Genomic DNA, 1,153,433 nt, shown 5'->3' with positions numbered 1-1,153,433 from the left:
ATCATAGTTAATGTAATAGTGTAGAGATTAGTAGTAGATGAGTGTAGATTATATGCTAATTATCAACTGTGTATTATTTAGGAGTCAGTGTCTAATCCAAATTAGAAATGTTAATGAATGTATAGCTTTGTTCAAGTTAAAGCTATTTTGTGATGTTTGTGAACCAATGCCAACCATGCTGAATTTAGCAATGCAAAGAACACCACAGAGAAGAGAGAACATATTGTACAGTATTTTCCCATAGCTTGTCAGAGTCTGACTGAAAATTGATGTGTTTCTCCCCAGATGCACAGCTGAGCTTTTAGACCCGTTCTTCAGCCACTCTGACATAGGAAAATCTGGGGGCTTGGTTTATGCTGTCAGGTGGGGTGGCTCCACAGAGATTGGGACGCTATATGTAACGGGTGTCCCCCACCCAACTTGCCCCATGGATACAGTGGACATCTCCCCACACCACAAACATTGAGGTGACCTCCCCACCAACCACAAAGGTATCGGGAATTCTCCCCTCTCCCCACCTCAGAATTATTTTCCCCAGTCCCCCCACCATGGCAGTATTGTGGTCACTCTTCCCCTCACAGGCAAGTCCCCACCCCTTCACTGGCAGGTCCTCCCACTCCCCTTCACTGACAAGTCTGACACCTCCCCACCCCACCATCACCATACATAGCAAGAATTCCCCCAATGCGAGTCCCCAGAAGGCCCACCCCGGTATTGTCCCCAGCACAGGAGGGAACTGAAGTGCCACCCTGAGCCAGGGTCAAGGCGCCAGTGCCATGACATGTCCCGCTCCCTTCAGGGGCTGTACTTACCTTGTTGCCCCCAGCGGAAACCCCTCGACTGAATCCTTTTTTCTGAAGCTGTTGTAAACCTTGCCGATGTGACGATGTGTCGGTGAGGTTTGAACATTTATTTTCCAATTAAGGGGCAATTTAGTGTGGCCAATCTACCTAGCCTGCACATTTTTTGGGTTGTGGGGGCGAAACCCATGCAAACTCGGGGAGAATGTGCAAACTCCACATGGACAGTGACCCAGAGCCGGGATCGAACCTAGGACCTCGGCTGCTGGGCTAACCCACTGCGCCACCGTGCTGCCTGAGGTTTGAACATTTAGTGAGGGGGGAATCATGTGGCAGGAAACCCATTAATAATATTCAAGATAATTTATTTCTTTTTTGTAAATTTAGAGTACCCAATTCATTTTTTCCCAATTAAGGGGCACTTTAGCATGGCCAATCCACCTACCCTGCACATCTTTGGATTGTGGGGGCAAAACCCACGCAAACACGGGGAGAATGTTAGGTGGATTGACCATGATAAATTGCCCTTAGTGTTCAAAATTGCCCTTAGTGTTGGGTGGCATTGCTGGGTTATGGGGATGGGGTGGAGGTGTTGACCTTGGGTAGGGTGCTCTTTCCATGAGCCAGTGCAGACTCAATGGACCGAATGGCCTCCTTCTGCACTGTAAAAAAAATTCTATGAAATGTGCAAACTCCACATGGACAGTGACCCAGAGCCGGAATCAAACCTGGGATCTCGGCGCCGTGAGGCAGCAGTGCTAACTCATTGCGCCACCCTGCTGCCCCATATTCAAGATTATTAAAATGCATTTAAATGAGGTCTCCACCATTTGAGGATGGGCATCTTGTTACATCACAGGCGAGGGGCGGGGAAAATTCGTAAATGGGATCTGTCCGGCGAGAATCTCTCTTCCCCCATCTCTCGGGATTTTGCGCCTGAGTTGCGGCTAATACTCAAAATTGACCCCATTGTGACCCTATTCACTGAATAAGGGGTTACAAGTTTTATTTGGAAAACTAGCAAATTCCAAAATCTGGCTTGGACTTGCTCCGGAGGTTGCTGGATTCGAGGCAGTCTCTGAGGGATCCTCAGGTCTCCGACGCCGAAATCACATTTGGCGATTGGCCGGAGAATCCACGACGGCGCCAAAATCGAGGGTGGCGCCGCTTTTACGATGCTCTACCCCTCTAAAACATCGTACTCTAGGAGTACACGGCGTATGGATTATCTCAGGACTTGAGGCCTCCCCCCGATGCTCCCAACCGATGTGCCGAGTTCCTGATGGCGTGGGTCACTCATGCTATATTTTGTCAAGGAGTTTGGCGTAGTGGCTGCAGACTGAGTCGAGCGCCGCTACAGTCAGAGGAGAGCCGTGCGTGGGCAGGGGGGGGGTCTTTGCCAGGGGATGGGGCCACTGGTAATGGGTGGTCCGGGGGTGGTGAGCCTGGCCAAAAGAGGGCACTATTTGGCAGGCTGGGTCCACGCAGACCCGGCAATTCTCCGGCCGTATCGGCAGCTGCAGCCAGGTACTCTACACTGCATGCCTGCTAGCCCCCCACCAGACGGGGATCAAATGGCCGTTTTGTGCCTTTTGTTTGGTTGTAAAAGGCCACCGGTCCCATGCCGGCTTCAGCACTTAGTCTCACAATCGGAGAATCCAGCCCTCTATCTGTAATGCCTCCATGGCTTGCGCAGACTCACTTCAGCCTAGGTCCAAACTCCAACTGACAGCCAACTCACTGATCTCTGCTCTCCAAATGGCTCCAGCCTGAGGTAAATCCACCTTGTGGGCAGTTTCCCTGCATGAGCCCAGATGGAGGCAGTCCAATAAACACATTTAGTCAGATTTGCTGCTGTATCTGGACCAGCGTGCTTGGCCTGTCTGTTCTCTCCATTATGTTGACAACTGCACACAAACAAGCCAAAGAAAAGACTCAATGTTGCAGGAGCAGAAAAATGATCCACGTCAGCAATGGATCACCTTGTAGTCAACCTGCTGTGTAAACAATCCCATGCCACTCAATCCATCAGTGAAGATTCGCATGCTGAGCACTGATTAAGAATTGCTAATGTACAAAAGTCTCAGTGAAAGATGGAATGATTGCTTTCAATTGAAAGCAAGGTATGTTGATGATCATATTTGAAACTGATGAATAGTGATTGAACAAGATAAATATTTCTCGGGATGGGGATGTCAAAGGTTACACAAAGCCAGGAGAAAGGGTTAGACTGTCTTCTTAATAAATTTGACTTTAATCATTGACAAGAGTCACAAGAAAAAGCAAACTCAAAAAAGGCTTTGCTTAATCCATCAAAGTTGCAGAATAACTCACAAACTACAAAAGTTAATAGTAAAGTTTTAAGCAGTAAATAAACTTTGACCATTCCTTTTTTGTTGTTGTGTGCTGCAGGCAAGACCCGCATACGTTGCCCATCCGTAATTGGCCTTGAGAAGGTGGTGGTGGTGAGCTGCCTTCTTGAACTGCTGGAGTCCATGTGGTGTAGGTCCACCCACAGTGCTATGAGGGAGAGAATGGAGAGAATGGAGAGAGGGAGAGAATCTCAGATGGCCACCTGCAAAGGACCATGGGAATTATGGCCAACCCTGGACTCAGACAGAATCAGAGCTTGTGTGTGTATTTGCAACCCAGACGCGATCGAAACCCCCGCTCGTTTGTATTCTAATGGCCCATTTCCCCAGAACAAAAGGACTGTGCTCAGGTAATCGATACAGATACAGACTAATCGGTGCCACTCCCTTTACTCAGGGAGCCCAAACAGCCAAGGTCAATGACTGCTAAGGACACGCCCAGCCATCAAGGCACCCGCCCCTTTATTGGCCAAAATCGAAGGCAGTGATTGAAGCCTGTCAAATTATTGGGTCCAAGTTAAGGACCGTCCCAAAGAGCGCGAAATCCCAGAGCGATAAGAAGAGACACAGCCATGTGCTCGGTCTCTCTTGGATCCGGTCTATGCCAACCCAAGTGCAACATAACGACCAGTTCAAGGCCAACGATCGCTACCAGACGGATGAACCCAGCAGAAACAGAGCCACTTCTTCCACCCAGCAACGCAAGATCCGGACAAAGGCCTTGTCCATCTGCATAAAGCCGGTTGCCCTGAAGTTAAGTATAGGTTATTGTAGTTGTTAGGTGTAGTTTAACTTGTAGTGTTTTGTGTTGCATGTCGAAGTAATCCTTGTGCGTAAATAAACCATCTTTGAACTTGAACTGACTAACTGGTTGTGTTGTCCTTTGATGGATATCCGGTAAAGCCTTGTGGTGCTACTATTTGATATCTGGCGACTCTAAAGAGCATCATTATTAAAAAGAGCAACACTATACAGCAGCAAAGGAATCCATTATAGTTACAAGTTGGGATGGTGTTGCTTGCAGGAGAACTTGCAGGTGGCGACATTCCTATGAGTATGTTGCCCTTGTCCGTCTAGGTGGTAGTGGTGGAGGGTTTGGAAGGTGCTGTTGAAGGAGCCTTGGTGTGATGCATCTTGTAGAGGGTACACACTGCTGCCACTGTGCATTGGTAGTTGAGGGAGTGAATGTTTAAAGTGGTAGATGGGCTGCCAATCAAGCGTGCTGCTCTGTCCTGGATGGTGTAGAGCTTCTTGAGTGTTGTTAGAGCTGCACTCGTCCAGGCAAGTGGAGAGTATTCCATTACACTCCTGACTTGTAGATGGTGGAGAGGCTTTAGGTGGTCAGGAGGTGAGTTACTTGTGCAGGATTCCCAGCCTTTGACCTGCTCTTGTAGCCACAGTATTCATATGGCAAGTCCAGTTCAGTTTCTGGTCAGTGGTAACCACCAGGGTGTTGATGTTGAGAGATTCAGGGAGGGTAATGCCGGAGGGTAGGACAAAGTAAAATAAAGGGTGAAATGCTCGACTGGTAAAAGAGGAGCTACAAAAACACCAGTTTGTTCAGTCTGATCTTTAAATGCTCCACACATCCTGAAGGACCCATTGTCTGAAGTTGGGGCTTATTATTGAGGTACTTCTGAAAAAAATAAAAGTATGTTGATGGGTGGGCTTGTGTTTAGAGCATACAGACAAAATCTAGTAAAACCATCTTGCACAATGGGGCCTTAACCTTAGAGGAAAAATGAAAAGGAAAAGACTCTGAGATGAAAGACAGACTTGGGAGAGGGCTAAGTTTGAGAGGGGGTGGTGGGCGAAGGGTGGGGGAGGGGGGGTGTTATTGTAATTAAAGCCAATTTAAAGCTCACACTTTAAATTCATGCTATATGGTTCTCTACTATTAGATTCCAGCCTAATTGGTTCTGTGCTATTACGTTATGCGACTGGGTTTTTTCTTCATTATGGGGGCTGATCTTTGTCTGTAGAGCTGGTGAGGTGACTTTCACACCCACCCATCCAGTGATGTTCACGAGGGGCCTGGTTCGGTTTGGGTGTCTGGCCTCATTGAACCTTAATTGACTGCTGGAATTGCACTTTGAACGGCCATTATGTGTGTGTTTGGGGACAGGTTAAGCAGGACATCTGGCTGCTCTATCACTTTGTAGAAGGGAACTTGCTCTGCTTCATAGGGAGGTGGGTTTTCCTTGGTGGTTTATGGAAAGCACATTTATGAAGCAGCAGGCGCATTGTCAACACCCCTGATTTTCAGAAACTGCAGCCGGGGTTACTTACTGAAGAAATTGGGGCCAGAATGGGGAGGATCATGTTACTTTCAGATTGCAATTGGGGGCTAACATCAAAAATGTCAACGGACTTGGAGGGCTGTATCATTCCTGGAATTGGCCTGAATTTCCACGCCAAAAGATTAATTACCTTACCAGAACTATTTAGGTCAAATGAAAACAAAGCATGGAGGCATTGTGGATAGCACAATTGCTTCACAGCTCCAGGGTCCCAGGTTCGATTCCAGCTTGGGTCACTGTCTGTGCGGTGTCTGCACATCCTCCCCCTGTGTGCGTGGGTTTCCTCCGGGTGCTCCGGTTTTCTCCCACAGTCCAACGATGTGCAAGTTAGGTGGATTGGCCATGATAAATTGCCCTTAGTGTCCAAAATTGCCCTTAGTGTTGGGTTATGGGGATAGGGTGGAGCTGTTGACTTTAGGTAGGGTGCACTTTCCAAGAGCCGGTGCAGACTCGATGGGCCGAATGGCCTCCTTCTGCACTGTAAATTCTATGAAAACCTCAGAAGGCCTGGCAGTATCTGTGGAGAGAGAAACAGAGTTAATGTTCCAAGTCCAATGTGACCGTTCTCCAGAACTCTGTCCCGGTAAAACATATCTTCATGTCTCCTCTTGAATACAACTCCACATTTTTCTTCCAGGTCTATTAAACTTTCCCCTTCCCCGCTCCTGCACGAGCTTCTCCTCCAATTACAATGGGACACTTCACAACATCTCCTTCTGCTCTACTTAATACTTTCCACTGCCCTCAGAGCTGACACAAGCAACATTCTGCTTTTCATTTGGCTGGGCATAGACTAAGTCTCACGTTTCTGTCAAGTTATTTGATAAAATACACTGTCAACACTTCCATCTTTTCAATAACTACTTCTTCCACTCAACTATGCTAAGCTGCCTTGCAGATCTTGTTACTCACTCACAGAGCAGAAGCTCACCCACTCCCACTTTCAGTCCAGGACTTAATGGCTATTTAGTGCAAAGGGAACTGAATATAAAAGTAGGGATGTTTTGCTACAGTTATACGGGGCACTGGTGAAACCACACAGGGACATAGGAATAGGAATAAAGGAACAGGAGGAGGCCATTTAGCCCATCGAGCCTGCTCCACCATTCAATAAGATCATGGCTGAGCATCCACTGTTATCCAAACTGTTCCCATATCCCTTTATAGAACATAGAACAGTACAGCACAGAACAGGCCCTTCGGCCCTAGATGTTGTGCCGAGCAATGATCACCCTACTGAAACCCACATATCCACCCTATACCCGTAACCCAACAACCCCCCCCCCCCCCCCCTTAACCTTACCTTTTAGGACACTACGGGCAATTTAGCCTGGCCAATCCACCTAACCCGCACATCTTTGGACTGTGGGAGGAAACCGGAGCACCCGGAGGAAACCCACGCACACACGGGGAGGACGTGCAGACTCCGCACAGACAGTGACCCAGCCGGGAATCGAACCTGGGACCCTGGAGCTGTGAAGCATTTATGCTAACCACCATGCTACCGTGCTGCCCTATCCTTATGTCATTGGCATTTAGAAATAAGAAAACACGTGCACAGTTTTGATGTCCTTATCTAAGGAATGGATTAACTGCACTAGGCGCTGTATAGAGGTTCACCTGACTGATTCTTAGGATGAGGAAAATGAGGAAAGGTTGCGCAAGTTAGGTCTGTATCCATTGGAGTTTAGAGCAATGAGAGGCGATCTTATTGAAACATATAATATCCTGAGGGACCTTGACAGAATGGATGTTGAAAGGATGTTTCCCTTGTAGGAGAGACCCGAACTGCGTGGGGTGGGGGTGGGGATGTGTATGATTATCTGCCCCATGACCCTCACGGGGAACTCTGTTAACTTTGTCTAAAAATAGTGCACCAGAGTAGGAACCTGGTAGGGATCTACTGGGAAGTGTATGTACACCGTTATTATAAATAAATCAAATGTCTTTATTTCACTCGGTCTGGACTCCCTGTGTCCTGATTAAAAGATTCTTGACTAACAGGGGAGTCAAAGGGTACTGGGGGTAGGCAGGAACATGGCATTGAGGGCTCAGTCAATTGAATGACGGAACAGGTTCGAGGGGCCGAACGGCCTACTCATGTTCTTAATTCGTGTATATGTTCATTCATCCAGGTTAAGACGAAACCGAGGGAATGCTGCAAGAATTAGCAAGAGGCAGTCATGTTGCAAAATCGCACACCAGTGAAGGATGCCATCACCTATACGATTAGCAAATGCAGCAATGACAATAGAAAAATGGATGGTCATGTGTAGCAGGGTCTTCCCCTATCCACTTTCTTAATTACTTCCATTTAACTCGCTAATTCTCTCTCACCCACTCACCATAATGGTGAGCATTATGGTGCCATTTGTCTGCCGTTGTCTCTACATCTTTATCCAGGCCCAGTTGCCCTTTATCTTGATCTCTCTGGACCTGCCGCAAGCAGATAGAAAGTTGCTAACACTCTCCTGAAGAAGCATTGTTCAATACTTGTACCATCTCAAGCGCCGGCACAGAAGTCAACACTCCAGTTGGTATAGAGAATAAATCAAAGGAGTCTATCCAGGGCGATTCACTCAGCAGAACTAGGCAGGGGTTAAGTACAAATGAATTTCACAAGGCCCGGAAACAGAGGGTAGGTTTGTGTCCTAGCTCTGTTGAAGAGGGCAGAGATGCAGACAGTAAGGGTTCAGCCTCGAAAAGAATAATGTTTCATACGCACCAGCAATTATTGAAAGGAATAAACAGGCTTGCAAGGGGCTATCTCACCTTGTAGGGAATGGTGGGGAAGTTCATTATAAACGTGGGTTGGGTTTTGGTGCATAAGGTACCATTATCGTGGAGGATAAGGATCTCTGAGCTCTCCTCCTGCCCTATCGTCTCATTCCAACTGCCGCTTCCTGTTGTCCTTCAGACTGTTGATGCCGCTCCTTGTTTTCCTATTCTTCCAGCCAAAACTTCCAAAAGTACATATCCAAACTTACCAAAAGCTTTCCAGCAACTACGAGTAAAAGCATCGTGACTCCAAAGATGTGCAGGTTAGGTGAATTGGCCATGCTCAATTGCCCCTTAGTGTACAAAAGTTTAGGTGGGGTTACTGGGTTATGGGTATAGGGTGGAGGCATGGGCTTTAGTAGGGTGCTCTTTCCAAGGGCTGGTGCAGACTCAATGGGCTGAATGACCTACTTCTGCACTGTAGATGCTTTTTGATTCTATGACTCAGACCCCCCAAAGAAAAGAAAGTTTTGTGTTTCTCGTGCTCTATTCACACCCACTGGACATCTCATAGTGCTTTACAGCTGATGAATACTTTTTGAAGTGCAGTCGCTGTTGTAATGTCGGAACAGACCAGCCAATCTACATACAGCAACTCCAACATGGCATGGCAAATCCACCTACCTGCACATCTTTGGACTGTGGGAGGAAACCGGAGCACCCAGAGGAAACCCACGCACACACGGGGAGAATGTACAAACTCCACACAGTCACCCAAGGCTGCAATTGAACCCGGGTCACTGGAGCTGTGAGGCAGCAGTGCAAACTACTGTGCCACCATGCACAGTATTTTGGAAAATATTTCAACTTTCGACTGACTGGAACTTACGCACTTTGAACTGAGATAGAGAAACTACTTAAAAATGCAAAGCCACCTTCCAAAGTGAAGGTGAGAAACAAACAATCATCGCCAATGAGACGCGAGAGACATTTACTATCATCGAGGCAACCATCGAAATGTGGAACCATTTAAGGAAGAGACATTAATACTGTAACGAACTGGATATTGAAACAATGGGCAGGTTTCTCCGTATTTCCTCGCCGAAATCGCATTTGGCGCGGGGCAGAGAATCAACTTTTACGCTGGAATCGGGCCCGGCGCCGCTCCAGTCCCCGGAGAATCGCTCGCCCGTCAATCACGCCGCGCGGCTGGGGAGCCATTGCCAGAGGCTTCCCAGCGATATTCCGATCCTGACCGGCCGAGTTCCTGACGGCGTGGTTCTAGCCACGTATGGCCGCTCGGGACTCACGCGTGGCGGCTATCAGACTCAGTCCATGGCTGCCCTGGTGGGGGACTGGCGGATCCATCGCCGGGAGGGCCTTATGGGCGGCCGGGACAGCGATTGGGCGGATAAGATGAAGCGGCGTGGGGCCGATCGGGGGACCTTCTTTCTGAGTGCTGGTCCGGGTCCGCCATGGCGCTCAGCACAGCCGCTGGAGGCCGCCGCCGTGTACATACGCGGACTCGGAACTGGAAGTGCGGGGGCCCGTATCCACAGCCAAAGCTGCGTGAAGCTCCCCGGGTCCCTGCTCACCCCTTGCAGGTGAGTGAATTGTTCTATTTTTTTTCAGGAAAGTCTGGAGTAAAATATCAGCGGTTTAAGGCCAGCGTGGGGACATAGCCCCATTTTTGGAGAATCCAGCCCAATGGCTTTCACACACAGACACATCTAAAACCTCTTGGGAATACACAATGGGTGAAGTATTTCAAGGCAAGGCTGCAACCACTGCAGAGCGATTGCGAGTGGTATAAATGGTGTCAAGAAATTCTTCAGAGAGGAAACAGGCTGAAGGCAACTCTCCCTCTCCTTTGAAACAATTATGTCACCCAGTTCAAGAAGCTAATTCTACCTGAAACCTACCAGTGAACTGAGATCCTGTAATAGTTACAAAATTTTCTGCACCTGACTGAATCCAAGTAATCAGTTTGCCCAAATCAGCCATGGCATTTAAAATCTACATCGCAAGGACAATTAATAGACACGGAACCATATATTATTTTCATTGTGCTTTACCTCCCCTTATTTCTGATGTGTATGTGCGTGTGTGCATGCATGCGTGCATGTGCAAGCTTGGCCATGAGCATCTCCCTCTAACACAAACTCTTGGCCTGGGTGACGAATGGGAGGAGGAGACAAGGCCAAACTGAGCTGCACCACTTGCTCCAGAAGAGAGAAACAAGAGGACAAGATGGCCTGTGCATCCTTTCAACCAGTCCCTGACTTCTCCTTTAATGTGTCATTGTGTGCCAGATGGAGAACTTCACACCTTCAGTGGAATGGGGATCATGGGGTGAATGGGGATCATCCATACTGTTCGGTCAAAAATGATGGTGAATTAGCACTTGAGCACTAAACTTGCAGATGTCTGGCTGTGGAAATTAGCAGTTGGGACCAAAGTTGTGTGCTAAATACAGACTTTCGAACAGGATTGTCTTACTGGCACTGCAACTATTTCATTCCTGATTTCACCTTTTGGCTAAATTACCATCCTTTATTGCTTACGACAATGATAAGTGGTAGCGGTGAAGGAGTGGCAATGTTATTGTGCATCAGACCTTGATACAGTTCAGTTTCTATTTTCAGGTACCACATCAGAGCTGCACATTTCTGACCAGGATTCCCAATCCCGGTTTCTCAGAATTTAAAAAAAAGAAATATTTTTATTAAAGCTTTTACATTTCATACACTGTACACTCATTCAGGATAGATGCCACGGTTACAATTTACAAGTTGTTCTTCAGTGGTGTCCTCCCTCCCCCCATTCTCCATTTTCCCCATATTTCGTCCATTGGGGAACGTGTCCTTTTTAAACGTCGTTCATATAGGGCCCCGCAGTTCCCCTTCCCCAGTCTGTCCACATCCAGTAACTCCTCTAACATTGTGTGTCTCGGGGCCCTTGGGTATGTTATTGTCTCCCTGCAGAGAAAGTTTTTGGCTTGCAGATGTCGGAACTCGTTCCCGTTCAGTAGTTCCAGTCTCTCTGTTGTAGCCATCTAAGATGGACACTGGGCTACAAAATGGAGAACTGCTAAGGCTGCAGGGAAAAACAGTCTTAGTGAGGACAACCAGCTTGCAGAAGACTAATTTGCATTCTGCACGTACAGAAACCAGTTTCTGGCCAGGTGCAGAGTTTCAGCCAAAGGTGCAAATGGGAAACAGATCTGCATAGTAATGAGGTGATCCAGATCCAGACCCCGCACAATAGAAACATTTAAGTATCAATGGATACTTTTCCGTAGACGCCCAGACAGAATGGCGCCACAGCAACCAACACAAAGAGCCGTAGGGACCGCCCCACCCATCGAGGAACGACCCTCAGATTGGGGGGTTTGGAAGATATCGATTGGGAGAGGCCCAATCGATACCTGGCAGGTGAAAGAACCGCCCCAAGGGGGCACGGACTTCTAGGACCTATAAGAGTAGGTCCCGCACATGGTTCGGTCTGCTTGATTGCTCCGGCCCAAAGCTGTTGTTTTGCTCCGGCCCAGACTTGTTACATCGCATCCTGACTCCAGTTTCATCACCGGCCGTTGAGCCTCAGCCATCGAACTGTAAGTGCCAATACAACGATCGCTACGTGATCCAGACCTTGCTAGATCTTGACAACTTTGCGAATCAGAAAGTTGCAGACCAAGAACGGGACGAAGGCTTTGTTCCCTGACCTTGCCTGTTCCTGTCTAGATAAGTATTTAGTTGTTTAGTATTAGAAGTAAGTTAGTCTCTTTAGCGTATGCATGTGTATTTATTATATTTGTTATAATAAACACCAATCGTTTGGACTTACTAATCGGTGTACGGATTTATTACTTTGAACCTGACCTTGATATATTTGTGACGGTGTCTAAATACGGCACCTGGCGACTCCGAGCATAATTACACATACAGAGCCATAGTAGTGTTAAGCACACGGCCTTTAAACGGAGGCGTGTTAATCACACTCCAGTAAAACGAGTAACACCGTCAGCTCCAATAAGGTTGCTAATCGGTCTTCCGTGTAAAAGTCCCCCCGTGTTGTCTCCACCTCTTAAAGGTGGCATCGAGTATGGCCGATGGGAACCTGTGGTGGCTGCAGAGGGGGGCCATGGTGGATACCTCGGTCAGACTGAAGTGCTGCCTCACCTGGTTCCAGGTTCTTCGTGTTCCTCCTGCCACTGGGCTGGTTGAGGGTTTTGCTGGAGGGGATGGGAGTGCTGGAATGGCGAGGCCCCGGTGGGTCGCTCCTGCACAGGGGACTACTCCATCTTCACCCATTCTGCATTTGGGTCCTTCACCTATCCCCTTACTCTCTCGGCCGTGGCTGCCCAATGGTAATATTGCAAGTTTGGGAAGGCCAGGCCTCCTCCCATGCTTCTTCTCCTTTGTAGTACTGTTCTGGGATTCGTGCACTTTTCCACCCCCACACAAATAGCATAATAATTTTGCCTATTGGCTGGAAAATGGCCTTGGGGATGTAGATCGGTGCGGATCGAAACAGGAAGAGGAACCTGGGCAGCATGTTCATCTTGATCGTCTCCCCACCAGGGAGAGCAGGAGTGTATCCCATCTTGTTAGGTCCTTTTTTACTTCCCCCACCAGACTGGTCAGGTTCCACTCATAGATCCGTGTCCAGTCGTGGGCTATCTGGATCCCCAGGTAGTGAAATTTGCTTCGGGCTATTTTAAACAGTAGACCCTCCAGCTCTGCTCCTCTCCCTCTCGGGTTCACCGGGAATACTTCACAAAGGAACTTTGTGATTTCTTTCATGCCATTTTGTGGGCCTTAGAAGTAGAGGAGCAGGTCATCTACATAGAGCGACACTCTGTGCCCTCTGCCTCCTCTTCGGATTCCTTCCCATCCTCTCGCGTCTCACAGGGCGATCGCCAGGGGTTCAATTGCCTGGGCGAACAAGAATGGGGACAGAGGGCATCCCTGCCTTGTGCCTCTGTGCAGCTGGAAGTATTCAGGGCTGTGGTGTTGGTCCGAATCAGAAATGCCTAAAATGGAATTGCTTCTTTGTAGCTCTGGATCATAAGGTTAAAAATGTTTAAACCCCATCCCACCCACCTTTTTTTTTACAATACTCGCTGTCTCATTCTTGCAAGAAAAGAGTTTAAATTCCCAGAACCTCTTTGGAAACATGAAGGTAAACGTGTATGGGGATAGGGTTGGGAAGATGAATGAGTAAGGGGGCAGGTGGGTAAGGGGTAGGGTGGGTGGAGTAAAGGGATAAGGGGGTAGGGTGATTAAGGGGATAGGGTGGGTGAGTTAATGGGGTAGGGCAGCAAGTGGGTAGGGTGAGAGTGTGGAAAGTGGGCAAGGGGCAGGTGGGTAAGGTAGGTAGCAGGTAGATGGGGTGGTAGGGTAAATAGGGTGGCAGATAGCTAAGGTGGGCAGGGCAGCAGGTGTGTTAGGTGGCAGGTGGGTAGGGTGCCAGGTGCGTGTGAGTAATTGGTCAGGTGGTGGGCTGGTCAGGATGGGTTGGGCGGGAGGGAACGGTAGGTGGGTGATGGGGCCCAGTCAGGTCACACCAGGAAGGTAAGGAAGTCAGTGTGAATGATTGGGTTGGGGGCTGGGGCCAATTGTGTCAGAGTTCAACCTGTTTTTTGTCTGTCTAACATTTCTTGGGTAACTATGAGTAAGTCACAGAACCATCCTGAATCCCTGTCTCAAACGCAGAGTTGGAGACTTTTTCAGAGGGTCCTGGGTATCAGGAGAATTGCCCATCCGAAGTTTAAGCCTCCTAGTCAATTCCCATGGACTCAGTACATCGGAACTTCCTCGGGGGTCCTGAGAGATTTCTTCTGGGGTCACGATGGGTTTCCAGTGATTCGGAGACTGGTAGATCTGGGCCTAATATATGACATACTCCGTACATTCCCAAAAACATAACAACGTCACTTTATGAAAACAAATCAGTTACTTTTGGATACCACATGAATAAAGTTATTGTGGCTTTCAGCCCATTTGTATGCCTTTCTATCTTTCACATTTCCCGACAATGTGCCCTCTTTGTACTAGCCGGGATTACTATAGCATGGCACTGCCAATTGTCCCTTTTTCCAATGCTGCAGTTCTAACAGCAAGACTTCAAAGCTGGTGCCAATTTCTCTGTTCTGCTCTTGACCAATTTCACTTGTGATAGTTAATGGCCATTTCAAAGGGAAAGAGAGGAAAAACAAAGTTGTTGAAGACGCAGAATGACCTTGATCCTTTTGAAGGAGGTTAGACGCATGCTTAGTTTTGAAGCCGTGAAGTATAACCACAGTTAAACCATCACAGAAACAAACTGGCTGGAGTTTATTTGATGCATGAACCATGCTATCATTACAATCCTTCTGAAGTACTTGCGGAACAATATTCCATCTGTAAATGCGAAGAGTAAATTGGTTTCATTTTTTTTGTGTCTGTATTTGGCACCCCAACTGTTCTGCTACTGTTACTGGCGCCATTACTTTTCAATTCTGTTTGATGACTCCCTGCATGCAATCTAGTTTGGCAAATTCTACTACACCTAACTGGCAAACAAACTGTATAGTATTTGACAATAAAAAGGCACATCTGTTGAACATTATAAAGTACTAATTCACAACAGCAGAACCCATAACTTTTAACAGACAGAAGGCTCTGTAAATAATAAATTTTTTTAATTATGTAAGGTATGAAATATTGTATTTTGAAGCGTATTTAGATTCTGGAAGAAAGAATTGATTATTAATGCTATTGATATTTTGTTTAATGTGGGCCATGGGCTTTTAAAGTAAGGACTTAGCCGACTACCTCTGGATCTTTATTATTAACATGGAGGTCCAGGAAAAACAACAGAAGGTAGCGCCACGGCAGTTTACTTCTAAACTCCCAAAATTGCTTCAAAGAAACCAGTTCACTGCTGTTCATCTCTTGTCGACATGAGCAGTGAGCATAGCCAAGGCGTACACGACAGCTAGGCTCTGTGCTTACTCAGCTGATCGAAGGCAGATAGATGTTTGGTTCATTGCCCATTCTGTACTGATCTCAGGTTGCTCTAAGGCTCCTACATCTAGTGTAAGTACCCTGGAGTAGGGAGTGGAAGATCCATCAGGATTCCTGTGCCTGCTTAATCTCTAGTGTGCAACAAATGAGGGGCTGGATATGAACTGGTCCCCAGTGGTATCCAAGTACCCACAACGGTGGAGAAAATGATAGAGGTGGAAAGAAGCTTTAAGCATTTCCAATGTGAGCTTGGAAATGACTGTGGCTGCGTGACTCTTGGATTAATGACATGTTGCTGCTGGTTTTCTGGAGAACACACATCTGCTCATTGTGTGGAGCATACGTCCCAGCATAATGTAATTAAACAGCGTTTTCCAAACTCACAACTGCTGCCATCTAGAAGGACAAGGGCAGCAGATCCATGGGAACACTACCACTCGGAAGTACCCCTCCAAGCTGCTGACCATCCGGACTTGGAAGTTGATCACCGTTTCTTCGCTGTTGCTGGGTCAATATCCTGGAACTCCCTTCCTAACAATACGTGGATGTATCTACACTACATGAACTCAAGAGTCAGTTCACAAATACATTCTCAAGGGGCAATTAGGGATGGGCAACAAATGCTGGCCTAGCTAGTGATACCCATATCTCACAACTGAATTATAAAGAAAGCAATTCCCCATCCTACCAGCAAGCCAACCAATACAAGCTCTAAACAGCCAAACAATCACTCCAACTGAAGCTAAGAGAGTAGGGAAGCGGGTAGTACCGTGAGATTTTCAATTTCTTGAGTGCAATATTTCTTCTGAGGGAAGCAGGGTGACGTGTTACCATTCCAGCCCAATGGGTTCTGAAATTGATGAGTGGAAGATGTCGCTGTGCGATTTTATTTTTTATACATGGAGGTGATCATTGGACGCTGACCACCACGCAGTCTCGACAGAACCTGGGACCCTGGAGCTCTGAAGCAACTGTGCTAACCACTGGACTACCATGCTGCCCTATGTTCCCTATGTTCCACGCCATGTTCCTGGCACTTTCCTGCCTCAAGCACTAAGCAGGCCAAAGCCTAATTCCTATGGGAAAATTGCAATCCAATCATGTCATCGGCACTTCAGTGTAATTTAGTTCCAGTGATCGGGAAACATGAACATCGCCAAACCAGAGATAAGACGAGGGTCAGTTCAGTTGTCAAAAATATTTTCTTCAGGCTCCTGAGGCCCCCAAGAAGATCAGGGGTGTTCCTACTGGCTTAAGAAGGAAAATTTGGACCTCCTGTGCCTAATGACATTCCCTCCCTATCCCACCCACTGCAACTTCAACCATGATCACTCTGGGCCCCAAGGCCTTCTCAGTGACCTCGTTAGTACCAATCCCTTGGTATATTCACCACATGAGTTGCAGTGGATCAAGAAGGCACCTCACCACCACCTTCTCAAGGGCAATTAGGAATGGGCAATAAATGCTGGCCTAACTAGTGACACTCATATTCCAGGAATGCAGAAAAAAATTATTAATGATAATTGTGAAAGAACAGAAGACAGTGTTGCTCATTGCTCTTTGAGTCTCTTTGGGCTACCACGGTTTTAAAGCAGGCACTTTGCCAAATGTACTTGGCTGAGGCCCCCAACATGGTCATTTTCCAATTTCTGTTTGTGTGAGCTTGCTGTGCGCAAATTGGCTGCTGTGTTGGAGTTGCTGTGTGCAAATTGGCTGCCATGTTGGAGTTGCTGTGTGCAAATTGGCTGCCATGTTGGAGTTGCTGTGTGCAAATTGGCTGCCATGTTGGAGTTGCTGTGTGCAAATTGGCTGCCGTGTTGGAGTTGCTGTGCGGAGATTGGCTGCCATGTTGGAGTTGCTGTGTGCAAATTGGCTGCCATGTTGGAGTTGCTGTGTGCAAATTGGCTGCTATGTTGGAGTTGCTGTGCGGAGATTGGCTGCCATGTTGGAGTTGCTGTGTGCAAATTGGCTGCCATGTTGGAGTTGCTGTGTGCAAATTGGCTGCCATGTTGGAGTTGCTGTGTGCATATTGGCTGCTATGTTGGAGTTGCTGTGTGCAAATTGGCTGCCATGTTGGAGTTGCTGTGTGCATATTGGCTGCTATGTTGGAGTTGCTGTGTGCAAATTGGCTGCCTTGTTGGAGTTGCTGTGTGCAAATTGGCTCCCGTGTTGGAATTGCTGTGTGCAAATTGGCTGCTATGTTGGAGCTTGTGTGCAAATTGGCTGCCGTGTTGGAGTTGCTGTGTGTAAATTGGCTGCCATGTTGGAGTTGCTGTGTGTAAATTGGCGACTGTGTTTCCTACATTGTAACAGTGACTATGTTTCAAACTACGTTTCCCTGGCTGGAAAGTGCTTTGGGATGTCTGGAGTGGGGACGATGCTGTACACATACAAACCATTTTTGTTCCAGGCAACTCAACTTAGCGCTTTACTATTTAATACTTAGATGATGTTATTAACATTAGAAAACATTCAAAGATGTTTGACAGAGACAGTGGATTTTAAAACGGAATAGATAACAATCCATGCAGGGAAGTTTGGTGAGACAGAAAAGATTGAAGGAAGCATTTGGCATTTGCCTGTCTGCAGCAAGCAAATATTCTCATTTATGAAAGTCACATGTTTGGATAGGGCTGTATTGGAGTGACAAAGGATTTATACATCTTGGTCATGATTCCATTCCTTTTGTACCTTGAGCTGTGTGTAACACCACACAACCTTCCCACCGCACCCCCTCCCCCGTGCCTCCATTACCATCATCCTGCATGTATTTGAAGCCAACATACTGTCAGCTTATGAAACTTGCTTGCAACATGTTCCCCAATGGTCTCGATGGGAAACAGAGCATTTCAAATTGAATTATAGGTACAGTGGGCTGCGAAACATTTCACTTGGGCTTTTGCTGTGTAGACTCTCTGGAGTCTGCAAAAACAGGGAAAAACAAGACAGATTCTGAAAACAACTGTCACTGTGTATGACCCTCATTTTGCTGATGAAATTGTGAAGAAAGCATGTGTTTAAAACTGTCACCATACCGGCTGCATTGGTTACATCATTCAGGAGGCAAGGTGATATTTTCTGTGAGTTTATATACATTGAGGAGATGGTGCGCTGGATTCTCCGGTCCCCCAGCCACATGTTTCTCGTTGGTGTGCCGTTCGCTGGTGGAGGGATTCTATCTTCCCCACTTGTCATTGGGATTTTCCATTGAAACCACCTCACACCGTGGCAAAATCCACAGGCAGGGGTACGCTGCCAACGGGAAAAGTGAATCCACCTAACCCGCACTTTGGACAGTGGGAGGAAACTGGAGCACCCGGAGGAAACCCACGCAGACGCGGGGAGAAAGTGCAGAAACCGCACATACAGTCACCTGAGGCCGGAATTGAACCCGGATCCCTGGCGCTGTAAAGCAACAGGGCTAACCACTGTGCCACTGTGCCGCCCCAAATTGTTAGGACTGATTGGCCAGCAGCTCCTGGAGGCGGAACATTTGCCTCCAATGGTACAGGTTGGGATTTAATCCTGTTGGGGGTGTCTAAAAATGGCCACCATGTTGTTACCAGCAGATTTCCAGCCAGTGGATGAGGCCATTATATTGGTCTTTAAATTCAGGTCGATATGTGTGAAAATCACGGAGAAATGTTCTTATTTGTTCTTGCAGGCAATATATATCAGTGCTAAGATTGGCCTAAATGCTTACATCATCCCATATAGCTGTGAAATATTTGCCTAATAGCTGATGTGAATTCAGAAAGAGCAGAGGTAGAATCATAGAATAGTTTTGCACAGGAAGTTGTTATTCAGCCCATCAAGTCTGTGCTAGCTCTTTGGAAGAATATCCAATTAGTCCCATTCCCCGGCTCCTTCCCCACATCTCTGCAATTTTTTTCTTTTGACTATTTATTCAATTCCTGTTTGAAAGCTATTAGGTACTGCATCTGAACACTAAATTCACTGTGTGAAAAGTTTCCCCTCATACTTGCCGGAATTCTCTGGTCGTTGTGATTCAGTATTCCTGTTGGCAGCACACCCTCGCCCGTGGGTTTCCCAAAGGTGTGTGGTGGTTACAATAGTAAATCCTATTGACAAGCAGCAAGAAGATAGAATCCCACCACCAGTGAACATGCACCGCTGAGAAACACGGAGATGGGAAACTGGAGAATCTAGCCCATTTGTCTCTGGTCTTTTTGACAATCACTTTAAATCTGTGCCCTCAGCTTAACCACCTTCCAGCCATGCCCAAACCCATGATTTTGAAGAGGGAAAAGGACCCGGAGCAGTGTGGGTCATAGCGGCAGATATAATTATTGAATGTGGACGGCAAGTTTTGGCAAAGGCGTTGATATCGCGAATTGAGTCCCGGGGGGTGATAGGCGAGGTTCAGATGGGTTTTGTGAAGAGAAGGCAGTTGTTGGTGAATGTGAAGAGGCTACTCAATGTAATTATGATGCCTTCGGAGGGGCAGCAGGTGGAGGTAGGGGTAGTAGATGGACGCGGAGAAAGCTTTTGATCGGGTGGAGTGGGCGTATTTGTTGGAGGTGTTGGGGCGGTTTGGGTTCGGGCAGGGGTGTGTGGATTGGGTCCAATTGTTATATTGGGTGCGGTTGCGAGCGTGCAGACGCACCGAGTGAGTTTGGGATACTTTGGGTTACATTGTGGGACGAGGCCTGCTCTCCCCATTGTTTTTCGCCTTGGCAATAGAGCCGCTGGCAATGGTGCTTCGGGCCTCGAGGGTGTGGTAGTCACCACTGTTGTATTATATACTGCATACGAGGGTATTACGGTAAGGCCCCTGTACTACAGGTACGGGGATAGATCTCTGCCTGCTGGCTCCACCCAGTAGGCGGAGTATAAATGTGTAGGCTCTCCGAGCTGCAGCCATTTCGGCAGCAGCTGTGGGAGGCTCCACATCTCTGCTTAATAAAGCCTCGATTACTCTCCACTCTCATCTCGTCGTAATTGATAGTGCATCAATTTATTATGCAGAGATGTTACAACGATGGATCTCCATATCAAGCCTGATCGCCTGCAGCTGCACCCTCAAGCAGACAACCACAAGTCGGCCTTCGCACACTGGCTAGCTTGCTTCGAGGCATACATCGGATCTGCGACTGAACCACCCTCAGAGGCACAGAAGCTCCAGAACCTCTGCACGCGGCTGAGCTCGGACATCTTCCCCCTCATCCGGGACGCGCCGACATACGCTGAGGCCATGGCGCTACTGAAGGAGAGCTACACTCAGCAGACCAACAAGATCTACGCCTGGCACCTCCTGTCTTCGTGGCATCAAACCCCTGGTGAGTCTGTGGAGGATTTCTGGCGTGCCTTGCAACTCCTAGTGAGAGACAGTGATTGCCAGGCTGTTTCGGCCGCTGAACATTCGGCCTTCTACTTAGAGACGTGTTCCTCACAGGCATAGAGTCGGCCTACATCCGCCAGCGACTCTCCGACCCTTAACCTCGCGGTCACCTCATGCAATATTCAAGTGTGTGCCCCGACCGCGTGGCCCACCCCTCTGGACATCATGGACCCCACCAGTGAACACCCTACCATGCACCCCGTCAGCGGCCTCCCCCAGCCAACCCCAGGCCTGCGCCGCGCGGCAACCACACAACCCCGGGGGACCCAAGTGCTACTTCTGCGGACAGTCAAAACACCCCTGACAATGCTACCCGGCACGGAGCGCGCTCTGCAAGGCCTGTGGCAAGAAAGGACATTTTGCTGCTGTGTGCCAGGCCCGCTCGGTCGCCTCTGTTGTCCCGGCGCCCCCCCCCATGTGTGACTCGCAGGCGCCGCCATCTTCCTCACTGCAGACCTCGTGCGACCCGTGGGCGCCGCCATCTTCCTCGCCTCAGACTATGTGCAGCCCGCGGGCGCTGCCATCTTGCTCCCCTCACAACACGTGCGGCCCATGGGCGCCTCCATCTTACTCGCCATCTTGCTCGCCTCACACTTGCGGCCCGTGGGCTCCGCCATCTTGCCCACCTCAGGACACGTGCTCGCGGACACCTCATCGGGCTGCTCATCGCTTGCATCCGCCACCGACCAGTCACATCTGGCCTCACCAGACACGACCGCACAACCTCGCGACTACATCGACGATGGTGAAAATCGACGGGCACAAGGTTTCCTGCCTTCAGGACTCCAGCAGCACTGAGAGCTTCATCCATCCCGATACAGTAAGGTGCTGCTCCCTCACGGTCCACCCCACCAACCAGAGAATCTCCCTGGCTTCCGGATCCCATTCCGTGGCGATCCGGGGGTAATGCACCGCCACCCTCACCATCCAGGGCGTAGAGTTCAGCGACTTCCGCCTCTACATCCTCCCCAACCTCTGCGCTGCCTTGCTACTCGGCCTGGACATCCAGTGCAACCTCCAGAGTTTAACCTTGAAATTTGGCGGGCCCCTTCCCCCCCTTACTGTATGCGGCCTCATGACCCTTAAGGTTGACCCACCTTCCCTGTTTGCGAACCTCACCCCAGATTGCAAACCCGTCGCCACCAGAAGCAGATGGTACAGTGCCCAGGACAGGACCTTCATCAGGTCTGAGGTCCAGCAGCTGCTGTGGAAGGTATTATCGAGGCCAGCAACAGCCTCTGGAGAGCCCAAGTCGTAGTGGTGAAAACTGGGGAGAAAGGTAGGATGGTTGTTGACTACCGCCAGACCATCAATCGGTACACGCAGCTCGACGGGTACCCCCTCCCTCGCATATCTGATATGGTGAATCAGATTGCACAGTACCGGGTCTTCTCAACAGTGGACCTGACATCTGCCTACCATTCGCAAGGCGGACCGCCAGTACACCGCATTTGAAGCGGATGGCCACCTCTACGATTTCCTTAGGGTTTCCTTCGGCGTCACTAATGGGGTCTCGGTCTTCCAATGGGAGATGGACCAAATGGTTGACCGGTATGGACTGCCGGCCACTTTCCCGTACCTGGACAACGTCACCATCTGCGGCCATGACCAGCAGGACCATGACGCTAACCTTTCCAAATTCCTCCACACCGCCAAACTCCTTAACCTCACTTACAACAAGGTGAAGTGTGTTCAGCATGGACCAATTAGCCATCCTCGGCTATGTGGTCCAGAATGGAGGTCTAGGGCCCGACCCCGATTGCATGCACCCCCTCATGGACCTCCCCCTCCCCCACTGCCCCAAGGCCCTCAAACGATGTCTGGGGTTCTTTTCGTACTGCGCTCAGTGGGTCCCAAACTATGCGGACAAGCCCCTCATTCACTCCACTGTTTTCCCACTGATGGCCGAGGCTCACCAGGCTTTCAACCGCATCAAGGACGACATCACCAAGGCCGCGATGCACACGGTCGACGAGACATTACCCTTCCAAGTCGAGAGCGATGCATCAGATGTCGCTCTGGCCGCCACCCTCAACGAGGCAGGCAGGCCCTTGGCATTCTTTTCCAGCAACCTCCATGCCTCCGAAATTCGGCAATCCTCTGTAGAAAAGGAGGCCCAAGCCATCGTAGAAGCTGTGCGACATTGGAGGCATTACCTGGCCGGCAGGAGATTCACTCTCCTCACTGGCCAACGGTTGCCTTCATGTTCAACAACACACAGCGGGGCAAGATCAAAAATGATAAGATCTTGAGGTGGAGGATCGAGCTCTCCACCAACAATTATTGAGATTTTGTATCAACTCGGAAAGCTCAATGAGCCCCCCCGATGCCCTATCCTGAGGTACATTTGCCAGTGTACAAGTGGACCGACTCTGGACCCTGCACAACGATCTCTGTCACCCAGGGGTCACCCGCTTTTATCACTTCATAAAGGTCCGCAATCTGCCCTACTCCAACGAGGAGGTCAGGGCTATCACCAGAGACTGCCAGGTCTGCGTGGAGTGTAAACTGCACTCCTACCGGCCAGACCATGCGTGCCAGGTGAAGGCCTCACGCCCCTTTGAACACCTCAGCGTGGACTTCAAAGTGCCCCTCCCCTCCACCAACCGCAACACGTACTTTGTCAAAGTGATTGACGAGTACTCAAGATTCCCCTTCGCCATCTCATGCCCCGACATGACGTCTGCCACCACCATCAAAGCCCTTAACACCATCTTCGCTCTGTTCGGTTTCCCCGCCTACGTCCACAGCGACCGGGGATCCTCATTTATGAGCGATGAGCTGTGCCAGTACCTGCTCACCAGGGGCATTGCCTCAAGCAAGACGACCAGCTACAACCCCCGGGGAAATAGGCAGGTGGAGCGGGAGAATGGGACGGTCTGGAAGGCCGTCCCGCTGACCCTACGGTCCAGAAATCTCCCGGCCTCCTGCTGGCAGGATGTCCTCCCTGACGCCCTTCACTCCATTCGGCCGCTCCTGTGTACTGCGACTAACGAAACTCCCCATGAACGTCTTTTTGCCTTCTCCAGGAAGTCCACCTCCGGGGTTTCGCTCCCAACATGGCTGGCAGCTCCAGGACCTATTCTCCTCCGTAAGCACGTGCGGCTACAAAAGGCGGACCCATTGGTTGAGACGGTACAGCTACTCCACGCGAACCCGCAGTAAGCCTACGTAGCGTTCCCCAACGGCCGCCAAGACACTGTCTCCCTCCGGGACCTGGCACCAGCTTGGTCCCCGCACACCCCCCCCCTTTTCCCCGGCATCACCCTCCCTTCTGCCAGCGCACCCTGCTACAGCCCCTGCTCCAGGACGATCCACCCTCCCCTTGGTACCATTCGTGGATGAAGACAAGGCCGACACGCTCCCGGAGTCACCAACGACCAAACCGACGCCTGCATCAACACCACACCTGCGGCGCTTGCAACGATGGATCAAGGCGCCCGACGGTCTAAATTTGTAGACTCTTTCTATATTTGTTTTAATAACCTGCATGTAAATAGTGTCCACCACCCCCGCTGGACTCTTTTTTAACAGCGGGTGAATGTGGTAGTCACCACTGTTGTATTATATACTGCATACGAGGGTATTACGCTAATGCCCCTGTACTACAGGTACGGGGGTAGATCCCTGTCTGCTGGCTCCACCCAGTAGGCGGAGTATAAATGTGTGGGCTCTCCGAGCTGCAGCCATTTTGGCAGCAGCTGCGGGAGGCTCCACATCTCTGCGTAATAAAGCCTCGATTACTCTCTACTCTTGTCTCGTCGTAATTGATAGTGCATCGGAGGGACTGGAGAAGGATTGAGCGGGGGTGCGCCGAGCAGGGTCTCGTTGTATGCAGACGACATGTTATTATATATTTCGGATCCAGCATTGGAGTTATTATGGAGATCCTGGGGGAATTCGGACAGTTTCCGGGATACAAATTGAACATGGAAAAGATTGAAGGGTTACCAATTGACACCAGAGGGCAGGAAAGCAGACTAGGAGAGTTGCCGTTTAGCGTGGTGGGGGTGAGTTTCAGGTATGTTGGTATTCAGGTGGCACGTAGTTGGGCGCAGTTTCACAAACTGAACTTGGGTCGGTTGGTGGAACAGGTAAAGGTGGACTTTAGGAGGTGGGATGTGATGGTGTGGGCCTTAAGGATGTGGGGACAGTGGAGGTAGTGTGTGGGGCTGGAGGTTCCTCGGTGTGGGCACCTGCCTGCGATAACCAGAGGGATGGCTGCGGGGTTTAGGGGGTGGCGGCAGAAGGGGATTGAGCACTTTGGGGACTTGTTTATAGGGGACATGTTTGCGGGGTTGGAGGACTTGTATGAGTTGCTCAGGGGATTGGCTTTCGATGCCTGCAGGTTCGGGATTCGTGAGGAAGGAGGTACCGTCCTTTCCTGAGCTGCAAACCCTGGGGTTTCAGGACAAAGTGTCATCGAAGGAAGGAAGGTGTCAGATGTCCAAAAGGAGTTGATGGAGTGGGAGGGAGCCCTGGTGGGGGATATAAAGCGGTAGTGGGAGGAGGAGCTGGGAGAGGAGTTGGGGGCCGAGATGTGAGCGGAGGCCTTGCGGAGGGTGAATGCGTCCTCGTCATGTGCAAGGTAAAGCCTCAGCCAGTTTAAGGTGGTGTATAGGCTCATATGATGGTGGCGAGGATGAGTAGGTTTTTAGGGTAGAGGATAAGTATGGGTTGTGCGTGAAGTGGGGGGGGGGGGGCCCGCGAACCATGTCCATATGTTCTGGGCATGTCCAAGACTGAGGGGGTTCTGGCAGGGGTTCTTGGACATGATGTCCGAGGTGCTGGGTGTGGAGGTGGTTCCGAGTCCAGAGGTGGCAATATTCGGGGTGTCTGAAGACCTGGGAGTGCAGGGGGTGAAAGAGGCCAATGTTTTGGTCTTTGCCTCCCTGATAGCCCAGAGATGGATTTTGCTCGGGTGGCGGTACTCGGAGCCGCCGAAAGTGGGGGTGTGGGTGAGTGACCTGGCCGGAGAAGGTCAAGTTTTCTCCGAAGGAGCCGGCAGAACAGTTCACCCGCAGGTGGAAGACACTTGTCAATTTCTTTAAGGAGGTTTGAGGGGTCAGCAAGGGGCGGAAGGGGGGAGGAGGTTTGGTGGGGAGGGGAGGGGGGGGGGTAAGGGGGTTAAATTGGGGAAGGCGAGATGTGGTGGGGGGATGGTGTCAGTGGGGTAGGCAGAGTATGGTTGTTTATTGAGTTATTGTGTTGTTCTTCTGATTGATTGTGTGCATCTGAGAAAATGCCTTGAATAAAATATTTTTTTAAAAAGGTGATACTATTGGCTGGTGAAATGTCACATATGTAGTGATGCAGCAAAGCATTTTGCGGGTTTTGGAGGAGTTCACCATCTTACCCTGTAAGAAGCAACATCTCTTAATAAACCCTGTATTATATTTTTACGAACGTGAAGTGTGGTATCTCCACATCTTTTTCTCTTCGTGTTGACAACAAAAATGGTGGCACAGTGGTTAGCACTGCTGCCTCACGGCGCCAGGGACCCGGGTTGAAATCTGACTGTGGGTGACTGTCTGTGTGGAGTTTGTACTTTCTCCCCATTCCTGCGTGGGTTTCCTCCGGGTGCTCCAGTTTCCTCCCACAGTCCAAAGATATGCAGGTTAGGTGGATTGGCCATGCTAAATTGTCCCTTATTGTGCAAAAAGGTTAGGTGAGTTTACAGGGATAGGGCAGGGGTGTGGACCTGGGTAGGGTTATCCTTCGGAGAGCTGGTGCAGACTCGATGGGCCAAACGGCCTCCTTCTGCATTGTAGGGATTCCATGATAACAGAAACATTCAGCAATAAAAGCAATGAACAAAAACCTTCACAAAATGCCTTTATCTAGCAACACATCTTGAGACACAAACACCAATGAACTATTTACGCAGTGCGTTCCCTTAGTGCCTTTCATACAGGTGCCTTTGCCTGTCTGAGTGTTCCTGCTCAGTGCTACCCCAGTCGCTGCACATGGTTCATGTATAAGGCAGCAGAGCTCCTTCAGTGCCTCTCAGTGAGAGGTTTCATTGAACTGGTCTTAAAATATCTGCCTCCAGAGGCAACCTCGTGGCATAGTCACATGAGCGTGTCAATCCAGATGTGTCAATCAGACTGGTTACATTTGAAAAACTCAAATAGCATGGCTGGTGGAAAGCTGCTGACCTTCGATGGAGGGAAACTGCATGATGGCCTTGCAGGATGTCCTCAAGAAACCCTGGGCTAGAGGGCCTAATTTCAGACTGGGCCATCTTGACGTGGGTGGCTGCACTCTGGGTTGGCTGACAGAGAGGCAACAACAAGGGCATTGCCGGATTGACAATGATAGGAGCATAAATGTTGTCATTCTGAGAGAGGACATAGAACATAGAACATACAGTGCATAAGGAGGCTATTCGGCCCATCGAGTCTGACCCACTTAAGCCCTCAATTTCACCCTATCCCCCGAAGCTATTAAACCTCCTAACCTTTTCTGGCCAATAGGGGCAATTTCGCATGCCCAAGCCACCGAACCTGCACGTCTTTGGACTGTGGGAGGAAACTGGAGCACCCGGAGGAAACCCACACAGACACGGGGAGAACGTGCAGACCGCACAGAGGACAGCGGATTTGCACTGCTCAGCAATCCTAGTAATCTATTGAAGCATGGTTAATGTTAAACAGATGGGACAGCCTGAAAATCCTGTTGAGCACTGGGTCCACATCCATGATGTCATCTATCTCTTGTTCCTAACATTGCTACATCTTGTTGCAATCTCTCCCAGTGTACGGTGTAAAGTCCAACACATTTCTCCCTCTCTTAAGTTCTGATGAAGAGCTGCCAGATCTGCTGAGTTTTTCCAGGATTCTCTGTTCTTCTTGTGTCATAGATTGATCTGGCCAGGGTGTCATGAAGTTGGCCAACCAGCTCCACTCTGGAAAAGGTCTGCGGGATTACCGCTGAAAACCAGGTAAACAATTGCAAAACAAGGAGATGGTGTCCTGCCACCACCTGGTTGTTAGCAACTGTCATCTTCTTGAAAGATATTGTAAAGAATGCAAATTACCTTAGATTCCTAAAAGGAATGGTGGGGAGTGGTGGTGATGGGGGCCGGGGGGGGGGGGGGGGGGGGGGGGGCGGATACAGTGTTGTCATGGTAATGTCACTGGACTAGTAAACCAGAGGCCCAGGCTGATGCTCTGGGACCTGGGGCCGAACCGCAGCTAGTGTAACTTAAATTCAATGCGTAATCTGAATTGAAAAGTTAATCTCAGCAATGATGATCATGAAACCATTGCTGCAAAGACCCATCCAGTTTACAAAGTACCCTTGAGGGAAGGAAATCTGCCCTCCTTACCTGGCCTGGCCTACATGTGACTCCAGACCCACAGCTGTGGAGTTGACTCTTAACTGCCTTCCAAAATGGTGGTGTGGCAAGCCACTCTGTCACTCAGTTCAAGGGCAATTAGGGATTTGCAACAAATACTGGTCTTGCCAACGACACCCACATCCCATGAAAGAATAAAGGAAAAAAAAACCCTGGGCCTCAGGGAATGCTGTCATTCTGAGAGAGGACATAGAACATACAGTGCAGAAGGAGGCCATTCGGCCCATCGAGTCTGCACTGCACTACACCCGCCCCTCTTCCAACGGGCGAGAGTGAAGTCTGGATCTCACCAAGTTATTCCAACCAAGCTAACCCCACAATCTCTGTCAGTGACATTCCAGTCTAGCCTTGCCACACTTCTGGCAGGAATCACGCCATGGAAAATGCAGGCCGAGCTTTATTATCCCATCAGCCTACCTGTCAGAAAGAAATATTGAGGCAGTCGCTCATGTGGATCAAGTTTGTATTTCAGTAGAAACCCCAAGGTGCCATCAGTCATCTCTTTCTTTCCTGTGGAAATTCGCAGAGGTGAGGCTGAATGATCTTTCCTCTAAATTCCTCCATCCCCAGTGGAACAGGAGCTGCTTGTCAGGTAAATTGGAAATCAAGTTCCATTTCGCCCGATTGTCGCCTAATATCAGCAACGTCACTTTATATATCCAGCTCTTTGGACACATTCAACCTGTGTCCAGGATCGACCAGGTATTAATGGAGTGTGATATGAAAATCAAAATACTGGGCACGCTGGAAATCTGCATGAAATGCTGGAAAAAGCCCAGCCGGTCTGGCAGCGTCTGCGGAGAGAGAGACAGAGTTAATGGTTCAAGTCCATATGACGCTTCCACAGAATCAGGTGGATTTGAAGGGTTAATCTCTTCATATGTGGGCAGCACGGTAGCACAGTGGTTAGCACAGTTGATTCACAGCTCCAGGGTCCCAGGTTCGATTCCTGGCTTGGGTCACTGTCTGTGAGGAGTCTGCACGTTCTCCCCGTGTCTGCGTGGGTTTCTCCCGGGTGCTCCGGTTTCCTCCCACAGTCCAAAGATGTGCAGGTTAGATGGATTGGTCATGCTAAATTGCCCTTCGTGTCCAAAAAGGTTGGTGGGGTTACTGGGTTTTGGGGTTATGGGGATAGGGTGGAGGCACAGGCTTAGGTGGGGTGCTCTTTCTAAGGGCCGGTGCAGACTCGATGGGCTGAATGGCCTCCTTCTGCACTGTAAATTCTTTGGGCGTGATTCTCCGCTGCCCACGACGGGTCGGAGAATAGCGGGAGGGCCTTCCCAACATTTTTCCCGACCTCCCGCTATTCTCCCCCCCGCCACGGCCGCCCCACGACACGAATTGCTGCTCGCCGTTTTTTGCGGCGAACAGCGATTCTCCCCTAGCCGATGGGCCGAGTTCCCAGGCCTTTACGGCCGTTTTCACGAACGCAAACACACCTGCTCTCACCGTTCATGAAAACGGCCGCAAAGTGCCGTTCTGGAGAACCATGGCATCGATTGGCACGGCCGCACCACGGCCGTGCCAAGGGTGACATGGGCCCGCGATCGGTGGGCACCGATCACGGGCAGCGGGTCCGAAACCCGCGGGTCCGAAACTCTTTGTTCCTCCGCCGCCCCGCAGGATCAGTCCGCGGAGCGGCTGAGGGGAATGACGGCCCGTGCCTGCGCGGGTTTGACGCATATGCATGATGACGTCATCTGCGCATGCGTGGGTTGGAGCCGTCCAATCCGCGCATGCATGGCTGACGTCATCGTGCGCGTCAGCCGCCGTGACCCTTGGCGCGCGGGCTTAGCGACGGTCGCTAAGCCTGCGATGCCGTGCTTCGCGATGCCGCGCTGCTAGCCCCGACCGGGGGGAGAATCGGGTCCCGGGAGGGGGCGAGGAGGCTGCCGTGAAACACGGCCAGTTTCACGGCAGCCTTTACGACTCTCCGCATTTGTGGAGAATCGCGCCCTATAATTCCTTGATGTCGGGGGGAGGGGAAGCTCACAGGCCTTACCTTCTTTTCATGTCAGGGGCACCCCAATCTTTTAAAGGACTGGCATGCAAGTTGGGCTTCCCGTATCCTCCATATGTCAATATCTCTGCTGAGGGAGTGCCCGCCCGTAGTGGGAGCTGAAAAGTGGGTGTGAGGAAGTAAATACAGAGGGTCAGCACTGGGGAAACTCTGAGATCCTTGGGTTGGCTTCCATGAAAGGCAAGGCTGCAAGGGCTGAATGGGGGACTCAGGAAAAGGATGCTGCCCTGCCTCATAAGGCTTGAGAACCCTCTCACTGGGGGGGGGAAGGAAGACTGCAGTGTGGTGAGGACCCCCCACGCAGGCAGCAGTATGAGGACAAGCTGCATGGAAAGTCAATCCCACTAGTTATGGAGGTTTGACTGTCAGTTATCAGTGTCAGGGTAGATGCCTGTTACAGATGAATGGATCATTTAATCTTCACCGTGTGTCGTGAGGAAATTAGGCTGCTTTGAAGGCAGAGCCTGACCTGAGCTGTCTTCACACAAACCAGGTGTGCTTTGCCTGCCATACAAGGAAGCCAGTTGCACGGTCAGCTTCCTGACTCTTCCTTAACAAGTCAATTGTGCCAGTTGAGTCAGCACAGCAACCATGAGAGTGCTATTGATTGGAACCCTTTTCTGAACGCTTTGGAAGCGTTGGCCCCAGACACTGAACTCCAATGCTCATACTAAAGTGTGCATTAGACAGATTACACTAATGTAAACCGCAATGCAAGGCATAATGGTGAAGTTTCATCAGACAACCCTTTCAAGGTCATGATGGGGTGGGGGGGCATCATAGGGGGGGGGGGCATCATTGACGTCCCCCATGAGGAGCAAACGTTGGTCAAGCATTCACTGAACTGACCTTTGACATGACGCTTGGGTTGGGAGGGTGGGTGAGGGAGAAGGTTGGGTTTTGGTTCCCACATCATTGTGATCTGCTGCACTCTGCACAACTTGGCTCTGCAGCAGGGAGACCAACTGGACCTGGAGGAGATGAGGGGAGCGCCATGCCTCCTCAGATGAGGAGGAGGTCAAGGAGGGAAACGAGGAGCAACTCGTGGAGGAGTAGAAAGGATCTTGCATGATGGCCAGGGCCGAGCGATGGTCCTCACATCCTCAGTGACACGTCTGACCCCTGCCTGATAGAGAATTGAAGGCATCCGACCAATGAACGGGCACATCATGGGGCTCAGAAAGACTGGACGAATTACCTCAGCTATGACAACCCCTCCAAGGTCTAGGGTCCTTGTCTTTCCATCCAACATACATCTGAGGTGGGTAGTCTCTCAACATTTTGTCAGCCCATGGCCTCCTCATCACTGGGGAAGAGTGGTGGACATGAGAGACCTGAGCGTTGATGCTGTGTGGGGATGGGGCTGGGGATCTGTCACCTTCCATGGAGGGGGCATTGGGGAGTGTGTTGGGGGGGGGGGGGGGGGGGGGAGAAATGCAGGGGGGGGGGGGGGGAGGTGGTGGCCTGCCAGCAGTGGTCCTTCCTTCCTGAGCCATCAATGTAGGAGGGGGCAGAGACATAGATGAGGTGCCGAGTGTGTGGGGTTTGAGGAGCATGGTGCCGTGATGTGACAGGGTGGCGATTCACTGGTGAACAAAGTGATGTTTGATACGAGAGCTCTCTTTCCATGATGACCCTTATTTATTAGTGCCTAGGTTCATCCATGCCCACCGGGGGCCAATAGTTTCTTACTCTTCCTCACCCTCCTGCAACGTTTGATGTATCCACACCATCCACAGCTGAGGCTAAGGTGACCTGCTGCCTTCCATTCCCTCGTGCCTGAGATTACCTTAACGGGCATCCCTGGGCGGGCCTGGACCTTGGGGATTAGGGCCTATTTTCAGGCTGCACAGTTGTTGCAGTATTCTGTGTGCAGGGCTGGAGGTATGTCACTCACAGGGAGGGGGGTTTCAGATGAGCTGGATACCCCAGAGTCTCCTGGGTGGAAGGCCCCAGGCTGTGCTCCTGCCTATCCTCTTCCCTTCAGGTGCCAGGGGGCTCCTGGCTCCTCCATTGGATGGTGGGGCAGCTGAAGTGAGATCCAGAAGTCCCGTGGTCCTCGGGCGGACACTCATGGATTCCCACTATTCCCTGCACAAGGCAGTTTGGGGCCTTGCACTATGGAGCTCATTCCCTCAGCCATGAATGCCATAAGCTGAACCATGAGTGGACATCCCACGCCATGGAGTACACATCCTGCACCAATGTCTCCACTGCGGATGCCATCCACACAGTGTTGGCCTCGTTATGTTGGAGTGACGGCACCATCTCTTGGAACAGAAGTTGAAGGGTCTCCTCCAGGTGACCTTGCAGTCCGAGGAGGGATGATGCCATCATCTCTTTCTGATGCTCACTTTGCAGCTCCAGCAGCTCTGGGACAACTGTCATTGGGAAGGGCTCAACACAGTCCTGCCTCCAGAATCCCTACTGGATTCCTGGGATGTCCACCTGCTGTTGATCATCAGTTGTGAGATGCTCACCAGTGAATGACCCAGAACCCTGTGTTGACACCTGCGTCAAAACCAGCGCGAGCGACGCCGGTGTCAACGGGTCTCCAGACCCAGTCAATCTCCCCTTCCTCGGGGGCTAACATAGAACATAGAACATAGAACAGTACAGCACAGAACAGGCCCTTCGGCCCTCGATGTTGTGCCGAGCAATGATCACCCCACTTAAACCCACGTAACCCGTATACCCGTAACCCAACAATCCCCCCATTAACCTTACACTACGGGCAATTTAGCATGGCCAATCCACCTAACCCGCACATCTTTGGACTGTGGGAGGAAACCGGAGCACCCGGAGGAAACCCACGCACACACAGGGAGGACGTGCAGACTCCACACAGACAGTGACCCAGCCGGGAATTGAACCTGGGACCCTGGAGCTGTGAAGCATTGATGCTAACCACCATGCTACCGTGAGGCCCCTATGGTGCCAAAGTGCTGTGCGCTGCTCCGCCGCTGAGAGCTGGGCCCCTGTAGGTCTCCGCCATGTTGCCCGAAAGCCGGCGTGGGTCCGCGCATGCGTGCCAAGCCGTCTCCGCGCCGGCTTTCGGGTAACATGGCAGAGGCCTACAGGGTCCCAGCGCGGAGGAACATAGGCCACCCCCCGGAATGAGCCCGCCCGTAGATCGGTTGCCCCCGATTGCGGGCCTGGCCACCGTGGAGGTCCAGAATGGCGAGGTCCCGCTGGGTAGGACCATACGTGAACGATGCCGGCGGAACTCGGTGGACACTTGGCCCGTTGAGCACGGAGAATCGCTGTGGGACCAGCGCCGCAGCGACAGCGCTGGCCCGATTGCCGCCAATTCCCAGGTCGCCGGGGAATAGGTTGTCCGGCATCAGAGCGTCATGGTGGGATTCGCGCGTCCCCCCCCCATGGCAATTCTGTTACCCGGCGCGGGCTGGGAGAATCCCGCCCCCTGTCTACTAGTTAATTCCATCAAATTGTGAGTATCTGCGCTGGTGGAAGGAGCAGGTGACAGATGTGATGTCTCTTCAATGCTGGTCTCCGATAAGCCTCCCTCGAAGCTGTTCGGATCTGTGGTGTACGGAGGGCACAAGGATTGACCGGCAAGGGAAGGGAGATGGCATCAGTGCATCACAGGAGATAAATGATGGGAGAAATTTAAGTCACGTGAGGCTTGAACTATGACTGCATGTCTTGAGTGTTCTCACTTTTGTCTACTGCCAGCACTTCACCCTCTGCACATGTGCAGTCCTGCTCCTCGCTGGCCAACTCAAGGGCTCATTCCTCAAAAGGTGTCTGAGCTTGGACATGACTCCATCTGTCTGTGCCCGCTCATGGCAGTTATGCTCGAGTTAATCCTGCAAAGAGGCAGGTGGGGATAATGTAGGCGGGAGTTCTGCCAGTTTAGATGGTGATAAAGTCCGGCATGGGTGTGAGCGGGGATTTGAGGAGCAAATTAGCTACTGGGGGCAACATGGGGAGTTCAGGTTGGGGGTGGGGGAGAGAGGGCCTGATGATAGATGTTGGGAATCCGTGAGGTGGTTGGGTGAGAGATCATTGTGGAGGTGAGAAGGGCGTGTGAACATGCAGCGTAGACATGAGGAAGCAGAATTACGCTGGTGTATGAAGTAGGTCATTCACCTCCTTGTGGCCCTGTTGCCCTGTCCTCTTCTACAATGAGCTGGCATTTACTCAGGTTGCCACTGCCTCTATCCTCAAATATTCAAAAGAATTCATTGCACCAATGTGTTACTCCTCAGTGCGTGTTGAGTATGTACCATTCACATCCTGCTCCTCTACTCTTGCTAAGTATAATCTAAGTCAAAAGAGCAAGTATTAGTTCCATAGAGCTGTCCTTCGGGCTGAGGTATGGCGATGGCCCTGTTTCTGCAGGGTCAGTAGATGGCCCTGTTGTGATTGTCAGCATCCCAGCTTCTGTACTGAAGGATTATTCCCGGCCTGTCTCCCTGATCAACCTTTAGAACATAGAACATAGAACAGTACAGCACAGAACAGGCCCTTCGGCCCTCAATGTTGTGCCGAGCCATGATCACCCTACTCAAACCCACGTATCCACCCTATACCCGTAAACCAACAACCCCCCCTTAACCTTACTTTTATTAGGACACTACGGGCAATTTATCATGGCCAATCCACCTAACCCGCACATCTTTGGACTGTGGGAGGAAACCGGAGCACCCGGAGGAAACCCACGCACACAGGGGGAGGACGTGCAGACTCCACACAGACAGTGACCCAGCCGGGAATCGAACCTGGGACCCTGGAGCTGTGAAGCATTTATGCTAACCACCATGCTACCCTGCTGCCCCCAGGGCACCAGATAGGAGGACTAGATTTGGCATTACCCAGAGGGACTGCGTTCTCGCCTAACTTTGCTTTTGCTGTATCACAAGAGCTGGCCGACGTTTACCAGCCATTCCCACTGGATTGCCTATCGTTGGGGAACTGCAGACAACGGGAAACCCCGATGATCCGATGCCCCCAGGGGGTCGGCCTCCGGCCAGAGTGGCACCCTGGCACCGCCAACCTGCCATTCTGGAAGTGCCACCTGGATGCCAGCCTGGCATTTTCAGGGTGCCCAGGTGTACAGGCACTGCCAAAGTGCCAGGCTGACATTTTTCCCACGCTGCGATCGGGCTCAGGGGTGCCCTGTCCATGTGAGTTGGGAGGGAGGGCTCAATGACCCCCTTATAGGTGAGTTGGGGCATTGTGTGGGGGGGGGGGGGGGGGGGGAGGATTGCATTGCATTGGGTGGGGGGGCGGTTCGAGAGATTTGTAGGAAATGACACTGAATGTGGCCTTGTGGCGTGTTCCCCGCCGGGGCACTTAAAACAAAGTGCCAATAGATAGCAGGGCCATTCCTGGCGCTATAAGCAGAAAAATAGACTCTAAGAAATGACAGCCAGAAACGAAAACAACAATTGTTTGTTAATTTGTTCAGTGCTGACAGGCTACAGAGATCTCTTCTGGAGGGTAAAGTGGAGGGCCGCAGAACGAGAGGTCAACCGAAGCGTAGTTGGACAAAGAGCGGCTACAGACAAGCTACAATGGATGTGTGCGGATGGTGCAGAACAGACAGGTGTGACCAATCATCAGAGCAGATTTCCCGGCACGAGTAGCTACAAGCTGGCCAGGAGTGTTCTAGTCTAACGTCACCAGCTGCAGTTATCACCATTGGCATCCCGATTGGCCATTACGCAGCACACAATAAAGTTGGAAGCTAAGTGTTTCCTGTAAGGCTAGACAATAGGGATCACTGGGCCATCCATTTAATTGTACTTCAATTAAGTTGTCTCACTTCAAAGGAACACAATAATGGCAGTTATAGGGAAGGCAATTATCAGTCAAGACATGTCAAAGGAAGTCCTCTGCTGAGATTGGGTAAAAGTAAATTGCTGCAATCAAGAAGAGATCAATCAGGCAGAATAACCGCATTGTCAGCAATCAATACTGTCACTGGGTGCAAAATTGTCACCTTTCCCAATACTTTTAACCTCCATTTTGACATTCTCATTTACTTCTGTGTCCTCACGTCCGCACTATGACCTCGTAAAATCTCAGCAAAAGTTTGTACTGTTTTATATCTTGATCGAGCGAGCTGAGACTTTCTAAACTCTTTTCATGGAGGATCTTGGGACTTGTGTCAAGATACTTGAGCTGTATGTGACGATTTGAAAGATTTTAGAATGCTGTCCAATTTTTAGTTAAGGCTGCAGTCAATTTGAAGCACAGAAATGAGAACTGACTTGTCAGCCTTAACTCAACAGTGGCATTCAAACCCTTGAGGCACAAAGTTAACACCAACTCCAGCACATAATCTTGGCTGAAGTTCCATGTGCAGTCCTGTAGGAGTGCTGCCCTGTTGGAGCTGCCATTTTAACTGTAGAATCCTTTTTTAAAAAAAAATTTTTTTATTGGAATTTTTTACAGAAAATATAAAAATATAACAAACAATAATATGCAGCAAACTACCCCATAACAACGGTAACACCCCCCAAACCGTATCAACACATGTATCCCATCCCCCCCACCCCCCCAACCCCAACAAGAGAACTTAACCATAAATTAAAAATAAATAATTCAAATTTAAATAAAATAAACAAACATAGTCATCGTTCCCCCCCCCCCCCCCCCCCCCCCACCCACCCCCCCGGGTTGCTGCTGCTACTATCCCCGTACCCTATCGTTGAGCCAGAAAGTCGAGGAAAGGTTGCCACCACCTGAAGAACCCTTGTACCGATCCTCTTAGGGCGAATTTAACCTTCTCAAGCTTAATAAAACCCGCCATGTCATTGATCCAGGTCTCCACACTCGGGGGCCTCACATCCTTCCATTGTAGCAAAATCCTTCGCCGGGCTACTAGGGACGCAAAGGCCAGCACACCGGCCTCTTTTGCCTCCTGCACTCCCGGCTCCACCCCAACCCCAAAGATCGCGAGTCCCCATCCTGGCTTGACCCTGGATCCCACCACCCTTGACACCGTCCTCGCCACCCCCTTCCAGAACTCCTCCAGTGCCGGGCGTGCCCAGAACATATGGGCATGGTTCGCTGGACTCCCCGAGCACCTGACACACCTATCCTCACCCCCAAATAATCTACTCATCCTCGTCCTCATCATGTGGGCCCGGTGCAGCACCTTGAATTGGATGAGGCTAAGCCGCGCACACGAGGAGGAAGAATTAACCCTCTCCAGGGCATCAGCCCATGTCCCGTCTTCGATCTGTTCCCCCAGTTCCCCCTCCCACTTAGTTTTCAGCTCCTCTACTGATGCCTCTTCCACCTCCTGCATAACCTTGTAGATATCGGATATCTTCCCCTCTCCGACCCAGACCCCTGAAAGCACCCTGTCCCTCACCCCCCTCGCGGGAAGCGCAGGGAATCCCTCCACCTGCCGTCTAGCAAATGCCTTTACCTGCAGATACCTGAACATGTTTCCCGGGGGGAACCCAAATTTCTCCTCCAACTCCTCCAGGCTCGCAAACCTCCCGTCGATAAATAGGTCCCTCAGCTGTCTGATGCCCACTCTGTACCAACCCTGAAATCCCCCATCCATGTTCCCCGGGACGAACCTATGGTTCCCCCTTAACGGAGCCTCCATCGAGCCCCCCACTTCTCCCCTATGTCGCCTCCACTGCCCCCAAATCTTGAGGGTAGCCGCCACCACCGGACTCGTGGTATACATCGTGGGAGGGAGCGGCCACGGCGCCGTTACCAGGGCCCCCAGGCTCGTATCCCCACAGGACGCTCTCTCCATCCGTTTCCATGCTGCCTCCTCCCCCTCCATCACCCACTTGCGCACCATCGACACATTGGCCGCCCAGTAGTACCCCGAGAGATTGGGCAACGCCAGCCCCCCCCTATCTCTACCCCGTTCCAAAAAGACCTTCTTCAGCCTCGGGGTGCCATGCGCCCAAACAAAGCCCATGATGCTGCTGGTCACCCTTTTAAAAAAGGCCCTAGGGATAAAGATGGGCAAGGACTGGAAGAGGAACAAGAACCTCGGGAGAACCGTCATTTTGATGGACTGTACTCTACCCGCCAACGACAGAGGCACCATGTCCCACCTTTTAAATTCCTCCTCCATCTGCTCCACTAGTCTGGTGAAGTTAAGCTTATGGAGAGTCCCCCAACTCCTGGCCACCTGCACCCCCAAGTACCTGAAACTCTTCACTGCCCTCCTAAAAGGGAGCCTCCCAATTCCCTCCTCTTGATCTCCCGGGTGCACTACAAATACCTCGCTCTTTCCTAAATTTAGCTTATACCCCGAGAAGCCCCCAAATTCCGGTAACAGCTCCATCACCCCCGGCATTGCCCCCTCTGGGTCCGCCACATACAACAGCAGGTCGTCCGCATACAGCGATACCCGATGTTCCTCCCCACCCCACACCAAACCCCTCCATCTCCCTGACTCCCTCAACGCCATAGCCAGAGATTCAATCGCCAGTGCAAAGAGCAAGGGGGACAGGGGGCACCCCTGCCTGGTCCCACGATAGAGCCTAAAGTACTCCGATATCCTTCCATTTGTAACTACACTCGCCATCGGAGCCGCGTAGAGCAGCCTCACACATTTGATGAATCCCTCCCCAAATCCAAACCGCTCCAGCACCTCCCACAGGTACCCCCACTCAACTCTATCAAACGCTTTCTCTGCGTCCAGCGCCACCACTATCACCGCCTCCCCCTCCACTGCTGGCATCATGATAACATTTAGCAGTCTCCGCACATTCGTGTTGAGCTGCCGCCCCTTGACAAATCCTGTCTGATCCTCGTGTATCACCCCTGGCACACAGTCCTCTATCCTGGTGGCCAGGATCTTCGCCAGCAACTTAGCGTCTACATTGAGGAGCGAGATAGGCCTCTATGATCCACTCTGCAAGGGGTCCTTATCCCACTTTAGGATCAAAGAGATCAGTGCCCGTGACATCGTCGGGGGCAAACCCCCCCCCCCCCCCATGCCTCGTTGAAGGCTTGTACCAGCAGGGGACCCACCAGGTCCGCATACGTTTTGTAAAATTCCACTGGGAACCTGTCCGGCCCCGGGGCCTTACCTAACTGCATTTGTCCGATCCCCCTGACTAGCTCCTCCAGCTCTATCGGCGCTCCCAGCCCCTCTACCAGCCCCTCTTGAACCCTTGGGAAACATAACCTGTTCATGAAGCTCCCCATCCCCTCTCTCCCCATCGGAGGTTCCGACCGGTACAATCCCTCGTAAAAGTCCCTAAAGACCCCATTTACTTCTGTCCCCTTCTGCACTACATTTCCACCCCCATCCTTCACTCCACCAATTTCCCTAGCCGCATCTCGCCTACGGAGCTGATGCGCCAACATCCTGCTCGCCTTCTCTCCATACTCACATACCGCGCCCTGCGCCCTCCTCCACTGTGTCTCCGCCTTTCTGGTGGTCAGCAAGTCAAATTTGGCCTGCAAACTGCGCCGTTCCCCCAGCAACCCTTCCTCCGGTGCCTCCGCATATCTCCTGTCCACATCCAGGAGCTCCCCCACCAGTCTCTCCCTCTCCTTCCTCTCCCTCCTTTCCATGTGGGCCCGGATGGAGATCAGCTCCCCAGGGATCACTGCTTTCAGAGCCTCCCAGACCATCCCCACCCGGACCTCCCCCATATCATTGGTATCAAGATACCCCTCAATGCTTCCCCGAACCTTCTTACACACCTCCTCATCAGCCAGCATCCCCACATCCAGGCGCCAGAGCGGGCGCTGGTCCCAAGCCTCTCCCATCTCCAGATCAACCCAGTGCGTAGCATGGTCTGAAATCGCTATGGCCAAATACTCGGCATCCTGCACCCTCGGAATCAATCCCCTGCTCAGGACAAAAAAGTCTATCCGGGAATAAACCCTATGGACATGAGAGAAAAAGGAATACTCCCGCGCTCTCGGTCTCCCAAACCCCCAGGGATCCACCCCTTCCATCTGGTCCATGTATCCCCACTTTGGCCGCCGCCAGTCTCCTACCCGTCCTTGAACTGGACCGGTCCAGTGGGGGATCCAGCACTGTGTTAAAATCTCCCCCCATGATCAGGCCCCCTGCCTCCAGGTCCGGGATGCGGCCCAACAAGCGCCTCATGAAGCCAGCATCATCCCAATTCGGGGCATATACATTAACCAGCACCACCTTCTCTACCTGCAGCCTACCCTTCACCATGATATATCTGCCCTCCTTGTCCGACACCACCTCAGCCGCCTCAAACGCCACCCTCTTCCCCACCAGAATCGCCACCCCCGGTTCTTCGCGTCCAATCCTGAGTGATAAACCTGCCCCACCCACCCCTTCCTCAGACGAACCTGGTCCGCCACCTTCAGGTGGGTCTCCTGGAGCATAGCCACGTCCGCCTTCAACCCCCTCAGATGAGAAAGTACCCTGGTTCTCTTAACCGGCCCATTCAGCCCCCTCACGTTCCAGGTAATCAGCCGGATCAGAGGGCAACCGGCCTCCCTCCCCCGCCGGCTAGCCATAGCTTATCAAATGTTCGCCCCAGGCCAGCACACCCCACCCGACCCGTTCCCCATGGCGATAATGCCTCTCCTTTTCCTCCCCGGCCCTCACCAGCTCCTTCCTGGTCATTCCAGCAGCAACCCGGTATGATTGTCAATTCCCTATTAGCGATAGCCTTCAGCCGCATGGCCAGAGGCTTTGGTGGGGTTATGGGTGATCAGTGGGGAAAACGGGCAGGGACAAGGGTTGCCCCCGGAATGGGAACACATGATCCAGGGGTTGGCATGGGGGTGCCACGAGCGGTTGCATCCCAGTTGCCTCCCCAGCAATCCCCCGCTCCCAATTAGGAGGCCGCTTCTGTATATTCCAGTTCTGCCGTGTCTATGATGTTTTACGTGGCTTGCCCGCCCTGCCGCCCAGGAATCTGCCATGGGGTAGATCACCTTCGGACATCCACAAAGATCCCGCCAATGGGGCGGGATGGAAAATCCCACCCATGGTCTCCTTGGAAGATACAGTAGCTTCTTGGTGTCTGTGTGATGTGTTTTATTTTGATTCATAAATGGGAAGATTGATTGGGCCAAAAGGATCAGAAGTGGTGGGTTCTGAGCAGCCAAACCCTCTTCAGCTAACTGAATGGCATAGTGGCACAGTGAACTGAACTGGGCGGCACGGTGGCACAGTGGTTAGCAACGCTGCCTCACCACGCCTGGGAGCCGGGCTCAATTCCGGCCTTGGGCGACTGTCTATGTGGAGTCTGCACTTTCTCCCCGAGTCTGTGTGGGTTTCCTTCGGGTGCTCTGATTTCCTCCCACTATCCAAAGAGGTGCAGGTTAGCTGGCTTTACCGGGTTGCAGGGATAAGGCAGGGGAGATGGTCTTGGTGGGGTGCTCTTTCAGTGGGCTGACGCAGACATCATGGCCCAAATGGCCTCCTTCTGCACTGTGGATTCTATGATTGTTCCGTTGGACATGAAAAGATTGGACTTCACCCACTTCAGGGTTGAGCCCAGGCTTTGATTTGACAGAGTCTTCCAGACTGGAAACGTTAACTCCCTTCTCTCTCCACAGATGCTGTCAGAGCTGCTGAGATCATCCAGCATTCTCTGTTTTTGTTTCAGATTCCAGAATCCGCAGTTTTGCTTTTATCTTTGCATATCGGTGCACATTCTGCTTTGTCGTTCTTGCATCCCGGGCTCCAGATTGAATTCAACTGTTTTTAACTTTCGTTGCACATTTCAAAACAAGTAGAAACTGTCCAGAATAGAATTAGCATTTTACAATGCCCAGGTTAACACTTGTTTCTTCCTGGAAGCACATGAAGTCGAGCTATCCATTCCCCACTTCCGACCTCTGTGCTTTTTCACCCCATTTTTGCTTGTCAGTCGTGGATCTCAGTTCTGGTTGGGGCCGCTCTCGATTGGGGCAAGGTCATCTTTCTGGAGTTACTCTCAGATCCCAAGCGATCTGGAACTGTCCTGGCCTATTTGATACCTGTCCAAAACCTGCACCCGAGAGCACACTGCCGGACTGGACGTCTGTTTGTTAGTTTATTCATGTCCTTGCAATGGTAATAAACCTGAGCGAAAGAAAAGAGTCCATTTCTTTTCCAAAACACTGTTAAGTTCATATTAACCGATTATTTACGATTAACATTATATATCGCCGACATGGTGCTGCCAAATGCTGCTGTTGCACCATCAGTGAGGGAATTTTGTGTACCACCTATTGACATTAGTTCCCATATTCACCAGACCACATTGACATTCCACAGATTTACAACGATTTAGAAGATACATACTAAAAAAATATGTGAGTTGTCAAGTTTACTGCTTTGAACATGTGCAAGTAGTAATAATAAGTGATGTATATAATGTCTTTAACATGTTATGCAGCTGTAGCAGTTGGTCTGATCCTTTAAAAAAAAAAATTTCCAATTAAGGGCAATCTAGTGTGGCCAATCCACCTAACCTGCACATCTTTGGGTTGTGGGGGTGAGACCCACGCAGACATGGGGAGAATGTGCAAACTCCACACGGACAGTGACCCAGGGCCGGGATTCGAACCCGGCTCCTTGGCGCCGTGAAATTGGTTCGATTCTGTGCAAACCAGAAAACAAAAAGATTCAAAATCTGAATGAACTGATGTGAATCACACTCTTATTTTTACAGACCGTTTTCGCTCTCATTTTTTAGGTTAATCCACACTTTTAAACCCCTCTTTGACCAGCAGCTTATCCGCTTGCTTGCCTCTTTTCTTCAGTATTGCCTGCAAGTTGGAGGTCTGCAGTACTGTCATGTGAGGGTACCTTTAAGAAATGAATGTTTAAGCAATGTACCTTTACGAAATTGAGCAGCCCATATTACTGAAGTGATGTCAGAGGGAGGAGCTGAGCTGAGATCACTTTGCTTTTTGTGAGTTTTAGTTTCAGTTTGAGAGAGAGCAGCTGAAAAGTGCCTGGCTGGTTTGATGTGAGCTGTTTTGAAAGGAGAAAGCCACTTTTTGAGGGAAAGAGCTTGGGTGTGTCTGTGTTTTGCAGTAAGCTGAATCTGTTGTGATCTCTGCCATGAAAGACTATCTCTGAGTCATTTGGGTGATTTAAACTCATAATAGTAATGTATTTAACCTGATATGTTTCTGTTTAAAGGTGTTAAGTCTTTTGGGGGTTTGAAGGAACATTTTGAGGGATTATTTAATGTTGTATTATTTTCGGGGTTATTTTTGAAGTAAGGGATGTTAAAAGGTTAAGTTGAATTCATGGAATAAACATTGTTTTGTTTTTAAAACCCACGTGTCCATAATTGTAGTACCACACCTGGAGACCAAGCTGTGTGCTTCAAAAGCAACAATATATTAAAGGGAGAGGTTGGTTGCACTCCATGATACATTTTGGGGTTCTGAAAACACCGCTCCCACAACAGTACTTTTCTGAGGCTTCTGATCTTTCTCTGGTGTTAACTCACCCCTGTTGCACCATTGAAACGCTTGCATTCTTTGCGCTGGTTTGCTGGAAATTCCAGGCACACTCCTGTGCATTTTCCCAATATACACGCAGGGCATGGGTAGGATTTACTTGAGGGGAGTTGGTTGAGATCTGTGGTAAAGTCAGCTTGACCACTTCTGGCTGGGGATGTGCACACTCAAATCCAGCCCAACACAGTGCTGGTGCAAGCAGAAATTCTATCTGGTGGCACCGCACCGGAGATCAACCATGTGCACCGGCTGCTGAAATCATTTGAAGATCATCTAAAGATCACACCGCGTGCCAACCTGAAATTTGCTGCCCCTTTGTGGAAGCAGAAAGTGCTGATTAACGTTCCCAGATTCTTCATTTTTCTCACATATGTGTATTGTCTCTGTATCATACCTGCATGTATACAAAGAATAAAGTTGAAAAATTCCAAGGAATTCAATAGTAAGGCTCAGAATGCTCAAAAAACAAAGGCAGAGTAGCAATCGACAATGTTGAACAATATAGAGAATAAAAGTAAGTTCAGATCAAACTGTTTGCCATATTACCGTCAGTATTTTGGCACCTTCAGTGTTAAACTTATATCTGGTCACCAAGAAACTTGGGAGATCTACAAGCAATTGGGGCGAGGCAGTGCAGAAAAGAACCTTGAGGCTGATTCCTATTGTTTTTTTTTATATATGTTTTTATTCAGTTTTCATATTTTATATTGAACAAATTACAAATTGTTAGGAGAAAGAAAAAAGAAAAAAAACAAACACGCAAAAATTAACATACATATTTACAGGTAAGCATCTTCGTAGTAGTAACTGCGCCCCCCCCCCCCCCCCCCCTCAACATGTTTATTTAGTTTGGTTTTGGGCCTTAGCTAGCCATCGAACCCCCGTAACGAACCTGTAGCCCCCCCCCCCTCCCGCTACCTTCCCCCGACTATTCTTCCTCTTGTACATTGGCCACAAATAGGTCCCGGAACAGTTGCATGAATGGCTCCCACGTTCTGTGGAAGCCGTCGTCCGACCCTCGGATGGCAAATTTGATTTTCTCCATTTGGAGAGATTCCGAGAGGTCGGACAGCCAGTCCGCAGCTCTGGGCGGTGCTGCTGACCGCCAGCCAAACAGGATTCTACGGCGGGCGATCAGGGAGGCAAAGGCAAGGGCGTCTGCCCTCCTCCCCAGGAATAGATCTGGCTGTTCTGAAACCCCGAAGACCGCCACTATCGGGCATGGCTCCACCCTCACTCCCACCACTTTGGACATTACCTCGAAGAAGGCTGTCCAGTACTCCACGAGTCTGGGGCAAGACCAGAACATGTGGGCGTGGTTGGCCGGGCCTCTTTGGCACCGTTCACATCTGTCTTCCACCTCCGGGAAGAACCTACTCATACGGGTTCTTGTTAAGTGGGCTCTATGTACCACTTTTAGTTGCGTCAGGCTGAGCCTTGCGCACGTGGAGGTGGAGTTGACCCTATGCAGTGCTTCGCTCCAGAGTCCCCACCCGATCTCCATCCCCAGGTCGTCCTCCCATTTCCTCCTTGTTGCGTCCAGTACGGTGTCGTCCCTATCTACCAGTCGGTCATACATGTCACTACAGTTCCCTTTCTCTAGGATACTTGCGTCCAGTAGGTCTTCCAGTAGTGTCTGTCGTGGCGGTTGTGGGTACGTCCTTGTCTCCTTTCGTAGGAAGTTTTTGAGCTGCAGGTACCGTAGCTCGTTCCCCCCAGCTAGCTGAAATTTCTCTGTCAGTTCGTCCAGTGTTGCGATCCTGTCGTCCGTGTATAGGTCCCTGACTGTCAGTGTCCCCCCGTCCTGCCTCCACCTTTTGAAGGTGGCGTCGGTCAGTGCTGGTTTGAACCTATGGTTGTTGCAGATGGGAGCCCTGTTCGACATTTTGGTCAGGCCAAGTTGCTGCCGCAGTTGGTTCCAGGATTGGAGGGTGGCTGTCACCACTGGGCTGCTGGAGTGTTTTTTGGGTGGGGATGGGAGTGCTGCCGTGGCGAGGGCCCGGAGGGAGGTTCCCATGCAGGAGGCCTCCTCCGCACGCACCCACTCAGCTTCTGGCTCCTGGATCCATCCCCTTACTCGCTCGGCTGTTGCTGCCCAGTGGTAGAATTGTAGATTCGGGAGGGCTAACCCTCCCCTGGTTTTTGTTTTTTGTAAGACCTTCTTTGGGATCCTAGCATTTTTACCCCCCCATACGAACGCCATGATGAGTTTGTCCAGCGCTTTGAAAAAGGCCTTGGGGATGTAGATCGGAATGGATCTAAACAGGAAGAGGAACCTGGGCAGTACGTTCATTTTGATCGTCTGAACTCTCCCCGCGAGGGAGAGCGGGAGTGTGTTCCATCTTTGCAGGTCCTTTTTAACTTCCTCCGTCAGGCTGGTGAGGTTCCATTTGTGGATCCCTTTCCAGTCATGGGCTTTTTGGATCCCCAGGTAGCGGAATTTATGTCGGGCTTGTTTGAACGGCAGCCCCTTTAGTGCTGCCCCCCCCCCCCCCCCTTGCGGGTGTACTGGGAAGATCTCACTTTTGCTCATGTTGAGTTTGTAGCCCGAGAAGGCTCCAAACTCTTTCAGGAGCGCGATGATTCCGTCCATGCTGCTTTGTGGGTCCGAGATATAGAGGAGCAGATCATCCGCATAGAGTGAGACTCTGTGCTCTCTACCTCCCCTTCGGATCCCCCTCCAATTTTTTGCTGCCCTGAGCGCGATTGCTAGCGGTTCAATTGCTAGTGCGAACAGCAGCGGGGACAGTGGGCATCCTTGTCTGGTGCCCTGTGCAGCTGGAAGTATTGGGAGTTGGTATTGTTGGTCTGTACACTCGCCATGGGAGCGTTGTACAGGAGCTTTACCCAAGTGGTGAACCCTGTTCCAAGCCCGAACCGCTCCAGTACCTCTATGAGGTATTTCCACTCGACTCTGTCGAAGGCCTTTTCTGCGTCCAGGGAGACGATCACCTCTTGTGTTCTCTCCCCGGAGGGGGTCATTATCACGTTCAGCAGGCGCCTGATGTTCGCGGTCAGCTGTCTACCTTTGACAAAGCCCGTCTGGTCCTCTGTGACCACCTCAGGTACACAGTCTTCTAGCCTTTTGGCTAGGATTTTGGCCAGTATTTTGGCGTCTGCATTCAGCAGAGATATGGGTCTGTATGACCCACATTCCGTTGGGTCTTTGTCTTTCTTAGGTATCAGCGAGATTGAGGCCTGTGCTAACGTGGGTGGCAACGTGCCCCTAGCTAGCGAGTCTGTGAACATCTCCCGCAGGTGCGGGGCCAGCGCTGCCGCAAATTTTTTGTAGAAGTCCGCCGGGAATCCGTCCGGTCCCGGCGCCTTCCCCGCCTGCATGGAGCTAATGCTCTCCATGATCTCTCCCAGTGCTAGTGGTGCTTCCAGATCCCGTTTTCTGCCCTCTCCCACAACTGGTATGTTCAGTCCGTCAAGAAACCGGTTCATCCCAGCCTTCCCCGTTGGGGGCTCTGAGGTGTACAGCTCTTGGTAGAAGGCCTTGAAGGTTTTGTTAATCCTCTCTGGTTCTGTTTCCAACGTGCCTCTGGTATCTCTGATTTGCGCAATTTCTCTGCTGGCTGCCTGCTTTCTCAGCTGGTGGGCCAACAGGCGGCTGGCTTTGTCTCCGTGTTCGTATAGGGCCCCGCGTGCCTGGCGGAGTTGGTGTACTGCTTTCCTGGTGGAGAGCAGGTCAAAGTTCCTTTGTAATTCTTTTCTCTCCGCCAGGAGTTCTACAGTCGGGGCCTCGGAGTATTTATGGTCTACCTCCAGTATGGAGTCGACCAGCTTCTGCCTAGCCACCCTTTCCTCCCTATCTCTTTGCGCTTTGTAGGCTATGATTTCCCCTCTTAGTACGGCCTTAAGCGCTTCCCAGAACGTGGAGGGTGAGACCTCCCCGTTTTGGTTGATCTCAGTGTACTCCGCTATGGCCTGCGCTATCCTTTCGCTGAAGGCCTTGTCAGCTAGTAAGGCACCGTCCAACCTCCATTTGGGGCGCTGGGCCCTTCCCGTCTCTAGCCGCACATCCATGTAGTGTGGAGCGTGGTCTGATATCACAATTGCGGAGTATTCCACCTTGTCTATCTCTGGAAGCACCATTTTCCCCACCACAAAGAAGTCAATTCTGGTGTACACGTTGTGTACTGGGGAGAAGAAAGAGAATTCTTTCTCCCCCGGGTGGGCGAATCTCCAGGGGTCTACTGCTCCCATCTGCTCCATATAGTGGCTGAGTTCCCTTGCCATGTTTGAGGTTCTCCCCGTTCTGGGGTTTGATCTGTCCGTCGTTGGGTCCTGTACACAGTTGAAGTCCCCCCCCCATGATTAGTCGGTGCGTCGCTATGTCCGGGATTTCTGCCATGGTCTTTTGGATGAAGCTCGTGTCGTCCCAGTTGGGCGCGTACACGTTAACTAGAACTACCGGCGCCCCATCCAGGGCCCCGCTGACCATGACATACCGTCCCCCTGGGTCCGTAACCGTCTTTGTCGCCCTAAACATTGTCCTCTTGCCAATCAGGATCGCCACCCCCCCTGGCCCTTGCCCCATAACAGGAATGATAGGTTTGTCCCACCCAGCCCTTTCTTACCCGCAGTTGATCCTGCTCCCTCAAGTGCGTCTCTTGGAGGAAGACTATGTCGGCCCTCATGTTTCTAAGGTGGGTGAGGACTCTAGATCTCTTCACTGGGCCGTTAAGTCCCCTTACGTTCCAGGTGACTATTCTGGTGGGGGGCTTCTGCCCCCTTGCTCCTGTGGGGTTAACCATATTTGTCCGGTGGACGCGCCCCTGCCCTCTGGGGTTTCCCTTTGTTAGGGGGCCGTCCAGGATGTCCACTATCACTGCTCTCCCCATGCGGTCGGGTCCCTGCGCTCCGGGGTTCCCCCTTGTCCCGGGGACACCCGCCATGGCCGTCCACTGTGTGTCCGCCACGCGGGTAGTCCCCTGCACTCCGGGGGGCCCCTTCACCCACAGACCGTACTGGGTGGGTGCTTGCAGCAGTTCCCTGTTTCGAGCCCTTGTCTGTGGCACTTTGTGGCCCTATTCCCTTACTGGCCTCCTTTGTCCCTTCGTCCCTGCATTTCCCCTCCCTGGTCTCTCGCCCCCCGAGTGCCCCCCCCCCCCGCTCTATCCCTTTCGGGGATACCCCTGTATACCCCTCCATTGCCCCTCTCTCCCCCATTCCTGTCCCCATTTGCTCTCCCACCTTTGATGGGGATTCCTATTGTTAATGAGGTGGAGATGCCGGTGTTGGACTGGGGTGAACACAGTAAGAAGTCTTACAACACCAGGTTAAAGTACATCATGTTTGTTTCAAACACTAGCTTTCGGAGCACTGCTCCTTCCTCACATGAATTCACCTGAGGAGGGAGCAGTGCTCTGAAAGTTAGTGTTTGAAACAAACATGTTGGACTTTAACCTGGTGTTGTAAGACTTCTTATTGTTAATGAGGAAAGATGTGACATTTTCCCGATGTGTCATATTAGTTAAAGTTCGGCAGAAACCCAGTTCACTCTTATGAATGGGATTTTTGCCCAAGTTACAACTGTCAAGCAGAAAGAGACCCCAAGGAAATTGGGCTGGAGGTTGGGCTCCTCGGCATGTAACAGACACATCTGAGAGGTGATCATTGAGAGGAATATGAGATAATTACTGGTACGGAAGAGGTAAAGCTCAGATAATTTTTGAATTGAACAATGAGTAGTAAAAGCCAGGGTCCCAGGTTTGATTCACAGCTAGGGTCATTGTCTGTGCAGAGTCTGCACGTTCTCCCCGTGTCTGCGTGGGGTTTTCTCTGGGTGCTCTGGTTTCCTCCCACAAGTCCTGAAAGATGTGCTGTTAGGTAATTTGGACATTCTGAATTCTCCCTTCGTGTACCCGAACAGGTGCCGGAATGTGGCGACTAGGGGCTTTTAACAGTAACTTCATTGCAGTGTTAATGTAATCATGTGTCATTAATAAAAATTATTATTATAAAAGGTAACTTTAGGGCTCAGCAAAAATTCTTCTTCACACAGAATTATATTCACAGAAACAAAGGTCTAGAGTGTGCAGCGCAGGTATAAATCCTGGAATAATTTCAGAGACACTTAGATGGAGAGGTGTGTGGGGTTGGTGGTGGAGGAGTGTAGATTTATCCCTGATATTTTGCATGCCTAGGGGGGAGTGCAGGGTTCTTATCTGCAAGCAATTTGCATGTGAAATATATGGAAAATATTTTGGCACAAACAGTGAAGATAGAATGGAAAAGTTCTGGAAAGCCGAAATGGAAACAGAAAATGCTGGAAACGAGCAGCGGGTCAGTCAGCATTCTGCTTCCTGAATTCATACCAGGGATGTGGGCATCGCTGGCAGGGCCAACATTTACCCGTCCTTGGTTGCCCGCGAGTGGTTGCGATGAACTGCATTCTTGAATCACAGATTCACATAATTGTTACGGTGCAGAAGGAGGCCATTCGGCCCATTAGGTCTGCACCAGCTCTCCAAACGAGCATCATGACTTTGTGCCGTTTCCCCGGTCTTTTCCCCGTCACCCTGCACTTTGTTTCTATTGAAGTAATCATCTAATGGCCTCTTGAATTCCTCGACTGAACCTGCCCCCAACCCACTTCCAAGCCGTGAGTTCCAGACCCGAACCACAAGATGTGTGAAAAAGTTTTTTCTTAGATCACACTTGCTTCTTTTGCAAATCACTTTAAATCTGCGTTCTTGATCCTTTTTGAGCAGGAACAGTTTAGCTCAATCTACTCTGTCCAGTCCCCTGATGATTTTGAACATCTCTATCAAATCTCCTCTTCGCTTTCTTCTCTCCAAGGAGAACAGTCCCAACCTCTCTAATCAGCGCCGGCCCTAGAGTTGCTGGCACCCCGGGCAAGCTGAACTTCGGCACCCTTCGGGGGGGGGGGGGGGGGGGCGAGCCCGAGGCGGAGGCGGGGGGGGGGCGGGCCCGAGGCGCGGGGGGGGCCCGAGAGCGGCGGACGGAGGGGGGCGGACGGAGGGGGGGCGGACGGAGGGGGGCGGGAGGGGGGGCGGAGGGGGCTGCCCTAGGGGAGGGCGGCCACCGCGCATGCGCTAGTTGGCACCGGCCCAACTGCGCATGCGCGGGACCCGAGTCTCTGGCGCCCCCTAGCACATGGCGCCCCGGGCGACTGCCCGAGTTGCCGGTGCCTTGGGCCGGCCCTGTCTCTAATCTATCCTCATAACTGAAGTTTCTCATCCCTGGCACCATTTTGTAAACCTCTTCTGCACTCTCTTCAATGTGCTCACATCCTTCCTATAGTGTGGTACCCAGATCTGTACGCAGTGTTCCAGCTGAGGTCTAAATAGTGTCTTGTATAAGTTCAGCACAACCTTCGTGTTGTTGTACTCTATGTCCCTTTGATAAAGCAATACTTTAATATTTTATTCATAATATTTTTTGAACTGGTCTCTCCACCTGTCATGCCACCTACAATGATCTATGCACATATACAGCCAGGCCCCTCTGTTCCTGCACCCGTTTTACAATTGTAACCCTTATTGTCCCCCCATGTTCTTCTACCAAAATGCATCACCTCACACTTCTCTGCATTGAACTTCATCTGCCGCCTATCTGCCCACTCCACCAACGTTTTGAAGTTCTACATTGTCCTCCCCACAATTTACTTCCAAGTGTTGTATCACTGCAGTTGAAGCACTGCAGTCCTTGTGGTATAGGTGCACCGACAATGCCAGGAGGTAGGGAGATTCAGGATTATGACCGAGTGACAATGAAGAAACAGTGATATATATCTTCAAGTTATCTGAAAGATTTCATTCATCAAGTCAATTCTAGGAATATATCAGCCCTGTATTACATATTCAATCCTGGCTGTGAGACGAAAGGTTTTTATAGGCAAGCAGTTAGAGGAACCATTTTTTTGATGCCCGTACAATTTCCTCTGTCTCATGCACAGTAGTACAGTGGCTGCTGTGCTTCACAGCGCCAGGGTCCCAGGTTCGATTCCCGGTTCTGGTCACTGTCTATGCAGAGCCTGCACGTTCTCCCCGTTTCTACATGGGTTTCCTCCGGGTGCTCCGGTTTCCTCCCACGGTCCAAAGATGTGCAGGTTACGTGGATTGGCCATGTTAATTTGCCCTCAGTGTCCAAAGGGGTTAAGCAGGGTTACTGAGTTGCGGGGATAGGGTGGAGGTATGCGGCTTAAGTGGGGTGCTGTTTCCAAGGGCCGGTGCTGACTCGATGGGCCGAATGGCCTCCTTGTGCACTTTAAATTCTATGTAATCTTTGTAAGGAAAAATGCAACTGTGGAGCACTGCAACAGTAATAAAGGAGCAATTCAGATAACTTGGCTGAAAGTGCATGTTTCTGTCTCTGCTGTGTCTGCAAAAAAAAAACCATGACCGTTTCATATTGTTATAAGATAATTTTTCTTTTTATTACCTCTCCCTGAACTGAATTCAAACTCTATTATGTAATATAACTCAGTGGGTCTTAAATTATATTGTATTGCTTGCTTTCTGTGTTATGCTGAGCTTGCTTGTTCCATAGAAAAAGGAATTAATTACAGAGAATTGATCTTTCCACATTAGCAGTGGCTCAATGGTTTCTGCTGTGTTTAGAGCCAATAGCCGGCAATATAGAGCATGCCATTTGTTGCTTTTCGTGCTGTTTAAAATGTATTTCAATAGAAGTACCCATGATTTGGGGCTGATGGTGAATTTTTTAAGAATTAATTTATGGGCCATGGGTTTCATTGTGATGAGGCCAGCATGTGTTGCCCATCCCTAATTACCCTTGAACTGAAACATTTCAGGGAGCAGTCAACCATACCGCTGTATGTCATCGAGTCAGAGTTTTACAGATGATGTGACCATCAATTCACGCGAAACAGAGAGTTGAAGTGAACAGTGGCTTTAATCGACTGGAACAGTGCCTGCCTGCGACTGCTCTGCTAGTGAGAGCCGCCTACAGGGCAGGGGCAGGAGCCCACAAGGGCACCAACATGATACATTCTATGTAATATCTTTCCACATTAGCAGTGGCTCAATGGTTTCTGCTGTGTTTAGAGCCAATAGCCGGCAATATAGAGCGGCTGAAGGCCTGGCGGCTGAAGGCCTGGCGGGCCTGAGCCACCAGTGGGAAGATGGTGGCCTTGATAAGTAGGCGGGCTTTGTCCGCATAGTTGGGGACCCACTAGGCATAATAGGAAAAGAACCCGAGGCACCTTTTCAGGGCCTTGGGGCAGTGGGGGAGGGGGAGTTGCAGAAGTGGGCGCATACGGTCGGGGTCGGGTCCTTGTACCCCGTTTTTCACGACGTAGCCAAGGATGGCTAGTCTGGTTGTGCGGAAAACGCATTTCTCCTTGTTGTAAGTGAGGTTGAGGGCTTGGGCGCTTTGGAGAAATTTTTGGAGGTTGGCATCGTGGTCCTACTGGTCGTGGCAGCAGATGGTAACGTTGTCCAAGTACGGAAATGTGGCCCGCAGCCTGTACTGCTCCACTATTCGGTCCATCATTCTTTGGAAGACCGAGACCCCGTTTGTGACGCCGAAGGGGACCCGGAGGAAGTGGAAGAGGCGGCCGTCTGCCTCAAAGGCTGTGTAGTGGCAGTCCACCGGGCGGATTGGGAGCTGATGGTACGCAGACGTCAGATCCACCGTGGAGAACACCCGGTAGTGTGCGATCTGGTTAACCATGTCCGCTATCCGGGGAAGGGGGTACGCATCGAGGTGTGTGTACCAGTTTATGGTCTGGCTGTAGTCTACAACCATCCGGTTCTTTTCCCCGGCCCTGACGACCACCACCTGAGCTCTCCAGGGGCTATTGCTGGCCTCGATGATCCCCTCCCGCAAGAGTTGCTGGACCTCGGACCGGATAAAAGTCCTGTCCTGGATGCTGTACCGCCTGCTTCTGGTGGCGACTGGCTTACAGTCGGCGGTGAGATTTGCGAAGAGCAGGGGAAGGTCGATCTTCTGGGTTGCGAGGCTACATACGGTGAGTGGGGGTAGGGGCCCGCCGAACTTCAGGGTTAGGCTCCTGAGGTTTCAGTGGAAGTCCAGTCCCAACAGGAGAGGAGCGCAGAGGTCAGGGAGTACATATAGTTTAAAATCGGCATACTCGGCGCCCTGTATTGCAAGGTTTACGGAAGTGTACCACCGGATCTGCACTGAGTGCGACCCAGAAGTGAGGGAGATGGTTTGACGTGGAGGGAAGATTGGGAGCGAGCAGCGCCTTACCATGTCTGGGTGAATGAAGCTCTCCGTGCTCCCGGAGTCGAACAGGCAAGGCGTTTCGTGTCCATTGACCCGGATGGTCATCATGAAGCTCCGGAGGTGTTTTGGTCACGACTGGTCGAGGGTGACCATGCCGCGTTGCAGGTAGCCAACATGGTCGGAGGTGAAGGAGTGGTCCCAAGATGACTACCCCCGTCGGTCGCATGTGTCGGGCGGCGTTGCAGATGGCGGCCAAGACGGCGGCCCCCGTTGGTCGCACGTGTCGGGCGGCCAGGAAGATGGAGTTCAAAATGGCGGCCCCCATGAGTCACACGTGGCAGGCCACGTGGGAGATGGTGGCCAAGATGGTGAGTTGCACATGTTGTGCGGGCTTGAAGATGGCTGCCCCCACGGACAACATGAGGCAGATGACGGGTCCGAAGGGGGCGGAGCCGGCAGGCACGCAGCCACACTGTGGATCTGTGGGCCTGTGAGTCTGAGTGTCGGGCCTGTGATTTTGAGGATTTGGACCTGGTCAGGCAAACCTTAGCGAAATGTCCCTTTTTGCCGAAGTCGCTGCAGTTCACGTTCCGGGCTGGGCATCGCTGTCTGGGGTACTGGTGCTGGCCGGAGAAATAGCAGGGTAGCCCCCCCGGGTTGGGCGGGCAGTCGTGCGGCACAGGCCTGGGGTACTCTCTGGTCGGGGGTCCATGGGAGGGTCGCGTGATCAGACGGGAACGCGTTGAGGCTTTGGAACGCTACTTCTAGGGAGGTGGCTAGCTTTACCGTCTCTGCGTAAGTGGAGGCTTCCTCAAGTTGTACAGAGAATCGATGGCTCACCAGGGCGTGGAGGAGGCTCAGCTTCTGATCGTCGAAGACGGAAGGCGAGAAGGAGGCGGCGAAGTAGGCCTCGAAGCAGCGGAGCCAGTGCGAAAAAATCCCTTTGGCCTCCGCGGCCTGTGGGTTGAGTTCCAGTCAGTCTGGTTTGAGGGCCGATTCCATTGTGGTGCTGTAGTAGATTAAATAGTTGCGACCATCAATTCATGCGAAACAGAGAGTAGATGTAAACTGTGGCTGTAATCGACTAGAACAGTGCCTGCCTGCGACTGCTCTGCACTGAGAGCCGCCTACAGGGCTGCTGCTCTTTATACCGCCCCTCAAGGGGCGGAGCCCACAAAGGCACCAACATGATACATCTATGTAATATCGTACAATGGCCCATAGGTGGAGCCCACATGGGTAACAGCGTGATACAATGAAATACATGGTGAATGGTTAATACAATACGTTCACCACACAGCACAAAAAGAAGCCCTTTGGTCCATCATGTCTCCGCCGGCCATCAAGCAGCTATCTATTCTAATCCCATTTTCCAGCATTTGGCCCGTAGCCTTGTATGCTATGGTGTTTCAAGTGGTCATTCAAATGCTTCTTAAATGTCGTGAAGGTTCGCGCTTCTACCACCCTTTCAGGCAGTGAGTTCCAGATTCCAAGATTCTGGATGAAAAGGGTTTTTAAAATTAATTTAAGGAATGTGGACGTCGATGATCAGGCCAGTATTTATTGCCCATCCCCAGTTGCCCTTTAGAAGGTGGTGGTGAGTTGCCTTCTTGAACCGCTGCAGTCCTTGCAGTATAAGTACATTCACTGTGTTGTTAGGGAGGGCGCTCCAGGATATTGCTCCAGGAACAGTGAAGAAACGGCGATGTATTTCCAAGTAAAGGTGGTGAGTGACTTGGATTGGATTGGATTGGATTTGTTTATTCTCACGTGTACCGAGGTACAGTGAAAAGTATTTTGCTGCGAGCAGCTCAACAGATCATTAATGGGAAGAAAAGGGAATAAAAGAAAATATATAATAGGGCAACACAAGGTATATAATGTAACTACATAAGCACTGGCATCAGATGAAGCATACAGGATGTAGTGTTAATGAGGTCAGTCCATAAGAGGGTCACTTAGGAGTCTGGTAACAGCGGGGAAGAAGCTGTTTTTGAGTCTGTTCGTACGTGTTCTTAGACTTCTGTATCTCCTGCCCGATGCAAGAAGTTGGAAGAGTAAGTAAGCCAGGTGGGAGGGGTCTTTGATTATGCTGCCCGCTTTCCCCAGGCGAGGTGTAGATGGAGTCAATGGATGGGAGGCTGGTTTGTGTGATGGACTGGACGGTGTTCACGACTCTCTGAAGTTCCTTGCGGTCCTGGGCCAAGCAGTTGCCATACCAGGCTGTGATGCAGCCAGACAGGATGCTTTCTATGGTGCATCTGTAAAAGTTGGTAAGGGTTAATGTGGACATGCCAAATTTCCTTAGTTTCCTGAGGAAGTATAGGCACTGATGTGCTTTCTTGGTGGTAGCGTCAACGTGGATGGACCAGGGCAGATTTTTGGAGATGTGCACCCCTAGGAATTAGAAACTGCTAACCATCTCCACCTCGGCCCCATTGATGCTGACAGGGGTGTGTACAGATTTCTGATGTCAATGACCAGCTCTTTAGATTTGCTGGCATTGAGGGAGAGATTGTTGTCGTTGCACCACTCCACTAGGTTCTCAAACTCCCTCCTGTATTCTGACTTGTTGTTATTCGAGATCTGGCCCACTATGGTTTTATCATCAGCAAACTTGGAGATGGAGTTGCAACCAAATTTTGCCACGCAGTCGTGTGCATACAGGGAGTAGAGTAGGGGGCTAAGTATGCAGCCTTGCGGGGCACCGGTATTGAGGACTATTGTGGAGGAGGTGTTGTTGTTCATTCTTACTGATTGTGGTCTGTTGGTCAGAAAATCGAGGATCCAGTTGCAGAGTGGAGAGCCAAGTCCTAGGTTTTGGAGCTTTGAAATTAGCTTGCCTGGGATTATGGTGTTGAAGGCGTAGCTGTAGTCAATATATAGGAGTCTGATGTAGGAGTCCTTGTTGTCGAGATGCTCTATGGATGAGTGTAGGGCCAGGGAAATGGCGTCTGCTGTGGACCGGTTGCGACGGTATGCGAATTGCAGTGGATCAAAGCATTCTGGGAGTATGGAGGTGATGCGCTTCATGATCAACCTCTCGAAGCTCTTCATTATGACTGAAGTCAAGACCACTGGACGGTAGTCATTGAGGCACGTTGCCTGTTTCTTCTTTGGCACCAGTATGATGGTGGTCTTCTTGAAGCAGATGGGGACCTCGGAGTGGAGTAAGGGCATGTTAAAGATGTCCGCGAACACCTCTGCCAGGTGATCCGCGCAGGCTCTGAGTTCACGACCAGGGATCCCGTCCGGGCCCGTCGCCTTCCGAGGGTTCACTTTCAGGAAGGCCGATCTGACTTTGGAAGCTGTGATGGTGGGTATGGGTGAGTTATGGGCTGCTGGGGCACTCGACAGCGGATTGTTGGTTACCTGCTCGAACCGAGCAGAGAATGCATTGGAAGGGAACCCTCCAGGTGGTGGGGTTCCTAGGTAACTGCTGCTCTTGTCCTTCTAGATAGTAAGGGTTGTGGGTTTGGAAGGTGCTGTCTAAGGAACCTTGGTCAGTTACTGCAGTTACTGTAGATGGTACACACGGCTGCCACTGTTCATTGGTACTGGAAGGTTTGAATATTTGTGGAAGGAGGAGCAAGCAAATGGGCTGCTTTCTCCCGGATGGTGTCGAGCTTCTTGAGTGTTGTTGGAGCTGCATTCATCCAGGCATGTGGAGAGTATTCCACTTCACTCCTTACTTATACCTTGTAGATGGTGAACAGGCTTTGAGGGGGGGGGGGGGGGGGGGGGGGGGAGGGGGGGGGGGGGGCATCAGGAGACGAGTTACTCACCGTAGGATTCCTAAAATTTTGCCTGCCCTGGTAGCCACAGCATTATTATGGTGAGTCCAGTTAAGTTTCTGATCAATGGTAATCCCCAGGATATTAATTGTGGGGGATTCAGAGATGGCAAAGCCATTAATTGTCAAGGAGCGGTGGTTAGCTCCTCTCATGTAGGAGATGGTCATTTCCTGGCATTTGTGTGGCACGAATGTAACTTGACACTTGTCAGCCCAAGCCTGGATATTGTCTGGGTCTTGCTGCCTTTGGACATGGACTGCTTCATTATCTGAGGAGTTGCGAATGGTGCTGAAAATTGTGCAGTCATCCGCAAACATCCCCACGTCTGGCCTTATGATGGATGGGAGGTCATTGATGAAGCAGCTGAAGATGGTTGGGCCTTAGGCACTACCATGATGAACTCCTGCAGTGATGTCCTGAGCTGAGATGAATGACCTCCAACCACCACAACCATCTTCCTTTGTGCCAGGTATGACTTCAACCAGCAGAGCGTTTCCCCCCGATTGACTCCACTTTAGCTCGGGCTCCTTGATGCCATACCCGCACAAATACTGCCTTGATGTCAAGGGCAGTCAATTTCACCTCACTTCCAGCATTCAGCTCTTTTGTCCATGTTTGAATCAAGGCTATATTGAGGTCAGGAACTGAGTGACCCTGGCGGAACCCACACTGAGCATCTGTGAGCAGGTTATTGCTGAGTAAGTGCCATTTAATAGCACTGTAAGAAGTCTTACAACACCAGGTTAAAGTCCAACAGGTTTGTTTCAAACACGAGCTTTCGGAGCACGGGAGCCGTGCTCCGAAAGCTCGTGTTTGAAACAAACCTGTTGGACTTTAACCTGGTGTTGTAAGACTTCTTACTGTGCTCACCCCAGTCCAACGCCGGCATCTCCACATCATTTAATAGCACTGACTGGGTTGGATTTGTCCTGTTTCTTGTGCACAGGACACACCTGGGCAATTTTCCACATTGCCGGGTAAATGCGAGTGTTGTAGCTGTTCTGGAACAGCTTGGCTAGGGATGTGGCAAATCCTGGAACACAAGTCTTCAGCACTATTACTGGAATATTATCAGGGCCCATAGCCTTTGCAGTATCCAGTGCCTTCGCCGTTTCTTGATATCACGTGGAGCAAATCGTATTGGCTGAAGGTTAACCTCTGTGATGCTGGGGACCCCTGGAGGATACCGAGAAGGATCATCTACTCAGCACTTCTGGCTGAAGATTGTTGCGAATCCATCTAAATCTCCTGCCCATTACTTTAAATCTATGGCCCCTGGCTATTGATCCCTCAACTCAGGGGGAAGGTTCCTTCCCATCCACCCTATCAGGTCCTTCAGAACTTAGTACCCCTAAAACATGTCCCCCTCAGCTTTCTCTGCTCCAAGGAGAACAACCCCAGCCAATCCTTGATTGTCTCTCTTGATAGCTGAAACGCTACATCCCAGGCAACATCCAGGTGAATCTCCTCTGCACCCTCTCTAATGCAATCACATCCTTCCTATAATATGGCAACCAAGACTGCACACAGTACTCCAGCTCTCTGCCCCCTCAGGCGTTCCTACCCGCACCTGATGTACTGGAGCAGCTGTGTGGTGTACCCAGATATTTCCCCAGGAGCCTCTTCACTATTGTGCCCAACTGAGTGTGTCTCTGGGATGGTGGAGGGCATTGGAGACAGCTGTGACGGGAAGTCAGTGTCTTCCCGGATTAGTGCTCCGGGGTGTCTTGGACTGTCCATTGCCTCGTCTGCGTGGGTATCTGCTTGGATTTGGGGTTGGGGGTGGAGGACACCGGAAGGGTCCGCCTCATCGCCAGGTGATCCTGCAAGACACAAGATATAACGCATGATTGGATCGTGCGGTAGGGTGGTGGTGGTGTGGAGGTGGTGAGGGGGTGATGAGGGGGCGGTGAGGGGATGGTATGTGAGTGGTGAGGGGGTGGTGTGGGGTGGTGAAGGGGTGGTGAGGGGGCGGTGAGGGGATGGTATGTGAGTGGTGAGGGGGTGGTGTGGGGTGGTGAAGGGGTGGTGAGTGGGTGGTGTGGGGAGGTGAGGAGGTTGTCTGGGGTGGTGAGGGGGTGGTGTGGTGTGGTGAGGGGGTGGTGAGGTGATGCTGTGGGGTGGTGAGAGGGTGGTGTGGGGGGGTGAGGGGGTGGTGAGGGGGCTGGTGAGGGGTTGGTATGTGTGTGGTGAGGGGGTGGTGAGCTGGTGGTGTGGGGTGGTGAAGGGGTGGTGTGTGAGTGGCGAGAGGGTGGTGTAGGGATCTGAGGTGGTGGTGAGGGGGTAGTGAGGGGCTGGTGAGGGGGTGGTGAGGGGGTGGTGTGGGGTGGTGAGTGGATTGTGTGGGGTGGTGAGTGGATTGTGTGGAGTGGTGAGGGGGTTGTGTGGGGTGGTGAGGGGGTTGTGTGGAGTGGTGAGGGGCTTGTGTGGGGTGGTGAGGGGGTGGTGTGGAGTGGTGAGGGGGTTGTGTGGGGTGGTGAGGGGGTGGTGTGGAGTGGTGTAGGGGTGGTGTGGGGGGTCATGCCACATTTGCCATGGGAAACCCCAAGTCAGCAGGGGATCATTTGCTCACCCGATGCTGACCTCCACCTCAGCAACTGCCCCCTCTCCGTCCCACCAAGCAGGTCCGCTCTGCTGCGGTGAGGTGCCCCAAATCCTGAATCCTCCTCTGGTCTTCTCTCTCTCCCGGCAGTTATACACTGCCTACTACTGGCTGGGGGAGACAGAATGGACAAAGTCTTAGGTAGTTGGACGCGCTAGTGGCCTCCGTGGCCAGGGCACTCGGTCATAGCGGCCTATATGGGAGCTGGCATTTGGTGCAGGGTGCGGTGTGCACACTGCTGGCGGGTGAAGTCTGGTCACCCTCCTGATGGTGGTGGTGGGGGTTATGGGTGTGTGGGCCAGGGGATAGTGCCAGGGGCATGGTGCTGCCTACTTACTCTGGCTGTCCTGAGGATGTTGTGCATTTTTTTGCGGCACTGCTATATGGTCCTTGCAGTGGGACCTACGGTGCTCACTGCCTCTGCTACCTGCGCCCAGGTCCGATGTACGTTGGCGGGAGGCAGTCTCCTTCCTGGGCCAGGATACAGGGTCACCTGCCTCTGCTCCATGCCATCCAACAGGATCTCTATCTCGGTGCCTGCAAACCGGGGTGCTGCTCTCTATGCTGCCATCTTGTTGGCTGGGATGAGTGTGTGGGGTGTGGAGTGCTGCTATGCGGCTGCAACGTGTCAGCCTCTCAAGTAGCAATCCTGACCCCAGCGAATCAGACACCATTTTTTTTTAAATAAATGTTTTTTTATTCAGTTTTCATGTTTTATATTGAACAGATTACAAATTGTTAGAGAGAGAGAAAAAAGAACACGCAAAAATTAACATATATATTTACAGGTAAGCATCTTCGTAATAATAACTGTGGCCTCCCCCCTTTAGCCGGCATACATATTTTACATTCCCCAATATGGCCGAGGCACATGTTTATTGGCATTTATTTACAATTTGGTTTTGGGCCTTAGCTAGCCGTCAAACCCCCATAATGAACCCGTAGCCCCCCCTCCCCTCCCCCCCCCCCCCCCCCCGGCAACCTTCCCCCGATTCCCATCCATTTTCCCCCGATTCCCATCCATTTTCCCCCGATTCTTGGCCACCCGACGATTCTTCCTCTTGTTCGTTGGCCACAAACAGGTCCCGGAACAATTGCATGAATGGCTCCCACGTTCTGTGGAAGCCGCCGTCCGACCCTCGGATGGTGAATTTAATTTTCTCCATTTGGAGAGATTCCGAGAGGTCGGACAGCCAGTCTGCAGCTCTGGGCGGTGCTGCTGACCGCCGGCCAAACAGGATTCTACGGCGGGCGATCAGGGAGGCAAAGGCAAGGCGTCCGCCCTCCTCCCCAGGAATAGATCTGGCTGGTCTGAAACCCCGAAGACTGCCACTATCGGGCATGGCTCCACCCTCACCCCCACCACTTTGGACATAGCCTCGAAGAAGGCTGTCCAGTACTCCACAAGTCTGGGGCAAGACCAGAACATGTGGGCGTGGTTGGCCGGGCCTCTTTGGCACCGTTCGCATCTGTCCTCCACCTCCGGGAAGAACCTGCTCATACGGTTTCTTGTTAAGTGGGCTCTATGTACCACTTTTAGTTGCGTCAGGCTGAGCCTTGCGCACGTGGAGGTGGAGTTGACCCTATGTAGTGCTTCGCTCCAGAGTCCCCACCCTATCTCCATCCCCAGGTCGTCCTCCCATTTCCTTCTTGTTGCGTCCAGTACGGTGTCGTCCCTTTCTACCAGTCGGTCATACAGGTCGCTACAGTTCCCTTTCTCTAGGATACTTGCGTCCAGTAGGTCTTCCAGTAGTGTCTGTCGTGGCGGTTGTGGGTACGTCCTTGTCTCCTTTCGTAGGAAGTTTTTGAGCTGCAGGTACCGTAGCTCGTTCCCCCCAGCTAGCTGAAATTTCTCTGTCAGTTCGTCCAGTGTTGCGATCCTGTCGTCCGTGTATAGGTCCCTGACTGTCAGTGTCCCCCCGTCCTGTCTCCACCTTTTGAAGGTGGCGTCAGTCAGTGCTGGTGTGAACCTATGGTTGTTGCAGATGGGAGCCTTGTCCGACATTTTGCTCAGGCCAAATTGCTGCCGCAGTTGGTTCCAGGATTGGAGGGTGGCTCTCACCACTGGGCTACTGGAGTGTTTTTTGGGTGGGGATGGGAGTGCTGCCGTGGCGAGGGCCCGGAGGGAGGTCCCCATGCAGGAGGCCTCCTCCGCCCGCACCCACTCGGCTTCTGGCTCCTGGATCCATCCCCTTACTCGCTCGGCTGTTGCCGCCCAGTGGTAGAATTGTAGATTCGGGAGAACTAGCCCCCCCCTGGATTTTGTTTTTTGTAGGACCTTCTTTGGGATCCTAGCATTTTTACCCCCCCATACGAACGCCATGATAAGTTTGTCCAGCACTTTGAAGAAGGCCTTGGGGATGTAGATCGGAATGGATCTAAACAGGAAGAGGAACCTGGGCAATACGTTCATTTTGATCGTCTGGACTCTCCCCGCGAGGGAGAGTGGGAGTGTGTTCCATCTTTGCAGGTCCTTTTTTACTTCCTCCGCCAGGCTGGTGAGGTTCCATTTGTGGATCCCTTTCCAGTCATGGGCTATTTGGATCCCCAGGTAGCGGAATTTATGTCGGGCTTGTTTGAACGGCAGCCCTTTTAGTGCTGCCCCCCCCCCCCCCCGCCCCCCCCCCCCCCCCCCCCCCCCCCCCCCCCCCCTTGCGGGTGTACTGGGAAGGTCTCGCTTTTGCTCATGTTGAGTTTGTAGCCCGAGAAGGCTCCAAACTCTTTCAGGAGCACGATGATTCCGTCCATGCTGCTTTGTGGGTCCGAGATGTAGAGGAGCAGATCATCTGCATAGAGTGAGACTCTGTGCTCTCTGCCTCCCCTTCGGATCCCCCTCCAATTTTTTGCTGCCCTGAGCGCGATTGCTAGCGGTTCGATTGCTAGTGCGAACAGCAGCGGGGACAGTGGGCATCCTTGTCTGGTGCCCCTGTGCAGCTGGAAGTATTGGGAGTTTGTATTGTTGGTCCGTACACTCGCCATGGGAGCGTTGTATAGGAGCTTTACCCAAGCAGTGAACCCTGTTCCAAGCCTGAACCGCTCCAGTACCTCTATGAGGTATTTCCATTCGACTCTGTCGAAGGCCTTTTCTGTGTCCAGGGAGACGATCACCTCTTGTGTTCTCTCCCCGGAGGGGGTCATTATCATGTTCAGCAGGCGCCTGATGTTCGAGGTGAGCTGTCTACCTTTGACGAAGCCTGTCTGGTCCTCTGTGACCACCTCAGGTACACAGTCTTCTAGCCTTTTGGCTAGATTTTGGCCAGTATTTTGGCGTCTGCGTTCAGCAGAGATATGGGTCTGTATGACCCACATTCCGTTGGGTCTTTGTCTTTCTTAGGTATCAGCGAGATTGAGGCCTGTGCTAACGTGGGTGGCAGTGTGCCCCGAGCTAGCGAGTCAGACACCATTTTTCACTGGAATCGCCCGAGTTCCACATGACACTGGTGCTAGCCCATTACCATGAATTGCTCCGGGACTGGCACCAATTTAGTTGTCATGGAAGTCCACCGATTCAGTCCCGGCGTCAGCACTGAGTCTCTGAAACGGAGATACCCGCCCACTATTTGTGGATGGTGACTGTGAGGCACGATGGGGAGAGGGCAGTACAATGAGTACGGGTATTGGTATGTCGAATGAAGATGTGAGATTCGTGGAGAGATACATGGAGCTGTTATCCCGAGGAGTGCTGTGTGGGAGAATGTTGCAACGTGGCAGGGCTTGAAAACTGAGAGTGTGATGCCATTCATTCTTTCCCCCTCCTGAGGTCCTGAACCTTCATGGTACATGGTCCCCATGTTGGAAGGTCCACACTGCCGCTGCTGACTTCCTTGGTTACTTCCATCCATACCTCCTTGATTGGAGAGGCTAGGCTGGGCAGGACCGGAAGATTCATAAGACCATAAGACATAGGAGTAGAATTTGGCCACTCGGCCCATTGAGTCTGCTCTGCCATTCAATCCTGGCTGATATTTGATATATTTAGGTTAACATCTTCAAACGTGCTGTGGCTATGATTCTACTAATTGGTAGTACAGTCCCATTTATCATTACAGTCATTGAATTCGCTGCAACATTAATGTGCTCAGTAATTCATTCTGTCAAAAGATGAGGAAGAATTGATGACCTAATGGTTCAGTGGCAAATCGCTGGACTGAACAGAAGCACCCCAATTTGATCTTCTGTCTAACATTAGGGAGGCAATAAGAAAGCTATCGCAGGCCACTGCTCTCCAGATTATGGAGAAGAAAATTAACTGGGCTTCCTCAATCCAGAGATCCCGACCGGATATGTACAGATATGAACTTAGCTGTGATTCTTACCACAATCTGCTCGCCCTTATCACTCATTTTCAGAGATTTTACACACAGAATGGCCACTCTGGTGTGGTACAAGATGGAAGATAATGCCCATAGGAAGGAGTGAAGGCCTTGAGGCTGGCGAGAAACATGAAGAAAGACATTTGCAAACAAAATACACCACACAACAGTCTGCTCCAGCTCAGGGTGTTGAATTGATTGCTTTTGCTTTTCTGTATCCCGCATCATGCTGATTAATGTAGTATTTTACACAAAATTCTTATCAAATGTGAGATCAATACAAATATCAGCAAGAACTGCAAGCACAGTGTGCAGAATAGTCCAAATATACAAATTGAGTCAATCTGGCTTTCTTCTCAAAGTTTGACCTTGCTGCTCAGAACTTGGAGATTCAATGTTCTCCATGACATTCTCATGCTCAGGAATTGCTGAACTATCTGGCAATGTAGCTTGTGTTGATTCTGACATGGATTCTTCATCCATCACGTTGTTGTGAAAGTCTTCTCTGGTTTTCAAGAGTGCGTGACGATTTCTTCTTAAAACCAACCCATCCTCTGTTTGTACATTGTAGGAACAAGGTGCTACTTCTTCAAGTACAATGGCTTTCCTTGATCAATTGCCTGAATCTTCTATTCTCACAATGTCATCACTACTCAGAGGTAATGAAGTTCTAGACACTCTATCATAGAACTGCTTTTGTTTTGCTTTAATGTTTTGCATTTCCTGCAGTACCACTGCATTCTCCTTCTTCTTTGCCAAGTATGGAAGTGTGGTACGCAATCTTATATAAATGCATAACTGCCGATCCACCATGTGACAATGGTGATGCTCTGTAACTCAATAGTGTGAGATATAGATCAGCTTTCTTTAACAATTGCTTAGCAATATGTAAACCTTTTTCGGCTTTTCCATTGGCTTGAGGGTACAACGGACTTGACATGACGTGATTGAAATCATACATGACTGTGAACTGTTGCCACTCTTAACAGCTAAAACAAGGACCGTTGTCACTCACGATAACTTGCGGAATTCCATGTCGAGCAAAAATTGACTTGGTATGCAGTATTGGTATGCTTACCGGTATGCTTGACAGGAGAGCCACTTCGGGGCAGTTTGAAAAATAGTCTGATAATTAAATAATCTTTCCCTTGGAGGTGAAAGAGATCCATAGTTACTTTCTGCCATGGTGCCGGAGGTAAATCAGATATCTGCATAGGTTCTCTTGTTTGCTGCAACAATGCACCCGGCATGTGTCACAACCACTGACCATCCTGTCAATATCCTGGTTCATACCTGCCGGTAAACAAAGTCACGAGCTCTCCGTTTACACTTCTCAATCCCAAGATGTCCTTCATGTACCCTCTGAAGTACATCCTTGTGAAGAAATTAAGGTTTGACTATAGTGTTCAAACAAAGCACCACTCCATTAGTGATAGATAATTCAGATCTTCTATTCTAGAACTCCAGACATTGACCTCTGAGCCAATGTGTGTTGATGTTCTTCATCACCTCTTGAAGAGTTTGACTATTCCTGGTCTCTTCTTGAATCTCACATAGTTTTGTATCTGATACTGGTAGTAGTGTGGAAATAAGATTGACATGCAGGTCGACATCTTTAGCAATTTCACGACTAATACTTTTTATCGGTACTCTCGATAATGCATCTGCTAAGGACAAATATTTGCCTAGTGCGGAGATGAGATTGAAGTCATAGCATTGTAACTTCATCATCAACCTCTGAATATGCGGACATGTGGTTGAGATTTGTTTTGATGATGTTAGCCAAAGGACAATGATCTGTCTCAACTGTGAAAGTCGGAAACCCATAGATGTAGTCGTGAAATTTTTCCAGGCCTACAACTAAATCCAAGCATTCTGTTTTGATTTGAGCGTACCTCTGCTCTTTTGTCATCATAGATGATGATGATCTATAACATCTTTGGACGCATCTGTTGACACTTTAATCTGCTTAGATGGGTCAAAAAATGTGACAACTGGCGTGGTGGTTGGTGAAGTCTTGAGCTTCTTCCCCTCTTGTTCATGTTGCTCAGCCCAAGTGAAATCCATAGTCTTGTGCAGGAGATCATGTAGATGTGTTGTTTTTGCAGACAGGTTGGAAACGAATTGGAAACGAATTTCCCCATAAAAGTATTCAAACCCATCACCCAAGATGGCTTTCTTGTTGTGTGGTTTTGGCACGTTGAGAATTGCATGGATTTTGTCCTTGTCAGGTTCAATGCTATGCGATGAGAGCTTGTCACCTAGGAATGTGACCTCAGTTACTCCAAACTGGCACTTTTGCTTGTTGAGCTTCAGCCTATTTCTTCTGATGCTCGTTCAAACTTTAAGCAACCTCGTAATGTGCTCTTCTATGGTTGAGCCCCAAATGATGATATCATCCACATACACATGTATACGTTCAATGCCTTTGATTATATGCTCCACGGCAAGGTGAAACATTTCTGATGCTGAAATTATGCCAAACGGCATTCTCAGAAAGCAGTACTGTCCAAAAGACGCAGTAAAAGTTCAGTACTTTGTACTTTATTCTTCTAGCTTTAGTTGCCAGAAACCCCGAGATGCGTCAAGTTTGGTAAAGAAAGGGCAGCACGGTGGCCTAGTGGTTAGCACAACCGCCTCACGGCGCTGAGGTCCCAGGTTCGATCCCGGCTCTGGGTCACTGTCCGTGTGGAGTTTGCACATTCCCCCCGTGTCTGCGTGGGTTTCGCCCCCACAACCCAAAAATGTGCAGAGTAGGTGGATTGGCCATGCCAAATTGCCCCTTAATTGGAAAAAATAATTGGGTACTCTAAATTTATAAAAAAAAAAAAAGTTTGGTAAAGAATTGTGCACCGGCCATCTCAGATGTGATTTCCTCACGCTTTGGTATTTGGTCATGTTCTCTTTTGATATTCGCATTGAGATCTTTAGAATCCATGTGTATGCAAATATTGCCATTCTTTTTCTTTGCACAAACCATAGAGTTTACCCAATTGGTAGATTGTTCTATCTTTCTGCTTAGTTTTAATTTTGTCATTCTGTCTAGCTCCATTTTGAGGCGATCTCGAAGAGGTCCAGGTACTCTTCTTGGTGCCTGTATCACAGGTTTTGCATCCTCTTTGAGTTGTATCTTGTAGATGAATGGTAGTATACCAAAATCTGTAAACACATTGCTGAATTTGCTGATCCAACCCGTTGTTGATGCTATGCACCAAGTGCACTAGACGTAATGCTTCACAGGACTGATCACCAAACAATGAAAACAAGCCCTCAGATATAATACAGAATGGGATGGAATTAACTGTGTTCTTCACAACCACACTCAGGTTACAAGCACCATAACATTTAATGCTTGAAGCATTATAATCTCTCAGAGATGTTTTGTGATTTTGTTTTAATCAGCTGAATTTTTAGATTTTTAAAATCAGTCATGCTGATTAAATTGGCTTTGGCACCAGTGTCTAACTTTAATTGGACCACTGTATTGTTCACTTCAAGTGGTAGCAGCCATTTGTCCTCATCAACCAAATTTATTTTAAATGGAGTATCAGTTTGCATTTTTTGAAGTGCTGGAGAATTTTTTGATGTCTCCAAAAATGTATTCTTCTGTTATTACTCCAACCAACAATGATATTTCATTAGTGGAGACTACTCTTCCACTGTGTCTTCCCACGTGATGACTGATCTGGGGTTGAGCTCAGAGAAACAATTCTGAGCACAGTGATTGTTTTTCTTTTGCATCTGGAACAAAACTTGCCAAATGCTGGACACTGCCTTACTTTGTGCCTTTGACCACATATTTTACACAGAAATACTTTGTCCTGATCTTTAACCTGTTTGTTGGTGTGCGAAGAGCTGCAGGACCTTTCCCGCCTCTTTTTGGAGGTTTCCCGTCTTTTTGGAAAAAGGGCGGCAACCGGAGTTCTTTCCTCCAAGAAGATGCGGCCATTATTGAGAAACATTTTAGAATGCTGTGCTGCTAGCTCGTGAGGCTATATTAACTGTTTGTTCCAATGACAGCAACAATTCCCTCAGTAACCGTTCCCTCAGCTTATTTTCATTCATACCATCACACCATGATTCTGGTCCCGAATCATAGAAGATACAGAAAAATTACAGGTTTTAGCTTTTAACTTTAAATCAGTGGTGAAATGTTCGATGGACTCTTCTGTCTTCTGTAAACGTGATCCATACATATCGGGCGGGATTCTCCGTTGCTCGATGCCGCAATCTGGAATGGGCATTGGGCTGAGAATGGCTCCCGACTACGAAACCGCGGCAGGCGCCGATTTGACACTGGGTCACGATGTTCCGCCTCATCCAAATCGGCATCATGGAGACGCGCGCTGCCCACAGTTGCAACCCCGTTTTAATATAATTAGCGGGCACATCCACGATGCTCTGCCTCTGATGGGCTGAGTTCCCGACGGTGCAGGCCATGTGTTGTCTCAGAGGTCGTGACCCTGGCGTAGTGGCTGAGGAGAGAGCGAGAGGGCCTGCGGTCAGTGTCCAGCACCGCTATACTCCGCTGAGAGCCGTGATGCTGGCCGGGGGAGGGGGGGGGCTAGTGCCAGGGCTGGGGGTGTGGTGTGGGATGGTCAGGAGGTGGGCTGTGGATTGGGGTGGACGGGTACATGGTCCAGCACAACCAGCGCCATCTTTTCAGTCGCGATCGGTGCGCGTGTAAGGGGTGTAGGGTATGCGTGGCTGCAGCTTGTCAGCCCTGTGCATGTCCTGCACAGTCCTGACGATTCTCCCACCATTTTGTTCCTGTTAGGTGGGTGTTTCACACGCCGCTGCTGCTATCCCTTCACCGCTACCGAAATCAGTGGCGGGTGCGTTGCCGATTTTCCTGTCGTGAAACACCATCCTCCATTAGCGTTAGCACCTCGATGCAGGAACGGAGAATCCAGTCCTGAGTGTTCTGAAATTTCATTCTTTCTGGGGCTGCAATGTGCATCAAATCTTCAAATTATTTTGTTGAAATTTTTACCATCTTCACCGTTTGCAAATTTTAACATATTAATCACAGCAATTGCTTCAGGCCCTACCGCTGTTAGGATCATTGCAACCATACTCAAATCTGATTGATTATCTACATTTACTGCAGTAGGATTAAATTGTTGCTGTCCACATTACCATGAAATCTGAGACTCGTTGGTGGCTTCAAGGACTCCACTCAACATCTTCAAATCTCTGCGGACCTCGTGACAGGCTTGTTTTTTTCTATGTGTTTAATACCATCCAGCCCTGGTGCCATGTAATGCTGTTGTCAGATGGCCTGATTTATCCTACAAGAACACTTGCAGCTAAAGCTATAAATGATTTATTGACATTAACTGTGGGTAAACTATATACAAAACAACAGATGACTAACAGTAAGATCGAGCACGTGCAACCTCTCTCCAGCTTCCCCCAGCCAGTCTGAGAGTGTCACCTCAATCTAACATTCACTTATATACTAATGAGACCCCTAGTGGTCAGTTGGTGAATTACAACACAATAATGATATCACGACAGGGCAGACGGTAGGAGGGCAGGTCGACCTCACTATTAGCTGCCGTCCGAATGGGTTTCGAGATTCTGGAACAGACAGTCCCAATGATCGAAGAGATGGAGGCGCAGAGCCAGGGACTATATGAGGGGTTGTCGCCGAGCATCCAGCACTTGCAGGTGCAGGTGGAGGAGTCCAACCTCATGCAGGAGCAGGAGGTGATGCCAACCATGCGTGCCACTCAGGCCAACACTGCACTTGTGGCATCCATGGTGGAGGCATTGGGGCGATGGTTGTGACTGTGGATCAGCATGCCCAGGACAGGGTTTCCGCCTCACAGACAGCCATGTGATCGTGCCACCTTTCAAATTTCAGTGGTACATCTGAGCATGGCCCAACCACAGCGGGCTGTGGCTGAGAATGTCGGCGGCATTGTCCAGGTGCTAGTGGCGTGGCGCGGACTCAGAGGGAGATGGTGTCGTCACTGGCTGATGTGACACAAACCCAGAAGATGGTGGCACAGTCCCAGACGGCAATGGTTCACTCCCTGGTTCACTCCAAGCTGTGGCCTTGGCCTCAGCTCCTCCCTCTGCGACTGGATCCTGAACTTTCTAACCCACCCGCCACAATCAGTAAAGATAGGCAACAACACCTCCTCCACGATCATCCTTCACACCGGTGCCCTACAAGGCTGTGTCCTCAGCCCCCTACTATACTCCTTGTACACCTATGACTGTGACCAAATTCTCCTCCAACTCGATTTTCAAATTTGCTGATGACACCACCGTAGTGGGTCGGATCCCAAACAATGACGAGACAGAGTACAGGAATGTAATAGAGAATCTGGTGAACTGGTGCGACGACAATAATCTCTCCCTCAAAGTCAACAAAACAAAGGAGATTGTCATCGACTTCAGGAAGCGTAGTGGAGAACATGCCCCTGTCTACATCAATGGGAACAAAGTGGAAAGGGTCGCGAGCTTCAAGTTTTTAGGTGTACAGATTACGAACAACCTGTCCTGGTCCCCCCATGCCGGCACTATAGTTAAGAATGCCCACCAACAGCTCGACTTTCTCAGAAGACTAAGGAAATTTGGCATGTCAGCTATGACTCTCACCAACTTCTACAGATGCACCATAGAAAGCATTCTTTCTGCTTGTATCACAGCTTGGTATGGAGCCTGCTCTGCCCAAGACTGCAGGAAATTAAAAAAGGTTGTGAATGTAGCCCAGTCCATCACGCAAACCAGCCTCCTATCCATTGACTTTATCTATAATTCCCGCTGCCTCGGAAAGGCATCCAGCATAATTAAGGACCCCACGCACCCCGGACATACTCTCTTCCACCTTCTTCCGTCAGGAAAAAGATACCAAAATTTGAGGTCACCTACCAACTGACTCAAGAACAGCATCGTCTCTACTGCCATCAGACTTTTGAATGGACCTACCTCGTGTTAAGTTGATCTTTTCTCTACACCTTGCTATAACTGTGACATATTCTGCAGTCTGTCCTTCCTTCCCTATGTACGGTATGCATTGTTTGTACATCATGCAAGAAACAATATTTTTCACTGTATACTAATACATGTGACAATAATAAATCAAATCAAATCAAATTCCGTACCTTTAGAGCCTGTAATGCCAGAAGGTTAGACACCAGTTAAGTTGGCACGGGTGCAGGACACAGTTTAGTTACAGGGGTGTCACGTATCTGCAAATAGTTAGCGAAGTTTAGATTCTGTCTTGTTGGAGATGGTTATTGCCTGGCACTCGTGTGGCATGAATGTAACTTGTCACTTGTCAGCCCAAGCCTGGATATTGTTCACGTCTTGTTGCATTTGGACATGGAGTTAGCAAGGGGCGGAAGTCTCACCTACAGCCACTTAATACTCATTTAAATGTGAAATGGCTGTGGTGCACTCTGAGTCGGTGGGGATGTGTTCTCTGCTGTCCTTTTCGATAGCGGGAAGGGAAAGCCTGCCATCCAATGTGGGTATGGGTGCATTATGGGCTGCTGGGGCACTCGACAGCGGATTGTTGGTTTCCTGCTCGAACCGAGCATAGAATGCATTGAGTTCATCGGGGACGGGAGCGCTGCTGCCCGAGATACTGCTCAGCTTCCCTTTGTAGCCCGTCATGTTGTTTCGGGCTTGCCACAACCGCCGAGAGTCTATCTGTGACTCTAGCTTAGTTTGATATTCTCTCTTGGCATCTTGGGTGGCTTTGCGGAGGTCGCACCTGGATTTCTTGTATAGGTCAGGGTCGTCTGACTTGAACGCCTCAGACCTGTCCTTGAGTAGGGAGTCAATCTCGCGATTGAGCCATGATTTCTGGTTGGGGAACGTACATACTGCTTTCTTTGGCATGCAGTTGTCCACACATTTGCTGATGAAGTCTGTGACGGTGGTGGCATTCTCATTTAAGTTGGTCGCTAAGTTCTTAAATATGGACCAGTCCACTGTCTCTAAGCAGTCACATAGGAGCTCTTCTGTTTCCTCGGACCAGCACTGCACAAAATTCTTAGCTGGATTCTCCCACTTGGGTTTCTGCTTATGTGCCGGTAGAAGGAGCACAGTCTTATGGTCTGATTTCCCAAAGTGCGGTCGGGGGATGGAACGGTAGGCGCCCTTGATTTCTGAGTAGCAGTGGTCAAGAGTGTTGTCGCCCCTGGTGGGACAGGAGATGTGCTGGTGGAATTTTGTCAGCACAGTCTTGAGCTTGGCCTTGTTGAAGTCCCCGGCCATGATGAACAAGGCCTCCAGGTGTTCTGTTTTGTAATTGTTCATAACTGTGTACATTTCGTCCAGCGCCTTCCTCACTTCTGCCTGGGGTGGGATGTAGACCGGTGTGATAATGGCTGAAATTAACCCACGTGGAAGGTAGTATGGGCGGCACTTTACAATCAGGCATTCCAGGTCTGGGGAGCAGTAGATCGCAAGGGTCGCCACATCCAAGCACCAGGAGGAGTTGATGAGGAGGCAAACCCCTCCACCCTTTGCTTTGCCTGGTGACGCAGTGCAGTCCGCCCTGTGAATTGAGAAGCCTTCAGGTTGTATGGCACAGTCCGATGAGGCGGGAGTGAGCCATGTCTCTGTGAAACAGAGCACACAGAAGACTCTTACTTCCCTCTGAGAGGTAGGTCTAGCGTTAAGTTCTGCCTACGGCGCTGAGGACCCGGGTTCGAATCCCGGCCCTGGGTCACTGTCTGTGTGGAGTTTGCACATTCTCCCCGTGCCTGCGTGGGTTTCACCCCCACAACCCAAAATATGTGCAGGTTAGGTGGATTGGCCACCCTAAATTGCCCCTTAATTGGAAAAAATAATTGGGTACTCTAAATTTAAAAAAAAGTCTAGCGTTAAGTTCATCCAGCTTGTTTTCGATCGCTTGGGCGTTTGCCAGGAGTATACTGGGGAGAGGGGTCTTGAAACTGCGTTGCTTCAGTCTCACCTGCAAATGCGTTCCACTCCGCATGTACAGTAAACAACGTTTGCATAGCATTAGCGGCTCGGACCCAGTATTCGCTGGGGCCTCCCCGATTCTTCGCTTCCACCGGCATGAATTCCCGACGGCGAGGGTCTCTTGGGCTTTCAATAATCATGAAACATGCGCCATTGCTGCTGAGGGGGGGGGGGGGGGGGGGGGGGGGGGCTATGGAAAGTCTCCAGCATCGCCATAGTGTGCTGCCAGTTGTGCAGCGGCCCTGGGCGATTCTCCCAGGGCTAGGGCTGGAGGGAGTAGCGGGGTGTGACCAGGAGGAGGGTGGACGGGCACAGAACACTATTGCCGCAGCCTGCAAGGCAGCCATGCAGCTGTGCACGCCACTGACTGCCCACTGTGAACTTTGTGCCACGGGTCATATGGGTGCCCCATAGGCCATCCTACCAGGTGCCCTCTGGTCCCAGTAGACCCAATGCCATCTTGTTGGCTGGGATTGTTTGTGTGGGGAGTGAAGTGTGTATGTGCTGCTGCAGCTTGTCAGCCTCCTGAGTGTCAATCACGGACCCGGCAAATCATACATCAGTTTTAATTGGAATTGGTCATGTTCCATGTAGCACCGGTGATAGCCCCTCAATGGTCGCTGAATCGGTCCAGGTGTGGCGCCAGCTTTCCTGTCGTGAAACTCCACAACTCCTGCCTGAGGAACTGAGAATCCGGTCGCATGTGTTCTCTTACAACTTGTTGTGTGTTATAACTTACTCAGTCCCACCTTAATCCTATATGGACCAGACCCTTATACCATCCCACCATCTCCCCACACTAAACCTTAGTGCTAACCAAAGGCATGGTGAGCAAACAAAAGCTGTCTTGCTCATTTTAAACAATGGACAGAAACAGAACGCTCTTGAAACCTACTCCAAAAAAAAACCTGATTATTCCTGAATCATTTGGTACCAACCTTCTAGTGGATAGAACTGCGCAGCATAAAATTGCCAACTATTCAAGCTCATACAAATCTAAGAATATCAGCTGGAACAGTGGAGATGTTTGAATGTCAACAGGCCCTCGTAGGAGCTGGTGGAGTGCAAGAAAAATGCTTGACCATGAAGGAAAATATCAAACATATGTGAAACGCCAGCAGTGGATTAACCAAGTCCGTATTGTTTCTACATTCAGTATTTCATTCAACTAAAGTTCTCTAACTATCTGCTTCTTTCGAACAAAATATATCCTTTATGGCTTGTTTACTTTGGGTACAATTGCAGGCAGTAAAATACAAATCTCAGGACGCACATTTACAACATCAACACGCTTAACAAAAGTTTTATATTTCTTTACTAATTCAGTGGAACGGCCGGTTGATGCAGTATTTTGTTACAGACTCTTTAGAAAAGGGAGAGGACACTTGGCAACTGTTTCCTGAATTGCTCCGTTCTCAACAAAATTTATGTAAAGTTGGTTAACCTTGGTGCACTGGGATATGTTAGGTGCTGCTTTGCTATAGTTAATTTGGCTTGCAATACCCTCAGAGATCTGACAGTTAGTAACATTAATTCCATGTTGAGGGAGGGGGAGGGGTTTAACTGATCAAGTGCTTCTGCTACCATAAAACTGTCTTGTTTCGCAATAGTTTTAGCTTTTAATAAAGAAATAAATGTCCTTCTGAACTCAGTTCCTTATTTTAAAATGTCTTCATTCCAAAATGCCTTTCTTTATTAGTTTCCTATGTTCTAGTTTTCCTGGTGTTTTGGCGTCGCAGCAGGAAAGGGAGTGTTAAAACCCCCATGAGGACCATGAGACAACAATTACTGATCTTCCAATGGACTCTTTTGAGGCCAGTCAACTTCTGACCTTCCAATGGGGCGTATTGAATATGAGCTCCCCAAGTTCGAAGGCGGAGACTCACCACCTGGGCTTGTCAGGCTAGAAGATAAAAGTAGGCCCCAGTCATGGCCTGGTCAGATCTATACTCCCAGTAGGGTCTAAACTGGGAGTGAGGTACAAGAATAGCTTGCATATTACACACATATATATGTCAATAAATCCAATTATATTGATGAAAGTTTCCTTTGGAGTTATTACAGTGAGATATGATTGTAACTGATGCACAGTTCTGTAGGTGTGTACAACAAGCCTGCACAACTCAGGTTTAACAGTTTTTCTCAGGCGAGATGAACTTCTGATTTTGACTTGTCTTTGCAGAAGAGTGCTTAAATGCAGGTGAACTACTTTGCAATATGGTGGTCGGGGGCATGGAATGACGGAAGAGCCAATCTGTAGACCAGGAAAAGTGATTTGCTATCACTCGGATATGCACAGAAACCTTTTATTGCTCCCAGCGTATGCAGTATTCATGCATCAAATTGGCCCTTGTGCACAAAATAAATGAGCTTGTGGAATTGGTTGGAAGATCTCACTCTGCCAGACCCTTACTCATACCTCCAGGAAGCCACCTACGGCGTGATATGGGTCAGGGACCTTGGTGCCGATCCCTTCCCACTCTCTCGAGATTAGAACCTAAAAATACATTTAAAACAAGAAAAAGTTATGTGTAAATTTGCTTCTTTAAAATGTCTTCTTTATTTTCTTCTTCCTGTCGGCTACAAGATGCACAAGCCATAGGAAACAATAAAATGCTATACTTTTGTCAACAACTAGGAACTTGAAAAATAAACAAGATTGTTTATGTTTATTTCAATTATTCAGTTTCGAGTGCATTTTGATGGTTGGGATGAAGAATTTCAGTCTTGGGAAATGAAACATTTTCTCACGCTTCGCCCATCATATTTGCAATTCCTTCCTTCTCCCCACGCATAACCCAACAGGGACCTGAGACATCGGCACCCCTTGACAACTCTGCTATACTTAGGGCAGGGGAGCATCAGACTGTGCGTTTTTCCTCCCTTCCCAGCCCCTGGTAAAACTGAAGTGAGGCTGTTAATATAAAAGCAAAATACTGCAGATGCTGGAATTCTGAAATACAAACAGGAAAATGCTGGATAAACTCAGCAGGCCAGGCAGCATCTGTGGCGAGAGAAACTGGTAGAGGAGGAAGACTCCAGCCACCTCTACCTCTCCGATGCGATCTACGTGGGCTACTACGATGTGGGCTCTTGCAAAGCCATCCTAGGAAAATGTTCCTTCAGGACATGCATGCCCCTCTCAACAGGAAAGAGAGATGTGATTGTAACTGATGCAGTGTGTTAGTGGAGATGTGCAACGTGTTACATGCGCAATTTGCTGAGGCACAAATGAGTTCCTGATTTCAACTTGCCTTTGCAGAAGAGATCGTAAGTGCAAGTGAAGTACCTTGCTGCAGGACATTTATTTTCCTCTTGGGCATGTACATCACCTGTATCACTATTTCTTTACTGTCACTGGGTCATAACCCTGCAACTACCTCACAAACTGATGTACCTGCACCACATTGGCAGCAATGGCTCAAGAAGGTGACCCAAGAGCAATTTAGGGATGGCCAATAAATACTGGGTTTAGCCAGCGATGCCCACATGCTGCGAAAAAATAAAAAAATAAAGTACTGCCTTCATATTACAGAGAATGGAGTCACCTCATCTACTCTAATGTTGAGAATTCCAAAAAAGACGCATTGTTTCATAAAACTTAATGCGCAAGCATTATTTTCCCTTGCAATCATTTTTGGAGCAGAGAAAATTTACAATTGCAAAGTAAGATTGGTGAGCGAAACCTTGCACGTTTAAAAAAAAATAATACTTTGAAGCTCACATAAAAGACCTTAATAGACCTTTTCAAGTTTAATGGATGAGCCAAATAAATCAAAGAACTGGAGCTATTCCTGATCGGTAAATCAAAAGCAAACATGTTATCAACACTTGACCACGTAAATGCGAGCAAGCAACCAGCAGGTTAAAGGTTAAGTGGCAACTGGAGCATTCTCCCATGTGAGTAACATTCATTTTATCCTCTTTGGGATTTTATATGAGTAACAAACAGTTATAAATCATCATGGAGATTGCAGCATACAGCACATAGCAAGCAACATTGTCGGTAGAATCGCTTCAAAATTAAACTCGTAAATTCTCTCCATGAGAGAAAGACATTATAGTGGATTAGGAGACACCCATTGTGGGCACGGTGCAAACTGATTCATCCAAAGCCCACAGGGCAATGGTCTTACGATATAAGAACATAAGAAAATATACCTTAGTGCAGGTTCTCATCAAGTATTTTTGCTCAGCTCCGAGATTCATGTCACACACTGGGGTTGCCAACCCTCCAGGATAGGCCTGGAGTCTCCAGGAATTGAAACTCAATTTCCAGGACACTGCTGTGTGCATCCCTGGAGAAAAAATATAGGGTAATGCGTCTTTTTGCTTTCCAATTGGTGTAGGAAGGCAGTGAGTTGCAAAGATGGATGTGTCGGCCGACTAATGGCAGGAGTGTGGGGGCAAATCATGTGATGAAAGTCAGATGGTGGCTTAGTGGTAACATCACTGGATTAGTAATCCAGAGCCCGAGCTAATCCTCTGGGGTTATGGTTTCAAATCCCACTTGTTGACTTGCGGAATTTAAATATAACTAATAAAGCTAGAATATAACATTATTCCCAGTAAAGTCAGCATGATAACTGTCATTGATTGTTGGAAAAACTCATCTGGTTCACAAATATCCTTTAGGGAAGGAAATCTGCTGTCCTGATGTGGTATGGAATGCATGTGTCTCCAGACAGACAGCCACACCGTTGACTCTTAACTGCCCTCTGATATGGGCCGGGATTCTCTAAAATCGCGAGTAAATGTTGTCGCCAGCATAAACGCTGGAGTGTTTCACGCTGACGTCAATGGGCCTCCTGGTCCAGCGATTCCGTGGCTCACAGGGGGCCAGCACGGAGTCGGAGTGCTGCACGCAGCGCCGGCGCCAATACGCAGCCCTGCACTGCCGGCTGTGGGTCCGCACATTCGTGCAGCGGCCAGCGGCGGGCCCGCGCATGAGCGCAGCGGCCGCTTCCGCGCCGGGCCCGCGCAACATGGCGGAGCCACACCGGGCTGGTGTGGAAGAAGGTAGGCCCACCCCAGATCGTGCACAGCCGCCGATTGGTGGCCCCCGATCGCATGCCTGGCCGTCATGGAGGCCCCCCATGAAGTCTGATCTCCCCGCCACCCCACCAGGATGGCCACTGCGGCCGCGAGTCCGGGCTCGCGCTGGGTGGGACCATGTTAGAACCACGCCGGTGGGAACTCGGCCGGTCGACCGTGGAGAATCGCCATGGGGGCTCTTTCAACAGCCCCCGACCGGCACCGTAGAATTGCGTCCTGACGTCGGATCGGCACCACGGGCCGTCTCGTCGTCAACTCCGATTCTCCGAGCCCGTGCAGGCCTAGTAAGCCAGTGAGTTCAAGGGCAATTAGGAATGGGCAACAAATGCTGGCTTTGCCAGCGACACCCACATCTGATGAAAGAATGAAGATGAAACCTTCAGGAATATAACAAGCCAGATTAAACCCTATTCACTAAAATAGACTGTGCCCGTTTTCCACCATCTTGACCCTTTTTAATGTTTTGTTTGTTTGCCACAGTGCAAACCCACCTCCCCCACAGGGCCATCTGTCACTTGTTTTGTTTTCATTGAGCATTGACCTTTGTTCTCCTGTTAACACATTCTGCTAATATCCATTTGTGCCGCCATCAGCATCTTCTTTAGTCCTTAAAGCTACCATTAACACTCCGTTTGACTTGTGTCCATGACATCTTTGTCAATCTCTACTTAGCTCTGAAACATCCCTGACCCTCTATTCTGCTCTGCTATCTCCACGCCCCCTCTCCCACTACATAATCCATCATACCTCAACCCCTCTTCAGCTCTGTAGGAGAGTCATACGAAATCGAAATATCAACTCTGTTTTCTCTTGCTACGGATGCTGCCAGACCTGCTGGGTGTATCCAGCACTTTTTGTTTTTATATTAAACCTTATTCACGCCCTGCAATCACACCCACATGTTTTACCTACCCCACTCGCCTGGGAAGCTGTCTGAGGGCATGCAGAGCACTTTCATTTGAAAAGGCGGACCAGTGCAAATGTCAATTCCGGCTAGATTCTGTGTGTGTAACTAACTGTATTAATATTGAACCAAACATTCCTGCACTGCCTCTCTGCCAGACCGCCAATTGAGGCACTTAAATGGGCAATTAATGTTGGCTGGCCCTTGCTGTCATCATTACATCCAGCCTTTCATTTCTCTCTCTGATTGACTCGAATTCACCTCCTATCTTTGTAAGTTCTTTGTTTCTTTCCTAAAATATCAATGCCGATGGCTGAGGAAATAAACTGATGGTCCCATTGTTGACCTGAAGCCCCGTTGTTCATTATCAGGTTAAACTCCAGGAAGTAATGACCAAAATGATATTCAAGCTAAAGTGCGCATGACATAGTCGAGCTAAAGGCACATACTAAGAGATGTCCTATTCCAACAATAATTGGCCCATTGACAAAACTGTTTACTTGCTGTGTGTCGGCAGTTGCCCAATCTAAGAAGTCAGCCTTGCACAGCTTCACGTGGTACATCGCTGGACAATCTCGGCACAGTGCAACAGTCAAGCAGCTCTGATAAATTCAACATCCACTTCTGCAACTCAGTGATTTGAAAATCCTGCATTCCGTGAAAAGCATCCCCTAATTTGGCCCCTCTGGCTGTGCAAGGCTGCATTGTAGGCTCTTGTAACTGAGAGCTTAGGTCACCCTGTCCTACCTACCAACCACCCCTCCAAAAAAAAACCCTTGTTGCGTCCCCAGTTTGAGAACCTCTGCTCTAGACCTTGAGACAGAATATTAGCTGCTGTGCCCTCTGCTGCCTGGGCATTAAACTCTGGAATGCCCTCCCAAAGCCTCTCCACCTCTCTATCCTCCTCAAAGATGTTTGTTAAAACCTTTGGAGTTTGTTAAAACATCAGGAGATCATCAGCTCACGGGAGGCAGAATTCTAGCAGGGAGTCTCCGTTACCTGCGATGGACAGGTATTCAGGTCAACAATGGGGCAAAATGTTAGGCGTTGTCACCAAGATTTTGTGTTACCATTGAGCGAAGTTTCACAGCTCCGTCATGGTGTGTTCGGGGTTGGAAAATGCGGCGAGCACTTCAAATCTCCATTGGCTCTGGCAGATTCCTTCCCCCCCCCCCTCCACCCCAGCCATGTGTTTCTCAGCCGCACACCATGCACTGGCAGCAGGATTCTCTCTTCCTGCCACTTGTCAATGGGATTTCCCATTGAAGCCACCAGGAAACACACGGGCAGGGGTGCACTGCCAGCGGGAAAATAGACTCCCAATGGCCGGAGAATTCCGGCCCATAGTCTGATGTGTTATCTGTGTTGGTCTAACATCGACTGCAACTGGATGCAGTGAAACGAGAAACAGGCTTCCGACACAGGAGATGGTCCAACACTGTTTTATTGAACCTGTTGATTGCTTTACATAATCTCTGTGGGTTGACACTCTATTAACCTAACTGATAACCTCCTACTGGCTTGACCAGACTAGCTCTCTATCACATGGTGATTATGTTCACTGGCTTCTGCACTGTGACTATCTGCCTGGCCGTGTCATAGAACATAGAACAGTACAGCACAGAACAGGCCCCTCGGCCCTCGATGTCGTGCCGAGCAATGATCACCCTACTCAAACCCACGTATCCACCCCATACTCGTAACCCAACCCCCCTTAACCTTACTTTTTAGGACACTACGGGCAATTTAGCATGGCCAATCTACCTAACCCGCACATCTTTGGACTGTGGGAGGAAACCGGAGCACCCGGAGGAAACCCACGCACACACGGGGAGGACGTGCAGACTCCGCACAGGCAGTGACCCAGCCGGGAACTGAACCTGGGACCCTGGAGCTGTGAAGCATTTATGCTAACCACCATGCTACCGTGCTGCCCCTGTGAGAGAGGGAGAGTCTTAATGCCCTGTGGGCTTTATAGTGGCGGCGTCCTGTCTGGTGATTGGTTGTTCTGTATCGTGTGTGTTCATTGGTTATCCTGTGTGTCAATCACTGCCTGTCTGCATCTCATGATATACATGAGTGGATATTATGACATCTCCCCTTTTTAATATAAATTTTGGAACGTGGCTGTACAAGTGCGGAATGAATGAACATATGTACATGGGAAGGTGTCTATCGTGCAGACACAGAGCAAACTGAACAAAATTTACAAGATTTAAGTCTATAGATTCAGTCTTTGTGGTGGGTGACAAATTCTTGTTGATTGCCTCAGAGGTGGAGGGGGGGGGGGATGCCGGCACCTGGACAGGCGGGATGGCTGCCATCTCGGTGGCCTTGTGGACAGGCGGGATCGCTGCCAGATCAGTGGCCTCGTGGTGCAAGACGTCCGGAGGAGGCATGGTGACATTTGGAGAAGTGTGGTCGGGTGATGGGCAGAGAACTTAATGCGGCGCCCTCCTGTTGCGCCGTAAAATGGAGCCATCAGCCATTTGGACAACGAAAGACCTGGGAGCAGCCTGACTGATGACAACAGCTGAGGCTGACCAACTTCCCTCAGGCAGGTGAACGTGAACAACATCATCTGGAGCCAGCACACACAGATCCGTGGCATGAGCATCATACGTGATCTTTTGCTGGTCCCTGGATCGCTGCACCTTCTGCAGCACCGTGAGGTGGTCAAGGTCTGGAACATGGATGGCTGGAACAGTCGTCCTCAGGTTGCGGTTCATGAGCAACTGCGCTCGAGACAAACAATTCGACAGAAGGGTTGCCCTGTATGCCAATAGCACCAGGTTGAAATACGAGGCAGAGTCTGCAGCCTTGCACAGCAACGGCTTGACAATATGGACCCCTGTCTCGGCCTTCCCGTTTGATTGCGGGTAATGGGGACTGGATGTGATATGACTAAAGTGGTAGGATCGTGCAAAGTCGGACCACACTTGGCTGTAGAAACATGTCACCATTGTCACTCATTACTGTGTGGTATCCCATGTCTGGGAAACGTCTCTCTGCAGGCTTTGATGACGAACTTGGACGTGAGGTCTGACAGTTTTACCACTTCCGGGTAGCTGGAGAAGTAGTCAACCAGGAGCACGTAATCACGCCCATTTGCGTGAAAGAGGTCTAACCCCACTTTGGACCAGGGAGCGGTCACGATCGCGTGCTGTAGCAGTGTTTCCTTGGGCTGAGCTGGTGGAAACTTCTGGCATGTTGTGTTGTTGAGGACTGTGTTGGCAATGTCCTGGCTGATGCCAGGCCAGTAAACTGCCTGCCGAGCTCTGCATCGACATTTCTCGACCCCCAGGTGACCCTCATGGGTCTGTCTGAGCACCATGTTTTGCATGCTTCGGGGAATGACGATTCTATCTACATATAACATAGAACAGTACAGCACAGAACAGGCCCTTCGGCCCTCGATGTTGTGCCGAGCAATGATCACCCTACTTAAACCCACGTAACCCGTATACCCGTAATCCAACAATCCCCCCCCCATTAACCTTACACTACGGGCAATTTAGCATGGCCAATCCACCTAACCCGCACATCTTTGGACTGTGGGAGGAAACCGGAGCACCCGGAGGAAACCCACGCACACACGGGGAGAACGTGCAGACTCCACACAGACAGTGACCCAGCCGGGAACTGAACCTGGGACCCTGGAGCTGTGAAGCATTGATGCTAACCACTATGCTACCGTGAGGCCCCTACTAGTTTAAGAAGGATCCCCTCAACAACCGTCAGTTCGTCCTCAACGTTGAAGAACTGGGGGCACTGCCCCTTTTGCCAGCCATGGACGGGGTGCTTCTTTACACGCTGCAGTAGGGGATCTTTGGCAGTTTCTTCGCGTATTTGGACAACTGGTTCATCAGTGGCTGGAAGGTTGCTGGCACACAACTGCACCTATGCTTCAATGTCACCCTGTTCACACAGTGTGGTGACGCAGCGGGATAGGGCATCCGCGACAATCAGCTCCTTACTCGGTGTGGAGATGAGTTCAAAGTCATATCGGTGGAGATGAAGAAGAATTTGCTGAAGCCAAAGTGTCATGTCATTTAAATCCTTCTGGATTATGTGGATTAAAGGCCTGTGGTCTGTTTCCATTGTGAACTTTGGCAGGCCGTATACGTAGCCATGAAACTTGACTATTCCTGTCAGGAGACCCAGGAGACTCCTTTTCGATCTGGGCATACCGTTGTTCGGTCGGAGTCATGGCCCTGGAGGCGTATGCCACTGGAGCCCAGGACGAGGAGTCGTCTCGCTGGAGGTGCACCGCCCCAATGCCGTCCTGGCTTGCGTTTCTGCATATCTTGGTATCCTTGGTTGGGTCAAAGAATGCCAGTACTGGGGCTATGGTGAGCTGGTGGTAGAATGCTAAGTTGGTCTCGGATGCTGTTGAGGTCCAACTGTGATATGAGGTTTGCAGGTGCGTCAATGTCCAATTTAAGTAGGATGCGAGACTGGTTGCGATGCGATGACAGCACACCACTCGTTGTTGAAAGGCGGTTTGCAGGCATGGTGGAAGCCAGCTCGCGCGTGGTAATTATGCTCACCCGATATGGAGACTCGAGGCAGTCAGCATCGGGGTCCGTTGGACTTTCGGGATCAGAATCCTGCATGCCTTGTACGCAGCGGACATGTCTGCGCTGCAGCTGGGATCGCTGGTTGTTGGTCGATGGAGCGGACCTGCATAAGGCCGCGTAATGCCCAGGCTTTCCACACTGTAGACATCGCCTTCCTTTGGCTGGACATTGCCGCTTTAAATGGGCGGAGCCACAATTTGGACACGTCATGACGCTGACGTCAGCGCGTTCTGTGCGCCATCGCGCATGCGCAGTGCGGTCGGCCAACGTTCGCACATGCGCACCGGGGTCTTCGGCCTCATCGTCCATGCATAGGGACCCGGGAAAAGTGCGCAAAACAGCCACTCTCCTCGATGCTAGGGCCTTGCATTTTTGCGATGGCCTGCATCCTTTCTGCCTCGTGGGAGGCTAGTTTTGCATTTTCTGCTGCCCTGATGTGGGAATGACGATTCCTGGCATGCTCATGGACAACACACGTTTCGATGGCGACAGAGAGGGTCAACGGTTTGATTTTGTAGTAGCTGCTCCCGCAGTAAGTCTGACTGGACCCCGAAAATGATCTGATCGCGGATCATGGAATCAGCCGTCGAGTGCGCTAGGGTGCGGAGATGGGTCAAGAAGAACTGAAAAGGTTCATCCTTACCCTGAAGTCTCTGTTGGAAGATGTACCGTTCAAAGCTCTCAATCACCTCAATGCCGCAGTGGTTATCGAGTTTCAGCAGAACTGTCTTGAACTTCATCTTGTCTTCGCCATCGGCAAACGTGAGCGAGTTATAGATGTGGATTTCATAGAATTTACAGTGCAGATGGAGGCCATTTGGCCCATCGAGTCTGCACCAGCTCTTGGAAAGAGCACCCTACCCAACCCCGCACCTCCACCCTATCCCCAAAACCCAGCAACCCCACCCAACACTGAGTGAATTTTGGATAATAAGGGCAATTTAGCATGGCCAATCTACCTAACCTGCACATCTTTGGACTGTGGGAGGAAACCGGAGCACCCGAAGGAAACCCACGCACACACGGGGAGAATGTGCAGACTCTGCACAGACAGTGACCCAAGCCGGGAATCAAACCTAGGACCCTGGAGCTGTGAAGCAATTGTGCTAACCACAATGCTACCGTAATCCCCCGCAGTCAACAGGAACAGTGATCTTGCAGGCATCCGATGCTGCCTCGAGGTCGGAGGCCTCGATGTACAGGAGGAACGTCTGTTTGAAGACTTTCCAGTTGGCGCCGAGGTTGCCGGAGATCCGGAGTTGCGGAGGAGGTTGGATCTTTGCCATGCTGCTGGATGGCTGCGTGCTGGTCATTGCAGATTCACTCGAGGTAGGTTCGTTAGAGTTAATAGCTCTCTGGTACCATGATGTGTTATCTGTGTTGGTCTAACACCGACTGCAACTGGATGCAGTGAAAAAAGAAACAGACTTCCAACACAGGAGATGGTCCAACACTGTTTTATTGAACCTGTGGATTGCTGTACATAATCTGCTATGGGTTGACACTCTATTAACCTAACTGATAACCTCCTACTGACTTGACCAGACTAGCTCTCTGTCACATGGTGATGTTCACTGGCTTGTGCACTGTGACTAACTCCTTAGCCGTGTCCTGTGAGAGAGGGAGAGCCCTAATGCCCTGTGGGCTTTATAATGGTGGTGTCCTGTCTGGTGATTGGTTGTTCTGTGTTGTGTGTGTTCATTGGTTATCCTGTGTGTCAATCACTGCCTGTCTGCATCTCATGATATATATGAGTGGATATTATGACAATGTCATAATGCCTTACCAAATCTTATTGAATTTTTACTTCTCCTGTGTCAGACTTGAGAGTTGGTAAAGTTTTACTGAAAACAATTTGTGAAGAGCTGTTCACAAATAACTCAGGGCAAGCACGTGGTTTTCAGGACACACTTTGTTCTGTACCTTTCTCCCTTGGAGCCTTTTGGTCACCTGACTCCTGCAGCGGGATTCTCCGACACACCGCCGGGTCGGAGAATCTCCGGGGGTTGGCATGAATCCCGCCCCCGCCGGCTGCCGAATTCTCCGGTGCTGGGGGTTTGGCGGGGGCGGGAATCACGCTGCCCTGGACGGCGGCCGCTAGCAGTGGCCCCCTGGTCGATTCTCCGGCCTGCGATGGGCTGAATGGCCGCCCGTTCTTTACGGTCCCGCCGGCGTAAATTAGAGTAGGTCCTTACCGGCGGGATCTGGTGGCGCGGGCAGCCTCTGGGGTTCTCGGGGGGGCGTGGGGAAATCTGTCCCACGATCGGGGCCCACTGATCCATGGGCGGGCCGATGCCGTGGGGGCACTCTATTCCCGCATCGGCCACTGTGGTCCTCTGCGATGGCTGATGCGGAGCCAAACCCTCCCACGCATGCGCGGGGTTGACGCCAGCACACGCTGGCGCTCCCGTGCATGCGCCAACTCGCGCCGGCTGGCGGAGGCTCTTCGGCGCCGGTTGGCATGGTGCCAAGCCCCTTCCCCGCCGGCCAGCAGGGCGCAAACCACTCCGGGGCCGGCCTAGCCCCTGAAGGTGTGGAGAATTCCGTACCTTTGGGGCAGCCCGACGCAGGAGTGGTTTACGCCACTCCTTCCTGCCGGAATTGCCCGCCCAACCAATTATGGGGGAATCCCGCCCCACATGTCACAGTTACATCATTAGTAGCATCATGGTCTCCTAAACATAACCACAAACACATTCATAGAATCATAGGGCACGATTCTCCGGTCTCGTTGCGCTCTCGCTCAAGCTGGTGAATAGCGGGAGAGGCCAAAAACGAGATCTGCGTCAGGCGCCAAGCAGTTTGCAATTTAATTAGCCCGCTCCCGTAGGCAAAATCGGGATCTTGCTGTAGCGTGGCAAGAAACCAATTATTACCACTTAAACCCCGTTTCCATACAGTTAACGGGAGCCACCCCATATCCAATGGCCTCCTGTCATTCAGCGGCCTCCCCAGCAGTGCAGGTTAGGTTAAGGGGTGCACCATTGGAGGGACAGGAAGGAAGGTCCTGCTGGTGTTAACGCCCGGAAAATTCTGGCCATAAACCAAGGTGATCCTCAAAAGGTTCTTACAATAAATGATTCTTTTCTAATGAATACGAAGAGAAAATAATGAGCACCATGTTTCCATCAGTAATGATTCTCCAAGTGGAATTAACTTCGGCATAGGTCAGCTGAGGGCCATGACAGGCTAAATGGCCTCCAAACAAATGATTATAATGAACAAAGAAGAACAAAGAACAATATAGGATAAAAGCAAATTACTGCCGATGCTGGAATCTGAAGCCAAAGAGATTTTCCAGCATTTTCTCTTTGGTCAAAGAATAATACAGCACAGGAAAAGGCCCTTTGGCCCTCCAAGCCTATACCAGTCATGATACCACCCTTTGTCAAAACCCTCAGCACTTCCTAATGTCGTATCCCTCTATACCCATCCTATCCATGCATTTGTCAAGATGCCTTTTGAACGCCATTAATGTATCTGATTCCACACCCTCCCTGACAGCGCGTTCCAGGCACTTACTACCCTCTGTGTAAAAAACCTGCCCTGCACATCTCCTCTGACCTTTGCCCCACGGACCTTAAACCTAAGCCCCCTGGTGACTGACCCCACCACCCTGGGGAAGAGTGCCTGCCCATCCACTCTATCCATGCCCCTCATAATCTTGTAGACCTCTATCAGGTCACCCCTCAACCTCCGTCGTAATGAAAACAATCCAAGTCTATTCAGCCTCTCCGTACAGCTAACACCATCCAGATTATGCAACATCCTGGTAAACCTCCACATCACCCTCTCCAAAACCTTCACATCCTTCTAGTGGTGAGCATAACACAGCCGGAGAATCCAGGGAGAACCCTCCAGCGGCCTCCCGACAGCCTCCACGCCGCGCGGGATTCACCCAAGTCCTGCGAGGTATCAGAGTCGGAACTCTGTCCAAAAGAGGCGGGACCAAATGATGGTCGTGAAAGTAGGTCTTAAACATTCTTAAATCCTCCCTGCCCAGTATCCACTGGCCTCCCTCGATTCTCTGGCTTCCTCAGGGAGGATGCAACCGGGCGCCATTCAGCACTGCTCCACACAAACGTGGACCAGGCGGAACGGCAGCTGAGGGATCTCCCGGGCCATCGGAGACCCCTGGGTGCTTACAGTCAATGCAGGGTGGCTCCCTGACCCTCCCCCTGGAGCATTGGCACCTTGGCAGTTCCCAGCTGGGACCTTGGCACTGCCACCCTGGTGAGGTGCAGAGGTTGCCCGGAGGCCCACGAGAGAGCTCTCCCGGGATTCTCCAGCCATGTTATTCTCTCGCTTGAGCGCAAAGCAGCAAGAGAATCGTGCCCAAGCTGTTCCACAGGCCTTGGGTTGGGTAAGCTTGGCTACATTTCCCACCATGCTTTGCAGAAGTTCAGTTGTTGGCCATATAGCTACAAGGAGAAAGCCAATGTACTTTTGGATGGGCTGCCGAATATCGTGCGGTGGTCTCACCACAACAGGGCCAAAAAAAATCCCAATCAATGTCCCATTAAATACAACAATCTCAATCATGCTTCCGACCTGGTCTCCTGCCCATCGACCTTCTGTGGACAGCGGAGGGGGTCTATTAATTATCTGGTTCACTTTACATCATACCGAAGGATTCACAATCTACGGAGAATTCCCTCAGAACATTCCCTGACGAGATAGATAAAAGGAGCAGGTTTATTGGGCAGAATAAGCTGGGGTTGGATTTTCCAGCTGCATGTTTCTCAGTTGCATGCCGTTCGCTGGTGGCCGCATGGAGCATGGCTGGGAAATGGAAATGATCCCGATACCCAAGAAATTTTGAATTCCAGAAGATTCTAACCAACATTCCCTCACGTAAAGTGTGTAAAGTTGCCATAGTCCCAGACGACCAAAGGCTGCTTTCCCCTTTGAGAGGGAGAGCTGACTGGTGGTGATTTAACCTGAGGGTCACCACGCCTCAGGCAAGGGGCAAGATTGAGAAGGCAGGGCGTTCAGGAATAACCTCATGTAGGAATATTGCAGCTGCAGTGAAAATTAAAACATTGCAAGGAACGGATTTAAAGATGCCCAAGATTGATCTTGCTTTGCACAGGAGTCATGAAATCATCCACATCACAGAGGCCATTTGGCCCATTAAGTCAATTTTTGACCTTGAGAAAACATATCAGGGCTAGCATTCTCCGGGCGTTGCGATTCACTTTTCCCACAATCAGCGCACCCCTGCCCACGGGTTTCCCAGCAGCGTGGGGTGATTTCAGTGGGAAATCCCACTGACAAGAGGCTGGAAGATAGAATCCCGGCACTAACAAACGGCATGCAACCAAGAAACACGCGGCTGGGGGACCGGAGAATCCAGCCCCTGATTCTGCCCAATAAACCTGCTCCTTTTATCTATCCTGTCAGGGAATCTTCTGAGGGAAAGCTCTGTGTAACTACACTGTGCGTCCCAGAGGCTATTAAGGGAACTATGCAGAACCTCAATCCATCACCATAATTAGATCTTGGCTGGCTGTCCTTTGCACGTGACACTCCCTGAGTTAGAAATCACTGTTTTCTAAATTTATCACAATGACCTGAAAACCTGCTCTCAGATATTTTTCCAGGTCTTCTTTTTTTAATCAAGCTACTTTTGATTTGAATCTAATCCAGGAATCCCTCAACCTGCAGCGAAGACATCCTCTTTGTTTCACTCAATTCTAGCTCCATGCTGAGACTTCATTCTTCACTGACTACAGATTTAACACAGGACCTTCCTCGGACGTAGGGCTGGGATTCTAACAGCTCTGAAACAGATGGCATTGAAGACAATTGGGGGGGGGAGGGGGATTTCCAGTATCTTCACCCAAGCAACAGTGAAGGAATGGCAATATATTTCCAAGTCAGGATGGTGGGTGTCTTGGAGGGGAACTTACAGGTGCAGTATTCCCAGGTGTCTGCTGCTCTTGTCCCGCCTCTTGATGGTAGAGGTCGCGGATTTGGAAGGTGCTGTCGAAGGTACCTTGCTGAGTTGCTGCAGTGCATCTTGTAAATGATACAGACTACTGCTACTGTACGTTGGTGGTGGAGGGAGTGAATGTTTCAGTGGTGAATGTGCTGCCAATCAAGTGGGCTGCTTTGTCCAGGATGGTGTCGAGCTTCTTGAGTAATGTTGGAGCTGAACTCATCGAGGTAAGTGGAGAGTACCTTCTGACTTTCTTGTGAGTTACTTGCTGCAGAATTCTCAGCCTCTGACCTGGTCTTGTGGCCACAGTGTTTATATGACCAGTCCAGTTGAGTTTCAAGTCAATGGTAACCTCCAGGATGCTGATAATGGAGGATTTAACAATGGTAATGCCATTGAATGTCAAGGAGATTAGATTCTTGCTGGAGATGGTCATTGCCTGGCACTTGTGTGCCGTAATATTACTTGCCACAGATCAGCCCCAGCCCGATATTGTCCAGGTCTTGTTGCATTTGGGTACTGATTGCTTCAGTATCTAAGGAATCACAAATGGTGCCGAACATTGTGTAATCACCAGCAAACATCCCCACATCTGTCTTTATGATGGAGGGAAGCTGCTAAAGATAATTATTACATGGGCAGCACGGTGGCGCTGTGGTTATCACCCCTGCCTCACAGCACCGAGATCCCAGGTTCGATCCCGGCTCTGGGTCACTGTCCGTGTGCAGTTTGCACATTCTCCCTGTGTCTGCATGGGTTTCCCCCCCCCACATCCCAAAGATGTGCAGGGTAGGTGGATTGGCCACGCTAAATTGCCCCTTAATTGGTAAAAATTAATTGGGTACAATAAATTTATATTTAAAAAAAAGATGATTATTACATGAGCCACGAACAAATTGATGTTGGGTAAATAAGATCAGAGCGTTGAATATATAGCTCAAAAACTGGTATGGGAGAAATTACAGGCTGTTCTCCTTGGAGAGAAGAAAGCTGAGAGGAGATTTGATAGAGATGTACAAAGCCATGAGGGGGCTGGACAAAGTAGATAGAGAGAAACAGCTGCCCCTTGCAAAAGGACCAAGAACAAGAGAGCGCCAGGATCCCAAGGTTCGATTCGCAGCTTGGATCACTGTCTGTGCGGAGTCTGCACATTCTCCCCGTGTCTATGTGGGCTTCCTCCGGGTGCTCAGGTTTCCTCACACAAGTCCCGAAAGACTTGCTGTTAGGTGAATTGGACATTCTGAATTATTCCTCCGTGTACCTCAACAGGCACATGGCGACTAAGGATTTTTCGCAGTTACTTCATTGCAGTGTTAATGCAAGCCTATTTGTGACAATAATAAAGATTATTCTGAGAATTGTTCTACATTCACGTGGACAGACATGCCAGTTAGCATATCCTGAATTGCTCTGGAAATAGCATTCCCAACGAAAACGTGAACCGCACGCAATTCAGTCCCGCCGTGAATGCTTAGTCTAATCAAATGGAGAATTTTGCCCTTATTTTGTACATTTAATTACAGTTGCTGCGAGAAATTGGCAGATAATGGGCTGGGTTCTCCAGTCTCGGCAGTGCGCCGTTTGCTGGCGGCGGGATTCTCTACTCCCATCGCTTGTCAATGGGATTTCACATTGAAGCCACCCCACACCACCGGGAAACTCACGGGTGGGGTTGCTGCGGCGGGAAAGAGAGTCCCAATGGCTGGAGATTTCCAGAAAATTTGTTTCGCAAAATTATTTTATGGGGAATGGATATGTGCTCCTGCCGAGCGCCAATGAATTGCAGACAATGTCCCTTCTTGCCTCGGCATTCACTGAAACCCCTGTCACATTACTCCCCTAGTGGAAGCTATAGGTAAGAGCAATTTGAATATTTTAATAGAGGTCTAATGTCCTCTATCTGTCAACCCAGAAACGGAACACACCCAAAAACTGTACTCTTTTTGACCCTCATCGAACTTTTGTGGGGGAGGTCTGTGGCGGCATGGTAGCACAGTGGGTAGCACAGTTGCTGTACAGCTCCAGGATCCCAGGCTTGATTCCTGGGTTGGGTCAATGTCTGTGTGAAGTCTCCACGTTCTCTCAATGTCTGTGTGGGTTTCCTTCGGGTGCTCCGATTTCCCCCCACAGTCCAATGATGTGCAGGTTATGTGGATTGGCCATGAAAAATTTGTCTTTGTGTCCAAAAAGGTTATGTGGGGTTATAGGGTTACGGGGATAGAATGGAGGTGTAGGGTGCTCTTTCCAAGGGCCGATGCAGACTTGATGGGCCAAATGACCTCCTTCTGCACTGTAATGTCCTCCTTTCATGCAGAAAGTATGTGACTCGGGTCGAGACAACCTGAGACAATCTTGCTGACTGCACATGACTTTCATTATTCACTGGTACATCTTACTTTTTTTAAGCCATTTTATTTACTTTAGCCTATAGTTGGCTAAGGTGGTCCTGTGGTGCAGTGGGTGGCGTCTCTGCCTCGGAGCCAAAAGTTCCGGGTTCGAGTCCCACCAGGACATGATGGCCAAGGAAGGTGTGATCTAAATGCAGCCAAACAAGTTGAGTACCAACCTGCAAATCCTTCCAAAACACCAATGGTTAGTGGTAAGAATGGGAGAGACTCCTGGTCAGCCATGCTTGGTGTGGAGTGGCGCCCCTCAAGCTATAAACCTTTTGGACAGACTCACGACCTGCTCCAGGAATAACTAATTATGGAAACAGACAAAAGTTCTGCCTTAGTGCACCACTAGATAGAGTCATAGATGTTTACAGCATGGAATCAGGCCCTTCGGCCCAGCTTCTCCATGCCGCCCAGTTTCTATCACTAAGGTAGTCCAACTTGCCCGCATTTGGCCCATATCGCTCGATGCCCACATTGCCCATGTAACTGTCTGACTGTTTTTTAAAGGAAAAAATTGTACCCGCCTTTACCACCGCCTCTGGCAGCTCGTTCCAGATGCTGACCACCATCTGTGTGAAAAGGTTTCCTCTCTGCGGGAAGAGAATTGGAATGGAATAACTGGCCTCGGATTCAGCTATTGTAATGTAGGTGGGCCTGAGCCGATGTGCAGTATCCGAAAACCTACATAATCTGAAACACAATCTGCCCCAAATGCTCTGGATAAAATAAATTTTCATTCGGAAATTCTGTCGCGGGACTTGCGAATTAAATAGATCAAGCTGAATATAATTGCAGATTGGTATGAAAATGTTTTTGCTATTTTTTATAACATCAGTGACCAAATGGGTTGGATGGAACTGCATGATGGAATCCAGTGCAGGGAACTTGTGATGTGTGCAGCCTTACCTGAGGTAGACTTGTTATCTCCGGCACATGTGAATTATACTCAACAGCTATATGCAGTATGTTCGGTTACCTCCAAGTGAGGCGCCCAAAATTCAAACGGTGGGGTATTGATATTCTGGCTGTTCCCGCTGGAGGAATCTTCTGGCCCCACGGCTGTCAATGAGTTTCTCATTGTTCTCGCCCTCTGTCGCTCCATCGGCGGAACTGGAAGATCCAACTGCCAGCCAAAGACCGCCACTGTGGGAGGTTGGGGTGGGGGAGCACAGAAATCCTGGCCGAAGTTTTCTCAGATTGCAGCTTTAATTTTTGAAAGACTAAATCAAGGAAAGGCGTTTTCGTGGAAAGTGAAAGTCATGAAACAGAGGAAAGCCACAGCGAGCCTTCAGGGTGTGCTGAAGACTTGAGAGGTGGTGGATGCCAGTGAATATATATTTGACTTTATCAACGCTGTTTTTAGACGAATAAATACGCCTTCTTGAAACATTTGGCTTCGCTTTTCTTTTCATTAGAATATACTTTATAAATTAGGGAGACTTCAAAAAGCCTGCAATGCCATCACCAATGGCAGATATACACGTCCACAATACAGCTGTTCTTTCTCAGTCTTCCAGTTTCGGTCTCAGATAAGACTATGATTCATCCAAGCCGTATATTAGACCCGCGATACAGAACTTACTTTTCAACTTTCAATGCGAATCAGATTAAGCTATAATTCATCCGTGGAAGATAATGATCAGTACGTTGGAAAAAAAATAATAAACAGTGCTTCGGAGAGGAAAATCAATCTAAGCCAGTGAGTAAACTGCATCAACATCATCTGTGGCAGATTAAGTCTGTGCTAGAACCCCACCTGCAAGTTCCCCTCCAGGCTACACACCATCTTGAAGTGGAAATACATCGACGTTCCTTTACTGTGACTGAGTCAAACTCCTGGATCTTCCTCCCTAACAGCACTGTGGGTGTGCCTACACCACATGGATTGCAGCAGTTCAAGAAGGCATCTCACCACCACCTTATTGGGGTCAATTAGGGATGGGCACTAAACGCTGGCCTTGCCAGCGCTGCCCACATATCACAAACAAATATATTTTTAAAAATCTGGTAGGGGTTGTACTACTAACCCCGACCAGAACCCAGCAGTGTCCAGGACACTGGACAGAAACGCCAATATTTGATTTTAATTTTGTAAGACTGTGAGGAAAAGATACCTCATTCAGGAGTGGTTACATGCAAAATAGGGATATGGTATATTAAATAGACCTTATTACTAACGCAGTTTTAAAATATCTTTAACATCACACCAAAAATTAGCTTACAATTACCCCATAAACAATACTTACTCAATAGTGAACACAATATCCTTAACTGCTATCTATATTCCTATTTAAACAAGAAAAAAACTAATTTCAGCTCTCAATCCACTATAACTACCAATGGAATATAGGATTGTTGTTTTACAGATATGTTCTATGAGAAAGAGAGATCGCTTGACACTGCTTTAAAGGAAAGATCTGACTCCTGTCAGACCCATTCAGAAACTCTGGCCTAATGTCTTCAGAATCTGTTTCTTAGCTTGTTTCAGCTCCCCCTTGTTCTCAGACAGGTTTGCACTGCTTAGGAAGACTGTTAATCTCTTTTAATTGAACTGCAGGGAGCAAACAGTTTGACTTCTGGACTCAGCTCCATCCAGAACTACAGTGGCCTGCCTTTTCAAAATGCCTGCTGCCTTAGCTCTACCCAGCAATGATATCACTTTACCAAGTTGAAATCAAATTAACTCCACAGGGAATCCCCTTAATCAAAACAAAATCCTATTAGCCCAAGCTTTTTACGATGGCTAATTGCACCCCGGATTCTTTTAAAACATGATTGTAGCAGTCAAACACACTCTAACCCAGGGTTCTAACCCTTATTGCATCAAATTCCTATAATATAATGCACAGTAGGTACAGACGGCAGTCAAGAAGGCAAATGGTATATTGGCCTTCATAGCGCGAGGATTTGAGCATAAGAATAGGGCTGTTTTACTGCAATTATATAGGGCATTGGTGAGGCCACACATTGAGTATTGTATGCAGTTTTGGTGTCCTTATCTGAGGAAGGATGTTCTTGTTATGGAGGGAGTGCAGCAAAGGTTTATCAGGCTGATTCCTGGGATGGCGGGACTGTCATATGAGGAAAGACTAAGTCAATTACGATTATACTCATTGGAGTTTAGAAGAGTGAGAGGGGATCTCATAGAAACTTTTAAAATTCTAACAGGATTAGACAGGGTAGATTTAGAAAGAATGATCCCAATGGTGGGGGAGTCCAGAACTAGGGTCATAGTTTGAGGATAAGGGGTAAACCTTTTAGGCCTGAGGTGGGGAGAAATGTCTTCACCCAGAGCAGTGGTGAATCTGTGGAATTCACTACCACAAAAAGTAGGTGAGGCCAAAATATTGTGTAATTTCAAGAAGGAATTAGATATAGCTCTTGGGTCTAAAGAAATCAAGGGATATGGGGAAGGCTGGATCAGGTTATTGAACTTGATGATCAGCCATAATTATAATGAATGACGGAGCAGGCTCAAAGGGCCGAATGGCCTGCTCCTGCTTCTATTTTCTATGCATATTTCTAGGTAGGAGTTGGAACTTTTCTACATTAAGCTGCAGTGTTGTTCATGAACTGGAGTGGATCAGAAATAAAATCATCTACTCATTGCTATTTGGAATGTGTGGGTTTGCAGACATATCAGGGCAAAGTTGTCTTAATTTCATTGGGTAGAAAAGTCTTCTGACTGTGGGGTTCTTGCGGAACTATGCCCATTAGCACCCTTTTGGAAGAGAAGGGGAGAAGATTGGGAGCGAAAATCAATCGTGGGAGCTTAATGCTCGGCATGAACAGCCAGTGACCACATACATCCAACTCTTCTCGTAGCTGTTCTGTGGGCTTGTGCCCAGAACATCTTTGTCAAATCTCTCCTAGCTCCCAGCAACCCTTGACCTTCTACTCTGCTCCACCCCATCTCAAAAAGTATAAAATTCATCACTTTTTATCCTCTTTCCAGCTCTGAAGAAGAGACATACGGACTCAAAACATTTAATCTGCGCATGATTTTCCAGCCCTTCCTGCCTGTGGGAAGTCCAGTCTCCTACGGTGGGATGGGAGAGCCACGCAAAACACTGTAGACTTTGATCCACCTCCACCCCTGGAAAACATGCTTGGTGGAGGAGAGGGGGAGGGGGGGGGGGGGGGGGGGGGGGGGAGTGGTGGTGGGGGGGGGGGGGGGGGGGGGGGAGTTGCTGGACATCCCGCCCTCTGTTTCCCTTTTCATAGATGCTGTCACACTTGCTCAGGTTTACCAGAATTTTATGCTTTATTTCAGATTTCCAACATCTGCAGTGTTTTGTTGACAATGTTTAATGACAATGAGGAATTCAGAGATAGACCTCTAGCAAGGATTTTAACACTATGGCCATTGTTTTAGCAGTCAATTTCATAGATACATTTCATAGAATTTGCAGTGCAGAAGGAGACCATTCGGCCCATCGAGTCTGCACCGGCCCTTGGAAAGAACACCCCATTTAACCCCACATCTCCACCCTATCCCCAGTAACCCCACCTAACCTTTTTGGACACCAAGGGCAATTTATCATGGCCAATCCGCCTAACCTGCACATATTTGGACTTGTGGGAGGAAACCGGAGCACCCGGAGGAAACCTACGCAGACACGGGGAGAACGTGCAGACTCCGAACAGACAGTCACCTACGCCAGGAATTGAACCTGGGACCCTGGAGCTGTGAAGCAACTGTGCTAACCACTGTGCTGCCGTGCTGCTATCACAGGTATGGTGAAAATCCCAATGTGTGTAAACCTCAGTGGCGTGCAGAGGGGGGGGGGGGCCGACGGTGCATTGGCCCCGGGCATCCATTGGATGGGGGCATCCAATCAGAGAAGGGAAAAAAAAAAATAAAATTTTTTTTTTAAAAAATTTTTTAAAAAAAAATTTAGATTACCCAATTATTTTTTTCAATTAAGGGGCAATTTAGCATGGCCAATTCACCTACTCTGCACATTTTTTGGGCTGTGGGGGCGAAACCAACGCAGACACGGGGAGAATGTGCAAACTCCACACGGACAGTGACCCAGAGCCGGGATCGAACCTGGGACCTCAGTTCCGTGAGGCGGTTGTGCTAACCACTAGGCCACCGTGCTGCCCCAGAGAAGGAAATAAGATAGTAATTTTAAAATTTCAGCGGTGATAAATCAATTTTTGGAGGCTCACCACACTGCAGAGGCAGTTGTTAGCCCTTTATTCCTTTAACATGGTGTACCCTTTCTGTCTAGAGAAAATGGTCCTTCTCCCCATCCCCCCCACACGCATGCGCATGATGTACGTGGTGCAACCATCAAAAGCAACAAGCAGACGTGGCTGTTCGTTCCTGCGTTTCCTCGAGTCATAACTCGTCTTTTCTTCAGCTTTTTGTGCATCTAGATTAGTTCTTTTACCTAGAACAGGTGCAACTACGGTTTTTATAGGTTTTCTGGCGATATTTAATGAAATATTTACGTGGGATGTAGTAAGAGTGAAGCCTGGATGATCAGAGGACTGCTATGGCATTTAATCTCGGAATAGGAGACATTTATTCCTTAACATGCTAATATTCGAATACAGATACCACTAATTTGCAAGTCTATGATATAAATTGCACAAAATTATCAGTGGAGAATCAGTGTGAAATAATTTGATACGAAGGAACAAAGAAATGAAATATGGTTTATCCGTCTGCAACTGACCGATTGTTTACCATTTTCTTCCCATTTTCTCATGCGTCTTACGGTTTTGAGATAGAAAATGAAATGTTACGAGTATTTCGTGTACAACCGAGTGGAGCACAGAACAGGAAAAAAAAGAGGGCCAGAGTCGAAGAAGAGTCCCATCAAAGAGGGGCATTAGATGCATGGATAAAAAGAAGTAAAGAAGTAGGAGAACCTGGAGAAATAAAAGATGATGTGGGTGCAGAGAAGGATTTTTCTGATACGGATTCAGCTCAGTCAGAACATAATACTCTCTCTCCTCAGTCTCGTTGTCAGGATGATGATCCATGTGAAGAAAATAAAGAAGATATTTGCATATTTTTGCAAAGAAGCGATTTTGGCTGTTTGAAGAAACCGATTCCAGATCATTTGAAGATGACAATATTACAACATGGCCCTGAAAGATATCAGAATAAAAGTGGTCCATTTGTTGAGAAGGATGGGAGATCATTTTCCAAACAGTGGTTTGATAAAGTTTCCACAAACGGAGAAATTGTGGAGAGAAATGGTTGTTATACTCTCCATATCGGAAAGCATGCTAGTTTTGTTTGCTTTTTGTTTTCAAAGGAGCATTTGTTGTCTGTGTCAAACTTTGGAAAGGAAGACGGTTTCTCCACTTGGAGAAAATTAAATCCAACAATACTTGACCATGAGAAAAGCCCTTCTCATAGAGCTCACATGAGGGAATACCTGAACCTTGTAGTTCGACTCCATCATTCAACTACGATAGATGCTGAACTTCAACAGCAAATGTCTGCTGAAAAGAAAAGATGGAAAGCTATAACTGAACGGATTGTCGAGGTTATATCCTGTCTGGCAAAACAGAATCTGGCCTATCGTGGACATCGAGGAGAAGGAATATCTGGGTTATCAGAGCCAGGGGAGACAGTCAGTGAAAATACAGGAAACGTTCTAGCAACAATCAGACTTTTGGCCAAATATGATGACATCTTAGCAAAACACTTGCAGAGAGGGAAAGAGAAACCAAAAAGTGTCACCTACTTGTCCAACAGAATTCAAAACGAAATAATCAATCTTCTTGGTGAAACTGTCAAGAAAAATATAATTTCCAAATTAAGGACGCAAAATATTTTAGCATAATGCTGGATTCAACTCCAGATATTGCCCATGAAGATCAGGTTTCTGAAATTCTGCGTTACGTTCATATTGATGAAAACAGAAAAGTAGAAATAAAGGAGACATTTCTGGGATTTTTTCAAGTCAACAAGAAAGATGCAGTCAGCCTGGTAAATAAAATTCAGGAAAAATTGGAAGAAGACAAAATTTCCATGAATGACTGTCGTGGTCAGGCATATGATAACGCAGCAGTTATGGCTGGAGTGAGAGGAGGTGTTCAACAAAAAATTCTTGAAGTTAACCCAAAAGCTGTGTTTGTGAACTGCGAGAACCACAGCCTCAATTTGTCCTGTGTCCATGCAAGTGAGGTGCAACCTGTTGTTGTTACATTTTTTGGCATTCTAGAAAAACTACTTTTTTTTCTTCATCTACTTCTCGTTGGGAAGTGTTAAAATCATTTGTCACTCGGACTGTGAAAAGACAGTGTGACACAAGATGGAGTTCCAGCCATGATGCTGTGCAAGTAATCCACGAAGAGTGTGACAACGTTATTGCAAGCCTTCAACACCTGCTGGAAGGAGAATTTTCAAGGGAAACTAAATCTGATGCAGGATCGCTACTGAACTCTATTCAACAGTTCCCGTTTATAGCTTTATTAAATTTTTGGTACTCAGTTTTATCAGTGGATAAAGTCTCAAAACGTTTGCAGGATCCGAAAATGGGGTTCCATGAAGCTTCTTGTGATCTGAGAGGACTTATTCATATCTTGAATTTGAAGAATGACGAAATTATCCACAATGCAATAGATTTAGCCAATGAATATTGTCAAAATTGGGCAATACCAATTGTACGAACAAGGAGAAGAAGAATAGTGCCTGGAGAGTTAGCAAGAGATAGTGGACTGACGGCACAAGAAGAAATGAATAGAGTAATGGTAGAGATTGTGAACAGATTAAAAACTGAATTGAAGACCGCAGTGTCCGTCTTCAAAGACTCAGTGACCGATTTTCTTTTCTTCTGAACTTGAATTCAGGAGTGATTGAAGATGAACAAGAAAGAGAGAAATTAAAAAAGGAATGTTCAGACTTTGCAAATTATAATGACAATGATGTGGTTGCAATTCAGTTATATGACAAAATTATTGATTTTGTGATGCTCCTTCGAGCTGGAGGGAATAGAGTTCCCCTGACCCTAAAGATGCTCTGGAGTCTTTACTGCAGTATGGGAGGGATGTCTTTCCGACGCTGTGTGTTTCATACAGATTACTGCTTACAATCGCATTTTCAGTCGCAAGCTGTGAAAGGTCATTTTCAAAACTGAAATTAATAAAACATATCTGAGGTCTTCTATGTCACAGGAGCGACTGACCAACCTGGCTTTAATAAGCATTGAAAAATAATTTCTCACAGCTGATGTAAAAAGTGAAGTAGTTCAGGTGTTTTGTGACAGGAGGTATCATTTGGGGAAAAGAACTTAATAAATTTGATTGATTTATATTAAAATCGAATAAAGCGTTTATTTCATGTTTCAATCTGTGTTTATATATTCAAAATGTTTTCCTTTCTCATAATATTTCTCAGTATATTAGGCCTTATACTTGAGTCTTTGGGGCATACAATCAAGATTTGCCCCGGGCATCACCAGACCTCTGCATGCCACTGGTAAACCTTTCACTGTTTCAATACCTAATGATATTCCAAATTGGCACCTACGCTTCTTGAAGTTTGTTTAATTACAGGGAAAACACAATGGGCAGAACTTTGCGGTCCCCAACACCCCCCCCCCCCCCCCCCCCCCCCCCCCCCCCCCCCCCCCCGCACCGTCCGGTGGCAATTCCCCCATTGGTATGGCCGGCGAACAATGCAAAAGACCATTGACTTCGGCGGTCTCTTCCGATCCTGCCAGCGGCCAATGGCAAGCTGCCTCCATCGCTGGAAAACCCGCCAGGTGGGAACTGGAAATTCTGGGACAATGAAATAAATCAGTACTACTCCAAGTAGAAATAGTACTATTAATTCTACCACTTGCTGCTAGGTTTGGCATTTTAAATGAGATCTTTTAAGACTGCTTTCAAAAGCCCAAGACTCACCATTTTGAAATTATTTCCGGGGCAAAGTTTGTGACGTCACCTACATTGTTAACAAAATGCCCACCTCACACTTCCATGACAATACTCAGCTTTTTAAAATGCAAACGTGAATTTTATCTGAGTCATCTTATCATTTGCTCATGAGTTTGGATGCCTTCTGGCCTCCTGTTTGCAAGATTGGTGATGTGTTGGGCAGGCTGGGTCTATGTGGACTGTGTTTGATGCAGTGTAGAGACAGACAGGCTTCCAACAGTTGATGAGATACAACACGATTTTATTGAACATCTAACGATATTACATGCTTAATTGTGGGTTGACACTATGCTGACTTGACTGGAGACCTGATGCTAACCTGACCAGACTAACTGACTACCACATGGTGTTTGTACTAACTGCTGCTCACGGGCTCTGACTGTCTCAGAGGCTGGATCCCAAGAGAGCGGGAAAACTGGTGCCCTCTGGCTTTATAGTGGTCGTGTCCTGTCTGATGATTGGCTGCTGTGTTCTGTGTGCTCACTGGTCATCCTGTGTGTCAATCACAGCCTGTCTGCACTCCATCATATACATGGATGTATATTATGACAATTGTCAGTGCCCTGCCTTGGTCCTTCACCATGGTTCTCAGTTAAAGAAACACACTTCCTTAGGTCTCACTCTCGAGGACATGCACACAGCCTGAGGTCCGAGTGCAAAGAGGTCTCTTTAGGTTAGTGTAGACACTCTGAAAGGGTCTTCATTAATCTTGTAACAAAGGCTGGTGTTGGTGCAAGTGCGGCAACTGCCAGTCTTGCAGTCTCATCCCATTTTTATGTCAGTGGGAAATATTCCTGCAGCTTAGGAAAGATGAATTTTTTGACTTCTGGTAGTTAGTTTTTAAATAACAATCACTGGGCTGGAGCATAGTGGAGTGGGTTGGAGTGTGGGGGTCGGAGCGGAGGGGAGCGGTTGGCCTTTTCAATTTTAACACCCAAAAAGTGACAGTCAGGAAAATAATCAACTTCAAGCCTGACCCACACTCACAATGCCTGGAGAAACACACAATTGTTATGGCGCAGAAGAAGACCGTTCGGCCCATTGTGTCTGCCCTGGCTGTCAATACCATGAATTGATGCCATTTTCCTGCATTTTCCCCGTAGCCCTGCACATTGTTTCTTTAAATGCCCTCTTTAATGCCTCAACTGAACCTGCCTTTACCTCATTCCAGACCCGAACCACTCACTGTGTGAATATGGTTTTTCTCACAACGCATTTGCTTCTTTTGCAAATCACTTTAAATCTGTGCCCACTCATTCTTGATCCATTTGTGGGCAGGAACAGTTTCTCCCTATCTACCCTGTCCAGTCCCATCGTGATTTTGAACATCTGTGTCTAATCTCCTCTTAGCCTTTTTCTCTCCAAAGAGAACAATCGCAACCTCTCCCATCTATCCCTTAGCCCAACTAGCTGTATTGACTGGGAAAGGCAATGAGCGGACAGGAAAAATGGAAAAGCTTTCCATTAGCACTGCTCAACTAAAATAAGCGGACTGACTCCACAAAGCAGTAGGTGGGGCTCAATGTAGCTGTCTGAATTTAAACAATCAGAGCTCTCTACGTGGCCCCCTGTGATATGCATGTGTAGTGTAATTGAAGATACTCACTGACACTAATTTGCAACACTCTTAGATGCAGTGCATGCAGTGGGAAGACAACGGGCAAACTTTTCTGCCTCCCCAAGGTATGTTTCTTGGCGGTGGGATTTTGTGGTCCCGTCGATCTCAATGGGATTTGCCACCGAAACCGTCCCATACCGCCGGGTAATCCATGGCGGGGGTGTGATAAAGAGTTGCTTTGGGGTGCTCAAAATGATGACAATGGCGTGCCCGTACCCACTGCATGACAATGATGCAGGCCAGCGCCGGCCCTAGGGTTGCTGGCGCCCCGGGCAAGCTGAACGTCGGTGCCCTTGGGGGGCGGGGCCGGGGGGGGGGCGGGGCGGGGGGGGGGCGGGGGGGCCCGGGGGGGGGGGGGGCGGGGTGGGGGGGCGGAGGGGGGGCGGACCCGAGGGGGGGCTGGTGGGGGGGACCCGCAGGGGGGACGGACCCGGGGGGGGGCGGACCCGGGGGGGCGGACCCGGGGAGGGGGCGGACCCGGGGGGGGGGCGGGCGGGGAGGACCGAGGGGGGGAGCGGACCGAGCGGGGGGACGGACCGAGCGGGGGGGCGGCCACCGCGCATGCGCTGGTTGGCACCGGCCCAACTGCGCATGCGCGGGACCCGAGTCTCTGGCGCCCCCCAGCACATGGCGCCCCGGGCGACTGCCCGAGTTGCCGGTGCCTTGAGCCGGCCCTGATGCAGGCTGTCGTGTTTCTGGTCAGCCAGCGATGTTGGCCACCGTGGCGGCAGCCGCTATTCCACATGTTTCCCTGGAGGAGGAGAGGGCCAGAGAGGTGGCACAGGCTGCCCGCAGCGGCGCAGGCTGCCGCAGAGGAGCATGCCGCAGAGGGGCAGGCGGCAGCCGCCCAGGCTGGAGGGCCACCCGCCCGACAGGACGAGGAGGAGGAGGAGGAGCAGGGGGAGCACGAAGAGGAGGAGGAGCACGAGGAGAGGGAGGAGGACGTCGTGGTGCCACGGCGACGGAGACACCGGACGAGGCCCCGTGTGTACCAGCCCCGTTCGTCGTACCAGGACGGGGAATGCAGGAGGAGATTCCGGATGAGCCAGGAAACCGTGGCATACATCTGCCACCTGCTGGAACACCTGGCACCCCGTGGCACTGGGGGAGGACACCCTCTCCCCGTGTCCGTCAAGGTTACAGTGGTCCTGAACTTTTATGCCACGGGGTCATTCTAGGCGCCGTGTGGGGACCTGTTCGGCATCTCGCAGACATTGGTGCACTGGTGCATCCGGGCAGTGACAGTCTCCCTTTATGCCAGTGCGGACCGCTACATCCGGTTCCCTGTGGACCGAGCGAGCCAGGATGCCCAGGCCATGGGCTTCTCTGCTGTGGCTGGTTTTCCCATGGTCCAGGGTGCGATCGATGGGATGCACCTCATCGTGCGGCCACCTGCAGATAACAGGGCCGTGTTCACCAATAGGAAGGGGACGTATTCCACCGCATGATTATCCCGCACGTCGGCGCCCGGTACCCGGGAAATGTTCATGACTCATATGTGTTGTCGCGGTCTTACATCCCCGGCATGTTCGAGGGACGCCACCCCCGGCTGAGGGGCTGGTTGTTGGGCGACAGGGGTTACCCGTTACGGTCGTGGCTGATGACGCCTATACGGAGGCCACAGAGTGACGTGGAGAACAGCTACAATAGTGCCCATGCGGCGACAAGGGGTGTGATAGAGAGGTGCTTTGGCGTGCTCAAAATGCGTTTCAGGTGCCTGGACCTCTCTGGGGGGGGCCCTCCAGTACCCACAAGATAGGGTCGGCCACATCGTTGTGGTGTGCTGCGTCCTGCACAACATAGCCCAGCAGAGGGGCAATGTGCCGCAGGCAGAGGAGGGGGGAGTGGAGGACCAGCAGAAAGAGGTGCAGATGAGGGGGATGGGGTCAATGGTCAGGGCAGATGGGCTGGACATGGGCGGGTAGCTGCCCACCGTTACCGGCTGGGCCAGCGAGCACGGGACAGGCTGATAGCCGCCCGGTTCACTGACTAGGGGGCGTGGGAATCGGCGAGTATGGGCACAGACCGCACACCATGGCAACATCCGACCACCTTCACCCCCCATTCACCCACCCAGCACCAACACCCTCAACCCCCTTCACCCACCCAGCACCAACACCCTCACCCCCCCCCCCACCCACCCACCAACCACTCCCACCCCACCCGCATGTAAACCACCCCTCCATTGCAGATGCACCTGTGACACGATGGGCCAGGCTCACACGGTCGCCAGTAGAAGTGTGTCTATTGCAGGCCATGGAGGATGAAGACGACCCGCTCTGCGATGAGCTCCTGGCTCCACATCGTTGGACAATGTCTGACCCATGGCCACAGTACCACCCTCCACCCGGACCATCCCTGCATGTGGCCGTGACACTGCAGCGCACAGTCCTGTCCTCTGTCCGGGGGGATGGAGAGGGTGGAACCAGGGGGAGGGAGGGCACACTCACTTTGGGCCGGCGTAAGACCACCCCTCACACACACACTGACGCTCAACATACATGACACCCCCCGCACGCTTCGAACAGAACACAAAGGCAGCTTCTGTAGGTGTGAAAGTGATTTTAATAACAAACAGTCCATACACGTGCCCTAGCCCCTAAAACTCATCTATGCCCTGCACCCATGTCAACTTACTCAGTGTCTAATTGTTTGGCCTTACGGGCCCTTTGACTACATCTAGGTGGTTCCCCAGACGGTGCAGCAGAACTGGAGGTGGACTCCTGTGATTCCTGCCCTCTGACTTGGGATCCCTTTGGTGGCCGTTTCCTGGGGCGGCCCGGGCTAGATGGGCCAGGCTGCGGCTCGGGCGACTGGGATGGCAAGCTACCAGCCTGTCCTGCCCGTTGCCCTTCAGATGCGCCTGGGACGGAAGGGGGGGAGTCCAAGGTGCTGCAGTGTTCCGGGACCTCCCCTACAGGGGGACCTGGGACGGGCCCCAGCACCTCCTTCTCCCTTGGGGTGCCCGATGGCCCCATGGCCTCTACATAGGTCGGGGGTGCGAACGGACCGGCCATCCGACGTCCCTCCTGACACCTGGTGCTGCCAGTCCTGGAGGCCCATGCTGGTATCGACAAGGGTCTGTGGGTGTGCAGCCATGGAGTTCAGGGAGTTGCCCATCCCTGTCTGTGACCGTGCGACGCTGGCTAGCACATGGGCAATGGCCTGCTGAGACTGGGACATGGCCTGCAGAGACTCGGCCATTGCCTGCTGAGACTGGGTCATGGCCTGCAGAGACTGGGCCATTGCCTGCTGGGACTGGCCCATGGCCTGCTGAGACTGGGCCACGGCGTTGAGCGCCTCTGCCATCTGCCGCTGGCTCTGGCTCATGGCTTCCTGTGAGAGGGAAGCCATGTCCTGGGGCACACACGTCGCCTTCACGGAACGCCCCAGGCCTTGCATCCTGCTCCCCATGTCTGACACCGTCGCACCCATTGCCTCCACTGCGGACGCCACCCGTGTGGTTTCGGCCTGGGTGGCACGCATGACCGGCACCACTCCCAGCTCCTGGACGCTGGTGGACTCCTCCACCTGTGTCTGCAGCCGCTGCAAGCCAGCCGTCATCCTCTTCCTTCGTCCCAGGTTTGGTGGCTGCATCGGGTCTATGGGTGGGTGTCATAACTCCAGGAACCCGGGACCCGTCTGTGCGGCAGATGTTCGCTTGCGCCAGGATGCCCTCCGACCTCCCGGCCCCTCAGCTGCTCCTACCTCCACCTGCTGTACCTGTGCGGCTGTGTTGTGCGCACCAGTGAGTGTACCAGACGCCTCATCACTAAAGTGCCCAACCGACGTGAGTGTCTCTGCGATGGTGGAGGGTGTTGGAGAAAGCAGTGGTCTTGTGTCGTGAGCATCGTCCGACCCACAGTCCATGGTCCCCTGGGGTGGAGGTTCGTCTCCACCTGTCCGATGTGTGTCAGTGTCCTGCTTTCGGTGTCGTGTCTCAGTGTCCTGTATTTCGGTGTCAGGTGTGTCGGTGTTCTGGGTAGGGCTGTCCTGGGTAGTGGCTGTCCTGGGTAGGGGTGTCTGGGTAGGGCTGTCCTGGGTAGGGGAGTCCTGGGTAGGGCTGTCCTGGGTAGGGCTGTCCTGGGTAGTGGCTGTCCTGGGTAGGGGTGTCTGGGTAGGGCTGTCCTGGGTAGGGGTGTCCTGGGTAGGGGTGTCCTGGGCAGGGGTGTCTGGGTAGGGCTGTCCTGGGTAGGGCTGTCCTGGGTAGGGGTGTCCTGGGTAGGGCTGTCCTGGGTAGGGGTGTCCTGGGTAGGGATGTCCTGGGTAGGGGTGTCCTGGGTAGTGGTGTCCTGGGTAGGGGTGTCCTGGGTAGGGCTGTCCTGGGTAGGTCTGTCCTGGGTAGTGGTGTCCTGGGTAGGGCTGTCCTGGGTAGGGGTGTCCTGGGTAGGGGTGTCCTGGGTAGGAGTGTCCTGGGTAGGGGTGTCCTGGGTAGGGCTGTCCTGGGTAGGTCTGTCCTGGGTAGTGGTGTCCTGGGTAGGGCTGTCCTGGGTAGGGGTGTCCTGGGTAGGGGTGTCCTGGGTAGGAGCGTCCTGGGTAGGGGTGTCCTGGGAACGGGTGTCCCGGGTAGGGCTGTCCTGGGTAGGGCTGTCCTGGGTAGGGCTGTCCTGGGTAGGGCTGTCCTGGGTAGGAATGTCCTGGGTAGGGCTGTCCTGGGTAGGGCTGTCCTGGGTAGGGGAGTCCTGGGTAGGGGTGTCCTGGATAGGGGAGTCCTGGGTAGGGGTGTCCTGGGTAGGGCTGTCCTGGGTAGGGGTGTCCTGGGTAGGGCTGTCCTGGGTAGGGGTGTCTGGGTAGGGCTGTCCTGGGTAGGGGTGTCCTGGGTAGGGATGTCCTGGGTAGGGGAGTCCTGGGTAGTGGTGTCCTGGGTAGGGGTGTCCTGGGTAGGGCTGTCCTGGGTAGGTCTGTCCTGGGTAGTGGTGTCCTGGGTAGGGCTGTCCTGGGTAGGGGTGTCCTGGGTAGGGGTGTCTGGGTAGGGCTGTCCTGAGTAGGGGTGTCCTGGGTAGGGGTGTCCTGGGTAGGGGTGTCTGGGTAGGGGTGTCTGGGTAGGGCTGTCCTGGGTAGGGGTGTCCTGGGTAGGGGTGTCCTGGGTAGGGGTGTCTGGGTAGGGCTGTCCTGGGTAGGGCTGTCCTGGGTAGGGGTGTCCTGGGTAGGGCTGTCCTGGGTAGGGGTGTCCTGGGTAGGGGTGTCTGGGTAGGGCTGTCCTGGGTAGGGCTGTCCTGGGTAGGGGTGTCCTGGGTAGGTCTGTCCTGGGTAGTGGTGTCCTGGGTAGGGCTGTCCTGGGTAGGGGTGTCCTGGGTAGGGGTGTCCTGGGTAGGAGTGTCCTGGGTAGGGGTGTCCTGGGTACGGGTGTCCTGGGTAGGGCTGTCCTGGGTAGGGCTGTCCTGGGTAGGGCTGTCCTGGGTAGGGCTGTCCTGGGTAGGGGTGTCCTGGGTAGGGCTGTCCTGGGTAGGGCTGTCCTGGGTAGGGGAGTCCTGGGTAGGGGTGTCCTGAATAGGGGAGTCCTGGGTAGGGCTGTCCTGGATAGGGGAGTCCTGGGTAGGGGTGTCCTGGGTAGGGCTGTCCTGGGTAGGGGTGTCCTGGGTAGGGGAGTCCTGGGTAGGGCTGTCCTGGGTAGGGCTGTCCTGGGTAGGGCTGTCCTGGGTAGGGCTGTCCTGGGTAGGTCTGTCCTGGGTAATGGTATCCTGGGTAGGGGTGTCCTAGGTAGGGGTGTCCTGGGTAGGTTTGTCCTGGGTAGGGGTGTCCTGGGTAGGGTTGTCCTGGGTAGGGGTGTCCTGGGTAGGGGTGTCCTGGGTAGGGCTGTCCTGTGTAGGGCTGTCCTGGGTAGGGCTGTCCTGGGTAGGGGTGTCCTGGGTAGGGGTGTCCTGGGTAGGGCTGTCCTGGGTAGGGGTGTCCTGGGTAGGGGTGTCCTGGGTAGGACTGTCCTGGGTAGGGGTATCCTGGGTAGGGCTGTCCTGGGTAGGGCTTTCCTGGGTAGGGCAGTCCTGGGTAAGGATGTCCTGGGTAGGGGTGTCCTGGGTAGGAGTGTCCTGGGTAGGGCTGTCCTCGGTAGGGGTGTCCTGGGTAGGTCTGTCCTGGGTAATGGTATCCTGGGTAGGGGTGTCCTGGGTAGGGGTGTCCTGGGTAGGGCTGTCCTGGGTAGGTCTGACCTGGGTAGGGGTGTCCTGGGTAGGGCTGTCCTGGGTAGGGGTGTCCTGGGTAGGGCTGCCCTGGGTAGGAGTGTCCTGGGTAGGGGTGTCCTGGGTAGGGGTGTCCTGGGTACGGTGTCCCGGGTAGGGCTGTCCTGGGTAGGGGTGTCCTGGGTAGGGCTGTCCTGGGTAGGGCTGTCCTGGGTAGGGATGTCCTGGGTAGGGGTGTCCTGGGTAGGGCTGTCCTGGGTAGGGGTGTCCTGGGTAGTGGTGTCCTGGGTAGGGCTGTCCTGGGTAGGGCTGTCCTGGGTAGTGGTGTCCTGGGTAGGGGTGTCCTGGGTAGGGCTGTCCTGGGTAGGGGTGTCCTGGGTAGGGGTGTCTGGGTAGGGCTGTCCTGGGTAGGGGTGTCCTGGGTAGGGGTGTCCTGGGTAGGGGTGTCTGGGTAGGGGTGTCTGGGTAGGGCTGTCCTGGGTAGGGGTGTCCTGGGTAGGGGTGTCCTGGGTAGGGGTGTCTGGGTAGGGCTGTCCTGGGTAGGGCTGTCCTGGGTAGGGGTGTCCTGGGTAGGGCTGTCCTGGGTAGGGGTGTCCTGGGTAGGGGTGTCTGGGTAGGGCTGTCCTGGGTAGGGCTGTCCTGGGTAGGGGTGTCCTGGGTAGGTCTGTCCTGGGTAGTGGTGTCCTGGGTAGGGCTGTCCTGGGTAGGGGTGTCCTGGGTAGGGGTGTCCTGGGTAGGAGTGTCCTGGGTAGGGGTGTCCTGGGTACGGGTGTCCCGGGTAGGGCTGTCCTGGGTAGGGCTGTCCTGGGTAGGGCTGTCCTGGGTAGGGCTGTCCTGGGTAGGAATGTCCTGGGTAGGGCTGTCCTGGGTAGGGCTGTCCTGGGTAGGGGAGTCCTGGGTAGGGGTGTCCTGAATAGGGGAGTCCTGGGTAGGGCTGTCCTGGATAGGGGAGTCCTGGGTAGGGGTGTCCTGGGTAGGGCTGTCCTGGGTAGGGGTGTCCTGGGTAGGGGAGTCCTGGGTAGGGCTGTCCTGGGTAGGGCTGTCCTGGGTAGGGCTGTCCTGGGTAGGGCTGTCCTGGGTAGGTCTGTCCTGGGTAATGGTATCCTGGGTAGGGGTGTCCTAGGTAGGGGTGTCCTGGGTAGGGCTGTCCTGGGTAGGGGTGTCCTGGGTAGGGCTGTCCTGGGTAGGGGTGTCCTGGGTAGGGGTGTCCTGGGTAGGGCTGTCCTGTGTAGGGCTGTCCTGGGTAGGGCTGTCCTGGGTAGGGGTGTCCTGGGTAGGGGTGTCCTGGGTAGGGCTGTCCTGGGTAGGGGTGTCCTGGGTAGGGGTGTCCTGGGTAGGGCTGTCCTGGGTAGGGGTATCCTGGGTAGGGCTGTCCTGGGTAGGGCTTTCCTGGGTAGGGCAGTCCTGGGTAAGGATGTCCTGGGTAGGGGTGTCCTGGGTAGGAGTGTCCTGGGTAGGGCTGTCCTCGGTAGGGGTGTCCTGGGTAGGTCTGTCCTGGGTAATGGTATCCTGGGTAGGGGTGTCCTGGGTAGGGGTGTCCTGGGTAGGGCTGTCCTGGGTAGGTCTGTCCTGGGTAGGGGTGTCCTGGGTAGGGCTGTCCTGGGTAGGGGTGTCCTGGGTAGGGGTGTCTGGGTAGGGCTGTCCTGGGTAGGGGTGTCCTGGGTAGGGGTGTCCTGGGTAGGGGTGTCTGGGTAGGGGTGTCTGGGTAGGGCTGTCCTGGGTAGGGGTGTCCTGGGTAGGGGTGTCCTGGGTAGGGGTGTCTGGGTAGGGCTGTCCTGGGTAGGGCTGTCCTGGGTAGGGGTGTCCTGGGTAGGGCTGTCCTGGGTAGGGGTGTCCTGGGTAGGGGTGTCTGGGTAGGGCTGTCCTGGGTAGGGCTGTCCTGGGTAGGGATGTCCTGGGTAGGTCTGTCCTGGGTAGTGGTGTCCTGGGTAGGGCTGTCCTGGGTAGGGGTGTCCTGGGTAGGGGTGTCCTGGGTAGGAGTGTCCTGGGTAGGGGTGTCCTGGGTACGGGTGTCCCGGGTAGGGCTGTCCTGGGTAGGGCTGTCCTGGGTAGGGCTGTCCTGGGTAGGGCTGTCCTGGGTAGGGATGTCCTGGGTAGGGCTGTCCTGGGTAGGGCTGTCCTGGGTAGGGGAGTCCTGGGTAGGGGTGTCCTGAATAGGGGAGTCCTGGGTAGGGCTGTCCTGGATAGGGGAGTCCTGGGTAGGGCTGTCCTGGGTAGGGCTGTCCTGGGTAGGGCTGTCCTGGGTAGGGCTGTCCTGGGTAGGTCTGTCCTGGGTAATGGTATCCTGGGTAGGGGTGTCCTAGGTAGGGGTGTCCTGGGTAGGTCTGTCCTGGGTAGGGGTGTCCTGGGTAGGGCTGTCCTGGGTAGGGGTGTCCTGGGTAGGGGTGTCCTGGGTAGGGCTGTCCTGTGTAGGGCTGTCCTGGGTAGGGCTGTCCTGGGTAGGGGTGTCCTGGGTAGGGGTGTCCTGGGTAGGGCTGTCCTGGGTAGGGGTGTCCTGGGTAGGGGTGTCCTGGGTAGGGCTGTCCTGGGTAGGGGTATCCTGGGTAGGGCTGTCCTGGGTAGGGCTTTCCTGGGTAGGGCAGTCCTGGGTAAGGATGTCCTGGGTAGGGGTGTCCTGGGTAGGAGTGTCCTGGGTAGGTCTGTCCTCGGTAGGGGTGTCCTGGGTAGGTCTGTCCTGGGTAATGGTATCCTGGGTAGGGGTGTCCTGGGTAGGGGTGTCCTGGGTAGGGCTGTCCTGGGTAGGTCTGTCCTGGGTAGGGGTGTCCTGGGTAGGGCTGTCCTGGGTAGGGGTGTCCTGGGTAGGGCTGCCCTGGGTAGGAGTGTCCTGGGTAGGGGTGTCCTGGGTAGGGGTGTCCTGGGTACGGTGTCCCGGGTAGGGCTGTCCTGGGTAGGGGTGTCCTGGGTAGGGCTGTCCTGGGTAGGGCTGTCCTGGGTAGGGATGTCCTGGGTAGGGGTGTCCTGGGTAGGGCTGTCCTGGGTAGGGGTGTCCTGGGTAGTGGTGTCCTGGGTAGGGCTGTCCTGGGTAGGGCTGTCCTGGGTAGTGGTGTCCTGGGTAGTGGTGTCCTGGGTAGTAGTGTCCTGGGTAGGGCTGTCCTGGGTAGTGGTGTCCTGGGTAGTAGTGTCCTGGGTAGGGCTGTCCTGGGTAGGGGCGTCCTGGGTAGGGGTGTCCTGGGTAATGGTATCCTGGGTAGGGGTGTCCTGGGTAGGGGTGTCCTGGGTAGGGTTGTCCTGGGTAGTGGTGTACTGGGTAGGGCTGTCCTGGGTAGGGCTGTCCTGAGTAGGGCTGTCCTGGGTAGGGCTGTCCTGGCTAGGGCTGTCCTGGGTAGTGGTGTCCTGGGTAGGGCTGTCCTGGGTAGGGCTGTCCTGGGTAGTGGTGTCCTGGGTAGTGGTTGTGGTGAATCACAGTAGCGTAATTCGCACTGTATTACTATGTCTCTGTAAGCTCGGCACACGAGCAGTTGCGCTGCTCTGCCACTAGGGGGAGATGCACTGAGAGTGTACGGGAGTTTGTACTGGGCTCCACCCTTGCCTCCACCCACGGCTCCTCCCCCTAACCGGAAGTATAAAGGTAGATGCTGAGAACCTGCCTGCAGTTCATCTGGAGTTCATCGTGTCACAGGCAGGCTCTGTTGTAAGACGATTAAAACCACTGTTCACTTCTAGCCACAAGTCGCGTGAATTGATGGTCTCATCAGTGGTGTCCTGGGTAGTGGTGTCCTGGGTAGGGGTGTCCTGGGTAGGGCTGTCCTGGGTAGTGGTGTCCTGGCTCGGCTGCGACGGGGGCCTGTGGCTGCTCCCCTCGCCGCTGGGTGTCACACGCCTGCGTCGCCGCACCCGCACGAGACGGGGGCGTCGTCTCCCTGTTGCTCCGGGTCTCTCCCTCTCCCATGGCCGCCCTGGGGCATCCTGCGGGTGTCGCATGCCAGAGGGGCCGGGTGCCTCGACGTTTGGATCTGCAATACACAATACAGCATACATGGTTAGACACTCAGGCGGTGATCGGGGGATATGGGGAGGGGGGATATGGGGGATATGGGGGAGGGGGATATGGGGGAGGGGGATATGGGGAGGGGGGATATGGGGAGGGGGGATGGGGGGGATATGGGTAGGGGGATATGGGGAGGGGGGGATGGGGGGATATGGGGAGGGGGATATGGGGAGGGGCTATATGGGGGAATAGGGAAGGGTCGTGGGTGGCCCACTTGCTGGTGGGCCCCCGACCTCTGCATCGGAAACCTCCCGGTCCTCAGGTCCGCCTACCAGTTCCAGGGCGCTTTCCTCATGAACGGTGAGTGGTCTCTCATAAGCTGGGCCCTCTCCAGTCCTCTCACACTCCCTGTTGTTGTATGCGTGCTTCTGCTGTGGGGGGCTGGCAGGTGGGTGGCAGGGGTAAAGGGTAACAGTGTTAGACAGGTATATGAATGCTCGCCAGCGGTTGCGCGTATATTGGCAGAGGTGCGCAGCACAGTAGGGTTAGGGTTGGGTTAGCGTTAGGGTTAGTTGCACCTGGGGGTGTGCTGCACATCGGGGGGGGGGGGGGGGCTACTCACCCTGACTGACCTGATGAGGTCGTTCACCTTCTTGTGGCACCGGGTGCCTGCCCTCGGTGTCACAGCCACAGCGCTAACGGCCTCTGCCATCTCCCTCCACAGGCGCCGGCTGAGGCGTGGGGCGACCCTGCGGCCATGTCCGGGGTACAGGGCCTCCCTCCTCTCGTGTACTGCGTCCAGGAGCGCCTTGATGTCGCGCTCCTGGAACCTCGGGGCTGCACGGCGGGCATCCATCTTAATGGGTCTTCCGGGGGGGGGGGGGGCACATCTTATGTGCTGTGACGACGCGCGTAGTTGATTATGCCGCGCGGTTTCAGTGACCCGGCGCGTCCACGGCGGGTAACGGCGTCACAAATGGCGTCACGCCACTGCTAGCCCATTCGGGCCTTGAGACTTAGCGACGTTTGGGGGGGCCCGATGCTGGAGTGATCCACGCCATTTTTGGGCTGGATTGTCCGAAAACCGGCCATCGCGCCGGTTTTCGGACAATCCAGCCCAAGGACTCCAATTATACCTCAGATTTCCGGTGAGTTGGAAGCTTGAAATGAGTGCACAGGCATTATTTGGAGTTGGAATGTAGGGGGAGACCCAATTCCAATACATTTCCACCTGTAATAATAGCACTGCAGCCTTGGTCCTTCAATGCGCGCACTTCATTGCAATCTGGGCTGCTCCACATGTGCACTCGCTGATACTGCTGGGACTCATTTTCAGCCTCATTATACTTAATTGGTGCATGAACAAAAGTCTGCTTAATAATCCCATTTAGGAAAGAAAGAAAATTCCTCAGCAGTTCTCCCGACTTCAAATTATCCGTGACAGTCTGCAACACTTTAGAAGCCATTTTGTAAACATAACTATCTGAACTTTGATCTTTCTATTTCCCGTCATGGATGGAATGTCATTTAAATCTAATTATATTAATAGCTGAATATTGATATTCTAAAGCAGGAACCACTGCTAGGCTTGTCGTGCGATAGAGGAGCTATTGGAAAGGAAAGCTTCAGCAGATTAGTGATGAGACACCATCCCACCATTAACCTTCCACGCAGAGAGGAAGATTCTGTCTGTGATGTGGTACTTTACAGGGGAAATGGTGCTGCAGTGGCAATATCACTGGACTAATAATGCAAAGGCCCAGGTTAATGCTCTGGGGCCAGGGGTTCAAATCACGACGGCTGGTGGACTTCAAATTCAATTAATTAATCTGGAACTGAAAGCTCGGCTCGGTAATAGTGACCGCAACTGCTATCATTGATTGTGATAAAAACTCTCTGGGTTGATTACTGTCCTTTAGGCAGACCTTACCTGGTGTGGCCTACATGTGACCCAGGCCCACAGCAATGTGATTGACGTTTGCCCTCTAAAATAGCCAAGCAAATCAATCAGTTCAAGAGCAATTCGGGATGGGCAACAAATGGTGATCCTGCCAGCAGTGCCCACATCCCATGAAAGAATAAAGAAAAAAAATCCTTGCGTGTGTGATATCTTTGAAAGGTGGAACACAAGATTTGCAATTCACATACGTACAGGAGTCAAACACCCAGGCACAACTCCCAAAAGTGCAGTGTTTAGGTGAGAAGAGATGAGGTTCCGCCCTATTCAATCTCTTCAGTTGGCCACAGCAATGATTTAAGTTCCTTTTTTGCGAAGCTGTACCCTTTTCCCCAAATCAGAATGTATTAACCATTAATGACGTGAGCAATGAGGAGCCAAACAAACAACGTTTTCTTGAGTTAAAGGAAGAGCAAGTTATTTTGTTATTTTGAACTTATTCACCAAGTTACAAAGGAGTTTGATACGATAGATGTAGATAATGGGTGAGATCTTCTGTCTATTCTCGCTGGCAGGACCTTCTAGTCCTGCTGACAGAGCAGGGTTTCCTGGATTTAATAAGAAATCGGACAGCGGCAGGACCAAGACACACGCTGTGACGAAGCCAAAGAATGTCGCCTAATATGTATCAACTTGTGGATGAAAAAATAGAGGCCTTGGTTATAAGTTAGCCAATAAGGAGAGTGGTGATAATGTGGAACTTACTACTTCAAGGTGTGTTTGAAGCAATTTGCATTAATGCATTTAACGGGAATCATAGAGTGAAACAGCACAGAAAAAGGCCATTCAGCCCATCATCCTTGTACACAATCTTTTGTAGAGCTGTTCAATTAACTCCACTCCCCTACTCTGTCTCCAAAACACAGTAATTCCTTTTCCTTCAAGTATTTATCCCTTTTGAATGTTCCTGTTGAACCTGCTTTCCAAAAAAAAATTTAGTGTACCCAATTCATTTTTTCCAATTAAGGGGCAATTTAGTGTGGCCAATTCACCTAGCCTGCACATCTTTGGGTTGTGGGAGCGAAACCCATGCAAACACGGGGAGAATGTGCAAACTCCACACGGACAGTGACCCAGAGCCGGGATCGAACCTGGGACTCGGCGCCGTGAGGCTGCAGGGCTAACCCACTGTGCTACCGTGCTGCCCCTGTTTTCCTCTTTGACAATGCATTCCAAAGCAAAGAAAGTAAATGAGGAAGAAGGGAATGGAAGGGCATGCTGATAGCATGAGATGGGAAGAGATTTGTGTGGAACACTGCCACTGGCACAGATCTGTTGACCTCTAAAAGTTTCTGTAATTCTATAGGCCGATGCTTTATCAACCTTATTGCATTCTTAGTGATAGAAAAGTTAGACAGGGGTAATGTAGTAGACAAAATATATTTAGATTTCCAAAAGCTTTTGATACAATACATTATTGGAGATGACTGGGGTCAAACCATCTGGAGTCAGTAGAACGGATAGCAAACTGAATACATAACAGAGACTTGGAGTGGATTCTTGTGCCCTCCCCATGGGAAATATAGCAGTATGGAGGCATTTAATGGGACAGGAGAGTAGTGGTTGTGGACTCCACTACCTTCCCACCTCCACCCCAAATTAGTTCGGGGCAAAGAGGCCCATGGACAGCCTTCTCATCCTGATGCGAATTGAGGCCTATGGTGGGCAATTAATATCGATTTAAGGGCCTCATTCCTGCAGCCACTGGTATTAACCCAGCTGTGGATTAGAGGGGTAGGGGTGGGGGGTTACCATTTGGAGTGCAAGTTAAGCATGCTTGCTTCCCGGCTCCCAGGCAGGTCTCTTGTACAAAGGCACTCAATGCCTGATCAAGGGAAGGGGAAGGGGAAGGGGAAGGGGAAATTTCCAAGAGTCACCACTTTCCCTTGCTGCGCTGAACCCAACTACCCACACTTCCCTGTTCCCCTTCCCCATGATCCCTCAGCCTGTGAAACCCCTCTTGCCATCGCTAACCTCTGGCATGGGCCACCTCTCGATCCTGGGCACCTTGTTGGTGTCATTCAGACAGCAGCCACTGCCTCTGATTCGCCAGCAGCTCTCAGTAGATGGAACCTCTGCCTATGTGGCACTGATCCTGGGGAAGGCCCGCAGCTGGCTTGTCAAGTGCCTGATTGGCAGGAAATACAGACAGGAAGAGGCGACTCAGGGCTCTCACTGGCTCTCAATTGGCAGCTGAGACCTCTGTTGCCGATACAAGATTCTACTCTTAGAGGTAGAGGTAGTTATTTAGATTGGCAAATGGTGAGAAGGGGTATTCTACAAGCACTGGTGCTGAGACAACTGATGTTCACTATTTACACATCAGATTTGGAAGCAGGAATGGGAAGCATAGTTTCAAAAATTGGTTTAGACACGAGCTTGGTGGGTATAATTAACTCTGAGGAGTACTGTCATAAATTCAGGAAGGTATTAATAAATCTGCAGAATGAACATTTTTTTTCAAAATTAGAGTACTCAATTTTTTTTTTTCCAATTAAGGGGCAACTTAGCGTGGCCAATCCACCTACCCTGCACATCTTTGGGTTGTGGGGATGAGACCCACGCAGATAAGGATATGCAAACTCTACACGGACAGTTACCCGGGGCCAGGATCGAACGGAGGTCCTCTGCGCCGTGAGGCAGCCGTGCTAACCATTGTGCCCTGCAGAAGGGACATGTTATAGACACATGAACTTTAATATTGATTAGTGAGAGATAATCTATTTCGGATGGAAGAATAAGATCACATAATTATCCAAATGAGGGAGAGGAACGGGCAGGGGTGCAGATACGCAAACCATTAAAAATAACAACATGGTTAATAAGGCCATAAGAAAAGCAAACATTGTGTAGTATCATAGAATTTACAGTGCAGAAGGAAGCCATTCGGCTCATCGAGTCTGCACCAGCTCTTGGAAAGAGTACCCTACCCAAGGTCAACACCTCCACTCTATCCCCATAACCCAATAATCCCACCCAACACTAAGGGTAATTTTGGACACTAAGGGCAATTTATCATGGCCAATCCACCAAACATCTTTGGACTGTGGGAGGAAACCGGAGCACCCGGAGGAAACTCACGCACACACGGGGGAGGATGTGCAGACTCCACACAGACAGTGACCCAAGCTGGAATCGAACCTGGGACCCTGGAGCTGTGAAGTAATTGCGCTATCCACAATGCTACCATGCTGCCCAGTGGGTTTGTTTCTAGAGGGATAGAATGGCTAAGCAGATATTTATGTTCAACTTGTATAGACCTGTTGTCAGGTTACACTTGGAATATTGTCAATAGTTCTGGTCTCCATGTTCTATAAAAAATAGAGAGGCACCAGAGAAAACAAATTACTAGAATTATCCCAGACCTGGGATGTGGACCAAGGCGATGGATCAAGTGCTGGCAAATGGGATTAGGCAGGTAGGTCAGATGTATTTCCCATGTCGGTGCAGACCTGATTGTCTGAATCACTGTGTGATTCTGTGATTCTGTGAACTGAAAGGTTATTAGGCTGAGGCACATTTCTCGAGAACAAAACTGACGGAGGGCTGACACAATAAAAAATCTTCAAGATTGGGAAAGGGTTTGGTAGATTAAACTTGAGAAGATGGTGGTTGGAATGTGGAACCTTTACCAAGCCAGATCAGTGTGGCTCAGTTGATTGCTCTCTCACCTCTTCATCAGTAGGTTGTAAACTCCAGGACTTGTACACAAATATCGAGGCAGATGCTCCAATGTGGTATTGAGGGAGTTCCAGAATTTCCTTTAGGATGAGGTCCTACCTGCCTTCCCAAATGGACATAGAAGATTGCACAATACTACTTCAAAGAAGAACAGGGGACTTAACATCTATGTCCTAGCCAATATTTATCCTTCAATCAATATCACAAAAAGAGGTTATCAGATCATTGTTCTTGTTTGTAGAGGGTTCTCTGGATGCAAATACTGCGTTTCTTAGAACAGTGACTGCACTGCAAAATTATGCCATTGGTTCTTCCAGAATGTCCTGTGTGCTGGAATACATTACAATAACCAACCAATGGAGAAACATGTTCTCTGCGCATTCGATGTGGCCAAATGATTAATTCCTTCTTTTCCAACTGGCTCGCAATCTCACTGCGGTCAGCGCTCATGAGAATTCTGTCCCCAGCCTGTTTTCATTTTACTTTTTGGATGCCACAGAACGAGACGACAGACCTTATTAGAAGCAAGTCAACTTATTAAATGTCATCTCCACATATGTGCAATAACCTCTGACAGAACATGTGGAACGGCATTTATCTTCAAGTGCTTTTTCTGCACTTCCTCAATCATCCAAGTAGTCTGTTGAATAGAGAAAAAAAACCCCTCAAATTCCTTAAATGGGTAACCTTTAGGAGTTGGCCCCAGTCACGTTTTCCTCTTGTCATAACAGAAGATTCAGAAAGAAGGGAGCGCAATAAACAGATTCTATTTAATCGGCGTGGTTGGAATGCATTGTGTATGGTACAAGGAGAGAAAGTAAGTTCATTGCTCCCGTTTAGGAAATAACAAACAAAATCTCCAGACAGTGCTCCTACCTCTCGGGAGATTATTTGCAAGGGCTGGAACATTCAAGAAGCCATTCTGTAAACACATGAAATTGGATGATGATCTCCTTTCTCTCACCAGTGGAAAGGATTTATTAGCATAAACCTTAAAATGAATTTAATTTATAGCTGAGCATTGAAAATATTTACTTTAACAGATTAAAGAATAATTTACATCCTCTCACTACACTCTGGCCCAACTTGTGGGATTTTCTGATTGCCTAGCTTTCATGTTCTTTATATTTTGCTTCAATGTGCCTGAGCAGATAATGAAAATATACGATCGGAAAAGATGGAAATTTCCTGTGTATGTTTAAAAAAAAACCACACACAGTGCGCTGAAGTATGGCCTCAGTTTGTTTGAAAATTCAATCCAAAGCAGTGGTTTCAAAAGACATCCAGCAGCAGGGTCCAATTTCACATGTAATAATCTCTTCTTATTCCTGATATTTGGCAGGCGTTTCCTCTCCTGGTGGTGCTGAGACATCCCAAAATTCTCTGACAGCCCCTCAGTACCGTTCCAAGATGCTATTCGCAACTTTCCCATACTAACCCCACATCTCTCAATATCTTTGCCAACTCAAAATCCATCGATCTCTGTCTTATACGGCCTCAATGGCTGAGCCTCCACAACACTCTGAGGCGGAGAATTCCAAAGATTCACCACCCCCTGGGTGACGAAATTCCTTCTCGCCTCAGTCCTAAATGGCCTTCCCCTTATTCCAGTGATGGCCAATCTAGGTTAGTGACTGGGCCGCATGAGTGACCCTCCTTCATCTCAGTGGGCCGCAAGATTGAAATCAGGCCTGTTCACTAACCATGACCCTGGAATAAGATTAAATATATTTAATACATGCCAAATATTTTATAACGAGTTATAGACAATGCTTAATCGTTTGTATATTAATAGAACTATCATCAATTTCAAATAGTAAAAGTAAAAGAAATATTTACACCTTGGGCACAGGGAGTGCACAGCTCCCTCAGTCAACGTTGTGAGCAATCCACACACGTCTCACTTCACGTGCCCTTGGTTTACGTGTGGATCACTTCAGTCATAACGATGGGGAAAAAACTACGTGGATGGAATGTGGCAAACGCTGTGCATGGGTAATGGTCAACAGAATGTCTCGTGGGCCGTGCTCAGAACCCAGATGGGCCCCATGTGAACCCTGGCCACAGATTGCCCACCACTGCCTAATTCTGAGACTGTTTCCTCTGGTACTGGACCCCACCCCTCACCAACACCCTTCCTGCATCTTCTTTTCAGGTCCTGAAAGAATAGTCTATGTTTCAATGAGATTGTTTGTTCCTCACCTAAACTCTAGAGAATGCAGGCTCAGTCTCCTCAATCTTTTCCTTGTAGGACAATATCGCCATCGCAGCAATGGGTCTGGTGAACCTCACTGCACTCCCTCTCTGGTAAGTGATGAACCATCAATTGAACGCGAGACGAGTTGCTGTACAAAAGTAAGGCTTTAATAAGCTAGATATTAGCCCTGCGGTCGACTACAGTAAAGACGTTCGAAGGGGCGGGATGCTTTGATCAGATGTGCGCACTCGGGGCGGTAGAAGTGCAGTTTGCACTCGGCGCAGATGTGGCAGTCACGGGTTACTGTCCTGACTTCCTCGATGGAGAAAGGCAGGTTGCGGGCCTTTATGAAATGGTAGAAACGGGTCACCCCTGGATGGCAGAGGTCCATGTGGAGGGAGCGGAGGCGGTCTATCTGCACGCTGGCGCAGGTACCGCGGGACAGGGCATCAGGAGGCTCATTGAGCTTCCCAGGACGATACAAGATCTCATAGTTGTACGTGGACAACTCGATCCGCCACCGTAAGATCTTGTCATTCTTAATCTTGCCTCTCTGTGCATTATCGAACATGAAGGCCACTGACCGTTGGTCTGTGAGGAGGGTAATCTTCCTGCCGGCCAAATAGTGCCTCCAATGTCGCACAGCTTCAACTATGGCCTGGGCTTCCTTTTCCACTGAGGAGTGGCGGAGTTCGGAAGCCTGGAGGGTTCTGGAGAAGAAGGCAACGGGTCTGTCCGCTTGGTTCAGGGTGGCCGCCAGAGCTACTTCTGATGCGTCACTCTCGACCTGGAAGGGGAGGGACTCGTCGATGGCGCGCATCGTGGCCTTTGCGATGTCCGCTTTGATGCGGCTAAAGGCCAGGCAGGCCTCTGTCGACGGCGGGAAGGTCGTGGTTTGAATGAGGGGACGGGCCTTGACGGCGTAATTGGGAACCCATTGGGCGTAGTAAGCAAAGAAACCCAGGCAGTTTTTGAGGGATTTGAGGGTATTGGGGAGAGGGAGTTCCATCAGGGGGCGCATGCGTTCAGGGTCGGGGCTTATCATTCCGTTACACACTACGTAGCCGAGGATGGCTAGACGGTCGGTGCTAAACACGCACTTATCCTTATTGTAAGTGAGGTTAAGGAGTTTTGCGGTTTGGAGAAATTTCCGGAGGTTGGTGTCATGGTCCTGCTGGTCGTGGCCGCAGATGGTGACATTATCGAGGTACGGGAAGGTAGCCCGTCATCCGTACTTGTCGACCATTCGGTCCATCTCCCGTTGGAAGACCGAGACCCCGGGCGCGATTCTCCGCAAATGCGGAGAGTCGTGAAGGCTGCCGTGAAACTGGCCGTGTTTCACGGCAGCCTCCGCGCCCCCTCCCGGGACCCGATTCTCCCCCCCCAGTCGGGGCTAGCAGAGGGGCCCTGTGAACCTCGGCATCGCAGGCTTAGCGAACTTCGCTAAGCCCGCGCGCCAAGGTTAACGGCGGCTGACGCAAAAGATGACGTCAGCTGCGCATGCGCGGATTGGACGGCTCCAATCCGCGCATGCGCGGATGATGTCATCACGCATATGCGTCAAACCCGCGCATGCGCGGGCCATTATGCCCCTCAGCCGCCCCGCGGACTGATCCAGCGGGGCGTCGGAGGAACAAAGAGTGCACGGGTTTCGGACCCGCTGCCCGTGATCGGTGCCCACTGATTGCGGGCCCATGCCACCCTTGGCATGGCCGTGGTGTGGCCGTGCCAATCGGTGGCATGGTTCTCCAGAACGGCACTTTGTGGCCGTTTTCACGATCTGTGAGAGCAGGTGTGTTAGAGTTCGTGAAAACGGCCGTAAAGGCCTGGGAAATCGGCCCATCGGCTAGGGGAGAATCGCTGCTTGCCGTAATAAACGGCGAGCAGCGATTCGTGTCGTGGGGCGACCGTGGGGGGGGGGGGGGGGGAGAATAGCGGGAGGTCGGGAAAAATGTCGGGAAGGCACTCCCGCTATTCTCCGACCCGTCGTGGGGGGTGGAGAATTGCGCCCCCCATTTGTGACACCGAATGGAACCCTAAGGAAGTGATAGAGGCGCCCATCAGCCTCGAACGCGGTGTACTTGCGGTCACTCGCGCAGATGGGGAGCTGGTGATAGGTGGACTTGAGGTCCACAGTGGAGAAGACTTTGTATTTCCCGAACTCGTTTACCATGGCGGAAATACGGGGGAGAGGATACGCGTCCAGTTGCGTAAACCGGTTGATGGTCTGGCTATAGTCGATGACCATCCGGTTTTTCTCCCCAGTCCGGACCACCAGCACTTGGGCCCGCCAGGGACTGTTGCTGGCCTCGATGACCCCTTCCTTCAGCAACCTCTGGACCTCAGACCTAATGAAGGTCCAGTCCTGGGCGCTGTACCGTCTGCTCCGGGTCGCGACGGGTTTGCAATCGGGGGTAAGATTAGCAAACAAGGAGGGGGGGTCCACTTTGAGGGACGCAAGGCTGCAGACAGTGAGGGGGGATATAGGGCCGCCGAATTGGAAGGTCAAGCTCTGCAGGTTGCACTGGAAGTCCAATCTTAGGAGTGCCGGTGCGCAAAGGTCAGGGAGGACAAGGAGTTTATAATTTTAAAAAACCTTCCCTTGGACCATGAGGTCCGCGATGCAGCAGCCGATGAGGCGGACGGAGTGCGAACTTGAGGCTAACCCGATTTTGTGTTTTACAGGATGGACAGGGAGCGCGCAGCGTCTTACCGTGGCAGGGTGAACAAAGCTTTCCGTGCTCCTCCCGGAGTTCAGCAGGCAGCCCGTCTCGTGGCCGTTGAGGTGGATCAGCGTCGTTGGTTTGGCGAGCGTGCGTGGCCGTGACTGGTTGAGTTGAATGGCCGCGAGCCGTGGAGAAGAACCATCGTCGTAGTCGTCGTCGGCCGAGTAGGTGCTGGCAGAACCTTGTGTGCCAGTCCAGGATGGTGGTGCCCAGGATCCGCACGTGGAGTCGGGGCCCCAAGATGGCGGCGCTTAGGACCTGCACGTGAAGTCGGGGCCCCAAGATGGCGGCGCCCAGGACCCGCACGTGGAGTCGGCGCCCCAAGATGGCGGCACCCAGGACCCGCAAGTGGAGTCGGCGCCCCAAGATGGCGGCACCCAGGACCCGCACGTGGCGTCCGGGGCCCAAGATGGTGGCGCCCGCGGGGCCCTCGTGGCTGCCGGGGGCAGGACTAGCGGTGACGACGGGTCGATCGGAGCGGCTGAGAGCGGGGGCAGAGAGGCGCGCAGGCCAGGCGCAGGGGCCCGGGGGTGGGGGGGGGGAGAAATTGGCGTGGTGTGCTGGAAGGGCCCGAAAAGGCCAGGAGGGGGGGATCCCCGGTCGCTGCGCGGTACAGCAGCGACTGATTTGGCCTGGCAGACCGTCGAAAAGTGGCCCTTCTTCCCGCAGCTCTTACAGAGGATGGAGCGGGCCGGGCAGCGCGGGCGAGGTTGTTTAGCGAACCCACAGAAATAGCAGCAGGGCCCCGCGGATTTGTCGGGGCGTCCCATGGCGCAGGCCTGTGGGGGGTCGGGAGCGGCGGTGGGGAAGCGTGCCAGGAGGCCCAAGGTGCAGCAGCGCGGCTGGGGACATAGGCGCGGGCGTTTAAATCGGTGACCTCGAGGGAGGTGGAGAGAGTCCGTGTCTCCGTTAGGCTGATGTCGTCTTTCTCCAGCATCCGCTGGCGGATAGCGGCAGACTACATCCCAGCCACGTAAGCATCTCTGATCAGCAGTTCCATGTGCTCCGTGTCTGAAACTTGGAGGCAGGTGCAATTCCTCCCCAGGACAGCGGGGGCCTGGGAAAAATCGTCTAATGACTCACCGGGGAGCTGTTGTCTGGTAGCCAGCAGATGTCGGGCGAATACTCTGTTTACCGGTTTAAGAAACTGTCCTTTCAGCTTATCCATGGCCGCGTCGTAATCTTTTTCCTCCACTATCATCGCGTAGGCCGCCATGCCCACGCTGGAGTGGAGGATATGAAGCTTCTGTGCCGTGGTGGGGGGGCTGTTTGCGGACGCCAGGTAACCATCGAAACATGCCAGCCAATGTTTGAAGATTTCTGATGCGTTCTGAGTTTGCGGGCTGATGTGGAGGCATTCGGGCTTGATCCGGAGCTCCATCTTCAAAATTCTAGTTTATTAAATTGATGAACCATCAATTGAACGCGAGACGAGTTGCTGTACAAAAGTAAGGCTTTAATAAGCTAGATGTTAGCCCTGCGTTCGACTACAGTAAATGGACGACCGCTGGGTGTACTGGGTATTTATACCTCGCCCTGGAGGCGGGGTTAACTCAGCCTCTCGGCCAATCGGGGAGCCGTCACATGACTGGTCTCAACTAATCGGTCGAGAGGCACATGACCGACCAGGGCCAATGGTAAGCCGGTGTTCTGCACCAATGGCAGGCAGCTATGTTAATCATACCACCACAGTAAGTATATCCTTCCTCCCCGAAGGAGACCAAAACTCCAAAACTGTAAGCAATATTCCTGGTGCAGTCTGATTAAGGGGCCATATAATTGCAGCAAGACATCTTGACCCTTGTACACAAACCCTCTTACATTAAACAGTTGACTGTATTAAGCTTTTGACAGTGTTGAAAAACATTTTAATAGACTGGAGAGATCGAAGGCTCATAAGGAATCTATACATTGGACAAACTGCAGCAGTGAAAGTAACCAACGGAGAGTCAAACCTACGTGTAATTGGAAGAGGAGATCAACAAGGGTGTTGTTTATAAACAGTCCTTTTCAATCATAGAATCATAAAAAGATTACAGCACAGAAGGAGGCCATATAGCTCAGCCTGTCCGTGCTGGCTCTCCTCCCACTCCCCTGCCTTTCCCTCCACAACTCTTTTCATGTAATTATCAATTCTCTTTTGAGCACCTTGGTTGAACAGGCCTCAGGGATTGAACTCATTGCTTAAAAATGCTTTTCTCCCCACCTCCATTGCTTCACCTGAAGCTGGTGTCTTCTGGTTCTGGAACAGATTCTCCTTATCTACACTGTCCGGGCCCCTTATGATCTTGAACACCACTCTACCCAACCTGCTCTTCTCCTTCTCTTCTCCAGCCCCTCAGCTTCACCAATATATCCACATAACTAATATTTTTTAAAAATAAATTTAGAGTACCCAATTCATTTTTTCCAATTAAGGGGCAATTTAACGTGTTCAATCCACCTACCCTGCACATATTTGGGTTGTGGAGGCGAAACCCACGCAAATATGGGGAGAATGAGCAAAGTCCACACGGACAGTGACCCAGAGCCGGGATCGAACCTGGGACCTCGACGCCATGAGACTGCAGTGCTACCACTGCGCCACCGTGCTGCCCTACACATAACTAATGTTGACGCAGAAACAATAGTCAATGATTGAAGACACAAAATTTGGTGTTCAGATTAATGGGGTCGTGCGGGAGGTGGTGACAAAGCATTTGTAACAAGCACAGAAGGATTACGAAGATGAATAGCTGGACTATAGAATCACAGGGCAGAAGGAGGCCATTTGGCCCATTGAGTCTACACCAACCATCCAAAAAAGCACCCTGCCTAAGCCCACACCCCCATTCTATACCCGAAACCGAGTACCCCTCATAACCTTTTTGAACACGAAAGGGTAGTTTAGCATGGCCAATCTACCTGACCTGCGCATCTTTAGACTGTGGGAGGAAATCAGAGGAAACCCACGCAGACACGGGGAGAACATGCAAACTCCACACAGTCACTCAATGTCAAAATCAAACCCAAGTCTCTGGCGCTATGAGGCAGCAGTGCTAACCACCGTGCCACCATGCCGCCCAAAACTGGAAAGACTAAAGAACAGGCATGAATCATTGAATTCCTACAGTGCAGAAGGAGGCCATTTGGACCATCAAATCTGCACCGACCCTCTGAAACAACACCCTGCCCAGGCCCACTCCCACGTCCGATCCCCTTAACCCCACCTAACCTGCACATCCCTGGACACCAAAGGGCAATTTAGCATGGCCAATCAGCTGACCAACACATCGTTGGAGTTTGGAATGAAAGTGAACACAATGGAAGCAATGCATATCTCAAAATCAGCAAAAAACATTCATACAGTCATTGGAGGAGGAGAATGAGAGCAGGTTCACACATTCAAGTATTGAGGAAGCTTAATATCTGCAGATGGACAATGCAGCAAAGAAATAGGAATGAGGATAACGATGGGAAAGGCTATATTGGGAAGAAGAGAGGGTCTCAAACTGAAAAGCTGAATAAACAATTCAATGAGCGAATGTCTGTGCGGAGTCTACACGTTCTCCCGCGTGGGTTTCCTCCAGGCGTTCCGGTTTCCCACACAAGTCCCGAAAGACGTGCTTATTCGGTGAATTGGACATTCTGAATTCTCCCTCAGTGTACCCGAACAGGCACCGGAATGTGGTGACTCGGGGATTTTCACAGTAACTTCATTGCAGTGTTAATGTAAGCCTACTTGTGACACTAATAAAGATTATTAAAACTTGAAAAGATTGGGGCAGCAAGTGGCACAATCGTTAGCCCCGCTGCCTATAGCGCCGAGGACTTGGGTTCGAATCCCAGCTCTGGGTCACTGTCTGTGGGGGTGATCAGATGGTGAGCATTAACTGGGGAATTCATTTGTCTTCATCAATATAAACAGTTGAAACTGGCATTATTGGATTGGAGGTGTATGATACATAGATACATATAGAACATACAGTGGGGAAGGAGGCCATTCGGCCCATCGAGTCTGCACCGACCCATTTAAGCCCTCACTTCCACCCTATCCCAATAACCCCTCCTAACATTTTTTGGACACGAAGGCCAATTTAGCATGGCCAATCCACCTAATCTGCACGTCTTCGGACCGTGGGAGGAAACCATAGCACCAGGAGGAAACCCACGCAGACACAGGGAGAACATGCAGATTCCGCACAGATAGTTACCCAGCGGGGAATCGAACCTGGGATCCCGATGCTGTGAAGCCACATTGCTAGCCATGTGTGCTCACGCGTTTCCCAAATGGAGTGATCTGTAGTGTGTTTCTGAAAATGGAAAGTTGTAAGTATTTGAAGAATAGTTAGCTAGTATTTCTCTTTGTCCCAGATGGGACATAAGACTGCCACAATGTTCCTCCATTGGGCCCTGTCTTGTGCTATATTTTTCTCTCACCCCCATCTCTTCCAGTTCTGTCACCACAGTCCTATGCTGTGTTGTTTATGGCTGCCTCATTCAAGTTTCCTGCCTGGTATCCATCTCAGAGAAACCTTCAGTTTTCGCTCTTGGCACATCCTTGGCACGTTTCTCATCTGCCGCCCCTTGATCTTGGGGACAATGCTGCATCTACTAGTCTGCTTGAACAGGTCCTCATTTTATTCCCTCAGTAGATGTTACAGATCTTACATAGGCCACTGTTATGACCAGCATTCAGATTCATAGAGCAGGACTGACATCGCAATACTATTATAGAAAAGGCTCCAGTTTTATCTGTCTGGCTATCTGAGTGCCAAAGCCTCCGCTCTACTCGATTGAATGCACCAACTCACTCAAAAAACCCTCAAAACAAGCCACAACAGCGCCATAAACTGTGTACAGAAACAAGCAAGTCAAAAACACCTCAGCCACAACTTGGATACCTGTGCTTTTAAATAAACACTAGTCAATAAGGTCCCTCCTGTGGCATGCCAGCTGAGATTGAGGAGTACATGTTCATACTGAATCCATGCTGTCAAAGTTCCCACAATGTCCATCAGATTTGCAGGAATGATTGTTTGACATGATGATCTTGCAGTCATCTCAGATGGCCACCTGCAAAGGACCATGGGAATTATGGCCAACCCAGGACTCAGACAGACTCAGAGCTTGTGTGTGTATTTGCAACCCAGATAGCTAGACGGGATCGAAACCCCCGCTCATTTGCATTCTAATGGCCCATTTCCCCAGAACAAAAGGACTGTACTCAGGTAACCAATACAGATACAGACTAATCGGCGCCACACCCTTTACTCAGGGAGCCCAAACAGCCAAGGTCAATGACCGCTAAGGACACGCCCAGCCATCAAGGCACTCGCCCCTTTATTGGCCAAAATCGAAGGCTGTGATCAAAGCCCGTCGAATTATTGGGTCCAAGTTAAGGACAGCCCCAAAGAGCGTGAAATGCCAGAGGGATAAGAAGAGACACAGCCATGTGCTCTGTCTTTCTTGGATCCGGCCTATGCCAACCCAAATGCAGCATAACGACCAGACAGACAAGTTGAAGACCAACGATCACTACCAGATGGATGAGCCCAGCAGAAACAGAGCCACTTCTTCCACCCAGCAATGCAAGATCCGGACAAAGGCCTTGTCCATCTGCATAGAGCCAGTTGCCCTGACGTTAAGTGTAGGTTATTGTAGTTGTTAGGTGTAGTTTCACTTGTAGTGTTTTGTGTTGCGTGTCGAAGTAATCCTTGTGCGTAAATAAACCATCTTTGAACTGAATAACTGGTTGTGTTGTCCTTTGATCAATATCCGGTCATGGTATAATTTGATACCTGGCGACTCTAAAGAGCATCATTATTGATTGGCAACATTATTGGTGACTCCTCTGCCGATTGGAACATTATTGGCGACATCTGACTGGACTTGAATTAGAAGCAATTTTGTCACTCCGAGAGAACCCACAAAACTTTGAAATCCAATTGCGAGAGAAAGAAAGAACCACAAGTGCAAGCCCATATCAACCAAATGACCGAATTTCGGAAGTGTGTACTAACCTGCATGTGTACTAACGGATATAAGGTACACTTTTTAGATTGTGTCAAAACTATCGAGGGAATTGTGAACCGGAAAGTAGCTTAGGCCATACCCGCAGTTCAAATCGCCGCCTCATCCCCCTGTCCCAAATTAAAGGTAGGGAAAGAGAAATCAAAGTCGTGCAATAGAAATTAACGATAGGAAACAGAGATTAAAAGTAGAGAAGAGAGATTAGAAGCAATGGCCACAAAAGCGATGGAACGTTTAATGAACCCACAGGAACCCAAGGTCGCAGCGACCAACAGAGCAGAGCAGTGCCCCATATGGGAAGAAGAGTTGAAGAATTATTTAAAGGGGAAAGGATGGCCCCTTTTGTCTGATTTTTGTTCAAATGAAGAGTCAGGTCCAGGAAGCATAGGACAAACTTGGTGGGACAACCTAACCGAGGTGCATAAGAAAATTGCAGCGAGAGTGCAAAAGCCGATGGCAATAGTGTCCTGTTTGGCACAGTTGCGAGGCACAGAGGAGGTCGCGAGGACGCTCCATAGGCAGCTAGTTAAGAAAGAAGAGAAGAATGAGGGAAACAATAGTGAAAGCGAAAAGATTATTGAGCAACTCCGGGATCAGTTGACAGCTAAAGATAAAGAGATGGCTGATGTCAAACGGGCACACCAATCTTGTTTAGTTCACCTCAGCAGCTTCCAGACCCAGTACGATAAAGCCCACCAAGATACACAGCGTGCAGTCTTGGTATGAGAAAAGACAGAACAGTAGGTAGCACAGTTAACGAGTCAATGTGCGGATTTAAAGGCAGCTTTACGGGCACTCCACAGCTCCACTACAGAACAAAGACAGAGCACAGTAGACCACGCGAAATGTAGACAACAAATAGGGAAGTTGCAGTCACTGCTTTCAGTGCAAAACGGATTTAGATACCTTCGGAAAAAATTTAGATGAGGAAGGTGCTCCCAATTGGCAAGAACTAAATGAAACCGCCCAGAGATATGTGGAAGACACAGAAAATCACAATAGAGCCCCCCCATGCCCCGAAAAGGAAAGCACCCATACCACCGACTGCACAGGCAGCACACACCCCCATGAATCCGGTCACTACACAGCGCAAGTCATCGGATCGGGAGGAGCCTGATTGCGTTTACACCACCCCATTATCCATTACCCAATTGAGAGATGCCTGCGCTAAAATTGATCCATTCGAACCCACCGCAGACCTGCATAATTTCTTTGACAGAGTTCGCCAGTAAAAAGGTTATATGCGGTCTAGACGAACCAGACAAAGTTAAGCTTACAGTAATGAGCCTTGTCCAGGCCATCAGCTCAACTTTGCCTGAACCCCAGAATGTAGGGGGAGGAACTCTACAGGAAATGAAAACGGCCATTTTAAATGCGATCGGGTACAACAAGGGAGACCCAGTAGAAGGTTTAAACCGCTGTAGGCAAAAGGGAGAGCATCCGATCACATTTGCAGGTCGCCTTTGGATCAATTTTAAAGCAATATTTGGGGATTTGAACCACACACACTTAGATAACAACGACACAACTAAATGGCCCGCACTTTAGTCTCCCACGCCACAGAAGCAGGTCAAAAGGCTTGTGTGAATTACGACTCTGCAGACTGCACACATAATGAAGTTTGGGTATTAAAGAGACTCTCCAGAGCTTGGGAACAATCCCTACACAGGAATGCAGATCAGGAACAGGTAGAAGCAAATATGCACCCAGTCAGGACTAACCAGGACCCCGCATGGATAAATGAAGGTAGACATGCAGGACAGCACCCCAGAACACAGGCACTACGAGGTTGCTATAATTGTGGACACATGGGACATTATGCCCGCCAATGCCGACAAAACCCCCCGAACCTGCAACGCCACCAAAAACCAGGCCCCCACCTCGGAACAATGTTAGGCTCATATATAGTGTTAGCGCTCGTTCAGATAATTCAGCAATCAACACCACAGATTGACGGTGTTTGGACCCCCCAACTTGGGTCTGCGACACACTCTGGAACAAATCAGGCAGACCAGTAGTCACAGGCACAGTCCGGTGCCATCCAGTAGAATTTCTTTGGGACACAGGAGGGTCCCGCACCACTTTAAACTCCTCCACAGACACCATCACCCTAAGTGGATTTACCAGACACGTACAGCAGGAATACATCACAGCCCCGCTAGATATTCAGATAGGAACCATAAGCACCAGAAACCCTGTTGTTTTAGTCGACGTGCCCCAAACAGCCGAGCATATTCTAGGAATCGATTTTATGAGCTTCCACAAGATTTCCTTTGATCCCGTGAATAGATGTGTATGGAAAATGGCCAAAACAGCGGGAGCCCTCGCTAAGCTCACAGAAGGGTACTATGAACGCAGGGTTTGCTCAGTAGGAGACTATTGGTTTGATCCACAAACAATTAGTACAGACCAGACAATTAGAGAGGTCCTCAGAAAACATAAAGCTTCCTTCGCCCAACACAAACAGGATTGTGGGAAGATCGCAGGAATGGTCACAATTTCAGGTCCCGATCCGAAGCCACAGAATCAATACGGTTTCCCACAGCAAGCAGAGGGTGAGATTTCAAAAGTCATCAATAGCTTATTAGATCAAGGAGTAATTCGGCCGGTAGCCTCAACAAATAATGCCCCAATTTGGCCCGTGAAAAAACCAGATGGTTCATGGCGATTAACGATCGACTACCGAGAACTTAACAAGGTCACTCTTTTAGCAGCCCCCATCATTGCCATGAGTCCCGAGACCATGCTCAAGCAGGGAGTACAGGCAAAGTATTTCACAGTGTAGGACATTAGCAATGGCTTTTGGTCCATCCCTCTAGACAAGACCTGTCAATTAAAGTTTGCGTTCACATTTCAAGGGCAGCAGCACACGTGGACATGCCTCCCGCTAGGATTCCACAACTCCCCCTCCATTTTCCACTGACAATTGGCCAACGGGCTTTCCAGATTTTCCCGCCCCGAATGCCTTATACAGTATGTGGACGACTTACTCCTACAGACGGACAAAAAGGAAGAGCATGTAAAGCTTCTTTCATAATTACTAGGCCTTTTGCAATCCATTGGATGCAAGCTCAACCCTAAGAAAGCCCAGATCTTAAAAGCTCCTGCCCCACAATATCACTGCACTCCAGTCATTCTTAGGATTAGTTGGATATTGTAGGAACCATATAGATGGTTTTGCCACAAAGGCAGCCCCACTCTCAGAGCTCCTTAAAAAAAACACCCCATGGGAATGGCTTCCTCAGCACACAGACAGCATCGATGAATTAAAACGTGCCCTAGGCACAGGCCCCGCTTTGCAAGTTCCAGACCCACACTCTCCCTATGCCATAGAAGTAGCTGCCACCGAGCGAACCCTATCTTTCCTACAGGAAAGACATGACCGCTTAGGACCCGTAGCCTCTGCCTCACGAATTGTGGATCCCGTAGAGCAGGGATTTACAGCCTGCGAACGGGGCTTGCTTGCAGTTTTTTGGGCAGTGCAGTGTTTTGCGTACATCACAGGCCTTAACCCAGGAACGATTTTAACGCTGTTACTGTTAGATGGTAAGTTAAAGGACAGTTCGGTCAGCCAGATCAGAGCAGCTCGCTGGACACTGCTGTTACAAGGAAGGGACATTACAGTCAAACGTACAAAGACCCACATATTTCTAGCAGATAACCTTCAGTATGCAGGGACCCTACATGAGTGCCAGATCATAGCAGCCCAACACCACACAGGACCCTTTATTCCAAAGTCACTGACACACAAGCAGGCAGTAAAACGCAGAATCCACACACCATATACAACGCTTTAAAGATTTATGTACACGGTTACTCCACGATAGAAAATGGGAAGAGAATAACTGGTTGTGGAATTTATGTGGAAGACGCACAGGGACACACATTAGAAGAAATATCTTTAAAATTGCCCGGCCACCTAGGATCACAAGCAGCAGAACTAGCAGCCATAGCATATGTAGTGCAGCACCCCGATTCTTTTCCAATCCCCACAGGCATACATTCGGACAGTTTATGGGCGGGATTCTCCCCTACCCGGCAGGACGGGGGGTCCCGGCATAGGGGAGTTTCGCCAACCACTCCGGGGTCGGGCCTCCCCAAAGGTGCGGTATTCTCCGCACCTTTGGGGGCTAGCCCCGCGCCGGAGCGGTTGGCACCACGCAAACTGGCGCAAAAACCGGCGGCAGCGGCCTTTCAGGCCCGCCGCCCGGCAGCGGGGCTGGCCGGAAGGCCTTCGCCGGTTCGCGCATGTGCTGGCCGCTGACGTCACCACCGGCGCATACGCGCTGTAGGTTTCTCTTCCGCTTCCGCCATGGCGGAGGCCGTGGCGGCGGCAGAGGAGAAAGAGTGCCCCCAGGGCACTGGCTCGTTCCCTGATCGGGGGGCCCTGATCGCGGGCCTGGCCACATGGGGGCACCCCCCAGGGTCCGATCGCCCCGCGCCCCCCCCAGGACCCCGGGGGCCCGGTCGCGCCGCCGATCCCGCCGCCACCAGAGGTGGTTCAAACCTCGGCGGCAGGAGACGCCTCCCAGCGGCGGGACTTCGGCCCATCGCGGGCCGGAGAATCGCCGCAGGGGCCTCGCCGATTGGAGTGGCATGATTTTTGGCGGCCCCTGCGTGGGGTCGGAGAATTTCGCCCCATATGTGTGCAATAGCTTGACAGAATTCCTGCCCCTGTGGGAATCTAGAAGATTCGTATTCGCTGATGGTAAACCCCTACCCTCAGCCCCATTGTTGAACCACATTGTTAGGACAGCTAAAGACTGGACATACGGTATTATTAAAGTGAGAAGCCATCATCGTTCCTCCCCACCCAGTAATTTTAAGGCGATGCCTTAGCTAAGTCAGGATCACGCCACAGTCACTTTTGGCAACCCCTCCGAAAGTGAACCGATACACGCCGTCCAGGTTTCTCAGACCAATATCGAGGATCTATCCCAGGCCCAAAAGGCAGCCGACACTCTCAAACAAGTTTTAGACGGTAACTTTCCAGCCCCCTACGACAAATGCAAGGACTCACTGACGGTACAGGACGGTATAGTTTTGAAAAATTGAATTTATGTGGTCCCCACCCAGGACAGAAACCGGATAATTTACCAGTTTAATGGAGGACACGGACATCAGAGGATAGACAATACCATTGCCCATTTAAGACCTTTGTGATGGTAGCCCGATTTAAAATCCGATGTAACACATTGTGTTGAGAATTGTTTAATCTGTGCACAGAACAATCCTGAAAGACACTCCAAGAAGGGACAATTGAGACACACCCGACCTGATAATGGCCCTTGGACAAATTTGTAACTCGACTACATTGGCCCCCTCCCCCCTTGCAGAAATGGTTTCAAATACGTATTAGTGGTAATCAACATCTTTACAAAATGGGTACAAACATTTCCCTCACGGACAAGCACTGCAAAGGCAACAGCTAAGATTTTGACCCAACAGACATTTACATGCTGGGGACTCCCCCGCAGCATTGAGTCAGACCAAGGTTCCCATTTCACAAGCAGAGTCATGCAAAATGTCCTAACGATTTTTGGAATTTAAAAAAATCATATCGCATATCACCCCCAATCCAGCGGCATTGTTGAGAGAATGAATCGCACTTTGAAAGCGACCATTAGAAAACTAGTGCAACAGAATAATACCACATGGGACACAGTTCTCCCATTTGCCCTATGTTTATTTGGAACACCGTTTCCAGTTCCACAGGTTTCACCCCACCCCCCCACCCACCTCCCCACCCCCCCACCCCCCCTCCCCCCCCACCCCCCCTACCCCCCCTCCCCCCCACCCCCCCACCCCCACCCCCCTCCCCCCCCCACCCCCCCCCCACCCCTCCCCCCCCCCCATCTCCCCCCCCCCCCCCCCACATTCTCATGACCGGACGGCCCATGGAAGGAACTGAATATTTATTAGGTCTCGATTTGGCAAGCCCCACAGTTACTGCCCTCACCCATGAAAAAGCGGTCCAACAAGTCACAGACAATATTAAAGCAGCACAGCTCGTTGCAGCTGTCCGACTAGGCGCTAGAAGGAAGCAGAGTAAAGCCTGCTTTGGCAAAACCATCCACCCCGTAGAGTACACAGTCGGTCAGCAAGTTATGGTTTCCCTTTACAATCCCAGTTCTTTCCTCTCCCCCAAATGTGCAGGGCCCTACTCCATTTCGGACAAAGTAAGCCCCTCTGTGCACAAGATAACGCACCCTAATGGTAAAACTGGTTGGTTCCACGTCAACCAGCTCAAAGTCTATGGAACCCAATGTAGCCACTCCCACCACATCTCCCTAGCAATAGCTGGTAATTCTGCCCCGCCCATCAACAACCTAGTCCAACCCTCCCCCAGCGCTGACAGCACGTTCCATGCCCACAGACCGGACCTTGTCTCCGCCCACAGGTACAACCTTCCACTTTGAGCTTGACTCCGACATTTGGAGGCATTTGTCAGGGCTAGAAGGCTGGGAACAGACAAAGCCTGCGTGGAATACAAAGAAAGTAGGAAGGAACTTAAGCAAGGAGTCAGGAGGGCTAGAAGGGGTCACGAAAAGTCATTGGCAAATAGGGTTAAGGAAAATCCCAAGGCTTTTTACACATACATAAAAAGGAAGAGGGTAGGCAGGGAAAGGGTTGGCCCACTGAAGGATGGGCATGGGAATCTATGTGTGGAGCCAGAGGAAATGGGCGAAGTACTAAATGAATACTTTGCATCAGTATTCACCAAAGAGAAGGGATTGGTGGGTGTTGAGTCTGGAGAAGGGTGTGTAGATAGCCTGAATCACATTGAGATACAAAAAGACGAGGTGTTGGGCATCTTGAAAAATATTAAGGTAGATAAGTACCCAGGGCCTGATGGGATCTACCCCAGAATACTGAAGGAGAGGAATTTGCTGAGGCCTTGACAGAAATCTTTGGATCCTCACTATCTTCTGGTGATGTCCCGGAGGACTGGACAATTGCTAATGTTGTTCCTTTGTTTAAGAAGGGTAGCAAGGATAATCCAGGGAACTACAGGCCGGTGAGCCTTATGTCAGTGGTAGGGAAATTACTGGAGAAAATTCTTCGAGACAGGATCTACTCCCATTTGGAAGCAAATGGATGTATTAGTGAGAGGCAGCATGGTTTTGTGAAGGGGAGGTCGTCTACCACTAACTTGATAGAGTTTTTCGAAGAGGTCACAAAGATGATTGATGCAGGTAGGGCAGTGGATGCTGTCTATATGGGCTTCAATAAGGCCTTTGACAAGGTCCCTCATGGTAGACTGGTACAAAAGGTGAATTCACACGGGATCAAGGGTGAGCTGGCAAGTTGAATACTGAGCTGGCTAGGTCATAGAAGGCAGAGAGTAGCAATGGAAGGGTGCTTTTCTAATTGGAGGGCTGTGACTAGTGGTGTTCCCCAGGGACCAGTGCTGGGAACTTTGCTGTTTGTAGTGTATATATAAATGATTTGGAGGAAAATGTAACTGGTCTGATTAGTAAGTTTGCAGACAACACAAAGGTTGGTGGAATTGCGGATAACGATGAGGACTGTCAGAGGATATAGCAGGATCTAGATCGCTCGGAGACTTGGGCGGCAAAATGGCAGATGCATTTTAATCCGGACAAATGTGAGGTAATACATTTTGGAAGGTCTAATACAGGTAGGGAATATACAGTGAATGGTAGAACTCTCAAGAGTATTGAAAGTCAGAGAGATCTAGGTGTACAGATCCACAGGTCACTGAAAGGGGCAACACAGGTGGAGAAGGTAGTCAAGAAGGCATACGGCATGCTTGCCTTCATTGGCCGGGGCATTGAGTATAAGAATTGGCAAGTCATGTTGCAGCTATATAGAACCTTAGTTAGGCCACACTTGTAGTGTTCAATTCTGGTCGCCACACCACCAGAAGGATGTGGAGGCTTTAGAGAGGGTGCAGAAGAGATTTACCAGGATGTTGCCTGGTATGGAGGGCATTAGCTATGAGGAGCGGTTGAATAAACTCAGTTTGTTTTCACTGGAACCACGGAGGTTGAGGGGCGACCTGATAGAGGTCTATAAAATTATGAGGGGCATAGACAGAGTGGATACTCAGAGCCTTTTCCCCAGGGTAGAGGGGTCAATTACTGAGGGACATAGGTTTAAGGTGCGAGGGGCAAGATTTAGAGGAGATGTACGAGACAAGGTTTTACACAGAGGGTAGTGGGTGCCTGGAACTCACTGCCGGAGGAGGTGGTGGAAGCAGGGACGATAGTGACATTTAAGGGGCATCTTGACAAATACATGAATAGGATGGGAATAGAGGGATACGGACCCAGGAAGTGTAGAAGATTTTAGTTTAGTTGGGCAGCATGGTCGGCACGGGTTTGGAGTGACGAAGGTCCTGTTCCTGTGCTGTACTTTTCTTTGTTCTTTGTTTGTTCTTTGACAGTGCCAGCCTCCCCGAATTGACCACGATCATTGACCACTGGTACAACCTCCCCAGCCCCAGTCACTCCAGTCCCTGGTACCACAATCAAGAAATGTTTGGCCCCTATACCCCCTTCCACAGCCACAGCCGGAGCCACCGCCACCGCCCGACAACAGTAACCTGCCCTTCACTGCCACTGCCCTTACTCCTCATGACAAACAAACCCCTTTTTGGCACCGCAACAACTCTTGTAGACTGGTTAGACATGGCGATTCAGAATCCACGACGGCCCACACGGCCACGACACAAAAACGGCAGACACGAGTCTGGCAACCGGGAGATGGTGATGATTCAGACTCTGACTCTGGTTATGGTAATCCTTTTGCAACGCTTTTTGATACAGAACCCTGAGGTGTCTAGATGATGAGAAAAAGACACCGCACAAGAATTACGGTGTCCTACTTTCTGATGGAGCCTGCCCGCCTTTTTATTTTCCTTCTTTCTTTCTTCTTGTTACATGGTTTTAATTAATGTCGGCCTGGCACCCAATTTCTTGATACAGTCATAGTTACTCTTCCGACGCCATTTACTGACCAATGGCCATTAAAGGAACAATTGTTGGATCTCAAGTGTGTTACAAATTCTTTCCGCTCGTTTAGGTCACACAGGTAGGGAATAACGGCACTAATCCCCGTCCTGCCTGAGGACCCCAAATGCATCCGGTCAGTTAAGCTCGGGGAGTGGAGCAACAGCACTGATCACTGTCCTATCCCGGGGATTCCACCCATTCTTGCCCTGCCGTGGCCCACACGCACCTCATATTCTCGTCCCTTTGAGTACTCTGGAATGGTTCTTTACACTTTTCACTGTCTTTGGCAGGTCTTAGTTATCCCGCCTCTTCTCTTTTATTGTGGTTTAAAGAATGCCTTTTGCCACAGTCTGTACACTCATCCCTTTACCTTCCGTGACCCTCCGGTCAGTGGCGGACTGGCCAGGGTGTCAGCTTGCCCGATGGCAAGTGGGCCCCTGATGAAATGGGCCCCCTATATCAAATAAAAATGCAATAAAGAAACAAACACAGACAACTGTTTTAGTAATAAAAAGGAATAAGAAAAAAAGAGAACAGGACACAAATAAGCAGTGCATGAAAAGGAACAAAGCAGGGGAGGTAGTGGAAGGATGTGGAATAGGGGGGGGGGCCCGGGTCAGGCATAATTAAGGAAATTCCATGTTTTCATCAAGAGTGTGTGAATTTAAAGATAAAGTTACAATTCATGATTTGAGATGGTCAGCAACTTCAAAGGATATCAAGCAGTAGTCTTGGTTCAGCCGGTACATCGGTCCGGGGCCCGGAGAGCCAAGAAGGGGCCCGTGAATCTCTGAAGGGCCCTAAAAAATTATAATTAATTAGATAAATAAATCTCCAACTTCTTTCCTGAGATTTGTATTCTAAATTAATAAAATATAATTGTTTTTAAAAAGAGCAATACCAAATAAAAATGCAATAAAGAAACAAACAAATAATCACTCAGTGTATGAAGGAACAAAGCAGTGTTAAACGGATGTGAAAAGGAGTGGAGGTGGGGGGGGGGGGGGGGGGGGGGGGGGGGCTGGTTCACCCGGGTCGGACATAGTTAGAAATCCACGTTTTCAGCAAGAGTGTGTGAATTTAAAGATAAAGTTACAGTTCGTGATTTGAGATGGTCGGCAACTTCAAAGGATATCAAGCAGTACATAGGGTCGTGAGGTCACCGAAAAGGAGAAGCGGTACCTTTGACCGTGAATCATGAGGTCAAAGATATTGAAGTGATAAGCCATGATCGGTAAACTCAAAGGGTTGCGACTTGTAACACTACACTGGTATCAAACTGGACATGTTAACTTTGGTCGTGGGACCATTCTTAATGTCTTACTATAGTCGGACCAAACTTCTAAGTTTCAACAGTTGTCTCAGTTGCTTGCTGGTGTGAACACTGGACAGTGGATTGTCTCCTCTTCTGAAGCTGCATAGGCCACAGTAGTATTGACTAATGAACATAGCCTATTGAAGTGTAAGTAAGTTATTTTATATTTTTTATCAAGTAGGGGTTTATCTGGCGTTCCTTCAAGTTATTCTTGCAATCATCAATATTCATTTTTCTCAATGTGGGCTATTTTTAATTAAATGTTTATTTCAGGAATATTACCCCTACCAGCATGGAAAAGAAAAAGCATAAATCTGGGTCACTAAAACGCAAAGAACAAAAAGAAGCAGAAAGGAAGGAATCAGCCAAGCGATGCAGGCCTATTACAGAGTTTATAATACCACAAGCACAATCCACATCAAAATCCAGTTCTGCAACAAATAATCAAGAAGCAAGAAACAATGCTCATGGTGATGATGCAATGACATGCGAGTTACAAGAACAGAGAAGAGCTACTTTGAATGTAGACACAAATACAAGTGCATCCATTACTAATCAACCCAGGCCCAATATTTCTTCTGGCTTCCTTGTTCCGGTATCTGCACTGCCTGTAGTTGCAACATCTGAACACATAGCTTCAACTAGTGACAGGAAATCAGATATTCCTTCAAGCATAAATGACTTGGTTTCTGAAGCACATCCTGTAAATTAACCTACGGAAGAAAATGAAAGATCAATTACTGGAATCTTCCAATATCCACCACGAGCAAAGCTAAAACAGTTTTCTGCTGAACATCCACTTCAGCCACTTGATGATCTGCCATTTGATGCTCGTTCGTATGAGAGGAAAATTATGAATGACTCAGTCCCAAGAAAATGGTTAACATATAACAAAGAAAATAGATGCTTATATTGTTCATACTGCTTAGCCTTTGAGTTTCCCAACACTTGTAATCCATCACCCTTTGTACGTGGCTTTAGTGACTACAGGTGTATTAGCCAGAGCTTGACTTTACATGAATCGACAACAACACATGTCAGAAATGCTCAGCAATATATCAGTGTGGTTAATGATGGCACCTTAGATAAATTTTTTTGCAGCATCACTAATTAAAAGGAAAGAAGAAGTATTGAAGCAGAGAAGTATTGTCATGAGGATTATAGACATCATAAAGATGTTAGGCAAGCAAGCACTTCCTTTTTGAGGTGACAGAAATGAATCGGCCTATACTCTAGATAAGGAGGTTCTGAATCATGGCAATTTTTTAGCTACAGTGCAGTTGAGTGCAAAATATGACCCCATTATGGCAGCTCACGTTTCTGCAGTGCAAAACAAGTCTAAACAAAGAATCAAACGATTAGAGCAACAAGGAAAGGCTCAAAGTAAAGGCCGTGGTGGACTTGTTACATACCTGAGTAAAAAAACTATAAACATGTTAATCAAAATTATGAAGAATATGATACAAGAAAGAATTAGTCATGAAGTTTCTCAAGCAAAATATTATTCTATTCAGGTTGATTCAACACAAGATAATTCATCCATCGATCAGTTTAGCATTATTATTCGGTATGTGCTTAAAGGTATTATCTGTGAGCGACTACTTTCAGTTGTGCCAAGTAATGATGGTACAGGACAGGGACTTTTTGATCTATTGATTGAAACATTACAGCATCTTAAAATTGACACCCAAAAACGTTTATCTGATAGCACAGATGCCGCTGCAAGCTACCATGGCCAGTATAATGGTTTACAAAGTAAAATTGCTGATGTGGCTGATCAACATGTTCATATATGGTGCTATGTCCATGTCTTGAATTTGGTGATAACTGAAACAACAAAATGTTGTGTGCCTGCAGTTTCTTTTTTCAATTTGCTCCAGAATATAGCAACTTTTGTGAAAGCATCATACAAGAGAATGGCTGTATGGATAGAAGTTGTTGGAAAACATCTAGGACAAGAAAAAATGAAACGATTAAAGCTAATTGGTGAGACCAGATGGTCAGGAAAAACCAATGCAGTAACAACTATATTTGGACGTTTTGATGATGCCGCTGCCAGTACTTTCATAAATCTATTGACATGCTTATCGATGATACAAGATTCAGAAAAGTTTGATGCAAAAACAAAACATGAAGCAAATATCTTACTTCAAAGTCTTCTAAAGTTTGAAACCATATTGACAGCATTTACTTACTTGTATATATTTGAAACTACAACCCCGTTATCAAGTTATCTACAGACAAGTGGTTTAGATATGTTTACTGCATGGAGTTTGGTAGATTCAGCAAAAACAAAGTTGAAGGAACAGACAAGAACATTTGATAACGTTCACAGCAAGTCTTTGGAATTTGTAAATAAATGTAATGACAGGATTTCAGATGAATATGGATGAAAATCAAACATTAGAAATTGATGCGTTGGAAACAGCATTGCCAGTTAAGAGGCAGAGGAAGAAGAAAAGAATGGCAGATGGGCTTATTGATGATGAAAGAAATTCCTCAGATTCTCTAGCTGATTTTTGAGTAAATGTGTTTAACCTAATAATGGATCGCATTGTCCAGTCACTAGAATCACGCTTTGTACAACACAAACAGTTGTATAAAGATTTGTCCTGCTTGGACCCAGCAAAGTTTAAAACTATTGCAGAGAAGGGCCTTGAAGATGAAGCATTGGAAGGTATTATTAAGCTGTTTCCACAAATCAGCAAAGATCAAGTAATATTGGAATTGTTTTCTTTTGCTTCAAACTTTGATGTATTAAAGCTATTGCTTAATGATGGTGAGAATATGGATTCCAGTTGCAACAATTGTAAAATTTGCAGCACTTGCCCATCGTGTATACTAAAAATTCTGGCATCCAACAGACTTCATGACAAGGCATATGATAACCTTTATGAACTTTATAAAGTCATCTACACACTATAAGTTACTCAAGTCCAATGTGAGAGGACATTTTCAAAGCTAAAGATCATAAAGACAAGGTTAAGAAATTCGCTGTCTGAGGAGAATTTGGAATCATACATGTTGCTATCCATTGAAAAGGAATTGTTAGATGAATTGGATGCAGAAGCGATTATTGGCAGATTCGCACAATCATCTAGCGAACACAAACGATTGTTCTTAATATAGTGGACTGCATGCAATGCTCTATTGTGCTTTTGAACTGTCTGTTAATGTGTAAATTGTGCAGTAAACTATTAAAAAATATCAACCAATTACTTAAAATTTAAAAAAATAAATAAATAATTCAATTATAACATTCTGTATTTACATTTGGTATCTACTGCCAGTAATATGTACAGTACATGTACACTGTAATTACTAAGAAATACACATTTTTTCCACAAAAATTTTAATTGTACCCTTTTTTCCATATGTATTTTTTGAAAATTTTATTTATTCGTTATGAAAATTAAATGATAGCATTGTAGTTGTGGGTGGGCCCCCTTTGTCTCCTGGCAGCCAATATTTTTAGACCCAGTCCGACACTGCCCCACCTGCTATTTACACATATGACACACTTGGTTGCCACATATGCTGCTACATGCGCACTACCTCTGGAGGACGAAACTCTGTAAAACTCGCCGCATTAAAATTTGGCTACTAAGGTAAGCCTCAGCCTTCACTGGTTGCAGTAAAGGAAAGACTGGACGGAGAAATTGTCCGCCCACTCCCCGCATCGACCACAAGCTGCGCGAATCTCTGTACTTTAGAAAACGGTCTTTCTTGTCTCTCAAAACGTTATTTCAAAAAAAAAAATGAGAGAGTTACACATGGTAACGATCATAATGGGAAATTGGATTGAGGAGAGAAAGGCAAGTATAAACGAGATATTAACCAAAGATAATAACAGATATTATGCTTGCACCCCCAGGAATATACGGCAAACGGAAGACAGAAGTCAAGATGAAGAGAGGACTGATGACTTACATTGTGATCATCGCTGGACTCCTACAACTGCTCGCGTTACAAGCCTCTGTACCACACACCACCCCAGCCCAGAACACCACCACACAACATGATACCCCTAGCCCAAACACCACACCACACAGAGAGATAGACACTGAAACCACCCACTTGGTGCGAAAACATTGCCAAATGGTTCCCCCTTTCATACACAGTAGGGCCCTTCTGGTCATTGCAATAATCTACAGTGTCATCCAGCCACTTAGACTCCGCAAATGACGAAAAGGAGCCTCCCGCTCCCCGATATATACACTCCCAAGCCCCCTTCTTTGGAATTCACCCAACTCAACAAACACTGTAATCGCTGATAAAAATAATGACCATATACCTCTCTGACTTTGATAGATTAAGTAGGAATGTGATGCTGCTGTTTTGAAATCTTGTATTGTACATAAGTTCTTTTTGATATTTGCCAGCAGCATGAGAGTAGCTTAGAAAGTGTTAATTAGATATTCCATTGTGTGGAACAATGACATGTTTTATAGTGACCCGTTAGAAATTATGAATGTATGATGTGTTAATAAAAATGTTAGGTAAATGCTCCAAAAACTATACCTAAGGACAGAGTAGTGTAGAACCTGTCCTTGACCAAGGGTAACTGACACACCAGGGTGGATAAGGGATCAGCAGTGTGATCCACCACACTTCGCATTCAGGATCAAGAGGATGGGATGCAGCCATCTCAGATGGCCACCTGCAAAGGACCATGGGAATTATGGCTAACCCAGGACTCAGACAGACTCAGAGCTTGTGTGTATATTTGCAACCCAGACGCAATTGAAACAACCGCTCGTTTGCATTCTAATGGCCCATTTCCCCAGAACAAAAGGACTGTACTCAGGTAATCGATACAGATACAGACTAATCGGTGCCACTCCCTTTACTCAGGGAGCCCAAATTGCCAAGGTCAATAACTGCTTAGGACACGCCCAGCCATCAAGGCACCCGCCTCTTTATTGGCCAAAATCGAAGGCAGTGATCGAAGCCTGTTGAATTATTGGGTCCAAGTTAAGGATTGCCCCAAAGAGCGCGAAATCCCAGAGGGATAAGAAGAGACACAGCCATGTGCTCGGTCTCTCTTGGAACCGGCCTATGCCAAATCAAGTGCAGCATAGCGACCAGACAGACAAGACCAACGATCGCTACCAGATGGATGAGCCCAGCAGAAATAGAGCCACTTCTTCCACCCAGACATGCAAGATCCGTACAAAGGCCTTGTCCATCTGCATAGAGCCAGTTGCCTTGAAGTTAAGTGTAGGTTATTGTAGTTCTTAGGTATAGTTTAACTTGTAGTGTTTTGTGTTGCATGTTGAAGTAATCCTTGTGTGTAAATAAACCATCTTTGAACTTGAACTGACTAACTGGTTGTGTTGTCCTTTGATCGATATCCGGTAAAGCCTTGTGGTGGTATCATTTGATACCTGGCGACTCTAAAGAGCATCATTATTAATTGGCAACATTATTGGTGACTCCGGTGCTGATTGGCAACCATCTGACCATTCCAGTGCCTGCACAGCATGCCTACACTAGTGTCCTTCTCATCATGGAGTGCTTCATGCGCAATGTCAGAAGGGCATCGTGTACCATTTCCTTACCTCAGGGCTTCTACAGTGCTGGCATCAAGAATGCTACACAGCCCAATTTTATGCCCTAATCCATTTAAAATACAAATGTATCCTGTTGAGGCCAAGACAATATAATAGTATGCTTCACCATTTGCGTTTTTCAAAGATTTTCCTGCATAACGTGTGGCATTAGTTCATGTCGCTAGTGATTAGGAAGATGGTGGTACTGTAATACCTTCTCTTTGGCCAAATAAACCACCTTGTGCACATTTATAAAGCCATTGTTACAACAATTGTGATTCATACCTATACTTAGGCTGAAGTGACATTTTAAGTATATGCTCCAATTGAGTGATCAAATTCCATGCAGTAATTATTCATTTAGTGAATTAATTACAGATTAGAATTAAATTTCACTCATATTGCCAACTAATTCATTTAAGCTTTGGATTTATTTTAGGATGATGCAGAGATTAATCACTTTCAGTCAGTGAGTAATGCAAGTAGTTGTACATGATTATTTAATTTGTCACATTAGAGATTTAATGGAAGTGCATTTCTTCAGTTTTGATGAAAAGAGGGCTGAGATAGTCACAGTTGATTTCTGTAATTTAGTGCCCAGGTGACAACAATGCATGATTAAAGTGCCTTTAAAGCCCAAGTTTGCCATTGTATTAACCTAACAAATTAATAGGCTTCAATAAATAGTCGTTCAGCAGCATAGAACTTGTGAATTGCTGAAAAAATACATTTTGTCAAAACCTTTCATCTTGCACTCACTCGGACACTTGGCAAGAACACCAATATAAGGGGGAAACAATTTATACTGTATGAGAAGAGAGTGTTGATTGGTTGGCAAGTGGACTCTGATTGGTCAGGATATTGCCATGAATAATGCACCAGCTGATGTTGACTGATAGTTAACTGCCAGACTTTGTTTCAGATTTAAACCAGGCAGCTTGACCATGATTCATCAAGGCATTGCCCTGGGGAATGAATCAGTGAATCACTATCAATTATAAGCTGCCTGGTTTAAATTCAAACAATGCCTGGCAGTTAACTGTCAGTTAATATCAACTTGTACATTCTCCATGGCAACGCTTCTCCCAATCAGAGTCCACTTGCCCACCAATTAATACTCTCTTCTCATACAGTAAAAATTGTTGTTTTCCCCTTATATTCATATTCTTGCATAATATCCTGATCAGTGCAAGGTTAGGATTTTTAAAAATGGTTTTTTTAAGCAATGTTCAAGGTTTCAAGAAGATGACATTTATTGAAGTCAGACCATGGCCAACAGCATGAAAAGAATTAAGGCCCAACATGAAAATATTGTGTGAATGCGATATGGTATGGCATGCTCTGCTGATGAACTGGTTGGTTGAACTCCAGTAAAACTCTTTAATATGTATAAGCTGTGGCTCTGACAAGCTGTAGATTAAGTTTTCTGAATTTAGGAAAGTGAGGTGCGATTATATTGGCTAACACACATGGGTTTGGTTTGTCAGCTCTTGGGTAGTTCACAGGCTTGTATTTTAGTCATTAACCATATTCAAGAATTTCCACATTTAATCCAGGTTTACGGAGCAGTACTTCACTTTATTCTTTTATGGGATATGGGCCGGGATTCTCCAACCCGGTGCCGGGTCGGAGAATGCTACTGAACGACTATATATTGAAACCTATTAATTTGTTAATCCAGTATTAATCTCCGAGAATCACGCCCCGCCACCCCGACGTCGGCTTCCCCATTCTCCGGTGCCGTTTTTCAAGCGCTCGCGGGATCGCTGCCACGCTGGCCGGGGGCCATTGACAGCGGACCCCCCCGGCGATTCTCTGGGCCCCGATGGGCCGAGTGGCCGACATGTTTAGCCGAGTCCCGCCGGCGTGGATTACTCTCCTCCCACACAGCGGGACCTGGAAGAGGGGGGAATCTGACCCTGGGTGGGGGGGGGGGGGGGGCACGATGGCCTGGCCCGCGATCAGGGCCTACCGATTGGGGGGGGCAGGCTAGTTCCGTGGGGGCCTACTTTACTCTGCGCTGAGCCCCTGTAGGGCTCCACCATATTGCCGTCTGCAAGGACCACTCCGGCACCAACCTATCCCCCTAGGAAGGTGAGAATTCCTCACTTTCGGGGGCCGTTGACGCATGAGTCGTTGGCGCCGGTTTTCATGCTGGCGTGGGGACATAGCCCCATTATTAGACAATCCTACCCATGGTGTCACTGACAAGGCCAACATTTGTTGCCCGTCCCTAATTACCCTTGATCTGGGAGGCTTGCTGGGCCATTTCAGGGGGCAGTGAGGAATCAACCACATTGCTGTGGGTCTGGAGCCACGTGTAGGCCAGACCAGGTAAGGACGGCAGCATTCCTCCCCTAAAGGACATTAGTGAAACAGATGGGTTTTCCCGACAATCAACAATGGTTTCATGGCCACTATTTCTGAGACCATGGCCAGAATTCTCCAGCTGTTGGGATTGACATTTCCCATTGGCGGTGCCCCCACATGGGGTGGCTTCAATGGGAAATCACATTGTCAAGCGGCGCGAAGAGAGAATCCCGTCAACAGCGAATGGCGCGCCGCCGAGAAACGTGTGGTTGGGGGACCGGAGAATCCAGGCCTAGTTTTCAATTTCAGTTTTAGCAGTTGAATTTTTAATTCCACCAACTGCTATGATGAGATTTGAACCCTTGCCTGGCCCTCTGGATTAGTAGTCCAGTAACATTACCACTACACTGGCATTGACAAGATGGACCGAATGGCCTCCTTCTGTGCTGTAACTTTTCTATGATTCTATGACTACACCCCCTCCCTCAGAGAGTGAGGCTTTATAAAGGTGCTGCCCCTCAGATGTCCAGTGTGTATTTTCACAAATCACGAAGGATCTCACTAATAAATCTGAGGGATAACGAGTTCTCTTGATATTCTAACATTGTTCTCTCAGCCCAGGCACCCAAAAACAAAGTAACTGGCCATTCACCTCATTGTCATTTGTGGGTCTTTGTTGAAAGGGCTGGATGGATAACAACAGTTCACTGTACATCAGGGTAAATTTTTTGTGCTTGAAATATTCTTGAAGTGTTTCTAAGAGATATGACATGGCACAATACAAGTGCAAGTTCCTGCTAAAAAATGCACGAGAACAGCTCAACCTCCACAGCCTCATCCCTTCAGATTAAACCATCGAAAGCATTTCCAACCACCAAGCAAATATTTAAGAGGCACAGGCTGGCCTCACACACCTCCTAGTGGTCAGTTGCAGAACAACAACTTGCAGTTCGACAAAGCCACTAATAAAGTAAAATGTCCCAAAGCACCTCACAGGCAAATGATCAGACAATGATGGGCCCCTGAGTCGCACAGGGAGACATTGAGGACAATTAATCAATGGATTAGTAAGAGAAGTAGATTTAAAGGGGATTTAAAGGGATTTAAAGAGAGATGATGAGGCACGGTTCCAGAACTTTATAATAATAATCTTTATTGTCACAAGTAGGCTTACATTAACACTGCAATTAAGTTACTGTGAAAAGCCCCCAGTTGCCACATTCTGGCTACTGTTCGGGTACACAGAGGGAGAATTCAGAATGTCCAAATTACCTAACAGCACGTCTTTCGGGACTTGTGGGAGGAAACCGGAGCACCCAGAGGAAACCCACGCAGATACAGGGAGAACGTGCAGACTCTGCACAGACAGTGACCCAAGCCGGGAATCGAACCTGGAACCCTGGCGCTGTGAAGCTACAGTGCTACCGACTGTTCTACTGTGCTCAGGCAACAGAAGGCATGGCCACCAATGGTGGAGGGAATAAAATTGTAATGTTCATGAGACCATACGATGAATGCAGATCTCTTGGCGGGTTCTGGTGTGGTGTGGATGGGGAGATGGGGAGCAGGGGGTGTGGTTGGGGGGAGAATACCTAGTTAGGGAGGAGCAAGGCTGTGGAGATTTGAAAACAAGGATGAGAGTTTTAAAATAGAGGCGTTGCACAGCCCAGGAGACAACCTCAGTCAGTGAGCAGCCGGCTGATGGGTGAAATGTCCTTGGCGTGAGTTTGGACACGGGCAGCAGAGTTTTGGATGATTTCAAGGATTAGACATGACAGAGCGTGAAAAGGATTACAACGGAACAGCCAGGTCGTTAGGCAACAAGGACATGAGCAAAGGTTTTAGCAGCAGTTCAGATGGAACAGGACAGAGTGTGATGATGAGAGGGAAGTGGATATAACTGGCTCTAATGTATGAAAGTATGACCACTGAGGTCGCAAAACAATTCTGACAGATCCTCACAAACAGGTGACCTAAAGGCGATTTGTGAAGTGCGTGGATAGCAGTTATATTATCAACAGAATCAAGGAAATGATGGATACCTGGGGAATTACTTCATGTCTGTATTTACAGTAGATGATGGTGTTAGCATGCTAAACATCTCAAGAAAACTAATATTGAATCAGGGACAGAAACGCACTAAATCTAACGTGGAGTTTAGTGAAGGAAATAATGCCACTAAAAAGCGGCACATCCCCAGGACAAGACGGTTTCCATCCCAATCTTTGACTAAGATTTGCAGATGCTGTAATGAAAATGTTCCCACAGAACCGCTCCCTGGGAGTGAAAAGTTGTAAATGTCACTCCATTAATTAATAAAAATGAGAGTGATAATCCAGGGAATTGCAGACTAGTTAACTTAACGCTTGTTGTTGGGAAATTGCTTAGTCTATAACTAAGGATAGAGTGACAGAACTTCTTGAAAATATGCAACTTCTCAAAGAAAACCAGCATCATAGAATCCCAACAGAGCAGAAGGAGACCATTTGGTCTAACGGGTCCGCACCGATCCTTTGAAAGAGCACCCTACCCAACCATACTCGCTCTGCCCTATCCTCGTAACCCCAACTAACCTGCATATCTTTGCAAATGAAGGGGTAATTTTAGCATGGCCAATCCACCTAACCTGCACATTTTTGGACTATGGGAGGAAAGCGGAGCACCTGGAGGAAACCCAGTGAGAACATGTAAGCCCCACACAGACTGTCACCCAAGGCCAGACTTGAACCTGGATCCCTGGTGCTGTGAAGCAACAGTGCTAACTATTGTGCCACATTGCAACAATTTGTAAAGAGTAGGTTATGCCTGTTAAACCTGTTAACATTTTTTTGAAAGGTTGACTAGAGTACCGTGCAGGTGAATGCCTATAGATGTTACTTATATGGACTTCCAGAAGATATTTGATGAAGTCTCTCATAAGGAAATTAAAATGCAAGGAATTGAAGGCCAAGAAATTGGCTGAGTGACATGAACATGATATGGAGAACAGATTGGCAGGGTGTGTCGAGTGCAAGGATTTATGTTGGGAGTTCAGTTATTCACCATAGTTAGTACCAACATAGCCGATTGAATAGAACACCACATATCTAAGGTTGTCAATGATTGGCAGCACTGTAAGCAGTATAGGTGGGAGCATTAAATAACAGAGATGACAGAGGTAAAGCTGCAGCAAATGGATTTCAGCGTAGGTAAATGTGGCAACTTCCGGCTCTACATCCTCCCCAACCTCTGCGCTGCCCTGTTACTCGGCCTGGACTTTCAGTGCAACCTCCAAAGTCTATCTCTAAAATTCAGCAGTCCCCTACCACCCTCACTGTATGCGGCCTCATGACCCTTAAGGTTGACCCACCTTCCCTGTTTGCAAACCTCACCCCGGATTGCAAACCCGTCGCCACCAGGAGCAGGCGGTACAGTGCCCAGGACCGGCCCTTCATCAGGTCTGAGGTCCAGAGGCTGCTGTGGGAAGGCATCATTGAGGCCAGCAACATCCCCTGGAGAGCCCAAGTGGTAGTGGTAAAGACTGGGGAGAAACAGAGGATGGTCATTGACTACAGTCAGACCATCAATCGGTACACGCAGCTCGATGCGTACCCCCTCCCACGCATATCTGATGTGGTCAATCAGATTGCACAGTACGGGGTCTTCTCGACAGTGGACCTGAAATCTGCCTCCCACCAGCTCCCTATCCACAAGGCGGACCGCCAATACACTGCGTTCGAAGCAGACGGCCGCCTTTACCACTTCCTTAGGGTCCCCTTCGGCGTCACTAACGGGGTCTCGGTCTTCCAATGTGAGATGGACCGAATGGTTGACCGGTACGGGCTGCGGGCCACCTTCCCGTACCTAGATAATGTCACCATCTGCGGCCACGACCAGCAGGACCACAACGCTAACCTTTCCAAATTCCTCCACACCGCCAAACTCCTGAACTTCACATACAACAAGGAGAAGTGCACGCGGTCGACTAGACCCTCCCCTTTCAGGTCAAGAGCGATGCATCGGACGTCGTTCTGGCCGCCACCCTCAACCAGGCAGGCAGACCCATGGCATTTTTTTCCCGCACCCTCCATGCCTCCGAAATTCGGCACTCCTCTGTTGAAAAGGAGGCCCAAGCCATCGTAGAAGCTGTACGGCATTGGAGGCATTATCTGGCCAGCAGGCGATTCACTCTCCTCACTGACCAAGGGTCGGTTGCCTTCATGTTTAATAATACACAGTGGGGCAAGATCAAAAATGATAAAATCTTAAGGTGGATGATCGAGCTCTCCGCCTATGAGATTTTGTATCGCCCCGGTAAGCTTAACGAGCCAACCAATGTCCTGTCCCGACATACATGTGCCAGCGCACATGTGGACCAACTCCAGGCCCTACATGATGGTCTCTGTCACCCAGGGGTCACCCGGTTCTTTCACTTCATAAAGGCCCACAACCTGCCCTACTCCATTGCGGAGATCAGGGCTGTCACCAGAGACTGCCAGGTCTGCGTGGAGTGCAAACCGCACTTCTACCGGCCAGACCGAGCGCGCCTAGTGAAGGCCTCCCGCCCCTTTGAACACCTCAGCATGGACTTCAAAGGGCCCCTCTCCTCCACCAACCGAAACATGTACTTCCTTAACGTGGTCGATGAATACTCCAGATTCCGCTTCACCATCCCATGCCCCGATATGAAGTCTGCCACAGTCATTACAGCACTCAACAGAATCTTCACTCTGTTCGGTTTCCCGCTTACGTCCACAGCGATCGGGGATCCTCCTTTATGAGTGATCAGCTGCGTCAGTTCCTGCTCAGCAAGGGCATTCCTTTGAGCAGGACGACCAGCTACAACCCCCTGGTAAACGGGCAGGTGGAGCGGGAGAATGGGCCGGTCTCGAAGGCCGTCCTGCTGGCCCTGCGGTCTAAAATTCTCCCAGTCTCCCGCTGGCAGGAGGTCCTCCCCGACGTGTTCCACTCCATCCGATCGCGACTCTGCACTGCGACTAATGAAAGCCCCCATTAATGTCTCCTTGCCTTCCCCAGGAATTCCACCTGCAGGGTTTCGCTCCCAATGTAGCTGGCAGCTCCAGGCCCGTCCTCCTCCTCAAACACGTGCGGCCCACAAGTTGGACCCGTTGGTCGTACAGCTGCTGCATGCAAACCCGCAGAACGCCTACATGGCGTACCCCGACGGCTGCCAGGACACAGTCTCCCACAGGGACCTGGCACCAGCTGGATCCCCACAGACAGCCCCACATCACCCGACACCCCCCCTCTCTCCAATTGCCCAGGCGCCACTCACCCTCCCCCAGCGCACCTCACTACAGACACGCCCCAGGACAATCCGTCCGCCCACTGGTTCCACCCGGGGATGAAGATGAGGACAACACGCTCCCGGAGTCACAGGTGACCAAGTTGGCGCCTGCACCGGGACTGAGGCACGCACAGCAGAGGATCAAGGCACCCGACTGGCTACATTTGTAAATTTTCACCAGGCTGTAAACTTTAAATTCTCACATACCTGTAAATAGCTTTCCACCACTCCCGCTGGACTCTTTTTTAACAGGCGGTGAATGTGGTAGTCACCACTGTTTGTATAATACTTGTATTAGAGGTAATACGGTAAGGCCCCTGTACTACAGGTACGGGGTAGATCCCTGTCTGCTGCCTCCGCCCAGTAGGTGGAGTATAAATGTGTGTGCTCACCGAGCTGCTACCATTTCAGCAGCAGCTGCAGGAGGCAACACATCTCTGCTTAATAAAGCCTCGATTGCTCTCTACTCTCGTCTCAGCGTAATTGATAGTGCATCAGGCGGCACCCACTCTGGATAGAACTTTGTAAGTTGTGAGAAACTCGAAACAGCGGTGGTCCAAAGAAAGTTGAGTGTCTCGGCTGAAATCTTCCATCCATGTTTGTGGCTGGGATTTTCCAGTGCTGCTGAAAGTGAATGGAGTTTTGGCTGGAGTGCCAATTTTTCCATTCTCACTCACAAAGTGTCCCATCATGGACAAGACCGGAGAATCCCTTCTATAGATATTGAAAATGTCATGAACAGGTGCAGAAAATAAACAGAAAGGCTAACGGAATGCTGGCATCTTACAGTGCACTCAGGAGTCGGATTGCTGTGGCAACATGGGCATTATAGCCTAGAGCTATGGATAATGATGTTGAAGACTCCAACATTCTTTCCATCACATGTATGATCAGGAATCGCTTCCCCACTTACTGCCTGCCATTGGATTATTGGATTTACCAGTTGATACACAACCTCCGTGGCCACATTATGAACACACATTCCTTGAGCGGGATTTAGCCCCTGAGCTCCTGGCTTAGAGGTAGGGGCACTATCCAACTGCACCACATGACCTCTCCCCTACACATAGAGGACTAGTATGCAAGGCAGGGGGTAAAGGTCATACAAAGGTCATACTCCCACTATCTTATCCCCCTTTACTTACCATTTCTCCCCTTTGCTTCCCCCCCCCCCCCCCCCCCCCCCCCCCCATCTACATCTGTCACAGTTTACTCTCTGATGTTAGGTTCTCTTCTCTTTGGCCTTTCACACCTTTTGTTCTCTCTGGGGACTGCCATTCGCACTCTTTCCCTTGGTTTCTGTGGCTATTAGCATCTTGTCCCCTTGATTTCTGTGGCTATGACATCTTTCATTCTCTCACTCCACAGTATAAATATTTCCCACTTTCTCTGTCTTTGAGCTTTGACAAAGGGTCATGTCAGCTCTTTTCTCTCCTTACGGATGCTGCCAGACATGCTGAGATTTTCCCGCATTTTCTCTTTGGTTTCAGATTCCAGCATCCACAGGAGCTTGCTTTTATAATGTTATACAAAGCCCTGATTATAGAATCAAACCATTGAATAGCTACAGCACAGTAGAGGCATTATACCTTTAGGGGGGATATATATATATTCTTGGACAGAGAACAGCAGAGATTTAGCTGAATGATACACAGATACTAACAATTGAATTAGGAGGAAAGGTTACACAAACTAGGCTCGTATTCAGTGGAAACTAGAAGTCAAGGACTGATGTGATCAAAGTTTTTGAGATATTAAGGGAACCGATTGGGTAGATACAGAGAATCTATTTCCAGTGGTTGGGGAATCCAAGATTAGGAGGCAGAATCTAAAATTTAGAGCCAAACCTTTCAGAAATTACCTCAGGAAACATGTTTATACACAAAGGGTGCAGATATTTGAAACTCCCTTCCACAAAGAGCAATTGCTCCCAGATCTTGTGATAATTTAAATCTGAGATTGATCGAGGATTCTTAAGGGGTTTGACAGGGTAAATACTCAGAGGATGTTTCTCCTCAAAGGAGAGTCTAGGACCAGAGGGCGTAGTCTCGGAATAAAAGGGTGCCCATTTCAGACAAGATGAGGAGGAATTTCAACTCTTAGAGAGTTGAGAGTCTTTGGAGTTCCTTGCCTCAGAGTTGTGGGGACAAAGGCCTCATGTATAGTTAAGGCTGAGATAGATAGATTCTTGATCAGTGAGGGAATCAAGGGTTGTGGGTAAAGATGAGAAAAGTGGACGTGAGGAATGTCAGATCAGTCATGATCCTATAGAATGGAAGAGTGGTCTTGAGGGGCCGAATTGCCTGCACCTGTTCCTATTCTTGCAGTCTTATAATCTAATGGTATTAAGTGCCATATGGGGCAAAAGTGGGTATCTGGAATTATGTTGCAGATTAACCATGAGCTGAATTAATGGAACAACTGGATTGACCATTCAAGTGGTGTATTCAAGTGGTTACTATATTCCTTTGTTCCTAGTGCCTATAGATAGTTTGTGGGAGGCCCCAGAAGAAGAAATCCCATTTTAAGAAAGTAATAAATATGATGTAGTGTTGCATCAAATATATATTTAAAACAAATCAAATACTTGAGATCTGCACCTCAGATGTCATTGTACTGTACAAGGATGAGAAATGACATGTGCAATGTTCCCATACCACTGCCAATAGCTGTTTGGACATTCAAGGAATGGTAACGTCCCCGGAGACTTACCCAGCCTGGACGATCCTATCTTCCCTATTAAGGAGAATAGCATGTCGGCCAACTGGGGAAATAAATTACACACAGAACTATTACAGCTATCCCAATGTGGAGAAATGGCCAGAGATGGGGGCCACGCTGTGAATCTGCCTCAAGGCAGCCATGTTCCGTCCGCCATAACATTCCATCCATTCCATCCATTGACAACACTCCCATTAAAGAATGTTGGTGCCTACATAAAATAGACGCCTCTCACTCTGATGCCATCATTGGCAAGATGTCATAATATTATGGTCAAGGCAGGGGGAATCCCACACTCTCTGCTGCCTGGCAGCAGAACCACACCGCCAGGTATGTATTGACAAGAAAAGGCCTAGCTGGGTTTACTTTGTAATAATGTGTTCTCTTTGAGCTCTTTTTGGGCCAAGAGCTGCAGGTTTCCATGCAACCCAGTCATACCCAAAAGCCAGACCACTCCAAGAGTGTTTGGGCATCCCCAGGCTCAACTCCTCCCATCCAAATACAAAGGATGCACCAGCTCTGGCTTCTTACCAAATGTTAACAGTGCAGGAAGCCTCTCCAACATTAATTGCTGATCCTCAATTATCCCCCAATCACACAATTGAATGTGTAGCCATGGAAGTCCCCACAGGTCCCTGGCTTTGGCCTCCTGCAGCCAAATTCCCTCTACCTGGACTGATCAGTGACTGAATGTAGTTGGGAAATCTAGGGAAAACTTTAATTTAAATTAAGGTATGTGTGTATAAGTATATGTCTGTAGGTGTGTGTGAGCACATGTGTAGGTGTGTTTGTGTGTAGGTGTGTGTATATGTGTGTGTAAGTATGTGCGTGTAAGTATATGTCTGTAGGCGTGTGTGTGTCTGTAGGTATGTGTGTCAGTAGGTATATGTGTCTGTAGGTGTGTATGAATATGTGTGTCTGTAGGCATGTAGGTGTGTATTGTTGTGTGTGTTGTAGCCATGCTGGCCACGCAAAATGGACACTGAGCCAAAGTAAAATGGAAGACAGAAGGAAAAGCCTGTTTAGTGAGAACAGACAGCCTGCTCTCAACTAATTAGCATTTTGCAAGCAGCAAACCAGTTTCTGGCCAGGTGCAAGATCTCCAAGCCAAAGGTGTTAATGGCAAAGCGCTTAGCATTCTGATGAGGCAGCCCAGATCCAGGCACAAACAATGGCAACATTTCCATCTCAATGTAACACTTAATTGGTTGTGCAGACAGGATGGCACCAGAGTAACGAATATCGAAACCACCCCCCAACATCGAGGAAAGCCCCCGCATTGGAGGATTTCGAAGGTAACCGTTTGGAAACGCTCCAATCGGTACCGAAAGGTAGAGCCCGCCTAGAAGGGGGCAAGGACATTAGAGAGGGGTATAAAGGCAAATTCCCCACATAGCCCGGTCTGTTAAACCCGTGCTCCGGCCCTGACTGACATCTTGCATCCTGACTCCAGCCGTTGAGCACCAGCCGCCGAAACCGTAAGTTCAACGCTCGCTACGCGATTCAAGCCCACTAGACCCCCAGTACCAGAACGCTTGCTGAAGGCTGCAGTACAAGACCAGGATGAAGGCCTCGTTCTCTGACCTTGCCTGTTCCTGTTAGATAAGTATTCTGTTCACTTAAGTTTAGTTATAGCTTAGTCTCTTAGTGTGTGCATGAGTATTTATTATAACTGTATAATAAATATTGATCGTTTGAACTTTACTAATCGGTGTATCGTCTTTATTACTTTGAACTTGACCTTGGAATACTTGTGACGTTGTCTATACGGCAACTGGCGACTCCCAGAGCTGAATAATTACATAGAACAGAGCCTAGTAGTGTTAAGCACACGTCGAATACGGAGGCGTGTTAATACACTCCAATAAACGCGTTTTACGCCCACAGTAAAACGTGCAACAGTGTTTACGTGTATGTGCCTGTCTAGGTATGTATCCATATGTGTGTGGTTGTGTGCGTGTGCATACCTGCATGTGCACATATGTGTGTGTAGGTATATATGTCTGGAGGTGTGTAGCTGGATATGTGTGTGCGTGTGTGGTATTTTTCTGTTTAGTCTGGTCCGAGAGTTGTCTAATCCAGCCCTTCACCCTTCTTCCCATTCATACAAATTTCATACGATGAAGCCACATACCTGCCAATAGTGGACCTGCTTCCCATTGTAAATTGAACAAATTCCCAACATCTTGTGTGGTTAAAACCATTCCACTTCCCCAGGCATTATGCTGCAGTTTAGCTCTGCCATTGATTTATATTTGTGTTCCCTACATTTTGAATACATCAAATGAATAGGTGGATATTTGGGATACATTATTACCCACAGAAGTGAACCATCTTTTGATCAGGGAACAAAGTCTAAAACCGCAGCATAAAATCATTAATAGCAATACGATTTGAGACAGTTCTCAACTATAATCATTCAAATATGTATGCCTGTAGTTTTGAAGGCTGCCTCTGTGTCCTACTATATTAATAACATCACTTTTGTCAAAGGTTTTCTCCTGAAGACTGCATCCCTGCATTGGCCTGTGCAAATCATCTTGAAGTGAAATCTCTTGCAAAACATAGCAATTAAAGTGTTCAGCAAATTCCACAGGCAACCGCATCAATCTGTTATGGTCAGGGTCAGGATCCTTGTCTAAAGCCACTGGTGACAATGATTAAAGTTCTAACAATGGTTGTGAGGTCGGGATTTTGTTTCTGACGTCAGCTAGTATGGAAGTGCTTTTGTTGTCAGCTAATTCACAGAGCAGTGTTAGCACTGACAGTCAAAGTAGAATCTGGAAGCCTGTCTGTCTAGGCTCAAATATGCAATTATGGAAAGGAAGATGATAGAGAATGGGGGTGGGTGAGGGGCACATATGTTGTTACAGATGCAGGATTTGGAAAGATGGCTATGTTTTAAAACATCACCGTGAGTTTGTGAAAATGATTGTCCTGGATAGAGGTGGGATGGTGATCATGCTAAATCTGCCTGGAGACAGACCCATGTGATCTGGAACTGGAAATTATTGAACATCAAGTGACAAGTTTCGCACCTAGAATACAAAGACACAGTAAAAGAGAGAGAAAGGAAATGCTGCTGTGAAGGATAGCAGAAAAGACAGTTTCTGTGTTATCAACCATGCAGTATGGTCTGACAACTGATTCTGTGTTTGAAAAGCCAAGATTTGTAAAGATATAAGGAATAAGAAATTGTCAATGTAGCTTTGCTGATGGATGTTGATTGTGGGTACTCAGAAGACTGAATGGAATGATTTTCAAAGGACACCAGAAGACTCACCTTGCCATGATAAGGAGAAGGGAGCCTGCTGAAAAGCCAGGAGGAACTTGGAATTTAATCTTTAGGGCTACAAATCTGCTCGAAGTATGGTGCAAAGTAAAACCGTGTCATTTTGGTCATGAGAATTAGTCAATGGGGTTGTACCATGTCTTTATTTTGGTGTCTTTTGCCTGTTTAAGAATGTTTTTTGTTTGCTACAGTAAAAGTCTTAAGTGTGAAATCTTGTCCTTTAGTCATTTGGCAATTGGGAGTTTAATTCAATGAAGAAAGGCAAGGAAATTGGCCGGGATTTTCTGACTATTCACACCAGCGGAATCTTTTGGTCCTTGCGGGTTTCCCAGCGGCAAGGGGTGCATTTGGAGAAATCCCATTGATAAAAGTGGGTCCAGAAGATCCCACTGCCGGCTAAAGGTGGGCCACCACTGCAGCGCTGAATATCCCGTCCATTTAGGGAGAAAATTCCAGAGCTTAGGCCCTTGGTAGCTGAAAGCACAGATGTCAATTCTGCAGAATTTAAAATACATGAGGCAGAAGAGGCCAGAATCTCAGTCAGTTGTCAGGCTGGAAGATGTTACAGAGGGGCAAGGCAATAGAGGAATTTGAAAACAAGGATGATAATTGAGTTGTTTCCAAAAGGGGAGCCAATGTAGGTCAGGAGAGTTTGATTGAACTTAAGTTAATGGAGGATGGAAAAAGGGAGGTTAACCAGGAGAGACTTGAATGAGTGTTCCAGAGCGGAGGAGCTGAGGCAGGGCAGAGTTGGGCAATGTTACGGAGGTAGAAGTAGGCAGATTGAAAAGGAGGAGGGAAGGGAGAGAAAGGTTTGGAAAGGTAACTAGTAGCGGAGAAGAGAAGCAGGGGTTATCCTTGCATTCCAGGCTGATCCCAGAATAGGGATCAGCTTTGGAAGATGAGAGCAGGATCCAAAAGCGATTTATGAGGTCTGACCAAATCTGGTAATGCACGGGAAGCATGTGCTTAAGTAGGGTGCTCTTTCCGAGGGCTGGTGCAGACTCGATGGGCCGAATGGCCTCCTTCTGCAATATAGGGATTCTATGATTCTATGAGTGGAAATGAGGGTCATACCAGGGAAAAACTATCATGGTGAAAGATAGTTTTAATAGGGGTCATGCGTCAAAAGTGGAGGTGAGGATGTGATTGAGCAGACTGGTGGCTACAGAAATATCATGTTGATATAGAAGACCAAAGATAGAAGTGTAGGAAATTTGAAGTTAGAAGTGACTTGGTGGAGACTATTTGTTTGGGGTTGGAAGGAAGTAATTTGGGAAAGGAGATAATATTGTCACAAGTAGGCTTACATTAACACTGTAATGAAGTTACTGTGAAAATCCTCCAGTCACCACATTCCGGCGCCTGTTCGGGTACACAGAGGGAGAATTCAGAATGTCCAAATTACCTAACAGCACGTCTTTCGGGACTTGTGGGAGGAAACCGGAGCATCCGGGGGAAACTCATGCAGATACAGGGAGAACGTGCAGACTCCACACAGACAGTGACCCAAGCCGGGAATCGAATCTGGAACCCTGGAGCTATGAAGTGACAGTGCTACCCACTGTGCTACCGTGTGGGTGAAGTGCAATAAAATAAGTTATCAGAGACAGCCTTATATGTGAATGACATGATGGAAGTAACATGGCTACATGTGATGCCAAGGCCAAGACGTGACTGTGAATATGGATAGGTGAGTTTACATGGAGTGAGATATTAGACACCATACCGGAAGATAGAGTGACAATTTTACATTGGTACGGATGGATGTTCAACTGAAGAACATCCTTCTGATAATAGTCACTGAGCAGAGACAATAAGGTGGGTAGGTAAGAGGAGATTGTAATCTTCAATAGCCGTGGTCATCAATATTTAGCAACAATTTCAGTGTGCTTCCGCACAGCACTCCCCACCAGGTGGATGGATAACTAATCTATCCAATGGCCTTTCACAGTTGCTGCAACAAGTGTATATGTCAACCTTTCAACTGTCTCTTTGGGAAAATTCTAATGTCCAATCTGCCCCATTCTTGATTTCAGGAACCTATGGCCTTGGGATTTATCAGCACTTTATCTATTTTTCAAATACTTCCCTGTCTGTTTTGTTGCCTCAAGCTGGACACTAGTTCCCAGTAGGACACTGGAGCCAAGCAGCCATTGCGCATCTCTTTCCGCCGCAAACATGTACATGTTTCTAATCATGGGTACGGTGCAGCCAATGACTCCGCAGTGTATTGACCCAGATCCCCCACCCTGTCATCATCTCCAACTACTGCAAGCTCCTTTATCAATTTTGTCATTTGTCACTTTAAATGCAAAATCTGCTCAACTAACTGAAAACCAAATTCAGACAACTCAAAAGATGCGGTAAATAACTCTTCCCCAGTGAGAGGGCAAATGGTCTGTTCGGAGAGATGAACTGATTTCTGATTGTCTGTCCTTGTCCATCAGTCCTCATCTTTGCTCTGCATGAAGATCAATGCAAGGGGGATTGAAAGCATCAAACTTTGTGACTTTGTGGTACATCTGCAAATTTAGAGTTTTGGAATAATGCAACTCATTTTGCGAGTCATTTGCAAGCGTTCATGTTATATTACATTGTGTAATATCTTGTTACTCATTTGCTTTCTGCCAGAATGGTCATGTGCGTAATGTTCAGTAACACTCAAAGTCTTCAAATAAAGCAAATACTGTTCATTGAGTAATGATAACAATTTAACTATGAGTTTGTTCTCTCTTCAATAACTAAACTGTAGATTAAATTAACAAGACTAAATGCATGTAATAATGATTAACTGCGCCTGCACACTAAGCAATCTCTCTCTACCTCTGTTCACTAGTCACTCCTAACACAAATGCTGAATACAGGGTGAAAGGCAGGATTCTTGGAAGTGTGGAGGAACAGAGGGATCTTGGGGTCCACGTACAAAGGTCCCTCAAAGATGCCACCCAGGTTGATAGGGTTGTTAAGAAGGTGTATGGTGCGTTGGCTTTCATTAATAGGGGGACTGAGATTAAGAGACGCGAGGTTTTGTTGCAGCTTTATAAAACCCTGGTTAGACCACACTTAGAATATTGTGTCCAGTTTTGGTCGCCTCAGTATAGGAAGGATGTGGATGCTTTGGAGAGGGTGCAGAGGAGATTTACCAGGATGGTGCCTGGACTGGAGGACATGTCTTAAGAAGATAGGTTGAGGAAGCTAGGGCTTTCCTCACTGGAGTGAAGAAGGAAGAGAGGGGACTTGATAGAGGTGTACAAGGTGATGAGAGGCATGGATAGAGTGGATAGACAAAGACTTTTCCCCAGGGCGGAAATGGCTGTCACAAGGAGACATAATTTTAAGGTGATTGGAGGAAGGTATCGGGGATATGACAGAGGTAGGTTCTTTACACAGAGAGTGGTGGGTGTGTGGAATGGACTGCCAGCGGAGGTGGTGAGTCAGAGTCATTAGGGACATTTAAGTGACTCTTGGACAGGCACATGGACAGCAGTAAATTGAAGGGGTGTAGGTTAGATTAATCTTAGATTAGGATAAGTGGTCGGCAACATCGTGGGCTGAAGGACCTGTACCGTGCTGTATTGTTCTATGTTCTATGAAGAGGCGGGAACTCTCCTTGAGTTTATCTTTTATATCCATATCTGGTGCTGCCGTCTAGTGGTTATCTAGCTGTTACCTCTGTATGTTAACCCTTTACATACATATGCAGATCACTACAGTGTAATTTTTTCTGATCTGAAATAAGGGGTCGATTCAGCGACCCTGTTGCACCCGGCATGGATTGGGGCACAATGGTCCAATCGTGTGACAGGCCCAAATCGGCACCATGCTGGATGCCAAGCCGATTATGAGTCACCCCACTGGCTCATTTAAATACCCAGATGCCAGATTCACCTGGGATTCAACGGTTGTGCCAGTGAGACCTTGCCATGCTGCCATTTAGCACTTGTCTACACAAAAGTGGACCAGGTGTGATGACACTTCGGGATGCATCGCAAGATGGTGGTCGGGACAGGGCAGGGTGGTATTCTGGCACTCCCCTGGCACCTTTAACTGCCAGTCTGGCACCCTGGCAGTGCCACCAGGGACCATAGCTGTATCAAGATGTACATGTGGCACTGCCTGTGTGCCAGTGGAACTGCCAGGCTGGCAGTGCCTGGGTGCCCGGGTGCCAGGCAGGCACTTCCAGGGTTGGGCCTGGGGGCTGGGGGCCTTGCTAATTTGAGGTGGTTGAGGGGTGTGTTCCCAGGGGCCTCAACAAGGTTGTAGGGGTGAGGGGGAGGCTGGTAAAGCGAGGAGAGCCTGAAAGAGGCGGGAGAAGATTGAGGCTGCTGATCAAAATGCCATCCTGATCTGGGAACAGCCATTCCTGTTGGCGAGATCAGCTCATCAGCAGGAAATCTCTCTGCGTGCAGCCTCGGCGGGGAGAAACTCCCCGAGGCCAAAAGAAATGGCAAGTGCCGTTGGATAGCGGGATGATTCTCGGCACTGCAGCCCAAAAGGCAACTTTAAAATTTGTCCACTGAATCACGCCCCCAGAAAGTAGCTATGAGTCGGGAAACCCTTTAAGGCTTCATGCTTGATGTATGAATTCAGGATTCTTTTTTCTTAAAGTCACATGTTCAATTGTTGTTAACCCATTCATCCTTGCATTCTTATTGTTGGTTCGAAACAAATTGCAACCAATTCCAAAGTCTTAAATAACGTCCAGAGAAATTTAAAAAGGAGATAGAGGAAACCTGAGCCACACCGAGAGTAGCAATCAGTGAAAGAGAATCTTAGAATCCACGGTGCACGTCATTGCCTACTATTTATGCAAATAGTATGAATAGGATAGGATGCAGAGCTGGGCCTAAAAATGGCAGATGGAGTTTAACCCTGATAAGTGCGAGGTGATTCATTTTGGTAGAAAAAATTTGAATGCGGATTACAGGGTCAATGGCAGGGTTCTGAGGAATGTGGAGGAACAGAGAGATTTTGGGGATCATGTCCACAGATCTCTGAAGGTTGCCACTCAAGTGTATAGAGCCGTGAAGAAGGCCTATGGTGTGTAAGCGTTTATTAACAGGGGGCTTGAGTTTAAGAGCCGCGGGGCTATGCTGCAACTGTACATGACCCTGGTGAGACCACATTTGGAGTATTGTGTGCAGTTCTGGTCACCTCACTATAAGAAGGATGTGGAAGCATTGGAAAGGGTGTAAAGGAGATTTACCAGGATGCTGCCTGGTTTGCAGGATAGGTCTGATGAGGAAAGGTTGAGGGAGCTAGGGCTTTTCTCTTTGGAGTGGAGGAGGATGAGAGGCGACTCAATAGAGATTTATAAGATGCTGAGGGGGATAGATAGAGTGGACGGTCAGAGACTATTTCCTCGGGTGGCTGTAGCTGTTACAAGGAGGCATAACTATAAGATTCAGGGTGGGAGATATAGGAGGAATATCCGAGGTAGGTTCTTTACTCCGAGAGTGGCTAGGGTGTGGAATGGACTGCCTGCTGTGATAGTGGAGGCGGACACTTGAGGAACTTTCAAGCGGTTATTGGATAGGCACATGGAGCACACAAGAATGACAGGGAGTGGGATAGCTTGATCTTGGTTTCGGACAATGCTAGGCACAACATCGAAGGCCGAAGGGCCAGTTCTGTGCTGTACTGTTCTCTGTTCTATATGGAAACAATACAGAATGCTCGTACATCTTAGCATATAGGGAACAAGATAGCATAAGTTTATCTTACATTTTGATCAAGGTAGAACGAATGTGTGTTACTGATAGGACAGCACAATGCTAATATTTTTACATCAAAAGATTTGCATTTATTTAGTGCCTTTTGCAATGACTAGATGTCTCAAAGTGCTGTAAAGCAGGAAACAGGGCAGCCAAATTATGCACAGTTAGCTCTCAAAAACAACAATCTGATAATGGACCAGATCATCGGTTTTGGTGAGATTGATGGATAAGCATTCACCAGGACACGAGGATAACCCCTCTGCCCAGCCCTGCTTTTCTTCAAAATAATGTCATGGTTCATTTAATCCTCCCTGAAAGGCAGATCAGGCTTTGGTTTAATATTTCCTCTGATGAACAGAATAAGGTAAATAAAATTAAAAAATGTGAAAATGTTAACTTATAGTGGCAGATAATGTGAATATTTGCTTACTTACATTCTGAAATAAGATGAATATGTGTTACTGTTACATTTTTGGGACTTTTCCAACCTTCTTATCCAGAGGAACTTTTCTCTCCTACCTTAGAGCACGCTTCTGGACAAGTTATAGCTTCTCAAGTTTATTTGAGCCTTGAATTCAAGGTAAACTTTTGGTAAACTGTTGGAATAATAATTCAGAAAGCTCTGATCATTGAGTATTTTTGGATATAGGTCTTATAGAATTTCTCTCATCACTGACAAATGAGTAGACCATTACACCTTCAAATCTTGTATATAAGCTTCAAACCAAAAGTGAGTTCATTTCACAAAAAAACGAGAGACGCCCTTTGCAGATTATTATCATTTACTTTCGGCATCCTTTGAGCTAGCTCTTTGAATGAAAAAATGATAAAGGTATTCCAATCCAATGAATTAAACTAACCCACGCATTTAATTTGTCCATATCTCTTTGCAGCCTCTTTATCTCCTCCTTGCAGCTTACATTCCCAGCTAGCTTTGTACCATCAGCAATCTTCGATACATTACTCTTGATCTCTTCTTCAAAGCCATTAATGTAGATGACAAATAATTGAGGGACCAGCACTAATATTTGTGACACTCCATTAGTTACAGCCTGCCAACTTGTAAATGCTCCGTCAATCCATGCTCACCTGTCTGCTAACCAAATCTCCATCCACACTAATATATTACCCCCAATGTCATGAGCCCTTCTCTTGACCATTCACCTTTTATGTGGCATCTTATCAAATACCACCTGGGAATCTAAGTATATTATATCTTATGACCTCCTTTATCTACCCTATGAGTTACATTCCCAAAAGGAAATTCTTCAACTTGTCAAACGCAATTTCCCTTTTGTAAAATTATGTTGGCTTTGTCTGGTCACACTCTAATTTTCTAAGTGTAGTGTAAACCTGCGTAATAATGCATTATAATATTCTCCTGACTGATGCCAAGCTAACTGTTCTGCAGTTCCCTAATTACTCTCTTGAATGGTGGTGTGATATTTGTTAACTTCTGATGTGCTTGGACCATTCAGGAATCTAGGGATTTTTAGAAAATCGTAACTAAAACATTCACTGTCTCTGTACCTACCTTGTTTAGAACCCTAGGGTTGAGGTCATCAGCTCCTCAGGATTTGTCACCTTTTACTCTCCTAAATTTCTTTAATAGTTTTTCTGTGTTGTGATTAATTACTTATATTTCTCACTCTTCACAACCCCTTGGTTATCCTCTATTTCTAATTTTTGTCTTCTACTGTGAAGAGAAATGAAAAGAATTATTCACCCATTTCCTGATTTCCCCATAATAATTTTTACTGTCACTGCCTCTCAGGCACCGACATCTACTTTAGCTTGTCTACTCCATTCAGATACTTGTAAAAGCGCTTACAATCTGTTATTATATTCCTGTCAGTCTAGTTTACTCTCACATACCTTTTTCTCAATTTTACTCAACATTTTTAGTTTCTAAAACTCTCCCAAACCTCAGGCTTACTCTTATTCCTTGTAACATTACAAGCCCCTTTGTTAATCTGTTTCTACCTTAACGTCCTTAGAAAGCCTTATTTGCAGAGTTTTTATATTTCAATAAAATGTATTTCTGTTGAACACTTTTAATTGTTTCTTTAAATGCATCCCATAGTTTATTTATTATACCTTTTAGTCCATGTATTCAATCAAACTTAAGCAGCTCCTTATCATGCCTGTATAATTGGCCTCGTTTACGTTTAAGATTCATGTTTTGGACTTGGGTTTGTCATTCTCATGCTTAATATGGAATTCAATTGTATTATGATCACTTTTTCCCAGAGGATCTTTTACAATGAGATTATTAATTAACCCTGCCTCATTACATATTACAAGGTCTAAACTAGCTGGTGCCCCTTGATGGTTCCACAACATATTGTTCTGGGAAAACATCATGAAATCATTATACAAACTCTTCCAGACTCCCTTTGCAAATTTGTTTTGGCCAATCTATATGTAAACTGAACTCCCTCAAGATTACCACTTACCTTTCTTACGAGTTACAGTTATTTATCACTTCATGCTCTTCCCAACAATGTAGGTTAGGTAGTCTATATGGAGGTCTTGTGGGACAGTGGATAGTATCTTTGCCTTTGAGCTAGAAGGTGGCTATTTGGAGCCCAGGACTTGATGGCCAAGGGAGTTGTGTTCATAATGTGGCTGTTCCCAGCCTGAATATCTTTCCACACGTATCAATGACAAGTGCTGGTCAGCCATGTGATGGACTGAACCATCACTATCCATAGCTCCAAGTCACAATGTGCATGTCACTACAGCCACTCAGACCACCTGGGTGAACTATAATATACCCCAGCACCTGAGGGCCGATAAACTACTTGCATCAATGTTTTCTAATCCTCTTATATCCAATCTTCACCAGTACTGATCCTACTTCCTGATCTTCTGAGAAGACATCATTTCTCACTGCTGTCCTGACATTATTTTTTATTATTGAGGATACTCATCCTCCTTTTCCATTCTCCCATCTTTTTAAAATGTCGTGTACTCTGAGATATTTATTTCCTGACCTTGGTCAAATTGTAACCATGTCTCTGTAATGGTGATTATACCAAACCTCTTTGCACGTACCTCTATTTATGCCACTTGTTTATCTATCTAGTTACCAATGCTTTATACACTCAGCTAAAAAGCCTCTAAATTTATTTTAATCACTGTTCCTTGCATCAATCTTAGTCGCTGATGGACAATAAACTCTTTGCCCCTTTCTGTCAACTTTTCTTGCCTTCATTCAAATTTCTGTACTGCTCTATTGCCAAGCCCTTTGACCTATCAATTCCAAATCTCTCCTCATCTTACCCATAAAACCCTCGTTACAGAATTCACCAGGACACTGCAATTTTAAGTGAAGCCCATCCCAATAAAATAACCGTCTGTATCCTGAGTACTACTGTAGGGCGGGATTCTCCGACCCACCGCTTGGCCGGAGAATTGGCGGTGGGGGGGGTGAATCCTGCCCCGCCGCCCCAATGCCGGCTGCCGAATTCCCCGTCGCCGGTTATTTGGCAGGGTGGGAATCACGCCGCGCCGGTCAGGGGCTGTTGTCAGCCCCCCCCCCCCCCCCCCCCACCGGCGATGGGCCAAGCGGCCGCCTGTTTTCGGCCGGTCCCACTGGTGTAAATTACACACGGTTTGTATCGGCGGGACCTGGCTCTGCGGGCGGACTGCTGAGTCCTCGGGGGGGGGGGGGGGGGGGGGGGGGGGGTCCGGCCCCGGGGGGGGGGGGGGCCCACGGTGGCCTGGCCCGCAATCGGGGCACACCGATCTGCGGGCGGGCCTGTGCTGTGGGGGCACTCTTTCCCACCGCGCCGGCCGCTGTATAGCTCCGCCATGGCCTGTGCGGAGAAGAAACCCACTGCGCATGCGTAGGAATCACTCCAGCGGTTCTGGGAACACGGTGGCACTCCTGCGCATGCGCTAACTTGCGCCGGCCGCCCTTTGGCGCGGTTCACGTGGTGCCAATCACTCCAGCGCCGGCCTGGCCCCGGAAGGTGCGGAGGATTCCGCACCTTCTGGGCGGCCCAACGCCGGAGTGGTTCACGCCAGTAGGGACCGCCCGCCGGATACCGGAGAATCCTTCCCGATAGTGTTCCATGAATGAAACCCCTTCTTCCTCCACCACTTGTCACTTTACCTGTGACAATTGGTACGTGGATCAGGTAACAATCCAGTTCTTCACTGTATGTATGCTATTAATCAGACATAATAGCATACATACAGTGTGCTACGTATGCACACATACATAGCACACTGTATGTCATCACTTACTCTTGTGGGTTTCATGGGCAATTAATGCCCAAAGTTCAGCAACTTTATGAAACGCATTGTGTTTTTAAGGATAAGAAACCTTTCTCGTGCAGCCAATGATGGAATGGAGCACCCAGCAACTTTTGATGATTCATAGTTCCTGGGGTATAATTTCCACACCACTAATTGAATATCGATTTACATATTAATAACAGTGAACGTTGTTCCCACATCATGAATTTTATAGCCAATTCTGGACTGGTGGCTCAAACATAAATTTGAGTGATGTTGGTTGAGGGATTCGCCAGAACACTGGGGAGAACTCCCCTGCTATTTTGTTAATAGTGCCGTGGGATCTTTAGCATCCAGCTGGGAGGACAGACAGTGCCTCAGTTTAATGCCGTTGTTATGACCACAGCAGATGTTATTTCCTCAGAAAGCCAAATTCCAGAGGGAAACTTGTCGCACTAATCATAATCTTTTTTTTTGATGAGGAGAAAAAAAACTACTGATCCCAGAAACATGGAATTTCAGTAATACTTTTAGGCAGGGTGGCACAGTGGTTAGTACTGTTGCCTCACACGCCAGGGATCCAGGTTCGATTCTGGCCTTGGGTGACTGTTTGTGTTGAGTTTTGTCATAATATTCACATCAGTATATAATTGTGCAGACAAACACTGACTGACACACTGCAAGACCAATCAACACACACAACATAGCAGCCAATCACCAGTTAGGGCACGCTCACTATAAAGCCAGAGGGCACTAGTTTTCCCGCTCATTCGGGATGCAGCCTCTGAGAAGGACAGAGCTCCCAGCTTGTAGCACAGATCTTCACCATGTGCTAACAGTTTAGACTGGTCAGGATAGGCATAAGTCTTCAGTTTAATCTAACATAGTGTCGACCCACAGTGAAAGTATGTTCAACAGTTCCTACCTTAATAAAATAGTGTTGTACTATTTCAAGTGTTGGTAGCCTGTCTATGTTACTGCTAAGGTAAACGCAGTCTCCACAGATCCAGAGTGCCCAACACATCAAGTGGCTGCGTGTGTTTAACCCGAGTGCTCGGGTTTCCTCCCACAGTCCAAAGATGTGCAGGTTGCATGGATTGGCCTTGATCAATGCACAGGGTTGCTTGGAGGCAAAAGTGCCGATGTTGGCAGAAGGGCAAAAAACAGTGAAGGCCAACTTGAGAATCGTTCCAGACGACATAATTTGAGGATTGTCGGTCTGCCAGAGGCCATTGAAGGTGCAATGCCCACAGTGTATGTAGCAAAGATGTTTGAGCAGCTGGTGTAGGAGGGCATCTTTGCACACCCTCCCAAAGTGGATCTGCCCACCGGTCATTGAGAAAGAAGCCCAGAACTGGGCAGACACCGCAGGTGATCACTGTCCGAATCCACAGGTTCTTTGACAAAGAAAAGGTCTTGAGGTGGACGAAGGAAACACAAGAGTGCAGATGGGAAGGCAACGCCATTAGAATTTACCAAGACTTGGGAGCAGAACTGGCGAAACAGTGAGTGGGATTTAATAAGGCCAAGTCGACTCTTTATAAGAGCTAAGTGAAATATGGAGTGGTGTACCTAGCTCACTTGTGGGTCACCTATGGGGACAGAGACCATTATTTTGAAACGCTGGAGGAAGTGAACAATTCATTAAGGAGTATAGATTGGTGGGCATTGGAATGTAATGGGTGGTTTGACCTGCATGGTGACGTTTGTTTGTTTGGTTTTTTCTTCTTCTCTTGGTTTTCCCATTGTATTTTCCATTTTTCTGTTATATCTGCAAGTACAGTTGGGGTACGAGCCTTTCTGATGTTTTAAAGCATTGTTGGGAGTGGTTGGAAATGTTGGGGGATGGGGGAGTGGGTTTGAGGGGATCCCCAACCAGACTAGTCACACAATGTAAATGTTCGGCCATTTAAAAAGTTTGAAGGCGGATGTGGTTTTCTTGCAGGAGACATAGCTAAGAGTTTGGGATCAAATGAGGTTGAGGAAAGGGTGGGTGGCACAGATGTTCCATTCAAACTTTGACGCAAAGACAAGGGGAACCGCAGTGCTCATTAATAAGAGGGCGGCCTTCTCGGTGGGTAATATGGTGGATTCGGCGGGGGGATGGCGGGGAGATATATGATGGAGATATTTAATTGTGTGCTTGATCACAGACTTGACAGGTCGTGCCCAAATCCCTGAAGACATCGGGGTGGTGAAGGAGCTCCAGTGGTTATGGAGCAAATGGGGGGAGCGGACTAATTCAGATACCCGAGGGAGAAGGAGTTCTTATTTATTATGAGTTCTCCTTCTTTTCATATATGCATCAGGTCTGTTCCCATATTGACTTCTTTGTAACAGAAAAGACGCTGCTCCCTGGGGCAGAGTATTTGACGATTGTTATTTCTGCTCACGCTCCGCGCGCTATGTGGATTTGTGATTAGAGAAGAGCTGTGCTCGGCGACTCCTGTGGAGGTTGCATACGGTATTGCTTGCAGATAAGGGGGCATGTGAGAGGATAGCCTCTGCTATTGGGATATACGTGCAGTTTAATAAAATGAGGAGGTCTCACCTTCCGCGTTCTGGGAGGCGTTAAAAGTGATTATTAGGGGGGAGCAGATCTCGACTAAAGCTCACAGGGATAAGTCGGGAACGGCGGAGAGGCAAAGGTTGGTAGCGGCCATTCTGCGGTGGACTGGCAATACTCTGTTACCCCAAAGAATGAAGTGTTGACGGAGAGGGAGCAACTCCAAATGGAGTTCGAGTTTGTATCAACGGGGCAAGCAGTTGGCCAACTTCATCATGCATGGGGAGAAGGCCAGCTGGTTATTGGCTCACCAGTTGAGATGGCAGGCCGCCTCTCGGGAGTAAGTTCAGGTGACGGATCCAGGGGAAGGAGTGGTCCAGAAAGGGTGAATGGGGCATTTGAGACCTTTTACCGGGGGTTGTACAGGCCAGAGCCTCTGGAGGGAGGTTCGGCTATGGTGCAGTTCTTGGATGGATTGGACTTCTCGATGGTGGAGAGGGAAAGTGTGCAGGGTCTGGGGACACTGCTCGTGATGGAGGAACTTATGAAGTTCATTTGTTCCATGCATTCTGGGAAGGCATTTTACAAAACATTTGTGATGGAACTGCAGCCGCAGCTGCTGAATATGTTCAACGGTTCACTGTCCCAGCAGGTACTGCTGGCAACACTGGCACAGGCTTCCATCTCCTTCATCCTGAATAAGGATAAAAATCCAGAGGAGTGTGGATCATATCGGCCCATATCTCTGTTGAATGCCAATGCGAAGTTGTTGGCAAAGATTCTGGCAACTCGCTTGGAGGGGTGGCTGCCAGGGGAAATTCTTGAGAATCAGATGGAGTTTGTTAAGGGCCGACAATTGTCGGCCAACATAAGGAAACTTCTGAATGTTGTGATGTCGCTCTCACTGGGGTGCCAAGCCAGAGGTAAGAATCTCCATGGAAGCGGAGAAAGCGTTTGAATGGGTGGAATGGGAATATAATTTTGAGATACTGGGGTGGTTTGGGTTTGGGCCTAGATTCATTTCATGGATTAAACTGTTTTATAGGACCCCCACAGTGAGTGTAGGCACCAACGTATCAAGCTCAGGGCACTTTCGGCTGTATAGGGGTACAAGACAAGGATGTCCACTTTCCCTGTTACTCATTGCATTTACAATTGAGCTGTTGGCTATTGCACTGAAGTTGTTGACTGGGCGGTAGGGTATTGAGAGGGTAGGTATGGAGCATTACGCGTCCCTTTATGCGGATGACTTACTGTTGTATGTCACAATCCTCTTTCTAATGTGGGAAAGATTACTGAGGTATTAAATAAGTTCAGTTCCTTTTCAGGTTAGAAACTCAATGTGGGTACGAGCGAGGTGTTTCCCTTGAAGCTCCTGGGGAGGTGTGTGGATATAGAGAAATTGCCGCTTTGCCTGGCCGGGAATAGTTTTAGATCCTCAGGAATATGGGAGGCTCAGGATTGGGCTTTGCTGAATCTGGTCAGTTTGGTAGGAGGGGTGAAGGTGGGTTTGAAAACATAAGAAGATAAGAACTAGGAGCAGGAGTAGGCCATCTGGCCCCTCGAGCCTGCTCCACCATTCAATGAGACCATGGCTGATCTTTTGTGGATTCAGCTCCACTTTCCGGCCCGAACACCACAACCCTTAATCCCTTTATTCTTCAAAAAACTATCTATCTTTATCTTAAAAACATTTAATGAAGGAACCTCAACTGCTTCACTGGGCAAGGAATTCCATAGATTCACCACCCTTTGGGTGAAGAAGTTCCTCCTAAGCTCAGTCCTAAAACTACTTCTCCTTATTTTGAGGCTATGCCCCCTAGTTCTGCTTTCACCCGCCAGTGGAAACAACTTGCCCACATCTATCCTATCTATTCCCTTCATAATTTTATATGTTTCTATAAGGTCCCCCCTGCATCCTTCTAAATTCCCAGTCTACTCAACCTCTCCTCGTCATCCACCCCCTCAACTCTGGGATTAACCTAGTGAATCTCCTCTGTGCACCCTCCAGCACCAGTATGTCCTTTCTCAGGTAAGGAGACCAAAACTGAACACAAGACTCCAGGTGTGGCCTCACTAACACCTTATACAATTGCAGCATTACCTCCCTCGTCTTAAACTCCATCCCTCTAGCAATGAAGGACAAAACTCCATTTGCCTTCTTAATCAACTGTTGCACTTGTAAACTAATGTTTTGCGACTCATGCACTAGCACAACCAGGTCTCTCTGCACAGAAGCATGTTTTAATATTTTATCATGTAAATAATAAACCCTTTTGCTGTTATTCCTACCAAAATGGATAACCTCACATTTGTCAACATTGTATTCCATCTGCCAGAGCCTAGCCCATTCACTTAACCTATCCAAATCCCTCTGCAGACTTCCGGTATCCTCTGCACTTTTTGCTTTACCTCTCATCTTAGTGTCGTCTGCAAACTTGGACACATTGCTCTTGGTCCCCAACTCCAAATCATCTATGTAAATTGTGAACAATTGTGGGCCCAACACAGATCCCTGAGGGACTCCACTAGCTACTGATTGCCAACCAGAGAAACACCCATTAATCCCCACTCTTTGCTTTCTATTAAGTAACCAATCCTCTATCCATGATACTACCTTACCCTTAATGCCATGCAGCGTTATCTTATGCAGCAACCTTTTGTGTGGCACCTTGTCAAAAGCTTTCTGGAAGTCCAGATATACCACATCCATTGGCTCCCCGTTATTGGTAATGTCCTAAAAAAATTTCACTAAATTAGTTAGGCATGACCTGCCCTTTATGAACCCATGCTGCGTCTGCCCAATGGGACAATTTCCATCCCGATGCCTCGCTATTTCTTCCTTGATGATAGATTCCAGCATCTTCCCGACTACCGAAGTTAAGCTAACTGGCCTATAATTACCCGCTTTCTGCCTACCTCCTTTTTCAAACAGTGGTGTCACATTTGCTAATTTCCAATCTGCCGGGACCACCCCAGAGTCTAGTGAATTTTGGTAATTTATCACTAGTGCATTTGCAATTTCCCTAGCCATCCCTTTTAGCATTCCATCAGGGCCAGGAGACTTGTCTACCTTTAGCCCCATTAGCTTGCCCATCACTACCTCCTTAGTGATAACAATCCTCTCAAGGTCCTCATCTGTCACAGCCTCATTTCCATCAGCCACTGGCATGTTATTTGTGTCTTCCACTGTGAAGACCGACCCAAAAAACCTGTTCAGTTCCTCAGCCATTTCCTCATCTCCCATTATTAAAACTCCCTTCTCATCCTCTAAAGGACCAATATTTACTATTATAAACTCCCCGTCGGGGAATTGAACCCCGGTCTCCCGCGTGACAGGCGGGGATACTGACCACTATACTAACGAGGAAGTGACCAGGACCAATATTTACCTTAGCCACTCTCTTTTGTTTTATATATTTGTAGAAACTTTTACTAGCTGTTTTTATATTCTGAACAAGTTTACTCTCATAATCCATCTTACTCTTCTTTATAGATTTTTTTAGTAGCTTTCTGTTGCCCCTAAAGATTTCCCAGTCCTCTAGTCTCCCACTAATCTTTGCCACTTTGTGTGCTTTTTCCTTCAATTTGATACTCTCCCTCATTCCCTTAGATATCCACGGTCGATTTTCCCTCCTTCGGCCATCCTTCCTTTTTGTTGATATAAAACGGGGGACACCCTCCCGTTATCATTGGTGTGAAGGGTCCTGATAGTGAAAATGACCGTCCTTCCAAAGGTCGTTGGAGGAATTCTCCGTTCCTGAGACTAAGTGTTGACGCTGGGGCAGGATTTGTGGAGACCTACGGCAGCAAAACTGGACCAATTCACTGACCGTTAAGGGATTAGCACCGGCTCCACATGGAAACAATCGACTCTAATGAGAAACGGTGCCGGATTCGCCGGATTCACAATTGACACTCAGGAGGCTGACAAGCTGCAGCTGCATATACACACTACACTCCCCCCATACACACCATCCCAGCCAACAAGGTGGCAGTGAGGAGAGTGGCACCCCGTTTTATGAATGCTGAGTTTGTGACTCTTCTGGATGCCATGGAGGAGAGGCGGGCGACCCTGTACCCCCGCCTGGGAAGGAGGCTGCTACCCGCTGCCATTCGCCATGCGTGGGTGCAGGTAGCAGAGGAAGTAAGTGTCCTGAGCAACACTGTCCAGACCGGCCTGCAGTGCAGAAAAAAACTGCACCACCACCTCAGGTCGGCCAGGATGAGTAGGCAGCACTGTGCCCCTGGCAGTAACTCCATCCCACACACAAGTTCTCCCCCCCCCCCCCCCCCGCCACACAGAGGGCAGCCAAAAACCCCCACCCTGCACCACATGCCGGCACCCATACTGGACGCCACAGCTGGGCGCCCTGGCTACGGAACCCCACCAGTTACCCATCCCCTGGGCTGCAGGTGTTGGACTGTCTAACACTGTGCATTTACTCTTCCCCCACACACCCAGCAGAAGGGAGCCCATAACCGCCGGAAGCAGGAGAAGACTGAAAAGGGACAACCGGACCTGTGGCCCCTCATCGCGGCCGAGCAGCATGCATCTTGTCTTGTGTCTTGCAGGACCTGCTGGTGATGTCTGGTAACAGCGGAGAAGAAGCTGTTTTTGAATCTGTTAGTGCATATTCTCAGACTTTTGTATCTCCTGCCCGGGTCGGGTTGCTGGGTGGGCCTCTCCAGATCAGGCCGGGTGTCATGGTCGGGGTATGGGTCGGGTGCTCAGGCAGCTGGATCAGGCGGTTCGGGAGCCGGCGTCTGGTCTCAGGGCGGGTTGGGTGCTCCGAGGGCCAGGTAGGGTCCTACTCAAGTTCGAGGTCGGACTTCCGGTTTGCGCCTCTTCAACCTCCAGGTCGGGTAGTTGGAGGAGTCCTGCTAGGTCGGGTCATCTGATCTAGTCCACAGGCCTCTGAAGATCTTCAAACATGCAAGAGAACATAAAAGAGAAAGTTTAGTGATAGTGTTAGTGTTAGAATTAAGTTTTAAGAGATTAGTACGGTTACAGGAGTTATAGGAAGAGGATCTGTGTGAGAGAGCTCACAGTGTCGCCACGCACCGGCGCCATCTTGCTAATGGCATCATTTTAAGGTGGAATCTATGTCATTAAGAGGGCCGCTATGTAGGAACCATAGATTTATTCAGGCTGGAATGGGCTCATCTTACAGGGTCTGGGAACTGGAGTAGGTAGAAAAGTTTAGGGATTTGTTTGTCAAGCATAGGTTTGAAGGAATTGGTGGAGACGTTGCAGCTTCCAGGAGGAATGGGTTCAGGTAAGTACAGGTGTGGAACGAGCTTTCTACATTTCCTCAGTTGTCGCCCCTTTCTCTCTTGGATAAGGTAGTGTCTTTGGATGAGATAAGGGAAAGAAAGATTTCTACCTATGGGCAGTTGATGGAGAGGGAGAGGGCTTCACTGGAGGAGATAAAGATGGGAGGAAGAGTTGGGTTGCGCATTTGAGTGAGGGGGTTGTGGAGTGAGGCCTTACACAGGGTAAACTATACCTTCTCATGTTCGAGACTGAACCTGATTCAATTTAAATTGGTGCATAGAGCGCACATGGCTAAGGCATGCATGAGTGGGTTCTCTCTGGGGGTGGAGGATAGATGTGAACATTGTTCAAGGGAGCTGGCGAACCATTGACACATGTTTTTCTCCTGCCCTAAATTACGGACGTTCTGGAGTTCCTTTTTTGAGATTATGTTGGAGATTTTGGGGGTAGGGTGCCAACCATGCCCGTTGGTGGCGATCTTTGGGGTTTTGGATGGGCCAGAGATGCAGGAGGGGAAGAAGACTGAAGTCTTGGCCTTCTCTTCTCTGATAGGTTCTGATTGGGTGATGGGTAATGGAGGCGCCTGAGGCAATGACTTGATTGGGGGAATCTGTCTGAGTTTTTTGCACCTGGAAAAAAAAATCAAGTATGCCATTAGGAAGTCGTAGGGAGGGTTTTATTTGAGGTGGAGGCTGGTTATTTCCATCTTTAAGAATTGGTAGTTGTTGGCAAGTTGCGGGGTGGATAGGGAGTGGAGGGGAGTCTAATAAAAGAGGGACATATGGGATTGGGCTGTGGGGGTACTTATTATAAAATTTATATGAAATTGAGTGTTCTGTATGTTGTAAAATGGGAAATTTCTTGAATAAAAATATTTTCCCCCAAAAAAGTTACAGTTAATCATTCTCACAAAACATTCCCCAGAAGTAACCCCACTTGGTTACAACACACAACTAAACTGCTTGGCAACAACTCCCATATAAATTTCTAACTATAAAAATCCAGCAGTATTACCAAAGGTGAAAATCTATGTCACTTCTGTATACCGAACGGCTCTTCAAAACTTCCATTCTGCTGTGGAAATCCAAGAAAATTGAGAAACAAAAGTGGTTTCTGAAACAGATTTTTCTGGTCTGACTGGACGATTGCTTCAGATTTGTTACCTTCCTTCAGCACAGAGCTATGCTGCGGAAGGTTTAATTTTTCTCAGCACCTCATTAAACTCAAATTTTCCAAAATATAAACCTCTTTTATGCTTTCCTATTGCCTCCCTTTTGGGACAAATAAAATTTAATAACCTTCCCCTGTTTACTTATGAAACCTTTGAAAGTTAAAAGTCCCTTAGGGGCTGGTTTAGCACAGGGCTAAATCACTAGCTTTGAAAGCAGACCAAGGCAGGCCAGCAGCACAGTTCAATTCCCGTACCATCCTCCCCGAACAAGCGCCGGAATGTGGCGACTAGGGGCTTTTCACAGTAACTTCATTTGAAGCCTACTTGTGACAATAAGCGATTTTCATCTTTCATCTTCATCTTAACGCCACTTTGAAATGTAACAGCGGAGAAGACAAGTCCTTACATATACACTAATGCAAATTTTAAAATCCCATCTATTTATTTGTAAATCCAACTGCCCAGTAGCTTCTCATTACAAATGCATGCATCTATCACCTTGACCCTTTTATCTTGCAAGTCTCACAGACAAGCTGTCTTTATTAATCTTCCTCCACTTCAATCAATCATGGACACACACACACAGCCTTCTTCACAGTACATCACCATATTCCCAAAAAGTTTTGAAAAAACAGCATCCACCCTCACATTCACATACAAAAAGGCAGCATCTCCAACCAAATTGGGGTGCCAGACTAGGTTTTACGCTTTGCAGTGGGACCTGAATCCATGACCTCTGACTCTGAGATGAGATCACTCCCCACTAAGGCATCTAAAGAGGGGAATGTCTCTTTAAAAGGAAATTATGATTGAAATGAGACCTCGATTTGTGGCCGTACCAAGAGCAACATCTGCAGACGGCTGGAAGGAGATCAGTATTCCATTGTGTGCAAGGCATGTGTGGGTCTGGAGGGGACGAGGGAGACAAATAAAATACTATCAAAATGATGAAATAATGGCCTAATGCCCCATGACTTCTCCTCAAAGGAGAAAGTTTTTATTTAATGCACATTTACATTCCTCTCATGAAATGAAAGAAAAAGACTTGATCAGTCTGTACAGCATGAACAACCTGTGAGAGCAATCTAGCCAATTCCACTTGCGCACAAGACTATACAGAGTAGCCAAATCCCCGGATCCTCTTACTGCCGTTAAATGGAAGCAGCTGACTTACTGTCTGAAGGGCAACACTGCCAACTTGTAATGATGAAATGACTGAATTGGCGCATCATTATGGAATCAAATATCTTTTGTAAGCCCTCCGACTTTGTGTCCTGCAAATTTAGTGCTCTTTTAAAACCAGACTGTTTGGCGCTTCTTAATCTGGCATTTTTAAAAACTGGTTCCAGCCAGATTTTTCCCCCCTCCTCTTTGTTTCAGTGAAATGGCTTTGAAATACCAAAAGGAAAGGGGCTTTCCTCCCTGCGCAGCCTGATACGTTAATTTGAGGAAAAGATAAATTGCTTCTCTGACCTGGAGAAAAGTAAACTGCTAGCAGACAAACTGTTTCCATCTGAAAGACAAAACCCGATTTTAATGCCTGCCCACACAGCGAGTGCTTCAATGTGGTGGAAGGACAATTCTTGCTCACTTTCCACCCATCACCATCTTACCCATGTTGGCTTCAGTCATGAGGAAGTTGGCTGCCACAGTCAGATGAGGGCATGATTAGCACATTGAAAATTAAGGGTCTCATGATGTAAATAGGAACACAACTCTCACTAGCCAATTAAACCTGACTGGAATATTGTATCAGGACATTGAAGCTGGATATAAAGGGGCACAGATGTGCTTGTGTCAGAGGATCACATGCTGTTCACTTTGCCAAGAGAGTTTCTAGTATCCTGCTGACTTCTTTGTTACTGTTTTTGCCTCATCGCCCTCAGTAAATGTTCTGTGCTTACCATAGGCGTTACTATTTCTCATTTATTTTGGATGGAAAGACTTGTTGCAGCAGCTAGTTCCAGAAGCAGCTACCCTGCTTAGAAGTAAACTCATCAGCCCCTCCCTTGCTGACCTACAACAGGTCTTGGTCTGACAGCACCACAATTTAAAAATTAATATTTTCAAATCCTTCCATGGCCTAAATTACCTCTGCCCATTTTCATAACCTCTTCCAACCCCACAACACTCCAAAATATCAGCACTCAATTGCTGCATCTGGTGCATTTTAAGTGCTCCGTCACTGTTGGCCGTGCCTTCAGCTGCCAAGGCTCTCAAGCCTAGAATTCCCTCCTTATACTTCAAACTCCCCCCCCCTATTTAAGATGTGCCTTGGAACCTGAGTTAACCTTTGGTTGTTTGGTACCAAATTTATCATAATGGTCTTCTAAAGTATCTAGGGTTGTTTTACTATGTTAAAGGTGCTATTGTTGATATAGGGGAGAGGCACTACTTATAAGAGGACATCCCAACACTCAAGGTGTACAGGTTCTATCTTGGACATGTTTCAGAAGGCTGCACTTCTCCAGGTAAGCTTTTGTAGGCAGAGTGTTAAAGCAGGTCAGGGTCAAGCGGCAGCACACCACCCTCACCAATCACTTCAGTAGTCAGCAGGAAAGAGCTTTAGGATTTCATAGTGTAGTGATCTTTGTATGTGCTGGTCCATAAGGGGTTAATGTGTAATCAGAAGATCACTAGAGGGCAGCACTAAGGGCTATTAAGCTAGATGCAGGCTGTTCCTCTCGCTTCCTTTTGTTTGGCCTATGACAAGAGCAGGCGCACATAGACTTAGCTCAGAGTGATTAGTGTAGTCAAACATAGATACTGTATTTAGATCTTGTAACCTTTCGACTAGCATTGATCTTAAAGTAAAGAACGCACGCAATTGTTAATTTTGTTACTCAATAAACCTTTCACTACATCTGGACGACTTTGAGTCTTTTTCATCAAGATACAGAAAACCTCATCAGCAACTGGATTGAGTAACACATGTTACGTTCAGTAGTGTAAGCAAACACACTACGGTAAAGTAACAAAAGATGGTCCCAGGATAGTTGGCTTTAAACGAACAATACTAGTTAGATTAGGTTAGACAAAAATACAGAAACAAAAGTACCAACTGTTCGACTGTGGAAGATTTCGCAGCATTTGGATCCTCGATGACCAACTGATTCGATGGAACATGTTCGACCTCCTTGGCAGCTGAAAACAACTGGTAACTTAAGTGATAACTGGAAAATTTTTAAACAAATGTTCCAAATATATATGGTAGCTAATGATTTGAACAAGGCCTCTGAAGAAACCAAATAGCACTGCTACTAGCAATAGCAGGACATCAAGCTAGAGAGATCTATAACTCCTTTAATTACTTGGAAGGTGAAGACAAAACTAAATTGAAAGTGATACTTTAAAAATTTGAAGATCACTGTAACACCTACAATTATGCTGCTTTAAGAGACTTAATGATAATGGACCAATCAATTTATGGACTGGCTGATGAAAGTTTAAGGCAAGCACTTTTAAAAGAAAAGGATTTAACATTTGAAATCGCTATACAAAAATGCCTTGCTCATGAACAGAAACAAAATCAGTACCTTGAGTCTTCACAGAGAAAGATCGGTAAAAAAAAATACTCGATGTGGCTGAGGCAGTATAAATGGAGTCTCAGCATCACACACAGTTTCTTTCCAGTGCCAGCTCCTGTTCAAACCAGTGCGCACATGCGCACATCCAGGAAAGACACGAATCAACAAAATTCCGTTCTGCGCATGCGCAGGAAGCCAAAGCTGCGCATGCACATTTGAGAAAAACTACGCTGGTCGAAGATCACTTTTTGAATCTCTCCCATGCAGTAGGAGGCCATTTGGCAACATCTGGCCTGCACCAACCCTCCGAAACAGCCCCCTATCTAGGCCTGCTCCCTGCTCCCCCACCCTATCCCCGTAACCACACCTAACCTGCACATCTTTGGACACTAAGGGACAATTTATCATGGCTAATCCACCTAACCTGCACATCTTTGGGACTGTGGGAGGAAACTGGAACACCTGGAAGAAACTCACGCATACACGGGCAGAAAGTGCAAACTCCCACACAAGCAGTTTGTTAGACGTTTAGCTGCTGTTGTATAAAGAGTCAAAGGTTCTGCTCCTTTTCACAAACACCTTTATTTTACTATAACAGACTCTGCACAAATCTCTATCATCACATCACCTGACACAAAGGCCACCTGAAGCCTCTTTACATATCAGTGTCAATTATTGGATACTTAGCATAAATGAGACAACTAATTGGAATGTCTCTTAACCCATTTCTTAACATAGTCATCACCCAAAGATGGAGTTAACCCGGCCCCTGGTACTGTGAGGCAGCCATGGTTGGCTTCCCCCATGTGCAAGGTGTCATTGACTATATATGTGTTGCCATCAGGGTGAAGCTCCTGACTGATCACACAAACAAGATTGTGTAAAGATTCCCAATTCTACACGTTTATTTTGGATTCTGCAATCAAAGAATTGTCACAACCAGAAGGAGGTCATTCAGCGCATCGTGTCCACACCAGCCCTCCAAATGAGCAAATGTACCTCGTGCCATTTCCCTTCCTTCTCACTGTAACCCCTGCACATTTTTTTCTCTTCGGTCTAATTCCCTTTTGAATGCTTCAATTCTACCTGCCTCCACCACGCTCTCAGACAGTGCATTTCTAAACCTTAACAATTCACTCCGTGGAAAAGTTTTTCTTCGCATCACTTTGGCTTCTTTTGCCAATCACTTTAAACCTGTGCCCTCTCGTTCTGGATCTTTTCCCGAATGGGAAGTTTCTCCCTATCTACTCTGCCCGGACACCTCTTGATTTTGAGCACCTCTATCAAATCTCCGCTCAGCCTTCTTTTCTCCAAGGAAAACAGTCCTCCAATTTATCTTCCTAACTGAAGTTCCTCATCCCTGGGACTGTTTTTGGGAATCTTCTCTGCACTCTCTCCAATTCCCTCAAACTGTCACTAAAGTGTCGTGCCCAGAACTGAATTCAATACTCCAGTCGAGACTAAACTAATGTCTGATACAAATCCATCGACTACCCCATGGCAAGATGGTTACAGGTGGCATCCCTGACATAGATGATTCATGACACCCTTCCACAGCCTCGCCATTTAACAATGAATCTACATTTCAACGTTACTGGACCTGTAGAAAGTACATAATTATTATATCATGTTTACTGAGTTCAACTTAATACTCCTTGGATCTCAGATGTTCCAAAAGGCAGCAGTGAAGTGACAACCTCTGTTCTTATGCTCAGCTCTTCTAGATATTGTGATGCCATTGTGAGTATGATATTTAAATCTCTCAAAGGTACTCTTACCTACACAGTCTAACTAAGGTGCCATCCCAATGAGAGGTGCAAGTTTACACAAATATCAATGATTCATTCTTATTACACAGACAGTGCCACTGATGGAGCCTGCTGACGATGGAGGGCGTGAATGTTTAAGGTATTAGATGGGGTCAGATCAAGCAGGCCGCTTTGTCTTGGGTGGTGTCAAACGTCTTGTGTGCTGTTTGAGCTGCATTCACCCAGGCAAGAGCGTTCCATCACACTCCTGTCTTGTGCTTGCTTGTAGATGGTGGACAGGCTTTGGGAAGTCAGGAAATAAATTACCTGTGACAAAAATCCCAGCGTTCCATCCTCTTGTACCTATATGGCTGGTGAAACTACATTTCTGAGCAATGATCACTCATAGGGTGTTGATGGTTTGGGATTTAGTGATGGTAATGTCAGTGAATATCAAAGGGGAGACTCGTTTTTGTCGGAGATGGTCATTGCCTGACCCTTGTTTGACATGAATGCTGCTTCTCAGCCTAAGCCTGGATGTTGTCCAGATCTTGCTGCATGCAGGCACAGTCTGCTTCAGTATCTGAGGAGTCATGAATAGCACTGAACATAGGATAATAAGACATGGGCCTTTAGGCCCCACCAGGCTATGCCAGTCTTAATGCATTGCTTGAGCCTCCTCCTACCTTTCTTCACCTAAATCTATCATTATAACCATGCAAACCCTTCTCTCTACATGAAGAGATAAACATTATAAGTAGGAGCAGGAGTGGGCCATATGACCTGGTGAGCATTCAACACAACCATGGCTGATTTTTGGCTTCAACACTTTGCCACCCACTCTTCCTGATTCAACCTTAAATTCAATGATGGATTATCCACAGCCGTCTGATGTAGAGAATTCCAAAGATTCACAACTCTTTGAGTGACTAGATTTCTTCTCATCTCAGTCCCAAACAATCAGCCCCTTAGACTGACACCATGCCCCCATGTTCGATTCCTCAGCCAGAGGAAACAACCACTCATTGTCTACTCCATCAAGCCTCATCAGAATCTTATATATTTAAAAGAAAAAGTCTCTCATTCTTCTGAACTCCAGAGAATATTGGCCCAACTGTATTTGTCCAGCTGCCCTTTAAATGCATCTGAACTCTTGATTCCAACCACTCGCTGTGGTGGCGAATTCCATGCTATGCAATTATCAGCACACAAACTCACTCCTAACCATTCAATGGAGGGATAGTCATTGATGAAGCATGTGAAGACAGTTGGGCGATGTCTTTACCCTGAGGAACTCATGCAGTGATGTCCTGGGATTGAAATAATTGGCCGTCAACAACCACAACCATTTTCCTTTGTGCTGGGAATGACTCCAACCAATGGAGAGTTTTCCCCCTGATTCCCATTGACTCCAGTTTAGCTGAGATTCCTTAATGCCACACTCGGTCAAATGCTGCCGTGATGTCAAGAGCGGTCACTCTCACCTTATGTTTGGAGCTGAGCTCTTTTGTCCATGTTTGGTTCAAGGCTGGAATGAGGTCTGAGTGGTCCTGACAGATCCCAAACTGAACATTGATGAACAGATTGTTGCTGAGCAAGTGTTGCTTGTTGGCATTGTCATCCACACTTTCCATCACATTGTTGATGATGGAGAGATGGAACTGTGCCATAATTGGCCAGATTGGATTCTTCCTGCTTTTTGTGGACAGTACTTACCTGGAAAATCTTCCAAATTATCAAGTAAATGTTAGCGTTGTAGAACAGCTTGAGTAGGTGCTTAGCTAGTTCTGGAGCGGTATTACTGCCTTTGTCAGGGCCTATAACCTTTGCAGCATACAGTGACTTCAGCCATCCGTTGCCATCATGTAAAGCGAATCAAATTGACTACAGGCTGGCGCCTGTGATACTGGGTAGGCTGAGATGCATCATCCAATATAAACCTCTCAACAACTCTCCAAAATCAGATTATCTAGTCGTTATCATGGTGCTGTTTCTGAGACTTTGCTGTGTGCAAATTGGCTGCCATGTTTCCATTTTAGGATAGCACATAATTAACATTAAAACACTTTGGGATATCCTGAGGATGTAAAGGGCACCAAATGAATGCAAGTCTTTCTTTTGGGACTCGCTTACAAAAAATGCATTTTTAAGTGTTTTCATCATGTTGAGAACTATCACCTTCTCTTTAGGTTTTTAGAATCACACAAACTATCTTGAAATCCCTACAGTGCAGAAGGAGGCCAATCAGCCCATGAGTCTGCACTGCTCCTCCGAGAGAGCACCCCACCTAGGCCCACACGCCAGCCCATTCCCCCGTAACCCCACCCAACCTGCTCGATACTAAGGTGCAAATTAGCGTGGCCAATCCAACTCACCTGTGCATCTTGGACTGTGGGAGGAAACCGGAGCACCCGGAGGAAACCCACACAGATACAGGGAGAATGTGCCAACTCCACACAGTCACCCAAGGTCAGAATCTAACCCGGGTCCTTGTTGCTATGAGGCAGCAGTGCTAACCACTGTGCCGCCGTGCTGCCCTCGCCCTGATGGGAGAACAGCTTGCTGATAAACTCGAAAGTCTGTAATATCAGCTAGCTGGTTTGAGAAACCATAAGAGGTCTTCTGGTTTTAAATGGCATTTTGGAAGGCAGAGATTCCAGAATTTTCCCAAGATTTGCTGTGTGTAAGCTGTGGTACTTAGCGTACTAATCCATTTTATCCTTGTACTGTGCTGAATTCATCTATTGTTAAATGTAATTGATAGCGTAAATATATATATCTACAAGGAGGTTGCGTCGATGTGGAATAATAAAATAATCACCATGCAGTTCAAATTGTTGCAGTTTGTCATGGAAGCAATGCGTTACAGAACAAAATGAATAACAGCATTTTTACATCACCTTTGTTTTACCCTAAAACACTTCAGATTCAATGAATTACTTTTGAAGCATGGTTACTATTTTAAGTAGACAAATGGAGACTGTTTGCGCACTGCACAAGGTCCCAGGCACGGCAGATAAGATGTCTGATTTTTTGAAAGTTACTGTTTCTCCAGGAGATTTGTCCATCTCGCAGTGAAGTCATAGCCAACGACTGGGAATATCCCCTAAGGTATCGCATGAATTACACCACTGTAAAATAATGTGCCATTTTAAAGGATCGGCCCATCTCTGTCAGCAGTTTTGGTTTACATACATTGGTGAAGATGCATATCATCATAAGCTGTTTGGCTAAGGGATTTGTTTTGCAGGCATTGGGGTCAGTTTATTTGAGGAGCAAATGATCAGTAGATTGACCCACCAGAGATTGCATAGGTAGCAAACAGATTTCCTGATTCTTAGGTCAATGCTCAAGGCCATTGACGGTTGGTTTTAGCGACCTGCTCCCAGCGACTGATAACCATTGACCCCCATTTTAAATCACACCTGATTATGAGCTGGGGTGCACTCATCACTCCTTACAGAAGCAACATGTTAGTGGTCAGCATTAGTCAGTCCAATTCCACTTCAGTTCAGCAATACTGTTGTGGCCCTATGTCAGTTTATCACCTAATCAATTTAACGGATCCATCGAGAGCACACACCTCCGACCACCATCTGCAATTCACTCCAATCTGGAACTGGTTTCTGATTTTTGCACGTGTCATTTACTGTTGGATGGACAGAATGACAAATGAGTGGGTTAGATCAAGAGTGGGAGTTCAGGAATCGAAGGGTTGCTAAGCACAGTTAGCAGGAGGAAGATACGCAAGCACAGACATTGGAAACAAAGACTAGATAGTGCCCTGGAATCGACTGAAAGAGACATTGAGGGTAAAAATGCAAGAAGTAGAGAAAAAATCGAATGGGTGGATAACATTGAGTCATGGGCTGAGGGAAGCTGGAAGAAAAGCAGAGAACGATGCCAATGGCCCCACTGGCGGCAAACAACAAGAACATCATTTAGCGCTATGCTCAATAATGATAAGACCCATTGTGCAGCACTGCACCAAAGTTGGAATGAAGAACATTCCACTTAATAAATTAAGAATTAGCATTTAAACAGCGCTCAACCTGGATTCCAAAGGCCCGTAGGTGGTGGAAGGAAACATGAATGGAGATCAAGAGTTGCACTGTTTAGAGATCCGGGAGGTGGGGTGAGGGGGGGGGGAGGGGGGGAGGGGGGGGGGGGGGGAAGGGGGGGGGGGGGGAGAGGGGGGAACCAAGTTGGAAGAAATCAACGTATTTTAATTTTTAAAATTTTAAAAAATTGATTTTCATATTTTATGGTGCATAATTCCGTCAACACTGACAAAGTTAAAGTTTGCATATTTGCATAGATCCTTCTGGGAGGGGGGGTCACGACCCCGCTGAACAGAGTGAGGCGAGTGTACATACATACGTGCATAGGTGTTTTGACCTGGATCTTTCTGGCTGTCTACTTGTTTCTTTCCCCCCCTCCTCTATGGCTGCGGGCCTTACGGGCCATTCCGCCCTGTTTGGGCACTTTGTGTTGGCCTTGTCGTGTGTCGCCCAGCTTGCTGCATTTGACTCTGTTCCCTCCCTCTTGTTTTCGTGCCCCTCCTTTGAGGCTCTGCCACCTGTGCTCTGTGGTCTGCCCCCGCAGGTTTTTGCACCCCCGCCCCCCGGTCCTCCCCCCCCCCTCCCCCCCCCCCCCCCCCCCCCCACCCCCAGGCCTCCTTGCTCCCCCTTCCCTTCCTCCTTTCGTTGACATTTTTGTGGGGAACATGTACCTCCCCCTACCCCCGCCCCACTCTGTTGGCTATGAACAGGTCTTGGAACAAGTTGGTGAACAGCTTCCATGTCTTGTGGAAACCCTCTTCTGACCCACGGATGGTGAATTTTATTTTCTTCAGTTGGAGGAATTTTGACAGGTCGTGCAGTCAGGCAACAGCTTTGGATGGCTGATGAGGTTGCTGATGATGGGTGATGAGGGAGGCAAAGTAAAGACTGTTGGCCCCTCTCCCTATGAAGAGTTCTGCCCAGTCCGATACCCCAAAGACCGCCACTTTTGGGCATGGCTCCGACCTCAGCCTCTCAACCGTGCACATTGCCTCAAAGAAGGTTGACCAGAACCAGACAAGTCTGGGGCAGGCCCAAATCATGTGGGTGTGGTTGGCCGGGCCTCCCTGGAATAGATCACATTTGCTCTCCACCTCCGGGAAGAACCTGTTCATTCGGGTTATTGTCAGGTGCGCTCTGTGTACCACCTTTAGTTGCAATATGCTAAGCCCTGCACGTGTGGAGGTGAAGTTGCCCTGTTCAGTGCTTCAACCTAGAGTCCCCATCCTATTACTATCCCGAGTTCTTCCTCCCATTTTTCTCTTGTCTCGTCTGGGGAGCATGCCTCCTCCAACAGTCCCCATACAGGTCCCCACAGTTCCCTTTCCCTAAGTCGTCCGTGTCCAACAGTTCCTCTACCAGTGGCTGTCTCGGCATCCATGGGTATGTCGTCATTTCCCTACGGAGGCAGTTGTTAAGCTGTACATTTCTTAACTCATTTCCTTTGGGAAGTTGAAACCTGTCCGTAAGTTGTTCCAGCATCACTAACCCGTAATCTGTGTATAAGTCGTTACCTGTCAACATTCCCCCGACCTGTCTCCATCTTTTAAAGGTGGCATCCATTGTTGCTAGCATGAAGCTGTGGTTGTTGCAGGTGGGGGCCAGGGTGGACATTTTGGTCAGGCTGAAGTGTTGCCTCAATTGGTATCATGTCCGGAGCATGGCGACCATCACTGGGCTTTTTGAGTGTTTGGTTGTGGGGGGATGGAACTGCTGTCATAACTTGGGCCGGGAGGGACGTCCCCGTGCAGGAACTCTCCTCCATCTTTGCCCACTCTGCTCCCAGCTCCTTTATCTATCCCCTCACTCTCTGTGCTGTGGCCGCCCAGTGGTAGAATTGTCGGTTTGGGAGGGCCAGGTTCCCATGCTTCTTTTCTTCCCCCACATCCCCTCCCCCCAAACAAGTGCCATGATCAGTTTGTCTACCGTGTTGAAGGAGGCCTTCGTGATGTATATCAGTAGGGATCTGAACAGGAAGAGGTACCTGGACAGCATATTAATCTTGATCATCTGCACCCTCCCCACCAGGTCCTTTTTACTTCCTCCACTAGACTCGTCAGGTTCCATTTGTGAATCCATGTCCAGTTGTGGTCATGTTGGATCCCCAGGTAGCAGAATTTGTTTTGGGCTTATTTGAATGACATTCCTCCCAGCTCTGCCCCTCTCCCCTGTGGGTACAGTGGGAAAACTTCACTCTTGCTCAGGTTGGGTTTGTAATCCGAGGAGACTCCAAACTCTTTCAAGAGCTTCAGGAACCAAGCCTGAACTGCTCCAGTACCTCAATGAGGTACCTCTGCTCGACTCTGTTGAAGACCTTTTCTGCGTCCAGGGAGATGATCACATCTGGTGTTCTCCTCTCGGGTGGGGTCATTATAACATTCAGCAGGTGTCTGATGTTCTATGTTAGCTATCGACCCTTGGCAAAGCCCATCTGGTCCTCTGCGACCACCTCTGGTTTGCAGTTTCCAGTCACCGAGCCAGGATTTTGGTCAGGATTTCCGCGTCTATGTTGAGCAGCGAGATGGGTCTGTAGGACCTGCACTGGTCTTTGTTTTTCATGGGTATCAGTGAGATTGAGGTTTGTGCTAGTGTTGGTGGCAGAGTGCCCCTTACCAGCGGGTCTCTGAACATCCACCGCTCGTGCGGGGCCAGTGCTGCCACAAATGCTTTGCAGAAGTCCGCCGGGAATCCATCTGGCCCCGATGCCTTCCCCGGCTGCATGGAGCTAATCCTCTCCATGACTTTCCCCAGTTCTAGAGGTGCTCCCAGCCCCCTATTCCTATCCTCCCCTACGACTGGCATGTCCAGTCCATCAAGGAACTGTTTCATCCTTGAGGCCCCCTCGCGGGGGCTCAGAGGTGTACAGACCCCGATAGAATTTCTTGAATGCTTTGTGGACTTTTTCCGGTTCGGTTACTATCCGGCTGTTATTGTCCCTGAACTGCGCTATTTCCCTTGTGGTTGCTTGCTTTTTCAGCTGGTGAGCCAGCAGGTGGCTGGCTTTGTTTCCTTGTTCATAAAAGGTCTCCCATGTCTGGGCGGAGTTGGTGCACTGCCTTCTGGTGGATAGCAGATCAAAGTCCATTTGTAGCTTTTTGCTCTCGGCCAGCAGCTCTACGGTCGGAGCCTCAGATTATCGCCGGTCCACCACCAGTATGGAGTCGACCAGTTGTTGCCTAACTGCCCTCTATTCCCTGTCTCTGCATGCTCTGTAAGCGATAACCTCTTCCCTGATCACAGCGTTCAGCGTCTGCCAGAATGTGGAGGGTGAGATCTCCCCGTTCTGGTTATTAGTAATGTACTCGCCTATGGCCTGTGATATTGTTTCATAAAAGGTCTTATTGGCCAGGAGTGTCGTGTCCAGTCTCCATGGGGGGAGCTGGGTACGGCCCGTCTCCAACCTCACATCCATGTAGTGTGGAGCGTGGTCGGAGATTACAGTTGTGGAGTATTTTGCTCTTACTACCCCTGGAAGCACCAGTTTCCCCACGACAAAGAAGTCGATCGGGGTATATACTTTGTGTACCGAGAAGAAGGAGACTCCTTCTCCCCTTGGTATGTGACCCTCCAAGGGTCCACCGCCCCAATTTGTTTCACCAGCTCCTTCGCCTTGTTTGATATTTTCCTTGATTTGGGGTTTGATCTTCTGTCCCCCCTTTTCCTTCAGGTGTCTCTGGAGGAAGACTATGTCGGCTTTCAAACTTTCCAGGTGGGCGAAGACTCTTGGTCTTTTGACAGGGGCCACCCAACATGGCCGCCAACTATGTGTATGCCATGTGGGTGAGGCCCCTACACTCTGGGGTTTCCTTCATTTGCAGACCTTCCAAAGTGGCTGTATGCGGTGCCTTGGTGTTCCTTGCTGCCATGTGCAATCTTGTCCCTTTCTTCTCCTTTTGGATAAGTTTCTTCCCACCTCCGCTCCCCCCTTATCCCTATTATTGTCCCCCCCTTGTTCTCCCCTCCAGTTTACCCGTACCTAACCCCCCATTGGTGGTGTTCATTCCCCCTGTTGTCAGGCACTCTCTCCCCGGCAGGAGATGCGCCACGGTCTCCTTCTCACTCATACCTCCCGCGGCAAGTTTTCCCACTCGTGTGGTGGCCCCCTTCCCGGGGTCAGCCTAAACATACCCTTCACTTGCTACCCGTCTTCTCCCTCTTCCTCCTCCTTATCCCCTTCTGTGCCCTGCTCTCTTGCCCCCACCTATCTGAACCTTAGCTTCCACATTCATATTAAAGCGGTGCAGTCACTCGCAAATCGTCTTTACAAATCTCAGTTTGCCAGGGTGTCTGCTTCATCTCTGACTTTGCTGCTGCCTTCCCAGCCCATGTTCATGGCCGAATTCAACCGCACCTGCAGACGCAGTGAAATAGTGTTCCCTGCCCTGTTGCTAGTTCTACTGTTGTTGGAAGAAGGCAAGGGCATGTTTTGTTTCTGAATTTGGCGGGATATTTTCAGGAGGAGAGCCACATTTTGTGTGTCTGCTCAGCATATCCCTGTCATCGGAACATGAATTTCAGTCTTTACACTGTGGAAATGCAGGGGGGAGTAAAGCATGTTCAGAGCTGAGCAAAAAACAAAATTGAATCATCCAGAGCAGTATTGGCAGTGTGTGGTCCCTCTGCACAATCCCTCTAGTGGAGAGATGGTGTCAGCACTGTTGCAGAAAACTACATTGTTGAATGAAAAAATATGCACTTGCATTTGGTAGGGTCAGTGAAGTGAAGATGGGCCGAATAGCCTCCTCTGCACTGTAGGGATTCTATGAATCAGCAACAGTTGTGGTGGCTCAGTTAATGCTCTTGCCTTTGAGTCGTATGGTTGTGGGTCCAAGTCCCTCTCCAGGGCTTGAGTGCAAAACCTAGGCTGACACCAATGAGGGAATGTTCAGAATTCACCAATATATTCATTAATATTCATTACAAACCCACTGACTCCCATAGCTACCTCGACTATAGCTCCTTACACCCCATATCCTGTAAGGACGCCATCCTATTTGTAATGCACTTGTCGGATGGCCTGATTTGTATTACAAGAAGAATGTAGCTAAAGCCAGAAACAATTTATTAACATTAACTTTGGGTCAACTATATACAAAACAACAGATGAATAACAATATTAACATGCACAAGCAACCTCTCTCTTCCAGCTCTCCAGTCACTCCCCGGTCACCTGCCTCTAACATTCACTTATATATTAATCAGACTCCTAGTGGTCAGTCGGTGAATTAGAACACAACCATGATATTGACACATCCCCTTTCCTTTGAAGGAATAAATTAATACATTATCATCAGTAGATTTACATATGATATCATTAGCCTGTGAGTAACAGTATTAATTTTTTACTTTAAAATTTTTGAAAGCTGCTTCAACAAATATATATATCCAAGAACAGCAAGCATAGTAGTACAAATAGATCAAATCTACAATTTTCTTCTCAAAGTTTGGCCTTGCTGCTTAGAACTTGTAGATTGAATGTTCTCCACAACATTCTCATGCTCAGGAACTACTGAACAATCTGACACTGCAGCTGACGTTGATTCTGACGTGGATTTGTCATCCATCACATTGTTGTGAAAGTCTTCTCCGGTTTTCAAGATTGTGCGTCAATTTCTTCTTAAAACCAACCCATCCTCTGTCTGTACATTGTAGGAACAAGGTGCTACTTCTTCAAGTACAGTGGCTTTTCTCAACCAATTTCCCGAATCTTCTATTCTCATTGTGTCATCACTACTCAGAGCTGATAATATTCTGGACACTCTATCATAGAACTGCTTTAGTTTTACTTTAGTGTTTTGCATTTCCTGCAGTACCACTGCATTCTCCTCCTTCTTTTCCAAGTATGGTAGTGTGGCACGCAACCTTCTATTCATGAGTAACTCTGCTGGTGATCTACCATGTGACAATGGTGACGCTCTGTAACTCAATGGTGCAAGTTATGGATCAGATTGGCTGTCCATTGCTTTCTTCAACAATTGCTTAAAAATATGTACATCTTTTTCGGCTTTTCCATTGGCTTGAGGGTACAACAGACTTGACGTGATTCAAATCATATGTGATTGCGAAGTGTTGCCACTCTTTGCAGCTAAAACAAGGACCTTTGTCATTCACGACAACTTGAGGAATTCCGTGTCTAGCAACAATTGACTTGGGATGCAGTATTACACTGCTTGCCGTTTTCCTTGCCAGTAGAGCCATTTCGGGATAGTTTGAAAAATAATCTATGATAATTAAATAATCTTTCCCTCGGAGGTGAAAGAGATCCATAGTTACTTCCTGCCACGGTGCCACAGGTATATCAGATATCTGCATAGGTTCTCTTGTTTGCTGCAACAATGCATCCGGCATGTGTCACAACCACTGACCATCCTGTCAATATCCTGGTTTATATCTGGCCAGTGTCACAAGTTCTCTGTTTACATTTCTCAATCCCGAGATGTCCTTCATGTATCCTCTTTGCAAAGTGATTAAGGTATAACAATAGCGGTCAAATGAAGTACCACTCAGTGGGGCATCCCACCCCGATGAACTGAACAAGTTCTATGTCCGCTTTGAGCAGTCAGCCAATGCATCATTGGTCGCGTGCACCAATGCACCAAGGTCGTGTGCCTCAAGGCCTACCAACCGGTGGCCCTGAAGTCTGTCGTCATGAAATCCTTCGAGCGGCTAGTCATGAGACAGATCAACACAGCCTCCCAGACGGTCTCGATCCATTGCAGTTCGCCTATCACCGCAACTGGTCCACAGTGATGTGTTGGGTATGCTGTGAATGCCGTCGACCACTGCCAGATCGTCTTTTATGTTGTAGAATTGTGGGCACTGGCCCTTTTGCCACCCGTCTGTGAGATGGCGCATGACCCGTTGGAGTAGAGGATCCTTGGCCGTTTCATGACGAATCTGCACGACCCTTTTGTCAGTGGCCGGAAAGTTGGATGCGCAGAACTCAACATGGGCATCGATCTGGCAGACGAAGTCCGACTGCTCGCACGGCGTGGTGATGGAGCGAGAGAGTGCATCGGCCACAATGAGCTCCTTGCCCGGGGTGTAGACCAGTTCGAAATCATAGCGTCTGAGTTTGAGGAGGATGCGTTGTTGGCGTGGCGTCATATCGTTGAGGTCCTTATGTATGATGCGAACCAGTGGCCTGTGGTCCGTTTTGACCATAAATTTGGGGAGTCCATACACGTAGTCATGGAATTTGTCAATCCCCATGAGGTGGCCCAGGCACTCTTTCTCGATTTGAGCATAGCGCTGCTCAGTAGGTGTCATGGCTCGAGATGCATATGCGACTTCAAAGCATTGATCGCCGACACCTTTTCTGCATCTGGCTGCACACCGAACTGCGAAATATGGTCACCGAGGAACTTTATTTCTGCTTGACTGAACAAGCATTTGGCTCTGTTGAGTCGGAAGCCATGCTCGTGAACCCTCTGGAACACTCGCTTGAGTCGATCAATGTGTTCCTGTGGAGTCGTGGACCAGACAATGATATTATCGACGTACACCCGCACCCCCTCAATGCCCTCATAATTTGCTCCATTATTCGGCGGAACACCTCCAAGGCGGGGATGATACCAAAGGGCATCCGGTTGTAACAATACCGGCCAAACGGGGTGTTAAAAGTGCAGAGCTTCCGACTGGATGCGTCAAGTTGTATCTGCCAAAACCCCTTGGAGGCATTTTTCACTTTGTGAAAAATTTGGCGCGAGCCATTTCGCAGGTGAGCTCTTCGCGCTTTGGGATAGGGTAGTGTTCCCTCATGATGTTACGGTTCAAATCTTTGGGGTCTATACAAATGCGCAGTTCCCCTGACGGTTTTCTGACACAAACCATGGAGCTAACCCAGTCCGTGGGTTCCGTGACCTTAGAAATGACGCCCTGGTCCTGGAGGTCCTGTAGCTGCTGCTTGAGGTGGTCCTTAAGGGGCGCCGGCACCCGACGGGGTGCATGAACCACAGGCGTGGCATTCGGTTTCAAAAGAATTTTGTACGTGTAGGGGAGTGTGCCCATACCCTTGAAGACTCCGTGGTATCATGCAATGATGTCATTCAATTGTGTTTGGAAGTCGGCATCCAGCGAGGCTGATGCCTCAGCGGGAGACATGGAGTGAACCCGCTGCACAAGATTCAGGATCTTGCAGGCCTGAGCACCGAGCAAGGAAGCTTTGTTGGACCCTACAATTTCGAAACGCAGGGTGGCTCTTAAGGAACGGTGCAATACCACAATCTGGCATGAGCCACTGGCAGCAATGGCATTGCCATTGTAGTCGAGAAGCTGGCAGGCCGATGGAAGGATGTTCGGCTTGACGTGGATGTTATCCAGGTCAGATTGCGAACTGAGGTTGGCTGAAGCGCCGGTGTCCAGCCTGAAGCGTATGCGAAATTTGTTGACCGTAAGGGTGGCACACCACTCGTCATCCAGATCAATGCTCAGCACTGGGAGGGGCTTGGCCTTTCTGGAGGAAAGCATCGTATGCTTGGTGATGATGCCCACTCGGAATGGGGATGTGAGATCCTTGGTGTCGGGATTTGGAACCATGTCGGAGTCGGAATCTGCAACTGGTTGCTGCGCGGACTGGACGTTCCTGCGCTGCTGCTGGGACTGATGTGAGGTGGCTAGTTGAGCAGATCTGCAAAGGGCTGCGTAGTGTCCAAGCTTGCCACACTGGAGACAGCGTTGAGATTTCGCGGGACATTGCCGCTTTAAGTGTGAGGAGCCACAGTTGTTGCACGTCATGACGCCGACGTCAGGACGCTCCGTGCGCCACCGCACATGCGCGGTGCAGTCGAACGATGTGCGCACCTGTGCAGTTCGGTCCTCGGCCTCGCCGTCCCCTCAATCGTTGCGCGCATGCGCAGGAGCCCGGGAAAAGCGCGTGAAATGGCAGCCCTCATCCAGATTCAGGTCCTGGAGCTGTTTTACGGCCTGCACCCGCTCCGCATCGTGGGGTCCTTGCCGCGCCATCTCTGCCGCCTTGATGTGGCAGTACCGGTTAGTAGCGTGCTCATGTAGGACGCAGGTCTCGATGGCGATGGTGAGGGTGAGCTGCTTCACTTTAAGGAGCTGCTGGCGAAGAGGGTCGGAGTGGACCCCGAAAACTATCTGGTAGCGGATCATGGAGTCGGAGGTGGAGCCGTAGTTACAGGATTGCGCGAGGATACGGAGATGGGTTAAGAAGGATTGGAAAGATTCATCCTTACTCTGAAGCCTCTGTTGGAACACGTAGCTTTCAAAGCTCTCATTGACTTCGATGTCACAGTGGCTGTTGAAATTCAGCAGGACTGTTTTGAACTTGGACTTGTCCTCACCTTCAGCAAAGCGGAGGGAGTTAAAATTGTGCATAGCGTGGTCTCCGGCTGTAGAGAGGAAGAGAGCAATCTTTCTGGCATCCGATGCGCCTCGAGGTCGGTGGCTTCGAGATACAACTGAAACTTCTGCTTAAACATCTTCCAGTTGGCACCGAGGTTGCCGCGATGCGGAGCGGTGGGGGAGGGCAGACGCTGTCCATATTACTGGATGGCTGATCGCTGGTCAAAGGCAGACTATCTCAAGGTACGTCCGTCAAACTCTAACATCACGCATTGGTACCATGATGTGTTGGGTATGCTGGGTCTGTGAGGACTGTGTTTACTAGAGCAGTGAGAGAGACAGGCTTCCAACACTTGGAGAAATGCAACTCTATTTTATTGAACTACCAACTGTTAAACATACTTAGACTGTGGGTTGACACTATGCTGAGTTGACTGGAGACCTGAGGCTAACCTGACCAGATTATCTTACCACCACATGGTGGATGTTCGTGTGGTTGCTCACGGGCTCTGGCTGTCTCAGAGGCTGCATCTCAAGACAGCGGGAAAACTAGTGCCCTCCGGCTTTATAGTGGCCGTGTCCTGTCTGGTGATTGGCTGCTGTGTTCTGTGTGTTCATTGGTCATCCTGTGTGTCAATCAATGTCTGTCTGTGCACCATCATATCCTTGTGTGGATATTATGACACACAGCAGATGCTATCTTCCTGGCTCTACAATCAACACTCGAACGCTTCGACAACAAGGGCACCTACGTGAGACTGCTGTTCATAGACTACAGCTCCGCCTTCAACACTATTATCCCGACAAGACTAATAACCAAACTCCACAATCTTGGACTTGACTCCTCCCTATGCAGCTGGATCCTTGACTTCCTCACCAACAGACCGCAATCTGTGAGGATAGGCAACAGCACCTCCTCCACAATAGTCCTCAAGACCGGAGCCCTACAAGGATGTGTGCTCAGTCCTCTACTGTACTCCCTATGCAAACATGACTGTGTGGCAACATTTAACTCCAACTCAATTTATCAGTTTGCGGATTATATGACTGTGGTGGGCAGTATCTCAAACAACAACGAATCAGACCACGGAAGGGCGATAACCTCTCCCTAAATGTCGGAAAGACCAAGGAACAGATCATCGACCCCCCCCCACCTCGCTCTCGCTGTCTGCATCAATGACTCTGAAGTGGAAATGGTCGATAGTTTAAGTTCCTGGGGGTCACCATCATCAACAGTCTGCCCTGGTCTACGCACCAATCACCTGGTCCACACACATTGATGCAACAATCAAGAAAGGCCAACAACGTCTCTATTTCCTATGGAAGCTGAAGAAATTTGGCATGACTTGTTGCACATTTTACTTGAGTGTATTACGCGTTTATTGGAGTGTATTAACACGCCTCCTTTTAAAGGCCGTGTGCTTAACACTGCTACAGCTCTGTGTGTGTATTTTCAGCTCGGAGTCGCCAGGTGCCGTATCTAGACACCTCACAAGTATTTCAAGGTCAGGTTCAAAGTAATAAAACTATACACCGATCAGTAAGTTCAAACGATCAATATTTATTATACAAATATAATAAATACGCATGCACACGCTAAAGACTAATACTTATTTCTACTATTAAACGACTAAATACTTATCTAAGTAGGAACCAGCAAGGTCAGGGGACAAGGCCTTTGTTCCTTTCTGGGCTGCACCTTCTGTTCACTAATAGTCGAATACTGTATAAGTAATGCCGGGTTCACGTAGCGAGCATCGTTTTGGCACTTACTGATCGATGGCTGGTGCTCAACGGCTGGTGATGGGAGACAGGATCAACGGCTGGAGTCGGAGTCAGGATACAACAGCAGATCTGGGCCGGAGTCAAAACAGCAGTCCAAACCGGAGCACAAAAACAGCGAGGCCGGAGCAAAACAGACAGAACCATGTGCGGGGTCTACCTTTATAGGTCCCCCAATGTCCGTGCCTTTTCGGGGTGGGCCTTTACCTGCCATGTATCGATTGGGTCATTTCCCAATCGATGTCTTACAAATCCCCCAATCTGAGGGTCTCTTCTCGATGGGTGGGGCGGTCTCTAGGGTCTTTTGTGATGGATACTTCTGGTGCCGTTTCGTCTGGGCGTCCACTCAAAGTATCCATTCAAACCCAAATGTTGCTATTGTGTGTGCCCAGATCTGGATCGCCTCATTACTATGCAAAGCGTTTTGCTATTTACACCTTTGGTTGAGATCTTTCACCTGGCCATAAACTAGTTTCGATACGTGCAGAATGCTAATTAGCCTTTGCAGACTGCTTGTCCTGGCTAAGACTGTTTTCTCCCTACAGTCTTAGCAGTTCTCCATTTTGTTAGCCCAGGGTCCATCTTAGGTGGCTACAGACTGCATCAACTTTCACAAATTTCTACAGATGTGCCATAGAGAGCATCCTATCCAGCTTGATCACAGCCTGGTATGGCAACTACTCGGCCCAAGATCGCAAGAAACTGCACAGTGTGGTGAACTCTGCCCAATGCATCACATAAGCCTGCCACCCTCCTATTGATTCTGCCCACAGCTCCCGCTGCCTCAGGAAAGCAGACAGCATTATCAGAGACCCCTCCTACCCAGGCATTGCCTTCTTCCAGACCCTCCCATCAAGCAGAAGGTACAGAAGCCTGCACTTAACCAATCACTGTTTGTCGATATACCATTTGTCAATATACTCTGTTGATTATTCTTTTTGTCTATGTGTACATTCCCTTGGCCGCAGAAAAATGCTTTTCACTTTACTTCAGCATATGTGACAATAAATAAATCAAATCAAAAATCAAATCCATTGATGATACTGAGTTCAGATCTTATATTGTAGAACTCCATACATTAACCTCTGGGCCAGTGTGAGTTGATGTTCCTCATCACCTCTTGAAGAGTTTGATCCTTCCTGGTCTGTTCTTGGATCTCACAGTATCTGATACTGGTAGAAGTGTGGAAATAAGATTGACATGAAGTTTAACATTTGCAGCAATTTCACTACTAATATTTTGCATCGGCACTCTCAAAAATGCATCCGCTAAGAACAAATATTTGCCTGCCGTGTAGATGAGATTGAAGTCATAGCGCTGTAACTTCATCATCAACCTCTGAATGCGCAGAGACACGTGGCTGAGATTTTTCTCGATAATGTTAAAGAAAGGATAATGATCTGTCTCAACTGTGAAAGTTGGAAGCCCATACGTTGAATTTCTCCAAGCCTACAATGAAACCCGGGCATTTTTTTGCGTTTTGAGCGTACCTCTGCCCTGTTGGCATCATGGATCGTGATGCATACGCGAATGGTTTCCAATTATCATGCTCGAGTTGCAGAAGAACTGCTCCTGGACCATCTTTGGACGTGTCTGCGGACACTATAATCTGCTTAGCTGGGTCACAAAATGTGAGAACTGGCATGGTGGTTGGTGAAGTCTTGAGCTTCTTCCCCTCTTGTCCATACTGCTCAGCCCAAGTGAAATCCATAGTCTTGGGCAGGAGATCACATAGATGTGTTGTTTTTGCTGACATGTTTGGGATGAAGTTCCCGATATCTTAAGATAGCATTCTTGTTGTGTGGTTTTGGCATGTTGAGAATTGCTTGGATTTTGTCCTTGTCAGGTTCAATGCTATGCGGTAAGAGCTTGTCACCTAGGAAAGTGACCTCAGCTACTCCAAATTGGCATTTTTGCTTGTTGAGCTTCAGCCCATTTCTCCTGATGCTCGATAGAAGTTTATGCAACCCTCTCATATTGTCTCTTCTATGCATGAGCCCCAAATGATGATATCATCCAGGTACACACGTACACCTTCGTGCCTTCGATTATGTGCTCCATGGCACAGTGAAACATTTCTGATGCTGAAATTATGCCAAACTGCATTCTCAGAAAGCAGTATGTCTGAATGGCATATTAAAAGCGCAGTACTTTGTACTTTGTTCCTCTAGTTTTAGTTGCCAGAAACCTTGAGATGCGTCAGGTTTGGTAAAGAATAGTGCATCAGACATCTCAGATGTGATTTTCGCACACTTTGATATTTGGTAATGTTCTCTTTTGATATTCTCAATAAGACCTTCAGGATCCATGCATATGCGAATATCGCCATTCTTTTTCTTTACACAAACCATGGCGTTTACCCAATCAGTAGGTTCCTCGATCTTTCTGATTATTTTTAATTTTGTCATTCTGTCTAGCTCCATTTTGAGGCGATCCCGAAGAGGTGAAGGTACTCTTCTTGGTGCCTGTATCACAGGTTTTGCATCCTCTTTGAGTTGTATCTTGTAGGTGAATGGTAGCGTACCAAAACCTATGTACACATCACTGAATTTGCTGATACTGTTCTCAGAATCGTCAGGAGTGTTGATTCAATCCTTTGTGGATGTTATATACCAACTGCACTAGACCTAATTCTTCACAGGACTGATTACCTAATAATGAATCGAAGCCCTCGGATACCATAAGACCAGAAGACATAGGAGTGGAAGTAAGGCTATTCGGCCCATCGAGTCCACTCCGCCATTGAATCATGGCTGATGGGCATTTCAACTCCACCTACCAGCATTCTCCCCGTAGCCCTTAATTCCTCGCGACATCAAGAATTTTTCTATCTCTGCCTTGAAGCCATTTAGCGTCCCGGCCTCCACTGCACTCCGCGGCAATGAATTCCATAGGCCCACCACTCTCTGGCTGAAGAAATGTCTCCGCATTTCTGTTCTGAATTTACCCCCTCTAATTCTAAGGCCGTGCCCACGGGTCCTCGTCTCCTCACCTAACGGAAACAGTTTCTTTGCGTCCACCCTTTCTAAGCCATGTATTATCTTGTAAGTTTCTATTAGATCTCCCCTTAACCTTCTAAACTCCAATGAATACAATCCCAGGATCCTCAGCCGTTCCTCATATGTTAGACCCGCCATTCCAGGGATCATCCGTGTGAATCTCCGCTGGACACTCTCCAGTGCCAGTATGTCCTTCCTGAGATGTGGGGCCTAAAACTGGACACAGTACTCCAAATGGGGCCTAACCAGAGCCTTATAAAGGCTCAGTAGCACATCGCTGCTTTTATATTCCAACCCTCTTGAGATAAATGACATTGCATTCGCTTTCTTAATCACGGATTCAACCTGCATGTTTACCTTTAGGGAATCCTCGACTTGCACTCCCAGATCCCTTTGTACTTTGGCATTATGAATTTTCTCACCGTTTAGAAAGTAGTCTATGCTTGGATTCTTTTTTCCAAAGTGCAAGACCTCACATTTTCTCACGTTGAATTGCATCAGCCATTTCCTGCACCACTCTCCCAAACTGGCTAGATCCTTCTGCAGCCTCCCCACTTCCTCAGCACTACCTGCCTGACCACCTAACTTCGTATCATCGGCAAACTTCGCTAGAATGTCCCCAGTCCCTTCATCCAGATCATTAATATATATGGTGAACAGGGAACAGTGGATACAACGCTCGAAAAGCCCAACGCCATCCAGGACGAAGTAGATTGAAAGGCACACGGTCCACCATCATAAGCAACCACTCTCTCAACCACCAGAAAACAGTGGCAGCAGTCTGTACCATCTCCACATCAACTTTCCAAGGCTTCTTTAACAGCTCCTCTTAAATGCATAATCTTTATAACGTGGAAGGGCGACGCCAGCAGATACCTGGGAACACCACCACCTGCGAGTCCCTCCCAAGTCACACACCATTCTGACTTGGAACAATATCGACATTCCTTCACGGTTGCTGTCAAAATCTTGGAAACCCTTCCTAAAAGCACAATGAGTGTATCTATACTACACAGACTGTAATGTTACACAGTATCTCACCACCTTTTTAAAAATAATTTTAGAGTATCCAATTTTTTTTTTCTCCAATTAAGGGCAATTTAGCATGGTCAAACCACCTATCTTGCACATCTTTGTGTTGTGGGGGCGAGGCCCATGCATACACGGGAAGAATGTGCAAACTCCACACGGACAGTGATCCAGCGCCGGGATTGATCCTGGGACCTCGGAGCCGTGAGACAGCTGTGCTAATGTCTGCGCCAACATGCTGCCCAGCTCACCACCTTCTTGAGGGAAAATAATGGGCACTGACCTTGTTAGCAATTCCCATATCTTACTAACAAATAGTTAACAAAAAATCCAAAAGTAGATCCAGTATTTGGGCAGCACGGTTGCACAAGTGATTAGCACGGTGGCTTCACAGCGCCAGGGTTCCAGGTTCGATTCCCAGCTGGGTCACTGTCTGTGCGGAGTCTGCACGTTCTACCCATGTCTGCGTGGGTTCTTCCGGGTGCTCCGGTTTCCTCCCACAGTCCAAAGATGTGCAGGTTAGGTGGATTGACCATGCTAAATTGCCCTTAGTGACCAAAAAGGTTAAGTCGGGTGGAAGTGAGGGCTTAAGTGGGTCAGTGCAGACACGATGAATCCTTCTGCACTGTATGTTCTATGTTCTCTGTATCTCTCCCCAAAGTCTTGCATGCTCCTTGGTTTCAAATGTTTACAGACATCAAATAAACATGCAACAGTTTCTGCCTCAAATATTCACTGTGGACATTATCTGACGACCCTCTGTGAAAATAAATTCCTCCTACTCTCCTTTTTTGCTCTTATGTCCACAATTTTAAGTTGATGACCATGCATCACCGACTTCTCATTCAAATATAAGTGAAAATGAGGCAGCTGGCACATCTGCCTTGAGCAAAGATTAGAAGCATAAAGGTTCCAGAATTTTCTTTATATTTCATTGTCAACTGTTTGCCAAAATAACTACAATTTGAAAACTAACGTCACCGAGATGCATCATGACGGCGATGGTGTTTATTTTTAAGAGTTGTTGATTAACTATGTTGTGTGACTAAAATGCGAGGCTCCAGTCAGGCTGGAGCCTTCAGTCCTGAACCCTGCACCAGACGAACCTGGCAGCAATGTGTAGCAACTTCAGGGACTTTGTTTGTTGGCCTTGTCCAATGTTTTTCTGCTTCTCAATCAGGATTTGCCGGTTTACTCTCACTTAACAATTAGCCCAGCGCTCAAATTTGGCAGCTACGATGTTGCACTCTTTCCATTCAAAGTTAACCATCTTTTGGAAGGACATAATAATCAGATTGGGTAGAGCAAGGGGTCAGTGCTTAGATTGTAAACTGTTCCTTGCTACTGATGAAAATCATTGGAAAGAGTTACCGCTAATCAGTGACGCCACATTGTGAAGTGCAGAAATAAGTGGGTCATTTTGGCTGGGTCATTTTAACTGAACTGACTTGTGGGAAACCTAGAGGATCAGGTGGGAATACCAGACATCCAACCTGCTCATTGACTTCAGGGGATGCAAGGCCAGTGTTGCACCCAATTCTGTCAGTTAATTAACAAAGTGAAAACAAAATACTGAGGGATGCTGGCAATCTGAAATTAAAACAGAAAGTGCTGGGAAAACTCAGCAGGTCTGGTAGCATCTGTGGAGAGAGAAACAGAGTTAACATCCGGGATTTCCCAGTCTGAAAATTTCAAGTTAGGCAGCCAAACATCCATTGACTTTGGCGGGGCTCCCCACGGAAAATCCCGGCCTGCGTTTTGAGTCCGATATGACTCTTCTTCGGAACTAGTGCCGCAGATCCTAGAAAAGTCACACTGGACTCGAAACGTTAACTCGGTTTCTCGCTCCACAGATGCTGTCACCCCTGCTGAGTGTATCTAGCATTTTCTGTTTTAATTTCTGTCAAATGGGTTGAGTTAACATTGCCCCACAGCTTATGAAGCACTTTAATGCTAAGAATGACTGCTGTGAAATTACCCCTCGTTGATAATGTCCTTCGGATGTACTGCTGCAATGTTAAAAAAAGATAGCGCAAAGATTTGCATTTATGTGGCGCTTTCAATGGCCACCAGATGTCTCAAAGTGCTTCACAGTCAATTGAATACCTTTGAGGTGTAGCCACTGTTGTAATGTAGGAAGCTGAAGAAGACTTTAACCCACCATTTTAAACAAATTTTAGAAATCTCTATTGAGCTTAATCAAAAAGCTCAATGGTTGGCCAGACATGTACAGGTGAAGAACACCAACACCATTTAAAGCATGTGACAAGGGTCTCGCCCACTGGCTGAAGAGCCAGTGAGAGACCCCGTCGCCACATTTCAGGAAGGCGCACCGCAACAATTGTCAGTCAGGCACTTGTCAGGACACCAGTGGGCCTCCCCCCAGGATCAAAGATCCCAGGAGCAGAAGTGCCACCCACTGAAAACTGCCGCTCAATTAGTGGCTGTCAGCTCTATTGAATGGTAGTACCACCAGGAAGGCAGTGACCACGGCTGGTACGACATCCACCTGAGGCCACAGATCATGGAGGGGCCCAAGCCTCAGCTGAGTGATGGTGGGAGGGAGGGGCAAGTCACAGAATGGGGGTCATGTGGGATCGGCAGCAAGAGCAAGGGGGTGGCTCTCAGCTGGGTCCAATGTCCACTTGATCCTTTGATCTGGCACTGACTACCTTTGAATGACCACACACACATGCACATGCAAGCGGACACCTGATGGAGTGCTCTTTTGGAGGCTCGGTGCAGACTCAATGGGCTGGATGACCTCCTCATACACTGTTGAGATTCTGTCAGGATTCTATGGATACATAATTCACATTGTCTCCCTATGGAGATTCATTACCCTTACCTAAATGCTCAGGGCCTAGGAGCTGGTTGGCAGGGCCAAGGCTTAGGGTGTGTTGTCAATGTGGTGGTGCATAAGTTTCACCAGCTAAAACAGCACTGCTCACATTGAATGTGTACAGTGAATGTTACATGTATCACAATTATATTGAAGCATCTCAGAGTGCCTCTCTATAGAAAATGGAAATGTAATTGCATTCTCTGTAATGACCATTTTGAAATGTCTGCAATGTTCTTTAGATTGCACTGAAGCACCTCAGAGTGCAACATGATCTATGTGGAGAACCTGAATATTATTGCACTTGTGTGATGGCCATTTTCAAATGTTTTGTAATGTTCTTTCAGATATTTCATGAATAACATATATTTTTGAAAATAAAACAGTGCTGCTTTCCGGCAAACCACATTTGTAAACTACTTACAAGGACCATTGAATCTTATTCAGATGCTGATTTAGAGGATTATCTGGATTATAGTTCCAATGATGGGTCCACTCCTCCAGTGAGCTAGTCTCCCCGAGCTCTCTCACCACATGAGTCAGAGATTGTGCTGGTCTAGCCCCACCCCAGCTACAGTGTGTGTAATCTATAAACTGCCTCAGAGCCTATGGGAGGAGATCCTGTTTCTGGATGAAACATTGAACTGAGGTCCTTGTTGCCTAATCAAGCAAGTGTTGAAGCAGAGAGCAAGAAAGTTCCATTGCTGCCCTGGCAAACATATATACATCAGCCCACAAGTGCCCTAAAATAAAGGTTTACTGATCATTATTTAATTGATGCCTGTGTGTTTTTAATTTCGAAACATTGACTGATATGCTTCACGGAATCACAAATCTTTTACAATGTGGAAGAAGGCCATTTGGCCCATCATGTCTGCACCAGCTCTTTGAAAGTACAATTTACCTAATGCCACTCCCCGCCTTCTCCTCATAACCCGGCACATTGTTCCTTTCCAAATAACAGTCTCGGTCCCTTTTGAATGTCTCAATTGAAGCTGCCCCCACCACGCTCTCAGACAGTGCATACCAGACCTCCACCATTCGCTGCGTGAAAATGTTTTTTATGACATCATTTTAGCTCGTTTTGCAAATTACCTCAGTATCTCTGTGATCTGATTCTCATGAGTGGGAACGGTTTCTGGCTGTCTGCTCCGTCCAGTCTCATGATTTTATGCATCTCCATCAAATCCCCTCTCAGCCTTCAGGAAACAACTTCTCAGGTCTATCTTCATAACTGAAGTTCCTCATTCCTGAAATAGTTCTTGGGAATCTTTTCTTCCTCTCTCCAATGTGTCCCAAAGTGCGGCACCCAGAACTGGATGCAATACTCCAGCTGAGGCTAAATTAGTGCCTGGCAGTGGGATTCAATCTTCCCGCTGCTTGTCAATGATTTCCCATTGAAACCACCCCACAACGCTGGGAAACCCGGGTGCGGGGGTGCGCTGCCAGCGGGAAAGGTGAATTGCAATGGCCGGAGAATTCTGGCCATTTACTCAGTTTTTCTCTCCGCAGAGGCTACCGGACCTGTTGAGTTTTCCCAGCATTCTTTGCTTTTAATTCAGCATAGCCTCCTTGCTCTTGTTCTTTCTGCCGCTATTAATAAAGCCCAGGACACTGCATTTTTGTTAACAGGGCTCTCAACCAGTCCTGCCACCTTAATTGACTTCCCAACCAGGATACTGGTGTGCCATGAAGACCCCTCCCCCGCAAATGTGCCGCAGAAAGTGATTCAAAATGATTCAAAATTCATGGAATTAAACTAAAACAAACCTTCGTCTTCAGCTCTGTGGTTGGCATCTCCAAGACCCGACGAATCCATGGCCTCCAGCACTTGGTGCTGGCTGAGAAAGAGCCGCACACGTGCGGTTTAGTTTTGTTATGTTGGTCAAGCCCATGCGCAAATCTAACGGGACTTGGAGCTGAAGACAAAGGTCCCCATGTGTCTGGACAAAAAGCAAAAACTCAAAAAGGAAGCAATAACCTTGGGGGATGCGAGAGAGACCGGGAGAGGTGAAAAAAAGGATAGAGGACAGGGAGAAGTTAAAAACGAAGCTCCCAATATTTTTAGCGTACGGAGGTGGGCCACGACATATGAAAGGTTGGGAACCACTGACTTATGCACATAGACACCCAGGTATCTGATCATGCACTCAATAGAGGCTATAATAAGTGTAATACAAGTAATTATACTTCAAACTAATGTGTTGGCATTGAAGGACTTTGGAATCATCTGAAAATGTGAAAGGCACTGCATAAATGCAAGTTATTTTGCAATTTCTTCTTTTCTACTTAGTCTGCGACAGAGGGTTGCTGGGCTTCCAAGCCACTATCAATAGGCATGTAGCTTGATGCTGCCTTGACTAACCAAACCCTGTTTACTTTGCACTAAAGAGGTGGTCATTATTTGGTCTGCTACTTGTGGACAACAAGTGTCCACAGACCAATAAAGCCAACGTTTCGAGTCTGGATCACTCTATGACAAAGAGTCATCCAGACTCGAAACGTTAGCTCCAGTCTCTCTCCACAGTTGGGGTCAGACCTGCTGAGATTGAGCAGTATTTTCTGTTTTAGTTTCCGGTTCCAGCATCCACAGCAATTTACTTTTGTTGTAGTCTAATAAAGCCAATCAACCGGCAAGAAGTCAACAGCTTCAGGAGAGTTTAGAAGAGGAGAAAAAAGGGCAGCACGGTGGCGCAATGGTAGCACTGCTGCCTCACGGCACCGAGGTCCCAGGTTCAATCCCGGCTCTGGGTCACTGTCCGTGTGGAGTTTGCACATTCTCCCCGTGTTTGCGTGGGTTTTGCCCCCACAACCCAAAGATGTGCAAGGTAGGTGGAGTGAACACGCTAAATTGCCCCTTAATTGGAAAAAAATTAATTGGGTATCTAAAAATTAAAGAAAAAAAAAAAGAAGAGGAGAAAAATAGGGAAGACCAAGCAATTCCTGAGAGGTTTCAGCCAGAACGGAGCATGGAAGCGGAATTGCAACATTTATTTTCCTGACAAAATTCACGTGAAATTGAGTTACTGCAGTTTTACATTGAAACATTAGGAGGCATGAAACATGTGTTCTGTGCCCATGTCAGATATACCCACAGCCCAATGAGCACAACTCTGTCCCCCCAAATAGAAGAAATTTCCTGTCTTTATACAAATTCTCAGATGTACAACAAATCGATTCGTTTGTGCAACATTTCAATATTTCTGAAAAAGCTTTCATGTCTCTTTTTACAACAATCTACAAATTCTAAACCCCGATATTTTTGATACAGCAGGACCCAGCGTCACTCTTTCTGATAGTTTATAGCAATTTGATTAGCGATCTAATTTATTTACCCTTACTAGGGCCCAACCTGTATTTTCTAAATCATCGAATGCTTTTTATCTGATGGCTTACAAATGTAGTTCTTACTGTACCAATGAGATAGAGAATGACATCGCATGTTCAGTGGTTTCCTCAAGCCTTGATTATTTCTAATTGTCTTCATTTGTTTTATGCTGTTCCTAACATTCCGGCACATGCTAATATGATTGAAAGTTTTTGTAGGTAAGTTTAGCGGAATTACAGCAAAATTACAACCCATGAAAGTGCTGTACTCAGTTGTGGATGGGGGCCATATCACAGGGAAGCCCGATACTATTCTCACATCCTCTAATGTCCACCACAAGCATACAGTGTTAATAGGGATCATTCAAGCAGTGCAGAGCAATAACTCTCACTGATTTCTCTTGCTATCTTGGCAGCAATGAGGGGCCAGTTACAGGAACACCATTGCTCGATATCAACTAACTCCCAACTGACCACTGATCAAATCTGATATGTTCCTGGCCTATGAGATTTGACAACTCATTGCCTAACTCAACGAGCCATCATGAGAATGCAATTTACTAACTGAGAGGAACTGAACTTCCTGGAAGGCATTACTGTGGAAAAACATTAATTGGAAAAACATTACTGTGGAAGGATTCTAAGCAGGATACCAATCTTTGTTAAACATTGAGCCAGTCACTTCTGAGTGAGCAGTACCCACTTTTGCCTCTTCGTTCAGAGATCATGGGTTTTGAACATAAAGTCCAGGCTTACAGTGAGTGTTGCCCTGTCAGAGAGGTTGGGTGGATTCTCCGGTCCCACCTGCTACTCTTAGTCAATGGACCCTTGTCTGGCTCATCAACGTTTCTGTCTCACCCAGGATGATTCCCAGGGCGAGCGGATCTGGAAAATCCCACCCTCATGGTCTTTTAGATGAGGTGGTAAATTCAGGCCCCTGCAAGTGGATGGAAGAGATCCCATGGTATTATTTTAAAATAGAGAAGGGTTGTTCTCTCTGGTGTCCTGATTGATACTTACCCCTCAATGAACATCACTTAAAAAGTCTAATTACTTTGGATACGGTAGCTTAATTGTAATATTACTGAACTAGCAATCAAAAGGTTTCCCAAATTCTCCCATTTTGGACTAAGTCCCCTGGCAGGGTAGGGCCAGGGAGTGTTTCTCACTGCAGGGGCCAATGGGAAACCATGCCGTATCTTCTGGCCCCGACCTAATTAATTATGCATATGGGGGCTTAGCGCCCTATTCCGTGGCAGGGCAGACATGATGGCATATTTAAATGACACCCAACATCATTGACCGACCGACTGAAGAAAGAAGATGGACGTCCAGGAACATGCTGAAGATAGACTGCCTCGGAAACACAGAAACTCTTGTACTAATTAAGTGGACAGCTAAGGGCTTTTTCCCGTCCTGCCTCAGATTTTGGGCTGGTGGGCAGATGATAGATTTGGACAGGGAGGGATCCCCAAGTTGAACAAAGTTCAATTTTGGGCGGGGAGCATGGGAACATCTCCATCAGTATCCCCTTTCTGACTGAGGGCACCCTCCTCTTAGGGCACAGTGATCTCCAGACCTGCCTTCTCCTCCAACCTATCTCCCGAGACCCCGATCTGCCCTCTGGTGACCCCCAGGCCATCCCTATCCCCCTTCTTGCCCTCCCCCTTTGATCCCTGTCAGTTAACATTCCTCTGGTTCTCGGCATTTAGATTCAGGCATCTACCTACAGTGCCTCTTTTGGCCATAGCAGCGCTGTTCCTGGAATGACTGGAGAACTGCCAGTCAATCAGATTGGGCACCAGCTCTCCAAAGCGGGACTTCCTCTTGCTGGCTAGCTCATTGGAGCATGAAATAACTTTGGGCATGCTGGAAAATTCTGGCCAAGGTTTTAGGAAGAAATTCCCAACATTTTAACTCTGCATTGAACTATATATTGACCTGGAAGAGCTTGGATCTGACACATGATGCATGAAATGGGAACTGTGGTATTTTAAAATTTATGTTCGCAGACCACAAATGTACAAACAAACAAGAGCTTTATTGGAAAGGAGTTTACAGGCTGGAGACTTCCGGTGGCGGCGATGAGCGAGTGAGCTGCACATTCGGTGGCTCTCACTCCGGCGGGATTTGAGGGCCTGGTTCCCCGGCTTTGCAGGACTGCGGAGCGCTGGAAAGATGGCCACGGAGGTGCTGAGGCACGGGCAGAGCTGTATGGAACCGCGGGAGAGCAGAAAGCAGCGAAAACGGGAAAGGAAAGGACAAAAGCAAGGTGCAGGGGAAGCTGACCCGGGAGCAAAGATGGCGGACCTACGGACCTCGGACCTGGCGATCCAGCAAGCGCTGGAAAACATGCTGCAGGTGATAAAAAGCAGTTTTGAATCACTGAAGCGGGATAACTTGGACCCACTCAGAAGGCAGTGAATCAATTGTACTCTACAGGCTGTTAGGATAGTCTGCTCATTTGCCCGTGCAAACGGCCGATGGCATCATCAATACATTGCGTGATTGAACTATTAATGTGACCTTTTCCAATTCGGAACAAACGTGAATACACAACACCTTCCTCACCCTTCACATCAGAGGTTCCTGCAATGAAACACTATGGGTACGATTTAATACTATACAAGAGCAGGGATGTACTGTTGAGGCTGTATAAGGCTCTGGTGAGGCCCCATTTGGAGTATTATGAGCAGTTTTGGGCCCTGTATCTGAGGAAAGATGTGCTGGCCTTGGAAAGGGTCCAGAGGAGTGAATGATCCACGGAATGAAGGACTTGTCATATGAAGAGTGGTTAAGGACTCTGGGTCTGTACTCAATGGAGTTTAGAAGAATAAGGGGGATCTCAAGGAAACTTACAGAATACTGAGAGGCCTTGATAGAATGGACGTGAAGAGGATGTTTCCACGAGTATGAGTAACTAGAAATGAGGGCACTGCCTCAGGCTGAAGGAATGATCCTTTAAAACAGAGATGAGGAGGAATTTCTTCAACCAGAGGGTGGTGAATCTGTGGAACACTTTGCCGCAGAAGGCTGTGGAGGCCAATTCACTGAGTGTCTTTCAGACAGAGATAGATAGGTTCTTGATTAATAAGGGAATCAGGGGTTATGGGGACAGGGGATCAAGGCAGGGGATGAGAAACACATTAGCCATGATTGAATGGCGGAGCAGACTCAATAGGCCAAATGGCCCAATTCTGCTCCTTTGTCTTCTGGTCTTACGGGCTTAGGTAAATGGTCCCATAACAAATTTTAGCCGTGTGTTTCCCTCCGTTCGCAACATCGAGAAACACAACACTATTAAACGTCACCTGGGTTAGATAGAGGGCCTCAGCAGGAAATGGGCAGCTGAGGCCAAACATAGACCCAGTGTAGCAAGAGATCGGGCCGCCATTTTTAAATGCTGTCCCAATCTCTGGAGCTTCCAACACAACCTCCAACCCCCTCCCAAGCCCGAACTCAGTATGAGGGGTCCCTCCGCACCCCCTCCAACACCCATGCAGAGCATGCCTAGCCGAATCACTGCTACATGTAAAATGCCAGCTTGGCATCTTAGCAGTGCCAACTGGTACCCTGGCAGTGCCCCTGCCAGCTGGAAGTGTCACCTGGGCAATGCCAGGCTTGCACCCAGATGGCACTGCCAGGGTGCCAGGCTGGCAGTGCAAAGGTGCCCAGGTGGCACCAGCAGTTCCAGGGTACCACTCTGCCTGAAGGACATGCGCCTGGGGGCCTCCGATCCCCTGGGAGACCCTCACGATGCCTTTCCATTTGGTCACCCTTTGTGGAGACCAGTACTGAATGGCACTTGCCTGAGGTCTCCGAGGTGAAGGGGATAGATCCCAACTGATATTTCGGAACCTGCATATTAGAGTGAGTCTAGATGTCTCACTCTAATATGCAGATTTGTCAAAAAGTGATCCCACCCACAATGATCGTTAGATCTTGCGAGCCATTGCGAGCCGGGTAGATGGCGTGAGTGGGATCTCCCTGCTTCTATCGGCCATGTTACGCCGCAACGTGCTGCTTTTCTGGTGCAGCATGGTTATTTGATCATGACCAATCCAAATTTACAACATGAACACTAAATAAACACAGCAGTGAATAAGTTTGACGTTTTAGAGGATGCTGATTTCTATGGTTCTTGGCAAACCTGCTTTTTCATGTTGACTGCAACCTCTGGTGTTTTTGGTTTAGTTCGGGCATTGCCCATAGTTGTCTCAACTGGAGTTGACAGTGTTTGGAGGTTGACTGGGTGTTGAAAGGGCCTCAATTGAGGTACTGTCTTCCACAGTTGTTTCTGGTATTGTCAGGATTCCAGGGATGTCTACATCATTCCAAGATTGAATGGTATAGGAGACCCATCCTGTCTTTGCTAAGACGATGGAAGGTATCCACTTCTCGCTGGTGTATAGTACCTGCCCAATACATCCTCACCTTTCTGAAAAACACAGTATTTAGCACTGTTCTCATGTTGCAAAAACTTACCTTTCTGTTTCCTTTCAACATTTTCCCTTGTCTTTGGCGGCTCCAGCAAATAAAACTCTGTACGTAACTGACGTTTTACCATGAGTAATGCTGGAGAACTTTGGGTTATCAAATGTGTTGTATTGCTGTATGTCACCAGGATTTGGCTTAGTAGTTTAGACAATGATCCTTGCTCACGCGTTACCTTTAGTGAATGCTTCATTGACTGAACAAATCATTCAGCCAGCCCATTTGTGGCAGGTTGATAAGGAGGGGTTTGGATGTGTTGCATTCTGTTCCCTTAGATAATTTGTGAATTCTTGCGAAATGAATTGTGGGCCATTGTCACTAACAAGTTGTTCAGGGTAACCGGATCTTACGAAAATCTCACTCAGTCTTTCTACTGTTCTTTCCGAGGAAGTAGTCCTCATAATGGCGATTTCTGACCATTTTGATTGCGCGTCGACCCCAATGAAAAACAATTGTCCTTCGAACAGTCCGGCATTGTCTATTTAAGCTCTTTGCCATGACCCTTCTGCCCATTCCCATGGGTGTAATGCTGTCAGTGGCAACAGGTTTCGAATCTTTGCATAAGCTGCACACATGCCCGCCTTCTCCTCGATTTCGCTATCGAGACCTGGCCACCAAAAATAGCTTCTGACTATCTCCTTCACCCTTACTCTCCCACAATGACCTTCACGAAGTTGGTTTCGGACACATTTCCTGAACAATGGAGGAATGATGACCCTCATTCCCCAGAGGGGACAACCATCCTGGATGGATAGTTCGAGTCTTTGCGTAACACATGACTTCAACTCTGGGTTTGCTCCCATGGTCTTGCCACGAAGTACTGTGTCCATAACTTCTGACATTAGTGGATTGTTTCTGGTATACTTCTTAACTTGTCCTGCAGTTACAGGAGTGTTAACGGCTTCTTTGAAATAGAAAATATTACCACTCAAACTTTTCATTGAGAACTTGTTAGGTAAAGATGATCTATAGGGTCCAAAAGTATTCCCATGGAGATGTGATTCACAATATTTTATCGTGTATGTATGTGCTGACAACAACAATGCCAATCTCTGCATTTGGCTCGCTGCTCGAGATGGAATACCAGTGTGTGGCCCAAGTATCATTGCCAGTGGTCAATGATCTGTGAGTAAAGTAAATCTCCTTCCATATGTGGAGATGCCGGCGTTGGACTGGGGTGAGCACAGTAAGAAGTCTTACAACACCAGGTTCAAGTCCAACAGGTTTTTGTGTTGGACCTGTTGGACTTGAACCTGGTGTTGTAAGACTTCTTACTGTGCTCCTTCCATATAGGTATTGGAAAAAAGGTTTGATTCTGAAAATGGTGCCTTGGTCTTCATTCTCTGTCGTGCATAGTTCATTTCTGCTTTGTTCAAGGATCTTGATGTGTTATTGGCTTCTCTTCACCATTGGGCATTATATGAGAAGCCCATAAGGTGATATGTCCCACCCCATAAGGTGAAGCATCGCATGCCAGTTGCAAGGGAAACTTTGGATCAACTTTGTGTGTCAGGACGTCTGATTTTAGCAGTGCCTCTTTAGCCGGTACAACGGGCTTCTCTCACTGATCCATCTATTTCCATTTCTTGTTTTGTCACAATAAATTGTGTAAAGGTTTGAGAATAGTTGCTAGATTAGGGGCAAACCTTCCATAATAGTTCAATTAACCCAGAAACGATTGAAGTTGGTTTATGTTTGGAGGTGCAGGTGCCTCAGTTGTGGTTTTTACTTTTGCAGGCAATTTATGCATCTAACATGTGCCCCAGGTATTCAATAGAAGATTCAAAGAATTTACATTTATCCTTCCGTATTCATAATCCATGATTTTCTAGTCTCTGCTTGTCGCATCTAAATTTTGAAGATGCTCTTCTTCATTCTTTCCACTAACTAAAATATTATCCACATAGAACTGGACTCCTTCTAGTTCCCTTCAAATTTGATCCATGGCATGCTGGAACAATGCAGATACAGACGTGATGCCAAATGGGAGCCTTTTATATCCGAATATCCCTTTAATAATTTTTAATAATCTTTATTGACACAAGTAGGCTTACATTAACACTGCAATGAAGTTACTGTGAAAAGCCCCTAGTCGCCACATTCCGGCGCCTGTTCGGGTACACAGAGGGAGAATTCAGAAAGTCCAAATTACCTAAGAACACGTCTTTTGGGAATTGTGGGAGGAAACCGGAGTACCCGGAGGAAACCCACGCAGACTCAGGCAGAACGTGCAGACTCCTCTCTCTTGAGAATGTCGCTTTAAGAAATGTTTGGCTGCTCATATTACTGCAGTGATGTCAGAATGTGGGTGGAGCTGGGCTGTCTGTCAGCTTTATACTTTCGTGTGAGGCTGTTTGCTGCAGGGTGTGTTTTAGTTTTGTTTTCTGTGTTGGAGCTGAAGCCAGACAGAGCAACTGTACTGTTGATCTCTCTGCCATGAAAAGACTATCTCTTGATCATTTGGTGAATTTAGAATTATAAATGTTCTCAGTAGTGAATGTAAACCTAATGTGCTTCTGTTAAAAGGTGTTTCTTTTGTCTTCTGGATGTTGTTTGGGAAGTTATTAAGCATTACTTAGTGTTGTATTCCTTGGGGGTTGTATTTGAATTGATGGTTGCTAAGATGTTCACTGTATGTTTTTAAAAGTTTAACTTGAGTTTATAGAATAAACATTGTTTTTTTTAAAAAATACTTTTCCATTTCTGCTGTACCACACCTGTAGCATGGGCCGTATGCACCCATACCACAATCTATTAAAAGTTGTGGGTCAGGTGAACTCCATGATATACTTTGGGGTTCTCTAAACCCTGGCCCATAACACCTCACAGACAGTGATCCAAGCCGGGGACCTGGGACCCTGGCGCTGTGAAGCCATAGTGCTAACCACTATACCGTGCTGCCCTGTTGTAAAATATTGTTATGAATCTAGATCTGCATTTATCTGGAGATAAGCTTGACTAAGGTCAACTTTACTAAAATGTAGCCTCCAGCTAACCCAGCAAATAAACCTTCAATTAAAGGCAGAGGGTTTAACGGGCAGCACGGTAGCATAGTGGTTAGCATAAATGCTTCACAGCTCCAGGGTCCCAGGTTCGATTCCCGGCTGGGTCACTGTCTGTGCGGAGTCTGCACGTCCTCCCCGTGTGTGCGTGGGTTTTCTCCGGGTGCTCCGGTTTCCTCCCACAGTCCAAAGATGTGCGGGTTAGGTGGATTGGCCATGCTAAATTGCCCGTAGTGTCCTAAAAAGTAAGGTTAAGGGGGGGGTTGTTGGGTTACGGGTATAGGGTGGATACGTGGATTTGAGTAGGGTGATCATTGCTCAGCACAACATCGAGGGCCGAAGGGCCTGTTCTGTGCTGTACTGTTCTATCTATGTTCTAGGGTACTGCTCAGCACAGTGTACCGATTGAGAGTGACTTTAAAATTGCCCCTTATGTGGACCAGACAATTTTTATTCATCATGGGTACTATTGACGTTGGCCAATAACTTATATTAATGGATTTGAGGAGCCCCATCTTGGTTTGGTAAAATCTTGGGTAGATCTGCTTCGGGCTCTGACATGAGATTCGCCTCAGTCCAGTTTAGCTTGATTCATTACAGCCAGGTTCTTCCCATTAGGACGGGATAGTTACCTTTAATGATCTGCAGGGGTAAGTCTTTCTGGTTAACTGCACATTTACATCGAAAAGGCCCCTCAATGGAACCACTATCCCGGTTTTTAGTGTTATCTATGAGGGGTTTAAAACAATGTGTCGTAGCTTCTCTTGATAAACAATTTCTGGTACCAATGAAACAGCAACTTCAATGTCCATCTCCATTTTCACCAGTTGTCCGCCCAGTAAAGGAGTGACCCGTTAATGGTTTGTTGCGCCCGCAATGGCCAGTATGTTCAATAACTGTTCGTCATCTGACTGTGACCCTAGTCCTTTCTCATGCCCTTTTTGTATCATGTGGTTCCTTTTCCCTCTATTCGGTTTTCCATTTGATACACTTGGTTCTTGCTTTTTATAATTCTTGTTCGGAACTTGTTGTTCCTTTTCCCAACACACACATTCAATGTGCCCCTTTTTACCACAATTCCTGCATTTTGCATCATTGCATCAGAAGTCTGTGTGCCCAATTGTTGCACATTGGTGGCAATTTCAAACCTGTATCTGTTCGGGTCTCAGCCGACATTCTAGTGCTCGAACCTAATTGCTGGGCTTCCTTAATTGCTAATTCCATAGAGATCACAACTTCTAAAGCCTTCTTTAGGTTTAAGTTGCTTTCTGTCAACAGCCTTTTTTGGAAAGTTTTGCTTCTTAACCCACATACCAGTTTGTCTCTAATGATGTCTTAAAGTCATCTCTAAATTCACAGTATTCAGCTATTTCTTCGAAGTAGCTATAGAACATATAGTGCAGAAGGAGGCCATTTGGCCCATCGAGTCTGCACCGACCCACTTAAGCCCTCACTTCCACCTTATCCCCGTAACCCTATAACCCCTCCTATCTTTTTGGTCACTCAGGGCGATTTATCATGGCCAATCCCCCTAACCTGCATGTCTTTGGACTGTGGGAGGAAACCGGAGCACCCGGAGGAAACCCACGCAGACACGGGGAGAACGTGCAGACTCCGCACAGACAGTGACGCAGCGGGGAATCGAACCAGGGACCCTGGCCCTGTGAAGCTACAGTGCTATCCACTTGTGCTACCGTGCTGCCCATGTGAACTGTGTGATTGATTCACCTTCTTGTTGGTTACATTTATGGAATTTGAACCTTTCGGCAAAGGTTTAGGTGAGAATTGGCCCCTGCAATATCTCCACAATCTCATCATAGGTTTCTGAACCTGGTTTATCTGGCTGCACCAGACTTAGCAGGAGATTGAATGTTTTCCCACCCACTGTACTGAGGAAAGTTGGGACTACCGCTATCTGCCATAATTTTATTCGCTTGGACAAAATAATCTAATCTTCCAGTAAATGAGCTTCAACGTTCAGTGTTTTCATCATACAGTCCTATGGCACCAGAATTTCCTGCCATATGGAAGGTATTGCGTCAACACGATGCGCCACAAAGGTTTTAGAACTACCTCATTTACTTTTTCAAACAAGGTACTCCTGAGCGCAGCCTGTTTCTTTCCGAATTTTGGAACTATTGTTGCAGGGTAATTGCTTCTCACAGTGCTCCCTGTACTGTTCCAGATCTTTCCAGGCAGAGCACGTGGTGAGCTTCTTTTTGATGCTGTTCCCTCCAAAGCCTATGTTTAAATGTTGGTTCCTTCGATGGCTGCTACTGATATTTCTCACTCCCCCATCACCAGCTTTGGTGTAGCAAAGTTTTTAGCTTCTTAATCTTTTTCAGATGTCTGTGCACAGATCGATGTTATTTCTATATTTTATTTTACTTCTCCAGGAATCTGTTAGCTTGGTTCCAACCTCCACGTCACCAATTTTCTTCGTGGTATTATTAAAGGATAGGCTTGCAGGCCACAAAGGTACAAACAAACAAGAGCTTTATTGGAAAGGTGTTTACTTTACAGGCTGTTAGGGTAGACTGCCTGTCTGCCCGTGCAAACGCCTGATGACATCATCAATACGTCACGTAATAGAACTCTTAAAGTGACCTTGTTCCAACTAAAAACAAACAGAAGCATGCTGCCATTCCTCAGAAATAACAAGAGAACGTTTAACTCACTCAAATCCCAGCCACTTACACAGTGTTAAAATGTGCTGTGTAGTTTTTTAAAAAATATTTTTATTCTCCTTTTCACATTTTCTCCCACATTTACACCCACAAACAATAAACAAAAATCAGCAACAAATATGTCAATCCTCATAACAATAACAATGATCCCATCCTCCCACCAACCCCCAAACATCAGCCCGCATGTTTACATAAACAAATGACAAAAAGGAATCAGGAATCACCCATAGTCACCCTTAATACACACAGCCCCCCTCCCCCCCAACCCTTTCCCCCCCCCAACTAATGTTCGATGTTATCCACTTCTTGAACATGCACAATGAATAATGCCCATGAATTGTAGAATGTGCGGTGTAGTTTGCACTCAGAGAAGCAGCAAACGGCTCAGAAATAACAAACTTGGCCCGTCCCTTTGAAATGGAATGAAATTGGAATTTAAGAAACAATTACCAAATAAACATGATTGGTCTTGAAACTGTACTGCACCAAGGTTAGTGTCTGAATTTCCCAGGCGTGCTGCGTTAATGGTTTGGGATTTTCTGGCTCTTGCACTCCCACCCCTGAGTCAGAGAAGGCTGAGAGTTTCAATCCCAATGCAGAGACTGAAGCACAAAATCTGAAAAATAAGTCATCTTCTACTTTTAGCAGGATTGCAAATTCGGAGTAAAAGGGGTCTCCAGCATTGAGTGATATATCGGGAAACATAGAACCAAATTAACAGGATTTTCCCGCAAAGAACCCTTGAAAGCAGACTGTCAGTGTTTACGCCGCAATAGCTCGGTTCCTTGCCAACTGTGATTTACTTTATAAAATCCTATACTTTTTTTCCAATTAACTCTGACCTCATTATTTTTTTTAATGCTTGAATTCCTTTAATAGGCCCTCCACCTTTTTGCTCAGCACAAAATTGGACTCTGCCAGATATTCTGGCTGCAATCTATACTTCAGCATTTCAAAGTAGCCACCAGGGACTTGTGCTAAAATGCAATACAAGCCTGCAAAAAATGTCCTAACTGCGGGAGCTATTTGTAGACTGCAATACCAAGAGATGTTAAGAAAGAACTGGAGCAGTTTTAATTTGTCTTCCAGTCAATGATATAGTGGCAAACTGCTGCCAAGGTCACAGATGCAAGAACCTCATGAAAACAATTGCGGGTGCAAAATGGGTATCATGTTCATATTTTAGATGATTTTTGGATAGTGTACACAAAACACCGACTGTCTGATTCAAACCAGGTTGGCTAGCAACTCTGCTTAATAATAACATAAGTGCTGCAGTCAGACACAGAGGAAGGCCAACACATCATGATCAATCGAGCCTTTCAATTGATTGGGTCCATAATCATTCCCAAGTACCGTGCTCATGCGAAAGTCTTAATGATGTTGGATTCCTTTTGAAAGGAATGCCCAAAAGCAAAAGGGCCAATCTTTCACTTCGTGTGATAACGTAAAATAGCTGATGTTGAGTCGGTTAAATATTTCCCAGTTTTTATTTCCATGAACTCTAAGAACTATTGACAGGGTGGATGTGGAGAGGATGTTTCCCCTTGTGAGAGAATCTAAAACTAAGGGGTCACTGTTTAAAAATAAGGGGTCATCCATTTAAGACAAAAATGAGAAGAAATTGTTTCTCTCAGAGGATTGAGAGTCTCTGAAACTCTCTTCCTGAAAAGGCAGAGGTAGATAGATTCTTGATGAACAACATGGGATGGTGGGGGGCACTGAAAGATTATTGGGCAGAGGCAGAAATGTGGAGTTGAAATTACAAGCAGATTACCCGTGATCTTATTGAATGGCGGAGCAGACTCGAGGGCCAAGTGGCCTATTCCTGTTCATAATTTGTATGCAGGTATGTATGATTGTTACTTCATATAACGTGGGCTGCTAATTTGCAATCATTCATTTTGCCCTGAGGTAAAGTTTGACCCCAGCGATTGGAGTCTTTGTGTTTTACAATATAGGCATGGCTAGCCTGACGTCATGAAAGGACACAACTAATTTCACAGGGATACTTCAGCCATTGCATTTACATCCTCAGTCTGACATCTTAAAAAAATCTTCCAATTAAGGGACAATTTTAGCATGGCCAATCCATGTACCCTGCACGGTAGCGCAGTGGGGGCAGCACGGTAGCACTGTGGGGGCAGCAAGGTAGCACATGTGGGCGGCACAGTAGCACAGTGGTTAGCACAGTTGCTTCACAGCTCCAGGGTTCCAGGTTTGATTCCCGGCTTGGTCACTGTCTATGCGGAGTCTGCACGTTCTCCCCGTGTCTGCGTGAGTTTCCTCCGGGTGCTCCAGTTTCCTCCCACAGTCCAAAAATACCAAATAATAGTTATGATGACGTTGAAGATTATACAATACCAAATAATAGTTATGAGTCCAAAGGTCATGAATTTACACGGTCGAGTGGCTTTCTTGTGCTATTATGGAAGTGTCGATGTTAATGTTGTCATTCCCTTGTGAATGTTGTCAGTGTCCTGGTGTTTGCATAACCAAGAAGTCATCAGGAGGTGTGCAAATGGTCAAATCACTTCATTGTCTGAGGCGGACTCTTTTTTTTATACTTGTGGTGGAAAATCTTGATGACATCTTTCCTAAAAGCTGGTTTGCTTGTCCGTAGTGTAGCAAACATGAATTGGTAAGATGCGTTGACATGCCATGGTATGTTTGCACTCTCGCCATTGTTCAGAGCTGAGCAGTAACATTGTCCTTCATGGGCAGAGTTGTACCATGTCATACCAGTTGTTGTTCTATTGTTGTTGTCATTATTGTTATTGATGTGCTTGTTGTTGTGATTGTTGCCTCTGGTACACTTCTTGTTGCTGTCTTTGCTGTTGTTTTTGTAGGTTGTGTTGTTGTGTTTGTTGTGCTCAATGACCACACCGAGTGGAGAATTCGAGTCCTTCACAAAGTTACTTGTGTCAGTGTCCTTTGTAGCATCTGCTGTTTCATTGAGCGTGCAGTCTCTGATTCCTCGGCGCTCCCCGTCTGGAATCATGTCCGGTTCACTTGAATCATCTTCGGCTTGTCGATGCTCCCCGTCTGGACCCCTTTCTGGTTCACCTGAATCACCTTTGGTTTCTTGATGCTCCCCGTCTGGAGTCATTTCAGGTTCTTGTGGAGAGGTTCGAGTAGATGAGGTTTGAATTAACGTGGTGTCACTGGAGTCACTCGTAGCCTCACTTTGATTGTCGGTGCTTCTGTACATACTAGCTGAGATCTATCAGTCTCGCTGAGATGTCGCACATCTTGTATAGGAATTGTGAAGCCTTTGTCATTTGTCGCACATACAGTGGGTAGACCTTCAGTGTCTTCTTTTTGGTTAAGTCAGCTGGGTAGACTGTCAGAGTCTTCTTCTGGTGGCTCAAATAATCTGGGTAGACTGTCATAGTCTTTTTGTTGTTCACGTGAGCGTGGTAGACTGTCATGGTTATCTTGCTGTGCACTTGAGCATGGCAGACTTGCATCGCCTGCTGCTGGTTGCTCAGATAAGGTTGCTAGACCTTCATGGTTTTATTCATGTAAGGACTGCGCTCTGGAGTCTTGCGTTGCTTCCATTGTGGAGTCTGTCAATGAGCTCGCTGTGGAGGCTTGTACCGCTCTCTCTGTGGAGTCTGGCATCGTTCCCTGTGTGGAGTCATGCAGTGGTCTCGCTGTGGAGTCGATCTGTGTGCCCTCAACGGAGTTGTGCAGTGGTCTCGCTGTGGAGGCTGTCATTGCTTTCTGTGCAGAGTCGGGGACTCTTCATGGTGCGTGGACCACCCTCTGTGTGGAGTCGGGGACTCTTCGTGGTGCGTGGACCACTCTCATGGCGTTAGGCCGCTCTCTGTGAGCTTGTATCGCTCTCTGTCTCTTGGTGTCAGGCTGCAGCAGAACGTCTATGCTGGGCTGAAGATTCTCAAATCCGAAGAACTCGTCCACAACTGTGTCGGATGCTTCAACGTACAAATCACCTTGTTGCAGTTCGGATTTGGTACTGATGTCGCCACATCCAATGATGAAATCATCGTCTGAGTCGTAGTCTTCAAGGACTCTTAGGGCGGTGCCAACTGCTTGTTGCAGGGTTCTGTGGAAGTTACTTTCAGCTACTGGTCGAAGTTCAGGCATTGTGCTGTCATTCCAGGTGAAAGAATTGTGTTTTCTGGCTTTAAATTTTTTTTTCACTATTTTCGGACATTTACCCTTTAAGTGGGCGTGGTCCGGGGCCTCTGACGTTATGCTGCTTGTGACATAGAGCGTAGGAATGGATTGTGCATGCGCAGATCACTTTTCCATCACTGTGCGCTCTTTTTGCAACTGTCCAAAACATTGTTTCGCAGGTTCGCATCTTCTCGGGAACTGCGCATGTGCGGCTCCTTGCACAAGATGGCCGCCAATCAAAATTGCCGTTTGCTTCTGTTGCAAGCCTACCTTTGCCTCGTGGTGAGTCTAGGCACCAGTTTTACCAATTTCTGTTGTGTTCACCTCGCATTGTTTTCAAACTTGTCCAGGACTGTCTGGAAGTCTCTCTTGTCCTGCCCTTTGGTGTACTTGAAGGAGTTGAAGATTCCTGTTGCACTTTCACCCGCAATGGTGAGTAGAAGATTTATCTTCTCAGCATCAGCCACGCCATCTAGGTTGGATGCTGCCATGTAAATCTCAAATCACTGCTTGAATGCATGCCAGTTGGCACTGAGATTGCCGTGGTACCTGAGCTGCTGAGGAACCGGAATCTCGATCATCTTGCCTGGGTGCTGTTGCTGGTAGTCACGGATCTTGCTGAGTTGAACTATATAGATTCAAAATGCATGACTGGTACCATGTTGTGTTATGTACTCTGGGATAACATAGTCTGCAGCTCGATGCAGCTTTGACCAAAAGTTACTCCAGACTTTGAAGTAAGTTCAATTTGATTTATTGAACCATTAGCACAGTTCTCTATGAGTTCGACTCTCCTGCTAATCTTGCTATAGTAACTTAGTCTAACTAACCAGTCTGCTCTAAGCCACGTGGTGGGTGTGATGCTTCTGATCTGCCCCTGTCCTACTCTCTAAGTGTCACCTATGTAAAGATGCAGAGCATGTGTGCCCTGTCCTTATATATGGGTTGTATAATGCCCCGTTGTGGTAGTGTCACCTCTGGGTGTCTTGACTCCCATTGGTCATGTCCTATTCTATGTGTCCATTAGCTGTATGTCTGCATGTAATGACATTTCTGGTGCTCCCTCTAGTGTTTACTTAGTCATAGTGTATTTACATTAGCCCCATGTGTATTTACAGTGATGCATATCACCACACCACTCCAAGTCACTCCTCATCCTGACTTGAAATTATATCACTCTTCCTTCACTGTCGCTGGGTCAAAATCCTGAAATTCCTTCCCTAACAGCACCTTTGGTGTACCTACACCTCAGGGGCTGCAGCGGTTCAAGAAGGCAGCTCACCACCACGTTCTGGAGGGCAACAAGGGAAGGGCAATAAATGCCTAACCAGCAACGCCTACATGCCGGAAATGAATAAAAGAAAAGGTTCTGGCTGAATCTATCCGAACTCATTTCATTTAAGACATTTTCAACCCTTCAATCTTCAAGACCTCCAATTTCCAAATCGCACAGGATGAAAACTGGCCTGATGTTTCCATTCCTGGTAGAACATCCTAATTTTCCTGCTCTGCATTCACACCTTTGCTAATGACTGAACTTCCTCAGCTCTCTGGGATAGAAAATTCCAAAGATCAGAATGTTTGGGCACCAGCCAGCAATGTTGGCCGCTGTGGCAGGGGCCAATGCCCTGCATGCAGCCCTGTGGTATCGTTGGCGCAGGGGGCTCAGTGAGGCAGCGGCGGCTGCCGCAGAGGGGCGGCTGCAGAGGGCCAGGTGGCACCCTCTCAGGCTGCAGGGCCGCCCGCCCAACAGGCGCAGGAGGAGGAGGAGGAGGGCAACGACGAGGGTGAGGTACAGGATGAGGATACCAATGTGGATGAGGAGGAGGAGGAGGAAGAGGAAGAGGAGGTGGAGGTGGTGGTGCCACGGCACCAGAGGTACCCGATGAGGCCTCGTGTCTACCGGCGCCGCATGTCCTTCGAGGACCTGCCAGACAGGGCATGCAGGAGGAGAATCCGGAAGAGCCGGGAGACCGTCGCCCTTATCTGCCACCTGATGGCACACCTGGCACTGCGTGGAACTGGGTGAGGACATGCTTGTCATGATATGTACTCATGCACATAATGAGATACAGACAGGCAGTGACGGCCACCCGGTGCATCCAATCAACACACAGGAGAGAACACAACCAATCACCAGACAGAACACTAGAGGGGAGTTTCCCACTATAAAACACACAAAGCATCAGCACTCCATCTCTTTCCACTGGTGACAACTGTAGTGACAGTCAAGGTGTATATATCAGTCAGCACCTTCTACACGTGGCTCAGAGCTAGTCTGGTCTAGTTAGTTATAATTAGCACACTTGGAGGAGTAGAGTGTCAACCCAGAGCAAGCTATGTGCATTGTTACAGAAGTTCAATAAATCGTACTGAACCAACGTCTAAGTTGACAAAGAGTCATCGGACTCGAAACGTTAGCTCTTTTCTCTCCCTACAGATGCTGCCAGACTTGCTGAGATTTTCCAGCATTTTCTCTTTTGTTTCAGATTCCAGCATCCGCAATAATTTGATTTTCTCCCGTCTAAGTTTGGTGTCTGCTTTCCAGTACAACTGCATCCAGTTGCAGTCCGTGTTACCCCAGGGTGAATAACACAAAATGGTACCAGGAGTCTACTTTATCTAAGTAATTTACCTTGAGTGATTCAGTGATGACCAGCAAGTGCCTTCCAGGGGCATGGAGAAGATCTAGGCCCCTCCACAGCTACAGATCTCCGGCAATCTCGGCGCCAACTATCGGGTCTTCAAGCAGAGGTTCCTTCTCTACATTGAGGCCTCGGGCCTCGAGGATGCATCCAATGCCAGAATAATCGTGCTGCTCCTATCAACTGCGGTGGACCGAGCCATCCAAATCTTCAGCTCGCTCACTTTTGCCGACAGCGAGGACAAGACCAAATTCAAAACCGTTTTAGTTAAATTCGACAGTCACTGTGAAGTTGAAACAAACGAGAACTTTGAGCGCTATGTCTTCCCGCAACGCCTTCAGCATAAGGATGAACCTTTCCAATCATTTATAACTCATCTCCGTATATTAGCGCAGTCCTGCAACTGTGGTGACATCGCTGATTCCATCATCAGGGATCAGATCGTGTTTGGGGTCCACTCCGACGCTTTGCGGGAGCAGCTCCTTAAAATAGAAAACATGACCCTGCCAGTTGCAATCGAGACGTGTAAAGTGCAAGAACAGGCGAGAAGTTCATACTCCCGTCTTAAATCGGCAGATTAGGAACAACTTACCTCCCACGAGGCAGAGAGTGTACAGGCCATCGCCCAGATGCGGCTCCTCAGTATCGACGAAGGCGACCATTTTGCACGCTTTTCTCGGGGTCCCACGCATGCGCACCACGAACGAGAGAACGAAGCGGCCGAAGACCAAACTGCGCAGGTGCGAACATCAGCTGACCGCACTGCGCATGTGCCACGACGCGCGGAGTGTAACAACGTCAACGTCATGACATGCCTGAAATGCGGCACCACCCACTTAAAGCGGCAATGCCCTGCAAGAGGCAGGCTGTCTATTGGCCTGAAATCAACCAGGACATATCCAACATGGTCCTCAATTGTGCGACCTACCAGCATTTCCAGCCTGCTCAGGTCAAAGAAACACTCCAGCAACAAGAGATCATGACCTCTCCGTGGTCTCAGGTGGGAATCGACCTTTTTCGCGCCAATGAGCATGACTATGTGCTCATCATAGATTACTTCTCAAGTTACCCAGAAGTTGTGAAGCTGTCAGACCTCACATCAAGGACAGTCATCAAGGCCTGCAAGGAGGCATTTGCCAGGCATGGTATTCCGCTCACTGTCATGAGTGACAATGGTCCCTGTTTCTACAGCCAAGAGTGGTCCAATTTCGCCAAGCTGTACCAATTCAAACACATTACCTCAAGCCCGCACTACCCGCAGTCTAAGGGGAAGGTCGAGAAAGGGGTCCATATCGTCAAGCAACTGCTCTGAAAGACTGCGGACTCAGCCTCTGACTTCAACCTTGCGCTGTTGGCGTACAGGGCAACCCCTTGTCCACCGGTATGTCTCCGGCACAACTCCTTATGAATAGAGACCTGTAGACGACTGTTTCGGCCATTCACTTACCAGACCTGGATCACCTCCCAGTGCTGCAAAAGGTGCAGCAACTCAGGAACCGGCAAAAGCTGACATATGATGCTCATGCTACTGACTTGCCTGTGCTATCTCCGGAAGATGCTGTTCGCACCAAGTTACCTGGTGGAGGCTGGTCAGCTCCAGCTGTTGTTCTTCGACAGGCTGCTCCCAGGTCGTTTGTGGTTCGTATGGCTGATGGCTCCATTGTCAGGCGCAACTGAAGGGCACTCCGCAAACTTGCCTGCCCAGCACCGAATCTCACCTTTGCAGCTGTTGTTATGCCTCCTCCAGACACATCGCTCCACAAGGCCACCAACCTGGCTGCAATCCCGCCTGTCAAGGCGCCGTCGTCCCCACCTCCACCTCTCAGGCGGTCAACAAGGATCCGACACCAGCCCCAAAGATTGAACTTCTAGACATTTGTCTTGTACATATTGTTTTGTATGCACGCTAGTCACCTTTCATGTACATATTCATTCACTCGCCATTTACGGTAAATAGTTATATCTGTACATAATGTCGTATGTGCTCTAAGCAACCGACAACATTTTTTTTTAAAAAGGGGGATGTCATGATATGCACTCATGCACATAATGAGATACAGACAGGCAGTGACAGGCGCCCAGTGCAGCCAATCAACACACAGGACAGAACACAACCAATCACCAGACAAAACACTAGAGGGGGGTTTCCCACAATAAAACACACAAAGCATCAGCACTCCGTCTCTTTCCACTGGTAACAACTGTAGTGACAGTCAGGGTGTATATATCAGTCAGCACCTTCTACACGTGGCTCAGAGCTAGTCTGGTCTAGTTAGTTATAATTAGCACACTTGGAGTAGTAGAGTGTCAACCCACAGCAAGCTGTGTGCACTGCTACAGAAGTTCAATAAATCGTTTTGAACCAACGTCTAAGTTTGGTGTCTGCTTTCCAGTACAACTGCATCTATTTGCAGTCCGTGTTACCCCAGGGTGAATAACACGACAATGCTCTCCCAGTAGCTGTCAACGTTACGGTGGCCCTGAACTTTTACGCCACGGGATCGTTACAGTTGCCTAGTGGGGACCGGCATCTCCCAGGCATCAGTACACCAGTGCATCCGTGCAGTAACGGACGCCCTGTACAACATCGCGGAGTGTTACATCCAGTTCCTGGCTAATCAGAATGCCCGGGCAGCGAGATTCCCATGGTACAAGGGGCGATCGATGGGGTTCATGCTGCCATGCGGTCACCGGCGGATAACACGGACGTGTTCATGAACAGGAAGGGTTCCTACTCCATGATCATTCAGGTGGCCAGCAGAAGTAACAGGAATGTGCCCCAGTACCTCCTCCTCCCTCGGGGTGCCCGATGGCCCCAGAGCCTCTCTATGGGACGGGGGTGCGAGCAGAGACAAGCCCCTAGCACGTCTGCGCCCGGTACCCGGGCAGTGTACATGACGCGTTTATCCTGGCACAATTGTTCATCCCCGCCATGTTCGAGGGAAATCCCTCCGGCTGAGGGGCTGGTTGCTGGGCGACAGGGGTTACCCGTTGCGGTCGTGGCTGATGACGTCTATACGGAGGCCACAGACTGGTGCGGAGACCTGATACAATGAGGCCCATGCAGCAACCAGGGGTGCGGTCGAGAGTTGCTTTGGGGTGCTGAAGATGCGCTTCAGGTGCCTCGATCATTCTGAAGAGGCCCTCCAGTTCCATTCGGAGAGGGTCGGCCGTATCATTGTGGTCTGCTGCGTCCTGCACAATATAGCCCAGCAGAGGGGCGATGTGCTGGAGGAGGAGGAGGCAGAGGGGGAGCCTGAGGAAGGGCACGCCTCCCCAGATGCCAGATGAGGAGGATGGGGGGGGGGGGGGGGGGGAACAATTGACAGGACATGGGGGCTGGATATGGGCAGGACGTTGGACGACGCCACCGGCTTGGCCAGTGAGCACGGGACACGTTGATCGCCGCACGTTTCACCAATTAGGTGGTCAGGGTTCGCTGAGAACGGGCAATGACCCCACTGTACCGCACCACCTCACCACCTCACACCCCCACCTCTCACAACACCCATAATACTCACCTTCCCCACCACCCACCATCCTTAGCTCCCACACGACCGCATGCACAACACCCCTCCATTACATATCCACCTGCGGCACAATGGGCTGGGCTCACACGGTTGCTTGTCAAAGCGGGTGTGGTCGATGCCATGGAGGATGATGACAACCCGCTGTGCGATGAGCTGTCTGCTCCAAATCGTTAGACAATGTCTGACTCATGGCCACATTTACACCCTCCACCTGGGTGGTCCCTGTATGCGGGCTGGACACTCCATCACATGGCCCTGTTGAATCGCTGGAGGTGGGGTCACGTGGACGGCCGGGGGGATGGGGGGTGGGGGTGCACATTACACCGATAGGGGGTTAAAGTTCCATCACCCCTCAACCACAGTGGACCTCAGTCCCATACCCAACCCTGCTGGCATCGGACATAGCACAGAGGCAGCTTGCATTGGTGTAACAGTGAGTTTAATTAGGAAGGTATGTACACATTCCCGAACCTCTATAACGAAACTGTGCCCTGCACCCCTACCAACTTACTAGGTGTCTAACTTCCTGGCCTTACAGGCCCTACCACTATGTCTCTGTGCTTTCCCAGACGGTACAGCAGGAGTGGAGGCGGACTGCTGGGACTCCTGCCCTGCGACCTGGCTCCCTGTTGGCACTCGTTTCCAGCTTGGATGGGCCAGGCTGCTCCTTGGGGGTCCTGGATGGCATGGTGCCACCCAGTTCTGCCCGCTGTCCACCAGATGCACCAGGGATGGAATGGGGGGAGTCCGAGGTGCCGTGGTGTTTTGGGGTCTCCCCTGCAGGAGTAACCGGAACGTGCTCAGTACCTCCTCATCCCTCGGGGTGCCCGATGGCCTCCAGGCCTCTCTATGGGACGGGGGTGTAAGTGGAGACAAACCCCGAGGCACCACTGACACCTGGCGCTGCCAATCCTGGAGGCCCAATGTGGTATAGACCAGGGTCCGTACGTCATCAGCGATGGAGCTCAGGGAGTGGGCCATCCCTGGCTAGGACTGGGTCACCTCCCTCTGGGCCTGTGTGAAACCACCCAGCATCTGGGCCAGGTCGTCGATGCTCTCAACGATGGCCTGCTGATACTGGGCAAACCGCGGAGTGTGGCTGAAATGTCCAGCTGGCTCTGGCACATGGCTGCCTGTGAAAGGGCAGCCCTGTCCTGGCCCATGGATGACGCGTGCACATGAAGCTCCATGCCTTGCATGACCTGACCCATGGCCGACACCATCGACCCCAATGCCTCCACCGCAGATGCCACCCATGCGGTGTTGGCCTGAGTGGCAGCCATGGTTGGCACCACTCCCTGCTCCTGGACGCGGATGGACTCCTCCACCTGCATCTGCAGCTGCTGGAAGCTGGCCGTCATCCCATCGTCTAGTCCCTGGGTTTCTAACTGCATCGGGTCTATGGGTGGGACTGGAAAGTCCAGGAACCCGGGAACCGTCTGGGCGGCAGCTGGTTGCTAGGGCTGGCCTGCCCTCCGGCCGTCCAGCCCCTTGGCTGCTCCTACCTCTACCTGCTGTACCGGTACGGCTGTGTGGTGTCCCAAATGCCTCATCACTAAAGGTGATGAGGGGGATGGGGTGAGGGGCTGAGGAGCTGGTGTGGGGGGCTGGGGTGAGGGGGAGGAGTCAGGCGGGGGAGTCTCACTTGTTGGAGCGCCTCCGACCTGGCAACCGGCAACCTCCCGGTCCTCAGCTCCGCCTGCGAGGTCCAGTGCCAGCTGCTCATGGATGGTGAGCGGGTGCAGTAAAGGTGGACGCCCTGCGGTTCTTTCACGCTCCCTGTGGTTGTGGCCGGTCTTATCGTGGGGGAGTGAGGGGAAACATCAGTGTTAGGCGGTCCGATGCATACAGCGCAGATGTTGGTTAAATGATGGCATGGCAGCACGGAGCACCTGGCCAAAGCGGTTGGCATGGTTGGGTGCAGCCCATGTGGATCAGGTGGGGGGTTGTGCCGCCCTCCTGGGGGGGGGGGGGGTGTGTGCTTTCACATGTGTGGGTGGTGCCGGGGCACGTCACTGTGTACTCACCCTCGTAAGGTCGTGCGTCTTCTGGTGGCATTGTTTCCGGTACGTGGGGTGTGCCCCAAGGCGCTGGCAGCATTGACTACCTCCCTCCACAAATGCCGGACGGTACTGCACAGGTGGTGGTGTCCCCATCTGGGGCACAGGACTGCCGTTCTCTCCTCTACCACGCCCAGCAGCGTATCGAGATCATGGTCACTGAACCACCGAGCGGCACGGCGGGCGGCGGCCATCTTGCGGGTCTCTGGATTGTGCGGCGCTCACGCACCTTAAGCGACGCAGGCCAACATCATTGACGCGTCCCTTGTATCCGACGCCGGACTGGAGCTGCTCCCCCCACGTTTCTCGCGGCACCCGTGCTGGCCCCTTTTGTGGGTCAGAATTGCTACTCATGGCGGCCCGTTCACACCGTCGTAAAACGCTCCGGATTTTACGACGGCGTCAACACTTAGCCGCTGGATCGGAGAATCCTGTCCATAGTCTTCTTTTGGTAAGGAGGCCCAAACTACATACAATACTCCAGGTGTGGCTCACTGAGAGAGAAACAATTGCAACAAGACCTTGTTACTCCTGTATTCAAATCCTTTTGCGGTAAAGAATAACCTTCCTTTTGACTTCCTAATTGCTTGCTGTACCTGCATGTTAGCTTTCTGTCACTTCTGAAGAAGGATACAAAGATCCCTTTGGACATCAATGTCATGATATGCAGACATGTACAGAATGAGATACAGACAGGCAGCTAATGAACACAATGAACAGGACATAACCAATCAGCAGGCAGAACACTTGGGGGTGGTTTCCTACTATAAAAAGGCACAAGGCACTTACACGCCACCTCTTTCCACTGGGGACATCTAGAGAGTGAGTCAGGGTGCATATATCACATAACAACTCCAGCACGTGGCTAAGAGCTAGTCTGGTTCAGTCAGACAGAGTAACCACACTTAGGTTAGCAGAGAGTCAAACTCATAGAGAACTGTGCTAACTGTGCTACTTGTTCAATAAATCAGATTGATCTAACTTCAAGGTCTGGAGTATCTTTCAGTTAAAGCTGCATCCAGTTGCAGCCCGTGTTATCTCAGTGTGCTTAACACGACAATCAACACTTCCCAATCATCGATTACATTTAAGTCCCTAGTTTCGGATTGAACTACATAACTTTCAAATTTAGTCTAAATTTCTGTCATATTATCGTCACTCTTCCTCCGAGGTTCCTTTACAATGAGATTGTTATTTAGCTTTTTCTCATTGCGCAATACTAGATCTAAAATAGCCTGTTCTCTAGTTCGCTTCTCAACATACTGGGTAGAATCTTCCCCTTATTGCACAGAGTGCTGGCTGAGGTGAAACACCTATGGTGTGTAGCTCTCCAGCTGTACTGCTGTGGTCGCTCACCAGGTTTTAGTGCACTCTGCACAAAGGAATCGAGGGCCCGGTTACACTGTCACTCTGGTGTGGCCTGATAGAGCTGGCAATGCCGCTCCACAGAGATCGGAGTGCCCTCTTTCAAGGTCACCCTGATCTGCGATAAAAGTAAACTCACCACCACCCCCCACCATGGACATGGGGGACCCCCTTCAAGCATTGGGTGACCCACGCACCACACAGGTATTGGGGTGACACTCCCCCTCAACAAGCATCAGGGTGTGCCCCCCACCCCCCAACACAAGCAAAGGGGCCCCCCACCGCACAATCATCGGGGAGGACCCCTCCATCCCACAGGCATCAAGGCATGTTCCCCCACACCACATATAAGGGGAGCCCCCTATAATGTGCCTCTCCAGCTAACCCACCCCTGGTAGTGAATAGACTTGTTTACATTTGATTTTGTGTTTGCCCCTATTTTGTGACAGAAAAGGGTCATCGACATTATGAGAACGTTTGACGTTTCCCGATGTTCTTGGGAGGTCACAAGGGGTTCCAAGGCCAGAAAAGCTTGGGAGGCCCTGTCCTATGGAATATGATCTCCATCTGGAAAAAAACATCCAGGTAAAGTTCCCCCCTTCTCAATGTGTTAGTGTCTGCAGCTCAGTCTCCATCTGAATGGCCCAGCCGATGTTCCTCCAGCCGTAAACACTTACTGTAGACACTCTCCAGCCAATCTAATAAGCTTTACTACGATTAGTAAACCTTACTACTCGTAATATAATCTTCCAATTATTAAAATTACTGGAGTTCTAAAAGATAAGTGGGAAACATACTCAACAATCAATCAACTGCCCTTTTTCCTGTCTGTCTCCAGATCCTCCTCTCTGGCTTGTTTAGTTTCTGCTGTCTGTCACTGGATCCTTCTCTCTACCACTCTTCTAGGTGCTCTTGTCTGTCTATGAGTTCTCCTCTCTCCTGCTGTCTTAGATGCTGCTATCTGTCTCTGAGTCCTCCTCTCTCCACTTCTTCTAGATTCCGCTGTCTGTCTCTGCGTCCTCCTCTCTCCCCTTCTCTTAGATGCTGCTATCTGTCTCTGAGTCCTCCTCTCTCCCCTTCTTCTAGATGCTGCTATCTGTCTCTGAGTCCTCTTCTCTCCTGCTCTTTTAGATGCTGCTATCTTCTCCCGGTCCTGCTTTTCCCCCAACTTTTACATGTGTTTGTCTGTCTCTGGGTCCTTCGCTCTCCCACTCTTTTTGATGCTGCTGTCTGTATCTGGCTCCTCACTCCTGTTCTTTTAGATGATGCTGTCTGTCCCCAGGTTCTCCTCTCTCCCATTCTTAGATCTGCTGTTTGTCTCTGGGTCCTCCTTTCTGTCACCAGTTAAGGTGCTGCTGCCTGTCTCCGGTCCTCTTCTCTTCTATTATTTTAGGTGCTTCTGTTTGTCCCGGGGCCTTTCCCTCTCTCACCTCTGCTGGTGTCTGTCACTGGATCTTCTTTACTCCCACCAGTTTAGATGTTGCTATCTCCCTCTGCTCCCTCTTTCCCCTGCTCCTTTTGAGGAGTCCAAGTAATTCTTAACCTGGCTCTTGTAAGAGTCCTTCCTGTTTATTTCCTTTGTTCTCATTTTTTAAATGTTATTTTAATATTTTGGTCAAATGGACCAGTAATCAGAATGTGCATTTAAGCGGAAGACTCATAGTTGAACAAGCCTGGGACACAGTGTTCCTAGGTTTCGTTTTTGGAAAGGAGAAGCCAGACTCCTCGGTACCGCGTGGATCTGAGGGACCAGGTTAGAGGGATTTGGATCGATTGGTTAATTGGCAATCGGTGGGTTTGCCAGGGGCAGTGTTCTGCCTGATAACAGTCAGTGATTGGTTCCTGCATGATGCTTTCTAAGAGAACTTAGCAGAAACATTTAGATCTTTGAAGTGAAAGGAACTCTCTCTCTCTCTCTCTCTCTGTCCTGCTTACTGAATTGAAAGAACTGCTCTATTGTTCTGTAAGCAGTGAGTGCTGTGAACCTGAAATGATACTGGATCTGCAGAGAAGATAGACCACTGTTGCAGAGAAAACCATCACAAACCTAGAAGGAAGAAGTACCAAAATGAGTGCTGAACTTTGAGAGAGGCACAAACTGAAAATCACCCCAGTGCATAAAATATCTTTATACTTTTATTGTGTTAAAATTACAAACCTGGTGACTGCAGTTTATTGGGCTCAACCAGGGAAATCGGGTATTTTAAATAAAACCCTGTTTCACCTCATGCACAGTGAATCTGGTATTGACCGCGCACTAGCCCAGGGTGTTGGGCCTAACCCATTGTACAGATGCCTCTGTTTTCACAAGCTTTAGAAGAACTCTGCAGAGGTTGGCAATGGCGTGCAGTTCTGAGACTTGCCTGCTGAGCTGAGGAAAAAATGAGAAAGACTGAATATGGCAGGGAGAGAAAGGAGGAGAGCCATAATAAATAGGGTGCCACAAAGAAGGGGAGAAATGAAATTGCTCTAACCCACTACATTCACCTCCTTGCTGTTTCTCTTTCTATTATAGTTATAATACCCAGAGTACTCAGTTAACATTGGAAAGGCAAAAATGAGTTTCTTACATAGTCATAACTTTTATAATTCCCCACCATGTAGCATTTGTGTTGTAACGTGGACCAGTTTGATCTGCAAAGCAGTATGAGATGTTGACGCAAGAACTTTGCTACAGTAATATCAATTGTAGACTTTCTTTCTCTCAGTCCATTGCAGTTGCATCATTGAGTTTATTTGTTTAGTCTTCAACCTTCCATCCTTTCTCAGTTCAAACGGTACATTTGCAAATATTTACCAGTTTCATCAGGGCAGGAGGCTTTGGGGTTAAAGTGTATCACTTAAATGCAAAGACACGCTTTACTGCCCTCAGTAGGAGGTCACCCATCAAAGAGCTGGTTAGGCTTCAGAATTTTGCACATTAGGAAAAAGATGGAGGATTACACTTTTATATAACCTGCCTTGTTTGGTCATTTACAAGCACAACTGAAATATAACCGTATCACAAGCAATGGAGTGTGCTGGATCTAAAAGTCTGACTGAACAATGGAGAAGGAGTGGAATGCCCTGTCAGGGTAAAGTAAAGCCGCAATAGTCCCAGATGACCAGAGGCTGCTTTCCCCTATGAGGGGGAGAGCTGACTGGTGGTGATTTACGCTGAAGATCACCACAGGCGAGGGGCAAGGTTGAGAAGGTGGAGCCTTCATGGCAGGGGACAGGAGAACACAATAAGAGGATTGTGCACTTATTGTTCTGTTGGCCTATACACATTTCATTATTTCATTTCATGAGTGTGAAGAAACTGATATTTTTTTCCTGCACACAAATGACAGGTAATAAAACAATGACTTTTGTTATGCTGGCACTCTCATCTCTAGGTCAGTAGACTGGGGGTTTGAGTCACAGACTGACACCTGTGAACATTACGCAAGGTGTGTTTCCTGCATAAGGACAACAGTCTTCACCAGTGTCTTGTCTCAGTGAGAGCTTTTATTGAACTGGCAGCCTTCAGTAATTGCCTCATGGCAGAGTCACATGACTATGGCAAATCAGTTAGTCAAGTAGTACAAGATTGCATTTTTAAAATTCAAATGTTCCCCCCTTTCCTACATGAAAAAGATACACATATCCCCTGTGGTTTCGAGCTGGCGAGATCGCCGAGTTTTATATGGGCCAGGATAGCCCCGAGGGTGAAGAAGGTCCTTCTTGAGCGGGGGGCTTGGCCCTTCCGAACTTCATTAATTACTACTGGCCAGCTAATATAGCGATGGTTAGGAAATGGGTAGTGGGGGAGAGGTCAGTGTAGGACCGAGTGGAGGTGGTTTCTTGCAAGGGCACGAGTCTGAAGGCTTTGTTAACAGTACTTCTGTCATTCTCATGGCTTGGTACTTCACAAGCTGATGCACTATCAATTACCACAAAGACGAGAGTAGTGGAATAATCAAGGCTTTATTGAGCAAAGATGTTGGGCGCGATTCTCCGCACTCAAGACGGGGCGGAGAATAGCGGGTGGCGCAAATTTTTACGGCGACGCTGGTCCGACGCCCTCCCGCTATTCTCCCCCCCCCCCCCCACGCCCGCCCCCCGACACGAATCGCTGCTCGCCGTTTTTTTTACGGCGAGCAGCGATTCTCCCCTGGCCGATGGGCCCATTTCCAAGGCCTTTACGGCCGTTTTCACAAATTTGAATACACCTGCTATACAAGTTCGTGAAAACGGCGCCAAAGTGCCGTTCTGCACAACCATGACACCGATTGGCACGGCCGCACCACGGCCATGCTAAGGGTGGCATGGGCCCGCGATCGGTGCCCACCGATCGCGGGCAGCGGGTACTTACCCCGCGCACTCTTTGTTACTCCGCCGCCCCGCTGGATCAGTCCGCGGGGCGGCTGAAGGGCATTACGGACGGCGCGTGCGCGGGTCTGATGCATATGCGCGGATTACATGTATTACGGCCCTGCCCGTATATTAGAGATACAAGGGTAAATCCCTGCCTGCTGGCTCCGCCCAGTAGGCGGCGTATAAATATGTGTGCTCTTCTGTGCTGCAGCCATTCTGGTTCCAGCTACAGGAGGCACAATGTATCATCATATGCGTCAGCCGTCGCTAACTTTGGCGCGCGGGCTTAGCGAAATTCGTTAAGCCCGCGATGCCGTAGTTCACGGGGCCGCGATGCTAGCCCCGACCGGGGAGCAGAATCGGGTTCCGGGAGGGGGCGTGGAGGCTGCCGTGAAACACGGCTGGTTTCGTGGCAGCCTTCACGACTCTCCACCTTTGCGGAGAATCGCGCCCGTTGTGCCTCCTGTAGCTGGAACCAGAATGGCTGCAGCACAGAAGAGCACACATATTTATACGCCGCCTACTGGGCGGAGCCAGCAGGCAGGGATTTACCCTTGTATCTCTAATATACGGGCAGGGCCGTAATACATGTAATATACTACTAATGGTGACTACCACACAAGCCCAGTGGTAGTGGCAGCCCTGAGGGTGTGGGGGTAATGGAGGCAGCACATGAGACTGGAGGGGGGGTCAGTGTGGTCACCAATCTGTGATAATCACTGGTTTGCTCCAGGGGGGCTGGATGTGTGCCTCAAGCTTGTCTGCAGATATCTCTCCAGTGGCCATCATGATTCCCTTCGTTCCTATTTCTTTTCTTTTGTCGTTATTGTCTTTGGTCCATGGATCGTTAATTGAGATGTACCTTTAAGTCGAGCAGAGGAAATCAAAAGTTACAATATAGCACAATGTGTTCTGAGGTTTTGTAGTTAAAGTCAGTGATTGGGTCCTCCCAGACGGGGTTTTATGGAGAGAACGTGGCAGAAGGTGGAAGCGGCTCTCTCTCTCTTTGCTCTGCTGCCTATTGTCTGAAGGCTGAAGCCGCCAGACTCTGAAAGCCGATGACAGGGTGTTGGCACTGACTAAGGCTGCCACTGTCTCCCAGGCAGGGGTGGTGACCTTGTTGGAAGGATGTCTGCACAACCATGGATAGAGGACGTCCCACCTCTGGCCCACACCGTCCAAGAGTTTGGTCAGGGCTCCCTCTGCAAATTATGATACTAGATTCCTGGCAGCCATCCCCTCAATGGATCTGGAAGAAGTGCTGGGGAACTTTTCTATGGATCTCGCCACTGATTGCAGACATAAATTAGCCCCGGGGTGAGAGAATCAGTGGGAGGCCACCATAAGCGCGGCGTGATTCACGTGGTAAAATATATTTTTAAAAGAAGTTTAATATTCCGTGATATTTCCCATTACCGGCACCAGCGGGATTCACACAGGTTTTCACGCCGGAAAGGACACTTTGCCAAATTCTGGTAAGATTCTGCTGTATTTGTTTAACTATGATCGTTTTTCATTCTTCTAAATTCTAATGGGTATAGGCCCAACTTGCTCAACCTTTCCGAATTTGGCCATTCCTTCTTTCCAGGACTCAGTCGAGTGTGCTTTCTCAGAACTACCTCCAACAGAGCTATATTCCACTTTAAGTATGGAGACAAAACTGTATGGCACCACTCTCGGTGTGGTCTCACCAATGCCTTTTACAGTTGGAGCAAATCTTTCCTACTTTTATAGTCCATCCCTTTCCGTTAAAGAATATCATATTTCGGATGTTAAACCTGTGGTGAATGTGATTCACACTATATATTGTTGCCAATATCACTCCATGTATATATGTTCGTTATCTGGGGATGGGACGTTTCGGCGTGGCCAGTTCGGCATGGCCGATTCGGCGGGGCCAGTTCGGCGTAGCCGATTGGAATGGGACGTTTCGGCGTGGCCGATTCGGCGGAGGAGTTTTTCGGCGGAGGGACAGAAATTTATTTAAAAATCTATGCTAGCGCTTCCCATTGAGAGTCTACTGGGGGCGGGGGGAGAGGTCAGACCCCCGTAGACTCTCAATGGGAAGCGCTAGCATAGATTTTTAAATAAATTTAAAACCTAAATTTCAGCGGCCGGAGAGGGAAGCTGCTCTCTCACTGAAGCAATCAGCCGGCCGCTGAAATTGACACTGCCCGCTGCTCTCTCCCTCCAATCCAACTTTTAAGTTTTAATGTTTCTGATTGGAGGGAGAGAGCAGCCGGCAGTGTCAATTTCAGCGGCCGCTGATTGTTTCAGTGAGAGAGCAGCTTCCCTCTCCGGATCAAAGTGAGCCGGCCGCTGAAATTGACACAACTGACAGTTGGGGTCCATAAGCTCCCCCGCGGAGCACCAAACCGGGTCTGACTTTATACAGCCGGTGTTACTGAAGATATTGTGACTTTACACAATGTGTAAAGTCAGACAGCAGTGTAGATCACTGGGCAGCTGCTTCAATACTTTCAGTAACACCGGCTTTCTTTAAGAGTTTAATGTTGGTGCCTTTCTTTAAGAGACCCGGTTTGGTGCACAAACACGATATCTGAAGCGGCTGGAAGGAAAAGATACAAGAAATGGGCTGCACAAACATTTTGCGACTATAACTAATTTGACGCCGAAACGTCCCTCCGCCGAAAAATTCCTCCGTCGAATCGGCTACGCCGAACTGGCCACGCCGAACTGGCCACGCCGAAACGTACCAAACCCTCGTTATCTACCCATTGCAAGTGCAGTTGCACTATCCGACCACCAGGGGGAGTCGCTCTGGGAGTACGCGAGAGTTGTACTGGGCTCCTCCCTTGGCTCCGCCCAGGACTCCTCCCCCTGGGACCGATGTATAAAGATCAGTACCTTAGAGCCAGCCTGCCATTTCACCTGAAGTTCAACGACGAATAGGCTGGCTCTATTGTAAGTGTATTAAAGCCTCTGTTCAGATCCAACTACACGTGTTCGCTGAATTGATGGTTCCATCAAAACCAATATTTTTCAGCCTATCACAGTCATTCGACCCCAATGGGGTCTTAGCAACAGGTCAGGCTTGGAGGAGCAAAGAGATCTCATCAGTTTGGAAGAGGCGACGGAAATCGGGAGGGGCAAGGCCACGATGGAGTGATTTGAAAACAGAATGAGAAACTTAATTGGAGGAATTCAGAGATCGGATTCCAGGATTTGGGAGCTGACAGCACATTTAAGGAAAGTGCAGTTGGAGTTGGGGTGCATTTTGTAAGGACAGAGGGCTAAGTGCGTTTTGTCTTTTGAGGAAAGGGAAAAGATGGGAAGTGGGACTGGCTACATTGCTCCTGCAGAACGTTTGCACAGTCCCAATAAAATAGTCTCACTGATCTCACCCTTTTTTTGTCCTGTAAGCATTCTATGATGGCAGATTTGAAGGAGAGGGAGACAGGAACTGAGGAGATCATTAACAATGTCAGTTAGAGCAGCACGGTAACAGAGCGGTTAGAACTGTTGCTTCACAGCGCCAGGGTCCCAGGTTTGATTCCCGGCTTGGGTCACTGTCTGCGCGGAGTCAGCACATTCTCCCCGTGTCTGTGTGGGTTTCCTCCGGGTGCTCCGGTTTCCTCCCGCAAGCTCCGAAAGACGTGCTGTTAGGTGAATTGGACATTCTTAATTCTCCCTCTGTGTACACAAACAGGTGCGACTAGGGGCTTTTCACAGTAACTTCATTTGCAGTGTTAATGTAAGCTTACTTGTGACAATGAAGATTATTATTATCTAACATTGGATCCAGGAAGGGAAATTGAGGACAGCTCCTTAGGGAGACTCAGGTCAAGAGAACAGATGGATATCACAAATTTAATTAATAATTAATAATCGATATTGTCACAAGTAGGCTTGTTTAGCACAGTGGGCTAAACAGCTGGCTTGTAATGCAGAACATGGCCAGCAGCGTAGGTTCAATTCCCATACCAGCCTCCCTGAACCGGCGCCGGAATGTGACGACTAGGGGCTTTTCAGAGTACTTGCGACAACAAGCGATTATTATTATTATTAATAAGTAGGCTTACATACACACTGCAATGAAGTTACTATGAAAAGCCCCTAGTCGCCACATTCCGGCACCTGTTCAGGTACACAAAGGGAGAATTTTGAATGTCCAAATTACCTAACAGCACGGGCTGGATAATCTGCTCCCCGACATCGAAATCGCATTCGGCGATGGGGCGGAGAATCCGTTTTGGAGCCAAAATCGGGAGCAGCTGCAGTTTTTGAATTCTCCAACCTGAAAAGCGGTGTACTCTAGGCCGAGTTCCCGACGGCGTGGGGTACATGTGCTCACACTGTTCATGAACTCGGCGTGGTGGCTGCGGACTCAGTCTGGGGCAGCCACATTCGGGGGAGGGCCTAACCGTGGGCAGGGGGGGGCTTCATTCGGAGCTGGGGGCACTCTGGGCAGGCTGTCCAGGGCGTGCGAGTGGCTGAAGTGGGGCGCTACTTTGGCGGTCCAGGTCCAGGGGCTGAATCTGCCATGAAGCACGGCACGGCAGCTGCAGGCCGCTACCATGTGCACGTCTGGCCTCGGAATCGGAAGCACTGGCGGCCGTATTGGCAGCGAGAGCTGCAGACTCAATGGAGAATCCAGCCCCATGTCTTTCGGGACTTGTGGGAGGAAACCGGAGCACCCGGAGGAAACCCACGCAGACACAGGGGACGGGATACTGTGACCGGCTACTGAATTCTCCGGCGCCGTTTTTTTGGCGGGGGCGGGAATCACGTCGTGCCGGTCGGGGCCGTTGGCAGCGCCCCCCCCCCCCCAGCGATTCTCCACTCTGCGATGGGCCGAGCGGCCGCCCGTTCTTGGCCAGTCCCGCCAGCGTAAATTACACAAAGTTCTTACCGGCGGGACCTGGCTCTGCGGGCGGCCTGAGGAGTCCTTGGAGGGACGCGGGGGGATCTTGCCCCGAGGGGGGCCCACACGGTGGCCTGGACCGCGATCGGGGCCCACTGTAGCCATCTCAGATTGCCACCTGCAAAGAACCATGGGAATTATGGCCAACCCAGGACTCAGACAGACTCAGAGTTTGTGTGTGTATTTGCAACCCAGATAGTTAGACGCGATCGAAACCCCCGCTCGTTTGCATTCTAATGGCCCATTTCCCCAGAACAAAAGAACTGTACTCAGGTAACCGATACAGACACAGACTAATCGGCGCCACTCCCTTTACTCAGGGAGCCCAAACAGCCAAGGTCAATGATCGCTAAGGACATGCCCAGCAATGAAGGCACCCGCCCCCTTAATTGCTAAAATCGAAGGCAGTGATCGAAGCCCATAGAATTATTGGGTCCAAGTTAAGGACAGCCCCAAAGAGCGCAGGTTAGAAATCATGTGACGTTATCAGGTCTACATTAAGTTACACACCAACAACAAACTGCAGGAAGTAGCAGCTGCCTCCTTCTGAAGTACCCTGTGAATTGCTGTGGATCATCACCAATTTCACATCAATATACTCACCGTATGCTGGTGACAAAATCCAGATGAAATCATTCATTGTTAACGTTTCCATTTGAGATGACCTTTCATTGGAACTGATGAAAAGTCATCCCGACTTGAAACGTGGGGCTGGATTCTCCGGTCCCCCAGCCGGGTGTGTCTTGGCATTACGTCATTTTCCGGGAGCGGGATTCTATACTCCCATTGCTGGTCAGTGGATTTCCCATTGAAGCCACCCCGCACTGCCAGAAAACCCACAGGCTGGGACAGAGAATCCCTACAACTGGGGAATTCTGGCCGTTAATTCTGTTTCTATCAGGGATCCTACCTGGCCTGCTGGATATCTCCAGCACTTTTTGCTTTTCTTTCAGATTTCCAGCATCGGATATAGATTGCTCTCAGATCATTCATTTCTTTTTTCTGAACTGAGAAGGGAAGGTGAAGCACTGCTAGATATCACCAAGTTTGGAACGAGCAAATGAAAAAGAATGGCATACATTTCGATATTATATATATGTATATATATATATATATATATATACATACACACATATATAATATATATATATATATGTGAAGGTCGGAGAATCTCCGGGGTGAGGCGTGAATCCCGCCCAGCTGCTCCCCACCGGCTGCCGTATTCTCCGCCGCCGGTTTTCGGGCGGGGTCGGGGATCACGCCGCGCCGTTCGTGGGCTGTTGGAAGCGGCACCCCCGGCAATGCTTGGGGCCACAATGGGCCGCCCGTTTTTGGCCAGTCCCGTTGGCGTGGATTGGACATGGTCCCACACGGCGGGACCTGGCAGATAAGTTGGCTGATGCGGTCCTCGGTGGGGGGGAGGGGGGGGGGGTGCCGTAGGGGCACATCTTCCTTCCGCGCCGGCCCCTGTAGGGCTCTGCCATGGCTGGCGCAGAGAAGACACCCCCCTGTGCATGCGCCAGAATACGCCGGCCGGTCTGCGCATGCACTGAACCGCACCGGCAGTTCTGCGCATGCGCTCACTCGCACAGTCCCTTTGGCACCGGTTGGCGCAGCGCCAACCCCTCCGGCGCCGACCTGGCCCCCGGAAGTGCGGAGAATTCTGCAACTTCTGGTCGGCCCGACACCGGAGTGGTTCACACCGTTTTTTACGCCGGCGTCGGGCCATCGCGCGGATTAGGGTGAATCCCGCCGATGATGTTCCATTCCATTTTTACATCCCATTAGGACCTTTGACATTTATAATAATACAGTTCAATGGTTGCTTCCTGTTAAAAATTTGAGAACAAGTTATTCTCATTATCATATGACAAGTACTGACTGTTACATTTGTGTGTTGTCACATTGCTTGATTCCATCTACGGCTATTGCATTAAACTGATACCATACAAGTCAGAGTGTGAATTTACTGTTGTCATATTGTAGGCCTGTCAATGAAGTGTGCCTTTAAGAAACTGCACAGAGATATCGCTATGACATCAGTGTGCGTAAGAATCATAGAATCCTCTGAAAGATTACCCAACCTTGCTGCCACCACCCCCCCCCCCCCCCCTCCCCCCTATCCCCGCAACCCCATCTAACCTGCACCTCCTTGAACACGAAGAGGCAATTACGCACAGCCAATTCCCCTAACCTGCACATCTTTGGACTGTGGGAGGAAAGTGGAACACCCGGAGGAAACCCACACAGACACGGGGAGAATGTGCAGACTCTACATAAACAGTCACCCAAGGCCGGAATCTAACCTTCGTCTCTGGCTCTGTGAGGCAGCAGTGCTGACCACTGTGACATCGTGCCAAGGCTGTTGGATAAAATGTGCAGCCTCCATGTTAGATATTCACCATTGCCTGTGATCCCCACTGCAGACATTCACTACTGCCTTTGACACTGTATCAGGAAGACTCCATGCATACCTTATTACTCAGGCGTATAGCCAAGTAATCAAATTATGTAACAGTTCGGATCCAGGCTAGATCAAGGCCTTTGCAGAACTGTATATAGTTATTTTCAGAAATAAATTTCATGTAATTGTGCTCAACCAGAACCCTAGTCATTCACAATATCTTATTTAGCATGGATGGCATAGAAATGAACCCCTTGAGGCCTATATCGAGACCCTCAACATATATGGTGCAGAGAACCATGAGACACCATGGCATTTACCAAACTCATTGTTTTAATCACATTGCACATTAACCACATATCCATTGGGTGCGTTAGGTTCTGTCGGAAACATGAGTTATTGATGTACTGTCCTAAACAATGTCTTGCACTTTGTCACATCTGTGTAAAATATTCCAAAGAATCTTTCATAAGAACATAATAACTAGGAGCAGGAGTAGGCCATCTGGTCCCTCGGGCCTGCTCCACCATTCAATGAGATCATGGCTGATCTTTCGTGGACTCAGTTCTACTTTCCGGCCCGAACACCATAACCCTTAATCACTTTATTCTTCAAAAAACTATCTATCTTTACCTTAAAAACATGTAATGAAGGAGCCTCAACTACTTCACTGGGCAAGGAATTCCATAGATTCACAACACTTTGGGTGAAGAAGTTCCTCCTCAACTCAGTCCTAAATCTACTTCCCCTTATTTTGAGGCTTTGCCCCCTAGTTCTGCATTCACCCGCCAGTGGAAACAACCTGCCCGCATCTATCCTATCTATTCCCTTCATAATTTAAAATGTTTCTATAAGATCCCTCCTCATCCTTCTAAATTCCAACGAGTACAGTCCCAGTCTACTCAACCTCTCCTCATAATCCAATCCCTTCATCTCTGGGATTAACCTAGTGAATCTCCTCTGCACACCCTTCAGTACCATTATGTCCTTTCTCAAGTAAGGAGACCAAAACTGAACATAATACTCCAGGTGTGGCCTCACTAACACCTTATACAATTGCAGCATAACCTCCCTAGTCTTAAAAGCCATCCCTCTAGCAATGAAGGACAAAATTCCATTTGCCTTCTTAATCACCTGTTGCACCTGTAAACCAACATTTTGTGACTCGTGCACTAGCACACCCAGGTCTCTCTGCACAGCAGCATGTTTTAATATTTTATCATTTAAATAATAATTCCTTTTGCTGTTATTCCTACCAAAATGGATAACCTCACATTTGTCAACATTGTATTCCATCTGCCAGACCCTAGCCCATTCACTTAACCTATCCAAATCCCTCTGCAGGCTTCCAGTATCCTCTGCACTTTTCGCTTTACCACTCATCTTAGTGTCATCTGCAAACTTGGACACATTGCACTTGGTCCCCAACTCCAAATCATCTATATAAATTGTGAACAATTGTGGGCCCAACACTGATCCCTGAGGGATACCACTAGCTACTGATTGCCAACCAGAGAAACACCCATTAATCCCCACTCTTTGCTTTTTATTAATTAACCAATCCTCTATCTATGCCACTACTTTATCCTTAATGCCATGCATCTTTATCTTATGCAACAACCTTTTGTGTGGCACCTTGTCAAAGGCTTTCTGGAAATCCAGATATACCACATCATTGGGTCCCCATTATGTACCGCACTGGTAATGTCCTCAAAAAATTCCACTAAATTAGTTAGGCACGATCTGCCCTTTATGAACCCATGCTGCGTCTGCCCAATGGGACAATTGCCATCCAGGTGCCTTGCTATTTCTTCTTTGATGATAGATTCCAGCATCTTCCCTACTACCGAAGTTAGGCTAATTGGCCTATAATTACCCGCTCTCTTTTTTAAACAGTGGTGTCACGTTTGCCAATTTCCAATCCACCGGGACCACCCCAGAGTCTAGTGAATTTTGGTAAATCATCACTAGTCCATCTGCAATTTCCCTAGCAAGACACATTCCCAAAGCAGATTCAGGGATGGGGAATGGGACACCGTCCTGGATGCCGTGGAGGAGAGGAGTCTGGTTCTGTACCCCGGGCCAGGCCACAGGACAGCAGACGCCATCGTTTGGCGTGCGTGGGTGGAGGTGGCTGAGCCCATCAGCGCCGTCAGGCCGGTGGCCAGGACTGCTGACCAGTGCAGGAAGAAGCTGCACGACCTACTCAGGACAGCCAGGGTGAGTACCCAGCACTGTGCCCCTGGCACCAACCACCCTACTCCCCCCACACACGTGACCTGCCCCCATCCTGATTCACATGGCTGCACCCACCCACACCAGCTGCAATGGACAGATGCCCTGTGCACCGATGCCATCATAGACCCAACCGCTGGGCTGCCTGCGTCGGACCGTCTAACACTGTTGCTGTTTGTGTTACCCCCCCCTTCTCCCCCAGGAGAAGTCCACCCATAACCGCCGGGGGAGGGAGAAGACTGGACCACCAGAACTGCGTCCCCTCAACGTGCCCGAGCAGAGGGCACTGGACATCGTTGGCGGACCCAAGGAGCGGGAGGTTGCCGATGCCGAGGTCGGAAGCATACCACCAAGTGAGACCCCCCCCTGACTGATTGTGGCACCTCACAACACATGTGTGCCAAACCCCACCCCTCACCCCTCACCCCCACCCCCACCCTCTCACCCCCACCCCCCATCCCCTCATCTCCACCCGCTCACCCCCACTCCCTCACCCCAGCCCCTTACCTCCACCCCCTCACCCCAACCCCTCACCTCAACCCCTCACCCCACCCTCTCACCTCAACCCCTGACCACATCATGCCTCACCCCCGTCCATCTGTCTAACCATACATGCTGTCTTGTGTCTTGCAGGACCAGCTGGTGATGGTCTCGGCCCATCTGGTGACCCTCGCCCTCCCAACCAGGGCCGGTGCCCCCCAGGGCCGCAAGCACCGATGGGGAGGGCTGCCGTCAGAACAGCCCTCCGCCCGAGACGAGCCAGGACACAGCGACCCAGGGGACGGAAACACGGGGGACGGAAACACGGGGGACGGACACACAAGGGTCGGACACACAGGGGGCGGACACACAGGGGGCGGACACACAGGGGGCGGACACACAGGGGGCGGACACACAGTGGGCGGACACACAGGGGGCGGACACACAGGGGGCGGACACACAGGGGGCGGACACACAGGGGGCGGACACACAGATACCGGACACACAGGGGGCGGACGCACAGGGGACAGACGCACAGAGGACGGACACACAGCACACAATGACACAAGGGACCATGCACAGGATACCAACTGATGGAACCATCAATTCACCAGACACGTGTTTCCGATATGAATCTAGGCTTTAATCGAATTACTTCAGAGCCAGCCTGTAACACGTTGATGAACTCTTAGTGAACTCAGGCTGATTCCGGACAAGGGTACTTATACAGCTGCACTAGGGGGAGGATTCATGGGTGGAGCCACAGGTGGAGCCCAGTACAAGATCCTGAGTATTCCCAGAGCTACTCCCCTTAGTGGTAGGATAGCGCTACTGCGCTTACAAAGACAGTGTGAATTATCATAGAATCATAGAATTTACAGTGCAGAAGGAGGCCATTCGGCCCATCGAGTCTGCACCGGCTCTTGGAAAGAGCACCCTACCCAAGGTCAACACCTCCACCCTATCCCCATAACCCAGTAACCCCACCCAACACCAAGGGCAATTTTGGACACTAAGGGTAATTTTATCATGGCCAATCCACCTAACCTGCACATCTTTGGACTTTGGACTGTGGGAGGAAACCGGAGCACCCGGAGGAAACCCACGCACACATGGGGAGGATGTGCAGACTCCGCACAGACAGTGACCCAAGCCGGAATCGAACCTGGGACCCTGGAGCTGTGAAGCGATTGCTACCGTAAAGAATGTTACCGTGCTGCCATATATCATATATATTACATTCACCACATTCACCCCCTGCAAAAAAAATCACGTCTGGCGGGAGGGGGGGGGGGGGGGGGGGGGGGGGTTGGTGGTCTACAACGTCAGTCTGTCCGGTTGTCGAATTGTCTGTTTTGATCTGCGGAGCACCGGGGTTGCAGCCTCTTGCGGTGGCTGGATGGGTGTTGTGTGCTGGGGTACGATGGCGGACTCCAGGGTGGATTGTATCCGAGCTTCATACTCTCCTGGTTCGACCGGGGACTGGGGGCCCTGGGGGCTGGCCGGCGGGGGGGCGCGGAACTGGTGGAGCGAGCTCGTGGGCTCGGGAGCGCAAGGGGGCGGCAGCATGGGGTGCAGGGTGAGAGGTCCTTCTGTGGGGGTAGAGGGGGCGCTGGATCCGGCGGGTGCCAGATCCCGGAGGGATACTGTGTCCTGACGGCCGTCAGGGAACTCGACGAATGCGTACTAGGGGTTGGAGTGGAGCAGGCGCACCTTTTCAACAAGGTGGTCGGTTTTGTATGCCCTGACGTGTTTCCTCAGAAGTACGGGGCCTGGCGTCCTCAGCCATGCCGGAAGTGAGACCCCCGTGGTAGTGCCCCTGGAAAATATGAAGAGCCTCTCGTGAGGGGGTCTGGTTGGTCGCTGTGCACAAAAGGGACCTAATAGCGTGGAGCGCGTCTGGTAGGACTTCCTGCCACTGGGAGACTTGGAGCTTTCTAGACCGGAGGGTCAGTAGGACGGTCTTCCAGACCGTGCCATTCTCCCTCTCCACCTGCCCGTTCCCCTTGGGGTTGTAGCTGGTAGTCCTGCTCAAGGCAATGCCCTTGTTGAGCAGGTACTGACGCAGCTCGTCGCTCATGAAGGACGAACCCCGGTCGCTGTGTACGTAGCTGGGGAAACCAAACAGAGTGAAGATGCTATGCAGGGCCCTAATGACTGTGTGGGAGGTCATGTCGGGGCACGGGATAGCGAATGGGAAACAGGAGAACTCGTCTACGACCTTTAAAAAGTAAACGTTCTTGTTAGTTGAGGTGAGTGGCCCTTTGAAATCAATCGCGAGGCGTTCAAAGGGCCTAGAAGCCTTGACCAGGTGGGCCCTGTCTGGTCTACAGAAGTGCGGTTTGCACTCCGCACAGATCGGGCAGTCCCTGGTGACCGCTTTTACCTCCTCGTTGGAGAAAGGCAGGTTTCAGGCCCTGATGTAGTGGGCGAGCTGTGTGACCCCCGGGTGGCAGAGGTCATTGTGGATGACTTTTAATCGGTCGATCTGCACGCTGGCGCATGTCCATGGAATAGGGCATCCGGAGGCTCGTTGAGCTTCCCGGGTCGATATTTGATATCGTAATTGTAGGTGGAGAGTCCGATCCTCCACCTCAGAATTTTGTCGTTTTTAATTTTGCCCCTTTGCGAGTTGTCGAACATGAAGGCAACCGATCTTTGGTCGGTGATGAGGGTGAACCTCCTACCTGCGAGGTAGTGCCTCCAGTGACGGATAGCCTCCACAATGGCTTGTGCTTCTTTCTCGACTGAAGAGTGTCGGAGTTCGGAAGCGGAGAGGGTACGGGAGAAAAATGCAACTGGTCTCCCTGCCTGATTTAACGTGGCTGCAAGAGCTACCACTGAGGCGTCGCTCTCTACCTGAAATGGAGTGGATTCATCCACTGCCTGCATGGCCACTTTGGCGATGTCCTCCTTGATGCCATCGAAGGCCTGGCGTGCCTCGGCTGACAGGGGAAATCGTGTGGCCTTAAAGAGTGGGCTGGCTTTGTCCGCATATTGAGGGACCCACTGGGCGTTGTAGGAAAAGAAGCCCAAGCACCGTTTGAGGGCCTTGGGGCAATAGAGGAGGGGGAGATCTGAGAGGGGGCGTATACGGTCCGGGTCTGGGCCCAGGACTCCGTTTTCCACGACATAGCTGAGGATGGCTAGTCTGGTTGTGCGGAAAACGCATTTCTCCTTGTTGTGCGTGAGATTCAGTTTCTGTGCCGTCTGGAGAAAATGGTGGAGGTTGGCGTCGTGGTCCTGCTTGTCATAGCCGTAGATGGTGACATTGTCCAAGTACGGAAACGTGGCCCGCATCCCATACTGGTCCACCATTCGGTCCATTGCTCGTTCGAACACCGAGACCCCATTAGTGACGCCGAAAGGGACCCGGAGGAAATGAAAGAGGCGGCCATCGGCCTCGAATGCCGTGTAGTGGCGGACCTCCGGGCGGATTGGGAGCTGGTGGTATGCAGACTTCAGATCCACCATGGAAAAGAGCCGGTACTGGACGATCTGGTTTACCATGTCTGCAATCCTGGGGAGGGGATACGCGTCGAGGAGCGTAAATCTATTTATGGTCTGACTGTAGTCGACCACCATACGGAATTTTTCCCCGGTCTTAACGACCACCACCTGAGCTCTCCAGGGTACTATTGCTGGCCTCTATAACCCCCTCACTGAGTAGCCTTCGGACCCCTGCTCTGATAAATACCCTATCCTGCAGGCTATACTGCCTGCTAAGAGTTGCGACGGGTTTACAGTCCTTTGTGAGATTGGCGAAGAGAGGAGGGGGGGGAATTCGCAGCGTAGCGAGGCCGCAGATAGTGAGTGGGGGGCAGGGGCCCTCCGAAGCTGAGGGTGAGGCTCTTGAGGTTGCATTGGAAGTCTAGGCTTAATAAGAGTGGCGCGCAGAGTTCGGGCAAAAGGTAGAGTTTGAATTTCGAGTAGCTAGCGCCTCGGATTGTGAGTGTCGCGGCGGTGCGCCCCTGGATCTGGACCGAGTGGGAGCCTGAAGCGAGAAAGATAGTTTGCTGCAAGGGGAAAACGGGGAGCGAACAGCGTCTTACCAGGTCTGGATGTATGAAGCTCTCTGTGCTCCCGGAGTCGAAGAGGCATGGCATTCTGTACCCGTTGATATGGACCTCTGCCATCGATTTTCGTTGATTCTTTGGTCGTGATTGGTCCAGGGTGACCGCGTTGAGTTGCGGGTAGTCGGCGGCGCGATCATCTGTGCTGGAGTGGCCCCGTGATGACTGCCCTCTGAGTTCATAGTCGAATTCGAATTCTTCCGCAGCACCTCAGACACCCCCCCCCCCCCCCTCCTGTCCCTGGTGTATCTGGTGGGCAGCGGGCAAAACAGGGTGGTACCACACCAGCCGGGACGCCCGAGGAGCAGCCTGGCCTATCCAGGCTGGGCCGCCCCAGGGAACGAGCACCAACAGGGACCCTAGTCGCAGGGCAGGTGTCGCAGCAGTTAACCTCCACTCCTGCTGTGCCGTCTGGGAACCACCTAGGAGTAGTGATCGGGCCCGTAAGGTCAGAAGGATAGACACTAATAAAGTTGGCATGGGTGCAGGGCACAGTTTAGTTATAGGGGCCAGGGCACATGTATATACTCTTTACTGTTTGATGACACAGCCCTCACTGGGTGTGGCCAGTTGGGTGGGGTGGCCAGCAAGGGGGCTGGCACCCACCCATACAGCCGTGAAGCCTGCACTCACCCAGTGCCCGGGGTAGGTGCCCAACAACATGGCCACCGTAATGTATACACTGCCCTGTCCTGTGAGGGGGCTCCCCGGCCGCTCATCCTGACCCCCCTTCTCCAACCGTCCCCCGACCCTGGCAGGCATCCCCCCCCCACCCTGCACCCCCCCCACCCTGCACCCCCCCCTCCCCCCACCCTGCACCCCCCCTCCCCCCCACCCTGCACCCCCCCTCCCCCCCACCCTGCACCCCCCCTCCCCCCCACCCCTGCACCCCCCCTCCCCCCCTCCCCCACCACCACCACCACCACCACCACCCCCACCCCCCTGCTTTATGGTATATAAATTTTGCCGGCCATTTCAGGCAGTTCAATACATTCCCTTATTTTGCTGAACTGATTTTCAAGCTTTTGTTTTCAAATCTTGCAGACAGGCCAGCTTTGGGGAAAGAGCCCACTTGTGAAATTAGTCCCTTTGCCGCAGTGATCAGATTGCAGCTGACTGGGTCTTTATGTGATTGAACATTACCTCTCTTATCCTTAACTGCTGTGTGAACACTTTTGTCTCAACGAGGTAGCAGCACTCTGACAATGATGTGGCAAAGTCCTTCAACGGTGACATAGATGTTCACAGGAATGAGGAGGCTTCACAAGCATTGGAAATTATACTACGATTATCAACCTGTCCAGTTATTATAGTGGGCAGAATTGCTTGAGCGCCAACTGTGATTGATGAGGACTGTATTTATGTCTTATTTATTTTCAGCTGCCACCCCAGCCACAAAAATATAACATTTTAATTGTCTAAAAGCTTGTAAACTCCATCTGCTGAATTCAATACTGCATAGTCATTTGAAAAAAAAATCCTTTGCCTTCAAAAGCAGCTGAGGGAAAGAGTTTTTTGCTTTAATTCTCAAAGCTTGGATATAAAACTCTGGAGGTGTTTACCTGTGTAACGACACACAGTGCACTTTGAGGCCTTGCTGAGAGAGCTTGTCAGGTGCTATATAAATGCAGGTTTCTGAGCTGCCCCCTGCTATTGTTCTTATTTTACCATACTGCCATCTACAGTTTGGATACAATAGTACATGTTATTAAAACTTCAGGGCGCAACATTCGATCAGGCCTGAAAAGAGGCACAGGGATTGCAAGGTGCATAGGGTGACCACTGCTGGAGGCCAGAAATAGTGGACAGAGACCCCAGCTGCACACCACCCCCCCCAATCCCTCACACCTGTGTACACATAAATGGCTACAAACTGAATGTCTTCCTGTAGTAAATGAGCATGGGAGGAATGCAATTGCTTTCATCACTTTATGGATTAAGTTTACTAATTAAATCACTAATACTAACGTTACTAATAATCTATAAATATAGTATAATAACTAATATATAGTGTAATACAGACCTGGAAATGATTTCAAATGACTGACATTGGTATGAGCCGATGAGGCTGGAAAGGCAATATTGCATAATGTTGAGGGCAATATCATAAGGATGCAGGACAAATCCGATGGGACCTTTTCTCACCGAGCTTGATACGATCATGGCCGACATTTAACCAATGGGGTTGTGTGATCTTTTGGAACTCCCAGCCTCTAATTGGTTGATTTTGATATGATTCATTTTTGAATCGTCTGCAGATTGGTTGGCGAGTGTCCGCGAATGAACGGACCTGGCTGTGGCATCACAGCCAAAATACTGCAAGTCCAGAACTTAGAAATATTGAAACAAGGTGCATGAGTAGGCCATTCGCTCCCTGGAGCCTGCTCCGCCATTCAATATGCTCATGGCAGATCCTCGATCTCAATGCCATATTCCCGCTTTCTCCCTATACCCCTTGATGCCATAAAAATCTAAGAGTCATCCATCGCTGTCTTGGATACATTCAGTGAATTGGCCTTCACAGCCTTCTGTGGTCAAGAATTCCAAAGGTCCACTGCCCGTTGAGTGAAGAGCTTTTTCCTCATTTCAATCCTGAATGGTCTACCCCCTATCCTGAGACTGTGTCCCCTGGTTCTCGATTCCACAATCAGGGATAACATCCTCTCTGCATCTAATCTGCTCATCCCTATTAGAATATTATACCTTTTAATTAGATCTCCTTTCATCCTTCTAAATTCCACTGAAAAACAGGGGCTGGTTTAGCTCACTGGGCTAAATCGCTGACTTTTAAAGCAGGCCAGCAGCACGGTTCGATTCCCGTACCAGCCTCCCCGGACAGGCGCCGGAATGTGGCGACTAGGGGCTTTTCACAGTAACTTCATTGAAGCCTACTCGTGACATTAAGCGATTTTCATTTTTCATTCAAAAACATGCACAGTTGGACCAATCTCTCCTTATAGGACAGTCCCACCAATCCCGGTATCGGCCTAGTGAACCTCCGCTGCCCCATGGGCCAGGTACACTGAAATCAAGTCTATCCATGAACAAGCCACTCGTCTGCATTGTGCAGCCCAGATGCATAATGAACACACATTGATTGCTTCAGATGCAGGCACAGCGCACAAACTTTGTGTTGCCTGATGAAATTAATGATTTCTGAATGCATCCAGCGCAGCATAACATTGAGTGGTTGCAAGTCTGAGCAGGGGCAGAGACTTGAGGGGTTAGCACCAGTTAAAGCTGTGGTGATCGTAGATTGACTAGATACAATACAATTGAGCAAACACTAGAGGGAGAGCTATAAATACACCGGGACAGGATGTACAATTTTCTTTAACGATGTACAGAAAATATGTAAAGAGAAAAAGGGGGATGTGGTGATCACAAGTTAACTAGATGCAATACAACTGAGCAAACACTAGAGGGAGCACGGGAGAGCTATATATAAATACACCGGGACAGGAAGTGAGGACACACTTCACGGAAGGCAGAACTTGTAGCAGGACACAGACACACAAGCAGGCAGGCAGGCAGGCAGGCAGCACTTGAGGTAGCCGTATGTTAAGCTCTGAAGAGAGAACAAATTCACAATAAAGCATCTTCTCCACATTTGAGACTACGAGTTTTATTAAGACACGAGGAACAACACATGGTACCAGCAGTGGCTTCAGACGCTTACTACAGGACAACTCAGCTGCAGACACAGAAAGAACAAAATGGCATGGAAATCTCCTACTGGACATTCGACTTGGGAAGACATCGCTGATGGGAGGATGTGCCTTGGATACCCACTTCAGCTGGACACGACTGGAAATGTAAGAAATGTCTGGAAAATGTTTAAACAATGGTTCGATTTAGGTATCATAGCAAATGATGCAGCAGCAGCCTCAGACGAAATTAAAATAGCAATGCTCATCGAAGGACATGAAGCTAGGAAAGTTTATAATGGATTTAAATACTCAAAAGGTGAAGACAGAAACAGCTTACAAACGATACTAAACAAATTCGAAGAGTACTGTAAGGAATTTGAACAGCAAGGCATGCTCAGAGGCCAAACTGCAGAGAGGCTGAGGGATGCAAAACTTAAAAAATCACGAAAAGAACAAGAAATCGCGAATGAAAAGTACAGATCAAAAAGAAGAAATAACATGAATTTTTCACAAAGCCAAAACGCTGAAATCCAGTCCAGATCGGAAAGAAAAGGTAACTTACAACTTTTAGAAGAAAAAAACGCTGAAATCCGCGATAAAATGGCGTCGGAGCACATTTTGCAGTCTCGGGCAAGCAAAGAACTACAAATTGTGTCTGCGCATGCGCCGGAACCGAAAGCCACGCATGCGCAGTTAAAAAAAGGTTGCGTTGCCGATCGTTATGCGCATGCGCAAGCCGCGCATGTGCAGTCTAAAAAAGTTTTGGTCGCGGATCGTTATGCGCATGCGCAAGCCGCGCAGGCGCAATGGACACAAAACCACACAATGAAGGAGGAAGGCCGATTTGCGCATGCGCAATTCATTCCTACGCGTGACGTCATGACGTCTGAGCATCCCGACCACGCCTACTTAAAAGGGCAATGCCCGAAAATTGAAAACAAGACACTTAAAGTGGTAAAACCAAATTTTCTTGCCTCAGAACACAGAAAAACGCCTGAACTTAAACCAACAGTTAAAAACAACTTGCACAACACCCTGAAAAAAGCAGTCTGGACCACCCAAAGTGAAGAGAACAAAAAGAATTCTGAATCCAACCAAGATGATTTGGTTTTCGAAGAATACTACTCAGACATAGCTGAGTTAGTTGGATATGCTAATCACAGCATCAGCGACACGGTCGCAAAGTTCAACACAAATCAACTCGTGGTAGAAGAATCCAACCAAGATGATTTGGTTTTCAAAGAATACTACTCAGACATGGCTGAGTTATTCGGATATGCTGATCACAGCATCAGCGACACGGTCGCAAAGCTCAACACGAATCTACTCATGGTAGATGAATCCAACACCATGATGCCATGGCAGCTCGTCGATACATTGGAAGACAGCAATACCCAAGACGAAGATGACGCCACACAGAGAGCACAGAAAGACTCCACAGAGCGAGCGATGACAGTCTCCACAGTGCGAGTGATGCAAGACTCCAAAAGGGACGCAAGCAAACACTCCCTGGCGAACACCATGCATGAACAAGACCATGAAGGTAAACCCGCTGTATCTGAGCAACCGCAAGCAGACTATGAAAGTCTACCAAGCTCACATGAACAAGAAGAAGACAACGTACATCTAACCACTGACACCATGCATGAACAAGACCATGAAGGTCAACCCGCCGTATCTGAGCAACCACAAGCAGACTATGAAAGTCTACCAAGCTCACATGAACAAGAAGAAGACAATGTACCTCTACCCACTGCATGCGAAAACAGTGACAAGGTGATCACACTCGACGTACAGGATCACAGCGAGACTGACAGTTCTCAGCTTGTCTGCACAGAAGCACAGAGTCGGGCCACCCAACAGTCCAGAGAGACAACGCCGAAAGAAAACATGCAGATTTTGACTCCAGAAGAGGAGCACCTGGAGTCCAGAGAGACCACGCCAACAGAAACCATGCAGATTTTGACTCCAGAAGAGGAGCGCCAAGAGTCCACAGACACCACGTCAATTGTAATCATGAAGTTTTTGACTCCAGACGAGGAGCGCCAAGAATCCAGAGAGACCGCGTCAAATGAAATCGAGAAGAAGTTGACTCCAGAAGAGGAGCACCATGAAAGCAAAGATGAGGAATCAAATCCTCCACAAATGATTGATGTCACCAGCACCGATGCAACATCAGATCATTCTCACCATTCTCGAGACGAAAAGTTCAATGACTCAAATTATCCACACGGGACACTCATAGAGCATAACAAGAAAAACAAAAGCCAAAAGAAGCACAGCAGAAACGAGCACAACAACAGCAAGAACAAAAGCAACATGAAGCGCGACAAGAACAACAACAATAGCAAGAAGCGCAGCAGAAACGAGAACAACAACAGCAAGAACAAAAGCAACATGAAGCATGACAAGAAGAACGGCAACGAAAACAACAAAGTCAGGAACAAAGATAGCGACAACACCAAAGACAGAAACGACAAAAACAGGAACAAGAACGGCAACGAAAACAACAAAGACAGGAACGACAGAAACAACAGCAATGAAACAACGACTTGTACACAATGGTACTACTCGGCACATGAAGGACAATGCCACAGCACACTGCAAAACAATGACAAGACTACAAACATGCCATGGGATGACAACGAATCGCACAAACTCACATCTGCTCTAGAACAAGCAAGCACACCAGCTTTCAAGGCAGATGAACACCTGCTTGGGGGCAGCAGGGTAGCATGGTGGTTAGCATAAATGCTTCACAGCTCCAGGGTCCCAGGTTCGATTCCCGGCTGGGTCACTGTCTGTGTGGAGTCTGCACGTCCTCCCCCTGTGTGCGTGGGTTTCCTCCGGGTGCTCCGGTTTCCTCCCAAAGTCCAAAGATGTGCGGGTTAGGTGGATTGGCCATGCTAAATTGCCCGTAGTGTCCTAATGAAAGTAAGGTTAAGGGGGGGGTTGTTGGGTTACGGGTATAGGGTGGATACGTGGGTTTGAGTAGGGTGATCATGGCTCGGCACAACATTGAGGGCCGAAGGGCCTGTTCTGTGCCGTACTGTTCTATGTTCTATAATACATCGATACCACAAGCACAGAAAAAAGTCCATGTCAGTCAATATCAGTGGTTCGACCATGCAAACACCTCGGGATGACGCATTGGTTACTTAAAATAACAAGGAACACCAACAACATTCACAACTGAGTTGCAATATCAATATCGCCACGTCATCAACAACAAAAAAAAGAAAAAAAGCTCTGAACAAATTCATCAAGTTTGGACTCATAAATGTTTTTATTAAGATTGAACACATAAATACATTGGCTTTGTAAAATGTGCAATAGCACCATCACTTGTATAGATACGCATATCATAAGTAACTGTTTTGTACAATTTCTTTAACGATGTACAGAAAATATGTAAAGAGAAAAAGGGGGATGTGGTGATCGTAGATTGACTAGATACAATACAATTGAGCAAACACTAGAGGGAGAGCTATAAATACACCGGGACAGGATGTACAATTTTCTTTAACAATGTACAGAAAATATGTAAAGAGAAAAAGGGGGATGTGGTGATCACAAGTTAACTAGATGCAATACAACTGAGCAAACACTAGAGGGAGCACGGGAGAGCCATATATAAATACACCGGGACAGGAAGTGAGGACACACTTCACGGAAGGCAGAACTTGTAGCAGGACACAGACACACAAGCAGGCAGGCAGGCAGGCAGCACTTGAGGTAGCCGTATGTTAAGCTCTGAAGAGAGAACAAATTCACAATAAAGCATCTTCTCCACATTTGAGACTACAAGTTTTATTAAGACATGAGGAACAACACAAAAGCCAACCTGGACTACTTAAAGCCAGCCTGTGCCTCTGAAAAGAGGTGCATTCTGGTTGCAGCAGGTACTGCAACCCATTGGAGAAGAGTGTGTAAGCAATAAGAGCACTGAATGATGGGAAGGGGTGGCAGAGAGCAACCTCCAAAATGATTTGAATGAGGACAGGAAGCCTGGAGAAGGAAGTCCAGAGGAAGAGGGCTGCCATCTATCCACGTAGGCCTTCCAAATATGCCTTGAGATAGCGGTGGACCAGGTAGCCACGGTGGTCGGGCTCGGGGTCCAGCCCGAAGGCTCTGGATACACTGAGGCAAAATGTTCAATGACCTCAGAAAAATGATCAAGATCAGACTTCCGGTAGCGGCATGCATGAGGAAGTCGCACGTCGGGTGGCTCCTGCTCGAGGCTTGATTTTTTGGAATTTAAAGCCCGGTCCCAGGTGCAACCTTTTAACGAAGAGGTGCAGGAGGACATGAGGAAGGAGGGGGATGTCTGAAACCCGGAAGAATGCCGCCGTGAAGAAGGGGGCGAGCAAAGGTTCGCCGTCGAGCGAAAGGGTCAGCCCTGCAACTGGAAAGATGGCGGAAGCTGGGTCGCTGAATTTGAAAAGCAGTTTGCTAAGCACATGGAGGTGATGAGGAAGGAGATGATGGCTACAATGAAGGTACTGGTGTAGGAGGCGATTGTCCCGATGAAGGCAGCGGTGTGGAAAACATCGCCGATATGCGGGAGTAGGGAGACAAGCTGAAGTGGGTGGAGGAGGCCTTGTCGCAACACAGTGACCAGCTCACCTCAATGGTTGAGGTATTGGAGAGGGTAATGGAGGCCAACAAAGATGTAAGAGAGGAGCTGGAAGACCTGGAAAACAGATCTAGGTGGCAAGATCTGAGAATTGTGGGTTTGGCCGAAGGGGTGGAGGGCTCGTGGCCAACTGAGTACTTTGCCAAGATGTTGGCGGAGCTGCTGGGGGAGGGGTAAGATCCCTCCTCGTACGAACTGGATCAGGCTCACCGTCTGTTGAGGCCTAAACGGAAGACGAATGAGCAGTCAAGAGCAGTAACAATCTGCTTTCACAGGTACCATGCAAGGGGCTGGTTTAGCACACTGGGCTAAATCGCTGGCTTTTAAAGCAGACCCAGGCAGGCCAGCAGCACGGTTCAATTCCTGTACCAGCCTCCCCGAACAGGCGCTGGAATGTGGTGACTAGGGGCTTTTCACAGTAACTTCACTGACGCCTACTTGTGACAATAAGCGATTTTCATTTCATTTTTCATTTCAAAGGAGAAGGTCCTGAGATGGCAAAGCAGAAGCAGGAGGTGCGGCGGGCTGGAGTTGGTATATGTACATACCAGGACTTAACTGTGGAGTTGGCGAGGAGGCGGGCAGTGTTCAACCGAGTGAAGGCGGCACTGTACAATAGTGGCATGCGGTTTGGCGTGGTGTACCCAGCTAAGCTGAGGGTGACCGCCACCTTAAAAGACTTTTATTTCAAAACGGTCGAATCGGTGGAGGCGTTTTTGAAGGCAGAAGGGCTGGGACAGAAATGAGAAATGGGACTGAGGGTTGGTTTTGGACTGAGGGTAGGAGGGGTGGGAGATTGTATATAGTTCTATTTCTATTTCATGCTGTTATATGTGTTTGAAGGGGTGAAGTTGCCTGTTTGGGTCAGGTCGAAGTTGGGATTTTTTGCGATGGTGGTTTTCTGGGGTTTGTGTGTTTGCATTGCGTTTGTTTGTTTGTTTTATCCTGGAGCCGGGTAAGGGGGAGGGGACAGGAGGGGGGCGGGGCCTGGGCAGGGGCCTCCAGACTAGTAAACTCAAACTGGCTAGTGAACAAGAGTGTGGTGGGGGGAGGGGTCACGGACATTGGAGCCTGGTCGAACAGGTTTGAAAAGTGGGGGGAGGGGACCGATACTGGGTGAAGTGTTTTCGAGTGGAAGTGGGTGGCAGGATTCTGGGAGGGGGAGGGGTTCTATGGCAACAAAGGGATGGGGTGGGCCAAGCCCTGTGGCCAGGGCCCAGAGTTATGATGATGGTGGATAGAAGGGTGAGGGGGGGGGGGGGGGGGGGGGGGGGGGGGGACTCCCGGTCAGAATAATTACGTGTAACATGAGGCGTTTGGGGGATAAGTGAAGAAGTTGAGGATGTTTGCGCAATTAAAAAGCTTAAAGGCCTATGTCATGCTACAAGAGACCCACCTGAAGGTGAAAAACCAGGGGCGGGATTCTCCAATAATGGGGCTATGTCCCCACCCCAGCATCAAAACGTGGGCGTTTCATTCTGGACTTTCCTTAAGAAAGTCCAGAGTGATTCTCTAATCTGAAGAGAGCTAGCAGGGCCCCGGAATGCTCCTCACAGCTCTGGCTGCGGATACGGGGCTCTGCACTTCTGGTTAGGAGTCCGCGCGTGCACACGGCAGCGGCGTACGGCGGCTTCCCCTTGCAACATGGCGGACTCACACCACGGACCATGATGAACGAAGTAGGTTCCCCCCCCCCCCCCACCGACACCGCGCGCGCCCGCAGATCGGTGCCACCCAATCACTCACGTGGCTGTCTGTGAGGTCCCTCCCGGTGAAGGATACCCCCGCCCCCCACCAGGGCGCCGTGAACTGAGTCCGCAGCTGCCACCGGCCGTTCCCAACAGGCAAAACATGGTTAGACCCTCGCCGTCGGGAACTTGGCCAGTTTTCCTAGGAGCATCGCCGCGAGGGCCTCTGTCAATGGACCCCTCCCCGTGCCGCGTAGACCGCACCCGCGTGAATCCAGGTGAATCTCTGAGGCACGGGAGCGGCGTTAGGCCGGATTTTGGCGTAAACACCCATTCAGCGCCCCCGCGTCGATGACGATTTTGGTGCGGAGGCTCAGAGAATCCATCACCAGGTGAGGCTTAGGAAGGGCTGGATAAGCCAAGATTTCATTCGCGGTTCGACTGTAGGGGGTGGCGGGTAAAGATTTTGGTGGGTAAGAGAGTGAGGTTCCAGATGGAGACGGTGGTTGCAGATCAGGTGGGCAGATATGCACTAGAAACATGGACGTTGGAGGGGAGATTGGTGGTGTTGGCAAGTGTGTATGTTCTAGAAGGGTGGGAACAGTCAAAACCCTTGAGGGTTTCCACCCTTGAAACCTTGAGAAATTAGGAAGGTACTGAAGCGGTAAATTAGGAGGGCTAGGAGGGGTCATGAAAAGTCCTTGGCAAGTAGGATTAAGGTGAATCCCAAAGCTTTTTATTCATATGTAAATAGCAAGAGGGTGGCCAGAGAAAGGACTGGACCATTTAAGGACAATGGGGGGAATCTATGTGGTGAGCGAGATGAAATGGATGAGGTACTAAATGAGTACTTTGCATCAGGGTTCACTAAAGAAAGGGACTTTGTGGAAGTTGATTCTTGGGTAGGTTGTGTGGACAGTCTGGATCATGTTAGCATTGAAACGGATAAGTAATTGGGTCTTTTAAAAGATATTAAGGTAGATAAGTCTCGTGGGTGAGATGGGATTTATCCCAGAATACTGAGGGAAGCAAGGTAAGAAATTGCTGGGGTCTTGACTGACATCTTTGTATCCTCATTGGCTACAGGTGAGATCCCAGAGGACTGTACAATAGCTAATGTACCGCTGTTTAAGAAAGGTAGCAGGGATAATCCTGGAAACTATAGGACGGTGAGCCTCACATCGATAGTTGGTAAATTACTGGTGTGAATTCTCAGGGACAGGATTTATACCCATTTGGAATTCATAAGCGATGGACAGCATGGTTTTATGAAGGGGAGGTCATGCCTCACTAACTTGATCGGGTTTTTTGGTAGATGACAAAGATGATTGATAAGGGGAGGGCGATGGATGTTGTTTACATGGACTTCAGTAAATCCTTTGACAAGGTGCCTCATGGCAGACAAAAAGATGAAGTCACTTGGGATCAGAGGTGAGGTGGTAAGATGGATACAGAACTGGCTCAGTCACAAAAGGCAAAGGGTAGCAGCAGAATGGAAGGTTGTGACTCGTGGGCCGGGATTCTCCAAAAACACGGCTAAGTGCTGACGCCACGGTAAACACCGGAATGTTTTACACCGGCACCAAGGGGCCTCTTGGCCCAGCGATTCCGTGGCCCACAGGTGTCCAGCATGGTGCTGGAGTGCTCTGCGCTGCTCCAGCTGCCATACACGGCCCTGCAATGCTGGCCGTGGGTCCGTGCAAGCGCGCGGCGGCCACTTCCGTGCAACATGTCGGATCCACACAGCGGGCCGCGCAGAAAAAGGTAGGTCCCCCCCGATTGCGCGCACCCGCCAATCGGTGACCCCCGATCGCGGGCCTCGCCGTCATGGAGGCCCATCCTGGAGACTGATCCCCCCGCCACCCCCCCCCCCAACACCAGGATGGCCACCACAGCTGAGATGCTGCGCTCCCGCCGGGAGGAACCATACGTGAACCACGTCGGCAGGAACTCGGCCGGTCGACCGTGGGGAATCGCCACAGGGGCATCTTTCAACGGCCCCCGAATCGGCACCGCGTCGACCTTCGCACGCGACTGGCGCCCGACTGGAGAATTGCGTCCTGGCATTGGACCCGATTGCGGGTCTGAGGCTCCATTCTCCACCCCCGCGCCGAGTGCCATTTCGGCTCGGAGAAACCCGGCCCTGGTGTTCCACAGGATTCGGTGCTTGGACCTCTGATGGTCGTGGTGTACATAAATGATTTGGAGGAAAATGTAGCCGGTCTGATTAATAAGTTTGCAGATGACACCAAGGTTGGTGGAAGTGGCAGATAGTGTTGAGGATTGTCAGAAGATACAGCAGGATGTAGGTAGCTTGGAGACTTGGGCAGAGAAATGGCAAATGGAGTTTAATCCAGACAAATGTGAGGTCATGCATTTTGGTAGATCTGACATAGAGGGAAATATACCGTAAGTGGTAAAACTCTTCAATACAGAAAGTCAGAGAGATCTGGGTGTGCAGGTCCACAGATCTTTGAAGGTGGCAACACAAGTGGACAAGGTAGTCAAAGAAAGCATATGGAATGCTTGCCTTCATTGGACGGGGCATCAAGTCTAAAAACTGGCCAGTCATGCTACAGTTGTATAGAACCTTGGTAAGGCTGCATTTGGAATATTGTGCACAATTCTGGTCGCTACACTACCAGAAGAATGTGGAGGTTTTGGAGAAGGTGCAGAGGAGGTTCACCAGGGTGTTGCCTAGTCTGGAGGGTGTTAGCAATGTAGGAGAGGCTGACTAGACTCAGACTGTTTTCATTAGAAAGACGGAGGTTGAGGGGTTACTTGATAGAGGCCTACAGGATTATGAGTGGCATGGATAGAGTGGATGGGCAGGCACTCTTTCCCAGGGTGGAGGGGTCAGTCACCAGGGGAAATAGGTTTAAGGTCCATGGGGCAAAGTTTAGAGGATATGTGCGAGGCAGTTTTTTTATGCAGAGGGTAGTGAGTGCCTGGAAGGGGTTGCCAGGGGAGGTTGTGGAAGCAGATACAGTAATGGCATTCAAAGGCATCTTGACAAACACATGGATAGGAAGGGTGTAGAGTGATATGGCACAAGGAAGTGCTGAGGGTTTTGGCAAAGGTTGGTATCATGACCAGTACAGGCTTGGAGGGCCGAAGGGCCTGTTCCTGTGCTGTATTGTTCTTTGCTCTTTGTTCTAACTGTGATGATATCGGGTTTATGAGGAAGGTGTTTGGGGCCATTCCAGACCTGGATTTGCATGAGCTAATAGTGGGAAGGGATTGGAATCTGGTACAAGAGCAAAGGACGGATAGGTCACAGCCACGCTCGCTTGCCCAGTCATGGGGGGAAAGGAGTTCACTGGGCTTCCAAGAGAAATGGGAGGGGTGGACCCTTGGAGGTTCTTGCACCTGTTGCGACTTCTTGGGTGAGTGTGCTTAACACTCAATTTGGCTCTGTTTCTTATCTAAGCTCTGGAGTCGCCAGGTGTCGTTAAGACACCGCCACAAGGTCAAGGTGAAGTTCAAAGCAATAAAACCATACACCAATTAGTAAGTCCAAACAACTGAGTTTATTATAATACAATTATAATAACTACCCATGCACACGCTAAAAGGATTAAACTTATTCCTACCGCTAAATAAACTAATACTTATCTCGAAGGAACTGCTGGGTCAGGGAACAAGGCCTCTTGCTCTGCTCTGGTCTGCAGACTTCAGGTTGGTATGAGTAAAAATGGGTCAGGAGTGCCTATCCCTGGTAGCGATCGTTGTGAGGCACTTACTTGTTGGCGGCTGCTGTTTGAACGCTCTCCTCTCTCTCGTTCAAGATCTTCTTGGCAAAAGCTGGTCCACGGAGGAGTGTTGGTCAAAGAGAGAGAAGGGCTGGAGGGCTGGATCAGAAGACTGAACCATGTGTGGGACCTGTCTTTTATAGGTCCCAGGGGATCTGCGCCCCTTTGGGCGGACTCCCTTACCTGCTTGGAATCGATTGGGTCTCTTCCCAATCGATATGTTTGAATCCCCCAATAATGGGGCAGTTCCTCGGTCACTGGGGCGGTTCTTGGGACTTATTGTTTTGGGCTTCTTTGGCTCCGAAAGGTCTGGCCTTCCATTCAATGTATCGATCTGTGTTTAACTTGTTTCCATTGTATCTGGGGATCGCCCGGTATCGCCACATTTGTATGTTAACTGGTTTCTTTTCACAGTGCTGTCTGGTTTCTGCAGCAGTAAAAACTGGTTTCTGCAGCTGTCCCAATATACAAGCGCTTTGCAAGCTGCTTGCTTGACAACATGTCCATTTTCCCTGCATTCCTTGCAATCTTCCATTTTGTGTTGGGCAGTGGCCACCCCAGGTGGCTACACACCCGAGGGAGTGGGAGTATTCATTTTTCTCCTCGGTTCACAAGGTTTATTTGAAGATAGACTTTTTTGAGGTAGGGAAGGCACTGCTGGCTGGAATTAGGGGATCAGAGTATTCGGCGATAGTGATCTCAGATCATGTGGCGCATTGTGTGGACATAGTCCTGGAGAATAGGGTACCGCAGACACCGGGGGTGGTGACTGAATGTGGGATTTCTGGAGGACCGAAGTTTCTGTGAGAAGATCGGGAAGGTGACTGAGGAGCATGTGGGCTTTCACTGTACAGGGGAAGTTTCACAGGCAGTGGTATGGGAGGCCCTGAAGGTGGTAGTGAGGGGGGAGGTGATAACATTTAAGGCCAAGGTGGATAAAGAGGCGAGGGAGGAGCATCAAAGCCTGATAGAGGAGATGTTGGAGGTGGACAGGAGGTACGCGGGGGATGCAGATCCAATCCATTTGGACAAAAGGAGGGAGCTTCAGGCTAGTTTTGCCTAGTTATCTACAGGGAAGACGGTACGCCAACTGAGACGGACGAGTGAGTGATTTATGAATATGGGTGAAGGTGGATGCGGGCACATGCTGGCAGGAAACTTCTGAGGGAGGCAGCAGCAAGGGAAATAGTCCAGGTGCAGAATAGGACGGGAAATTGGCGGTGCGTCCGGACCAGATTAATAAGGTGTTTGAGGAGTCCTATGAAAGCTCTCTAGGTTGGAACCACCAGGGGAGGATTAGGGATGAGGGAGTTCCGGGACGGATTGGAGTATCCGTAGCTGGAGGAGGAAGATAGGGCCAGATTGGAGGGGTCGGTGGGGGAACAAGAGGTAAAGGAGGCAATTGGGAGGATGCAATCTCTTGCAGAGCAAGGTATGCATAACCGCAGGCAGCAGCAGCTAACCGGTGGAGCACAGGCATGGTTTCATCATTACACCTATACGGTGGCACCACATACCAACATTGTAGAGGCCTTTACTGAAGCTATGGTGTAACAGTGGCACTAAAAGCACTGAAGATGATGGTACAATCATACTTAATCCCCTTTCTGATGTTCCATAAGAGATTAACCCTTGTTCAATGAAGAATGAGGCGTGTGTTTTATGTACCTGCATGCAATTTTAATGTAAAAGTGCTTGGCACAGCAAGGGTCAATATGGGACTTGAGAATATCACTGTATGATTTATAGAGTCACATGACAATAGATTACAAAGAATCACCATGCATGAAGCAGCATCATGCATGACAGCAGTAACTGGGAACTGTACATAGTTAAAGATGAACGATAAATGGCTCATGTTTAAGCATTCAAGTCTGAAGATCTCATCATTGAGACATTAAACAAAGCAAGATGGTGCTCAGCGGTGGCACCATAACACAACAGATAGCATTCCAGGAGCAACATCAGGCATACCAAAAAATGAGGGCCTGGATTCTCCGGTGGCCGACGCTGAAATTGTATTCGGCGATCGACCGGAGAATCACAATTCCCGACAAAATCGGGGACGGCGCTGCTTTCATGATGCTCCGCCCCCTCCAAAATGCCATACTTGAAGAGTACGCCGTGTCATGTATCGACAGCCTCAGGACATTGCTTGAGGCCTGCCCCCCGAATCGCCTTCCCCAACCGGCCGAGTTCCCGATGGCGTTGATTGCTTGTGGTCTCATCCACTCGACGTGGCGGTTGCGGACTGAGTCCAGCGCCAACACAGCCGGGGGAGGGCCGGTCCGCGGGCAGGGGGGGGACTTTATTAGGGGCTGGGGTCACTGTGAGCTGTTGGCTGTGGTGCGTGAGCTGGCTAAAGGGGAGACATAATTTCGGGGGCCGGGTCCACGAGCGGCTTCCACCAGGTAGCACAGCACGGCTGCTACAGGCACTTGCGCGGCCACCAACCTGGCAGTTCTCCAGACAGTATTAGGTGCTAGAGCCGGGTGCTCTACGCTGCCGGCATGCTAGCCCCCAGCAAAATGGGGAATCGGTGGCCGTTTTACCCCATTTTTTCTGGCGTAAAACGCCACCGTTCCCACGCCGGCATGGGGACATAGCTCCAGAATTGGAGAATCCAGCCCGAGGTGTCAACCGAGTGAAGCTATAACACAGGACTACAATGTGTCAAACAGCATAAACAGCATGTGATAGTCAGAACTAATAATGATCCAACAAACAACAGATCAGATCAAAGCTCTGCAGTAAATGATGTTCGACGTTTAGCTGCTGTTGTATAAAAGGAGTCAAAGGTACTGCTCCTTTTACAAACACCTTTATTTAACTTTAACAGACTCTGCTCAAAACTCAATCTTCACACCACCAGCACAAAGGCCACCTGAAGCCCCTTTACATATCAGTGTCAATTATTGGATACTTACCATAAATGGGACAACTAATTGGAATGTCTCTTAACCCATTACTTAACAAATGATAGAGGAGCCCAGCACATCAACACCAGTGCAAAAGACAAGGCTAAAACATTTGCAACCACCTTTGTCAGAAGTGTGGAATGGATGATCCATCTTGGCCCTCTCCTGAAGTCGTCAGTGTCACAGATGTCAGTCTGTATCCAGTTCGAATCATTCCACTTGATATCAAGAAACAGCTGAATGCACTGGATACACAAAGGCCACAGGCCCTAACAACATTTAGGCAATAGTACTGAAGACTTGTGCTCAAGATCTCGCCGCGTATCTAGCCAAACTGTTCCAGTGTAGCTACAACTTTGGCATCTAACCAACAATATGGAAAATTGTCCAGGTCCTGTGCACAAAAACCTGGACAAATCCAGCCGGGCACAAACCTGGACACTAATCCACCCTTGATCACAAGCAAAGTGATGAAAAGGATCATCAACAATGCTGTCAGGTGGGACTTTCACCTGGACATTATTCAGGCTTGGGATGATAAGTGGCACAATTTGTGCCACACAAGTGCCAGGCAATGACCATTTCCAAAAAGATAGAATCCAACCTCCTTCTCTTGACATTCAGTTGTTTTATCATCGTTGACTCCTCCAGTATCAACATTCTGAACAGAAACTGATCTGGGCTCGCCAAATAAATAAATAAATACTGTGGCTGGGGCAGCATGGTGGCACAGTGGTTAGCATTGTGGCTGTCAGAACAGGTCAGAATCCTGTGGTGAGGGTCTCACCTCCTGACTTCCCAAAACCTCTCCACTATCTAGAAGCCACAAGGCAGGGGTGTGATGGAATACTCTCCACTTGCCTGGATGAGTACAGGTCCAACAATACTCAAGAGGATCAGCACCATCTGGGCTAAATCAGCCAGCTTGTTTGGTACCCCATCCATCACCTTCAATAGGCACTCTCTGCACCACCAAAGCAAAGTGGGACCAGTGTGTATCATTTCTACGAGATGCACTATAGCAACTCACCGAGGCTCCTTCAACAGCACCTTCCAAACTCGCAACCTCTACCATCTGGAAGGACAAGGGCAGAAGAGGCAGGGGACCATCAACACGTTCACATATCCTCCAAGCCACACACCATGCTGACTTGGAACTCAATTGCCATTCCTTCATGGTCACTGGGTCAAAATCCTGGCACTCCCTAACAGCACTGTGGGTGTCCCTACAACCCATGGACTGCAGTGGTGCTTTCTAGCCCTTCCGTCATCACAACCTTTCCCTTGTGCCTCTCACATTTGTACAATGTGAGGAGAGGTTTTGAAATCCAGAAATGATGTCCCCCGACTACTTGTGATGATTTTATAATAAAGTAAATGTTTATTAAGAAATAGGACAATAAGATAAGGGCTTACACAGTATCAACACTATAAAACAGTTCGAAACAATGTTGATTTAACTACCATAGAGATAATCTTCCCCATCTGTTCAGCAACACCTTGTAGTTTTTAAGACCTATAGAAGTCCAGTAAGTTTTACCACACAATGCCTTCAATTTTCTCTTGGGGCACCCTCTGAGGTTACCGGCTTTTCAGATCTGGCTTTGTTCACACTGCTTGCCGGGATTTTGACCTGTGATTCCTGCTGTGTCCTGAAATTTAAGACAGCTCCTTTCATAGGTTTCAGTATCTCCTTAAGTACATTATTTGTGGTGTATATGGATTTCAGTAAAGCGTTTGATAAGGTTCCCCACGGTCGGCTATTGCAGAAAATACGGAGGCTGGGGATTGAGGGTGATTTAGAGATGTGGATCAGAAATTGGCTAGTTGAAAGAAGACAGAGAGTGGTAGTTGATGGGAAATGTTCAGAATGGAGTTCAGTTACTAGTGGTGTACCACAAGGATCTGTTCTGGGGCCGTTGCTGTTTGTCATTTTTATAAATGACCTAGAGGAGGGCGCAGAAGGATGGGTGAGTAAATTTGCAGACGACACTAAAGTCGGTGGAGTTGTAGACAGTGCGGGAGGATGTTGCAGGTTACAGAGGGACATAGATAAGCTGCAGAGCTGGGCTGAGAGGTGGCAAATGGAGTTTAATGTGGAGAAGTGTGAGGTGATTCACTTTGGAAAGAATAACAGGAATGCGGAATATTTGGCTAATGGTAAAATTCTTGGTAGTGTGGATGAGCAGAGGGATCTCGGTGTCCATGTACATAGATCCCTGAAAGTTGCCACCCAGGTTGATAGGGTTGTGAAGAAGGCCTATGGTGTGTTGGCCTTTATTGGTAGAGGGATTGAGTTCCGGAGCCATGAGGTCATGTTGCAGTTGTACAAAACTCTGGTACGGCCGCATTTGGAGTATTGCGTACAGTTCTGGTCGCCTCATTATAGGAAGGACGTGGAAGCTTTGGAACGGGTGCAGAGGAGATTTACCAGGATGTTGCCTGGTATGGAGGGAAAATCTTATGAGGAAAGGCTGATGGACTTGAGGTTGTTTTCGTTAGAGAGAAGAAGGTTAAGAGGTGACTTAATAGAGGCATACAAATGATCAGAGGGTTAGATAGGGTGGACAGCGAGAGCCTTCTCCCGCGGATGGAGGTGGCTAGCACGAGGGGACATAGCCTTAAATTGAGGGGTAATTGATATAGGACAGAGGTCAGAGGTGGGTTTTTTACGCAAAGAGTGGTGAGGCCGTGGAATGCCCTACCTGCAACAGTAGTGAACTCGCCAACATTGAGGGCATTTAAAAATTTATTGGATAAGCATATGGATGATAAGGGCATAGTATAGGTTAGATGGCCTTTAGATTTTTTCCATGTCGGTGCAACATCGAGGGCCGAAGGGCCTGTACTGCGCTGTATCGTTCTATGTTCTATGTTCTAATTTCCCTTTACTCTCTCCATTGTCTTACCCAGTCTCTATAGAACTGCTCTCTCCAATAATTGATGAATTTAATCTCATTACTGAAGCTTTTGAAGCTTAAAAGAAAAGTAAACTCACTCTCTCCATACTTTACCTGTGATACCCTTCTCCTACATCTTAGAGATCTTGGGCGGGTTTCCCCGGTCACCCAGCTGCGCATTCCGGTGTGGTGCTTTCCATTGTGCTCACCTCATGGCATCAGGAAACACATGGGAGCACTGCTGGAGGATCTCGCCGACAGAGAATTCCGCAGCTTATCCTTTGAATTGCAACAACCCATTCAAATCTATTCTTGTTATGTAACCATCCTTACTGAATCACCCCATGTAAACATCTGTTCGAAATCCTGATAGGCCCATTACCATATCAAACCAACAGTTTAGATTCACACAGTCACTCTGTTCCTTGCTTTAATTACCACTCACATACCCCAGCAGTTTAAACATAAGGCAAGATTACAAACAACCGAAAAATATTACAATATCTTGAGTTTCCTGACAGGTATCCTTGACAACTGCTGCTAGTTCAGATCCTGATACTGTACGCTCTTCGGAGGGTAGCTCAGAGGTGATTCTGTATGTGGTGTGTCATGGGCACAAATAACCTGCAGTCAGGGAAAGGGGCAAGGATAGTGCTGGTGCCAACGTTTCAGAGGACAAGGTCTCACAGGAACTCAGATTAGGACTTCAAAGGGTCAGCTGACAGGAAAAGGCTGATTGGCATACATGCTGAGAGTATGGGTGCTGCGCAAAATTTTGTGGCCTCAATGTTCCAAATGAGGAATATTAAAAATAAAGGATCCAATATGTTTCCCTTTCCCATTGTATCTGCCAATTTTAACTCCATGGCGGGGAATGGGGCCTTGACTCCATTGAGTCCCTCCTAGACCACTGTTCAAATCTGTATCTGGAGAGTAGAGGTCAGATGTTTGCTTTACTGTTATTAAACAAAAAGTCAGTTAAAACAAAACAGTCAGAGCTAAAAATTCACCCGATTGTGCCCGATTCATGTAGAAATATATCCTTGGATTTCCAAAAGGAATTTGATAAGGTGCCACCACACAAGAGCACATAGTGTAAGGGGTAAATTATTAGCCTGTATAAATGATTGATTAGCTAACAACAAGCAGATAGTAGGGATAAATGGGTCTTTTTCAGGTTGGAAGCTGTAACAAGTGGAGTGCCACAGGAGTCAGTGCTGGAGCCTCAACTATTTACAATCCACATCAATGATTTTGATCAAGAGACCAAACGCAAGGGAGCTAAATTTGATGACACCAAAGTAGATATATAGGAAAGTAAGTTGTCAAGAGGAAGTAGAGAATCTGCAAAGGGACATAGACAGGCTAAATAAGTGGGCAAAGTGTGAGCAATGTGAACTTAGCCACTTTGGCAGGAATAATGGAAAAGCGGCAAACTATTAAAATGAAGACAGATTGTAGAGCTTGATGGTACAGAGGGATCTGGGGTTCCTGCTACATGAATCATAAAAAGTTAATCTACAGGTACAGCAAGTGAAGTCAAATGGAAGATTGGAATTTATTGCAAGAAGAATGAAATATAAAATTAGGGAGATTTTACTGCAGCTGTACAGAACATTGGGGAGACCACCTCCAGAATATAGTGTTCGGTTTAGGTTTCCATATTTGAAGTAAAAAAAAAATGGAATTACTTTCGAAGCAGTTCAGAGGTTGACTAGACTCATCCTGGGATGGAGGGCTTATTCTATGAAGAAAGGTTGAACAGGTCCGGCCTGTACCCATTGGAGTTTAGAAGAATGGGAGGTGATCTTATTGAAACAAAGATCCTGAGGGAACCTGATAGGTTGGATACCGGGAGGATGTTTCCACTTGTGGGAGACTTGGACTTAGGGTCATAAGAAAAATGTGGTATATTGGGTTAATAGTTATGATTATGAGTTAGTGATGGATATCATGGTGTAATAGTGACATCAGCAGGCATGTGCTTGAAACTCTGTAAAGCAGGTGGAATTTCTGTACTCAAGAGAGATGTGCCTACCTAGTAGCTGCTCTGCTCTGCGGGCTCCGCCCAGTAGGCAGAGTATAAATGTGTGTGCACACCGAGCTGCTCCCATTCTGGTAGCAACTGCAGGAGGCCACACATCTCTGCTGAATAAAGCCTCGATTACTGAGATACCCTCAATTACAACTCGAGAGAGATGATTGGTAATACAAAGGCTTTAATTAGCAGAGAACCAGACAGCAACCGGGAAGTGTGCTCACTGCACACTGCCCACTGAACATTACCTTATATATGGCTCCCTGGGGGGATGGAGCCGGAGCCGGAGTCCCCCAGGGTTCCAAACCCGGTCTTAAAGAGATCATTACATTAAAGGTGCAGTAATCATTCATCACATTCACCCCCTGTTTGAAAAGAAAACATAGAGTCCATCGGGAGTGAAGTAGAATTACATGTCTAGTCTTTTGGGTGGTCTGATTGTCCTTGTTGACCTTCTCAGTTCCGGCGGTGGTGCGGCGGACACGGGCGTCTTCAGTGGGGGTATATCAGGGAGCACAGTGGTCTGAGCCTTTGCCCGTGTTGGAGCAAGGGGGTCTCCAGCGACCGAGCATCCAAATTGAGCTTCTCCGGCTTTAGACCGCTGTCTATCTTGAAGTAATCTTCTAATTAAATTGAGATACCCTCAATAACAACTCGAGAGAGAGAGAGAGAGAGAGAGAGAGAGAGAGAGAGATGATTGGTAATACAAAGGCTTTAATTAGCAGAGACCCAGACAGCTACCGAGAAGTGTGCTCACTGCACACGGCCCACTGAACATTACCTTATATATGGCTCCCTGGGGGGTGGAGCCGGAGGCGGAGTCCCCCAGGGTTCCAAACCCGGTCTTAAAGGGATCATTCCATTAAAGGTGCAGTAATCATTCATCACAATTACCGTCTACTCTCATCTCGTCGTAATTGATAGTGCATCAATTTATTAAGCAGAGATGTTACAGGATGGAACTACGCATCAAGCCTGATCGCCTGCAGCTGCACCCTCAAGCAGCCAACGCCACGTTGGCCTTCGACCGCTGGCTAGCTTGGTTCGAAAGCTACCTCGGATCACTGACTGAACAGCCCTCGGATGCACAGAAGCTTCAGATCCTGTACTAACGGGTGAGCTCCAAGATTTTTCCCCTTATCCGGGATGCGCCTACTTACCCTGAAGCTATGGAGGTTCTGAAAGGACACTATATTCGGCCGATCAACAAACTCAACGCCAGGCACCTCCCATCCACGAGTCAGCAACTCCCCGGTGAGTCATTAGATGATTTCTGGCGTGCCCGGCACATCCTGGTGAGGAAGTGCAATTGCCAGGCAGTTTCGTCCGTGGAACATACAGAACTCTTAATCAGGGATGCTTTCATTACGGGCATGGAGTCGGCGTACATCCGGCAGCGCCTATTTGAAGCGGGTACGGTCGACCTCGCGGTGACCAGGCAACTCACGAACTCACTAACGGTAGCCTCCCGTAACGTACAGTCGTACGCCCCTAACCGCACGGCATACACCCCCGAGGGCATGGCGCCCTCATTGACGTCGTGGGCCCCACCAGCGACCACCCCCAGCCAACTCCAAGCTTGCACCCAGCCAACCCCGGGGGGTCCAAGTGCTATTTATGCGGGCAGACAAAGCACCCCCGACAGCGCTGCCCGGCGTGGAGTGCAACCTGCAAGGCCTGCGGAAAGAAGGGACATTTCGCTGCTGTGTTCCAGGCCCGGTCAATCGCTGCTGTACATAGGCCCAGTGTTCCTGCACCCCACGTGCGACCCGTGGGCACCGCCATCTTCGTCCCCGCAGACCACATGCGGCCAGTGGGCAACGCCATCTTCCTCCCACCAGAACACGTGCGGCCTGTGGGCGCCACCATCTTCCGCCCAGCAGACCACGAGCGGCCCATGAGCACCGTCATCTTTAATGTCGCCCGCCATGTGCGCCCCATGGGCACCGCCGACTTCGGCGCCATTTTGGACGGCGCCTCAGGACCCCTGCTCGTCGGGGACTTCATCTGGCCGTTCATCGCCTGCCACCGCTGCCGACCAGCACGGGGCCCACCAACACCAATAGCAACTCGCCCCCATCACGCTCGACCAGTCCCGGCCACACAACCTCGCAACTGCGACGACGACGGTTAAAGTCGATGGGCACAAGACATCCTGCCTTCTTGACTCAGGGAGCACGGAAAGCTTCATCCACCCCTCTACGGTAAGGCGCTGCTCCCTCCCGGTACACCCCGTTACCCAGAGAATCTCCCTGGCCTCCGGATCCCATTCCGTGGAAATCCGGGAGTACTGCATCGTCACTCTCACCATCCAGGGCGTAGAGTTCAATAACTTCCAACTCTACATCCTCCCCAAACTCTGCGCTGCCCTGTTACTCGGCCTGGACTTCCAATGCAACCTCCAAAGCCTAACTCTAAAATTCGGCGGACCCCTACCACCCCTCAAAGTATGCGGCCTCACGACCCTTAAGGTCGACCCAGCTTCCCTGTTTGCAAAACTCACCCCGGATTGCAAACCCGTCGCCACCAGGAGCAGACAGTACAGTGCCCAGGACCGGCCCTTCATCAGGTCCGAGGTCCAGCGGCTGCTTCGGGAAGGCATCATGGAAGCCAGCAACAGCGCCTGGAGAGCCCAAGTGGTAGTAGTAAAGACTGGGGAGAAACAGAGGATGGTCATTGACTGCAGTCAGACCATCAATCGGTACACGCATCTCGACGCGTACCCCCTCCCACACATATCTGATGTGGTCAATCAGATTGCACAGTTTTGGGTCTTCTCTACAGTGGACCTGAAATCCGCCTCCCACCAGCTCCCCATCCACAAGGCAGACCGCAAATACACTGCATTCGAAGCAGATGGCCGCCTCTACCATTTCCTTAGAGATCCCTTCGGCGTCACTAACGGGGTCTCGGTCTTCCAATGTGAGATGGACCGAATGGTTGACCGGTATAGGCTGTGGGTCACCTTCCCGTACCTAGATAGCGTCACCATCTGCGGCCACGACCAGCAGGACCACAACACTAACCTCAAATTTCTCCAAACTGCCAAACTCCTTAATCTAACGTACAATAAGGAGAAGTGCGTGTTCCGCACCAACCGCTTAGCCATCCTCGGCTATGTTATGGAAAATGGAGTTCTAGGGCCCGCCCCGAACACATGCGCCCCCTCATGGAACTCCCCCTTCCCCACTTCCCCAAGGTACTGAAACGATGCCTGGGGTTTTTCTCCTATTATGCCCAGTGGGTCCCTAACTATGCGGACAAGGCCCGCCCACTAATCCACTCCACAATTTTCTCCCTGACGGCTGAGGCCCGCCAGGTCTTCAACCGTATCAAGGCAGACACCGCCAAGGCCACGATGCACGCAGTCGACGAGACCCTCCCATTTCAGGTCGAGAACGATGCATCGGACGTCGCCCTGGCTGCCACCCTCAAACAGGCAGGCAGACCTGTGGCATTCTTTTCCCGCACCCTCCATGCCTCTGAACTTCGGCACTCCTCTGTCGAAAAGAAGGCCCAAGCCATCGTGGAAGCTGTGTGACATTGAAGGCATTACCTGGCAGGCAGGAGATTCACTCTCCTCACTGACCAACGGTCGGTTGCCTCCATGTTTAATAATACGCAGCGGGGCAAGATCAAAAATGATAAAATCTTAAGGTGGAGGATCAAGCTCTCCACCTACAACTACGAGATTTTGTATCACCCAGGGAAGCTCAACGAGCCCCCCGACGCCCAGCGCACAAGTGGACCGACTCCGGGCCCTACACGATGGTCTCTGTCACCCAGGGGTCACCTGGTTCTTTCACTTCATAAAGGCCCGCAACCTGCCCTACTCCATTGACGAGGTCAGGACCGTCACCAGAGACTGCCAGGTCTGCGCGGAGTACAAACCGCACTTCTACCGGCCGGACCGAATGCACCTGTTGAAGGCCTCCCACCCTTTTGAACGCGTCAGCATGGACTTCAAAGGGCCCCTCCCCTCCACCAACCGAAACATATACTTCCTTAACGTGGTCGATGAATACTCCCGATTCCCCTTCACCATCCCATGCCCTGATATGACGTCTGCCACAGTCATGAAAGCACTCAACAGCATCTTCACACTGTTCGGTTTCCCCGCTTACGTCCACAGCAACTGGGGATCCTCCTTTATGAGTGATGAGCTGCGTCAGTTCCTGCTCAGCAAGGCATTGCCTCGAGCTGGACGACCAGCTCGAACCCCCGGGGAAACGGGCAGGTGGAGAGGGAGAATGGGACGGTCTGGAAGGCTGTCCTGCTGGCCCTGCGTTCCAAGAATATCCCGGTCTCCCGCTGGCAGGAAGTCCTCCCCGACGCCCTCCACTCCATCCGATCGCTGCTTTGCACTGCGACTAATGAAACCCCCCATGAACGTCTCCTTGCCTTCCCTAGGAAGTCCACCTCTGGGATTTCACTCCCAACGTTGCTGGCAGCTCCTGGACCCGTCCTCCTCCGCAAACACGTGCGGATCCATAAGGCGGACCCGTTGGTCGAAAGGGTACAACTACTGCACGCAAACCCGCAGTACACCTACGTGGCGTACCCCGACGGGCGCCAGGACACAGTCTCCCTCAGGGACTTGGCACCAGCTGGATCCCCACACCACCCTACACCCTCCCCTCCGATTGCCCTGGCGCCACCCACCCTCCCCAGCACACCTCATTACAACGCCCGCCCCAGGACGATCCGTCCTCCCACTGGTTCCACCGGGGAATGAAGATGAGGACAGCACGCTCCAAGAGCCACAGGTGACCAAGTTGAATTTGTAAATTTTCACCAGACTGTAAACTTTAAATTTTCGCAAATCTGTAAAAAAATTTTCCACTACCCCATCTGGACTCTTTTTAAACAAGGGGTCAATGTGGTAGTCACCAGATTGTATAATAGAGGTAATACGGTAAGGCTCCTGTACTACAGGTATGGGGGTAAATCTCTGCCTGCTGGCTCCGCCCAGTAGGCAGAGTATAAATGTGTGTGCACACCGAGCTGCTCCCATTCTGGTAGCAGCTGCAGGAGGCCACACATCTCTGCTTAATAAAGCCTCGATTACCCTCTATTCTCATCTCGTCGTAATTGATAGTGCATCATGGCTCTATCCACTTGGGTGGCAACCTTCAGAGATCTGTGGACATGAACCCCAAGATCTCTCTGTTCCTCCACATTCCTCAGAACCCTGCGGTTGAACCTGTAATCCGCATTCAAATTTTTCCGACCAAAATGAATCACCTCGCACTTATCAGGGTTAAACACCATCTGCCATTTTTCGGCCCAGCTCTGCATCCTATCAATGTGTCTTTGCAGCCTACAACAGCCCTCCACCTCATCCACCAATCTTGGTGTCATCAGCAAATTTACTGACCCACCCTTCAGCCCCCTCCTCCAAGTCATTGATAAAGGTCACAAATAGCAGAGGACCCAGCACTGATCCCTGTGGTACACCACTGGTAACTGGTCTCCAGTCTGAACATTTTCCATCCACCACCACCCTGTGTCTTCTATGTGATAGCGAGTTACTTATCCAATTGGCCAAATTTCCCTCTATCTCACACCTCCTTTTCAAATGGTCATAAATCCTATCCTTCAGGACCTTTTCCATAAACTTACCGACCACCGAAGTAAGACTAACCAGCCTATAATTACCAGGGTCATTCCTATTCCCTTTCTTGAACAGAGGAACAACATTCGTCACTCTCCAGTCCTCTGGCACTATCCCCGTGGACAGCGAGGACCCAAAGATCAAAGCCAAAGGCTCTGCAATCTCATCCCTTGCCTCCCAAAGAATCCTAGGATATATCCTATCTGGCCCAGGGGACTTGTCGACCCTAAGGTTTTTCAAAATTGCGAATACATCCTTCCTCAGAACATCTTCCTCCTCCAGCCTACCCGCCTGTATCACGTTCTCATCCTCAAAAACATGGCCCCTCTTCTTGCTGAACACTGAAGAAAAGTATTCATTCAACGCCTCTCCTGTCTCTTCTGACTCGATGCAAAAGTTCCCACTACTGTCCTTGACCGGCCCTATCCTCACCCTGGTCATTCTATTATTTCTCACATAAGAAAGAGTAAAAAGTCTTGGGGTTTTCCTTGATCTGACCTGCCAAGGACTTCTCATGCCCCCTCGTAGCTCTCTTAAACCCTTTTTTTAAGCTCATTTCTTGCTACCTTGTAACCCTCAAGCGACCCAACTGAACCTTGTTTTCTCATCCTTACATATGCTTCCTTTTTCCTCTTGACAAGACATTCAACCTCCTTTGTGAACCATGGTTCCCTCACACGGCCATTTCCTCCATGCCTGACAGGGACATACCTTTCAAGGACACACAGTATTTGTTCCTTGAACAAGCTCCACTTTTCATTTGTGTCTTTCCCTGACAGTTTCTGTTCCCATCTTATGCTCCATAATTCTTGCCTAATCGCATCATAATTACCCCTCCCCCAATTATAAACCTTGCCCTGTGGTATGGCCCTATCCCTCTCCATTGCAATAGTGAAAGACACCAAATTGTGGTCACTATCTCCAAAGTGCTCTCACACAAACAAATCTAACACTTGGCCCAGTTCATTACCCAGTACCAAACCAATGTGGCCCCACCTCTTGTTGGCCTATCCACATATTGTGTCAGAAAACCATCCTGCACACACTACAAAAACTGCCCCATCCAAACTTTTCAACGTATAGAGGTTCCAAGCAATATTTGGAAAGTTAAAGTCACCCATGACAACTACCCTGAGACCTCCACACCTATCCATAACCTAATTTGCAATTTCTTCCTCCACATCTCTATTACTATTTGGGGGCCTATAGAAAATTCCTAACAATGTGACCGCTCCTTTCCTATTTCTAACTTCAGCCGATATTACCTCAGTGGGCAGATCCCCTCGAACTGCCTTTCTGCAGCAGTTAAACAGCAGTTAGCTACTCCTCCACCTCTTTTACCACCTTCTCTACTCTTACTGAAACATCGATACCCCAGAACATCCAACAACCATTCCTGTCCCTGTTCTAACCATGTCTCCGTAATGGCCACAACATCGTAGTCCCAGGTACCAATCCACGCTCCAAGTTCACCTACCTTATTCCGGATGCTCCTTGCATTGAAGTAGACACACTTCAACCCACCTTCCTGTCTGTCAGTACACTCTTGCGACCTTGATACCCTCCTCAGTACCTCACTACTCTCAACACTGGCTTCTGGACTACAGCTCGTTTTCCCAGCCCCCAGACAAATTAGTTTAAACCCCCCCCCTGAAGAGCCGGAGCAAATTTCCCTCCCAGGATATTGGTGCCCCTCTGGTTCAGGTACAAACCGTCCTGTCTGTACAGGTCCCATCTTCCCCAGAATGTGCTCCAATTATCCCCGTAACTGAAATCCTCCCTCCTACACCATCCCTGCAGCCACTTATTTATCTGCACTCTCTCCCTGTTCCTCAACTCGCTCGCACATGGCACCGGCAACAAACCAGATATGATAACATGGTTTGTCCTGGCTCTCAGCTTCTACCCTAGATTGGTACCGATGTGTACCACGACTTGTGACTGTTTCCCGACTTGGTTTCTTGGTGATTCTCTCTTTTTGTTTAAATTTAGAGTCCCCAATTAATTTTTTCCAATTAAGTGGCAATTTAGCCTGGCTAATTCACCTACCCTGCACATCTTTGGGTCGTGTACCTGTGGTGAAACCCTAACCCACACAAACACGGGGAGAATGTGCAATCTCCACATGGACAGTGACCCAGAGCTGGAATCGAACTGGGACCTCGGCGCCATGAGGCAGCAAAACTAACCACCGTGCCATGTGTTGCCCCTTGGTGCTTCTCTCTGACGGTTCATTTAGCATGCAGATACCAATAGCGGATTCTGGCATGAGGTCTTTTACTCAGAACATGGCTGTGTATTCCACACACCATGTGGTTTCTGACGAGTTCATCGCCGTTCATAGCGAACGTGCAATTTTTGTCCGAATTTTCAACTTGAGGCACATAATTGTACCGACTCATGGAGTTTACGGTTAGTGGCGCTAAAGATGTGTCTGTGCACCGTTATATTTTTTGCCAGTATGCATACTGTTTTTAATTTTTTTAACAGTGATGTACCATCAATTGAACGCGAGACGAGTTGCTGAACAATAGTATGGCTTTAATCTACTAGATGTTAACCCTGCGGTCGATTACAGTAGAAGGACGACCGCCGGGGGTACTGGGTATTTATACCCCGCCCCCAGGGCGGGGTTAACTCAGCATCTCGACCAATCGGGGAGCCGTCACATGACTGGTCTCAACCAACCGGTCGAGAGGCACATGACCGACCAGGGCCAATGGTAAGCCGGTGTTCTGCACCAATGGCAGGCAGCTATGCTAATCATACCACCACAAACAGTGCCTCAGGATCCTCTTATTCTTCTACCCCCTGCAAGAAGTCTTACAACACCAGGTTAAAGTCCAACTGGTTTGTTTCAAACACGAGCTTTCGGAGCACTGCTCCTTCCTCAGCTGAATGAATGGCAGGAGGAAGCAGTGCTCCGAAAGCTCGTGTTTGAAACAAACCTGTTGAACTTTAACCTGGTGTTGTAAGACTTCTTACTGTGCTCACCCTAGTCCAACGCCAGCATCTCCACATCATCCTTCCCCCTGGACGACAAAGGGTTCAGATTTTTCAACTGCCTATGGGCCTGTTAGATTCAACAGCGCAACAGTTTACATTCTCCAATGTATCTGAGAGCCTGGCATGGCAGTAGATGCGCCATTCCTTTTCAGACTTTTTCCAGGTATCGCCGATGTTTTCAACAAAGAGCAGCGGGTTGATGGGGCGAAGTACTCGTGCCATCTCCTGACACCCTGTAGAGTTGCTAGGTTGTACGGAAACAATGATAAAGGGCTAACAGGTTGAACCCGTTTACTGAGAGACTTTAGCAGCTCTTACATGTTGTGTGTCTATATGTGGGAGGAAGAACTCCCACGCTACCAACATGTCATTTACTGTGTACACGGCATTGCCATGTGCACAGGAGCACCCAGTCTACACAGTGAAAAAGATGTTGGATTGGAGCAAACTTTCTCACTGACTGAGTAAAGGGCATTGAGCTGTGTGTGGTTTGGTTTCTCACTTTGGAAATGGATGAGTGTGTCCAGGCTGCAGCTCGGGCCGAATGTCCCCGGCTCCCGCTGCCGACCGGAGCCAGATCCCCGCTGCACCCACGGAACCGGAAGCAAGCTTGCACCAGTTAAAATCATCCCCCGAGCTCAAACCTCAGGTTTGACTTTCTGCCTCAGCGGGAGGAAAGTGTGTCTCGAGGGGCTTCTGCTGACGGAGCCGTTTCCCTCCCCCCGCCATTCTTCACCCGGTCCGGTGTCATGGGCCCCCTGAGCAGGAGCAGGACCCTGAAATTCGGGCTCCCCATGTTGGTGAGTAGGGGAGGAAGGAGAGGGAGCTCAGTGATGGACGAGAGGATGGAGAGAAGGTGGACGAGAGGATGGAGGGGGGTGGTCAAGGGAATGGGGGGGATGGATAAGAAAATGGACGAGAGGAATGGTGCAGGATGGACGAAATGCTGGAGGAAGCTTGGATGAGAGGATGCAGGGGGATGGACGAGAGGATGGAGAGAATGTGGACGAGAGGATGGAGGAGGGATGGACGAGAGGATGGAGGGGGGATGAACAAGAGGATAGAGGGGTGGAAGAGGGGATGGACGAGAGAATGGAGAGGTGGACGAGAGGATGGGGGGGGGGGTGGACGAGAGGATGGGGGGGGGTGGACGAGAGGATGGGGGGGGGGGTGGACGAGAGGATGGGGGGGGGTGGACGAGAGGATGGAGGGGGTGGACAAGAGGATGGAGGGGGGTGGACAAGAGGATGGAGGGGGGGGTGGACAAGAGGATGGAGGGGGGGGGGTGGACAAGAGGATGGAGGGGGGGTGGACAAGAGGATGGAGGGGGGGTGGACAAGAGGATGGAGTGGGGGTGGACAAGAGGATGGAGGGGGGTGGACAAGAGGATGGAGGGCGATGGACACGGGGCGTGGGGAGTAGAGGTGAGAATGGGGTGGGCGTTGAGATGGCGTGGAGGATGGAATGCAGTAGATAGGAGAGGGGCAAGAACAAAGTGAAACAGGATTAAAAAGTCTATGAGGGAAATTGAGAGTTGAAGAAAGTGGGGGTCGGTAAGACAATGAGGAACTTTCCCCAGTAAATTAAAATTGCTTTAACGTTTGGTTCTGCAGCTTTTGCACTGCTTCCTGCTTTAGCCCCTACTGCAAGTTATCTTCAGTCCATATTAGACCAGGGCTTGTACCCCTCTCTCATTCTGAATCTGACTGCCTCCTGCTCATGTTACAGTGCTGAATCCCACTCAGCATTGCAGAGCTTTGGGCAGACCCCATCTGGAGAACTGCATTTCGTTCAGAGCACCAAACTTCAAAAAACACGTTGGCCTTGTTGGGAATATGATGACGAGTCATGAGAACAATAACAGGGCTTAAGGTGTTAAATTGATCAGACAGGTTGCATAAACTTGGCTTGAGCACTATTCTGTTGAGAATTAGGGGTGACCTAATTGAGGGGTTCAAAAATGATGAAGGGACTTGATTGGGTAAACACGAAGGAGCTGTTTTTCCCAATGAGTGAATCCAGAACAAGGTGTTTGCCCTGAGGAATGCCCTTGTTCCTGGCTTCACCACTTTGAGGTATATGGAAAATAACATTTTGTTTGCAAACCTTCCCCCAGTGTTGGTCAGCGAGCAGAAGGGCTGAAATTGACTTGGTTCAAGTTAAGGCGGAGGCAGTGGCCTAGTGGTATTGCCACTGGACTAGTGATCCAGACCCTGAGGTAATGCTCTGGGGATCTGCGTTCAGATCCCACCACAGCAAATGGTGACATTTGAATTGAATAAAAATCTGGAATTAAAAGTTGGTTGTTGTAAAAAGCCATCTTTACCTGGTCTGGTTTACATGCAGGTCCAGATGGACAGCAATGTGCTTGTCTCTTAAATGCCCTCTGAAATGGCCCAGCAAACCACTCAATTCAAAGGCAATTAGGGGTGGGTAATAAATGCTGGCCCAGCCAGCGACATCCAGCGAAATCCAATGAATTTTTAAAAAAGTGAGGGTAGCAGAATTTTGGATGTTTATGGAGGGTGAAATGTGAGGCCAGTCAGGAATGTATTAAAATAGTCAGTGTAGTAAAGGTATGGACATGCATGGAGTTGGAATCACAACAATTTTCAATTTGTAAGACTGAGGGAAGACTAGTAAACTACAGTAGTCCCCCGTTATACCGTGCCCCGCAATACGCGGTTCGCGATATATGGCAGGGGTGCTTATGGACCCCAACTTTTTTCACTCTTTTTGAAACGACACCTTTATAAGCCGGTGAACTTGTTTGTCATTCCGATTAGCCGCGATGATTAGCCCGATTAGCCGCGATAAATAGCCGCGATGATTTGTAATTAAAGCGTATAAATACAAAATGCCTAAGCGCAAGTCTTACACAGTAAAGGAAAAGATAAATTTGATAGACCGTATTAGAAGCGGCGAAACAAAGGCAAAATTATCCAGAGAGACTGGTGTGTCAGAGTCAACCCTCCGTGGGTGGGAGAAAGATGAGGACAGTTTGAGAACTTATGTTGAGACAGTTTCTGAGAGTGAAGGGCTTGCCAGGAAAAAGGCAAGGACCGCTAGTGACATTAACTTGGAGAAGGCTGTGTTCGCCTGGTTTGTCCAGGAACAGTCTTGTAAGTGCTATTTTATGTATTATTGTATATATTTTTGAGTGGTATTTTTTAATAAATTTAAAACTTGAAAGAACTTTGATGTTTTTTATTTAAAACGCCCTTCCATTCTTACATTGTAAGGCTATTACATCCACAATACCTGAAACTACCCTGATAGGTTCACTTGTAATTATTCTTTCCCGCAGCAGAACATTATCTGGCCATGTGTTGCTCTTTCAAAATTTTCGTAGGCTATCCGCGGCTCGGATGCAACGCGGGTGGCTGTCTTGGACCCCAACACTCTCGGTATAACGGGGGACTACTGTACTGACCAATCGGTTATATGTTATGTCAAAGCAATCTTTAATTTAAACACAGAATCAATCACATTAGCAACACAGTAATAGTTTTCCAATTAAGTTAAAATAATTCTTAAATAAAATGAAGAAAAACATTAACTCACTATCTACATCTATCACTGTATATTCCAACTAAGCAGCCCAATACAGTTCAAATGCTTGTAAATAAAGTTAACAATCAGGGTTACTTGCTTAACTTTGGAGAAAGAGAAACCCTTTCAGGAACAACTGAAAATCCTTCTTGTCAGACTCAAATCCTATGGCAAACTGCTTTTCAACTTAAGATCTTATAGTAGACTGCAAAATTACAGACAGATCTGGTTCCTCCCATTAATAACCTCATCCGTATTCAAAAGCAGAAAGCATTCTTCTGTCTCCTTCCACTAAGATGTCTCATGACCTGCTTGGCCAGGACTAAACACAATTCCTCAAATTATCTACAGCCCTGAGAGTCTCCAAAAACATAAACAATATTCCATTAGCGATCGCCATGTTAGCAAGTAAATGGTTAAAATCAATGATTATCTCACCTTTATGACTCCTTAATCACAGCTTTAGCAAACATACTGTCTGTATGTATTTGAACCTAGGGTTTTTAATATCACTACAATAAAACATAATATATAATAATTTCCTACATTCATGGCAGACCAATCACTTTAAGTTCAGCAAATGAGGAGGCTATCTCTTGACTTTGGGTACTTGCATTCGCTAAATAAAGAAAGTAAACTCCACGGCTGCACTTCCTTTTCCTGCTTCCCAATTTACTCTGTTCCTAAACGATCATATAAAATTAAATCCCTTTAAAATGTAAGAAAAATGGAGCACTCTAAACAAACTTCATCTGCAATGCTCTGCGAGATAAACCAGCACCTAGTAAATATTTTACACCTGAAGCTTTTCTTTCTCTCCGATCCACCATTATGGCAGTCGCACAAAAGTGGGGAGCTGAGAAATGGAGCAAAACTGTTGAAAAGGGTGAGATGAAGTGTGGCAGCACAGCTTGTGGGGTAGAGTATCTGAGAGGAATGATGCCGGCTTGGGTTAGGTGAAGCTGAGTGAACGGCGAGGTTAAAAGGATGAAAAATGGGGTGGCACAGTGGTTAGCCCTACTGCCTTGGCACCGAGGACCCAGGTTCAATCCCGGCCCTGGGTCACTATCCGCGTAGAGTGTGCATATTCTTTCCGTGTCTGCGTGGGTCTCACCCCCACAACCCAAAGATGTGTAGCATAGGTAGATTGCCCATGGTAAATTGCCCCTTAATTGGGGAAAAAAGAATTGATTACTCTAAATTTATTTCAAAAAGATAAAAGGATGAGAAAGGCAAATGAGCAGATGTGACACTGGTGTGGGCAGTAGGAATAGGTGACCGTGAATGTAGAGGCATAGGCTCAATCCAACATGCAACAAAGGGGGAAACCAAAGTTAATGAAACACCTTCCAGTCGGCATGTTCACTCAGTACGGTACCCTGGTAGGGAAAAACAAACTCATTTAAACCATTTAACTGTTGAATTTTCTTTCATTGGGGAAACCAGCATTTTTGGCTTCTCTCCTTTATTCCAGTCATCTCACTGGCGAGGAGAAGCCAAATGAATGCTGATGTGGCTTGGTGTTAATAATGTTTGCAACTTTGTTGTGGGCTTGGGAGCTAATCCAGAGATTCATAATCCCAGGAATGAGAGGAAGAGCTTTTTTAAATAGAACCTTTCATGACCTCAAAACATCCCAAAATACTTTGCAGCCGCTGAAGTCCTATTAAACTGCAGCCACCTTCTTAATATAGCAAATGTAGCAACCAATTTGTGCAGAGGAAGATCTCACTGACAGTCCAAAGATGGGCAGGTTAGGTTGATTGGCCATGCTAAATTGTCCCTTCGTGTCCAAAAGATTAGGCTGGGTTAATAGGTTACGGGTTTATGTTTGGTGCATGGACCTAGGTAGAGTGCTCTCTCAGAGAGTCGGTGCAGACTTGATGGGCCGAATGGCCCCTGCCCTGTTGGAATTCTATGAATGCGATGTTGACCAGAGCATCTCTTTTATTCATCCTGTGAAGGAAGTTATGAAGAACCTTCATAAAACACTGGTTCATCCTCAACGGAAGTGCTCTGTCCAATTCTGGGCAATGCACTTCAGGAAGGTTGTGCCGGCTTTCGAGAAGGTGCTGAAAAGATGCATGAGAATGGCTCCATACATGAGGAACTTTAGTTAGATGGATAAATCCAAGAACCTGGGACTGTTTTCCTGAAATAAGATATGGTTGAGAGGAAATTTGATCGAGCTGCTCTAAATCCTGGGGAGTCTAGTCAGGGTATATAGGGAGAAATTGTTCCAATTGGTGTAAGGGTCAAGAACCAAAGGACACTGATTTAAAGTGTTTTGATAGCAGAACATGAGAGAAAGTGTTTTTTATGCCGCAATGTTTAGGTTCTGAATGCAGTGGCTGAGGAAGATTCAGTTGTGACTTTGAAAGGGGAATTGGTTAATTATCTGAATAGAGAGGATTGGCAGGGCTACGGGGAAAGGACCGGAGAGTGGAACATCCTGGAGAGTGGTAGCACGGATACACCACGTTGAATAGCCTCCTCCTGTCTCGTAACTCTTCTGTTGGATTGTAGCTCAATATTGCTGCCATTGTTAACTTCTCATCCTTGTTTAAAATTATTTCATGGTCTTGTCCTGTGAATATCTGCACCATCCTCCAGGCCCCAAACGCGGCATTTCAGCTCGTGCAGGATATGGGGGAGAGGCGAGGCTGTGGAGGGATTTGTAAACGGGCAAAAGAATTTTAAAACTGAGGTCTTGCTGTCCTAGAATACAATGAATCATAGATCAAGGAGCCTTCCCAAACTTGTAGTCAGTTAAATCTGGCACTTTTGACCTTGGGGTCTCGGCCATTGTGCAGGATTTTATCTGGCAAATTGAATCATTGTAAAAGATTTCAGAAAGTACAAGTCTGACTGGTTTTGGAGATAACTCTGGCTGATTAATAGTAGAAATAGTTTCTGAGAAGAGAGACATGTTGCAGAAGCTTTTCACCTTGCACTTATCAGGGCAAACACAAGAATCCCAAATTTCAAATTGTCAACAGGAATTTACACCACAGAAGAGAAAGGCACTGATTGTAAGTCAACCTTGATTGGCCGAGGTGTTGTCATGGAGAAAGCAATGGGTTCTCCAACTCTCAGGTACTTGGGAAAAGGTGCAAGGCTCTGTGCCAACGCCTCAGTCAATCAAAGTCGATTTGCCAACCAATCAGCATCTTTTTTTCTGCAGTATAAATTGTTGCCATTATTTGAAATTTGACATTCTTGCGTTTGTCCTGAGTGCATGATGAAAAGCTTTGACAACGCGTCTCTTTGCAGCTAACTCCTCCTCATCCAGGTGCCTTGCCCATAGGGACGTTGGCAACCATGGATGTCCATTGGGATAGTCCATGATCATGCTTGGCAAGGTACTGCAGCGACTTGCCATTGTCAACTACAGTGCTGGCTGACCAGGAAACTCTCCCACTCCAGCAAAACAACAGAGGGGGGCCATAACCTGCAGACATAAAAGAAAATATTTTTAAATTAATGGAGTAAAATGAATTTAAATAGAGAAAATTAAGCATCAGCTTGAATAAATCCCACAAGGTGGCACAGGGAGAGACAGAACAGAAAGTTGCTCTTTGTTACCACTTGGTGGCCGGAACTGGCAACTGCGCACAGATCTATATATACACACACACACTCTCACATGCTCGCATGCACACACATATATACATACTCTCGCACACACGTATAGACTCACACACCCTCCCACCCGCACATATATGCACGCACACGCATATGTACACGCACACATGCACACCCTCACACATGTTTTCTCACACACGCACACACACACGGATGGACACACGAGCAGTTCCTGAAGTTTTCTATTATCATAGATTGTTACATTAATTAGAAAATTCTCCAAAATCATGATGGGACAGGTGGCATAATGCTTAACATAGGTGGGGATGCAGTTAGAATTGACAAACAAATCTGAATTGTTGACACAGATTTTAAATGGAAGGATGAGAAAGGCATGCATTTTTTAAAGTGTTGCTATCTTAACAAAATATACTTCATTTTTAAACTTTTCCATAACAGCTCCACTAATTGAATGGTATGATATCAGCATCCAGTTAGTTGTTTTACCTCTGCATTGAAGCATAACACGGTAAGTCCATATGCGCCAATGATTCAATTTTCAGCTGGGATCCTAATACAAAAATAAATTGTGGGGAGAAAAGTTCCTGCATTAATAATTCCCTTGAGCATAGGACTTGTAATCATTTAGCAGTTTGCTGGCTGTTTACCAGGATGGTTGGAAAGAGCAGAGGTCATGAGTGAAAAGACGGGCTCTAGTCCTTTTGGGCTTGCACGCTGTTTGGAACTGGGCCTGTGAAAGAGACATGGCCATGGCTCATATTTAGTTGAAACGGTTATGGTTCTGGTGCTGCCTAAATTTCCTTTTCACCTTCGTTCCCACTCACTGGCCTCTCCCATAGCTTTTCGACTAATGAGGGTGGCCGGGTATCAGGAATTTCTGCCACTTCTGTCAAGCATAGCAAACCTCGTCACTGCGCTGGGCCATTAACATTTAAGCACTACATTTCTGGGTATAAAAATTGATTTTGCGTACACATAGAGGGAAGAGCTCCTTTGTTTATTTTTTAGCAAAATTGTAAAGTTGAATATAACAGAACATGCTTCCAATTTTGCTTCACTAAGAAACTTGCTACTCTGAGCTTCGACCTTTTCTGGCAGAGAATTAATTCCAAGCAGGCGGGCTTGCCATTTCCTACAAGCACAAGCAGGAGTAGGCCATGTCACCTCACGAGGCTGCTCTGCCATCATTTATACATTTCATTTAACGATGTCGACTAAAGTCCAACAGTCACTTCATATTAGAGGCCATTGAGAGTGTCGAACTGAATAACAAGAACATTCTTCCAAGTGTTAAAATATGTTACGCCCCAGGTTGACTTAATGCACAAAAGAAGTCACGAGTCTGGTGATAAAATGATGGTATCTGGTCTGGAATCTAATTGTAGTATCTTAATCTGTAATAACTGTTTCAGTGGTGTGAATAAAATATCCTTGGACAACTGAAAGCAACCTGGTTTCCACACACAGTTGCACTCTGCAATTGCAAGAAGTTTCAAAGCTCCTTTTAAATTTAAAATCCAAAAAATTATTAAATTGGCATTAAAATTCACAGCACAGAAATTAACTGCCGATTGTTTGATAAACGTACAGTAATGGCATCCGTCACTAACGTTCTTGTGTGTATGTTATTGCTTATCAACGTCATGATGCGCAATCCAATGTTGGATACTGTGCTGGCAGATCCTGTTGGCTACAAATAAAATAATTGTGCTTCCATCCATGAAATAGAAAAAAGTTTGCTGTCATGAGAAATCTACCGTATAACTTGCATGATGGGTGAGATGGAAGAAGTGTGAAGAGGTCAACAGAGCACCTGGGACCTTGCTCAATGTGAGGGCCAACACCCACTGTTTCCTTAACCAGTGTGATTTTAGGATAGAAATGGGAGCTATGGAACTGTTTAGAATGTGATAGGCTGAATTGGAGTCAGAATGGGAAAGACTGTAGTTTGAAAGAAGGATAGAATAAGAACAATTAAAAAAAAAATGAAACCTCCTTAGCAACAATTTTCTAAGTGTAGGAATGCGAATCCATACTTTAAATTTATGGAAAGTTTTGACACAGGAGAAAGCCATTCAACCCATTGTGTCCTTGCCAGTCACTAATCCCACCATCCTGCTAAAGACTCGTAGGCCCTGCAGGTCATGGCTCTTCAAGTAGTTATCCAAGTACTCCTTAAATGTGGTAAGGGTTCCATCGCTTACAACACTTTCAAACAGTGAGTTCTGGGTCCCTACCATTTTATGCATGGAAAAAATGCTTCTTCATTTCCCTCTAATCCATCAACCGGTTACTTTAATTCTGTGTCCCCTGGTCAGCGAAGGTAAATAAGTCGTCCCTATTTACTCTAGGATCCTCATCATTTTTATACACTTCAGTTAAGTTATTCCCTCAGCCTTCCCTGTTTCAAGGGAAACAAGCCCAGCCTATCCAATCTTTCCTCATAGCTAAAATATTCCAGTGCTGCCAACATCTTGCTAAATTCCCTCTGTACACTCTCTATTGCGACCATGCCTTTTCTGTAATGTGATCAGAACTATGCTCCATGGTCAAGCTGTGATGTAACAAGTTCTATGTACAGTGCGAACATAACCTCCCTGTTCTGATATTCTCTGCCTTGGCTAATATAAGAAAACATACCCTATGCTGCCTTAAACAAACCTTGTTGGGCTTTATCAAAGTCTTTCCAAGGCCCATGTAGACACACTGTCCACATACTGCCCATAAAATGTCTCCTGAATGCAGTTCAGGAATCCTATGCCCTCTGTATCTTTTACACTAACTGTATCTCAGTTATTAGGATAATTGGAATTCCCCCATTTGTCCGTCCTTATTGTTCTTGCATGTGTCGGAAACCTGCTCACAAATTTACACTTCTATCTTCCACGGGAGATTGGAGGTCGATAGTGTGCTCACAGCAATGCCATTTTCCTCTTTTTTTTTTGTTCCTTTCAAACATAGATCCCTGTAATATACGATCATTTGATGATCCCTGTAATATACAGTCACTTGCCATGTAATTGTTTCATTAATCGATATTGTCACTCCACCTCAATTTTTATCCCCTTCTCTAGATCATCTTAAAACCATGTAACAGGAATCTTAAGTTGCCGTTCCTGCCTCCCTCTAAACCATGTTTCCGTAATTACTAAAAAAAATTATACTTCCATTTATCAGCACATTCAATCCTCAGCTCAACTGCTTTATTCACTATATTCATCGCATTTAAGAATATACCGTTAGACACAAACTCAATTTTTACCTATTTTTCTATCTTTGTTTGCTCTGCTTTCCAAAGTCTTGCTAATTTTCTGCTTACCAGTTCCAGCTCTGTTATTCTCCCTCATTAATCTATGCTCAGCCTCCCATTCTCCCTGCTGAGATTGTTTTAACCGTCCCTAATAGCAAAGCTGCCCATGAGAATATTAGTCCTGGCTATGTTGTGACGCAACCCGCCCAGCCGGCGCAGTACCCACCTTCATCAAAAAGGCTCGCAATGCCCCAAGAATCTAAAGCCATTCCTTTTGCATCATCTTTGCAGCTGCATGTTCAACGCTCTCCTATCCTCACTCATGCATGGCACCGGGAGCATGGTTCTCCCTATCTGACAGTCACCCGGACCCCTTTTCCCCTGAAACATGCTGTCCACAAATAACTGCTCCTTGCTGATGGACCACAATGATGTCAGCTGTTGCTCAAGCTCCAAAACATAGAGCTTGAGCTCTTTCAGCTGGCAACACTTCCAGCCCATGTGGGTGGCTGGGACATGGAAGGTGTCCTGGAGTTCCCACATGGGACAGGATGGGCACTCCATTGGTCTAAGGTCTCTTACCTTACTCTTATTTATTTGATTAACTCATTTAACAGATGTAATCAAAATACTTGTATACTTATGTTTTACTTACAAATTAGCCACCTGTGTTCCTCAAGTAAAACTGCATTGCTCAGTTGTCTAATTATAGTTTTCAATCTATTGATAACCTTCAAGCTATTTATTTTGGTATACATTTTATTGCTGGTGGGTAATTTAGATCAAATGCCTAACTCCACCACCTAAAGCAGAGGGACTGAGGCGAACTGTACTGTCCTTTTCCTTCTCTTATTAAGGTCAGCTAGTTCACACTACATCAGGAATTAAACCTGGGGTTATCAGGTCTGTATGTAGCTTAGTGCAACGGATAGGCCTATGCTAACTAGACTTATAAAGCAGCATTATAATGAACATTTATTTGAAGGGACAAACTTCAAACTTGGTCTTACTTGAAGATCATTTCAGAAATGCCCCAACCTGTTCCCCAGTGGGTAGATGGGGCTCAGAGGTGCTTTGCTGAATGCAGTGAGCGCCTGATTTCATTCATGTTCACTTACCTCTGAATATTTTCAGTGGCTTGCTTTCTCCCTTTAGATAGCAAATGGGAAAGGGAAACAAAATCCATGTAATGGAAGCGTGGAACAGCTGAAAGAACTAGAAACAATTCAAGAGAAGCAAAGGGCAGCATTGTGGATAGCGCAATTGCTTCACAGCTCCAGGGTCCCAGGTTCGATTCCGGCTTGGGTCTCTGTCTGTGCGGAGTCTGCACATCCTCTCCGTGTGTGCGTGGGTTTCCTCCGGGTGCTCCGGTTTCCTCCCACAGTCCAAAGATGTGCAGGTTAGGTGGATTGGCCATGATAAATTGCCCTTAGTGTCCAAAAATTGCCCTTGGTGTTAGGTGGGGTTGCTGGGTTATGGGGATAGGGTGGAGGTGCTGACCTTGGGTAGGGTGCTCTTTCCAAGAGCCGGTGCAGACTCGATGGGCCGAATGGCCTCCTTCTGCACTGTAGATTCTATGATTCTATGTTTTCTAAGGGAGATGGGTATGCAAAAAGTGAATCTTTGGTGGCCACACGTTGCAAGCACCAGCCAACCTGCGGGAGTGGTTTGACAATTGTTAATGTTGATAATCTTGTAGTTTGATGTCTTCCTAACATTCAATCTGGGCTCCTGTCTTGTAATTATCCCCAGGTATTGATTGTTCTATATATTACAGCTCAGTGATTTTCAAGTGTTAAACTTTGTACTGTGCTGAATCTCCAGAATATTTTCATTTAATCACGGAGATGAACACTGTTGAGAAACTGGATGCACATTGATAGAGCTGGTAGCTATTGCAAAAGACAGTTTGTGTTCAGAAGCAGTTTTGAATTTTTTACTTTTCACTGTAAGCCACAATGTGAACGTTTTAAGGGATATAAATTCTATTCTACCTTTGACATTGGCTTTACCTTGCAGTCAGTAAAGTTGGGAGTCGTCAGGTCAGCCCAATTGTACATTGTAAATCTTATACCACAGTATTTCCTCTCCTGAGCCACTGCAAATTGTATTGGTGATAAAAATGAAAGCAGCAGTCAGCACTTCTACTTATCGCCCTTCCGTATTTTGATAATTGCTTTGTTACTTTTATCGGCTTTTTTCTTCCCTGTTCCCTGAGCCCCACACATCTTATAACTGATTTTCAATCAGACTCCTGACAATGCTGTTCAGCATTTGTGAACAACTTTTCTCATGATTTTTCCATTGAAGTTTCCTGAATGTGTGTCCAAGATTGACAATTTGGTGGTGAGGACCCCCTTTTGGTTCTTTTTCCTACCTGGAGTGGTTGCCTCATCTACAAAAAAAAAAATCTTTCAACCCTCTTTGTCAAATTGAGTAATTATTGTCGAAAGGGAAAATGCTGGAAAATCTCAGCAAGTCTGGCAGCATCTGTAGGGAGAGAAAAAAGCTAACGTTTCGAGTCTGATGACTCTTTGTCAAAGCTTGAGTAATTATTGTCATGGTAACTTCGTAAAGGCGGTCGACTGAAAGACCTGCTTTAAAAATAACATGGTTGATATGAGTAAGGGCTTTTCAGCATTTTCCTGCTGTATAACATAGAAGGATTCGCTCTGACTATTCCCAACCTTTCCTTCTTTGATACTAAGCTTTCACCCTCACTGCTCCTTGAATCCGGAATCTGACCATTCCTTTCGGCGAATGGTTCACTGGCCTGGTGGGAATTTACTCTGGAGGTTAAATCTAAATGTGAAACAGTTAATGCTTTGCACAAAATAAGAGTGCTCCACTTTCAGGAATCGTGCATTCTCTTAACAATGATAGATTCCGATCCTATCTCTGCTCCTGATGACTGCCATCTTGGACACTATCCCCACTTCATGAAGATAAGTAGGGAAGTTCTCCTGGGTGTCCTGATCTTAACTTAGCCCTTAAATAACATCACTAAGAAAAACAGGCTATCAGCCCTCCTCATATTGCTGCTTGCAAGAGTCCATTGCAGGTATATCCTTCATTGCAGCAGTGAATACAGCATTTTTTAAAATGTCATTTATCAGTAAAATGCAATGGCACATCCTGAAGTTATGCAAGGTACTATATAAATTCATTTTTTCAATCTTGTTATCTTTTCATTTTGTTCCAATATTTCCATTTTTTTGTGACTACAGTTGCAGGGGTTTGGATTAGGTGAAATAATGTCATCTTTTGAAAAAGGCTGCGATTGACAGTGATGGCTGTCACGTACATAGGTACATTACCCGGACTTTGTTGCCAACCCATTCTTCATGTATTTTACATGCCCAGTGACAGCTGTCCTGTTGCTCTGCTTTCATTTTTGGTAGATTGCAAGTTCAGGCCTGATACGGAGAAGGATTTCTTCACACACCTGGAATGGCCTTCTGGAAGGATAAGGAAGTCAGAAAGGAAATAGATACCACGACGGAGGTGATCATAGGTTTTTCAGGAAGGATGGGCTGAATGGTCTGCCTGAATTGGACTTCTTTGTTACCTGTCATTTTTTAATTCTCTAGGCCTGATGAGGTTCTTTTAGTTTTTCACAAGTATCAGGGAGCTTATTAATTGTAGCAACAACTTGGATTGAATTAAGAATGTTGCGTAAAGAAGTATATTGGCATGGAATTGAGGCTTTAATTTAATGTTTTACTTTTTTAAGTTTACTGCATAAGCACGTCTGTTTTAATCACATTGTCCCCAATATGTTAAATCAGTGTCGACACAATCACAATACATGATGCTGGGCAGTGTTTATTATATAATTTAAATGGTGAAAGCTGAGCAAAAAACCCCATTATGAAACGATGGATGAACTAGTAAATGCTTGCTCAGCTTCCCCTCCCTGCCTTTCACAGGAATTTTCCTATCCTATTATCATGGAACGTCCCCGCACATCATGTAATCCTGAGAGACTATGCCGCTGAGTTCCCTTTTTACTTTGAGATAAACTGTTTTGGATGCACAATATTCTGCACAGCTGTGTCTTGCTTTGCAGAGTTCAGCCATGTAGATTGAATATTTTTCTTCCCTTTCTCTGCAGCATACCTAATATTAAAATGCCTGGGATAACCCGACTGTGTATCAAAAGTAGATAAATGTACTTGTGTTTAACACACCAATTGTAGCAGGAGTTAAAACGTCAAAGAGGGTGTTTTGTGCATTTGCTTGCTATCTGAGATAGTGCGGACTGGGCAGAAGTTGAGATCCGTCAGATTGAGGCTGATGAATTTGCTTCAAGCAGCATTCTTTTAATTATTTCATGGGATGTGAGCGTCACTGGCTAGGCCAGCATTTGTTGGCCGTACCTAATTGCCCTCGAGAGGTGGTGGTGAGCCACTGCCTTGAACCGCTACAGTCCATCTGGTGTGGGTACGCCCATGGTGTTGTAAGGAAGGGAGTTCCAGGAGTTTGACCCTGTGACAGTGACGGAATAGGGATATAGTTCCATGTCAGGATGGTGTGTGGCCTGGAGGGGAACTTGCAGATGATGATGATCCCATGTATCTGCTGCCCTTGTTCTCTAGCTGGTAGAGGGTGGGGGATTGACAGGTGCTTTTTGAAGGAGCCTTGATGAGCTGCAGTACATCTTATATATGGTACATGCTGCTGCCACTGTGGGGGATGGGGTACTGATCAAATAGCCGACCTTGTCCTGGATTATGTTGAGCTTCTTGAATTTTGTTGGAGCCTCATTCATCCAGGCAAGTGATGAGTAATTCTATTACACTTCTGACTTGTAGATGCTGAACAGGCTTTGAGGAATCATAAGGTGAGCTACTTACAGCAGAATTCCCAGTCTCTGACCTGCTCTTGCCATCACAGTATTCATATAGTCAGTCCAGTTAAGTTTCTGGTTACTCCCAGGATGTTGAGGGTGGATAGGTTAGTGATGGTAATGCTGTGAATTATCCAGGGGAGGTAGTTGGATTCTCTCTTGTTGGACCTGGTCGTTGCCTGCCACATGTGTGGCATGAATGTTACTTTCCGCTTATCGTTCCAATTCGAAACATTGTCCAGGTATTGCTGAATATAGACATTGATTGAATAAGTGTCTGAGGAGTTGCAAATGGTCCTCAACACTGTGCAATCATCAGCAAAAAACTCCACCTCTGACCTTCTGGTGGAGGCAAGGTAATGTTGTGCAAAGAGTCTCATGGAAGTGTTGTGTGAAATGCTTGGGAGCATTTTCGATCTGTGCGCATTCAGGACCCTGACCTTCCTGTTGCTTGCCATTTTAACAAAAGACCCTGCTCCCATGCCCACATGTCTGTTCTTGGCCTGCTGCAATGTTCCAGTGAAGCTCAACGCAAACAGGAGGAACAACATCTCATCTTCCGGTTAGGCACGCTACAGCCTTCGGTCTCAACATCAAATTCAACAACTTCAGATGATTAACTCTACCCCACCTCGACCCATTTGTTTCCATCCCACTTAATTTTAACTGTCTTTTACCATTTCTTTCTTTCTTGTCTTTCTTAATATATATTAATACCCCCTCCCCCCCATCTTATCCACCTTTCCTTAACCTTTCTCCTCTTTGCTTCCCCCTTCCCCATCTCCCCCCCCCCCCAATCTACAGTTCACCCTCTAATGTTAGTTTCTCTGATGTTAGTTTCCCTGCTGTTTGACCTTTCACATCTTTTGTTCTCTCTGGGGACTGTCAATAGCACTCTTTCCCCTTGGTTTCTGTGGCCATTAGCATCCAGTTTCCCTGGGTTTCTGTGACTTTGACTCATCTTTCATTCTCACTCCACAGTATAAATATTTCCCACTTTCTCTCATCGGACTTGAAACGTTAGCTCTTTTCTCTCCCTACAGATGCTGCCAGACCTGTTGAGATTTTCCAGCATTTTCTCTTTTGTCACAGATATAGGTTGAGAGGCGGTAGGTTTAGAACTGAGAGGAAGAGGAACTACTTCTCACAGAGGGTGGTGAATTTGTGGAACTGGCTGCCCCATAGTGCGGTGGAATCTGAGTCATTAAACAGTTTCAAGAAGGAGATAGATATATTTAAAAAACGGATTAAAGGATATGGGCAACAGGTGGGGCGATGGGTTTGACACCAGGAAGAGATCAGCCATGATCTGATTCAATTCAGCTCGAAGGGCTGAATTTGCCTACTTCTCCTAATTCCTATGTTCTACCATTTAAGATGCAGGTAGAATTTACCTTCAGCATGCAAAGAGTGGCACATTATACACCAGTGTACTGACCTTTAGTCCTTTCATGGCCACATCAACCTGTTACAGATGTGCAAAACCACCAGCAATTTCCCCACATCTGTACAAGATTCTTGCCTTTATGCTTGTGGGAGAACAGGCATGCATACGTTTATCAGCAATGATAGTGTTACTTGACCCGGTGACTAGTTGTGATCCATTTTGTCCATGTTTTTGCAAAACTTGTTAAGGGGTTTATTCTACAAAATGTACTTGGAACATCTCCATCTTGTTCCAATTTTCATTTTTCCCCTCCACTTTCTTCCTCGTGAACTACGTTGTTTTAAAACCCAGTACTAATCACCGGAGTTTGAAATCTGTAAATGTCACTATAAAGAAATGAGCATTGTATCGCACAGAAGAGGGCCACTCAGCCTATTGTACCCATGCTAGTCCTTTGAATGTTGTTCAATCAGTCGGGTGCCCCTGCTCTTGCCCATAGCAATGCAATTTTTAATCTAAATTTGTGTTCTCTGGCTAATGACTTTTCTGCCAATAGGAAGAGTGCCGTCCTATCTACTCTATGAAGTCACCTTTCAATTTTGAACAGGCCTAATAAATTTCCCCCAAACTATCTCTCTCTTCTCTAAGGATGACAACCACATCACTAAACTCCCTACTTCCAAACATTTTTAAGATGAACTGACTTGAATTATTTGCGCCTGATGCCAGATTTATCTTGCTAATCTAAAAAATTTTGGTTTTCTTTTACAGCTGCTTATTGCTGGTGGATCCTTTGGCCTCCGTGAATTTGCGCAAGTTCGCTACGATGTCCAGAAGGTGAAGAGAAAGGTGAGCAATAAAAGAATTTACAGGGAATTCATAGCCTCTGTCCACTGCAAGGCACGTGAATCTGAAACCTGCCATGCATAATGATCAGTGTTAGCAGCTGGAACCTATTCTCCAGCTAACACAGTCTCAACGCTGCAATTTCCATTATTAAATTGATAACATTGTTAATCTTGGAGATGGAAGTAATTTTTGAAGCAGTATTGTACAGTGCTTTTTTAAATGAGTTATAACATTCCTCTTCCCCCTAATTCTGAGCTTCTTAAGCTCGCCACTTTAGTAATTATCTAATGAAATGGAACTGTAGATATAAAACATGTTACCAAATCTACTTTCTTTGCCCTTCCTTCTGACCTCTCCTAAAACTGCCAACTTTTTCTGGTGTTTTATTTAGGTGGCCCTTTATCATGTGTGATCCAGCCAGGGGACTCACTGAGTGTCACAGGCTATTCAGCTATGGAGAGAATCGCGGCTATACATGATGCTCACCTCACCTCTTGTCCCATGCACGTGCATTGTGCGTGATTGCAAGCTGAATTTTCCTATCAAATGCCAATGACTCCTCTCAAGTGGGATTAAGGCTGTCTGTGATTAATTTTTGAGCTTCTTTGCCTTGCAAAGAGGAGAGTAAATTAAACAGGGGGGGAAATACCTTTACTAATCTGAATTTGATTTAGGTAATGGCTTATTGTGAGCGATTGCTGATAGATTGGACAGGTTTGTGTGCATCGCAGCCACCTGATGACGAACAGAGTAGGCTGTTTCTCTCATAGTAGTACATTCTCTAATCCTTAGTTTCATCTTGTCATTGCATTTACAGCAATGACATTGCACGATTTTAGAGGCTGGAGTGAGGGAAACTATTTAATATGGTCTCCTGGTCGAGGCAAGGGCTAGGGGCTATCTTATAAATTCAAGTGGTGCTGATTTCGCTGAGCAGGCTTTAGATTTAATTCTACTTCATCAAGTTTCCAGCAACATGTATACCCTGACTCCAGTGAGGAAGTGTGCAGTCTCTGCACATTGCACATTGTGCTGGTGCATGTCTTTTAGGCAGCAAACCATTTGTGTTCACTGATCTGAAACAAGTTCCAAAGGATGTCTTTGGAAATTAGGTAATCCACTTTCTTGAACCCCACGTTGATAATGTACATCGGCAGTCGTTGGAGGAGCAGACACCAACTGGAAGGCATAGATGACATGGAACACCTCGAACGATGTGAGTTTAAAATAGACCAATGGAAATGCACAATGGTGAACGCTTTTTGGATGTGTTTAAATAATTGCCCTCTTTTCGCTTGGACATCTTAAATAAGTGATGCGCATCAAGACATTTTGAAGTAAGGGGTGCCAGTTGTGTATCATTCTTATATGATTGATGTTTTGTTCTGCATTTGATTTCTGTGAACAGTGCAAAGCAGCAGTCCACTGTGTCATTTGGGTCTTATAATTTGTGTCACTACCTCGATTTTTATTTGCCATCAGTATGAAATGTATGGTTGGTTCAATCAGTGAGCTGTGTTCAGCTCCATTCCTGTATTCACTTCTAAATTTCATTTGCTATGTAATCCACTCTGATATCTTCTGGGGTTTATGGTCTATTAGTATACTTTTCATTGTAGCTGCCCTGACAATTGCAACACTTGAAATTAATTTTGTGGATGCCTTCTAATGCTGTATAAAATGCAAACCATTGAATCACGATCAGTGGATGAATGCTGTCATGGGTGAATTGACAGTTCCAATGACTACCGAATACATAGGAAAAGCTGTATTGGAAAATCTCATGCACCTAATAATACGGAAAGAGTGGGCAGAATTTTCTTCTCCTGCCAACAGCGGAAACCGGGCGGATGGGAGAGCAAAATATGGCGTAATGACAAACGTCAGTTTCGCGCAGGCGAGAACGTTTGAAATTTTGTTAACCTGCCATGAAAGTCAGGAGAAGGTGGGCTGACCTTTCCACTGATCTATGTCGGGAGCCACATGCATCTCGTAAATGCTCATTAAAAGGCCAACTCGCTGGGATTGCATTTTCCATCCAAAATCAAGCACCCTGCCAGCAGATGATAATGAAGGTCTGTTTCCCGAACGTATGTATAGACGAGGTGTGCACCCGGTGAGCTTCATCTCATCAACAACTTTGAGATGTGTCAGGGCCTCTCTCGCCCACCTTTAACAGTTTAGTTGCGTGATTTTGGGTGCTTCTTTCACAGGCCGTGACAAGGCTGGGAACGGGGTACAAGACCAGTGGAAGATAGAGGCAGAATCTGGTGGGTGTGGTGGGAGGTGGCAATGAACAGAGTGGAGTAGTGAAAGACTGTCCAGAGGCACGAGTTATAAAGTTGGCCAAGGAAGAGTCAGACTGTCCTGGAGCTGAGGCCATGCTGCTCAAGGCATATTGAGCAGACTCTCCTGGGGTTGTGCTGGCCTTGTTGGAAGACAATGCATGGTACACATGTCTTTGTCCTGGTCTTGGGTAAGAAGATTCCTCTTGGGGCAGTGAGGGTCATGCCCAGAGTGTAAAGGGTGTGGTCAGTCACCAAAGGAATTTGGTCCTGGGGGTTAGAGGCAGGTGGCTCAGTTACAAAGAGGGAAGGCATCTGTATCCTATAAATCAGAAGCTGAAAGGTCATGGGGGGGGGGGGGGGGGGGGGTGGGAAGTATTTGGTGGTCTCATAATTGGGGGGTGGGGTTCCTGGAAAATCAGTTCATGTGGCCTTGAGAAGGGAAGGGGTCAGGTCAACAAAGAGCATGAGGGCACCAACAGTAAAGTGTTCGGGGGAGAATATGAATATCAACATGTAATATGATGGACTCGAGGCTAACGAGGAGACTGGATATCGATAAGAGTGGATGCCACAAGAATCGATGGCCATATCTGTTGCACAGTGGCATCATGGGCCCTACAAGCCTCCACATTCCCAGTACTTTGGTCTTTGCATTCAAGGTACCAAGCTTATAGTCACAACACAAGTGCAAGGACTGGGTATCCATAGTTGTTGTAAAGGCCACAGAAGGAGACTTGCAGACTTTTAAAAATATGTATTAATAGACAATGTGATTACCCTTGCCTAATTTGTCATTCTCACAATCTTAGTTCAGCAAGTGTTGTTATGTTTTAGAACTTATGCGTTTAGATTCCAAGTGACACATGCTTTCTAATTCCATTTCCTAATTCAGAGATATCTAGTCAGACAGACCGGTAGAAGACAGTTTGGGTAGAGTCATCTACTATATATTGGAACCCTACCCATTCTCTAGTGTGGTGCGGCATGGTAGCACAGTGGTTAGCACATTTGCTTCACAGCGCCAGGGTCCCAGGTTCAAATCCAGCTTCGGTCACTGTGTGGAGTCTGCACATTCTCCCCGTTGTTGCCGTTTTTACTTGAGTGTTACGCGTTTTATTGGAGTGTATTAACACGCCTCCGTTTAAAGGCCGTGTGCTTAACACTACTACGGCTCTGTGTATGTAATTCTGCTCAGGAGTCGCCAGGTGCCGTATTTAGACACCTCACAAGTACATCAAGGTCAGGTTCAAAGTAATAAATCTGTACACCGATTAGTAAGTTCAAACGATTGATATTTATTATAACAAATATAATAAATACACATGCATACGCTAAAGAGACTAAGTTACTTCTAAACTAAACGACTAAAATACTTATCTAGACAGGAACAGGCAAGGTCAGGGAGCGAGGCCTTCGTCCCGTTCTTGGTCTGCAACTCTCAGGGTCTTAAAATCGTCAGGGTCTAGCAAAGTCTGGATCACGTAGCGATCGTTGTGGTGACACTTACAGTTCGATGGCTGGTGGCTCAACGGCTGGTGATGGAACTGGAGTCAGGATGTGATGTATCAGCAAAGCGATGAAAACAGCAGAGAGCCGGAGCCAAAAACAGACCACCTACTTTTATAGGTCCCCCAAAGTCCGTGCCTCTTCGGGGCGGTTCTCTACCTGCCGTGTATCGATTGGGCCTTCTCCCAATCGATATTTTCCAAATCCCCCAATCTGAGGGTCGCTTCTCGATGGGTGGGGAGGTCTCTATGGTTCTTTGTGATGGATACTATGGTGCCATTCCGTCTGGGCGTCAACTCAAAAGGATCCATTCATACCTAAATGTTTCTATTGTGTGGGCCTGGATCTGGATCACCCCATTACTATGTAAATCGTTGTTGCCATTTACACCGTTGGCTGAGATTCTGCACCTGGCCACAAACTGGTTTCTGTACATGCAGAATGCTAATTAGCCTTCTGCAAACTGCTTGTCCTTGCTAAGACTGTTTTCTCCCTGCAGCCTTAGCAGTTCTCCATTTTGTAGCCCAGTGTCCATCTTAGGTGGCTACACCGTGTCTGTGTGGGTTTCCTCCGGGTGCTCCGGTTTCCTCCCGCAAGTCCCGAAAGACGTGCTGTTAGGTGAATTAGACATTTTGAATTCTCCCTCCATATATCCGAACAGGCGCCAGAGTGTGACTGCGAGAGGATTTTCATTAACTTCATTGCAGTGTTAATGTAAGTCTACTTGTGACAATAATAAAGATTATTATTATTATGCCTTGCAAGACCCGAATCCAGAAAGTCTTATGAGACCAGAATCAATATCCCGTGCAATGCTCTGGGCTTCCTGCTGCCACGATAAAGCTGCTAGGGCCTCAAGTCAATTAATAAGAAGTCAGAGTTTAATTGGTCCTTAGTTTCAATAACTCTGGCTCTAATCTCTTTGTCTACGGTGAGCTAAATCAGGTTAGACATGGTGGTCTAAAATGTTATTGATAGTTTTGGTGCACAGCTGCCAGCTCTGCTTGCTCCAGGAGTGAGCAGGTGCCAGCGTGGGCTGCGCTGCGAGTGCGCAGGCGCCGTGCCAGCGTGGGCTGCGCTGGGAGTACGTGGGCGCCGATGAAGCTTGTGGGTGCCACCTCTGGCTGCACCCTGTTGCATTGGATGCCACAAATAGCACATTTTTACCTTTTCGGCAGTTCAGTCGTGGGAGAAAATATGCCACATAGTCAGACCCAGAGCGCATTTTAAAATTAAAGTAAAACGATGTGTAACTGTCCATAAAAAGTCAATAGAAATATAGTTCAAGTGCCGATATGTGACAGCCATAGGTTTGCACTGGTGGGGCTGGACACAAAATTCCGGGGCTGGCGGCAGGTGGGGATAAAGTACTTCAGGGATTTGTTTCTGGGTGAAAGGTTTGCAGTCCTGGAGGTTCTTGAGGAGACATATCAGTTGCCTAATGGAGACAGGTTCAGTTACCTGTAGGTGAGAGACTTTGTTTGAAAAGAGGTGCCACCCTTTCCGGAGCTGCCACTCGGTGCTGCAAGGCAGGTTGTCTGAGGATGACACTGGGGAGGGGAGTGTGGTGGATATATATGGAGAGCTGATGGATAGGGAGGGCGGTCCTGCGGAGGAGGTCAGACACAAGTGGGAGGAAGAGTTGGGGGCGGAGTTAATGTGGAGGGAAGCCCTGCGGAAAGTGAATGCGCCCTTGTTGAGAGCGAGGTTAAGCCACATCAATTTAATGTGGTGCTCAGCCACGTGACAGTCTTGAGGATGACCTGGTTCTTTTTAGTGGTGGAGTATAGGGTTGGAGGGCTGGCGAACCATGCGCATATGTTTAGGCCTGAGGTTGAGGGGATTTTAAAAAAATATTTTAATTCTCTTTTTTAACATTTTCTCCCAAATTTACACCCACCAACAATAAACAATTAGCAGTAACTAATATAATGTCAATCCCCATATCAACAACAACGATCCCATCCTCCCACCAACCCCCAAAGAACTGCCCGCATGTTAACATAAACAAGTAACAAAAAGGAATTGGGAATCATCTATAGTCACCATTAACACATACAATCCCCCTCCCAAGCCCTCCCCTCACCTAATGTTCGATGTTATCCAGTTCTTGAAAGTGCATAATGAATAACGCCCATGAATTGTAGAACCCCTCCATCCTTCCCCTCAGTTCAAACTTAACCTTCTCGAGAATCAAGAATTCCAACAAGTCCCCTCCACCACGCCAGGGAACAGGGTGGAGAGGTTGCTCTCCATCCCAACAGGATCTGTCTTCGGGCGATCAACGAGGCGAAGGCTACAACATCTGCCACCACACCAGTTTCCAACCCTGGCTGGTCCGACACTCCGAATATCGCCTTCCGAGGGCCCGGGTCCAGTTTCATGTGCTCCACTTTAGAGATTACTCTAAAACCCTCCTTCCAGTAATCCTCCAGCTTTGGACAGGACCAAACATATGAACATGATTAGCGGGGCCCCCCAGCCGCAATGTTCACATACATCTTCTATCATCTCAAAGAGCCGTCTCATCCTCGCCCTTGTGAGGTGTGCTCTATATACAACCTTCAGCTGTATGAGTCCCAACCTCGCGTACAAGGTGGAGGTGTCAGAACCCTCCTCCATACCCCCTCCCAACTCTTCCTCCCACTTTGCTTTATCCTTTCTAGTGGTGCCTTCTCCTCTTCCAAAATATTCCTGTAAACCGCCGATACTACCACCTTCTCCAGTCCCCCTGTCGTCAGCACCTCCCCCAGCAATGTGGAGGCCGGCTCCACTGGGAAGCTCTGTATCTCCTTCCTGGCAAAATCTTGAACCTGCATGCATCTAAATGTTCCCCCTGCTCCAGCCCATACTTCGCTCCTAGCTCCTTCAATCCTGCAAACCGTCCCCAAGAAACAAATCTTTTGGTGTCTTAATCCCCCTCTCCTCCCATTTCCGAAAATTTCCATCCCACTTCTCTGGCTCCAGTCTGTGGTTCCCCCGAATCGGCATTTCCTTTGACCCTGTCCCGGACCCGAAGTGTTGGCGAAGCTGCCTCCAAATTCTCAATGAAGCCATTATTACCAGACTCCTTGAGTATTTCCCTGGGTCTATTGGGAGTGGCGCGGTTGCTAGCGCCTTCAATCCCGACCCCCTACACAAACTCTCCTCCATTCTGACCCACTGGGAAGAGGTTGAGGGGATTTTGAAGGGGTTTTCGGATGTAATTTCCGAAATTCTGGGGGTAGGGGTGACTCCGAGTCTGAAGGTGGCAATATTCGGAGAGTCAGAAGATCCTGGAGTTCAGATGGAGGGGGGCAGGCTGATGTCTTGGCCTTTGCCTCCTTGATGGCGTGGAGATGGATTTTGTTGAGTTGGCGGGACCAGAGCCGCCTGTTCAAAGCCTGTTGCATTTCTAACTTGTCCCTGTTCGGATGAAAGGTGACCGGCCTGAAATGTTGTCTCTGTTTCTCTCCACAGATGCTGCCATAATCCACTGAGTATTTACAGCAGTTCCTGTTTTTGTTTCTTGATTTGCCCTTTTCCAGTGCTCACCCCCATACACCTCCTGGCTGGGGGTTGGTGGACAGCGATTAGGAGCGTGAGCTGTGACTTTTTTTTTAACCTGGAATGAACCTAGAATTGAGCTCAAATCTGAAAACCCACTGACCTGCAGGGGGAGGCAGTGGTGCTGTGGTATTGTCGCTGGACTAGTAATTTAGAGACCCACGCGCTGGAGAACTGGGTTCAAACCCCAGAAAGGCAGTTGGTGAAATTTGAATTCAATAAAAATCTGGAATTTAAAGTCTCAAGCTGACCATGAAACCATTGTCGATTGTCGGAAAAACCCATCTGGTTCACTAATGTCCTGTAGGAAATCTGTCGTCCTTGCCTGGTTTGGCCTACATGTGACTCCAGACCCACAGCAATGGGGTTGACTCTTCAATGCCCTCAGGGATAGGCAATAAATGCTGGCCCAGCCAGTGATGACCACATCCCATGAACGAATAAGGAAAAACAAAATCAATACTGCCACATGCAGCGATCATGAAGGGGAGTCAGCCATAAAACCAGCATCTTTTGTGTCCAGTTTACTTTGAATAACACCAATCTCTGATCAACAACACACACTCGGTGCAATAAATATAATCAGTACTACACTGCCTATCCCAGCACAATTTTTCCATGTGTCAGCGCAATCCTTTTATTCCATCTGTACATCAGCACTGCTTCTCCAGCTGTGTCTTTGTGTACCAGTTCTGCCTCTCTTACGCCAACCACATGTATCAGCGCTGCTCCCCTTCCTACCCCCTTTGCTTCAGCTGTCTCTCAGTATGTGAACGCCACGCTCCTTGCTGCAGCAGATGCAGCCCTGTAATTAATAGAGGATGCTCAGTGCTTTATATACCTATAGAGAGACAGCTGGAGCAGGAGTGGCGTTGCTGATAAGATTGCCATTGTGATTACATTGAAAACAAAATATTGAAAGGTCTGCGTAGCTGCAGCAGTGTAAATCTGCTAACTGATAGGGATGTGATGATCCCGGTCAGCTGCAATGCCGCAAAGAGTTACATTTATATAACGCTTCATGGCACCTTTCAAAATGTTTCATGATTCTCGCGTTATGAATTATTATGTGGGCAAATGCACAGCAAGATACCACAAGTTGCAATTCAGGTGAATGGCCAGTCTGTCTCTTGGGAATTGAGGGGGGAATATTGACCGACACGGGGAGTGTTCCCTGCTGTTGTTTGATTTGTCCCAGAGTTCTCCGACCACCACTTGAACGGGCAGACAGGCAGGGGTTTCTGCATTCAGAAGCTGTCTCCCCTGCCAGTGTTGTACTTCTTTTTATGCCCTGAAGTTTTAGCTTTGAGCCCATCTTGAAGTTGGGATTTAAACCCTTCCGACACGAGGGCGGGTTTTCTGCCAACCGAACCAAGTTGCCACCTGACACCCAGACGTCAACGTGTCCTTTGTTTCTTGCAATGAGAGCTAAGGTGGCAGATATGGTTTTGTTTCTTCTTGGATAAGTATGGGACAGTTGACATCCAACAGTGACTGTTCAACTATCTTGTGTGTTTAAGACTGAGATTGGTAGATTTCTACGTATTAAAATCGTCAAGGGAGACAGGGATAGTGCAGGAAAATGTTGAGGTAGAAGGTCAGACTTGGTCCCATTGAATGGCGGAGCAGGCTCGAAGGGCTGAATGGCCTACTCTTATTTCTTAAAGTTTGAGGACACTTTATTCAGAAATAGCTTCTTCCCCACTGTTATCAGACTCCTGAATGGCCCTCTTATATATTGAACTGATCTGTCTACGCATCTTCTCTACTTCCGCTGTTTCTTTATTCTCCACACTTCAAGGCAATAATGCGTTCCAGAACCTCTTAGGTGTCTATAAAACCTCCTTTCCAATGACTAATAACACTCAGTTTCATCCAGATGATAATTCAAATCAACAAACCTGTTTTGAATCTCAATTTAGAAGTTGTAGTACTATACACCATATGCTTCACCTGATGTCTATATGTCTACATTATGTATTTATCGTATGTGCTATGTTTTTCATGTATGGAACGATCTGCCTGGACTGCACGCAGAACAATACTTTTCACCTCGGTAAAAGTAACAATAATCTAAATCTAAGTCCTTATCTTCACAAGATCTCCCATTAAAATGCAGTTGCTTTCTTTCACTGCTTTGTTGAGTCTTAATCTGAACTGACACTGAGGTATGTTCGTGGAAGCTTGATTTAAAACTCACTTTTGAGGTCTCCTGCGACTATCACACCAGGAAGTGTAGATTTATGGCTGTGACATGCCTTTTGTTTTAAGTGTGCAATATTGAGACATTATTGTATACTTCTAAATTGAGATTCAAAACAGGTTTGTTGATTTGAATTATCATCTGGATGAAACTGAGTGTTATTAGTCATTGGAACGGAGGTTTTATGGACACCTATAAGACTCTGGAACGCATTATTGCCTTGAAGTGTGGAGAATAAAGCAACAGCTGAAGTGAGATGAGTAAAGTTATGCCGCGAGATTCTCCATTGGCGGAATCCTCCGCTTCGCCGGCAGCACACCCATGCCCGTGGGTTTTCCGACGGTATGGAGTGGCCACAATTGGAAACCCCATTGGCCGGCTGCAGGTGGGGGCATGCGCACCGGAAAATGGAGCTGGCGGGACGGACAGTCCTGCCCATGAAGTTTGCATATCCTTGTTTTAAATTGAGAACTGATCGAATTGAAGTGTTTGAAATGATAAAGGGGGTCTGGTTGAGTAGACCGGGAGAAGCCATTTCCCCTGCCGTGGAATCCAGAATAGGGCAGGGGTTTAAATCTTAGACAAATGAGGAGTAAAATTAGGGATCATTTTCTTCCCATGGTGCCGTAAAATTCTTGAGCCCACATTCCCACAAAAGCCAGCAGTTGTTGGGTTAATTGAAAGTTCCAATATTGAGGTTGTTTGATTTTTTTGGGGCAAAGTCAGCGAGAGATATGGAATGACAAGTGCAGCAAATGGGGTTGAGGTACAGATCAGCCATGATCTGATAAACAGCTTAACAGGCTTGAGGGCCTGAATGCCCGACTCTTGATCTTATGTTCCTAAGCTTTATTCATGAAGAGTAGCTTGTATGGCGTGTGCGTCATTAGGATATGAGGTCACTGGGACTAATTGGACTTGTATCTAAAAATACCAGACAAGCACAAGCAGTACCCGTTTAAAAAAAAAATGAGGATCCACAAAACCAGCTTCTTGAATATACAGTTTCAATTAATTCCTTTCTAAAGATAAGTAATGTTGTTCTTATGTTTGTGTGGACACTATCATAGTCATGGATTAAGATAAAAATATTGTTCATTCCAATTAGCACGTTGACCTGCATATCTTCAGTCAGGATTTCTATAAATTGTCGAGAAATCCTATCTTGGTCAGCTCAAGTGCTCATTCAATGTAGTGAAAAGATTTTAACAGATTGCATTATGTAGCAGCTTTCATATGCAGTAAAAAATTAGTGAGGAAAATTTGATGCCAAAACACATGGGGCTGGATTTTACAGAGGTCCCTACCCACACTCATCCGAGTCTAAAACATTGGCGGGGTGGGGTCCAGTCGGGGAACACTTCAGCAGTCAAGGGCATTCAGCCTCTGATCTTCGGGTAAGTGTTCTCCAAGTGTTCAGGACGTGCGACAAGGCAGAATCGCCGAGCAGAAACCTATAGCCAAGTTCCTCACACATGAGTACGGCCTCAAGCGGGACCTTGGATTCATGTCACACTACATTCACCCCCCCCCCCCCCCCCCCCACCATCTGGCCTGGGCTTGCAAAGTCCTACCAACTGTCCTGACATTAGACAATTTACACCTCTTTAACCTGTGATTATCCCTCTCTCCAGTTGCTGTGTTTGGACCTGTAAAGACTTAATTACTTGCACAGACTCGTATTCAAAGTATCGTCTTGTATCATTGACTTTGTCTATATATGTGTTTCTGGAACTCACCTCTTCATTCACCTGCGGAAAGGAGCTGTGCTCCAAAACCAATGATTCGAAACAAACCTGTTGGACTTTAACCTGGTGTTGTAAGACTTCTTACTGTGCTCACCCCAGTCCAACACCAGCATCTCCATATCATGGCTACCATTCAATGTGATCATGGCTGATCATACAAATTCAATATCCCACTCCCGCTTTCTCTCCATACCCCTTGATACCTTTAGCTGCAAGGGCCACATCCAGCTCCCTCTTGGAATATACCCAACGAGCTGGCCCAGAGATTTCTGTGGCAGAGTATTCCACGAGTTCACAATTCCCTGAGCGAAGAAGTTCTTCCTCATCTCAGTTCTGAATAGCTTACCACTTATTCTTAGGCTGTGACACTTAGTTCTGGATATCCCCAATATCGGGAACATTCTTCCCGCATCTAGCCTGCCGAGTCCCATCAGGATTTTATGTTTCTATGAGATCTCCTCTCATTCTTCTGCACTCCAGTAAATATAAGCCCAGTTGATCCAGTTTTTCTTCATACCTCAGTCTTGCCATCCTGTGAATTAGTCTGGTGAACCTTCGCTGGACACTCTCAATAGCAAGAATGTCTTCCTAAAATTAGGAGACCAAACTGCACACAATACTCAAGGTGTGGGCCCACCAAGGCTCAGTAAAACTGCAGCAAGACATAGCTACTCCTATACTCAAATCTTCTCGCTATGAAGGCCAGCATGCCATTCGCTTTCCTCACCGCCTGCTGTACCTGCATGCCAACCTTCAGCGACTGTTCCACCATGACACCGAGGCCTTGTTACACTTCCCCTTTTCCTAAACTGCCACCATTCAGATAATAATCTGCCTTCCTGTTTTTTTCACCAAAGTGGATAACCTCACATTTAGCCACATTATATTGCATTTGCCAAGTATTTTCCCACTCAGCCAACCTGCCCAAGCCACCCTGCAGCTTCTTTGCATCCTCCTCTCAGCACACACTGCCACCCAGTTTCTGAAAATTTGGAGATATTGCATGCAATTCCTTTGTCCAAATCATAATGTATATTGTGAACAGCTGTGGTCCCAGCACTGAACCCTGCGGTACCCCACTAGTCACTGCCTGCCACTCTGAAAAGGACCCGTTTATTCCCACTCTCTGCTCCTGTCTGCCAACCAGTTCTCTATCCACATCAATACACCACCCCCAATACCATGAGCTTTAATTTTGCTCACTAATCTCTTGTGTGGGACCTTATCAAAAGCCTTTTGAAAGTCCAGATACACAACATCCATTGGTTCACCCTTGTCCACTCCACTGGTCACATCCTCAAAAAATCCAGAATATTTGTCAAGCATGATTTCCCTTTAGTGAATCCATGCGGACTTTGACTTCCCATTCCCACTTTCCAAATTCTCAGTTATTTCCTCCTTAATGATTGACTCCAGCATTTTTCCCATCACTGATGTCAGGCTAACTGATCTATAGTTTCCCGTTTTCTCTCCTTTTTTGAAAAGTAGGCTTACATTATCTACCCTCCAATCCATTGGAACTCTTCCAGAGTTTATAGAATGCTGGAAAATGATCACCGACGTGTCCACTATTTCTGGGGCCTATTCCTTAAGTACTCTGGGATGCAGAGCATTGGGCCTTTTGGACTTATCGGATTTTAATCCCATCAATTGCCCTAATACAATTTCCTGACTAATCCTACAGTTCCTCCTTCATGCTAGACCCTCCGTCCTCTCGTATTTCTGGAAGGTTATTTGTGTCCTCCTTAGTGAAGACAGATCCAAAGTATTTGTTCAACTGGTCTGCCATCTCTTTGTTGCCCATTATGAATTCACCTGATTCTAACTGTAAGGCACCAACATTTGTCTTAGCCAATCTTTTTCTCTTCACCTGTCTATAGAAGTTTCGCAGTCAGTTTTTATGTTTTCTGTAAGCTTACTCTCGTATTATATTTTCCACTTCCGAATTAAACTCTTTGTCCTCCTCTGCTGAATTTAAAATTTCTCCCAGTCTTCAGGCTCGCTGCTTTTTATATGCCTCCTCGTTGGCTTTAACACTATCCCTGATTTCCCTTGATAGCCATGGTTGAGCCACCTTCCCCATCTTACTCTTGCGCCAGACAGGGATGTCCAATTGTTGAAGTTCATCCAGGCGCCTGAATGTGGCAACTTGGGGCTTTTCACAGTAACTTCATACTTGTGACAATAAAAGGTGATTATTATTATTTAAATGACTGCTATTGTTTATCTACATCCAGCATCTTAAGTATCCTTTGCCAGCTTATCTTAGCCAATGCCCATCGCATACCTTCAAAGTTAGCTTTCTTTAAGTTCCAGAGCCTAGTCTCAGACTTTTTAAAAATTAATAAAGAGTACCAAATTCATTTTTTCCAATTAAGGGGCAATTTAGCATGGCCAATCCACCTACCTTGCACATCTCTGGGCTGTGGGGGCGAAACCCATGCAAACACAGGGAGAATGTGCAAACTCCACCCAGACAGTGACCCAGAGCCGGGATCGAACCTGGGACCTCGGCGCTGCAAGGCAGCAATGCTAGCCACTGCACCATGCAGCCCCCTAGTCTCGGACTTAACTGTGTCACTCTCCACCTTAATGTAGAATTCTACCATATTATGGTTTTCACAGTGCTCAGCAAAGGTTTATACCAACAAAAAGGAAGGACGGTAGAAAGAGGGAAAATCGACCGTGGATATCTAAGGAAATAAGGGAGAGTATCAAATTGAAGGAAAAAGCATATCAAGTGGCAAAGATTGCTGGGAGATTAGAGGACTGGGAAATCTTTAGGGGGCAACAGAAAGCTACTAAAAAAGCTATAAAGAAGAGTAAGATAGAGTATGAGAGTAAACTTGCTCAGAATATAAAAACAGACAGTAAAAGTTTTTACAAATATATAAAACAAAAAAGAGTGGCTAAGGTAAATATTGGTCCTTTAGAGGATGAGAAGGGAGTTTTAATAATGGGAAATGAGGAAATGGCTGAGGAACTGAACAGGTTTTTTGGGTCGGTCTTCACAGTGGAAGACACAAATAACAGGCCAGCGACTGATAGAAATGAGGCTATGACAGGTGAGGACCTTGAGAGGATTGTTATCACTAAGGAGGTAGTGATGGGCAAGCTAATGGGGCTAAAGGTAGACAAGTCTCCTGGCCCTGATGGAATGCATCCCAGAGTGCTAAAAGAGATGGCTAGGGAAATTGCAGATGCACTAGTGATAATTTACCGAAATTCACTAGACTCTGGGGTGGTCCCGGTGGATTGGAAATTAGCAAACGTGACACCACTGTTTAAAAAAGGAGGTAGGCAGAAAGCAGGAAATTATAGGCCAGTGAGCTTAACTTCGGTAGTAGGGAAGATGCTGGAATCTATCAGCAAGGAGGAAATAGCGAGGCATCTGGATAGAAATTGTCCCATTGGGCAGACGCAGCATGGGTTCATAAAGGGCAGGTCATGCCTAACTAATTTAGTGGAATTTTTTGAGGACATTACCAGTGCAGTAGATAACGGGGAGCCGATGGATGTGGTATATCTGGATTTCCAGAAAGCCTTTGACAAGGTGCCACACAAAAGGTTGCTGCATAAGATAAAGATGCATGGCATTAAGGGTAAAGTAGTAGCATGGATAGAGGATTGGTTAATTAATAGAAAGCAAAGAGTGGGGATTAATGGGTGTTTCTCTGGTTGGAAATCAGTAGCTAGTGGTGTCCCTCAGGGATCCGTGTTGGGCCCACAATTGTTCACAATTTACATAGATGATTTGGAGTTGGGGACCAAGGGCAATGTGTCCAAGTTTGCAGATGACACTAAGATGAGTGGTAAAGCGAAAAGTGCAGAGGATACTGGAAGTCTGCAGAGGGATTTGGATAGGTCAAGTGAATGGGCTAGGCTAGGGTCTCGCAGATGGAATACAATGTTGACAAATGTGAGGTTATCCATTTTGGTAGGAATAACAGCAAACGGGATTATTATTTAAACGATAAAATATTAAAGCATGCCGCTGTGCAGAGAGACTTGGGTGTGCTAGTGCATGAGTCACAGAAGGTTGGTTTACAGGTGCAACAGGTGATTAAGAAGGCAAATGGAATTTTGTCCTCCATTGCTAGAGGGATGGAGTTTAAGACTAGGGAGGTTATGTTGCAATTGTATAAGGTGTTCGTGAGGCCACACCTGGAGTATTGTGTTCAGTTTTGGTCTCCTTACTTGAGAAAGGATGTACTGGCACTGGAGGGTGTGCAGAGGAGATTCACTAGGTTAATCCCAGAGCTGAAGGGGTTGGATTATGAGGAGAGGTTGAGTAGACTGGGACTGTACTCGTTGGAATTTAGAAGGATGAGGGGGGATCTTATAGAAACATTTAAAATTATGAATGGAATAGATAGGATAGATGCGAGCAGGTTGTTTCCACTGGCGGGTGAAAGCAGAACTAGGGGACATAGTCTCAAAATAAGAGGAAGTAGATTTAGGACTGAGTTTAGGAGGAACTTCTTCACCCAAAGGGTTGGGAATCTATGGAATTCCTTGCCCAGTGGAGCAGTTGAGGCTCCTTCATTACATGTTTTTAAGGTAAAGATAGATAGTTTTTTGAAGAATAAAGGGATTAAGAGTTATGGTGTTCGGGCCGGAAAGTGGAGCTGAGTACACAAAAGATCAGCCATGATCTCATTGAATGGCGGAGCAGGCGCAAGGGGCCAGATGGCCTACTCCTGCTCCTAGTTCTTATGTTCTTCCCTAAAGGATCTCTCACCACAATGTTCCGAATTAATCCTCTCTCATTGCACAATACCCAGTCTAAATGGCCTGCTCTCTAGTTGGTTCCTCGACATATTGGTCGAGAAAACCATCCCTTATACATTCTCGGAAATCCTCCTCAATTGCATTACTACCAGTTTGATTAGCCCAATCAATATGCAGATTGAAGTCCCCCATAATAACTCCTGTACCCTTACTGCACGCATCTCTTAATTTCCTGTTTGGTGATCTGTACACAACTCCCACTAACGTTTTTTGCCCTTTGTGTTCCGCAGCTCCACCCATACAGATTCCACATAATCCAGGTTAATATCCTTCCTTACTATTGCGTTAATCTCCTCTTTTGCCAGCAATGCTACCCACCTCCCTTTCCTTATCTTCTATCTTTCCTCAATATTGAATACCCCTGGATGTTGAGTCCCATCCTTGGTCACCCTGGAGCCAGGTCTCTGTGATCCCAATTACATCATATCCGTTAATAATTGTCAGCACAGTTAATTCATCAACCTTATTGCAAATGCTCCTCTCATTGAGTCTCAGAGCCTCCAGGCTTGTTTATTGACATTAATTGCCCTTTTAGAATTATGATGTAATTTGGCCCTTTTTGATTTTTCTCTTTCCTTTCTCTGCCTTCCACGTTTCTCTTTACTGCATTTTTCTTCTGTTCCTACCTTGCTTCCCTCCGATTTCCTGCATTGGTTCCCACCCCCCTGCCATATTAATTTAAACCCTCCCCAACAGCACTAGCAAACACTACCCCTAGGACAATGGTTCCGGTCCTGCCCAGGTGCAGACTATCCGGTTTGTACTGGTCCCACCTCCCCCAGAACCGGTTCCAATGACCCAGGAATTTGAAACCCTCCCTCTTGCACCATCCCTCAAGCCACGTATTCACCTTAGCTATCCTGCCATTCCTACTCTGACTAGCACGTGGCACTGGTAGCAATCCTGAGATTACTGGCTTTGAGATCCTGCTTTTTAGTTTAATTCCAATTCCCTAAATTCAGCTTGTAGGACCTCATCCCGTTTTTTACCTATGTTGTTGGTGCCTCTCTGCACCGCGATAGCTGGCTGTTCACACTTCCCCTCCGGAATGCCCTGCAGCAGCTCTGAGCCATCCTTGACTCTTGCACCAGGGAGGCAACACACCGTCTTGGAGGCTTGTTTGCGGCCACAGAAAGGCCTATCTATTCCACTTAAAGTTCAATCGCCTATCACTCAAGCTCTGCCATTCTTTTTCCTGCCCGCCTGTGCAGCAGAGCCAACCACGGTGCCACAAACCTGGTTGCTGCCCCCTTCCCCTGGTGAGCCAGTATCCAAAACGGTATATCTGTTTTGGAGGGAGATGAACCTAGGGGACTCCTGCACTGTCTTCCTACTTTTCCTCTATCTGGTGGTCACCCATTCCCTGTCTTCCTCAGTAGAAGTCAGAATTGGAGGAAAGCAGTGATTTTGGAAGATTGTAGGACTGGAAGCGGTTACAAAGATAAGTAAGGGTGCAGCCATGGAGATGGTTTGCAAATAAAAACCTAATGGGTGCTCTGAAAGTAAAGGAAATAAATTTGAAGATCACAGTGCTGTGATATAAAACAAACATTTATGGAGCACCATCCCTTCCTGCAGACAGATACATTTGGATTGCTGTGTGAGCTCTTGGAGACTATGTGGATGCTATGTGGAATCTGAGTCTTGGAAAATCTGTCAATGGGAAGTTTTGCCTCCTCCAGTTGCTGGATGCTTTCCACGGGGAGGTAATAAAACCAGTTTTCCTTCGCAAATTTGGGAGCAGTAACTTGTTTTACACAGTGGCTCACCTAGAACCCTGTTGCATAGCAGTTCAGTATTGTAATGACCTTTATAGTTTTCGAAGAGCCATCTCAATTATGCCTTTTACAGTAACATGGTATAATAGAGCTCATTGAGGATGTTCAGCCCATCGCCCCTGTGCTAACTGCTTGGTGGAGCTATCCAGCTAGCTTCATTCCCCCACTCTTCTCCACAGCCTGTATTATTTTTCTCTTCAAGTATTTATTTTAAATTTACGATTACATTTTCTTTCACACCTCCATAATTCCAGATCATTTGTTGTGTTCACAAAAAATGCATGCCTCCTGTGGTTCCTTACCTCACGACTTTAAATCTGTGTTCTTAGATCACTGGTCATTCTGTCACTGGAAATTGATTTTCGTTATTTACTCCATCAGATCTCCTTTGTGATTTTGGACCTTTCTGCTGAATCTCCCCTTAACCTACTTTATTCTGAACAGAACAGCTCCCCTTTCTCCAGTCTCTCCACATAACTGAAGTCCCTCACATCTGGTACTACTCTCTCTTGCACACTTTCTAAAGCTTTGGCATCCTTTCTAAAGCGTGTAGAGCAAAGCTGAATGCACACTCTGGACTGAATGCAGACTGAGGAGTCTGCCCACTGTTTTATAAAGGCTTTCCCATAACCTCTGTGCTGCTGTACATGTTGCCGCTATTCATAAATCCAGGGATTCCATGGGCTTTTTAAGCAGCCTCTTCGACTTCTCCTGCCATCTTCACAGATTTGCATTCGCACACTCCCAGCTAGGTGTCTCCATAAAACCAAGTTTCTCAGAAAGACTTTGTTTATTGCCTGAAACTTGGCACTGGGTCAACTCTCGGCAGCTATGTAGTGCATTCAAGTCGGAGCATTAGGGAATACATTGGAGAGCTCTCTGTGTTAGGAATTGCTTTAATTCTTAGCAATCCCGTCCTTGGAGCTGTGATCTTTAAATTTCCACATTCAGTGCTATGTATAATAGATGCATTTTGCTAATAATACCAGCAGTTTATGAACCCAAGCTCCTCACTAATAGGGTTTTGTTTATGTCTCATTTAGTAAAGTACTACATAATGGTCCTGTCATAAATCCATAGAGTTGCAATCTTGTACGATAATCATGTAGAAACCTGGTAATGATGTGTTTATAGGTCAAATTTTAGACTTACTTTAGCAAATGTGTTACAATAATGCACATATGGGTGGTTAGTGTATTAAGCAGAGTTTTGACACCACAAGGACACAATGACCCATATTTTTCTGGTAAATTAACAGTGAGACTAACTGTATATTTATGTGCAGCTTGTACAGCAAGGCGATGGGTAAGCCGTTAAACCCAGATACCCTAAAGTGCTCTCCTAATTGCACTGATCCACTATTAGCTTCACAAAACTGTCGACCTCAATATTGCATTGGTGTGAAGTTGCTGTTTTTGTGCAGTAGATCCCATAGAATTACATGGAATGCACAAGCCAGAAATATGGCCCAACTAACCTGTGCTGGTTCAATAAGCAAAATGCTGCAGGTGCTGGAATCTGAAAGAAGAACAGAGGATGCTGGGGGGCAAATGCAGCAGGCCTGCCAGCAGCTGTAGGGAGAGAAAGCAGAGTTAACATTTGGAGTCCGTTCTGGCAGAGAGACACACAAACAGGAACACTGTCAAGACCTTGAGGAGGGTGCAGAGAAGGTACACTGGGACGGTAGTGGGGATCTGGGACTCCATTCACGTGGTAACATGGGTGAAGCTGGGCTTCCTCTTAGAGCAGAGAAGGTGAAGACCAGAAGACATAGGAGCAGAATTAGGCTTCTCCGCCCATCAAGTCCGCTCTGCGATTCAATCATGGCTGATATTTTTCTCATCCCCATTCTCCTCCCTTCTCCCCATAACCCTTGATTCCCTTATTAATCAAGAACCTACCTATCTCTGTCTTAAAGATACTCAGTGAGTTGGCCTCCAGGACAGTGGCTTGAGACAATTCACACGTCTTTAACCTGCGATTGTCCCTCTCTCTAGTCGCTCCATCTGGATCTGTGAAGACTTAATTACCTGCAAAGACTCGTATTCAAAGTATCGTCTTGCATCATTGACTTTGTCTATATATGTGTTTCTAGAACCCACCTCTTCATTCACCTGAGGAAGGAGCCATGCTCCGAAAGCTAATGATTCGAAACAAACTTGTTGGCCTTTAACTTGGTGTTGTAAGACATCTTACTGCGCCCACCCCAGTCCAATGCCAGCATCTCCACATCACATATTGTGAAAAGTCGAGTCTAGATGTTAAAAAGCTTTGAAGAATTTTATTCTGAGTTAATAGGAAGATGGTCAATAACCAGAGGACACAAGCTTTAGATAAGTGAATAAAAAACGGCGGAGATGAGAATGTTTTATTTGCAGTCAGTTATGAGGTGGAATGCACTGCCGAAAGGTTTCATGGACTGATCGGCCTTCTTCTGTGCTGTGTGACTATGATTTGATTTAGATGTTGGCAATAGTGTACTATAAAACTGAGTTGAGATTACCCAAGGTTTAACAGCCACATTGTAGCAACAATGGACATTTGACGGTAAATTAAAACATTTTCTATCAATTCTGGATGTCCCTTCATTTGAATGATTCTACAGTCACTGGAAACACTTCCCAGAAGGAAGAAACAGCTGGGGCCAGTATTCATATTTCCCCATTTTACTGTTCTTTCCTTCTGGTTTGGTTTCTCTTTCGTTATTATTTGATGAAAAGATTAATTTATAAATTTAGTACTTTTTATTACCCAGGGTCACCAAGCATTTGAAAAGATATACTTGCTTTGAAATAACGTCTTTTTGTTATACTCCAGAGTCTCGTGTAGAATTAATCACTTTGCTAAATAGGTGAACGAGGCAGCCTCTCAGTGAGCTAAGTGATCAGTTAATCTGATTTTGGTGGTGCTAATTGAAGAATGAGATTTTTGCCGACATACTGGCAGAACTTCCTGTTCTTTGTACAGTGCAGTGGGATCAGGAACATCACTGCCATGGGCATGATGCAAAATACTGCCAATGCTAGTGAAACAATAAGTGCTGGAAAAGCTCCACCCGTCTAGCAGCATCTGTAGAGAGAGAAACAGAGTTAGCCTTTTGCTTCCAATCTGTCTCTTCAGAACAAGTTCTAAGTGACACCGTTTTAAATGAAATGCCTATTTCCTATTGTTGCTCGTCACCCCAGATGTAATTGAGTAAGCTTAGCCCTTGGTTTATTTAGCTTTACATCACAAAATGCCATAGACCTCGGCAGGACCAGAAGATCCTGCCGGAAACCAATGGCAGGCCACCTCCACCGCCGGAAATCCTGTCGCAGGTGGGGGGGGGGGGGGGGGGGGGGGGGGGGGGGGGGGGGGGGTTGGGTGGGAAATCTCGGCCTTGATCTCTGACCCTTCACTGGGTGCCACGTATGTCATGGCACTGCCAGTAGAAATTGCCTCAGATCATACCTGTTCCTTTGGCACAGCAGCCATGGCAACATATTTGCCAGCTAGGACTTCTTCTGTGCGCAATAAATGTAAGTCAATCAAGCGTTGAATCAAATTCTCTCTGGGTTCTGCTACCAAGCATATTGGCTCAAACTGATCAGCTCAACAGTTTTTAAAGCCGAACCCTTTGGGCAAGTTCATCAGAATTCTTGGCCTGCCTTTGCTTTAGCTGCTTGCAAGATATTTTTTTTTTTATTGCTCTCAGATCAGAAGGTTTGCTGAACCTTCTGAGAATTCATCATTATAGTCTTGAACCTGACCTTATATCAGAGACATTTTAAGTTGAATCAAAAAATATTTTCCAGACCAACTGGGGGGAAAAAACAAGTTGAAACATGACAGACATCCTCTGCAGCACCACATTGAAATATCAATCTAGCTTATTTTGCTCAAGCCTCCTAACCTTTGCCAAGATTATTTTGACTCTCATGTCTTATCCCACTCTAATGGATGAGCCTTGGCTCTCCATACTTTAATGTCTATCCTTGCCAGAAGATATAGGTAAACTTTCAGTGATGTGTCTAGGAAACCACGCCCACATGTTCTGGTCTTGCCCCAGACTTGTGGAGTACTGGACAGCCTTCTTCGAGGCTATATCCAAAGTGGTGGGGGTGAGGGTGGAGCCATGCCCGATAGTGGCGGTCTTCGGGGTTTCAGACCAGCCAGATCTATTCCTGGGGAGGAGGGCGGACGCCCTTGCCTTTGCCTCCCTGATCGCCCACCGTAGAATCCTGTTTGGCTGGCGGTCAGCAGCACCGCCCAGAGCTGCAGACTGGCTGTCCGACCTCTCGGAATCTCTCCAAATGGAGAAAATCAAATTCGCCATCCGAGTGTCGGACGATGGCTTCCACAGAACGTGGGAGCCATTCATGCAACTGTTCCGGGACCTGTTTGTGGCCAACGAATAAGAGGAAGAATAGCCGGGTGGCCAAGAATCAGGGGAAAATATACGGGAATCGGGGGAAGGTAGCCGGGGGGGGGGGGGGGGGGGGGGGGGGGGGGGGGGGTGCTACGGGTTCTTTACGGGGGTTTGATGGCTAGCTGAGGCCCAAAACCAAACTGTAAATAAATGCCAATAAACATGTGCCTCGGCCATATTGGGGAATGTAAAATATGTAGTATGCCGGCTAAAGGGGGGAGGCCACAGTTATCATTACGAAGATGCTTACCTGTAAATATATATGTTAATTTTTGCGTGTTCTTTTTTTTTCCTCCCTCTCTAACAAGTTGTAATTTGTTCAATATAAAACATGAAAACTGAATAAAAAACATTTATAAAAAAAAAGTGATGTGTCCAGGAGAATAAATGGGCAAACCCTGTCTGATCATTACCTTGAGGTACTGGACGCAACTAGTATTTCAATGAGCTTCTTCCTTGTAAGACGTAGGAGCAGCAATCAGCCATTCGGCCCCTCAAATCTGCTGTGCCATTCAATAAAATCATATCTGATATGATAATCCTCAACTCCATTCTCCCGCTTTATCCCCATAACCTTTGATTCCCTGACTGATTAAATATCTGTATATCTCAGCCTTGGACATACTTATGACCCAGCCTCTACAGCTCTCTGCGCTAAAGAATTCCACAGATTCACCACCCTCTGAAAGAAGAAATGACTCCTCATCTCAGTCTTGAATGGGCGACCCCTTAATCTAAGATTGTGCCCTTGCACCTAGATTCTCCCACAAGGGCTAACAACCTCTCAGCATCTACCCTGTCAAGCCCCCTGAGAATCCTATCTGTCTCATCTAAACTCCAAAGAAAATAAGCCCAACCTACTCATCCCTCCTCACAAGAAAATCCCTCCATACCCAGGAACGTAGTGAACCGTATAATCTTCATCATGGTGGACCTTATTTTAAGTTTGAAATATCAACTTATTTCCCAAAAGATGAACCAGCTAAATACGTTAGGAATTTATAACTGAAAAGGCTATCTACACATTAAAAATTAAATCTGTGTCCATGGCCCTGGACGCGGAAAGGTATTTGACCGGGTAGAGTGGAGGTATTTTCGAGATTTAGGGTAGATTTATCTTCGGAACAAGGTTTGTGACGTGGGTCCAATTGCTGTATGCATCCCCCATGGCACAAGTTTAAAGAAATGAGACGAGCTCAGGGTATTTCAGGTTGGATAGGGGGACGAGGCAGGGGTGCCCACTGGTGACATTATTCATTGGCAATAGAGCCCGTCGCGATGACCCTCTGGGCCTTAGCTAAGTGGCAGGGGCTTGTAAGGGGGGGAAGAGGAAACACCGGGTATCGCTGTACGCGGACGACCTGCTACTATTTGTGTCGGAGCTGCTGGAAAGTATGGGTAGAATCATGGGTTTGTTGGAGAGTTTGGGGGCTTTTTCAGGCTACAAATTAAGTTTGGGGAAAAGCAAGGTGTTTTGGGTGAATGCTGCGGGGCAAGAGGAGAACCTGGGGGCTCTGCCATTTGAGGTGGCAAGCATGCGGTTTCTGTATCTGGGGATCCAGGTAACGCATGAGTGGGCAACAATGCATAGATGGAACCTGATAGAGGGGGTCAAGGGGGATCTTAAGAGGTGGGATACGCTACACTTGACATTGGTAGGGAGGGTGCAGGTGGTGAAGATGAATGTGCTGCCAAGCTTTCTGTCTGTGTCCTTCCCGATTTTTCTCCCCAATGCACTTAATTCCTAATTGAACCAGATTCTTTTTCCAGAAGGTGGATGGGCTCATCTCGGAATTTGTGTGGGTGTGGAAGGTGCCGAGGGTGAAGAGGGCTCTGTTGCAGAGGCAGGGAGGGGGGTTAGCGGTCCAATGGTGATGCATTGCTACTGGGCAGCGACAAGGATGTATGTTGGGAGTCCGGTGATATCAAGATCTGGAATCAATTGAGGAGGCACTTTAAATTGGGCCGCATGTCGGTGCTGACGCCACTGTGAGGACATCATATGTTTAAGCCGGGGGTGATGGATGGGATATTTCGGCGGTGGAGGGAGGAAGGGTTGGTGCGGGTCAGGGATATGTTCTCGGTGGGGAAGTTTGCAGGGCTGGAGGAACTGCGGGAGAGGTTTGAGGTACCAAGGGGGAGTGAGTTCAAGTAGTGGAAGGTACAACCTTTGTTCCCCCAATTACTGGAATATACTTTCTTTTGATTGGATGTAGAATTGATGTTATTGATTGTGTTTGTGGTAAAGTATATTTTTTTTAAAAGAAAATGAAATCTGTAAACATGTTGCAACAAAGAACATTACAGCACAGGAACAGGCTCTTCAGCCCAACAAGTCTGTGCTCATCCAGATTCCTTATTTAGACCTACTACTTATTACCCAAACGATCTGCATCCCTCTGTTCCCTGCCCGTTCATTTGTCTCTCGAGGTACATCTTAAACGTTGCTATCGTGCCTGCCTCCAACACCTCCACTGGCAACGCGTTCCAGGCACCCACCACTCTGTGTGAAAAACTTTCCCCGCACGCTTCCACTAAACCCCCCCCCCCCCGAACCTGTGCCCCCTTGTAATTGAGTCTTCCACCCTGGGAAAATGCTTCTGACTATTCCCCTGGTCTATACCTATCGTAATTTTGTAGATCTCAAACAGGTCTCCCCTCAGCCTCCATCTTTCAAATTAAAACAATCCGGGTTTATTCAACCTCTCCTCATAGCTAACACCCTCCAGACCAGGCAACATCCTGGTGAACCTTCTTTGCACTCTCTCCAAAGCATCCATGTCCTTCTGGTAGTTTGGAGACCAGAACTGCACGCAATATTCCAAATGTGGCCCAACTGAAGTTTTATACAACTGCACTATAATAGATGGCGCTGGTCGGAAGTCATATGGTAATCTCAGATTTTTACATCTCGTAGCTCAGCTGATACTGCAAAGCAACTCCATGTTCCAAACAACAACACTCACGATTTCACTTCCTATTGATATGTATAAAAATGACTGTGCAACTGTGACTCAATTGCACTGACACATCCTGGTCCCATTAGCCCTTGCCATTCGACTCTGCTTCATCAAAATACCTAATTTAGTCTCGATATCCTGTGCACAATGCTATCAGAAGTTGATTAGTAGTTTTATAGTGACAAGAAGCAACCTTCCATCTAACCTAGCACTGCTGCCTCACAGCACCAGGGACCCTGGTTCGATTCCGACCTTGGGTGACTGCGGAATCTGCACCTTCTCCCTGTGTCTGTGTGGATTTCCTCCGGATGCTCCGGTTTCCTCCCACAGTCCAAAGATGTGCAAGTTAGGTGGATTGGCCATGATAAATTGCCCTTTTGTGTTCAAAGATGTGCAGATTAAGTTACAGAGCTGCAGGGATGGGAAGGGGAAGTGGGCCAAGGTGTTGCACTCTTTTGGAGAGCCGGTGCAAACCTGATTGTCTGAATGGCCTCTTCTGCACTGTTGGGATTCTATGATTCTAACTTGTCAAATAAACAAAATATTAAAGAAGAATCACAATTCGAAGAACAAAGCTAAACCTTTTGGCGGAAATCTTTCAGTGATGTTTTTCCTTTGAGGAGTGCCAAATTTAGTTGATTGCTGACTTCTTTTATGAATCTTCAAATTACTTCTTGTGCAATTTTTTTGGACGTCCCTTGATTTAAGGAAAATAGCTTATATAAAAGCAGTCAGCAATTACCGAACTTTGATATTGTTTAAACAGGAATTGGCATTTAAATACAAGTTAAAGCAATCACATGGCACTTATTTAAATTTGAATAGCTTCCCTCTGAAACCTTCAACATTGTACCAAACTATGCTTTGTAATGCATTTTTTTAACTGCTATGTACACCGACTAGGTCAACTGCTAACCACAAGGGTATTTGATTCTTGTCACATGTCTCAACATTCTGGCTCAGGGTGAGAGAGCTTCCCCACTTGGTCAAACTGAAAATGTGATCATTCTCAGTGCCTCCCCCTGAGGTGGGGGCAAAGATTGGGAACTTGCTATAGAAGGGGATGACTTTTCCGATCTAACGCTGATAGAAAAGGGTCTCCAGTGAGACCAGACCAACAAGATTCCCAAATCATCATTCCGTTCGAGTACTTTTAAAAAAACATGTCACGAAAATTGCTTCAGACTTCCGTGACGGCCATAGTGAGTGGTCGCACATTTGGCAGCTCCCGCTCGAGGCTGTTTTTACGGACCTTTACCCGTTTGTAGGGTGGATGTTTTGTGGAAAAAAGGTACAGGGGTGACTGGAGAAAAGTTTATCTCCACTGGTGGGGCTGGATCGAAGGACCAGAAGTGGGTCGAGAAGAAGGGAGCAGTTGGAGCAAGAGAATCTTCATGTGCTCTAGGTGAAGATGGCGGAGGGTAAAGGGTCGGCCTTTTGTGCCCAGTAGTCGACGGAGCAACTGGTGGAGGAGGGAGGCCGAAGAGGGCCAAGCCAAGGAGGTGAAACCGTTAAAAGCGGGAATTGACCGTGTGCAGCAGAGGCTGGAGCCCAGGGCCAGACTATTCGGAAAGTGAAGGAGCCGATGGGGAAGCATGAGCAGCAGCTCAGCTGAAGAGGGTCTGATGCGAGAGACCCAGTAGCGATTAAAGGAGAAGCTGGAGGACTTGGAGAATTGCTCCCGGAGACAGAATCTAAGAACCGTGGGGATGCCTGAAGGCATCGAGGGAGCGGGAGAAGGCACGCATGTAGCCAAGATGCTGGAGAAGTTGATGGGAGACGGGCCTTTGACCGACCCCTGGAGATTGACCGAGCGCACAGCGTGCTGATGAGGAAGCCGCTGACGAATGAGCCGCCGAGGGCGATGGCGGTAGGTCTTCACCGGTTCCTGGACAAGGAGAAGATATTGAAATGGGCGAGACAGGCGAGGAGATGCACCAGGGAGAGGAGCGAGCTTCGGATGTACCAGGACCTGGGCGCGGACCTGACGAAGAGGAGAGCTTGGTTTAATCGGGAGAAGGCTGCGCTCTTTAAAAAGGGGATGAAGTTTATGATGTTGTACTGAGCCCACCTCTGGGTGACTTTTAAGAGCCAAGAACATTATTTTGGAACACCAGAGGAGGCAATGGAGTTTTTTTTAGAAAATATTTTATTGAGGCAATTATAATTTTAACAATTTTAAACATCAGGTTTCAACAAGTAAAGAGCAATATAACCAACCCCCCCCCCCCCCCCCCCCCCCAATCAGTGACAAACCCCAGCACAATATGGCTTACACAAACAGTACCACCTTCCCCAGCCCCCCTTCCATTGGTTCTCCTGCCCTTACTCGCCCCACCCATGCCTCCCTTTCTCTCTCTTCCCCTCTCCCAGCTGTCAGCCTAATTTTTCTCGAACAAGTCGATGAACGGCTGCCACCTCCAGGCAAACACTGCAGCAATCCCCTTATGCCGAATTTAATTTTCTCAAGTTTGAGAAACCCCGCCATGTCACTAATCCATACCCCGACTTCAGGGGTTCCGAGTCCCTCCGTCCTAGTAAGATCCATCTCCGAACCACCAGGGAGGCATTGGCCTCTCTCACGCCCTGGGCACCCGGATCGTCCGATACACCAAAGATCACCACCTTTGGACTCGGCACCACCCTCAGCTTTAATACTTCTGACATGACGCCAGCAAATCCCTGCCAGAAACCCCTCGGCCTCGGATTGCCCAAAACATATGGACATGGTATGCAGGACCGCACCCCCTCCCCCCGCACAGCGCCCACACTGATTCTCCATCCCCTCAAAGAACCTACTCATCAGAGCCACCTTCATGTGTGCCCTGTGGACTACCTTAAATTGTATCAAGCTGAGCCTGGCACATGACGAGGATGCATTGACTCGCCTCTGGGTCTCCATCCATAATCTAGCCTCCAACTCCCCACCCAGCTCTTCCCACTTTCTCTTCACCTCCCTCATTGGGGCTCCCTCCCACTCCATCAGCTCCTTATAGATCTCTGAAACCTTTCCCTCTCCTACTCCTGTTCTCGGCACCACCTTATCCTGCGGCCCCTGGTGCAGCAGGTGTGGGAAGGTTGAAACCTGCCTACGCAAAAAAATCCTCACTTGCAGCTACCAGAGCCCATTCCCACCTGGCAACTCAAAACTTCTCCAGCTCCTCTTAAATTCAGGACTCCCTTGTCAATAAAAAGATCTCCAAATCTCTCAATCCCAGCCCGCTACCACCGCCGGAACCCCCCATCCAGAACCCCCCCCCCTTCATCCCACACCCCCCACACCCGGAACGAACGTCTGGTGGTTACCACATATCGGTGTCCACACCTACTCCGTCTTCTAACCCCGTATACTGCCTCCACTATCCCCACACCCTCAGGGCTGCCACTACTACTGGGCTTGTGGAGTACCTGGCTGGCAAGAACGGCAGAGGTGCCCAATAATAATTCATAAAAATTTGGATGAGCCAGCCCCATGCCCTGCTCCAGCAGCACCATCTTCACCCGCGGGGTTTTACCAATCCAAATAAATCACGAGGTCACTGCGTTTAGTTTTTTAAAGAACGCTGTGAGGATAAAGATTGGAAGGCTCAGGAAGACAAACAAAAACCATGGGAGGACCGTCATTTTCACTGTCTATACCCGCCTCGCCAGTGACAACGGGAGCACATCAAACCTCCGAACGTCCCCCCATATCTGTTCTACCCACCGACCCAGATTCAGTTAATGCAGCTGCTCCCACTCCCGTGCCGCCCAGATATACAAATATCAAAAGCTCCCTCCCACCACCTTGAACGGCACCTCACCCAAACTCTTCTCCTGTCCCCTCGCCTGAATCGCAAAGACTTCACTCTTACCCATATTCAGTTTACAGCCCGTAAACCGAATTACTCTAATATTCCCATAATCCCTCCAATCCTCCCCCAGCGGGTCTGAAATATAAAGAAGTAAAACATCTGTGTAAAGCGAGACGCAATTCTCCCCCTCTACCAACTCCTCATCCACCTTCGGGAACTCCAACCTTTCCAGAAACTGCCTCATCCCCTCCTCCCCGGCTGGGGGATCCGACTCGTATAACTTACTGCAGAAGTCCCTAAACACCCGTTCACCCCTGCCAGAACGAAGACTGTATTCCTACCTGTGTCGTTCACTTTCCCAATCTCCCACACCGCCGCCAGCTTCCTCAACTAGCGTGCTCGCACCCTGCTCGCCTTCTCCCCATACTCATATACTGCCCCTCTTGCCCTTCTCAGCTGCCCCACTGCCTTACCCGTAGATAATAGTCCAAACTCCATCTGCAGCCTCTGCTGTTCGTTTAGCAGCTCTGGGGCTTCTGCATATCTCCTGTCCGCCTGCAGGATTTCCTCCACTAGCCTTTCTTTCTCCACCGGCTCCACTTGTGCCCGAATTAATATAAACTCCCCCTGTCCGTGAACGTCCTCCCAGCTAGTCTGGCAGCCCCCGCCCCTGGCGCTCAGCATCCTAGCCCCCACTGATTCCCCTCACCCCCCCTCCCTCCCGCTAATCATCCTTCTGGTGCAAACAAACAAAAACAACCTCTCCCCAGTCCAATCGAAGAGATCAATCTCCTATCTTCCAACAAAGAACAAAAACAAACCAGAAGCTGACCAATGGCCCCAAACACAAGTAAAACACAGCGCCAAAGCACCTCCACCAAAGTTCAAAGTCCACTTTCTCCTGTCAGTCTATTGTCCCTGATAACTTCTATCGCCTCCTCCGGCATCCCAAAGTACCGCTCCCGGCCTTCGTAAGACACCCACAGACACAACCAGGTACAACATCCCAAAATTCACTCTCTTCTTGCAGAAGGCTGCATTGGACTTATTGAAGCTCGCTCGCCCCTTAGCCAGCTCTACTCCCAGGTCCCGATATATTCGAGGTTCACTGCCCTCCCAGGTGCAGCGCCTAGTTTGCCTGGCCCACCTCATGATCCACTCCTTGTCCAGGAAACGGTGCAATCGCACCACCATAACCCCCTGTGCTCGTTCCCTTGGGGTTTCCTCATTAGCGCCCTATACTTTGATCCACCTCCAGAGGCTGTGCGAATGCTCCCTGTCCCAGCAGCTTCTCCAGCATCAACCCCACGTGTGTCAGCGTCAGCTCCTTCACTCCCCTCTGGCAGGCCCACAATCCTAATATTCTGCCTGCGTGACCGGCTCTCCAGGTCTTCCTCTGCTGATCCCGAATGGAGGGACTCGGGGCAGCCGAAACTGGAGGTGTGGTTGAGTGGCCTCGCGGAATTCCTTCAAGGACAGTTAAGTCAGCAGGAGTAGAGAGGAGGGCGGGGAGGGGGGGGGGGGGGGGGGGGGGGAGAGAGACTTTGCGGTTAAAAAAGGAGGCAGAGTGGGTGGAGGGTATCGGCAGGTAAGGTAAGGCCCAGGGGTTTGGTTATTTATTTGTTATGTGATTTCCTGTTGGTTCTCTTTTTGATTTCTGGTGTGTGATGTATATGTGTCTTAATAGAAACATTTATTAATAAACAGAAAATTGGCTCAATCTGTTTTGTTGCATATCTTTCAAAAACCATATAATCAGCAATTGCAAGGAGTTTTTTTTTCATACATTCAGTGTCCCAATTCATTTTTCCAATTAAGGGGAAATTTAGTGAAAATGAAATGAAATGAAAATCACTTATTGTCACGAGTAGGCTTCAAATGAAGTTAATGTGAAAAGCCCCTAGTCGCCACATTCCGGCGCCTGTTCGGGGAGGCTGTTACGGGAATCGAACTGTGCTGCTGGCTTGCCTTGGTCTGCTTTCAAAGCCAGCGATTTAGCCCTGTGAGCTAAACAGCCCCTAGTGTGGCCAATCCACCTACCCTGCACATCTTTGGCTTGTGGGGGCAAAACCCACGCAAACACTGGGAGAATGTGCATACTCCACACGAACCTGGAACCTCGGCGTCGTGAGGCAGCAATGCGTCACCGTGTTGCCCTGAATTGCAAGGAGCTTTGCACTCAGATCTAAAGTCAAATGTAAAGAAGCTGCCCAAATTTGCTGTCCTAACCAGTGCCCTTGTAGACATAGCGAGTTGGCCCCTCCAGTCCCCTGGCTGGACAAGGTAATTATTGGTGTCATGCTAGAATGGATTATCCCAGCCCACTGCTAATTAATCCCAAGGACAGTTTTGCGATAGTACGAATCCCTGCACATTCTTACATTAAGGAAAAATCAAAGCTCGTGAATTCCTGCTCCCTGTTGCTATCCATTGATGTTCTGGATTATTGCACAGTTTAAATGTAGTATGCTAATTATTTTGAGAAATGCCATGAAAGTTTTAAGTGGTTCTAAATTTGACCAAAATAAAAATTGTAGCCTGATTAAGTTTCAACAGATTATGATTGTAGTTCTTTTTAGCTTCCTTGTGAGTTTATTATTTGAAGTTAAATCATTTGTCTTTCCCCACTTTTCAGATTGATCCGGCCCTTCAAGCTCAATTGAACAAGAATAAAAATAAGACTACAATAGACTCAGAGTATCAGGTAGAGTATAAAACTTGTGCAGCATTGAACAACAGATGGCAAAATGATTAATATTCATAATCATAGCTTGAGGCTGTTTCACCGTGATCCTAAATTTTTTATTCCCTTTCGTTCAACATTTCTGGATGCATCACAATGCACAATGTTCGTTAGGTCGGATCATTTGATGGCACCTCAGATCTTTCCCTGCCCTCCATGATGCCACAAGTAGGCTTACATTAACACTGCAATGAAGTTATTGTGAAAAGTCCTAGTCGCCACATTCCGACACCTGTTCGGGTGCACAGAGGGAAAATTCAGAATATCCAGTTCACCTAACAGCACCTCTTTCGGGACTTGTGGGAGGAAACCGGAGCACCCGAACGAAACGCACGCAGACACAGGGAGAACGTGCAGACTCCACAGACAGTGACCCAAGCCGGGAATCGAACCTTGGACCCTGGAGCTGTGAAGCAACAATGCTATCCACTGTGCTACTGTGCCGCCCACTAAAGATTATGGTCCTCATTATATCCGTCCAGCAAATGTTGCTCCATCCACCTTCACTTTTCTTTTCTGTCTAATTCACTTAGCTTGGGTAGCTAAGATTGCTGTGTCATAATAGAAATTAACAAAGTTTCTTCAAAGAAAGTGGGGGGATGGTGGCATAATGGCAATGAAAAGGAGTCAGAGTTTTACAACACAAAGAGGCCCTTTGGTCCATCATGTTTGTGCCAGCCATCGAACACCGATCTATTCTAATCCCATTTTCCAGCACTTGGCCCATAGCCATGTATGCTATAGCGTTTCAAGTGCTCCTTAAATGTTGAGAGTGTTCCCGCCTCCGCCACACTTTCGGAAAGTGAGTTCCAGATTTCCACCATCCTCCGGGTAAAAAGGGTTTCCCTCTAAATCTCTTGCCCCTTACTTCAAATCTATGCCCTTGGTTAGTGACACCCTCTACTTAGGGAAAATGTTCCTCCTTAACTGCCCTATCTAGCCCCCTCATAATTTTGTACACCTCACCTCTTCAGCCTTCTCTGCTCGAAGGAAAACAACCCGAGCCTAGCCAGCCTCTCTTCGTAGCTGAAACGCTGTTGCCCAGGCACTATCCTGGTGAATCTCCTCTGCATCCTTTCTAGTGCAATCACATCCTCCCTTGAGTGGTGACCAGAACCGCACACAGTACTGTGATCTAATGAGCATTTTATACAGCTCCATCATAACCTCCCTTCTCTTGTATTATTCAGTTAGTGGGCTAGTAATCCAGAGGCCCAGGCTAATGCTTTGGGACACAGGTTCAAATCTCACCATGGCAGCTGGTGGAATTTAAATTCAATTCCTAAAATCTGGAATTCAAAAGCTAGAAACGGTGAATAATAATAATAATCGCTTATCCGTGAACCTTTATCGATTGTTGTAAAAACCAATCTGGTTAACTAACGTCCTCCAGGGAAGAAAATTTGCCATCCAGGCCTCATCTGGCTTACATGTGACTCCAGACCCACAGCAATGTGGTTGACTCTTAATTGCCCTCTGAAATGGCCTGGCAAACCAATCGGTTCAAGGGCAATTAGGGATGGGCAACTAATATGGGCCTTGTCATTAACGCCCACATCCCATGAGCAAATAAAGAAACTGTTATCCAGAGAGCTGATGAACAATATAGGTTAGAAGTTTCTACGTTCAGCCTTTAGCTGGTCAATGAATTTTCTGGAGCAAGGCACCGTGCAGCATACCTTGCTGATCAATTCATTAACAGGGTCCTTATGCTGTTAAGTACCAGCTGTATCTTTCTGCTATTAATTAAATTCATAATTAGTGTTCAAGCTGAGCAACTCCCTGAAACTTCTGGGAAGCTTAAGGGCAAGTAACCTGTTTGCAAAGCCATTGGAGTGATGGAAATTGCGAATGCTTTGTGGCAATTCACAACCTACTGGACAAATCTTCCTCACCAGACATTGTAGGTATATTTGCATGCTCACCATTGTTTTTCCACCAATAGCTTTAGTGCCCTTGTGTTGGTGAGTAAAAAAAATCTTGACCATTATTTGGGGAGTCCTATCGAGGACCATAAACTGCTCTAACCTTTTGAGAGAGAGCTGGCTGGTGGTGATTTAACCTGAGGGTCACCACACTTCAGGTGAGGGTCAAGGTTGAGAAGGTGGTCCTTCATGGATAACCTCAGCCGGTACTGGAACTGAACGGGAATGCTGTTGGCATTGCTCTGCATCACAAACCAGCCACCGAGCCAGCTGAGCCAACCAACCCCCATACATATACCTGAACAACGGATATTGAGCGGATGCCATAGGGCATGATGATGTCTCCTATACTCTGCTAGCATAAGTTAAGCTTTACAAATAAATAGCAACTTGCTGAGCTGGATAAAAGGAGAATGTACAGAAGAATAAGTCTAAATGTTAGATACAGAGGGATAAGAAGAGACTCATGGGGAGCATAATGGCCGGAATAGACTATTGACTGAATGGCCTTTTGCTTTGCGATAAATTCTGTGTATTTAAGTTAGGTGCTGGAGGACGAATGAACCGGTGAGAAGGCTTGCCATTATTCAAACTGAATATGAGACCCGGCAGGCTTAAGCAGCAGAGTTTCCCTTATTGGGAAATGATTTGAACTCCATATGGGGTAAAGAGAAACTACTTGTTTGGATTTATTTGCTGTTTAGTTTGGTGAGCTTTAAGCTTTAAGATGACTGAGGAAAACATTCAAGGAGCTGCTGCCCTAGAATGAGCAAAGCCCTCGAGTGAGTATATTATAAACGAGATCTGGTCTTGCCTATCTGTGGAATCATAAAATGGTGAAGCAAAGATTAGAATACCACAGCATTATGATGGACCTTTTTATTTCCCGACTTAGTGCTGTCACTGTTGGTCATTCACATAAGATGGTGGATATTCTTATCACACAAGGGCAATGCTGATGCCACTCTACACCCACACATTTGCACTTTCCAGCAGGAATTGCTGAATCTCAGTCAGGAACAAGAACCTTATCCAATTCCTCAGCTTTGAGCTGGTTAATTCAGCACACATCAGGAATCACCCTGCGATCTTCCTCGTTTGGATGGCTCAGATTCCTAACTAGCTGGCACACTTAACCAGTGAATCACCTAGGAACCATTCATTGGCTTTAATCATAATTGTTTTCCTTCCTTTTCCTGTTTTGCAGTATCCCATGTCTCCATGTTAAATTTTATTCCTCCCTTTCTATCAGTGTCATTGTTCAGAGCAGTTTGCTCCATCAAGTCTTATTACTTTCCCCAAACTGTTATAATAGTCTTTGCGGAGACAGGCTGGCAGGAAAGAGAAATACTCACCGAAGGACTTAGGCTGTTATGATTGACTGAAGTTAGCACAATGATTAATGCTGGACCACCACGAGCTATTGGATCGATTACAGTGACCTTTCTATCAGCATTGTCCCATGAGAAGGATTTGTGCCATCCGTTGGAAATTCTCATTCTGCTGAATTATTTCTGAGCTGTGACACGGGAGTAAACTCTTGTAGTAATTTCAATATTTACTTTTGCAGGTAAAACAAAAATTCTCTGACTTGCAACTGGATTAATTTTTAAATACGACATCAAATTATAAAATGTATCGATCTTGGCGTGGATCTTGTGCTAAAGATATATACCTGGATTAGTATAAAATGAAGTCCCTATGATAGTCTTCACGTCTTTAAAATAAGTTCCAAGTTGAGGATAATGAAACAGCTGCTGCTGAGTTATTTATGATCTAGGCTTCACTGGCAAGGTGCATCATAATTTCTTTGCTTTATTAAAACTTAATTACAAATATTTATTCAGCAGAGAAACAAATGTACAACATGCACGAGGGAAGTGCTGCCGAAGTGGATGTTTTGAATAAGTGACGTCCCACTTTTAAACAACCTAGCTCTTTGCTGAGGGCTACGCTCGCAGGCAAGTGCCTTCCTCAAGGGCTCTTTCACAAGCTCCATATATTGCTCCACTGGAGCAAGCTAACCTCAGGGATTTCCCAAGCAGTGTGTCTGGAACTAAGTTTGCCCTGAACTACAGCTGTGTGATTGTGGCCTTGTGCAAAGGAAGGGAGGAGGGAGAGAGGATAGAAACTCCTATTTGCTCTTTAACAGCCTGTTATAGGGTGAGAAGAGCAAATCCTATCTTAAATTAATATCTGAAATATTTTCCATTTGAAGGAATAGGTGCAAATCAGAAAAAGAGAAAAGGGATGACGTGGGGAGGGAGGAGAAAGTTTATTTATTTGTGTAAAGTGATTAATTCTCCTCAGAAATCTTCCTTTCTTCTTGTTCGTGGTGACAGGAGCACTGTTTTTTCCCCTCTTTTCTCTTGCATTCCAGTGCAGGAAAACAAGGGGATGCTATTGCATCAGGTATCCATTGCATTTATATTAAGCATTGATTGCACGTATGAGAGCTCAGGAGGAAAGGCACATAACTCCTGATAGACTTCCCTTATTTTCTCTCAATGAAGAGCAAGGAAAAAGAGAAGTGTTGAATCCTAGCACAGCCACATCTTGTATTATGAGCTGGAGAAAAACATGGGAGAGCAGGGTTTGCAGGGCAGAGGAAGCATTGTTATCAAGGATACCATTGGAACTAGAAAGGGGACAATCGGCGTTGTGCTGTCTTTGGAGGGGATGTGACATCTTTCACATTTGAAAAAATGCTTTATGTTGTCCTTCAATCCATTGGCAATTCAATCTATTGCCATTTCTGCTGTCCCCATAGATATTCCAGTCTATATGCTTTCCCTTCACTTTGGGCTGGAAGGTGATACATTGGACCAGTTTGTATGCAACACTGAAAATGTACAATTCTTTTCTTTTTAAAAACAGAAACTACAGAAACAGAATTTAGATGAGTGGGTCAACATCCGAGGACCACGTCCCTGGGAAGATTCTAGAGCTCACCAAGAGGAGCAGCGGAAGAATCTAAATGCAGGCAATACCTAGTATTCATGTGAAGCAGTGATATTTATATAGTTACATCTGGCAGTGGATATGTGGCTGAGGCGAACTGAAGGTGCGAGCTGTTGGGTTTTTCTGATATTTGTAATAAAATAATCTGTGCGTATTGTTGCAATGATTGAATGACTATTGAATTTTTATTGAAATGTAATTTAAAAAGCAGATTGGAGGCGACGTGAGGATCTGTAGATTATATTGTAAATCTGTTCCAAAATTATCAGTTTGATTTTTGTTTTGTTAATAAAATCGTCCTGGAAGCTTCCATCGAATGTCCAATGCAAAGTAAATTTTGAATTATTGCTGTGGGAAATTGCAACCAAACGCATTGTCTCTATTTATTTATCTGGTTAGTATTAGCACACTGCTCTCAAGCAGGAGCCTTCCTCTGTTTCCTGGCAACCAGTTGCAGTATCTCTACATTAACATGGACCTGGATCTGTGCAAGATGCAGCTTGTCAAGAACCTGTTGGTGTCGACTTTCATTATCGAGACCCGGAACTAAGCACCATGTCTGTTTCCTGCATTCCTATAATTGCCTCTTTAATAGCACACTCCTAAATATTTTCCCCGAGTACAATTGTGGCAAATTTTCTCTGTGTGAATAGAACCCTAACTGGAACAGTTTGATAAAACTGGAGAAAATCTGTCTTTTTGTTTTTTTTGAGGTGTCCTGCTTCAGTTTATCGCCAGGAGAAGAAAAGACTGTAACCTTGACTCTCAATTAAAGATTGGACAGATTTCCCATCTCATTTTGCCTTTCACTTTCAATATTCAAATTAGCCTTGGCTGAAGCATGTGAACATAGACTTTGCATTGTTTCAAGAAGAAATTATAACTTTGAGCACATTTAATGCCTCTAATCTTCTTCTAGCCAAATAATTGCAGGTACGTGAGTCATTTGCTTCATGTATATCGTCATCCAGCACATTAGAATTTCTTAAAATGCAAAAGCACAGTTTAAATTATTTTTGTTAAAAAGTAGCTGGATGCAGTTAACTCCTGATTAGCGTTCAGTTTGTGCAGTAGCACTGTTTAGCACCTTGCTGTGCCGAGAGTGATGACACTGGCACAATGGTTAGCACTGCTGCCTCACGGCACCAGGGACCCGGGTTCGATTCCGACCTTGGGTGACTATGTGGCGTCTGCATGTTCTTGCTGTGTCTGCGTGGGTTTCCTCTGGTTGCTCCGGTTTCCTCCCACAGTCCAAAGATGTGCGGGTTAGCTGGCCATGCCAAATTGCCCCTTTATGTCACTGGAATATTAATCTGGAGCCCAACCTATTGCCCTCAGGGCATCGGTTCAAATCTCACCAAATTTGGAATTGAAAACTAGCCTTAGTAATGGTTCTACTATCAATAAAACCTATATCTAGTTCATCAATGTCTTTTTAGAGAATGAAATTTGCTATCCTTAGCTGATCTGGCTTACATGTACATCTAGACCCACAGCAATGTCATTGACTCTTAACTGGCCTCTCAAAATGGCCTAGCAAGCCAGTCACACGTCTCAACAGTAAAGGAATAAATCCGGATAGACAGCTGAGTCTGAAGCACCAGAATTGATAAAAGCGCACTTGTGGACCCTGCAACGTCATCCTGACTAGCATCTTGTGCTAAAACTAGGAGAGCTTGCCCATAGGGGAGGAAGTCGGCTAGTGGTATTGTCGCTGGACTAATAACCTTGAGACCCAGGTTCGAATCCCACCACGGCAGATGGTGAAATTTGAATTCAATAAAAATCTGGAATTAAAAGTCTAATGATGACGATTAAATCATGATCGATCGTTGTAAAAACCCTTCTAGTTCATTAATGGCCTTATCCGGTCTGGACTACATGTGACGCCAGACCCACATAAATGTGGCTGACACTTAAATGCCCTCAGGGATGTGCAATAAATGCTGGCGCAATGACGCCCACATCCCATTGTCAAATTTTTTTTAAAGCTCAGGTTTAAATAATTTTGAAGATTGTAATTCTAGGTCTGTTGAAAAGGTGAATGTCCTCTGTGATATGTTCTTGGATTCCGCATCGCCATTAGCAAGCTTTGTGCCTCCTTCAACCCCGTGTGTACCTTGCCTGACATCCTGATGATGGACGGCTGGACCCTGTGCTTGAAATGGAGAAATTTTATTTAAGACTGAGATTAGGCAAAATCTTATTTTTGAGGATCGTGAGTCTGTGGAACACTTTTCCCCAGAGAGTGGTAGAGGCAAGGTCATTTAATATTTTTAAGGCAAGAGATAGATAAATTCTTGACTAACAAGGAAATCAAAGGCTATCAGGTCATACGCCAAATAGTGGCACTGAGGCCACGTCAGCCATGATCTTATTGAATGGTGCAGCAGGCTCAATAGGCCGAATGGGCTACTCCTAATTTCTACGTTTGTATGTAATCAGTATTACAGCGACAGGAAAGTTCCATGTGTCCTTTGTGTCTTGTCTCTTTAGAAAACAGGTTGAATACACACTGTCCCATAGAATCCTTACAGTGCAGAATGCAATGTCAATGGCCAAAGCTCAGCCTTATATCTAATGGACTGTTTATTTGCATAAAACAGGAAAATGTATTAGATATGAAAGTGAATCAGATACTTTACTGAAATATATTAGATATGACAGTAAATCAGATACTTTGCTCCTCTGTGCATGCAATAATGTGCCACTCACTTTCTATACTTTAGCTTTAAACAGAAACTGACTTTAAACACTGAATTCACACAGGCTAACTTCTCTGCTGGGTTGACACAAGAACAATTATTTTGCAACTGAAACATTACAGAATAACTGTAATCTGAGTTTAATCAGAGTTGTTAAGCAAATGCTTTCGAATTCTATTCAACAAAAAATTGTATTTCCCTTATCAACATTACACATGTAGTCAATCCTTTGTGATGCACTATGTTTGTCATGCATTGAGACAATGTATGACTTGGGTTTAAGGTGCAATTCAAATTTAGCAAATAACACAAATGTGGATGCATAGTGAACTGAGAGGATAGTGAAAGACTTCAACAACAGCAATTTTTATTTATGTAGCACCTTTTAACATAAAGCATCCAAAGCACTTCATAAGTGTATTCTTAAACAACATATGACAGTGAGCCGCATGAGCGAACGTAGGCAGGTTGATGGAATGAGTAGACATCTGGCAGATAAAATTTAATTCTGAGTAAAGTGATATGTTTTGGTAGGATGAATGAGGCAAGACAATATACAATAATGTACACAATTTGACAGGTACAGGACAAGAGAGGACGGGGAGGGTGTATGTGCACAAACCGTTGAATGTGGTAGGGTTAGCTGAAAAAGTGGTTAAAAAGTCATATGGGGTTATGGGTTTTATAAATTGAGCCATGAAGCAAAGATGTCATGTTAAACCTTTATAAAACACTGCATTAAAAAAGTGCTTCAGTCTCTGATGGAGTATTGTGTCCAATTCTGGGCAACGCACTTGGAAAAGATGTGAAGGCTGTAAAGAGGATGCAGAAAAGATTGGCGAGAATGGTTCCAGGAATGATGGACTTCAGTTCCGTGGCTAGATGGGAAAAGCTGCGGCTGTTCTTGGAGAAGAGAAAATTGAGAGGAAATTTGATAAAGCTAATCAAAATCATGAGGGGTCTGGATGGAATATATGAGGAGAAATAATTTCCTTGGGGGAAGGATCATGAACCAGAAGGGACAGATTTAAAGTGATTGGCAAACTGCAATAAGAGGAAAGACGTTTCAATGTGGAATGCAATGACTGCAGTTGGTTCAGGCCGATTCCGTCCTGGCTTTTCAAAGGAAAATAAAATATTGGGCTATGGGGAAAGGCTGAGGGTGTGAGACTGGTGAAATTGCTCTCACAGAGAACTGGCACAGTTCAACCAGCTCAATGGCCTCCTGTGCTGTAACCATTCTTTGATTCTGTGTGAAATGTCTGGTCCTGCATCCGTATTAACAGCTTTAACTCCTTATTGTATTTCCGTGACACTGCATACATGGTGGGGTCCACTTGACTGTGACTGCAGGGTTTAACCTTGTCATTTCAGCCATAATAAATCCCAATCAATACAAACAATACATTTATTTTTATTTGACACAGTCGAATGTCACCTCTGTTGAATAATTGTACTTTCAGATTGGTATCCTGGAATTTTTTATCTGCATTTACTGGCAAATTGGGAAAAAAATCCAGAGTTCTCTTTTGGACTCTATTATGAAATGAAGTAATCATGAGAGATTTTATACTCTAATGGGAGAAATAGACTTGATGGGACAACTGGCTTTTTCTTATAATGCAGTTTTCTTCACCATGTATCTTCTTTTTGGCCAAGTGTGTTCGAAGAGTTAAGGGGCTCCGTATTTTAATGTGGTTTCTGCGAATGAGTCAGTGTATAATTTTTCTTGAAACTATTTATGTGGAACTGCAGGTACTGGACCCTTTATCCACCATCCCAAAATCTATTAGGACCCAAAAGTCAGCAATTTGACATTGGTGCACAAGCCCTTTCATCCTTTGGCTCTCTTCATTCTGTGACATTTTGTAATCTTGGTTTCAGGCAAGGCTGTACTGTATCTCTTCCTTCAGCTGCCCACTTCTTAAGAAGCATAACTGAAAGCTGATCTTATGAAAGAGGTTTTGGGGTGTTATTTCTGTTGCAATTGGTGATGCTGCAAAAATACTGGGAGAATGCAACCTGACTTCTTCCCATCGCTAGTCAAATTTCCCAACGACTGCTGGGGAGCCGGAACAGGAGCCTTCAGGTTAGTGGCAGGTATCCAAGTCAGGCCGTTATGGGGCTAATTAATTGTGCAGTGATTTGAATGCCGTAAGACATGCATGGGTGGCAGAGTGGTTAGCACTGTTGCCTCACAGCACCAGGGACCTGGATTCGATTCCAGCCTTGGGTGACTGGAGTTTGCACGTTCTCCCCTTATCTGCGTGGATTTCCTCTGGGTGCTCTGGTTTCCTCCCACAGTCTAAATATCTGCAGGATAGATGGATTGACCATGATCAATGTGGCGGGGATTTGGCAGAGGAATGGACCTAGGTAGAGTGCTCTTTTGGAGAACTGGTGCATATTTGATGAGCCAAATGGCCTCCTGCACTGTAAATTCTATTATTCTATGATGTATGCAAAAGGTTAATGGTTACATTAATAACACAATGATGTCACTGATGGTGTAAGCATGACATCAGGGTCAGATGGCCAAGAGATCAGGACACAGCACTATCTGTGTCCAGAGATCAATGCTGCCCTTATTACGATGTCCTGGATGTGAATATTGGTACCAGATTCAAAATCCCGTATCCGGGAAGCTCGGGACTGGACGAATGCTGGATTTGGGAATTTTATGGATTTTGGGTACTTACAATAATTAAGATACTTATAAGATGTAAAATAAAGTAGCAAATGACAGCGTCTTCTCACCTATTACAATGATGCATCGCTGAAGTTCCACGTTTCCCATAGCATCCCTACAGTGCAGAAGGAGGCCATTCGGCTCATCGAGTCTGCACTGGCCGTTGGAAAGAGCACCCTACCCAAGCCCACATGATCACTCAATCCCAGTAACCCCACCTAACCTTTTTGGGCACTAAGGGCAATTTAGCATAGCCAATCCACCTAACCTGCACATCTTTGGACTGTGGGAGGAAACCGGAGCAACTGATGGAAATCCATGCAGACACGGGGAGAACGTGCAGACTCCGCACAGACAGTGACCCAAGCCGGGAATCAAACCCGGGACCCTGGAGCTGTGAAGCAACTGTGCTAACCACCGTGCTACTCATGTGAGTAAAGCCTGGCAGAACTGGAGAATAAAGTGTGGGACTCGCAAAATAGTTTTAAAATTATGAACTGGAGAACGGAAATAAACATTCATAGTATCTCCAAAAAATAAATTCTCAGACTATTTGCCGACTTCCTTATTAAAATCCTGGGTTAGATCCTTACATCTACACATTTAATCCCGTCTACTGAGTACTTAACTTTTTTTTATACGGTTTGTTCAGAAACAATGCATGATGCAAGGATAATTATGATTCATTACTCTCGCTGGTCACAGGTAGTCTTGATTCAATCTTTATTGTGAGGTTGGCCACAGGGGCCACAATTGTGTCCAAAAGAAATGTAGAATGATGTCATGCACATTCTAATGCAACACCAATTCTTGGGAGCTGTTCATATCGAAATTGTGTCATGGTTCTAAATATAGAAATGCAATATAAAATCCTGAGTTGACAAGTCAGTTAGTTACCCTTCACGCTGCTTTTCTTTGCTACAAATATTCCTGCAGTGGTTTTACAGTCCATTGGCATGCTCGGTTTCGATATAAGTGCTCTTTACGACAATGTGATGTGGAAATGTGGTCATTTGAAATGCAATTAATTTATGAATCCAGCATTCTGATTGGACAGATTTGATTGAGAACTCCTTGGTAGGACTGAGGGTAATCAAAACAGCAACACACTGACTCCTTTGTACATACAAACATTCGACATAGGAGCAGAAATAGGCCGTGCAGCCCCTCAAGCCTGCTCCGCCATTCAACAAGATCATTGCTAATCTGTTTGCATTGAGCTCCACATTCCCCATTTACCCCCATAACCTTTGATTCCCTTTCCATCAAGATACTACCTATGGAAATCTGAAATAGAAACAGAAAATGCTGGACAAACTCAATAGGTCTGGCAGCATCTGTGGAGAGAAACAGAGTTAACGTTTCAAGTCTAAATGTTAACCAAGAAACTATCTGTCTCTGCCTTAAAAATATTCAGTGTATCATAGAATCCCTACAGTTCAGAAGGATGCCATTCGGCCAATCGAATCTGCACCGAAGCTCCAAAAGAGTACTCTACCTAGTAGCACTCCCCCACCCTTTTCCCATAACCCCACCTAACCTTTGGACACGAAGGGGCAATTTAGCGTGGCTAATCCACTTCACCTGTATACCGCAGGACAAAAATGGAGCGACGACCATCTACACCCAGTAAGGTTAAACAGTATCTACATTATTTCAAAAATGGCTGATGCTATTATTCACAACATTATTGAAATGTTCACATGAAGTAGGAAGTCTCGCTGATGTCAGGCCATCTCGTTGGTGGACTACAACACGGAGCAGTAGACCTCAGGAATTCTGCAAACCTCGTGACAGCACTGGATGAGTTTATCCCAGCAATGACTGCTTCCCTTATACAAGGGAGCAAATAAGGAGTAAGCAAATTACATTGCCTCCATGTATCTCTTAGCCTGGCTCAGTGTGAACAGTGCTTCTATCTGAACTGGGCCTGTTTTAATCCGCGTGAAGGATATTGTTCATTTCTCATATGGCAAATAGTTGACTCAATTCTGGTAATGTGGCTTTTCTTTCATAATTCCAAAGAGTGAGAGTTCATAGTACAACAGAAATTTGATCCGGAATGTGTAAAAATATTCTGCGGAATTACACAATAACCTATTGCCTGCAAGTACAAAGTCCTATTTAAATAAAAATAGAAAGTGTTGGAAAAACTCAGCAGGTCAGGCAGAAAAGCCCCGAAGAACGGTCATATTGGACTGAAATGTTAATTTTATTTCTCTCTCCACAGACACCACCAGACCAGCTGAGTTTATCTTGTACTTTCTGTTTTTATTTCAGGTTTCCAGCATCCACAGTGTTTTGTTTTTTTCTACTATAATATCTTGTACATCTTTGATAAGTGGAAGCAAAATCTATGTTTACGTCAGGATATTTAGCCAACTTTAAGATCAATTGCAAAGAACTGTGGTGACTTCTAAAGGTTCAGTATGATGGGCAGCACAATGGCACAGTGGTTACCACTGCTGCTCACAGTGCCAGGGATCCAGGTTCAATTCCGGCCTTGGGTGACTGCGGAGTTTGCACGTTCTCCCTGATGTCTGTGTGAGTTTCCTCCGGGTGTTCCGCTTTCCTCCCACAGACCAAAGAGGTTGGGTGTGCTGGATGTGCCAAAATTGTTCGTTCGTGTCCAAAGGTTAGATAGAGTTATGGGAATGGAGTGGGGGTGTGGGCTTAGGTAGAGTGCTCTTTCAGAGGGTTGGTGCAGACTTGATGGACCGAATGGCCTCCTCCTGCACTGTAGGGATTGTATGAGTGATAATGAATCCCATAGTACAAGTGCTTACCAAAGCCTTTTCTGAAACAACATGCAACTCCACATTGCCATTTATTAAAAAACTCAGTTATGAGTGGAGCTGATTGTTGCTTTTTCCTGGGCCAGTAATACGGATTCTGCAAATTACTTTGGTGATCCAGTTTAAGGGAGGAAGTAAGCAGGGAATGGGCAGCACAGTAGCATAGTGAGTAGCACTGTTGCTTCACAGCTCCAGTGTCCCAGGACCGATTCCCGGCTTGGGTCACTGGCTGTGTGGAGTCTGTACGTTCTCCGTGTCTGCATGGGTTTCCTCCGGGTGCTCCGGTTTCCTCCCACAATTCCCAAAAGACGTGCTATCAGATTAATTGATATTCTGAATTTTCCCTCTGTGTACCAAAACAGGTGCCTGAATGTGGCGACTAGGGGCTTTTCACAGTAACTTCATTGCCGTGTTGATGTAAGCCTACTTGTGATAATAAAGATTATTATTATTAAAAATCAACTGGGATTCTGAATCTTCATTGCTAGGTAGTGATCACATGCTTAAATGTACACATAAAAGTCTCGTGCGAAGAGACTTCCGGTTGCGGCTATGACCAGCTAAGTCGCACGTTTGGCTGCTCCTGCTACAAAGGTGTTTTCGGGCCGATTGGAGGGCCCCAACGGCGCTGTAAGGACAAATCCCGGTGGGGGAAGGCTCCCTGAAGAGAACTAGACCAACTTTATGGTCGGTACCCGGAGTGGGGTGGTAAAGAAAGCAACAGCAGCTCCCAAAAAAAAGCGGGGGAAGAAGACCAAAATGGCGGCCGGTGGCGCACCCGAGGAATGGAGGAAATGGGCGGAGGAGCAGCAGGCCGCTCTCCTGCGCTTCTTTACGGAGCTGAAAATGGAGCTCTTGGAGTCAATGAATGCGACGACCACCAGGCTGATGGGAGCCCAGGCGACCCAAGAGGCGTCGATTCGGGAGCTGCAGCAGGAGATGACTGCGAGGGAGGAGGAGGCCACGGTCCTCGTGGGAAAGGTAGAGGTGCACGAGGCACTCCACCTGAAATGGCAGAGCCGTTTTGAGGAGCTGGATACCCGAATGAGGCGGAAGAACCTGAGGATCTTGGGCCTGGCAGAAGGCCTGGAGGGGTCAGACCTCCCGGGATATGTAGCAGAAATGCTGAGCTCCCTGATGGGGGCAGGGGCCGTCCCTTCGCCCCTGGAGCTGGAAGAGGCCTACAGGGTCATGGCTAGGAAGCCAAGAGCAAATGAGCCCCCGAGGGCGGTGCTGGTGCGGTTCCAGCGACTCAGCAACCGTGAGAGAGTGCTGGAGTGGGCCAAGAGGGAAAGGAGCAGCAAGTGGGAGAATTCGACGGTGAGGGTCTACCAGGACTGGAGTGCGGAGGTGGCAAAGCGGCGGGCCCGGTACAACCGGACGAAGGCGGTGCTACATGTAAAACGGATCAGGTTCGGAATGCTGCAGCCAGCGCGCTTGTGGGTCACCTACAGGAACCAACACCACTATTTTGAGTCCCCAGAGGAGGCGTGGGCCTTTGTACAGGAAGAGAAACTGGACTCGAATTAGACCCAGGGGATACTTGGCGGCCGTAGCCGCTCGGGTACTTTCAGCTGAATTCTTTGTTTGGATTTTGAACTCTTGCTGCTGTGGTTTTTCTTCTGATGTTTTTTCCCCCCTTTGCCAACTTCCCTTAGTTATTGTTATTGTGGTTATTCATGGTTATTTATGGTTATTTATGGTGTTTGGTAGAGGGCGACTGTTAAGTACATTGTTATTTGTTATCTATCTGTTATTTATAATGTTAAGTTGGGGAGGCGGGACGGGGGGGAGAGCAGATCGGGGATATGGGCTCCTAGGGGGGGTTCTTTACAGGCATGGACGGGGACGGGGGTGGAACTGAAGATGGCGGGGTGGGGTGTGGCAGGGCGAAAGCGCGGGCTTTCCTCTGTTTTCCCGTGTGCGGGGCAGAAGAGGGGTTAGGGGAGGAGTGCGGGGCGTGGCTAGCAATGGCGACCTTTCCCGCGCTGGAGCGGGGCCAGGGAGGAGTGGCAAGGGGGGGGAGGCCCCCCCCCCGAGCCGGGGGGAGTCGGAGTGTGGCAGGAGCAGCCGGGTCAGCGTGAACCAGCTGACTTACGGGAGTACGATGGAGGGTACATCGCGGCTAGGAGGGGTCCTAGCCTGGGGGGGGGGGGGGGGGGGGGGGGAGGGGGGTTAGGGAGGGACACCGGGTTGCTGCTGAAAAGACCAGAAACGGGAAGTGGAGGACTGGAGAGGTGGGGGGAGGGGGACATCGCCATGGGGAGCGGGTCAGAAGGGGAGGGTCGACCCGGGGCGAGCAGGGAACAGGACATGGCTAATCGGCAGGGGAAGGGGGCGGGTCGTCCCGCGACCCGGCTGATCACTTGGAACGTGAGGGGGCTGAATGGGCCGGTCAAGAGATCAAGGGTATTCTCACACCTGAAGGGACTGAAGGCTGATGTAGCAATGTTACAGGAGACCCATTTGAAGGTAGTGGACCAGGTTCGCCTGAGAAGGGGGTGGGTGGGACAGGTGTTCCACTCTGGATTGGACGCAAAGAACCGGGGGGTGGCGATTCTGGTGGGAAAGAGGGTGTCGTTCGTGGCGGAGGAGGTGGTGGCGGATAAGGAGGGTAGGTATGTGATGGTGAAGGGTAAGCTGCAGGGGGAGAAAGTGGTGATGGTCAACGTATATGCCCCGAACTGGGATGACGCGGGTTTTATGAGGCGCCTATTGGGCCTCATTCCGGGACTGGAGGCAGGGGGCTTGATCATGGGGGGGGACTTTAACACAGTGCTGGACCCCGGGCTAGACAGATCGGGCTCAAGGACCAATAGGAGGCCGGCAGCGGCAGAAGTGCTGAGGGGGTACATGGAGCAGATGGGAGGAGTAGACCCATGGAGGTTTGGTAGGCCGAGGGCGAGGGAGTATTCCTTTTTCTCCCACGTCCATAGAGTGTACTCCAGAATCGATTTCTTCGTGTTGAGCAGGGGGCTGATCCCGAGGGTACGGGAAGCTGAGTACTCGGCCATTGCGATCTCTGATCATGCACCACATTGGGTGGATGTGGAAATGGGGGAGGCGCGGGACCAGCGCCCGCTGTGGCGGCTGGATGTGGGGCTGTTAGCGGACGACGAGGTGTGTAAAAGGGTCCGGAAGAGCATTGAGAGCTATCTGGACTTGAATGACACGGGTGAGGTGCAGGTGGGGATGGTCTGGGAGGCCCTGAAGGCAGTGATCAGGGGAGAGCTGATCTCCATAAGGGCGCACAGAGAAAGAAAGGAGAGGCAGGAGAGGGAGAGGCTGGTGGGGGAGCTATTGGAAGTGGATAGGAGATATGCGGAGGCACCAGAGGAGGGGCTGCTGGGAGAACGGCGCAGCCTGCAGGTCAAGTTCGACCTGCTGACCACCAGGAAGGCAGAGACGCAGTGGAGAAGGGCACAGGGCGCGGTCTATGAGTATGGGGAAAAGGCGAGCAGGATGCTGGCACACCAGCTTCGCAAACGAGATGCGGCTAGGGAGATTGGGGGAGTGAAGGAGAGGGGCGGGAAGGTAGTGCAGAAGGGGCAAGAAGTGAATGGGGTCTTCAGGGATTTTTACAAGGAGTTGTATCGGTCTGAGCCGCCGACAAGGAGAGGGGGAATGGAGGACTTCCTAAACAAATTGAGGTTCCCAAGGGTCCAGGAGGGGCTGGTAGAAGGGCTGGGGGCGCCAATAGGCTAGAGGAGCTAGTCAAGGGAATAGGTCAGATGCAAGCGGGGAAGGCGCCGGGGCCAGATGGGTTCCCGGTGGAATTCTACAAGAAAAATGTGGACTTGGTGGGACCGGTACTGGTACGAGCCTTTAATGAGGCGCGAGAGGGGGGGGTTCTGCCCCCGACAATGTCGCAGGCTCTGATCTCCCTGATATTGAAGCGGGATAAAGACCCCGTGCAGTGCGGGTCCTACAGGCCTATCTCGCTTCTGAACGTGGATGCCAAGTTGCTGGCAAAGATCCTGGCAGCTAGAATAGAGGATTGTGTGCCAGGGGTAATCCATGAGGACCAGACAGGGTTCGTGAAGGGGCGGCAGCTCAACACGAACGTGCGGAGATTGCTGAATGTAATTATGATGCCGGCAGTGGAGGGGGAGGCTGAGATAGTGGTAGCGCTGGACGCGGAGAAGGCATTCGATAGGGTGGAGTGGGAATACCTGTGGGAGACGTTGGATCGGTTTGGGTTTGGGGAAGGGTTTATTAAGTGGGTGAAGTTGCTCTACTCGGCCCCGACGGCGAGTGTAGTGACAAACGGGAGGAGGTCGGAGTATTTCGGGCTCCACCGAGGGACCAGGCAGGGATGTCCCCTATCCCCCCTACTTTTCGCACTGGCGATTGAACCGTTGGCGATGGCACTGAGGGGTTCAGGGGGGTGGAGAGGACTGACTAGGGGAGGGGAGGAACATCGAGTATCGCTGTATGCGGATGATCTACTGCTGTACGTGGCAGACCCAGAAGGGGGAATGCCGGAGATAATGGAACTATTAGCAGAGTTTGGGGACTTTTCGGGGTACAAACTAAATTTGGGCAAAAGCGAGGTTTTTGTGATACACCCGGGGGATCAGGGAGAGGGTATTGGGAGACTCCCCTTCAAGCGAACAGGAAAGAGCTTTAGGTACTTAGGGGTGCAGGTGGCAAGGAACTGGGGGACCCTCCACAAGTTGAACTTTTCCAGGCTGGTGGAACAGATGGAGGAGGAATTTAAGAGGTGGGACATGGTACCATTGTCGCTGGCGGGGAGGGTGCAGTCAATCAAAATGACGGTCCTCCCAAGGTTCTTGTTTTTATTTCAGTGCTTGCCCATCTTCCTCCCTAGGGCCTTCTTCAAAAAGGTGACGAGTAGCATCATGAGCTACGTGTGGGCGCATGGCACCCCAAGGGTGAGAAGGGTCTTTTTGGAGCGGAGTAGGGACAGTGGAGGGCTGGCACTACCCAATCTCTCGGGGTATTACTGGGCGGCAAATGTGTCAATGGTGCGCAAGTGGATGATGGAAGGGGAGGGGGCAGCTTGGAAACGAATGGAGAGGGCGTCCTGTGGCAACACAAGCCTGGGGGCCCTAGTAACGGCACCATGGCCGCTCCCCCCCACGAGGTACACCACGAGCCCGGTGGTGGCGGCCACCCTCAAGATATGGGGGCAGTGGAGGCGACACAGGGGGGAAATGGGAGGTCTGTTGGCGGCGCCAATAAGAGGGAACCATAGATTCATCCCGGGGAACATCGACGGGGGATTTCAGAGCTGGTACAGGGTGGGCATACGGCAGCTGAAGGACCTGTTTATAGAGGGGAGGTTTGCGAGCCTGGGAGGGCTGGAGGAGAAGTTTGAGCTCCCCCCGGGAAACATGTTCAGATATTTACAAGTGAAGGCATTTGCTAGGCGGCAGGTGGAGGGGTTCCCCCTGCTCCCCAGTAAGGGGGCGAGTGATAGGGTGCTCTCGGGGGTCTGGGTCGGAGGGGGGAAGATATCAGACATCTACAAGATAATGCAGGAGGCGGAAGAAGCATCAGGGGAGGAGCTGAAAGCCAAGTGGGAAGGGGAGCTGGGAGAGCAGATAGAAGACGGGACGTGGGCGGATGCACTGGAGAAGGTCAATTCTTCCTCCTCGTGTGCGAGGCTGAGCCTCATTCAATTTAAGGTGCTGCATAGAGCCCACATGACGGGGACAAGGATGAGCCGGTTCTTTGGGGGTGAGGACAGGTGTGTCAGATGTCTGGGAAGCCCAGCGAACCATGTGCATATGTTCTGGGCATGTCCGGTGCTGGAAGGGTTCTGGAAGGGGGTGGCAAGGACGGTGTCGAAGGTGGTGGGGTCCAGGGTCAAACCAGGATGGGGGCTTGCGATCTTTGGGGTCGGGGTAGAACCGGGGGTTCAGGAGGCCAGGGAGGCCGGAATACTGGCCTTTGCGTCCCTAGTGGCTCGACGAAGGATATTAATTCAATGGAAGGACGCGAGGCCTCCAAGCGTTGAAACTTGGATTAACGATATGGCTAGCTATATTCAGCTAGAAAGGATCAAATTTGCCCTGAGAGGGTCGGTACAGGGATTCTCCAGGCGGTGGCAACCTTTCCTTAACTTTTTAGATCAGAGATAGGCGTACGGGGTTGTGGCAGCAGCAACCCGGGGGGGGGGGGGGGGAGGGGAAGGGGGGGCAGCAATGGTCGTGGGGGGACATGCACGACTGTAACGCGGGCAAGTCTGCTCGCTGCTCATGTCTGAAACGGTAGGCTGCCTTGTTTGTTAAGTTGTTGCTTGGGGGGGGGGGGGGGAGGACTGGTGCGCGCGAGAGGGCGGGCGAGGGAGGGATATTTGCCTAGAGGGATTGTGTTGTAAATAATTTAAAAATTAGTAGGGGTAAATGTCTGTATGGAAAAACTCTTTCAATAAAAATTATTTAAAAAAAAAAAAAGTCTCGTGCGAAAGGAATCGATCTGGCGATACACTCAGTGATTAAATAGTTTGATGCTCCTTGCTGTGAAAGCACCTGGGTGGGGTACCAGAGAACTGCTGTACCCTAGCACATCAGTAGCTTCATAGGCTAGAAAATAATCAAATGCGCTGTCTACTTTGGCCCACAGTTGGCTTCCAAGAATTATCACTTGCGGTGATAACACGGCAATCGCTAACCCTTCAATTGTTTTGACTAAACATTTATGAATGTTTTTGAATTGATACATACTCCCAGTACATATACTATAACCCAAAAACGACATTAAGGTACTCCATGCAATATTAAAAATAATATAATCCTTTATCCTATTAAACGTGAAATCTAATTTCACGATTTTAATTTAAGTACTGCATTAAAACTGAGGTGGAAGTTGAAAGCAAGAACGGGTTTTTTAACTCAAGCCGATAGATTATGCTTCATGGTGTTGTTCCTATTGTTGTTCCATATTAGAGTATACATCATTGTATGTTAGTGTGTGTGCTCTCGCATTAAAATGTAATTTCCTTTAACCATCTTTTGCAGATAGTCAGTTAGAGACCCAGAAAAGAGCATGACTGAGTGGCTGCCTATTTTAAGTAAATCAAGAGAGATGGCGCTAACAACAGCAACTGCACCAGTACTCCCTTAAACTGAGATATTCTACTGGAAGTAAACTTAAAATCTGATTAAACTAACATCCACAAACGGTAAATCATATTGAGCCATAACGTCTGAGTCCACAGCGTAGCATTAAGGATGCGCCAGGGAACCTACGTAAAGCTTTACCCAGCCAGAAGCACTAACTTCCTTTGGGCAACAGCACTGGGCTGGGAACTATCTGACAAAGGCAGTTTGAATCGCTAACTTCGGATGGTTCTCCCAGTTTTATCCTGATAGTTACTCAGAGGGAAAAAAAGCACTTCTAACTCTAGAGTAACTATTCAAAAAAACACAGACCCAGCATCGCACAGGACACCCTCTACATACATGACCCCCCCAGAGGACCCACCGTACCACCTCCCTCATACGCCCACCACCCTCCCTACCCAGCCTGACTCCCCATGCCCCCTTCACCTGGTCCGTCCCAACCCCCACACCCCCCTCCAGTCCAACCCGATCCCTTCCACTCTTTTCCAGTCCGACTCTCCCCTCCTCTGGTCTAGCTCAATCTACCCCACTCCCCTTTGGTCTAAGCCAACCTCCCCCACCCCCAGTCCAATCTGGACACCCACTCCCCCCCTGGTCTAACCCAACCTCCCCTCCCCCAGTCCAATCCAATCACCCACTCCCCTCCAGTCCAAACCAACCTCCCCCTCCCCCAGTCCGATCCGATCACCCACTCTTCTCTGGTCCAACCCGTTTCCCCCCCACTCCCTTCTGGTCCGACCTGATTCCCCAATCTGGTCTGACCTGAACCACCCCCACTTCCGGTCCAACTTACCTTTGAAACCTACTATCTTGCTTTTAATTGTCCCTTTAAACACCTCCTTTACAGCAGCTACTGCCATAAAAGGGAGAAATTCCTTTCTTCCCTGCGCCCCAATTATTCCACGGTGCTGCTGCTAGGGGCACGCTTCACGTCTCGTGTCTCACCCAGCTTCAGTAAGGAAGGTTGAGTGAGACAATGGTCTGGATGCTCCGATTTGGAGGCTATGTCCCCACGATCCTCCATTTAGTCGGGGCCAGCATGCCGGCGGCGTAAAGCACCCAGCTCTAGCTGCCGATACGGCCCGGAGAATTGCCGGGTCCGTGGCCTGCGTGCCGCTTTGAGGAAGGTCCTGGCATTATGTATCAAATGGTATGGTGCGGTTTAACAAATATTTCTAAGTGTGATTTTTGGGAACCTTTGGCGTGGTGTTCCTCGACAGCTGCATGGCAAGATCATGGTCCGTATTTAACAGCACATTGTGCCGGAAATGAGTCCTCACGAGATTCTTGCCATTACTGGCCATCTCGCTGCTAACAGAAGGGAGCTGCTTTTAAATACTAGATTAAAGCAAATTACTGCGGATGCTGGAATCTGAAACCAAAGAGAAAATGCTGGAAAACCTCAGCAGGGCTGGCAGCATCTGTAGGGAGAGACAAGAGCTAATGTTTCGAGTCCAGGTGACCCTTTGAGCTTTTGACAAAGGGTCATCTGGACTCGAAACATTAGCTCTTTTCTCACTCTGCAGAGGCTGACAGACCTGCTGAGATTTTCCAGCATTTTCTCTCCAGCTGCTTTTAAACACTCGTTCACAACTAACTCCCAGTCGAAACACAAGCATGGCAGATTACAGACTTGCTCCATGCTTTGGGGATGCCAACCTAGCCAGGCTTCTGGATGCCCTTAATGTGAGACAGGAATCCGTTAATCTGAGCATTCAGGGAGTGGAACCCCTTCTTGTTAATGAAGGCCACTCCCTGATACCCTGGTGCGTGCAAGCAATAAGCATGCCATCTATCGCTTCCTGGACCTGGGTCAAACCAGCGATGGCAGAGAATCCTGAAGCCCGTGCATCTTGGTGGGCCTGGTCCAACATACAGTTGATAATGTGATGCCTGGGTGTACAGGGCATCCGCGACTTCATGGATGCATTTATGTAATAATAATCTTTATTATGACAAGTCAGCTTACATTAATACTGAAATTAAGTTACTGTGGAAAGCCCCTAGTCGCCACATTCCGGTGCCTGTTCGGGTACATAGGGAGAATTAAGAATGTCCAAATCACCTAACAGCACGTCTTTCAGGACTTGTGGGAGGAATGCAGAGCACCCTGAGGAAACGCAGACACGGGAGAACGTGCAGTGACCCAAGCAGGGCATCAAACCTGGGACCCTGGAGCTGTGAAGCAACAGTGCTACCCACTGTGCTACCGCACTGCCCTGGGCTGTGGCTTAGAAAATGCTGCACATGGCCCTGCTTGAGCCCTGGAATGAACTGGTTGCATAGAAGTTCAGGGCAGCAATGACTTTCATGGCCACTGGTAGCAGGTGCCCTCCTCCTCCATGGGGTGTCAAGGTCGTGACACAGGTGCCGCACTTGTTGAGACGGAATCTTCTGCGGCACATGCTGTCCATCATCTCGTTGAAAGACTAACAAATCCTGTACACCTTGGACCATTGCTGGCGTCTCCCTCTGGGTTGATTTTGAGAATAGAACCGACAACAGGGCTCTGCCCTGAAAGTGTTTGGAAGGAGAGACAGGTTGCAGCTGTAGTTGCCCCTGTTATGAGTCTCCACAATATTTAGAGATGGCCTGGAGACCACACAGATGAAAAACCCCTCACCCTGCCTCCACAAGCCAGGGACGACCAGGAATGCTTCAGACCCCCCGACCAAGCCCAACCCCCCTGGGGAGTCCCTGTCCCCCCCCCCCCCCTTTGAGCCGTATGCCCAAGAATAGAAATGGCTATTCACCTCCTCAGTTCCCATCAGCAGCCATTGTGCCAGCTTCACGTTTTTAAAAAGGAGTACTAAACGAAGCCCGCGTGATTTCTCCCTGGTAAACATGCATTCGACTTCAATCTTGCTGATGAGATGGAAATGAATGTAAATGAGGGTAAAATGAAATGCTTGCCATATTTGGGCGTGATACAGAAGTCTCCAGCGGGAGCCGGCCGGTTTGACAGCAAATTGATTCCTGCCTGGCACGAATCTCGATTTTTGCCTTTCCCACTATTTAATCTGTTCCGGGTGCAACGCGGCGGTTGAAACGCGCCCATTGTGACAATGCAGAGCAAGTATCTCTAGGAGCTGTTTACAACTGGCTCTGGGATATCTAGTTCAATGGATGCTAACAGAGGCTCTTGTGGCACAATGGTAGTGTTTCTGTCTCTCAGTCAGAAGCTCTGGTTTTAAGTCTCACTTCAGGACTTGATGCAAAGTGCACTCATGTAGCCAAACAGGTTGAATATCAACCTGCAAATCCTTCCAATCTCCTTGATGGCAGGTGGTTAAGAGTAGGAGAGTTTCCTGGTCAGCCATACTGCAGGAAGTTTAGAGGGGATACGAGGAAATTCTTTTTCACCCAATGGATGGTGGGAGTCTGGAACTCACTGCCTGAAAGGATGGTGGAGGCAGAGACAATCATAACATTTAAGAAGTAATTAGGTATGCACTTGCAATATCAAGACATACAAATGCTGGAAAACTGGATTAAAATACTTAAATGGTTGATTTTGACTTGCGCAGGTGTGATGGGCAGAAGAGCCTTTTCTGTGCTTTAGATCTCTGTGACTATAAATTTGAAAAGGCAACAGCAAATTACTGCAGTACTTTGCCCATCAAGTCTGCAGTGCCATTCAGTGAGATCATGACCGATCTGGGGCGGCATTCTCCCCTATCCGGCGTGACGGAGGGTCCCGGAGTAGGAGAGTGGCGCCAACCACTCTGGGGTCGGGTCTCCCCAAAGGTGGGGAATTCTCCCCACCTTTGGGGGCCAGCCCCGCGCCGGAGCGGTTGGCACCAGAAGACTGGCGCAAAAGGCTTTCGCCGGTTGGCGCATGCGCCGGCAGTGACGTCAGCGGCAGCTGGCCACCATGGCGAAGGCCGTGGCGGCCGCAGAGGAGAAATAGTGTACCCAGAGCACTGGCCCGGAGTCTGAGCGGGGGGCCCCGAAGGCGGGCCAGGCCACCGTGGGGGCACCCCCCCGGGGTTCGATCGCCCCCCCGCCCCCCCCCCAGGACCCCGGGGCCCGCTCGCGTCGCTGATCCCGCTGTTCCAGAGGTGGTTCAAACCTCGGCGGCGGAGAGGCCTCCCAGCGGCGGGACTTCGGCCCATCCGGGCCGGAGAATCACCGTAGGGGCCTCGCCGATCGGAGTGGTGAGATTCCCGCCACCGCCACTTCCCGGGTGGCGGAGAATCTCTGCCACGGCGGGGGCGGGATTTTCGGCGGCCCCAGGCGATTCTCCGACCCTGCTGGGCGTCGGAGAATTTCGCCCCTCATATGATAACCCTCAACTCCACTTTCCCACTTATCCCATCACCCTTCATTACATTACTGATTAAAAACTTGCCCATCTCAGCCTTGGACATACTTAACAACCGAGCCTCTGCAGCCCTTTGCAGTAAAGATTCACTACCCTCTGAGAGAAGAAATTACTCCTCATCGCTGTCTAAATGGGTGACCCCTTACTCTGTGATTATGCCCTCTGGTCCTAGATTCTCCCACAAGAGGAAACATCCTCTCAGCATCTACCCTGCCAAGCTCCATGAAATACAATATGTCTCAATCATGTTGCATCTCATTCTTGTAAACTCCAATGATTACAGGCCCAATCTCCTCAACCACTCCTCACAAGAAAATCCCTCCATACTCAGGATCAACTTAGTGAACCTTCTCCGACTGCCTCCAATGTCCTTTCCTAAGATCAGGGGACCAAAACCGTTCACAGGATTACAGATGTGGTTGAACCTTGTATTGTTTTAGCAGAACTTCCCTATTTTTATACCGCATTGCCTTTGAAATTAAGATCAGCATTCTATTTGCTTCCCCTCTTACTTGCTGAACTTGCATTCCAGTTTTTTGTGATGCATGCATGAGGACCCTTTGAACTGCAGCTTTCTGCAGTCATTCTCCATTTAAATAACATTCAGCTCCTTTATTGTTCGTACCAAAATGCATAACTTCACATTTTCCTACATTACAGTCCACTTGCCGCTTTTTTGCCCACTCACTTAACCTGTCCGGATCCCTCTGTAGACTTTTTGTGTCATCCTCACCACTTGCCTTCCCACCTTGGTTTATGTCATCTGGAAACTTGGCAATAATACAGTCAGTTCTCTCGTCAGTGTAGACTCGACCTTCTGCACAGCAGGGAATTCTATGAACTGTTAATCCACTGGAACTCCATGGTTACCACCATGTTCTGAGGGCATGGTAACTGAAGGAGGAAGTGAATGAGTACTAAAAGAGCCTTTTCACAAGAGTAAGATGTCTTAGCAAGTTAACTACAGAACTGGGGATCTCTCATTTAAGATTAAGAAGAGGAATTTCTCTCAGAGAGTTGTTAATCTTTAGAATTCCCTAATTCAGAGAGAGCAGTGGAGGCTGTTTCGATGAATATATTGACTTAGGCAGATTTGATTGACAAGGCAGTGGAGGGTTATGGGAGCCAGGCAGGAAAGTTGAGTTAAGCCCACAATCAAGTCAGTGATGGTCCTGTTGAATAGTGGAACAAGCTCAAGGATACAAATGGTCTACTCTTGCTTCTATTTCTTTGTTCTTATGCATTTGTGTAGCACTTGTATATATTTACTGTGAAAGTGCAATATTCATTTACACTTTATTTACCTTTCCCCCAGAATAGAAAATGAAAATAGAAATATTAATGGGAAGTTTAAAACTCAGAACTCCATGGTATACACCATGTTATCCATGTTTGGAGGCTTGAGGTTGGGAATTTGCTGCTTTAGCAACAAACAGCCTAAAGCTAGAGTATTTTAGGCTTTTTTTAAATTGTAAGAGCAATTTACTATCAAAGAAGTAATATATTGTGTTGGTATCAAGACTCTGGCATTAAGTCACTGGATGCGAATAAGATCTCTTGGTTGATTTTCATAAATTTCCAAACTTGGCTTGAAAAGCTAAGAAAAAGTGAGTCACTCCATCTTCTGCAACGAACATCCAAGTGTATCAATCTAATTTCTTCCATCTCCTCCAAATACCAGCATTGGTCTGACGAGTTCTGTTGACTCACATCTAGGCTGGCAAAAAACACAAGTAAATCTAATGGGGGCAGGTGTCACAAAATAATGTAAAATTGGAGTTCTATACGTTTGATGTAGTGCCTCACACATCAGCAGTAGATCCAAAGCACTTTGCAGCCATTGAATTACTGCTGAATTGTTGCCACTGTTGTTGTGTAGGCAAATTAGCTGATATGTGCATAGCCAATAAACAACAACTTGTATTTACACAGTGCTTTTAACATAGTAAAATATTCCAAAGGACTTCACAGGAATGTTACCAAACAGCGGTGGCCCAGTGCTGCCTCACAGAGCTAGGGACCCGGCTTCTGTTCCGGCCTCGGGTGACTGTCTGTGTGAAGTTTGCACTTTCTCCCCATGTCTGCGTGGGTTTCCTCTGGGTGCTCCGGTTTCCTCCCATAGTCCAAAGATGTGCAGGTTAGGTTGATTGACCATGATAAAAAATTGCCCCTTAGTGCCCAGGGATGTGCCGGATTAGGTGGGGTTACAGTGTTACAGAGGAAGGGCGGGAGGAGTGAGGTAAGGTTCTCTTTCACAGGCTCGATAGGCCAAATGATCTCCTTCTGCATTGTAGCGATTGTATGATTCTATCAAAGTTTGGCACTAAGCCATATAAAGAAGTATTAGGTCAGATGGCCAAAGGTTTGGAAAGGGATAGGCTTCAAGGGTGTAGAAGAGAAGCCAAGAGATTTAGGTTGGGAATTCTTGAGCTCAGGACCTAGGCAGCTAATGGCATGACCACTAGTGGTGCATCAATTAAACTAGAATGCACAAGAGATCAGAATTGGAGGAGATCAGAGATTTGGAGCAGGCTGCAGGGAGAGGGTTTGATGAGGCCATGGACGGATTTGAAAATGCATGATTTAAAATTGAGGTGTTGCCAAATCCAGGGTGAACAGGGCTTGGTGCAAGTTAAGATGCAGGCAACAGAGTTCTGGGTGAGCTCAAGTTTAAGGAGGAGGGGAGCTAGGAAGTTGGCTATGAGAAGAATGGAATAGTGGAGTATAGAGGTTAAAAAAAACATGGGCGATGGTTTCAGAAGCAGATGGACTTGAAGATGGGTAGAATCGGGTGAGGTTTTGAAGTGGATTTCTGTGGTCTTGGTCACTCGAATTTACTACTTGATGAATTGGGGAATGGAAGTCCATTGGAAGCTGGGAGCAACTATGGACTGTTTGCTAGCCCCTGAACAGCATCTGAATCGGTCCAGGTACGGCGCCAAATTTGTTGTCGTGGAACTCCACGAATTCTGCGCCAGCATCAACACTTAGTCTCAGAAATAGAGAATCCAGTCCATGATACTTCTTTTTCATGCTCCACAGGTTTCTGTCAGGAAATATTCCAACTCCATGGAGTGTGATTTATTTCATTCAAAGACCATCAGGAACAACGCAAAGCAAGTAATGGATCTTGGTGCTGTGCGTAATATACAATGGGTAGAATCTGGTGCAACAAAGCATGATCTGTCCAGAAATTATCTTAATTTTCTAACTCACATTCAATCAGAACAGACCAACCAAGTACTTATACACCGCCCTGGATACTCCGCCCTGCCGCGCCACATTTTTGCCTCAACCCGCCGGCGGGATTCTTTGTTACGCTGGCCAGTCAATGGGGTTTCCCAGTGTGGACAGCCCCACGCTGTCGGGAAACCCCCAGGCACCGGCAAAACGGAGAATCCCGCCCTTGAACATGCTCAATGTGCAATTTTGGTGCTTTCTAAAACCTCACGCATAGTCTGGGCAACTGTGTAATGTCACCAGCATAGCATTCTGCCTCTATCTACTATGTTCCCTGTATGCTAACCTGCATCATATTATTTCAAGGCGGTTTATCTTCTGGACAAGTGCATGATTCTCAGCTGTGAAATGGTTTTGGAAAAGAGAGTAACGGGAGTCAAGGGATGGATGAAGAGGGAATGATCAGCAAATGTAGCAAGAGAAGCAAGGGTTGCCTAAACATTATTTTGACAGATGCAGTTCAAAGACATGAAAGTAGGATGTTGATGAGTGTGAATGGCTGATGTTGTAATGAAAGAGTACAGAGGAGCTAACTAGCTACTAAGCAGTGGATTGCTCTAGGGTACAGAAATAGTATCATAGCCTGGTTCCGCTGATTGGTTGAACTTCCCTGTTGAACTATAAACTTTCAATGACCTACATCTGGTCACTCCACTGATTAACCATGAAAAACCATAATTATGACTGATGTAACTGGGCCACCCAAGAAAGTGAGGAGCAAAAATAAAAATTGGGTGTATAGAAAGAATGCGCAAAAGTATTGGAGCAGAAAATGCACATATTTATTCAATGTTTTCAAAATAGTTTATTTACTTTTTCTCTTGCTGATCTAGGTCACTTAGCAAACTGAGCTAATCTCCCTCCTGATGATCATTTAACTACTAGATTGTTGCTTAAAATCCATCTGGTTCACTAATGTGCTTTAGGGTAGGAAATCTGCCATTTATCCAGTCTGGCCCATGACCCTGGAGACACAGCAATGGAGTTGACTCTTTAACTGCCCTGTGAAATGGCCCAGCAAACCACTCAGTTGTATCAAATCACAACAGAAAGATTGATTGGGTAAGAATAATATTTAACAAACCACTTTCGGCACCAGGGACAGCGAAGACTGCCTAATTGACTCTAAAAAGTCCTATTCATTGTGGACTTGTGGCAACATTGGGAGGGCTGTCCCACAAATTAGTCAGCCAACCGCCTGAGATAGTCATTCTGAGCCAATCATACCTTACAGTCAATGTCCCAAACGACTCTATCACCATACCTGGATACGTCATCACCCACCGGTGAGGAGAGCTACCAGAGGTTGCAGAACATTGGTGTAAAATTGAGGGAGTGTCCCTGAGAGATCTCAGCACTGACTCCGAACTCCATCATATTCAATATCAGGGGCTGGTTTAGCACAGGGCTAAAGAGCTGGCTTTTAAAGCAGACCAAGGTCGGCCAGCAACATGGTTCAATTCCTGTACCAGCCTCCCCGAACAGGCCTACTGTGACAATAAGTGAAGCCTACTTGTGAATAAGTGATTTTCATTTCATTTTCATCAGGTCAAACATGTCCATGACAGTATTGATAGGAGTGACCTGCTCATAGACCTTGTGAAAATAAGGCCCTGTCCTCATACTTAGGATCATCGTCTAATGTGTTGTATGAGACTACCATGGTGCTAAATGGGATAGATTCACAAAGGATCTAGCAGCCAAGCTGATCCAGCTACAAAGTTGATAATTTTCCAGGTATGTCCTGTGCACAAAAGGCAGAACAAATTAAATTCAATTAAATTTATGCCTCCTCAATCTCCTTTCCATTGTCAGCAAAGTGATGGGAGGTGTCATCCACAGTACTGTGACATGGCACTTATTCAGCAACAACCTACGCGACAAAACTCAGTTTGGGTTCTGCCAGGCCCACTCCACAATCTCAATATAACTTTGGTCCAAATATGGATGAAAGAACTGAACACAAGAGGTGAACTGAGTGCCCTCGACATGAAGTCAATGGGTATCAGGGACAAAACCCTCTATGAGTTGAAGTCATACCTAGCACTAAGATTCCAGATTCAGGTAAGTTGAACTTCAATGGGGAGAGGCAAAATCTCAGCCCTGTAACTGGACAAATTTATGAAAGGGTAAAATGATAGAAGATCAGCGCAAAGTGTTCAAACAATAATTTAACGTGATACAGAGCTTATGCCACAAGGGGAAGTGCTCTATCTGCCAAAAAGAATACAACCGTGGTCATTAATTAAAATAAAAAGCGTACCAAAATACAAAACTGACCACAGATTTCAGGAAAGATATAAGGAACAACAAAAAATGACATAATCTAGCAAGAGTCACCAAATGGAGCATCAATAGCAACTTTGAGAGCAACACTAAATGAGTAAATGTGTTTGATTACATTAGGGAAAGGAAGGTTGCCAGGAGCTTGGGTGCCTCTATTTGAAGATAGATGTGGGGTGGAATTTTCAACTTTTAAACTAAGTATCAACTCGGTTGGGAAAAGTGGCGTGCTGCCCGCTGACTTCACTGCCGGCTTTTCCCACTTTTGGTCAAACGAATTACTTGATACGGGTCACTGGACATCATGCTGGCGGGGCGGGAACTGAATGAGCTCACCCTGCCAGCAATGCTGGCATTGCTGAAAGCAATGCCCGGACATGACCCTCTTCCCCCGGGGGAACCTAACATTAACCTAACATTCCTGTTGTCAAAAATTCCTTGGGCGTGAGTTTCCAGTCCTTCCTGCCAGTGGGATCTTCCAGCCTCGCTGAAGGTTCCCTGGCAGTGGGATAGGCGAGCCATACAAAACGTTGTAGACCAATGGCGAGGTGCCTCCACCATTAGAAAACTCGCTGTGGTGGAGGCTGAAAAATCTGCGCCTAAGTGTTCACGATTAAGGATAGCATGTGTCAATTTGTAAATTTTCAGCTGATCAGAGAGAGCCAGCATAAATTTAGAAGGGGTAGGTATGCCTGATGAATCTGATTGATTTTTTTTGGAAGAGGTGACTAAATCAGTGGGCAGCAGACTGTTTCTGAAAGTTATTTATTCAAAGTCCTACATAAGAGACTCTTAGCTATCATTGAAGCTTGTGGAATTGACGACAAATTATTGACCCGGTTAAGACATCGGCTGAGTGGCAGGAGACAGAGTGCAGGGATAATGGACGGATACTCTAATTGGCAAGATGTGATAAGTAGTGTCCTACAAGTATCTGTGTTCAGGCTTCGACTATTCACCGTATTTATGAACGACTTAGACAGTGGGATGGAAATTCACATATCTACGTTTGCCAATGTCACAAAGATGTAAACACTGTAAATAGAAGCATGAATTTGCAAAGAGCTATTAATGGTCACCTGGCAGTACAAAACTTGATGATTGCATAAAAATAAACAAGCTCTCGAAGCTTTTCAACTTGCACTCATCAGGTCAAGGATGTCATATTTCAGAGGGAGCAACAGTTTATACTGCATGAGAAATTGATGCTGACTGTTGGCAAATCAATTCTGGGTGAAGCGTTGCAATGGAGATTGCACTAGGGATCTATTGTTTAGTTTGAATACCCTCCAATTCTCCAAGCCCAAGCAAGATTCAAGTTTCTTTGTCACCAGTTTCTATTCTTGCAACTACAGGTATACCCATACAAGATGGGGTATGAGCTTCTTTTTTTAAAAAAAATTAACATATATATTTACAGGTAAGCATCTTCGTAATAATAACTGTGGCCGCCCCCCTTTAGCCGGCATACATATTTTACATTCCCCAATATGGCCGAGGCACATGTTTATAGGCATTTATTTACAGTTTGGTTTTGGGCCTTAGCTAGCCATCAAACCCCAATAACGGACCCGTAGCCCCCCCCCCCCCCCCCCCCCCGCCCCGGCAATCTTCCCCCGATTCCCATCCATTTTACCCCTGATTCTTGGCCACCCGACTATTCTTCCTCTTGGTCGTTGGCCACAAACAGGTCCCGGAACAATTGCATGAATGGCTCCCACATTCTGTGGAAGCCATCGTCCGACCCTCGGATGGCGAATTTGATTTTCTCCATTTGGTGAGATTCCGAGAGGTCGGACAGCCAGTCTGCAGCTCTGGGCGGTGCTGCTGACCGCCAGCCAAACAGGATTCTACGGCGGGCGATCAGGGAGGCAAAGGCAAGGGCGTCCGCCCTCCTCCCCAGGAATAGATCTGGCTGGTCTGAAACCCCGAAGACCGCCACTATCGGGCATGGCTCCACCCTCACCCCCACCACTTTGGACATAGCCTCGAAGAAGGCTGTCCAGTACTCCACAAGTCTGGGGCAAGACCAGAACATATGGGCATGGTTGGCCGGGCCTCTTTGGCACCGTTCGCATCTGTCCTCCACCTCCGGGAAGAACCTGCTCATACGGTTTCTTGTTAAGTGGGCTCTATGTACCACTTTTAGTTGCGTCAGGCTGAGCCTTGCGCACGTGGAGGTGGAGTTGACCCTATGTAGTGCTTCGCTCCAGAGTCCCCACCCTATCTCCATCCCCAGGTCGTCCTCCCATTTACTTCTTGTTGCGTCCAGTACGGTGTCGTCCCTTTCTACCAGTCGGTCATACAAGTCGCTACAGTTCCCTTTCTCTAGGATACTTGCGTCCAGTAGGTCTTCCAGTAGTGTCTGTCGTGGCGGTTGTGGGTACGTCCTTGTCTCCTTTCGTAGGAAGTTTTTGAGCTGGAGGTACCGCAGCTCGTTCCCCCCAGCTAGCCAAGATTTCTCTGTCAGTTCGTCCAGTGTTGCGATCCTGTCGTCCGTGTATAGGTCCCTGACTGTCAGTGTCCCCCCGTCCTGCCTCCACCTTTTGAAGGTGGTGTCAGTCAGTGCTGGTGTGAACCTATGGTTGTTGCAGATGGGAGCCTTGTCCGACTTTTTGGTCAGGCCAAATTGCTGCCGCAGTTGGTTCCAGGATTGGAGGGTGGCTGTCACCACTGGGCTGCTGGAGTGTCTTTTGGGTGGGGATGGGAGTGCTGCCGTGGCGAGGGCCCGGAGGGAGGTCCCCATGCAGGAGGCCTCCTCCGCACGCACCCACTCGGCTTCTGGCTCCTGGATCCATCCCCTTATTCGCTCGGCTGTTGCCGCCCAGTGGTAGAATTGTAGATTCGAGAGAGCTAGCCTCCCCCTGGATTTTGTTTTTTGTAGGACCTTCTTTGGGATCCTAGCATTTTTACCCCTCCATATGAACGCCATGATAAGTTTGTCCAGCACTTTGAAGAAGGCCTTGGGGATGTAGATCGGAATGGATTTAAACAGGAAGAGGAACCTGGGCAATGCGTTCATTTTGATCCATCTTTGCAGGTCCTTTTTTACTTCCTCCGTCAGGCTGGTGAGGTTCCATTTGTGGATCCCTTTCCAGTCATGGGCTATTTGGATCCCCAGGTAGCGGAATTTATGTCGGGCTTGTTTGAACGGCAGCCCCTTTAGTGCTGCCCCCCCCCCCCCCCCCCCCCCCCCCCCCCGCCCTTGCTGGTGTACTGGGAAGATCTCGCTTTTGCTCATGTTGAGTTTGTAGCCCGAGAAGGCTCCAAACTCTTTCAGGAACGCGATGATTCCGTCCATGCTGCTTTGTGGGTCCGAGATGTAGAGGAGCAGATCATCTGCATAGAGTGAGACTCTGTGCTCTCTGCCTCCCCTTCGGATCCCCCTCCAATTTTTTGCTGCCCTGAGCGCGATTGCTAGCGGTTCGATTGCTAGTGCGAACAGCAGCGGGGACAGTGGGCATCCTTGTCTGGTGCCCCTGTGCAGCTGGAAGTATTGGGAGTTGGTATTGTTGCCCGTACACTCGCCATGGGAGCGTTGTATAGGAGCTTTGGGTATGAGCTTCTTGATCAACTACAATGCATCATTCTTCTACTATTTTACAAATAATAGTTCCTTTTGCATTTACCAATCCCAAATTAACATTATTTGATATTTTAAAACAGTTACCCAACCAATATTGAAACATGTACTGTGAGGAATGTGGGGATTTCAGATGTATTATATTGTAGGTATTTGGTGCAGTAAGGGTTTAAAAACTTGGGTTGGTGTGTATGTGTGACTGCTGCAATCATGTTTTGAAAGAAATCCTGTTTGGAAAGGTTAGGAGCCCTGGTGCAATTGAAGCATCTTAAAAAGCTTAGGCTAATGGAATTTTGTTTTCAGGTGATTCCCTGTGGAGTTAATTAGATTTCAGCTTGCTACGGTGATGTTGTTGCTGGGTAGAGCTAAGGTATCAGGCATTTTGAGAAAGCAGTTCAGTTCTGCTCTGAATGAAGCTGAGTCCAGACATCAAGCAGTTTTTCTCTCACTGCAGTTCAGTTAAATGAGATTCACAGTCTTTAAAGCAGTACTGACTTGTCTGAGAATAAGGGAGTTTGAAACAAACTGAGAAGCATCTTCTGGAGACACGCAGTCAGAGATTCTGCATGGGTCTGACAGGAGGAAAATCTTTTCTTCAAAGCAGTATCAAGAGATCCCTCTTTCTCGAAGAACATCTCTGTGAAGCAAGTACTCCTATATGTCATCGGTAGTTAAGTGGATTGAGAGCTGAGATGTTTTTTTCTTTTTGTTAAATTGGGAATAAAGATAGAAATGAAGGGTGCCCCACAGCACCAGTGACTTGGGTTTGAAATCCGGCCTTGGGTGACTGTCTGTGTGGTGTTTGCACAATCTCTTGTGTCTGCATGGGTTTCCTCCAAGTTCTCCGGTTTCCTCCCATAGTCCAAAGATTTGCAGATTAGATGAGTTGGCCATGCTAGATTGCCCCTTAGTGTCCAAAAATGTGCAGGCTGGGTGGGGATACGGGGATAGGTGGGGGCATGGGGCTAGGCAGGGTGCTCTCTCAGAGGTCAGTGCTTGATGGGCCAAATGACCTTCTGCACTGTAGGGATTCCATGCATGCTATAAATAGTTAGGTGCTTGATGGTCAGTGTGGACATGATAGGCCGAAGGGCTGGTTTCCATGCTGTAAAACTCTATGACTCTATTGTATTCACTGTATTGAGTAGTATTGTTTAAGGGGCAATTGTAAGCTATTTTATATGATGTTAAAGATTTTAATACTGTGTTAGTAATTTAGTATATCATGTCCTTATTTCTTCATGCAATCACTCTGGGATCGAGTTATCCTTTCCTCACAGTCTTACAAAATTAAAATTAAATATTGGGCTATCTGTCCAGTATCCTACTCACTATTGTGGTCTGGTCTGGGATCGCAATAAAATGCAGTGATTGTACCATCATGTTTACACTGTAGCTACGACCTTCAACACTGAGCTACAATGGACAAAGTAGCATCTTATATCTTTGCCAGAAAACTCCCACCCTGTTCCCACATAATCTTGCAGCGGGATGGGAAAGCTGCATCAGCTGGCGGAAAACACGCTGTCACTGGGGCTGGAAAATCCCAGCCCTAGAGTTTATGATTCAGGATACAATTTTACTTCTACATTGTTATTAGAACTTACTTTCCCCTTTCAAGTAAAAAAAAATGCAAAATCTCAACATGTTTCTTTTTCCTGCAGAGGACCGGCCTGTGTATAAATAAATACAGGTTACAGCAAGGGTAAGTAAACACCTTGCAATATTAGAAGAGATATGAATAGGTTAAGCGAAACGGCAAAACTATGTTAAATGTGCGGTTAATCACTTTGGACCCAAAATGTGTAGAACCAGGTACTTTCTAAATGCTTAAAAGTTAGAAACAGTGACGGTTCAATGAGACTTGGGATCCATAGATGATGAATAGTTAGAGAAAATAATCAAGAAGGTGAATGGAATGCTGTGTTTGTATCTAGAGAACTCAAGTACGAGAGGGTACAGGTTATGTCGCAGCAACGCAACAGCCACATCTGAAGAACCGTGAGCAGCTCTGGGCATCACCACTTTGAGTAGGATTTTTTGGCCTTGCAGGGAGTGTGTTATGATAGGGAGATATTAGGAACTTGGGTCAAGAATGGGGTTCAAGATGTGACAGGCAATTTTGGAGTTAAACAGTCTGAGAGAAAAGACTGCTAGCAGCAGAGTTAGAGGGATACGCATACAGCCTGAGTTACCTTGTCCCGTTCAGACTTAACCTCATTAGTGGAAATACACAGGATGCCCTGGTTCAGCCAGGATGATCCGTTCAAGATCCATTGTCTTTCAGAACAACCTTGTTTGATAAGCAATTAGCTCATCACAGAGTCTGATGACCCATTTGTCCATGAATGGAATGTTAGTTGCATATGAATGGCATAGCTCTGTTCTTTTGTAGGAACAGAAGTTGGAAACCGGACAGCCAAGATAACAATAATGGATTCATGTCTGGCCACCTCAGAGGAGAACCTTTGTTTGAGGGCTGGATGGAGCTAAGAGCGAGAGTGAAAGGGAAGAGATGCTGTTTTGGACAGTTACAGGGAGAAGGCTGTGGAAGTGAACAAGAGAGGTCATGAAAGTTGCCACTGAGGCAGGGGTCTGAACAGAAGAAAAATTGCTTCGTAAATGCAAGTATTACCTTGGCCTGTCTGTGCAAGCAGCATGACAGCGGTATGGTTATTTAAAGTGAGGTTTAATGGGAACTAGTATGTTAAGGTTAAGAAACTGCATGTAATCTGTTAGTGTTGGAGCTGAAGTAAAAATTTAAATATTGTTCTCTTTTCTTTCATTGTAATAAAGTTTTTTTTTAGAAAATAATGAAGCCCTATTTCTTAGATTATCACTCCTGGAATGAATTGATCTTTCTGCACTGTATTAAACTTTAAAAAGTTATGAGCCCTGGTCCAGTCTCTTAGCCACTGTTGAGAGCTGACCAGGCATCCAGTAATAAAGTGCATGGTAGATTGGAAAGAAGTTACAATATGAGGAGAGATTATACAAACTGGTGTTGTACTCCTTTGAATTAAAAAGGTTAAGGGGTGATTTGATCAAAGATTTGATAGTAAGGGAACCAGATAGGATAGAGGGTAGAGGGAAGAAACTATTTTCACTGGGGAAATACTATTGCTCCTATAATCCTGTAATTTCTTACGATGCCTTGGAATCATATTCCAGGATCCATATATTTATTAAGAGATCCCTAGGTTCATGGTGGCTGAATAGTTCATGGAGTCATACAATCATTATGGCAGAGATGAAGACCACGCACTCCATCAAGTCTATCCTGGCTCTCTACAGAGAACTACCAAAGATCCCATTCCCACACTCTACCATTGTAACCCCTGCAAGTTAATTTCCTTCGAATGGCCTTCTAATTTTCTGTTGAAATCCTAGACCATATCTGCTTCCACATCTGCAAGTTTCAAGTCATTACCATTCGCTGCGTGAAAATGTCATCCTCACATGAACACATCTCTTTCTGTCTAAAACCTTAAATCTGTGTCTCCTAGACCTGTACCTCCACTATTTGGTGTCATAATCTTGTACATCTCTATCAAATCACAGATTGATGATTTAGGGAGAGATTTGACAGAGATGTACCAGGTTATGATTGCCTTTACTCCAAGGAAAACATTCCCACCTTCTTCAACTTAACCTTGTAGCTCAAATCCCTCATTCTTGGAACCATTCCGATGAATCTCCTCTGCACCCTCTCAAGGACCCTCACTCGCATCCTTCCTAACGTTTGGTGGCCAGTACTGGATGCAATAGTCTAGTTGTGGCCCAACCAGAGCTTTATAATGGCCAATGTTATGCTATCTTGGTTCCTTTAGCAACCTGGATTGTAAGCCATCTGGACTAGGCGACTTATCCACCCGAAGCATAAGCAACCTTTCCAATATATACAGTCTATCAATTTTCACCCCACCTAATACAATCTCAGCTTCTATCGATATTTTGTTAATATCCCTAGTAAACCTCAATACAAAGTACCCATTAAGCATTCTAACCTTACCAAGCACCTCTGACCATAGATAACGTTCTTTGTGCCTAATAAGACCCATCCCACCTCTCACTATCCAACAAATTGACAATTAAATTCCACTAGAAAATTTTGGGATTTGCTTGTATGTTAACCACCATTCTAGTGAGATTACTTTCTTGTCAGGCTTTGGGTGATGGATTTCACTGAAAAATAGGATACAAGTATGCGTGCCTGGTGTATTAACAATTTCTCATAGAGCTATCGATGCATGAGGCCAGGGAAAGGAGTGATTGAATGTTAGTGCTGCCAGGTGATTCACATCAGCTGCTCAACTAAGCAGTCGATAACCTGAAAGAGACCGTGGAAAGAGAAAAGAGTCGGCAAAGGAAATCAGTTTTCAGGTCAGTACAGAAGAAAATGTTCCTTGCAAATCTGAAATTATAATCGTCCACTGCCAAGTTTGTTCTGTCTCTTTAAGGTTATCCTGTGAGACATTCCTGGGCGACAGTTGCCTCCACGAAACACACCCAGGAAGCAAAGGTAACCCCTGGTGGAATTCTCTGTTTCTAAGACTAAGGGCTGGATTCCCTTACGACCAAAACGTCAGCGCAGCCCCGCACCGATGCTCCACCCAGTTGGGGGCTAGCAGCCGAACTGCATAAAGCCCCTGGCTTTACCTACGTATACGACCGCAGAATGGCCGGGTTCGTGGCTTCGCATGCGCACGGTGGTGGCACCGGCTGCGCTCGGACCCGGCCTGCTAAAAACTGCCTCCCGTAACCCACCCAGCCACCCCTGGACCACCCTCCACCAGTCCCCCAGGCCCCAGCGAAGGCCCCACCTGCCAGCAGAACGGCTCCCCCCCCCCGACTGTGGTGGCGCTGGACACAGTCCGCAGCCGTCACACAAGGAGACACAGATTTAAGGTTTTAGACAGGAAGAGATGTGTTCGTGTGAGGATGAAATTTTCACGCAGCGAATGTCCAAAAGTTGTGAGGACACATGCCCCACGCCGTCGAGGACTCGGCCCATTGGGGGCGGAGCATCAGGGAGGGGCTCAGTTGACGTCCTGAGGCCATCCCGACGGCGTGCAGCCTACTCCTCAAGTGCGCCATTTTGAGGGGTGGAGCATTGGAAGAACAGCGCGCCCCAGTGTAAAATGGATTGTCCGGCCGATCGGCGAACGCAATTTTGCCATCGGGGAACAGATAATCCAACCCTAAGTGTTGATGCCGGGGCAAATTTGTGGAGTTCTACAACGGCAAAACTGGCACCACACGTGGACCGATTCAGCGACCGTTCAGGGGCTAGCACCAGCGCCACATGGAACACAATCGATTCCAGTGAGAAATGGTGCTCTATTCACCGGATCTGTGATTGACACTCAGGAGGATGACAAGCTGCAGCCACATATACACACTTCACTCCCCACACACATTATCCCAGACAACAAGATGGCACTGGTTGCACTGGAGCGTGCCCATCCCACTGATGGATCGGCTAGGGGCCAGAGGGCACCTGGGGAGGAGGCCTGGCGTAATACATTAAGACCTATGGTACTAAGTTCACAGTGGGCAGTCAGTGACGTGTGCAGCTGAATGGCTGCCTTGCAGGCTGCAGCACTGGTGTTCCTAGCCCGTCCACAGCCCACCTACTGGCCACCCCAGCTACTCCCTCCCGACTCTCGGCTCTGGCAGAAGCCCCCCAGCCAGCTGCAGAACTATCAGCACACTATGGCGATGTTGGACACTTTCAGTACCCCCACTCTCCCCCCTCAGCAGCAACGGCGCCTGTTTCATGATTTTTAAGAGCAAAAGTGAACCTCGCTATCAGGAATTCGCCCCAGTGGAGGTGGAGAATTGCGGAGGCCCCAGAGAATACCACGTCAAACCCGTTAATGATATGCCAAGGGTGTTTACTGTATGTGCATTGTGGAGCGCATTGATGCCACTGTCGAGGTACCGGAGAATTGCGATTTGGCGTGAAACTGGTGCCCGCCACAATTTCGCCGTCAAAAATTATTTTCCCAGCCCAACTCACTTTTTGCGATTGTGGCGTCGGCCGAGGGAGAATCCTATCTGTCATCTTTTTTACCAGTAGCAATTTTGTGCCCTGATAAAGCCAAGGATGACCACTGTGTCTCCAGTAAACTACCCACTTGGACTCGTGGAATGGACTTTTGTGACATGAATGACTGACCTCAAGGCTTCCCATCATCAGACCATATGCATATGGTAATGCAACTAATGTAAAATATTTTCATCCCAATTTAATCCTTTGAATATTTAATGACACAAACAGAAACACCTGGCCCTAAACAGATACTCCCAATTCTGGAAATTCCACCCGAAACCAGGCCGATTGATTCAAACCGTACGCGATTTGTTTTTACAAATAACAACAAATATTGCCTGCAAAATGTTAAACATTACTTCGACATTGCAACAAATTCCTACAGAAAATCCAAAGAAAATCTGACCCCCCAAAAATGTTTTACACCCATTTTAAACTCTGTTCAGGAACGTGAACAGCTTGTGCAGCGATTAATTTAAGCAAATGTTGCAACTTTGGCAAATATTGGCTGATTTAATTAAGTATTTAACCTTATTCAGCTTTTTTGTTAAACTTTGCAGCCACAGCAATTCTAAAAAATGGTAGTCATTGAAAAAACGGGCCACGGCAGTGATATTCGCAATGTTCCAGCCGGGAAACTATGCCCTCTTCCCAATAAAGAATGGGAAAGAGGAAGTGATGCACACACACAAAGTCCGTCAAGGCACCGCCCGGCACTGATGCCTCGACCAGCCAGTCAGTTAACATTCTTCTTGGAAGCGGAAAGGTGGATTGCTATGGAAGTCTGTTGAGTTGGGAGCCTGTGGTTGATCAATGTGGATGTCCATGTGCTCCTGGACCAGGGCTATTGCTGCCAGCACTGAGACAGTTCCTGCTTGCCATGTTCAGGTGACACTGTGCCTGCTGTTGGAAGGCTAAGACACGGGCTGGTGCTGCCACCCACTTGGCTCGACCAAACCCACCTTACCAGTGCAGTCTTAATTTTCCACCCTAATCATCTCCCTCATATCTGGCAGGTTGTCAACCATCAGCTCCTCAGTGATCATGGGTGCACAGTGGCAGCAGTGCATATCATCTGGAAGATACACCGCAGCAATTTGCCAATACTTCTTCTCCAAGCACTTCTTCTCCAAGCAACCTCTGCCCCCGATTAACGCATTTGGTGTATGGGAGCATCATCATTTTGCAGGTTCCCTTTCAAGTTGAAACCCTTTCTGACTTGGAAGTGTACCACTGTCACTGGGTCGAAGTCCCGGAACTCACTCCCTAACTGTGGGTGAACATGCATCACGTGGACTGCAGCGGTTCAAGTGACTCACCATCACCTTCTCGAGGACAACTAGAGATGGTCAATAAATGCAGGCTCACATCCCATGAATTAAGAAAAAGACTGAAAGCCATGATTCACCATCCTTCCAGCCTGTCATCTAAAATCGCAAGAAGCATAACCAGAATTGCTCCCTTTCCACGCCCCCCCCCCCCCCCCTGTCAAATGACATGCCCCCAGGTAGCAGCTCCATTTGCACTGTTACTTGCAGCATTAACTTTGCCTGTGACTGCATTATTGGTGCAGCGTTGAGGTTTTGATTTGCATCTATTCCTTATCTGGCAGCTCAATCTGGACAGCATGCACAGCAAAACCAGACTCTGTTTTTTCCAATTCTGTTGGTAACTGCTTTCTCTGCCTCACCCCACCCCCCTATCCTTAAACACTTCTCTACTTGCCTTCATAGAACATTGAAAGATTTGTTGGGATAAAAAGCAGAGAGTTCAACCATTTGTTTTGCCAGTGCTGAAATGTTTCATTGGAAGGATGGGGAAGGTGGGAATGGGCTCCTGTATTGAGAGATACAAGCAGACTGGTACTCATCTTGCTCCGGACTCTTTCCCTGCCAGAATGCCAACTCCACCTCCATAAAGTCCACAATGCTGGAGCAACCCAGAAGCTGCACTACATTATCATGGGAGGAGTCAGAGGTCAGAGATTCTTCTGTTCTCCCATCCTTTTTTCACCCTCCCCTGGATGATGTATCAACCTTTCCCGCCAAGAGAAAGAGTGAAACATTTGGCCTGCTGTTGTTTGACTGTGCGAAACAACTGAAGATTTTACTGATGTATATATTTCCTTGGGTTTTCCTGCAAAGTGACTGATCAACCATTTCTGCCTCAGAACAGCTGCATTGCTGATAATGGGTAATGGGCATCATGTTGAGTGTTCCTGTCTCTGGTCAGGTTGTTGAAATTCTTGCATTGCTTCTCCACCATCTTGAGCATGATTAGTGCATCTTTCAGTACCTCTGCCACCTCCATCCATGCCTGCCTCCTAACCACATATGAAGACTGGGATGTGGGAAAACCGAGGAACCTGACCTAACTTCTGGTTATTGTCGAAGTTGACCTCTGTCGAAAAGAAAGCTGGAGCGTCGCCTTGTATGTTGGCTGTATGTCACAACGATTGGCTGATCGAATCAAGCAGTATGTTCCTTCGTTCATTTGTAATAGACAGAGTACAGATCATACTCAACCTGCCTGCTCTTGCAAAACACTATTGTTTGATGTAATTTGCCGTTTGGACAGCACCTGCTGAACTATCCTGAGTGCGCTAATAGCTACACTAACAACCAATTAAAAATAATCAGTCGAGCTCATAACATGGCTCATTTACACTTGATAGAAATGACATATATTCATACACAGGGACCCATTCTCTGCAAACAAAAGAAATATGTCCAAGCCTTGCACCATTATTGAATTACCCAGGAGTGTGGGTAGCCTATAGTTTCCCCCATTGCTTTCTCTTTGGCAACACTTTGCCCAATCAGAGTTGACTTACCAACCAATCAGCACTTTTTCTTCTGTAATATAAATTGTTGTGTTGGTTTGAAATTTTGCATTCTTGCGTTTGTCCTGGTGCAAGATGACAGGTTTCAACAACTTGCCTCTCTCGTTCGGACAATATTCATAACCTTACTTTTGGCAGCTCACTCCTATGATTCAGACATTTGTGAGAAGGGAAAGGTTGGAGATATCAAAAAGAACTCCATTTATAAGTTTTCAATGACTTCTTCAAGACCTTTATGTCAGAGAGACACAATACTTGTTTTGCATTCTCTTGCCTTAAGGAAGGGCATTTTCCTGATCCCCACACTCTCACTTTTATAGAATCTCAACTAAAAACTTGATGCCACAATAGTTATGTTTCAATTACGTTTGACTGATGCTGTTTGTGTTTTACTAATTTGTGACCATCCTGTTTTTGGCTTAGGCAGGAAATTTGAGTCCGGCAGACATGGGTGGGGGCAGCATGGGGGCACAGCGGTTAGCACTGTTGTCTCACAGTGCCAGGGACCCAGGTTCAATTCTGTCCTTGAGTGACTGTGTGGAGTTTGCCCTTTCTCTCCGTGTCTGTGTGGGTTTCCTCCCGGTGCTCTGGTTTCTTCCCACAGTCCAAAGATGTACAGGTTAGATGCATTGGCCATACTAAAATTATTACCTCTTATTATCCAAAGGTTAGGTGGGCATAGGGCGGAGGGTTATGGGGATAGGGCAGGGGGTGGGCATGGTCGGGTGCTCATTCAGAGGGTCGGTGCAGACTCGATGGGCCGAAAGTCCTGCTTCTGCACTGTGGGGATTCTATGATGGTGTCATTTGGGGCAAATTTCCAGATAGTGTCCCTTAGCGTCAAGGCTCTGAATCTGATCATTTACAACCTAAAAACAATTCTGGATAAATTACACTGGAAATCGACCTCCCCCCCCCCCCCCCCTCGAAAAATAACCTACTTCAACACCCTGATGCAAGTACATTCCCTATTCCAAACTACAATTCTGAAGCAGGGCGACCCTTTCTGGGAGAGCTCAGAGCCAGGAAATGAAGGCAGGAGTGAATCAGCTAGCCATCTTGATTGGGGTTTGGGGGGTCGGGGGCGGTGTAAAACTCTGAGGCAGTGTTTGTGAAGCATCTTGTACATTAGAAGCTGGTGAGAGCTGGCCAGGAGACTGCAGACGGTCGGAAATTCCTCACCGAATTTTTAAATGCGAGTTGCGCTTATTTCTTTTCAATATAGCTGTGGTCAGTCTCCTGCTTTTTTGTCAGGGGGTTCTGGACTGCAGCATTTGGCTGGGAATCACAATCAGAATCTGTCTGAATTGGAAACAAAAAGTGAAGAGGTTTTCAGATCGTCTGTTTAAACCGCGACTGAATTTGGATCTTTTTAGACGGTGCAAGTTGTCATCTTGGCTTTCATTCGCTTTGGTCTTTTTTTTAATGTGTGACTATTTCTCATATCTCCCTCTCGGCAGACGAGGTGCTTTTAGATCCAGGGACCACGCTATATTCGGGGTTTCCCTGCAATTCGCTCAGATTACCACCTTCTCCACCATCATTTGCAGGAGGATGGAGGACGTGAACAGCGGCAGGTGCCCAAGCCGGCACCTTAACCCAGGGAACGAGTGCAGCGTCTAGTTAAGAACCGAAACGCCAGCAAACGTGCAGGTAAGCATTGAAACCGAGTGTTGCACAACGCCAGCAGATGTCACCGTGTTATATAACCAGAGACTCGATAACACGGCACTAATATGATCAGCAATGGCAGTTTCTAGTAGCCCGGGAGCAGCCTCAAGCTGAACCACACGGATTTCCTGTCATCTTCAAGGGAATGTGAGATTCACCAGCATCATTGTCAAGCTCGATGAGGAACCAGCACCGGATGAATGAATGAATAATGAATGTAGTCCCCGATAACGCGGGTTTGCCTGATCTAATCTGTCCCAGATAGAGTCAGTCAGCACTCTGGGGTGCCAAATTGTCTTGACCGGGTGCGGTGCAGTTTGGCAGTGCCACCCCCACGGGTGGCTGGCTTCGCCATTGGAAATTAAGTGCATTGCTGTCCAGCTGATATATAGACTGATGTTGAAAGCAGGCAGCAAGTGCTTAGTTTGGCGTATCAGCTATGCTGATCTCTCCATCCCCCGCCCCCTCTCAATGCTGCTCCCTGAGCAATGTTGGATGATATGGGGAAGTCCCTCTCGGAGGGTGGGTTCCTGCATCCCCTCCTCTCCCTGCCACGATCACACACACACGCTCTATCTCACTCTCTTTCCCACAGACTCTCACACTCTCACAGACACACTCTCTCACAGACACTCTCACACTCTCTCACAGACACACTCAGACATACTCTCTCACAGACACACTCATAGACACTCAGACATTCTCACAGACACACTCTCTCACAGACACACTCTCTCACAGACACTCTCACATTTTCTCAGACACACTCTTTCACAGACACACTCAGACACTCTCACAGGCACACTCACAGATACACTCTCACAGACACACACTCTCACAGACACACTCAGACACTCTCACAGGCACACTCACAGATACACTCTCACAGACACACACTCTCACAGACACACTCAGACATACTCTCTCACAAACACTCAGATATACTCTCTCACAGACACACTCATAGACATTCTCACAGACACACTCTCTCACAGACACACTCTCTCACAGACACTCTCACATTTTCTCACAGACACACTCTTTCACAGACACACTCGGACACTCTCACAGGCACACTCACAGATACACTCTCACAGACACACACTCTCACAGACACACTCTCTCACAGACACTCTCACAGACACACTCAGACATACTCTCTCACAAACACACTCATACTCTCTCACAGACACACTCAGACATACTCTCTCACAAACACACTCAGACATACTCTCTCACAAACACACTCAGACATACTCTCTCACAGACACACTCATAGACACTCACAGACATTCTCACAGACACACTCTCTCACAGACACTCTCACAGACACTCTCACATTTTCTCACAGACACACTCAGACACTCTCACAGGCACACTCACAGATACACTCTCACAGACACACACTCTCACAGACACACTCAGACATATTCTCTCACAGACATTCTCACAGACACACTCTCACAGACATACTCACAGACACACTCAGACACAATCTCTCACAGGCACACTCACAGATACACTCTCACAGACACACACTCTCACAGACACACTCAGACATATTCTCTCACAGACATTCTCACAGACACACTCTCACAGACACACTCCCTCACAGGCACTCTCACAGACATTCACAGACATACTCTATCACAGGCACTCTCACTCTCTCACAGGCAGTCTCACAGATACACTCTCACAGACACACTCATAGGCACTCTCACAGCCACTCACTGACTACACACTCACAGGCAGTCACAGATATACACTTACAGACACTCTCACAAACACATTCTCACAGTCTCGCACAGATACATACTCACAGACACACACTCACACTCTCACAGACATTCTCTCTCACAGACACACTCTCTCACAGACACACTCTCACAGACATACTCACACTCTCACAGGCACACTCACACACAATCTCTCACAGACACACTCATAGACACACTCCCACAAGCACACTCACAGACATTCTCTCACAGGCACTCTCACAGATACACACTCACAGACACTCTCAGAGACACTCTCACAGGCACTCTCACAGATACACTCTCACAGCCACTCACAGACTCACACTCACAGAGGCACATTTATAGACTGTCTCACAAACACACTCTCACAGGCACACTCTCACAGATACACTCCCACAGACACACTCTTACAGACACACACTCACAGACACACTCTCACAAACACTCTCTCACAGGCATGCTCACAGGCACTCTCTCACAGGCACACCCACAGACACACTCTCTCACAGACACTCTCACAGGCACAGACACACTCTCTCACAGACACACTCACAGACACACTCTCTCACAGACACACTCACAGACACACTCTCTCACAGGCACACTCACAGACACAATCTCTCACAGGCAGTCTCACAGATACACTCTCTCACAGACACACTCATAGACACACTCTCACAAGCACATTAACAGACACACAGACATTCTCTCAGGCACTCTCACAGATACACACTCACAGACACTCTCACAAACACACTCTCACAGGCACTCTCAGAGACACTCTCACAGACACTCTCACATATACTCCCACAGACACACTCTGTAAGACGCACTCAGACACACTCTCAGACATTCTCACATCACTTTCCCAGGCACACTCACAGATACACACTCTCACAGACACAGATTCTCACAGACACACACACACACTCAGACACATTCTTTCAGACATCTCAGACTCTCAAAGACACAAAGATGCTCTCACAGCCATAGACACACTTTCAGACACACTCAGGCACATTCTCATACACTCAGACTCACTCTCACACGCACCCTCACACTCTCTCAGAGGCACTCTCTCTCTCAGAGACACTGTCTCTCTCACGCACTCTCTTTCTCTGAGTCTCACACACACACCCTCGCTCTCTCTCAGAGGCACTCTGCCTCTCTCACACACACTCTCTTTCTCTGAGTCACTCTCTCACACACACACCCTCTCTCTCAGGGGCACTCTGTCACTCTCTCACACACTCTCTCACACACATTCTTTCCCTCAGAGGCACTCTCTCTCACACACACACACTGTCACCGCAGTGGGGTGGGTTTGTTTTTGGACAAGTCAGCCGACACCATCATCACCATCCGCCAACAGACGAGCCCCCTAACCAAGCAGGAGCCTTAAGCAGCACCTGAATGGAGCTCTCGCGCCAGCACATCTCGAGCAGCACATCTACATCGCCAGCTGCAAAATCTTCCCATTGCTGAGGAGCCAGGCAAGTTGGTACCAAAACACAGGAATCTCTGTACTTACTTTATTCCCAAGGAAACCAGCAGGATACAATGTGGAGCGTTTAGCATTCAGTATGGTTTTGTTTAGTTCTGCATGTATATGTGTGTGGAGAAAGGAAACAGCAGGTGATACTTTTTTATAAAATAGACATTGAATTGTATTTAAAGGCACGCTGCGGATTATATAACACGGCCAGCACAGCTCGATGTGCTTGTGCACCATAAGAATCAGTCGCCTCGCTTTAAATGGACAGGATCTCTGCTAACCTGCTACTTTGGGATGCATTTGCAAAGAACCTATTCTGACAGAATGAACATTTTTTTTTGTCCACAAAAATCCCCCCCTCCCCCCACACATTTATTTTCTTCATGTCACTATGCTCTTTTCTGGCTCGTTTGCTTTTCCGATCGGTTAGTGTGTCAAAGAAGCACCCCTCCCCCATCCACACTCCCCTAAATGTAGACCGGTCGAATTCGCGGGGGGTGAGGGGGAGGAGAGGATCGCTTCGCTTGCAATCATCGAATAAAAAATAACAGTTGTACTTTGCAACATTCCTGGGTTCTGCACAATATTTCCCATGTTTTAAACAAAAAATGTAATCTGCAGTGTTGTAAGGAGTGGTGGTGGTGGTGGGGAATGAGCAAGCAGTTAATGAAAATACATCTTGCATTTCGGGACCACATCGTGACAGCTGTCGTCTTCGTTCACTTCAGCAGAGCTCTTGTTTACCTCAGTCAAATTTAGCGACTGCGCCACCGTCTTCCCTAAATAGGGCAAGCTCTATCTCTCTCTCTGTCTGTCCTCCAGAGCTGGGGCTTCGGGGACTGTGGTCTTACACTCCACCAGCCACAATTGCAAAACGTCCTGGACACATGTTCAGAGCTCACCCAACAGCACCCACCTCCCTCCCCTTCCTCATTGCCCACCCATCCCCTCAAACTGTAGGTAGCTACCTGGCAGACCCCACACTCCTTTTTACTTGACTGTTCCTCACAGTGGAGAGGAATCCTCAAGGAAGCCCCCCTCACCCACCCACACACACAAAGTGGCACACTTTGCCCTGGTGCGGTACGTGGCCGTCTGAATCCAAAGTTGCCCACAGGCCATGTGTGTCTCTTTACTTTCTGTCATTGGAACTGCTCTCCAGGGCTGTGTTTACAGTCACACAGTGTGGAGCTGATTTTACACATTGTAAACTTAATTTTAATCTGCATTCTGGCTTTTCATCAGCCTCACCGTTAAACATTATTTTACCTTGGGATCTGCTGGGGCTTGGTTTCTGGTCTTTCCTTAATTTTCAATGTATTTTATCTTTAGCTATAAATTACTCACAGTTAATTGGAGTGATTAATTTTCTTAGAGATGACATTCAGCTCTGATTAATCTGTAGGCTGGGTGCTGTTTAACACTTGCCTCTCTTATAACCCATTCCTACAGACAGTTAAAATACTGATGCTGTAAGTTTCCATTATTAGACTCTCATGCCTGGTAGGTGCATGAGTTTCGAACAGTGTTTGGGGCTAGACCTGTGTGCTGGGAGTTAGTGCTATTGCCTGCACCTTCTGTCACTGGTGTACCTTAGCAAATAAAATTATTCTATTTACTTCTGATGTCTTTTATAAATTTCATGCAACTCCCCAGTGAGAATTATATTCCTAAACTTAACAACTAATAGAACGTTATCACTGTGTGTGGCTTCGACTGTGCAAGTATCTCCACAGTGTTTTTTTAAAAAATGTTCTTGAGATGTGGGTATCACTGGCTAGGCCAGCATTTATTGCCTATCCCTAATTTCTTTTGAGAAGGTGGCGGGGAGCTGCCTTCTTGAACCTGTGGGGGACTTCCACAATGCTGTTAAACTGGGAATTCCAAGCCTCTGACCCAGTGGCATTGAAGTGAGGAGGAACTTGTGGTGCTGTGGGAGTGTCCCTCCCTCTGTGCCAAAAGCTCTGGGTTTGAGTCCTGCTCCAGAACGCGTTGAAGCGATTCAGAGAATGTTTACTAAACTAATGCCAGGAATGGATGTGTTGTCTTCTGAGGAAAGGCTGGACAGGCAGGGCTTGTATCCGCTGGAGTATAGAAGAGTGAGGGATGACTTGATTGTCAATCCCGAGGGGCCTTGACAGGGTGGGTGTGTAGAGGATGATTTATCTTGTGGAAGAATCTCGAACTAGGGACCATGGTTTAAAATAAAGGGTCATCCATTTAGACAGAGACGAGGAGAAATTATTTTGCTGATGATACTGATTCTTTGTAACTCTGTTCCTCAAAAGGCAGTGGAAGCAGAATATTTTTAAGGGTAAAGTTACATAGATTCTTGAGAAATGTTATCGGACGGTTACAATCAGATCAGCGATGATCTTACTGAATGGTGGAGCAGACCTGAGGGGCTGAATGGCCTTCTCCTGCTCCTAATTCATATGTTCATTTGTTCGTATGGCCATGGAAGGTGTGTTCATAATGTGGCCAAACAGGTTGATAATCGGCCTGTAAATCCTTCTGAAATGCCCATGGCAGGTGGTAAAAGCAGGAGAGTTTCATGCTTAACCAAACTGCAGAAGGCAATGGCAAAGTACAGCTGTACTTTGCCAAGTGTAATCATGGACCAATCCAATGGAAATCCATGGTCACTAACACCCTCTTCGGGCATGGTACCTGAAAGAGGAAGAGGAGGCAGAATTGAAGGAACAGCGATTATCTGTCCCAAGTTGAGATGATGTGTGACTTGGAGGCATGTTGAGAGACAATGGTTTTTCCATGCACCCGGTGTCCTTGTTCTTGTCTACACAGAATCACTTTGAACGGAGGTTCTGGCCCTGGCACTATAGAATCCAGCCCATTTATGCAGGGCATATAAACAAATTGTCGTGCAGTTAGAAGTTGTCATTGCAATCCTGTGGCGAGGTCTGTACCGGCCACCTGGTGCAAAATGATTTGACTTTCCCATCTACCGATGGCTAGGGAAAGGGACTGAAGAGCTCAAGTGGTTTTAGGGGCACTTATTCCGGGCATCACTTGAAATGGTCCTGTGTGTTGCCTCATGCAGTAGTCCCCCTTCATTCATACCACAGCATTGCCAGTGAAACCTGGGCTGTCACCAGCAGCATTGTAATATAAGTGAGTCATTCAACAAAAAAATCATTAGTAAAGGAGCAAGCACACTGTGTGAAGATGTAAATTGAATTGAGAAGGAACAAACTTTCTAAACAAATGGATGTGATAAACATCTTCGATGAAGTTCATGGCCTTTCAAACATGATGAGTGGGAACAATGTTAATGCGTCTCCTGTTGTTAACACAAGAGTGTTGACAAATTTAGAGTTTCCCTCCTGAATAAACAACTCCTGAATTATATCCACTTCCAGCTAACAGGTTCAGAAATGCAGGATACATGCAGAAAGAAAATATTACTCGATTTGATTGTTGTGAATAATGACTAAATGTTGAACATTGCCTCATGATAGTTATTCACTCTCTAGCTTCCTGATCTATATTTTATTCCAGAGCTGAGATTGCATCAGCAATCTGCTCCCAGGCCTCTGCTAATGTTACTTCTAAGGGTTGACTTTTAAGCCTGAGGTGACTCAATCCCTAATTTTAACCTTTTCTCTCCTCTGCCTGTGAGGGGTGCCATGACCTCTGCTTGGTTCAATGGGTGAAACCACACACTCACACTGTTAGGAAACCACGTCTTACAACTTCATGCTAGAGCATACGCCATCCTTCACATTACTCATTGACTTCTGTTTAAAGAGCTGGCAAAGGGCTGGTTTAGGTCAATGGGCTAGACAGTTGGTTTGTGATGCAGAACAAGGCCAGCAGCGTGGGTTCAATTCCCATACCAGCTGAGAATTCTGAAATCTCCCTCGAACAGGTGCCAGAATGTGGCGACGAGGGACTTTTCACAGTAATTTCATTGCAGTGTTAATGTAAGACTACTTGTGATTATAAAGATTATTTATTGGGCAGCACGATAGCATGGTGGTTAGCATAAATGCTTCACAGCTCCAGGGTCCCAGGTTCGGTTCCCGGCTGGATCACTGTCTGTGCGGAGTCTGCACGTCCTCCCCGTGTGTGCGTGGGTTTCCTCCGGGTGCTCCGGTTTCCTCCCACAGTCCAAAGATGTGCGGGTTAGGTGGATTGGCCATGCTAAATTGCCCGTAGTGTCCTAAAAAGTAAGGGGGGAGGCGGGGGGTTGTTGGGTTACGGGTATAGGGTGGATACGTGGGTTTGAGTAGGGTGATCATTGCTCGGCACAACATCGAGGGCCGAAGGGCCTGTTCTGTGCTGTACTGTTCTATGTTCTATGTTCTAACTTGCATTGTAGATTGCTTACTGCTGCTGATTGCTGCCATCTCTTTGCGATGCTTTGTGAGTTTTCTTAATTTGGGCAGTGGAGGAAGAGTTGTTGCAGGGGTGCACCTCATTGCCCAAAGATTTTATCTGAGCTATTTGACTCGAGCCAAAAATTTATGCTTTTCATTTTCAAATTTATTTCAGATCCTGCAGCGGAAGCTCTTTGACTCGGAAGGTTGACTTGATTCATAGAGGACATTGGGACTGAACGTGTTTGCATGGCGTGGTTTAAGTTGCAGACGTTCATGTCATTTTGCCTGCATTTGGGCCTTGTAGCAGTCATGCTGCTAATGCATCCCACTCACGTGGATGCTGATACACCTGGACCTACAAATTCTCCAAAGCAAAATACTTCCTGTATGGGCACGTATGAATGCAAACAAGGGGTTGTTTTGCCAATCTGGTACCCAGAAGATCCATCCCTGGGGGATAAAATTGCCAGGGTTATAGTTTATTTTGTGGCGCTTATCTACATGTTCCTGGGGGTCTCCATTGTCGCGGATCGCTTTATGGCCTCAATAGAAGTGATTACATCGCAAGAGAAAGAGATAACTATCAACAAGCCCAATGGAGAGACAAGCACCACCGTGGTTCGGGTCTGGAATGACACAGTGTCCAACCTGACCCTCATGGCTCTGGGCTCATCCGCTCCAGAAATTATGCTTTCCCTGATTGAAGTCTGCGGCCACGGGTTTAAAGCCGGTGAACTGGGCCCCAGTACAATTGTCGGCAGTGCTGCTTTTAATATGTTTGTCATTATTGCCATCTGTGTCTATTCCATTCCCGATGGCGAAACCAGGAAAATTAAGCACCTGCGTGTATTTTTTGTCACAGCCGCTTGGAGCATCTTTGCCTATATCTGGCTGTACATGATTCTCGCTGTCTTTTCACCAGGCGTTGTGGAGGTGTGGGAAGGACTGGTCACCTTTTTGTTTTTCCCAGTTTGTGTCCTGCTGGCCTGGATTGCCGACCGGAGGCTCCTCTTTTATAAGTACATGCACAAGAAGTATCGCACCACCAAGAACCGAGGTCTGGTCATTGAGACTGAAGGTGAGCCTCCCAAAGGAATCGAGATGGATGGCAAGCTAGTGAACTCGCACTTTGTTGATGGGGTGATGGTGGGTTTGGAAGGGAAAGAGGTGGACGAGTCTCGCAAGGAGATGATCCGCATCCTCAAGGACCTGAAGCAGAAGCATCCTGAAAAAGAGTTGGATCAACTGGTGGAGATGGCGAATTATTATGCTCTTTCTCACCAGCAGAAAAGCCGGGCCTTCTACCGTATCCAGGCGACGCGGATGATGACTGGAGCGGGCAACATCCTGAAAAAGCATGCATCTGAGCAGGCCAAACGGAGCACGAGCATGCACGAAGTGAGGGCGGAAACACCCGAAGATCTCTGCTCCCGCGTCTACTTTGACCCCTGCACTTACCAGTGCCTGGAGAATTGTGGCGCCGTTTCACTGATGGTCGTCCGCAAAGGCGGCGACATTTCCAAAACAGTGGTGGTGGATTACAAGACAGAGGACGGCTCAGCCAATGCCGGTGCAGATTATGAGTTCAGCGAAGGGACCCTGGTGTTCAAGTCGGGGGAAACGCAAAAGGAAATCATACTTGGCATCATCGATGATGACATCTTTGAGGAAGATGAGCATTTCTTTGTGCGTCTCAATAACATCAGAGTGCTGGAACTGGAAGATGCGCTCGAGCCAAATAACGTGCCCTATCCAAAAGCTTTAATCGTTTCCCCACTAGTGGCAACAGTGACTATTTTAGATGATGACCATGCGGGTATCTTTACCTTTGAGAGTGATGTCGTCCATGTGAGCGAGAGCATTGGTGTGATGGAGGTGAAAGTGCTAAGAACATCTGGGGCACGCGGGACAGTCATTGTCCCCTTTAGAACAATAGAAGGGACAGCCAAAGGGGGCGGAGAAGACTTTGAGGACACGTACGGAGAGCTGGAATTTAAAAACGACGAGACTCTGTAAGTAGTGCTGTCATCTCTTTTCCTTGAATGTCTGTGTTGATGCGTGGTTGGAAAATCAACTGTTAAATACTTATTTCATTCAAATGCAGGAATGGTCAGTCAGGAGAAAGTTGCTGTTGAACAGAAACAAATGATGTAATTTGGGAAAAACTTGAAATGTGTTTTTCATTAAACCTCATTTTGACCTGGTGATTTAATATGGTCACAGAGCGGACAGCAAAGTTTACTCTTGTCCTTGAATGTGTTAGCTTCATCCCCAGAGAGTTACTGATACCACAATACATTGCCTTTGTAGCTCTTTTGTACATCACCTGAAAGTATACGCAATTTGCAACAAATGTTAATATAATTGGGTATTAACTGACTCAACATTGTTTCATGGCTGTTGGCTTGCTAGAAATCAAGGTTTGCAATGAAACTAGGGGCACTGATTTAGATAAACTGCTGCTTAAATATTTGGATGTTGATAAGCTGGTAAAGTTGAGGGCAGCGTTTCCAATCAGACGGCGCACCAGTCTGCAGCCCCCATTACATTTCTTCCTGTGAACACTGCATGTCGCCACATCTCGCCATCGGATCAAGTGCTGCAATCTGCTGGTGACTGAGTAACAGCCAAGTTGCCCTTTTAAGACCTGGATCGAGTCTCTAGTAAATAATCACATTTCTACTGTAATTGTTTGTGTTTTAAGCAGCTCCTTCTGTGCTTTTTCTGTGACTTTGATATTAAAGTAGGAGGTTAAAAGGCAAAGAAGCATTATTTGAAGTGCAACGTAGTTGTGTGCAATGGTGACATCAGTTGGAAAAGATCTGTCCATATTATTACAAAGGGCCTTGTGTTCCTACATGATTTCGGCCCCTAAATCCTTGCAATGCATTCAAAATTTGAATTGTCTGTGCACGTTAGTTACAGTCGTGATCACTGTACATCTGGGTTTCTGTGATCTTTTATGCTGATTTGAAACTTAATTTGCCTGAAGCAGTCTCCACCCACAAAGCTGACCTTGCCCCAGGTTGGCATGCAGGTTTCCATTGGGTGCGCCTGCTTGGGGATGCTTACCACTCTGAAAGTGCCCTTATCCGTTCTCCTTGAATGTCCGTGTTGATGTGCCATCGGAGGGCCGACTATTAAACACATATTTTGTTCAAAATATAGAATATACAGTCCTAGCCAGTCAGGATAAAGGATATTGCTATTGGACAGAACCAACCAGTTTATTACATACTCAGGCACCCGTGGTCACATTAATCCAGTATTAATCACCTGTAGCTGCAGTGACCAAAAGCCCATTTGCAGCGTGACCCTGTTGTGTTCCTCCTGCTGCTACTATAATTGCTATAAATTACTTGAAATTCTGTTTAAATTAGTCAAAATTCAGTTAATTACAACCAAGCTGGACGTACCTATGTCGCTTCAATCAATGGTTGATTTTACATACCGAAAGCAGATCAAAGCAGTAGAGACACCGATTTCAAAAGTAAGACCAAAAACATTAAATCAGTCAGTTGAAGAAAGTTTAATTTTCTGACAATTCTACCTCTCTTCATGATGCTCGAGAACTCCCAGTTCCAGCCACAGATCAATTATAATTGATGATGCTGGTGTGGCTGCGCTGATTCATGGAAGATTTTACGTTCATGGGCTTATACTTGATGAGTTTGCACGGAAACCTGAACGTAACTTTGAACTGGCAAAGGAAGCACAATGTCCAGCACATTTTCGCTGACTGCACCTCTGAGCTGTGCCTCCGTGCCAAGCTACGGCTTAAGTACCTTCGAAAGGACCAACAACTCTGGATCCCCAGCATCTGAATAAGGATAAGATGTTTCGATCAAGTAATCAGATGTCTGAATGTAAATAATTTTGTATTTCTCAGAAGCTAAGTATTAAACACAGAGGTTTGTAATTCTTGGCAATATTGCTTCATGATAGACCTTCCGTACTGACCTTACCTGATCAGCTAAAATGGTTCCCAAAGTGACAGGTATCTCTGGGGGGTACTTTCCTCTTTGTGATGTAATGGCGCAATTTCAGGAATGTGAATTTTTTTCAAACCTTCACCTCCCCCTTCCAAACACAAGTGTCTCTAGTTAATATGCTGCCAAGCCTCAGATACTGAATCTGTCCATATCCAAATGCAGCAAGGCTTGGGCTGACAAGTCGCAAGTAACATTCACCCCACACAAGTGCCAGGCAATTGCCATCTCCAGCAAGAGCCAATCTAACCATTGCCCTTGATATTGAATGGCATTATCATCACTGAATCCCCCATTTTCAACATCCTGGGGGTTAGTGTTGACCAGAAACTGAACTGGACTAATCACTGTGGCTACAGGAGCAGGTCAGAGGCTAGGAATCCTGCGGTGAGTAACTCACCTCTTGACTGCTCAAAGCCTGTGCACCACCTAGAAGGCACAAGTCTGGAGTGCAATGGAATAATCCCCACTTGCCTAGATCAGTGCAGCTCCACCAACACTCAAGAAGCTCAACATCTTCCAGGAAAAGCAGCCCACTTGATTGGCATGCTATCCACAAATATTCACTTCCCCCATCATTGGCAAACAGTGGCAGGCATATCTACCATCTGCAAAATGAACTACAGGAACTCCCCAACGCATCTTAGAGAGCACCTTCCAAACCCACGACCACTATCATCTAGAAGGACAAGGGCAGTGGACACATCGGAACATCACCACTTTGAAGATCCCCTCCAAATCACTCACCATCCTGACTTAGAAGGATATCACCATTCACTGTCACTGGGTCAGAATTGTGGAACTCCCTCGCTCACAGCACTGCAGGTGTACCTACAGCCCAGAGACAGCTGCAGTTCAAGAAGGCAGCTCACCACCATCTTCTCAAGGGCAATTAGAGATGGGCAGTAAATGCTGGAATAGCTAGCGATGCCAACATTCCCCCCAAAAGTCTGATCTTCCCATTGATCCTCCAATCACCGGTTGATTCTCTCCCACGCATGTTGCTAACAAGCATTCCAGTGAGATGCAGTTGTGCCTATCAGCAGCTGGCAGAGGAGGGAACAGCCAATGATTGGAGGTGTGGCAGGAAGATGGCACTGGCACATAGGATGTGGGTGTTGTTGGCATGGCCAGTATTTGATGCCCATTCCTAATTGTCCTTGAACTGAGCAGCTTGCTTGGCCATTTCATAGGGCAGTTAAGAGTCAACCATATTGCTATATGGGTCTGGAGTCACAGGTAGGCCAGACTAGGTAAGGATGGCAGATATCCTTCCCTGAAAGACATTAGTAAACTATCAATTATAGGTCCATGGTCATCATTACTGAGACTAGTTTTATTATTCCATATTTTTCAATTTGAATTTGCATTTCACCATTTGCCAGAGTATTAGCCTGGACCTCTGGATTACTAGTACAGTAACATTAGCTCGACATCATCTTTTTACCCTAGTAGAGCTGCCTCAGAAAAGTACAAAGGAACAGCTCATGGGGCGGGGATTGGACAGAGGAGCTGCTGAGGGTGTAGGGAAAGCGCAGTTGGGAAGAGGGGCTGTTGAGTGATGAGGTGGGCAGGGGATTGGGGAGAAAGGTTGCTGAATGTGTGATTGGGGGGGAGGAGATTGGTGGAGGGGCTGCTGAGCTAGTGAATGGTGGTTGAGAAGAGGGGCTGCTGAGTGAATGGGGACGAGGGGCTGTTATGTGGGGGGGGGAACAGTGGATTGGGAAAGAGGTTGCTGAATGTGTGAGTGGAGGGAGGGAGGTTGGGAAGAGAGATTGCTGAATATGTGAATGGGGTGAGGAGAGGCATTTGGAGAATGGGGACACTAGTGAGTTAGAGGGGGTTTGGGAAGAGGGACAGCTGAGTGATAAGTTAAAAAATATAATTAAGGGTAAATGCTTATTTGTAATGTGTGTTGAAGTGCTTTACAAAACGTGTTGCCATGAGAGAGGCAAGTTAAAAAAAACAAGCTGCAAGTAGGGGCATGTAAAAAGATGGTAAGTCTGCGTAGGTGGGTTCATGATCAAAAAGGTTTGGGAACCACAGCTCTAGCACATGCTGTGGTGATACTTTGCTGCTGTTGTCAATTATGCAAGGTTATAGAGCGAGACACAGCAGCACTAGTTTAAAGATGTGTAATTAGAGGTGGACTCAGCGGGCATGTTTCTCTTATCCTTGTGGCTTCTATCCTTTGAAAGGTGGAAGTCCATCTGGAAAACACACCTTGTAATCCACCCCGCGCGCAGGTGACTCGTGAAGAAAATTGCATATCATTAGAATTTGCCCCAGAGAAATCGAACAGGGGAGCGATTCTGCTCTCCATTGCTTGCATTGACAAATGACTTTAGTGTTTTCAGGAAATGTTCTTACAGGGACTGTGTCTGGAAATAGCTTCATATTGGAATAAAATGCTGTCAGTAATGAATTAATTCAAAGATTATCCAAACATGCTAAATGATAGGTATCGCAAATATTTAATTGCAATTATTCTTCATTGACGAGACAAAGTCACATTCTTATGCATTGTCATGTAGTTAGTGTACGTGTTGGAAAGCAAGATGCACACACTGGCTTACAAGCTGCTCAGTGGACCGGCTCTGATGAATCAATTGAGATGTTGAACGGTTCTATTGCAGCAATATTGGATATTGTTCGCTGTGTCATCATAGCCTCATGAGCATCCAAATATCTGTGTTCTGGATCAGTGTTGATATAAGCATTTCTGTGCATTGCAACAAATATATTGACTTATTTTGCTGTTTTAAAAAAAAATTCCTTGGAAATAGTCATTTTTTTTTCATCGAACTGAACTACACTTGGTCAATATTAGGGCAGCACAGTAGCACAGTGGTTAGCACAGTTGCTTCACAGCTCCAGGGTCCCAGGTTCGATTCCCAGCTTGGGTCACTGTCTGTGTGGAGTCTACACATTATCCCCATGTCTGTGTGAGTTTACTCCCACAGTCCAAAGATGTGCAGGTTAGGTGGATTGGCCATGATAAATTGCCTTTGGCGTCCAAAAAAGGTTAGCTGGGGTTACTGGGTTACGGGGATAGGGTGGAGGTGTGGGCTTAAGTAGGTGCTCTTTCCAAGAGCTGGTGCAGACTCCATGGGCCGAATGGCCTTCTTCTGCACTATAAATTCTATGATAATATAGACTCGCATTTTAAAGTGATGGTTATCGTAAGCTTAACCATTCTGGGTATTCTGAGTATCAGAATAACTTGAAGAGGTTTATTCCAGGAAGACGTCAGGCTTAAAGATGAATTGAACTATTTGTTGCATCTAGCAGTGCAGTGTGAGACCTAATTAGCAGCTTTGAGGGGATTTAAGGAAAATATCTGTGTGTGAATGAAACGATGTTCAGTTTTAATTCGCTGTACAGTTAATGTCTAACCATCCTGTGCTGACTCGCCCCTCCGTCAGTGGATACTCACAAGGTTTGTTCAAAGGATGTAAAAGCTGAACATTGTGAATGGGCAGTGGAAGCAATGGGCAGAATGTAATGGGAGGGTGTGCGGCTTGTCCCCCCACTTCATACCCGCCCTGTTTGACTGAACATCACCAGTTCATCAATGTCCACTGCACGATTCTTGAGTACAGAAATTACCTTTTTAGTTAGTCTTAGTAATGTTACTGGCATATTCTTCATTCCAAATAGCATAACTTCAAACTGCTACAGACAATTTGGCATTATTAAAGCCAAAACCTCCTCCCCCTTTCTGATAAAGGTACTTGCATCCTTTTAGTAAGTCAATTTTTCAAATTAAATTTGCTTGTCCCACCCTTTCAATAGTCTTCAAAATGAGGAATAGGATACAAATCTAACTTTGTTGACTTTCCTATAACCTATACACAATCTTTGTGTTCCATCAGGTTTTGATACCATCACAATAGGTGAGCTCCAATCACTGCAACTCACTTTGATTTTATCATTCTTAAGCATGCTTTCAATCTCCTTTTGAACCTGTGCCAACTCTAGTGGATTCAGTCCATATGGTAGTTACTTAATTTGAACAGAGCTTCCTATATCTACATCTGCATCATGTACTTTCTAGTTTGTTCCAACATATAGCTCTATGTGACTCTAATAACTCTTTCAGATCTCTCTGATTTTCCTCCAAAAGTAACTCAGGAATTTATCCAATGGTCTTATTACTTCCTCATTGTTCAATCTAATTTGAGGAAAGCCACATTGAGAATCATCTGGATTTATCCCTTCTTCCTGAGTTATAACTACTAACACATCCTTCTGCTTTCCTTCCCTATCAAAATCATTTTAGCATATAAACATGACCCACTCTGTGAGTTTTCCTTCTATCTGGTGTTCTTATCAAACAATTCACCTCAACTCAATTTCCTTTCAATTTGATAAGGCCCCCCAAATCTTACATTTAATGGTTCACTACTGCTGGTAATAACACTGATACTTTCTCCCCACTAACAAAACTATGAGTTTTTGATTTCTTACCTGCCTCTTTTTTCATCACATGCTGTGACAATTTTAAATGCTTTCTCACCAATTCACCAGCCCGATTAATTCTCTCCTCAAGTTTAACACATAGTCCAACAATGTGGGGATGGATTCTCCATCAGCCAATACAGGTATCGGGGTCCATAATATGGCGGAAATTGAAAAATCAGGATTGATCCAAATGTGTTGCTCCTACGCCCCCTCCTGCCCCACACACCCCCACTGCTGCTGCCAGAATTGACCGCATGCCAGCAGGAGCAAGGAAATGAATGCAAACGGGTGCAGGTTGAGACCCATTTCTATCCATTTAGAGGGCTTGGCACCCTATGCTCTGGCCCTCCAGAATTTTCCGGGGCCGGGAAACACGTGGATGAAGATCACTTGTATCTGCCAGCATGGCCCTGGCATGGTGAACCTTGCAGTGGGCCAAGGGGATAATGCCTCAGGGTAGTTGTCCCCAGATTCCATCCGAGGACCACCACCCCACCAACGATGCACGATCTGCCCACCCCTCCTCGACCAGACAAATGCCCCCCCTTACCCCCAGGATCCCCTTAGAAAGGAGACCCTCCCAGGAACCCCTTATTAGGGAGATTCCCACAGGGACCCTACGAATAGGGACCCCCTAACTGAAAGAATCTCCCACCCCCATGACTCCCTAATTGAAGTAACTCCCTACAGAGACTCACTGACGAGAGGGAACCCTCCCCAGACCACTCCTGCGCACCCCCCCAGAAAAGAGACCACTGTCTAGAAGTTGGAGAGCAGTCCAAAGAGGGGCAGTGAAAAAAAAGTTCAACTGTAACCCTTACCTAGAGATGACATGTGTCCATTTCTCGAAGGAGAACAGCCATTTCTACCCCAGCCATTAGCTGCAAACCATTCGTAACTTTCTAGTAGTGGGCTGTGACTGACACCTTCCACAAACCAGCTGCAGCCTTGATTCATTTATCTCCCTTCATGGATTAGCGACCCTAAGTGCTGAAACACAATGTTTACAAACATTGACCACATCAAAGAGAGGTAAGTGCATTGCACTCGCGTGCTTGAGTGATTGAAATGCACTTAGTACTTGGAATGAAGACCATAAGATATATGAGCAGAATTAGGCTATTTGGCCCATTGAGTCAGCTCCGTCATTCGATCATGGCTGATATGTTCCTCATCGCCATTCTCCTGCCTTCGTCCCGTAACCCTTGATCCCCTTATTAATTAAAAAATCCCCATATTAATCAAGACCACCAGATTTGTGCTTGAGTTGTGGTTACCCACAGGGCTATAGACCAAGAGCTGGAAGGTGGAATGAGACAGAATAGTTATTTCTTAAAACATCAGAAGTAAGGGCAGGAGGAGGCAATTTAGCCTCTTGAGCCTGCTCCACCTTTCAATACAATCACGGCTGATCTCATCATGGCCTCATCTCCATTGTCCTGCCTGTTCTCCGTAATCCTTCACCCCATTACTAATTAGAAATCTGTCTAACTTCTCAAATTTACTCACTGTCTATTACTAGACATAGAAACATAGAAAATAGAAGCAGGAGGAGGCCATTCGACTCTTCGAGCCTGCCGCTCCATTCATTATGATCATGGCTGATCATCAAGTTCATGCCTTCCCCCGAAATCCCTTGATCCCTTTAGTCCTAAGAGCTATATCTAATTACTGCCTGCACACTTACGTTCAGACAGTGGACAAATGTCCATTTCAATTCCCAGTTGATTTGACATAATGTAAATAAATTACAATATTCTGATCTAAATTAAGGAAATGGTTAATTCGCACTTTTTTTTACCATATCATCTTCTCTTGATGGCTGGGATGCCTCCCCATATGGTGAGTCCCCCTGTTGGAATCTTGACAAGTGGTCATAGCCGATGAGGAGCATTACAATGTAGCACGATACAGCAGAGGCCATTTGACTGCAATCGAGCATTGCAGTCCTCATTCTTTCAGCTGTGCTGGAAATTGGGATTAGAATACCTATGTGGTTGTTTTTGATTGGTGCAGACACGATGGGCCGAAGAGCCTTTTTTTGTGCTGTAGACCTCTATGCCTCTATGAAATGTTACTGCATCACAGGAGTGATAACACTGATCAATTTTAAAAGATTTACAAAGAGCGGGGCTGAGAGTCAGTGAAGGGATTTAAAAAGAGCAGGAGCTGAGAGTCAGAGCGGAGATTTAAAAAGAGCAGGAGCTGAGAGTCAGAGCGGAGATTTGAAAAGAGCGGGACCTGAGAGTCAGAGCGGAGATTTAAAAAGAGCGGGAGCTGAGTAGCGCATCTGCGTAGCGGCCTGAGTTTGAAAAACAATACAGTAGTGACGTCACAGAAAAATGGTAAGTTCATTGGCTGAAATGTAACTGCTAACTTGCATGACCTAGTCTAAGTTGCTTTCAGATTAAAGGTAAAAAGATAACTATTTTACAGATTAGAAAGACTAAAACTAGCTGGAAATTTAAAAAAATGTAAATTAAATCTAATTAAATAAAGTAGAGATGCAGGGTCAGGTGATATGTTGTTCCTGCATGATATGGGAGTCATGGTTCCCAGTGACTACATTGGATTTGTTTATTGTCACGTGTAGCTCAAACAGATCATTCAGTACATGCAAAGAAAATACGTAATAGGGCAACACAAGGCACACAACGTAAATACATAGACACCGGCATCGGGTGAAGCATACGGGAGTGTAGTATTAATCAGGTCAGTCCATAAGAGGGTCGTTTAGGAGTCTGGTAACAGCGGGGAAGAAGCTGTTCTCAGACTTTTGTATCTCCTGCCCGATGGAAGAAGTTGGAAGAATGAGCAAGCCGGGTGGTAGGGGTCTTTCATTATGCTGCCTGTTTTCCGAAGGCAGCGGGAGGTATAGATAGAGTCAATGGACAGGAGGTGGGTTTGCGTGATGGTCTGGGCGGTGTTCATGACTCTCTTAAGTTTCTTGCGGTTTTGGGTCAAGCAGTTCCCATACCAGGCTGGGATGCAGCCAGATAGGATGCTTTCTATGGTGCAATGTGGGCATACCCAATTTCCTTAGTTTCCTGAGGAAGTATAGGCGCTGTTGTGCTTTCTTGGTCATAGCGTTAGCACGGGTGGACCAGGACATCTGTAGTGTTGGTTGCTTGAGGAATTCTGGCTCAGAGTAGATGAGCTGGATTCTGAGCTTCGAACGCTGCGACACATCAGAGAGGGGCAGAGATACCTGGACACTGTGTTTCAGGAGGCAGTCACACCCCTTAGACTAACTAACTTGAATTTGGGTAATGGTCAGGGACAGGAGGGTGCGGCAGCGAATGAGGCAGGTTGAGGGATCCAGGAGGTAGAGTTACAGGAGCCTAAGCCCTTAACCTTGTCCAACAGGTCTGAGATTCTTACTCCCTGTGTGGACGGGAACTGGGACTGCAGGGAGGATGAGCAAACTGAGCACAGCACCATGGTACAGGGAGCCGTTCAAGTGGGGAAAGAGAAACTAAATGTAATCATAATTGGGGATAGTATAGTTAACGGCATAGACTGTTCTCTGTGACCAGGATCAAGAATGCCGAAGGTTGAGTTGCCTGCTTGCTGTTTGGGTTCGGGATATCTCATCTGGGCTGCAGAGGAATTTGGAGTGGGAGGGTACAGATCCAGCTGCCATGGTCCATGTAGGTAGCAATGACATCGGTAGAATGAGAATAGAGGTTCTTCTGAAGGAATATGAGCAACTAGCTGCTAAATTATAAAGCAGAACCAAAAAGGTAATAATAGAAATGGCATATAAAAAAGGCAATATTACAATAATCATGGGGGACTTCCATATGCAGGTGGACTGGGAAAATCAGGTTAGTAGCGGATCCCAAGAAAAGGAATTTGTGAAATGTCTACAAGATGTTTTTGTTTGAGCAGCTTGTGGTAGAGCCCACGAGGGAACAAGCAATTCTGGATTTGCTGATGTGTAATGAGGCAGACATGATTAGGGAACTTAAGGTGAAGGAACCCTTCGGGGACAGTGACCGCAATATGATAGAATTTACCCTGCAGTTTGAGAGGGAGAAGCTGTAATCAGATGTAACGGTATCACAATGAAATAATGGTAATTACAAAGACATGAGGGGGGAGCTGGCCAGAGTTGATTGGAAGGGGGACCTAACAGGGAAGACAGTGGAACAGCGATGGCAGGAGTTTTTGGGTGTTATTAGGGAGGCACAACAGAAGTTTGTCCCAAGAAGTAGGAAACATGCTAAGGGGAGGACAAGGCAACCATGGCTGGTGAGGGATGTCAAGGACCACGTAAAACCACAGGAAAACACATTCTGTGGTGATGATTAGTGGGAAGCCAGAGGATTGGGAACTCTCTGAAAGCAAGCAGAGGATAACTAAAAAAGCAAAAAGGTTGGGGGGGGGAGGGGGGGGGGGAGAAGATGCCAATATAAAACAAGATTACAAACATTTTTTTCGATATATAAAAGGTAAGAGCCTCAAGAATGTACATTGGACCGCTGGAAATGAGGCTTACTCACTCTTCCAACTTCTTCCATCGGGCAGGAGATACAAAAGTCTGAGAACACGCACAAACAGATTCAAAATCAGCTTCTTCCCGCTGTAAGGGAACAAAGAAATAGCAGAGGATCTGAGGAGGTACTTTGCACCAGTTTTCACAGTGGAAGACGCCAGTGGCATACCAGAACTTCAAGAGAGTCAGGGGACAGAGTTGAGTTAAGTGACCTATCTGGATGCATCACAGCCTGGTATGGCAACTGCTCGGCCCAAGACCGCAAGAAACTTCAGAAAGTCGTGAACGCAGACCATCTATCACACGAACCCACCTCCCATCCATTGACTTTCTCTACACTTCCCGCTGCCTTGGAAAAGCAGGCAGTATAATGAAGGGCCCCCTCCCACCCGGCTTACTCACTCTTCCAACTTCTTCCATCGGGCAGGAGATACAAAAGTCTGAGAACACGCACAAACAGATTCAAAATCAGCTTCTTCCCGCTGTAACCAGACTCCTAAACAACCCTCTTATGGATTGACCTGATTAATACTACACTCCCGCATGCTTCACCCAATGCTGGTATCTATGTATTTACATTGTGTGCCTTATGTTGCCCTATTATGTATTTTCTTTTCTTTTCATGTACTAAATGATTTGTTTGAGCTGCTCGCAGAAAAATACTTTTCAATGTACCTCGGTACATGTAGTAATAAACAAATCCAATCCAATCCATCACTAAGGAGAAGGTTCTGGGGAAACTGAATGGTCTGAAGGTGGATAAATCACCCAGACCGGATGGACTACACCCCAGGTTTTCAGGGAGATAGCTGAGGAGATTGTGGAGGCATTGCTGGTGACCTTTCCGGAATGACTGGAGGCAGGGAGGGTCCCAGAAGATTGGAAAATGGCAAATGTAACACCCCTGTTTAAGAAGGGAGGGAGGTAGAAGACAGGATAATGTAGGCCGGCGAGCCTAACTTCGGTTGTTGGTAAGATTTTAGTCTATTATTAAGGATGAGATTAGAAGGGCATGATAAAATAGAACTGAGCCTACACAAATTCGTCGGGGGGGGGGGGGGTTATGCCTGACAAATCTGTTAGAATTCTTCGAGGAGATTATGCAAAGGAGAACCAGTGGACGTGATCTGTTTGGATTTGGCCGTTGACAGGGTGCAATACAGGAGGCTGCTAAATAAGAGAAGAGCCCATGGTGTTAGGGTCAAGGCAGTGGCATGGATAGAGGATTAGCCGACTGGCAGAAGGCAGAGAGTAGGGATAAAGGGGTATTCCTTTTCAGAATGACAACCGATGACTAGTGGTGTTCCGCAGGGGTCAGTGTTGGGACCACAGCTATTCACAATATAGATTAATGATCTGGAAGAAGGAATTGAGGCATTGTTGCTCGGTTTGCAGATGGGACAAAGATATGTAGAGGGACATGTTGTGTTGAGGAAGCAGAGAGGCTGCAGAAGGACCTGGACAGGGTAGGAGAGCGGGCAAAGCAGTGGCAAATGGAATACAATATAGAAAGTGTGAGGTTGTGCACTTCAGTAGGAAAAATAGAGGCATGGACTATTTTTTAAATGGGAAGAGGCTTCAGAAATCAGAAGCACAAAGGAACTTAGGAGTCCTAGTTCAGGATTCTCTTAAGGTTAACATGCATGTTCCATTGACAGTTAGAAAGGCAAATTCAATCTTAGCATTCATGTCAAAATGGCTAGAATACAAGAGCAGGGATGTACTTCTGAGGCTGTATAAGGTGCTGGACAGACCCATTTTGGAATATTGTGAGCAGTTTTGGGTCCTGTATCTAAGGAAGGATGTGCTGGCCTTGGAGAGGGTCCAGAGAAGGTTCATATGAATGATCCCCGGAGTGAAGGATGTGTCATATGAGGAACGGTTGAGGACTCTGGGGTCTGTACTCAGTGGAGTTTAGAAGGATGAGGGGGAATCTCATTGAAACTTACAGAACACTGAGAGGCCTAGATAGAGTGAACGTGGACGCGATGTTTCCAGTGGCAGGAGAAACTAGAACCTGAGGACACGGCCTCAAACTGAATGGATGATCCTTTAAAACTGAGATGAGGAAGAATTTCTTCAGCCAGAGTGGTGAATCTGTGGAACGCATTGCTGCAAAAGGCTGTGGAAGCCAAATTAGTGCGTGTCTTTAAGACAGTGACTGATGTTTGATCAATAAGGGGATCAGGGATTATGGGGGGATGGCAGGAGAATGGGGATGAGAAACATCAGTCATGATTGAATGATGGAGTAAACTCGATGTGTTGAATGGCCTAATTCTGCTCCTATGTCTTATGGTTTTAATAGGTATCTTCTTTGTTAAAACAAACTTTAATTTAATCACGTAATTAATCACATTGGTTAAAAAAAGGAGCTTCACAGTTAACAGTTATAATAGTTCTGAAGTAAAAGAAGAAACCATAACTGACTTCCTAAACCTGCCACTATATTCTACTTAAGCAAACATATAAAGTACCATTCATGAATAAAACTAACAACCAGGATTTTACTTGCTTTTCTCTGTACAGATTCTTTGGAGCGGGAACCTTTTCGGACCAAACTGAAACACTGTTCATATCAAAGTTCTGGAATCTACTGACTTTTCAGGCAGATCTGGCTCCTCCCATTAACTACATAATCTGTACCCAACACATAAGGCATTTTTTGTGTCTTCTCACAAGATGTCCTTTAACTTGTTTAGCCAGAACCAAAAACAATATCCCTCATAAATGATTTACCCCCAGAGGTTCTTCAAACTGAAACAGTATTCCATTTTCTGGTTATCTGTAAACAAGTAATTACTTCTCAAGATCTATTAACAGAACACTTCAATGACAAATCAAGGATCCCCTCACTTTTAGGGCACCTTAATCACCCGCTCTAGCAGTCATATTGTCTGTATGCACCTTAACTCAGGTTTTAGTAACATTCCTGGAAAAAAATCTATATTATGACTATTTCTTACATATATTAGTTCCACGATCTTTTACCGGCACTTTAGTTTTGAGCATAGTTTCTGACATTCAATTCTGGTGGAATCAATTAGATTATTAAGATTGATGAAAAATCTGTTAAATTCAATATCCATCAACATAGGCAACATCCCCTGACCATGCCCCTTGACAAGGCACCACTAAGAGTAATGAAGGAAATAGCATTTCTTTTACAGGACAAACTGTGATTTATTTTGTTATTGTGCAAAGTCAATATTGATAATTGATCACGTGTCTGTGCGAAACTGACCCTGTTCGAACATTTGGAGTGTGAAGGGGAATGAAAAATATCAGTTGACTTGTCAGACCTTGCAGCACCCATGAATGGATCACTTTGTGATCCAACAGTACTAATGACAATTTTATAATCCTGCATACTTAAATGGTGATATTCGGGATTTAACCAACTGGCGGAAAGGCAGGCTGGAAAAGGGGGACACTGGTAAAATCATGGAAAGGCTCATGTGGTCGGGCTCCACTGCTAGATCAGTGGCAAGATCGGAGGCAGGAAGGATGTCTACTCTGATGAGATGGGCGGTCGACTGGTCCAATTAGGGACCGTTTTGCTGAGGGCTGGGTAACTCTCCCGCCCTATGGGAAGGCTGCTGGCTAAACGGAGCTGACCTTCCTTTGGTTGCTGGCGGTGTGGGACAATTGGAGTTGACGGCTTGATGGCCAAAAGAGGAGGATGCAATTGGGGTAAGTAACCCCCAACTGTGGCCCCATTGATCTCGCCAAAGGATTCTGGCCCTCGGCTGCCTGTTTTTCATTTTTTCATTAAATGTGGCTCATCTCCCAAGGTGCCCCCCCCCCCCCCCCCCACCTCAACAGTGATCACCTCTCCTGATAATACTGCTGAAGTATCAGAGCCACCCTCTGATTAGCATCAAGAACCTGCCCAATGTCTTTAAAGAGATCCACAAACAACCATGTAAATTTTACATCCAACAACGCAGAGGCAACATCCTCTGGCAAAGCCCTTTTGCACTGTGCTTATCCGGAGCAGGGTTTTATTTTAAATAGTTAATTGTAATTTATTTTAGTATTGTGTAAAATAAATAGAAAATATGATAATTGGTTAAGTACTTTCAGGCAACTTATTAGACCCTGTGTCCATGGTAAAATTCAGGCTGCACATTTAAAACTGTTTGTGAATCTGCTATTATAACATTTACTGAATGGTTTGCGTAATGGTTCAAGTAATCAATCGTGGATGGCATCTTTCGGTGTGCCACTGACACTCGCAATCCCAACATTGACTATTGGCCTCTGCTCGATTTGTTGATTGCAATGCAGTAGTTTAAGCATGTTCAAATCTGCCTCTGGGTGAAGAAGGGGAAAATTTAGCCAGCATTCCCACACCTGCAGGGACCGACATGTGTCTGGTTACGCAGCGAGGCCGGATTGAGTTTGGTTAAAATGGATTCTGCGGCTGAATGGCTTGCCCACTATCAGTAACATGTGAAGAATATCCACTTGGTTGAGCCATCGGTTGCCACATGTGAAACTGTGGGCACAATAAACGGCCTTGTCGTTCCCGACTCGGTGACACGATGAAGCCCTCTCGCGAGATTGGCGACGCTCGGAATGCCTTGCGAGATCCAACGAGATCTCGGAGGACGGCATCCAGATTTACATATCTAAGTGAGCAGTTTGGCTCACTTAAATATGTCTGAGCCTAATGCTTCCGAGGTCTGGGAACAAATGCCTACGCCTGGGAGCCCTCACCATGGCGCCATTTAGCACAGTCCACACAAATATGGAATAGGCGTAACGGCACCTGGGGTGGTCTCCCTCGCCACCGGAGGCCCCCGGGTGATGGGCTCCGGACAGGGTGATAACCTGGCACTGAAGTACTTTTTGAAGTGTATTCACTGTTGTAAAATAGGAAACTTAGCAGCCAATTTACACACAGCAAACCCCCAGAAACAGTAGTGTGTAATGACCAGTTTTCCGCAATGTTGATTGTGGGGTAAACATTGATCAGGACACTGGGGATAACCTCTCAGTTCCTCCTCAGACTAGTACTATGGCATCATTTACATCTACCTGAGCAGGCAGGTGAGATTTCTGTTCAATCACATTTCTGTGATCTGGAGTCACATATAGATCAGATCAAGCAACGATGGCAGATTTCCACCCCGAAAGTTTAAGTTTAAGTAAAGTTTAAGTAAAACATTAATAAATTCAACTAAATCAAATGTGCTGAGGGACAAACCAGATGGGTTTTTACAGCAATTGATGATAGTTTTATGATCACCGTTTCTGAGACTACCTTCCAATTTGAGAGCTTTTATTAATTGAATTGAAATTCCACCAGCTGCTCTGGTGGGATTTGAACCCATTTCCCAAAAACATTAGTCCGGGCCTTTCGATTACCAGTATTATATTACGAGTACGCCACCATCTCCCCCATTAATGACAAGGAGGAGCTTTCTACCAACCATTCAAAATGGCGACAATATGTCCGTCAAGCAGCCACACTTTGAATCCAAATGTCTTAATGAGGATGCAATGCGGCGGGAGAGGAGGAAAGGAAGAAAATCATACACTCTGGATCCCACTGCTCGTGGGATGTCATGCTCCATGTAGCCAAAGACCTATGGATCGAAAATCAACCAGTTTAGCCACAGATACTCGATCTGAATATACCTCATCCTCAAATCATAGGACATTGGACAACAGCGTCCAAAAGTCCAATGCACGGTTTACGTTACAATTTTGACACCGCAGAAAGGGGTCGGTGATGTTCAAAGTGGACAGTTTGTAAATTATATTGAAAGTAAATATTTATGCAGGACTGACGTTGGATGCTGTTACCAAGCTCAGGAAGCACCAAATCTAATCTGTGCATAGCAGTGCTAAAGATATCTAGAAGCAGGAAGTCATCAGTGCATCAGGGCTTTCTTCATTTGGATTTTTCAAGCTCTGAAGTGTGTGAGGAGGTCTTGGGGAATTGATTTGGTTGCCTTTTTTTTAAGAACTTAGGTAAAGGTAAGGTAAAGTTGCTATAGCCCCAGATGACCATAGGCTGCTTTCCCCTTTGAGGGGAAGAGCTGACTGGTGGTGACCTCAGGTGAGGGGCACAGTTGAGAGGGCGGGCCTTGATGAATAACTTTAGATAGAGAACTTAGATAGGCAGTTGGTGAAGGATAAACCTGAAGCCTTGGGCCGGATTTTCACAACCTAGGTGGATAGTTTGAGTTGGGAAATTTCCCAATTCGTCAGACCCATCTTGCTAAACGGTGTCCCCATACATGCAATTTTCAGTCTGGGGGTGGTATCGTCAGGTACAAAGTCCTGAATCAGATCCTAAGTGGCCACAGCGACGGGAAATGCCGAGGTGAACTGAATAGAAGGCCTGGTTCAGTTCTTTGGGACTTCATCCCAGTTATTTTACAAGATATTAGGCCTTCCCAATACCCCAGCCCACCTTTATAGCCATTCACCGTGCATCCACCATGGGAAAATCTCAGGAGCCATGTGGAGAAGAGATAAAAATTCTAACAATCTACTTTAGTTCTCTCTCATAAGAACTCCCATGCATGAAATACTTTCAAAACATTTAAATCTACTCAAGTTGTGAATCTCTTATAAAAACAAACTTTTGTTCAGACCTCAGATCAAAGACAGCTAATCCTTTACTATCATATTTAACCTATCAATCAAACTACAATGGTACACCTTTACTCAATTGCATTCTTCCACCATCAATTTATTGGGATGGAAATTATGTAATGTTTGGGGAAAGTAGTATGGAGGTTTGGGGGGGGAGGTGATGGGTGGTTAGAAATTAAATGTTACTGCTGAGAGGAACAAAGAAAGAAATTTGTTCCGGGGCCTTGTAATCTAGTTTTCTCCAGAATAATAGTGTCATCAGCAGTTGTGGAGGAGCTTCTGAGGCTGACAGAGGATATGGTTAAAATGGGCAAGGAAAGGGAGGGGCAACATCTGAGGTAAAACATACATAAAACAACAGGGCTGGTTTAGCACAGTGGGCTAAACAGCTGGCATGTAATGCAGAACCAGGCCAGCAGCGCAGGTTCAATTTCCGTACCGGCCTCCCGAACAGGCGCCAGAATGTGGTGACTAGGGACTTTTCACAGTAACTTCATTGAAGCCTACTTGTGACAATAAGCGATTATTATTAAGAACTTCATGCAGCGCGCAAAGCTCCTGACTGGCTCCTTCTCAAAATGGCCCCTTATAGCTTTAAACATTGTTCTGCATTGTCAAAAGTAAACACATCCTGAAAGTGTACAGTGGATTGGAAGTAAATAATAAACGCTTGCCACAGTTTGGCGGCTTACCAGTGTTCGTTTCCCGGCGGTGACAAATGGTTTATTCCTGAAACATTAATCTGATCATTTCTTTATCCCACAAGTTGACAGGCCGGTTGTGTGCACCCAACACTGTTTTACTTTCTTTTATTTCACATTTGCAGCATTCACATTTTGCCTTGTCATAGTTTGGTGGCTAGTTAGTTGACTGGAGGGAGTGCACCTTCCCAAACTGTCCATTGCTCTTGATGGTGTACTGCCATCCACTGAGTGAACATTGGGCCAGTAGTTTTGGTGAGGGAATGGGTGAGGGAGTTAATGAGTGAGGGTGATGATGGGGGGGGGGGGGGGGGGGGGGGGGGGGGGGATGGTGAAGGGGGGGGATCTGTGCCTGTGTGTAGCTATGGCTCTTCAGTGAGTAAGGGATTCCGAGTGGAATCTGCTTGTCCTGGTCTTTGTGTCAATCTTTGTTGAGTTTCGAGCATTTCTTCATGAAACTAAGACTGTAAGCTCCTTGGCCCCTCACTCTACTAAGGACATTCCTGTGCTCAGAGAACAGATTGGAAGCAGCTCAAAAATGCAGGATAACGATTCTACATAATTCCATTAACCTTTTAGATTTTGTTTCCCTTTCATGTTGTATAATCAGGTGATCAAACAACAAAGTACACCTAGAGGCCATCATTAAAAAAAAAATCACCATGCCCAAATCAGACTCTGTTGAAATGGCAGAATCCACTTGGGGAAGTATACTGATGTAATAATGGAAAAAGCAGGGTTTCTTTTCATTGCTGATAGCTCACTGTAAGAGATGAACAAGCTGGCCCATGGGTCACTGCTGATTTGATTTTGATTCATCATTTCACAGGAAAGCGACCAGTAATTACTGTGACTAGACTCCAGGTTCCCTTCACAGCTACGCTGCTCTCACAGACTCCGCTATCGCGTCATGCGTTACTAAAGTAGACCATTCGGCCCATTCTGCCTGTACCGGCTTTTTGAAAGTGCTGCCCGTAATCCCATGTTCCTGCTTTTTAAAGAAAATGTAAAGTTTAAAGTACCCAATTATTTTTTTTTCCAATTAAGGGGCAATTTAGCGTGACCAATCCACCTACCCTGTACATCTTTGGGTTGTGGGGGTGAGACCCATGCAGCCACGGGGAGAATGTGCAAACTCCACACAGACAGTGACCCGGAGCTGGGTCTTCAGTGTCGTGAGGCAGCAGTGCTAACCACTACTCCACAGTGTCGCCCTACATGCCCGCTTTTTGTCTGTAACTCTCGTCAGTGCCTCATTCTGAAGGACCCGCCTAGCTCCCTTTTCAAATTATTTTTGGAATCATCTTTCACCATGCTTTCAGATGGAGGATTCCAGATCCCAACAACTCTCATGCATGCTAAATTCCTCCTCACCTCTACACTGGATCTTTTGCTAATTGATTTTGTATCTCTGGCTACTCACCAGAGGGAATAATTTTTATCTGTCTACTCTTATCAAAGCCTGCCATCACCATGAAAACTCTATCAGGTCAGTTCTTAACCTGCCAAATTCAAGGCGAACAGTCCTAACCTCACCTCATAACTGAATCCACCATCCCTGGTAACATACTGAGAAACTTCCTTTGGGCTCTCTCTCTCAAACTCTCTGCACCCTGACGGAGCATAGGTCAGACTGTCGTCTATTTCTGTAACTCATTATTCCTGATGTGGAGATGCCGGCGTTGGACTGGGATGAGCACAGTATGAAGTCTTACAACACCAGTTTAAAGTCCAACATGTTTGTTTCAAACACTAGCTTCCGGAGCGCTGCTCCTTCCTCAGGTGAATTCAGGTGCCTGTTCCGGGACCCTATTCTCCGGCCCACAGGGGGCCAGCACGGCGCTGGAGCGGCTGCCAATCCCAGTGTGAACCCGGCGCCACAGGATCTGGGCATGTGCAGTTGGACCTGGGCCAACTAGCGCGTGCGCAGTGGCCTTCTTCACCGCGCCAACGCCAAATGGCGCAGGGCGACAGGGGCCGGCGCGGAGGAAAGGAGGCCCCCAGCCAGAGAGGCCGGCCCGCCGTTGGTGGGCCCTGATTGCGGGCCAGGCCACTACGGAGACCCTCCCCCCCCATGGTCGGACACCCCCCCCCCACCACAGGCCGCCCCTGGAACCTTCAACGCCAAGGTCCCGCCGGCACCATTCTAACATCCTCTGAGCCGGCGGGACCTTGGCGTTGAAGGTATTTTCTGTGACACCCGATCGGCCCATCCGAGCCGGAGAATCGGCGTGCCAGCCCGTGCCGTAGAGTCGCCGCATACCCCGACCGGCGCCACGCCGACCACGCCGGCCCCGATGGTGCCGATTCTCCGAGGTCGGAGAATTCAGCCCCACATTCCCATCTACTCTTGATAATTTTTGATTCCCTTGCCTAATAAAAATCTATCTACCTCTGTCTTAACAATATTCAGTAACCCCACTTCCACCAACTTCTGAGTTCCAAAGTCACACAACCCGCAGAGAAAATAGTTCTACTCCTCCCTGTCCTGTAAGGGCAACAGCTTATTTTAAAACTGCCCTCCTAATTCTGGACTCACCCACAAGAGGAAGCATCCTTTCCCCGTTCACCTTGTCAATGCCATTCAGGATCTTATACACTTCAATCAAGTCACCTCTCACTCTTCTAATCTCAAGTGAAATCAACCCCAGCCTATCCATCCTATTCTCAGAAGGCAACCTACTCATTCCATATATCAATCTAGTGAACCTCCTCCGAACCATCTCCAATGCATTTACATCCTTCCTTAAATAAGGAGATCAAAACTGCACACAGTATTTGAGATGTAATGTACTACAGACTCCTCAATCCATATGTTCTAACTGTCATATGGAGCTTCCTGCAGTTATTTAATTTCAAATTTAGTATGTACAACAAAGATGCGAAGTCCTGTAGCGCTCGACTGTTAGACAAAATAATCTGAGGAGACTCGGGAATGATCGTTTGTTAGCCAACCCATTGGGCGAGCCCAAACTCAGAGAAGGGTCTCCAGAACTGACTCTGCCCAGCTGAGAAATCAAGTAATATTTATACATTGTAGCTCACATAGGCAAAGGCATTATTTACATTTGAGCATTGTCTGTTTCAAACTTTACATTAAGCATGTTACAGTTGTTCACCCATGCAGAGTTTCAATGGCTCTTTCCCTAATAACACTGTTGGTTATGGCTGCAACTTTAGGTCTTCGAAAACCAAGTTAGACTGCAGTAATAATAATAATAATCATATTTTATTGTCACAAGTAGGCTTACATTAATACTGCAATGAGGTTACTGTGAAAAGTCCCTAGTAGCCACATTCCTACGTCTTACGGGTACACAGAGGGAGAATTCAGAATTCTCAGCTGGTACAGGAATTGAACCATTGCTGCTGGCCTTGTTCTACATCACAAACCAGCTGTCTAGCCCACTGAGCTAAATAAGTGTTATTGAGGGTCTCACAGGTGATGTTTGGGAAAACAAGTTGACTAAGGTCATTAAAGAACCAACTAGACTGGAAAACATGTTGTTGAGGTTCTTAGATATGTCTTGTATCACTACATAAGCATTTAGTTAGCATCATTTGCGTCTTTTGCTGTATCGTCACTTTGCTGGTTGGTGTCTTGATCCTGACTGTGAAATTTTCCTCCACTATGCTATACCATATAATCACTATAAACGTTCAAAAAAATCCGTAAGACCCCTTAATAGACAATAATTATTGTCTGCCTAATAATTCGTTGTAATTACACCCTGGGCGGGATTCTCTGTGCGTCCGCGCTGGGAGGAGAATGGGGTGTCAGACCCGCGATCAGATCCGACGCCTTCCCGCGTTTCTCCGCGGATCGAAGAATTGCCACCATTCGCGCGTGCGGGGTCGACACGGCGCAGGTCGGGAGCCATTGAAAGAGGTCCCCACGGCGATTCTCAGCCAGCAGCTGTCCGAGTTCCTGTCGGCGTGGTTCCCTAATGGTTCCAACCGGCAGGAGCTCGGAGTGGCAGCCGCGGACACAGTCCGTGGCTGCCCTGGTGGGGGGATCCGTCATCGGGGGGGGAGGCCTCCAAGATGGCCAGGGTTCCGATCGGGGGGCACCGATCGGCAGGCGGGTGCGTTCTGGGAGGGGCCTATATTATTGGGGCCGGCTTGCCGTGTGGGTCCACCATATTGCGCGGGGCCGCCGCCACAGGCAGCCGCATGCGCAGACCCACGGCCGGAAGTGTAGGGCCCCTTATCGGCAGCCGGAGCTGCATGGACTACTCCAGGGCCCTACAAGCCCCTTCAAAATGGAGAATCACTCTGGACTTTCTCCACGAATTTATTAGTTCTGATATTACAGAAGAAAGCTGAAAATAAAGTTTTCTTCCATTGGCAAAACCTTTCCACATTTAATGCATTGCAATTTCTTAGGTACAAGACCAACTGATCAAATAAATCATAAATAAATATTTTCAGACTGGTTTGGTCTTAGCATCATTTCATTTGCCCTCTGACCATAAGACCATAAGACATAGGAGCAGAATTAGACCATGTGACCCATCGAGTCTGCTCTGCCATTCAATCATGGCTGATATTTTTCTTATCCCAGTTCTCCTGCCTTCTCCCCATGACCTCTGATCCCCTTATTAATCAAGAACCTATCTATCTCTTTCTTAAAGACACTCAGTGACTTGGCCTCCACCACTTTCTGTGGCAATGAATTCTACAGATTCACTACCCTCTGGCTGAAGAAATTCTGCCTCATCAAAGTTTGAAAGTATCGTCCCTTCAGTCTGAGGTTGTGCCCTCGGGTTCTAGTTTCTCCTACTAGTAGAAACATTCGCTCTATGTTCACTCTGTCTAGGCCTCTCAGTATTTGATCCCCACATCCTTCAAAATTTCATTAAAGACAGACCCAGAGTCCTCAACCGCTCCTCAACTGCCCGAGAAAATGAGCTCAGTGCTGTGAAGGACCACCCGTAGATATGTCTTTGTTGTATAAAGTGGCGCAGTATAGCCTGTTGCTACATCTGGTGATGAAAATTGGTAGTTTATCAACATTTTCATGTTGCAGTGACTATTACATCCCAATGCTGGCTCATCTTAATATTCCAACTCTGCTGTTTCCCTAGGCTCCCATCCAATAAACAGTTGCTGTATTTGAATTAGTTTAATAAAGAGTGAAGCTTTTACATTTTTAGATATTGTGTGTTATGCCCAGCTGACTTTGAGATTTCAAGAGATTATGTGCTGTGATGGTATCTATTCCCTTAGTATTGTTAATGCAATAGCATGCAGTTACTGCCTGATAGTTGCACATGGGTAGAGCATTGGTCAGCACCCAGGTCACACATTACTGTATATGGAAGGGTGCAAAGGAATGGGTGGCCCACCTGCCCTTGGGCCTATTAAGGCCCGTAAGTGATCAAGTAATGCCAACGTAAGTACCTCCTCTAGTCCCTGCAAATATATTACCCACACCACGTGGGTAACCCACACACCACGTGGGTAACCCAGCAGCTTTTACTGAGCAAACAGGTGTCAGGCAAGAGCGGGAGGGGAGACTTCCTTTGTGGGTCCTCCCTGCTGATGGAGTCAATCCCTACAAGGCTGTGCACCTGTTTTAACTCTACCCTCCTGGCCTCTCAAAGACACCTACCAACTCCCTCACCTCCTTTCAGGCCTGCCAACCCGGCCTCACCTGATGCCCGACATCGGCAAACTCCTCTGCTTAGGTGACTGGCTGCAGTTCCAGCTGTGACCACTGCTCAAACCGGGCACTGCTGGGATTACAGAGTTGGACGGCAGCTCTCTCAGGTGATACCTCCTCCCCAGAGCCAAATCAATGCTCTGTTAAGCGTAAAATAACTGTGGGGAAGCTGAGATTGTCCAGGATGCATTCCCATCCACTCTTCGGGTGGCGGGGCAGGATATCCCACCATCCGAAAACTCCTGCCCCATATCTCTGATATCCAACAATCCAGATGACCAAGTTTAAAATTGGCACTGAAGGGAGTTTGTGAATGCAAAATAGTGTGTATCATGTGAGTTTTATCAACTTCACAATGACGTAATGGCGGTTACGAAAAGTGTAGATAGAGAAGGTACAGTCTGGAATTTAGCAGTTTCACTGATTGATCACCAACCTGATGCACATGTTGAGTGGGATATTCTGGTTCTCCACCCGCCGCGAGAACTGACAAACCATCAAAAAGTCTACTGACTTCAGGTGGAAAGTTCCCCCCTTGGATCCCCCCCTTCCCCTTGATCACCCCCGCCCCCCCGGATCCACAACCCCCGGATCCCCTCTCTCCCCCTGGATCTCCCCTCTCCCCCCTAGATCTCCCCCCCCCGGATCTCCCCTACCCCCTGGATCCCCCTTCCCCCCCAGGATCCCCCCCCCCGGATCTCCCCTACCCCCTGGATCCCCCTCCCCCCCCCAGGATCCCCCTTCCCCCCCCCAGGATCCCCCCCCCCCCCAGGATCCCCCTCCCCCCCCAGGATCCCGCTCTCCCCCCCCCCCCCCCAGGATCCCCCTCCCCCCCCCAGGATCCCCCTCTCCCCCCCGGATCCCTCTCCCCCCCCCGGATCCCCCCCCCCCGGATCCCCCTCCCCCCTCCCGGATTCCCCCCCCCCCGGATCTCCCCCCCCCCCGGATCTCCCCCCCCCCGGATCTCCCCCGCCCCCGGATCCTCCCCCCCATCCCCGGATCCTCCCCCCATCCCCGGAACCCCCCCCCCATCCGCGGACCCCCCCCCCCAATCCGCGGATCCCCCCCCCCCCAATCCGCGGATCCCCCCATCCCCGGACACCCCCCCCCCCCATCCCCAGATCCCCCATCCCCGGATCCCCATCCCCAATCCCCGGATCCCCATCCCCGGATCCCCCCCATCCCCGGATTCCCCCCCCCCGGATCCCCCCCCCCGGATCCCCCCCCATCCCCGGATCCCCCGCCCCATCCCCGGATCCCCCCCCCCCATCCCCGGATCCTTCCCCCCCCATCCCCTGATCCCCCCCCCATCCCCGGATCCCCCCTCCCCCCGGATCCCCCCCCCATCCCCGGATCCCCCCCCCCCCCATCCCCGGATCCCCCCCCCCCCATCCCCGGATCCCCCCCCCATCCCCGGATTCCCCCCCCCCATCCCCGGATTCCCCCATCCCCGGATCCCCCCCCCCCCATCCCCGGATCCCCCCCCCCCCATCCCCGGATCCCCCGCCCCCACCCCACCCCCGGATCTCCCCCCCCCATCCCCGGATCCCCCCCCCACCCCCGGAATCCCCCCCTCCCACCCCCGGAATTCCCCCCCCTCCCTCCGGATCCCCCCCCCCCCCCCCCTCCTCCCTCCGGATCCCCCTCCCTCCCTACTTTAATATTGAACCTATTAAGCGACTTGCAATAAAAGTGCAGATTACACTTCAGACCTGGAGACTGGGGGTGCATCATCAACCCCCCCCCCCCCCCAACCCGGAAATTACATTTTAATTTCAGCAGTTAAGTTTCCTTTGACATTTTATTTTAATTACAGTTCCCCACAAAGGGCTGTTACCCATGTCAATTTTGTTTAGTGGTTATTGTTTATTATTAAAATAGTATAAAAGTGCAGATTGTCAAAAAAGTGCAAGTCTGCCTGGAACCAGCAGAAAGTTCATTGCGGGGGAGAAACGACGATGGGAAATATTGTGATTCTTCAGTAGATTTCCCAACGGCCAATATTGAAATGAATCTGACCTATTAATGCTTCGCAGGAGGAGCAGGTTGGCTGAGAAGCTGACTGTGCTATGCTGCAAAGTGACTGCATTGCTGGACTCTTAGCTTAGGCAATGTGGACGGAGCCATAAATAAACGCGGCATAGTTTGCCAGTGAAGTAATTTTGTCCGGGACTGTGATGCGGTCCGAGTGCTGCTGTTGCATATCTGTGCAATACTGTTCAGAATATCTAACGTCAGAGATTAAATCCTTTGCACATACTCTTCATCGGTTTAACTGACAGAGCACCTGGCTGGTCTGATCCCATTTCTGCTGACGGGTAGATATTCTCCAGACCATCAGCATGGGACTGGAATAGAATGAAATTCCTGTGTCTGTCTCTCACTGATAAAAGAAACGGAAGATTGACCATTGAAACCCTGTCTGAGTAAACCCCGCCCCCTCTACTTTTTTTGTGCAGCTTCCATGAAAACATTTTTACTAGGTTGTCGAACATGGAGTGGCGAGAAATTGACACTTGAGCAATGGTGGCCCATCTCCGCCACTGGGAAATACATCTCGGGATGGGATGGGGCGGGGAGGGGTTACAAGATCCCTCTCAACATCTGTGGAAGTAAATGGTTGAACAATATTAAGCTTTGACCAGACAACAGAAAGTAATAGTTGCCGAGTTATTTCGGACTTCCAGCAACCCGCAGTATGTTTTCTTTGGGGCTGTTTGTCGGGCTGGATTCTAAGGCAAAACTGCATAGCACTGTCTCCACAAATTGCCCTTTCACCTTTCTGATTTGTGCTTTGCACCCAGAGTAGACAGATGGGGAGGAAACTTCCTTTTATAGTGCATGAACTAGGTTGGGGATGCCATGTCCCCTTTGGAAACAATCCAGAACAAGTGGCACTGAGGAATGACTGAGGCAGACAATTGACACTGGCAGTCTGCATGGCTATATGAGGTGGATGTTATTCAGGCAGAGTACAGGAAACCCTCACTGTCTCTCTGGACACAATGTTGTTCCTGTGGTGGGATTGTTAATCTTGCCATCCACAGAGTGAAAACATATTTAATTCCTTGGCACTGACCGCTCAACCTGTAAGGAAGAACTTGCATAGAGTTCGAGGTGCTCAGAAAGCACTCCACAGCAGCGGCGTGCAGAGGTCTGGTGATGCCCGGGGCAAATCTTGATTGTATGCCCCAAAGACTCAAGTATAAGGCCTAATATACTGAGAAATATTATGAGAAAGGAAAACATTTTGAATATATAAACATAGATGAAACATGAAATAAACGCTTTATTCGATTTTAATATTAATCAATCAAATTTATTAAGTTATTTTCCCCAAATGATACCTCCTGTCACAAAACACCTGAACTACTTCACTTTTTACATCAGCTGTGAGAAATTTTTTTTCAATGCTTATTAAAGCCAGGTTGGTCAGTCGCTCCTGTGACATAGAAGACCTCAGATATGTTTTTATTAATTTCAGTTTTGAAAATGACCTTTCACAGCTTGCGACTGAAAATGCAATTGTAAGCAGTAATCTGTATGAAACACACAGCGTCGGAAAGACATCCCTCCCATACTGCAGTAAAGACTCCAGAGCATCTTTAGGATCAGGGGGAACTCTATTCCCTCCAGCTCGAAGGAGCATCACAAAATCAATAATTTCGTCATATAACTGAATTGCAACCACATCATTGTCATAATAATTTGCAAAGTCTGAACATTCCTTTTTTAATTTCTCTCTTTCTTGTTCATCTTCAATCACTACTGAATTCAAGTTCAGAAGAAAAGAAAATCGGTCACTGAGTCTTTGAAGACGGACACTGCGGTCTTCAATTTCAGTTTTTAACCTGTTCACAATCTCTACCATTACTCTATTCATTTCTTCTTGTGCCGTCAGTCCACTATCTCTTGCTGACTCTCCAGGCATTCTTGTTCTTCTCCTTGTTCGTGCAATTGGTATTCCCCAATTTTCACAATATTCATTGGCTAAATCTATTGCATTGTGGATAATTTCGTCATTCTTCAAATTCAAGATATGAATAAGTCCTCTCAGATCACAAGAAGCTTCATGGAACCCCATTTTCGGATCCTACAAACGTTTTGAGACTTTCTCCACTGATGATAAAACTGAGTACCAAAAATTTAATAAAGCTATAAACGGGAACTGTTGAATAGAGTTAAGTAGCGATCCTGCATCAGATTTAGTTTCCCTTGAAAATTCTCCTTCCAGCAGGTGTTGAAGGCTTGCAATAACGTTGTCACACTCTTCGTGGATTACTTGCACAGCATCATGGCTGGAACTCCATCTTGTGTCACACTGTCTTTTCACAGTCCGAGTGACAAATGATTTTAACACTTCCCAACGAGAAGTAGATGAAGAAAAAAAAGTAAAGAGTTTTTCTAGAATGCCAAAAAATGTAACAACAACAGGTTGCACCTCACTTGCATGGACACAGGCCAAATTGAGGCTGTGGTTCTCGCAGTTCACAAACACAGCTTTTGGGTTAACTTCAAGAATTTTTTGTTGAACACCTCCTCTCACTCCAACCATAACTGCTGCGTTATCATATGCTTGACCACGACAGTCATTCATGGAAATTTTGTCTTCTTACAATTTTTCCTGAATTTTATTTACCAGGCTGACTGCATCTTTCTTGTTGACTTGAAAAAATCCCAGAAATGTCTCCTTTATTTCTACTTTTCTGTTTTCATCAATATGAACGTAACGCAGAATTTCAGAAACCTGATCTTCATGGGCAATATCTGGAGTTGAATCCAGCATTATGCTAAAATATTTTGCGTCCTTAATTTCGGAAATTATATTTTTCTTGACAGTTTCACCAAGAAGATTGATTATTTCGTTTTGAATTCTGTTGGACAAATAGGTGACACTTTTTGGTTTCTCTTTCCCTCTCTGCAAGTGTTTTGCTAAGATGTCATCATATTTGGCCAAAAGTCTGATTGTTGCTAGAAAGTTTCCTGTATTTTCACTGACTGTCTCCCCTGGCTCTGATAACCCAGATATTCCTTCTCCTCGATGTCCACGATAGGCCAGATTCTGTTTTGCCAGAAAGGATATAACCTCGACAATCCGTTCAGTTATAGCTTTCCATTTTTTCTTTTCAGCAGACATTTGCTGTTGAAGTTCAGCATCTATCGTAGTTGAATGATGGAGTCGAACTACAAGGTTCAGGTATTCCCTCATGTGAGCTCTATAAGAAGGGCTTTTCTCATGGTCAGGTATTGTTGGATTTAATTTTCTCCAAGTGGAGAAACCGTCTTCCTTTCCAAAGTTTGACACAGACGACAAATGCTCCTTTGAAAACAAAAAGCAAACAAAACAGTAGCATGCTTTCCGATATGGAGAGTATAACAACCATTTTCTCTCCACAATTTCTCCGTTTGTGGAAACTTTATCAAACCACTGTTTGGAAAATGATCTCCCATCCTTCTCAGCAAATGGACCACTTTTATTCTGATATCTTTCAGGGCCATGTTGTAATATTGTCATCTTCAAATGATCTGGAATCGGTTTCTTCAAACAGCCAAAATCGCTTCTTTGCAAAGATATGCAAATATCTTCTTTATTTTCTTCACATGGATCATCATCCTGACAACGAGACTGAGGAGAGAGAGTATTATGTTCTGACCGAGCTGAATCTGTATCAGAAAAATCCTTCTCTGCACCCACATCATCTTTTACTTCTCCAGGTTCTCCTACTTCTTCTTTACTTCTTTTTATCCATGCATCTAATGCCCCTCTTTGATGGGACTCTTCTTCGACTCTGGCCCTCTTTTTTTTCCTGTTCCGTGCTCCACTCGGTTGTACTCGAAATACTCGTAACATTTCATTTTCTATCTCAAAAACCGTAAGACGCATGAGAAAATGGGAAGAAAATGGTAAACAATCGGTCAGTTGCAGACGGATAAACCATATTTCATTTCTTTGTTCCTTCGTATCAAATTATTTCACACTGATTCTCCACTGATAATTTTGTGCAATTTATATCATAGATTTGCAAATTAGTGGTATCTGTATTCGAATATTAGCATGTTAAGGAATAAATGTCTCCTATTCCGAGATTAAATGCCATAGCAGTCCTCTGATCATCCGGGCTTCACTCTTACTACATCCCACATAAATATTTCATTAAATATCGCCAAAAAACTTATAACAACCGTAGTTGCACCTGTTCTAGAGCTATTCACTGACCTGAGTAGGTAAAAGAACTAATCTCGATGCACAAAAAGCTGAAGAAAAGACGAGTTATGACTCGAGGAAACGCAGGAACGAACAGCCACGTCTGCTTGTTGCTTTTGATGGTTGCACCACGTACATCATCCGCATGCGTGTGGGGGGATGGGGAGAAGGACCATTTTCTCTAGACAGAAAGGGTACACCATGTTAAAGGAATAAAGGGCTAACAACTGCCGCTGCAGTGTGGTGAGCCTCCAAAAATTGATTTATCACCGCTGAAATTTTAAAATTACTATCTTATTTCCTTCTCTGGGGCAGCACGGTGGCCTAGTGGTTAGCACAACCGCCTCACGTAACTTAGGTCCCAGGTTCGATCCCGGCTCTGGGTCAATGTCCGTGTGGAGTTTGCACATTCTCCCCGTGTCTGCGTTGGTTTCGCCCCTACAACCCAAAAAATGTGCAGAGTAGGTGGATTGGCCACGCTAAATTGCCCCTTAATTGAAAAAAATAATTGGGTAATCTAAATTTAAAAAAAAAAAAAATTTTTTTTTTTTCCTTCTCTGATTGGATGCCCCCATCCAATGGATGCCCGGGGCCAATGCACCGTCGCCCCCCCCCCCCCCCCCCCCCCCCTGCACGCCACTGCTCCACAGCCCTGTAGATGTAATGTAGGAAACGCAACAACCAATTCGCACATAGCAATATCCCACAAACGAACAATGCTATAAATGACCGAGGCAATCTATTTCAGTGGTGGAGGATGAGGGACAAATTTTGGATTGAATGTCAGGGGAAATGTTTTGTTCTCAATGGGTGAGGGTGAACTGATTACGTAGCCAATACCCAGTTTCCATGCAATCCTGCCCGCCTTTCTGATGACCGAGCAGGCTGGTTTCCTGCTCCTTGGCTGACCAGCCCAAAATACTCCTGCTTGTTGATGTGACAGTGGTGAAATCTGCCTGCCAGATGTTCGCAAGTGGAAATATCTGGCCAACATGCCTGGCAAACCCCCCCCCCCCCCCCCCCCACCCCCCCCGCCCTGCAGGATGGGAGGAGTCCAGTCCTGCCTGATCAGAAATGTTTGACTGATCCTGTGGTCAAAATGTAATAAAGGGCAAAGAAGATTATTTTACTCCATTTTGCTTATCCAGAAAACAATCCAGCCTCTTACACCCTGTCCTGTATGCTGCAGTGTCTGTAACAAATAATTTCAGTCGTTTTGGCGGGGGGATACTAGCATGGTGGTCATGTCTCTGGACTAGTAACCCAAGGCCTAGGCTGCTGGTTCAAACCCCACCACGGTAGCTGGTGGAATTTAAATTCAATTAATACATCTGGAATAAAAAGCTAGTCTTAGTCACGGTGACCATGAAACTATCATCAATTGTTGTAAAAACATGTCTGGTTCACTAATGTCCTTTAAGGAAGGAAATCTGCGTTCCTCACCTGGTCAGGCCTACATGTGACTCCGCATCCATACAATGTGGTTGACCCGTAACTGCCCTCTGTAATGGCTTAGCAAGCCACTCAGTTCAAAGGCAGTTGGGATAGGCCACAAGCGCTGACATTGCCATCAATGCATAAAAGAAAACGGTTTCCACCTCAGGAGACCGTTCCATGTCTTGGTTATTCTTTCTTATTAAGAGGAACCTCATCATATCAGATCTGATGCATAAATGCATCAATTGCATCCTTCCTCAGGTGAGGAACCTCAGCAGTGCTCCGAAAGCTAGTGATTTGAAACAAACATGTTGGACTTTAACCTGGTGTTGTAAGACTTCTTACTGTGCTCACCCCAGTCCGACGCCGGCATCTCCAAATCATCACCATCTGTGAGTGTCCCAGGTTTGCCTGTTGTGTACCTTTGATTATCTTTTATACGTGAATGCGTTCCCCTCACATTCCCTTACTTTAGATGCTGAAAAGGTCCAAAGTTATCAAGTCATTTTGCAATCATCAATCTTCTGACACTGGATCAGTTTGGTGGCTGCTCTGTGGGTGTCTGCAGACATACAGAGACATTAGTCGGAGATCATTTTTGCACCAATGTGCTATGCTGGAGATTACTATTTCTGTCAATCGAGTTTGGTACCTGTTACAGGTTGTGTTAACGTAATTCTGCATTATAAAGAGGAAAGGGTACCCTGCAGTGACTATTCAGGCAATAACATTACCAAGTAGTGACTCATATCTTGTTATTTTGTTCTTAAGACAGTGCAATTTGACTATATTGATGCACAGTTGGCTCCCTGTACCAATTCTGAGATGTACCATGTCTGCCTGTCCTGTTATCGTGCACAAGACACACACACACACTCATCAATCCTTTGCTGCAATTTGCAATATTTTGAATACTAAAGATCCCAATAATTGAATTAAAATTGGGAGTTATACTGTCATAGTTTGGTCACCACACAACAAATGAACCTGTTGTTCACCTCCTTGCTGTTTGCATTGCTGACATGTTTGCCTGCAAGGAAAGAAACACTTTGAAACTTTTGCAATTCGCTTGGAGATGTGTTTTCATTAGGTGCTTTTCAAAATGCATGTTTTTAAAAAAAATTCTGAATAATTGCCGCGGTTAAAGGATTGGGATCAGTGGAATTGCATAGGGTCGAGTTGAATTGAAGTTCAGCATTATGTAGTTAACCAAGTTTAGAATTCCTTTCTGCTGATACCTATCCAAGTGTTAATGTAAAATAATTAAACTGCTGTGGGGACATTTCGTATCGTAATGCGAATTGGACCCACACCAAAGTTGGTCGGTCTGAGTTTCTATAGGTATGTGTGAGCGTGTTGTCTGTGTATATCGAATAATAGGCTTTCACTGTTATTGATTGCCATTCTTGTGGTGCAGTGGGTTAGCATCCCTGTCTCTGAGTCAGAAGCTCCGGGTTTGAGACCCGCCCCAGGGCTTGATGGCCAAAGAAGATACGTTCATAACACAGCCAACAGGTTGGGTATCAACCTGCAAATTCCTTCCAACGTGCGGGACTGGCTGCTTGATACGGCGTGGGGCGTTCTTCTGGCAACTGGCTAACGACCTGTTCCAGGAATAACTAGCTATGGAAGCAGAGATATATATCTACTCTGCACACCACTAGGTGTGGGAAGGAAAACTACAACAATTGTTATTAATCAGTGTATGGAGGTGTGAAGTGCAGTATTGCCTGTATTGCGTGTATTGCCTGTGTTAAATGGTTATCGCTACTCTATGGAATCAAGTCAAGAGGTGAGGGGAGAAGGAAACGACTTCACATACTTGTCAGATCAAAGTTACACAACCCCACGGACTGGGCAGAATAAGTAACCCTTGTGAATATAAATCACATTGACCTACTTCAGATCAGTTTGCATTCCACGGCAACAGGGGCATTTCTGAGTTGGAGCCAGATGTCGCATAATCCCCACAGCCACCTCACCTGGCATCGTGTATATCTGCCCCTTGCCAGAATGTTGCAGCTATTTCACTAAAGGTCCTGCCTTTAGCTTCTGCCGTTGCCCTCAGCCTGATAACTCAGCTGTCTGGCTGAGCCGTACAGAGCAGTAGGGTTCCAAGCCTGATCAAAAACAAAACTGCAGACGCTAGAGCTCGGAAGATGCTGAAAGCCTATGACATTTGGGGCAGGAATAAGCTGCATGTCGACATCTTGGATATAGACCATGTAGTGTTCTTTTTTTTATTTTTTTTTAGAAAAGTTAGTTACTGTGCAGAGCCCATTTTATATTCAGTGGTTGACCCTTTTAAATGTATTTGCATGGCCTGCAGACGCACAATATTTATCCTAGAGCAAAGTCTGTGTGGCCTCTTTCAGGCTGAAGCACTGTTACACATGCATATAGCTTCAGGGGAACTTTGGTCTAGATCCTCAATGAGAACTGATGAAGAGTCAGCCTTTTGAAAGAAGAATCCACTCTCAAGACCGCAACTTGTCTGTTTATTCCATGGATGCTGCCTGTCTTCCAGTTTTTTAAAATTAATTTTTACAAGATGTGGGTGTCCCGTCGGCTAGGCCAGCATTTGTTGCCCATCCATAATTGGCCTTGAGAAGGTGGTGGTGAGCTGACTTCTTGAACCACTGCAGTCCATGTCATATAGGTGCACCCACTGTGCTATTGGGGAGGGAGTTCCAGGATTTTGACCCAGCGACAGAGAAGGAATGGCGATATATTTCCAAGTCAGGGTGGTGAGATGTCCAGCCAGGAGAGGATAAGATTTGAATTTTTAAAAATTTATTTGCGGGATGTGGGCGTCGCTGGTTAGTCCAGCATTTATTGCCCACCCCTAGTTGCCCTTCAGAAGGTGCTTGCGAATTGCTTTCTTGAATTACTGCAGTCCTTGAGGTGTAGATACACCCACTGTGCTATAATGCTCCAGGATTTTGCCTCAGTGACAGTGAAGGAACTGTAATATATTACCAAGTCACGAAGGTGAGTGACTCGGAGGGGAACCTCCAGGTGGTGGGATTGATAGAATCAAAGAATAGAAACATTACAGTGCAGGAAGAGGCCACTCGGCCCTTCGAGTCTGCACCAACCCTCCAAAGGAACAGCCTACCTAGGCCCACTCCCCATCCTATCCCTGTAAGTCAGTAACCCCACCTGAAATTTGTACACTAAGGGGCAATTTAGCATGGCCAATCCACCTAACTGCACACATTCAGTAGCTTGCCGACAGGGACTGTGTGTGGGTGCTCATGTAGAGCATGGTGAGATATTGGAGGGTGTGCAGGCCCCCTGTGGATCCAGCAAGGAGTCAACATCATCATGAAAGCAGTAGAAAATGGGAGGATGTCTCAAGAAATTAGTTCACCTTTAGCGGTTACAAAGTCAGTTTAGGAATATTTGCGTGACTCCAATGGTAGCTTTACGAGTTTTGCATATCAACTTTCACTTCTTAGTGACAAGATCCCATTGCCCAGCCCAGCTAATTGTGTTTATCAAAATAGAATAAAGGCTTCCAATTGAGGCATAAAATATTAAGCAATATATAACAATATTAACTGTCACTCCAAAAAAGTAATTCATTGCACAAAGAGCTTAAAGATGTTCCTGTTTGAAATATGCCATGTAAAAGCAATTATTTATATTATAACAATTTTTAATATTCTGAAGTGGTGAGCTAGCAGGATAATTTGCACAAACATCACTGGCAGTTTGACATGTACTCCTGACAGATGAATTTAATGACATGGATGTCTATTGAGTTAGCCTAAAGCTAGTGCTATTTTTAGTTGTGTTTATATTTCTGCAACAGAGCAGTTTCTTAATGACCAACTTCCCATTATTACCCTTTCTCTGGCACATCAGTCTCTGCTGAGAATCAAACCAAGACTGCCTTTGTATTGAAATACTTACTCAAAAACTCTTTCATCACTACTGGAGGCAAAACTGTGAGAATCTTCAAAAACACAATTCTCAAGTTGCCCTAACTATCCAGCAACTTCAGAACTTTTGAAATGACATATCAGTGTTATAAATTCTGCCTGTGGCTGTATTTTTTTAAAATTGCATTGTCGGTCTACAAAATGGCTAAACCTCAAAGGTTTGCAAAATGCTTCGAATGTTGAATTGGACGGTCCTCAATCTGTGATACCAAAATGGGACGTCAGTCTTCATAGACGTCATATCGCTTAGCTAAGCATGTTCTCCTCTAAGCTGCATGCCTTCATAACTTGGAACTATACTGTCGTTCTTTAACCATCGCAGGGTCTAAATCCTGGAGCTCCCTCCCTTAAAAGCATTGTGGCTGTACTTGCACCACATGGACTGCAGCAGTTCAAGAAGGTGCCTCACCACCATCTTCTCGAGGGCAATTAGGGAATGGCAATAGGCCTTGCATGCGATGCCCACATTCCATGAAATAATTTTTTTTAAAAGAACTAAGGCAATGAAGATCATTTAATGATGGACCTCCTAGGTTGTGCTGAGGTCATGTATCATTTGAGACTCTATAATTGATATCAGTGATGTGAAATGAAATGAAAACCGCTTATTGTCACAAGTAGGCTTCAAATAAAATTACTGTGAAAAGCCCCTCATCGCCGCATTCCGGTGCCTGTTCGGGGAGGCTGGTACGGGAATTGAACCGTGCTGCTGGCCTGCCTTGGTCTGCTTTCAAAGCCAACGATTTAGCCCAGTGTGCTAAACAAGCCCCTATTAAATGAAATGGAAATCGCTTATTGTCACGAGTAGGCTTCAATGAAGTTACTGTGAAAAGCCCCTAGTCGCCACATTCCGGCACCTGCTCTGGGAGGCTGGTACCGGAATTGAACCATGCTGCTGGCCTGCCTTGGTCTGCTTTAAAAGCCAGCGATTTGGCCCAGTGTGCTAAACCAGCCCCAGCCCCAGTGTATGCGTCCAGAATCCTGGCACTCAGTTCAGTGAAGTGCTGAAGGAGTGCAGCACTCTCATAGATGCCATTTTTCAGATTCAATGTCAAACTGAGGCCCCCCAAAAAACTCAAACAGTACTATTAGAGGAAGAACATGTCCTTGTGTCACGGCCAACGTTCATCCCTCAACCGATGCCACAGGAATAGATTCATTGGTCAGTTGTTCCAGCAGTGTACAGATTAGTTGTTGCATTTTTCAAAACACTTCAGTGGCGCTTTATGACATCAGATAACCTTTCCAGAGAAAAACAAAGATCATCCCACCGAACGTTCCATCAACGCTGGTTGTCAAAGACTGACAACTCAGCGAACCAATCAGCTATCACCCTGAATAAAAATCATGTTTGCATATGTGAAATGGACACAAAATGAATAGAAGCAAATTACTGCGGGTGCTGGAATCTGAAACCAAAGAGAAAATGCTGGAAAATCACAGAGGGTCTGGCAGCATCTGGAGGAAGAGAAATAGCTAACGTTTTGAGTCCACATGACCCTTGGTCAAAGCTAAAAAGCACAGAAAGTGAGAATTTTTTATAAATCCTGTTGGAGAGAAGAGCAGTAGTTCTTCAGGGTAGGCATTCCTGGAAGAGAAGTGGCAGTGAGCTTAACACTGGATAAAAGCAAATTACTGGATAAAAGCAAATTACTGGATAAAAGTAAAAATTAATAGAATTTTGTTTACAAATATATCATTTGAAGAGGCATATTAGCTTGGAGCTTTTGTTTTGTTCAGCCTTCTACCTGGCTGTTGAATGAAATTTATCACAGAATCTTTGCAGTGCAGAAAGAGGCCATTTGGCCCATTGAGTCTGCACTGGCTGTCTGAAAGAGCATTCTACTTAGTCTCAGTCCCCTGCCTTATCCCCGCAACCTCGCACATTCTTTCTTTTCAGGTAGCAATCCAATTCCCTTTTGAATATCGATCAAACCTGCCTTGACCACCCTCTTGACTATCCTCTGATATCACCATTACTCCTTTTGCCAATTATTTTGAATCTATGCCCTGTTGTGTTTGGTCTTCTATACCTTCCGCAGGAATCCACCAAACACCTCAACTTCTCCAAACCAGAATCTTCATTGAGTCTCGTGTGATAAGTTAGCAATCTGTTACAGAGCACATTATCATGGAGTCTGCTTAATACTCCTCTGGGATCAGCAGCTGGCACTGACCAGTCACTCGTATGTCTTATTATTATTACCCACTCAATCCTCTTCTGAAGATTGCTGTATGTCTCCCCTTATATGGGAGTCTCTGGTCACATAACCTTGGTCTTGAGACCCCATGGTGTGTCTGCACCGCCACCTGCTGGTTGGAGGTCGCACAGCATCCATCTATGATATAGCCCACAGGCATATCACCACATGCCCTGTAGTTCCTTTTGCTCGCTTGTGTGGGAACCGTTTCTCACTATTTACCCAATGCATGCCCTCAGGATACGGAAAACCTCCACCTTCTTTCCTCTAAGGAAAACATTCCCAACCTCTCTAATCTATCCTCATGGCTGCAGTTCGTTATTCCTGGCATCATTTTTGTGAATCACCTTTGCACTCTCTCCAATGCCTTCCTATCCTTCCTCAAGTATGGTGCCCAGAACTGGACACAGTACTCCAAGTGAGGCCTACATAGTGTCTTATCCAGGTTCAACATGACCTCCAGACTCAATGCCCCATTAATAAAGATATCACATGCTATATTATATATAATGATTATATGGGGTTACGGGAATAGGTGTAGGAGGAAACCAAGTATTGAATATGTATTATGATGGTGCACCAGAGGGTATGAAAACAATGTCTTCATGTTTCCACATAGATGGAAAAATGATTGTTCTACCATCCCCACCTAAAACATTTGTGGAATAGAGATGTCGCAAAAATAAAATGATCTGTATGAATATTTGCAAGATAGGGTTAAATGTTATTTAGTTGATCAAGTGGTTCGTAAAACACTGTTACTTCTTTGTAATTGTGGTCAAGCCACTTCCAGTAGGGATTGACGGAGTTGACGAGTTCCTGTATTTCTGGCACAATGTAGAGGGGCGCACAGCAGGCTTATTGGCCTTTCTTGCTCATACCTTTACACTGTGGAATAGATTATTCTGTTTGTGGCCAAGTATAGCACTTCCCAGTCTGATGGCTGATATATCCGGTTGAACCAGTGTACTGTTTATATTTATCCACAATGCCATTTTCCATGTGTTTGGGGAGTTGGCAAGGGGAATTTATTTGGTACGTCCGCGTTGATTGTGGTTTGTATAAAAAGCCCAAACTGTCCAGAGGTGGGATACTGTGCAATCAATTGAACATTTTCCCTGGATCTTTTAAGTTATGAAGTTATGTAGCAAAAGGGTGGGATTTACTGAGCAACCTGCTGTGTGCTTCATGGCGGCGGGAGGCAGCCGGAGAGTGGGTGGGGGATTTCAGGTCCCACTGTTGTCAAACCCAGTGTGACGTCAGCGGGATGGAAGATCGCAGCGTTGTGAACAGCAGGTCGGTTCCAACCAAAGTAACCAAAAATGTTGGAGAGTGTTTTTTTAAAACTTGATTTTGGTTTTAGTGGGCTGTCTGTGTGGTCTGGATTTCTCCCACTGGGGGGGGGGGGGGGGGGGGGGGGGAAGCATGGGCAACATTTGTTGGTAATCCTATCGAAGTATTGATGATAGCCACATGTGTTTGTGAGCGGTTCATGCTATGAATCATGCAGTTATCCTTATCCTAAGTGAGGCAAAAGGTCACAACACTTCCTCCATCGGACCATGCCTTGTGCTGTTGTTTCTGTCTCTCCCCATGTGAGCCACTCCTCTTACAGTTCAAGCCACCACAGTCCAGGTGATGTTGTTTTTGGCCTGACCTGTGTAGGTTTCCTGGCTGGTGCCCACCTTAGGCTAACCTTCGGTATTCACTCTTGCGACATCCTTAGCATGTATCTGGGCCACATTAGCCGGCATTTCTTGATCTCAAGGACAGTGCTGTGACAGCCAGTTTTCTTGCACAGGTTCTCATTGGAAATATTATTTGATATTACAAATCTTACGTAGGCCACTGTTGTGAAAGGTGTTGTGAGTATAGCTAAGGAAGTGTTTCATCCTGTGGGAAATAGGAAGCTCATTACATTCAGGGTTATCTCACTGAGCCAAAATGGTGTCTTGTGACAATCCATTGAACACAACACAATATTTTGTGCCTATTTATGAAAAATCAATGAATGAAATAAATATTTCATTTTCCTGCTTCTCAGCAGAAATGATGGAATATGGTTCGATTAACGCATGGCTTCTTCAAGAGCAAAGTCCTTGACTAACATCCCAGTTATTGCTTGTCGCTAATTTTTGAAAAAATATTCTTTCTCGGGGTGTGGGCATCACTGGCTTGGCCAATATTTATTGTTGATTCCTAATTGCCTTCAAAAAGGTGGTGAGGAGCTGTCTTCTTGAAAACCACTGCACATCCCCATAGTGCTCTTTGGAAGGGAGTTTCAGAATTCTGACCTATTGAGAGTGAAGTCAAATTATTTTTGTTTACCTATTACAGATGGCTTCTGAAAAAGAAAGTATTTAAACCGTTGCTTGGTAGGACAGAACTTGAATATTGATGAAAAGGGAAACATGTTCTGAGGTTTTTTCTGTCTCACACTCCACATCTCTGATAGTATAAATTGTTGAGGTCATTTGAAATTTAGTGTTCTTGCATTTGTCCTGATGAAAACCTTTGACAACATGTCTCTCTTCTCAGCAATATTCAAGATTTTATTTCTGTTTTCCAATACGAGTACTGATGAACTGTTTGGAAGAGTGCCTGGGAGAAGTTACTGAACTTGAGTGTGTGAAAGAAGTGAAGGGTATTAGGAGAGAGAGGGACAGCTATATATCCAGACATTTCAGCTTTGAATGTGTATGACAGCCAGTTCCACTAATGATACACTGACGGTGTTGCTCAACGTCCTGCAGTTTGGAATAGAGAATGCTGCGAAAAGCTTGTTGAGACAGAATTTGCTGAAAGAATAATGCCTTCCAATTGACAGGCACTATTATTAATGTGAAAGTTGCACAGAAACCTATAGTGAGGAAGAGATCTCTTGGTCTTTGTGAAAATGGTAAATCGTGCTTAACTTTCCTGTGATTTTTATGAATTTTCTGGATGTGCAGATTAATTGTCCATTAAGCTCACATAAAAAGTTACATCTAATAATTAATAGTGCCAATACATTTTTAACAATGTGACAATTGTTAATGGTTACCAATCAGCCCCTTTCCCAGAAAGTGAATAATTAAAAGCGAACAAACTCATTCCTTCAGAATTTTAATTGCTGGGAATTTTAAAAATTAAAGATTGTAAAATGTAATTTTGTTTTTTCTGTTCTTTCCTTTCTGTCTCTTTTTCCTTTTTCTTAATCCAAACTTTCATTCCATCTCTTTATTCCTCTTTCTGTACCTGATTTAACATTGACTTCACCCCTTTTACTTCTCTGCCCTTTTCAGTCCTTCCTCTGTTTATTCTTAATCCTTAATTGCCATTCATGGTAGCGAACGTTGGTCCCATTGTTCACCACCAGACCTCCTGTTGCTCTCATCATGCTGTTATCATGTGGAACTTCCAGCAACTTTGAGAGCGAGTTATGTTTGAGCTGAAGAGTGCTGGATGAAATGTGAACTGGGCCCATCATACAATGAGGAGACAGTGGTGTAATGGACTAGTAATGGATGAGATACACTGGACTAGCAATCCAGAGGCCCAGGGTAATGCTCTGGGGACTGGGTTCAAATCCCACTATGGCAGCTGTAGGAATTTAAATTCAACAAATAAAGCTGAGGTATAAAGCTAGTCTCTGCATGGTAGTTATTATCAATCATTGTAAAAACCTATCTGATTAACCACTGCCCTTTAGGAAAGGAAATCGGCCATCCTGGTCTGGTCTACAGCAATGTGGTTGACTCTCAAGTGCCCTAGTAAGCCACTCAATTCAAGGACAATTAGGGATGGGCAAGAAATGCTGCCCTTGTCAGTGATGCCCACATCCCATGAAAGAATAAAGTAAGATGCTCTGCTTCAGCAAGGTCTGGCTTATTGCCAGCTTATTGCATGTTCTTCCTCAAAGAAACAAACTTGTAACCGAATGAACCTTTTAATTTTATACACCCAGTGTGAGGAGTTTCACTATGAAGCAGGCATTTGACATTAGTACATGTTTGACATTAGTACAACTGTAGAAGTCTCAGATAACAAGAGTTGGCCTGTGATTGTGTGTGCTGTGTACAAATTGAAAGCCTGCTATTGATTCTGGCAATTCCCTACCACAACATTTTTCAAGTGAAGAGTGAAATTTAATTTATTTATAAAATATTATTGTATTAGCAATGGAGGCAATGAGTCCCTGATGTCATGTCGGCTGCACTGACTGAGGCACTCTTTGTACATCAGTGCTAGCAAGTATCCAATATACAGGAGAGACGTCAGCTGCCTTTTCAGTGCACTGACAGAGGATTGCGAGAAAAGAGAAAATGGAATTACTGAGGGTGTGATAACGAGAAACAGTAGATAGGACTTGTGGAAAGGGACCTCACTGCTGTCAATTATTGCCAGTCAGACTGGCATGGAAGACAGCGTGAAATTGAACTCAAGCATTTCAGGATGATTGAATCATGAGGAAAAGACTGGGGGAAAAATGGAGCTGTTAGCCTTGAAGGAGGGAACAGAATGAAGTCCTTAATAGAAGTGGAGGAGATATTAAGTGGTATAGGTAACCTAAACTTGAATACTGTGACCAGGAATGCCAGGAAATTAAAACAAGAGGCCAGGGATTGAAATTGACGAGAGGAACATTTAAAATACTGGGTCAGGCCTTTCTCATTCGAGCAAGGGATTATCAATACTTGTTATGGATTTATGTTGAGACATTGAAGGCAAACAAGCTTAACTCATTCAAGGCATAATTTACTGGTGTAATGAGATATATAATTTGCTCTGCATGGTCCCAGTGGCCTCCATTATCCCATCATGGTTTGTGTACCAGTTGGCTGCCACCATTCCTGCACTTACAGCAGTGACTTCACTTAGAACGTACTTCATTGGCTGCAGAGCACTTTGGACCAGTTCAAGGTCCATCCGGCAACAATTACTGCGTTTCTCCTTTAGATGCTGATGGGTTGGCTGTGCATTTTCAATGTTTTCGTGGTCTAATTTCAGAATTCAAATATTCACACTCATAGAATCATAGTATCATGCAGCAGTGAACGAGGCTATTCTGCCCATCGAATCTGGTCTGCCTTTTTCCAAGCGCAACATTCCAGTCCCACTCCCTTACCCTTTCTCAATATTCCTGTATTTTTTTCTCCTGCAGGTACTTATCCAATTCCCTTTTGAATGCGGCTATGGAATTGCATTCACCACCCTGTCAGGCATTGCATTGCATAAATATTGTCATGTGAGTGTCCCTTTCGTTTGGTCTTACCACATGACTTGTAACATGGCTTTAGTGATGTCATTTGTGGGTGGAGTTGGGCTGTGGCTGTCAGGTGAGAGGGGATTTAGTGTTTGGGTTTCAGTTTGTGTTTGTTGCTTTGGACTGCGGATGAAGAAAGCAGTGTTTCCCTGTTTCATTTTAAAGCTGTTCCAGGCAACTGAAATCACAATAGGTGTGGCAAACTGCCTTGGTAACTTTAAAGATAAAGTTGCTTTCTGGGGGAAGTTTTGAATCTGTTGGTCGAAGGCTGGATCTCAGGGAAAGAACCAGTCCCATTCAAGTGAGATTACAGTGTGGTGGACCATAGCCTTCAAAGGGGTCTTGGTTTATTGGATTTTGTATTGAATTGGAACAGCAATAAGGGGGGCTCATTAAGAGTTATATACATAGATTACTGTCAATGTGGTGTTTTCTTTATGTTTGCAATTGATAATAAATTATTGCTGTGCTTGAGATATGTTAACTACATTCTTATAATAAACTTTGTTTTGATAAAAGTGCCTAGGAACTCTGATGAATCACACCTGAAGTGAAGGCTCTTGTGCTCATCCTAGCCAAATTCAACATAAATGTTGCAGGCAAGGTGAACTTCATAATACATTTTGGAGTTTCTAAGCCCTGGCCATAACAATACTAACCATTTAACTTTGTCCTCAGGTGATCACTGACTCTTTTGCCAATGGCCGCAAAGCTGTTCTACCTGGTTACAGACCCTTCCATCTTTAAAAAACTTCCTTTCATTTATCTAAACCCTTTACAATGTTAAACATTTTAAAACGCTTGATGTCCAAAGATGTGCCGGTTAGGTGGATTGGACATGCTAAATTGCCCCTAGGTGGGGTTATGGGGATAGGGCAGGGGATTGGGCCTGGGTGGGTGCTCTTTCAACAGGCTGGTGCAGACTCAATGGGCCGAATGGCCTCCTTCTGCATTGTAAGGATTCTATGAAAAGGCTTCCTGGGCAGAACCAGTTTTGTTTGGTTACTCTTCTCACCGTTTTTAAGAAAATTAGTGTTGGGTTTAGTCACATGCAAAAGAAACGACCAAAAAGCGGATTCCTGCCTGTTGACATGATGGATTTAACAAATGACAGATTCTGTGCTTTGCTTTATAGGTAAGAAAATTTAACTGAAATTACTGTGGGGAAGGTCTCTCAGTTTAACTTGAAAATGAAGTCTGCAGCGATTTTCTTTTCTCCCGAAATTCTTGTCAAAGTGATAGGATTTTGTTGGTGACAGCTGTTCAATGCTGTTTAAAAACACCTATGTGTCAGTCACTTCACATTAATGTTCAGGGCTGGAAGCTCTCTTTCTTTTGGCTTTATGTTCAAGCCTTGTGGTTTTAAAAAATTACCCAGGAGCTTGAGGAGCCCTTAGCCCCCTTCCTTTCTCCATGCCAATGCCTCAACCAATCAGAGTCGACTTGCCAACCAATCGGCACCCTTTTATCCTGTAGTGTAAATTGCTGTGATTGTTTAAAATTTGGTATTCTTGGGTTTATCCGGATGAGTGCAAGATGAAAATCTTTGGCAACATGTCTCTCTCCTCAGCAATTTTGTTTTATTTTCCTTTAAAAAAAGACCTTCCTATATATTTATCTATTACTGACAGAATGTACCAGAAGGGGTTCAAATGCTTTACATACGGTGATGAGAGTGCAGTAAAGTGTGTCGCTTGGTGCTCGCTGACCTCTTAATTGGGACTATTCGGTGAAAGTGGGAGCTTGACTTATTTTGTGCTAGGCGTTGTTGTTTTTGTGCTGGTGATGGTTAAGTTGACAACCTGCTCAGTCTCCTAATGTTATTAGAACCCCCAAAAAACCTATAAAGGTATGAAGGCAGAGCTGCTGAAAGTGAACTGGGAAACTACGTTAAAAGGCAGGACAAGAGAGTTGGGGTGGCAGACTTTTAAGGAGACACTTAATAACATTCAGCAAAGATTTACCCCAGTGAGAAATAAAGACATTTTGAGAAGGAAGTTAAGGATTGTATCAAATTGAAACACTAGAAATCGGCAAAGATTAGCGGTAGGCTAGAATTTTTAAGCGGTACGCTTCAAAAGATTTTAAGAACCAGCAAAGAATGACTTAAGAAAGTGGTAACATGGGGAAAGTACAGTATGAGTGAAAGCTAGCCAGTGATACAAAAACAGATTGTAAGAGTTTCTACAAGAATTTGAATAGGAAAAGAATGCTTGGGGCTAGTGCTGGTCCTTTTCCGAGTGAGTCTGGGATTGATAATGGAAAACAAGGAAATGGCGGAGGCATTGAACACATATTTTATTTTGTGTCTGCCTTCACGAATGGAGACCTGGAAAACTTCCAAAAGATATTTGAAAGTAAAGAGGTAAAAGGGAGGGAGGAACTTAAAAGAACACATCAATTGACAGGGAAAAGGTGCTGATAAAAATATTAGACCTAAAGGCTAACAAGGTCCCAGGACCAAACGGCTTAAATCCTAGAGTCTTAAAAGAAGTCGCTGCAGATTAGTAGAGACATTGGTTATAATCTTCCAAAATTCCTTTGATTCTAGAAGAGTCCCAGTGGATTACACTAAAGCTAATGCAATACCTTTATTCAAGAAAGGAAGAAGGCAGAAAGCAGGAAACGATAGGGCAGTTAGTCTAACATATGTCTAGAAAAATTGCTAGAATCTATTATTGAGGTAAAGGGCTAAAGGCTAAAGGTAGACAAGTCTCCTGGCCCTGATGGAATGCATCCCAGAGTGCTAAAAGAGATGGCTAGGGAAATTGCAGATGCACTAATGATGATTTACCAAAATTCACTAGACTCTGGGGTGGTCCCGGTGGATTGGAAATTAGCAAATGTGACACCACTGTTTAAAAAAGGAGGTAGGCAGAGAGCAGGAAATTATAGGCCAGTGAGCTTAACTTCGGTAGTAGGGAAGATGCTGGAATCTATCATCAAGGAGGAAATAGCGAGGCATCTGGATAGAAATTGTCCCATTGGGCAGACGCAGCATGGGTTCATAAAGGGCAGGTCATGCCAACTAATTTAGTGGAATTGTTTGAGGACATTACCAGTGCAGTAGATAACGGGGAGCCAATGGATGTGGTATATCTGGATTTCCAGAAAGCTTTTGACAAGGTGCCACACAAAAGGTTGCTGCATAAGATAAAGATGCATGGCATTAAGAGTAAAGTAGTAGCATGGATAGAGGATTGGTTAATTAATAGAAAGCAAAGAGTGGGGATTAATGGGTGTTTCTCTGGTTGGCAATCAGTAGCTCGTGGTGTCCCTCAGGGATCCGTGTTGGGCCCACAATTGTTCACAATTTACATAGATGATTTGGAGTTGGGGACCAAGGGCAATGTGTCCAAGTTTGCAGATGACACTAAGATGAGTGGTAAAGCGAAAAGTGCAGAGGATACTGGAAGTCTGCGGAGGGATTTGGATAGGTTAAGTGAATGGGCTAGGGTCTGGCAGATGGAATACAATGTTGACAAATGTGAGGTTATCCATTTTGGTAGGAATAACAGCAAACGGGATTATTATTTAAACGCTAAAATATTAAAGCATGCCGCTGTGCAGAGAGACCTGGGTGTGCTAGTGCATGAGTCACAAAGTTGGTTTACAGGTGCAACAGGTGATTAAGAAGGGAAATGGAATTTTGTCCTTCATTGCTAGAGGGATGGAGTTTAAGACTAGGGAGGTTATGTTGCAATTGTATAAGGTGTTAGTGAGGCCACACCTGGAGTATTGTGTTCCGTTTTGGTCTCCTTACTTGAGAAAGGACATACTGGCACTGGAGGGTGTGCAGAGGAGATTCACTAGGTTAATCCCAGAGTTGAAGGGGTTGGATTATGAGGAGAGGTTGAGTAGACTGGGACTGTACTCGTTGGAATTTAGAAGGATGAGGGGGGATCTTATATAAACAAATAAAATTATGAAGGGAATAGGTATGATAGATGCGGGCAGGTTGTTTCCACTGGCGGGTGAAAGCAGAACTTGGGGGCACAGCCTCAAAATAAGGGGAAGTAGATTTAGGACTGGGTTTAGGAGGAACTTCTTCACCCAAAGGGTTATATATCTATGGAATTCCTGCCCAGTGAAGCAGTTGAGTCTCTTTCATTAAATGTTTTCAAGATAAAGATAGATAGTTTTTTGAAAAATAAAGGAATAAAGAGTTATGGTGTTCAGGCGGGAAAGTGGAGCTGAGTCCACAAAAGATCAGCCATAATCTCATTGAATGGCGGAGCAGGCTCGAGGGGCCAGATGGCCTACTCTTGTTCCTAGTTCTTATGTTCTTATGTGTAGTAGGATATGTAGAATATCAAAATGGGGTCAGGCAGAGTCAGCATGGTTTTGTGAAAGAGAAATTGTGTTTAAGTCATCTATTAGAGTTCTTTGAGGAAGCAGCAAGCAACATGGATAAGGAGTGTGATGAATGTTGTAATTTCAGAAGTATTGTGTTAGAAGTATTTAATGCAGTAAGGGTTAGTGTGTTTGTGACCACTGCAGACATGTTAAAGACACCCTAGTTTGAAAGACAACAAAGGTTTTGGGAGCCAGGGTGCAATTAAGCCATTGTAAAAAGCTTGGGGCAATGCAGTTTTGTTTGGATAAAGGGGGATTCCCTATGAAATTAGGAAGATTTCAACTTGGTAAGCTTATGTCAGTACTGGGTGGAGCTGATGTCAGTACTGGGTGGAGCTAAGGTATCAGGCATTGTGCAAGAAAAGAGGTGAGTGGAGCTCTAGATGAAGCTGTGAACAGAAGCCAAGCAGTTTACTCTGCAGCTCAGTTAAAGATATGTCTGTAGACATATTAGCAATCATTCAAAGCAGTTCAGACTTCTCTGTTTCGAAGGTGAGCAGAAACAGCTTTTGAAGACATGCAGCCAGAGTTTCTGCATGGGACTGACAGGGGTCAGATCTCTCTTTCTCAAAGAACATCTCTGTTAAGCAGGCATTCCTATATGCTAATGGTAGTTAAAGTGATTGAGAACTGAGATGGTATTTCTTGTTGCTTGAGAGTGAATAAAAATAGATTTAATGCTATTGTGTTCACTGAATTGAGTAGCATTGTTTAAGGGGTAATTTTAAGCTATTTTCTCATGTGATATTGAAAATATTTGAATACTTTGTGAGTAATAAAGTTTTTTTTAACTATACCATATCCCCATTTCTTCGTGAAATCATTCCTGGAATGAAATATCCTTTCCTCACAGTCTTACAAAATTGAAATAATAAGTAAAAAAAAAAATTTACAGGACGTGGGTGTCACTGGTTAGGTCAGTATTTGTTGCCCATCCCTAGTTGCTCTTCAGAAGGTGGTGATGAGTTGCCTTCTTGAACCGCTGTAGTCCTTCAGATGTAGGTACACCTGCTGTTGGGAAGGGAGTTTCGGGATTTTGCCCTAGCGATAGTGAAGAAGCGGCAATATTTTTCCAAGTCGGGGTGGTGATTGACTTGGAGGACAACTTCCAGGTGGTGGGGTTCTTGTCCTTCGAGACATGGGTTTGGAAGATGCTGTCTAAGGAACCTTACTGAGTTCCTGCAGTGCATCTTGTAGATGGTACACACGGCTGCCACTGTTCGTCGAAGGTGGAGGGTTTGAATGTTTGTGGAAGGATGACCAATCCTGCTTTGACCTGGATGGTGTCAAGCTTCGTGAGTGTTGTTGGAGCTGCACTCATCCAGGCAAGTGGAGAGTATTTTACACTCCTGACTTGTGCCTTATAGATGGCGGATAGGCTTTGAGAGGTCAGGAGCTAAGTTACTCGCTGTAGAATTCCTAGCTTTTGACCTGCACTGGGAGCTACAATAGTAATGTGGCCAGTCCAGTTCAGTTTCTGATCAATGGAAACTCCCAAGATGTTAATTGTGGAGGATTCAGTGATAATGCCATCGAATTTCAAGGGACGATGGTTAGATCTCTCTTGTAGGAGATGGTCATTGCCTGGCACTTGTGTGGCATGAATGCAACTTGCCCTTGTCAGCCCAAGCCTAGATATTGTCCAGGTCTTGCTGCATTTGGACATGGACTGCTTCATTATCTGAGGAGTCGTGAATGGTGCTGCAAATATTGGGGTTTCTGTCTAGAATCCTAGCCACTGTTGGGGTCTAGTCTGGGACCGTAATAAGGTGAATCTTTAGATGTGGTGTACTTGTATTTCCAAAAGTCATCTGATAAGGTGCCACATTGAAAGTTAATAGACAAGATAAGAACACAGGGTGTAGGGGTAACATATTAGTTATGGATAAAAGGTTGATTAGCCAAAGGGAAGCAGAGTGTCGGGATAAATGGGTCTTTTTTGAGTTGGCCAGCTGTAATGAGTGGAGTGCCAAAGGAATCAGTTCTGGGGCTTCAACTTTCAGTAATCTATATAATGACTTGGATGAAGGGACTGAATGATTGGTAGCAAAATCTGCCAATGACTCCAAAATATGCAGGAAAGTAAGTTGTCAGGAGAAGGTAGAGTGAAGTGTTGTCGACAGGGTAAGTGAGTGAGAAAAAATTTGAAAGATGGAAAATACCGCAGGAAAATGTGAACTTGCACACTTTAACTGAAAATGAGAATGTTATTTAAATGGAGATTGTACAGCGTAATGGTGCCAGACAATCTGTCTGTCCTGATCCAAAAAATTTGTATGCAGATACAGCAAGTGATTAGGATGGCAGTGGAATGTTGGCATTTATTGCCAGGGGAATGGAATGGAGTAGGAAAATTTTACTGCAGCTGTACAGGGCATGGATGAGACTACATCTGCAGTACTGACAGTTTTTGTCACCTTACTTAAGAAAGGAGATAATTGCATTCAAAGCAATTGTATAGAGAAGATTCACTCTACTCTTTCTTGGGACAAAGGGCTTATTTTTAAGGAAAGGTTGAACAGGTTGGGTTTATATCCAATGGAGTTTAGTAGAATGGAAAATTATCTTATTGAAAAATATAAGGGGGTGAATTCTCAGCCGGCGGGATTCTCCATTCCGCAGCCTGCGCACCTCCGCCCATGGGTTTTCCAGCAGTATGGGGTGGCTACAATGGGAAATCCCATTGACCAGCCGTGGGAACGGAGAATCCTGCCACTGACAATAGCATGCCATTGAGGAACAGGTGGCTGGGGAGACGGAGAATTCACCCCAAGTTCTTGTGGGGAATTAGGTGAATACCCGGAGGATGCTTCCTCTCAGAGGAAGTTAGAACTAGGGGACACAGTTTTAGAATAAGAGGTCTACCTTTCAAGACAGATGAGGAGAAATACTTTTTCTCAGTGGGTTGTCTGTCTGAGGAATTCTCTCCCCCTGTGAGCAGCGGAGGCTGGATCATTGAATTCAAGGCTGAGTTAGACAGATTTTTGACAGACAAGGGAGTCAAGGTTCATGGTGGGCTAACATGAAAGTAGAGTTAAGATCACAATCAGATCAGACATGATCTTATTGAATGGCAGAGGGGGCTCGAAGGGCTGAAAGGCCTACTCCTGCTCCTCTGACCCTGGGCTGGATTCTCCAGTTCCCCAGCCACGTGTTTCTTGGTGGCAGGTATCTCGCTGGTGATGGGATTCTATCTTCCCCCGGCTTGTCAATGGGATTTCCCGTTGAAACCACCCCGTGCCGCCGGGAAACCGGGAAAGTGAAGCATAAGGGCTGGAGAATTTCGGCCCCTATATAATTAGTTGTTTTGCTACGTCAACAGCGTGATATCCTTCTTTAAGACAAAACATTTTTTTGAAAGAAGGGTTTTTACTGCCATCCGACCACAGAAGAAAGCATTGTTGTCTGACTGACAGCTTAACAAAAACTGGCGCAAAGCTAGAAAAGGCAACAGTACAGAAATAACCTTGAATATAGATCTGATAGCATGTGAACTTCAGGGATCTGCACTGAAAATGTGGTGGGGCACAGACATTTGACCATTTTTAACATTTGACTATTTTTACAGCGGGGAGGTGAATGTGGAAATGACTGAAGTGGGAATGTGGGGCTGAGGGTGGGAAGAGGTGAGAAACGTGAGGACTGAAATTGTAAGAATGGTTTTTGCAAGAGATTTAGAGTTACATCTCACTTCTGCTGCTATGTTTGTGCATTTGTGCAACGTTTCGGACCCCCGCCCCTCCCCCACAGGCCCCCGCACCACTGTACTGCTGCAGAGGAGAGCTCAACAAATTGTTTAATATATTAGATTAAAATTGCTCTGCACCCAAAGTAAAATCAAAGTAAACAAGTTAACGGATAGAGGAACTTCAAAAGAATGTGATAGGTATTCATCTGTATTATTCCCAGCAGTAATTACAAGCTTGTTTTGCTCTGTCGAACCTGTCAAAAAGCTTTATTTTCTACCTCCGGAAATAAAAGTTATTACAGACAGCAATCATCTTTCTGAAATAGGTGGTTTCCTGGACCAGACATGACGCGGTGTATTTTTGCCCTCAGAAGCACTTGTTTGATGGTCTCCAGTCTGACGGTGACCATGTTAGCTATTGATTATTATAACTGCTCATATATCCAGGTGAACGTTGACTGCTCTGATATAAATGCTATTGGCCTTTTCCTGAGCCTTCCAGGGTTACCATGGGATCTTAGTGACATGCGCATAAGAAAACTGAATGCAGCTTAGTGATGGAGTATCCTTTGGCCCTGCGATTCCTGCACAAAATTAGCCAATGTTCAGTAACATCCTAAGTATGGAATTGTATTTAACTTAAGTGAAACTCTTCAGCATTTCTACCCTGCAACATTCCCAATCCCCGGTGACTCTATTTGTTCAATGACTTGGAATGTTCAATAAAGCCAAAGGTAATCCTACCGCAACCTGTTGCGAAAAAAATAAACCTTTGTATCAGATAATAATTGGGTATACCCCAGAAAAGCACCTTTGAAGGATAAATAAAGTGAGTGTCACTTTATGATTCATAAAGTGGTTCAGTCTCGCTTTGGCATCAGAAGGCTGTTGGTTCAAGTGCCAGTCTAGAGCTGAGAGAACAAAAATCTTGACTGAAGCTCCAGTGGAGCACAGAGGGAGTTTTTTTTTTGTGAATAATATTTCAAGGCATCTGGACATCGCTGCTGGGCCAGCATTTGCTGCTTCTTCCTAATTACCCTTGTGAAGGTAAAGCAACAACGGGACAGCAGCGATATAGTTCCATGTCAGGATGATAAGTGGTTTTCAGGAGTATTTACAATTTGGGCATCTATTGTACTTGTACTTCGGGGTGATGGAGATCATGGATTTGGTAAGGGCTGTTGAAGGAGCCTTACTAGTGCTGCAGTGCATCTTGTAGATGGTTTGCGTGACTACCATGATATGCTGCTGGTGGAGGGAGTACACGTTTAATGTGGTGGATGGGGTGTCAATCAAACAGCTGTGTTGTCCTGGATGGTGTTGAGCGTCATGAGTACTTTTGGTGCTGCACTCATCCAGGCAATTGGAGAGTATTCCATCACATTCCCTCTTTAGTTATAGAACATAGAACATACAGTGCAGAAGGAGGCCATTTGCACCGACCCACTTCCAACCTATCTTTCCAACCCAATAACCCCTCCAAACCTTTTTTGGACACTAAGGGCAATTTAGCGTTGCCAATCCACCTAACCTGCATGTCTTCGGACAGTGGGAGGAAACTGGAGCACCCGGAGAAAACCCACACATACACAGGGAGAATGTTCAGACTCTGCACAGACAGTGACCCAGCAGGGAATCGAACCTGGGACCCTGGCGCTGTGGAGCCACAGTGCTAACCACTATGCTGCTGTGTCTGATTAATGGTCGACAGGCTTTGGAGAGCCAAGAGATGAGTCCATCGCCACAGAATTCCAAGCATCTGACTTGCTCTTGTAGCCGCAGCATTTATGTTTCTGGTCAATGGTAACCCATCAGAATGTTGATAGTGGGAGATTCAGTGAAGGTAATGCCATTGCATGTCAAGGAAAATGATTAGATTCTCTCTTGTTGGAGATGATCATTGCCTGGCACTTGTATAGCATGAATGTTACTTGTGAATTATCATCCCAAACTTTGATATTGTCTGGGTCTTGCTGCATGTGGGCACGGATTGCTTCAGAATCTAAGTCATCACGAATGGTGCTGAACACTGAATTATTATTGAACATTCCACTTCTGAACTTATGATGGCACAGTGGTTAGCACTGCTGCCTCACAGCGCCAGGGACACGGGTTCAATTCTGGCCGTGGGTATATTTGTATAATCTTTATAATCTTTATTGTCACAAGTAGGCATACATTAACACTGCAATGAAGTTACTGTGAAAAACCTCTTGTGACTGTCTCTGCAGAGTTTGCATGTTCTCCCCATGTTTGAGTGGATTTCCTCCGGGTGCTCCGGTTTCTTCCCACAGTCTAAAGATGTGCAGGTTAGGTGAATTGGCCCTGATAAAATTGCCCTTTAGTGACCAGGGATTTGCAAGTTAAGTGGGGTTGCGGGGTTAGGGTGAGGGAGTGGGCCGAGGTAGGGTGCTCTTTCAGACTCGATAGGCTGAATAGCCTCCTTCTGCACTGTAGGGATTCAACGGTTCTATTCTATGTTTCTATTATCATTAATGAAACAGTTGAAGGGCAGCACGGTGGCACAGTGGGTTAGCCCTATTTCCTCACGGCGCCGAGGTCCCAGGTTCGATCCTGACTCTGGGTCACTGTCCATGTGGAGTTTGCACATTCTCCCCATGTTTGTGTGGGTTTCGCCCCCCACAACCTAAAGATGTGCAAGGTAGGTGGATTGAACATGTTAAATTGCCCCTTAATTGGAAAAAAATGAATTGGGTACACTAAATTTAAAAGAAAAAAAATGAAGCAATTGAAGATGGTTAAGCCTTGTCCTTGTATGCCGATGACTTGCTGTTATACGTGTTGGAACCGAGTGTGTCGGTAGGGGGAATACTGGAGCTGCTTCGGAGATTTGGGTCTTTCTCAGGGTATAAATTAAATCTAGACAAGAGTGAATATTTTGTGGTGTCTTGGCCAGGGGGAGGGCAGGGGTGGGGTGCTGCCATTCAGTAGGGCAGGGACTCACTTTAGATACCTGGGGGTGCAGGTTGCTCGGGATTGGGGGGGCTCCCTAGGTACAACATTTCTAGTTTGGTGGGGAGAGTGAAAGCTGATCTTGAAAGGTGGGATTGTCTCCCTCTGTCACTGGCGGGTCGGGTACAGGCGGTTAAAATGAACATGTTGCTGCGATTTCTGTTTATTTTCCAATGCCTGCCGATTTTCCTGTCAAAGGCATTTTTTAGGGAGATTGAAGGGATGATTACCTCGTTTATATGGGAAGGGAAGGTGGCCAGAATTAGAAAGGTGATACTACAGAGAGGATGGCAGGCAGGGGGTTTGGGTCTTCCGAACCTGATGTATTATTACTGGGCGGCGAATGTGGAGAAGGTACGGAGCTGGGTCAGAGGGGTTGACTCCCAATGGGTCAGAATGGAGGAGAGTTTGTGTAGGGGGTCGGGATTGAAGGCGCTAGCAACAGCGCCGCTCCCGACGGCCCCAGGGAGATACTCAGAGAATCCGGTAGTAATAGCTTTCTTGAGAATTTGGAGGCAGTTTCGACAGCACTTCACATTGGGGGCAGGGTTAAGGGAAATGCCGATTCGGGGGAAACATAGATTTGAGTCAGGAAAGTAGGATGAAAATTTTCAGAGATGGGAGGAGAAATGAATTAGGACACTCAAAGGTTTGTTTCTTGGGGGTCAGTTTGCAGGATTGAAGGAGCTGGGAGCGAAGTATGGGCTGGAGCAGGGGGAAATATTTAGATACATGCAGGTTCGAGCCTTTGCCAGAAAGGAAATACAGAGCTTCCCAGTAGAGCTGGCTTCCACATTGTTGGAGGAGGTGCTGACAACAGGGGGACTGGAGAAGAGGGTAGTATCGGCGGTTTATGGGACTATTTTGGAAGAGGAGAAGGCGTCGCTGGAAGGGATCAAAGTGTAAGGAAGAGTTGGGAGAGGGTATGGAGGAGGGGCTCTGGTGTGAGGTGCGCCAGAGAGTGAATGCCCCCACCTCGTATGCGAAATTGGGGCTGATACAGCTGAAGATGGTATACAGAGCACACCTTTCTAGGGCGAGGATGAGCCGGCTCTTTGAGATGATAGAAGATGTATGTGAACATAGCGGCTGGGGGGCCCTGCTAATCACGTTCATATGTTTGGTCCTGTCCAAAGCTGGAGGATTACTGGAAGGAGGGTTTTAGGGTAATCTCTAAACTGGTGCATGTAATACTGGACCTGGGCCCTCGGGAGGCCATATTCGGGGTGTTGGACCAGCCGGGGTTGGAAACGAGCGCGGAAGCAGATGTTGGAACCTTCGCCTCGTTGATCGCCCGAAGGCGGATCCTGTTAGGTTGGACTCAACCTCTCCACTTGTGCCCTGGCATGGCGGAAGGACCTGCTGGTAATCTTGACGCTTGAGAAGGTCAAGTTTGAACTGAGGGGAATGTTGGAGGGGTTCTACAATTCATGGGCGTTATTCATTATGCACTTACGAGAATTAGATTACATCGAACATTAGGGGGGTCTTGGAGGATTTGGGGGAGGGGGAACTGTATGTGTTAATGGTGACTATGGGTGATTCCTGATTCCTTTTTGTCATTTGTTTATGTTAACATGAGGGCTAATGTTTGGCGGTTTGGTGGGAAGATGGGATTGTTGTTATTGATATGGGGATTGACATTACATTCGTTACTGATTATTGTTTATTGTTGGGTGCAAATTTGGGAGAAAATGTGAAAAAGGAGGAGAATAAAAATATTTGAAAAAGAAGATGGTTGGGCCTCGGACACTAGCCTGAGGAACTCCTGTGGCAATGTTCTGGGGATGATATGACAGTCCTCCAACCTCAACCACCTTTCTTCATGCTCGGTATGACTAGCCAGTGGAAAGATCCCCCCTTGATTTGTATTGACTTTAACTTCAGGCTCTTGATGCCACACTTGGTCAATGATGGCTTGATGGTCAAGGGCCACTCTGGTACCTCACCCCTTAATTCAGCTCTTTTGTCCATTTTTGGAGGCAGGCTGTAATGAGGTCAGGAGCTGAGTGGCCCTGACAGACCTAAACCGAACGTCCGTGATCAGGTTATTGCTGTGTAAGTGCTACTTGATAGTGCTGTCAATGAAAACCTTTGCTGTTGATTGAGAGTAGAATGGGGTAATAATTGGCATATTTGTCCTGCTGTTTTGGTTAGGATGTATCTGTACAATTTTCCTCATTGCTGGATCGATGCCAGGGTTGGAGCTGCACTGGAACAGCTTGGCTAGGGGCTGTGGCTGGAGATAGTACTACAGCTGGATGTTGTCAGAGCCCACAGCCTTTGCTGTATCCAGTACCTTCAGCCATTTCTTGATATCACATGAAGGGAAATGAATTGGTCTACTGCACTGTTAGAGGTGTCACCTTTTGGATGATAAAACAAGTCCCCTTCTTCTCCCCCAACACCACATATACCACCATTTTGCAGATGAGCATATGTAGATTTCTCTGCCTGACCTGGTTAATGTTCACCGCACAACCAGCATCACTGAAAGAGATTGTTTGGTCATTTTCAAATTGTTATTTGTGAGATCGAATTGTCTGCCACGTATTCCACATTTTGACAGTGACTAGGCTTCCAAATGAATTTAATTGGCTGTAAGCAGCTTTGAGATGTGCTGAGGTCATGGAAGGGCTGGATAAATGTAATTCAATGGTTGTAAACTTTGGCTGTTTAACACCTGCAGTTTTGCTGCTACAGATGTGTTGTTTCCAAAATGGCGCCCATGCCATGTATGACATGGCCACACACTTGCGGTTCAGCCTGAACCAGAGGCTATTTTGAGAAATCTGTAGTACTTTTGTTAAGAGTGCGTGCCAAAGTTTGTAGAGTAGGCAGGTCATGTAACGGTAGACCGCCTTCGCTGCTAGAAAACAAGCCACCTGGAGTGGGGGTGGGGTTATCCACCAATAGTTCTTGACGGTCAGATCAAATGAGAAAAGAGATATCTGAAGGGTTAGGGCAGAAAATGGGCAGCCTCGGAGTAACTTCATGCCAAATGTATTTCTTGCAGGCTGGTGGTAGCTTTGATGCTCACAGTGAACAATTAAACTGCAGCATAAAAGTAAAGAGCATTGAAGTCTTTTTAAATGTCTTGCTAAAAGTTGCTTCATCTTATTACTTGAACTTGAGCAAGATAAAATAAATTCATGAGAAGAATAAAGCACGTGTGGTGGGAAGAACTACACTCTGTGCATGGGAGGCAAACCACTTTGGCCCACACAGAAAGAAACCAGACGTGGAAAAGGCCACAGGTTGTTGATGGCAAGATGAAAACCGGCATTTCCTTCCAGTTTAAGGAACATGTCACTTCTTGGTCCTTGGTGGTAAATATTGTTCACGTATGGCTAGTTGAGAATAACATTTTCGACTTCCGGTGGTGGCCATGGAGTGAGTGCCCCCGCTCGTGGTGGACCTTTGGGACCTTTTCCCCCGGGATGGGGGATTTGATCGGTAAAATAGGAGACTGGCGTGGTAAAGGAAAAGAATCCCCCACCAGTTTATGGATTTGTGGACCAGAAATGATCTGAAAAGGAGAGGTGTTGGACAAAGAAGGGAGTGGAGTCTGCAGCACAGAAAAACATGGCGGAGGCTCAGGCACTGGGATTGTTGGCCCAGTAGTCAACGGAGCAGCTGCTGGAATTTCTTCAGAAGAGCTTTGCTAAACAAAGACGAGAGTATCTGGACCTGATTAAGACAGGGATTGACTGGGTGGAGCAAAGATTGGCGATCCAGAAGGTGGAAGAGGCGGTTGCTGAGCATGATGGCCAGCTAACCACAATGTGGTGGTGATGGAGCTGATGAGGGACCACCAGAAAAGGCTGCAAGTGAAAGTGGAGGACCTGGAGAAGAGGTCACAGAGGCTGAACCTGAGGATCATTGGCCTCCCGGAGGGCAGCGAGGGATCGGACGCAGGAACATATGTGGCGCGTATGTTCGAGAAGCTGTTGGGGGAAGGGGCGTTTACTAGGCCTTTGGAGGTACGAATACACCGGTTTCTGGACAAGGAACAGATCTTGAGGTGGGCCAGGCAGATGAGGAACTGGGAATGGGAAGATAACGAGCTGCGCATTTACCAAGACTTGAGTGCGGAACTGGTCAAAAGAAGGGCAAGCCTCAATAAAGTTAAATCGGCCCTCTTCAAGAAGGGGGTGAAGTTCGGCATGTTGTACCGAGCTCATTTGTGGGTCACTTAGGAGGGTCAAGAATTTTATTTCAGATCGCTGGATGAGGCGATGAACTTTGTTAAGGACAGGGGACTGGCAGGTGATGGAGGACATTGAACTTGGGGGCGAGTAACTCTGTGTCTATGCTGCTAAATGTCTTTGCTCTTTGGGTTTTGTATGTATTGTTTTTGTACCAATTTTTATGCCGTTGCTCAGTTTTGTATGCGGGTTAACTTTGTTCTTAATGGGGGCCAATCTCCCTCCTGAATGTCAATGCCAAATTGCTGGCCAAAATTGTGGCCTCGAGGATAGAGGATTGTGTTCCGGGGGTGATAGGGCAAGACCAGACGGGGTTTGACAAAGGCAGGCAGCTAACGGCCAATGTTAGAAGACGCCTGAATGTGATCATGATGCGCTCCAAGGGGTGGGAGGTGGAGGTGGTGGTTGCGATGGACGCGAAGAAGGCCTTTGACCGGGTGGAGTGGAAGTATTTGTGGGAGGTCCTGGGACGGTTTGGGTTTGGGCAGGGCTTTATTGACTGGGTTCAGTTGCTGTACTAGGCACCGGTGGCGGACGAACCGGGTGAGTTTGGATTACTTTAGACTGCACCGGGGGACAAGGCAAGGACGTCCCCTCTCCCCACTGCTGTTTGCCTTGGCTATAGAGTCATTGATGATGGCACTGAGAGCGTCAAAGGACTGGAAGGGGCTAGTCCAGGGGGGATGTGGAACACAGGGTCTCGTTATATGCAGACGACCTACTCCTGTATATTTCTGACCCGTTATGGGGGGATGGGGGAGATGATGCAGATCTTAGGGAAATTTGGCCGGTTATCTGGGTACAAATTGAATATGGGTCGGATCTTTGTGATCCAGGCAAGAGGGAAAGAGAGGAGACTGGCGGAGTTGCCATTTAAAGTGGTGGGAGGGAGTTTACAAACCTTGGGTATTCAGGTGGCACAGAGATGGGAGCAGTCACGTAAATTAAATCTGGCCCGGTTAGTTGAACAAATGAAGGAGGACTTTCGGAGGTGGGACATGCTCCCGTTGTCACTGGCGGGGAGGGTACAGACCGTAAAAATGTCGGTCCTCCCGAGATTTGTGTTTGTTTTCCAGTGCCTCCCTATTTTTATACCAAAGGCCTTTTTTAAGCAGGTGAATAGGGTGATATCTGGGTTTGTGTGGGCGGGTAAATCCCCACGAGTAAAGAAAGTACTGTTGGAGTTGAGCCGAGGGTGGGTGGAGGGCTGGCACTGCTGAACTTCAGAAACTACTATTGGGTGGCAAATTAAACCATGATTAGGATTAGGAAGTGGGGAGTGGGGGAGGGGTTGGTGTGGGAGCGAGTGGAGGCGGCCTTTTGTAACGGCTCCACTGCCGTTCTCGCCGATCCGGTACTCCACAAACCCAGTGGTAGAGTCTGGGGGCAGTGGCGGAAGCATATGGGAGCGGAGGGTGCATCGGTGTGGGCTCCAATTTGTGGTAATCACTGGTTTGTCCTGGGGACGATGGATGGGGGTTTTTGGAGGTGGCAGAGAGGAGGGATTGAGAGGCTGGGGGACCTGTTTATTGATTGGAGCTTTTCCTGTTTGGAGGATCTCGAAGTGGAGTTTGAATTGCCAGGAGAGAATCGGTTTCGGTATCTGCATGTAATGGATTTAGTGCGAAGGCAGGTTTCAATCTTTCCGCTTCTACCGCCGCTGGGGATACAGGACAAAGTAGTTTCTAGACCGCGGGGGGCGAGAGGAAGGTATCAGAAATCTATAAAGAACTTATGAAGTGGGAGGAAACCCAGATAGGTGAGCTAAAGCATAAATGGGAAGATGAGTTGGGAAAGGAGTTAGAGGTGAGTCTGTGGGAGGATGCCCTGAGCAGAGTTGACATGACTTCATCATGTGCCAGGCTCAGTCTGATACAATTCAAGGGCTTCACCGGGCACAGGTTCGGTGGCCAGGATGAGCAGGTTTTTTGAAGGGGTGGAGGACAGGTGTATGAGGTGTGCGGGAGAGCCCGCAAATCATGTCCACATGTTTTGGGCGTGTCCGAAGCTTAAGGGATTTTGGAGGGACTTGCGGATGTCATGTCCAACGTGCTAAAATTAAGTGTGGCGCCGAGTCCAGAGATGGCGTTTTTTGGAGTGTCGGAAGATCCGGGATCCAAGGGGCAAGAGAGGCTGACGTTTTGGCCTTTGCCTCCTTGATAGCCTGGAGTGCTGGAGGGAGTCCCGGATCTTCCGACACTCCAAAAAACGCCATCTCTGGACTCGGCGCCACACTTAATTTTAGCACGTTGGCTGCTGAGCGCTCGGTGTGTGTGGCACTGCTACAGCTCAGGAAAAAGCTAAACTAGGGAAGGAGACTTTTAGGAAGCTGCAGACTGGGGCTACTGATCCGATACACTGTGGTATTTTGTCAGCAGTCGGTGAGCTTTTCTTCATCAGTGCTTAAAATTGCTTTTAAGGAAGGAGGGAATTCTTTAGCCTTATTTGCAGCACAGTTATCTACTTAAAGGCTTCATTTGAAGGAATGATAATGCTGATAGAAATGATCCAGATGCATTCAGGGGCCCACTTATGTGGTTTGTATTAATGTACTGAGAGGCTAATTATTTTAAGAATTGATAATTGGTGCTGCACCTGGCAATATTATAGTGTCAACAACATCTTTCTGCAAGTGTCTGAATCACATATCCCCAGGGTGAAATGGTGAAGTCCAGGGTTGGCCAGGGTGAAGTCCAACCCATATCCCTCTCTCCACATCTTACCCATATAACTGTCCCGGGTTCAAAACTCCCAGATGCTCAGAAGCCCCAAAAAGACATAGCAATAATTGACAGGGCGCACAAAAAAAAGTCCATCTTGTTGTATGTTGTATATTCAATAGGTCATGTGAAGAGATTCTGAGTCTTCTGTGGTTAAGCATTTATTGGCAACACATAACTCAGTGCATAAATACAGCCCAAGCTCTGAACTAACTCCATGCTTGCTTCGACACAGATCTCTGTTCAGTCCACAATGCTTTCTAGTCTCTGGTCATGTGTCTTTTACAGCTTGTTACCAACGCTTGCAATGCAGAAGTATCTACCCAGCGGATTCACATTACAATCATGTTAACTCCTCTCCATGCACAAAGCCACCCCAACCCTCCCCACCCAACCCGCCCAGCAAAATGGGCCAAATGGCAAACTGGAACCTCAGGCATGCTGGGAAAAGAAAAATAATCAGTTGTTGTTTCTCTTTTGCACCTAGTGGTGCATGAGGCACACATTTGTCTGTCCACGTAGCGGGTTTTCTCCTGGGACAGGTCGCTAGTCTGACACCAGAGGCTTATAGCTTGAGGGATGCCACTCTGCGTCAAGCAGGGCTGATCAGGAGTCTCTCCCACTCTTACCGACGGCCATTGACAGGTTGAAAGGATTTTGCAGGTTGATACTCAATCTGTTTAGCTGCATTTTGAACTCAACTTTCTTGGCCATCAAGTCCTGGGCTGGGAACCCGGAGCATCTAGCTAAGATGCAGGGGCACGCCACATTGTGCCAGAAGACCTCCGATCAGTGTTGGCAATATTAAAGTTAGATATTATGTTGGGGAAAGTTGCAAGAAGGATAGGGGATAGAAGAGAAAATAATTTCAGAAGCTTCCAGAGTTGAAAGAGGGAAACTAAAAAAAAGGCAAAGAATGCCCAAAACATTGGAATTCAGTGCAGCAATTAAATTTGTAATGTCACACTTTTTGATGCCAACATTTTGATCACTCTGTTAAACCTGAGATCCCCAAACTGTTTTTTTTTGTAGAAACCTGTCATTTGGTTTCTAAAAGTATTGTTTTGGTTGACAGGGTTGGCAATTTTCAACTTGCTTCCTTCACTTCCACATTCTCAGCAGTGCCCTGGGATGGAGTTTCAGGATGTCAAAGTAATACCAATGAACAATGTTTTGAGGGGTTGGGTGGGGGTGACCTGTTGCAAATCAGATCTTATTAATCTCCACAACATCATCACCATGGAATGTTGAGTGTTGAAACTGGCTGCCAGAAATAGCAAAACACCAACATCTGCCTGAATGAGCAGCAGAATTCATAGAATCCCTTCAGAAGGAAGGAGGCCATTTTGGTCAGTGAGTCAGCAATGACCCTTAGAACAGCTCCCTACCTGGGCCACCAGCACCCTAAACCTGTAGCCCCGCCTAACCTCCACATCCCTGGACACTAAGGGGCAATTTAGCATGGCCAGTCCACCTAACCTGCATATCTTTAGACTGTGGGAGGAAACCGGAGCACCCGGAGAAAACCCACACAGACACAGGGAGTGAAACCTCCACACAGACAGTCACCCAAGGCCGGAATCGAACCCGGATCCCGGGTGCTGTGAGGCAGCAGTGCTCACCACTATCATTCGTAATTGTTTTTTTGAATTCCAGGTTGGTACCCCACAAATCTGACGCTGGGGAGCGCAGAAAGCACGACCCATCTCTCTGGATAGAAAAGCTCTGAATTCCCCTTTGGTTCTTTTGCCAGTTACCTCAAATCTGTGTCTACTGACGATTAACTCTTCTACCAATGCAGACAGTTTCTCCCTATCTACTCTTTTACGACCCCGCCTGTAATTTTTTACTGCCCTGTTAAATCTTCCCTTAATCTTCTCGGCAAATAGCCTCAGTTTCTTTTTCCAGGTCTGACAAAAGGTGAACCTGAAATGTCTACTTCTCTCTTTGCACCTTCTACCTGAATGGCTGAGTGTTTCCAGGTTTTTCTGTTTTTCTTCCCCTCTCTCCAAATATCAGAAATCCCTTCTGCCCTGAACCCTCTCCAAGGCCTGTACATCCTTCCTAAAGTTGTGCTCGGCACTGGATGCTGTACATCAGCTGAGGTCTAACCAGCCAGTTGTAAAGGTTTCGCAAGACTTATGTAAACAGAAAAATATGTGGGGAGAGAAACATAATCCACATCTCAGGTTCGTTCATCAGGATTTAACATGGTGCTACCGAAACTCGTTTCTGCTCTGCTTCATACTTTGTGTGACCCCAGAGTGAAAATTGGAGGATAGGAGGACTGTTGAGTGTGGTGGGGGTGCAATAGCATGGATAAAAATCAGCTAAGACACCAACCATTTGCAGGCTCTGTTGGTGTCAGCGATTGGCCCTCAGAACATATTGGATTAGGCCCTCCACACAGGCCACAAAATTGAACTCGTTTAAAAGGGCCTCACAGTTGCCAATCTCAGGGGTGTCAAATCTGAGTCTCTTATCCACTGCTGCCATTCTTGCCTCAGAGCTCACGACTCCGGTTGCTTGTCCCATGGCCCCACTGGGGGCACAACCCTCAGTCAGGGTACCCAAGCTTGCTTTTGCACCCTATGACTTTAATTGTAAAGCCAGGGATGCCTTTATAACAGCCTTCTCAATTTGTCCTGCCATTATCAACACTAAGCATTGTGGTTTCTCCAAACTTCGCTTTACACCAGTGGTGGACAACCTGTGGCCCGGGATCCACATGCTCCCTCTGTGTCCAATCGAGCGTAAATATTTATTTTGTTTTTACCACTCGAAGCTAATGGCAGTTCTATTAATATATAAACGATTAAGCATTTTCTATAACTTGTTGTGAAATATTTGGCGCGTATTAAATGCATTCAATCTTATTCAAGGGTCATCGTTAGTGAACAGGCCCGATTTCAAATTTGCGGCCCACTGAGATGATGGAGGGTAATTTGTGCGGCCTACTCACCAGCCTAGGTTGCCCATCACTCCTTTGCACAAACAAACATCTAATTCTTATGGGGTAGGTTGACATTGTCTTCGGTCTCCCAGGAATATGCAGCACTGTCAATAGTACTGAGTCCAAAACTAGGTAGGGTGGGAACATAGCATAGGCTGGTTTCACAGCTTGATTCTGATGTTTGAAATGGCAGCTGTCGAAAATGATCCACAAATCTCACTGACATTTATTATTGGGGTTTTCCCTCAAAAGATTCAGGAGAACAGTTTGAAAGAAACAGACATTGGCTATTTAGTCTTTCTTTTCAGATATTTCCAAACAAATTGTTTGAGAACCAGATACATAACAACTCTGGCAATAGCTTGCTCAAAAACAGATTCACATGGAAGTCCAGCAATTAGGCTGCCCAATGCTGTTGCAGTGGCAGTTAATCATAGAATCATAGAATTTACAGTGCAGAAGGAGCCCATTTGGCCCATCGAGTCTGTACCGGCCCTTGGAAAGAGCACCCGACCCAAGCCCACACCATTACTCTATCCCCATAACCCAGTAACCCCACCCAGTCTATTTGGACAATAAGGGCAATTTAGCATGGCCAATTCACCTCACCGGCACATCTTTGGAGTGTGGGAGGAAACCGGAGCACCCAGAGGAAACCCATGCAGACACGGGGAGAACGTGCAGATTCCGCACAGAAGTGATCCAAGCCGGGAATCAAACCAGGGACCCTGGAGCTGTGAAGCAACTGTGCTAACCACTATGCTATCGCGCTGCCCAAAAGTTTATTGCAAATGCTTTTCTTGAAGCTGTGAGCCTGTTTTGGATTACCCAGGGGCTTCAGGAGCTGATTGGTCCCATTTGCTTTTTCCGTGACCATATCTCAGTCGACTTGCCTAACAATCAGCATCCTTTTCTCTTGTGGTATAAATTGTTGTGAACGTTTGAAATTTGGCATTCTTGTATTTGTCCCGATGAGTGCAACATAGCTCTCTTTTCTGTAATATCCTTTACATGCTAATTAAATATCCAATTGGCTATCACATTCAATTACAACAGTGAGCACTTTTCAAAAGTATTTCATTAGTTGTAATACAATTCCGGACCAGGACCCAGCAGTGGCTAGGATACTGGACAGAAATCTCAATATTTTATTTCAATTTTTGTAAGACTGTGAGGAAAGGACACCCCACTCCTGGAGTGATTTCACATAAAATAGGGATATGGTATATTTTTAAAAATGTTATTACGAACACAGTATTAAAATATCTTTAACATCACACAAGGAAATAGCTTACAATTACCCATAAACAATGGTAATCAATACAGTGATACAATTACCCTGAACTGCTATCATTACTTCTACTCAAACAACAGAACCATCTCAGCACTCAATCCACTTTTAAATGCAGTTAGCAGACCCATATTACTGAAGAGATATTCTTTGAGAATGTTTTAAGGGATAGATCTGAGTCTTGTTAGAACAATGCTGAAGTCTTTAGAAACTGTCTTCAAAGAACAAAGAACAAAGAAAAGTACAGCACAGGAACAGGCCTTTCAGCTCTCCAATCCTGCGCCGACCATGCTGCCCGTCTAAACTAAAATCTTCTATACTTCCTGGGTGCGTATCCCTCTCTTCCCATCCTATTCATGTATTTTTCAAGATGCCCCTTAAATGTCACTACCATTCTTGCTTCCACCACATCCTCAGGCAGCGAGTTCCAGGCACCCACTACCCTCTGTGTAAAAAAACTTGCCTTGTACATCTCCTCTAAACCTTGCCCCTCGCACCTTGAACCTATGCCTCCTACTAATTGACCCCTCTACCCTGGGAAAAGGTCTCTGACTCTCCACTGTCTATGTCCCTCATAATTTTGTAGACCTCTATCAGGTCACCCCTCAACTTCCTTCATTTCAGTGGGAACAAACCAAGTTTATTCAACCTCTCCTCATAGCTAATGCCCTCCATACCAGGCAACATCCTAGTAAATCTCTTCTGCACCTTCTCTAACACCTCCACATCCTTCTGGTAGTGTGGTGACCAGAATTGAACACTATATCCAACTGTGGCCAAACTAAGGTTCCATACAGCTGCAACATGACTTGCCAATTTTTATACTCAATGCCCTGGCCAATGAAGACAAGCATGCCGCATGCCTTCTTGACTACCTTCTCCAACTGTGTTGCCCCTTTCAGTAACCTGTGGACCTGTACACCTAGATATTTCTGACTGTCAATACTCTTGAGGGTTCTATCATTCATTGTATATTCCCTGCCTGCAGTAGACTTTCTGAAATGTATTACCTCACATTTGTCCAGATTAAACTCCATCTGCCATCTCTCCGCCCAAGTCTCCAAACGATCTAAATCCTGCTGTATCCACTGACAGTCCTCATCGCTATCCGCAATTCCACCAACCTTTGTCAGCCGCAAACTTATTAATCAGACCAGTTACATTTTCCTCCAAATCATTTATATATACTACGAACAGCAAAGGTCCCAGCACTGATCCCTGTGGAATACCACTAGTCATAGCCCTCCAATCAGAAAAGCACCCTTCCATTGCTACTCTCTGCCTTCTATGGCCTAGCCAATTCTGTATCCATCTTGCCAGCTCACCTCTGATCCCGTGTGACTTCATGTTTGGACTTCCAGAAACAAGCTGAACTATCTTGGCTTATCTGCTAAGTTGCCTGGTACTCAAGCTCCTCCCATTAGTTACATCAACTTAACTTATTAAAGGAACACAAAAGTCTTTAATTATATATCCCATGGGGAACTCCTAAATCCATCACAAATCCCTTAGCCCAAGCCTTTACGCTGCTTTAATTGCATCTCTGGCTCCCAATAAAAGCTTAGCTGTCTTGCAAACCAGGATTCTTTAAAAACACTACTGCAGCAGTCATGCACACACTAATGCAGGCTTTTAATCCCTTACTGCTCCAAATACCTATAATCCAATATATCTGACATTCTAACATTCATCACAGTTGTGAATCTCTTTGAGACGTCCTAAGATCGTGAGCAATATTCCCTCTAATTTCTCGGTGCTGCGTGTGACCTGTTTGCTGTCCCTTTAAAATGGTCTTGCAGTCATGCACATGGCGCATCTTAAAGAGAACATTGCTCATACATGACCTGTTTGTTCCCTCCGTGGTACACTCCGGATTATGAAGTAGTTGCGAACTCCCACAACATTGAGTGAATTTTGGTTGTGAAACCTGTGGGTTTTTCTTTCATTCTTGCTGGAAAAAGAAATTCCAGGGCAAGTCTAATGGTCAGATTGTTGCTAGTGACATCTCTTGTGTGCCCAGGTAAATTCTGTGAGGAAGCAAATGGAGGACAATATCCCTTTAAACATACAGTTGCTGGTGCCTCACTCGATTATAATTGGTTCCCACAGGAACAAAAAAATATAGCCTAATCCCATCTGTGCATACAGTGCAGCAGAGGACATGTTAAAATTATATACTGTACCGTGAGAGCAAAGAAACTTGACCTTTCATTGAATAAATCATTTGGAGCATGAGGTTGATCCCTGCTGTCCAGAATGTAACACATGCAGAACCATGTGGGCAGTCGAGTCAATCAGCTAAGGATGTTCAAGATATTTTCCACACTTGATTTATGATTCAATGCAGGTAATGCGCCCCTAAAGGGCCACAACACTGCTGCAGTTAGGGCTGTTAGCATCTCTACCTTTGCAATCAAGAATACACCTCCACATCCTGAAATTGGATACCTAGCCATGAGATGACTTGGCACGTGTGGGTCTTGCAATCTAGCCATGAAGAAATGTGCTACAGTCTTGTGATTGAATACTCTTCCATTGTCAAGAATAAGAACAGTTAGGTTGGGATTTTCCTGGCCCACAAACTCCCACGGCGCGTTTTCCAGCGGTGAAGGCGGCTCATCAGTGGCTGCCGGTGGGTCTTCTGGTCCCACTGAGGTCAATGGTATTTTGTATGGCTCGCCAACCCAGCCGCCGGGTTGGGGGGTGGGGGGGGGAGGGGGAGAACTCTTTTTGTGGGACCAGAAGATCTCACTAACAGGAAGGGCCGTAAAATCCTGTCCATGGTGTTAATGCCCATTTGAACTGTTCTAACTAATCAGATGGCCATATACATGGACACAAGAACAGAAAGATAAGAATTAGGAGCAGGAGTAGGCCATTCAGTCCCTCGAGCCTGCTCTGCCATTCTGTACGTCCATGGCTGATCTGCTTGAGGTCTCAACTCAACTTTCCTGTCTGCCCCTCTTTAAGCCGTGGGAATCTTGTTGATCAAAAATATATCTTAACTCAGCCTTGAATATATTCAATGACTCAGTCTCTACTGCTGTCTGTGGAAGAGAATTCCAAAGACCAATGACCCTCTCGAGAGAAAAGCTTTCTCTTCATGTCAGCCTTAAATGGAGGCATCTCGTTTATAAACTGTGTCCCCCCTCGTTCTAGGTTCCATCCCCGACAAGGGGGAACATCCTCTTAGCAGTCACCCTGTGAAGTCCCCTCATGTTTCAATATAAACTTGCCTCATTTTTGTAAACTCCCTCTGTACCATAAAGTTCTGTAGTCTCTATTCATTCAAATAAAGTACACATTTCTACCACCATGTCCGGATGTGGAACCATTTGAAATAAGAACAAAGAACAAAGAAAGGTACAGCACAGGAACAGGCCATTCAGCCCTCCAAGCCTGCGCCAACTATGCTGCCCATCAAAACTAAAATCTTCTACACTTCTGGGGTCCGTATCCCTCTATTCCCATCCTATTCATGTATTTGTCAAGATGCCCCTTAAACGCCACTATCGTCCCTGCTTCCACCACTTCCTCCAGCAGCGAGTTCCAGGCACCCACTACTGTGTAAAAAAACTTGCCTCGTACATCTCCTCTAAACCTTGCCCCTCGCACCTTAAAGCTATGCCCCCTAGTAATTGACCCTTCTACCCTGTGAAAAGAACAATTTCAACTGTGGGGTGTCGTAAATTTTCTAAACTGGAAGGAAAACAGCACAAAAAATTTTTTTTTAATGGAAACTTCTGTTCTTTCTGGGTTTTAAGGTGGGACGACATTAACTGTGAGGGAGAGCAAATTACATCTCTGTGCACGAGGGCTAATGAATTCATGAAGCCCTTTTCAGTAAACACCTCCAGTGCAACAGAGAAAAAACGTTCCCCTCAAGTTATTAAAGTTGCTGGTGGATTTCTATCACCAGCAACTTGAGCACAAGGTGGTTACCACACTGACACAAAACACAGCAAGCTGGAGTGACTGGAAATCCTTATTGCTCAGTAGTCATCAATCATATTGTCAAGGGGAGTTTGCTTGTGTCCTCTTATAGAAATTAATTACAGCGTTTGAGCTGCCCAGGTAGGACGCAAGCTTCCGAAAATCCACTGAGCCACAGATAGAAAAATGAACTGTGTTGACATGACAAAGAGCTATGAGCAATGGCAGCACTGTAGTCGGTGCTGAGGCCAGTACGGTTGACAGGGCATGTATAGCATGCATTGGTGCACTGTTTGACACAATCCAGTTTTGCAAGTAACCATTATTTGGGAGAAGCATTCAAACAATGTGAATGAATAAACAAACCATAAAAGGGTCTTGTTAGATTGGAAACGTGGAGCTTGCTGACTGGCAAATGCCTTTAATGTGGCAAAGTGTTTGATAACGAGACTGAGGAAAGGCAAAACATGATGAGAGCACAGACTAAACAACCCGAGGCTACAGAAGACAGGGGAGTGCGGTGGGGTATTGTGTGGCTCTCTGAGCGCCAACAGCTCAGTGTGAAGTAGCAGCCAGAAAAGCTTAACAGATCTAGATAAAGCCATACTGAAAGAAATGAAAATGAAATGAAATGAGTAGGCTTCAATGTCACGAGTAGGCTTCAATGAAGTTACTGTGAAAAGCCCCTAGTCGCCACAATCCGGCGCCTGTTCAGGGAGGCTGGTACGGGAATTGAACCGTGCTGCTGGCCTGCCTGGGTCTGCTTTAAAAGTTAGCGATTTAGCCCAGTGTGCTAAACCAGCCCCTAGATACCTGGATAACGTAACTCTCAGAAGGTTAAGAACTCTTTTCTGACATCTGTAAATATGCACATTCTGTGAATTCCAATAATTGTGTGTTGAGGAAGAATGTGTCCGAAGGCAGCCCGTATCTTAAAACATGGTTATTTCCAAGACAGCAAAGTCATAGGCAGCGCCTGGGCGCCATGGCCGCGGAGGGGAAGCGGGAGGCTAAGAAATCACTACAACACCCTCAAAACGTGTTGTGCTTTCTGGGGGTGGGAGGGGGGGGGGGGGGGGGGGGGGGGTTGCTGCCCAGGTCTGATTTCTGCAGTTTGTCTTTTAAACACACCCCTGTGATGCTACTTTCAGGGTCCTGCGGCATTTGCATGTTCAGGATGCATTCTGGTCATCTAGGATCTCCCCCTCCCCTCTGGATGCCCTCATACCCAAGTTGTTTCATTAAGGGGATGGGCATGCATGGCCAGACTTAACCAGAAACCCACCAGGTGTTGGCACTCTTCAGAAGCTCTGCCCGACTGCAAAAGAAACAGGGGATCAGCAGAGCTCACCCCAACCAGAGGACACCTGCACCGTGGCCTTTGAAACCCTTTCTGGTTCTCTGCCCTTCCCAGGCCAGAGAGCTCACCAGTGACCCCTACTCTTCCAGATCACCAGCTGTATTCTCCTGTTGAGGCTGGCAGCACTCATTGCCTCTGCCACCACCTCCCAGGTGCTGTTCAGGAGGGCAGGCTTGAGTCTGTTTCCCACCCTGGGGAGAGGGCGTCCCTCCTCTCTACACTGGCATTGAGCTGTGGGTCCACCTTGGACTCCCAAACTCGGGGGCCAGGTCTTCTGTGAGCCACCTTTGTGGCTACAGCGAGTGTGTGGTAAGTGAGTGCTTCAAAACAGCTCCAGCTGCCAGGCTCTTTAGTGCTAAATCCAACCCCAATGGTTACAATGTTCGCTGGGCCAGGAATTGCTGGCAAACCGCAACGGCAGAGGGCTGACTCGCTTACTGAATAGCGCCCCCACAGTGGTAGTGCAAATCGCACGCTATTGAGTCCCAGCGGCAAAGCTTAATCAATTTAATTCAATAATCTTTATTGTCACAAGTAGGCTTACATTAACACCGCAATGAAGTTAGTCTCCCAAACAGAGAATTCCGATGTCTAGGGAGGCAGAAAGTGTGGAAAATCCTGGGGGGAACAAAGAACAAAGAAAAGTACAGCACAGGAACAGGCCCTTCGGCCCTCCAAGCCCATGCCGACCATGCTGCCCTACTAAACTACAATCTTCCACACTTCCTGGGTCTGTATCCCTCTATTCCCATCCTATTCATATATTTGTCAAGATGCCCCTTAAATGTCACTATCATCCCTGTTTCCACCACCTCCTCCGGCAGCGAGTTCCAGGCACCCACGACCCACTGTGTAAAAAACATACCCCTTGCACCTTAAACCTAGTAATTGACCCCTCCACCCCGGGGAAAAGCTCTGACTATCCACTCTGTCTATGCCCCTCATAATTTTGTAGACCTCTATCAGGTCGCCCCTCAACTTCCTTCGTTCCAGTGAGAACAAACCGAGTTTATTCAACCGCTCCTCATAGCTAATGCCCTCCATACCAGGCAACATCCTGGTAAATCTCTTCTGCGCCCTCTCTAAAGCCTCCACATCCTTCTGGTAGTGTGGCGACCAGAATTGAATACGATACTCCAAGTGTGGCCTAACTAAGGTTATAGAACATAGAACAGTGCAGCACAGAACAGGCCCTTCGGCCCTCGATGTTGTGCCGAGCAATGATCACCCTACTCAAACCCACGTATCCACCCTATACCCGTAACCCAACAACCCCCCCCCCCCTTAACCTTACTTTTAAGGACACTACAGGCAATTTAGCATGGACAATCCACCTAACCCACACATCTTTGGACTGTGGGAGGAAACCGGAGCACCCGGAGGAAACCCACGCACACACGGGGACGACGTGCAGACTCCGCACAGACAGTGACCCAGCCGGGAACCGAACCTGGGACCCTGGAGCTGTGAAGCATTTATGCTAACCACCATGCTACCGTGCTGCCATATAGTTCTATATAGCTGCAACATGACTTGCCAATTCTTATACTCAATGCCCCGGCCAATGAAGGCAAGCATGCCGTATGCCCACTTGGCTACCTTCTCCACCCGTGTTGCCCCTTTCAGTGACCTATGGACCTGTACACCTAGATCTCTCTGACTTTCAATACTCTTTAGGGTTCTACCATTCACTGTGTATTCCCTACCTGCATTAGACCTTCCAAAATGCATTACCTCACATTTGTCCGGATTAAACTCCATCTGCCATCTCTCCGCCCAAGTCGCCAAACGATCTAAATCCTTCTGTATCCTCTGACAGTCCTCATTGCTATCCGCAATTCCACCAACCTTTGTGTCGTCTGCAAACTTACTAATCAGACCAGTTACATTTTCCTCCAAATCATTTATATAAACTACGAACAGCAAAGGTCCCAGCACTGATCCCTGCGGAACACCACTAGTCACAACCCTCCAATTAGAAAAGCACCCTTCCATTGCTACCCTTCTGTGACCTAGCCAGTTCTGTATCCACCTTGCCAGCTCACTCTTGATCCCGTGTGATTTCACCATTTGTACCAGTCTACCATGAGGGACCTTGTCAAAGGCCTTACTGAAGTCCATATAGACAACATCCACTGCCCTACCTGCATCAATCATCTTTGTGATGTCTTCGAAAAACTCTATCAAGTTAGTGAGACACGACCTCCCCTTCACAAAACCATGCTGCCTCTCACTGATACGTCCATTTGCTTCCAAATGGGAGTAGTTCCTGTCTCGAAGAATTCTCTCCAGTAATTTACCTAACACTGACATAAGGCTCACCGGCCTGTAGTTCCCTGGATTATCCTTGCTACCCTTCTTAAACAAAGGAATAACATTGGCTATTATCCACTCCTCAGGGACATCACCTGAAGACAGTGAGGATCCAAAGATTTTTGTCAAGGCCTCAGCAATTTCCTCTCTAGCCTCCTTCAGTATTCTGGGATAGATTCCATCAGGTCCTGGGGACTTATCTGCCTTAATATTTTTCAAGACGCCCAACACCTCGTCTTTTTGGATCTCAATGTGACCCAGGCTATCTACACACCCTTCTCCAGACTCAACATCCACCAATTCCTTCTCTTTGGTAAATACTGATGCAAAGTATTCATTTAGTAACCTCACCCATTTCCTCTGGCTCTACACATAGATTCCCTTGCGTATCCTTCAGTGGGCCAACCCTTTCCCTGGCTACCCTCTTGCTTTTTATGTACGTGTAAAAAGCCTTGGGATTTTCCTTAACCCTATTTGCCAATGACTTTTTGTGACCCCTTCTAGCCCTCCTGACTCCTTGCTTAAGTTCCTTCCTACTTTCCTTATATTCCACTCAAGCTTCGTCCGTTTCCAGCCTTCCAGCACTGACAAATGCCTCCTTTTTCTTTTTGACGAGGCCTACAATATCTTTCGTTATCCAACGTTCCTGAAATTTGCCACATTTATCCTTCTTCCTCACAGGAATATGCTGGTCCTGAATTCCTTTCAACTGACGCTTGAAAGCCCTCAACATGTCAGATGTTGATTTACCCTCAAACATCCGCCCCCAATCTAGGTTCTTCAGTTCCTGCCTAATGTTGTTATAATTAGCCTTCCCCCAATTTAGCACATTCACCCTAGAACCACTCTTATCCTTGTCCACCAGCACTTTAAAACATACTGAATTGTGGTCACTGTCCCCGAAATGCTCCCCTACTGAAACTTCTACCACCCGTCCAGGCTCATTCCCCAATACCAGGTCCAGTACAGCCCCTTCCCCAGTTGGACTGTCTACATATTGTTTTAAGAAGCCCTCCTGGATGCCTGTTGCAAACTCTGCCCCATCTAAGCCCCTCGTACTAAGTGAGTCCCAGTCAATATTGGGGAAGTTGAAGTCTCCCATCACAACAACCCTGTTGTTTTTACTCTTTTCCAAAATCTGTCTACCTATCTGCTCCTCTATTTCCCACTGGCTGTTGGGAGGCCTGTAGTAAACCCCCAAAATTGTGACGGCACCCTTCTTATTCCTGATCTCTACCCAAATAGCCTCACTGCCCTCTGAGGTGTCCTCCTATAGTACAGCAGTGATATTCTCCCTAACCAGTAACGCAACTCCGCCATACCTTTTACATCCCCCTCTAACCCGCCTGAAACATCTAAATCCTGGAACGTTTAGCTGCCAATCCTGTCCTTCCCTCAACCAGGTCTCTGTAATGGCAACAACATCATAGTTCCAAGTACTAATCCAAGCTCTAAGTTCATCTGCCTTACCCGTAATACTTCTTGCATTAAAACAAATGCATTTCAGGCCACCAGACCCGCTGTGTTCAGCAATATCTCCCTGTCTGCTCTGCCTCAGAGCCATACTGGCCCTATCCCCTAGTTCTCCCTCAATGCTTTCACCTTCTGACCTATTGCTCTGGTGCCCACCCCCCTGCCATACTAGTTTAAACCCTCCCGTGTGACACTAGCAAACCTCGCGGCCAGGATGTTTAAGCTGAAAGTTATTTAAGGGAATGAGCAATTTACAGCTATTAGTTTCCGTAAACACTCATTATAGGCCCTTTACTTTTCAATGCTCCTAACTGTTGTATTATTACAGAAATAGCGGGTTTCACTGTCCTATCAGAACAACTACAAGGAGTATTTAATTTGCATTTGCACATAATCCTGCTCTTTGCAGGATTTAGGCTTTGTTTGAGAACACTCTAAATGATAAGGAGGGAGGATGGAGCAGAGGAGATGTTCAGGAAAACGGCGAAGAGAGCTGAAAACCTCAGGTCCAAAGGTGGTTGGTGAGGGAGATCAAAAAGCACCTTAGGTCACAGTCAGTAAACTGGAGGATACAGATGGGGCTAAAACAGCTCCAGAGGTGGAGAGGGATGAGATTATAAAGGGATTTGTTGACGAGGATTTTAAATTCTCTAAGTGATTATCATTCCAATCAAAATATTCTAAAAATAGGGCAGAAGAAAAAGACAAAGTGGCTTCAATGTGCAGAGACCAGAAAATTCCAGAATAAAAGTGACAGCACCAAAATTGTCCAGTTTGAAGAGATTATTGGGTTTGTTGCCAATCAACTTGGCCTGAGCTCACAATTTATTCTGAACACAGGATTCTAAAACAATGTGAATCTTTCGTCACGCAACTGCTTGATGCTTTTTGTACTTACTGGCCTTCCAAGTGAAGAACTGTTTTGTGGCCTGCAGATTTTTTTTTTTAAATTTAGAGTACCCAATTCATTTTTTCCAATTAAGGGGCAATTTAGCGTATTCAATCCACCCAGCCTGCACATTTTTGGGTTGTGGGGGCGAAACCCACGCAAACACGGGGAGAATGTACAAACTCCTCATGGACAGTGACCCAGAGACAGGATTGAACCTGGGACCTCGGCGCTGTGAGACTGCAGTGCCACCACTGCGCCACCATGCTGCCCTCTGGCCTACAGATTTAAGAATCAATAACGTTTTGAATATTTTCAGCCGACTTGAAGAGCTGTTCTCAAACCAGTGTGCTTGCCAGATTTTTGGTAACGTCTCACAGTATTTTTCGTGCAAACCCACCAACAAAATAACTTTGACTCCAGGAGAAAGCTATTCTGACTTGGCTTCTGCCATCTCGAAAATAATTTCCCCTCAAGGCGCATTTGATTTTCTTGTGTCTGAGAAACCCTGCAATGTCGCTAACCCGTACCCCCGACTTCGGGAGTTCCGGGTCCCTCCACCCTAGTAAGATCCATCTCCGGGCCACCAGGGAGGCAAAGGCCAGGACATTGCCCTCTCTCACCCCCTGGCCTCTCGGGTCTTCCAACACAGCAAAGATCGCCACCTCTGGACTCGGAACCACCCTCACTTTTAATACTTCTGACATGACATCAGCAAACCCCTGCCAGAAACCCTTCAGCCTCGGACTAGCCCAAAACATATGAACATGATTCGCAGGCCCACCCACACAGTGCCCACACCTATCCTCCACCCTCTCAAAGAACCTGCTCATCCGGGCCACCATCATGTGCACCCTGTGGACTACCTTGAATTATATCAGGCTGAGCCTGGCACATGACAAGGATGCATTGATGCACCTCAGGGCCTCCTCCCATAATCCAGCCTCCAACTCCCCACCCAGCTCTTCCTCCCACTTTCTCTTCACCTCCCCAATTGGGACTCCCTCCCACTCCATCAGTTCCTTATAGATCTCTGAAACCTTCTCCTCCCCTACTCCTACTCTCGACACCACCTTGCCCTACAGCCCCTTTGGCGGCAGGTGCTGGAAGGTTGAAACTTGCCTTCGCACAAATGCCCTCATTTGCAGATGCTGGACCTCATTCCCACCTTGCTTATGGATTAATGGTTAGATAATTTTCTTCCGCCTCCAAGAATTTCTTATCATCTCCAAGGATTCCCTACTGTCATGAGACATTCATGGACAGCTTCCCTCCGTCTCATAGACTAGACGGCCCGGGGTCAGATAAAGGATGGAGAAATTAATAGCAATGATTTTCAATTTCAAAATGTGAATTTTGGTGAAATGTTTTTGGTAAAATATACCAAATCCAACAGATCCCTTTTCACTGTAGCTAAATAACGTCAAGTCCTAAATCCCTTCATTTGTGAGGTTTTAAAACATTGAACACCTAAAGATAGATAACATTCATCAACCGAGATAAAGAAGTCTTGCCATGTCTTCAAGGAAGTTTCAAAATTCTATCTCCAGAAGCAACTTTATCCTAAGGTAAAGTTTCAACCAAACTCTCAATGATGTCCTGGGTAAATACACTGCTTGGTCTGATACTGAATCACACCAAAGGTTTGGCCTCAGCTTATGCTGCATTATTCATTCCGTTATTCGGTAGTTAGCGGTCAACAGTTGGCCTCAGTTTTTCCGAGGGAGGGAACCAAGATCCCGCTTCCGCTTCTTGCCTGTTTACTCTTGCTCAAATGTATGAATGCCAGGTGAGGATCTGGCCAGCTTCACTCACACAGTGGAAGCAGTGTGCACCATCTACAAGGTGCTCTGGAGCAACTCGCCAAGCCTCCTCTCAAACCCGTGACCTCTGTCACTTGGAAGGACTAGGGAACACCACCACCACCTGAAAGTTCCCCTCCAAGCCACTCACCCATCCTGACTTGGAGCAATACCACCGTTCCTTCACTATAGGTGGCTCAAAATCCTGGAACTCCTTCCCAACAACACTTTGAGTCGACCTACTAGACTGAAGGGGCTTAGGAAAGCGACTCGCCACTATTATCGAGGGCAATTATGGCCAACAATACCCACACCTCTGTCACTTGGAAGGACTAGGGAACACCACCACCACCTGAAAGTTCCCCTCCAAGCCACTCACCCATCCTGACTTGGAGCAATACCACCGTTTCTTCACTATAGGTGGCTCAAAATCCTGGAACTCCTTCCCAACAACACTTTGGGTCGACCTAGACTGAAGGGGCTCAGAAGGCGACTCGCCACCATTATCGAGGGCAATTATGGCCAACAATACCCACACCTTGGGAATGAATACATCTTTAAAACATCATCTGTGATGCCCTGTACTGTTGCCTGGGCACCACTGGGATACATGTTGCATGTGGGAAAGTAAGGTCGATGATGATGAGTAATGAAATCTCCATGCTGTTGAGTAGATCAAGTCACACAGGCCGACTGATCTTTTAGAGGCCGGCTTATCAATAGAAGCTATCCTTGGCTGGAAGTAGTTAAGCAGTAGCTCATTACTGTGCTCAATAAAAGTTGTCATGATGTTCTCTTCCAATAAAATGAAAATTGCATTAACGCTCGCTGCCTCACAGTATGTCAGCAAGAAATTGCAAGGCAATTGCAAACTCACAGTGCTGCATCCAACAGCAACTTGTATTTCATTATCGCCTTTAATGCAGAAACTTGTTTCCTGATGATGCTTCACAGGGCTGGAGGCAGTTACACAGAGATAGGAAGGGTGTTTGAACACACACAGATGAGAGTTTTTATTTGGGCTTATGGTGGTCTGGGACCCAAAGTAGGTGAGCGGGATGATGGGTGAACAGAGCCTTGCGTGGATTAGGGGATACAGGCAGAGTTCAGGAGGAGCTTGTTTTGCAAGGGTGAAAGATGGCCGGTTAAGAGACAATTGAAGTTGTTCAATGTGGAGTTAATATAGGCACGGATGAGGGTTACAGCAGCAAATGAACTGAGGCAGTGCTGGATATGGGCAATACCAAGGAGGTGCAATTAGGTGACCTTTGTGACTAGGAGGATAAGCGGTCGGAGGTTCAGCCCTGGATCAGACAGGTTGCAAAAACTCTGACTGATTGCAAAGAGGCATGCGGTCATGCTGTACATGCTAAAATGGTTATCCAAATCCAATCAGTTTCTTCAGCCACCAGCAACTATTTCATGCTCATCAGTTTAGTTGTATTCCAATTGCCTAACCCCGTTGCCCGTTAGCCAAATTGCTTCTCCGCACAGCCTGTTTGAGGTGAGGTAAGTAGGCTGTTGAGAGCGAACAGTTACAAGCGATAAGTGGTTGCTGGGAATGTCAGCTCTTAATTGGGTTTGATATTCTTATTTTAAAAATGGAAGCATCATTTTGAAGGACATTACTTAGTGCCCTATTTTTATTGTTATCTCTCATCCATAATTTGTTTTGACAATGTCTTAATCATTGTAATGCCCGATTCTCTCTGGGGAACCCAGTGCTAATGACAGAGGTACATCACCAAGATAAATCGGTTCAGGAAGATTGGTTGTTAGGCAAAGTGCTACTCAAGTTTCAGAGTTTGTTTCTCTCGGCTGGTTTTCTTTCAAGGGGTAATGAGGTAGTGAGCTGCCTTCTACATCATAAAATTCTGTCTTTCCAAACTCCCCATTTTCACACCTCATCCCACCAACACAGGCCTTGCCATGCTGATTTTCAAATCGTCAAAAAGAAAAGCCATCAGGCTGGTAGCCCAAGGAGTTGAGCACTTGACTTTGACTCATAAGGTCATGTAATTGAGCCCCTGGCCCTTTCACATTCCAATTTGCCGGCACCAATTTTCAATTTTAAAAATGAATGTGCTACTTTAATGAGGCATTCAATTGGGAATGGGGTGGGGCGGGGGTGGGGGGAGGGGGGGGGGGGGGGGTTGGAAACAAAGGACAATCTGCCATCACATCAGTGGCAGGAGTATACGTTGCGAGTCCGCCTCACTATCGGTGCTAGCGAGGACAGAGAATTTGGCGTGTCGTTTGCTGGTGGCGGGATTCTCTGTTCCCGCTGTTTGTCAATGGGATTTCCCATTGAAACCACCCCATGCCTCTGGGAAACCCACGGGTGGGGGTGCGCTGCTGGTAGGACCAGAGAATCCCGGTGCCAGCAAATGGCTGGTGAATCACATCCCAGATGTTTGGTTAAGTTTTATATCCTGCCAGTTGATGATGAAGCATTGACACCAGTCACGACATGGCTAATGTGAGGCAGCACAGCCATGGAGAGCAGATTGGGGACCCACCGGCCTGCGGGTTGCAAATGGCTGACTAAACATGCCAGATATCCTGTACTTCATTATAGCTGTAAATATGCTCATAAACGATTCCTGGGATCGCAGGATTGCAGGAGGCGAGATTGGGTTTACTGAACCTGTATTCATTCGAATTTAGAAGAATGAGAGGGGATCTAGTTAAAATTCTGACAGGACTGGACAGACTGGATGCAGGGATGTTGTTTTCTCTGGCTGGAGGAGGAGGGGGTGCCTAGAAGCCGAGAACAAGGGGCCACAGTATCAGGATATGGAGTTGACAATTTACGATGAGGAAAAATCTCTTCACTAAGAGGGCGGTGAACCTGTGGAATTCTCTACCACACAAGGCTGTGGAGGCCGAATCAATGAATATATTTAAGAACTCTGAAGGTTGCAAGGGCTATGGGGAGAATGCTGGAGTGTGGCCTTGAGATAGAGGATCAGCCATGATCATGCTGAATGGTGGCGGGGGCTTGAGGAGCTGAATGGCCTAACTGTGCTCTTATTTTCTATGTTTCTATAACTACAAATCCACAACAGCTGATCAGTGAATGCCAGCAAATGTGATTATTTTTAATAGATATGAAGTAATATCTTGCAGCCTTCAAGAGTATGAGGGAATACAACTGAATCATTGAATCATCAGCCAATTGTGGAGGTGCATGCTCATGTTACCAGTCTGCACTCCCATGTTGGCAGCAGAACTGATTGCTAAAATGGGTCCTCCTATGCATTCTAGGGAGCCCACAAGAGAAGAGAAGATAATAATTAGCTTTACATAATTATTGTTAATTATTAAATATGATACAAGGCCAGTTTTAGCTTGGAAAAAGCACATTGCTTTTACAAAAATGTACCAAGGTGTCCAGTGTGAACCAGATTTCATAATTCAGTATTTCAATTATTCTGGAGTTTCTACATTTGGCTGGATTCTTCCACCTTGCCCACCGCAAGATCGCCACGGGTGAGATGTGGACAATGGAAAAGTCCATTGGCCTCGGGCAAGATTCTTCGGTAGCTGGTTGGGTGCGACCGGAGAATCACGGCCATTGTGTTTTAAGTATGGGCGCGATTTACCCAAAATATTTCTAAGTATCATTTTGGGTAAGTTTGATGGTTTGTTTCCCACTGGCTTTTTTGGGTGAGAATCAGACTCCCACTTAGTCATTTTTTGGGCTTTGTGGAGTTTGTCCACAGTCTAGTCCACACTTAGGGCATCATTCAGTGATTGCGATGTGCCTGGCGCAGAGCCGGACCCTCCGGCTGAACCCCGGGAGAACCCAAATTTGGGCTTCGCATCGGGCTGATCGCGAGTTACCCGACTCGCTCTGCCCAGCGCGATTTGGATCGCGCCTTTACTGGGTGAGATCCAGATCTGCATATTTAAATGAGCCATTCGGATCATAGTGGGGTGAATAGTAAGGTGAACCTTGGCACTGCAGCCGCTGAGAAACACCTCGTCAAATGCACCCAAAAGCGGACTTAAACGTTTGTCCACTGAATCATGCTGCAACGTTTCGCTATTAGTGTCCTTTTTGTTAAATAGCAACATATCTGATGACTTCATGTACACATGCAGTGGAACAACTGTTTGTATTCATCATGAAACATATAAGACACTGAGATGCATTGACATGGTGGATGTGAAGAGGATGCTTCCTTTTGTCGGAGAACCTAGAATGAGGGGTTACTGTTTAAAAATAAGGGGGTCGCCCATTTAAACAGAAATGATGCAGAATCTTTTTCACTAAGAGGGTCGTGAGTTTTTGAAACTCTCTTCCCAAGATGGCGATGGAAGCAGAGTCTTTGAATATTTTTAAGGTCGAGGTAGATCGATTCTTGATAAGCTAGAGTGTAAAAGGTTGTCAGGAGGTAAGCGGGATGGAGATTTGAGGTTACTATCAGATTAGTCATGATCTAATCAAATGGTGGAGCAGGCTCAAGGGGCTGAATGGCCTACTGCTCCTTGTTCATATGTTTATAACAAATGTGTCAAGCAATGTTCCAAAACAGCTATTCAAATGCAATGTTTTAGAATAATTGATTAACTTAAAGAGCAACAGCTGAGTTCAGAGAAACTCAAGTAAGTGCATGACTTGGAAGAGGGAAAGTGTTCATTTTAGTATTTTTTCTTCTAATTATTCACACGTATCTATGGCTGATTAAATGAAGATATCGACTTGAATTCTCTACAGTAAGAGAAAATTGTGTAGAACTAACCCATTACTCCCATTAGTTAATTATTCCCATTTTAGAGAAAGACGATGTTTGCATTAGCTAATAGGACAACTCTGCACACAAATCAGAGAGTTCAATAACTCACATTTACAAATGTATTCTTTTGAAAGGTTTGCATAGAAATTTCTTTGATTAAAAATAGAAAACTAAGAACATGGTAATGTAACTCCCAAACAATTGTTTGAATTGATTTTATTTTGACAGCGAATAGAAAGAAATTAATTTGTGTTTGGGTAAAATGAACATAAATACAATGGAAACTTAGCACAAACATTAATAATGAAAGAAGACTTCATTTGCAGAGCACCTTCTCTCATTCAAGCAACTCAAAGTATTATACATACAATGCATTGCTACTGAGGTGAGGTGACCATCACCTTAGAAAAACACGGGCAGCCTGTGTAGAAAGGCAGCTCCAGCAGATATCATGGTAACCTTCTATTTGTCCACTGCAAGGATTATAAATTAATTGAGTTTGGGTGGTTTTAATCCCATTCCTAGGGCACAGTACTATCCCATATTTTGATGCTAATTGACAGACTCAGTAAAGATGGGACAAAATGGGAGATTGCGCGATGACTCGGGAGGATGCTTTTCTGAGGTTGAAGATGTGTGAGGTTTGAGCAGAGTAAAGGGAGTTTTACCCTGCATCTGACTGGATTATATCTGAACTGATAGAGCTTGATTGTAACACTGGGTGCCTATAAAAGTAGACATTTCATTTTCCAGCACAACTCCTCTCTAGATTTATTGCTTCATGGGATGTGGGTGTTGTTGGCAAGGCCAGCATTTGTTGTCCATCCTTGATTGCCCCTGAACTGCGTGGGCTTGCTGAGTCCTTTCAGAGAGAAATTCTTCCTCATCGCCATTTTACGAGAGGAAAAGCTCTTAATAAGTATGGAACTGATTGAATTGTAATCTCTGGCAATTCATGTGGCACCTAATTTAAGATAACATGAAAAGTAGGAATGTTTTATATGTCACATTGCAAAGGCAGATATGTTGCATTGCAAAGTTTGGAAAATGGTTGTGGTGGAGGGGATCATATTGCTCCTGTAAATTTATTTTTTATTGTATCAATATATTGGATTAGAAGAACATTTTGGTCCTTTTAGCTGGTCCTCATGATTGCACATAGGTCCTGCTTTATATCCTGGACATAATCTCCATCTCCAATTCTCTGTATATGGATTCAATACTTTGGCTGTATTCCCATTTCTACCAAGTCCCATTCAGTAATGTACACTTGTCCCGAATGTTTCTGTTTTAAAATTCACAAAACATGTGTTCATGGCCTCGATCCTATCCATCTCCATAGCCTCTTCAAATCCGACCCTCTTCTGAGAACCCTTCATTAATCCGACTCTGGCTTCTTCTGCATCCTTGACTTTCTTCACCCACTATTGGTGACTATGGGTAAGCTCTCGATTTCCCTCCCTAAACTTCTCTGCCCTCCTCCTTTAGGCTGATTCTTTTTTTTTATAAATGTTTTTTATTGGGTTTTTGAACAAAGTATATTTGCCGTTATGTACACAGGATATGATATATATGTATATATATATATAGAGAGAGAGAGAAGAGAAGGGCACACACAAACATATCACAAAAACAATGTAATAATAAGAAAGAAATAAAAAAATCAAATAAAGTAACTGGTAAGGTATTATGCACCAGCTCAACAGCAGCAACTCTGTACACTTGGCAAAATTATTTACAACACATAAGTAGGCATCTGTTTGTGGGGGGGGGGGGGGGGGAGGGGGGTGGGTGGAGACTGGGGGGGTAGATATACATTTGGGTGCCAGAGGAACAATTACAGAGGGCAGTACTCGAATGGGTCTGGTGTTGGTGTTGTCACTTGCTTCTCCCGTTGTCATCTCGTGCTCACCTCTGCTTCAGCCGTTCCTCCCGTCTTCCTTTTCCTCTGTTCCTGTGGATGCCAAGTTTGTTATTGTTTCCCTGCCTCCCCCCCCCCCCCCCCCCCCTCCCCCCCCCCCAATCACCTTCCTGGCTCCTCTATTGTTCCCATGTCTCTTCCCTCTCCCCCCCCCCCCCCCGCTTCTGCCCCCCCCCCCCCCCCCCCCCCCCTCCTCCTGTGGTTCGTCTTTCCTTCCTCTTAGGTTTAGCTGCCCCCCCACTCCCGGTCTATCTCTCCCTCTCATGCTTTGGCTACTTTCCTCTGATTCTTGGCTGCCTCACAATTCTTCTGCTTGTTTGTTGGCCACAAACAGGTCCCGGAACAATTGGGTGAAGGGTGCCCACGTTCTGTGGAAGCCGTCGTCTGACCCTCGGATGGCAAATTTGATTTTCTCCATTTGGAGAGATTCCGAGAGGTCTGACAGCCAGTCTGCAGCTTTGGGTAGTGCTGCTAACCACCAGCCGAACAGGATTCTGCGGCGGGCGATCAGGGAGGCAAAGGCAAGAGCGTCCGCCCTCCTCCCCAGGAATAGATCAAACTGGCCTGAAACTCTGAAGACCGCAACTTTCGGGCATGGCTCCACCCTCACCCCTACCACTTTGGACATTGCCTCGAAGAAGGCTGTCCAGTACCCTGCAAGTCTGGGGCAAGACCAGAACATGTGGGCGTGGTTGGCTGGGCCTCCTTGGCACCGTTCACATCTATCCTCCACCTCCGGGAGGAACCTACTCATACGGGTTCTTGTTAAATTGGCTGTATGTACCACTTTTATCGGCTGGTTCTTAAACTTGTCAAGCATTTGATCAGTTTTACAAATTTTCTGCACACCTATGAAGTGCTTTGGGATGTTTTACTATGTTAAAGATACCACATAAATGCAAGTTGTTGTTGCTTTAGCCTCTCCAGCTTGAAGCCTTATCAGACTTCTTGATCATCAAGTATGCGTTCAGAATTAGATAATTTGGGGTGGACGATCCATGCAAGTATTTGATCTGCATGAGGGATTTAGCTCCATTGGATCACACTTGATAATCTGTTCAGGAGGAGCAAGCCTGCAGCAGTTGCGAAGCGGGGAGAGTGCCAGAATTAGCTGAGGCAGAGATTTGAACTTCATCGACTTAGTACTAATGTGCTGCGCCACCTACTCGGAGGCAAAAAGGCCTTGCCTGTTGTTTCCATAACAACACTTCCTTGTTGATTTTTCACAATTACCACAATTATCACCATTTACAATTATCCTGGTAGGGTAAAAATGCAAATTCTCATGTTTATCCGATGTTTACACCGTCAAGATGCATTGGTGTTTAGAAGCATGTTTGGAGATGCAGTGCTTGAATATATTTGCATAATTCAATACGTTTGCATAATCTTGTCAATTCTGCTGTTTTTTTTATCCGCCAGGAATCCACAGCAGAATTCCCCCATTCAAATCTCCATCACTGAAAAGCTATTTACGACTAAATTAAAGAACTCAGCTCAGTGATTCATTGCTGGTGTTAAAAAGATGCAATGAAATGAATTGATGCGTGTGCTGGTTATTGGAGCCAGCATTAAGCCCGATTATAATGCTGTTTAAACGTATATTTTTATTTGAATCTTATACTTGGTCCATTGTGTCTCTGCCGCTGCTATTTAGTCAGCTTATCCATCATAGCCAGATAATCGTCATTAATGGCTTCTCTAGCCCTCCCTGCACCGTTACCTTTGATGGTTCCTTCCTGTTTCTCATCAACATGCTGCCCCTCGGCGACATCAGCCAATAACCACAACATCAGTTACTGCATGTATGCTGATAACACCGAGGTATACCTCACCACTACCGCTCTCAACCTGTCCACGAACTCTAAATTATCAGACTGGCGGTTAGGTATCCATGACTGAATGAGCCAGAAATTCCCCCCAAAAGACCAAAATTGATGTTCTCAGCGACCCCCAATCCCTGTTCCCTGGCCAGACACCAATAAATATGAATTCATTTTTTAATTTTTTAATTTAAAAAAAAACTCATGACCGACCTCCCTCACTTTATTCTCTGTAAACTTGAGATCATCTCAATCTTCCGCCCACGTCCTAAACTACACCAGGTTCTGTTCACCCGACACCCCTGTGCTCCCTGACTGACAGTTAAGCAACACTTCCATTTTAAGGTTGTCATCCTCGCTTTTAAATCCCTCCAATTCCTCTCCCCTCCCTATCTCTGTAATCTCCTTCAGACCCACAACTCTCTGGGATATGTGCGCTCCTCTAATTCTGGCCTCTTGAGCTTTCCTGATTTAAATTGTTCCACCATCGATGGCCATTCTTCCAGCTGTCCAGACCCGAAGCTCTGAAATTCATTCCCTGAATACCTCTGCCATAGAATCCATAGAAACCCCATAGTGCAGAAAGAGGCCATTCATCCCATAGAGTCCACACCGACCTTCCGAAAGAGCACCCAATCTAGGCCCATTCCCCAACCCTATCCCCGTAACCCTAATTTAGCATGCCCAACCCCCTAACCCGCACATCTTTGGACTGTGGGAGGAAACTGGAGCACCTGAAGGAAACCCACGTTGACATAAAGAGAATGTGCAAACACCACATAGACAGCCACCCAAGGCCAGAATTGAACCCAGGTTCTTAGCATTGTGAGGCAGCAGTGCTAACCACTGTGCCACCGTGCAAGCCATTTTTCCTTTAAGATGCTCTTTAAAACTAACCTCTTTAGGCAGGCCTTTGGTCATCTGCCCTACTCACTTCTTACAAGTCTTGGTGGCATCTTTAGTTCAATAATGTTCTTACGAGGTACCATGGAGTGCTTTACTATGCCATTAGTGCTGTATAAATACAGGGTGTTATGTTAACTCCACTTACCTGCCCTTCTCCGTAAACCTGCAAAATGTTTATTTACATGAACTTACCTATTCCCTTTTGAAAGTGACTATAGAATCTGCTTCTATCACCTTGCTAGATGGATAGTGCATTCCAGGTCATGACAGTGTATTGCTTCTTTTCCACTTATCTTAAGTTTGGTTATTGACCCTCTTGCCAATGAAAAAAGTTAGTCCTTGTCTACTCACTGAGTCCTTCAATAATTTGAATACCTCTATTCAATCTTCCCTTAACCATCTCTGCTGTAAGGAGAACAATCTAAGCTGCTCTAGACTTCCAAGATAACTGACGTCCCTCATCCCAGGTATTATTCTGGTTGATCTCCTCTGAATTCTTGCCAGGATCTTTTTTTATTAATTTAGAGTACCCAATTCATTTTTCCAATTAAGGGGCAATTTAGCGTGGCCAATCCACCTAACCAGCACATCTTTGGGTTGTGGGGGTGACACCCAAGCAGACACGGGGAGAATGTGCAAACTCCACACGGACAGTGACCCAGGGTCGGGATTCGAACCTGGATCCTCAGCACCATAGGCAGCAATGCTAGCCACTGTGCCACCGTGCTGCCCTCTTGCCAGGATCTTGACATCCTTCCAAAAGCTGTCATTCTTATACTTGATGGTGTTATGATTGTCTTAATGATGGATTATGCTAAGGGTTAAGAATGTTTTAATTTCAGTTAAAGGTGAATTTGGGTTGTTTTGTGTAGGTTTAGTTTGCCTGCGTGTGTTTACAAACCATTCTTGAACATTTGACCCAACTGAGAGGCCTTTAGAAGCGGAAAAGCCCTGAAGTTGCCATGGAGAAATCTGATGAGGGTGGAGCTAGGCTCTGAAAGGAAGGCAGGTGATATTTGTTTTTGTTTTTGGAAGAAAATGTATCAAAAGCTGACCTGAAGGCTGCAGATATCCAATCTGTTGTGTTCAACCAGAGATTTCTGTTCTGCATGTTTAGAGATGACCAGAGGGGGCTCCCGAGAATTGGGCAGACCAGGTAGCTCTGTAAAGTGAGGAAGGGAAGCCTAGGGAGAAACGTTCCTGTTGAAAATATGTTCCCTGGCATCTGTACATTTTTTGAAAAGCTATTTTCAAAATATCCAGTACCTTTCAAAAAGGAATTGCAGAAGGACTGTCCAGGTGAAGGAACACTGCCTCGGAGTACTGCTCCTTCCTCAGGTGAATAAAGGAGCAGTGCTCCGAAAGCTAGTGTTTGAAACAAACCTGTTGGACTTTAACCTGGTGTTGTAAGACTTCTTACAGTTTATAATTCAACACACACCAAGTATTTGTGCGTTGAAATTAAGATAGGTTATTTGTTCTCACAAATTTAAACAAATTAACACATCACACACTCAGCTTCACGCACACAGCACATACTTACACACATCCACACACATCACACAAATTGAATATAGATAAAGATAGAGGGGGAAGACATCAAAATGGAGCTGAGGCCAGAACCATGATCAGCTATGACCTTATTGAATGGTGGAGCAAGATATGGACTCAATGGCCTACTCCCAAATCCAGTGCTCCTATGACTGGTTGATAATGGATAGTTCTGATGGATCATCTGTGTCATGGGGCAATAAGGGCGGAGTGCACGAAACAACTTACAATCACATTGAATTAACACTTCTGATAATCACTCTCACTCAGTCTAGATTGGATGGGAAGCTGATAGTGGCCAATGTGTTTCGATGGTCCCTATTTGTCCAGTATAAAACATGGAGACAGGAAGTCTGGAAACTTGATGGTCTTTAGTTGTTGGCCCATCCTTAAACAATGGGTTATGTGAATTCCACGAATGGCTGTGAACCCTCACCTTTGTTCATGTGTCCAATTAACAGAAAGTTGAACCTTTGACTTGCCTGTACTCAGCATGACATAGCATATTTGGTGCTGAGGAAGGCCTGGAGAAACAATAAAAGCCAAAAGTTGTGATAGGCAGAGAGTTCCCGTATTAGATGTTAATATTTTCTTGGATCATGTATAAACATGCAATATGGTTAATAGACTAGCCTTCTCGATGTGGGAGCAATATTAAAATTCTGGACAGATCTCTGCCTTTTGGCTTTTGTGTGATGGTTGAAAGGCAATCAGGAATGCATCAAAAAACAGACTGCATTCTCAAGCCTTCACCTCGTCACTTGTTTCATTGCACACATTGAACACAACCTCCTCCAATCAGTGGCCCAAGAATAGTCCTTTAAATGCACTACGAAGCACAAAAAAGTATAGTTCATATTTTTTCAAAATAATGGAACTGAGATCTATGCAGTTGTAAATTTATAATCTTTCAGTGTTGCATGTTTTCATTCAAATTTTAACAGGGTCAAAGTTGGCAAATTTAGACCTTGTGTTGTAAACCAGTTCCTCAACAAGATTTACCCTGCCTCTTTGTGGGCACATACACATGTGTATTTCTGTGTTTTTGGAGAAAATGCTTATAATTCTGGCTATGTGAGGGAACAGCTATTTCATATTGTGGGCTCTAGACTGCTAGATGTCAGCAAACACAAGCCTGCAGACGCATTCTGAACGGGGTCGGCAGGATTCAAGCCAGGTACATTGATTTACAAATCTGTCAGAATGTCGATTGTGCCTCGTCAAAGCACTAATTGGGAATGCAAGGCATGGATACGATAGGAACTGTCATTTCATCAAAAGGTGTCAGGCTGAAGATGTTCCACTTCATCTATGAAGCTGGATAATCGACAGCTTTGTGCTTGGAGGCCTCTTTAGGCTGTGATATGTATCAGAATCATCTGTTGAACAGTTTATTAGTTCTCGACAATATAACCACCTCCCAAATCAGGACTCCCGAAACTCCAATATGGGTTTCTGAAACAGCTCAATTCAGCGGACTCTGAAAGCAGCTGATAAGAATTTAAGAAGGGTTTGTCACATAGAGCAGTTTAAAGCACTGTTGAAAGTTCAATACTGTGGTATATTGCTATTTTCTATCTGCTGATTTCGCTTATTTTCCTTTGTATTTCTTTCAGGTAAGAAGTTGCAGTCATTGTTTAGCCTGATAGAAATGATAGGAAGATAGAGCATAAGACTTAGGAGTAAGAGTAAGCCATTCGGTGCTTTGAGCATGTTCCGCCATTCATGGCTGATCTGGTTGCTGCCTGTCCCCCGTAACCCTTGACTCCCTTGTCTATCAAAAGTGCGCTTACCCTGCCTTGAATAAATTCAATGACCCAGCCTTCACTGCTTTCTGGGTAAGAATATTCCACAACTAACGATGATCACCTTAAACGGGTGGACCTCTGATCTGGCAGCATTGTGTTTTTCCACCTGTTGGAGAGGTTGAAGTGCCTGGTGAGCATCCTGTATATTCCAGCAGTGAAACTGGATCATCAACAGCTTTGTGCTTGGAGGCCTCTTTAGGCTGTGATATGTATCAGAATCTGTTGAACAGTTTATTAGTTCTCTACAATATAACCACCTCCCAAATCAGGACTCCCGAAACTCCATGATATGGGTTTCTGCAACAGATGGTCTCAAATTCATTTGTTATACATGCACACTCTAGATTTAGTCCATGGTAACTATGACTTTTATTTAAGTAGCGCCTTTACCGCAGTAAAATTGGTCCAGGCACAGCGTGATCAGGTGGAAAAAAAATTGACCAGGAGCTGAGGAAAGAGGTTTGGGCAGGTGACCAGATACTTGGAAAAGTTAATGGTTTTCATTAGTCCAGCTGCGCTTTGTGGTGATTGCAAATCCAGTTTGGGAGGATTTGGTCAATGTATTCAAAACTTTGCAACATTCTGTTACACACTGGTTAAGTGATGGGCTGACTAGACAGTTCAATCCTCCTTGTGTATATGTGCTTTCCCATTATACAAAGTGAATAATAGTTAGGCTGATTTGCTGCTCTTTAATTTAACTCATGGCTTAAATTCCCCACCTCTCGTAGAAATGACACTTTCATAATAGAATCAAAGATTCTCAAGTAAACTCTGATTCTGTGACAGTATGGTGAATGTACGTATTTACGTATATATTAGGCCAAGAAATGTTCTCAGGATTCACATTCAAGCCATTTGCATCGAGACTCATGTTGGGAAATGCTTAAGTCTCTCAGAAATACAAGTGATGATGAGTTACTTTAAGTAGGGATTCTCATAAATTATATTTGTATGGGTGACATTTTCTTTCTCATAAGTTTAGAGTGCCCAATTCATTTTTTCCAATTAAGGGGCAATTTTAGCATGGCTAATCCACCTACCCTGCACATCTTTGTGTTGTGGAGGCTAAACCCACGCAAACAAGGGGAGAATGTGCAAATACAGATGGACAGTGACATAGAGCTGGGATCGAACCTGGGTCCTCGGTGCCGTGAGGCAGCAATGCTAACCACTGTGCCACTGTGCTGCCTTGGGTGGCATTTTTTAACCTTGCCTTAGATATTTTTACTCAAACATCAATTATCTCTACATAGGTGTGGCCCAAATTCCCAAATGTTCAGAATTAGTTAAGTTTTCTTTAACAGGCTGGGTAAACAAACAGTGAACATTGTTTGGGTGTCCTTTCTAAGTACTGAGCTAGATCTAATGCCTTTATAAAATCCCACTTAAGTCTTTGAAAGTGATTTAGCACACCAAAGCACAAAATATAAAGTTGATTTATTGATGATCAAGTGAATAATTGAACAATAAAATATAGTTGCATATGGCATAACGTTTCACGTCTCTTCCCCCGGGCAAGATCAAATAATTAAAGATTGCAGCTCCAAGAGTGAAATCTTTTACATAGATACATAGAAGATTGGAGCAGGAGAAGGCCTTTGGCCCTTTGAGCCTGCTCCGCCATTCATCACGATCATGGTTGATCATCCAACTCAATAGCCTTATCCTGCTTTCTCCCCATAGCCTTTGATCCCATTCTCCTCAAGTGCTATATCTAGCCGCCTCTTGAATATATTCAAATTTTTAGCATAAACTACTTCCTGTGGTAATGAATTCCACAGGCTCACCACTCTTTGGGTGAAGAAATGTCTCCTTATCTCTGTCCAAAATGGTTTACCCTAAATCCTCAGACTGTGACCCCTGGTTCTGGACACACCCACCATTGGCAACATCTTCCCTGCATCTACCCTGTCTCGTCCTGTTAGAATTTTATAAGTTTCTATGAGAACCCGCCTCATTCTTCTGAACTCCAGAGAGAATAATCCCAACCTAGTCAATCTCTCCCCATATGACAGTCCCGCTATCCCTGGAATCAATCTGGCAAACCTTCGCTGCACTCCCTCAAGAGCAAGAACATCCTTCCTCAGAGAAGGAAACCAAAACTGCACACAATACACCAAGTGTGGCCTCATCCCTGCTTCTATACTTGAAACCTCTTGTAATGAAGGCCAACAAACCATTAGCCTTCTTTACCTCCTGCCGCACCTGCATGCTTACCTTCAGAGAATGTTGCACAAGGACACCCAGGTCACGCTGCACACTTCCCTCTTCCAATTTACAACCATTCAGGTAGCAATCTGCCTTCCTGTTTTTGCTTCCAAAGTGAATAACCTCACACTTATCCAAATTATACTGCATTTGCCATTGATTTGCCCATTGATTTGCCCACTAGTTTAATTGTAGGTACACACTTAAATACCAGCCTTTTGCTATTTAGATTCCCAAACAGTCTCTTGGCTCCTCTTGTCTCTCTTCACAGTATACATCAATGACTTGGATGGGGGAACCAAATGTAATATTTCCAAGTTTGCAGTTGACGTGAAACTTGGTGGGAATGTGAATGGTGAGGAAGATGTTAAGAGGCTTCAAGGCGATTTAGACAAGTTGAGTGCGTGGGTAAATACATGGCAGATGCAGTATAATGTGGATAAATGTGAAGCTATCCACTTTAGAAGAAGAAACAGAATGGCAGCATATTATTCAAATGGAATTGGGTGGGAAATGTTGACTTACAAAGGGACCAGAGTGTGTCCTTATACACCAGTTACTGAAAGCAAGCATGCAGGCACATCAAGCAGTTAGGAAGATAAGGGTATGGTGGCCTTCATTTCAAGAAACCTTGATTACAGGGATAAGGATGGCTTACTGCAGCAGTACAGGCCTTGGTGAGACAACACCTGAAGTATTGTGAGCAATTTTGGTCTCTTTATCAATGAAAGGATATACTTGCCTTGAGGAAATGCAGCAAAAGTTACCAGACTGATTCCTACGATGGCAGGATTGTCATGTGAGGAAATATTGGGTCGATTGGGCCTAAAATTTAGAAGAATGAGAGGGGATCTCATTGAAACATATAAAATTCGGACAGACTGGATGCAGGGATGATGTTCGCCTTGGCTAGGGGGTGGGTCTAGAACCAGGGGTCACAGCTTCAGAATACTGGTAGGCCATTTAGGACTGAGGTGAGGAGAAACTTCTTCACTCAGAGGGTGGTGAACCTGTGGAATTCCCGACCACAGAAGACTGTGGAGACCAAGTCACTGAATATATTTAAGAAGGTAATAGATAGATTTCTAGACTTTAAGGATGTCAAGGGGTATGGGGAGAGTGTGGGAGTATGGAGTTGAGATACAGGATCAGCCATGATCATATTATAGCAGATTTGAGAAGCTGAATGGTAGCCCTCCTCCTATTTTCTATGTTTCTAACTATTCATTTTTATCTTTCTCTTCCCACACCTAGTGGTAAGTGAGGCAGGCCAAGCATGTGTTTCCATCTGTTTCCATTTTCCAATTTTCCCTAAAATGGTCCCTGGCCTATCCACAGAGGATTAAGGTGCGCCACTCTTCATCAAGCCTGGCTTGCTCCCCCTTCTGCCTGCTGAAGGCTTATTGGAAGGATTTAAAGTTTGACAATTGATTTGGTTGGCCATGTTATGAATGTACCTTGCTTGGCCATCAAGCCCTGGAATGGGCATTGAACTCGGAGCTTTTGACCCAGAGTGCACCTTAAAACCTCCCCAACTCTTCACAGTTGAACACAATTGGCACCTATTTACATCCAGAAAAAGTGCTGCTTGAACAACGAGGACTTTACATATTTCATCATTTCAATTTCAAAAGGGAACTGTTAATCAAATACAAGCTGAACCAATCAGGAATCTTGCAGATATTGGAAAATTGAGTGTTAGGTGGCCTCTTGTGCGCGTCAGCAGAGAGAAACCCTCAAGCATTGGATTGGGACAGGCCTTCTGCAATTTGGCTTCAAGTGTCTGTTAATCTCTCTGTACAATAACTTGACTTTTAAGGAGACAGACACTAAATCAAAATTGAGACAAATATGAACAGTTTTAGTTGCATGTGGTGAAGGGCACATTTTATTTCAGCACTGAAGTACTTTGACTAATGTTTGAACTATGCATTGTTTTACAATCTTCAAACAAGCTTCAAACTCGCCTCAGAATCTGCAGGTTTCCTTCCGATAATTTTGTATTCATTCATTCTCGGGATGTATGCATTGCCGGCAAGGCCAGCACTTAGTATCCATCTTAATTGCCCTTGTACTGAGTGACTTGCTGGACCATTTCAAAGGGCAGTTATTAATCAACCATAGTGCTATGGATCTGGAGTTCCATGTTTGCCAGATCAGGTAAGGATGGCAAATTTCTTTCCCTAAAGGACATTATCCATAAAAGAATCCATAGATTCCCTACAGTGCTGAAGGAAGCCATTTGGCTCATCAAGTCTGCACCAACCCTCCAAAAGAGCACTTTACCTCGGCCCATTCCCCCGCTCTATCCCCATAACCCGTGCATTGATCATGGCCAATCCACCTAACCTGCACTTCTTTGGACATTAGTGAACTTGTTGGCTTCTTACGGCAATCGATGATAGTTGTGATGATCACCATTCCTGAGACTAGGTATCAATTAATTGAATTCAAATTTTTCCAGGGTTATGAACCCCTGAGCATTAGCCTGGGTATCTGGATTACTAGTCCAGTGACATTACCATTGCACTGGCATCTCCCCCACATTTAGCTGAGGAGGCCAGTGGAGTGTATCTGAAGTTCAGAGTGCAAAAGATTGGGATCATAAATACCTGGTGATGTAGGCGAACTGGAGGGAAATGTAGTCATGGAATTGCTGTAACTATCTGGGCACTTCTTCCCCTGCCTTAGTTAAAATGAGCGGCTGAAATAGTTCAGTCTGAAATCGAACAATAGATAGCGGACAATATGTGGACACCTGACCCTGTAAACATTGCAAGTAAAAAATCCAGCAAGGCACAATCAGCATCACTGCATTTTAGAATAATTAGTGAGCAAAATTAGCATAAGAATGGCACTGATAGTTATTTTGTCTCAGACAAAGCCACAACATGAAGCCCTGCTGTTGGCTTTCAGCATATCCTTAAGTATTTTTTTATTTATTTATTCTTTTACGGGATATGGATGCCTCTGGCAAATCCAGCATTTGTTGCCCATCCCAATGGCCCGCGAACTGAGTAGCTTGCTAGGCGATTTCAAAATCAACCACATTGCTGTTGATCCAGAATCATGTGCAAAAACAATCGATATTAGTGTCACAAGTAGCCTTACATTAACACCGCAATGAAGTTACTGTGAAAACCCCCAGCTGCCACACTCCGCTGCCTGTTCGGGTACACTGAGGGAGAATTCAGAATGTCTAATTCACCTAACAGTACGTTTTTTGGGACTTGTGAGAGAAAACCGGAGCGCCCGGAGGAAACCCACGCAGACATGGGGAGAACGTGCAGACTCCACACAGACAGTGTTCCAAGCCGAGAATCGAACCCGGGTCCCTGGCACCGAGAAGCAACAGTGTTATTGCCGGCGTACAGCCCTGTAGGCCAGACCAAATAAGGATAGCAGATTTCCTTCGTTAAAGGACGTTAGTGAACCAAATGTGGTTTTTTATGACATCAATGATATTTTCAAAGTCACTATTACTGAGACTAGTTTTCCATTCCAGATTTATTAATAATGGCAGCTACCACAATGCCTCTAATGTTCCCTTCTTTTGTCCTCCTCTGGTGTGTCTGCCCTGACTGAGCTGGGAGAAGGAAACCTGCTTTGAGAGCCTGGTAACCATCCCAACAAAGCTTATGGGAGAAATGATCATAGCCTTGATGGTTTTGGTGCCTGCTGATGAGAGGACACTAATTTTGCTGTGCCTGTCCTCTCACTTAACATGAAAGATCTTCGAAGGATGGTATCACTCCAGTGCTTTGAGGAGCCTCCTACACATTGTCCATGTTTTAGCCCAGTAAAATAAGGAAGGGATCAGGACTGTTGTCGCGATCTTCAAACTCTCACTTCCTCAGGTGGCCAAAGGCCACACCAGAAGATTTCAGGTGATGCTGGACTCCTCCATCAATGTCAACCTTCTGTGACAGATAACCCCAAAGTAGCACATTTTACAGGCACCCATCATGAATTCTAATAAGTGGAGCTAGGATGCATTTGAAGTTTGCTGATGGAGGGCTTCAGTCTTCTGAATGTTGAGTATAGGTTCCATCTTCTCATATACTTCAGAAAAATATGCTGGCAATTCTCTGGAGATCCATTTCCAACACAGTATTTATTGCAGAATCATCAGTGTACTGGAGCTCAGTGACTGAGGTCAAGGTGGTCCTCATGTTTTATTGAGACTAAATAGTTTACCGTACATTAAGCTACACTCCAGCCGGGAGCTTGTCTCTATTCAGATGGAGCACGACAGCAAGGAAGATGAAAAAAAAGATTTGGAATAATGGCACACCCTTGATTGACTCCTGTCTTGACCTCAAAAGGGGCAAGAATGGATCCATTGTTAAGGTTCACCACTCGTTTATCACATCAAGACGCACGTGAAGAATGATAATGAATTTTAGAGGATATCCATACTTCAGCAGAATTTTCCAGAGTGTCTCATGATTTACAAAGTCAAAGGCCTTAAACAAGTCAAAGAATGCTATGTATAGAGGGTGAGGTTTAACACAACATTTTTCTTGTAGTTGGCAAAATGTACAAATCATGTTTGTGTTCCACTTGATGGCTGAAACCCATATTGAGATTTGAGAGTCGCTCTTCAGTATAGTAAGTTGATTCAGAAGGGTTCTTGCAATGCTCTTTTCTGCAATGGAAAACGGAGATACCTCAGTAGTTTCCAAGCTGAATTTGCCCTCTTTATTGAAGATTTTCCCAATCATGGCGTCCTTGAGGTCATTCACTACTTCATCTTTATTCCAGATCTCTATGATGAGAGCATGAAGTTCCAATGTTAGTTCCCCTCCTCTGTGCTTGAAGATTTCAGCAGTGATTCCATCATCTGCTGCTGCTTTCATTCATCATGTGTGTGTGCTGGTTTTCATCAACTTCATACACAATGGCGGAGTTTCCGAGCTCATCTCTCACTGGGTGTTGTGGGGTGGAATTGAAAACACTTTGGTCAGCAATTGATTCTTGTTTAAAAAGATCTTCAAAATGCTCCCTCCAATGAGTGTTGATAGCTCCCCCTTCCATCATCAAAGCACCCTCTGTCCTTTGGTCTCAAGGGAGCCTGTCCTTGAACACGAGGGCCAGAAATACTCTTTGTGGCAATGAAGAAGTTATAGATATCATTCATATCAGTGAGATGTTGAACTTCCTTTGCCTTGTCTGCCCACCACACGTTCTTTATGTCGCAGGTGCACTTTTCTACCTCAGCCTTCATATATTTGTAAGCCAGTTCCTTTCATATTGAGTTTGGGTCATTCTGCCAAGTGCAGAGAAACTTGCCTTTGCGATCAATTATTTTCATCAAACCCATCCTGATGTTTCCTGACAGAAAATCCAAATGATTCTCTGCAGGCATTGATGATATTAGCCTTAACAACGTTCCAAGCACTGTGGATACTTTCCCCTTAGGCATTGCTGAAATCGGTCTCTTTTGATTAGATCCTTCAGAGTTTCAGTGCTGATCTCGTGTGGACTTCTGTGCTGTTGCATCCATAGCTACGGAGTCAGTTTGATGGACATAATTGAATGAATAAGTCGAAGTTTCGTCCAGCAGTTATCAGCTCCTGCCATTGCTCTGGTGATGCGGACACCTCGGTGATCCGGGCATCGATTATGCTGTAATCGATCAGGTGCCAGTGTCTGAACCATGGATGTTGCCATGACATTTTTTACTTCTGATGGAATAGGGCTACTGGTGATGATAAGTTCATGTTTTGCACATTTTGTAAGGAGAAGAATGTTGGAGTTGACATTTCCTTCCTGAATAATAGTTCCATTCCAGAGATTGGAATCCTTCCAACTTGGGTATTGAAGTCACCGAGAGGAATAAGCCTGTCCTCCTTCAGAACCGCACAGTGAACTTAGTCAAGTTTGGTGTAGAAATCTTCCTTGGTTTTGTTGTCAGCTGTCCAGATTTGGGGCAAGGGCACTGGTCACATTGGTGAACTGGTTCCCTGACAGTTTGAGATGAAGAGTCATGAGGCACTCATTTCTTCCAGAGAGGAAACTCATGACTCTGGTTCACAAGTTAATTCTTGATGGCAAATCTAACTTTGTGACTTAGTCATTCTTTTTCTCACTTCTCTTTCCGGAAAGAAGTATGATCTCTGTTCACTGCCAACACTGTATTCTGTCATGCTTTTGAAAAAGTCTAACTTAATTTAAAAATTCTTGATTTCTCCCCTTCTCACCTGAAGCCGATCCTTCCTTATATTGGGTTACATAAGAGAACACCAGATAACATGAAGCACAATACACTTCTTGTTTGGCTTTGGTTGTAACAAACCCAGCAGTTTATATTATGATGTTGAGAGTTAGTGTGGCGATTATATCACAGGTGCCCATAGTTGCTGCATATTTTATCCAATTTATTTTATTGCTGAAAAAAGAAACATGTTGCTGGAGCTTTTTATCTTGCACTCATCAGGACAAATGTTCGAACACCAGATTTCAAACGATCACAACAATTTATACTAAAGGAGAAAAGGGTGCTGATTGATTGGTAAATTGACTCTGATTGGATGAGATGTTGCCATGCAGAAAGTAATGGGAGCCACCATGGGCTCCCCAAGCGAAAGAAAAGACATAAGGCTTGAACGTATTCCTTTTTCTTGCAGGGAATGGCTCTTGTGTATGTCACCTATAGCAAGCATAAATGAGCCACATTATGGGCTCATTATATTAAATTGGTTGTTAGTGTAGCTATTAGCCTACACAGGATTGATCAGATTGTTCAGCCCAATTGCAAAATCGCACAGAGCAATAAAGCACGGGCTAACTGAATACAATCCTGACTCTTCCTATGATGAAAAAATGAAACACATTGTTTGATTTGATCAGCCAGTCATGGGAATGTATAGCCCAAATGTTTTTACTATGATAGGAGAAAAAAATAAGATGGTGAAGAGCAATGTGGGTCCCTTGAAACTGCAGATGGTAATAGTGGAAATAAAAATTGGGAAATTGTGGACATGGTGAATAATTACTTTGAACCAGTTTTACAATGGAGGATGAGGTCAGTATACAAGATTTTCCAATGAATCAGGGATGGGGACTACCAAAATTAATGTAAGCCAAATAACAGTAGTGAAGAAAATAATAGCACTTAAACATTACAGATCCCGAGGAATAAACAATTTCCAGGCCAGGATTTTAAGTAAATAGTGAGAAATTGGATATACCGTAACTGTAAATCTACAAAGTTCTCTTGATTCAGGAACTATCATAGAACATAGAACAGTACAGCCCCTTCAGCCCTTGATGTTGTGCTGAGCAAATGATCACCCTACTCAAACCCACATATCCACCCTATACCCGTAACCCAACAACCTGGGACCCTGGAGCTGTGAAGCATTTATGCTAACCACCATGCTACCGTGCTGCCCGCCCTTTTAGATTAGAAAATTGGGTATGTCAGCCATTACTTAAGAAAAGTGAGAGAGGGAAGTTAGTGAATTATAGATCAATTAGCCTAACATCTGTGTTTTGGAAAAATTCTAGAATCTAAGGGCCGGATTTTTAAAGCAGGGTTGGAAATCTGACAGCCAGATGAATTCCTGCTCCCAACCACGGCTTGCGATGCTATTTTTAAATTCAAATACCCTAATTGGTTCTCTAAATGATGGTGCCAAATACCTCGAGGAGGCAAGAGCAGTCTGCTTGGTGTCAGAGACAAAGAGAAACAACAACCATTTTGGGGCCTGCCACTGCCTTGACGATGAGAGCAGGCAGTTCCTCAGAGGGCTAACTGGATAAATACTTGAGAACGACGGCAGGTGGACCAAAACAAGGTTTGCTTTGGTACAGATTACCCGAGGGCCCAATACCTTTCCTCCATCCCAAGATGGACTTTTCATTGGCCCAGCAATGAACCAAACAGCTGTATGCATCAGACTGCTGAAATAAATATAACAAATTTCATTTCAACTGCACCGACCCCTTTACAAAGAGTTTACTGGGCCACTCATCGGCACCGGATCTCAACCCTGCGGCCATTTGAAAGTCCGGCCCGATAATTAAGGGTAGAGTTTTTAAAATTCAGTCACAGGGTGTGGGCATCACTGTCTGTGCCAGCATTTAAGAGTCCGTCACATTGCTCTGGGTCTGGAGTCACATGCAGGCCAGACCGTGTAAAGATGGCAGATTTCCTACCCTCAAGGGCATTTGTGAACCAGATGGGCTTTTTACAACAATGGACTTGGTCACTATTAGAGTTTTAATGAATTCAATAGTTACCATATACTGTGGTGGGATTTGAACCCGGGACTCTAGGGTGCTGCCTTGGTTTCCCCCCGTGGCGGGGACTGCCACATGCTGCTTTGTGTTGGCTGTTCAGTGATACATGATTAACAAATGCATTGAATTCTTCCTGTGACAGTTTCCCATTCCCCACTGGCCATACATGCCTGGTTGAACCCGTCATCTTAGGCAGAAAAGACTCAGTGTCTCTTGGTATTTGAGGGAACAGGCTACTGTTTATTTTTAGTAATTCCGACTGGGAAGTCTGCATAAAAGACTGTCAATTGAGCATGTGGTCAGCTTAAATTTAATGCTTCTCCCACTGTTGACGTGTTGGTCATTGTCTACACACACACATGAGGGATGGGTTGCTTGGATAAGGTGCTGGAGGGCTGCTGGAGTATATGGAACCAAAACCCAGATCAAACAGTGTCCTTAGGACAGAGATACAGTAAAGATAACATTGTAGTGAAAATCTGAGCTGTGAAAATCAGAAACTATCACTTGTTATCATTGAATACTCATACGAAGTAATACGAAGTCCTGTAATTGAGGTTGCTCTGATTAGAAAGATGAATATAGACAAAGAATACCATTTGATCAAGTTGATTCATCCATTCATTGGAACTTATTGTCTCATCTTCACTTATATCACCTTGAGTGACTCCAGAGCTTTTTTTTATTTGTTCATGGGATGTGGACGTCGCTGGCTTGTCCGACATTTATTGTCCATCTCTGAGGGCATTTGAGCATCAATCACATTTCTGTGGGTCTGGAGTCACATGTAGGCAAGGCCTGGCCAGGTAAGGGAAACAGATTCCCTCCCTAAAGGACATTGGTGAACCAGATGTTTTTTTTCGACAATCGACAATGGTTTCATGGTCACCATTGGACTGTTAATTGTAGAGTTTTATTGAATTCAAATTTCACCATCTGCTGTGGTGGGATTTAAACTCGGATCCTGAGAGCATTACCCTGGGTCTCTGGATTAATAGTCCAGCAACAATATGCCACTGTCTCCCTGGGGGAGGGGGCTCCCTAACTCTACCCTACCCTACCTGGAATATTTGTGTGAGGATGTTTTGCATAGTATCAGTCCAGAAATTGATTTAACTTCAAATAATGCTTTGCTTTAACCCTTTCTAATCAGCTACCAGTCATGGCTCAGTGGTAGCAGTCTGTTCTGCATCAGAGGGCTGTGGATTCAAAAGTTTGCCGCAGAACTCCTCGAGTATCTAAAATCTAGATTGACGGGCCAGTGTGGTGCAGAAGGAGTGCTGCACTATTGGGAGTTCAAAATGTTGAACTCATCTATGCGTAAAAGGACCACTGACATTATTTGAAGAAGCATTGTGGAGTTCTCCCTTAGTGTCTGAGCTAACATACACCCTCAACCAATATCCCCAAAACAAACTATCTTCTCATCAGTTTGTGGGACTTTTTTGTGTGCAAATCAACAGCCGCTGTATGACATCAACAACTGCCCATCGAGAGTACTCCATTTTTTGTAAAATAATGGAGATAGGTGGCATAGTGGTGATGTCCAGGGACCCAATCTCTGGGGACAAGTCTTCAATCCCACTAAGGCAGCTGGGGGAATTTTAGTTCAATAAATAAATCTGGAATTGAAGACTAGTCTCAATAACGGTGACCATGATAACCATCATCGATTGTCGTAAAACCCCACCTGGTTCATTCATGCCCTTTGTCGAAGAAAATCTGCCATTCTTACCTGGTTATGTGACTCCAGGCCACAGAAATGTGATTAACTCTTAATTGCCCTCTGAAACGGTCGAGCGGGACATTCAGATCAAGGACAATTAGAGATGAGCAACAAATGCTGATCCTGCCGACGGTGACATAGAAGAAACAAAATACATAATTTGGGATGTACTGATATCTTTATCACCATCCAGCCTGCGTGTTTTCCAGCCTGAAGGATCTACACTATTCTAACCTTTCTTCAAAGTATAATCCTCTGACACTGTGCTGAACCCCTTCCAGAGATCAGATATGTCCCAGTACTTCTGGGTGTCAGTTCTGTATTCCAGCCACAACTATAATGGGGTTTCCCTAAGGCCAGAGAAAACTGAGAGGTGTGTAATAACCAGAGTTTCCACTGGATGCTGGGTCTCAGTGGAAACTCACCTAACTCCACTCTCAACTATACTGTCAACCGGTGTTGACTTTAAAACATTGGAAATCCCGTCTTCTTGTTGATTTAAGGATTGTCCTCAAGTTGAGCATTCCAGAAAACTTTCAAGAGCTGCTGCATTGCAGTGAAAATGCCTGCATTAAAAAATTCCCCTGTCTGCCTGGTAAATAAAATCATTGCAGTCTCTCTGATTTAGTATGTAGCCCAACCGACAATATGAAGATTCAATGTCTGCAAACAATTTGCTAATGTATTCTGTGCTTCAGAATATTTCTGTGTCACGTTATTCCAGCACTTTGTGAGAAAAAGGAAATAAGCTGCTCAAGTTCTGAGACCAAAGTCTGAGGTCCATGTTGCCAGCATCAAAGGCAGCAGCTGTCACACTGGGGGATATCTGTGCACAAAATGTTGGGTGATTGTTCACCAGGGCAAGTGTCTGGTGATTGTAGAGCTTATCGAACATGGTGTATTAAAAGTATATTTGTAACGCCCCCCCCCCCCCCCCCCCCCCCTCCCCCCCCCGGTCGGATCGGAGAATCGGCGGGGGGCGGCGTGAATCCCGCTCCGCCGCTCCGACGAAGGCTGCCGAATTCTCCGGCGGCAGTTTTTTGACAGGGGTATGGATCACGTTGCGCCGGACGGGGGCCGTTGGCAGTGCCCCCCCCCACCCCCCCCCCCCCCCGGCGATTCTCCGGGCCCGGTTTCGGCCGGTCCCGCTGCCGTGGATTAGACAAGATCCATACCGGCGGGACCTGGCTCTGAGGGTGGCCAGCGGAGTCCTCGGGGGGTGGGGGGGATCTGGCCTTTGGGGGGGGGGGGGGGGGGGGGGGCACCAGGGTGGCCTGGCCAGCGATCGGGGCCTGTGCCGTGGGGGCATTATTTCCCTATGCCCCAGCCTGTGTAAAGCTCCGTGATGACCGGTGCGGAGAAGAAACCCCCTGCGCATGCGCAGGGAATATGCCAGCAGTTTTGCGCATGCGCCAGAACACATTGGCGCTCCTGCGCACAGGCCAATGCCTGCCGGCCAGCGGAGCCCCTTTGGCGCTGGTTGGCATGGCTCCAACCACTCCAACGCCGGCCTAGTCCCCGGACGTGTGGAGGATTCCACACCTTCCGGGCGGCACGATGCCAGAGTGGAACACGCCACTCTTTGGCCCCGGAACGGGCCGCCCCGCTGGTTGGGGGAGAATCCCAGCCATTGGCTGGAATTCTCCCTCCATTCATGCCGGCGGGACTCTCTGGTCCTGCTACAGTGAATGGGAGTTTTGGCTGAGCACCAAATTCTACCTCCTCGCGAGCAGCCATAGCGGGGCACACTGGGACTGGAGAAGCATAGAATGTAGAACATAGAATTTACAGTGCAGAAGGGCAGCCATTCAGCCCATCGAGTCTGCACTGGCCCTTGGAAAGAGCACCTTTACCCTATCCCCGTAACCCAGGAACCCCACCTAACATTTTTGGACACGACAGGGCAATTAAGCGTGGCTAATCCACCTGACCTGCACATCTTTGGAAAATGGGAGTAAACCTGAGCGCCCGGAGGAAACCCATGCAGACACGGGTAGAACGTGCAGACTCTGCACAGACAGTGACCCAAGCCGGGAATCGAGCCTGGGACCCTGGCGCTGTGAAGCAACTGTGCTAACCACTGTGCTACCGTGCTGCCCAATCCTGGCTATCCTAGACTGGTACAAAAGGTGAAGTCACACGGGATCAGGGGTGAGCTAGCAAGGTGGATACAGAACTGGCCAGGTCATAGAAGGCAGAGATTAACAATGGAAGGGTGCTTTTCTAATTGGAGGGCTGTGACTAATGGTGTTCCACAGGGATCAGTGCTGGGACCTTTGCTGTTCGTAGTATATATAAATGATTTGGAGGAAAATGTAACTGGTCTGATTAGTAAGTTTGCAGACGACACAAAGGTTGGTGGAATTGCGGATCGCGATGAGGACTGTCAGAGGATACAGCAGGATTTAGATTGTTTGGAGACTTGGGCGGAGAGATGGCAGATGGAGTTTAATCCGGACAAATGTGAGGTAATGCATTTTGGAAGGTTTAATGCAGGTAGGGAATATACAGTGAATGGTAGAACCCTCAAGAGTATTGAAAGTCAGGTCCACATGTCACTGAAAGGGGCAACACAGGTGGAGAAGATAGTGAAGAAGGCTTGCCTTCATTGGCCGGGGCATTGAGTATAAGAATTGGCAAGTCATGTTGCAGATTTATAGAACCTTAGTTAGGCCACACTTGGAGTATCGTGTTCAATTCTGGTCGCCACACTACCAGAAGGATGTGAAGGCTTCAGAGAGGGTGCAGAAGAGATTTACCAGGATGTTGCCTGGTATGGAGGGCATTAGCTTTGAGGAGCGGTTGAATAAACTTGGTTTGTTCTCACTAGAACGACGGAGGTTGAGGGGCGACCTGATAGTGGTCTACAAAATTATGAGGGGCATAAACAGAGTGGATAGTCAGAGGCTTTTCCCCAGGGTAGAGGGGTCAATTAGTAGGAGGCATAGGTTTAAGGTACGAGGGGCAAGGTTTAGAGTAGATATACGAGGCAAGTTTTTTTACACAGAGGGTAGTGGGTGCCTGGCAGTGGGCGGAGGTGGTGGAAGCAGGGAAGATAGTGACATTTAAGGGGCATCTTGACATATACATGAATAGGATGGGAATAGAGGGATACGGACCCAGCAAGTGTGGAAGATTGTAGTTTAGTCGGGCAGCATGGTCAGCACGGGCTTGGAGGGCCGAAGTGCCTGTTCCTGTGCTGTACTTTTCTTTTTTCTTTGTTCATTTGTGAGATCACTCTGCCCTGCCTGAGTTAGATTGGAAATCCCTCCAGTACAATAGGGTCCCTCAAAGTCTTTGGGACAGTGGTGGGTAACCTGTGGAAACCAGGGTTCTGATTGCAGTCCAGGAAACATTTGTCGTTGACCGCTTCCCATGCACACGGTTACTGGATTCTGCTGGTTTCTGTCCTTGTAGATTTTATCCTACCAATTTGACTGAAGTGATACACATGTAAAGCAAGGGCACATAAAGTGAGGACATTGATTGTTAGAGCTGAGCACTCCACTCCAAGCACAGATATGTTGTTTGTTTTTACTATTTGTAGTTGATGACAGTTCTATTAATATATGTATGATTAATCATCTTCTATAACTTGTTATGAAATAAGTGTGTATTAAATGTATTTAATCCTGTTCATGAGGTCAGTCATCGAACAAGCCCGATTTCAATCTTGCGGCCCATTTTGATGAAAGGCCACTCCTGCAGCCCACACACCAGCCTAAATTGTCCATCACTTCTCTGGGACCATTCACTCCTGGTTTTTGTCACCCAAGTGTCAGCCTTAGCTCAGAGATAATACTTCTGCTCTACTGCAAGATGTGTATTAGTCTGACAAGGTTGCTTTTGCAGATAGCCTGCCAGTGCCAAGTGAACAGAATGACACACCTTTCTTGAAATGCTCCCTGCGATACTTCATTTATCTTCCTCAATATTTCATTAGGTGAGTTACAATGAATTACATAGAATTTGAATATTGCTGAAAAGAGAGACATGTTGCTGAAGTTTTTCATCTTGCATTCATCAAGACAAATGCAAGAGTGGCGAATTTCAATCAATCACAACAATTTATACTGCAGGATTGATTGGCAAGGTGTTTGGACAAGGCGTTGCCAAGCCAAGAGCAATGGGGAACTCTAGGTTCCCCAAGCTCACTAGTAATTTAAAAAATGTGCAAAGCTGGAATATGTTCCCTTTATTTGGAGAGAATGCCTCCTTGTCTATTAATATGTGTTGCTTCTAGCAAGCGTAAGTGAGCCATATTATGAACTAGACTGATTGGCTTATATTGAGGCCGGGGGAGCTGAGAGTTCCCTATTGCCTTCGCATGGCAGGGCCTCAACGAATCAGAGTAAACTTGCCAACCAATCCACACCCTTTCTCTCCTGTAGTATATAAATTGTTGTAACCCTTTCAAATTTGGCATACTTGTGTTTGGTCCTGACAAAAAGCTTCGGCAATATGTCTCTTTTCAGCAATACATTGAATTTATAGCACAGAGGCAAACCCTTTGGCCCTGCTGGGCCATGTCAGCATTTATGCTCCACATGGGCAACCTCCCACCTGACTTCATTTCTCCCTGCTACATATCCCTCTACTCATTTCTCCCTCAACTACTTCCGCTTAAAAGCGTTTATAGTATTCCTCTCATCTCCTATGAGTGGGATTCTCTGGTCTCATCCACGGTAGAACCTGTTGCAAGCGAGAACGGAAAAATTTGGCATTCCTGCCAAAACTCCCCATTCACTTTGAGCAGCACTGGAAAAACCCAGTTGGGAAAGAGGGCGGTAAAGTTCCAAATTCCCCTGAATTCTATGTTGGATTTATTGGTAGCTATTTAACATTTATGGTCAAAAGGAAAAATATTAACCTCTGTGTGGAGGTGGAAAATGTAGGCATGGTTCATGATTCATACTTTGGACTGGATTCTCTGGTCTCCCAGCTGCAAGTTCTTCGGCAGCTTGCCACCGCCAGCAGCGGACTTCTCCCTTCTTGCTGCTGGCCAATGGAATGTCCCATTGTGCCACCCCTCACCACTGGGAAACCCACAATTATTGGTGCGCTGCTGCCGGAAGGGAGAATCCCGCCGGGGGAGAATTCACCCCCTTGTCTCTGCCAAAGAGGGTTGATGATGCAGATCCTGGGCTGGATTCTCCGCCGTCGGGATGCTCCGTTTTGCCAGAAGCCTGGGGGTTTCCCGACAGTGTGGGGTTGCCTCACAAGGGAAACCCCATTGACCGGCCGGCATAACGGAGTATCCCGCTGGTGGGAAGAACAGAAATGTGGCGCGGCGGGGCGAAGAATCCAGCCCATTGTACTTAGAATCATAGAATCCCGACAGTCCAGAAGGAGGCCATTCGGCCCAATGTGTCTGCACCGATCCTCTGTAAGAACACCCTACCGAGGCCCACGCCCTCATCCTATCCTCGTAACCCCACCTAACCTTTGAACATCCCTAGACACTAAGGGGCAATTTTATTACCATGACCAAGCCACCTAACCTGCACATCTTTGGATTTTGGGAGGAAACTGCAGCTTCCAAAGGAAATCCACGCAAACATGGGGAGAACGTGCAAGCTCCACACAATCACCCAAGGCCGGAATTGAACCCAGGTCCCTGGCGCTGTGAGGCAGCAGTATTAACCACTGTACCATTTAAATGAAATGAAAATCGCTTATTGTCACAAGTAGGGTTCAACTGAAGTTATTGTGAAAAGCCCCTAGTTGCCACATTCCGCCACCTGTTCGGGGAGGCTGGTACGGGAATTGAACCGTGCTGCTGGCCTGCCTTGGTTGCTTTAAAAGCCAGCTATTTAGCCCTGTGCTAAACCAGCCCCTGTGCTCACTTTAAGAAGGAGAAATATTGAATGGAACAAACATATTGAGAAAGAACATATAATGATAATAATCTTTATTATAATAATAATCTTTATTATTGTCACAAGTAGGCTTATATTAACACTGCAATGACGTCATTGGGAAAACCCCCTAATCGGAGAATCCCGGCCAATAAATTACCTGGCCCAGGTGACATGTTTCCCAGACTTCACGGAGAAATAAACAAGGAAAAAGTGAAGGGTCTGTTTGCCCCTTTCCAATTCTCTACAGCTACAAGCTTGGGGCCAGAGGACTGGAGGATTGCTAATGTTTGTTTAAAAAGGGAAGAAAGGATATCCCGATACTTACAGATCAGTAAGCCGAAATACTTTTGGTGGTACAATTACTGGAAAAAAATTGAGCATATTGTCATGTGAGAGTACCTTTAAGAAATGGCTGTTTATCAGTGATGTCAGAGTGTGGGTGGAGCTGGGCTCTCTATCAGCTTTTTACTTTCGTTTTAGGCTGTTTACTGCAGGGTGTGTTTTAGTTTCGTTTTCATAGTTGGAGCTAAAGTCAGACAAAACAGCTGTACTGTGGTTCTCTCTGCCATGAAAAGACTATATCTTGATCATTTGGTGAATTCAGAATTATAAATGTTTTCAGTCGTGACTTTAACCTGTTGTGCTTCTGTTAAAGGTTATGTTTTTTGTAAGTCTTCTGGATGTTAAAAGGACAGCTTAAGCATTACTTAGTGTTGTACTCTTTGGGGTTGTATTTGAATTAATGGTTGCTAAGATGTTCACTGATTGTTTTAAAAAGGTTTACTTGAGTTCATAGAATAAACATTGTTTTGCTTCAAAAAATACTTTTCCATTTCTGCTGTACCACACCTGTAGAGTGGGCCGCGTGCTCCCCATATCATAATCTATTAAAAGTTGTGGGTCAGGTGAACTCCACGATACACTTTGGGGTTCTCTAAACCCTGGCCCATAACAAGATTATAAATCATTTTTCAGATAGGCACAGATTAATCAAGGACAATCAGTATGGATTTATTAAGTAATTTATTAAGCCTGCCTGACTTGATTAAATTGTTTGATGAGGCATGTAAGGCGGGTCAATGAGGGTAGCACATTTCATGCAGTCCACATGGTTTTAGAACCATAGAATCCTGACAGTGCAGAAAGAGGCCATTGACCCTCCGAAAGAGCACTCTACCCACTATACCCCATCCCTGTCATCCCATCTAATCATTGGACACTAAGGGGCAATTTAGAATGGCCAACCCACCTAACCTGCACATCTTTGGATTTCAGCAAGGCCTAAAAATGAGAATAAATGGAACATTTCCACAAAGAGCAGTGCTTGGGCTCCATTTACTATCTATATTAAGGACTTATGTGAGGGAATTGAATGTTATGCATCCAAGACTGTTGATGGTACAAAGTTAAATAACAAAGTGAGTGGTAAGGAGGAAACACAGAAGTTGCAGAGGGATTTAGGTGGGTTGGATGTGTTGGCAGAACGCAGCAGAGGGAGTGGGTATGTGATTATGTATGAAGCTATCCACTGTGGTTGGAAAAATATAAGAAGGATCATTTTTGAAGCGTGAGACACTGAGAAATGTTTGTATTGAGAGATCTCGGAGTTCCTGTGCAAGTACAGCAAGCAATGAGGAAGATGTATGGTACAAATTAGCTTTTGTTACAAAGGGATTGGAGGAAAGATGTCTTACCACAATTATATAGGGCATTGGTGAGGCCACAACTGGAGTACAGTGTGCACTTCTTGCTTTAGAGAGTGTGCATTGAAGGTTCGCTAGACTGTTTCCTGAGACGGAGGTATTGCCCACATGAAGAGAGATTGAGTAGACTATATTGCTTGCACTCATCAGGAATGAGTGCTGATTTAATTGAAACATATAAAATTCTTAAGGGTTTGACAGGGCTGAAGATGAGAATATCGATGCTGGCTGGGAATCTAGAGCATAGGGTCACAGTCTCAGAATAAGGCGGCAACTCTAATTTAGAACTCAGAGGAGGCGAAATGTCTTCACTCAAAGGGTTGCAAATCTTTGAAGTCCTTACACAAGAAAGCTGTGGATGCTCAATCATTGAGGATATTTAAGTCAGATCGATAGATTTTTAAATGGTAAGGGAATTTAGCAACATGCAAGTAGTGTGGGACGGTGATGTTGAGGTGGAGAACCGTTCATAATCTTCTTGAATGGCGGAGCTGGCTCCAAGGGCAAAATTGCCTCCACTTTTTCCTATTTCCTTTGTTCTTATGACTTGTTAGGTGGCAGAAAAGTGGGAAATGGAATTCAATCCTGAGAAACGTGCTGTGATACATTCGGAGAGGTGCAACAAAAAGCATGAGGCTAGAAAAAGCATGAGCTGGGATGAAAAAGAAAAAAGGGAACATCCTTAACAAAGTGAACAGAGGGAGTGATTAAATTACAGAAAAGGTGGAGGTGCCTGACAGACAGTCATGGAACAATAAAGACATCAAAGGTTGGTTGGCAGAGGTGTAAATGACAACAGCAGAACCATATAGAACATCTGCTGTCAGGTAAAAATAGGTATTCTGGTTGGGATCTGAAACTGTAAATCAATGACCAGCCTAAAACATTATAAAGTACTTGATTAAAAAACCATGTGCTGTTATTCACGTTTGTGGCCCATAGTTTCAGACTCTCGCACAATTGGAAATATCTTTCCATGTGTACTCTACTGAACCCCTTTAGAATTGCCACAACCTTTATCAGGTCATCTGTCAGTGTTCCACTGCCTATTACTCTCCCTTGACTGTTGTACCCACTTAGTTCTGGTCGCATCCCCGTGAACCTTTTTTTGTGCTTCAGTATCCTTGTTCGAACATGAGATCAGCAGAACCGTCCACTGTACACTCTAGTGTGAGTGAATCAAGGTTCTGTGTAAGCTTCATATAACTTACCTGCTTTTTATATCCTGACCCTCTAGAAATAAGTCTAGTGCTTTGCTTGCACTAATTGTGGCTTTGTTAACTTTTGTTACTCCATTTAGAAACATAGGAGCAGGAGTAGGCCATTCAGCCCATCAACCCCGCTTTGCCATTTAGGTAGATCATGGTTGATCATGTCCCTCAACGCCACCTACCCACGCTATCCCCATATCTCTTGATGTCATTAGTATCGTCAATTTGTTGCTTTCTGTCTTGAACGTGCTCAGTGATTAATGATCTACGAGTCTGAACCTCTGGATCACTTTATGCCTGTGCCCAATTTAGACTCTTATTTTCCCAAGGGATAGGCGACATCCATTCGTCATATCTAAATGCAGCACCTCGCAGTTGTCTAACTTGAAACTCTACATGCCCATTCTACAAGGTTATTAATGTCTACTTGTATTTTTCTTTGCACTCTCCCTCAGTATTAACGGCAATCCCAGTTGGTGCTTTTCATAGATTTTGAAATTATCCTTCTGGTTCCTGAGTCGGAAGCATTTATGGAAACAGCAGTCCCAGCTTTTATCCCTCTGGTACGCCACTTCGCAGTTGTGAGAACTACCTTTAAATCTTGCTCCCTGTCTTGTCGCCAGTGTTCAATCCATTCTACAGCTTATCCCCTGATTCTGCAAGCTCCAAGACTAGTCAAGTGGTACCTTTATCAAAGGCCTTTTGAAAGTCAGCATATAGTACATCCAATGTAGTACCCTTACTCACTCACTTAATTATGCAAGTCAAAGAATAATGAAACACTGACCTGTGACCTTAACTCAGGAGCTGGAAAAAGCAGAAATCAATTCAGAAAGTGGAACACAGCTGCAGTGGTTTGCTCCCTTAATTGTTATCCAAGGCTCAAAGTGTTTGCCTCTTCATCACCCTTATCCAGCACCGCCCTCTGCTCTTGTGGAGATGAAAGGGAATGTCAGTCGCTGATAAATTAGTTTATCATCCCGGCACTCCCCCAGGAATATTTACAGAACTCTCCCATGGGCCACTGGTTTTAAAGGAAAAGATTGCGAATGTATTATTGAATAAGCTGTTCATGGTACTCTAAGGATACGGCAAGTGCCATTGACATTCGTATTAGAGGGGCAGCATGGTGACACAGTGGTTAGCAGTGCTGCTTCACAGAGCCAGGGACCCGGGTTCAATTCCGGCCTTGGGTGATTGTCTATGTGGAGTTTGCACATTCTCCCCGTGTCTGCATGGGTTTCCTCGGGTGCTCCGCTTTCTTCCCACAGTCCAAAGATGAGCCGAATAGGTGGATTGGCCATGCAAAATTGCCCCTTAGTGTCCAAAGATGTGCAGGTTAGGTGGGGTTATGGATAGGGCGGGAAGTGAGGCTAGGTAGAGTGCAGATTTGATGGGCCGAATGACCTCCTTCTGCACTGTAGGGATTTCATGGATGCTATGAATAGTTAAGTGCTTGATGGTCGGCGTGGACACGATGGACCAAAGGGTCTCTTTCCATGCTGTAAAACTCATGACTCAATGAGAACAAGGACTGTCCTCAGTACCTCTTTCTCTCGGTTCCTTTATACGTCTCCAATAGACAACTCCAAGAGTGAATATTCAGAGATATTTTCAGCTAAAGTCTTTCTGATAGTTATTAACTTGAAATCTGTAGGCCCTGAATTCAAAAGACTCCAGTGATGATCGTTACACAATTGAGTCCATCTGTTAATGAATATCCAAAATAATTTAAAACACACAAGAGCTCATGTTATGATTCAGACCATAATAATTGTGCTGTTATTAATGATTTATACGAATTGGATGCAGTTTATGTATGCAAAAAAGCTTCACAATCATCCATCCTTTCCCCAACCTCAAAACAACAACGAACCCAGCTTCATCAGTTTATGAGACAGCACCATTTGCAGGTAGCATCTCAATGAATGATGCTTTCATGCTTAATTTTGGAGATTAGTACACTGGACGATCAACTGCATAGTGTCATGTGAGAGTGCCTTTAAGAAATGGGTGTTTATAAATGGGTGTGTATATAAATATCCGTAGTGAGCGTACTTTAAGAAATGGGTGTTTACTACTGCAGTGATGTCAGAACGTGGGTGGAGCTGGGCTGCCTGTCAGCTTTTTACTTTCGTTTTAGGTTGTTTGCTGCAGGGTGTGTTTTAGTTTAGTTTTCAGAGCTGGATAGCTGCAGTCACAGCCAGAAGGGGTATTAGTCTCTCTCTCTTTAATCTGAAAACTGTAAATCGATCCTTTGGTGATTTAAAACTAATAACTGCTCTCAGTAGTGACTTTAACCTGATATGCTTCAGTTAAAAGTTATTTTATATGTCTGATGGATGTTAAAAGGACACCGTAAGCATTACTTGGTGTTGTACTCTTTGGGGGTTGTATTTGAATTAATGGTTGCTAAGATGTTCACTGTTTGTTTTAAAAAGGTTAACTTGAGTTCATAGAATAAACATTGTTTTGCTTTAAAAAATACTTTCCCATTTCTGCTGTACCACACCTGTAGAGTGGGCCGTGTGCTCCCCATATCACAATCTATTAAAAGTTGTGGGTCAGGTGAACTCTATGATACACATTGGGGTTCTCTAAGCCCTGGCCCATAACAATAGAAAACTGGACCTTTAGTTAGCCAGACGGCGGCTTTGCCCAACATTTGGAGAATTTGGCAGTTCTCGAGGAGAGGCCAGATGGAATCAAGTGCCCTTCAATATCGTTGGGCCTTTCCGAGATTCAGTACTCTGGTGGCATGACGTCCTGCCCTCCGAGAGCTGCTTTTTAAAAAATGAATTTGCAAGATATGGGTGTTGCTGGCTTGGCCAGCATTTATTGACCATCCCTAGTTGCCCTTCAGAAGGTGATGGTGAGTTGTTTTCTTGAACTACTTCAGTCACTGAGGTGCAGATACACCCACAGTGTTGTTCGGGTAGGAACTCCAGGATATTGACCCAGTGATACTGAAGGAACGATGATATATTTCCAAGTCAGGATGGTGAGTGGCTTGGAAGGAAACCATCATGTGGTGGTCTTCCTATGTGTCTGCTGCCCTTATCCTTCTAGATGGTAGCGGTCAAAGGATTGGAATGTGCTGCCCAAGGAACCTTGGTGAGTTCTTGCAGTGCATCTTGTCGATGGTGCAGGCGGCTGCCGGTTCAGCTCACTTGGCTAGACAGCTGGTTTGTGATGCAGAGCAAGGCCAGCAGCACGGGTTCAATTCCTGTACCGGCTGAGGTTATTCCTGAACGCCCTGCCTTCTCAACCTTGCCCCTTGCCTGAGGTGTGGTGATCCTCAGGTTAAATCAGCACCAGTCAGCTCTCCTCCTCAAAGGGGAAAGCAGCCTAAGGTCATCTGGGACTATGGCGACTTTACCTTTACTGATGGCTGCCACTGTTCATCAGTCGTGGAGGGATTAAATGTTTGTGGACGAGGCATCAATCAAACGGATTGCTTTGTCCTGGATGGTGGCGCATTTCTTGAGTCTTGTTGCAGCTGCTTATCCAGGCAAATGGAGAGTATTCCATGACACTCCTGACTTGTGCCTTGTACATGGTGGACAGGTTTTGAGGGATCAAGAGGTAAGTTACTCACTGTCAGATTCCTAGCCTTTGACCTGCCTTGCTAGCCACAGTAATAATATGGCAAGTCAAACTCAGTTTCTGATCATGGTAACCCCCAGGATGTTGATTGTGGAGGGTTCAGCGATGATAATGCTATTGAATATCAAGGGCAATGGTTAGATCCTCTCTTGTAGTAGATGGTCATTGCCTGGCACTTGTGTGGCGCATGTCAGTCTAAGCCTTGATAATATCCACGTCTTGCTGCTTTTGGGCATGGACTTCTTCAGTATCTGAGGGGCCGTAAATGGTGCTGAAAATTGTGTAGTCATCTGCGAATATCGGCACTTTTTTTTTCTTTTATAAATTTAGATTACCCAATTAATATTTTTCCAATTAAGGGGCAATTTAGCGTGTTCAATCCAACTACCCTGCACACCTTTGGGTTCTGGGGGCAAAACCCACGCAAACACGGGGAGAATGTGCAAACTCCACCTGGACAGTGACCCAGAGCCAGGATCGAACCTGGGACCTCGGCGCCGTGAGACTGCAGTGCTGTCACTGCGCCACCGTGCTGCCCCTGAATATCCCCACTTCTAACCTTGTGAAAGAAGGGAGGTCGTTGATGAAGCAGCTGATGGTGGTTGGGCTGAGGACACTACCCTGAGGAACTTCTGCAGTGATGTCCTGAGGTTGAGATGATTGATCTCCAACCATCACAACCATCTTCCTTTGTGCCAGATATGATTCCACCCATAAGAGAGTTTCTCCCCTAATTCCCATTGACTCGAGTTTAGCTTGGGCTCTTTAATGCCACTCGGTCAAATTTTGCCTTTAGATCAAGGGCAGTCACTCTCACCTCACCTCTGGCATTCAGCTCTTTTGTCCATGTTTGAACCAAGGTTGTAATGAGGTCAGGAGCTGAGTGACCCTGGTGGAACCCAAACTGAGCGTCAGTGAGCAGGTTATTAATGAGTAAGTGCCGCTTGATAGCACTGTTGATGACCCCTTCCATTACTTTGCTGATGATGAAGAGTTGACTGAGAGGAGGGTCATTGGCTGGGTTGGATTTGTCCTGTTTCATGTGTGCAGGATACACCTGGGCAATATTTCAAATTAGCGGGTAGATGCCAGCGTTGTAAATGTACTGGAACATCTTGGCTCGCGATACTGCAAGTTCTGGAACCCAAGTCTCCAGTGCTATTGTTGGGATATTGTCAGGGCCGATAGCCTTTGCAGGATCCAGTACTTCAACCATTTCCTGATATTACGTGGAGTGAATCGTATTGGCTGAAGACTGACATCTGTGACCCTGGCGACCTCTGGAGGAGACCGAGATGGATCATCCACTCGGCACTTCTGGCTGAGGATTGTTACAAATGCTTCAGTCTTATCTTTTGCACTGATGTGCTGGGCTCCTCCATCATTGCTGATGGGAATATATGTGGAGCCTCCTCCTCCAGTGAGTTGTTTAATTGTCCACCACCACTCATGGCTGGATGTGGCGCGATTGCAGAGCTTAGATCAGACCCGTTGGTTGCTGTTCATTACTTGCTGCTTACGCTGTTTGGCACGCAAGTAGTGCTGTGTTGTAGCTTCAGGTTGACACCTCATTTTTCCGTATGACTAATATTGCTCCTGGCATGCTGTCCCGCACTCTTCATTGAACCAGGGTTGATTCTCTGGCTTGGTGGTAATGGTAGAGTGGGGATATGTCGGACTATGAGGTTACAGATTGTGATTGAATACAACTCTACTTCTCCCGATGGCCCACAGCGCTCTATGGATGCCCAGTCTTGCGTTGCTGCAACTGTTCAAAGTCTATCCCATTTAGCATGGTTGTAGCACCATACAACACAATGGAGGGTATCCTGAATGTGAACACAGGGCATTGTCTCCACAAGGACAGTACGGTGTCACTCCTACCGATACTGTCATATACTTCTGTGGCAGGCAGATTGGTGAGGATGAGGGCAAGTATGTTTTTTCCTCTCATTGTTTCCCTCGCCACCTGTCACAGTCCCAGTCTCGGAGTTATGTCCTTTAGAACCTGGTCAGCCCTGTCTGTGGTGGTACTACCAAGCCACTCTTGGTGATGAACATTGAGTCCCCCACCCAGAGCGCATTCTATGCCCTTACCACCCTCAGAACGTCCTCCATGTAGTGCTCAACGTGGAGGAGTACTGATTCATCAACTGATGGGGGATGGCACAGGGTAATCTGTAGGAGGTTTCCTTGCCCATGTTTCCCTGGTGCCATGAGACTTCACGGGGTCCACAGTTGAGGGTGAGGACTCCCTGGGCAACTCTCTCTGGACTGTATACCGCTTGGCGCCTCTACCTCTGCTGGGTCTGTCCTGCCGGTGAGACAGGATATACCTAGGAATGGTTATGGTGGTGTTGGGGCCAAACCTTTGCTGGTCAGCACCAGTGGGAGTGGTGGCAGCTGGTGACAGAGTTCCAGGATCACCAAAGAACCCCAGGCCAAAGGTGAGTGAGATGGGGACCATGTGATGGGGGTTGCAGGGAAGGGTAGAGATTGGGTGGTCAGTGGCAAGGGCAGGGGGTGACTTTCAGTGGCCTAACCCAACCTTTCTTATGCTGGGTGGCTCACACAGGCATAAAGTGGCCGATAACATGGGATACCTTAGGAGACTTCTCAAACCCGACATGTACTGCCAAAAAGCCATTTAATCGTTTAATCCCTGAGCCACCATTAAATGGTGCTGATCTCGGGGATAATGTTTGTTAATTGGCTTGTTAATGAGTTCAGTAGACATTTCAGTGCCAGTGGCCAGGAACCTTGTGTCAGTGCTTTCTGTCAATGCCCACTCCACCCCACTGAGAGACTGATGTGGAGATTGTGGTTGTCATGTAATCTGCATCCAGTTCCCTCGATCAGGCACTAAGTACGTTTGAAAGGGGGACCCTCCCCACAACCCCAGAAGGCTGCCTGGCGAGAAAGCCATTACACCCACACTTCATTCCTAAATTCTGACGCACCAGGGATAATTGATGCCAATTGGCTCATCAAGGAGCCTAACTGACGTCCACCACAAGCGGGGAAGTTTCCCACATTGGCTTGTTCCTGCTTCCGACTTGATCGCGGAAGGTTATCCCGCTGCTGGCAGGCCAGCATGCAGCTTCACCCGTGGTGAAGTGGACCCGCCCACCATGTTTCCCAATGCGATCGGCAGAATTAAATCTGGCCCGTTTTTGTGGGATGTTGTATTGGAAACCTAGGAATAACAAAAAAGGAAAATCCCTGGATGTGGTACGCGGTTGTTTCATCAATCTACTGAGTTTTGTCCCAGCAACACAAAATTTTGTTCTCACCTTCTGGATAAATTAATGAAGACAAAAGTTTCCATGGGGACTAAACTCCCCAGCTATCAGTTAAAACCAAGATGAAGGCAAGCAGAATTCCTGTAGGTTGGACATCCAAGATCTGGCTGTCTGAAAACCGGAATAGTCCAGAAACTGGATATTTTTGAAAATATTCCACTTGACATTCAGTTAAATGAAATCAAGACTTTTTTGAAATCCAAATACTGGGACAAATTGCCAAGGTGCTAATTTTCGATGGCACGTCTTTGTTTCCGGTGGTGCGCTGGTCTAGTACCTGTGCGCAGAGTCGACCCGAGTGACCCTCAGTCCCCACTTGACCTGGTCTGGCTGGAACTCCCAACCCAGCCCAAACTCCCTGACCTTTCCCCATGTACTGGTAATTCGGACCCACTGGTGGTGTTGATTGTGGCTACCAACGTTTCTTGCCAGTAATGTCAAAATAGGGATGGGCAATAAATACTGCCCGAGCCAGCGACACTGTGGATTGAAAAAAAGACAGAAGATACTTCAATGGGTAGCACTGCAAAAAGGAGCATAATTCATTGTCTATTGCTGAGAAAATGGAACTACCTCAGAAATTAGATCGCGGTTCATCAGTATGAAAACAAGATGAAGAAGGACAAAAAGATTTATAATTTTTTTCTTTTTCCCACTTTATTTCATGTATCTCTTATTCATTGTCTCAGTCTCAGTCCTGAGGGTGCTGCATTTTCAACATTTACCTGTGCTTTTAAAAAGCAGCATTTATTATTTTACTTGGGAGTGATGAGAAAGAGAGTACTTTCATTACTAAAATGGCTAGGCTTTGCTGTCTAAGTGTACCCCCACACAAGAAGGATACCATAATCCACTTCCCAATCATTGGTAAACAGTACAAACTAATCAAAATCACAACAGAAACCACTGGAAACCATTCAGCAAGCATTAATGGAGAAAGCAAGGTGCTTCGATTAACATCTTGGGCTTTTCTTTCATGGGATGTGGGCATCCATGTCAAGGCCAGCATTTGTTGGCTTTTCCAAATCACCTTTGAACTGAATGGCATGCAAGGTCATTTTAGAGGGCAGTTTCGAGTCAGCCAAATTGCAGTAGGTCTGGAGTCACATGTAGGCCAGACTAGGTAAGGATGGCAGATTTTGTGGTGGCACGGTGACACAGTGGTTAGCACTGCTGACCCACAGTGTCAGGGACCTGCGTCCGATTCCAACCTTGGGTGACTGTGTGGAGATTGTATGTTCTCCCAGTGTCTGCATGGGTTTCCTACCACAATCCAAAGATGTGCAGGTTTGGTGGGATTGCGGGGCAGGGGAGTGGGCCGAGATAGGGTGTTCTTTCGGAGGGTCAGTGCAGACTCAACGGGCCAAATGGCCTCCTCCTGCATTGTAGGGAATCTATGATTTCCTACTCTAAAGGAGATTAGTGAACCAGATGGGCTTTTATGACAATCAACCAGGTATCATGGTCACCATTACTGAGACTAGCTTCATATTTTGAATTTATTAATTGAAGTTAAATTCCACCGGCTGTCTTGGTGCGATTTGGACCAATATCCCCAGAGCGTTAGCTTGTGCCTCAGGTTCACTAGCTTTGTGACTCGTTGGAGTTTAGATGAATATAGTTCATATAAACCTATAAAATTCGAACAGGACTGGACAGGGTAAATGTAGGAATCATTAGCGGGATTCTCCGACCCCCGCCGGGTCGGAGAATCCCCGGGGGGCGGTGCGAATCCTGCCCAGCCGCCAGCAGCTGTCTTCTCCGGCACTGGTTTTTGGGCAGGGGCGGGACTCACGGCATGCTGGTCAGGGGCCGTTGGCAGCAGCACCCCCGGCAATTCTCCGGGCACCGATGGGCCGAGTGGCCGTCCATTTTTGGCCAGTTCTGCCGGCGTGAATCACTCAGCTCACATACCGGTGGGACCTGGCATGTAAGTCGGCTGGGGCGATCCTCGGGAGGGGGTTGGGGGGGGCACAGGGGGCTCCGACCCTGGCGGGGGGAGGGCCCTCACGATGGCCTGGCCCGCAATCGGGGCTCACCGATCTGCAGGCGGCCTGTGCTGTGGGGGCACTCCTTCCTTCCGCGCCAGCCCCTGTAGGGCTCTGTTATGGCCGGCACGGAGAAGAGAACCCCCCACTCATGCGCCAAAACACGCCGGCGGGTCCGCGCATGCACGAGATCACGCCGGCCCTTTGGCGCTGGCTGAAGTGGCGCCGACCCCTCCGGCGTCCACCTGGCCCCCAAGAAAGTGGAGGTAAGTGGAGAATTCCTCACCTTGGGGGCCAGTTGACGCTAGAGTGGCTCGCACCGGTTTTCTCGCCGGCGTGGGGACTTAGTCCCTGGAAAGGAGAATCCCGGCCCATGTTCTCGATGGTGGGACTGTAGAATCAGGGATTACAGCCTAAAAGCACAGAGTAAACCATTTAGGGGGTGAAATGAGGATAGATTTCTTCCCCCAGAGAGTGGTGGAGTTCTCTACCACAGAAAGAAGTTGAGGTAAAAACATTGTTTGCGGAATTCTCCGTCAGTGGGATCCTCTGGTCCAGCGGGAAGGCACCCACACCTGTGCATTTCCCAACGGTGTGGTGTGGCCCACAATGGGAAATCCAATTGGCCGGCTGCGGGAATGGAGAATCTTGCTGCCGACACCGGTGCGCTGCGCAGGGAACGCGGCTGGCAGACTGGAGAATCCCGCCCTGTATTTTTTCAGGAAGGCGTTAGGGGTAGCTCGGAGGAGGGGGGGGGGGGGGGAGGGGGGGGGGGCAGGCGGCGAAAGGGATAAAAGAATGTGGGGGGAAAGCAGGGACAGGTTATTGAGCTGGATAGTCATCCATGATCGTAATGAATGGCGGAGCAGGCTCGAAGGGCCGAACTGCCTCCTCCTACATTTCTATGAGATTACCACAACGGCACCACCGCTACGAAGAGAAAATATATACACTGTATCTGTTCAGATGAAAGGTCATCTCCAAGTGATCTTTCAGCTGATCAGATACTGGCTGAAATTTTCCGTTCCTTATCGCCAGTGGGATCTTGCAGTGGTGGAGGATGCGAGATACAAAAAAGACATTGACATCGGCGGGACCGAAAGTTCCCACTGCCTGCCAATTGGGGTGCTGCCTCCACCCCCACATAACACGCCCTGGGGGTAATGGAAATTCTTGCCCACAGTGTAGATATTTTCCTCCGCTTTCAAAGTGATTTTTAAAATTGCTACTAATATGTTTTAATCCACCGGCTTGCTTTAAAAGGAATGCCCAAGAATGCCCAAGAATTTAAAAGGCGAGTTACTCCACTCCTCGGGTTCCCTCAGAACCCTGTAGCTACCTGAGGAATGGGCATCTGTCAGTTTGGTTACGGGTGTTTTACTGCCAATTGGCAAGGAGTGCTGCTGGAGATGCTAGGTATTATTAGAATATTGAGGAGGTGGAATGATTAATGTGGTATTTATATTACAGCTATGCCTTCCGAGCGTGGTTGTGCTTCAGCTGTATAGTGCCCTCACGTAAATGAGGTGAAGGCTGTTGGCATTGAGATACCACTTGCTGCAATGCAGCCAAAGGCAAAGTGTAAATGTTTCTTTCAGTCCGCTCACAGAAAATACCAGTGTGCTTGTCACATCGCCAGCTTCTTGACACATGCCTATGTAGGGGAAGTTTAGCCTCGCGAGGCAAAGAAATTCCTGGTGCAGGTTGGGCAGTTTCCCGAGGTACGCGAGGCTTTGGGATCTATCCCCTTCACCTCGGAGATTTTGGGGGAGCGCTGTTCGTTTCTGGTCTTCACAAATGGGGACCAGATGAAACAGCACCAAGGGGGATCAGAGGCCCCAGGTGCATGCCTTTTGGGCAAGGTGGTATCCTGACAGTGCCAACCTGCCATCCTGGCAGTGACACCTGGCTATGCCAGACTGGCAGGGGCACTTCCTGCATATCAGGTTGGCACTGCCAAGGTGCCAATCTGGAATTTTACATGCGGCGGCGATTGGGCCAGGGGTGCCCTGCGCAGGTATTAGGGGGGCCCGGGGACCACTCATAGTAAGTTGGGGCTTGGTGTGGAAGGTCGGGGGTCAGGTCAGGTGCTCCAGAGATCAGGATGCCATTTAAAAATCGCAGCTCTCGGGCGAGCAGAGCTCCTCAGTGCAGAAAACGTGTCTATGTGCGGCCTTGGCCGTGCGTTCCCTGCTGAGGCCACTTATCTAACCCAAGTGATGTTTAATAGCATGTTTCTTGGAAACACGTAGCTAAACGCGCTTGCTGTGGGACTTCTTTCATTAAATTGCGTCCATTATTCATAAGTTAGGGTTAAGGTTAGTATTTCAGAGATGGCTTTAGGAAAGGCAGCTGCAAAATGGAAGGTTTATAATAAAGAGCAGATGATCTTCAGTTAGGATACCGGACCAGACTCCAGTTTATGTTAGAACACCGGACAGGAAACCCCAACAACTTTAAATCTGTAATACTGTGAGGAAAGGCTACTACACCCCAGGAGTGATGACTCTGTTTAACTTTTTACAAAAATGGATTAGTTTATTCAGACAAAAGCCCTTTCCTCAAACCTGATGCACTGCCTGTAATGGTATACACTGGCTGTTTCAGAATTTTGATTTCAGTACAGGTTGTTTTGCAGAATGAGTTTACAGCCAGGTAAAGATCATCTTCAGTGTGACTGGAAGTAGAGCACCAAAGACATCATTTAGTTGGCGTCCTGGATTTAATGGTAATGTTCTTGTACGGTCAGACAGGGAGGTGAATAGGAATGAGCTTGAAAATTAAACAGATAACTTGCAGAGATGCATGCAATACATTTGTGGTGTATTTGGTACTTTGGTTAACAAGTGTTACCTTTCAACGATAAAAGATGAATCGGCAGAACCAAGTATCTAACAGACAATAGCCTAAAACGGAAATACATAACATTGTCTCTGCATGCATTTTGATTTTAGACAGTCTAAAATGGAAAAGGTTACCCAGTTTAAAATGGACCTCCAGGTGCTTGTGTTGACGTTTCCTCTTCCCGCACAAGGCAGACTTCCATCTGCTTCCTCAGCGAGGTTTTTCCTGGAACAGGTCACTACTAGACTTGCAAAGAAGCTAATAGCTTGAAGGGGCATGTTGTAACCGCCACAAGACCCACGGGGATGACCCAATTGATCTTCTCATGGGGCTCGTGGAATACGAGCTCCCCACTGAGGGGCGGAGGCCCAACAGCGGGGACCATCAATTTCACCCAATGAAAGATGGCCCAGAAGGCAACTGGCATCTTCGGATGGTCCTGACTGGGACTAGTTGTGTTCTCCGCCGCTGTGCAGCTTTGCCTAGTGTTGGAACTAAAACTATTTGGACTAATCTTTTCAGGACTCCTTGTGACTACAATAGAGTGCCACTCCACATCAAGTGTGGTGGACCAGCAATCTCTCCCGCTCCTACTGCATGTTGGAATGAGTTTTCAGGTTGATACTCAACCTGGTCGCTGCTTTATGAATGCACCTTCCTTTGCACTCAATTTCTCGGTTGGGATTTGAAACCCAGAGGTTCTGCCTCAGAGGGTGGGATGCTACCCACTGCTCTACAAGACCTCCCTACCCAGGTGCTTATAATCGATCTAAAATGGAAATATGGGTACACTGGCTGGATAGGTTTCCCTTTGAGGTTGTGCAAGCAAATTGAGGTAACTCCAGCAGATGAGGGTGGAAACCCAAAGGGGATTTTTCGGTTGCCTCCCTACTGCCTGCTGGCAAAAAAATAAACAGTTACTGAAGTGATTCCAGGCAAATAAACATTGAACCTAAAAACTGACGGTCACATTAATTAATGACTGTATGCCATACTGCGAACTTCACCTCAAATCCATTCTAGGAATAACTCCATTGCATGTACCTAAGCTCTGCAATATTGATCTCCCTTCTTCCCATCAGGTAGAATGCCAGGTGGACTCAACTGCTGAGGAAAATGAGGTTGGAGAATCAGGGATGAATATATCCGTGGATGGAACTCATACTTCACTGAAGTTGTGTTACTGCAGGAGCTGGAAGCATAAACTATGCCAAAGAGTGCAAAATACAAATAGATATGTACGCACTCAGTTGGAAAAGGAAATACAGATACGCACCCAGTCTGAAATAAAAATAGATATACATGTCAACAGTATAATAGAAATATAGATACGCACACAGCTGATTTGGAAGACAGGCCATAGTTTTATTGTCATCAGACTCAAATAGGGGCAAAGATGCCTGCATTGTATGGGGAATAGTCATGCATCAGTGATTTTCCCTGAATTGGCCAACTAGTGCCAGAGGGTTGTCTCGCCATCCAGTTAAGGCGAGCGGGCAGGCTCTCAGATTTGGGAGGGCCCCTAGGAGATGTGCAACAGTGAAGTAGCAGCAGGATGCCCTTACAGGTAAGTGAGGGAGAGGATGCTCCAAAATGGAGGATGCTTCAAAATGGAGGCACCCTCTCTCACTTTCTAAAATCTAAAATTAAGATAAAAGATCTTGGCAGTCGAACCACCATTGTGGCGTGGTTTAACCCCTCCACAGGGTGGCTTGCAGCTGGTGCTGAAGACAGGCAGACAGCAGGGACAACTTGGAAATCTGTCTGGAGCATTGGACCCACCTCGTCTGCCGTTGCCTTCAGAAACAGGAAGCCTCAACTAGACCTTTACTACCTTAATTAGCTATTCATCACATACTGGCCAGCGCATGACATTCGGGTGCTGGATATTCAGCCCACAGATACACACATACTCAGTCCAATAGAAGTACAGACACATGCAGTCGGAAATAGAAATGCAGCTAACAAATTGAAATATAACACAGTCTAACAGAAATGTCCCACAGTCTTAAACAAAAAATTAAGGGAGATTTTATATTCCCCTTTGGAGGGTTTTAGGTGTATGTGTGAGTGGGGGGGGGGGGGGGGGGATGTTGGTAGCCAGCGAAATTTCTCAGATGGTCTTCCCACATTGCTTCCACCCACTCTGATCTGTCTACAGTATTGCATTGGGATGGTCCCAGACTCACCTAGTCCTTGCCCCAGTTGAGGCCCTTGGGTGGACGCTTCATGACCACTTAAGGACCATTTTCAACCCAGATTCAATTTTCAGACTGGCACGAAGAGTTTGGGGCAGTGGTAAGCCTGAAAAGTGAACCTGTTAAGGTCTTGATTAGGAAGGGAGGAGCGAGCGCCTATATCAATGGCCTCCTTTCAACATGAACAACCCTCCCCTTCCCCAAATATGTCTGGGTCCTGCAAATGCTTCATCCCGCACCCACAGGCCTCTCCAGCAATGCCCCAAAATCCCTCGGTCCACTCTCCTGGGCCTCACCTCCCCTCCCCACCTTGAGACCGTCAAAATCTACCCAGTTCTGGACACCTGGAACTTCAGCCTGAATATTATGCTCCATAACAGTGGGTTCCAAGGCTAGCCGGGATTCCCTCCAGAATCTACCTGCTCCGATCCAGATGCAATTTCACAGTGGGGCAGGCAGGAACTTGGATGGGAAGCCCTCCAATGCCCAGACTGAATCATCAAACTGGTGGGCAATGATAGATTGCGGGATGAATGGAAATCAAAATTGAACCGGCAGGAAGGCGTCGGGGGTGGGGGGCACCGCCATCAGAAGCTTCCTAATGACCTGGGTCACCCTCCGCTTTGGGTTCGGAATTCCCTCTGCCCTGACACATCCCCCGAGCCCCAATTGCTCCCCACTCTACCTCCAGACCTTCCCTACCCAGGCCCATCCACACCCCCTCCTTCACTTAAACCCTGCTACTTTCAGGCAGCTAGCTGCAGTGCCTCTTCTGCCCATTGCAGCACTATTCCTGGAATGGCTGGCAATTCTCCAAGGTAGATCGTCCTCCCATGATGGGTGCAAGTCCCACCTTGTGCCAATCAATACTTGTTAGAGCATGAAATTACATTGGACCTGCTAGAAGCAGCAAGATTGTGTTCCCCACAAATTCTTTGGATTGCAGAGGCTGAGCTTCTACCATCCTGATAATTCTGGCCATGGATACTCACAATTTAATAGAACTGCAGAGATATTCATACACATATACAGACACCTACACACATGGGGATGCACATGCTCACGCATGCAGATAGATGTGCACATACATGCGCATGCAGGCACACATGCACACACAATCAAACAATGACCACCAATGAACATATTTAGTTAATTGCTCATGGAATTGAATTTCTCCTTTGTCTCTGACTTTACGTATTACTGAATGTATATTTGAGTAATGTATAATAAGGCATGTAGTTTGCTCAAAAATACAACATAGAAAAACGTTGCTGAATATTTTTATGTAACAGGTACCCGGACTCTTTATCCAGTGTCCTAAAATCCAGAAGGACCTCAACACTGGGTCAGGCATTGCTTTAATCTTTATCTTTATCTTTAATTATGAAAGGGTCAATTTTCAGGATTCCATTGATGGCCCCAAATGTGATTATGTTTCTTCCCGTTAGTTAGTTATTTTACCGTTGTTAGTTATTTTAGCGTGGATGGTGGAGGGAACATCTGGTGATGCACGATCAATTGCACAAAGACGAGAGCCGGATACAACTGAGGCTTTATTGCTCTAAGATGTGTGGCCTCCCACAGCAGCTGGCGAAATGGCTGCAGCATGGAGGACACACATATTTATACTCAGGGACTGCCAACGTACCTGTAGTACAGGTCCGACCATACATCCTCTAATAGAGGTGCAACAGTGGTTTACCATATTCACCCCCTGTTAAAATTGAGTCCGGCGGGGGTGGTGGAGAACTATATACAACAAATGATTTTTACATTTACAATATTCGATAGAGAGAAAAAATAAGTGTCTTTAGAAGTCCAGTGGACCAGTTAGAGGTTTAACCGGTCCGGGGCCTTAATGCACCGCTGGGAGGGACATAGTGGTGGCGGCGATGCCGATGGTGGTCTGATGTCCGGTGACTCCGGGAGCGTGCCGGAATCTTCTTCATCCTCGAGCGTTGGCAGGGGGAGGATGGATAGTCCCGGGGGGGTTGCTGCTGGGAGCGCCGGGGGAAGGGAGGGTGTGTGTGTGTGGAACCTGCTGGTGCCAGGTCCCTGATGGAGACAGTATCCTGGTGGCCGTCAGGGTACGCCACATAGGCATACTGGGGGTTTGCAAGGAGCAATTGCACCCTCTCCACCAATGGGTCCACCTTGTGGAGTCGGACGTGCCTACGGAGCAGGACGGGCCCTGGAGCTGCGAGCGAAGTTGGGAGCGACACCCCGGATGTGGACTTCCTGGGGAAGGCAAAAAGATGTTCATGGGGTGCACAGTAGTGACCGAATGGAGTGTAGTGCATCAGGGAGGACCTCCTGCCAGCGGGAGGTCGGGAGGTTCCTGGACCGTAGGGCCAGTTGGACAGCCCTCCATACCGTCCCGTTCTCCCTCTCTACCTGTCCATTTCCCCGGGGGTTGTAGCTTGTCGTTCTGCTGGAGGCGATACCCCCGCTGAGCAGGAACTGACGCAGCTCATCACTCATGAAGGAGGATCCCCTGTCACTATGGATGTAGGCGGGGAAACCGAACAGAGCGAAGATCGTGTTGAGGGCTTTGATGACGGTGGCAGACTTCATATCGGTGCATGGGATGGCGAAGGGGAATCTGGAGTACTCATCGACCACACTGAGAAAATACATGTTATGTTCGGTGGAAGGGAGGGGCCCTTTGAAATCCACGCTGAGGCGCTCAAAGGGGCGGGAGGCCTTCATCAGGTGCACACGATCCGGCTGGTAGAAGTGCGGCTTGCACTCCGCACAGACCTGGCAGTCCCTGGTGATTGTCCGTACTTCCTCGATGGAGTAGGGCAGATTGCGGGCCTTTATGAAATGGTACAACCGTGTGACTCCCGGGTGACAAAGGCTGTCGTGCAGGGTCCAGAGTCGGTCTACTTGTGGGCTGGCACATGTACCTCGGGATAGGGCGTCTGGGGGCTCGTTGAGCTTACCGAGGCGATACAAAATCTCGTAATTGTAGGTGGAGAGCTCGATCCTCCACCTCAACATCTTATCATTCTTGATCTTGCCCCGCTGTGTGTTATTGAACATGAAGGCTACCGACCGTTGGTCAGTGAGGAGAGTGAATCTCCTGCCGACCAGGTAATGCCTCCAATGCCGCACAGCTTCAACGATAGCTTGGGCCTCTTTTTCGACGGATGAGTGCCGAATTTCTGAGGCATGAAGGGTGCGGGAAAAGAATGCCACGGGTCTGCCTGCCTGGTTGAGCGTGGTGGCTAGGGCGACGTCTGATGTGCTCTCTACTTGAAAGGGCAGTGTGTCTCATCTATTGCGTGCATCCTGGTCTTGGCGATATCAGCTCTGATACGGGAGAAGGCCTGTTGTGCCTCGGCTGTCAGGGGAAAATGGGTTGACTGTATGAGTGGGCGGTCCTTGTCCGCATAGTTTGGGACCCACTGAGCGTAGTACGAAAAGAACCCCAGGCAACGTTTGAGGACCTTGGGGCAGTGGGGGAGGGGGAGCTCAGTGAGGGGGCGCATGTGGTCGGAATTGGGCCCCAGAACTCCGTTCTGGACCACATAGCCGGGGATGGCTAAGCGGGTTGTGGTAAACACACACTTCTCCTTGTTCTAGGTGAGGTTCAGAAGAGTGGCGGTGGGGAGAAATTTGGCAAGGTTGGCATCATGGTCCTGCTGATCATGGCCACAGATGGTGACGTTGTCTTGGTATGGAAAGGTGGCCCGCAAACCGTACCGGTCGACCATTCGGTCCATCTCCCTTTGGAAGACCGAGACCCCATTGGTGACGCTGAAGGGAAGCCTGAGGAAGTGATAGAGGCGGCCGTCTGCCTCGAAGGCAGTGTATGGACGGTCCGAATTACGAATGGGGAGCTGGTGGTAGGCGAATTTGAGGTCTACCGTTGAGAAGACTCGGTACTGTGCAATCTGATTGACCATATCAGATATGCGTGGGAGGGGGTACGCGTCGAGCTCTGTGTACTGATTGATGGTTTGGCTGTAGTCCACGACCATTCTGTGTTTCTCCCCAGTTTTGACCACTACCACTTGGGCTCTCCAGGGGCTGTTACTGGCCTCGATGATGCCTTCCAGAAGCAGCCGCAGACCTCGGACCTGATGAAGGTCCTGTCTTGGGTGCTGTACCGTCTGCTCCTGGTGGTGACGGGTTTGCAATCCGAGGTTAGATTTGCAAAGAACGAAGGCAGATCGATGTTTAGGGTTGCGGGGCCACACACAGTGAGGGGTGGTAGGGGCCCGCCTAATTTCAGGGTTAGGGTCTGGAGGTAGCACTGGAAGTCCAGGCCGAGTAGTAGGGCAGCGCAGAGGTTAGGGAGGACGGAGAGGCGGAAACCGCTGAGTTCTACGCCCTGGACCGTGAGTGTGACTGTACAGTACCCCCGGATTGGGATGGAATGGGATCTGGAGGCCAGGGAGATTCTTTGGTTGGCTGGGTGTACCGCGAGGGAGTAGCGCCTTACCATATCCGGGTGGATGAAGCTTTCGATGCTCCTGGAGTCCATCAGGCAAGAAGTCATGTGTCCATTGACTTTAACGCTGGTCAATGCGGTGACAAGGTTGTGCGGGCGAGACTGGTCGATGGTCACTGAGGCGAGTCGTGGTCAGTTGTCACTGGTGTCGGATAATGGGGTGCCCGGGGGGCACAGGTCCTGGAACACTGGCCGTGCCCATGTGCCGTGGGGGAGTCAAGATGGCGGCGCCTGAAGATCTTGAGGAAGACAAAATGGCGATGCCCATGGGTGAATGTGCCGGGGGTTGAACAAGATGGCAGCACCCATGGGCCGCACGTGTTGCTCGGAGGGGAAGATGGCGGCGCCCATGGGCCGCATGTGTTGCTCGGAGGGGGAAAAGATGGCAGCGCCCACTGGCTGCGCGTGGTATGAGGAGGTGAAGATGGCGGTGCCCATTGTCCGTAAACGAGGGGGATGGGGCAATAGCGGTGACTGCATGGGCCTGGCACACCGCGGCGAAGTGCCCCTTCTTGCCGCTAGCCTTACAAAGGGCAGCGTGGGCCGTGCAGCTTTGGCGGGGGTGTTTCTGCTGGCCGCAAAAGTAACATCGGGGACTCCCGGGGTTCGCTGGTTGGCACGTGGCACAGGCGTATTAGCTGGGTAAGGTTCCCGCTGGGGAGGCCGTCTGAGGGGTCCACGATGCGTAGCAGGGTTGGGCCGCGCGGCTGGGGGTGTAGGCCTGAACGCTGCGCGAGGCGACCGTCATAGAGAGCGCTAGTTTCTTCGTCTCTGCTAGGTCGAGCGTGGCCCCTTCTAATAGTCGCTGGCGAATGAGGTCCGACCCAATCCCCATAATAAACGCGTCCGCATAAGGAGGGCTGAATGTTCAGTGGCCGTAACAGCCTGACAGTCACAGTCCCGGACGAGTGGGATTAGGGTCCGTCAGAAATCTTCTATGGACTCACCAGGGAGTTGCGAGCGAGTGGCGAGTACGTGCCTGGTGAAGAGCATGTTCGTCTTCTGAGCGTAATTCTCTTTGAGAAGCGTCATGGCTTCGGCGTAGTTTGGCGCATCCTGGATTAGCGGAACAACGCTGGAGCTCAACCTTGAGTACAGTATCTGTATCTTCTGAGCCTCCGAGACAGGGCTGGGCGCCGAGTTGATGTACGCGTCGAAACAAGCCAGCCAGTGTTGAAAGTCCTTCTTAGCGTCGCTTGAATGCGGATCCAGCTGCAGGTGATCCAGTTTGATACGGAGGTCCACCTTTTGAAAATCTTAGAGCAATATATTGATGCACGATCAATTGCACAAAGACGAGAGTTGGATACAACTGAGGCTTTATTGCTCTAAGATGTGTGGCCTCCCACAGCAGCTGGCAAAATGACTGCAGCATGGAGGACACACATATTTATACTCAGGGACTGCCAACGTACCTGTGGTACAGGTCCGACCATACATCCTCTAATAGAGGTGCAACAGTGGTTTACCACATCCAGTAAAATACGTTTCCCACCACCTCCGACTCCCACTGTGTAAAATCCAGGAAATCCCCATAACCGAGATGTGTCAACTCAAAGAACAAAGAACAAAGAAAAGTACAGCACAGGAACTGGTCCATCGGCCCTCCAAGCCTGCGCCGACTATGCTGCCGTCTAAGCTATAATCTTTTACACTTCCTGGGTCCATATCCCTCTATTCCCATCCTATTCATGTATTTGTCAAGATGCCCCTTAAATGTCACTTGCTTCCACCACCTCCTCCGGCAGCGAGTTCCAGGCATCCACTACCCTTTGTGTAAAAAATTTGCTTTGTGTATCTCCTCTAAACCTTGCCCCTCGCTCCTTAAACCTATGCCCCCTCGTAATTGACCCCTCTACCCTGGAAAAAGTCTCTGACTATTCACTCTGTCTCTGCCCTTCATAATTTTGTAAACCTCTATCAGGTCAACCATCCAGCAGAGGGCAGCAAAGCAAAGCTACTGATCAGGTGTTCTGGGGAAATTTGCATACTTCCAGTGCGGTCAGCCTCAGTTGAAGGTATACCTGCGAAGGAGACCCGAGGAGTTTGAGTGAAGGCAAGCATCCAGCAGAGGGCAGCAGAGCAGAGCAATTGATCAGCTGTTCTGGGGAAATTTGCATACACGCAGTGCGGTCAGCCTAAGTTGAAGGTGGTTTGTGGAGGGGCTGTTGTCAAGTGACAAGTGACAGGCCAACAAGAGGCGAGGCCACATTGGATTTGGTTTTGGGTAATGAACCAGGCTAGGTGTTAGATCTGGAGGTAGGTGAGCACTTTGGAGACAGTGACCACAATTCGGTGACCTTTACGTTAGTGATGGAAAGGGATAAGTATACCCCGCAGGGAAAGAGAAATAGCTGGGGGAAGGGCAATTATGATGCCATTAGACATGACTTAGGATGTGTAGGTTGGAGAAGTAGGCTGCAAGGGTTGGGCACACTGGATATGTGGAGCTTGTTCAAGGAACAGCTATTGCGTGTTCTTGATAAGTACGTACCAGTCAGGCAGGGAGGAAGGGGTAGAGCGAGGGAACCGTGGTTTACCAAAGAAGTGGAATCTCTTGTTAAGAGGAAGAAGGAGGCCTATGTGAAGATGAGGCATGAAGTTTCAGTTGAGGCGCTTGATAGTTACAAGGAAGCGAGGAAGGATCTAAAGAGAGAGCTAAGACGAGCAAGGAGGGGACATGAGAAGTCTTTGGCAGGTAGGATCAAGGAAAACCCAAAAGCTTTCTATAGGTATGTCAGGAATAAAAGAATGACTAGGGTAAGAGTAGGGCCAGTCAAGGACAGTGGTGGGAAGTTGTGTGTGGAGGCTGAGGAGATAAGCAAGATACTAAATGAATACTTTTTGTCAGTATTCACTCGGGAAAAAGATAATGTTGTGGAGGAGAATGCTGAGACCCAGGCTATTAGAATAGATGGCATTGAGGTGCGTAGGGAAGAAGTGTTGGCAATTCTGGACAAGGTGAAAATAGATAAGTCCCCGGGGCCTGATGGGATTTATCCTAGGATTCTCTGGGAAGCCAGGGAAGAGATTGCTGAGCCTTTGGCTTTGATTTTTATGTCATCATTGGCTACAGGAATAGTGCCAGAGGACTGGAGGATAGCAAATGTGGTCCCTTTTTTCAAGAAGGAGAGTAGAGATAACCCCGGTAACTATAGGCCGGTGAGCCTCACGTCTGTTGTGGGTAAAGTCTTGGAGAGGATTATAAGAGATACGATTTATAATCATCTAGATAGGAATAATATGATTAGGGATAGTCAGCATGGTTTTGTGAAGAGTAGGTCATGCCTCACAAACCTTATCGAGTTCTTTGAGAAGGTGACTGAACAGGTAGACGAGGGTAGAGCAGTTGATGTGGTGTATATGGATTTCAGTAAAGCGTTTGATAAGGTTCCACACGGTTGGCTATTGCAGAAAATACGGAGGCTGGGGATTGAGGGTGATTTAGAGATGTGGATCAGAAATTGGCTAGTTGAAAGAAGACAGAGGGTGGTGGTTGATGGCAAATGTTCAGAATGGAATTCAGTTACGAGTGGCGTACCACAAGGATCTGTTCTGGGGCCGTTGCTGTTTGTCATTTTTATAAATGACCTAGAGGAGGGCACAGAAGGTTGGGTGAGTAAATTTGCAGACAACACTAAAGTCGGTGGAGTTGTAGACAGTGTGGAAGGATGTTGCAGGTTACAGAGGGACATAAATAAGCTGCAGAGCTGGGCTGAGAGGTGGCAAATGGAGTTTAATGTAGAGAAGTGTGAGGTGATTCACTTTGGAAAGAATAACAGGAATGCGGAATATTTGGCTAATGGTAAAATTCTTGGCAGTGTGGATGAGCAGAGGGATCTCGGTGTCCATGTACATAGATCCCTGAAAGTTGCCACCCAGGTTGATAGGGTTGTGAGGAAGGCCTATGGTGTGTTGGCCTTTATTGGTAGAGGGATTGAGTTCCGGAGCCATGAGGTCATGTTGCAGCTGTACAAAACTCTGGTACAGCCGCATTTGGAGTATTGCGTACAGTTCTGGTCGCCTCATTATAGGAAGGACGTGGAAGCTTTGGAACGGGTGCAGAGGAGATTTACCAGGATGTTGCCTGGTATGGAGGGTAAATCTTATGAGGAAAGGCTGATGGACTTGAGGTTGTTTTCGTTAGAGAGAAGAAGGTTAAGAGGTGACTTAATAGAGGCATACAAAATGATCAGAGGGTTAGATAGGGTGGACAGTGAGAGCCTTCTCCCGAGGATGGAGGTGGTTAGCATTAAATTGAGGGGTAATAGATATAGGACAGAGGTCAGAGGTAGGTTTTTTACGCAAAGAGTGGTGAGGCCGTGGAATGCCCTACCTGCAACAGTAGTGAACTCGCCAACATTGAGGGCATTTAAAAGTTTATTGGATAAGTATATGGATGATAATGGCATAGTGTAGGTTAGATGGCCTTTAGTTTTTGACTTCCCATGTCGGTGCAACATCGTGGGCCGAAGGGCCTGTACTGCGCTGTATCTTTCTATGTTCTATGTTCTAGGTCACCCCTCATCCTCTCCTCATAACTAATGCCCTTCATACCAGGCAACATTCTGAGCTTCCCTGATACTGTGTCAGGTATCTGTAATTCAAAGTGTTTGCTCCTGACCTTTCAGAATTCCTGTACCTCTGGAAGGCCAAATTTGGTGCAGCTTAATAAATTGCTCCCAGTTTACTCCAGGTGGGAAAGGGTTAAACAGATGGGAGCTTAGAGCTGTATGGATTCCACATCACTGCTGTGTTCAGTCAGCCGCACATCATTTCCTGCACATCTGCCTTTCCAGCTCAGTGCCATTTCCGATGAGATGTGAATCTGTGGATTTTCCCTCAAAGCAAAGAAAATGGTGAAATTCGCATCAACCCAGCACAACGTGATTCAGAACTCTCACAGAGATTTCACTCGAATAAAACAAGTCGCTGATTCTATTTGCACAACCAGCGCCTTGCCAAGCAAATGAATGATGAGTTTCAATCAGTGAATTTGAAGGAAAACTGAGGGAGGGAATGCTGTGGGAAGGGGATGAGGGGTTGAGTGGTGTCGGAGCGAGGCCCAATGACTAAAGGGCCTGACTCTCATTAAATTGTCAAGCTCCGTGTGTATTGGCCGTTGCAGACACGGCTATTTGCCAAGCAGTTTGTATCTTTGCATCTCCCACCATGTGGCCGTGCGTTGAAAGAGTGTGAAATATTTTGTCATTGCTTTCATTATCACAAGCCAGTGCGGAAAATTCAATTATCTTTTGCCTACTTCCTACCTTTGACTGGAAAGCTGGCTGTGTCTGTGGCAGCAGGAATCCTTCTCTCCAGAAATCAATTGTCATTGTGTAAATACTGAAGGAAAGGTGAAGAAGTGGTTCTGCATCGATTTCATCATCAACTTTGATGCTGGGCTTCTGTACAGAATTGGAACAGCAAGATTAACTGGATGAGATGAGATGCAACAGAGAATTGCAATTATTTACATTGAAATGATTAAGAATGTTAAAAAAATGTTTCCCATTTATTTGTTTTAATGTTCTTCACTCACTTCTTGAAGGTGCTGACCTGATGGGGGTGAATCGCCATTTCAATTGGTCTTCACTTAGTGGGAGCACTGAGGGTAAAGTGGCTTACTCTGAAAAGAGAGACATGGTGCCAAAGCTTTTCACCTTGCACTCATCAGGCCAAATAGAAGAATGCCAAATTTCAAACCATTTTGGCAGTTTATTCGACAGGAGAAAAGGCTGCTAGTTGGTTGGCAAGTTCACTGTGATTTGCCCATGGAGAAAACAATGAGGAACTGATAAGTTCCCCAAGCTCCTGGGTAATTCAAGAGAGGCGCAATGCTTGAACAAAAGGTGAGTGGATAAGAGAAACTGTTTGTACAATACTCTTCAGCCTGATCTGAGATTTGGTTCCAAACTTGGCCGACCTTTATTTTGCAGGTTACTAATGTGCCTTAGCGGGGGTGGTCATACTCAGCGATGGTCACGGGGAGGCTAATTGCTTCTACCCCAGAGGTCTTGTGTGGGTTATAACTTCCCTCCACCCGTGCTGCTCATGGCAGTGGCATTCTTTCCCGCCAATATCTGGGAATGTAAAACTGAGAAGGGTCCGGACTCGCTGACCCTTCAGCAATTCCGCCGGTGCTGCCCAGTTGTGGCATGTGGTATGGTCCGATAAGAGAACAGGAATCTGGCCAGCTGAGTTCCCATTGATCCCGAAGTTTGTTTATTCCATTTCAATGTTTACCCTGCCCTTTCCGCGAGCCCATTCGAAGCCGGGTGGTACGGGGCTGTATGGATGTGCGTACCCAATTTGTCTTCATAAATCCCGTGAATTCCTGACTGGCAAACGGCATCCCATTGTCAGTAACCAACACCTCTGGGATACCGTGCATGCTGAAGGAGAGCCGTAATTTTTCAATGGTCACCCTCCAGGTAGTCAACATCATTTTGTGGACTTCAAGCCATTTCGAGTTGGCGACTATTATAATGCATTGGCTTGAATGGAAAAAAAAAACAACTGGTGATTTAAGCACATTTTATGGCATTGGCATGGAGTGGTCTCGGTTGCATTTTGACTGGCTTCTGGACGGGGCGATATTACAGCTCAGTCTGATTCCAACCTATCCTGATGTTCATACAAGCTTACTTTGCAGTAAGAGCCACTGTAGCGCAATTGGAAACAGGGGGCGGGATTCTCCGAGCTTCCGCACTGAAATTGCGCTTGGCGCGGGAGCGGAGAATGGGGAATCAGACCGCAATCGGGTCCGACGCCTTCCCGTGATTCTCCACGGACCAGAGAATCTCCGCCAGTTGCACGCGCGATCGACGCGACGCTGGTCAGGGGTCATTGAAAGAGGCCCCCGCGGCGATTCTCAGCCGGCAGCTGGCTGAGTTCCCGCCGTCGTGGTTCACTCATGGGTCCTCCTGGCAGGAGCTCGGAGTGGCAGCTGTGGACCCAGTCCGCGGCTGCCCTGGTGGGGGGTGGGGTATCCGTCCCTGTGGGGGGCCTCCAGGACGGCCAGGCTCGCTAGCGGGGGCCACAAATCAGCGAGCGCGCACGTTCTGGGGGGCCCTATATTGTTGGGGCTGGTTTGCTGTGTGGGTCCGCCATGTTGCGTGGTGGCCGCAGTGCGCATGCGCAGACCGGCGGCCACAAGTGCAGGGCCCCGTATCAGCAGTCGGAGCTGCATGGAGCCCTCCAAGACCCTCTGGCCTCCTTCAAAACAGAGAATCACTCTGGACTTTCTCCAGGAAAGTCCAGAGTGATTCACCACCGTTTTCTCGCAGGCGTGGGGGCATAGCCCCATATTCAGTGAATTCCGTTCAGGAACTCTGGCAGACTGCTCTCTCTTCCTGAGGCCAGTTGCACAGCTGTTCCAGTAGATAATAGGTGATGGAGCACAGACCATGAAACTGAAGCTGAGAGTTTCTCATCTGTTTCATAGTCAACGGGAACTTCACAAGCAAAATTAAACCAGTGACAGCCTTGGTTCAGTGGGACAGTGCTGTAACTCCCAGTCAGAAGATGATGGGTTCAGTCTTTGTTCCATGACTAGAGTACATAATCTAGACTGACACCTCAGTGCCATGCTGACAGAATGGCACATTAGTCGGGGGACATTTAACAGAAGTGATGCAATCACCTCTCAAGTGCAATCACTGTTACTGTATGGCAATCATTTCATGCAAAGCAAAAGACCAGGAATTTCAATTAAGTCGGTGACCATGCAGTCGCTAATTTTGAACATGTTGGTTAAAGGAGGAATGTTTCCCATGGCTCTCTGCCCCTGCTTAAATAACACCATGGGATTTTTCACTTTAATCTTGATCTTGTAGATGGGTCCTTTGCTTTAACACTTTATTTTAAAAAATAACATCTATGGCGAAACAGAAGACTCTCCATACTTCACTGAGTTGCCCATCTTGTTAGGAACACACAGCCTAACTGCGTCAATCTTGACAAAGATGTGGAGATGCCGGCGGTGGACTGGGGTGAGCACAGTAAGAAGTCTTACAACACCAGGTTAAAGTCCAACAGGTTTGTTTCAAATCACTAGTTTTCAGAGCGCTGCTCCTTCCTCAGCTTCCGAAAGCTAGTGATTTGAAACAAACCAGTTGGACTTTAACCTGATGTTGTAAGACTTCTTAATGTTGACTAAGTGTCTCAGTAAAGCCCACAGACCCAATATGTATTTGTGAGGGAGTTTGGGTGAGGGAATTGGGGTGGGGTGTACAGGGTGTGGGGGGGGGGGGGGGGGGGGGGGGGGGGGTGTGGAGGGGGAGGCACAGCTCTGATATCTGCTGGGGCAGGTTTTGTTGGCTGAGGCACAGAGTTTTGTTTGGAAGTTTGGGTTTCCCTACATTGCTGTGGAGATTCAATGTCACAGCGTATGTCTCTTCCCTTCAAGCAGGTGCCCGGGCTGGACGCCAATCTGATTGATAGGCTTGGCTCCTTCACAGGTGAGGAAAGGGAGGTTGCAGGCTTGTAGCATCGGGGAGCTTGCATCTGGGTAAGTGGAGGGGTGGCGGGGAGCATTGCGATGGTCTGAGTATTGAGGGGGGGGGTTGCTCGTGGAGGTTGCCTACATCATGTGGGGGTCTGAACTCTGATCCCAGGATTGGAAGGGCCCCGTAAGAAATGGCACTTTTCAGAATAGTATAGAATTCCTTTGGAGTTAGCAGGTATTGCATGAGGCTAGTCGATAGAACAGCGCCGGGATTCTCCCGGAATTGGCGAGGCGGCCCATACTGACGCCAAGAGCGGCGTGAACCACTCCGGCATCAGGCCGCCCGGAAGTTGCGGAATCCTCCGCACTTCCGGTGGCTAGGCTGGCACTGGAGGGGTTGGCGCCGCGCCAACCAGCGCTGAAGGACTGCCATTTGGCCAGCGCGAGTTGGTGCATGTGTAGAACCACTGCCATGTTCTGGCGCGTGTGCAGAACCGTTGGCGTGTTTCCTGCGCATGCGCAGGGGGTTTCTTCCCCGCGCCGGCCATCACGGAGCCTTACAGTGGCTGGCGCGGAGGGAAAGAGTGCCCCCACGGCACAGGCCCGCCCGCAGATCGGTGGGCCCCGATCGTGGGCCAGGCCACCGTGGAGGGCCTCCCTGGGGCGGGTTCCCCCCGCGCCCACCCGAGGACCCTGATAGACGGCCAACAAGCCAGGTCCCTCTGGGATAGACCATGTCCATTTCATGCCGGCAGGACTGGCCAGAACCCATTGGGGCCCGAAGAATTGCCGGGGTGCCGCTGCCAACAGTCCCTGACCGGCGCGACATGATCCCCGCCCCAGCCCGAAAACTGGCACCGGAGAATTTGGAGAACCTGGCGGGATTCGGAGAATCCCGCCCAGTTGTTTCTCTTCTCTCTTTGGTAAAACACTCCCTGGGAATATCACGGCCTTCTGATTCAGGCTTCCATTTTGATATTGCGAAGTTGATAGGATGGAATCTTGTCCCCTCGTACCTATAGACGTGTCTGACAGGAGTTAACAAATGGCACCCAGCATGAGATGAGCTGAATGATGACCTCCACTAAAGTGATTGAGGTGGGCCAGGTGACCCCTTGGATAACTTCTACTGTCATTGACCAGAGCTACTCAAATGCACTGAAAATGTTGGAAAAACCTTACAGAATCTGTGGAGAGAGAAATACAGTAAATGTTTCAGGATGTATGATTTTTCTTGAGAGAGTCATACAAACTTGAAACATCAACTCTGTTTCTCTCTCCACAGTTGTTGCCGGATCTGCAGTTTCCAGCATCTGCAGTATTTTGCTTCTTCTCAAGCAAATCATTGACATAGGGTAAACAACTGGCTCCTAGAAATAAAGGATAGTGTCGGCTGCTGAGAGGCAGGTGACAGTCCTTGTCAGATGGAGGAAGACTGGCAAAGGTGGATTAAGACTGGGAGAAGAACTTGTGAACACTTCAGTTGGCGAGCAGAATGCCACAAGCTACAGAGATTCACCCTCTCTGTGCCAGACATCCGTTTGTCCTCCAATAAACTGCTCTCATCTGTCATGAGTTAGAACCATAGAAAACCATAGAATACAGCGCCAAAGGAGGCCTTTCGGCCTATCGAGTCTGCACCAGCCCTCTGAAAGATCACCCGACTGAGGTCCACTCCCTCTTTTGTATGCCTTCCCTGTCAATTTAGTTTATGCATCTAAACTTGCTTTTTAATTAAGTAAGTAATTTTAAGGTTTGTTTATTATGAGTTCTTGACTGCCTATTTTGACTAAGCTGTGGATTCTAAACATTAAAACATGCCGATCTGGGCCAGTATTCTCAGACCCTGCGCCGGGTCGGAGAAACCCTGGGGGAAGCGTGAATTCTGCCCCGACGCCGGCTGCCCTATTCCCCGGCGCTGTTTTTAAGGGGCTGGCAGGATTCCCGCCACGTCTGTCGGGGGCCATTGACAGCAGCCCCTCCTGCGATTCTTCGTGCCCCGATGGGCCGAGTGGCTGTCAAGTTTTGACCAGCCCCGCCGGTGTGAATTACTCACCTCACACACGGTGGGACCTGGCAGATATGTGTGCGCGAGCAGTCCTGGGGGAGTCGCGGGGGTATCAGACGCTGGGGGGGGCACGGTGGCCTGGCCTGTGATCAGGGCCTAGCGATCTGCGGGCGGGCTGGTTCCGTGGGGGGCCTTCTTTCCTCCGTGGCGGGCCCCTGTAGAGCTCCGCCATATTGCCCGGGGGCCTCCCTTTCCCCCCCCTCCCGCATGCGCGGAAATACGCGGGCCGGTTTGCGCATGAGCGGAAATATGCCGGCCAGTCCGCACATGCGCGAGATCACGCCTGTCCTTCCACGCTGGTTGGAGCTGCGGGAACCACTCCTCCATCAACCTAGCCACTGAGGTCTGTCAAAATCGGAAACAGGTGGCTCAGTAAATTGGTTGGAGTTGAGCTTGAGAGTTTTTATATTTTCACCTCTCACCAGATCCAAGCCACCTGTTTTTCTGGGGGTTAAAAATCCCGCTGTGTCTGAGATATATATTTTGGTCAACTTCAAGGTCAGAGACGCCATCAGTGAAACAAAAGCCTCGTGGCGGCTCTGCTTGCTGAATCTGATATGTGTACATAGCACATGAGTCAATTCTACAGCCAAAATAACATGTTTAAATAGTGTATTTGTCGCCTCTGGGAAGTCACTTGTACGGTTACATAGTACACTAGCCGTATAAAGGGTTTGACCTTATCCCAAAGATTTATTTCCCTATTTAACAATCTCAGGTCCTGAACCACAGTGTTTATATTGAAAAAAAAGAGAAGGAAATGTTTCAAGCTCACTTTGACAACAAATGTGCCCATGTGGAATTGTTATGAAGAGCTCTCTGTCATTTTATTTTGATGTCAGGAAGCCGTCGCCATAGAAGAACTGATGAGATGACAGGTTTGTCCATTTAATTGAATAGCAGAGTAACTTAAAAACCATTTCACCAACCATCTTGTCATGTGTATACACCAGAACCAATCTATGATATGAGCCAGTTGCCAACTAATTGTGTCCCTCGGCGGTTGAACTGAAACGAATGGCCTTGCAGTTCTTACTGAATGTAATGAGAAGTGGAGACCGACAAGGAACACTGACGTTGCCAGTCAGGTCCAAGGCATGTCCTGAGGTAATCAAGGCAGGGGAAGTCTAGTTTGTGAGAATCGCAGAATCCCGACAGTGCAAAAGGAGGCCATTTGGCCCATCAGGTCAGAGCTGACCCTCCGACAAACCACTCACCTAGACCCACTCCCCTGCCATATCCACGTAGCTTCACACATTGATCCACCTAACTTGCACATCTCTGGACATGAAGGGGCAATTTATCGTGGCCAATCCATCTAACCTGCATATCTTTGGACTATGGGAGGAAACCGGAGCACCAGGAGGAAACGCCCGCAGACGTGGGGAGAAAGTGCAATGTCCACAGTCATCCAAGGCCAGAATCAAACCCAGATGCTGCAATGCAGCAGTGCTAACCACTGTGCTACCTTACTGTGATGGGAAGAATTATTGAAATTAGTTCCTTTTCAGGGCTGTAATTGATCTAGCAAATGTTCTCTCATTCAGCTAAGGGAGTGAAATGGAAATAGAATGATCATTATGACCACGCAATGTCATTCTCAAGCATTCCTGGACCATCAAAAAGAAGATGCACAATAGAAGTTCTGCTACTCTTAGAACTGAGGTGGGGAGGAACTACTTCTTGCAGACGGTGGTGAATTTGTGGAACTCGCTGCTCCATAGCGTTGTGTAATCTGAGTCATTAAATGGTTTCAAGAAAGAGATAGATATGTTTTTGATTTAAAAAACGGGTTGAAGGGCTATGGGCAACAGGTGGGGAGGTGGACTTGAGACCAGGAACAGATCAGTCATGATCTGATTGAATGGCAGAGTAGACTCGAAGGGCTGAATTGCCTACTTCTGCTCCTAATTACTGTGTTCCTATCTCCCAACAATATAATCCCGCTCCGTGGCGATCCGGGGATATTGCATCGCCACCCTCACTGTCCAAGGCGTGGAGTTCAGCGGCTTCCACTTCTACGTCCTTCCCAACCTCTGCGCTGCCCTGCTACTTGGCCTGGACTTACAGTGCAACCTGCAGGGCCTAACACTGAAATGCGGCGGGCCCCTACTACCCCTTACTGTGTGCAGCCTCGCGACCCTAAAAGTCTACCCACCTTCCCTATTTGCAAACCTAACCCCGGATTGCAAACCTGTTGCCACCAGGAGCAGACGGTACAGCGCCCAGGACAGGACCTTCATCAAGTCCGAAGTCCAGCGGCTGCTTCGGGAAGGCATCATCAAGGCCAGCAACAGCCCCTGGAGAACCCAAGTGGTAGTTGTGAAAACTGGGGAGAAACACAGGATGGTCATTGACTATAGTCAGACCATCAATTGGTACTCGCAGCTCGACGCGTACCCCCTCCCACGCATATCTGATATGATCACTCAGGTTGCACAGTACCGGGTTTTCTGAACTGTGGACCTGAAATCTGCTTACCACCAGCTCCCCATCCGCAAGGCGGACCGCCCATACACTGCCTTCGAGGCAGATGGCTGCCTTTATCACTTTCTTAGGGTTCCCTTTGGCATCATCAACGGGATCTCGGTCTTCCAATGGGAGATGGACCGAATGGTTGACCAGTACGGACTGCGGCCACTTTCTCGTATCTGGACAATGTCACCATCTGAGGCCACGGTCAGCAGGACCATGACGCCAACCTTGCCAAGTTTCCACACCGCCACTCTCCTCAACCTGACCGACAACAAGGACCGCTTAGCCATCCTTGGCTGTGTGGTCCAGAACAGAGTTCCGGGGCCTGATCCCAACTGCATGCAAAACCGCCCCCCCCCCCCCCCCCCCCCCCCCCCCCCCCGACCCGCACGCCGCCCCCTCCATCCCCACTGCTCCAAGGCGCTCAAATGATGCCTGGGGTTCTTTTCTTATTATGCCCATTAGGCCATTAGGTCCCAAACTACGGCGACAAGGCCCACCCACTCATTCAATCCACTGTTTTTCCCCTGACGGCCGAGGCTCTCCAAGCCTTCAACCGTATCAAGGCTGACATCGCCAAGGCCGCGATGCACGCAGTTGACGAGACGTTACCATTCCAAATGGAGAGTGATGCATCAGACGTCGCTCTGGCCGCCACCCTCAACCAGGCAGGCAGGCCCGTGGCATTCTTTTCCCGCACCCTACATGCCTCCGAAATTTGGCATTCCTCCATCAAAAAAGAGGCCCAAGCCATCGTTGATGCTGTGCGGCATTGGAAGCATTACCTGGCTGGCAGGAGATTCACTCTCCTCACTGACCAACGGTCGGTTGTCTTCATGTTCAATAATACGCAGCGGAGCAAGATCAAAAACGATAAAATCTTGAGATGGAGGATTGAGCTCTCCACCTACAACTACAAGATTTTGTATCTCCCCGGTAAGCTCAACGACCGCCCTGATGCCCTATCCCGAGGTACATGTGCCAGCGCACAAGTGGACTCCGCACCCTGCACGACAACCTCTGACACCCAGGAGTCACCCGTTTTTACCATTTCATCAAGGCCCGCAACCTGCCCTACTGTGGTAACATATATATGTTAATATATATGTTAATTCACACTGTTGTTGTAAGCGCAGTAGCGCTGTCCTACCACTAGGGGGAGTAGCACTGGGAGCACTTAGGAACTTGTACTGGGCTCCACCCTTGGTTTCACCCATGACTCCTCCCCCTAGTGCAGCTGTATAAGTACCCGTGTCCAGAGTCAGCCTGGGTCACTACGAGTTCATTGACAGGTAACAGGCTGGCTCTGAAGTAAGTCGATTAAAGCCTAGATTCACATCGGAAACACGTATCTGGTGAATTGATGGTTCCATCACCTACTCCATCGAGGACATCAGGGGTATCACCAGAGACTGCCAGGTCTGCACGGAGTGTGAACCGCACTTCTACCGGCCAGACCGTGCATGCCTGGTGAAGGGCTCCCGCCCCTTTGAACACCTCAGCGTGGACTTCAAAGGGCCCCTCCCCTCCACCGACCGCAACACGTACTTTGTCAGTGTGGTCGATGAATATTCCCGATTCCCCTTCGCCGTCCCATGCCCCGACATGACATCTGCCACCGTCATCAAAGCCCTCAACACCATCTTCGCTCTGTTCGGTTTCCCCGCCGACCTCCACAGCGACCGGGGATCCTCATTCATGAGCGATGAGCTGCGCCAGTACCTGCTCAAGCAGGACGACCAGCTACAACCCCAGGGGAAATGGGCAGGTAGAGAGGGAGAACAGGACGGTCTGGAGGGCCGTCCAGCTGGCCGTACGGTCCAGAAATCCTCCTGCCTCCCGCTGGCAGGAAGTTCTCCCCGGTGCACTCCATTCGGTCACTCCTGTGCACCACGACTAATGCAACCTCCCATGACCGTCTCTTTGCCTTCCCCAGAAAGTCCACCTCCGGGGTATCGCTACCAACCAGGCTGGCAGCTCCAGGACCCATTCTCCTCCGTAGACACATTCGACTCCACAAGGCGGACCCGTTGGTTGAGAGGGTACAGCTACTTCACGCCAACCCGCAGTACACTTACTTAGCGTACCCTGGCGGCCGCCAAGACACAGTCTCCCTCAGGGACCTAGCACCAGCTGGTTCCCCACACACCCCCCCTCCGACCCGGCGCCACCCTCCCTCCCCCAGCGCACCTCACCACAGCACCTGCTCCAGGACAATCTGTCCTCCCCTTGCTCACACCCGGGGATGAAGAGGATTTCAACATGCTCCCGGAGTGACCGAAGACCAAACCGACGCCGGAGTCGCCGCCAGCACTGCGGCGCTCTCGACAGATCAAGGCTTCAGACCGCCTGAATTTGTAATGCTATCTATACTTTTAAAACACATTTTTCTGTATATAGTTCTCCACCACCTCCGCCGGACTTAATTTTTTAACAGGGGGTGAATGTGGTAGTCATCACTGCTGTATATATTGTATTTAGAGGATGTCGATATAGGTGCTTTATGGTGAGGCCCTGTACTACAGGTACGGGGGTAGTTCCCTGCCTGCTGGCTCCGCCCAGTAGGCAGAGTGTAAATATGTGTGGTCTTCCTACAGCAGGCATTTCGCCAGCTGCTGTAGGAGGCCATACATCTTAGTGTAATAAAGCCTCAGTTGCATCCAACTCTCGTTTTGTGTAATTGATCGTGCAGCAGAGATCTGCCGGATCCCAGGACACAGCTGGGTCCCAGTCACATGTTGAACCTCTGGAATAGGTTTATTCGGAGCTGATGGAGACATTGGGGTGCGGCCGTGAGGTTCAGAGGGGCATGTCAGCGATACTCCAGCAGGTTCATAGCCGATTAAGGGAACTCCAGAGACTACTGGCCCAATAGATGGCATTGGCAATGCGCAACACCGGAGCCAACACTGCGAGGGTGGCCACTACAATGGAGAGTCTGGTGCATGGGCGGAATGGCTTGATCTCGGCCCGGGTCACTATCTGTGTGGAGTATGCACATTTTCCCTTCTCTGTCTGGGTCTCACTCCCACAACCCAAAGATGTGTAGCGCAGGTGGATTGACCACGCTAAATTGCCCATAATTGAACAAAATAAAAAAAAGTGAATTCCTGATTCACTGAGAGATGGTTTCTTGACTTTGTGGGTATGAAGAATGGAATGCGGCTTCTCAGATGACATGTGTCGGACTTCCATAACTGCTGACTTGAGTTTAGTTTATGTTGTAATCTGTGTGAGCCGGAAACGAGGTGCAGGAGGATAACTCTTGTCCAAGGGCAGCATGGCAGCATAGTGGTTAGCACTGTGGCTTCACAGCGCCAGGATCCCATGTTCAATTTCCTGATGGGTCACTGCCTCCCCGTGTCTGCGTGGGTTCCCTCCGGGTGCTCCGGTTTCCTCCCACAGTCCAAAGACACGCAGGTTAGGTGGATTGGCCATGATAAATTGCCCTTTGTGTCCAAAAAACTTTAGGAGGTGTTATTGGGTAAGGGAGATAGGGTGGAAGTGAGGGCTTAAGTGGGTTGGTGCAAACTCGATGGGCTGAATGGCCTCCTTCTGCACTGTATATTCTATGTTCCAAAAGTGGAAGTTATTTACATTGTCTTTAATGTAAAGAAATACCCCAAGGTGCTTCACAGTGGACACTGAGAATATTCACCATTGAAACGTTTAGTGTATCACGCCTTTGATGGTGTGCAGGAGAGGGGATGAGATAACGCTTGTGCACCAGTGGATGAAAACCAAATTTCACAACATGCACTATCAACAAAGGATTGCAGAAAACCTCGAATGTTGTCAATTATCAGGTGATGCCTATGAAAAATGAAGAACTTTCCACAAAAACACACCAACCATCCTTGTCATCTTGCTGAGTGAGATGATGAGACCAGAAATTATTTATTTAACAAATGCAAATCTCAAAAGCCAAGTGATAGCCTCCTCATTTTAGGGGAAGCGTTGGCGTAGTGGTATTGTCACTGGACTAGTAAACCAGAAACCCAGGGTAATGCTCCGGAGATCTGGGTTCAAATCCCACCACTGGAGATGGTGAAATTTTAATTCAATAAAAATCTGGAATTAAAAGTCTAATGATGACCATAAAACCCATTATTGATTATCGTAAAAAAAAACATCTGGTTCACTGATGTCCTTTAGGGAAGGAAATCTGCCATCCTTACTCCAGATGAAAAGCAATGTGGTTGACTCTTAAATGCCCCTCAAGTGCAATTAGGGATGGGCAATAAATGCTGGCCCAGCCAGCGACGCTCACAGCCCCTGAACGAATAAAAAACTAAAATAAAATAATTTGCTGAGTTTAAGATCGTTGAATCATAGAATCCCGACTTTGCAGAAGGCGACCAATCGGCCCATCGAGTCTGCGCCAACTCCACTTAGCCTGTAGAGGGAATATATCTGTGCATTGTTTGTGTCTTTCCAGAAGTCGATAAGGGTTTTGTACTGAGGGCCCAGTGGTGGACGATGACTGCGCAGGGCCCTGGGCCTGTCCAGAACCTGTCCTAAACCTGTTTAACAACAACCATTCTCGCCGCAATAGTTCAAAGTCTGTCATTCAACAGATAGGGTCTGTCCCAAGGAAATTGTTGGTGACTTCCAGTTTCCCCATTCCTTGATCCAAAGGATGTCTGCTGGTAGATGCTGCTCCATATGGAGCATCGAGATGGAAGGCGGGCAGTGAGTAGGTTGAATCCGATCAAGTGTTAAATGAAGTGCAACACTGGTAGTTTCAACCAGCTTGTGTGTTTTTGTCAGTCAGCGGATGTGTGGCAGAGTGATGTTTGCAAGGGAAGGAAGCCTGGGGCAGGATGTTGAGTGAAGAGTTCCAGTTTTGATGTGTATTGTTGCATTCAGTTCAGTGTCAACAAGATGTGTGGGATGACCTTTGCCAGGCAATTGCACAATACTCTGTTGCTGAGCATGATAGGAAAAGTGCTGAGGTCCAGAGAGAGCTGTGGCAGCAGTGCCACACTTGGATCCGCCAAATTTGGTTGGCAGGTTGTTTCTGGTTTTGACCTTTGCTTCTGTTTTCTTTAGGTGTTCCCAGAAGGACAGAGACCTGTTGTGTTCGGATCATGAGTTTGTCTCTGACTGTCCATCTAGATATGCAAAACCTTGTTTGGCACTAGCATTATGGGGTACATTGGATATGATTGTAGAGGGATTCACCATGAGACACCATGTCGAATGACTTGCTAATTTTTCTTAAGGATCTAGTCCAGAGTAAAGAAGGATGGAGCTGAGGGTGACACAGCAAATGCCCTCAGCACGGATGAGATTTCAGGATGTGGTTGCGGGAAGGTCATTTGTTCATATGTTGACCAGTGTTGGGACTCACACTGAATCCTGTGATTGTCCGTTTTTCTGTCTTATCCATGCACTTATAATAATAATAATCTTTATTATTTCCACAAGTAGACTTACATTAACACTGCAATGAAGTTACTGTGAAAATCCCCAAGTCGCCACATTCCAGCACCTGTTCGGGAACACAGAGGGAGAATTCAGAATGTCCAATTCACCCAACAACACGTCTTTCGGGACTTGTGGGAGGAAACCGGAGCACCCAGAGGAAACGCACGCAGACACAGGGAGAACATGCAGACTCCACACAGACAGTTACCCGAGCCGGGAATCGAACCTGAGACCCTGGCACTGTGAAGCAACGATGCTAACCACTGTGCTACCATGCTGCCCGTAAGGTAAAGTTACCATAGTCTGCTTTCCCCTGACTGGTGGTGATTTAACCTGAGAATCAACCAATGTTGAGAAGGCAGGACCTTCATGAATTACCTCAGCCGGTACGGGAATTGAGCGTGTACTGCTGGCCTTACTCTGCATCACAAACCAGCTGGTTAGCCAAATGGGTTAAACCGACCCAAGAAACACTTCTCCTTTGCCCACGCACTGGAACCAAGTTGTTTCAGGATTTCTGATGCAATGTTCCCATATCCCGCTGAGATGCCCCATTTCATTCCCCTAATCCTTTCTCCAGTTCTCCACCTTTGAAGGGATCAGGACTGCTCCCTACCCAAAAGCTTTGTCAGGACTCAGTGTGGAATAGTGTTAACTTGTACTCGGCTGCGAAACTCTTGTGTTCAAAAGCTGCGGCTGGTATTGTGTTTCTTTTCTGTTTGTTTTGGGTGATGCAATTTACATTTTTTTTGAATAGTGTCCGTGCTATGTGGAGCAGGTGACTGGCAACTTGGTTTGTGGTGAGCGATTTAGTGTGGGTGACTTTGGTCTGTTTCAAGACGACCAATCAGACTCCAGCACTTCCAACCGAATGAGTGAAATGAGCACTTCTGGCTGTTGTTTCCTAGGTATCGTTGGATGTGGTCCAAAGTCTCGCTGTATCTTGGCCATTTGGCTTTGTGGGAGTTCCATCGTTCCATCGCATCTCCTTTTCACAGTTGATGAATGGAAGGCAAAGGCCAGGGTGAATGAGTGATGGCCAGTGTCCGATGGCCAGGTTGACTACCTGAGAAATCATCCAGGACTAGACACTGTACTGGTTGAGGGTGACTATCAGGGGAACTGATCCAGCACAGGCCAGGTGAATAATTCTGACCCCACCTGGCTGAAGGGAATGTTCCTTGTAGCATGGGGTCGTTTATCAGTATGAGCCCGTTGCTGGACGTCCACACTCGAAGCAGCTCACCATCACTGCATGGTGCTGAGTAACCCCAGTCAGTATGGTGGCTGTTGAAGTCCCCCATGTAGGTGGCTAGATGAAGCAGTATTGGCAGCACTTGCTGTTCTCAGCGGACACTTTGAGGCTTGCGCATATTTTTCAGATGGCAACCACTGACGTGAATTGTGTCACAGAACAGGGCAGCTTCATCGGCAATGTTAGATGAGAGATAATGCCACATCCATGTTTAGCGTGAAGGGAGTAGCACAGAAGCTGAGAGCCTTTGATGTAATAGTGGCCTGCTTCTTCAATTCCAATATTGGTCTCTTGCAGGCAATTGAGATGAATGGAGTGTTGGGTGGCAAAGCCACCAATCAGGTTTCGATTGGTTGATATTTAGTTGCAAGATTTGGAGAGCACACCCTATTGCCATAAAGCCAATCAGTTGCTCAATATTGAGAGTGGTGATTATGGGGGACTAAGATTCTGTAGGAGAGCTCCTTCAGAATCCTTTAATAGTATCTCGGAATTTAGTCTGCTGGTAGGATTATTAGCTTCCCAAGAGTGCCTGTGTATGGATTGGGACATGACATGAATGTGCATCAAAAGATGTATGCCGATAAATATATAGCATCTATTTATAAATAGCATCTATTGATGTTGTCCTGTGTTTAATTTTGGGCATTTTATGTCCATTAGGAAATGGGTTGACAATGCCCCAAGCTCATTTCACTTCTAATTTATAAATAGCAACCCACCAGTTTGCCTGGATTCTAACTTAGATCTTATAGATAGAAAGGAAAAATGTTGACCCCCTGTGCACACAGAACTTTTGTGTTGAGGCTTTTTGACTGAAACAACGCCTATTGTTTTGAGGTGGATTTGCTCCACCACTGAAGGTGGATCGAAATAATGGGGAGGAGACCCCCCCCCCCTTGCAGTGTGTTCTTTTTGGCTGAAGCTGTCAACCCTCGGTCGCCAGCGGAATCCCCAGTCCTGCCGCCGTTGGCAAGGTTTCCTGTTGTTCTCACCATCCGCTGCCGGGGAACCCATGGCCGGTGGGGCGAGGAGTGGGGGAGGGGGGGGGGAGGGGTTGGTGATCACCCTCAGTGGGTCAGAACGTCCCACTCAAATCTTTTTCTCCTGTTTGTTATTGTCTGTCTGTAAACAATGTATCTCAAAAACTAACAGACAGATTTCAACAAAACCTGGTGGAATTTGTCACTGCCGTCAATATGAGTTTTCAGAGCAGGTTGTTGCTTGTGGAATGGTCTGAAGTCTCCTCGACAAGATGCAAGCCCTCAATAAAAATAGTTCTTTCATCGGCTTCGCAATTACAGCTCATCAACCAGGCAGGGAACAGCCTCAATGAAGAACGACATAATTGTAATAACACTGGGTGGGATTTTCTGGCCTGCCCACGGTGTGTTACCTGGTGGCTAACATGGCTCGCCATTGGCCACCGGCGGGATCTTTTGGGCCCTCTGATGTCTGTGACAATTCATGCAGCTCATCCGCCCCACCACTAGTGGGGAGGGAGGGGCGGGGGGGCGGGGGGGGGGGTTGCCCTCAGCGGGACTGGAAGATCCTGCCAGCGGGAAGAGGCAGAACATTCCACCCATTGAGTTAACTCAGCAACAGAGGCATTCACTCTACTGAGAGCCCACATCACTTGCTTATAGTTTACGGTGGAGATTTTAAAATTCCAGGGCCTGTTGAATAATTAATTTGCACAAAAAATTATTAAATATTTCACATAAAAGCAAGAACAACTGCATTATTTTGAAATAATATTCTTACTAATGCAACCGGTCGGTGAAGCACTCAACGTTCCAGATTAATTAAGGAAGCTCTGGGACATTACCAGACATTTATGGGGTTTAATCTGAAGCAACCAATGGTTGTTAATAGCCTGAAATGCTGTTTTACCATTCCCATGCTGTATATTTCTACTTTATGATTATTTCCCATCCACTACTACCTCACTTAACATACAGACTCATTATTTACATGACGGTGCATTTCATGGATCGTTTGAAGATTTTGACATTTGATTGAACAGAAGAGAAGCAGTGTTTGAAACAACGGTAATTAGTCTTCATATCCACAGTAATTCTGTCGTTAGAGGCACTCGAGTTTAAAACAAAAATTGCACTTCAATATTATGCTCATAAACAATCTCATCTGGCAAGCATCCTCATCGAGTCAAAGAATAACAGCACACAAGCAGGCCACCTGGCCCAGCAAGTTGGCTCTGGTGTTTATCGCCACGTGAGCTGTTAAATCTAGTCCCTGTCTCCTACTCACTGCTGCACCTTTAATGTTCCTTTTCAAGCAAATGTCTAATTCCCTCTCAGTTTAATTTGTGGTTTGTGGTGGAGATTTTCAAATCCTAACCGCCTTCTGTGTCAGCAAATATTTTTTCTGATCTTTCTCAGTTGGTGATTACCTTAAAGTTATGACCTGTTGCTATGGTCGCACCAATCTGCCATCATTTACTTCATTGTAACTGTTACAAGTTGTTGAGTCCACAATGGGTGGGAGGCAATGGCAAATCACCACTGACAGGACCAGTCGAGAAAACGGCTCAGGGTGAAGTATCAGCAGATAATGAGCCAACGATCTATCTTTGGGCAGAGCACACTGAATCACAGTGCAGGAGGCCATTCGGCCCATCGAGTCTGCACTGGCTTGCTTCAGGAGCATTCTACCTAGTCCCTCACCCATGCCTTATCTCCGATACCATCCACATTCTTTATTTTCAGAAAGCAATCCATTTTTAAAACCTCGATCGAACCTGCCTCCACCACCCTTACAGGAATTTCATTCCAGACTCCAACCACCCTCTGGGTGAAACTTTTTTCCCCCCTCACATTGCGTTTGCTCCTTTAGCCAGTTATTTTGACTGTGCCCTGTAGTTCTTGAGACTCTCTTGAGTGGGGGCAGTTTCTCACTATTACCCTGTCTATATCCCTCAGGATCTTGAATCCCCCTGTCAAGTCTCCTCCCCAAGAAAAACATTCCCAACCTCTCTATTCTATCCTCAAAGATACAGTGCATTATCCCTGGAATCATTCTTGTGAATCTTCTCTGTACTCTCTCCAATCCCTTCACATCCTTCCTCAAATATGGCACCCAGAACTGGACACAGTACTCCAAGTGAGGCCTAACTAATGTCTTATACAAGTTGAATTTGACCTCCTTACTCTTGTACTCAATGCTCCTATTAATAAAGCCTGAGGTACACACATGAATGAACGAATAAATATTCTTTGACATTCAGTCTCTTCTTTGCATCCCTTATGATTCAGGAGTTCATTGCCCAATATCTAATCATATGAGAGTGCGACTTCAAAGTTGTGCCAATGAAATCCTCTGTATTGTAAACTTGGATGCAATCATTCCAAATGCACTTTTATATGTTTCTCCTATCTTTCAAAAGACACCCTGATGAACATTCAAGTGAGATAAGGCCAATTATAAATCATCAAATTGATTTATTTTACATATGCAATGGAATAGAGTAACTATTTAATTCAATTTTAACCATTTTAAATGCTCATTGTTAACACAGAAAGTAACAAAGCCTGCCTCAGGACCTCATTAATTCCCTCAATATACCTTTCTGTCTTGCAGTCTCCCTGAGTATACTTGGCACTATGTTTAAGAACAAAGCTTTCAGACTCTGGGCAGGATTCTCTGGCCTCGTTGGGTTCTCACTCGAGTGAAACGAGGCTGGTGAACAACGGGAGAGGCCAAAAACAAGAATCGCCCGAGGCGCCAAACAGTTTGCGAAATCAGGATCCTGCCGTAACATGGCGAGAAACCAATTATCACCATCTGAACCCTATTTCCATACAATTAACGGGAGCCACCCCATATCCAACGGCCTCCTGTCAATCATCGGCCTCCCCAGCAAGTGTTCATGCTGGTGCTGATTAATACTCCTTTTGAAAAATGTGTACCTGGTGGAAGGGCTTGTGTGGGGAGCCGGGAGGTGAGTAGCCATCTTTGCTCACAGGAAAAGAGCCCGGGGGCACTGAGCTTGACACCCCAGTGCTCGGCGAGGGGTGGGGGACACTCTGCAGGGGTGGGCTGCCATGGAAGGGTGGGGGGAGGCACGGGAGGGCCAACAGGGCAGCAACCGCATGTGGAACCAGCATGCCAACCCTGGATCGTGTGTTCCCGTTCTGAGGGCAACCCTTGTCTCTGCTTCTCTGCCTCACTAACCACCCAGAACCCCCACCGACTGCTGAGGCCTCTGGCCGTGTGGCTGAAGGCTATTGCTAATAGGGTATTGGCAATCGTGATTAAGTGAGCACTTCACACAACCCAAGTTGATTCCCATGGTTGGGCATATCATGTAGCATGTGGAGTCATTGCTTAGCATCCCAATCACACCTTGATGCCTGGTCACTGTGCCTGAACACTGCAGGAGGAAACACCACACATGCAACAACCGACAGCCGAACACCCAGGGGATGGGACATAGCTCCACGGCTGTAGGATGGGTGGGTGTCATGGAGAGAGGGAGATGCCTGGAGAGATGGGCCAAGGGTTCAGAGGTCAGCCCGCATTGTGGACGAAAGTGACAGAGGAATCATACTGGTTATGCAGAAGGGTGTTTAATGTGAAATACAAGTCCCCACTCTCCTGGTTGGTGCCCATAGGGCCCTGGGCTTCACCTTGGGATGGAAGGGCAGCAGGTTCGAAACCCGGCTGCCCTGTATCATCTGCCAGCCTTGGCAGTTCCCCATGGTACGTACCATCGTGTTGACACACTTGACGATGCTCCTCACTGACTGGGACATGCACTGCAGCATCTCAGCCATTCCCACCTGATAACGGGACATGTCCCACAGAACCTCATCGAGGTCGGCCTGGTACTGGGTGACATCCCACAGTGAGGCAGACATTCTGCCGAGCCCCTCAGCCATGGCCGTCACCGACTGAGCAACACCTTCACTAATGGTGCTGGCATCGTACACTAGGCTCCCACTGCAGTCGCCATCCTAGCAATGCTGGCCTCGGTGCCATGCATTGCCGGCGACATTTCCTGCACCCATAGTTTCTGGAACTCCTCCAAGCGGCTATGGATCTTCTGGAGTGACACTGACACCTCGCTCTTAATGTCCCGGCTGCTCCCTATCATCTCCAATAGCTTTGGGTAGCTCTGTTCCACAGGCTCAGGAACAGGCTGGGACCCAGCTGGGTCCTGGGATCCAGAAGCCCTCTGACTGCTGTCTCACCTGGGGGTTCCCGCCTCTACCTGATGTACATCAGGTAGTTGTTTTGGAAGTTGTATTGATGGTAATGTCATTCTCAGATCCCTGTTCATCAACATTTGTGCTGGTGAAAGTCCAGTTGCTGGAGGAGTAGCTCTATCGGATAGAAGCGCAAGATAGATGTCTGACGCAGTATCCAAAGCTTTATTGATGAGTTGCTTTATTATGTGTACACCTTTCTCTACTTTCCCATTCGACTGTGGGTAATGTGGACTTGATGTAACATGTTTAAAATTGTCTTGTCATGAAAACACGGCACAGCCGTTGCTGTCAAAACACGGTCCATTGTCTGGCATGACAGTGGTAGGTATCCCATGTCTCGCGAAAGTTTCTTTGCTGGCTTTGATGACCAATTCTGATGTTAGATTTGGTAGCTTCATGACCTCTGGATAATTGGAGTAATAATCACTGATCAGTACATAATCACGACCATTTGAGTGAAATAGGTCTATACCAACTTTGGCCCACGGAAAGGTGACCAACTCATGTTGCTGTAGAGTCTCCTTGCACTGCGCAGGCTGATACTTCTGACACGTCTCACTCGCTAGAACCATGTCAATTATGTCCCGATTTATTCTTGGCCAGTATACTGCTTGTCTCGCCCTTCACTTGCACTTCTCAATTCCGAGGTGACCCTCATGAATTTGATCAAGTATCATTGGTCTGAGACACAGTGGCATGATTATCCGGTCGAGTCGAAGAAGTAGTCCATCCACGATCGGCAAATCTGCCTGAGCATTTCTAAATTGAGGACACTGCCCTTTCGGCCACCCATTATTGATATGGTGTATGACAGTTACTGCATTGCATCTTCTTGGACTCAGTTCGGATTAGGTTGATCTTTTCATCCGAGGCAGGTAGATTTTCTGCACACAGCTGTGCTTGAGCTTCATCATCTTGTATGAACTCAAAAGTTTCATTTGCAGACGATATGGAGCGTGATAGCGCACCAGCTATGATCAGATCTTTTCCTGGTGTGTATATGAGGTCGAAATCGTACCTTCTGGGCTTCATCAAAATTCTCTGAAGTCGTGGAGTCATGTCATTGGGATCCTTCTGAATTATACGCACCAACAGTCTGTGATCCATTTCTACAGTGAAAGTGGGGTGTCCATAGACATAGTCATGGAACGTCAATATGCCTGTTAGTAGTCCAAGACATTCTTTTTCAATTTGAGCATTTCGACAGTCTGTTGGTGTCATCGCTCCAGATGCATATGCAACAGGAACCCAAGATGAGCTGTCGTCTCTTTGCAACAGTACTGCTCCTATTCCGCCCTGGCTCGCATCAGTAGAAATGATCGTCTCCCTGTTGGGATCAAAAAATGTAATATAGCTGCAGTTGTTAATTGTGCTTTTAAATCAAGCCACTCTTTTTGATGATCACTTGTCCACTCGGAAGAGGTTAATTTCTGGATCAAGTTTCTAAGAGCTGTTGTTCTGGTTGACAGTTTAGGAATGAATTTGCCTGAGAAGTTGACAATGCCTAGAAATCATTGTACGGCTGTTTTGTCCTCGGGGACTTTCATGCTCTGAATGGCTGCAATCTTCTCAGTGTCGGGGCGCACACCATGTTCGGATATCTGGCCTCCCAGGAACTTGTGCGTTGAAGTGCCAAAACTACACTTGGATTGATTCAACTTAAGACCATAATTATGTATGCACTTAAAAACCTTTTTCAGTCATTCAATATGTTCTTCCTTTGTTGATGACCATATGATAATGTCATTGACATAGACACGAACACCCTCCATTCCCTCAATCATCTGTTCCATAATGCGGTGGAATATTTCAGACGCAGAGATTATTCCAAAAGGCATCCAATTAAAGCAAAATCTTCCAAAAGGTGTATTCAAGGTGCAGAGCTTTCTGCTTGAGTCATCCAGTCGCATTTGCCAGAAACCTTGCGATGCATCTAATTTGGTGAAGATGCGTGTATTTGCCATCTTGCTGGTGATCTCCTCTCGTTTTGGAATGGGATAATGTTCCCTCATGATGTTTTTGTTGAGATCCCTGGTGATCACCTGACGGTTTCTTCACGCAAACCATCAAAATGATTCAGTCAGTCGGTTTAGTGACTCTTGAAATTATTCCTTGGTTTTGTAGGCTTCCAGTTCTAGTTTTGATCATTCTCTTAGTGGTGCAGGAATTCTCCTAGGAGGATGTACCATAGGTTTGGCATCCATCCTCAGCAAGATCTTGTACTTGAATGGAAGTCACCTGTGCCTTTAAAGACATCTGGATATTGATTTAATATACTTTGGATATCATAATGCAGTATGGGTTGAGACAAAGTTGCAGTATAAATTTGCTGTATTAGGTGTAACTCCTTGCAGGCTTGTGCACCTAAGAATGATGCTTTATCTGACTTGACAATCTCGAATCTTAGTGAAGTCACAATATTCTTGTTGGAAACCTTTAAATAGCACAATCCAATTGATGAGATTGAATTGCCATTGTAGTCTTTTAATCTAAGGCTGCTGAAAGTATCTCAGGTGTTTGCTTAAACTTAGTGAGATCCAGCTTTGAGAGCAAGTTAGCTGAAGCACCTGAATCCAACTTGAACTGAATTGGACAGTTGTTAACTTTTAAAACAGTGTTCCATTCAGTGTCCGAATTTATGGAATTAATTAATTTAGGAGGTGTCGTTACTTCAGTGGAGTCTTCACATTTCTCTATTATACCTGCAAAGAACGTGTTTTCCAATGAGTAACTAACTCTGTTGAAAAATGTTCTACTAAATCTTCTTCCTTGGATTCAACACTACGTGCATTAATCTGTCTTGAAGCCTGTTTAGCAGATTTGAATGCGAGTGAGGATCTGCACTGTGCAGCAAAATGGTTTAATTTGCCACATTGTGGGCATTGTTTTCCTCTGGCAGAACATTTTTTTTGGAAGTGGGAGGTTCCACACCTTGAACACGTCATGACTTTGACGTCATTACGCACGCCACTTCTTCACGCATGCACAGATCGGCTTTCGTCCATCTCGCTTTTTGTCACAAAGCGCACATGTGCAGGGTTAGAGTGCGTGCGTGCAAGATGGCTGCCGCCCGAAATGTGCATCTTCTTCATCTGCGACACTGCCGTAACACTCTCAACCTGGTGGTGAATTTTCACGCCCTTTTCGCGGAGTTAATGCTTTTGGTACTGATTTTTGATTGTTGAACAACAAGACACTTTTTGATCACGATTTCTAGAGTTAGATCCTTTTGCTTAAGTAATCTTTCTCTGATCTGTTCATCATTAATACCAAATGCTATTTGGTCCCGAATCATAGAATCATGCAGTGCTGAAAAGTTACAGGATTGTGCTAGCAGCCTCAGATCAGTAACAAAGCTGTTAAACGATTCTCCCTTGTTTTGTAATCTCTTCTAAAATATGAAGCACTCAAACATTTCATTAGTCTGGATTTTACAATGGTCATCGAATTTGGCAAGAATTACATCAAACTTAGCTTTGTCTTGACCTGCAGTGTACTGAAAAGAATTGTAGATTTCAATTGCATGTGGACCAGCTATAGTTAATAGCAGAGCAATTTTGCAAGCATCGATTGCATTAGTCAAATCTTAGACTTCTATATAAATTTAAAATTACTATTTGAACAAACGGCAGTTTACATTTAAGTTACTGGTTATCCTGAGGTGTTGAGGAGCTTGAGCTTTATTCATTGATCCTTTAGTCTTCGAAGTTCTGTTGTTTGCTGATGATGCTTCTCAAGTCGAATAGCTTCTTAGTTTTTTTTTCTGATCTTACTAGATTGTGCTAGCTAGTTTCTGTAGCCAATGACCTGGTACCATGTTATATTACTCTTTCGTAATATATCGTTGCTCTTTGCTTTATATATCCAGAATGGTCTGATGGTGTGATTCTGGAGAAACCGTCAATCTTCAATTTAAAGGGGCAGCACGGTGGCCTAGTGGTTAGCACAACCGCCTCACGGCACTGAGGTCCCAGGTTCGATCCCGGCTCTGGGTCACTATCCGTGTGGAGTTTGCACATTCTCCCCGTGTCTGCGTGGGTTTCGCCCCCGCAACCCAAAAATGTGCGGAGTAGGTGGATTGGCCACGCTAAATTGCCCCTTAATTGGAAAAAATAATTGGGTAATCTAAATTTATTAAAAAAAAATCAAAAAATCTTCAATTCAAAGCAAAACAGATTTAAAGAATAACAAATTGATTAATATTGAGTTTGCACACTCTACAGAACGATAACTAGTAATCAAATAATCTATATTTAAGTATTAACTCATTTAAACTACATGTGCTAACTATGCTGTGATCTATCTCTCTAACACTCTGCTGTCTAGGCACTCCTGGTTGGAAGAGACCCAAGATTCTTTGAGTTCTCATATTTATAGTGGAATCTAGTCTTGCCCTCTAGTGGTTGTGTTACACTAAGATGTAATCATTAACCCTTTACATGTCTCTATATACACATATCACTACACCTACACCTATAGAAGGAGGCCATTCGGCCCATTGAGTCTGCACTGACCCTCTGAAATAGAACACTACCTAGGCCCACTCACCTGCCCTATTCCCATAACCCCACCTAACTTGCACATCTTTTGACACTAATGGGTGATTTTATTCTGGCCAGTCACCTAACCTGGATATCTTTGGACTGTGGGAGGAAACTGGAGCACTGGAGGAAACCCATGCAGACATGAGGAGAAACTCTACATGGACAGTCACCCAAGGCCAGAACTGATCCTAGGTCTCTGGCACTGTGAGGCAGCAGTACTAACTACTGGGCCGCCGTGCCGCTTCAAGATCTAGGAGCTTGGACAGACATGCAATCCTGAATGTGAACAAATCTCACCCTGGTAAACGACAGTGGCTCTTAGACATGCACAATCCAGAAAATTGGCTCTGTTATGAAGTACGGCAAAGGCTCCATTATCTGAAATAGTCATTGATGCTTCTGATTCTCTGGGGCTTTGTTTTATAGCTGAGATGGAATGGAGAATATTTTTCATGGTTTTATTTCAGCTCCTGAGTTCTTGATTCACCCAGGATAAAACATAAATTCCGCCACACACCCCGAGGACCATAGGCTTTGAGAGAGAGCTGACAGATGGTAATTTAACCTAAGGGCCACCACATCTCAGGTGCGGGGTAAGTTTGAGAAGGCGGGCCCTTCATGAATAATCTCAGTCAGTACAGGAATTTAATCTGTGTAGTTGGCCTCCCTCCGCATCATGAATCATCTGCCAAGCCAATTGAGCTAACCGTTCAGCTCTCATAAGAGAGTTGATGAATTTCCAATCCGTGACACTTTAGGTAGCTGTTTGATCAGGAACTCAATAGAGGTCAGGGCCTCCTGTTCATTTGGCCATCAAAAGTATGGCTGCCAGTAATGTTTTCAAGCACTATGGGCGGAAATCTCCAGCCCCAAGCCAGGTCAGAGAATCGGCGCGGCACTGCGCGATTCACGCCACGCCGCTCTGATGCAATTCTCCATAGTGCAGAGAATCGGCGCCATTGTGGTCGATGTGGCGCTGGTCGGGGTATGCGGCGACTCTCCGACCCGGGCCGGCGCACCGATTCTCCGGCCCAGATGGGCCAAGCAGCCGTCATCAAAAAGCTGAGTCCCTCCGGCGCCATTCTAACATCCTCTAAGCTGGCGGGACCTCGGCGTTGACGGGTCCGGGGGCGGTCTGAGTGGGGCATGTAATGGCCTGGCCCGCGATTGGGGCCCACTAATCGGCTGGCCGGCCTCTCTGCCCCCCGGCCTCCTTTCCTCCGCCAGCTCCTGTAGCCCTGCACCATTTGATGTCGGGGCCGGCATGGGGAAAAAGGTGATTTGGCGCCGGCCCAACTGCGCATGCGCGGACCCCGCTGCGCCAGGGTCAGACCGGGATTGGCATTTGGAGCAGCGTAGGCCGCTCCAGCGCCGTCCTAGCCCCCTGTGGGCCGCAGAATGGGGTCCTGGAACGGGCGCCGACGCCGGAACAAAACACTCCCGTTTTTACTCTGGCGTCGGCACTTAGCTGCCCGATGGGAGAATCCTGCCCTATGTGTCTCAGTGGTGGACAACCTAGGATGGCAAGTGAGCCGCATGAGTGGCCCTCCTTCATCTCAGTGTGTGCCGCAAGACTGAAATCGGGCCTGTTCACTAACTGTAACCCCAAGAATAAGATAGAATACATTTAATACATGCTGAATATTTCATAACGAGTTATAGGAAACGCTTAATCATTCACATGTTCATAGAACTGTCATCAAAATCAAATTGAAAAACAAAACAAAAGAAATATTTACACTTTGGACACAGAGTGAGTGCACGGCTCTCACAGTCAATGTTGTGAGCAATCAGCACGCCCCTCACTTCACTTGCCTTTCCTTTACATGTGAACTACTTTGGTCATACCGGTGGGGAAAAAAGCGATACGGATGGAAATCAGCAGAATGTGGCAACCCTGCACGTGGGCAACGGTCAGTAAAATATCTTGTGGAGGCTGCACTGAGAACCCAGATTAGCAGCATGTGGCCCAAGGGCCACAGTTTGCCACCACTGATATAGCTCATCCTCAACAGAGAATAAGATCGGCCTTAAATTACGCAATCAGGGAACTTGAGTAGATAATCTAAATAGACTAGCCAGATACTTAAAAGCTCCTTGGAGTCTCCTCACTCTCTTGATGTTACTTGGTTGGAAGTGTATTCTGAACCCTGTCTACTGCACAGCTGGCAAGGTAAAGTGATGGGAGCAGGGGAGCCCGTAGAAATTTCCCAGCCACTAAGGACCGGGAGGGACTCTGAACGATCCACCATTTCCATTAGCTGTCATGACATGCCTCAATTGCAGGAGATGCTCCCAATTCCAATAAGGAAGCTGCTTTGGAAAAAATGTATTTATTGAAAGAAATGGGGCCTATGATAAAAATATCACTTCAATTTTAATAAAAGTTAGTGATTTTCTGAATTTTTTGACAAATTGTGTTTCCTTTTCTGCCCTTCTGAAGATGTCGGAATATACATTGCTAACCCACTGAACCAGCCCCTCTCTAGGAGTTGGTGCTGGAGAAGCCTGGGCAGCCAGCCAGACAGACAGACAAATGTTTCCCATTCTGTCCTGGGGCAAAGTGCCTGGTCTCCACTTCCTTTTGCTGCTTGTGACAGCAAGCGGAGGACAGAAACAGCTTGTACATATTGTTCAGATTCATTATGTACTTAATCGGAGCTTCGGGGCAGAGGATGCAAATAGCAATGGAGTGGCGGTGGGGGCAGGAGGCGGGGGGTGGGGGGGGAGAGATGGGAGCAACAGAAAAGGAGGGAGATAGTACAAACAGCAATGTATGAGATTGTGGGTGTGATTTAATGTTTGCAACAGGGGTCTTCTCTGCTGGCTGGTGAATCATTAAGACTCCATGCCACCTCAGTTGGCTTTTTGCAGCTCCACCTCCATTTACAAAGCCGCTAAGTGCCTTTGAATGAGGGACCCCCTCCTCCTTGTATCATCCGCATCCCCCCGGCTCCCCCTGCTGAGAGCCCATTGGGTTTGTGTTTCAGGCTTTACCCTTGGTGACTCCCCTGCCCACCACCAGTGGCTATGCGATGAAATATATCAGAGCTCATTAATTACCCACTGAAGGATCTCGATGGGCATTGGGTAAAAAGATTATCCATGATCTTTCCCATCCCATGGTTAATTGGGCGGAGTGGGAATGGGTGGGATCATCTGGAATTAAATGCGCCCTTCCCTGCAATCCAGCCTTCAGGAGGGGCATAAGTTTTTTCCTTTGAATTTGCTATTTCTCCACTCTTCACATGACCCCAGCATTGCCCAACAACCCCACACAACATTGCATCTTTTAAATCCTCATACATGGTGGGGGGAGGGGCGGGGGGGGGGGGGGGGGGGTACCTGTTGGAGCTTTTGGCCCTGGAGAAAGTGAAATTTGCTCTAACGTGGGTGAGTGATGGATTCTACAGTAGTTAGGGTTTGTTCATTTTGTATTTTGGGGAGTTGGCTACCATTGACTGCTGAGGGACGGGTGGAGGGAAGGGAAGTGGTGGGGTGTGGGGCTAATGTGTTTGGGGGGGGTTTGTGTTTGTTGTAAATTGTAAAAATGTTGAAAATTTGGAATAAAAATACTTTTAAAAAATCCCCACTCGTGGCCCATCATTTGCAGGGTATATCATGCCTACCCTATTGCTTTCAACTCCCTTGGTAAATAAATTTATCTCAGCCACTTACGCACTCAAGCATTGGATTTGTCCAAACTATACTGTGCAGGGACTTGCCCACATTTTCTGTAGTGAATTCAGAGCTTTGAAGAAATATTCTGTGAGCCATCCTGATGGCTAAATATTCTGAGCTCCGCAGACCAGAATACATAACACTTTGTGAAGGGAGGAAGTTCAGATAAATACTCAAAGAAAACATTTTAAACAAGGCATTTCCTTGAGGAAAATTTAAAATGCGCTCACAGCTTCCATGATCATGTGGCAGAATCTGTGTTGGCTGTGCAGCTTTCGTTATTCACTTCTCAGTACATCTGATCACTCTGCCCAGTAAACATTCGCTGAAATAAATGTATTATTGAAAATACACTTGAAAAAATACATCATTAGTTTAAGCCCTAGGAGAGTTTGTGATGCAATGGGTAGTGTATCTGCCCCTGAGCCAGAATCTCTGGGTTCCCGGCCCACCCCACAACTTGATGGCCAAGGGAAGTGTGTTCATATCACGGCCTAACAGTTTGAGTGTGTCAACCTACAAAATCCTTCCAACCCACCAATGGCTGGTGGTAAAGACAGGAGAAACACCTGGTCAACCATGCTTGATGTGGAGCGGCACACCTCAAGCTGTAAGCAACTGGAGACAAACTAGTGACCTGTTCCAGGGATTACTAGCAATGGAAACAGACAAAAGTCTGCCTTAGTGGACCACTAGCTGCAGGAAGAGAATTGGAAAAAATTCCCATAAAAACCTTGGGGCTCAATTAGTGAGCATAAACTGACCCATGTTGTAAGGAATTAAGGGTAACCTCCTCAAGCATAAAGTATGTAGAGGAGAACAGTTACATTCTCAACAGGATTATAATAACATTTCTTGTGTCAGTTTTGACAGTCATCAAGTCTGCCAATGTTCCTTTTCCTTGTTTATTAAGTCTCTTTCTAATCAGACCTTCTTGAAACTCTGACAGGCACATGGAAAGTAAGGCACCGATGAGGGAGACAGAAATGAGTGACTTAAAGAAAGGAAAAGAGAATCATCAACAAACACAATGGGTGGAATTCCTGTTTTCCTGTGGCGGAGGTGGCTTGCCGGCGGCAGGATCTTCCAGTCCCGCCCATGTTGACATGATTTGTACTCCTCGCCCGTGTCGCTGTGGGGGAACCCCGTGATGGGGAGTGATCTGGCGGGAAGGGTTTGCGAATTCTGCCCAATGACTTTGAAGCAAGAAGCAAAATTTTCCATTCTGGGACTGGAAGATCGCGGTGACCTAAGTCCTGTGATGGGGGTGGGAATGGAGAGAATTTCCTCTCGCAGAGGCTGCTGTGAATTTACATTGTATTGCATGACACTAGCCTAATTAATTATGAAGTCGGAGGTTCCGCATGTTTAGCACAGTGGGGTGGGATAGGCTGAATGGCGTGCACCCCACTATTGTATCTGGCCTCCATATTTAAAAGGTACCCGGACATCAACTGAGCAACCGTTGAAATCCGAAGATCCACATTGTAGCCCCTCCACTCACCCACTGGTGTACATGGTGCTTGGGGGTCCAGTCCCTGGAGACCCCATGTTCCATTCTGATCTCTGTGAGCTGTCCCAGGCCTTCTTACAGGTAATTCTGACACACACACACTACGTTGGTCCAGACATTTGCTGGATGGACCAGCCTGAAAACCCACTGGCGGCGTGGGTGATTGGGCAGGGGACAAAGTTTCCAATCAGACCTTCACCTGTATGCCATTAACGGGATGCCAAGTGGTTTCACACCAGCTTCTGGCGGGAATGGTGACCTGCCATGACGGGTGGGAACGCACATTCTGGCCGTCATTTTACGCCAGTGGGAAACCACTGTCCCCCCGCCTGCCATTAAACCTGCTGTGGGTGGAATGGAAAAATTCTGCCTGACATAAAATGAGAAAGAGTAAGGAGGCAACTGAAAGATGGAAGCAGCTGTAGTATGTTAAAAATGCATTGTGCACTTGCATTTGTCTACTTGAAGTGACCATACCCACACATACCAACAGAGGGAGTCTGCTCAGAAGAGAAAATAAAAGATCCATGTTTAATTGCTCGTCTAGTTCTAATTCTAAATGTCTCTGGCTGAATGTTTAACTGTTACTTTCCCAACAATTTGAAAGTGAAAAATAAGAAACTTTACTTTCAGGTACATAGTGAGACAATAAAAAATAAGAGGTAAAAATTTAAAAGGAGCGTAGGAGCATAGGGACCTGGGTGTATATGGCATAGATCATTTAAGATGGCAAGACGGGTAGAGAGCGCAGTTAGATCTGGGATGCACTGCCTGGAAATGTAATGGAGACATGTTCAATTGAGGTATTCAAAAGGGCATTAGATGATTATTTGAATGGAAACAATGTGCAGGGATATAGGGAAAACGCAGGAGAATGGCATCAAGTTATAATGCTCATTCGCTGCTGCCGCACGGCGCCGAGGACCCGGGTTTCATCCCGGTCCCTGGGTCACTGTCCATGTGCAGTTTGCACATTCTCCCTGCATCTGCGTGGGTCTCACTCCCACAACCCAAAGATAGGCAGGGTAGGTGGATTGGCCACGCTAAATTTCCCATTAATTTGAAAAATTAAAAAAATATAATGCTCATTCGGAGAGCCGGTGCAGGTACGATGGGCCAAATGGCCTCCTTCTGCGCTGTAACGCTTCTGTGACTCTGTCAGTATGAAATATTTGGAGGCCTTTGTCTACTTTCTGAAGACAGCATTTTACATTTTAGGTCTGGGGACAGAGCACTGCATTGGAGGCACATTGGAACAGATTTTAGAATGTGGAACAAGCAAAGAGATGAAGGAAACCAAAGAGCATTAGGTCATGGCAAACAAGCAGAGATGGGACAATGGGAAGCATTAGAGATTGTGAGAGATATTTACAAGAACTGTATCAACACCAGTGGAGTCCAACAAATATTTGTTAACATTGAGAAACCCGTATGAAAGAGGAAAGGATCTCGTGGAGGACATCATCAAGATCAAAACAAATCAGAAAATAGATTAATTATATGGGGAAGAATCAGGTGATGAGTTTTAAAAAGTATTAATGGCCGGGATTCTCCATTGTGAGTTTGCCCCTATACCGCTGCTGAAGAGGATGGAGAATTTGGTGCTCAGTCAAATCTCCTAGCAGAACTGGAGAATCCTGCTGCCGTGAACGGACGGAGAATCCCAACCACCAGCGGAATCTTCCGGCCCCACCAAAATGAATAGACATTTAGATGGTTCACTGCATTTTCCAGCCCTGCCCCCTACCCTGGTTGCAATGGAGAGAGAGCGAGGGTGTTTGAAGGCTCCTTTTGAGAACAGATGCTGAGCTTAATGTTACTGAGGAGAGAGCAAGTTATTCGGGGAAACTCCCAGAGATTTGGAGCAGTTTGAAAATGTTCCCTTTTTAAAATAGCAGTGGTCGATAATCGGAAAATGTGGGTTTCTGTGTGCTTTGTGGCAGCTGAGATTCGCCACTCTCCTCTGCTGATCACCAGTGGCCAGAGACCAGGAAGTGAGCTGCAGCGATTCAGCGCACATGTCTGGGCTGGGATTCTCCGAAATCCTGGCCAAGTATTGACGCTGACATAAACACCGGAGTGGTGCATGCTGGCGTCAATGGGCCCCCTGGCCCAGCGATTCAGCGGCCCTCAGGGGGCCAGCCAGTCGCCGGAGTGCTCCATGCAGCTCCGGCACCAATACGTGGCCCTGCACTGCCGGCGCAGGTCCGCGCATGTGCGTGTTGGTCATCTCCGCACTGGCGCATGCACGTAGTGGCTGTCTCCGCACTGGCGCCATGCAACATGGCGGAGGCCTACAGCAGGCCCACGCAAAAATAGGTAGACCCCCTAGAGATTGCGGGACTGGACATCGTGGAGGCCCCCCCTGCCTCTGGTCCCCCCGCCCCACCACCAGGACGGTCACCGCGGCCGCGGGTCCGAGCTCCCGCCGGGTGGTACCAGGTTGGAACCACGCCGGCGGGAATTCAGCCGGTCGACTATGGAGAATCACCGCGGGGGCCTCTGTCAGCAGCCCCTGACCGGCGGCGCGTCAACTGCACGGGCGCGATTGCCGCCGATTCTCCAGTTGGTGGAGAATCGCGTCCCGCCGTCGGAGCAGCGTGGCGGGAATTTCCTGCATCACCGGCGATTCTCCGACCCGGCATGGGCTCAGAGAATCCAGGTGCTTGAAAGCTGCTACTGGGGTGGGGTGGCAGGGAAGTGGATGGAATCTTCACCATTCTACGATCTGCCATCGAGTGACAAGTGAAAATGGGGGAAAAAGATATTGCAAATTCTAGAAATCTGAAACAATCCATCAACACCGTAAAGACATAATAAAGATTTCTGTCATAGAGCCTTTGTTGGTAGTCAGGAAGGATTGCACCCAAAATATTAATCCATCCTTTCTTCTTACTGATGTTCATTACTCCATAAGCAGGTGATGTTGTACAGAGGTGAACAACGTTAATGCCAACTGATAATTCAGAGTAATGCAATTACATAAATGTACTGCATCAAAGAACAGTCTCTGAAAATACAGCTTGAAGTATTCAGATGAAGGGCAATGAGACAACATAGGAGAAATTCGATCTCAGCCTTGCTATAAAGCTGGAATCGCAACAAAAAAGTACTGAGATAATGCAAGTTTGAGAACCCTCGCCATTACAATAAGATGTGAATTCTGCTCCAATGTACTTAGAATGATCCTGCTGTTGCCTTATTCAGGTGACATTTCCCTAAAACCATGGTTTATTCATGATTACTCTGAAACAAATTAGCTTTGGTACCAAGAGGACCTGATGCGTAACACGTTGTATGTGGTCGGGCTATGCAGTAAGGATCACACAGTAACATTAAAAGAATTTTTTTCTCACAGTCCAGTACAAATCCCCCACTGTTTACAGGCTTCTTTCGGCTTTGAATTTTGCCGCCGGTTTTCTTGTCCTCTTCCTTGCCTGCTCCCCTGGAAGCAATGAATTCTTCACCCTCCAATACTGTTGTAGCACGAGGTAATATGATGAACCAGTTCAATCACAACAGTAATTTATTAACAAACTATGGGCGGAATTTAATGGTTAAAAAAAGAGGGAACTACCCAGCTATCAAACAGACTCTGTTTTAGCCTCGGCGAGGAACGCCCTGCCGAGACCACATGTACCTTCATTTCCCGAACTGGTGAGCTCAGCTCGTCAGTGCAGGAAGAGATCGGGGCGGTCCCAATCTTTCAACTCCCCAATGCAGTCTCTGCACCCCCGCCAACACCCCGACTTACTTGTTAAGGGGTCCTCGAACCCCCCTCACCTGGCCCTGGGCCCGATCCCTGGCACGGGCAACCTGGCACCCAGCACCTTGGCCCTGCTAGTCTGACTCCCTGGCAGTGCCAATCTCATGATTGCCATGAGGCTTGGTCTCTGCCCTTTTACTATAAAATTAATAATAAACATAACCTTTATTGTTACAAGTAGGCTTACACTGACACTGCAATGAAGTTACTGTGAAAATCCCCTCGTCGCCACATTCCGGCGTCTGTTGGGGTACGCAGAGGGAGAATTCAGAATGCCCAATTCACCTAACAGCACATCTTTCGGGACTTGTGGGAGGAAACCGGAGCACCCGGAGGAAACCCACGCAGACACGGGGAGAACGTGCAGACTCCACACAGACAGTGACTCAATCCGGGAATCGAACCTGGGACCCTGGATCTGTGAAGCCACAGTGCTAACCACTGTGCTACCGTGCTGCACGGGCAACAGGGCAGACCTCTGCTGACATGGCACTGATGCTGACGCCACGGTCATTATCTTCAGGGCCTCCACAGTATCGGTGATTTAAGTGACTGTTGCACTGCTGAGTCTCAAGGGTTGCAGCCCTCCCTGTAGATACTTACATGTCTGCTCTCTTACCACTGTGGCAGCAGCACCTGTATTAACCTCCATATTTAATAGATGGCCATTAACAATAAGGACAATTTCGATGGGGGTTGTCTTGATTATCTTCACCACGCTGAGCTTATAAATTTTGGACTTTTCTTCCGGGACTTCCACCACAAGCTTACTGACTGGAGTCGCCGATGTTTTTCAATTGGGAATTAGGTGTCATCTGTCCAACTCTGCATCTGGTTTGCTAATGGCCTTTTCTATTGCATAGGAAGCAAATTAACTTTTTACATTTGCAACTGTCTTGGGGGTGGCCTCACCTACAATGATACCAGGTCTCTAAACCTTGTGACTGATGGTCACTCTTCATTTTCTCAGGCTCCGCTGCACTCTCACTCTGGGTAATTGAGCGGCTGCCCTTTTCTGCCATAACTGATTTAGCTTGCTTTGCACACATGGGTCGGGATTCTCCCTTCTGGGGACAAAGTCCCCACGTTGGCGGGAGAACCGTCGCCAACCACTCCGGCATCATCAGCCCCCGAAAGTGCGGAATTCTCTGCACTTTCGGGGGCTAGGTGGACGATGGAGGGGTTGGCGCCGCTCCAGCTGGCAGCGAAGGGCCGGCGTGATCTTGCGCATGCGTGGAACGGCTGGCGTGGTTCCGCGCATACGCAGACCGGCCGGTGTATTTTGGCACATGCGCGGGGGGTTCTATTCTTCGCGCCGGCCATGGCGGAGCCCTAGAGAGGCCGGTGCGGAAGGAAGAAGTGCCCCCATGAAACAGGCGCAGATTGGTGTGCACCGAATCCTCCCACCACCACGGATCCTCCCACACCCACCCCTCTCAGTGTACCGCCCCCACTGACTTACCTGCCAGGTCCCGCCGGTATGTGTGGTGAGTAATTCACGCCAGTGGGACTGGCAAAAAACGGCAGCCGCTCGGTCCATCGGGGCCCGGAGAATTGCCGGGAGGGCTGTTGCCAATGTGTCCCGACCACCGTGGCGTGAGTCCCACCCGAAAAACGCCGCCGGAGAATACGGCAGCTGGCGATGGGCAGTGGGACGGGATTCGCACCGCCCTCTGGAGATTCTACAACCTGGTGGGGAGTCGGAGAATCCGCCCCTTGCTGTTGAAAAGTTATTTTCTCAGAGATCACACGGTGATGGACCGAATTTGCAATGTTCAGCCATCTGGCTACTTAAGCAGATACTGTTTCTCTAGGGGCCCTAGTTGAGGTATTGGGTGCGATCAAACAACCATGCTGTGAGCGAAATGCCCGAAAGGTATGCCCTGGTGCAATGTGGCTGATGGAAGACAGGAGACCCCGCTCCGGGGATCAACCCGGCTTCAAACGCCTCGTGAAATCTAACGTGATCTTGCGAGATGCTGCAATGTTAATCCCGCCCTGCGTGGGTGGTGGGTGGGGTGGGGGTGGCTGTGAGCGCCAAGAAACAGGCGGCTAAACGCGATACTTTGTTCCCATATAGTTAAATCGTGCCCTGTGCATTTATGGTTCGTAAATTATGAATAGTATAACTTTTTGCTTGTCTTCTGCAATAATTTCATCGGCAGCAAAAAAGTACCAGAACCCATTGGCCCCAACTTTCAACCTCCAGCTCAAATGGATCAATTTTCCCCGAATAGAGGCATCACTATTTAACTGTGGCTGATTCTTTACCTTTTTTTGCAAGTCCCCGAGAGACCACTCTTACCCCCTCCAAAGGTTAAAAACTTTTTTCTTTTTCAACTGGTCCAATTTATTCTCGTGTAGCCACCTAAAATGGGCTCCCGCAAAGAATGCTGGGAAAAATAGTCAAAGTCAGGTACAGACAGGCTGTACTTGCAGATAAGCAAAAGGCTGCAGCCCAGACATTGCAAAAGTAACACAGGATATAGGCCGTTGAAAGGCCATCCCGGAACAATGGGCTCGAGGTGGAAGTAGACAATAAGTAGCAGACTTGATGGCGTCTGTTTCCTTATTTGGAAAGGCCTATGTGCCTCGGACACTAATGGCCATGGCCGATCAGGACCCGCCCCATCATCAAGGTCGCCACTCTTAATTGGATAGGATCGATTAGGGTGATCAAGCTCTGATCGATGGATTGGATTCCTAACTGGAACCGCCAAAAGCACACAAAAACGCTCAAGGATAAAAGGTACTCCACTCACTCTCTAGACTGCAGATTTCGACAGCCAACAACAAAGTGACCCCTTCACCAGCCAAGAGGAAGAACATCCACACTATCGACAGAGAGGCCAGAGCCGAGGACACAGATGACCAGCAACATACTCTCAGCACTGCCAGACGACGGACCCCAGATAAGGCCATATCTACTCTCTACTTGCCAGTCACCTGGAATTTAAGTTAAGGTCTTTCTTATGTTTATTAGCTTAGAGGTCATCTTGCATGTGTGTGTTTGATCGATTAATATTAACTATTGTGTGTGTGAAATAAAATATATTGTTGTACCAAATAACTTGTGGTCATTTGTCCATCATATGCGGGTTAAAGACACATTGTAGGCACAATACTCATCACCAATGTTGTAGCACAAGGTCAGATAAGGCAGAGCTAAATCACAACAGTTATTTATTAACAAACTGGCAAACTATATTTATGTGTAAGCACAACGCTAACACAGGTCTAGTCCCCACAGAATCCAGGGCTTAGTCTGCTGGCTTCCCGAACCTGGGTCCCCATCCTGGCACCCGATATGCCTAGGTTCGCGTGCTGTGTTCCCATATGTTTTGGGCAGGGCACGTGGCCCGCGCTGGATTGTCTGTTAAAGAGGTTAAACTATTAAATATACCGCCATTGCGAGGCTTATTAGTGGGTGCTTGACTGCCAACAGAGTATCATGGGCAAGCTTATGCTTGCCCTCATCTGAGGTCCAGGGAATCATGATCTGGAGCAAGAACATTGGCCAGTTACTCTCTTTCCACACTAGAGGCACTTATCAAATAGGAGAAAACAGTTCAGACCAGTATTCTTATTTCCCAGTTTTACAGACCAGTTAGGACAGTGTTCTTATTTCCCAGTTTTTACTGTTGTTCCATTTTAAGGTACACCAGACCAATTCAGACCAGTATTCTTGTTTTTCCGTTTTTACTGTTTTTCCCTTCTGGGGTATAGGAAAATTATTGAATGGCTATCTCAGCACAAATAGGGCGATGAATTTGCAACCTTTCTAATCCAGCTCAGTTGTTCACTGTTAGGCATAAGCAAAGGGTAGGGGTGGGTAACGAGTTTGTGCTTTTAAAGGCGGGTGAGACATCTTGACCTGTTGGACAGCCAAATCTATCGAAATATTCAATAATAAATTTCAGAAGAGAATTTTCAGAAGGAGGAACTTGAAGGTCTGTGGGCAAAATGTAAGGGATTGGGGCTAATTTGACAACACTTTCTGAGAGCTAATAGAGACATTGGGCCAAATGGCCTCCTTCTGTGTTCTACGAGTATATTCTGTGTATATTTGAATCACATTGCTGGTTGTTGGCTGCTGTAAGCGAAACTGGGCTCTGAATAAAATTGTAGGTAGGTGTCATATAGCTATTTATTTTGCGATTGCTGACCCTCTTGCCCCTCCCCCTCCATCTTAACTTAGCTCACGGTTAATACAACAAATGACAGCACTAGCTCCATGCTGATCTTCCTCTCCAAGCCTAGTTCCCTCTCCTGGGTACAGATGGAATTCCATGCTGTAATCTGAAACTGTTCCAATGACAGGATAGTTTGCTTTTGCACTGCCGCTTTCTGCAGTTGAACCATGCAAAGTCCTTAATCTACAAGATTCCCTGCTGGAACGACAAATCATACCATGTGGTATTGAGCCAGGCAGATGGTGCAAACTCCCTGATCTGTGTATGATGGTATGGAGGTTTATGCATAACCTTATGCACGACTTCCAAACAGTAGGGGGCAGTGTGAACGCACCAAGTGACCCTATAGCTGGGAATTTGGGAGTAGGTCGTGTTGGAGGATAGACGTATTTTGCAATAGCTCCACAATAGTTAATTAGTGTCAGTAGTTTATTACTTTATTTATCCTAGTTACCTTATCACGCAATTATTCCATAATAAATGATTTAAACTAGATGTTCTGTAGTTGATCATTCACTTCGGCAAGTCTACAGAACATGACACTGTGCGAGTTTAATTGGCCTCAGTGACAATTAAGCTGCTACAATTGGACTCTAACTCCGTGAATTGGTTCCCAAAGTTGAGGAATTCGGCATGTAATTTCAGGCAGCATCCCAGGAAATCACTAAGCAGTTTGTAAACCCAATTTGACAACTGCATTGTAGTTGCGCTTGAGACACTGTGAAACCCAAATGGTGATCACTATCTCGCTAGACATGTTCGATTTGGTCAGTTCCTATTCTAGATTTGCAGGGTAACTTTAGCATTGGTAAAACCACTTAGCATCAACATTAAAGTTGTACTGAAAGTGGACATTATGGACAGAATTCCCCAGACCCGCCCACCCCCAGGTCCGTCTAGTCCCGCCCCAGGTCAGTAGACTTTTGGCGGTGGACGCTGAATCTCCTGCGATGGGTCCCACTGCGACAGGGCTGGAAAATTCTGTCCATTCCACCTATACTGGGCGGACTTGAGTATTCAGAACAAGCTCGAGGGCAACAGTTGATTGCATATAAAATCGAGACGTTCAAGATGATTACAATGATTTGCCAAGCTGACTTACTGACCTTTGAAGAGATTGTGTTATGATGTCATTAGGGACCTTTCAGTCTTGAGCTACAAATGACTGGAGCTTTGGCTGTTCATAAACGACATTCATGACTGAGACGGAGAGACCAAGAGAAATGTGTCTAAATTTGCTAGCAATACAAAGTTAGGTGAGAATGTAAACTGGGAGGAGGACACAAAGAAGCTGCAAAGAGTTATAGACAGGTTAAGTGAGTGGGCGACAAGATGGCAGATGGAGTAGGGTGTGGGGATGTTTGAGGATATTCACATGGGTCATAAGAATAGAAAGCAGAATATTTTAAAACTTTAAAATCCCCTTGTGCAAGGGAATCAGAAAGTTAGCATGAAAGAACAACAAGCAATTAGGAAGGCAAGTGGCATTTTGGCCTTTGCTGTAGGAAGGGGATTGGAGTGTAAGAACTGGGAAATCTAGCTACAATTGTGTAGGGCTTTGGTGAGACCACACCTGGAGTACTGTGTGCAGATCTGGTCTCCTTGGAGGCCGTGCAGGGACAAGTCACTAGGTTGTTTCCTGCGATGAGACGGTCATTGAATGATTAAAGGCTGAGTAAACTGGGCCTACACTCTCTGGAGTTGAGAACCATTAGAGATGGAACGGATTCTGAAGGGGATCGACAGGGTAGATACTGAGAGGTTGCTTCCCCTGGCTTGGGGAATCTTGTTTCTAAAGGTACAGCCTCAGGATAAGGTTATTCAGAACTGAAGTGAGGAGTAATTTCTTCGTTTAAGGGTGGTGAACCTTTGGAGTTGTCTACCGTAGAGAGTTATGGATGTTCCAGCATCGATGATATTCCAAACTGAAACTGATAGATTTTTGATCGCTCAGGGAATCAAGGGATCTGGGGAGTGGGCAGGAAAATTAAGTTGAGGGAAAAGATGAGTCATGATCATATTGAATGGCCGAGCAGGCTTGAAAGACCAAAGACTTATTTCTGCTCTTACATTCTAAAATTCCTTAATTACATTTTTAATCATACCCTTCACCGGAAATAGCACTTTATCTTTACGCGAAGTAATATCCACTCTTGCGTCATTCAGCTGTGGACCTTGGTCAAAATATTACGGATATTCTTTTGTGCTTAAGAAAAAAGTATTTTAAAATCTATTTCAGTTTCTAATAACCTACAGGGTTATATTATTTCTGTTCAAAGGGCTGGTAGAAAATGATAGTCTCATCTTGAATTCCTTCCCTTTCAAAAGCATATTAATATTCTTCCCTATATATGGGGCTGGATTCTCCAGTTCCCGCAGATGCATAATTCTCGGCAAACATGTCATTCGCTGGTGACGAGAATCTCTACTCCCACCACTTGTCAATTGGATTTCCCATTGAAGCCACTCCATGTCGCCGGGACACTGCGGATGGGTGTGCGCTTCCGGTGGGAAAAGAGAATTCTGCCCTTGATCTCTCCAGTAGGTGATGTCCCACTTAGTCTGACTCTTCTTGATCCCTGGAAATTGAACACTGGGCTGGGAATAACCCATTTTTGGCAGAAATTGGGGCAGCTGAGGAGGAAGGAGGTGGGGATTGCCAAGATGAGAGGTATAATAACTGCAAGTGTAACTGTTAAGAACAGAAGCATCTATTCAGCCTTTCAGCATCCTCCCCCATTCGATTAGATCAGAGCTGATCTCTACTTCAACTGCATTCAACCTGCTTAGCTCCAAGTTGCTTAATAACTCACCAAACAGAAATCTCTCAACCTCATTCTTTTTTTTAATGCATGTTCATTGAAGTTTAGAAGTTTTTTTTCCAATAATCCCATCAAAACAAAGGAAAAGGGGATAAAAAAGCCACAGGTATCAATGCAAATCAAGTACAGCACATAACAAAAGTCATTGTCAACAGAAGAAAAAATAAAGCTCAAAGTGTCTTTGTATCCATTGTATTTTGCAGAAAGAATTATTGTGGGAAAAAATGTAGTGAGATTATTGTCTAAGGTGAATCAAAGCCCAATACCCACCTGTCCTCCTCTGTAACCTCAAACTCAGTAATATATTCTACTGAGTTTGGCACTTTCTATGGGAAAATAGCTTATTTTATATCAATTATTAATGCCACAGAATTTACATGCCTAGGAGGGAAAGTATGCTTTGTTTTACCATCTTAATTTTGAGTGCAGAAGCCCCATGATGGCGCGAATAGATTAGTAAATATTTATGGCTGGTTGTCATGGGATGTTGTCAAGCCACTGCTGGTGGTCAACTTCATATGTGGTAGCAGACAAAGTAAGAAAGCATGCAGACCAGTTGTCCATTCATCTTGGTCGCAGAGTAATTTGCAGCACAGGATGAGGAGTGTGGAGAAGTTTTAATGAAAAAAAGGTAGGGATATAAAGCCCCTTTTCAAAAGTGACTGGACGTAACCAGGTGTTTGTGCTGCTACCTAATTGCTATTATAGAAACTGTTGAAGTGCACTTCCCAACAATTATGAGCCTCATGACAAAGTAGTGCTGGTAGAAAATAATGAAGTGCCGATTGGAATAAGCCTTGCTGATGTCTATGAAGTGTTTGTGAGCTCACCCACCAACGAAGCATTCTGACTTAATCACCGTGAACTTTCTACCACCTGTCACAATGAGAGGACATTGTGATACAATAAGCAATTGTGGGTTGACCATCATTTAATTTAGATTGCCCAAACTTAGTTGCTGGCATGGTTTGCCCCACACTGCAATCAGACTCTTCATGCCCCTTGTTCGAGGAATGTGCTACACGGGTCAAGTAGATGAATTGGGGGTGTTCAGCCTCAAATAGGGTCATCTTGGGGCAGACTATATAGATGTAAATGATATCTCATAGAATGGGGAAGATAAAGCCCAAGCAACACTTTCAGGCATGGTACTACAACATCAAAAGAATGTGCAGATTGAGACAATAAAGAGGAGGTTTAGGTTAACTGTCACTGAACTAGTAATCTAGAGACCTAGGGCACTGCTCTGGGCATCCAGGTTCGAATCCCACCATGGCAGATGCTGAAATTTGAATTCAATAAAACAAATCAGGAACAAAAAGTCTTAACAATTAGAATTAGAATTAGAATTAGAACAGTACAGCACAGAACAGGCCCTTCGGCCCTCGATGTTGTGCCGAGCAATGATCACCCTACTCAAGCCCACGTATCCACCCTATACCAGTAACCCAACAACCCCCATTAACCTTATTTTTTAAGACACTAAGGGCAATTTAGCCTGGCCAATCCATCTAACCCGCACATCTTTGGACTGTGGGAGGAAACCGGAGCACCCGGAGGAAACCCACGCACACACGGGGAGGACGTGCAGACTCCGCACAGACAGTGACCCAGCCGGGAATCGAACCTGGGACCCTGGAGCTGTGAAGCATTGATGCTAACCACCATGCTACCGTGCTGCCCTGAATGACCATGAAACCATTGTCGATTGTCATAAAAGTCCATCGGGTTCACTAATGTGCTTTAAGGAAGGAAACCTACCATCCATACCCGGTCTGGCCTACATGTGACACCAGGCCCACAGCAATGTGGTTGACTCTTAAGTGCCCTCTGAAATGGCCTCGGGGTGATTAGAGATAGGCAACAAAGGCACATCCCATGAATGCATTAAAAAAAGGGAAATACTTCTTCACACAGACAGTGATGAAAAGTTGGGATGGTTTTCCAAGAAGGGATGTTGAAGCCAGGGCATAAGGCACATTTAGCCTATCTTCTGCAATGAGAAGATCAAATGAGTCGAAGGGGTTTCTTCACCCAAACGTACTTGATATTGCCTGCTCAGATTATTTCTGCTACGCCTTTGTTGATTTTGATAAGATTAATCAGCAATATGAGGATGCAAGGAGAAATTACTTTGTCTAATTTCCAGACATCAGTGCCTACCTGACAGTACTAATTAGTGGAGGCCAAATCCAATTAGGGCACCTTTGGAAGCAAATGAGTTCTGATCATAACAGAGCTGTTGATCTGGATAGATGTTTTCATTTGCACGGGAACAGAAGACACAATTAATCTGCAGTGCTGTGTGACTATTTGTTTGTGTTCGTTCATGTATAAATGGAGCGTTCGGTGCTACAAGATTACTCGAGCATACCATTTTAATTTGCAAGCAAATGCGTCATCAAGATATTTCTATAATTCCATACAATATTGTCTACTGACCGTCACAGAGTATAGGCGAGAGAGGCTCAACCTTCCCTTAAGATTTAAGACCCTTCTCCGAGAGTCTTAGTTGCTCCTTGAGTGACTTGGGAGATTAGTCTCCACTACCCGACCCAGAATGAATTGAAACTGTGAGTGGGGAGCAGATAGAGGAAACTGTCATCCTGGGCTAGATTTTAGGGGCTGCCAGTTGTACGTTTCCTCCAGGGGGAGATGAAGAATGGGTGGGTGCCCATCCCACCACCTTCTCGCCCACCTCTGGGCTTACACCTATAATATGGGGATGGTAGGTGGATGCTGCAACTGCCGCCTGCCTGTTATATTAAAATGATGATTTAAGAGTCAATTAGACTTGTTATCAAACTTATTGACCCTGGTAATACGCTGCCCACGCTGTAATATGTTTGGCGTGGGCCCAATATTTAGCCTCCAATGTTTAAAGCTGGGGAGGAAGGAAGGAGGTATGGTAAGCGGTTATTCCTCTTTGGGGCTGCCCTTTGCTGATCACGGGGCACTTCCCTCCCTCTCCCACCCCAACTTGGAATGAACACCCTCTTGCTTCCTACCCACTTCCACTCTTGAATCCCAATTAATCAATTTTATTTGTTTTAGAATAGGTTTTGAAGGGCACCAGACAACATAAAGATATCCATGTGCCAATCACCGAGTTAACATAACGTCTATGTTCCTGACAACTCTGCGATATTTGTGTTCCACCAATTTTGCCCTCATGTTGCAGCCACTCCTTCAGTTGCCTTGCCCTATAGGCTCTGGGGTTCCCACCCTAAACCTCTCCGCCTCTCTACTTTGCTTTCTTCCTTTCAGACACTCCTTAAAACCTTGACCTCTTTGTCTGCGTTTTTTGTCATATAATCATAAAGTCCCTACAGAGCAGAAGAAGGCCATTCGGCCCATCGTGTCTGCACTGACTCTCTGAATGAATATTCTACCTGGGCCCACGTCCCCATCCTATCCCAGAACCTGGTAACCTCACCTGAACCTTTGGACACTAAGTGGCAATTTATCATGGCTAATCCACCTAACCTGCACATCTTTGGTCTGTGGGAGGAAACCGGAGCACCTGGAGGAGACCCACGCAGACACGGGGAGAACATGCAAGCTCCACACGGATAGTCACCCAAGGTCGGAATTGTACCTCGGTCCCTGGCACGGTGAGACAGCTGTGATAACCACTGTGCCATCGTGCCATATCTCCTTATCCATTTTGTTTGCTAACCTTTCTATGAAGTGCCTAGGGATGCTTTGCAAAAGTTGTTGTTATCCTATCGCTCAGGGCCTACTTCATTCAAGAGCTGCACAATTTTTACATTTGTAAAATAATTGATATTATTAGGGGGCAACAGGGTAGCATGGTGGTTAGCATAAATGCTTCACAGCTCCAGGGTCCCAGGTTCGATTCCCGGCTGGGTCACTGTCTGTGTGGAGTCTGCACGTCCTCCCCCTGTGTGCGTGGGTTTCCTCCGGGTGCTCCGGTTTCCTCCCACAGTCCAAAGATGTGCGAGTTAGGTGGATTGGCCATGCTAAATTGCCCGTAGTGTCCTAAAAAAGTAAGGTTGGGGTTTGGGGGGGGGGGGTTGTTGGGTTACGGGTATAGGGTGGATACGTGGGTTTGAGTAGGGTGATCATTGCTCGGCACAACATCGAGGGCTGAAGGGCCTGTTCTGTGCTGTACTGTTCTATGTTGCTGGTCAAGGATCTTCCATTTATTCAATATCTGGCCAGCTCATCGGACACAACAGTATCAACTAGAGTTGTCCAGGGAGAAATATGGAGGTGGTTTATTTAGACTTTCAGAATGCTTTCGGCAAGGTTTCACATGCCAGATTATTATGTAAAGTTAAAATGCATGGGATTGTCGGTCGTGTCTAGAAATGGATAGAAAGCTGGTTAGCAGACAGGAAGCAAAGTGTTGGAATAAATGGCTCTTTTTCTGATTGTCAGGCAGTGACTAGTGGGGCACCACAGGGATCTGTGCTAGGACCCCAACTGTTCACATTATATATTAATAACGAGGGAACTAAATGTATTATCTCCAGATTTTCTGATGATACAAAGTTGGGTGGGAGGGTGAGCTGTGAGGAGGATGCAGAGATGCTTCAGCGGGATTTGGACAGGCTGAGTGAGTGGACACATGCATGGCAGATCCAGTATAATGTGGATAAATCTGAGGTTATCAACTTTGGTCTCAAAAATAGGGAGACAGATTATTATTTGAATGGGTGTAAATTGAAAGAGGTGGATACTCAGCGAGATTTTGATATCCTCGTGCATCAGTCGCTGAAAGTAAGCGCACAGATACAGCAGGCAGTAAAGAAGCCGAATGGTATGTTGGCCTTCATAGCGAGATGATTAGAGTATAGGAGTAGGGACATTTTACTGCAATTGTATAGGCATTGGTGAGACCACACCTGGAGTATTGTGTGCAGTTTTGGTGTCCTAAACTCAGGGAGGATGTTCTTGCTGTGGAGGGAGTGCAGTGAAGGTTTACCAGGCTGATTCCTGGGATGGTGGGACTGTCATATGAGGAGAGATTAAGTCAATTAGAATTACATTCATTGGAGTTTTGAAGAGTGAGAGGGGATCTCATGGAAACTTTAAAAATTCTAACAGGATTAGACGGGTAGATTCAGAAAAAATGTTCCCGGTGGTGGGGGAGTACAGAACCAGGGTCATAGTTTGAGGATAAGAGGTAAACCTTTTAGGACGAGGGTGAGGATAAATTTCTTCACCCAGAGAGTTGTGAACCTGTGGAATTCACTACCACAGAAAGTAATTGAGACCAAAATTTTGTGTGATTTCAATAAAGAATTAGATATATCTCTTGGGACTAAAGGACAAGAGATATGGGGGGGAGGTGGGATAGGGTGTTGAACTTGATGATCAGCCATGATCATAATGAATGGCGGAGCAGGCTTGAAGGGCCAAATGACCTCCTCCTGCTTTTATTTTCCATGCATATTTCTATGTCATGTCCCCTGGTCAAAACCTGTACCGGGGAAGGACATGCTTTTCTATAAATGGTGGAAGTTTCTATTCATACATGTTTGCTTATAATGACTCATTTCGTGACTGCTTGCACTTGTTTGAAATGAAGTCTTAATTGGTACTTTTGCATGGTGGTTATGTTACTGGGCTAGTAATCCTGAGACATGAACAAGTTATCTGGGGACATGAACTCAAAGCCAACCACAGCAGCTGAGAAATTTAAATTCAGTTAATTACATTTTAAAAAGCCTGTCATTAAAAAGCTAGTTTAAGCTACGCTAACCATGAAACCGTTAGATTATCAGAAAAACCCAAGTTCACAAATGTCTTTTAAGGAAGAAAATCTGTCAACCTTATCCAATTGGGCCTACAGGTGATGCCAGGCCCACTGTGGTTAAACCTTTAACCACCCTCGAAAATCCGCTGGACTGCAGAGACAGTGGTGGTGCCAGAGGACTGGAGAATTGCAAATATTGTTCAAAAACCCTTGTTCAAAAAAGGGTATGAGGATAAACCCAATATCTACATGCCAGTCAATTTAACCTCAGTGGACTGGTTAAGGAAAGCCAGCACGGATTTAAATAACTTTTGTTTTTTAATTAGTTATTTTTCTTTACTTATACTTCTAATAAGTATGATGTGTTTGTCGATGCATCCACCTTCAGAGTTTGTGATCATTTAATTACTGCATTGTGCTTTAATTACATTTACTGTCCAACTTCACTGTTGCTCTTCACTAGTCTCTATATCAGAAACACATTTAACAGCTAAATCTATTTGTTAATATTGCTACACCGACTCCCATCCCGCCAAGACCTGCCGAATTGACCCCCTATTCTACACTACCCTAACCCCCCCCCTGCTGATGATTAATTCTCCGCGAAGAAGTCAATGAACGGTTGCCACCTCCGGCCGAACCCTAACAGTGACCCTCTCAAGGCGAACTTAATCTTCTCTAGGCCAAGAAAGCTAGCCATGTCAGTCAGCCAGGTCTCCAACTTTGGGGGCTTTGACTCCCTCCAAGCTAGCAGTATCCGTCTCTGGGCTACCAGGGAAGCAAAGGCCAGAACATCCGCATCTTTCTTCTCCTGGATTCCCGGGTCTTCCGACACCCCAAAAGTCGCCACCTCTGGACTCAGCCCCACCCTTGTTTTCAAAACTCTGGACATGACGTCCGCAAACCCCTGATAATATCCCCTAAGTTTTGGACATGCCCAGAACATGTGAACATGGCTCGCTGGTCCTTCCGCACATTTTGCACACCTGTCCACTACCCCAAAGAATCTACTCATCCGGGCCACTGTCATGTTCGCCCGGAGGACCACCTTGAATTGGATCAAGCTGAGCCTGGCGCATGTTGCAGTTGCGTTGACTCTGCTCAACGTGTCCGCCCATAAGTCATCCTCCATCTCACCACCAAGCTCCTCCTCCCACTTACACTTCAGCTCCTCGGTCTGCATCTCCTCCGCCCCCATGAGTTCTTTGTAGATGTCCGAGACATTCCCCTCTCCCACCTATCCCATAGACACTACCCTTTCCTGGATCCCCGTTAGTGGCAGGAGTGGGAAGGATGATACCTGCCTGCGCAGAAAGTCCCGCACCTGTAAATACCTAAATTCGTCCCCCCTTGCCAACCCAAACTTCTCCTCCAGCACCCTCAAGCTAGGGAAGCTCCCCTCTAAGGACAGGTCCGCCATCCTCTCAATCCCCGCCTTTGGCCATATTCGAAAGCCCCCATCCAAGCTACCCGGGGCAAACTGGCATATTGGGGACCAGACCGATGCTTCCACTGCTCCAACGTACCTCCTCCACTGACCCCAGATCCTCAAGGCCGCCACCACCGCGGGCCTGGTGGAGTACCTCGGCGGCGGACACGGCAGAGGTGCCGTATCAACGGCATCAGACTGGTGCCCCTACATGAAGCTGCCTCCATCCGCTCCCAAACCGACCCCGCCTCCACCACCCACTTCCTTATCATAGCAATGTTGGCAGCCCAGTAATAATTACTGAAATTCGGTAGGGCAAGCCCCCCCCCCCCCCCCCCCCCCCCCCGCCCCACCCCCGCCAATTCCACTCGAGCATCACCTTCTTCACTCGCGGAGAATTACCCGCCCAGACAAAGCCCAGGATGATTTTTTTAACCCTCTTAAAAAAGGACCACGGGATGAAAATTGGGAGACACTAAAATACGAACAGAAATCTCGGTCGGACCATCATTTTGACTGTCTGCACTCTCCCAGCCAAGGACAGCAGGAGCGCATCCCATCTCCGCAACTCACCCTTCATCTGTTCAACCAATCGGGACAAGTTCAACTTGTGTAACCGGCCCCAGTCGCGCACCACTTGTATCCCTAAGTACCTGAATCTGTCCCTTACTAACCTAAACGGCAGCTCCCTCAGTGACCCTCCTGACCCCTCGCCTGGACTACAAACATCTCATTCTTTGTCATATTCAGTTTATACCCCTAAAACCGGCCAAATTCTCCCAAAATCGCCATAATTTCACCCATCCCTGCCCCTGGATCTGATACATTTAAGAGCAGGTCGTCCGCGTACAGCGAGACCCTATGTTCCACCCACCCCCGAACCAGCTCCTTCCAGCCCCTTGAAGCTTTCAGAGCAATTGCCAGCGGCTCTATAGCTAACGCAAACAGTAGTGGGGAGAGGGGGCACCCCTTTCTTGTCCCCCAGTACAGTCTAAAATAGTCCGAGGTCATTCTATTCATCCTTACACTAGCCTCCGGGGCCTGGTACAACAGCCTGACCTACCGAACCCAAATCACCCCAGCACCTCCCATCAATAGTCCCACTCCACCCAGTTGAACGCCTTTTCCGCGTCCATTGCCACAACTACCTCAACCTCCCCATTCTCCGGCGGCATCATAATCACATTGAGCAGCCTTCTTCTATTGACCACCAACTGCCTGCCCTTGTCAAACCCGGTTTGATCCTCCATAATCACATCCGGCACACAATCTTCAATCCTGGAGGCCACATTTTGGCCAGCAACTTGGCGTCCACATTAAGCAATGAGATCAGCCGATATGACCCGCATAGCTCCGGGTTCTTGTCCCGCTTTAATGTCAGTGAAATAGTGGCCTGTGACATCGTTGGGGGCAGCACCCCTCTATCCCTTGCCTCATTGAAAACCTTGACCAGCAACGGCCCTAAAATCCCCGAGAACCTCTGATAGAATTCCACCGGATACCCGTCCGGCCCTGGAGCTTTACCCGACTGCATTGCCTTCAAGCCGTTAACTATTTCTTTGGCCCTAATCGGGGCCCCCAGCCCATCCACCAGCTCCCTGCCCACCCTTGGTAAGGTCAGTCCGTCCAAAAAGCGTCTCATCCCGTCGGGCCCCACGGAGGGGTTCCGAGCGATAGAGTCTACTGTAAAAATCCCCGAACGCCCTGTTTAGCCCAGCCGAGTCCCCTATCAAATTCCCATCCCCATCAACCACCTTATCTCTTTCCCTGGCCACCTCCCTCTTTATAAGCTGCTGTGCCAGCATTCTGCTGGCCTTCTGCCCTGTAAGATTTCCTTAACCAGCACCTTCATCTCTGCCCTATCCATCCTGTCACTATGAGCCCGGATCGAAATCAGCTCCCCTCTCACCACTGCCTTCAGCACCTCCCAGACCACCGCTGCTGAGACTTCCCCTGTGTCATTAACCTGCAGGTAGTTCTGCATACACTTCCTCAGCCTCTCGCACACCGCCTCGTCCACCAACAAGCCCATGTCCAACCTCCATTGCGGGCGCTGGAAGCTCCTGCAGTTCCACCCAGTGTGGGGCATGATCCTAAATAGTGATGGCCGAGTACCCCAAGTCCACCACTCCCGCTAGTAAATCCCTGCTCAAAATAAAAAAGTAAATCCGGGAATAAACCTTGTGAACATGCGCATAAAAAGAAAACTCCTTTCCCGTTAGCTGCCTAAACCTCCATGGGTTTACCCCCCGTCTGTTCCATGACCCTTTCAGTTCCTCTGCCGTTGCTGGCACCCTCCCAGTTTTCGAACATGACTGGTCCGGGCCGAGGTCGATGACTGTATTAAAAACCCCTCCCATAGTCAACTTGTGCGAACCCCCCCCCCCCCCCCCCGGTCCGAGACCACACTGCCCACCTGAAATTGCACCCGCTTGTTGATCAAAGTTGCCACTCCTCTAGTCTTGGTGTCCAGCCCCGAATGAAAGACCTGACTGACCCAGCCCTGCCTAAGCCTAACGTGATCTGCCACTTTCAGGTATGTCTCCTGTAACATTACCACATCCGCCTTCAGAGCCCTCAGATGTGCGAACATCCGTGACCTCTTGACCGGCCCATTCAACCCTCTGACATTCCAGGTGATCGACCTAGTTGGAGGCACTGTGCCCCTCCCTCCGCCGATCAGCCATCCCCTTCCCTGGGCCTGCCTCCAGCCCATGCGCCTCGCCTACATCGGCCCGCCCCCTGGCAGCCCCCATCCCTGACCTCCTCTCTGTCCCGAAACCCAAGTCCCTCCCTCGTCAGCAGAGTAACTCCGCGACCCCCCCCCCCCCCCAAGCAACACCACTTTGTAACCTAACCCCTGCCATATATTAGTCATTTGCACACACCCCACTGTGCTTCCATAGACTAGCTCACCCAGCTCGCCTGGTGGCCCTCGCCTCCGGCGCCAAGAAATCTCCCACCTATTGCTCCCCCACTCCCCTCCTCCCCACCCATCGAAACCACTTCACTTATCAAACCGACCTCAAATGGTCCCACCGCCCCCGGTTCTGGGGGCGGTGGGACCGTTACAAATCGGATGGTCTACACCTGGGCAGGACTGGAACGAATGTCCTCCGGGGTGCTTTTGCTAACACTGTTGGGGAGGTTTTAAACTAATGTGGCAGGAGGATGGGAACCAGATTAGGAAGTTAGAAGTCAGTAAAGAGGCAGCAACTAAAGCCAGTAAGGTACTGGATAATAAACTCAATGTGACTAAGGGGAAGAGTAGACAGGGAAGAGATGATGAACGCAAAGGGACAGGTGGTCTGAGGTGCATTTGTTTTAATGCGAGAAGTGTAGCAGGTAAGGCAGATGATCTTAGGGCTTGGATTAGTACCTGGGAATATGATGTTATTGGTATTACTGAGACTTGGTTGAGGGATGGGCAAGACTGGCAACTAAATATCCCAGGGTATAGATGCTTCAGGAGGGATAGAGAGCGAGGTAAAAGGGGTGGAGGAGTTGTATTACTGGTCAGAGATGATATCACAGCTGTGATTAAGGTGGGCACAATGGAGGATTTGAACACTGAGGCAATATGAATAGAGCTAAGAAATAGGAAGGGTGCAGTAACATTGTTGGGACTTTACTATAGGCCTCCCAAAAGCGAGCGTGAAGTAGAGGCACAAATATGTAGACAGATTATAGAACAATGTAGGAGCAATAGGGTGGTTGTGATGGGAGATTTTAACTTCCCCAACATTGAGTGGGACTCATGCAGTGTTGGAGGCGTAGATGGAGCAGAATTTGTAAGGAGCATCCAGGAGAGTTTTTTAGAACAGTATGTAAATAGTGCAACTTGGGAAGGGGCCATACTGGACCGAGTATTGGGGAATGATCCCGGCCAGGTGGTTGACATTTCAGTTGGCGATTACTTTGGGAATAGCGATCACAATTCCATAAGTTTTAGAATACTCATGGACAAAGGCGAGAGTGGTCCTAAAGGAAGAGTGCTAAATTGGGGAAAGGCCAACTATAACAAAATTCGGCAGGAGCTCGAGAATGTGGATTGGGAGCAGCTGTTTAAGGGTAAATCCACATTTCAAATGTGGGAGTCTTTTAAGGAAAGGTTGATTAGAGTGCAGGACAGACATGTTCCTGTGAAAATGAGAGATAGAAATGGCAAGATTAGGGAACCATGGATGAAGGGTGGAATTGTGAGACTAGCTAAGATGAAAAAGGAAACATACATGAGATCGAGGCGACTCAAAACTGATGAAGCTTTGGAGGAATATCGGGAAAATAGGACGAATCTCAAACGCGCAATAAAGAGGGCTAAAAGGGGTCATGAAATATCTTTGGCTAACAGGGTTAAGGAAAATTCAAAAGCCTTTTATTCGTATGTAAAGAGCAAGAGTGTAACTAGAGAAAGGATTGGCCCACTCAAAGACAAAAGAGGGAATTTATGCGTGGAGTGAGAGGAAATGAGTGAGCTTCTTAATGTGTACTTTGCATCGGTATTCACCAAGGAGAGGGACATGATGGATGTTGAGGCTAGGGATGGATGTTTAAATACTCTAGGTTATGTTGGCATAAGAAAGGGGGAGGTTTTGGGTATTCTAAAAGGCATTAAGGTGGACAAGTCCCCAGGACCGGATGGGATCTATCCCAGGTTACTGAGGGAAGCGAGGGACGAAATAGCTGGGGCCTTAACAGATATCTTTGCAGCATCCTTGAGCACGGGTGAGGTCCCGGAGAACTGGAGAATTGCTAATGTTGTCCCTTTGTTTAAGAAGGGTAGCAGGGATAATCCAGGGAATTATAGACCTGTGAGCTTGACGTCAGTGGTAGGCAAACTGTTGGAGAAGATACTGAGGGATAGGATCTATTCACATCTGGAAGAAAATAGACGTATCAGTGATAGGCAGCATGGTTTTGTGCAGGGAAGGTCATGTCTTACAAACCTAATAGAATTCTTTGAGGAAGTGACAAAGTTAATTGATGAGGGAAGGGCTGTAGATGTCATATACATGGACTTCAGTAAAGCATTTGATAAAGTTTCCCATGGCAGGTTGATGAAAAAGTGAAGTCGTATGGGATTCAGGGTGTATTAGCTAGATGGATAAAGAACTGGCTGGGCAACAGGAGACAGAGAGTAGTGGTGGAAGGGAGTGTCTCAAAATGGAGAAGGGTGACTAGTGGTGTTCCACAGGGATCCGTGCTCGGACCACTGTTTTTAGTGATATACATAAATGATCTGGACGAAGGTATAAGTGGTCTGATGAGCAAGTTTGCAGATGATACTAAGATTGGTGGAGTTGCAGATAGTGAGGCGGACTGTCAGAGAATACAGCAAAATATAGTTAGATTAGAGAGTTGGGCAGAGAAATGGCAGATGGAGTTCAATCCAGGCAAATGCGAGGTGATGCATTTTGGAAGATCTAACTCAAGAGCAGACTATAAGGTCAATGGAAGAGTCCTGGGGAAAATTGATGTACAGAGAGATCTGGGAGTTCAGGTCCATTGTACCCTGAAGGTGGCAACGCAGATCGATAGAGTGGTCAAGAAGGCATACAACATGCTTGCCTTCATCGGACGGGGTATTGAGTACAAGAGTCGGCAGGTCATGTTACAGTTGTATCGGACTTTGGTTAGGCCACATTTGGAATACTGCATGCAGTTCTGGTCGCCACATTACCAGAAGGATGTGGATGCTTTAGAGAGGGTGCAGAGGAGGTTCACCAGGATGTTGCCTGGTATGGAGGGTGCTAGCTATGAAGAAAGGTTGAGTAGATTAGGATTGTTTTCATTGGAAAGACGGAGGTTGAGGGGAGACCTGATTGAGGTCTACAAAATTATGAGAGGTATGGACAGGGTGGATAGCAACAAACTTTTTCCAAGTGGGGGTGTCAATTACAAGGTGTCATGATTTCGAGGTGAAAGGGGGAAAATTTAAGGGAGACGTGCGTGGAAAGTTTTTTACGCAGAGGGTGGTGGGTGCCTGGAATGCGTTGCCAGCGGAGGTGGTAGAGGCGGGCACGATAGCATCATTTAAGATGCATCTGGACAGATATATGAACAGGTGGGGAACAGAGAGAAGTAGACCTTGGAAAATAGACAACAGGTTTAGATAAAGGATCTGGATCGGCGCAGGCTGGGAGGGCCGAAGGGCCTGTACCTGTGCTGTAATTTTCTTTGTTCTTTGTTCAAACAATCGCCCAATTACCATAAGAGACAACCTAATACGAACAACCCACAAAGAACCCCCCCAATAGTGCAAATCAAAGTCATAAAAAGTAAAAAACCCCAACAGCCACCCCCACAAAATACCGAAAACCCATAGAAACCGAATAACTTTTACTGTCCCCATCTTCAACCAAACTCAAATTCAGAAGGGAAACGACAATCAAAACATAGAAACATCACTCAAAAAAAAGTTACAACTTAAAACAAAAAGTTCTCAGTTCAGCATCAGCCCTTTCTTCTTTGCAAGTCCATCGCATCTTCGGGCGACTCAAAATAATGGTGCTGGTACTCGTGCGTAACCCAAAGACGCGCCGGGTTTAGCAGCCCAAATTTCACCTTCTTCTTGAACAGGATCACCTTAACTTGGTTAAAGCCTGCCCTCCTTCTGGCCACCTCTCCCCTCAGATCCTGATAAACACGCAAAATGCTATTGTCCCATTTGCACCTCCTGTGGAACCAAACCACCATCACCCTTGGGGGGTCCCCCAGCCATGGCTTCCTCGCCATCGCTCTGTATGCCCTGTCCACCTCCAATGGTTGGGGAAAAACCCCCTCCCCCAGACACTTCTGAAACATACTCGCCACAAACGCGCCAGCATCAGCCCCTTAGCCCCCTCCGGGAGAACAACAATTCTTAAGTTCTGCCAGCGAGCTCTATTCTCCAGGTCTTCTACCTCCTTCAGCATCCCCACCTCCAGTTCAACCACGTTTGGTGCTCCTCCTGGTCCGCCAGCGCTTTCTCCAGCTTCTGAATCGTCCAATCCTGGGCATCCAGCCTGTGCTCCAGCCGATCGATCGATTCCTTCATCGGATCAAGACAGTCCCGTTTCTGCCTAGCGAAGCTCACTTGAATGACCGGTATCAAATCCTCCGTTGCTGGTTGGGCCATCACAGCAGGGGTCCGAACATCAGCCATATTGTCTTCAGCCGCAACCTCCACCCAGCCCTTGCTTATCTTCTTTTTTTTCCTTTTTGATCCCTTGGAGTTCTTCCTTCCATATACCAATGTGTGGATCCAGAGCCAAATGTGCGACTTACTCCCTCATAGCCGCCACCGGAAGTCGCGCTTATATTCATTAATTAGATTAATTAACCAGCTGGGATTTGAACCTGTGTCCCCAGAACATGACCCTGGGCCTCAGGACTTTTAATCCAGTGACATTACCACTACACCACCATCTCTGCGGAACACTTCTTGGAAAGTTGTAAAGAAAATGCGGTTCCTGTCTCATTCTCATTCTCTTTTCCACCAGACCGCATAAGGTTAGTGGAGGATTCCCGTGTAGCCATTAAACACTTATGTGAGGCCAATGTGCTAGACATGAAGAATTCCAGAGAGAGGGAGTATAATCACTGGGCAGTGAAAAAACAAGTGGGACCGTTACCCATTATTCATTGGCTGTTTAGCTAATTTATTTATTTCTGAGTATAACCAAGGTTGATGGATTACTGCTGGTGTTCTGAGTCAACAGTAAATTTGAACAGGATTCTGGCCCCTCCCCACTCCCGCTGATGTTTACAGCGGATGCAGAAGATTTGATGAATGTAGGATATTTTTATACTTATTGTATTATGTGTCTGTTACAGTAACGTTATTAAACAAATATAGGTTAAGGTGTCCAGATTATGGGCGGGATTCTCCGTCCAGGGACGCCGGACTTGTGAAATCCGATCGGGCGGAGAATGCGGCACCAAACGAAAACTAAGGCAGATGCCGGGTGCTAAACGGAATTCCATGCTCTGGTCCCTCGACAATGGCAGGAATGTAATCCATGCCTCACGCCAGCGTGGGCATGTAAATACTACAGTAAATGCCATTGGCCGATCATTAACGGGCCCGACCTGGCATTTTCCGGGCCTTCCGCGTTGCTCCGCCTCTGCCAGGAGGAATTACTGATGGCGAGGTTTACTTGTGGTATTTCAAATCAGGACCACAGGCACCCTGGTTGCTGAGGGAGAGAGGGGTTACCAAAAATTCCCAACATCTCTATAGTGTGCTGACAGTTGTGCCACTGGCTGGGGGGTGTCGGCCAGGGCCGGGGGGAGTGGTAGATTGTGGGCAGGAGGTGGCCGTGGAGTTGGGGTGGATGGACACGGGCCAACCGTTGCCAGAGCCTGCAAGACAGTCATCCGGCTGCGCATGCCACTGACTGCCATGTGAACTTAGTGCCACCCCCCTAGGTACCCTCTGGTCCCAGTCAACCCATCAACTGGATGGGCATGATCCAGCATAACCAATGCCATCATCTTGGCTGGGATGAAGGTTGGCATGCATTGGAATGTCGCAAGTTCTACATGATGCTGGTGCTAGCCCATGAATAGAACTTGAATCGCTCGGGACTGTCACCGCTTTTGTCCACGTGGACACTCGCAATTCAGTCTCAGCATCAGCACTTCCACTCCAAACTAGAGAATTCCACTGAATATATCTACTAAAGCTGTGATTAAGATGTTAACAGCCAGGCAAGCTGTGGTGTCACTCATCAAAGTGGTTTCATTTTCAGCCATGCCTTGCATCTGTTGTTTTTAGTTTCTTTTATTTAGAGCTCTGCTCGAGATTCTGAGGATAGGAGGTGTGTATCTCAGCTTCACTTCTGAAAGCTTCTCTCCAAGGACTTTGTGAATAAATCTGTAAGCCACTGAGTGTTAACTGTATTAAGTGGCAATTGACCTATGTGTGTGGATTTAAATTCCCCACCTATGTGTGTGGATTTTTCTTAAATGAAGCTTCAGAAATAGAGGGGAAAATAAGCTCAAAGACCTTTTGTTTAGAACTGTTTAGGGCTGATTTAGCACACAGGGCTAAATCGCTGTCTTTTAAAGCAGACCAAGGCAAGCCAGCAGCACGGTTCGATTCCTGTATCAGGTGCCGGAATGTGGCGACTAGGGGCTTTTCACAGTAACTTCATTTGAAGCCTACTTGTGACAATAAGCGATTTTCATTTCATTAATTGAAAAGCTATTTTATCTTCGGAAAACAATGGGGACAATTCTGAGTTAATAATAACTTTTTTTAGTATAAAAGATCTCGAGTAGTCAGTGGAATCACTCCTGGAGCGAAGTATCCTTTCCTCACAGTTTATAACTTGATCATTTGTCGGCGTCTTGTCCGGTTTCCCAATTTAAATTGGGGTCTGGTCCAGGATAGGTAACAGATGCTGCCGGAGGGCAAGGCTGGAAAATTCAGCCCTTCGTCCAACCCGACAGTGGGAAGGTATTCACAGTGGTTGGAATCATTTATTAAAAAGCTGCCTTTGTTTTGTCAGAGAGAATCCTCTCCTGAGTGCACAGAGTGCTGGCTGAGTTGAGAAAACCGGAGTACCTCTCCAGCTGCACAGCCATCTTTTCTCCCCAGATCTTGGTGCACTCTGTGCAAGAACAAACTGGGGGCGTGGTATTTGCTGTCACTGTGGCAAGGCGAGTCAGGATAGAGCTGGCAAGGCTGGCTCCACGGTGATGTGGTTGCCATCTTTAAATCAATCTGTGATAAAAATAAACTCTCCTCATCCAACATGGGGAACCCCCACACAATAATTGGTGTGACACCTTCCCCACTGCAAACGGATCATTCGCCCCCTCAGCCACAAGCATTGCAGGTCCCCCTGGGGAGAACCACCCCACCCCCCCACCCCACACAGGCATTGGGGGTGATCTCCCCCACACAAACATCGCCCCCACCCACCACATACAAGGGAGCCCCTCTGCCAATGGGCCTGCCCCTGGCATTGCCTCCTGGCTTTGGCACCTGGCACAGGTTGGCACTGTCAGGTTGACACTGCTAGGGTGCCAGCGGCAGTACAGGGCTCTGCCTAGGTTTATCGCTCTTCCCCCCAGTGGGTTCTCCCCAGCAGATTCCCATTTTATATACTTGTTGGAAACCTAACATGACGTCACATTAGCAAGGTCTGAATATTCAGTAGGGGCGGGAATCATATGGCTGGGAAGTCCTTTAATGATATTTAAATTTATTAAAATGCTTGAAATGAGGTTCCTGCCCTTTCTGGGTGGGAACCTTGTTTCATCACTGGCAAGTGGCAAGGAAAATTGGGAAGCAAGATCACACTAGCGGGAATCTCTTTCCGCAACTCTCATGAGAGTTGGGGCTATTTATGCTGATGGCTAACTCAGGCTTAAAATTCTTCCCATCCTATTTGATCCAAATCACTGCGAATTGAATCTCAATCTATCTTGCAGCTGAACTGAAAGGGGCAATATGTTTAGAGATTTCTGTTTCAAGCAGCTTAACCTTGGTTTGTGCTGCTCCCGTGACGAGAGGTAACACTGCGAAAAGATACATTGACTTTACAGCGGTTCTTTTTGACGTCTTGCCAAAGACCTTAAAAATGTGTCTCAGTCTTGGAACTATCTGTGGAGGGAGTCAGTCAGAAAGTGGCTTTGGCGACACAAAGGAATGTAGTATGGATCCGTTTTCCAGCATCTGCTTTTCCTGGCATCAACAAACCAACCAAAATAAATTACATTTTTGCACTTTGAAACTGCTAAAGTCAGCTACGGCTTGCATTGCCTATTATCTGCTCACTCAGAACAGCATACACAGTCCCCACCTTCTCAATTACTCAAGCATTTGAGATAAGCACTCATTGGGAGAAATAATTAACTTGCAAAATATATGCCGAGATACCCAAGACCAAAAGAGAAAATATAAGGCAAGAGTTGGATCTGAGAGCTTTGCAACATGAGACTGTGATATAACCCTATGGATATGGGATTAGCTTGCAGGCCACTGAAAGGCTCATACATCGATGAAACTATTTTGGTTTGTACAGAAAGTGCTTTTGAATCGAATGTTTAGCCCCTCAAATGATTGTATGTTTGATAAGCTTATTGGATGAAGTCCACACCAAGTCTCATTGTGAATATGGATTCTATGCCAGACTACTACCTGGAATGGGCGGGTTGCCTTATGAGGTAAGATTGGACAGGTATCTGCAGGGGATTAGAAGATTAAGGTGTGACTTGATTGAAACATATCGGGCAGGATTCCAATAATGGGACTATGACCCCACGCGTGCAAAGCGACGCAAACCACTGCGGCGCCAATGGTCACCGATAATGGAGAATGCTCCCCTTCCCAGGGCACTCGGTCTGCGCCGGTCTGCTGGCGCAAATTCGCGCACACGCGCTACGGACGGTGTATTTCCACGGATGCGCGGAATGGCCGGCGTGATTCCGCGCAATGCGCGGGGGTTCCCTTCTCTGTGCCGGCCCCCCGGGCAATATAGCAGAGCCCTACAGGGGCCCGGCGCGGAGGAACGTAGGCCCCCACGGAACCAGCCCGCCCGCCGATCGAAAGGCCCCGATTGCGGCCAGGCCACTGTGGGGGCCCCCGCTGGGGTCGTAACCCTCTCGCCTCCCCCCCTCCAGGATGGCCCCCGCAGACTCACCTTCCAGGTCCCGCCGTGTGAGACCTGAGTAACACACGTCGACGGGACTCGGCCGAACGTGTCGGCCACTCGGCCCGTCGGGGCCTGGGGAATCGCTGGGGGGGGCGCTGTCAATGGCCCCCGACCGGCATGGCGGGAATCCCGCAGGCACCCGAGAATCGGCGGGGGGAGAATTGGGAATCAGGCAGCGGGTCGCGATTCTCGTGTCCCCCCCGGGGATTGTCCGACCCGTGGCGGGGTCAGAGAATCCAGGCCGTGATCCCAAAGGGCCTTGGCAGAGTGGGTTGGAGAGGAGGCCAGGATTCTCCCTTCTAAGTCTCCACGCTGGAGGGAGAACCACATTTTGAGGGGGCTAGGTGGATGCCGGAACGGTTGGCGCCCCTCCAGTTGGCGCCGAAGGCATGGCGTGAATTTGCGCATGCGCCAAATAGCTGGCTTGATCACGCGAATGGGCGGAATGGCCGACGTATTTTGGGGCTTGTGCGGGGTGGTTCTACTCTCGGCGCCAGCCATGGTGGAGCCCTACTGGGGCCCAGCGCGGAATAAAGAAATGCCCCCATGGAACAAGCCCACCCGCAGATTGGTGGGCCCCGATCGCAGGCCACCGTGGGGGCCCCCCCCAGGGTCGGATCCCCCCGTTCCCCCCTCCCCCCGCGCCCCCCACCCGAGGACTGCCCACACATACTCACCTGCCAAGTCCGGCCATGTGGGACCCGAGTATCCCACGCCGGCGGAACTGGCCAAAAATGGACGGCAGCTCAGCCCATCGGGGCCCGGAGAATTGTCGGGTTGGCCGCTGTCAACGGCCCCCAACCGGCATGGTGGGAATCCCGCCCCCACCCAAAAAATGGCGCCAGACAATACGGCAGCTGGCGTCAGGCCGGGATTCACGCCGCCACCCGGGGATTTTCCGACCCAGCAGGGAGTCAGAGAATCCCGCCCGATGTTTCCTCTTGTGGGAGAATCTCGGTCTAGGGTTCTCCGTTTAAAAATACGAGGTTGCCCATTTAAAACGGAGATGAAGGAATTTTTTTCTCTCAGTGGGACGCAGGTCTCTCGAACTCTCTTCCTGAAAAGGTGTTGGAAGCAGGGTCTTTGAATATTATTAAGGTAGATTTGGATATATTCTTGGCAAGCAAGGGGGCTGAGGTGATAGGTTATTGGGAGTAGGCGGGATGCAGATTTGAGGTTACTACCAGATCAGCGTTGAACCTATTGAATGGCCTACTCTTTGTTCGTATATACGTGTTTACACAACAAACTGCACATGCGTGTGACAGACTCCAAGGTGCGTGTACTTGGCACTCCAGTATGAATCATGAAATTTATCACCTCAATCAGGATGTGATGACCAGTCATTCAGTCTGAAACCTCTGCCATTTCACACGAGGTAATGCTGATCCCCTCAGTAGTCAGCCTCAATAGATCCTCAGTTCATGATCAATAATACAATGCGGCAAATTCTCCTTTTGTCATAGTCACCAGAAGCTGAATGAGTATTCTGGCGAGGGTGCAAGGGCAATGAGCAATACGATACCCCTGTTCAGGAATATTGAACGTAATCATCTATTTTGCAGTAAATGAGAATTTTATGGGGTGGAAGGTAAGCAACAATAAAATCTTATAGCACAGGGCCAGAAAGGTACTGATAATAAGGTTCTCCTGTACAAATTTTCATCCTCTTCGTCTTTTATAATGATGGGCGCGATTCTCCGACCTCGTTGCGCTCTCGCTCAAGCGAAACTAGGCTGGTGAATAGTGGGAGAGGCACAAAACGAAAACCGTGCCAGGCACCAAAGAGTTTGCGAAGCAACCGGCCCACTCTAGTAGACAAAATCAGGATCTCGTTGTAGCGTGGCAAGAAACCAATTATCACCACTTAAGCCATATTTTCATACAATTAATGGAGCCACCCCTTAACCAACGGCTTCCTGCCATTCATCGGCCTCCTCAGCAAGTGGTCACGCTGGCGCCGATTAGTACACCTTTTTAATAACGTGAACCTGACGGAAGGGCTTCTGTGGGGAGCTGAATAGGTGAGTAGCCATCTTTGCTCCCAGGAAAAGAGCCCGGGGGCACATCCGGGGGTGCGGACCCTAAGCTGGGGGTGGGGGACTCTCCACAGGGGTGGCTGCCGTGGGAGAGCGGGAGCGAGGCACTGGGGGGGGTGGCAACTGGGGGGCAACCGCACGCGGTGCCAACATGTCAACCCCTAGATCGTGTGTACCCATTCCGGGAGAAACCCTTGTCCCTGACCGTCTGCCCCACCGACCACCCATAACACCCACCGATTGACGAGGCCTCTGGCCATGCGCCTGATAGGGAATTGGCAATCATGGTTAAGTGAGTACTTCACACAACCCAAGTGGATTCTGTGGGTGGGCGTGCCATGTAGCAGAGACCCGATACAATGAGGCCCATGTAGTCACCCGGGTTATGATTGAGCGGTGCATCGGACTCCTCAAGATGCAGTTCTGATGCCTCAACCTCTCCGGTGGTACACCCCCCAGAGGGTCGCCCGCTTTGTGGTGGTCTGCTGTGCCCTCCACAACCTCGCACAGCAGAGGGGGATGAGCTGGGTGGAATGATATGTAGAATATAATTTGTGTATAATTTAATAACCAAACTGTAGGTAAAGATATGTGCCGTATGCATAAAATGTGATTCTAGCGTTCGACCACTAGGTGGCGTGATGACAGGAGAACATTACTGGTACATAATGAGGTGTGCAGCAGAATCTGGATTTATTGTTCACATCATATAAACCTTTATAGTGTTTAGTTAGTTAATAAATAGTTTTGTTCTTTAACAAAGCCGTATGTTCTCCAATTGATTCAACCACAAAGACATTGGCATATGTGAACATAGAAAATATTGGTGGGGGCAAGGTAGCAGTGTGGTTAACACAGTTGCTTCACAGCTCCAGGGTCGCAGGTTTGATTCCCGGCTTGGGCCATTTCTGTGCGGAGTCTGCACTTTCTCTCCTTGTCTGCGTGGGTTACCTTCGGGTGCTCTGGTTTCCTCCCACAGTCCAAAGATGTGCAGGTTAGGTGGATTGGCCATGCTAAATTGTCCTTAGTGTTCAAAACAAAAAGGTTAGATTGGTTTACGGGGATACGGTGGAGGTGTGGGCTTAGGTAGGGTGCTCCTTCTAAGGGCCAGTGCAGACTAGATGGGCTGAATGGCCTCCTTCTGGACTGTAAATTCTATGATTCTTTGATTCTATAATTACACTGGGCGTTGGTGATGAGGAACAGATGGCCACCTCCGAGAAGGAGGGGAACGAGGATGATGAGGAGGTGTCGGACCAGCAGGGGCTGGAGGAAGATGGGATGGAGGATGATAGGAAGGGAGGAACCTGAGGCCCAGCTGGAGGCTGCAGGACAGGCAGCAATGGCGAGAGACCGTTAAGCCCAGTGGGCCAGGGAGGCCCTCGTACTTACCCGCTTCACATAAGACATGTCCTGGTCCGTCATCCCCCCACTCCTATTTCCCTCCCTCCCAGGGTATGTGTTACAGGGTGCTGGGACTGTATCAGCCCTGTCAGCACGGGTCACTATCGAGGGCAGGGTGCTGGTGATAACCCGCAGAGAGCTGAGCACCAGTGTTCCTCAATCAATGACCTAGTCTGACCCCTGCCTGTCTGCTGAGGGCTCGCTCACACCCATCACCTGCATGCAGTATGCCCGCGGAAGGGAGGGATGCTTGGAGTGATGGATCAAGGGTTCATAGGTCTGCCGCATTGTGGAAGAAAGTGACAGAGGCCTCATACTGATTGTACACAAGGTTGTTTATTGATTTTTACAGTTTCCCCGCTCTCCCAAAGGTGCCGCTAACTCCCCGCCCACCCTCTCACTCCCCCTCACCCCCTTCCCTGGTGTTCTCAGTGATCCTTGATGTGCTTGGCCTTCCTAGCTCTACCACTACGTCTAGGTGTATTCCCAGAATGCACATCAGAGGTGGAGACAGCCAGCAGCTCACCTTGTCTCGTGGGCTTCAATGTCCCTGGCGGGCGTCCTCTGGGGGCTCTGGGGCCAGAGAGTCACGGCTCACTTGTCGGCAGCACATGCACAGCCGTGTCATTCTATGGGATGGGTCCGAGTTGGCACCAAGTTCTACCTCCTCCCAATCCCCGTCCCTGGGGATCACCTTGGGATGGAGAGCCCCGGCTGCCCCTCCATCATCTGGATCTGCCAGCCCTGGCCGCTCCCCATTGCTTGCACCATTGTGTTGTCGCCCTCGGCGATGCTCCTCAGTGACTGGACCATGCTCTGCAGTACCTTGGCAATGTTTCACGTGCAACTGGGACAAGCTCCGCAGCGCCTTGGCCATTCCCATCTGGTCACCCTGGTACTGGATGTCATCCCCAGAGAGTCGGACATTCTGCACTCGGCTATGGCCGTCACTGACTGCGCGATGCCTTGGACACCTTCACTCATGGTGCCAAAGTCATGCACCAGGTTCTCCACTGTGGTTGCCACTCGAGCAGTGTTGGCCTCGGTGCCATGCATTGCGGGAAACATCTCCTGTGCCTGTAGCCTCTGGGACTCCTCCAAGCTGCTATGGATCTGTTGGAGTGATGCTGACATCTCCCTCTGAATGTCCTGGCTGCTCGCTATCATCTCCATCAACTCCGGAATGACCCCTTCCACAGGCTCAGAATCTGACTGGGACCCAGCTGGGTCCTGGGATCCAGCAGACCACCGGCTGTTGTCTCGCTTGGGGCTCCTGCCTCCACCCGATGTGCATCATCAGCGGTGTGGTGCTCACCAGATTGTGCCCCAGATGCCTGACCACTAACATTTTCCACAGAGGTGTGTGTATGTGCGCTGGTGGAGGGTGGGGATGACAGCTATGATGCGACTATTACGATGGCATCCTCGGAGCTCTCCTCCGAGGTGGTCTCATGGGAGGCAGGAGAGGGGGGGCCACCCTGGGTGGTTTGGCGCCATCGGCTGGAGGACCTGCAGGAGAATTGACGTGTGGTCAGTGGGTGGGATGGGTCAGTAGGGCAATAATAACTCACGTTTGACAGGTCCTTTGGCTGGGGCCGATTGGGTCCTCACCTCTGCGGTGTCGGCCAGCCTCTGTCTTGGTGATCTTTCTGCCCTCGGCCGCACCAGTCACCTCCAGGGCAGGCTCATCGAAGGAGGGGAGAATTATTTTGTCCAGCAGGCCTCTGGTAGTCTGTGCCCTCTCCTGGCTTTTGTGGGAGAGCTTTTCCTGAGGAGACACAGAGAGGGCATTGTTAGCCCATGCGTGGTTCACAGTGATGGGAGGGGGGGGTCTGGTGGGTACGATGGAAGGGTTGGGAGGGTTGAAGGGGGCGAGGGGTGGAGGGAGGGTTGGGGTTTGAATGGTGAGTTGGGAGGTGGATGCTCGCATGGGGGCCAAACGTTCTCGGTGATGGCGTCCCTCCTGGCTTCCACTGCGTCCAGGAACCTCTCCAGATCTACATCCCTCAATCTTAACGCCGATCCCCTGGGCGACATTGTTGCAAACATGTTGGGGTTGGCTGAGCAAGTGCAGCTTAAGTGCTGCTTGACCTTGTTACCGGAGGGCTGGCGAGCGCAGTGCCGGTGAATTGGCTGGCGAGCCTTCATTTGCGGTGAGAAGCCCGTGGGGCCTCTTTAAGTGGACCAATTAACGTTGAAAAGCATTGCAGATCTTGCTCGCTACCACACTTTGAAATTTGTCCAGAGAAACACGCCCAATGTTCCCCCTATCAACATTAAGGCAGCTGAAACTTCCCACTGTTGTTTCTGTTATTTTTGTATTTCTTTGACGTTTTTTTCCAGATTTTCTCCTGACGTCTTTTTTGGGATGGTGGGGAAGGCGAGGCAGGGTCTGTAATCAACATTCAGCAGTGTAACAGTTCCTTCCCTGTTTCTTAACTTTTAACCAAATGGGTTAAATCTTTGAACTGTCGTGTGTGCTGGTATATTGTAATGAGGGACGGTTCTGTTATTTCAAAAAAGCTTTGCATGTTCTCGGTCAGGAGCTGTTGAATAAGTGGGTGGGAGCTGCGTCTGAATCAGGAATCAGTGGCTCACTTCTGGAAGAATATTCACTGTCAAAGAATTGTCAGAAAGGTTATTTAAAAAATGCTTAAGAATCTCATGATACAGTGGGGTGAGTCATACCTGAAAGTGTCAGATCAGCCATGATCTTATTGAATAGCGAAGCAGACTCGAGGGGCCGAGTGGCCTACTCATGTTCTGATGTAAGTATTTTGACCAGCTTACATTTGGTGACAGGTTCAATTCCCATACCAGCTGAGGTTATTCATGAAGGCTTCGCCTTATCCATCTTGCCCCTTGCCTGAGGTGTGATGATTCTCAAGTTAAATCACCGCTAGTCAGCTTTCCCCCCTCAAAGGGGAAAGTAACCTTTCTGGGACTATGACACCTTTACTTTACTAACAGTATGGTCCCCTTATGACCAGAACCTGATATTCACATTGTTTGGTTGTACATTTCTTCAGATTCCCCAAAACAGGACTGAGAAGTCGCATGGTGAAGTGAGGACAAATATAAATCTCTTAGTACGTGTGAAGAGGGAGAGTAACAGTTATGAACAGACTCGTGAATTAAAGAAAAATAAATGTGTACTTCTTTGAAGAAGTACCAGAAAGAGGAGGTAAGGATTATGTAGTTGCTGTCATATACATGACTTTCCAAAGGTGCATGGTAAACTCATGACCAAGATCCCAGGAGCATATGGACTAGGGATAGGTTGCAGAATGGATAGCAAACCGGGAGAGTACGGGGTTAAAAGCAATTAGAGACTGCTGCAAGATGGAAAATAGTGCACCTAAGGATCAGTGCTATTCATCATTTGAATATAAGAATCAGAATTGGAAGTCCAATGTCAGGCAGAATTGAATTGGTGCAATGGGGATCCCTTATCCCAATAGTTGGGAGCCCTACGGTTGCATCTCTCTGAGAGGTCTGGTATGATTTAAGCAAACAGACATTTACCTGGCCAGCTTTGGTCTTCTCTTGTGATTAAGGCATCAGAAGGGTGGAAATGCCACCCCCCAGGAGCTGCTGACCAATCAGAGGCCGTGAGTTGACCATTGCTGGCGGTGCCACTGGCGGCCCTGGCGGTTGCTGGTAATGGACTGTGGCCTTCACCAGAGATAATTGCAGGACCCCTGGAGACAGATGTGGGGTGGGATGGGAATCGTGGAGAGGGGGTCGCCAGCAAGAGGTTTGGAAGAAAGGGCAGGGAGTTGGTTTTCCAGAATAATAATCTTTATTATTGTCACAAGTAGGCTTACATTAACACTACAATGAAATTACTGTGAAAATCTCCGAGTCGTCACACTCCGAAGCCCATTCGGGTCCACTGAGGGAGAATTCAGAATGTCCAATTCATCTAACAAGCACATATTTTGGGACTTCCAACAGCACACTTTCTTCCCTCGATCGGGCACTGAGTGCCTATGAACTATTATAAAATATTAAATGTGTATTTTACATCAGTGTTCACGATAGAAAAGGCCAATGTGGGTATAGAAAACAGGGAGGGGGAACTTTGATATAATAGAAGAGATTAGCATTGAGAGGGAGGAGGTGTTAACGGTTCTAATGAGCTTAAATATGGATAAATGCCCAGGTCCAGATGAGATATATCCTACAGTGCTGTGTGAGGCAAAGGAGGAGATTGCAGGGGCTCTGCCATTTATTTTCAATTCCTCCCTGGACACAAGCAAGGTGCCAGAGGCCTGGAGGACAGCAAATGTGGTACCATTATTCAAGATGGAAAGTAGGTAAAATCTAGGTTATTATCGGCCAGTGCTTCTAACATCAGTGGTAGGGAAATTAATGGAAAACTTTCTGAGGGACAAGACTTAATCTCCACTTGGAGAGGCAAGGATTAATCAAGGATGATCAGCATGGCTTTGTCGGGGGGCGACCATGTCCAACAAATTTGATTACATTTTCGTGGAGATAACTAGGTGTATAGATGAGGGGTGCATAGATGAGTGCTGTGCAGTTGATGTTGTCTACATGGACTTCAGTAAGGCTTTTGACAAGGTCTCGTATCGCAATTGATCAATAAGCTAAGAACCATGGGATCCAGGGCAATTTGGCAAATAGGATCCTAAATTGGTTAAGTGCAGAAGGCACAGGGTGATAACCAAAGGTTGTTTTTGTGACTGAAAGCCTGTGTCCAGTGGTGTTCCGTAGGGATCGGTGCTGGATCTCTTTCTATTTGTAGTGTACATTAATGATCTAGATGTGAATGTGTGGGTTATTATCTCTTAAAGGGGCCATGCTACCACAAGTAGATAAGAAGAAACTTTGTCCTTCAGTAGAGGGGTCAATAACGCTGCAGCATTGATTTAAAGTAAGGGGCAGGGGATTTGAGAAAACACAGGAATCTGGAACACGCTGCCTAAAATAATGGTAGAGTGGGAACCCTCACAACATTGAAGAAACATTTAAATTAGTACTTTAAATGCCGTAGCATACAAGGCTACAGATCAAGTGCTGGAAAATGGTTAAGAATAAATAGGTGCTTGATGGTTGATGCAGACACAATGGGCCGAAGGGCCTCTTTCTGTGCTGTAAAAACTCTATTGCCTCTGAACAGGGAACCATCCTGGTAGGCTGCTGGCACAGTCAGCAGGGTTTGCTGGGCAGCTTTCTGGAGGCACGGGAGACCCGTGCGAGTGCCGCTAAAATCCAGCATTCTGAGGGATAATTGATTTGAAGTGGCTTATTAATCCTCTGCCAGGGGACGAAAGTTCTGTGTCAGACCTTTTGTGCCCCCCCTCCACTGGTAATCAGAAATGGATACTCCCACCCATTTCTCTAACCGCCCCCCTCCCCCCCCAACACCACCACCACCACCAACATGCTAGCCCAGGCGGGAACCAATAAATTCCCCCCCATCAAGATGTTTGCATGACACCATTTTGGATTGTGCAGTCAGTGCTGAGGAATATTGTGACAAATACAAGTGGACATGAAGACACTTGCATGCAAATTGCCAACTGAATCTCATTGTAAGTCAGTGTAACGCGATGCATTTTGATAGAAGACCATCTGCTGCTTGCAAAATAAGCGTCTAAATGGAGTTAGAAATGCAAAGTAAGCTGGAGGTACAGATTCATAAATCATTAAAAATAGCAACACATGCTAACAGAGCCATAAAAAGTGCAAACAAAGCACAGGGGTTTATTTTTAGAGGAATGGAATTCAAATGCAGCAAAGTTATTTTAGGCTTACGTAGGTCCGTGGTTAGACCACAAAGAGGTTCCATCCACAATTCTGGTCTCCATGTTCCAAAAGAATACAAGAATACTGGAGAAGTGTACCAGTGACTTACAAAGGTGAACTATAGTGTAAAATCACAAGGTGGAATTTTGAATTGGGCAAAGTGTTCCAGAGGGTGAAGCAGGAAGTTGTCACCACTCCTGCTCTCTTGCATTTTGCCAGTTCCCACCCGATTCCAGTGAATGTTTAAAGCGCGGACGGCGAGCGCAGGAGACATGTATGGTCATGTGAAGGGAAGGCTTTTCATTGGTCAAACCCACCATCAGCTGATAGTGCAGCAGGTAGGGAGCAGGCGATAAAAGAAGCTTCCGGTCAAACAGGGAAGCTTTGCATTGCAGCCACAACTTCCCTGCTCCACTCCATTTCCATTAACGTCAGTCTGTGCAGAGTCTGCACGTTCTCCCCGTGTCTGTGTGAGTTTCCTCCGGGTGCTCCAGTCCAAAGATGCTCAGGTTAGATGGATTGGCCATGCTAAATTGCTCTTAGTGCCCAAAAAGGTTAGGCGGGGTTACCGGGATAGGTTGGATGTGTGGGCAAGAATCTCATTTCCCGACTCATGGAGTTTTGCACCTGCGTCACCATTCCCGTTGACAGCGTCACCATTCCCGTTGACAGTGTCACCATTCCTGTTGACAGCTAATGCAGGCGTAGCATCACTCTCAATCTCTTTATTGTTGAAGAAATAAGTGTGTATTGTTGCCTACTCCTTATTGAATGGTCATGTTACTGTCCAGGGTTACGGATGGGGAGCTGGTGGTAGGCGGATTTCAGGTCAATAGTAGAGAAGACCCGGTACTGTGCAATCTGATTGACCATCTCAGAAATGCGGGGGAGGGGGTACGCGTCGAGCTGCGTGTACCGGTTGATGGTCTGGCTGTAGTCCACGACCATCCTGTGCTTCTCCCCAGTCTTAACCACTACCACCTGGGCTCTCCAAGGGCTGTTGCTGGCCTCGATGATACCCTCCCGAAGCAGCCGCTGGACTTCGGACCTGATGAAGGCCTTGTCCTGGGTGCTGTACCGTCTGCTCCTGGTGGCGACGGGCTTGCAATCCTCAGTCAGATTGGCAAAGAGGGAGGGAGGCTCGACCTTGAGGGTCGCGAGGCCGCAAACGGTGAGGGGAGGTAGGGGTCCGCCGAATTTGAGGGTGAGGCTCTGGAGATTGCACTGGAAATCCAGGCCTAGTAAGAGGGAAGTGCAGAGGTCGGGGAGAATGTACAGGCGGAAACGGTCGAAATCCACGCCCTGTACAGTGAGTTTAACCAGGCAGAAACCCCGGATAGGGACAGAGTGGGAACCGGAGGCAAGGGAGATCTGCCGGTCAGCGGGATGGACCGCAAGGGAATAGCGCCTTACCGTGTCTGGGTGGACGAAGCTCTCGGTGCTCCCGGAGTCGATGAGGCAGGAGGTCACATGGCCGTTGACCAGCACCGATGTGGAAGAGGGTGCCAGGTTGCGAGGACGGGACTGGTCGAGCGTAACGGAGGCGAGCAGTGGTTGGTCGGCGATTGAGTCCGATGAGTCCGACGAGGAGCGGTAGCGACCCGTGTCCCGTGATGGCGGCCCCTGGAGTCTAGATGTCGGCATCCGCAGCACCTGTGGGTAAAATGGCGGCGTCCATGGAGCGCCCGTCATGGGGTCGGAACAAAATGGCGGCGCCCATGGAACGCACATGGCTGTGGTAGATGAAGATGGCGGCGCCCATGGGGCGCACGTGGCGGGGGCGGCAAAAGATGGCGGCGCCCACTGATCGCACGTGGGGTCGGGAGAAGCGGACGGCGGGGCCCATTGGGGGAGCGGCTGAGGCGAGGGGACCTGCGGCGCGATAGCGGCGACCGTCCGGGACTGACACACCGCTGCAAAGTGGCCTTTCTTGCCACAAGCTTTGCAGGTCGCTGTGCGGGCCGGGCAGCGTTGGCGAGGGTGCTTCTGCTGACCGCAGAAGTAACAGTGGGGACCCCCAGGGGGTGCGGTGCGGCGGGCAGCGCAGGCATGGTGCGCGGGGGCGGCTGCTGGGGGGGCCGTTTGCGGGTTCCACGCGGGGTAGGACGGATGGGCCTGGGGGGCCGTTTGTGGGGTCCACGAGGGGTAGGACGGGTGGGCCGAGTGGCTGGCGGAGTAGGTTTGCGCACTACGGGAGGCGGCCGTCATGGAGAGTGCCAGGGCCTTTACGGCCGCGAGGTCGGGAGCGACCCCTTCCAGCAGTCGTTGCCGGATGGGGTCCGATGCAATGCCTGTGACAAAGGCATCGCGCATGATTAGATTAGAGTGCTCCGTGGCTGTGAGGGCCCGGCAGTCGCAGTCTCGTACCAGAGGTATAAGGGCCCTCCAGAAGTCCTCAATCGACTCACCCGGCTGCTGGCTGCGAGTAGCAAGTTGATGCCTCGCAAACAGGGTGTTCGTCGATGGTGCATAATTCTCCTTGAGCAGTTCGATAGCAGCGGTGTAGTCGGTCGCATCTCGAATGAGCGGAAAGACGCTGGAGCTCAGTCTGGAGTACAGGAGTTGCTTTTTCTGACCCTCCGTCGGGGGAGGGTGTGCTGAAGAGATGTAGGCCTCGAAGACTGCCAGCCAGTGATCAAAGTCTTTTCTGGCGTGAGGCGAGTGTGGATCCAGCTGCAGACGGTCAGGCTTGACTCTGATGTCCATGGTGACTGGGAAATCGTACAGGAATAAATTGTGGCGCTAACAATTATACATAAAGCCGAGAGACAGGTACAATAGAGGCTTTATTCCTGTACGATGTTGTCCCTCCATCCGCAACTGTAGACTGAGGGACTGAGCAGCTCTCGTACATATTTATACATAAGCTCCCTGTGGGCGGAGCTAGCCGGCAGGGGCTGACCGGAGGAACCTGTATTACAGGTACAGGCAGACATCCCCCTACTGCAGTACACATGACTCACCTAACTACAGTGGTTATCTCACCACATTGAATGGTCATGTTACTGTCCAGGGTTGTACTCGCCACTCTGTGGGACGTTGCCTGAACTTGCAGGCTCAGCTGGCTCTCTCCTCTATACATTGACTGAGATCCCTCTCAGCAGGGAGGAAATGCTTGAAGTGAACTCAAATCCCTGTAAGGACTCTGCCAGCTACCACCCTGAGATGGACCCAAATGTAGACAGTACTGACACTGTCCTTCAAATCCCGGATTTTCATGCTGGCGGCCATTTACATGCTCCTCTCCCTGGCACTGCAGAGCTCCAAGAGGGTATTGGTGGCCTCAGACACAACTGCATAAAGCCAACTGCTGCACGCCACCTTTAACAGTGAACCAGGTGCCAGGAGATCCTCGTGTGCCACTGATTTCGTTTTCAATATCGGACAAAACTGCAAAAAGCTTTTAATACAATCGTATTCATAGCTTGCATATAAAGAAGGTTGATTCCGAACTTGGGTGACTGTGTTGAGTTTGTACAGTCTCCAAGGGTTTACTCTGGGTGGAGAATTGATTGAGATGTTCAAAATCATGAGCGGGCTGGACAGAGTAGGTAAGGAGAAACTTCCCACTCGTAAAAGGATCAAGAACGAGAGGGCACAGAATGAAAGTGATTTGCAAACACAGCAAATGTGATGCGAGAAAAAACTTTTTCACACAGCAAGTAGTTCAGGTCTGGAATGCATTGCCTGGAAATGTGATGGAGGCAGGTTCAATCGAGGCATTAAAGAGGGTATTAGATGATTATCTGAATAGCAACAATGTGCAGAGGTGCGGGGAAAAGGGAGAAGGTTATTAAGTCATGATGCTCGTTTGGAGAGGTGATGCATCTCTGTCCCATCAGCATCACGGAGTGATCAGTGATAAAGAGAGCCTCACTCTCTTTGTGCATGTGAATGCTCTACTCTTGCACCTACTCTGCTGCAACACCTGGCTCTCCTAGAGGATGGCCACTCATGCACTCATATTCCTCCTCATAATTGGTGTACACTCCAAAAGATTCCTCCATTGTCTTCCCATGACACGTGCATCAGCACAGCCACCCATAAACATCAGTGGTTTAAGAGCGACAGCACATTGGGCAGTAGCTTAATCCGTATTCTTCACCTGAAGTTTGTGAAATCAAATGATCCTGCTCTTCATAGCCTCCTGTATCGCCATCACCTACAGCCTGACATGATGGCACCATCACAATTTCCTGCGCTGCCTCCTCGATCGGCATCAGATTGTGCAGATGTGCCACACCACCAGCCACACAGGCTATCTCACAACCATTTGGAGCTCTCTTCTTCTGCAGGACAAGGAGAGAATGATGGGCAGAATCTTGTGCACTTCCCTGTTTCGAGTTTGTGGTGATATGCATCACTGTAAATACACAAGGGGTTAATGTAAATACACGTAGACTAGATGGACACTAGAGGGAGCACCAGAGACATCATAACACACAGACAGTCAACCAATAGGTCAATAAGATAGGACACGACCAATGGGCATTCACGACACACACAGAGGTGACACTACTACAGGGGGGCATTACACCAACCCATATATAAGGACACAGCACACATGATCTTCCTGTTTCCAGTGGAGACACTTAGTGAGTACACAGGGTTGATTGAACACATCACACCCACCACGTGGATTGTAGCAGACTGGTTTGTCAGTCTGAGTAGCTATAGCAGGATTAACAGGAGAGTCGAATCCAAGTAGGAGAATTGTTAATAGTTTAATAAATGTGTTAAAGCTATCTCCAAGTCTGAACCTTCCTTTGTCAGAGTGTATATCAAGGAAGCAACTTATGCTACGTCAAGAGCATAACAAAACAGAGTTTGGTGGCAGAAATGGGGCAGGTGTCATTTAATCAGGTGGGACGATGGTTGGTGGGGACCTTGGGGCTGCCCGTGCCAACGTTGACACTTTGCAAATCCACCTGTGTCATCTCCTCAGCGAACACCAATACCCGTCACAGTCCTTACCCACCCCCAGGCAGCTCCCTGTGCCGCTAACTAGGCGGCAAGCTCTTCCCACGGGCCAAAAAGCAAGGTTGCGTTTAAAACTGTGTTGTGTCACCGATGCTGACAAGATTGGAACCCGGAAGTGTTCCGGGTGGTAAACCTCCCAACCATGGATTGAAAATCCAGCCTGTAGTGCCGGAAAACACCAACAGCTAGATACGGACAGGCATGTCTGTCATTCAAAGGATTTTTCCTGTTATATTTATATCTGTCTCCTCACTGGTCATTTGCAATGCGGCATTGATTGCAATCACCTGGCTCTGTGCAGCATCAAAATCAAAGCCTTAGTAATCACAAAGTAACTCCCCTGATTATTGAAGCAAACTGATTTGCCACACTGGTTATAATTCAGTAATCTTTTGTGGCTATTTGTCAGAGGAAAATTGCAGAGTTGGGAAAAAAAAATCACACTTGATAAAACGTTATGCTAAGCTAAAAATGTAAAAGCACATTTATTACATCACGTAACCTTGCACCCTCAGCACCTGCATTCGTTTCTTAGTTGCTGAATTCACTGCCTGGAAGCTAAAAGTTTATGTTTACTTTGCATTTGCTGAATAATGCCAACACCCCTGGAATATGGCTGGTCATTGACTAAAAAGCCAGGTCCTACTATCTCCTTTGGATGCTCCTGCATTTAACTTCGACCCCAGACTATTGTATTCTTAGCTATGCGTTCTTCTTTTACATACAGCACAGAAACAGTTCTATTGGTCAAACCAAATGCCAATGTTTATGCTCATTCAAGCCTCGCACCCCCCCATCCCCACCATCTTCCTTCATCTCATCCGATCTGTACATCATAGAAACCCTGCAGTGCAGTCCATTCGGCCCTTTGAGTCTGCAGCGCCCTTTGGAAAGAGCTCATCTAAGCTTTTGGACATTAGGGGACAATTAAGCATGACCAATCCACCTCATCTGCACATCTATGGACTGTGGGAGGAAACCTGAGCACCCAGGGGAAACCCATGCAGACTTGGGGGGCCAACTCCACACAGGCAGTCACCAAAGCCGGAATTGAACACGGGTTTCTTGCGCTGTGAGGCAGCAGTGCTAACCATTGTGCCACCATGCCACTTCTACCCCTTGCTCCCTCATGTGCTTATCAAGCTTTCCCTTAAATGCACCTATGCTGATCACCTCAACTATTCCATACAGCAGTGAGTGCCACCTTATCACCACGCTCTGAGCAAGGAGATTTCTTCTGAATTCCCGACTGGATTTATTATGACTGTGGAAATTATCAGTGCAAAAGATATAAATATAACACAGGCCGGAAGGAAGGCTCCCTGGTAAATGGAAATGTCAGTTATTCAGTGGTCCCAAGGAATGTTGTGGGAGCAGACTCAAAGAAACCTCCCTTGGCACCCAGCTCATGGTATGTCTCATCTGGGAGCACATCTCGATGTTTCACACCATGGTCTCAAAGATGGGGTATGATGGATTCTTCGGTCATCATTTCAAGAATAAAAATATTAAACTCCGACTTTTTTAAAGGTTTTGCAAAATGTCACTCTTGCTGTAGAATCAGGTGTCACATTAATTTGGGCCAAACCTTTGTGAACAAAATGGCGACCTGTTTCCGCTGATTGAATGCTTGTGGTGTCTAGGCAACGGCTGGCTGTTTTTCAGTGTTTGAGAATGTGAGTTGACAGGTGCCTATTATCTTCACACATAATTAGTGAATAAATTATTTTGTAGTAGTGTATTTGTTTAAACCAGGAAAATAACAAGATTACCAGATTACAAGATTACCCGGGGGGATATGGGGGAAGGGGATATGGGGGTAGGGGGAAGGGGGTTATGGGGGAATGGGGTATATGGGGGAACGGGGGTATATAGGCGAAGGGGGGTATATGGGGAAAGGGAGGATATGGGGGAAGGGAGGATATGGGGGAAGGGGGACATGGGGGAAGGGGGGATATGGGGAAGGGGGATATGGGGAAGGGGGATATGGGGGAAGGGGGTAGGGGAAGGGGGATATGGGGGATGGGGAAGGGGATGTGGGGGAAGGAGGGGGTAGGGGAAGGGGGGTATGGGGGAAGGGGTGATATGGGGGATACGGGGGAAAGGGGTTATGTGGGGGATATGGGGAAAGGGGGATGTGGGGAAGGGGATATGGGGGAAGGGTGGATATGGGGGTGATATTGGGGATATGGGGAAAGGGGGATATGGGGGAGGGTGGGTATGGGGGAAGGGGGAATGGGGAAGGGGAAAGGGGAGCAGGCAGTGGGGGGGGTCTCACTTGGCGCTGCGCAGCGGGTGGCCATTTTTCCGGGGTGGGCGTCTTTTGTGCAATGACGTCACGCGGCGTCACTGATGGTGTGCGTGTCCGTCACGCCGCTACTAGCCCATTCTGGGCCGGAGAATTCACGATGTTTCGAGGGGCCCGACGTCGGAGTGATTTGCGCTGTTTTTGCCGCCGGGTTCGGGCCACCGTGCCGATTCATGGGGAATCCTGCCCTATCTTTTGATTATTCAAAATTATAAATGTTCTCAGTAGTGACTGTAAACCTAATGTGCGTCTGATAAATGGTGTTTCTTTTGCCTTCTGGATGTTGTTTGGGAAGTTATTAAGGATTACTTAGTGTTGTATTCTTTGGGAGTTGTATTTGAATTGATGGTTGCTGAGATGTTTATGTATGTTTCAAAAAGGTTAATGTGAGTTCATAGAATAAACACTGTTTTGCTTTAAAAAATACTTTTCCATTTCTGCTGTACCACAGTGGTAGAGTGGGCCGTATGCTCCCCATACCACAATCTATTAAAAGTTGTGGGTCAGGTGAACTCCATGATATACTTTGGGGTTCTCGAAACCCTGGCCCATAACACTTATTTTATGCAAAGTGAGTGTCGCTGGCTGGGCCAACATTTGTTGACCATCTCTTAAGTGCCCTTGAGATGGTGATGGTGAGCCACTTTGAACCGCTGCAGTCCAATTCAGTCTTCCTGTCACAGTTTGATGCAACTTACTGTATTGCTCGGCCATGTCTGAGAGCAGTTAAGAGCCAAATATAGAGTGGTGGGTCTGAAGCCACATGTAGGCCAGATTAGGCAAAGATTTAAAATCCTGCCCATTATCACCATTCCACTATTTCCTCATACTCACTTTAACTTTAAGCATTCTCTGGCAGCCATACCGTGCAGTAAAGCATTCTGAGGTGCGATAACCTCTTTGTGAGAAAGATGGAAAACCCCGCAGAGACCATACAGAGAAGCGGGCCATGTATGTTGTGTTCTGTGAGCAGAGCCAGAGCTCAGCTTTCTCATTTCTTAAAAAAAAATAGTTTGTCTTCAGACAAAATAATATTTGGTTTGTTCCGCTCCGTTTTTACTGAAGTAATCTATCAGTACTCCTGTCATGGTGACCGTGACTATCGAATGTGTTCCTGCATTTCATTTCCCATTTGATTGATAGTTAGACGTGATGCCCCAGCATAAATTTGGAACATGGGAGGTGGGGGGAGGGGGGAGGATTGCTGGAGATGAAAAGCATTGTGGCTATTAATTTGTACATCAGGAACCTGCTGGCAAAAGCTGCAGATTTATTGATACAATGTTCCTGTCTCTTTCCAATTTATATGTAAATGAAATTGAAATCGCTTGGATTGATCAGCTGGATGTACAAACCTCTGTTTCCTCCTCACTGCTCTTCAGCAGCATTCAGCGCACAGCTGCCATTAATTATAAGATTGTGGATAGACCCACATCTCGTACACTTGGAGAATGTCAACAGGCAGCCTGGCGAGAGTTGCAGGCTTGAATGAAAAAGCACAGCGCCAGGAAATATGATTATCCGGGTTTCACAAAGCTAATGTAATGGTTAAATCTCAGAGTTGGAACAGTTTTCACTCCCTTCACGTTACGAGCGCAAAGTCTTCAATGTCAATAGCTAGCCCCTTGGTGACCTCATTCTTTCAGTTTACCACTGACCTCTGAAAATTGCTGTGAACTTAAGTCCTTTCTTCTGCAAGGAGAGGTCACGACTGTTGCCTTTTGTTGACCATCTATTTGTTGACAATATCTTCTTTTCCCCCTCAAGTGAAACCTCTAACATGGAGTGAATAGCCATATGCTTGTGCACATGTCCAACATTAACATATTTCTTCTTCAAATGCTGTTCTGTCATTTGAAAAGCTTATGGCTTGATTACAATCGCCATGTTATACCCCTTAACAAACTTCTGGATGAGAAAAATAAGACTCAGCTGCTCCCTCGGTCAGGTGTTGCCTCATGAGGGTTTCTCACAGCTCTTTATAGTTCAGGGATGACAGACTTGTTCTTTGGGAGATTGCTGATGAATTAGCCATCTTACCCCATTGCGAAAAGGTGTTATGTCTGTCACAGCACTGAACTGTTAACTGATAACAACAGTGAGGAGCAGGCGTCTGCGCTAGAAACAGTAGGAAGGAAATAGTTGCAAATGTAAGATGGGTAAAGCTGAGCTGATTTTGAGGGGCTGGGAATAGAATCAGGGGAAATAAAATGGGCAACTATATTGACAAACAACAATGGAGAACAACCTTGGAAAATATTTGAAATGGTGTTCAACAGAGTGAAGAGAAGGTATAGTCTTCAAAAAGGAAAGGTCAAACTAGGCTAAGCCCTCTTTCTTCTCAGTGGGTCACAAGATTGAAATCGGGCCTGTTACCTAACCATGATCCCATGAATAAGATTAAATACTTTTAATACATGCTGAATATTTCATAGCGTTTTATAAAAAATGCTTAATCCTTCACATTCATCGAACCATCATCAAAATCAAATGGTAAAAACAAAATAAATATTTACACTTTGGATGCAAAGGGAGTGCACCACTCTCATAGTCAATGTAGTGATCAATCAGCATGTGCCTCAACTTCATGTTCCCTTGTTTTACGTTGTATCATTTCAGCCATAATGGTTAAACAAAAACTACGTGGACAGAAATAAGTGCAATGTGACAACTTGCGCCTGGGAAACAGTCAACAAAATGTCTCATGGGCCGCACTCCGCGCCCAGATGGACCGCATGTGGCCCCCGGGCCGATTGCCCTTCACTGCACTGGACTCCACTGGATGACTAAAGTCATATAAAACAATCAAAGGTTAAGAACGAGACAGACATTAAGTTTTTTATTCTTTCTTGGGATTTTGGTGTCACTGACAAGGCCAGCATTTGTTTCCCATCCCTAATCGCCTTGAACTGAGTGGCTAGCAAGACCTTTTCAGAGGGCAGTTAAGCATCAACCACATTGTACATAGGCAGCAGCGGAGCACAAGATAATTTGAGAGTGGGATGAGATTAGGAGAGAAGTAAAGAAAAAAAATTAAAGGGGAACAATGAAATTAAATCATAAAGAAATATAAAACAGGATTGTAGAATATTTTCCAGGCTCAATATGAAAAGAAAGCTGTGATAGGGATAGGGCCACGAAGGGTTAGACAGGATAATACCACAGGAAACAAAGATGGCAAAAATGTTAAATACCGTAATTACTCATGTAATAAATTGATTTTGTGCAAAAGTCAACCCTATGGCCTGAATTCTTAGGATGGCAGGGGCTCCTCCATGCCATCTGGAGTGTTGACAAGGAACTTATTCCCTCCAACTCCGACAGGCCCTCTGACATTTCACGCTCTAACGAGCGCTGATTGGTAGAAGGTGGGACTTCCATCCACACTTGGGCAGAAGCTATGTCTTGGACAGCTGAATCAGATTGGCCAGCAGCTGTCCAGGCCCCTCCAGGCACAATGCTACAGTGGCCAGAAAAGGTACTGCAGAAATGTGCCTGGGACAAAGTGCAGGGAGTCAGAGTGAAGATATCTGCAAGGGTCCAGGGAGGGTATGAACATCTGGGTGGGGTTGGGGGGGGGGGGGGGGAAGAGGATATGCAGGGAGTAGGGAGTGAGGCCAGGGGACCGGAGGGTGCCTCCAGTCAGAAAGTGGCTTCAGATGGAGGCCCCAATAATCACCCTTCCCACCCAAGATGTAGGTTTGGATATTTTCTGCCTGAAAAGCCTCTGGGTGAAGGGAGCATAAAATCCTGGCCTATGGTTTTTGGCCTAATAAAAGCAGCACTGTTTCATGAACTTCTTGTAAATGTTAACCCCAATTTTCCAGGAATCAAAGCCCCAACGTTTCAGGAGTGAAGTATAATCCCGAAGTTTAATCGTAAATGCTAATGAAAATGAATATCAGTGAGCAAATGACTACGTGTTTGATAATTCATAGAAATGAAGGGTGAGATCCACTGGATCTGCTAGCTAGCGGCGGGATTCTTGATAGCCTGTTGAATCAGGGGTCAGGCAAAAAATGGGATGCTCACCGGGCCTGAAACCCATTGCAAGTCTCTCGGTCCACCCTGCCAGCCATAATGTGTTTCTTTCATGCCTCAAAGCATTGGACTGCATTCTTTAATGCAATTTCACAGACCATTGTCTTTTAAAGCCTTTTGATTGACAGGTCCAGGCAGTTTCAAAGGAGGTCCATTAAATTCTGAGGAGCAGCTGTTTTTCGAACCACAATTTAAAAAAAAGAGGCTGTCCCTTTGTTCTGAAGAGCTTCTTAGAAAGACTGAGAGCACCTGTGGAGCATAAACACGAGCACTGGACTGGTTGCTGTTTCTGTGTTGTATATCCTGGGCAGGATTCTCTCAGCCAGGGGCCGGGCCAGAGAATCCCCGAGACCGGCACGAATCGTGCCACGCCGCCCTGACGCCGGCACGCGATTCTCTGCCCTGGCGCCATTGGCGGCGGCGTGGTAGGCATGGCACCGGTCAGGGACCAATCAATGCGGCCGGCCCGCCAATTCTCAGCCCGGAATGGGCCGAGTTGCTGTCGTAAAAACGGCAAGTCCTGCTGGCGCCGTCCACACCTGCTCTCAGCAGGCGGGAACTCGGCGATGAAGGGTCGGGGGGCGCCCTGTAGGGGGTGGGTGGGGGTGGTCTGAGGATGGGGCTTGGCCACTGTAGCCCTGCGCCATGTTGCGTCATGGCCGGCATGTTGAAGGAGGCCACTGTGCAGGCGCGCGTTGGCGCCAGTGCCACTGCGCATGCGTGGATCTCGCAGCGGACAGTTCACGCCAGGATCGGCAGCTGGAGCGGCATGAACCGCTCCCGTGCCGTGCTGGCCCCCTATAGGGGCCAGAATTAGTCCTCGGCTCGGCCCGTTCACGCTGTCATAAAACACAACGGCGTTTACGACGGCGTGGACACTCTGCCGCAGGATTGGAGAATCCCGCCACCTCTGTCATCTGATGTGAGAGTCAAGTAGGGTAAAAATGGAAGATGCCAACAATAAAGAACAGAACGGAATGAAAAATCAGGGCTTGGATAGTTCTTTAGCTTATCCCTCTAATATCCTAACTTATTCAACCTGGCCTCCAGTAATATCTCAACTCACACAGTGCAGCACCCCAGTGTTTCCTGGATATCCTTGACTTATTTGATTCCACTACCTTCACTCACACATCTCTTAGCCCATATGTAAGGATTTTAAAAACTGATTGTAACTACTTCTCATTAGTTTAAATTTAATTTCTATTGACCTTGCAGCAATATTCCGGAATAAGTTTTCGATTCCATTTAAACCTGAAAAGATTGGCCCTCAACTATCTTTACTTTAGATTTTCCCTATAGCCCAGCTCAGTTGATTCATGTTGCCCTTCTCTGCAGCTTAGATGTATGACATTCTTTTAATGTGATAATTAGAATTGCAGCCATCACTCTCGAGTAAGGTGTGACTGATAGATCAAAAAGCCTTAACATAGTTGCACTCTAGCATGCTGGAAATGTAACTCTTCTGAGCGTGATGGTGGCATAGTGCGGTAAGGTCGCTGGGCTTGTATTCCAGAGGCCCAGACAAATGCTCTAGGAACAGGGGTTCAATCCCACCACAGCTGCTGGTGGAATTTAAATTCAGGTAACAAATCTGGAATCAAAACAAGGCTCAGTCGCGGTGACCATGGCAACTATCATTGGTTTTTGTAAAAGCCCCTCTGGTTCGCCGATGCTCTCCCTTACCCAATTTGACCTATGTGTGACTCCAGATCAGCAGCAATGTTGCTGACTCCTAACTTCACTCTGAAATGGTCTAGTGAGTCACTCAGTTCAAGGGGCCATTAGGGATAGGCAACCATGCTAGCTCTGCCAGTGACACCCACATCCTATTAAAGAATAAAGAACAAATGTAATAGCATTTTAATTGCCATTTTTAAAAAACCTCCCTCAGAGGGTTGTGAATGCCCCGTTGTTGAATACATTTAAGGCTGAGATAGACTGATTTTTGGTCTCTGAGGGAATTAAGGGATATTGGGAGCAGACCTTGAAGCCCAAGATCAACAATGATCATATCGCATGGTGGAGCAGGTTCGACAGGCCATCTGGTCTACTTTTGTTCATATTTCCTGTGTCCACATTGTAAATGATAAGCTAAGCGCCAGCACTCTTTGGATTGTCCTCCCGTAATACTGCAAAACAGTAAAATACTGACCTGGATATTTATTAAACTAGTTTGAATAATAGTTCATGGAGCGGAACATCAATTCCTTAATTCACTAAAGCCAGCAAATTAAAAAAAAAAGAACTGAGTCTATTTTCTAACTGAGAACACATAGAACGTTTAAAGCTAATGAAAAATAATTAAGTGGCAAGCAGCCAGTGTTTAATACCATTTGGCATACTTTTCTTTGTTCGGAAATTTTCATTTTGAAAATCCAATTTTCCTCCTGAAACACATTTGCCTCATCAGTCTTTAGATTGGTGCAATGCTGCCATTCGCTTAATGGATAAATTATATTCAGAAAGGCATCAAGTTTACAGCCTCTAGTATTGTGATATACTAGACGAATGCAGCTGTTGCTTTTTAGTATATAAGTTCCCATGTTCTATTTTCTTCCTTTCCTCTGTTTTTTCTTCTTTCTTTCTCTCCTTCCCTAAAGGTTTATGGTGAGGTAGCATTGTGAGGGTACATGCTCTGCCTTACTCAGGTAGTCACTCCATAAATGTACTGCTACTGTGTTGGCAGGTGATCCTGGCTGTTATCTTGCCTGGCACCGACGTGCACATTTTTCAGTCGGAATACTTTGCTGAATACTTTTTATTCCTTTGTAGTTCAGCGTGACAAAGCCAGCGTTTAATACTCTTTCATTGTCTGGGCTGGAGATTACCAAAGGGGGACAGATCACAGTTCAAATTTAGAACATTCCTAGTCTAACCAGCTTTTGTCATTTTAAAAATTAAAATCATCCTCCTGATGTGGGTGCTGTGAGCAAGATCAACACTTAATGTCCATCTTGAGTTGCTCCTGAGAACCTGGTGGCGAACCTTCTTCTTGGCCTCCAGTATTTCATGTGTTGAAAGTAGTCCGACAGCGTTGTTAGAGGGAATTCCTCCATTTTGATCCAGAGATGGTGAAGGAATGGAGATACAGTTACAAGGCAGGGTAGTGGGTGATTTGAAGGTGGTGGTGGTGCACCTGCCCACTTGGTGCCCTGGTCTTTCCAGGTGGTAGAGGTCATCGGTTTGGGAGGTACTGGGTGGGATTCTCCACTTGCCGGCGGCAATTTTGTGATCGGCAATCGGGTGGACAATCCCTTTTTATGACCGATTCAGAGGTGCCGTCCGTTTTCAGATGCTCCGCCCCCTCCAATATGGCATCATCTGTGAGTACGCCGCAAGGCGTTGGGACAGCCTCAGGACGTTAGCTGAAGGTCCTCCCTCGATGCTCCACCCCCGATGGGCTGAGTTCACGATGGCATGATTCACTTGTGCTCTCAGTTTTCGTGAACGTGGCGGGTGCGGACTGTGTCCGGCAGTGCCACAGTTGGGGGGGGGGGAAGCCATCCCGCTGGCCGGGGGGGATTCGGCGAGGGCTGGGGGGACTGGTGAGGGGTGGTCCGGAGTGGCGAGGGCGTGTCCAGGATGGCACTATCTGGCAGGTTGGGTCTGCGCTTGGCCGGCGGCATGTTTTATAGCGCGACCGCTGCAGGTCGTCGCCGTGCCTATGCGCGGCCACGGACCCGCCAATTTTCCGCCTGTTTATTTCATGAGGGCCATCGTTTTACGTGGCACGGTTGCTAGTCCCTCACCAGTTGGAGGATCGGTGCTGGGGCCTTGTTGATCTTTTCATCGTAGAACGAGACACCCTCCGGACATAGCCTTAAAATTGAAGAATCCAGCCCACTGTCATAGAAGCCTTGGAGAGTTGCTACGGTGCATTTTACAATGGCGACACACCTTTGCCATGGTGATAAAGTGGATAGCTGTTTGAGGTGGTGATTGGGCTGTCAATCAAGTGGACTACATTGAGTTGGGATGTTAGGCTTCTTGAGTATGGTTGCAGTTGTATCCAAATAAGCAAATGGAGAGCACTGTACACAGACATAGTGAGTCGGATTCTCCACCCCGCCGCACTCGTATTCTGATGCGATGCACCCCAGCATGCAGCAGGATCTTCAGAAAATCCGCTGGCATGAGTGTGCTGCCGGCAAAACCTAGGATCCCGCCAACGGAGAATGCCACCCAGGATTTGTGTCTCCTAGGTAATGGAGAGACTCTGTGGGGAGTGGAGAGGTGAATTGGTCATGATCAATGTGTGGGTTTACGACGATAGGGAAGGGGAGTGGGCCTAGGTAGAGTGTTCTTTCAGAGGGTCAATGCAGACTCGATGGACCGAATGGCCTCCTACTGCACTGTAAGGAGTCTATGGATTCCATGAAGTCATTCACTGCAGAATCTTTTAACTCTGACCTGCTCCAGTACACAGAGCATTTTTCTGTCTGGTTTGCACTGAAAAGTTAGCCTAGATTATTAACTGAAACTGAGATTTTTCACTCAAATACTAGTGTGGAATTGAAATCCACAATGTTTTGACAAACCGACAAAAGCCAATCAGCTGGAATACTGACCAAACTGCCTATACTCAAGCCTGTGGGCAGGCAGCCCTGGTTTTAAGAACATAAGAACTAGGAGCAGGAGTAGGCCATCTGGCCCTTTGAGCCTGTTCTGCCATTCAATGAGATCATGGCCGATCTTTTGTGGAATCAGCTCCACTTTCTGCCCAAACACCACAACCTTTTATTCCTTTATTCTTCAAAAAACTATCTACCTTTAGCTTGAAAATCTACTTTTACTACTTTTAAATCCGGATTCTTGTGAACTTGAGTCTTTCCAGCTCCACCCAAGCAATGAATGCATACTTCTAACTCCTTGGCATGAAGAAGTCATTTAATCATAAAGTAAAAGTAATTTTGCTCCGTTACTGCAAAGTCTTCTCAATCAAAGCTTTGAAGGAGAGGCTACCTTTTCAAACGGGCCATCTTCACCTTGTTATCCCCCTGATGAGCTCGCTAGGGTCTCAAGTCTGGAAATTGTTTCTGCCTCCCTGACGATCGCTAATAATTACAGTTTTGCAAGTAGATTGAAATTCTGTATCCCTTGTGAATGAGCTGTACAAAATAGACTAAGATCTAAATTAAATCTGGCACTTTATTGGGCACATCAGTGTTCACGTTTGGCAGTTGAAGCACTTTTTGTATTTTGTATATGTTTTTTTAATTAAAATGTGCATTTCATGGGATTGGAAGTGGATTGTATGCGTCCTGATTGAATTTAGATTTTACATTAATTATTTCAAAATATAGATATCAATGTAAAACAGTTGAGGTGAATGCGAAGGAGAAACATTTTTGAAGTTTGATAGCATGATATTAATAAGCCAGGTAATGCATTTTAAAGATAAATACAATAAAAATAAAATCACCCACTCTTATGTTTTCTATCAAAACAGGAGTCTTCTGATGTTAATCGAATTGCAGTGTAGAGACAGATGCTGTGGCTCCGTTAAAATTTTCAAACGTTCCTTTGTTTACCAGAAGCAACTGAACATTATAGTATGGCATTGTACCTCCAGATACTGATCTGTGACACAAACTAGACTTGAATTTACGTGGATGTGGAGAGGGCCCCTGCCTTAGTGAAAATGGAGCCAGAGGGCTGAATCTGGAAGCTTTGCTGCTGAGCCTTGCCCCCACTGCTTGTAGTGGGGTGGGGTGGAGTGGAGGGGAAACGAGGGAGAGTTGCACTTCACACATCCGTGGTACACAGAAGCAACTGCATATATTAAAGTGCATTGCCTTCAGTAAGATCCAATTTTCACCAGTAGGATGTCCAAAGCACGACGTGTGCACTTTAGGCCAATCAGGAGAAGGTACAGAGTTGGCAGAGTTCTTTGGTGAGGTACGCCATAGTCCCAATGCTAACCATTGCGCCATGTGCCACCCTTAGTTGGCACTAAGTTGACATAGTGGCTACAAAGTGGGTGGGTGGAGAGGCTTACGTTAGCATGGAAAGTGTGAGGGGCCATGAGGTGTGAGTGGGGAACATAAGATAGCATGGAGAGTATGAGCGTCAGGGGAGGGTTGGGTGAGAGAAAGAAGTGGCATGGACAATGAATGGGGTATGGGAGTGTGGTATTAATGGACCATGGGGAGTGTGTAGTTGGGGTGAGAAATACCGGGTCAGTGAGGCCCACCACCCAACAGCTCTTATAATGCCAGCAAACTGTCCCTGGAGTTTGCAGGCCCAACACCACCTCCCTCCCTCGGATAGAAAATTGAAATTTCTGGGGCTGTTTTTCCGGAGTCAGTTTCGCGGAGTGGGTGCACTGCAATCCTCAAGTGGGGGTGAAAATTTAGGCCTAAATACCCTCAGCTGTAAATATAAATGTTTCCGTGCGCTTGTGTATCCCTGTGTGGCTATGTGTGGGATGGAGATACGGGGAGCAATTTTTCTGAGGTGTCGAGCGTCTCAGCTGCTCAAGAGCCAGCAAGGAACCTGCGCTGCCTGATTTTGTGAAGGCCTGCTGGACCCCAAGCCAGTCAGGCATTCACAAGATTCCACAGTTTTAAACAAAACAAAATAAACTTTACCATACAAAATCAGGAAAGTAAGAGAATTGACAATATCGACGTTATACTCCAACATTCACAATGAACATGATATAAATATAAATTAACAGGAAAACTGGTGAACACACCACACTGCACATCAAATGGAACATGAGATCAAAACAGATATGATAGATTTGTAACAACCCACCTAGGTGTCAGTGACAACTGTGAGTCACAAAATCTTGCTAAAACTCCTCAGGAGGGATTTCGGAAGTAGATCCAGCCTCTGAATTCTTTCAAAAGCCGCTCCAACTCAGACTGCCTCACCGACTGTTCACCTTCCATTGGTTCAATCCCTTCTTCTTTCCACAGGATTCACAATTCTACATTCTTGCCTCTAACTCTTTTGCAGATCGCTAGCTTCACTCAGCTGCCACAATCCTTGGTTATTGCACACTCCAGTCTCCTGGTTGTACTGAGGTATAAATGGTTCCCAGGGCTTTCTCCAGCACAGAATCAGCAATCTTCAGCCTTTTTCTTGGCTCCTCTGGACTTCTATTGAGCCCTAACTGCGCTAAACATCCTCCAGGGTTTTTCTGAGCCCTAACTGCCCAGAACTTGCTAATAGCAACAGCAGCTTGCTAACAGCAGCAGCACCAGGGGTTGGTTTAGCATAGTGGGCTAAACAGCTGACTTGTAATGCCGAACAATGCCAGTAGCGCGGGTTCAATTCCCGTACCAGCCTCCCCGGACAGGCGCCGGAATGTGGCGACTAGGCGCTTTTCACAGTAACTTCACTGAAGCCCACTTGTGACAATAAGCAATTATATTATTATTATGTTTAGTATGGCCTCTTTCCCTGCTGCAGGACACCTTCTTATGCTCCACCCATCTCCATTATGACAGCAACAGGGATTCTTTGGTCGTTATGATTCACCTTTCCCGCTGGCAACGCACCCCCGTCCGTAGGGTACACTGCAGCATGGGGTGGCTACAATGGGAAATCCCATTGACATAAAGATAGAATCCATCCACCAGCGAATGGCGTACAGCCAGAAAACACGTGGCTGGGGGACCTGAGAATCCAGCCCAGCCTTTCAGGGTTTGCTGAATGTCTTTCAGCTAATTTAGTCCTCTGGACTGCACTTCTTTGTAAGCAGAGTAGACAGGTGCCAGCTCTCCAATAGGTAAGCCGACCTGCTGTGTTATGGCTTTAATCTTTCCAGCTGTTAACCCATTAAGACAAAATGGTCCTTCTCCAAGCTGCTTTATATGCATTTATTTTATTCTCTACAATTAAACTTTAATCTTCCCAGAACTAAGCACTGCTTCTAAAATAAAAACAAGAACCATGAACAAGGGTGCGATTCAATGGGACAAAATTTTTTGCAGGGCGTTTCTCGGTGTCTGCAAGACCCCACTAGTCAACAGTACTTTGTGTAATGATAAGTATATATCAGTGAAGGGTTAATTATGACATCTCAGTGTAATTCAAACACTAGAGGGCACCATCAGTTCCCAGTATAAATATCAGACGTCAGGGAATGCTGGGTAGTTAGCAAAGGAGAAGTATTGATCACAGCATGAGGAGTAGTTTAGATTAGGGAGAGAGTTAACACGAGGTCATCATTAGTTAATGCTAGATTATAGATTACTGTTTAACAGATTCAACCTTACTTTATTAGTAGTTATGGCTCAGTAGTGTGTGAGAACTTTATTCAATTAATCGTTACTCATTAAATTAGTTTTGATTCAATCTAAAGTTTGGTGGTTTCTTTATCATCAACTCATCCGACCATTCGGGATCACAGTGCAAAGAATAACAACATATTACCACAATGTTAACACTTTGCTGTTTTTCATGGCCTCAGCGGGGAATGGCCCGCCAAGAATGCACTTACATCATTTCCTGCAATGACGAGCTCAGCTCGCCAGTGCAAGAAGACATCTCGTGGATCGGGGTGCCATTTTTAAAGTCAGTCCCGATTTTTGTGATGACAGAGGTCATCACAACTGATTTTATGTTTTTTGGGTTTTTTCCCATAAGTTTTGATCATGGACTGAAGATCTGTCTCTGAGATGACCACAAACAAAGAACAGACTGATTAGCAGACCACTCATACTGTGACGAGAATTGCCATCAACTCTGGAATCGGTCCAAAATTGATCTTTAGACTATGATTGGTTCCTTGTTGTGGTGTTAAACCAGAGGATAAATCTCTTGGTACTAGGTGTGAGATTAATCATAAAGAGAGTTTAAATTTGGAATTAAGTCCCATGGTGAACTGCAAAGAGCAAAAGAGTTCATATCATTCCAGCTTTTGCTTAGACTTCATGTTGGGACTGATTGGGAAGATAGTGCAATACAACCCTCTGTGGGATCCTCCATAAGATAATGGGTGAATCATAGAATTAACAGTGCAGAAGGAGGCCATTCGGCCCGTGGAGTCTGCAGTGGCCCTTGGAAAGAGCACCCTGCTGAAGCCCATGTCTCCACCCTATACCCATAACCCAGTAACCCACCCTACCCTTTTGGATACTAAGGGGCAATTTATCATGGCCAATCCACCTACCTGCACATTTTTGGACTGTGGGAGGAAACCGGAAACCCACACAGGCACGGGGAGAAAGTGCAAATTCCACATAGACAGTCGCCTGAGGCTGGAATGGTGTCACAGTGGTTAGCACTGCTGCTGCACAGCTCCAGGGTCCCAGGTTCAATTCCGCAGTTCAGCCATCGCATTGCGCTCGGTTGGCATTGCCAGTGTGCCCGGGTTCCAGGGGTTCTGCAAGGGTGCCAGGCTGGCAATTCCAAGGGTTGGGGCCTGACGGGGCCATGCCCATAAAAGGGGGATTGAGGAGGGTATGAAGGTGGGGGGGAGTGAAAAGGGGGTATGAAGGGCCTCATAAAAGTTGGGCGGGTGAAGAAGGTCCTGAAAGAGGCCTAAAAAGGAGGGTGGGGACCTGAAAAGGTGGTCCTCGGCGACTCCAATAATGGGGTGTCGTCATTAGGGGAGGGGCTTGGGCGGTACCGCACGATGCCCCGATCTCTGAGAGCCAATTGCGCTGGCAGGTTGAGCTCCCCACTGCTGAAAAATTTCTAAGTATGGGGTGGACCAGGAAGTAACTCCCCAAGGCCCAGAAAAATTACTAAGTGTTGATGAATAGCTGTGTGGATCTCACCCAAAAAGCCGGCGGTAAACATCCCACCAAACGCACCCAAAAGGGGCGCGATTCAACTCAATGGGACAAAGGCTCACAGCGTCGAGACACACCGCTTGCTTTAAATAAAGGGCCTCAGCAGGGAACTCGCAGCCAAGGCCGTACAGAGCCCCATTTGTTCACCAAGGAGCTCCGCTCACCGGAACACCTCAGTGTCCCAATCTCCCAGGCCCCCAACACGACCCCCGACCCTCCCAAGTTCCAATGCACTCTGGGAAGGTTCCTGACCCTCCCCGCATCGGGCACACCGGGCCGATTGTCAACGCATAATAAATGCCAGCTTGGCAGTGCCAACGTGGCACCTTGGCAGTGCCCCTGCAAGCTGGCAATGCCACCTGGGCAACTTGGAAGTGCCAGGATGGACTTGCCAGGGTGCCTAGCTGTCACCAGCAGTGCCAAGGTACCATCCTGTCCAATGTTAATGCACGTGGGGGCCCCCGATCCCCTGGGAGACCCCCATGAAGTGCCGTTCCATCTGGTCCCCACTTGTGGAGACCAGTCCTGAATCGCGATCACCCGAAGCCTCCAAGGCAAAGGGGATAGATCCCAATGCCTCAGGTAAATCGGGAAACTGCATATTAAAGTGAGGCTAGCTGCCTCGCTTTAATGTGCAGATTTGCTAAAAAGTGACCCCGCCCACAATGGTCAGGATTTACATCGCAACATCTCGTGAGATTGCTGAGATCTCGCTGTAGTGATCTCTATATGTGCATGTACACAAGGGGTTGATGTGTAATCAGTAGCACCACATGATCACTGGAGGGCCGGACCAACAGGGGTATGAAAGGCAACCGCATTGGGTCTCTCTGGCTCTCTTGGGTGCAGTGTGACTAGAGCAATAGCAGATTAGTTCAGATGGCTAGTGGAGTTACGTATAGTTACTACTGGACGAGTTTGAGTCTTCATTGAGATTCAGAAGACCTCATCACTAACCAAGGTTTGAGTAGCACATGTTACCTACCACACAGGTAACAAAACATGGTACCAGGCGTCTTGGCTTTAACAGTACTAGGTAGATTAGGTTAGACAAAAAGAGAAGAAAATTCAGACTGGATATTCGACTGTGGAAGATTTCGCAGCAAATGGATCTTCGAAGACTAACTATGGGACTCATTGGACCTCTAGGGCAGCTGGAAACAACCGGTAAGTTAAGTTATGACTGGAAAAGGTTTGAACAGATATTCCAAATATTTATCGCAGCTAATGATTTAAGCACGGTCTCTGACGTAACAAAATTAGCACTTCTACTCTCAATAGGAGGGCATGAAGCTAGAGAAATCTATAATTGCTTTAATTACTTAGAAGGTGAAGACAACACCAAAATAGAAGTAATGCTCAAAAAAATTGATGAAACTGTAAGAGTCAGTCTGGTGAGATGCTGGAAAGATTTAACTCTTGTCATAAATGCCAGAGAAACGGAGGGCCCATCATTGATTTTATTACAAATCTCAAGTCAATACCAGAAGGCTATGATTATTCTGATTTCAGAGACACTATGATAATGGATCAATTAATTTATGGACTATCTGGCAAAAATTTGAAGGAAGAACTTTTGCAAGTTAAGTATCTAACTCTAGAAACTGCTATACAATAATGCCGTGCTTATGAACAAATAAATACTTTGAGTCTTTACAAACACAGAATCATTATCTAGAAAACAAAATCAGTAGAAATGGCACGAAAACTCACCACGAGGCAGAGGCAGGGTTCAAGCAGAAGAAGAAGGAAGTTATGAGTGGCAACCATCTTGCGCATGTCCAGTCTGGCCAGGCCGCACATGCGCATTACCCTAAAAGACGCAAACTGCCGAAACAGTGTTCTGTGCATGCGAGAGAAGCCGCGCATACGCAGTTGCGAAAAGAGTGCACAGTAAAGGAAACTTGGATTGCTAATGCGCAATCGAGCCCTACGCATGATGTCACGAGTGACATGATGTCAGAGGACCCTTACCACGCCCACTTAAAAGGGAAATGCACAAAAATTAAAAAAATAAATTTAAAGCTGCAAATTCCAATTTTCTTACCTCAAAGACAGAAAAATGCCAGCAGTTGGAAATAACTTTCACAACACCCTGGAACAAGTAGTCTGCACCACCCAAAGTGAAGAGCACAATGACAAATCCAAAATCCAAGAAGATGATTTGTTCATTGAACATGAAGAGAATGATAACAACTCCGAAACAAAAAGAGATGATTTGTCTCCCGAACAATACACACAATACTACTCAGATATGGCTGAGTTATTCAGATATGCTGATCACAGCATCAGCAACACGGTTGCAAAGCTCAACATGTCTCTATTCATGGTAGATGATTCCAATACCATGATGCCATGGCAGATCATCGATACATTGGATGACTGCAACCTGTCAAATACCCAAAAAGAAGACGACGTCACACAGAGAGCACAGAACGACTCCGTTGAGTGAGCACGGACCGACTCTACAGCATGAACACTGCACGACTCCACAGAGAGAGCGATGACAGACTCCAAAGAGAGCAATGAAAGACTCCACAGATAGAGCGATGACAGACTCCACAGAGAGAGCGATGAAAGACAAAACAGAGAGCGATGAAAGACTCCACAGATAGAGCGATGACAGACTCCACAGAGAGAGCGATGAAAGACAAAACAGAGAGAGCGGTGAAAAACTCCACAGACAGCTCGGTGACAAAATCAAAAATGGAAGCAAGCAAACACTCCATAGCAAACGCCATGCATGAACAAGACTATGAAGGTCTATCCACCTTATCTGCGCAACCAACAGCAGACTATGAAAGTCTGCCCAGCTTATTTGAGCCACTAGAAGAAGACTATGAAAGTCTACCCAGTTCATTTAACCAACTAGAAGACACTGAATGTCTACCCGCTGTATGTGAGAATAGTGACAATATGATCAAAATCGACACACAGGCTGTGCAGGATCATAGCGAGACTGACAGACTCAGCACTCAACAATCAGAGGAGGCATACTCATGAGTCCAGAGAGACCACGTCAATTGAAATCTTGAAGATTTTGACTCCAAAAGAGGAGCACCAAGAGTCCAGAGAAACCTCATCAATGGAAATCCTGAAGATTGTGACTCCAGAAGAGGAGCACCAATAGTCCAGAGAGACAATGTCAATTGAAATTGAGAAGATTATGACTCCAGAAGAGGAGCACCAAGAGTCCAGAGAGACCATGTCAATAGAAATCTTGAAGACTTTGACTCCAGAAGAGGAGCACCAAGAAACCAAAGATGTTTCAAATGAACCTGAAATGACTCCAAAAGAGGAGCACCAAGAAATCAAGGATAGTTCAAGTGAACCAGAAATGACTCCAGAAGAGGAGAACCAGGGAAGCAAAGAAGAGGAATCAAATCCACCACAAAGACTGATGTCACCAACATCAATGCAACATCAGATCATTGTCACAATTCTCAAGGAGAAACGCTCAATGTAACAGATACCACAAAGGACACTGACACCAATAACTGTGACAATGACTCAAATCATCCACACGGAACACTCATTTAGCGCAACAAGAACAACAAAAACTGCAAGAAGCACAGCAGCAACAAGAACAACAATAGCAACAACAAAAACAACATGCAGCGCAACAATAACAACAAAAACAACACGAAGCATAACAGAAACAACATGCATGACAAGAAACACAACACGAACAACAGCGAAAACAACAAAAACAGAAAGAGCAAGCACGACAAAAAGAACGACAACAACAAGAACGACACCGAAAACGACCAAGACAGAAATGACAACAATGAAAGAACGACCTGTAAAACAAGGTACAACTCTGCACATGAAGGACAATGCCACAGCACACTGCAAAACAATGGCAAGAGTACAAACATGCCATGGCATGGCAACAAATCTCACAAATTCACATTTGCTCCATAACAAACAAGCAAACCAGCTTTCAAGAAAGATGACATGCTGAATCAATACCGCAAACACAAGAAAAAGTCCAGGTCAGACAACAAAGGTGACATAGAGAATCAATACCACAAACACAGGAAAAGTCCAGGTCAGACAACAAAGATGACATACAGAATCAATACCACAAACAGGAAAAAGTCCAGGTCAGACAATAAAGATGTAACACAGAATCGCTACCACAAGCATAGAGAGAAAAAAAGCATAAATCAGACAGCAAAGTGATTCAACCATTCAAATACCTCATTGATGACTTCTTGGTTACTTAAACATAGGAACACTGACAACGTTCACAAATAAATAACAACATCAACATCACCACTTTAACAACAGAAGAAGAAAGCAACTCAACCGAATAAACTCATAAAGTATGGACTCACAATTTTAAAAAAAATTAAGATTGGACTCATAAATATTAATTGGCTTTGTATAACCATCTTAATCATCACAACTTGTACATAACATCATTTGTCTACCTATTTCACGCAAGCGAAAAAACCTAATAGGTTAAACGTATTAACATTTGACGGAGTAACTCATTGATTTTATGTAATGCATTTGCAAACTGTATCCATTATGTTTGTTCAATTTTCTTTACAACATACAGAAAATATGTAACACGAAAAAAAGGGGGATGTAGTGATCTCTATGTGTGCATGTTCACAAGGGGTTAATGTGTAATCAGTAGCACCACATGATCACTAGAGGGCCGGACCAACAGGGGTATAAAAGGCAACCACATTGGGTCTCTCTGGCTCTCTTGGGTGCACTGTGACCATGGCAATAACAGACTAGTTCAGATGGCTAGTGGAGTTACATATAGTTACCGTAGTTAGATCTTGTTAACCTTATCACTAGTTTCAAAGTTAAAGTAAAGAACTCATACAATTATTGTTATAGTTACTTTATAAACCTTTTGTTACTACTGGACGAGTTTGATTCTTCTTCATCGAGATTCAGAAGACCTCATCACTAACCAAGGTTTGAGTAGCACACGGTACCTATCACACAGGTAACAAAACACTCGTGAGACGTTGTGAGCCGGGTAGATCCCGGGAGCAGGGTCTCCCGGCTTTCATCGGCCATGCTGCGCTGCGGCGAGCTGCTTTTCGGGGACAATGTGGCTGTTGGATCGTTCCCAGAGAAACATTGGGTTGAATGGAGTGCAATATCCACCACATCCATCCTGTACAAACCACCTTTTCTCATTAGCATTTTACATCATGTGCAGCTTCTAACTGTGTATGTGTGGAGCAAAAATTAGCTACTTAACAATTCGCACCGCACAACTTCCTTGTGAATAATCAAGACTAAATTCAAAGAGGCTGCCCTCCATCAGTAACTATGCTGTCATAGCCTTGTGATATAAACTGCGGACTTGTCTTCCATCTTAGGTGCACTATTCAAAGACGTAGCTGGGCCTACTAGCATATGACCATGCAAATTGGGGCAGGAGTAGGCCATTTGGCCCTTTGAGCCTGCTCCACCATTTAATAAGATAATTCCTGATATAATTGTGGTCAAAACTCCACAGTTCCCCGTATCCATGATAACCTTTGACTCCCTACTCAAGAATCTGTCTACCTGGGCAGCAAGGTGGCGCAGTGGTTAGCACTGCTGTCTCACGGCACTGAGGACCCAGGTTCGGTCCCAGTCCTGGGTCACTGTCCGTGTGGAGTTTGCACATTCTCCCCGTGTCTGCTTGGGTCTCATCCCCACAACCCAAATATGTGCAGGCTAGGTGGATTGGCCGCGCTAAATTGACACCAATTGGAAACTTTAAAAAAAGTAATCTACCTCTGCCACAAAAATATTCACTCACTATGGTTCCACCACTCTCTGGGGGAGAGAGTTCCAAAGATTCTCGACCCTCCGAGAGAAAAAACATTTCTTATCTTCGCCGACTTAAATGGGAGCCCCTTGGGTGGGATTTACTGCGCAACCAGCGCGGCGGCCCGCCATTGGCTGGAGGTGGGATCCTCTGGTTCCACTGTTGTCAACAGAGTTTCACATTGAATGGTCTCCTCACCGCAGGGAAACGTGTATGAACCGCTGGAATGTTCCGGCCCTTATTTTAAAACTGAGTCCCCTAATCTCTCCCACAAGGGAAAACATCCTTCAGCACCCACCCTGTCAATCTTACGTGTTTCAATAATATCACCTCTCATTCATCTAGGCTCCAATGGGCTGTTTAGCACACGGTTCGATTCCCGTAACAGCCTCCCCGAACAGGTGCTGGAATGTGGCGACTAGGGGCTTTTCACAGTAACTTCATTGAAGCCAACTCGTGACAATAAGCGATTTTCATTTTTTTTCATTTCAATGGATTCAGACCCAGTGTGTCCAACATTTAAGGATGTGATTGCACAATAAAAGGTGCAGAGGAGATTCACCAGCATGATGCCTGGGCTGGAGCGTTTCAGCTATGTAGAGTCGTTGGTTTGGTTCTCCTCAGAGAAGGCTGAGGGGGCACCTGATTGAGGTGTAAAAAATTATGAGGGTCATAGATAGGGTAGAGAGGAAGAAACATTTTGCCTTAGCTGGGAGGACAATAACCGGGGGGAGGGGGGGGGGGGGAGGGGGGGGGGGGCATAGATTTAAAGTAAGGAGCAGGAGATTTAGAGAGGATTTGAGGAAACACTTTGTCCCCGAGAAGGTTTGGGAATCTGGAACTCACTTCCTGAAAGGATAATAGAGACGGGAACCCTCACAACATTTAAGAATTATTTAGATGAGCACTTGAAACACCACAGCATACAAGGCTATGGACCAAGTATGGGATAATGGGTTTAGAATGGATAAGTGCTTGATGACCTCACAGACATGATAGGCTGAAGGGCCTCTTTCTATGCTATAATGCTCCATGGACTCTACAACAACCCTGCACCTCCCCCCCCCCCCCACCCCCCCCCCCCCCCCCCGCCCAGCCCAGTTATCAGTTCAGTCATCCTTCTCTGTCCAGCTTTTAATGCATTTATATCCTTTCTTAAAAAGGACCAAAAGTGTACATACACTGCTCTGGACGTGATCTCCCTGAAGCCCTGTACTGGCCAACATTAATCCCTCCAACACCATCAGTAAAACAAATTTTCCAGTCATTTATCTCATTGCTCAACACATGCACATTACTACCATGTTGTCTGATTGCATAACATTGTCTAAAATTCAAATTGTTCTGCATTGACTGTGAAATGCTTTGGGAAAGGCTGAGATTGGACAATATGTTCGATGAATGCAGGCTGATTTTTGGGGTTCAATTAATTTCAAACTTTATTGTATCTGTAGCAAATTTGGAAATTTGTTGCAAAGACAAAAATCCCATGGTGCCACGGCGCAGCGCTTTTTACGGTTTAATGTACCAAAATATAACAGTCAAAGTTTGTAGGAAAGTACCACTCACCAGTCTTGAGGGTGAAATTGAGCAGAAGGTAACCCACAGATCACCAATATTCTCAGTGGCTCGGGCACTTCTTCGGGAGATCACAGAACTTATAATCACAGAATTGTTACAGCGCAGAAGGAGGCTATTCAGCCATTGTTTCTGCACCAGCTCTCTGAATCAGCAATTCACTTAGTGTCATTCTCCCACCTTCTCCCCTAATCCTGCACATGTCGCTTTTCAAATTACTGTCTAATTGCATCTTGCATGCCTCAATTGAACCTGCCTCCTCTGCACTCTTGGACAATGTATTCCAGATCTTAACTACTTGCTGTGTGAAAAGATTTATTCGCACCTCTCTTTTGTGTCTTTTGCAAATCATCTTCAATCTGTCCTCTGTCGTTCTCAATCTTTTTATAAGTGGGAGCACTTTCTCTCGAACCACTGCGTTTACAATCCTCATGGTTTGGTACACCTCTATCAAATCCCTTCTTGACCTCCTTTTCTCCAACGAAAACAGTCCCGACTTCTCCAATGTATTTTCATAACAGGGAGTTCCTGCTCCTTAGAAACATTATGGAAGTGGCTCATTCCCTGAAATATTCTTGTGAATGACTTGCCCATTCCTTGGTTGATGGGTGGTTACAGTGCTCTGGTGGACTGAAGCTTTGGCAAGGTCCAGGCAGGTGATACAGCATTTACGGCCCCTCCCCAAGTTTATGCTCAATCCTGGCCTTGGCGCCGTCGCGGCTCCACCAGTTGCTGTCAAGCCTAGGCCAGAGCTGGCCACCGAATGAACCTCCAGATGGGCCCGCTCAGCCCTTCCTTCAGCTCCTGGCCGCCAGCTGGGTAGAAACCCAGAGAGACCCCCAGAATGGCCGCCCATAGTGCCCGGGACTGGGGAAGAAGAGATTCTGCGTCAGAAAGCTGCTGGCTAGTCAGAGTTGGGCAGCTCTCCAGCACCGTCAGCGCCACTGACAGTGGTGGTCACTGCCAGTACTGCAGCAAGGCCTGCAGGAAGGCATGCAGTGCCAGAGCTGGGACTGGACGTATGTCTGGGTTCTCACTGGCTTGGGTGAGGAGGGTGTTGTTATCGGTTTGGGAGGTGGGGGTGGGGGAAGGTGAGAAGAGGTAGAAAGGATCTTGGGAGATGCATCCTCCATTGAATCCAAGGGGCATGTTTGGGACGCACTCCCCCTTGTCTAGCCATGAGTTGTGCAGTGAAAGCTTGGTGTGGGTTTCACCTGCCACTGGTTAAATCTCAGTGGTGATGGGCTGAGGCCCAGTAATTAGCTACGCACGGGCCTCAATTGGTCCATGTTTGAGCGAGCCTTTCCACAGCTCCTCTGCTGCTGGAGAAAATATGGTAGGGATGGTTGGGCATGTGATGAGCCTGTGCCCATGATACTTTACAGCCATCCTGCCTGCCGACTCTTTGCCAGGGAACCGGTAAATTTAACCAACTGTATTTTTCAGCGATTTCATCCCTAAAGACATTACAAAAAGGTATCCGTTCAAAAAATGCTTGTTGCCTGGAACTTAAAGGCAACTCAGAGAACCTTTTATTCTGCTCCCTGAATGTATCTTCACTGAGCCTGTGATAAATGTTTCAGTGGAACCTAAGAGTGCAGGATATCTGCAAATACTCCAGTGGCTGGCTGCATGCCCATCCGTTCTACAACGAATGTGACAGCACAAACATCCATCATTTTGAACACGTTTGTTTAAATTTTGGTTTTGTTTTGCTTGGTGAAACCGGTTTGCAGCTTGTCACAGAAATACCTCAATTTGACTGTGAGCTGTATGACTGGTAAATACCAGTTAATTCAGGGCCCCAGCTCTGCAGCCAGCAGGGGCTGGTTTAGCACAGTGGGCTGAACAGTTGACTTGTGATGCAGAACAGGCAGCAGTGCGGGTTCAATTCCTGTACCGGCCTCCCTGAACAGGTGCCGGAATGTGGTGACTAGGGGCTTTTCACAGTAACTTCATTGAAGCCTACTTGTGACAATAAATGATCATTATATTTATTATTAGCCAAATAGAAATTTTGGGTTACCTGTGAAAATTTCACACAATTTGTTTCCTCAGAGAGAATTTCCAATTTATCTTTTTTTTAAAGAAAGAAACAAAGGTTTCATATTTTAATGGTGATCTGCCAATGGTGCTGGCACTTTCTTAGTTAAGGTCACTACAAATTTTGTGTGCTCTCATTTCCTTCCCTTCTCTACTGTCCGTCCTTTATGGTCAAGCTCCATAGCCTCGTGCTTAGCCAGCATTATCTCCCTGCACTTCTTCCCATTTGATGCAGTCACCTTGGGTCTGCTGTGCTGTTTCATCATTGGCCGGTTTCCTATCCCTTGTCCATGTGATTACATTTGGCGATGCCATTCAGTAAAGTAAAGTAAAGGGAGGCTGGTTTTACTGAGTTGGCCAGACAGCTGGTCCGTGATGTAGAGTGAGGTCAATAGCGTAGGTTCAATTCCCTAATCTGCTGAGGTTATTCATGAAGACCCCACCTTCTCAATCTTGCCCCTCGCCTGAGGTGTGGTGACCCTCCAGTTAAATCACAACCAGTCAGCTCTCCCCCCTCAAAGGGGAAAGCAGCCCATGGTCATCTGGGACTATGCTGACTGTACACCATTCATAGACATGTATATATGCTAATAACACTATGGCTTCGGCAGCACACCATCACTTTTTCATTCGCCACTGTATAACGACTGCTCACTTAACATTATTGTGGGTGAAGCATAAAGGGATCCAGTGAGATTCGGTCAAAAACTCTGCACCTCAACCAAGACCTTTCACTCATTGCTTACTTGGGCTGAATCTGACTGTGTAGATAAATTGTTGTCTTTGACCCTGAATTTAGTTTAAATCTCCATGTTGTTGTGATCCCAGCTATTAGAATATGGGACAAGCCACATACCAGTTAGGATTTGGCTTGATAGGCCATAATCATTTAAAGAATATACAGCGGAATTCTCTGTCAGCGGGCCCCTCCGGTCCACCGACAGTGCACCCACGCCCACTGGTTTCCCAACAGCGTGGGGTGGCCACAATGGGAAACCCTATTGGCCAGCTGCGGGAATGCAGAATTCCGCTTCCGGCAGGGCACGCCATGCCGCAAAACGTGGCTGGCGGACTGGAGAATCCAGCCCATAATGTGTGGAAGAACCAAGCGTAAGGAAAAAAGCAGCATGATTCCAAGATTAAATTGAAACACCAACAGAATCTTTACTATCCAAACTTAAACAAAACAGACACATAATATTAATACATATAGTGTACTTGCTTTTATTAGCTGAGACATAGGGCGCGATTGAACGGTCACGCTGTGTTCGAAAAGCAGCTCAACCGCAGCACAGCATGGCTGATTGAAGCCACGATACCCCGCTCCCAGGATCTACCCGGCTCATAACGCCTCGTGAGAGCTAACGCCGATCTGCATATTAGAGCGAGACAGCTAGGGCGGAATTCTCCGCAAGGCCCGACGCCGTCGTGAAACCCAGAGAGGTTCACGATGGCGTCGGAGGGCGCTCCTTGCCCCCTATTCTCCCCCCCCCGGGGGGCTAGGAGGGCCGTGTCGTGAATCTCGGCCGCGGGGCCTTGTCGCTGGCGTCAAGGCCCGGCGCGCCGAGAATGACGCGGCCGGCGCGCCTAATGACGTCAGCCGCGCATGCGCAGGTTTGCTGTCTCAAACCCGCGCATGCGCGGTTGCCGCTTTCCCCTCCGCTGCCCTGCAAGACTTGGCGGCTTGATCTTGCGGGGTGGAGGAGGGGAAAGAGTGCGTCCCTTGGAGATGCCGGCCCGACGATCGATGGGCACCGATCGCGGGCCAGTCCCCTCCCGAGCACGGTCGTGGTGCTCACTCCCCTCTGCGCCCCCCACAAGCCACAAAACAGCTGCTGGCGCCATGTTCACGCCGGCACCGACCAGGTGTGGTTGCCGCCGGTGTGAACCGGTCAGGAACGGCCGGCCGCTCGGCCCATCCGGGTCGGAGAAACGTGACACGCCATTTGGGGGGGGGGGGGGGGGGGTGGGAGAATCGTGGTGGGTGCCAGAGCGGCCCTCCCGCGATTCTCCCACCCGGCGTGGGAGCGGAGAATCGCGCCCCTAGTCTCTGAGGCGAGCGCCGTTCAGTACTGTTTTCCACAAATGGAGAGCAGACTAAACGGCACTCGTGGGGGCCTCCTAAGGTATTGGAGGCCCTCAGGTGCATTCCCTTTGGGCAGGGTGGTGCTGCAGAACTGCTGGTACCATGTGGGCACCCTGGCAGTGCCAGACTGGCACCATGGCATTTTGGCACCAGTGTGCCAAACATGCACTGCTAAGGTGCCGAGCTGGTACTGCCAACTGGCAAGGGCACTGCCAGGGTGCAAGGTTGGCACTGCCAAGGTGACATTTTGTGTGTGCTGACAATCAGGCCACCATTTAGTGGTGTTCCCAAGTACCTTCTCCCTTGTCCTTCTAGGTGGCAGCATGGTAGCATAGTGGTTCGCACTATGGCTTCACAGCGCCAGGGTCCCAGGTTCGATTCCCGGCTTGGGTCACTGTCTGTGCGGAATCTGCACGTTCTCCCTGTGTCTGCATGGGTTTCCTCCGGGTGCTCCGGTTTCCCCCCACAAGTCCCGAAAGAGTGCTGTTAGATGAATTCGACATTCTGAATTCGCCCTCGTGTCCCCGAACAAGCGCCAGAGTGTGGTGACTAGGGGCTTTTCACAGTAACTTCATTTGCAGTGTTGATGTAAGCCTACTTATGACAATAAAAATTATTTTTAAAAAGTTGCTGTCAAAAAAGCAAGTTAATGCGGTTTCTCCTGAAGGTAATATACGCTGCTGCCATTGTGCATCACTGATGGAGGAGTAATCAGTTAATGTGCTTGATGATGTGCCAGTGAGGTGGCTTGATTTGTCCTGGATGGTGTCAAGCTTCTTGGGTGTTGTTTGAGCTGTTCTCACTCAGACAAGTGGAGAGTATTCCATCACACTCCCGACCTGTGCCTTGTGGACAGGCTTTGGGGAGTCAGGGGGTGAGTTGCTCATCACAAGATTCTTAGCCTTGCACCTGCTCTTGTAGCCATAGTAATTAAATGGATGGCCCAGTTAATTTTCTGGTCAATGGACTGTTGATGGTGGGGAAGGCAATGGCAATATTGCGTGGCTTGCGGGGCCATTGTATAAGATAGTTAAGAGTCAACCATATTGCTGTGGTTCTGGAGCCATATGTAGGCCAGACCAGGTAAGGACGGCAGATTTCCTTCCCCAAAGGACATCAGTGAAACGGCTGGGTTTTTCTGACAATAAAATAGGTTAATGATCACCTTAACTGAGATTATTTTTAATTCCATATTTGTGAATTAAATGATTTTAAATTCCACTAGCTGGTGTGGTGGGATGTGTCTGGAGCATTAGTTCTGGCTTCTGACTGACTAGTGCAGTAGCATTGTCAATGGGGGCCAGTTCGCTCAGTTGGTTCGACAGCTGGTGTGGTTCAGAAAAATGCCAATTACATGGGTCCAGTTCCTGTTCTTGGTTGAAGTAAACTTGGGGCCAGCCTCCTTGCTTTACTTCTGAGACTGGAAGGCAATGGCAAACATCACTGACAAAAACTGCCAAGTAAACATGGATTTAGGATGATGCATCGGCAGACTATGAGCCAAGTTCCTGCCTTTGAGCAGAGCACAGATGGTGATAATAGGAACATAGGGGCAGGAGTAGGCCATTCAGCCCCTCGAGCCTAATGAATGCTACCCTTTTCAATGTTAAAAGGAGGAGATGAGGGTGAGAGCAAATGTGCTTTATTGATTGTATTGTTACCTCAGTTTTTCAAAAATCATTCCTGGCTTATTATCCGCATCCTCAGAGAGAGTAAGTAAGGGTGAGGGGAGAGGATGGACTGTTAACAGTGTTGTGACAGGGTAAGAGGAGGTTAACGGAACTGTGTAGAGAATTCGGGGAAGAAGTAGTGTTCCTAAAAGTGAGTGAGGGTTTAACGGCAAGGGGAATTGGTCGTGGGAAGATGAAGAGGTTGGTACATGGGCTGATTTAGCACAGCGGGCTAAATAGCTGGCTTGTAATGCAGAACAATGCCAGCAACGCGGGTTCAATTCCCGTACCAGCCTCCCCGAACAGGCGCCGGAACGTGGTGACTAGGGGCTTTTCACAGTAACTTCGCTAAAGCCTACTTGTGATTAAAAAGCTATTATTATTATCATATGGAACTCCGTCTGTTCATGGCAATGGGAATCTTTGGTCCCGCTGCAGTGAACGGGAGATTTGACCGAGCGCCAATTTCTCTGTCCTCGCAGGCAGCAGTAGTGGGCGCAGACTGGCAGTGGAGAATCCCGCCCATGATATAATTGAGGAAAGGTAGCCACTGATACCACAATTGGCTTGTAAACCCAACAGTCTCATTGCAGCCTGTAACTCCCTTCCCGTATCATGCCATGTCAAACAATCTTCCACGTAATCTCCCACCCAAAATGAAAGAAGTAAAAGAGAAAGGCCAAGGAATTGGCGGCGGGGGTGGGGAGGGGGGAGATAAGAGATGAGAGAAGAAGTAAGAAAGTGGGACAGGAACAGAGGACGAAAGACAGTGAGAAACAACAGTAGCTGTCAGATATCCATTGGCTTGACGTGTCCAAATTCAGAGGAGATCAACGCGAAATAAATATAAATATTTTTTAAATGAGGATTTTGAAATGGGGATTGAATTATATCTGTGGGTCCTGGTCCACTTACCCCCTACCCTGTCTGTAACCCTACCCTTGTGGCATTAATGAGTCAAGGATACACTAAATTGTGACATTTGAAGTGTGAAGACTAACGCAATAGGAAATAAGTGTGACAGTTATAGTCACAATATTCAAAATTTTGGATTTACTACATGTGATTTATATATAATACATGATGAACAACATTTTTCAGTGCACGAGTCGACAGTGTGCACTGTTTTATCTCCGTCTGTGTTATCCTGTATTACCGTGAAATACTTGAAAGAAGAATAATTTTTTAAAATTCGTGGACATCTGTGCAACATTATCATCACTGCTTAACATGCAATTAAACTTTGTTTAACTGCTGATTACCTCTGATTAAAGGCACCTCAATTGGGCTGTTCACTGAAGTTATACTCAAATATCTCGCAATTTGTCGACTCATTTATGAAAACGTAAGCCCCACAGAACCATTGATGCTGCTGTTTGTGTGAGTCCTCCTCTCCTGATCCTCCTCTGCCCCTGATGGTACTTCAGGGCATGTGTTTCTTTCACTGCTTTGGATCTTGAGTTGTTCCTGTAACATTATAGACAGGTCATTAACCTGACTTACACATGCCTGCTGATTTAGACATTAAAATGTTGTTTCCATTGAGGACTGTACCAAAACAAATACTCATTGAAATGCAAATCGACCTCTCCACAATATTGTAACTATGAGCAAACATAAGAACGTGTACAAAACGGTGATGGATTCTTTGCCTGTTCCTTAATGTTTCTCAATAAAGGTATAGGGCGAGATTCTCCAACCTCAAAGGGGAAATCAGCCTATGATCATCTGGGGCTATGGCAGTTTTACCTTTAGTATGGGGAAAGTGGTTATGCTTCTTGGCACTGCATTGTACACAGTCCACGTCTTGCATGTGTAAAGCCGAGTGGGCAGGAATATTACTCCATAGACTTTTAAGGGGCTGGTTTAGCACACTGGGCTAAATAGCTGGCTTGTAATGCAGAACAATGCCAGCAGCGAGGGTTCAATTCCCGTACCGGCCTCCCCGAACAGGCGCCGGAATGTGGTGATTAGGGGCTTTTCACAGTAACTTCATTGAAGCCTACTCGTGACAATAAGAGATTATTATTATGATTCAGTTCGATAGGCAGACTTATTCCTCTTCATTCCCAGACTGATGATCGAAGTTCGCCGAACCCTACGACCACTTTCGCAATTCTTGCCTGTGTCATGTTATCCATATATTCGTGGTGGCCCTAAGGCTGGAGTTGTGGCATGCACTGGAGAACAAGACCATGCTACATTGAACTGCTTATAGACGTTTCTGTACATCAGATCACAGGACAAACAAAACCAGACGCTGACGTATTCTGCTGAACTGTCATGCCCAACATCCACACCATACTGATACAGTTCCAGCTGAGCTGAGCTGAGCTGAGCTGGCCATAGAACCAGCATGCCTGACACTTGCTTACCAAAGCGGATCTTCTGTGGAGAGCTTGAGTCTGGGGTGATCTCTCGTGGCGGTCAAAGGAAATGTTACAGGGACATTCTGAAATAAAAGGACTATTTTGCACCCATGTTCGCAGTCAGCGAGAACAGCTATGCGGGCACATAATCTCGTGAGAGTCATCATTTTTCCTGACCCTCGCCAGGGATGTAACGAGGGAGGAACCTCATTTAAATACATTTGAATGAATTTACATATTATTAAAGCCCACATGCCACTGGGCATTACCCCCTGGCACTGCCGCGGCACAGGTTGGTACTGCCAGATCAGCACTTGCAGTGCTAACCTGACAGTGTCAGCCCAGGTCCTCGGCACCATGAGGCAGCAGTGGTAAACACTGTGCCACCGTACCACCCCTTAAGTCCATTTTTGTGTGTAAAGGGCCAACTTCTGTATAATCCTTCAAAAGTCAATTTTGGGGCAGTATACAACAGTGTCTTTCAAATTTTGTTGTGGGCCCTACAGATTTTGAGACTTTTTGAGGAACTGTCCCCATCCTCCCCAACTCCAAACTAATTCAGAGTCATTTTGGGTAGTGCTTTTAGGGAAGATGGTACAACGCTAAAGATCCCTCACAATTAACAGCTATCAGCCAAATCCACCGGTAACCTGTACCTTCGCCCACCGCAGCCCCCACCCCCCCCCCCCATGCCCAACCCCCACTTACTCCTCCAGTTCTAAATCCTGAGATACTACCCAAGCTAGCCAAAGCAAACTGACCTCACCTTTGCGTTAAATGAGTTTTTATTAATTGGGAGAGAACTGCTGAACTAAAGAGATAGGCAGTCAACAAATGAGGAAAATCCAGCTATCAATCTACAGGCAGACACAGAAACCTAGACTCACAGAGTCCTGGGACACCCTTGTGAATACACACTGATTCCTGTATTCTTCTATTCTTTATCTGAGAAACAAATCCTTTCTTTTTCCCTAACTCGTTCTTTGTTGAAATACTCTTTCGCAGCAAGCCTTTGAAGGCTTTTAAGCTATAGCCTCAGTGCAATGTTGTGCATCTGGTAATAGTTCTGCAGCAGATTGTACAAAGTGCTGATTGTTATTCCAACATCAATGGGAGCTTCTTCTTCTGCCTGATATGAAAGGTTAACTCCCAGAGCTGAGCATGCTTTCATTCCCGATATCTGTAAAATGGAAGGCACTTATCAAAAGGAGAATAGCCAAATAATCCCTTGCCTCTTACAGCAGGAGAGATTTCCCGGGCCTCAGAATGAGATCGTCTCCATCCTCTGCCGGCAACATAGTCAGGTTCACACCCAGTGAGGGAATAAACTCCATTACCACCCATTTGCATTCATTTAAATGTGCCTAAACGACATAACACCTCATCTTCTGGGGCTATCATATGCTCTCCAGCAGTCGAGATGATCACGCCAGGGACATGGAGGCCAGTGTAGCCCCCGGGTGGTCAGGGACATGCTGGCATCCTGACAGTGCCAATCTGCTGCCCAGACATTGCTGACTGGGTACCCTGGCAGTGCAAACCTGCTACTCTGACACTGCCAATCTGGCACTGCCAACATGGCACTGCCAATCTGGTACTCTGGTGCTGTCAGCATGGCACTGCCAACCTGGCACCCTGGCACTTCCAACCTGGCACCCTGGCACTGCCAACATGACACCCTGGCATTGCCAACCTGGCACCCTGGCACTGCCAACATGATACCCTGGCATTGCCAACCTGGCACCCTGGAATTGCCAACATGGTGTCCTGGCATTGCCAAACTGGCACCCCGGCATTGCCAACATGGCACCCTGGCATTGCTAACATGGCACCCTGGCATTGCCAACCTGGCACCCTGGCACTGCCAACCTGGAACCCTGGCATTGCCAACATGGCACTGTAGTTCCAGATTGGCACAGCCTGGTTGGCATTGCTGGGGGCAGGGCCAGTGAAATGGGCCAGGAGGAGGTGCCTCCAGAGAACCTATAGACGGCAGAGGGGGGTTTCCTATTAAGCCCCAATACCGACAATGGTGGAACATGGTTGTGAAGCCCTGATGCTGGCAATGGTGGTAAGGGAGCTACTGAATCTCTGATACGAGCGAAGGTGGTGGGAGGGGGGCTACTGAATCCTCGATCCTGGCGATGGTGGTTGTTTACAGGGGCACAGGAGCTCTAGTGCCAGCAATGGTGGTGGTGGGGCGCGGGGGGTTGGCCTTTACTTCCACTTTGAGATGGGGGCAGCCATTAAAAATGGCACCCGATTCTCTGCTGACCTGTACTTGCTGGCTGTATGTGACCTCGCCCCGCCAGAATGATGGTGCAGTACAAGTTCCCCTGCCGGTATGGGTGTTCAACGCACGCTGTTAGCCTCTACATCATGAACTGGACCGGTTTAGCTTAGTTATCTGGACAGCTGGTTATGCAGAGCAAGGCCAACAGCGTGGGTTCAATTTCTCTACTGGCTGAGGTTATTCATGAAGGCCCTGTCTTCTCAACCTTGCCCCTTGTCTGAGGTGTGGTGATCCTCAGGTTAAATCATCACCAGTCAGCTCTCCCCCTCAAAGGGGAAAGCAGCCTATAGTCATCTGGGACTCTGGCGATTCAACTTTTACTGACTGTGCAAATTTATCAACATTTTCTTGTCCTTGCAACAAACATTTCAGCCATTTGCTGGTGGTGGGATTCACAGGTCCCACCGGAAGCGTACCTCCACCCACAGGTTTTCCAGCGGCGTACGGTGGAAATTCTAAACAAATTCCCATTGACCACGACGGGACCAGAGAATTCCGCCTCCAGCGAACAGCGCGGCATCTTCCGCTGCCGAGAAACACGTGGGAGTGAGGCCGGAGAAACCCAGCCCTTCATTTATCTCACCTCAAAGTTGATGGCCCTTTTTATGCCTTTGTGTGCCGACACTTGGGTGGGTTGCCTTCGATACTCTTTCCACTAATGATAGATTTAGATCCCAGAAGATTGCAATATATCATTCAGCATACATCTTGGTTCAGGTGAGGCACAAACATACTTATTGAAGCTGCTTTTTACAGTGAGAATTAATAAAGTGAATTGGCAGACAATCCAAATTGTAACCATCGTGACTTACTGCATCTTCTCAGAAATGTCTCAAAACTCTTCACCTGCAGTGACCTTTCTTTTTTATTATTTTACAGGGTGTGTGCGTCGCCAGCTAATCCAGCACTTATTGCCCATCCCTCATTCTCTTTACAAGTATCAACCGTGTTTTAGTTTGTTTGCTCTCACCTCTGACTTAGGCATTTATGTGTCTCAGGTCTTACTGTAGAGCTTGAGTACAAAAAGATTTAGACTGACACTGAAGTGCGGTGCTGAGGGAGTGCTGCACTAACAGAGGCGCTGCCTTTCAGATCAGATGTTAAACCAAGTAGATGTCCTAGATCCCATGGCAATATTTTGAAGAAAAGCACAGGAATTATTCTTGGTGTCTTGGCCAATATTTATCCCTCAATCAATATCACAAAGACAGATTGTCTGGTCGTTATCACATAGTTGTTTGTGGGAGCTTAGCCATGTGCAGAATTGGCAGCTGTGTCTTCCTACATTACGTGACTATACTTCAACAGTACGTTGTGGCTGCAAAAAGCTTCAGGACATCCAGTGGTTGTGAAGGATGCTTTATAAATGCAAGTCTTTCTGCCTGTAATCTGTAACAAAGTTACATGATGCCACCACATACACAATTACATAATAAAAGCAAGATACTGCTGATGCTGGAAATCTTAAAATGCTGGAAAAGCTCAGAGGTCTGATGACATCTGTGAAGAGAAAAACAGAGTTAACGTTTTGAGTCTGTATGGCTCATCATCAGAGTTAAAGAGAGGGAGAAATGTGACCAACTTCCGTTTATGAGGTGGAGATGGTGGAGCAAAATTGAAGCTGTTTATTAAGGTGTGACTTAGGAGAAGTTACACAAAGATGTTTCGGATACAAGACAAAGTTGTTGCTGATGGTAGTGTTAAGGACCATAGAAGGTGCTGAGCACTGAACTTTGTTCTCCCATTAGCATATTCTGCTCTTACCTTTATGCCACTATCAGCCCCTTCTCTATTCCTTAACACTGCAATTAGTACTTCCCTTGTCTTGTGCCCTAAATACATCTGTCAAATCTCTCCTAGCTCACCTGTCACTGACCCTCTATTTTGCTCCACCTGCTCCATCCCCTCTTAACGAGTATAAAATCCATCTCCCTTTCTTTAGCTCTGATGAAGAGGCATACTGACTTGAAACATGAACACTGTTTCACTCTCTACAGTTATATTATTATTGGATTTTCCTGTGTCACCTGCTACATGATCTCGATCAATGCCATGTTTTCCAGAAGATATCACCTTTTAACGTTTTCTTCCGATTCCCATGGCTGACCCACAACTAGAACCATTCATTTTGTGGAAGATTTCTCATTTTCAGCCAGACCATTGGGAAACTCACTTCCAGATAAAATTGCATTTATTTTATCCTCTTTTGCTTTCTTTGTGTGCTGTTATTTGAATCGTGAGCATGGCAGGGGTTTCCTCTTCAAGCTCTGTGAAAGAAAACGCAGCACAAGATTTTGTTAGATTTTATTCAAAGGACTTCCAGTGGCAGCGATGAGAGAGTAGGTCGCACATTTGGTGGCTCCTGTTTCGGTCGGACTTTTGGACCTTTCCCCCTGACTTTTTTGCGCTTTTGAGCGCGGAACTGGAAAGCAACAGTACTCAGGCACAGGACCCATACAGAATTGTATGGACTTAAGAAGCCGGAAGGACCGTAAACAGCAGAAGAAGTGGTCGAGTAAGGGCACAATGGAGGCTGTGAGAGAGACCAGCATGGCTGGTGTTCAGAGCAAAGCGCCGACAGCCCAGCCCACAATGGAGCAGCTGCTGCAGAATATGCAGGAGGGCTTTTTGGCTTTGAAGCGTGACAACTTGGAGCCGCTTCAGAAGTCGATTGATCGGATGGAAGAAAGGCTGAGAAGCTTCAGCAGTTGGAGAAGTCAGTGGAGGAGCAGGCTGACTTTCGAACAGTGGCGGATGTGGAGATTCGGAGGCTGAGGCAACAGCAAAAAGTGCTTCTGGAAAGGCTGGAGGACCTGGACAACAGATCTCGTCGGCAGAACATGAGAATCGTGGACCTCCCAGAGGGAGCAGAGGGGCTAGACGCTGCCGCATATGTGGAGGATATGTTTCAGAAGTTGCTGGGGAACGAGGTGTTCCCGCGCCCGCCGGTGGTGGACAGGGCACACAGAGTGCAGGTGAGGCAGCCGCGACAAGGGGGTCCCCCATGAGCGATGGTGGTACGCTTTCACAGGTACCTGGACAAGGAACGGGTGCTGCAATGGGCAAAGAGCGCACAAATCTGTATTTGGGACAATACCACCCTGCGTGTGCACCAAGATTTGATCGCGGAGGTGGCCAGGAGGAGGGGAGGCTATAGGCAGGTGAAGGAGATACTGTGTAAAAACAAGGTGAAATTCGGGCTGCTTTTTGCGGTGCGACTGTGGGTTACGTATAAGGGTCAGCACCACTATTTTGAGGAACCCGAAGAGGCGATGGACCTCATTAAGAAGTATGGGCTGGCCCTGAGCTGAGGGCATTTGGACTCATGTTAGAGCTTTCAATATTTGTGGTGTCTCTCTCGTTTCGGGATGTATCTTTTTTTTTTGTTTGTTGCTTTTGCGTGGTTTACTTGAATGTTTCCTGTTTGGGCTGTTTGCTTAGTTGGAGTTTGGCTGGGGGGGAATTAATGAAGAAAACAGTTAAAAGGGTTGGGTTAAAATAGATGCTTCAGGGGAACTTTGTGCAATCTTTGTCTGTGTCTGTATGGGAAGGACTGAAGAATGCCTGTTATTTCTTTTCTCTTTTTCTTTTGTTTAACTTGAACTGTGCTATTGTGGGGGTTGTTTATGACTTGTATAGAGTGTTTGCTTAAGTAGGGCTGATCTGGGGAAGTGGTGTGGAGGGGTCTGGGGGGGGGGGGGTCGGGGTGACTGGAAACAATGGGTGGGAGACGGGCTGGTGCCGAGGCTGGGAGCCCCAGGCCAGCTGAGTGCAGCTAGTCAATGGGAGCTGAGGTGGGGGGGGTGTCCATATAGTTAGATTAGAGCAGGGGTTAGGTTATCGGATGGTGTTGCTGGGGTGGGGGGGGGGGGGGGGGGGGGGGGGGGGGGGTGGGAGTTGTTCTGCTGACGGGGATGAAAACTGGCCATGGTAACAGTGAGGAGGTCATGGGTGGAGCCGGCCAGGAGGCGGGCCAGAGGAAGCGCGACACATGGCTGGGGGGCTGGCCAAGGAAAGGGGATAGCTGATCGGCAATTTGAAACGGAGGGCACAGTCGTGGATGGGGTGGCAGGCTCGTTATGGTGAAGGGTAAGCTCGAAGGGGTGAGAGAAGTCCTGGTCAGTGTGTGTGCCCCTAATTGGGACGATGTGGATTTTATTAGGAAGATCCCCGACTTGGACTCGTGTAAGCTGATCATGGGCGGGGACTTTAATACAGTCCTGGACCCGAGCCTGGACCGGTCATGCTCAAGAACGGGCAGGTTGCCAGCGATGACAAAGGATCTGAGAGGGTTCATGGAGCAAATGGGGGGCGAAGATCCGTGGAGATTTAGCCGGCCGACGGCGAGAGAGTTTTCATACTACTCCCATGTCCACAAGGTGTATTCCCGAATTGACTACTTTGTTGTGAGTAGGGACCTGCTGGCCGGAATGGTGGGGGCAGAATATTCGGCAATTGCCATATCGGACCATGCTCCGCACTGGGTAGACCTGCAGTTTTGCAAGGACAGCTTTCAGCGCCCACCATGGAGGCTGGAAGTTGGACTACTCACGGACGAGACGGTGTGCGAGAGGCTGCGGAAATGCATGCAGAATTACCTGCAGGTGAACGATACTGGAGAAGTCTCAGCAGCGGTGCTCTGGGAGGCACTCAAGGCAGTAGTGAGGGGGGAGCTGATTTCAATCCGGGCATACAGGGACAGGACAGATAGGGCAGAGATGGACCAACTGATGAAGGAAATTCTACGAACGGACAGGAGTTACGCGGAATCCTCGAGGCCAAAGTTACTCAGGAAACGACAGAGGCTGTAGGCTGAATTTGGGGTGCTGACTACAGGCAAGGCTGTAAAGCAGCTTAGAAAGGTAAAAGGCTCGATTCATGAGCATGGGGAGAAGGCCAGTAGAATGCTTACGCAGCAACTGAGGAAGAGGGAAGCGGCTAGGGAAATAGGGAGGGTAGTGGATGGGGAAGGTAATCCAGCAGGGCTGAACAAGGTCTTTAGGGATTTTTATAGGAAGCTGTACACTTCGGAACCACCCGGGGGACCGGGGTGGGGGGGGGGAGATGAGGCGATTCCTGGACGGACTGATCTTCCCAAAAGTGGGGAGGGGGTTGGTGGATGGACTGGGGCCCTGGTCAGGATCGAAGAGGTATTGGGGGGCCTGAAGGTCATGCAGTCGGGTAAAGCCCTGGGGCCGGATGGGTAGCCGGTGGAGTTTTACAAAAAATTTGCCGGGATAGTGGGGCCGGTGTTGGTCAGGGTCTTTACCGAGGCATGAGACAGAGGAAGTTTACCCCCGACGATGTTGCAGGCCACCATCTCACTCATTCTGAAACAGGATAAGGACCCGGAGGCCTGTGGGTCACACAGGCCGATCTCTTTGATCAACATAGACGCCAAGTTACTGACCAAGATTTTGGCAACCAGAATTGAGGACTGTGTACCGGATGTAATTGTGGAGGACCAAACCGGGTTTGTAAAGGGGAGGCAGCTGGTGGCCAACATAAGAAGGCTACTCAACGTGATTATGATGCCCCCGGGGAGTAGGGAGGTGGAGATAGTGGTAGTCATGGATGCTGAAAAGACTTTTGACCGGGTTGAGTGGGATTATCTGTGGGAGGTACTAGGACGGTTCGAGTTCAGGGCTGGGTTCATCGACTGGGTTAGGCTATTGTATCAGGCCCTGGAGGCGAGTGTAAGGACGAACAGGACAACATCGGACCACATTAGACTGCACCGTGGGACAAGACAGGGCTGCCCTCTCTCCCCACTGCTGTTTGCGCTGGCCATAGAGCCGCTGGCAATTGCACTGAGAGCTTCTAGGGCAGGGGTGGGCAAACTTTTCCGTGCAAGGGCCACATTCAGAAATTCACAATTTTAAAGGGCCGCATAGTATATTAAGTAAAATAATTAATATTTTAAATAGCCAAAATAAAAGGTCTTTAAAGAAAAAAAAGCACATTTATTTGAAAAACAAAGTAACTCAGTAAGTAACAGGACAATGTCAATGAGAATGATGCATCTGACTACAGTCATTTACCAGTTTGTTGAAATCAGGTGTCAAGGTTGCTTGTGCTGATCCTTAACACTGACAGAAGCACAGCCTAGTCCGAGTCAACGATAAAAACGCGCGTAGTGGGGTGGATGAGTGGGGCTGCCTTATTGGTCGGTTTAGTTGGGTGTGCGACCAATAGGAGTCCAGGTTACAAACAATAATAAGGCTTATTGTTTGTAACCTGGACTCCTATTGGTCGCACACCCAACTAAACCGACCAATGAGACAGCCCCACTCATCCACCCCACTACGCGCGTTTTTATGCGGCCCGCCAATGAGGTGCCCGGAATCATAACCGGCATTTTTGAAAAGCCGCCGGGGAAAAGTCGCTGAAGTAAATGCGCTTATGCCGGTTATGATTCCGGGCACCTCATTGGCGGGCCGCATAAAAACCTTTGTCGGGCCGTAGTTTGCCCACCCCTGTTCTAGGGGCTGGAAAGGGCTGGTCCGGTGGGAGTGGAACATAGAGTCTCGTTATACGCAGATGATCTGCTGTTATATGTACCAGACCCAATGGTGGGGATGGAAGGTATTATGGCAACCCTGAGGGAATTTGGACGGTTCTCCGGATACAAACTGAACGTGGCTAAGAGCAAGTTGTTTTTAATTCAGGCGAGGGGGCAGGAGAGTAGGCTGAAGGGGTTGCCATTCAGGCTAGTGGGGGAGAGTTTCCGATATTTGGGGATTCAGGTGGCACGGGACTGGGGCAGGTTGCATAAGCTTAACCTGTCCCGACTGGTGGAATGAGTGAGGGAGGAGGTCCGGAGGTGGGATGCGCTCCCGCTGTCATTGGCGGGGAGGGTGCAGACTGTTAAGATGACGATTCTCCTGCAGTTCTTGTTTGTTTTTCAGTGTCTCCCCATCTTTATCCCGTGGTCCTTCTTTAAGAGGCTGAATAAAATTATTCTGGGATTTGTATGGGCAGGGAAGTCCCCACGGGTGAAGAGGGTGATGTTTGAAAGAAACAGAGGAGAAGGGGGCCTGGCGTTGCTGAACTTCAGCATCTATTACTGGGCGGCCAACATAGCGATGATGAGGAAATGGTTGGTGGGTGCGGGGTCGGTTTGGGAGCGGATGGAGGCTGCTTCGTGCAGGGGCACTAGGGTCACGGCGCCTCTGCTGCTTTCGCTGGAACGGTTCTCCACCAGCCCGATAGTCGTGGTGGCTCTTCGGATCTGGGGCCAGTGGAGGAGGCATGTAGGAGAGGTAAGAGCATCGGTGTGGGCCCCAATCTGCGGCAACCACCGATTTGCCTCGGGGAACATGGACGGGGGGTATCGACTGTGGAGGAGGGCGAGGATTGTGAGGATGGGGGATCTGTTCCTGGAATGGAGCTTTCCAAGAATGAGGTCGCTGGAGGAGAAGTTTGGGCTGGCGAGAGGGAATGACTTTAGATACTTGCAGGTGAGGGACTTTGTACGCAGGCTGGTGCCGTCTTTCCCACGTCTCCCGCCGAATGGGAGGCAGGACAGGGTAGTTTCTAGGGGAGAGGTGGGAGAGGGTAGCGTTTCAGACATCTACAAGTAGCTAATGAGAGCTGAGGATACGCAGACCGAGGACCTGAAGCTTAAGTGGAAGGAGGAGCTCGGGGGGGGGGGGGCTGGAGGACGGTATTTGGGCAGAAGCCCTGAGCAGAGTAAACACGACCGCAACATGCGCCAGGCTCAGCCTGATCCAGTTTAAGGTCGTGCACTGGGCCCACATGACGGTGGCCCGGATGAGCAGATTCTTCGGGCTGGAGGACAGGTGTGCTAGATGCGCCGGAGGGCCGGCTACCATGTACACATGTTCTGGTCGTGCCCTAAACTCAGAGGGTATTGTCAGGGAATCGCAGATGTCATGTCCCGGGTATTGAAAACTGGGGTGGTAATGAGCCCTGAAGTGGCAACCTTTGGAGTTTCGGAGGACTCGGGAGTCCAGGAAAGAGAGAGAGAGAGAGAGGCCGACATTCTGGCCTTTGCTTCCCTGGTAGCCTGGCGACGAATACTGTTAGCATGTAGGGACTCAAAGCCCCCGAGGGCTGAGGTATGGCTATCGGACATGGCGAGCTTTCTTGGCCTAGAGAAAGTCAAGTTCGCCTTGAGAGGTTCACTACTAGGGTTCGCCCGAAGGTGGCAGCCATTTATTGACTTCTTCACAGAGGAGTAAGCGTCAGCAAGGGGGAGGGGGGCAAGGGTAGAGTAGAGTAGAGTAGGGGGATATTGAGGCAGGTCTGTGCGTGAACAGAGCTGTGATTTGCACTATGTTTAATTTGTAATTTGTGTGTTGACTTTTTGTTTTTGTACTGTATAATGTCACTTTTTCTATACACCTAAAATACCTCAATAAAATTGTTTGTTAAAAAATAAGATTTTATTCAAAGGAAATTAAGCTCAGATGGTAATCCACTGGTGTCTCCTGCCTGCTGAAGAGTGATGTTTGAAGATAAACCGTTGTAGAATTTATTAGTTGCTTTCATGCAGATATTGCTGACTCAGAGTGGGATTTCACTCAGATGAACTTTGAATGCAGAATTCCACATACTGGCGAGATGTCATTACTGTCTACGTGAAGAAAGTGAGGACATATTGGCTAGATTGACATAAATAAGTCAAAGAACACAAGGTGTTTCCAGCAGCTGTACATTTAGTGATTTGCTTGTCATAGCCCTCATTTGCAGTCTGCACTCACCCTGAATCTCCAAAGCTATGTAATTTAGTTGCTTGATATTCACGATTGATGCTGCCTAATAGCAGCGGCAATAAAGTGCAGAAATCACACTGGCACATCAGCTTGACAGTGTTGTCCCTTGAAAATGTACAGCTTCAAATTTTTATACACTTCAGTGGAAAATAGATTCCAGGCAATGAAGATTAGTTACACTGATATTTCTGCACTTCACGCTTAAGGGGTTTTAGATTCCCTTGATCAAACGTGCTGGAATATTTCTTCGATTAAAAAAGACAGGGATGCCACACTGAGTTCCTAAAGTAGGATATTTTCTCCAGTTCTTCCAGTGCGTTTTCTAAGATTGCAAGAACGATACAGACGAGGAAGACCTATGTGGAGAATCTTAGCTGCTTCACTCAAGGGGAAAAAGAGAGCTCTTCCTGCCAGTTAAAAAAGCTGGCTCGTGAATTCACCTAAGGTTTGTTTGCATCACTGTAAAAACATTGATCACTCTTTATATTAAGTTCTTCTTAAATTCACCTTGCCTCCTTCCTTTTGCTGATGTCCCTTATAGTACGGCACTCCAGATTGATCTTTGCAAACAAGTTAATGGGGTAATTTTGACTTTAAACAATAACGCTAAAAAGCCTGATGTTGACTTGATTGCAGTTGCCATTGTTTCAAAAATGGAGGAAAATGTTTAATGGGCGGTTGAACCAGCATTGCCTGTTCAACACTATCGCCTAAAGTGAGAATTAACCACAATGTCTTTACAATATCTGTTCTCAGTCATCTTTTCATAAAATTTCATAGAATCCCTACAGTGCAGAAGGAGGCCATTCAGCCCATTGAGTCTGTACCAACCCTCCGAAAGAACACCCTCTTAGGCCCATGCCTCCACCCTATCACCGTAACGTCACCTAAGCTTTTGAACACTAAGGGACAATTTAGCATCGCAAATCCACCTAACATGCACATCTTTGGACTATGGGAGGAAGCCGGAGGACCCGGAGGACATCCAGGAAGACACAGAGAGAACATGCAAATTCCACACAGTCACCCAAGGCCAGAATGGAACCCAGGTCCCTGGCGCTGAGAGGCAGCAGTGCTAACCTTCTTTGTTTAAAAACAGATTTTGTGGACCTTCTTGTTTTCAGCTCGAGTGGGAACGGTTGTAATCTTTGTCTAGATGTTACATTGGCGCCCGCAATGGAAAATCTTCTATTTGGGATCAGGTACAGCATGGGCAGAAACGTTCTCCCACATCGTCGGATGCTATAGGCTTAACCACAGCTTCAGGAAAACAGCCAATTCTGTCAGTTCCACCCCCAAGCATTTTTCTGACCTTTCTAGCAACACTGCAAACTTCCGAAAAACTGATGCGCCGATTTGCAAGTTGCCAGGTTCTGTGAATTCAAGTGTTAAACGAATCAGGTCAGAGGTATTTCAGTTAGGGTCCTCACAGCTAGTTGAGAGTGATTTGAACTATGCAGGGTCAACGCAGCAGTGCAGTGCAAGTGAGAGCAATGCAACAGCTTGCTCATTGCATTTTATGTGAAGCTTTGTATGAAGTATGAATTTGTTTCTACCTTGACAAATCAGCTGAAGCGCCTTGGAGGAAAATATACCACAAGATATCCCTACCTTTAATCCAGAGAAATATGAGGTAATGCATTTTGGAAGGTCTAATACAGGTAGGGAATATACAGTGAACGGTAGAACCCCAAAGAGTATTGACAGTCAGAGAGATCTAGGTGTACAGGTCCACAGGTCACTGAAAGGGGCAACACAGGTGGAGAAGGTAGTCAAGAAGGCATTTGGCATGCTTGCCTTCATTGGCTGGAGCATCGAGTATAAAAATTGGCAAGTCATGTTGCAGCTGTATAGAACCTTAGTTAGGCCACACTTGGAGTACAGTGTTCAATTCTGGTCGCCACACCACCAGAATGATGTGGAGGCTTTAGAGAAGGTGCAGAAGAGATTTACCAGGATGTTGCTTGGTATGGAAGGCATTAGCTATGAGGAGAGGTTGAATAAACTCGGTTTGTTCTCACTGGAACAACGGAGGTTGCGGGGCAACCTGATAGAGGTCTACAAAATTATGAGGGGCATAGGCAGGGTGGATAATCAAAGACTTTTTCCCAGGGTAGAGGGGTCAATTACTAGGGGGCATAGGGTTAAGGTGCGAGGGGCAAGGTTTGGAGGAGATGTACGAGGCAAGTTTTTTACACAGAGGGTAGTTGCTGCCGGAGGAGGTGGAAGCAGGGACGATAGTGACATTTAAGGGGCATTTTGACAAATACATGAATAGGATGGGAATAGAGGAACACGGACCCCGGAAGTGTAGAAGATTTTAGTAAAGACGGGCAGCATGGTCGTCGCAGGCCTGGAGGGCCGAAGGGCCTGGTCCTGTGCTGGACATTTCTTTGATGTGGAGATGCCGGTGTTGGACTGGGGTGAGCACAGTAAGAAGTCTTACAACACCAGGTTAAAGTCCAACAGGTTTGTTTCAAACACTAGCTTTCGGAGCACTGCTCCTTCCTCAGGTGAAGGAGTAGTGCCCCGAAAGCTAGTGTTTGAAACAAACATGTTGGATTTTAACCTGGTGTTGTAAGACTTCTTACTGGACATTTCTTTGTTCTTGTTCTTTGTACCTGAAACTTATAACGTCATTTTTGCATTAAAATAGTCTCAAAAATAATCATTTTTTAAAGATTAATTTACTGGATGTGGGCGTTGCTGGCTAGGCCAGGTTTAGCGCCCATCCCTAGGTGCTCTTCAAAAGATTGTGGCACGCTGTCTTCTTGAACCGTTGTAGTCCCTGAGGTGAACGTCCACCCACAGTGCTGTTAGGGAGGGATTTCCAGGATTTTGACCCAACAATAGTGAAGGAACCACTGACATATTTCCAAGTCAGGATAGTGAGTGACTTTAAAGAGAACCTCCAAGTAGTGGTCTTCCCAGCTGTCTGCTGCTCCTGTCCTTCTGGATGGTAGATTGAATGTTGGATGTACTAATTTGGATGAGTTTCACATGCAGTCAATTAAGGCCACTTTTACAATCAAACCAAATGATGAAAGATGAAATAAAGCAAGATCTTAATATGTAAGAAAAATTAAATGCTACTGGCATGATTTTTCAGCCTTTCCTGCCAGCGGGAACTTATAATAATAATAATCATCATTATTGTCACCAGTAGGCTTACATTGACACTGTAATGAAGTTACTGTGAAAAGCCCCTAGTCTCCAAATTCTGGCGCCTGTTGGGTACACAGAGGGAGAATTCTGAATGTCCAAATTACTTTTTTTTTTAAATAAGTTTTATTAAGATTTTCAAAAACATATCAAAAACATAAAATAACAACAAGAAAACAATATTAACAACAACAAAAAGAAAAAACACAATAACCCCCAAAACCAAACCCCCCCCCCAGTGAATACAAAAAGAAGAAATAGATAAGCACCAGGCATATTCAATAACACATATACACATTTCTCCCTTCCCCCGCACAAACCCCCCCCCTCCCCCCTCCCCCCCCCCCCCCCCCCCCCACACCCACACCCCCTCCTCCCAAGTTTCAGATTGCTGAGATCCATTCAACTTCAAAGTCTCAGCGCTGCGTTTGGGTGGATTTCATCTACTTTTGTGCCAAGCTAGATTGCCAAAGGGAGGCAAGAGGAGCTACTCATGGATTACAATGAAAACAGCATTATCGGCTAATGAATATCGAGAGCATCATGCCCAGATTACCAAACGTTTGTACAGATGGAGGACAATGTGTGATAGATCAGTAGATCCAGTATTAGTTAGAATTGGCACAGTTAGAGAGGGCGTACCAATCTAATGGAGGAATAGTCCGGGCTGGAGGCTGCTTGGCTCTGTCTTCAACTGGTGAATGGAGTGTCACTCTCTACCAAACCCAGCACTGAACACGCAAATGCATAGACAAACCACTTGTTTAAATTACAATGGAATGGCTTATGCTTCCATGGAGTGGCGAACATTGTTAAGAGTGAGACTTGCAAGAACATTGCAAACTGGGATTATAAATTTGGCGACTTGTTTGTCGACTGGCCACCTAAGGTGCAAACAACCAGGTTGGAATGTAAGCGTAGAATGCTGTGCAATCTTTCATGCTATGAATCAAATGGATTTTAGGTTTAAGAAATTCAGATACAGAGGCTTTGACAGAGTGTAAAGCTGTTTGGCCTCAATGAGCAATTCCATCACTTAAATATAGAATTTTTAACAAAAAAGGCTGTTTTGCACTGCAAGTTGCCTAATTTGCTCAGTGGGAAGACAATTACATCAAAATAAGAGTATAAAGTATAATCCATTTTTAATTGCGGAGAAGCTACGTCAAAGGAAAGAGTTATTGTCCCATCTTTGATAAAAATAAATATCAAACATACTGTAATTTGTTACAAAGCTGCAAAGAGAGCAGTTATAATTTAGCAGCATGATAGTAATAGAGATTGTTACACCTGGTAATAAATAGATTTGTGGAATGCAATTGAATGTAAAGGTCAGGCAACAATGTTATTTTGTTTTAGTTCCACTTTAAAACAGTGAAGTGCTCTATGACTGCAATCCAAAAGTGGGAAGAGCAACAGTATTTGGCCAAACTCCATTGAATCAATGTATTGTGGAGGAGCCTGCACGGTCAAATCCAGATCCCTGCTCTTAATTACCATGCCACTTAAGACTTGACGCATCAACATTATGTCAGTTATTCAAGGAAAGTGGTGAACATTGCTGCAGCTATTGTCTTACTTTCTGCATACTGTATTTTTGCTTATGTTGGACGTTGAACCTTAACGGTGTTTCACTGGAAACAGCATGTAAGTGTAGGATTAACAGCTAACATAACCAGTGTACTCCGCAACAGAAAAGCAACAATTTGAATCCAGGAAAACTAGTTATGTGGCGTTTATAAGGTGTCAAGATATATAGGGAAAGCTGAACCGGGAGTCCCTGGATGTTAATTCTTTACTGAGTTATAAGAACATAAGAACATAAGAACTAGGAGCAGGAGTAGGCCATCTGGCCCCTCGAGCCTGCTCCGCCATTCAATTAGATCATGGCTGATCTTTTGTGGACTCAGCTCCACTTTACGGCCCGAACACCATAACCCTTAATCCCTTTATTCTTCAAAAAACTATCTATCTTTACCTTAAAAACATGTAATGAAAGATTAAAAACATGTAATGAAGGAAACTATTACAGTTGAAGCTATTACAGTCATAGATTTCATAGAATCATAGAATCCCGAAAGTGCAGAAGGAGGCCATTTGGCCCATCGTGTTTGCACCCACCCTCCGAAAGAACAGCCTACCTTGGTCCACTCCCCCGCCCTACCCCTGTAATCTCCCTAACCTTTGGGCATACCAAGGGACAAGTTATCATATCCCATCCACCTAACCTGCACATCTTTGGACTGTGGGAGGAAACCCACGCAGAATCGGGAAGAACATGCAAACTTTCTTTTGTTCAATATCGATAACCGCCAGATGATCTGATGCAATGATGGGACCCATTTTCCACAGCCTTTTGTTTCTCTATATCTTAAAAGCGTTTCAACTGTATTTCTTTGTCATGAAAAATTCAGTCAGCGAGTATTAATTTAGCAGCAGCAGCCAAATGTTGTTTGTTTTTGTTGCCAACCAGTGTAGAAGCTGGGCCAGATTGCAGTAAGCAGAGTCTATGTATAAATGCAGTTTGTACAAAAATATTTTGTAGTCCATGTCTTCAGAGAAAGTGAGAGGCACTTTTATGGATGTCCGTAAAGGAGGGTAGGTGGGATTCTTCAGTCCCCCAGCCATGTGTTCCTTGGCCACCCACTGTTTGCTGGCAGTGGAATTCTATCTTCCCGCTGCTTGTCAATGGGATTTCCCATTGTAACCACCCCATGCTGCTGGGAAACTTGGAGGCGGGGGTACGATGGCGGTGGGAAAAGTGAATCGACTGGACTGGAGAATTCTGGTCATGGATTTCTACATACATGTCTACCTATCTTACATAAATGGGAGCATTTGTTAATTCTGTGTTAGAGCTAAGCAGTATGCTATCTGGCTCTTTTCTCTCCCTACAGATGCTGCCAGACCTGCTGAGATTTTCCAGCATTTTCTCTTTGGTTTCAGATTCCAGCATCCGCAGCAATTTGCTTTTATCCAGTATGTTATCTGGTCTGTTATTCAGAGAGAGGACAACCATATGGAGTGTATTGTGTTCAGATACCACGAGGCCTGAATAGAGTGGACGTGGAGAGGATGGTTCCACTTAGGAAAAACTAGAACCAGACGACACAATCTCAGACTGAAGGGTTGATCCTTTAAAACAGAGATGAGGAGGAATTTCTTCAGCCAGATTGTGGTGAATCTGTGGAACTCTTTGCCGCAGAAGGCTGTGGAGGCCAAATCACTGAGTGTCTGTAAGACAGAGATAGATAGGTTCTTGATTAATAAGGGGATCAGGGGTTATGGGGAGAAAGGATGAGAAAAATATCAGCCATGATTGAATGGCGAAGCAGCGCCAAGAGGCCTAATTCTGCTTATGGTCTTATGGTGGCAGATGTATAAAGAGCTCTGTATTATAAAAGCAAATTACTGTGGATGCTGGAATCTGAAACCAAAGAGTAAATGCTGGAAAATCTCAGCAGGTCTGGCAGCATCTGTAGGGAGAGAAAAGAGCTAGCTTTGACAAAGGGTCATCTGGACTCGAAACGTTAGCTCTTTTCTCTCCCTATAGATGCTGCCAGACCTGCTGAGATTTTCCAGCATTTTCTCTTTGGTTTCAGATTCCAGCATCCGCAGTAATTTGCTTTTACCCAGTGTTTAACTCACTGCCACTTCTCTTCCAGGAATGCCGACCCTGAAAAACTACTGCTCTTCTCTCTGACAGGATTTCTGTAAGTCCCTCACCCACTATCCACCTTCACTGTTCTTCATTTCTCTCTTAGTGTTGGACAAGGTATTTACCAAGACTCGCTTCCACAGGCCATATTTCCTTCCACAGTGACTGTCTTCATCTCCGACTTACCCCACAGGGATTTCAACTTAAATTGCACCCATGTAACCTCCAGGAGTACAGGTACCTCCATGATATACAACAGTCTTCCAACTGCTGCTCTCGTCGCATCCTGAAAGCCACACTCAGTGCCATGCGCCACCACATGAAGACACTCGACATCTCTGTCCAGCAGCACCGTCTTATTCTCTCTCAAAGCTGTCCCTGTTCCCAGTTTCATTTCATCCTTCTCATCATTCGACGCCTAAACAAGAATCTCTTCCTGTTTCCTGCAGATGTTAAGGAACCCAAGCTTCAACAACTCATCAACATGCTAGGCCCTCCACCAGTCCCAATCCCTCATACTCCATTTCTCCCAGCCCCAGCCTTTGCCACATGTTCACCATATCCCTCTCTGAGGATGAGCGTGCTGTTCTCAGCAATGGACTCAGCTTTGTACCCTTACGTCTCCACCTCAATGGATTTCGGGCTTGACCTGATGATGAACTCTTCTTTCGTTGCCTTAGTCTCCGTGCCCACTTCTTTGGGCAAGAGTCCTCATCCCATTCCACTGATCCTTTCATGTGAGCTTTGACAAAGGGTAATCTGGACGCGAAACATTAGCTCTTTTCTCTCGCTACAGAGGCTGCCAGACTTGCTGAGACTTTCCAGCATTTTCTTTCTGGCTCTGTATTATAATCGCTGAATCTTGCAAAAATTTGAGTATAAATATTTAGGATAGGAATGTGGGGGGGCGATTCTCTAATCATGGGACTAAGTGTCCGCGCCGTCGTGAATGCCATCGCATTTAATGACGGCGTGAAACGGGCACGGGGACGATCAATTCTGTCCCCCACAGTTGGGCCGCGCCAGCCAGTGCATGCGCGGGGAACTTCAGCGCGCCAGCCCTACGCAACATGGCGTGGGGTTTCAGGGGCCGGCCGCGCAACAAAGTAGGCCCGGGGGGGGGGGGGGGGGGGGGGAGAGGCCGGCCCTGCTGATCGGTTGGCCCCGATCGCAGGCCAGACCCCATTGGAGGCCCCCCCCCCCCCCCCGCCCGGTGAAGGAGCGCTTTCCCCCGCCCCACAGGCCACCTCCCGACCCTACACGCAGAGTTCCCGCCGACAGCGACCAGGTGTGAACGGCGGCAGCAGGATTCTGCAGTTTCCACGTGGCCACTCGGCCCATGCAGACCTGAGAATCAGCGCCCCGCCGATTCCAGCGGCCCGCGTCCGGCGGCACGCCAAACGCACCAGCTCAAATGGCGGCGATTCTCCGCACCTTGGAGAATCGCGGGCCGGCGTTGGAGTGTCAGCGATTCTACGGCCCGTCGCGGGGCTCGGAGAATCGCGCCCGTGAACATTGCTTATGGGAGTTCTCAGTGACATTGAACCCAACGGACTACCAATCATAAACATCTATTAATATGATAGCTACCAGTTGTTATTTTGATAGGAATGTCGTTGAGTCGGAAATGCCAGCATCCTCTGATCTCATTCCTGGGTAGAACCGTGATTAGACATGGTTAGGGTAGATTCAGAAAGAACATTCCCGATGGTGGGAGAGTCCAGAACCAGGAGTCATAGTTTGCGGATAAGGGTTTAACCTTTTAGGACTGAGATGAGGAGAAACTTCTTCACCCAGAGAGTGGGGAATCTGTGGAATTCACTACCACAGAAGGTAGTTGAGGCCAAAACAATGGGCGCAATTCTCCGCAAATGCGGAGAGTTGTGAAGGCTGCCGTGAAACTGGCCGTGTTTCACGGCAGCCTCCGCGCCCCCTCCCGGGACCCGATTCTGCTCCCCGGTCGGGGCTAGCAGAGGGGCCCCGTGAACCTCGGCATCGCAGGCTTAGCGAACTTCGATAAGCCCGCGCGCCAAGGGTAACGGCGGCTGATGCGCACGATGACGTCAGCCGCGCATGTGCGGATTGGACGGCTCTAACCCGCGCATGCGCGGATGACGTCATCATGCATATGCGTGAAACCCGCGCATCCGCGGGCCGTTATGCCCCTCAGCCACCCCGCGGACTGATCCAGCGGGGCGGCGGAGGAATAAAGAGTGCGCGGGGTTCGGACCTGCTGCCCGCGATCGGTGCCCACCGATCGTGGGCCCATGCCACCCTTGGCACGGCCGTGGTGCGGCTGTGCCAATCGGTGCCATGGTTCTCGAGAATGGCACTTTGCGGCCGTTTTCACGAACTGTGAGAGCAGTGTGTTGGAGTTCGTGAAAACGGCCGTAAAGGCCTGGGAAATCGGCCCATCGGATAGGGGAGAATCGCTGCTCGCCGTAAAAAAACAGCGAGCAGCGATTCGTGTCGTGGGGCGGCCGTGGGGGGGACGGGGTGGGGCGGCGGGGGGGGGGGGAGAATAGCGGGAGGTCGGGAAAAATGTTGGGAAGGCTCCTCCCGCTATTCTCCGACCCGTCGTGGGGGGGGCGGAGAATCGCGCCCAATGTGTGATTTCAAGAAGGAAGTAGATATAGCTCTGGGAGCTTGAGGGATCTAGGGCTATTGGGGAAGGCAGATCAGGGTATTGAACGTGATGATCAGCCACGATCATAATGAATGGCAGCACAAGTTCAAAGGCCGAATGGCCGATTCCTGCTTCTATTGTTTGTGCATGAGGAAATTTGAATAGTAAAGTGCAATGGAACAAGATAAGCGAAAAGGCATTTTTCTTGACAGCTAATGGAGTATTCTGTGTCTTGGGGGAGGAGAGAAGCGAATCACTAGTCGTTCGAACTGTCCTGTCTGCTCAGAGGGCCAGAAAGACTAGAGACTGCGTCCAAAATGTCAGGGAAGTGGATCGTAGAGAGCAAAAACATGTCCTGTTGTTCCACTATTGTCGAATAGTGGAACGATAGGATATCCTATCGCTGAAAAAGATAAAAAGGAATCAGCACCAAAGTAAAATATATTAGAATACGGCGAATGATCCAATTGCATGTAGTCTGAGCTCAGTATTCCTAAGAAAGATAGTAGTCATGGGCAAGGCGAGAAATTAAAACATATACTAACTGCTTTAGTTGTATGGGCTGCAGGGACAGGGAGAGACTGGGGCAATGTACGAACATAGGGCGGGATTCTCCGATTGCCGATGTCGAAATTACATTCGACGATTAGGCGGACAATCCCTTTTGACGCCAAAATGGGGGGTGGCGCCTGTTTTTGGATGCTCCACCCCCTCCAAAACGGCCTAATCGGTGTGAACACCGCATGCAATTAGCACGGCCTCAGGACGTCACCTGACGGCCCTCCCCCAATGCTCCACCTCCGATGGGGCGACTTCCTGGGGATTGGATCACTTGTGTGTGGTAAACCACTGTTACACCTGTATTAGGTGATGTAAGGTAGGACCTGTACTACAGGTTCTCCGGTAGCCACTGCCTGCTGGCTCCGCCCAGAGGAGGAGTATAAATATGCATGTCCTCTATTCAGCAGCCATTTCACCAGCTGCTGTGGGAGGCCACACATCTTACAGTAATAAAGCCACAGTTGTATCCAACCTTATTCTTTGTACAATTGATCGTGCATCATTGTGGCCTGAGGTTTCGTCAATCTCATGTGACGGCTGTGGACTGTGTCCAGCGCCGCCACAGTCGGGGGGAGAGGGAGGCATTCCGCTGGTCGGGGGGTGGCTTCGGTGGGGGCTGGGGGGACTGGTGGGGATGTGGTCCAGGGGTGGCGAGGGGGGTTACAGGGGGACACTATCTGGCAGGCCGGGTCCGCACACAGCTGGCACTGTATTGTATGGCACGACCGCTGTAGGTCGCCGCCATGTGCATGCGTGGCTACGGACCTGGCAATTCTCCAGCCATTTATGTCGGGAACGCCGGGGGGTTTACATGGCGCGGCTGCTAGCCCCCCACCGGGCGGAGCATTGGTGTGGGGGCACCGCCGATTTTTTTCATCGTAAGACTAGATACATGCTCCAGACATTGCCTCAAAATTGGAGAATGCAGCCCATAGTTCTTTGAAGGTGACTAGGCAATTTGATAAGGCTGTTGAAAAGCATGTGGGATCATTGTCTTTATAATAGAGCATAGAGTACAAGAGCAAGAAAGATATGCTGTGCCATTATAAGTCACTGGTCAGGCCTCTTTTGAGTATTGTTCTGGTCACCTTACGTTAAGAAAGATGTGAAAACCTAGGAGTGGATGCAAAGGAGGGTGATCAAAATGACACCTCTTGGAATCCCAGTGTATTTCACAGCCAATGAAGAGCTTTTGAAGTGTAGTCAATGTTGTGACGTGGGCAGCACAGCAATCACATAATACATAGCAAGATAGATTATTCAGCATTTTTTTTATCGGTGACGTTGGTTATGGGTAAATATTATGGTGCCAGGACAACTCCCCTAGCCTTTGAAGAATTTCATCGCATCTTTCACTGCCACCAATGAGGGAAGACAGCATTATTGCCTGTGAAACACTCCTTGAGTAATATATTGGTGCCAATAATGATTATAATAGGCCCGTAAGTTCCTCAGAGTGGCGAGCTCCGGCAGATTGCCACACTTGACGCACTTATCTTCACTGGGATTCTGAAGCCCCTGTCTCAGCTAACCTTCCTCAATCAGGTTGAGTGACACAGGAGCAGCGAAGTGCATCCCTGGCAACGAGGAGTAACTGGGGCACAGAAATAGGGCAGCACGGTAGCACAGTGGTGTCAATGTTGCTTCACAGCTCCAGGGTCCCAGGTTCGATTCCCGGCTTGAGTCTGTGTGGAGTTTATACGTTCTCCCTGTGTCTGTGTGGGTTTCCTCCGGGTGCTCCAGTTTCCTTCCACAATTCCAGAAAGATGGGCTTGTTAGGTATTTTGGACATTCTGAATTCTCTCTCTGTGTACCCGAACAGGTACTGGAATGTGGCAATTAGGGGCTTTTCACAGTAACTTCATTGCAGTGTGAATATAAGCCTACTTGTGACAATAAAGATTATTAAAAAATTAAGTCATTCTCCTTTTTCATGGCAGCAGATATTTAAAGGAACAATTGAAAGGGAGCAGCTAATTATAAATGGTAAGTGGATAAGGCAATCGAGGGAAGACCTAGAAGGAAGAGGAGAGAGCAGATTGAGAGGGAGCTCCGGCGTGGACTGGTGGGGAGGGGATGACTGATGTTGTGGGGGTGGGGCAGGGTGGACCGGAGAGAGGGAGTGACCGAGGGGAGGGGATGATTCCCGGACCACAGGGCGGGGGCAGGGGGCTGGGGGACTGTCCCAGACCGGAGGAAGGGGTATCCTGGAGTGTGGGGAGGAGGGAGGGTTGTGTCAGGAGTGGGGGAGACGGGCTTGGAGGTGGGCAGTGGATTAGTTTGGGGCAGGGGGGTGTTGCGGGTTCTCCTCTTGAGGGGTCAATCGTTTGCGGGGTGCCCCGCGCGAGGCTCAGTCTGAGTGTTTAAATAGCTACTGTGGAGTTAGGAGTATTTCTTTCTCTTCTAACTCTTTCAGAATAACGATCATGGGAAAGCTGTCAGAACCATCCGAAGTTGACGATTTAAATCACGATGTCGGGCGGTTCTCACCCCAGCCCAGCCCAACTGTTAGAGGAAGTTAGCACTTCTTGGCAATTGCCAGGACACTTACTTGGGAACCTCTTAGAGGGATTCCCCAGCATATCATTGAGGTACTCCCCAAATACGACGCTGGTGAACTAGGAAGTATGTCTTGGAATGAAGTTTGAATCCTTTCGCATTCTGATCTAGAGGCAAACATTTTACCACTGGACCAAAACTGACACCTAAGTCCTGTTTCATTTCCCCCCTGTGAACGGCACTGAGCTGTTCCTTATTTAAATCTATTGTTGAGCCCTGAACCATCCTACCCGACAGCTGCCAAATCTGTGCAAGAAAAGATACTGATAAATGTCTGTTCTAATTTGCCCTTCACAACCCTTTGTCCTGTTTTCCAGAATATCTGTTGGTATTATTTTGGACTTTGTTTCTCTCCCTTGTTATGAATATATACATTTAGAAAGTTCTCCATAGATGCGCCAAGCCCTTTGATCCATGCAGAGATTCTCACATGTTGCTTGCTTATTTACAAACAGTTGCTAATAGTTATCAAAACAGAAAATGCTGGACAATCTCAGCAGATCTGACAGCATCTGTAGGGAGAGAAGGAAGCTCGCGTTTTGAGCCTGGATGACTCTTTATCCAGACTCAAAACGTTAGCTCCCTTTTCTCTCCACAGTCCTGCTGAGATTGTCCAGTATTTTCTGCTTTTGTTTCTATTCCAGCATCCGTAGTTATTTGCTTTTATGCCAATAGTTACTGTGAAGCACAAATAATGTTGATAATGTTCTTGTTGAGTGAAGTGAAAAACAGTTTTGCCAGTGTACTTTTATTATTGCCTTGACTTTCAGACACAAACATCAAACACAAGGCGGTTGAATTTCATAAGTTGTTGTGCGAGATGCCACTGGGACATGTTATACAGTTGCACATCTAAAAGAGTTAGCGTTCTTGTTCTTTCAGTGCTGCAAAAGAAAAGGCTTTGCAGAAGAGGTCCTTCAGGGAGATCTGTCAATTAGCCAACAAAGTTACTCAGAGGTGAGTTGGCAAGGTGGATACAGAACTGGCTAGGTCACAGAAGACAGAGAGTAGCAATGGAAGGGTGCTTTTCTGATTGGAGGGCTGTGACTAGTGGTGTTCCGCAGGGATCAGTGCTGGGACCTTTGCTGCTCGTAGTATATATAAATGATTTGGAGGAAAATGTAACTGGTCTGATTAGTAAGTTTGCATTGAGTATAAAAATTGGCAAGTCACGTTGCAGCTTTATAGAACCTTAGTTAGGCCACACTTGGAGTATAGTGTTCAATTCTGGTCGCCACACTACCAGAAGGATGTGGAGGCTTTAGAGAAGAGATTTACCAGGATGTTGCCTGGTATGGTGGGCATTAGCTATGAGGAGAGGTTGAATAAACTTGGTTTGTTCTCACTGGAACAATGGAGGTTGAGGGGGCGACCTGATAGAGGTCTACAAAATTATGAGGAGCATAGACAGAGTGGACAGTCAGATTTTTTCCCAGGGTAGAGGGGTCAATTACTAGGGGGCATAGTTTAAAGGTGCGAGGGGCAAGGTTTAGAGGAGATGTACGAGGCACGTTTTTTACACAGAGGGTAGTGGGTGCTTGGAATTCGCTGTGGAAGCAGGGAAGATAGTGACATTTAAGGGGCATCTTGACAAATACATGAATAGGATGGGAATAGAGGGATACGGACCCCAGAAGTGTAGAAGATTTTAGTTTAGACGGGCAGCATGGTCGGCGCAGGCTTGGAGGGCCAAAGTGCCTGTTCCTGTGCTGTAAAAAAAAAGGTTCTCATGCCTGAGTGGGAATGGCATCAGAGACTTATGGCAGCCATTTGCCATAAACAATGAGGACTGCCAGATAACTTGCCAAGAAGCTCCTGCCTTTTTAGGGCAATGAACAAAGATGCAGCAACAAGTTTACCTTAAGCGAAGGGAATTTTGCAATAAGAACTGAAGGAGATAGTCAGGATTTATTAAGTTCAGCAGGCAGTTAACAGGCCATGCTCTATATCAAAGTGTGTGCTTAGTTCTGTAAACACATATGGAAAATAAAAATTTGGGTACTGGTCGCTTTTTCATGTGTTTCTTTAAAAAACATTAGTCTCTTAAGCAGTTTGCAGGTGAGAAGGTTCCTCATTCAGATTCAAACTGCTCAGTCTGAAAATTAGATTCCCAGTCTGGTTACTGAATTGGTTACATAGGCCTAAATCATAGAATTAGATTTCCTGTTTTTCACCCGCACGTCAAGGTTGTTTTCTGGTAAATGATTGTGATACCACACCTCACCTCACCTCACATCTCCTCACATCACGCACTTTCTTCTTTTCTCTCATGTCCTTCCCCTCCTGCTGCTGACCCTCTCATCAGTCACTACTATTATGGTCATTACTCTGGCATTTGTTCCTCATAAGGTTAGATTAGATGAGATTTAGATTAAATATATTGTCACGTGAACTGAGGTACAGTGAAAAGTATTGGGCACAATTCTCCCATCGGGAGACTAGGTCCCGACACCGGAGTGAAAACCGGAGTGTTTCACTCCGGCGTCGGAGGCCACTCCCAGTCCTCTATTCTCCCACCCCCGGGGGGCTAGGAGCGGCGTCGCGTCATTCCCCCGGGGGCTAGGAGCGGTGCCGTCCTCCCCGCGGCCGCCCCGCAAGAAGATGTCGGATGGATCTTGCGGGGCGGCAGAGGAAATGAGGTCCTCCTTCAGAGACGCCGGCCCACCAATCGGTGGGCACCGATCGTGGGCCAGACCCCTTTTGACCCCCCCCCCCCCCGGTGCAAGAACCACCCCCCGCAAACAGGTTGCCCCCCCCGCGTTCCTGCGCTGTTCCCGCCTGGAGCGACCAGGTGTGGACGGCGCTGGCGGGAACCTGTCATGTTGGGCAGGCCGCTCGGCCCATCCGGGCCGGAGAATCGCCACTCGCCCGTTACAAACGGCGAGCGGCGATTCTCCCAGCGGCCAGCCGTGAATCCCGGCGCGCCGGTTTGGGGGGGTGGGAGAAATACGTGCGGGTGCCAGGGCGGAGTGGCGGGACTCGCTCGGCGCCCCGCCAATTCTCCCACCCGGCGTACGGGGGGAGAATTCCGCCCATTGTTCTACATACAGTCCAGGCAGATCACTCCATGCATGAAAACATAGAACATGTGATAAATACATGAAGATACTTAATTAAAATACATAAACATAGACAGTGGATGAAGTATACTCTTAGATTCATAGAATTTACAGTGCAGAAGGAGGCCATTTGGCCCATCGAGTCTGCACCAGCTCTTGGAAAGAGCACCCATCCCAACTGCACACCTCCACCCTTTCCCCATAACCCAGTAACCCCACCCAACACTAAGGGCAACTTTGGACACTAAGGGGCAATTTAGCATGGCCAATCCACCTAACCTGCACATCTTTGGACTGTGGGAAGAAACTGGGGCACCCGGAGGAAACCCACGCACACACGGGGAGAATGTGCAGACTCCGCACAGTGACCCAAGCCGGGAATCGAACCTGGAACCCTGGAGCTGTGAAGCAATTGTGCTAATCACTATGCTACTGTGCTGTCCAAAACATATACAGTATGCAGTGCTACCAACCATCGAGGAGATGCGTAGGAAGATTAGTTCAGTCCATACATCAGTTCAGGCCCTGAGGGTCATTCAGGAGTCTGGTAATAGCGGGGAAGAAGCTGTTTTTGAATCTTTTGCTGCGTGTTCTGAAACTTTTGCATCCTCTGCCCGATTGAAGAGGTTGGAAGAGAGATTAAGCCTGGTGGAAGGGGTCTTTAATTCTGCTGCCCACTTTCCCAAGGCAGCCAGAGGCATAGATAGAGTCACTGGATGAAAGGCGGGTTTGCGTGATGGACTGGGCTGTGTTCATGACTCTCTGTCGTTTCTTGCGGTCTAACATAAAACCCCCTGACAGCTTGTCGAAGCCACTATAAAGCAGTGGGGTGCTATATGTTAGGAAGTACAACTTACAGCTATATGGCTCCTTTAGGAAAGCTGGTACATCATTTCAGCAAGTTTTGTTTTAAAGGAACATTGTATTAGGTATCATTTTGAACCATTGCCCCTTTAAGTTTAATGGTATTGCCATCATAGAATTCCTCACTGTCAACATCTTGGGGGTTACCATTGATCAGAAACTGAACTGGACTAGCCATATTAATATTGTGGCTTCAACAACAGGTCAGAGGCTGGAAATTCTGTCGCAAGTAACTCACCGCCCGATTCCCCAAAGTCTGTCCATCATCTAGAATGCACATGTCAGGAGTGTAAAGAATACTCTCCACTTGCCTGGACGAGTGCAGCTCCAACAACACTCAAGAAACGTGACACCGTCCAAAACAAAGCAGCCTGCTTGATTGCTCCCCTTTCCACAAACATTCAATTCCCCCACCACCAATGCCCAGTGTTAGCCACGTGTGTCATCCACAAGATGCACTGCAGGAAATCACCAAGGTCCATTCGTTGGCACCTTCCAAACCCACAGCCACTGCCATATAGAAGGACATGAGCAGCAGATTCCTGGGAACCCCACCACCTGGAGATTCCCCTCCCAGTTACTTACCACCCTGATTTAGAAATACTTTGCCGTTCTTTTACTGTCACTTGGTCAATATCCTGGAGTTCCCTCCTTAAACGCACTATAGATGCACCTACAATTCAGGGACTGCTGCGCTTCAGAAAGGCAGCTCACCACCACCTTCTGAAGGGCATCTCGGGATGGGCAATGATTTCTGGCCTAGCCAGTAATGCCCACATCTTTTAAAATTAATTTTTAAAAATCCCCTGCACCAGAATCCGAATTGGTCACAAACATCCACTTTGGTGGGTGCCAGAGAAGGCTCACACTGTGGCAGATGCTCCATCCTCACCGTGTGACATTTCTGATGCATTTGTTTCTTCTCCTTTGCAATGGGATCATTTTTAGTCAGCGTTTACTGTAAAGACATCACCTTCGCTGCCAGACATAGCAACATCAATCATCACATCATTGTGCACTCGGCCGTATACAGACCTAATAAAGAATAGCGGAGGAAACTTTACCCTGGTGACAGCTGCCCTTTAAAGAAGCAAGGAAATCATTGTGCCGCTGAATAAATATGGTCTGATAGCTCTTTCAAGCAGTTGAATAAGGAGACTTCATATTATGCATAAATGTGACAAAGCAATTACAGCCTGACTGGACATTCATCAGTTAGAGTGTGTGAACAGATTAAGGGAGGACAAAGTATTATAATAATGAAACTGTTCTGTGATTAGCATTGAAGCAGCATTATTTGGTACTACTGCTATTCAAGTACCTGTTTTAATTTTTTTGACCCACTCAAGATTTGTTTCAACAAGACCAAAAGGTGTGAGGGAATCGATGTTTGTAAATATTTTTCATTTGTTTTTGAGGCGGACACTACCTCAAAACTGAATTTGAATTGGAAATGGCACTGAAAATCAAAACGCAGAAATGAAACTGAACTTCCCAATCTTCACGGAAATCGTGAGCAAGCTGTGGTTGGGAAATCAGAACTAAAATCTTGTTGAAAGATATGAAAGGACACAGATTAGCCCAAGCTGGGTAGTAGCTTTTATTGAGTTCACTGGAGCAGGTCAGGCTAGGTGAAGAAGTCTGAAGAATGAGAGGCTAGGTCTAAAAGTTGAGAATAAGCAAAGAGAATAAACTAAAGATAACAGTGGGGCATCTACACCATCCAGACAGAGTAGAGCAGGTTTTACTCATGTTTGCCAGTTATGGTGAACACTGTGCCTGTGGAACGTGAGTTGCTTGTGTACTGCTGTTGGCTGAGGATCAGACTAGTACCGAGAAGAACTTCTTCATGAGGAAGTCACAGTTTGAAGGACTTTGTAATTCACTGTGATCACTAAAGTCTGAGTGGACTGCTGAGCCAATTCATAAGATTGGCCTTAGTTGTACTATTTAATTTGCAGTTAATAGTTTTCCTTCAACTACAATTTGTCTGTTAATTTAAGTTACTCATGTTAATTCTGAGTTTTGTGTGTGTAGGATAAATAGTATTTGGTGTCTGCTTTGTTGACTCTTGTATAGTAAACATTATTCTGTTTCAATGGGATTTTATAGCTTCAATCACTTAGTAAATAGCAGGGATTTTGAATTTCAGTTACCTTGTAGAAAAAAAAATATTTACTGGTCTCTATCGAGATTGTAACAATGGCAACAGGAGATATTTTGATGTATTGCTGAAAAAAGAGACATATTGAAGTTTTTTTAGTGCCAGTGAGATGTTAGGTATGTAGGCTGTACATCCTACAGACTGACAAATGATATCAAACAGCATGTCATAGCTGTTGTCAGCAAGGTACAGACAGTACCCAACCAGCCCGTGCTTGCAATGCTTAAAACACAGTGTTCAACATTAGACATTATTCTGCGATTGGACACCATTTGCTAAAGAATCCTCAGTGTTCCAACAATTACGTTGACAACAAATTTAAGATTGTCAGTCGAGCTCGCAGTGTGGTGCATTTGCATGTACTGAAAGCTACATATATTTATACACAGGGCCCTGTTCTTTGCAAACAGAAAGAACAGGAACACACATTACGCCTGTTTCAGCTAAACAAAATAAATGACAATGATTCATTAATTCAGGGTCAAGCTGCTTAGTTTAAATTTCAAACATGATTGACAGTCAACTGTCAGTCACTATCAACTGGTGCATACTCCATGGCAATGCCTCATAATTCAAACAATAGAAATTGCTGTTTTCCCATTATACTGGCATTCTTGTGAAGTGTCCTGATGAGTGGAAGGCGAAAAGCTTTGACATGTCTCTTTTTCAGCAACTCAAGTTCCCTACTGCAAAACAAATATATTTTGATGCAGTAAATAAGGACAGTGAGAAACAAGAGTTACAGTTAACAAACCATGGTGGTAACTTGAACACACATTCTGCCTTTACTCTCTGTCTGAACGTCAGGTGCAGTTCAATGGGCTTGTTCCCTCTCAATTCTACTCTGATGGTTTCTTTGTTTTGCTACACCCTGTGTTGGAGTGTCCATGGTTTCCACCTGGGGGACTCGTGGTTTCTGTGCCTGTGAACCTTTTCCGATGGTCAGACCACCTCGTATCCACAGTCACTCCAGAATGCTGTTTGGCCTCAATACTGACTGAATGGTTTCTGCTCCACTCTAATTGGGACTGTAACATGATAAAAACACTTACAAAGAAGTCTGAGCAAGGCCCAGCTTGCTGGATGCCACCACAGTTGCAAAGGATAGGAACAAAATTAAATCAAACATCTCAGGAAATGGTAAATCCGGGGCGAGACTCCTTTAGAGTGCTGCAGAAAGCAAAGACCAAGGGAGGTTATGAAAAATGAAAAGAAATGAAAATTGCTTATTGTCACAAGTAGGCTTCAACTGAAGTTACTGTGAAAAGCCCCAAGTGCCACATTCTGGCGCCTCTTCGGGGTGGCTGGTATGGGAATTGAACCGTGCTGCTGGCCTCCCTTGGTCTGCTTTTAAAGCCAGCGATTTAACCCTGTGCTAAAAGTCTTGAGTCATGAGTTAAGTAGGGTGCATGAACAGTAGGGTATGAATTCAAAATACAGAAACTAACTCGCTGCAGTTTTGATTCTTCTGATTATGTAAAGAAGCCACCCTGTTGCCAATAGTCAGCTTGGAAGGACATGGAAATGATTTAAGGTTGATGTAATTTTCCTTAAGTAAAGGCAGCATGGCACAGTGGTTAGCATTACTACCTCACTGCGCTGAGGACCCGGGCTCGATCCCGGCCCTGGGTCACTGTCCAGGTGGAGTTTGCACATTCTCCCCATGTTTCACCTACACAACCTAAAGATGTGCGGGGAAGGTGGATTGGCCATGCTAAATTGCCCATTAATTGGAATTTAAAAAAAAAATTAATTTTCGTGAAGTAAAGCACTTCAACAGCAGTCAGTGGTGCCCTGAATTGGCCTAAGTCTAAGAACTCAGTTTGGGCAATCGCTGAGGGTTTGCTTTCCTTCTTTTTTTTGTGTCTGTTATCTAATTGTGACTTCAAAGCTGATGTAGAAAGGGATTAAAAGCAACAAATTTACTTCTGCCAAACAATAGTCAGCCCTCCACCCTGAGAACCACATTTTCGGGAGAATGTGGGGCAAGATTCCCTGGAAAATATGTGCACATTAAGAGCAATTTACATCATGCACTTTAAAAAAAAACATCAATTCATTGTTATTCATCTAAAACATATAGAGACACAATTAATTGGCAATTAGCACATTTTATATGGACACAGTTACACACACATCATCTGAAACCGATTGATGTTGAGTTAAAAGGAAAATAAACAATTTGCTCCAACTCCCCAGCTGCTAAAGCTGTTAATGTTTACAGTGTTGGTGCTCATTGCAGAGTCACCGACAGTAAAAATATTCTATGGGTGAGGAAGCTGAAGGGGTCTGAGCTAGTGACCACTGGATATCTGGAGTTCACAACTCAAGTCTCACTTCAACACTCAGACGTACAGAAGCTGCGTGAGGGAGCCCAACGTATCTCAAGCACTATGCAGAATGTAGATGTGAGAAAGTGTTTCTTGGAAATATTTTCACTGTACCGGCAGATGGCTGCAAGGGCACAATCAAGAGGGATCTCTGCAGTTGGTAAGGAATGACGTGTGACAGAATTGCATCATTTGTGCGTCAGTTGTGGCTTAGTTGTAACACTCTCACCCTGAGGAGGAAAGTGAGTTAAAGTTCAACTCCAGGGGCAGAATTCTCCCATCTGGGACTAAGTCACATGTTGAGGGCGGGGACCGGGAGTGTTTCCCGCTGTAAAGGCCAACGGGAAACCACACCTTTGGTGATCGGCCGGAGACTCCACTCTTACGCTGGAATCGGAGTTTTTTTCAGATGCTCCGCCCTCTCAAAAACGGTGTACTTGAGGAGTACGCCACACGCTGTCAGGACAGCCTCAGGACGCCACCAGCGGCCCTTCCCCAATGCTCTGCCCTCGATGGGCTGAGTCCCCAACGGCGTGGAGCGCGTGTCCTCACAACTTTCGGGGACCTCGCCTGGTGGCTGCGGACTGTGTCCAGCCCCGCCACAGTCGGGGGGGTGGGGGGGGAGGTGAGGGACGTTCTGCTGACAGGGGGGGCTTTGGTGGGGGATGGGAGTACTGGTGGGGGTGGTCCAGGAGTGGCAAGGGGGGTGACAGGGGGGCAGTTTGTGGTAGGCCAGGTCGCGCACTGCCGGCGCCATTCTGTATGGCGCGGTCGCCGCCCTGCGCATATGCGACCACGGACCCGGGCACTCTGCGGCCGTATCCGCAGGTAAAGCCGGGGGCTTTCTGCAGCGTGGCTGCTAGCCCCCCCACCGGGTGGAGGATCGGTGTGGGAGCGGCGCCAAATTCTGATCATATCCTGCGGACATAGCCACAGAATTGGAGAATCCAGCCCCATATCTTTGAGCCCCCGCTCATTAATTATGTATCCAGGGTCTTAGCGCTGTATTCCGTGGTGGAGCTAGTTGCTTTGTTTTAGTCATTCATGGCATGTGGTTGTCGCTGGCTGGGCCAGTATTTATTGCCCATCCTTGAGTCAACCAAATTGCTGTGGGTCTAGAGTCACATGTAGGCCTGACCAGGTAAGGACGACAGATTTCCTTTCCTAAAGGACATCAGTGAACCAGATGGGTTTTTACAACAACTGACAATAGTTTCATGGTCATCATTACACTTTTAATGCCAGGTTTGTTTTATTGAATTAAAATTTCACCATCTGCCATGGGCAAGATTCAAATCCAGGTGCCCAAAGCATGACTCTGGATCTCTGGATTACTAGTCCAGCAACAATTCTACTGTGCCACTGCCTCCCCTTCATTGCACATGTCCCGTCATCATATCTGAGCGCTGTTATATCTGGGTGCTATATTTAAATGGCGCACAACATCACTGACCCACAGCTGAAGAAAAAAGATGATTCCCCTGAAGAAAGAAGATGAACACGCTGAGGTTGGAAGATAGACCTCCCCAAAGAAACTGAAGACACCAAAGTTGGAAGATCCACCTGTAAATGCTCCCCCCCAGCGCCCCCCCCCCCCCCCCCCCCCCCCACCCCCCACCCCCAACCCTACCCACAGCAGTGGTGTTCCAAGGTCCAGGGTTGCTGGTTGCCTCCATCCCAAACTCCAGAGGCCCCAAGACATTCTCCAGAAGTCCTAAATTCTGCACACCATGCACTCTCGACCAATGTTTTTTCCAGCTGACATCGTGGAGAATTGGAAATTGAGGGATGACTTCAGTCGGGCTTTCATCTGCAACCACAGATCTGCAAATTATTTTCTGGCCACCAGTGGGACTCCTGATTCACCATGGCGGGCATCAGTGGAAGATCATGGAAATTCATGCTGGCGTAAAACCAATATTTGGACATCCCACCAAAGTTTACCCCCCGCCACCCACCATTAAACCTGCCAGCGGGGTCATGGTGGAATTCTGCCCCAGAACCTTGAGCAAAAAAGCTGCAGCTGACAATGCAGCACTGACGGACTGCTGCACTGTCAGCTGTATTGTCTTTCATGTGAGGCATTAAAACTGCAGCCCCATCTGTCCTTGAAGGAGGATGTAAAATATTCCATGGTACTAATTTGTAGAAGAGCAGAAGAGTCCTGATGCCCTCGCCAATATTTTCCTTAAATCATTGTAACATAGCAGATTATCTGATCATTATCACATTGCTGTTTGTGGGACCTTGCTGTGTGCAAATTGGTTGCCATGTTGCAGCTTGCTGTGCGGAGATTGGCTGCCATGTTGCAGCTTGCTGTGTGCAAATTGGCTACTATGTTGGAGTTGCTGTGTGCAAATTGGCTACTATGTTGGAGTTGCTGTGTGCAAATTGGCTGCCATGTTGGAGTTGCTGTGAGCAAATTGGTTGCCATGTTGCAGCTTGCTGTGCAGAGATTGGCTGCCATGTTGGAGTTGCTGTGCGCAAATTGGCTGCCATGTTGGAGCTTGCTGTGTGCAAATTGGCTGCCATGTTGGAGTTGCTGTGTGCAAATTGGTTGCCATTTTGGAGCTTGCCTTGTGCATATTGGCTGCCATGTTTCCTATGTTTAAAATTTAAATTGAGGAGATTAAAATGTACTCTTTGAAAAAAATATTTAATTGGCTGTTCAATGCTCTGGAAAATTATAAACAGCACTGTATAAATACAAATCATTTTTTGCCAGAATATGTCAAAAGTAATAATGAAGTCACCCATATTGGTCGGATATGGTATAATGCCAGAGGCATATCATTTGATATTTTGGCACTGATGTTCTATTTTAACCTAAATTAACAGCATAGCTCACGATGTCCTACAATTAATGCTGCCATATGTTACTGCAACAATCCCACTGGCAAACAATGACTGCTAAGTTTTATATAATTGAATAGCTATGTACATGACATAAGCTCCAATTTATAAGGAAGAAATTTATCTTGGAACTGAAACACGTCACTTGATTCTATTTAATTTTACAAGAGGCATATATGGACTATTTTTGGGTACGCATGATGTCTTGTGGACCAGGTCGATAGCACAATTATGACATTCAAGATGGTGCTATGGTTAATGTGACCTCTCCCTTTGAGACCATTTCTCCAGGATTCCTGTTGTCTAATGGGCGAAATGGATATAAGCCTCAATTTTCACAGAGTCCTGGGGACTCTACAGTGTATAGAAAATGGTGGAGAGTCCCCAGGTCTGTTACTTTCACCTCTATTTCTGGCAGAAACTCAGTAGTGAGTTCAAACAGACTCCAAATTTTCACTAGAGCATGGGTTGTATCCCACAGTGTGGGAGATACATAGCTATACCATTCACTGTGTGCATTTCCCACTGGCTGCCCATTAATTGGACAGCCAGCGTGAAATCGCATTCTGAGACTGATAACGGCCAGAAATGTGTTCCGCACCTGCTTTCAGGCATATCAAGTATACACACCAAATAGGCGAAAATTCAGGCCATGATTACTGCTTGACTGCTTTCCTCAATCTGTCATTATCACAGTGAGGGCTGTAAGTGCACACTTTGACAGTTTAAAGAGGTTATTAAATAATCAGCTGGTTTTGATGTGGGGTATGAATATAATGTTTGTTTTTATAAGAGATTAAGTACCTGAGGGGATTTAAATATATTGATAGGCCTTTCATAATTTTTATTACTAGTAAAGCCTGAAATTTAGATCATGGCATGGAGGATGTAAGAGCAAAGAATAGGGATTGGAGGGGGTCATAAGTTATAATGGGTGAGCACAAAGTTGCATAGCAGCTATAAAGGGCCATTGGGGGGGGGGGGGGGTGGTTGGCTTGAGTTTGCATGTATGGGCATGAGGAGTCGGTGAGGGCTTGAGGGTCAGAGGGCCTAATGTTTAAGGAAACAGCTGAGATGAAATCCTAGGTAACTAACATTGGCCTTTTAAATAGCCCAGCGCAGCAGTCGGCAGCAGTAGCTGTTTCTGATCCCACAGCAGTGGGGCTGACTGGAGAGCCCCACCCCTGCCACCGTGACGCCCGCGATCTAGGCCTGTTCATTTACAGGCTTGCTCCATGCCTAGTAAATCATCCCACCAGCCTAAAACTGAGGCTGGGAGGGAAACATCAATTGCCTATCCCAACATAAAATCGCTGCGTGGTCAAGGTGGGTAGGAACCCGGAGGGAATCCCCTTCCTTCAATTCTTAAAAGTCCACTGGTAGGGGAGCGTGAAATTCTGGCTTTCACTTCCTTTTTAAAAAAAATTTAGAATACCCAATTAATTTTTTCCAATTAAGGGGCAATTTAGTGTGGTCAATCCACCAACCCTGAACATCTTTGGGGGCGAAACCCACGCAAAAACGGGTAGAATATGCAAACTCCATATGGCCAGTGACCCAGGGTCGGGATCGAACCTGGGACCTCGGCGCCATGAGGCAGCAGGGCTAACCCACTGCGCCACCGTGCTGCCCCTGACTTTCACTTCCTCAGGAGTAGACTTGCAGGGCCTCATTGAAGGCTGAGCCTCCACATCAGGACCACTCAATGTTTGCCATCACTGGGAAGTCGTGTCTGGATCTCAGACTGGCAGATGATTAGATGTCCACCTCATCTCCGTGCAGCCATAAGTGAGGATGTTGGGTGGGTGGAATAAGCTGTGAGCCAAGCCCAATCAAGGTGTAAGAGAAACGGAGCCAAATCAGACCTGAGAATGGATGGACAGGCGCGGAGAGCGAGCTGTGTGACAAGATGTTCAGTTATACCCGAGCTTTTGCAAACTGTCAAAAATATCAAAGGCGAAGCTGTTTTCTCTGCCTTGCTATTTTCTTTACATCTTTTCAGTATCATCCAAGGTTATATCTGCCTGAAGAAATTATATGAAGCTTAATCAATGGAGCCAGCCTATTTCTATGCAGTGCTCAAATACAGCGATGCCTTTGAAGCTAAAAAGGACATTCTGCCAGTTTGTCAGTTCATCATTCACTTTTGTTCTTCACTACACCTCCTTCATAATTATAAGCTTGGATGCTGGGCCATGGACATCTTTGGGGGCGATGAATTAAGCAATTCATTTGAGTTCAAGGACTGAATGGCCTTTGCTCACGACAAAGAAAACAGCCAATTTACGAACCTTTGCACCGCCGCTTAAATAATCGCCCATCCCCTGATTCAGTCTGAATGAAAACAACTGAAAATAATGAACAAACGGCTGTAATTTGCTTAAAGGTGATTAAATATACTTCTGTCCCTAGATGCAATTTGTCAGTGGTTTAATCATATTTAATGCAGAAAGTATTCAGCAGGAACAAAAAATGATAATTGGGGTCTCTTTTCTGCTCCAACACAATAGGAGGGAAGGGACGGAAATGCACAGACTTCATTGAACTCTATCGCTCCAGCTCATTGTCTCCACTCAGCACTGAAGCTAATTTAGAGTTTAGGACTCCAGAGCTGCTGCGACAAAACAGACATTTTTCTTAAAATTGATAACTTGGTCGAGATAGAGGACCTCTCTGAGGTACTCACATATGCCTTTTCCTCTCAGCTCTCTATCTAGCTCTCCTTGTTTAAATCCTTTCAGTTTGACTTCTTCCCTGCTTCTGTCATTGTGGTCACCTCATTGAAAATTGCAAACCTCTGTGCCCCTGGGAATAGTGCTTTAGTCCTGCATGGTTGACCATGCGATTATTTTCCATTGTCTCTTTGCTGCTGTTTTCTGTAATTCCATTCCAAATCTGTTCAACCATAGCTAATGTGGATGCAGTAATGGCTTCTTTTCTTGCTTGGAACAGCCACTTTTCAGAGTTTTCTAAGGCCCCCACCCCTTCCCTTTTCAGCTGCAAAGAGAGGCTGGTTAAACTGGGGTTGTTTGCCTTAGAGCATAGGGGGGACCAGATTGAAGTGTACAAAGTTTGAGGGATATAGATAGGTGGACTAGAAACCTTTCTCCTTAGGGGGTGTAGATTTAAGGTAAGGGGCAGGAATAGAGGGGATTTGATAAAAACCATTTCACCCACAGGGTGGTGGGAATCTGGAACTTACTGCCTGAAAGGGTGGTAGAGGCAGGAACCCTCACAACACTTAAGAAGCATTTAGATGAGCGCTTGAAGAGCCAAAGCAAACAAGACTATGGACTAAGTGCTGGAAAATGGGATTAGAATAGATAAGTGCTCGATGGCCAGTGCAGACACGATGGGTCGAAGGGACTTTTTCTGTGCTGTGATACGATGAATCTTGCTCAATTGCATGCGCCACTTCAGTGATGTTGTCCATAGAATTTATCTAAATCATTTAAATGATGACCTATACCATCTTTCCATCCATTTCCTTATAACTTGAGCTTCAAATTCAATTTCCTATTCACTGCCTAGGCTATGTTGCTCCCACCTTTTTAACATTACCTGTGCTCTGACCTTCAGTACCTCACCTGAAACCCTTCTCCAAGCTCTAGTCATCCTTTAACTCAGTGGGGAGAAGGCTCCAAAACAAGTATAGGATCATGATGCACAATTAACCATCACTCAGGCATTAGGCAGTACATGGGCCTTGTGCCACATTCCCATTATAACAATAGTAGCAAGCTAGCCGGTGCTCAATGTGCTCCCGAATGGCAGACTGCCTCAGGAGGAGTTCTCAACTTCAGCACGGCTAGAACTACATAAAGCTAACCTACAACCCATACCTCTTAAAGGTGAGATGAATTCTGCCTACAGGAGAATCTCTGAGCAGAAGGAACAGGGCAGAGAGCATGCATCAGGGTTTTCTGATATAGTAATGGTGATCTCAGTGCCAAAGGTGGAGAGGAGGATGGAGGGGCAGGAGGCATTGTTGACAAACAAAGTAGGCAGAGCCAGCAGATGACCATCACTGTGGATGACAGGAGTCTAGGCTAATGGACCTTAACGAAACGCAGGAAGACATTTAATAACCTGCCATGAGTAATCAGAGTCAATGAATGTATTTTCAAAAGCCATATCCTTACAAATGAGCCACTAGTCTTACAAATTGCTTCATGTACCTGCCCAGCTCACTCACCTACCAGCAACTTTAATTGAGCATAAATTCACATTGAACTTTTATAGTCTCACCTCAGCCTCACCTCAGCCTCATGTATTGACTGCTATAAAATGTCTCACACATCTATTACCTTGTGCCCAGTCCAAACTATTCAACTATAACAGGTTCATCATCCAAACACATTGCCCACCCCCCCAACACATTTCGCTGACACATACTCTTGCAGGACCAGTTGGCACATAATTGGCGATAACAGCACCTAACTGGTGGAGACAGTTATGTTTACCTTGTCCTCATGTCCATGCAGGAGACAGAGATGGCTGCAACTTGAATTTGTTTTTCAAGTATTTTTATTGGGTTTTCACAATTCATAGGTTTCATATTGCAAAAACCATGCCAAAAAAGGAAAATAAAAAAGACATACATTTGGAACAATTGTCTTCCCTCCCACTGTGGCCACGAGGCAGATACTGGAATGACCATTGAAGTGATTGTGATCATCGCAGGTCTAAAATCACAGAAGGTAAAGATATGTCCCTACCTAATCTACCTTCTCATATCCCACATCACCCTCAACCTACAATGTCTTCCGATCTACAAGCTGCAGATGATGTAAGCATGCTCCTCTTGTGTTCCACCCTTCTCTCACTACAGACCTATCCTTATACCTTTCTCAATTTGGATACCCAAGAATCACCACCTGGTCTGGCAAAGCAGGGGCTTCTGTTATGCAAACGGAAGTGAATTGTTGACTTTGCTTGATTGACATCTTTAAGCAGTTATAATAAGTGCTAATTTTGGTTATCTCTGTTGTCAATCTCTCAATATTTATTTGGATAAGATTAAGAGGAGTGAAGTGTTTGAAGCTTCTGTATTGACAGTTTAATTGGCACTTTGGCAGGGTTGTAGGAATAGCAGCTTTTTTCAAAAGAAGATTTGTGAATGGATCTTGTCAGCAGTTAACGCTTGCCATTGTTACTGTATGGATCTTTTGTTGTGGTAAATGGATATGGAAAATATATGAGTTGGCATTGAGTTGGAATCAAAGGAGTGCGAGTCAACACACCTTTCAAAAGATTCCTGGATCCCGACTCCATTTTCACGACTCCTCAGAGAGGCTATGAATCATGAGCCATGAAGAAGCCGGTCCGACTCCCCGGAAATTGCTGTGGGGGAAGACTAAGGAAATGCCTCCCCTTGCAATGGAGCCAGCCAGTTCTGGAATTCAGGGTGCGGACTGGCTGCCCGCACCCTAATCCTGTGCCAGTGAAAATTAAAGAGACCAGGAAATGTGTATGAGAAGCCTGGAATTCAATCCTGACTACCATTTTTAAATGGCTCCAGAGTTGTCTCAACTCCACAAAAATTCAGGCTGTTAACTCTATTCCTCTCTTGACAGATGCTGTCACATCTGCTGAGTATTTTCAGCACTTTCTGTTTTCATTTCAGAATTCCAGCATCCACAGTATTTTACTCTTGTACTGGAGATTCATACATCATGGGCACAATCCAATGGTGACGCTGCACCAGAAAAGCAGCTCAATGAGGCACCGCATGGATTATAGACGCTGGGAGAACCCGCTGCAGGGATCTACCTGGCTCGGGCCACCTCGCAAGATCCAACGGGGTCTTACAAGACGTTGCGATGATGCACTTTTTGGAAAATCTGCATATTAGAGCGAGACAGTAAGTCTCACTCTAATGTGCAGATTCCCAAGGTACCTAAGGCTTTAGGATTCACCCCTTTCATCTCAGAGACCTTGGGCCAGTGCTGTTCAGCACTGGTCCCCACAAACGGTTCTCTGCATGTGGGGACCACAAACAAGTGCCGTTCTGTCTGGTCCCCGTTTGTGGGGACCACAAACTGGTCCCCACAAACGGGGACCAGACAGAACGGCACTTGTGGAAGTCTCCCAGCGGATCGGAGGATCCTCTGCTGCATGACTGCTGATGTCATCTGGGCACCCTGACACTGAGCTTAACACCCTGGCAGTGCCAGTCTGCCATACTGGCAGGGCCACCTGGATGCCAGGTTGGCCAAGGCACCAAACTGGGCCTTGGGTGCCCTGCATGGGTGTTGAGGAGGGTGGGGGAAGGGGACAGGGATAGGGACCCTCCCATAGTGTGTTTGAGCTTGGGGAGGGGGGGTGGGGGGGTGCAGGGATTTTAAATGGTCCTGATTTCTTGCTTCACTGGGGGGTTTTAGTATTCTCATTGTACAAAATGGGGTTATGTGCGACCTCAGCTGTGCATTCATCACTGAGGCTCCTCACACAACAGAGTTGCATTGAGCAACCATGTGTTTCTAGTAAGACGTCTTACAACACCTGGTTAAAGTCCAATATGTTCGTTTCAAACACTAACTTTCGGAGCACTGCTCCTTCCTCAGGTGAAAAACTCTTGGAGTTTTTCAGCACCCTTTCTGCCCCTTCATGTTGCCCCTTTCAGCAGTGCTCCGAAAGCTCGTGTTTGAAACAACCCTGTTGGACTTTAACCTGTTGTTGTAAGACTTCTTACTGTGCTCACCCCAATCCAATGCCGGCATCTCCACATCATGTGTTTCTATGCACTGCAAGCACTAGAAATACGCAGCTAAATGTGCTCGCTTTCGGAATTTGTTCCCATTTAGTTGAATCAAGACCAATGTTTAATGGTAATGCAGTACAGAGTATTGAAATGTACACCATGATTGTACCTTTTAATAGACATGCAAATACAATGCTTTATATATATATGGGCCTGATTTCTCCAGACGTTCGTTGGCGGTGGGATTCGTTGGACCCACCACCAGCACTATGTATTTCTGTGGGGTGTGGTAGCTTCAATGGGAATTCCCATTGACAGTGGCAGGGAGCAGAGAATGCCGCTATCAGTGAATGGTGCGCCATCTCCCTCTGCTGTGAAACATGTGGCTGGTAGTCCAGGCAATCCTGCCCATGATGTCACTTCAGGCAATTAATCTCTTCTGATAATACTGACCGAATTAGTTTTAATTGTTGACACTGCAATTAAACAACTGACAAACTAAGAGTTCACCAGAGCATTGGTAGCATAATTATTAAATGTATTAAAATTATCTCCATATTTAATCAGATGGAGACCAATCAGATGCTGCAATATGATCTTGCATGGGGCGAAACCTAGAGAGGAAAGTCACACGGCTAGTGTGCGAAGCTTTCCAGTTGGTTGCTATCGGGATCTTATCCATCAACGAAGAGCATTAAAAACATAAAACTATATAGGGGAAAAAAACTTCAGACTCTAACAAAGGACTTCCACAAAATTGTAATGCCACTCAAATTGTGACACTTGCTCAGTGGTTCGTACCTACCTATTACGGACAGGTCTGACTGAAATGCACATGGTGGGTGTGCCTCGCTATGGTTAGAATTTTTCGAACAGGATAGTGAGCTTAGGAAACATGGTCAGATATTTACATCATGAGGTAGCTGAGATACCTGGCACTGGGTGATTGTCAACTTCGGTTTTGCCCCTTCATTTGAATAGGAATGAAATTTCTTTCAGAATTATTCTGGTATTGTTAAGAAATTTGGCAGAGTAAATAAAGAAGGTAATAACATGAATATGTTGTCTCCAAAAATCAGCACCAAATAATTCTGACTTTCTGAAGTCTCACTTCAACCATTGGGCTCGATTCCCCCAAGTGTTCTCAGTGCTATTTTGGGCGGGTTGGCGGTGTTTATACCGCCAGCCTTTTGGGTGAGATCCAGACCGGGTGCCAACCCAATCTTCATCAAGGCGGGATTCTCTGGTCCCCCAATTGTATGTTTCTCAGCGGCTCGCCTTCTACCTTCCTGCAGCTTGTCAATGGGATTTCTCCCATTGATACCTCCTCACAATGCCGCAAATGTGCTGCCAGCAGGAAAAGTGAATCCCGACAACCGGAGTATTCTGGCCCAGTTTTTTGGACCTTGGGGTGTTTTTCCCCAGTCTAACCCGCACTGAGAATTTTTTTCAGCAGTAAGAAGCTGAACTCGCCGGTAAGACCGGCTCCTTAGAAATCAGCAGCCATTTTGAAAGGGAGCTCCAATCTCTTAGTGAGCTTCAGAGCCCCCCATACCCCTCAACCCATGGACAACGCCACCATCCGCATACATGGGCATTATCTGCCCCAAGTGAGCACATCTCGTTATGGCATTGCTGAGGAACCCCCTCTTTCAGGACCCCTCCTTTCAAGACCCCCCTTTACTCCCCCAACATGAAGATCCTTCATACTCCTTATTCAACCCTCCACCCTTCATTCCCACTTCACCCCACCCTTTCATGGGCAAGGCCCCCTTCAGTCCTTGACCATTGGCAGTGCCAGCCTGGCACCCAGCCAGTTCCCCTGGACACTGGCAGTATCAACCAGGCACATTGGCATTGCCAGGTTCGTACTGCCTAGTTGCTTGGCTGCCAAGTGGAATGCCAGGGTACTGCCTTGTCCGAGACCCCAGGAGTGGCCATCACACCTGGTGTCAGGTCTGGAGACCAGGACTAATTGGTGCCCGGTATTAACAGTCACATTGGTGTGGCCGGTGACTCCCCGGCACTGGGAGAATGTGGCTTTAAGTAGGCCATGCATATTTAAATGAGCCTAATGTCTCAATTAAATATAATATCTGCATCGTATCCAGCCTGGCACGAAGCCCGATTTGGGCCACTCCCGTGATGTACCCCGTGTTTGCGGGTCTGTGCCAGGTGCAATGCAAGGGAAATCATGCCTATTATCTTCCTTATGTGTGCTTACTATCCATATCTATTGCATATTATCCCAGATTGCAGCATATAAGTGGACTCAGTGTATAAGATGGCATCATTTGTTTGGTGCCAAAATGCTTGTTTAGGCTTATACATAGCAAAACGTTGACCCTGTCCATTTCTGTGAAGATATACTATGCTCGGGTTCATGGCCGGCCTCCATTCTCATGCATGTTTTATTTTTTAAAATTTTTTTTAAAAAAATGTTTTTATTGAAAAATTTTGTACTTATATAACAACAATGAACTGCAATAAAATACCAACAATAACAATAATGATAACAGTCATAAATATTCGCCCATCCTCAATGAACAATAAAACATATTAACAACAACTTAAATTAACACAATATTAAGTTAAATAACCATAGAAAAAAAATAGAAACAATAATAAAGAACACCCCCCTTCCCCCCCCCCCCCCCCCCCCCCCCGGGTTGCTGCTGCTATTGACCAAGATACCTATCTCATGCATGTTTTATTAACCTTATTAGTTGGCGTACAGAATCAAGCAAGCAATATGGGTGATGTTGCCAAGAAGATGGGCAGGCATTAAATCCACACGGAGCAGGCTGCACATGGTAAACAGGGATGAGTCCTCTGGCGAAAAGAATTAAGTAACAAGCTGGTTTCAAGTTAACATAGTATTTGCTAACTTGCTAAATAACTGTGCTGCAGTGAGGTGATTCAGTGCTGGTGAAAAACTGCTGTGAGAATGGAAGAAGGAGGAATCTTGTCTAAAAAGATGACCAGAGCCAAATCAGAACAGGGACCAGACATTGGCCTGAACTTGCAGGCATGTGTCGAATATCGTCAGAATGGTTACATCCTCATCAGAAATGTAATGCATATGTAGGCAGTTAAGTGCGTCACAGCAAGTCCTGAATCAAGCAAAGGTTTCCAAGCAACAGTTGGTTGGTGTAGCTGCTTTGTGGAACAAAACAGCCTCTTGTTGCAGCAGAAGGTCAAGGTTGCTCAGAAGATCAATTTACTCGATGTTGAAGTGACCAGTTTTGAGCGATTCATCATCAGAGAGCAGGCAAAAGCATACGTTCCTATAATGTCACATCGGCAACATGGATGAAATGCACATGGACTTTGATACACCCAGCAATCAAAACTGTGAAGTTGAAAGGTTCAAAATAATTCCTGTGAAAACGACAAGGTATAAGAAGACAAGCTTCACTCTGGTACCAGCCTGCATGTTCAACAGAGCAACATTAAAATCTATGGTAATTTTGGACCACAAACCATGCTCAAGTCAAGCCAAGTCAAGCTCTCCGCAGGAGATTCTGTACATATCCTTGACACCCATTGGATTAATGAGGGTGGAGTGAAGTGATGGATTGATAATGTGAATTGGCATCCCAGTGGCCTACATAAAGAAGGCAGCTCATTTGAGTGTGAAATGTCCATATAACCGATGAGATGAAGAGGATCCTGTGAGGAATAAACACGTACGTTGCAGTCGCACCAGGGGGGGTCTAATGTTTGTCATTTGAACTATGGATGAGTGCCTCAACAAGCCTTTGAAGGATCATGTTTATGCCGAATGGAATAGGCAGATGGTTGATGGAGAACGAACCTTCACAAAAAGTAGAAACATGCATGCTACCCCGCTTGATGTTTGTGAGGTTTAATTATCAAATCGTGGGATGTTTTTAGTGTATTACGTTTTCGTAGATGGTTTATAAAATATGGAATATCCAATTCACTGAATGGAGATGAAGATGATTCTGAAAGTGAAAGATCCAAATCAGATCCACAGTGTGGTCCGTCCTTATTATGGATTATGAAGCCGTAGCCAATAAGTGACTCAGACTGAATTTGATCAATGCTGTGTCAGATTCTGAAGACAGTAAATATGATAGTTGTGGTGAAAGGTATGCTTGTATTGTTGGTTCATTCAATAAAACATGTCACGTTAATTTAATTTCAATTGTTGGTGTTTTTTTTCACATTTCAAAATGGCGAGCGCCTACACCGGCCACTCACGTTTTATATTTGGTGGATAATACGTCCATTCCCATTTTCAGAAGGATTTGGAGCATTCAAAGATCGACTTACATGCCGAAAAAGAATCACATGGAACTTGAAACTTCATCTTGATTTTCTGCCCACAAATGCTGCCAGACCTGCTGAGTTCTTCCTGCACTTAGTTTTTATTTTGTTAGGAAAATAAAGGTAGTTTTAAGGGATTTATTTTATATTGGTAAACAGAGGAAAGGTATTTTTTTTTAGTGGGATTAATTTAATGCTTCGGTCCCTTGAAGGGTAAAACCTACAGTTAGATTCATGCTGGACAAAGGTGTCTGTATGTGTGGATGTTGCTTAAGTCTTTCTATTGTGCATAAAGAGGGTTACGGTGCGAAGAATAAATAAAAGGCATAAGCATGTGGCTGTTGCTCAGCAATTGGGGCCTTGTAAGGTGGAGACATTTCTACATTTTAGTTAGCTCATTTGTGGGTAGTTGAAGATGTGTAGTGAGAGAGAGCATCCCTCATAGCTCTGTTAGGATCAGTTGGCTTAGCAGGCTAGAGAGGGAACATCTCCCTCAGCTTTGCTGGATGAAAAGCCATACCATGGAATAATGATTAAGAAAACATTATTGGTCATTATTGGTCATTGCTCGGCACAACATCGAGGGCCGAAGGGCCTGTTCTGTGCTGTACTGTTCTATGTTCTATGTTCTAAAACAATTGCAGAGATCAGAAGAGCAGCTAGTTAAGGAAACCAAATAAATGAAAAGAAGTTTCCAAGAAGTATGAGGTAAAAGTACTGAAACCAGAGCACTGTTCAGTAATAAGACAGACAGAGCTAAGAAGAAAGCTGAGACACGAGAAAGATATTTGAAGTAATTTTCAGGTTTGTGAGAATTTATTACAGTGTGTGGAATGTGAGTTGGAACAACTATGGAAATCGATGTTTAGATCTCTGAATTTGTGTAAAAGCAGTCAAAACAAAGGAAACCTAAAAGATGTAAAATCCTAGGCTGGATTCGCTGTTAAAAGTGGAGCAGAAGCTTTCTTTAAAAGTGTCATTTGGAAAATCTGGTCAGGATTTCAGAACGCAAACCACTAAGGGAAAGCATAATTATGCGAGACAATTTTGAAGCATGTTTATGGGAATGTAGTTTGGAAACTCATACGTGACAATCATCTAGGGGGATTTTGAGGAGGAATCCACAAACATTCACTTGGGGTTCAGAGTGGAGAGTGTATTTGCCCACAGTCATCTCATGTGCTTAAAAGGGACTTTGCGTTAATGAGAACATTGTTAATCTTCACATCTTTGTGTATTTGTTAAGTTGAGGGGGAATAAAGGCATATTGCATCATAATATTTTTTTTTCACATTTAATAAATTTTTTTTCTTGTCTGTTAAAACTAGTTAACAATCCTATAACTCTGTTCCTCCATGTTTTATAAAAAAACAAGTAAGAGTTACGGTCTTTTGAGCCAGGGTTCAATTCTGGGATCTTCCCATCTGGTTATAACATCATCTTGGATCGCAACAATTTCTTGTCTTTTATTTGTTAAACCATCTGTGCTGAGCAGAAATCTCCAAACCTAAGTCTCAATGCTGTTAACAAAATATAATAGCACGTGGAGCTCGGTGAAACTTGGCAATTTGGCTGCATATGACACCATCCTTGCTGGTGCCTCAAGCCTGGTTGCAATTGACTACTTGGTACAGTACTACAATGATTTGAGGGTTGAGGCATTGACTGACCCTTTCCACTTGTATCAGGTGACTGCTTCAGTTAGCACTGTAGAGCATTTAACAAGGAACATAGAACATACAGTACAGAAGGAGGCCATTCGGCCCATCCAGTCTGCACTGGCCCACTTAAATCCTAACTTCCATCCTATCCCCGTCACCCAATAACCCCTCTTAAACGTTTTGGTCACTAAGGGCAATTTATCATGACTAATCCACCTAATCTGCACGTTTTTGGACTGTGGGAGGAAACCCACGCAGACAGAGGGAGAACGTACAGACTCCGCACAGTGACCCAGTGGGGAATCGAACCTGGGACTCTGGTGCTGTGAAGCCACAGTGCTATCCACTTGTGCTACCGTGCTGCCCCGCTACGGTTTTACTCCCAATTACCAGAATTTCAGGTTTTGCTCATGAATGCTCATTAGCAATGTTATGAATCTATAAGTATATCTTCATAAACACCTGCATTTCTGTGCTGCAGCCCAGAATTGTAGGCAAAATGCAAAATATAAAAAGCAGTCTGTGGAATGTAGAGTAGCATTATCATGGCAAAAAGAGGCTTTAGGACAGAGTTATCAAAGCAATTGTAAAAAGTGGAGTTATCAGGCCATCCACAGGCATGGATATCAATCCAGGAAATCTCTCTGTTGGCTGATAGCTTAATGGCAGTGACGAGAATGCAAACAGTCCCTCTCTTTGGGAATGCATCAGATTCATTCCCTATTTGTCAGGTTGGATCATAGCAGTGAATATTGAAGGACAAAGGATTTGGAATGATCTTGCTTTGTCGTAACAACTAAGACAGAAAATCTTGTTTGGATTCTGAATAGAGAATAATAGTTTCTCAGGAGTGAGTATGTTGCATTGAGGCGACTGTGGAGGGTAAGGGGCTGATATTTAGTTTATCATCTGAACCATGATCACAGCTTTGAGGTTGTATCTGTTATTTTGTTCTGAGATATCGGGATGTCTTTTGAGGCTTTGATACATTAATCCTGATGCATAAATGCACATTGTTTTTGTTGATGTTGTTAGAGATTTATTCAGATTTTACTGCTTTACATTTAAGGGGTGGGTATCATGGCAGAGATCAGTCAGGAGGCTCTCTGCGGTCAATGCTCTGTGACATCCTAACTGAGGATCTACCAATTGTTAGACAATCATAGAGTATAAGAGCATGAAGGTCATGCTAAATTCATATAAGTCATTGCTTTGGCTTCGACTAGTGCATTGCGTCCACTTCTGAGCACCACATTTCAGGGAAGATGAGATGGCTTAATGAGAGAATTCAGAAAAGATTTTTGAGAATGGCTCCAGGGATGAGGAACTTCAGTTACCGAGATAGATTGGAGAAGTTGGAACTGTGTTCTTGGGGAAGTGCACGTTGAGTGGAAATTTGGTAGAGACATCCCATGTCATGAGGAGTCTGGACAGAGTGGATAAGGAGGAATGTTTCCCACTAGTGGAAGGATCGAGATTGAGAGGGCACAGATTTAAGGTAGCTGGCAAAGGAAGGAATGGGGACATGAGGAGGAAGTGTGTCCTTAAGACCTGGAATACACTGCCTGAGAATGTTATGCAGGCAGGTTCAACTGAGGCAATCAAAAGGGGATTGGATTATAACCTGAAAAGATACAATACACAGGTACAGGTTACGGGGAATGGCACTCGGTAAATTACTCATTCAGAGAGCCAGTGCAGACATGATGGGCTAAATGGCCTCTTGCTGTGTTATAACGATTCTGTAATTCCATGAACCCAGCCAATTTACTGAGTGCTTATCCCAAGTGCCAGCTAGAGAAAAACAAAATCATTGAGTATTTGGGGGCTGGAAGGTTTGTTCATGGAACAGGCTGAGTTCAATCTTGCAGAATGGAAAATATGGCACTGATAGCCCAAAAACCCTAAGTGGAAGGAACCTCCAGTTGATCACCACCTCCACTTCCCTTTCGCCATCCACTGTCTTTAATTCCTCAGAAATAAATGTGAATGGCAATCAAGAGTACAATCAAGAGGGTTGAGAATCATAAAAGCTGCTAGCTTCTGCATCAGAGGTGAAACATGAGGAGTGAGTGTGTGTATTGCAGCACGGTAGCATTGTGGATAGAACAATCGCTTCCCAGCTCCAGGGTCCCAGGTTCGATTCCGGCTTGGGTCACTATCTGTGCGGAGTCTGCACATCCTCCCCGTGTGTGCGTGGGTTTCCTCCGGGTGCTCCGGTTTCCTCCCACAGTCTAAAGATGTGCAGGTTAGGTGGATTGGACATGATAAATTGCCCTTAGTGTCCAAAATTGCCCTTAGTGTTGGGTGGGGTTACTGGGTTATGGGGATAGGGTGGAGGTGTTAACCTTGGGTAGGGTGCTCTTTCCAGGAGCCGGTGCAGACTCGATGGGCCGAATGGCCTCCTTCTGCAATGTAAATTCTATGATTTCTATGAATCGAATCTGAGTTTGATTTCTTTTGGATAATTAATGACAGCTTTGTTTTGCGGATTGTTTTCCTAATTTGTCCTTCATGGTGGTCAGAGATACAGGCACGGAGACACCTGTTGTGGCGATGAGTTCCTGTCCTTTTACTTCTGGGACCTGTATTTGAATTCAGCTCAGATTGATGGTAAGGCAGTCTACACTTGCTCCCACCTTTAAAGTAAAATACATTTGAGCTAGTCTCTACCTCACTCATAGCAGACTGGGCTCAAAACCAAATTTTCTATCTGATTCAGAGAAGACATAAAATAGTTAACCCTTTGACCCAAGTTGAATATTGTGGCAAGACAACCTACTTCACAGGTTCATGGACCTAACACATGAGGCCGCTGGAGTTCTTCAACTTGTGTGGGATTTTATACTCCTACAAGTTGTAAAGAAGTATAATTGTTTTCCAGTAATACTGTGGGATTCTGTGAAGCAAGCTATGGGGACTGTGTGTGTATATTTGTGTGTTTGCGACTAAGTTAGTTTGGCTGAAGACAGTCAGATGGCAAGGTTTAAAGGTGTAAAAGCAAGAAATTTGGAAGTGGAGATGAACTCAGCTAAGATGGCGTAAATGACCAATATGGATGGAAATGTCATGAGGAGATAAAGACAGGTTGTTTGTCTTTACATGTTGAATTTCTAAAAGTTTAAAATGGGTAAAGATCATAAATGAACAAAGCAACTTTATTAAATGTATTCTTCCCCCAAAGTAGTGGTCATAAAGACAACATGAAAGGTTTTTATATTCTGGGAAAGATAACTTCCAAATTAAGGTTAAGAACAAGGGGTTTACATTTGAAAGAGAAATAACATAATTAAGGGAAGATTAAAAACTGTGTTAGTTTGTGTGACTGTGCAATACATTGAAGGGTACGCTGAAAACAGACCTATGAAATAGGTAGTCTCTAGCCAGCTCAGGGAAGTGTCTGTCTGTTCCAGAAAGCAAGGCTTTGTTACACAACTTGGATTCCCATTGTCGAGTGAGAGGGAGAGTGAAGTCATGTGAAATATCTCCTCTATAGTAACAATGAGCTCCTTCTTGTAAAATTAGTGGAATATTTATAGATTAAGAATCTGGAGGGACTGTTGCCTGGAAAACAATATTTATTTGTGAGTCTAGCTAAGTAGAAATGTTTTGGGAAATGTTGTAAGTCTACGTTTAACTGTCTAATTGTAAACTTGTGTGTTTAAGTTTTCTTTTCTATTGTTAATAAATGTTTAAATTTAATATTTTAAAACTCTGAAAGTAGTATTGGAATTCTTACTCCTGACTTCACTGCGTGTACATTCTCATAATTAAATACAAACTGCACAGTGTTGTGATAGCTTGTCCAAATTTCCCTTCTGGATTTGGTCAGCCTGACCATTATCACCTGCCATTTCATAACAAAGTAAAACTAAAGTTGAAAAACTATTTTAGCAATGAACTTACAATACAAAGAAATTGTTAAGTAGTGGTGATGTGAACCTCAAATAGAATCATAGAATCATTACAGTACAGAAGGAGGTGATTCGGCCTGTCATGTCTGTGCCAGCCTTCTGGAAGAGCAACACAGCTCGTCCCACTCCCTCACCTCTTCCTTGTAACCCAGTACACTTGTTCTCTTTGGGTAATTATACAAAACAAAGCCAAAACATTTGGAGACTCCTTTCATGAATGTCATAACAGGGAGCTAAACATTTTAGCAAGTGCTTGAGAAGCCTCAGGTTTTATTCAGTTTTCAGCCACTATCTTCAGTGGTGCGAACATACACACCCTCATGGTCTGATTACTAATTGTTGTCCTTTTCTGGAGAAAAGAGCGAGCGAGAGAGGAGCAAGTAAACATTAATTATAAACTGAGAATTCTGGATTGCTCATTTCAGTTCAATGGAAATTCCCAAGTGGGAAGAGTAATTCAGCAATAATTAAAATAAAACTTCCAATTTGAATGCAGTGTTTTAAATAGGTGCTCAGAGACTGATTTGGTGGAAAGAGCCTCACATGATCTTTCCAGCACTCCTGTGGGGTTCAGACACAGTGCAGACTCTAGCATTCTGGTAGATTTTTAACAGGTTTTATTGAGAGAATAAATGACCAGCCTCATAAAAAGGAAAAGCTATAAATATGAAACAAAGAAAACAAACAAAAAGTGCTGTAAGGCCAGTAAATCAGCAACGGTAAACACCGTTAATGTGCCTTTTCTCTAAATAAGCAGAAACAATCTTACAGACTGCTCGATCTTGATGAACACTTAGAATTTAAAACACACATAATAAGCATTTAGACAAACATTCGTCAATCATAACCAGTCATCACAGATTCTAAAAACTCCATCCCAGGTGAACTCGCCCGACTGGAAATCTAATTCAGGAAAATAAAATCATTCTTGAAGCAGCTCCATCACAACTCGACACTTCCCTGTCTCTGTAACATTAGGAGGATCTTCAAGGTCCCAGTGGATATACAATAAAATCTTTATTATCCAGCATGAGTGGGAATGGGTGGCGATGGAAAATCAAAAATGCAGATAAATGGAGAGTCCATTTGCTAATGTGATGCAGCGCAAATACTCAGGAAGTAAAGAACAGTATTCCTTTTTCTTCTAATCTTAAAGAATACATTAAAACATAAAGGATGCGATATTCCAGCCCCTTCCCCTGCGGTTTCTTCTGCTCTCACCGAACGCAAACCCCACTGTGATGGAACGGATGAGGCAGGCAAAATACCGTAGACACTGGCGGGACCGGAAGACACCAATGGCAGCTGATGGCGAGTCGCCTCAGCCACCGGAAAACACGCCGCGGGTGAGGTCGGGCCTGAAAATCCCGCTCAAAGGACAAAAAAATTACAGTGCACAGATAGGAACTCCGGATAATTTCACAATTGCCTCCGGTCATTAAATGGTTGATTTGTATTTCGGGAGCATCAGAAATTCCAATCAGTAATAATATAATAATTATTATCTTTATTGTCACAAGTAAGCTTATATGAACGCTGCAATGAAGTTACTGTGAAAAGCCCCTAGTCACCACATTCTGGCGCCTGTTCGGGTACATGGAGGGAGAATTCAGAATGTCCAAATGATCTAATAGCACGTCTTTCGGTGCTTTGGGAGGAAAGCGGAGCACCCGGAGGAAACCCACGCAGCCACGGGGAGAACGTACAGACAGTGACCCAAGCCAGGAATTGAACCTGGGACCCTGGTGCTGTGAAGCCATAGTGCTAACCACTGTGCTACCGTGCCGCCCTCTGGTTCAGGATAACACTGAATTCTACTGTAAGATTTTGATTTCTGTTTCTCCAGTACTCTGCTGAGTTCCAATTTTGCCTCCACATTAACATGCTCTCTTTAACAACTCTCTTAATCAACATGGTCCAATCTCCAGTCTCCCCTCTCCCTCCACATTGTATCGTGTCTGCAGCACAGAAACAGGTCATTCGGCCAAACTGGTACATGCTGACATTTCAGTTTCCCACAAGTTTCCTCCCGCCATTCTTCATCTATTCCTATCAATGTGGCCTTCTATTCCATTCTCCCTCATGTGGTTATCTAGCTTCCTCTGAAATGCATCCAGGCTGTTTAGCAAGTTGCAAGTTTCACATTCTTTCAGTGTTTCGGTAAAGGGATTTTTCAAGAACTTACCTCTGGACTTATAAGTAATAATAATAATCTTTATTAGTGTCACAAGTAGGCTTGCATTAACACTTGAAAATGAAAATGAAAATCGCTTATTGTCACGAGTAGGCTTCAATGAAGTTACTGTGAAAAACCCCTAGTCGTCACATTCCGGCGCCTGTCCGGGGAGGCTGGTACGGGAATCTAACCGTACTGCTGGCCTGCTTGGTCTGCTTTAAAAGCCAGTGGTTTAGCCGAGTGTGCTAAACCAGCCCCAGCCACTTCAATGCAGTTACTGTGAAAATCCCCGAGTCGCCACATTCCGGCGCCTGTTTGGGTACACAGAGGGAGAATATAGAATGTGCAGCTGGTACGGGAATTGAACCTGCGTTGCTGGCTTTGTTTCACAAACCAGCTGTCTAACCCACTGAGCTAAACCAGCCCCAAGGCGATCATCTTGTGTTCTTAGTCCCTCACTGGTGAAAAATATTTCTCCATGCTTATCTTTTAACACTGTCTGATGGGGTGGATTCTCCATTGCCCGACATCGTGATTGGGATTCCTGATTGGGCGAGAATGAAGTGTTCCCCCAAAAAACAGAATTGGTGCCAAACCCATTGTGGTGCTCCGATCCCCCGTTGGTGGCCTCAGCGCACTGCCCACCCTGCGCCCACTGGACGGTGCAAATTGGTGATTTGCATCCATTTCAATATAGTTAACAGGGAAGAAGCCCAATCCACCCTCCCCCCCCCCCCCTCCCCCACCCCCCGACCGGTTATGCACAGATCCCTCACGGCAGGAAATCCACCGGGCAGGCTTCGGTGCAAGCGTGGCCCTGATGCGCTAGAGGTGGGTCATGCAGGTCAGTGCTTTGGAGGTGCTCCCAAAGTCCATCGGAAGGCCCCCCTCCTTCCCACAATGCAAATCCTGCCCTCCCTCTGCTGAAAAGTAGGTGTATCCTACCCCCCCTCACCACAGGAATAAAGGTCACCCAATCCGCCAACAGCACGCACAAGGGTGACCCAAGCCAACTTGTTTGATGTTGAATCAGCCTTTTGCCCCAAGTTTAAATCTCTTGAAGTTGGGAAATTTCAATGCTGAATATTACTTCACGTTTGCAATGGGGACAGGAGATTTGGTAGCCACGGTTAAACTTCTATGTCTGATCCAGAGTGACATACAACCTAGAAAGAAGGAAACAACTTGCATTTCTATAGTACCTCTTATGACCTCGGGATATCCCGTAGTGCTTCAAAGCCAGTGATGTCCCTCAGAAATGAGGGAAGTGGGAACCGTGGCAGACAATTTCCGCAAAGCCGCGTTCCCCAAACAACAAGTGCCAGATCCATTGTTTGTTAAAGTGTTAGTTGTGGAATGAATGCAAACTAGCCAGAACATTGGGGGACATGAATCTGTTCCATAGAATCGCTACAGTGCAGAAGGAGGCAATTCGGCCCATCGAGTATGCACGACGCTCAAAAAGAGAGCCCACCCTCCTGCCCTATCACCATAACCCCATCTAACCTGTACATATTTGTACCATGGGAGGATACTGGAGCACCCGAAAGAAACCCACGCAGACACAGGGAGAACTTGCAAACCCTGCACAGACAGTCATTAAAGCTGGAATCGAACCCAGGCCCTGGCGTTGTGAGGCATCAGTGCTAACCATTGTGCTAATGTGTCATTCTTTGAATAGTGTCATGGCATCCTTCCGCAATGTCTTATCCAAAACATGGCAGCTCGGACAATGCAATACTTCTTCAGACCTGCCCTCGAGTGTCAGTATTATTTGTGCTCAGGTCTATTGAGTGGAACTTGAACCTACAACCTTCTAACTCAGAGGTAAGGTATCATTGAGCCAAGCCGCCAGCTTCTCCAAAGTCAATGCTCACAATATTAATGTATGGAAAAACAGATCAATAATATTTGCATTTAACTTGCACTTTGATGTAATCTCTGGCTTTTACAATTTATTTTACTGAAATAAAGAAAAACTCTATTTCAATTATTTTTTCATTTTGGATTCCTTGAATGATAAACTATTTTGAAAATAAAATGTGTAATAGTTCTGAATTCAACAAACAAAACAGTGCAACTTTGGATTTTGCAGAATAATAGTGCTAAGGGAATGATTTACAATTATAGAGGCTGATCTGCACTTGACATTACCTGATAGAATCAAGCAGAAAAATGCGGAATACCCAGAGGGGTGGCCACCCCAACTCTGATGGGGCCTTCAGATTGAGGCAGCCCACCCGCTTCGAGCCCAAGATGGAGAAAAGTTTTGTTCCCTGTTTCCCAGCCTACTTGCACTCATGCCCGCTCGCCTAAAAATTGAATTATAGGTCACCGTCAAGGTTGAATAGAACAGGAAAGGAGGTGCAAGCAATTGGGGATTACGGTATGTGATGCCAACCAATGCCTGTGGATCATGGACGGAAGAGACAGTTGATGTGGTGTGCTCCAGTCGTGAAAGTCTGGAATAAATCTGGAAGTCTGGGGCAGCACGGTAGCACAAGTGGCTAGCACTGTAACTTCACAGCGCCAGGGACCCAGGTTCGATTCCCCGCTGGGTCACTGTCTGTGCAGAGTCTGCACGTTCTCCCCATGTCTGCGTGGGTTTCTCCAGGTGCTCCGGTTTCCTCCCACAGTCCAAAGACGTGCAGGTTAGGTGGATTGGCCATGCTAAAATTACCCTTAGTGTCCAAAAGGTTAGGAGGAGTTATTGAGTTACGGAGATAAGGTGGAAGTGAGGGCTTAAGTTGGTCGGTGCAGACTCAATGAGCCGAATGGCCTCCTTCTGCACTGTATGTTCTTTGTTTCTATGTTTCAATGCATGACTTGGAGTAACAGTTTATTGAATGAATTTGAATGGAGATTGAGGGAAAGTGAATGTAGCTTGTACTCTGTTGATTGACTCTTCAAGAAAGGAGCAGGGTAAATATGCTGAAGGTTGCGACTGAAGATTCTAAGCTTAGATTGAGCTGACCATACTTTACAACCATTACAACGCATTATAATCAATCTTGCTTTGAATTGAAATACTGCCAAAGCTAGAAATCTGAAATAAGAACCGAAAACGCTGGAAAGGCGGGCAGCATCTGGGGATAGAGAAACAGAAGTTAATAGACTTGGCTTTAACTTTGTGCTGTTGAATGGGTTTTGTGTGATTTACAATCTCACCCTGTGTTTCAGCTCAATGATCTTTCATCATTGCTGCATCATTGTGTGCAGGGATAAATTACTTGTGTGGGTAAATGCTGTGAGTGTGAATTAGATAAATATTCTGAAATCCCTTTGGAGTCAGTGATGGAGGTGGGGGGGGGGGGGGGGGGGGGGGGGGGGGGGGCTTGCTTGGAGGTTTTGCCTGTAACTAGCTGCCTCCCTCAGGAGAAGAAGCCAGTTGAGTAGTACCTATTATAGTGTAAGTTGTGCATAGACTGAAGCAAGTTGGTTTAATGGTCTTTTTCTCTTTAATTGCTTTTGAAGTTGGTTCAAATTAGCATTAAATTAGCAGCCCTTGTGTAGGTAAGACTCACAATTCACTTTCAAGCCTCATAATCTGTGCAAGTAATTGGTTGTTGCATGTTTAGATATATGGGCAGCACAGTGGTTGGAACTGCTGCTTCACAGTGGGTTTCCTCCAGGTGCTCCGGTTTCCTCCCACAGTGTGCGGGTTAGGTGATAGACTATGCTAAATTGTCCTTAGTGTCCAAAGATGTGCAGGTTAGGTGGATTGCCCATGAGCAATGCGTGGGGCTAGTTTGGAGGAGTGGGCCTAAGTAGAGTGCTCTTTTGGAGGGTCAGTGCAGATTCGGAGGGCCGAATAGCCTCCTTCTGCACTGCAGAAATTCTATGTCCCACACTAAATCAGGAGCATTAAAATACAACTCCAACCCAGGAATGAATAGCACCGGGTCAGTGTCTGTGTGGAGTTTGTACATTCTCTCCGTATTTGCATGGGTTTCACCCCACACCCCAAAGCAGGAAAGGTGGATTGGCCACACTAAATTGCCCCTGAATTGGAAAAAAAATCGTGTACTCCAAATTTATTTTAAAAAAAGGAATGAATAGCAATCCTGTGTCCTCATGCTAGGAAACCACAAAAATGGAAATGTCACACTGAAGTAGGATGTGCTTGTCTTCTGAACCTAAAACTGCAGAGCGCAAGTGACAGTGTACAAGGCAACTTTATTCTGAGGCTACATCTAATCTGTGAGTGTTTGATGCTGGCACAACATGTTGAAATGCTCCATTACTCAGTCTGTGGATTCCTTCCTTTGATGTGCACTAACAGAAAATGTTGCTGTTGTTTAAGTAAATCATAGATGGTGCACTCCAGGTACCGGTTGTAAGAATCACGTCGCTATAAGTCACATGATTAGCCGCTTTCACGCGCAAGCTTCAGAAATATCACTCTGATCACGGGAATGTGTTCAGGATGTGTGTTCAAAGTGAATGATTTATTCATTTACTTTGATGCTGTGAGGGGTAGAATATTTTTCTAGGCTTGTCTCCAAGGTCAATCACAGTACAAGCCAGATGTGATATAAAATTCTCTCTGATCTAACTGACAAAGTGCCCCCGCGCCAACCTCTGCAGTACTCTTCACATTGCAGAAGCATGCAAGTTTCTGCGCCATTCCCCCCCCACAAACAGTGTTTGCCTCATCGCTATTAAAACCAAGTTATGCGTAGTTTTGATGTCCACAGGCGAATATGCTGAAGTTAAGACCCTCAATGGACAATTACAGTCATTATGCAGGGGAAAGATAGCTACCGTACCTGTAATGAATATGATTAGCAGGAATATGGCACGTTGATGTGTCTCTTTTCGGCACAATATTTGTGCTGTTACCAAATTATATATGTCAAAAGCACTAAATAAACTTCTTCCCTTCCTGGAGAGTTTAGAAGAATAAGAGGTGACTTGATCAAAACCTTTAAGATCCTGAGGGGTATTGACAGGATGGACATGGAGGGGATGTTTCTTCTTGGTGGGGAATCTAAAACTAAGGGGTGACTATTTAAAAATTAAGGGTCACTCATTGAAGACAGGAATGAGAAGATATTTTTACTCTGAGGGTCGTGGGTCTCTGGAATTCTGATCTTCAAAAGGAAGTGGAAGCAGCGTTTTTGAATATTTTTAAGGTTGAGCAAGATAGATTCTCGATTAACAAAGGGGTGAAAGGTTACCAAGGGTAGGTAGGAATGTGGGGTTGAGGTTTCAATCAGATCAGCCATGATCTTATTGAATGGTGGAGCAGGCTCAAGGGGCCGAGTGGCCTATTCCTGCTTCTAATTTGTATGTAATAATAATCTTTATTAGTGTCACATGTAGGCTTACATTAACACTGCAATGAAGTTACTGTGAAAATCCCCTAGTCGCCACACTCCGGTGTCTTTTCAGGTGCAAAGAGGGAGAATCCAGAATGTCCAATTCAACTGGCAGCATGTCTTTCGGGATTTGTGGGAGGAAACTGGAGCACCCGGAGGAAACACACGCAGACAAGGGAGGAGGGGCAGATTCCACACACACAGTGACCCAGCCAGGAATCGAACTGGGCTCCCTGACACTGTGAAGAAACAGTGCTAACCTCTGTGCAAGTGTGCTACCCCGCCCTTCCCAAATGTGGAACTGGAGAAAAGTACCACCAGTGGTGTGAAATAGAGAGACACATGAATATAGACAGGAGAAAGAGTTGTATGGAGAGACTCGAGTAAATGTCAACATCCTAGCTCCTAGTTTTATCTATACTTTGTACGTATGCATACAGTAATGTGTTATCATTAAAAAGTTACTAAAACTTGTTATATTACAGAGATGTGGGCAGCATGGTAGCATAGTTGTTACTTCACAGCTCCAGGGACCCAGGTTTGATTCCTAGCTTGGGTCACTGTGTGAAGTCTGCACATTCTCCCTGTGTGTGCGTGGGTTTCCTCCGGGTGCTCCGGTTTCATCCCATAGTCCAAAGATATGCAGGTTAGGTTGATTGGCCATGATAAATTGCCCTTAGCGTTCAAAATTGCCCTTAGTTTTGGGTGGGGTTACTGGGTTATGGGGATATGGTGGAGGTGTGGGCTTGGGTAGGGTGCTCTTTCAAAGAGCTGGTGCAGACTCAATGGGCTGAATGGCCTCCTTCTGCACTGTAAAAGCTATGAAATTCTATATTACTCATTTGTCTTGCTGAGTTGTATTTAACTTGATGATAAACAGTCAAAGTCTTCCAGTTGATGACAAATTATTTATTGAGTAACAAAATAATATTCTCGTGAGTTCTTTTACTTTAATACTTTTACTCGTGATAGAGTTAACTAAGATTAGATTAAATGCACATTTAATATAATACACTACACTCTGAGCTGGTCACGTCTATCCTCTAGCTGCAATATACACACACTAACATGAAGAAAGAGCGGGTACTCCTTATATAGTTCCTGGTAGTGTTGCCATCTAGTGATCATCTGACTGTACTGACTGCATATTAACTGATCATGTAATAACACATACAGAGATCACTGCATCCTCCTTTTTTCATGTTACATCATTTTTCTATATACACAATAAAGAAAATTGTATATAAGAAATGAAGTATTCCGTCATGCCTAGTACATCAGTTGTGAATCAATCAGTCAAATGTTCATAAGCTCAAATAATTCAGTTTACTTCTTCATCGAGTTGATCGTCTTAATTTGTTTGGAGAAGTCAACACTTGTTCTTCTGTTCGCTTCCAACAGGTTGTTGATATTCACATGCTGATTTAAAGTTTGGTTTAAATTCAAAGTTGGAAAGACAGGTTGACGAATTTGCACTTTCAAACGGTCATGCCTATTCCTTCTAATCTATCCACTTTCTGCAGTTTTGATTATGTAGTAGTGATATTTGCTTAATGACCATAGCAGTATGAGACCATCCTCCATCAGGGGGTCTGATTCTAACAATGTCATCTGCTGTTAGAGGTTTCAATGGTTTTGCGTGCATGTCATAATAACTTTGTTGTTTTTCACATTGCTGTTGAATTCTTTTCAGTTGACCTGGATCACCACCATGAGTTTTGGTAAAGTTGTTCTTATTTCACGATTGTACAACATTTAACCTGTAGATAAACCTGAATTCAACAGAGAGGGTCTGTATGATAGTAAAGCCAAGTAAAAATCTGATTGCAAACCACTTGCTTTGCTTCACAATGTGCGCACCTTTTCCATTTGAGGAAAACGGGGACTTGAGGTAATGTGGTTGAAGGTGTATGTTTAGCACACGGCTAAATAGCTGGCTTTTAAAGCAGACCATGGTAGGCCAGCAGTGCAGGTTCAATTCCCGTACCAGCCTTCCTGAACAGGTGCCGGAATGTGACGACGAGAGGCTTTTCACAGTAACTTCATTTGAAGCCTACTTGTGACAATAAGCGATTTTCATTTTATTTCATGTTTTTGAAAATTCCGTCCACTCCCAGCTAGCAAAGCACGGACTATCATCTGACATAACAGTTTGCGGAATGCCATGTCTCGCAAAAATTTCCTTACACACTTTGATTACTGCTGTAGAGGTGAGATCAGGTAGTCTCACCACTTTCGGAAAGTTGTAATGGTAATTAGAACATATGGCAGGGTCGGAGAATCGCCAGGGGGCAACGTGAATCCTGCCCCCGCCGGCCACCAACTTCTCCGGCACCAGAGATTCAGCAGCGGCGGGAATCGCGCCAGTCGGCGGGCCCCCCGGCGATTCTCCGGCCTGCAATGGGCCGAAGTTCCACTGGTTCTATGACAGTCCGACCGGCGTAAATTGGACTAGGCCCCTTACTGCCGGGACCTGGCGGCACGGGCGGGCTCCGGGGTCCTGGGGGGTGCGTGGGGCAATCTGGCCCCGGGGGGTGCCCCCACAGTGGCCTGGCCCGCGATCGGGGCCCACCGATCCGCGGGCGGGCCTGTGCTGTTGGGGCACTCCTTTCCAACGCACCGACCATGTCATCCTCCGCCATGGCCGACGCGTAGGTGAACCCCCCCAGTGCAAGCGCGGGGATGACGTCCGCACCGCTGACGCTCCCGTGAATGCGCGGACCAGCGCCAGCCGGCAGAGTCCATTCGGCCCTGGCTGGCATGGCACCAAAGGCCTTCCACGCCAGCCGGCGGGGCGCCAACCACTCCGGGGTGGGCCTAGCCCCTAAAGGTGCGGAGGATTCTGCACCTTTGGAGCGACGCGACACCGGAGTGGTTCGTGCCACTCCGCCCCGCCGGGACCCCCCGCCCTGCCCGGTACAGGAGAATCCCGCCCATAGTCTTTTCCACTTGTATGAAACAAGTCAATGCCTACTTTCAGCTATGGTGATGTAGCAATGTCATGTTATTGTAGTGTTTCTTTATATTGTGCCGGTTGATGCCATTGACATGTCGAACACAACATTATCATCTCTGCGATGTCTTTGTTTATTCCCAGCCAATACACAGCTTGCACTTTTGCACTTCTCGATGCCGAGATGTCCTTCATGAATTTTGCTGAGCATTTCTGACCTGACATTTGACGGAATGACAATCCTGTCATTCTTAATAGTATGCCATCTACCATAGTAAGTTCTGCTTGAATATTTTGATGCTGAGGACAGTGTCCTTTTGGCCGGCCATGCTGCAGATGATTGATAACTCAAAGCAAGGTTACATCTTTTTGTGTTTCATCACGTATCTGCTTCAACTTTTCATCTGATGCAGGAAGTGTTTCCTATGTAACTGCAGTTGAGCTTCTACATCATTGAAGGATTCAAACGGTAGATTCTCAGTATTTATAGATCTTGAAAGTGTGTCTGCAATTATGAGATCTTTGCCAGGAGTATAGATCAATGTAAAATCATACCTCCTCAACTTCATCACATTCTCTGTAATCTTGGTGTCATATCATTGAGGCTTTTCTCTATGATATTTACTCGAGGTCGATTCTCAGTCTCAACTATGAACTTAGGTCGACCATACACATAGTCGTGAATCTTAGTGATGCCTGTTATTAGTTTGAGATATTCTTTTTCTATTTGGGCATATCTGCACTCTGTGGCTATCATCGCTCTAGAAGCGTATGCTACAGGAATCTGTTGCCTTCTTTACTTTGGGGTGAACCAAAGCTGTTTCTTATATCAACCAAATGACCACACAACCAATATATCAGCTCAAAAACACAGTTTATTAATAACACAAGACGTATCTCTATGCAATAACACACACGGCTCCGTACTAAACTACACCTAACGACTAAGATGACCTTTACTTAACTTCGAGTGACCGGCACTGCACGAGATAAGGTCCTTGTGGTTACATTAGCACAACCGGAACAGAAGATTGGTGGGAACTTACTAATGAAGGGTGCCCCGAAATTGGATGTTTAAATAAAATTGCCGGGAATACAATAAGAATCAAACAAAATTGCCCTGGGACACCCACTAAAGGTAATTTGGCAATACACACAATTAGAGTAAGACCTAAGCCAGCCCCGAGCGACACTACCCCACAGACTACCTCCAATCAGGATCCAGTCCCTTATCTGGGTCCATGTGGTCGGTTGGAAGTGGTTGGGCTTGTCTCAGCTGGGCTCGTCCTTCAGGAATGGTCGCAGGTCCTTGAACTTGGTTGTTCCGCTGCAGTTGGTCGCACACAGGCCGGTCCCAAAAGAGGCAGATCTCTAGTGCGCAGGACTTTTCATCCTTCGTCTCTTTCGCGCCTTTTTGGGCGGTCCTTACTTTGGGTCCAATGGATCGATAGGGTTTTTGATCACCCTCATCGATCTCAGCCAATTAGGAGATGGATACCTCGATAGCTGGGCGGGTCCCAGCTATCATTGTCCCAGGCAATGATAAATAAGGGGGGGGGGGGTGATGCTGGTTAGTCTGCTCCTGTTGTAACTCCTTGATTCAAACTCTATTGTCCAGGGGGAAATGGTGATCGACTCTTAATGTATACAAGTTTCAGCCAAGTCTGGTTTATTTGCGCATTACACAGAGGCTGTGTACCTGTCTGTGTCCCAAATTGACCACAATTCCCATGGTCCTTTGCAGGTGGCCATTTTACATGGCTACATTCCGTCCTCTTGATCCTGAACACGAAGCGTGGTGGATCACAGTCTTGATCCCATATCAAGCCGGCACTGGTCAGTCAGTTCAGGCCCTACTCCACTCTGTCCTAAATTCATTGCACAATTTTACCTAATTCATTAATATTACATACATTCATTAAACAATTCACTACTAATAGCTATTTCATTCCTAAAATCGGATCCATATAAAACATTTTAACTTGAATTAACATATAAAACAGTTGGTTTCTATCTAAATTTTCTAAACTGCACTCATGCTGCTGGTTTTGCCTAAAGAACTTATCTCTAACACAAAATCTACATAACTTAAACAGCAGCACCACATTCTTTCGTCTTATCACATTTCATCGGTACAGAGGTATAAAGGGTCCATTTAGCAGCGGTTATCACAGATTTGTAAGTTGCAGATTCTTAGTAGAGCTCCATTGGATTCCAAAGGGGGGGCTTGAACTGTGTATATAGGGGGCCGGAAAGCATTTGCCTTCCATTTGCCGTGTTTGAATGTGAGGACTACACTATAGATTACTGCAATCAGGAGGAGGCTCTCTGTTATGTGTGAGAGTGGGTTCTATTTTGTAGTGCCTTCCCACCTGTTATCTCTAACAGTTGTTGTGTGGTATCCTGACTGGATCCTGATTGGAGGTAGTCTGTGGGGTGGTGTCGCTCGGGGCTGGCTTAGGTCTTACTCTAATTGTGTGTATTGCCAAATTACCTTTAGTGGGTGTCCCAGGGCAATTTTGTTTGATTCTTATTGTGTTCCCGGCAATTTTATTTAAACATCCAATTTCGGGGCACCCTTCATTAGTAAGTTCCCACCAATCTTCTGTTCCGGTTGTGCTAATGTAACATTCTGATGTGGACCCGTTGGGCTTTCTGTAAATTGTCCATTGGTTATTGTACCCAAATATGACGCTTCTGTTCTTACACACGCATAGGGTGCCACTCTCACAATTCCCTGTATCTGGGGGACAGTACCACAGATCACCGGGCTGTGGAAAGTCTTGGGTATCTTGTGCTCGGAGTCCGGTAGGTGCGGCAACTATCCAGATGAAGGTCATGGGTGCTGGGTTCATCCTGCGGTGTCTGGTTTCCATGTAATCCTAGGGAATCAAGCATAGTATCATGTCAGTATCGTTGGTTAATATCTGTGTGTGTTTGTCTCTCTTAGTTCCAATTTCCCTTTATGATTGTCACCATGTGTGACTCCCCCATTTTGTTTTTAAAATAAAAATTTGGAGAGGTACTAATCCAAGTGTCTCAATGCAAGTATTCAAGTGTCTCACAGCTTGTGTGGTCAATGCGAGGAGTGGGCGGATGCTTTCTTCGACCATTTTCCATCTTTACTAGCAACCAAGGAGACTGAGGCTTTGCTTAACCAGCCGAATTTCAGGGCGGCCAGTTTTATAGTTTCATCCCAGGGGATCAGAGGTAGCAACAGGGCCCAGGGGACTTATCCATTTTCACACTTTCCAGAATTGGTAACGCCTCCTCCTTATGAACCTCAAGCCCTACTAGTCTAGTAGCCTGTAACTCAGTATTCTCCTCGACAACATTGTCTTTTTCCTACGTGAATACTGACGAAAAATATTGATTTAGCACCTCTCCTATCTCCTTAGACTCCATGCACAACTTCTCACTACTGTCCTTGACTGGCCCTACTCTTACCCTAGTCATTCTTTTATTCCTGACATACCTATAGAAAGCTTTAGGGTTATCCTTGATTCTACCTGCCAAAGACTTCTCATGTCCCCTCCTGGCTTATCTTATCTCTCTCTTTATGTCCTTCCTAGCTAACTTGTAACTCTCGAGCGCCCTAACTGAACCTTCACGTCTCATCTTTACATAAGCCTCCTTCTTCCTCTTGACAAGTGATTCAACTACTTTAGTAAACCACGGTTCCCTTGCTCGACCACTTCCTTCCTCTGACAGGTACATACTTATCAAGGACACGCAGTAGCTGTTCCTTGAACGAGCTCCACATTTCAATTGTGCCCATCCCCTGCAGTTTCCTTCCCCAACCTATGCATCCTAAGTCTTGCCTCATTGCATCATACTTGTCTTTCCCCCAGCTATAACTCTTCCCCTGCGGTATATACCTATCCCTTTCCATCGCTAAAGTAAATGTAACTGAATTGCAGCACGGTAGCATTGTGGATAGCATAATTGCTTCCCAGCTCCAGGGTCCCAGGTTCGATTCCGGCTTGGGTCACTGTCTGTGTGGAGTCTGCACATCCTCCCCGTGTGTGCGTGGGTTTCCTCCGGGTGCTCCGGTTTCCTCCCACAGTCCAAAGATGTGCAGGTTAGGTGCATTGGCCATGATAAATTGCCCTTAGTGTCCAAAATTGCCCTTAGTGTTAGGTGGGGTTACTGGGTTATGGGGATAGGGTGGAGGTGTTGACCTTGGGTAGGGTGCTCTTTCCAAGAGCCGGTGCAGACTCGATGGGCCGAATGGCCTCCTTCTGCACTGTAAATTCTATGTAATTCTATCACCAAAGTGCTCACCTACCTCCAAATCTAACACCTGTCCTGGTTCATTACCCAGTACCAAATCCAATGTGGCCTTGCCTCTTGTTGGCCTATCAACATACTGTGTCAGGAAACCCTGCACACATTGGACAAAAATGGACCCATCTAAAGTACTCGATCTATAGCGTTTCCAGTCAATATTTGGAAAGTTAAAGCCCCCATAACAACTACACTGTTACTTTCGCTCCTATCCAGAATCATCTTTGCAATCCTTTCCTCTACATCTCTGGAACTTTTCGGAGGCCTATAGAAAACTCCCAACAGGGTAACCTCTCCTTTCCTGTTTCTAACCTCAGCCCATACTACCTCAGTAAACGAGTCCTCATCAAACGTCCTTTCTGCCACCTTAATACTGTCCTTGACTAACAATGCTACCCCTCCCCCTCTTTTACCACCTTCCCTGAGCTTACTGAAATATCTAAACCCCGGAACCTGCAACAACCATTCCTGTCCCTGCTCTCGCCATGTCTCTGAAATGGCCACAACATCAAAGTCCCAGGTACCAACCCATGCTGCAAGTTCACCCACCTTATTCCAAATGCTCCTGGTGTTGAAGTAGACACACTTTAAACCACCTTCCTGCCTGCTGGTACACTCCTGCAATCTTGAAACCTTACTCATGACCTCATTACTCTCAACCTCTTGTATACTGGAGCTAAAATTTGGGTTCCCAACCCCCTGCTGAATTAGTTTAAACCCTAATTCAACAGGAAGAATTTGTAATCATATTGTAGTGCCTTCTACTGCCATTGGCCAGTAGACCGCGTCTGATGGTTGAATCAGAGGAGTAATTACGACTGCATAACTGAGTGTCGGGCCGACATAGATTAAAACCATGTGTTGGAGAGATGAGAAGGTTAAAACATGAAGACGAGCAGGCTCCATCGGAAATTTGAACACCTTAATTATTAGACGGTGTCCGTTTCTCATCATCTGGACACCTCAAACATTTGCGTGCATCAGTTCCGTTAAATCATTCCCCAGAAGGGCTCATCGCTTAAATCATCACCGTCTCCTGGTTGCCAGTCTCGTCTCTGCAGATTCCGGGTGGTAGCCGCGTAGGCCTGTCGATGCTCTGTTTCGTCATGTCTTACCAACCTGGCGGAACTGTCATGGTGCCAAAAGGGAGTATCAGGGTTATCGTGTGGAGGTGGGTATTCGGGAACTGATGTACTAGAAGTGGAAGCAACATTGCTGGGAGTGGGCATCAGAAGAGTCGTTGGGCGGGGACGGTTGTACAAGGGGTCGAGAAAATCCAAGGAGTTGTTCCGGGGGCTAGGGTAGCTAATGGTCGGGCGGTCGCAAGGGATGGTAGTCGAATCCGGGAGGCTCTCATCAGAGTCAGGTTCGAGGTTGAAACCTGTGAGTATGGGCAGAGTCGAGGGGAGAGTGTCGTCCTGAGGGGGGGGGGGGGGGGGGGGGGGGGGGGGGGGGGGGGGGTGGAAGGGTTGGAGCGGGAATCGGGCTGAATCATCAGTGGGCCAAGCGTCATCCTCTCCCATTACCAAGGCTAAGTGGTGGGCGTGGCTACATTGTGATCCGTCGAGTTTGAGTTGGTTGATGTGAAACCAACCAGTCTTATCGTTGGGGTACACTATCTTGTACACAGAGGGGCTTACATTGTCAGAGATGGAGTAGGGGGCTGGGAGTTTCGGGGCTAGGAAGGAGTTGGGGTTGTACAACAAGATCATTACTTGCTGGCCGACTGTATACTCTATGGGGTGAACCATTTTGTCGAAACTGGCTTTACTCTGCTTTTTCCTAGCGCCTCGTCGGACAGCAGCAGCTAGTTGTGCCGCTTTAATGTTTTCTGTGACCTGTTGGACTGCTTTTTCGTGGGTGAGTGCAGTTACTGCGGGATTTGCCAAATCAAGCCCTAATAAATATTCAATGCCTTTCATGGGTCTCCCTGTCATAAGGGTGTGGAGGGTGAAACTGGAAACTGTGTTCCTGATAATCATGAGAGCAAAGTGTAGTACCGTGTCCCAAGTGGAATTGTTCTGCTGGACCGCCTTCCTGATGGTCATTTTTAAAGTGCGGTTCATGCGCTCTACTATGCTGCTGGACTGTGGGTGGTAAGCTATGTGGAATTTTTGTTTGATACCGAAAATGGTCATAACATTTTGCATTACTCTGCCTGTGAAGTGGGAACCTTGATCTGACTCAAGCGAAGACCCCAGCGCGTAAAGATCTGTTGGATCAAAAGTTTTGCGGTGGCCTTTGCTGTGTTTGAACATGTGGGGAATGCTTCGACCCATTTTGTAAATGTGTCTATGACGACTAGCACATACTTGAAACCATTTCTGCAGGGGAGGAGGGGACCAATGTAATCAATTTGCACATTTGTCCAGGGGCCTTCTACAGGTCGGGTGTGTCTTAATTGTCCATTCTTTGCATTATGTTCCGGATTGTTCTGGGCGCAAATGAGACAATTGTCTACATAATGTGTGACATCGCTTTTTAAATTGGGCCACCAACACAAGGGTCTTAAATGGCCAATGATTGTGTCTATTCCCTGATGTACGTGTCCATCATGGAATTTGGTAGATTAACTGGTTTCTGGCTTGAGTGAGGACCACATAAATTCCATCCTTTCACACTATTCCATCCTGCATTGTGAATGCGTCCTTCCATTTATCATAGGGGGCTGGGTAGGTGCTGTTCAGTACCTGTTTAAGGGAGTCGTCTGCTTTCTGTGCCTGAGATAAATCCCCAATATTGGTTTGGGAGACCTGGATTGAATGTATCTGTTCACACTCCGGGGAGGGGGGTTGCCAGAAGTGACCAGTGCGTGATCCAGCTTTAGCTAAGGCTTCGGCCTTGCGATTCCCGGCCGGAGTGGTTGTGGGGGGGGGGGGGGGGGGGGGGAAGGTGTGGTGAGGGCTCTTTACTTTAATGATGCCGTATGTGTGGCTGCTGGCTTTCTGAAGTATATGTTTCAGGAGAGAAGTGGATGGTAGGAGTTATCCGTCGGCGGATACAAAACCTCGAGATTCCCATAGGGGAAGGAATTCTATTAGACTATTGCAGACATACAAGCTGTCGGAGTGAATGTCCGCAGGCATTGGAAAGGAGTCTGGGTGGTCAGTTACGTAAGCTATGGCTGCCAGTTCAGCTGCCTGCGAACCCAAGTGACTGGGTAATTTTAAAGATACCTCTTCTAGTGGGGGTCCCTGTGAGTCCTCCATGTAAATCCCCCATAGTGTGATTTTTTACTCCATTCTCAACAGTGGAGGAGCCATTTACATAGATCTTTACTGTGTCCCCTGTGTCTTGGGAACTTTGCGTTTACAAGTGGTTATCATGATTTGGGAACAAATGGTTCTGTGGGGTGTGTGGCTGCAATTATCTGCCATTCATATGGGGTCCCTGCATATTGTTAATTGTCTGCTGAGAACATGTGGGCCTTGGTGCGTTTCACAGAAATATCCCTGCCTTGTAACAAGAGTGTCCAGCGAGATGCTCTGATCTGGCTAACTGAACCATCCTTTAGTTTGCTGTCTAACAACAGTTCAGTGGAGGTGTGCTCAGTTAATATTATGACTGAGTTTGAGGCCTGTAATGCAGGCAAAGTACTGAACTGCCAAAAATACTGCAAGCAAGTGTCATTCACAGGCAGAAAATCCTTGTTCTACGGGGTCTAAAACTCTAGAGGCATAGGCTACTGGGCCTCATCAGTCGTGGTGTTCCTGTAGGAGCACTGCTGAAAGGGTTCGGTCAGTGGTTGCTATTTCTATGGCGTAGGGCAAGGCAGGGTCAGGAACTTGTAAAGCGGGAGCTCTACCTAGGGCGAGTTTTAAATCGTCTATGGCTTCAGTGTGCTGGGAAGCCAATTCCATGGGGTGTTCCTTTTCAGAAGCTCTGAGAGTGGGGCGGCCTTGGTGGCAAAACCGTCTATGTAATTTCTGTGGTATCCCACTAAACCTAAAAATGAGTGGAGTGCACTTACATTATTGGGCAGGGTCTAGTTCACAATGGGATCAATGCGTTTTTGTTCAATTTCACGTTTGCCGTGTGTAATAGTGGTGCCTAGATAAAGTACCTTTTCCCTCAATATCTGTGCCTTTTTGGGGTTTACCTTACATCCGATGGACAGGAGCAGGGTGAGTAATTCAGCCAATAGAGCCACATGCTCTTCCCTGGTGTCGGTTTGCAGGAGCAGGTCATCTACATACTGAATTAGGCATTCGGGGCAGGAGAATTTGGAAAGATCAGCAGCTAGCTGTCTGTGGAAAATGGAGGAGGATTTATGGAAGCCTTGGGGAGACACATCCACGTGTACTGTTGTCCTTGAAAAGTGAATGCAAATTTGTACTGGCAAGCCCAATCTAGGGGAATGGACCAAAAACCATTGCTGATATCCAGCACGGTGAAATACTTTGCTTGCACTCCCTGCTTAAGCATGGTCGTGGGATTCGTGATAACGGTGGGTGCTGTTAAAGGGGTAACTTTGTTCAGTTACGGTAGTCAATGGTGAGTTGCCATGAAACGTCTGATTTCTTTACGGGCCAAATCGGAGCATTATTAGTGGAAGCTATGGGTCGAATCACTCCTTGTTTTAACAGACTGTTAATTACCTTTAAAATTTCTCCCTAGCCTGCTGTGGAAATCCATACTGTTTCTGTGGTTTGGGTCAGGACCTGAGATCATAATCGTACCTGGAATGTGCCCGCAGCCGTGCATGTTTTGGGCAAGTGCACCTTTGTGTGTGGCTAATACCTGTCTAATGGTGTCATCTGTGCTAATTGCCGAAGGGTAAAACTAATAGTCCCCTACTGAGCAAATCCTTTTTTCGTAATCTCCCACTGAGAGCGTGGCGGGGGCTTTAGCTGTCTTGGACATTTGGCAGACACACTAGTTCACGGGGGTTATTTGAGTTTATAAAGTCTATGCCTAGGATATGATCCGCAGTCAGGGGTAGGTCTACTAGAACAAAGGGGTGGATAGTGGCTATGTTTCCTATTTGGACAGATATAGGGGCTGTGATGTATCCCTCTTGCATGTGGCCTGTGAATCCACTGAGTGTGATGGTATCTGTGGTGGGCTAGGGTGTTTTTTAGAATAGGTTTGTGGAGTTTAGTGTGGATCCTCCTGTATCCCAAAGAAAATCAACTGCTTGTCCCTGGACAGTGCCTGTGACTACCAGTCTTCCTGTGTTATCCCAGCGCGTGTACAGACCCATGTTGGAGATTCTGGATACCGTAAGTCTAAGGAGTTATAAGCAAGATTGTCTAAACGGGCGTTTATGTTATGCATGGGGCGAGCGTTGCCTTCTAGCTGTTACAGCTGCCGATCGTGGTCTAGCCTATTGTTTCTGGATGGGGGGTTTTGTCTCCAATTGCGGGCAAAATGTCCTACTTGTCCACAAGTGTAACATGGACCTCGTGGTGCGTGGGCTGGGGCTTGTGCTCTGGGGTACTGTTCTCGGGGGAAATGTTCCTCTCTTCTGCTCTCATTTATCCATGTGGGTTCCTGGCTCGTTCTGATTGGGAACATTGTGGCTTCTACTGTGTTCTGGTCCATCTGATCCTGAAGTGACTGTTCCCATGTCCTGGTTAGGCGCCTAAGTACCCAAATCTCATTGTGTGTGGTATCTGCCGGGTCATAATTTGCGCCAGCCCTTTTACCTGCTTCAGTGGCATGTTAAACTAAGGTACGGGACCATTTAGTGGTACCTTCCTCATCGAGGTGAGCGCGTTCTAAGTTTCCATATACTGCCTTGAAATGTATCCAGAAGCATCGGCAAAGGCGGTCGGATGTTCCCCTTTGGCCTGCATTTGTTCAAACCCTCTACCGGATCCCCTTTGTTGTGTCCGATAGCATCTAATATTGCGGCCTTCATTTCCTCTGGGGTTCCTCCTCCTACGTTTGGGGGGTCTGGCAAAGCTGACCTTACCAACTGGCTGAGGCTGAGAACTATCAATTTAACTTCCTCCCTCTCATCTAATCCGTACATAACCTTTCACTGGCACACCTCTTCAAAGAATCTATGCGGGTCTGAGGTGGTCTGAAATAGAGTAATTTTATTGCAAGGGTCCCTCAACTGAGTTACCGAAAGTGGGGTGGTGTAGGTGATATCTGGACCTGCCTGATCCCTTATCCTTCTTTCTGTGGTGACCGGATTCATGTGTGTCGGGGCAACTGTGTGGGTTGGTGCGACCTGTGCAGCCGGTGCTGCCGGTGCCTTTCATTTTGGGATGCATGGCGGCTGCTTTTGACTTTCCGTTCCTTTAACATATATTTGCGTGCTTTCAGTTAACTCTTCCCAGTCTGCCATCTCTTCCTCATCTGTCTCATCTATCCCGAAGGTACACATAAAACCATTCTGAACTGAAAGTAATGACTGGAGCTTATCTATCTTCCGCTGTCATTTAACGTGGTCAACGGTGCTCTGCCTTTGTTCTTCAGTGGACTGGTGGAGCGCTCTTAAAGCTGCCTGGAAATCGGCGGATTTCTTTTGGGTGACCTGGTGTTGAGTCTCCTCTCTTATCAAGACTGCGCACTGTGTATCTTGATAGGCCTTGTTGTACTGGGTTTGGAAGCTGCTACGGTCTACTATCCAATACTGGTGGGCATGTTTAACATCGGCGATTTCCCTGTCTTTGGGGGCTAACCTCTCCCAGAGTCCCTAAATAATATTCTCACTTTCTTTACTGTTTCCCTCATTCTCTTATTCCTTCTCTGCTTGCTGTCTGCGGAGCATCTGAACGACCTCCTCGGTACCTCGCAACTGTGCCAAGCAGCACACTATTGCCATTGACTTTCTAAACTTTGCTGTGTTTTTCTTATATATCTCACAAAGATTCTCCCACCAAGTCTGTCTCATCTTTCCTGGACCTGTCTCGGTGTTTGCACAAAAATGCGACCAAAGGGGCCATCTTTTCTCCTTTAAATACTTTCTCAACACATCCTCCCATATGGGGCACTGCTCTGATTTATCAACTACGTATCCTCGGATTGCTGCTGTGCGTTCATCAACTTCTCTATCATCTGCCCTGGCATCTCTTCTCTACTTAAAATTTGGAACAGGGGGGGAATAAGGAGTCGATTGAACAACGGGTACTGTTATGGCTATATTCCGGTTCACAATCCCTCTAGATTTGCATGCACGTCTGACAAGTTTACCTTACCCTTCCCTGTTAGTTACACATGCGGTTAGTGCACACTTCCGAAGTTCAGTTATTTGGCCGATATGAAATTTACTCTTGTGGTTCGTTCTCTTTACGAATTTAATTAAAAGTTGTGGGATCCCCGGAGTAACAAAGTCACTTCTAATCGAGATCCTGTCAGAGTCGCCAATAAATGTTGCCTTCTTTACTTTGGGGTGAACCACAAGCTGTTTCTTATATCGACCAAATGGCCACACAACCAATATGTTAGCTTAAAAACACAGTTTAATAACATAAAACTTGTATCCCTATGCAATAACTCATGCAGCTCCATACTAAACTATGCCTAACGACTAAGATATTACTTAATTTCGAGTGACCGGCACTATGCGAGATAAGGCCTTTATCTGGGTCCACGTGGTCGGTTGGAAGTTGTTGGGTTCATCTCAGCTGGGCTTGTCCTTCAGGAATGGTTGCAGGCCCTTGAACTTGGTTGTTCTGCTGCAATTGGTCGCACACATGCCGGTCCCAAAAGAGGCAGGTCTCTAGTGCGCAGGGCTTTTTATCCTTCATCTCTTTTGCGCCCTTTTGGGTGATCTTTACACCGGTTCCAATGGATCGATAAGGTTATCGATCACCCTCATTGATCTCAGCCAATTAGGGGTTGGATAACTCGATAGCTGGGCGGGTCCTAGCTATCATTGTCCGAGGCACGTAGGCCTTTCCAAATAAGAGGGGGGGGGGGGGTTGTTTGGATCAAATAAATTTAAACTTGGAGCTTTTATTAATTGCTGTTTGATGTCCAGCCATTCTGCATGGTGACGTGGAATCCATTGAAACTCAATATTCTTTCTGATCAAGTTTCGTAGAGCAACAGTTCTTGAAGATAAGTTGGAGATGAATTTCCCGAGGAAATTTACGAATCCAAGAAATCTAAGTACGGCTTTCTTGTCTTTTGGTTGCTGCATTTTCTGTATGGCTGATATCTTTTCTTCATCCAGTCTGACACCTTTAGCTGACGATAACGAGGTGGCACCATATTGATATATTCGGTGAAATACTTTCCTTAGCCTTGCAATATGCTCTTCCTCAGTAGTTGACCATATAATGATGTCGTCCACATAGACTTGAGCACCATCTATGTTTTCTGTCACCTGCTCGATAATTCGGGGAAAAATCTCTGAGGAGATGATGATCCCAAACTGCATTCTATTGAAACAGTACCTTCCAAAAGGCGTGTTGAATATACAGAGTAGCTTGCTGGAGTTGTTGAGTTGCATCTGCCAAAAGCCTTGTGATGCATCTTACTTTGTAAAAATGCGAGCGTTTGACATTTCTGAAGTCATTTCTTCTCATTTGGGAATAGGGTAATGTTCCCTACGTATGTTTTTATTTAGATCTTTGGGATCCATACAAATTCTAAGATCCCCTGAAGGATTTTTGACACAAACCAATCAGCTGACCCAGTCACTCGGTTATGTGACTTTGGAAATTATGCCTTGAGATTGTAATCTCTGCAATTCATCTTTTAATCTCTCTCGTAGAGGTACTGGAACTCTTATTGGCGGATGTATGACAGGTTTCACATTCTTTTTGAGCAACATTTTGTACTGGTATGGCACTGTATCCATACCGTGAAATACTTCAGGGTAGTCACTGAGTAATTGTTAAATTTCTTCTTCCAGTCGTAATATCTCATTTGTGTTCATGAAGATTCTTTGAATTAACTGAAACTCCTTGCATGCTTGAACACCCAATAAAGAAGCTTTGTGATCATCCACAATTTCAAAACAAAGTGTTTTCTGCACTTCTTTGTTGACAACTTTTAAATGGCACGATCCATGTGACACAATTTTGTTACCATCATAATCTTTTAACATGCATGCCGTAGGTACAATCTCATAATCTCCTTGGATTGATGAGAGATCCTTGCAATTCATCAAATTGGCTGAAGCACCAGGTTCAAGCTTGAATAATATTGGGCTGTTATTCACATGTACTGTCGTTGTCCATTCATTGTTGTTGTCAATGAAATTATTTTGATGAGTTGCCTTTGTTGTTGATTGAAGATCCTTTGATATATTAATGATGCCAACAAAAAACGTATTTTCCAGCGAAAACATTTCATCACCTTCTGAGAAATTCTTTCGTGAATTTTTGTTTTCTGTTTTATCGATGGATCTAACATTGAAATGTGTTTTCTGTGTTGTATTGGGACAAATTCTGTTGATTTACAGTGAGAAGCAAAATAGTTAAGTTTCAAGCACTTTAAACACCGTTTTACCTGAGCAGGACAATTCCCTTTGAAGTGGCCATTACCACATCTGTAGCACGTTATGACGTCGTCTCTCTGACTCATGAGTGACATTCGTGCATGCGCAGACGTCTTCTGTTGAATCTCGCATTTCTGAACGAACTGCGCATGTCCCGAGTTGGAATGTGCGCGCAAGATAGCTGCTTTCTCAAAGGTACTTCTTTTCTGCCTGCGACACCATTTTAATTTTCTCAACCTCATGCTGGGCTTTCACACCCTTTTCTCAGAAATAAAATTCCAAATATTGATTTCTACTCTGCTCATGTGAAATGCATTTTTCTATTGCTATTTTGAGAGTTAAATCATTCTGTCTTAGTAATGCTTCTCTTAGGCTTTCATCATTTAGTCCATAAGCGATTTGATCTATTATTAAAGAGTCGTGTAAATCAGCAAAATTACAAGTCTGCACTAGTAGTTTTAAGTCGGCAACAAAGCTTGTCATTGGTTCGCCGTTTTTCTGTAACCTCTTATGAAACCTGAAACCCTTGAGTATTTCATTTGTCTGCATCTTGCAGTGGCCATCAAACTTTGCAACAATCACTCCAAATTTGCTTTTGTCTTCGCCTTCGGCATATATAAATGAATTATATATATCTATAGCTTGCTGACCTGCCATCGACAATAGCAAAGCTATCCATCTAACTTCAGAGGCTGTACTTAAGTCATGAGCTTCCAAATAGTGTTGGAGCTGCTGTTTAAATAATTTCCAATTTAAGTCACCGGAGCTTGAACATGGTCCATCGAATCGTTCTGTTGTGGAGGATCCATTTGCTGCGATGACTTCCCCAGTTGAACAGTCGGTATTGAAACTTTTTATTTTCTTTCCTAATCTTACTACTAGTTGTTCTTAAAGCTATTTACCACCTGGTACCATGTTATGTTACAGAGATATAATATATATATTACTCATTTGCCTTCCGAGTTGTATTTAACTTGATGATAAACAGTCAAAGTCTTCCAGTTGATGACAAATTATTTATTGAGTAACAAAATAATATCCTTGTGAGTTATTTTACTTTAATCCTTTGACTGGTAATAGAATTAACTAAGATTAGATTAAATTAACAATTAACATAATATACTATATTAGTGTATAGACTCTGAGCTGGTCACGCCTATCCTCCAGCTGCAATACACACACACTAACACTAAGAAAGAGCGGGAAACTCCTTATATAATTCCTGTTCGTGTTGCCTTCCAGTGACAATCTGACTGTACAGACTGCACATTAACTAATCAAGTATTCATATATACAAAGATCACTACAAACCCTACAAGCGTTTGAACCACTTTGTGAGACCTACTGAACAAACCCTTTCAACAACAACTTTCTCCTTTTCTCACTTGCTCTTTCCCTTCCTTTCTTTCTTCCATTCCTGCTCTCCCTCTGTCTTTCCCATTATTGAGGAGTTCTGAAAAGCTAGGTCAAAAGTAGTTTATTTCCTACTCACAGTGAGGAAATACAGCAACTAAGCAACACTCCAAGTCCCAGACAGGACCATCCTGAGATGCCGGTTCCCTTTTAGGCCGGCTTTTATTTCGGGGAATTAGCAAGCCCGCACTTGGGCCTCCGTCCTTTGGTGGGGGAGCTCGCATTCCACGAGCCCTATTGATAGATCGATAGGGTCGTCCCCATGGGGGTTACTTCACCCATCTTTCTTATTTTTCCATTCCTTCTCAAAAATTTCTTCTCGCCCTTATACTCTGAATGTTGGAAGTTGAGTGGAAGTTGAGTGGAAGGAGACATGATTAGCCTTTATTTATTGTCACTTGTGGTCCTCGGGGTTAGTGACCTAAACCCCAGCTTAAGCTGTCCCATTTGATTTTAGTGTTAATATTTATCAGGTTATATTCCAGGAACATTAAATGCAGTAATACAAAGAGCAAGATTTCCAATATGCAATTCGTGCATTCATTCTGAAGCTTTACTTTCCTTCACAGATTACCTTGAGCTCAGTGTCAGCTGAAATCAATCAAGGCTTTTCTTAAATTAGGAAATGCAACACAGGTTAGAGTCACAATGCAGCTTAATTCTGAGAGGCTGGAAATGTTCCAATTGATGCCAGACCAATAACCCAACACACACGTCAGCCTCTGACTAATGCAATGACTTGTCTGAGTAATTTATTACAAAAGCTCAATTTAAAATCTATTTCATACTTTTGTGCTTTCAAAGGGATACAAAAGTTGTTTCTTCACTTCAGATCATAAGCTCTTTTATTTCACGTTTGACTACAGGCCAGGCAGAAGGACATAAGATGTGTATTTGAGTTATAACCTTCTGAGATTCCTGCGCTTCTCCAGTTCCGGCCATCACTGCACGATTAGTGACCATGTCTTCAGTTCCCCAGATTGTTGAATCAGGCATTCCCCCCTAACCTCATCGCATCTCTACTTCTCTCTCCTCCCTGAAGTTGCTTCTTGCAGCCATCAGTTTTGTTTTGGTTGTCTGTCTTGCTTTTTCTTTTGGAAGAATTTAATGCCTGGGACGGCCTAAAGATGGGACAGTAAGGCAAAAGGCAGACAGCCTGTCATCTTCCTGATCGCCCCTCTCCCCCAATTAAGTCCACGTGGGCAGGGGGAAGTCCTCTACCAATTAACATCACCAGGTGCCCACTCAAGGGCTTCACTCTGCCACTGGTAGTTTTCTCGAGCAGAGAGGATGGTTGCGGGGCAAACTGTCAGGTATACCTTGTTGGGCCTTCCAAGAGCCGTCACTGTGGTAATATATCCTTACCCCTTTGAACTGAGCACTCACACCCCCCCATCTTGCCAACCAATCAGCACCCATTGCTCCTGTAGTACAAATTGATATGCGCATTTGAAATCTGATATTCTTGTGTTTGTCCTGATGAGTGCAAGATGGAAAACTTTGGCAACATGACTCTCTTTTCAGAAATATGCAAGCTCTGTGACTGCACATCCTCCCCGTGTGTGCGTGGGTTTCCTTCTGGTGCTCCGGTTTCCTCCCACAGTCCAATGATTTGCAGGTTAGGTGGATTGGCCATGATAAATTGCCCTTAGTGTCCAAAATTACCCTTAGTGTTGGGTGGGGTTGCTGGGTTGTGGGGATGGGGTGGAGGTGTTGACCTTGGGTAGGATGCTCTTTCCAAGAGCCGGTGCAGACTCGATGGGCTGAATGGCCTCCTTCTCCACTGTAAATGCTATGTATCTATGTATTTATGGTTTTTCTAGAATTTCCGGGAACAGGAAAGCTTACACCAACGCACACATATTCATACTGCACTTGGTTCAGTGGAACACTTAGGTTGTTTAAAGTGTGGCTGAATTTCTTTCCAGTGAAATGAAAATCGCTTATTGTCATGAGTAGGCTTCAATGAAGTTACTGTGAAAAGCCCCTAGTCGCCACATTCCGGCGCCTGGCCGGGGAGGCTGGTATGTGAATTGAACCGTGCTGCTGGCCTGCTTGGTCTGCTTTAAAAGCCAGCGATTTAGCCATTATATCTGTATCATTTATTAATTAATCTGGTCACTAACCAATCTTAACTTCCTATTAAACTGAAGTGAAACGACAAGGGAGTAATAAAGATATTCAGTAATCCTTTCCAACAAACACGGTGTGCAGATGCTGACGTCACTGAGCCGGCCTGTTAGCTTTATTAGATGTGGGGATGGGAGAGGAGGCGAAGGATTTATGGATTACAGTGGTCTGCTCAAAGGGACACGGGCTCATTTTTTTACCGAGCTCCGTGACCTGCTTCCTAAATAAAATAGCTGCTTCCAGCATAGGTAATTATAAGGGACAGAGACAAATCTATCATATATTGGGGAATGTCTCTTTTCAACATGGTTTGCTGTTCTGGTAATTTGGAGACATTGATTTCCAGGGATTGTGTTTCCTCAGATCTTTCCTTTAACTGACTGTGCTACTGAAAGCATTCCCACAGGGTGAGATCGGTATGGCACTTCCTGCAGCCTGTCAGCACAACAGTTGCCACTGGCAAATGAACTAAGCAGTACATTGATTGGTCTTTTTCCCCTTTCCTGTCAGACAGTAGCTGAATAATTATAGCACAGACATTGTTTATGGGCTGGAGTTCAAACAACAAGGATTTTACAGGGACACAGGTCTTTGGCTGTCCCCTGAAAACACTTTGGGAGAACAATCTGTCAGGAGCAAATCGTCACAAATCAAAATACATTGAGATTATTTATATCAAGTCCATGGAGTGCCTTTGAAAATTAGAGCTTGGTTTCGAGTGTTTTCTTTTTAGATACATTTTGAGGCTGGTTCTCGGACCACAGATTGTTGCTGTTGGTGCACGTTGCTCTGTCCATTCTTCCTGTATTGTGTTCTCTGTTTGTTTGCCACTGCCCTTTAATCCCTCACAGTCTCCCATGTCTTCGCCATGGAGTTTGCAAAAAGCAGATTTCTTTCAAGGCTTCCACTAACTTGCACATCTCTCAGTGTCTGCCTCAGCCTCCCTACCCTGCTCCATAGTCAAGTACAAGACAGGAAAGTTACATGAGGAGATTTTTTCCTTTCACTAACTGTGTGCATTCTCTCGCCCCCAGAGTGACTGTGAGTGCCTCTTGTGGCCTTATTGGGTTCCACAGCAACTTAGTTGACCACCTAGATTCCTGTGATAACATTGGTGGAGCAAACAAGTATATCGAGGTGATTCTGCTGAAAGGTCCCAAGGTTTTACCATGAAGGAAGGTTGGCTGCCTGCTCTGTGATAGTGTTGCTGTTCATAGGAGCTATCACATGGTTCAGCAGAGAGATGATTCATGTAAAGGACAAGACCATTTTGATTTGGTAGTAAGTGCTGGTGTGAGGAATGGTTTACAGCACAAAACGAGGCCTTTCATCCCATTTTGTCTGTGCTGACATTTGAAAAACGAGTCACACTGCATCCCACAATTGTGCTTTATGGAGTTTCTCATTCTTACTTAAGGAGCGCCATGCTTCCATTGGAAGCTTTCAGAAGGAGCTCAATTCCAACCTTGGCTGACTATCTGTGTGGAGTTTGCACATTCTCCCCGTGTGTGCATGGGTTTCCACCGGGTGCTCCGGTTTCCTTCCACAGTCCAATAGTCCAAAGATATACAGGTTAGGGAGATTGGCCATGGTAAAATTGCTCCGATGTGTCCAAAGGTCAGGTGGGGTTATGGAGATAGGCTGGGGAATTGGCCTTCGATAGGGTGCTCTTTTGGAGAGTCGGTGAAGACTTCCTTCTGCACTGTACAAATTCTATGATTCAAGATCAGGCCCAGACTCCTTGGAGTTTAGAAGAAGAATGAGCTGAATTTATTGAAGCATAAAGGCCTGAATTCTTCGGTCATTGGGATTCTCTTTTCTTGCTGGCAGCGCATCCCACCCATGGGTTACCTGGTGGCGCGGAGTGTCTTCAATGAGAAATCCCATTGACAAGCAGCGGGATTCGGCGGCGCGCAGCCTAGAAACACACAGTTGGCACACTGGAGAATCCCACCCAAAATGTCCTGCGAGAGATTAACAGGGTGGATGCTGAGAGGATGCTTCCCCTCCTGGGAAATCTAGAACTAGCAGGCACAGTTTCAAAATAAGAGTTCTCCCATTTAAGATGGAGATGAGGAGGAATTTCTTCTCTCAAATGATTATTAGTCTATGGAATGTCCCTCCCCAGAGAGCAGTGGAGGCTGGGTCATTGAATATTGTTAAAGCTGAGTTAAATAGATTTTTCATTGACAAGGGAAGCAAGATTTATGGGGGCAGGCAGGAATGTGGAGTTCAGGCCATACCAGATCACCATGATCTTATTGAACAATGGAGCAGGTCTACTCGTGTTCCTATTTCCGAAGTGCTTCAACAATTTGAGGTATGTCAAATTCATTGTCATCTGGATTTGGTTCGTCACTTTGAGTTAGAATCGTTAAAATCTCCTTTTTCTCTCCCTCCCTTTCAAAGTACCTTTTAAGCATATTCATATGACACACTCGGTGAGTCTTCCTTCTATCTGGTGTTTTTACCACATAATTCACCTCACTTAATTTCCTTTCAATCTGATACGGTCCACAAAACCTAACTTTTAAAGGCTCCCCTGCCACTGGTAACAACACTAAAACTTTATCCCCACTGACAAAATTACGAACTTTGGATTTCTTGTCCACTACCCATTTCATCACATTTTGTGCAACTTTCAAATGTTGTCTAGCCAATTCACCTGCTCTATTTAATCATTCCCTAAAATTTGATACATAATCCAATAGTGTAATTTCCGATTTCTCACCCACCAATTTTTCCTTCATCAATTTAAGTAGTCCTCTTACCTCATGACCAAAAATTAGTTCAAAAGGACTAAATTTGGTAGACTCATTAGGTGCATCCCTAATTGCAAACAATACGAATGGAATTCCTTTATCCCAATCCTCTGGATAATCTTGACAATACGCCCGCAACATTGTTTTTAATGTCTGATACCACCTTTCTAACGCTCCCTGCGATTCTGGATGGTATGCAGTTGATTTAAATTGTTTTATTCGGAAACTATCCATAACTTCTTTGAATAACTTTGAAGTAAAATTCGATCCTTGATCCGATTGAATTTCTGTGGGTAGTCCATATCTAGTAAAGAATTTAAGTAACTCCTCCATAATCCGTTTAGCTGTAATATTACGTACTGGAATGGCCTCTGGAAACCCAGTAGACAAATCCATTATAGTCAAAAGATAGTGATTCCCACTCTTCATTTTAGGAAGCGGTCCTACACAATCGATTAGGACCCTTGGAAAAGGTTCCTCAAATGCTGGAATGGGTATTAAGGGCGCTGGTTTTATCACTGCTTGACATGTGTGACATGATTGACAAAATTTAACTACATCTTTATGTAATCCAGGCCAATAAAAATGTTTCTGGATTTTAGCTTGAGTTTTCCTTATTCCCAAATGACCTCCCACTGGTACCTCATGTGCAACTCATAACACCTCCTTTCTGTACCCTACTGGCAATACTACTTGATGAACCTCTGCCCACTTTTCATTCGCCTGCATATATACAGGTCTCCATTTTCTCATCAAGACATCACTTTTACGGTAATAACACTCTGGTAGACTCTCATATTCCTCTTCCGTATATGCTTTCTGATATATCCGTTTTATTCCTACATCTTTCTGTTGTAACTCCACCAATTTTCCTGAACTAAAAATATCCGCCTCATCCTCCACCTGTTCTTCTTCTTTTTTAACCATCTGATCAAAAATCGTTTCTGATAATTGCACTTCAACTTCAACTTCACTCTTTGATTTCTCCTCTTGTCTTAACCTGTGACTTTGCGATCGGGTTACTACACAATCCGGAAAAATCCCAGGGTATTCGTCCTTCAACACTTCAGTTGTCTGATTTTCCACTGGCTTATCAACCACAGTAGGCATCACTCCCACCTGCAATCCAGCTATATCATTACCCAAGATATGTATTTCTGGACAAGATAGTTTATCTATTACTCCTACTACCACTTCACCACTCTTCACTGGACTTTCCAACCTTACCTTATATAATGGAACGCTACTCCTCTCACCCTGAATTCCACATATCACTACCTTTTCTGGCAACATTCTTCCCAAACTACATAATTCCTCATCTCTTACCAATAAAGATTGACTAGCCCCTGTATCTCTTAAAATTGTGACTTCTTCACCTGCTCCTCCTGATGCACATGAGTAAACTTTACCCACACAAGCAAATTCTTTAAAGACATCTGGCACCTTCTTAACAATTACTTCTTGAACAGGCTGCACAATCGTTTGCACCTGCTTCATTTCCCTTGGCCTTTCCTTTACCACTCTAACAAATCCCACTGTCTTCTCCTATTTTACCACATCAGCCTTCCCAGTGCTTTTCTTCAACCACCAACACTGTGACTTTACATGGCCTAGTTTATTACAGTGAAAACATTTGAAACTTTTCATTTATTTTCCACCCTCCTGGATTTCTTTTTAAATCTGAGGTACACTCTATTGTCTCCCGTCAGATCACCTTTACCACTTGAGTATTTCTCATGTCCCCAGTTTCTATCCCTCACCGGCTGAAACTGGTGTCGGAAACCAATCTTTGATTTATGAACAAATTCATAATCATCTGCCATTTCTGCTGCTAATCTCGCAGTTTTAACCCTCTGTTCTTCCACATGAGTTCTCACTACATCAGGAATTGAATTTTTAAACTCCTCCAAAAGTATAATTTCTCTGAGAGCTTCATACATTTGGTCTATTTTCAAAGCCCTTATCCACCTATCAAAATTACTCTGTTTGAGCCTTTCAAACTCCATGTATGTTTGACCAAATTCTTTCCTTAAATTTCTGAACCTTTGTCTGTAGGCTTCAGGCACTAGTTCATATGCACAAGACGATTTCTTCACCTCCTCATACGTTCCAGATACCTCCTCCGGTAGTGATGCAAACACTTCACTAGCTCTACCTACCAGCTTTGTTTGAATTAGTAACACCCACATGTCCTGTGGCCATTTCATTTGTTTAGCTACCTTCTCAAATGAAATGAAAAACGCTTCTACCTCCTTCTCGTCAAACCTTGGCAATGCTTGGACATATTTAAATAGATTCCCACCAAGACTATGACGCTCTTTCTCACTATCCTCATCACTATCATTCAACTGTACGTTTCCCTTTACGTCTGCCAATTTTAATTGACTGTCATGTTTCATGGCCATTTTCTGAAGTTTAACTGAACTAATTTGCAACTGAATTTTTGCCATTTGCAATGAGTCAGTCTCTATCTCATGCAACTTTAAATGCTTAACCACCGTCATAATTACCTCATCTTTTTGCATTTTGTCAGGTAATGTTAACTGCAATGTTTTTGCCAAACCCAACAGTCTGCTTTTCATCTCTGTCCGTAAGGTACTGCGTGTGACATTCTCCACCCCCAAAAACCTCTGAGCCTCTGAAACAGCCATTGTCCACAACACACTTAAACTCAAATACCACGCTGGAAAAGCAACAATCCTTCACTGTCTTTAAGTTCACAAAAGCTAATCCAATAGATAGACTTTTATCCCCCTCGAGCCCACAATTGTTATGGGAGAGGCATTTTCAGAACCCCGAAATGTATCATGGAGTTCAACCAACCTCCCCATTTAATGTATTGTTGCTTTTGAAGCGCACGGCTTGTTCTCCAGGTGTGGTATTACAATTATGGACACGTGCATTTTTAAACACAAAACAATGTTTATTCCATGAACTCAACCTAACTTTTTAAATAAACGTTGGATCACTTAACACCCCTTACTTCAAAGATAACCCCAAAAATAATACAACACTAAAAATGTTCCTTCAAACCTCCAAACTACTTCACCTTTAACAACAGACATGAGGTTACATTCAATATACTTATAGCCTTTGAGATTTTCAGACATCAACAGACCAGTTCTGTGTTTTCGTCTTGCAGCTTTTTGCAAAATACACAAACACTCTCAGCTTTCTCCTCAAACTGGCTTTCTCCTTTCAAACAGCTCACATCAAACCAGCCAGGCACTTTTCAGCTGCTCTCTCTCAAACTGAAAACAAAAGCAGAAGTGAGCTCAGCTCCCCCCACCCTCTGACATCACTTCAGTAATATGAGCTGCTCCATTTCTTAAAGGTACATTGCTTAAACATCAATTTCTTCGAGGTACTCACACATGACATCTGAGATAACATTAGCAACGGTTCAGAGAGACCAAAATGAGCTCATGTAAACAGTATTGCCTGGGGTCTCGAAGAATATTCTGTTGGCCTTATGAAATTTAATGGCTTTTCCCAGAGGAGAATTTTATCTTGTCCCACTGCTGGATTTGTAAGCAGCGGGTGAGCAGAACATTCCTCAGATTTGCTTCCTGTTGAGTTCCCGCCCATCCCCACCTCTCTGAAATTTTAGAATAGAGCGGATGAGGCCTCAGATAGCCTGCCCACCCTTTCCCCGGTTGAGGCCCTGAAGTGGCCAATTATTGACCACTAAAGGACCAATTACCACCCAATCTCAATTTTTAAGCAGGCGTTTAGCAGTTCCTGGGTATGGGCAAAGCCTGAGAATAATTGGGTTCAGGCCTCGCATTGGAAGGGGAGGGAATAGTCTCTATCAGCTTTCTCTTTTTAACTTTGGTCACATCTCATTAAGATCAGATAACCACAGGGCCTCCCTCTCCCAACCCTTGCCTCAATTCCGATACCCCATTCCCTACTTTCTACGCCCACACAACCACCTATCCCCAGGCCTCGCATACCATCCCACCCTCAGACCCTAAAAACCTCTTCCTGGAATCTTTTGACTTTGGCTCAAGGGACTGCACCCAGTCCTAGTCTTGTCCACTGCAGCTATTGGCACTGCAGGGACTAGAGAGCTGCTCACCAATCAGATTGGCCAGCAGTAGGTTTCAAAGGCATGACTTGCTCTGGAGCGAGGGGGCGGGGCATTGAACAGACATAAAGTGCAGAGGGATGGCCATTTGGCCCATTGAGTCTGCACCGACCCACTTAAGCCCTCACTTCCACCCGATCCCCATAACCCAATAACCCCTCCTAACCACCAAGGGGCAATTTAGCATGGCAAATCCACCTAACATGCACATCTTTGGACTGTGGGAGGGAACTGGAGCACCTGGAGGAAATCCACACAGACACGGGGAGAACGTGCAGACTCTGCACAGACAGTGACCCAGCGGGGAATCGAACCTGGGACCCTGGCGCTGTGAAGCCACGATGCTATCCATATGTGCTACCATGCTGCCCTAAGTTCCGTGTCCAGGCAATCAACACTCATCGGAGTGTGAAATCGTTCGGGGCAGACAATGTGTGACTCTTTGGATGGAGGGAAGGGAAACCTCACCATCCAAAATATCCTGGTCCATGTGTACAAATTGAGGCAGGTCTGGTCAGGTCTGTGACAGTCATTTTCTGACACATTAAGAATGGCCGCTTGGACAAGGTACAAGAGCCAACACTCACACTGAAGGGGGACAGCAATTTGGATCAAATAATACTGCTCTCTTGATACCGGGGGTAAAACAGTGCAATGGCTGGTTTCTATTTGTACACCTGATGTCCTGATCACTTTTCATTGTAGTATTCTGTGGCATCATCTCACTTACAAACATTGGAACAAGAGGGGGTCATGCATCACTCAGGCCTGTTTTCATCATCTGAGTCAGTTGTTGCAGACCTGGATCTTAACTCCACCCACCTGCCTCGATGTCATAGCCCTTCATACCCTTGCCAGAGAGAAATCCATCAAACTCAGTTTTGACATTCTCAATTGATCTCCAGCAGGAAGGCTGAAAAATCTCGCCCAATAGCGATTCTCAATCTACCCTATCAGCTTGTTAGATTATCTTCAGCACCTTAATTAGATTTTACCTTATTGCTCAGGTACCATCTTACGGTCTTGTGAACGACTCGGGATAGGATGAGGCTGGGAAATCTTGCAAGAGGCGTCTTACGGGATTTATGACCCTCATACACCTCACAAGATCAAATGAGATCTCATGAGGCATCACAAACTGGATCTCGCCCTCAGATTTCCACAGTCAACTGAGCAGTTAGGCTCATTTGAATATGTCTGTGCCGGAGTTAACTAAGGTGCAGCTCCTAATCCCGCTTTGGAGACCCTGAGCGAGCGCTGTTTGCCACTCAGGCAACCTGCGGTGCCACCCTGGCAGTGGTAGGGTGACAAGAGTTAATGCCCAGCACTGCCAATGTGCCTGGCTGGCAATGCCAAGGTGCCTGGGTGGCACCTTGCCCATGCCAGAGATCGAGCCTGGGGGTGCCCTGTCCTTATGAGGTGGGGTGCTGGGGGCTTGAGAACCCCCTAATTGGTAAATTAGGTTCGTGGGAGGTCCAGAGGCCGTGATGGGATGCCATTTGATAATGGTGCCCCGATCTCTTCCTGTACTGGTGAGCTGAGCTCGTTGGTGCAGAAAATGAGCGTAAGTGTGGCCTCGGCGGGCGTTCCTTGCTGAGGCCCCAAAATGAAGCAGAATCCCATTTAATTGCGGGGTCGTTCTCGGGGCGCACCCAAAACGGGACTCTATTTCATTTCCATTAAATTGCATTAAACTGTACTCCTGTCTGAACCATCTGTACAACCGCAGTTCCAACATCAACATCAGACGATAATAATTATGTCAGGTTTTATCCTAATGCAGTTCAGAATTGGTTTTTGGTCCTTCGGGTAGGTTATAAACACAAAAGCAGTGACGGAGAGATGAAGCCGGCCTTACACAATTATGCAATTTTTCCACCCTCCTCAAGAAAGCCATGTGTTCCTCTGAAGAGACAAGCAAAAATAGGGAAATAACGAGGTCCGTTCGAGAAAAGAATTCTGGGAAGTTCCTCACCCAAACCTCTTGGCTATCGTAACTCATCCATGAGATCACTTTGGCTGTGAATTCCGTACAGAACTCACCATTTTTAAACAATGACTTTCATCGCTACCAGAAAGGTACCCAGCTCTTCCCTGAAGGAATTCAGTGAATCATCACACAAGTCGGTAGCCTGTATCAGAGATCCACTATCCTCTGGGAAAAGGACCACCTCTGGACATTGAATCTAGATCTGACCTTACGGAACTTTAAATGGCAACCTTGGTCTCCGATAAATGATTTAATTGGAGCAAACTGTCGAGTTGATCACAAGCTATTAGAACATAGAACATACAGTGCAGAAGGAGGCCATTCGGCCCATTGAGTCTGCATCGACCCACTTAAGCCATCACTTCCACCCTATCCCCGTAACCCAATAACCACTCCTAACCTTTTTTGGTCACTAAGGGCAATTTATCATGGCCAATCCACCTAACCTACACGTCTTTGGACTGTAGGAGGAAACCAGAGCACCCAGAGGAAACCCACGCAGACACGGAGAGAATGTGCAGACTCCACACAGACAGTGACCCAGCAGGGCAATCGAACCTGGGACCCTGGCACTGTGAAGCCACAGTGCTATCCACTTGTGCTACCGTGCTGCCCCCTTCATTGTCTTGTAAACCTTGATCAGATCACCCTTAAATCTATGTATCTCGAATAATCTATCTCGAAAGTGGATTGTCACAGCTCTTTCACAATATGTCAAAACTACTAGGAATTAATCTACTTGCTCTTTCCAGCACTTTTTCCAAAGTCTCAATATCACCCACCACGTCTGAGAGCTCGGGTTTGTTGCGGAGTTCTGTGGGAGGAAAGATGGAAAGTGCAAGCTCACTGGGTGGGGCTGTACCCATTGTGGTAGACACGCTGGCTGAGGTGATGGTGGTGGAGTTTGAGCAGCAGTTTGCCAAGCATTTTGAGTGGCATGGAAAGGAGATGATAGGAACGCTCAAAGAGTTGGTGGACAATACTTTGGCCCCGATAAAGGAGGCACTGGGAAAGACGTCGACAGCGGTGCGGGAGCATGGAGAGGTGTTGAAGGGGGGGTGGAGGAGGCATTGTCACGGCACAAAGACCAGCTCATCTCAATGGGAGAGGAGCTGCTGAAGGTCGTGGAGAGTAATTAAAGGATGAGAGCCAAAGTGGAGGCCCTGGGGAACAGGTCACGGAGGTAGAATCTACAGATCAAGGGGCTGCCTCAGGTGTTGGAGGGCCAGAAGCCAATGGAGTACTTTTTGGATAGGTTTGCCAAGTTGTTGGGGAAGGAGGAGAATATCTGCCTCTTTGAGCTGGATAGGGCTCTTTGGTCGCTCCTGCTGAAGCCAAAGGTGAATGAGCCACTGAGAGCTGTGATAGTCTGTTTTCACAGCTATTAGATGAAGAAGAAGGTCTTAAAATGGGCCAAGCAGAATCGGGAAGTGAGATGGGAAGGGAGTGGTATTCGTAGGTACCAGGATGTCACAGTGGAGTTAGCAAAGTGGCGGGCGGCCTTTAACAGGGCGAAGATAACAGTAATGTTCAGTTTGGGGTTGTCCATCCGGCCAAGTTGAGAGTCACGCATAAGGGGTTATTACTTTGCGGAGCCGGAGAAGGAGTTCATGAGGGCTGAGTGATTAGGACTGAACTGAGTTTGGGCTTTGTTTTCTTATGCTGTGGTTGAGAAGGGTTGGTTTGGAGATGGTGGGATAATATGTAGGTTTTTTTTTCTTTCCCCTTATGTTTGGGGTTTATCATGTTTGGCTGGTTTACAAGGGCTGGGTTTGGCGGGGGGTGAATTTCTGTTGTTTTTTGTACTAGGTAGGTCGGGGGAGGGGAGGGGCTTCTGGCAGGGGCCACCTCGCTAGAAAACTTAATTTGGTTGGTGAACGGGAACGAGGCGAGGGGAAGGACCATGACCAGCCGAGCCTGTGTGGACAGGTTTCAGTGGGCCTGGGAGGTGTGAATGGCGAGGGGATAAGGGGTATGGCAGAGTGGAGCGGTTTCAAGAGGAAATGCCCGTGGGAACGTAGGATGGGGGAGGGGCAGCCAGCTGACAGTGACCAGGGGTAGAGCTTGGTCTCACCGCAGGATGGGGCTGGGGGCCATGGTCATGGCAGGTGGGAGGGCAGGTGAGAGACCCCCCCCCCCAGTCTGATTGGTAACAGTGAACGTGCGTGGGTTTGTGGACTGATGATGTGGGCGAGAGTCTCCTCACATTTGAAGACCTTGAGAACCGATGTGGTGCTGTTGAAGGAGGTGGGGGGGGGGGGGGGGGGATGGTGGGGAGGATGTTGGCAGTGTTTATGATGGAGATGGGGGGGATCGGACTCATGATGGTTCTTACCCCAGGGAGCAAGAACTATTCCTTTTTTTCCACTGGTGCATAAGGTATAGTCAAGGACTGACTTCTTTATTATGGGATGCTCATTGTTGTCGGGGATGAGAAAAGTGGAATACTTGGTGATTGTCATTTTGAGGCACGCTCTGCATTTGGTGGATGTGGTGTGGAGAGGAGACCTGCACAGAGGTTGGATGTGTGGCTGCCTCCGGATCTGAGTTTTTGTGTGAGGATGACAAATGTAATAGACGGCCATGTGGGGTTTAATTAGAATTGGGAGGTCTCACCGTTGGTGGTTTGGGAGGTGCTGGAGGTGGTGGTAAGTGGCGATTCCATCTTGTATCAGGTGCAGGTGGATTGGGAGGCAAGAGAGCCATGGCAGCGGCTAGTGGACAAAATCCTGGAAGTTGATAGGGATCAGTGCTGAACAGCACTCATCCGAGGCAAAGGGGATGAATCCCAAAGCCTCAGGTACTTCAGGAATCTTCACAGTAAAGTGAGACTAGCTCTCTCGCAGATTTGCCAAAAAAGTGATCCTGCCCACAATGGGAGGGATTTACATCACGTCTCGCAAGATCACGCTGGAACTTGCCAGGTGTTGCGAGCCGGGTAGATTCTGGGAACGGCGAACGGGGTCTCCAGCTTTCATTGGCCACGCTGTGTCGTGGCGAGCTGCTTTGCCTGCGCAGCATGGCCATTGGATTGTGCCCTGGTCTTATAATCTCTTACCTGATGAATGCACCCCCAGCATCTTATTCACTTTAAATGCTGCTTCGCAATAGCTGTACAAAACACCTCCATCTCTTTCTTTCTCCATCTTCACTAATAGTTTCCACTGAAGTTGTGTGCATGTGGAGTATTTGCTCTGCCACTTTTATAACCTTGTACTTTTCCAAATTAAACACTTGCCATTCATGAGCCCAAACTTCCAGCACATCAAGATTTGCCTGAAGCAGTAGAGCATTGCTTTGATTAAAAACAACCTTTATGCAGAGTCATATGAAATGTAAATGAGGGAAATATTTCACTACGTGTTATGTATTTTGCCACGCTTTGAGTGATACTTTAAAAAAAATATTTTTTACTTAGTTTTTAACATTTTAACATTTTAGACACAAACAAAACAATGCGAAACATCAAGAACAGCAACCCCCCAATTCCACCAACCAATACCAATAACTCAACGAAACCGACCCCCATCCTCTCAGCAGCACAGGGTAACCAATGCTTCAAAGTGTAGAATAAACAGATCCTGGGCTGGATTCTCTGATTCTGGGACGATGCCCCCACGTCGGTGTGGGAACGGTGGCGTTTTATAAATGGCGCAAAATGAGCATCGATTCACCATTTTACTGGGGGCTAGCATGCCGGCAGTATAGAGCACCTGGCTCTAACTGGCGATATGCCCGGAGAATTGCCAGGTTCGTGACCACGCATCCGTATGGCGGCGGCCTGCAGAGGCCATGACGTGCTACATGATGGAGGCTTCTCGCAGACCTGGCCCTCAAAATAGTGCCCAGTTTTGACCGGCTCACGCGCCCCATACCACCCCCCCCCCCACAATGCCCCAGCCTCTAATAAAGATCCCTCCCCCTTCCTGCGGATCAGCCCTCCCCCAACTGTGGCGGCACTGGACTGAGGCCGCTGCCATCATGCCAAGTTCCCACGGATGAGCCCACATTCGACCGACGCCATCGGGAACTCGGCTGGCTGGGGGTGGGGCATCGGGGGGCGGGCCTCAGGTGATGTCCTGAGGCTGTCGATATGCTTTGGAGGGGGTGGAGCATCGTGAAAGCGGCGCCGCCCCCGATTCGGTCAGGAATTCTGATTCTCTGGCCAATTGCCGAACCCAATTTTGGCGCAGGTGATCGGGAAAATCCAGCCCCCTATCTCTTGAGGAACCCTTCCAACGCCCCTCTCAAAGTAAACTTAATCTTCTCCAAATACAGGAACTCCATCAAGCCACGCCGAGGCACAGGGTGGCGAAGCTGACCTCCACCCCAACAGGACCCGCCTGTTGTGTTAATCACCCTGGGGTAACACGGATTGCAACTGGATGCAGTTGCACTTGAAAGTAGACTCCAAACTTTGATGTTAGGTCAATACGCTTTATTGAACTTGTGAAGCAGTGCACACAGTTCGCTGTGGGTTTGGGACTCTACTAATCTAAGCGTGCTTACTATAACTAACTAGACCAGACTAGCTCTGAGCCACGTGTAGAAGGTGCTGACTGATATATACACCCTGACTGTCACTACCGTTGACAGGAGTGTGTTGATGCCCAGTGTGTTTTATAGTGGGAGACCACCTTCTCGTGTTCTTCCTGGTGATTGGTTGTGTTCTGTCCTGTGTGTTGATTGGCTGTACTGGGTCTCTGTCGCTGCCTGTCTGTATCTCATTATGTGCATTAGTGCATATCATGACACTGCCTACGAGTAATTTGTGAGGTCAAGGCTAAAACATCTGTCCCCGCTCCCATCTGCAACTCTGGCAAGTCCAACACCCCAAACTCTTCCAAACCCAAAGTCTCCTACCAAAAATAAGTGTTTAATTTCCATTAACCCCCCCCCCCCCCCCCCCCCGGCTTGTGCCAACCTGAAATTTAGCATCCAGACTTGCCAGCACAAACACATGATTTTCTCGGATCGGCATCAACTTTGACCCCACCCCCAACTTAAAGTGCTGCCGGAATTGCCTCCATATCTGCAGTGTGGCCACTGTAGGGTATTTCGCTGCGGCAAATGGGAGCGGCCGCCAGCCTCCTAGCCAGCCCCCCGCACCTTCTCGGCTCTCGCTGCCCAATAGCAGTACATCAGATTTGGAAGAACCAAGTTCCCCCCGACTGTCACCCGTGCTGAAGCACCGTCTTCTGAATTCTCTCTACCTTATCTTCCAATGACAGGCGGAGGCTGTCCCATCTCGAGAGATCTGCCTTGACCCTACCCACCAGGCTCGTAAAATTCAATTTACTAAGCCGGGCCCATTCTCGAGCCACCTGTGTCACCAAGTATCTGAAGTGAGTTGTCATCACACGAAACAGCAATGCCCCCAAGCCAGCTCCCACCCCCAGAGAAGAAACCAAAAAGCACTTGTTCTTTTCCAAATTCAATTTATATCCTGAAAAAGCCCCAAACCTCTTGAGCAGCTCCATAACAACCCCCACCGTGGGACCCAGGTTTGGAATATACAACAATAGGTCAACAGCATAGAGGGACACCTTGGGTAGGATTCTCTGGTCGCTGAGGCCGAAAACAATGGGCGGGGTTCCCAACGGTGTGGAACACTTATGGTATTTGTTTTTCGTGGACCCTGTGTGCCAGTTGTGGACTGCGTCCAGGGCCGCCACAGTTGGGGGGGGGGGGGGGTTGGGGTGGGGCGGGGGGAGCCATGCTGCTGGCCAGGGGGGGGTTCCACGAGGGTTGGGGGAACTGGCAGGGGGTGATCCAGGGGTGGTGAGGCGGGTTACTGTGGGAAATTATTTGGCAGGCAGGGTCCGCACGCGGCTGGCGCCATGTTGCACGGCGTAGCCGCCGCAGGTCGCTGACGTGCGCATGCGCCATCACGGACTCAGCAATTGTCCAGCCGTATCCGCAGGTAAAGCAGGGGGCCTTATTCTGCACAGCTGCTAGCCCCCACCGGACGGAGGATCGGTGCATCTGTTCCTCCATTTTCTCTGCCGTCAAACGCCATTGTTCCCATGCCGCTCTCAGTACTCATTCTGCAAATCGGAGAATCCTGCCCCTTATGCTCCATGCCCCCTCATTTTCCTCCTCCACTTATCCAAGCACTTCAGTGCATGGCCAAAGCCTCTATCGCCAGTGCAAACAAAAGGAGAGATATGGGACTCCCTGAACGTTCCCCTGTGCAGCTGAAAATATCCTGAGTTCACCTCATTCATACGAATACTTGCCTTCGGTTCCTTCTACAACAATTTGACCCACGCCGCAAACTTAGGCACAATCCAAAATGCTCCAACACTGCAATGGGAAGAGCACCACGTTTAACAAGTGCTGCACATTCGAAGACAACTCCTTACCCTTTACAAACCCGTCTGATCCTCTACAATCAACTGCGGAAGGCGCTCTTCCAACCTAAGCGGCAACACCTTGAAAGTATCTTGGTATCCACATTTAACAGGGATATTGGCTGTTGCGATCCACATTCCACTAGGTCCATATTCTTTATTAACAAAAGCGAGAGAGATGCCTGTCCAATCATCTCCTGGAGCCCCCCACAAAAACCCTTATGGAATTCCACCCGGAACCCAACCGGCCCAGGTGCCTTACCCATCTGCGTCTTCCCCATCACTGTCCGAACCTCCTCCATCCCCACCGCTTTGAGTCATACTTAACTGGAAGTTTGATGTATTGAGGTTTCTAATCGGTGGTCAAGTGGATTAGCGAAATGGCCTCTGACGCCTGATATCAGGTTCAGTTATGTGCTGGAGCCTCTAGTCTAGAGCAGGTAACAAGAAGAACTAACTCCTCATTAGTTGTTTACCTATTTTTATTCTTTTCAATTTCCTTCATTGACTATTTGTCATCCTGCCAGAGTAGGCCCATTGTGTCATTTGTATTCAGGCGCATTTATAGCTGGTAACAGGCTAACTCATCAGTAAATCTGCCGCTTTGACAGTTTGATGAGGTGTTCAACTGCTTTTTATTACAGCAAATTCATCTCCTGATCCCCTGGATATTTTCTTTCTTGGCAGGTTAAGGAAGAAGGCTATCAGTTCGCCCATGATGCTCTTGCACCTTCCCCTCTCAGTCTCCGTTCTTGCATGGTATTTGGCAGAATACTCTGGAATACTCTGGCCTTCCTCCATCCTCATGTTTCTTCTCTCCTCACCCCACATTAAGGGCAGCAGAAAACTGCTGGTAGAATTACCAACTGGACTGAAACTACTTTCTCTCGACATCAATAGTGTTTTGTTAGATCAGATTATCGAGGAGACATGAAGCTAACATGAATAAATGATGTTAAGGTGCAGATGATCGAATTCATCATTGGAGTTTAGAAGATGAGGGGGTATCTCATTGAAATGTACAGAATACTGAGAGGCTAGGTTGAATGGACGTGGTGAAGATGTTTCCACTGGTAGGAGAGACTAAAACAGAGATGAGGAGGAATTTCTTCAGCCAGAGGGTGGGGAATCTATGAACTCTTTGCCACAGAAAGCTGTCGAGGCCAAGTCACTGAGTGTCTTTAAGACAGAGATATATAGGTTCTTGATTAATAAGGCAATCAGGGCAGACGGGGAGAAGGCAGGAGAACTGGGATGAGAAACGTAGCAGCCATTATGGAATAACGGAGCAGATACGATGGGCCTAATTCTGCTCCGATAGCCTATGGTCCTAAAGAATGGTGGTGTTGGCCTGAGGGCGCTGAGTAGCCTTCTTCTTTTACACCTTCCCTTGACCATTTCCCACTTCATTGAAAATCCAAGCAAAATAAAATCATACTTGTTGCTGAAGAGAGAGGCATTTTGCTGAAGCTTTTCATTCTGCACTCATCACGACAAATGCAAGAATGCCAAATTTCAAATGATCACAACAGTTTATACTGCAGGCGAAATGTTGACAAGTAACTCTGGCTGAGGTGTTGGTTTGGAGAAAATCGGAGCTCTCTGAGCTCCCAGGCCAAGGTGCAAGGCTTTAAACCGTGTAATTTTCTCCCCTTTCATCTTTTTTCTTTGTTTTCAAGTGGGTCATCCATGATTCTAGTCTGAAACAGGCCAAGGAGGAAGCTCTATGGAAGAACTTGGAAATTCTAGAGGCTGGGAACACAACCAGTGAGTGATTCAGAGATTGGGAATAGTAAATTTAGCTATGATTCTCATCCCCATTCTCTGCCTTCTCCCCGTATGCCCTGATTGCATTATTAATCAAGAACCTAAGAAGGGTAACCAGTTGATTTTAGGGGAGGGAATGATTTGTTTTCGAGCATAGGAAAGTCCTGTCAGCAGTTGTACTGAAGAAACCAGAGTGAAATTCAGTTTTGTGCTTGTGCCAAATTGTGTTATGATAGAATTATGAACATGAAGTATTGCACATCAACATCCTCTCTAAAGTGGTGGAGTGTATCAATTCTTGTAAATCTATAATTGTAAAGTGCTAATGAGCTCTTGGGGTGAGTAAGTTCGAGGACAGCCTGTTGGAAAATTGCCAAGTTGGTTGCTGTGGCAAGCTTGCACTCTGTTGATTGGCAGGAATGGAGTTAGCTCTTCCTCCTCCCTCATTCACACCCATTCATAGTCTAGGAGAAAGGATTTCACCTCAGTTTTGCTCTAAGGAATTATGGAATGGAATTGGGAGAGCATTTCTCGTCAGGGTCTGATGGTGAATTGGCCACTTGGTGGCCAGAGGGTTGGCTGAAAGCTTCTCAAAGCTGCAAGACTAATTGAAGGCCTTGCAATTCAGAAGAAGCAAGCAGCCTGTAGTTCAGGTAAGAGAGTGAGAGAGAGGATCCTCCATCTTGATGTACCCTCTATGCAACTTTAAAAATTTTCAATTAACAATGGCAACAGCAGCTGGGCAGCCGCAGCCTCAGCAATAACTGCGGAACTACTGCACAAGGCAATCTGTGACTGCAGCTGCAGCAGGCATGTAGCGAGGCCCTCAAAGCTCCTGGAGCTCTGGCCCCTCTCCCCTGCTGAATCTGCCATTGGGAGGCCACCTCCAAGGAAATGGCCTGTTGAGGCGGCCCACATGCTGGCTGGCAAATTGCAATCAGCCTCTCTTAATTGCCCTCGTGTGGTAGCTTGCCCTTTGTCACCAATCCTGTATCTGGGGAAATGGCCCGGGCAGGATGGTGCCTGCAAATCAGTCTGCGAGCCAGGGGCGTGAATGTTCACATGAAATGAAATGAAATGAAAACGGTTTATTGTCACGAGTAAGTTTCAATGAAGTTACTGTGAAAAGCCCGTAGTCGCCACATTCCGGCACCTGTTTGGGGAGGCTGGTACGGGAATTGAACCATGCTGCTGGCCTGCCTTGGACTGCTTTAAAAGCCAGCGATTTAGCCCAGTGTGCTAAACCAGCCCCTTCACGTGCATCTGCCTCCATATTTGGGGTCAGAATTCTGCCCTATATCGTTCTGTAACCTTTAACAATGTGACCACATTTCCAAACTCATTCACTAAGTGTGAAGCAATTGAAATATTGTGAGATGTGGTGAGATGTTGAATAAATAAATACTCTGGGCGCGATTCTCCCAGAGAGGGAGAAATCGTAAGGCTGGCGTCAAATCCGGGCGGGTTTGACGCCAGCCTCCCCCTCCCCGACCAGGAACCGATTCTGGTCCCCGGTCGGGGCTAGCATGCCGCCGCCGTAAACTCCGGCATCGCGGGCTTAACGAATTTCGTTAAGCCCGCTTGCCAGAGTTTGCGCCGGCTGACGCGTCACATGACGTCAGCCGCGCATGCGCGGATTGGAAGACTCCAACCTGCGCATGCGCGGATGACGTCATCGCGCATTTGCGCGAAACCCGCGCATGCGCGGGCCGGGATGCCCCTCAGCCGCCCCGCAAAGTGATACAGCGGGGCGGCGGAAGGACAAAGAGTGCGCGGGTATCGGACCCGCTGCCTGCGATCAGTGCCCACCGATCGCGGGCCCATGGCACCCTTGGCACGGCCGTGGTACGGCCGTGCCAATCGGTGCCATGGTTTTAAAAATCGGCACTTTACGGACGTTTTTACGAACGGCCAGACCAGGTGTGTTTGCCGTTCGTAAAAACAGCCGTAAAGGGCTTGGAACTCGGCCCATCGGCCAGCTGAGAATCGCTGCTGGCCGTAAAAAAACGGCGGCAGCGATTCGTATCGGGAGTCGGGCGTGGGGGGGGGGGGGGGGGGTAGAATAGCGGGAGGGCGTCAGACTAGCATGGCCGTAAAATTTTACGAACCCCGCTATTCTCCGCACCGTCGTGAGTGCGGAGAATTGCGCCCTCTATTCTTCCTGAGATAATCAGCAAACATGATCAGTGAAATCCGTGAGATGTAGAGAAGTCACCTCTGTTTACGAGCATCCATTTGAACTGCTCATTTTATTTGAGATGTGACATGGCGCCACAACAACAAATTGTACTGACATAGCACCATGAATATTTTCTTTCTACATTCACGGGATGTGGACATCGCTGGGAAGCTCAGACCTAATTGTCCTTGAGTTAGAGTACAGTGTCCCAATGGGCTTCATAGAGCACGATCACACAGATGGACATGTATAAAGATAATTTTTCTACACAAGGCTACACTAGTACCACAATTAGGCATCCAGATTTCACACCGCTCTGCACCTCAGATGTTTGGATTATATAAAATTGGCATTGGCACTGTTGCCCATTTGAAAGGAGACAACTCAGAGCTCACCAAGGTCAGCTTTACCAGTTTTATGATGTGCATGTTTCCTCCCCATAACCTCCTAATAGCTTGGTGTCATCCTCAGTCCAGAAGGTGGGAAAACAGTAAAAATGGGGAAATAGGAATACTGCTCCCAACTGGTCTTGGACGCCTTAAAATGGACACCAGTAAAACGGTCCATGTGCTAAATGTACACCCATGGTGCTGTTTGGAAGGGAGTTCCGGGTTTTGAACCAGCGACAGTGAAGGAAAGGTGATATAGTTCCAAGTCAGGATTGTGTGAGACTTGGAGGGCAAACAGCAGCTGGAAGCTCTGAGCCAATGTTTTAGAAATGAGGAAATAGAACCCTAAAGCAAAAGGTAAACTAGCTCTGCATTACTGCGGGTGTATTCAAGCTCGTGGGCCTGATTTTCAAATGTCAGTGGGTTTGGGACTCGGCATGGGTGTGATTTGATAATCACAGCCCTAGTGATTGTCTCAGAATTCCCATATCTCAGGGTCAGTCTGTGAGGGTGTGAGAAGGGAATGGGAATCCCGGTTGCTGCTAATTATTGGGCCTAGGGCCTTTGGGAGTGCAATTCTTAATGCTTATTTTGGCAAACCCGCACACTCTGGTCACATTTTAGTACACAGCTGACTGGATTGTCACCAGGTCAATGGAAAGATTTTATTCTAATGGTTAAAAATATTGGGCCCTTGGGTAATCTGTCCCAGAATGTGCATATTTACTTGTTTTAACACAGCTGTCATTATTCGCAAGTATTTAACCCCTGCTGGCCCACTGAGGAGTTGCCCGTTTCCTCGGCAAGACAGTGGCAGGACTCAACATGGCTGTCACCTCCTGTTGCCGCTGGCACCAGGCAGGCAGCTACCACCTCCTGGAGGTGCTCAGTACTACTAATTGGGCACTGAGCTAACTTCCTGACCAATTTGGGCATTTACATTCAAAATGAGTCTCATGAGAGAGATGTAGTTGAGATGGATTTGGGAGGTGGAATTAATCCAAGTGCTGGGTTCCTGACACCAACTTTGAAAATACGGCCCCTAGTCTTTTAAGAAGTTCCAGGAGCATGCTATATGGACCCCGAGGGCTGTATATAAAGATGGAATTCATAATCATTTTAATTTGCCTTCGCTGATGCTAATACATCTAGGTGTTGAAAAATTAAACAGGACACAGGAACATAGGAATTAGGAGCAGAAGTAGGCAATTAAGCCCTTCGAGCCTGTTCCGCCATTCAATCCGATCATGGCTGATCTCTTTCTGGTCTCAAAGCTACCTCCCTACCTGTGTCCCATATCCCTTTAACTCACTTTTTATCAGAAATATATCTATCTCCCCCTTGAAACTATTTAATGATTCGGACTCTACCACACTATAGGGCAGCTGGTTCCACAAACTCACCACCCTCTGCGAGAAGTAGTGCCTCCTCATCCCAGTTTTAAATCTACCGCCTCACAACCTATATCTGTGACCTCTTGTTCTATATTTCCCCACAAAGGAGAACATTTGGTCTACATTTACTCAATCAATCCCTTTTAGTATTTTATATACCTCGATCAGATCCCCTCTCATCCTTCTCTACTCCAGTGAGTATAAACCCAAACTGTTTAATCTCTCCTCATAATTCCTGGAATCAATCCGGTGAACCTCCTCTGAACTGCTTCCAATGCCATCACATCCTTCCTCAAATAAGGGGCCCCAAACTGGACACAATACTCCAGATGTGGTCTCACCTACACCCTGTACAATTGCAGCAATACTTCTCTACTTTTATACTCCAGTTCTTTTGCAATAAACACGAACATTCCATTTGCCTTTTTAATTACATAATGTATCTGCATACCGACTTTCTACGATTCATGAACAAAGGACACTCAAATCCCTTTGCCCAGACACATTCTAAATCCATTCCATTTACTCGATCATTTGCCTATTTTTTCAGCCAAAATGGATCACCTCACACCTATCCACATTAAACTCCATCTGCCAAATTATGGTCAAATCACCTAGCTTACTTATATCCATCTGGAAAATCTGTATCTCCTCTTCACTGCCTGCTTTCCACCTATTTTAGTATCATCCATGAATTTTGTGATGTTACAGTCTGTCCTTGCTTGCCCATCATTTGTATAAATTGCAAACATTTGAGGTCTGAGGACTGACCCCTGCAGCACCCCTCTAGTTACAGTTTGCCAGTCAGAGAAGGACCCATTTAACCCAACCCTCTGCTTTCTGTCATTCAGCCAAACCTCAGTCCAATCTAGTATTCTACCCCAAACCCCTGCGATCTCACCTTCTGGATCAATCTTTTATGCGGCACCTTGTCAAATGCCTTCTGGGCAAATCACCAAATAATGGAGGGTGATCGAACGGCCACGCAGCAACTGAAAAGCAGCTTGCAGCAGCGCAATGTGGCCAATAGAAGCCGGGTGACCACGCTCCCGGGATCTTCCCAGCTCGCAATGTCTAGCAAGATTGCATTAGATCGTTGTGATGTAAATCCTGCCATTGTGGGCGGGATCACATTTTGGTAAATCTGCATATTAAAGCGAGACAGCAAGTCTCACTTTACTATGCAGTTTCCCAAGGCACCCGAGGTGTTGGGATCAATTCCCTTCTCCTCAGAGGCCTCGGACAAGTGCCATTCAGTACTGCTTGCCACAAATGGGCACCAGGTCGAATGGCATACATGGGGGTCTCCCAGGGGATCAGAGGCCCAAAGGTGCCTGCCACACTGCCAGTGCCAGCTGGTACTGCCGAGTTGCCCAGGTGGTACTACAAACTGGCAGGGGCCCTGCCAGGGTGCCAGGTTAGGACTACCAAGGTGCAAGCTGGCATTTTGCGCATTGTGGCAATCGGGCCGGAGGTGTCTTGCGTGGGTGTTTGGGTGTGGGGGTGGTGGTGCGGGGTGACCTGGGGACCCCCTCATAGTGAGTTGTAGAAAATGGGGATATGTGCAACCTCGGCCACATGTTCTCTGCTGAGGCCCCCTATCTAACCCGACTGCCATTTGATAGCGCTACGAGTGCTGGGATACACGCTCACTGTGTGATTTTGTTCCCATTTAGTTACGCGTCCATGAGCTTCAATAAGGGAGTTCAGGATTGGATTGCAAAAGCCTCGTCTTTCAGCTTGGACATCCTGCTTGGAAGATCCTAAGTTTGTGTGCGTGTGTGTGTGACGCAAAGGGATGAACTGTTCCCGTACTTGCACTTTTCACAATGAGCTATTTGCATATTTAGACACATTTTTCAATGCTGCCCTGGGTGATTAATGGTTGAAGGCTACGATGCAACATGGAAGAAGGTCACCTCTAGATTGTTGGGCCAGGCTGCAGGTGGAAAAATGTGTTAATAAGCATAATGTCTTGCATGCACTTGGAATCCGCTCCCATGAGAGTAAATGGAAAAGCACTCAGATGTGGACCAGTTTGCAGTTAATGAGACGCTGAGTGTGTGTGAAAATACTGCCTGCACAGAGGGTACTCTGAGAGTAGATGGCACTTTCTTGTGACTCAGCAGTGCAGACAGGGATTACAAAGCTGAACATTCAGAACTTTAAGCTCATTTGTGTTTCTAAAGTGAATGCTGGACTCCAACCATGACCAGGAGAAAGTATCCCAATAGGAAAAAACAATTCGGACCAGTTTTCTCAGTTTTTTCTGGTGTTCCATTTTAAGGTATAAAAGACCAATTTGGATCTGTATTCTTATTTCCCTGTTTTTACTGATTACGCCTTCTCGGATTTCATTAAAAATAAAATGTCTGGACATGCAGGCATGTGTTAATTTCACGAGTGGCATTTTCCATCTACTCTCACCGCTGGAATCTTCTGGTGCCGCCGATGGAAGCCCCAGCACCGGTGGCGGAGAGAGCGAACAATGAGAATCAGCATTGACGGCACCGTGACCAGAAGGACCTCAGGGAGAATGGAAAATGTGTCCCATATCTCCCCCTACATTGCAATCTCTGTGAGAAAAGCTCCCAATGAAACTTGGTTTAATTTGTGTATGATCTTTCGAAACAGTCAATGGCATGACTGCTGTTGTTACCGTTATCAAATAATGACGCACGGATCTTTTTGGTTTTCTCCCTCCCAGAGTGAAGTACTGGTTCAGAGGCAGCACTTTCGTCTCTGAATCTGCAGGCTATGGATTGAAGCCCATCTCCATTGACTTGAGAACCTAATCAAGGTTAACACGCCAGAGCGGTACTGTGGGTGTGCTGCAATGTTAGAAGTGCCAGCTTTCAGGTGTGATGCTGAGACCCCTTATGTAGGCATTTGTGATATAATTTCAGAGAAAGGCAGGTTAATATTTCCTGGTGTTCTGGCCAACATTTATCCTCAACCAACATCACCAAGCAGATTAACTGTTCATTCTCAGCTTTCTGTTATTGTGACTTTGCTGTATGGAAATTAGTTGCCACATTTTTCTGTAACTGGAGCTAGGCTTCGAAAGTATTTAAATGGCTGTGTGACAAGTCTGTGACATTGGAGGGCTGTGAAAGGTTCCATAGCAATACAGGTTAAGTGGATTGACCATGCTAAAATTGCCTCTGAGTGTCCAAAGATCTGTAGGTTAGTTGGGATTACAGGGGAAGTGGCCTAGGTAGGGTGCTCTTTCAAAGAGTCAGTGCAGATTCGATGGGCTGAATGGTCTCCTTTTGCACTGTAGGAATTCTATGGTCCTAGGGTTCCAAGTTCTTTACCTGGGAATGCCTCAAATAAAAACCATTTGGTTGATTTTGTCTGGGGTACTTTGAATACTTATTTCTGTTGCCCAACAGTTTAGATTTTATGTGTGATAAGTTTGTCATGTCACCTGGCACCCACAGGGCCTGGGACAATGTCTTTACTATGTACCTTGTGTTGCCCTATTATGTGTTTTTGTTTCTTTTCATGTACTAAATGATCTGTTTGAGCTGCACGCAGAAAAATTATTTTCACTGTACCTCGGTACATGTGACAATAAACAAATCCAAATCCAACAATGCTGCACAAACTCATTTCATTTTGAATCCTTGCAATCACGAGAGAGTAGCTAGGTTTTATGCCGTCATTCTGACCTGAATCCACATCCGACTTAGGTAAAAGTTTAACTGCACTCTGTCTTCCCAGCTTTGAGAATTTACTAAAACTATTTGAGTAGACAGGAAAGGAGCTAAGTATTGCAGAAAGAATGCAAGGTTGATTTATGTATGTATAAATGCCAAATTGGTCTATTCATCTAGCATATCTATTAATGTTGTCAAACATGTTAGCAAAATAATATGTTCAATGATTGTTCAGTGTTGACTAATATTGTCATACTGTAGTTCTGAAAAATTCCACAATCACGTATTGGGAAAATGGATTTAGTACTGATTGTCTCCATGGAAACACTAGTCGTCATGACACTGTAATCCTGTGATGAATAGAATTCCATTTTGGTTTCCATGCATGTCAGCAGCACAAACCTGTGTGTGTGTCAAAATCTCCTCGCCGAATATTGCAACTAAGTCAGATTTATTCGCGGAGATTTGAAACATGGCAATAAAGGGCACAATTTTATGCCCCCCGCCCAGGGGGGTGGGAATGGAGCCCGGGGCACTGTGGTGGATCAACTCCCTGACCATGACCTGCCGTCTAGAGGTTTTATTGACAATGAGTTTGGAATTGGGCAGGCCACCTATAGCCAATGTAAGTATATAAAAGCCATTTTGCTGATGGCAGATTAATCCCCCACCATATGGGGAGGCTACCAGCGACAAGGAGGAAGCTTCTCAGTGCTGGCCCAGGACTTTTTTTTAAATATGAGGGAGTTACAGGCAGCCCAACAGTTCCCTCGAAGGGGTGCTATAAAGGAGATGGTGGCATAGTAGTAATATCACTGGACTAGTAATCTTGAAACCCTGGTTAATGCTCTAGGGACACGGTTTCAAATCCCACAAGGAGATTTAAGTCCAATTAATGAAATCTGGATTATTCATCTCAGTGCCAGCAACCACTGTTCACTAATGTCCTTTAGGAACGGAAATCTGTGGTCCTCACCCGGTCAGGGCTCCATGTAACTCCAGACCCATAACAATGTGGTTGACTTGCAACTGGCCTTTGAAATATCCGAGCAAGCCATTCGTTCAAGGGCAATTAGGGATGGGCAACAAATGTCACCTTGTCCGAGATGCTCACATCCCATGAAAGGATAAATTAATCAGCCTCCCTAATTGGTGGCCAATTAGGTGGCCAATGCTCATGGTAATATTCTTGAACAACTAGCCCACTGATTGGCCTGATAGTTCCCCGAGGCTTCTACCTGTAGAATTCAGGTGGAAGGCCTGTCGCTGCCCCGGCAACCCGCATTTGCTTCTGATGTTGGTCCATCTGCCTGATCGGTAACACTTTGCCCAAAGTATTGGTTGCAGGACCTGGGTAAATGGATCGATCCCTTCCTTTAAACCAAGTCTCTCAGTTTTCCTGCACATTTTGTTGGCCTTTTATCGCTGCCAGTTCTCCAGTCCTTGGACTGGATTTCAGGTTTCTCAGCAATGTGAGGGAGTCAGAATGGAAACTGAGGGGTCACTCCCACCCTCTTTGACGAATTAAACTTCGGATGGAAAATTAGGGGCTACTGGAGGAGCAAAGGGAGGGCCCTATGCCCAATCAGTACTGTAGGCCGGGCTGATAATGCTGTAAACAGGAGTTCAGTCATGGCTAGAATTGTAAAGGTCCCCTTCTCTCAGACTCACGCCATTCATTTTTCTTAAAGGTGCAAAATAATTTAATAATATATCATTAAAGAATCATATAGATGCTGACAACCTCCACAGAAGAATCTGATGGTACATTCAGCCCTGGTGCCAGTGGCAGGCCTTTTCCACCATCCTTGTTATAGCTCCCAGACATTGTCACATCCAAAACCCAAAGAATGAAGTAGGTAATGAAAAATTGACCATGATTGGGTTGTTAACAATAAGCATGTAAATGAGTGATTTAAAAATGGTGGGGGGACTGCCGATTTCTGCGCCTGCTCACTTTCCACAATTTGGGATACTGGCAGGGTGATGTGGTTTTACTGACACAACATCATTGCACCAAACTTTTTGTCAGGGCAAGGGGGGGAGGCAGGGTACTGGGGGGACATGGCATGAGGGGGTTGTCGGGCACGGGGGCAGGGCATGAGGGGGGGGGTCAGGGCACTGGGGTGGGGGTGGGGGTTGAGGCACTGGAGGGGGACAGTGGGCCTGATTTGCGAACATAAAATCCAGCCTCATCTCTCTCTTCTCCCTTCCTCTCTTTCTTTAGTCCAATGGTCTCTTTCTTTCTATGCATTTATTTTTTTATTCTTTTCCTTCACGTAGTTAATAACATGTTGTCTGCTGCTTGGAGTCACCATATGGGCCAGGGAAAGACAACAGTTGCATTTTCTCCGTGTAGGGTTTGCAACACAGCACTTGCAACATGCCCGCAAGAACCTCCGCCAATTTGTCAATTCTGCAGTCCCACCACCAATTTCCCAACATTTCTTCATGGTTCTATAATTTTAACGTGGCTAATAAATAGATGTATCGCAGCTAATTAAAGGTGAAATTTTGGAAATCCATTTTGCATTCCATAATCATATGAATCTCATGATATGTGGGAATCCTCACATGTATCCAACATGCTTGATAAACATGTTGGAAGTTCCTGGCATTTTGTTGTTCTATCCAGACTATCACATGAGAAGTTCAAATGATACCTTCGGGTTCAAGGTCAGTTTGTACTTTGAATTGCACAAATTGAAATGTCGAGACGTAGATAAGATTGAAAGAAGCCATTTGTCCATTTTCATTTTCCTTTTCAGAAAGAACCTACTCATAAAATACATCCATCTGCTTTCCAAATTATTTCAGGTTATCACCGATACTCCCATACCCAGAGCACATTCCAAGTATTGATCACTTTTAAGGAGAAGATTTCCCTGACATCAATCGCAAAAATTGGTTTAAAATTGTGCCGTCTGGTCCTTCTGTCCCAGTCTAATTGAGAGTGTGGTGGATCTGTGAGATTTATTCCATGAAGTCAGTTTTCAGTCATCTCTTTCCTATGGTAAAAGAAAAGCTCAGTTTCCTGATTAATGCCATCCTGTGTCACTGGATCGATTCTCTTCCTCTTAACTGAACTGCCTCAAGGTTCTTTTTTGTCTTTTAGTGATCAGAACTGGGCTTTAACTTCAGCGCTACCAAAGAAATATTTGGCAGACACTTATTTCAATCACAAACCCATGATGCACTCCTGTCAAACGGCAGCATCGTGTCACTTGTGCTAATTTCTTAATGATATCTCTTCTCTTGAATGATAAATCTTCTCTTGCCCTGAATAAAGCTTTACCAAGCCCTCATTACAACATACAAATAGGAGCAGGAGTAGGCCACAGAGCCTCTTAAACCTGTTTCACGGTTCAATTAGATCCTGTTTGAACTCCATGGGCGGGATTGTTAGTCGGTTCATGGCAGCGGGATACTCCGTCCCGCTGTGACGAATGGGAGATTTTGCTGAGTGCCGGATTCTCCGTCCTCGCGAGCAGCGTTACTGGAGCAGACTCGCAACGGAGAATCCCGGCCCACATTTCTGCTGTATTTACTTTCTTTTCTACCTGAGGGTATGATGATGAATACACTCAACAGCAGTCCTCTGGGGAAGAGAATTCTAAAGATTACAATCTTTTCGGTGAAGAAATTTTAGTCACCTCAGTGCTAACTGGCTGACCCCAGAGACTGGGACCCTTAGCTTTCGGCCGTCTAGCCTGTGGACTCAACTGTATTCATCTAGACCAGGCACCTTTGATTAAATATTCTAGCCATCATAACTGTACTTTGGAGAAAACCAACTACATTGTAGTGCAAGTTCTGGGCTGCATCAGTTGATATACTATGCAATCTGCTTAGTCTAACTCTACAGTTTGAATTCAGAAGCTACCAATCAATTTTTATTTTACATGTTTACTGGCAAGGATACCTATTACCAAAATAAACATGTTCAATGCATCTTTCTTGTGCAAGCAATTTGTTTGAAGACTCGATGGGCCAAATTACCTCCTTCTGCACCATAGGGATTCTATGAATTACTACGTTTTTCAGAAAAGGGGGTGGACATGCAAAAAAAAAGAGACAAAATACAGCTGCCCAGATGTTTTAGTGGATAAATACAGACTCACAAGGAAGTTCCTAGGTTCAAACCCCAGACCATGCTGACTTAGCTACTTTGAATCTCGTGTTACAGCTTAGCTATCTCCCAGTACTTTTAACGTGTGTTCACACCTATCTTTTGTAGACTGAGTTGCAGTACTGTGAATGTTTGTCAGTTTGAAGACAAGCAATTAGCTGCTCAGCTACACGACAGTGCATCACCAACCAGAAAGGATGCATACAACACTTCCCTGTGTATTTTGGGAAGCTTCAGGCTAAAATTAACAGTGAAATTTATTAAAGTAATATAATTACATGGAATTAATAATGCATAAAAAGTATTAATGAGAAGGGGATGGAGCAGGCAGTAGTTAAAATGGAGTGGGATCCCTCTCATACACCATACTGCAATTTTAGCTGCTGGGTGGAGAGCTAGGCCTCCCACTGGAGTCCAGTGAGACATCATTAATAAATGCAAATCAAGATACCATGATCACTAATGTTCCCGTGAGCCCCATAAGAAAAGTTTGGATCTTACTATCTCACGGACCTCCGTCCTTCCAGCGAGAAAGAGTTTCCCTTCCACCCTTCCTTTCCACTTGGAATTGTACCAGAACTAAAATCAGCCCTTTTGAAGTCAATTGATCAATCTACAAGAGACTAAAATATCCTCCTCTAAATGCACTTTGTATGTCGTGAGAACAAGCACTCTGGAAACACATTTCTGATTTTTAATCAGTAAGGGAAACTACAGTTATGGGGATAAGGCGCAAAATTGAAATTGAGGGTCATCATGATCTTATTGAATGATGGAGCAGAATCGATGGGCCTACTCTTCCATCTTATGGTTTATGGTTCTCTATAAGGAAAACTACAGAAATGTTCTCTGAGGCTATGTAGTCTGTTAAGTCAGCAAGACTTTGAAAGAAACTGTTTTGCTGATATGATACTGGCATGCACCTTAGTACTTCATACCAACTGCATAAAGTATAAAACCTGGATGTTCTGATTGGTATTATATTTTAACACTTGTGCAAAAGCTAGAAACTATGCAAAACTTGATTTTATAAAATTCTTTCATGGGATGTGACAAGGCCAGTATTTGTTGCCCTTGAACTAAGTGGTTTTCCGGACCATTTCGGAAGGCATTTAAAAGTCAACCACATTACACTGGGTCTGGAGTCACGCATTGGCCAGCCCAGGTAAGGATGGCAGATATTTTTTCCATGTCGGTGCAACATCGAGGGCCGAAGGGCCTGTACTGCGTTGTATCGTTCTATGTTCTATGTTCTATGTTCTATATCCTCCCCGAAAAGACATTAGTAACCCAGGTGGGGATTTTGCAACAAGCTTTCAATTCCAGATTCACTAATTGAATTGAAATTCCACCATGAGTGGGGTTTAGACCCATGCTCCCAGAGCATTAGCGTGGACCTTTGGATTACTAGTCCAGTGACATTATCACTATTCTACCAACTGGCCCTGTCACAACCCAACTAGGTCACTGTGACAATGCCGCTATGTGGAAAGAAGCCTGTCATAATACAAGTGTTATCCCAAGGCTTTACATCTCCCTGTCAAGTATGGTCTTCAATTGGTCAGCCATTAAAGAAAATGGAAGAGGGTTTTCTGCTTTCTGGCATGAAAACCCATAACGTTCCTTCCATTGGGATGAATGGACAAAGATCACGGGCATGAAAGTGGACAGGCTTGCTATTATAAATTAGTCTGCTGCCTCAACTGCAAAATCCCACAAGCACTTGTTGCCAGTAACTTTGTGGCCACCTGTTTTCGGCCAGTCAAACAAGGTCCTTACCAGAGGGACCTGGCTCTGCGGGCAGCCTGCGGAGTCCTCAGGGGACGCGGGGGGATCTGTCCCTGGGTGGGGGGGGCATGGCGGCCTGGCCCGTGATTGGGGCCCACCGATCTGCGGGCGGGCCTGTGCCATGGGTGGCTCTTTCCCTCCACGCCGGCCGCTGTAACGGTCCACATGGCCGGCGCGGAGAAGAACCCCCTGCGCATGCGCTGGGATCACGCCAGAACATGCTGGTGCTCCCGCACATGCACTAACTCGCGCTGACCGGCGGAGGTCATTCGGCACTGGTTGGCGTGGTGCCCACCCCACCGGAGCCGGCCTAGCCCCTGAAGGTGTGGAGGATTCCGCACCTTCCGGGCCGCGCAAAGCCGGAGTGGTTCACGCCACTCCTCGGCGCCAGTACGGCCCGCCTCGCCGTATAGCAGAGAATCCCACCCTGATCTCCGTTTTAAAAAGGGTCTTTTGTCTTATGGATGTTGCAAGGAAAGATTAAGGGGGGGTCGGAGAATCAGCGGGGGGGGGGGGGGAGGGGGGGGAATCCCGCCCTGCCGCCCCGACGCCGGTTGCCGGATTCTCCGGCTCTGGTTTTTCGGCAGGGGTGGGAATCGCTTCGCGCTGGTCGGGGGCCGTTGGCAGTGGCCTTTCTGGTGATTCTCCACTCCAGAATGGGCCGAGTGGCCGCCCGTTTTCGGCAGGGCTGATATGGAGGTGAGATTTTACCAGAAACTTTCCTTGTTCAGCTCATCAGCAAAGCTTCCAAAGTAAGCGTGGACAAACCAATAGAGCAGACGAGTGGTGGGAGAGGAAAATTGAGCAGAGTTAAATTCATAGGAGAGGGGTCAGTTAAAGGGGAATGTCTCCAAAGGTGGGAGGATAGTGTTTCTCTGAATTTCTCTATGCCGTTCACCAGGACTAACCCTGCATGGCAACATTACATTATGACTGCAGGGTGGATTGGAGGCAGGCTTGATCTTTTTTCAAATTCATTTACGGGATGTGGACATTGCTGGCTGGGCCAGAATTTATTGCCCACCCTAGTTGCCCTTGAGAAGATGGTAGTCAGCTGCCTTCTTGAACCACTGTAGTCCCTGAGGTATAGGTACACTCATAGTGTTGTTGGGAAGGGAGTTCCATGATTTTGATCCAGCAATGTGAATGAACAGTGATATATTTCCAAGTCAGGTTGGTGAGTGATTTGGAGGGAAATGTCCAGGTATTGGGGTTCTCAGGTATCTGCAGCCGTTGTCCTTCTGGATGGTAGTGTTCGTGGGTGTGGAAGGTGCTGCCTAAGCGCCTTGGTGAGTTCCTGCAGTGCATCTTGTAGATGGTGCACACGGCTGCTACTGTTCGTCGGTGGTGGAGGGTTTGAATGTTTTGCGGTAGGGGGAGCAATCAAGAGGGTTGCTTTGTCCTGGATGCTGTCGAGCTTCTTGAGTGTTGTTGGAGCTCCACTCATGCAGGCAAGTGCAGAATATTCCATTGCACTCCTGACTTGTGCCTTGTCAGTGGTGGACAGGTTGTGGGAAGTCAGGAAGTGAGTTGCTCACCGCAGCATTTCTAGTCCATGACCTGTTCTTGTAGCCACAGTATTTATATGGGTAGTCCAGTTCAGTTTCTGGTCAGTGGTAACTTGCAGGATGTTGATAGCAGATGTAAAAGTTTCAACAGATTCCTTCTTTTACAAAATGCATCAGTACTACACTGTGTGGCAGCTCCAGTAATTGTTTTATAATAAAGCCTGATTCATAAATTCATAGATGATATCCTAAGCCACCCAGCCTAACAGAATGGTTATTCTTTCACTAATCAAAGACTAGGATCACAAGAGACTTAATTTTAATTCGCATGAAGAGGTCATGCAATTCAAACCCTGGACGATTCCGACATTTTCCTCAGAGGATACACTTAAAGTTCATTGCCGGGTGAAGGGTCAACTTTGGGAATGATTGTTAGTGCCTAGCATGTACGGTTGTCCAAAAATCTGTTTGTATTAACAGAGGTATCAGACACCAATTCTAAAGTCACAGATAATTGGTTTATTTAACGTCAAAGGAAATGTAGCATATAAATCTTTGCTCTTGGCACAGAATAACAATGATGTGCTTTTGACAAGACAGTGAGCAAAATATTGGTGATGTTACTTTATGAATGTTCTGGCTTCACGCTAGGTTGTTGCTCGATGCAGATTAGTCATCATCTTCCTTTCCTTACGTATGTAATCTGACAGGACCAGTTATTTTGGAGAGAAAGTTTGAAATAAACTTTCAGTGTATAGTTTCTTCATTAATGTGACTCGATAAAAGATACACAGGTTACAAAAGCCTCCTGGTGCCATGTCAAAAAGGTGCTGGTAACCATTGACTTCCACTGGACTGGTCCATGGTTTTGCTTTGTAAACTACTGCGGTGGATTGCTGTTGCTTTTTGCAAGACAACAGAAGCTCTCAATCCGATTTATTGGAAGGATTTACAGGCTGAAAAGCATCATGTTTGGCGATTTACGAGTGTACCTTCCATGGTCATCAAGTCCCAGATTGGGACTTGAAGTCAGAGCCAGGGACACTCCCAAGACCTCCTTATATTCTTGACCCAATTGATTTGACTGTCCCTAGTCTAGCAAAGAAAGAAGATGTTACGGGGTTTTGCTGCTGTCAGACATTCAGTTGCCTTGGCCGAAATTCTCTGACCCCCAGCAGGGTCGGAGAATCGCCTGGGGCCGCCTAAAATCCCGCCCCCGCCGTGGCAGAGATTCTCCGCCACCCGGGAAGTGGCGGCGGCGGAATCTCGCCACTCCGATCGGAGAGGCCCCTGCGGTGATTCTCCGGCCCGGATGGGCCGAAGTCCTGCTGCTGGGGTTTCAACCACTTCTGTAACGGCGGGATCAGCGGCGCGAGCGGGCCCCGGGGTCCTGGGAGGGGCGGGGGGGCGATCGAACCCCGGGGGGTGCCCCCACGGTGGCCTGGCCCGCGATCGGGGCCCCCCACTCAGACTCCGGGCCAGTGCCCTGGGTGCACTATTTCTCCTTCCGCGGCCGCCATGGTGGAAGCGGAAGAGAACCCCACATCGTGCATGCGCCGGCAGTGATGTCAGCGGCCAGCTGCCGCTGACGTCACTGCCGGCGCATGCACGGACCGGCGAAAGCCTTTCGGCCAGCCCCGCTGCCGGGGGCGTCGGTTTTTTGTGCCAGTCTTCTGGTGCCAACCGCTCCGGCGCGGGGCTGGCCCCCAAAGGTGGGGAGAATTCCCCACCTTTGGGGAGGCCTGACCCCTGAGTGGTTGGCGCCACTCCCCTCCTCCAGGACCCTCCGTCACGCCGGGTAGGGGAGAATGCCGCCCCTTGTTGGGAAATTACACTTGGATCTGATGTGGACCTTATGACTGATTAATTTACTGACAATGTCCAGGCAGACATGTGAAGAATTATTATTTGGGCATGGTATTGGTGAAAGCATGCTTCAAAATGATTCACCATAATCTGACAGAAAAAGGTCTTAGAACATAGAACATAGAACAGTACAGCACAGAACAGGCCCTTCGGCCCTCGATGTTGTGCCGAGCAATGATCACCCTACTCAAACCCACGTATCCACCCTATACCGTAACCCAACAACCCCTCCCCTTTTAACCTTACTTTTTAGGACACTACGGGCAATTTATCATGGCCAATCCACCTAACACGCACATCTTTGGACTGTGGGAGGAAACCGGAGCACCCAGAGGAAACCCACGCACACACGGGGAGGATGTGCAGACTCCGCACAGACAGTGACCCAGCCGGGAATCGAACCTGGGACCCTGGAGCTGTGAAGCATTTATGCTAACCACCGTGCTACCGTGCTGCCCCTCTGGCACCGGAGGCAACATGGCCATTTTGGAACTGGAAGCTCCTGATTAAGGTCCTTCTCCATGGAGTCAGAGTCATTGAGGTCTACAGCACCGAAAAATCCCTTTGGCCCATCGCGTCTATGCCGGTCAAAAACAACCACCTAACTCATCTACTTCCATTTTCCAGAACTTCGCCCATAGCCTTGTACGCTTTGGCATTGCAAGTGCACATCTAAATACTTATTAAATGTTAAGTTCTATGAAGGCCTCTGCCTGCACCAGTGAGTTCCAGACTCCCACCACCCTTTGGGTGAAAAAGGCTTTCCTCACATCCCCTCCAACTCTCCTGCCCCTTACCTTAAACCCATGCCCCTTGGTCATTGATCTCTCCAACAAGGAGTACAGTTTCATCCAGCGCAGGATTTATCAGCCACCTCCCACGGCATGTTTTTATAAATAAATAAATAATTTTTATGACTGTCACAAGTAGGTTTTGCGGTGGCTCGCCATTGGCTGCTACTGGCAGGATCTTCCAGTCCTGCTGATGTTCATGGCGTTTTGCGTGGCTAGTCTGCCCCGCTGCTGGGGAACCCGTCACGAGGGGGGTCACCTTCAGTCGGATGGGAAGGATTGGAAAATCCGGCCCGAGGACTTGGTGGCTATGGAAGGTATGTCCATGAGTCCAAACAGGTTGATTCCCAACCTGTAAAACCCTTCCAATATATAAGGTGATAAAAGTGGGAGAGTCACATTGTCAGCCATGCATGATGCAGAATGACTCCCCTCAAGCTAATGCCTCCTGCTTCAGCCTTGTGACCTGCTTTGGGAAACACAAGGGGCGTGATTCTCCGAAACGGAGAGAAACAGCCGACTCCGGAGTGAAACCCGGAGTGTTTCACTCCGGCGTCGGAGGGCGCTCCTCGCCCCCTATCTCCCCCCCCTCCTCCTCCCCCCTCCCCCCCCCCCCCCCCCCCCCGGGACTAGGAGAGGCGGTGCGCGAATCTCGGGCGCCAGGCCTTGACGCCTGCGTCAAAGCCGAGAATGACGCGGTCGGCGATGCCTAAGTGACGTCAGCCGCGCATGCGCAGGTTGGCCAGCTGCAACCCGCGCATGCAGGTTGCCGTCTTCCCCTCCGCTGCCCCGCAAGACATGGCGGCTTGATCCTGCGGGGCGGCGGAGGGAAAAGAGTGCGTCTCTTAGAGATGCCGGCCCGACGATCAGTGGGCACCGATCGCGGGCCAGTCACCTCATGAGCACATCCGTGGTGCTCGATCCTCCCTCCGCCCCACACTTACCGGTCGCGTGATGTTCACGCCAGCAGCGACCAGGTGTGGTTGGCGCCGGCGTGAACCGGTCGGGTACGTCAGGCCGATCGGCCCATGCGGGCCGGAGAATGGCCGGTCGCCGTGAAAAACGGCGAGCGGCGATTCTCCACGCGGCGTGTCGCAAAACGCGACACACCATTTTGGGGGGGGATGGGAGAATCGGGGGGGGTGGCAAGGCGGCGTGTCGTGATTCGCCCGGCCCTCCCCTGCGATTCTCCCACCCGGCGTGGGGAGCGGAGAATCACGCCCAAGCTATGGAAAACAGAGTAAACATGCACTTCATCTGGCTTGTGACTCTAAAAACCTTCTAAGGCTAAATAAGACTCAGGAATGAAGGGGAAAGAATTGCGTGGCAAGGTGAAGACAAATTATTTAAGGGCTCTTCCATGATTCAGGACAGTACGAAGCGGAGGGAAATTTGTATTCTATATACAGGCTCCATTTAAGAGGATATTTTGAATTCTACATGTGTTCATCTTCCTCTCGTCAGTTATACAGCACATTTCTTGGGGCATAGGTAGGAGACCTAATCAACATATCAGTATCTGATTGAATAATGTAGCAATTCTAAATGCTCCACAATACAATTCATAATTAGAGCTAAATCTATTACTGTCAGCCTCTGACATGACATGTCCACAACAACAGCAGCAGTGGTAGAAGCTATAGTTAATATAGATTTTCTTGACATGTGCCTTGAGGGAAATACATAGGCTAGGACACGAGTTTGCTCATTCATGCAGGTGACGCTACTGACAGCTAATTCATGTTGAATTAACCATTTTGGGCTGATCTTACTCTCAATTTTATTGGTGCTTTGTTTATTTAATTTTCTATTGTATAAAGATTCTCATCAGGATTTACACGTTTGCAGTTCAGGAATATTACAACATGCACTAACTTATTAAACAGTGGGGGAAGAGGTAGGGACAGCTGTATTGTGAGGCATGCTAATTCTGTTGATGCTAAGCACAGGAAATTGGTGGAGACCTGGCGTACCTGGTCACCATCCATTAACATTAACAGTGATTTCCGGAGAAGGGTTCGGCAAACAGCCCGTAGAGGCAATGGCAGCAGATTGCAACAAGCATTTTAAACTCGGAAGTAAGGGTGGTCCCCACAATTCTGGAATCATTTTCCTACTCTCCCATTTTTTGTTTAAATTTAGAGTAACCAATTCATTTTTTCCAATTAAGGGGCAGTTTATTGTGGCCAATCCACCTACATCTTTTGGGTTGTGGGGGCGAAACCCACACAAACATCAGGAGAATGTGCATACACCACAGGGACAGTGAACCAGAACCAGGATCAAAACTGGGACCTCGGTGCCGTGAGGTAGCAGTGCTAACCACTGAGCCACCCTGCTGCCCTTCCTATTCTCTCATGAGCCAAGTATACATTGGGGCCTAAATTGGGGCTCAGTCTCTCGCAGTGAGAGAGGCAGAGAGGGACAGGAAACAGACCCGTTTTCTTCGTTTCTGTAACATCGGGTCAGGAATGTGCTGGACGCCTTTTGAACGCAGTGTTTGAGTAGCAGTCAGGTTGTAGCAAGAGAAATAAACCATTCAGCCTGGCAGGTTTTATATTCCAATCATATAGATTGTGGTTGATCTCTATTTTAACTGCCTTGTCTCATAATCACTTGATTTCCCAACAAACCTCCAACCAGTTCAGTTCAATCAGGAGAGATTCCCCCCCCCCCCCCCCCACTCCCTCAAACTCGCAGGAAGGGATATTTAACCAGCCAGTAATTGAACACTTGAAGGCCTTGGCAGGTCCAAGGGTAGGTGGGTTGCCTGTCATCTAACTCATTGCTGGCAAAATACCAGCGAAAGTGGGTAGGTGATGGGCATAGGGATCCCTGCCATCCCAGGCGATTTTACACACCTCCAACCATTGCCCCCCCCCCCCCCCCCCCCCGCCCAATTGGTATAACAATGTCCGTAGTATTTTGCACTACTTAAGTCCGCCCATCTGACTTGGAGATAAGAGTTACTGCCAACAGAACCAAGCTGACACATAACTTCACAGCTCACGCAAGGCACATAATTCATGATGTTATCAGAACGTAACTGTGCTGTTGTAAATTGTAAAGAACCTTGTGGTGTGCCCTTTGCAACACTGACCAAACAGCAAGCCGCAGGGGTACACTGAGCTCTAGCTGTCTCACCTTCTTCTCCCTGCAGTAACAGAAAATGGTTCCATAGCCCTACCTGCAAACGTAAGACAAAATCTCTGACTGCCATTCATGGCAGAAGTAGTCAGTGATTGTAGATGACCATCCACAAGCCACACAATGTATGAGGATTTGTCCTGCTTGTCAACTTGTCATATTTAATTTGAGGCAGTTAATTAGCTTATGTGCAAATTTCTCACAGGAAAATGGGAGAGGTAGCTATTTGGAACATTAGGAACCCGTCGGCAAGCAAAAGTACTTCACTGACACTGGAGTCAGACTTTCTGTAACATGTCACTTAAAATGTACGTCTGCTTTTAAAAAGAAAACAAGAGGTAGAAAGCCAAAAATTGTAGTCTGGAATCTGTCTTGCAATCTGAAACCTGACCTTACGTTCGACAGGTCCCTCACCAAACAATTTAATTTCTATTTGACCCAAGCCTCGGCTAAGAAATGCAGCCCACGATGTATAGTCATGGGTAACAGAGGTACACTGGCGCACTTGTCAGTCACGCAGGCCGATCACTTGCCTTTAGGAATCGCAATTTAATAAGAAAATGCTGTATTAAGAAAACAAGTCATTCCCTCTTTCGCCCAGGATGGCACAACACAACTTTGTGCTCTTAAGAGGATCCGCTAATTTACACAAAGCTACACTCCAGCAGAATAGGAGATTGGATGTCAAAAAGCAGTGTATGAAAGAACATAGATGTCCTCTATCCTGTTATGAGGTGCACCACGAGGGAATTGTTAGTTAGTGGATGAAAATTGTGAAGAATGGCACTGTTAATCATCAAACGTCAGTGAATGATTGTGCAACTGCAAAAGTACTATTGTGATGGAACGGCTTTATTTGAAGCTTCATTTACTTTGTAATTACTATGCTAAGTTATTCATCCGTAATATATGGTTATTGGTGGAACTACACTCAACATGCAATAACAGATGTATTGGTATCAATTAATGTTGTAATTGCTGTTATTACCTGAGATGGTATCCATAATGCCAGAAGTCCTGGTAGATTGAGAAACCTTTATTGTTGTTGACTCAGTATGAAGTGCAGCTGTAGTTGGGGCTGATATTTTGATCACATCTAATATGCAAAAATCCACCAGCATGTTTAAGAGTCTCCAAGTACAGTCCAAGCTGTAAGGTTCTGGTTATCTCAGTATGTTTGGACTCCTCAGTGTGCGCATATATATTGCCCAAGTTTAACTAGTTAAAGGTGGACAGAGTACCAGGACGTGAGTACAAGAATGTTTCCCACCACACAATGGATTGGTTGGAGCTTGAACTTGCAAAGGTATTTCAGTAAACAGTGAGAAGGTCATCCTCCAGGTTCCATTAATGAGGCAGGTCAGTTATCAACATAGCCCAGACTAATACAGACCTGGCTGGCTTAGCCAATTGATGAAGTAGACTAGCATGGAGTCCAAAGATCTCCTAATAGATAACTTTCAAAAGAGTGGCACGGTGGCACAGTGGTTCGCACTGCTGCCTCACAGCTCCAGGGACCTGGGTTCAATTCTAATCTTGGGTGACTGTGAAGTTTGCACTTTCTCCCCATGTCTGCATTGATTTCCTCCGGGTGCTCCGGTTTCCTCCCACAGTCCGAAGATCTGCAGGTTCAGTGGATTGACAATGCTAACTTGCCCCATAGTGACCAAAGATGTGCAGGCTGTGATCAATGTGTGGAGTTACGGGATATGGTGGGGGAGTGGCCTGAGGTAGAGTGCTATTGTTGGGGGTCGATTGGGCCAAATGGCCTCCTTCTGCACTGTAGACATTCTATGAAAAGGAAATTGGACATATACTTCAGAATAATAGAAAAGCAATTGTGGAAGGGAAATTAACATAAACCAACTTCGAAGCATGCTGGAAAATGCTTGACTATAGTTCAACACTGCTTTTGAATTAAAATAAGTAGGTCAGGTAACATAAATGAAATACTGCTTAATATTCTGGTTTCGGCCTTATTATGAAAATACATTGTCCTCTGAAAGATAACAAATTGTGCACTCAAGTTGTTTCTAGACAAGGGCAAGAACATGCTTGCTACGTATTTCATCGTACGTACTTTCCAAGGTCTATTTAATATAAACATGCCTGTTTATTTCAAGCTGTTTTTTCAGACCATAAAACATGCTGTCTTCAATCGAACCTCAGAGTGCAGTGCACTGGCTTTTGCAGCTGGAACACTCACTCTCCGCAAATATATTTATGAAATAAATTTCCTTAAATCGAACCTCGAGGAATTTGTCTTTATTATGATTTCCATGACACCTACAGTGCAGAAGGAGGCCATTTAGCCAATCGAGTCTGCACCAACCCACTGAAAGAGCATGCTCCTTACGCTCACTGCCTCATCATAACCCCATAACCCCACCTAACTGCTGTGTAGAGTCTCTTCAGCAACTATTCATGGGTATCAACAGAATGGAAGGGCAGCCTTACATTCTGTATCCATTTGCAATGCTATGTATCACGTTTGGTGGTAGTTTATTCCAGTTCACTCAGTGAGTTTGAGTTGCCGTGGCAACATACACTTTTTACATGGAGCTATGGAAACAATGATAGAAGCTCCAACTCCAATGCTCCGTCCATCACATGGCTGACCAAGAGTCTCGTTGTGAAGGCACCTTCCTTGGTCATCAGGCCCTGGGGTGGGATTTTCCAGCCCTTCCCACTGACAGGATCTTCTGGTCCTGTTGAAGGCGACCAAACCCCTCCCCCCCCAACCACAGCGGATTTCCCGGCTGTGGGATGGGTGAGTCATGTAAAATAGCGCAGATGTCGGTGGGACCAGAAGTTGCCGTCGACGGCCAATGGCGGGCCACCACCACAACTGGAAAACATGCCCCAGTAGGGAGTGGAGAGGGTGGGGGGTCCTGGGTAGGGGGGTCCCGGGTGGGGGGGGGTCCCGGGTGGGGGAGTCCCACCCCCAAGGTGGGGCTCAAATCCTCTGGCTCAAAGGTAGGGATGCCTACCCAATGCACCGCGAGGCCTCCAAGTCAAGCCTATTCATTACCAGCTGCTTAATCCCAGATATGTGAGGCTGCCTTCAATTGCAAGTTACACGGTAACAGGTCTTCTATAGATTTTAGGCTGTCCCTCTCTGTCCTCCAGTTTTGTTTTGGAAGATCAAAGTAAAAAGACAGACTTGCATTTATATAGTATATATCGTACTTTTCATGACCACCGGACCTCTCAAAGCACTTTTCAGCCAATGAAGTACCTTTTGAAGTGCAGTTACTGATGTAATGCAGGAAATACACCAGGTAATTTGTGCACAGCGAGCTCCCATAAACAGCAGTGTGATAATAACCAGTTAATCTGTTATTTGTGATATTGATTGAGGGATACATATTGCCCTTGATATCAGGGATAAATCCATGCGCTCCTTCAAAATAGTACCATGGGATCTTTTTTAACCACCTGACCAGACATCTGCAGCCCTCAGTTTAACATCTTATTCGAACAGAGGTGGAGGTGGCAGCCTTGATTTATGTGTGTTAAGCATGAGCGTGGGCTTTGAACCCAAGGTCCTATCCATCCACAGAATCCATACAGTGCAGAAGGAGGCTATTTGGCAATTTATGTCTGCACTGGCCCTCTGAAAGAGCACACAACCTAGGCCCACTCCACCACCCCACTTAACTTGGAGTGTGGGAGGGAATCGGAGCGCTGGGAGGAAACCCAAGCAGATGGGGAGAAAGTGCAAATTCCACACAGTCACTCAAGGCTGGAAATGAACCCGAGTCCCTGCCACTGTGAGACAGCAGTACTAAAACCACTGCGCCACTGTGATTCCCAATCAGTCAAAGTCGACTGTTTTTCCAACTAAACCACAACTGACAGCAACTCAGAATAGCTGCTTGGCGCAGCCCTGAAATATTGAGCCCAGGCTAATGTACTTTGGAACATCCTGAGGCGATAGAAGGCACTATGTAAATGTAAGTTCCTTCTCACTTATAGGCTTATATTTTCCAGCCACTGGAATTCTCTCTTCCCGCTGGCAGAGCGCCCTCATCCACGGATTTCATGGCTACAATGGGAAATACCATTAACAAACCGCGGGAAGAGAGAGTCCGCCACCGTTGGTAAACAGGCGGCTGGGAGACTGGACAATCCCGTCCATGATGTGCCTTTCGATCGATATCTATTGTTTGATAAATATAGAGAACAAAGGTGAAGCCGGATACTGGAAAGAACCAAAGTAATTTGCCTCCGCCATATGAACATGCTTAAGATTCAAATGCCACAAAGCCTCCATTTTTTAAAGTTATATGGCATTCTCAACCTCTGCATGAATCAATTTGTATCCTTTGAGCTCAGGTTTCATGAATAATGATGTGAAGTGCTGCCAACATCTGGAAGCTTCCGAGTTAAAATCCGATTTGTCAAGCCACTTTTGAAACTGTGTCGCAATACAGTTCTGTCATCTATTTTTTTGTTGTTGAAAAATTCCCTGTGAAACCAGCTGAAGGCTCATTTTAGCTCTCTCTATTTCAGAAATGGGGTTTATATCTACTTTCAAAACCAAACAATTGAAATTTTATAGCATTTCATGATGCGCAGTGACACGCAGTCAGGAGTTCTTTCCCCGAGTCTTTTCTGGGATTCCGCAAACAGTTGCCAGCAGCAAAACTGCAGGGAGCAGAAGCTGTTGGCAGTACCTTGCTCAGCAAATGTACATCTAAATCCAAAATGATCACATACAAATTGAATTCCATTACTCTACTGGCTATTAACATTGATGAAAACGAGTAAAAACATAGCACGCCTCGTTCTTACCTCGCCTGTTAAGGGGGATGTCATTTTGATGGGAAGCTGCTTGGGAAAGAGCAGCTGGCTCACACAGTCATTTCATTTTTACGTAGATGTCAACCTCGTCTCAGTGGAAGCACTCATTTCTGAATCAGATCTAAGTTTAAAGTGCACACGGCTTCCAAGTTATGCGCATAGAATTCCAGGTTGGCTCAGCAACTCTGAGCGGGTGCTCCAACTGGAATTTCTCCAAAGGAATTTCCCCCTTTTGGAGGTGTGGTTAAACCGAGGTTCCATCATGCTTGCCACAGAGGGAGTGCAGCGAAGGTTCACAATTACTGACTCCTGGGATGGAAGTGTTGTCATATAAGGAGAGATTGGATCAACTGGGCCTGTGTTATCTGGAATTTAGAAGACTGAGAGGGGATCTTATTGAAACAAGTACAATTCTGGCAGGGCTGGACCGCCTGAATGTAGAGATATTATCTCTGGGAGGTATGGGGGGGTGGGCATCGACAACCAGGAGTCATGGTCTCAGGATCCGGGGTGGGCCACTTAGGACTGAGATGAGGAGAAAGTTCTTCTCTTAGGGGATGGTGAACGCATGGAATTCTCCACCACAAAAGACTGTGGACGCCAAGTCAAGGAATATACTTAAGAAGGAAATAGGTAGATGTCTGGATGTTAAAGATGTCAAGCTATATGGGGAGAGCACTGGTGTATGGTGCTGAGATAGAGGATTAGCCATGATCTTATTAAATGGTGAAGCAGGCTCGAAGGGTTGAATGGCCTACTCTTGCTTCTATATTTTATGCTTCTATCCTTTCAGGTAATGCAAAAGCCTCCATTGAAATATTCAAAGATGAACAGGGGAGTTCTTCCAACCATCTGGCCAACATTTATCTCAACCTATCTCCACAAAAACAGATTGTCTGGTCATTTATCCATTGCTATCTGAGGAACGCTGCAGTGTGCAATTTGGCTGCTGCATTTCTGACTTTGCAACAGTGACTACAGTGCAAAACAATATACGCCTGGGGATTGTTACAGCTCCACCTTGGTCTTACCGACAACCTCGTAAATAGAGCCCAACCATTTGCTCACCGTACAAGCTTGACGCCGAAATAGGGATGCATCAAGGCTGCCTTGCAGGGTAATGGTTACCCCAATCAGCTCATTGCTTGCTGTGTATCAAGCCTACATATGAATGGGCCTAAGTCAGCAACTTTCAGACCTGAAAAGTGCTCAGTCTACCTCAGAATCCCCAGAAAGAATAAGGTATCTCAGAAATCTGAGCAACAGATTAACATAGCTGTTGCATGTTGCTATTAATCAGTAACAACACAAGTGATGTTTTCCGCCAACAGCATGCTGCCAAAGAGATGTTCTGCCTGCCATACAAATGAGTAATGTGAATATGAATTTCAGTGTTTATGTGAGGCTAGAAATGCAGGCTGTACTTTTGAATACTGACTGACCACTAAGTCCAGAAGGTAGTTCCCTTAATACCTGTAATAATTTTCACACTCACCTCAGCATGTCGGTTAGCACAGGTGCAAGACATCTGTTGTGAGCGTATGGTTCACGATTGGTAGCACTAATTCATTAATTTGAGCATTTCCTGTGAATGTTAAAAAGCAACTGTACATTTACAAGGCTGTATGTTCCAATGACCTGTGGAACAAATGAAAATCCACGACCCTTTGGCTGTTCGCAGTAGGCAGTGAGCCGACTGTACTCAACCAACCCATTCATGCAAAGCTCAAAGCCTGATATTTAATGTTAGGTGTGATTTGACGATTGGACAGCACTTGCCGAAAAATCCCAAGTGTACCAAGGATTACACTAACAATTTAAGATTAACAGTCAGGCTTGTAATGTGACTGACTTATGCTTGCTAGAAGCTGCATATATTCATATACATGGCCCTGTCTGCAAGCAGGGAGAACATGCCCAGGCATTGCACCTGTTCTGAATTAAACAAAAGCATGGGGATTATCTATGGCATTGCCACAACCAATCAAATTCAGCTTGCCAGCCAATCAGCACCCTTTTCTCAAGCAATTGCTCTTCCCTTTGAAATTTGGTAATCTTTCATCTGGCCTGATGAGTGCAAGATGAAAAGCTTTGACCGTACATCTAATTTTTTTCAGCAATGCATAAATACTTCATTGGCTGGGAGGTGCTTTGGGGCATCCTGAAAGCATGAAAAGTGAATCTATAAATACTAGTTGGTTTGCTCTTTCTTGACAGCATCACACAAAGTTGTATGACAGTGTTTTTTAATCCTGTGGAAGGTGCCATTTTATTGTTTGCCTCCTAATGAGAGAGAAAAAATGCACCAAGTGCATTTTAAAGAGAGAGTAATGCATCATCTGATACTATGTGAAAACAGATTTGATTCTTTCAGGTAGAGAAGTAAATATTCCAGTCCTGCCCACCTCAGTAAAATGTGACAGACCATTGAAAGGCCCATTGACATCAGGCGTTCCAGATTCTGGGCGGGAGGGATCAAAAAATCCCGCCTAGAATATCTGTGGGCATTCCCCAATGCTTTACTTAAATTTGGAGCAGAAACCTCGGTGAAATGTCCACACTATTACTCCCAACCCCCCCTGTATGTTATATCCCATTGCATCATTATTTAGTAGAATTAACCTCTTTTTGACACATGAGCACTCACACTGTATACTTGCACAGACATCTTCAGCTGACCTCATCCATCTCCACGCCACCTGTTATCAGAGAAGCCATATCTGAGGGACAGCAGCTGACTGGCAAAGCAGAATTCTCCTCTCCTCATCCAACACTCTTGCAAGCTCTGATGAAGCACTGAGGTGCAGAACGGAATCTTATGGAGCAGATAGATCCAAGGTTCAATCCATGATCATCAGTCAAATCATTGTTCTTAGGGTATAGTCACTCAAGGTTGCTCTTGGGCAGGGGCTGGTTTAGCTCACTCGGCTAAATCGCTGGCTTTTAAAGCAGACCAAGCAGGCTAGCAGCACGGTTCGATTCCCGTACCAGCCTCCCCGGACAGGCGCCGGAATGTGGCGACTAGGGGCTTTTCACAGTAACTTCATTGAAGCCTACTCGTGACAATAAGCGATTTTCATTTTCATTTCATTTCTTGACAACAAGAAAAAGAGTATGTGTTGGACAGAGTTAGGCTTGGTTGGGATTAACATACAGGGGATTCCTCCTGGATTTTGAATAACACAACTTCAGTTTATGATATGGCCTCTGGGTCAGAAGGTGGAGGTTTAGCTGCCACTCCAAAGACATGAGCAGAAAATCTTTGCCATCCTTCCAGTGCAGTACTGAGGGAGTGCTGGACTGTCAAAGGTTTCATATATTTCAGGTGAGACCATTTGCCTTTCAATTGGGTTCCATGAAACTTTTTGAAGGTGAACTTCTCCTAGTGTCTTGGCCAATATTTAACTCTCAATCAACACCAACAACAGGCGATCTTATTCACACTGTTGTTGGTGGGAGTATGCTATGCACAAATTGGCTTCTGTTGTTTTTACATCGCAACGGTGACTACCCTTCAAATGCAATTCTTTGGCTGTAAAGCACTTTAGGCATCCTAAGGTCATAAGACATACAGATTTTGTTCTAGGTGAAGGTCAGAGATGCAGAATTAATTGGAGCATTTAAAAATAGTTACTTACTTGGAATATATTGGTTAAGAAATATGAAGAAAGGATGGGGAATTTGAATGAAAAAGGCAACAAATCACCACGGCTAACAGAATGAATGAATTTAGAATTTATAGTGCAGAAGGAGGCCATTCGGCCTATCGAGTCTGCACTGGCCCTTACAAAGAGCAACCCACTCAAGCCCACGTATCTACCATATCCCCGCAACCCAGCAACCCCCACTTAACCTTTTTGGACACTAAGGGCAATTTAGCGTGGCCAATCCACCTAACCTGCACATCTTTGGACTGTGAGAGGAAACCGGAGCACCCAGAGGAAACCCACGCACACACGGGGAGAACATGCAGACTCTGCACAGACAGTGACCCAGCCGGGAATCGAACCTGTTGTACTGAATGACCTTCCCTTCATTCCATGTTCCCAGTGCTAACAAAATACTAGAAAGTGGCTACCCCTATGGAATTAATCCCCACCGTGTATCAGTGTCTTCAAATGGCAAAAAATTGGAGAAGTAAAACAAAGAAATTCAAGTCCTTTGTTATGTTGCTGTAATCATGCCTCAATGTTAGCAATTCCAGCTGTAATAGATAAGAGAATAAGACCTGAAAAGTCCGTGGCCATTATCTTAGTGTGTTTTCTGACTTCATGATGCAATCATGTATGTTCCATCAGGAAGCTCCATTGTGAAACTGGATACACATGCATTATCTGTATGTGATATTGTGACACAAATGACTCCCAGGTTCTTTTCTTTTGCAATTGGCAATGTTACTTATTTGTGGGTAAAGCTCTCCTTGGATAATATAATGAACAATTAACTAACTGTTATGTCCCAATGCAGTATCTTGGTCCTGATGTTCACTGGTAAGTGGAACTGCTGCCCATCAAATATGTTTCATAACGTTATGTTACCTATTACTAAATGTTTAGACTTTGATTTGTTTGTTCATAGAATTTACAGTGCAGAAAGAGGCCATTCAGCCCATCAAGTCTGCACTGGCTCTTGGAAAGAGCACCCCACCCAAGGTCTACACCTCCACCCTATCCCCATAACCCAGTAACTCCACCCAACACGAAGGGCAATTTTGGACACTAAGGTCAATTTAGCATGGCCAATCCACCTGACCTGCACATCTTTGGAGTGTGGGAGGAAACTGGAGGAAACCCACGCACACATGGGGAGAATGTGCAGACTCCACGCAGACAGTGACTCAATCCGAGAATCGAACCTGGGACCCTGGAGCTGTGAAGCTATTGTGCCATCCACAATGCTACCATGCTGTAACTGGTATCCTTTAGCTTATGCCACACCTCACACTATTGAGTTAGTCAAATCCATCAGTTATTTTCAAGAGTGATCTCCACAAGGGTCTTATAAACTTAGATTCACACATACACCACTCACTCACTCACACACAATGCACATTCAATTAAGAATTCACTCATAATTCACCTAAATGCTCACATAATAGTCTGCACACTTACTCACACACAGCTGCGCTCACACACACATGCTCTCTATACCTTCACATCTATACTCACACATACTGTTATATACCCAGATGTTCCCTTCACACTCACTCCTGCACACTTGCAGATTTCTCTTTTTACACTCACTCACATATATACTCTCAAACACAGTCTTCCCCCCTCCATACACACTTCCTTTCCTAGTTGACTAGAGAGGCCTTTGCGTAATGACAGCTCCTGCAGGAAGATACCATGTAAATGAGTTTCTTAATTGCTTCTATGGGACAAGCCTTTCAGGATATAAAGTCAAGTGTGTTGGTAACAAGCTAGAGTTCATTGATGCAGGTTTCTCACACTGAGAGTGATTCAGTATTTTGCCTTGGTAACTAGAACAGCCGTTTTAGTAAAGTGCTCACTTGCATGGTCCACCCAATGTTTTTAAAGTAAATCTGCTGAGGGGAAATAATGTTATCTCAGAAGCTAATTGGGCTGGTATGGGTTTGGACTATTTATGAGCAGAAGGTTTTGCGTTTAAGAATGTATGTGAATTGCTGCCATAAATTAATGATGGAAAATTTTTACAACTTGATGAATACAAACCTGCAAAGCTGACACTATACTAAATAAGGTCACCATCAATGATTGTGTTTCTGAAATAGCAGGACTTATAGTTTGTCAATAATAATTAATTATACCGTTTGCCTAGAGAGGGCGGGCCTTTCATGCATAATTCTTCGCTACGTGGGTTGGAGTTGGCAAGAAAGATTAAGGTATAAAATGGCATAGCCAGTTCCTGGTGCAGAATCTGATTCTGAGGATTTGTCTAAGCTTCAGACGTGACTGTGAAGCTGAGAGAAGAGGATTAGTGGGGAGCTTGATAGTATATCACTCTGATCTCTATAATTAATGACTTGCAACTATCTACACTTACCATTCCATCTGTTGACAGCAGGCACCAAATGCCATAATGAAAGCGGACATTGAAACTCTCACCGCAGAGACAACTGTGACAGAAATATATTCAGTGTCCGCTGATGCATAGATGGCAGTAATGCTTTTGCAAAGTGTGACTTCTCAAGTATGCAGAAAAACTTCTCAGACAGGAAACAGTGGGGCCCACATCTTGTCATGAGGCTCTGCCCCTTTATTTTTGGAAGTAACTGATGGAAAGTTTTGCAGTTTGAATTGAGACAGGGCAAACGACTTAAAAATGCAAGGCCACCTTCTAAGGTAGCCATGATGTGGAGATGCCGGCGTTGGACTGGGCTGGGCACACTAAGAAATCTTACAACACCAGGTTAAAAGCCAACAGGTTTGTTTCAAACACTAGCTTTTGGAGCACTGCTCACCTGAGGAATGAGCAGTGCTCCGAAAGCTAGTGTTTAAAACACACCTGTTGGACTTTAACCTGGTGTTGTGAGACTTCTCACCTTCTAAGGTGAAGGTGAAAAGAAAACAACTCACCCTCAGAGGAGTATGAAGACACAGGCATTTCCTATAATTCATTGACCCATCGAAACACGTCACTGTCCATAGAAGAGGCATTAAAATGCAAAGTGCTGGACATATAACTTAGGGGTCAGACCCACTTGAAACTCTTTGAAAATATACAATAGGTGAAGTGTAACAGGCAAGTCTGCAAGAAAGATTTCAAAAGACGAAAGAGGTTTAAAGCTGGGCTCTCTTTGTCTTTTGGAACAAGTGTATTGACCTGTTTGAAAGCCAACGCTACGAGAAATCTACCACGAACTGAGATCTCATGATAATTGCAATATCTTCTCCATATGATCACCTCCACGAAACCAGCTAACCCAAATCAGCCCCAATGTTTAAAAATCTACTCCTCAAGGACAGTCAAAGGACACTTAAACTTCTTTTTACATTTTTGTATTGGACTCTAGCCTTGCTGAATTTCTGATAGCTGTGTGTGTGAGTGATGTTACATTTTTATTATTTCTGCCCTTGGGTTTAGTGGTTAGTAAATTTACTCTTTCTGTAATGCAGGAAAATCTTGTTTGATTGGCTCCTTATTGCTCATGGCCCAAATAGTTAAGTACATTTGAATTCGGAAAAAAAGGGCATGTCTCTTGAAAAAGAAATTGTGAACAACCGAGGAGGTTGTATAGAGGGTTCACCCTGGGGTGACCTGGGGTAGGATTTTCCGGTCAACTAGGGTTGTAGGAGATGAAGACTAAACCGGGCTTGACTGTGAAGTGCCACTGCATTCAAATAGCTCAGCAGTGCTCACTGTTCAAGTTAATGCACGAGCCATGGGCAACTTTTTTGAAAGCAGTTACAACTGTGAGATGTCTAATTCAAGGAGGCAGGAAGAAATGAAACCATCTCACTGTTTGCCAATCGAAATGAGGAGAAAGCAAAAGTGTTTTGTTTAAATTTCATTGGGCCTTTAACAGGACCACTGCTGGGTTGCTGTGAAAAATGCATATTAATAATAATAATTGCTTATTGTCACAAGCAGGCTTCAATGAAGTTACAGTGAAAAGCCCCTAGTCGCCACATTCCAGCGCCTGTTACGGAGAGGCCGGTACGGGAATTGATCCCGTGCTGCTGGCATTGTTCTGCACTATGTGACAATTATGAAATAATGGGCTGGATTCTCCCACCCCGCCCACGGAAAGAACGCCACAGGCGAGCGGCGTACAATGGAGAACTCCATTGGCCTCGGGCGGCATTCTCCTGTCGCCGGGCGGACGCGGCCGGAGAATTACGCCTAATGTTTTAGGTTGGGTCAGTGCATTCTTATCTCTGAATCAGAAATTCATGGGCTCAAGCCAGACATCAGACTTGAGCTCAGTGCAGTACTGAGGAAGTGCTATAACAGGTCTTTCGGATAAGGCAATGTGTGCCTGTTCAGGTAGACGTATGATATACCATAGTGTATTTTTGAGGAGAGCAGACCTCTCAATGTAAGCCAAACTGGTTCATTTAACCCATTACTATTAGTCAAACTTTAGGGCTGGGATTTCTCGGCCTTTCCCGCTGACAGGATCTTCCAGTCCCTCCAAAGGCTAACCCCCATGGTGGGTTCCCTGGGGTGGAATTCTCCGACCCCCCGCAGGGTCGGGGAATCACCCGGGGCCAGCATAAATCCCGCTCCTGCCGTGGCCAGCATTCTCCGCCACCTGGGAATCGGCGGGAGCGGGAATCACGCCCCGCCGATCGGCGTGCCCCCCGTGGCGATTCTCCGGCCTGTGATGGGCCGAAGTCCCGTTGCTAACAGGCCAATCCCGCCGACGTGGTTTAAACCACCTCTGGTACCGGTTGGATTGGCGGCGGGAGCAGGCCCCCGGAGTCCTGGGGAGGGGCGCGGGGCAATCGGACCCCGGGGGGGGGGTGCCCCACGGTGGCCTGACCCGCGATCAGGGCCCACCGATCACCGACGGGCCAGTGCTGTGGGGGCATTCTTTTTCTTCCGCCGCCGCCACGGCCTCCACCATGGCGGAGACAGAAGAGACCCCCCCTACCGCGCATGCGCCGGTGGTGACATCAGCGGCCGCTGACGCACCGGCACATGCACGGACCGGCGAAGGCCTTTCGGCCAACCCCGACGCCGGGCGGCGTAGCGCCAAACACCGTTGGCGCTGGTTTTGCCGCCATCGGCGGAGAGGAAACCTAGCCCCTAAAGGTGTGGAGAATTCCGCACCTTTGGGGAGGCCCGACGCCGGAGTGGTTGGCGCCACTTCGCTACCTGGGACCCCCCGCCCCACCAGGTAAGGGAGAATCCCGGCCCTGGTGGCACTACCAGTGAGAAAAGCAAATTGGATTGGATTGGATTTGTTTATTGTCACGTGTACCGAGGTACAGTGAAAAGTATTTTTCTGCGAGCAGCTCAACAGATCATTAGAAAAGGGAATTAAACAAAATTCAAGAAAATATATGAGAATACATAATAGGGCAACACAAGATATACAATGTAACTACATAAGCATTGGCATCGGTTGAAGCATACAGGGTGTAGTGTTAATGAGGTCAGTCAATAAGAGGGTCATTTAGGAGTCTGGTGACAGTGGGGAAGAAGCTGTTTTTGAGTCTGTTTGTGCGTGTTCTCAGACTTCTGAATCTCCTGCCCGATGGAAGAAGTTGGAAAAGTGAGTAAGCCGGGTGGGAGGGATCCTTGATTATGCTGCCTGCTTTCCCCCGGCAGCGGGAGGTGTAGATGGAATCAATGGATGGGAGGCAGGTTCGTGTGATGGACTGGGCGGTATTCACGACTCTCTGAAGTTCCTTGCGGTCCTGGGCCGAGCAGTTGCCATACCAGGCTGTGATGCAGCCCAATAGGATGCTTTCTATAGTGCATCTGTAAAAGTTGGTAAGGGTTAATGTGGACATGCCGAATTTCCTTAGTTTCCTGAGGAAGTATAGGCGCTGTTGTGCTTTCTCGGTGATAGCGTCGACGTGAGTGGACCAGGATAGATTTTTGGTGATGTGCACCCCTAGGAATTTGAAACTGCTAACCATCTCCACCTCGGCTCCGTTGATGCTGACAGGGGTGTGTACAGTACTTTGCTTCCTGAAGTCGATGACCAGCTCTTTAGTTTTGCTGGCATTGAGGGAGAGATTGTTGTCGTTACACCACTCCGCTAGGTTCTCTATCTCCCTCCTGTATTCGGACTCGTCGTTATTCGAGATCCGGCCCACTATGGTCGTATCGTCAGCAAACTTGTAGATGGAGTTGGAACCAAGTTTTGCCATGCAGTCGTGTGTGTACAGGGAGTAGAGTAGGGGGCTAAATACGCAGCCTTGCGGGCACTGGTATTGAGGACTATTGTGGAGGAGGTGTTGGTGTTCATTCTTACTGATTGTGGTCTGTTGGTCAGAAAGTCAAGGATCCATTTGCAGAGTGGAGAGCCAAGTCCTAGGTTTTGGAGCTTTGATATGAGCTTGGCTGGGATTATGGTGTTGAAGGCGGAGCTGTAGTCAATAAATAGGAGTCTGATGTAGGAGTCCTTGTTTTCGAGATGCTCTCGGGATGAGTGTAGGGCCAGGAAAATGGCGTCTGATGTGGACCGGTTGCGACGGTATGCGAATTGAAGTGGTCAAGGCGTTCCGGGAGTATGGGGGTGATGCACTTCATGATCAGCCTCTCGAAGCACTTCATTACAACTGACGTCAGGGCCACCGGGTGGTAGTCATTGAGGCACGTTGCCTGGTTCTTCTTTGGTACCGGTATGATGGTGGTCTTCTTGAAGCAGGTGGGGACCTCGGAGTGGAGTAGGGATAGGTTAAAGATGTCTGTGAATACCTCTGCCAGCTGGTATGCGCAGGCTCTGAGTGCACGACCAGGGATCCCGTCCGGGCCCATCGCCTTCCGTGGGTTCACTTTCAGGAAGGCCGATCTGACTTCGGAAACTGTGATGTTGAGTATGGGTGAATTATGGGCTGCTGGGGCACTCGACAGCGGATTGTTGGTTACCTGCTCAAACCGAGCATAGAATGCATTGAGTTCATCGGGGAGGGGTGCGCTGCTGCCAGAGATACTGCTCGGCTTCGCTTTGTAGCCCGTTATGTTGTTTAGTCCTTGCCACAACCGCCGAGAGTCTGTCTGCGACTCTAGCTTAGTTTGATATTCTCTCTTGGCATCTCGGATGGCTTTGCGGAGGTCGTACCTGGATTTCTTGTATAGGGCAGGGTCGTCTGCCTTGAACGCCTCAGATCTGTCCTTCAGTAGGGAGTCAATCTCGCGGTTGAGCCATGGTTTCTGGTTGGGGAATGTACGTACTGCTTTCTTTGGCACGCAGCCGTCCAGACATTTGCTGATGAAGTCTGTGACGGTGGTGGCATACTCATTTAAGTTAGTCGCTGAGTTCTTAAATATGGACCAATCCACTGTCTCTAAGCAGTCACGCAAGAGCTCTTCTGTCTCCTCGGACCAGCACTACACAACCTTCTTAGCTGGATTCTCCCGCTTGAGTTTCTGCTTGTAAGCCGGGAGAAGGAGCACAGTCTTATGGTCTGATTTCCCAAAGTGCGGTCGGGGGATGGAATAGTAGGCGCCCTTGATTTTTGAGTAGCAGTGGTCAAGAGTGTTGTCGCCCCTGGTGGGACAGGTGATGTGCTGGTGGAATTTTGGAAGTACACTCTTGAGGTTGGCTTTGTTGAAGTCTCCGGCCACAAAGAACAAGGCCTCCGGGTGTTCTGTTTCATAGTTGTTTATGACTGTGTACATTAACTTTGGTGGAACTGGAAAATCCCACCGGCAACCCACCTCAGCTGTGGGAAAACGTATTGCGGAGGGTGGAAGTGGTGGGGAAAGTGGAGTGGATTGGGATGCGGAAAATCCTAGAAGTAGGAAAATTGGTGGTTCTCTAAACAAAAACAATAGTACCGACACTTCAGAAATAATTAATTCTTTATGAAACATTTGCAACATTGTTATAATATGAAAAATAGTATATGGACAGAAGTCCCAGTTCTTTATTTCTTACAAGTGGAACCATATTGAATGGAATTATTGCTGTTGGTTGTGCTTGCAGTCACATGTTTGTAACATGTGCATCTGCAAATAAAAACTTCTCAGAGTGTAAAGACCAGTTCACGCCTTTATTATGTGGCTACCTAAAATATAAATGTCTTTCTATATTTTATTAGCATGGATTGAGGATTGGTTAATGGGCAGAAAACGCAAAATAGAAATAAATGTGTAATTTTTGCGTGGCGGGGTTAAACTGGTAGAAGCGCTGCAAGGATGAGAGCTGGGATCCCAGCTTTTTACAATTTATATCAATTGGGGCGGCATGGTAGCACAGTGGTTAGCACTGTTGCTTCACAGCATCAGGGTCCCAGGTTCGATTCCTGGCTTGGGTCACTGTTTGTGCGGAGTCTGCACGTTCTCCTTGTATCTGCGTGGGTTTCCTCCGGTTGCTCCGGTTTCCTCCCACAAGTCCCGAAAGACGTGCTGTTAGGCAATTTGAACATTCTGAATTCTCCCTCTGTGTACTCGAACAGGCGCCGGAATGTGGCGAGTAGGTGCTTTTCACAGTAACCTCACTGCAGTGTTACTGTAAGCCTACTTGTGACAACAATAAAAGAGATTTTAAAAAGATGATGAGGGACTGAATGCAACATATCCAAGTTTGTTGATGATACAAAGTTAGGTCTGAAAGTAAACTGATGTAAAAAAGCTGTCGAGAAATATAGACTAATTAAGTGATTGGGTCTGATATAATGGGGAATTAGAAATTATACTTGGTATTAAGTATAGAAAAATATAAGATGGGATACTAGAACATGTTGGCAGTCAGAGGGAGTTGAATGTTAGTTTACATGAATCACTGAATGTTGACATTCCAGGCAGCATTCAATATAGTCTAAACCAATTGTGTGAATATGTTGAAGAGTTGTATTTCCATATGAATAAGTGAAAGAAAATGCACAATGTTTGACCAATTAATGCAACATGGAAAAGCACAGCGATTTTTGTGTGAGCATTGACATTTGTTGCAAGTATCCCATTGATATAAGACTATTGGCAATGAACACAATAAAATATTGGGTTAAAGGCCTTGAATGCACATGTTCAGATTAGACACACTTTAACCTGTCCAATTACTGATAACGTGGCAAGTGGAATATTTTGAGCACTTTTCAGCACCTTAAACTTGAACAGAACATTGATGTGTTGGAGAGAGTGAAGAACAAAGCAATAAAGATGATTCTGGTACTTAGGGCTAAACATTAGGAAGGCAGACGGCTGAAACTTAACCTGTATATAGAGTGTAAAAAGAGGTTGAAAATGAACATGATGCAGATCCTTTATGCAATCATCTGAAGAATGGATAAGGCAGGTGCAAATAGGCTTTTTAATCTGGACTGTGGATGTAGAACGACAGGACATGAGAGCAACAGAAATAGCCTGCTGCAAACAAAATTCAAGATGAGAAGGACATTGTTCCCTTACAGAGAATCCGGTGTGCGGAATGGCTTCCCATGCAAACCAATCAATGCTGTGGCGCATGTTTTTGTGAAAATGCTGGATAACAAATCCATTGGGTGGGATTTAAAAAATATTTGTTCCAAGTGTTGGTCTTGGCAAGAAAACCAGGGAGAACCCCGGCAACGCCGTTGGTGGGATAAGTCTCCGTATTTTCAGTCTTTCGGAAAATAAAGCTTTTTCACGGGTTTCACGCCTCATCAATGGCAGCCTGCCTCTAATTCGCTCGCTCCGCTATAATTTAAATTGCTCAAATTGGTGGGGGGCACCATTTAAATGCCTCCCCAGCACTTATTCCAAATCCATTTGGAGGTGAATGGCTGCCAGAAAGAATACATCACGCTTCACCGAGGGAGCCCTCAGCAAGCCTGTGGATGAGGTCCAGCCGAGGCACGAAACTCAGTAATCGCGATCGGGCAGACGTCCTGCCAGCCTGGTGGTCAGTCCAACCTGGGAGGCTGTGGCCGCGATTGTGAGTGTCAGCTTACTCCATTAGAGGACTAGGCTGCAGTGCCAGAAGAAGGTAAATGACCTTCTCTGTGCAGCAAGGGTAATTCTGCCTCCTCCTGTCTCCCATAGCACCCCCGACACACCCCTCCCATCTCCAAGGTGATCTCACCCCCACCCACCTGCCGGGATCACAACACTTGTCATGGCACCCCCCCCCCCGTGCACCAACCCCTGCTCCCCATTATCCCCCCAGCAGCTGCTCCGACCCTCACATTCCCGCTCCCAGTCACCTCCCACGGTTGCCAGAATTCATTGCCATCTGACCTGGCATGACTCCTGCCTGCACTCTCCCCATCTGTCTCATTGCAGGAAAAACTCAGGCACAATCAATGTGAGGGGGCACGCCCATCCAGAGTGATGCCTGAGCTCAAGACCCTCACCCTGTTTGAGGGACGAGCCCTTGAGCTGGTTGGCGAGGAGCAGGAGCACACTTATGCAGAGGCCGAGATGGGGGCAAGGGACACAAGTGAGAACCCTCAACACATTCAGCCATGCGCAAGCCTCACTTGAGTTACCCTTTCCCTATCAATGTCCCCCAGTCCTGCACTGCTGCCATCTCTCCTCCCTTGCAGGTCAATCAGCAGACCAGCCTGGACCATCCTGATGACCCCTGGACACCACAGACACGAACAGCTCTGAGGGAGAATTCTCAGAGACCAGCATTGAAGAGGCATTGCAGCTGTCACCCCCAACTTCCACCAGTGTAAATACTCACACATTGGTGAGGACAACTAACAGGCAAACATGTGGGTCACTCACTGGTGAGCACCGCACAGCTGAAGATCCACTGCAAGCGGAGGCAGGGACGCCACAGGGAACTGGCACTCGAAGGGATGCCATAAGCCAGGACTCATCTTAGCCCTGGCCCAATAACATGTCCCTGGATCTGGTCGTCCTAGAGCTGCTGGAGCTACTAAGGCAGAGTCGCGAGCACCAGAAGGGGATATCAGCATCCCTCCTAGGAGGCAATGCTGATTTGAGGAGTCCCATTACCTTATTTCTGAGGAAATGGTGCCATCACGTAACAAGGCCAACACTGTGATGGTGACATCCACAGTGGCGATCTTGGTGCAGGACGCACATTCTATGGCGGGAGATGTCAGCTTCATAGTTCAGCTTATGACCTCTATGGCTCAGGGCATGAGCTCCATGGTGCAGGAAATCAATTGCATGGTGCAGGCACTAGTGGAAATCCATGACAGTCAATGCCAGAGGATGGTGGGGCTTCTGGATCTCACTCCAGTTGCCCCTCTACCCTATGGACTAGACCAGGGGGACCCGGCACCCATAGTGAAGAGGACTGGCAGGTGCGCAGCCCAGAAAGCTTGGAGGTGTCCAGCCCACCTGAAATCCCCTCCTCTCGAGCCTCCACCATTACACACCGAGGAGCATAGCAATGTACCACCTGTGGTGCCCGAAAGCAGGCCCGGAATGTCAAGGTACCACTCCCTCCCACCAGGGGACACCTGCCGAGATCATCTCAGGCAACAGGGTGTGGAAGGAAGCGTGCTGCATCAACCTCAGCTGTGGATCCTCGGGATACACCCAGATCTAACGGGAGGCTGAGGAAGTCTAAGATAAAAATAGGCACATAGTGGGCATGGGTGAAGCTGGGCACTAATATTGATATGTCACAAGCGTAATAACAAGCTTGTATTTAAAATGACATCACCCATAAAGTGTCGTCCCCCCCCGCTCTTATGTCATAGCACCATGCTCCAGCAACCCCTGCACAAGGTCAGCACTTCCTCCCTGGTCCATTCTGAGAATGACAGTACTATGCTTCTCCCACCTCCTCCTCCAACATTGATGATGCAGTACAGCCACACTCCACCTTCCAATGTCCTACAGCTCCACCAGTCCCTCACCCATGGAAGAATGCCCCACCTCCCAACTGCCAGAGCTGAGTTAAAGCGATAATTGCAGTAACTAGATTTAAAGTGACTTCAGAGGTAGGTGAAAATTTGATGTAATTTTAATACAGTCTGGGAATTGAGAGTTAAAGCAATTGTTTACACAGCAGTTAAAACCAAGAAATCCTAAAGGAGTTGGTATAAAATCCTGGCCTAGATTTTCTGTTAAATGTAGAGTAGAAGCTGGTCTGGATTTTGGAATACAAACCGCTAAGGCAAAGCATTAGTGCGAGAGATGATTTTAAAGTGTACCGTTGGGAGTGGAGGTTGGAAACTCTCATGTGACAATCATCTGGGGGCATTCTGAGATGAAATCCACAGACCTTAGCTTGATTCAGAGCGGAGTGTGTATTTGACCACAGTCATGTTTTGTGCATAAAATGTACTTTTTGTGTTAATGAGACCAGTGTAGGTTAAAATCTACCTTGTAGTACATGTTAATCTTTACATATATGTGTATGTGTTAAGTAAAGGGGAGAGTAAACGGGTTTCGTAAATAATCAAACTTTTTATGTTCAATACATGTTGTTTCCTCGTTGTTAAAACTAATGAGCGGTCCTGTGAGTGTTCCTACACGTTTTATTAAAAAAAAGTAAAAACTGCTGTCTTTTGAGCCAGGATTCAATTCTGGATCATCCCATCCAGTTATAATATCAACTGAGATTGTAACACTGGTCCCCATCATCTCGAAACCAAGAGGTAATGAGGGCATCCTTAGCCCTGCCCCTCATTCGGGCCTCGGCCATCGCGCAAGGGCCTTTCTTTGCCTTCTCCATGGTTTCCACTCATCACCCTTCTCGACCTCCTCATCCGAGGAGATGTAGCGCTTCTCCACATCCTCCTCGCTCTGCTGTTTGCTCTGTTGCAGTACCAGGTTATGTAGAATGCAGCACAAAACTATGATGCGGGTCACCCTCTGGGGGCTGAATTGGAGGGCACCTGCCCCAGGAAGTCCAAGCACCAGAACCACATCCTCAGCAGGCCTATCGCCTGCTGGACCCGCATACGGGTAGATGCATGAACCTCATTCTATCGGATTTCAGCAAGTGTTTGTGGCCTTTGCACTGGCATCATCAGCCACCTCATGAGTGGGTATCCTTTGTACACGAGGAGCCATCTTTCCAGCCACTGGTCTCCCTTGAAAACAGCTGATATCTTTGGTGCCCCAAGATGGATAATTCCCAGGAAACGGGCACACGCCTGCTTAATGCATGTGGCATGGTCACACATGATTTGGGCGCTGACAGAGTGGAATCTCTTGCGGTTTATAAAAAGGACCCCATGCCTCCATGGGCAACACAGAGCCACGTGGATAAAGCCTATGGCCCTGGGGCAGGCCAGCTATGTGGACGAAGCCCATGGCCCTGGCGTGATGGCTTGCCTGATCCCAGTCAATGTTCATGTACATGTGGACCCTCGCAAATAGAGCATCCGTCACCTCCCATCGGCACTTATGTACGGCAGACTGGGTAGATGCCACTGATATCATCCATGCAGCTCTGAAGTTCAGCGCAGTTGTAACTCCGATATCCCCTTCGGATGTGAGATCACCAGATTCTTATTATACACATTAGAATTCTCCGGCCATCGGGATTCACTTTTCCCGCTGGCAGTACACTCCCGCCCATGGCTTTCCTAGCAGTGTGGTGTGGCTTGTTATGGGCCAGGGTTTAGAGAACCCCAAAGTGTATCAAGGAGTTCACCTGACCCACAACTTTTAATAGATTGTGGTTATGGGGAGCACATGGGCCTACCTTACAGGTGGGATGCAACAGAGATATGCAGTACTTTTAAATTAAAACAATGTTTATTTATGAAACCAGTTAACACTTTATGAACACACAGTAAACATCTTAACAACTATCAACACCAATAAATCCCCTAAAGAATACAGTACTCTATAAGTAACTCTTAATCTTTCCTTGCAACATCTATAAGACAAAAAAAGAACCCTTTTTATAGAAAGACATCCGGTTTAACTTCTCTACAGAAACAGGTATTAGTTTTAAATCACCAAAGGATCTGTAGACAATCTTTAGATTGCAGAGAGAGAGACTAATATACCTTCTTGCTGTGACTGCAGCTCTAAGTCTAAAACAAAACTAAACAGACCCTGTAGCAGACAGCCTAAATCAAAAGTAAAAGCAGACAGACAGCCCAGCTCCACCCACACTCTGATATCACTGATAAACACCCATATCTTTAAGGTACATCCACTACAGCTATTTTATAAACCCTCATTTCTCAAAGGTACTCTCACATGACAGGTATCACTGGGAAATCCCATTCACAATCAACGGCATGAGAGAATCCCGCTGTCAGCGAACAGAGTGTCGCTGAGGAACACGCAGTTGGGGGACTTTAGAATCCAGCCCTCAGTTAATGTAAATCACACCGGTGGCCATCACGCTGGCACAAAATGAATATTCAGTGCAGGGGAATATCCCGACCGGGGGAGGGGTGGGGGGGGGGGGGGGGAGTGGGGGGAGCTTACTAATGAGATGTTAAGTCATGTCGATGAGGTTCCCAGCCTTCATGGGCGGGAACCTCATTACGTCACTGGCGAGGAATGTAGAAAATCGGGAAATGCGATCTTGTCGGCAAGAATCGGGTTTCTCTCAGGATTTTGCATCTGTGTCACCATTCTTGCTGATGGCTAATGCGGGCTCAAAATTCTTGATTATTTGATTTATTGCCCATCCCTAATTGCCCTTGAATTGAGTGACTTGCTCGGCCATTTCAGAGGGCAGTTGAGAGTGCTGTGGATCTGGAGTCACGGGCAGCACGCTAGCACAGTGGGTAGCACTGTTGCTTCACAGCTCCAGGGTCCCAGGTTCGATTGCGGGCTTGGGTCACTGTCTGTGTGGAGTCTGCACGCTCTCCCCATGTCTGTGTGGGTTTCCTCCAGGTGCTCCGGTTTCCTCCCATAAGTCCCGAAAGACTTGCTGTTAGGTGGATTGGACGTTCTGAATTCTACCTCCATGTACCCGAAAAGGCGCCGGAATGTGGCAACTAGGGGATTTTCACAGTAACTTCCTTGCAGTGTTGATTTAAGCCGATTTGTGACAATAAAGATTATTATTACATGCAGGCCAATTAAGGTTGGCAGATATTCTTCCCTAAAGAGCAGGTGGGTTCTTTTTAACAATTGCTGATATCTGTCACTGTCCTAATCTCCGGTAATAAGACTAGCTTTGTATTCCAGATTTATTAATTGAGTTTTAATTTGACCAGCTCCCATGGTGGGATTTGAACCCATGTTTCCAGAGAATTAGCCGGAGCCCCTGGATTACCAGTCCAGTAACATTACCACGATACCACTGTCTCTCAAGTGCAACCACTTGAGCAGCCTTGAGCTTTACTCTGGATGGCCTACTTGTGGCTGGTTAGCTTACTCAGGAGACCTAATGGGCTGGATAGATTCTGTGCAAGGATAACATATTTATAGACCGTGGAGGAACAGGCTTACACTTTGAAGGGATTAACCTTTTTTTGCTCATTTTTTGTGCTCTTAAGAGTCATGGCTTTTTGTGTCATGGATAAATCTGATTTGTGGCACGGCAGATGCTGAATACAAAATTTATAAATCTTTAATCGAATCTTCAACACAATGAATTAGGGCCTTGAGGAGATCCACTGAACTTCAGTAGGCCCACAGAATCTCATTGTTCTCCTGTCATCTTCAATTGCTGAGAGTGTTGCAGATATTAAAAAAAAAACCATGAACATGTTCCGGTTTGGAAAATAATCTTTTAAACATGTCCTGGGAGCCAATTTATCCCCATGAAATTAAAGCTTGGTTTTCTTACCTGCTCCTTGAACCTTGAGCCGGTTTTGATGATATCCCACAAGCATTGTTTTTTGCTTTTTACAACATCGCCTTCAATTTTTCATCCTTCTCATTCTCACTCCGTCTGAGCCTCAGGCACTTCTTTGTTTAGATTTTCAGTTCTGTCCTGTCGAACCTCCCAAAATCTTGCCTTCCTGATTCCTGTGCAGGGGTTAAATGCAAGATAGACTTAAAAAGGTAGATTGCTCGTGTCATTATGAATTTTTTGGAAAAAGTGCGACAATTTTCGCAAATCCACTCTCCGCATTCCCTAGGATTGTGATCGCAATTTTCAGGTGTATGCAGTCACTCGATGTGGTGCCAAAAGGCTCCAGTTCAGGGGGAAAAGAAGAGATATTACCCAATGGCCTAAACTGGAAGGGCTTGATGAAGACACCAGAAGTGCATCAAGCAGAAATGCCTCAGTTCTGGCATCCCTCACCTTGATGATGATTCCCCTCACAACATAAATTGAATTAATTAACCAGGTGATTTGTGAAGTGATTCTCCGATCAGCTCATCGCTTTGACCATAAGGTCACCATTTTTGAATATACAGCTCATCTGCTCGCACTGTGACCCCCTCCCCCACTACTACCATCACCACCCCTGTTAGAAATACTGGATTGTTAGGGACTCATTTCAAAAAATAGAATCATGGAATTTTATGGCACTCAAGGAGGCTATTCAGCTCATTATACCTGTGCTGGCCGAAAAGGAGTTGTCCATCTTTATCCTGTTTTCTCACTCGAGGTCTATAGTATTGTAAATCGCGGCACTTCAGGTGCATATCCAAGTACCTTTTAAATGTGATGAGGGTTTCTGCCTCCACCATCCTTTCAGGCATTGAGTTCTGGACCCCAAACACAGTCACTGGGCGAATAAATATGTTGTCAACTCCCCTGTAATCCTTCCAGCAATCGCTTCAAATCTATGTCCCCTGGTTATTCACTTCTCTTTTTTCAAAAATGTATTTTATTCCAAGCATTTTCAAAGTTACAAAAACATAAGTAGATCAAAGAACATACTGCACACCTCACAGTTCATAGTTTGTGCACGTTTTCCCCTCTTTTCACGCCCCCCCCCACCGTCCCGCGATGAACAATTCCTCATAATCATGAACAGTCCCCATCATATTTCAAAGCCCTCCGTTGATCCCCTCAATTCAAACTTGATCTTTTCCAGCTGGAGAAAGTCGTTAAGACCCCCCAGTCCGCCTGTCACCCCCGTTAGCGTTGCCAATCGCCATTCCAGCAGAAGCCTTCGCCGGGCAACTGAGAGGCGAAGGCCACAATGTTGGCCTTCCTCTCCTCTATCAGCTCCGTAATTTCCGATACCCCCTGAATCGCCACCATAGGGTCCGCCCGGCCTCTACCCCCACAATCTTTGATAACGTCCCACACACCCACTCTCAGTATCTCTCCAACTTCTTACAGCCCCAGAACATATGCGTGATTTTCCGGTCCTCACCCACACTTCTCACACTCGTCTGCCACCCCCTGGAAGAACCCACACATCCTTGCCGAGTCATATGCACCCTGTGTGTGCCACCTTAAAATAAATCAAACTCATCCTCGCACAGGGTGAGGCCTAATTCACCCTGCGCATTGCCTCGCTCCACACTCCCCATCCTATCTCCGTCCCCCCAGCTCCTCCTCCCATTTATCCTTCATCCTCACCACCTGCGCTCCCCCCTGCTCTCCCAACCACCCGTATAAATCCCAATTCTCCCTCCCCATCCACATCCGGGAGCAGCAACCGCTCCAGCAGGGTATACTCCGGCAGCATGGGAAACCCTCTCCATTCCTTCCATGCAAAGTCCCTCACTTGCACATACCTAAATTCACTTCCCTTCGGAAGCTCCATCCACTCCCGCAGCTCTTCCAGACTTGCCAACCTCTCCTCAGGATATAATTCCCTCTTCCTCACAAACCTCACCTCTCCCCACCTCCTATATATGCCATCCGTCTCTCCCGGGTTAAACCCATGGTTCCCATACAGCGGTGACAGCACCGACATCCCCTCCATCCTAAAGTGTCTCCTCAACTGGATCCACACCCTAATCGTGGCCTGTACGACTGGGCTCTTCATGTATCTCCTCGGTGCCAGTGGTTGTGCCGCCATTACCCTGACCCTCAGGCTGGGCCCCCTACAGGACTCCTCCTCCATCTTTTTAAAAAAAATAAATTTAGTGTACCCAATTATTTTTTTCAATTAAGTGGCAATTTAGCGTGGCCAATCCACCTATCCTGCACATCTTTTGGGTTGTGGGGGCGAAACCCACGCAGACACGGGGAGAATGTGCAAACTCCACACGGACAGTGACCCAGGGCCGGGATTTGAACCCGGGTCCTCAGCGCCCTAGGCAACAATGCTAACCACTGTGCCACTGTGCTGCCCCTCCTCCTCCATCTTAACCCATTCTAACCCCTCTCCTTCCCACCATTGCCTCACCTTCTCCACATTCACTGCCCAATAATAGTGCAGCAGATTTGCTAACGCCAGCCCTCCCCTTTCTGCCTCTGATTCTTTAGCATGAAGCTCCATGAACTCATCTCATTGAACTCATCTCATTTGTCCATACAGTCGCCATCAGGGCTACGTACAGGAGACACACCCACACCGTAAACTTCGGCACAAATCCAAACCTTCCCAGAACCTCGAACCAAGTACTGCCACTCCACACTGTCAAAAGCCTTCTCCCCATCCATAGAGACCACGACCTCCGATATCCGTCCCTTTGACGGGGTCATGGTAACATTTAATAACCACTTAATGTTACTGGAAAGCTGCCTGCCCTTTGCGAAACCCTTTAGGTCCTCTGCGACCACCCCCGAATGCATCCTTCCATCCTCCCCTACCACTAACTTAGCCAACACTTTACATCTATATTTAACAATGATATTGGCCTATACGACCCACACTCTCGCGGGTCCTTCCCCTTCTTTGGGATTAACATGATTAACTCCTGGGTCAGTGTCTCCGGTAGCTCCCCCTTCTCCAGCTCCTCACTAAATATCCCCAGTAAATGTGGTGCAAACCTTGGCATTAACCCCTTATAGAACTCTGCCGGGTGCCGCTCCAGCCCAGGGTCTTCCCCAACTTAATCTCTTTTATGCTATTCATCACCTTCTTAACCCTAAAGGTGCCTTCAGTACCTGCCTCTTCTCCTCATCCAGCTGTGGGAAAAAACACCCCATGTCCCCTCCTTCACCACTCAGATCGGCCCTATACAACTTCTCAATACTCCCTGAACGCCTCATTTATCTTCCCCGACTCCAACACTACCTCCCACTTTCCTGTCCATACTCTCAGGGTTTCCCCAGATGCAGCTTGCCTCCATAGCTGATGGACTAACATACTCACTCTCCATGTTCATAATGCACTACCCTAGCCCTCCATAGCTGTCTCACTGCCTTTCCCGTCGTCAACCTATTGAACTGCCCTTGTAACTGCTTTCTCTCCGCCAGCCCCTCCTTGGTGGGGGCCCTCGAATATTTCTTGTCCACCTCTACTATTTTGTCCATACTCTCCCCTCCTGCTCCTATCTCTGTGCGCCTTGAATGATATAACTGTGGTAAACACCACTAGTAACATATTGCATGTATTACGGTACTGCCACTGTATTACAGGCACCACAGTAAATCCCAGCCTGCAGGCTCCTCCCAGCAGGCACTGTATAAAAGTGTGTGCTCTCCTGCGCTGCTCCCAGTCTGGTTCCAGATACAGGAGGCACAACATCTTGTGCAATAAAGCCTCGATTGTTTCACCATTCTCATCTTGTGGTAATTGACGGTACATCAATAACCTCCCCCCCCGAACCACCACCTTCAAAGCCTCCTAAAATGTGGCCACCGGTACCTCCCCATTCTGGATCAACTCTGCACAGTCTCTGATCACCGACTGCACCTTCTCACAGAAACACTTGACCACTAGAAGCCCCGAGTCTAACCTCCATCTCAGTCTCTGCTCCTGCCTCAAGCTAAGTCAAACCTCCAGCCAGTACGGCGCATGGTCAGAGATCACAATCCCACGCACTCCGCCCACACTACCCCCACCAACACCGCTCGACTCACCACAAAAAAGTCAATTCTGGAGTATACCTTGTACACGTGAGTTCCTAAACCTCCACGGATCCACCGTTTCCCCCTCACAAAGTTATTGCCCCTTAACAAACAATCACAACAACAAAATCACCCCACCCAAGAAGAAAAGAGACCCCAACCTTCGGCCCCCACAATACCCGCACCTTGCGAACTCTGTTGTTCCAGCTCCTCTGTCTCCCATCAATGTTTAGATTTCTCCCAGTTTATGGTCTCGAATGAAGTCATAGGCATCCTCTAAGGTTTAAAAATAGTACTCCCGACTTCAAAAGTGACCCTGTTTCGCCTGGTACAGTTCCCAATACCGGATCTGTCTTCGGTATAGAACGTCTTTTAGCTTGTTGTGCCTGACACGTCTTTTCACCAGCTCCGCTCCAATGTCCTGATAGATTCAGACCCTGTTCCCCTTCCATTCGCAGTTCCACTTCTCCCTGGTCCAGGAAGGACCTTCTCCTTTTCCATCAACCTATGGAGCCTCACAATCACCACCTGTGGCGGCTCCCCTGCTCTCGGCTTCTGCCTTAGTGACCTGTACACTCTACCCACCTCTGGGGCCTTGTCCAGCCCCCCTCCGCCACCAGCCCTGCCATCATCCATGAGACATATCTCATGGCACTCGTGCCTTTCACACCCTCAGGTAGGCCAATGATCCGCTGGTTCTGCCTTCTGGATCTGTTCTCCTCCTCCTCTCCCTTTGTCCTTAGCAACCTGAAAAGGTCCCCAGGAGCCCCACCTCCACCTCCAATGCCACTACCCGATCACTGTGATCGGACATCACCTTCTCCATCTCCCGGATCTCCGACCCCTGTGCTTCCAAGCATTTCTCAACTCTCTCCATCAATCCTTTCAAAGTTGCTACTGCTCCTTCGATGGCCTTTGACTGATCTTCCTGCATCTGCTTTCGTTCCTGGGGATCTCCTCTCTGCTGAATGCCTTCAGCTGCTCCGCCTGGGGTTTTCCAGCATGAGACAACCCTTCCCCGTCGGCCATCTTTCCAATTGCTATCACGCCACAGGTCTCCTCCAGTTCCTTGGCCAGGTTTTTAACCTTCTTCTGCCGGGTCTGATAACCAGCAGGTATGTTACTCCGGGGGAGGACTTCTCCTCCACATGTTTGGCTCTTGCCTGTCAAAATTCCTCATCTGTTGGGTAAAAAGAGCTCAAATCAATGCCTTTGAGCTGGAGCTGCCCTGTGTGCGACCATTCATTTCATGGCCGCCAACGGAAGTCCGGTTATTCACCTCTCTGATAAGGGACCCTTCCTTTCCACTTTCCATGTGAGTCCCTCATCATTGTAAACACCTCGATTTAATTTTCTCTCAGCTTCCTCTGTTCCAAAGAAAGCAACCCCAACATATCTAATCTTTACCTTTGACTGAACGTTCCCACTCCTGCCAACAGCCATGGCTTTAGAAATGTTATCGGAAGTCTATTTATTTATAGAAAATAATTACATAACATCTCAATTGCATGTGAAATTGGAATCCTTTGAATATTATTGTATGAATGCTTTTACAGGAATTAAATAGTGTTGGATTTAAATGCATTAAGGGTTCATACTGTTGAATCTCAAAGTGCCCAAATTCAATGTATTATTTTAGTACCCTTTTTATGGAGCCAGAAATATTTGCAACTGGATTTTTTTATTCATGAAAAGAGAGTTACCTTTGTCAGAATAAATGCTAGTGACGGGAAAGTCGGGAAGGCCGGGCGAATATGTTCACAGCAACATCAGATAATCAGATGGGATAATAGTTTGGAGCAGCAAAATCACAACTAATGCTAAATTAGAATAAGGTAGGGTTGAATGCCCCCTTCCTTCAGCATGTGAGAACCCACAGCAAATACTCCAGACTGATAACAGATTTTATCACAAGTGATGAACACAGCCACAAATGCCTCATTTGACTGCCATCTTTATTTGTAGCCATAAGGGGAGTGCTTCCAAAGGATTCTTTTGGACTGGGAATGATGTCAAATAACACAGTTTGTCTTTGGTTTTTTTTAAGCATGTAGATAAATCTCCAAATAGATACTGTCTCAGACCTACAAAGTTTTAATCCTCAGATATTCTGTTGAAGTGGCAGCAGGTTTGGGGAAAAAAGGATTGATGTTTTGCGCAATCTAATCCAGTGGAGAATAGTTGAATTCCTTTCTAGTTAATGAGCCTGTGACTTGCTTAAGTCTCTGGAGGGTTTACTTCCAAGTGTATTAATGCTGTGGCTTAATTTTCTTTTCCGGCATGGTTGGAAATTTGAAGGGGGAGTGGTTTAATTGTGATTGTTCCAACCAAAACTGATAATAAACATTATTTAGCTTGGAAATGTTCACAGTGGTACCAGTAAAATTGATAGTGCCAAAAGAAGCACAATGCCAAACATGATCATGCCTCAGAGCTCAACCTATATCAAGCTGAAATATAATTTCCCTATGTCTACAAAATATGGGCAAATCAATAAATAAGGACCAATGATAACGATACTAAAGATGGTCAATGCGATACTAAAGCCAGACGAAGGATAAAAATAGCCAAAAGCAACTTTGTGAAGATGAAGGATGTGTTGACATCAAGAAAACGCAAGCTTGCAGCAAGCAAATTATTCATAAGATGCTACATTCTATCCACTTCTCCATCTGCCTCAGAAATCTGGACAAAAATAAAGATTTGTGGTAGAAAGTGGAGTCCTTTGAAATGTGGATACTAAGTCAGATGCTAAAAATTCCACACACAGACCAGAAGGCCAATGAAGAGGTGCTCGAAATTGTAAGAAGATAAAGGACTCTAAAAGTGACACCCAGAAAAGAAAATGCCAATATTTCGGTCATTTATTCAGAGCTGAAAAGCTATAGCGGTCTCTTCACAAGGGTTAAGTGGAGGGCAGCAGAAAGAGGGGTCAACCTATGTGTAGTTGGATGATGGGCATCAGAGAACGGTTGCAGATGAGCTACAATGGATGTGTGTGGATGGCGCAAGGCAGACAAGTGTGACACACCGTGACAGCAGATCTCCTGACAGCAGTAGCTACAAGCGGCAGCATTAATTATAGGGCCTTAGAAACATCATCATTATTATTATCTATAAATCTTATAAACTGTAACTGAATTGAATATGTCACCTTTAGGCACTGGCCTTTCTCTTTGCTTTCTGAAAATACTTACTCTCAGGTGTGTTCCTAATTTATCACATTCCTTCTCACACCGCAAGAAAAAAAACTTTATTTTTGCCAGGGACCAGGGTTCAATTGCAGCCTTGGGTGACTGTGTGGAGTTTGCACATTCTCCCTGTGTCTGCATGGGTTTCCTCTGGTTGCTCTGTTTTCCTCCCACAGTCCAAAGATGTGTAAATATGGTGGATTGGCCATGCTAAATTGCCCCTTAGAACATAGAACATAGAACGATACAGCGCAGTACAGGCCCTTCGGCCCTCAATGTTGCACCGACATGGAAAAAAACTAAAGGCCATCTAACCTACACTATGCCCTTATCATCCATATGCTTATCCAATAAACTTTTAAATGCCCTCAATGTTGGCGAGTTCACTACTGTTGCAGGAAGGGCATTCCATGGCCTCACCACTCTTTGCGTAAAAAACCCACTTCTGACCTCTGTCCTATATCTATTACCCCTCAATTTAAGGCTATGTCCCCTCATGATAGCCACCTCCATCCGCGGGAGAAGGCTCTCGCTGTCCACCCTATCTAACCCTCTGATCATTTTGTATGCCTCTATTAGGTCACCTCTTAACCTTCTTCTCTCTAACGAAAACAACCTCAAGTCCATCAGCCTTTCCTCATAAGATTTTCCCTCCATACCAGGTAACATCCTGGTAAATCTCCTCTGCACCCGTTCCAAAGCTTCCATGTCCTTCCTATAATGAGGCGACCAGAACTGTACGCAATACTCCAAATGCGGCCGTACTAGAGTTTTGTACAACTGCAACATGACCTCATGGCTCCGGAACTCAATCCCTCTACCAATAAAGGCCATCACACCATAGGCCTTCTTCACAACCCTATCAAACTGGGTGGCAACTTTCAGGGATCTATGTACATGGACACCGAGATCCCTCTGCTCATCCACACTACCAAGAATTTTACCATTAGCCAAATATTCCGCATTCCTGTTATTCTTTCCAAAGTGAATCACCTCACACTTCTCCACATTAAACTCCATTTGCCACCTCTCAGCCCAGCTCTGCAGCTTATCTATGTCCCTCTGTAACCTGCAACATCCTTCCGCACTGTCTACAACTCCACCGACTTTAGTGTCGTCTGCAAATTTACTTACCCATCCTTCTGCTCCCTCCTCTAGGTCATTTATAAAAATGACAAACAGCAACGGCCCCAGAACAGATCCTTGTGGTACGCCACTCGTAACTGAACTCCATTCTGAACATTTCCCATCAACCACCACTCTCTGTCGTCTTTCAACTAGCCAATTTCTGATCCACATCTCTAAATCACCCTCAATCCCCAGCCTCCGTATTTTCTGCAATAGCCGACCGTGGGGAACCTTATCAAACGCTTTACTGAAATCCATATACACCACATCAACTGCTTTACCCTCGTCCACCTGTTCAGTCACCTTCTCAAAGAACTCGATAAGGTTCGTGAGGCATGACCTACCTTTCACAAAACCATGCTGACTATCCCTAATTGTATTATTCCTATCTAGATGATTATAAATCGTATCTTTTATAATCCTCTCCAAGACTTTACCCACCACATATGTTAGGTCACCGGCCTATAGTTACCGGGGTTATCTCTACTCCCCTTCTTGAACAAAGGGACCACATTTGCTATCCTCCAGTCCTCTGGCACTATTCCTGTAGCCAATTATGACCTAAAAATCAAAGCCAAAGGCTCAGCAATCTCTTCCCTGGCTTCCCAGAGAATCCTAGGATAAATCCCATCAGGCCCCGGGGACTTATCTATTTTCACCTTGTCCAGAATTGCCAACACTTCTTCCCTACTCACCTCAATGCCATCTATTCTAATAGCCTGGGTCTCAGCATTCTCCTCCACAATATTATCTTTTTCCTGAGTGAATACTGACAAAAAGTATTCATTTAGTATCTCGCTTATCTCCTCAGCCTCCACACACAACTTCCCACCACTGTCCTTGACTGGCCCTACTCTTACCCTAGTCATTCTTTTATTCCTGGCATACCTATAGAAAGCTTTTGGGTTTTCCTTGATCCTACCTGCCAAAGACTTCTCATGTCCCCTCCTTGCTCGTCTTAGCTCTCTCTTTAGATCCTTCCTTGCTTCCCTGTAACTATCAAGCGCCCCAACTGAAACTTCACGCCTCATCTTCACATAGGCCTCCTTTTTCCTCTTAACAAGAGATTCCACTTCTTTGGTAAACCACGGTTCCCTCGCTCTACCCTTTCCTCCCTGTCTGACTGGTACGTACTGATCAAGAACACGCAATAGCTGTTCCTTGAACAAGCTCCACATATCCAGTGTGCCCAACCCTTGCAGCCTACTTCTCCAACCTACACATCCTAAGTCATGTCTAATGGCATCATAATTGCCCTTCCCCCAGCTATAACTCTTGCCCTGCGGGGCATACTTATCCCTTTCCATCACTAATGTAAAGGTCACCGAATTGTGGTCACTGTCTCCAAAGTGTTCACTTACCTCCAGATCTAACACCTGGCCTGGTTCATTACCCAAAACCAAATCCAATGTGGCCTCACCTCTTGTTGGCCTGTCAACATATTGTGTCAGAAAACCCTCCTGCACACATTGTACAAAGAACGACCCATCTAATGTACTCGAACTATATCTTTTCCAGTCAATATTAGGAAAGTTAAAGTCTCCCATAACAACTACCCTGTTACTTTCGCTCTTTTCCAGAATCATCTTTGCCATCCTTTCCTCTACATCCCTAGAACTATTAGGTGGCCTATAGAAAACTCCCAGCAGGGTGATCTCTCCTTTCCTGTTTCTAACCTCAGCCCATACTACCTCGGAAGAAGAGTCCCCATCTTGCACCCTTTCTGCCACCGTAATACTGTCCTTGACTAGCAGCGCCACACCTCCCCCTCTTTTGCCCCCTTCTCTGATCTTACTAAAACACCTAAACCCCGGAACCTGCAACAACCATTCCTGTCCCTGCTCTATCTATGTCTCTGAAATGGCCACAACATCGAAGTCCCAGGTACCAACCCATGCTGCCAGTTCCCCTACCTTATTTCGTATACTCCTGGCATTGAAATATTCACACTTCAAACCACCTACCTGAACACTGCCGCCCTCCTGCGAAGTCAAATCTGTGCTCCTGACCTCTCTACTCTCAATCTCTCGCACCCCAAAACTACAATCCAGGTTCCCATGCCCCTGCTGAATTAGTTTAAACCCCCCCAAAGAGTACTAACAAATCTCCCCCCCAGGATATTGGTGCCCCTTAGGTTCAGATGTAGACCATCCTGTCTATAGAGGTCCCACCTTCCCCAGAAAGAGCCCCAGTTATCCAGAAATCTGAATCCCTCCCGCCTGCACCATCCCTGTAGCCACGTGTTTAATTGCTCTCTCTCCCTATTCCTCGTCTCACTATCACGTGGCACGGGCAACAACCCAGAGATAACAACTCTGTTTGTTCTCGCTCTGAGCTTCCATCCTAGCTCCCTAAAGGCCTGCCTGACATCCTTGTCCCCTTTCCTACCTATGTCGTTAGTGCCAATGTGGACTACGACTTGGGGCTGCTCCCCCTCCCCCTTAAGGACCCGAAAAACACGATCCGAGACATCACTTACCCTTGCACCTGGGAGGCAACATACCAAACGTGAGTCTCTCTCGCTCCCACAAAATCTCCTATCTGTGCCCCTGACTATTGAGTCCCCAATTACTAATGCTCTGCTCCTCTCCCCCCTTCCCTTCTGAGCAACAGGGACAGACTCCGTGCTAGAGTCCCGCACCCCATGGCTTACCCCTGGTAAGTCGTCCCCCCCACAAGTATCCAAAACGGTATACTTGTTACTCAGGGGAACGACCGCAGGGGGTCCCTGCGCTGTCTGCTTCTTCCCAGTCCCTCTTACAGTTACCCATCTATCTCCAGTCTTTGGTGTAACTACTTCCCTGAAGCTCCTATCTATGACCACCTCTGCCTCCCGAATGATCCGAAGTTCATCCAACTCCAGCTCCAGTACCATAACTCGGTCATGTAGGAGCTGGAGCTGGCTGCATTTCCTGCAGGTAAAATCAGCAGGGACACTAACGGCATCCCTCACCTCAAACATCCTGCAGGAGGAACATTGCACTACCTTCCCTGCCATCCCACTTAATTTCAACCAAGTTCTGGTAAACAAATATAAAACAAATAAAAAAATAATAATATAATATAGCACTTACCTGCTCACCCCAATGGGTCTTATTATTAGGTTAGAGGAGGAGGGCGGGTGGGAGACACTACACGTGTAGTGTCTCGGGTATCCTCTCCACCACAATTTATTGGCTAGGAGAAAATCCTTCCCAGAAGTCCGCGGGTCGTACTTCCGGTTCCCGCCTTATATTATCTTTGCTCCCACTGGCACCCCGCCGCTCTCAATGTGTCCCCTCCCGCTCTTTTCAATGTCCCGGCTGTCTTACCTCTCGCGCTCTTTTCAATGTCCTGGCTGTCTCTCCTCTCGCGCTGTTTTCAATGTCCCGGCTGTCTTACCTCTCGCGCTCTTTTCAATGTCCCGGCTGTCTCTCCTCTCGCGCTGTTTTCAATGTCCCGGCTGTCTCTCCTCTCGCGCTCTTTTCAATGTCCCGGCTGTCTTACCTCTCGCGCTGTTTTCAATGTCCCGGCTGTCTCTCCTCTCGCGCTGTTTTCAATGTCCCGGCTGTCTCTCCTCTCGCGCTCTTTTCAATGTCCCGACTGTCTTACCTCTCGCGCTCTTTTCAATGTCCTGGCTGTCTCTCCTCTCGCGCTGTTTTCAATGTCCCGGCTGTCTTACCTCTAGCGCTCTTTTCAATGTCCCAGCTGTCTCTCCTCTCCCGCTCTTTTCAATGTCCTGGCTGTCTCTCCTCTCGCGCTGTTTTTAATGTCCCGACTCTTAGTGTCCAAAAGGTTGGTTGGGGTTTACGGGGATAGGACAGGGGTGTAGGCTTGGGTAGGATGCTCTTTCGGAGGGTCGGTGTAGACTCGATGGACCGAATGGCCTCTTTCTGCACAGTAGGGATTTTATGGTCCTATGAAAATAGCTGCACAGGTCATTTGAGTTGTTTAATATTAGCCTTCTGAAATATTTTAATTTTGTAGATTATTGAGATGGAAAATAATCCAATGAATGAAAGTACCCATTTATCACAGACTTTTGGCATTAATTACTTTCTAAGTTTAGATATACAACATCATTTTGTACAGTGCAACAGATTTCTTTTACCACTTTTCCCACACGTCAAGCACTTCCAGGTCAGACCACATGACAACCAACATGAATATGCCCCTGCCTTCAATCAAAACACAATGTCCTATATTCAATGTGAGTCTGTGATGTGACAACACTTGCAAAACAATCATTCTTAGATTAAGAATTACACTAGCAACCGATTAGAGATTATCGGTTGGGCTCACAGTGTGAATCGTTTACACATACTAGAAGCCACATGTATTCGCACACAGGGCCCTGCCATTTGCAGACAGAAGGAGCATTTCTACAAATCAAACCTTTTTCAAATAAACAAAAGCTTGAGAGACTGCCATTCTCTGGTTCATACCTCATGACATTGCCTTGACCAATCAGAGGTGATCTGCCTGGTTTGAATTTGGACAGTAGCTTGGCAGTTATGTGTTCCCTGCTGCATTTTCGATGACAACACCTCTACCAATAAGGGTCCACTTGCAAATCAATCCCTGACGGGGTCCCTGGTCATGCACTCAAAACCTGCACTGACCAACTGGTGGATGTTTTCGCGGATATCTTCAACCACTCCTTACTCCGTGCTGAGGTTCCTTCCTGCATCAAGAAGACCACCCTCATACCGGTGCTAAAGAAGAAACAGGAAAAGTGCCTCAATGACGACTGTCCGGTGGCCTTGACATCGATCGTAATGAAGTGCTTCGAGAGGTTGGTCATGAGACACATCAACTCCATACTCCCAGAATGCCTTGATCCACTGCAATTTGCATACCGCCACAACCGGTCCACAGCAGGTGCCATCTCCCTGGCCCTGCACTCATCCCTGGAGCATCTCAACAACAAGGGCTCCTACATCAGACTCCTATTCATTAACTACAGCTCTGGTTCAACACCATAAATCCAGCCAAGCTCATATCAAAACTCCAAAACCTAGGACTTGGCTCCTCCCTCTGCAACTGGATCCTCGACTTCCTCAACCACAATTAGTAAGGATAAACCACAACACCTCCTCCATGATAGTCCTCAATACCGGGGCCCCACAAGGCTGCGTACTTAGTCCTCTAATGTACTCCCTACACATGCACAACTTTGTGGCAAAATTTGGTTCCAACTCCATCTACGCGTTTGCTGATGACATAACTGTAGTGGGTCGGATCTCGAACAACAATGAGTCAGAATACAGGAGGGAGATAGACAACCTAGTGGGATGATGTAATGACACCAATCTCTCCCTCAATGTCAGCAAAACTAAAGAGCTGGTCATTGACTTCAGGAAGAAAAGTACTGTACACACCCCTGTCAGCATCAACAGGGCCAAGGTGGAGATGGTTGACACCTCAAATTCCTAGGTGTATACATCACTAACAATCTGTCCTGGTCCACCTACGTTAACGCTCCCACCATGAAAGCACAACAGCGCCTATATTTCCTCAGAAACTAAAGGAATTCAGCATGTCCACATTGACTCTTACCAATTTTTACAGATGCACCAGAGAAAGCATCCTATCTGGTATGGTAACTGCTCGGCCCAAGACTGTAAGAAACTACAGAGAGTTGTGAACACAGCCCAGTCCATCATGCGAACCCACCTCCCATACATTGATTCTGTCAACACCTCCCGTTGCCTTGGCAAAGCAGGCAGCATAATCAAAGACCCACCACTCGGGTTTATCACTCTTCCAACTTCTTCCATCGGGCAGGAGATACAAAAGTCTGAGAACACCCACTAACAGATTCAAAAACAGCTTCTTCACCATGTTACCATACTCTTGAATAACCCTTTTGTGGACTGATCTGGTCTCTTTGCACATCTTCTCCACTGAGTAGCACTACACGCCGCATGCTTCATCTGATGCCTGTGCCTATGTATTTACATTGTGTATCGATGTATATCCTATGTTTTTTATCATGTATGGAACGATCTGTCTGGACTGTATGCAAAACAATACTTTTCACTGTAGCTTGGTACATGTGACAATAAAACAAATCCAATCCAATCAACTCTTCTCGTGCAGTATAAATGACGGTATAAAAGCACGGTAGCATGGTGGTTAGCATAAATGCTTCACAGATCCAGGGTCCCAGGTTCCGTTCCCGGCTGGGTCACTGTCTGTGCGGAGTCTGCACGTCCTCCCCGTGTGTGCGTGGGTTTCCTCCGGGTGCTCCGGTTTCCTCCCACAGTCCAAAGATGTGCAGGGTTAGGTGGATTGGCCATGATAAATTGCCCGTAGTGTCCTAAAAGTAAGGTTGGGGGGGGGGGGGGTGGTTGTTGGGTTACGGGTATAGGGTGGATACGTGGGTTTGAGTAGGGTGATCATTTGCTCGGCACAACATCGAGGGCCGAAGGGCCTGTTCTGTGCTGTACTGTTCTATGTTCTATGTTCTAAAATTAAAATGGAAATGAAATGAAAATCGCTTATTGTCACGAGTAGGCTTCAATGAAGTTCCTATGAAAAGCCCCTAGTCACCACATTCCGGCACCTGTCCGGGGAGGCTGGTACAGGAATCAAACTGTGCTGCTGGCCTGCTTGGTCTGCTTTAAAAGCCAGCGATTTAGCTCAGTGAGCTAAACCAGTTGTTCGCTTGCCCGTTGGTAATCTTGTGAATTGTCTTGATGACGCAAGAGAAGAAGCATGAAAAGACTGTCTCTTTTTTTTCTTCAGTACTCAAGTTCTGTATGAAAATCAAATGACTATTTGTATATGAAAATCGCTTATTGTCACGAGTAGGTTTCAATGAAGTTACTTTTCACAGTAACTTCATTGAAGCCGACTCGTTACAATAAGCGATTTTCATATACAAATAGTTATCTGACACAGGTAAAACAAAGACCAAATTCAGAATACGCTTTAGCGAAAACCTGAGAACACCACATTCCACAACAATGTGACATTTTCTATCTTTCACCTTGTTGGTGCAAGTGTGAATACCTATTATCTCCAACTGAATGACAGCTTTGTACTGTGGGCTCAGATCCCAAAGGATCTTAGTTGAGATTGACACAAACTGATTTAAAGACTTGTGACTCTTTGGGTTTTTCACTCCCTCCGTACACCATTTCAAGTGAACTCATTGACGCATTTTCATCAATTCCAGTCTGCATCATTTTGCTGCAGCCAACAATCCATCTTAACAAGTGTATTAAAAAAAGTGTGCGGGGGGAATTAAGCCCATTATAGTAATTAGCGGGATGAGACTTTTCATCTCATCAGTCTGGGCCTCTTAGGAAACCTATGAGTGCTGTAACCTGCAGTGTCACTCAGTTCCCCTGTGGCCTAATTTTATATTGAAGTTCAGTCAGAAATATGCTTTAATTCAGCAGGGCAATAAAGAGATAAGACAAAACGGTGCACTTCTTTCACTTGGAACTGAGGAAACCATCTTCTGGTGAACTGGTTTTACCTTGTCTGTTTATTTGTGGTTATTTACATATGAGGACTTACTTCAGGGCAACACAACTTGTTTTCTGTCCTTTCCTATAGGAGCAGTCTGTAGCATTGTTAAAATTTTGGAAGTCTTCTAACCTACACCACAGGTTAGCTGATGTCAAAGAAAAATTGCCTTCTTGGGTGTCTGCTGAGGGGTATTAAGGTCAAATGATATGAAAACTTTGGGCGCGATTCTCCCATATGGGGAGAAATCGTAAGGCTGGCGTCAAATCCGGGCGGGTTTGACGCCAGCCCCCCCCCCTTCCCGACCGGGAACCGATTCTGGTCCCTGGTCGGGGCTAGTATACCGACGCCGTAAGCTCCAGCATCGCGGGCTTAACGAATTTCGTTAAGCCCGCTTGCCAGAGTTAGCGCCGGCTGATGCGTCATATGACGTCAGCCGCGCATGCGCAGATTGGAAGACTCCAACCCGCGCATGCGCGGATGACGTAATCGCGCATTTGCGCGAAACCCGCGCATGCGCGGGCCGGGATGCCCCTCAGCCGCCCCGCGAATGGATACTGCGGGGCGGCGGAAGGACAAAGAGTGCGCGGGCATTGGGCCCGCTGCCCGCGATCGGTGCCCACCGATCGCGGGCCCATGGCACCCTTGGCACGGCCGTGGTACTGCCGTGCCAATCGGTGCCATGGTTTTAAAAATCAACAGTTTATGGCCGTTTTTACGAACGGCCAGACCAGGTGTGTTTGCCGTTCGTAAAAACAGCCGTAAAGGGCTGGGAACTCGGCCCATCCATCAGCTGAGAATCGCTGCCGGCCGTAAAAAAAACGGCGGCAGCGATTCGTATCGGGAGTCGGGCGTGGGGGGGGGGGAGAATAGCGGGAGGGCGTCGGAACAGCGTGGCCGTAAAATTTTACGAGCCACGCTATTCTCCGCACCGTCGGGAGTGCGGAGAATCGCACCCATAGTTTTTCAAGAGATGTCTGCCAGAGGGTAGATCCTTGATAATTGTCAAAGTACGGTAAAATGCCGAGACCTTTTAGTATAGGTAGGGTTGGAGTTTGCCTCAGAGCAGAGATCGAACCCTGTGCTGTTTGCATTAATCTGGGCCACACGCTAGGCACCAGCCACCCAAGCTAGCCAGCCCCTATGATAAGCAAAATACTCGAGTAATTAATTAGTTCCCTTTATCATAACAGCGACAACAACTCATAAATATAACACCTTTAAACATAACATTTCCTGAGGCACTCCGCAGCAGCATTATAAAACAAAATATGTCGCTAAACTATATAAGGAATATTGGATCAGATTTACAAGAGGTAAGTATTATGATCCTAGTTGATGTAATTGGAAGGGAAGATCCCAGAATGGAACCCTGGCTCAAAACAGCGTATCTTTTGCTTTTATTTATAAAACGTGGAGGATCTTTATTTAGTTTACCAGCAAAACAAATGTATTAAACATGGCAGTGTCACCTGGGAACCCTGGCAGTGTCAGGCTGACACCGGGATGGCACTGCCAGGCTCATCCAGGTGGCATCAGTAGTGTAGGGGGTCTCCAATTGCCTGGGAGATCCCTCTTCCATATGCTGTTCTACTTGGTCCACATTTGTACGAAACTGTGCTGAACGGCACCTGACTGGGGCTCCTCTGCGAGGTCGGTAGATCCAGGGTACTGGTTAGATCCAGCACTTACATAGTTACATGAGCAGGCAAGCTGACGGGGGAACAGGCCATGTGGCAGGGGCGACCACCCCCCTCCCCCGGGACTAGGCATAGACCGCCATTGCCACAGCCTGGCAAGGCAGCCATCTTGCTGCACACCGCACTAACCAACCACCTTTTCCTCTGGTTTTGCAGAGTGGCACCAGCCGCATTGGTATCTCCCCCCCCCCCCCCCCCACAACCCCCCTCCTCCACCCTCCCCCCCCCCCCCCCCCCCCACCACCACCACCACCACCACTCAACCGCCACCCAGAATCAGTGCATCAGACAGCCCACTCAAGGGCATCTTCCACTGTAGTCCCTATAGGAGTGCCGGGAAGGGGCTGCGGAGCGTACCCCTGGCAAGGGTGGTGCCAGTCCATGGGTGGGAGGGGCGCAAACTTACCCAACCCCCACACTTACAAGTACCTTTGTCCAGCATGAAACTAACTATTGATTTTACCCTTCCAGGCACAGAAACAATTAATTAAACCCTCTTAAATCTATACCTTATTTCTAATGTTTACTAATACAAATATAAATACCGTACAATTGTTTTCCTAACACTACTCTGTTGACAGTTTGCTCTCTCCTTCTGCAACTGAGAAGAGAACATTTTAAAAATCAAAGGCTCTACCTGCCAAGGGAGTTCTTCAGCCAATATTGGAAATTGAAGTTAACCCCCACCATCTGATTTTGAACAGGTGACCCAGCAGTGAATGTGGTGCCGCGTGCCAGAATCTCTGGGTTGAAGTCCCGCTCCAGGACTTGATGGGCATGGAAGGGTGTGATTATCAGCCTGTAAATCTTTCAGTATGCGGAATGGCAAGAGCAAAAGAGTTTCCTGGTCAGCCATACTGCAGTTGGCAATGGCAAACCACTGCAGTACTTTTCCCAGCATGATCATGGAACGATTCAATGGAAGTCAATGGTTATCATAGAGTGGGATAGCTGAGAGATGGATAGGACATAAAAATGAAATGTTCCTCATACCATCTCCCCCTCCTCATCCAGCATGAGAAGAAATGTGGAAGCTGAAGCAGCCAGTTCCCTCAACAAGTTCTGTCTCAGCAAAATTCCATTTCCAATGATTACTTTTCCTCTCAGTGGTTCACCTGAATACTGCACTTGGTCTTGACATCCTGGGCTGAACATTATGTGGGGCCATGACCCTCGGCCAACGTAGGGCCACATCAGAGCATCAACCTCCCACGGCTGGTATTCTGACATACATCACCGACGAACAGTGGTAGCCATGTGTACCATCTATAAGATGCTCTGTGGGAACTCACCATGCATCTTAGACAGCACCTTCCAAACTCATAACCACTACTATCTAGAAAGACAAGGGCAGCAGATACCTGAGAGCACCTGGGTGTTCCCCTCCAAGTCACTCACATCCTAACTTGGGAATATATCGCCATTTCTTCACTGTTGCCGGGTCAAAATCCTTGAAATTCCCCCTAACAGGACTGTGGGCTTATCCGCATGGACTGCAGTGGTTCAAGAAGGCAGCTCACAACCACCTTCCCAAGGGCAATTTGGGATGGACAATGAATGCTGGCCTAGCTAGTGAAGCCCGCATATCATGATTAAAATTTTTTTTAATTCCATCAATGGTGGGTGGAATGCCCACACCATGTAAACAGGCCCCAATAGAATTCCTGCAGTGCAGAAGGAGTTATGTCCTTGCCTGCAGGCTCGGAGGAAGAGGACCCGCATGATTAGGCACCGTGCCCCAAAGAGGGCCCCACCAGTGACAAGGTTTATCAACGTGAAAGGTTAACTTGGTTCCCGTCCACAGATGTTGCCTGACCTGCTGTGTCTTTCTAGTATTTTTAATTGTTATTGTAAACAAATAGCATTCCCTTTTTGATGAGCGGGCACACACTAGTCTTAAAAGGACCTTGCAGTGCAACAGGCGAGCCACTCACAACGAAAGAAGTTAAATAGAACATTGCTTATGGATAAATACATTTGTGGTTTCAGCACACTCCGTTCTGACTAAAAATGCACCCCTCAAATTCCCTCTAATCCTCTTCCAGTTACTTTAAATTGATGTTTCCTGGCTACTGACTTCTCTACGACTGGAAATAGATCCTTCTGACTCACTAAGTTCACTAAATTTGCCCCAGAGAGGAGGAGGGTTGTCCTCTGATATGAGGCTGAGTAAATTGGGTCTATACTCTGTTGTTTAGGAGAGTGAGAGATGACCTCATTGATACCTACATAATTCTGAAGGGACTTAATAGGGTCGACACTGAGCGATTGTTTCCACTGGTCAGGGAATCTGAAATCTGGTGGTGCAGTCTCAGAATACAGGGCTTATCATTTAGGACTGGGAGAAAGAAACATTTATTCACTCCAAGAGTCCTGAATTGTTGGAATTCTCTACCTCAGAGGGTTGTGGATGCTTCATCATTGAATATATTTAAGGCTGGAATGGATAGACCTTTGTTCTCTTGGATTTAAGAGATGTGGGGAGTGGGTGGGAAAATGGAGTTGAAACCTAAGAACAGCAATGATCACATTGAATGGCAGAACAAGCTCGATGGGCTGTGTGGTCTACTCTGCTCCTATTTGTTATGTATGAAAATCCACCGCACTGTTTTAAAATGACGTGGTAGATATATATTGTACCACATCAAAATTTCTTAGTATCACAGGCTTAGTATCGCAGGTTATTAACACTGAATACTATCAAACTGTAATTGATTTTACTTCCGATTTTCATTTCTCTGATTTGCATCCAACACCTGACTGAATCTGGGGATAAGCATGATGAGCCATTGCTAATTCAGGTCATGTAATCCATTTATTTAACACAAATTTGTATCAATGTGACAAGATAAGGCCACAAGGAGCTCGAAGTGTGCATGCTTATGTATTGCTCGAACAATATTGCAAGGGCTCAAGGGAATAATGAAGTAGTTTGATTACCATTTATTATGTTGCTCTTGAAAGACTATTGCCTCTTTTCACGTCATGAAAATTAATTCATTTAATCTATGCTTTTGAATCTGCTCATTTATTTTTGCTTCTGCGTAATTTTACTTTTTATAATAAACTGGATTAATAATATTTAGCCTGAGCCATATGGTCTTCTGGTACGATGTTGTAGTTGATTTAGAGTTAAGGGAGGATACAGTGTGTAAGCTGTGCCAATTCTGCTTCATACACAAACTGTAGAAGGAGTCACAGTTTGTCCCATGGCCTGCTCTGTCATATATATTAAGCATAAGGTTTAATTTTGGGTTATAGTGGTGGCACGGTGGCACAGTGGTTAGCATTGCTGCCTCACAGTGCTGAAGACCCAGGTTCGATTCTGGCCCCGGGTCACTGTCCGTGTGGATTTTCCCAGTGTCTGTATGGGTCTCATCCCCACAACCCAAAGATGTGCCTGGTAGGTGGATTGTCCACGCTAAATTGCCCTTAATTGTAAAAAATAATTGGGTACTCTAAATTTATATATTTTTTTAAATTTGGGTTATAGTAAGTGTGCAGCTTGTGTTTTGAAGCAGATCCTGCAGTACAAATATAAAACACACTGATAATCACTTGAACTGTAACAAACCCTGTCTGGAAGAGTAGCTCCTGCACATTGACATACATTGGCTGCAGTTTACAATCAGCTGGTAGAAAGGGCCAGCAAAACAGGCATTCGTTTTTCTTTCAAATGGAAAAGGGTCACCCATTTACTGCCACCCAGATTTGGAGATTACCTTGTCACTTCTCTTTAATTGTTAAAACGTTCACATTGGTTTGAAAAGCTGGTTACATGGATTGGAGTCCATATCTAGATGTTTGTCTTTTCCACTTCCCCAGCAGGGTGAGGTGTCACCAGCTTTCCCAACAGGGTGAGGTGGCACCAACGTCCCCAGGAGGGTGAGTTGGCACCTGCTGTCACGGCAGGGTGAGGTGGCACCTACTCCCCCAGCAAGGTGAGGTGGCGCCGGCTCTCCCAGCAGGGTGAGGTTACAGCAGCTTCCCAACAGGGTAAAGCAGCACCAGCTCAACATCAGGCAGATGTGGCTACAATTTCCCAGCAGGCTGAGGTGGCACCAGTTTCCAAATAGACTAAGGTGGCTGCAGCAGGCAAGCTTCCTAATTCTGCATTTGCAAAGCCGTGCACTCATGTCACGTAAAGATGATAAGATTTGGACAACTTGATGACACAACTGGTGTCACATTACACTTGCACAGTAGCAATATCTCTGGATTACCTGGGCTAGTGCTGCTGCTACCTCACAAGCCTCATCTCTTTGAATATTGTCAACTTTGCCATTCTCCGCACTGCCAGCCTTGGTACTCCAAGTCGGTTTTGCCAGACTATATAAACGTTTGCCCTGTTCTTCCCCTCATTAGAATTCAGGGAGACTGAGAGCTGTGTGCTGGTTTCCAGGGATCATGCTGTTGAATCCAGCTGTTGGTGCCTTAGCTCACTGGGCTAAATCGCTGGCTTTTAAAGCAGACCAAGGCAGGCCAGCAGCACGGTTCAATTCCCGTATCAGCCTCCCCGGACAGGCGCCGGAATGTGGCGACTAGGGGCTTGTCACAGTAACTTCATTGAAGCCTACTCGTGACAATAAGCGATTTTTATTTAATTTCATTTCATCAAAGGCAGTTATCTGCTGGGCTGTAGTTCTAGAAGATGTGAATGGGCGAGGCTGCAAATGGGAGTCAGGCTCTTGGAACCCTTGTAACGACCCGTCAAACATCTCAGCAAAACAATAGTCTTCAGTGCAGCTCCAAAAATTCATGCTAATTGTCATGTGCACCAGTGACTTCTTTGCAATTACACAAAATGTTGATCAGTCGTTTGGCAGTGGCGCAACAAGAAACGTGTTCAAATCCCTTCAGCTTGTGCTGGTACTGACACAGCCCATAGAACACTTAATGCTATGCAAATTTTCCTTGAATGCCTAACAATTTTACTGATCCAAAATTAATAGAGTACAAAACCCTTAAGGTTGGTCAATGACAAATGCCAATTACATTCTGTCTATGTTAGCGAGTAATTAGATTTTAGCTCCACGATAAGCTAACAGAAGCTGCTGTGCATTCTGTAATAGCATGACTGTCCATAAATCCCTGCATACCTGAGTTGGTTTTGAAATTTTAATTCAATTCTAGATTTCTGCGGCCCAGGAGTTTGTGTTCAGTAATGTTTGCATACAATGTACACAATGCTGCAATTGCCTGGCATATTCCGTAATCCATCATTTATACAAATCATTGGACAATTATGGCATTTTTCAGGAGTATGTTTCAGCAATGAATGAATTCGAAGATAAATTAGCACAATGAACAATGCGATTTGTAATGTTGTTGTACCCTGACTTGCTACATGTAATATACTCAGTGGAACTGGTTGAGGTTGCACATAAATCTAAACTTTGGAGGTGACAAACTAACATGCCTACTGCCAAAATAACAAGACAGTTACAGATGAGGTAAAAAAATTCGACTGATATTAATTCATCCACCCAGAGAGACCCTAGCATCTGCACACTGTAGCATCCAGCTGTTTTCAGAGTTTCTGCCTTGATGCTCTCTGAATCTGTATCGCCTTTGTCTACTCATGCAGTTCAGCTTAAAGGAATAATCGGGCTTACTTTTTTTATATGCCAACCAATCACATAAATCTGGGGATCATGTATCAGATCCCTCCTTTTTAAGTTGAAAAGCTTCAGGTTGCAAAGTTTGGTTGCATAATGCCTGTAGTTTTGACACGATGACTGCCTTCTTGGATTCAAAATGGCGTCCGTCCCTTGTGCATATGTTTCTGGCGTGGGCGGCATGGACATCATTTTGGTAACAGAAGCAGACAGTTTTGGAAAACGTCAGCAGGTCTGGCAGCATCTGTGGAGAGAGAATTAGAGTTAATGTCTCGAGTCAGTATGATTCTTCTTCAGGGCTCTGCTGAGTTTTCCAGCAGTTCCTGTTTTATTTCAGATTTCCCAGCAACCGTAATATTTTGCTTTTATTTGGTAACAAAACAGGCACTGGAAATGTGCAGAGTAGGCCAATTGTGACGTCGGTCAACGTGCGTTTCTGAGTTGGCACAAGGGATGTCATTTTCGATGCTCCATCTAACAACTTCTCTTAACTTCTTATCATGTGTTCAGCATGAAAGAAGGAACCGCCAAGGGCTATGTTGAAAGAGCTCATCAACTACTTTTGCGTTAGTTGCTGATTAATTTCTGCTGGCAGCTGCTGAGTTTGTTGAAAAGTGTTTGGTGGTTTGCACTGCTTTTGAAAGCTATCTTTAAAGTTGCTGAAGGTTAGCCTTGGATGGACGGTCTTGGTTGTGACTTCAAGACTTTTGCTCAGATCACTTGGGCCCAAATATGGGCGTCATAATTTTGTCTCCCTCAGTCTGCAGCAAGGCAGAGAGAATAAGCAACGGTTTCACAGAGCTGTTTGAAGTCAGGGAGAGGGAGGAGAAGGCCTTTTAACAGGTTGCTCTATCGGCCCAGGGATTTCAAGAGACAGTTCTCCAATCTCAACCTCCTTGAGGAACAATACATGACACCCTCCACTTGACCAAGGAGGTGTTCCCTGAAATCTGCTACCTGTTGGAGCTCAAACCCCAGTCTTGGAGCAAGGCCAGTGGATGTGGGCACGATTTTTCCACGGCATTGTGCCCGGCGCCTATCCTGTCCCATGAAATGAAAGTGCCAGACAAACCTTAGAAGAAACACATAGATCAATTTGCAATGTCAGGAGCCGCCCCAAGAGCCAGTGTTACTGCCTGATCCAATTGTGCCAGCAAGAAGTGTTGTTGTTCTGTCTAAGGTGAGAAGCGACGGTTCAGCCAGTGGCAGGCCAAAGTGCTGCTCCTAGTGAGACCGAGAGAATAGTGGAATGTGATGTACAGGTACCAGGAGAAAGTCCCACTGATGCAGGTCCAACCGAAGCTACCTCTACACTAGAACCTCAACCTGTTGAGCAGCATTGACCCCAGAGAAAGGAAAAATCCCCTGACAGTCTGAGTTTCTGATAGACTGTGATAAAAGTTGTTCGTTATTGCTAGTGTTTTGAAAGTTGTATCAGTTATCAATTTATTGTATGATAAGGGATTTAAAGGGGAGGAATGTATTAGCTAGCTCCTTTAAGGGTGTGCATTGGAAAGGTTATGGGCGGGATTTTCCGCTCCCGGGACTAAGTGCCCGTGCCGTCATGAATGCTGTCGCGTTTCACGATGGCCCGAACAGGGCCCGGGCATGACCTATTCTGGCCCCCACAGGGGGCCAGCACAGTGCTGGAGCGGTTCACGCCGCTCCAGCCTCCTTACCACCGCGCCAACCCGTTCATGTGCAGTTGGGGCAGCTCATTCCTGCGCATGCGCAGTTGGGCTGCGCCATCCTGCTGGTACCTGTACATCACATTCCACTATTCTCGCGGTCTCACTGGGAGCAGCACTTTGGCCTGCGCGGGGAACTTCTTACGCACGGCAGCCCCTCACCAACATGGCGCGGAAGGAGATAGGCCCGGGGGGGGGGGGGAGAGGCCGGCCAGCCGATCGGTAGGCCCCGATCGCAGGCCAGACCCCATTGGAGCCCCCCCCCCCCGGTGCCGGTGAAGGAGCCCCCCCTCCCCCCTGACAGGCCGCTTCCCCAGCATTCCCGCACAGTTCCCGTCGGCAGCGACCAGGGGTGATCCGCGCCAGCGGGACTGTCATTTTTTTCGCCAGGCCATCCGGACCGGAGAATCACCACTCGCCGTATGCAGCCATTCTCCGAGTGGCCCGCCGCGAATCTCATGGCGCTGGTTTCGTGGGGTGGGAGAATCGCGTGCGGGTGTCAGCGCGGCGTGGCGCGACTCAAGCAGTACCCCGCCGATTCGCCCACCCGGCCTGGGGTGGGGGGAGAATACCGCCCCATGTGTCCCAATCGTCCAATGGGGAATGAGTGTGAGGATCTCGGTGCGGAGTGCGGGCTTTTTCAGCCAGTTTGTTTGGGTGATGCCAGTGGCTGAGAATTAAGAAAAAAAGCAAATTACTGCAGATGCGAGAATCTTAAACCAAAGAGAAAATTCTGGAAAATCTCAGCAGATCTGGCAGCACCTGTGGGGAGAGGAAAGAGTTAACGTTTTGAGTCCAGATGACAAAGTTTTGACAAAGTGTCATCTGGACTCGAAAGGTTTTCTCTCCCTACAGATGCTGCCAGACCTGCTGAGATTTTCCAGCATTTTCTCTCTGGGGCTGTGAATGAGACATTGATTATAGTACTCTGTATAGTGTTGGTGTTGAAAATAAATGCATTGTTGTTGGTTAGCAAACTGGTGGTGGCCAATTATTGCTTTTTCTACACTGAATTTGCACTCATGCAAGGTGCAGGCTGGCTTCTGCTGCAATGGAAGCTGAGACATTGGCCATTTTGGTTAGATCTACAAGTGTGCTAATAGATTTGACCTCCACTTCCACATTGGGAAGTATAGGCTGCAAGCTCTGTTGTTACAACACCCTGGGCGAGCGGGCCGTCAATTTCAGCCCCACTTGACCCAGAGTCACAAGACAATTGAAATTAACTATTAACTTTAGGAAAATACCCAAAGTCTTTAGCTGCCCAATACCACAGTCATCAGGGGCGGGATTCTCCCCTACCCAGCGTAACGGGGGGTCCCGGCGTAGGGGAGTGGTGCCAACCACTCCGGGGTCGGGCCTCCCCAAAGGTGGGGAATTCTCACCACCTTTGGGGGCTAGCCCCGCACCGGAGCGGTTGGCACCAGACGACTGGCGCAAAATACCACCACCAGCGGCCTTTCAGGCCCGCCGCCTGGCAGCGGGGCTGGCCGAAAGGCTTTCGCCGGTCGGCGCATGCGCCGGCGGTGATGTCAGCGGCCAGCTGCCACTGAAGTCACCACCGGCGCATGCACGATGTGGGTTTCTCTTCCGCTTCCGCCATGGCAGAGGCCGTGGCGGCGGCAGAGGAGAAAGAGTGCACCCAGGGCACTGGCCCGGAGTCTGAGCGGGGGCCCCCGATCGTGGGCCTGGCCACCGTGGGGGCACCCCCCAGGACCCCGGGGGCCCGGTCGCGGTGCCGATCCCGCCGCCACCAGAGGTGGTTCAAACCTCGGCGGCGGGAGAGGCCTCCCAGCGGCGGGACTTCGGCCCATCCGGGCCGGAGAATCGCCGCAGGGGCCTCGCCGATCGGAGTGGCGTGATTTCCGTCACCGCCACTTCCCGGGTGGCGGAGAATCTCTGCCACGTTGGGGGCGGGATTTTCGACGGCCCTAGGCGATTCTCCGACCCTGCTGGGGATCACTATTTTGCAGACTGGGTCTGCTCCTGACTGGCGCCATGTTGCACGGCACACCCGCTGCAGGCCATCGGCGTGCGCATGCGCAACCACAGACCCTGAAATTCTCTGGCCGTATCGGCAGCTAGAGCCAGGTGCTCTATGCTGCCTTCCTGCTAGCCCCCAGCCAAACGGAGGATTGGTGGCCGTTTTGCGTTGGATTTTCGGTTGTAGAAGGGCCCCATTCCCACGCCACATCAGGACATAGCCGGAGATTCGGAGAATCCATCCAATACATGAAGTAAAAAGGATTAAAGTCTCTGTTTCAGATGGACATCTTCCAGTATATCTTTCTTTTTAGTCTTAGCCTTCAGTGGGGTTCTTGCTTTCAGTCCGTAATGGTTTTCACTGTGGATTCATCAGGATCTCCAAACTTCTTTGCAAATTCAGAAGCCAGCAGGAAGGAAGCATTTTTGAAGAGAGAGAAAGAGAGCAACTCACAGCTTGGTTTGATCTAAGCTTCAATGACATGGCCACCTCCACTATGCCGGTTAAAAGGGCATATGACCACACCTCACTGCTTCAAGACACAGTAGGTAATGAAGCTGTTTCCTATAGTGAAGCATAACAGGTCAGCATTGCAAAGTAAATCGGGGCCATAATGGGCTCAGTATGGTTTGGTGGCAATCCAGAATGTTAACTAGAAAAATTTCTAGATGGAAAGTATGTGGAGGAAATATTACATTCAGAAGCTGGGAATCCTGTGACGAGTAACTCACCTCCTGACTCCCCAAAGCCTGTCCACCATCTACACTGCACAGGCCAGGAATATGATTGGTTGGTTGGGTGCAATTCCCCAAAATACTCAAGAAGCTTGACTCCAAATTTCACTCTATCCCAGCATTGTCCCTTTGCGTGATGGGCGGGACTTTCAGGCCCCTCTGCGGTGTGTTTTCCGACAGCAAACGCAGCTCGCCGCAGCCACTGGCAGGATTTTCTGGTCCCACCAATGTCTATGATGGTTTGCATGGCTCACCTGTCCCACTGTCGGAGAACCACCAGCCGCCGGAGGGATCACCTCCGGCAGGACCATAAGATCCTGCTGGCAGAAAGGCCCAGAAAATCCTGCCCAATATCTCTTCTCATGAGAGCCCCTTTCTAATGGCCTAAATGGAAGATTGACATTGCAACAATACCTAATGCATAGAATTTAGCTCAGAGCTCAGATATTAGTCAGCATTTAAAAAGCAGGTTTCAAATGAACTTGTACTAGATTTCCCTACTGTCGACACCAGAAAATGTTAAAGATGCAAATGATATGTATCATGAATTATTTTTTAACAGGTATGTTTATTTTTTTAAATGGAGATTGTGATGCCTAAATGAATCTGTGCAAAGATGGTTGCCATGGATACAAGGTCAGATTATAGGTTTTGAATCTAGAAACCAAAGAGACACTAGGCCAGCCTGGCATTGTCCCTGAGTAATCTTTGCAGAAACGCCTGGAGCATGGCACTCTGAAAGCTCAAAGCAAATGATTGCTGTATTGTTATTTAACTACCATAAGGGAAAGCTATATTCACATTTCATTCTGAGATGCATTAAAAATGTATAAGCACTGATAATTCAGATAAGGGTTGTAGAATAACTGAACAACATCTCTCGGTGTAGGTTTGTTGAGGGATTTGTTGATTATACGAGCCTCTGTGGATATATCTTCTTTCTGAGCAATGATATTTAATTAAAAGGAGGTGCAAGACTCCCTTCTTGCTACTGAATATTCAACCACTTCTTGTAAAAGCTCAGCTGCTCCCTCTGTCAGTCACTGCGGGTGTTTCTGAAAGATTCTAAACTTTTTTTTGGAAAAACATTTTATTGGAGGCATTTTCAAATATATACATAGCCAAGAAGAAAACAAAACACCAAAACCAACCGTGGCAACGACGAACAATCGAAACAACTTTATACACCCAACATCAATCTCCAACCCCCCCCCCCCCCCCCCACCCCCGGCCACATTCTTCCTGCTGTCACCCCAGCGCTTGACCCCCCCTTTTTAAACTTTTAACCCAACCTAAACTGACTGTCACTCACCACTGATGACTCAATACTCCTTAAAGAAGTCACTGAACAGCTTCCACCTCAAGGTGAACCCCTGCTCTGCCCCCCTCAGGTGTCTGCGTGGGTTTCCTCTCACATTCCAAAGAGAATGAGACGGTTAGGTGGATTGGCCATGCTAAATTGTCCCTTAGTGCCCAGGAATGTGTAGATTAGGTTAAGAGGTTATAGGAATAGGGTGGGGAAGTGGGCTTGGGTGGAGTGCTCTTTCAGAGGGTCGGTGCAGACTCAATGGGCAAAATGGCCATCTTCTGCACTGTAGGGATTCTAAGAGTATCTAAGTGCAGGAACACTGCCAAATCACTCACTCACACCCATACACTTGCAGCTCCGTGTCCCACCAGCCCAATAAAATCTGTCTCCGGCCTCTCTCCCCACCTGCACTCCCGGATCCTCCGACACTCCAAATATTGCCACCTCCAGACTCAGAGCTACAGTTACACCCAAAGTCTTTGACATTGGGCGGAATTCTCCGACCCCCCCGCCGGGCCAGAGAATCGCCAGGGAGGGGTGGCGAGAATCCCGCCCCGCTGCCCCGACGCCAGCTGCTGGATTCTTCGGCGCAGGTTTTTCGGCAGGGGCGGGAATCGGTCGCGGGTCGTTGGCAGCGCGCCCCCCCCCCCCCCCCCCCGGCGATTCTCCTGACCGCGATGGGCTGAGTGGCCGTCCGTTTCGGCGGATCCCGCCGGCTTAAAATACACCAGGCCTGTACTGGCGGGACTTGGCTCTGTGGGCGACCTGCGGAGTCTTCGGGGAGGCGCGGGAAGATCTGGCCCCGGGCGGGGCCCCCACGGTGGCCTGGCTCGCGATCGAGGCCCACCGATCCGCGGGCGGGCCTGTGCCGTGGGGGCACTCTTTCCCTCCGTGCCGACTGGTGTAATGGTCCGCCATGGCCAGTGCGGAGAAGAACCTTGCGCATGCGCTGGGATGACGCCAGCACAAGCTGGCACTCCCACGCATGCACCAACTCGCGCCGGCCAGCAAAGGCCCTTTGGCGCTAGTTGGCATGCCGCCAACCCCGTCGGCGCCGGCCTAGCCCCTGAAGGTACGGAGGATTCCGCATCTTCCATGCAACCCGCGCCGGAGTGGTTCACTCCACTCCTCGCCGCCGGTAAGGCCCGCCCCGCCGGGGAGGGGAGAATCCCGCCCATTATATCTGCAAATCCCATCCAAAACCCCCTCAGCCTTGGACACACCCAAAACATATGGCCATGGTTCACCGGCCCCTCCGCACATTGCCCACACCTATCCTCCACCACTGAACAGAACCAACTCATCCTGGACACGGTCATGTGGGCCCTGTGTACCACTTTACACTGGATGAGGCTTAGTTTGCACACAATGAGGACACATTAACCTTCTGCAAAGCCTCACTCCATAATCCAGACCCAGCAATCCCCCAGGCCCTCTTCCCACTGACACCTAATTTCCTCTACCGGGGCATTCTCTCTCTTTAACAGCTCCCCATATATATCAGTGACCTTGCCCACTCCTATTTCCTCCTCAGACAGCAGTTTGCCCTGCAGCTCTGGGAGTGGCAGCATCGGAAACTATGGCACCACCTTCCTTATAAAGTCCCTAACCTGCAGATACCTGAACCCATTCCCCTTCGGCAACTGATATGTCCCCTCCAGCTCCTCAAGGCCTTCAAGAAAGATTCAAAACTTAAGTTATCACCGGGACAAGCTGTCTCGCTTGTTTACTTCAGTTAGTGGTCTAAATCTCCAGAAGCGCCTCGTCTTTTTCTACCGCTGCGAAACCAATTTATGAGAAAACAATTATGTATAGTTGCTAGTTCTTAACGAAATTGAGTGAAAAATAAATGAGGGCTGCTGAAAAAGAGACATGTCAAAGATCGTCATCTTACACTCATCAGCACACTTTGCAGCAATGGCAGTACAAGGAGAAAACAATTTAAACTGTCTGAGAAGAGAGATTGTGTGGCAAGTAGACTAGTTGGCTGCCACATGCCAACTGATTAGCACTGTCTTCTTATCCAATATAAATAGTTGTTTTCTCCTTATACTGGTATTTTTACAAAGTGCTCTGATGAGAGAAAATCTAAGAGCTTCGATATATCTCTTTCTCAGCAATGTTCACGTTCAGTACTACCAAACTACTATATAAAAATAAATGATGGGAGTGATGTGGTGCTGCTAATGCAGGACGTGAGGTTAGTGCAGGAAATTATGGCCTTATTCTGTTTTTAAACTCATCAATACGAGAATCAAGGATAGGTTAAATCCAGAGTCTATGTCACTCTATTCCAGCAGATTAATCCAATATAACCTGAGCCTCAAGCAGCATGGTGTACTACAAGAAGATTGACTCCAAAAGATCGCATGGCTCAGTGAGCTTCTCGGATTTAGGGGGTAAGGGCGATGGGCCAGAGTGCTGATAATACAGAAGCATGCATGGACAAACTCAGGAAGCATCTCAAGTTCCCACACAACCAGTTCAGCCTCTATATACACAGATACCAGAAGACTTTCTAGGGCTTGCTTTCATTCCTGATGGGAAGTTCAACATTAATCCCAGCTGGAGTCTCTGTCAGATTTCCGGTGGACTTCGAATACTGCTAGTGCACTGCTCACCCAACTTGGTAGGAAAACAACACCATGGGCAGATCTCAGGAGCCATGCTGAGATGAGATAAAATAAAGTTCTATGCGGGCGATTCCCCAATATTGGGCCCAAGAGTTTGCGCCGTCGTGAACGCCGTCGCGTTTCACAACGGCGTGAACCATGCCCGGTTACGTACGATTCTGGCCCCCACAGGCACTGGAGCGGTTCCGTCACTCCAGCCTCCCTACGCGGCGCCCATTTGCAGTTGGGCCACGCTAACCTGCGCATGTGAGGGGGACTTTTTTTGCGCGCCGGCCCCGACCAACATGGGGTCGGTGTTCAGGGGCCGGCAGCCTCAGGAAGTAGGCCCGGGGGGGGGGGCAGAGGCCAGACCCCATCGGAGGCTCCCCCCGGTGAAGCAGCCCCCCTCCTCCCACCCACAGGCTGCCCCCAACCGTTCCCGCAGATCTTCCGCCGGCAGCGACCAGGGGTGAACAGCACCGGCGGGATTCTGTCATATCGGAGCGGCCGCACGGCCCATCCGGGCCGGAGAATCGGCGGCCCTGCCGATTCCAGTGACCCGCGGCCTGCGCCGCCTCAAACGCACCTCAGAGAATCACGCGCCAGCGTCGGGGTGTCATGGCGCGGTTGCGGCGCGTCTCCGGCCCGGCGTGGGGCTCGGAGAATTGTCCCCTCAGTGTCTATTGATGACTTCACTTAACAAAAAAACTCACATTGATAAAAAAAACTTGCAGTGCATTGAAATTTCTTCAATTTTTCAATTGCTTACAAAAGCAAACATTGCATTCAAACATTTAATCCCTTCTTAAGAAAACATTTATATTCATAGCCCCACATTAAAGAAGCTGCCAAGCAAACTGTGAACTGACATGCATCCCAATGTGATAATGATTGTTCGTGAAATCAGTGATGGAGCACAATTCTTATAATGATAGTCTTCAGGCTTATGTCAACAGACAGAGTGAAATTGCAAGCACTGATTTTTGTTTTAACCTTTTTTAAATTTAAAGGTCAGGTGATTTAAAAGTCTGGAAAACATGACTGGTTCACAGAACTTATTCACATTTTACATTGTGTGTACCATTAAAAATGGTGAGTTCTGAGTTTGGGCTCCTGGACTCCCGGCTCAGGCATCAGTTTGGCTAAGCTGCAGACCCTTTCCATTCAAAAAAGCTCAGGCCTCCTCCCATGGTCTTGATATTAACGGGCAGTTGGTGAGGGTGAATGGGAGTTTGAAATTCAGCAAAAAAAGGTGGGAGCCTTGCTGATCTTAACAATTTTAAAACCGAGGCCTATGTATCACTGCTTGTACAAAGTACAGAGTTGCTTGTCCTTCACTCCAGGGTTTTAAGAATGACAGACACGTGTGAATGGATATTTCAGATTGAGAAACTCTACCCTGATGTTAGGGTTAAGGTATATTCTTAGGACAGCATGGGGAATGTTTTACTCTATATTTAGCCTGCGTAATGCTGAAGTAAGAAGTACTTATCATAGAATTTACAGTGTAGAAGGAGGCCATTCGGCCCATCAGGTCTGCACCGGCACTTGGAAAGAGCACCCTACTGAAGCCCACACCTCCACCTCAACCCCATAATCCAGTAACCCCACCTGACCCTTTTGGACACTAAGGGCAATTTAGCATGGCCAATTCATCTCACCTGCACATCTTGATGCTGACACGAGATGAGTGCACAATCAAGGAGATGATGGTGGAGTGGTAATATCACAAGATTGGTAATCCAGAAGTCCAGGCTAATGCTCTGAGGACATGGGTTCAAATCCCACCATGGCAGCTGGTGAAATTTAAATTAAATCGGTAAATCAAGAATCTAAAGCTAGTCTCAGTAATAATGCCCATGACAACTATCATTGATTGTTGCAAAAGCTCATCTGGTTCCCAAATAACCTTTAGGGAAAGAAATCTGCCATCCTTACCTGGTCTGGCCTGTATGTGACACCCGAGAGACGGCAGTGTAGTTGACTCTGAAATCACCTGGCAAGCCACTTGTTCAAGGGCAATTAGGGATAGGCAACAAATGCTGGCCTTGCCAGTGATGCCGACCTCCCATGAAAGAATAAAGAAGGCGGTGTCTTCCATTCAGGAAAATTCAAGCTGTAATTTATGTTTAAAATGCTGCTGTTAGGTTAAAGGCAGATCTCCAAGAGATAAATTCACAGGACAGCAAACTTATAATAGCAAGGTGAGGGCTAACAGGGCCCTTAACCCCTGGTGACAGATGGGGCTAAATAGAATGTCTCCTTCAACAATGAGACTGAAGAAGTAGGGGAGGAAACAGGCTGATTTATGTAGAGACAAAGAAATAAAGAGAAACAGAAAAATTGGGTTGAGAGAACGGGAAAAAAGTAAACATACATTTTTTAAAAAATCTTCTAACAACAATTTGGGACTAAGATGCACTATTTCCCATTTGTTGAAGATGTTTAGTGAGCCATTCGAGATGGGGAAGCTGCCAGAGACACTGAAGCAGGCATCGATCACGCTAATTCCGTTGGAGTGTGCGTCATAGAGGCCCTATTCGTTGCTGAACACAGATGTGAAGATGCTGGCTAAGTTAATGGCGGGGAGGACAGAGGGATGTGTGCCTGGGGTGGTTGCAGAGAGCCAAACAGGGTTTATAAAGGGCAGGCAGCTCTCCAGCAACATCAGGAGGTTGTTAAATGTGGTTATGACGCTATCGGTGGGGTGGGTGCAAGAGGTTATTGTTTCTATGGATGCAGAGAAGGCTTTTTTGATCGGGTGGAGAGAAGGCATTTGAGATCTTGGATAGGTTTGGGTTTGGCCCAAGTTCATGTTGTGGGTGCGCTTGTTATATGTAGCTCCAGTGGCAACTGTATATACGAACAGGATGAGCTCACGGAGAATTGGGCTGCACAGGGGTACGAGATAGGGGTGTCCTCTGTCACCATTGCTGTTTGCACTGGCGATTGAGCCCTTGGCGTGGCGCTCAGGGGGTCAGTGGAGGGGCAGGGTATTGTAAGGAGCATCGGGTGTTGCTGTACGTGGATGATCTGTTGTTGTTTGTGTCGGACCTGCAGGAGAGTACGGGTAGGATCATGGGAATATTAGAAAGGTTTGGGCCTTCTCCGGGTACAAGTTAAATGTCGGGAAGAGGGAGGTGTTTCCAGTGAATGCAGCGGGGCAGGGGACCAACTTGGGGACTGTGGTAAACATCACTGGTCACACACCAGATATATTACGGTACTGTCACTGTACTACAGTTAACACAGTAAATCCCAGCCTGCTGGCCCCTCCCAGCAGGCGATGTATAAAGGTGTATGCTCTCCTGCACTGCTTCCATTCTGGTTCCAGCTGCAGGAGGCTCAACATCTAGTGCAATAAAGCCTCAATAGTTTCACCATTTTCATCTCGTGGTCATTGATGGTACATCAATTTATTGCACTAGAATTTTAGAGATGAACTTAATCAAGCCTGATCACCTGGAGCTGAACCCTCACGCAGCCGATGCCACAGCCATCTGCGAGCACTGGCTAGCCTGCTTTGAAGGACACCTTGGAGCATCCGCAGAAGCCCTCTCAGACCCGCAGAAGCTCCAGATCCTCTACTCACAGGTGAGCCCACATGTTTTCCCCCACATTCGGGACGTGCCCACCTACACGGGAGCAATGGCTACTAAAAGGACAATACATCAAGTCTGTGAATCAGTTGTTCTCCAGGCACCTCCTGGCCACGAGACGGCAACTCCCGGGGGAGTCACAGGATGATTTCTTGCATGCTCTGCGAATACTTGGTAGGAACTGTAACTGCCAGGCAGTGTCGGCAACCCACGGAGCTGCTGATCAGAGACACCTATGTCATGGGCATTAATCCAATTACGTTCGCCAATGGTTATTGGAAGGGAGTATAAGGCTCAACCTGAGAGAGACTGTGCAGCTCGCCAACTCCCTAGAAGTGGCCTCCCACAACCTAGAGTCCTACACCTCCGACCGTGCAGCACCCTCATGGGCATCATGGACCCCACCATCTTCTGACCCGGGTACGCCGCAAGCCTGCGCCGCGCGGCAGTCATCCATCTCCGGAGGCCCCAAAATGCTATTCTTATGGCCAGAACAAGCACCCCAGCCAACGCTGCCCAGCGCGGAGCGCGGCCTGCAATGGGTGTGGCAAGAAGGGCCACTTCGTCTCCGTTTGCCAGGCCCGATTAGTCGCTGCCGTTTCCAGGCCCAGCATCGCTACACCCCCCACGTGCAATCCAGGGTGGCGGCCATTTTTGCCACCGCCCGCCTCGTGCAGCCCATGGCCGTCGGCATCATGGATGTTGTCCGCCATGTGCGCCCCGTGAGCGCAGCCATCTTTGGCGCCATCTTGGACAGCGCCTCAGGACCCCTGCTCGCCTGGCCGTTCGTGGCCCGCCAATACCTCCGCCACCGCTGATCAGCCCGGGACCTCCCAACATCTTCTGCAACTCACCTCCATCACCCTCGATCAGTCTCGGCCCCGCGACCTCGCAACCGCTATGACGACTGTAAGGATCAATGGGCATGAGATGACCTGCCTCTTCGACTCCGGGAGCACAGAAAGTTTCATCCACCCTGCTATGGTAAGGCGCTACTCCCTCCCGGTCCACCCCGTCTCCCAGAAAATCTCCCTGGCCTCCGGATCCCATTCCATACAAATCCGGGGGTACTGTGTCGCAACCCTCTCCGTACAGGGCATAGAGTACAGCAACTTCAGACTCTATGTCCTCCCCCACTTCTGCACTGCCCTGTTACTAGGTCTCGATTTTCAGTGCCACCTCCAAAGCCTTACTTTGAAGTTTGGCGGACCCCTGCCCCCCCCCCCCCCCCCCCCCCTCACCGTCTGTGGCCTCATGACCCTTAAGGTTGATCCGCCCTCACTTTTCGCAAACCTCACCCCGGACTGCAAGTCTGTCGCCACGAGGAGCAGACGGTACAGTGCGCAGGACAGGACCTTTATCAGGTCGGATGTCCAACGGCTTCTGCGGGAGGGGGTCATTGAGGCCAGTAACAGCCCCTGGAGAGCTCAAGTGGTGGTAGTTAAGACTGGGGAGAAACACCGGATGATCATCGACTACAATCAGACCATCAACCGGTACACGCAGCTCGATGCGTACCCCCTTCCCCGCATATCTGACATGGTCAATCAGATTGCACAGTATTGAGTCTTCTCCACAGTGGACCTGAAGTCCACCTACCACCAGCTCCCCATCCGCTCTGAGGACCACCAATACACTGCACTCGAAGCAGATGGCCGCCTCTATCACTTCCTTATAGTTCCCTTCGGCGTCACCAATGGGGTCTCGGTCTTCCAACGAGAGATGAATTGAATAGTTGACCAGTACGGGCTGCGGGCCACGTTCCCGTACCCAGATAATGTCACCATCTGCAGGACCAGTAGCAGGACCACGACGCAAATCTTCAGAAATTCCTCCATACCGCCAAACTCCTTAACCTCACCTATAATAAGGAGAAATACGTTTTCCGCACCACCCGCTTAGCCATTCTTGGCTACGTTGTGGAACATAGAGTCCTAGGGCCCGACCCCGACGGCATGCGCCCTCTCCTGGAACTGCCCCTCCCTCACTGTCCCAAAGCCCTGAAACGATGCCTGGGGTTCTTCTCATATTATGCCCAGTGGGTCCCTAATTATGCGGACAGGGCCCGCCCACTCATTCAATCCACAGTTTTTCCCCTGATGGCTGAGGCCCGCCGGGCCTTCAACCACATCAAGGCGGACATCGCCAAAGCCATGATGCACGCGGTCGATGAGACCATCCCCTTTCAGGTGGAGAGCGATGCATAAGACATGGCTTTGGCCGCCACCCTCAACCAGGCGGGCAGACCCGTGGCCTTCTTCTCTTGCACCCTCCAAAATTCGTCACTCCTCTGTCGAAAAGGAGGCCCAAGCCATTGTGGAAGCTGTGCGACATTGACGGCATTACCTGGCCGGCAGGTGATTCACACTCCTCACTGATCAACGGTCAGTTGCCTTTATGTTTAGCAATACACAGCGGGGTAAGATCAAGAACGACAAGATCTTGAGGTGGAGGATTGAGTTCTCCACCTATAACTATGATATCTTGGATCGCCCGGGTAAGCTCAATGAGCCCCCAGATGCCCTATCCCGCGATACACGTGCCAGCGCACAAGTGTACTGACTCCGGGCTCTCCACAATGACCTCTGCCACCCGGGTGTCACCCAGTTATTCCATTTTATTAAGGCCCGCAACCTACCCTACTCCATCGAGGTCAGGACTGTGACCAGGGACTGCCAAGTATGCGCGGAGTGCAAGCCGCACTTCCACCGGCCAGACAGAGCGCACCTGGTGACGGCCTCCCGCCCCTTTGAGCGCCTCAGCATGGACTTCAAAGGGTCCCTCCCCTCCACTGGCCGCAATGTGTACTTTTCAATATAATTGATGAGTACTCCCGTTTCCCATTCGCCATCCCATGTCCCGACATGACATATGCCACGGTCACAGCATCTTCACCTTGTTCGGTTTCCCCACCTACATCCATAGCGATCAGGGATCCTCCTTCATGAGTGATGAGCTGCGTCAGTTCCTGCTCAGCAAGAGCATCGCCTTTAGCAAGCCGACCAGCTACAACCCCCGGGAAACGGGCAGGTGGAGAGGGAGAGTGGGACGGTTTGCAAGGCCGTCCTACTGGCCCTGCAGTCTAGGAATCTTCCGGTCTCCTGCTGGCAGGAGGTCCTCCCCGATGCGCTCCACTCCATCTGGTTGCTCCTGTGCACTGCTACTAATGAGACCCCTCACGAACGTGTGTTTGCCTTCCCTAGGAAGTTCACCTCTGGGGTCTCGCTCCCAACCTGGCTGACAGTTCCTGGGCACGTCCTCCTCCGGAAGCATGCGAAGAATCATAAATCGGATCCCCTTGTCGAAAAAGTCCTTCTCCTCCATGCGAACCCACAGTACGCCTACGTTGCACACCATGACGGGACCTGGCACCCGCTGGGTCCCCACCCACAACCACCACCATTCTCCGACATGGTACCGTCCCCTCCCCCTCCGGTTGCCTCTCCCGCCCTTGCGCTGTTCACCCTCCCACCAGCGACCCTCACCGCAGCCCCCACCCCAGCAGCATCTGTCCCCTCACTGGATCCACTACTGGGTGAAGAAGGAGAGGACAACACACTCCCGGAATCGCAGGTATCCACATTGGCGGCCACACCACAACCAGGACTGAGGCAATCGCGGCGGAGGGTCACAGCCCCCCGACAGACTCAATCGCTAACGTTGTTTTTCACCCCGCTGGACATTTATTTAAACAGGGGGTGAATGTGATAAACACCACTGGTCACACACTACGTGTATTACGGTACTGCCACTGTACTACAGTTAACACAGTAAATCCCAGCCTGCTGGTTCCTCCCAGCAGGCGCTGTATAAAAGTGTATACTCTCCTGCGCTGCTTCCATTCTGGTTCCAGCTGCAGGAGGCACAACATCTTGTGCAATAAAGCCTCAATAGTTTTACCATTTTTGTCTCACGGTCATTGATGGTACATCAGGGAAGTTGCCATTTAAGGTGGCTGGGGAAAGGTTCAGGTATTTGGCGATTCAGGTGGCGAGGGAATGGGAATTTGATAACGTTGGTGGAGGAGATTAGAGGGATTTTAAGAGATGGGATACATTATACCTGACACTGGCAGGGCAGGTGCAGGTTGTGAAAATGAATGTGCTGCCAAGGTTCTTGTTCGTTTTCCAAACCCTCCCGATCTTTCTCCCGAAGGCCTTCATTCGGAAATTGGAGATGGTGATCTCAGAGTTTATATAAGCGGGGAAGGTGCCGAGGGTAAGGAGGACCCTGCTGCAGAGACAGAGGCAGAAAGGGGGTTTGGAGCTCCTAAACCTGCTGCACCACTATTGGGCATCAAAAATGGAGAAGGTGAGGTGATGGTGGGGAGGCGGGGGAAGAGAAAGGCAGTGTGGGTTAGAATGGAGGAGAGGCCCTATCGGTGATCCAGCTTGAGGGCCACGGTGACGGCTCTGCTGCAGTTATATCTCCGGGGAAGTATATGAGGAGCCCTGTGGTACAGTCAACAGTCAGGATGTGGAATCAGCTGAGGAGCCATTTTAAGTAGGAGGGGATGTCGGTGTTGATGGCACAGTGCAGGAACCACCAGTTTAAGCCGGGGGAGATGGATCAGATGTATAGGAAGTGGAGGAAGGCTGGACTGGTGGAGGTGAGGGACTTGTATCTGGAAAGACAGTTTGTGGGTCCAGATGAGCTGGGGGACAAGTTTGAGTTGCCAAGCGGGAGTGAATTTGTTGAGTGTGTTGTTGTGTATGTTACTTATTTTTCGCATGTTTGTAATGAAATACATTTGAAAAAAAGATTCACAATTTCAATTGTTACTTACTTGATCAGAGAATCTCCATAAATCTCCACTTGGAAAGCTCTATACCCTGTTCAGTTGCAAAGCCGACATGACTGACTAATAGAACAGATAGACTTGATTGTTCAGGCATAAACTGAAGTGTAAAATTCTGTTTTAAACATGGCATTTTACCAATATCGAAGGCGATGTATAGGCAGATGGCACAGTAGGAGGTAACAGGGCATTAATGTGAGTACGACGCTCACTGTTTTGGCATGGAGAAGGTTGGTGTTGGTGAGGAGGGGTTAGACAAAATGGAGCCCTCCTGCTAATGATCCCTTTGCTCAGTGTCTCCTGGATGAGGTAAAGGCTTTCTCTGTACTCTGCATGCTCAGCATTTTCAACTTTGTTTATCACTCATTGACATGATTCATATTCAGCACAGCACAAGCTGGCCTTTGACACACCATAGGCCTATAGGACATGGATTTCTATTACAGCGAATTGCGAGAAGGACTATGATTCAGTTAGGACTGGATATAGCTATCTACAGTAGAGGAATAATTCTAATTCCAACACCTAGTGGTGCACTAAGGCAGACTTTCACCTATTCCCATAGCTAGTAAATCCCGTAACAGGTTGATAGCCTGTCGCCAGTGGCTTATAACGAGGGGCACCACCCCATATCCAGTGTGGCTGGCCAGGAGTCTTTCCCTCTCTGACTGCCAGCATGTTGGAAGGATTTAGCAGATTGATACTCAACTTGTTTGACTGCGTTATGAACGCACCTTCTTTGGCCAACCATGCCTGGGGTTGGACTCAAACCCGAATCTTCTGGCTCAAAGATGGGGGATGCTACCCACTGCGCCACAAGGGGAGGCATGATTGCATTACATTATTATAACTAACTCTTTAGGGGCTGGTTTAGCTAACCGGGCTAAATCGCTGGCTTTTAAAGCAGACCAAGCAGGCCAGCAGCACGGTTCAATTCCCGTAACAGCCTCCCCGGACAGGCGCCGGAATGTGGCAACTAGGGGCTTTTCACAGTAACTTCATTGAAGTCTACTCGTGACAATAAGCGATTTTCATTTTTTAAAACAGTGAGGCGGTGGCATAGTGGTATTGTCATTGGACTAGTAATCCAGAAACCTATGGTAATATTCTGCAGACATAGGTTTGAATCCCACCACACGGATGGTGAAATTTGAATTCAATTAAAAATGTGGAATTAAAAATCAAGGATCGTGGTGTTCTTTGCGACTCCCACATCCTATGAATGTATTTAAAGAGCCCTATCCATTTTGGCTGCCGACAGAGAGCTGATCAAAATAAGACCCTGCCACAGTGAGTTACTTTTCCATGAGTGAGACAGAGACGGAGTGAGAAGCATGCACGTCTTTGACTTTTCCAGCTGTTGCTGCCCCTTTGATGTCTTGTGTAAAACGGAAATGTTTCCCCCGGGGCAGAAAGAGGGGCACGTACACAGCGGAGTGAAGCAATTCGCCAGCCGATTCTTTCTGATTGTACCTGATCCGCTTTCCGCTGAGGTACACAGGACAAAGGTTCCAACCCTCCTTGGAAACACGTTTCCGGATCTTACTGTCACTTTTATTTGTTGGGAAATTAAAAATGTTGGCAATATTTTCCAAGTCAAAGGAAAACCAAATCTGGCACAATGGAAAGCCGGCTGCTAATTTGCTGTCAGCCCATTTTGCACTGTAACAGATCAATTTCACTTCCACAGACTCTGACTCCATCCCAATTATCTGTGTTCAATACAGAGACAAAAGAGCAATTTGGATTTTTTCATCTTTTGTGGGTATTGTATTTTTAAAATTCATTCATTTGATGTGAGCATCGTTGGCCAGGCCAGCATCTTTGTCCATCCCTAATTACCCTTCAGAAGTTTGTGATGAGCAATTTGTATGGAACCGCGACAGTCCATGTGGTGTAGGTACACCCATAGTGCTGATGGGGAGGGGTTCCAGAATTTTGACCCAGTGACAGCGAAAGAACGGTAATGTATTTCCATGTTAGGATGGTAAGTGACTTGGATGGGAATCTCCAGGGGGTGGTGTTCCCAGGTATCTGCTGCCCTTGCCCTTCTAGGGTGAAGGGGATGTGGGTTTGGAAGGTGCTATCTAAGGAACCTTGTTGAGTTCCTGCAGTGCATTTTGTAGATGCCACTACTGTGCATTGGTAGTGGAGGGAGTGAATATTTGTGCAAGGGTTGCCAATCAAGCAGGCTACTTTGTCCTGGATGGTGATGGGCTCCTTGAGTGTTGTTGGAATTGCACTCATCGAGCAAGTGGAGAATATTCCATCATGCTCCTGACTTCCGTTTTGTAAATCGTAGAATTTACAGTACAGAAGGAGGCCATTTAGCCCATCGAATCTGCCCCAGCCCTTGGAAACAGCACCCTATTTAAGCCCACGCTCCCACCCTATCCCCGTAACCTAGTAACCCTACCTAACCTAGTTGGACACTAAGGGCAATTTATCATGGCCAATCCACCTAACCTGCACATCTTTGGACTGTGGGAGGAAAACAGAGCACCCGGAGGAAACCCATGCAGACAGGGGAGAAAGTGCAAACTTCACACAGACAGTCACCCTTGGCCAGAATTGAAGTTGGGACCTTGGAGCTGTGAGGCAGTAATGCAAATTACTGTGCCACAATGCCACTCCATAGACATGCTTTGGGGAATCAAAAGGTGAGTTATTCACCACAAGATTCCAAGCCACTGACACGCACTTGCAGCCACAGGACTTATGTGGCTAGTTGAGTTCAGGTTTTGGTCAATGATAACCCCAGGATGTTGATAGTGGGGGATTCAGCGATGATAGACCATTGAATCTCATGGGGAAATGGTTAGATTCTCTCTTGCTGAAGATGGTCATTGATTATTACTTGTGGTGAATGTATAATGCTTAATTCACACTCTGTATCACTGTGTCCCTGTGGGCTCCGTCTGCGAGCTGTTACGCGGCTCTGCCCACAGGGGGAGATGAGGAGCTTGTACAGGGCTCCACCCTTGGCTCCGTCCATGGCCCCTCCCACTACTGGAAGTATAAAGTGCTGAGGTCTTGTCAGTCTGCCCTCAGTTCTTCTGGTCGCAGGCAGGCTCAGTTGTAAGTCTATTAAAGCCACAGTTTACTTCCTCTCATGTCTCGAGTGAATTGATGGTCACATCATAGATATTGTCCAGGTCTTGCTGCATTTGCACCATGGACTTATTCAGTATCTGAGGAGTTGTGACTGGTCCTGAACATCATGCAATCACAAGAGAACATCACAACTTCTGGCTTTATGATGGAAAGAAAATCATTGATGAAGCAGCTAAAGGTGGTTGGGCCTAGGATAAAACCCTGAGGAACGCCTGCAGTGATGTGCTGGAACTCTCCAACAATTACAACCATTTTCCTATGTGCTAGGTATGACTCCAACCAGTGGAGATTTCCCTCAGATTCCCGCTGACTCCAGCTTTTGAAATAACTGAAGAATCTGAACAAATTGCGTAGGTATCTTTGAGACACTACTGCTGGTCACAACATCCATTTGATTTTTGAGTCAATGATTGAGATTATTAACAACAATGGGCAAATTAAGTTTGTTGGATCAATGGATAAACACGATTAGAGAGATAGATCAGATAATTAATTATTGGAAGTAGTCAAAATCTGACTTGAATATTTTGACATTTAAAGCAGAAGTACTGACCTAGAATCATAAAGGAATGTTAGCCTCAGCTATTATTTGTGAACATTTTGGAAGCCTTAGAAATAACTTATAGCCCTCCTCGTAATGTAGGGGCTGATGGAGCCGCGGCAACTCCAGAGGGCAAGACTTCCACCCCAATAAAGGACAGGACACCCACTCGGCCATCGTTAATGAGCCCTGCAGTGCAAAATGTCAGCAGGTGTCTAGGCCTCTGCTCAGGCTAGACGTTTGAGTGTTCTGTTCAGTCCTTGTCACTGAGGCCCAAAGGAGACTAGAGACACTGAACAGAGATTGGATCATGAGGAAAGACTGGAACCACCAGGGTGTACAGCCTTTATAAGAGGAGAGTGGCCACAGAGAAATAGGAGGGTAAATAGAATGAAAGAGAAAATCCAAAACGTGACTTTAAATTCAGCTGGTTAAAAATAGTATTGCAAATTTAAGATTGATGTCAGGAGTTTTTTCCCATGTGATTACCATGTGGAATAGATCCCTGGGTCAGAATTTTGAGGATGACGGGCTTTCCCATCTCGGCATCCAAAGAGCCGGCAGCGAACCCATCCCCACCAACATCACCTGTCCCATAGCCATTTAACAGTTGATCAAGTGATAATTAGTTGGAAGTGGACCTTCAGCCCCTCACTCTGGAGGAAGACCCACCTCAGAGACGTACCAGCCAATCAGATTGGCCTGCAGCTCTCTAGTCCCTGCAGCGGCAGAGGTTGCAGTGGACATGACTGGGGCTGCAAGCAGATCCTGGAGCCGAAGTCCAGAGAGTCAACGACCAGGTAAGTGTGGGGGTCCCAGGGCAGGGTGGGTAGATAAGGCCATGGGGATGGACGGATAGGGTGTTGAGTCAGATCTTCTGAGGGGGTTTGGGAGGGTCGTCTGATATTAAATGTCAGCTGCTCGTGGAGCCCCCCTTTTCTCGTCCACCCCCTTCCTTTCATTCCGAGGACTGAAAATAGTTCATTTTTGAGCTTTTCCCCACTCCTAAACTCCTTCTGCCAGCCTGAAACTTGAGGCTTTGTGGGAATCAACCCTTAAATTGTCAATAATTCATTGACTACAGCTCCGCCTTCAACACCATGATCCCAGCCAAGCTCATATCAAAGCTCCAAATCCTAGGACTTGGCTCCTCCATTTTCTGACCAACAGGCCACAATCAGTAAGAATAAACAACAACACCGCCTCCACAATGGTCCTCAATACCGGTGCCCCACAAGGCTGCGTACTTAGCCCCCTACTCTACTCCCTGTACACACACGACTGCGTGGCAAAACTTGGTTCCAACTCCATCTACAAGTTTGCTGACGATACGACCATAGTGGGTCGGATCTCGAATAATGACGAGTCAGAATACTGGAGGGAGATTGAGAGCCTAATGGAGTGGTGCAGCGATAACAATCTCTCCCTCAATGCCAGCAAAACTAAATAGCTGGTCATTGACATCAGGAAGCAAAGTACTGTACACACCCCTGTCAGCATCAACGGGGCCGAGATGGAGATGGTTAGCAGTTTCAAATTCCTCGGGGTGCACATCTCCAAAAATCTGTCCTGGTCCACCCACGTCGACGTTACCACCAAGAAAGCACAACAGAACCTGTACTTCCTCAGGAAACTAAGGAAATTCAGCATGTCCACATTAACCCTTACCAACTTTTACAGATGCACAATAGAAAGCATCCTATCGGGCTGCATCACAGCCTGGTATGTCAACTGCTCGGCCCAGGACCGCAAGGAACTTCAGAGAGTCGTGAATACCGCACAGTCCATCACATGAACCTGCCTTCCCAACCATTGACTCCATTACACCTCCCGCTGCCTGGGGAAAGCGGGCAGCATAATCAAGGATCCCTCCCACCCGGCTTACTCACTTTTCCAACTTCTTCCATCGGGCAGGAGATACAGAAGTCTGAGAACACGCACAAACAGACTCAAAAACTGCTTCTTCCCCACTGTCACCAGACTCCTAAATGACCCCATTATGCACTGACCTCATTAACATTGCACCCTGTATGCTTCATCCGATGCCAGTGCTTATGTAGTTACATTGTATATGTTGTGTTGCCCTATTTTGTATTTTCTTTTATGTATTTTCTTATATTCCCTTTTCTTCCCATGTACTTAATGATCTGTTGAGCTGCTCGCAGCAAAATACTTTTCACTGTACCTCGGCACACGTGACAATAAACAAATCCAATAATTGGTCACTTAGGGCCTCAGTTGGGACAAGGGCAGGCGGGCTGACCTCCTGTAAAATTGCAGAGAGGTCGGGGTGGGTGGGAGCCTGGTAGGAAGGCCAGCCGAGTAATTTAATGGTCAGCCTCCCCATCCACAAACCCGCCCGTGGAGACAAACTCGAGAGCTGGAGTTCTCCATTTCAGAGAGGAAGTGTTGATGCCGGGACTAAATCAGTGGACTGCGGCAACCAGGAATGTGGCGCCAGTCCCGGAGCAATTCATAATCTATTACTGGGCTAGCACCGGCGCCACGTGGAATTCAAATAATTCCAATGACAAACGGTGTCCAATTGGCTGGGATCGGGATTGGCCGGGATTGGGATTGCCACTCAAGAAGCTGACACACTGCAGCCGCATATCAGCACTCCACTCTCCACACACAGTCATCCCAGCCAACAAATGAAATGAAATGAAAATTGCTTATTGTCACAAGTAAGCTTCAATGAAGTTACTGTGAAAAGCCCCGAGTCGCCACATTCCGGTGCCTGTTCTGGGAGGCCGGTACTAGAATTGAACCCGCGCTGCTGGCCTGCCTTGGTCTCCTTTAAAAGCCAGCTATTTAGCCCTGTGCTAAACCCACCCCAACAAGATGGCAGCATGGAGAGCGTCACCCTGGTTGGCGGATGTGGAGGTGGAAAACCTGTTGGACGCGTAGGAGGAGAGGTGGCCCAAACTGTTCCATGGGGTGGGAAGGAGGCTCCCACCTACCGTCGTACACTGGGCCTGGGTACAGGTGGCAAAGATCACGAGCGCCATGCGCCCCACTGCCAGAGCTGACCAGCAGTGCCGGAGGAAGCTGCACAACCTCCTCTGGGTGGCCAGGGTGGGTAGCCAGCACCGTGCCCCTGGCACCAACCCCCCGTCCCACACAAACCCCCCCCCTCAAAACTACGGGCAACTGAACCGCACCGTTCAGCAGTCTGCTCGCACTCCATATGTGCACCACATACCAGCACCTATACCACCTACCATGGCCACAAAGGCCACCAGCTGCCCACCCATTGTGCCACATATGTCCGACTTCCTAATACTTCGCAATTTTTGTCTTTCTACAGCCCCCCACACACCCCCCCCCCCCCCCCCCCCCCCCCTATTTACCCCCTTTAGTAGCTGCCACACAACTGCAAGGATAGTGAGACGACTGGAAGGGGACACCAGACCTGCAGCCCTCACCATCGCAGAGCACCGGGATTGGACGTGGTCAGTGGAACCAGAGAAAGGGCAGTCGCCAAGGCGGAGGTTGGCATCGGGCAAGCATGTGAGGTTGCTGAGTTGTGGTGTCCCTGTGGCACAGGTGGCACAACCCTCACCACCCCACACCACCCAAGCGGTCGGATGGTCAGAAGGCGGCCTGGCCCCAGGGACTAGCTGCCGCCCAGGCGGGTCTCAGGCTTCTGGAAAGGGCGGTCCCATCGATGCTGGTGAAGGGGCGGTGAGATGGGCAGCCTTTGGGGGTGGGCACAGGTCAGGGTTCCCCAGTCCAGCCACCACTCACCACCCCAGTACCTGGCTCTACCCCCATCCCTCTCTACCCCAAATCTTATCCCCCCCACACCCCATCCCCACCTCCCACACCCCAAAGATTTGGTGGGAGCATGTGATGGAATGGCCTGCTCGCATGCAGAGATCACCCAGGTGGATGGTGTAAATTTCTACCATGGGTAGGAGTCAGACATTGCCGAACGATGTGGAGCAGCAGAGCTGGTCATCATCATTCTCCATCCCACAGACCAGACCCATTGCTATGCCACAGCCAGGACCTGCACCTCATAGTGAGGCAGATCAGAATCACGGAGGGCAATGCAGGTGTGGTTCGGTGGGGGTGGGGGGGGGGGGGGGGGGGGGTTTGGTGCAGGGAGGGTGTAAATGGGAGGTGGTAGTCAGCTGAGGATAGGGGAGGGTATGTGGGGGTGGGATGGGATGTTCATGCCGCCGGCCAGGCCCCCGAGTCGGCAAACCTGGAGGCGATTAGAGCGTCACATGCACGCTGGCCCTAACTCATACATTGTGCGGCCTCATGTGCTTGCTCGGGCCCCAGGCCTGCCCATTCTGGCCCTCCCCTGCAGCCTACTTGATAAATGAGGCCTGACGTCCTTCCCACTCTGACAGCACGCTGCCCTTCACTGTGCGAGGTTGTGGAGGATGCAGATGGCCACCACAATGTGAGCAACCCTCCTAGCGGTATACCTGATGGCCCCTCCAGAGCGGTCCAGGCACCTGAATCGCATCTCCAGGGGGCCGAAGCACTGCTCGATCACGCTCCCGGTCACAGCACGGGCACTGTTGTAGCAGGTCTCCGCGTTGGTGTGTGGCCTCCGGATAGCTATGATCGCAGTGGATAATCCCTGTCGCCAAGAAGCCAACTGCTCACCCGAGGGGGTGCCTCAACATTTTCAGGAACCGTCGAGTGTGCTCGGATCAAGGTATCGTACATGTTGCCTGGATATCGGTTGCAGACATGCATGATATGCATTTCTTGGTCGAATGGGATCCCTTTTGGTTTGTGAAGACTGGCCCCTCATGCGTCTGTGCTCGTAGGGGGACATGTGTTCCATTGATCACCCCCATGGACCTATGGCATCCCAGTGATGATGGTGACAATGGTTGTAAATTTGACCAGTTGTATTCAGCATTAGAAACAGTCAAAAAACAGATCTTGGGATCCTTTCCCTCGCTTGAAGCTTATCCACTCCTTTTGGGCCTGCAGCCCGTTCATTACCCATTCTAATTGTAGGCGCATTGCTGGACCAGAGAAGAGAGACCCTGAGCCAGAATTATTAATGTTCTGTATCTGTACATGAACAGGTTGTAAAATGTGTAAGATCATTGAACTGTATCCACTGACATCTCTCATGGATCAGGTTGGAAGTTAGCTCTGAAATAATCATTCAGATAAATTCCAAAAAGTGAAGAGGGCCGAGAATCTTACCAGGACATTAAAGGATCCAAATCTTTAATTCCAAGAGTGACCAACAATATTTTTCTTTCAAGAAGTGAGTGGGATTGGTAATCTTCCTTCTTCTTCTCTTCTTTTGTTCTTCCTTGTATAAATGTTCTCCCTTTTCCTGATATCTTTCTGTTATGTATCAGGGAATACGCCCCTGCTGGTGGAATGTCAGGTGATCTTCAGTGACGTGAGTAGAGTGTTTACGCAGCCTTCAGTTCTCCATCTTAGTTTGTGTGAGGAGCATCTCCTATTAAACCTCGCTTCGTGTTTGTGAGGAATCTAGAGTGGGCACCTCCATACCCTTTCTCTTTGCAGCACTTTGAGAATATAACACGCTCCTACATTCTTTACATTTTTATCTTTCATCCTCCCTTTTTTCTCTCTGACTCTCCTCTTCCTCTGTCATTGTTTCTCTGTCTTTCACTCTTTCCTTAATCTCTTGCTTTCTCTTTCCTGCGCCCTCTTATGCACTCCTTTTTATTTGGGCCAGAAGCTCCTGGCTCCCCAGTGTCAGATTTGGGGAGCACCCCAATGATGCACTGGGGAATCCCTCTCGGAGGTTCCCACGTAAGGGCTTACCGAGCAATTGTGCAGAAGGGCTCATTTCCTCTGGACAATTGTGCTAGACGGGGAACCATCCGACAGAAGCGATTGAAATCGCTAACTTTGATGGTTCTGCGAGTATTACCCTGATAGTTACTCTGAAAGAGTAAGATGGGAAAAAATAGCTTCTAACTTCAGAGTAACTACTGTAACCACCCAGACCGAGCCATGCACGGGAAATCTCCCACGCCCTTGACCCGCCGGCGATTGCCACTCCGAGAAAGTTACAGGTTTGTCTTCTCTTTGGCTCGTCCACTATATTGCCTGTTTTTTTTTAAAACTATGGATGACTCAAACTTAACTGTATTTGGAAACTTACAGGCAGTCTCCCATCAAAGTTATAACTAGACCTTACTCTGGTTAATTTCTGAGTTCGGATGTTTATAGAACAATACATCTGTCGTAAGTATGGAGTGATAAGGTGATACGGGTTGGCCAATTTGAATGTACACAGACGTGCACTGGGTGGTGTACAGTAATCCCAGATAGCTCCAGCTTCCGGAGCACTGAAGGAGCAGCCTGCATTCTCAGGCAGCTCCAGACACCCCCAGTCATCCACGACAATGTCTAAATTGTAGTCCTCCATCTGCCCGGAGACATTTGTGATTGGTAACTGCTGCCAGCTGCCGTAACATTCCACCATTTTGCTGATAAGGAAATTCAGTTGCAAAGGGCATGCTCCTCACCCTGAAGGAAAGGTTGTCTCCGTATAACCGCTGAAAAATGTTGCAAGTGTTAATCCCAGGCATCATCAATGTCTAACATGCTTGACGTGCCAGCTGGACTTTCCCTGCGTATTAGTTTCAAATGTTCACATAACTACAAGTCTGCTACAACCTGCACAGCACGGCTATTCTTGTAAATGTTAAACCAAATAATCTTCAGTTTTAAACACGCATGTGAATTCGATAGAGGAATGACTAAAATCGCGACTCACAGGGCAGAATTCCGCCCCCTCCGCGCAGCGTGCTTTCTGGCGGCAGAGACGGCCCGCCATTGGCTGCCGGCAGGATGTTCCAGTCCTGACATCGTCTATGGCGTTTTGCAGGCCCACCGGACCCAGCACCAGGGACCTCACCACGGGGGGTGGGCAGGAAGATGACCTCAGTGCAATAGCAATATCCCGCCGGCACCACGGGCTGAAAAATCCTGCTGACAGTCTACTCTTGGGTGTTTAAAAATTGGTCTGTTAGTGTACCTTGTGTAAAAGTGGCTTGGAAGCCAAAAATCTCGATTACAATCTACCATGATAAATTAGCTTCCCTCACAAGGAAAACAAATCTCTTAGTGATATGCTAAAAAGGGCTTCTGTACAACAATGTACTGGGGACCTTTATATTCATCATGTTAATGCAAGCCATCAACAAGGAACATGAGTGCCAATGTAAACTCCACTGCAAAATCATTGAGGAAATAGAAAATAACTAACTGGGCAATGTCTTTTGGTTATTAAACACCATGCAACAATTCAGCATAAAATCTAATGTCGATCCGTTGCAGGATGTGTTCAGTTGGATGGCAGATTGGTTGGTTAGTCTGAAGCTTCAGTAATTTAGTTCTGAGAGATCAGGATGGTTGAATCATTTCCCCATAAGAGTAAATAGTTTTGGGAAGAGCCTAAGAAATAGCAGTTTATAACATAGAAGGATTGGAAACCCTCTTTGTTTCATGTTTGTTTGACATTTATTTCATGGAAACGGCAACTGCATTGAACTGGAACACTGTTGAATACATTATTGTCCCAGATTTTCCTGTCAGAGTAATGGTGAGGTTTACTGTTCTGCACAAATTGTACAGCAACTTCAGGCGAGGTATACGATTAAATATAGATATACAAATGTCGCTGTCAAAGTTGTGCCACTCACATTTTAGCTTTGTGAAAAATAATTTCACTATTTGCCTTACCATTGAATTGCCTGGACTACTGTGAGGTTGCTGTCGTTGTTCAGTAGATATGAACTAAACTCAGAGGACAGCACTGTGGCACAGTGAGTTAGCACTGCGGCCTCACAGCGCCGAGGTCCCAGGATCGATCCCGGCTCTGGGTCACTGTCTGTGTGGAGTTTGCACATTCTCCCCGCCTTTGGGTGGGTTTCACCCCCACAACCCAAAGATGTGCAGGATAGGTGGATTGGCCATGCTAAATTGCCCTTAATTGGAAAAAAACAAATGATTTGGGCACTCTAAATTTAAAAAAAAAAGAAAACAAATATGAACTAAACTCACCATAGAAAGTTAAATCTTGTCCATTCTAATCCAAGCATCCTTTTAACACCATGATAATTGTCAGTCACAGACAAATAAAATGCCTCTGGCACAGAAAATGAGCAATGACAAATATTGAATCCCATTCTTTCAGGTTTTACTTGGTGTTGGAGATTTTTAAACATGTAATATGTAAAAAAAAGTGTTTCTTTTCCATTCTCTCTTATCTCTTAATTCATTTTTTCTTCCAAACCTCTTGGCTGAGAGCGCAGAAATCCATTAGTTTGTTGAAACAACTGAGTCCCAAGATAAAACATTGCCTGATTAATAGCTGTGGCTCTCCCATCTCTTCTGTCAATTGCACAATGATTATCTACACAGGATGAAGAAGTTTTAAATGCTTTAACTTTCTGCTATTGAAACTTTACAGGATCTGGATGATTGATATTTTTATTGGTCTGAAGTTTTTCTGAGTCTGTCTCTTTGTTCTCGTGGAAAGAACAGCTGTGGGGGCTGCTCCTTCACGGCACTCAAAGCAGACTCAGAAACATATTTCAGTTAGAGAAACAGCTGCTGCCCTGGATTATTGGATCCCTGCAGAGCTATAATAATAAATAATCTGATTCTATCCTTTGCAGTTCCAGGGAGCTGTTATTATGCTCTCAGGCCAGACCCCAACAGTTACTCGGATACCAGTCAGAAACCCTAATATTTAATTTAATTTGTAAGACTGTGAGGAAAGGATACTTCACTCCAGGAGTAATTCCATGCATAAATAGGGATCTGGTATATTAAAACAAACTTCACTACTCACACAGTATTACTAATTTTAATATCATAAAGACAATAGCTTGTAATTACCAGTTAAAATATGGTTAACAATACAATGAAACAATAACTCCTAACTGATACCTTTGTCTTCACTCAAGCAACACCCATCTCAGGTCAAAATCCACTTTTAACTACAGTTAGCAGACCCAGAAATACTTGCTTAATAGAGGTGTCTTGGATAGCCTGCTTCAAGAAAGAGGTATCCTTCAGGAACCAGCTTGCAGATTCTTGCCCATCTTAAATTACTGTTTAACTTGCCAGCCTTTGAGAAACTGCTCCTGTTCACAGACAGATCAAAATTCACTGTTTTCAGAGAAGCAGCTTGACTATCCACATCCCAGTCTAAAACTGAATTTCAAAATTGTAAACTCAACACCTGGCTGTTTCAGCCCCCGACTCCTCCCACTAACTACAATGAGTCATTTCCATGGTTCTGCCAAGTCGGAGCGGGAAGCCCAACTGAGCCGTCGGGAAACCCACTATGGCTGGCGGGATGGGCACAGAGACCCGCGACCAGTTTGGCGCCTGGCGCAAATCCCGATTTTTCCCCACTGTGGAATTATCCGCCTGATTTTCATTCCCAATTCTAGCCACGGAAAAGTGAGAATCCTGGCCAATCTGTATGGATATGCACCTCCAGTGCTCTGACTTGTGGGGCTATGCACCAAGTACTGGAAGTCTTGGGCTGGATGTCTTGTTTTTGAGCCAGTACAGACATGATGGGCCAAGTGGACTCTTCCTGTGCTATATGACCGGAGTTTTCCGGTCCCAGTACAGGGGATCTCCCAACATGGATGCAGTGAATCATTCAAAGATCCATTGACTTTGGCAGAACCGGAAGCTCCCGCTGGCAGGAGGTTCAGAAAATTCCCCTCCAATGATTCTATGATTTTATAAAAGATTAATAGCTGCACACTTGACTTGGTGTCTCAATTATTTCTTGTCACTGAGTTTTATGGTTTAAAAACATTGATTTGACTCTTCTCGTAATCATATCAGTCGGGGTACTTTGCTTGCATGTTTTCTTTTAAATTTATTTTTATGGGATGTGGGCATCGCTGGCTCGTCCAGTATTGTTGCCCATCCCTAATTGCCCTTGAGAAGGTGGTGCTGAGCTGCCTTCTTGAACAACTGAACTCCATGTGGCATTGGTACGCCCACTGTGCTGTTTGTGTGGGAGTTCCAGAATTTTGACCCAGGGACAGTGAAGGAACGACGATGTATTTCAGTTGTGAATACCGAGAGCGCAGTCATTTAACATTGCCCTTTCACCTTTTGGGTTTGGGTTTGAGTGCAGCCAGAGTTGGGATGAAAATCTCCTCTTTCTGCCCGAGTGGAAATACTACATATTTTTTGGTGTTAAAAAATTTAGAATACCCAATTCATTTTTTCCAATTAAGGGGCAATTTAGCGTGTTCAATTCACCTACCGTGCACATTTTTGGGTTGTGCGGGCAAAACCCATGCAAACATAGGGAGAATGTGCAAACTCCACACGGACAGTGATCCAGAGCCGGGATCGAACCTGGGACCTCGATGCCGTGAGACTGCAGTGCTAGCCACTGCGCCACCGTGCTGCCCGGAAATACTATTTTTGAGGTTTAACTAGTAGTTACCATTCCATAAAAAGAAATCTGGCAAGACTTGTTTTTCAGTTTCTCTCTCAGCTAATAGAGATTGAGACTGTGGGAACGGGAAGAAAAATTGCAATGGGGCTTTCCAATGGCAAAATGAGGCAAAGCTGGCTGAGGTACGCTGAACACTTGTATTAGATGCCAAAGAAAGAGGTGGCATGTACCCATCTAGTTATGTCCAAAATTCAGCCCAAAGCAGTGCTTCTCAAAGTGTGGTACGCGTACCGGTGCCGATACGCGAGCCATCGTCTGCCGGTACTTGGAGTGTTTCCAGAAAAGAAAGAGACAGTAATCCTGGATTGGCTTGTTTCGCTCACCGGTCCCTGGCACATTGAAAAATAAACTGCCGGTCCGCCACATCGGATAGTTTGAGATGCACTGATCTAGAGAATCAAGACTTTTCAAATGTATATTTTATACATGATTTCTTGGGTGGCCTGATTGCTTTCTTGCCTCAGAATTCTGCTTTGCACCTGCAGTGTCAAAATGTGATCTGCTGGATAGTATACAAACGTTGTGGTATGATTTTAATAATAAAGAGTGCCCAGCAAGTCCCCCAGTGAGGCTGTGAAGTGAGAATATGCATTTTAAAGGAATGCAGCAGGTCATAAACAGTTTGGGAGCCAATTTAAGCCATGAAGCAGGAAGCCCGACATTTAATCCAGATAAGCATATATCTATTACTGAGCACAATGGCACATTTAAAATTAATGTTTCTTTCGTGGCAGAGTGAGATAGTATAGTGCAAATACTGACATACTGGCGTACGGAGAGGATGGAGTAGTCCATTTTTATAACGCTCGTGCTACGTGACAGGGACGGCACTTTTGAAGTGAGGAGGAGGAATAATTGAGAGCGGAAGCATCCGTAAGCTTCATTTATTTTAAGGGTCTGACTTTAGCAAAGTGTTGACAGAAGTCTGGGAGCAGCTGATCTACTTGACCTTTTGTCACAAAGAGAGTGCATGACTCTGGCAAAGATACAAGCATGAAAATGTCTCCAAAAAAAGGTTACACTTTAAAAACATGTATTTTCTTGTTGGCTATTCTGAAATCATCACATGTGATGCTGTTAGTTTGATGCGATTGGGTGATGGTCATTCGTTACGTGTCGTTACATTGTTGAACAACTTAACTGTTGTTCAGATTCCTGAGTCAGATGGTTGTGGTTGGCCTGTGATCATATCAGCTGGCATTTTCTACATCTGCGTTTTGGCAGACTGTGGTTACTCCACCATTAACGATTGAGTTGAAAATCTCAGGCTGACAAGAATGAAAGCAAAATAACCTGGCCATCACATCCGGCTGGAGTGTTATATATTCTGCTTCTGAAATCGATGCCTGAGACATGAACTATCCAAGGTGCGGGAAGTGTCTGGATGGGCAAACATGTTCACCGATACAAAGCATCCTGAATGCGTCAAATGCCCAAATCACAGAAATAGTAATGAATGAGTCACAAAGCATCTGTTAGACAAAACATGCTAATTAATTAACAGTAAGAAAAAAAACAATATTTGCACAAAATTTATGAAATAACTGCAATGATGGACTTTGAGACTTTATTCATGAACAACAAGGGATTTATTTATACTGATCTTCGAGAGAAGCAGCATGTTTGCAGCTAGCTCAAAAATACCTCTACTTTGAAGAACTCCTCCCCCTGATTCCCCATTCTCAGTCCTGATTGGTCACCCAGGCCAGGTGACGTCCCCCTGCTGTACTGCTCTTAAAGGGCCACCACAATAACCTGAAGTTTTTTAAAAGCTGTCTATCATTGGACAACAAACAAACACCACAAAGCCACTGAATCAAATGCTTTAAACCATATGCAGATACTTTTCTGCCAAAGGGTTAGATGCCTACCCAGCTATATTCTCCTAAAAATACTGAGTGGGATTCCCTGATCCTGAGGCTAAGTGGTGACGCCGTCGTAAACACGTTTCTCAACGGCGTCAACATGGCCTCAGGAGCAAGCGATTCTGACCCCTACAGGGGGCCAGCACGGCACTGGAGCGACCCACGCCACTCCAGCTGCTGGTCCCCGGCTTCACATGAGCGCCGCAGGTCTGAGCAGATGCAGTGGGGCCATTACCAATACCTGCATGCGCAGTGGGACCGGCGCAATAGCCGCGCATGGCAGTGGCTCCCTTCTCCGCGACGGCCCGACGCAACATGCCGTAGGGTTACAGGGGCCGGCGCAGAACAAAAGAGGCCCCCAGCCCGAGAGGACGGCCTGCCGATCGGTAGGCCCCGATCGCGGGCCAGGCCACAGTGGAGGCCTTCCCCGGGGTCGGACCCCCCCCCCCCCCCCCCCGCCCCACACCAGGCCGCCCCCAGATGCAACCATGCTGAGGTCCCACCGGGTAAGATCAAATGTGGACGGCATCGACGGGACTCGGCTTTTTTAGCATGGCCAATCCCCGGCGGAGAATCACCAGGGGGGCCCCTTAGAGCGGCCCCCGACCGGCACCACGCCGGCACCAATGGCGGCGATTCTCCGCTCTCTAGAGAATCGGCGGACCGGCGTCAGGGCGGCGCTACGCGATTCACGTCGGTCCCGGTGATTCTCCAGCCCAGCCCTGGGGTGATAGAATCCCACCCCCGATTTCTCACACCATAAAATCATGAAAAATTTAATTGTCAACAATCACTAAAGGTGCCATAAATTAATGTTATAATTGGTAGAAATAAATTGGGCAGGATTCTCCATTGCCTGACGTTGATATCGTAATCGACAAACGGGCGGAGAATCCCTTCTGACTCCCAAATCGGAGGCGGTGCCGGTTTGATGCCGGTTTTCGAGTCTCCACCCACTCCAAAATGGGTCACCATGTCATGTGCCATGTCACCGGAAGGCGCTCCCTCGATGTTCTGCCCCCCCACCCCCCATGGGCGGAGTTGCCGACCGTGCAGGTTGACTTGTCGGCTAAGCGGTCGGAATCCCGGCGTCGTGGCTGCAGACCGTGTCCATCATCGCCACACTCGGCCAGGATCCATGCCACTGGCTGGGGGGGCTTCCAAGAGTGCTGGAGGTATTGGTATGAGGTAGCCAGGGGGTGACCTGTAGGGCGCATTTGGCGGGTCGGGTCTGCGCACGGCTGGCATCATGTTGTATGGCATGACCGCTGCAGGTAGTCGCCGTGCGAATGCGTGGCCAGGGACACGGCAATTCTCCGGCCGTTTTCAGCACGGGAGCCAGGAGTTTCACCCAGCGCCGCTGTTAGCTCCTCACCGGTCCCGGAATCAGTGAGGACTCGGCACCGATTTTGGCATCGTAAAACGCCCACAAATTCTCCGTTTCAGCAGGCACTTAGCCGCTGGAACGGAGAATCCAGCCCATTCTATTTTCCCTCACATTCACTTGCTTCCCTCATGAACTTTGTGTTTCACTTTGCTGTGTTCCTAGGGCTGAGAGCAATTAAAGGACCCTAGGCGATTATATTTTCTGCCTCGCTACATGCGTGGGCTTTCAGGCCTTCACAGATCTGAGAGATCTCACTGTCCCTCAGACTCGGCCCCAGTTCCAGAAAGTGTTGTGTCTTCTTGATATCCGTGCCTGTTAACCTTCTCGGGAATACAATCATATTGACTCGGATATTATCATTGATATTCTTAGTTGGGCGACTGATGAATTAATGCATCCTGGCTTTCCTTTGTGAAGTGCATGTGGCCTTGGATTTGCTACCGGCTTTGTTTGTATAGTGACAAGATGGACCGGTGCATGGGAGGGGATTGAAGGGCAAACTTGATGCCAATGTGTTGAGCATTGGTCAGATAACGTTGAACAGTATAATTCTCCACATTCAACCTTTTAAATGCTGTGGTATTGGATGTAAATTTCCAGGGGTTGACCCCCTTTCTCTGAACTTTGCTCCTATTTGATGACACTTCAGCAGAATACTGATTGATTGCTTGATTGATTTGATTCATGTCACATGTACTGAACTACAGTGAAAAGTATTTTTCTGTGGCCAAAGGAACGTACACAATACGTACATAGTAGACAAAAGAATAATCAACAGATCGATGACAAATTGTACATCGACAATAGTGATTGGTTACAGTGCGGAACAAAGTGCCAAACGACGCTAACAAAGCAAATACATGAGCAAGAGCAGCATAGGGCATCGTGAATAGTGGGCGGGATTCTCTCCTCCCACCCGCCGGGCCAGAGAATTGCCGGGGGGCAGCTTGAATTCCGCCCCGACGCCGGTTGCGCCGGTACAGCCCACCCCGCCGGATAGTGGAGAATCCCGGCCCAGTGTTTTTACAGGGAACAGATCAGTCCGAGGGGCAGTCATTGAGAAGTCTTGTAGCTGTGAGGAAGAAGCTGTTCCTATGTCTGGATGTGCGAATCTACAGACTTCTGTACCTTCTGCCTGATGGAAGGGTCTGGAAGAAGGCAATGCCTGGGTGGGAGAGGTCTCTGATAATGCTGTCTGCCTTCCTGAGGCAGCGGGAGGTGTATACAGAATCAGTGTGAGGGTGGCAAGCTTGTGTGATGCGTGGGCTGAGTTCACCACACTCTGCAGTTTCTTGCGATCTTGGACCGAGCAGTTGCCGTACCAAGCTGTGATGCAGCCGGATAGGATTCTCTCTATCGCACATCTGTAGAAGTTTGTGAGATTTAATGCAGACATGCAAAATTTCTTTAGCTTCCGTCGGAAGTAGAGACGTTGTTGGGCTTTCTTGACTGTTGCATCAACGTGAATGGACCAGGGCAGACTGTTTTTTTAAAAATTTAGATTAGCCAATTATTTTTTCCAATTAAGGGGCAATTTAGTGTGGCCAATCCACCTACTCTGCACATTTTTGGGTTGTGGGGGCGAAACCCACGCAGACACGGGGTGAATGTGCAAACTCCACACGGACAGTGACCCAGAGCCGGGATCGAACCTGGGACCTCAGCGCCGTGAGGCGGTTGTGCTAACCACTAGGCCACCGTGCTGCCCTTGGACCAGGGCAGACTGTTGGTGAACTTTAAAAAGCTATTGACCATCTCCACTTTGGAGCCATTGATGCAGACGGGTGTGCATCGCGCTACGCTTCCTGATGTCAATGATCAGTTCCTTGGTCTTTCCAACATTCAGAGAGAGGTTGTTTTCGACCATGCAACCAAGTAATTTATCTCCCTCCTGTAATCTGATTCGTCATTGTTTGAGATACAGCCCACCACAGTCGTATCATCCGCAAACTTATAGATTGATTGGAGTTAAATCTTGCCACACAGTCATGTGTGTATAGGGAGTACAGTAGAGGATTGAGCACACATCCTGGTAGGGCCCCGGTGTTGTGGAGGAGGTGCTGTGGCCTATCCTGACAGATTGCGGTCTGTTGGTGAGGAAGTCGAGGATCCAGCTGCACAGAGAGGCGTCAAGTCCAAGATTGCGGAGTTTGGTTATTAGTCTTGTTGGGATAATGGTGTTGAAGGTGGTGCTGTAATCTATGAACAACAGTCTTACATAGGTGTCCTTGTTGTCGAGGTGTTTGAGTGTTGATTGCAGAGCCAGTGAGATAGCATTGCTGGGGACTGGTTGCGGTGATAGATAAACTGCAGTGGATCGTGACCATCTGGGAGGCTGGCAATGATCCGTCTCATGACTAGCCGCTTGCATTTCATGATAACAGACGTTAGGGCCACCGGTCGGTAGTCGTTGAGGCAGGCTACCTTGTTCTTTATTTGTACTGGTATTATGTTGGTCTTCTTGAAGGAGGTGGGGACCTCAGAGCGGAGGAGTGAGGTGGTGAAGATATCTGCGAATACACTCGGCAGCTGGTCTGCACAGCTCTGAGTGCTCGCCCAGGGACTCTGTCAGGGCCCGTCGCTTTCCGCGGATTCACTTACTGTATAAGGTACATGGTATCCTGAATATAGTTGTAAGCCAAGGGGGAGTTGGTGGAAGGAAAATAGGGGATGAGGTCAATTAGTTTCAAACTGGCATAATTACAGCACATTTTGGAAAAATACATCTATGAATGGTTAGTCTGTTGAGAATGGGTAGAATGGGTCCAAAGATGCACAGGTTAAGTGGGGTTATGGAGTTACAGGGATAAGGCAGGGGTGTGGGCCGAGCTGGATTGCTCTTTCAGAGGATCTGTGCATATCAATGGGCCTCCAAGCACCTTAGGGATTCAATGGTTCTCTGTTAAGAACTGTTGATTTGGTTGCACCAGTTTGGGGAACTGATACCAGTTTATTTCATAGCGATAAGCGCAGGAACAAGTCTCCAGCCTTTGGAAGAGGGCACTTTTCCTTCCATTGAAAAGCGGAAAAATAATTTAAAAAACACTCTTACCAGCTTGACTGGTAGAGGAAATCTAGAAATACAATCAGGCAGAGTAATATTTGTAGATATGCATACACATTTCTGAAAATAAAAAAAAACTATATATATGCAGTGTTCACAACTGTTGTGACAGTGATACCACTAGTTCACAGCAAACCATGTAAGGTTATTGAGAAGAGAATATATGCAATTGTATTCACAGAAAAGGGAACATAAAACTGGGATAGGATTCAGAATCTAAAAGATACAGGGTGCGATTTAAAGGCCACGCTGCACCCAAAACGCAGCTCGCTGCTGCGCAGTATGGCCAATAAAAGCCGGGAGACCCTGCTCTCAGGATCTACCCAGCTCGCAATGCCTTGCCCGGGAACCTCCCATAGTGCATTGGGGCTTAGGGGAGGTCGGGGTTTGCTTCGGTGACCTCAGAGATCGGGTTGCTATTTAGAAATGGCGTCCCAATCTCTCGCCACCCTAAGGGGCTCCAGTGAGCAGAGCTCCTCAACGTACCAAACGTTGCTATGTGCGGCCCCGTCGAGGCACTTTATCAAATGGCAGTCACGTTTTACAGTCTTGTGTTTCTCAGCGCTGCGGAAGCCAGGAAATACATGGCTAAATGCGCCCACCATGGGACTTTGTTCACATTTAGTTGAATCGCGCTCACAGAGATGATGAGGAACAAGATCGTCACAGGCAATCATACAATAGCTTCATAGATTTTACCAAAAGCAATAATATGTGTTAATAGTAAAATATAAAGATCCTTAGACTATATCGCACTGACTAATGTGATATCACAGGAGCTTTCTCCTGTGACAGGATATTTTTAAAAAATTTATTCCATTCTTTAATTGGCTTTTCACAAAGCCAATGTGTAGAGTGGACAGGATAAAGCCCTTAATCTCATTGCTGTAGTGATCTCTGTATCCGTACATACATAGTACCGTCATTACAGTTACAGCAACACTAACAGTGGGTATAAAACATGCTCAACCTGTTTTTCCATTTCTCTCTTCATGTGTATTGTGACTAGCGACCAGAGGTGTAGATAGCTCAGAGTGCAAGTATAAATCCTCATGGTTTAATCTGGTTCTATCTTGTTTAATTTAGTAGCTAATAAAAGTAAAGTATTAAAGAATCAAACTCACAAGTTAATTGATTAGTTACTCAATAAATTATTTGTTTTCATTGGATGACTTTGAGTATTTATCATCATCAAATTTAAGAACATCTCGGCATGAAGAAATGAGTAACATATATTACTTCAAATGATATAATACTTGCCTGCTCCAAAGTCCAATTCAACTTCAAATTGAATCCCATTCACGACCTCCAAAAGAGAGACTTACAGGGCGGGAATTTCCACCCCGCGAGCCCCACCTTCTGGTGTGCGCATCCCCACCAGCAGCAGGATCCTCCGTTCCGGCAGTCGGCCAATGGGGTTTCCCGTTGTGGCCATCCCATGCCGTCAGGAAACCCACAGGCGTGGGTGTGCTGCTGGCGAAGCGGAGGATCCCGCATACAAGATCCAAGCTGACAAGAAAAGGCATCGCACCTGATCTTAGCCGAGGTCAAGAAGCGATCCTAATTGTGCAGTGTTTGTGTAAGTGCTTTGCTTTGTATTTGTTCATGAGAAAACAATGCAGTAATGCAAACCATGTTGAAATTATCATGACAGAAATGATGGTTTTCCTGCTGTCTCTGCTCCTGAGTGGAACAGGGTTATCAAACACATTTTCACAAAATAATTCTTCTTTTAGTGTACTAGGCCAGCTTATTTAATGGATTCCCCTGCCCAAAATGACCTGTAGGATATATAATTGGCACATGTGCAATGCATGTTTACATTTCACCAATGAGAGTTCCTCACATTATTCGTTGTCAGTGAGCTGTAAAGGAGAATCTTCCGAAACGTTGCTTAACCATGGCTGCCAGAAACCAAATTTATTGGGTAAAGTAATAGTAATCGAGAAAGTTAATACATCCTCCCTCATACAGAATGTTGAATATAAACATATGGAGTGAATTGTAATCTGCCTCAAAATAAACCTTAATAGTCGGCAGAATATCTTGCCATGTAATGTTACACTCTACTGATATTCATTGGAAAAAGCCTTTATTATGGTTAAGCCAGCAGATCTCTCTCTCTCTTTCTCTCTCTCTCTGCCGCGACTTGGGAGCAGATTATCTTATTAAATTGATACCAAGTTGCTGCATATAACTTCAGTAACACCTCATGAGAGCACTGTTTCTCCCAAAGTCCAAAGATGTGCAGGTTAGGTGGATTGGCCATGATAAATTGCCCTTAGTATTGTTTTTGAAAACTCACCACTATTCTTAGAATTTCCCCTATACCAAAGAGGGCCAATATTCTAAATGGTGAACAGGGATTCTCACTCCCTGACTCCGATGCAGGCTTAGGTTGGTGCTATTCAGGTCAAACTATACTTTCAAGTTATCCCCCAGTATAACCCATACCTTCACCGAAGATTTTATCTACTTACCACTTAGTAGCATCGATGTCCTGGGTCCTGCATTGCTAAATAAGTAACATAGACTTTCAGGAATAAACCACTTTTTCAGGTTAAGTTATTTTATTATTATATTTTTTCTTTTAAAAGCTGCAAACATTTTCTTTACAGAAAGGTAAAAAGATCTTGCTTCTGGATCCTGCTGGTTGGTTGTAGGGACCTTCAGGCCCACCTTGACACTCAATCTTCTTTAAATTCTGGTCTTCTTGGGATGTATTCGCTGGTTAGCTCTATTGCTGTCTTGTTGATCCATGTACTGAGCTATAAGAGCTAACTCTGCTAGCTATCTCTAAGCTGACTCTGACTCCTGTTTAAATTCTAGTCTTCCTTAGATGTATAACTGTTTAAACTCGGTTGCTTGCCTTGTCTTTCCCATGACCGAGCTCTTTTTCTCTCTCTCTCTCTGAGTTCTCCTCCCCTTCTCTCCTGTTGCTGTTTTGTCTCTGCTCTGTAGTTGTTGCTGCTGCTCCCTGGGCTTATATTCTCTTTCTAACAATTATTAAGTTTTTAGAGCCTTATTGTAAATTAACTTACTTCCCTTTGATTGTTAAAAAGTATCTTTGATGTAAACATTTGAATACAACTAATTATTCATTTTGGGCATAACGTCACCTCAGATCTGATTACGTTATCCTTTGTGATGTTCAAAGTTCCTTTGGTTTCAATAGGTGTTACTTCCACTTCTGTGCTTTCGAATCGCTTAATTTTCCAATTGTCCCCAGCTCATAACTTTGCCTTTGATTTTGACTTTAAATTGTGTCTCTCGTAGACAGGTCGTCTCCAATTTTCTTTTAATTGACTTGATGTTCGTAGAATTTTACACCTTAGAATTGACACCAAATTTGACTGAGCATCTTCCATCCTTTCCAGCTGTTTACTAAGAGTTTATTTCAATTAAGGTATGAGACTTTGCTTTTAGCTGTATGCTAAAATTTAACTTGGTTATGACTTGAAAGACCTGCCTATTTTAAACATTCGCCAATTGAAACTCTCATCCATGCCTTTCCAGATACTTCCTGAGATAGTTACATTGCATGAAGGTGTGAGCCATTGTTTTAGCTTACCACATGAAACCTGTGTGTTTGATAAGCTTGCATGTGAGCAAGAATCTGCATTTTACAATCCTGCTCTTTGCAGCTGCTATTAACCTTTTGTGGGATCTTTCCCTGTATCCTCTCAGACCAGATATTGCCAGACTTCCATGTTTCAAATGACACATTTTTCTGTATTTTCAAGAACAGTATCCAGAAAAAAAGGTGAGGTGGGGTTACTGGGTTGCAGGGATAGGGTAGAGGTGTGGGCTTGAGTGGAGTGCTCTTTCCAAGGGCTGGTGCAGACTCGATGGGCCGAATGCACTGGAAATTCTATGATTCTTAGAATGACAGTGACCCAAGCCGGGAATTGAACCTAGGATCCTGACCACCGTGTCACTGTGCTGCAATTTTATCAGATTGGGCCTTCAGATCGAGGTTCACATTCAGGCCTATATCTTTCTGTATAGACACTTAATTTCACATCAAACCTTGCCTCCAGCTCCTGGTTCGACTTCAAGCCTTTGTCGTCGCGAGAGAATTACACTGAGTCTTGCTGGGGAGAGAGTCAGTCTTATGGATTTTAGCTGGATCTTTTGGGAGAGAATTAATTAGAACCCTCCATCCAAGCTGCAGAATCAATGGTGGAAAAAAACTGGAACTTCGTGACTTTGAGAACATTCTGGTGGGATCAGATCCAATCGCCACCTGTTACCGGGCAGAACACAACCTTTTGGGCACATTCATTGGCCACCAGCCAAATCAATCAACCCAAACCATCACTGACACTGGTCAATTGACAATCACTAGTCTAAGTCAGCAGAGCCTTCTGGAATCTGCTTGTTTGAATTAAAGGCACAGGCTGCTCTCAGGCTGCTTTGCCTTGAAGTTACATGTCCATTAAATATCCATAGATAAAAATGTAACTGGAAAAATAAAAGAAAGGGGAAATAAGGGAATAAGCAGGAAAAATAGGAAGGACCCTTACAACTGCGAAAACCAAATTTCACAGTGTGCCCCAACTGGATCCAGCCTGATTTACAGGCCCAGCTGAATGCTGAGGAGGAAGCCACAGGATAAGTGCTGGTAGGTTTCTTGTCGGTCAGCCTGTGGATTGTTTGGATTAGCCTGGTTACAATGTGATTTGTAGAGTTGATGGAGGTGATCACGGGTACAAGTGAAATGGGACAGGAGGTGCGAAAGAGGGAGTTTGGGGATGGAGATCAGTAATCATGGGGCTGAGGGGCTACTGGGAGCCCGGGGGGGGGGGGGGGGGGGGGGGGGGGAGATTGGGGCCGGGCATGCGCACAGCGGCGGCCTGCCAAATGTGCCTCCCCCCTTTTGCCAGGCTCGCCACCCCTGGACTGCACCCACCAGTGCCCTCAGCTCCCGCCAAAGCCCCCCTGCCCGCGATCGGCTCTCCCACGACTGTGGCAGCACTGGACTCAGTCCGCAGCCGCCACACCGAATTCCCGACTAAAATTAGCATGAAAAAGCCATCCCGTCGGGAACTCGGCCCGTCGGGGGCAAGCATCCGGAGGAGGGCCTCAGGTAACGTCCTGAGGCTGTCCATATGGCGTGCTGCGGACTCCTAGAGTACGCCGTTTTAGAGGGCTGGAGCATCGCAAAAGCGGCACCGCCCCCCTTAGAATCCTGACCAGTATCTGAGGCACACAGTTTCATTAAAAGTAGATTTTCTGCTCCTTTATCCCACCTTTATTAGGCAGGTTGGGTTCAGGTTTAAAACTGAACTGTCCTTCAGTTTTGGGGACTAAAATTCACCATATTGTGCCTATTATCTCGATCATTATTGCTTGATGCATGCAAAGGAATGTGGCCCAATTTCACACGCGTTGAGGTACAACCGGTCAGATTATTTGACCAATGCTCCATTCAGACATGGCCTTTTTAAGAGATATGAATGTGGTACAACTCCACTGTCAGCTACTGCCTTCTGCAGCCTCGTCGCAAATGAGCCGAGGTGGTGAACGTTAATATGCTTTTCACATATAATAGCTGAGCTCAAGCCTAGATCCTCATCTGACTATCACATGTGAGATGTGGACAGCAGAAGTCACCGGCAAGGACTCCGGAGTGAGAATCCTGGAATAAATTCCTTTCCGTAGCCTGGGACACTGAGGCCATTTGCATCAATCCTATTGCTGGGGGCGGTGTGGGGGTGGTTGGGGGGGGGGGTGGTGGGGGGGGGGGGGGGGGTGGTGAGGAGTCGGTTTAACACTGCATCCCACGTTACTTCATTGGAGAGTAAAATCAGGCAGCGCGCTAAGCCAGCGTCACATCCAATCTCATCAGTTTTCCAAGGCCAGGTTGGTATTGAACTGCATCTTTACCACTCCTGAGCTCCATTCAGACCAGCAATTGAGTGCATCGACCAGACAACAAAGATTGATAAAACAGTAATCTGAATTCTTTATTTGAAGATAAGACTATGTACGGACAATGGTAACTGGGCTGTAGGACTGCGTCTGCTGCCAAGACGCGGATTAGGGGGCGGCATGGTGGCACAGTGGTTAGCACTGCTGCTTCACGGTGCCAGGGACCCTGGTTCAATTCCTGCATGGGGTGACTGTGCGGAGTCTGCACGTTCTCCCAGTGTCTGCGTGGGTTTCCTCCAGGTTCTCCGGTTTCCTTTCACAGTCCAAAGATGTGCAGGTTAGGTGGATTGGCCATGATAAATTACCCCTTAGTGTCCAGGCATGTGCAAGTTAGGTTTTGGAGTGACGGGATAGGGCGGGGTGGGCACGCATAAATGGGCAGAGTGCTCATTCGAAGGGTTGGTGCAGACTCGATGGGCCACATGGCCTCCTTCTGCGCTGTAGGGATTCTATGATTCTATGAATCCTGCCATATTCTTACTACCGAGTACACGGCATCATACATTACATTCTGTCTCGTGGTGGATTGTGATGTACTGCAGTTTAAAATATGCTCCCTTATAGGTGCATGCACACCACTCAGTTTTTGACATATCAATTGCAGGACTTGAGCCTGAAAGTGACCCACCCTTTCCCCAAATGGAAAACTGGCCTTATCTCCATCCAGAAGCTATTCACACATCATTCTTCACATCGAGCAACTGACAAACGTGAAATAAAATGTTTTCATTAATTCCTGAAGCATTGGGCTGAAAATTGAAATTTCAGGGGTTTTTTTTAACCTTTGATTTTAAAAGCTTGGAATCCCCAAAGTGTACATCTGTATTTACAGCTTTTTATTACCTGCCAATTGCTGGTAGCAGAATTCATGTGTTGTGATGCACTATCAATTACGACGAGACGAGAGTAGAGTGTAATCGAGGCTTTATTACGCAGAGATGTGTAGCCTCCCGCAGCTGCTGCTGAAATGGCTGCAGCTCGGTGAGCACACACATTTATACTCCACCTACTGGGCGGAGCCAGCAGGCAGGGATCTACCCCCGTACCTGTAGTGTAGGAGCCTTACCGTAATACACCTCATATGCGATATATATACAACAGTGGTGGCTACCACATGTTGCAAACAGTGGCTCTGTAAAAAGGCAGGAGGACGGATATATACAAACTGCTATGTCAGTATTTCATGTGACACCCTGCGATCATCACTCAATTCTTTAACACATGTTAGTGTTTGCAAGAAATTCTGTTTAAATTGGGCTTCTAACACTTAGGTTCTATGTCACTCGATGACAGAAGAAAGATTAGCCCAGGTATTAGCTCCTGGGGCTAAATCGTCACCTCAATATAGGGGTGAGTATGTCGGGGGATGGGTATTTAATGCTACTGGCTGGGGTGCCAATTTGCCAATGCCATCCTGCCCCTGGGTTGTTTTCCCAGAGGTGGGATGGACGAGAGGAATTTCCCAGTCGGCCTTCCGGCGCCCACAGAAAGGGGAACAAGTGAGCTGCCTGGAAGCGGTACTTGGCAGCAGATGGGCCATTTCAGCACCTCAGGCAAGCTTTGAGGCTTCAGCCAACCTACCTAGCTACAGCTGCCGTCACAGGGTGCCCTGTAGAGAGTTTCCCCTCCATAATGGTGACCCGGCAGCTGTGGCCATACTTTTCATTGAACAGCTTTAAAAGTGCTGAGAGGGCACTAGGAAATGGAGGCACCCTCTCCCTCTGTTACCTGAAACGGCAGGCTGCCACTCCTTTGTGAGCCCGTCACCATCGTTATTTGGAGGGCAAGGGTGCCCTCTGACCATTAATTGTCCAGCTCAGGGGAAAACATTGCCGAGTTACTGTGCCCCACACACTGCAAGGTCGGGTGCCGTATCTAACTGTATTGTTCGGATTCCAACCCAAAACCCAAAATCCTGTTCCTCGTTGCTACCCATTGATTTATGCTAAATTAGCTCCAATAAGGGTGGAATCAGGCTTGCTTTTGACTCCTCTTTAGTCGGATAGTTGGAAGTTGAAATTAGTTCTTTTAGCAAAACATGGGAGACTTGGGTCACTGTCTGTGCAGAGTCTGCACATTCTCCCGGTGTCTGCGTGGGTTTCCTCCGGGTGCTCCGGTTTCCACTCACAAGTCCCAAAAGACGTGCTGTTAGGTGAATTGGACATTTCGAATTCTCCCTCATTTACCCGAACAGGCACCGGAATGTGGTGACCATGGGACTTTCACAGTAACTTCATTGCAGTGTTAATGTAAGCCTACTAGTGATACTAATAAAGATTAATATTATTATATTTTTTCTGTGGGCATCAGTGGGCAAGGGCAGAATTTGTTGACCCATCCCTAATTGCCCTTGAACTGAATGACTTGCTGGAGCATTTCAGAGGGCGTTCAGAGTCAAACCACGTTGCTGCGTGGGACGGCAGATTTCCATCCTTAAGGTGAACCAGTAATCGATGGCCAGTTTGTCAGCTGACCATGACTGAGACCTGCTCTATATTCCATGTTTATTAATGGAATTTAAATTCTACCAGCTGCCATGGTGGGATTTAAACCCTTGTCCCCAGAGCATTAGCCTGAGTCTCTGGATTATTAATGGCATCACCACTACACTACCATCTCCCCATTAAAGCAATGGCAGCATTGACAGCCCTACTTCTAACCACCTTGGCTGTATGGTTTGGAATTCCAGCTCCGAAACCCCTTTGACATCTGCCTCTCCCTCCTTTACAATCCCAAAAGTACCAACAGACACATTTCTACATTAACAACTCTATTGAAACAAGTTGTTCCTGTTAGTAAATAGCACACAGAGAAGGGCTTAAGGTTCTGTTTGTAGAGAACCTTCTTCTGAAGGACAGTGACTGTACCGTTAAGACTATATCAGAAGCAAGGCATTATTTCCTCTCTCAAAAGTGCTGTTGAATTCCATAGACCCAGAGTCGTACATGCGTGTATTATCTGTGCAGTATTGTGCTTGATTTAAGATACAATAGAGCAAGGAGAGCAGCAGTTATTGAATAGAGTTTTATTAAACGCAATCACACTGCGCTGATGTCTAACACAGGTTTAGGAACCTCTTCTGAGACTTATAATGTTCACCAGTTTGTTTGTTGGAGCTGACTATAAATTCCAAAAGTTGAAAAGCACTATTTTAAAAAGTGAAACTAGGGAGACTTGAAAAAAAATAATTTATGGGATGTGGATGTCACTGGGTAGGCCAACATTTGTTGCCCGTCCCTATTTGCCCTTGAGAGAAACTTCAACGTCAACCACATCGCTGTGGGTCTGGAGTCGCATAAAGTTGCAATGTAGGCCAGACCAGGCAAGGATGGCAGATTTCCTCCCCTAAAGCTCGTTAGTGAATCAAAAGGGTTTTTACGACAATTGATTCATGGTCATCATTAGACTTTTAATTCCAGATGCTTTATTGAGTTTAACTTCCACCATCTACCATGGTGCGATTCAAACCCCAGTCCCCAGAGTATTACCCTGGGTGCATAGAATCCCTACAGTGTAGAAGGAGGCCATTCGGCCCTTCACATCTGCACTGACCCTCTGAAACAGCACTCTACCCAGGCCCACTCCACCGTCATATCCGCTTAACACCCCACATTGTTCATGGCCAATCCACTTATTCCTCACATCTTTGGACTGTGGGAGGAAACTGGAGCACCCGGAGGAAACCCATGCAGACAGGGGGAGAACATGAAAATTCCACACAGTCAGTCCCCCAAGGCCAAAATCGAACCTGGTTCCTGGCACTATGAGGCAGCAGTCCTAACCATTGGATTACTAGACTAATGACAACACCACTCCGCCACCATCTCCCCAACTTCAACGTGAGTGGAGAAGACCTAATAACACTGCCCAACCTCATTGATAACAATTTTATAGAGTCCTCTAAAATGCATTTGTCCCCTTTTTTTCAACCTATCCACATGTTTTTAGAATTCTTTAATGGGATGTGGTTATCATTGGCAAGGCCAACATTTATTGCCTATCCATAACTCCTTCAGAAGTGGTTGGTGAGCTATCTTCTCAAACCGCTGCAGTCCATGTGGTGTAGGTACACCCACGGTGCTGTTGAGAAGGCAGTTCCTTGGCAGTAAACCTCTTTTGATCCAGAGACAGTGAAGGAATGGTGAGACAGTTCCAACTCAGGATGGTGTGTGACTTGGAGGGGAACTTGCAGGTGGTGGTGTTCCCATGCATCTGCTGACTTATCCATCTAGGTGGTAGAGTTTGCGGGTTTGGAAGGTGCTATCGAAGGTGCCTTGACAAGTTACTGCAATGCATCTAGTAGATGGCACCTACGTTTGCTGCTGTGTGCCAATGGTGGAGGGACTGAATGTTTAAGGTAGTGGATGAGGTGCCAATCAGGTTAGCTGCTTTGTCCTGCATGGTGTCCAGCTTCTAGAGTGTTGTTGGAGCTGCATTCATACAGGCCAGTGGAGAGTATTCCATCACACTCCTGACATGTGCCTTGTACATTGGGCAGTCAGGAGGTTAGTTACTCACTATTAGATCATTCTCTGACCTACTCTTGCACAGCCACAGTATTTATGTGTCTGGCCCAAATAAGTTTCTGCTCTGTGGTGATTCTCAGCTTCAGGGGGATTTGACTGTTAATGTTATTGAATGTCAAGGGGAAGTGAGTAGACTCTCTCCTGTTGGAGATATTCATTGTCTGGTACTAGTATTGTGCAAATGTTCCCTGCCACTTATCAACCCATGTGTGAATATTGTCTCTATTGACCTTATTTGAATTTGGCATTCACATTTTGGAATGGCCCAATCATTTAATGGAATGATTAGTGACACCATACAGTTACTTCCAGTTTCAAGCATCTAATGATGTCACTTCTAGATTAGTCTACATAGCCACTTATAGGGGTTCAGTGGTCTGATGTCACCTCCTGGTCAGGTAGCATGAAAACATGGATGCATTGAGCTCCAAATGTAACAGATGTGTATGACCTTCAGAATGAATAAGCTAAAGATTTACTGAGGTAATTTCAACATTTCTCACTATACTCACACAGGCGAACATAGCCATGGAAAATGGAACACAGCAGAGTCCATGGAATTATTAGAAGAACAGGAGCCACTTCATATTTTCTTTTTATTTTAGAAAATATTGTATTGAGACATTTATAATTTTAACAGTTTTAAACATCAAATTTCAATAAAAACAAAACCACATTAATATAACCAACAAATCCCCCCAGGCACAAGCCGCAGCTAACATGGCTTACGCAAACAGTGCCACCTTCCCCAACCAGCTCCCATGCCTCCCCACCCTCCCCACTGATAGCTTAATTTTTCTCAAAGAAGTCGATGAATGGCTGCCTCCTCCGAGCAAACCCCTGCAACCTCCACCCTAGTAAGATCCGTCTCCAGGCCACCTGGGAGGCAAAAGCTAGGACGTCGGCCTCTCTCGCCCCCTGGGCTCCCGGGTCTTCCGACACACTGAAGATCGGCACATCTGGACTCGGCGCCACCCTCATCTGTAATACCCCTGACATGACGTCAGTAAACCCCTGCCAGAAACCCCTCAGCCTTGGGCATGCCCAAAGCATATGGACATGATTCGCAAGACCCCCCCTCACAGTGCCCACACCACTTCATATTTTCATACATTAAACTATACTTGCCAACTTTCTCCGCCCACAAGCCTCGCATTCAAATATTTTGACTACATGCAAATTAATTGTCATTGGTTGGCATATTACACAGTGGTTAACACTACTGCCTCACAGCACTAGGGACCAAGGTTCGAGTACGGCCTTTGGTGACTATCTGTGTGGAGTTTGCACATTTTCCCGGTGCCGATGTGGTTTTCCACTAGGTGCTCTGTTTTCCTCCCACAGTCCAAAGGTGCAATGCCATGATCAATATGCAGGGTTACGGGGATAGGGCGGGGGAGTGGGGCGAGGTAGAGTTCTTTCTCGGAGGGTCGGTGCAGACTTGATCAGCCGAAAGGCCTCTGCACTGTAGAAATTCTATAGTTCCAATTTCTGTGTCAATTTAAACATTAGACATCTTCAGGCTATTTCTTATTTCCATGTCCCTTACAGCATTTTTCTTTTGGCAATGGTGATAAACAATAATGATCCTGACACCAATTCTATGGCACACCTCTAGCAAGCGACTCCTGGTCCATTGACATTTACTGTTGTTCACTTCTTTCTTTCAACTCACCACTTCTATTGAATTCAGTGCATTTCCATTTATTTGATTATGTGGGATTCTGCACTTCCATGTGGATGCTATTGATGCTCTGAAAATCTTGGTGACAGGCACAGGTATGCCTCTATAGCTGGATCCACTGTTTAGACTGAGGCACGAAGATCGCCCACTTGACATGTGCGGTCTCAGTCAAGTCTGCAGGATTAGGTTTTTTAAAAATTAATTTATGGGAATATGGGCCTGGCTGGCTCAGCATTTGTTGCCTATTCCTGATTGCCCTTAGGAAGGTGGTGGTGAGCTGCCTTCCTGAACCTCTTTGGTGTGTGTGGTGTAAGTACACCCACAGTGCTGTTAGAGATGGTTTTGACCCAATGACAATGAAGGAATGATGATACGTTGCCAAATCAGGATGGTGAGTGGCCTAGAATGCGAAATCAGTATGTGAAAGCATCTTTAGTGCTTAAGATGATTAAAGGTATGGTAATGCAGATACAGAGAAACCATTTTCCCTTGCTGGGTAGTCCAGATCAAGGAGCAGGATTTTCCAGTCCCGCCCGCCCAGAGACTAGGGCGGGATTCTTCACCCCCCCCCCCCCCCCCGCGCCCCCCCACCCCCCCCCCCCCCCCCCCCCCCCCCCCCCCCCCCCCCCCCCCCCCCCCCCCCCCCCCCACCGCCGGTGCGGGAATCGCGTCGCGCCGGGCGGGAGCCGTTGACCAGCGACTGCCCCCGACGATTCTCCGGCCCGCGATGGGCCAAGTGGCTGACCGTTTTCGGCTGGTCCCGCCGGCGTAAATCAATCCAGGTCCGTACCGGCGGGACCTGGCTCTGCGGGTGGCCTGCAGAGTTCTCAGGAGGAGAGCGCAGGGGGAGCTGACCGCGGGGGGTGCCCCCACGGTGCCCTGGCCCACGATCGGGGCGCACCGATCCACTGGCGGGCCAGTCCCGTGGAGCACTCTTTGCCTCTGCACCGGCTGCTGTCAACCTCCGCCATGGCTGGCGCAGAGAAGAACCCCCCTGCGCATGAGCTGGGATGACGCCAGCACATGCTAGCGCTTCCGCGCATGCGCCAACTCGCACCGGCCGGCGAAGGCACTTTGGCGCCGGTTGGCATGGCGCCAAGTCCTTCCACACCGGCTGGCGCAGCACCAACCCTGCTGGCACCAGCCTAGTCCCTGAAGGTGCGGAGGATTCCGCACCTACCAGTCGGCCCGATGCCGGAGTGGTTCACGCCACTCCTTGGCACCAGTATGGCCCGCCCCGCCGGGTAGGGGAGAGTCCCGCCTTAATTATTACTGCCCGAGTCCAATGGACCTTCAAATGGTCCATCAGATTTTCCATCCTGCCCGCAACGGTTCCCGTGACAGGCACAACCAGGAAATTTACTCTCAGAGGGAATGGCTTTAAAATTAGAGCAAGACCATTCGGGGATGATGGCAGGAAGCACTTCTTCACACAAAGTAGTGTGGAAATCTGGAACACCCTACCTCAAACAGCTGCTTAGGCTGGGAGCCAATTGAGAATGTCAAATATGAGATTGAGTTATTTTTGTTAGGCAGGGGTGTAAAAGGTATTGGAACCAAGGCGACTAAATGCAGTTCAGATCCAGATCAGTCAGGATCTAATTGAATGCTGGAACAAGTTGGAGGACTGATTGACCTACTCCTGTTCTTCTGCTCTTAAATAAGAGATAAAGAAGCAGGGAGAAGGAACATTGTGTGAAAGGGCAATAATGAGCTGCCGCTGTTGATATTGCAGTGAGAGACTGAGGTGTTGGTGGAAATGCTGATACTAACGGAGGACATCCCCAGAGCCCTGTGTGAGTCTATTAATAGCGACAGGGGATTAAGGAGATACTTAATAGCATGTTGCAATTGAATGGAAAAATCCCAGTGGAGTATTGCGATTTGATAGGATGAATTGCTGCACAGGCAGTCACTGACACTCACATTTGTACATTGTCCCATTGTAGGTTGATTTTATTTAACTACTTGTACACCATGAAATTTAGAATCCAGCGCACTGTATCTTGACAGTGCTCAAACAGAGGCCCAACATGCATAAATCATGTATGTGTCTTAGGTGAACAATTCATTTACTCTCGACTTAAATGGTTTGTAAACGGGTTGGAATATCTAGTTGGATTCTCCTATGAATGTGAGGGACAAAAAAATCTCTGTGGAGGACGGTTAAGTCTCAATAACAGGTAAATTTTTGAGGTGCCAGACCCGCCCAAGCCATAACACAATCTCTTCCTGCAAAGCCTACATATATTCACCATTTTGAAAGATACTATCTGGATGGCCGAGGGATTGGATGGCTCCTGAATCGGGAGGTGCTGTGCGTGCCTTCTGAGGAGGTTGGCAGCAGCACCATAGAAAATAGGTCTGCTTGACCTATTCCTGATGAGCTGTGGATGCCAATCACAGTACCAAGACAGCTCTCCAGCCCGAGGAGGCATCAAAATTTGCCATTTTAGGCTGCGACTGAGGCCATAACTGGAGACCAGGGGAGTATGTTGGAGGCAATGGTGAGGGAAGTAGGAGAGGTTAGATTCCTGGTGGAGTCATTGTGCAAGAACAGGTGGTAACACTGGCCCATGAATTTAGTGTACAGTTGGAAGGAGCAATCCTAAATAAGTTAAGTGGAAATAAATATTAAACCTAGAATGCTGATCGCACCACTTGCAGTTCCAGCTCTGGTCAATGGCAAATGAACTTTGGAAACACAGTGCCCTTATCTTCTGATAGTTGAAGAGTTTAATCCAGTACCATTGATACATTCCAGACACTTCAAAATGGCAGACATGATGGAGACTGAAGTGAGGAGACCTCATTTGTTGCAAACAAAGGAGGAAATAAACCAAAAGCGAAAATGCTGGAAAATCTCAGCAGGTCTGGCAGCATCTGTAGGGAGAGACAAGAGCTAACGTTTCGAGTCCGATGACCCTTTGTCAAAGGGGGGGGAGAGGTACAGGGGAGTTTTTGAGCTCCCATATTCGAGGAGTAGGATCAGCCGCAGGGGTGGACAATCCCACGGGAGTCCCAAAACCCATTTTACGCAAGTGTAATTTCCCACCACCAGAGACCTTGGGCGGGATTCTCTGCTGCCCGACGCTGATATGGTAATCGGCGACCGTGTAGAGAATCCCTTTTGACGCCGAAACTGGGGGCAGCGCCTGATTTTCGGATACTCCATCCCTTCCAAAACAGCATCATTGGGGAGTATGACGCACGCCATTGGGACAGACTATGGACGTCACCTGAAGGCCCTCTCCGAATGCTCCGCCCCCGATGGGCCGACTTCCCAATGGCGTGGATCACTTGTGATCTGAGTTTTCGTCATCATTGCGTTGCGGCTGCAGACTGTGTCCAGCACCGCCAAAGTCGGGGGGGCGGGGGGGAAGCGGTTCTACTGGCCGGGGGGTGGGGGGGGGGTCTTCAGCGGGGGCTGGGGGGACAGATGAGGGTTGGTCCGGGGTGGCGAGGGGGGGGTACGGGGGCACTATCTGGTAGGCTGGGACTGTGCGCAGCCTGCGCCATGCTGTATGGCGCGACTGCTGCCGGTCGTCGCCATGTGCATGCGCGTCCATGGACCCGGCAATTCTCCGGCGGTTTATGTTGGGAACGCCACAAGTTTACGTGGCGTGGTTGCTAGCCCCCCACCCGGCAGAGCATCGATGCGGGGTCACCACCGACCTTTTCATCGTAAGACTCGACACTTCCTCCGGACGTAGCCTTAAAATCGGAGAATCCAGCTCATTGTATATCCTGATAGTTAACGTCTGGATCTCGATTTGAATATATTTAAATATGATTATCAGGCCTTGATGCCTGATAGCCCCCTCCCCCTTCCAAATGGTACATTGTCCATTGCCCACTGATGTGAATCAAGCCAGGTCCTCAATGATGTGCACCTGGTGAGCAGAACTCGCAGTGGTGCACACTGCCCCCGGGGGAAGAGGGTGATTCCCGGGCACTACACCCTGGCACTGCCTACCCCCCCCCCCCCCCCCCCCCCCCCCCCCGAGGGAAGGTCGTGGTGTGGGAGCTCTGTGGTGGGGCGGGGAGCGGTGGTTCCATGGTGCAGAGTGGAGTGAGGGCGTCTGTGACGGGTGGGTTTCCATTTGTATTATTTTGCAGGGCACACTGATCTTTTAAAAACCTAAGCTGCTAGCGAGCCGGGCTCTCAATGAGCCCACCTGCCAATGTGACACCGTGGAACTCACTCCTTTACTTAGCTTTCACCAAATGCCTACAAATATGGCAGAGAAAGCCATCCATTTGGCTGGGCCTTCGACTGAGCTTTTCTCGCCCGCTCTGGCGTTCTGCAAAAAAAATAAGAAATGCTGCCCATTATCTATATGTGTGTGCTTATTTGTGTCTTTGTTTGCACTTGAGCCATGGAACAAAATTGAAATACATGGAGCAATCACTGTCTGAATTTGTGCCATTTCTGAGTCAATTGTTCAAAGTACTTTGGTCTTGTGGATAGAAAATTATTCACTGCTTCAATTGATCCAGTATTGCCGTTTGCCAACCGACCTATATCTTGATCTATGTAACATACTCGTTGCTTGTGAATTATGAGGACAGTTCAATTGGAATATTTTTAAATGCCAAGGGCAGTCTCTTATACATTTCCATTCAGAGGCCCTGACGGGATGTTGCACCAATGTCTTTCACATAATTGTAATGCTACTAACCTCTCTCTCTGCCCCACAAATCTTCCTTCTCTATAAATATTGATCTGGCTTCGCTTTAAAGTTGTCAGTTGACTCCAAGTCAACTATCGTATTTGGAAATCTGTTTTATGCACCAATTTCCCCATTAAGAAAGTTCAAAGGATAAATCAAATCTTTAAAACAAAACCACCCTTGTTGGTATAGATCTGTTTAAATTTCAAAGGCTGGATGGAGCTCCTAATATTTGGACCAAGTTCAGATATGTTATAGTGTAAACCTATCAGAAATTATAGAAGCAATAATCCAATCTGTTTTAAACCCGACAAGAGCTTCCAACATCATAGAGGTCATTCCGTAGGTGTTCTAAGAAGGAAATTTTTGAGCTGCAGATACTTGTATACAATTAAAAATTCTAGCTACTTTTAGCATGATTTTATGATTGAAATTATTTTAGCTGGATTAATAGAAGTTCAGGATTAGTATTGTTAGACAGTGGCTTAAAATAGATGAACTCCGTTGTTCATTTAATTAGAATCATTGAAATTTATGGCACAGAAAGAGGCCATTCAGCTCGTGCACCGGTGCTGGCCCTCTGAAAGAGCAGTCACACTTAATCCTGCATCCCTGCTTTTTATCCATAATCTGAAATTCCTGATCCTCAATTATGTGATCTAGCAATCTTCTAAAGTTATTGATGAAAGATTTTCTAACTACTTTTCAGGTAGGGCATGCTGCAATCTCTGCAGAGGCTGATAACTTTTTAAAAGAACTTTGAACTTCCAGTTAATAACTGAAGGAATGACACACCAAGATTTTACGTTTTTAAAAAACTTCTACAATTGCTTCACAGCTCCAGGGTCCCAGGTTCGATTCCGGCTTGGATCACTGTCTGTACGGAGTCTGCACATCCTCCCCGTGTGTGCGTGGGTTTCCTCCGGGTACTCCAGTTTCCTCCCACAATTCAAAGATGTGCAGGTTAGGTGGATTGGGCATGATAAATTGCCCATAGTGTCCAAAATTGCCCTTAGTGTTGGGTGGGGTTACTGGGTTATGGGGATAGGGTGGAGGTGTTGACCTTGGGTAGGGTGCTCTTTCCAAGAGCTGGTGCAGACTCGATGGGCCGAATGGCCTCCTTCTGCATTCTATGTCAAATTCTATGACTAATGACTAAAACACAATTGACTAAACACCACGGGCGGGATTCTCTGTTAGCCAATGCCGGAATCGGGAAGATGATTGGGCAGAGAATCGGTTCCGACGCCAAAATCGCCGATTCGATGAAACCCACGCAGACACGGGGAGAACGTACAGACTCCGCACAGACAGTGACCCAAGCCGGGAATCGAACCTGGGACCCTGGAGCTGTGAAGCAACTATGCTAACCACTGTGCTAGCGTGCTTCCCATTGTGCTACCGTGCTGCCCATACATGAAACACATTAATCTTCTATTTTGATAGAAATGTCAATTAGCTATCCTTCATCCCAACTCCCATTTATCTTAATACTCAATGGACCTTTTACATTCCAGCTGTTTACAACTCAGTATCAACAACACCTTTCTGTAACTTTGGGATATTCAAAGTCTACTCATTATAAGCTCTGAGACTGTTTTGTTCATTGAAGCGTGGTGGGATTCCCACCAACTAGAATAAATTGATGTCTGTGCTTCTAGCCTGACGACTGGATAGTTCTACTGAAGGCCATTGCAGAAAGTCAACGTGGTGATCAGTATCTGTCCTTGCACCTTGCTACTTATCCAAGAATGCATTATGGCAGATTTGTGGGCCAGTGACAGCAAAAAGGGAGGAAATGAAGTGCCAACACTGAATCAAAACATTGATGTCTTTTGAGTTTTATAAAAGCATTTTTGTAGTGATAATGCCTGCTTATTCTTCTTCCTCTTTTCAGTTATATGTTATCTGTTTGTTGCTCAGTTATGTTCATGAACAAAGACTTTTACTATCTTGTACATTAAGTTACAGAGTAAAGCCACCCTTTACCCGATACTGAGAATGTTGGGCGGTATTCTCTCCCCCCATGCCGGGTGGGAGAATCTCCGGGGTATCGCACATGTCACGCCACGCCGCCCCGACACCTGCACGGGATTCTCCCACTCCCCCGAAACCAGCGGGCCGTTCGGAGAAGCGCCGCAAACGGCGAGCAGCGATTCTCCGGCCCGGATGGACTGGGCGGCCGCTCCGACACGACAGATTCCCGCCGGCGCCATCCACCCCTGGTCACTGCTGGCGGCAACTGTGCGAGGGGGAGGGGGAGGGGAGGGGGCTCCTTCACCGCGGGGGGCCTCCGATGGGGTCTTGCCCGCGATCGGGGCCCATCGATTGGCGGGCCGGCCTCTCCCCCCACCTCGGGCCTACCTCCTTCCCAGAATACTGTCTCAGAACACTGGCGCCATATTGCTGAGGGGCCGACGCGCGTGTAAAGTTCCCCGTGCATGCGCAGGATGGTGCGGCCCAACTGCGCATGTGCAGAAATGAGCTGCCCCAACTGCGCGTGTGCAGGTTGGCGTGGCACCCATCTGGCACCGTGTAAGGGGGCTGGAGCGGCGTTAACCGCTCCAGCGCCGTGCAGGGGGCCAGAATAGGTCGTGCCCGAGTCCTGTTCACGCTGTCGTGAAACGCGATGGCGTTTTACGACGGCGCGGGCACTTAGTCCCGGGAGCGGAGAATACCGCCCATTGTTTGAACACCCAGCTTCGAATATTCTAGGGCGGGATTCGCCCTTTGGGGGACTAAGTCCTCATGCCCGCCGGAAAACGGACGAGAATCATTCCGGACTTTTTCCACAAACGTCCAGGGTGATTCCCCATTCTCCAGGGGGCTAGCAGGCCTCTGGCATGCGCCCTCAGCTCTGGCTGCCCGTGGGGCCCTGCTAGACAGACTGCACGGCCGCAAGCGTGTGCACGCCTACCCACCTCGGCCCGGGCACCGAACATGTGAAGGAAGATAGGCCGCTCCCGGATCGCGATGGCCCGCTGATTGGTGGCACCCGATCGCGGGTCTGCCCGTCGTCGAGGCCCTCCCCCCCGATGTCCGATCCCCATGCCCCACCACCATAATTGCCATATCAGCCACGACTCCGAGTTCCCGCCAGGTGGAACAACATTAGAACCATGTTGGCGGTACTCGGTGGGCACTCGGCCCATCGGGTGCGGGGAATCGCCGGCGGAGCCTTATCCAACGGCCGCTGTCGGGCGCGTGTCGATCGCTCGCGCTAATGGTGGCGATTCTGCAGTTGCCAAAGAATCGCGTGCCGGCGTGGGGGCCTATTTTGGGTAATTCTCCCCCCCGACGCCAAGCGCGAGTTCGGCACGGAAGGTCGGAGAATGCCGCCCCTATTTGTATTGGAGTGAAAATTTCACTTCCCATTTTCCAGCTCTGCCTTTCCTGCAATGGCATTGGTTTCTTTGAAGTCTTAAAAGTAATTTTCATAAACTTGAAAACATAATCTAGGCCACCACTTCAGTGCAGTAGTCAGGGAATGCTACACTTTTGGAGGTGCCACCTTCCAGATGAGGGGCGGGATTCTCCGACCCCCCGCCGGTTTGGAGAATCGGCGGGAGGCGGCGTGAATCCTGCTGCCGGCTGCCGAATTCTCCGCCGCCGGGGGTTTTGGCGGGGGTGGGAATCGTGCCGTGTTCGTTGGTGGCTGCAGGAAGCGGCCCCCCCCCGGCGATTCTCCGGTCCGCAATGGGCCGAGTGGCCACCCGATTTTGGCGGGTCCCGCCGGCGTAAATCACAACAGGACCTTACCGGCAGCTCCTCGGCGCCAAAGTGGCCCGCCCCGCCGGTTCGTGGAGAATCCCACCCGCGGCTGGGTCAAAGAACCCCGGGGGACAGCGTGAAACCCACCCTGCCGCTCCGACGCGGCTGCCGTTGTCTCCAGGGGCCGGTTGTTCAAGCAGGAGCGGGGTTTCGCGCGCCAGTCGGGTGCCGTTGACAGCCGCCCCTCTGGCAATTTTCTGGGCGCAATGGTGCCGAGCAGCCGTCGTTTCCTAGCCAGTCCCGCTGGCGTGAAATGGACATGGTCCATCACGACGGGACCTGGCTTGCAGGCTGGCTCAGTGAGTCCTCGGGGGGGGGGGGGGGGGGGGGGGAGGAGGATCCGGCACCCGGGGGGGGAGCCTACGTTGGCCTGGCCCGTGATCGGGACCCACCGATCTGTGGGTGGGCCTATGCCGTGGGGGCACTCTTTCCTTCTGTGCCTGCCTCTGTAGGGCTCCGCCATAGCCGGCGCGGAGAAGAAACCCCTGCGCATGCGCAGGAAACACGGCAGCCAGTCTGCGCATGCGCGGAACTATGCCGGCGGTTCTGCGCATGCGCCAACTCGCGCCTGCCCTTCGGCGCCGGTTGGCACGGCGCCAACCCCTCCGCCGCGGGCCTAGCCTCCGGAAGTGCAGTGGATTCCACACCTTCCGGTTGGCCCGATGCCGGAGTGGTTCGCGCCACACTTGGCGCCGGCTTCGGGCCATCCGGCCAGTTGCGGGAGAATCCCGCCCCTGAACTCATATATAAAATGTAAAAGATTCCATGGCATTATTTCAGTGAGAAGCAGGGGTCTCATACTTTTGCCACTCTCCTCCTGCTCTTATTTCCCCCCACGGTAAAAGTAGCCCTTATTTTTCTTCTTAAGCATTGATTACCCTGATCCCCTTGCGGAGTTTTCAGGAGTGGGGGGGGGGGAGTACTGTGTGATGGCGTCCTTCCTCATGCCTAATCAAAGGATGTAGCATTAAGAGGGGAAAGGGCCCACAGAGAGACTCCTGTGGCCCTTGCCGTCGACCACCCCTTGACTGCAATCCCACCCTGAAATCCCCCTCCCGCCATCAGACACCGGTGCCTGGGTACCTTGGCGATCCTGGGCCTCACATTGGTGCGTTGCAAAGCGGCATACAGCTTAATCTCCCCTCCCCAGAGAGAAGTAGACTGAACCATTACTTGTGATACTGTGCCCTCTGAATGGGAACAGCAGCTATCTGCTAGTGACACTGCGGAGATCGCAAAGTTAGCATTTGATTTAATACAACTGTATGTTCAGATCATTGCAAGGAGGGGTGCATTTCTGGTAAAGAAAGTTATTGAAAAATTGGAAAAATCTTATCACGTCTCAGTATCCAACAAAGCATTATACCTGCTGGTTTAATTTGATTTCAATTCACATTTCTTCCTCATGATAATTTAAAATTTATCTTGAGGTATGCTATGTGAACAGCACATTTTTCCACCTAATGAAGAAATTATACGGTAGGGAGTCTATTATATTCTGATAGTATCCAGCAGTAGAAGGGTAGATTGTTACCCTGAGGCATTCATTCATTTTGCATAGAAAGTTAAGCATTGGCTCATAAGTGACATCGGCCTAATTTTGAAATTTCCTTTTTGTAGTGAGTGTGAAGAGCGAAACTCTTTTAACGCCACCAACCAGCTGGGTTCCGAATATCTCTTGGGTTTCTATCTCCATTATTCCACCTGAAATCACATTAAAACATGAATTAGAACGAGCAAGACTCATTGCCAGCACATTACGGCATTGTAGCCGAGTCACTGTTAACAACTTCAACTCGAGCTAAAGAAATTAGCAAAACTATATTACACAAATAGGTTGCGCTTTCATGTGCTAAGATTGAGAAAAAAAAAATACTAGTAACCCAGAGACACCACCATGGCAGCTGGTGGAATTTAAGTGCAATTAATAAATCTGGCACATAAAATTGGCCTCAGGAATGATGACCGACACAAAAACCCCAACCCATCTAGTTCACAAATGCCCCTCTGGGAAGGAAATCTGCCACCCTTACCTGGTCTGGCCTACATGTGATTCCAGAGCCATGTAGCCCACTGAAAGGGTCCAGCAAGCCACTCTGTTCAAGGGCAATTAGGGATGGGTAACAATTTCTGGCCTTGTCACATCCTGTGGAAACATCAAAGGAGAAAAAGAGGATCAAGGGATCCATGATTTCCTGACAAATTCTTAGAATGCACAATTGGAAAATCAACCCTCCTACTCTTAAATAGGCAAGATGCTCAGCATAATGTTTATCGTATGCCTGCCCTCCCCCACTCCCATCTAACCCTATCCGTCCTAACAAGAATCTTAAGCCAAAGTAAGATTTATGACACACTTGGAGCAGCACGTACTGTGTGGACATATCTATCTGAAATGGAATTGACGCATTAGCAAGTACTAATGTAGTAATTTGTTTTGCTGCAGTGTGGGTGGTTTATTTGCAAAATATGAAACCTGTGCTTGGGAACAAGGGAGCGTTGAAGTGTTTTGAGGAAAAGCGTGGGCGCAAGATGCGTTTTATGCTGCATTAAGCTGAAATATGGATTTAAAAGTTCAAAACATTCATCTGGTGTGGGGATGAATTGAAGAGCCGCTGGGCAGTTTATAAAAAATGAATTATCCTTTAATGAGGCAACTAAAGATTATGTTTTAATCGCACAGGAAGAGGGAAAATAAAGTTGATTACGCATTTTAATATTCTGTATTCATTTATTATTAAAAATTAGCAGCTTTTACTGTCATAATCTGGAATGCATTTATTACAATTGTTTTACTCCCTCCCTTTCTGGTGTTGGTGCTGACCTGAGATAGGGGCTACCTCCATTATGTAGTAATTCCTCATTAATTAAGAGGACGCAGTGAGTGCCTGTGAGCTATTCAATCGCAGACTGATCATTTCCTTGCATGACATTGATGTTCATAGACTTTTCCAATGAAATGCATGGTCCTTTTCACAAACTCAGGACAAACTCAGGACATCCCAGAGCAATTAACAATCGGTGAAATGTAGTCACCATACAATGCTGCTAACTCCGCATTCAGTTCCAGCAAATTCCCACAAACAGGAATGTGATAACTGCCAGATATCACATACCAGATACCAGATAGTGCATGGCACTAGCGGCTCATTTAGCACAGTGGGGCAAACAGCTGGCTTGTAATGCAGAACAATGCAGAACAGCGCGGGTTCAATTCCCGTACCGGCCTCCCCAAACAGGCGCCGGAATGTGGTGACTAGGGGCTTTTCACAGTAACTTCATTGAAGCCTACTTATGACAATAAGTGATTATTATTATGCCATCATCACCAAATCCCCCACTATCAACACCCTGGGGTTATCGTTGACCAGAAACTGAATTGAGCTCACCACATAAATACTGTGGCTGCAGTAACAGGTCAGAGGCTGGGAATCCTGTGGTAAGTAACCCACCTCCTGACTCCCCAAGGTCTGTCCACCTCTACAGGGCTGTGGGATGGAATACTTTCCATTTGCCAGGATGGGTGCAGCTCCAACAATACTCAAAAAGCTTGACACTATCCAGGGTAAAGCAGCTCGCTTGATTGGCACCCTGTCCACCACCATAAATATTTACTCCCCACACCACCTATGCACGGTAGCAGAGGTGTGTTCCATCTACAAGGCGCACTGCAGCAACATGGCAACCCTCCTTCGACAGTACCTTCCAAACCTGCAACCTCTACAACCTAGAAGGATAATGGTAACAGATGCATGGGAACACAGGCAGCTGTAAGCTTCCCTCCAAGCCTCACACCGCCCTGACTTGGGAAGATACCCCATTTCTTCACTATCGCTGAGTCAATATCCTGGAACATCCCTCCTAACAGCACTGTGTATGTACCTACACTACATGGACTACAGCGCTTCAAACAGTAACTCACCACAATTAGGGATGGACAATAAATGCTGCCCTTGTCAGTGATGTTCACGTCCCGGGAAATAATACATTTTTTAAAAATTGCTTTCGGTGTTGGGTGAGGAACAAATATTGGCCATGACACTGAGGGGTAGGCTGGGTCACTCTTATTTTCCGAAATAGTGCCATGAGATTTTTGCACCTTCCTAAGGAGATACTTTAATGCCTCATACAAATGATGGCACTCTGACTGTGATGAATCAGTGCTGCTCTGAAGTGTCAGTTTAAATCTTGTGCGGAAATCTCTAAAGTAGAATTTGAACCCACAATGTCCTGACTTAAAGGTCAGCCACAGCTGACAGGCATATACCACTTCCGCCTGGTATGTGTGAGGCTGATGCATTGCTTTCGTCCATTCTTTGGTTGTGTTTTCTTTAGCAGTGAGTGAAGGAGAAATCAAGTGTGAAGGGTTGATATGGGTCAGTGCAATACCTGTAAATGCTGCATCCCACCAGGAGGTAAACAAATGGTGGTTTCTTGGAGCGAGTAGAGTCCTTGCCATTGTCAGTGCAAAATAAAGGAGCTAGAAAAGAGAAAGTAAAAGGCGAAGAGAGAAATAGTATTAAAGGGGGAATACATATCCAAAATCCACATTGGCAGTCAGTCATTAGTCAGTCAATTGGTCAGTCCACGGTTGCTGAGGGATTTAGCACCTTCTTAAGCTTTCTTCTTGCTCTTGTGTCTTTCGCCTGAATCATCCACCCTGCTAGAAAACCAACAACAACTTGAACACCTTGGTGAAGGAAGGTTCGTCATTCTGGGAGCCGCAGTGCACTCTCTTCCCAGCTGTTGAGACCAAAGCCAGCCTTCTTCAAATATGCTTTCAAGGCATCTTTGAAACTTTGGCTTTGCAAGATGGGAATAGAGAGCACATCGCTGAAGGCATGTATTCGGCGTTCTTACAGTGGCCTGTCCTGCTTCCCAGAGGATGTTTGTACGGCGATACACCCAGATGGCGCGCAGGTGGCGCTGACAGTATGTCCAAAGCTTCCTCATGTATCGGTGATACCTCTCCCAGGTTGGGAAGGCTGCCACTTTCCAACGCTAGCTCTACCCAAAGAGAACCATGTGGCAGAGAATCAGTATAGTCAGGATCTGATAACCTTATGTCATGATAAGGTGATATTAGGACCTTGGATTCAGAAATGGGGTCCAAGATGTACTAGGCAATTGAAGGGTTAAACAGACTTAAGGAAAAGACCAGCAGCAGAGTCAGAGGTATAGACACACAGCCCGAGTTACCTTGTCCCATTCAGACCTAATCTCATTAGTGGGAATACACAGACCCCAGGTTCAGCCAGGATGATCCAGTCAAGATCCATTCTCATTCGGGATAACATTGTTTGACCAGCCATTATCCCATCACAGCATCTGATGACCTATTTTTCCATCAATGGAAAGTTAGTTGCATATGAATTGAATAACTGTTCTTTTTTAAAATAAATTTAGAGTACCCAATTCATTATATTTCAATTAAGGGGCAATTTAGTGTGGCCAATCCACCTATCCTGCACATCTTTGGATTGTGGGGACGAAACCAATGCAAACACGGGGAGAATGTGCAGATTCCACATGGACAGTGACCCAGAGCCGGGATCGAACCTGGGACCTTGATGCCATGAGACAGCAATGCGCCACCGTGCTGCCCTTTAATTTTGTTCTTTTGTAGCAATGGGAGTAGAAATCAGACAGCCAAGATAACGATAATGGATTCAGGTCTGGCCACCTCAGGGAGAACCTTTGTTTATGGAGTGGGTGGAGCTTAGAGAGAGAGAGGGAGAGAAATAATGCTGTTCTGAACAATTAGAGGAAAGGGCTGTGGAAATCGACGAGAGATGTCATGCAAGTTGCCACAGAGGCAGGCTTTGGAAAAGGGTTTTGAACAAAATGACTCTAACAGAAGAAAAATTGCTTTGTTAGAGTATTGCTTTTGCCTGATTGAGTAAGTGGAACGAGAGCTGCATGTTCATGTAAAGTGTCGGTCAATAGAAACGAGTGTATTAAGGTTAAGAAACTGCATGTAACCTGTAAGTGTTAGAGCTGAAGTAAAAGTTTAAATATTGTTTTCATTTCTTTTGTTTTAATAAAGTTTGTTTGTAAAATAAGAAAGCCCTATTTCTTAGATTATCACTCCTGGAATGAATCGATCTTTGTGCACTGTATTAAAACACAAAAAATGTTATGGCATCTGATCCAGTCTCTTAGCCACTGTTGAGAGCTGACCAGGGGCAAAATTCTCTGACCCCCAGCAGGGTCGGAGAATCGCCTGGGGCCGCCGAAAATCCCGCCCCCGCCGTGGCAGAGATTCTCCGCCACCCGGGAAGTGCCGGTGGCGGGAATCTCACCACTCCGATTGGAGAGGCCCCTGCGGTGATTCTCCAACCAAGATGGGACGAAGTCCCGCCGCTGGGAGGCCTCTCCCGCCGCCGAGGTTTGAACCACCTCTGGAACGGCGGGATCAGCGGCGCGAGCTGGCTCCGGGGTCCTGGGAGGGCAGGGGGCGATCGATCCCCGGGGGGTGCCCCCATGGCGGCCTGGCCCGCGATTGGGGCCCTCCGCTCAGACTCCGGGCCAGTGCCCTGGGTGCACTATTTTCCTCTACGGCCGCCAAGGCCTTCGCCATAGCGGAAGCGGAAGAGAACCCCACATCGCGCATGCGCCGACCGGCGAACGCCTTTCGGCCAGCCCCGCTGCCGGGGGCGCCGGTTTTTTGCGCCAGTCTTCTGGTGCAAACCGCTCCGGCGCGGGGCTGGCCCCCAAAGGTGGGGAGAATTCCCCACCTTTGGGGAGGCCCGACCCCTGAGTGGTTGGCGCTACTCCCCTACGCCGGCACCCTCCGTCACGCCGGGTAGGGGAGAATCCCGCCCCAGGTGTTCCTAACGCTTATGCCTGTAACCAGATACCCTGTTTAATTTTCCAAGAGCTGTATTTTCCCCTCAGGGTTTTCGGGTCCTGTTGTGAGTGGTTTTCCCCAGGATATTCAATTACTTTCCAGGAGACAGATTTGCATCCTATTAAGGGTGGTAAGCAGGCTTTTGAAACTGGAAGGCAAATCAGAAGCCTTTCAGCTTGAGAGGAACAGCGGGCTTCAAAAGCCAAATAAGAGAGCGGGAGCTTCAAAATGGAGACACCCTTTCTCCAACTTTATCGCAAAAATAAATTTAGCCACCACTGTGAAGAGGTGGGGGGGGGGGGGGGGGGTGCAACCCCTCTATATGGCAGCTAATGGCAGCACCTGCGCCTTGGCAGGTGGGAACAGCCTCTAGGCCTGCCTGCGAGCACTCGATCCCGGTCTGCTGCCAGACACCTAAATCGGTCCCCACTACCCGCCAGAACGTGGAGGCCAATGGGAAAATTCCAGTTGCCAACTGTTATTTGGAATTAGTTAGATTCATAACAAACCTGGGGTGAAAATCTCCGACCCCCAGCAGGGTCGGAGAATCGCCTGGGGCAGCAGGAAATCCTGCCCCCGCCGTGGCAGACATTCTCCACCACCCGGGAAGTGGCGGTGGCGGGAATCGCGCCACTCCGATTGGAGAGGCCCCTGCGGTGATTCTCCGGCCCGGACGGGCCGAAGTCCCGCCGCTGGGAGGCCTCTCCCGCCGCCGAGGTTTGAACCACCTCTGGAACGGCGGGATCAGCGGTGCGAGCGGGCCCCGGGGTCCTCAGGGTGGCGGGGGGCGATCGAACCCCGGGGGGTGCCCCCACGGTGGCCTGGCCCGCGATCGGGGCCCCCCGCTCAGATTCCGGGCCAGTGCCCTGGGTGCACTATTTTCCCACCGCGGCCGCCACGGCCTTAGCCATGGCGGAAGCGGAAGAGAACCCCACATTGCGCATGCGCCAGCAGTGATGTCAGCGGCCAGCTGCCGCGGACGTCACTGCCGGCGCATGCGCCGACCGGCGAAAGCCTTTCGGCCAGCCCCGCTGCCGGGGGCACCGGATTTTTGCTCCAGTCTTCTGGTGCCAACCACTCCGGCACAGGGCTGGCCCCCAAAGGTGGGGAGAACTCCCCACCTTAGGGGAGGATTGACCCCCCGAGTGATTGGCGCTACTTCCCCTACGCCGCACCCTCCGTCACGCCGGGTAGGGGAGAATGCCGCCCCTGGTAGCCAATCAGGGGCGGGATTCTCCCCTACCCAGCATGACGGAGGGTGCCGGCGTAGGGGAGTAGCGCCAACCACTCAGGGGTCGGGCCTCCCCAAAGGTGAGGAATTCTCCCCACCTTTGGGGGCCAGCTCCGCGCCGGAGCGGTTTGCACCAGAAGACTGGCGCAAATACCGGCGCCCCCGGATGCGGGGCTGGCCGAAAGGCTTTCGCCGGTCGGGCGCATGCGCCGACAGTGACGTCAGCAGTAGCTGGCCGCTGACGTCACTGCCGGCGCATGCGCGATGTGGGGTTCTCTTCCGCTTCTGCCATGGCGGAGGCCGCGGTGGAAAATAGTGCACCCAAGGCACTGGCCCGGAGGCTGAGTGGGGGGCCCCGATCGTGGGCCAGGCCACCGTGGGGGCACCCCCGGTGTTCAATCGCCCCCCGTCCCCCCCCAGGACCCCGGGGCCCGCTCGCACCGCTGATCCTGCCGTTCCAGAGGTGGTTCAAACCTTAGCGGCGGGACTTCGGCCCATCCGGGCCACCACCACTTCCCGGGTGGCGGAGAAACTCTGCTGCGGCGGGGGCGGGATTTTCGGCGGCCCCAGGCGAATTTCGCCCCCGCTGTGTGCGGTCAGGTTGCCCTACGAGTCCTCGGACCTGTCTTGACACAAATGTCCTGGAGGTGAGGTAAAGCTGAAGACCTGCACACCAGCCAGTGGGGGTCATTTTTTGTTTTGGCCAGCCTCCAGTCTCGGCCCTAGTGGGGGTCAAAAAAGTGAGTGCCTAGACCAGGGGTGGGCAAACTTTTCCATGCAAGGGCCACATTCAGAAATTCACAATTTTAAAGGGCCGCATAGTATATTAAGTAAAATAATTACTTCACCCGGTTATGATTCTGGGCGCCTCATATAGAACATAGAACAGTACAGCACAAAACAGGCCCTTCGGCCCTCGATGTTGTGCCGAGCAATGATCACCCTACTCAAGTCAACGTATCCACCCTATACCAGTAAGTAACCCAACAGCCCCCCCCATTGACCTTATTTTTTTTTTTTTAAATGACTTGGTGGGCCGCATAAAGACCTTTGGCGGGCCGCATGCGGCCCGCGGGCCGTAGTTTGCCCACCCCTGGCCTAGACTGTTCAGGGTAGTGTTTCTAAATTGCTTCAAGATTAAGAAGCTGTTCATCTTAATACGGCCACTTTCACTGATAGAACAATGGTTATGGTTGGTGTGCCATTCATTTAGGAAGCCATGTATGAGTGACTTGTACAGACTCAGATGCAAAGGTTCCAAATCTGCTATTCTCCAGTAACCCACGGTGTCGGTTAGATTTGTGTAAATTAGCTCAGTGTAGAAATGGGTTTGAGATTTGATTGGGAATAGAGGCGTGCTATGTAGTTGAACAGCATCAACAGCGACACATGCTACACATTATTTTAAGCTGAGAACAGAATTAGTCACAGAACCACAGGGTGGAATTTTCCACACAACCTACTGAAGTGACCCACCATTGGCCAGAGGTGGGATCTTCCGTCCTGCTGTTGTTAACAGGGTTACCTGTTGAATTCACCCTTTGCCACCGGGAAACCTGCGGCGGGGATGCAACATTAGCAAGATTGGAAGATCCTGCCAGCGAGAATGCCGGAAGGTTTGGCCAGAGTTTTGCAGCACACAAAAAGGGCCCTTTGGCCCATTGGGCGCGATTCTCCGCTCCCCACGCTGGGTGGGAGAATCGCGGGAGGGCCCCCCGACAACATTCACGCCCCTCAGGTGCCCCCCGCGATTCTCTCCCCCCCCCCCCCGGCTCGGAAGAATCACCGCTCGCTGTTTTCCACGGCGAACGGCGATTCTCCGACCCGGATGGGCCGAGTGGCCTGCCGTTCACAGCCGTTTCACGATGGCGGCAAACACACCTGGTCACTGCCGTCGTGAAACGGGAGTGAGAAGCCCGTTTGGGGCTTGTAGGTGGCCTAGAAAGGAAAGAGCACCACGACTGTGCTCGGGAGGGGACAGGCCCACGATCGGTGCCCACCAATCGTCGGGCCGGCGTCCAAATCGGACACACTATTTCCCCTCCGCCGCCCCGCAAGATCAAGCTGCCACATCTTGCGGGGCGGCTGAGGGGAAAGACGGCCACCGCGCATGCGCGGGTTCATGCTGTCAGTGTCATGACGTCAGTCGCGCATGCGCGGATTGGAGCCGGCCAACCTGCGCATCCGCGGCTGATGTCATCAGGCGCGCCGGCCGTGTCATTCTTGACGCGACGCCCCCGCGGCCGAGAGTCACGGAGCGCCGCTCCTAGCCCCACCGGGAGGGGAGAATAGGGGGCAAGGAGCGGCCTCCGAGGCCGTCGTGAAACTCGGCTGAGTTCACGACGGCCCTCCCGATTTTTCCCGGGAGCGGAGAATTCCGCCCATGGTGTTTGTGCCGGCCATCAGGCACCTATCTATTCTCATCCCATTTTCCAGCACTTGATCCATAGCCTTTATGCTGTGGTGTTTCAAGTGTTCATCTAAATGCTTCTTAAATGTTGTAAGGGTTTCCATCTCTACCACCCTTTCAGGCAGTGAGATCCAGATTTCCACCACCCTCTAGGTGAAAAAGCTTTTCCTCAAATCCCCCTAAATTTCCTGCCCCTTACCTTAAATCTACATCCCCTGGTTATTGATCCTTCTACTAAGGGGAAAGGTTCCTTCTTATTGACCCTACCTATGTCGCTCATATTTTGTACACCTCAGCTTTCTCTGCTGTAAGGAAAACAACCTCAGCCTAACCAGCCTCTCTTCATAACTGAGACGCTCCAGTTCAGGCAACATCCAAGTGAATCTCCTCTGCACCTCTCTCGTGCAACCACATCCCTCCTATAGTGTAGCGACCAGAACTGCAAACAGTACTCTAGCTGTGGCCTAATGAGCGTTTTATACAGCTCCATCATTACCTCCCTGCACTTATATTCTATGCCTTGGCTAATAAAGGCAAGTATCCCTTCTATCTTTTTAACTACGTTATCTACCACCGGGCTGCCTTCAGGGATCTATGGACATACACTCAAGGTCTGTCTGATGCTCTACCTTTCCCAGCATCCTACCATTCATTGTGCATTCCATTGCTTTGTTAGGCCTCACCTCACACTTTTCAGGGTTGAATTCCATTTGCCGCTGTTCTGCTCATTGACCAGCCCATCTATATGATTCTGTAACCTAAGGCTTCCTCCTCGCTAGTTACCACACCACCAATTTTTGTGTCATCTGCAAATTTACTGATCGTACCTCCTACTTTCACTTCTAGATCATTGGTATACACTGCAAACAGCAAGGAACCCAGCACCGATTGTGGAGGTATACCACTGAACACAGGCTTCCCAGTCGCAAAAACAACCTTTGATTATCACCCTCTTCTGCCTGCTGCCACAAAGCCAATTCTGGATACAATTTGACAAATTGTCCTGGATCCCATGGGCTCTTACCTTCTTGATCAGTCTCCCAAGCGAGACTTTGTCAAAAGCTTGACTGGAGTCCATGTTACGTCAACTGCACTGCCCTTACCTCCACACCTAGGCACCTCCTCGTCAATCAAATTCATTAGAAATGGCAGGAATTCCATATCTGGTCCTGTCAACAGCACACCCGCACCCATGGGTTTCCCGCTGGCTTCAATGGGAAATCCCATTGTCAGCGGTGGGATCAGAGAATCCCCCCACCAGTGAATGGCGTGCTGCCTCCCGCTGCCAAGAAACACACAACACGGAGGCTGAAAAGTCTCACCCATGGGGCGAAATTCACCGAAGTCCATCGTGACGCCCTTGACCGGCGGGCAAAAACGGCGCTGGTGACTCAGGCGTCGGGGCCCGCTTATCAGCCCAAAATCTCCCGTCCCGAAAGGGCCAGCAGCGGAGTGACGCTGTACGCGTCAGTTTCACCCGCTGCGGAAGTGGCGCGTCGGTTGACGTCGGGCGACATCATCAACGCCCCACGGCGTTGGGGGGTGGGGTGTGCTGGGGGGGTAGGGGTGGTGGGGGGGTGGTAGGGGTAGGGGGGGTGGGGGGGGATGGGGGGGTTGGGGGTGGTAGTGGGGGGTAGGGGTGGTAGGGGGGTAGGGGTGGTGGAGGGGTAGGGGTGGGGGGGGGTGGTAGGGGTGGGTAGGGGGGGGCGGGTAGCGGGGGTGGGGGTAGGGGTTGGGGGTAGGGGTTGGGGGGTAGGGGTTGGGGGTGTGGGGGGTAGTGGGGGTGTGGGGGGTAGGGGTGGCAGAGTCCGCAACCAACACGGCTGGAATAGACGTGAATGCCTTGTTTTTTTTTTAAATGGCGAGTATATTGTGCTGCGTGCCTATCTGAGAGAGAGAGAGAAAAACATTTGCTGCACTCTTGGTGATCCTCATTATTTATTACTCCAAATGTTTGAACTTAATTATGCCATCTTGCAGAACCTTGAGTTCCCCACCCCCCCACCCCTACCCCCACCCCTATCCCCCACCCCTACCCCCACCCACACCCCTACCCCCACCCCTCCCCCCCACCCCGACCACCCACCCCTACCCTGACCCCCCCCCCGGCACGCGATGTAAGCGATTTCACTCTCTCTCTTCACAAACCCCCCCCCAACCCACCGGCACTCGAGGTAAGTGATTTATCTCTCTCTCTTCCCCACCCCCCCACCCCTACCCCCCACCCCTATCCCCCACCCCTACCCCCCACCCACACCCCTACCCCCCACCCCTACCCCCCACCCCACAACCTCCCCCACCCCCACCCCCCTGCACTAGATGTAAGTGATTTATCTCTCTCTCTTCCCAACACCCCCCCACCCCCACAACCCCCCCCACCCCTACCCCGACCACCCACCCCTACCCCCCGGCACGCGATGTAAGTGATTTCACTCTCTCTCTTCACAAACCCTCCCCCCCAACCCACCGGCACTCGAGGTAAGTGATTTATCTCGCTCTCTTCCCAACACTCCCCCACCCCCAAACAACCCCCCTAACCCCTAGCCCACCTATCTCTACACCCCCTACCCCCCACCCCTACCCCTACCACCCCCCTACCCCCCTACTACCCCCCTACCCCTACCCCCCCTCACCTACCCCCCTACCTACCCCCCTACCTACCCCCCTACCTCCCCCCCCACCTACCCCCCTACCTACCCCCCTACCTACCACCCACCTACCCCCCCCCCACCTACCCTCCCTACCTACCCCCCTAACCCCCCCACCGCCCCCACCCCCCCACCCCCTACCCCCCCCATAACCCCCCCCCCCTACCCCCGGCAACGCGAGTGTAGTGATTTCACTCCGCTCTTCACAAACCCCCCCCCCCGGCACTCGATGAGGTAATTGAACGGCGTCAACCATCATCAATGGTTGACACTGTAATAAACCTACTTTGATTTTCGCCGACGTGACCCGACGTCGGCGGGACTTCGGCCCATCCGGGCCAGAGAATAATTAAGCCTAAAAAAACAATGGCATCCCGCCGGCGCCAGCCGTTCTCCGAGGCGGGCGACGGGATTTGAAGAACGGCGTTTTATGGCGGGTGGGAGAATTTTGAACATGGCGGGAGCGGGAATATTGGCGCCCCCGGGCGATTCTCCGACCCTGCGTGGGGTTGGAGAATTTCGCCCATGATCTTCCACAAGAAATCAAACTGACAGAGCAGACGAGGGACCCAAGTTGGACAATTCCTGTATCCAGACATCCAATTAATAATTAGTAACTCATACAGTGGGGGCTAGTTAGCTCAGTGGTCAGGTGGCTGATGTGTGGTTTGGAATAATGCCAGCAGCATGGTTTCATTCCTGCTCCAGCTGGGGTAGACTTGGAACTTGCCTCTTCACCCTGACTTTTACAGTGGGAGTCGATGACAAATCACCACTGACAAAAACTTTCAGGGAGATCGTTCCGGAAGAAACATCAGCAATGAGCTAATTTTGTTATGACAGAGCATCTGAAGGCATCTGCTGTTAATGAGACTCCACCCAGCACTTCTCTCAGACAATGGCGCTGGGAACAATCTGACAAAGTGATTTAAACCCCTAACTTCGGATGGTGCTGCCAGTGTTTTACTCATGAAACAACTTTTAACTTCAGTGTAACTACTTTAAATACCCAGACCGGTCCCCTGCATGGAACTCCTGGCCATACTCCTGAACCCCACGCCAGTACGGGTTACCCCCTCCTTATCAGCCCGAAATCTCCCGTCCCGAAAGGGGCAGCAGCGGAGTGACGCAGTACGCGTCAGTTTCACCCGCTGCGGAAGTGGCGCGTCGGTTGACGTCGGGCGACATCATCAACGCCGCCCGGCGTTGGGGGTAGGGGTGGGTAGGGGTGGTGAGGGGGGGGTTAGGGGTGGTAGGGGGGGTAGGGGTGGTGGGTGGGTAGGGGTGGTGGGGGGGTAGAGGTGGTAGGGGGGTAGGGGTAGGGGTGGTGGGGGGTTAGGGGTGGTGGGGGGGTAGGGGTGGTGCGGGGGTAGGTCTGGTAGGGGGCGTAGGGGGGTGGGTGGGGGGGTGGGGGTAGGGGTTGGGGGGGTAGGCGTGGCAGAGTCCGCAACCAACACGGCTGGAATAGATGTGAATGCCTTGTTTTTTTTTTAAATGGCGAGTATATTGTGCTGCGTGCCTATCTGAGAGAGAGAGAGAGAAAAAATTTTGCTGCACTCTTCGTGATCCTCATTATTTATTACTCCAAATGTTTGAACTTAATTATGCCATCTTGCAGAACCTTGAGTTCCCTACCCCCCCCACCCCTACCCCCCACCCCTACCCCTACCCTCCACCCCTACCCCCCACCCCTACCCCCCACCCCTACCCCTACCCCGACCACCCACCCATACCCCGACCCCCCGGCACGCGATGTAAGTGATTTCACTCTCTCTCCTCACAAACCCTCCCCCCCAACCCACCGGCACTCGAGGTAAATGATTTATCTCTCTCTCTTCCCAACACCCCTCCACCCCCAACAACGCCCCCTACCCCTACACCTAGCCCCCCTACCTCTACCCCCGTACCCCCCTACCTCTACCCCCTACCCCCCCTACCCCCTCCCACACCCCCCACCCTCCCACCCCCCCCACCCCCCTACCCCCCCCACCCCCCTACCCCCCCCACCCCCCCTACCCCCCTACCCCCGGCACGCGATGTAAGTGATTTCATTCTCTCTCTTCACAAACCCTCCCCCCCAACCCACCGGCACTCGAGGTAAGTGATTTATCTCTCTCTCTTCCCAACACGCCTCCACCCCCAACACCCCCCCCCACCCCTACCCCTAGCCCCCCTACCTCTACCCCCTACCCCTACCTCTACCCCTAACCCCCCACCTCTACCCCTATCCCCCCTACCTCTACCCCCTACCCCCCCACCCCCCCCACCCGCCTCTACCCCCCTACCCCCCACATCCCCCTCTACCCCCCCTCTACCCCCCCCTCTACCCCCCCCCTCCTCTACCCCCCCCCCCCTCCTCTACCCCCGGCACGCGATGTAAGTGATTTCACTCTCTCTTCACAAACCTCTCCCCCCCCCCCCCCCCCCCCCCTCCCCGGCACTCGATGTAGGTAACTGAACGGCATCAACCATCATCAATGGTTGACGCCGTTATAAACCAACTTTGATTTTCGCCGACGTGATCCGTGGCCACGTCGGCGGGACTTCGGCCCATCCGGGCCGGAGAATAATTAAGCCCAAAAAAACAATGGCATCCCGCCGGCGCCAGCCGTTCTCCGAGGCGGGCGGCGGGATTTGAAGAACGCCGTTTTATGGCGGGTGGGAAAATTTTGAACATGGCGGGAGCGAGAATATCGGCGCCCCCGGGCGATTCTCCGACCCTGCGTGGGGTTGGAGAATTTCGCCCCTGTTATTTTCAATGGGACCTTTAAACTCACCCGCTTCACAACAGCTCGTGCTGCAAAAGTATGGGTGTGGCCTCCTTCACTCTGCTTCTTTTGGACTCGGCCACTGGAACCAGGGACGTGCTGCACTGCCTGAATCTCACTTGACCTGAGCCAGGAAGGTTGGGCGAGATAGACACTGAAGAAATTTAACATCGGTAAGTGGGTATCGAGTGGCAATCCAACACTGATTGCCACACCGAGGAGGAAATGACCCAGGGATTTAGCGATCTGAGGGAACAGAGTGTGCAACTGTGTGCCTCTTTACTCAATGCACTGGGAAGGTTGGGACATACGCAGTGTAAGGACTGAGGAGGAGGGTGAATTAAAAGACTGAATTCAATGTCGGTTCAGGTTCAGAAAGGGAAATAAATTGAGGGAAAGAAAGATTAGCAGCGGGATTCTCCGACCCCCCGCCGGGTCGGAGAATCCATGGTGGGGAGGCGGCGCGAATCCCGCCCCGAACCAGCTGCCGTATTCTCCGGCGCCCGTTTTCGGGCGGGGTTCACGTCACGCCTGTCGGGGGCTGTTGGCAACGGCCCACCGCGGCAATTCTCCGGTCTCCGATGGGCCGAGCGGCTGTCCGTCTTTGGCCAGTCCCGCCAGCGTGGGGACTTAGGGAAAGGAGAATCCCGCCCTAGATGTAGAGAAAGAAAAGACAGAAAGAATGAAGAAAAACTTTGAAAATGTTACATTTTTTAAATCTCCCCCAAAATTTAAAAATCCCAAGGAATGAGACTCTACACTTAAAGAGTTAATTTTCAGTTCCAGTGAAGTTGGTTGGCAGTCACTAACATTTAACATGCCATTAAAAGAATACTTAGCCTTTTGGATATTCACATTTAACTGCACATCTGCTCCTTGCTTGAAGTTGCTATAACATTCATCCATAAATAGCTGTGCGCACCATGAGTTTTTCCATAAATTTGACAGCAAAACCTGGGCCAGTGTCTCCATCTGGAATCATGGGCCCCAGGTGTTCCTCATCGTGTTCCTTTTCTGAGAGGGAATGCATAGGCACAGCCTCGTATGTGAGGCTGTGGGAATGAAGAAATAATGGAAATGGATACTTGTTAATTTTATGTCAATTGTATTGTTAAGGCTATTGATTAATCAATTATCTGGAGCACATGTAAAGAGGGACTGCTAGAACACTGGGTTGGTAAGTCGAAGACAGACAAATGTAATGCTACATTCTGTAAATAAAGGAACAATGAAGAAAAGGATTTGTGTATTGTTTCATATTTCACCATCCGGCTTAGACACCATTTATCATACTGAATGCAGAGTCGGCAGGGATACCTAAGGACAATCTCCAAACCGATTGCTCGATTGTTTCCTCATCTTGGGCATCAGGAATGAAGTTCCCAGGTCTAGATGTTAATTTGTTGCATTACAAGCATGTGCTAGGGTGAATTAAATTTTGTTCGCAAACAGCTCATGTATTACTACCAGAAGGAAAAACAAACACCCTTCAAACAGCCATTCCAGTTCAGTTTGTTATAATTTGTCACTTGCGCTGTACTGTCTTGAAAAGGAAAGAAAAATCTGGAAACTTAATGAATGAGGAGAGTTTAATGGGATATGGGGAAATTAGCGCAGAGATGTCCCTACCTTGTTTGGAGATGGATCACTCCCTTGTGCACAGAAGTTGATGGTCTATGTTCACCCTCTTTATTGAACCAACCTGACCCTTTTTGTCTGAGTGAGTATGGGTATATGTACTTTGGAGTTGGTGATCATTATTTTCTGTTCAGGATGATGCATCAATTGGAAAATCCATCAGTGTGTCAGAAAGTAAAGCTGAGCATTGATGCTCCTTGTAGTGACTTCAGAAGAAAAGAAACTGTTCATCTGGTAGCGTAATGAATTGTCCCAGGCAATGTCCAATTGAATGCATATCCACCTACTTCAGTGATTTGGGCTTCATTTAAGCCGCCATGGTGATATCTAAAAATGATCAAGGCGTTCTCCTAATGTCCTGGGCAAACACCTCTCCTTTAATCAGCATGAATAGAAATAAAAACTCAGCACTGGTGTAGTTTCAGTTTTGCACAGCAATGATGGTTGTGCTTGTCTACACAATAACAGTCCACAAAGTAGTTAATTGAAGCAAATCAAGACACAATGAGGCATTAGACTAAGGAGATCTTGGCCGGAATTTTCCAGCTGTTGGGATTCTCTTTTCATGCTGGCAGAGCACCCCCACCCGCACCAAGGCAGCTTGGGGTGGTTACAATGGGAAATCCCATTGACAAGTGGCAGGAATAGAGAATCCTGCCGCCAGCGAACGGTACGCCGCTGGGAAACACGTGACTGGAGGTTCGGAGAATCCAGCCCCTTGTCATCCAGATTACTAGTTGGAAGACCATCAACCTATATATTATGCGAATGAGCTTACCTGCTCTTTTATTTGGCAAGAATATAACTTTTGGACATCTTGAGGAGCGAAGGGTTAATAGTTAAACACCTTTCCACCGTCAAGCAACAATGTGTCCAATATAAACAGAATTACTTGAAAAGGTGATGAGAAGAAAGAATGGTTGTGAGTGATGTCCTTCTGTAAGAAAGTAAGTGACAGTAATGATATCAGCCATGACTGGTTAAAGTAGAACTTTAGTGACTAGGAGAACAAGCAGCGATATAGGGATTCACTAACTGTTGTATTGAAAGATGATAGTTAACAAAGAGCTGGATTTTCCGGTGCCCGTGGCATGTTTCCCGTTGGGAGGCGGCTCGCCATTGGCTGTTGGTGGGATTCTCTGGTCCCGCTGATGTCTACAGCGTTTTGCGTGGCTCACCCGTCCCACCGCAAGGGAACCCAGTGCTTTGGCACATCTACATGTTAGAGCGATGCTGTAAACCTCACTCTACTATGCAGATTCCCAAGGTAACTGAGGCTTTGGGATTCAATCTCTTCGCCACGGGACTTCGGGCGAGCGCTGTTCAGTGCTGGTTTCCATAAACAGGGACCAGATCAAATGGCACTTGTGGGGGTCTCCAAGGGGATTGGAGGCCCCCAGCTGCATGCCCTTCAGGCAGGGTGGTGCCCTGGCACTGGTGGTGCCAGCCCCCCCCACCCTCCCCAGGGATCCCTGGAATAGGGTGACCTTTCCTCTGGGACCCCTGCAATAGGGGGCCTTCCCCAAGGGATCCCTGTAATAGATGGACCTTCCCCCAGGAACCTCTGTAATAGGGGTACCCCCCACAGAGACCCCCATAATAGGGGACTCCCCACAGCGACCCATGCCTAAAGGAACCCCCTCCACAGACCCCTCCCAAACATGCACACGAACCTCCACCCCCAGAAAAGGGACTACCATCTGGAAGCTAGAGAGAGGGGGGCATTGGGAAACATTATAGCTTTAATACCTTACCTGGCAGCTCCACATGTCTATTCCTCGAAGGAAAGCAGCTGCGCCTGCGTTGGGTTACACTGATCCATTATTTGCAAGCCATTCATCACTTCCCCAGTTGCACTCTGTGATTGACAGCTCGTAAAAATCATCTCCAGCTTTGATCCATTCATAACCTTTCACGCCTCAGTGACCTAAGTGGTGAAACCCCATTTTTGTAAACATTGACAACAGAGATCCCTGTAGGGGTCACCCTATTACAGGGGTCCTTGGGGAATCTGCCTAATACTGGGGTCCCAGGGAAATCTCCCTATTACAGGCATCTTGGGGGTTTCCCCCAATTATAGGGATCCCTGTGGCAGGGCATGGGATGGGTCTGCTAGAGGAGGCATGGGCAGGCAGTGCATTGATGGCACTTGGATGCGCTCGGCTGGTCTCTACCAGCTTGGCCCTGCTGTGGTGGATCTTCTGGTGGGCCAAGGAGGGCATCCATTTCCCCCTTGGCCCACCACGAGGTGTACCACATCAGGTTCACGATTATTGAGACCACAAGAGGCCAGCGCCCACATGATTCCCGGTCGCGGGGACCAGAGAATCATGGGAGGCTGAAGCACAGGGTGCCGGGCGTGCTAAATAGCTGCAAATGGGTCATTAAGACTGGCGACAATCTTAATTTTCCCCTGACACCCGATTGTCCGTTCCATTGGGGAACGCCATCGCGGGATGGAGAATCTACCCCGTATATTTTCAAGAAACAGTTAGATGTAGCACTTGGGGCAAACGGGGTCAAAGGATATGGGAGGAAGACAGGATTAGGCTACTGAGTTGGATAATCAGCCATGATCATCATGAATTGCGGAGCAGGCTTGAAGGACAGAATGGCTTCCTCCTCCTATTTTCCATCTTTCTATAAAGTCTAATTAGTAGCATGTATCTTTGATCTAGGCAAAATATGGTGTCTAAAGGAGCATGCAGTTTACAATGGTACCTGAGAGGCCTCAAAAGATAGATCCAGAACTGAAAGCCACCCTTCAAACAGCCATTCCAGTTCAGTTTGTTATAATTTGTCACTTGCGCTGTACTGTCTTGAAAAGGAAAGAAAAATCTGGAAACTTAATGAATGAGGAGAGTTTAATGGGATATGGGGAAATTAGCGCAGAGATGTCCCTACCTTGTTTGGAGATGGATCACTCCCTTGTGCACAGAAGTTGATGGTCTATGTTCACCCTCTTTATTGAACCAACCTGACCCTTTTTGTCTGAGTGAGTATGGGTATATGTACTTTGGAGTTGGTGATCATTATTTTCTGTTCAGGATGATGCATCAATTGGAAAATCCATCAGTGTGTCAGAAAGTAAAGCTGAGCATTGATGCTCCTTGTAGTGACTTCAGAAGAAAAGAAACTGTTCATCTGGTAGCGTAATGAATTGTCCCAGGCAATGTCCAATTGAATGCATATCCACCTACTTCAGTGATTTGGGCTTCATTTAAGCCGCCATGGTGATATCTAAAAATGATCAAGGCGTTCTCCTAATGTCCTGGGCAAACACCTCTCCTTTAATCAGCATGAATAGAAATAAAAACTCAGCACTGGTGTAGTTTCAGTTTTGCACAGCAATGATGGTTGTGCTTGTCTACACAATAACAGTCCACAAAGTAGTTAATTGAAGCAAATCAAGACACAATGAGGCATTAGACTAAGGAGATCTTGGCCGGAATTTTCCAGCTGTTGGGATTCTCTTTTCATGCTGGCAGAGCACCCCCACCCGCACCAAGGCAGCTTGGGGTGGTTACAATGGGAAATCCCATTGACAAGTGGCAGGAATAGAGAATCCTGCCGCCAGCGAACGGTACGCCGCTGGGAAACACGTGACTGGAGGTTCGGAGAATCCAGCCCCTTGTCATCCAGATTACTAGTTGGAAGACCATCAACCTATATATTATGCGAATGAGCTTACCTGCTCTTTTATTTGGCAAGAATATAACTTTTGGACATCTTGAGGAGCGAAGGGTTAATAGTTAAACACCTTTCCACCGTCAAGCAACAATGTGTCCAATATAAACAGAATTACTTGAAAAGGTGATGAGAAGAAAGAATGGTTGTGAGTGATGTCCTTCTGTAAGAAAGTAAGTGACAGTAATGATATCAGCCATGACTGGTTAAAGTAGAACTTTAGTGACTAGGAGAACAAGCAGCGATATAGGGATTCACTAACTGTTGTATTGAAAGATGATAGTTAACAAAGAGCTGGATTTTCCGGTGCCCGTGGCATGTTTCCCGTTGGGAGGCGGCTCGCCATTGGCTGTTGGTGGGATTCTCTGGTCCCGCTGATGTCTACAGCGTTTTGCGTGGCTCACCCGTCCCACCGCAAGGGAACCCAGTGCTTTGGCACATCTACATGTTAGAGCGATGCTGTAAACCTCACTCTACTATGCAGATTCCCAAGGTAACTGAGGCTTTGGGATTCAATCTCTTCGCCACGGGACTTCGGGCGAGCGCTGTTCAGTGCTGGTTTCCATAAACAGGGACCAGATCAAATGGCACTTGTGGGGGTCTCCAAGGGGATTGGAGGCCCCCAGCTGCATGCCCTTCAGGCAGGGTGGTGCCCTGGCACTGGTGGTGCCAGCCCCCCCCCACCCTCCCCAGGGATCCCTGGAATAGGGTGACCTTTCCTCTGGGACCCCTGCAATAGGGGGCCTTCCCCAAGGGATCCCTGTAATAGATGGACCTTCCCCCAGGAACCTCTGTAATAGGGGTACCCCCCACAGAGACCCCCATAATAGGGGACTCCCCACAGCGACCCATGCCTAAAGGAACCCCCTCCACAGACCCCTCCCAAACATGCACACGAACCTCCACCCCCAGAAAAGGGACTACCATCTGGAAGCTAGAGAGAGGGGGGCATTGGGAAACATTATAGCTTTAATACCTTACCTGGCAGCTCCACATGTCTATTCCTCGAAGGAAAGCAGCTGCGCCTGCGTTGGGTTACACTGATCCATTATTTGCAAGCCATTCATCACTTCCCCAGTTGCACTCTGTGATTGACAGCTCGTAAAAATCATCTCCAGCTTTGATCCATTCATAACCTTTCACGCCTCAGTGACCTAAGTGGTGAAACCCCATTTTTGTAAACATTGACAACAGAGATCCCTGTAGGGGTCACCCTATTACAGGGGTCCTTGGGGAATCTGCCTAATACTGGGGTCCCAGGGAAATCTCCCTATTACAGGCATCTTGGGGGTTTCCCCCAATTATAGGGATCCCTGTGGCAGGGCATGGGATGGGTCTGCTAGAGGAGGCATGGGCAGGCAGTGCATTGATGGCACTTGGATGCGCTCGGCTGGTCTCTACCAGCTTGGCCCTGCTGTGGTGGATCTTCTGGTGGGCCAAGGAGGGCATCCATTTCCCCCTTGGCCCACCACGAGGTGTACCACATCAGGTTCACGATTATTGAGACCACAAGAGGCCAGCGCCCACATGATTCCCGGTCGCGGGGACCAGAGAATCATGGGAGGCTGAAGCACAGGGTGCCGGGCGTGCTAAATAGCTGCAAATGGGTCATTAAGACTGGCGACAATCTTAATTTTCCCCTGACACCCGATTGTCCGTTCCATTGGGGAACGCCATCGCGGGATGGAGAATCTACCCCGTATATTTTCAAGAAACAGTTAGATGTAGCACTTGGGGCAAACGGGGTCAAAGGATATGGGAGGAAGACAGGATTAGGCTACTGAGTTGGATAATCAGCCATGATCATCATGAATTGCGGAGCAGGCTTGAAGGACAGAATGGCTTCCTCCTCCTATTTTCCATCTTTCTATAAAGTCTAATTAGTAGCATGTATCTTTGATCTAGGCAAAATATGGTGTCTAAAGGAGCATGCAGTTTACAATGGTACCTGAGAGGCCTCAAAAGATAGATCCAGAACTGAAAGCCACCCAGTGTCTAGTTGGGCCGATCACCGACACTAGATATTAATAAAGTAGGTTTCATATACTCCACCATTGAGTGTCTTGAGCTCATTCAAAATGCACCCTTATGATTCCGAGAAGGAAGGTTGTTGACTGACATTCGCCTGTTAACAATATAACTTTGTAGATTAGTCAATATTTACTGACGATTTAAAGGCTCCTTTCACTGATACTCCCTTCAATCATGTGTCTCCATGAAGCCCCTGAGCTTGCTGCAAGTCGAAAAGGCAGTTTCCATTTTCATAGATCACCAAGTCCCTTTCAAAAATTCCCAATAAACCATCCAAGACATTTGCAGTTGACTTAGTAAGGAGAAGGAACTGTCAACATTTGATGACTTCAATAAAATAGTGGTGAAACAGTGAGGCCTCGGGGAGAAATAATCTACAGAAGGTCACAGATGAGGCAATGCACTTCTGTGGGTTTTCAATCATGTCCCATGAGAGGAGAAAACTGAAAAATGAATCAAACCTTTGGTTAACTTCAGATACAGTGCAATAGCCTTTGAAGAAGGGTTTATTTTATGATCTATTGAGGAATCTATATGAAGGGTCAAGGCTCACAATGCAGGGCATCATCAAAGTTTAAAGAGTTTGTTTCAAGCAGATTACATTTCAATTGGGATGGGAGTGTTTAAAAATGAAATGAAAATCGCTTATTGTCACAAGTAGGCTTCAAATGAAGTTAATGTGAAAAGCCCCTAGTCGCCACATTCTGGCGCCTGTTCAGGGAGGCTGGTACGGGAATTGAAGCGTGCTGCTGGCCTGCCTGGGTCAGCTTTAAAAGCCAGCGATTTAGCCCTGTGCTAAACCAGCCCATGTGCGAGGTGGGACAGTATTGATGGAAGTGTGTTTGCGGTGCGGTAGGTTGGGGATAAATAATGAGGGGCCTTAAGAGAGAAGATTAATTATAACAGGCTGAGAACAGAGACCAGCATAAGAATTCACTTCTTGGTGTAGAGCTTGAGGCAGAAAATACGTCAGCATTCAAGGTGAGATTGTTTAAGTGAATGAATAAAAGGTTCCAAGGAAAATGCTACTTGTTGTTGTGGAGGATAAAAGCCAATCCCGACAGGATGAGCTGATTGGCCTGTCTCTGTGTTGTGACATGTTGACATGCGTGAGTAAGAGGAAGGATGATGTAGTGACTGGGTGTTGGCCAGTATGGTTTCATTTGCTCAACTCATACAACTGGACAGTGGCTGCTAGTACCCAAACCACAGATCGGGGCTTTTAGTAATCAAACAGCCGGAAAGAGGTTGTCAGCGCATTTCAGCGATCGGGTTAACATTGCTCGTGTTTGAATGACAAGATCCATATTCATTGACTGAAGCACTGAATCAGATTACTTCCATTTTGGGAATGCCACAGTGCGCTCAGCAGCTCGGGGTTCCATCTGACTCCTGCTAGCATTGTTAATTTTGTTTGCATCCTTATTGTCCAACATTGCAGGCAGAATAAGATTGGTTGCTCCCTATGCAGTGGTTCAATAAAACGGTTCAATATTGGGTCGGTGCAATGCATCAGTTTTATGCGAAATCTCCAAAACAATAACATCGTGGGGGTGGTTTGAAGGTTGGGAGCATGGTTTGATTAATCTTTTTCACTTAATAGATTATACATCTGGAACTCAGGACAGGATATTAGATGAGAATTGGATTAGCAGTATCATCCATGAGAGTGATCTTATGCTGATGGTGCACTCATATGCAAACATATATAAAGATTGAAGAAATGTAGTGAATAGGGTACAGAGCATTCCTACTGGTCCTCCAAGTTGGGCAATTCTGTTCATCACCCACTGTCATTACTATTGAGCCTCTAACCATCTCAACCTTACGCTGTGGAACTCTTTCTGTTAACCATGATAGAACCTGCAAATTATGCTATGAGAAGCACTTCACCCTACTAGACAATCAGCACAACAAACTCGCAGAAAGGGCATGTAAATGGCTAGTGAATTTCAATATAAGTGCAATGTGTTGCGTTTTGGAAGAGGGGAAAGAAAGACTTGCATTTGTATTGCAATCCACAGCTTCACTTTACTTTGCATACAGCCAATGAAGCGCTTCTGAAGCCTGTTCACTTTTGTAATGTAGGAAACACTGCAGCCATTTTGAGCACAGCAAGAACCCGCACAAACAGTAATGTGACCAGATAATCTGTTTTAGTCATGTTGATTGAGGAATAAATATTGGCCAGGGCATTAGTATTAACCTTGCTTCTCTTCTTTAAAACAGTGCCTTGAACTCTTAGGCATCCATCTTAGAGATCTCATCCAAAGGAAGGCATCTCTGACAGTGCAGCACTCCTTCAATACTGTTGAACTTAAAGCCTTCTGACTCAGAGGAAAGGGTGCTACAGACATAGCCGTGCAAAGAAAAAGTTATTCCTCACATCCCCCCAGTATCTTTAAACCTGTGTTCCCTAGTCTTTGCATCACCAGATAATGGACACGGTTTTTTGTCTATCATATCCAAAACTGCCAGAATCATGCACACCTCTATCAATCTCTCCTCATCTCCTTTGCTCCAAGGAAAACAACCCCAGCTTCTCCAACTTAACTTCGTAGCTAAAATCCCTCATTCCTGGAACCATACTGACAAATCTCCTCTTCAACCTCTCAAAGACCCTCACATTCTCCCTTGAGTGTGGTTTGTAGCCTAACTAGAGTTTTATGAAAGTTCAGCAAAACTTCATCAACATCCGGGGGGGGGGGGGGGGGGGGGGGGGGGGGGGTTGGTGGTCACCATTGCCCAGAATACTAACTGGACCGGCCACATAAATACCAAGCCTACAAAAGCTGGTCAGAGGTTGGGAATTCTGTGATGAGTCACTCATCTCCCCACACCCCAAAGCCTGTCCACCATCTACAAGGCACAAGTCAGGATTGTGATGGAATATATCACTGTTCCTCCACTGTCGCTGGGTCAAAGTCTTGGAACTCCCTCCCGAGCAGCACATGGATAGAAGTGGTTCAAGAAGATGGCTTACCACCACCTTCTCAAGGGTAATTTAGGATGCACAGTAAATGCCAGAAATGCTCATATCCCATGAATAAAAAAAAAGTGGAAATAAAGGGAAATAAAGTTAAAAATATGAAGTTAAGTACTGTCAAATGAAGAAAGGTTGAATAGGTTAGACCGATACACATTGAAGTTTAGAGATGATCTTATTGAAAGATAAAAGATTTTGAGGGGACTTGACAGGATTGATACTACGAGGCTGGATTTTTTTTCTGGGGAGTCTAAAACGAGTGGACGCAGTTTAGAAATAAGAGGTCTTCCATCTAGGTTGGAGATGAGGAAGAATTTTTTCTCTGAGGGCCAGTGGCCTTTTGAATTCTCTCCCCCAAAGAGTAATGGAGGCTGAGATTCAAGACTGAGATGGACAGATTTTTGATTGAAAAAAGAGTCAAGAGGGTTTTTTTTGCAGAATGGGGGTGGGGGAGTGGCACGGGAGGAGCTGGGTATGCAGGAGAGTGGCGATGAGGTCAAAGATTAGATCAACCATGATCTTAGTGAGTAGCGGACCTTTAAGATTGTGAGGGGTATTGCTAGGGATGTGAAGAAGATGTTTCCTTTTGTGCAAGAATCTAGAACCAGGGCCCACTGTTTAAAAATAATGGGTCGTCCATTTAAAACGTGGATGAGGATAATTGTTTTCTCACAAGACGGTAGTGAATCTTTGGAACTCTCTTCCTCAAAACGCAGTGGAGGCAGAGTCTTTAAATATTTTGAAGGCAGAGTTAGATAGATTATTGATTAACAAGTGGGTGAAACCTTTTTGGGCCTCACGGTAGCATGGTGGTTAGCATCAATGCTTCACAGCTCCAGGGTCACAGGTTCGATTCCCGGCTGGGTCACTGTCTGTGTGGAGTCTGCACGTCCTCCCTGTGTGTGCGTGGGTTTCCTCCGGGTGCTCCGGTTTCCTCCCACAGTCCAAAGATGTGCGGGTTAGGTGGATTGGCCATGCTAAATTGCCCGTAGTGTAAGGTTAATGGGGGGATTGTTGGGTTACGGGTATACGGGTTACGTGGGTTTAAGTAGGGTGATCATTGCTCGGCACAACATCGAGGGCCGAAGGGCCTGTTCTGTGCTGTTCTGTGCTGTACTGTTCTATTATTGGGGATAGGCAGGAGGCTTCAGTCAGATCAGCATGATCTTTTAAATGGCGGCGCAGGCTTAAGGGGCTGATTGGCCTACTCCTGCTCCTAACTCGTATGTTCAGAGCAGGGTCAAGGGGCTGAATAGTCTCCAGTTCTGACTTCTCATGTTCTTCAGATCCTATGAAGGAGAAATGATGTGGAGATGCCGGCGTTGGACTGGGGTGAGCACAGTAAGAAGTCTTACAACACCAGGTTAAAGTCCAACAGGTTTGTTACAAACACTAGCTTTCGTAAGCCTGATCCTGAGCCTGATAGTAAGACTTCTTACTATGAAGGAGAAAGAAAGGGAAGCATTTGTTGATAAGGTTGAAATAAAACAAGATGGGAAGAGGCTCATGTGGAACATAAACGCTGGTATAGACCAATTGGACCGAATGATCTGTTTCAGCTTTGAGAAATTCTAGATAACAACATATCATAAATCTGTGGCAGCTTTTCCAGGCTTCGATTGATTTCTGAGTTTTACATTGTATGCTTTTACAGCCAGCTGAGCGAAAAAGGAGCTTCACTCCCATCTGTCTGAGAATGGATTCAAATCTATATTCCAGGTGCTGAGAAAATAGTCTACTGCTGTTTATTAACCCCGCCTCCCCTGAACTATAATGAACATTTGACAGAAATAGAAATAATCAGTGTGTACTGACTCAAGCAAACACATATTAGGTGGGAGATAATACGAACAAGTACAAGTGACAAAGGAACCAGTGTGAGTGTGTGTGTGTGTATATGTGTACGTGTTTGTGAGATCAATGCATATACCTTATAAATCTTTTAGTTTCAGGCAACAGTATTTATCAACAAGAGAAGTGCAAATAAAGGCAATGTGTGCAGCACATAACTCACGGGTACAGTGGTAACGTATCAATGACAGAATGTTGCATTGAGTCACAGGTAGCTCTGACTAATGCCTTGTGTTGTTTACTCAATGTGCGTCTAGCAGCAGGGGGCTGATGCAGACTAAAACAGCCATAATGACCATCAGAGAAACACTGAGCCACTAATAGGAAAATGAGTAGTCCGCCACCTGCATGTTTGGGAAGGGAATAGGGAGCCTGATTCTGCTATCCCAGGTCCTTGTGCAATTATTTTGGCAATTATTTTTATATTACCTGGTGGAAACATGCCTGTTCCTGATTGGACATGCTGTGAGTTTGACACCAGATTAAATAGGTAGTATAAGCCCTGGCTCTCAAACTGGGTAAGTACGATTGGCCCAAGAAACACAATGAGCAGTATGATGTTGAAGGGCTGATTTCGAGTTATATTGGTAAAGTTGGAAGCTGTGGCAATTCTGCACATTAATGAAAAGAACCCCTCCAAAAGGCTTTTTTTCTTAGCCCATGGTTACCTCAACCTTCTTTTGAGATGTTCTTGGGTGCTGCCTTCTTCAGAACTAGCTGGAGACTGCTGGAGAGTATTGTCAGGTAAAGCACCTGGTGGCTCTATGTTTAGTGTACCCCCACAAGACTCTTGACTTTCTGACCTCTCCTCCCTCGAGCCCATCAAGTGCTTTAGAACATAGAACATAGAACAGTACAGCACAGAACAGGCCCTTCGGCCCTCGATGTTGTGCCGAACAATGATCACCCCACTTAAACCCACGTAACCCGTATACCCGTAACCCAACAATCCCCCCATTAACCTTACACTACGGGCAATTTAGCATGGCCAATCCACCTTGATTTCCTTTTTTTCATAGCAGGAAGCATTTAGCAGCCTTTGACGTAGCGAGAGGCTATCAATCATAGGAAGAGTGGTTATAACACTGTGGTTAGTATCAAAGCAGGGTAATAGAAATGCATTCAAGCATGAAGGGAAAGATCAATGACAAATCCACCAAGTAGCTGTCTCTGGAGTAATAAATCTGTCAATCACCATGGAATGCAATGTATTACTGTGTGAAATTGAATGGAAGATCAGCATTTCAAAGGCTGCCAAGGGATTTCAAGCCCTTTGAAATGTATAGGGCATTCCAGGAAGCCTCTGACACCTGTAATAGCTGCTGTTTTGAACATATCTGCCTGAGGCAGCAGATGTTAGGAAAGAATAAGTGAAAACACAATGACTTTTCAACTTATTGCCAGGACTGCTCTTCAACTTTCAGGCAGGGGTCTTTGATGGGGGGTTCTGAGGGGGAGAAGGTCTCTTTTGGGGTTCTGATGGGGGTGTCTAATTGGGGTTCTGATATGTGTCTCCATTGGGGGTCTGATGGGAGTCTGATAGGAGGATCTGTATTGGAAGTCTGATGGGCGGTTTCAGATAGTGCTCTAATGGGGGGCTGGGAAGGCTGGGAGGCCCAAATTTGTGTTGTGGGGAGAGGTGCCCTCTGAAGGACTTTATGGGCACCTACATTCCACATTATCCCCTTGACCTACAGTGGGGTCCACCGCATCAGGGCCATGCTTCACAATACTTGCACCAATCCACGCCCCTGTGAATCACGACCGAGAGGGGCGGAGCATCATGGGGGAGTGGAGAATCGGGCTTCCAGCCTGCCAATCTGATGCAAATGAGTGCGAATGACCCATTTGTATCTTCCCGCCAGAGCAGTGCATGTAGCTCACTGCCGCCGTCGGGGGATAGGAGCATCTTAACAGGATCGGCAGTTTTAGCCTAACGCTCAATTCTCTGCCAGATTAGGAACCTCACTACCTGCGATAGATGGCGAAGAATCCACCCCCAGACCTCAGACAGCTGCTGCTGGGTTTCCTACTGAAGAGGAATGATTGGCTCACAAGAAGTCAGATTGCTTTTTGGGGGGCTGGAAAAAGGAGGTTATTTTTGCCCCAGTAGAAATAGGAGGTGCTGGAAATGCTCAACACATTGGGTGGCATCTGTGCAGAGAGAGCCACAGGCCAGTGATCCTTCATGGACAGTATCACAAGTGGACAGCACTGAATTTATTTACGAATAAGAGGGGCCATATTGTTGGAGAGGACAGTGTGAAATAGACTGGTAAGCTCGAGGAGATACTTGTTAGGAAGGAAGATGTGTTGGGCATTTTGAAAAACTTGAGGATAGACAAGTCCCCTGGGCCTGACGGGATATATCCAAAGATTCTATGGGAAGCAAGAGATGAAATTGCAGAGCCGTTGGCAATTATCTTTTCGTCCCCACTGTCAACAGAGGTGGTACCAGGAGATTGGAGAGTGGCGAATGTCGTGCCCCTGTTCAAAAAAAGGGAATAGGGATAACCCTGGGAATTACAGGCCAGTTAGTCTTACTTCGGTGGTAGGCAAAGTAATGGAAAGGGTACTGAGGAATAGGATTTCTGAGCATCTGGAAAGACACTGCTTGATTAGGGATAGTCAGCACGGATTTGTGAGGGGTAGGTCTTGCCTCACAAGTCTTATTGAATTCTTTGAGGAGGTGACCAAGCACGTGGATGAAGGTAAAGCAATGGATGTGGTGTACATGAATTTTAGTGAGCCATTTGATAAGGTTCCCCATGGTAGGCTTATGCAGAAAGTAAGGAGGCATGGGATAGTGGGAAATTTGGCCAGTTGGATAACGAACTGGCTAACCGATTGAAGTCTGAGAGTGGTGGTGGATGGCAAATATTCAGCCTGGAGCCCAGTTACCAGTGGCGTACTGCAGGTATCAGTTCTGGGTCCTCTGCTGTTTGTGATTTTCATTAATGACTTGGATGAGGGACTTGAAGGGCGGGTCAGTAAATTTTACAGACGATACGAAGATTGGTGGAGTTGTGGATAGTGAGGAGAGCTGTTGTCGGCTGCGAAGAGACATAGATAGGATGCAGAGCTGGGCTGTGAAATGGCAGATGGAGTTTAACTCTGAAAAGTGTGAGGTTGTCCATTTTGGGAGGACAAATATGAATGCGGATTACAGGGTTAACGGTTGGGTTTTTGGCAATATGGAGGAGCAGAGAGATCTTGGGGTCTATGTTCATAGATCTTTGAAAGTTGCCACTCAAGTGGATAGAGTTGTGAAGAAGTCCTATAGTGTGTTAGAGTTCATTAACAGAGGGATTGAATTTAAGAGCCGTGAGGTGATGACGCAGCTGTACAAAACCTTGGTATGGCCACATTTGGAGTACTGTGTGCAGTTCTGGTCGCCTCATTTTATGAAGGATGTGGAAGCTTTGGAAAAGGTGCAAAGGAGATTTACCAGGATGTTGCCTGGAATGGAGAGTAGGTTTTACGAGGAAAGGTTGAGGGTGCTTGGCCTTTTCTCATTAGAACGGAGAAGGATGAGGGGTGACTTGATAGATGTTTATAAGATGATCAGGGGAATAGACAGAGTAGACAGTCAGAGGCTTTTTCCCCGGGTGGAACAAACCATTACAAGGGGGCATAAATTTAAGGTGAATGGTGGAATATATAGGGAGGATGTCAGAGGTAGGTTCTTTACCTAGAGAGTAGTAGGGGCATGGAATGCACTGCCTGTGGAAGTAGTTGAGGCGGAAACATTAGGGACCTTCAAGCGGCTATTGGATTAGTACATGGATTACGGTAGAATGATGGGGTGTAGATTAATTTGTTCTTAATCTAGGACAGAAGTTCGGCACAACATCGTGGGCCGAAGGGCCTGTTCTGTGCTGTATTTTTCTATGTTCTACTGTTGCTTCACAGCGCCAGGGTCCCAGGTTCGATTCCCGTATTGGGTTACTGTCTGTGCGGAGGCTTCACGTTCTCTCCCTGTCTGCGTGGGTTTCCTCTGGGTGCTCCAGTTTCCTCCCACAGTCTAAAGATGTGCAGGTTAGGTGGATTAGCCATGATAAATTGCCCTTGGTGTCCATAAAGGTTCGGAGGGGTTATTTGGTTGCAGGGATAGGGTGGAAGTGAGGGCTTAAGTGGGTCAGTGCAGACTCGATGGGCCAAATGGCCTCCTTCTGCATTGTATGTTCCATGTTCATCAGAACTAGTGAAGATGTGGAGATGCCAGCGTTGGGCTGGAGTGAGCACAATAAGAAATCTTATATCAGCAGGTTAAAGTCCAACAGGTTTGTTTCAAATCACTAGCTTTCGGAGCACAGCTCCTTCCTCAGGTGAATCTACCTGAGGAAGGAGCAGTGCTCCGAAAGCTAGTGATTTGAAACAAACCTGTTGAACTTTAACCTGGTGTTGTAGAACTAGTGAAGGTCATGGACCTGAATAATTAACCCTGTTTCTGCCTCCACAGATGCTGCCTGGTCTGCTAAGTATTTGCAACATTTTTGTTTATATTTCAGGTTCCCAATATCTGCAATACTTTGTTCCTTATAATATGTTCCATGTTAGGCAATGGTTGGTGTAATTAATTTCAATTTAAGATTAGAAAATATTTATAACTCAATGCAAAGTTTAAGCTTTCTGTTAACAAAGGCCACTTGTATGGACATAAATAACACATGCTTGCAAGTGAATATGTTGGTGCTAATTTACTGGAAGGTTTTGCCATTGTTAAACTTGGAGATTAAACCAGGAGTCATAGAATCCCTCCAGTGCAGAAGGAGATCCTTCAGCTCATTGAGTCTGCACCAATCCATTCCGCCCTCTACCCGTAACCCCGTAATCTAACCAGCACATCCCTGGACACTAAGGCGGCAATTTAGCATGGCTAATCCACCTAAACTGCACATATTTAGACTTAGTCATGCACCAAATATCACTGTTAGCTCAAAATATTCTTATTTGTGCACAGGTTTGTTGTTTGCTGTACTTGTGAGGTTAATGCTTTTTGATTGTTGCTGTCCGGATATTGCATTGGGTCAGGTTCAAAGAAGCAGGACTGGCTGCATAATATGAATGAACAAGTTGTGTGTAGTTGTCTGACAAAGCTGCGGTTGTAAAATACTGAAATCTGAGCTTTCAATGGGCTTTCCAAATAAAGGCATAGAGAACAATAGCCAAGAACATTTGCTAAACCTATATAAAACAGTTCAACCCTACAGTCACTATTGTTTCCAATTCTAGGGACCCGAAGGATGTGAGCGGAAGGGTAAAGGGGGGTGGGCATGGGAATAATGGGTCTGGTTACAGGACAAGCTCCCGGGCCCATGATTTCTATCTCCAGCCCTGCTTTCATATATGTTACATACCTGATATCTGGAAGGCAACGACTGAAATCCACTACCCTGGATAAGTGGGAAAGGACAGGCGTGACGAGGAAAATGAGCAGATTGTTTATTCCAGGATAAAACCTGGGAGCAGATCTCCTGCTTACATCACACATATTAACACATGGACCGTCCCAGTAGTAGGTACAGAAGATACATTTGCAGGATTGTCAGGAATAATGAAGTGATCAATAATAGCTAACAATGGGAGAGGGGAGAGCAAGCCTTCTGATTTCGTGCAGCAACACCGTTGATATATTTATGAGGGCATTCATGAAGTGCAAATAAGGGTATAAATAGTGAACAGAGGAAATCCATATTTATGATGTCGCCATACATTAACTTTTATTCAGTTATTCATTATTCCTGACCCCTCTGTGCATTTATCTTCCTATTTTCTTTATATGATTTCCCCCAGCTCTGCCATTTTGTCGTTCAATAAGCCGCTGCTGTAAAATCAAAGGCTCCAGTTTAATAAAAAGAAGTGGGTTAATCTCCAGATTTCAGCTTTCAGACAATAAAACTTTTCCAGTGGGTAGCAACTGTAAGTAACATGGTTTGTCTCCAGCACTGAAATCCTTCGATGGAAATTAATGTGCAACGTTTGTAAACTGGGCAGGGGCATTGGTTTTGAATTGTTTTATTTTGTTTTCTCCTTTTATCTACATTCATCACACCATCACTTAATGGTTGATTGAAGCTGTCCACACTAATTTCCCACAGCGTCCCCATCAACTCTCTCATAAAAAATAACCTTTTTAAAAAGCAAACTGTTCCCAAGGCAGGATCTATATCAGGAAGCATTTAGCGAATAACTGACTTTGTGCTTGTTGCCAAACACTGGCCAGGATTTTACTGGCGGGGGTAAGGTGGGGGGGGGGGGGGGGGGGGGGGGATTGGTGGTGGTGGCCATAGAGTCATCTCTTGCGCAGGAGGAGGCCATTCTGTGCCAGACCCCCGCAGAACAGTCCAGTCAGTTCCATACCTCCCCTCGGGTTCCAGAATTTCCTTTTCAAATCATTGATTGTCTCCACTTCCATTGCCCTTAATTGTGGACAATTGGGTCTCGATCCTTACCGCTTGCTGCATTAAAATATTCTTCCACACATCACCGTCATATTTCTTGCCGGAAATCATACATCCTGTGCCACATCTAATGTCAAAAAGTCAGGGACAACCCCACCATGGCTGCTTCTGGAAGCTCCCAACCTGATTTTACAAGCAGCAGGCAATTAACTGCCTGGTGTCGGGGTACCAAACCTTTAAGCGATGATGTACTGACCAATGGACCTCTTGGCCAGTCATAGGGCCGGCAATGAGGCAGAAATAGTTCCTAGAACTTATGTGAGTGAGGTCAGGCTCATACGGGTCAGAAAGGCAGACCCCGGTGCAATGGTGTTGGTGAGTGGAGCGGGTTCATTGGTTAGGGTAGTTGGCTGTTTCTGAAGGATGGTCCTTGCTGCCAGAGTGGGTGGGGGATCCTGTGGGTAAAATGAAATGCCAACGGCAAGGCGATGAGCATGTCAATCCCCACCTTCCAAGCTGACTTTTCTCAAACCCCCCCCCCCCCCACCCCGCACCTCCCAGCATGCTCTGTGAAACCCCATTAAATCCTGGCTACTTTATGAAGTGTGGTTAGTGAAAGTTTATCACATCACACTGTGATGTAGATGCTCTGAGGATGTTTTTCTCTGCTGGGGACCTAGATGGGTCTTTCTATGGTTGTAAATGTTGTTCACCCTCCCAATACTGACAGATTCCTTCACATCCATGACCTTTACTTTGAAAAGCACTCTGGGATATAGAACTTGGATCATGTGTGGTGTTGGCTTATATCCTTCCTCCATTAGATTGGTCTGAATCATCAAACCTGTTGTTGTATGGGTAACGTGATTGGATAAGATTCAGAAAATGTGGTAGCCTTCCACCCTACACTGCACTCCACCCACCCCCCCCCCCCCACTCCCACCAATTTCTAGCTGACTGATAATAATCCACCATTTTCTTTCCCCATGAAAATATTTTTTGCCAAACTGGGGTAAGGAAGGGCCTAAAACAAGGGCTCTTTTTATTTTCAGGATTTTGGTATTAACCAGTCAACACCTGGGGTGGAATTCTCCGACCCCCTGCTGGGTCGGGGAATCGCCCGGGGCTGGCGTAAATCTCACCCCCGCTGTGGCCGGAATTCTCCGCCACCCGGGAATCGGCAGGAGCGGGAATCACGCCCCGCCAGTTGGCGTGCCCCCGGGAATTCTCCGGCCCGCGACGGGCCGAAGTCCCGCCGTTGACAGGCCAATCCGCCAACGTGGTTTTAATCACCTCTGGTGCCGGCGGAATTGGCGGCGCGATCGGGCCCCTGTGGTCCTGGGGGGGGGGGGGGGGGGGCGCGGGGCGTTCAGACCCCGGGGGATGCTCTCACAGTGGCCTGGCCCGCGATCGGGGCCCACCGATCGGCGCGTGGGCCAGTGCCGTGGGGGCACTCATTTTCCTCCTCCGCCGCCACGGCCTCCACCATGGCGGAGGCGGATGAGACCTCTCCTACCATGCATGCGCCGGTGGTGACGTCAGCGGCCGTTGACGCACCGGAGCATGCGCGGACCGGCGAAGGCCTTTCGGCCAGCCCCGACGCCGGGCAGCGTAGCGCCAAAGGTTTTGGCGCCATCGGCGGAGCGGAAACCTCTCCGGCGCGGGCCTAGCCCCTAAAGGTGCGGAGAATTCTGCAACTTTGGGAAGGCCCGACGCCGGAGTGGTTGGCGCCACTCCGCTACGCCGGGACCCCCCCGCCCCGCCGGGTAGGGGAGAATCCCGGCCCTGGTTTGGGCAACCCTAATAAAACAAAAAACCATTTTCAAAATTCAATCAAAAACGCAATATCTTAAGAGCCGCAATGCAGCTACTCAAGTAACTGTATGTGGAGTTTGCACATTCGTCCCATGCCTGCATGGATTTCCTCTGGGTGCTCCGGTTTCTTACCATAGTCAAAAGAAGTGCAGGTTAGATGGATTGACTATATTAATTTGTCCTTGGTGTCCAAAGTTGTGTAGGTTAGGGTTATTGAGATGGGGCGGTGGAGTGGGCTTGGGTGAATACTCTTTCAGAGGGTTTGTACAGATTTGATGGTTCAGATGGCCTCCTTCTGCATTGTAGGGATTCTACGATTCTACAATTCTAAGTAGTGAAAAACAAGGCAGAGGTGCATTTTTACTCGCAATTGTAAAACGTATAGGAATTAGGGCATTTGATTGCCAACAATGTTCTGAAGGGTTTTTTTTTAACAAAACAATTGTTAATTGAATTATACTTTCACACAAGAATAGTGCTCATAAAAGTGGAAGAAAATGAAACAAGCTATTTAATTTCCATCAATGCCTGCCAAGTGGCTCAAATTATCGGTTTGCGGATGATACATAAGCAATAGCACACAATGTGAATTTTGCTTGAGAAAACGATGCAACTGTGGTTTGTTATGATTTTGACCCATGGATGTTTTTGATAGAATTTCATACTTTTGTGTTTGAACATTTCAGAACTTTGAGCTGTTGTGCGTTAAAATATCTATCAGCAAGGAGATTAAAAAGAAATTTGGGGGGGGCGATTCTCCAAAATGGAGCCCAAGTGTTCACGCTTTCGCAAACGCCGTCGCGTTTCACGATGGCGCGAACAGGGCCTGGGTACGACCGATTGGGCCAGCACGGTGCTGGAGCGGTTCACGCCACTCCAGCTTCTTCCCAGCGCCAAATGGGTACCACGCCAAATGGGCGCCGCGCCAACCCGTGCATGCGCGGGGGACTTCTTTAGCGCTCAGGCCCCGACTCAACAGGTGTTTCAGGGGCCAGCCACGCTAGGAGGTAGGCCCGGGGTGGGTGGGGAGAGGCTGGCCCGCCGATTAGTGGGCCCCGATCGTGGGTCAGACCCCATCGGAGGCTCATCGGGGTGTCGTGGTGCAGTTGCGGCAATTCTCCGGCCCGGAGCGGGGCTCGGAGAATCGCCCCCTTGATACTCCTTCTAAATTAGGAAGACATTTAGATAACTATTTTCAAAATATAAATAATGAGTAAAAATTGATTTAATCGATCAAGGGCAGGATCTGCACATCTGCCCTTAATGAGCTGCAGGCTGTCGGTCTAGGCTGATGGTTTATGTCTGCGTTTTTAAGCGTCTTATGTCAAATTAGTTTAAATTCACACCTTCTGAAACCAGGGAAGGAGTTTGAAGCTACCTGCAGCTCAATTTGCTCAATTGGCAATCCGAGGCTGGAGGGAACATGAAGAGTAGAGAGAGGCCCATTGCATCACCTTCATCCTCCCACTCAAATGGAAAGAATGAAATTATGGACAGAAATTGTCCACTGGCAGGTTAATGTACAGCTAGCACTTTGCACCTAGATGATTTTTAATCCCCTTGTGTCGTCAAGTCAACAACATGACACTGGCGTCAGAAGCTGTCAGTTCCTGCCAATTACGTCTGCACTGCCTGTAAAATGTCAGGACCACCAGTCAAGGTGGCCTATGGTTAATGTCCTCATGTTGTATAGTGAAATTTAGCCTTTATGTTGGCTTATTTTATGCATTTATAGCGATGAGAGACATTTGGATGTAATCTAACCTGTCTTTGCATTTTAATATGGAATAATGTTAGATTTCACAAATATGAACCAATCCACATTGATTCCCATTACATTCCCATAGGAACTTGCTCCAGATGTCCAAGTTGAAATTTGCTGTTGGCCAATGAATGAGGATGATAGGTGTTTACAGCACAGAAGGAGGCCTTTCGGCCCATCAAGTCCATGCGGGTCAGCAAAGATCTGACTACACTAATCCCATTTTTCAGTGCTTGGCCCATAGCCCTGGAAGTTAAGGCAACCCAAGTGAACATCTAAATACATCTTAGATGTTACGAGAATATTTGACTCAACCATCAAGGTGTTCCATTTCGATTTATTTATTTTGTTATGTCAGTGATAAATCACCAATAAAAAATAAAAAATCAATAATTAAAATCAACCACTTGAATATTAGTTTGGTTGTTTTAGATTCCTTACATTACTTGTGATGTTAAATGGTTTGACTGGTGCTTTATTGGTTCTTTGTGATACAGATGTGGAATTGCCTATCCTGTTGTTGGGCGTACTTTTAATCCAAGGACAGAAATTCAGCTATTTGCATTTAATGGCTTTAATGTGTCTGTGCCTTTTCGCTTCACACATAAGCCGTGTGAGCCATGCTAGAATACCTCACCCGAGTGCTCAGTTGGACACCAACCTGTCAGTAGGATATTCCACCACGGGGACATGACGGATGAGCCGGGCTCTTTCATCATCTGTATCCACGCATTAGCCTGCCAGCAGTGGCTCACATGTAACCGTCAGAAGCATGACCATAATGAAACCTGGAGTGAGAGAGGCCTTTCAGCCTGTCGAGGCATACAGCTCTTAGTTCCTTCTCACCCGAGTTAAGATCACAAAACCATAAGGCCTTAAGAAATAGGAACAGCCCCCTCAAGCCTGCTCCACCATTCAATAGGATCGTGGCTCATCCGACATCCATTACATCCACTTTCCCTTGATTCTCTTGCTGATCAATTTATTCTGAAAGTACTCCATTTTGAAGAAATATAACACATTCTATATAACTTGTGTATCAGATTATGGAGAGTGATAAAAAGCCACTAGTCTCATCAAGCTGGTCGACACTTATGGTAACATTGTGAAGCATGTTTATTGTATTGGTCGAAGATTGCTGACAGACACCTAGATAAGATAGCCTTGAACTGATGACAGGGTACATACTGTATTAAATATTTATACTGCCAATTCACTCAAGGCCCGGTGATTTCTGACTTCATTATAACTTTTCAGTCAAATTCCAGCTTGGTTACTAATGGCTATACATCTGTTATCTGATATGTAATGATCTAATCATTACATATTAAAGAAAGACTTAGAAAGCAAGTCTAACTATGTGCCAAGAGATCATTATCCTGAGTTCCTATTAATGTTCTTAGGTTACACTCAAAATAAATATATGTAGATACTTTGTGGAAATTTGAGAGGACTTTATGCCCAAGGATTTTCATTTTATTTTTTTTAACTGGTGGAAGTTTAACTAGGTTCTGAGTGAGGAGTTTTCCATTATAGTTTACCAGCAGTGATGTGCTGAGGGAGACAGTAATAACCATTGTGTTGACTAACAAGTGTTATATAGCACTGGCATTTTGTCTTAACCTTGAGGAGGCCTCACGTTGTGGGGATTTCGTGAGAAAACCATCAACGCGTTTGTGTGAATTCCTTTGTTGGTAATTTAACCCAGCAAGGTACCCACATATTTTAAACTGGCCTGTGTTAGAATAGCAGACAGAGGAATTTTACACAAACTCATTTACTGTGTTGATTATACTAATGCAACAAATGCATCTGATCACCAGAGTGGATCTTTCCAAGTTTTGTTTGTTGTTTGTCCACAGGTATAGTACAGTTCATCACTGACAATGTAATCTCTTCTCTGGGGTACTAATGAACTGCCCTTATTGGCGAAACTCACCCATCACTGCACCCATGGACCTATCCTCCCCTCACCCATTCTTTTCCTCCCACCTCCTCCCCCTCCCCCCTTCCTTTCCCTTCCCTTGTGACATTATTGTTTTTCATTTGCAGCAAAAGAGCTCAGATCAAAATAATTGATGATGAGGAATATGAAAAAAACAAGAGTTTCTTCATTGAGCTGACGGACCCACGCATGGTGGATATGAGTTCACAGAAAGGTGGAGTACTCGCCCAGAATGAGCCACTGCTGAAGACCCTCCTCTCTCCTTCCTTCTTTCCCTTTCTCTTATTTCCCTCTCCCCCTCTCTCTTTGTCTTGTTTGACTGCTTGATTCCCGAGAGATATTTAACACTGCCGCACTCTTGCAGTCAGATCTGTCACATGCCGCCCAATTTTATCTTGGTGTATTAGTGAGCTGGCAATCTGGCCCGCCTCCACTGCTTCAATAACCTGCCAACTCTGAGCCCTTTTTTTTAATGAAGCTGTGTCTCTTCCCGTTGCCGACAGCTTAACAGGTTTCTGCGCCCCAGTAGAAAGTAAGGCCCATGAGCATATGTTAGGGTGCCAAGCCAGCTTTGGGTCCCTGCATGCTGAATAGTACGACCCTTCAATATAGCTGAACATATATCTGAGCTGCTTCAAGCAGCATGGTGCTGCATGGGTGACTGGAGAGCATCATCACGTATTCATATTGTTCAAATGTCATGAATCGTGGCTTTCGGTGCTGGCTGGGCAAGGCCTGTGCTGCCCAACACTATGGCTGTTGCAAAGAGGTATTTGCAGTCTTGGCAGGTGCAGACAAGCAGCGTCTTTGAAGAAAGTGCGTTTTGCCTGTGCTGGCAGGAACACAACTGGTTGTCGCAAAGACCAAGACCATCTCCATTGGTAACCTTGTACTGTAAAGAGTGTACAAAGGCCTTGATGTACGAGCATGAATGGTGCTTGTATACATTCAATAAACATAGAATGCCAAGAAGTGGGCGGGATCCTGCAAACAGAAAGACTTCCTTCCGCTATATGGCTGAGTAATGAAGGAATCCCAAGAAAAAGGGACGGCAGTTCCAATTTAATTTTCCATTCTGCACTGAACCACCAAATTTAAAGTATTAAAACATCACACCGTTCCTGTGCAGTTTCAAATTCCAGATTAAATGATTGAGTAGGCGAGTTACGTTGGTGAGGTACATGAGGGGAGGCTGTGCTCAGCTCTGTGAGCGATCCCCTTAATTCACAAAGCCTAGAAACTGCACTGTTTATTCCAAACGCTGGACCAGACAGGCTATGTCTCCTTATTTCAACTTGCCTGAGTGTGCGCTCTGATGGCACTGTTAGAACACTATCCTCTGCTGCACTCAAGAAGGCAGCTCACCACCACCTTCTGAAGGGCAACTAGGGAAGGGCAATAAATACTGGCCTAACCAGCGACACCCACATCCCATAAATAATTTTTTAAAAATCCAATCAGTTTCCAGCACAAATAATTCAGCCTTGAGAGACCCATGACTAACTTGAGCTGTCAGCCAGTTAAACACACACAGAAGGATGTCCTTCACTTCTTGCGTTAGGAGTGGCAGCTGGAAGGGCATGATAGTGTAGCGCAGTTATAAATCAAATGCCGGGACTAATAATCTAGAGAACGTGAGTTCAAATCTTGTCATGGAAGTTTTTTTTTAAACTCTGTTAAACATTAGTGCTTCACTAATTTTGGGAAGACTACGTTATTCCAATCCCACACCAATGTGGTTAACCTTTAACAGATCTAGCAAGCTAGTTATGAATCACACATGAGCAATTTGACAGGCCAGTATAAGCTTACCAGTGAGCTGGCATTAAAGGTATCTAATCTATGGGGAGATAGTGGCATAGTGGTAGTGTCACTCAATCTGTAATGCAGAGGTTCAGGTAAATGCCCTGGGGATGCGGATTCAACTGAGAGCTGGCGTGCCTAAAATTTAAATTAATAAATCTGGAATATAGCAACTACCATCAATTATTGTAAAAAACCATCTGGTTGTTTTAATTCCCTTTAGGGCAGGAAGTGTACCATCCTTACGCGGTCTGGCCTTCATGTGACTCCAAACACACAACAATGTAGTTGACTCTCAGCTGCCCTCTGAAATGGCCTAGCCAGCCGCTCAGTTTAAAAGCGATGAGGGACTGCTAACAAATGCTGGCCCCGCCACCAATGTCCACATTCTATGAAAAAATAAAGAATTTAAAAAACTTTTCCTTTCAAAAAACTTTGACCTGTCCCTGCATCACTTTTTAAGCTCACGGAGAAATAACCCTGCTCAGCAATTTAGAAGCAGCTTCTCCGCCTGTCCTGACTAACTGGAATAGGATTTTTCCAGGCAGGAATGCAGTGACAAAGGTGTCCAAGAAAAAACTGGGGACTTTTTTTTTTGCTTTTCCCATTGGCTTGAGTTGTGATTAAGTTGGCTTCACTCAGAGTTTGACAGCTGAAAAGGTTGGCAGGTTATATAACTGGAACTTTGTCATTCCTACACCACCATTTGCTATAGTGCTATAATTAAGGAGGCTGAATAAATGGGGAAAGAAGGCCTAGATTTAGCTTTAATGTGCTCTACTAATAAACCAAGAAAATGGTGGCATGTGACACCAATCTGGGTGTGCTGCAGGCCGCCTCCCACTAACCGTCAAGCAAGTTTACAAAATAAAATCGCATGTGTGACTGCAGTGGTTTTGTAGCAACCCATTGTACATTTTCTTTCTTATATCCTTACAGGAAAGCCATAAGCGTTAAAATAAATGATGATGAGGAATACGAAAAGCAAGAACATTTCTTCATTGTGCTTGGTGAACCGAAATGGATGAAACGAGGAATATCAGGTGTGAGATCCTGAGACGTAATGGCTTTTTGAGAAAATATATTATTTTTCCTCCTGTATTCCCGCTCTCACCCTGTTTCGGTCATCTATGCCTCGTGCTTTTTTTGTTTCTCTCCTGGACGATGTGCACTGTATTGCCTCGGCCTAGTCTTTGATTTGTACTCCTTGCCCTGTTGCCACCAGGGCAGGAGCAGGCTTCTTTATTTCTGTAAGCCGAATACCAAAGGTCCCGAGGCAATGCACATGTCTTCATTTTCCTGTGATCAGCTTAATTCTGTTGTTCTTTTATTCATCAATTTTTTTTTTCTGTTTTGGAAAGAAAATTTAAGGTTTGCATCTTGCTTTCCAGTTAGTCAGCCATGCACATCCATCACTGAGGAGACAGCATCCCCTCTGTTTGAGCAGCTGAAGATGTTCTTCAAACTTTTAAGATCAGTATTCAAGTGGGACTGGGAAGTGAGTTAACTCCCAACACAATCCCAGAGGCGTTGCAGCAACCGCATGTGTTTAATTGTCTTAAATTGACTGCAACTACATGCATGGTTTCAGCGGTAATAAATGCTGGCCTTGCCAGTGACACTCAGATCTCATAAATGAATAATCGGAAAATAACCTGACTTTGACTGCACTCGTCATGACAGTACTAATTTATGAACTGTTTTCCTCTCCACCTTGTCTCACATTCCTTCCATTCTCTCTCTTCTGGAGAGAGTCGCGAAGCTGGGAGCAGATAGGATTATGGGGAGATCAAGAGAGGGGCCCAGAATTATGAGGGTATTTGATCGAGTAGACAGAGGGGAACTGTTACATCCGGCAGGAGGGTACAGGATTAAGGTAACGGACAAGGGAACCAAAGAGAAGATCAGGAGGACTGTTTCTGCGTAGTAATTGGTTGTGCTGGAATGCCCACCTGATAGTGATTTTCAAAAAGAAAGTGGATACTTGAATACTTAAAGGATAAAATTGACAGGGTGATAGGAAAGAGCAGGTTAAGTGGCTTGGATTGCTCGATCAAAGAGGCAGCAGTAGCACGCTCGTTCTGTGCTCTCCTGTCAAGACGTCATCACAGGATAAGGAAATTATTCCATATAATCTGATCTTTTAATCCAGAAGTAATTAAGTTGCCTTCAAAGAAGTAACTGAAAATACCAGCCACGTGTCATCGGCCAATCATTGTGATGGGTCCTCAGTTGCAGTGGTCCATAGATTTCAAGCTATGCTGAATCAGACTCTGACTGAATGATCCAGTCATGTTGTACGATCCTGTGATTCTAGCTATTGGCCCATCCTGGGATAAAGAGCCTCCCCAAGAGAGGCTCCAGTGACATTACAACAGGTCCTAGTCTTGGTTTGCCTAGTTCACACAAAGGGGCACTTGGTAAACGATCAGCGATGCCAAGTCACAAATCTGAATGATCTCCCTCTGTTCCTTTAATGTTAATAGTTTGCTGATGTGATATGAGACTGTCACGAAATTTGGGAACCAGAATGCGTAACCTGAGATTAAAAGCAAATGATCAGTAAGGATCAATAATAAGCAGGCAGAGGAATTCAAAGCTTTGAACAAATGTCTCAAAGTAGCCTTGACAAATAATGTCTGTTGAGTAAAATTGGTTTGGGGTTATTGAGGCCTAGCAAAGGATTACAATGTAGTGCTATGGGTCAAAGTATAGTCTGAGGGGTCACAGTATAGTGAGAGGGGTCATAGTAGACTATGTAATGTCAAAGGATAGGATGAGGGGGGTCACAGAATAGTGCATTGGGTCACAGTATAGATCAAGGGGTCACTATAGTGCGAGGGGGGTTCACAATATAGTGTGAGAGATCACAAAATGTGAGAGATCACAAAATAGTTGCAATGTTTCACAGCATAGTGCAAGGGGTCACAGAATAGTTGTGAAGGGCTCACAGAATAGTGCGAAGAGTCAAAGAATATTGCACAGGGTCACAGAATAGTGTGAGGGGTCACAGAATAGTGTGAGGGATCACCATCACAGAATCCTGGGTGGGAATCTCTCATCCCGGGGCCAGGTCGGAGAATTGCCGGGCCGGGCGTGATTCACGCGACGCCGCCCCGACGCCAGTCCGCCGATTCTCCGGTCATCACAGAATAGTGCACATGGTCACAGAATAGTGCGAGGAGTCACAGAATAGTATGAGGGATCACAGTTTAGTACAGTTGTGTGGAGTCACAGTATAGTGTGAGGGATTACAAAATGTTAGAGGTCACAGAGTGATTGTGAGGGTTCACAGTATAGTGCGAGGGGGGGTCACAGAATAGTGTAAGAGGGTCACCGAATAGTTACAAGGGGTTACAATATAGTTACAAAGGGTCACAGTACAATTGTGAGGGTTCACAATGCAGTGCCAGAGGGCCAGTATGGTTGCGAGGGATCATAGTACAATGCCAGGGGACCAGTACAGTGAGAGGGGGGTCACAGTATAGTGCAAGGGATTTCAGTACAATACGAGGGGTCGTAGCACAGTGCCAGGGGTCACAGTGAAGTGTGAGGGGGTCACAGTGCAGTGCGAGGCGTCACAGTATAGTTCAAGGGTCACAGTACATTGCCAGAAGTCACAGTACATTGTAAGGAATCACAGTATAGTTCAAGGGATCTCAGTATATTGCAAGGGGTCATAGTGCAGTGCAAGGGGTCAGTTTGGTGCGAGGTGTCACAAGGCAGTGCAAGGGGTCACAGTATAGTGGCATGTGTCTGATTCAAGGCAGCTTGAAAATCATGACAATGGCTAAGATTGACCCACCACAAGGAATGTCCTACCTCGCTCCTCATCATTTCAGTTAATTCACCACTTCTTTGAAGGCAACTTACTTATGTCTTGATTAAAAGATCAGTATTTGCCATATTCTGTGATCTTTAATGCTGACCTCCCCCCACCAGTGTTACTGGGATTTCAGAGCGTGTGGGTTGCCTCAAAAATGTGAAAATGTAAATCAAGCGCCCAAAACCCAGTTTTAAAAGGAGTAATTTTAGTCCACTTACTTCTATGTCTTACAAGAGGGTAGAATTCACTCGAGAAATCATTGATCATTTCCAGGGATATTTGTGGCTGTTTAATAAAACACTCAATAATATTAAACTCCTGTGAAATATTTAGCCAAATTAGATGTTGTTTACTTTTTGAAAGTTAAACATGCTAAATGAACTATTTAAACAATTTCAAGTTGCGACTTCCAAATTTCAAATTATTTTCCTTTCCTCCCTCACCTTGATAAATAAAAAGCAGTATCTCTCAAGTCCAGGGTTCAGCAAGGTGTTATTTTTCAACTGATGTAATGCTGGATAAAAATTATGAAAGGGGATGCTGTTTCTTTAAAGACACTTTCATTTTTGCTTGTGATAGTGCTGTCAGCAGTTAAGTACCCACTTCTTCCCATTTGTTTGCTCTCCTGGTCTGTTTCTGTCCTGCCTGTTGAATGATGAGAATGTATTGTATCTTGGTTTGGTTAAAGAAGCATGCCAGCAAAGCTTTGAGACTCACTATGGCAGAAACTACTAACAAAGCGGAGGCGCCAGGTTTGACCAAGCAACAGTATCATTCTTGCAATTTACACAACCGGATTCAGTACAAAATGCAACATGCACAGTGTTTCTCCACCCCAGATTTTTTAATCTTTTCGGGAACTCTGCAACGCTCAGTTGCTTTGGCTATACAAAAGTGACATTAAAAAAGATCCTAAGGCGAGGGAGTCCCTAGCTTTTGCAATGCAATACCGTTTGTGCATCTTCCAAAAATTAAAAAGCAGTGTCAAGATTATTGACTACCAGGCACTGCGACTTGGTTCACTTTTGACAACATTTGATGTGGGAGAAAATAGCACTCAGAAGTGCTTTGAAAGTTTGGAATCTTGTCTCACATAAGCCATGACTTGATCACCAATTATTCTTGAAGAAGTCCATTCAGTATGCCTTTTGTGCAGATATTATCTTGCGTGTTATCTGGAGTTCTGAGCGCTTGCAGTGTTGGGTCCAGAGGTTTGGTTTGCTGCAGCTTTTTCCTCAGGTTAAGTCTAAACAGTAGAACCACCGCAGGCCAAGAACTGCTCAGAAGCAAGTTAGCATAAAATCTTTACAAAAAGAACAATTTTCTTCAGATTTAATTCATGTTTTAGTTCCAATTTTATTTCAGATTTTAATCAACTTCATGTTGCTAATTAAATTGCACTTCCAAGCTGTATTTTTTCATTCTTTGATTTATAATTAATTTTGGTAGCAGAGCTTGTTACATTCTTATACTTGGTGTATGTATAAATGGATACAAGTTGTTGTGGAATGCCACAGCAGGGATTTGATTGCTTCCTACTCCCTAACCTCTGATCTGCTGAGACCTTGCTCAAGATTATTATTATTATAACTGTACTTCTGTAATGAGGGCAGGTATCTCCCCCTGGGGGAAGGGGAATGAGAGAAAGGGTAGTCACCTTTCAACAGCTGGCTCAACAAGCGTATAACCCAAAGGCTTGGAATAGACCATTTGCTCACTCTATTGGTCTCAAGAGTCACATGTCTGGGTCAGAAATATGTGAAAAATTGTGAAAGTAACACGCAAAGATTAAATGCCGCAAATCCTAGGAGACAAAATGTGAAGTGAACACATTGGGACTACACAGCAAGACTGTTAACATTTGAAACAGGAAAAGATAGATTAACATTTTGGGTGCAAGCCATGTACTGAAAAGGAAAAAATAGTTCAGTTGAACTCTCTACGCCCGAGCATTGATCTGTCCTTTCTCTTACAGCACTGTTTCTGTTCATAAAAAGAAAGATTACTGACCAATGAGCCACTTAATCAAGGAATGTTATATTTGGAGAAGCAAGTCCAGTCCTGTCTCCATCAAGCTCACAATGACTGGATCATCACAATTTGACACTTCCAACACTTCCTTTCCCCGACATCTAATTATCTTGGAGAAGCAAAAAAAAAACACAGGGCAAATAAATGGTGGAAAGCTGAAAATTCCCTCTCCAAACCCCTTAGGCAGTCCGGGACAGCACACTGACTCTGCAGACATCTGAGTAATTTGACTGAATTAAATATTTCTAACTGAGTTGTTTCAAATTTACTGGGGTTTTAATTGCAGGCAAGTTTATTTTAAATGGGGCGTGTTTGATGGACCACTTAGTATTTTCTATTCTCACATCTAATGTACTTTGTAAGATATTAAATTTGCCAAAGAATGGCTTCCATTCAAATTGAAGAATCCAATTTGGTGTCCAATTAGACCCCATCATGACAGATAGTGAAATTTGAATCCAATCAATAAGAAAATCTGGATGACCCTGAAACCATTGTCATTCATGGAGCGGCGGCGCAGTGGTTAGCACTGCTGCGTTTTACTGTCTGTGTGGAGTTTACACTATCGTCCCGTGTCCGTGTGGGTTTCCTCCGGCTTCTCCGGTTTCCTCCCACGGTCCAAAGATGTGCAGGATTAGCCATGCTAAATTGTCCCTCAGTGTCCAACGTCGTGCTGATTATTTGGGGTTATGGGAATAGGGCTGAGGAGTGAGCCTAGATAGCGTACTATTTCAGAGGATCAGTGCAAACTCAATGGGCCGAATGGCCTCCTTCCACATTGTCGGGATTCCAAGTCTATGTCTATAATTGGATGGGGCAAACCTGCAATGTCCAAGCATCATACTCCCACTCCCCAGGGTACCATCTCACTGAACACAATAAATTGAAATTGTTCAGGTGATGGTTAACTTAATAAAGATCGTTGCATTCAGGTTAATCAAATTTTTATTGCATGGATAAAGAATGGGTTTTTGAAATACTTTGTTTTTGTTGCTTTCTCCCTTTGTTTAAAAATATGGCCAAAGGAGTTAAATAATTACCAAATGGGGTATATTCTGGAGAAGGAGTGCAAGAACTAGCTAGCCATTTTACACTGTGTATTGTTAGGCTAACTCCTAATGTGTTTATTTCATTTTAGGTTAGTAAAAATCCAGCGTGTGCACATTGAATTGAATGATACTGTTGACTCCCCATTGTTTGGCTTTTGGCTCATTAACTAATCCCTGTGTACAGCAAGTGGTTGCTACAAAAAGGCAATTGCTGATAAAAGGAGAAATGTTAAGAAGACCTTGCAGAAATGCTTTATTTGATATGGAACAGGACCTTGGATTTGGCGTAGCAGTTGCTCATTCTCGATCATGAGATTCATAATGCACTGTTAGAAATTCAGATTCTGCTGATGTCAATTTGATCCAATTGAAACCTGTGTCCCAAGTTCCAACATGCAGGATTACCCTTTTCTGTCATCTTCAGTATGCAGATATCCTGATCTCCGCATCTTATAACACGTGTAATATTGACACCAATTGGCCCCAATTTCACGATTTGCATTTTGATATGGCACATCATGCTCCATTCAATTGATGACTATCAAGTGCAGTGACAATAAACTTAGGATTATCTAAACTCCTGCTGCCTGTGTCCTGACTTGCACCAAGTCCTATTCACCCTTCACATCAGCACTCGCTACCCTACATTGACATCCTAGGTCCATCAAATATGAAATGCTCAGTTCAAATCCCCCCATGCAATTATTACCCCCCTCCCCCACCATATTTCTGTAACCTCATTCAGCCCTACAATCCTCTGAGAGCCTAGCATTCCTCCTTCTGCATCGTCCCCACTTCTTCACTCTACCATTAACAGCCATGCGTCTTCATTCATCCAGGGCCCTAAGCAACGTGTTTTCCCATGCACTATAAAACGCACTTCAAACTTAGTCATTTGTCCTAATATCTCCTTCTTTGGCTCAATGTCAGTTTTTGTCTGATTTGTCCTGTGAAGCAGTTTGGAGCTTCTTACTGAAGGTGCTCCATAAATGCAGAGTAGGAACCCCCTCCCAATAGGGCAGTTGGAATGCATTGCAAAGTAACTGCAGACACATTTAGAAGGCAGTCAGCAGATATACCCCAGTTTAGGCATAAAATAAATACCCCTTGCTTTGTGCCTTGATCAGGATATAGCCATATTGCATTGATAGGGCAAGATAAATACATTTTTGAAAAAAAATTCAATTTATTTAAAAAAAATAAACAAACATGTTTGTTACTGTTCCATATCCTCAAGGCACCATTTGGGATGTGCTAATAAAGTATATTGCCTGCACAAAGGTCACAACAATAAAAAACTGAATTATGTCAAACGTTTCAATCCAGGGAAATGAAAAACTGAAATGAGCTGAGAATCCTTGCCAGCTCCATTTCACCTCTTCTGTTCCAAGCAGAAATGGAAGGCTGCTCATAATTGTACCTGAGATTTGATCTGTTTTCTCTTTTCCTTCTCTTTTTCCACAGCACTCTTGTTGGCACAGGGTAAGCAGACGTTTCCTTTTTTCCAATGTCATTTCTTTTTAACCCACCCTGCATGAATGTACATGGAGATCTGTTTCAGAGGTGCAAGCTATGGCAGCAAAGTGACTTCATTTTCACAAGGCCAGAGTTGATATTCTTTAGAAGTTAGGACATCGCTTTCTTGTCTGGAATTACATGAGAGTGATCTTGGGAATACAGGAGGGATCTACTGAGATCTCATGCTGCCAGTGGACCATGGCATTGCAGTTCACATGGATTGGATAATCACAGTGCCACCAATTTTCTGATTGTGTTTGTCATTTTGCCATTCGCATGCAAGTTTGAAAAATGTACCCTCCCATGTCTTTGTAAAATTGGAAGAAGGAAATTAATGATAAGGTTTGGGAGGTATCCAGTGAGGTATTTTGCCATCAGGATCTACCTCCTTGAGAAGAGAGCAGTGTACTATTTGCTTCTGTCATACTCATTCTGTTTCCGCTGAGAGTGACAGTCATACACTGGCAGCTTTCTTCCTTTTTAAACTGAGATAGTGACCAGGCCTAGGTTAGAGGTCTGCAGCATATGGTTCCAGAGACACATGCAGCTCATTCAGGACTCCTGTGCAGCTCCCGCTCTTGGTCAATCTGAAGCATTTTTTCAACCTGTTCAGAGAGTGAACAACTCTCCAAAGAAATTCAAAAGCAGAAATTGCATCAAGGCAAAAGTTTTTGTTTCCTGCTTTTTGTAATCCATCTTCTTATTTTTGAAAATACAAATATGCCTACCTCCTGATCTATCTTAGTGATGGCATTTGAGTAACACCATTGTGACTCTGGAGATAATATTGACTAAATTTAAAGAATGACTCTTCTTGTTATTCAGGTTGCCAACACCTGGCCTAGGCAATGGACTTACCAGCAGCTGTCAGTGGTATTCCGTGATCAGCTTCCGCAAGCCAGGCTTCTATAGGGCAAAAGCTGGGAAAAAAAATAAGGAATGGATTGTAGAAAACTTCAAATCTTTAGAAGCTGGAATAACCATCAGGTCCACTTTCTCCTCGGAGGTCTTGTGGCACAGTGGTAGCGTCCTTACCTCATGACCTTACCGTACCATATTCTGTGAGGCAGCTCAGTAGCATAGTGGTTAGCACAGTTGCTTCACAGGTCCAGGGTCCCAGGTTCAATTCCCGGCTGGGTCACTGTCTGTGCGGAGTCTGCACGTTCTCCCTGTGTCTGCGTGGGTTTCCCCCGGGTGCTCTGGTTTCCTCCCACAGTCCAAAGATGTGTGGGTTAGGTGGATTGGCCATGCTAAATTGCCCTTGGTGTCCAAAAAAAAAATGTTAAGTAGGGGTTACGGGGCTGGGGTAGATACATGGGCTTCAGTAGGGTGCTCTTTGTAAGGACAGGTGCAGGCTTGATGGGCCGAATGGCCTCCTTCTGCACTGTAAATTCTATGATTCTATGACTGGAAGCTCTGGGTTCAAGTCCAATGCCAAGGCGTGTTGGCCATGGAAGGAGTGTTCATTACGTGGTTTAATGGGCTAATAATCAGCCTGGGAATTCTTACACCTATTCCCCAAAAGTAAAAAAGTTTGTTTGAAGATATTCTTTTTTTTAAAAAAACTTTCTCCTCGAGCAAGCCCTCTCCCATTACTTGTCACTATAATGTTCAATACTGTCTCCTTCCAGATATCTAACTGCCTCTTGAAACCACTTTCATTTTCTGTTTCGATGCAGTATTCTCACAGGTATAGACCTTCCATAGGGTCTCACTACTCTAACTCACAGGTATAGGTGTGGCTGCAACATACAGAGGCCATGAAACACAATTTTCTCATGATGGAAGAACTAAAATGCCAAGATTGTAATTTATTTAAGGACAATCATATATTCTCATGACTGATCTCATAGTGTGATTCAGGGGTACACACTGGGTTGAAATTGCACTTTCAGTAGCAGATCAGTTAATTGTAAATGGGTAACGTACATAGATAGAACAGTACAGCACAGAACAGGCCCTTCGGCCCTCAATGTTGTGCCGAGCCATGATCACCCTACTCAAACCCACGTATCCACCCTATACCCGTAACCCAACAACCCCCCCCTTAACCTTACTTTTATTAGGACACTACGGGCAATTTAGCATGGCCAATCCACCTAACCCGCACATCTTTGGACTGTGGGAGGAAACCGGAGCACCCGGAGGAAACCCACGCACACAGGGGGAGGACGTGCAGACTCCACACAGACAGTGACCCAGCCGGGAATCGAACCTGGGACCCTGGAGCTGTGAAGCATTTATGCTAACCACCATGCTACCCTGCTACCCAGGCTGCTAACGTGCGGCCTTAAAATAGCAGACAAAGAAATGTCATATGTGTTACAATGCTGCACCACACAATTCCAACCCAGAAGGTTTTTAATTGATTTTGAGATCTTCATTTACATTCCTAGATCAGATACTCCTGTTGTGCTTCCTCCCCACTGATTGTTGTGTTGTTTCCTTCTGATTTATATTGCTGAACTTTTCGTGGAAGATCACAGTTTGGAATAAGACAGGCAGTGATTAATGGCCTGTTTACTGTGTAATTCATAATGAAATGAATGATGTGGTGAATGAATTCTAATGCCAGTACGTTCGGACTCCTCCTCTGTACTTGTTTTGGTGCGATGCATTCCATAACTCAGCATGATATCATCCCTGCATGAGATGCACATTTGGACAGGGGCTGAGGTGAAAGCAGCACTTTTCTTTGTTGAATTATTCTGTGTGAATTACATTGAAATGCATACCGAAAGCCAAAGGCACTGTTGCTTCCAGCCGATCCGATTGAATTGATTTTGATTTCTTGCTTCACATCTCTCTGACTGAGGGGAGCACCAGCCAGGACTGCCGCTCCCAGCAGTATGTGAGTGTGCGATGAGCTTCATGACCTCTAGGCTGGGCTTCAGCAGAGGAAGTGTTGGTGAAAATTGGAGGGTGGCCGGGGGGGGGGGCTGCATGCTCTAAGCAAGAGCATGAACAGTGGGAATGATCCAGGTGATTTTCTTCTTGCTTCTCATTCAAACTGGAGCAAGAAAGAAGTCTTACAACACCAGGTTGAAGTCCAACAGGTTTGTTTCAAATCATTAGCCTTCGGAGCACAGCTCCTTCCTCAGGTGAATTCGCCTGAGGAAGGAGCAGTGCTCCGAAAGCTAGTGTTGTAAGACTTCTTACTGTGCTCACCCCAGTCCAACGCCGGCATCTCCACAAACTGGAGCTAGACTAATTTGGGACTCGGATGTAACAATTTCCAACTCTACTTTTCCTCCGCTGTGGTGCCTTTGCAACTGAGGATTTGCGATCGGTACTAGAAACTGAAATATGGGGATCAAAAATAGTATTTTATTCAATGGTGAGAATTGTGAATTGAGGAGGAATGAGGAAAGGCAATATAATCTCAATTACAACATTTTAATGGTGGGTAGAAACAAAGAGATCTGGGACTTCAAATAAAAAAATCTTTCATGGTGATGGGATGTCAATAGGTTGTTAATAGAGCGTTAAAAATCCTGGAGTTTATTAATGGGGCAAAGAAAAAAGAAAGTTATGATAAAACTTCACAAATCAGTGGTTGGACATCACCCTCAGGTGGCTCAGTAGTAATGCCACTGGACTAGTAATCCTGAAGCTCAGGCCAATGATCTGGGGACATAGGTTCAAGTTTTGCAACTTAAACTGGTGGAATTTAAGTCAAATTAATTAATAAACCTGGGATTGAAAGGTAGATCCAGTGAAGCTTTTATTGATTGTTTTAAAAACCCATCTGGTTCACTTTTGCCCTTTTAGGGAAGGAAATACGGCAGTTTTACCTGGTCTGGCCTATATGCGATGACCCCAGTCCTACAGCAATATGCTTGACGTTTGAGTGCCCTCTGAAATGGCCCAGCTAGCCACACAGTTGTAAAAAGCTGCATGGTATCCGATGGACTGCAGCGGTTCAAGATGGCAGCTTACCACCATCTTCTCAAGGGAAATTCAGGAAGGGCAATAAATAGAATCATTGAATCGCTACAGTGTAGAAGGAGGTCATTCGGCCCATCAAGTTTGCATGGACCCTTTGGAAGAGTACCCTACCTAGGGTCAGGTCACCAGCCTATCCCTTTAACCCAGCAACCCCTCCTAAACCAGCCTTTTTGACACTAAGGTGCAATTGATCATGGGCAATCCACTTAACCTGCACATCTTTAGTCTGTCCCAAGCACAGACCACTGTTGCCGCGGCTGAAAGGCAGCAATCTGATGCACCCACTGACTGCACTAGTGCACAGGATTCTTTATCCAGCGATGCCGGAATCGCAAATCGGGATTGGGCAGAAAATCGCGCGTTCGCTGAAAATTGTGCTCCACGGAACGCCATGCTCCGGTGCCTCAATAGCGACGTGAATGCATTCCACATCACGCACCGGAATGAAAATGCAAATTATACAGTAACAGCAATTAGCATACCATTAAAGGCTCTGACCCGGTATTCTCCGTTCTCCCGTGATGCTCAGCCTCCGACAGGCAGAGGTGATGATGACACAGTTCATTTGTGGTATCGGGAAACAGATGCCGAGGCCGATGATGGAGAGAGAGGAGGTAAGCCAAGTTACCAAAGGGGCAATGATCGGCTGGCAGTTGTGCCGCTGGCCGGGGGCGTCTGACATGGCCGGCGGCAGTGGCAGCGGTCGAGTAGGAGATGGGCCGTGAGGTCGGGATGAACCCCGGGTTCATCAGGTTGGCCCTATCACATGGCGGCCCCACAAATCTGATCCCATTACCTGCCGCCTCCAAGGCGACCTCAGGGGTGGCCTCCGATTGTCCAGGGGGCCCAGGGCCTTGTCCATCTCCAACACCACCGACCTCCCCACACCCCACAGTCACACCATCTGCACCTGGCCCAGCCCATCACTCACATCCTTCAGACAGAGGACCGAGGTAGTTTGGAAAGTCGGTGAACAGGCGTTTGCTGTGATATATACAAGCATTGTACCCTAACCCTTAATGCTAATTTATGTGCGTCACCCGTGCCTACTTAACTTGTGCCTAACTTTCTAACCTTACATGCCCTAACGCTCCTTCTATGGGTCCGCCAGGTGCTACATTGAAATTGGAGGTGCCCTGCTGCGAATCGCGTCCTGCGACCTTTGGCAGCTGTCCTCTGGAACGAATGGGGACAGATGGGCCCGGCAGTCTTCTGGGTGTCACAGGTGGTATGGTGCCACCCTGTTCTGCCCACTGCCCAGCGGATACGCCAGGGACAGGTAGCACAGGCAGCAAGGTAGCACAGTGGTTAACACTGTTACTTTGCAGCACCAGGGACCCGGGTTCAATTCCGGACTTGTGTGACTGTCTGTGTGGAATTTGCACTTTCTCCCCGTGTCTGCGTGGGTTTCCTCCGGGTGCTCCGGTTTCGTCCCACAATCCAAAGACGTGCAGGTTAGGTGGATTGGCCATGCTAAATTGCCCTTAGTGTCCAAAAGAAAAAGGTTAGTGTGGGGTTACTGGGTTACGGGGATAGGGTGGAGGCATGGGCTTAGATAGGGTGCAGACTCAATGGGCAAAATGGCCTCCTTCTCCATTGTAAATTCTATGATTCTATGACAGGTGGGGGGAAATTCAGAAGTGCTGCGGTGTTCCGGCACCCCTCCTGCCAGTGTCACCAGCACGGGCCCCGTCACCTCCTCCTCCCTTGGGGGTGCCTGATGGTCCCCATGCTACTCCTTGGGATGGGGGCATGGCCAGAACGAACTCCAGGGACTCCGCCGTCACCTGGCACTGCCAGACATGGAGGCCCACTCCCATCTTGATCAAGGTCTCCATGCTCACGACTATTGAGCACAGGGACTATGTCACTTCCCTCCAGGACTGCGCCATATCACGCAGTGACCATCTCAGGTCCATCTGGGACTGACTCCGGTTAGCCAGCACCAGGTCAATGTCCTCGATATGCACAGTCATGACCCGTTGTGACTGGGCCAAGCTCTGGAGTGCCTGTGAAATGGCTGCCCTGTCCTGTACCTCGGTCACCACCCACAGAGCTCCCCAACCTTGGACATCTTGACCCATAGTCGACACCATCGCACCCAAGGCCTGCACCATGGACACCACCCGTGCAGTGTTGGCCTGGATGGCACGCATGATTGACATCACCTCCTGTCCTTGCAGGCAGCTGGACTCCTTCAACTGCACTGCAGGGGCTGGATGGTTGCTGACACCCCCTCCTGGTGCTGGTTTAGCTCACTCAGCTAAATCGCTGGCTTAGCTGGTTTAGCTCACTCAGCTAAATCGCTGGCTTTTAAAGCAGACCAAGCAGGCCAGCAGCACGGTTCGATTCCCGTACTAGCCTCCCCGGACAGGCGCCGGAATGTGGCGACTAGGGGCTTTTCACAGTAACTTCATTTGAAGCCTACTCGCGACAATAAGCGATTTTCATTTTTCATTTTTTCCTATCATCCCTGGCTCTGCACCTACATCTCCCACATTGATGGGACCGTCCTTTGCAGAAGTCCGAGACCCGTCTGTATAGCTGCTAGTCCCTGGGGTCGGGCCGCCCTCTGACCGTCCGTCCGCTTGGCGGTTCCTACCTCAACCTGATGTAACGCTGCACGTGTGTTGTGCGCACCAGATAGTGCCCCAGGAGCCTCTTTACTAAAGTGCCCAACCAAGGTGAGTGTCTCTGGGATGATGGAGGGTGTTGGTGATAGCAGTGATAAGAAGTCAGTGTCGTCCCTGGGCATGTGCTTTGGAGTGATGCAGCAGGGGGCATGGGTCACCAGCAGATCCCGCCTCATCAACAGGTGAGTCTCGGGGTTTGCGGCGGGATGGTGGGGGGGGGGGGGGTGAATAAACCCAGATGGACCCGCCTTGTCGCCAGCTGATTCGGCAAGACTGGATGCATGGTTAGATCGCACTTAGATGTGGTGTTGGGGGGAGGGTGGCACACATGTTGTCGGGATATCACAATTCGTTGGGGGCTACGAGCATGTGAGATAGGGGGTGGTGCCAGGGGCACGGTGGTAGTGACTCACTCTGGCTGGCCTGGGGGTGTTGCCCTTCCTCACCCAGTGCTGCCTACTGGCCCACCTGGTGGGGGCCACATGTGGGGAGTGTGCGACAGGGGCTGGTGCCAGGGACACGGTAGTGGTGGTGCTGACTCACCCTGGTCGCCCTGAGGAAGTCATGCAGCTTCTTCCTGGGCTGCTGCCCGGTCCTGGCAGTGGGGCCCACAGCACGTATGGCGGCTCTGCCACCTGCGCCCAGGCCCAGTTGACACCTGTGGCTGTGGGGAATAGGGTCTCGTGCCTCTCCTCCACGGCATCCTTCTGGATACTGATGAGGGGTAATAGCTCATCAGGTGACAGCAGCAGCAGTAGCCAGAGTGGTGGTACCATGGCTGGACCTACTGTACAGAGGAGGGGGGGCAAAGCATAATAGAACAACACTAATTAGGGATTCGATAGTCATGGGCACAGATCGGTGCTTCTGTGGTCGCAAAAGAGCGGGTACAGGACATTCTGAAACGGGAGGGCAAACAGGCAAATGGCATTGTCCACATTGGTACAAATGATATAGGCAAGAAGAACAGCAAGGTCCTGTAAAGACATTACTGAGAATTAGGTAGTAAGCTAAAAAGTATTTCAGGATTACTCCCCGTGCCACTTGCTCGTGAGACTAGGAGCAGATAGATACTACAGTTGAACATGTGGCTAAGGAGCTGGCGTAATAATAATAATCTTTATTGTCACAAGTCGGCTCACATTAACACTGCAATGAAGTTACTGTGAAAAGCCCCTAGTCGCCACCATCCCAGCACCTGTTCGAGGGTATGGGAGAGCTTCAGATATGTGGATCATTGGGGTATCTTCCAGGGAAGGTGGGACCTATGCAAGCAGGACGGGTTGCACCTTAACTGGCGGGGCTTCTACGGAGACATGGTTAAAGGAAGGACAGGACTGGCAGCTTAACACTCTGGAATTTCAATGTTTTAAATGAGACAGAGGGGTAGTGGAAAGGGTGGGAGAGTTGCCTTACTGGTTAGGGAACATATCACAGCTGTGATGAGGGAGGATATCTTGGAAGGAGCCTGCAGTGAGGCATTATGGGTAGACCTCATGAACAGGAAGGGTGCAATCACAATGTTGGGGTTGTACTGTAGGCCTCCCAGCAGCCAGCAGGATACAGAGGAACAAATATGTTAGGTATGTCCAAGAGGGTTTTTAAACAGTATGTTGATAGTCCAATCAGGGAGGGGGCTTTACTGAACCTAGTATTGGGGAATGAGCCTGGCCAGGTGACCAAAGTTTCAGTAGGGGACGTTTTGGGAATAGTGATCATAATTCCATGTTTTTGAATAATCGTGGATAAGGACAAGGGTGGTTCTCGAGTGATGGTGCTAAATTGGGGGAAAGTTAATTACAACAGAATTCGGCAAGAGCTGGAGAATGTGGATTGGGAGTAACTGTTTGAGGGTAAATCCACATTTGATATGTGTGTGTTTTTTAAAGACCAGTTGATTATAGTGCAAGACAGGCATGTCCCTGCAAAAATGAAGGACAGAAATGGCAGGATTAGGGAACCATGGATCACAGGGGGAATTGTGAAAGTAAAAGGAAGCATACATAAATTCTAGGTAACTAAAAACAGACGAAGCATTTGAAGAATATAGGGAAAGTAGGAACAAGTAGAAATGGGGCGTTAGGAGGTTTAATATAGGCCATGAAATGTCATTGGCAAGCAGGGACAAGGAAAATCCCAAGGCCATTTTATACATATCTAAGGAGCAAAAGGGTAGCTAGGAAAGGACTTGGTTCACTCAAGGACAAAGGAGGGAAGTTATGCGTGGAGTCAGCGGAAGTGGGTGAGACTGTTAATTTGCATCGGTATTCACTAAGGATAGGGACATGTCGGATGTTGAGGTTAGAGATGGGTGTGTGAATACTCTAGGACATGTCAGCATAATGAAGGAGGAAGTGTTGGATATCTTAAAATGCATTAAGGTAGATAAGTCTCCTGGGCCGAATGAGATACATCCCAGGTTACTGTGGGAGGCAAAAGAGGAAATAGCTGGCCTTAACAGATATCTTTGCACCATCCTTGACCACAGGCGAGGTTCCAGTGGACTGCAGAATAGCCAATGATGTCCCTTTGTTTAACAAGGGAAGCACGGATAATCCAGGTAATTATAGGCCAGTGAGCCTGAAGTCAGTTGTGGGGAAGCTGTTGGAGAAGATACTGAGGGATAGGATCTATTCACATTTCGAAGCGAATGCATTTGTGCAAGAAATATTATGGGCGAGATTCTCGGCGGACAGGCCGTGACCCACGGCAGCCTTCACGGCCACTTCCGGGGCCGATTCTCCCCCCCGGGCGGGGCTAGGAGCGCTGACCCGTGCGTCACGGCGGTGCGGCCTTGACGATGGTCGTCAAGGCCGCACGTCAAGCGTCATGCCGGCTGACGCGGCCGATGACGTCGGCCACGCATGCACAGGTTGGACAATGCCAACCCGCGAATGCTCAGTTGCCGTCTTTTCCCTCAGCCGCCCCGCAAGACATGGCAGCTTGATCTTGCGGGGCGGCGGAGGGAAAAGAGCGCGTCCGTTACGGACGCACGGCCCACGATCGGTGGGCACCAATCGCGGGCCTATGCCCCCCTTGGCACGGCCGTGGTACTGCCATGCCAATCGGGCCCCCAGATGCCCCAAACGGGGATGCCCCAAATGGCAGTGTTTGCTGCCGTGTTGAAACGGGCGTGAAGGCCCGGCCGCTCGGCCCGTCGGCCTCGGAGAATCGTCGCTTGCTGTAAAAAACGGCGAGCGGCGATTCGTGGCGTGGGTCGGACGTGGGGGGGGGGGGGGAGAATAGCGGGAGGGCGTGAAAAATGTCGGGAGGCCCTCCCGCTATTCTCCCACCCGGCATGGGGGACGGAGAATCGCGCCCTATGTCTTTCCAATTTGATAGAGTTTTTTGAAGAGGTGACAAAATTAATTGATGAAGGACATGTGGATGCCATCTACATGGTCTTTACTTTATTTATTTCTTTAAATTTAGAGTACCCAATTAATTTTTTCCAATTAAGGGGCAATTTAACGTGGCCAATCCACCTAGCCTGCACATCTTTGGGTTATGGGGGTGAAACCCACGCAGACACAGTGTGACTGTGCAAACTCCACATAAACAGTGACCCAGAGCTGGGATCAAACCTGGGGCCTTGGACCGTGAGGCAGCAGTGCTAACCATAGCACCAACGTGCTGCCCTACATGGACTTTATTAAGGCGTTTGACAAGGTCCCTCATGGCAGACGGCTACAAAAGGTAAAGTTATATGGGAATAGGGGTGTGCTAGATGGATAAAGAACTGGCTTAGCAACAGGAGACAAAGAGTAACAGTGGAAGGGAATCTTTCATAATGGAAATCTGTAATTAGTGGTGTTCCACAGGGATCGGGGCTGGAACCATTGTTGTTTGTAATATATAAATGATCTGGAGGAAAATGTAGATGGTCTGATTAGCAGGTTTGCAGATGATACTTAGATGTACGAGGCAAGTTTTTTACACAGAGGGTAGTGGGTGCCTGGAACTCGCTGCCGGAGGAGGTGGTGGAAGCAGGGACGTTAGTGACGTTTCAGGGGCAGCTTGACAAATACATGAATAGGATGGGAATAGAGGGATACGGATCCAGGAAGTGTGGAAGATTTTAGTTTTGATGGGCAGCATGGTCGACACAGGCTTGGAGGGCTGAAGGGCCTGTTCCTGTGCTGTACTTTTCTTTGTTCTTTGTTTGTTCTGAGATAGGTGGAGTTACAGATAATGAAGGGAATTGTCAGAGTATACAGCAGAATATCGATAGATTGGAGAGTTGGGCAGAGTACTGGCATATGGAATTCAATCCATACCGTGGCAGCACGGTAGCATTGTGGATAGCACAATAGCTTCACAGCTCCAGGGTCACAGGTTTGATTCCGGCTTGGGTCACTGTCTGTGCGGAGTCTGCACTTCCTCCCCGTGTGTGCGTGAGTTTCCTCTGGGTGCTCCGGTTTCCTCCCACAGTCCAAAGATGTGCAGGTCAGGTGGATTGGCCATGATAAATTGCACTTAGTGTCCAAAATTGCCCTTAGTGTTGGGTGGGGGTACTGGGTTATGGGGATAGGGTGGAGGTGTTGATCTTGGGTAGGGTGCTCTTTCCAAGAGCCGGTGCAGACTCGATGGGCCGAATGGCCTCCTTCTGCACTGTAAATTCTGTAATTCTATGATAATCCAGACAAATGCGAGGTGATGCATTTTGGGAGATAAAATTCAGGTGTGAATTATACAGTAAATGCCCTTCGAAGTATTGACATACAGAGGGATCTGTACGTTCAGGTCCATAGTTCCATGAAAGTGGCAATGCAGGTGGAAAAGATGGTCAAGAAGGCATACGGCTTGCTAGCTTTTATCGGCCGGGCCATTGGTACAGGAGTTGGCAGGTCGTGTTACAGTTGTAAAAAACTTTAGTTAGGCCACATTTGGAATATTGTGTGCAGTTCTGGTCACCACACTACCAGAGGGACGTGGATGCTTTGGAGAGAGTGCTAGAAGGTTCACCAGGATGTTGCCTGGTCTGGAGGGTGTTGGCTATGAGGAGAGGTTGAATAAACTCGGATTGTTTTCGTTGGAAAGACGGAGGCTGAGGGGAGACATGATTGAGGTCTGTAAAATTATGAGAGATGCAGACAGGGTGAGAAGTCAGATGCCTATTCCCAGGGTAGAAGACTCAATTACAAAGGGGCACTGGTTCAAGGTGAGAGTGTCAATCCCGAGGGCCAATCCTGACTGCAGCGAATCCAGCGTAAGTTGGAATCACACTAGTTCCACGTGGCACCAGTGCTGGCCCATTAGCATGTCCTGAGTTGTTCCAGGACTGGCACTGCTATCGGGGTCAGAGAAAACCCATGATTCAGTCCCGGCGACAGCACTTATTCTCTCAAAGGGAGAATCCCAGCCACCGTTTCCAACAGAAAGATTGCTAACCAGAGGACACAGATTTACGGTAATTGGAAAAATATCCAGAGGTCGTATGACTCATCATGTTAATATAAATGGACTGCTTGAAAGATTCAGTAGCAGCTTCCAAAAGGTAAGTGAAGTTTACTTAAAGAGCAAAAGCAGGGCTATGGAGAAAGAGTAGCGTTTTCAGAGAGCCAGTATAGTTGGCTGTGTGGTCTCCTTCTGTGCGGTACGATACTATGATCATTAGAATTTTGAATGTTAGCCTGCAGTGGCTATTAAAGGCAATGTAATCACAATGTTTAAGAGAGAGCTCGATAAGTATTTGAAGAAGATGATTATGAGAAAGAACGAGAATGAGATTAGAGTAAATAGCTTTGGTGTCAGAGCACGCACAGTGCTACAGGCACAATGGACCAAAATGATTTCTGTGCTTACATTTCTCTGATTATAAGCACAACAAAGTAATAAAGCACACAAATTGTTAGTCCTCTGCTATTCAGATCATCGGAGGTTCATAAGAATGAATGCAACACAATTACCGTCCTCATTACCATCAAGATGATTCCTGTGCTCCTGTTTCCCCCTGGTCTTCAAAGCTGCTGCCTTTCTATTCATTTTTTAATATAAATTTAGAGTACCCAATTCATTTTTCCAATTAAGGGGCAATTTTAGCATGGCCAATCCACCTCGCCTGCACATCTTTGGGTTGTGGGGGCAAAAGCCACGCAAACACGGGGGAGAATGTGCAAACTCCACACGGACAGTGACCAGAGCCTGGGACCTCGGCACCATGACGCTGCAGGGCTAACCCACTGCGTCACCGTGCTGCCCTCGCCTTTCCTATTCTGACAGACGTGCACCATTACAGCTCTCTGGGTCCAGTATTAAGATAGAAGAAGCAGATGTGTTCAGTGGCTTGCCCTCTCACTTTCATCCCTGTGCTACATGTTGGCCAGGACGCTCCTGGTCATCCCGGGTGGGGAATTGTCCCGAGCAATGATTTTGGCAGATTTTGTATCAAAGTGGGCTGACAGGGAGCTCACATCCGATTCCTGTTACTACCCCAAGACGACATGAAAAATAGCCTTGCCCAGAGAGGCAACAGTAGACTCTATCTAGATGCGGGAATCCACTAGAACAGCCAGGATTAGGGTTGGGGGTGGGGGGGTATGTGAGGGAAGCTGATCTTATTGCTTCCCATAGATGCGTGGTACAGAAGAAAAATCATACAGATACATGCAGTCCCATACATCCCCAACTCTCTCCCCGTTGTATCTACCAGGTTATCACAGCACTTCATGTGCACAATTCCTGATCCAATTTAATAATGTTTCTAATGTGTTGAACTTTCAGGCAGTTTCCACTTTGCTGTAGATAATCATAAATAAATACCTTCCACGAATAATACATATTTTCGCAAAAGATTCTGTGATGTATAACATCATATTAAGTTGCAGTCTGCATGATCTAAAGTCACTGCTTTGCCTGTGTAATACTCAAAGTGAAGTGCTGTCAGTGTGACCTTGTCTATACACTTCCATTATTCATGCATGTCTCCAAACATTTGCAAAACGTTAGAAGGAATTTCCTTTCGAATAATTGAGCCTCCTAGTTAGCTGATGATGGGTAGCACTGAGGACGGTAATTGTGTTACGCAAGGCTCTGTGTGGCGTTTTTAGAAAATAATCAAAATATAGCTTGAGTCAGACTTGACATGTTTCATTAAAATACCTGTGACTGGAGATTTCGATGCATTGGCATGCATTCTTATAAAACTGCTGATTTAAGTAGCAACAGACTACCAACTTGTGTGCTTTATTGCTTTGTCATGCTGGTGATGGGCAGCAGGGTGGCAGAGTTGTTAGCACTGTTGTCTTGCAGTGCCAGGAACCCGGGTTCGATTCCGACCTTGGGTGACTGTGTGGAGTTTGTATATTCTCCCCGTGTCTGCGTGGGTTTCCTCCGGGTGCTCCAGTTGCCTCCCACAGTCCAAAGATGTGGATTGGCCATGCTAAATTACTCTTTGTGTCCAAAAGTGGGGTTACGGGAACAGGGTCAGGGCATGGGACTAGGTACGGTGCTCTATCAAACGGTCAATGCAGACTCGATGGGCCGAATGGCCTCTTTCTGCACTATAGGGATTCTATGGATATGTAAATACGGTTACATGATATGCAATAACACAAAAACAATTTACCTTAACATTAAGAACCTTCCAGGGTACTTATACTGAGAATAACTAACTAAAAAAGCTATTCGAATGGACAACAATAACTTGCATCTATATTGTGCCTTTAATTTAAAAAAGTTCCCAATCTGCTTCACAGGAACTTAATCATGCACAGGACAATTGTATTGAAACAAAAAGGAGGAGACATTAACACAGCATTTTAAAGGTTTGGTCAAAGATGTAGCTTATCAGAAACTTGCTCGAGAGAGAGAGAGAGAGACAGAGTTTAATGGGCAGCAAAATCGAGGGAGGTAATTCCAGAGTTTAGGGTCTAGTCTGCTGAAGGCATGTCTGTGAGGAAGGCATACAAAATAGGCCATCATAGAGCACCCAGAGAATTGTAGTGCCGGAGATTACAGAGAGGGTGGTTTAGTACAGGGCTAAATCGCTGGCTTTTAAAGCAGACCGAGGCAGGCCAGCAGCACGGTTCAATTCCTGTTCCAGCCTTCCTGAACGTTCCAGCCTTCCTGAACAGGCACTGGAATGTGGTGACTGGGGGCTTTTCGTAGTAACTTCATTTAAAGCCTACTTGTGACAATAAGCGATTTTCATTTCATTTCATTTTTCAGATAGGGATGGATCTAATATACACTCTAATCTTTCCCTCAAACCACTAATTTGCAAATCATTCGGCCCACCGGCTCTCTGAATGGGAAATTCCTTTGGTGCCATCCTCCCACCTTCTCCTCATAACCCTGCATATTCTTCCTTTTCACATGACAGACTAATTCCCTTTTGAATGCTTTGATTGAACCTGCCTCTACCACACTCTCAGGCTGTGCGTTTCTGGACTGTAGCCACTCATTGCGCAAAGAACATTTTTCTAATATCACCAGTTACTTTAAATCCTTTCATGAGTGGGAACAGTTTCTCTCTCTTTACTCTGCCCAGACTCCTCATGGTTTTTTTAAAATTTAGAGTACCCAATTCACTTTTTCCAATTAAGGGGCAATTTAGCGTGGTCTCTCATGGTTCTGAACACCTCTATCAGATCCCCATTCAATTTTCTCTTCTCCATGGAAAATAGTCCCAACCTCTCCCAATTTATCTTCACAACTGAAGTTACTCAGCATGGAACCATTCTCATGATTTTTTCCTGCACTCTCTCCAATGCCTTTACATCTTTCTGAAAGTCTTATGAATTATCTAAGCCCCAAACCAATTCACAGATGGCATAAGGCCAGAGTATATTTCTTTGGGAGCTCCCCCTCTTTGATCAGGCCTCACAAGCTTGTTCCAGAGTCCGACCACTCTCTGGGTGAAAAGACCTTTCCTCACATCACTTTCGCCCCTTTTGTCAGTGACTTTGAATCTATTCCATCTATTGCTTGATGTTTTCTTGGATTGGGAACAGTTTTAATTTAGTCATGTTTGGCATAACTGGTTTGCCCAACATTTATTGCTCTTCAGCTGATTTACCGGGCCATCTCAGAGGGCATTTAAGAGTTAACCACAATGCTGTGGATCTGGAGTCACATGTAGGCCAGACCAGGTAAGGATGGCAGATTTCCTTCCCTAAATACCATTAATAAACCAGATGCCAATGGCTTCATGGTCATCACGAGACTTTCTAGATTTTTCTTGAATTTAAATGTCACCATCTGCTGGGGTGGGGTTCAAACCATGTTGCCCAGAGCATTGCCCTGGGTTTTTGGATTACTAGTGACAATGGCAATACCACTATGCCACTACCTCACCAGTTACTTTGTCTGTACCCATCAGGATCATGAATATCTCCCTCAAGTCCCTTATCAGCCTCCTTTTTTTGAAGGAAAATAGTCCTAACTTCTTCAATCAATCCTTCTTGCCACAGTTCTTTATCTGCCAATCTTTATCTGTTGTGAAGGACAGCATTTCGAATAGAAAATCATATCAAAAGCCAGCTAAGCTGGTCAGCACCCAATAACAGGTGTGAAAATAATGATTAGTGACTTCCTCACACCTGTGATATGTAATGCAAAACTGCACCCCATCTTCATGTTGTCTGCTCATTATGATGACGGCTTTGTGTCGCCAGTGCTAACTGCACTGTTTCATGGCTACACCTATCAGTGGGAGCCAAAATCAATACTTGCCCACATTACGTAAAGTTAGCCTGCTCCTCTTAAATGGAAGGCATATTGTGGCTGCTGGAGGTACTGAGAATGATGGTTGACCTTGGGTCGGAGAGTGCGCTAAGGTCTCCGATGCTACGTAGGAGGATAAGGTGGAAAGGAGGAGAGACATTCTGTATCCATAGGGGCAGCTGGAGTCCCTCGGAGCACACGCTGAGAAGGCAGAAGGAACAGAAAGCCTTGTAGTTTAATGCCAGGGGTTTAGCCACAAGGTCGCAGTGCTGCAGGAAGTTGAAAGACTGTGCACGAGTAGTCAAGGCCAGTGACTGCATCTTCAAATGCTGCAACCCTCCAACTGCGCCACTAGCCTCAGCCACTGCTCAAATCACGCCACCCCCAGTCACTCACCTACAAACACCCTCTACAAATCAGCACTCCTACCTAACATTCATATACTTCACCTTGCCCTCACACATTTAGTAGCATTGTCGCAAGCTTCACACCCAGATCTCCCACTTTGCACACACTGATTGATGTACCATCAATGACTACGCGATGAATGGTGAACTATTGAGGCTTTATTGTGCGAGATGTTAAGCCTCCTGCAGCTGGACCCAAGAATGGGGGCAGTGCAGGAGAGCGTACACTTTTATACAGAGCCTGCTGGGTAGAGCCAGCAGGCTGGGATTTACCATAATAACAGGAGTACAGTGGCAGTGTACCATAATACATGTAATGTATGATCAGTGGTTGACCACTTTCACCCCCTGTTTAAAAAAGAGTCCAGCATGGGTGAAGCGAAGTTACAGGTCGAGTCTCTTGGGGGCTTTGACCTTCCACCGCGATCGCCTCAGTCCCGGCTGTGGTGTGGGCGCCGATGTGAGTACATGCGACTCTGGGAGCATGCTGTCCTCTCCTTCTTCACCCAGTAGTGGAGCCGGTGGGGGGACGTGCGCTGCCGGGGTGGGGGTGGCAGTGATAGTCACTGGTGGGGGGGGGGGGGGGAATGGCGCAGGGGCAAGGGTGGTGACCGGAGAGGGAGGAGACGGTACCAGGTCAGGGGTGGTGATGATGGTGGATGGGGAACCAGCGGGTGCCAAGTCCCAGAGGGAGACTGTGTCCTGCCGCCCGTCATGGTGTGCCACGTAGGCGCACTGTGGGTTTGCACGGAGGAGGAGGAGTTTTTCGATGAGGGGGTCTGATTTATGGCTCCTCGCATGCTTCCGGAGGACGACGGGCCCAGGAACTGTCATCCACGTCAGGAGAGAGATCCCGGAGGTGGACTTCCTATGGAAGGCAAACACACATTCGTGAGGAGTCTCATTGGTAGCAGTGCACAGGAGTGACCGGATGGAGTGGAGTGCATCTGGGAGGACCTCCTGCCAGCGGGAGACTGGGAGACTCCTAGACTGAAGGGCCAGCAGGTCGCCTTCCAGACCATCGCATTCTCCTTCTCCACCTGTCCGTTTCCCCGGGGGTTGTAGCTGGTCGTCCTGCTCGAGGCGATGCCGTTGCTGAACAGGAACTGACACAGCTCATCACTCATAAAGGAGGATCCCCGATCGCTGTGGATGTAGGTGGGGAAACCGAACAAGGTGAAGAGACTGTGTAGGGCCTTGATCACCGTGACAGAAGTCATGTCAGGGCATGGGACGGCGAAAGGGAAACGGGAGTACTCATCAATGATGTTGAAGAAGTACACGTTTCAGTCAGTGGAGGGGAGGGGCCCTTTGAAACAATGCTGAGGCGCTCAAATGGGCGGGAGGCCTTCACCAGATGTGCTCTGTCCGGCCGGTAGAAATGCGGTTTGCACTCCGCGCAGACCTGGCAGTCCCTGGTCACGGTCCTGACCTCCTCAATGGAGTAAGGCAGATTGCGGGCCTTGATAAAGTGGAATAACTGGGTGACCCCCGGGTGCCTGAGGTCGTTGTGGAGAGTCCGAAGTCGGTCTACTTGTACGCTGGCACATGTACCATGGGACAGGGCATCAGGGGGCTCATTGAGCTTCCCAGGGCGATACAAGATCTCGTAGTTATTGGTGGAGAGCTCCACCTCAAGATCTTGTCGTTCTTAATCTTGCCCCGCTGTGTTTTACTAAACATGAAGGCAACCAACTGTTGGTCAGTGAGGAGAGTGAACCGCCTGCCGGCAAGGTAGTGCCTCCAATGTTGCACAGCTTCCACAATGGCTTGGGCTTCCTTTTCGACAGAGGAGTGCCGAATTTCAGAGGCATGGATCGTACGGGAGAAGAAAGCCACGGTCTGCCCACCTGTTTGAGGGTGGCGGCCAGGCCCATGTCCGATGCGTCGCTCTCCACCTGAAATGGGAGTGATTCGTCGACTGCGTACATCGTGGCTTTGGCAATGTAGGCCTTGATGTGATTGAAGGCCTGGCGGGCCTCAGCCGTCAGGGGGAAAATGGCGGACTTGATGAGTGGGCGGGCCTTGTCCACAAAATTAGGGACCCACTGGGCATAATATGAGAAGAATCCCAGGCATCGCTTCAGAACCTTGGGACAGTGAGGGAGGGGGAGTTCCTGGAGGGGGCGCATGCGGTCGGGTTCGGGCCCCAGGACTACATTTGCCATGACGTAGCCAAGAATGGCTAAGCGGGTTGTGCGGAAAACGCATTTCTCCTTATTATAGGTGAGGTTAAGGAGTTTAGTGGTGTGGAGGAATTTCTGGAGATTTGCGTCGCGATCCTGCTACAGGTAGCTGTAAAAATATAATCAAAATTTACTTCCAGATTTTAAGGCAGATATTACAGAAACACCAGATGTGCAGAATCACCAGACCCCTGAACCTCAAACTGGAAATGGTAGTTTTGACATAACCCTATCAAAATCTGAACTATTCAATGAGAACAGAAGACTGCTGAGGTGGATCTGCTGGTCGTGGCCGCAGATAGTGACGTTATTCAGATGCGGGAACGTGGCCCGCAGCCCGTACTGGTCAACCATTCGGTCCATCTCTCGCTGGAACCGAGACCCCATTGGTGACGCCAAAGGGAACCTTAAGGAAATGGTAGAGATGGCCATCTGCTTCGAATGCAGTGTTTTGGCGGTCCTCCAGGCGGATGGGGAGCTGGTGGTATGCGGATTTCAAAGTCAACGGTGGAGAAGACTCGATACTGCGTAATCTGGTTGACCATATCAGATATGCGGGGAAGGAGGTACGCATCGAGTTGCGTGTACCGGTTGATCGTCTGACTGTAGTCGATGACCATCCGGTGCTTCTCCCCAGTCTTAAATACCACCACTTGAGCTCTCCAGGGGCTGTTACTGGCCTCAATGACCCCCTCCCGCAGAAGTCGTTGGACCACTGTTCTGATAAAGGTCCTGTCCTGGGCACTGTATCGTCTGCTCCTAGTGGCGACGTGCTTACAGTTCGGGGTGAGATTCGCGAAGAGCGAGGGTGGATCGACCTTAAGGGTCGTGAGGCCACAGACGGTGAGGGGGGGCAGGTGTCCGCTGAAATTTAGGGTAAGGCTCTTGAGGTGGCACTGGAAATTGAGACCCTGTAACAGGGCAGCACAGAGATGGGGTAGGACGTAGAGTCTGAAGTCACTGTACTCTATGCCCTGTACCGAGAGGGTCGCGACGCAGTACCCCCAAATCTATATGGAGAGTGAATCTCCTGCCGGCCAGGTAATGCCTCCAATGCCGCACAGCTTCAATGATGGCTTGAGCCTCTCTTTCGACGGAGGAATGCCGAATTTCAGAGGCATGTAGGGTGTCGAAGTAGAATGCAATGGGCCTGCCTGCCTGGTTGAGGGTGGCAGCCAGAGCGACGACGGGTGCATCGCTCTCGACTTGGAAGGGGAGCGTCTCGTCGACCGTGTGCATCGCGGCCATGGCGATGTCGGCCCTAATACAGTTGAAGGCCTCTTGAGCCATGGCCTTCAGGGGGAAAAGAGTGGACTGGATGAGTGGGCGGGCCTTGTCCGCAGAGTTTGGGACGCACTGGGCGTAGTAAGAAAAGAACTCCAGGCAGCGTTTGAGGGCCTTGGAGCAGTGGGGAAGGGGGAGTTCCATGAGGGGGCGCATGTGGTCGGGATCGGGCCCCAGAACTCCGTTCTGGACCACATAGCCGACGATGGCTAAGCGGTTCATGGTTAACACGCATTTCTCCTTGTTGTAGGTCAGGTTGAGGAGAGTAGCGGTGTGGAGAAATTTGGCAAGGTTGGCGTCATGGTCCTTCAGATCGTGGCCGCAGTTGGTGACATTGCCCAGGTATGGGAAGGTGGCCTGCAGTCCGTACCGGTCAACCATTCGGTCCATCTCCCGTTGGAAGACCGAGACCCCGTTGGTGACACCAAAGGGAACCCTAAGAAAGTGGTAAAGGTGGCCATCTGCCTCGAAGGCAGTGTATGGGTGGTCCACCTTGCAGATGGGGAGCTGGTGGTAGGCAGATTTCAGGTCTACAGTTGAGAAGACCCGGTACTGTGCAATCTGATTGACCATATAAGATATGCGTGGGAGGGGTATACGTCGAGCTGCGTGTACCGATCTGACTGTAGTCAACGACCATCCTGTGTTTCTCCCCAGTTTTCACAACTACCACTTGGGCTCTCCAGGGGCTGTTGCTGGCCTCGATGATGCCTTCCCGAAGCAGTCACTGGAGTTCGGACCTGATGAAGGTCCTGTCTTGGGCACTGTACCGTCTGCTCCTGGTGGTGACGGGTTTGCAATCCGGTGTTTGGTTTGCAAATAGGGAAGGTGAGTCGACCTTTAGGGTCGCGAGGCCGCACACAGTAAGGGGTGGTAGGGGCCCGCCAAATTTCAGTGTCAGGCTCTGGCGGTTGCACTGGAAGTCCAGGCCGAGTAACAGGGCAGCGCAGAGGTTGGGAAAGACGTAGAGGCGGAAGCCGCTGAACTCCACGCCTTGGACAGTGAGAGTGGCAATGCAATATCCCTGGATTGCCCCGGAGTGGGATCCGGAGGCCAGGGAGATTCTCTGGTTAGCGCCTTACCGTATCGGGGTGAGTGAAGCTCTCGGTGCTCCCGAAGTCCAGCAGGCAGGAGATGTCATACCCATCGACCTTCACTTTGGTTGAAGCAGTTGCAAGGTTGTGTGGATGAGACTTGTCAATCGTGACCGAGGTGAGACGCGGCTGGTCATCGGCGGTTGCAGGCGACAAGCGGCCGGGTGAGGTGCCTGGGGGGGCATGAGACCTGGGCCGGGTAAGATGGCGGCGCCCACTGGCCGCACGTGTCGTGGGGAAAACAAGATGGCGGCGCCCACGGGCCGCACGCGTCGCGAGTCGACAAAGATGGCGGCGCCCACTGGCCGCACGTGTCGTGGGGAAAACAAGATGGCGGCGCCCACGGGCCGCACGCGTCGCGAGTCGACAATGATGGCAGCGCCCACTGGCCGCACTAGGTCTGAGGAGGGGAAGGTGGCAGAGCCCACTGGCCGCACATGGGAGGTGCCGGAACAATAGCGGCGATTGAGCGGGCCTGGCTCAACGCAGCGAAGTGCCCCTTCTTGCCACAGGCCTGGCAGAGTGCTCTCCGGGCCAGGCAGCGCTGTCGGGGGTGCTTGGACTGCCCACAGAAGTAACATTTGGGTCCCCCGGGGTTGGTTGGCTGCTGCGCGGCACAGGCGTGGGGTTGGCTGAGGGCGGTCACTGATGGGGTCCACAATAGGGCGGCCGTCTGCGGAGTCCACGATGCAGAGGGGGGTGGGCCGCGCGGTCGGGGGTGTAGGCCTGGATGTTGCGTGAAGCGACCGTGAGTGAGAACACTAACTTTTTGGTTTCCCCGAGGTCAAGTGTGGCCCCTTCTAAGAGGCGCTGGCAGATGCAATCGGACCCTACACCCGTGACAAAAGTGTCTCTCATGAGCAGATTCGAGTGTTCCGTGGCCGAAATGCCCTGACAGTCACAGTCTCTTACCATGCAACATAAAGTAAAGCACAAATGTTGCAGGAGAAAATGAAATGTTAAAAATCAGCTATTGATTTTTCAAAATTTGTTCAAGGGATGTGGGTGTTGCCGGCTGGGCCAGCATTTATTGCCCATCACTAATTGCCCTTGAGAAGGTAATGGTGAGCTGCCTTCCTAAACCACTGCAGTCCAAGTGGTGTAGGTACGCCCACTGTGCTGTTAGGGAGTAAGTTCCAGGCTTTTGACCCAGCGACTGTGAAGGAATAGCAATAGGATGGTGTACGGCTGGGAGGGGAACTTGCAGATGGTCATGGCTGTTAAAGGAGGGTGGGGGGGGGGGGGTGGTGGTTGGCATGGGGACACAGTGGTTAGCACTGCTACCTCACAGAGCCAGGGATCCGGGTTCAATTTTGGCCTTGGGTGTCTATGTGGAGTTTGCAGGTTCTCACCTTGTCTGCGTGGGTTTCCTCCGAGTGCTCCCATTTACTCCCACAGTCTAAAGATGTGCAAGTTATGTGGATTGACCATGCTAAATTTCCCTTTAGTGTCCAATGGTTAGGTAGGGTAATGGGGTTACAGGGATGGGGCGGGGAAGTGGGCCTGGATGGAGTGCTCTTTCAGAGGTTAGGTGCAGAGTTGATGGGCGAATGGCCTCCTTCTGCTCTGTGGGAATTATATGAGTCTAGCTGTGCATCAGTGGATGGAGATAGTGAATGTTTGTGGAAGGGGTGCCAGTCAAGTGTGTTACTTTGCCCCGGATGGTGATGAGCTTCTTGAGTGTTGTTGAAGCTGCACTCATCCAGGCAAGTGGAGATTATTCCATCACATTCCTGACCTTAACTTTGCAGATGGTGGACGGACATTGTGGAGTCAGGAAGTGAGTTATTCTCCACTGAATCCCTAGCCATTGTCTTGAAGCTGTATGTTTATGTGGCAGGTCCAGTTCAGTTTCTGATCACTGTTAACACCCCAGGATGTTGACAGATTCTCAGGCAGAATGTCACTCTCCTTGTATTGCACAGTGTAACCAGTTGAAAAGTCGGTTTAAAATACAGTCTTCCCCTTTCATTCTGCCTGGAATCACATTTCACAGTGATAAAAACATCTGAGGCACAAAGCATAAATGAAACCAATTTACTGTGAGGCTTCTCTGGATATTGAAATGGATTATTGTAAATGGATTAATGTCTGATAGTGAAGCACCACCTTCTTTGCAGTTTGTAATGTGAGAAAGTAACTAAATTCGCTTTGAGTATTCAGTGTTAAATGTTCGTTCCAGTAGAAAGTAGCCCACTGTTTATTTATTCGGTGAGAGCAGGCAATCAGAAGTGCAAGATGATAGACATTGGCAGGGACAACCTCAGGGTCACTTCCAGATTGAACATCAAATGCATCGAAGTGTGAAGCAATTTGTTTATGTATGGTGACATAGGAAGCTGACCTGAAAGTCAAACCACTCCAGAGGGTGATGAGAGGCAAGGCAACAGCACTTACGGCATTAGACTGAAAGGTCATATTCACCAAGCAACAGAGCTCTACGCCGCAATACTCTGCCTGTGAAAGTGTGCGGAGGAGAAATCCAACGTGCACATCGGATAATTAACATTAAATAATCAACGATAACAGCAACTGGCCCTCTGCTGCCTCTAGAAAACACAAATCAACTAATCTAAATGTGCAGTTAACTTGATGCAGCCCAGCAGTGACAGTTCCACATCCCGCCTAAACCTTTGTCAGCCTTCTCCTACTCCGCCTGCTGTGGTATTGCCGATTAGTACCAGGAATTGGCAAAGTTTTGAACGGTGTTGAAACTGCTCATGACAATTGAGTTGGGCTCAGCTGTGAGGTACCATCCCTCCACCTGCCCTGACCACCCACAGCCAGCATATCCACATGCATCTGTGTCCTTAAACGTGAGAGAGCATCACTTGAATGAAGGGAGGAATTAAAAGAATTATAAAATCCCTACGGTGCAGAAGGAGGACATTCGGCCAATCGGGTCTGAACCGACCCCTGAAGGACCACCCCACCTCGGCCCACTGCCCCATTCCCGTCTCATAACCCAGAAAACGAGCCAAGGCTTTCGAATCTAAGGGTCAATTTAGCATGGTCAATTCATCTAACCAGCACATTTTGGAGCGGTGGGATGACACTAGAGGGCACAGAGGGCAAGGTGCTGTTTAAGGGGGTGGGGGGGGGGGGGGCATGCTGGCACAGTGGCTAGCACTGCTGTCTCACAGCACCAGGGACCAGGGTTCAATTTTGGCCTTGGGTGGCTGTGTGGGGTTTGTATGTTCTCCCCGTGTCTGTGTGGATTTCCTCCGGGTGCCCCGGTTTCCTCCCACAGTCCAAAGATATGCAGGTTGGGTGGATTGGCCATGCTAAATTGCCCCTTCGTGTCAAATAGATTAGGTGGGGTTGCTGGGATTGTGTGGAGGCGTGGGCTTAGGTAGGGTGCTTTTTCCAAGGGCCGGTGCAGACTCAATGGGCCAAATGGCCTCCTTCTGCACTGTAAAGTTTACGATTCTATGATTCACCTAGAGGAAACCCACGCAGACACGGGGAGAAAGTGCAAACTCCTCACTAGAGCTGCTGCAGGGCTCAGCAAGGGGGTGAAATATCATGGGAGCTAGCCTTTGTTAAAACCAGCTTCTCCTCTTCCAAGGGTAGACATATTGTGGCTGGAGCAGGTTCAGAGGTGGCCTGGAAGAATAGGTGGCACAGTAGCACAGTGGGTAGCACTGCTGCCTCACAGTGACAGCGGCCTGGGTCCAATTCCAGCCCTGGGTGACTAACTGCGTGGAGTTTGCATTTTCTCCCCATGTCTGCATGGGTTGCCTCCGGGTGCTCCGGTTTCCACCCACAGTCCAAAGATGTAGATTAGTTGGATTGGTAATGTTAAATTGTCCCTTAGTATCCAAAAGATTAGGTGGGGTTCAGGGGATAGGTTGCGGCATGGGCCTAGGTAGGGTGCTCTTTCGGACGGCTGCAGACTCGATGGGCCGAATGGCCTCCTTCTGCACTGTGGGGATTCTGTGATTCTATGAACACCGAATAAAGGCGCCAATATGGTGGACAGCAAATTCCAAAATAGTCCAACATTGCACTGGAGGCCTTGGTTAAAGAGGAAAGGTGCCCTCTACCCACAGATGACCAGGAGACCCTCCAGAAATAACTCTCGGAAAGCAGAGGAGTAGATAGCTGCACGGCCAATGCTCCATGGACCTGGGTGCAGTGCGCAAGAAGTTCAGTCACCTCACATGAGTGTTTCAGGTCAGTACATCATCAAATACCAGACCACACCATCAGTCTCACACACATGCTCAGTGTGTCCCACCTCACATTACTCACTTACCGACAATCTCTCCCAAACAAAACTCCATAGCTGATGTTCTTATACTTTACCTCACCCTCACATATCTTGCACTGCTGCAAGCCTCACACCCACATCTCATGGCCAGCACACATTGTGAGCTAACCATCCACAAAAGTCAAACACATTATCATACTGACTGACACTTCCTTGACTCTTGTGGACAATGAACAGCGGAATCAGAGGTAGCAGAGAGACAGACACTGCTGCATATCCTCAAACTCATGCAGAAGGGGTGACTGCCATGCCATGGGGATGTGGTCAGCAGAGGCACTGAAAACATAGACAATGGGCGCATGTTCATACATAATCCTCCTTTTCACACGCTGCTTTCTCCTGATCCCACATCATATTTTGATTTACAATCTACAGACTGTGTAAACATGTCCCTCTTGCGTTATGTCCCTCAACACAACTGTACTTGTGCCTCTCTCCTTTTGGATACCCAAGAGCTATAATCTGACGAGGCCAAGATGCGGAAGAGAAGGAAGATAGTGATGGAAATTTGTCACTCGCTCTCACACACGCAGTCACCGTCTCAGATGCTAACACTAGAGGACAGCTTAGGCGCAAGGTCTGCACAATTGAGTCACTGGATATGAGAAGACTACAGCCAGGACAGGGGTCACAGGTAGGGCAGGGGTCAAAGGTAGGGCAGGTGCCAGCTGGCCGGAGGGTGAGGTCACAAATGCATTCTGCTGGAGAGGACTTTGATGGGGGGGGGGGGGGGGGGGGGGGGGACTACAGAAGAATACTAAAGTCGTTCCCGAATTCTATTGGAGTCATATTGGACACAAAATGCAAACTCTGTTTCTCTGTGTTCAGATGCTGCCAGACCCGCTGAGTTTTTCGTGTTTCTACTACTGAAGAACACTGCTGGCTGTGAGCAATGAAATGCATGGTACATGATCAGGCCTGCCGCTCACTGTAAAGCAGCATGGAGGAGTCTGTCACCAACTTTGCACAGGGTTTTCCGCGGGTCTTTGAGCGCATCCTGTCCAATGTGGAAGCTGTGACCAACTCCATCATCACGCTTGCAGACCCAACCATTTGGCATTGTCTAATGGCTGACGTCTCAACTTCCATTCTAGCACAAACAGAAACCACTCAAATGACTTGATGCTGCAGTACTAGTGCAAACCGCTCTGGTGTAATCTCAGTTTGCTGCCAGCATACCTGTCATTACCAGTATGCAAAGGGACCCGCAGGGTTCCACAGCAATCCATCCTCCAACGTAGTGCTCAGAGTTTGAGGTGCTGCCCTGGTGGTTGGGGGAGTGGGCTGTGGGGGCGGAGGGGGAGAGGGGATAGTGTCAGTGGCTCAGTGCAGCAGGAACCAGAAATCCTCTGTTGGGATGAAAGGATTAATTGTTCCATCGTTGTAACTCCACCAGTGCCCTTGTTCACTGATTGGAATAACATAGGAAATGAGAGTTGAGCTCTTCAAATCTGCTGTGCAATTCACCTCGACCATGGCTGATCTTCCACCTCAGCATCATTTTCTTGCAAAATCCCCATTTCCCATGACATCTGTAGTATCTAGAAATTCTTGATCTCTGTCTTGAACATATTCAGTTACTGAGTCTGGCCCGATCATGTGAGGAGACCATTCTGTGTTAAAGATTGCAGTGTTACAGTATTAGCATTGTCATGTTCCACATTCTTTTTCATGTTAATAACATCCAGCTGTTAACAGGGTGTTGCAACATGGTAAACGCAGTTGTGCAATAAATTATTTGACATAGGAACTAACTTACCTTGTGTATGTGCGCAGACAGGAAGCATTGTGTGGATGAACATGCCATAAAATGCCTAAATAATACCAGAAGCATTAAGCAGTCTCTTCCAGCCATCTGCCAAGTTCACAGACCTCGATTGATCTATTAAATTATTATAAATATGTGTGGTGTGGAGTGTGACTAAATGTATCATTACAAATTATGATTTCAGAATGGGTTTATCAAACAAAAGATCATCTTGAGCAGAAATCCCAGGATTATATTTCTCCTTTTAAATATCGATTTTTCTAGTCATTTTAATATTGTTTAATGAGACTTTTTGAAACCATCTGAAACAAATGAACGTAGACAGAAATGAAAGATATTGGGCGGGATTCTCCGAGCCCCACGCCGGGCCGGAGAATCACCGCAACCGTGCCACGCTGCCCCAACGGCGGCACGCGATTCTCTAAGGAGCGGAGCATTTGCGCTGGTGCGTTTGGCGTGGTGCCGGTCGCGGGCCGCTGTCCGCGTTCTCCTACCTTGATGGGCCGAGTGGCCGTGTGGAAACGGCGCAGTCCACACCTGCTTGCAGCCGGCGGGAACTCTGCACGCAGGGTCGGGGGAAGGGGTGCTCCTTCACCGGGGGAGGCCTCCGATGGGGTCTGGCCCACGATCGGGGCCCACCGAACGACGGTCGGCCTCTCCAGCCCCGACCCTATTTTGTTATGTGGCCGGCCCCTGAACCCCCGTGCCATGTTGCGTCAGGGCCGGCGTGTTGAGGAAGTCCCCTGCGCATGTGGAAGGGAGGCTGGCACTGCATGAACTGCTCCAGCGCCATGGGGGCCAGAATCGGGGTGCCCGTGCCCATTTCTCGCCGTCGTGAAACGCGACGGCGTTCACGACGCGCGGACACTCTTCCTCCATTTCGGAGAATCCCGCCCATTGCTTCACAGATGAGGTCCACAATCACAAGTCCCTCAGATTTACAATATCATTGCATTGCAGCATAGATATACCCATTTTCTTTCTACATCTGCTCAAATTATTTTATTTTGAATACTTAATTGATAATATTTCCCTACAGTGCAGAAGGAGGACATTTGGTCCATCGAGTCTGCACCAATCCTCCGAAACAGCACTCTACCTGGACCCACTCCCTCGCCCTATCCCTGTAACCCTACCTAATCTTTATATCTTTGGACACTAAGGGATAATTTATCATGACCAATGGATTGTGGGAGGAAAACGGAGCACTCAGAGGAAACCCACGTAGAGACGACAGAAAGTGCAAACTCCACACAGACAGTCGCCCAAGGCTGGAATCAAGCCCGGGTTCCTACCGCTGTGAGGCAGCAGTGCTTACCACTGTGCCACCTTGTCATCTTATTGTGTTGTAACAAATCGTGGCCTTAGCTGTTCTTTGCTGGAAATGCAAAATTAAAATTTGTTACCTTCCTCAGTATTCTCCATCTGACAATCTCCAGGCTTTTCCCATCCACTCCTTGATTTATCTCAGTGTTAAACTTGGTTGCATTGGGCGCGATGGGACTTAACACTTCAGGTATGTTTCTCAATGAAAATCCAAATTAAGCTGGATAATAATCAGACGTGAAATATATTGGGTGGAATTTACTGCCCTCTCTCATGGTATTTATGGTGGTGGTGGGAAGTTTAATAATAATAATCTTTATTATTGTCACAAGTACGCTTACATTCACAGTGCAAACAAGTTACTGTGAAAAGCCCCTAGTCGCCACACTCAGGCACATGTTCGGCACTGAGGGAGAATTCAGAATTTCCAATTCACCTAACAAGCACGTTTTACGGGACTTGTGGGAGGAAACCGGAGCATCCGGAGGAAACCCACACAGACACAGGGAGAGCATGTAGACTCCGAACAGTGACCCAAGCCGCGAATCGAACCTGGGACCCTGGCGCTGCGAAGCAACTGTGCTAACGACTGTGCTACCGGGCCACCTAATCAGGTAGGAGGGTGGTATTTTGGGATCCTGCTACCTTCCCATTTCCGCTTTGATAAGCCCAGGGCAGAGAGGTGCTTGGAATGTCTTCCTGCCCCACCGCCAATTTAAGTCTTTTAGTGGGCAAATGCCCACTTAAGGTATGAACCAGTGGTGAGCAGGGAGCTCAATTTGTGGACGTGAATGACAAGCAAACCAGTACATGTTGTTTGCCGGTTCTGAAGGTGGTCCCTCATTCAAAGGCACTCAGTACCTAATTTTGGGACCTGGCATCGGGGAGGGGTGTCAGACCCCCACCCCCTGCCCTTGCTGCTTGACCCCCTTCTCCCCCACCCTATGAACACTCCCCCCCCCCCCCCCCCCACCATTCCTACCACTCCTCATATTTGGCCCAGGCCCGAGGTTTGATGTCGCACTGGCAGTAGTCACCACCTCCCAGATGGCGCTGCCATTTAATGGAGTTGCTGTTCTCTGATTGGCTCAGTAAGAAGTCTCGCAACACCAGTTTAAAGTCCAACAGGTTTGTTTCAAACACTAGCTTTCGGAGCACTGCTCCTCCCTCATTCACCTGAGGAAGGAGCAGTGCTCCGAAAGCTCGTGTTTGAAACAAACCTGTTGGACTTTAAACTGGTGTTGTAAGAGTTCTTACTGTGCTCACCCCAGTCCAACGCCGGCATCTCCACATCTGATTGGCTGGCAGCTCTCAGCAGACATAACTTCTACCCCCTGGGGGCCTTGATCCTGGGGAAGGTCCTCCGCTGTTCAGTTAAGAGCCCGAGTGGAACTTAATACATCAGGCTTTCCCTGCAAGAGGCGTAGGAGGCTTTCCAGTGGACCTCTGGCTGGTGGTAAACCTTTGCCACATGCTTTAAATCCAGTCCATTGAGCATTTTGCCTCGAAAGTTGTAAATCTTTAAAAATGAAACTATCAGCAGTCGGACATTCTCTGGATAACCAGCTGCCCAATCCAGTTCAAAAAGCTTTCACTCACCTCAGTAGCAAACACAATAACACACAAACTTACATTTATAAAGCGGCTTTAACACTGAATAGCATAAGAGACATAATCAGACACCATGGCAGAAAAGCAGTTAACTGGCAGGGTAATGGTCTTAGAAGTAAGTTTTCAGGAGAGTCTTCAAGGACTGAAGGAAGATGGAGAGGCAAAGAAGTTTAAGGAGGAAGTTCTAGAGGAAAAGTTGCATTGAAATTGGCTGCCAGCAATGAGCTAAAGGAATGAATAGGAGCAACTTTAAGTTCCAGGATGGGTTGCAGGTGTGAAGGACGGTGTGGAGGTAGGGGGGGGGGGACAATGCCATGAAGAAATTTAAACATGACTGTGAGAATTTTAAATGAGGGGTGTAGGATAGGATCGGAATGATGGACATGCAGGACTTGGACCTCGGTTTCATGAGTTTTGAAAAAGCTGAGGTGTATGGAGAGACAATGATGGGATGCCAGCCATGTTACCTCTAAGCTACGCAGGGGTCCAGGATTACCATGTAAGGAATAAATAGCCAATGCCCAATCAGTGTTTCCAGTAAAGGTGCACACTTTTGCGAGCATGTGCCAATCATAAAGGGAGTGCAAAGATTATGCACATGGAAATTAGAGAGAGCATTGGAGACCAGTCAGGAAAACATTGAAGCAGTCGAGTCTGGAGGTGACAAAGGCATGATGAGGGTTTCAGCAAGTTGATAGGCTGAGGTAGGGGTTGAGATGGATGATATCGTGAAAGTGGAAATAGGCTGACATTGAGATTCATAGGATATAAGTGCCGGAAGCACCAGTTAGGATGCCAAACGTGCAAATGATCTGACTCAATAAGAGACAGTGTCCACTCAAGTGATGGAATAGGTGGCAAAAGGTTTGTCGTGAGGGTTGAAAGGGAAGAAACCCAAGGCATTGGGTTTCTTGTTAACTGGAGGAAATTGCGACAAGCAGTTTGACAGAGCAGAGACAGAGGAAAGATAGAGAGAGAGGTGGGTAAGGAAAAGAAAGCAACTATCAATTCATTGTTGTTCTGGACAGCTATATCTATCATTCCCTTCCTCCAGGCTTTCTGTCACAGTGTTTGCCTCAATGCGCTGAAGGACAGTCTTTTACACTTTAATTGTAATTCTTCTTATTGTTTCCATAACGTTTTGCACTCTTTCCAAACCAGATACTTTCCAGTCCTGATATTTCCATAAACCAGTCATCTTACTTTTAGCAGCATGTATCGTGGTTAAAAATCTGTTGTCAATAGCCAAGGATTCCTACTTCAAGTACCAGACCCGAAGAGGGCATTGGCAACCATGGCCTTCCATTGGATTGGCCCGTGATTATGGTCCGCAAAGTACTGCAGTGGTTTGCTTGCCTTCTGCAGTATGGCTGGGCAGGAAACTGCCTAACTCTTATTGCCTACCATCAGGCACATAGGAAGGGTTTACAGGATCAACCTTCTGTGGCCATCAAGTCCTGAAGTGGAACTTGAATCTGGAGCTCCTGACATGGAGGTAGGGCTACCATTGTGCCACAAGACCTTGGGTAGCCCATTCGAAGAATGATGCAAGAATCCCATACCATAATAGAAAGCTCAATCTACTCAAAAATTGAGGTGATAGGAAAGTTGGCATGCAGAGATTTAAACATGGTCATCAGGGATGCTGAATGAAATTGAGGGACTCGATTAATGGCTCTTTCATACAGACAATGAAGTAATCTTACCTAATCTGTTTCTTCCATTCTGAAGAAAATGTGAACTCCGCGAATTAAAAAAAATGAAGGGTATTACTAAAGTTCTGACCAAGCTAAACTCTCTCAAATAATAATTGATTATTCCAAATAACATGCATAATTGCACAAGTGGATAGCAATGTGGCTTCACAGCACTAGGGTCCCGGGTTCGATTCCCGGCTTGAGTCACTGTCTGTGCGGAGTCTGCACGTTCTCCCCGTGTCTGCATGGGTTTGCTCCGGGTGCTCCAGTTTCCTCCCACAATCCAAAGGCGTGCAGGTTAGGTGGATTGGCCATGATAAATTGCCCTTAGTGACCAAAAAGGTTAGGAGGGGTTATTGGGTTACGGGGATAGGGTGGAAGTGAGTGGGATAGGGTGGGTCGGTGCAGACTAGATGGGCCGAATGGCCTCCTTCTGCACTGTATGTTCCATGTTCTAATTGGCTACGAGAACGCCAAATAAGGGTGGGTCACTGGATGTTAACGTACAGGGGAATCTAATACTTAGGAAACCCTCCTAGCGCAGGACCATTATTTATTTAAATCTTTATTTATTATTAAATATTTATTAAGATTGGTTTGCCATATTGATGAAAGTAAAATGATCATTGCAAATGCATATGCTCCAAGCTCAACTTAATTTTCTTTAATTAGCACAGTATTGATGTCCTACTATTTATAAAGAGGCTTTGGGGTCCTCTTTAGATGCTGCCTGACAAGATCAATCATTTACCTTTGCTCAGTGCAGCTCAGTTTTATGAGCCTCAGGAACGTGGTCATGAAATCAAACTGCAAGAGCACAAAAGCCTACTGTGTTGACCGTCAATTCACATGAGACGGAGAGTTGAAGTGAACAGTGGTTTTAATCAGCTAGAACTGTACGTGCCTGCGGCTGCTCTGTACTGAGTGCTGCCTGCAGGCTGCAGATCTATATACCTCCCCCGAGGGGGCGGAGACATAGGCGGAGCCCACAAGGGCATCAACATAATACAATGTAATGTAACATAATACAATGGTGAATGGTAGCAGTAATACATTCACCACACCTACCTTATACAGAAAAGGTTTGCTTTTGTCTGATTTAAGAAATCAATGGAAACCCTTGAGAAACCTGGCATTATGACGGATATTCACAGTCTGAAACCAAGAATGTACAATCCCAATTAGCACTGACCCTTCCAAATACCAAAAGGTTACAGAATCAAACACCTTCAGGTTACATTGAAGCCCCATAATGGTCCCTCTGGCTTGGAATAAAAGAAGAATACTCTTTCTGGCTCATTAACTGAAACAAAGAAAAGTTTATCTCGCTCTTGCATCATTCTGCCCGAGCGCCATAAGCACATTTAGCCCATGTCTCTTAAATCCACCTGTATTAATCAGGAAATTCCCCAGCAGTGGATGCCATTCTGTTTTTTTTTCTGTTTAAAAAGATTAACCTTCCACACTTTTCAAAAGATGTTACTTAAAGCAAGTTGCTATTGACGTTACAACACAGTGGAGGCCACTTAGCTCATTGTGTCTATACTGAACTTTTACTATTCCTATTGTCCCCAGTTAAATGTTCCTCAAATGACACTAAAGATTGGAGGTCAGATGGCTTTTCATCCGCTCTTCTTTATTTAAAAAAGGCCCAAACTGCAGTCAGTCTTGCTGTGACAGAGGAGTAAGTGTTTCATGATGCTCATATTTCAGCTCTGAACAAAACTAATACAGGTCATTTGGAATGTGTCAACTGTAGGCCATTTCGTCAAAAAATATTAACTGTAAAATATGGTCAATACTTTAGAAAGTTGTTCCCTGAGATCCTGCTCCCTAATTAACAGTGGGTCAGTGCTACAAAATGTTCCAAGTCAGCAGATGGATGATACATGTTTGCATCTTTGGTTGCTCTCGCAGACACTGTGGGCATTCATCAGCAGATTAGTGAGAGTATGACAGGCCCAGTGGACCAGTAAATATTGCAGAACCAACCGACGTGCTCATGTGCTCCAGACGTTTCCTGTGCAAGATTTATTCATAAACTGCTCCTGGAATACTGGTGCACAGTAGCCACATTTTTACTGTTTGTTGCAATGATGGACCATTGGCATTCATTAGCTGTTGGTCTTCAGTGGAATATTGCAAGGTGCACGGTCTTTGGTGCCTATCAAAGGAAGGTATTGAGAAAGACATGAGGGCATTTTAAGTCAGCTTGACCTCAAATAAAAGCAAAATCCTGGGGAATCTGGAAATCTGAACTGAAAACAGAAAATGCTACAAGGTCTCATCAGATCTGGCAGCATCTTTGGAAAGAGAAACAGAGTTAATGTTTTGAGTCCTCAGACCTGAAAAAGCATCATTTATGGGTCAATTTCTGACTCTCATTAAGAAATGGTTAACAGGTTCACCTCGTTCCTTCTCATACTTTGAAGCTTAGACTCCAAACCATTTCTTATGGCAGAGCATAGAATAACATTCAAGGCCGGATACCTCATTAACGTTTAAATCAGGCTCGGACAATGGTGAGATTTGAATTTGACAGCAATTAGGAAAAGGGAATTTGGGGCTGTCAGTTCAAGAAAGCAAGTGCTCTTTCCAGCACTCTGTGTGGGCCAGGAGTAGCAGGATTGCCCCTCCACCTGGACCTTCAAGAAAGACTCCAGCCTGCTTTCTGCCAATTGCAAACTCTCTTTAGCCCCTGCAATGTGCGTGTGGACCACTTCCTTCCTCCCTCAAAACCCCCTCCCCCTATTAAAGTGAACAGCACCTTCACATCCCTGGCCTTGTAGGATTGTCAACCTTTTCCATTCCTTATCTGCCTCCTATAAGAATTGGGGTGAATAACCTCGTTTGTATAGGGAAGCTTAGCTGGAAAGCATCATTATTTCACATAAAAAGATCAAAACAAATGATCTAATGGTACATTTTGGAACTTTTATAGCTCAGTGAGTTAGAGTGCATGCGAATTATGATAGGGTGATTCATTTATTTAATGATCTTGCAGCACCAAGTCCAGATAAGAAATTTGAATTGCACCTCACATTTGTTTTAATATGAATGCGTTATTATGCACATTGTAGAATTGATTTGAACCACAGTAAAAGCTTTTCATATTTCTAGTATTTCCCAAGAGCCCCATATAATCAAGAGGCTTTATTCTTCAGTAAATAAATAGTTCCATAGTTGTCCTGCAGGAAGTAATTAATTCCGGACCTTAATATGTAATATTGTTCAGTGATGCTTACCAAATTTACTATGCATGAAGGAATGCCAGTAGCCTGCAGTTCAAGCCCTGCTTGCATCCTGTAAACCATGCAATCAGAATGACTGATGGGTTAATGATTGTAAGGTTATTTTGTCTATCGCTATACCATCAATTGGACTAGATGGTATAATTAGTCAACAAGGTTCCATTCATTACCAAGTTATCGCTTCATTGCTGAGTTAGAAATAGCTGTCCCGAGCTGAACATACATTATAAGGTGAGTGCCATCTCCAGCAGCCTTGGGGGTGCCATGTTTGGAAGGATTTATTCCGAAGCATTTAATTATGTTATGAACAATTCTTTGGAGCAGAGGCCTGCAATGTGCACTTGGGAGGACATTGAGGAGGAAAATCATAATCGCAACATAAATACTTTTGACCTTCCAAGGATCAGCGAGCAGGCAGAAAGTGGGAGAATGCGCCCGTACTTGAGATTTGACCTCACTGGTGATTTATTCTCTGTCTGACATTCGATAAACCCTGAGATGCTCCGCAGACAAGATGAAACAAAAGAAAATGACAGCCTGCGAGCACCAATGACAGAGTCAGCTGGCACCCGTCAGGGCCCATTTCAGAATAGAGGAGGAGTGAAAAGACACCTGCCGTTTGATTAATAGGTCAAATCGGTAGGAAGGGTCAAATATTCCAGCTCAGTCATGTACCAGACTTGCCTTGTAATCTACGGTATTCACTGAGAATACTGCACAAATACTTCAGTGAGAAGGGCAATGTAAGTTGTTTAGGTTAATGTACAATACACAGCCGTCCCTCGTGCAGGTTCATGGACACCAGCATTTGGAACAGGTTGTAAACCAGAATTATTTTAAAAATTGAATGCAAGAGAAAAATAATACTGGATAACAATAACAACAGCAACTTACATTTAAATTGCACTTTTACATAGTCAAACAAGAACAACGCCCAGCCTCAAAGGATAAAAGACTGAGACATTCCTGATTGAGCATAATTGCCTTTAATGATTTCTTGTAGCTATTCCACCTTTTGCCGTGGCCATTTTATGTATTTTTTTTAAAGTTGTGCTTCTGCTGAAGATACAGGACTCCCTAAGCCTATGATTCATTTTGTCCCTCTCTCACTCTGTTACATTGGTTAAAGTACGGGGGTTAATTTCCTGTTTAATCCATTACTAAAATGGGCAGTGGCTGTTAAATGCTACTAAAAATAAAGTAATTTGTTATTTCTGGGCTACACAACCCTTATAATCCATAAGGGGAACAGCTCACTGACAGGGAAATACTCCAGCAAAAACACCACATGCGCCATAACATCCTGGCTTCCCAGTATCGTATTTGGGGAGTACCACAATGCTGCGCTGGAAAGTCTCTCTAGGGCGTTCCCACATAAGGGACTGGATTCTCCGTTTCAGCGGCTATGTGACGGCTCGAACGGAGAATTTGGGGGAGTTTTACGACCAAAACATCGGCACCGACCCCTCACCAAATCCAGGACTGGTGGGGGGCTAGCAGCGGTGTTGGGTGAAGCCCCTGGCTCCCGCGGCGAAAACGGGCGGAGAATGGACGGGTCCCTGGCCGCGCATGCACATGGCCGATGACCTGCGGCTGTGTGCGGACCTAACCCGCCATCCGCGACCCCACAGGCCACCCCCCATCAGTCCCAATGGCCCTCGTGGAGGGATGGGGGTTTCGGACATGAATTGGGTGGTTCAAACACTAAGGTGTGCAGTCAGACATCAGGAGGAGTCTGGTTGAAGGCATGGGACTGAATTGAGGGGCCAGAGTTGTTTGGGTCAGGGTTTTGGGTCGGGGGGTCGGGTCGCGGGGTTGGTTGGATGGTATGGGGATGGGCCGGGTCAGATTGTGGGGGGTTCAGGGAATCCCATCCATTTAGGGGGATTGGGGTGGAAAATATTGTGGGAGTGCACGGAACCCTCCACGGATCCCGGCCGAGTGTGGCGGTATTGGGAACTCGGCTCATCGGGCCAGAGCATCGCAGGATGGCCGGCCAATGAGGTGCCAATGCATTGCAGCGTGCGACATGATTACTCCATTTCTGAGGGGGGTTGCGGAGCATGGCTGACCGGCATCAAAACAGCGCCGACCCCGATTTGGGAGACAGAGTCGAATCTCCGCCTGATCGCCGATTACGATATCGACGTCGGGCAACGGAGAATCCAGCCCAAGGGAACAAAATATCCAGCCCAAGGGTTTACCCAACAATTGTCTAGAATTGCTAACGTCCACTGGACTGTTGCGCTGGGCTGGGAACCATCCAACAAAAGCGATTTCAATCGCTAACTTTGGATGGTTGTGCCAGTTTTACCTGATAGTTACTCTGAAAGAGTGAGAAAGGAAAAAAGCATTTGTAGCTCCCGAGTAACTATTTTAAACACCTAGACTGAGCCCCATACTCTGCCCCCCCCCCCCCCAAAGTTACCCCCTCCCCCCCCCCCCCCACCCCCACCCCTCCCTTAACGAAGCACTCCCACAATATTTTCCACCCCAAACCCCCTAAATGGTTGGGTTTCCCTGAACCCCCCACAATCTGACCAGGCCCATCCCCATACCATCCAACCAACCCCGCGACCCGACCCCCGACCCAAATCCCTGTCCCCAAACAACTCTGGCCCCTCAATTCAGTCCCATGGCTTCAACTAGACCCCTCCTGATGTCTGACTGCACACCCTAGTGTTTGAACCACCCGCTTCATGTCCGAAACCCCCATCCCTCCAATGTCAAGATTCCCCTCATATCAGCGTCCCCAACCTCCAGCCATTATCCCCTCCGATCGCCACATCCCATTGACTTACCTCAGAAACTTAAATTCTCCCTTTCAATGGAACCTTTAAACTCACCTGCTTTATAGCAGCTAGTGCCATAAAAAGGGGTTGTGTTCTCCTTTACTCTGCTCCTTTTGCACTTCGCTAATGGAGCTCTGGACGCACTTCAGTTCCTCAGTCTCCGAAGGTCGGACAAGACAGGTGCTTTGCATTTTAAGCGCAGACATGTACGTTGGTATGGAGTGGCGATCCACCCCTCCAAGGAAGTTAGGGACCATAGTGGCTTTAATGTAGTAAATTGTCTCCAGGTGTTTCACAAGAGCATTATCGGGAAAACTTTGTAGGAGATGATGGCATAGTGAGAATGTCACTGGACAAGTAATCCAGAGGCATGGGCTAGTGCTTGGTGAACATGGGTTCAAATCTCACCATGGCAACTGGAGGAATGTAACCTCAGTTCATTGATCTGGAATATAAAGCTAGTGTCAGTGGCCACCATGAAATTATCATTAACCAATCAGGTTCACTAATGTCCTTCAGGGAGGAAGACAACCAGTTGATCAGGTCTGACCTAAAAATGACTCAAGACCCGCACAAGCCAAGATGATTCTCGGAAAGGGCGATTAGAGATGGGCAGCAAAGGGACTTCTGATAGCGGCAATGGAGTGAGCAAGCGCTCATTTGGTGGCTCCAATTCAAGGCAGATATTTTCCGGTCTTTTCCCCGTCCAAAGGGTGAAGCACTTGAAAGCAAGAGATGCAGGAGTGTCTGGAGAAGGTTTTATTCCTCTGGTGTGGCTGATGGATGGGTCCAAGGCCTAGGAGTAGTGCAAGAAGGAAAGAGTCGCTGGAGCAGGAGTGTCTTTGTGGTGCGCCACAGGATGAGATGGCGGAGGGCAAGGGGGATGCTCTGCCTACCCAGTGGTCAACGGAGCAGTTAATAGAGTTCATCAATGTAAAGATTTGACAGCAGAGGAAAGAGGTCCTGGAAAACCTAGCCAAGGGGGTGGAATCCGATTAAGTCAGGGATTGAGTAAGTGCAGCAAAGGCTGGAGACCCAGGACCTGGCGATCCAGAAAGTGGGGGAGGCGGTGGGGGTGCACTAGGAGCAGCTGGCCTCATTGGGGGCTGAGATGGGAGTGATGCAGGAGACGCAGAAGAGGCTGAGGGAGAAGGTGTAGAATCTGGTGAACCGCTCCAGAAAGCAAACCCTCAGGATTATTGGGATGCCCAAAGGCATCGAAGGTAGGAGGCCAGAGTGTACGTGGCAAAGATGCTGGAGAAATTGATAGGGGAGGGGGCCTTTGACTGGCCCCTGGAGATCGACCGAGCGCACAGGACGCTTTTGAGGAGGCCACAGGCGGGCGGGCCGCCGATGGCGATAGTGGTGTGGTTACACCACTTTCTGGACAAGGAGAAGATTCTTCAATGGACGAGACAGAGCAGGAAATGTACCTGGGATGAGAAAGAAGTACGGATCTACCAGGACCTGGGAGCAGAGCTGCCGAAGAGGAGAGCCGGGTTTAACTAGTGTCAAGGCTGCCCTCTTTAAAAAGGGGGTGAAGTTTAGAGTATTGCACCCGGCCCGCCTGTGGGTGGCTTTCCAGAAGCAGGAGCTTTATTTTGAAAGAGGATTTGATGGAGTTTGTGAGGGAACAATGGACTGGGAGGTGTGTGAGAACTTTGGAGGATTTTGTGTGGTCTTTAAAGTTTTGGATGGTGGGTTGTTTGTGGGGCAGGTTTTTTCATGGGGGAACAATGATGGTGAGTGCACCTTTTGTTACTCTTTAGGGGTGTCCGGTTGGGGGGGGGGGGGGGGTGGAACTGGGGGAGGAAGGGAGGTTAGAGGCCTTGCTAGCTGTGTGAGCAAGTTAACAGGAGTGAAGTGGGGGTTGCCAGGAGGCAGGCGGGTGAGCGATGGTGCTGGTTCGAGGACGGGGGAGTGGGGAGGCTTGATGACAAAGGTCTGGTTGGTGTGGCACAGTTGGAAAAGGATGGTTGACAGTGGACATCGGAGGGCGGGCCTGGAGGGTCAAAGAACACGTGCCAGGGACTGGCTCAAAAAAAGATTTGGCTGATCGACAGGGGAGGGGGTGGTGAGCCCCCAACCAGGTTGGTCATGTGGAACGTGAGAGGGCTGAATGTGATGGTTAGTGGAAAGCTGGAGGGGATGCCGATGGTTCTGGTAAACAATTATAGCCCAAATTGGGATGATGTAGATTTTATGAGGCTGGTGTTAAGGAGGATTCCTGACTTGAAACTCGCACCGGTTGATTATGGGGGGGTGGATTTTAATACGGTTAGAGAACCGAGCTTGGACCGGTCAAGTCCCAAGTTGTCAAGGGTGTCGGCAGTCGTGAAGGAGCTGAAGGGGTTCATGGAGCACATCCTGTGCTGTATTGTTCTTTGTTCAGACCAGAGACTCGAGCACAAAGCCCAGGCAGATACTTCCACGGCACTACTGAGAGAGTAAGGGAAGCATAGAATGAGACGAGGCCTCTTTACGATGAGGAACGGGTGCTAATTTCGGAATTTGGTCAGGCGAGGGACAGAGATGCTACTTTTTAACCGTTTTTTCCTGCCTCCAATACCTATTGAGTGTTCTTTTCTTTCCAAGTCAGAAAACTTGTTATTATTTTGACTGTGTCGACTAACTAATTGACTAATAAAGTAAATAAGGTTTAGATGGGAAGAACAGGGTTGGTGGTGTGCAATGACTACAGCATGTGGAAATCTATGGAATGCACTGCAATCCTGGACAACCATATCTGCGGCAAGTATCTGCGACTTGAGCAATTCCAGCTCCGAATTGCTGAGCTGGAGTCTGGCATTGGGTAGGGGGAGGAGTTATCTGGAGGCAATCTCACACCTTAGGTTAGGCAGAACTTTAGAGTTGGTTAATGATCAAGGTCAGGTGCATGTGACTGTGAATCAGGCTGATAATGGGGAACTAGCGTGTAATGTTGGAGGAGCCTCCACCCCTGACTTTGACCAACAGCTCCGAGGTGGATGAAAACAAGAACTGCAGGATGCACAAACAAGCTAAGCATAGCACCATGGTGCGGAATGGCATTGAAATGGGGTGAGGGGGCTGTAGTGCAAAAAGGAATGTGGTAGTGATGGGGGAGGGGGGGGTGCAATTATAGTCAGGGGGATAGATACAGTTCTCCATTGCTCCGAACGTTTCGTTGTCTACCTAGTGTCAAGGTTATGTCCATTTCCTTGCAGTGGGGAGGAACTGGGGGGGATCCAGTTGTCGTGGTCCATGTAGGAACCAAAAACATAGGGTGGCTGGGAATGATGTCCTGCTGAGAGGATTTGAGGAGCTCGGGTCCAGATTCAGATCCAGAACATCAAAGGTAATCACCTCTGGATGGGTACCTGAGCCACTTTGGAAGATCAGAGAATTAAATTTGTGGCTGAGGGTGATGAGTGTCTGGAGTGTTTGGAATGAGCTGCCAGAAGCAGTAGTAGGTGTAGGTACAATTTTGTCTTTAAAAAAGCATTTAGACAGTTATATGGGAAGGCTGGGTAGAGAGGGTTATGGGCCAAATGCGGGCAATTGGGACTAGTTTAGTGGTAAAAACAAGTTGGGCCGAAGGGCCTGTTTTCATGCTGTAAACCTCTATGACTCGATGACTCTATGGGGTGGGGGGGACCCATGGAGGTTTGGGAGTCCAAGGGTGAAATATGAAGGAAATGTTATACTTCTCCCATGTGCATTGGGTGTACTCCCGATTGATTTCTTTGTTCTACTTAAGACGTTGTTGGCAGGGCTGGTCAACACTGAGTATTCGGCGTTTGTGATTTGTGACCACGCGCCTCACTGGGTTGATTTGCATGTGGTCCAGGGGAGGTCCCAGCGCACGCAGTGAGACGGGATGTGGGGTTGCTGGTGGATGAAGAGGTTTGTGAGCGGGTGAGGGCAGCCATTCGGCACTAGGTGGAGCTAAATGACACGGGCGAGGTCTTGGCCACCACACTGTGGGAGGCACTCAAGGCAGTGGTTAGGAGGGAGGGAGTTCATTTCAATTCGGCCGCACAGGGAGAAAGCAGAGTAGGTGGAGATGGCAAGGCTGGTGGGTGAGATTTTCAGGGGGGACAGAAGGTATTCAGAGACCCCGGAGACAGGGCTGTTGAAGAAGCGGAAGAGGCTCCAAATGGAGTTTGGGCTAGTATCTACAGTGAAGGCGGTGGGGCAGCTAAAGAGAGCCAGAATGGCAGTATACGGGTACAGGGAGAAGGTGTGCAGGATGTTGGCCCATCAGTTGAGGAAGCAAGAGGTGGTGAGGGGGATTGGCAGAGTAAGGGATGATAAGGGTATAATAGTGATGCACTCAGAGGGCGCAAATGTTGTTTGAGGCATTTTATCGAAGGCTATACGAGTCTGAGCTTCTGGCCGGGGGGGAGGGGATGTGGGTGTTTTTTGGACGGGCTGGAGTTCCCACAGTAATGGAGGAGCTGGTTCAGGGACTGGGGGCCGGACGAGTTCCCAGTAGAGTTTTACAAAACATTTAGGGCGGACCTGGTGACACTGCTGGTGAGGGCGTATAATGAAGCAAGGGAGAGGGGGATCTTATCCCTACATTGGCACAGGCTTCAATCTCCCTGATATTGAAGAAGGATAAAGATCTGGAGCAGTGTGGGTATCATTACTGTAAGAGGTCTTACAACACCAGGTTAAAGTCCAACATGTTTGTTTCAAACACTAGCTTTTGGAGCACTGCTCCTTCCTCATTCACCCGAGGAAGGAGCAGTGCTCCGAAAGCTAGTGTTTGAAACAAACATATTGTAAGACTTCTTACTGTGCTCACCCCAGTCCAACGCCGGCATCTCCACATCATGGGTATCATTACTGAATGTAGATGCCAAGCTGTTGGCGAAGGCCTTGCGAATCGAGGACTATGTCCCGGGGGTGATAGGCGAAGGTCAATCGGGTTTTGTGAAGGGGAGACAGTTGACGGTGAATGTGAAGAGGTTGCTTAATGTAATTATCATGCCTTTGGAGGGTGCAGGAGGTGGGGATATTGGTGGAGATGGAGGAGGAGAAGGCGTTTGGTAGGTTGGAATAGGGGTACCTGGTGGAGGTGTTGGGGTGGTTTGGATTTGGACAGGGATTTATGGACTGGGTCCCGTTGCTGTATAAGGCTCTGCTCACGAGTGTGCAGCCGAACCAAGTGAGTTTGGGGTATTTTGGGATGCATTGTGGGATGAGACAGGGGAACCCACTCTCCCCGTTGCTCTTCGCCTTGGTGATAGGGCTGCTGGCATTGACCTGTAGGGCATCGAGGGACTGGAGACAGATTGAGCACAGGGTCTCACTGTATGCTGATGACCTGTTGCTGTATATTTCAGACCCGTTGGGCTGTATCGGAGGCATCATGGGGATTTCCGAGAATTTGACCGGCTTTCAGGCTCTAAGTTGAATATGGGGAAAAGGGAGGTGTTCCCAATTGAGACTAGGACAGGAGTGGAGGTTAGGGGAGTTGCCATTTTGGGTGGTGGGGGCGAGCTTTAGATACTTGGGTATCCAGGTGACCCGGGGCTGGGCACAGTTGCACATGTGTCTGTCTGTGTTTCAGAACCTCCCAATCTTCATTCCCAAGTCATTTTTCAAGAGGGTTAATGCGCTGATCTCTGGGGTTATGTGGGCAGGGAAGGGTTTTCCTGGAGGGTTTTCCTGGAGGGTTTCCTGGAGCAGGGCGAGGGGGGTGGATAGGGGCTGGCTGTTGCTGCCGATCTGAATTAACACTGGGCGGCGAACATTGCTATGATTAGGAAGTGGGTCGTGTGGGAGGGGTCTGCATGGGGTCGGATGGAGGCAGCATCGTGTAGGGGAACATGTTTGAGAGCTTTGTTGTCGGCCCCTCTGCCATTCTCGCCAGCCAGGTACTCCGTGAGCCCAGTGATGGTGTCGGGCCTATGGGTGTGGGGGCAGTGGAGACAGCATTAGGGATTGGTGCCTCGGTTTTTTTCACCGATCTGCGACAACCATTGGCTTGTGCCGGGATTGTTGGATGCGAGGTTTCAGGGGTTGCGGCAAGCAAAGATTGGTCAATGTGCCGATTTGTTTATAGGGGGAAAATTTGCGAGGTTGGAGAAGAGTACGAGTTGCCCAGGGGGAATGGTTTCAGGTACCTACAGGTCCAGGATTTCAGAAGGAGAGAGGTCCCTTCCTTTCCCTGGCTGCCACCCCTGGGGATGAAAGACAAGGTGCTTTGAGGGCGAGATAGGGGAGAGGAAGATGTCTATAAGGAGTTGATGGACTGGGAGGGACCCTGGTGGGGACATAAAAGCGCAAGTGTGGGAGGAACTGGGAGGGGAGGTGGGGGCCGAGACGTGGGCCGAGGCCTTGTGGAGAATGAATGTGTCCTCAACGTGCGCAAGGTTAACTCTCATCCAGTTTAAAATAATACATAGGGCCCATATGATGGTGGCAAGAATGAGAAGGTTCTTTGAAGGAGTAGAGGATAGGTGTGGGTGGTGAGTGGGTAGGCCCCCGAATCATGCCCACATGTAATAATAATCATCATTATTGTCACAAGTAAGCTTACATTAATATTGCAATGAAGTTACTGTGAAAACCCCCTAGTCGCCAGATTCGGTCGTCTGTTCGGGTACACAGAGGGAGAATTCATAATGTCCAAATTACCTAACACCTTTCGGGACTAGTGGGAGGAAACCGGAGCACCCGGAGGAAAACCACGCTGACACAGGGAGAAATTGCAGACTCCTCAAAGACAGTAACCCTGCCGGGAATCAAACCTGGGACCCTGGCGCTGTGAAGCCATAATGCTAACCACTATGCTGCCGTGCTGCCCATGTTTTGGGGCATGTCCAAGGCTGAAGGGGTTCCGGCAGAGCTTCGCAGACTGATATCCGAGGTAGTGGGGTGGAAGTTGTCCCGAGTCTCGAGGTAGCGATGTTTGGGGTGTTGGAAGACCTGGGAGTCCAGAGGAGAGAGAGGCCGATATTGCGGCCTTTGCCTCCCTGATATCCCAGAGATGGATTTTGCTCGGGTGGTGGTACTCGGAGCCGCCGAAAGCGGGGGTGTGGGTGAGTGACCTGGCAGAATTCCTGAGGCCGGAGAAGGTCAAGTTCATCTTGAGAGGGCAGGACGGTGGCGCAGTGGGTTAGCCCTGCTGCCTCACGGCGCCGAGGTCCCAGGTTCAATCCCGGCTCTGGGTCACTGTCCGTGTGGTGTTTGCACATTGTTCCCGTGTTTGCATGGGTTTCACCCCCACAACCCAAAGATGTGCAAGGTAGGTGGATTCAACACACTAAATTGCCCCTTAATTGGAAAAAAATTAATTGGGTACACTAAATTTATTTTTAAAAAGTTCATCTTGAGGAGGTCGGTGGAAGAGTTCACCCAGACGTGGAAGCTGTTTATTGATTTGTTTAAGGGGGTTTGAGGGGTTAGTGGGGTGGGTGGGGGTGGGGGGGATGGGGGAAGGAGGGGTAAGGGGGTTAAAATGGGGAAGGCGGGAGATGAGGGGAGCGTGGTATTCGGGGAGCAGTGGGGGGCGGGGGAGTGTGGGTTAGTTGTTCATAATGTTGTTGTTTCTGCTTTTGTTTGTTTATATAAAAATGCCTTGAATAAAATATTTTAAAAGAGAGATGGGCAGCAAATGGTTGCCTTGCCACGACACATCCCACAAAAGGAAAAAACTTTTACACCTAGCTACATTAGGAAATGTTCGTGAAAACGAGTAAAACTTTTGTCTTAAAATGCATCTTAAAGAAAGAGATCAGGTGGAAAGATTTAGGGAGAGAACTCCAGAGCTTGGAGCCTGTATTGATGGAGCGATTGAAGTTCAGGATGGTGAGGAGGGCAAAATGCAGAAATCTCAGAGGGCTGGAGTGAATTATAGAGATAAGGAGCAGCGTGGTGATGGAAGGTTTTGAAAAGAAGAATGAGAGTTTTAAAATCCATGTGCTGCTTATTGAGGAGCCAGTGTAGGTCAGTGAACACAGGTGTGATGATTGAATGCGAACTGGTGCAAGTTCGGTCACGGGCAGCCTGATCCCATATTTGTGAAGCCGAGGAAATGGGAGACTGACCAGGAGTGTGCTGTGACTGTGAAGTCTCTGGAGGTAATAATGCAAGGATGCTGGTTTCTGCAACTGATTAGCCAAGACAGGACTGGAGACAACACAAAAGCTATTTTAAAGCACGGTGGAACAGCGGTTAGCACTGCTGCCTCACAGCCCCGGGCACCTGGGTTCGATTCTGACTCTCTTGTGACTGCGTGCGATTTTCCTCTGAGTGCTCCAGTTTCCTCCTTCAGTCTAAAGATGTGCGGATTAAGGGCACGGTGGCGCTGTGGTTAGCGCTGCTGCCTCACGGCGCCGAGGACCTGGGTTCAATCCGGGCCCTGGGTCACTGTCCTTGTGGAGTTTGCACATTCTCCCCATGTGTGCGTGGGTCTCACCCCCACAACCCAAAGATGTGCAGGGTAGGTGGATTGGTCATGCTAAAGTTGCCCTTAATTGGAAGAAAATAATTAGGTACTCTAAATTTAAAAAAGAAATAAAGATGTGCAGGTTAGGTGGATTGGCCATGCTAAATTGCCCCAAGGTGGGGTTACGGGGTAGGGTGGGGGATTGAGCTGAGCTAGGGTACTCTTTCAAAGGGTCGGTACAGACTCAATGGTACAGACTTTGCCGAATGGCCTCCTTCTGCACTGTAGGAGCTCTATGATTCTATTCTATGATGAAAAGGAAAGTGTTATAAAATGCCAAAGCCATAACAAGGTTAATAATGTCTAAACTAATACAAAATATTTTCACCAGTGCACTAGGAATAACATTCAATGTATTAGCAACTCCATTCTGAATACTAACCTGCCATACAGCCAATATAATAACTCAAATTTCCTGGCTTTTTCTTGATGTGTTAGATGATGCCATTCTACCAATAACTTTTCATTTTACTTCTAATCCTGAAACTATTAGCTATTTTACCCACAAGCCAATTAATGTAGTCTTTCCACCCCTATATTTAATAATAAAGCAACACATACCTGAAGGTTTCACTTAGTGACACTGAAAAGGGATTAATTGACCTTTGTTAGAAGTGCCATGCAGGAGGGAATGAATTGCCATATTAAATCAGATAAAATAATGACTAATTTAATAGAAAAATACCTTCAGCCCAGTGTCATCTAATTGACTGTCCCGTGTGCTGGGTGAGGTAGCAGGGGACAGACACTGACCGGGATTCTCCATTTCCATTTCGGGAATCCCGATCGGGTAGAGAATGCAGCATCTCCCGAAAAACTGGTTTGGCGCGGACGCCAGACCCATGGCCATTCTCTGCTCCCCCAGGGGTCAGGGCACTGATAATGTGCCCCTCTGCTGCTGCCAGGCTGCGAAGTGGGAGATCCCTCAAAGGTCCAGGGGTTTCGGTGGTCTCCGGCTATGGGTGAGAGGTTGACCCGGGTACCCACCCTGAAATGGGGGCCCTGCGTCTGGTCTGACCCTTCCAGCCCCGCTCAAGCTGAAGATCACCCTGAGCATGGTGATCTCAAGCAACCCTCTGCTCAACAGCATATTAACGGGACTTGGCCGTTTTTTTGGACTCGGCAAGGAATGTCCAGCCAAAGCTGCATTTACCTCATTTCCTCCCCCCCCCACCTCTTTTCCTGTACTCCCCTCACCCCACCTCTTAAGGGCAAGGTACTCACGTGCCTGATCCCGAGCACAGGCAACCTAGCACCTGGGCACCTTGGCAGTGTCCCTGCCAGCAGTTGATGTGCAGCATCATTTACCTTTGTACAAAATAGGGAACATATCCTCCTTACCTCTCGGTCATGACTACAGAGGACACCAACTATTCTTTAATTATCAAAGCTCCTATGGTTCAAAGGGAGGGCTTACTCCGAATATTGGCTACAGACTAAATGCACCTTTGGCAGAGCCATCCAGATCCACACAACAAATGTTAAAAAAAGAAAGTACCTTACTATTCTCCCAGGTAATCTAATTTGTACAAATTCTGGAAATGCATTGTCAAAATATATCTTAAGTCACAAATTTAACACAACTTCAGGTTTGTTGCCATAACCTAGTACAGGTTATATACACAGGTCTTGTACAGGGTCTGGAAATAGCCAATGCCACTGAAGCAAATCTACTACTTTGTGCAGGTTGGTAGAATTGTTACACCCTTGTCAGGCTGCTCTCAATACCTTTGGAGACATTGCTGCCACCTCTTTTACATCTGCTGCTATTGAAATTAGGTTGCAGTTGGCAGAAGTGCTCTGATGAAAAGACATTTCATTGACTTTTTTGGCACTTCAGCTAAGCTCGCAGATGTTTTCTTTCATTACTTTTGAGATCAAATCAGTTTCAAGATTGGAGCTGTACTATTTCATGTCCGGGAACTATGCACCGTTCGCTCTTTTTGCTCTGATGGGTGTACATCCTCCCTTCCTTTCCTGTCTTGTGTGCGGCTAATGCTACCAGGAATCTGCTGTGCACATCTGCCTTGTACCATCCTCACACTCCCACTGCAGATTGGCTGCATCCAATATGTCACATCCGTCATCCAGCTACACTTATGTCGATCCCCCTTTCTGCTGCCCTCGACTGTACCCTCTAAGAGAGATCTCAGTAGAGTTTCAGTTTTGATCACATGGCATTAATACTGATGTTTTCTTTTCTGGATATCACTTTTTCCTCTGGCATTTTCAAACACCTCTTCATTTGTCTGATTGTCTGTATTTGGGATTTTAAGCAGGCATACGTCTTAGCATCTTCTTCATGGGTGTACTACATCCTTGCTATTGATTGGGGCTAGTATTTCAACAAAGCTACTACAATTAGGGGGCCTCACGGTAGCATGGTGGTTAGCATCAATGCTTCACAGCTCCAGGGTCCCAGGTTCGATTCCCGGCTGGGTCACTGTCTGTGTGGAGTCTGCACGTCCTCCCCGTGTGTGCGTGGGTCTCCTCCGGGTGCTCCGGTTTCCTCCCACAGTCCAAAGATGTGCGGGTTAGGTGGATTGGCCATGCTAAATTGCCCGTAGTGTAAGGTTAATGGGGGGATTGTTGGGTTACGGGTATACGGGTTTCGTGGGTTTAAGTAGGGTGATCATGGCTCGGCACAACATCGAGGGCCGAAGGGCCTGTTCTGTGTTCTATGTTCGAATTATATTATGCAGTTCTATTATTTGATTAGTTAGGGCTGTACTTTAGGATAGACACTCTTGGGGTCAGGGTGGGCAGGGAGGGGTGGACGGGGTATGCTTGAGGGCTTTAGAAATAATGAAGGGATAGGATTCAATCCAATTTGGTTCTTTTTGAGATAAAAGTGATAAGACCTGAAGGCAGGCATACAAACATCTTCGACAAAGAGGGAGAGATCCCAGGAAATACTTTTTCTCAGAGTCAGTGTCGTCCCAGTAAAGGAAATCGGAACCTGTGGTGGGTGCTATCCATTAAAATAGAACTTGCATCCCTCTTGTGTTAAAATGAGGACCCACAGCTTCCCACACAAACTTTATTGTTTCTGCGGAACTCTTTGTAACTCTAACTTCCCTTTCTTCAGACTTTTAAAACCCAAGCAACATGTCAACCATGTGCTACTTCTTGATTTCCCTCATCTGTTTCATTCTTGCTGACCTTTTATGGTGTACGGCACAATAGACCTTGATCTCAAAATGTAAAGAAAAAAACAAAATAATAATTCTCCCAAGATTTTGGTCTGAATTATCTTGGGCAGGATTCTCTCAGCCCACGCCAGGTCGGTGAATTGCAGGGCTGGGCATAAATCATGCAACGCCACCCCCCCCCCCCCCCCCCCCCCCCCACCCCCCACGGCCAGTCCGCCGATTATCCGGTGAGCAGAGAATCAGCGCCATTGGGGCCGGCGTGCGCCGGGTCGGAGAATCGCTGGGGGGCAGCGTGAATCCCGCCCCGCCACCCCGATGCCGGCTGCTGTATTCTCCGGTGCCGTTTTTTTGGCGGGGGCAGGAATCGCTCCGCGCCGGTCGCCGGCCACAATGGGCCAAGCGGCCACCTGTTTTCGGCCAGCCCCTCCGGCGTAAATCAAACCAGGTCCATACCAGCAGGACCTGGCTCTAAGGGCGGCCTGCAGAGTCCTCTGGGAAACGTGGGGGGATCCGGCCCCAGGGGGTGCCGCCACGGTGGGCTGGCCCGCGATCGGGGCCCACCGATCCGCGGGCTGGCCTGCGCCGTGGGGGCACTATTTCCCTTTGTGCCGGCTGCTGTCAACCTCCGCCATGGACGGCGCTGTGAAGAACCCCCCTGCGCATGCGCTGGGATGACGCCAGCACACACTGGCGCTCCTGCGCATGCGCCAACTCACGCAGGCCAGCGGAGGCCCTTCCGCGCCAGCTAGCGCCGCGCCAACCCTGCCGCCGCTGGCCTAGACCCTGAAGGTGTGGAGGATTCTGCACTTTCCGGCGGTCTGACGCCAGAGTAGTTCACAACACTGCACGACGCCGGTACAGCCCGTCCCGCCGGGTAGGGGAGAATCCCAGCCCACGAGTCCCGCCGGCACCGTTCACATCTGGTCTTACCCGGCGGGACCTCGGCATCCATCCTGTCTGTGGCGGCCTGGTGGAGGGAGGGGTTGGGGAGGGGGTTGCGACCCTGGGGGGTCCTCCACCGTTGCCTGGCCTGCAATCGGGCCTACCGATCGGCGGGCCAGCCTCTCGTGGTGGGGGCCTCTTACACCATGTTGCATCGGGGCCGGCATGGAGAAGGAGGCTACTGTACATACGCGCTTTCGCGCCAGTCGCAGTGCGCATGCGCGCATTTGCACCAGTTGCAGCGTGCATGCGCAGACCTGCGGCACCCACTTGGTGCCGGTATCGGTAGCTGGAGAGGCATGGGTCGCTCCCATGCCGTGCTGGCCTCCCATAGGGCAGAGGATCACTACACACTGCGGTCCGTTGACGCCCTTGTTAAACTCTCCAGTTTTTACAATGGCGTCAACACTCTGCCTTCAGATAGGAGAATCCCGCCCGTTATCGGTGCAGTGTAGCGGAGGTTTTAAAATGCTATACCTCATTTGGGAAACACTTGAAGTTTGTTCCCAGTGCTAATATCCCTCATCTTGACGGACACAGAAAATAAAAGAGCATCACACATTGTTTCCCTGAGGAACAAGGGGCGGGATTCTCTAATAATGGGGCTATGTCCCCACACTGGCGTGAAAACCGGCGCCAACCATTCCGGTGTCAAAGGCCCCCGAAAATGAGGAATTGTCCCCTTCCTAGGGGGCTAGGTTGTCTCCGGAATTGCCCCCGCAGCTCCAGCCAGTGTGGAACGGCCCGCGCGAGTTCCTGCATGCGCGGAATGTCCGGCGTATTTCCGTGCATGCGCAGGGGTTCTCCGCTTTGACCCCCGGGCAATATGGCGGAGCCCTACAGGGGCCCAGCACGGAGTAAAGTAGGCCCCCACAAAACCAGCCCGCCCGCTGAATGGAAGGCCCCGATCGCAGGCCAGGCCACCATGGGGGCTCCCCCCGCCCACTCCCCCCCCCCTCCCCGCCCGCCCCCCCCCCCGCCCGGGGTCAGACCCCCTCCACCACTCCAGGACGGCCCCGCACACTCACCTTCCGGGTCCCACTGTGTGGGACCTGAGTACTCCACGCCAGTGGGACTCAGCTAAACTTGTCGGCCACTCGGCCCATTCGGGCCCGGAGAATCGCCGGGTGGTTGTGGGGGGGGAGGAGGGGAGCGCTGTCAATTGCCCTCGACCGGCATAGTGGCGATCCTGTGGGCGACAGAAAATCGCGCCGGAAAATGGAGAAGTCGGCGTCGGGGCGGCGGGTCGTGATTCTCGCGTCCCCCCGGGGATTCTCCAACCCGGCGCCGGGTTGGAGAATCCCGGCTCAAGTTCTTGTAAATTAAAACAGTAAAATCAGTGGAACTATTCTGCCTGTAGTACAGTTTATTTGGTTTACGGCATCAGTTTCTGTGATATGCACGCTGGGTTTCTACGTTTAATTGCATTCGATTCAACGACAAGGTATTCTTAGATCTGGGATTGGGTCACAGGCATGGAAACATAGAAAGTAGGAGAAGGAGTAAGCCATTCGGCCCTTCGAGTCTGCTCTGCCATTCAGTATGATCATGACTGATCCTTGATTTCAGTGCCATATTCCTGCTTTCACCCCATACTCCTTGATGCCATTAGGAAGAGGAAAGCTATTTACTTCCAACATCGGACCAGTCCAGAAAGACCCTCCTATTCCCTTTAAATAGCGGCCTGCTGTTGCTTAAGTTTTTTCAGGGCTTTAGCTGCCACCAATTTACCCAGAGGTCTATTCCATGTGTTAATCTGTCCCTGTGTGAAGAATGTTCGGATATTAAATATTTTTCAACCGGTTTAAATATGCAACTCCTTTTTCCGCAGCTGCCATTTGGTGTTCTTAGAAACATAGAAAATAGGAGCAGGAGGAGGCCATTCAGCCCTCCGAGCTTGCTCCGCTATTCATTATGATCATGGCTCATCATCCAATTTAATAGTCTAATCCCACTTTTCCTCCATATCCTTTGGTCTTCTTTTCTCTAAGTGCTACATCTAACTGTGTCTTGAAAACATTCAATGTTTTGGCCTCAACTTCTTTCTGTGGTAACAAATTCCACAGGCCGACCACTCTCTGGGTGAAGAAATTGCTCCTTATCTCTGTCCTAAATGGTCTACCCCATATCCTCAGACTGTGACCCCTGGTTCTTGAAACACACCCTCCATCAGGAACATCCGTCCTGCATTTATCCTGTCTAATCCTGTTAGAATGTTATATGTTTCTATGAGTTCCCCACCCCTCCACCGATCTTCTGAACTCCAGCAGATACAATCTTAACCTATTTAATCTTTCCTCATATGTCAGTCCTGCCATCCCAGGAATCAGTCTGATAAACCTTCACTGCACTTCCTCTTGACTGAGAACATCTTTCTTCAAAACTACACACAATATTCCAGATGTGGCCTCACCAAGGCCCGGTATAATTGCAGCAAGCCATCCCTGTTCCTTCAAATCCTCTAGCTATGAAGGCCAACATACCATTTGTCTTCTTTACCGCCTGCTGCACCTGCATGCTTACCTTCAATGACTGGTGTAGGACGACATCCAGGTCTCGTTGCACATTCCCCTCTCCTAATTTAAGGCCATTCAGATAAGAGTTTGCCTTTTAGATTTTGCTACCAAAGTGGATAACCTTGCATTTCTCCAAATTGTACTGCATCTACTATGCTTTTACCAACTCACTCAACTTTTCCAAATCATACTGAAGGATCTCTGCATCCTCCTCACAGTTCACCCTCCCCCCTCCCATCTTGGTGTCATCTGCAAATTTGGAGATATTACATTTTGTTCCTTCATCTAAATCATTAATATATGTTGTGAATAGCTGGGGTCCGAGCACTGATCCCTGCTACCCCACTAGTTACTGCCTGCCAATTTGAAAAAGACCGGTTAATTTCTACTCTTTGTTTCCTGTCTGCCAACCAGTTTTCTATCTATCTCAATGCACTACCCCTTAACCCATGCACTTCAATTTTACGCACGAACCTCTCATGCGGGGCTTTTTGAAAAGCCATCTGAAAGTCCAAATATACCACATCCACTGGCTCCCATTCATCAATTCTACTAGTTACATCCTCAAAGAATTCTAGTTGATTTTTCAAGCATGATTTCCCCTTCATAAATCCATGCTGACTCTGTCTGATCCTGTCACTATATTCTAAGTGCTCTGCTGTAAAAGCTTTGATAATGGATTCTAGAATTTTCCTCACTACTGACATCAGGCTTATTGGTTGATAATTCCCTGTTTTCTCTCCATCTCCCTTTTTAAAAGCTTTAACCGCCTCTTGCATGTCATACAGTGGGAACTAGCATTTCAGCCATGCAGCACCCAGAATAAATGGCCTCACGTCTCCAGCGCTGCAAATAGGAAGTGCAATTATATGTGGGAGGACAATGTGTGATAACACAACTGGGCTCATAAATCAGAGGCCTCAGGCGAATTCACTGGGGATATGGGTTGGTGGTGGGATTTAATTTCAATGAGTACATCTGGGATTATAAAGCGAGTCTCAGTAATGGTGACCATGGGACGGGATTCTCCGCTCCGCCGCACCAGTTTTCTGGTGTGGCGTGCCCCCACCAGCAGTGGGATTCTCTGTCCCGCCAGCCGACCAATGGGGTTTCCAATTGCGGGCAGCCCCATGACATCGGGAAATCCTCGGGTGTGGGTGCGCTGACAGTGGGATGGAGGATCCCGCCAGTGGAGAATCCAGCCCATGATGTTGGTTGCTGTAAAAGCCCATCTGGTTCACTACTGTTCCTAAAGGAGGGAGATTTGCCACCCTAACTTGGTCTGACCTACAGACTCTAGACCCATAGTAATGTGGTTGACCGTTAAGTATCCGTTGAAATGTCTCAGTAAATTACTGAGTTCAATGGCAATTAAAGATGGGTGAAAAATTCTGACGTTGCCAGAAACACCCACATCCCATGAAAGAATAAAGCTCACAATGAGCCTACCATATTGTTCAAGGCCAAAACATCCACATTCAGTACCCATCTCTGAAATACACCTTCGGCGGTATTCTCCGGTCCACTGCCGTGGGTTTCTCGGCCGTGCGCCGTTCGATGTTGGCGGGATTCTATACTTCTACCGCTTGTCAATGGGATTTATCATTCTAGCCACCCCATGGTGCCAGGAAACACGCTGGGGGGGGGGTGCGATGGAAAATTAAATTGCAACAAACAGTGTTGTTACAATTTTGTAACAACGTGGTTCCACTCCACACATCAGTAACACCAATCTATTTGATTTCTCCCAAGATTTGTGGATATATGAATTGCAACCTTTACCACTTCACAGCTCCCCTCAGGCTTTACCACCCCAAATTCAGTCCTATTCTTTAGACTGAGGGGCCATTCAGGCTTTGTGCACCTTCAGGGATCAGATCAGCCCCTCTGTAATGGGTTTGCCCTTCCATCGGCACAATCAGCTCTTCGGCATTGCCAAGGTCCGTCCAGGGCCTGATTTTTTGAGGACCTTTACTAGATAGGGGTCCATTACCAGCAAATCCATGCTCCTTCTGACAGAGTCACCATCAAGTCGAAGCTGACACTTGGCTCAAGCCAGCAACTGAGAGCGAAAAGCCTTCCTTCCTGGTAGGTCCATATATTGACCACAATAACCATACAGATAAGGCTGGTGTCATCCCTGAAGCTCTACCTTCTCCTTGTTGGCCACCACCGACAGCTCTGGGTAGGACTTCTGAACTTCACGGACTCAGTGGAGTGCTACACTGCCAGTATTTTGGTCTTATTGCCATCTCCTCTGCTCACCACAACTTCCAGAAGCCAAGAGATAATCCTTTTTCAGCAGCATTTCTGCCACTCCACCCAGCCTCACCAATGTCTCAATTCCACAATCTTAGGCATCCAGGTTAACTTGTAATCAGGTGTTCTCCTATTGGGCCACAAAGGTCTGGCTGTTTTTATCTTACGCCACCTCGTAACATTTTTAAAATAAATTTTGAGTGCCCAATGCTTTTTTTTTTCAATTAAGGGGCAATTTAGCGTGGCCAATTCACCTACCCTGCACATCTTTGGTTTGTGGGGGTGAGACCCATGCAGGCATGGGGAGAATGTGCAAACTCCTCACAGGACAATGACCTGGGGCTGGGATCGAACCCGAGTTCATGGCGTCTTGAGGCAGCAGTGCTAACCACTGTGCACCATGGCGCCCCTCTCATGATTTATTTTGCCATCTCACGGAGTTCTTGCAGAGCGATGGTATTCAACACTCGTTCTCTCAATATTTTCCCTGTGGGTTGATCTAATTTTTTTCTCTATTAGGAACTCAGCTTCCACTTGCGATACCAAGCGCAAGTTTCCCACCCACTCAAAACTTGCGCAAAGTTAAAATTGGGCCCCTTTTGTTACAGGGCCCTGTCATCATGGTTCCAAACATCTTTCCATGCACATAACGCAAAGCATAATCACATAAACCATCTTGTAGCTATCAACTCCCAGCTCCTCTCTGCACTTACATATGCATAATCCCCCCTTTTCTGTTCACCTGGCTGGGAAATGTCTCCTCACAGGCTCCCTCCTTGTGCTCCCACTCCAGGTGCAAGTATCTATAAAGGGGAACTTCTTAAAGGGGGCATGACTTTGCTCAGGGCATGGGTCAGTCAACAGTTGGAGCTCCAACTTGCAGTCACACTGCTACACAATGTCCATCAAAATCATTGAATAACACCGCACACAAGGAGGCCATTCAGCCCATTGTGTGCCAGCTCTTTGGTAGAACTATCCTATTAGTCCCACTTACTGCTCTTCTCCCATGACCCAGTTCATTTTGTTTATCAAGTATTTATCCAATTTCCAATTGGGAGTTACTATTGAATTTGCTTCCATCAATTCTTAGGCAGTGCATTCCATAAGACCATAAGACATAGAAGCAGAATTTGGCCATTCAGCCCATCGTGTCTGCTCTGTCATTCGATCATGGCTGATGTGGATCACATATCCATTCTCCTGCCTTCTCCCCTTTACCTCTGATTCCTTTATTAATCAAGAACCCATCTATCTCTGTCTTAAAGACACTCAGTGATATGGCCTCCACAACCTTCTGTGGTAATGAGTTCCACAGATTCACAACCCTCTGGCTGAAGAAATTCCTCCTCATCTCTGTTTTAAAGGATCGTCCCTTCTGTCTGTGGTTCTGCCCTTGGGTTCTAATTTCTCCAATAGTCGAAACCTCTTCTCCATGTTTACTCTAGCTCGGCCTCTCAGTATTCTGTAAGCTTAAATGAGATCCCCACTCATCCTTCTGAACCCTGTTGAATACAGACCCAGAGTCCTCAACCACTCCTCATATGATTGTGACAACTACTGCTCATTTTGTTTTCCTCATATAGCCTTGGTTAGCTGTCTTAAATCTTCCCCCTCTGATTATTCACCCTTCTGAACCAGTAATAATTTCTCCCTACGTTAGAACCTCCATGATTTTGAACTTTTCTATCAAATTTCTCCTTTTGACTTTCCAACACTCAGGAGAATAACTGAAACATCTCCGGTTTCTTCATGTAACTAAAGTGCCTCATCTCTGGTCCCATTTGAGTAAAGGGCTGGCTTTCTACCTAGACCTGCAAGTCTCCGTTCTTCTGAAGCATGTCATGATTCTCAATCGCTGTTTACTACATTTCCAAGTAATGTGTTCAATTGCAAACTTAAACATTATGTCCTGCAAATCCACGGCCAGACTGTTGTTTGTTTGCTTGTTTTATATCTTCACTTTCTTTCGCTCTTTGGGGAATATTTGGCAAGCATCAGGACGATTAGCAGGCTGATTATCATCTTGCTGAACTGCGTTATGAACGCTGCTTCCATGACCAACAAGTCCTGGCATGGGACTTGAACCTGGGGCTTCTGGCTCAGAGGCAGCGGCATTGTCTGCTCCACCAGATCATTAATATATATCAAGAAAAAGAATGGCCCAATACTGACACCTGTATATATCCCCTAACCCAGTGATGGCCAACCTAGGCTCATGAGTGTCCCTCCTTCATTACAAGTGGGCCACAAGATTGAAATCAAGCCTGTTCGTTAACCATGACCCCACAAATAAGATTAAATACATTGAATACACGCCAAATATTCCGTAACAAGTTATAGAAAATGCTTAATCATTTTTTAAAAATAGAACTGTCATCAACTTCAAATGGTATGAACAAAATAAATATTTACACTTTGGAGACAGAAGGAGAGCACAGATCTCACGGTCAGTGGGTTGTGAGCAATCAGCACTCACCTCAATACACTTGCCCTCCCTTTATATGTGTCGCACTTCAATCACACTGGTTGGAAAAAACCTACTTGGATGGAAATCAGCAGAATGCGGCAATTCTGTGTGTGGGCAAAGGGCAACAAAAAACTCAGAGCCCAGATGTGGCCACCTGGCCTCAGGATACCCATCACTGATCTGACCTACCAGACGACTGTTTTCCTGTAACCTCTACCTTCTGTCCCTGAGCCCATCTTCGACATATCCTACCATTGTTCCTTCAATTCTACTGGTAGAATGAACATTATATGGTATTATACTAATAATCTTTATCAGTGTCACAAGTAGGCTTACATTAACACTGCAGTGAAGTTACTGTGTGGTATTATTTTGGAAGTTCATATACACAACATCAAACATACTATGCTCTCTGCTTTACATCAGCAAAGAAATCAATCAGGTTAGTTAAACATAGTTTGCCTTTGACAAATCCGTCCTGACTTCCAGTTATTAGTCCAGACTTGGTTTTGTTCTAGATTATTTTCTTTAGATGTTTCCCCAACGCTGACTGGCCCCTTCCACATTTTTGAACAAGGGTATGTAACCTTTGCTATCCTCCAGTCCTCTGGCATCACCTCTATATCCAAGGTGGATTGGAAGATTGTAGTCAGAGCTTTTGCAGTTTTTACTGAAACTTTCTTCAATAACCAGTGAAGCATCCCATGTAGGCTGGGTGATTTTCTACTTTAAGTACTGTACACTGTAAGTATGTCCTCTTTAACTATCCTTGTCATACAAAATATCTTCACTGCTACATGACAGCATTCTGTTTTCTAGTGAAGAACAATGCAATGTTCACATTTGGTAAATCAATTATGCCATCTTTTTCACAACATGATCCCTTTGGCCCCAGGTTAACTCCACCCTTCCTTTGATAACCATATCATTATTTATTTGTTCATAAAATAAGAGGCCATTAAATCTCATGAGAGGCTGCTTCAGAGATTTGCAATGCTCAGAACACCTCGCAAGATCTTTTGAGATCTTGCAACACATCATGATCTGGATCTCGCCCTCACTGGGCGTGATGCAAATTAACATATTTAAATAAGCCATTCCTCTCATTTAAATATGTCTACGCCTGATGCTCCCGAGGTCCGGGAAACTATAACCTCGCCTGGGAGACCTCGCCATGGCATTGTTTAGAACTGGTCCACACAAACGTGGAGGGTGGTTGAGCTCTGGGCAGGGTGGTACCCTGGCACCTTGGAATGGCCAGCCAGACACCTTGGCACTGCAATCTGGGCACCCTGGCAGTTCAATCCTGGCACTGCCTGATTGGCATTGCCAGGCTGACAGGGGCACTGTCAGTGTTCCAGGCTGGCAGGGCCAAGGTGCCCAGGTTCTCGGTTGCTTGTGCCAGGTGTCAAGCCCGGGAGGTGCCCTGCCCCTCAGAGGTGGAGTGAGGGGGGCCTCAAGGACTCCCGAAGAGGAAAGTTGAAGCAGTGGAGGCGGGGGGTGTCCAGAGGCTACGGTGGAAGAGCAGAGGAGGGGAAGGGTCAAAAGATCAGAGCAACATTGAAACATGGGATCCCACTCTATGAATACTATTCCTGCACTGGGGAGCTGAGCTCGTTGGTGCACGAAATGAGGTAAGTGCGGTTTTGGTGGGGTGTTCCTCGCCGAGGCCAGAAAAATGGCAGAGTCCCGTTAGATATCGGGGTTATTCTTAGTGCTGTAGGCACCAAGAAACATCCTACTACATGCACCCAAAACAAGACTAGAGTTTGATTCCTGGCTTGGATCGCTGTCTGCGGAGTCTGCACGTTTTCCCTGTGTCTGCGTGGCTTTCCTCTGGATGCTCCGGATTCCTCCCACAAGTCCCGAAAGACGTGCTGTTAGGTGAATTGGACATTTTGAATTCTCCCTCTGTGTTCCCGAACAGGCGCCCGAATGTGGCGACTGGGGGATTTTCACAGTAACTTCATTGCAGTGTTAATGTAAGCCTACTTGTGACACTAATAAAGATTATTTTTATTAATCCTCCAGAGTGCTTCAGCTTTGGACAATCTTTCTTTCCCTCAAATGGAAGCTTGGGCAGCAGGGTAGCATGGTGGTTAGCATAAATGCTTCACAGCTCCAGGGTCCCAGGTTTGATTCCCGGCTTGGGTCACTGTCTGTGCAGAGTCTGCACGTCCTCCCCGTGTGTGCGTGGGTTTCCTCTGGGTGCTCCGGTTTCCTCCCACAGTCCAAAGATGTGCGGGTTAGGTGGATTGGCCATGCTAAATTGCCCGTAGCGTCCGTAAAAAAAAGTAAGGTTAAGAGGGGGGTTGTTGGGTTACGAGTATAGGGTGGATACGTGTGTTTGAGTAGGGTGATCATTGCTCGGCACAACATTGAGGGCCGAAGGGCCTGTTCTGTGCTGTACTGTTCTATGTACAAGGGAGTCAAAAGCTATGGGAGGAGGGGGAGGGGTGGGGAACGGTGACAGACAGGAAAATGGAGTTGAGACCACAACCAAGTCAGCCGTGATCTTCCTGAATGTCAGAGCAGGCTCGAGGGGCTGAATGGCCTACTCCCACTCCTCAGTTGTATACTCCTATGTTCCACTTTCTACTTGAACTATCTCTGCTTTGAGCCCTCCCATTGTTCAATTACTGTTTTGCTGAGGAATTTTTGTTTTGAGTCTGAAAGAGCCAAGTTCAGTTCAATTCGCTGAAATGGGCCTTCCTCCAATGAAGTATTTTTATGCTTGATTGTCCCTTCGCCTTTTACATAACTATTCCAATATTAATGACTAATAATAAAGCTACAATGATCATTGTTCCCCAAATGCTGCCACGTGCTCCACTTGTTCCAGTTCATTGGACTAACATTTACAAAGGTAGTAGATTACTGTCTTTGAGGCCCTGGTTCTAAACTTCTTCCCTAACTTCTGAAACACTTGTTTGTAGGACCTCAACCCTTGTCCCAAGTCCCGAAAGATGTGCTGTTAGGTGATTTGGACATTCTGAATTCTCCCTCTGTGTACCCGAACAGGCGCCAGAATGTGGCCACTAGGGACTTTTCACAGTAACTTCATTGCCGTGTTAATGTAAACCTACTTGTGACAATAAAAAGATTGTTATTACAGTAGTCCCCCGTTATAACGCGCCCCGCAATACCGCGGTTCGCGATATACGGCGGGGGGGTTTATGGACCCCAACTTACTTGACTCATTTTAAACTCTTTTTGAAACAGCACCTTTTTGAGCCGCGATGATTAGACCGATTAGCAGCGATGATTACCCGCGATGATTAGACCGATTAGCAGCGATTATTACCCGCGATGATTAGACCGATTAGCAGCGATGATCACTGTACTGTAGAACGATTAGCCGCGATGAGTAGCCGCGACCGATTAGCCCAGTTACACAGCCATAAAAGGGATACCTTTTCCAGTGCAGGTATCTTCGAGTTCAGTTGCTGTCGTTCAAAATGTTTAAGCGCAAGTCTTACTCAGTGAGTCAAAAGATACATTTGATAGACCGGCTTCGAAACGGGGAAACGAAGGCAAAATTATCCAGAGAGACTGGTGTACCAGAGTCAACCCTCCGTGGGTGGGTGAAAGATGAGCCCAATTTAAGAGCATATGTTGGGACAGTTTCTCAGAGTGAAGGGCTTAGCAGGAAAAAGGCAAGGAACGCTAGTGACAGTAACTTAGAGAAGGCTGTGTTCACCTGGTTTGTCCAGGAACAGTCTGGTGGCACCCCCCTATCTGGACCTATCATCAGGACTCAGGCTGAGAAGTTCCATCACCAGCTCCACCCAGAGGACAGCAATTTCGTAGCCAGCAAGGGTTGGCTCCATTGGTTCCAGAAAAGACATGGGATAGGTGCAGTTACCATCAGTGGTGAACAGAGATCCGCCGACTCAGGAGCCGCAGCAGCCTTTCCCGACATCCTCAAGAACTACATGGTGCAAGAGGAGCTGACCCCAGAGCAACTCTACAATGCAGATGAGTCAGGGCTTTACTGGAAGATGCTGCCTGACAAGACCCTAGCTGTCAAGGATGATGCCCACAAGACTCTGGGGTACAAGCAAGCCAAGAACAGGCTCACCATCCTGTTTGCCAGCAATGCCACGGGAACACACAAGCTGAAGCCATTGATTGTGGGCAAATTCAAGTCTCCTAGATGCTTTCACCACATCAACATGGAGAACCTACCCATTACCTACCGGAACTCTGGCAAAGCCTGGATGACAGCTTCCTTATTTGAGGAGTGGTTCTTCAAGTTCTTCGTACCCAGTGTCAGGGACCACCTTAGAGCCCGCAACTTACCGCAGAAGGCCACACTCCTACTGGACAACTGCTCAGCCCACCCTCAGGGAGATGTTCTCAAGACCAGGGATGGGCAGATCCAAGTGCTCTATCTCCCAAAGAACACCACCAGCAAGATCCAGCCATGTGATGCTGGCATCATTCAGACCTTCAAGTCTGTGTACAAAAAGGAACTGATCCTGGAAATGATAGACTCGCCTCTCACTGTCCCAGATTACCTGAAAGCCATTACCATCAAGGATGCCTGTTATCTGGCAGGGAAGGCCTGGGGAGCTGTGACAGAGAAGACCATCGCCAACTGCTGGAACAAGGCCCTAGGAGCAGCACTCCCACGACCCCAACATTACCCGGATGAAGAGGATTTTGTAGGCTTTACTGAAGCAGAGATCAGGGCAGCTGAGGAGAGGCTAGAGGACCAACTGGATGAGAACCTAACACTCCAGGATTGGGTGGACAGGTGGGCAGCAGCAGAGGATGACATGGCACCCGCAGAAACATTCACAGAGGAGGAGATCATCGACCAGGTCACCCAAGAGGAGGCAGAAGAAGAAGAAGAACCTCAGCCCACAGTGGCAAAGAGCCACTCGGATGCCATCACGCACCTGAAGTGGCTCATAGCATACACAGAGCAGCAAGACTTCGACCCGATATACATCCTGCACCTGAAGAACCTCCAGAGACAAGCACAAGTCAAGATGAGGAAGGGGATGTGCCAGAGGAAACTCACAGACTTTTTAAAATGATTTTAAAAATATGCGTGTAAGTACAATTTTAAGTATATTATTGTATGTATACTGTATATTATTGTATATATTTTAATACATTTAAAACTTGATTTAAGACTTGAACGAACTTTGCTGTTTCTTATTTAAAACGCCCTTCCATTCAGCAATGTTCAGCATAGTCAGCGATGTTTCCTCTCGTTCATTCATTTCGATATCCGCCATCTTGGATATCCGCGGCTCGGTTACAACGCGGGTGGCTGTCTTGGACCCGAACACCCGCGTTATAACGGGGGACTACTGTATTATTATTCTATTGGTTTCCAAATGGACGACTTCAGGCCATTTTCCTTTCTCCCACAAAACGGTGTGCAGCCTCTCAGCCAGTATCGTTTACTTTGGCACCGATCAAGTCCATGGCCCTCAAGTTTCTCCCATTCCCAGGCCTCTTATTTTCACCAGCACTCCCTTCCTACCCGCAATCCTCCCCCTCAACCATGCGCATTAAATTCCCCTTTTCAAGATTTATCAATCAATTCATCAAACAATCACAGAAAGATCCTAACAAAATAGTAACAAGCATTGTTGCCGTCTGGCTACCAATATTGTTCAGCTGGCAGAATGATTACTACTGCTGCCTCATAGAGCTAGGGACCCGGGTTCAATTCCGGCCCCAGGTGACTGCCTGTGTGCAGTTTTCACGTTCTCCCTGTGTCTGTGTGGGTTTCCTCCGGGTGCTCCAGTTTCCTTCCACAGTCCAAAGATATATAGGTTAGGTGGATTGGCCATGCCCAATTGTCCCTTGGGCAATTATACCAAAAGGGTAGTTGGGGGTAGGGCAGGAGTGTGTGCCTGGGTAGGATGCTCTTTCAGAGGGTTGCTGCAGATTTGATGGGCTGAGTGGCCTTTTTTGCATTCTGGGGACATTGTTGGGATGATATATGTGGCATGGGCCATTAGTAGTGATAGCAGCAATAATATAGCGCAGTAATATTTTCTGTGCGCCCTACAGGTGATCCCACTGCGACTATTAAACAAACCAGAGCATACAATTTTTCTTTTAACAGCCTCATACAATATTGTTAATTTGACAGGAAAACATCCCATTAGTTATTTTTAACATTGTGCAGAAGATAACACTGGTTTCAATGACTGCATCATTAACATATTCTGCACATTGCAGGATACATACATGGTGTAAATAAATTCAAATTTGAGGGAAAGATTCAATACTCCCCACCTAGATTGTAAGAAAACCATTTAGATTTTGTTTTATATATTTCGACTACGCGTTCTGCACAGAGTAAAAAGGCCACTTCTATGTTGCAACTGTATTGTTTCATTGTTGGAGAGTTGCAGAAGGGGAAGAGGAATTGGGGGGAAGTGGAGGGGAGAGGGGGAGAGGGGATGGTCCCCTTCACTTGCTGTTGCCCAAAATCCCTCTTTCCTCCCGAGGCACAATGACACAGAATTCACTCACCTCACTGGAGATCACTCAGTATCACCAGAAGCGAGGTGCCAGTTACCTGGGACAGGCTGGTGCTGCGGATGTGGATATCAGGCAGTTTCGGCCTGGCACAAGGCTGAATGACAACACCAGTCCTGAGCCTCCTCCCGCCTTGTTACTGGCGGAGATTCCCTCCTGTTTTTAATTTCCTGTTTGTTCTTTTTGACTTCCCGGAAGATTTTAGGCTGAACTTCACATGCCCCTTGGTGGGGGTGTTTCCCATGGTGTGAGGGGTATGCAAAATAGTGTGGGACCCATCCCACCACCTACCTGCCTACCCCCAAGCTCATCCCCACAAAACGATGGGAGGGAGGGGGAATAACAGGTGTTGCAATCGGCAGCCTGCCCGTCGTATTAAAATCACCATTTAAGAGCCAATTAGGCTTGTTATCAAGTCCATTGGCCTTAATAATACGTTGCTCATGCCATAATCCGTTTGGCATGGGCAATAAGACGGGAGTGGGAAGCCCGATGTTTAACCACAAATGGTTAAACTGTGGAAAGAAAGGCAATGGGCAAGGGGGGGGGTGGGGGTCACTCCTCAGGAGCTGTCTTTTACCAATCGTTGGGTGCCCTCCTCCCTTAAAAAGAACTCCTCTCCTGCTTCCTACCCGCTCCCTCTCTTAAACCCACTGTCACCCTCCCTAACACTTCTAAACCCCGTCCCCCCCGCCCCAAGTCACCGGACATAGTTGCCCCATGATCCTAAGCCGTGAACTGCAGTTCTGGCAGCTGCCCACACCCAGTTGGCACTATTGGAGCTGTCGGCCAATTGGATTGGCCAATATTTCTAGAGGGTTGAACCCCCATCCAATTGAGGGGCGCAATTCTAACTCGGTCCTTGTTAATGAGGCACGCAGTGTGTTATTGCTGCAGGGCTATTCGGCATAGGGTCGTTTGGCTTGACATTAACCCCAGTAGAGACCGCCACCAGAGACCCCATGAGAACCCCACCAGAGACTCACATCAGACCCTCACGTCAACCCTCAATGTTTAAAAACATCTAAGAGCTATGTGCTTTCACTTCCTCTTTTTCTCAGTAGAAAACACTTAACTTTTTTTGATGTGGTCAGGAGCTGTCAATCATAGCTAGATGTTTATAAATATTGTGCTAATGTTCAAAGCAGGGTTTTTGAGATGCATTCAAGTGTGAAAGGAAATTAAAATAAATGACCTGGACACCTAGCTGTCTGGAAGCCCACACCCAGCCCTCCCAATCTTACCCCCCCCCCCCACCAGAGACAGCCCGAGCAGATAGCCCTCCTATCAGCGAACCCCCTATATCAGAGACCCATCCAAATCAGATACTCCTCCTTCAGAGACCCCCCCAACATCGGAGATCCCCCATCAGGGGCACCCTCAATCAGAGACAACCCTTCCCCCTGATTGGTCACTCCTGCCAGGAAGATAAAGAACAGTCCCGGCAGCGACAGTGAAAAACCACTGCTTTTTCACTCACCTGTCCTTTACACCTGCTGCCTCAGACAGAGTTGTCGAAAATAGCAGCTGTTACTTCACAGAAAGCCAAAACACATCCCAAAGCTTTAAAAACTCTCAAATATTTGATCTACAAATCTTCTATTAACTTTAAAAGTGAAGAAGCTTTTAGTAGGCTGTCACAATATTATAAGGTTATTGTTGTTACTGTGCTACCCTCCTCGGTATGTAGGGCTGGAGGGCCGCTCACATGGGAGGGATGTCAATTGGGCTGGACAGCCGGAGCATCTCCTGGCTGGAAGGCCCCCGGTTGCACTCCTGCTGATCCTCTTCCCTTCGAGCGCCATGGGCTCCTCCATGGCGTAGAGGGGCAGCTGGAGCGAGATTCAGAAGTTCTGCTGTCCTCTGGCACTGACACTTGTGGGGCAGCACAGTAACACTGCCGATAACACTGTTGCTTCACAGTGCCAGGGATCCGGGTTCGATTTCCGGCTTGGGTCACTGTCTTGAGCGGAGTTTCTGAGTGGGCTTTCCTCCATGTGCTCCGGTTTCCTCCCACAAGTCCCGAAAGATGTGCTTGTTAGGTGAATTGGACATTCTGAATTCTCCCTCTGTGAACCCAGGCGCCGGAGTGTGGCGACTAGGGAATTTCCACAGTAACTTCATTGCAGTGTTAATGTAAGCCTACTTGTGTCACCTATAAATAAATTAAATTCCCACGAGTGCCTGCTCCATACAGTTGATGCCCTGCATGGAACTCATGCCCTCAGCCATGCAGGTCGTAAGCTGAACCTAGGAGGTCATGAGCTGATCCATGGAGCGGACATCCCACCATGAAGTGCCCATCCTGCACCAAGGTCTCCACTGTGGATGCCACCCTCGCAGTGTTGTCCTCATCACGTCGGAGTTGTAATGCTATCTTCTCGGACAGAAGGTAATGCGATTCCTCAAGTTGGCCTTGCAGGCCGAGGAGAGCTGCTGTCATCCCTTCCTGATACTCGTGGCTCTGCCTTTGCAGTTCTACCAGATCTGGGATGATTGGATCCAGGGCCATGTCATCGGCTTGGGGCTCAGCTACGTCCTGGTCTTCGGCATCCCTTTGTTCCCTGGAACGTTCCTTCTACCTGCTGTGGATCTTCAGTTGTGAGGTGCTCACAAGTCAGCGGCCCACAAGCCTGCCCACTAGTTAATCCCACAGATCCTGCTCGGGTCTGTGGTGTCCGCAGGGCACGGGGATGTTCCCGGCTGGTTTACTGATTGACCAGCAGGCAAAAGAAGATGACATTCATGCATCACGGGGCATAAATGATGGGAGAAAGTTAACTCAAGTGAGGCTTGTACTGTGGCTGTATATCATGACGGTTCTATCTTTTGTCTGAGGCTCCCACTTCACCCTCTGCACAGGTCCTGCTCATCGCCTGACAGCTCAAGGCTCCTTCCTCAAAGGGTGTTAGGCATCACAGCTCAGGCATCACTCCAGCATGCTGTGCCCGCTCACTCGTGCTGCGCTTGAGCTTGTTCTGCAATGTGACATGGGAGGCCTGCCAGTTCAGATGGTGATGAAGCCTGGCATGCATGGGATGTGAGTGGGAGCAGGGATGTGAGGAGCAGATTACCTAATGGGAGGAACAATGGGGATGCGGAGGGGGTGGGGGGGGGGGGGGAAGACTGTGGCAGTATGGGGAGGGTGCCATGAAAAATCAGTGGAATCTGTGAGGTGGCTGGGTGAGAGATCACCGCAGAGGTGTGAAGGGCGTGTGCAGGGGTGCAATGCAGACAGACTTACCCCGGCTGCACAAAGAAGGTCTTTTATCTTTTTCCGGCACTGTTGCCACATCCTCTTACAGAGCGGGCCGGCACTTGCTGTTGCGGCCACTGCCTCCAAGGTGAGGGAGGTCCCAGGTCCACTTTGCTTGATGGACGTCTGCACAATGATGAGTAGAGATTAAATTTTCCCTGTGCGAGCGATTCAGAGCCAAGCTGCCACGGATGCACAGTGAATCAACTCGGGAAAAGAAAAGGTGCAATATTTGGTGAGTTTCCCGCTGGCACCAACGACAAGGGGCGGGATTCTCTCAGCCCGGGCCAGGGCCGGAGAATCACAGCGACCGGCGTGAATAGCACCACACCGCCCTGACGCCGGGCCGCGAATCTCCGCATAGCGGAGAATCAGCGCCATTGGCGCCGGCGTGGTTCCGTCTGGGGGTCGCTCTACGGGGTACCCCCCAGCGATTCTTCGCCTGGAATGGGCCGAGCGGCCGTACCGAATAACCCGAGTCCAGCCGGCGCTGTTTTAACCTGCTCTTATCTGGCAGGACCTCGGCGTGGAAGGGTCCGGGGGAGGCCTGAGTGGGGTAAGTGGGGTCCAACCACCTCAGCTGTGCCCTGGCCCGCGATCGGGGTCCACCGATCGGCGGGCCGGCCTCTCGGGCTGGGGACCTCCTTTCTTCCGTGCCGGCCCCTGTAGCCCTATGCCATGTTGTATCAGGACCGACGCAGAGAAGAGAGCCACTGCGCATGTGCGCATTGGCGTCGGTGCCAGTGCACATGCATGCGTTGGTGCCGGTGCCACTGCGCATGCGCGGACCCCATGGCGCCCAGTTGACGCCGGGATCAGCAGCTGGAGCGGCATGGGTCGCTCCAGTGATGTACTCAGATTTGCTGATCCTGAGGCCATGTTGACGCCGTCGGGAAACGCGTTTACAATGGCGTTAACACTTACCCTCAGGATCAGAGAATCCCGCTGAAGATTCTCACCAGCTTTCTCACCAGAACCGACATTTCGAAAAAATATGGTAAGATTCCGCCCACCAAGTTTAAAAGGAAACCTTTCAGCTCATGGTGTCTAGATTGCAATCCAAAAGAATTAAGCCCAGTTTTTTTCCCCCCTTCCGTCCTCCAATGTTTATTCACTTACTTAAACACAGTCAGCTGGCTCATTTACTCCCGAGCAACAAATCCCATGTCCCAGCAACTCTGTATAAAAGTCAGCATGAAATATTTAGCATGAACAAGTTACACTTACTCTAAGTCAATTAAAATGTACATATTAGGACTTGAGGTTGTGACAATGATTACCAGGTAATTACTCCAGCTCATCACTTAGTTAACAATCAGAAGTAAATATTTAATATTCTTTTGGGGTGGCACAGTGGTTAGCATTTCCACCCAGCACCGAGGAACCAGGTTCCAATCCCGGCCCTGGGTCATTGTCCGTGTGGAGTTTGCAGATTCTCCCCAAGTCTGTGTGGGTCTCACCCCCACAACCCAAAGGTGTGCAGGGTAGTTGGATTGGCCACGCTAAATGACCCCTTAATTGGAATTTTTTTTTTTAAAGTATCGCATTTTGGAATGCACTTGAACTCTTGAGTTTATCTTTCCCCTTCCATTTGATTCAGTTGTGATAGATTGAAAAAAAAGGAGTGTGTGCCTGTATTAAAGCAGTTTGTCGTGATGCAGAAATACTCCATGTCTGTCATTGATTAGTGTTTTGCTATTTCGTCTTTGAATTAATTGTTCTTGGCTCATGCTGTGGAGCAAGAGCCGATCTATAACCTGGCAGCTGCACTATGAGCTTTGCATGACTCAGTACAGCATTTCAACCAAGCTGAGGGCAGAAATGTATCATCTGTAATTTAATGGCACAGCATATGTGCCTCAATTAATTACGGAATAAAAGGGACAATTGTAACATGGATCTAACATTAGCTGGGTGGCGGGAAATGAAGAGCAGTGGTCAATGGATGTCCTTTGGACTGGAAGAAGGTTTGTTCCAGGAGTCAGTGTTGGGACCCATGCTTTACCTGATCTATATATTATGACCTAAACCTTGATGGACTGGGCACAATTTCAAAATCTGACGATGATACAAGACTAAGAAGCAATGTATACCATGAGGAGGACAGTATAAAACTCCAAAGGGACATAGGCAAGCGGGTGGTACGGGTGGACAAATGGAATTTAATGCAGGGGAGTGCCAAGTAGTTCATTTTGGTTGGAAGAATAGACAATATAAGAGAGACAATATAATATTAAATGTACAATTTGAAAGTAGGTGTAGGAGTGGAGAGACCTGTGTGTTAGGGTGCACAAACCATTGAAACTGGCAGGACAGGTTGACAAAGCAGTGAGTAACGAAAATAATTTGCATTCTAGGCTTTAATAATAAGGGCAAAGAGTATAAAGGCAAGGAAGTTAGATTAAACTTCTACACAACACTGGCTCTGCCTCAACTGGGGTATTATTTACAGTTCTGGGTGCCACACTTTAGGAAAAATGTGAAGGCCTTACCGGGTCTGCAGAATGGATTAACAAGAGATCCCATGGATGAGGAACTTTGGTTACTTCGATTTGAAAAGTTAAGACACTTTCCTTGGAGAAGGGAAGATTGAAAGGAGATTTGAGAGAGGTATTCAAAATCATGAGGGGGCTGGACAGAGTAGATATGCGGCAAAATCTCTCCTGTCGGTGGAAGGATTGAGAACAAGAGGGCACAGGTTTAAGGCAATTGGCAAAAGAAGCAATAGTGATATAAGGGATGGCACAGTGATTGGGACTGCTGCCCCACAGTGCCAAGGACCCAGGTTTGATTCCAACCTTGGGTGGCTGTCTGTGTGGAATTGTCACGTGCTCCTTGTGTCTGCACAGGATTCCTCCGGGTGCACTAGTTTCTTCCCACTGTCCAAAGATGTGCAGTTTAGGTGGGTTGACCATGATAAACTGACCCTTAGTGTCCAAAATTGTGCAGGTTAGTGCGGTTATGGGCAAAGGGTGGGTGAAGTGGGCCTAGGTAGAGTGCACTTTCAGAGGGTTGGTGCAGACTCTAAGGGCCGAATGGCCTCCTTCGTCCTGCAGGGATTCTGTAGAAAAGCTTTTTCACACAGCAAATGGTAAGGATACGGAACACATGCCTGAAATTCCAGCGGAAGCAGATTCAATCAAGACGGTTAAGAGGGAATTTGATTGTGATCCGAAGAGGAAGAATGTGCAGGGTGTTATATAGGTGAATATCCATTTACAAAATTAGGCAGCAGAAGACATCCTGATGATTCACTATTATTTTTTTGGTGTTCAGGTCACACACTGGTTTCCATTCTACCCTTCAGTCCCTGACCAAAAGCAATCCCTTCACTGGGGAAAAGCCCAGCTCGTAAATACAAGCTTCAATGAGTATCACTTGCTCGCAATTCACTCTGAGCTAGCCTCGGTTTACTCTTAAAGGGGCTGCATTTCTAGCACTGACGCAGGACTAAGGGGAGAAGGTGGGTGAATGCACTAAATAAATTGCTACTACTGGGAGCTGGCACAGATGTGAGGTGTCGAATGGTGTCCTTCTGTGCTGTGATCATTCTGTAAATCTGTAAATCAGAGTTGAGGTTGAGTAGGAGATGCCACAGCTTCGTGTTGACTACATGCTTAAATTCTTGATGAGCAAATTAATTTCTTTTTAACTTGAGGGCCAATGTTCACAACAGGCTCAGTAGCTGGCCTTGAGGGTGAGGATCCTTTGGCTTTTGTTCCGATATTCTCTCCTGAAAGCACGACAGCCACTCGCTGGAGACTGATGCCAGGGTAGTGGATACCAATTAGCTCATTCGTCAGTCTGCGTGAGGAGAATCAGCAGGTTGCTTAACTGCGGGTAGGGAGTGGAGATGGTGTTACATCTGAATAATTACCAATCGCAGGTGCTCTCCTTCCATCATGGGCCATTTGATATCGACATACTATTTAAAATGCTTCAGTGAACGAGCACTGAGGAAATTAGAAACTCTGAGTAATATATGGCGGAATTCTCCATTCCTGAGACTAAGGGCGCGATTCTCTCGACTCTCGAAAAATTGGGAAATCGGCGGGAAAAGCAGGGGCGTTTGACGACGGTAGGGAAGGGTCCATTTCCCGACGTATTCACTTCCGGGAAATGGGCTAGGAACGCGGCCGCGTCAATTAGGTGCGCCATTACGAAGCAACGCGGCGACAACACGTACACGCCCACGTGACGCCGCCCGACGCCGTAAAAAGGCGCGGGCGAGCACAGAATCTGTCGGCCATGATGTCACAGCCCAGGAGAGCTGCCCCTCGGTTTGTAGAGGCTGATGTGGACGCGCTGCCCGATGCCGTCGAGCAGAGGAGGGGCATCATCTGCTCGCGTAGAGGGCATCGCCAACCTGCCAGCGCGGTACGCCAGGCCTGGTGTGAGGTGGCTGCTGCCGTTAGTGCTGTGGGGCAGACCCCTCGCTCTGCAGAGCAATGCAGGAAAAAGCTGCACAACCTCACCAGGGCTGCCAGGGTAAGTGCCAAGAGGGTGCCCCCTGGTCACAACCATCCCTCCCCCTTAACTTAATCACCCACCTGCCCCACTGGCATGGGGGGGAGGGGGATTGGGGCAGAATTATTTGAGGGTGGTCCACAAAGTTGTCACAGACCCAGCGCTCTGGCCTCCGTGGAGAGATGCAATGGTCTTATGACAACTTCACCCCCAAACTGTGCCAGTATCTGAACGGACTGCTGATACCTGCCGTATTGTAATGATATACCTATGTACCCTCCCCCAACAGGCCAAGTCCGCTCACAACACCCGTGAACGGCCAAGACTGGAGGGGGTTCGCCCAACCTGCACCCCCTCACCACATTTGAGCTGAGGGCACTGGACCTTGTGGAGGGGTCTGGCACCCGGGAAGTCGCGCTATGCGAGGTTGGCGGATCTGCAGCAAGTGAGACAACCCTCCTTGACAAACACCCACCCCTCCCCCATCCTCTGCCCCTTCACACACCATGCCAACTTGGACACCTCCCCCATCCTCTGTCCCTTCACACACCCTGCCCACTTGGACACCTCCCCCATCCTCTGTCCCTTCACACACCCTGCCCACTTGGACACCTCCCCCATCCTCTGTCCCTTCACACACCCTGCCCACTGGGACACCTCCCCCATCCTCTGTCTCATCACACACCCTGCCCACTGGGATACCTCCCCCATCCTCTGTCCCTTCACACGCTGCCCACTGGGACCGTCCAGCGGCCTGCCAAGCAAATCTAAATAACCCGTCTCATTCTCTTCCCTCGGACGTGATGCCGAACGACCAGGGCCGTCTGGCTGCAGACGGACACAGGCATCTGCCCCCACCTCACCTGGGGACGAACGACAGAGGGTGCCCGATCAGCGGATAGTCCCATCCTCCCCAACCCAATCTGCGGAGCAGGACGCCCAGAGGGTGGCGATACCACAAGCCACAGAAATGGCCAGGGCTAACCCGCCGGACTCTGAGCGGCCCCACACCATAGAGGAGGCGCTAAATTGTGACAACATCGGGCTTGCGGCACTGCTATCTCCCACAACATCCATCATCCCAGAGACACTCACCCCAGCGGGCCTATTTAGTGATGAGTCTCCTGGGTCACAGTCTGGGTCGCAGATCACAGCTGAGCAGGTCCAGCAGGTGGAGGTCGGAGCAGCCGAGGGCCCGGACTCGCGGAGGCCAGACCAGGCCCAGAATCCAGCTGGCTCCCAGACGTTTTCGGAGTTCCTGGAGTTTCTCAACCCACCCGCACAGCCGATGCATCAAGAAACCCAGGGACACAATGACGGGATGAGGGCTGTCTTCCAGACTCTGCAGACGCTGTTAGAGGAGTCGAACCGCGTCCACGAGCAGGGAGTGGTGCCATTCATGGCAGAGACCCAGGCCGACACCGCACGGGTGGCATCCGCGGTGGAGGCAATGGGTGAAACGGTTTCTGCGATGGGTCAGGTTATGCAAGGCGTTGGGGTTAATGTGCACGCGTCATCCTCGGCCCTGGACAGGGTTGCCCTCTCACAGGCAACAATGTGCCAGAGGCAAAACGACATTGCCGGCGCCCTGCAGGCCTTGGCCCAGTCTCACCAGGTCATTGGCCAGTCGCAGCAGTCAGTCGCCGAGAGCATCAACCACCTGACACATGTGCTGGATGGCGTTGTGCACTCACAGGTTGAGGTCGCACAGTCCCTGGCGGGAATGTCTAACTCCCTGGACTCCGTGTCTGCAAACCTTCGGATCCTGGTCGATACCGTTGCAGGCCTCCAGGACTGGCATCGCCAGGTGTCAGCGGCACGACGGGGCACCTCCCCGCTCGCACCTCTGTCCCAAAGTGAGGCCCGGGGGCCACCGGGCTCCCCGAGGGAGGAGGAGGTTTCGGGGCCCGTCCCATTAACTCCATCACGGGACGTCCCGGAATTCTCGGCCTCCCCCCGTCCCATCCCTGGTGCATCGGGTGGGCAGCAGGCAGAGCAGGGTGGCACAATGTCACCCGAGACGCCCGCAGAGCAGCCTGGCCCATCAAGGCCGGGTTGCCCCAGGAAACGCTTGGCCAAGGAGAAACGAGTCGAGGGGGGCAATTCGCAGCAGTCCTCCTCCACTCCTGCTGTATCATCTGGGGAATCACTTAGACGTAGTGGTAGGGCCCGTAAGGCAACTAAGATAGACACTGAGTAAGTTGGCACGGGTGAAGGGCACAGTTTAGTTGTAGGGGCTAGGGCACCTGTAAATAATTGTTAACATTAAACGCACTGTTCCACCTTACTTGTAATACCATGTGATTGTTCCACAGCCACAGGAATCGTGATGGTGACCGAGTGTCGCTGGGGTTGACGAGCGGTGAAACTTCGGTGCCGGGTGTGCAGTCCCTGCCCCTCCCCCACCCCCTCCCACAGCTAGCCCATGCGGGCACGTGATGGAGTGTCCATGACAAACTCAGCGGCCACCAAGGTGGATGGTTCAGCTATTGCCATGGGTCAGACTCTCTCTAACGATTCTGAGCTCACAGCTCTTCGCAGAGCGGGCTATCATCATTCCACATGGCACTCATCACACCCGCTGACACAGCCATCAATGTTGTGCCATACCGTCTGGACCCAGTGGTAAGGATGATATCGAAGTGGAGCACTGTACACTGAGAGGGGGTGGGGGGGGTTGTGGTGGTGGCAGTTGTGTGTTGACCCTCTGCATGACTAGCGATGCAGGTGGTGGTTTGGTGTTCAGCGGGGACGTCACATGCAACGCGTGAACCGTGCTGCCACCAAGGCGTCGCGTGCCCGCCGTCCTCGCCGGGTCTGTTGTGCCGCCTCCTCGGCATCACCAGTACCTTGGTCGTGTCTGCGTGCTGCGCCCACCACTCCGCCAGCCTCCTACTCCTCCTCCCTCTCCTCCTCCTCCTCCTCCTCCTCCTCCCTCTCCTCTTCCTCCTCCTCCTCCTCCTCCTCTGTGCTGGCACCACTGCCACTGGCTTCTCCCTCCGCCTCCTGCAGCAGGTCATCTCCTCTCTGCATCGCGATATTGTTCAGCGCACAGCAGACCACAACAATGTGAGCGACCCTGTCGGCCTGGTACTGCAGGGCCCCTCCGGAGCGGTCCAGGCACCTGAATCTCATCTTCAGGAGGCCAAGGCAGCGCTCCACCACACCCCTGGTTGCTGCATGGGCCTCGTTGTATCGTGTTTCCGCATTGGTTTGAGGCCTCCGTATAGGCGTCATCAGCCAAGACCTCAGCGGATAACCCCTGTCACCTAGCAACCAGCCCCTCAGCCGGGGGGGACGTCCCTCAAACATCGCAGGGATGAACGACTGCGCCAGTATGTAGGAGTCATGCACACTCCCTGGGAACCTTGCAGAGACGTTCATGATCCTCATGTGGGGGTCGCATACCACCTGGATATTCATGGAGTATGTCCCCCTCCTGTTTGTGAACACCTCCCTGTCCCCTGCAGGCGGGCGCATGGGGACGTGAACACAATCAATTGCCCCCTGCACCATCGGTATCCCGGCCACGCTGGCAAATCCACGAGCTCGTGAGTCTTGACTTGCTTGGTCCTCGGGAAAGGTGATGTAGCGGTCCGCGATGGCATAGAGGGCGTCGGTCACATCCCGGATGCACCTGTGCATCGATGACTGGGAGATCCCGGAGACGTCCCCGCTCGGAGACTGGAAGGAGCCGGTCGCATAGAAGTTAAGAGCGACCGTCACCTTGATGGCAAACGGGATCGCGTGTCCTCCCCCCGTTCCAAGTGGGGCGAGGTGCGCCACGAGGTGGCAGATATGTATCACCGTCCGCCTACGCAGCCGGAGTCTCCTCCTGCAGGTGATGTCCGTCATTGTTAGGAAAGAGATCCGGGCACGGTACACCCTCGGCCTTGGTCGTCGCCTCTGGCGCCGTGGCTGCACCCTCACTCTCTCCCCCTACCCCTCCTCCTCCTCCTCCCTCCCCCCCCCCCCCCATGCTGCTCGACGACTGCCAACTCCTCGGCCCTTCCCTCTGCTGCTGCAGCTGGCCCTGCATCCACTGCGGGTTGTGGGTGTGGATGCTGCTGCATCACCAAATGCAGTGCAGCGGCCCCAACCACTGCGCAGAACATAGCCGTTCTGTTCGCAGACATTGTGCTAACCTACAGAAGGGTGGTGGGGGGCAGAGAAACGGGACATGTTAGACGGAGGTTAGTCGACACCTCGGCAGCTGCCTGCCACGGGATACCTGTGTGTCCCAGTGGCCTGGACGCGCTGCTGACACGCGGGCAGCCTAACCCATGGTCACTTTCTGCATCCAACGGCCAGTAAACTATGTCCTCCTCACGGGTGCGTCAGTGGCCTGTGTCCGGAAGCCACAGGGGAACCAGCGGCCGTGTCCTTGTGACCGGCACGCCATGGCATGGTGGCAGACATTTTGTTACTGGGTTGGACGGCTCACTCGCTCACCCTCTACCTAATCCCCCCCCCACTCCCACTCCCACTCCCCCCTCCATCTCCCCCACTCCCCCCCCTCTGTCTCCCCCACTCCCCCCCTCCGTCTCCCCCACTCCCCCCCCTCCGTCTCCCCCACTCCCCCCCTCCATCTCCCCCACTCCCCCCCTCCATCTCCCCCACTCCCCCCCTCCGTCTCCCCCACTCCCCCCCTCCATCTCCCCCACTCCCCCCCTCCGTCTCCCCCACTCCCCCCTCCATCTCCCCCACTCCCCCCTCCATCTTCCCCACTCCCCCCTCCGTCTCCCCCACTCCCCCCTCAGTCTCCCCCACTCCCCCCTCCATCTCCCCCACTCCCCCCTCAGTCTCCCCACTCCCCCTCCATCTCCCCCACTCCCCCCTCCGTCTCCCCCACTCCGTCTCCCCCACTCCCCCCTCCATCTCCCCCACTCCCCCCTCCGTCTCCCCCACTCCCCCCTCCGTCTCCCCCACTCCCCCCTCCATCTGCCCCACTCCTCCCCTCCATCTCCCCCACTCCCCCCCTCCGTCTCCCCCACTCCCCCCTCCATCTCCCCCACTCCTCCCTCCGTCTCCCCCACTCCCCCCCGCTCTGGGCCCCCCCTCCCGGTCTCAGGGGTGCCTTCCCCGTTGTGGCCAGACTCGAGCGGTGCGCTGAGCGGTGCGCTAAGCGGTGCGCTAACCTCCTGAAAGCAGTCGTCAGCCAGCACGACTGGTTGACGAGCTTAAAAAGCAGGTGTGTTTCACGCCGTGTAAACAGTGCGCGATTAAGTCGGGACTTCGGCCCATCCGGGCCGGTGAATAGCGGTGGGGGGCAATTAGTAGCAATTCTGGTCGTGTCGGGGGCGTAATAGAGGCGTTTGGCGGGAATGGCGACTCGGAGTTTGTGCGGGGTTCGGAGAATAGCGGGAGGGCGTCGGACCAGCGTCGCCGTAAAAATTTGCGCCGCCCGCTATTCTCCGCCCCGTCGTGAGTGTGGAGAATCGCGCCCTAAGTGTTGACGCCGGGCAGGATTTGTGGACTTCTACGACAACAAAACTGGCACCGCACCTGGACCGATTTAACGACCATTAAGGGGCTCGCACCTGCACCACGTGGAACACCATCGATTCTAATGAGAAACAATGCCGGATTCACGGAGTTCATGATTGACACTCAGGAGGACGACAAGCTGCAGCCACATAAACACACTGCACTCCCCACACACACACCATCCCAGAGCAGCTGGTGATGGGGAGAGTCCTTCTGGTGTCCCCCATCCACAGCCAGAGTCCTGGATGCCGAGCAGTGACAAGGATACCGAAATAGACAGGAGCCACATTTCTGAGACACAGAGCACCTCACATCTCAAGTCTAAGGATGACTCAAATTTCCCGTCACAGCTGTCTTCAACACCCTCCACCATCCCAGAGACACTCACCTTGCTTGGGCACTTTAGTGAAGAGGCTCCTGGGGCACTATCTGGTGCGCACCACACAAATGCTCCGGTACATTAAGTAGCTGTAGAAATGGCCGAGAGGGTGGACGGTGACAGCCTGACCCCAGGGACCAGCAGCCATCCAGACAGGTTTCTGGAATGGACAATCCCATCGATTGTGGAAATGCAGTCACTGAGTCACGGACTACAGGAGCATCCAGCACTTGCAGGCAAAGGTGGAGGAGTCCAACCGCGTGTAGAAGCAGGAAGTGTATGCCACCCAGGCCAACACGGCATGATTGGGTCCACAGTGGAGGCATTGGGTGCAAGGGTTTTGCCATGGATCAGCATGTCCAAGGCCTGGGGCATTCTGTGCAGGTGATGGCTGAGGCCCAGGACAGGGCTGCCCTCTCACAGGCAGCCATGTGCTAGAGCACCTGGACATTGCAGCAGCGTGCCTGAGGGTGGCCCAGTCACAGCTGGGCATGGTTGAGAGCGTTTGTGGCATTGTCCAAGCGCTGGCCGATGTGGCACAGATGCAGAGGGAGGTGGCCCACTCCCAGAGGGAGAAGGGGGTGAGCGTGTTGTGGTGCAGTCCCTGTGCTCCATGGCCGTGAGAAAGCAGAGACAGCAGCAGGCCTCCAGGACTGGGGGAGGGTGGGGGGGGGGGGGAGCCTCAGGGGTTAGCTCAGCTCATACCCACACCTCACGGAGTAGCCTTGGGGCTGTTGATAACTTCCTCAGGTGATGGGGCCCGTGCCGATGACTCCCGCAGGGGAGGTGCCGGAACACCGCAGCACCTCAAACTCGCACCCTCCTACCCCTGACGCATCTGGACAGCGAACAGAACAGGATGGCACCACACCACCTGGGATGCCGAGCAGCAGCTAGGCCCATCCAGGCTCTGTTGCCCCAGAAGACAGCTGACAAAGGGGATCCAGGTTGCAGGGCAGGACTCACAGCAGGCCACCTCCAACCCTGATGTACCTTCTGGGGATCCATCTAGATGTAGCGTTCAGGCCCATAGACCAGAAAAGTAGATATCAGTTAAATTTGCATGGGTGCAGGGCACAGTTTAGTGCTAAGGATCTGCATATATTTGTTCCCATTAACCACCTGTACAGAATGTTACAACCTGCCTCAGTGCTCTGTCAGAAGGGTGTGAGGGGTAGGTGGGCTTGGTTCAGGGACCGCATCGTGGTGGCCTGCTGCATCCTCCACAACATTGTGCAGCAGAGTGGTGATGTGCTGGAGGAGGAGGATGAATGCCAGGTCACTGCTCCGGTGTCCCACCCCAGCTCTAGGGATCTGATGGGACCGTGTGATCGAATGGCCAGCTCGCATGCAGGGATCACCCAGGTGAATGGTGGGAAGTGCTACTGTGGGCATGAGTCAGATGTTGTCAAACGATGCGGAGCACCTGAGGTCATCGCAGAGAGGGTTGTCATCATCTTCGACCAATTGACCAGACCCAGTGTTACTGCCAACCCAGGGCCCACTCCCCATAGTGTGGTAAGTATGTATCATGGAGCGGGCTGCAGACGGGGGGTGGGGGGTAGCAGGGTGCGGGCAATGCGGTGTCTGTGCTCCTGGCCAGTCCCCCCCAAGTCGGTGATCCGGGAGGCGATCAGAGTGTTCTGTGCACATTGGCCCTGGCGCACACATCATGCGGCCTCCTGTGCCTACCTGGGCCCCATGTCCTGTCCATCCTCCCCCTCATCCTCCTCGAGACCTGGCATTCATCCTCCTCCTCCAGCACATCGCCCCTCTGCTGCACGATGTTGTGGAGGATGCAGCAGGCCACCACGATGTGGGCAACCCTCCCAGCATCATACTGGAAAAACCGTCCAGGGACCTGGACCGCACCTTCAGGATGCAAAGGCGAGGCTCGATCACACTCCAGGTCGCTGGATGGGCATCGTTGTAGTGGGTCTCCACGTCGGTCAGTGACCTCCTGATAGGCATCACCAGCCATGGCTGCAGCGGATAACCCCTATCGCCCAAAAGCCAAATCCCCAGCCCGGGGTGTGCCTCGTCGAAGAGGCCGGGAAATTGCTGAGTGTGTCACGATGAAGGAGTCGTGCACACTGCCCGGATACCGGGCACAGACGTGCATGATGCACATCTGATGGTCAGTAACAGCTGCACGATCATTGAGTGGAACCCCTTTTGAGTGGAGCAGCCTGTAGGACGACACGTATCCTGTCGATCACTCTCTGGACCCTGGGGCATCTTAGCAATGGCGATGAACCCCACTGCCCAGGCATCCTGGTTGGTCTGGTCCAAATTGAAATGGATGTATTGTGCCGACTGGGCATTCAGGGCCTCCGTGATGGCATGGAGGCATCTGTGCACTGAGCTCTGTGAGACCCTGGATAGGTCCCCATTCGGCGCCGGGAAAGATCCCGTCGCATAAATGCTCAGGGCCTCCGGAAGAGGCTATACTGCCCCATTCCCTGCAGTGCCAGGTATAAATATCCCGGCCCAAGTGTGGGCCGGGTGTGGGAGATATTTCGGGGAGTAGAAGTTGTATTATAGTAGGTAAAATAAACTTGAGGTTTTCTTACAATCGTTGTTTCCGAGTGGTCGCTCATCTAGAACTTCACAGTAAACATGGTTTTGATAAATTATTCCAATTTCTTGTGCGCTATTATTATTTGCTATGAATGTTATTCAACTTTGTTGCATTAGCCACTCCACATTTTTCCAACGAGCAAGTTGCCTGCTATTGAATTAATAATAGAGGCTGCTGAAAGTTAGGAAGTAGTAATCATTTTTGGCACAACGGGCAGGATTCTGCCGTATAGGTCAGGACCCCAACATCAAAATCAAACGGGGAACACAACTCCACACAATGTGGGGAACAGTCAGCCTCCAGTAGGAGGCCTTGTAGCTTGGAAGAAGCAGCAGCTTGCAGTTCAGATAAGTGTGAGAGAGAGAGAGAGTGTGCCTTCATTCTGAAGCAACCAAATCTTCCATATTCTTTACTGTCTTCGGCAGCCAGACCACCATTATAAAGCAGGAACCCCGCCTGCAGCTGTGACCAGGCAGACGGCGAAGGCCTCAGAAACTTCCTAGAGTGGTGACTCGTTAGTATTCCGCCAGGAGGCCACCTTTAGGCAGCTGGCCTAGTCCTCAATCCATGAGGGAGCTGGGAAGCTGACTAGGCCTCTGGCAATGGGCCTTTATGGATCCTTAATTGGCTGCCTGTACCCTATAGCCAGGGAGTCCTGCCACCGCTGCGTTTTGCCTCCTGGTAAATGGCCTGGGGCGGAAAGTTTCTGGCATGCCTTGAGACTGACTTGAATTTCTGAGTCCGTCCGCCTCCACTCTCACCCCACCTGGGACTAAAATCCTGGCCCATCCTCGTTCCAAAGTGATGAAATGAGGCCCACTGATTCGTCGTGATTCACGTTATTCACTTTGCTCGTGAGAATAAAAGAACAGCATATTTTTTTAAAGGTGCACAACTTGGTAAGGGAGATTTGGGTGTACTAATAAAAGGAACTCTATTCTATCATGTAGGTACAATAAGCAATCCGTAAAGCAAATAGCCTGTTGACTTTTATCACAACGGGATTGGAGTACAAAATAACAAGGTCTTGCTCCAATGTTTCAGGGCTTTGGTAAGGCTATATCTGGAGTAGTGTGTGTAGTTTTGGCTGTATATTTATGGAAGGATATAGTTGCATTGGAGGCAGTATAGTAAAGGAGGGGTGGGCAGTGGCAGGTGTAGGGGAGCTGACAGTTTTCCAACATTATCTTTTCATTTCGGTGGTTGCTGAAGTCTCAGAAATCCAGTAAAATTCAATTATTCATGGTCACTGCTGAGGTTGCCTTGAACTAGGAATCCTTGTTTTTATGCTTGTGGATCACCATCAGAACCATCGATCCTTGGGAAGGAAAACCAGAGGTTAAAAAGCCACGGCAAAGCCTGGTACTGAAACAAACAGGTACCCTCTGTGAATGGGCCTGTTTTGATAACTTTATGCCCTTTAACTGTGTGGTGAACGTATTGTACTAACCATTCACCACTGTACTACATTGTACCGCGCTGTTGCCCATGTGGGCTCCACATATGGAACATTGGACTGTACTACACAGAATGTATCATGTTGGTGCCCTTGTGGGCTCCGCCCCGGCTCCGCCCCCTTGAGGGAGGTATAAAGAGCAGCTGCCCTGTAGGCGGCTCTCACTAGCAGAGCAGTCGCAGGCAGGCACTGTTCTAGTCGATTAAAGCCACTGTTCACTTCAACTCTCTGTCTCGCGTGAATTGATGGTCGCATCAAACTGGATAAGACGCTTTTGACAATCTTCAGAATAGATCACCTGAGCAGAGTGATCGATAATTTGCTACAACACCCAATAAGTGTGATGAGTGACTAGCCATTCTTCCAAGATGAAGGGAAATCTGTAATTTATCTCCAATAATTCAGAATCATTGACAATTAAAATGAAATTTGACATTCCTTATCCAATTTTCAAATGGAGACCGGATGCCGTAAAGCCAATAGGACCTGGTTGGTTGATCTGGGAATTATTTTGGAGACAAGGCTCAGGTCGAGGTGTTAATTCAACCATGCATGACCAAAACAGTAGTAGAAATATCACCCCTGGCCAAGGGGTAAGCCACTGCTCATGATGTGCAGCATCAGGTGCTTTGTAATTGGATTATTGGCTGTCAACAGATCTTCTTCCCTGCCGAAAGTAGGGATGAAATCAGAATTGGCCTGTACCCACTGGTACTGAAGTGTGAAATGAGATGGGCACGAAATAATGCCAAACCTTTCCAGACGTTAAAAGATTGTTTTGGGGGTGTGGTGTAGTCCATGCTTCAAGCATCAATTCTGTACTTTATCCGTATGGTTTTGTTGGCGCTCTTGGTCACGGGAATATCATGTTGAAAGTCCAGTATGATTTTGTCTCCAGTCTGCCCACATGTGGGAAATTTTATGGAGCCATAACATTCAAAGGATTATACATCGACATATTCCAGCATTAATAATGGATTGTTGCGAATAATTAGCGGGGCATTACAGATCTCTCAGAGAGTCTAGATTGCTGTGGCAACAAGCATGTCAAAGCCTGGAGCTATGGATAGCTAGAGTAGAGGCTCTAACATTCTTTCCCATCACATGGCTGAGCCAGAATCTCTCCCATTCTTACTACTTGTTATGGGCCAGGGTGTAGAGAACCCCAAAGTGTATCATGGAGTTCACTTGACCCGCAACTTTTAATAGATTGTGATATGGGGAGCACATGGCCCACTCTACAGGTGTGGTACAGCAGAAATGGAAAATTATTTTTTAAAGCAAAACACTGTTTATTCTATGAACTCAAGTTAACCTTTTTAAAACAGTGAACATCTCAGCAAACATCAATTCAAATACAACCCCCAAAGAATACAGCACTAAGTAATTCTTAAGTTGTCCTTTTAACATCCAGAAGACTTAAACAAAAACCGATAAAAAGAAGCATATCAGGTTAAAGTCACTACTGAGAGCAGTTATTAGTTTTAAATCACCACAGGATCTATTTACAGTCTTTAGAATACAGAGAGAGGGACTAATACCCCTTCTAGTTGTGACTGCAGCTATCCATCTCTCAAAATGAAACTAAAACACACCCTGCAGCAAACAGCCTAAAACGAAATTAAAAACCTGACAGACAGCCCAGCTCCATCAATCTCTGACATCACTGCAGTAATAAACACTCATTTCGTAAAGATACTCTCACTACAGATATTTACATACATACCCATTTAAAAACACCACTTTCTTAAAGGTACTCTCACATGACACCTCCCCCCAAGAAAAAAAATCATCAACTTCAAGATGGTTCAATTTTTCACCTTTTCACTATGATTTAAGAAATGCACACAGTAAATATACTTTTTTGTAAAAAAAAAACAACACACGCATACAGGTATAATAATATAGTTGATTTTTTTTTATTCTTCCTCCAACTGGAATCCTTCTCGATTGACAGTTTCTTTGAACAAGAAGGTCTCTGCACGATCCGTCCATTTCTCTACGTCTCAGCATTTCTCTTTAAAGTCAAATACTTTAGTTCAATCTGATCACAGAGTCCCTTGTAATTCTCCAACACAGGAGCATTGGCTATCACAGCTTTCAGGCAGTCAAATGCCTGTTGAAAGTCCGCTGTCCACTGAAATTTTCAACGTTTCTTCAGCAAGTCCATCAGTGGAGCAACCGTGCTACACATTTTTTTCACCAATGTTCGATCAAATCCACTCATGCCAAGAAATCGCATTTCTTCCCTTTGTCTCGAGGGTATCGGAAACTCCTCAAGGAAAGTGACTTGGGCTTTTCCAAATTCACTTTTGGCTAGGTTTATCACCAAACCCGTCTCCTGAAGTTGATCGAATAACTCCACCAGTTGTTTTAAATGTTCTTTCCATGTCTGGCTGAAAATTACCAGATCGTCGATGTATACCACACAATTGGGTAATCCTGAAACGACTTTATTAGTTAACTGTTGAAATGTGGCTGGGGCATTTCTCATGTCAAATGGCATAACTTTGAATTGGAATATACCATCTGGAGTCACAAAAGCTGAAATCTCCTTCGCCCTTTCAGATAAAGGTACCTGCCAGTAACCTTTAAGTAAATCCAGTTTGGAAATAAAAGCTGATTGTCCCACTTTCTCAATGCAATCCTCCAAACATGGGATAGGATAAGAGTCTGTTCTTGTAACTGCATTAACCTTTCTATATTCCACACACAACTGTTGGGTACCGTCTGGTAGGCACCATCACTATGGGTGAGCTCCATTGGCTGCAATGGGCAATGATGCACAGGGCTAAATCGCTGGCTTTGAAAGCAGACCAAGCAGGCCAGCAGCACGGTTCGATTCCCGTTACAGCGTCCCCGAACAGGCGCCGGAATGTGGCGACTAGGGGCTTTTCACAGTAACTTAATTTGAAGCCTACTCGTGACAATAAGCGATTTTCATTTTTTCATTTTCAATTATGCCATTTTTAAGCATACTCTCAATCTCTTTGTTGACCTGTGCCAATTTTAAAGGGTTAAGTCTGTATGGATGTTGTTTTATTGGAACAGCATTTCCCACATCTACATCATGTATAGCCACTTTAGTACTTCCCAATTTATCTCCTCAAACTTGCCCATGTGATATCAATAACTCTTTCAGGTCAGTTCATTTTTCCTCTGGAAGGTAACTCAACAATTTATGCCAATTTTTAAGAACATCTTCGTTTTCCAATTTAATTTGAGGTATGTCAAATTCACAGTCATCTGGATTTGGTTTGTCACTTTGAGTCAGAATCATTAAAACCGCCTCCTTTTTCTCTCCTTCCCTTACAAAGTACCTTATAAGCATATTCACATGACACACTCGGTCAGTTTTCCTTTTATCTGGCGTTTTTACCACATAATTCACCTGACTTAATTTACTGTTAATCTGATAAGGTCCACAAAACCTTGCTTTTAAAGGTTCACCTACCACTGGTAACAACACTAAAACTTTATCTCCACTAGCAAAACTATGAACTTTGGTTTCTTGTCCGCTACCCGTTTCATCACATTTTGTGCAACTTTTAAATGTTGTCCAGCCAATTCACCTGCTCTATTTAATCATTCCCTACAATTTGACACGTAATCCAATAATGTAATTTCCGATTTCTCACTCACCAAATTTTCCATGATCAATTTAAGTGGTCCTCTTACCTCATGACCAAACATTAGTTCAAAAGGAATGAATTTGGGTGACTCATTAGGTGCATCCCTAATTGCAAACAGTATGAATGGAATTCCTTTATCCTAATCCTCTGGATAATCTTGACAATAAGCCCTCAATATTGTCTTTCATGTCTGATGCCACCTTTCTAAAGCTCCTTGCGATTCTGGATGGTATGCAGTTAATTTAAATTGTTTTATTCCTAAGCTATCCATAACTTCTTTGAATAACCTTGAGGTAAAATTTGATCCTTGATCCGATTGTATTTCTGTGGGTAGTCCATATCCAGTAAAGAATTTAAGTAATTCCTCCACAATCTTTTTAGCTGTAATATTACGTACTGGAATGGCCTCTGGAAACCTAGTAAACCATCCATTATCATCAAAAGATATTGATTTCCACCTTTTGTTTTAGCAAGCGGTCCTACGCAATCAATTAGGACCCTTGTAAAAGGTTCCTCAAATGCTGGAATGGTTATTAAGGGCTGGTTTTATCACTGCTTGAGGTTTCCCTATCACTTGACATGTGTGACATGATTGACAAAATTTAACTACAACTTTATGTAGTCCAGGCCAATAAAAATGTTTTTGTATTTTAGCTTGAGTTTTCCTTATTCCCAAATGACCTCCCACTGGTACCTCATGTGCAACTTGCAACACCTCCTTTCTATTACCTACATGCAATACTACTTGATAAATTTCTGCTGACTTTTCATCCGCCTGCATATGTAAAGGTCTCCATTTTCTCATCAAGACATTACTTTTACGGTAATAACACTCTGGTATACACTCAGATTCCTCTTCCGTGTATGCTTTCTGATACATCCGTTTTATTTCGACATCTTTCTGTTGTAACTCCGCCAATTTTCCTGCACTAAAAATATCCGCCTCATCCTCCACCTGTTCTTGTTCTTTGTAACCTTCTGATCAAAAATTGTTTCTGATAATTGCACTTCAACTTCATCTTCACTCTTTGATTTCTCCTCTTGTCTTAACCTGTGATTTTGCAACCTTGTTACAGCATCATCCGGAAAAATCCCAGGATACTTGTCCTTCAGCACTTCAGTTGTCTGATTTCCACTGGCTTATCAACCACAGTAGGCGTCACTCCCACCTGCGATCCAGCTGTATCAATACCCAAGATAAACTGTGTTCCTGGACAAGATAGTTTCTTTATTACTCCTACTATCACTTCACCACTCTTCACTGGACTTTCCAACCTTACCTTATATAATGGAACACTACTCCTCTCACCCTGAACTCCACATTTACCACCTTTTATAGCAACATTCTTCCCAAACTACATAACTCCTCATCTCTTACCATTAAAGATTGACGAGCTCCCATATCTCTTAAAATTGTGACTTCTTTACCTGCTCCTCCTGATATACATGAGTAAACTTTACCCACACAAGTAAATTATTTGAAGAGATCTGGCACCTTCTTATCAATCACCCCTTGATCAGGCTGTACAATCTTTTGCACCTCTGTCGCTTCACTTAGGCTTTCCTTTACCACTTTCACAAACCCCACTCTCTTATCCTGTTTTACCACATCAGCCTTCCCAGTGCTTTTCTTCAACCACCAACACTGTGACTTTACATGGCCTAGTTTATTACAGTGAAAACATTTGAAACTTTTAATTTCCTTTCCACCGTCCTGAATTTCTTTTTTAGTTTGAGGTCCACTCTCCTTATTATCTCCCATCAGATCACCTTTACCTTTACAACTTGAGTATTTCTCATGTCCCCAGTTTCTATCCGTCAGAGGCTGAACTGATGTCGAAAACCGAACTTTGATTTATGAACTAATTCATAATCATCTGCCATTTCTGCTGCTAATCTCGCAGTTTTAACCCTCTGCCCTTCCACATGCGTTCTCATTACATCAGGAATTGAACTTTCAAACTCCTCCAAAAGTATAATTTCTCCGAGAGCTTCATACGTTTGGTCTATTTCCAAAGCCCTTATCCGCCTATCAAAATTACTCTGTTTGAGCCTTTCAAGCTGGGGGCAGCAGGGTAGCATGGTGGTTAGCATAAATGCTTCACAGCTCCAGGGTCCCAGGTTCGATTCCCGGCTGGGTCACTGTCTGTGTGGAGTCTGCACGTCCTCCCCCTGTGTGCGTGGGTTTCCTCCGGGTGCTCCGGTTTCCTCCCACAGTCCAAAGATGTGCGGGTTAGGTGGATTGGCCATGCTAAATTGCCCGTAGTGTCCTAATAAAAAAAAGTAAGGTTAAGGGGGGGGGGGGTTGTTGGGTTACGGGTATAGGGTGGATACGTGGGTTTGAGTAGGGTGATCATGGCTCGGCACAACATTGAGGGCCGAAGGGCCTGTTCTGTGCTGTACTGTTCTATGTTCTAAGCTCCGTGTATTTTTGACCAAAATCTTTCCTTAGCTTTCTAAACATTTGTCTGTAAGCTTCAGGCACTAGTTCATATGCACCTAAGATGGATTTTTTCATCTCCTCATATGTCTCAGATACCTCCTCTGATAGTGATGCAAACACTTCACTAGCCCTACCTCCCAGCTTTGTTTGAATCAGTAATACCCATAAGTCCTGTGGCCATTTCATTTGTTTAGCTACCTTCTCAAATGAAATGAAAAAGGCTTCTACCTCCTTCTCATCAAATCTTGGTAGTGCTTGGACATATGTAAATAAATCCCCACCAAGCCTTCAACTATGACGCTCTTTCTCACTATCCTCATCACTATCATCCAATTGTACGTTTCCCTTTATGCCTGCCAATTGTAACTGTCTGTCATGTTTCATGGCCATTTTCTGAAGTTCAAACTCTTTCTCTTTATCTTTTTCCCTGATCTGTATCTCCCTTTCTCTTTATTTTTCCTCTCTATACCTTTCGTATTCAAGCTGCTTTAATTTCTCACATTTCATTTGTTTAATTTGTCCCTGAATTTTTGCCATTTCCAATGAGTCAAACTGTATCTCAGGCAACTTTAACTGCTTAGCCACCGCCATAATAATCTCATCTTTTCGCATTTGGGAAATCAGACCATAAGACTGCTTCTTCTCCCGGCTTACAAGCAGAAACTCAAGCGGGAGAATCCAGCTAAGAAGGTTGTGCAGTGCTGGTCTGAGGAGACAGAAGAGCTTTTACGTGACTGCTGAGAGACAGTGGACTGGTCCATATTTAAGAACTCTGTGACTAACTTAAATGAGTATGCCACCACCGTCACAGACGTCATCAGCAAATGTGTGGACGACTGCATGCCAAAGAAAGCAGTACGTGCGTTCCCCAACCGGAAACCATGGCTCAACCGCGGGATTGACTCCCTACTGAAGGACAGATCTGAGGCGTTCAAGGCATACGACCCTGGCCTATACAAGAAATCCAGGTGCGACCTCCGCAAAGCCATCCGAGATGCCAAGAGAGAATATCAAACTAAGCTAGAGTCACAGACAGACTCTCGGCGGTTGTGGCAAGGACTAAACAAATCACGGGTTACAAAGCGAAGCCGAGCAGTATCTCTGGCAGCAGCGCACCCCTCCCCGATGAACTTAATGCATTCTATGCTCGGTTTGAGCAGGTAACCAACAATCCGCTGTCGAGTGCCCCAGCAGCCTATAATTCACCCTACCCACCATCACAGCTTCCGAAGTCAGATCGGCCTTCCTGAAAGTGAACCCACGGAAGGCGATGGGCCCAGACGGGATCCCTGGTCGTGCACTCAGAGCCTGCGCAGACCAGCTGGCAGAGGTATTCACAGACATCTTTAACCTGTCCCTTCTCCACTCCGAGGTCCCCACCTGCTTCAAGAAGACCATCATCATACCGGTACCAAAGAATGTCTACCGCCTGGTGGCCCTGACGTCAGTTGTAATGAAGTTCTTCGAGAGGCTGATCATGAAGCGCATCACCTCCATACTCCCGGAACGCCTTGACCCACTTCAATTCGCATACCGTCACAACTGGTCCACATCAGACGCCCTTTCCCTGGCCCTACACACATCCCTAGAGTATCTCGAAAACAAGGACTACTACATCAGACGCCTATTTATTGACTACAGCTCCGCCTTCAACACCATAATCCCAGCCAAGCTCATATGAAAGCTCCAAAGCCTAGGACTTGGCTCTTCACTCTGCAACTGGATCCTCGATTTTCTGACCAACAGACCACAATCAGTAAGAATGAACACCAACACTTCCTCCACAATAGTCCTCAATACCGGTGCCCCGCGAGGCTGCATGCTTAGCCCCCTACTCTACTCCCTGTACACACACGACTGCGTGGCAAAACTTGGTTCCAACTCCATCTACAAGTTTGCTGATGATTCGGCCATAGTGGGCCGGATCTCGAATAACGACGAGTCAGAATACGGGAGGGAGATAGAGAACCTAGTGGAGTGGTGTAACGACAACAATCTCTCCCTCAATGCCAGCAAAACTAAAGAGCTGGTCATTGACTTCAGGAAGAAAAGTACTGTGCTCACCCCTGTCAATATCAACGGGGCCGAGGTGGAGATGGTTAGCAGTTTCAAATTCCTAGGGGTGCACATCACCAAAAATCTGTCCTGGTCCACTCACGTCGACGCTATCACCAAGAAAGCACAACAGCACCTATACTTCCTCAGGAAACTAAGGAAATTTGGCATGTCCACATTAACCCTTACCAACTTTTACAGATGCACTATAGAAAGCATCCTATCGGGCTGCATCACAGCCTGGTATGGCAACTGCTTGGCCCAGGACCGCAAGGAACTTCAGAGAGTCGTGAATACTGCCCAGTCCATCACACAAACCTGCCTCCCATCCATTGACTCCATCTACACCTCCCTCTGCCTCGGGAAAGTGGGTAGCATAATCAAGGATCCCTCCCACCCGGCTTACTCACTTTTCCAACTTCTTCCATCGGGCAGGAGATACAGAAGTCTGAGAACACGCTCGAATAGACTCAAAAACAGCTTCTTCCCCACTGTCACCAGACTCCTAAATGACCCTCTTATTGACTGACCTCATTAACACTACACCCTGTATGCTTCATCCGATGCCAATGCTTATGTAGTTACATTGTATATCTTGTGTTGCCCTGTTATGTATTTTCTTGTATTTTCTTGAATTTTGTTTAATTCCCTTTTCTTCCCATGTACTGAATGATCTGTTGAGCTGCTTCCAGAAAAATACTTTTCACTGTACCTCGGTACAAATGACAATAAACAAATCCAATCCAATTTTGTCAGGTAATGTTAACTGCAATGTTTTTGCCAAATTTAACAGTCTGCTTTTAGTCTCTGTCCGTAAGGTACTGCGTGTGACGGTCTCCACCCCCAAAAACTTCCGAGCCTCTGAAAGATCCATTGTCCACAACACACTCCCTACTTAAACTAGAATACCACACCTGAAAAACAACCACACAATATGCTCACCCCTCACTGTCTTTAAGTTCACTAAGCCAATCCATAGATAGACTTTTATCTCCCTCGAGCCCCCAATTTGTTATGGGCCAGGGTTTAGAGAATCCCAAAGTGTATCATGGAGTTCACCTGACCCACAACTTTTAACCGATTGTGGTATGGGGAGCACACGGCCCACACTGCAGGTATGGTACAGCAGAAATGGAAAATTATTTTTTTAAAGCCAAACAATGTTTATTCTATGAACTCAAGTTAACCTTTATAAAACATACAGTGAACATCCTAGCAACCAACAATTCAAATACAACCCCCAAAGAATACAACACTAAGTAATGCTGAAGCTGGCCTTTTGACATGCAGAAGACTTTAAAAAAAACCTTTGAACAGAAGCACATCAAGTTAAAGTCACTACTGAGAGCAGTTATTAGTTTTAAATCACTAAAGGATCGATTTACAATCTTTAGAATACAGAGAGAGAGACTAATATCCCTTCTGGCTGTGACTGCAGCTACCCAGCTCTCAAAACAAAACTAAAACACACCCTGCAGCAAACAGCCTATAACAAAAGTAAAAATCTGACAGTTAGCCCAGCTCCACCCACTCTCTGACATCACTGCAGTAATAAACACCCATTGCTTAAAGGTACTCTCACTACAGATATTTATATACACACCCATTTATAAACACCCATTTCTTAAAGGTACGCTCACATGACACACTGGACCTGCACTGGAATGATTGGCAAGGTGAGGCGCAACCTGTTTGGCTGCATGAAGCACACACCTTCCTTGGACATCAAGCCCTGGGAGGACTTAAACCCAGAACGTCTGACCGAGAGACAGGGCACAACCCACTGCACCACAAGACCTCCACTCAGGAGAACACTTACAAGGCAGCAATATGTTGACATTACAGATAATGTTTGAAACTCACCCAGTTGATAACAAAAATTTAGATATCTAAAGAGTGATAAAGCTGGACTGCCGGTGTGGCCATGGAGTGAGTGGTTGCATATTTGTTGGCTCCCGCTCAAGGTGGAATTTTCCGGCCCGTCCACACCCAATTTGAGGGGTGTTTTGCTGGCGAATGATGCATAAGCAGTGAAGGATTACAATACTCTGGTGGGGCCGGTTTATGGTTTACCAGACGAGGAGTGTAACAAGTAAGAGGCAGCAGCTTGATTGTGAGAATATAAGATAGCGGAAGGTGATGGGGCATCGTTGTCCACCCTTTGGCCTACTGAGTAGCTCGTGAACGTTTTGAATAACAAGTTCCAGCAGCACTGGAAAGAGGCCTCAGAGGACCTGGCTACGGTGGTAGAGCACCCGAGTATATATTGTCTACTAAAACATAACACGGGCCTTACGTAATGGTTTTTTCAGCCTGAGTGGCTCCATTGGAGGCAACAGCAGCTCTCGGTCCTTGCTGACGGATGAGCACTTTTGACAAAGTTATAACAAGTTTATCAAGAAATAATTTGCAGTTGGTTACCCTGAAATATAGATGCATCCCAATCCATCATTCAGATTGCTAATAAAGTTTTAATTTTTGTGCTATATGAACGATCGCAAGAATGAACCATTATAATGAACATCACATATCTCTAATGGTTTCAGTGCTGTTCATGAATATGAAAGGTTGTGGGTGTTTTATCGAGCAGCTGCCCTGTGCAATTATTAGACCAAAGGGCTTTGTAAATTTTTAATTAAATACAATGCAGAATGATCATCAACGAAAAGTAGCTCAGTAAGATCTTTGATATTATTAGCTCCCAGTGTGGAGTGTTGAGGAGGTAGGTGCAGGTAATTTGTTAGTGTTGATTTTTCAAATGGAAAATTGGATAGAAACCCAAGGAACAATTTAATTTAGTCCATGGTGATGACTCAAGAACATACAAATGAGGTTTGATTGAATTATCTTAATATTTGATTCCAAGCCAGTGAAATTGAGTGCAATGCCCACTTTTCTGGATAGCAGGAGGCCCCTAAAGGTTGAGTGTGCATGTGTGTGTACCTAATTCCTGTTGACACCAGGCAGATCACGGTGTTAATCAGTGTGCGATGCTAATTAGAACAGAAGGGGCAGGATTCTCCGCTTGCCCACGCCGATTTCATAATTGCCGATCGGGCGGACAATCCCTTTTTACAACTGAATTGGAGGCAGCGCTTGTTTTCAGATGCTCCGCCCCCTACAAAAAGGCGACATTGGTGAGTATTCCGCACATCGTTGGGACGGCCTCAGGACGTTCCCTGAAGGCCCTCCTCCGATGCTCCGTCCCAGATGGGGCGAGTTCATGACGCCGCGTTTCACTTGTGATCTCAGTTTTTGTGAACCACACGTGGCAGCTGCGGACTGTGTCCAGCGCCGCCAAATTTGAGGGGACGCCATGCAGCTGGCCAGAGGGGCTTCGGTGAGGGCTGGGGGTACTGGGGGGGGGAGTGTTCCGGAGGTGGCGAGGGGGGATCCAGGAGGGCATTACCTGACAGGTCGAGTCCACGCACGTGCAGCCACAGACCCAGCAATTCTCTGGCGCCATGTTGCACGGCGCGACCGCTGCTGGTCGTTGCCGTGCGCACGTGTGACCGCGGACCCAGCAATTCTCCTCCCGCTTTTGCGCGGGAGCCGGGAGTTCTACCCGGCGCTGCTTCCATCCCCGAATGCGGTGAGGGTTCGCCGCTGATTTTGGCGTCGTAAAGCCCCATTGTTCGCACTCCGGCTTTGGCACTTAGCCGCAGAATCAGAGAATCCAGCCCAAGAACTAGGAGCAGGAGTCATTGCAGCCCCTCGGAGCCTGCTCCACCATTCATCATGATCATGGCTGATCTCACCCCATGAACATTGGAAATGAAAGCAGAAGGAGGCCATTTGGCCCTTTGAGCCTGCTCCGTCATTCATTATGGTCAGGGCTGATCATCCAATTCAGCAAACTGTTCCTGCATTCCCTCTATATCTTATGATCCCTTTAGCCCCACGTGCTATATCGAACCCCTTCTTTAAAACATTAAGGGTGAGATTCTTCGGAAAGATTTCTAAATGTGGCAGCGAGCAGGGACTATCACGGGCTTCCAGATGCTTGGCTCAACGATGCCTGCAACGTTTTTCAACATTAACTGGTCCACTTAACGAGGCGCCACGGGCTTCTCGTCGCAAATGTAGGCTCACCACCGATTCGCCAGGACTGTGCTCGCCAGCCCCACGCTAACAATGTCGAGCAGCACTTAAACAGCCCTTGCAAAGCCAATCTCACTCAGCTCACAAGCAGAGCGCAAAGAAGGCCGGTCCCAAGATTCGGAAATGCGGACCTGGCCGGGCTCCTCGACATGGTGGAGGCCAGGGATGTCCTGTTCCCCCGAGGGTAATAAGGTCAAAGATCTACACCGGACAGCACGGGCGAGTAGACACCCATGCCCCCCACTGCCTCCATGCCATTAACCCCTCCCAAATCTCATTGCGGGCCACAAACCTCTCTTCACCCCCTTCTCCCTTCAACCCCCCCACAACCCTTCCTACACACCCCACCACCTCCCCCACTACTGTGAACCATGCATGTGGTTAATGATGCCCTCTCTGTGTCTCTGTGTGAGAAGGTCTTGCACAACTGCCAGGAGAAGGTGCAGACTGGAGATGGGGTGCCGGAATTAATAATCTCACCACCTTCGAGGAACAGGCCCTGGAGGCGACTGGGGTGGACGAGGACAGAGCGATCACCAATGGATGTTGGTGGAAGTGGCAGAGGTGAGGAACCACTGGGGCCCACCTGGAGGACCTGTCAAACGTGAGTAGTGATTGCCTTACTGACTGACCATCACTCCCACTGACCACATGTCCATTCTCCTGCAGATCCTCCAGCCGAGAGTGCAGGCCCATCCCGGGTGGCCCCCTCTCCAGCCTCCCATGAGTACCCTTAGGAGGAGAGTACCGAGGAAGTCACGACCGATACGTCACAGCTGACATCCCCACTCTCTGCCAGCGCAGATACACACAACTCAGTGGGAAACAATTGTCAGGCTTCTGGGCCCAATCTGGTGAGCACCAAAAACTGCTAAAGCACATCAGGTGGAGGCAGGAACCCCCAGGCGAGACAGCAGTCGGAGGTCTGCTGGATCCCAGGACCCAGCTGGGTCCTAGCCTGGTGCTGAGCTTCTAGTACATGGTTACGCGGAGCTGAAGGAGATGTTGGGGGCGGCCAGGACATTCAAAGGGAGATGTCAGCGACATTCCAGCAGGTCCATCCAGACAACTGGGTGGCCGGACCATGTAGCATGTGGGAGTCATTGTTGCATCCCAATCACACCTTGATGCCTGGACACTGTGCTTGAACACTGCGGGCGGCAACACCACACATGCAACAGCGAACCTCCGAACACCCAGGCGATGGGACACAGCTCCGGAGCATGTTGACGGCTGGGGAATGGGTGAGTGCTACAGGGAAGGGGAGATGCCTGGAGAGATGGGCCAAGGGTTTGGCGGTCAGCTCAAATTGCGGAAGAAAGTGACAGGCGTCATACTGGTTGTGCTCAAGTGTTTTTAATGTGTCACAGGTGTCATACAGGTCCCCACACACAATAGTGCTGCCCCACTCTCCCCAACAACCCCTCACCCCCCCCCTCAAGCCATACCTACCCCCCCCCCCCCCCACCTCTCCCCCTTCCCTGGTGCCCTCAGTGATCTTCAATATGCTTGGCCCTCTTAGCTCTACTGTTACATCAAAGTGTCTCCCCAGGATGCACATCTGAGGTGGAGGCAGCCAGCTTCTTACCTCATCCTGTGGCCTTTGAAGCCCCTGGAGGCGTCCTCTTGGGTCACTGGGTCCAGAGGGCCCCCGTCTCACTTGTTGAGGCACATGTGCAGCCATGCCGCTCTGTCCCATGTGCTGGCTGTGAGACACGGCTTCATCAGAGGGGTGAAACTCGGGGGAGCTGGTGGCCACCATTGCCACTCCATGGACGGATCCGGGTTAGCAACCAGCACTCCCTCTTCCCGCTCGGTGCCCATAGGGCCCTGGCGTTCACCTTAGGACAGAAAGGCATCTGATTCAAGCCCCTGTTGCCCTTCCATCACCTGGCTCCGTGAGCTCTGGCGGTTACCCATTGTCCGCACTATCGCATTGACGCTCTCGGCAATGCTTCTCAGTGACTGGGACATGCTCTGCAGCGTATAGGCCACGGCCATCTGAGAGCGGGACATGTCCCGCAGAATCTCACCAAGATCAGCCTGGTACTGGGTCACAGCCCCCAGCAAGTCGGACATTCTTCCGAGAGCCTCTGCCATGGCCGTCACCGACTGCACGACGCCTTGGACACCTTCACTAAGGTGCCGATGTTGTGGTCCAGGCTCTCCACTGCATCACTATCTTTGTAGTGTTGGCATTGGTCCTATGCATTGCTGGTAACATCTTCTGCGCCCATAGCCTCTGGGACACTTCCAAGAGGCTGTGGATCTGCTGGAGTGACACTGATATCATGCTCTGAATGTCCCTTAGGTCTCCATCAGCTCCAGGACGACCTCTTCAACAGGCTTAGCATCTGGCTGGGACCCAGCTGGTTCCTGGGATCCAGCAGCCCTCCAACTGCTGTCTCGCCTGGGAGTTCCTGCCTCCACCAAATTCTGCCCCAGAAGTCTGTCCACTAACATGTCCCACCGAGGTGTGTGTCTCTGTGCTGGTGGAGGTTGGGGATGGCAGCTGTGATGCGACTATGATGGTGGCATCCTTGGAGCTCTCCTTCAAAGCGGTCTCATGGCAGGCTGGGGAGGGGGCCGACCGGGATGGGCCTGCGTCATCGGCTGTAGGACCCGTGGGAGAATGGACATGTGGTCAGTGGGAGGGATGGGTCAGTCAGTAAGTTAATAACAACTCACGTTTGATGGGTCCTCCGGGTGGAGCCCGATGGTTCCTCACCTCTGTGGCATCCGCCAGCCTGCGCGTGGCTGACCGGCCTGTCCTCGGCCACACCCGTCACCTCCAGGCACACTCCTCGAAGGAGGTGAGGATTCTTATATCTGGCACATCACCGTCAGTCTGGGCCCTGTCCCGGCGATTGTGGGAGAGCTTTTTCTGAGGGCATTGCTAGCCACATGCACGGTTCACTGTGGTGGAGGGGAGAGGTGAATGAAAGTTTGGGGGGGGGGGGGGGGTGTTGAAGGGGAGGAGAGCGGAGGGACGGTTAGGGGTCACATGGAGAGTTGGGGGTGGATGCTTGCGTGGGCCAGAAAGGTCTGGTGAGGGGTGGGGTGGGCGGCATGGGTGACCACTCACTCGTACTGCTGGTGTGGGTCATCGCCCTTTTTCCTTCACTGGAGTCCAGTCCTCCTGGTCACAACCCCGGCGCTCACAGCTGCCGCCACCTCATCCCAGGCAGCATGTGCTGTCCTATGGCTGACCCTCCGGAACCCTCGGGGGAACACGACATCCTTCCTGGCCTCCACAGCATCTAGCAGACTCCCCAGATCTGCATCCCCAAATCTTGGGGCCCGTCTCATGGACGCCATTATTCCGTGCTGGCTGGGATTGGCTGAGCAAATGCTGTTTAAGTGCTGCTCGACCTTATTAGTGATGGGCTGCCGAGCGTGGTGCTGGAGAATCACCAGGCGTGCCTTCATTTGTGGTGAAAAGTCCTCGTTAAGTGGGCCAATTAATCGGCAAGCCGTGCCGAGGAGCTGGCGGCGTTTCCCGCTTGCTAATTTTTTTTTAGCAGTGGGGAGCTGAACTCAGAGATCGGGCTGCCATTTTGAAAGGGTGCCCGATCTCTAAGTGAACTTGTGGGTCCCCCGCCCTATGCAATGTCACCCCCTACACACATGGGCATTATCCCACACCCCACAATTGAGGACACCCCACTTTGTGGTCCCTGGGGGGCCCCTCTTCAGGCCCCCTCAAACTCCCTTCCAGGAACCCCACCCGTCAACCCCCACCTCCTAGAGGCCGCTATTTACTTGCCCTGCACACCTCCACCCTTCAAACCACAGCTCCACCCTCCTTTCATGGGCATGGACCCCCTCAGGCACCCTTGCACTGGCACTCAGGCAATACTCCAGCCAGCTTGGCAATGCCACCTAGCCACCTTGGCAGTGCCAGGCTGGCAGTGGAGAATGCCCATGTTCAAGTGGGAGGGCCACGGGGTCACCCTGCACTGACCCTGACCACTCGGGTCCTCTAATGGCCAGGGGGACCCCCAGGTGCTGTTCCATATTCTTGTGGACCAGCACTGATCTGCGCCCGGCTTCATCCTCCCTGGGGCAGCCGATGAATCGAGGGAGGCTGGTGTATCCTGGGTGGGGAGGCCTTAAGTAGGTTTACGACCTATTTCCACGGGCATCGTTTGGTCACGTCCTTTTTTGGGTGGAGTTCCGAATCCGATGCTGCATGGGACTTGGGCGAATCCTGCGAGGCGTGGATGCTGCCAGTAAGCCCGCGAGAGGGCTCTCCCGGGATTCTCCCCGCAATGTGTTCTCGCATGAGTGCAATGCCTTCAATCTCATTGAATGGGGGAGCGGACCCGATGGGCTGAATGGTTTACTTCTGCTCCTACATCTTCTGGTCTTAAATGGTAGAATGCCCCATTGTTCTAGATTCACCCATGTGGGGATTGAACATATAACATGGGAGAGAGTCTTTAAAAAATTTTTTTTAGAGTATCCAATTATATTTTTCCAATTAAGGGGCAATTTAGCGTGGGCAATCCACCTAACCTGGTTGTGGGAGGTGAGACCTACGCAAACACAGGGAGAATGTGCAAACTTCACACAGAGAGTGACCCAGGACCGGGATCGAACCCGGTTCCTCAGCGCCATAGGCAGCAGTGCAAACCGCTTCACCACCATGCCGCCCTAAGATTGGGAGAGAGAGTCAGGACATGTTCTCTGTGGATATTCCCCTTCTCCACCCTTCCAAGCAACAGCCCATGGTCATTTCACTTGGCTCCAGGACTGAGGGATGAGGACGACAGTGAGTAACGGGATCCTCATGTCTCTGGTCCTCCTTGAGCATCTTGTGATACAACAGCAAATCTGGAGATCACACACACACTGTTGCATTGCATTTATTTAGAAAATGCTCTTTCTTTGTGCTCCATGCTTTATCTCCTGATCCTACCTGCATCTCCTCAGAAATGTGACAATTGGCAATAATTCTTTGCACGCCAGTTCTAGCAAGCAAAGCAGAGTCATTAATTGAAACCGAGCAATCGTGGGGTTGATAGGACTTTCAAATACGAATCTAACACTGCAGCACTAATGCTACATCCCCTTATCCTCATTTCTCCCTTGAGTATTTATCTTCAATATGCTAACCTTATTGCAAGGCAAAATGACAAAGCTAATTCTGGAAACCTGTCGCTGGGCCAGTTAATGGTTATGAAGACAGCGCTGTCTGCTTTCTTACTGAGCCACCATAAAGCTCCTGCAAAATAACCGGCATTGGTGGCTGTATTCTTCCATGCATCAACGATTAAGAGAATTCCGAAAGGTCAGCAACTTTCAGATGACTCGTACTTTTTATTTTGTTTGCTCAATTTTTCCAAAAGAAAATTCACTTGCACAATGTTCACGCAGTCTGATATCATTGTAGGAAGGCAGACATCACATCCTGAGTTTTCTACACTGGTTAAGACTCCATTTGATGCACGGAAAATCATTAAGGTGTCAACATTTAGTGCACTTAATAAATTAAATAGGATGATCTGCGTCCTGGTCACCAGAGTGTGCATTTACACGATAGTCTTAAGGTAGGCTTTTGAACTCTCGCTAAACTTGGACTGTTATTCCGACATTGGCGAGATCTCTAGCCTCCCCACGGCGTGTTTCACGGCGGTGTGAAGTGGCCCACCATTGGCCGGTGGCAGGATCGTCTGGTTCCGTCCTGTCAATGGGTTTCCCCATTAAATCCACCCCATGCCACCAGGAAACCCACAGCATGGGTGCGCCGTCGGCGGGTCCGGAAGACCCATGAACAGCCGGACGATCTCGCCCAGTGAGATCAAAGTGACACAGCAGTACAGTGGAGTGAGACCTTTTGTCCCCAGGGAGATTCACTGCACTTTGCCGAGATGTGAAGTGATGCCATAAGTCAGACTTTAGCTATATTTGCATATTGCTACAGCTTTGGCGTGTAGCATATTGCTACAGCTTCGGCGTTATTGACAAGACTTTCCCGATGTTAAAGCATTCCATAGTTCTGACAATAGGCAAAAGCTCTGCCAATGTTGTTCCACAACGCTCATTTTTACATTGTGCATTTAACATAGCACAGGGCAGCACGGTAGCATGGTGGTTAGCATAAATGCTTCACAGCTCCAGGGTCCCAGGTTCGATTCCCGGCTGGGTCACTGTCTGTGTGGAGTCTGCACGTCCTCCCTGTGTGTGCGTGGGTTTCCTCCGGGTGCTCCGGTTTCCTCCCACAGTCCAAAAGATGTGTGGGTTAGGTGGATTGGGCATGCTAAATTGCCCGTAGTGTAATGTTAATGGGGGGGATTGTTGGGTTACGTGGGTTTAAGTAGGGTGATCATTGCTCGGCACAACATCGAGGGCCGAAGGGCCTGTTCTGTGCTGTACTGTTCTATGTTCTACCCAAAAACCTGGGAGGTTGTAGGGAGATTCGTATAGGAGGAGAGCAGGTAGAGAGGTTTAGGGAGGGTATTCTGGGGTGAGACAAAAGCAACTGAATGGTGGAGCAGTAAAAAGAGGCCGGAATTAGAGGAGAGATTTTGGATAGTCATAGGGCGGAGGAGGTTACAAAGATAGAGAGGGCTCAGGCAAATAGAACATTAAAGGTGCATGGAAGCCTCACAAAATGACTCCCACTCTATTTCCCTTTCTTGTCTCCTCACGCATGACAACTGGGATCAGACGATCAGCATATGGGAAATCACAGTTGTGAGCTCATGGCACATGGTTCCATGATAGAATGTGCTGGAACATGCGATAATTTGCTCCGCATTTTCTCCTTCTTACGCAGTCCCTCGGAGTTGAGAATAACTTGCTGCTATGCTAAAAATGAGTTCTCAGGTGACTGAGGTAGCCTTCAGCTAATGCCTGTTTATCCTTGGCCCATTTGCAAAATCATGTCCAGACTTTTCACACGATCTCATTGAATGGCGGAGCAGGCTCGAAGGGCCAGATGGCCTACCCCTGCTCCTAGTTCTTATGTTCTTATATAAAATACTGAATATGATAATCCTGACTTCAGTAACATGCAGAAAATATTGCAAAGGAACCTTCTGTGAGTTGCTATCATGTCTTGAGTCAAATTCAAAATTAATTCAACACCATCTAATGGCTTCCATTTTGTTACCAGTGATCATAAGAGAGTGAGACATAGGAGCAGAATTAGGCCATTCGGCCCGTCGGGTTTGCTCCGCCATTGAATCATGACTAATATTAGCTGGATGTGCAGTAATGGTGCATTGTTTCGATGCATAAACCAAACTACGGAACTCAAGAACATAGATTCATGTTTTTGATACTCAGGTAACAATATCAGAAATCTGTCACTGTCTTCTGCCAGTCAGATGGCACAAAGCATAAGAGGGTAAATCAAGGGTGAGTTACCTTGGGCTGCACCTAGCACCCTTCATAGTGGCTGGTTCTAACTTGATGAAGATCTTATACAGATGGAGAATCAGCAAATTCTTGGCATGTATCCAAACGTCAGCATTTTGGTTCCACTTCAGACCCCCAGATATTAGGAATGACACAAGTGTTTACTATATTTTGCACAACACATTTTAGCGTGTCCAACCCTTTGTCTTCCCTGAAACAGTCAGGCTGTTTGGAGAGCAACAATTTGTGTGGCAGTGTGTGAGGAAAATGTGTGAGAACATTATGGCCAAACATTAGTCACGTATTAGTGACCTGTCTTCTTGTCAATAATTTAACTTAACTTTAGTCTTGTGTGTTCCTGCCAATCTGTGCCAAGATGAAACAATTCAAACCAAAGGCAGACCAAGGTCACCCAGTCTCAGGATTGGAGTAGGCTTCAAATACGGTATTAGATTCTACAGGATTTTTCACAAAACATTTAACCGCTCAGGGTTTGGCTGGGATTAATACAAAAGCTCAATTAAACCATCGGCAATTGTTTTGTTGAACTCAGAGTGATGATCCTTGGTATCAGTTTCTGTCCAGTCTTGGAAGCACTTGAAACAATGGGGAAAGTCATACGCACAGGAAATACCTCACACTGCAACTTTAATTAACGAATCAGATGTTTTGTTTTTCAGAGGATTCTGGGAGGAAACTGTCAATTGAAGAGGAGGAGGCGAAACGCATTGCAGAAATGGGAAAACCCATTTTAGGCGAACATCCAAAATTGGAGGTCATCATTGAAGAATCCTATGAATTCAAGGTAAGAAATCATTATATGGCAATTTCAAATTATGGAACAGAACTTGATGAATCGATAAAACAGATTGGGTGGAATTTTCCAGCCATTCCTGCCGACAGGATCATCCAATCTTGCCAATAGCATGGCCCCCCCCGCCCCCAACCTACCCCAGGTTCCCTGACAGCGGAGGAGGTTGCGAACAATGGGAAACCCTTTTGACAGTGACAGGGCTGGAAGATCCAGCTGCCAGCCAATGGCGGACTGCCTCCACCACCACAAAACATGTCACGGAGAGTGGGGAAAATCCCACTCTGTATCATCAACTCAAAATTAGCCATCAAAACAAGGCCGATAATCACAAAATGCTGCATTAGATCACTTTTGACATATGGTAGGGAGTTTTGGTCGATTAGTGAAGGTCGGGAGTGTTGGACGATCACTGAAGCAAAGCAGAGAAGAATTGAGGCTGAGGAGTTATATGGTTTTTGAGTTGAATGATGAAGATATCCTGGACAGGTGATACGAGCAATGAAGAGGTGCTGGTAAAATCTGAGAACCAGAGAACTCGACTGACCAAAATCAGGAACAGCCAGTTGGAAATTCATGGGCATGTCATAAGAAATCATGATTTAGAAAGTCTGGTGCGAGTGGGAAAGATCATCGAGGTAGATAAAAAATGATCTGTTAAAATGGACTTCCAAACTGAATGCAAAGCAATGGTGGAGTGTTAAATGTACCACTCAATGAAGGTGATCCATGTCTCTAGAGCAATATTAACATGGGGCACAATTCTCCCCAAAAATTTCAAAGTTCATTTGTGGCGGGTTTTTCAGGGAGCTTCCCGTCGGCTCTGCTCGCGAGTTCCCCACCACTATTCAATGACACTTAGCCACTTTTGTGGGCCCTGGGGGATTTCTCACTGGTTTAGTCCACACTTCAAGCTGGATTCTCCTGCCCCGCCCGCCACACGAATGCCACTGGTGAGCCTTGTATAATGGTGAACTCCATTGACCTCGGGCAGGATTCTCCAGTCACTGGGTGAACACGGCCGGAGAATGGTGCCCTTAGAATTTTCTTTAGCACTGGGGAGCTGAAGTCAGCAATCGGGCTGCCATTTTGAAAGGGTGTCCTGATCTCTAAGTGAGCTTATCCCCCGGCCCATGTGCAATGTTACCCCTAAATACATAGACACTACTGCATACCCCCCAAGTGAGGACACTTCAATATGGGGTCCCTTGGAGTCCCCCTTCTTCAGGCCCCCCAAGCCCCCTTACAGCTCCTTTCTAGGACCCTCACCCATCACCCCACCCCAACCTCCCAGAGGCACCTACTTGCATACCCTGCACTCCCCAATCCTTCACACCCCTCTCCCCACACTCATTTCATGGGCCTGGCCCCACCCGCCCCTTGACAGAGCTACCCTGACACTTGGGCACCCTTGCACTGCCAACCTGGTAACTAGGCAGTGCCCCTACTGGCTTGGCAGTGCCAGGGTAGCAGTGCCAAGGTGCCCGCATTCCAGGGGTAGAGCCAGGGTGCCATCCTGCACTTACCATGATCACCAGGGGTCTCTGATGTCCCAGGAGACCCCCCCCCCCCCGCCCCAGTGCCATTCCGCCTCGTGCACGTTTGTGTGGACCAGCACTGATCGGCGCCGGGCTGCAGCCTCCCTGGGGAGGCCGAAGAATCGAGGGAGGCCGTTGGATCCCATGCAGATAGGTTGTAAATAAGTTTACGATGTACCTCCGCGAGCATCATTTGGTTCCGCCCATTCAGGGCAAGGTTCCGACTCAAATGTCTCCTAGGACTCCAGAGAATCACGCGAGGCATGGAACCTGCCTGGAGACTCGCTGGAAGCCTCTCCCGGCATTCTCCGGCCGTGCTGTTTTCTCCCTTGAGCGTAACGCGGCCAGAGAATCGTGCCCATGGAGGTCCATGATCACCAATGCCCTCTTAGGTCATGGTACCTGAAGAGAGAGGGATATAGTTCACAATAAATAATAGAGAAGCAATTTCCATAACAACACACCTGCATAGCTTTTGAAAGTCTCTCGAGAAATTAGATTAAATTAAAGGTGAAAAAGATGTATCCGCTGTTTGCAATCTCTACTTTGTTATGATAAAATTGCGGTTACAGGTCTCTGAAATTAATTTAGAACACTATTATTAGGTTTTCACTGAATAAAGTCACATGAATAAAGGGAATAATTTTACATTTTGGAACCAGAATTAAGAGGGCATTGGAGCCAAGTGTTTAGCTGAGTAGCAAAGAAAATTTGGGGTGTGTGTAATGTTGCACATTTATTGCCCACCCCTCGTCATTCAGAGAACATTGTGGTGAGCTTTTAACTATTGCGATGCCCTTGTTTTCAAAAAGATCTTAGGCACTTAAGATCTTAGGAAGAGCAAGATTTTCACTCACCTCACATTTGCATCCCCGGATCCTGGCAGATTCGACAGGATCAGGGTCAGTTGAATATGTTCAGTGATAGGATTCTTGCTTGCACCAGGAGCCCACCTCAGGAAATGGATGGAAATCAGAACTGGTGGCTTCTCTGAAGTTGCAGACTTAATTTGCCTCATAATTGATTATGCTTCCTCTTAAAATGTACATCCCTCCTCCGTGCGTGCAGCAGTAATGTGTGCCAAAAATGCAAGGCGTTCCAAGCATCCAGGGTTGCTGCGGTGGCTAATCTATTATTCAACATGTTCCTGTCATTTGCATCTCATTAGAATAAAGCTGCTTGTAGCTGGGAAAATATATTGAATACTTGTCATCAGTTGTAATGGGAAATCCCAGAAGTGGTGTCAGGATATGGATGGCACGGTTGCACAGTGATTCGCACTGTTGCTTCACAGCTCCGGGGTCCTACGTTTGATTCCCGGCTTGGGTCATTGTCTGTGTGGAGTCTGCACGTCTTCCCAATGTCTGCGTGGGTTTCCTCCGAGTGCTCCAGTTTCCTCCCACAAGTCCCGCAAGACGTGCTCGTTAGGTGAATTGGACATTCTGAATTCTCCCTCAGTGTACCCGAACAGGTGCTGGAGTTTGGCAACTAGGGGATTCTCACAGTAACTTAATTGCAGTGTTAATGTAAGCCTACTTGTGACCAATAAAGATTATTATTATTAGGTTTTGGGAAACCAGTGGAATAGCTGTTGAGACAGTTTCCCTTCATCGACCTTATCCTCAATGCCCTCTGCCCCACCCCCTCGATACACCTTAATTATGCTGATGAGCTAGTCTTTCTGGAGGAAACTCCACCTTCATCTAGTGTGGTTTCCTATTGTCCATAGAGTTAAATCTGGTCATGTATTTCTCTCTGAAATACCTCTCTATTTCCACCTTGACGAAATTTAGCTACTTGCACCTGCCAATCTCTCTTGGTATAAACTATTTGTAAACAAAAAACACCGAGCTCTCAGCAATGTTTTCTTATCTCTTACCTAAATCTTAATTTTCTTAGTTGATGTTTAGAACATAGAACATAGAACGATACAGCGCAGTACAGGCCCTTCGGCCCTCGATGTTGCACCGACATGGAAAAAAAAACTAAAGGCCATCTAACCTACACTATGCCCTTATCATCCATATGCTTATCCAATAAACTTTTAAATGCCCTCAATGTTGGCGAGTTCACTACTGTTGCAGGTAGGGCATTCCACGGCCTCACCACTCTTTGTGTAAAAAACCCACCTCTGACCTCTGTCCTATATCTATTACCCCTCAATTTAAGGCTATGTCCCCTCGTGCTAGCCACCTCCATCCGCGGGAGAAGGCTCTCGCTGTCCACCCTATCTAACACTCTGATAATTTTGTATGCCTCTATTAAGTCACCTCTTAACCTTCTTCTCTCTAACGAAAACAACCTCAAGTCCATCAGCCTTTCCTCATAAGATTTTCCCTCCATACCAGGCAACATCCTGGTAAATCTCCTCTGCACCCGTTCCAAAGCTTCCACGTCCTTCCTATAATGAGGCGACCAGAACTGTACGCAATACTCCAAATGCGGCCGTACTAGAGTTTTGTACAACTGCAACATGACCTCATGGCTCCGGAACTCAATCCCTCTACCAATAAAGGCCAACACACCATAGGCCTTCTTCACAACCCTATTAACCTGGGTGGCAACTTTCAGGGATCTATGTACATGGACACCGAGATCCCTCTGCTCATCCACACTACCAAGAATTTTACCATTAGCCAAATATTCCGCATTCCTGTTATTCTTTCCAAAGTGAATCACCTCACACTTCTCCACATTAAACTCCATTTGCCACCTCCCAGCCCAGCTCTGCAGCTTATCTATGTCCCTCTGTAACCTGCAACATCCTTCCGCACTGTCTACAACTCCACCGACTTTAGTGTCGTCTGCAAATTTACTCACCCATCCTTCTGCGCCCTCCTCTAGGTCATTTATAAAAATGACAAACAGCAATGGCCCCAGAACAGATCCTTGTGGTACGCCACTCGTAACTGAACTCCATTCTGAACATTTACCATCAACCACCACCCTCTGTCTTCTTTCAACTAACCAATTTCTGATCCACATCTCTAAAACACCCTCAATCCCCAGCCTCCGTATTTTCTGCAATAGCCGACCGTGGGGAACCTTATCAAACGCTTTACTGAAATCCATATACACCACATCAACTGCTCTACCCTCGTCTACCTGTTCAGTCACCTTCTCAAAGAACTCGATAAGGTTTGTGAGGCATGACCTACCCTTCACAAAACCATGCTGACTATCCCTAATCATATTATTCCTATCTAGATGATTATAAATCGTATCTTTTATAATCCTCTCCAAGACTTTACCCACCACAGACGTTAGGCTTACCGGCCTATAGTTACCGGGGTTATCTCTACTCCCCTTCTTGAACAAAGGGACCACATTTGCTATCCTCCAGTCCTCTGGCACTATTCCTGTAGCCAATGATGACCTAAAAATCAAAGCCAAAGGCGCAGCAATCTCTTCCCTGGCTTCCCAGAGAATCCTAGGATAAATCCCATCAGGCCCCGGGGACTTATCTATTTTCACCTTGTCCAGAATTGCCAACACTTCTTCCCTACGCACCTCAATGCCATCTATTCTAATAGCCTGGGTCTCAGCATTCTCCTCCACAATATTATCTTTTTCTTGAGTGAATACTGACGAAAAGTATTCATTTAGTATCTCGCTTATCTCCTCAGCCTCCACACACAACTTCCCACCACTGTCCTTGACTGGCCCTACTCTTACCCTAGTCATTCTTTTATTCCTGACATACCTATAGAAAGCTTTTGGGTTTTCCTTGATCCTACCTGCCAAAGACTTCTCATGTCCCCTCCTTGCTCATCTCAGCTCTCTCTTTAGATCCTTCCTCGCTTCCTTGTAACTATCAAGCACCCCAACTGAAACTTCACGCCTCATCTTCACATAGGCCTCCTTCTTCCTCTTAACAAGAGATTCCACTTCTTTGGTAAACCACGGTTCCCTCGTTCGACCCCTTCCTCCCTGCCTGACTGATACGTACTTATCAAGAACATGCAATAGCTGTTCCTTGAACAAGCTCCACATATCCAGTGTGCCCAACCCTTGCAGTCTACTTCTCCAACCTACACATCCTAAGTCATGTCTAATGGCATCATAATTGCCCTTCCCCCAGCTATAACTCTTGCCCTGCGGGGTATACTTATCCCTTTCCATCACTAACGTAAAGGTCACCGAATTGTGGTCACTGTTTCCAAAGTGCTCACCTACCTCCAGATCTAACACCTGGCCTGGTTCATTACCCAAAACCAAATCCAATGTGGCCTCGCCTCTTGTTGGCCTGTCAACATATTGTGTCAGGAAACCCTCCTGCACACATTGTACAAAGAACGACCCATCTAATGTACTCGAACTATATCTTTTCCAGTCAATATTTGGAAAGTTAAAGTCTCCCTTAACAACTACCCTGTTACTTTCGCTCTTTTCCAGAATCATCTTCGCCATCCTTTCCTCTACATCCCTAGAACTATTAGGTGGCCTATAGAAAACTCCCAACAGGGTGACCTCTCCTTTCCTGTTTCTAACCTCAGCCCATACTACCTCGGAAGAAGAGTCCCCATCTAGCATCCTTTCCGCTACCGTAATACTGTCCTTGACTAGCAGCGCCACACCTTCCCCTCTTTTGCCCCCTTCTCTGAGCTTACTAAAACACCTAAACCCCGGAACCTGCAACAACCATTCCTGTCCCTGCTCTATCCATGTCTCTGAAATGGCCACAACATCGAAGTCCCAGGTACCAACCCATGCTGCCAGTTCGCCTACCTTATTTCGTATACTCCTGGCATTGAAGTAGACACACTTCAAACCACCTACCTGAACACTGGCACCCTCCTGCGAAGTCAAATCTGTGCTCCTGACCTCTATACTCTCAATCTCCCGTACCCCAAAACTACAATCCAGGTTCCCATGCCCCTGCTGAATTAGTTTAAACCCCCCCAAAGAGCACTAACAAATCTCCCCCCCAGGATATTGGTGCCCCTCAGGTTCAGATGTAGACCATCCTGTCTATAGAGGTCCCACCTTCCCCAGAAAGAGCCCCAGTTATCCAGAAATCTGAATCCCTCCCGCCTGCACCATCCCTGTAGCCACGTGTTTAATTGCTCTCTCTCCCTATTCCTCATCTCACTATCACGTTTACCTCAATTTAGACTTGCATTGCCTTGCTATGCAGTCTCATACCTTTTTAGATAGTACTGACTCGCCAATTACACAACTGAGGTTGTCCAGAATCATGGAGGAAGTGGATTTATTACCTAGCCTCCACTATTGTAGGCCTGGGCCCCAGCAAAACCTTTTGCCATACCCAGCTGCAGGCCTAACTTTTGCTTTTCCAACTCCAATGACAACATAACTAACTCCCTACAACTGGTTTGGCTGAGGAACAGTCAGCAGCAGGAGTAGACCATTCAGCCCTTCAAGCCCGCTGCACCATACGATAAGATCATGGTTAATCTGACTAGTCTCAACTCCGTTTTCCTGACGGAAACCACCCCCTCACACACCAAACAGCCATTCAGAGTCTTGCCGTTCAGAAATATATCCAACTCAGATAAGGCTTTATTGAACCTCACTCTTCTCTGCCAAAACCACATACTATTGTAAGATCATCAAGGACATCAAAGGTAACTCCCGGCTTCTTTAGTCTATTGATGTAAATGCTCCTAAAGTGTTAAACAAACTCTCTTTAATATCTTCTCCCATGCCCTCACACCTTCACTTAGAAGAAGAGTAGAGGAACTCAGATTTTGCCATCATCTGACGAGACAACATCTTTTCCATTTCCTTTGGTGCACCTCCTACCCTCTATTCAAAAACCAAGTCCTCTCCTTCCAGTCCTCTACCTATCCTAGTCCTCACAGGCTGTCTTACTAGTCTTTCTTCCATCTATTTCTCCAGGTTGATCTCCTCTCTTTCAAAACTACTTACATCACCCCCTCCCCAAAAAACACCCAGTCTTCATTATCCTCCCTTTCCTCTCCAAAGCCCTTCAACATGACCTCCTCTCACAGATCCATCTCTCCTGCAATTCCCATTTGAATTCCACCACTCCCACAGGCCCAAAATGACTTTAACCATTGACGACTGATGTTCCTTGTGACTGTGTTCATGGTGCATCGTCCTTTGTCCTCATCACACTCTCTGAAATATTTGCACAGTGGAGAGCACAAGGCTCCTCCAGTGCCTCACCGCTATCCATCTTGTACGCTTTCTTAGCTGAATTCAAATAGTTAGAGGCCTTGTTAAAAGCCTGACTTTCTACCAGGTTTTTAATTTGTTGAAAGCAGCTGGTGTTCAAGCATTACAACTGCAATGGGTACATTCACCGCACATGAATTGAAATACATGTGGCATTACTGCCAGTATTAAAATATTGGACAATCCATAACATTGAGCAATGCAAAGATATTTAAACAAGTGCAGCATCAACAAAAGTGTGTGGATTTTTTTCACCATGGTTAAGGATTGCAGTTCGAAACCCAGAACACCAGTTAAAAATCCTGGGACCGTGATTGTGATTTGCTCACCATCTTGTTTTCCACCTCTCTGACCACACCACAATTAATCCCTCACACGTTGCCAGGTCCTCTTACTGTCCACAGGCAGCGAAAGGATGGTGAGTAAAAAAGCCAAATGTTGGGAGTAGGGCAGTGAGCAGAGCCTGCAAGTTAGGGCGACAAGCAAGTGTGTGGCGAGCACTCACTGGGCCCACAACAATGATGTCAGCAATGACGCCAGACTTCCAGACACAACCACCTACCTTACACAAGATCTCCCATATGATCCTGGGACCATCCATTCGCAGCCGCCGACCGAGGAAGCGAGAGAAACGCGGCGGTCTGCAGGTGAGACTGAAGCAAAGCGGTTTCAGGACCCCTCTCCTGGCATTAGTCCAAGCGATCGAAAACAAGCTGGATGAACTTAACGCTAGACTTACCTCTCAGAGCACTGCTGTGTGCTCTGTTTCACAGACATGGCTCACCCCCACCTCACCGGACTGTGCCATACAACCTGAAGGCTTCTCAATTCACAGGGCGGACCACACTGCGTCACCAGGCAAAGCAAAGGGTGGGGGGGTTTGCCTCCTCATCAACTCTTCCTGATGCTTGGATGTGGCGACCCTGGTGACCTACTGCTCCCCAGACCTGGAATACCTGACCGTGAAGTGCCGCCCATATTATCTTCCACGTAAGTTTACTTCAGCCATTATCACAGCGGTCTACATCCCACCCCAGGCAGAAGTGAGGAAGGCACTGGATGAACTGTACACAGTTATGAACAACTACGAAACAGAACACCCGGAGGCCTTGATTATCGTGGCCGGGGACTTCAACAAGGCCAAGCTCAAGAGTGTACTGCCAAAATTCCACCAGCACATCTCCTGTCCCACCAGGGGCGACAACACTCTTGACCACTGCCACTCAAAAATCAAGAGCACCTACCGTTCCATCCCCCAACCTTTGGGAAATCAGACCATAAGATGGTGCTCCTTCTCCCAGCATACAAGCAGAAACTTAAACGGGAGAATCCAGTGAAGAAGGTCATGCAGTGCTGGTCCGAGGAAACAGAAGAGCTCCAACATGACTGCTGGAGACAGTGGACTGGTCCATATTTAAGAACTCTGCGACCAACTTAAATGAGAATGCCACCACCGTCACAGACTTCATCAGCAAATGTGTGGACCACTGCATGCCAAAGAAAGCAGTATGTACGTTCCCCAACCAGAAAACATAGCTCAATCGCAGGATTGACTCCCTACTCAAGGACAGGTCTGAGGCGTTCAAGTCAGATGACCCTGACCTATACAATAAATCCAGGTACGGCCTCCGCAAAGCCATCCAAGATGCCAAGAGAGAATATCAAACCAAGCTAGAGTCACAGACAAACTCTCGGCGGTTGTGGCAAGGACTAAACAACATAAAGGGCTACAAAGCGAAGCCGAACAGTATCTCCGGCAGCAGCGCACCCCTCCCCGATGAACTCAATGCATTCTATGCTCGTGCCTCAATGACTACCGTCTAGTGGCCCTGACTTCAATCGTAATGAAGTGCTTCGAGAGATTGGTCGTGAAGCGCATCACCTCCATACTCCCAGAATGCTTTGATCCACAGCAATTCGTGTACCACCGCAACCGGTCCACAGCAGATGCCATTTCCCTGGCCCTACACTCATCCCTAGAGCACCTCGAAAACAAGGACTCCTACATCAGACTCCTATTTATTGACTACAGCTCCGCCTTCAACACCATAATCCCAGCCAAGATCATATCAAAGCTCCAAAACCTAGGACTTGTCTCCCCACTCTGGAACTGGATCTTCGACTTTCTGACCCACAGACCACAATCAGTAAGAATAAACAACAATACCTCTCCACAATAGTCCTCAATACCGGGACCCTGCAAGGCTGCGTACTTAGCCTCCTACTCTACTCCCTGTACACACACGACTGCGTGGCACAATTTGGTTCCAACTCCATCTAAAAGTTTGCTGACGGTACAACAGTAGTGGGCCGGATCTCGAATAATGACGAGTCAGAATACAGGAGGGAGATAGAGAACCTAGTGAAGTGGTGCAGCGACACCAATCTCTCCCTCAATACCAGAAAAACTAAAGAGCTGGTCATTGACTTCAGGAAGCAAAGTACTGTACACACTCCTGTCAGCATCAACGGGGCTGAGGTGGAGATGGTTAGCAGTTTCTAATTCCTAGGGTACACATCTCCAAAAATTGTCCTGGTCCACCCACATCGACGCTGCCACCAAGAAAGCACAACAGCGCTTATACTTCCTCAGGAAACTAAGGAAATTCTGGATGTCCACATTAACTCTTCCCAACTTTTACAGATGCACCATAGAAAGCATCCTGTCGGGCTGCATCACAGCCTGGTATGGCAACTGCTCGGCCCAGGACCGCAAGAAACTTCAGCGAGCAGTGAACACAGCCCAGTCCATCACACAAACCTGCCTCCCATCCATTGACTCCATCTATACCTCCCGCTGCCTGGGGAAAGCGGGCAACATATTCAAAGACCCCTCCCACCCGGCTTACTCACTCTTCCAACTTCTTCCATCGGGCAGAAGATACAGAAGTCTGAGAACACGCATGAACAGACTCAAAAACAGCTTCTTCCCCGCTGTTACCAGACTCCTAAATGACCCTCTTATGGACTGACCTCATTAACACTACATGTTATGCTTCACCCGATGACGGTGCTTATGTAGTTACATTGTGTACCTTGTGTTGCCCTATTATGTACTTTCTTTTATTTCCTGATGCACTATCAATTACGACGAGACGAGAGTAGAATTTAATCGAGGCTTTATTACACAGAGATGTGTGGCCTGAAATGGCTGCTGTTCGGAGAACACACACATTTATACTCCGCCTACTGGGTGGAGCCAGCAGGCAGGGATCGACCCCCGTACCTTTAGTACAGGGGCCTTACCATAATACCAGTATGTACAATATAATACAACAGTGGTGACTAACACATTCACCCCCAGTTAAAAATGAGTCCAGCAGGGGTGGTGGAAAAACTATTTACATACAGAGCGGCTTTAAAATTACAGAGAAGGTTACAAATTTTGATGATCGGGCGCCTTGATCTGTCGTTGGGAGCGTCGCAGTGCTGCTGGTGACTCAGGCGTCGGCTTGGTCTTCGGTGACTCTGGGAGCGTGTTGACATCCTCTTCATCCCCGGGTGGGTCCAAGGGGAGGACGGGTCGTCCTGGAGCGGGGGCTGTGGTGGGGTGCACTGGGGGGAGGGAGGGTTGTGTGGGGACCCAGCTGGTGCCAGGTCCCTGAGGGAGAGTGTGTCTTGGCGGCCGTCAGGGTACGTTATGTAAGCGTACTGCGGGTTGGCGTGGAGTAGCTGTACCCTCTCAACCAACGGGTCTGCCTTGTGGAGCCGCACGTGCTTGTGGAGGAGAACGGGCCCTGGAGCTGCCAGCCACGTTGGGTGCAAAACCCCAGAGGTGGACTTCCTGGGGAAGGCAAAGAGACGTTCATGGGGGGGTTTCGTTAGTCGCAGTACACAGGAGCGACTGAATGAAGTGCGTCGGGGAGGACCTGCTGCCAGCGGGAGGCCGGGAGATTTCTGGACAGTAGGACCAGCTGGACGGCCCTCCAGACCGTCCCATTCTCCCACTCCACCTGCCCATTTCCCCTAGGTTGTAGCTGGTCGTCCTGCACGAGGCAATGCCCCTGTTGAGCAGGAATTGGCGCAGCTCATCGCTCTTAACTGAGGATCCCCGGTCGCTGTGGACGCAGGCGGGGAAACCGAACAGAGCGAAGATGGTGTTGAGGGCTTTGATGATGGTGGCAGACGTCATATCGGGGCATGGGACGGCGATGGGGAATCGGGAATATTCGTCGACCACATTGAGGAATTACGTATTGCGGTCGGTGGAGGGGAGGAAGATGGCGGCGCCCACTGACCGCACGTGGGGGGTGCAGGGACAATAGCGGCGATTGAGTGGGCCTGGCACACTGCAGCCAAATGTCCTTTCTTGCCACAGGCCTTGCAGAGGCTCCGCACCCGACAGCGCTGCCGGGGGTGTTTTGTCTGTCCGTAGAAGTAGCACTTGGGCCCCCCGGGGTTGGTTGGCTGCCGCGCGGTGCAGGTGTGGGGTTGGCGGGGGTGGTCGCTGATGGGGTCCATGATGGGGTGGCCGTTGGCGGGGTCCATGATGCACAGGAGGGGTGGGCCGTGCGGTTCGATGCATAAGCCTGTACGTTGCGTGAGGCGACTGTGAGCGAGAGCGCGAGTTTCTTGGTCGCTGCGCAGTCAAGCGTGACCCCTTCTAAGAGGCGCTGGCGGATGTAGTTCGACCCTATGCCCGTAATGACGCATCTCTCATTCGCAAGTTCGAATGTTCAGAGGCCGAAATGGCCTGGCAATCACAGTCTCTCACCAAGGCGAGCAGGACATGCGAGAAATCTTCCACAGACTCACCGGGAAGTTGGTGCCGTGTGGACAGGAGGTGCGTGGCGTAGGTTTTGTTGGTCTGCTGAGCGTAGTTCTCCTTCAGTAGCGCCATGGCCTCTGCGTAGGTAGGCGCATCCCGGACGAGGGGAAAGAAGTTGGAGCTAAGCCGCGTGTACAGAATCTGGAGCTTCTGTGCCTCTGAGATTGGGTCTGTCGCAGATCCGATGTACGCTTCAAAGCAAGCTAGCCAATGTTCAAAGTCCTTTTTGGCGTTGTCTGCTTGAGGATGCAGCTGCAGGTGATCTGGCTTGATGTGGAGGTCCATCTTTGAAAAGTCTCTGTGTAATAAATTGATGCACTATCAATTACAACGAGACGAGAGTAGAATGTAATCGAGGCTTTATTACACAGAGATGTGTGGCCTCCTCCAGCAGCTGGCGAAATGGCTGCTGTTCGGAGAGCACACACATTTATACTCCGCCTACTGGGCGGAGCCAGCCGGCAGGGATCTACCCCCGTACTTATAGTACAGGGGCCTTATCGTAATACCCATATATACAATATAATACAACAGTGGTGACTGCCACATTTCCTTTTCTTTTCATGTACTTAATGATCTGTTCAGCTGCTCGCAGAAAAATACATTTCACTGTACCTCGGTACATGTGACAATAAACAAATCCAATCCAATGTCAGAGGCACCGCACATGTGCCTTGGGCAGAGCAGGTGCCAACTTCCTGTTCCCGGCGCACAATGATGATGTCAGCGGCATTGACTTCCTGTTCCAGTGTGGTGATTGGAGATACAGTGTCCTAACATTGCTTTATGCGGCTTGCTGTCAGATGTTCTTTTAAAATTTAGAGTACCCAACTAATTTTTTTTTCAATTAAGGGACAATTTAGCATGGCCAATCCACCTAACCTGCACATCTTTGGGTTGTGGGGATGAAACCCACGCAGACATGGGGAGAATGTGCAAATTCTACACGGACAGTGACCCAGGGCTGGGATTCAAACCCGGGTCCTCAGTTCCGCAGTCCCAGTGCTATCCACTGCACAACATGCCGCCCTTTGCTGTCATATTTTACTGGATCACACTTCTGTGGTGCCTTTTGACATATCACGATGCAAAAAGTGCAAATTGTCCTTGTTACTTATGGGCAGCACATCTTAAGGGGATGGAAAATTCACACCTCATTTGTCATTGTCTCCGTTCCATTCTCCTGCGTCTTGTCTGTGCTCTTTGAACTCCTGCCAGTGGTAGAGTGGTGAGACATCTGCTCTTGTCATGTTTGTCACTGGCTGTATCCTACTGTTCTATTACATATTAGGATACACAATTCTGGCTGTCAACTCATCCAATTATGTTATCAGCAGCAATGACTCTATTTAAAGAGGAATAAGAACATTAAGATTAATCTTTTTTTGGCAGTCTGCTTTCTAAAAGTGAATCTTACTAATTATTTTAAACAGAGAGTGCAACGGGAATTAGGTTGTTACAGAGTTTAAAATGTGATTTAAAACCTATCACCAATATAGAGAAAATGTCCAGATTGCCATGAATCAGCTGCATTGTTCTATTGTTTGTGAGGCACACACACAAAGCGACAATGCACCTTTACTCATTTGACAACATCTTGCTTTTACTAGATTGATTATTTAATATTGTAATGTTTTTCTTATGGTCACCATGGCAACAGATAAATTCAATGTCGTCAGACAGCAGGAATAATGAAATACTGGATTGTAATTGACTCTTGTGCTAAAATTATCAAAAATGTGTATTCTCCAATGAATGAGTGTTGTTCGCACATGCCAGAGCATGGATAGACAACCTAGCCTGGTGAGTGGGCCGCCTGAGTGGCTCTCCTTCATCTCAGTGGGACGCAAGATTGAAATCTGGCCTGTTGACTAACCATGACCCTGTGAATAAGATTGAATACATTTTATACACGCCGAATACCTCATAACAAGCTTTAGAAAATGTTCAATCATTTCTATATTAATAGAACTGTCATCAACTTCAAATGGTAAAAATAAAATAAATATTTACACTCTGGACACAGACAGAGTGCACGGCTCTCACAGTCAATATTGTGAGCAATTAGCACACACCTTACTTCACTTGCCCTTGCTTTATGCATGCATCACTTCAGTAAAATCGGTGGGAAAAAAACTACACGGATGGAGATCAGCGGAATGTGGCAACCCCGTGCGTGGCCAACGGTGAACAAAATGCCTGGTGGGCCGCACTCCGAACCCAGATGGGCTGCAGGTGACCCCTGGGCTGCAGGTTGCCCACCACTGTGCCAGAGTCTTGCCAATTCCTGTTAACCAACTCAGTTGTCCTTTCAGGCTAAATCTGCTTGTTCGCAATCTGGGTACCTTGCTTAATCCCGAGTTGAGTTCAGCTGCCCCACACTTAGGTCGGCTTTTTGAGTGCCAAGGTTAGGTTGGATTGGGGGTGGGTGACCCAAAGTAATGGTGTCGATGTGTGTGCCAATGTGCCACCTCTGTTGCTGATGTCAGAAATCTTAGTGAGAACAGGGAGAGCACAAGGCTGCAAACTCATCCACATCACTACTTAGGCCAATTAAAATAGTTAAGGGCCTTGTTAAAAGCATTACTAGGTTTTAAATTTGTTCAAGGTATTCAGGAGTTGACTGCCTCAGTCTCACTGAAGGCAGGCGTGGACCAAATCGGTTGATCACCAGGGAGGCCAGAAGAGTTTTTGCAGATAGGTTTTGAGGCTGACCAAAGCGGAAAGGACTCATGCCTATGTCGGAAATGTCACAGCCGTCCATCAGGGGGTCAGGTGCGGAGAGCCCATTAAGATATCTGCCAGTTCAGAGAGATCGTAATCATCCTGGCATCACATGGGCATCGGAGCAGTGGGCAAGGCTATTCAGAATCCAACTGGGCACCACGAAGGCTGCAGCTGGAAATGGGCATTGTACCCTCAGAAACCGAGGCTGTTGGCGATGAAATGCACCAGTCTGCACAGTAAAGGCAGAGCGCTGGGCATCAGGTGGACAGATGAGTGGAATGAGGGACACAAAGGAAAAGGAGCTATCGCCCTGAACACAGCCTCTGCAGACAGAGGCAAAACCAACTCAACATCAGAGAGTTAGTGCCGAAGGACACTGCGCCTTTCATGGGAGATGGTCACAGACACCTGACCTCACACCACTGCCCTTCCAGTCGTAGTTATAACCCTTCCTTGGATTGTCGGGATCCCCTGTCACAGAGGTTCCTTTGCCATTAGAGTTGGCCCTACCCTCTGTGATGGATCATGTGTCTGCTGATGTGCAATGGCATTCCCATGTTAAAAGATGTCCCGCACAAGGCATCTACCTAGAAGAAGAAGCGTAGTTATAGCCACTGTGGTCCTGAATATTGTCACCATTCGATCCTTTGAAAGGTCAGTTGCAGACCTCTGCCCCCTCACACAGAATTGCTATCATAGAATCATAGAACTTATAGTGCAGAAGGAGGCCATTCTGCACCAGCTTTCACAATGGGCAATGTAACTTAGTGCCATCAAGATGAAACGTTGTTTTTAGCAGTCTGTATCACAAGCAGCTGTACACTGATGCACTACCCAGGTGACAGATACACTCTTTTCCAAGGCTGGGTAACAGATTCACAACTGGTGGTGCATCACAGTCTCAGAAGGCACTGGGATTTCACTGTCGCTGGATTTCCCAGAGTCTGGGGCATCATCAGTTACATCCATGTTGCCAACAAGGCACCCAGTGACTGGCCAGTAAGACCCATCAAGAGGAAGGGTTTCCACGCCTGCAGCATCCAACTGGTCTGTGACCACAGCAAGAGTTTCCTCCATTTGTGTGCTCATTTACCTGGACATGTTTCATGACTTTTTCACCCTCCATGTGTCCTCCTGCTGCCCTCCGTGTCTGCTGTGCAGCATTCAAAATACACAGGAGTGATGGGCAAATTAGCCCGTCAGAAGCGCTGGAAAGTTTAATCCCTGAGGTGGCCAATTGGAGAAAAGTTACCTCCTTAACTGGAACTGATAAATTCTGTAAAGAGCTACTCTTCTGATCACAGGCTGCTTCCCTTGCTTAGACAAGGCTTATTAGTGGGCCTATCAGCGAGAGAAACAGCCTGTGAGGAGTGGAAACGTGAGTGGTGATGGCAGGTGATGCCAGAGGACCGCACCAGCGGCTACCCGTGAGAGGCTGCCAGGCTGGGTGAGAAGTTAAACTGGGCCAGGTGAGGTTGGGGGTGGGGGGGAAGCTGGTATAAGTGAGGACGGGAGGACTGTGAGGTAGTGACGCCTGTCGTGTTAAGCGCACTGAGATAACACGGGCTGCAACTGGATGCAGCTTTAACTGAAAGATACTCCACACCTTGAAGTTAGTTCAATTTGATTTATTGAACCTATTACACAGTTAGCACGGTTTTCTGTGAGTTCGACTCTCTGCTAACCTAAGTGTAATTACTCTGTCTGACTGAATCAGACTAGCTCTTAGCCACGTGTTGGATGTGTTATGTGATATATGCACCCTGACTCACTCTGTAGATGTCCCCAGTGGAAAGAGGCGGAGTGTGATTGCCTCATGCCTTTTGTAGTGGGAAACCACCCTCAAGTATTCTGCCTGCTGATTGGTTATGTCCTGTTCTCTGTGCTCATTAGCTGCCTGTCTGTATCTCATTGTGTGCATGTCTGCATATCATGACAATGCCAGGGTGGGAAGCAAGGTTGTGGGGCAGGGGATGCTGTGGGAAAGCAAGGCTGATTAGGCTGGGCAGGAAAAACTGCAAAAGGGAAGAGAGTGGTTGTAAATCGGAGGGAGAGAAGGGCTGCAAAGGAGGGAGGGTGGGGCTGCAAACTAGGGATAAAGAAGGGGTGTAAACGGGAGGACAGAGAGGGAGAAAGAGGAGCTCTGAAGGGGGAGAGGGAGGGGCTGCAAAGGGGAAGAACACGGTTGTGAGGGGGGGGGGGGAAGGAGGTGCTGAGAAAGTAAGTACTGCGGTCGGTGGAGGGGAGGGGCCCTTTGAAGTCCACGCTGAGGCGTTCAAAGGGGCGGGAGGCCTTCACTAGGCGCGCAGGGTCTGGCCGGTAGAAGTGCGGTTTACACACCGTGCAGACCTGGCAGTCTCTGGCGATCGCCCTGACTTCCTCGATGGAGTAGGGCAGGTTGCGGGCCTTGATGAAATGGTAAAAACGGGTGACCCCTGGGTAACAGAGATTGTCGTGCAGGGTCCGGAGTCGGTCCACTTGTGCGCTGGCACATGTACCTCGGGATAGGGTTCGTTGAGCTGACCGGAGCGATACAGAATCTCGTAGTTGTAGGTGGAGAGCTCGATCCTCCAGCTCAGGATTTTATCATTTTTGATCTTGCCCCACTGTGTGTTGTTAAACATGAAGACAACTGACCGTTGGTCAGTGAGGAGAGTGAATCTCCTGCCGGCCAGGTAATGCCTCTAATGCCGCACAGCTTCAACGATAGCTTGGGCCTCCTTTTCGATGGAGGAGTGCCGAATTTTGGAGGCATGGAGGATGTGGGGAAAGAATGCCACAGGCCTGCCTGCCTGGTTGAGGGTGGTGGCCAGAGTGACGTCTGATGCATCGCTCTCCACTTGGAATGGTAACATTTCGTCAACCGCGTGCATCGCAGTGTTGACGATGTCGGCCTTGGCACAGTTGAAGGCCTGGTGAGCCTTGGCCGTCAGTGGGAAAACGGTGGATTGGATGAGTGGGCGGGCCATGTCCGCATAGTTTGAGACCCACTGGACGCAATACGAAAAGAACCCCAGGCATCGTTTGAGGGCCTTGGGGGATTGGGAGTTCCATGAGGGGGCGCATGCGATCAGGGTGGGGCCCTAGAACTCCGTTCTGGACCACATAGCCAAGAATGGCTCAGCGGTTGGTGCTGAACACGCACTTCTCCTGTTATACGTGAGGTTGAGGAGAGTGGCAGTGTGGAGAAATTTGGCAAGGTTGGCGTCATGGTCCTGCTGATCATGGCCGCAGATGGTGACATTGTCCAGGTACGGGAACGTGGCCCCCAGTCTGTACCGGTCAACCATTCGGTCCATCTCCCGTTGGAAGACTGAGACCCCGTTGGTGATGCCGAAGGGAACCCTAAGAAAGTGGTAAAGGCGGCCGTCTTCTTCGAAGGGTGGTCTGCCTTACAGGTGGGGAGCTGGTGGTAGGCAGATTGGAGGTCCACTGTCGAGAAGACCCGGTACTGTGCAATCTAATTGACCATATCAGATATGCCTGGGAGGGGGTACGCATCGAGCTGCGTGTACCGATTGATGGTCTGACTGTAGTCCACGACCATCCTATTTTTCTCCCCAGTTTTGACCACTACCACTTGGGCTCTCCAGGGGCTGTTATTGGCTTTGATAATGCCTTCCCGAAGCAGCCGCTGGACTTCAGACCTGATGAAAGTCCTGTTCTGGGCGCTGTACCGTTTTCTCCTGGTGGCGACGGGTATGCAATCCGGGGTTAGGTTTGCAAAAAAGGAAGGTGGGTCAACATTAAGGGTCGTGGGGCCGCAAACAGTATGGGGTGGTAGGGGCCCGCCGAATTTCAGGGTTAGGCTCTGGAGGTTGCACTGGAAGTCCAGGCTGAGTAGCAAAGCAGCGTAGAGGTTGTGGAGGACATAAGAGGCGAAAGCCGCTGAACTCTACACCCTGGACAATGAGAGTAGTGATGCAGTACCCCCGGATCACCATGGAGTGGGATCCGGAGGCCAGGAAGATTCTCTGGTTGGCAGGGTGTACCGCGAGGGAGCAGTGCCTTACCGTATAGGGGTGAATGAAGCTCTCAGTGCTCCCGGAGTCCAGCAGGCAGGAGATATCATGTCCGTTGATCTTCACTTTAGTTGAAGCCATCGCGAGGTTGTGTGGTCGAGACTGGTCAATCGTGACCGAGGCGAGACGCAGCTGGTCGTCGGTGGTTGCAGGCAATGAGCGGCCTGATGAGGTGCCCTACGGGCAGGGGTCCTGAGTCGGGCAAGATGGCAGCGCCCACGAGCCGCACGTATTGCAGGGGAGGCAAGATGGCGACACGCTGGGGCTGCACATGTCGTGAGGAAGGCAAAATAGCGGCACCCGTTGGTCCTGGGAGGAACAAGATGGCGGCGTCCACTGGCTGCATGTGGTCCAAGGAGGGGAAGATGGCGGCACCCACTAGCCGCACGTGGGGGGTGCCGGGACAATAGCGGCGATTGAGCGGGCCTGGCACACTGCAGCAAAATGTCTCTTCTTGCCACAGGCCTTGCAGAGGGCGCTCCACGCCGGGCAGTGCTGTTGGGAGTGTTTTGCCTGCCCACAGAAGTAGCATTTTGGGCCCCCGGGGTTGGTTGGCTGCTGCGCGGCACAGGCATGCAGCTTGCTGAGGGCAGTCGCTGATGGAGTCCACGATGGGGTGGCCGTCTGCGGAGTCCACGATGCACAGGAGAGGTGGGCCGCGCGGTCGGGGGATTAGGCCTGAATGCTGCGAGATGCGACCGTAAGTGAGAGCGGTAGCTTTTTGGTCGCTGCGAGGTCAAGTGTGGCCCCTCTAAGAGGCGCTGGCGGATGTAGTCAGACCCTATGCCTGCAACAAATGCATCTCTCATCAGCAAATTCGAGTGTTCCATGGCCGAAACGGCCTCACAGTCACAGTCTCTAACTAGGACGAGAAGGGCGCGCCAGAACTCTTCCACTGACTCACCGGGAAGTTGGCGCCGCGTGGAGAGGAGGTGTTTGGCGTAGATTTTGTTAGTCCGCTGAGCGTAGTTTACCTTTAGTAGCGCTATGGCCTCCTCGTAGGTCGGCGCATCCTGGACGAGTGGAAAGACGTTGGAGCTCAGCCGTGTGTAAAGGATCTGGAGCTTCTGGAATTGTGTCTAGCGCAGACCCGATGTACGCTTCGAAGCAAGCTAGCCAATGTTCAAAGTCCTTTTTGGCGTTGTCTGCTTGAGGATGCAGCTGCAGGCAATCCGGCTTTATGCGGAGGTCCATCTCTGAAAACTCAGTGTAATAAATTGATGCACTATCAATTACACAAAGACGAGAGTAGGATGTAATCGAGGCTTTATTACACTGAGATGTGTGGCCTCCCACAGCAGCTGATGAAATGGCTGCTGTACGGGGAGCACACATATTTATACTCCGCCAACTGGGCGGAGTCAGTAGGCAGGGATCTACCCCTGTACCTGTAGTACAGGGGCCTTACCGTAAAGCACCTAATTGGGTGACTATACTCCAAGGCGGGACTTCCTCCCAATGATGGCTGGAAGTCCCACCTTCTGGTAATCAAAACTCTTTAGAGCGTTCCCCACTAACTCTTTGGCTGGCGAGGTCCCAGTCCTCATCATCCTGAAAATGCTGGACTCGAAGCCACTGAAGTAATAGATTCTAGCTGAAGGCAGCACAAGTTCAGGAGCAACTATGTGGGGGAAATATAGTAGAAGCTACTGTAAATGAACACTTTATTGAATAATTAAAGATTGAACACTTTTTAAAATTTGCATTTATATGGTATCACATCTCAAAGTGTTTTACATACTGTGAACTACTTAAGGTGCAGTGACAGTTTTGGAGACAAAAATACAACTATTTTGCATACATTAAGATCTCACACATCAATGAACGTATCATATTTTTATAATGCTTTATATGATCTTAGGTTGTCCCTGGGTGCTTTACAACCCATGAAATACTTCGGAAGCGTAGTCCCTGTTGTAATAAAGGAAATGTAAGAAGATGAATGATCAATTAATTTAGGAGAGTCTAGGACTAGGGAGCACAATTTTAACATTAAAAACAGATCTTTCAGGACTGAGGAGGGAAAAGTTTGCAACTCTCGTCAGCAACTGATGTGAGATCAATATCCAATGCTAGATCAATTGTTAAATTCAAATATAAGATTGAGGGTGGCAGTGGTTAGCCCTGCTGCCTCACAGCACTGAGAATCCGGGTTCGATCCCAGTCCCGGGTCACTGTCCGTGTAGAGTTTGCACATTCTCCCCATGTCTGTGTGGGTCTCACCCCCACAACCCAAAGATGTGCTGGATTGGTGGATTGGCCACACTAAATTGCTCCTTAATTGGAAACATTAAAAAAAACGATTGAGATCTGGGATGGAATTTTTTTTAAACTAATGATTGCACGGTTAAAATCTCCCAGCTTTTAGCATATGCAATGCAAGCACATTAGCTGTCGCCTTACCAGCCCGTGGAAGGTATATTTAGAGTGATGGCTTTTGTTTTGTTATTAACTTATGCCTTGTCACAGTTTAAATACTGTGGTATCCCGAAATTAATGTTGTCTTTGTACTTTCTGGCTTTAAGTTTATTATAGTAGTGATGAGTATTGAGGATATCAATGAATTATTCCAATTTTGCATCTGCACGAGTCCAAATATCCCATAAGTCAACACAATTGAGCAGGTAAAGGAAGGTGCATCGCCGAATAACGGAATTGGTGAGAATGAACCCTGAAAACCAACAAAACAAAACTCCACCGAAAATTAAAGGATGGGATTTTCCATTTCCCTCAAAAGACCCTCATGTTTTCAACATGTGTGGAGATCGAAGCAATGCTGTTCTCGGGGTAGGGCAGACAAAAATCATTGCCAGGAGCTATAAGTACTGACGTTGGATGCAGACATCATTTTGTTCTCATGGCAACTGTTGACTGGCTGTATGCTCAGCAAGTGAAAAATGGCCATTTGGATGTCAAAACTGTGGTCTGTTCCTCTCTGAATGGGAAGGAAGTTAAAGAAACAATGTAGCTTGCCGAACATAATTTTTTAACGCAGTGAAGAGAAACGTTTAAATTATGGGACTCTGTTGTCACTTTGGTGCTCATAAAACCAGGCCAATATATAGGCTGCACAGCTTGCTCTCTTAACTTGCTGCTGGTGTCACTAACATCGATGAAATCTCATTAAGCTTTGTTGTAATTTCCATTAATATTAAGATCCGCAGATGTTATAATAGCACTGACACCCCCTCCTGTGTGTCAAATCCAGCTCGGTGCTTCATTGTGCAACCTGTCACCAGTGCAGCTTTACAATGTTGAGATAAAGCATGGGCCAACTTTAAAGAGAAATGCATTTTAATTGGCGTCTGTTAGCAGCCACGAAGCTAACATCTCGTTGGTAACAGTCAGCTAATTAAAATACCCGGTCTCCATATTTTTTGAGAATGCAATGTCACTCTAGCCAGCCCACCGGAGCCAGGCTTCTTACTGCCGAGCAAACTACTGTTCCCGCTCACCTGCAAGCCAAGGCTCCATTTACCTCGACAGAAACAAATGGCGGAGGTGATGAGCTAGCGGCAGGCGCACGCAAGCCTGTGACTTAGGGGAACATTCAGCTATTTTAAAAACAGTCATTCTCGTCCTTAAAAATAGCGCCCTCTTATTGTATCACTGGAAAACAAAACAAACAGAACATTTGACAAACTGCTGCTTTAATTAGTGACAATATAACGACAACAATTAAACCCACTCACAGCGATTGGCATATCTTTTCGAAAATAGCAATGTCAAGCGTTCTTCCAAAATAACAACCATTTCGTTTGAGTATCATTTTCACAGTGCGATTGCAAATTATAACCCTTAACATTTTCGCACTCGCAAGGAGGGGCACTGGAAAGTTTGCTGAGTATCCACTTAACTGACAGCCTAATGTGCTTACCAGTGTGACTGCTTGTTCAGACGTTCACGTATGAATGCACTGGAGCCCCCCCTTCGGGCTGCGCCGTAAAATCTATTTTGCTAATGAGGGAAAGGGAACAGCAGAGATTAAGAATTAAAGCACAGGACACAGAATCTGAACTTTCTTGTGAAACACCTGGGACTGGAGAGAGTGAGGTATACAGGCAACTGAGGGATCACTGCAGGATATCCCCCATGCTTTATCTTTAACAAATTAGAAAACCAAACTTAACCAAATAGAAAATCCAAACACGTGATGAGTTCATTCAGGCTGCTTGAGATTTAAATTAGCTAGGCCGCAGCTGGGAGATTAGCATGTAGTTTGAACAGCCGAATATTCGAAGGATTGAAATTGTGGGAATAGTGCAGCATTGTTAAATTGCCAGAGGTACCAGAGGTGAGAGGTTACAGTAATGAAGGGCTAGATTTCACTGTCCCCCTGCCAGTGACTTTGAAGGTAGAGAGCTTGTTAAATACAGCTGTCCACCAGCCACCCGCCCACCATAGCCTCCACTGCAATTATACCGGTGACGGCGGAGGCGTTGGCCTGCCTTCCTGCCAGTGAGCTAATTAATTCCCAATTAAGAGTCCATCCTATTAACACTGGTACAAAACCAGTCATGGGGGAGGTTTCCCTGTGTGGACTTGTGCCTGGTAGGTGGTGGAGGGGTTTACCCTCCTTAACTGATCCCTTGAACCCATCAGAAGAACTCCCCTGCCATGTTGTCTCCCACACACCTCATGGCCTCCCAAACCCCATTCCTCCACCCCCCTTGCCCACCCCTTTACAGCACCCCTGCTGGGACCTGCCAGCTTGGCAGCCGGTGAGAGCTTCCAAGTACAGACCCAATTCCTGATCCAATGCCACACACCTCTGTCGCAAAGAATGGCCCCCTATTGGCTGGCAGCTCCTTGAGCAAAGGCTTTCTGTTCCCGAGGGGTGGAAAAATCTGCCTCCAGCTAATTAATGGAGGGGGATCCATGTATAATTCAGCCCTGAAGGAGTCTTGAGATGATGGGACTTGAAAGGGCAGCATGGTAGCATTGTGGATAGCACAATTGCTTCACAGCTTCAGGGTCACAGGTTCGATTCCGGCTTGGGTCACTCTCTGTGTGGAGTCTGCACATCCTCCCCGTGTGTGCGTGGGTTTCCTCCGGGAGCTCCGGTTTCCTCCCACAGTCCAAAGATGTGCAGGTTAGGTTAATTGGCCATGATAAATTGCCCTTAGTGTCCAAAATTGCCCTTGGTGTTGGGTGGGGGTATTGGGTTATGGGGATAGGGTGGAGGTGTTAAACTTGGTTAGGGTACTCTTTCCAAGAGCCGGTGCAGACTCGATGGGCCGAATGGCCTCCTTCTGCACTGTAAATTCTATGATCTATGATTCACTGTGGCTCAGAAGTTCACAGAGTGCTCTGTTGTGAGCTCTTCAAGGTTATGAATGATTACGATTTGATAAAGAGAGAGAGTGGTTGGAAAGAAAGAACAAGCAACTTCCACAGTCTCGAACTGTCACAAATGAACTACTTTTTAAATTTAGTTACTGTTTTTACATAAATAGTTCATAAGTGGTTTCTTGACATTTAGACTATTGCTTAAAAAGGAGGAGTAATAAATGCCAAATTGCATGAGCAGGCAATTGGAATAAGGAGGTTCATATAGAGAAAAATGCAGACAAAGGCTTGACGGATTAAGAAGTCTGTGTTTGTGCTGTTAGCGTCTCTGATTCCAGATATGGAGCAGCAAGGACCAATTTTGAATTGTTCTCTTCCTTGGCACTAACAGGTTTAAAAATGAAAGCATGCAAAATGCACATTGGAGTTAATGAAACTTCACTTTGTATCAGTCTGTGAAGAGATGCCAGTTGAAAGTAGTTTCCTGCCACATGCTGATAGTGCCAATTTCTCAGCTTCATATCCATGGTTATACCACACATTGAGCTGGATTCTCCATCCCGCCGCACCAGATTTCTGGTTCAGCATGCCGGCGGGATGCTCCGTTTCGCCGGTGGTCAATGGGGTTTCCCATTGTGGGGCATCCCCACGCCGCCGGGGAACCCCGGGCTGCTGGAAAAATGGAGCATCCCGACTACGGAGAATCCAGCCCGTTGTTTTTTTGTCAATGTGGACTAGAAATCTGGAGCAATGCACATTGTACAGTCCCTGAAAGTTTTCAAGTCTGCAAGAGTGGTAGAAAGCTGCAGGATTTAAATTATGATAGCTTTGGAAGTGTACAGGTGGAAGTCTCCTAAAGTAACACAAGGTGACCCACTTCATCAAATTAATCTACTGATTGTAAGCTGTGTTAGACCATAAGGCATTGGAGCAGAATTAGGCCATTCAGCCCATTGAGTTTGCTCCGCCATTCAATCATGACTGATATGTTTCTCATCCCCATATCCCCTGATCGCCTTTTTAATCAAGAACCTATCTATCTCTGTCTCTGTCAGCGATTTGGCCTCCACAGCCTTCTGGGGCAATGTGTTCCACAGATTCACCACCTTCTGGCTGAAGAAATTCCTCCTCATCTCATCTGAGCCCTCGGGTTCTAGTTTTTCCGACTACTGGAAATATTTCATCTCCACATTCACTCCATGTAGGCCTCTCAGTATCCTGCAAGTTTCAATAAGATCCCCCCTCACCCTTCTAAACTCCTACGAGTGCAGGCCCAGAGTTCTCAACCGCTTCTCATATGACAAGCTCTTTATTCCAGGGATCATCCAGGTACGGGGGTAGATCCCTGCCTGCTGGCTCCACCCAGTAGGCAGAGTATAAATGTGTGGGCTGTCTGAGCTGCAGCCATTTCGGCAGCAGCTGTGGGAGGCTGCACAACTCTGCGTAATAAAGCCTCGATTACTCTCTACTCATCTCGTCGTAATTGATAGTGGATCAGGGTCTCACCAGAGCCTTATGCAGCCTCAGAAGTACATCTCTGCTCTTGCAGACTAGCCCTCTCGACGTGAATGCTAACATTGCATTTGCCTTCCTCACGACTGACTGAAACTGCACGTTAACCTTAAGAGAACCCTGAACTATGACTCCTAAGTTTCTTTGAGCTTCTGATTTACTGAGCTTTTTCCCATTTAGAAAATAGTCTATGCCTCTATTCTTCCCACCAAAATACATAACCTCACACTTTTCCACATTGTATTCCATCTGTTACTTCTTTGCCCGCTCACCTAGCCTGTCCAACTCCTTCTGCAGTCCCCCTGCTTCCTCAATACTGCCTGTCCCTCTGCAGATCTTTGTAAGAGCTGAACTCTGGCACAATCCTTGGACAATGCACATAAATAATAACATAAATTATGTTATCATTATCTTGAAGCAGTTCTAGCAAACAGCTGTTTGCTAGAACTGCTTCAAGATAATGATAACATAATTAATCCGTGTAGATTAATCAGTATTCAGTGAATCAGTATTCAGAAGAGCGGGATTCAAACAGTGACTGAAGCAAGCCACCTGCTGAAGCAACAAATGCCCAAAGCCCCATGAATTTTAAAGGAAGGTTGTCTTTGTGCTGCAGGCAAAGGTTGCTCTGATAAAGTTCTTGCTTTCAGGTGACGCAACAGGCACAACTCTCCCAAATAATTTCTCAGTGTGATCTCCGGCGAGCAATACGGTGCGATTACTGCAGGGTGGGTCAACGCAATCCAAATGGCAGCCCACACACACTTAGAAATTGTTTTGGAAGGGGTGTGTTTTGCACCGACATTGAGAGGAGCAGGGCCTAAACATGCCGGCAAGCCCGGCTTCACAGGGAAAAACATGCCCCGATCTCAAAGTGACAATCAAGGCATCCCCCACCGGCATTTGTGCTCCCCACCCCGCACCACCATCATCACCTGCATCGGTGCTCCAATGACCCTCATCATACCATCACCAGCAGTGAACCCACACCACACACCACCAACGGCATCTGGGCTTCAGTGACCCCCTCACACACCACCACTTTCACCGGCAAAGGGCTTCAGTGACCCCCCACCCCACACACCACCACTATCGCTGGCATCGGGGCTCTTCAGTACCCACCCAACCACACCACCATCGCCGGCATCGAGGCTTCAATGACCCCACCCACGGTCATCGCTGACATTGGGGCTTCAGTTATAGCCACCCATCCTTGCTGGCACCAACCCCCTCCCCACCCAATCCCGTGGATCACTGGCTTCAACCCCTTCTCTCTTTCCCTCCCCCCCGCCCCCAACGATCACTGGTACATTGGGGCAGTACTTTAGCACAAGTGGCTAGCACTGTGCTTTCACAGCGGTAGGATCCCAGGTTCGATTCCCCGCTGGGTCACTGTCTGTGCAGAGTCTGCACGTTCTCCTCGTGTCTGCGTGGGTTTTCTCCGGGTGCTCCGGTTTCCTCCCAAATTCCAAAGACATGCATGTTAGGTGAATTGGCCATGAAAAATTGCCTTTAGTGACCAAAAAAGGTTAGGAGGGGTTATTGGGTTACGGGGATAGGATGAAAGTGAGGGCTTAAGTAGGTTGGTGCAGACTTGATGGGCCGAATGGCCTCCTTCTGCACTGTATGTTCTATGTTCTAAGCATTGGGGTTCTCCCAATGGGTCCAATTTTCAGGCCCCACCCATTAAGGCTTTGCCCTTTCAGGCCCCACTCCTTGGCAGTGCCCCATTGGTAGTGTCAACCTGGCAGTGCCAACCTGATAGTGCCAAGTTGGTACTGTCAGGGGGCAGTGCCAGTGCATTGCCCTGCCATGTCCCCAACCACACGACAGTTACAATGGCCTCCGAGCTCCCTGGCGTGGCCATCACATTTGACCTCCATTTGTGGAGACCAGTAGCAATTTGTGCCGGTTTCACGTTGTGCCGGTGGGTGGGAGAATAGCAGAAGAGGGAGAATTTGGCTCAAAGCCGATTCTGAATATTTAAATACTACTTTTAATAGGCTATTGTGGTTCGCATCCAGCGAGGGCATGAACCAGATCGCGTCGGTTGGAGTGAGCCGGGAGCATTGGAACGTGCTAGACGCCCGGTGCAAATGCAATTTTGAGCCTTTCCTAGAATTCCCCTGATGTAGCGGGATTTGAGCTGGTGCAACATGGCTGGAAAATCTTCCCTGGCTTTGAACTTCATGATGGGGGCAGGATGGATGGGGGAATGATGAGCAGTAGTTGCTGATGAACCTGGTAAGGTCACCTTAATAATAGGTCCTCATTTAAAGAGAACTCCACCATTATCACAACCAGATTGACTATCTGGCTGAAAGGAGGGTATAGAAGTTTAGACACTTGAAACAAGTCGCTTGCCTTATTAAATAATTAAATTTAACATTATATTCCTTATGGAATACTGAAGATTGAGGGAAAGTTTAAAAGGGATAGGACTGCTGACGTGAGCTGAACTTCGATGTGCATCTCTGTGACACTATGTGCCATGTGCCAATGGCTGACTCTCCATGTCCCCCTTCCCTAGAAATAAAGCGATTGATCGGGCCCCAACAGAGTGCGCCCACATTTGGCATTTATTGCCTGCGATCATCTCCATTCATGTGTAATTGGTGAAAGGTACAGTTTCACCTTCGTGTGGCAAGCCTGGCTTAGCCCAAATCCCAAGAGTCAGATAAGGTTAGCCACGAGATTGGCTCCTTCATTTGTCTACAAGCAGCGTGCTGGGAATTAGAAAGGGCAAGTCTTCAAATGATCATGAGCTGATACTAACAGTGTGGGGAGATTTGATTGGTGGGCCATTCAAGTAAAGATATCTAGGTTAATATCTGGTGATGAGGAGTCATTTTTTATTCACAAAACTGAGATTACTGTTGAAATGCTTTCCATTTAATTGAAAGGTTCGTTGCTTTCATAAAATGCACTTGAGATCGACTAATAAACGGCTGTGAAAACGTAAACAGTCCTGTCTTCTCCACTGCACAAAGTGCACTTGAAACATTTACTTCTATTCCCTTTCGTCAATGCTTTGTTCCATAATACTGCACAGAGATATGGGGAAACAGGAATGTAATATGTGTTACTATATCAGACCAGACCCCAATGTATGTTGGGGAACTGAATGAGAAACCCCAACAATTTTGCAATTTGTACACTGTGAGGAGTAATTCCACTGACAAACAGGATTTTTTAAATATTAAAACAAACGTGATTCTTTACACAGAACCAACTACATTAACATCACAGAAAATATCTTGCAATTAACAGTTAAACAATCATTAACAATAAAAGGAAATACATTAATGACTAACTTATATCTTATCTATCTCCAATTAAGCAAAGCCACATGTCAAAAGCCACTTGTGAATAAAGTTAGCAAACACATGGATACTTACTGTCCTCTGTGCAGAGTTGCTTTCAGCAAAGGAGATACACACCCAGTCCCAAACTGTAAACCCGTCTGTCGTGACAGACTAATATCTAAACTACCTGCTACATACCTGGCTCCTCCCATTAATTACACCATTTCTATCCTACTAACTGCCTTATGACCATCTTACTGAGGCTAAACACAACCCCTCAGTTATCTGAACCCCAGAGAACCTTATTTCTATAAACGAAGGTTCATTATCGCTATATAGGTAAACAATTAAATGGTTGTAATCAATGATTTTCTCACTGTTATTACATCTTAATTGCATTTTGCAGACACATTGCCTGTCTGTGTGTTAACCAGGATTACTGCAACAGATACATAATGGTATCTATATATATATAACAATCACACATGCTCATAGTGGTTGGAATAATTAACATAAGCAGTGCATACATTGAAATGAAGAATTTACAGCAAACAAAAAAGACCTGTTTGAAGTTACAATTTTAGGTTTTGAAAACTTCAAAGAGTGTTTAAAATCAATTTTTAAGGGCTGGCTTGAATTCTTCAGTTGCGGTGGTTGATCATGGTGATAGGCAAGAGACAAAAAAACACAACCCTGATATGAAGCATCATTTAAAGCCATTACAATTTATCCTTTAACACATTGCACCAAGAATACTGGGACCTCATCCCCTGAGGGGTTCAGTATGAATCAATGGCTATTGAATCTTTATTAATTCCCAACCAAGCAGAGGTGTTCACCAAGATGTTATTGATCTGACATTGTCTGGGACTCCATACTTGGCTGTTTAGCACAGGGCTGGGGCTGTTTAGCACAGGGCTAAATTGCTGGCTTTAAAAACAGACCAAGCAGGCCAGCAGCACGGTTCGATTCCCGTAACAGCCTCCCCGAACAGGCGCCGGAATGTGGCGACTAGGGACTTTTCACAGTAATTTCATTGAAGCCTACTCGTGACAATAAGCGATTATCATTATCTCTAGGCCAGAAGCTCCAGGCAGAAGTCCAGTTCAGGACTTGATGGTTATATAAATGTTTCACCCCACCTCAGTGGCAGAACAGCCCTAATCAAAGTCACATAGAAATCCGTTCTCTGTGACTGGCTGTGGCGCATCTGCCCTTGACCCTGCTGCAACTTTGACACAGTCATGACATATTGGCCCATCACCTTTTCCTCCAATATCCAGCTCAGTTGAGCTACGTTTCCTTGCTTTCAATTTTACCAATGTCATTATGGCCAGGGTATCTTCAGCAAGGGCTGCTCTTTACCTGCTCATGTTCCAGGCCGGAAACGGGGACGGAAAACCCCCGCATCCCCTGGGAAGTTGTTTTCAGAGAGAAGTCACACTGGTAGAAATGGTGGATGGAATTTTCCATTTTTCTAATGAAGTGTCAACTCACCGTTTGCTTCCCGCCGGCTCCACTGCCGGCTTTTCCCACCATAATTTTTGACACTTGGTCAAAAGAAATCCTCAAGGCGGGTCTCACAATGCCACGTTGGTAGGGCAGGCTCTGAACGAACCCACTTTGCCAGCAATGTTGATCTTCAAGATTTCAGAAGGCACCTGTTCTAAACCGAAGAAAAAGGATCCCCCTGTGGACACCTCCCCCCACCCTCCCCCTGCCCCACTGCATGCACATGCTGTTACCCCCCCCCCCCCCCCCCCCCCAGGGAATCCCCTCCATGATTCCCTCCATGGACACAGGGATCACCTCCCTCGCACACACACCTCAAAGAATTATGGAAACCCTACAGTTCAAAAGGAGGGCATTCAGCCTATTGAGTCTGCGCTGACCCTCCGAAAGTGCACCACACCTAAGCCCAATGCCACGCCCCTTCTCCATAACCCCACCTAGGGGGAATTTAGCATGGGCAATCCACCTAACCTGCACATCTTGGACTGTGAGAGGAACCAGGAACCCCCGTAGGAAACCCACGCAGACTCTGGGAGAACATACAAACTCCACACAGTCACCCAAGGTCAGAATCGAACCCGGGTCCCTGCCGCTGTGAGGCAGCAGTGCTAACCACTCTGCCATCTTGCCCTCCCTGATGTAAGCTCCCCCCTCCCCCACAGACATAGGATCCTCCCCTTTCGCATGGTCCACCCCATTGGAAGTCCCCCTCCACGGCTCCTTGGGATTACCTAATGTGGGGTGGATAATAGAGCGGGGAAATCCGCAAATTACATTGCAATATATGTCAATGGGTTCCCGGCCTTGCATAGCATTACATTATTGGTGGTGGTGGGGGGGGGGGAATAATTCGAATGGGAAACCCCAACTGCGTAAAGGGCATTTGTGGACTCCCGTTGGATTCCCCACCCCAGCCGGCGTTCCCACTCACTGAAAACAGAGGCAGAAAATCTGCCCCCCGGTCCTGCTCCCCCACCATGTATGTCCCCAAAAGAAGGCAATGTGGTTGGGAGAAATCAAGCTTTTCAAAAAAAAGTTGGAGCACCCAATCCTTTTCTTTCCAACTAAGGGGAAATTTGCTTGGCCAATCCACATACCCTGCACACCTTTTTGGTTTGTGGGGGTGGGACCCATGCAGATACTGGGAGAATGTGCAAACTCCACATGGACCGTGACCCGGGATTGGGTTCGAACCCGGGTTCTCAGTGTCGTGAGGCAGTAGTGCTAACCACTGAACCACTGTGCCACCCCCGGTAGAAACAAAGTTAGCTGACTTGCCATGTACAAAGATAAATAAGATGTAAACAAACTTACTTTTGAATTAAAACAGAGTATACACAGCAAAACAGTTAAAAATAACCAAAGCTGCTATAAGATCAGCTAAAAGTTTAATGGAAAATCATTTTATGGACCTGGACCACTGTGGAACTAATGGGATAAGCTATTTCAGTGGTCTGATTGACTGGATGGTTATAGATTGTATTAGTACGGTATAAAATACTCAAGAATAAATAAGGAGGTCTAGGAGCGTTTCCAAGGCTTGACTATTGAGCCAATTTTTACGTGGCGTTCCTCCCTCATTGGTATGGCTTACCTTATTACAAGCAGACACACATCAACCTGGTTAAGACGGCTTTATCATTCCAAGCTTGGTACATGTACATGAGAAAGAGATCTGGATAAATGCAACGATCAATCTGGCTAACACTCATTTCTGGATTTTCCAAAAATCATTATCCCACCCCAATTTGACTTGATCCAATCCTTGCAGCTGTCACTTCTATATTATCCAGTAAAATTTGCATAAGCAAAATGATGACTTGTGATCAGCTCGTGATTTAACCCCATCCTGTCACCTATTTTTACCAGGATCTTGTGTCCATTCTAAAGTTGCTTTTCTGACATTCCCATCCTACGTATTGCAGTCAGTTCCTGCCCACCTCATTGTTCATCCAGGGGCAGGATGCCAAAGCTGGTATCCTCTTTACACCATGGATTGTTTGAGACAGAACATTGGGGCACCGATAAAAATTTTACTGAGTTGACTGTGTAATTTGCTGACCACACAATCCCATTAGTCTCAAAAATATGGGCAAGTTAGCTAGCTTAAATCCCATCATGCATTGTGGCCACTGCTTGAGCAAGAGTTTAAATGCTTATTACTGCTTTGCTCTAAAATTACAGGTTTAATAGTTAAAAACAATTACTGGGTATACTTTCTGTGATTAATCTCCATCCTTAATAAACTAACTTATGTAAAACTATTCTAGTGTTGTCCTAGCTAATCAGTTTTAAGAGGTCTCATCTCTGGACACCCCCTTCAGGAAGGATCTCAGGATGTGGCAGAGTTACTGAATGAGTCTGTTGCTTTACTCTGCAGGATGATGAGCAACTGTCAGTATTAAATGATGCTATTAAAAATGAAAATAATTAAAACAGGAAAGGATATGACTTTTGAAGGAATAGTTTGCTTGAGTAGGCAAAAGTTAGCTTTAAGTGGAAGCATGCCAATGGGGTTTCAATTTTTTAAACAATGATAAAGAAGAACCAAGTAATTCAATGCCTGTTAACATGATGTCCGTGAATGGAATATAACCAGGGAATACCATATCAGACACCCAACATGTCTTCCGGACAAGCATGTTTTACCTTATCAATTTGAATTTGTAGAAGTTAATGGATGAAGGTAACCCAGTAGACATGGTCTATCTGAGCTTTGAGAAACCTTTGGACTACATAGATTCTTGTGTAATTAATGGTGATCTGAAATGTTGGATCGATAATCAACTGAATGCACGTAAGCAGTAAGTAGTTGTTCGTAAGATCTGCCTGAAGCCTGGTCACCAATGGTTTTCTCCATGGATCGGTGTTGGGACTTTTGTTATTAACTCTTTCTGTTAGGGCAGCACGGTGGCGCAGTGGTTAGCATTGCTGCCTCACGGCACCGAGGTCCCAGGTTCGATTCTGGCTCTGGGTCACTGTCCGTGTGGAGTTTGCACATTCTCCCCGTGTCTGCATGGGTTTCACCCCCACAACCCAAAGATGTGCATGGTAGGTGGATTGGCCACGTTAAATTGCCCCTTAATTAGAAAAAATGAATTGGGTGTTCTAAATTCATTTTTAAAATCTTTCTGTTGAAGATCTGGACTTATGTATTGGGGGAACGAGACATAAGTTTGTGATGACACCAAGATGTCTGTGAGAGGACTGTAGAGAACACTCAATTACCACAAGCAGATCCAGATAGACTGGAAAATTGATCTCATGTCTGGCACATGATGGTTAATGTAGAAAATGTAATGTTAGGAACTTTGGTAGGCCTGATGTTAAACCTAACTGCATCCTGAAATTAAAAGAGGTAAAACCACCAGAGGAACAAAGTGATTCAGGTGAGTTAGCACATGAATCACTACTGGTCAATGCTGATGCTGGAAACTTAGAGGATTTGGTAGTGTTTTCATAGAACAATTCACTATAAAACAAGGCAATTCATTTTCTTCTTGTAGAGACCTCAGTTAGAATACTGTGTCTAGTTTTGGCCTCCTCATTTGGTAGTGAATAGTGAGACTTTGAAAGGGGTGCAGACGAGTACCACAAGATTAACTCCCAGTTCGTAACACCTTCATTACTCAGATAGGCTCAATGAGCTGGGCTCCTATCCTTCAGAGAAATGTTTGAATTTGGGATGGTGTGATCCAGGTTTTAAAAAATCATGAAAGGACTAGCATTTGCATAGACCAATTTTTTCAACTGAATAGGTGAGGGGAACCTGGGGTCTTATGTACAAATTGTGTCATGACACCCTGGGCTAGTGCATGGTCAATTCCAGCCCCATTTGACCCGGGGTCAAATATCCAATGTTTTTGGTTCAATCCTGATTAAGTGCACATCCACCAGGTCTGTAACTTTTAACACAAATAACCTTTTATTATTTAACAGTAATTAGTATTAAAAAGGCAACAATACACTGGTTAACTACCATCTACTTCCCAACCACCTCTCACTAACTCACCCCATTCTATATACACATACACAGACAACATAGAGGGAAATAGTTGTGAGAGGGAAGAAAATAATGATAAAAAATAGAAGAGAGAAATCTTTGATTTGAGGTGGATATCTTCCAGTTAGTTCCTTTCTCCAATTTAGGCCTACAGTTGGATGTTATATTTTCCTTCAGCTTGTAATGGTCTTCACTGTAGACTCACAGAGACAGCAGGCAGCCAGCAGTCAAGAGAGAGAAAGAGAAAAAACGCAGTTTCTTACTTACAGGGTCTCATGTCTTCTGCTAGGTTCTCTCCGAAAACCCCCACCTAGCAGGAACCAATTTATGCCTGTTGTCAAGCAGAATACTGTCTCTGGTCAATCTATTGGCCACCAGCCAACCAATCAACCCATATCCCTCTAATATGCTGGATGCCAGGGATTTCTTGTCCTAAAAACAAAACCTGAGGACATAATGTTCCAGTTGTCAATCTATTTGAACCTTTGAATTCTGTACTTCCTTTGCTTGACTTTAAAAAATATTTTAATTGATTATCCCCGGACCAAAATAATATATGAAATATAAGAAACGGGAACAAAGGAAAATCAAAAGGAAGGATTCTAGCAATTGTGGTGAGGTTGTGAGGTGTTCCTTTTCTTTGCGAATGGTGGGCCTGTGGAACAGGTTGTCAGCTCATGAACTCACTGATTTGTTCTATTCTTTCAAGCACAACTTGCATCTTTATCTGGCTGAAGTGGAAATCACCTCACATTGAAGGATTGATGAGGAATTTCTGAACTATTTTACTCAATTGGTCTCGGCTTTTATATGGTTTTCCAATATAGCTTGAGATGGAATGGGAATGTATGTATTCTGGTCCATAAAGCATCAAAACTTGCTCATTGCCTTTGTATGTATAAAAGTTTTACCACAGAAAAAAATTGTAGTGGATGTAAATTGCAGAACTGTGGGTCAATAGCAGCTGAGGAGGACTAATTGCATAGTTCTCTCAAAGACCTAGTACAGATACAATGGGCCAAACGTCCTCCTTCTGTGCTGTGTGTCTCTGTGATTGTATGATGTGTTCTCTGTCCAACGGTTTATTTTGTGTCTTTTAACCGGCAGAACACAGTGGACAAGCTCATAAAGAAGACAAACCTTGCTCTTGTGGTGGGGACCCATTCCTGGCGGGATCAATTCATGGAGGCCATCACAGTCAGTGCTGGTAAGAACTATTACCTCAAATGTGCTAAATTTGACATGGAAAATAATATTTCTGTGAGCTGGAAACAAGAGGAAAAGTGAAAGCTAGGCATGGTCGTGGCGTACAAGAACAACTTTCGCCTTTTCTTTGCTGACAGGTTGCCACATACTTGGATTTTGTCATTGAAGATGCTTCTTGATAGGACAATCACCTATATTTGCTCAGGGTGGTGACTAATGGAGGGACCTGGAGCCAATCTTTCCTTAACATCAGTTCATTTACAAAATCCAGAGAACACAGACTTAGCTTTTCCTTCCATTCCCTCCCAAAAGGTGGAAACCAATTGTTATATATACCTCAGAATAATGACCTAACCCTTCTCCAATCAGTAACGGCTGCTCTCATTTACAACTAGAGCATGCACTTTCTAGCAACAATAACACGGTCAGCTGTGGAAGAGCTCATTATGGTGATTTACGAAGGGATCCTGCTGCCCATGTTATAATGATGATATGATTCTTGGCAACATAGTGAATAACAATCTATATAGTTGTAGGTTTCAAAATGATATATGGAGAAATGGTCCAAGCTGATGGAGTTCAATGCAATGGTTTTTAAAAATCAATTCATGGGATGTGAGCATCACTGATCTTAGTTGCCCATCCCTACTTGCCCTTGAGCTGAGTGGTTAGCTGGGCCATTACTGACGGTGTTCAAGAGTCTTATGCATTGCTGTTGATCTGAACTTCCATTAATTAACCAGGTGGGTTTTTATGACACTGTCGGATGTGGGCTGGCACTGTTGGATGGAGACCCTGCGGGAGAATGGACATGTAGTCAGTGGGAGTGATGGGTCAGTCTGTGTGTTATTAGCAGCTCACGTGTACAGTTTGTCTGGGTAGGAGCCGGTGGAGCCTCACTTCTGCACTGCATGCCAATCTCTGCATTGGTGGTCGATCTTTCCTCAGCCACCCCTTTGACACCCCCCCCCCCTCCGCCCCGGGTCTGTTACTCATAGGAGCTGAGGACTCTGATATCTGGCATCCCGCCACACATCTGTGCCCTCGCCTGTCTGTTGTGGGCCAACCTCTCCTGCAGAGGGGGCATCATGAACCGCAAGCTTCGTTTATCGCGGGGGTGCGGGAGAGGATGCGGGGGATGGGGAGTATGGGGGGGGGGGGCGTATGAGGGGGTGGCCGGCGTGGGCGGCACTTCTGGACATGGGTGAGCCAGGGCATGGTATAGTGCTGGGTATGGGCATGGCAGGCACATGCTCGTGGGGGAGGGGTTGTGGGCGTGGCAGGCAGTGGTGGCGCCAGGGAGCCAGTGCCAACCCACCCTCGTTGATTTTCTTACAGCACTGGGCGCCAGTCTTCCTGGTCATGCTGCATGAGCTCTGGTCATGCCGCCCAAGCTGGCAGTCGCTGCCACTTCCTCCCAGGCAGCACTGATTGCTCTGTGGCTGACCCTCGAAGTGCCCTGGGGGAACAGGGCATCCCGTCTGGTCTCGACCACGTCCAACAATCTGGCCAGGTCAGCATCCCTGAACTGTGGGGCTGCTCTCCTCGGTCGCATGGCTGCAAGCTGTGTGGTGTATAATCTGCACGATCGGTTTAAGTGCTGCTCTCCTTTGTTAGCGGAGAGCTGGTGGTGGCAGTCCCAGCCAGCGGGACCATCATTTGAGGGGAGAAGCTCGTGGGGCCCGTTGAAGTGGACCAATTAACGTTTGACACCAGCGACGACCTCTCCAGGTCGAGTGTCGGGAAGCTCGTGGCAGTTCCCGCTCGCAACCACATTTAGTAACCGTTCCATTAAATCGCGCTCTAAGTGTGGTGAATAACAGTCTGGAACTTCCCAAAAAGACGGCAGGAAGCACCTCGCCAAACTCACCCAAAATGACATTTAGCGCGTAATGCTCCGGAAAGCATTCTAAGTGTTGTAGCGAACAGGAACCGACGCGAGCTTCCTGGCGCTCGGCCCAGCAAGACGGGCAATGCTATTCAACGCTAGTTATCCATTTAACAAGGCCTCATGGACGTCTTGCTGTGGTGATATGCATCACTGTAAATACACAAGGGGTTAATGTAAATACACTAAGACTAAGTAAATACTAGAGGGAGCACCAGAGATATCATGACATGCAGACATACAGCTAATGAACACATAGAATAGGACATGACCAATGGGCAGTCAAGACACCCAGAGGTGACAATATCAGAAGGGGGACAACCCATGTAAAAGGACAGGGCACACATGCTCTTTCTCTCTCCACAGGCGACACTCAGAGAGAAGGACAGGGGCAGATCAGAAGCATCACACCCACCGCATGGCTTAGAGCAGACTAGTTAGTTAGATTGAGTTACTATAGCAAGATTAGCAGGAGAGTCAAACTCAAGTAGGAGAATTGTTAACTGTTCAATAAATGTGTTAAGCCTGTCTCCAAGTCTGAACCTTCCTTTGTCAGTGCATACATCAAGGAAGCAGCTTATGCTACATGAAGAAGCATAACACAACATGGTACCAGTGAGTATGTGTTGAATCTATATAGTTCAACTCAGCAAGATCTGTGACTACCAGCAACAGCACCCATGCAAGATGATCGAGATTCATGTTCCTCAGCAGCTCAGGTACCACGGCAATCTCAGTGCCAACCGGCGTGCATTCTAACAGAGATTTGAGATTTACATGGGAGCATCCGACCTAGATGGCGTGGCCGATGCTGAGAAGATAAATCTTCTACTCACCATTGCGGGTGAAAGTGCAACAGAAATCTCCAACTCCTTCAGATACTCAAAAGGGCAGGACAAGAGAGACTTCCAGACAGTCCTGGACAAGTTTAAAAACTACTGAAAGGTGAACACACCAGAAGAAATTGGTAAAACTGGCGCCTATACTCAGCACAAGGCAAAGGTAGACTTGCAGCAGAGGAAATTACATCACAAGCGTCATTACATCAGCGGCCCCGGACCATGCCCACTTAAAGGGGAAATGTCCCAAAATAGTAAAAAATCATTTCAAAGCCAGAAAACATAATTCTTTCACCTGAAACAACAGCACAATGCCTCAACTTCGACCAGTAGCTGAAGGTAACCTCTGCAGAACCCTGCAACATGCAGTTAGCACCGCCCAAAGAGATGATTTAGTCCTTGAAGACTACGACTCAGACGTTAATTTCTTCCTTGGACATTGCAAGCACAATGACAGCTCTGACATAAAAAGTGATGATCCTTGAAGACTACGACTCGGAAGACGATTTCATCATTGGACGTGGCGACCTCAGTACCAAATCCGAACTGCAACGAGATGATGTGTACATTACAGAATCCGACACAGACATGGATGAGTTCTTTTGATTTGAGGATCCTCAGCCCAGCATAGACAACATCCCGACCTGTGAGTACAGGATTCTGCTGCTGCCTGAAGCCAAGAGAAAGAGAGCGGTACAAGCCCACAGAGAGCGGCCTGATGCGAAGAGACAGAGAGGTACAATCCCACAGAGAGCAGCCTGACACCACACCAGTGGTCCATGCACCACGAACAGTGCTTCATGCACCACAAAGGGTCCCCGACTCTACACAGAGGTTGACCCACGCACCACGAAGAGTCCCCGAATCCGCAAAGAAAGCAATGACAGAACACAGCGAGACCACTGCACGACTCCGTTGAGGGCACACAGATCGACTTTACAGCGAGACCACTGCATGATTCCACACAGGGAACGATGCCAGACTCCAAAGAGAGAGTGGTACAAGCCTCCACAGCGAGCTCGTTGACAGACTCCACGATGGAAGCAACGCAAGACTCCAGAGCGCAATCCTTGCATGAACAAAACCATGAAGGTCTAGCAACCTTATCTGAGCAACCAGCAGCAGACGATGCAACTCTGCCACGCTCAAATGCACAGCAAGACGACCATGACAGTCTACCACGCTCACGTGAACAAGAAAAAGACTATGACAGTCTACCCGGATCATTTGAGCCCCCAGAAGAAGACTCTGACAGTCTACCCAGCTCATCTAACTGACAAGAAGACACTGAAGGTCTACCCACTGTATGTGCGACAAGTGACAAAGGCTTCACAATTCCTATACAAGATGTGCGATATCTCAGCGAGACTAACAGATCTCAGCTAGTATGTACAGAGGCACTCGACAATCAAAGTGAGGCTACGAGTGACTCCAGTGACACTACGTTAATTCAAACCTCATCTACTCGAGCCTCTCCACAAGAACCTGAAATGACTCCAGACGGGGAGCATCACAAAACCAAAGGTGATTCAGGTGAACCAGAAAGGGTTCCAGATTGGGAGCATCGACAAGCCAAAGATGATTCAAGTGAACTGGACATGACTCCAGACGGGGAGCGCCGAGGAATCAGAGACGGCACGTTCAATGAAACAGCAGATGCCACAAAGACACTGACGCAAGTCACTTTGTGAAGGACTCAAATTCTCCACTTGGTGTGGTCATTGAGCACAACAAACACGACAACAAAACCTACGAATACAACAACAAAGACAACAACAAGAAGCGTACCAAAGGCAACGTCAACAACAAGCATGACAAAAACAACAACAATAGAACAACAACCGGTACGACATGGTACAACTCTGCCCATGAAGGACAATGTTACTGCTGAGCTCTGAACAATGGGGAGAGTGCAAACATACCATGGCATGTCAATGCATCTTACCAATTCACGTTTGCTACACTACAAATAAGCAGACCAGCATTCAAGGCAGCTGACATACGGCATCAATACCGCAAACACAGACACCAGTCCAGGTCAGACAGGAATGACATCAAGAATTGCTACCACAAGCATAGAAAAAAATAGAGTCCAAATCAGACAACAAAGTGATTTGACCATTTGAACACCTCCTGATGAGGGTTAGGTACGTTTTGGCGCAGCCATTTGGGCGCAGCCGTTTTGGCGCGGCCGTTTTGGCGCCAACCGTTTTGGCGCCGGCTGTTTTGGCGCCGGACGTTTTGGCGTCAACATGAGGGAGGTGTGTTCATCAAATTTAGTAGTCGCACAAACTTTGTTACATTTTGTTTAAAAACCAGTGTTCTTGCTCATACATGATATGTATTTAAGGGCTTGCTGGTTTTGACTGGATCATCAAGAATTGTAAACGCTATCAGAAAACTATTGTATTTGTTGTTGAAACATTCAATTTACTATTTTGAACTGTCAGTTGTGTCAATTTCAGCGGCCGGCTCACTTTGATCCGGAGAGGGAAGCTGCTCTCTCACTGAAACAATCAGCCGGCCGCTGAAATTGACACTGCCCACTGCTCTCTCCCTCCAATCCAACTTTTAAGTTTTAATGTTTCTGATTGGAGGGAGAGAGCAGCCGGCAGTGTCAATTTCAGCGGCCGGCTGATTGCTGACCTGCTGAGAACCGCACTTGCTGCTGATGTACATCAAGTGGAGGCAGGAAATCCAGGCGAGACAGCAGTCGGAGGCCTGCTGGATCCCAGGACCCAGCTGTGTCCCAGCCTGATGCCGAGCCTGTGGTACAGAGGTACCGGAGCTGATGGAGACGTTAGGGGGTGGCCGGGACTTTCTGAGGGTGATGTCAGCGTCACTCAACCAGATCCATAGCTAACTGGAGGAGTCCCAGAGGCTACGGGCACAGGGGATGCAACTGCCTATGTGTGGCACCGAGGCCACACTGCTAGGGTCGCGACCGCAGTGGAGAGACTGGTGCACGACGTCGGCACCATTACTGAGGGTATCTGAAGCATGGCGCCGTTGGTGATGGTCATGGTTGAGGGTCTCGGCTGACTGTCTGACTTGATAGGGGATGTGGCCCAGTACCAGGCTGACCTCAGATGGGCATGGTCGAGGTGCTGCGGAGCTTGTCCCAGTTGCAGTTGGGCATTGCCAAGGCACTACAGAGCTTTGCCCAGTCACTGACGAGCATCGGCGAAGGCGCCGACACGATGGTGCAGACCATGGGGAACCACCAGGGCTGGCAGAGCCAGATGATGCAGGGGCAGCCGGGACTCGAACCAGCTGCCCCTCTGTTCCAAGGTGAACCCATGGGCCCTATCGGCACCAACTGGCAGGAGGGGCGCTGGCGCCAACCCGAACCCGTCCCATGGAGTGGGGTTGGTGGCTGTCAGCTCCCCCAAGCTCCATCCCTCTGATGTGGACACATCTCGCAGACAACAAGTGAGCTGGGGCCCTCTGGCCTCAGAGTTCCCAGAGGGCACTGCCAAGAGCATCGAAGGCCATGGGACGAGATGCCTCCACCTCAGATGTGCATCCTGGGGGCACACCTCAGTGTAGCAGTAGCTAGGAAGGCAAAGCACAGCGAGGATTACTAAGAGCACTGGGGGAGGGGGAACAGGGGGGGGGGGGGGGGAAGGGGTAGTTAGGGGGTTGGGGTGTGGCTACACATTCCTCATCACCTCCAGCTTATCCCTCCGCTGCTGTGTGAGGTTGTGGAGGGCTCCGCAGACCACGAGAAAACAGGCGACCCTCCGGGCGGTGTACTGCAGGGCGGTACTGGAGCGGTCGAGGCATCGGAACCGCATCTTGAGGAGTCCGATGCACCACTCAATCACAGCCCGGGTGACCACATGGGCCTCATTGTAGCGGGTCTCCGCTTCAGTCTCCGACCTCCGTACTGGTGTCATTAGCCAGGTCCTCAGCTCTTATCCCCCAAAAGCCAGCCACCCACATCCTGGGGTGCTCCTTGAAGATGGCTGGGATCACTGACTGCCCCAGGATGTAGCTGTGCCCGGGAAACATGCACACACGTGCGTTATCTTCATCTGGTGATTGCACACGAGCTGTATATTCAGGGAGTGAAACCCTTTTCTGTTAATATATGGTCCGGTGAGCGCAGGGTAAGATGTGTGGCATCTATTACTACCTGGACCTGGGGCATCCTGGCGAAGGCGGATAATCCTGCTGCCCAGGCTTCCTGTTGGGCTTGGTCCATGTCAAAGCGGATGTAGTTTTCCGCCCGGACAGACAGAGCATCCATAATTTGTCGGATATGCCTGTGGGCTGTGACCTGCGAAATGCCACACAGGCCCCCGCTCGAGACCTGGAACGATCCTAGGGCACAATGGTTCAGGGCTGCAGTGACCTTGACAGCCACCAGGAGCGGGTGTCCTCCTCCTCCGTGTGGTGCCAAGTTGGTGAGGACATGGCACAGATGCCGCACTGTCTCCTTGTTGAGGTGGAGCGTCCGGCAGCACGCGCTGTCCGTCGTCTGTTCAAACGACCAGCGATGCCTATACACCCTGGGCCGTTGAGGGACTCCCCGACTGGGTTCCTCCCTGGCCTGTTGGGTGCCTGGGTCTTCAGGTTGTGGGGTGGGGTCCGGCACATGGTCCGCCGCCTCGAGCATCTGCAGACCCTGCAGCCACTGCCATCTCTGGCGTCTTGCTGCCCGGTTTAGCAGCAACACCACTAGGGAAAGTTCTGTGTCCAATATCCCTGCCATATCTGTAAGGAATTGGGATAGGGTGTTGGGCTGACAGACAGCGGTGGCTCCCACCCCAGGAACCCCCAACCTGAAACGTTCTGCCCACGCATTCCCCCCCTCACTGGACCCTAGATCCTGTACCAAGGACACCCACTCATAAAGTCACCTGGACCTGGTGCTATGACACTCCCCATGGCACTCACCCACTGTCCAGCCATGGACATGTCCCCAGAGCTGTGTCCCATCTCTTGGGTGTTCGGATGTTGGCTGCTGCGTATGTGGTGTTGCCTCCCACAGTGTTCAGGCACAGTGTCCAGACATCACGGTCCGACTGGGATGCTAGGCCATCGCTACATGGCCCACCCACCCACAGTAATCCACTTGGGTTGTGTGAAATGCTCACGTAACCACAATTTCCAATGCCCTATTAGCAATAACCTTCAGCCACACGGCCAGAGGTCTCGGCAGTTGGTAGGGGTCATGGGTGGGGCAGATGGGCAGGGACAAGGCTTTCTTCCGGAACAGGGAAACATGACCCAGGGCTTGGCATGTTGGTGCCTCGAGGAGTTGACCCCCCAGTGCCTCTCCCCCATCCCCATGGCAGTTCACTACAGCCGAGGCTGTCTCCACCTGCCCCTCCCCGCACACCCCCCACCGCCCCCCCCCCCCCCCCCCCCCCCATCAGTCCGTCCGAGAGTCCCCAACCCTCCCCGAGTACTGGGGTGGCAAACCCAGCACCAACGGACTCTATGCCTCTGAGCAAAGATGGCTACTCACCTCCCCGGCTCCCCAGAGACGTTGGAATCTACATCTCGCCCTTATTGGGCATGATTCCGATCAGCATATTTAAATCAGTCGTATGGCTTATTTAAATATACATTTGCCGGATTCTCCCTCCGCCCGGGACTCACAGCCAGTGAAGAGAGTGTCTGGCTAGCTTAGATGGCAGAGTGTAATTCCCCTGAATTTGTGAGGATGTCGGCTTTTTTATTCAGATTTCCCCTGATGACCAAGCTAAAATAGATAGAGGTCGGAATTTTCCATCCGTTAATGCCAGCGGGATTCTCTGGACCCCCCGCAATGAACGGAGGTTTGGCTGAGCACCAAGTTGTCCGTTCTCGCTGGCTGCGGTGGCAAGGTGAACTTGGGTCAGAGAATCCCAGCCTTAGATGAGAGTGAGTTAATTCTCCATTGATGTATTGTGACTACCTGGACTTATCTTAGCCACTCTCTGTGAGATAGATGGCAGTGCACTGCAGTTTGTGAGCTCTAATTTCCTCTGCCACATTTCCCCAGACAGCCTGTGCCACCCTCTTGTGGGGAATTCTACCTCCAGTGTCATTGAGACTGTCCCTCCTTGCATTTTATACCTGCTAAGCCCTCCATAGATACCTTGTTGTTGCTCCCATACCTGAGACTTCTGCTGCCCCCAGCCACCTTTACAATATCTGCAATGATAATTGCAAGATCTCTTTTAAATGTCAACAACATTTTAAAGGCTATGCCAGAACAGTATTTACGTCCCTCCCTTTCTCCCTCCCTCCCTCTCTCCCTCCCAGTGCAGGTAAACTAACAGTAAGAAGTCTTAAAACACCAGGTCAAAGTCCAACAGGTTTGTTTCAAACACGAGCTTTCGGAGCACTGCTCCTTCCTCAGGTGACATTCAGTGCTCCGAAAGCTCGTGTTTGAAACAAACATGTTGGACTTGAACCTGGTGTTGTAAGACTTCTTACTGTGCTCACCCCAGTCCCACGCCGGCATCGCCACATCATGGTAAACTAATAGGAGATGGTTTCTTAGCCTCCAAAGTATACCTTGTGTAGTTATCGTGGATTCCGGTAAGAAATGTTGGTGGTTTCTTATTGGGCAATTGAGCCACTATGTGCACTACTTTTCAGCACACGAGAAGAAGACTTGCCGATGCTATATTCCAGCGTGTGGAGCAACTTTGGAGCAGTTTACGTTCAATACCAGCTGTGGACAGATTATGGACTGCAGAAAAGCTGCCATCTTTTCACGAGTCGCTGTTCCTTCTGCTCAAAGCAGAGCCCAAACTAATTTTTCAACAGTTTTCCAGACATTATATTTTCCAGAACCTTATACTGTAATGTGACCGCCCCTCCTCCTTTTGTACACAGTCCACCACGTTGAAGAGGTTTCTAGCTTCTTTAATACTGCTCAATTACCTTTTCTTGTAAAATAATTTTTTCCCTCAGGAATAGCAATCAGGGCCCTGCATTAACACTTTAAGGGACATTGGGCTGGATTCTCCGATTTGAAGACTAAGTGCTGACGCCGGTGTGGGAACAGTGGCGTTTTACGCCTGAAAAAACGGAGCAAAAGCTGCACCGATCCTCCATCTAGTGGGGGGCTAGCATACACACGGTGAATAGAACACGGCTTTGCCGGAGAATTGCCGGGTCCTTGGCCGCGCATGCACCTGCAGTGGCCGAGCCACTCTACATGGTGCCGGCCGTGCATGGATCCGGCCTGCCAAAAACTGACCCCCTCTAATCAGCCTTGCCACCCCTGGAACACGCCCGACCAGTGCCCCCAGCCCCTGCCAAAGACCCCCCTGCCCGCGGAACGGCTCCCCCCCCCCCGACTGCGGCAGCACTGGACTCAGTCTGCAGCCCCCACGCCTGGTTTACGAAAATAAAAAGGGCAAGTGGTCCATGCCATTGGAAAAATGGCCCATCAGGGGCGTAGCATCAGGGGAGGGCCTTAGGTGATGTTTTTGAGGGGTGAAGCATTGCAAAAGCGGCGCCGCCCCCGATTTCGGTGCAAACGGGGATTTTCTGGCCGATCGCCGAACACGACTTCAGCGTCGGCGACCGGAACATCCCGCCCAGTGTCTTTCAAAACACAAATTCTTCCAGAATGCTCTCCGTCCTTGCCGATGAAGCATTTTCTGTGATTGCAGTGTTCATGACAGACTGCATTATTGGTTGGCTCCTGAATCTCTGCATCTCGCTTGCCTGCACAAACCCATTTGCTGCATCTCTCCTGACGTGCCTGAGAAGTAGCCCCGAGATGTTTTTCTAAGTACAGTTCATTTTACAGAGGATAGCAGGTGGATTTTGGACCTGGAGACCTGACCTGAATTTGATCTGACTGCTCACATTGCCTGGCAACCAGATACTTCCTACATATTGGTTTACAGTTTGACATCTGCAGTGTGGTACCCGGGTCTTAAGGGAGGAATGGGTCAGGAGCTTAGGAATAATTTCAATCAAGTTCTTGATATTGTTATGGGCCAGGGTTTAGAGAACCCAAAAGTGTATCATGGAGTTCACCTGACCCCAACTTTTAATAGATTGTGGTGTGGGAGCACACTGTCCACTCTACAGGTGTGGTACAGCAGAAATGGAAAAGTATTTTTTAAAGCAAAACAATGTTTATTCTATGAACTGAAGTGAACCTTTTTCAAACATACAGTGAACATCTTAGCAACCATAAATTGAAATACAACCCCCAAATACTACAACACTAAGTAATCCTTTAAGCTTTCCTTTTAACATCCATACGACTTAAAAACAAAACCTCTAACAGAAGCACATCAGGTTAAAGTCACTACTGAAAACATTTATAATTCTGAATTCACCAAATGATCAAGAGCTAGTCTTTTGATGGCAGAGAGATCAACAGTACAGCTGCTCTGTCTGGCTTCAGCTCCAACACTTAAACTAAAACTAAAACACACCCTGCAGCTTGCTTTAAAACAAAAGTAAAAAGCTGATAGACAGCCCAGATTCACCCACTGTCTGACATCACTGCAGTAATAAACATCCATTTCTTAAAGGTACTCTCACTACAAATATTTATATCCACACCCATTTATAAACATCCATTTCTTAAAGGCACTCTCACATGACAATATGAACTTGAAAGGAACACCTTCAGCTCACAATTGGTTTGAAGTTTGGTGGAGTTCTGTTATCTGACAATGACAGAGGTTTTTTCCAGCTGCATGTTTTTTCCCTCTTCATTTCATGCCCACTTTATGTCCCACAGTCTACTTGAAGTAGGTACAAGCGTGGACTTTCCTCCGAGACTGGCGCACCATTTCGCAGGCTGAGGGACTATCAACTGCAGGAAGGGCTGTCCCAGAGAGAATGAGTCGGAACAAATGCTCAGTTTCCATCAGACCATAACCTATGGCCATTTGGCCCATCAAGTCTGCTCCACCATTCAATGAGATCACAACAGATCTGACGTGATATTCCTCATGTCCCCTTTTCCCACCACAGGAGGCAACATAAAGGCGAGTCCTCATGGGAGCCCCACAGGGAGGAGATTTCCATTCATGTGTGGTGGAGGGGGGGAGCGCGAGCAATGATGGGGGAGCATGCAGGCATGGTGCGGGGGGTGACACTGGGGGATGAAACTCCAGCTATACGTCTGTGGTGGTGATGGTGGAATGACTGTCCCGGGTGGCAGGGGAACCCCCGATGATTTGAAGACGGTTAATTTCGGGAACAAAATCTAATGTCTTCAAATTTGCTATTTTTGTGAGCGTGTCCTAATATAATTTGGCTCAGTGCCTATTCAGCCTGGGTTTCATGGAGAGCAAAGAGCTGCTGCTGAAACAACTCCAGCTGGTGGAGTCCCCAATCCGTGGAATAGGGTGTTCATAGAATCATAGAATTTACAGGGCAGAAGGAGGCCATTCGGTCCATCGAGTCTGCATCGGCCCTTGGAAAGAGCACCCCATTTAAGCCCACACCTCCACCCTGTCCCTGTAACCCCACCTAACCTTTTTGGACGTTAAGGGCAATTTAGCATGACCAATCCACCTAACCTGCACATCTTTGGACTGTGGGAGGAAACCGGAGCGCCCGGAGGAAACCCACACAGACACGGGGAGAACGTGCAGACTCCGCACAGACAGTGTCCCAAACCGGGAATTGAACATGGGACCCTGGAGCTGTGAAACAACTGTGCTAACCACCGTGCTACCATGCTGTTGTTGATCAGAACATAGGAATATGGGACTTTAGAACAGGATAAGGCCATTCGGCCCATCAATTCTGCTGTGCCATGCAATAAGATCATAATTTATCTGGCTGCGGTCTCAACTCCACTTTGCCGTCTGCCTCCTTCGCTCCCATAATCCGTGATCCTTCCATAACCCTTGATCCTCCCATAACCCTTAACTCCCTTGCCTGCCAAAAATCCGTCTAACCCAGCCTTGAAGAAATTCGACGACCCAGCCTCCACTACTTTCTGAGGAAGGGACCTCCACAGACTAATGACCCTTTAAGGGAACAAAAATCTCCTCATCTCTGCCTTAAACATTAGAGACCCTTTATTCTTAAACTGTGTATCCTGGTTTTAATCTCTCCCACAAGAAGAAACATTCTCCCAGTCTCTAACCTGCACCCGGAGTTGCATAGTGGCACAGTGGTTAGCTCTGCTGCCCCACAGCGTCAGGGACCCGGGTTCAATTCTGACCTTGGGTGACAGTGTGGAGTTTGCATGTTCTCCCGGTGTCTGTGTGGGTTCCCCCGGCTGCTCCAGTTTCCTCACACAGTCCAAAGATGAGCAGGTTAGGTGAGATTACGCGAATAAGGCAGGGATTGGACCTAGGTCGGGTGCTCATTCAGTGGGTTGGTGCAAACCCGATGGGCCGAATGGTCTCCTTCTGCCCTGTAGGGATTTTATGATTCTGTGAAATCCCTCAGGATCTTATATGTTTCAATAAGATCTCTCGTTCTTTTAAAATCCAATGCGTGTAGGCCCAACCTGTTCAACCTTTCCTCATAAGGTAAGCCTCTCATCCCAAGAAATGCTTGCTGCCATTTTCTGCTGAGGTGTGTTAAGCCTGACGAGCCCCTGATGCCTGGTGCCCCCTTTAAAAGAACTAAAATCCCCAATTTAGTAAATAGCAAGACTATTATCCTTGGAGTTAAAATGGCTGCAACATGCTGCACCTAATGATGACATTTTAGAACCAAGATAGTCCATTGTGGAAGACTTGCTAATAAGATAACTGAGCCAAACAGAGCTAATGACTGACCAGCCAACTCAACCAGTTTTCTCCCAAATACACTCCTATCGCCAAATGTTGCTGTTATCTATTATAAGTCACTGGTCAGTGTCCCAAGAGATGCATCAGATTCAACTTCTTTTCAGAAATATTTAATTCAGAGCAGATGAGCTCCTGGGCATCTGCAAAATATTAATTTCTTCCCAATATTTATGTTGCAGTAATTTGTTGTTTTCCTTTCAGATTGCCCTTTTAAATCAATGTCATCTACAAACCTCAGGATAACTATAAGTTCACTTTATCTGCTTCACTAAGTGAAATTTAGTCTGTGCGACAGGGATTTCCCCTTCCATCATTGTTTCTCTTCGGGAGTCGCCCAGACAATATCAGCCACCACCCCCACCCCCCACCTCCCCACCACTCCAGGTGCCAGTTGGGTAGAAACCCCGACTCCCGAGAGCTGCTGGCCATTCAGAATCTGGCAGCTCACCATTGCTGGCAGTGCCACTGGGGGCGCTGGATACTGTCAGGATGGCAGTGAAGCTTTGACTAGGGAACTGTATCCCCAGAGAGATGGAAGAGGGGAATGAGAGTCGGGTTGAGGGGGCAGGTCAGATGAAAGGGTATGGGACTAGTTTTCAGTGACCCTCCCCCACCCATCCCCGCCTTCACCCCCCCACCCCGCTTCTCGGTGTCGAGTCCCTCAATCGGGCGCTGAATGCATGTCAATACGTTAACCCGCTATGGGATTGGAGGCAAACGTCAATAGGATTTGCTGCAGGTGACCCATGCTCATCCCATTCAACCCCTGACCCAACGTTAAATCCCAAAGGGCTCATGAAATTGCTCTCAAATCATTATGCATGAGTCTGATGTCCCACCACCACTGGGCAGGAGTCCCACTTTGAACCATTTCCATCAAAACTAAATGCAGGACACCATCAGGAATCGGACCGGTTACTCGTGCATGACTATCCCATCCCTCCGATCACCATGGCTGCTCCAGTATGTTTCATTAAAATTCACCCACTGTGTGCGGCTTAATGGATCCATTCATGTCCAATTGGAAAGAATAGTTCAATAACTATAAGATGCTGAGTAGTCAGCCTATGCTATGATCTAGTCTCAGTGACATCTTCTTGCTGTTCTAAGCAGAACTGATGTCTTCGTACACGTCTGTGGAAAATTCAGGATTGATGTGAAAAATTACATTTATCGGTTCAACTCAAGGCTATAAATGACCTGCCAGTAACCAAACACTAAGATACATTTCTTCATAATGACAAAAAGTATGGTGATCAAATAATATCCTGATATTCAGCACTGATGTTCCTGCCCTTTGGCCACATCCATTATGTATCAGCTGTGCCGTCAGGCCAACATCTTAAAAAGATTACAAAGATTTCATCAGAGAATTGCAGACAATTGGTGTTGCATCGTCTCATAATTGGTTTGAGAACAAAGTTATATTACTGGCTAATCCAATATCAGATCTGGTTGTCATCGGCAACCCTTGCAATCTATGATTACATGGCCCTATTTTCAGCGCTGAGTTTCAAGGTTTCTGACACAGCAGCAGTTAACCCTGTGTTTCCTCCGGTGAAAGAAGGCAATGCATTTAATAAATAGCTGGCAAATTTGTAGAATAGTTGGGAAGAATAGTAAGTCTGTTAGTTCAGCCCTGGCTAAACGGAAAGAAACTGTGATATGCTGTTTATTCACAATATAAATGCACAGATTAGCGGTCACTGAAATGAATACCTTGCATTACCCCATCTAAATGTTACTTGAATCTATTATGGTCTTTGGCTTCACTATTTGGTAAAGAACTCCAATTGTTGAGAAGTGTTTCCTCATGTCTGCCTTCAGTTCTTCTTTTACCAGTTTTTAATCTATTTAGTTCTAGTCCCTGGTATCTCTTGAAATAGCATTCTAGGCTGACCTTATCCAGAGAGTGAATATTTAAAAGGGTGGTGATGGGAAATAGTGAAGAGATAACTTTCAAAAATTATCCTAAAGCTATCTTCCCTACATTATCCTGTTTATTTTGCCAAATGTCTATGTCCCATATCTTTGTTCTGTCTGTTTGCTTCTTGATAAGAATGAATGAATGATATGTTCCTCTTGCTCTTTCTCCTCTCCTCTCTGTGCATTTCTCTCACACCATCTCCCTGTCTCAATATCTTTGTGTGTGTCTGTGTGTTGCTCGCTCTCTGCCTTTGTGTATTTCCCCTTCTTTGTACACCCTTTATTTTCTGTAATTTTGCGTCAATCTGCATGTATCTCTCCCTCTTTGAAATGAAATGAAATGAAAATCGCTTATTTTCATAAGTAGGCTTCAAATGAAGGGGGTGATTCTCCCATGCCACGGGAGAATCGATGGTCAGGCCATATTTTTGCGCGACGCCGGTCCGATGCCATCACGCATTCTCCCAACCGGCAGGAACGGCTTCATCGAGGTCGGCGCCGCGCACAGCAGAGAATCTGCCGAGAAGGCAGTCGAGCAGATTCACCAGGCACCCCCGCTATTCTCCGGCCCGGATGGGCCGAAGTCCCGACAGCGTCCCGACAGTCCCCAGCTCACGCCATCACCGTGCACTGCAAAATAAATTTGTCAGCCAGTCGTAGATGAGAGAGGTGAGTAGGCAGACCCATCCCAGGAACCAGGAAGTAGCGTCCACGGCCGGTGATGGCGGTTGCGGGGAGGGAGTGGGGAAGGGAGGGAGTGGGGAAGGGAGGGAGTGCGAAGGGAGGGAGTGCGAAGGGAGGGAATGAGGAAGGGGAGGGGGAGGGGAGTGTGGGGAAGGTGGGAGTGGGGAAGGGGGGAGGGGGACGGGGGGAGGGAGGGAGTGGGGAAGGGTGGGAGTGGGGAAGGGGTAGTGGGGAAGGGAGGGAGTGGGGAGGGGGGTGTGGGGAAGGGGGGGAGTGGGGAAGGGGGGGTGTGGGGAAGGGGGGGGAGTGGGGAAGGGGGAGTGGGGAAGCGGGGGTGTGGGGAAGGAAGGGAGTGCGAAGGGAGGGAGTGAGGGGGGAGGGGGTGTGGGGAAGGTGGGAGTGGGGAAGGGGGGGTGTGGGGAAGGGGGGGAGTGGGGAAGGGGGGCAGTGGGGAAGGGGGGGAGTGGGGAAGGGGCGAGTGGGGAAGCGGGGAGTGGGGAAGGGAGGGAGTGAGGAAGGGGAGGGAGTGAGGAAGGGGAGGGGGAGGGGGGTGTGGGGAAGGTGGAAGTGGGGAAGGGGGGAGGGGGGATGGGGAGGGAGGGGAGTTGGGAAGGGGTGGGAGTGGGGAAGGGGGGAGTGGGGGAAGGGAGGGAGTGGGGAAGGGAGGGAGTGGGGAAGGGAGGGAGTGGGGAAGGGGGGAGTGGGGAAGGGTGGACGTGGTTGGGGGGGAGGGGAGGAGGGGGATGGGGAGGTGGAGGGGGAGGGGGCTCTGGGATGGGCGACAACAGGGCTCAGGAGGATGGGTTGTGTGAGGGAGGACAGGGAAGGGGGAAATAGGGTAGGAGAAGGGGGCGGTGGTGGGGTATTGAGAAGGGGGACGAAGGAGGGTGCGGGGCAAATGATGCCACCGTCCTGCCGGGTTGTGGAGGGAGGGGGAGGGGGGGGTTGGGCAACGGTTGCCCGTGGGATCGAGACCCCCAGATGCAGTGCCGTGGCAGGAGGGTGGCAAAGACAACCTTCCAAATCGGGGGCATGGTGAAGGGCTGTGTCCGCTGGCACTGCGATGAGGAGGGACGGGTTGAGCTGTGCGAGAAACGGATACTGTGGGCAGGTGGAACGGTGCCTGTCTGATTGGGTATAGGGTGGATACGTGGGTTTGAGTAGGGTGATCATTGTTCGGCACAACATTGAGGGCCGAAGGGCCTGTTCTGTGCTGTACTGTTCTATATGGGCATCCGTCACGTGCGAGCAAGGCGGCTCATGGAGGGTGCTGCAGAGGGAGTGGCTGCGGAGGGCCCCAGGCCAGGCGCTGCCACTGCAGGCCACCATGCCCCACCAGTCCAAGAGGAGACGGAGGGTGCAGACCACCTCCACGTCGCCAGCCGGGAACAGGGCAACGACACCAATCCTGAAGGGTTACCAGGGAATCAGCACGATCAGGTGGTCATGACAAGGTGGCAGAGGCGTGCCATGCGTAACCGTGTGTACCGCGGTGGACTGCATCTCATTCGAGGACCTGACGGAGGTGGCATGCAGGAGGAGACTCCGAATGAGCCGTGAGACAGTCGGACATATATGCCACCTGCTGGCGCAGCTGGAACCACGTGGAACTGGGGAAGGACATGCCCTCCCAGTGAAGGTGAAGGTTATGGTTGTCCTGAATTTCTTTGCGACCGGCTCCTTCCAGTCGCCGAGCGGGGGACCTTTGCGGGATCAGTCAGGCCTCGGTTCACCGGTGCATCCGGGCAGTCACCGATGGCCTCGATGCAGTCGCGGGACGGTACATCAATTTCCCGGAGGACCACGCGCACCAGGCTGCCAGGGCTTCGCAATTCGCTGCGGTGGCCATCATGGAAGATGGTACAGGGCATCGTGGATGGTGTGCATGTCAACCTGCGTGCACCAACGCGGGACAGGGAAGTCTTCCTAAACAGGAAGGGGACATACTCGATGAACGTACAGGTGGTGTGCGACCAGGGTATGAGAGTCATGCACGTGTGCGCCCAATATCCGGGAAGTGTGCTTGACGCCTTTATATTGGCTCAGTCGTACATCCCCGCTATTTTCGAGGGTCACCCACCCCGGATGAGGGGTTGGTTGCTGGGCAACAGGAGTTATCCGTTGTGGCCGTGGCTGATGAAGCCCATAAAGAGGCCACAGACCTACACGGAGTGCCGGTACAATGAGGCCCATGCAGCAACTAGGGGTGTTGTTGAGAGGTGCTTTGGCCTCCATAAAATGAGGTTCAGGTGCCTGGACCGCTCAGGAGGCACGCTGCAGTACGACTCCGATAGGGTCGGAAGGATCGTCGTCGCCTGTTGCGTGCTGCACAACATCGTCCAACAGAGGGGCAATGTGATGAAGGAGGAGGAAGCAGGTGAGGCCGAAGAGGCCAGCGACACTGATCAGGAGGAGGAGGAGGATGAGGGGGAAGAGGAGGGGGAGGAGGAGGGGGACGAGGAGGGGGGGAAGATGGGAGGGCGGTGGGGCACAGACACCATCGGATATGGCCGGGAGGCCGCACGATGCCATCGATTGGGACTGCGGGCACGTGATGCGTTGATTGCTGCACGATTCGTTCACTAGGGGGAGGGCATCTTTGTTCAGGGCACTTGCACCATTGACCGCGTGCACTGGCACCACCCAGCACCCCCTTCACCCACCTCCCGCACCATTGCACAACCCTACCAGACATGGCACCACCCTCACGCAACACTACACCTGCGGCACCTCGACATTGTCGGTAGACTGCTACCTCCGTAAGCGGCTGTGAACACTGCCATGTTGGATGATGACAACACGCTCTGCGATGAGATGTGAGCTACAGATCGCTACTGACTGTCTGACTCATGGCCATATCTGAACACTACCACCTCGGTGTCCCCTCTGTGCATCACGGACACTCCATCACATGCCCATGTGGGGCAGCGGGCGTTGACGCACTGAGGACAAGGCGTGATTGGTTTTGGGGTTGGGGGGGGGGGGGCCCGGCCTCACCCTTGCAATGGTCCTTGGCCAGCACCGTCAGCAGGCACCCTCACTTCCTCCCCCCCCCCCCCCCCCCCCCCCCCCCCTCTCCAGGCACCGGAAATAGGACAGACCCATGGAGGTTTGGTGTAGCTACTTTTATAGTGACATTGAAACACACGTGCCCTAGCCCCTATGACTAATCCGTGCCCTGCACCTGTGCCAACTTACTACGTATCTAACTTTTTTGCCTTACGGGCCCTACCACTAGGGCGTCCCACCCCGTGAATCCCACCCCGACGCCAGCTGCCGAATTCTCCGGCGCCGGTTTTTTGGCGGGGGCGGGAATCGGGCCGCGCCGGTCGGGGGGCCGTTGGTAGTGCACCCCCCCCCCCCGGGTGATTCTCCGCTCCGCGATGGGCCAAGCGGCCTCCCTTTTTCGGCCTGTCCTGCCGATCTAAGTTACACAATGTTTGTACTGGCAGGACCTGGCTCTGCGGGAGGCCTGTGGAGTCCTCAGGGGGCGCGATCGGGCCCCACCAATCCGTGGGTGGGCATGTGCCATAGGGGCACTCTTTCCATCTGTGCTGGCCGCTGTAAAGGACTGCCATGGCCGGCGCGGAGAAGAACACCCCTGGGCATGCCCTGGGATCACACTGGATCCTCCTGGCACTCCCACGCATGTGCCGACTTGTGCCGGCAGGCGGAGGCCCTACCGATGCCGGAGTGGTTCATGCCACTCCTCGGCACTTGTACGGCCCGCCCCGCCGGACAGCGGAGAATCCCGGCTATCGTTTATGTAAATAAAACTTTGTTTCTTATTTTACTCGGAATGGACTCCCCGTGTCCTTATTAAACTCACAGCGAAAAATGAATTGAAAATCATTCTGAACGTTAGTCGTTTTGTCATAGTTTAGAGTAGTTAGACATGGCTGTGTGAGCAAAATACGATATTATAAGGTTTATGTTTTCTGGCTCTACAGAACTAAAAATGAGTATGTGATCATACGGGTGTGGACAGAGACATCAGACTAGTAACTCCTAAAGGTGGTAATAAATTCTCCCCAGGGTTACTTGTCTAATTGCACCAAAGGTCACTGCAATGAGGTCATCTCACCAGGCCGGTGGTTGACATTACTCCATTTTGTGATTTTCTTCATGGAGATGCCTACTGTGGTGAATGTATTCACCATAATGCATGCATGATACTGTAACCTATGACCTATAACCTGGAAGTGGTGATGTGAACTACTTCCAGGTACTGTACTGTAACCCTCCACCCTCACCGGGCCATATATAGACCGGTCACCTGTGGGCGGCATTCATCTGTACAACTGACTCTGGCTAGGCAAGTTCATGACTAATAAAGCCTACTGTTCACTCGCTCTCTTTGCCTCTCAGTGAATTGAAGGTATATCACCTACAAAATATCCGATCATTCAGCAAGCAATAGGACGCTCAGTGTCTTAAGTGGAAGTTGAATGAGAATCGGTCTGAATTGGTTGCTGTTGAGAATCTGAATGTGGCCACCACCTCGAAGTCTTTTTAATTTGGTTATGCACCGTCTCCTTAAAAACTGTGATGTATCAGTCAGTAGGTACATGTACAGACTGACAAAATATCCTCTCTTCAAATGCACAATACCTTTTCTCTTTTGTCTTGAATGTTTCTCTATAGTAATTATGGTTTCTTTGACTGCAACAACCAAGGCTAATCATTAGGGTTAGAATTATAGAATCTTTACAGTGCAGAAGGAGGACATTTGGCCCATTGAGTTTGCACCAATCCTCCAAAACAGCACCCACTCCCCTGCCCTATTCCTGTAACCCCATCTAACCTTAGGACACTAAGGGGTAATTTAACATGGCCAATTCACCTAACCTGTACATTTTTGGACTGTGGGAGGAAACAGGAGCACCCGCAGGAAACCCACGCAGACACAGGGAGAACGGGCAGACTCCACACAGACAGTCACCCAAGACGGGAATCGAACCTGGGACCCTGGTGCTGTAAGGCACTGTTGTATGTTAGTTGTCACTGGCTAAGGAATGGTTGCAAATACATAGCTATGCCTCAACAATAAGTGGCAAGAGCATAACTATTTACAGATGTACAGTTCGACGCATCACATAAAGTCTAAGCCAGATGTTTCATACAGGTGTGCCGGGACACTGGTATGTCATGAACGCCCACAAGTGGGCTGCAAAATAAGTTTCAAAATGATTGCACATTAATATAAATAATCTAAATCTAATCTTCGTTTTCAGCTCCATGATCAGCATCTCCAAATCCCGATGAACCTTGAGCCTCCCACGCATGCGCCAGCTGGGAATGGGCCGCACATGCGCGGTTCGGATTGTTTGGCATTTTATCCAACCATTCCTTCCCCCTGCCCCACCACATCACAGTTTAAATCTCATCCTATTTCCAGTTCTCTCCAGCTTTGATGAAGTGTCATCCAGACTCGCAACGTTAGCTCCGTTCTCTCTCCACAGATGCTGCCAGTCCTGCTGAGATTGTCCAGCATTTTCTGGGTATTTTTCGTTAGATGGGGTTATAGGATTACAGGGATCAGGCAGGGGAGTGAGCCTAGGTATTTTTGTTTCAGATTCCAGCATCCGTGGTAATTTGCTTTTATCAGATTGTTTTCGGTTGGTAATCCAAACCGTGCATGCACAAGATATGAATGAGCCACACATGTGCGATTCAGAATATTTTACATTTGGTCATGCGCATGGGCCAACATAAACCATTTCAAACCGCACATGTGCAGCCTGGCTGAAGCATGCACAGGCAATTCCAGCTTCTTTGGGAATCAGCGATGCCGACCACTGAGTTGAAGCCAAAGGCCCCTTGCTCCTTCACATAAAGGGCACAAAAGCCCGGGAGAAACAAGGGAGACAGGAAGAGGTTGAAAAAAGGAAAGAAGACAGGGAAAAGTTGGTTTCTCATGAGGGAAGAAGAGGTAAGAAACAGGAACCAATACGGTTAAGGAAAGGAGTAACAGGCTCCAATCTTATGTTCGACATGCAAATGGTGATTTCCACTGTAAACGTTCTAAACTAATGAAAAATGTACGAAATGGTGGCTTGACATGTTTTTAGGAGGTTTTAGAGATTAAAAAGGTTCTTTCAAGAGGGCAGTTCAATTGGAGAAACTTTATTATAGTATAAGAGTGTGCCGTAACATAAAAAAAGTTGGGAACCAGAGGCCTAAGCCATGAGCTTTTTCTTTCTGGGCTCCTAGCTGTCTCATGTGACCATTCCTATCTTCCCAGTCTCACACATTCAGCCCTGAACACCCCTAATACTACAATTAGTTCTGGGGAGAATTCAATTGTTATCAGCACTCCGAATTGAGTTCAGCTTTTAACCTGTCAAAATAATTAAGATATTAGGGAGAGCCAAATCTGAACCCAAAGACTCACTACCAATTTGAACCAGGTTCCACAGACGCATGTAACCTTCCACTGCCACAATGCAGAAAAAAATGTATAATGTTTAAAAATACAGATAACTAATTAAGCTGTAAGTTCAACTCAACTGTACGGCTGACTACTGAATCAGTTTGTGTTTTGGCAAAGACAGCCCTATTAATTAGAGGTGCCATCATTATTTAACACGTGGGACTAGGGGCAGCATTATGCACATATCGCTCATTTCTCAAGAGTAAATAATCTTATCACCATTGGGAACAGTTTTGTGAGTCAAATGTGTCTGACATTCTCACCAACAAACACTTTGCGTCAGTGTGCTATTGGTAACAAATCTGTCTTCGCGATTGTGTGAAATTTCTCTGTCACTTGAGCAAATGGCTGTTTAAACTCAGCAGGTTTTGTTCACACCACTGATATTACACCTCACTAATGTCGGCCTTTTCTCTGATACATCATCCACGATGCTTCATTTACAGGAATCAGAATTCACAATAAAATTAAAGTACAGTTGCCAGGGTTCCAGATGATTTCCCCTTTGAGGGGGAGAGTTGACTGGTGGTGATTTAACCTTAGGGTCACCACACCTCAGACGGGGGGGGGGGGGGGGGGGGGCAAGCGTGAGAAGGCAGGGCCTTCATGAATAACCTCAGCCGGTACAGGAAACAGAATTCATAGTATTACTTTATTGGACCTCATTTGGCTGGGAGAGGACAGATACAATGCTTGCATTGGCACTGGGGGGGGGGGGGGGGGGGGGGAGGGGCAGTTACAGTCACTGCTGAACGTTCATGGTAAACACTTGAAGTCGCTTGAATTGTACTGCATTTTAACATCTCAGCTCTTGACATTTCCAAAGGAAAACAATGAAAACCAACTTGCCAAGATCTGGAAGACACAATCAACGTCAAACTAATGTTGCCATTGCATTTATTGCAAAGGCATCCAGCCAGAGTAATCAGACAACACTTTTTCAAATGGCAAGACAGACTTAATTTCCTGACTACCAATGATTGCTTTAGTCTTTCATGAATATACAGCTGCAGCTTTGGAGCTGTGATGTTATGAGATTTGCGCTAATTTATTAGGATTGGCGTTAAATATCCCTTCGCAAATGTGATTGTGGAGTGGAGGTGGAATGCTGGGATGGTAGATTGAGTGTTAGTTTGGATACTCCCTCATGCCTTGGTGGTAAAACATGGTGATAGAATTTAATTTCACGTATATATAGTGGCATTGTATCCCATGACTGTGACACTGATCTTAAATCAGACTTTTCATTGGAACTTAAATTGCCTGGCACTCATAAAACAGAGAGGGCGAGATTCTCTGGCCTCCCGCTGCGTGTTTCTCGGTCGCGGGAGGCAACCCAGTGGGATCTTCTGGAGCCGCTGCTGTCAATGGGATTTCCCATTGAATCCACCCCACGCTGCCAGGACAACCCCGGCGGGGGTGCGTCATTGGCGGGACCGGAACATCTCACTGGCGTGAACAGCTGGAAGATCCCGCCCAGGGTCATTTGCAATCATGAGAGCTAGAGATCACAAATGTTACACCTCTGTCTTAGAAGCTTCCACATGTGATCTTGTGGCACAGTGGGTAGTGCCCCTAACTCTGAGCACTGGATCACCACGCCAGGGGTGGAACTTTCTTTTTAGCTAAGTGTCAACTCAGGCAGGGAAAGTGGTGCTGACTTTTACCCATATTTGTTTGAAACCTGGTTAAAACAACTGCTGGAGGCGGGTCCCATGACGTCACACTGGCGGGGTGGGCTTATTCAGAGGCAGATCCCACTGGCGAGAATGGCCAGAAAATCCCGCCACAGTTTTGATTTGTAAAAATGTAAATGCATCAAACCATACAGGGCGAAGGTTTGTTGTGTGGGGAATTTACAGTTACTTTAGACTGAGGCCTGACAGTGAATAAAGCCAAACCGCGCAATATAAAACTTTAAAAATAGCAAAGATAAAATGGAACAAAAGGGTTTGTAAAGGGCTTGTGCAGATGTTGGGGAAATTTAAAATGCCATTCTCTGATGTTGGCAGTGAAAGTGTTGCAACTTTTGCATAGAACTCACCTGTCCATTCTTTTCATTAAGGAGTTAATTAATCTGAAGTAATTGGGTTAAAAATGTTAACCTTTGTTAAAATAACAAAAAATGAAGAAAATTGAAACATCAGCCATTCCCAAAGTCACACAACATGATTTTAGCCTATTAACTGCTTGAGTCTCAAGCTCCTTACGGCAACCACATAACAACATTGCAGAGCTGTTGTATTGGGAGAATAAAGATAGGAGGAGATGGCGGTAGTGTTAAAGTCACTGGACAGGGAATGCAGAGGCTCATGCTCAAAAACCCACCTTCTTCACTACTGTCCTGTCATCCTTACCTTTGTTTTATTCTTCATGGGATGTGGGTGTCGCTGGCTAGGCCAGCATTTGTTGCCCACCCCTGAGGGCATTTAAGAGTCAGCCACATTGCATCTTGGGCCACATGTAGGTCAAACCAGGTAAGTACCACAGATTTCCTTCCCTAAAGGACATTAGTGAACCAGATGTTTTTTATGACAGCTGACAATGGTTTCATGGTTCATGGACTTTTAATTCCAGATTTTTATTGAATTCAAATTTCACCAGTTGCCATTATGGGATTTGAACCGGGATTCCTAGAGTATGACTTTGGGTCTCTGGATTACGAGTCTAGCGATAATACCACTTTGCCACTACCTCCCCACCTGGTCTGGCTTATATGTGGCACCAGAGCCATAACAATGTGGTTGACTCTCAACTATCCTCCGCAGTGGTCTAGCAAGGTACTCAGTTCCAAGGGCAATTAGGGGTGGGCAACAAATGCTGCCTTTGCCAACGATGCACACATCCTATAAATGAGTAAAGGACAAAGATGAAAGTGGAGGAAATCTCAAAACTGAAAATACAACAGGGACCCAGGCTGTAAACAGCAAGATTTCTGCTCTCGTTAACCAAAATCAACAGTTGTTATTTTTCTAATCTAATTAATTTTGAATCTCGTGATTTATTGTGATTAAATTATTAATTCTAATGATTGGAGGCCTGTGTTGCCATCATTTTATTGTAGTCTCAATTTTAATTAATCTTCATGCTGCTAAGTTGGCGTGCTGTATTTCAATTGAGTTTTAATGAGTCACTTTTATGGATATGTATCTTAGGAATACAGGATTACTGCACATCTCCTTTTTTTTAACAATGCTGGGCAGTAAATAATGAAAATATGATTAATTATTTAGTCTTCAGTGTTGAAAGACTGAAAGCAGCCCTGATATTTTCAATGACATTGCAGGGTACTTGACCTCGCAAAAGTTAATTGATTGTTAAATATAATCCAATTTGATATTAAGGCCAGCAAAGGAAATTGCAGACTGACATTAGCTGTGAATAGAGACCTCGGAACCTAGGGGACTGGGTTAGACATCAGAAATTGGCCCATCTGGGATCTAGGTTCAAAACTGGCCCAGACTAATAGACGGAAAGTGTTTGCTAACTCACTGTACAGGTCTTCAGTGCAATCAGCTTAGTCAGTCTCAATTATATCGTAGTGGCTCGAAGCCCAAAGCAAATACTGGCACTTTATGTAGACAAATATAGCGGCCGTTTTACACACAGCAGGACTTCACAAACAGTATGAAATGTTTTTCCTCCAACTTTGAGTGGCCAAAGAGGAACCCGAATGAGAGGTGTAAAGAAAACTGGTTTATTGCAAAGTAGACTATTGACACAGTACACTCCAGGTCCCAGCCGGGACTACCCTGTTCAGCTCTCATCTGGGTCGGCTTTTACGTAAGAGTCCATTTTCTCCGCTGATGGGCCCCCGCCTGATCCTCAGCAGGGAAGCTCGTATTCAGTGAGGCTTAAGGGGAGGCTAATTGGTCCTTCCCCATAGTTCTCGTGCAAGTTATAACACTCTAATCTCTATAGTGTTGAAATGAAGACACATCTCACAATGGCCATTCATGCCAGCGGGATTGTCCGGTCCTGCCAATGGCTCCTCCTGCCACGAATCCCCCGGGGGGGTGAGGGGTGCATTCAATGGGAAAACCTATTGACAAAGGTGGGTTGTGCCAGAAAATCCCATCTTCTCCTAAGTCATTCTTCCCTGTAAAGCTCATCGCCACTTACTCCAGTCTTCTGTCCTACCACAAATATCAGGGTTTCAATTTTAAACCCAAGCAACTCCCTAGCTGTTTGCAGCTTCTAAAACAACATTTTTCTGATCGTCAATTTGGTTTTGGGGAAGTGATGATCTGGTGAAAATCCAAATTTACCTCGTGTTATTTGGACTAAAATTCCATTAATTCTGAAACCTATTGTACTTAAAATTGATTGGAATACATCATTATTAAGTAACAATTCAAACATTTATAGGGAACCCAAGTACCCAAGCCTCCCTTGAATGTAGAACCATGGTATACCTTTAATGTTTGGATTTACACAGCAGGATTTCTATTATTTAGGTTTTTTCACTCAAGGGATGTAAGCAGGAATAGGCCATCCAGCCCCTCGAACCTTCTCCTCTATTTAATAAGATCCTGGCTGATTTGATAGCAACCTTAAAACTGCACTCCGCCTACTGATATCCTATCACCCCCTTACTAACCAAGAATTATTCTACCTCAGCCTTAAAAAATATTCAATGGGTAAGATTGTAAGGAGAGTGAGTGATCGGCTTTCACCACCCCAAGAGTTGGTGCCTGAAGTGTAGCTGCTGACTCTCAGAAGACCACTGCCAATTAATGATCACTTGAGCATTGATTGGCAGTGGCTGGGACTTCGGGCTGCCCTCGGATGGAGGTTCCACACGGGAAAGCTGTTGACCAATCAGATTGGCCAGCAGCTCTTCAACCCAGCCAGGCACAGGTCTGCAGTGACCAGGAGTGGTACTGCAACCTTTTCCCAGAACCAAGTCCCGGTACCTTTGAAAAGGGAAGTCCCGAGGTGGGAGGGTAGGGGATTGAGGGGGGGGGGGGTGCGGTAGTCACCACTGTTGCATTATATTGTATATATGGGTTTTACAGTAAGGCCCCTGTACTACAGGTACGGGGGTAGATCCCTGCCCGCTGGCTCCGCCCAGTAGGCGGAGTATAAATGTATGTGCTCTCCGAACAGCAGCCATTTCGTCAGCTGCTGTAGGAGGCCACACATCTCAGTGTAATAAAGCCTCGATTACATTTTACTCTCGTCTCGTCATAATTGATAGTACATCAATTTATTACACTGAGTTTTCAGAGATGGACCTCCGCATCAAGCCGGATCACCTGCAGCTGCATCCTCAAGCAGGCAACGCCCAAAAAATACTTCAAACATTGGCTGGCCTGCTTTGAAGCATACATCGGGTCAGCGCCAGACCCAATCCCAGAAGCTCCAGATTCTGTACATGCAGCTGAGCTCCAACGTCTTTCCCCTCGTCCAGGACACGCCGACCTACGCAGAGGCCATGGCGCTACTGAAGGACAATTACGCTCAGCGGACCAACAAGATCTATGCCAGGCATCTCCTGTCCACGCAGCACCAACTTCCTGGTGAGTCTGTGGAAGATTTCTGGCGTGCCCTACTCGCCCCGGTGAGAGACTGTGACTGCCAGGCTGTTTCGGCCACTGAACATTCGAACCTGCTAATGAGAGACATGTTCGTTACGGGCATAGGGTCTGACTACATCCGCCAGCACCTCTTAGAAGGGGCCACACTTGATCACGCGGTGACCAAGAAACTAGCGCTCTCACTCACGGTCGCCTCACGCAACGTACAGGCTTATGCCCCCGACCACACGGCTTACCCCCTCGTGTATCGTGGACCCCACCGGCGGCCACCCCATTGTGGACCCCATCAGCGACCGCCCTCAGCCAACCCCACGCCTGCACTGCGCAGCAGCCAACCAACCCCGGGGGTCCCAAATGCTACTTCTGCGGACAGACAAAACACCCCCGGCAGCACTGCCTGGTGCGGAGCATGCTCTGCAAGGCCTGTGGCAAGAAGGGACATTTTGCTGCAGTGTGCCAGGCCCGCTCAATCGTCGCTATTGTCCCAGCACCCTCCACGTGCGGCCTGTGGGCGCCACCATCTTCCATTCCTCAGACCACGTGCGGCCCGTGGGCGCCGCTATCTTGCGTGCCTCAGAACCAATGGGCGCCGCCATCTTGCCTGCCCCAGGACACGTGCGGCCCATGGGCGCCGCCATCTTACCCACCTCAGGACCCCTGCCCGTCGGGCACCTCATCGGGCCGCTCATCACCTGCAACCGCCTACGACCAGCCGTGTCTTGCCTCAGTCATGATCGACCAGTCTCGACCGTACAACCTCGTGACCGCTTCAACAAAGGTGAAGGTTGACAGGCACAAGATATCCTGCCTTCTGGACTCTGGGAGCACTGAGAGTTCATCCACCCCGATACGGTAAGGCGCTGCTCCCTCGCGGTACACCCCGCTAACCAAACAATCTCCCTGGCCTCCGGATCCCACTCCGTGGCGATCCGGGGGTACTACATCGCCATGCTCATCATCCAGGGTGTAGAGTTCAGGGGCTTCCGGCTTTACGTCTTCCCAAACCTCTGCACTGCCTTGCTACTCGGCCTGGACTTCCAGTTCAACCTCCCGAGCCTAACCTTGAAATTTGGCAGGCCCTACCACCCCATACTGTTTGCGGCCTCGCGACCTTTAAGGTCAACCCGCTCTCCCTTTTTGCAAACCTAACCCCGGATTGCAAACCTGTCGCCACCAGGAGCAGGCAGTACAGCGCCCAAGACAGGATCTTCATCAGGTTTGAGGTCCAGCGGCTGCTGCGGGAAGGTATTATGGAGGCATTACCTGGCCAGCAGGAGATTCACTCTCCTCACTGACCAACGGTCGGTTGCCTTCATGTTTAACAACAGACAGCGGGGTAAGATCAAAAATGATAAAATCTTGAGGTGGAGGATCGAGCTCTCCACCTACAATTACGAGATTTTGTATCGCCCCGGTAAGTTCAACGAGCCCCCCGATGCCCTGTCCCGAGGTACATGGGCCAGCGCACAAGTGGACCAATCTCTGTCACCCAGGAGTCACCCGCTTTTACCACTTCATTAAGGCCCACAATCTGCCCTACGCCAACGAGGAAGTCAGGGCTACCACCAGAGACTGCCAGGTCTGCGTGAAGTGTAAACCGCACTTCTACCGGCCAGACCGTACGCGCCTGGTGAAGGCCTCCAGCCCCTTTGAACGCCTCAGCGTGGACTTCAAAGGGCCCTTCCCCTCCACCGACCGCAACACATATTTCTAAATGTGGTCGACGAGTACTCCCGATTCCCCTTCGCCATCCCATGCCCCGATATGACGTCTGCCACCATCATCAAAGCCTCAACACCATCTTCGCTCTATTCGGTTTCCCCGCCTGTGTCCACAGCGACCGGGGATCCCCATTTATGAGCGATGAGCTGCGCCAGTACCTGCTCAACAGGGGCATTGCCTCGAGCAGGACGACCAGCTACAACCCCCGGGGAAACGGGCAGGCAGAGAGGGAGAATGGGACGGTCTGGAGGGCCGTCCAGCTGGCCCTACAGTCCAGAAATCTCCCGGCCTCCTGCTGGCAGGAGGTCCTCCCGATGCACTTCACTCCATTCGGTCGCTCCTGTGCACCGCGACTAACGAAACCCCCCATGAACGTCTTTTTGCCTTCCCCAGAAAGTCCACCCCCGTGGTTTCCCTCCCAACATGGCTGGCGGGACCCGTTCTCCTCTGTAAACACGTGCGACTCCACAAGGTGGACCCGTTGGTTGAGAGGGTACAGCTACTCCACGCAAACCTGCAGTACGCTTATGTAGCATACCCCGACGGCTGCCAAGACACAGTCTCCCTCAGGGACCTGGCACCAGCTGGGTCCCCACACACCCCCGCCCTGCCCCGGCGCCACCCTCCCTTCCCCCAGCACACCCCACCACAGCCCCTGCTCCAGGACAATCCATCCTCTCCTTGCTCCCATCCGGGGATAAAGAGGAATTCGACACGCTCCCGGAGTCACCAAAGACTATGCCAACGCCTGAGTCACCACCAGCACTGCGGCAATCTCAACGACAGATCAAGGCGCCCGATTGTCTAAATTTGTAACCGTCTCTATAATTTTAAAACCAATCAGTATGTATATAGTTTTCCACCACCCCTGCTGGACTCATTTTTAACAGGGGGTGAATGTGGTAGTCACCACTGTCGTATTATATTGTATATATGGGGTTTACGGTAAGGCCCCTGTACTAAAGGTGCGGGGGTAGATCCCTGCCTGTTGGCTCTGCCCAGTCGGCGGAGTATAAATGTGTGTGCTCTCCGAACAGCAGCAATTTCTGGATGGAGTTTAAGACTAGGGAGGTTATGCTGCAATTGTATAAAGTGTTAGTGAGGCCAGACCTGGAGTACTGTGTTCAGTTTTGGTCTCCTTACCTGAGAAAGGACGTACTGGCGCTGGAGGGTGTGCAGAGGAGATTCACTAGGTTAATCCCAGAGCTGAAGGGGTTGGATTACGAGGAGAGATTGAGTAGACTGGGATTGTACTCATTGGAATTTAGAAGGATGAGGGAGGATCTTATAGAAACATATAAAATTATGAAGGGAATAGATAGGATAGATGCGGGCAGGTTGTTTCCACTGGCGGGTGAAAGCAGAACCAGGGGACATAGCCTCAAAATAAGGGGAAGTAGATTTAACATTGAATTTAGGAGGAACTTCTTCACCCAAAGGGTTGTGAATCGATGGAATTCCCTGCCCAGTGAAGCAGTTGAGTCTCCTTCATTAAATGTTTTTAAGATAAAGATAGATAGTTTTTTGAAGAATAAAGGGATTAAGGGTTATGGTGTTCGGGCCGGAAAGTGGAGCTGAGTCCACAAAAGATCAGCCATGATCTCATTGAATGGCGGAACAGGCTCGAGGGCCCAGATAGCCTACTCCTGCTCCTAATCCTTATATTCTTATTTCATCAGCTGCTGTAGGAGGCCACACATCTCTGTGTAATAAAGCCTCGATTACATTCTACTCTCATCTCGTCATAATTGATAGTGCATCAGGGGGGTTGGTCAATCATAGAGTCAGGATGGTTCACCGGGGGAAGAGGCTTCAGCATTCTGGGGGGAGGGTGCCCCAACTCTGAGGGGGCCTTCAGAGTGAGATGCCCCACCCCTCCCTTCCCACTTGAGATGGGGAAAAGTTTTAATGTCACTTTCCCACACTACCCACACCCACTCCCGCCAGACTGAAAATTGGGACTGAGCAGGAAAAGATCCTTCAGTGGCCATTAAGTGGCCCTTAATAGGTGAATGCGTGGTTTTCCTGCCCAATTAGAATTGCATCTTGCTTTGTTGGGCTGGTTCCCGAGAGGTGTCTTGCCCATTCCATTTTTTATCACCTTTTCAAGAAGAGAGTTTGAAAGACTCACGACTCTCTGAGTGAAAAAAACTTTGCCTCATCTCCATCTTAAATGGGCGACCCCTTTTTTTTAAACAGTGACCCACAAGAGGAAACATCCTCTCCATGTCCACCCTGTCAAGACCCCTCAGGATCTTGTATGTTTCCATCAAATCGCCTCTTACTTTTCGAAACCTATCAGATACAAGCCTATCATATCTTTCCTCATAAGACAACCCGCCCATTGAAGGCATTAGACTGGTAGAAATGTAAAGTCGGCACAGTCCCAGATGACCACAGGCTGTTTTCCCCTTGAAGGGAGAAAGCTGACTGGTGGTGATTTAACCTGAGGGTCACCACACCTCAGGTAAGGGACAAGGCCGAGAAGGCAGGGCCTTCATGAATAACCTCAGTTGGTGCAAAAATTAAACCTGTGCTGTTGGCTTTGCTCTGCATCACAACCCAACTGTTTAACCAACTCAGCTAAACCAGTAAACCGTTTCTGAGCTGCTACCAACATATTTACATACTTCCTTAAATAAGGTGACCAGTACTGTACACAGTACTCCAAATGTGTTCTCACTAGTTACCTATGCAGCTGGTCAGTACTGACTAGGCCAGCAACTATTGCCCATTCCTATTGCCACTGAGAGCTTAGCGGTGAGTTGTCTTCTTGAATCATTGCAGTCTGTCTGGCCAACGTATCCCCGCATTGCTATTGAGCAGGCATTTCCAGTATTATGACCCCTGACAATGAAGGAATAGTACCCTGCTTCCTTAACATGGTATGTGACTTTTAGAGGAGCTTGGGGGAAGTGATATTTTCACGTGCCTCCTGCCCCTTGTCCTTCAAGGGTACAGGAGGTGTTTTTAATGGAGCCTCGGTGAGTTGTTGCAGTGAACTTTGTAGTTGGTTCACAATGCTGCCATTCTGCTTTGATGGTGGAGGGTATGAATGTTTAAGATGGTGAATGGGGTACCGGACAAGCGGGATGCTTTGACCTCGATGGTGTCAAGCTTCTTGAGTGTTGTTGGAGCTGCACTGATCCAGGCAAGTGGAGAATGTTCAATCTCGTTCCTGACTTGTCCTTTGTAGAGTGGTCTTCAGGTGTCAGGAGGTGAGTTACTTGCTGCTGAATTTCAGCCCCTGAAGTACTCTTGTAGCTGCAGTATTTGTACAGTATAGCTGGTCAGGTTTTCTGCTGCTCCAGTTACAAAGTTCCATGTAACTACTTATTTCACCTGCCAAAGTTTCATAATAAAGTCCCTATTAATTTGTCAGATGATGGCGAGCTATCAGCCATATTCCCGATCAGGATGAATGCAGATGGGTAACTGTCAGACGCCAGCAATTAGAGTTAAAACCCTGGTGTTGAACTCAAAAAAGGGAACCATGTAGATACTTAATGACATTACTGAGAGATTAATACTAATATTGGCACATAGAAGGCTTCATTTGCGCTCAAGAGGTTGTAAGATGTTGAGTGTTTTATCACTTATGCAAATGCCTGTGTTTGATGTTTTTTTAGCACCAACGTGTGATGATCTTTTGGATATCTCAGTAATTAGGACAGACTATCCAACTGTCTGCTAATTGTGCAAAACTGATACAAATTAATTGTTCCTCTTTTTCAGAGTCAGGTGTTTTGAGGCCAAACCAGGCAGCTCGGGTTACACTAATTTGCCATGTAACAACCAGTGAGATATGATGATGGAGCCACTATTTAATTGAGCTGTAAACAAACTGGAAGAGTGAAGGAAGGCTCAGAAGAAGCTAGATTAGACAGTGAAAGGATCAGACTGTGACATTTAGACTCTGATTAACATTTGAGGAAAGAAGAGCATGCTGTGAAGGTATTTTCAAAGCGTGCTATGTATTTCCATAGAATGCATCGATCCCTCAGTGCAGAAGGAGGCCATTCGGCCCATCAGGTATGCACCAACCCTCTGAAAGAGCACTCTACCCATGCCCACTTCCCCTGCTCTATCCCCTGTAACCCCACCTAACCGGCACATCTTTGTGACTGTGGGAGGAGTGTGGGGCACCCGGAGAAAACCCATGCAACACTGGGAGAAAGTGCAAACTCCACAATGACAGTCACCCAAGGCCGGGTCCTGGGTGCTGTGAGGCAGCAGTGCAAGCCACTGTGCAACCGTGCCACCCCGTGGGCGTTGCTTATGTTTATGGAGAATAATACTCACTAGATAATGTTTTAGCTTGACTACTTCTGATTAAATGAGGCATCCTCCCATGTATTGTAAAACAGAGCATTCGTGCACTGCTGCTGTTGAGTAAAAGATGACAATGCACCACAGATCCAGTTTTAGTTATTTGGCTGCATCCTTCTTGGCTCTTAATCGTTTTTGCCCCAGTTATCCCTGATTCCAGGATTTGAAGACTTGGCAAACAGTATTGAGGCTTTCATCTCCGCTGCCTGCATCAGAATCCAATTCAGACTAACTGGTGAAAGCCCGCTCCATGTGGCTTGAGCGGGTCCTTTGTTTTGGACAGGTGCACCCAGTTCCTGCTGGGCATAGGCATGAGTGTTTCAGTCTGAGCCATAAGATGGCTGGTGTGGGAAGTGGAAATGTTGACATTAGTTGTGAGCGGGGGGTGTTGCTCCTGCGATGTTGGAGCTATAAGGCAGCTGGCATGAACAAGGGAGTTTTTTTTTTCCATAGTTGACTGTGCTGTACCTGATCTCAGAATGGCTGTTGTTGACACTGGATAATTTCACAATGATGGCCTTTGTAATATAATGAGTACAGAGAATAGTTATGATGGCAACTGATGTAGACCATGATGGGAAAATGATAGCAGCAGTCATGCTGTAGAGATTCTGTATAAGTACAACTCTATAAATCCGAAAACCGAACACATCCAGAATCCGCACTATTTTTTAACCTCATCAACCTTTAGTGGGGGAAGTCCTTGACACAAGCTCGTACAACCCGAGCTGACATGAACCATGTTGACCGCACCTGACCTTTAGCGCGGAAAGACGGGCTCTTTGTCTGCAAATCGACACTCTGAACCCTCTCCTACAAGCAGAATTGAAGATGGCGACATGGATGGGAACTTATTTTAGGTACCCTGCGATGCATCTTACTTTTCTCATGAGTTTATTTACTTCAGACAATAGCCAGCCCAGGCTTTGGCCATTGTAATGTAAGTAGGCCGAGGCCCAAATACTGCATCTTAAAAGCAAAATTATCTGAAATGAGAAGCTCAATCTGCTCCGAGGGTTTCGGATAAAGGATACTCAACCTGTGATTATCAGAGTCAGGCCGCAGTTGCTGAAGATTAGATAGGCCATGCACCCAGTGTACGAAACAACCACAAACGTAAACTCTCTGTTTTGAACAAAGCCACCTGAGCAATATGATGGAAACAACATACATGATGCCTCAGATGAGAATATTCCTGTGCTTTTATTTACTTGGACCAATACAATTTAAAGATCACCTCTGTGTCATGATATGCAGACATGCACATAATGAGATACAAGCAGGCAGCTAATGAATACTGAGAACATGACATAACCAATCAGCAGGCAGAACACTTGAGGGTGTTTTCCCACTATAAAAGGCACAAGGCACTCACACTCTGTCTCTTTCCATTGGTGACATCTACAATGTGAGTCAGGGTGTACATACCATGGGTAGGATATTCCCTACCCAGCGGGGCGGGGGTTCCCTGCCGCCAAGGAGTGGCGTGAACCACTCCGGCGTCAGGTTGCCCCGAAGGTGCGGATTCTGCACCTTCAGGGGCTAGACCGGCCCTGAAGTGGTTTGCGCCTTGCCGGCCGGTGGGGAAGGGGCTTGGCACCAAGCCAACCAGTGCCGAAGAGCCTCCGCCGGCCGGCGCGAGTTGGCTCAAGGGCGGGTGCGTCAGCGTGTGCTGGCGTCATCCCAGCGCATGCGCACGGGGGTCCATCTCCGCGTTGGCCATCGCGGAGGACCACAGCGGCCGACGTGGAACAGTAGAGTGCCCCCACAGCACAGGCCCGCTCGCGGATCGGTAGGCCTCGATCGCGGGCCAGGCCACCATGGGGGCACCCCCCCGGGGCCAGATCCCCCCGCGCCTCCCTGAGGGCCCCGGAGGCTGCTCGCGCAGCCAGGTTCCGCTGGCAAATATCTGGTGTAACATACGCAGGCGGGACTGGCTGAAAGCAGGGGGCCACTCGGCCCATCGTGGGCTGGAGAATCGCCGGGAGGGCCGCTGCTAGCGGCCGCAGACCAGCGCGGCGCGATTCCCGCCCCCGACAAATCCCAGGTGCCGGAGAATTCGGCAGCCAGCGGGAGCGGGATTCACGCCACCCCCCCGGCGATTCTCCGACCCAGCGGGAGTCAGAGAATCCTGCCCCATATAACTCCTACAGCATGTGGCTAAGAGCTAGTCTGATTCAGTCAGACAGATTAATCACTCTAGCTTAGCAGAGAGTCAAACTTACAGAGGATTGAGCTAACTGTGTGTCAGGTTCAATAAATCATATTGAGCAAACTTCAAGGTGTGGAGTATCTCTCAGGTAAAGCTGCATCCAGTTGCAGCCCGTGTTATCTTACTGTGCTTAACACGACACCCTGGGTAACTGTATTCTGAAGAGTTAGCTTTCCTCTGTTGGGGCTGAAAGTCAGTACGGGAAAACTATTTTCAGGAATCAGTTGATGGCAATCTGTCCCAAATGGCCCTGAACTGTGGTGTTATTGTTCAAATCCATAAATTAATTGCATCAGAAATTGCAGACTGTAGATGGGAAAAGTAGAAGAAGCTCATTATCTCCAGTTCTCAGTAAAGTTTCACTCTAATTGAAATTCCAGTGACCACGAATGTTTGGCCTTGGTGAGCATGAAACCTGGCTGATGGATGTTCGAGTTCTCATTAATATCTCCTTTCAGTACTTTATATAATACTTTTCATTTGAGTGGTGATGTTTGAACCTTGAGGAACGCAAAACATAATTCCGAAAGGACTGAATGGACTTCTCGGATCTGAATCCCAGCATCCTCATTGTCTGCCTCACAGTAAAAAGGGGCTCAAGTACCTTTGCTGCGAAGGTTTGATCAGAGATTCAATCAAAATATTTGTAAAGAACTCAAAAGAGTTTGGATTTTGTTATTTTCCGAACAATTTGAGGCATCTATTATTGGCTATTTTCCATGTCCCCTTACATCTTTGAATTGTATGGTTTCTGACAGAGATTTGCAATATATTTGCCATCACATCAATTTTGTGTTGGTAACAGTTCTTCTTTAAGTACAGGATTTCTCATTATTTGTTCATCAAAGACATTAACAGATTCAAATGTTCTCACTCTGCAAAAAGCTACATAAAGCATAAGAATGGGCCTTGAAATCCTTCTCCTTTAGGTGCCATGCTCGAAGAGGATGTTGACGACCATGGACTTCCATTTGATTGGCTCACGATTATGCTTTGCGGAGTACTGCAATAGTTTGCCACTGCCTTCAGCAGTATTTCATAGAATTTACAGCGCAGAAGGAGGCCATTCGGCCCATCGAGTCTGCACCGGCTCCTGGAAAGAGCACCCTACCCAAGGTTAACACTTCCACCCTATCCCCATAACCCAGTAACCCCACCCAACACTAAGGGCAATTTATCATGGCCAATCCACCTAACCTGCACATCTTTGGACTGTGGGAGGAAACCGAAGCACCCGGAGGAAACCCACGCATACACGGGGAGGATGTGCAGACTCCGCACAGACAGTGACCCAAGCCGGAATCGAACCTGGGACCCTGGAGCTGTGAAGTGATTGTGCGATTATGTATGGTTGACCAGGAAACATTTCTCCTCTTGCGACCTGCCTTAATGGAAGGATTTACAGGGTGATGATCAACCTGTTCAGCCACAAGATGAACCTACATTTTATATAACCATCAAGTCCTGAACTGGACTTCTGCCTGGAGCTTCTGGCCTAGAGATAATGATAATAGCTTATTGTCACAAGTAGGCTTCAATGAAGTTACTGTGAAAAGCCCCTCGTCGCCACATTCTGGCGCCTGTTCGGGGAGGCTGGTACGGGAATTGAACCCACGCTGCTGGCCTGCCTTGGTCTACTTTATAAGCCAGCTATTTAGCCCACTGTGCTAAACCAGCCCCGATCCCCAATGACACCACCACTACACCATAAGACCTCCCAGCCAAGGGATATAAATACACATTTTATGAAGAGTCTGACGTTATGACCTGTCATAGAGATTGAATATGAAAGTCTAATTCGGAACTGTTTTGGCCTGTGTTGAAAAGACAGGTTTACTTCTGATGGGGTCAATTTTATTTGCGGAATAAACACTCAGAGATCTCATTGCCATCTTTAAAGGTTGCCGGGTACCCTACCCCCTCTCCACATACCCATTAGGTCCCACCCCACAACCAACCCTAACCCTAACCCTAACTCTTTCACCCCGCCCCATCACAGCACAAGGCTCTACTCCCCCCCCCCCCACAACAATGCCAACGTCAGTACCCCTCCACCTTCACAGGCGTAGAGGCGTCCCCCTCCCCCCCCCCCCCCCGCTCCCGCCCCCTCCACCACCACTGCTGCCGCAGAGGCACCCTCCTATATTCCAGGCAACCTCCCCAAACACATAAAGAAAACCCCTCCTCTGGGGATGCTTAGAGAGCCCACCCCTGGCAGCTCCCTGGGGAACTACCAACCTGTGCTGGGGAGGCATGTTCCTGTCTCTCTCACTCCCCCCACTCCACCTCTTCCAGGATCCTCCTGACTGAATCTCGTCTTTCAAACCTGCTGTAAACTTTGCCGATGTTTGAATATGAAGTGAGCAAGGATCATGTGGTGGGTGGGGCTGACTAATTACATTAAAATACAGGCTGAAGCATTAAAATGAGGTTCTTGCCCTTTGTGGGCATGAAACTGGTGACATCACTGACAGGTGGCGTGAGAAATCAGGGAACGAGATCTCGCCGGCAAGAATTGCGTTTCTCGCCATATTTTCCGTCTGCGCTGTCATTCTCTCTCACGGTGAATGGAGGCTAAAAATTGCCCCCCCCCCCATCATTCTCATCCTGCTCACCGCTCCCCTCCCGCTCGGCCCTCCCCCTTCCTAACCCTCCCTCTCACCCCTTTTCTTTCCTGCATCTTCAATGTAAGTGCGGGCTTTATTGGGAGAGCCACCACAAGTGGGAGGACGTGAGTGGGAGCAAGATGAAAGTGCCGAGTGGGAGGGTTGGGGTAGGTAAGTGGCGAGTGGAAGATAAGTTGAAGCAGTTATTAATTATTAAGCATTGGTACGAGAGTACTTGGCCTGGTTAATATCACTGACCTAGTTATGCTGTTTTGTAGAATCATTAAAGAATGATTGATTCCAAAGGCATTCATAAAACACAAGGATATTTATAGGGAGCTTGAGTAAAGTTTTGGATTCCTAATGCAGATTTCTGGGGCGGGATTCTCCGACCCCCCGCCAGGTCGGGGAATCACCGGGGGCCGGCGTGAATTCCACCCCCGCCATCTCGCGAAGTCTCCGGCACCAGAGATTCGGCGGGAGCGGGAATCACGGCGCGCCTGTCAGCGGGCCCCCCCCCCGGCGATTCTCCAGCCCGCGATAGGCCAAAGTCACGCTGCTGTCATGCCGGTCCCGCCGGTGGGAATCAAACTACCTACCTTACCGGCGGTTCCAAGCGGTGCGAGCGCGCTCCGGGGTCCTGGGGGGGCGCCGGGCGATCTGGCCCCGGGGGGTGCTCCCACAGTGGCCTGGCCCGCGATCGGGGCCCACCGATCGGCGGGCGGGCCTGTGCTGTGGGGGCACTTTTTTCCTTCCACGTTCACCATAGCCTTCACAATGACAGACGTGGAAGTGACCCCCTCCCCTGCGCATGCGCGGGGATGACGTCAGCAGCCGGCTGGCGTGGCGCCAAAGGCCTTTTCCGCCGGTCGGCGGGGCGCCAACCACTGCGGCGCGGGCCTAGCTCCTTAAGGTTAGAGCTTGGCCCCTAAAGGTGTGGAGAAATCCGCACCTTTGGGGCGGCCCGACGCCGGAGTGGTTCACGCCACTCCATCCCACCGGGACCCACCGCCCCGCCGGGTAGGGGAGAATCCCAGCCCAGGTAATAATGCAAATGTCCTTATCAGATTATCTTATTGAGCACTTTAAACCTTGCAAGCTTCCAAATACTACCTCTACCCAATTCACTGAGTTGCGCATTGTGCACATCTAGTCACTTTAAAAATGGCGAACCAGTTTATTTATTCACAATTCATAGATTTTTCGTCTAAAAAAGGACCATTGGTGGAAGAAATGCCATTTTTACTTCAACAGATACCGTCCCTCCTGGAATTCCAATCTCTCTTCACCACAACACTCTCTTCTGCAGCTCCCAGTTGTAGGCCGGTGCGATTCACTGTTCCTGCCGACAGCGCACTCTCATCCACAGGATTCCCGGCCAGCTGAGGTGGCTCCAATGGGAAATCCCATTGACAGTTGGCGGGAGTATAGAATCCTGCCACCAGCAAACGGCGTGCCGTCGAGCAACACGCAGCTGAGGGAACGGAGAATCCGGTTTCCGGATATGTTTGTTGTTGTGAAGAAGTGACTGAGCTATTCATAGCAGTTTTAAGCAAAGAAAACGCTCATTAAGCTAGTGAATAAAATAGCTTTGCCTGTTCCACATTTTGTATCAATTCAAAGGGTAAGCCTCATTGTCTCTTTCTATTTTGAGCTTATCAAATTGACTGTTTTAATTGTGTTGCCTTGAGTCAGCGCTACCAGTTCAACTGTTCTTCTATCAAATGGTGAAAATACAAGATACGGTATAAAAATGAACAAATGCTTCTCTCGTGCATGGGAGTATAGTGGTTGTGGGACTGAATGTAAAACCTAGAGGCCATGAGCTCAAGTGCCCCCATGATGAATTTAAAATTGAATTTCATAAACCTGGTGATTTTGGGATTAGCGTGTTATGTAAATGGTTGAAGGTTGTGCCCTCTATTCTTTTCTCATAGCGATGGTAACTTTTTAGAAACATGTATTACTGCAAAGTGATTTTGTTCCTACTGGTGGTGTACATCCAGTCATTAACTTGACATTGGTGCACACAACAAAATTCATTCTTCATGTGGCTGGAAGTAATTAGAGGGAACATCACAGCGAAGGTTCACTCGATAGTTTGCTAAGGTGAGAAGGTTGGTCGATGAGAGACTTAGTAAATTGGATTTATATTCTCAGGAGTTTGGACGAATGAAAGGGGATCTCATTTAAACATACACAATTTTGTCAGGGTAAACTCTGCGGGTGGGATTCTCCAGCTCCCCCTGCCGATTGTTTCTCGGCATTGCGCCGTTCACTGGCTGTGGGATTATCTCTTCCTGCCGCTTGTCAATGGGATTTCCAAAGTTGATCGTACAAAGGGAATCATTGACATTGGTCTACTGGTGTTACTAATCCCCAAACCCTGTTCCACCCTCCACCCAGACACACACAAGATGGTCACACGTTGAGGAGATAAGAAAAGGGTTCGTACTTCAGGAATGAAGGAAAAAGTGTTGAGATGAAACTCCTCTGCTGCAGTTGTGGCCTCTATACGCACCGGTCATCTCTGAATGTGACCCTCTGGGGAATTGGTTGAGATCAGATCAGTGCAATTCTGACCTACAACCACTGGATGGATCCACCGTCTCCCTGAGATATTACTGGAAGTTTAAACCAGAGAATTTTACAGAGTCTTCCTTTTGTCTGGTGTCTGTACAGATATCCAGCTGTATTATAAAGAGTGTTCGCAGATTGGGTACTTCCCAGCCATTCTGACAAAGGGTTAAAGAATCACAGACCTGAACAAAGAACAAAGAACAAAGAAAAGTACAGCATAGGAACAGGCCCTTCAGCCCTCCAAGCCCGTGCCGCCCATGCTGCCCGTCTAAACTAAAATCTTCTACACTTCCTGGGTCCGTATCCCTCTATTCCCATCCTATTCATGTATTTGTCAAGATGCCCCTTAAATGTCACTATCGTCACTGCTTCCACCACCTCCTCCGGCAGCGAGTTCCAGTCACCCACTACCCTCTGTGTAAAAAACTTGCCTCGTACATTTCCGCTAAACCTTGCCCCTCGCACCTTAAACCTGTGCCCCCTAGTAATTGACCCCTCTACCCTGAGGAAAAGCCTCTGACTATCCACTCTGTCTATGCCCCTCATAATTTTGTAGACCTCTATCACGTCTCCCCTCAACCTCTGTCGTTCCAGTGAGAACAAACCGAGTTTATTCAACCGCTCCCCATAGCTAATGCCCTCCATACCAGGCAACATCCTGGTAAATCTCTTCTGTACCCTCTCTAAAGCCTCCACATCCTTCTGGTAGTGTGGTGACCAGAATTGAACACTATACTCCAAGTGTGGCCTAACTAAGGTTCCATACAGCTGCAACATGACTTGCCAATTCTTATACTCAATGGTTGGTTATACTCAATACCTGGTTGAGAAACTGCTTGCATTTTTCTACTCCAGAAGTTTCTCTTCACAGTTCTGACTTCTACATAGTATTTACAGTGCAGAAGGAGGCCATTCGGCCCATCGAGTCTGCACCGGCTCCTGGAAAGAGCACCCTACCCAAGGTTAACACCTCCACCCTATCCCCATAACCCAGTAACCCCACCCATAACCCAGTAACCCCACCAACACTAAGGGCAATTTTGGACACTGAGGGCAATTTATCATGGCCAATCCACCGTCTTATAAAGAAGAGTGCCTTCACAGATCTGACTAGGAGCCGTTAAAAACATCTGGCAGAGCGAGGGCCTTCCAGTTGCTTTCAGGCTGAATCTTTTTTCAGAACTGAGGACAAATGGAGCTCTCCAGATGACCCACCTTTCTTCCAGAAGATAGTGAATGGCTCCCCTATTGCAAGCAACTACAGGAGATTGTCCAGAATTTCAGATTCAACGATTGGCTGCCTGTCAAGTATATCAAACTGAGCACGGGCTCTACCACAGAACCTAAAATGAAAGTCCTTGGCAAATCCATTAGAGCAGGGGTGTTCCAGTTTGCAGCAGCAAGAAGATTGTAAATTAAAGGAAGCCAGGACAGGAGTTAAAAAGGAAACTCAGAACAGATAACGGTTTACAACAGTATTCTAATAAGTCACCCCACACCGCCAGGAAACCCGTAGACGGGGATTCGCAGCCAGTGGGAAAAGAGTCACAACGGCCAGGGAATTCCTGCCTGAGAGGCTGTTTACCCCTGCCGGGGAAACATAGTACATGGGAGACACAGTCTCAACACGAGGGGCCAATCATTTAGGACTGAGATTAGGAGAAATTTCTTCACCCCAAAGGGTGATGGATGTTCCATCAGTGAATATATTTAAGGCCGGGATAGAGAGGTTTTTGGGGCGGCATTCTCCGACCCCCCGCTGGTTCAGAGAATTGCCGGGGGGGCGGCGTGAATCCCGCCCCCGCCGGCTGCCGAATTCTCCGGCGCCGGAGAATTAATGGGGGCGGGAATCGTGCCGCTCGCAGCGGCCCCCCCCCGGCGATTCTCCAGCCTGCAATGGGCTGAAGTCCCACTGGTTCTATGCAGGTCCCGCCGGCGTAAATTGGACTCGGTCCCTTACCGGCAGGGACCTGGCGGCGCGGGCGGGCGGTCTCCGGGGTCCTGGGGGGGGGGGGGGGGGGGGCGCGGGGCGATCTGGCCCTGGGGGGGTGCCCTCACGGTGGCCTGACCCACGATCGGGGCCCACCGATCCGTGGGCGGGCCTGTGCCGTGGGGGCACTCTTTTCCTACGCGCCGGCCATGTAAGCCTACGCGATGGCCGGCGTGAAGGTGACCCTCCCTTGCGCATGCGCGTCGATGATGTCAGCAGCCACTGACGCTCCCGTGCATGTGCGGACCCGTGCCAGCCGGCGGAGTCTCTTCAGCCCCAGCTGGGGCGGCGCCAAAGGCCTTCCACACCGGCCGGCGGGGCATAAACCTAGCCCCTGAAGGTGCGGAGGATTCCGCACCTTTGGGGCGGCCCGATGCCGGAGTTGTTCACGCCACTCCTTCCCACCGGGTATGGGAGAATCCCGCCCTTGATCTCTCAGGAAATCAAGAGGGTATGGAGAGTAGGTGGGAAAGTGGAGTTGAAACAACGGGATAAACCATGACCATATAAATGGCACAGCAGGCTTGACGGGTATTGCACCCTCTTCCTGCTGCTATTTTCTTTGTTCTTGTGTGCTGTCTACCAGTGAGGGAATCACCTGGCTTTCCTGCAGAGCTAACCAATAAGCAGGAAATTGAGTCCTGGCCTCCAGGCCCCGATCTGCATCAAGTCGGACCTGTGGTGATCACAAGTTAACTAGATGCAATACAACTGAGCAAACACTAGAGGGGGCACGGGAGAGCCATATAAATAGACGGGGACAGGAAGTGAGGACATACTTCACAGAGGGCAGAACTTGGAGCAGGACACACGCCAGCTAGGAACACTGAAGGTAGCCATAGGTAACAGCACTGAAGAGAGAACGAACTCACAATAAAGCATCTTCTCCACATTTGAGACTACGAGCTTTATTAAGACACGAGTAACAACACATGGTACCCAGGAGTGGCTTCAGACGCTTACTACAGGACAACTCAGTGGCAGACACAGAAAGAACAAAATGGCATGGAAATCTCCTACTGGACATTCGACTTGGGAAGGCATCGCTGATGGGAGGAAGTGCCTTGGATCCACACTTCAGCTGGACACGACTGGAAATGTAAAAAGTGTCTGGGAAAGGTTTAAACAATGGTTCGGTTACGGTATCATAGCAAATGATGCAGCAGCAGCCTCAGACGAAATTAAAATAGCAATTCTCATCGAAGGACATGAAGCTAGGAAAGTTTATAATGGATTTAAATACTCAAAAGGTGAAGACAGAAACAGCTTACAAACGGTACTAAACAAATTTGAAGAGTACTGTGAGAAATTTGAACAGCAAGGCATGCTCAGAGGCCAAACTGCAGAGAGGCTGAGGGATGCAAAACTTAAAAAATCACGAAAAGAACAAGAAATCGCGAATGAAAAGTACAGATCAAAAAGAAGAAATAACACAAATTTATCACAAAGCCAAAACGCTGAAACCCAGTCCAGATCGGGAAGAGAAGGTAACTTACAACTTTTAGAAATCCAGTCCAGATGGGACAGAAAAATCGCTGAAATCCGCGAAAAAATGGTGTCGGAGCACATTTTGCAGTCTCCGGTAAGCAAAGAACTACAAATTGCGTCTGCGCATGCGCAGTTTAAAAAATATCGCGGTGCCGATCGTTATGCGCATGCGCAAGCCGCGCATGCGCAATGGAAACAAAACCGCACAGTGAAGGAGGAGGGCCGATTTGCGCATGCGCAATGCATTCCTGCGCATGACGTCATGACGTCGGAGCATCCCGACCACGCCCACTTAAAAGGGAAATGCCCGAAAATTGAAAACAAGACACTTAAAGTGGTAAACACAAATTTTCTTGCCTCAGAACACAGAAAAACGCCTGAACTTAAACCAACAGTTAAAAACAACTTGCACAACACCCTGAAAAAAGCAGTCTGCACCACCCAAAGTGAAGAGAACAAAAAGAATTCCGAAACAACAAAAGATGATTTGTTTTTCGAAGATTACCTCTCAGACATGGCTGAGTCAGTCGGACATGCTTATCACAGCATCAGCGACACGGTCGCAAAGCACAACACGAACCAACTCGTGGTAGATGAATCCAACCAAGATGATTTGGTTTTCAAAGAATACTACTCAGACATGGCTGAGTCAGTCGGATATGCTTATCACAGCATCAGCGACACGGTCGCAAAGTTCAACACGAATCAACTCGTGGTAGAAGAATCCAACCAGGATGATTTGGTTTTCGAAGAATACTACTCAGACACAGCTGAGTCAGTCGGATATGCTTATCACAGCATCAGCGACACGGTCGCAAAGTTCAACACGAATCAACTCGTGGTAGAAGAAGCCAACGAAGATGAAATGGGTTTCAAAGAATACTACTCAGACATGGAGGAGTTATTTGGACATGCTGATCACAGCATCAGCGACACCGTTGCAAAGCTCAACACGACTCTACTCATGGTAGATGAATCCAACAACATGATGCCATGGCAGCTCGTCGATACATTGGATGACAGCAATACCCTAGACGAAGACGACGCCACACAGAGAGCACAGGAAGACTCCACAGAGCGAGCGATGACAGGCTCCATAGGGCGAGTGATGAAAGACTCCAAAAGGGATGCAAGCAAACACTCCCTGGCGAACACCATGCATGAACAAGACCATGAAGGTAAACCCGCTGTATCTGAGCAACCGCAAGCAGACTATGAAAGTCTACCAAGCTCACAGGAACAAGAAGAAGGCAACGTACATCTAACCACTGACACCATGCATGCACAAGACCATGAAGGTCAACCTGCCGTATCTGAGCAACCACAAGCAGACTATGAAAGTCTAACAAGCTCACATGAACAAGAAGAAGACAATGCACCTCTACCCACTGCATGCGAAAACAGTGACAAGGTGATCACACTCGACGTACAGGATCACAGCGAGACTGACAGTTCTCAGCTTGTCTGTACCGAAGCACAGAGCGAAAACAGTAACAAGGTGATCGCACTCGACGTACAGGATCACAGTGAGACTGACAGTTCTCAGCTTGTCTGTACAGAAGCACAGAATCGGGCCACCCAACAGTCCAGAGAGACGATGCCGAAAGAAAACATGCAGATTTTGACTCCAGAAGAGGAGCACCTGGAGTCCAGAGAGACGATGCCGAAAGAAAACATGCAGATTTTGACTCCAGAAGAGGAGCACCTGGAGTCCAGAGAGACAACGCCGAAAGAAACCATGCAGATTCTGACTCCAGAAGAGGAGCACCTGGAGTCCAGAGAGACCAAGCCAAAAGAAACCATGCAGATTCTGACTCCAGAAGAGGAGCACCTGGAGTCCAGAGAGACCAAGCCAAAAGAAACCATGCAGATTTTGACTCCAGAAGAGGAGCACCTGGAATCCAGTGAGACAACATCAACGGAAATCATGAAGATTTCAACTCCAGAAGCGGAGCGCCAAGAATCCAGAGACACCGCGTCAAATGAAATCGAGAAGAATTTGACTCCGGAAGAGGAGCACCAAGAAAGCAAAGATGAGGAATCCAATTCTCCACAAATGATTGAGGTCACCTGCACCGATGCAACATCAGATCATTCGCACCACTCTCGAGACGAAATGCTCAATGACTCAAATTATCCACTCGGGACACGAATAGAGTATAACAAGAAAAACAAAAGTCAAAAGAAGCACAGCAGAAACGAGAACGACAACAGAAAGAACAAAAGCAACATGAAGCGCGACAAGACAAACAACAAAGTCAGGCACACAGATAGCGACAACGACAGAGACAGAAACAACAGGAACGGCAACGAAAACAACAAAGTCAGGAACAAAGACAGCGACAACACCAAAGACAGAAACGACAAAAACAGCAACACGAACGGCAACGAAAACAACAAAGTCAGGAACAACGACAGTGCCAACACCAAAGACAGAAACGACAAAAACAGCAACAAGTACGGCAACGAAAACAACAAAGACAGGAACGACAGAAACAACAGCAATGAAACAACGACTTGTACACAATGGTACTACTTGGCACATGAAGGACAATGCCACAGCACACTGCAAAACGATGACAAGACTACCAACATGTCATGGGATGACGACGAATCGCACAAACTCACGTCTGCTCCAGAACGAGCAAGCACACCAGCATCCAAGGCGGATGAGACAATAAATCAACACCACAAGCACAGAAAAAAGTCCATGCCAGTCAACATCAGTGAGGTGACCATGCAAACACCTCGGGATGATGCATTGGGTACTTAAAATAACAAGGAACACCAACAACATTCACAGCGGACTTGCAATATCAATATCACCACGTCATCAACAACAAAAAGAAAAAAAAAAGCTCTGAACAAATTCATCAAGTTTGGACTCATAAATGTTTTTATTAAGATTGGACATATAACTACATTGGCTTTGTACAATATGCAATAGCACCATCACCTGTATAGATACGCATATCATAAGTAACTGTTTTCTATAATTTTCTTTAACGATGTACAGCAAATATGTAAAGAGAAAAAGGGGGATGTGGTGATCGTAGATTTACTAGATACAAAACAACTGAGCAAACACCAGAGGGAGAGCTATAAATACACCGGGACAGGATGTACAATTTTCTTTAACGATGTACAGAAAATATGTAAAGAGAAAAAGGGGGATGTGGTGATCACAAGTTAACTAGATGCAATACAACTGAGCAAACACTAGAGGGGGCACGGGAGAGCCATATAAATAGACGGGGACAGGAAGTGAGGACACACTTCACAGAGGGCAGAACTTGGAGCAGGACACACGCCAGCTAGGAACACTGAAGGTAGCCATAGGTAACAGCACTGAAGAGAGAACAAACTCACAATAAAGCATCTTCTCCACATTTGAGACTACGAGCTTTATTAAGACACGAGTAACAACACAGGACCCTCACCAGTTTCGGGTGGGTGTCCATGCAGCTTGCTCATGCGAGCAGGTTAAATAAAAGATCACGGGGTGCAATGTGTGTGTGGCGTAAGGCGAGATTTAATCAAAAAGTTTCTAAGTGTGGCTGCAAGTGGGAACTGCTGCAAGCTTCCCAGTGCTTGGCCCGGCGAGGTTATCACCGCTATAAAATGCTAATCGGTCCATTTAACGAGGCCCCTTGGACTTAACGGCGCAAAGGATGGTCCCGCCGGCCGATTCGCCGGACTGCCTTTGCCGACCCGCTACTAACAACAGAGAACAGCACTTAAACTGCTCCTGCACAGCCAACACTACTCAGCTCGCATTCATGCATCCGAGTAGACCGGCCCCACAATTTAGGGATGCCAACCAGGGAGATTACTGGGCACGGTCGAGGCCAGATGGGATGCTCTGTTCCACCGAGGGTCGTGAAAGGTCAGCCACAGGGCAGCCAGTGCCACCTGGGAGGAAGTGGCAGTGGCCATCAGCTTGGGGAGCGTGCACCCAGGAAGACCGGCACCCAGTGCCGCAAGAAAATCAACGACCTTTGCCGTGCCACTGAGATGGATTGGCATCAGACCCCCAACCCCATCCCACCTCCCTCACAAAAATGCTCCTGGCACCTCCCCTGTCCAGCAGCGTTCCGTTACCCGGCTCACCCATCTCCAGCAGTGCCGCTCATGCGGCCACCCCCCATATTGCCCATACTCCTCATTTATCCCCCCCCCCAACATACAGTCATCTACCCAAAACCCCAAAATAGCTAACGATGCCCCCCTCTGTGTCCCTGCAGGAGATGATTGCACACAACAGATGGGCGAGGGCACAGACAAGTTGCAGAGTGCCAGATATCAGAGTCTTCACGCCTTATGAGGAGCGGGCCCTGGAGGTCGCGGGGGAGGTAGAAGATAGATCTGTCATCAACGTACAGGTCAGAATTTGACACAGAGGTGAGGATCCACCGGTCCCCACCCAGATGAACTGTCACACATGAGTTGTTAATGCCATACAGAATGACCCATCCCTCCCACTGACCACTTGTCCATTCTCCCGCAGGTTCCTCATCCAACAGTGCCGGCCCATCTTGGCTGGTTCACCTGACTACCCCCCATGGCAACACCTCGGAATGGAGCTCCGAGGGTTCCACCGTTGACGCATCACACCTGTCATTCCCACCCTCCACCAGCGCAGAGACACACATCTCGGTTTGCAATGTTAGTGGACAGACATCGGGGACACATTCTGATGAGCACCACACAGTTACTGATGCACATCAGGTGGAGGCGAGACAGCAGTTAGAGGTCTGCTGGATCCCGGGACCCACCTCGATCCCAGTCAGATGCTGAGCCTCCGGACCATGTTTACCTGGAGCTGATGCAGGTGCCAGGGTGCGGCCGTGATATTCAGAGGGGAATTTCAATGATCCTCCAGCAGGACAATAGCCGATTGAAGGATTCCAGAGGCTTTGGGCACAGGAGATGGCACCAGCAATGCGTGGCGCCGAGGCCAAATCACTGAGATGGCGGCCGCAGTGGAGAGCCTGGTGCACGACGTCGGCAGCATGAGTGGAGGTGTCCAAGACATGGCTCAATCGGTAACACCCATGGCGGAGAGCCTCGATAGCATGTCCCAATCGCTGGGAGACATGACCCAGTAATAATAATGATAATCATTATAGTCACAAGTAGGCTTAACACTGCAATGAAGTTCTGTGAAAATCCCCTAGTTGCCACACTCCAGTGCCTGTTTGGGTACACTGAGGGAGAATTCAGAATGTCCAAGAGCTGGTGCAGACTTGATGGGCCGAATGGCCTCCTTCTGCACTGTACATTCTATGATTCTACGACATGGGGAGAATGTGCGGACTCCGCATAGACCGTGACCCAAGCAGGAATTGAACCAGGGACGCTGGCACTGTGAAGCAATAGTGCTAACGACAGTGCCAGGCGGGCCTTGATGAGGCGCTGTAGGCATGTCCCAGTCTCAGATATGCAGTGCCGTAGCCCTCCAGAACACCTCCCGGTCACTAGGGGAAGTCTCCCTGTCCTATGTAGGCATAGCCGAGGTGCTGTTGGGTATGTTCTGGTCAGTGGTGGATGTGTCCCAGTCGCAGTGAGCATTGCCGGGGCGCTCCTGAGCATGTCCCAGTCACTGAGAGCATCAGCGAGGACATCGACATTGTGCTTCAGACATCGGGGAGCCGCCAGGTCTGAGCCAGAATGGGGAGAGTGGAGTGGCACCATCGGGGGGTTGGAGCAGTTTAGGATACATATGTAAATTATTAAAAATCCTTGACCTCAACCAATATGACGCCCCTGGTGCATTCCTCCGCAATGCAGACTGAGCACCAATCCCATGCCCCATCTTCCAGACATGAAGGTCCTGGATTCTTCCTCCCCCCCCCCCCCCCCCCCCCCCCCCCCCCGCCAATCCCCAAGCTCAGCCCAGGTCAGGGGCAGCCACTCCAGCTGCTTCGCAAACCCCCACCCCACACCGATGGCGACCCATCCTGACCAAGGCTGGCCCCCCTCCGAGCACCGCCGGGCTTTTTGCCTGTGAGCGAAGATGGCTAATCACCTCCTCGGGTCCATGCAGCAGCCCTTCTGCCAACTTCACGTTTTTATAAAGGAATACTAATCGCCGTCCACGTCACCACTTGCTGAGGAGGCTGTTAGATAACCGGGGCGGGGGAACGTTCGCGAATTATATAGAGATTGCACTTAAGTGGTGATTATTGGTTTCTCGCCACGCTACAGCGGGATCCTGGACTCGCCTCCGGGAGCGGGCCGGTTAGATCGTAGACAGGCGCCCAGAGCGGTTCTCGATTTTAGCCACTCCCGCAATTTAACGGCCTTGTCACACTCTGACTTAAGCACAATGCTGCCATTAAATCACACCCATGGTATTTAGTCCTCTTGACAACCAGTTTCAGCTACATATTGTTTTGTGAAGAATTTCCTCCTGTGCTGACTAAAGTAGCCTCTGCAGAGTGTGACACCTTTTCTGTTTATGTAGCTGGTTATTGATTGGAGAAAACGTTGTATACTTTGAGTGATTGTGAATGAAGTCCACACACAGATGCAGTGACAATTTTGGTAAATTGGTGATTCAGTGACAGATGTTAATGACACCTTGGCAACAGCTGGAGTATTGCAACTGCTCGGAGAGTGTCAGGGGAATCAATGGTGCCTGATGGCAGGAAATAATCCTCAAAAGAAAAACAGTTCTGATGACATTCCTTAACAATTATAAACTGTCTTTCTGTTCCTGTTTAGGACTCCTACTTTTCTGAAGATAGTGACTGCCCCACAGGTCCTGACAACACTGCTATCTCACCAAGTGACTCTTTACATATCTATATATCCATTCACATTTCCAAATATGAATCCGGATAGTGAGGATCATGGGTAGGATTCTCCGGTCCTCCAGCCCCGTGTTTCTTGGTGGCGTGCCGTTCAATGGTGGCGCGGTTCTCTGTTCCTGCCCCTGTCAATTGGATTTCCCATTAGAGCCTCTGGGAACCCCAAGGACAGGGGAGCTCTGCCGGCGGGAACAGAGAATCCCAGTGGCTGGAGAGTTCAGGCCATGATGATTATTCAATTGCAGAGGTCATCATTAATGTCATGTGAGTGTCCCTTTAAGAAAGGTTTTGTCTTATCACATGGCTTCAGTGATGTCATTGTGTGGGTGGAGCTGGGCTGTGGCTGTGTGAGAGTTTTACTTTCGCTTTCAGGACTCAGACAGGAGAAAGAAGTGTTTTGGCCTGTCTCTCTCTAGTTTCAATTTAAATATCTGTTCCAGTAAAAATCACCTTGGTGGTGGCTTTTAAGATGTAGTTTGCTTTGCGGAAGGGTTTAAACCTGCTGGTGAGATGGGGTCAGAATCTCAGGGAAAGCCAGTCTTATTTCTGCCTGGCTCGACAATTGCCAAGCAGGAATGTTCCCTTCCAGTCGGGGAACACTTCAGCAGTCAAGGGAATTCAGCCTCTGATCTTCGGGTAAACATTCTCCAAGGCGGCCTTCAGGACGCGCGACAATGCAGGATCGCCGAGTAGAAATGTATAGCCAGGTTCTGCTCAAATGACTACGGCCTCAACTGGGACCTTGGATTCATGTCGCATTACATTCACCCCACACCATCTGGCCTGGGCTTGCAAAATCCTACCAACTGTCCTGGCTTGAGACAATTCACGCCTCTTTAACCTATGATTATCCCTCTCTCCAGTTGCTCTGTTTGGACTTGTAAAGACTTAATTACCTGCAAAGACTCGCCTTCAAAGCATTATCTTGCATCTTTGACTTTGTCTGTATAAATGTTTCTGGAACCTACCTCTTCATTCACCTGAGGAAGGAGCAGTGCTCTGAAAGCTTGTGATTCGAAACAAACCTGTTGGACTTTAACCTGGTGTTGTAAGACTTCTTACTGTGCTCACTCCAGTCCAACGCCGGCATCTCCACATCAGTCTTATTCAAGTGAGAATGCAGAGTGCTGGGCCATGTCCTTGAAAAGGGGTTTTGGTTCATGAGATTTTGTTTTTGAATTGGAACAGTTAAGGGAGAATTCATTCAGTGTTATACATAGCTAACTGTAGCTGTGGGGTGTCTTTATATTTGTAATTGATAAAAAATCTTGCTGTGTGTTTATATAAATGTTAGCTCAGTTCTTAGAATAAAGCTTATTTTGATTAAAGTGTCTGGGAAGACTATTGAATCACACCTCAAGTGAAGGCTCTTGTGCTCATCCTAGCCAAATTCAAAAAAAGTAATAGGTCAGGTGAACTCCATAATGCACTTTGGAGTTTTTTAAACCCTGGCCCATAACACTGACCTCACATTACTTTACATCCACATGGCTATGCCTTGCAGTAGGGTGTCACTTGTTGATGCCTAGAACCTGCTGTGCTTTAGTCAAGGGAAGTTGAAGTTATGTATTGGCACTTGTACTATCTTCCCCACTGAGTGCAACTCAGTAGAGTTTGTGAGTCCAAATAGTAATCTTCCTGGTCCTCCTGACTCATTTCTGTGGTGAATGCTTACATATCATGCCTGCACAGATTGTGTTCAAGCACAAGGGGTGGGATTTTCCAGCCCTTCCCACCAGCGGGATCTTTAGGTCGGACTAAAGTCAATCCCCTAGCCCCTGCACCCCCCCACCACCCCTCACCCACACTGCCCTAGTGTGTTTCCCGGCGAAGGTATGGACGAGACATGCCGTAGGCATAGGTGGGACTGAATGATCCCACCGCCGGCCAATGGCGAGCCGCCTCCACTACCGGAAAACACACTGCTGCTGAAGGGGGGGGGGGGGGGGAGAGGGGGGGGGGGAATCCTGTTGAGGTTTACCTGTTGATTTAATGTTATCTTATCATTTCTCTTGTATGTCTATCAGGCGATGAGGAGGATGAAGACACAGGAGAGGAACGGCTGCCCTCGTGTTTTGACTACGTGATGCATTTTTTGACCGTCTTCTGGAAGGTCCTGTTTGCCTGCGTGCCTCCCACTGAATACTGGAATGGATGGGCCTGCTTCATTACGTCCATCATCATCATTGGCCTCCTCACAGCCGTAATTGGTGACCTGGCCTCTCACTTTGGCTGCACAATTGGCCTGAAGGATTCGGTCACAGCTGTGATATTTGTAGCTCTCGGCACTTCAGTACCAGGTAAATAACCATGAGGGCCCCAGAAAATAAATGCTACTTCCTGTTTATATGATTATTGTCCTTCTACTAAAATTGTTGCAGAATCTTCACGTTAACTTAAACAGTTTCAACTCAGGTGAAAAAGAACCATTTAGATATTACCTTATTGAAATGTCTCCAAATGCTCCAGTTGCAATGAATTACTTTTGACGTCCAGTGATTGCTGTTAAAGCAACAGCCATTTTGCACTTGACAAGATTCTACAACCACCAGTTTGGTCAGTAATGGGACTGATTTTCCTCTGCTTTCCTATTGGGTTAGGCCTCTCTTCCAGGCTCAAAGCAGAGGAAAGTGTAGCAGAGTGTGGCTGCCTGAGGAACAGATAACCCGATATATAGCAAATATACGGAAAGTAATGTCACATCGCCTAACTTTGCCATTTGTCCACTGCAACACCCATTGAATGTCGGCCTCAGAAGTTGCATTAGGTCTCCCACCACACCCACCAGCCCCGCAGACCCCTACCCACTCAGATTGGAAGACCCAGAAAGGTGAGGTCCATAGGGTCACAGTGGGCACAATCCCAATGGAGTAGCCAGGATCAAAGGCCAATGCATTTTTTACAATATAACACTCCCTCTTAGAGTTAGGATTCTTAGATCTGTAACCCTGGTTCGGCATATTCCAGGAGATGTCGGCAGAAGTGATGCCATCGTAGTCCAGCAGCATAACGCATGCGGGTTCCAGGTTTATTAGTTAGCTGTACCAACAAAGATACGTTAATATAAATCCTACCCACCTTTTCTCACCACTCTTAATGTGCAATAATTGGGGGTTGTGGGAATGTGGTGGGGAGCGGAGGAAAAATGAAAATAGAAAATGGGGTCGGCCATTGGGCGGCACCCCAGCACAGTGGTTAGCACTGTTGCTTCACAGAGTCAGGTTCAATTTCCGGCTTGGGTCACTGTCTGTGCGGAGTTTGCACGTTCTCCCTGTGCCTACGTGGGTTTCCTCCAGGTGCTCCGGTTTCCTCCCACAAGTCCCGAAAGACGTGCTTGTTAGGTGAATTGAACATTCTGAATTCTCCCTCTGTGTCCCGAAACTGGTGCCGGAATGTGGCGACTAGGGGCTTTTTCACAGTAACTTCATTGCAGTGTTAATGTAAGCCAACTTGTGACAATAAAGATTCTTATTATTATTTAGGTCTACAAGCCTGCTCCACCATTCGTTATGAGCATGGCTGATCATCCAACTCAGTACCCTGTTCCCGCTACCCCCCAATATCCTTTGATGCTTTTAGCCTTGACAGCTATATCTAACTCTGTCTTGAAAACATATGGGGCGGCATTCTCCATCGGCTGGCACCGGAATTGGGAAACGTGATTGGGTGAAGAATTGGTTCCGATGCCAAAACCGTGGAAAAAACTGGGGGCGGGATTCTCCGACTCCCCGCTGGGTCGGAGAATCGCTGGGGGGGCGGCATGAATCCCGCCCCTGCCAGCTGCCGAATTCTCCGGCACCGGAGATTTGGCGGGGGCAGGAATCGTGCCGCACTGGTCAGCGGCAGCTGGCAGTGCCCCTCCCCCAGTGATTCTCCAGCCCGCGATGGGCCGAGGTGCCGCCCATTTTTGGCCTATCCCACCGGCGTATGTTACACCAGGTATTTGCTGACGGGACCTGGCTGCGTGAGCAGCCTCTGGGGTCCTCGGGGAGGCGCGGGGGGATTTGGCCCCGGGGGGTGCCCCCACGGTGGCCTGGTCCGCGATCGGGGCCCACCAATCAGCGGGGAGGCCTGTGCTGTGGGGGCATTCTAATGTTTCGCGTCAGCCGCTATGGTCCTCCGCCATGGCCGACGCGAAACATTAGAGTGCCCCCACAGCACAGGCCTCCCCGCTGATTGGTGGACCCCGATCGCGCACCAGGCCACCGTGGGGGCACCCCCTGGGGCCAGATCCCCCCGTGCCTCCACGAGGACCCCGGAGGCTGCTCACGCAGCCAGGTCCCGCCAGCAAATACCTGGTGTAACATACGCTGGTGGCATAGGCCGAAAACAGGCGGCATCTCGGCCCATCGCGGGCCAGAAAATCATCGGGGGGGGGCACTGCCAGTGGCCGCTGACCAGTGTGGCGCAGTTCCGCCCCCGCCAAATCCCTGGCACCAGGGAATTCGGCAGCTGGCAGGGGCGGGATTGATTCCTCCCCTGCGCATGCGCTGGGATGACGCTAGCACGTGCTGGCGCTCCCGCGCATGCGCCAACTGGCGCCGGCCAGCGGAGGTCTTTCGGTGCTGGTTGGCGTGGCGCCAAGCCCCTTCCCCGTCTGCCGGCGTGGCTCAAACCTCTCCGGTGCCGACCTAGCCCCTAGCGCCGGAGTGGTTCACGCCATTCCTCAGCGCCGGGACCCCCTCGCCTGGCTGGGTAGGGGAGAATCCCACCCCAGTTTCCTGCCAAATCGCAATTCTCTGTCACCTCAAAAGCGGCGTTGATGCATTCCAGACCGCACGTACAGTAAACACCATTGGCATATAATTAGCGGGCCTGACCTGGTATTCTCCGGGAGCCCTGCAATTCTTCGCCTCCACTGAGGTGGATTCCCATCAGCGAGGTTCACTTGTGCTTTTTAAAAATCATGAAACAGGCGCCGTGGCTGCTGAGGGAGAGAGAGGGGGTACGAAAAGTGTCCAACATTGCCATAGTTTGCTGACAGCCATGTCGCTGGCCAGGGGCTTCTGCCAGGACCGGGGTGAGTAGCAGGGGTTAGCCAGGCGGTGAGCTCTGGGGTCGGGGTGAATGGACACAGAGCACCATTGCCACGGCCTGCAAGGCAGCCATGCAGCTGCGCACACCACTGACAGCCCACTGTGAACTTAGGGCCACAGGTTATCTGGGTGTTCCCCTAGAGCACCACCCTGGGTATCCTCTGGCCCCAGCCGACCCATCAGCTCCAGCGCAACCAGTGCCATCTTGTTGGCTGGGATGACTGCGTTTGGGGAGTGTGTTGTGTATTTGCGGCTGCAGCTTGTCAGCCTCCCGAGTGTCAATCCTGCACCATTTCTCATTGGAATCGTTTGTGTTCCGTGTGGCACCGGTGCTAGCCCCTCCACAGTTGCTGAATCGGTCCAGGTGTGGCGCCAGTTTTGCTGTTGTGGAAGCCCACGAATCCCGCCCCGATGTCAACACTTATTCTGAGGAAAAGAAAATCCTACCCGCAATGTTTTGACCTTAACTACTTTCTGTGGTAACAAATTCCACAGGCTCACCACTCTCTGGGTGAAGAATTTTATCATCTCAGTCCTAAATGGTCTACCCTGTATCTTCAGGCTGTAACCCCTGGTTCTGGACATCCCCGCCATCGTGAACATTCTTCCTGCATCTACCCTGTGGGCGGCACGGCAGCACAGTGGCTAGAACTGTGGCTTCACAGCTCCAGGGTCCCAGGTTCGATTCCCGGCTTAGGTCACTGTCTGTACGGAGTCTGCACGTTCTCCCTGTGTCTGCCTTGGTTTCCTCCGGGTGCTCTGGTTTCCTCCCACAGTCCAAAGATGTGAAGGTTTGGTGGATTGGCCATGCGAAATTGTCCTTAGTATCCAAAAAGATACTAAAAAGGTACCAAAAAGGTTACGAGGGATTACTGGGTTACGGGGATAGGGTGGAAGTGTGAGCTTAAGTGGGGTGGGCTTAAGTGGGGTGGTCTTTCCAAGGGTCGGTGCAGACTCGATGGGCTAAATGGCCTCCTTCTGCAATGTAAATTCTATGTCTATGTCTACCCTGTCTAGTCCTGTTAGAATTTTATAGGTTTCTATGAGATCCCCCTTATTCTTCTAAACTCCAACAAATAATATCCTAACCGACTCAATCTCTCTTCATATGTCAGTTGGTTAGGATACTGGAAACATCAAAAACAAGAAAATCTCAATCCCGTCTGAGCTTCTGGCATTTCACTTGACACGTCATGTCAGCACTCCTCCATTCCCTCCAGCCCGCCTCTAGCCACAGTGCCCTCTGGATCATTGCCTCATGACTCCTGCTGTAAGGTGTGAATGGCAGGTGGGGACATGGCTGACTTGGCTGTTTGTTCTGCATATGGAAATAGTTTCTTGACACTCTGTGCCCAAAGCAGGAGGAACTGGCATTTGGGCATAGCATTGGCCTACAGGAAAAAAACAGCAAGACTCGGGGAAATGACTGCTGCTGGTCCGAACTGGTGTTATATAGATTCAAAATGGAACTCCAGTTCAGACTACTATCAGTCATTTTATTGTCTTTAACCTTCCTGGTGGCACGTGTGAAATTGTGCAACAGCATATCACAAGGCATTAAGATGCAGGGAGGGGGAATGAGGAGCAGAAAAGTTCCCAATTGCTTTATTCAGGGGGTGGGGATTATTTCTGGTACGGAGCGAATGACATGCTGACCTGCTGAGCCTTTTGTTATTTTACAGATACCTTTGCCAGCAAGGTGGCTGCCTCCCAGGACCACTATGCCGATGCCTCCATTGGAAATGTTACCGGAAGCAACGCAGTCAATGTTTTCCTGGGCATTGGGTTGGCGTGGTCCATCGCTGCCATCTACTGGGCATCCCAGGGCAAGGAATTCCATGTCGAAGCAGGCACCTTGGCGTTCTCTGTTACTCTCTTCACCATCTTTGCTTTTGTCAGCATCAGCATCCTGCTGTACAGGAGGAGGCCGCACATCGGGGGCGAGCTTGGCGGTCCGTGGGGACCCCGCATTGTCACTGTCATGGCATTTGGAGGATTGTGGTTACTGTACATTCTGTTTTCTTGCTTGGAAGCCTACTGCTACATCAAGGGATTCTAAAGCAAAGGGGACCCCCTCTGCTACCCCCCACCCCCAAAGAGACACACCACTTGAATCTCTTCAAACACAATGCAATACTTGCCAACAATATTCCTCTCTTTAAGGAAAAAAAAAACATTGGAGATGTTCCCATTGAAGAGGGCAGCATTCACCCTACAAATAAAACAAAAACACAAGACATTTTGTAGAGAGCTGTCCTGTATCTTCATCACTCACTCCTAAGCTTTCTTGCCTTACAGAAGGGTTTTTATTCAACTACAAAGAGGGGGGGTGGGGGAGGGAGGGAGGGAGGGTGATCGGTGGGAAGGAAGAGAGGTATTGGGATATTGTTGGGTTATGTGAACTGACATGGATGAAAGGTGTGTCTAGTTGAAGAGTCAATTGAAGATAACAGAAACAGCGACGGGAGCTGCCCTTAAGTGGAAAAGCCTACAGCGTGTCCAAAGCAATTTTACGTCCAGTCCTTACTGCTGAGAGATAATACACCCATCAGAATTTTTAAAAATAGTAATGCTTCATAGAAGGAACTGGGCAACAAATGCTTAGGTACAGCATGGCTGGCAGTCGAAACCTGGCCATTGCAAAGACTCCCTTTCATATGATTACATGTTCTGTACATTTTGAAAGCCGGTTTTTACGTGCCAGTAACATATCGGGAATCTTGCGCGTGTTGTCAGAGATGAAAAGAATTGAAGCATTTATGGGTAAGGGGTGTTCCAGCTAAAGGTCAACTCATCTCTCTTCAGAGTACTTGTTCAGTTCTTTTTGAATGGCAGGTTTAACAAAGCCAGTGCCAGGGGCTTTCTTGCAAATACTGTTGCGCCATTTTAACATGCCCTCGCACAAGGGAAATGCCATTTAGAGCCTTAAAATATTGCTTCCAGAAGTGGCATAAATAGTGGGTCTTTAACATGTAGATAGGGATAGGCCATTCAGCCCCTCGAGTCTCTTGTGCCATTCAGTGTGATGATTGTCGACCTGCTTCTTCACTCCATTTATTTGAAATTAAAGCAAGATTGTTGGGGTAGGGTGGGGTGGGGGCGTGGTGAAACTGGTGGGGGTTTTGGGACGGTATCTCATTCCGCACATCGCAACAGATTTTACAGTGACATATGGTCCAGATAGAGCCAGACTATGACGTGAACAGGCCTATGACCTCCTGGGTGTAACATGGTAAAAATATGTGGAAACAGGACTATTTTGAATTGTTTGGAACACATTATACAGAGGCAGAAATGTTAAGAGTGCATACAGTTGCCTGTATTCTCCGCTGTTTAAACAGGACTTAAGATAAGGCTGCTGAATGTATTCATGCACTGTAAATATTTGACCGGGTTCACAAAATACCTTGTCCGCTTACCACACTTGATGCAAGTAGGGCAATTGTGAAAAGCAAGCCCTTGCTTCTCGCAACAACAAAGTATCTCACGAAGAATATTTTTCACCTAGACACAGGTTACTGGGAAACCAATATCTGTCTGGAGCATTAGACGTTTGAGGGAGAAGCCTGAATGTGGAATCTCTGGGATAATCAAACGGACAGCAATCAAAGAAGTAGCTAGATATTCAAAAAGTGCTCTTATATTTCCTGCTGCTAGTGACTTATTATACCCCTCCCTGCTGCATAATGCTTTTCTTTTCAATGGGAAATTAAAAGCTGCTCCTGTACAAGTAGAATTTTCTTTTTTGACGGGCATGACATGTTAGCCAGTCTGTCTAAGCAAGTGCTGTTCCTGCTGTTGAGTTCATTGGATTGTTGGTTTGTCCAAAGTATTATAGCTTTTTATCAGGAAATCTGCATGAATAATTTCGACATATTTGTGTGCATTTCTTTCTTTCTGGTTATGACAGGTTTGTCACAAAGAAATATAATTGTTTAAAAAAATGAGTAATTTAGAGTAACTCTTTTCTTAGTAGTTAAATTTGCTCTGAGTTTTGACGTGATAATTTGTGACTGCGTTGACACTGGCTAGTTGCTTTTTGATTTAGGTACACGCTCACTCATTGAATAGGCTCTGATGCAGATTAGACGAGAGTGGGTCTGAAGTAAGCATCTCGATTGGTCAGTGAGCCCACCCTCACTGACCAATAAATTGAGAATATTTTGCCCACTGTTGTGGTTGCGCGTTCCAGAATAGGTACAAGTGAAGATCAGGTTGAAGAGGCAGGATGGGACAACACCCCAGTAGTGCTGTACTGTCTGGGCCAACTGGTCACATCACCATCCTTTGGCCTAAGAAAAGGCGGTTCAAGTATTCTGAAGAAATCTGAAAATGACTGAAAATGTTGAAGTAAAGCCTTCAGATAAACCTTTCTTTAATTCTCTTCTTTTCTATCTTGCCCTCCTCCCCACCAAATTCCCAATTGTGTGAACGAAACCATTGTTAACTATGAGACTTTCCTCTGGGTTTGTCTGAGGCAAGCGTTTTCCCAGGAAGATGGCAGCACCAAAGAAAGGAAATGTTGATGACCGTGAAGGCATAACCTGGCTGGTGTGGGATGGCCAATTCATTATAGAGTTTATGATAGGAAGCCCTATTACTTTACATACAGTCAAGCACCACTGTACCATTTAATATACAAAACTACTTCAGCTGTGATTATTATTTAGAGTTCCTTTCTACACACAAGAGAAGCCTATATTTTAATCAGATGGTAAAAGACAATTCTTGGCCGAGAAATTCAGCGAACCCGTAATTGGGCACATCACCTGTACAGTGTTAGCAGCCTGTGATTAAGATATGAGGATATCTGAGATGACCTGGACTTTGGTGCTCAGATCTCATCGTTATGGTGCAGTGTTGGGATGCTGTATAGGTTAGAACGTAGGACATAGGATCTTTACAGTGCTGAAGGAGGCCTTTCAACCCCCTCAAGTCCGCACTGACCTCTGAAAGAGCACCCTACCTCGGCCCACACCCCCACCCTACCCCCATAACCCCATCTATCCTGCACATCTTTGGACTGTGGGAGGAAACCGGAGCATCCGGAGGAAACCCATGCAGACACAGGAGGCAGTGCAAACTCCACACAGTCACGCAAAGCCCGGAGTCAACCCGGGACCCTGGTGCTGTGAAGCAGCAGTACTAACCACTGTGCCACCATGATGCCCCAAATTCCAGGTATGTGACTGGCTTGGATCATTGGGGTCTGGAGAAGGAATGGTTTGGCCTCAGACTAATCTGCCATTAAAGATCAATGGGGGATAGGTTGGGAAGATACCAGGTCTGTACTGGTCAGGGGCCAGGAGTGCTGCCGGGTATTGGGAGGATGGCAACAGACCTCGGGAATGCTGTTGAAGGTTTGGGAGTGGATCAGATATAAAGACTGCAGGCCCCAAATCATTGATATGGGGAGGGGGGGTGGAATGTGGCAGATAAGAAGATCACACACCTCGGAAGTAATGTGGGGGAATTCGGAGGACCCCGGAGGTAGAAATCAGGAGTGTGGTGAGAAATCTCTGGATTGGGAGTGGATTGTGACAAATGCTAACCTTTCTTTACTTAGGTGATGCGTTGCATTGGCTTTTCGTTGTAGATCGTCAATGTTGGCACTGGCAGCCGGGGGGGGGGAGAACCAATGATACAGCAGGAAGCAGAAGCAGGCAGTATGTCCCTTATTTACATACAGAAATGAACTTGCACCTGCTTCAGGTGTGGGTAAAAGGTGCCAGTTGTTTGTCCTTTACCAAGATGGCAACCCAGCATGATACATGGCAGAAGTCTGCAATTGACATCATTTTGGCCCCACCCAACAGATGCTACTGATCCTCATTTTGCAACCAGATGGCACTAAGAACACTAATGTCACTAAGTTTAATGTCTTTACACAAGAGTGATTCTCTGTCAGCTTACTCTTTCTACAGACTATATCACTGTCAATTGATCCCTTTTGCAGAGTGATTCAATCTAGCCAAAATCTTCTGCAAGATAATTCACATTAACATTTTTACCAGTCTTTATAATTGGCCCCTTTACTGACAAATAATTTGTATAGAATAACTCCTTGAACAGGGGCCCTTTATGCATACTGTAGTAATTCCCTATAGGTAATTCTTTATCCGTGAGGAATCACTGTGCATTGCAACACTGTCCAGTGATAAGTGATTCTCAGTCTAATTTCAAAAGAAAATATGGATAATCCCTTCAATTTGTCAAAAAGAAACTGCAACAATGCATCTTAATTCATCTCTAAATAGTTGACCCAGTTTCCTAGATGCAAAGCGTGTAGCTTCTACACCACCTTCTGATACTGGGTGGGTAGAGGTTGACTTTGACTCGGTGCAATAATATGAAATAGGTGATGGCGAGGCAGCAGTCTGTATTACACTTTGCCCCAGTTTTTATTTCCATTGGCCGAGACGGAGGGCAATGCAACATGTTACTGCCTCACCATCACGATTCTCAACACCTGTTGCGCTAAGTCGCAATCCACCTCTGGTTGTGCTTGTTTCTTTTGTAATGAATCCACTGTCTGAATTGTTGCTTCTGCTCTTGTAATACTCGGGCATGTGGAAGACCCTCTTGTTTAAAAGACTTGAGAGATGGCCAGGCGTTGTTGCCACCGATTCAGCTTTGGAAGTCAACGATGGACGCTTGGATGCAAGCTGATTTTGAAAACTGTGCAGTAAAGCTTAACATCTGGAGCATAAAATGTTCCCCTGGCCCACTGCTATGTGCAGTGTACACAAAAAAGAGCACAACTGTTTTGATTGATAAGCCACCAACTTCCAATCATTTGTAGGTATTGGCATCTGCAACCTTCAACCTTCCATCTGTAGTCTGTATGCCCTGCATGTTGCATTGACAGGAATTGTTTATCATTTACTTTGTTCCACTTTTATCTTTTGGTTTATCCTTTCCTAATTTATTTTCATTCTTGCTGTATCGCAGATTCTGTACACGATTCCATGTGAGGTAGTGACTGAAAATGGTTCCATTTTCTTTAGACATGTACTCAACCGCCATGGCTAGATTTATTTAAAAAGGCGGGACTGCTCACCGTGAAGTGCTTCATTGGGAAACCAGCTTCAGGAAGACTCTGGGTAGACAGGTAATCACACTGCCTGTTCACCTAGGGCCCATTGGTGTAAACACCCCAGACTTGCATATAAAATTGCTTTGTACAGTAACCTGAAGGGAAAATGTGTGAACATTTACAATAAAAGACTAAAAACTATTGAAGGATTTGGATTTGTTCGCATGTGCTTTGGACAGCCAGAAAGCCAAAACTGCCTATCATATTCACTGAAAAGATCCCAACAAATCCCAGCTAATATCTACCCTGCTTCACAACCCGATTAAGTGACATGCACACAAAAGGCAAACAGATTCTCTGCCCATTACCACGTTGTTAACCGCATCCATAACTGTTGGCGTAATTTTGATGTTTGTCTGTGACGCCGGCACAATCAAAACAGAAGCGTAAAAAGTAGAAACCATTCCAGGGAAGCGTGGGGAAGCTTCCCCGCAGAACCCTAGCAATATTTATCTCTCAACCAGCCACAAAAAAAACAGATCATCTGCTCATTGTCACGTTGCTCCTTGTGGGATTTGTCTGTGTGCAAATTGACTGCTGCATCCCATACATTACAACAATTCAAAAATACAATGTTGGTTGTAAAACACTTTGGGATGCCCTGAGGCTGCGAAGGGTGCTATATAAATGCAACTCTATATTTTTTAATGTGTACCTCCCCATTAAACATTCTGAAGTCTGACCATAAGACGTAGGAGCAGAAATAGACTTTTTGGCCCATTGAGTCTGATCTGCCATTCAGTGAGATAATGGATGGCCTGATATGATAATCCTCAACTCTATTTTCCTGCTTTATTCCCATAATCTGTAATTCCCTTATTTATTAAAAGTCTATCTATATCAGCCTTGAACAATTTTAATGATCCAACCTCCGTATCCCTCTGCTAGAACTCTACAGATTCACTACCCTCTGAGAGAAGAAATTGCTCCTCATCTCAGTCTTAAATGGGCGACCCCTTACTCTGACATTATGCCCTCTGGTCCTAGACTCTCCCTTGAGGGGAAACAACCTCTCCGCATCTATCTTGTCAAGTCCCATGCGAATCCTAAATGTCTCAATAAAGCAATTTCCCTAAACTCCAATGAATACTGGCCCAACTTGCTGAACCTCTCCTCATAAGGAAATCCCAGCACTGAGTCAGACAGCGTAGAAAATACTCTTCAGCCAATTGAGTCTGCGTTTGTCAAAAACAACCACAGAACTATTCTAATCCCATTTCCCAGCACCTGGTCCAAGCCTTGTATGCCTTGGGATCGCAAGTGCACATCGGAATACTTCTTAAATGTTATGAGGGTCTCTGCCTCCACCACCCTTTCAGGCAGCGAGTTCCAAACTCCCACCACCTTCTGGATCAAAAACCTTTCCCTCACATCCACTCTAAATCTCCTGCCCCTTACCTTAAATCTATGCCCCCCCCTAAAATTGACCCCTCCACCATGGGGAAAAGTTTCTTCCTGTCTACTCTATCTATGTACCTCATAATTCTATACATCTCAGTCAGGTCTTCTCTGCTCCAAGGAAAGCAACCCCAGTCTATCCAATCTCTCTTCATAACTAAAACTCTCCAGCCCAGGCAACATGCTGGTGAACCTCATCTACATCCTTTCCAGTGCTATCACATCCCTCCTATAATGTGGATTTCAGAACTGCACACAACACTCTGGCTGTGGCTTAAACAACGTTTTCTAGAGTCCCAATATAACGTCCCTGATCGTAAGCTCTATGTATCAGCTAATAAAGGCAAAATAAAGGCGATACTGTGGCATAGTGGTATTGTCACTGGAATAGTACACCAGAGACCCTGAGTAATGCTCTGGGGATCCAGGTTCAAATCCCACCACTGCAGATGCTGAAGTTTGAACTGAATAAAAATGTGCAATCAAAAGTGATGATGACCGTGATGACCACAGACGGTGAAACCATTGTCGATTGTTGTAAAAACCCATCTGGTTCATTAATGTTCTTTAGAGAAGGAAATCTGCCATCCTTACCTGGTTTGGCCTACGTGTTACTCTAGACTCAGAGTAAGGTGACTCCTAACTGCCCCTCCAAGGGTAATAGGGATGGGCAATAAATGCTGGCACAGCCTGTGATGCCCACATCCCATAAACAATTTTTTAAAAAATACCTATGCCTTCTTAACCACTGTGTCCACCTGCTCTGCTACCTTAAGGCACATGAACACCAAGGTCCCTCTAATCCTCCGTGCTTCCCAGGGTCCTGCCATTTATCATGTATTCCCTTGCCTTGTTTGTCCTGCCCAAGTACATCACCTCATACTTATCCGGATCGAATTCCATTTGTCACTGATAAGCTCATCTATAATCCTTCTGTAATCAAAGGCTATTTACTAACTAGCCTTTACTATTTACCACCCCTCCAATTTTCATATCATCTGCAAACTTACTGATCAACCCTCCTACATTCATATCTAAATCATTTCCAGCTAGGGCCACAACACTGATACCTGCGGGACCCCACTGGACACAGGTTTTCAGTAATAAAAACACCCCTCAACCATCACCCTCCACTTCCTACCAATTAGCCAATTTTGGATCCAATTGGCCAAATTCCCTGGATCCCATGGACTCTTACCTTATCTATCAGTATCCCATGTGGGACCTTCTCAAAAACCTTGCTGAAATCTGAGTAGACTGCGTCAAATGTATTTCCCTCACCTGGTCACATCTTTGAAAAATTCAACCAAGTTGATCAGACATGACCCCCCCCCCCCCCACTTAACAAAACCACGCTGACTGTTCTTAATTAATCCTTGCCTGTCCAACTGCACGTAAATTCTGTCCCTCAGAATGTTTTCAACAGTTTCTCCACCGCTGAGGTTAGACTGACTGGCCGGTAGTTTCCTGGTTTATCCATTCCTCCCTTCTTGAATAATGGTACCACATTGGCTATCCTCCAGTCCTCCAACACGTCTCCTGTGGTGAGAGAGGAATTGAAAATTATTGCCAGCACCCCTGCTATTTCTCCCTTGCCTCACTCAACCGAGTGAACCTTCTCTGGACTGCCTCCACTGCCAGTATTTCTTCCCTTAGATAAGGGAACCAAAATAGTCCACAGTATTCTCGGTGTGGTTTAAATAGTGCCTTGTATAGTTTTAGCAAGACTTCCAGTTGCCTTCCCTGCAAAACGTGAATGCTACCTTTTTGTGATTTATGCACGAAGATTCCCAATCCTTCTGTTCATTATCTCAGGTTTGAATTGTTTTGAGGCAGAATGGGAAAGTTTCCCAATTACTAGGAGTTGTCATCAGGCTCACTAGCCATGGTTGTACAGCACCTTTTGATCCCAGGAGATAATCCCTGGTTGCCATGAGATATTGCATTGTCAGCCTTTGAGAACATTCTGCCAACCTCGGTTGTAGTGAGGTAAATAAAGAGTGCCCAGCGGGAGTATTCTAACACTGACCCACCTCACAGCACTGTTTCTTTACACTGACTGGTCCAGCTACAAAAGGCTGAATTGGCAAAGAAGATTGGGGTCTGGATTGGAGGCAGGCGGACACAGAATTTGGCACTGCCAGCCACCGTAGTAGTCCGGAGACACAATCCTGACCGGCAACCATTTGCAGAGAGGCTGGGTGGGGTCACAAATGGCTAGGGTCCCGCAAGAAGTAGGTAGTCAATTTGGTACTAATTCATGCAATTAGGATCCCTTTCCCACGGCAACTGAAATCACCACCCCACCATTCCCCTCCCCCCCGCCACTCCCCTCCACCAAGTATCCACAAGGGGAGGCAGTGGCATAGTGAAAATGTCACTGGAGTAACAAGTGGTCCAGGTCAATGTTCTAGGAACATATCACAGCTGCTGGTGGAATGTAAATTCAATAAATTACTAAATCTGGAATATAAAGCTAGTCTCAGTAATGGTGACCATGACTCTATCACCAATTTTACAAAAAAACACTAATGGGCGATAGAATGTTGCTCTTGCCAGCGGCGCCCATTTTCCATGAAAGAATTTAATGAAATGGCTGCCAGCCACTGGGGGGGGGGGGGGGGGCTGTTTTGTGAAGAACCCATCCATCCAAGATCACAGGTAGGCAGCTATGGCCTTATGCCTCTCTTTCTCCGTGTTTTGAATAATGTGTTTTCCGATATGCCTGCTGCTATTTTGAAAGAAATTGCCAATTGAGGGCCAGGGACAGGCTTACCATTGAATTAGGTGGTGGTGGCAGAGGGAGGCGAGGACGCAGGAGGCCCTTCAGCACTCAAAGATCAGCAGCTCTACTCATTCCTATCCTACCAGGAACCTCATGTCCCCACTTGGAAGCTACCACTCATACTCTGCCTCAGCCTACTGTAGTCTCTCAGTAACCTTCCGTTGACGCTGTCTTTCCCTTCACTCAAGCCTTTGCAAGCTCTCGCACTTCTCTTTGTCCCCACGCACGAGAGGAGGACACATTATTTGGGTTGGGTGGGGGGGGGGGGGGGGGGGGAGGAATGATGCCCTACAATGATAAGTACCTTGATGACCAGTGTCAATTTCAGAAGATTTAGCTCCCCACACACAGACAAACCTTTTTTGCCACTTGCCTGGGTTAACTACCTCCCCTTCTCTCATTGCTCTCAAAATTACCATAAAGTAGTCTGCGGACTCACAGTAGTTCCACAGATGACAACAAGGAGCAGTACCTAATTAATTTCCATCTCTTTAGCACAATCTAAAGAAATAACTGACCGATGTTCCTCCTCTCTCTATTGTTATCCAATTGATCTGGTTCCCTGGCTATGATTCCTGTCAGTTTTAGAGGTGGAATCAATAGAACCATATTTCAAACATCCAACCTCCAGTGAGGTACAGTGGTGCAGTGGTAGTGTCCCTACCTCTGGTCCAAGGTCTCTGGTTCCAAGTTCTACTCCAGGATCTGAAGGCCTTGGAAGGTATGTCTAGAACATAGCCAAACAGGTTGATTATCAGCCTGTAAATCTTTCAAATATACCTGATGGTAGGAAGTAAGAATGGGAGAGTTTCCTGGTGAGCCATATTGAAAAAGGCAATGGCAAACCACTAGAGTATTTTGTGAAGCATAATCCTGGACCAAGCGAATGGGGGTCCATTGTTGCCAACATCCTCTTGCACCTGATGGATGAGTCTCTGGTGAATCTAAATAGGGCTGGAACTGTTCTTTCTGCAGTACATATAGATGTTACCACCAAGCTGTTTGGAATGGTGGCACGGTGGCACTGCTGCCTCACACTACCAGGGACACTTGTTCGATTACGACCTTGGATGACTTTCTCCCCATGTCTGTGTGGGTTTCCTCCGGGTGTTTCAGTTTCCTCTCCCAGTTCAAAGTAGTGCAGGTTAGGTGGATTGGTAATGCTAAATTGCCCCTTAATGTCCAAAATGTGCAGGTTAAGTGGGTTTTTTTTTAGAACAGTACAGCACAGAACAGGCCCTTCGGCCCTCGATGTTGTGCTGAGCAATGATCACCCTACTCAAGCCCACGTATCCACCCTATACCAGTAACCCAACAACCCCCATTAACCTTATTTTTTAGGACACTAAGGGCAATTTAGCCTGGCCAATCCACCTATGGGTTATGGGGTTATGAGAATAGGGCGGGGAGTGGGCCTAGGGACGATGCCCTTTGGAGGATCTGTGCAGACTCAATGGGCTGAATGGCCTCTTTCTGCATTGTAGGAATTCTATGATTCTATCAAAAGCACAGTGCATTTCTTTTCATACTCTTATGTCCTCTGGCACTACCACGAAATAGGATAGACGAAAAACAGGACTAACAGTTGAAAACTGTACATTCATGATTACTGAGGCCATGGCAACAACATTTTTGTGTACCAGCATAGTTATATTCTTCTTTCCTCATCATGCAAGTCAACCTCTATCTGATCATTAAATTCTACGCTTATAGTGGAAGTGAAAGTTGCCATAGTCCAGAGGAACATAGGTTGCTCTCCTTTTTTTGATAGAGAGCTGAATGGTGGTGATTTAACCTGAGGGTCACCACAGCTCAGTGGAGGGGCGAGGTTTGAGAAGGTGGGGCCTCCATGGATAACCTCAGGGTTAATGGGAATTGAACCCGCGCTGTTGGCATCACTCCACATCACAAACAGACCGTCCAGCCAACTGCGCTAACTGACCCTGCTTATAGTACTGAGTACCTTAGCGAAAAGACATGTCACATTCTGCCAGAGCATGCCCAAGAAGCAAATGCATTGAACCTCCCTGCAAATGATCAGAACATACCAATAAGTGAATACATTGAGCCTCAGTACGTGATCCACCTTTTTAAATTTACAATCTGCTAGTATGTCAGCCACAGCTCAGTTTCTAACACTCTCACCTCTGAGTCAGACTTTTCAAGTCCCACTCTAGGACCTGAGCACTAAAATCAAGGCTGACCTCCAGTGCAATACGGAGAGAATGCTGTTTTGTCAGTAAGTGCTCTCCTTTGGATGAGAAGTTAGCATCAGTACCTCAGGTGGATGTAAAAGATCGCACGGTGCAATTTTGAAGAAAAGCAGGGGCGTTATTCCCGCTGTCCTGGCCAAACATTATCCCTCAAACAACATCACAAAAGCAAATGATCTGGTTGTTATGATATTGCTGTTTGTTGGGAGTTTGCTGTACACTAATTGGCTGCCTAGTTTCCTAAATTACTATAGCGACTGCACTACAAAATATACTTAATCGGCTGCAAAACATTCTGAGATATCCGGTCGTCATGAAAGGCTCAACACAAATGCAGGTCTATTTCTGGGAGTTTGCTGTACACAAACTGTTTGTTACATGTCCTACATTACAATAAAACAACTACATGTCAAAGAAATACTTTGCTGGCTGTCAAGCACTACAAGGTGCCTGATGGTTGTGGAAGGTACCATCGAAATGAAAGTCTACTTTCATTTCTAGTAGCAAGGAAAAGAGATATCAGCAGAGAAGTGAGAGAAAGTCATGTTTGACTTAACTTTAAATTGTAACCGGGTAAATCTTGTCGATCATGATATGAAAGTGCATTTAATTGCATTTAATGCTAAGGAATAAAATACTTGATGTACATTTGTGGAAGCATGTATCAGAGAAAGAAAGGAGAACATTTAATGAAACATTTCTTTTCTTCATTTAAACCACCCCCCCCCCCCCCCCCCCCCCCCCCCCCCCCCCGGTAGCATGTTTTGCGATGGCAGAGGCAACCCGTCATTGGCCAGCAACCGGGTCTTCCGGTCCAGCTGCTGTCAATGGGGTTTCCCATCATTTGCACTGCCCGTTGCCGGGAAACCCATGACGGGTGGAGACGCTACCGATGGGGCCGGATGCTCTCCCTGCTGGGAATGGCCAGAAAATCCCACCCTCTGTGCTATTCTAATCAGCAGCAACTTTGAGTGTTGAAGATGGTTTATGAAGCCAGCAAAGCTGATGTTGGGGCTTCATGTGTGCCACGTAATGAGCTTTCCACCTGCTTGAGGAACATCCAGTACAAGGCCTCAGGAAATATGGAGGTAGATAGAATTTGAACTGGAATGGATTAGCAAAATAAACATGAGCCCTTTCATCTCAAATGTTTACATTTGCTGTAGTTGCACTGGAACAGGTAGGTCATGGCATGGCTAACAGTGGAGCACACGCCTTCAGCATTGTAACGAGGATGTAACTAGATCCAACTTATTTTCAATGTCCTGTGTACTCGCCCATGAAACTGGTATTCACCCAACAATGTAAGGAATTGCCCAGTTATGCCTTGTCCACAAAAAAAGGGAAAAATCTAAACAGACCAATGCACGGCCAGTCAGCCTCCTCCCAGTCATCAGTAAACATTCTGGAAGGAGTGAACGATAATGCCATCAACAGTAACACCAATGCTCTCCTCACCAAAACTCATTATAGTTATGAAAAGGGACAAAACTGGTCCACAGATGCTCAAGCTCTAAATTGGGGCAAAGCAAATATTGAAGGAATTAGACAGGAGTTTGAAAGGATTGATTGGAGTAGCTTGTTTGAGGGAAAAGGGAACTCCGGCAAGTGGGAGGCCTTTAAAAGTGAAATAACTATATGTTCCTATTAGGGAGTAGGGAACCCTGGATTACAAAACATATTGAGGTTTTGGTCAGGGAAAAGAAGGAAGCATGGCTCAGGTACAAGCAGCAGAAGGAAATTAGGAGGGCAAAAAGAGGGCATGAGGTAGCTTTGGCTGAAAGGATTAAGATTCATCCAAAGGGATTCTTTAAGTATATTAAAGGAAAAAGAATAACTAGAGAGAGAATAGGACCCCTCAAGGACCAAAGTGGACACATATGTGCGGAACCACAGGAGATAGGCGAGGTTCTCAATGAATATTTCTCCTCTGTGTTTACCGTGGAGAAAGACATGAAGAGTTGGGAACCTGGGATGGTTAGTAGTGACATATTAGGGACAGTTCGCATTACAGTAGAGGAGGTGATGGACATATCAAAATGTATGAAGGTGGATAAATCTCCTGGCCCTGACCAGGTATATCCAAGAACACTGCGTGAGGCTAGAGAAGAAATTACGGGAGCCCTGGCTGAGATATTTGCATCATCGTTTACCAGGGCTGAGGTACCAGGAGTCTGGAGGGTGGAAAATATTGTGCCCTTATTTAAGAAGGGCTGCAAGGAAAAACCTGGGAATTATAGACTGGTAAGCCTAACATCTGTGGTGGGTAAGTTATTAGAGAGGGTTCTGAGGAATAATAGAAACAGGCATTTGGAAAGACCGTGTTTGATTAGGAGTAGTCAGCACAGCTTTGTGCATGGGGGAATCATGCAGTACAAATTTGTTAGAGTTCTTTGACCAGGAATATTGATGAGGGCAGAGTGGTAGACATAGTCTATATGGACTTCAGTAAGGCCTTTGATAAAGTTCCACATGGTAGGCTGCTCTGGAAAGTTAGATCACATGGAAGCCAAGGAGAGCTGGCAAATTGGATATACAATTGGCTTGATGGTAGGAAGCAGAGGGTAATGGCAGAAGGATGCTTCCACTGAGGTCTATGACTAGTGGTGTGCCTCAGGGGTCAGTGCTGGGCCCATCGCTGTTTGTTATTTATAACAATGATTTGGATGAGAATGGAGAAGGCATGATCAATAAATTTGAAAATGACACTAAAATAGGTGGTATTGCAGTCAGTGAGGAAGGTTATCAAAAATTACAGCAAGATCACGATCAGCTGAGCAAGTGGCCTGAGAATCAAGGTAGGACATTCAAAGTAGGATCTTACGGAGTATCATGGAACAGGGGAACCTTGGAGTTCAGCTGCACTGTTCTCTAATGGTGGAGTCACAGTTAGATAGGGCTGTGAAGAAGGCTTTTGGCACGCTGGCTTTCAACAGTCATGGCATTGAGTATAGAGGTTGGGAAGTTGTGTTACAGTTGTACAGCATGTTAGTGAGGCTGCATCTGGAGTATTGGGTTCAGTTTTGCTCGCCTTGATGTAGGAAAGATGTTATTAAACTGGAGAGAAGACTTCCGGTGGTGGCCATGGTATGAGTGGTCACACACAGTACAGCTCCTGCTTGAAGACACAAAAAAGAGCTCTTTTTACCCGATACTGTTGTGTCATGTCATTTGGAATAACACAAGCTGCCACTTAATGCAGTTTTGAGTAAAAGATGCTCCTGACTTTGAAGTGAGTTCAATGTGTTTTATTGAACTATTAGCACAGTTCTCAATGAGTTTGACTCTCTGCTAATCTAAATGTACAGTAAGAAGTCTTACAACACCAGGTTAAAGTCCAACAGGTTTGTTTCAAACACGAGCTTTCGGAGCACGGCTCCTTCTTCAGGTGAATCATTCACCTGAAGAAGGAGCCGTGCTCCGAAAGCTCGTGTTTGAAACAAACCTGTTGGACTTTAACCTGGTGTTGTAAGACTTCTTACTGTGCTCACCCCAGTCCAACGCCGGCATCTCCACATCAAATCTAAATGTAGTAACTCAGTCTAACTGGGGTGAGATGCTGAGGATACACCCTGTCTCACTCTGTAGATGTTGGTCTGTGGAAAGAGGCGGGGTGTGAGTGCCTCATCCCTTTTGTAGTGAGAAACCACCCCGGAGTGTCCTGACTGCTCATTGGTCGTGTCCTATTGTATGTGTTCATTAGCTGCATGTTTGCATATCATGACAGATACTGGGTGGAATTTTGATGAAAAGGTGTAGGTGAATGTTGGAGGAGTAGTTTCTCCCAGGAATGGTATGTCTGCTGGTTATAAAACCCAGCAGAAAACAGTGAAAGTCCAGGCTAAAGAGTTGGAGGAAACCTGTGCTGCAGGAGCAGCCAGTGTAAGCACGCAGGCAGGGGAAGGGCTGGTGCAAGCTGGAAGGCCCCATCTGGAGTTGATAGCTTTCATTAAGGCAGAGTTCCACCAACAAAGGAAGGAAATGTAGGAGCATTGCTGGAAGGCCATTGAAGGAGCTGTGGCACCCATGAAGAGTTCTTTGGAATGGGTGAGAAGTGTTTGGAAGTGCAGGGGTCACAGATTTGGGATATCGAAGGAGTGATCTCGGACCACAGCGATCATGTGGTGGCTCTGGATGCGGAGGTGGGAATCCTAGGAGACCTTTATAAAATGTTGAAGGCAAAGGTGGAGGAGCAGGAGAATACCTCGAGAAGGCACAACCTGCGAATAGTGGGCCTGCCTGAAGGGGTGGAAGGTGGGAGTGCCACGAGGTACGTCTCAAAGATGCTGGCGCGGCTGGTGGCGGAAGGGCTGAAGGGGAGGAAGGGGGAGGCTGTTGCAACGTGGCAGGAGGTGAGAGTTGGCATGATCAGGGTGGAGAAAGAGGCCACCTGGGATAGGCTAGGTATGGGGTGGAATTAAGGGGGCAGGAGTTAAGTGGGGAAGATGATGGAGATAGAGGGGATTGGAGGCGTAGGCTTCCGTTAATGCTGGTAATGTGGAATGTCCGGGGACTGAATGGGCTGGTTAAAGGGTCGAGGGAGCTTGAAAGTGGGGGTGGTCTTTATGCAGGAGACGCACCTCCGTGTGAAGGACCAGGTTAGGTTAAGGAAGGTTTTTCATTCGGGGTTTGATTCTAAATCGAGGGGAGTGGTGATTTTAATGAGCAAATTCCGGTGATCCCGGATTTGGCCATGCACTAGTTGATCATGGGAGGAGATTTTAACTGTCTTAGAGCCGCGGATAGGTCGAGCCCATTGTCAATGGGTAGCGTATAAATGGCAAAGGGAGCTGGGAGGGTTTATGGAGAGGATGGGTATGGTGGATCCATGGCGCTTTCAGAACCCAGGGGTTCTGAGTCGTGAGTCGGGAGATTTTGGTTGGGCTTGAGGGGGCAGAGTATGCGGGCATAGTTGTCTCGGACGATGCACCCCATTGGCTGGAGATTCAGTTTAGATCGTGACGAGAGGAGAGACCGGGGTGGAGGTTTGACTCAGGGTTGTTGGCGGATGGATAAGGTATGGGTGTCGACTGAGGAGTACGTGGAATTGAATCAGAATGGGGAGGTGTCGGACATTTTTTGGGAAGCACTGAAGGCAGTGGTCCGGGGGAAAATTCTTTTGCTTAAGGCTCATGCAGATAGGGAGAGGAGGGAGGAACATGACCGTCTCGTGAGTGAGATAGTGGAGGTGGACAGGGAATATTCGAGGGTGCCCATCGTGGAGGGATTGGCGAGGAGGAAAAAGTTGCAGGGGCATTTTGACAGGCTGTCAACGTGGAGGGCGGTAAGGCAACTGCGTAAGGCAAGAGGGGTGAAATATGAGTATGGGGAGAAGGCAAGCCGCATGCTGGTGTACCAGCTGTGGAGACAGGCGGCGTCCAGGAAAATATTGAAATTATGAACTGGCGCTGGGGATGTCGGAGCAGGTGAAGATAAACGATGCATTTAGGGAGTACTGCCAGGGACTTTACAAGGCGGACCGGCGGGGAGAGAAGGGGGGCATAAGGTGTTTTCTGGGCAAGCTGGAATTTTCCAGGTGGAGGAAGCACAGAGGCAGGCATTGGAGGAGCCCTGGGGCTGAGGAAGATACTGGATTGTATTGGGGGTATGAAGTCGGGGAAGACCCCTGGGCTGGATGGTACCAGGCGGAATTTTCCACATCAGTTGGGGGCGTTTAACGAAGCACTGGATGGAGGGGGAGTTGCTGGAGATGATGATGCAGGCAGTAATCCCACTAATTCCAAAAAGGGGAAGGACCCAGTGGAATGTGGATCGTATAGGCCACATCACTATTGAACACGGATGTGAAAGTATTGGCTAAGTTGGGGAAGATGGAGGATTTCGTCCCGGGGGTGTTTGCAGCTCACAAAGCTTTGACTTACACAGGGGTATGAGGCAGGGGTGCCCGCTATCACCATTACTGTTTGCACTGGCCATAGAGTCACTGGCGATGGCTCCTAGGGAGTCGGCGGAACGGCGGGGGGATTGTGAGAGGACAGAGGGAGCATTGGGTGTCGCTCTATGCTGCTGACCTCTTGCTGTATGTTTGTGCATGGAGAACATGGAAAGGATTATGGGCCTGCTGGGAAGGCTTGGAGGGTTCTTGGGGTAAAAACTGAATGTTTTCCCGGTGAATGAGCTGGGACAGGGGGCTAATTTAGGGAGGATGCCATCTTCTGTAGCGAGGGACAGATTTAGGTATTTGTGGGTTCAAGGTAGCAAGGGAATGGACGGGGCTCCATAAGGGGAACTTAATGATGCTGGTGGGGGAGGCCAAGGAGGACCTTAAGAGGTGGGATACACTGCACTTACCGTTGGCAGATAGAGTCCAAGTGGTGAAAATGAATATTCTGTCGACCTTCTTGTTTATTTTCAACGCTCTCCCGACCTTTATACCAAAGGCCTTTTTTCAGAAAGTGGACATGATCATTTCGGACTTTGTATGGGCGGGGAAAGTGCCAAGGGTGGGGGGACCCTGCTGCAGAGGCAAAGGCATCAGTTGGGGGGGGGGGCGTTGGCGTTGTCGAACTTACTTCATTATTATTGGGCGGTGAATGAGGACGGCGTGCGGCAATGGTGGGAAGGAGAAGGGGTAGAATGGGTTAGGATGGAGGTGGAATCTTGTTAGGGATATTTTTGAGGGCTTTGGTGATGACAGCATTGCCAATTGCTCCAAGTAAGTATTCAGGGCGGCCGGTAGTGCAGTCCACAGTGAAGGTATGGAGGAGACATTTTAGGGTGGAAAGGATGGCGGTGTTAATGTTGCTGTGTGAGAATCATGGGTTGGAGCTGGGGGGGGATGGAAAGTGTATACAGGAGGTGGAGGGAAGTGGGGCTGGTCCAGGTGAGGGATTTGTATTTGGAGGAAGGATTCACCAGTCGGGAGGAGCTAAGGGAGAGGGTAGAACTGCTGAGGGAGGAATGAGTTCAGGTATCTTCAGGTTAGGGACTTTGCATGAAAAGTCTGGAGGGGGTTCCCTATGTTGCTGGGAAACACACTGCTGGAGTGACTGCTGCTTCCAGATGTGGAAGGGGAGGGAAGAATTGTGGATGTATACAAGTGGCTGGGGGAACAGGGAGGCAAGTGAGTGGTGAAGATCAAGGAGAAATGGGAAGCAGAGTTGGGAGGAGAGTTCAATTGGGGAGTATGGAGTGAGGCACTGCGTAGGGTAAACGGGACCCCCTCTTGTGCAAGGATGAGCCTGATACAGTTTAAGGTGGTGCACAGGGTGCATATGACTCGGGCGAGAATGAGTGGGTTCTTTCAGGGGCTAGCAGATGAGTGCGAGGTGTGGGCGGGAGACATGCAAATCACGCACACATGTTTTGGGTTTGTGAAAAATTGGGAAGATTCTGGGAGGGAGTGTTCACGGTCTTAGCCAGGATAGTGGAGGAGGAGGTGGACACGGATCCTTTGGTGGCGATATTTGGGGTTTCAGAGAAGCCGGAGCTCATGGAGAAGTGGAAGGCCGATGTCTTTGCCTTCGTCTCTCTGTTTCCATTGCGGCGAATTGTACTGGTGTGGTGGTCGGCATCGCCACTGGGGGTAGCAGCCTGGTTGGGTGACTTGTACAACTTCCTGCAATTAGAGAAGATAAAGTATGAGTTAAGGGGCTCAGTAGGGGGTTTGAGGAAAGGTGGGGGGCGTTTGTGACCGTGTTTGAGGAGCTGTTTGTCGCAGCGGGGGGAGGGCAGGGTGGGGGGGGGGGGGGGGGGGGTTTGAAAAAGGGTTTGAAAACTATACAGGCTATATAGTTGATTGTTGGGAAATATGTTTCCCGGGGTGTGTTTTTGCTGTAACCTGTTTTGATACATGTTTGTAATAAAATACATTAAAAAAATTAAACTGGTGTGCAGAAGAGGACGTTACCAGGACTCAAGGGACTGAGTAATAGGGAGGGATTGGACAGAATCATAGAATTCACAATGCAGAAGGGCGCCATTCAGCCCATCAAGTATGCACTGGCCCTTGGAAAGAGCACCCTACCCAAGCACACACCCCCACCCCATCTCCGCAACCCAGGAAACCCACTTAACCTTTTTGGACACGAAGTGCAATTTAGCATGGCCAATCCACCTAACCAGCACATCTTTGGACTGTGGCAGGAAACCGGAGCACCCAGAGGAAAGCCACGCAGTCACAGGGAGAATGTTCAGACTCCACACAGGCAGTGACCCAAGCCGGGAGTTGAACCTGGGACCCTGGAGCTGTGAAGCAACAGTGCTAACCACTGTGCTACTGTGCCGCCCGAAGGCTAGGACTTTTTCTTTGGAGCGTAGGAGGCTGAGGGGTGATCTGGAGGGCGTCACTGATGCTTCACAGCACCAGGGACCCAGGTTCAACTCCCGGCTTGGGTCACCATTACTTTCTCAGGGCATCTAGGGATGGGTAATAAGCGCCAGGGTTGCTTATATTGAACACATCCTTAGAATGAAACATGCAAAGATAAGTTTACATTGACCAGGGTTGTGTACCCATTCAGAGACAATATATTATTTATTTGCGGTAAAAATTTAATACTCTTTAATTTGCACAGTTTTCCTAAGCGTATCGTCACAGACACTCTTTTCCTTTTGCCGAGTAGTGGAAGAATTCCTGAGCTGATTATCATCCTCTTGAACCACATCATGAACACTCCTTCCCTGGCCAATGAGTTCTAACGTCGGATTTGAACCTGGAGTTTCTGGCTTGGTGATAGGGACGCTGCCACTGTGCCACAAGGCTTCCTTATAGATAGATAGATAGAATTTACAGTGCAGAAGGAGGCCATTCGGCCCATTGAGTCTGCACCGGCTCCTGGAAAGAGCACCCTACCCAAGGTTAACACCTCCACCTTATCCCCATAACCCAGTTACCCCACCCAACACTAAGAGCAATTTTGGACACTAAGGGCAATTTATCATGACCAATCCACGTAACTTGCACATCTTTGGACTGTGGGAGGAAACCGGAGCACCCGGAGGAAACCCACGCACACACGGGGAGGATGTGCAGACTCCGCACAGTGATCCAAGCCGGAATCGAACCTAGGACCCTGGAGCTGTGAAGCGATTGTGCTATCCACAATGCTACCGTGCTGCCCCTTATGTATTGTTCAATGTGGTAAATGCAGCTGCAATTGGAAGATGGTTGACAATTTACATCATTTACCTAGAACCAAAATTAAACATCCTGACTGAGAATGGTTGAGCAGGCTTCATCAAAGGTTACTGTAATGAAGTTAGCAGTTTAAAAGTATAGGAACTCTGAACACTAGATGGTGCAAGAAGAAAGAACAATGATAAAATGCGACCGTCTGAACCAATTGGAGCAGCTTACTTTTTCACCTTTAGAGGGCGCTGTCATTACAGCTAAGGCGAGTGACTTTAATAAAAACGACATTCAATTAAAGGAGTAGTGTATCAGAAAAAGTGCTTGGCCAACGTTTTTCTTGCACCTAAGCCAGGATAGCTGCTTGCTACGATTATTGTGTTGATGGTTCTGAAGATTCAGAAGGGACTTGATGGGGTAGACTTTGAGTTTCCCCAGGCTGAGTCATCTGGAAAACAGGGACACCATCCAAGAATCAGTGAGGACTGAGGTGAGGAAAAATCTCTTCTATCAGAGGGTTGTGAACCTTTGGAATCGTCTAACCATGAAGGTTGTGAATTCTCCGTTGTTGAATACATTAAAGACTGGGATAGGATATTTGATCTTCCACGGAATCAATGAATGTGGAAAGCCGGCAGGGAAGTAGGACTGAGGCAGAAGATAAGACGGGGTCGTATTGAATGAGGGAGCAGGCTCAAGGGGCCATATGTCCATAGAACATAGAACATAGAACAGTACAGCACAGAACAGGCCCTTCGGCCCTCGATGTTGTGCCGAGCAATGATCACCCTACTCAAACCCACGTATCCACCCTATACCCGTAACCCAACAACCCCCCCCCCCCCCTTAACCTTACTTTTAAGGACACTACGGGCAATTTATCATGGCCAATCCACCTAACCCGCACATCTTTGGACTGTGGGAGGAAACCGGAGCACCCGGAGGAAACCCACGCACACACGGGGAGGACGTGCAGACTCCGCACAGACAGTGACCCAGCCGGGAACCGAACCTGGGACCCTGGAGCTGTGAAGCATTTATGCTAACCACCACTTCTGCTCCCACTTTCTTATTAGTCCCCACATGTACCATCAGGGCAAAAAGATTTGTCAGCTTTCAACCTTCAGTTCTTTTAGTTACTAATATTAATTAGTTGAAGTTCCTTATCCTCAGTCAGCTCTAGGCCCCTACTTTTCTATGTTTTTTGGCTCATTCTACTGTGAAGACAGAATGGATTCTCTGACCCTCCCCGCCGGGTCGGAGAACTGCTGGGAGGCGGTGTGAATCCCGCCCGCCGCTCCGACACCGGCTGCCGAATTCTTCGCCGCCGGTTTTTTGGCGTCAGCGGGGATCGTGCCACGGGGGCTGCTGGCAGTGGCCCCCCCGGCGATTCTCCGGTCCCCAATGGGGCCGAGCAGCCATCCATTTTTGGCTTGTCCTGCCGGCGTGAATTACACAAGGTCTGTACCGGCGGGGCCTGGCTCTGAGGGCGGCCTGTGGAGTCCTCGGGGGGGGGGGGGGGAGAGTGGGGGAGATCCAGTCCCGGGGAGGGCCCCCACGGTGGCCTGGCTCGCGATTGGGGCCCACCGATCTGTGGGCGGGCCTGTGCCGTGGGGGCACACTTTCCCTCTGCGGCGGCCTGTGTAAAGCTCCGCCATGGCCGGCGTGGAGATGAAACCTCCTGTGCATGTGCAGGAATCGCGGCAGCGGTTCTGGGAACACGCTGGCGCTCCTGCGCATGCGCCAATCCGCGCCGGCCGGCTGAGACCCTTCGGCGCCGGTTGGCACGGCGCCAATCACTCCATCGGCGGTCTAGCATCCGAAGGTGCGGAGATTTATTTATGTATAACCACAACTTACCATTCAACCTTAGCCAACTTGCTCCTCAAACTGATAAAACTGACTTTATTTAAATTTAATTCTCTGGTTTCATTCTTATGCATGGTGGTTAGCATAAATGCTTCACAGCTCCAGGGTCCCAGGTTCGATTCCCGGCTGGGTCACTGTCTGTGTGGAGTCTGCACGTTCTCCCCGTGTGTGCGTGGGTTTCCTCCGGGTGCTCCGGTTTCCTCCCACAGTCCAAAGATGTGAGGGTTAGGTGGATTGGCCAGGCTAAATTGCCCGTAGTGTCCTAATAAAAAAGTAAGGTTAAGGGGGGGGGGGGTTGTTGGGTTACAGGTATAGGGTGGGTTTGAGTAGGGTGATCATGGCTCGGCACAACATTGAGGGCCGAAGGGCCTGTTCTGTGCTGTACTGTTCTATGTTCTATGTTCTAACTCTCAAACCCAATGTTAAATTCAGTTGTGGTATGATTACTTTCCTCTGGAGGCCCCCTTATCATGAGATTGTTAATTAACCCTATCTCATTACACAAGCCAAGATCGGCAAGATGGTTCCACAGTGCAGTTTTCTAGGAAAGTGTCTCAAATGCATTCCATGAACTCATCCTCCAAGGTGTATTTGCTGATTTGATTTGTCCAGTCCATATGAAGATTAAAATTCCCCAAGAAAGCTGCAGTTTTTTTGTTACAAAGTCCTCTTAAAACCTGATTATTGTCCAACAATATAGCTACTGCTATGGGGCTATAACTGATTCCTACCCAAGTTTTCTGTCCCTTGTTATTCCTTATTTTCACCCAAAGTGGTTCTACTTCCTGCTTCTGAGCCAAGATCCTTTCTCACAACAGTTTTATGTTATTACTTATTATGAAAGGTATGCTTCTTTATCATTTAGTCTATCCTTTCAAAGTATCAAGTGCTCTGGAATATTTGATTTGCAACCTGAGTCACCACATCACTACAAACAGTGATGTAGTCAATTAGGTTAAATTCAATTGTTCTCTATTTGTGCCATTTATTCATCTTTCTTCTTACAAAGGTTGGCACCATCCATGGCAGATCCTGCTTGATTGGTGTTCCATCGCCGTACAAATTTACTCTGCTCTCAATGACACACTGGCCAGAATTTTCCGGTCATTCTCGTTGGCAGAATCTTCTGGTCCTACTGACTGTGAACCCCCACCAAGGGTTTCCTGGTGACAGGGTGTGCATTGAACGCAGGTCCCCTCGACAGGCAGACATCCCTCAAACAACATTCATCACTCGACTAACTTTCAAATCACAACTGACACTCATCCCTCAACTGACAAACATCCCTCAGGGTCATCCCCCAATCAACACACTTCCTTCAAAGGAAGGACATACTGGCACTGGAGCGTGTCCAGCGGAGATTCACACGGATGATCCCTGGAATGGCGGGTCTAACATATGATGAACGGCTGAGGATCCTGGGATTGTATTCATTGGAGTTTAGAAGGTTAAGGGGAGATCTAATAGAAACTTACAAGATAATACATGGCTTAGAAAGGGTGGACGCAAAGAAACTGTTTCCGTTAGGCGAGGAGACGAGGACCCGTGGGCACAGCCTTAGAATTAGAGGGGGTAAATTCAGAACAGAAATGCGGAGACATTTCTTCAGCCAGAGAGTGGTGGGCCTGTGGAATTCATTGCCACGGAGTGCAGTGGAGGCCGGGACGCTAAATGGCTTCAAGGCAGAGATAGATAAATTCTTGATGTCGCGAGGAATTAAGGGCTACGGGGAGAATGCTGGTAGGTGGAGTTGAAATGCCCATGAGCCATGATTGAATGGCGGAGTGGACTCGATGGGCCGAATGGCCTTACTTCCACTCCTATGTCTTATGGTCTTATAAACAGAACTCATTGTTCAATCAACATTCTCCCCTCGACTAACATTCATCCCACGACTGACTTTCATCCCTCGACTGACACTCATCCCTTAACCAACATTCATCCCTCGCCCAATACTCATCCCTCAACCAACATTCATTCCTCGACTGACATCCATTACTCATCTAACACTTACACGTGGAGCAACATTCATTCCTTGGCCAACTCATCCCTCAGCCAGCATTCATCTATTAGCTGATATAGCCTAAAATAGATTAATTGATCAAGTATCTGTTACTTATTGTGGGAGTTTTTGCTGTGAAAATCGACTGTGGTTTGCCTACATGCCAGTGATTAGACGTGAAGAGTCAGCATTTGACTGTGAAATACATTGTAATTGTGATGAAATACTGTATGAATGCAGTATGAAATATTGTATTGTCTGCAGGCAAAAGCTGCACCGATTTTACAAATGTTCCATTTTCACCTTGTTCCATTACTTAAAACTCTTGATATGATTTATAATGAGCTCATGCCAGTGATGCGCCAGAGGCCAGTGTTTATAAATGAGTGAGCAGAGAAATTCTGAACCTGTAAAGATGAAAGGCAAGCGCAGATTCCAGCAAATGTTTTGCTCCCTTAACGAACTTTAGGCAGAATGAAAATATGACTTAAGCTGTACTCCTCTTTCTCATTTGCAGCCAACAGCATGAACGGCAGCATCACGGAGGTGGCACTGCTATTTCAAGTGGCATTTAGTTGGGTGGAAGGGTGGTGGATAAGCCTTTCTGCACCTCCCTAGATTAAGTCAAGAGCAGAAAGGCCTACGGTCAATACTCCCAACCCGCCATCAATTGAGGGTCTTAATTGGACAATTAATGACACTCAACATCTTTATTTTGCGCATGACAAGTAAACCTGTGGGGTCTGCTTGTCATCTTTGGGTGGGCTCCCCCTTCAAAGGCACTCATTGCCTGATTGACGGACATGGCATCAAGAAGGACTGGGGCTGTGATGGTGGTGGTGGGGGAGGGGTGCAGGTTTAAGATAGGAATAATACTCAAATTAAAAATGGGAAAATTGATCATGTGACCTTCCTTCAGGCTCAGGTGATGCCAGGAATGTCTGTCCAGCTACCCTCCCTTACCCTTTCTGTCATTCTCCCCGACATTCCCGCCCCTGTGACCCCTTACCCTGAGAAACCCCTCACGACATTTCCTTCCTAGGCCCTGGGTCACTCGACGATTTAAAACGTCCAATGGGTGTCTTCCCTGGTAATGCTGTTGAGAAAGGAGTTGCTGACTTCTGATTGGTCAGAAGCTCTCTGTAAGCGACACCTCGGCTCCCGGAGGCCTGATTCTGGAAAAAGACCCACTGCTGGCCTCTCTATTGCTGATTGGCTCATGGTTCGGTGGGTCTTCCCCAATCGGGGCAGTTCAGGTCTCCTGCTAGCTCTCTAGCTGGCAGTCAACACCCCATCGCCTCCATAGAATTCTGCCCTTTATTTGCCACCATTCACCTGGAACAATTACAACCCTACCTCCCTGCCACCCGCCCGCCATCATGGCTATGCCAGGAAACTAAAATTATTTTATTAAAATGGTGCTGAAGCTGGTGGCAGCCAGACACAAAATGGTGCCATTTTTAACAAAGTACTATTGTTGGTATGGGAGTTTGGCTACGTTTACAACCCCAACCATTGTGAGACATAATTTTGTGTTTTCAAGACCAATGCTAGGTTTTGACCCATTATATTGGCTGATGTTTAAAGTGCGTTTAAGTATCCAAACTCCCGGGGCGCGATTCTCCGCAAAGGTGGAGAGTCGTGAAGGCTGCCACGAAAACGGCCGTGTTTCACGGCAGCCTCCGCGCCCCCTCTTGGGACCCGATTCTGCTCCCCGGTCGGGGCTAGCATCGCGGCCCCGTGAACTACGGCATCGCGGGCTTAACGAATTTCGCTAAGCCCGCACGCCAAAGTTAGCGACGGCTGACGCATATGATGACATCAGCCGCGCATGCGCAGATTGGACGACTCCAACCCGCGCATGCGCGGATGACGTCATCCGCGCATATGCGTCAGACCCGCGCATGCGCGGTCCGTAATGCCCCTCAGCCGCCCCGCGGACTTATCCTGCGGGGCGGCGGAGGGAGAAAGAGTGCGCGGGAATCGGACCCGCTGCCCGCGATCGGTGGGCACCGATCGCGGGCCCATGCCACCCTTGGCACGGCCGTGGTTCGGCCGGGCCAATTGGTGGCATGGTTGTGCAGAACGGCACTTTGCCGCCGTTTTCACGAACTTGTATAGCAGGTGTATTCGTGAAAACGGCCGTAAAGGCCTTGGAAATCGGCCCATCGGCCAGGGGAGAATCGCTGCTCGCCGTAAAAAAATGGCGAGCAGCGATTCGTGTCGGGGGGCGGGCGTGGGGTGGGGAGAATAGCGGGAGGGCATCGGACCAGCGTCGCCATAAAAATTTGCGCTGCCCGCTATTCTCCGCCCCGTCGTGAGTGTGGAGAATCGCGCCCCCGGTATTCAAAAGGCCACAACTCTTGAACATGTTCCATTTGTATGCAGAGAATGGAACCCTGCATAGGAATGTAGGCCGCATCCAGGAACTTGGTCAGCCCATAGTTTCCTGCTACTTTCTCCATGAGGGGTGTCAACTTGCCAATCAATCAGCACCCTTTTTCTCCTGTGATAAATTGTTGCGATCATTTGAAGTTTGACCTTGTGTTTGTCCTGATGAGTGCAACGTGAAAAGCTTCAGCAACATGCCTCTCTTTAGAGCAATATTCAAGGTTATTTTCAAAGGCCAACAAGGATGAGAAGTATATCAATTTGTCTGGCATTGGGTTTGATTGTGAAAGACGGAAAATAACGAAATCAATCTCTTGCTCGTTTCAGTGTTTGGCAGAGTTCGGTCTACATTAATTAGCCGGTCCAGTGCATCAAAGTGATGCTGTTCCGAAGAGATAGTGAAGGTTTCTGGTCCATTCCAGTGTGATTAAAACTGCTCTAATGGAATGATCAGGCTGAAGATAAAGAAGCGGTCTTTTAATGCAAATTTTTCCTTAGAAGCTGTTACATTTCTCAGTTTACAATTAGACTCTTGCGGGGAGGGTGTTACACAGTAATATACACACTAAATGTAAACATTTGTGTAAATTCAGACTTCAGCCTGGATTTAACCGACAGTGGGAATTAAACTTTTGGAAAGTGGGAGTGCTAATCATAGAATCCCTCCATGCAGAGGAAGGCCGTTCAGCCCATCGAGTCTGAACCGACCCTTGGAAAGAGCACCCAATCTAGGCCCACACCCCCAACCTATCCCCTTAAACCCACCTAATCTTTTGGACACTAAGGGGTAATTTAGCACAGCAATCCGCCTAACCTGCATATCTTTGGACTGTGGGAGGAAACTGGAGCACACGGAGGAAACCCACGCAGACACATGGAGGATGCGCAAACTCTACACAGACAGTCACCCGAGGCCAGAATTGAACCCGGTCCCTAGTGCTGTGAGTTAACAGTGCTAACCATTGTGCCGCCGTTCAACCCCTAATCTGCCCTCTTAATTTCACAAGTGTGAAAGCAGGGAGATTTGAACTCCTGTTGCTCATCTTCATGCCCCCCCCTCCACCCCACCCCAGCCCGCCCCTCCCATCCCCACCCCACCACTCCCGGACAGTTGCCCACCTTAAAATTGGCAGGAGGTGGCAGTTGGCTGGTGGATGAAGTTCAAATGCTGGCAGAATCAGTAACTGGCTGGTTCTGAAGGTTTTTTAAAAATTCATATACGGGATTTGGGCGTCGCTGGTTAGGCCAGCGTTTATTGCCCATCCCTAGTAGCCCTTCAGCGGGTGGTGATGAGTTGCCTTCTTGAACCGGTGCAGTCTTTCAGGTGTAGGCACATCACTATGCTGTTCGGGAGGGAGTTCCGTGATTTTGTCCCAGCAACAGTGAAGGAACAGCGATATATTTCCAAGTCGGGGTGGTGAATGACGTGGAAGGGAAGCTCCAGGTGATGGGTTCCCAGGTATCTGCTGCTCTTGTCCTTCTAGAGGAGGAGCAATCAAGTGAGTTGCTTTGTCCTGGATGGTGTCGAGCTCCTTTTTCTTAAACAAACATTTTATTAAGGCATTTATGGTTTTATAACAACAAAAGATACAAATAAAAATGTAAACATAATTCAGTGCGTAACAACCCCTTCATCTCTTCTCACCTAAACGAAGCAAAACTAAACTAACCCAACTCCCCCTGTCCCCCTTAATACCTAACGCCCCCTATTGAATCTGCTAACAGTTTAATTTCCCCCAAAGAAGTCGATAAACATCTGCCACCTCTGAACAAACTCTAACATTGATCGAACTTACTAACATTGGCGAACTTAATTTTCTCAAGCCCGAGAAACCCAGCATGTTGCTAACCCATACCCTTGATTTCGGGTGCTTTGAGTTCCTCCAGGCTAATAGGATCAGTTTCTGGGCTACCAAGGAGGCAAAGGCCAAAACGCCAGCCTCTCTCGCCCCCAGGACTCCTGGGTCTTCCGACATTCCAAAAATAGCCACCTCTGGACTCAGTGCCTCCCTCATTTCAAGCACCGTGGGCATGACATCTGCAAATCCCTGCCAGAATCGCCTAAGCTTCGAACATGCCCAAAATATGTCCTCACCCCAAATAATCTGCTCATCCGGGCCACCGTCATGTGTGCCTGGTGAACCACCTTGAATTGTATCAGGCTGAGCCTGGCACATGATGAGGACGTGTTGACTCTGCTGAGGGCATCCTCTCACAAACCTGCCTCGAGTTCCTTATTGAGCTCATCTTCCCACTTGCGCTTTACCTCCCCTATCTAGGTTTCAGATACCTCCCCCTCCCCCAGTCCCATTCTAGAAACGACCTTGTCCTGTATCCCCTGCGGTGGTAGAAGCAGAAAGGTCGAAACCTGCCTTCGCACAAAATCCCTCACCTACAGATAGCGAAACCCATTCCCACCCGGCAATTCAAACTCCACTTCCAGATCATCCAAACAGTGAAAGCTCCCATCAATAAACAGGTCCCCCAGCCTCCCAATCCCTGCTCTCTGCCACCTGGTCCATCCATCCTCCCTGGTACAAACTGGTGATTAAAACAAATTGGAGCCCACACCGATGCTCCCTCCACTCCCATATGCTTCCGCTACTGTCCCTAAACTCTCTGGGCCGCCACTACCACCGGGCGTGTGGAGTATCGGGCCGGCTAGGATGGCAGAGGAGCTGTTACCAGTGCCCCCAAATTTGTGCCCTTACATGAGGCCGCCTCTACCTGCCCCCACACCGAACCCTCCCACACTGCCCACTTCCTAATCATGGCTATATTTGCCGCCCAGTAGTAGATCCTAAAGTTCGGCAGTACCGACCCCCCCACCACCCTCCGCTCTTTACTCGTGGGGTTTTACCCGCCCACACAAACCCAGATATCACCCTATTCACCCGCTTAAAAAAGGCCTTTGGTATAAAAATAGGGAGGCACTGGCAAACAAACAAAAATCTCAGGAGAATATCATTTTTACGGTCTGTACCCTCCCCGCCAGTGACAACGGGAATATGTCCCACCTCCGGGAGTCCTCCTTCAATTGTTCAATTGGTCAACTAACCGGGCCAGATTTAATTCATGTAGCTGTTCCCATCTCTGTGCCACCTAGACCCAAGTATCAAAAATTCCCTCCCACCACTTTAAACAGCCAGTCTCCTCTCCCGTCCCCTCACCTGGGTCACAAAAGCCTCGCTCTTACCCATACTCAATTTATACCCCAAGAACCGGCCAAATTCCCCCATTCCCTCTATGGGTCAGAAATATACAGGAGTCGGTCATCTGCAAAGAACGAGACCCTGTGTTCCAACACCTCCCGGACTAGTCCCTTCCAGTCCTTGACGCTCTCATAAACATCGCCAATGGCTCTATAGCCAAGGCAAACAGCAATGGGGAGAGGGGACGTCCTTGCCTTGTTCCCTGGTGCAGTCTAATGTAGTCCGAACCCGGTTCGTCTGCACACTCACCACTGGTACCTGGTACAGCAACCGAACCTGGTCAATAAAGCTCTGCCCAAACCCAAACCGTCCCAGGACCTCCCACAGATAACTCCATTCTATCCGGTCAAAGGCCTTCTCCACGTCCATGGCGACCGCCACCTCAACCTCCCTCCCCTCGGAGGGTCATATGTTTACATTCAAGAGCCTTCTAACATTGGCTGTTAGCTGCCTGCCTTTGACAAAACCCCATATGGTCTTCCCCTAACACCCTCGGAACACAATACTCTATCCTCAAGGCCAGAAGTTTAGCCAGCAATTTGGCGTCGACATTCAGTAGGGAGATTGGTCTGTATGACCCACATTGCTTTGGGTTCTTCTCCCACTTCTGGATCAATGATGGTGTCAAGCTTCTTGAGAGCATTGTTGGAGCTGCACTCATCCAGGCAGGAGGGGCTACCACCCTGCGGCAGGGGAAAGCCACTTGCCGGGCTATCCTGAATTATTTTCCTGGCCCTCTTGGCCTTATAAGGTGAGTTAAATAGATGCCCTCAGAGATGCACAATAAGTGTAGATTCAGCCGGCGACGCCCAGAACCCATAAACAAGTTTTTAAAACCTAAAAGTGTAAAAACTCACCTGTTTAGTCCTCTTCAGACCCCAACTCCTTTGAGGATGTTTTTAGTGGGCTGACAAAGGGAAACCATTGATGTGGTGTATTTAGATTTCCAAAAGGCATTTGATAAGGTGGCCACACAAAAGGCTGACACGCAAGAAAATAACTCATGGTGTTGGTTTTGAAAAAAATAAATTCAGAGTACCCAATTCATTTTTCCAATTAAGCCACAATTTAGAGTGTTCAATCTACCTAGCCTGCACATCTTTGGGTTGTGGGGGCGAAACTCAAGCAAACACGGGGAGAATGTGCAAACTCCACACGGACGGTGACCCAGAGCCGGGATTGAACCTGGGACCTCGGCGCCATGAGACAGCAATGCTAACCACTGCACCACTATGCTGCCACTGGATGCTAATTAGGCTCATTGACAGGGCCTCGCTTTTTACCACCTGTATTGATGATTTAGACAAAGAGACAAAACATTATTATCCAGGTTGGCCGCAAATGCAAAGCTTGTGGGAATAGGTAAGTCGGGATGTCTTCACATCATCGCTGAAGAGGTCAAACATCCATGTCAACTCATGCGACCAACCAAAATAGAAAGGCACTGAACACATTGAGAGCAATCTTCAGGAACGTGCAGAGGGCAAGTTGAGGCATGGGAGTGACATATCTCCCAACACCTCAACTGTCTAATCCTTTAAGCACTGTCTGCCCTGTATATTGCAGAGTCTGCAGATCTTGCATAGGAATGATCAGCCACCTCAGAAACTGGAGTGGAAGCAAGTCATCCTCGCCCTTGAAGGACTGCCGAAGAAGAAAACAAAGATTTGCTAATCAACTGGCTTGTAAAAACATTGCAAGTTTTTTAAAAGGAAGCTTAAATCATTTGCAATATATACCACAAGATCTGGACTGCTCGATTGGAGGATAGATTGCAAAATAATGTTGTCAAGGAGAATGAGACAGCAGGTCAATAAAATTGATTTTTAAAAGAAAAATAAATGAACCACTATATTCAATAATTTTTTTAAATGCTCAGGCAATGTTTGAATATGATATTGTTGAAGTTTTATTGATTTTAATCAAGGCGTATGACTCTTTCAAAATCTCTATTTCTATTCATGGAGGCCTTGGTCTCAGAGGTTGAATTAACATTGTATTCTGGTGCAAATTGAAGAATGGGGAATTCCAACCTCATATGACAATGGAAAGACATTAATAATGAAAGAATGTGTGAAAGTCTTGGGGGAAAAAATATTAAGTGACAGTAAGAAGCAGAACTGTTGCAGATCTGTTAAAACATGGTTTGTTTATTCTCTTTCTCCCTCTTTATTCTTCCTCTGCTGGTACATGCGCGTGTGGTATCCTTAAGTGGACGAAATGCATTATGCAATTTTCAAGACATGTTAACCCTTCCTTGGCAAATGTGGAACATAGTATGTTTGAAATGGCTTCTTTCCAAAAGTATAAATGATAAAACTTAAGAATAATGTGAGCATTCAACTTCACCAGGCTCATTATTAGAAAGGCAAAGCTTCCTGCTAATGTTGCAATGTACTCAGTCATGGACAATGACATGAAAGATTTGTTCACCACAAAATCATTCACTTTGTAACATAATCATTTAAATATGGTGGATGTTCTCTCTCATGAGTAGGATATTGTCTATGGTGTTTTCAGAAAGAGGAATTTTGTGTAATGATTTCTGAACCATGCTTAGCGGTGATGATTGATCCTTATGATCATAAGTAATGGCTGAATATCATAACAGGTTTTTTGCTTTCCAACATGAGCATCATTTTTCACACATACTGGGTGCGATTTAACTAAATGGGAACAAAGTACATAGGGAGCATGTTTAGCCATGTGTTTCCTGGCGCTTGCAGCACTGAGAAACACAATGGTACTGACTGTCACTCGGGATAGATCGGGGGCCTCAGAAGGGAATGGGTGGCTGAAAATCAGCCACCCATCAGCTGAATCAGAAAAATTAGCAAGGAGCAGAATTTCTCATGTGCAATTAAACTATTGCTCTGCTGGTACATGGGTGTATGGTAGCCCAAAATAGACAATGCAATTTTCAATACGCTACAGAATGCGATTTTAAAATATATATATTGGGCTGGATTCTCCGTCCCACCATGCCAGATTTCTGGTTCAGCATGCCGGCGGGATGCCCGTTTCGCCGGCTGGTCAATGGGGTTTCCCATTGTGGGGCAGCCGCACACCGTCGGGAAACCCCTGCGTTGCTGGCAAAATTGAGCATCCCGACGGCGGAGAATCAGCCCATAGTCTTGTCCCTTTGGAAATGTTGGTTTAATTGGGAACGGACTGAAGCATAGGACTAACTGCAAACTGCAGAGTTCTTTTAAAAAGTTGGCATAGGTCAAGAAACATCCTTCCAATTTGTATACTTCTGTGATTTAATGATTCCATGTGTTATGGGCCAGGGTTTAGAGTACACCAAAGTGTATCACGGAGCTCACCTGACCCACAACTTTTACTAGATTGTGGTGTGGGGAGCACACGGCCCACTCTACAGGTGTGGTACAGCAGAAATGGAAAAGTATTTTTTAAAGCAAAACAATGTTTATTCTATAAACTCAAGTTAAACTTTTAAAAACATACAGTGAACATCTTAGCAACCATCAATTCAAATACAACCCCCAAGGAATACAACACTAAGTAATGCTTACTAACTTACCAAACAACATCCAGAAGACAAAAGAAACACCTTTCAACAGAAGCACATTAGGTTTACATTCACTACTGAGAACATTTATAATTCTGAATTCACCAAATTATCAAGTGATAGTCTTTTCATGGCAGAGCGATCAACAGTACACCTGCTCTGTCTGGCTTCAGCTCCAACACTGAAAACAAAACTAAAACACACCCTGCAGCAAACAGCCTAAAACGAAAGTAAAAAGCTGACAGCCCAGCTCCACCTACTCTCTGACATCACTGCAGTAGTGAATACCCATTGCTTAAAGTTTCTCTCACTACAGATATCTATATACACACCCATTTATAAACACCCATTTCTTAAATGTACTCTCACATAACACATTAAATACTCAGACAGGATTCTCTGTTACCCAATGCAGGAATCGCGAAACTCGTTTGGGTGGGGAACCAATTTTGACGCAGAAACTGGGGTTATGCCAAAGCACAATTCTCTGGTACCTCGATAACGGTATCAAGGCGTTCCACTCCACATATACAGTAAACGCCATTGGATTATCATTAGCGGGCCTGACCCGGTATTCTCCGGGGCCTCCGCGATCCTCCGCTGCCACCGGGTGGAATTCCCAACGGTGCGGTTCACTTGTGCTTTCCAAAATCGTGTAACAGGCGCCGTGGCTGATGAGGGGAGAGGGGGGGGGGGGGGTACAGAAAGTGTCCAACATCATCATAGTTTGTTGGCAGTTGTGCCGCTGGCCAGCGTGCTTCTGCCAGGGCTGGGGGATTGGGGGGAGTAGTGGGTGGTGGCCAGGAGGTGGGCTGTGTTGTCGGGGTCGACGGGCATGGAACACCATTGTTGCAGCCTGCCAGGCAGCCATGTGTCCACACATGCCGCTGACTGCCCACTGTGAACTTAGCATCACGCGTTGTATGGGTGTCCCTCTCCTAGGTACTCTCTGGCCCCAGCTGGAGGTGGGGTGGGCGCGCTCCAGCACAACCAGTACCATCTTGTTGGCTGGGATGAGTGTGTGTGGGGAGTGGATTGCTAATATGCGGCTGGAGCATGTCAGCCTCTCGAGTGTCAATCCTGACCCCGGCAGATCTGACTCCATTTTCCATTGGAATCGATTGTGTTCCATGTGTTGCCGGTTCTAGTCCCTCAAAGGTCGCTGAATTGGTCCAGGTGCGGCGCCAGTTTTGCTGTCACAGAACTGCATGAATCCTGGCCCGGCATTAACACTTAGGAATGGAGAACCTGGCCATAAATATATGCTTTTGTTTCAAAAGTATCTGATCAAGCTGACTGGTCTTAAAAGCATGAACAAGCTGTTCTGTGGGCAGCTCCATGATTTCCCATCAGATGTGAGGCACATAGCAAGCAGCCACTCTTCATTGTTAACACAGATCCCATTATGTCAATACACAATCACATACCAGAGCTGGATAATGATCAAAGCAAAAAACAATAAGAAAACACACACAGTTTTTTTAAAAAGACCTACCTCAGCTTGTGTGACTAATTATTTTCTGTAAAGTTGACAGCCATGAAGGTGCTTTTATTTTCAGCATGCGAGATTCTCAAAATCAGCAACAGAATTGGCAAAACAATCTTCTGTTGCCAATCCCAAGTCTTTCTCTCTGTCATTCATCAGGACATGCCTGGTCTGGGTTAGCCTTGCAGCCTCACGGCGCGGAGGTCCCAGTTTCGATCCCAGCCCTGGGTCACTGTCTGTGGAGTTTGCACATTCTCCCTGTGTCTACGTGGGTTTCACCCCCACAACCCAAAGATGTGCAGGGTAGGTGGATTGAACATGCTAAATTGCCCCTTAATTGGAAAAAATTTATTGGGTACACTAAATTTATAAGAAAAAAGGACATGCCTGGTCGAATCACTCTAATTGGAACCCACCTTAACTCAAAGCAGTTTCCATTTTCACTCTCCTTTAGGCATCTATGTTGATTTGTCTAAATAAAACTGGATCTCAAATAGTTGTCTTGAAGCCTGGGAAAGATATCCTTTAAAATGGGATCATAATAGTTGTTGTCAATCTAATTCAGAGAAAGGGGGCGGGATTCTCCAAGCCGATGCGCAGATTGGGGGACCTCAGGCTGGCGAAACAGGAAACAGGCATGCCCAGTGCGGGGATCCTGCACGTCCGCACCTGGTGCCCGGGCAGTGTACATGATTCATTCATCCTGGTCCAGTTGTTCATCCCCGGCATGTTCGAGGGACAACCCCCCCCTGGCTGCCAGGTTGGTTGCTGGGCGACAGGGGTTACCCGTTGCGGACATGGCTGATGACTGATGACCACAGACCGACGTGGAACACCGCTACAATGAGGCCCATAGTGCGACCAGGGATGTGGTTGACAGATGCTTGGGCTGCTGAAAATGCTCTTCAGGTGCTTTGACCGCTCTGGAGGAGCCCTCCAGTACCCGTAGGATAGGGTCTGCCGCATCGTTGTGGTATGCTGTGTCCTCCACAATATAACCCAGCTGGAGGAGGGGGAGGAGCAGTCAAAGGGCCCGTAATGGCGGGGATGGGGGTGGTGAGTGTGGTCAGTGGTGGGGGAGGTATGGTTGGTCGGTGGTGGGGGAGATGAAGGTGGCTGGTGGTGGGGGAGGTGAGTGTGGTCAGTGGTGGGGGAGGTGAGGGTGGTCGGGGATGAGGGAGGTGAGGGTGGTCAGTGGTGGGGGAGGTGAGGGTGTCAGTGGTGGAGGAGATGAAGGTGGTCGGTGATGGGGGAGGTGAAGGTGGTCAGTGATGGAGGAGGTGAGTATGATGCGGTGATGTGGGAGGTATGGTTGGTCAGTGGTGGGGGAGGTGAGGGTGGTCGGGGATGAGGGAGGTGAGAGTGGTCAGTGGTGGGCGAGGTGAGGGTGGTCGGTGGTGGGGGAGGTGAGGGTGGTCGGTGGTGGGAGAGGTGAGGGTGGTCGGGGATGGGGGAGGTGAGGGTGGTCGGTGGTGGGGGAGGTGAGGGTGGTCAGGGATGGGGGAGGTGAGGGTGGTAGGTGGTGGGGGAGGGGAGGGTGGTCGGTGTTTGTATGTCGCGATAACTCTTGTGTATATAAATAAACCATCTTTTGAACTAACTAACTGGTTGTGTGGCCATTTGATCGTATAAGGGAAGGCTTGTGGTTCACCAACATTATTAATAGAGCAACACATGGCAGCTGGGTGGAGTTGAAAATCAATTCATAAAATCTGGAATTAACAACTAGTCTCAGTAACAATGGCAATGAAACTGTTGTTGAGTGTTGCAAAATCCATCTGGTTCACTAATGTTTTTTAGGGAAGGAATTCTGCCCTCCTTACTCTCTCTGACCTACATGTGACTCGAGACCTACAGCACGTGGTTGACTCTAAAATGGCCAAGCTAGCCACTCAAATCAAAGGTAAGTAAGGATGGGAACAAGTGCTGATCCTGATCCTTCCATTGATGTCCACATTCCATGGAAGAATAAATAAACTCCATGATTGCCTCATGATCACAAGCAACCTTCTCAAGCACTGATGAGCCAATGGGGTCAGACATGAGTACTGACATCTACATTCACAAAGATGTGAGCGGGTGGGATGCGAACCAAAAACTGCCCCAGGTACCTGGTCGGCATTTTAAACGCAGAGACAGAATCATAGCGGAGAAAGGATAATTCTGAGTTCCCAAAGAATAAAGAGGCTTTAACATCAAAATAGCAAATATCTGCTTGGCTTTTAATTCCACTACTACCCGAGAGACACCATTTCGAAACACTGAATACTTATTTTCACTGGTGTTTATTTCAAAGGGTCCATGGGCGTAAGGAAGACAACGTTCAATTTCAGTCCTATAATATGGGCTTTTGACCTTCAACAAAATTTCTCTCTGCATATAAGAGGCTGCGACATGCCTTATAGGCTCTTTAGGAGACACTTCCAAACACATGAAAATCAGATATTAGCACAAAATAACTAAAGTTCGAACAATGAAAAAAAACAAGGTGCTGAAGACATTTGCTCTGTACGCATTGCATGTTGAGAATGCACTGACCTGACCTCAGAACAGTTTCTTCTTGGCTTAACGCACAAATAGTTTGGGCTTTTCAGGTCAGTGGAAGGCCTATTTTCGGCCAAGGGCATAGTTTTATGTAGCGAATCACAAATGCAACAAGCTAAACCCAGTTAAAACAATTTTAATATGACGGGAGAGTGGTGAGTGGGGTCTCTGCCACCTTCCTGCCCTGCTGCCAGTTGAGGCCCTTAATTGGGCAATTAACACCTACTTAAAGGCCTCATCCAGCTGCTGCTGCAATTGACCCAGCGGTGGGTGCGGGACTCGCCAAATGGGTGGTTTGGAAAGCAAACCAGGCATGTTTCCCTGGGGGGTTTCCAGATTGTGGGTTTTGGTGGGGCGCTCCTCATTGTCAGGTACTTCTGGTCTAGACACTTGGCGCCGGCCTCTCCCACCATGGGTGTAATTCCAGAGGCAAGGGAGAGAAATCCTTAAATAGCCATTAACTGACCACTCAGGAGCCTCAACTGGCCCATGGACGAGTAGAAAGGACCCCCAAATCTTCCCCCCGTCACTGGTAAAATCTGGGTGGTTGTGGGCACAGCCTGCATGGCTACCTGATGTTACATTTCCTCTCCCCTGCCAGTTGCCATCTGACTCTGCCATCACTCTGACCTCTGCTCCCGTCTCCAGGCTGAGGCTCCAAAACAGAAGATGCGGGTCCATGTTTCCATTCTCCCGCAGCCAGATATTAAGCCGTGACATTTCAGGGGTATTGGTGGCTGAGGCCACGTTCATGTTACAAAATGTGTTGCTACACCTGCAGATTGAAGCTAGCAATTATTCACTACCATGCAACAATGGCCACTCTGCAGTACATCATCATTGCTATTAGCACGGGAAACGACAGAGACTCAGACAGTTCACACTGATGGTGGGAAGGCATTGAGATCCCCACAAACAATCGGCCATTTCAAAGCTCTGCTGTCCTGCCACATCCAATCATGAATGGCGATAGGTAATTACAGTAAGAAGTCTTACAACACCAGGTTAAAGTCCAACAGGTTTGTTTCAAACACGAGCTTTCGGAGCACGGCTCCTTCTTCAGGTGAATGGAAAGGCTTGTTCCAGAAATGTTTATATAGACACAGTCAGAGATGCCCCGGAATGCGAGCACCTGCAGGCAATCAAATCATCAAAGATGCAGAGAGAGAGGTAACTCCAGGTTAAAGAGGTGTGAATTGTCCCAAGCCAGTTTAGTCGGTAGGCCTCTGCAAGTCCAGGCTTGTTGGTGGGGGCCGAATGTAATGCGACATGTAATGCGCATTACATTCGGCCCCCACCAACAAGCCTGGACTTGCAGAGGCCTACCGACTGAACTGGCTTGGGACAATTCACACCTCTTTAACCTGGAGTTACCTCTCTCTCTGCATCTTTGATGATTTGATTGCCTGCAGGTGCTCGCATTCCGGGGCATCTCTGACTGTGTCTATATAAACATTTCTGGAACAAGCCTTTCCATTCACCTGAAGAAGGAGCCGTGCTCCGAAAGCTCGTGTTTGAAACAAACCTGTTGGACTTTAACCTGGTGTTGTAAGACTTCTTACTGTGCTCACCCCAGTCCAACGCCGGCATCTCCACATGATAGGTAATTAAGCCACTAACAGGGAGGAGGATGTTTTGCTGTTGTAATGGGATAATACCTTGGGCTCATTTACTGCACAAGTCACAAATGAGAATTATTGTACATATGTATCAAGCTTGAAGACAGTGGAGCTGTGTGCTTCTTTTGGTTAACCAAATAAACTAAATCAACAAATTGAGGTGAAAAATTAAAAGGTGGCCTTAAAGGGATGAATTAATGAAATGAATGTCGCCATAGTCTCAAAGGGCCATAGGCTATTCTCAAAGGATACTGCATCAAAATAAACAGAATCTCTCTGAAAACTTAAAACATCAAAACAAAATGTGATTAAAGTGGTTGATAAACACCCTCGGTTCTGTGGTGCCCATCGGGCATGGAAAACCTAGATCGTAGCCACATGTGCCCCGCTCAAAGTAAAAGATGGGATCAGTTGACACATTTCACGTCTAGTGATGTCATGCTGCTATCCTTTAAAGACATATTACAAAAGAAAAGACTCCCTGAACATCTCCATCCTCAATGATAGTGGAGCATGTGCGTGCAAAAGACAAGGCAGAAGTGTTTGTAACAAACTTCAACTGGAAATGCTGCTATGTCCGATTCTTCTTGACTTCCTCCTGAAATTTGGAGCGTCACAGATGCCAATTTTCTGCCAATTCACTTTCCGTGATGTCAGGAAACAGCTGACTGCATTGTACACAGCAAAGGCTGCAGGTCCTAACAACCTATGTTGTGCTGAAGACATATGCTCCAGAATAAACTGTGTTTTAACCAAACTGTTCCACCCAGTACAGTTGTAGTGTTGGAATCTCCCGAATTTTGTATGATTTCCGAGGTATATTCTATTTTTAAAAAAGCAGCAGAAAACCAAGCCAGCCAATTGGCATCACAATTTTGGCCAGGAATTAGACTGAGTTAAGTTTAGTGCTATCAAATAGCACCTACTCAGCAGTAATAATAATCATCTTTATTAGTGTCACAAGTAGGTTTACATTAATACTGCAATGAAGTTACTGTGAAAATCCCCTAGTCGCCAGGCGCCTGTTCGGGTACACTGAGGGAGAATTCAAAATGTCCAATTCACCTAAAAAGCAGGTATTTTGTGACTTGTGGGAGGAAACTGGAGCACCCGGAGGAAATCCATGCAGACACGGGAGAACGTGGATACTCCGCACAGATAGGACCAAGCCAGGAATCGAACCCCCTGGTCACTGGTGCTGTGAAGCAACAGAGTTAACTATTGTGCTACTGTGCTCATTGATGCTCAACTGAGGTTCTCAGGATCACCCCTGACCTCATTACAATCTTGGTCCAAATCTGGACAAAAGAACTGAATTCCAGAGGTGAGGTGAGCATGACTGTCCTTGACATCAAGGTAACATGTGACCAAGTGTAGCACTAAGGAGCCCGAGTAAAATTAAAGTGATAGGAATCAGGAAAAATACTTTCCAATGGCTGGAGTCATACCCAGCGCAAAGGAAATTAGTTGTGAATTCTGGAGGCCAATCAGCTCACAGATATTACTGCAGGAGATCCTCATGACAGTATCCTCGGCCGGGACTTCATGAACTGATTCGTCAATGGCCATTCATTCATTATAAGGTCAGTCGAGCTGGTTGTTGATGCTCTCACTATTCAGTTTTGCTTGTGATTTCTTAGAAAGTGAAGAAACACTTGCAATAAGACGTAACATAGCATTCAATCTTGAGCTGATAAGTGGCAAGTAACATTCACACAACACGTGCACCATACAAAAGAGAGCCCAACCACCTCCCCTTTGCATCCAATAGCATTATCACCAGCGAATACCATGCAATTGATATCCTAGGGTGTCATCATTGACAGGAAATTGAACTGGACGAGCCACATTAACACTATGGCTAAAAGGCACCTATACAATGCTCCCACGGCGAGCATACGGACCAACAATACCAACTCCCAATACTTCCAGCTGCACAGGGGCACCAGACAAGGATGCCTACTGTCCCCACTGCTGTTTGCTCTAGTGATCGAACCACTAGCAATCATGCCCAGAGCAGCAAAAAGCTGGAGGGGGATCCGAAGGGGAGGCAGAGAGCACAGAGTCTCACTCTATGCAGATGACCTGCTCCTCTACATTTCGGACCCACAAAGCAGCATGGATGGAATAATCGCGCTCCTGAAAGAGTTTGGTGCCTTCTCAGGCTACAAACTCAACATGAGCAAAAGCGAGATCTTCCCGGTACACCTACAAGTAGCGGGGACAGCACTAACAAGCCCAAGTTTAAACAAGCCCAACACAAATTCCGCTACCTGGGGATCCAAATAGCCCATGACTGGAAAGGGATCCACAAATGGAACCTCACCAGTCTGACGGAGGAAGTAAAAAAGGACCTGCAAAGATGGAACACACTCCCACTCTCCCTCGCGGGGAGAGTCTAGACGATCAATATGAACGTACTGTCCAGGTACCTCTTCCCACTTAGATCCATTCCGATCTACATCCCCAAGGCCTTTTTCAAAGCGCTGGACAAACTAATCATGGCATTCATATGGGTTGGGGGGGGGGGGGGAATGCCAGGATCCCAAAGAAGGTCTTACAAGAAACAAAATCCGGGGGGGGGGGGGGGGGGGGGGGGGGGGCTAGCCCTCCCAAACCTACAATTCTACCACTGGGCGGCGAATAAGGAGATGGATCAAGGAGCCAGAAGCCGAGTGGGTGTGCGCGGAAGAGGCCTCCTGCAAGGCCTCCCTCCGGGCTCTCGCCACGGCGGCACTCTTATCCCCACCCAAAATACACACCAGCAGCCCGGTGGTGATAGCCACCCTCCAGTCCTGGAACTAGCTAGGGCAGCAATTTGGCCTGATCAAAATGGCAGAGAAAGCTCCCATCTGCAACAACCATAGGTTCACACCAGCACTGACTGACGCCACCTTCAAAAGGTGGGGGCAGGACGGAGGGACACTGACAGTCAGGGACCTATACACGGACGGAGGATCGCAACACTGGACAGAGGAATTCCAGCTAGCCAGGGGGAACGAGCTAAGGCATCTACAGCGCAAAAACGTCCTACGAAAGATGACAAGGATGTACCAACAACTGCCACGATAGACACTACTGGAAGATCTGCTGGACGCAAGCATACTAGATAAAGGCAACTGTAGTGACATGTATGACCGATTGAAAGAAAGGGCCGACACTGTACTGGATGCAACAAGAAAGAAATGGAAGGAGGACCTGGGGATTGAGATAGGATGGGGACTCTGGAGCGAGGCACTGCATAGGGTCAACTCCACCTCCACGTGCGCAAGACTCAGCCTGAAGCAGCTAAAAGTGGTACATAGAGCCCATTTAACAAGAACCCGTATGAGAAGGTTCTTCCCAGAGGTGGAGGATAGATATGAATGGTGCCAAGGAGGCCTGGTCAACCATGCCCACATGTTCTGGTCTTGCCCCAGACTTGCAGGGTACTGGACAGCTTTCTTCGAGGCAATGTCCAAAGGGGTGGGGATGAGGGTGGAGCCATGCCCGAAAGTGGCGGTCTTCGGGATTTCGGATCAGCCAGATCTATTCCCGGGTAGGAGGGCGGACGTCCTTGCCTTTGCCTCCCTGATCGCCTGCCATAGAATCCTGTTCGGCTGGAGGTCAGCAGCACCACCCAAAACTGCAGACTGGCTGTCCGACCTCTCGGAATCTCTCCAAATGGAGAAAATCAAATTCGCCATCCGAGGGTCAGACAACGGCTTCCACAGAACGTGGGAGCCATTCACGCGATTGTTCCGGGATCTGTTTGTGGCCAACGAACAAGCAGAAGAATAGCCAGGAACCAGGGGAAAGCAGCCAAAGCATGAGAGGGAGAGATAGACCGGGAGGCGGTGGGGGCGACAGCTAAACCTAAGAGGAAAGAAAGGCGAACCACAGGAGGGGCCGGGGGGGGGGGGGGGGGGGGGGGGGGAGGAGAGAAGAGACAGGGAACAAGAGAGGAGAACCAGGGAGGTGGGCGGGAGGCAGGGAAATGAGAGCCGGAAGGAAGGCACGGTATACAATAATGAACATGGCATCTCCAGGAATAGGGAACGAGGAGAATAAAGACAAAAGACGGGAGGAACAGCAGAAGCGGAGGTGAGCGTGAGACGGCAGCGAGATCCGTCCGGGAGAAGGAAGTGACAAGACCAACACCAAACCCATTCGAGTATTGCCCACTGTAATTATTTCTCCGGCATCCAAATGTATATTTACCTCCCCAGTCTCCACCCCCCCTCCCCTCCCCCCCCCCCCCCCCCGCAAACAGTCGCCTACTTATGTGTTGTAAATAATTTTGCCAGGTGTGCAGAGTTGCTGCTGTTGAGCTGGTGCATAATACCTTACCAGTTACTTTATTTTATTTTTTATTATATATTTTTAATTGTTCACTATTTTCTTTTCTTTGGTATGTTGGGGTGTGCCCTTCTCTTCTATATTTGTGTATATATATTTTTCTTATCCTGTGCACATAACGGTAAATATGCTTTGTTCAAAAACCCAATAAAAAACATTTGTTTTAAAAAAATACTATGACTATGAGAGCAGATCGAAGTATAGGTATTCTGTCTGTTCAAGTTGTTCTCCTCCTGACTACCCAAATTCTCTCCATTACCTCTGAGATGCAAGTGTGATGGAGCATTCTCCCCTTGCCTGCATTGCTGCTGCATCAAACACTCAAGACATCAACACCATCCAGAAGAAAGTGGTTCGCTTTATCAGCACCTCATCCACTGCCTTAAATACCCATTCCTTTCACCGTTTGTCCTGTGATTGCAGTGTGGGCTGTGTGCTGCAGCAATCTGACTCAGCTTCTTTAACAACAGCTCCAAAACCTGAAAGCCTCATGACTGAGAAGGGCAAGGATGACATCTACACGATCCCTTAAGTCACAAAACACACCAACTTAGACATGTATCAACATCCTAGGATCTTCTGCCTAACAGCACTGTGGAGGCACCTTCACCGCATGGATTAAGGTGGTTCAAGAAAAGGGCCCACCAACTGCCTTTCAAGAAACTAGAGATGGTTAACAAATGCCAGCTTTGCCAATTCACATCCCAAGAATGATTTTTTTTAAACAATCCCAAGGGCTCGATGTCAATGGGTTGATCCCAGGTATGAAGGGTGTGGTGAATCACAATCCTAGTAATTCACACTGTGTTATATTGTATGTGTTGTGTCTCTGTAAGCTCGGTATACGAGCAGTTGCGTGGCTCTGCCCATAGGGGGAGATGAGGAGTTTGTACTGGGCTCCACCCTTGGCTCCGCCCATGGTTCTGTCCATGGCTCCTCCCACTAACTGGAAGTATAAATATCTGCAGTTGTGAGCCTGCTGTCAGTTCATCACGTCGCAGGCAGGCTCAGTTGTAAGACTATTAAAACCACTGTTCACTTCCAACCACGTGTCTTGTGAATTGATGGTCACATCAATTTAATAGTCTTAGGAAACTTGAAGAAAATGACTATGGAATCAGCCCTCAAACATGATCGACTAGAACGCGACCCGCAGGCTGCAGAGGCGAAAGAAATCTTTCAACACTGGCTCAGATGTTTCAAGGCAGACCTGGCTGAATCAAGCACATCAGAAGCCACAGAGGAGCAGAAACTCAGTCTACTGCACGCAAGGGTGAGCCACTGTATCTCTACTCAACTTAACAGTATTACCTTGTATAACGGAGGCCCTAGCCATGCTAGATCGAATGTACCCGAGGCCCATCAACGAGGTCCACATTTTTACGACCTGCCGCCAGTGCCCCGCGGAGTCGTTGGATGAATTCCTGCGGGATTTAAAAGCTTTAGCTCGGGACTGTAATTACCAAGCTGTATCAGCCGAACAGCATATGGAGCTCGCTGTCAGAGATGTGTACGTGGCAGGGCTCAGGTCAAACTATGTGCGCCAGCGGTTGCTGGAAAAAGGGGCCCAGAACTTGGAGGACACTGTAGAATTGGCTACTACCATGGAGGTCTCGTTCCACAGTCTCACCTCGTTCACCGCGGACCAAGCGACCCCATCCAGGCCTGAGCCGCGCAGCCACCCACCCACACACCCACTATGCAGCCCCAGTGTGCCATTTTTGCGGACAGCCCCAGCACCCACGGCAGTACTGCCCGGCCTGCAACGCGACCTGCAGCAGCTGCGGTCGCAAAGGACACTATGCCCGGGTCTGCCTGCCGAAGAAATCCCCCTCTCCAAACTCTCCCACAGCCCAGAGCACTCGTTTCCAAAACTCACAGGCCCCGAAATGCTGCGGCCTGTACTCCGACTCCACCCCCACCCGACACGTGCGACTCATGGGGGTCGCCATCTTGGCAACCCCCCTCCACGCGGCCGGCCACATGCGACTCATGGGGCCACCATCTTGGGCGCCATCTTCCTCGCCGCCCGCCACGTGCGATCCACGGGGGCGGCCATCTTGGGATCCATCCTCTTCAAACTCTGAAACTCACCTCGAAGACTACGAACTCAGAGGGCAGTCATCATGGGGCCACTGCAGCACAGCTGATTGAGCCGCCGACTACCCGCAACTCAGCGCGGTCACGTTGGACCAGTTGCGTCCGAAACACCTCTGCAACTCGATGATGACTGTTAAAATCAATGGGTACAGCACACCGTGCCTATTTGACTCCGGGAGCACCAAGAGCTTCGTACACCCAGATCTAGTAAGACGCTGTTCGCTCCCTATTTTCCCTGCATGGCAAACTATCTCCCTCGCTTCGGGCTCACACTCCGTTCACCTCCAAGGGCGCACCGCTGTGACCCTAAAGATCCAAGGCACCAGCTACTCGAACTTCCAGCTATGCGTACTCCCCGAACTCTGCGCCCCACTCTTACTGGGACTCGACTTCCAGTGCAATCCTCAAAAGCCTCACACTCAGCTTCGGCAGGCCCTTGCTTCCACTCACTATCTGTAGCCTCGCTACGCTAAAATTCGACCCCCCTCCACTCTTTGCCAATCTCACGCCGGACTGCAAACCCGTAGCCACTCGCAGCAGGCAGTACAGCCTGCAGGACAGGGTGTTTATCAGAACCGAGGTCCATATGCTTCTACGTGAGGGGATCATAGACGCCAGTAATAGCCCCTGGAGAGCTCAGGTGGTGGTCGTCAAGACCGGGGAAAACATCCGAATGGTAGTGGACTATAGCCAAACCATTCATCGGTTCACGCTCCTCGATGCGTACCCCCTCCCCAGGATTGCAGACATGGTGAATCAGATCGCCCATTATAAAGTCTTCTCCACGGTGGATCTGAAATCTGCATACCACCAGGTACCAATCTGCCCGGAGGACCGCCACTACACGGCGTTCGAGGCCGACAACCGTCTCTTCCACTTCCTCCGGGTTCCCTTTGGCGTCACGAATGGGGTCTCAGTGTTCCAACGAGCAATGGACTGAATGGTGGACCAGTACGGGCTGTGGGCCACGTTTCCGTACTTGTACAACGTCACCATCTGCAGCCATGATCAGCAGGAGCACGACGCTAACCTCCATCGATTTCTCCAGACTGCCCAGAAACTCAACCTCACGTATAACACGGAGAAATGCGTTTTCCGCACGACCATCCTCGGCTATGTTGTGGAAAACGGAGTCCTGGGCCCCGACCCCCTCTTACAACTCCGTCTCCCTCATTGTCCCTGGGCCCTCAAAAGGTGCCTGGGGTTTTTCTCATATTATGCACAGTGGGTCCCTCAGTATGCGGACAAAGCCCGCCCACTATTTAAGGCCACACTCTTCCCTCTATCAGATGAGGTTCGCCAGGCCTTCACCTGCATCGGGGAGGACATCGCCAAAGCGGCCATGCGGGCGGTGGATGAATCCTTCCCCTTCCAGGTAGAGAGTGATGCCTCAGAGGTCGCTCTCGCAGCCACCCTAAATCAGGCAGGGAGACCAGTCGCCTTTTTCTCCCGAACCCTCTCCGCTTCGGAACTTCGACACTCCTCGGTCGAAAAGGAAGCACAAGCCATCGTGGAAGCGATACGTCACTGGAGGCACTACCTCGCAGGTAGGAGGTTCACCCTCATCACTGACCAAAGATCGGTTGCCTTTATGTTTGACAACTCACAAAGGGGCAAAATTTAAAACGATAAGATCCTACGGTGGAGGATCGAACTCTCCACCTACACATACAATATCATGTACTGACCGGGGATGCTCAACGAGCCCCCACACGCCCTGTCCCGCGTCACGTGCGCAAGACGACCGCCTGAAAGCTATCCACAATGACCTCTGCCACCTGGGGGTCACCCGGCTCGCCCACTACATCAAAGCCCGAAATCTGCCTTTCTCCACCGAGGAGGTAAAAGCCATCACCAGGGATTGCCCGATCTGTGCGGAGTGCAAACCGCACTTCTATAGACCAGACAGGGCCCACCTGGTAAAGGCCTCCTGGCCCTTTGAACGCCTGAGCATCGATTTCAAAGGTTCACTCCCCTCGACCAATCGGAATGTGTACTTCCTAAATGTCATAGACGAGTTCTCCCGCTTCCCCTTTGCTATCCCGTGCCCCGATTTGACCTCCCACGCAGTCATTAGGGCCCTGCACAGCATCTTCACCCTGTTTGGTTTCCCCAACTATGTACACAGCGACAGGGGTTCGTCCTTTATGAGTGACGAGCTGCGTCAGTACCTGCTCGACAAGGGCATTGCCTCGAGCAGGACTACCAGCTACAACCCCAGGGGGAACGGGCAGATGGAGAGGGAGAACGCGACGGTCTGGAAGACCGTCCTACTGACCCTCCGGTCCAGGAATCTCCCGACCTCCCATTGGCAGGAGGTCCTCCCCGACGCGCTCCATGCTCTTAGGTCCCTCCTATGTACTGCCACCAATCAGACCCCTCACGAGCGGCTATTTGTTTTTTCCAGGGGCACTACCACGGGGATTTCGCTCCCAGCATGATTGAAGACACCGGGCCCGGTTCTCCTCTGGAAGCACGTCCGGACCCACAAAACTGACCCACTCGTGGAGAGAGTGCTCCTACTCCACTCAAACCCCCATTACGCGTTCATCGAATACCCTGACGGCCGTCAGGACACTGTTTCCCTCCGGGACCTGGCGCCTGCAGGATCCAACTCTGACACCGCTACCGCCGAGGCGCCCCTCACACTACACCCCACCCAAACCCCTGCGCCCGGCACCCCCACGCCTGCAGGTTCACTGTCCGTGCTCCGCGTCCCCGCGCCTATGGTTTTCCGGCGCTCCCCGCCACCAGTCGAACCAGTCGGGTACGAAGCTCAGACTGAATCACCCCTGGAGTCCACCATGGTACCCTCGCTGACCGCCACCACCCAGCCACCAGAAGAGGCTGCAACCCCGGTGCTTCATAGATCTCAGAGGACGACTTGACTGCCGGACCGACTCAATTTGTAGACCAATCACCCCCGCTGGACTTGGTTTTTTTACAGGGGGTGAATGTGGTGAATCACAATCCTAGTAATTCACACTGTGTTATATTGTATGTGTTGTGTCTCTTTAAGCTCGATATACGAGCAGTTGCGTGGCTCTGCCCATAGGGGGAGATGAGGAGTTTGTACTGGGCTCCACCCTTGGCTCCGCCCATGGTTCCACCCATGGCTCCTCCCATTAACTGGAAGTATAAATATCTGCAGTTGTGAGCCTGCTGCCAGTTCATCTCGTCGCAGGCAGGCTCAGTTGTAAGACTATTAAAACCACTGTTCACTTCCAACCACGTGTCTTGTGAATTGATGGTCACATCAAAGGGATTTTCTGATGAGTAGAGGTTGAGTAGTTTAGGGCCTGTACTTATTGGAGTTCCGAAGAATGACAGGCAATCTTATTGAGACATATATATAATTCTCAGGGGTCTTAACAGAGTAGATGCTGAGAGATTGTTTCCCCTTGTCAAGGATCAGAGGGCATAATCTTAGCATATACGGGATTGCCCATTTAAGACAGAGATGAGGAGGAATTTCTTCTCTCAGAGGGTAGTGAATCTGTGCAATTCTTTACTGCAGAGAGCTGTAGAGACTGGGACACTAGATATGTTCAAGACTGAGACAAATAGATTTTTAATCTATTTAAAGGGAATTAAGGGTTATGGAGATAAGGCAGGGAAAAGAGGAGTCACGGATTTTCATATCAGATCAGTCATGATCTCATTCAATGATGGACCAGACTCGGTGGACTGAATGGTCTACTTCTGCTCCTACGTTTATGGTCTTCTGCTTTTATGGGAGGCGGGCTACAATTAGTGCCCGGGCTGCAATGGAGGCTTTTGTGCACCAAATCAAGATGCTTCAGAAGATCCCAGCACTAGAGTCTTTCATACACTGATTCTACAAGTAGAAAATCGGAAAACAACAGAATAGGCGACAACTTTTTCATGGTAGCTGAGGAGCAAATTTATCTTCACATGTTTCCTCAAACTTCAAGCAAGGGCAGTATTTCTGAAATTTTCATATGCAATCCAATTACAAGTCAGAGAAGAAATTATATGGGTGGGAGTAGTGGCAGGAGCAAAAAGAATAAGGTAAAAGAAGATGAATGCGGGAATGGGCCTGACATTTTGAGTGCAGCAACTCACCGTGACAATGAGTAGGCACCTGGAGCTAGGCTCCCCCAGGGAAAGCAAAACTATGATGTTGTTACCCATAAGGTATAAGTGTGTATATACTTCCTTTCTTTCATCTCTTAGGTCAGAACACACAAAGTATCCATCCAGCTATTCATCGGGCTACAGTTGAAATAGAGATGTGTATGCTGGGCATTCATTGTAACAGATTTTGAATATGACCATGTCATTATGATGGACTTTTAACTGTACAGTAATGAAATCATCATCTCAGAATTAGATTGCTGCTGTTACAGTTTAATATTCTTTCATTGTGACAGGTTTGGTAGTTATTCTGCTGTGATTCAGTCGTGGTATTCTTGCCTCAGGTGTGCGCGTGTCTGTGTGTGTATGAGTGGCGGGGGGGGCGGGGGGAGGGAGGAGGGGGCGTGGGGTGGTGGTGGCATCGTGCTATTGTCACTGGACTTGTGATCCAGAGATCCGTGGTAATCCTCTGGGGAGAGGAGTTTCAATTCCATCATGACAGATGGTGAAATTTGAATCCAAAGAAAAAATTAATCTGGAATTAGAAGCCTAACGATGACCATAAGAAAGTAAGAACTAGGAGCAGGAGTAGGCCATCTGGTCTTTCAAGCCTGCTCCGCGATTCAATGAGATCATGGCTGATCTTTTGTGGACTCAGCTCCACTTTCCTGACCGAAGACCATAACCCTTTATACCTTTTGCGGTGATATGCATCACTGTATATGGGCACACATGCTCTGTCTTTCCACAGGCAACACTTAGAGAGAAGGACAGGGGCAGATCAGAAGCATCACACCCACCACATGGCTTAGAGCAGACTGGTTAGTTAGACTGAGTTACTATAGCAAGATTAGCAGGAGAGTCAAACTCATAGAGAACTGTGCTAATGGTTCAATAAATCAAATTGAACTTACTTCAAAGTATCTTTTGGTCAAAGCTGCATTGAGTTGCAGCCTCTGTTACCCCAGAGTACATAACACATCACCTTTATTCTTCAAAAAACTATCTATCTTTATCTTGAAAACATTCAATGAAGGAGCCTCAACTGCTTCACTGGGCAGGGAATTCCATAGATTCACAACCCTTTTGGTGAAGACGTTCCTCCTAAACTCAGTCCTAAATCTACTTCCCATTATTTTGAGGCTATGCCCCCCAGTTCTGCTTTCACCCGCCAGTGGAAGCAACCTGCCCACATCTATCCTATCTATTCCCTTCATAATGTTATATGTTTCTATAAGATCCCCACGCATCCTTCTAAATTCCAACGAGTGCAGTCCCAGCCTACTCAACCTCTCCTCGTAATCCAACCCCGTCAACTCTGGGATAAACCTAGTCAATCTCCTCTGCACACCCTCCAGGTAATGAGATCAAAACTGAACACAATACTCCAGGTGTGGCCTCACTACCACCTTATACAGTTGCAGCATAACCTCCCTAGTCTTAAACACCATCTCTCTAGCAATTTAGGACAAAACTCCATTTGCCTTCTTAATCACGGGTAAATCAACTTTTTGCTACTCATGCACTAGGACACCCAGGTCCCTCTGCACAGTAGCATGTTTTAATATTTTATCATTTGAATAATAATCCCTTTTGCTGTTATTCTTACCAAAATGGATAACCTCACATTTGTCAACCTTGTATTCCATCTGCCAGACCCTAGCCCATTCACTTAACCTATCCAAATCCCTCTGCAGACTTCCGGTGTCCTCTGCACTTTTTGCTTTACCACTCATCTTAGTGCCATGTGCAAACTTGGACACATTGCAATTGGTCCCCAACTCCAAATCATCTATGTAAATTGTGAACAATTGTGGGCCCAACACTGATCCCTGAGGGACACCACTAGCTACTGATTGCCAACTAGAGAAACACCCATTAATCCCCACTCTTTGCTTTCTATTAATTAACCAATCCTCTATCCATGCTACTACTTTACCCTTAACGCCATGCATCTTTATCTTATGCAGCAACCTTTTGTGTGGCACCTTGTCAAAAGCTTTCTAGAAATCCAGATATACCACATCCATTGGCTCCCTGTTGTCTACCGCACTGGTAATGTCCTCAAAAAATTCCACAAAATTAGTTAGGCACGACCTGCCCTTTATGAACCCATGCTGCGTCTGTCCAACCATGGAACCATTGTCTTAGAAGCTTGGTTCACTAATGTCCTGCAGGGAAGGAAATCTGCCGCCCTTGCCTGGTCTGGCCTACATGTCCCTCTGGACCCATAGCAATGTGGTTGACTTTTATATACCTTCTCACATGGCCTAGCAAGCCACTCAGTTCAAGGGCAATTAGGGATGAGGAACAAAATGTCAGCAGGTGACACCCACATCCGATGGATAATTTTTTTAAAAATCACAATGTTGTGGGGTCAAACTCGGTTCAAGAGGAATTAGGGGTGGGCAATAAATGACAACCAGTGAGACCCATATCCCATGAATGACTAAAACATTTTTAGGATGTTGCCGGGTCAATTCCTGCTCCAATGACTTGAGCACAAAGTCTCGGTTAACATTCTAATACTTTATTGAGGAGCTTTTGTCTTGTGGATGAAGCCTCAGACACCGTTGTATGTGGTCTCTTAGTTAGACACCAAAGATCCTGGACGGGACTTTCTGGTCCCCCAGCCGCATGTTTCATTCCCTCTGCTTGTCAATGGAATTTCACATTGAAGCCACTCCAAGCTGCTGGAACATTCGTGCGCGAGGCGGGGTGCCCTACCAGTGGGAAAAGAGAATCCCAACAGCCGGAGAATTCTGGCCCCTATCTGTTGAAAAAGCATATTGTCGTTCTCCCCAGTGTCTTTGCCTATATTTCGACCACAATCAGCACTGAAGAGCGAGATTATCTTGTCGTTATTGTTGCCATGAAGTGGCAGTTTTTTATTTTTTGAGAAATGTTATTTAAAAACCTTTAACTGAAACTCTTTTTCGAACTGAGAGAGAATAAACTACTTTAAAATATCCACCTTCCAAGGTTAAACTGAGGAAAGCAAACAAGAACAAATGAAGTGTGAAGAGAGAGATTTGGGGTAATCTACAGACATCGAAACCTAAGACCAAGGAACATATAAAAAAAATATAAAGTGCTGGACGTTGATCAACTGTAATCCTATGAAGGCAATGGGAAACTGTTAGCCAGCCAGCCTTACAGTCCACCCAAGTAGAACAGACATTCACACCACCCTTGTGAAGTGTGGGAGACAGTCATCGCCTGTTGGTTTTTACTCACATAAAACATGTTGAAAGGCTTCAGAGATGAAACATTAAAAATGTGATTACTTGTTCTACCATAATGACCACAAAACACATGGTAACCAATATCCTGCAATATATGCAGCCAGCAAGGCTTCAGGAACTGGGTTTTGCCAAGCCAGAGGCAGACACCATCAGAGACATTTTTTGAGAAGACTTCAACAGGAGAACAGGATTAAGAGATCTCTCTATTTTCTCTTTATTGGAACAAGTGCAGCATCTGGTTCAAGAAATCAGTGTACCAAGATCTACGAGCGAACCAAAATCTTGAAAGAGTTGCAACATCTTTTACATCTGACCATCTTCGAACAAGCATATAACATATCGGCCATAATGTTTAACAATCTACATCTGATGTCGAAGCCAAGGACACTTAACCATATATTATTTTACCTCTTTATTTGGACACTAACATTTCTTATCTCTTGTGCCCGTGTGAGTAACATCGCTACTTTTATTACGTTTTCCCTTGAGTTAGTAGCAATAAGGTTTAGGCCTCACAGCGCCAAGGACCCAGGTTTAATTCCGGCCTTCATGACTGTCTGTGTGGAGTTTGCACATTCTCCCCCAATCTGCAGGGTTTCCTCTGGGTACTCCGGTTTCCTCCCACAGTCCAAAGATGTGCAGGTTAGGTGGATTGGCCGTGATAAAATTACCCCTTGGTTCCAAAGATGTGTAGGTTAGGTGGGGTTATGGGGATAGGGTGGGGAGTGGGCAGGGGAGATGCTCTTTCAGAGGGTTGTTGCATGTTTGATGGGCCGAATGGCCTCCTCAAATCATAGAATCTACAGTGCAGAAGGAGGCCCGTCGGGTCTCTACCGGCTCTTGGAAAGAGCACCCTACCCAAGCCTACACCTCCACCCTATCCCAACACCTCCACCCTATCCTGTAACCCCAAATCAACTTTCTTGAACATTAAGAGCAATTTATCATGGCCAATGCACCTGACCTGCACATCCTTTGACTGTGAGAGGAAACCGGAGCAGTCGGAGGAAACCCACGCAGACACGGGAAGAACGTGCAGACTCCGCACAGACAGTGACCCAAGCCGGGAATCGAACCTGGGACCCTGGAGCTGTGAAGCAACTGTGCTAACTACTGTGCTACCGTGCTTTCCTTCTGCACTGTAGGGATCCTATTGATTCTATGACTCAAGAAAATCCCGTTTGATTGGCTTCTTACAATGTTCATTGAATAAAGAATTTTTAAAAATACTTTTGGATTTGGAAAACACATCCGCATGTAAAATACATTTTTTAATGTTTTTTGTTGCGATCCACAGTCAGGAGGCTGAATAAATGGGAGTGTGTTCGCTCCACCTCACCTGGCCGTAGCATTGTAGAGCTAAGGATTCACTCTGATGATAGCCAGTGAGCATGTGTGGAAGGAGCTATGTCACAGTAAGATGAGTGTGAAGCATCTCAGAGAGTCACTCCAGGCATATGTGGGTACTGCAACATTTGTAATAAGTTTTTCACCCACTCCTCTGATCTGCTGAAACGTTGATGGATAAACACTGGGGAGAAATCATTCAGGTGTGAGGTGTGTGACAAGGCTTTCACACAGTGTATCACCTGGTCCATCAACATACTCGCACAGGGGAGAAATGCTATCAGTGTGAATTCTGTATTAAAGACTTCACACAGTTGTTGGACCTGGAACATCAGTGAACCCACACAGGAGACAAACCCTTCCAGTGTATCAGGATTGTTTCACCTACTCCTCTCTCACCAAACACCAACATGATCTTGGAACTGACTCATCTGCTTCGCTTACACTGAGAGCTGTCTGTGTTGTTTACCCTCTAGTGCTCAGACAGGGGTTCTGTCCTTCCAAAGCACTGTCTGTCTCAGTAATGTCTGTTTCCAGCAATCAGTCCAATTGGGTCACTGTGTGTGTGGAATCTGTACATTCTCCCTGTGTCTGCATGGATTTCCTCTGAGTGCTCCAGTTTCCTCCCAAAAGTCCCGAAAGTTGTGCTGTGAGGTAATTTGGACATTCTGAATTCTCCCTCTGTGTACCCGAACAGGCGTCAGAATGTGGCGACTAGGGAATTTTCACAGTAACTTCATTGCAGTGTTAATGTAAGCCTACTTGTGACACTGAAGATTGTTATTATTATTATTATTATTCAAACTTTGCAACTAAGTTAGCATGTAAATAAATGACTGAAGAAAAGACCATTGCTCCAGCAAGATCTCTTCCAGGGTAAGCTCCAACGAATTTAAAACAATGTTTCTTCCTTTCTTAGAGTTACAAAGCCAATGCATAGAGTGGACAGGGAAAAAGCCCTCAATCCATCTCCTTGCTTGCTTCATAAATCAATTCAAATTCAGATTGAATCCAATTCATGCCTTCATAGGATTACAGTTGATTAATAGGAGGGACATGCTAGATCCAAGCTGACATGAAAAAGCCTTATGTGTGGGATTGGATTCTCCGGCCCTCCAACCACGTGTGTCTCAGTGGCATGCCATTCATTGGTGGGGTTCTCTTCTCCTGCCGTTTGTCAATTTGATTTTCCATTGAAACCACCCCACACCGCCAGGAAACGTAGCCGGGGGTTACGCTGCTGGCCGCAATAGAGAATCGCAACGTCCGGAGAATTCTGGCCCTGGTCTCAGGCTTGATCCTATGTTTGAAATTAGCTAAAAGGCTGAGTAAGACGCTAAATAATGCTGAAATAAAGCCACGGTACTGATATTTGTCGAACCTTGCTGTGAGCAATTGTTTCCTGTCTATCCGATTTTAAAATAGGACTGCATTTCAAAAGTATTTCATTGGCTGTAAAGTGTGTAGGGGAGTCCTGATGTTGTGAAAGGTGCTATATAAGTGTAAGTCTTTCTTATTTTCTTATATTAACCAAAGTGGATCACTTTCACTTAGTCAATGACAAACATAATTTGCACTAAGAAATGAAATGAAATGAAAATCGCTTATTGTCACGAGTAGGCTTCAATGAAGTTACTGTGAAAAGCCCCTAGTCGCCACATTCCGGCGCCTGTTCGGGGAGGCTGGCTAAGAGCCAAAACCTTCAGTTTGTTGAAGTTCAGCTCAATTTGTTCTCTTTATGGAGAAACTTTGCCTCATGTTTAAACCCCTTTCAAACTGAGCAGAATGAAAAAACAGTGAAAATTTGGAATGAAGGGTACAGTAAAACTTGTCTGAACTGGCCTTGTACACCTTAAAATGGAACTCCAGTATTACTGGACCCAGTATTACTGATTTTTACTTGGATTTGGACATTCTGAACTGGTTTCTCCCTATAGTTTGGGGGCTTTTTTGGAACTCATCCAGCTAAATAAAGTTGCTGCCATCTGGATACCCGGAATTCACAGAAACATATTGCATGTCACTGTATCCCCTATGTTGACTTTCTCTTTTGCATCTGTCATGTTCTCAATTTGGCTATTTTGGGTGGGCATCAACATCTATACGTCTGCTCTAGCACCCATAACAAAGCTTTTCCTGCGCTGCTCCGCCACCCACTCCCACCCCATCTGTCTTAATCCCAGCATCAGAGGAACATCTTAAACTACACCATAAATATGTTGTCTCACTTCCTTCAAATAAAAGGTGTGACCATGGGCACCACATGGACCCCAGTTATTCTTGCATTTATGTGGGGCATGTGGAACATTCCTTATTCCAGTCCCACTCATACCTCCTTCCTGCAACTCTCTTTTCATTATATAATTAATTCATTATATAATAACTGTATCGGTGCTGCTTCATAAGAACATAAGAACTAGGAGCAGGAGTAGGTAATTCAGCTCCTCGAGTCTGCTCTGCCATTCAATATGATCATTATTTCGGCTGATCTTATTTCAGCCTCAATTCCACTTTCCTGCCCGTTCTCCATAACCCTTCAACCCATTATTAATTAAAAATCTGTCTATCTCCTGCTTAAATTTACTCAATGACCCAGCATCCACCACACTCTGGGTAGTGAATTCCCCGCATTCACGACCCTTTGAGAGAAATCATTTCTCCTCATGTCTGTTTTAAATCAGCTACACCGATCCTAAAACTATTACCTCTCATTCTAGATTGCCTCACAAGAGGAAAAATCCCCTCTACGACTATCCTGTTAATCCCCTTTATCATCTTATATACCTCAATTAGAACTCCTCTCATTCTTCTAAACTCAAGCGAATGTAGGCCTAAACTGCTCAATTCCTCTTCATAAGACAAACCCCTCATCTCTGGAATCAACCCAGTGAGCCTCCTCTCAACTGCCTCCAATGCAACTACATCTCTCCTCAAATTAGGAAACCAAAACTATACACAAGACTGCGGCTGCTGTCTCACTAATGATTTGCACAGTCACAGCAACACTTTTCTACTCTGTTCCTTTGGCAATAAATGCCAAAATTCCATTTGCCTTGCTTATTTCTTGCTGTACCTGCATACTAGTTTTCTGCAGTTCATGCACGAGTCACCCAGCTCACTCTGCATCGAAGCACTCTGAAGTTTCTCTTGATTCAGATAATAAATTACCTTTCTATTTTTCTGACCAAAATGGATAGCCTCACACTTATGCGTGTTAAACTCCATCTGCCAAATTGTGGGCCGCTCATCTAACCTATCCATATCCATTTGTAATTTTCTTATTTCTTTATTGCAACTTACTATCCCATCTATTTTAGTGTCATCTGAAAATTTGGCTATAGTACCATATATTTCTGCAGCCAAGTCATTCATATAGATTGTAAATAGTTGGGGCCCGTGGACTGATCCCTGTGGCACCCGACTAGCTTAGTTTTGCCAAATAGAAAAATATCCATTTATCCCGACTCTGCTTTTCGTTGGTTAGCCAGTCCTCTATCTAAACTAATAAATGACCCCTAATCCCATGTGATCTTACGTTGTGTATTAACCTTTTATGACACCTTAACAAATGCCTTCAGGAAGTTCAGATATATTGCATCTACAGGATCTCCATTCGCCACTTTGTTACATCTTCGAAGAACTCAAGCAAATTAGTCAAACACGATTTATTTAAAACCATACGGACTCTGATGGATTGTGTTTTGACTCTCCAAATGTCCTGTTATAATTTCATTACTAATGGACTCTAACAATTGCCCAACGCCAGATGTTAAACTAACTGGTCTATAGTTTCCTACTTCCTGTCACCCTCCTTTTTTGAATAAGGGTATTACATTAGCATCTTTCCAATCCACCTGACCCTTTCCAACATCCAGGGAATTTTGGAATATTATAACCAATGGATCCATCACCTCTGCTGTCACGTCCTTTAAGACTCCAGGATGTAGCCATCTGGCCCTGGGGTTTTGTCTACCTTCAATCCAAATAGTTTGATCAGTACTTTTCCCTATTAATAATAGTTGTTCTAATTTCCCCCCTTTCTATTACCTCTGCATTGCTTGTTACTGTAGGGATGGTATTAGTGTCCTCTATCGTGGGAACTGAGGCAAAATACTGATTCAGTGTCTCCACCATTTTTGTGTTTCCCATTATTAACTCCTCAATTCCACCCTCCAAGGAACCAACGTTCACTTTACCTACTCTCTTCTACTTTATATACTTATAGTAGCTTTAGTTGCCCATTTTTATATTTTGCACTAGTTTTCTTTCATAATTTACCTTTGCTCTTCTTATATCTTTTTTAACAAACATTTGTTGATCTTTAAAAGTTTCCCAATCTTTCAGCCTGCCACTGGCCTTTGCAATATTAAATGCCTTAACTTTTGTCATTATGTTATCTTTAACTTCCTTGCTTAGCCATGGATGTTTTTTCCTCTCTTACAATTTTCCTTCCTCTCTGGAATACATTTTAGTTGGGAGGAATTGAATATGTTATTAAACAACTGCCATTGCTCATCAACTGTCCTATCTTTTAGCCTTCCTGCCCACGCCACTAGGGCCAAATCTGTTCTCATGCCGACGTAATCACCTTTGTTTAACTCCAGATAATTTGGGATCCAGTTTCTTGCTCTCAAGCTGGATTTGAAGTTCCATCAAGCTATGATCACTCTTTCCTGGAGGATCCTTAACTATGACATAATTAATGAATCACTCCTCATCACACAATACTGAATCCAGAATATCCTGCTCCCTGGTTGGTTGCACAACATATTGCTCCAAGAAACAATTTCTAATACATTCAACGTACTTTCCCTTGAAAGTGGTTAGCACTGCTGCCTCACAGCTCCAGGGACCCTGGTTCAATTCCGACCTCGGCTGACTGTCTGTGTGGAGTTTGCACGTTCTCCCGTGTCTGGGTGGGTTTCCTCCAGGTGCTCTGGTTTCCTCCCACAGTTCAGAGATGTGCATGTTAGGTGGATTGACAATGTTAAATTGCCCCTCAGTGTCCCAAAGGTTAGGTAGGGTTATGGGAATAGGGTGGAGGCGTGGGCTTACGTAGGTACTCTTTCCAAGGGCCGGTGCAGACTTAATGGGCCAATTGGCCTCCTTCTGCACTGTAGGGATTCTATGAATTCTATTCTATTCTATCCTTGCAAATCTGATTAATCCAGTCTATATGCATATTAAAACCATGATTATTGTCGTACCTTTCTAGCCTCCAGTATTTCCTGGGTTATACTCTGCCCCACTGTGGAACTACTGTTAGGAAACCTATAGATTTCTTCCAATAGGAACTTCTTTACTTTGCTATTTCTTATTTCTACCCAGACTGATTCCATGTCTTGGTCTCCAGTGCCTATATCATTTCTCACTACAACACTGACCCTCCCTTTACGAGCAAAGATATCCCACCTCCTTTTCCTTTCTGCCTATCCTTCTGAAATACTCGGTATCCTTAGACATTCAACTCAAAGACCTGGCTTCTAGTAATCATGGACGGTATTCTGCCATAATCGGTGGGGCGGGCAACTCCATTGGGAAGGAGTGGTATGAACCACTCCGGCGTCGGGCCGCCCCAAAGGTGCGGAATCCTCCGCACCTTCAGGGTCTAGGCCAGCCCCAGAGTGGTTTGCGCCGCACTGGCTGGCGGGGAAGGGGCTTGGTGCCAAGCCAACCGGCGCTGAAGGGCTGGCGCGAGTTGGTGCATGCGCGAGAGCACCAGCATGTGCTGGTGTCATCCCAGCGCATGCGCAGAGGGCTTCATCTCTGCACCGGCCATGGCAGACTGCTACAGCCGCCGGTGCGGAAGAACAGAGTTCCCCCACGGCACAGGCTTGCCCGCGGATCACTGGACCCCGATCGTGGGCCAGGCCACCGTGGGGGCACCTCCCAGGGCCAGAACACCCCGCACCCCCCCCCGAAGACCCCGGAGGCCGCCCGCGCCACCAGGTCCCGCCGGTGAGAACCTACTCTAATTTACGCCGGCGGGACCAGCAAAAGACGGATGACCACTCAGCCCACCGCGGGCTGGAGAATCGCTGGGGGGGGGGGGCCACTGCCAGCGACCGCCGTCCGTCGGGGTGCGATTCCCGCCCCTGCTATATCTCTTGCGCCCGAGAATTTGGCAGCCGGCGGGGGCGGGATTCACGCCGCCCCCCCGGCGATTCTCTGACCCGGCGTGGCGGGGTGGAGAATCCCGTTCCATGCCTTAGTAATTGTCACCAAATCATACCCCTTTGTTTCTACTTGTGCACTGTTAACTCATTAATTTTGTTCTGAATGCTTCATCAATACAGACTCAAAGCCTTTAGGTTTGTTGTATTCTCAAATTTTCCGACTCTTGTATGCTTCCTTGGTGCAAAATGACATTCATATGTTCTGTTCCTAAGTATTCAATTCTCCAGGAGTCTGGTCCCAGCATGATTCAGATGAAGACCATCCCATCGGACCATCCCTCCTTCCCCAGCTCCATGTTCCATTACATCAAACCCATTTCTCATACTAAAACTTTTGAGCCATGCATTAACGCCTTCAATCTTATTGACCTCGTGTCAATTAGCTAAGGCTGAGGTAGTCATTCAGGGATTATTGGATCTGCTTTTTAATTTAGCCCCTAGCTACTCATATTCCCTCAGCAGATCTGCAAACCTTGTTCAACCTATGCCATTGGTTCCCTCATGGACCAAGACAATGGGATCTTCCTCTCCCACTCCAAGTTCCTCTGCAGCATGCCTGCAAAATCCCAAACCCTGGCACCAGATCGGCAACATAACTTTTGGTTTCTCGATCCTGGTCACAGAGAACAGTATCTATGCCCCTAGTTATACGATCCCCAATTACAACTACACTTTTCTTTTCTCCCCCACTTGAATGGCT

The 1,153,433-nt window shown here is 47.7% G+C and overlaps 2 protein-coding genes and 1 non-coding gene across 8 annotated transcripts; 2 read left to right on the top strand and 1 right to left on the bottom strand.

Annotated features, from left to right (window-relative positions):
* Positions 1–174,443: 174,443 nt before the first annotated feature.
* On the bottom strand, positions 174,444–174,515 carry trnad-guc. Its single transcript has one exon. It is a non-coding gene; the product is annotated as a tRNA-Asp (tRNA).
* A 106,838-nt stretch (positions 174,516–281,353) lies between these two features.
* Positions 281,354–335,689, top strand: LOC119957046 (cytochrome c oxidase assembly protein COX16 homolog, mitochondrial). 3 transcript variants are annotated; one of them, XM_038784651.1, is made up of 6 exons: positions 281,381–281,561; positions 288,358–288,427; positions 294,571–294,673; positions 298,177–298,254; positions 329,912–329,980; positions 334,822–335,689. In XM_038784651.1, exons 3-6 carry the CDS (start codon positions 294,620–294,622, stop codon positions 334,936–334,938), a joined length of 318 nt encoding a protein of 105 aa, XP_038640579.1. In that variant the 5' UTR covers positions 281,381–281,561; positions 288,358–288,427; positions 294,571–294,619; the 3' UTR covers positions 334,939–335,689. The 3 variants fall into 3 exon arrangements, with proteins under 3 accessions (XP_038640587.1, XP_038640579.1, XP_038640598.1); XM_038784659.1 differs by lacking the exons at positions 288,358–288,427; positions 294,571–294,673 and having other exon boundaries at positions 281,354–281,561; XM_038784670.1 differs by lacking the exons at positions 281,381–281,561; positions 288,358–288,427; positions 294,571–294,673; positions 298,177–298,254 and adding an exon at positions 315,917–316,042.
* Positions 335,690–373,597: 37,908 nt separating this feature from the next.
* slc8a3 (solute carrier family 8 member 3) lies at positions 373,598–1,092,513 on the top strand. Of its 4 annotated transcripts, none has more exons than XM_038784611.1 (8): positions 373,598–374,164; positions 381,950–383,789; positions 884,952–885,058; positions 895,018–895,035; positions 997,202–997,326; positions 1,033,278–1,033,377; positions 1,087,183–1,087,455; positions 1,091,874–1,092,513. In XM_038784611.1, the coding sequence occupies exons 2-8, from the start codon at positions 382,024–382,026 to the stop codon at positions 1,092,248–1,092,250; spliced, it is 2,766 nt and encodes a 921-aa protein (XP_038640539.1). In that variant the 5' UTR covers positions 373,598–374,164; positions 381,950–382,023; the 3' UTR covers positions 1,092,251–1,092,513. The 4 variants fall into 4 exon arrangements, with proteins under 4 accessions (XP_038640539.1, XP_038640546.1, XP_038640531.1 ...); XM_038784618.1 differs by lacking the exons at positions 373,598–374,164; positions 884,952–885,058 and adding exons at positions 377,140–377,432; positions 887,587–887,690; XM_038784603.1 differs by lacking the exon at positions 373,598–374,164 and adding an exon at positions 377,140–377,432.
* Positions 1,092,514–1,153,433: the final 60,920 nt, after the last annotated feature.

This window comes from Scyliorhinus canicula, chromosome 2, assembly GCF_902713615.1.
Source record: "Scyliorhinus canicula chromosome 2, sScyCan1.1, whole genome shotgun sequence".
Lineage (NCBI taxonomy): Eukaryota > Metazoa > Chordata > Chondrichthyes > Carcharhiniformes > Scyliorhinidae > Scyliorhinus > Scyliorhinus canicula.
The sequence above is the reverse complement of the archived record's forward strand: the minus strand, read 5'-3'. Positions and strand labels throughout refer to the sequence as shown.

Coding starts and splice junctions, on each gene's coding strand:
- slc8a3 (XM_038784611.1), top strand. CDS start 382,024: ATGGCGTGGTTTAAGTTGCAGACGTTCATGTCATTTTGCCTGCATTTG. Junction 997,327..1,033,277: donor AAGAATCCTATGAATTCAAG/GTAAGAAATCAT, acceptor TTTAACCGGCAG/AACACAGTGGACAAGCTCAT. Junction 1,087,456..1,091,873: donor TCTCGGCACTTCAGTACCAG/GTAAATAACCAT, acceptor GTTATTTTACAG/ATACCTTTGCCAGCAAGGTG.
- LOC119957046 (XM_038784651.1), top strand. CDS start 294,620: ATGGCCTTCTGGAAGGATAAGGAAGTCAGAAAGGAAATAGATACCACG. Junction 298,255..329,911: donor TCCAGAAGGTGAAGAGAAAG/GTGAGCAATAAA, acceptor CCCACTTTTCAG/ATTGATCCGGCCCTTCAAGC. Junction 329,981..334,821: donor CAATAGACTCAGAGTATCAG/GTAGAGTATAAA, acceptor TTTTAAAAACAG/AAACTACAGAAACAGAATTT.